The sequence below is a fragment of the Anas platyrhynchos genome, chromosome 16, assembly GCF_047663525.1.
Source record: "Anas platyrhynchos isolate ZD024472 breed Pekin duck chromosome 16, IASCAAS_PekinDuck_T2T, whole genome shotgun sequence".
Taxonomy (NCBI): domain Eukaryota; kingdom Metazoa; phylum Chordata; class Aves; order Anseriformes; family Anatidae; genus Anas; species Anas platyrhynchos.
Window position 1 is genome coordinate 14,623,736 of NC_092602.1, and position 1,153,433 is coordinate 15,777,168.

General features: G+C 46.6%; 6 protein-coding genes, 7 long non-coding RNA genes and 5 other non-coding genes across 22 annotated transcripts; 11 read left to right on the forward strand and 7 right to left on the reverse strand.

The window, feature by feature from the left end:
• Positions 1 to 4,525: 4,525 nt before the first annotated feature.
• On the forward strand, positions 4,526 to 35,245 carry LOC110352431 (uncharacterized). The gene is made up of 2 exons (XR_002401369.4): positions 4,526 to 4,868; positions 34,383 to 35,245. It is a non-coding gene; the product is annotated as an uncharacterized lncRNA (long non-coding RNA).
• A 7,350-nt stretch (positions 35,246 to 42,595) lies between these two features.
• Positions 42,596 to 45,376, reverse strand: LOC139998782 (uncharacterized). Its single transcript, XR_011803705.1, has 2 exons — positions 45,088 to 45,376; positions 42,596 to 42,860 (listed from the first exon to the last, which is right to left on the reverse strand). It is a non-coding gene; the product is annotated as an uncharacterized lncRNA (long non-coding RNA).
• Positions 45,377 to 210,447: 165,071 nt separating this feature from the next.
• On the forward strand, positions 210,448 to 328,349 carry LOC139998800 (uncharacterized). Its single transcript, XR_011803748.1, has 3 exons — positions 210,448 to 210,799; positions 259,529 to 259,626; positions 328,204 to 328,349. It is a non-coding gene; the product is annotated as an uncharacterized lncRNA (long non-coding RNA).
• Positions 271,832 to 539,005, reverse strand: LOC101803831 (transmembrane protein 132B). 4 transcript variants are annotated; one of them, XM_038187471.2, is made up of 9 exons: positions 538,421 to 539,005; positions 460,967 to 461,846; positions 421,937 to 422,077; positions 354,544 to 354,730; positions 321,662 to 321,805; positions 286,224 to 286,429; positions 276,606 to 276,879; positions 275,116 to 275,307; positions 271,832 to 273,832 (listed from the first exon to the last, which is right to left on the reverse strand). In XM_038187471.2, the coding sequence occupies exons 1-9, from the start codon at positions 538,674 to 538,676 to the stop codon at positions 272,681 to 272,683; spliced, it is 3,432 nt and encodes a 1,143-aa protein (XP_038043399.1). In that variant the 5' UTR covers positions 538,677 to 539,005; the 3' UTR covers positions 271,832 to 272,680. The 4 variants fall into 4 exon arrangements, with proteins under 4 accessions (XP_038043399.1, XP_071880423.1, XP_012953535.1 ...); XM_072024322.1 differs by lacking the exon at positions 538,421 to 539,005 and adding an exon at positions 512,405 to 512,496; XM_013098081.5 differs by lacking the exons at positions 460,967 to 461,846; positions 538,421 to 539,005 and adding an exon at positions 434,683 to 434,828.
• Positions 539,006 to 554,269: 15,264 nt separating this feature from the next.
• AACS (acetoacetyl-CoA synthetase) lies at positions 554,270 to 600,120 on the reverse strand. 2 transcript variants are annotated; one of them, XM_027469896.3, is made up of 18 exons: positions 599,838 to 600,119; positions 596,371 to 596,474; positions 591,883 to 592,003; positions 589,165 to 589,278; positions 581,757 to 581,854; positions 578,111 to 578,225; positions 577,454 to 577,535; positions 576,202 to 576,349; positions 568,247 to 568,327; positions 567,038 to 567,162; positions 564,536 to 564,600; positions 563,913 to 564,035; positions 562,516 to 562,629; positions 562,242 to 562,367; positions 560,627 to 560,696; positions 559,601 to 559,659; positions 558,132 to 558,334; positions 554,270 to 555,604 (listed from the first exon to the last, which is right to left on the reverse strand). In XM_027469896.3, the coding sequence occupies exons 1-18, from the start codon at positions 599,953 to 599,955 to the stop codon at positions 555,467 to 555,469; spliced, it is 2,004 nt and encodes a 667-aa protein (XP_027325697.1). In that variant the 5' UTR covers positions 599,956 to 600,119; the 3' UTR covers positions 554,270 to 555,466. The 2 variants fall into 2 exon arrangements, with proteins under 2 accessions (XP_027325697.1, XP_027325698.1); XM_027469897.3 differs by lacking the exons at positions 559,601 to 559,659; positions 560,627 to 560,696 and having other exon boundaries at positions 599,838 to 600,120.
• LOC106016531 (uncharacterized) lies at positions 594,588 to 596,364 on the reverse strand. The gene is made up of 2 exons (XR_001189332.3): positions 595,579 to 596,364; positions 594,588 to 595,157 (listed from the first exon to the last, which is right to left on the reverse strand). It is a non-coding gene; the product is annotated as an uncharacterized lncRNA (long non-coding RNA).
• Positions 600,121 to 608,391: 8,271 nt separating the features above from the next.
• BRI3BP (BRI3 binding protein) lies at positions 608,392 to 614,348 on the forward strand. Its single transcript, XM_027469895.3, has 3 exons — positions 608,392 to 608,648; positions 609,484 to 609,586; positions 610,236 to 614,348. The coding sequence occupies exons 1-3, from the start codon at positions 608,451 to 608,453 to the stop codon at positions 610,652 to 610,654; spliced, it is 720 nt and encodes a 239-aa protein (XP_027325696.1). The 5' UTR covers positions 608,392 to 608,450; the 3' UTR covers positions 610,655 to 614,348.
• Positions 614,349 to 614,460: 112 nt separating this feature from the next.
• Positions 614,461 to 631,141, forward strand: DHX37 (DEAH-box helicase 37). Its single transcript, XM_027469894.3, has 27 exons — positions 614,461 to 614,652; positions 615,345 to 615,514; positions 615,676 to 615,788; positions 616,479 to 616,794; positions 617,512 to 617,660; positions 618,401 to 618,493; positions 618,978 to 619,074; positions 619,548 to 619,661; positions 620,358 to 620,459; positions 620,957 to 621,071; positions 621,407 to 621,502; positions 622,103 to 622,179; positions 622,887 to 623,025; positions 623,283 to 623,359; positions 623,958 to 624,190; positions 624,609 to 624,720; positions 625,297 to 625,403; positions 626,058 to 626,246; positions 626,626 to 626,750; positions 626,999 to 627,115; positions 627,239 to 627,411; positions 627,799 to 627,913; positions 628,112 to 628,249; positions 628,594 to 628,688; positions 629,135 to 629,208; positions 630,044 to 630,141; positions 630,729 to 631,141. Exons 1-27 carry the CDS (start codon positions 614,532 to 614,534, stop codon positions 630,806 to 630,808), a joined length of 3,435 nt encoding a protein of 1,144 aa, XP_027325695.1. The 5' UTR covers positions 614,461 to 614,531; the 3' UTR covers positions 630,809 to 631,141.
• Positions 631,142 to 634,563: 3,422 nt separating this feature from the next.
• TRNAA-CGC (transfer RNA alanine (anticodon CGC)) lies at positions 634,564 to 634,635 on the reverse strand. Its single transcript has one exon. It is a non-coding gene; the product is annotated as a tRNA-Ala (tRNA).
• A 187-nt stretch (positions 634,636 to 634,822) lies between these two features.
• TRNAD-GUC (transfer RNA aspartic acid (anticodon GUC)) lies at positions 634,823 to 634,894 on the forward strand. Its single transcript has one exon. It is a non-coding gene; the product is annotated as a tRNA-Asp (tRNA).
• On the forward strand, positions 634,846 to 637,747 carry LOC106016490 (uncharacterized). The gene is made up of 3 exons (XR_001189252.4): positions 634,846 to 635,000; positions 635,538 to 635,727; positions 637,301 to 637,747. It is a non-coding gene; the product is annotated as an uncharacterized lncRNA (long non-coding RNA).
• TRNAF-GAA (transfer RNA phenylalanine (anticodon GAA)) lies at positions 635,385 to 635,457 on the forward strand. The gene has a single exon. It is a non-coding gene; the product is annotated as a tRNA-Phe (tRNA).
• Positions 635,711 to 635,782, forward strand: TRNAD-GUC (transfer RNA aspartic acid (anticodon GUC)). The gene has a single exon. It is a non-coding gene; the product is annotated as a tRNA-Asp (tRNA).
• TRNAA-UGC (transfer RNA alanine (anticodon UGC)) lies at positions 636,209 to 636,280 on the forward strand. The gene has a single exon. It is a non-coding gene; the product is annotated as a tRNA-Ala (tRNA).
• Positions 637,748 to 643,858: 6,111 nt separating the features above from the next.
• Positions 643,859 to 650,391, forward strand: LOC139998804 (uncharacterized). The gene is made up of 4 exons (XR_011803756.1): positions 643,859 to 648,242; positions 648,329 to 648,385; positions 648,466 to 648,602; positions 648,736 to 650,391. It is a non-coding gene; the product is annotated as an uncharacterized lncRNA (long non-coding RNA).
• Positions 650,392 to 660,215: 9,824 nt separating this feature from the next.
• LOC119718620 (uncharacterized) lies at positions 660,216 to 663,903 on the reverse strand. The gene is made up of 3 exons (XR_005269731.2): positions 663,780 to 663,903; positions 663,029 to 663,283; positions 660,216 to 662,486 (listed from the first exon to the last, which is right to left on the reverse strand). It is a non-coding gene; the product is annotated as an uncharacterized lncRNA (long non-coding RNA).
• A 7,405-nt stretch (positions 663,904 to 671,308) lies between these two features.
• LOC119718618 (GTPase-activating Rap/Ran-GAP domain-like protein 3) lies at positions 671,309 to 685,892 on the reverse strand. Its single transcript, XM_072024350.1, has 8 exons — positions 684,606 to 685,892; positions 682,059 to 682,175; positions 681,170 to 681,342; positions 678,694 to 678,760; positions 676,957 to 677,064; positions 675,803 to 675,861; positions 675,186 to 675,318; positions 671,309 to 674,323 (listed from the first exon to the last, which is right to left on the reverse strand). The coding sequence occupies exons 2-7, from the start codon at positions 682,108 to 682,110 to the stop codon at positions 675,190 to 675,192; spliced, it is 588 nt and encodes a 195-aa protein (XP_071880451.1). The 5' UTR covers positions 682,111 to 682,175; positions 684,606 to 685,892; the 3' UTR covers positions 671,309 to 674,323; positions 675,186 to 675,189.
• Positions 685,893 to 705,413: 19,521 nt separating this feature from the next.
• Positions 705,414 to 708,506, forward strand: LOC113842554 (uncharacterized). Its single transcript, XM_072024589.1, is given in 3 exon segments — positions 705,414 to 705,538; positions 705,848 to 707,283; positions 707,286 to 708,506. Coding segments are annotated over 3 exon segments (2,532 nt in total). The 3' UTR covers positions 708,257 to 708,506.
• Positions 708,507 to 1,153,433: the final 444,927 nt, after the last annotated feature.

The window sequence follows — 1,153,433 nt, forward strand, 5'->3', positions numbered from 1 at the left end:
TAATTGTGATTTTCTTGTTTAAGTATTTATTAATACAGAAAACTTACTTCCTCTTTGTGCAGCACCTACCACAGTAAGAGTTGCTTTAAATTTTAGTGGATGAAAATCAGAGCCTATATGCTCTGCTGTAGTAATACAAACTATGTTGTATTTTGCCAGCTTTCACTTAACCCTCATTCACTTTAAATTGGAGAATCTACTGAAGCCTTTCTGTGTATATATAAATATATATACATTATATGTATTATATATATGTGTATATATATATATATATTTCATGGTGTCTTTCATACATGCCAACAAAATGCCATCCTTTCATACATGGTGCAACCAACCATTTCCAGAAAGAATTTTAAAAGGTGTTTACTGACCTTTCTGTGGGGAATTACATTTCTAGAAACAGAACATGTCTAGCCAAGGATTATCTATGTGATAATGGTTAAATCCAAATTTCCATTCTGCAGGTTTTGAAGTCTCTTGCAAAGGTGTATGTACATCAGAACTTGTAAGGACAGAGTTCAAATAAAGGGTTCAGATTTAGAATACAGATGAGAAGAAATATATTTAGCTTTTTTATTTAAAACAAAGCAGTGTCTTCAGAACTTTTCTTAGAAAATCAGTCTCATCCTGCAAGACTTCCATTGGTAGAATAGATATTAAGGAGGGGGACTATTTGTTTTTGTTTCAAAAACAAATTGAACATAAACACATTATTCTTACTCAAGAAAAAACAAAAACAAAAACCTTCTACATAGTAGTTTTATCCATGTAGCATAAATTAGTGAGCAGGTTCCTTAACTACCAAAGTGCTTTATTTTTGTCACTTCTATTGTATCTACAAAGAGAATCATAATTAACCTACAAGTTCTTTAAAGCCATAAGCACCAATTCTTTTAATTGGCTAAATGTTAAAAACTTACATTATGTAAATGCAGGGAGGGTTTACTGAAAATTGTTCTGGTGATAATCCATCTGTCTTGGATAAAGGCCAATGTACAAGTAATTGTGCCACTTGAAGGAAAAAAAAAAAAAAAAAGGTAGAAGAAAAATTTCCTTTCCTTCTTCCACATGACTCAGAATGACCTCTGTATACTTTTATATTCCTAGCAACAGTCACAATAGCTTTTCTGAATAGGATGCCAGATAGTCTTTAGCATGAACAGTTTACATTCACATCTCTATAGCATACTTGCTAGTGTGTTTATCACTGCTTGGAAATTGCACTATAAAAATGAGTATGTTTTATTCTTTTAAAACATGCATAGTATCAACTCTTTGTAGCAACTAACAATTTTCAAGCAGAGGAAGCTCTACCCAGTTACTTTGAAACTGCAGCATGGCAGAAATATGATTTTTCCACCACCATTTAAATGTTAAAATCACCACAATAGAAAAATGAATTCCTACTGGTGCCCTGCAGCAATAGAATAAGTCATTACATTTTTTTTTAGCTGCTCTGCTTGCTGCTTACACCTACTGTGTTTTAAAATGGCATGATGATATCTTAAATTGGATGGGTACATGCATACTTTCATTTCATTGGAAAGATACTTGCTATACACTCTCTTGGTCCTTTATAAACATTTCTATAACTAACTTTAAAGTATTAGGAAGATACAATGATCATTTCATTTATTCTGCTTCTGAAGACAAATAAATGTTGCTGTGTGTGGAGCCTGGCTTTTGCATGGCATTTGTATTGAATTTTATGTGAGCTGTATCCTCAGAGATGCTGTAAAATGCTTGACAGTTGTACCAAACCTTCCTGGCCAGGCAGCACAGGGATTCCCAATGCTCTTTCAGAGTTTGCTCAAGCCTCCAAATTTGCAAACCTGATTTGTGTAAAAATATCTTGAGTTTTGTGAACAACCTCTCTAGGAAGCAAGCAGCACATGAAGTAAGTTTAATTGTGTAATGGCTGAAGAATCAAGTGTTTCCATGTACGAAAGAAGAACCCAAAGCACAGTAAGCTTTGGGAGCTGGAGTGCAGTGGTTTGCAGTCACATCATATATGTGTTTCCATTCCAGGTGGCAGTGAGTGATTGAGAAGGACTAAAATCACACATTGGAGTGTCCCAGTTTGCTATTAGAAACACTGAAAGTGCAGAAGATTGTTTTCTAAATTGTTTCTGAGATGTTATTACCTTTCTCCTTTTCGAGTGAATCTTGCAGCAGCCAAATGCTCTGTGCTGTTAAAATGCTTCAGATGCTGCCTGAAGTTTATTGTTCCCTAGAAGCAATTTATTTCATTATAATGTACTCATGAAAGAACATTAGCATTTAATTATCAGGAGAACTCTTCTTAGCAAGGCTCAGACTGAAGAATGAAGTCCTTCACTGTTAGTTGCTGCTTATCTACGAACTGATGGTTAATAGAACATGTCATACAGGTTGGTTCAATGATCTCATGCAAATAACATTGGTTGTGAATTTTATCATTCCATTAAAAAATCTTTTTGAGAATAAATGATGCCAATGCAACATGCTCTGATTGAGTGAAACCTTATGTGGAAGCAGCTTCACAACACTGCAAGGGAAAGTGTAATATGATAATATCTCTGTGCAGTGAGGTAATAGCAACAGTATGTGAAGGGAGGGACAGAAGTAATCATAGATCTGTATTTGCCTGCTGCAATGGGAGGGGAATTTCTTCCTCTTCATCCTAGTTCACAGCATCAGCTGCTAGTGTTGATTTCTGAGATATAAGCAACAGATTCAGAGTAACAGATGTAATGATAGACCTAATTTAGTAGAAAAGAACCTTGCTGGGAACCCTGGTATTTCTGTTGCAATGCAGTAGTTTATTATCACTTCAGTTAAGGAATTATTTACCCTTAGTCATTCAAAGACAGAATCACCATTTTCACAGAGTCAGTACATTGTGGCTCACTCCCAGTTTTGACCTGAATACCAAGGATTCTTCTACAACTCAGGGCTATAAATTGCACAAAGAGTAACACACTGATATTTGGTTATATAGCACTTTGGATGCAAAAGGCTGGCAAAAGATAACAATGACTCAGCGCTCAGGGAAAGAAAATATCAGTCTTGCTCAAAGAGGTGAGACAGTAAATCTTGTGGGGAGAAGCAATAGGCAAGGAAAATTTTAGAATGTGAATGACCATGAGGGAGAGTTAGAAAATAGAGAGAAAGAAGCAGAGAAATCATTGCACTTACAATACTAGCAGAAAGCTGAGTTGCAAGCAGACTGAGCAAAAACGATGGCAACTAATGCAGCAGGAACTATAAAATGAGAGAAAGGCAGTGGGTTTTCATGATCATTAAAAGGAATGAGAATTGTAACAATATGCGCATGAGTAACAGTATAGGTGCTGGATGTTTAATTACATAGAGAATGCTGGTGGAGATACCACGGTAGACTGGGAGATGGTCTGAGAGTGCTGCAAGTGACCTTGTGCATAACTTATGGCAATCTGGTCCCCAGTAAACTCTTCACAGTCAAGGATGTCTTTTCCTATGTGTTTGCATATGCATCTGCTACCTGTGCAGGGGACTCCTGAGCCACATTCGGATCTCCTGTTGTAATACAGTAACAAATGCTGTGCAGCTGGAGCCAGCTCAAGGAGGGGATCGTGGCAGGTCCCTGGGGTGCACAATGTGGTGGCTTGGGCTTGCTGCACACAGCAGCCATGTGGGTGACTGCACGCCCACAGCAGCTGGACTGCCTCCAAAACCCCACAAAGTCCTCTGGAGTCTTTCTGGACTCGTGTCCATAAATCAATATAAACATTTTCTGCAATAACTAGAGAGCCTTGAAAATTAAAAAGTGATAAATGTCATTAGAAGCAAGTACTGAGTAACATGAGATGATTTTTATTTATTGTTCCCATGTATAGTACCAGAATATGCATGTAAACCTTGGGATAAACTGGAATCAATACTACAGTGCATAATCTCCTTAAATTTGAAACAGCAAAACACTCTGTTTTCCTGTCTCTATGATTTCTGCATTTTGGTTTTAATCTTGTCCTACGTTATCCCTCTTCGCTCCTCTGCTAATAAAATACCATGCCCCATATGCAGCAGTTTGATGGAAGAGACAAATCATTGCATTGAAGATGCGCCTGGATTTCATAATCTCTGAAATAAAAAACAAACACCTCATTTCTTTTTCCTCCCCCACAAAATTTAATTCAGCGAAGAAACCTGATGTTTACAGCATCAAAGCTGAAGTTTATTCTTTGGAACCTTAGAACTTGGCCTTTAATCAGAGATTTGGCTAAATATGAGGCACAGCTCTAAACAAAATGAACCTCGAGTGTCAGTTTGTCATTTGCAATCCCAGCTGATTAATCATTTATTTGTTTTAAATGAATGTTAATTGTCACATGCATATCTACTTGCCCAGTGTATTAAAACGTTATGTGGGAATTTTTCATCTATACCGGCTGAATGCCCCCCGAGGGCAGGACCATGTTGCTTAGCAACTCTGAGCTCTCACAGTGCTGTGAGGGGGCACAGCCAGCAGTGTACCAGCAGTGTGCCCTGCATGCCAGCCAGCCCACATGCAAACACTGCACTGTGTACAAGTGGTGCACCCCACACGCAAGTGTAGCCTACGTGTGTGTGGGCCTCATGCACAAGTACGCCCCATGTTAGTGTCCCCCATGCACAGGTGTGCCCACATGCGAGCAGTGCACCTGAAAGCACTTGCACAGGGCTGGTTCAGCTGGGGCATGGCAGGCAGTTCAGCCTTGCCTATGTGGAGCTAGTGAAGGGCTTGTTATTGGCACCACAAGTCCTGGAGAGGGAGGCTGGAAGGTGCTAGAACATTTCCTCATCAGTCGCAGCAGCAGGAGGGTTCTTGGTCTTGCTTGTTCTGGGTCCTTGCTGTTGTGCCCTGAAAGGTAAGGGAAGGCTCAAACAACAAAAATTTGGGGAGATCCCTCAAAACTTGCATTGTTGATAGAAATTGTTCCTTTCCTCTCATTTCCCTTTGTTCTTGCATTGGTTTCCTCGATGGGGATCTTTGTGCCATGCTGAGTTAATAGGAATGCCCTGCCTTGCACAGCTCACCCTGGCACACTCTATGGTGTTTTTGGATGATCTCATAAGGCTTGTTCCTCCTCAAATATATATAAAGACTTCCACAGATACAGTGCTGGTTGTTCTTGGTGGAAGAAGTAACAGTATTTTCCCACGGCATCTCAACTGAACAGTAGATTTTGTGAAGAAAGCCGTTGTGTTTCAGGCTGGTTTTGTTTCTTTGAGAGTGAGTGGGGAAAGGAGGCTTAGCACATAAGTGTCTTTGCAACCATAGCTGTAGTGTTCGTTATACCATAAATACTATAATATGTATTGATTTTGTTTGCTTTCCACTGTGAAGTGTTTAATGCTGCTGCTTGAAAGATGATTTTTTAAAAGTATGGTGTGCTGAGTTGGCATTGACATCAAAAAATCAAGAGAAAATGAGCAAGAGAGAGAGCAAAAATATCAAAATGATTAATTGCTGCATTAACATTCAGGCACTGAATGCATTTTACTTTACGGATTGCTTGTTTCTAAGGGTATGATTATGATTTCTGAATTGTATTAAAAAATTGTGTATCTTAGGCATTGATGTTTAATTTCAGAGGGGTTATGTTCCTGTGGAAAGGAGGGAAGGAGGAGGAGGAAGAATGAGGGAAAAAGTTCTACAATTAAATGCCAGAGTATATAGCCAAATATAAATTTGATCATCCAGCATTGGTGAAACCAAACTAGTATTCCCCCCAAAACATGTAGCTCGAGGTCTGTTTGTTAAAAGCCAGGTTGGTTTTTATATGTTCTCTTCTTGTAGAACTGACCATGCATGATTGTAATTAGTGATGGCCTAATTAAATCAGAAGCAGACAGAAGAAACAACATTTATCTGTAAGCATATGTGATGCTAACAGCCATTTAAAAAAAAAAAAAAAGTTGAAATTATCCTAGGTGGACAGGAATAATTTTCTCTAATTAAGTTTTGAGAAGATATATTTGGATGTATGCTTTGGATCATCTATGTTTTGTGTCACTTATGTACTGCTAGAAACAAAAGTACTAGAGATATTCCCAGTTATCCTGACCACATACTTTTTGATTCCAAATTCATTTAAGCACAGCCTGCCTGGGGATAGACTTTGTAAATATAATGTGTTATCAAAACAGCTCATGTGCTCTTGAACATGTCGGTGGTATCAGTTCCTTTTTATTTTTTATTTTTGTTCCTGTGACAAAAAAAAAAAGCTGTAACTTCTTATCATATTATACAGTTTAACATATTTTAGAAACATCGAAGTAATGCTAAAAAGTGTGTAATATACTGTAGCAAGTTGATTTAGATTAAAAACAGTTTTACTGTTACTTACTTGCAGCCCCCAAAGACTCCCTCTGGCAATTCTCAGAAGGAGCAGTGAGAAAGACAATTTCATTCCCTTCATTTGTCCCATCCCCCACCTCCCGAAAAATCTATAGGTTGTTTGTCATTCTTATTTTGATTAATGAATGCAACAATTATGTGGGAATCCTACCACCCCCACCCAGAAGTCCTTGTGGGCAGAGCAGCCATTTGCTGTACCTTGTGGCCCTATCTTGGGGTCACTGTGGACCATACAGTAGCTTTAGGGCCTGTTCTTGGGAAGTAGAGCAGTCTGGGGAACTACACAGTCAGTTTGGTTTGCTCACTCATGCTCATTTTCATCCTCAGCCCCCATGACCACTCACTCCTGTGAGTCAGTAACATTTTGCACTTTGCATCTTTACTCCTGTTTACTTAAATCAGTGACTGAAATCCACCCTGTTTCAAATGCCAGCACAAAACGTTTAATCTGCGTGGGTCTGATCTTCTGCAGGTGTAAATGAAGTTCTGACAAGAGTTAGAAGATGTACAAGTACCCTTTGAAGGCAAATTAAGTAACTGAGGCACAGGTGCATGCAAGATATTTTGAAAGAGATTTCCCCAGTCACATCTCCCTCTTAGTGTCTAGATTCTCTAGCTTGCTGCTGGGTATAGTTTCGGCTTTGGGTTAAAAATTTGTGTTTATATTAGTCTTTGTCACTTTTGAAAACTAAAAACAAAATAAAATGGTGGCTAATGAGGATATTTGATGATTTGTGGTGACTTTGATATAGTAATTGGCTTCTAATACATGGTTTCAAAGCAGTCTGATGAGATTCACCCTCATAACTTCTGCATCTATTCTCTTGAATCCAATTGAATTATCTTGAATCTCTGCTAAAAAGAAATCTCTGAGTTTCTTTGAACTAAAATTCCTTTTATCAATTGAAGATTTTTTAAAAGGGTATAGGACAAGGAAATTACCAGGAACACATCTGATTAATTCAAAAATTAATTGAGGCTAATTTTTATGACACTAGATCATTATGACTTTCATCAGTAAATAAAACTATTATCAAAAGAAACAAGCATTTTATCCTAACTTTGAGTACACCTGTTCAGTTTCCATTAGTTAAGTAATCAAGCAGTTCCTCGCTTCCTGATGATCACCCAGGGTTTAATTCATTGTGGGCAGGTCTATTCTACCACAACTCAAATATCCAAAATAGTAGATGTCTGATGGATAAAGCCACGTGCTAGATCTCTGTGTGAGGGTGAATGTTTAAATTGTTCACATCGCAGCTGCGGCTTTTGCCCCAGATGTATATTCTGGAAAATATGCAGTCAAATGTTATTCCTGATGGCTTAGAAGCGTAGTTATGTTGTACAGCTATTAGAGAAACTAAGGCAGACTCCCCTATGGGGAATTACTGATGAACTGGCTTAGGATGATGTGTAATTCTTATTTCCTGCAAAATCAATAGTGTTAACCATCTGTTACTATTTCTATTTGCATGATGGTAGTTCCTAGAAGTTCCTTTTGTATTTGGGTATGTATAAAATGTGGAGGGGGGGGGGGGAGGCCTTGTTGTGAGTGGGTTGTGGTCTTAAACGCAAAACCATGGAAAGATGAGACTATTTATCTAGAATTGTGTGAATCTTTGGCTGAACAGTTACCTGAACCTACCTGGGTTTTGACAATGAACATGTTAGGAATATGTGCCTATGAGAGGAGAGGTTTTTCTGACTTCTATAAACGTAGGCTAGGACTCAAGCAGGTGAAGGGTACGGCAGGAATTTTTGCTGGAAAATACTAAGCAATGATGCTATGTCTAGAAGCTCTCATTATTTTAACTGTCTTGGAGATTGCTGTATCTTGGCTTCCAGTTCTTCAAGCACTGTGGTGTAGTAACATTAATTACTAAAGAAGTTGCAACACCGCCAGGTAGCTGTTTAATTTATGCCTTCTCTCCCATAGAAGGAAGAGTTCAACACATCGCCGTGTATGCAGAAAAGCTTCATCTATATGGCCTCCTTTGCCAATCAACCTGTGAACTCTGATATCAGAGTAGAGGGGTTTTCTGACTGGGTCTGTTCCCTGTAACACATGGAAACACTAGTAGGAGGAAGTTTCTGCAGCCCTCCACACAGCCTGTGTCTGATAGCAGTCTCTGTTATCATTATGGCAGATGATAATGGTTCAGAGAGCAACCAGCTGGAGGAGAGGTTATTTTTAGGTATTCTAAATAGTTCAGAATCTTATATAATTGTATTTGAGTAATAGTTGATGCCAGACAAACTCATGATTGGTTACAGAGCTCCATCAGTTCTCTTTTTATATTCACAGTACAGTTTGTGCCCCAGAGAGGGGGTTAGGCAACAAGTATCACATCAAGAATTACAAAAACTGCAGGAAAAAAGCATTCGGTTGAAGACTCCTGAACAGTGAGCACACAGATAAGAAAATCAAAATCTTTTGGTAATCTGCAAGTGGGAGAAACTCAGCTGGTAATATACTCAAGCTGAAGTCCTAATATTCAGTATTAGGGTATGTTAATGCATTTTTTTAACAAGCATCTGCTGAATAAGTTGATACCTTCATATGTGAGGAAATAGTTCTGTTAGAGCTCCTGGCCTGGGTTATGAAACAGGAGGACTGCTTTTCTACTGGAGAAATGATTATGAGGAAATCCACTCACGGACTTGGTGCCTTGGTGTGTTTGGCATGACTTTCATTTGTCCAGTGGCATAATTATGGCACTTTGCTTTGCTCAGGGTCTTTATAAATATTTTTATGTTTCAATAAATAAATTGCATTCTATCCACGTGGGATATGTTGACCCTGCATAAGGACTGCTTGTAAATTCTTGCATTGCTTCTCTATTCTCAGTGTTTATACAGGTCCACTGCTATTTGTTCCTCTCCTTCTAGATCTATGGTGCATCATCTACTCAAACATTTTGTGCTCTCCAGAGGAATTGTAGAAATGGCCAGGAGAGATAAAAGTAGAAGGTCAAACAACAAACAGCACTGTTCAATTAACCTGGCTGCTGTTACTAAATCACAAATCGAGGCTGTTTTCCAAAAATAGAGATCAATATTGTGGTAAATGTGAAGGAAAAGCAAATGCTGTCTTGAGCTTCTTTTCATGCTGAATTACTTATCACTCCTTAGCAGCTTGATGTAGTATAGAAGTCAAACAAGCCCTCAGAGGTCCCCCTTTGAGAGATCAGGGCAGGAGCGTTCGGTTCCAGGTTCAGAGGATGTTGACTTTTAAACCTCAAGCAGCATATAAGGTGTTAGGCTGGGGGAACTATATTACTTTAACTCAAATGTCGAGGAAGAGAATGACTGAGCCTAATCTCACATCTGGGTGTAAATGAGTACCCAACCCCTACATGCTGTGTTCACAGTCTGGTAAGCCTGATGTGCAGATGAGAGACTTCAGCTTCCTTACCAATATTTTTGCCTCCTGCAGGAAACCGGAGGCTCCATAGTTATACCAGCTTTGCAGTGTCTTTGAAGAGAGAAAACATCCATATCTGTAATATGAAAAAGTGTTGCAAATTTTCCTAAATGAAATGGCATGAAGGTATTGATGAAACATGTAGCTGCTTTATGTATGACTTGAGCACAGTCTTGTTCTAATCATTTGCTAACCTGTGAGGCTGCCTTTCTGGATAGATTTGTCTGTGGCAATCCACTGCTCGTAGGCTTTGTGTGATACACTGATGGAAATGGTTACCCTTGTGAAACTGTAAGACCTCAGAGTAGGTAGGGGACTACTTGAAATTCTCCTGCTGGAAGTATATTTAGCACATTAACGAAATACATTGATGGAAAAGAAACAGAAAAAGAAAAATGCATTTCAAATCTTACTTTAAAATAAGAATGATCTGCTGGCATGAAAGAAATGCTAGCTTTAAAAAAAACAAAAAACAAAAAACAAAAAACAAACAAACAAAAAGCAAACAAAACAAAAACAACAACAAAAAAGCAAACAAAAAAAAACAAAAAACAAAAAACAACAACTGTTTATCAGGAAGGGGTTTTTCTTTTTGCAGCATCTGTCTTTAAACAGTTGAACTAAAATTCATTATTTCATGTTGGATAACCCTTTCTGCATGGAGACCTGTCTGGAGTCATTGATTTCCTTGCTCTCAGCACATTTACCAGCCGCAATATGAGTGCTTCATCTTTTAATCTCCAGTATGAAAGGAACAACAGAGGTCACTGTGGACTTGTGTTGTTGAAAGTGATTACTGGCAGACCTGAGACAGTATGCAACAAGGCCAGCTTGCTCTTTATTTAAGCTTATATATATTTATTTCTCTCTGCTTCGCCCATCCCACCCAGGACTCGTGTGTTCATGAGTCCAGGGAGAGCTAATTAAAATGACTTGTTCCTTTTAAATAAGTCTGCTACCAGCTTGGTACAAAGCCAGAGCAGGTATCATGGTATCATTTTAATATATCTTCTTTAAAAATGATGGTATTGTCCTTTCCTTTCTCTAGAGGAAAATTTCTACTATTTCTGTTCCTTCCTACATTTAATTACTGTTTATTGGAGACATTGGACTCACTGCCTTGGAGACCTGAAAAACAAAGAAGTGAAGGATCTGGTGGGGAGCCTGTTACACCAAGTGAAATGGATTTTCTACCTCTGGTATTTTACAGTATTCTCCATGTCAATAAATTATTCACATCTGAAAGAGCTTTCAATAACAGGCAGAAGATGCAGGTATAAAGAAGAAAAAAAACTTTTGCAAAATTGCAAAACAGGTCAGCAGTAGAGAATAGGATGCATCTTTTGCCTGCTAGCCCAGGGGTTTGTTTATTTATTTTGGTTTTATTAACTTTCTTAGCTTCTGTTAAATCCAATCAATGACACAGCTTGGACTTGATTCATAATCTGCACTTCTCATTCTGTGCCATTCATCCTGCTGCTGCCAACCAGCTTATATTACAACTTCTGTCTCTTATCTTCTGGACGCGCATTTGACTCCCAGACTGTGCTTGGGTTACCCCACGCACCTTTTCATTAGCACCCTCCAACCACCCTTCTCCTCCAGATTCCCCTTTAAAAAAGATAAGAAAACACAGTGAAATGTCCCATGCTTCAAAAGCTGAAGCCATCTGATAAGAAATGGTGGCTTTTAGCTGGAAGTCACGCTGCATGCCAGTAGCCCTATCTCTGTAATTGCAGTCCTCTTCTTTTTATTACAGGGGATAACAGAAATTCAAGTAATGAGAAGTAGAGCAGACAGCCAACTGCTTGTAAACTATTTCCAGGCCGTTAAACCATTCAAATTTTCTGTTTTGAAAGCAAATTCCTTTAATCTTTGGACTTCCACATTTAGTTGGACTTTCAAAGATACCAGACCAAATGGAGTAAATGAAAGAAATGTGACAAGTATTCTCTTCCCGTGATGGGAAATGTATATTGAGATGCAGGAGTTTCTAATTCTGCTTGTAACCATGAAGTTACACTCATGTGTTCCAGAGCCAGCAGTGGAATAACATACAGTAAACTGAATCTTTCTCATGAAGATGGACACATAGCTGTTATCATTAGAAGAATGACAGCCACAGGAAGCCAAACTTTGTGTTAGTATATTTTATGGAATATTTACTTTCCAGAGTCTCTTTTTCAGTAGCCTTACTGCAACCAAGACAAGCAAAATTACTTGCTGTATGAATACACTTTTAACTTTCAAGCCATCCTATCCCCTAATAAGGAACGGAACATTACGCATTTTCTAATTTTATCCACTGGCTGTGTGGAATGGTCTCCAGTCCACATATGACTTTTTTGAAGAGTGTAATATATATCTAGAAATTTTGTATGATTGTTAGAATAGCAAACTGGAGCGGGAAATTCTTGTCCTGGAGATGCTGCCTTTTCTGATGCATAGTTAAGTCTTATCTCATCAAAAAGATTTCTTTTGGGGAAAGATGAAAGGTGTCTTTTTCTTGCTGTAAGTGCAGGATAATATTCAAATGTTCGGTTTTAGTTTTTTGAGATGTGACATGTCTGATAATTTAGAAGTCTGTATTTATCATCCCTGTAAAAGCTCCATAGTAATTCTTAAGTATCTATATTGCCTTTGAAAATAGGATTTACACGTGCTTTTCAGAATGCAACCTCAATAAATAGAAACAAATCCTTGCTTTACAGAGAGTGACAGAAGTTACGCACTTAGGGTCAGCTCTACAAAGGCAGTTAGGTACCTCTGTAGACTTCCAACAGTAGCAGTTCAAACTTGGAAGAGCTGAAGATTTAGCCACCAGTAGTTTGCTAGCTATGTGATTAGCATAATATTTTTTTCTTCCTTTATACTTGTTTCTGATTTTATGCAGTCACAGTGGGACTACTTGTTCTGGTGGCCGGAAACATAACTAAACATTGTGCTTCACTTGCATGTTTCATGCAAAATCTCTTTAACAAATGTTTAAATTGTCATTTGTAAAACCTGGCTGGCTGCTGGTAGTAATGAGAGACAAATATCATTCATTATCAGATTTTATTACACATTCCAAAAATACCAAAGTCATTCCTTTTTGTTGACCCAGTGCGGTAAAGAATTGGAATGAATCTGAGCCTGAGAAGCTTATGCCGGTTCCTTATGTAATACAGTATATTGCTGTAATTTACCCACAGTTACAGTGCTTACCTGTGTAATGGAAATATAAAATCCTGTAGAATCATAAACAGCATTTTAACTATCCCTTGTGGTGGCATATACTGCAACAATACCCACCTCTCCCACCCCCACCCCAATTCAATTACATGTGAAACTGTAGCTAGACCAAGTATTAAAAGAGTCTCCAAACTTAACACGTTGCAGCTTCACTAATGTGGTTGTGTATACATCATGTAGCAATACCCTATTGTCTTTTAGCTATTTCATCAGTCTTTGTTTTCACTATGCTTTCTGACATTATTATATTATTACTTTTAAACTATTTATTTTGTAGTGGCTACAATAAATACCTCATTTGCTTTCTGCTGGATATGAAGAACCAACAGTACTTGGTTTAAAATTGGATAGTTTATGTGTAAGGTGTTGTTCCTAAGGGTGATTGTGTGGATTTCACTAAAACTACTTGGAACTGATTGTTAAGAAAAAAACCTTGATTCTATTCAGAAGAGGTGTAGAAGACCTTATTTCTTACCATTCAGAATAGGGCTTAAATATTGCAATTGTTTTGGAATTAAAAAACAACCTATCTATTATTTTTCTTCTCAGTAATTTGGTTTTGAGGGAGTTATTGGGGTGGGTTTTCTTTTGATTACTCATTATTTATTATTCATTATAGGAACGACTTGGCCCTTCCTTGCCAGGCTGGTATTACCTCATCTTTACATCTTTGATGTCTTTGCTAGTCCTTTTACATAAGCAATGACAATAGTAAGTCATTTCTCTTCCACTGTCTGCTCAAGCAAGATGAAGATTGCTCCGCACTGAAAGAGATTACTAATGCAAACTCAGCCATCAATTCTGAGCTTAGTTATTCAAGTTCGTTGTTTTATGCATTTTCTTCTGCACAATAACATGGGCAGATTTATTTTTCTTGCTGTGTTTGGTGCCGTTAATTCATTTACACTTGTTTGTTGAGATTCCCTTTGCCGGCATGACAAGACCAACAATGGGCCACTCATCAAAATCCTGATGTCTCCTGACACTCGTTAGTGTTCTAGGAGGACTTGCCTCCTCTCTTTTGTCCTATGAATTAAACTGTCAATTTATCGAGCCAACAGTTTACAACCAGCCTGAAAATACTGAAGAAAATAAATTCTGCATGGTTTATAGACAGAATTATGGGTCATCTTGGATGACAGAACACTAAGCATTAGATTACTGGAATTTATTTTATTGCCACCTCTTCCCCCTGACTATTAAGAAGGGGTCTGCTTTTGCTTGACTTCCTTATCCTCCCAGGCTGTCTTCTGTTGCTCTCCCTACATACTGCTGAGCTGTCATTTGTAAGAGACAGCCGACATCTGTGCAGGTGGGATGAGTGGTCTGCTATACAGACCCTCGTCAGCACTTATGTGCCAGCCTGTGAGAGGACTCGCAGCAGTTATAGACAGTCCTTTTAACTCTAGAATAATGTCTTCTGGGGCTGTGTGAGCATTAGGCTGGTAATGTCGTTTTCAGTAATAAACAGAAAGCGAAGTTCTATTCACTTGCTCCTGAGAGCCCTGCCATCTGTCATTGTGTATAGATTTTCAGATTTGCTGGTGTGCTAATTAATCATATTGGGGTGCAAGAGTAACTTGCATTAGGCATCTCTGCAGGGAAATAAGGTAGGAGATAAAACTCACTCCAACATGCCTACCTGGTTAGCTTTGTTGCAAGGGACAGCTCACTGGAGATGCTTGCTGTGTCCCCTAGTGAGCAGGTGGCAAGTGGGAAGGCAAGGATGGGTTATGCATGGAGTTTCTCCTCAGCCTGCCCTGAAATCATGAATTGGCAGTTTTGAAAGGGAAAAAGCTTTATCTGTGCCAGACAAATTGCTGGTTGAAGCAACATCTACCATAAAACTTGGAGTTGATCTTAAAAAGGCTTTGCTGCAGCTCCACAGATGCACCGTGTCTGGACTTAGAGATGCCTACAGAGCTGAATACCACAGGGACATTGTAAAGGACATTGCAGCAAATACAGAGGGAAAAGCTTTCTATTCCCAGTATGTGTTGTATATGGTATGATGAGCACACAATGAAGAATGAAAAGCACATGCTGGAGAATATAAAATGTCTCCAGCTGCACATAAACTATATCTGAAGTGATCTGTGAAACTGGCCTATTTTAATGAATCTCAAGTATATCGACAGACAATATATTGGCACAATGTGATTGCAACAGTTCTAAAAATCATTTTAATGATGTAAAGCAGTAATATTTTTCACTAGTAATAAAACTATATTGGCTTCCTATAATTCATTTAATGGCAATTATACTAAAATACTTCCACTTGAAGAAACTATGTGTAAGAGCTTCACAGAAGTGGGAACAGTTGCCAGATATTTGCTTACACAAGCTATACCATCACAATGTAATCAAAGAAGTTGTTTTGCTATTTGCTATTAGTTCTGCTCGAATTTATGGTCTCCAAGCCACTGGCAAGATGTGGATGAATAATGCTAGCGTGAAGGCTGGGAAGGAACCTAAAATTCCTTATATTTCAAATTATTCTCCAAAGCATTCAAAATTGGATTCAATTGAATGAATTCCTGGAAAGAGAAAGTAATAGCTTGTCTCCATTTGTAACTGAGCCAGGCATAAAATACAAGCTTTACTGTTGCTTCCTACGCTGCTCAGGAATTCAAAAATATACCTGAATGATGAGCAGCTGAAGAAGTTTTGCCAGTACTGAAACTGAGTTATCTCTGCCTTGAATAATTTTTAATGTTTGACTCTGCAGAGATGCAGACATGGAATGAAAGGACTGGATTCCTCAGTCTCCTAAATTGGACCGGCTGTTGAATTGTCTCTTTTCCTGTAAATGGAATCCTGTAAATCTTCGGCCAGAAATGTCTCTGTAAGCTTCACATTTCTGTTGGTTGTAGTGTTTGCCATTATCGGTTGGTGGTGGTTGCTATTTTTTTTGCTCCCCCCTCTCCTAAGTTCCACCAAATCTGGACTTCCCAGAGCTGAGCAGTAAGGATGCACAAGGAAGATGGTGGGAGTTGAGGGAACCATAGAAAAAGTTCAGGTTGAGATGCTCAATTGCACATAATTATCTGTTGGTATCTAGCTATGTCACTCAAATCTGTTTGCCCAGAGCTTCAGTACAGGCCAGAAAATTCAGAAATGAGACAGGAACAGACCTCAGCTCTGAAACTTGAACTTTATCTGTCTTTTGTCTCAAGTAGTGGAAAACTGAGTTAAAAACTTTTAAACTTTTGCAAGACTCTTCTCTCTCCTCATTTAGAGAAGTAAAATCGGTTTTCACTTAGCATGAGGAGTTACTCCACTGTAATATCAAAGTCTGGGCATTATTTGGAATTGGAGAAAAATCATTTATGAAACCCTGCAGAAACATCTCAAATCAGATGATTTAAAAAAAAAAAGTAAAAATCGTTATAATTAGAAGAAGAAAAAAAAAAAAACACTTTCTATTTTAGTACTTTCCCATCCTGTTTAACTGAATAATAGAAATACAGCTGTAAGAAAAAATATATTTAAAAGAATGTTAACACTATTTAAAGGGCAATTTCATATCAGCTTGGATTAACAAGGCTGCCTTGTTTATACCTACCACATGATATGTATATATATATTACACCTACCTCTCTCTATTTAATTGCACTAAATCATAGCAAAGTGTTTTTAACTTTCTAGGAAGCCATGGCTAAAGTATCAAATGCCAAACTTTCTCACTTCAGTCATTCCACTTAGCGTTAGCTCCCAATTTATAGCAGTAAAGAAATGTTCTTAGCAGTTTAAAAAAAAAAAAAAAAAAGCGGGGGGAGGAGGAGGATCTTCCTAATATAAGCCAAGTTAAAATGAATAAGGTGGTAATCTTGTGATTCTTTTTCTCAGGGGGTTTCTAACTCAATGTCAGGCTACTTTTATGCAGTGCAGTGCAGCCCTCTGTAAAGCCGTCAAAGCTGAAAGTAGCCAACCTGAAACAATCAGCCATGCCATATTATTTCAGACTGAGTGCTTTGCTCTGCAGTTTCTGCAGCTCAAGTTAGTACATCTGTATGGCACCATGGAGTGTTGTGTATGGCTTGTTCAGAGCTAGTCCTAAGGATGTTCATAGAGTACTGTCTGCACCGTTTAGACTTGCAAGCTCTTTGCCAAGTGCCTACAGGCAAATGCAATTGCTAACCCAGGAGCTGGATCAGATCCATAGGTAATGTGTGCATGTGGTTCTGAAGGTGTTTTCAGAAGAAAATTCCAGGCAAATTCCAAGTTAACTTCTGACTGTATCTTGATTTGAAGCCTTGTGGAGAACAGAGCAGTGAAAAATGAATTGTGCTGGAGGATGGTGCTCCATCCTCTCTTTCCTTGCTTATGACATTTTTGTCATTATAAGTTTGCTTTCAGTAGAGCAATTCAGCTTCTAATTGCTAAATTAGTTGTCCTAGAACTTAACGCGCCTCATCCCTTGAGGTCATAATGTAACTTAGTATCATAAAAATGAAATATTGTATGCACAGACTAAAGAGCAAATGCACCAAGTGATTTATCTGAGAGAAGATGACACACAAATGTCTTGAAGATACAGAGCATGGTAAATACATGTAGTGTGCCAGTCTCTATTCATTGGCAGAATATGATAATGCTGGGCAGAGAAAGCTATAAGATGAAAGAGAGGAAAGAGAAAACAAGCATAGGAAATTACTGACTGTTAAAGGAAAGGTAATGGATACCATGCAACTCTGCAACTTCCCCTTTGCACATGTCAATGTAACATGGAGCAGTCTGTTCTTTTACTTCATCCCAGTAAGAGCAGTTTGTTTCATTTCTGTCTCTTAACATGTAGCATGCAACAATTTCCTGTCTGCAGGAAGGATACTAAAAATATGGAGAAATTCTTTATTGATTGCAAAAGTGGAATAAGTCTACGAATAGTTAGGCATCAGAATTCTCAAACTTTTCCATTGCAGGAAAATTCATGCTTAGAGAAAATGGCAAGAACAATTGTAGTCGCTAGTTGCCCTGTTTCAGGCAGCAACTCTCCTATTTCCACACTTCCAATAGAAAATGTGTGTTTTATTTATTTATTTATTTATTTTTTTGTAGTTATACCCTTTTAAATCAATCTGAGTGATCCTGCTGTGTTGGACATGTGCTGACCTTTTGTGTAAAAGAGTATCATGTCTGAAGCTTTATAATACATTTTTAAAAAAGAGTAATCTGTAAATGAGTCACTCTGCTTTTTATTTGTAGTCTATACTGTATCCTACGGATTGTTGCTGAACATTTCAAGCCATGCCTGCAAACCTGGTGCCTCCCCTCAGAACTGACAGCGGTTGAAAAGTCCAGGTGCCATTATTTTGTGGTTCAGTGCTCCACTTGAATTTAATTTTCATAAACAGATACAACAATTGCTTTGTGCTGAAGTATAGCAAAGGGATTACTTCATGGAATATTGGTCACAAGTAAATAAAAAGAGACCTATTTATAGATATTTGGGATAAAAGAAAAATATGTTCCACTTTGCTGTGTTCAAGCTTCAACAGAATGATTGACATTGATCTGAGGATCCCAAATTATATGTTTGGTCATAGTTTAGTTGTGCATTTTACAATAAAGACTATCGTAGGCCCTTCAATTGTACAGACTGTAAGACTTCAGGAGAAATCTGTGTTTACCAAAATAAAGTAAGTGTTAAGGGCAGGAGCTGGCATCATGTAAAGCCTGATCTGCATGGATTAAAAAATCTGTTATAAAAAACCTGGGAATATGTTACCATGAGGGAAACTCTTGGCAGCACAGATACAACCTGTGCTATTCTGCGATCTGAGAGCACAGGGGACTTGCTAGAGGTGTACATTTGTACTGTCTCTGCTGGCTGTCAAAACAGCCTTAGGGACTTGTTCCTGCCTTCCACTGAGGTACATCATCACACATGAAAGGTGGAAAGATGATTAAAGTTTGCTGCTATGGCAGTTATAAGGGACAAAATGTTTAGTTCTGAATTTCTGGCTGTGCTTGATAGTATGGAATGTAAAATCTGACTTGGAGACTGACTTGAAAATAGTTTTTGTTCTAAATGCAGTGGGTTAAGTAAGTTTGGCTACATGGCATGTATTTTGTGATGAGAGTCTGGATTTAAATTACTGAAACTAAGTTGCTAGCATAACTTTGTATGGTGTTCGTTGGCAAGAACTATTTTTTGTCAATGGCCTAGGTGTACCTGGACAGAACTACGTGTTCCAAAGAAGATGAGCTTTGTCAGAGGGGCTGTTCTGGCTATGAGGATCACTGTACCTCTCAAATACATCCAGTGTCATGTACTTCTATGAATTCTTCACCTGGAGCAAGGACCATGGGAGGCTGTGTGGGAATTTACACTTATCCAGCTGTCTAGTGATGTCAGTGCACTCATTTTTCTCTGTAAGGTTTTATGGGGCTTGGCAGATCTCTACTCAAAGTGGAAACTACATGGCATAGGAGCCACAAAATAGAGGAGTATACAACAGGAGACAAAGAGATGAGAAAACTGCTTTTAATCTTTTCATGCTAAGGTAAATTACCAGCTGAACCAAACACTCATTTGATCTACTTTAGTTCTTGTAATGCTGTATGAAATGGGTGAGCTGGGTGAATGCAAACTCCTCGCTAAAGATAGCACAGAGGCACAATTGCCACTGCTGGCAGAAAGGCAGAGGATTCGAACTTTAACAGAGGAACACGCTTGAATTTGGATTTTAAAATGGGCTAGGATCTGTCAGAAGAACTTGTCTCCCTTCTCTTTAGAAATCCTCAGAAGTATTACTTGTCTTCCATCTCTTCATAAATCCTCAGAATTAGGTCTCTTGAATGTATAAACTTCGGAATTTTGTCATTGGGGTGTCCTGGTTTCAGTTAGAACAGAATTAATTTTCTTCCTAGTAGCTGATGGAATGCTGTGTTTTGGCTTAGGATGAGAAGAGTGCTGATAACACCCCGATGTTTTAATTGTTGCAGAGCAGTGCTTATACCAAGCCAAGGACATCTCAGCCTTTTGCTCTGTCCTGCCAACGGGCAGGCTGGGGGTGCAGTAAGAGCTTGGAGGGGACAGACCCAGGACAGGTGACCCAAACTAGCCAAAGGGGTATTCCATACCATCTGACATCATGCTAAACAATATATAGGGGTGGCTAGCCGGGGGGAGGGGGCCGGACTGCTCGGAGTTAGGCTGGGCATCGGTCAGCGGGTGGTGAGCAATTGCATTGTGCATCACTTGTTTGTACATATTAGTAGTAGTAGTACTATTATCATTGTATTATTATTATTATTATTGTTATTGTTATTATTATTTTTTTATTATTTTTCTGTCTTATTAAACTGTCTTTATCTCAACTCACGGGCTTCACTTTCCCATTTCTCTCCCCCGTCCCAGAGAGGGAGGGGGAGGGTGGACGAACAGCTGCGTGGTGTTTAGCTGCTGGCCGGGTTAAACCACGACATAGGGGAAAAAAAAATGCATGCGACTGCTCATTTTATAAGCTATAACATGCAAAAATCAGCAAATACTGCACATATACAGGAAAGAGGAGAGAACTGTGAGACTTCAGGTACAGTTACACATGGGGAACTTGGCTTGCTCTTGACAACAGCAAGCTGTTTTGTTCTTACGTGGCTCTACCCTTATGGCTGACCAAAGTTCACGCTTCTTGTTTCAAAGCAGTTTCTGATCATGTTACAGATTTCCCACCTTGTCTGTTGTAGCTTCTGTAGCTGGCCTGGATGTCATTTTTGAAGTATTTCAAGACTGCCCTACTTTCAGGAAATGGTGTAGGAAATCATTTCCAAGGGGAAGTTACATGATAACTTGTCTGGGTGCAGGTTGCTTTTTTTCCTCTACCTTGAGGTTTGTAGACCATTCAGTGGCAGATGTACAATGACCATACATAGAATATTCAGGAATGTCTGTGACTAAGCATGCTGTGTCTTAGAGCCAGAGTACTCATACGATCATAAAATGGTTTGAGTTGGAATGGACTTGAAGATCATCTAGTTGCAACCCCCTGCTATAGGCAGGGACACCTTCCACTAGATCAGGTTGCTCAAAATCCCGGTTAGAAAATAGTCAATATAAAGTGATGAAAGCAATGATACTTGAGACTGGCTCAGAGTTCATTAATGATGTGAGCAAACATCTTTTTTTTTTTTTTTTTCTTTCCCCTTTCCTGCCCTAAGGACAAGAACAAAATAATCTTCAGATGCAAGATGTCAATTTTTTGGTTCCTTTCCACTGTGTGCTTGCCCACCTCCCATCTGCTCTCTGTCTTTACCCTGTACCAAATGCTGTCTTTGTATCCATACCAGGTTTGAGCAAACCTGGCAGCCTTACCAGGGACCTTTTTCATGGCAGGAACCAGCAGGAGGTAGATATTTGCTGCTTACAAATAACTTGCAAAAATTGTTCAATCCCACAGGGATTCAGTGGTAACATATTAGTTCACTGCACCTACTTCTTTCCCTAGCAAGAGGAAATAGGGTGGCAGAATCTGTATGTACAATGAAGGGACAATGTGTTAACGGGGGTGTTGGACTGCTAGAAGTAGCCAGGCACCACAGGGCCTGCCTTCAGACCACACCTTGTTGTAATTAAAGTGCCTGATCTTATGCATCACCATCAGAACAGCATTGAAAAGGCAAATGGGAAATCAGCACAGTTCCCAAATACCTCTAAATTATGCTGATTTATACCACTGATCTTTCTCTATAAGGATGAGCTTCCTTGTTCAGAGGGGAGCAGGTGATTTGATCCACTTTAGAAGTAGATTGCTTAAAATGTAGATAAATGTTTTGCTTTATGGTTTTGTTTTCTTATACTCCAGTGGGTTACTAGATGAGGTTTCAGATGGTTTCCATGGAACAACACTGCACAAAACAACAAAATTTCAATATTAACACTGCCCGCAATAAAAGTGTTTGGTTTCTCCCTTTCTCCTTTTCTGAATGTTTTGTTGATGCTGATGGGATTATGTAATCTGCACACTTCAGTGCTGTCATAATTTGTTCTGTTAATCTGTCATGAATCGCAACTGATGAGTGTATGTGCAGATTCTTGAACCAGCCCTACAGCATCTGTGAAAGTCAATAAGAGATTTGTCTTTTAAATTTTATTCTTGTAATTCTCAACTTTTTAGCAGTCCCATCCAGATCATACAAATCAAACGTTGCAAGGTTGGAAGAGAGTTCATGGAACAGAGATCAGTTGCACTATCAAGCAATCCCATTTGCTTTGCTATATCCCAAACAATGGCAGTTTTCTTAGTGTTCTTTTTTGTTTTAAAGATGTTATCTGCAGCATCAACATCTCAGGTGACTTTTTATTTTAAATAACATCTTTTTTTTTTTTCCTTCATTCTATACAAAGAACTTCATCTTTTTTTAAAACTTTTTATTATTTTTATTTCATTTTTTCAACAGTGCTTTTTTTCCATGAAGCCAGTTTGTATCAAGAAAGAAAGAAACAGTTCTGTGTGAGTCCAAAGTTGACTTGTCTTAATATGTTTCAGGTTTATATGTGATATTTAAAAAATGAAATACTGTTGGAAATAGTAAGTGGGCTGTTGGTAACAACCATTTTTAAATAGACGAAAATCTCTTAATTTCTCTAGCAACAAAAAGCTTCATTCTGAGCATGTGCAAACTTTACATCAGTATAATCTTGGTGGATTTCTGTTTTGTACATCAGGAATAAGTCTAATGTTGGATAAAGTCCCCAGCATTACATCCTGGGAAGCAATTTCCCCCTCTGTAAAATGTGAAAAAATCAGACTAACACTTTAGTGTTTCTCCATGTTCCCTTTCTTGAAATCACTATACCAGACATAGAAATGTCCTAGAACAAAATCAAGCCTGATATAACTGTGCTTGTGTATATATAATGCAAGTTCGGCAATAATCAAGTTTAAAGCTAATTCCTTTTTTTTTTTTTTTTTTTTTTTTTTTTTTTGCGTGTGTGTGTGTGTCTATTTGGCTATTATACAGATTCTTTTTTTGTGGTTAGTAGTGAACATGTTTGGCTGGAAGGGGAAGTGTTACAGAGTGCCCAACCAGACTGTGGCAATCCACACAAGCAAACTACTTGCCTACAGACAGGAGGATGTAATTTTCTGTTGTGAGTTTCCATTAAGGATAGAAAAAATGCTACCCAAAGTAGGTGCCTGACCACTAAAGTTATGCAGACTAAAGCAGTATGGATGAGAGTATATATGCCAAAGAAATTTGGCTGCCTTCTTTCTGAAAAGGAAATTAATGGTGTTAAAGATGCACAGTACTTGTGCTCTAACCTGATATGAGAGGAACTGGTTGAGAAATACTGTTGATGTTGCAGGTTGGATTTTTTTTTGTTTGTTTTTGTTTTTAGGTGTGCTTGATGCATGGCTAGGGAGCAGGACAGTGGTGTCCTCCAGGCTAGTTCATGCCACCTGGAACTTCTAATAGCTGCTCTGTCTAAATGATGTCTGACTACTGTAGCAGCCAAATGGGATGTAGAGATGTCTCAGCTATGAATCCTTGCTGTTAGGCCTATCCACCTCTTTTATAGGACAGAAGGAATACTTGTGTGTTACTCCAGGGCATTCTTCAGTGGGCTGGTTAAATCAGCTTTTCAGCTGCTATTTAAGGCACATTGCTGATGTGGAGAATGAGGGACTTTTATCTGATGGTATGCTTTCTTGCAAAACTGCAACAGCTCAACATGTGGCACTCTGAAATCAAGTCATAAGCTAAGCAGATAGGCAGATGTTTCTGTCTGCTTCCTAGATACAAAGGAGGGTTTTACACAGATGGGCATCAAACCTTTTTCCTACTGCAACTGTCCAGAATGCCAACCATTTTCCACATCATAAACTATTATTGTCCTGGATGCTGGATGCACTGTCACAAATCCCAAAGCTGTAATTCTTTGATACGGTCTGCTCTCCAGCATCTCTCGTGCCTTTTTCTCAGGCAAGTCATCTACTCTTCATCAGGCAGGTCAAGAGTTATTCTGAAGTTGTCACATGCCATATTCAACCTATTCAACCAAGAGGCTGTTTTTTGTTTTTTTTTGCTTTCCAGGATAGACTGGGAGAGAGGGAGGGGTCATGGCATACTTTCTTGTTCAGATAAACTTACAATTATTTCACGTGCCTACCTAAAATAAATAAATCAGTTACTCTCATTCTTCTCTCATCTCTGAAAGATTAATGTACCTTTGAGCAAGTGATAATCTTAAAGAGCCTCTTGTGAAGAGAGTGAGGATAAGTAAATCCTGTGCCAACATCACCTTTAGTGACCTCATTTTTTTGCCTCTGAATAACAAATTCATTTTTATTGCTAGTATAGCTTCAGGGCCACTTTTCCAGAGCCCCTTACACATCTCATTTCAGTTCAGTGCATGCCTTTCTTAATTACCATTCTGTGTATCAGTAACACTAGGAATAAAAATAGCTTGTGTAAGCCTTGGCATAATACTGCCATGAAAATAAGGGAGGCTGATGGCAGATCTTTCATTGGGTTAATGGTGCACACTGTAAGCCATGTCTATACTGGTCAGTTTGGTTTTACAGTTAGTGGTTAAGTAAATGACAGTAAAACTTTAATGATCACCTTTTACAAGCGACATCAGGAAAGCTCTTTTAGGGGATATTTGTGAATTCTACTACATGTGTAGAAGTAGTCTTCCTGTCCATCTCCTTTGGATCTTAGGTGGCCTGTATAGCCTCTGAGTGTTATACTTCTCCATGGTATGATCCAAAGGCTACATCAGGAGAATAGGCATCTCATGTGGTTTGCCTCCCTTTTTGTCTGCCTGATATTAAAAATCTAAGGGCAAATGAGGTAGTCAGAGGCTGCACAGAGTGCTGGTGCTTACCTACCTCAACAGCAGGCACTTCAAAAATGCAGCACTCTGAGTGTGCTCTTGCTGGCCGGAATGTCAGCAAGCACCTGGTTTGTCCTTGGGAATGTTTTCCCCACACTGCTTTCTGTAGCATTGCAGACATGGGTGCTCCTTGGTGTGGAGCAGTCTTGAACTGTGGGACTGTGCCACCCTCTGCACCTCTCCCTACAGGTCTTTCTCATTCATATATATATTTAAGAGAAAAGGGGTGTGTGTGTGTATATATGTATACATACAACCTTACACTAAGGTAGTCATATCAATACTGACAACTAGGTTGAATACATGTATCTTAGAGTAATAGTGAATGCTTGTGGATGCTTTAACTACTCAGGTATAATCAGGCCATTTTCTGAAGGTTTTCTGAAAAATAAGTGAAAGTATGATTAGGCCCTGAATTCCCAACATGAATGTTAATTCTATACAATAGTATCTAGTTTTGAGAGGGAGACAGATATTTCATGTGGGGAAATGGTAAATATTATTTATGCTGAGGAATTAGTTTAATAGGAAATAATCTCAGTCCTGCTTTGTCCTCCTTGAGGTAGCCAACAGCCCCTCTTGCTGCCTACAGCTAAAACAACACTCCGTGCTTGTCAGCTCAGAATGCTTGTACTTTATCTCACAGACAAGTGACTGGAATATTTTAACTCTGCTTCAAATACTGGCATGCTGTTTATACCTGTTTTGTAACTAAAACCAAAATTTTTAACCAAAAAAATAAGAAGAGGTATAGGAATCTGAGTGTTTGGTTTCAAACTGGGGAATGTTGTTCAAAGCTTGCCTTGCTGCAATGCAGTTACCAGCACATATGAGTGATGTATGATTCAAGACACAATGCCTACCAATAGCTATTAGAGCATTTTAATGATGCTCTAATGACATAATGATTCAAAAAAAAAAAAAAAAAAAAAAAAAGATTCTACTACGGCTATTCTGGGTGCTCAATAGACTGAGCTTTCCCTACCACATTCAGCTAATCTATCTAAATACAAGAGAGATGATGTAAGCTTCGCAATCCCTAGCACTGACTCTGGTAAGTGCCAGCTATCTGCATTCCTGGTCTCTCAAGGGGACTAGAGCAATGAGGAAGAAGGGCCATAGTCTCATACTGATGACTTGCTATTTGTTATCCAGGCACAAGATGTCTCTGTGGGCTCTCCAGAAATTCTAGATTAAATAAATAAATAAATAAATCAAGCTGTGCAGGAAGCCTGTCAGCTTGTGTTTGTGATTTTGTTTGTTTTCTTTAAAAAACACTTCCTGTGTTAAACAGGCTGATACATTATATTTTATAACTTCCTTGCTGCCATAGTCCATGGCAAAGGAGAGACATCCTTGAAGGGAGAGTAATGAAGGACTTGCGTGTGGTATAGATTCTGACTTCATGCAGTTTAAGAAGGAGATCACCAGGGTTTAGGTGCATGGCTAGATAATCAAGCAGTTCATCCTCTAACTTCCATATTGAGACAGACATTCAAGTTGCATAACGCTTACTGATGTCTTAAACACTTAACTCAGATACATATTCACTGTGTTAATACAACTAAAGAAACCTCAAGGCTTGAAATTTCCTGGAGTCTGAAAGCTTGATCTGACACCATAAATGTTTAATTAAGAACTAATTCTGGTATTCAACATTCTTTAGAAATGTATTTATTTTAAATAGCAAGTCAGCAGGACTTCTTTTCAATCTTATAACGTTTGTAGCATTTAGTCATTTCCAAGAGAAGACTTTTAAAGAGTAACTTGTGAAGTGCTGTTTCACCCCTTTGATCTAAGATAAATATCTTTGCTTTCAAGCTTTGATGATGACCACCTTGGTATTTGTCATTATTAAAAACCCGTCGTGTTAACAAAAGCTGTGTTCAGTCCTGCTCAGTGGAGCAAGTCACATTTCCACACCAGGCATGAAGAGGCAGGCTTGAGAAGTTAATGAGTCTTTTATGTCAGCTGACTTCCACTACGAAGTGTCTGGCCTGCCAAAAATGCAACAGTCTTATGGTTATTAATATTAACACCCACATCTTCTTAGAACAAATGGAGGAATCCCTTTTTCAAGTATCAAGGAAACTAAATCTGTAATGAGACATGATCAAATCTGAGCTTTTGGAATATCATAGTCAGTATGCTATCACTTCCTATCAACCATTTGGATGATTTTATTATAATAGTATGTAGAAGCCCAAGTGATGGAGAAATGTGCTAGTTCAGGATGAAGAATGAGATGTGTATTTGGTACCACCACAATGTATGCATCTTCTGTAGAAATCTACATACGAATCTCTCATGTAAATCTTTTAAAGTAATACTACTACATCACGCACAAATTTCACCTCCAAAAGTCAGTATTTCTAGGAGACTCTCCCTTAACTCTTTGACATTTTTTGCATTTGAATGAAAAGTACATATTACTAGTTGCTAAAAATCCACCAAAGTGGGAGAAAGTGCATCTTTGTGTGAACTTTATTGAGACTGATTGCAGCCTCTCTTGCAAGTGAGAGTTTTAGGAGCATAGCATTAAATTTTTATACAGTAGGCATATTATAACAATGATTATGTAGACTAATTGTTGGACTGTACTGGAAAAAATAATCTCCTTAAGAACAATACATGTGGTTTCTGAAAGATGAACAATTCTAAACAATTTCTCTTTGGCCATCCTAATCATGCTTACTTATCCTCACTTTACAGCCACTATATTTCAACTTTTGTAATAACAGTGTTAGTAAATATGCAAATGGTTGTTGGATTCTTACTTACACAGGTTTATTTCAGTAGTAGGTTTGACAGATTATTCTCTTTGAAATCACTTTTTTGGGTAGCATCTATGGATGTACAATAACATACCAATACAAATTGCTCCCTCTGGGGCTGAAGAAAGTAAGACATAGGAAAGATGACATCATGACATTAAACATTTTTTCTTTGCTTGGGACTGATCCTAAGTCTGTTGACATTAATAGAGATTTTCTCTTACTGACTTCCTTGGATTTTGTGTCTCTAGTCTAGCTTTGCAATATGCTGGTATCAATCCTATTCTTAACAAGGAGGTACTAAAACTTCCAGGTGTGGCATTATGTGATGAGGTGGTGCCAATAAGCAAGAGAACACGCGATGAAGTAACCCTTAAAGTCTAACCACTTATATAAATTCCAAATACATCATTAAGACTTTACAAGGAGCACATATTTTGCTTTCCCACCCCCAAAAAATTGTCAATTAGGCTTTTGACGTGTTTGAGTAGGTAAGCAAAAACAATAGATACATTTGATAAAGAACTGACCTTGAATGTTCAAGGCATTAGCAGCAAAGGTAACATACAAAGGAATGGGAACATCTCCCTGTCCTTCTTAGACAAGCTGAAAATTTGGAAGAAAAAAAAAAAAAATCTGAAAAAATATCTGAACAAGCTGCTTTGAGAAATAAGTTGATAAACTCCCAAATTTGTTGGAACAGCTAGTGTGGTAGAAATCTCAACCAGTGTTTAACCAGGGATTTCTGTCAGTCTCGTGTTGTGTTATAGGTTAAGAATTGAATTACTTGCTTGTAAATTAAGAGTGTTACTATTAATACAATTTTGAGAAATAAACCTTTCAAACATTCATGTTCTATTTCCTGATTTAATGAGATAGGAAGTTTATTTAAACTCTCTAGAGAAAGAGAAGGGTTTGTACAACATTTACCATGTGTTCTGCTACAGACCTATTCTTGAATTTGTATAAATTTCTATGATTTTATATCAGATGTATATTTCTTTTGTGATGGTTTAGAGAGAGTTAGGAATAGAGAACAAATGCAGATATAACAAACTGTAGAAGCTAATCTTCAAGACAATAGGTTTGTCACAGGCTTACAGATGACTGTATCCCCATTTTGGGATGTTGTAGCCCAACATGTGCTTAAGTCATTTGGGAAAATTGTGTGAAATGTCTGTGTTCTAAGAACAGACCAATCCCCACCTCGCTACAGCCTCCTGTAAGGTACCTGTAGAGAGCAATAAGGTCGCCCCTGAGCCTCCTTTTCTCCAGGCTGACCAATCCCAGCTCCCTCAGCCGCTCCTCGTAAGACTTGTTCTCCAGGCCCCTCACCAGCTTCGTCACCCTTCTCTGGACTCGCTCAAGCACCTCCATATCCTTCTTGTAGCAAGGGGCCCAAAACTGAACACAGTACTCGAGGTGCGGCCTCACCAGAGCCGAGTACAGGGGGACAATCACTTCCCTAGCCCTGCTAGTCAGCCCTCTGGAAGTCCAATACAGCGGTTTTACTGGTCCCCTTCCTAGCTTCTCCAAGAATGGAGAACTCTACCATTTTATGGTCACTCTGCCCAAGACAGTTTCCAACCACCACATCTCCCACCAGTCCTTCTCTGTTTGTGAAGAGAAGAACTAGCAGGCTACCTCCCCTGGTAGGTTCACTAACCAGCTGTGTCAGGAAGCTATCTTCCACGCTCTCCAGAAACCTCCTAGAGTGCTTTCTCTGGGCTGTGTTGTGCTTCCAGGATATATCTGCGAAGTTGAAGTCCCCCTCAAGAACAAGCGCTGACATTTCACAAGTTTTGTCAGCAATCAATTTATTAAAAATACATGGTCCAAAAGTTAGTGCTATCATTAATAACAACAAAGGTCCTGTTATTGTTGATAATAAAGTAGTAAGCCAAGGTGAATAATTAAACCAAGATTCGTACCAGCTCTGTCAGGCTTCATTCTTCCGTTTCCTTTTTTTTTTTTTTCAACACTTCCCTGGGTCTTGCCATTGTATCTCTTACCACTCCAGCGTGATCAGCATACACACAGCATTCCTCTTTCAGGGCTGCACACAGCCTGCCCTGTCGTAAAAAAAAAAAAAAAAAATCTAATCCCATACGATTTTTAACACTACCTCTGAAAGCGACCTGATAGATTTTCCAGGGCCAAGATGGATTGTTCAATTTGGGTCAGGTCCTCATCCACAGCAATGCGTAAGGAAGTAAATTTTTGATTTTGTTTAACCAATGAGGCTACCCTGGTCCCCACTCTAGCTCCTCCCAGGATTATTAGGGTGGCCAAAGTTAGAGCCGTGAATGGTTCCTGTCTTTCCAGATGATGACTTTCCACTGTGTCTGGGTGTACATATAATCCTCAGGGTGGTATAGAATCCTTGGTATAATTATCACCTGTATACAAAAATCACGAGACGCATTAAAGAGTTTTAGTGATAGACAAGGAGTTATGCCCACTCACGAACAAACCCACCTAGTGTTGTTGGCTGGGATTAGCCACTCGGCTGATTGTTTTCCATTCTCCATGATATTACATAGGTGACACTTCCCACTAGGAACCGTGCACACACACCTACCACCTTCAGTGACTTGTGTTAGTGTTACCCTTATGTCTTTTCCCCAACTGCATTGTAGAGGGTTGTTCTCGTTTGTGCGGGTGGGCTCCCCAGGATCCCCGATAGCATCATAATATGAAGGCCTTATACTAAAGCATAATCAACAATGTTTTGTTACATTTGGGTTTGTTTTGTTTAATAATTGGTAGCTGGCATTCATGACCCCCCCCATATGTTATTCTCAGTTACCATTCTCAGCTTTACCTGAGCTCGTAGGGCTGCCGAGGGTTGGAAGTGTAGTATTTTCCGCAGGCTGGATTCCCTGGACACTTTCTGACAATACCTCATTTGGTCCTACTGCCTGGGGCCTATCAGCATCCTCCTTTTTATTAGTATGAGTCCTCCCCTATCTGTTCTGTGTTTGTAAAATCTGACATTTTTCCTAGTACCCAGCTAGTATCGTCCAAGTTTGTTATATTTATATATAGAACCTTGCAAATTTCTTTATTTCTGTGGAAGGTTCCTGTATACCCTATACCATGCCCTTGCCACCTGTAACGGGGATCCACTTGTCAGTTACAACCTTGCAACCCATATCCCACTTGTAAGAATTTATTCCGACCAGCCCCGAGTGTCCAGTCCGTAGCAATGGTTTCACACCCCTGGTATGCACAATAATACATGTTCGGGTAATTACAGTACCCCTTTCCCGGGTTAGAACTTGGGCAGAAATAAAAACCCAATCGGTTAAAGCATGGCTGCACTGACACCAGTTCACATAATGTGATGCGGAAACTGGGAGCACCCGCTGTCGTTTGCTGGATGACGAATTGATCCTTCCATCTGATTAAGCTCCATTTAAAAGGCTGGTGGGGATGCACAGACCCATAGCTGACCAAAACGATGATACTGACTCCCATGTATTGTAGGAGGTGGTCGGAGCCCATCTCTCCAGGGTGTTTTTAAATTGTCGGCCCCTCAGTCCCCCACCGTTTTCATTTCTCTGCCTCGCTTGTCAGTTCGGTTGCAGCGAACTACAAGGTATCGGTTCTTCTTGGCAGCAGCAGTGTTCTTCAGGGGAACCTACTAGGGAGCCTTTGAAACAGGGCCTCCTCCCCTTCCCACGATACACAGATAATATAAAATACTTATCGAGTCCGTCTTAGTGTCAGCTTCAAGTCGTCAGGGCCTGGAGCTGCCTCCCATTTACCTTCCCGGATTGGTCCTTTCACATGGCTGGCATGCGTCCATCCTTTCTCCGCAGTTCGAATAGCCGTTTCTGTGGTAAGCAAAACAACATAGGGACCTTCCCCCTCGTGGTGTTAAAGAAGTCTCTTTCCAAGTCTTAATTAGAATTGAGGGTGATCAAGTGGCAATTCCAAGTCATAGGGCATACCATATAGCATTTCAAAAGGAGAAATTCCTACATCAGTTCTGGGCTGTGTCCATATGTTTAACAGTTGCAAGAGGTAAACATTTTACCCAAGAAGCCTTAGTTTCCAGCATAAGTTTTGTTAGTTGTTTCTTAATTTCACCATTCTTTCACTCTACCTTTCCAGCACTTTGGGGATGCCACGGAGTGTGGTATTCCCAACTTGTTCCTAGAGCTTTCGTAGTGTCTTGAGACACTTTGGAGACAAAATGGGGCCCTCGGTCAGAGTCAAGTGTATCTATAATTCCGTATCTCGGAATAATATTCTCAATTCCCAATTCAACCAGATTTTAGTATTTACTTAACCGATCATAATTTTCGGGGTGATTAGGGTCTCAGTTGGGTCGGTCAGGGGAATGCAATTGTCTGCAGTTCCCTGAGCGGTCCCACCAGCAATCTGAGCTCACACATGAACTCAGGTTGTTTTAAGAGTTAGCTGCTTTTCTGTTTCTATAACAACTCTCTCTCGGACCATCATGATCCCTTTGCCCCCGAGGGCTAACATCCCTAATTTTAGGATCTCAGCCTCGGGCTGAGGCAGAATCAACAAACCTTTTAACACTTCCTTTATCTTTCTCTAGCCTTTTCTTTTCTAATGCCCATATCAAAGGCTCAGTCAGGGGCCAACTTAATTCCGTACCTTTTCCCTCCAAGATGCTGAAACAACATCAATATACAACATTTCATCCTGTTTTCCTTCTCTCCACAAAAACAACATTGACTGTAATATGGTGTTATAATTAATAGTTCCATTTAGGGGCCACTCCTCTCCATCCTCTAGTTTATGAAGTGGCCACCACTGATTACAATATTTGATAAGGGTTCTTTTACTTTCTGTACCCTTTCACCCCACTATATCCCTCCAATGTGTTAGTATACATTCTAGGAGGCTTTTCCTCGGGATTTCTTTGCTTTGAACTTTTCCTATTGTAATCTACAGTGGTTAATATTCCACCGTTTTCCTGGGCAAATTTTGTTCCCTTAGACATACACCTCAATGGCAGTTCTTATATTTTCATATTTACATATTAACATATGTATAAAAGAACACTTTAACAAAAATGTCCGGGCTTTTATATATACAATATACAATGTACAGTTATTATTCCAGTTAGAATTATTCCTCAGCAGCTGCAAACATTATGCCAGTTGCCATTAAAGCTAGCTTACCCTCCTCCTGTCTCTTTCTTAAAATCTCGGACGTCCCCGGAGTTAATGGGGACGGCCACATATTCCTAGTCACTGGTCCCTGAGCGCTAGAGTCAGAGTCGCTATCAGAGTCTCCCTGGGGTTGCGGATTACAAAGCCCAGGAGTCGGAGGGGCTGCAGGTGGGGGTGGTGGAATATAGGGAGGCAGTGGGGCTGGGATCTCTAATTCTCGGTTTTTCTTGCACCTCCCATCCCCTCCTTTTTCTTTTAGAGGGTATAAATTGGCTCGAGTTTCCGAGCTGATCCACAAATGTGCATATTCACTTTTTTCCAAACTAAAAGGTTCCTTTGAGTTTACATAAATATTTAGGGCCTGGCAAACCCAATCTTCAAAGGACCCAAACACGGGCCAGTAAAGGTGGTCTCCTCAAATCTGTTTACCACCCCAAACTTCAACACAATAATGTATCATTTTTACTTTATTCCTTCCCCGCCTAAAAGGGGAATCCTCCCAATTTTTAATCATTAATCCTGGGGTAACCTAACATCAGACGTTACCCCACCCATGGGACCAGAAGGCTTACTCTTCTGTCCCATCTTCCAGAGCGCCTTCACGCACACACACACGCACGAATTGCTTCCCCCTTTTCGTGGCCCAGTCCCTCGCGGGATGTGGGAACTGCACTACCGAGTGGTCCACACTCGCTTCGTCCTGCTGGACGTCTCACAGCGACATGCTCCAGGATACCCAACCCCAACCAAACAGATCACCGGCCTATACTTACTCACTCCTGAGTCTTCGTTCGGTCTTCGTGCACAAAGATTACTAGGGGTTGCTGGCTTTATTTGCTTGCTGCCGAATTTAGGATTCGTCGGTGAAGGATTTGAATGAAAGTAGTCCTAGCAAAGGCCGCTGAAATCAGCGGGGCGCCCCCTCCAAAGGTCTTTCAATCAGATTGCCTTCATCCGAGACACAGCACAAAATTTTTTATAAATTGCCCCCTTAATTAATTTTCAGAGAGCATTGCATTAATAATAGAAAGGAATTTATTGAGTAAGCAACAGCAAGCAAAACAGCGCTGGGCAGCCGGGGAGTCTCAGCTCTGCCAATGGTGCGCACCTCACCCCTGCCAGGGTCCCTTTTTATATTTTGGTAACTCCGGGATTACGCAGCACATCCTGGTATATTCTGCGACTGCGCGCACTGTTGCTAGGGGGTCGTCTCTGTCCCTCTGGTGGTCGTGAAGATGAAGGCCATAGTCTTCCTCTGCGTTGTGGTTCAACTTCTTTTTTTATTTGGTCATGTTGGCCCAGCATGAGACACGAAGGCAGGATGTTGATACACTAGTTTAGCAACTTATCAGGAGATGGTTACATGAGCTTTGCAGCACTGTCTTTGAACAAAAGAGGCAACTGAGATGCAGAAGGAGAGAAGGGGAGGGGGTTGTCTTTTTTGTTACATTAAGAATTTTCATAGTTTCTAGCCAAGTATTATACAGCTCCTTACTTCAGCAGGAAGCTTTTGCAACTCCCGCTCCTCAAACAGAACTCCTTGTTTTTATAATACAAAAGACAATGAACAAACATTTATTGTGTATTACAGTGTACACCATTGCAGCTGAGCTAGCAGCAGACCGCCGTGAGAGGAGGTGTTCGTATGGGCGGGGGGATTACTCGCCCTTCCTGCTCGCCCTGCCTGCGCGAACCTCCGCGCTAACTGCCGCGCCCCTCCCTTCTGACGTGCCACACCCTGTTTGCTCGTGCTGGTCGCCGCGCTCCCTAGGGGCAGCTTGTGAACGGCCGGGGAGGGGACGCTGCTGGCTCCGCATACGCCTCGTTCTCGCCTCATTCGCCTCCCTCGCGAGGGCTGCCGGGTCTTGGCGGCTTCCTCGAGTGGGCTCGGTGGTGGAAAAATTAGCCCTGCCTGTCCGATCCGCCGTTCCGCTGCAGAACGCATCTGCCCCGGAGCAGATAGCCTCGGCAAGGAGATCTGCTTGTATTTTTATCTGCTTGTATTTAAAGTTTGAGTTATTAAAGGATAATTAAAGGGTTGTATTTGGATTTTTTTAAATTAAGTATTGATTAAAGCTCTTGTTTTTGGGTTGCTGATGTGACTATTCATGAATGAATCCTGACTATGTCTGTAACATGTTCATAATATCCGTATATGCTGGAATGCAAACTCACTAAATCTAGTTCCCCGATTTCTCTGGAAACTTTTTATTAATATTAATAATTATACACTGCTCACTAGCCCCTTATAAATGGCAGCTTAACTGAAACTGCTGCAATTCTGTGTGGCTTCAGAGCCTCTTGAAAATCCCACTAGGCTTCTGTAACACACTCTGCCTTTCTGCAGTCTATTTTGCTTTAGTCAAGTAATACTAACAATTAATTTTGTGTGGCACTAACAGACAGGACAAGTGTTTCATCACTCAAAATAAATTAGCATGGAGGTAAATACCATCTGTAAAGTGTCCTGGCATTCTTGTAAATTACACACAACTACAGTGATGTCTCCTCCTACGGCTAACCCCTCTCCATACTTTACATTTTTGACAGGATGGAATCAGAAGAAGGGAATTAGCTGGACTCCCAAGGTTTTGTTCAATGATGCAAGATCTGTTCCAGCCCTTAACTACAACAATTATTATAATGCTTATTAGAAATTCAAAATCTTTTGCTAAAGACTTGTCAAGACTGTGCCACTGAAGAAAGTATCTATGAAACAGCCAAAGTGAAAAATTAGTTTGAAAAGTAAATTTAATTGATGAAGGAACACACATTCTTCACTAAATGTCAACACCTGAAAACTCCTAACAATGTACATGTGTACACAGTTATGTATAATTAGTCAATGAAGCTATGATTGAGGTTCTTTGACAAGGAAGATAATGCACTGTGACGCATGAATGGAAATGAAGGTACATGTATGTTTTCAATTATGCTGTTAGCTGGTTTTAATATACACAGTCCATAGGTTGATCTCCATATGGAATAATTTATTCCTTTAATTATTAAAGCTTTATAAATTAGAAACAGGAAAATTATTTCAGTCATACATGATTAATGTTGCATGTGTTTTTGGGGAAAGCATACCATGACATTTTGCTATGCTAAAATCCTGAGGCTTTTCTTGTCCTTTTCTCTTGGCATTCTTCAGGATCAGCTATGTACTATTTGGAAATTAAGTGTTTTACCTTCTGGATCAACATTGTCCAATCTGCAAATAATAATGACTTTTCAAGTCATTAATGAAAATGACTCTGAACTGCAAAGTGGAAAAGCTAAAAAATAAAAAATTATATATATATATATATATATAAAGTACTACTACCTCACCCGCCCTTCACATCTTTTATTTTAGTCTTTGTTGCCTAAGGCCATTCATGTAGAAGTGCAGTGTCCCCAGCTCTTCAAGGACAAATCTAAATACTGAACTTGAGGTATTCATTTTCTTGGAAAGCCTTTGTTACACTTAACTCAAGGCTGACATTTTTTTTTTTTTTTTAACAACAAATTCAGTTTATTCAATAGACAATTAAAATATATTTATTCTATGAATAATAAAATACCATCTTTTTCTCCCTTTCCCCCATCTCTCAAAACAACACCTGATAAAAACAACAAACCCACAGTGTTTGTATAATGTGCTGATTCTGGAACAGCTGTATGATGCTTTCTTGTGAATTTCAGGTAGCTTCTTGTCAGGTTTAAACAGCTAACTTCCATCCTAACCAATATCAAAAAGGTTTCCTCTATTTTAACAGATGATTTCATATTTCACACATACAGTCCAATATAAGACATCCATTCTCCTTATTAGAGCACACTATTTTTTTTTCTTTTCCAGAGACTCTCATGTTCCCAGGTTTATTTAGTCTTGAATTCTTAAAAAAAAAAAAAAAATAAAATAAAATAAAATTGATAAGTACACATGCGCACACACATATATAAAATGATGAAATACTTGTATTGAACTGTTTCAGTTCAAGTATTTAATTTGAATGTTAGAGAATATTTGATTCTTTATTTTTAAAGTTCTAAAACAAATATATGACTGTAAAATATTTAAATTTCTTTGGGCATATTTTTATTCTTCATGCTGGATAGAAAATATATTGGACAATTTTTATTTCCCCACCAGTGTGGCACTGAGCCTTTCAGAACAGTCACATCTCACAGTAGAAGAAAAAGTGGAGCCTGAAGCAGCTAAGTTATCTGATACAAGATGGGTTTCTGAATCCGCTATAATACGTGAACCATCCTTAACAGAGCTGAGATTGTTAGCAATGAAACAATTTTAAGCCCATATATCTTCACATCTTTTAAATGTTTAAGGAAGTTCAAGTAGAAGTAAGATACTCCAGCTGAAACCTTAGTGCAAATACCTCCTGCTTCCTTGTGATTTAGTTCAGTAAATACTGCTACTCATTCTGCAAATGATTTGGCATTGTCATTATTTTGCTGTGTATTTCTGCTCTTCCTAAATGTTCTGCTTTCAAATCTATCAATGGCAAGTATTCAGTTCACTGAACTGATGCTCAGGAAGGACAGGTGTTATCTAAACCTTAGATGTTTTTCTGTGGCTGGCTACAGGTATTAATTCATGGTGAGTTCCTCCACATGGTCGTGATTTTATAATACTGCAAGATGAATTTCAAAAGAATTTTCAAAAGGTTTGGGTTTTGTCCCTTTGTGGAAGTGTTCTAGTTTCCCTTAAGTGTTGATTGAAAACACATTGTAAGTTACAAATTTTTATTCAAAACTTGTGCTTTAGTTCCCAAGGCAACACAAATCAGGAATGATAATTTAGAGATTTTTTTTCTAAGTATCCTTTTACATGAAAAGGGTGAGCAACTGTAGATTTCTGATCTGTGGTTTGGTGACCTGTTAATGAAAGCTGTTGACTGTAGAGCCCTTAATGTAACACAGACCCAATCCTTAAGCTTTTCCATTAATACACACTGTACCATCATTTTAAGGCTCTTTGTTACTAGTCATCATAGGTCTTGCCACACATCACTAATCTCTGCTGCCTGAAAGATGCTGGGAATAGCAAGTGTCTATACATCAGAGTAATTTTAAGTTTTGCTCTCATACTGAATGGAAATTGAATCAATCTCTTCTGGGACTTTCTCCAAGATTAGGCATTAAAGTGGGATTTTTACACACACACCACACTTCTCCATTAAGCGTAACTTCAGTTAATATTCCTAACAGCTACATTTTCTTCTCAAAAACTCACTCATTAGCTTGTAAAATATAAAGGATTCAGGTGCTTGATAGCAAATAAAGACTTAAAAAAATATGTTTAACTGCTAGGGATTTTAGAAGCCTGACAGGAAACAGCTACACGTATTTCATATACACGATTTTTGAACCACTCTGGAGCAAGTTCAGAATTCTAATTCTGGATTTAAAGAATTTCAAGGTTGTTCCTAGGATGAGACAGGAGGAGAACGTGCTGCTTGGAGGACCAAAGTCCTCTACTGCAAGTCAAAAATGCCATGAGCCGTGACTGTCTCTAGACTGTGGCATAATTATATCCTCATCAAGACAGAGCTTTCAAGGTGTTTCTGCAGAAGTGAAGAAAAAGGGAAAGCAAAAGGACGAGGAGAAGGATTACAAAATATTTAACCCTCTGTTACTTTAGCAGCTTTAAAAGATACCCCCCATGCAGTCTAATTTGCTGAGTGTTGAGGAAAGGTAAAAACTTCAAAGGACTAAAAAGGAAAGCTTGCACAACTCCTTGGGATGAGGGTGGAATATAAATGTCAGAACAAAATATGAGTAGCGGGAATAATGCATCTGCTAAAGATTTAAGAGTTAAAGGAAATCCTTTGTAAATCACTTTATAAAAACAGGTTATAATTACTATTTTATGCTTCTATTATTTTTGTTATTCTGAAAAACACCATTAAGTTTTTTAGTCCTTATTCATATCTTGGGTACTATACTGTCTTGTCATGTAGTTGGAGCATGGAGACATTACTAATTCAGTGATGCAGTCTTTCCATATATACCATGGGTAAACTTCATGGTTGCCTTCAGATCCCTTCAGTTCAGAGGGCTAAGGTATTATTCTAAATGTGAAAAAGAAATGTGTCTGTAAAATCTGGACTTCAGGCGAAGTGTATGTCCTGGGATATTCTGCTTCTGGACTTCAAACTGCATTTTTATGTAATACCTGCTTAGTAAACTTAACCCCAAACTAGTTCCCAGTTTGTTCAGTAAGGCAGTGGGGTCAAGGGGGGGGGGGGTGTGTGTGTGGAAAGGAGGCATCACAGAATGTATAGGGACTTAAAATACCAAAGTTAATAATAGGAGCAACCTGGCATGCTCCAAAACATGGAAATCCTCTGATGCTCATTATTAACTGCCTCACAGATGAGCATAAAAGCTTTTGCCGCGCAGCTTTGTCCTGGTTCCAGTTCCTACAGCCGCTGCAGTTCCAGCTCCTGCAGTCGCTCTGGTTCCTGCAGCCGAGGCCTGTGTCTCAGCTGAGGAGAAACTTTCTGAAGAGTTCCACCAACTTAAAGAGAATCTATCTTCCTCCCCACTTGAACAAACCAGTGTCTCAGCTATCAGGGGTAAGCATTCATCCATATAAGGAAGATGATATGGTGGGTACACACCCTGTGCCACCCTGTGGTTTTACCTAAGGGACCATGGAGAGGACATGAGAAAATGGGATGGAAAATCTACCGTGATCCTAGAGGCATGGGTACGTGAGTTGCAAAAGAAAACAATCAGGAAAAAGGGATTCTCTGAAAAATTTGCTGCTCCAACTTCCAGCAGGCAGTCCTCCAAACACAGAAACGAAGAAGATTCTGACCAGGATTAGAGGGGCCCTGCCTCCAGCCAGGGGGAGGAAAGGGCAATTGAGTTTATTAGACTGTGTGGATTTGATGGCCTGGCACGTCAGACACACAGAAGTATAAGGCTTTAGTAGAAACCGGTGCACAATGTACTCTAATACCATCTGACGTCATGCTAAACAACAGATAGGGGTGGCTAGCCAGGGCAAGGAGGGTCGGACTGCTCAGGGTTAGGCTCGGCATCGGTCAGTGGGTGGTGAGAAATTGCATTGCGCATCACTTGTTTTGTACATATTATTATTAGTAGTACTATTATCATCATTATTGTTATTATTATTATTGTTATTATTATTTTCCTGTCTTAATAAACTGTCTATCTCAACTCACAGGCTTCACTTTCCCATTTCTCTCCCCCATCCCAGAGAGGGAGGGGGGAGGGTGAGCGAACAGCTGTGTGGTGTTTAGCTGCCAGCCGGGTCAAACCACAACAAGCTCTCAGGTACAGCCTGGCTTCTTTTCCCACAAATATTTCCACTTACTAGATGCCTGTATTTTCATATTGGCCAAAAGGTAAACGATCCTTTTCCTCGGACTGATACTAGCTGAGCAAATAATTCAGTTTTCTATTAAGACTTGGGATGGTGAGGGTTCTCTTCAAATCACACAATTAAAGTTTAATCAATCCCATGCATAGATTTGCCAATGCAAAAAGACCACCCCACTCAAATTCCAGAACCAGGTGCTGGAGTTGTAATCCAGCTCCTCTCCTCCCCACAGCAACCCTAAGGTAGTCCCCATTTCCTACTAAGATAAATACCTTTCAGGATTTGGATTTGGATAGTACCTAAGTGAACCTTGCAAAACTAATAAATTAAGAAAAAAAATGTTTATGAATACTGCGCTAGTTGGCAATGAGGCATGTTCTGTATTTCATGTCTCCCCGCTTGTACTGTCATTGCTGGAAGATTTAATCCCAGCAGATCCAGAAACCTAATGTGCATTTCTTTGCACCTCATTGCTTGCAAGGCTAGAGCTCCCTTCATCAAGACTTTTACAGCAGATATCATGGATTAATAAAAAGGTGAAAGAGCTCAGGTCCATTATTTATCCCTGACTGATATTTATTAGCAAAAAACAATTTATGCTGGGATTCCTTTATGGGTATGTGATTGCAGTAGCTGGGGCAAGTGGTAATTAAAAAGCTGCAATGTGTCCTCTCACTTCAAAATTGGGCTTTAAAATGATGACAAGATAATGAATGGTGAAGTCTAATATCCGTATTAATTTCTCTGGGTGTTCACATATGTGGCTGTGTGTTGTGTAGGTGGTTGGAAAGTTCAGGATATTTGACAGTTAAGACACATTGCTGCTGGCAGAGCCAATCTGTCTGATTAGTTTCGGTTACATGATGCGAGTATTCTTTGCACACCAGCCCAAAGCATTGGGCTTGACTGTTCACATAAATCTCAACCAGATTTCCTAATGAGCTGTTGCAACATGTATACCTAGAGCTAATTTTGATCAAGGAAAATGTTAAAGCAGTACATTAATTTAAGTGTTACTAGAGCTGTAGGAGTTAGATATTCTCCAATTTTTACATAAAGGTAAACCGAGGCACAAATTCAAATTGTTTAAGGTGAATTATTAAGGCAGACATCCTTTGAAATAAGGGCAGTTAGTTCAAGTTTACTAGCAAACTTCTATTTCTCATTGAAAGCAGGAGCTGAAAACCTGTTTTTAAAAGATTCTGAAGAGCCAGAATACACTGTATTGCCTGGCCTAGGTCTGCTCACTTTGTGCTGTTCCCCTGAGATCTGTGTGTCTTGGACTCCTGGCAGCCCTTGGCTTAGGATCTCTGGCAGGGCAGTCTAGACTCAGCCACAGCATCTAAGCAGCAAAGAGGAAGCTGACTTAGCCTCTGGGAAGGAGATAGGTATTACATTCGCATGTGTTTTTCTGAATTTAGTACAAAATTACGTTGCAAATAGGTAGAAGGCATGCTCTGAAGCAAGCTTTCTCCAGGTTCTGTAGGTTTGTGATGTGTCTCTTAACGAGGACAGCAGCATCATCAAGAGGCTCTTCCCAAAGGAAAGGGTGGTTTACCTCCCTGCCTCCTTCCTATCTCACTTTGGCCTTTTGGAATCAGAATTAACGAAGGCAAAAGAAAGCCAAGCAGGTTAACTCCCTGAGGAGCTCAGACTCAGGCAAGATGAGAACATTTCTTACCTGGAGACTAACTTGTAACACATGGAAAATGGTCTTCTTTTTGTGACCACACCCTAAGGGAGGTAGTACAGGCTATGAATAAAACTGAGTGGGGAAACTTTTTTTTGTCATGTGGAAAATTCTCAGATTTCATTATTTTTCTTCTCTCTACTAGGAGGAAAAATCACAAATACCAATCCTAATTCCTTTTTTTCAGAGAAAAGCTATATATGTGAAAATTTGGGAGAGCCTATGAGGGTTTTGTCATATGAGTTAGAGTTTTAAACCTCTAAATAATTTTCAGTTGCTTTTCTGCAATCCCTAATCCTGTGACCTAGAGTTGTGAAATACTTAACTCTTCTTCCTATCCTTTCAATTTAGTAACCTATTAAAAAATATATATAATCAAGAAATGTCAATTCTAATGAAAAATGTACTTGCGCAATGACAAGGACTGCTGGTTTATGTTAATTCATCTGATCAGGCCATCTCTACCCTTCGATTTAATATAGTTACTTTACTGTGAGACAACATAATTTCTATGCTCAGAACACATTAGAATTTAATTAGTACTGGCACAGAACAGTAGCACCTTGACTGAAAGAAATACTAAATTGCTTGATTTCTGACATAGAAAATCAATGCATTCTCTATTCAAACTTGATTTTTGTTTCATTATGCTTCTAAATAGATTTGCAGGAGTCTATTTAGGATTATAATATAGCTAGCACATGAAAAATTAAAATACAGCCAGGACTGTGTCATTTGTTCAGGCATCAAAGAAAACGTATCATCAAGATTTTGAAGTCTATTCATCCATTAAGTTAGTATATTCTCACTCTTTTGTAGAATTGGTGCTTGTAGACTGATACAAAATAGTCGGTCACTATCTCCAGCTGCAAAAATTTTCCTCTTTTCTGGGTGAAGTAAGAATGAATCGAATTCTCAGCTGCTCAGGTTTCCATTAGGCTTGGTAGAAAGGAGCAGTGCTTACTTCCCTGCTCATTTCCACATGTCCTCATCATAGGAAGCTTATAATTCATGCTCCTCAACCCCTGAGAAAAAGGAAAAAATGACAATGCAGTGCCTTCTGGTCTTGTCCTAACTTTCTAATGCCCAAAGCTGGTCAATGTGTATTGAAGATTTTTAGTACAAGATCACTGTTTGCCCATAAGAAAATCCAGGATTTAATGAGATGACTTTGAGGTTTGAATAGTCTGGTTTCAGAGATGAAACGTAATGAACCCAATTAATCCTCAGTCCTAACTGGCCTGTGGATTTAGCAGGTTGGTTACACCTGCTCAAGTGAGCAGTTCACTCCCAGTATTCTCTCCCTGAAGAATCAAATCCCTTCAGCAGAATGGAGCCCTCTCCATGCTACATGAATCTCAATTATGTCAAAATCTAGCCTGAATCTAATATATCAGCAAAGACAACTCTATTTAACAGTTGGCATTGCTTTAAAACTCACCCACTTTTCACCATTTTTCCCCCTTCTTTTTCCAGGAGCAACTCTTGCAGGATGGGAAATCCCTCACTGTGTTCATAGTTGTTTGACTGTCTCACACAGTAAGTGCCTCATCTAGAGGCTGGTTATTATTTTGTATTTTCTGAATAGTTTTGTCAGTGTGTTCTGACTTCTGATCTGTTCTCACCTGCAGTTGAAGGGCATTCCATTGCTATATATTTTAACTTTCTTGCTGGAGTGTAGTTGTTTTCCACTGTTTGGGTATCAAATTGATAGTGACAACTATGCTTACAGCATTGGAGAAAAATGCATACAAATCCTAGAAATTTGAATATTGAAGCATACCCTTCCAATCTCAAATGAGATTATTTTGCTATTTTCAAAAACATATATCACTTTTTCCTTCAGTTTACTTTTTGAGAAAACATCTTATCAAGAGAGCAAAGGGAAATATATATCCGAGAAACAATCTTTCAATGAATCTGTCCTTTGCGATACTAATGGTTTAGTAAAAATAATAATAATTAAAAAAAAATAAAAATCAATGTTTTCTGAAAGCTCCAAGAGCTTGCTGCAAAATTTTTAGTACTTACAATGTCTTCATATACTGCTTTTTGCTGTCATTCAGCAGACAAGCAGATCCCAAGGAATCCCAAGGAAAAAGGTCACATTTTGTGGTCCATGTCAAGCAGATTACACTACACACATCATGTCAGCTAATGTTTATTATGCCAATTGCTTCATTAAGAAGCAAGAAGCTACAGTTAAAACTGTCAGACAGCTTTGTGGCAACATTTACTTCTTAACTCCATATTAGAAATATATCAATTAAGAGGGAGCTCTTTTGAAACTGTGGTTTCAAACAGTAGTGAGAACATTTGTAAGTGCTTGGATAGAAAGTGGGTGGAATTTTGGTATTTTGACATAGTTAGAGATCAGTGCAGAAACTTTCTGAGGAAGAATATTTGTCAGCAAATTCTCTGTTGTTGCAGATGTTCAGTTTGAAACATCTCAGACCTGATGTACTTCTTGCCATTCAGAGGTAGGTTATTCTAGGAAACTGTTTATGAGAGGCAGCAGAAACCTCCCACAGGGACCAAACCACAGTGTTTGTTACTGTGTTGTGAGGGGGATGAGGGGTGTCTATTTTGAGATTTTTGTCATGCTTACAAAGAACATCTTTTAGAGGATAGCCTAAGTGGCTGTGAAGATTGGGATTCTGGCATGCAAATACATCCTTAAGTTGTAATGGTGCATCCTAGCTGAAGAGTGATTCCTTTGGAAAAGGAATTGTATCATCAAAAATGGACGTGAGAGTTCAGGCTATATTAAGGCTCTTCCAATAATCTAAATATTTGTATTCCTTTGAGAATAAACCTGAAAGTGTAACACTTGGTAGAACTGTAATTTGTAAGGAATATGCTTCTTCAAGTTAAGGGAACAGCTGTGCTGTTAGGTCATGCTTGTGTAAATGATTAATTTACAGTAGCAGACTGTTAACTGATACTTGTGGAAAGTATTTCTTACTTATAATCTAATTGAAAATATGCTATTAAGTGTTTTTTGTTCATCATTACAAACTTTCATTTAGGGCCTATGGACCTTTGTAGGACAAGAACAGGATTTGGTTTTAAGTAACAAACTGAAATATGATGAAAGCAAGAAACAGAGGCTGAGACCTTAATTAAAACAGAGTTGCATTTCAGAGAGTTATTGAAGAAGGAGGAGGTGCTAGAGGTTAGAGTGTAGTTATAAATGTTTTTCAAAGCCTATTTGTTCAGTGAAAGAGCCAGTACAACAGTCCTATTACTCACCTCTGCCATGTTGGTATTTGTGAAAAACAAACTTCAAACAGGCTCAGAGCTAGGAGCTCCCTGGCCGACGGTGATCAAGGAGTAGGGATGAAGGAACAGATACTAGCAGCTGGAAGCACAGAAACTCCTCTGAAATTTACTAACACTTTTTGACCTTGCTAGAATTAATTTCACATCATGATCCTCTTGATTTCAGTGTAAGATCTGGCAGCTTCTCTGCTCAGCCATGGCTATGAGGAGGTCTTCCTTTAGTGTAACTCCCTGTTACACTTCACACGCACTTGGTGCCTGTGCCAGACTCCATTGTGACATCCTGGGACATGATGACAAAGCAGTCTGGTTCCTTAGAGATGAAGTGAAAGTTAAACCAAACCAGTCAGAACAGAAGAAAAGCTCAGACTGATCATGTTTACAAAAAAAAAAAAAAAAAGTCTGAAAAATGTACCTCCCATTCTGAATTTATATTCTCAAGAAAGGTATTTCCATCCTCCTATAAGGATCAGAGTTAGTTAATAGTAATCTAATTTACAATAATTGATATTATTAAAATCTGTAAGTCATTTCAATTTTTTTTTTTCCATTGGAACATAAATCTGCTGGCAGACAGTGTATAGGAATTATACCAGTACCGTTACATTCCATGTGGACATCTCCCTACCATGCTCTCATCTTCCAAAGGCATCTGCGTAATCATCTTCTAGGAGACAAGATCTAAAATCATCTCAGACAGGATCCTACCATGTGTTGCTACATCAGCTAGCTGCAGGCTCCTGGTAGAAGCAGACTAGAAAAAAATTGCAATATCCTTGATATCCAAAAATAGGCACCGTAAGATCTTTGGGCCTCTTACGTTTATTCATCTGAATGCTGGCTTTGCCCAAAGCTCAGAGGTAAATCACAGAATCACAGAATCACAGAATTTCTAGGTTGGAAGAGACCTCAAGATCATCGAGTCCAACCTCTGACCTAACACTAACAGTCCTCCACTAAACCATATCGCTAAGTTCAACATCTAAATGTCCTTTAAAGACCTCCAGGGATGGTGACTCCACCACTTCCCTGGGCAGCCCATTCCAATGTCTAACAACCCTTTCAGTAAAGAAGTTCTTTCTAACATCCAGCCCAAAACTCCCCTGGTGCAACTTTAGCCCATTCCCCCTCGCCCTGTCACCAGGCACATGGGAGAACAGACAGTAGGCAAATTATAACAATGATTATGTAGACTAATTGTTGGACTGTACTGGAAAAAATAATCTCCTTAAGAACAATACATGTGGTTTCTGAAAGATGAACAATTCTAAACAATTTCTCTTTGGCCATCCTAATCATGCTTACTTATCCTCACTTTACAGCCACTATATTTCAACTTTTGTAATAACAGTGTTAGTAAATATGCAAATGGTTGTTGGATTCTTACTTACACAGGTTTATTTCAGTAGTAGGTTTGACAGATTATTCTCTTTGAAATCACTTTTTTGGGTAGCATCTATGGATGTACAATAACATACCAATACAAATTGCTCCCTCTGGGGCTGAAGAAAGTAAGACATAGGAAAGATGACATCATGACATTAAACATTTTTTCTTTGCTTGGGACTGATCCTAAGTCTGTTGACATTAATAGAGATTTTCTCTTACTGACTTCCTTGGATTTTGTGTCTCTAGTCTAGCTTTGCAATATGCTGGTATCAATCCTATTCTTAACAAGGAGGTACTAAAACTTCCAGGTGTGGCATTATGTGATGAGGTGGTGCCAATAAGCAAGAGAACACGCGATGAAGTAACCCTTAAAGTCTAACCACTTATATAAATTCCAAATACATCATTAAGACTTTACAAGGAGCACATATTTTGCTTTCCCACCCCCAAAAAATTGTCAATTAGGCTTTTGACGTGTTTGAGTAGGTAAGCAAAAACAATAGATACATTTGATAAAGAACTGACCTTGAATGTTCAAGGCATTAGCAGCAAAGGTAACATACAAAGGAATGGGAACATCTCCCTGTCCTTCTTAGACAAGCTGAAAATTTGGAAGAAAAAAAAAAAAAATCTGAAAAAATATCTGAACAAGCTGCTTTGAGAAATAAGTTGATAAACTCCCAAATTTGTTGGAACAGCTAGTGTGGTAGAAATCTCAACCAGTGTTTAACCAGGGATTTCTGTCAGTCTCGTGTTGTGTTATAGGTTAAGAATTGAATTACTTGCTTGTAAATTAAGAGTGTTACTATTAATACAATTTTGAGAAATAAACCTTTCAAACATTCATGTTCTATTTCCTGATTTAATGAGATAGGAAGTTTATTTAAACTCTCTAGAGAAAGAGAAGGGTTTGTACAACATTTACCATGTGTTCTGCTACAGACCTATTCTTGAATTTGTATAAATTTCTATGATTTTATATCAGATGTATATTTCTTTTGTGATGGTTTAGAGAGAGTTAGGAATAGAGAACAAATGCAGATATAACAAACTGTAGAAGCTAATCTTCAAGACAATAGGTTTGTCACAGGCTTACAGATGACTGTATCCCCATTTTGGGATGTTGTAGCCCAACATGTGCTTAAGTCATTTGGGAAAATTGTGTGAAATGTCTGTGTTCTAAGAACAGACCAATCCCCACCTCGCTACAGCCTCCTGTAAGGTACCTGTAGAGAGCAATAAGGTCGCCCCTGAGCCTCCTTTTCTCCAGGCTGACCAATCCCAGCTCCCTCAGCCGCTCCTCGTAAGACTTGTTCTCCAGGCCCCTCACCAGCTTCGTCACCCTTCTCTGGACTCGCTCAAGCACCTCCATATCCTTCTTGTAGCAAGGGGCCCAAAACTGAACACAGTACTCGAGGTGCGGCCTCACCAGAGCCGAGTACAGGGGGACGATCACCTCCCTACCCCTGCTGGTCACACTGGTTCTGATACAAGCCAGGATGCCGTTGGCCTTCTTGGCCACCTGAGCACACTGCTGGCTCATATTCAGCCGACTGTCCACCATCACTCCCAGGTCCTTCTCTGCCAGGCAGCTTTCCAACCATCTCTCTCCCAGCCTGTAGCTCTGCTTGGGGTTGTTGTGTCCCAGGTGCAGGACCCGGCACTTGGCCCTAAAACATTAAGCATGAAGTGATATGCCATGTGATTAAGAATGAGGTGTTGGTTTCCTACTTTGGAGATTTAGTTGATGAGCTAGCACCAGTTTTCCCTACAGTTCTCTTGAAAGTATATGAATTAAATATGATAAGAATTGATGAACTGTGCTGGAAAACCCTTCAAGGCTATCAGATACTCATTTACAGGAGCAAAAGGAATCATTGTCCATACTTTAGTTCTGTTTTATCACATAAATGATGTTTTAGAGACAATTCTGTACTTCCTATCTCATTTCAAAGCTTATTTTTTCCCCTCATTAGATCACATCATTTTTGGAAGCTACTAAATATTTATTTTTGTCACAGTCCCTTGGAGTCTTTTTTTCTAATCTGCTACTAGTCCTTTATAAGGGATTAATTTACATGTAGGACATGTATGATGTGTGTTTATGTTTACATATATATCCCTACACACACACACACATCTATGTATATAAAATATTAAATTTCCCGTATAAGTAACTGATACTTACCTTTAAATTTTCAAATAGCTTGTTGTCAAGGACTTTTTTCTTAGTTTCATTTGTTGACTTTGAAAGCTTTGGAATATATTTTCACACTGTCTGATTCAGAATATCAGGAATCTGGTTGTTGATCAAGGTAAATATCTTTAAGTGAATAGTTGTCCACCCATGGAACATATACATACCTCTTTTTTCACATGGGTGCTCCTGATTGTGACAGAATGTGAATTCATATAAAGATTTTTTTTCCATTTCTTCTCTGCTTACATCTTTTCTTTCTGCTTCAATTTCCAGTAGCATGTAATTGTTATTTCTTTCTTATGTTAAATCTATTTTGAATTATTAAAGTGGATGTTGCTTGTGCATGCTTCTGTTGCTGTATAAAACTGTATTAAGACAGCTGCTCAGACTTTGCAAATGCTTGGCTGTGCATCTCCTTACATTTAGGCTGGTCAATTTTGACTTCTGGTATTCTGCAAGCTCTTCTCTAGGATTTGCAGTGTTTAATGAAAGACTCCACAGGCCACTTAAGATTAAGATTTCAGTTACTTTGCAATAAATGCAGGACACTGGAAATCTGTGTTGTCTGGAGACAAAATTAATTTTACAAAAGTACTTAGACTGTGTGGGCATGTGTTACCTGGAGGATCAATACAAAAAGTTGGTACTGTGTAATAGCTTCCTGGTGCATTTCACCTACTCAGAACCAAACATAACCTCTGGTATGTTGCTTTCTCCTCCCCTTAGTAGCAATCTTCAGATTGAGATGTTCAGCTCCCCCAGATTTCTGTGTGATTTCTCAGGCCACCTCTTCCATTATCATCTTGCTATTAAGTTGCTTAAAAATTGTCCTTTCTTCATCTTCATAAACCTTGGAAATGCATTTCATTTTCTCAGGGGAGTTAAGTAAAAAATAAAAAATAAAAAAAAATCTTTCAATTTCTTACTTTTTAAAGAAAGTTGTTTTGTTTATAAGGGATTAATATATAGAACAACATATATTTTAACATGTATTATTTTGTTAATAGAGAAGATAGTAATTTTAACACTTTTCCCTGTGAATATTACTGCTGCAGCATAAGAGCTCAAATGTAGGACTGGCTTGCCTATGTTCGAGCATAGACAGAGCAGGCTAACACACCAAATCTGTAGCAAAAACTCTTTTACCCAAATGACTTTAGATTCAGACAGTGAGAAAGTCGTCTTCTCCCTCCCAAATCCTTATGACAGGGATAGAAGGAAGAACTTCCAGAGAATAACAAGGAACCACATTTCAGTGTTGTCAACTTCTCTTAACATCTGAAAGTGTTCACATTGTGGTTCCTAGATTTGGTAAGTCTCTCCTAATAGCATTTGATGTTAGCATAAACATTGTAAGTGTTGTACAGAATTGCCTTTGTGTTACTGATACAAACACCTCTACTGACAGCTTATTATTGTGACATAAATGTCCACTCTTGAGGAAAGGTAGATCTTCCTCCTCCTTTCACAGACTTAGCAGCTAGTGTAGAAAAATAAAGTTAAGAAATGAGACATCTCTCAGCTGAATAGACATCTTCATAACACAGCAAGGCAGTCCCTCATGGGAGTTATCTAGGGGTATGTGTTTCATTTAGCTGTCCGTTTGCTTAAGGAGTGAAAGGGAAAAATACAATGTGATCATTGGAGTTGTTGCAACTATAACTCCATTAACTTCAGTGGAGTTGTAACTGTTTGAACAAGAAACTGGCTTTGCTTGTGAGGACATTCATGGTAACTGGCTGCGGTTAGCTCCTTGGGGTTTACCATATTTGAGATTCCTCCTGACTTACAAGAGCAAGAATTGGGTAGGATTAAGACCTGGTTCCCTAACACATCAACCTTTTTTTTTACTTAGGTGCATGTAGCCTGTTTTGAAGAATAATGTGTTTGAATCAGCTTCCAAAATGTGTTGCAAACCCACAGGTTTCTTCTACATCCTCCCTCTCTCTCCCCACAAATATTTTATCAAAAAAAAAAAAAAGTCTTTTTACCTTTGTAATAAAAGAGTGCCTCTGTCTACCTCCCTCAGAAGCAGGATGATGTCTGAGACCTGGTGAAGGCAATGGAGTTGAGATTTCACCCCAATTTTTAGAGGTGCTGACCGCTCTCAGATCTCATTTTTTTTTTTTTTTGAAAGTGGGTTGTGAGGAAAATAAAATTAAAATTCACATTTTAATAACATTAACATTCACAAAATAACATTTTAATAACATTAACATTCACAAAATTAATATTCACATTTTAGAGAAAATCTGCAACACTGAAGAGCTTTCAGGTTAGGGCGTAGCTGCGTTTAGCATGTAGCTGCGTTTAGCATGTAGCTGCATTTAGCATGTAGCTGCATGCAGCTGCATTTAGTGCATGTAGCATGCAGCTGAGTGTTCCCTAGGCTTTCAACCTTAGATGCTATCTTGCTGGGGAACCTGGTGTGCTAGCTCTAAGGAACAGTACGGAGTGTAGAGTGGAGACACCATGCTAGGCTCTGTGACCAGGTGGGGACTTGATTGTTCTTGTGCACACCGAGACTGATAAGCTGCACTTTTTGCTGCCCTGAGCCAACGACCTGTCATGTTTTGACAAATGCTGTGCCCTAGTGTACTTTTGCTCAATATCATTATAATACCAAAACACACCTCCATCCCAAAAGCTACCCGCCTCCAAGGTGCGACCACCCCTCACTGAGCATGCGCTCTGAATTTCTTGGAGCCTATTACTTTAAATGGAGACGGGAGAACTTTTCACCAATCATAACTAAGATATGCTTGACTAGAATCACTCAAGCTCCACCTAAAAGATAGAAAATAATATAAATTGGCCTAAGAGAGAGGGGATGTCAGGGGAAGATACCATCACTGGGGAAGATACCATTGTTAAGGAAGATACCACTGCCAGGGGAGATACTATCCTAAGGGAATACACCATCCTGAGGACCTCCCAACTCCTAGGATCAGTCGATGTGCTGAGCCTCTCCTCCTTCCCCCCCTCCCCCCCCACCATTTGGGATGCCTTTGGGTGAGAGTTGAACACTTGGTTATACCCTGTGTCTCTGCGGAAACTTAGAAATCTCTGTAGAGGCTTTGTGTCTTTTTACTGTGTTCATTTCCACACTGCACAGCTGTGTCACCTGTGTATTTCATGCATGCTAGCTTGCTTTTGCAAGCAGTAACTATCACCAGCAATCCAAAGAACCTGTGTACCTGTTGCTGTAATAAATTGCACTTGATTGCATTGTTCCTAGTCATGACGGTTCTCACTAAACACGACTAGAATAAGGGTGGTTATACATTATTGGTGAATCTGTAACCATGGTAGTTCAGTGCTCTGAATCCAACCAGACCCCTAACGGTTAACACGTTATTGGTGAATCTGTGATTATGATAGTTCAGTACCCTGAATCTGACTGGACCCATAACAGTTAATTGGCTACACCCCTTAAAGCCACAGTTTTATAACTGTGAGCTCTTGCACCTCTTTTCCTGCAGAAATTTGCAGAGGCCATGGTATGAAGGTACTTTGATCCAAATAAGTGTCTAAGCATGCACATCTTTCTCTTCATTTCAGCTGCAATATGGGTCCTCTGGCCAGTGAGAGTGGGATAACTTCTTTCTCCTGGACATCAACTTCCCTCCAGTGGAAGTCTCTCTGCATCCAGGAGCCTTACTGTCACCTGGACAAAGAGCTGATGCTAGACTGTGATGTACGTAGACTAGTAAACAAAATTCAGAGCTCACAATGACGTGAGAAGTGATAACATGGGAATATTGTTTGGCAAAACTCAGGCTGCATATTTTATATGTTCCCTCTGCGGTTTCCTAGCTGGCTGAATCTGCTTCCTCCCTGTTCAGTTCTGTGGTTGTGGAATTACTCACTTTACTGTTTATTGTTACAGACAATGCCCTGAGGGTATTAAGGTCTTGTTTGATCATAGAGGTAAAATATAAAGCTTCAAATTCTCTTCTCCATTGTACCTAATTAAGGAATCTCATTAACCCTCTCTGTGAATAGACTGAGAGTATGTCTCCTTTCTTCAGGCTGCTAATAGGTTTTCTTGTAGAACAGCACATTCATCTGACCCCTGGTACTAGGTACTGTGTTAAATGGACTCTGCCAGCTCATGGCAGTGACATTTCCTTTTCTGGTCCATTCTTTCTGAGAAACTTCTCTTAACTTAAATCTAGTTCTTTATGGTTGGCTTTTTTTTTTTCTTTTTTTTTTTTTTTTCTCTCCTTCTGGAGCTCTCCCACTTCAGAAGTGGGGAAAACTGTTGCCTAATTTCACAAAAGTTTCTGGGATCCAAAGGACAAGGTATCTGTTGGGTGGGGAGGGAGGGGGAGATAAAAATCTGGGTCAGTTCCATCAGCTGACTGTACAGAGACAACTGCACAAACAAATTTAGTGTGATGCTGGTTATAATTTCTCCTGCACGTCATCTCTGTGCCATAGAAACTCTTCAAGGGCATACACAACAGAATAACAGAATGGTCTGACTTAACCAATGACTTCTGTGTTTATAAAGTTGTTTTTTCATCTTCCAGGAAAGAAAAGATCTAATTGGTTCTTCTATTCAGCTGTGCTATCTATGGGCTGCTGAAGAAAATCCGGGCAACAATAAGTTGATAAAGGATATGCTGCTGAGCCTGGTGCAGGAATGTTGCCCAGCTTCTGCAGGGAGCCAGCTCCCAGCCAGCAGGGTGAATCTGTTCCTGCTGAGCACCAGCCTGCTAGCTGAGTCTGACTTCAGCAGTACCTGGGGGTGTTGTACCCCTGGGGTTCCCAGTGCTGAGGCAAGAGGATGGGAACAGCATTCGGCAGCATGTCTGTGCCTAAAATCCCTTCAAGAGCACCACGTGATGGGTGCAGATGCAGGGACCATGGCTGCATGAGGATTTTCTTTTGGCCTGTCATGGTGGAAGCCAAAAGGGAAGGAAGCTGGGCTTGTGCTCATTGCATGACATAGGAACAGTTGCTGCACAGCTTTGCTGCAGCACCCAGAGCTGCTCAGCAGGTCTGGGGAGATGCTTCGTCAGGTGCTGTGTCGCTGAGACAGAGCATGGAAACTTCAGACAATACCTATGAATGTCTGTTTGTTAAATGGATGTGTCTGTGTCTGAATGCTTACCGTAAGCTGTAAGTCAAGCATGTCATCAGGATTTGAGTAATAAGGAGGAATAAGGAGGACATTTGTCTGGACTGTTCCTTAGCAGATGGAGGACTGATTCCAGTGAAGTGGGCTTTAAATAATGAAACTGAAAGCAAAAAGGGGAGGAGAAAAAAACATTTAGCATAAGAGCAAGAAAGTGAACAAACTTATATAGTGAAAGAACATGAAAAGAAATTATTTAATTTCCTGTTCTTCACCAGAGAAGAGGAGTTGAAATATTTACAAATGGGCTGTTTGAACAAGTTAGTATTATTGAAACCTGCTGAGAAGACTCACATATTTGGAATGTAATAAAAATGGTTATATTTCACTAGGCAGAACAGACTGAACAAAACAGCAGGCAAGAGTCACTGCCAGTTGGTAGCAAATGTGGAGCACTTGCTGATTCATATTTACTTAACAAAGCATAAGACAGGGTTGTCTGCTGCACACCACCATAATACCTGCTGTAGTGTTTGAAGAAGTCTCCTGCTGCCACTATTTCTAGTTCAAATCCCTGCCCATACTGGTCCTCCTATGTTTACTCTTCCCTGTGCCCTCATGCTTAGTAGCCCTTTCATCATTCCCACTAATGGCCACAGTAACGGTTGAGATGATTCATGTGAATTACAACTCAAGGAGAACACACTATAAAGTGGAAGGACCATTTTCCAATCAATGGTGATAAGTAAGAATCAATCCATATTGGTACCACAGCCTGCATATATCACAGAAAGGGACATATTGAGCAATACATGTGGCTTGAACAATGTGCTGGTTTACTAATTTTCATGATTTTTTCCAAAGACACGTTAATTTGGACTACATGAGGTCACTGTGATGCTTCAACTGGACAAATTATTTCACACAAATTTAAAAAGAAATCTTTTAGCCCATGTTCATTCATTTGTATTGTTATTCTCCACAAAATCCTGGGTGGCCAAGTCTACTCCTTCCAGTAGTTCTGCATATGTTCATAGCAGCTTGCAGAGATAGTTCCTCAAACCAAGGTTTAAACTCGTTTGCCCAACTGTAAGTGCCAGCAATGATATTGGAGAAACAATAGCAAGTGACTTAGACAATGTCCTGGTTTCAGTTAGAACAGAGTTAATTTTCTTCCTAGTAGCTGGTAGAATGCTGTGTTTTGGCTTAGGATGAGAAGAGTGCTGATAACACCCCGATGTTTTAATTGTTGCAGAGCAGTGCTTATACTAAGCCAAGGATGTTTCAGCTTCTTGCTCTGTCCTGCCAACGGGCAGGCTGGGGGTGCAGTAAGAGCTGGGAGGGGACAGACCCAGGACAGGTGACCCAAACTAGCCAAAGGGGTATTCCATACCATCTGACGTCATGCTGAACAATATATAGGGGTGGCTAGCTGGGGGAGGGGGCCGGACTGCTCAGGGTTAGGCTGGGCATCGGTCAGCGGGTGGTGAGCAATTGCATTGTGCATCACTTGTTTGTACATATTATTAGTAGTGGTACTATTATCATTGTATTATTATTATTGTTATTGTTATTATTATTATTGTTATTATTTTTCTGTCTTATTAAACTGTCTTTATCTCAACTCACGGGCTTTACTTTCCCATTTCTCTCCCCCGTCCCAGAGAGGGAGGGGGGAGGGTGGACGAACGGCTGCGTGGTGTTTAGCTGCCGGCCGGGTTAAACCACGACAGACAATTAAGCAAGCATCTGGCAATATAAAAGTACCAGAGGGACCCTTTCATTTAGTTGAATGAGTGTCGTGTTTTAACCTGGCCGGCAGCTAAACACCACACAGCCATTCACTCACCCTCCCCCCTCCCTCTCTGGGATGGGGGAGAGAAATGGGAAAGTGAAGCCTGTGCACTGAGATAAAGACAGTTTATTAAGACAGGAAAATAATAATAACAATAACAATAACGATTAAAATAGTACTGCTACTAATAATTTGTATGAAACAAGTGATGCACAATGCATTTGCTCACCACCTACTGACCGATGCCCAGCCTAACCCTGAGCAGTCCGGCCCTCCTCCCCCTGGCTAGCTACCCCTATATATTGTTTAGCATGACGTCAGATGGTATGGAATACCCCCTTTGGCCAGTTTGGGTCAGCTGTTCTGGATCTGTCCCCTCCCAGCTCTTGCTGCACCCCCAGCCTGCCCACTGGCAGGACAGAGCAAGAAGCTGAGATGTCCTTGGTTTGGTGTAAGCACTGCTCTGCAACAATTAAAACATCAGCTTGTTATCAGCAGTCTTCTCATCCTAAACCAAAACATAGCACCCTACCAGCTGGTAGGAGGAAAAGTAACTCTGTCCTAACTGAAACCAGGACAATGAGGAAAAAAAAAGTCACCTTAGCTAACAGAGTCAAGCACTAAGTGATTATATTTAAGTGAAATATCAAGACTGGCATTAGGATAAAATTGTTCCCCTGTGGCCCTTAAATCTACAGCCTTTAAATCATTTTCTTTCATCCTTTGAGCTACTCTGAGATGCACAACCTGTGCAAAGTCCCATTAAACTATCAGAAAATATCAGTGTAATCTCTTCCTAGTCATCCTGCCTATTTGCCATGCAAAAATGAAGCATGGCAGAGCAGAGAGTATACCAGGGTAGCTGAATGGCTTTGGGACCAGAGCAGGCTTGCAGGAGAACGGTCTCATATTGAGGGAAGTTTGATTCTGTTTGTCCCTGCCTATTTTTCCCTGGTACAATAATATTAAGTTAGAAATGGGCTTGTTAAATAAATGCTTTGTGGTTAGATTTTCCTTCACTTGCATAGAAATTACTTTTATTTTAGGAAATGTATGTTGGAAAAAAAAAAAAAAAAAAAAAAGACAGTAAAGAAGATACACCTTCAACAAGAAAATCTTTGCCAAGTTACACCTTTCCCTGTCTCTCCAAGCTGATAGACACAGAAGACAGACACCAGATCTGCTTTTATTCTAACCAGGTGAAACACTCTGGCATAACAGTTTTTGTCTTTAAACCATCCATATGCATTTGTAAACTACGTTAATGGGTTATGCACGTTATTTTGCTGGCTAAATTGATACATGCCTCATATTTCCACTATAGTATTATTGAACTTTCAAAAATTCTTAGAGTAGAGCAGTTTTGCAGAAATTTTGGAAAACCCAGGTTTACTTCACTACTGCTTTAAAGCTAAAGCATCCTAATCACCTAATTTACAAATATTTCAAACTTGGCATACTGATGCGCCAAAAGGTTAATTGCTGCTCTTACTCCATTAGTAGGAACCCCATGCTCTTTATTATATAAAAGAAAGCTATTATCACTTACTACATTTTTAAAACAAAGGTTTAATAATAACAAAACTTTTATCTCAACCCTGCAAAACCTTACTTCATTCTATCTGAAAATCTCTTTCTTCACAAAATTTTCAATCTCAGAATCTCATGCATGTGTATTTGCAGCTAGAAAACTGTATTCTTAAATAGACTTTATGCAAATTCTGTAGATGTCCTTTTAGGTTCTTTTTGATAAACTCTTACATATTTCTCCAAATTCCTCCTCTGTAGAGCTGCCAGTTCAGCTGGATGTTTACAGGACATTTTTACCCAGTAGGTCAAAAACTTCTGAAAGATGCTTCTCTAGCATCTGTCAGGCTCTACCTTTTTCCAGAATTCAGGTTTTTCATAGAACACCTATTTTATAATTTATTTTGTTGTGATTACTCAAATGTATTTTGACCAGATCAAAGACAGTATTTTAGAGACATTGGAATATGTATTGTAAATTTTTGTTTTGAAATGACCTTTCAGTGGAAAAGTATTCTATAGTTTAAAAGTCAAATTTGATATAAAGCTTTTTTACTTAACTGAAGCAATTCTTGGGAAACCTCTCTTCAGAAATTTTCAAAATTATTCTTTTGTTTATTTTTTGAAGAAAACTACAGAATGAGCTTGGAAATTAAAACATTCCCGAAATAAAAATCCCGTTTCCTTCACAGATTCAGTCAAACTCAGTACAGTGGTAGGTTTTAACCAGTGATCTGCAGGTTGCAGTGAGATGTACGGATTACCTCTAAGGAGTCTGTGATTAAAATAAAATAAAAACAGGGCTGTTGATGGCAGACTGAAATTCATTATACCAGTGTCTGTTCTGCAGCTGGAAAACTCGGGTTGGCAAATTGAAAACACAGTAGTTTTCAATGTCTTAAGTCTATTAATTCCTGATTTCCTATACACATTAGTAGCTGCTTGAACAAATAATTTGTAAGTAAATGCTGGTTGTTGCTGAGTGTCTTTGAGCTGCACACTTACTGCCATCAGTGTCTGCTTTTTGACATTGTTTGTTTAGTGTTCAGAGGATTCATGTCAGTTCGAATCATCCTGTGGTAGCTGATAATGTTTTTGTTTAAGTAGGTTAGCTTGTCTAAATAATGAAATACTTGTGGATTCTTTGACCCAAACTCAGCTGAACACGGATGGGCTGTCTGTGATGAAAGAAGGAATCAATAGGATATTCCACCCTGAATAAGTCAGTGAGTCAGTTTTCATCTTCCTTATGTTATGTCTCTCTGGTCTTTATCACTTTTGAAATAACGTTATTCTAATTTCATATCCTAAAGAAAAAAAAACCAAACACATATTTTCCTAGTCTACCTCCTTAGCAAGGGTCATCCTGTTGTGCTGTCTTAATGACCTCCAGGTGTTAATGGGTTGGAGACATCACCAAAATAGCAGGCACTTTATGTAGTAGTTCACTGCACATTATGTATTCATTATTATTTGAGTTTGCTGTTTGGGGAAAGAAAGGAAAGAATAGAATTGTCAAATCCAAATTCATTATAATTCTGAAAGATTAAAAAATAAAAAAGGAAAGAAGTCATCTTCATGCAGGAGAACAGCTGTGAGGGGATGGGATCTGGACAGGAGAGCTCACCTGGCAGTGGGCTCAGAGTGAAATTGTGCGTGTGTGTGTTTTGATTTGTCTCACAACAAATATTCAGGGCAACTGTTCCTCTGCTGGGAACAGCCCTGTGAAGTTCCTGCACAAGTAGCGAGTCCCTGCATTGTGGCACTCTGCTGCATGGGTTTCTCAGCTATTCTGCCAGGCAGACCAGGTGCGAACTGTGTTGTGCAAAAGAACAGGCAGATCTCTGATCTTTTGCCAAGCTAGCAGAATAGATTGCAGACACTGAAAAGCAAGTTCTCTGTCACTATATTTTTCCACACCCACCGAGAATCTGTAAATTCTTTTCACTTTCCCATATTTAAATAGTAGCCCTCATCCTCTTCAGACAGCTTTAGTGAAAAGTGCTTAGTTCTGTAACTTCAGACCAACTCTTAATTTGTGTACTGGGCACTCTCCTCGATTTCTTTTTTTTTTCTGTGAAAAAGAGCACTTCTAATGCTGCCTGAAGTGAATGTTCTTATGCCTTCTAATCCTCATTATTTTATTTGAGCACCTTAACCCTGCAGCCAGCCTGCACTCTGCTTGAAACAAAAGAGAAAAGCTCCAAAAAGGCTTTATTCCCTGTCACTCCTACAATTGGAAATATTTTTGGGGAGTTTCCCTGCTGCTGTAGGTTCAAAGACAAATGATGTAAATTGAAACGGATAGGAAGCAACTAGAATCTCAGCCAGGACTAGGGACTAGCCTTGAGATTCAAGAAAATAAACCTTCCTATAGCCTGAGAAGGTCCTGAACTGGAGGGAAGGAAACCCTGCATCTTCACCTTTGCCTTTTCCATGTATCTGGTTATGTCACACCAACATAAATATATATACATGTATATACAGTCATCAGAAGAACAAGTATCCTTCCAGAGTGTTTTATTTCATCTGAGATTCTCAGAGCATTTCTCAGGCAAGAGCCTTCTCCCTGCTTCTCTAAGGCTCCCACACTGCACAATGGCATGATTTCTGTGCCTATTTTGTGAGTGTTCTGACTAGACAAATGCTGTGTTTGGCAGATGTAGCTTTATGACTTGATGAATTGTTTGCCTTCTTAATCCATAGTAATCAACAACTGCAATCCAGCAGCGCTGCTTCTGACAGTTTCTACCAGCTGTCTCTGTGAAGCAAGGGACAACATCCACCTTGTCATGATGGTAGACTTTCGGGAGGAAGGCTGCTCTCAGAGGCACACCAATATGCTGGTGCTCTGTACTTTTTGGTAACTCTTCTCTACCCCTTGGCAAAGAGAAGAGGTATTTACATATTTACATTTGGTATTTACATTGCTGCACCTAACTTAGCTGTCCCAATATTCATCTGAGTAGTTTCAAAAGTAGTAGAGTTTCTACAATACATGAGCAAATTCTCTTTCATGTCTATTGTATGGAGGCTTGCTATTATCCTATAACGTTTTATTTATACATTTCATGTGCTTTCTCTAAAGGTCTGTCAAATGACTGTCAATTATTTATTCATATCAGGTGGAGCAGCTGTAGAGAAACTGCCATATCCAAAGTTAACGAGTACTACCTAAAACTTTGTAGGCAAGAAATAATTCAAATTTTAATAACCTTATTTTTTCACCTATGTGTTTTTTCCTTTTCTAAGCTTTTTTTTTTTTCTTCAGTTGATTACCATACATATTGCAGTAGGTGATTTTGTTTGAAGGTAGCTGAGTGAAAAATAAAGATTAATCTTGACTGAATTATTAATCATGCTTGCAAATGAATTGTAGCAACCAAATACGAGCTGGTGTGGAAATGCATTTATTAAGAACATATGGAATCCAAACTGAGCCACTTGGTAATTTTACCAGCTTAGCAAGCTCCTTATGACTTTTTCCACAAAATCATTCATTTGGTAAATGATGGGATGGACTTTAAATAAATTAAACCAGCACTGGGAAAACTTTATATATAACACTGTGTGATGTTGCATGGGGGAAAAGAACAGGAGAGGGGAGAGTGGGCAACAGTACTGAGAGACTGTAGAGGCTGTGTTGAAGTCAGTGCTCTTCTGTAGGCCTTCAGTGGTAGCAAACTCCTTATTTTTATGTTGCAGCTCATTTTTCTGTAAAATGGAGAGGTGGGCACTGATAGACATCATGATGTTTAGGTAATGTCCTGATGGAGGACCTGAAGCTGATGTAAAAATGTATTTTGAAAGAACTGAATGAAGCAGCACATAGACAATTGGGTTGATGCATGTGGCATGAAGATCTGCTTTGTGGCAGACCTTCAAATCCCTCATTGATAATTGGCATGCCCGGTGTTCCTGAAAATTCAGGGGACAGATTTGTCTCTTGCATGTCATCCCTCCTAGGAGCAGCCACCTTATTCCCTCTCACTGCATTTCTTCTAATGCTATGCTTTGGGTACATGTAATGCTGATTAACCTCAAGCATTGCTGCTTGCTCCATTTTACTTGTTAATCTTTTTTCAGTATGAAGGCCCCAAGCCCTTCTATGGATTGTGGTGGAATCCCTGTGAACGTTTGAGGCATATCAACTTCCAGTGATGTTACTAAGTCCTTCTTTATAGAAGAGCTATGGGTTTTTGGAATTCTTAAGGATAATTTTGGTCAGATATTGCTCTCATTGAAATCAATATGATGGTGATTAGCGATTAAAAGGAAGCTCAATATTTTTAACTACTACTAATTTTTGATTCTTTGTAGTCTGTTCAAACTAGTATCCTAGTTTGATGGTATATCTACCATCAACCTGCAGCTTCAATCTCTCTTTTCTCAAATATTAATATTTTGGGTAAATTTCTGAGTCCATTCTTTCTCTCATTTCCTACAAGCTGAATCCAGATGACTGAAGCCAGCAAATCTGAATGTAATTTTCATTACTCAATGCTTACTTAGAAAGTCAGAAACCGCCTGAGTTAGAAAAAATAAAAATAAAAAATCTTTTCCTATAGCAGTTTCTCTTCTTGAAACATGTGGGTCTGGCCACTTTCATATTAGAGTGATGTATTCCTTAGGATAGTCTGTGATGGCAAGTTCCATACTCTGCATTTCAGCATTTCCATGGCACGCATAATTTGGGATTGAGCTTTTTGGTTTTGGTGATTTTTTGTTTGGTTTGGCTTTGTTTTTTCCCCCTTTCACTCATTTCCCAGCCTAATGAAAACATTTGAAGGATCTTTTCTGTGTTCATTTTTTAAACCACAATGTAGCCTTGCAGTCTTCATCACTTTCCCTGTGTTATTGTTGTAGGCAGAGTTAAGATCCTAGCTGATTGAGTTTATTGATTTCTGAGTGATCTCTTGAGTGTTATTTCACATTCATGTTCTGTCAGAATTGCTTAGAAAGCCTGTGTTAGATAATTTTATATTTATTATACATGAAACTACTGTTCTGAAGACTTGAAATTTCAAGGCACTGGATAGATGTAGGAACACAAGGGATGATATGCACAATATCTCTACAAATCATGTTTTATCTGAAGATTTTAGAAATAAAATATACAAGTAAGAAACTTTGTGAGAGTATATTCAAGGTAGATTTATTTCATATTTTCAACAGTAACTAAGTCATATCTGAGAGCACAGCCACATATGGGTTTGGAGGATTCTCCTTACCATCTATTCCAGCTTCATGATGGAGATAACAACTCTGTAGAGAAGACAAAGGTCAAGATATGACTGCGTATGCTCAGGGTAAAGTCAGCAACTTCTATGTTCTCTGTCAAACGATTTCTTGATGATACTTTCCTATTTCTGAATGATATTACTCGAATTAACTAAACTGAATTTTTATGTAGTACTTTGGAACACCTATTTGGAAGAAACTTGCAGCTAAATCATCACCTTCCCATTCCATCCCCAGGAGCATAATCCTGAATTCAAGAGGCAAGTAAATAATGGAGAAGTAAGTTATGTGCAGAAAACGTTTTCCATCGTGGTAAAATACAAAAAAAAAAAAAGGAGATGCACAAAAAGGGGGGGGGGGGGGGGGGGGGGGTTAGTCACTAAATCAGATGTAAAGCTGAGCAAAAAGTCACAGAACTTGCTGTCCTGAATTCTTTGTGTGGACCACTTTTTTTCCAGGAAAGAAAATGTGTTCTTTCATGATTTGTTACATGTAACAAATTGTTTTTATTTCTCCTAGAACAAAATTTTCTAATTAATGCTGGCATCTGAACATGTTTCTGAGCTATATACTAACTCCAAAAACTTATAGAGAACCTTGGCCTGCTTTGTTCATCTCTGAAGCTCAACAATAACACTTTATGAAGACGTGTTTGGAAGTGTTGTTGTGATTTTCATGACTAGCCATCTTCTTTATGCCATAGAGCAATTGTACAGCTTACTGGGATCCTTTCCCCAGATGTTGTTTTAGGCAACAGCCACTTAATACTTTTCTAGAGCACAACTCCCTAAAAGGGCTTGCCTTGAGTTGTAATGGTGTACTCAGAGGATGCTCTTACAATGCAGTGACCAAAATATCTTATAACAACAACTCAAATATGTTACGCATAATGTTACTACTACTTTTCCATAAACCTTGACATTACCAAGTCAATGAATTCCAGACAACTTTGTCTACCAGCATGATGTGCACTAAACTTTCCCCTTTGGATCATTTCTTAAAGACAAGTTTACAAAATGCCAGGAATTCACTACTAATCCATTTGAAATTAGTGGAATTACACATGCATCTTTTTTAAAATAATAATAAAAAATATATATATTTTTTTAAAGCCTTAATTCTTAACTTTATGCATAGTTTACATGTTCGTCAGTAGTATTGTTGGGCATGTGAGATGAGTTTCTATCATACAGCAATTACCCATCCTGGACTCCTTAGTTTGTGCCATTCATTTTCCTGTTGCTCAGCTGATGATAATAGTCACCAGAAGCAAAGTTTTACAGGAAGAAAAAGGGGGAGTGTCTTAGACCTCTAACAAAATGCTCAAATGAAAGACTCAATTACAGCATTTGAAGGGCAAGCAGGCGATCAGGCCCAGCCAGCATGGGTTTATGGAAGGCAGGTCCTGCTTGACGAACCTGATCTCCTTCTACGACAAAGTGACGCGCTGGGTGGATGAGGGAAAGGCTGTGGATGTGGTCTACCTTGACTTCAGCAAGGCTTTTGACACCGTCTCCCACAGCATTCTCCTCAAGAAACTGGCTGCTCTTGGCTTGGACTGGCGCACGCTTCGTTGGGTTAGAAACTGGCTGGATAGCCGGGCCCAAAGAGCCGTGGTGAATGGAGCCAAGTCCAGTTGGAGGCCAGTCACTAGTGGCATCCCCCAGGGCTCGGTGCTGGGGCCGGTCCTCTTTAACATCTTCATCAATGATCTGGATGACGGCATTGAGTGCACCCTCAGTAAGTTTGCAGATGACACCAAGCTAGGTGCATGTGTCGATCTGCTCGAGGGTAGGAAGGCTCTGCAGGAGGATCTGGATAGGCTGCACCGATGGGCTGAGGTCAACTGCATGAAGTTTAACAAGGCCAAGTGCCGGGTCCTGCACCTGGGGCGCAATAACCCCAAGCAGAACTACAGGCTGGGAGAGGAATGGTTGGAGAGCTGCCAGGCAGAGAAGGACCTGGGAGTGATGGTGGACAGTCGGCTGAATATGAGCCAGCAGTGTGCTCAGGTGGCCAAGAAGGCCAACGGCATCCTGGCTTGTATCAGAACCAGTGTGACCAGCAGGGCTAGGGAAGTTATTGTCCCCCTGTACTCGGCTCTGGTGAGGCCGCACCTCGAGTACTGTGTTCAGTTTTGGGCCCCTCGCTACAAGAAGGACATGGAGGTGCTTGAGTGGGTCCAAAGAAGGGCGACGAAGCTGGTGAGGGGCCTGGAGAGCAAGTCCTATGAGGAGCGGCTGAAGGAGCTGGGCTTGTTCAGCCTAGAGAAGAGGAGGCTCAGGGGCGACCTTATTGCTCTGTATAAGTACATTAAAGGAGGCTGTAGAGAGGTGGGGGTTGGCCTGTTCTCCCATGTGCCTGGTGACAGGACGAGTGGGAATGGGCTAAAGTTATGCCAGGGGAGTTTTAGGTTAGATGTTAGGAAGAATTTCTTTACTGAAAGGGTTGTGAGGCACTGGAACGGGCTGCCCAGGGAGGTGGTGGAGTCACCATCCCTGGAAGTCTTCAAAAGACGTTTAGATGTAGAGCTTAGGGATATGGTTTAGTGGGGACTGTTAGTGTTAGGTTAGAGGTTGGACTCGATGATCTTGAGGTCTCTTCCAACCTAGAAATTCTGTGATTCTGTGAATGAGAAGAGAGTAATCACAGAAAGGTATTAAAGTTCTTCACATACCAAGTATTTTTCCTTTCTTGCTTCTTCTTGAGTATTTTTTTCCTGTTTATTGTAGACTGTGAACTTAGTCTCTCACATCACATAAACAACAGTTAACCAACCAAGAACAACATCTATGTTATCTGTCATTAATTTTCAACTTTACCATCTGCCATCAAACTGGGCTGTGGATCCTGGAAATCAGTCTAATATGTCAGCAGCTTCCTTTTGTCTCTTTTAGTCACTCAGTCCAATCTCAACTTTTTTTTTTTTGTTGTTTGTTTGTTTGTTGTTTGTTTGTTGTTGTTGTTATTACACAACATTTTTCTCATACTCAACTATCAAATAACATCTTTCTGTACTGATTTCTTTTTTTTCTCATTGTGCCTGTGTTGCAATTATCGTTGTGGCAAATTTTAAAAAAGTTGTCACAGGTTCCCCAGAATTCAGAGGTTTCTCTAATTAGGTGCAAACCAAAGCTGGTCCTCTACGTCTTGCCAAATTATCTTGGAAGATTTCAGATGTCTGAAATCTGACCTTCTAATGTCTTTTGTTGATATTGCACCAAGATTTTATCCCCTGCAAAGTTAACAGTCCCAAGTAGAAGGCTGACCATTGTGAATTATGATAATGAGAGGTTGGGCCAACTTTCTCATGTTGAAATATTCACAGATTTTCCCACTGATGTAAAAGGAACTATTAACATGAGAAAAACTCCTACTTGTCTTCTAGGATACTTTGCAGAGGCTACAAGAGTAGGCCTCATATAGTCCGCAGCCAGACAATGCAAATATTTCCTTATAACCTATTCATCTGAATCAACAGATTTTTAAATGAAGGTTAATTATGTTTAACAGCACTGATCTCTTTTTATTGATGCTCACCAACTACAGAAAGGTATCTAATTACTCTTTTGTGAAGCTCATTGGCAAACATGCTTTGTCTACCTATCCTGAATTATTAATCCTTTTCCATATATACTTTAACACGTTTGTTGATTAGCATTGGCCACAGAAGAGAGTGACTTCAATATCTCACTTTCTTCTTTCAGTTTATCAAACTCAAAGCAAAACCACATCCACTACTAGTGCATTTTCCCTCCCAGTCATCTGAGAAGCATTTTCTCCCACTGTATCACTTCAGCTTTTCTTTTATTTATAGACCCTTTTTGTTGGCTTTGTTAATCCTCAACTTTCTCAGTGAACACTTTTAACATTGTTTGTCCCCTGACACATGTGATAGACGAATACAACCATATCAATAAAATAAACCATAATTTTTTTACATGCCATTTTAAAAAATATTATTCCTTCATGCTATTTATGCTGATTGTTTTAACTCAACTTAATTTTTATTGGCAGTTGTTGAATCTTAGTGTATCTTATTAGCTCTTAATAATATTTGGTAACTTTTTTTTGAAAATAATTTAATGATTGGAAATTTTTTATTTTAATATGTTTGTGTGATACTAAATTATGAGACTGGACCAGCTCACTTTGATTTGAGGCAGCCTAGCCATTTCTGCTATTTTAACTGATTTCTTTTTCTTGTTCCTGAATGGAAGTTAAATTAACATTTCAAGATGATAGAGGTGAATCACCTACAAAAACAAAATGGGAGGTGATTGTAAGTATGCAGTGTGATAAAAGACCCACAGTACTGATATTTTATGACAAGCTGTTTTAATAGACATAAGGTCAAAGGCAGAAAAAAAACAATGATTAAGATGTATTACCACAGAACCAGGAAATCTTTTGGGAAATATGCAATCTTGAACTAAATGCCAATAAATGTAATGAAAAGTAGACAAGATAAGTATAAGAGAGATGAACAAGGGGGATTCATGAGCTCAGGATGTACATGAAGAGTGTTCAGGAGAAGAAGATTCTTGTGACAGTATGGCAGACCTTTATCCAGAAGGCAATAATATTGGTCAAAACAGACACTGCAACTAGAAAAAGCTATTTTCTCCTCTATCGGAACAGAAAATACTAGTCTCAATTCTAAGTGTCACAATCAAAAGTTAATACTTACTAGTATCCATACCTTCCCTTCTGTCATGAAGAGCACTTGTGCCATTTCCTCATGCCACTTTTGGTTTGTTTTACTATGGGATAAATGATGCTTGAAGGAATTGAGGTAGTACAAGGCAAGAAGAGTCAAGAGACTAGTGACACCTATGGCTGAGTTGCTGATGATAATCTTTTTCTTTCACAATATGTTGAATGTTATGACATGGCCCTAAGCAAAGGCAGAACATTTCGCAGATTCCTAGTGATCTGAAAAATAGGTCATTCAATGTTATATTTAGAGTAACAATTGAAATAAAAAATAAGCAAAGTATCGTGTGAATGTTAATGTCCCAACTTCACCAAAATGTTACTTTAAACTACCTGTTCTTTGCTCTGCTTCTATCTGATATTCAGGAAAATGTGGGAAATTCAGGGTGACTTCCATAAATTATGCCATGAGGAATTTTTTTTAATCAAATTAAAAACCTCACTGCCAGTAGGTCTACAGATACAATAGGGATGTGTTTTCATTAAGTTGGTGGTGAGAAACCTTCTGCACCTACTGTAGCTCCTTATTCTACAGTTTCAGAATTCCTTCTGGAAGAGGTGGAGACAGGTCCTGGTGTAGAGCCTTTTTGTCCTTGAACAACCTCTCACATTTATTCCAAGCTTAGCAGAGTCTCAGCTTCATGCATTAAATAATCCAAGTTCTACAGGCTCTGCATTCATCTTTGTATACTTTTTGTTGACATTAATCTTGTTGGAAGCATTTGTTTCTAACAGTTAGCTAGCATGTAAGATTGAGCATACATTTGATATCTAGGGTGTGGAAAGAGTGAAGACACAGGCTCTGTAAAGCAAGTTATATTTTTTGTACTTTAGGTCCTTCTTACCCAAATAGTTCTCTTCGCTGGAGAACTACAGTAAGGACAGTAATAGCAGAATAAGTTCCTTGCTATTGTCTCTTCCCTGGTTTGCTGTCTTTAATATTATACCAGGACTGTAGAGTGTCAGAGGTAGAGCTTTGTCTTAAAAGTAGAATCACTATGACGGAACAAATATAGCCTTTAGAAGCTGCTCATTTAAATGGAAATAAAAGAAAAAAAAAGTAAAATTAAGGTTTTGGGCCATTCATGGCATCTCTAACTTGTGGCATTTTCAGTGTATCTGATCTGCAGCTGTAAAAGAATATAATGCTGATCTGTCTGATATCAGAATTTAAGGAGGTAATTATAGCTGCAATTAACAGTCTCTAATTTCTTAAAATGGATCTGTAGGACTGCCCTGTCAGTATCAGGACTGTCCCATCCCTGTGCTCCTGTAGTGCAGGAGCTCAGCCATGCCAACAGTGTTTAACTCTGGGGTAGTTATTAGGATATTACCAGTTCCTATCCAAGGGTTTTTTGACGTTTGCTTGGTTGAGGGGAATGTAGGCATGGCAAATAAATTCCTGCACTCTGTTTATACGAACATTTTATTTCAGACTTAGTAGTCTTTCCTTAAAAGTAATACCAATTGTACATTTTAATTCAATAGCACTGCTATATTTTTATGTGAACCTAGTGAACAGATAAATATCTTTGTATGAACATATTTAACGAGGTTTTCTACCCAGTTTTTTTGAACAGTTGTGTAATATTGCTGATTTTTTTCTATTTTTTTCTGTGCTTTTATATAAACAGGACATAGCATTTCAAATGTATTATTTTTTCATTCTGGCAGTTGTTTTCTTCACACTTTTTATTACTTTTAAGCCATTGAACTCTCAGTCCTACGAATACTAAAATTGCACAAAGGCCAAGCAAAATGAAAGCACTGCTTTGCCATCGGCAGTGATGAGGGTGAGTATTTTTGTTGGTACTAGATTCATGGCACAAAGTCAATAGCAAAGCAGTATTTATAGAACTTGGAGATGATTGTAAACATACTTCAAAAAAATCTCTTCAGCAGCACTGAAAATGCCATAATCAGTGATCACAAGTACTTGAGTTATTTTTTCTATTCTCATAGCCAGGCTTTCATATAGTACTGTTCTCGCTGTTTTCATTCTTATATTAATACAATTTTGCTGCAAACAATAAACACAGCAAGAAGCAGAATAATCAGGCTTGTTGGTAAGATGCAGACTCCAACAGTTAGTGTAAAATACAAGGTTCAGGTTAGCTCCAAACCTTTGAAATACCACCTGTGATGCATGTTTAGTAGTTTGGCATTTTACATGTTTATTTTAAATGAAATTATTCCAGTAAAAGATGATCTATCTGGTCTTTGGTGACACAGAAATCACTGCTTTGTTTGTTCAGTGCCTATTCACACCCATTACCATAACTTTAAGGTGGTGTGGTATCAGAATTAATACGTAGTTTAACTCTTAAGCTCTCTGTTAGAGCTGGGCTAGTTTGGCAGCAAGACATGATGAGTTTTGTTACTAAGGCACCATAACTTAACACTGAAAGTTGAAGACAGACTGATTAGCTGCACACCAGAACATTCAGCTATGTATTGTGGAGGGGAGAGTCAGGTACTGGCAGGTCAAATTAAATGAGAAATCATCTGAACTGCACATATATACTGTGATATAAGTACAGATTTTCCTCCTATCTTCTCAAACAAGATCAGCTCATAATGCATTTCAGTGAAAAACATGAGGCTTTTGGAGATGCTTCCAATCCATGTAACAGCTGATGACTTCAAAATACACATCCAGAAGTGGCAGCAATAAATCAAACAGAAAACAGTAAGTTCATTTCAGATAAGATCCATTTTATGGCAAAATGTCCAATGTAGGGAGGAAATGGTCTTATCAAGAGGAGTAAGCCAGTTCTCAGGGGAGTTAGAACCAATATGAAACTCTGTGACATTTTCTAATATGGTCATGGTGCTTTAAGGTATGATTTTCTTGCTGGTTAAACTAAAGTAACTAATTGCATCATGTTTTGTATTCAGACTTGAAGATATCAAAAGATTAAATGTTCTTTAATCTAGATCATGAGGAATGGTAAATTCTTTTATGCTCAGGTTCATTTTATTTCTATTTCATTATATAATTTATGAACTATAGTAGTTGGGACAGATCTTCCATGCCATAGACTCAAAAAGTGATTGATGAGCTACTCAGCACCTGTAAAACTCACCTTATCAGTTGTTGTCAGCACCATTCTCATTTGCTATTAGTCTTATTTCCTTAGCCCTGACCTTGAAGGCTGTTCACTATTGTTGATTTGCATAGGAGGTAAACTAATACTCCTTGTGGAAATTTAACCACAGCCACCAAGAGAGCAAAAACATACTATTATGTTTTGGTTGGTTTTGATTCTTCCGGGTATACTAAGTCTTTCTGTAGAACTGGCACTGTGCAGTTGTCTGTGTACAGATTCCTTTTTAAGTAGCATCAGTATGCATAGGATTAATGTAGTAATAAATATAATTCATCTAGAAGAGAGCAATAGCTTAATTTAGTCCAATATTTTGACTCTTTCAGTGGCTGACAGTAGGTGCTGAGAGGTGAGATATGTATGAGATCATTGCATTAGCTAGCAATTCCTATTTAGTTTGGATATTACTTTATTCTCCTCTTTAGAGTTTGTGAAACAACGTATTATTTTTAATATGTTTATCACTGATTCTGAACACACACACACACACATACGCACACACACACACACACACCTATGTGTGTTTAAGCAGAGAGGTAACCAGTCGGTGAGACTAGTCAAAGCCTGAAGGTAAACAAGGAGTAGGTCAGGATCATAGCTTTGGTCAAGCATATACAAATGATGGCAGAGAACTGGATTCAGCTTTTGAGGAAGTTTTTCGTGGCCTCTAGAAATGTCAGTTGGCTGGTTGGAAGGCCACCAACACAGAGGATTTTGCTCTGTATGCAAAAGCACATTATATCTGACATGCTATTAAGTGCTGATTTCACATCGTGAATGTGGACTTGGTCTGACTCTTGCAAGGTACCTGGGATTGAGGTACTGTATGAGCAAGACGGTTTAACTGAACCAACCTTTCAAACATAAGTCTTGAAAACAAGCACGTCTGTATGATCTTCGTCAATTTGAGGCTATTTGATTCTATTTCAGTGTCTGAGGAACTAGCACATTCTTCCTTCAGTGGATCGGTTATCTTTACACAGGATTATTGTCCCTTTAAAATGATTTTCCAGACTGTTTCTTAGTACCATGCTACTGCTTGTTTTTCCTCTCATTTTAAACTTGTGTAACTCAAAGTAGAATTTGGTCCTACACATAAATCTTGTACTTGACGAAATAACAAAGAAGCATTGACAAAAGGCGGTAGTAATTGCAGCATATCCATTGTAATTGCTAGGTACAGTTACAGTATACTGTATGCAGCAAAACTATGTTAGAGATGCAGAATTTCTTCTTGACATTACCTGTCTATTACGTGCAAATAAAACTCCACTACAAGAATCCTAATACTGGAAAATCAGACATGGAAGAGCTTGAAAATACTTATATGACAGGCAGATCTTCCTCCTTTTCTCAGTCTTTTCATATCCATCCCTGTCTTAGTGAGTCCTTGTTTCCTCTCTTTGTCACTCCCATTATCTTCCAGCTCTGTTCTTGGTTGTTGGGTTCCTTGCCATTGGAGTTGCACATAGGGTGTACGTGGGGCAGTCAAGAGAGCTGCTGCCCTCCTGCTGGCAAGAGATTTGCTTTGCAGCCCACCTCCAAAGAAAAAGTGTGAGTAGATAAAGACTGAGAAATGGAGGTGGTTTAATCAAAAACCCAAAACCGAATGCTAGTACAGGAGGTACATTGTTGACAGTGTCTGCAGTGTTTTTGCTTATTGAATGAGGAGGTACTCAAGTATGGAAAAAATAAGAAAATATGTATCTTAATGTAATTTCACTTGCGATAGTGGAAGGATATGGCTAACTGTAGTATCTTCTCCCCTTAACTGGTTGTGTGATCGGGCTAAATTTGTTCAGTCCTTGCGGAGAAAATCTACAGAAACTCAAAAGGGATGAGTAACAGAGAAAAATGATAAAGATCCTTAAGTCACCCCAAGGACCTGCAGCCAACGCAAACAAATCAGGTCACATTCAGTATATAAGCCTGCTGATTTTACTGAGGTGCATTGAAATCACAGCTGTCCATGTGACCAAGTTTCCTAGCTGGATCTTAGGTTGCATCAGTTTTGCTGGTTCTGAAACTTCAATAAAACCTGGGCTTAAAAGATGTGAGAACCAAGATGACAGTCAGTAGTGGCTCAGTTAGAGTTTCACAGAGTTTCACAGAATTTCTAGGTTGGAAGAGACCTCAAGATCATCGAGTCCAACCTCTGACCTAACGCTAACAGTCCCCACTAAACCATATCCCTAAGCTCTACATCTAAACGTCTTTTGAAGACTTCCAGGGATGGTGACTCCACCACTTCCCTGGGCAGCCTGTTCCAGTATCTAACAACCCTTTCAGTAAAGAAGTTCTTCCTAACATCTAACCTAAAACTCCCCTGGCGCAACTTTAGCCCATTCCCCCTCGTCCTGTCACCACGCACGTGGGAGAATAGACCAACCCCCACCTCACTACAGCCTCCTTTGAGGTACCTGTAGAGAACAATAAGGTCGCCCCTGAGCCTCCTTTTCTCCAGGCTGAACAAGCCCAGCTCCCTCAGCCGCTCCTTGTAGGACTTGTTCTCCAGGCCCCTCACCAGCTTGGTCGCCCTTCTCTGGATTCTCTCAAGCACCTTGATGTCCTTCTTGTAGCGAGGGGCCCAAAACTGAACACAGTATTCAAGGTGCGGCCTCACCAGAGCCGAGTACAGGGGGACGATCACCTCCCTAGCCCAAGGTAGCAAAGCTTTGGTTAGTTTTTCTTTACTTGCAGGGCAAAATCCTTTACTAGCACAAATCACTGTAATGCAAATGATATACAATAAGAAATTATTTTGTACAGAATAGGTCCCATATATTTTAGAGTACGTCTGGCACCTATGTTAATACAGTGGCATCATCTTTCCTTTGTGAGTTTAGAGGAAACCCCTGAATAACAAACACAAATTTTCAAAGGCAATGGAGGAAAAAGTAAAGCATTAATATGTTAATAAATAAATAAATAAATAAATAAATAAAGCAATAACTATTATGAATGCTTGCTTATTGAAAGAGACTCTATATTATGTTTCATGGCATTTCTCTCTGTCCCTCGATGTGTTTATAAAATGCACAGCCTAGCCAGAGAGGCAAAATGCAGAGTGCCATTACAGTTCAATATTTCAGAAAGGTCTGAGTGTTTAAGACACTCTCACATACATACCTTGTAGTCCATGCCTTAATCTAGGAATTGCTAGCCAAAATAATAAAGGCTTTACTGATTTGAAACATGCTGTATCAGTTATAGATTTGAATGTATTTATTTATTTGTTTTCCCCTCAGTGTTCTTTCCCTGACAAACTCTCAGTGACTATATTGACATCTTCTCTCAGCAAGAATTGTTGAAGTGTTTGGCAGAGACTTCAGGACTTTCAGTCCTCAAGAGTTACCACACTTTGTTACAATATTATATTAGAAAAATGTTAGCCAAACTACATAACATCCTCTACAAGTCTTTTCCCAGCTTTGACAAACCATGCTGAAGAAAGCCTATATCAGCTTTTAGGAACTTTGTCCAAGTGAAATGACCCATTGCCTGGGTTTTCAGGCTCAGAGCAAAATTTGCCTAAACCTTTGGCTACTTCAGGTTTTGCTCCCCTTTGCACACTCTTTCTAGTCAATATGTTGAGGTGAGAAATTTTAACTTCACTAATGCTGACATTTTCATTATGTCTCCCTGTATTTTATCTTAATCACTTGGCGTATTATAATAATGATGGATCTAATTTATATTAAAGTGTTTGTTTTTTTTTTTTTTTCAAACACTGCACAAAGAAACAAAAACTAATTACTTATCCACTGCTATAGTTTTAAGATAATAGTAATCCACTTATTGTGTAGGTGGGCCTCCCTATTTTACTTGTGTTTACAACGCATTTCTAGGTTTTGCAGATCATAATCAAATTCACAATCAAACTGGGTTCTCTGCATGATTCATCTAAATGTGTTGCTTTGTTGGGCTGAAGTGAGATATAGCACAGAAGAATTGCGTGCACTGGGGCCATGTGTAGCAGGTTAGTGCAAGATGGATAAAATTCTGACTTTGTTTACAGGCTAAATCAGAATTATCTAGGGACAGTGCTGGAAATAGATATTCCCACAAATGATTCTAGGGACTGTGCTGGAAATAGGTATTCCGACAAATGACTCCATTCATTCAAGTAGTCTTATACGGAACTACTTGTAGCTGGGAGAACATAAATTTACAGAAACAGAGTACCCTGCGTGGGATCAGACCACAAAACTCCAGATTTACACTGAGTCTGAGCATTGACAGTTCGAAGTTATTTTATTTGAGACCTGGATTTGTACCTGCATGTCTTGAAATTCTACAAAATAGTTCAAAACAAGCAAATCTGAAATCAGCTTTCACTCCCCATAAAATAAGCCAAACTAATGACCTAGGCCTTTTAGCATCACAATAAATAAATAAATAAATAAATAAAAATCCAGAATTGAGGTTTCCTTAGATAGCAGTCATTTAGAACAATTAGTAAGCAAAAGCAATCACCAGAAGGCAAAAAGAAAAAGGATTAAAAAGAATTAAATGAGGCAAAAGAAATTCAATAATTTCCATTTGTAAGGAAAGGATGTAATAAGGCATTGATGCACAGCAGATTTATCTCTGAAGTAAAACCAGTCTTTATGAACATACAATGCCTTCCTTTACCATCCTGTGGATTCCTTCACTCTACAGATCTCAATCACACAATTCAGGGATAAACTTGTGACATTAGGCTGCAGAAAGAGTGGCATTCACATTGATACTAAGCAGAGGTAATTTATCTTCATAATACTGGTTTGTGGCCCTTAGGAATTTTCCATTAGCAACAAATCCTGTGTATAAAAAAGATGAAATTGTGCATACAGTATGACCAGCTGGTTATTTCTTTCCTAAGAGAAGAACAGCTGCTGACTGTAATATCATGGGAAGGTATTAGCAGTTCTTAAAGGCAGCTGGTTTAAAAAATAAACCCAAATTCACAAAACAATAGATAAATAAAACCAGTATTAATCTAATTCAAGAACTGTACACTTTTGTTGTATCAGTCAGGCAAAAAGGTTTCGGCCCTGGATATTTAAACGGACCTCTGGGTATTTGAGTATTCCATCCTCTCATGCTGCATTCACAGGCAGCAATGCCAACAGAAAGTAATATTTTCTTGCAGTCCTGTATGATACAATTCCCTACCTCTGCTTCTTGAGATCATGCTATGAAGAATTGTAGACTGATGGATATAGAAACATTAAAAGAGCAGGAATGCTTCATCAGAGTGCTTTCTTGAGATCTTTTATCAAGGTATAGCATAGTTCTGCATCTAGAGAGAGTGGCTGAAGGATAAAGTAAACCTACAGGAAGAAAAAATCAATGAGGAAGAAAATGATTAGAAATAAACATTTTGCAGTGAACCACATCCTACTTCCAGACAGACCAGTTGCTGCTTGCTGCCACATTCTCAAACATCAGTAATCATGCATAGCTCTCCAATATCAAGTGCTTCTGTTCCAAACTTTTTAAGCCATGACTTTTTGTTTTGTTTTGATTTATTTCTTAGGGGATGAAAGAAATTAGTGAAAATGCCTGGAAATCTGATTCAAGCAGCAGCACTGGCATTTGATGCAAATACATTGAGGGAACTAGATGTTTGGTTTTTGGGGGGATTTTTTTTTACATTTCCACAGGACATGTTGCTAACTAGCCTGGGCATGGGAACAAAGCAGCTGCAAAATAAATGAGGCAGAGATAAAGCTAAAACCTGGCCTTGTTGGGAAAGAAGTGCAAAGAGATCTTGCCAAGACCAGACACAAAGAAAGGAGGACTGGCAACCTGGAAAAAGAGACTTGGAAAGATTAATTTGTTAGGGATACAATGAAGAGGCAAGGATTATTGTGGAGAAACATGTAGATCTGGGCAAAGGAGATAGAAACAAACGTATCGTAACAGAACCCAATTTGGCATGTTGATCCAAATGTGGAAGATGCTGAAAATAAAAGAGAATAGAGAGACTTTTCAAATCCTGGTTTTTAACGCCTTCCAGACTGGAAGCTGAATTGCTAAAAATCATATAAACCATAAATATCTATTGTTAGTTTCATGCTTATAATACACTGCATAAACATGTAATCTGCAAAAGAAAAAGAAAACAACAATAATTAAACATCTGTGCAGATTGTATGGATTAATCACAGGAAAAGAAGCTTGCTCCAGAGGTCCCAGCAGCATTTTTTCCACTGACAGCACAGAACTGTATGTACTTTGCATTAACTACTAGCTCCCTCTAGTATGCAGCACTGGAGAAAACTCTGATAATGTAAACTTAATTACTTCTTTCTTTAAGCTGCAGTTTTCAAAGAGATTTTTGAAAACTACATGTTGGACTAAACAAAAAGAAATTTGAAATCCTTTTTTAAGGATTCAAACTGGAAAAGATCCCCTGAAAGAAAAGATTTTAAGAGTAAAGAATAATTACAGATGTTTTAGTATGGCAGGTTTGATGCCATATACAGTGTGAAAACAAATTCAGACACTGTACACATAAAATCATCAGGGCATATCAAAACGTTGTAGTAACCAGCAGCCAGGGAACCACAGAAATCTGAAACTATGGCAACTCAGTGTAAGAAGAAGCATTCATTGGAGAGAGAGAGTGAGAGATTAAAGACAATAGCCCCTAAATCTCTGTATCAGTTTGGGTCCTCATTTTCACAGCAACTTAAACCTTTTCATCTTCCCAAGTAGAATTCTCTTCCTGCATTCTCCAGAATAGTTGTCCATGTGGTTATTTGAGAAAAACTTAGTGGTTTCCAACAGTACAGTTGCCTGGGAGGGCAACTTTTCCAATGTGCTGTTGTAGGTGCTAATTTGTGAAATGAAGAGACAAAGAATAATTTGTCTGCAGGCATAAAAAGTACAGAGAAAGAAATGGGAAAATACCGAGTCCTCACCTTTCTGGTTACATTTCCAGCCCTTGCTGTTTCAGGTTTTAACAGCCCTTGCTGTTATGATTTGCAATCTGTGGGGCCAGTTTGCACCACTGAGATTGGCTTTGTCACATTGCAGAGGGGTGCAGCCACCGTAGAGCAGCAAATAGGGGTCAGCAGAGGAACGGGATTCAGTCTAAAAATTTAATACCAGTCAGAAATTTTACATGGCTGATTATTATTACTTCTCTGAATCCACTTCAGCTGTGCTCTTCTTTTACCCAGCTCTTGAACAGGACTGTAACTAGGTGGGTTTCTTTTATTTTACAAGAGGATGAAAAAACATAGATATTGGTTCTGTGTCTCTTTAATGGGTAGGTGAATGTGTTAAAAAAAAAAAAAAAAAAAAGGCACAGATGAGAGGATTTTCTGTAGATTTGGATATATCAAGTATGTACCTAAATGAGAGACTGCCGTACTTACATTTAGTTCATCTAGTGGTCCAACATCATTTTCAGGGTTAATAAGAACACTATATTTTATTGTTATTTTAATCATATTTTTGCATACTTAACAGTCCTCTTTCATGATACATTCTCTTTAGTTTGTTAATCTTCATCTGCAGCCATTTTCTGTTGTAAGTGGATACAAACCGTATCTTATTCAGAGGACAGATAGTTTCACATATTTGCAGAATTCAAAGTCCCATGTGTATTTTTTTCTCAAATGCCCTACACCAACTCTACTTTCATTTGTATAGACACCTTCATAGTAGGAAGCTAAACAATATACCCATGGCCTGAACATAATTCCTTGAATCATGCAAGTTTGCAAATAAAGATGTAGGTGGATGCCTGATTATATTTTCTGAAATTGTGTCCTGATTTGACCTAAATTATAGGACTATTTTGATGTTCCTCTTGGAACATCTTGGATACATTTCAGCAGTGAATGATATTTCTATACCTATCTAGAAAACTAATTCCTAACCCTATTGAAGCCACTGGTCCATGATGCCCCACAAACTGTATTTAAACATCACAGTGCAACAGCAACGCTGTTCTCATACTTAGAAAGAAGCCACTAGAAGCCCTGCATAAAGATTATTTGCACAATGTGGTCCTTCATTTGAAACACTTCTTAAAATTCTGTAGATGAAGAAGCTCTCTCTACATATGATCCTAAGTAAGGAGAATTGCCAAAAAAAAAAAAAAAAAAGATCTGATAGTGTAGCTTATTTATCTTCTTCTTTGAGACACCAGTGGAATTTAAGTATGGTTTAGAAAGGTGCATTCATGATCTATAGCACTTAGCTGTCCTATTTTCAGATGTGTTCAAATATTCCATCTACTTTCATGGTAAGTTAGGGGAACGTTAATGGAGCTTTGCTAATTTCTAAGTATGACAGTTACATGAACTGTTTTATCTATAAATTTTAAATGTGTAGGTTTGGAGTGATTTATGCTCTTCTAAAGAGCTTGTATTTAGAAATTTCACTGTGCTTGTGTGATAACACAAGGTACAGCGTCCTGGGCAGCATTTTGATGTAGATTAGTGCCATTCCTGATCAATCACTTCCAGCCATGGTTATTTCCATGTTGCTTTCCAGTGGGGAAGTGACAGGGAGGGCACAACCTGACAGCTCCTCTCACAGAGGTCAGGCTCGCAAGTGAAAGCCTACAGGGAGGCAAAGCACATGCTGCAGTAAAATGGTGCTGTGTTTCAGTGGGTGCTCTCAAAACCTGCTGCAATTACTGGGGATGTTGGGCAGTGTGTAACAGAAATTACTGTGCTGGGGGCTCACCGGAGGAAGGCAATCAAGTCTCATGCAGTATCACCCAGGCAGGGCAATGAACTGTAGAAGAGTGAAGATGGCTAAACTCAAAAGACATGTTACAAGCTTACAGTGAAATGTGAGCTACCAGCTGAAAAGACATAAATCCAAGTGATGAATGTATTTGTATGTTGGAGGAAAGCAAGCAGAAGACTGGCAGAGATAGTCATGCCCGTATTGGATCAGAACAAGTATCCACTCTGTATGATCCATATTAATTAACAGTCTGCACACATAAACAGTTAGGCACACTGAGTCATAGACTTCTGATGTGCTGGAGTATTTTAATGGACAGAACTCATGTAAGATATGCTACAAGAGCCCACCTATTCTTTTGCTAAGAAGCAAGCTGCTCTGATAATTAAAAACAAATCAAAAACAAATGTGTTGAATCTAGTGGCATTCTCTGAAAATGCTGTGTTAATTCCCACCTATATGTGAGCATATGAAAAGCCAAAGACTCGTTAAACTTTAATAAATTAGAAAAAGTTGGAAAGAATAAGACATTGTTGTGGTTTTACTTTTATTTTTAGACTAACTCCTTGAAAATAAAAAAGATTACATTGAATTAACGACAGCCTTCTGTATAGGAGTGTTAGGATTTGAATATGAAAATCATTGCTTTACTCTGAAGGAGAGCAGCTGCCAAGGAGGTACCTTATTTTCTTGAATACTTACACTTCAGGCAGTGGTGTGAGACCATCTTATTATTTCTTCCAGCTTAAAAACAAACTTTTGCTGTTAACAACTTTCAGTCTTTTTCCCCCTCAATTGCTGCTGTACTGCCCTGAAGCAGGGAAGCTCTGTAGTCTGTTAATAAGACTCCCTTACCAAGCAAAGTAATGCTTTTATTTTTAGACTGACAAAAATTGGCTGCTTTGTGCAGGTTGTCTAATGAAGGTGGAGCACAATCCCTGATCACCTCTATTCAGAGGTGTTTATGCAGAGTTTAACCAGCAATAATTCAAAGAGTTGCTGATATAATTAGAAAAGTGCTGGCTGAGTGTAGGTGTGCATTGCAGTTTTCAAAGATATCTAGAGCCCTCATAATTGCAGCCTGCTTAGATAAGGAAACTGTAAAGCTTTTGATGGAATGCATATTCACAAAATGTACAGCATAGGAGGTCTCAATAAACTTTTTTTTTTTTTTTTTTTTTTTTAAATCTAAATCTTCTAAAAATCTTGTCTCTTTTGGAGCATGTAGATTAAAAGAAGTCTTATTGCTAAGTACCAGCCACATAGTTCTCAGCAATGCAGCAGACTGGTTTCTTGGGAGTCAAAATACATTCCTCAGAAATTCAAGATTGAGATACAGCAACAATCACTGAGATTACTTTTTCCTCCCTATCAAAACAAGTCATAGTATTGACTAAGGTAAAAACAAAGCTTACTAAGAAACCACAAGCTATGAAAATCCTTTCTTTAAGCCTTTTAAAACTCCACTGCATTTCTTGCATTGATTTTCCCACATATATTCATATTCTGTTTTCATTTCTATTTGCTTTCACCAAAGTCAGCAAATCCCTTAATCACCTTGCTGCTTACAGCTGTCCACAACTGTCTGTCTTGATTTGAACAAGGCTGCAGGTCTACTACAAGGGGAGAATTCTGAGAACCACAATGGAGTAGCAAAGGACAGGTTCGGCTCTCCAGTGTCACCTTTGTAATTGAACACATACATTTCTGTGGTCAAAAAAGAGAAGTTTAGAAGTAGCGAGTGTTGCATGCTGCCTTTACTTGCACCCTTGTGGTGTGAAGGGAATTGCCAGAAAAAAAAAACACTCTGTTCCTAGGCAGTTGCATTTAGGGTTGTGCATTAAATAGATTTCCCATGCCATCTTCCAGATGTCACCATGACCCATTAATTGAACCACAACTTCCCTAGTGAAAATCAGAGAAGGGGAGCACCCACGAGTTAGTCTTGGTTTTAATTTCAGGGCACTCTGGTTCAGATTTGAACTAAAAGAAAAGGAAATAGTTAAAGAAGAAATATTTCATTATCAGTTCTGTGAACCAGCACCTCTGTCATGGGAGGGTAATTCTTATCATTCTTATCATTCAGTCAAGGAAATTTAAAGACAGAGATTTCATTACATTTAATAGGAATTTATCTTTTATATAAACAATGTAACTTTGCAGGTTTTAGCTCTCAGACATTGGGCTGGTCATGTCAGGTTGCAGTGGGTGGAATCAGCAATTACAGTGGCCAGCTCTTTACTCATTGCTAAGACGCTCCTTCCTCCCAGCTGGCATGCTTTGGATGTTTCAAGTAATTCTACTTCCAGAAATGACCGAGGTAACTACAGAAATGGAAGCAAACACAGTATAGCCAAAACTGCAGAGTTATTTAGATTCTCAAGGATGCAAATGAGATAACTAAACATCTCTGCTTTTTGCCGTATTATATATGTGTGCACATGTACATGTATATATATATCTGTATGTATTTAGTTAGATGCAGCTAAGGAACACTTCTGAGTTAGGCCCAAGAGAGGACAAAGACCAGGCAGAGGTAACTGGAGCAGTGAAATACCATACAGTTCCCATGGGCACATGAAACCTCTGCTGCTGTTTGCCCTGTAATTTTTGCTGTTACTGACTGCACAGGCTCTGGCATGCCCGCTTGCAATGTACACGAACCTGTCATTAGTGTTACAAGTCTGACTGGTGAGTGAAAGCCACCTTTCAGCAGCAGATGTCCACTAAAATTAATGGCAAAGTATAGTTTATTAGCCTGGCACAAATAATATATACACATCACAATCTATGTCAGTACATCCTCTCAATGCAGCCTTACACATACCAGCTTTTTTTGCAACGAGTTAATATAAAAATTGTATCATATGTCCCTGAACAGCAGGTGGGTCATTAAGGGGAAAAGGTTGGAGAAATAGCCAGCTGCTTCCTCTTCCTGCCTGTGTTTTCACTCGGGGCTAAATTATTATTTCACTAATTAATAATCTGCATGCAGATTAAAATGATTACTTTACAATATATATTGCATGACAATAAAAAAGCAACAGCAAATTATCCTTCAGCATGCATAACAGCTTAACTCTTCTAAAGAGATGTTTTCTAACACTCAATTCTTGTCCTTCTGCTGGTGATTAAACCATCACTGATTTTGTTTTTGTTAGTCCTCAATCATTATTGTTCTTTTATCAATATGGGGTCTTCAGAATTAGCCACAATGGCTCAGAAGCATGGTTGCTGCTGCATTCCCATGTTAAATCAAGTTACCTCTCTAGTTGTCAGGGACTGAAATCAAACCCCTTCATTATAATGTTCCACAACCCTTTAAATATTGATTATTACAACTATGTAAAGCTGCTAAAAAATTATTTTTGTCTACATTAATTCAGAGTAGGAAAAACTTCCATGTAAACAGTGACAATGCAGCTGCTGCTTTCTCCTTGGAAAGAGCAGCCTGGCTTATTCTCTGGGCAGCTCTGGTGTCCCAGAAGCTCCTACCTGTCCTCTGGAGCCAATGTTAGGTAAAACTGCTGCCTGTGAACTGCTGGAGATTAACAAGCTGAAACTCTAATTTTTAATGATTTATAGTTTTGCTTGGTTTGCACTGGATTGACGAAGGCCAGTTCTAGAGCAGACTGGAAAAGAGCAATTTGGGGAGGTTTTTAAGTGTTCCCCCATGACTGCTGGTAGAGGAACTGCCATCAATGCTGTTTCTTTTCCATGCTGCACCTGAACAATGTCCAATCCTGTGCTGTGGAGAGGCAAACTGGACAAGCAGCTATTTGCCAAAGATACAGCAGGTCAGTGGCACAGATGACAAACGGAGCACAGTGAATGCTCCCGTTGCCTGTGATGAGGTTGCCTAATTGTCTAAGTAGTCATTGTCTGTTCTGGATGTGACAAGAAATAGATTTTCTGACATTTCTTCCCTACCTCTGGTCTTAATTATCTAAATAAAACCTGGCTTGCCTGTTCTCACCATTAACTAGGAAGAAAACAGGTCAAATGACATAACTAAATCTGTTGAATCCATCCTTCTGCAGAGTATGTGTTCATTTATACGCAGGTGTCCATGAGTAAAAAAAAAAAAAAAAAAAAAAAACAAACAAACAAACAAAAAAAAACTAAAATTAAAAGCTAAAATCATTTTTGGTCAGTTAAGTAACTCTCCTAATTTGGCATGCCCTTGCTACTTTATCTTACTGCTCAGGCACACTGTATGTCTATGTTCTGAAATATTTCTAAAGTTGTTTAGCATTTTCAAATGGAACAAGTTGGTAAATAGGAAATATTTCTATTAACATTCGTTTTCTGCCTTTCTGATGGGAGCCTTAATAGGGGTATTGCTATGTCAAAGTTTCACCTGCATTTGGGAAGAAACACAGAAAGCCCAAGGAATGTAAAGTTGTCTGTAAAGGAGGTCCAGTGTCTGAAGCCAGGGAAACAGAACAACTGCTGACTTCTGCTCCTCAGGGTTCTAGCCAGGACTGCTCTTCTATTACAGGATTTGTCATATACCCAATTAAAAGTCTCTCCGCAGACTGCTCAGCCATGAATCCAGGAGCATATTTTCCTTTCAAAATTCTCTTTCTGCTTCAACAACACTTATAATCCAATTTTCACCAGCAGAGATGAATCATGTCCCTCACCAACACATTACAGTGGATGGAGAAGAGCAATCACACATATTGATTTCCTTTCCATCCTCTCAGATCATGTTTCTTTTTTTTTTTTCTTTTTCTTTTTCTTTTTTCTTTTTTTTTTTTTTTTCCTGAGATTGCAATAAGTAACTCTACTTCTGTTTCTCTTTCATGCTGCTCATTCTAGCACTAGGTAAATAATGAATATCTCCAAGAGAGCTTGCAGGAGGAAGGTGGCTCAAGCAGCCATTGTGTGTTACGTATTAGTAGCTCCTCATTTTCTCCCTTTGTTGCAAGTCAGGGATAAGACAATGGCAGAAGACAGAGAAAAGATTCTGCTCCTTTATTTTCCCTCAGTTCCTCTCCTAAAGTAGTATGGCTATGAAATAACTTAACTTGCCATAGCAAGAAGTTGTGGGTCCAGGAAGAAAGAAGTTCTCTGAGTCCCAGCTTCTTCCCTGGTTGGCCTTGGAGATTGTGGCTTTATTTGCTGCCCTTAACTCACAAATAACCAACATGAATAAATTTAAGAGGCTGGCTTGGAAGGACAGGCTGTAAGATGGCTGTCTGAGCTCAAAGGTGGAAATCCCATTATTCCAACTGCTTAACATAGTAGACAAATTTGACTTGCTGACTCATACACTGTAATGTTTCTGCAAAATTGATTTTCAGATAACACAGCCCTTGATGATAAGACGCAATAGCCCCGTCACTGTCACACCTCAAAATAACATCTGTCTCCCAAAGAAAAATAGAGTTTGTACAGAACCTCATTAGTGTTTTTGAATATGAATTTATTCTGTTTTGTGCATCAACAATAAATAAAAATAATAATAATAAAAAAAACCACCTTTTTTAAAGTTGTCAGCAAAGTCTTTGTTTAAAAGTAAACATGAATAGGTATCATCTCATGCAATGCACACGTTTGATGTGTCCTACTTTCTCTGTTTGTTCATCTTTGTCGTGCTAGGAGGATCCCCAGCAGTTCTGGTTCTCTTGCACTTCTCTCTGTTTCTCTGGAAGCCAAGGGGACTGTTCTGTAGCAGGGAGGAAAAATGCCAAGGAGGACACCATCCCTTGGGAATGGGAGGGCAGGGAGCCCTCAGCACGTGGCTGTGCAGGTGGGGGCAGGCATCCTGCAGGACCAGGCAGGCAGGGGAGCAGTGTGGTCAGGCAGCACAAATGGCCTTGCCTGGGTCAGTCTGCACCCCAGAACTGCACAGCTGGTTTGTCCTGTGCTTGTTGCAAGATGAGAAACCTTTCCAGAAGGGCTTTGTTGCCAGTACACCTACTTGTTACCATGTTTTGTGGACTTACCCATCCAAGGCAATGCTAAATTGGACCTCCATGCACTTTGTCTTATTTTGCAGCATTGACGTACCCCAAGTTTACAAGTGTCACGACTCTTCTACAAAACACAGAAGATTTACCTCCCTTTCTGTGTCAGTATTCAAGGTATATCTCCCTAGGCTCCAATATATAAAACACTGAGAGATGGGGATTTCAAGAGTGCAATTCAGTGCACTTAAATTAGCTCCTGCTCTGAATTGCCATCTGAAGATGCCTGTCTCTTTCTATTGATTACAGAAAGTGCTTACAGAGACCAATCTTCTGTGCCTAAAATTAGCCAGTGTGAAGACCCCTCTGTGTGTTTCTTATTGCAACCCATATTGGAATGGTAGCATATAATAATTTATTTGATTATTATATTCTCTACTGTGTTTCTCTTGATGATATTGAAGCCCTCTATGAACATGAATGATTTGAGTCTTTCAGCAGCCATTTGGTGCAAATAAGGATTATTAAGTCTGTATTAGGACATGGCAGAACTTTGTTGCTGGCTTTAATATACACAGTAAATCAGAGTGGCATTAGAAATCCAACCAATGCAACAAAACAGGCTACTGACAAGTCACAGTAAAGCAAAAGAAGTCACCTTGTAGGAAGGTAGAAACCAACTTCCTAATTAAAAGAAAATCTTAAAGTGAATCATCCCTCTGTGTCCTCTCTTCTCTCACTGCTGCAGTTCTTTTTTAGGTAAACAGTTTCCCAGGCATGAATTTCAGATTTTCCTAGGCATTTTTGAACATTGCAAGCTAGAAACACTTGCATCTAAATGCATCTGTTTATTATGATTTTGTCAAACAACAGTAGCAAATGTGACCTACAACCCACATTAAATAAATAAATAAATGCTTTATATATTAGGCTGTCATTCATTGTTATCTGCAAGGCATTAGACCCTTATCATGATGCATTCATTATGCAATACAGAGAGAAAGACATTATTAAGCACTAGCTGGGTGTTTGGAGTCCTCTGTCCCCTGCTGTATGGGAGAGCGTGTCACCTACCCATTGTCAGGTGGCAGGTACGCAAACAGATCAGCCAGCTGACAGAAAGGCTCCAGGGGGGTTCATGTTAAGTATTTTTAGGGAAAAAAAAATGCTAGAAAATAAAAGGAAACATTATTCTGACTTCACATTTCACAGGCATTTGAAGTTGTTTTGATATACGTATACCCTTGTGCCAGAAGCTTATTTTCAACATGGATGATGGGGACTGCGAATGGACAGTGAGAAATGACAGAGGAAGAAATAGATGATAGTTTGCCACTATTTTTTGTTGTTTTACTGACAGTCCCAACAGCAGTTTTGAAAGATGTATAAATGATTACAGCCAGAGAAAAGAAGCCTGTAAATAGTAATTTGCTTTTTAAGGGCACAGACGTTATCATTTGGATCACAAGTGGCAGAAATTACTTAGGAATCAGAATAATTTTTACATTGCCTCCTTTTTTTTCTCTTTTTTTCTCTTCACTTTTTTTTTTTTTTCTCTGTGAATTATTCCTCACTTGTTTTTCCCCTCCCGACATTACATGTTTTGATTTACCTCTCACTACTTCCTTTAAACAGCCTAATGGTAAAAAGCTTGCGGAACGTTTCCACCAAAACCCTTAGATTTCATTAATGGAAAAGCTATACTTTAAATGAAGTATTTCAGTAGCTGGAAATTTAAAAAGAAAAGTAGGGTGAGAGAGAGAGAGACAGAGAGACAGATCTGCAGGACTTGCAGGACTTGCCAGTTGAACATTGATAAGCAGGAATAATAGGGGCAATTGCATAGATCTAAACTTGCCTTGGACTTGGACAAATTCACAGTTTCAAGTGAAAGAAGGAAGGAAGGGTGCTTGTGATCAGCGTTGGTTGTCCTCAGAATCAAATAACACATCCACTCAGTTTTTCAGTGGAACATTGCAAAACTTAAGTCTACTTTTCAGTTTTCTTTATTTTTTTTCTTTATTTCTTCATGTTCCCTGTTTAAGTAAAAAATGTAAATGATAGTGTTTAAATTTCAGTGCCACATGACTGATTGAAATTCTCCAGCTCTGATTTTTAGAATGGAAAAATGATATTGTGTGTGAATGTGTGTGTGTGTGCATGTAAGTGTCTGTTTTTCTGGGGAATACTGGGTCCATCAGAGACACCGTGTCCAATGCCATTATTAAAATTATCTAATTTGTAGGTGAAACAATGGGACAGATCTGTCCTTCATTGTGAAAAAAAAACTCTATAAGAGAAAAGTGTAAGTAATTAAGGATTGTTAACTCTTTCAATGGCTATTTAATGATAGCTACCTACACACCGTATTCAGGTAGGTATGGTTCTTTAAATAATCATTAAAGTATTAATTGGGGCAAAGAGCTATTATTGAACTATCTTTAGTATAGTTCAATGCTAGATTGTATGTACCATGGAATAATAAAGAGCAAAGGTTGAATGCCTGAGAAATTACAGTCATGTCTCCAAGAAAGACAGGTTCACCCAAAACAACATTTACTGAACATTTTTAGGAAATCTGTCATTTTTGTTTAATTTACAGCATTCTAGATTTTCATGGGTGCTTTAAAGTTGCTTCAATCATTTCTATGACTTTTATAATGAAGCTTACATTGATTGTTTCTCCTAATTCGTCATACTTCACTTCTGTGGAATTCTTTTTACTTGTCTGTCTGATACTCTCTTTATGCGTCTGCATAAGCATGTGCAGTGCCAGAACAGAATATGCTGTTGTCCTGGTTTCAGTTAGGACAGAGTTAATTTTCCTCCTAGCAGCTGGTAGCATGCCATGTTCTGGATTAGGATGAGAAGAGTGTTGATAACATGCTGATGTTTTAATTGTTGCACAGCAGTGCTTACACCAAGCCAAGGACGTATCAGCTTCTCGCTCTGTCCTGCCAACGGGCAGGCTGGGGGTGCAGCAAGAGCTGGGAGGGGACAGACCCAGAACAGCTGACCCAAACTGGCCAAAGGGCGATTCCATATCATCTGACATCATGCTGAACAATATATAGGGGTGGCTAGCGGGGGTGGGGGCGCCGGCTGCTTGGGAATAGGCTGGTCATTGGTCAGCGGGTGGTGAGCAATTGTATTGTGCATCACTTGTTTTGTAACATTATTATTAGTAGTACCATTATCATCATTATTGTTATTATTATTATTGTTATTATTATTTTCTTGTCTTAATAAACTGTCTTTATCTCAGCTCACAGGCTTCACTTTCCCGTTTCTCTCCCCCATCCCAGAGAGGGAGGGTGAGGGAACGGCTGTGTGGTGTTTAGCTGCCAGACAGGTTAAACCACAACAGTCCTTTTTTGGCACCTAACGTGGGGCATGATGGGTTGAGATAGTGACAGATCTGACCAGAGTGTGCTAAACTAAAATTGGTATTAGAACTGCTTAATAGTTGCTAGTCACAATGTTGATTGCTTTAATTTCAAGTCTGCTGTGCCTGTTTTCCAAATTGAGTTTTATAGCACGTTACTTTCTGTATGTACTCCCTGTCATGCTGTTTATCCTTTCCAAACCCTGTTTTAAGATCGTTATGGTACTGTGCAGTGTAACAATGGCTTATGATATGAAATTTCTGGTCATGACTCTAACCTGGTATTTGTACTCAGCACTGTTGTCAACTCTATACTTTGGAATCCATATCTTGGAAACTATTAACAATTATACCTATTCTCTTTTTTCGTCAGGGAGCCAACCTGTGCAGGGGACAGGGGAAGATATTTTTTCCTACTTGTTCACTCTCCCTTTCTCCTTCACCACCCTCTTATCCTCCGAGTTATTTATGATAGTTCTCCAAGATGTTGAATATCCTTACGATACTCAGACCAGCATGTTCTTGTTGTTATGTCTCCTGAATGCTCTTCAGGTTTTGTTTAAGGTTAAACAACTACTTAGGGATCTCATCCAGAGATCTGTCCTGAGGTGGGATAGTTGTGAGTGGCAGGGAGCGTGGGAGGATAAAGGCAGGTTTCTAGAGCAGTGGGCACCTCCAGTGTTTTGGAAATTCACCCCTGAACAACTGTAAAATCCTAAAATACTGGTAGAACGCTTGAAAAAAGGGAGAAATGACTCTGGCAATTCCAAAGTGACACAAATCACTGTAGCGTGCTGGGGTCTGGCCTATGCCTGTTGAGCTGCAATTGATGCTATCAACCTAGTGACAGACCCTGCGGCCACTCCAAGTCCTATGACAGGCCCAACAAGCCCAACTAAAACCCCTACGATGGACGCTGAAACCACTCCAGCTCCTGCAGCTGCTCCAGCTCCTGTGGCTGGGTCAGAGAAATGAGCTGTAGCAGTGCAAGTTGCCCCTGTAGACAAGGTGAAAAAATGGTATAGAGATTCAGGTCATTTAGAATGCAGAGAGTCTTCTGCTAGGTCTAGGTATAGAGAAGACTAAGCTGGGCCATCAGAGATGCAGGAGGATGAAGATGAGAATGTCAAAAAATCAACAGTAATTACCCAAAACCTATACCAGCGTGAGCTATGAGATGTGTGAAAAGGTTTTGGTTGCTGCATAGGTGAGCAACTAGTCACCTGGCTGCTCCGGTGCTGGAGTTTCTGGAGCCAAAAACTGTGTGGAATTAGAGGGCAGGGAAGCCAGGCAGCTGGGATCCCTTGCTAGAGATGCAGGCATTGACAAAGCGATTGGAGATGGAGCATGATCTTACAGCCTCTGGAGGCATCTCCTGTCAGCTGTGAAGGAAAGGTATCCCTTCAATGAAGAACTTCTATGTCTACCAGGCAAGTGGACCACTATGGAGAAGGGAATCCAGTACCTGAGGGAATTAGCCATACAGGAGGTGATTTATGAGGACCTAGACAATGGACAAGTATCCACAGATCCAGATGAAGTCAAGTGTACACTACCCATGTGGCAGAAGTTTGTACAGAGTGCACCATCATCATATCCCAGCTCATTGGCAATAATGGCCTGGAAAGAGGATGAGGAACCCACAGTGGATGAAGTGGCTAAGCAACTCCGGCAGTACAAAGAAAGTCTCTCCTCTTATTACAGGCCTGCATCTCGGCTGTGGAGAAACTTTCTGAAGAGTTCCACCAACTTAAAGAGTTGTCTCTTAAGCTGTCTTTATCTCAACTCACAGGCTTCACTTTCCCATTTCTCTCCCCCATCCCAGAGAGGGAAGCAAACAGCTGTGTGGTGTTTAGCTGCTGGACGGGTTAAACCACAACCACTCTGCTTAATTTTAGAAAAGCAAGCAAATAATCACACTGAGGAACAGTGTGGCTCTGACTTGATTACAACTGTAATCAATGTTAGGTATTACTTTGATTTTAAGTGTCTGCTATTTATTTCTTCTTATTTTCTTGAACAGAGAAAAGAGAACACCTTTTAACACGTCCTTTTCTCGTCTGAGCTACCACACAGTTCGAACTCCAACATATACATAGGAGAGACATATGGCTAAAATAAAAAATAAAAATCTTTTTTCTTCTAAGAATCCCAGAAAGAAAAATTGCTTTTTTGAAAAAGAGAAATTATACTTTTGCCATATGTCTCCTTGTGTGTGTGCTGAGAGTAAGACTGAAAGACACCTGACACCAGATGTGTTATACTCACTTTTCTTCAAAAAAAATGTCCAAATCAAGGCATACTTTAAAAGACAATTTCAACCTCCATATCTTCTGGATATGTGTGTGCCAGCATTGTTGTTATGATTATGAATCTTTTAAGTGCTAACCATGCATTGCAGTAGGAGGATAGATGTAGGCAAGGGTTCATTTAAAGGTTTTGTTGATGTAGGCGAGGAAACAGAAATGTGTTCTGTTGACCTTCTGTGCATTTTTTGCTAGTTTTGAGAAGACTATTACAGAAAGAGAACCATGTAACCTTTGCCAATGAAGAACAAAGTAAAAGGCCTTAGTGTAACTGAAAATTGGGGTGGGGAGGCTGGAATTTACTTTTGACCGCCAAAGTTTCAGGGAGGTGGCAGGTATTCAGCATGGCAATTCACAAATACTGTGCAATTCCAAACAATGATACTGATGACTGTGGTGTTATTGATAGGAGATGTAACTTGATCTTGGAAAATGAATTACTGCCAACCCAGCATTGCACTCTATTTCCTGCATGATTAGAACCCTGTCAGAAATAGAATCATAGAATCATAGAATATCCTGAGTTGGAAGGGACCCTTAAGGATCATCAAGTCCAACTCTTGACACCGCACAGGTCTACCCAAAAGTTCAGACCATGTGACTAAGCGCACAGTCCAATCTCTTCTTAAATTCAGACAGGCTCGGTGCAGTGACCACTTCCCTGGGGAGCCTGTTCCAGCGTGCAACCACCCTCTCTGTGAAGAACCCCTTCCTGATGTCAAGCCTAAATTTCCCCTGCCTCAGCTTAACCCCGTTCCCGTGGGTCCTGTCACTGGTGTTAATGGAGAAAAGGTCTCCTGCCTCTCGACACCCCCTTACGAGGAAGTTGTAGACTGCGATGAGGTCTCCTCTCAGCCTCCTCTTCTCCAGGCTGAACAGGCCCAGTGACCTCAGCCATTCCTCGTACGTCTTCCCCTCCAGGCCTTTCACCCTCTTCGTAGCCCTCCTCTGGACACTCTCCAACAGTTTCATGTCCTTTTTATACTGTGGTGCCCAGAACTGCACACAGTACTCGAGGTGAGGCCGCACCAGCGCAGAGTAGAGCGCTGATATAATACTGATCAAAAGCTAAAAAATACCATGACATGGCTTTAGAGCATCCCAGTCTAGCTACATGCAAGAAGGAAAAATTAATAGAAAGTTATTATAACCAGTAATCTATTCATAAATGGCCTGTCAGATTTTGATTAATTTCTCCAGATGATCAAGACAAATTTTCTGCATTTGCAGTTGCTTGTATTTGGTTTAGGCTTTTATTATTGAATATGTTTTGTTTCTTTCTGGAAAGGAGGAGACACTGGGGAGCATATCACCAGATGTCTGAACACTGACAAATGCAACCATTTCATACACAGTGGGATCCCTGGCAAGGCTCTGATCCCAATATATCAAGAATCAAGAGACAGTGGACCAAATCCATCTCTGGTACCAACTTCATTGAATTCCCACTGAGTTACACTATGGATGAATTTGATGCACAGTTCTTGACACATCGGAGTTACCTGTTTATGTTTTGAAGGGATGATACATAGTAATTCCATGTGCAAATCACACACAGTAACATTAAGAGCTTGACAGTCACTGCAAAATAGTTACTGTGCTGCAGTAACTCAGATGAACATGTTAAAACACTGTTGTTGCAAGACATGGCAAAATGTAATGGTAAATCCTGTCTGACAAAGAGGACAGTGGTTTTATTAAGGCTCAACACTGGATGTGAAGAGTTCTCATTTCCCTTTCTGGCGCTAGCACGTGTATGACCTAGCTGTTCTATAGATAGGTGGGTAGATATTTAACATACCAGTAGATGGTGCTCAAAAATAAGCAGCATTACAAAGAGTTTCTAAAACCAGGGCACTGCTGTGCACTGCAAATGGGTTCCCTTGTTTCCCTCTTACCACAGACTCCATAGGGGAGCTGGAGGGCAGTAGATCTTCAGTCGGCACCAGTCTTACATTTTAGCAGCTGGGGTTCAGTTCTTCTCTGCAGCCTTCCTGTATAGCCCTGGGCAAGTTTTTTATTCATCTTGTGTGAGATCCCTGAACACAGAGTACCTCACTCAAAAAAAAAAAAAAAAAAAAAAAAAAAAAAAAAAAAAAAAAGGAAAGGAAAGAGAAAAGCATTTCTACTGCAGGCCTAGCACTTGGTTACAAGGCTCTCAACCAATCTGAGGAGGAGCCTGTTCTACTCCATTGAACATATAGAATGTTTAGGCTCCCCAACTGATGCCCATCTTCAAGATGCAATTAACTACACCTCTATCTTTTGTTTGCACAGCAGTTCTGCATCGGTAAATGAGGCTATGACATCTTTACTGCATAGGGCTGTTGTGAAGATGAGTTGATGAAAGACTATAAAGTGCACTGATAATAATACATTCTGCATGTTAGCTTGGGCAAGATTTTCATGGATTCTGTATCTGAGTTGCCTCACAAGCAAAATGACCTTGCTAACACAGTATCTACGCAGCCTTGAACTGCGCTGAGATCCTGGAGTGGGAGATTATGATAGAAGGAAAATATATATTTCATTAGCACTAAAATTTCTTCCTGGTACAGAATTTTTTTAATGGTAAAGTAGTCCCTTTGTCACAGAAATCTCTTGTTAATAGAAGCTCCTTTCAATGGAGGGATCTTTGTTAAACTGGAACTGCTTATAAATTGATTTACAGTTAATCGTACAGCTTGTACAATTGATGGACATGGTCACATAATTTCAATTATATCAGTAACATCATGGCAATAGAGTTGTAAGAGCTTGAAAACTTGTGACATGCTTCAGACAGACCAGACCATTAGCATGCAAGGGAGCTATGTACATTAATTACAGCTGAAAATACATCCTATTATACCTTCTGTGCCAGTTCTTTCCATGTTCCCCTGCCCCAGTCAAGCACAGAACTCATTGCTTACTGACAACTCTTAGACATGCTAACATCAGGTTTTTGACTAAATCTAAGACATAAAAGATGTCAGTCAATAAGAGCTGGTTTGCAAAGCTTACATTCCCAGTTATGATTGGGTATTAACGAGTAGCAGAGTAAGATTTGTAACCAACAAAATTGTTGCTTACACAGTTAATGTACTGGCTAGCAGTCTACACCTGTATTTTTCTAGTCATTCTAGAACATGACGTGTCAGATAATGGACTATTAGTATATCTGACAAGAAGAAAATCTTTCACAGCAAGTATGTGTTCTTCATCTTAGATAGCAGGTGTTTGATCAAGGATATTCTCTCAAGCATTGATAGCTGCATATTTCCAGAAAGCAGAATTGCTCCTATTTTTTGTAAGTTGCAGGTAATGCTGACAAAGAGAATTCTATGTTAAGAATACAGAAAAAGAGTAATGTGCGTTATATATATATATATATATATATATATATATATATATATAAAAGGCTTCTAACAGGAATTGTAATCCAATTTTAGTTTAAATTTAGAACCAAATCTGTCATCATCAGCACAGTGTGGTGCTAATTTATAATAATGAAACAGTCTGAAAATGTATTCTAGAGTAATATGTACATGTTTAGTGTCCCAACTAAACTCTCATACATCTTCAATGATAATTTGTAATAAGCACCCATCAACATAGTTTGAATATGGATATTTTCTCAGATTAGATATAGTGTTTAAAAACAAAAAGTGTGTTTGGTAGCTTGGAGAGATTGGAGGAGGTTTCTTTGTTGTGGAGACACCTGAATGCTGCAATTCCTGCAAGAAGGCACATCAGTGGCATGATAGAATCAAGGTGTGACAGGTGTTTGGGGAACTGGTTGTGATCTCCTTTCCAGTTTCAGCATGTTGCTGGATACAGTAGGCTTTGAGGTGTTTGTATTTTTTAACCCACAGCTGTTAGCATCAGATGACAAAATTTTCTGATTTAATATCTTAATTCATTTTGCTGTGAGCAGGAGGCTCTGCTCACTAGCTCCAGAGATTTTCAGCAACTTTACAGTACCATACATTTCTGATAATGTTTCAGATGAAGGAAAAATGAGCACATAGATGACAGAGCATAATGTATGGCAGGAAAAAGTTTTATTGCTGTGATCATATCTAACCACTGAGACAGAGAGTTACCTAAATAACTTCAGAGAACATTTTGCAAAGACTCAGCAGGCTATAGAAGTTACACAATTCTGTTGATAATCAACGCACTACTAGCACCAATTAATGGCATCTCAGCTTTTTTTTTTTTTGCTTTTTTTTTTCCTTCTTAAATATAGTATTAAGTGTTCTTACTGGGCCCCACTTTCTGAGATGTTCTTGCTCGTACCTACAACTCTACAACATGTGTGAGCTCACATAGTCATGGGGATGCACAGCTGTTTGATGATATGAAGGAAAACAGGATAAGGAACCAAGGATGGGGATTTAGGGATGGAGGTCAGAACCCTGTGCTGTGCTCCTCTGTTCACCAGGGTTTGCAGAAGCCATATCTGGAGGTATTTTCTAACTGGCACCAATTTCCATAATTACTGATCCCTGCTGCTCATTCCAAAACACACTGCACCGACTCTCCCTTTCTTCTGGCAGGCTCTTTTTCAGCTGCTGCTGCTCCTAAGCCAGCCCAGTGAGCAAAAGCCCTGCTGTCAGTGCAGCAGAGAGGCAGTGCCAGCATGGGGTGGCCTGGATGGGAGGAATCAGCAAAATGATGGGGCTTAGGGCTCCCTGTGCCACCTCCTCAAATCTCCCCAGCTGATGACAGTGCTGCCTGCAGATTCTGTGTTCTCCATCACCCCCCTCCTCCTCCTGCCATGTCCACATTCTTTGAAACACACACTTTTTTTCAGTTGCTTTGATAGGGAAAAGCCTCCCACGTGTGAACACCTTCATATTGTTTCAGACCTTTTACAGATACAACAGAAAATAGAGACCAAAAAATCCCCTAGAATCTACTCCATGTGGTCCGGTTGTTCCATCTTTCCAACTGCTTTTGTGAAGGGAGGGAAGGGAGCTCTGAAACTCAACTAATAAATTTGCTCTGAGATTCATGCTTTATTGAAAGTGTACTTTATAATTATTCCTTCGATTTATAATGACACTTGGTCATATTATTACATGGCCTCTGATCATTTAGTACTAAAAATGAAACCCAGTGAAGGTGTTACTTTTTTAGAGTTAGAAAAATTAAATAACTTTTTTCATCTGTCTTTATCAAAACCAATTACATCTATTTTTTTCAATTTTGTAGATAAATTGAGAGCAGAAATGCAGCACAATTATTAAAAAGAGAAATTTAGTTGATAATGAGAAAAGTAAGTCAGTTAACCTTTTCTTTTCCTTCCCCCCCCCTCCCAAGTATTGTATATTTGTTACCTTCTGCATGCTGAGGTGGGCACAACTTCTTCGTTTTGACTCTTGGTGGAGCTGGCATTGGTTTGATTGCAGCTACAGAGTTCAATCAGGAGTCACAATTAATATCCTTCAGTATGATTACAGTGCCTCTTTTGCTTGGACATTTGACTGATCTCTAATTCCATTCAATTTTTTATGGATTGAAAGGGAGAATGAAGAGCTCTTACAGTTTTCACTTCACAAAATGCAGTGGCTTTTGTTGTAAAACTCTAGTTTGGGTTTCTACAGAATTTTATCTTCTGAATTCTAAATTCAGATAAACTGCATAGTATTCATCAAAACTAAAGAAAGCTACAGACAGTGTATAGCACTTCATATGAATCCAGATTCTCTTGAAAGCTTCATGAACTTGAGGAGCTCAGCAAAGAATGTAGTGTATATTTTTTACTCAATGCCTGAATCACAGTCTGGGTGAAATTATTAGCTAGGCAGCAGAGAAGGTACTCATCTATACAAACAGGAATTCAAATCAACTTATTGATGATATGTTTGCTTTTGTCTGGCTTCATACTTTTAAATTCCATCTGAGAGCACAAGATCATAGGATGAAAAGTGTAAAGCACCTCAGCAGATCTGCTGTCTGCCTGCCCACACTGAGGTAGTATTACATGTATCGTCAGCTTTCCTAAAAGATGCCTGTTTCACCTGTTTTAAAAACTTCCAGAGAAGTTTCTTCTTCCTGCATCTTGCATAAAATTCCATTTAATACACCCCAGAATTAGAGTTGCCTTTTTTTTTTTTTTTGCAACAGTGAAATATTGTCGATTCATATGCAGTCTGTGGTAGACTCCTCTTCTGTAGTTCTTTTGCCTTGCTTGTAGTTCCCTATTTTGTATTCGTGTGTTTGATTTCTCCTTCTAAAGACAGTTCTTGGCACTTGTCTATTGAATTTCATCCTATCTACGGATCTACGGATCTCTAGCTATCAAGTCATTTTGAAGACTGATCTCCTCCAGTGAAGTGGTGCAACCCCACCAGTTTCATACCATCCCCACATCTCATCTCAAACAGGTATCCTGTTTTATCATCAAAACAATTAACCAAGTTGTTCTGTGAAAAGTCAAACAAATGAAGCCTGCATTCCTATGGACTGCTGTTCCACATACAACTCATCGCAATACCCTCAGATAAATACAGGCAAAGATGACTTAACCACTGGAACAAAACTCAGTGTAACTAATTGGCACATATCAAATGTCTTCTGCCCAACTGTGTTCTTGGAAGAGAGTTAAGACTCTGGAAGATAAATATCTGTAAGAGACATTCAGTTTAGATTTCATATGCTGTTCATTATTTAAATTTCTCAAGTTTGTACTTCTTTATAGTGCAGAACTTTAAAGGTCATTTTAATTGCACTCTTATTTATAAACTTCTTACTTGACCATGCAGTGCCATTCACAACAGATTAAATGTGAGATTCTCTCCATGTCTGCCTTTGTTTTATGGAAAAGAATGATAAGTGATTTACTCTCTGTAGAATGCTTTACAAATGAGCTGTTATATAAGTGATCAGGAGAAAGATTTTTTTCATCTAGAAATATTTTCCATAAAGAACAAATGAGTTGTTTTCCTAACTACTAACATAAGCATGTACAGGCCAGATTCTCAGCTGGAGTAAATTAACAGAGTCAATATTGATTTACACCAGATGCAAATATTTTCCCTGTAATATTTTGCCTTGTACTGTAATTTTCTTTATTGCAAATCCTAATTTGTTCTCCCTGAACTCAGATTCTGAGCCCCTATAATTCCCACATCTGTTTATTGCCTATCTGGTTTGTATTCTTTTAGCTGGGTTAATTAACATACAATACTTTTCTCCCCCATTCAACAGTATGTGCACTGCATGTTTAATATCTCATTTATAGTCCATGTTTACTTTCCAGGATACTGTTTTCTTGAAAATCAATAAAAAGGCAACTTAGGAAAAAAAATAATAAAAAATGTGGTTTTCTCTTAAGTCTAGTTAAAGAAACTGCCAATAATTAACAAGGGAGACCAATCTGGCTGCCTGTAAACATGCAGCTTTCTTACTGACTTAGGATTTAGTGGGGTACACAGACTCCCAAGTATTTATCTGTTGTTATAGCTGGGAACTGGGCCTCTCTAAGAAAATTACACTTAGCTCTGTGCAAATCTGTTCAGCTTCAGTAAAAAGAAAAAGGCCCCCAGTCTTCTCTCCAGATATTAAATATAGGAATAGGATTTTGTAATACCTACTCCTAACAGAAAGAATTCTTAAATATCCCTTTTAAAGGCCTCAGATGTCTTGGTACTGCCTGTCAAAGTTCCACTTGTAGTACTTACTGAAGACTGGACAGCTTCAAGGTAGTTACCCAAAGTCACAACAAACTTTGGCTTGGGGGCATGCCAATGTCAGCTATATATTACAACACATTTTCAACAACAACAACACAGTTGATTTGAAACCTTAAATCTGTAGATTGGCAGACAGGAAAATTATACGTAGGGAAAAACTTTCTTAAAATTTGACTTAAGATGTGCACAGCTGCATGCAGCTTTGAGGGGCTTCTTTCTTTCTTTCTTTCTTTCTTTCTTTCTTTCTTTCTTTCTTTCTTTCTTTCTTTCTTTCTCTCTCTCTCTCTTTCTCTCTCTCTTTCTCTCCTTCTCTCTTTTTAGAAACTGAAAGTCACGGATGAAAAAATTGTCTTGTTTGTTTCAGAAGGAAATGCTATTGTGTGCTCAACAAAACCATCTTGCAGTTCTGTCTATCCCATGCACTAACCAGAGCTCAGATAAATGCATTTTAATAATTTATTATCAAGTAATTTTGGTGGAGCTTTGTTATGCTTTTCATTGTTGTTGTAAATATATAAAATGCATTTAATCAACCTTTATTAGTGAATATTTGATTAATAGCTAGCAGATGCACTTGCCCCTGTGTATACTATGTTAAATGCAATGTGCCAACACATAATTCATTATTTTAACACAGAGGGCTAATAAATCAAAGGAACTCTTGAGAATGAAACAGCCAGAATTACCAAGAAGAAAGCTGTGCATTGTTTTAAAAATAACAAATCTGTGTATTGTTCCAAGTATGGTATGGACTTGATAATCAGGTACCTATGACTCCTAATACCACATTATTTTGGAAATGACCAAAAACTTGTAAACAACAGGGTTTTTTCCCCCTTGACTTTCCTTCTCCTAGAGAACAAGAATCAGTCCCAGACCCAAAGACCTTACAAATCCAAAGAGACAAGATGGGTAAAGGGTGAGGAAAAGGAACAGCAGGTACCGATGAGCATGCAATAAGATGTCTGCAAATATCCTTTTCACTCTGTGATGTATGTCGTTGTGTAATTTCAGTCTTGCCAGTGGATTCAGGTTACAAAGGTGACAGCTACCTTAAGAAACAAGAGGAGAGCAAGGAAGTTGCAGTAAAAAGCCAAACAGCAGAGAGGAGAGAATATTAAGTCAAAATTGGTGTAGGGAGCAGCCAGATGACGCTATTGGTGTCCATCAGTGCCTATCTAACTTCAGCATGCTGCATTGAAATGTGTGACTGATGTTTGGTTTGAGCAACCTGATATTTTCTTTAATAGGCAATCACTTTCTATCTAAACTTTTATGTTCAAAATCTTTACTTGATGTTAATCATTGATAATCTGTAGTGACAGTTGCATTACTGAAAGAGCCCTTTTGGTGACATATGTCATTCAGTTCCTGAAATTCGATTAAAAGTACTCTCCAAGTGGAATAGTTCTATGGAGAAAGTAAATACTTTGATCCAGCATTAGTCTGCTCCAAATATGGAACCAAAGTAGAGAAAAATGAGGTAATTTGCAGAAATTCTGAGACTGAGCCAAGATCTGTGCCTTGATTCTCTGAGTCCCGTAAGAACATCCCTTCCCTCTTCCAAATTGTTACTTTCTAACAGAAAACATCTTTTTTATAACAATGTGGTGTTTTTCATAGAATCACAGAATCACAGAATTTCTAGGTTGGAAGAGACCTCAAGATCATCGAGTCCAACCTCTAGCCTAACACTAACAGTCCCCACTAAACCATATCCCTAAGCTCTACATCTAAACGACTTTTAAAGACTTCCAGGGATGGTGACTCCACCACCTCCCTGGGCAGCCTGTTCCAGTGTCTAACAACCCTCTCAGTAAAGAAGTTCTTCCTAACATCTAACCTAAAACTCCCCTGGCGCAACTTAAGCCTCGTCCTGTCACCAGGCATGTGGGAGAACAGGCCAACCCCCACCTCTCTACAGCCTCCTTTAAGGTATCTGTAGAGAGCGATAAGGTCGCCCCTGAGCCTCCTCTTCTCCAGGCTGAACAAGCCCAGCTCCCTCAGCCGCTCCTCGTAGGACTTGTTCTCCAGGCCCCTCACCAGCATCGTCGCCCTTCTCTGGACCCGCTCAAGCACCTCCATGTCCTTCTTGTAGCGAGGGGCCCAAAACTGAACACAGTACTCGAGGTGCGGCCTCACCAGAGCCGAGTACAGGGGGACGATCACCTCCCTAGCCTTGCTGGTCACACTGGTTCTGATACAAGCCAGGATGCCGTTGGCCTTCTTGGCCACCTGAGCACACTGCTGGCTCATATTCAGCCGGCTGTCCACCATCACTCCCAGGTCCTTCTCTGCTTGGCAGCTGTCCAACAACTCATCTCCCAGCCTGTAGCTCTGCTTGGGGTTATTGCGCCCCAGGTGCAGGACCCGGCACTTGGCCTTGTTGAACTTCATGCAGTTGACCTCAGCCCATCGGTGCAGTCTATCCAAATCCTCCTGCAGAGCTTTCCTACCCTCGAGCAGATCGACACACACACCTAACTTGGTGTCATCTGCAAACTTACTGAGGGTGCACTCAATGCCCTCGTCCAGATCATCGATAAAGATATTAAAGAGGACCGGCCCCAGCACCGAGCCCTGGGGGATGCCACTAGTGACTGGCCTCCAACTGGACTTCACTCCATTCACCACGACTCTTTGGGCCCAGCTATCCAGCCAGTTTCTAACCCAATGAAGCGTGCGCCAGTCCAAGCCAAGAGCAGCCAGTTTCTTGAGGAGAATGCTGTGGGAGACGGTGTCAAAAGCCTTACTGAAGTCAAGGTAGATCACATCCACAGCCATTCCCTCATCCACCCAGCACGTCACTTTGTCATAGAAGGAGTTCAGGTTCGTCAAGCAGGACCTGCCTTCCATAAACCCATGCTGACTGGGCCTGATTGCCTGCTTGCCCTGCAAGTGCTGTGTGATGACTCTCAAGAGGATCTGCTCCATGAGCTTCCCTGGCACTGAGGTCAAACTGACAGGCCTGTAGTTTCCCGGGTCTGCCCTCCGGCCCTTCTTGTAGATGGGTGCCACATTTGCTAGCCGCCAGTCAGCTGGGACCTCCCCCGATAGCCAGGACTGCTGATAAATGATGGATAGGGGTTTGGCCAGCTCCTCTGCCAGTTCTCTCAGTACCCTTGGGTGGATCCCATCCGGCCCCATCGACTTGTGCACATCCAAGTGCCGTAGCAGGTCACCAACCAGTTCTTCGTGGATGGTGAGGGCCACATCCTGCTCCCCATCCCCTTCCACCAGCTCAGGGTACTGGGTATCCAGAGAACAACCGGTATTGCCGTTAAAGACTGAGGCAAAGAATGCATTGAGCACCTCCGCCTTTTCCTCATCTCTTGTAACTAAGTTTGCCTCCGCATCCAGTAAAGGATGGAGATTCTCCTTAGTCCTCCTTTTTGTGTTGATGTATTTGTAAAAACGTTTTTTGTTATCTTTAACGGCAGTAGCCAGATTGAGCTCCAGATGAGCTTTGGCCTTCCTAATTTTGTCCCTGCACAGCCTCGCTACATCCTTATAGTCCTCCCTAGTGGCCTGCCCACTTTTCCAAAGATTATAAACCCTCTTTTTTCTCCTAAGCTCAAGCCACAACTCTCTGTTCAGCCAGGCTGGTCTTCTTCCCCGCTGGCTCATCTTTGGGCACATGGGGACAGACCGCTCCTGCGCCATTAGGATTTCCCTCTTGAAGAGCGCCCAGCCTTCCTGGACCCCTCTGCCCTTCAGAACCGCCTCCCAAGGGACTCCACCAACTAGTGTCCTGAGCAGCCTAAAGTCAGCCCTCCGGAAGTCCAATACAGTGGTTTTACTGGTCCCCTTCTTGGCCTCGCCAAGAATAGTGAACTCCACCATTTCGTGGTCACTCTGCCCAAGACAGCTCCCGACAATCACATCCTCCACCAGTCCTTCTCTGTTTGTGAAGAGAAGGTCTAGCGGGGCACCACCCCTGGTAGGTTCACTAATCAGCTGCGTCAGGAAGTTATCTTCCACTCTCACCACACCCTTCTGATGCGCTCCTGGTCGCTCGCGCTCCCTAGGGGCTGCTTTTGAACGGCGGGGGAGGAGGCGCTGCTGGCTCCGCCTTCGCCTCGTCAGCCTCCCTCGCGAGGGCTGCCGGGTCCTGGCGGCTCCCTGAAGTAGGCTTGATGCCGGAAAATTAGCCCTGCCTGGCCCGATCCCCCGCTCCGCTGCAGAACGCGTCTGCCCCGGAGCCGATCGCCTCGGCAAATGGCGATATGTTTAACAGCAACTGCTATGAAGTATATGTACTATAATGCATGCATCCACCAACACGGTTGTACATGTGATTTACTGTTTTCTGATATATTTAACAGACTGCTTATTTTTGGTGACCTTGGCAATGTGCTTGATTCAATGAGGGATTGTCATATTTGGTAGGCCCTGTATTTAACTCTGTGACTTGGTTGAAAGCTTTGCAGTGATTTCTATGTGCAATTAATACATTTTGTCAGTGGCAAATGCAGGTGGAAATAATATACTCTTTGCAAACTCTTGTTGCAAACTCTTGTTGTTGTTGTTTTGTTTTGTTTTGTTTTTAGATTTCAGGGGATTGATATTTGTTTTTGAAGCACTTCAATCCTGTCAAATCCATTTTCATATATAATTTTTTTTACATTTATAAATGCTCCATCCAGTCAGCTCTAATGTGAAGTTGCAAACATTTTCATCTGCCCAATACAGAAATGGACCATGACAGATAAGAGTGTTTCAGTGCTACTTCTGTCAAACCTCACAGAATTGAGACTGTTAGAATGTAAACCCTAATCCTCTCCCTTTGTTATTCAAAAACACCCAAACTGCTCCATCCAAATAAAAAGTTGCTTTGTAGTATTGCCTTTGATATTCTACAGAACTCCTTTTAGAACTGCAGTTCACAGGTTCACAGTGGACTTTTAATTTCTGCTAGATATAAAAAATAAAAATAACACTGATACCTAAACAACAAATCAAAATAAACAAACAAAGGAAAAAACAATCAAACAAACAAAAAACAACTCTGGCTTTTTTTATCTGTTCATATTCTTACAGAGCTGTTATTACAGTCACCTCTAAAACTGTAATGGATGATATCTTCAGAGCACAACAGTGTGACTGGAAATGTTATTCCTAGTTTGCTGACAGATACTCAGAAGGAAAAAAAAAAAAAGTAGAAAAATGGTGAGGCTTATCTCACATAACTTTAGATATATGAGATATGAAAAATAGATTTCTGGTCTAAATAAGCTAGACTCCCTCTGTACGCAGTAGAGAGGAGACTTTTAGGGGATGATTTATCATCTTGCGAAAGTAGTCTGGACAGCTCACACAAACGCCCAGTTTTCAGAGAGTGATGTGGGAATCCAAGTGATTTGCATAATTAAAACAAAGTCTCCAGAACTGCAGCCCAACAATGAAGCTATATTTCCCATCCAGTCCTCCATGCATTCCAGCATATACCTACCGCAAGTAGTCCTAGTCACCACTTCCCAGAGAATATCATATTCTGTAACACTAGCAGCTGAGAAACTAACTCGGTGTGGGTGTTAACCAGACCAAGCTTTCTGTGTCCACACTGAAAAAAGAGCTGCACACCTCTGCCAAATATTTTTACTGGCTGCATTTTCCCATGCTTTTTGAATCTTTCTTCATTAGAAGCCTCTAGCATCTGACAGGTAATTTGCTTGCCTACAGCTTCCTCTATTAACACGATCTTTGGACTGAGCACATAGGAGCAATTGGAAATTGGATGTTGTGCCATTTAATGGAGTACCTGTCCCTCATCTGTTTTCAGTCTGTCAGGTATCATTCCCACCCCTTTCCTATGGCCATACTGGGGGAAGGAGAGTTTCTTACACCTGTGTGGATGTTTCTATTGCACATTGAACAGCTGTTTGTCCTAAACCAGTACATGCTGCTTGTTATTCAAAAGGATTACTTCTGCAGATGTTCCCATCACTATGCCCTCCTGTCTTTTCCCCTGTCCCTCTCTCATACATGAACAGATTGCAGTGATTTTATTTATTTATTTTTTATTTTTTTTCCCCTCCAGAGAACTAAATCCCAAGCCAGTCCTCTGGATTTTCTTTACTTATTCCTAAGCAGCAGTTCATTCAGGCATATGGCTTTCTCTCATTCCTCACCATTTGGACTGATGTTTTCTCTTGACTTTGTACATTCTTAATCCACAAGAGAAATGAGAAAACTTCATGATTTGTTAAGTAAAAAGAAAAAGGTCATTTTTTTCTGATGCAAACTGCTTTTCAGTTGCATGTTCCTTTAAAGCCATGATTTTCATATCAAGACCAGTTGATATAACAGGAACAGAAATTTCATTCTCATTACATCTGAATCCCCTTGTGATAAGTGCTGTGCAAACATGCAACAAGAATGATTCTCCCCTGCCTGAAAAAGCTTCCACACATGAAAGGATGGCAGGCAAGTGAAACAGTCAGATGAGAGGATTCAAATCAGTGATGAGACTTCTATGCTCCACATATTAAGCAGTGGTCAGAGCACCGCCATTGCATAATTATAATGATTGGTTTACAGATAAATGATAGGTAAGAAGTTATTAGCAATAATTGCCTGATCAATGGCAGGCAAAAAAATGCTGAAGTCATATTTAAACAATCATACCGAAACTTTCAGAATTATTTCTGAGCCATCTGAAGGTCAGCATTAGCTTCTAAATGAATCAGATTCCAGTGTATGCCTCTGTTCTTGTGGAAAGAGGAGTGTTAATATATGCCCTGCCTGTGTGAAAATACACAATCCTGAAATTATGCTATTTTTATTTCCTCTTAATTTCTTCTCGGAATACACTCTCAAACTGGACATAGCATGAAAAGATGGATATGTATGCATGCCTATGTTCCCCCCCCCTCCCCTCCCCCCCAAGTAAAATGAAGCCCATGAAGCCCTAACATGAGAATATTTCACTAGCAAGTAGCAAGATGAGAGCTGAGTGTCCATGCATATGTGAAGGGCTTTTTATGTGGTGTTGGCTATCTCTGATAAACTTAAAAATGAATGAAAGAATCTGTCTCTAAACCCTTCATTCTTCACTACCTTCTATATAGCTCTTCCTAAATTAATGATTAGAACCAAGATTTTAATATGATAGCCTTGTCTTTTTCACCGTAAGCATCCCACACACATTCACACCTCCCACTGAAACAGCTGAAGGAGCAAAAATGAGCACAGCCCCAGTGTAAGCAAAATCAAAGAGATTTATTCAAGGGTTATATGGTTTTTGATGCAAAAAAAACTTTTCTTGTGACAATGGGCTGTTGGCTAACATTCAAGGTGATCTTCCCTGAGCCTCATTAAGCTGTCTTCAGTAGTTAGGTTTAAAATGAGAGGCTGGTGGCTTCCTAAACGTCTGAAAGAAAAAGGATGAGATTCATCTCTGCTTGCAGTTCTTTTATGGCTGAGTAAAGTGCCCTGACTGATATTCAGAGTGACTGAATACAAAGTGAAGAATGCTGGCTCCAGTGAAGTCTACACAAGAGATATAAACTCTGCTGAATTAGCTCTTCAAATATTTTGAAACCCTGCTGTATTAATAGGCTTATTTTTCAACATGACCCTGAACAGACCCAAAAGACTATTGGTGTGTTTGAGGCGCACAGTAAAAGAGATGAAAAGTTGAACTTTTTCTGAGTACTAAAATCAATGGGGTTGCTGCTGTGACCTTCAGATCTGGCTAGGAATAAGAGCTTTACCCTATAATGAGATCTTATTTTATGGGTGGGAAGGAGGAAAAGCTTGTACAGGGTGAATTTAGGTGGTCTGTGGGATTCACAGCACTTGGGCTGTGTGAAGGATGAACCCTCAGAACTGATTTTTTCTGTCTTTGTTTCTGAAAAGCATCTAGAAGAGATGGGGTCACAAAGGGGTGACATTTAGACAATATTGCCAAGACCCAACCATTGCCAGATTCTTATCTCTTGAAATGACTGAGACAGTGGAGCTGAAGGAAATACATGTCACAGGATGTTAGAGGTCTCCTGCTTTTCAGATGCTGCAGACACAGTGTCTTTTTCAGAAACAGGATTCTAAGAACATGTGAAAATCTTGAATATACAGGGAGAGTGGGGAGGCAGCCTGCTTGCCATGGGCCTAAAGAAGAGCAACAGCACCTGGAACTTCACAGAATTAGCCCCACAGCTGGACAGAAATTAGTATCCCTTATTAGTATCCCTCATATTTGGTGTTGCCTTTCTGCTTGGGTGAGAGATTTTTCTTCAGATATTCCTAATATCATTTCACTCTCAAAATTTGCCATCTCCCAAATGCCTGCCCGCATAGTCTGAGTGCAAAAGGTGTGGGGTTGAAGCTTTGGGCCAGGAAAAATTCTTCAGCTTTTTTTTTTTTTTTTGAGTATTTGAAGTCAGTGTGGTTGTTTAAGCTTTCTGTGTTATCTGTAGTTCAGCTCCTCTGTTTTCACTGTTTGTGGTATGTATTGAAAGTAGCAAGAACTTCAAATTACTCTCATCCTCCAAATGTTTTTTATTTGGATTGGAATGGGTCTTTTAAGCTTTAGTGATATTCATCAAAACCCTGCTTTGTGATACAAAGAGCAATACAAATTGCTCTTTTATTAAGCCATAATGCTAGTAGATTGTTTTAAGCCTTATGTTGTGAATCTCTTGAAAATGAAATGCTGCAACAGGAATATCTGCACAATAAGGAAATTGGAGGATGCTTTTCTGCACAACTTTATCATTCCGATGGTCTGGCAGATCTGAATGATTGAAAACCACCATGTAAATAAAGACATATCTATTACATACCCAAATGTTGGTGAAGTACTGAGTAGTGGGAAGGAATGTTTAAATGATCCTGTGAAGCTAAACGGTGCTGCATGGACTTGAGTGACTGAAATGGTATTTTAATCAAATCTGACAGCTCTATTGCATTATAATTATAAACTGCCAGAGGCACTTTTTAGACTATCAATACATTTGGGATAGTTTTTATCTAAATTGAAATTGAACTTCAAAGCAGTTTGATGGGGATGTGTTTCCAAGGAATTTCAAAAATGTGAAAGACACTAACTGATTAGCATTATGCACTGTATTAGCTGGTTGCTACTGTAAAACAAACAAATAAATAAATAAATAAAAAGTAACAGCCATGCTGATAATCAGAAACCACTATCTTGAAGAGGGTGGATCGTTCCAGTCATGCACTTCTTTTCAAATGTTTATTTAGTTTTTCTGCAAAGAGGCAAAAACTGGGAGGAAGAGAGAGAAATCTGGAAGATCTCCAAGGGTTAGCTAACTAGCAATCTGTTTAGATGTCCTATTCTCAACCGAGCCCTGCTCTGATAAATATTTATGGCAATGTTTAACAAATAAATCTCACCCACCTCTCCATTTACAGTAAAACAGAAGAGTGAAATGCTTTAAGGGAGGATTACCCCCTTTTTATCATGCGAGGGAATGAAATTCCATGAATATATTTTAATTTCTGGAAAATCTAAAGTCTAGAATAAAGTCTAGAACTGCAAACATTTGTCCATCCACATTACAGATGTTCTGCCTGAAGCTGCTATTCTGATCCCATCTCTAGACAACAACTATAAAAAGGAGTTCACAGCTCTGCTGTATTTTCTCTTTCTTGTCATATGGTATAACCACTAATTGGAAGCTACTCAGTCCTGTCTTCAGATACATGTATGCATCGCTTGGTGCATTGTAAAAGTCAGCCAGTGTCTCAGCCACAAGATGAATTGCAATGCATTGCAAGGCAGGCTGTGTGCTGTGAGGAGGTAACAGGACCCTGATCTACTTAAGCATTTAGGTATCTATATCAAGTTGATGGAACTCTACTGATTTCAGACAGAGATTACATTTTCTGAATATCTCTATGCATGTATGCCAGTTTCCCATCAGCTCCTGCCCTTTGACATTAACCATTCTATAATGAAGAAACGAATTTTTGCCTTAATTGTTTTCGTTTTGATTCCACCCATTTTCAGATTCACTCAGCTTCAAATATTTTAAGGGGTGCCATGGTAAGAAAGAGCACAGTGTGTCATACCAAGTCTCTGTACAGCAATGGCTAAGGCTGGACTCTTCAGAAGAGTGCTATGAAATTGCTATGATGTAGATGGAATATTTTTTCCATACTGGCCCCAAATGCCTGGTGACTAAACAGACCACTTAAAGGAGAACTTATAGATCTTTAAATTTCATTGAGTTTAATGACTGTAGGTGAAAGAAATGTCAGTTATATAATTCAGGAATGTGCAGTTAGACTTCTATATTTCCAATACTGCCAGTTGGTATCTGTGAGCCCTTTCAAGATTTGTCTTAGGATACTGGATCTATGTGGATGCCTCCACAGTTTTCTGCCCACCTACAGTGCCAATCTGTATAAATTTGTATAAATTCTACAAAGATGTAGAATCTATGTAAACAACTTGTGCCAAGGAATTTGAAGCTTACTTACCATTAGTCCATTATTTATTTATTTATTTTTTAAATAGAAACCTTCTAGCAAAAGTATCTAACTTTTCTGTTCTGATGCATTGGTTTTCACCCTACAAAATACTGTGTGAGGAATAACTCTGGTAAATATGCAGTGTTTCTTTCATAGTTTCATTATTATTACTTTATTGCTGTGGATAACTTTGGATGTTTGTTCATATTCATGGTAATTTATTTATGACTTCATTTACTGATAGTGCATGTAGTTAATAGCATATGGAAACTAGTTCCATAAATTCAAACCTGTTAAATGAAAGCATACTTCAGGACTGCATCATCCCTATATTTTAAGCCAGAGCATTCATTTTCACAGAATTAGTTTGGGGAGTTTCTCAGGGAAAGAGAGAGAGTCAGAAAACAATACATCATTTATGAATCATTTTCTCAGAAACTATTTACTGTTTTGCAAGAAAATGTTGACAGTTCATTCAGGGTCTCCCTCGGTCACGATGTACTTCCTTTTCCTCAGTCCAAATGGACGTGCGAAAGTATGCAAGTAAGATAGGACAAGTTTGGCCATCACCGTAACTGCACACATGGACCAGGTATTGAAAGCAAATGTTAGTTTGGATAACTGTAAGCAAAATCTGGGTTCCTTCAAGTTGCAAACCTGTAATGACTGGATAGTGAGAGCTTGATACCACAAACTCAATTTTCAGCAACAACTTTGTCAGCTTTAATTGCAAGTTAGAATGCTGAGCACTTAAACCTGGAAGGTTAAACATACATGCATAACTTTCCTAACACTGACTGGTTCCCCTGCCTTGGCCCTTGCTGGCTGTACACACTTGTCCTGCTAGATGGCAGGTGATGAGAACACCTGGTAGTGTCACCGTCCAGTGCCCGTTCACAAACCAGCCTTTGTGCATTGCTCATTAGATCTCACGGTAGAGCCCAGCTGGTCCTCAGTTGAGAGCTGCAACATTGCAGACAGCCTCCCAGACAGACAGAAGCTGTTTCTTGCCTGGTTCTGCTAGATTTTTTTTCACTAAACTGACACAGATACTGTAACCTGGTAGCACAGCAGGATTTTATTTTTCATAATTCCGATGGTGTTTTTCACTGTTAAAATTACCATCACAAATCATCACTGCAGGAGCTCTTTTCAACAAGAAATGACAAGTTACTAAAGAAAACTGTTTGAAGACATTTAAACTGAAAGCTGGTATTCCCATTTACCCCTTGACAACACATCAGCCACTCTCAGAGACAGGGCGAGGCAATTCACAGAGCCTTTCTGCTTTACTGCATTTGCTCTCCCTCCTCCACCCACTTTTCTCTCTCTTGCCAACCACATGGAAATTCAGAACATTTTCCCGAAAATAGTGTTCAAGTCTAAAGCCTGGATATGTGTGTGCCGGTAGCTTGCAATACTTGACATACTTCTGTTGGCTTCAAAGCTTATCTGCCAGCTGCTGGCCTGGAAGCAGTGAAACTGACTCAGCTGCTGGAGCTGAAAAAGCACCCGGCCGTGGAGTCTCCTGCCTAATGAAAACCTTCAGGTCAAGGCACACAGGAGCTCTGAAATGGGGATTTAACATAAGTCCAGCTGGGACCACATCTACCTTCTTCTCACTCCAGTGGTTCACTTTGTACTGATTTACCCACACTTCTTCCTACCAGAGCTCAGCTTTGGCAATCAGCCTTTATTGGCTGAAAGCCAGAAGGCAGGTTGCACAAAAATTTCCATGTGCCAAGATTACTTCTACTGTGACATATCCCTTTTTCATAACCCCTTTGCATATCAGCTTTTTCCTCCTTCCTTACTTCTCAACAACTACAAGAGCCAACCAGCATATAAAGCCATGATTAAAAGGATGTTTCCTCATGTTTTTCTCCAGCATACTCCTGACTGCAGTGGAGATAAATGAAATATGCACAGATTCTTTCTCGTTTAGCAGCCTCCATTTCACTGACTTAAAACATACCTTATGTAAATATTTTGGCTAATAACTTTTACGAGAACACCTAGTTGGGATCAGTTCCTTCAACTGATTAACACTGTATATACCCAAATATTGGGCTTCTGATTTTTGTAGCAATGTTATATAACATTTATACATCACTTTCTTCAAGAACAGCTCTGTATATACAGCAAAATGTTAGTATAAACATATCTTACTCTTAAATGGAAGCTCAGAAAAGTCTTTGCTATATGTCTCTTGTGAAAGTGATGCAAAGTGAAGGATGAGTTAAATTCCCTGTTGTTAAGTTACTACTTGTAACTGTATTGTTTGCCTTTTAGGGGGACATTTCTTCTAACTGAACCTTGGTAACTGACTCTTAGACAGCTAACATAGGATAAGATATATCACCGTAGTGTAACTGTATTTCTGCTGGCATCATCTTAGATTGAGTCCTTGGGAACATATTGAGTGCACTGAGTGAGAATAGATTCAGTGATGCTCTTCATGTCTGCTGGCTGGGAAGTAATTGTAGCAGAAAAAGAAATCACCAACTTGTACTGGCATGTTCTTCTGCCTGCTTAGATTTACAAATGTAGGTATCCATGGCCAGCCAAGACTTGGCAATAAATGGATGCAGACTTCAGGCAGGTATTCCTGAATGAGACGTGGTGGTGACAACATACTTGTGTCATTTGGCTACAAGTAGCTGCTACGAATCTATTCCAAAACAATGGAATTGCTGTATTTGCCAGAAGTTTTCTGTCCTGCTATGGAATATAATAAAACAATCAAAGATAGTTTGACAATTATTGTAACCAACTCAGACCTAAATGGTCTCAGCTGAGTTCCTTGTTCGCCACAGATTTTCCATCTAACCTCGGGTGAATTATTTAATCTCACTGTTCCATACAGTGTTGTGAGGATGCATTGGTAAATCTGTAGGAGGCACCCAGATACTGTGGCTGTGGATGTTGTATAAAATAACACAACAGTTACAATTTGGAACTGGCATATACTTCATCAAGTGGAGTATCTAAATGAGAGGAGAACATATTACCCACAGCACTGGAAGAACTGCTACTCAAAGGTGAAAGCTGTGGAAGGGTGTGCTTGCAAAGTCATTACAGTAAATTAAGAAAACAATTCCCATGTACAATTACAGATTCATTCAACAAACAAAACACATGCATCAGCATTTTGAGCGTTGTGGAGGGTTGACCTTTGCTGACTGCCAGTTGCCAACCCAGCTGCTCTCAGTCCTCCTGCTCAACAGGATGTGGGAGAAAATAAGATGAAAACTCTCAACATAAAGACAGGGAAGTCACCAATTAGATTAACATCATTGGCAAAATGATGGTAATCTTGGTGAAAAGTTGGGGAAAATTTGGGGAAAATTAATTTATTGCCAGTTTAAATAAGAGTTGGATACTAAGAAACAAATAAAAAACTACAAAAACAAACAAACAAACAAAAAAAATGCTTGCTCGCCACCTCCTCTTTTTTCCCTGACTAAACTTCACTCCTTCATTCCTAACTCCTTTTCAGTCAGTCCACAACAGGTCCTCTGCTGCTCCTTTCTCTTCACACCTTTCCCCTGCATCATCATAGGCCCTTCCCTGGGCAGCAGCTCCTTCAGGGCACATGCCCTGCTCTGCCATGGTCTTCCCATGGGCTGCAGGTGAACCTCTGCCCCGGCACCTGCAGCACTTCATCCCCATCCTCTTCCTCCTCTCGGCATGGTGCTGGCAGGGCCGTTCCTCACACCTTTTACCTCAGCACTGGCTGTCCTGCAGCACATAGCCCTTCCCTCACACTGCCCCAGAACCTTCTGGAAGTGGCCCCGGCCTCACCTCATGGGGCACTGTGGCCTGTACCTGAGCACAGGCACCCGTACAGGTATGCATTCAGTAGAAGCTGGCAGTAATATCTGCTCTACATGCTTTGCCAGGTGATATACACGCAATTGATCAATATCTCTTCATCTTGCTTGATAGCTGTTTGGTCTGCATATGTTTCTTTGGGAGTTTTTTTCTCTTTTCACCTAGGCCTTTAGAACCACTAGGATATGAAGGAGTTCTGTCTATAAGGACTAAGACTGCCTGAGTGATTGATATTAATGTGTTTTTTCCCGCTTGATTCTGATGATACTAACAGTAAAAGTACTAAAGGCTAATATGTAGTAATGCAATGTCTCAGGGATTAAGGTACTATTCACTTCAGACCTCACAAGAAAATGCAAGAAATTCCAGATGCTTTGGAAAATAGCATGAGCCTAGGGAAAATTTAGTTGAGATAATATTCAGTTGGTGAATGGCCTCATATTTAGATGTTGGAAGAAGACACAACTCAGACATTCTGTCTCCGTTCCCCGAAGATTTATTTATTATGGAAGTATAATTAAGGGATAAACTATGTTGTTTATAGGTGCAGTTTACTGGTGATAAAATCAGGTATAGGCCTCAAGTCTGCCAGCCTTCTCAGTTCTCTGAACCTGATCCAAATACAGTGACATGCTCTGTTTAGCAAGGCTGCACTTACAAATTTTTGATTATAAGACTGTGTAGAGTGACTTATCTCAAATACAGGTAAACACCAAAGCTTGCAAGTCAGTTACCCTGCAACAGTTGGACATTCCCACTTGAGGATGCCAATGTTACGGTGTCCTTAGCAGTGGTTTGGAGAGCGATGTGTTTGTGAGTACAAGTTCAGAATAACGACAGAGACAGTAGGAGTTCAGAATGCCCAATGCATATGTTCAAAATAATTGATGGATTCCTGTGGGACCATTGGGCATTTCAGGTTCATTAGACAGTTTTCCAGTTGAACACCCTTTGGGCCTGAAATGCAGAGGGAAAAAAAAAAAAAAAAAGAGCAATAGGAAGAGCGAGCAGAGCCTTTCTTCTACATATGGAAATTATTCTTCAAATGTCTTTGTTGACAGCTGGCATGGCACAAAATAAACATAGGTCTATTTGCAAGTAAGCAAGAATTAGCATAAACAGCAGCTGCTGTATTACCAAAAAAACATGTAACAGTAAAGATTTTTTTTTCTGCCTTCAGAAACAAAGGTAGGTAAAAAGCCTGCATGAAATAATGAGTTAGTTAACCACCTGTTAAAGTTCTGAGCAGTGGAAAAATGAAAGAGGTATTTGTTGATGGCATAAGCATTTTTCTGAATCAGATTTTCTAATCAAAACTGAATCTATACTTATGATAAAAAACGCAAAGCAATACCAAAAATGTTCTCTTGCTCACCTCTCCTCTCTCCAAAATCCAGGATGTTCCTACACTTGTCTTTTGAGTTGCTTTTTTGCTGCATCCAGATGTCTCAATTTTCTCTCAGCTTTCTTGGATATGATTTCTGCTCCCTTTCTCCACCTACATAGCATATAAAGTCAAGTCAGATCATCATAACATATACTCTCATTTATGGCCAGATAACATCCAGGAAGATAACTTTATGGGTTTTTGTCTCTTAAACCTCTCTGTTAAAAACTGGTTAGTAGTTTACTGTGCAGCATTGTCACATTTTAATAAAAACTAATGATTCAACACAGTGAAATGCAGTAACAAGCAAAGAAACAATTTTAAGTGCATTATTTTAGATTGATGATAGATTGATGATGCTTGAATTTATTACTTAATCAGTTTCCCATGGAAGGTAGCCACCTTCCATGTAGCTTCTACCAGCTTCTAACTGTTCAATTAACTTTTCAGAGTAAGTTGTACATCCAGTTACATCCAAATTCTATAGATTAGCTTATCTAGATTTTCTTTATATTTTAGCATTGTGGCTCATATCTAGTTTTCATTTGTTTGGAACTGCAGCTATTTGTCTCTAAATTTTTCTGACAATAGGGTATTTTAAAAAATGAAAACACCGTAAATAATAGCCCTGTTTAGAAGTTATATAGAGCTTTATATCTTAAAAAACAAACAAACAAACAAACAAACAAAAAAACAGTTTAATGTATTCATTGTATGTCATTGGTCCCAGCCAGCATGGGTTTGTGAAGGGTAGGTCCTGCCTAACTAACCTGATTTCCTTTTATGATAAGATCACCCGTATGGTGGACCAAGGGAAACCAGCTGATGTGATTTTTTTGGACTTCAGCAAGGCTTTTGACACGGTTTCCCATAGGATCCTACTGGACAAAATGTCCACCATACAGCTAAATAAAAACATCATACGATGGGTGAGCAATTGGCTAACGGGCAGGGCCCAAAGGGTTATGGTAAATGGGGCTGCGTCAGGCTGGCGGGCGGTCACCAGTGGGGTCCCTCAAGGCTCCATTTTAGGGCCGGTACTTTTCAATACTTTTATAAACGATCTGGATGTAGGAATAGAAGGTATTTTGAGCAAGTTTGCTGATGACACCAAACTTGGAGGAGTTGTGGACTCGAATGAGGGGGGAAAGGCCTTGCAGAGGGATCTGGATAGGTTGGAGAGCTGGGCGATCACCAACCACATGAAGTTCAATAAGAGCAAGTGCCAGGTCCTGCACCTGGGACAGGGAAACCCTGGCTGCACGTACAGACTGGGCGATGAGACGCTGGAGAGCAGCCTGGAAGAGAGGGATCTGGGGGTCATGGTAGACAGCAAGTTGAATATGAGCCGGCAGTGTGCCCTGGCAGCCAGGAGGGCCAACCGTGTCCTGGGGTGCATCAAGCACGGCATCGCTAGTAGGTCAAGGGAGGTGATTGTCCTGCTCTACTCTGCGCTGGTGAGGCCTCACCTCGAGTACTGTGTGCAGTTCTGGGCACCACAGTATAAAAAGGACATGAAACTGTTGGAGAGTGTCCAGAGGAGGGCTGCGAAGAGGGTGAAAGGCCTGGAGGGGAAGACGTACGAGGAACGGCTGAGGGCACTGGGCCTGTTCAGCCTGGAGAAGAGGAGGCTGAGAGGAGACCTCATCGCAGTCTACAACTTCCTCGTAAGGGGGTGTCGAGAGGCAGGAGACCTTTTCTCCATTAACACCAGTGACAGGACCCACGGGAACGGGGTTAAGCTGAGGCAGGGGAAATTTAGGCTTGACATCAGGAAGGGGTTCTTCACAGAGAGGGTGGTTGCACACTGGAACAGGCTCCCCAGGGAAGTGGTCACTGCACCGAGCCTGTCTGAATTTAAGAAGAGATTGGACTGTGCACTTAGTCACATGGTCTGAACTTTTGGGTAGACCTGTGCGGTGTCAAGAGTTGGACTTGATGATCCTTAAGGGTCCCTTCCAACTCAGGATATTCTATGATTCTATGATTCTATGTATGTCTCAATACAGTCTCTCAAAATCGGCATGAGTCTTTCCACAAGTTTTAAATCCAAATAGCTCAGAGTCAGATCCTGATACTGTTGCTTGCCAGAATATTCACTTCATTTCATGAGTCAATAAAATTAGTTGAGTTAAATATTACCCATACTCAGGCATCAGAGTCTTATGTTAAACAGATGTCCTATCCCTGGAATGTATGTATCAAGGAGCAGGCTGTATGGGCATGCTTGTAGGTCTGTTGATGTGCTTACAGCCATGTAAAAAGTCAGTGTTAGTGCCAGGCTGAGACTTCAGGAATTTCTCATTTAGGATCCCATGCTTTTAGCATTCATATGTACTTTATTTTCTCACCGCTTATAATTTTAAATATGTATTTTCCTTTGTTTCATTTTTCTATATCAGCGGGCACTTGATTTTACTAGTAACTTTTTTTTTTTTTTGGACAAACTATAAATATTTTTTATGGAGTTATGTGGTGTGTGTGGAAAATCTTTGAAACAACACATTTTTAATTTAATAAATTTAATAAAGAGTGTTAAGAATGAGATCTCATAGTCTGTATACAGATTTGGCCAAATTTTCTTCAATACCAGTTGCTAAAAATACATCTGTGTTTGGCCATGAGGTTTAGTAGAGTTTTTTGAAGAAAATAAAATAAAAAATAAAAATAAATAAATAAATAAATAAAAGCTTTTCATGTTATGGATGGGGACATCCACATCACAACCACAGAGGTCATGGTCATTTTTATTGCAATACTATTCTGAAAGTTTTATTTTTCATGAACTATTCTTTCTCTTTTTTTTTTCTTTCTTTCTGAAAACATTTAATGCACGATATCTGACTTGTGTCTGTCCTTATATCTGCAGATGTTTCTGTGCATATGAGCCTATATATAAAGAGAGACACAGGGTCCTCTTTTTCTAGCTACATAATAAGCTGAAATGTGTTAAGTCTGTACATTCCCAAAGCAGACCTCATTGTGGTAAAAAAAAATTATCTACTTCATTTTAGGTGAGAACATGATTATCTCTCTCTACTCACACTGATTTGCACTGTGTTTTGTTCATCTCAAATAGCACTGCTGTCCATGAAGAGAAGTGTGTCATCTCCATGGAGCTACTCTTGGAATAAGGTAATTTACATAGCACCAAGGGCATCATTATTTGGTCTCCTCTTCTTAACACCAGCAACAGCAGTTCAACAAGAGCTGATCCAAATCATAACTCAAAATGGGGAATGTTTGCCATTGTATCTCATATCAGTCTGATATCAGACTGAAGTAGTTCAGACTGGAAATAGAAGAGTTGAGATCTTGCCAGATCAGGCCTATCTATATGGAACGGACAGCTCTTAACTGACTACGCAGTTTGGAATGGAGGGCTTTTTAGAATACAGAGTATAGGCCTCTGGTATAGAAGAAGCTCACCATTTGTATCTGATTTTTTTAAGCTCTGTATTTAACTGTATTGTTTTACCCAGGAGTACTGGATTTGTATTTTTTGATCTGTTCATGACTTTGGATATGACTTTGTGTGTGACTTTGGCTAAGTTTCTTAACAGCTTTCTGCCTCAGTTTATGTCTAAATAACAATGTTATTTGCTGCCAATCTTGGACATTTGCTGAACTGCTATTGTGAAATGTCCATACAGAGCCCATTGCTGATTTCAGAAGATCTTAAGTCCTTACAAAACTAAGTGTAGAGTGGAAATGTATTCCTTACTGCCACCATAAAGAAGGGAAGTCTCCCCTCTTACTGCTTTTCAAGGACCTTAAGTTTCTTAATGCAAGAGGAAAAATTGACAACAAAACACAGAACTGAACATCTTCATCAATGATCTGGACGAGGGCATTGAGTGCACCCTCAGTAGGTTTGCAGATGACACCAAGTTAGGTGCGTGTGTCGATCTGCTCGAGGGTAGGAAGGCTCTGCAGGAGGATCTGGATAGGCTGCACCGATGGGCTGAGGTCAACTGCATGAAGTTTAACAAGGCCAAGTGCCGGGTCCTGCACCTGGGGCGCAATAACCCCAAGCAGAGCTACAGGCTGGGAGATGAGTGGTTGGAGAGCTGCCAGGCAGAGAAGGACCTGGGAGTGATGGTGGACAGCCGGCTGAATATGAGCCAGCAGTGTGCTCAGGTGGCCAAGAAGGCCAACGGCATCCTGGCTTGTATAAGAAGCAGTGTGACCAGCAGGGCTAGGGAAGTTATTGTCCCCCTGTACTCAGCTCTGGTGAGGCCGCACCTCGAGTACTGTGTTCAGTTTTGGGCCCCTCGCTACAAGAAGGACATCGAGGTGCTTGAGCGGGTCCAAAGAAGGGCGACGAAGCTGGTGAGTGGCCTGGAGAACAAGTCCTACGAGGAGCGGCTGAGGGAGCTGGGCTTGTTCAGCCTGGAGAAGAGGAGGCTCAGGGGCGACCTTATCGCTCTCTACAGATACCTTAAAGGAGGCTGTAGAGAGGTGGGGGTTGGCCTGTTCTCCCACATGCCTGGTGACAGGACGAGGGGGAACGGGCTAAAGTTGCGCCAGGGGAGTTTTAGGTTAGATGTTAGGAAGAGCTTCTTTACTGAAAGGGTTGTGAGGCATTGGAACAGGCTGCCCAGGGAAGTGGTGGAGTCACCATCCCTGGAAGTCTTCAAAAGACGTTTAGATGTAGAGCTTAGGGATATGGTTTAGTGGGGACTGTTCGTGTTAGGTTAGAGGTTGGACTCGATGATCTTGAGGTCTCTTCCAACCTAGAAATTCTGTGATTCTGTGATTCTGTGAACCCCAGTTTCTTGAGCACTAGTCCATTGACCACCAGATCATAGCCTTTCCCTCTGACACTTTGGTTATTTTTGCAGCTGTCAAATGAAATGTATATGATTTTTAGTATTTCATTACATTGTTCATTTGAGTACATCTTCATGCTGTGATTTTCCCCATGCCATCACTTCCTTACCTCTTAAGAACCCAACAAAGACAGGAACTGGCAAAGACACAGCGATGCAGACACAAGTCAGTTACTTTGCTCATGTTCTAGTTTTTCTTGCTCTTTTGTGCTTTCCCTTGTTCTCTGCCAATCATTCCATCACCGATTTTATTCTACTGTCTAGTCTTCCTTCAGTGAATAACTTCACTGCATGCTGGGGTACTAATAATTTGCTGCATTTTAATGAAAAAGCCCTATTCTCTTGATATCGGGCCTCCCAGAGCTGGGAGCATGCCAGCCCCTTCTGATGTGCTCATTCTGTGAAATCTATATTCCACAGGGATTCTGCAATCTATTCTTCTTTCCCCTCTGCCTCTGGTGCTGCAGCTGGTCTTGAAAGGAGGCCACTTGTAAAGAGAGAGCAGCAGCAATATGGCTTATGAATTCCTGGCACATTGCTTTACCCTCAAGGATATATTAAACAATAAGCATTTTTTAAACAAAGACCTCTAGTAACCTCACCAGAGGCACTGACTCTGCTGATATATTATTAATTTTAGGAACTAGTTTCAAATGGTCTGACTGAATGAGCTTGTCTGCTCATAATACTTGGTCACCAGAAAGATATTACCTCTTTCAGAAATACTACCTTCCTTTCTTATCTGACTGCTTAAAGAATATAAACTTGGATTTCTCAAAGTAATAGTAGCCCAATAGTTAGTATAGCAAATTGGAATTAAGTAAACCATTACAAACCCTCTCATTAAAGCCCACAATTAATAGTCATTAGAAGAATAAATACTATCTAAAATTAAAATGGTTAAATATGAAGAGTCACCGTATTGGTAAACAACAAATGGATTTCCATTTCCACACTAATTATGTAGATATGCTGCTTTTCCAAAAGGTCTTACAGGTCACAACACTGTTATCACTTCAGGACATAAAATGATCATTATCACTATAATACAAATTATGAGTATACTTCTAGCATGATGAATGGGACTTAGGAAAACAGGCTGTATTTCAGAGCAATTGCAGTAGTCCTGGATTTTGGGAAGACAGACAGGGGGCCTCTCGTATGCAGTCAGCAGTGTTAATTACCAAAAAACATCATACTGTTGTGTGGCTGGAGCCACATCACATTATAATCCTGTATGTGATTTTATTGTGTCTTTCTTTTGCCTGTTAGGTGGTAGGTAAATATTCCCTTCCTTTGATGTGATGAGTACACCATTAAACATCCAACAGGATTCTGAATTTCCTCTGTTAGAGGTTATCAAAGGCTTCCCTCATGCTGTACAGCTGGATTCCCTGTTCTTCTGCAGCCTTGAATTGCAATTTATCCTATTGTAAGCAGAGGAATGTCACCATTCCTCCATGCTTGCAGGGGAATAAGCATAGTCTGATCTCTTAAAGGGTTTATGCTGCTGTTGCCAAAAGGATGTGTATGCCTATTTGCATGAAGAATTGAAGAGGAATTCTGCAACATTTCTAAGTCCTGCATTCATAATGCTTGGAGGAGATGCAGACTATAGAACCAAACTTTCCCGGAGTTCAGCTGTGTCCCAAACCTATCTCAGTCTTAGATGTTGCAGCTTGATAACAGTCATTAAACTACTTTCTTTGCGTGCTGAATAGGCTCTTAAGTTTCATATTTACAGTGTGGTAATTATCTTAATCATATTAAAGTACAGAATAAATTCAGTGAGTAAAATAAAGTCATACTGCTCTTTTTCGACAAACTTTATTTCCTTTAATGTTCTGTGTTTATATCTTGATTGCCTGGACCTCTCCCACTAATAAGCTTTTAATGACTGTTCCCACTGATATCATAGCAGCAGATTCTTTGCATGCTGTCTTTGTTTCCTGGAATAAAATCAATTAAGCTCCTTGTCTCTCTGACCCCATCTTGTATTAAGGCTTAGCACAACAATTAGGAGCACATTATGGTGTTCATTCTTTTATAATTTTGGTTCTATACACACTGCTGCAAGTCAGGTGTCAGTGCAAAGATTAACTTTGATGTAATACAATGTAGTATGTGTATAAAAGTCTTCAGTAGTATAATTACTATACTTATATGATTCACTTTTGGAAGAGTGATTTAATGAGTCTATGACACTTTTCAATAGCCTTCTTGAATATTTTATTTTACTTTATTTTATTTTTGAGTACTCCAAGGGACAAAATTAGAAACTTGTGACAAGCGAGTTTGAAGACTTTCACAGACTTTAAAAAATGAACTGTTGGAAGGATGCCTCTAAGTCTCAGTGTCATACCTTGGAATGTGGTAAACTCTGTATCTGGTGAATTATCTTCTTACTTAGAAATAGGCATGTTATTTCCTTTTCAGACTGCTGATAAAGATATTCATTCATAATTTAAAATGTTGTACTTCAGCAAATAGTTATGTGCCATGGGATCTACACAGTATACTATTGGGGTATGGGCAGTGAGTCCTTGCTTGTTCCAAAGTAGCTGTCTTAGTCTGCTGTCCATATTCCTAAATCCTGTTCACCCCTCCAAACTTGACATGATAATTCAGTAGGTAAAAACAAGCTCTACTTTCCACAGAGTAGGATTTTAAGTCCTTTTGAGATTATCTGAAGGTACATAATCCCTCCTCTGACAAATCCTTGTCTGTACATGTGATTTCTTAGCATGGCTCCAGCTGTGGTGTGAGATTTAAATCCTTCCCCATCTCTACCTACTGCTGTCATCTTTTGCACGAGAAAAGATTGTAGATAAACTCTATAGTCCATACAGTTTGGCATCACAGACACCTTACTCACTAATAATGTTACAGATTGCCTATTGTCTACCTAGGGTCATTCTGCAAGGCACAATGGTCAAACTATGCATGAAACACTCAGAATCTTTGTGTCTCAGCTCACTGATGCATTATCAGTGAACATTAGCAAGTTGCAAATAAGTGGTGGCAATGTATGTAGAAATGAATAAGGGGATTTGGTAGTGGGTCAGTAATGTGTACTTCACAATCAAGCCATATTTAACTTGTGGCAATATTTTCATTTATAAAATTTTTTTCATTTCAAAATATTTAATTTCCAAACTATTCTGTTTCCAAAGTACTTTAAATAAATAGTTCAGCATTTCAAATGAAGTTTTTCTAATGAGTTTTCACAAAAATAGTGTTGTTTTTTTTTCTGTCAAAACTGCTTCAGCATACTTTTGACCAGCTTAAGAGAAAATATTCATCAGTTGCTATAGTTAATGGCATGATCACTTTATTGCCAAGCTGCTGTAGAAAAAAATCAGCACTCCCTTTTGCATTCTTTTTTAAAATTCCTTTTAACTTTAAGCAGGTTATCGGACCTAATTGATCAGTTCCCGCAATCTTTTGCTGCTAAATGGCTAGATGTCAGATGATAAAGAGAATAATATCTGCTCCCATAGTTTCACGAGAGACACTTTGTACTAGATACTTGCTTTTCTCATCAAATGCAGCACGTGGTTCTTCCAAAATAAGTCTTTGACATGGTGAGACTTTACTAGATTCAGAGTACTTTTGTAGGACTATTTGTCCTTCATAGAGGTTATTTGCCAGGTGAAGATAATTTATGCTGCTTTTTTTCTCTGTTTGTTTGTTTTCTTTTTTGTTTTGTTTTGTTTTTAATTTATTTTTTTTAAATCAACAGTAATACATTTGTTACACAACAGGTCTGAGAACAACCTCTGCACTCAAATCAACAGAGATGTGCTTGTCATCGCCAATGAAGTTTATTGATTGGCTCCTTGTTCTGTATCTCTTTGTTTCAGCCTCATTTCTGGGGAATCTTTCCTTTCTTCAGATCAAATACAGCCTTCCTCCTCAGTTGGACTATGTGGAGTAGAATGGTTACATCTGTTTATTTTTTTTCTCTGTTATGGGACAAGGTTTTGGATACAAGAAGGAGGGTGAATACTGGTGTTGAAGTCAGCATAGGTTACCAGCTCTGCAATGGCTTATTAGAAGTTATGGTTGGTTTCCATCCCTGGCTGTAAAAAGCTACTTGAATTTGCAGAAATGGTTTTTGGCCTAGGGTAGTGCTTTAAGGATGCTTTGGAGCTCTGATTAAGCAACAGAACAGCAGAACCTCATCTGCTCTCTCCATCTTTCTACTTTCCCTATACTGCAACCATGTGACCATGACAAAACTCAGCATCAGTTCTGGTGCCTGTCCTTTTTTTGTTTCGATAAGCTATTTATTGCTCAGTATTACTTTGTTGTGCCTAGAACTGGCTTAGTTACCATCAGTGTGAAGGCACTTCTCTGTTCTGAAAGAAAACCTTCAGCTGAAGGAAAAGCAGTGTTCTCTGATCCCGTGGTCTTCAGCATGTACTGCTTGTTTTTCTCTCCATTAACTTCAGCTGCACTTCATCTTTCATGATTACCCTGTTTGAACTCAACTTTGTAAGTTAACACCCAAGCCTAGGTCTGCCTACTGTGACTATAGTTAAGCATTTATATAATTACAGCTTTGAAGGAAAAGGACCCCTAGAGAGTACTTTGGAGTGACCACAGCAATAACCCACATCCCCAGCTACTAAAACCTCATATTGTTTTCTTGAAAATAGTAGTTCCTCAAAACCTCAGATACAGCCTTTTCAATTCTTACTCTTAACCTCGTGAGCAATATATCCATGAGACCAGCATTGCCTGACTGTCTCTTCTATCCACAATATGCCTTTAATATCTACAACATTCCTCTGTCTTGAAGTTTTTATTTGGTTTATGCCATTAACCAAATACTTCTTCTGCAAGCATTTCTGTATTGTTTATTGTAGTCACTGAGTATCACCGAGAATGAGTATTCAGTTGTAACTTCATGCTATGTACTCCATCTTCATGGACATCCTTTTAAGTGTTTAAGTTTGGGACACAGATTTGTGCCCAAATCTTGTGTTTTATGTAGGATTAAACTGGTCAAGACAGCAGGTGATATTTTGTTATATTTGTAGACCTTTTCCCCCTATACTTTGAAATCCCCTGTGAATTACTGACAGATCTTTTAAATGTAAATGAAATCAGATATACTTTAATATAACAAATCTGTAAAGTATACACAACATGCAAAACTATTGCAGATTTTGTGTTCAATCAGTGTGAAACTGCTGTCTTTAAGAATTTCAGTTGCTGTCATTGTCCCTGATAGGCTGAGGGGAGGTAGAAGAGCTGCCTGGGAGAGGCAGACTGACAGTGGCAATTTGTTTGATTACTTTTATTTGAGTGAAGGATGACCAAGTGATGCTTTTGCTCAGGACTCTGTCTTGCTACCTTTTGCATCCATGCAGCTACAGAGAGCAAGGGTGTAGTTCCTGAGCACTAACCCGGTGTTCCCAGAGATCAAGCTCAGCAACCAAGTTTTGAAGGAACTGGAGTCAATTACAGGCACACATAAGGTGGTTTAAAACACTTTCAGGCTTAGGTCTAAACATAATTTGTAGAACTAGACAAGCCTTCAGACAGTAAAAAGAGACGAGTTTAAAGTAAACATTGCAGCTAGCTGAGGGTGAAGGGAAGAGGAGAGGGAACCTCTTTTCTTTCTTCAGCCAGGAGAATAAAAAGGGTAAAGGAGCATCTGAATTTAGTATGTTCGTTTGTGATACAGAAAGTAGACCTGTCCTACAACTATCAGATTTAATTAAAAAATAAATAAAAATGAAAAGAACAGAAACAAATTGAATTGCAAACTTGGCCATGTTATCATCAGTTTTTCCTTGGCAGTTTCAAGAATATTGAATAAATTGCTGTACTTGCTGTGATAGCCTCTGTTGAAAACTTCGGTGACATTTCACTTTGAAAAAAGAATTCATTGTTCACCCTAAATGTGATGTTCTGAAAGTCAAATTTCCCTTTCATGTCTGTAAGCAAAATTTTCAAAGAATTTATTTTAATAATTGGACAGAGCTATTCATAGGACTTCATTTTCATCAGAAAGTTCTGGCTTTGTTTATGTCTGGAATATGGCTTGTAAAAAATGAACAATAAAATCTCTGGATTACAGGCATGACTTGCCTCACTTACTAAGATACATTGAAGGCTAGATTTAAGCTTTTGCTTTTTGCTGTGGTGAAGGTCAGCACTTTCCTCAAGCCATTTAGGGACCATGTTAAGAAAAGAATCATGAATCAGAGACAACTTTTTTGACATTTGCTTATACCATCACTGCTGTCCCTACCTGCACCAGCCTGACACAGCTCATTGATCCTGCCGTACCTCCCAGCACAGGTAGGCCATTACCTACAGTGCCTGCCTATTGGGCAGCAGCCACATACTTTATTGCAGTATCACTGACTGTCAATTTTTTCCCTAAATGTCATATTGATTGGTCTAGTCACCGGCTATCTGAGACGTGGTTTTATAAAAGTATGGAACAGTTTTATGTGGGTAGGCAACATTTCTTCAAGAAGAGAAAGATTTATTTTTTTTTAAGTGATTTTTGGTAGGAGGGAAGAATCTTATGACTGGCTTCCTCTCTCATATGCTTTCATAGCTCACTGAAATCAGAGAAGATGCAGCCTGGTCCCAGGTTGGGACTTAAGTAGACAGATGTCTTCCTTCTCAAACAGCTTGCATGGAGTCAACTCCTCATTATTTCTAGACAGGTATCTAAAGAGCCCCTCTTGCTAAGGCTTGGCACACTCTAATTATGAGATAGAACAAAGAAACGGCTCAGTGTTTTAAAGAGGAATTGAATTGTAATTATTTGATTGATGCTAAAACTTGCTTTGATACAATAGAATCCCACATTACAGCTACCAAAATTCTTACAGGGTCTTGGAGTGAGATTTACAGTTTTCTAGCTAAGCAACTGTACTCTGTACTTAGAGGAAGACATTATCTTCTGTAGAGAGTCTTAGAAAGGGCCTTTGTCTTTGCTGGCATCTACAGTTGTTAAAAAGAGAGAAAAGTACTTAAACAGTATTTAATATGGAGGATCTAGTGATGGTAAACATCTGAAATTTGAAAGCATGGAAAGAGAAAGTAATTTTGTGTGGTTGCAACAAAAGTGTTATTTTAACACTTATCAGAGCATACAGATGGAAAAAATAGCATTTGACTTGCAACATCAAGGATATCTCAACAGAACTGTGGAACAAGGTTTATAAGATCCTGCCATGCCACAATTGAAAAGTTGATGGCATGACCTGTAATTCTTGGTGTGTCCTCCCATGATGTTCAAATAGATCATCCATAGATGATGTCACCATTGACATGAGTGGAACTTTCTTGACTAGCTCCACCTAGTATAAAACCTTTGCTTCTGTCTTATTTATTCTACGCATTTCTATCCTCCCACCCTCACTCACATCATAGGGCCATCAAAGAGATATGTTCACTTGTTATCCTGTGGCAATTCACAAGTTTTACACAAGCCTTGTCTATACAGCATAAATCTTTGTGTTTTTCTCAATTAACCTTAAATATTTTAAGTCTAGTTATTTTTGAAGTCCCTTAAAATGAAGTGACAAATGTAGCTGTGCTATTCTGCATTTTGATCATTATATTTCTCTAAAAATAAAAGCTCAACATGAGATTCATTTACAATTGTGCACCTGGGGAACCTCTGATTACTACCTAAGGTATTCAAGAAAATTAAAATATTCACAGTGAATAGGCCTCTTTCTAGCTCCTTGCACTGAGGGAGAATTTCAATTCCTTGAGGACTGGAAGGCAGTAAATACTCTCACTGTGGTGCAACAGAACAGGCCTGGGTTACTTAGCAGAACTGTGTGTCTTAAGTGGTGGGAGAGATCCAAACTCAAGATGTTTGTTTACAAAACTTTTCCATTTCAGATTGTGAACTCTTCCTTATCCTGATAAGGAAGAAATTTGTTTACTAGAACAACTCTAGCAATGGGGAGAGAGCTATTTTATGTTTGTTTGTTTGTTTAAGAAATACTTTTACTGATCCAGAAGCTTTTGTCTATTCCCTAATTCATAAGCTTGGCCTCACTGTACTAAACCCAATATCATGGCATTAAAAGAAATTTGATTTCCTGCAGGATTTTTACCAGTCTCTTTGGAGCTATCTGCTACAAGGGTTTCTGCAAATCTACTGAATTTGTTGTCCATTCCATTAAAATGCCATGTATATTTGTTCCTTGAAGTGCTTGTCTTCTAAGTTGTCTTCTCTCCTATTCAACAGTGATATGAAGCCAGCAGTATCAGCAGTACTTCTATACATACTAGCAAAAAGAATCTAGGGCAAAACATAAGTGTTTGTTGTCTTGTTTTCAGTATGACCAAAACCATGCCTATAGAATAAGATATTGGTTAATGTATGATTGTGGCTGAAAGGCTAGAATACATGAACAAATGAGATGCAAAGAATCAGTCCAGAGAAGAAAAAAAAAAAAAATCCATAGGAAAACTATGCATTCAGGGGGGAACTGTTCATTGTAACACTTTGTGAATTGGTCAGGCATTGAAATGAAACCATGTTACCTCTGGTTTGTGAAAATTCACAGTATATGAGATTCTTATCTGTCAGAAGTTTTTTTGTTTGTTTGTTTTTACATATATCAATTTATATATTAATAAACACACTATATTTAATATAGCCCTGTATAACTTGAGATCTCTTAATTTAGCTTAAAAACCTATGGAGGTTGAAGGTGTTTCTGTTTTTATGTAATGTACCATAACAGCACAGGAAAAATAATTATTTATTAAAGACCCCTTTCCCTCCCTTATTTAGGTACTAGAGAGAGTTAGAAAAATGTTAAAAGGCAATAAATTTCAAGCAGAAAAATAAACTAAAGAGCTGTAACATAATTATCTCTTCCTGCAAATGATGCACAAGCAGCATGTAAAGCTACCAAATAAATGATACAAGTCATTTAATAGTGTATTAGGACACCAAGGAAATTTAAACACAGGACAAAATTACACCCTGATTAAATGCCATTGGCATTAATGAAGTTGAACTCAAAAAGAATTTGTCATGTGTAGTAGTCCTAATATTCTGTAGGTTTTAAACTGTAATTTGTAACCTGTACTAACTAAACATTTACAGCTTGTACACTTTGTTTTTTCAAGGCGAACAAGTCTGATTTTTGAAAAGCAGTTAAATAAAATTACTTTTCACACACACATACATGCCCATGAGCAAACAAAAACATAGTCCTGGTCTAATTGCAGCTGATGTTGGCTAACCTTGCTGTTGCTGTTAGTAGCAGAATAATTGTGTTAGAGGTTTCCATCATTTCTCTGGAAATATATTTTTCTTTCCAGTGGCTGCTCACTTTTTCAGCCTAAATATTTATTGGTTTCAGTATTGTGGTGATTTATTTCTATTTGTTTTTAATTTCCTTACACAGTGTTTCAAAATGGTACCACAAGCTATGAATGGCTTGGTGTTAAATTATGTAGAGGTGCCACATTGCTCTTGAATGCATGTTTTTGATGAGGTTATTAAAACTGACAATACAAATTACCATAGCAACAAAAAAAGCGTAAATTCACAGCCTATGCCAACCTCTGGAGTATGAGAATATTTTAAAGTCCTCAAACATTTTGCAGCATAGCACAGTTCATGTGGCTTGGCTTGCAGTTCCTCATGTCCTAAAATATATCAGAATTCATTGGTCCTTGATCTCTTAAGCAGGCAAGAAGTCGTGACTTTATTTATTTATTTATTTATTTATTTATTTATTTATTTATTTATTTATTTATTTTTAATGTAAAGTATTTGATCCAGCTCAGTTCCTTTCTGATTACTTCTTCTGTGGCCTTTACATGATGATTTGTGCATAGTCCTTATACAAATAAAATGAGAAAAAAAAAATCACCAGGATTATCTCTGATGTTGATAGTGGAACAGTGCTGTGGTTTTGATTACTTTCTAAGGACTAATCCAATAACATCTACTTTTTGGTTTAATGTTTAAAAAGTCCGTTTATGAATAGGCTATGTTGTGCAAGGTGCTGAACAAATGCTGTAAATCATTATTTTTAAAAAAGGTGTTAGTCAACAGTTTCAACACAGTGCAGAAATCCAGAAATTCTTGCCCTCAAGTGAAAAAATGTTGAAAGTAGAACTAGAATTTGAATAATACTTCCATTTTTCCCAACATATTTCATAGCAGTTATTTTGCTGCCAATCAGTATTTGATGATTGTGTCTAATTCCACTGGCACCTTTACTGTACATTCTGGAATGCAAAGAATGAAGTTAAAAAGCCACCTTTTCTGTCCTTGTTCAGATTAAACTTGATATATGTTCAGAATTATTGTGCAATTCAGAATGGTTTGGTTGGGCAAGATGATGTACGCATTTGAAGGAGGCAGACTGAGAAAATAACCTTTCCAGTTATTGATGCACCTAATTCCATTGAAGTCAATCATATAGTCTTAGATGTACAACATGATTTTGACTTAATTCTTAAAAGATCAGGACAACAGTGAGCATTATTTCTTGCCTTTGTGTTTCATAGGCCAATTTTGTATTCCAAGGTTTATAGGGACATTAGAAGGTGACCATATGGTCTATTAAGGTAACCCTACTGTTTCTATCTAATGTTTCTGTCATGAAATCACATACTGCATCTGGTAAATTTAATCTGGAAATATGTCCCTATTTTCCCAAGACCTCTTTTTCTGTACTGTTCTTTAATACTATAACTTATATATTGTTTTTGGCAATGTGACTCTTATTTTCATTATAACATTGTATACTTATAATATTGCATGTATTTGAATACTCAGATATACTATTTACACTTCCTGCTTTTTATAAATGAACACTCTGTCCCTCTCCCAGGAAGGGATATTAAACCTATCAACAGGTAATGAATTTTGCATGGGATTTGTTCAGTGGCTAAAATGGGCAATATAAATATACTTTACAGTTTGATTTAGTGAAATATATACTTCAAACAGTAATATATTATGATTCTCTTGGCTTAATCATAAATGAACAAGGAAATAAGAATCAGGATTCAACAGCAAAGGTGCATTATTTAGAACCTGCATAATCAGTTTTTATCTCTGAATCTAAATATAGACCATGTATAAGATTTATTTTATGGAAAGAAAACATTAATTTTAAACAATTTAAATTGCTTAAAAATTTAAGTAGTTTTAAACTATGTATTGCATTATTAATAGGTGATTCAATTTTGTAACAAATAGCATTCCCAATCTGCAGAAACTACAACATGGAATGTTCTGTGTTACAGCTCATTTGCATTATTCTGCTGTCTAAATATCAGTAACTGGCAGAGCAAGTCACTGTTTATTGAAAATTGAAGGAAAAACCTCCTATGTCAAAAGATCTAGAACTAGCGGTGTTTTACAGTAGTTAAAAAACTTATAAATTCTTGTTTCTCAACACTTCTAACTTCCAGTGCAAAACAGGAATAATTTTACTAAACAAATTATGTCATTCTTATCATAGGTGGAGTTCAACCACCAGATACCCAGTTTAGTAATTAGTAAAGGATCAAACTCACTCAATTTTTTACTTTCTTTGCAAATGAGAAAGTGGTAGCATGTTCTGTTTCCTCTGCTGGAGTTAGCATGCAGGAACCTGCTAGAATCTAACACCTTCTGCAATACCATGGGAGAAAGAGAGAGTTTTAAGCAAAAAATCACAGAATCACAGAATCATCTAGGTTGGAAGAGACCTCCAAGATCACCTAGAACAATCTCTGACCTAACACTAACCAGTCCTCCACTAAACATTATCACTAAGCTCTACATCTAAATGTCTTTTAAAGACCTCCAGGGATGGTGACTCCACCACTTCCCTGGGCAGCCCATTCCAATGCCTAACAACCCTTTCGGTAAAGAAGTTCTTCCTAACATCCAACCTAAAACACCCTTGGCCCAACTTTAGCCCATTCCCCCTCGTCCTGTCACCAGGCACATGGGAGAATAGACCAATCCCCACCTCACTACAGCCTCCTTTAAGGTACCTGTAGAGAGCAATAAGGTTGCCCCTGAGCCTCCTTTTATCCAGGCTGAACAAACCCAGCTCCCTCAGCCGCTCCTCATAAGGCTTATTCTCCAGGCCCCTCACCAGCTTTGTCGCCCTTCTCTGGACTTGCTCAAGCACCTCGATGTCCTTCTTGTAGTGAAGGGCACAAAACTGAACACAGTACTCAAGGTACGGCCTCACCAGAGCCGAGTACAGGGGGACAATAACTTCCCTAGCCCTGCTGGTCACAGTGTTTCTGATACAAGCCAGGATGCCGTTGGCCTTCTTGGCCACCTGAGCACACTGCTGGCTCATATTCAGCCGACTGTCCACCATCACTCCCAGGTCCTTCTCTGCTTGGCAGCTTTCCAACCACTCATCTCCCAGCCTGTAGCTCTGCTTGGGGTTATTGCGCCCCAGGTGCAGGACCCGACACTTGGCCTTGTTGAACTTCTTAAAGTTGACCTCAGCCCATCAGTCCAGCCTTTCCAGATCCTCCTGCAGAGCCTTCCTACCCTCGAGCAGATCGACACACGCACCTAACTTGGTGTCATCTGCAAACTTACTGAGGGTGCACTCAATCCTCTCATCGGAATCATTGATAAAGATATTAAAGAGGACTGGCCCCAGTACCAGGCCCCGGGGAATGCCACTAGTGACCAGCCTCCAACTGGATTTGAGTCATTTGACTCCATTCACCACGGCTCTTTGGGCCCGGCTATCCAGCCAGTTTCTAACCCAACGAAGCATGCGCCAGTCCAAGCCAAGAGCAGCCAGTTTCTTGAGGAGAATGCTGTGGGAGACGGTGTCAAAAGCCTTGCTGAAGTCAAAGTAGACCACATCCACAGCCTTTCCCTCATCCATTTGTCTTATCTGTTATTTCTTCTCCAGTATCAAAGTGCAAAGTGCTGAAGCATTGTCCTATAAAACAATTGAAACTCTGCACAAGAGATTTCCCAAGGATTTGAAATGAAGTTGTCAGCAGTGGCTGCAAAGAATGGAAGATGGGAGATGTAAAGTCAAAACAATTTTAATTTTTTTTTCTTTTAAAAAGGGTCTGAGAGAGATGTAAGAAATTACAGACAAGAAAGGGTTACTTTTGCCCTGGACAAAATGGTAGAAAACTGTAATAAACAAGGAAACTGATAGACACCTAGAGTAATGTATTGGAGAAGAGACAACATTAATTTTGTAGAAGGAAGTCATATGTCACAAATCCATCAGCGTTCTTATGGATGAATCATTAAATATGAGGCTACGGGTGATCTGGATTGTGCTGTACTAGATGGATTTCCAAAAAACCTTCAAATAATATTCATCATTAAAACTTAGGCGAGGAACTGAGGCATCCTGGGTTGAGAGGAAGACTTTTTCTGTGGAACAGCTTTCTTAAGAAACAACAGGAAACAAAGAGGGGAAAAAAATGTCCAGTTTTCACAATGGGGAGAGAGTATCAGTGAGACCCCAATATGTTATGTGTTGCAGCTTGGGCTAAAAGTGCTTGAACAGTCAAAAAATTTTTAATGACCTAAACAGTTTCCCAACATGGACAATATTCTGAAGTAAGAACCATAATAGTGGAATCATTTAGTTTATTAACACTGTAACTATACAGAGTTTCAACTACTCAAGGACATTATTCTGGAAAGCCACAGAGAAATGGGATCTGTCAAAGGATCTGTCTCCTTTTTCAGTAAGATCTTAAGAAATTACTGAAAACATGAACAAAGAGCAGCAGAGAGTGACTTTTTACCTTAAAAATGCCTAAATGGGATACAGAGTAGCTGTTTAAATATTGCGTATAGGCAGCTTTTCCCAGGCAGGCAACAGGAGACACTGTTGAGTTTGCCATTAATTGCTGTTCTAAAACTAGGTGAAATTGGTCTGGAAGATGCCAGATAGCTGGTACTGACTGATTTCTGGACTACTCGATGATCAGGGAATTTATTGTACAAGTTACAAGAGAAAAAGCAAGAGAGTAGTAGCCCAAATACTATCTATGTCTTGAAGCACTTGCTAGGTTTCAAGTTCATTCTCACTGCTGTTTCTCCCAACTTTTTAGGCCACTCTGAATTTCTTAAGATAATATTTATTTAGAACAGATGGAATTCTGCAACATGGTAACTCAGATTACAGCTGTGTTTTGGTTTGGTTTGGTTTGGTTTATTTGTTGTTTGTTTGTTTGTTTGTTTGTTTGTTTAATATCTATTTCTGCTTTAATGACATTATCCTTCCTTTGAGCAGGGTTAGAGCAAGTAACCTCCTTGGAATCCTTCCATCCTAAATTATTCCATGATTCCATGGTTCACAGAGCTGCATGGAGGGAAGCAGGACTGGGGAGTATTGCCGGCCTTATAACATCACTCTTTCATCAGTTCTTAATTAACTTATTTGTTCTGCTTCAACATTTAAAATCTATCCATCAGTTTTTCCTCAAGTGAGTGGTCCTGTTGAATCCTGTTAACATCTAGGAAAACTAAGTGGAGTACAGACTGGAAAAGCCTTTGGAAGAAAGAAATTGGTCTTCAGTCTCTGAATTTATTGCTGTATTGAGTGTGGACACTGGGAAATTTCTTGTCCCTCCAATCTCATTTTCATGCTGCTGTAAGGAAAGAAATGATCATATATTCTGAACCAAGTTAATAGAACAGTCTCTGAATGTATCCCCTATCCAGACAGTAAAGGGAAATTGCTAAGAGAATTGACTCGTTATTTTAATTTGGATAGGAGTAATCAGAAAAAGTTTATCCAAGGATTTATGTTGTGGGAAAAGGTAGCAGCCAACTAAAGGAATCATAAGAGTGAGACCTCATGGTGGAAAAAAGAGGTTAAAAGGAATATGAAAGGACTAGATCTGCAAGGAGAATTATTACAGAGAATTACTTGACATCACAAAGCACTCTATTTTCTTTTTCCCACAGTAAACTTGAATGATCTTAATGACAGAAGATGAGATCCAGCAGGTGTAAACTACAGCATTTAAATATTTATGAGTGAAAGTAGAAGCAGGAACTGCATTTAAGTACAGGGGTCAGTAAGGGGGAAGATTCTTCAAGGCGCTGAAGCAAAATAGCTGTCACTGCAATGAAGACAGTGATGAAAAGACAGCTTGAAAGAAAATGGTAATGGTCAAAGTCAGCTTATAGGTAAAGCTATGAGGAAGAGACAGATTGAAAAATGCACTTGAAATGTAGCTGAACTATTTCCAGAGACATGAAATTTTGTGCCAGAGACTTCAACAGAAGCACTGGAGCAGAATTCAGATGAGATATGAAGACATGGAATGGCTGACTTCTGACCTTCTTCACATTTCCCATGATACTTGATCACTATTGATAAATCTACAACCTTTCTTGCATGTAAATATCCCAAAACAGATAAATTCATAAAAAATTCTGAGAGATGGTTTAGGGAATTTCTTCTCCATTATTTTTATCTAGAGAATGGTTCTATGAGAGGAAAGTAATGCAGTGCTAAACCAGTGAGACTGAGCATTCAAAATAAGAAAAATAAGCTGAATAACTCAATCTGAGAACTGATTTGTGGCATGATTTGAAGAAACATTTGTTTTTCTGATAGCAGAACAGAAGTGATTCCACTGAACACTTGAGAAATCTTCATGTGTTAGGACAATTTGATGATGCCCTCTAACAAATAGCTGTTCCAAATATTGTCTGCAAAACACAGTATGTCAGATGCTGCCAAAGACTGAATACTTTCAAAACAGCAAAAGCTCCTGTAATGTGGTCTAGTAATGCTTTGTGAAACTGCTGCTCAGTACAGGGTAAATCCAGAAGGGGATTTTTGCTCCAAACATACTATGGCAGCATGCATTTCTGTACCATTACGTATCTGAAGAGCGTGCATTGAAAAAAACTAATTATAAAAATATCAATCATATTGACTAAGGATCTAAACTGGATATGCATCAAGAAAATAGACACATTTCCTTTCAATTTTAAGATGCATCACCATCCAGTAATATCTAGATTTAAATAAAGCATGGCATAGAGGCCCTTTACAGCCCAGCTTTTTTATTTGTATGGATTGTGAATCCAGCCCTTCAAATACTGTAGCAGCTGTCAAATGTGTTCATCTCATTCCCTTATTGTCTTCCAGCACCACACCCTGTCTCACTCTCCCCCAGGTTATTACATAAGAAATAAGCAATATTCCAGCCCCTTCATGTTTAACTTGGAAAGGACTGCAGATAAATTTTAAACAATTCATTAGTTTTTATCTGGATATAACTCTGTGATTCATATCTTCCTTTTTGGGTATGTCTGACACAAGCAGCATAGCTGAAGTTTTGAAAGGTTGAAGATAGATTGTCCAAGCCAGGCAAGCTATCAGGAGTAGGGACTTCTCACTGATCTTTGAACTGATCATGATGGAGGTCCCAATGCTCTTTAGAAGGTTTTAGGGATCAAGACTTTTATTTTATTTTATCTACAAGTGCACAGACTCCTAACCTTCCCCTTCCAGAAACTTTCAGACAACAGCCCTCTGTATACTACAGTGCTGGGAATCTTGGCTGCACAAGCAGAAACCTCAGTCTAGATTTTTTAAAATACGTTTGTGTAGCGCCATGAAAAAATTACATACATTTTAGAAAATCCCTTCCATCAACAGCTCTTTCAAAAATTTAGGCCTTTGGATAACTTTCCTCTGGGTTTGTTTGTTTGGTTGGTTGGTTGGTTGGTTTCGTTGTTGTTTTTGTTGTTCTTGTTTTCTTAGTATGCTTTAATGTAACAAGGTATTAAAAAACAGGGAGAATTCCCAACATCCTTCTTCAACTCATTTAAATGTCTTGGTTTTGATCATTCTGACCACCAGTTTGACTTAGTTGTTATTTATGCTGAACAAATTAAAAACAGGGAAAATAGTATCAGATCTATTCACTAGACACCTGCTTTATGTTCTGTCAGTTTTTGTATTATCAAGATAAATCTGAATATTGAATACTGGTTATAAATACATGCTTTAAAGTCTCTTTGTCTTCCAAGTAAAGTTACTTTTGTTAAAACTTTGAAATCTTCTAGATTGTTTCATTATGTTCTTGGCGATTTATTTGTTTGTTTGTTAGTGTAATAGTTCTGTAGTTGTTATTTTTACATTGCAGCAATGGCATCTTAATCCAGTTTCTTAATCCAGTTGAAAGTATTTCTTAATGTCCCCAGTTGGTTTTCTGCAGGAGGATTTGAGAGGCCTGCAGAGAATTGTATTTTTGTTCAAAGCAGTTCTTCAAAAACAGCAGTAAACACTGCATCACACCACTGCTGCTTTATTGAGACATTGTCTGCATATAGGGAGGAAGGAGCAAAGACAAAGAACAGCTTTTTTTTTTTTTTTCCCTCATTCTTTTTAACAACTTAATTGACCTGGAATTTCTAGTGGTTAATTTGAAACCATTTGTTTGTGTGATGACTAGCTTGCTGAGCTGCTTCTAGAAATGCAGGTCTGTTGGCAGGATTCATAATTTGAATATGTTTTAAAACAGCCTCCTGTGTCCTGGAATCAGGGAAAGTAGTCCTGGCTTAATGTGTTCTTGCAGAACCTACGAGACCCCCCCCTTAGTAGTACTCTCTTTTTTATTTTTTTTTCATGCAGGGAAATCACTTTCAATTATTCAGTGAATCCCATTCTCTGGCTTTGTTTTTACCATTTAAGGTTCAAATGTAGTGATGATGGTAGTGGAACAGAAGCATGTCAACAGAAGTAGCACGTTTAATTACCTATCTTGTTTGGGGATGAACACTATACCTAGGTTGAAATGAAAAACAGATTTCATGTGGTTTTAAAAATATAACGTGGCATAAAAGGTGTTTGGATAGAAGTATGAATGGCACAATATGGTGGCAAGCTAAATGATTACAAAAAATCTAGGTCACTCCCTTAAGGCACTGCTTTCTGAACACCGTATACCTGAAAGCAGGGCTAATAGCTGCTACTATTCCAGCCCTGAGGAGACTGGATGATGGAAAAGCCAATCAATGAAAAAAAGTGACTTTAAAAAATATGCAGCAGTTTCCAGTTAACTAGTGAATGAGCTACAGATCCTTAGAAGATATAATACTGAAAGGTATGCCGTAGTGGTATTTTTTTGAGTGATTTTTACTTTTTACTCACTTTCCCCCAGAATAGTGTTTTCCAGAGTAAGATTCTGGTTTCAGTGCAAGAACAATACCTTCTCAACAAACAGGCCTTGAATTGCAACTTAGTGGCGGTGTGGGAGTGGAGGTCCCTCCATTCTTGCAGTTGCAATTTGAAACCACTACCTGCTATTTTTACAATCGTGAATACTGGAGTTAAGAAGATTCCAGGCCTATATGTACAACAGAGCCATTATAAGAAACCAGAATTCCTCATCAAATGCACAAGGATCTCTATTTGCTAGGATTGGAATGTCTCTGGGGTCTCTGAAGGTGTTGCTGGGTTTAGTTTAAAGCAGTCTTTTAGTAGCCCTGTGTAGTGTGCGTCCGTGGAGGAAAGGAGGGAAACACATTCACTAAACGTTAATACATTAAAGAAATGAGAAAAATTGACCCTACTCTTGAAAGATCATTACAAAAAGTTAAATCACACTTTGTCTGACATCTGGACATGCTAGAGATGCAGCTGTCATCAAGTGACTTAAACCAAGAAAGCACTAGGAGTCTTTCTGGCTCTACTAAGATTTCAAATATAATTTGAAAATATTGGCTTTCTGTTAATGACTTCATTCTAGAGTGGGCAGTGTTCATATATCCCAATCTAATAACCTAGTGTCCAAAGTCCTAAATATGTGAGGATATTCCCTCTGTTTCTGAATTCATTTTACAATAGAAATAATTGTTTGGCAACCAGCTCAGGCTTTTGATTTAATGAGCTCTGTGTAACCTACCAATAAGCAAATGTAGTTAGATCAGTTCTTTTGCTTCCCCACTCAAATATTATGGAGCGTTGGGGATAGAAATGGAGCATTTACAACAGAATTTTCAATCTGTTTACATTTTTGGATGAATGTTAGTTAGACACAGAAGCCTGGAAACAGTGTTTTTTATCTTGCATTTATAAGGTATATACTGTTCCAAAGGGTTCCCAAGCATGTTATAAAACTAAATGTAATTTTAAAGGGGAAGTTTTAGATAAGAATAAGATCTGCCAGGGAGAGAAGAAATCAGATGAAGAAAATCTTTTGCTCCATTCTTCAAAATATTGGCAGAAGGTAGTTGAACTAGTTTCCCCTATACTGGTAAAGGTATTTGTCACTTTTATTTTACAGTTTCCATCAAAAGACCTTTAAACACTTCTAGGAGGTCACTGTTCTATTTTTGTAGACAAGAAGACCTAGGAAGAAGGAGTGACTTTTACCAAGGTTACACTGGAAGTCACTGCAGAGGCCTGTTTTTTTCAGGCCCAGTTTGGAGTTTCATCTACAGTGGGTCTGGCCTTCAGGTAACAGAGGCCAGATTTAGATCAGTATAAATCTCTGTATTGGCCCAGGAATTAATCAAGATGGAGCACTTTAGGTCACCTAAGCATCTGACTGCAGGTTGTGATATTTGTTTCAGTGGGGAGTTAATCAAGTTTTTTTAGCCTTTAGAGCAAAATGCAGTAGTTGACTGAGAAGAGTGAAGCTATGGCTCCTCCAGACGTCAGTGTCTGTTGTCTTTCCTGAAGGGATTTTATTAGACAATACATACAATGACTTCTAAAATTTGCTGTGGTAACCATGAAAAGCCCAACACAGATTTGGAGACTTAGGAGCTAACTAATCATGAGTGTCAATATTTGTGCATTTTGTAGAAGATCACATGGTTCCTGTGTGTCTGGTCTTTACTGCTGTCCCTTCAGAACAGATTCCGACATTCAATTGGACACTGAATAACAAGTAGTTATTCAGAGCTTCTTTTTATCCTGAATTAACTATTTTATTAAAATTCAGACCAATCACAAGTGAGCCCAGAACCAATATAGCTTATCTTTTTTGCTATTATATCTGTGATACGTCTACCAGGTCCTGGCCAAAGCAATGTGGAGAAACAGTCAAATACATTTCTATGCATATTGCTATATGCTATAATTTATATGCATATATTTTTTTTCTTTCTTTCTTTCTTTCTTTTTTATTTATTTTTTTTTCTCTTTTTTTAAGAGGGATTTCCTCTATAGATATGAAAACCTGGAAAACCTGTGAAGAGAATGAGATGCAGATATGCTAGTTAGAGTAAAATATTTTGTATTCTCTATTACTGTATTAATCATAGTTGGGTGGATGTTTTCTATAGAATCAGCAGCTTTTATTTACAGTAGAATTTTATTAAATGCATAATCATATACTACTGCACAGTGATATCCTAACTTAAAACTGCATTTGTCTGCTCTCAGTATGGATTCCATACAGTGCTAAAAATTACTCTTTACCAGGGAGTATAGACTGAAAAGACACAAGTTCCTCCTGTTGCTCATCTACTAAATGCTCTATCTATTAATTAATGCCGATAGAGGATACAATCTAAATTAATTTGTCCTAAGATCTGTATTTGAATCTTGCAGGTACTTCCCACATTTTGGGTGCTGTGCAGGGCAAAGGTGTCAGACAGTGGCTGCTTTTTGGGCCTCTCCAGTCCCCAGTACAGGGCAAAAGTGACTGAGAAGATTGGCACCATACTGGTAGATCACAGGGGAAGAGATAATTATTGAGAAATGAGCCGTAGATCATTCTGTCATTAGATAGCATAGAAGTATGATCTAAGCTGTATATAGCTTTACACAACTCTTGTAATGTGTGATTTCCATTTTCTCTGTGAAAATTGGAAAGGAGGAAAAATGAAATGATCTGCCCAAGTTTACCCAGAGTATCTGAGTTTAAGTAAGGAGTTTCACCTAGGCTTTTTCATTCTTAATCCATACCATATCCAATTTCCCACCTTATAGTACTTTAAATTTAATTTGATAGGACCACAGTTACTCTGTGTAATTACTATTTACTGCTAATCAAGAGATAATGCAAGGTATTATATAGTGTAGTACACCGTCTAAGTGGATATTACTGCTTGTGCACAGCACAGCCTGAAAGCTGCATGTTATTCATACACCTTCCCTCCCTGTGTTGCTCCACCAATCAAAAATACTAGAGATTAGGGGCCTTGACCTCCCTGTAATCCTGTAATCCTGTATGTATTCTTCTACTTCTATGACTAAGCATAAAAAAAATGAGATGCTTCTTTACACAAACTTCCAAATATTTCTGGGAATTTATTGAGAGCACATGATTGAAAGCAAAGCAAGAATATAAATGGTTGGGCAGATGTTCTTGAAAATTAAATTATTTTTTCAACAGTTCAACATAATTTTAAGTAATTCTCTTTCAAGAGAAAAATTTTCACCTGAACCTGTGGCCAGTGGGATCTCAGAAGGCATTTGCATGTATAGTGACAGGAAAATAAGTTATAAATGTGGCAAAATAATAAATATATGGCAAAGTACAAGATCTTAGAAAAATATAAGCATGAAATATATTATGCAGTGTTTAAATAGATTGGTATGACTGGGGAGTTACTACTCAGGGGAAAGATTTGACCCGCTTTTTTCCTGAAGGAGAGTCTTCTGTTACTGGCATGATGCTCCCCTTGAGAATGCTAACACCTTTTGAATGACTGAATATGCTTAGAGATAAAATAATAACTGATTACACATGGTGCATTTTTATTAACACTGCAGTAATGCAGGTCACCTTCAAAAACAGATTCATTTTAGAAAACAAAAATAACAGTCAAGCTATGATTGTAAGCAAATAATTATCTTAAATGCTTACAATCTTTTGTTTTTATAGAATAATGTTAGAATAACATTATTCTATAACAGTGTCTTTTAATGACACTGAAGAGATTTTGGAGGTTTTCAGATAAAAGAAAACTGTTGGCATGCATTTTTCAACCAGGATTTGAGAATGATTCCGAGTTCTATGTAATCCTTGATCTCCTTTTTAAAGTACTAGGGCTAATAGTTATAGTATTGCACAGTTAATGAGGAAGTAGCATGGGAACTTAATAACTTGCCCAGGAAGTTCAGTCAATATTAATTGATAACAAGCAATATCAAAATAGAACTGAATTCAGTCTCCACAAAGTCAAGCAGACAGCTTTCCAAATCCTTGTTTAATTCTGATGAGAAACCGTATCTTTTTGAACTATTGCTGCAAAATAGATTTATGTCCATTTCTGTATTCATGTACTTGTGGTGTGTACAAATTCATGGATTTGTCTGTCTTTTTGCTGCTTTTATTGTTGTTTGGTAGTATTTTGTAATATTGTTCGCATCTTAAGAACAGCTGCATCCAAGTGGGTAATACACAAATATTTGGGGAATTATAAGGACAGCAGTACAGAATTGTATGCTTTTACTATTCCCTATAACACTGTTATCCTGTTGCACAGGTTCTTGGCTTGGCTGTTTCAGAAATGGCTGTGGAACCAATTTATACTAAGTTATTGATATTGGCAGCCACCATGCAATTTTTCCCAGCTGTTGCACTCAGACATGCCACAATTCTAGAACTTTATTCTAATTTACTTAAATGGCAAAATTTATCATGAGGACAAACAAGGTGTTTTTTTTCTCCCCCGCCCCTTTGGTAGCAAGAGAAAAATGGGAAAAATGCAATTCTAGTCTCTCTTGTTTAAGAGACAGGCTGATGTTCTGCTGCCTGCTCTAATATTTTAGTAAGTTGCTTCCTGTCTCAGTAGAACTTTGGTCACCTCTTTACATGTTGCTACCATTGGAGATTACTGACATGAAGAAGTGGAACCATCAGAAAAAAAATAAAAATAAAAATAAAAAAATGTGCATTACATCTTACTCGGAGAGCGTAAAAACATTTAAATTATGTGTTACCTGACACAGCAACTGGGATCCTTTTTAGCCTTTTAGTAGATTTTGCATCTACTCACATTCTTTTTTGCGGACTTCAGCACAGCTCTCTTATTGGCATAATTTTCCAGAGACTATACAGGGTTCTTGCTTTCATCTACTGCTGTGAGTAAAAGGCAGCAAGAAGCTCAGTTGATAGTCCATGTGATTATACAATTAATTAGATTAGCAACTTAGCTGTGTTATTAAATAAGACCTGCAAAACCTCATCACCAGTTTGGAAGGAAATTTCTGGGGGCAGGTCTGAAATTCACAGAACAGAAAATGAGCTTGAACTGTATTTAACTAGTCTTCGGCTGTAGGTCAGTGCTAGACACAAATAAAAACTTTCCTAGTTCTCAGAAAGAAAACCTGACAAACTTGGAGAGAAGCTAACTGACAGTTAAGAGACCAAAGATGAGATCAAGAGAAATCTGAAAGCAGTAAGAAGAAAATTCAAACCTTCCTAACTGCAGGGTGTGGCTTTTCCTTAGCTTACTGAATGTTGTTATTCCATCTGCAAGGTGTGAGCAAGCTTCTGTTTAAAATTCCATTGTAACTGTCTATGAAGATACTTGCAAAATCAATCTAAGTATCTGAAATTTTTGCAGCCAGACCTGAGGTCTAGTTTTCCTGAGAGGTAATCAAGTCTCATAGTGCAAACAGGGATTGCTAGATAACAGCTATTCTGAATGGCTCCTGCTCTGCCTGGAAAAGCCCCTTATCTTTTTACTAAGGTTTTGTGTTTAGTCTCTGTGTTGATTCCTCATTACAAAAGCTGTCAATATTGTGTTAGTGCTTTAGGCTTCTCTCTAAAAGCCCAGTCTTAACAAAACACCCTAGTGGATACCTTGCTGCAGATTTAATAACGATTTTTCATTGCTGGATGATTTCTTCTAATTGTCTTTTTTTTGAAGTATTAAAGTCAGGGATGATGTTTCTTGTGAAGTTTCTTGTGAAGTTTCAAAAGCATGAGATACTGCAAGAGCATTCCCCTTACCTTGCTGTCTTCTGCTTCTTACACTAGTGTTTAATTCTTTCTTCAGCTGTCTGTGTGCAATTACTCTGTTTATATATCAGTTGTGTTTCTAGTAATTCCTTAGCTAATAAGAATTAAAGATTTAGGCTGTGGGAAGCATTTTGGAAAGGAATAGGGGTAAGCATTGTTCGGTTTTGCAGTCATGGAGAATTCACTGAATCCTGCAGTAAATAACAGCCCATCTGAAGAGTGCACTCATTCCATAGAATAAACAGGTTTGTGAGCAGATCTGAACTTTCCTGATTATTTCAAATCTACTGTCCTCTGAGGCAACAGTATTGTTGTCTTCGCCTCTTGTCATGTATTGTGGGATTGACAGTACTGCTGTCTTTAAGCTATAAAACCTATAGATAATGAGTAGGGTTGGAAACATGAATTTCTCTTTCTGCAAGTGTCTTAATATGCTTTTAAAACTAGAATTGGTTTGTAGAAACCTTTTATCACTGCTAAGGTCTACTGGAAGCTCTAGTCTTCGTCTCTCCTTTATTAAGCAAAAATAACTCCTGTTGCTAATTAAGTTTGTTTACTGTCTCAAAGCCTTAAAGTTGTTACTTTGGAGCAAGATACTTTTTATTCTGATTAGGCATGAGAATACTGTGATATCACCAAATATAAACAGCAGATAAAGGAGAGAGATATTGCCATAAAAGCTCCGGGGTTTTGCAAAATTGTGGAATCATACTGATATAGCTCTTAATTTTTGCTTTTTACAAAAACAAAATACCACCAACAACAAAACAAATACAGAAAAAAAAAAAAGGAAGGGAAGGGAAGGGAAGGGAAGGGAAGGGAAGGGAAGGGAAGGGAAGGGAAGGGAAGGGAAGGGAAGGGAAGGGAAGGGAAGGGAAGGGAAGGGAAGGGAAGGGAAGGGAAGGGAAGGGAAGGGAAGGGAAGGGAAGGGAAGGGAAGGGAAGGGAAGGGAAGGGAAGGGAAGGGAAGGGAAGGGAAGGGAAGGGAAGGGAAGGACTACCAGCTTTCTGTTTTCTAGTCTTAAAGGATATTTACAAAAATGGTCTAGGATTTACAATAATGGTCTAATCTGCACAGCAGGAAAATATGACTCCATCTTCAACTATTGTTATCACTGTTCCGAAGAAAAATAAACCTGTATAGAAAATGCACCGGATTGATCCTCACAAAAGTTTTCTGGGTCTGAAGGCTGTTGTCCACCCCTAGACTGTATGGTGAGTCTGAGCTGTGTATGTATCTTGTATATGTCCATGTACACAGGATGTACTATGCAGGGTGCACAGCAGCGAAATCCTGTGCAGGTCAGACCTCTCTTTGCCTAACAACATGAAGTCCTCCTTCAAGCTGCAGTCAAATGTGTGAAGAAATGCCAGAACATAAGAAAATTAAAAACATTCTGGGCTCTGCAGAACGACTGATGTGCTAACCCTCAGACGTATGAGCTGCCATGTTCATTTTAACAAGCTGTTAGCATTATGCTGTGCACAGAGAGGAGAGGGAGAGAAGGGGTAGCTGTGCAAACCTCCAGGCAGAATCTCCCTTTGTTGTAGATAAGCCACCAGGAAGGACTGTCAGTGCAGGATGAGCTTGACTATAAGGACAGGCTGCCTAGCTGCCTCTCCCTGGGAGGAAGGGGGAGGAAGAAGGGATCCTATGACCTTCAATTTTCAGGAGAAGACTTGAGCTCTTTTGGTATCACAATGTCAGTTCGGAGGTGACCTCTAAGGATGGCCCACCTGTGGAGACTTCAGCATGCATTAAGCTAACTTGCCTCATGGAGTCTTGGCTGAGTGCTAACACACAGTTAATGGCTCACTCAACAGCATAGCCACTGATTTTATAGTGGCTTCTGAAGTTACCCAAATCTAACAGAATAATGAAAACCAGATGAAAGGGCTGCAGGAGCCAGCCAGTTTTCCAGGATGCAAGTGATCTACTGACGTAGTCCCATTTTGATATTCTGTGCTGGTAATTGCAAGAAACACGAGTTATAATTTTGCCAGCTTTCTAGTTCCAAAAGTTTTTCCTTGGTGGTTGATTCTGGCCTTTCTCCTTCACAACAGAACTGTTTGTTTCCACTTGTATGTACAAACACTTTTGATCCTCCATCTCCAAAATCTGAGTACCAGCTTTGCTGCTGAACTCCCTTGGTTGTTTTTTCTTTTTCCTCTTCCTCTTCACCTTGTTCTCTGGGAAGTGGCTGAGACATTTTTTCAAGGATTAGGTCTAACAGATGAAAGCACATTTCCTTCAGCAGGAATCGTGCTCAGGGCTTGCTCTCCATCAGATAAATACCTTCAGTAATCCATTTTCTTACTTAAGATGTGCCTTCTTGCTATTTGCCCGTTGCTTCTGTTACCATGGCAATGGTTTCCTTTTACCCCACTGTATTTTCCTTTTGCTTTTAAGTAGACTTAGTACGGCTGAAAGTGTCTTATTAAATCCAGGACACTACATTGCACCCTCAATAGGGGCCTGTCCTTCTTAGCCTCTTAGGAGATGCCTACAGACCTGAACTATTTGGCTAAGATCTCTAAGCTTGTTGCCATCAGGATTTGTCTCTCTTTTCACCTGACCTTTGTGGCTCTGACTGTTCCTTTGAGATCATGCCTCTTCTCCCATGCTCACAATAAAGTACTTATAGTCTCAGTGTGGTATTACTTAAGCCTCCAATCCCAAACTGATTTCTTTCTTAACTTTGATGTTTTAACTTTGTGGTGAGGTCTTTCCCCTTAAGCAAGCTTTATTTGGAAGGCATCAATTTCTGTTTTCCTGAACAAAACTGATACTGACTCTTTCTCCATTCCTTCTCATCCAAATCGCTGCAGTCCCATAAGAAGAGGAAGCCCTCAGACAATTATGCAGCCAGATGTTGTTTTCTGAGATGCTTATAAAACAACATTCCATCAAAGCTACAGTCAAGTCTGTGCTCATCTCCTAGTGCTAACTTGGTAAAGCAGACGCAAGATTCAGAAAAGCAGGACTATGAATTCTGCTTTCAGTATCCCTTCTTTTTCCTTAGCTTTGTTTATGTTGACTCATACAGAAGGTACTTGCTTGAAAACTTTTGTCCAGTATCACTTTATTTTGTGCGTTAAAGGTGGTTTGTCTATTTCTGTTTGCCGGATGTCCATGTAGGCATGGGCAAAGCCATGTGAGGGTCAAACATTTCTGTATGTTACTCTGTAAAACTGAGTGACTCTTACAGCTGTAGGCCAAATGCCATAATTTACAGTAGTTAAGAGGTGTGACACTCTGGGGTTAGTTAATCACCAGTGGAAGGAATATAACAAAAGAAAAATATAAATATTAAAAAAATCAACTCAAAGCTGGATACATGCATATATGATGGAAGGGAAACAGATGCATAGAGGGAAAATGAGTTGTGCTGGGTCTTACACAGGCCAGTGGCAGAGCTGAGAGCAGACCTAAAGCGTGTTCATCCTGTCCACATCTGGGGCCTCTTAGTTGTCTAAGCTGAGAGACTCCCCTCTTAGTTAAGAGAGGCTACCCTATATAGTCTCATCCAAAATGCATGTACTAGTCCTCTTCCATGAATTTGCCTCTGAAAAGGCTTAGATGTAGTGGCATCATGTTAAACAGTATGAACATCTTCTCTTTCCTGCTCAAGCTTTGTGAATTAGGGTAGCACCAGGGAAAATTCAGTAGCTTTAGCTTAGGCACATTCTAGCAGAACATAAATGCTCAACCCCCATCTAAACACTGCCAGACTGTTCAGAAAACTAAAATAAAGTTGTGCATTACCAAGCGTGCTCCTACCCACAGAAAATTAAAAAAAAAATAAAATAAAATAAAAATCTCAATTTTGCTCAAGATGAAACTTGTTATTATAAGATAACATGCAGTATTAATGCCTGTTGAACTGTAACCTTTACAAACCATAAGTCTGTTGTCAATTGGCAGCAGTGGTGGATTTTGATTAAGTAGGCATGCATTTTGGAAAGACGAAAGATTCTGTTGAGCCTCTGTATTTATCTCTTCTCCAGACAGAAGAGTGGGCGAGCAGATGCCTTCACAGATGAGTGTAACATAGCTCCTTGGCCAACATGCAATTCAAAGAGATTAAAAAATTCTGGGGTGTATATCTTTTCTTCAGGGAAAAATACAAAAAGGGGGAGGATGGGAGAGGAAAACTTAACAACCTAATCACAACCATCCCACTACTGACATAATTTTTTATTTTTTCAGAGGAAAAATGTCCAGTTTTAATGTGTGTTTAGCTGTATATGCGAGTTTGTAAAAATTTAAAGAACTCTGTGAAAACTCAGCTTTGTTACCCATTGGGAGTGAGCTGTCTTTTAAATTTCAAGCTGTGTTTTGCTTTTCTTACCATGAAGAACACCTGTATTTGATATAAAATTGGCAGGGAATTTTCTGCCAAAGCTGTTCTTGTTCAAGTCTTTTTGCTTTGAAATGGAAAATGAAGAAATTATGGGAAGTTTAAGACATTCCATTAAAATCATTGGGTATCTATGAATATATCACATGAAAACAAGATTTTATGAGCAAATTTGCTCTGTTTGCAGTAGATTGCTTATAGTATTTTTATACTCAAGACCTACAGCTTCAGAACACTTTAACTCGTCTTTCATCCCTTTAATGGTGGAAACCATGGGCTGCCCCTCAAGGGCTTGACCTCAAATTCCCATTCAGTTGGAGGGAAAATTGCAAATTGTTCCATTATTTTTTAAAGTTGTTTCTATTTTTTTTTCCCTGAAGATAAAACCAGAAAGAGAAAACAACAAAATTTGCACTTGGTAAGGTTTTCAAAGATTTTTAAGAAAACATAAATAAATCCAACTGCCTTGTGTAATGTGAAAACCTTGTTTATTCTTACATGGCAATTATAAAATCTACTTGAAAATATTCAGATTTGGGAGCTTTTATTCTTAAATTAGATCCTGAACCTGTAACATAGAGAGGTTGTAAGTCTTCTGAGTTGTTATGTAAGAGCAACTTAGAGTTTAAATTTTACTGTTGAGATGTGTGCATTACTAGATGGAGATGATTTCAAAGCTAAAGATAGTCTCCATATTGTGAGCTGATGAACAGAGCATGAGCTGTGTGGGAAGCTTGCAGAGATTTTAGTCAGTGAAGCAAAATTTCTGGAGAAGATTCAATCTACTCTTCACTTTTGGGACCTTGAAGTTTCCAAAGTCTATCTTAGTAGTAATTGACAAAGCCAAATGCAGCAGCAGTATTTAAGGATGATAAGTCCTACGAGGAGCCGCTGAAGGAGCTGGGCTTGTTCAGCCTGGAGAAGAGGAGGCTCAGGGGCGACCTTATCGTTCTCTACAGATACCTTAAAGGAGGCTGTAGTGAGGTGGGGGTTGGCCTGTTCTCCCATGTGCCTGGTGACAGGACGAGGGGGAATGGGTTAAAGTTGCACCAGGGGAGTTTTAGGTTAGATGTTAGGAAGAACTTCTTTACGGAAAGGGTTGTTAGACATTGGAACAGGCTGCCCAGGGAGGTGGTGGAGTCACCATCCCTGGAAGTCTTTAAAAGTCATTTAGATGTAGAGCTTAGGGATATGGTTTAGTGGGGACTGTTAGCGTTAGGTTAGAGGTTGGACTCGATGATCTTGAGGTCTCTTCCAACCTAGAAATTCTGTGATTCTGTGATCTTACAAACCCTGAGAAAATAACCTTTGTGATTTAGCTTTTAATACTGTTTGTTAATGCAGTCTGCTTGCTCACTCTATGTTCCATCTGGTTTGGCTGGTATTTATCCAAGTTTTCTGATTTTGTGACCTGTGTGTGCAGATGTGGACTGTGTATTTAATTCCTATTTATTTTATTAAGCAAAAGCAGTGAAGGTCAGCAATGCTGGTTTGACAGAAAAAAAGGAGGCCAGTGTTTTAAGAACTGTTAAAACAAATTGCAATTCTATTCTCACTATCATTCTAGTCTTGAAAGAGCTGGCCCAACAACCAATGGCCCAACAGAGTTGTAAAGGTAGTGCTGCTGTTCTGGTTCAAAGCCATGGACTCAGAAATGGGAGCCATTGTATTGAACTGAGAGAGCAAATATCTCCCTTACAAATGAATATAAGCAAGTCTAAAATAGTAGAAACTATTATTTAGGCACCTCGTGTTTCATATACAAGACATATGTGATTTCCAAGTATTTCACAAAACAGACTAGCATAATTTTCCAATTTTTTACATGGGAAACCAAAACACCAGAAGGCAGAAACTAGCCCAGAGTAATCCTGCAGCAGCAGAGATGATAATCAAACTTGTGAACTGCAGTCACTTCTTTACACTGTAAGTTACATAAATTATGATAAATGTCATTAATACTCTCCTATGTCCTAAAATTCTCCACTACAGCAAATTGTCTGTATGCAGTACCATGGAAAATGTGATTTCTGGATACTCACATTGGGAAGGTGGACATGGTATGTTGAAGGAACATGGAAGCAGAAATCTGTTAATCCACATACCTATCAGCTCAATTTCTGGATACAGCATAGCTACTCTAGGTTTAGAGTATGAAAACTGGACGATGCACAGGATGCCCTGTAAAAGAAGGCATGAGAATTGTTCTGAAAACTGATTTTAAATAAAATAAATAAAATAAATTGATGAAACTGAAATTGTTGTTGGGGCCAAGAAGTTAAATTTAACATAAAGAAAGACAAGGGAGAACAGCCATGAGAAGAAAAATCGACCCCAGATTCTGTTGCTTTCTGACCTGAAATATGATAAAGGCATGAGTTAGTCAGGTGAGAAATCTGCACAATCTTGACAATAAAAGTCAGCTGTCATCTCATAACAAAAGTGACTAGGGCCTCTGGGAATGAAGAACAAGCTATAGCTAACCAAATTGCAAGGGCTGTTTATCAACACACAGTGTTGTGCATGATTTTCATTTACATGCTATTTTTATTCCACCCTTTCTAATTGCACCCATAAGTCATGGGGGAAAAAATTTCAATATTCAGCTCCATTAGATAAAGTTATTCTTTGAAATTCAGGGCAAGGAGCATATGGAAATTCATACAGCAAGGAACAGACACTACACCCAGAATAAATATAAGCACTGTGCAATATTGAAATGAATGCCGTTATGGGTTATTTTGAATCTGACCATGATATGATTGAAATTCAATTACCTCTTCTGCATTGAAGGGCCAAGTGGCTTGGAGAACACAAAGTTAGACTGTAAAGATTAAGAGAACAAGGAATCTATGCTGGTTGTTATTCTCAATTTTCTTCTGGCTTGATGTTTTTAACCTATTCTGGGAATCATTAGGTTGTGTATGGTAAAGGTTTTTGCCTTGATTGTGCAGTTAGTCTGTTCTGGATTTCTTAGTCAATGACACGGTATTGACAGTTGATCTCTGCAGTACCCAGTGCTTCTTTGGTAGGATTAGCCTTGTTTACAACTTGACTTGAATCTAAGATTTAAAGTGAAAATTTATTGAGTAAACCTCTTCAGATTTAATTTGATTTTTTTTTTAATTTTTTTAGCCTGATTTTCTACTTGTCTATGTTAAAAGGCTTTTCCTTCTTTTGTTACAGTATGCACCTTGTCATTAAAATCTGATGTGAAATTCTGGGGTAAGCACAAAGCCAGATGGTGTGGACCCAAATAGCACCACAATTACAATAAAATGGGTAAAAAAAAAAATGAGTGCTCAAAACTTCATCACTGTGGCTTTTTATAGTGGTTGGTGACAACAAGAAAAACACTCAAGCCTCTTGGTCAGCAGGAATCCCTTACAATAGCAGTTTATAACACAGATGATTTTATTATAATTTTTCTATGACTTTTTATTCAAACTAAAATATGCTCATTTTAAGTATCTCAAGAATGTTTTGAAGAAGGCTGAGTGCATCCTTTATGCTAATAAGACTAGGATTTGTGTGTAGTTAAGTTTGCAGAGTTTGTTTATACAGGAGGTTTGGGGTGGGAGTATTCTTTTCCTAAAATAAATTGTGTTTATTACCATAAAAACTTAGTGATGTTCACCATCATGCATCATATCTAGTTTCAAATCTGAAGAAAGTCTGTCCCAGTGATTTGTTTATATGCATATGCTTTTTCTTCATGTGCTCCTGCTTATGGATATGGGATTATGAAGGGTGTATGTAGGTACAAAAGCTGATTGACTAGAACAAAAACAGACACACACAAAAATTATACCATATTTCCATTTCAATGAAAGCACTTTTTTTTTCACTTTTGCTGCTCTTTGAACAGCTGCTATATGTAACAAGCATAGATCCATTTTTTTTAAGCTGAATTCATTTTTCTAAAGAAAACAAGAGAGACATCTTGCAGTGAATGAAACCTGCATGGATATCTAAAATTTGGATAATCCTGTTAACTAATCAACCAGCTTGAAACAAAAGTTCACCTTCTAGAGCAAGGCTGTAACCTTTAGAAAATGTCCTTTGAAGTGAACAGAGCACAGCCATGCAGTTCCAGCAGCACATGAAATTGCAAAGTGGGATTGTTGTTTTTTCCCCATTGCTACCAGGAAGATGGGTGACTTTCTTGCTGTTGAAAGAGTTTACTCTAAATTACTCGGCCTTGAGTCCATGGCTCAGTGGTGGTCTTGAGAGACTCCAGTAGCCTATGAAGAAGAGAAAAGGAGAAAAGTGTAGGTTCCTAAGCTTTTGCTCCTCATTTTGTCTCCCTTCCAAAATTGTTTTGATCTTTGAATTGCTATAATCTAGGCATCTACAAAATGATACATAAATCAGCCAATTTCATTTATAATCTTCAATGTAAACTGCTGCTTTTAAAGCTTAGAAAATTATGGAGATGTGAGCAGGGACTACTTCTTACATGCTGCCTTAAAATTAACCATCTAATTTGGCCAATTGTAAAAATCAGGGGTGCATCAATCTCCAGTTAATTTTGTGATGTTACCTGGGCACTCTCATGTTCTTTCTGTTGAAGCCTCTAGAGAAAACATGACATTCTTGACTGAAGCTCATCTTCAAACAGCCTTATGTGGACTTGTGAGATGTCACATTAGCTCTGATTTCAGACAGGTAATCTCCTTGGCCTATTATTTGGGCATCCAAGAATTGTTTATCATCTTTTCACACTGCAGACCTGTTCTGAATGTTCAATGAGACTTTGAGGTGAATTCTCAGACAGTCAAAGACTTATTTGGAGATTTCGTTTTGATGTTCTTTAACATCTTAGTATGAATACACCCACTGTGCTGGATGACAGACTTAATGTTTAACTGAAGGATAGCAACTAATTCATGAACACCCCTTCTCATTTTCACACAGCATATTCTACTTGTATAAGTGATTTATAAAAATGAGGTGTGAGTATTCTATATTCATTTAATATAGAGAAACACTTGCATCTATTGACTTTGTCTTTTGAAAACTATGCAGTTGAAACTTGGTTGCAATGCCTAGAAACCAGTATCTGCTCATGTTCCATTCATTTTGCACAACTATCTCCACAATTTCTGTAAGTGTATACTGAAGGACTTTGTTTAATGGTTAAAATGAGCAATGCAGATGGTACTCTATTCTCCTGGAAAACGTAAGAATCCTGAGTCAAGGTATTGATTTAGAAAAGATGTAAAAGAAAACAGATTTAGAAAAGATGTAAACATTCTCCCAGTTTTTATTACAGAGATGCACAGCTCTTTTCCTCCATAGGAAGTATCTATACCACATGAGTAGGAAATAACACCAGTAGAAGATATTCTACAGTAGCTTGGTGGTTCTCTGAATGCTTCTGAGCCATCCTTGGCTGCTCAAATTTCAGAGTAGCAGTAATATTTTCCCATAATTCATTACATCCCATAGCTCAACAGACTGTTAGATGATGTGGATCCTCCTGGAATGATGATGATGATGATGATGATGATGATGATGGTCTGCATCTCTCAGCTGGATTGTTTTTCCCATCCTTGCAGGCAGGCAAACTTTGCAAGCTTCCACCAGGATGGAGAAGCTGGAGTTCCAATTTTAATGTGGAAGCAGAGGAGATCTTGCTTTTGTAGCCAACAAACTTAAGAGAAAGCTGAGGCTGAGATTTCTGTTGCTAGGCAAATAATGTATTTGTAGACAGATGCATTATTTGCTTGCTCCTTTGTAAATATTTCCTAATTCCCTTTTTTATATGAACTCTATTCCTTTCTTACACACCCTCACAATGTGTAAATGTGATTATCAATTTTTTTTTAATAATAATTTTTAATGATCATAGCATTGTCACAGAAAAAAAGCTGGATCTGAATTCCATTTTATGACTCATTCAAAATAAAATTAGGCCTTAGGCATATACGCAGTCTTTGCATATGCCCCCAGACTAACAGAGATATAATGCAACATTTTGTTAATGGCTCTAAAAGCAACTATAGTAAAATGAAACCCTTTAGGACAGAGAGATGCATAAAATTAGAGTTAGTAGATCTCACTAAATCTCAGATTATGTCATTTATCTTTGACTACTTATGAAATGCATTGTCCTATGCCCCTGCATACAGTCTGTACTCTTGCAATTACACAAAGGCAATTGCTATAAATGCCTTTGCCTTCTCTGGAAATTAGAATTCAAATTTTGTCATTTCAAACACTCAGCAAAGAATCTCTCTTAAACTAACATTCAATAGGTAACATGGAATTATTCCCACATCCATTCCTTCATCTCAAAATAAAAGCCATCCCTAGCATGGTCACTTCAATTATCATTTCCTCTTGAATATCTATAGCCTACAAACTGGCTTTCTGCTCTCACTGTATTACCGGTGCTTTTGTTTTAAAATACAGTTGTATATCCTGAAATCTAACTCACTGGAAGATTGATATGTTGAAATATACTGTGCTGTGTCTGAAAAATAACACAATATTAAACATCTGTTCACTAGGAACTCAATAATAATGCTTTACAGATGGAGTGGGATGAAGTAACATGTTTCATTTGGGCTACTGAATTTAATAGTGATTAAATAAGACCTTAATAAGACCTTAGTTCAATTTATATCATAGTCTGGCTCCTTCTATCAAATGCAAGTACCTGGACATAGAGCCAGAAAAAGAAAGTAAGCCACTGACCTATTTTTCAGAGACTCTGGTAGTGTGTGAAAATATCTAAAGTATTTAACCTGGTCTTTGACCTTGCATTGCCTACAGTGCTCAGATCTTTAGTGCCAATATTGATGAGTTGTTTTGTAGGACTCAAACTGCTATGAAATACTACTTTTTCATATTAACCTTCTTTGAGTTCTATATGCGACAGGACTCAAGCTGTGTAGAAAAAATGTTGTCTTCTGTCTTATAACCTCTTTTGCATTTACTTGTTCTTTGGAGAAAAACAGGAGATAAAGATCATTTGTAAATACAGGTCAGCCCTCTCAAACAGGCGCCAGAGAAAGTACATGAAGGAAGAACACTGAAGTTGTCTTACTTGTTAATTTTCTAATTGGAGTAAGGCTGGGGAAGCTAGCCTTTTTCTGCCTGTTTTTTTTGTTTCTTTGCCTCCTAGGTTTTCCACTTCACTGTTGGTGTATGCATGAGAACTAGACAGGTACTGTCCGCTTCCAAAAATCTCAGTGCATTATAAAGTGGACTGACTATCTTTACAAAAGCACTTACTTCCCTTGTAGAAATCCCAAGTTATGTTGCCAGGCTGGGAAGTAATCAAGCAAAGTATTTAACTGTAGCTGACTACAATTGATTGTGTTTCAAGGATTACAAGCAATTTAAAGCATGGAAGGAATGCATTCCTTTTTTCTGTCTTTAGCTGTTTTCCAATTACAAAGTACTCCTGTCCTGGCATGAACATGTGCATTTGTTTGGCAAAAGATACATTTCTGATAGCACAATACATTTTCTGATGGTATTCTTTTTTTTTTTCATTCTCAAACTTGTATAGACAAGAGCAATAGATGGTGCACAAGAGAAAGTTTTCATCTTTGATATTGCAATAACAACTTTTTTTCAACTCTTGATTTTTCTTGTTCAGAACAACATTGAACATCCCACCAATGGCTCATATATTCAAAAAGCAGTATATGCACTGAGAGCAGGACTGTAAACACCCTTCCAACCGTTTTCTCCTCCATACAAAAACTTTTCTTTCTTTTTTTTTTCTTTTAAGGACAACACATATGAAATGCTAGACATCTTCAATTTTTCAGTGTAATACCTGGTAGTTGAAAGAACCATTTACTTGACTGGTTTTAACCTTTTTTCAGGTCAGTCTCCTTAATTAATACCATTAGTATCTCATCTGAAGTTCCTGTGAAACCATGTCATATTCCAGTGAGATGTGATTACAGAACTGGCATGTATGTACATCAACTGGGAGAGTTACCTTCATGGAACAATAGAAATTTACTGTTCTAATTTTAGTCTGCCTTTTCATTCTCTTTTTGTGAATTATTATTTCCCCAGAATCTAAAAATGTATTCAGAAGAAGAGAGAAAAGTGAAAGTCATAATTTTGTTTACTTAAAAAAAAAAAAAATCTTTTTTAAATTACGAAATATCAAGCAAGTCCTAAAGCAGAACACTGCAGGGTACACATTAATGACCCATTAATGCACTTCTCAGGTGGTAAATGGCCCATTAATGCTCCCTTGTCATGCTGTCTTACATAATTTATTCAAAGTCATAGCCAGGGCATGGGAGGAAGCAACACCATAGAAATAAACAGTGTTTGAGATATTATCATCACCTATTTTGCTCTTGGGAGGACTTCTTTATGGATGGAGCAGGCTCTGGGCATTGCACTCTTCTGCACCAATAATGGTAAACCCAATGGCAAAGACTATGAGCACCGCCACCTCACCCTTACCCAACCCAGGGATTGCTGCAGCTGTTGGCCAGGCCATGGGCATGGTGAGGTGATCTCCCAAGCCCGGCAGGACCCTGGGGTGGTCTGGGTGTGTCTGCGTGGTGTTGTCTTGCTTCCCAGCTTCACTTTGAGCTAATGTCTGTGGCATGTATAATCCACAGGCTCCTGTAGTTCATCTTCCTGCCATGGTAAATTATACCTATATCACTTGTGTCAGGTGTTTGCCTAACAGAGGCTTTAAAATTTCCAGAGACAGATATTTCCCATCTTCCCACACAATCCATTTCCAGGCTTAGCTATCCTTAGTGTTCAAGAAAGTTTGCACTGTCTAACCTAATTCACCCCTTTTGCAGATTCAGCCAATTGCTATTACTTCTTTTATTCCTTTAAATAAGCATGCAAAAACTGCTTATTCCTTTTCTCCTTTACAGCAGCCTTTTATGTACTTTGAAGACTGTTATCCCTTCTTTTAGCCTTTTCTTCTCCAGACTGCACAGCCCCAAATCTTTCAACCTTATCTCATAGTTATACATGTATGTCTACAGCTTTGATCTTTCCCACTGGTGGAATTAGTCAACTTCTTTCCTGAAGTGTAGTTTCCAAAACTCAGTACAGTTATAGGCAAGTGGGAAATGACATGTTGTGTCACATGGCTCGCAGCTAAACTATTGTTTGTGTTTCCTGTATGTTTTATCAAGCTCTTGGTTCATATTCTGCTTTCAACCCTCTAAAATGTCTGACCTTTTACTGTGGAAAAGGGACCAGCCTCTGTTTTTCACTCTGCATGTGTAAAAAGGGTTCATCCTGAATGTGGAAATGGGTATATCAAGAACTGTAAGCATAACATGATGTGTTATAGAAATATTCATCAATTAATTAAACCCCATAGGGTATTTAGAAATTACTGTGTAAATACGATTCATAATTTTTTTCTGAGTTTGATGTTCATTTGAATAGTGGAATTATGCAAGTGTTGATGAAAAAGGGCATACAACACAGTTCATTCTTCTTCAACTTTTTAACTGACTCTTAAAATCTGTATTATAATGCCTTATCTCAGCTAATTTTTTAATGTTCCAAGTTCTGTCAAAATTTTACACAGTAGCTGTATGTTGCTGTAAGTCTTGAGTGGCTTAGAAGTCAAAAGGCAGTGTTTTCAAGAGCATTTAATTAATTTTTTATTTTTTTTTTCCCAGAGGAGGTGGAATATCTTCAGATTTAGTGAATATATTAGAAGTTGTAATTTTAACCTTCAGCTTGTGAGCCATTTAGGTCACACTGACTCTTCTTGGTCTACAAAATGAATTGTCAGAGCTTTATTAAATGTGTAGTTATGCTTTTCTTTTTTTTTCCCCAAAAAGTTAATTCTGTTCTGATACTAAATGGTTAAATTTGACTCATGTGAAGGTGGCTCATACTTTAGTAGCACTAGGTGCTTGCTGTGAGCCTCAAGCCATCCTTCTGACATGGCTGTTTACGCATTCATGTGCATTGAAGTCAGAAGCTGATCAAGCTGAAAATTGGTCCAGATCAGGGTGCTGGTGGTAGGAAAGGGTGAACAGAAGGAAGAGTTAATGGTGGCAGCTGGCAGTGCTGCTGCTGATGTGTTCATTATGAAAATACATTGTTAGTTGTTCGCACTGCTCTGGAAGCATCCTTTTCCCTCAGATACTGAAGGCTCAGTTTTCAGCATAGATTTACCAAGAAAAGTGTGTGCTATGTGGTCCTTACAGTAGTATTAACTTGTGCTTTCAGCAACTGCATCACTAGTGTTATTACTTTTCTTACATCTTCTGATCTCTGTTATGGATAAAAACCTTTGAAATAGGTTGTGACAGTATCACAATATGTGATCAGTCACTAAAGAAAGAGGTTCTATAGTGACATATATGTTCCTAGTGTTAACATTTCCTGATTTTAAGCACATTTCTTAGTAATGCTGTGCAGGGGTGTTTGAAAGAGCAGTTTGTATGTGACCATACCTGTACCCTTCAAAGTTCATAACTACTGAACAGCTAAATCTCTTCTAATGGCTCTGAAAGTGTGATCTATAGCTCACTGCTGTGTTATGAAATTACAGTAAATGGTCCAAGGCTGATCTATAGATACATAATTATATTTGGACTTAGGGTTTTTAGGAATGCCTAGTGACTAAGAAATATGGAGGGATAACAGACAATTTGCACTCTCAGAAAATGAGGTGTGCCAGCAGCAAATTTGCCACTTCTGAGTTTAGATCGGTTTAGATAAAGATTTTCTAGACAAGTCCTGCCCTATGGATCTCTTACTCTAGCACACATTTGGGCTGGTTACATACTAATCTTTATCAGGTAGTCAAATACGTGTTATCATTGTAGATGACTGTTCTATCCAAGCCAGTATACATAGATGTACATATAAATCTGTGAGAGAGCACTTCAGAGGAGTAGTTATTTGAGCTTCAGGATTACCTGAGCTTTCGAGACAATATCCATGCATTGCAATCAGTATCTTTCTGTTCTCTTCCTGTGTTCAGCTGTGTGTGGTGGTGGAGGGACAGCCAGCAGGGTACTGTGAAACCTGTTGGCTTTGCTAATTATGCAGAACTGCCAGAATGGGCACATAGAGGCTTGGTGGAAAGCAACGTCCACATGCTCTTAATGAGGACAAGAGGAGGAGGTTGCCTGAGCTAGCACAGAGGCAGCACCAGACATCCTCTGTCAGTGAGCAGCCTGAAGAGAAAACAGTACTCTCTGTGTGGGATTTAAAGCTGTGTCTAAGCCCTCCTCACCCACAATGTACCATTCCATCTGCTGTTTAAGCAGAAAGTATTAGCAGAGGTGGGAAAAGAAGTTATGTACCTAGGAGATGTTGTTGTCCTGAGCTGGCTGGGAAAAGCTCATTTGACAACATGGATGGCACATCTGTGTATCACACAACAGAGCTTTGCTCAGGAAGGAAACAGTAGAAAGTGCAATGGAAGGGAAGAAATGCCAAGAGCCTTCTGGATGTATCCCAGGTTGTGCAACAGGATTTCCCTGACCTTATTGGAGCTGCACCAGCTCATGCCAGAGGACATCTGGACATCAGGACAAGGTTCTTCACCAAGAGGGTGGTTGTACACTGGAACAGGCTCCCCGGTGAAGTAGTCACTGCACCAAGCCTGTCTGAATTTGCAATTGGATTGTGCACTTAGTCACATGGTCTAAACTTTTGGGCAGACCTGTGCAGTGCCAGGAGTTGGACTTGATGATCTATCAGTCCCTTCCAACTCGGGATATTCTATGATTCTGTGATTCAGGTGGAGATCCTAACCGTAACCTAGTCCATGCCCACTCCAGCTGTAGTCATTTCAACAGAAACTGAGAGGCAAGCTTCCTATTCTGACAGCACTGCTAACCACTGACAAGGTGTCTTTTTTAGGGGTTGAGGAGGGCATATAGCCAAAGGCATCCTACATTCCTTATGCTGAGTGTGAAGTTTGCCAAAATTAGTGCACATACACGGAGTGCACAATAAGCCATTTCCCGCTAGATATGCCAAGAAGGCTGTGGAATCTGTGAATTATGCTGTTAGAAGGAAGAACATACCCAGCATCTTGTCCATCAAAGCAGAAAACACCTCCAAACGGCAGCAGGAAGAACTATCATTGCATGAACCAGTGTTTAAAACCAGCAACAGAAGAACAACCTTGCAAATAAAATTCTGAGCTCCTGTAGACAGCTCTTAAGTTCCTGCCAAAAATGAAAAAGCAGTGTACACAAGAGTGTAATCGAGCTCTTCAAATCTACTGTGCAAGTGCCTCTGCAGTGGCTCTTTCTCCAAGAAAGCTGAAGTTCTGAGTGGTATCTTGAGGGAGACATTTCACACTGTGAAATGGTACCGCAGCAAAATTGCTTCAGCCATAGAAGCATTGCGTGGCTCTTCATTCCATTTTGCAGAGGTAATAACCATTAGCTGAATAATATAGGCTGAAACATTTTGCCCCGTAATTTTTTTTTTCAGTTGACAGTTATTTCTGTCATCCACAATAACCATTTTAAAGGACAGCAGAATGAAATGGAGTTTTCCACTTCATATTTTCAAACTTTTTTTTTTAGAAGGCCCCATTTGTTTAGAATATGTGCAATGTTTTAGTGTGGTGGTATTGGGAGATAGGATTTGAGGAAAAATATGATCCACTGGCAAGAGAAAAGAGAGGAGACAGGTGTGGTATTTTCCAAGCAACCTCCCCTTATTTTAACAATGAGGGAAAGAGAGGGACTTGCTTGCTCACAAGAAATCTCTTACATTGTTATGTATTCATTCTATGAAGCTGACTGGGAAGCTAATGCATGTTGAAGTGGATCAGGTCTTGCTCTTCTTCTCACTCAGATGCAGGTTGGCTCCACTCAGGCTTCTTGGGTGTAAATAAGAGCAGCATGTATTCCGTGGGTTCAATTCTAAATATCACACTCCATGGTTAAATTTTTTGCATAAATGATATAATGCTGGAGATACGAATGAAAAATTACAAAATAAAATGAAAATACATGTTTGCAATGCTCTCCTTAATGGCAGAGGTCTAATTGCATCTTTATTTTCAGGAGTATGAACCTAGCGAGATTTTTCTTTCTGCATAATACCTACTGATAGTGAGTTTGCATCTTATGAAAGTGAATTCTGTGCAACTATCTTGCAATTGAAAGATTGTTAAGCCTTTGTCTAAATATAGTGGTAATATTAAAACCCACAGCAAGTGATTTCTTCCTTTGTTATATTTAAGCTGGATTTTAAAAAGTGAAGCTGTAAATTCTGAACAATGAACATGAACTCTTCTTGTTGCAGCTACATGGAGGTGGAGAAAACTGGAATGAGGGGAGGAATTAATGGCTCATGTGGCTGCAGGTGTGGTAATGAAACTGCTATTGAAGAACAGGTCATAAGCTAGGCTTTTCCTTGCCATGCAGCCCTTACCATAAGAACATTGAAGAAGTCTGAGTGCAGACCACCAGACCATTATTCACACTAGTTGAAATGCCCAGAATCACATTAATGAATGATTCTGATCTACGCTGTTGTGTGAATACCCAGATGTTGTTCTCAGCATGCTTGGAGATTCAGATCTAAACCTTAACAGCAGATTTATCTGACTTTTGAGTAAAAATTTAAGTCAGCATGGAGTGCTCAAAATGAGAAAGGTTTGGGAAACACTTCTTGTGAATATGGAGACTGACTGTCATATTTGTAACTAAGCTTAGCAAACTAGATGTACTTCCCCATTATGTTTGGTGCTCTTTGAAGGTGTTTAGATAAAATAATGTAGGGGAGCACCAGTATACTAGAGGCTGACAGGATAAAAACTACCCCATTTTTTTACATCCAGGGAATATATCACCTAATCCACAATAGAAGGAAATTAGTGCAAACATCAGCTAGTCTAGGATCGGCATCAGTCCATATCGGTGCACTCAGGGAGGTGAAATTCCTCAGCCTGCCAGCGGCAGGGCCCCATGTTCTTGGTGAGAAAAGGCTACTGGACAAAGCATCAAGTTAGGGTGCATTTAGTAAACAATGTATTTTTGTTCTAACAAAGTCTGAAAACATGAAGATCCTGTCCATGATCTTCAGTTTCTCATGCTACTGGGGAAGTTTGTGATCTCTAGGAGATACGTTACATGAACCCACTGGAATTCAGTCAGGAAGAAGGAGGAATTCTGTGACTTTCAGACTGCAGCAAGGACTTTCATCCATCCTGGAGGCACCTGAAGCTCTTTTTCCTCTTTATATACTTTTTTTTTTTTTTTAAGCATTTTAAACATGAACCAACCTATCAAATGTGTGCACACAAAAATGTTAACTGAAATCTCAGTGTGATATCCATTAGAAGTTCGATGGCAAAAAAAGCAAAACTGAGATTTGAAGCCCCTTGCTGTACATGTGCATGCAATCCCTTACACATAGCCATGGTACCGCAGGATAGCTTTCAATGTGGCTATAGCAGCCTTTTGCACCCACTTCTAATGATCTGATATTCCAAGATCAAGGCACCAGCTTCACTTCATGCAGCCCATGGAGTTGAGGGGGTAAAAAAAAATCAAAACAGGGATTGTTCAGAGTATAGAAGTTGGATGCAACCCTGTGACATTGTGTTGTAGAGCAGGCTGCTTTAATGAGTGCATGAGCCAGTGTTCATCTTAAATCAAATCTTTCTCCCTTGTGTATTCTGCTACCTCTCCAAGGTTGGAAATCTGTTTCAAAGGTTATTAGTTTGGAAACACTGTAGGGGGTACATCCCTGTACTAAACCTGTAACTGCCTGCATTATTTTGGTGGCAATAGACAAAAAGAGAAAAGCTCTCTTTGATTTTTTTTCCCTTTATCTACTGCATTGCAAGTATTTTTTCATCCAATTAATCCCACTAGGTTTCTAATTGAAGTGGTGGTTTGCATAAATATTAATCAGTCACTAAGAAACAAAAAGGGTGAGGGGCCTACCAAATGAAGGAGTGTATTTGGTAGATACCCTGATTTATCTTTGCTGAGCTATCAGATGGCAAAAGATGCTCGGACTGTAGATCCCTAGTATGTTTTTGTTAAGTTTTATTAGCAGTATATGTAAATAAATTATGTAAACATGTTGCTTGTTCTAATTCTGCCTTAATGCCATTTCAATAGAAAGCAAGTGGCTAAATATATTTAGTGTTGGTCTAATCTCTTGGTCCCTCTGTCTTAATGAAGGGAAAATATTACTTCACTCTCCATAGTATAATATGTTGTGAGGATAAGTAATTTCGGAGGCTTTTATATGAATAGGGGCCATATAACTTGCTATAGAGAATTGCAAAGCAGTGTTCTTGGTATTCACCTTGGCCATATAACTTGTTTGCTGCTGGCACATATTCCAGCTCCAAACTGTGACCATTTTAGATGTTTTGTTTTACAGGATTGTTTTCATGACAGTGTTCATGGACTTGATCTGAATGCTTGGTTTAACCCCTTTTACTTTGGTATTTCAGTTCTTCACAAACTTATGAAAATTAAGGAACTAGTTAGGAGGGTGGTTTGGAAAGTATTAGCTATTTAAATGGCTCTTTATTGGCATTTAATTGTGGAAAACTCTTTTCTTGTACAGAACTAGCAATGCACTGGAATTACATCTTCTCTTCAGTCCCCAGGAATCCAGGTTGCAACAAGAAATGAGCAGGTGGGTTTGGTGAGTAAATGTATCTAGAGCTGCATAATGATTATTTGGGTTCTGCAAGGTTTGAGACAGTTGAATATTCAAAGCAAGACCCAGCAGAATGAATATATCAGGAAGGTCAGATTGTTTCATCATAAAACAAGAAAATGGTTTGTCTTTCTGAGAGCTACAGAAAAAGGAGCTTTTTTAAAAAAATAAAATAAAATAAAATAAAACTTTCTCAGTATTGTACTTTATTCTGCTCTTGGAATTAGTTCTTCTTGACTCCACATTGTTGTCAAAATGTGATCATGACAAAAAAAAAGTGATATGTTACATATCACTTTTCCATCCATTTTGTATTCCAATACTGCAGAATATAAATAGTCATTGATAGATCCAAGACACAGCCTACCATTACATTCATCAAGCTTTTCTGCTGCCCTTATTAAGCATGGTAAAGTTGAAGACACTGTTTATAGCCACACTGTTGTTGAAATTAACTTGCCAGAGGAAAACAGTTTTGATGCATCTAATTTTACAACTTACCCTGTAGTGACATCAGACAGCCTCACGGGTATCCAGACAGTACAGATACAATTGGAAGGGGGGTGAAAAAAGAGAATGCAATTTTTCTCCTGCTGAAATATAAGGAATTCTGGGGAAACATAGACATAGTTCAGAGAGACTTGCATTCCTTCAGGCATGCCATCAGCCATTGTTTAAGCTTCAAAATAAAACTCACCAGAATGACAGCTCTTCATTTGCTGCTGCAATGTGGAATTAGGCTGCTCCTGGGGGAATATTTCTTAATATCCTTGCAAAGCAAGGCTAGAAAGAAGCCTCAAACCATTGAGTGATGACAGCCATTCCAAATCCTCAAACATGGAAACTCTTTTTTCTGTCACTGTGCAATCGTCACCTTTCAGGACATTACAATGGAAATTGTATAACAGCCAGAGAAATACAGCCATGATATGATGGAGGTTGTCAGCTACTAATCTGATATCTAAACATATACATGTTCTGCGTCATCTTGTATTAAATCATTCTGTGCAAATATTTAGACATTGAATAAAACAGTATATGACCATAATCAGTATATCAGTAACTCAGTATCAGTTTTTGCTTCCCTGCAACCTTTGTCACAGCTTCATGTTACCATCATGTCATGTCAGAGCTCAGTAACTGCTATTATTAGATCTGTGTAATCTATTACATAATCTTCATTTGTTTTGAATTTCTGTGTGAAACTCTACTACATCTTGTACCATATTGAATGAAGCTGAGGTCAGAGCTGTCAGTGAACTATTTTACCAGCTCTAAGTCTTAACAAAAAGAGAGTCCCTGTAGGTGTACTTAGGAATGTTTACAAACCTATAGCTATTTGCTTAATAAGGTCTGAATAGAATGCTAACCTCCAAAGGAAGCAGAGACTTTTCTGGTTAGGAATAATAAAAACAACAACAAGGGAAAGAAGAAAGAACAACAACAAAGAACAAAACCAAAAAAACAGCACTTGTAAAGTGTAAGACCGTACAGTCCACTGGGGAGAGCATAGGGCCAGGGACAGCAGGGGAATGCTCTGGAAGTATAGGTTGATGCCTCTGGTGAGAGATGTTTTGAAAATCGTTTTCCTATACCACAAAACCCTGTGAAGTTTTGAAAAACCTCACTGTTTTGTCTTCAAGAAAAAATCTTGGGGGAGAAGGAACTGCAGTAGCCTGGCCATTAGGTCACTCTTCTGGAGATTAAAGATCCAAGTCTTTTTATCCTTGAAAACCAGATTTGAACCTTGGTCTACACTATCTGGCAGGTCTCTCTTTCACATGCCAAGGGAAGAATATAGCTCATAAAAACATTTTACAGCTTTGACAAATGCTCACTTACAGATGAAATATATTTTTTGCCAAAAAAAAAAAATCATAAACCATTTTTTTCCCTTGGCTCTGCCAGCTCCTTTATTTTTCTCTGCTTTCATCCCCAAACCTCCTACCCTTTTTCTGTCTTCTCTATTTTGATTCATTCCATGCCCTGAATGACTTCTGTCTTGCTATGTGCTTGTACAGTGTCTATCACAACGGGTTTCAATCTGTTAGCACCTAGAGGCATTAACATAATGCAGGTAATAAAGTCTAAATTTAACTTGCTCACAACTACTTTTACCCACTCTAATATGCATCATGCTCTTCAACTGACAGACTCGAATTGCATATAATAGCTGCCTGGCTACAGTACACAGGTGAAGAAGCTGGTAGAAAGCATTTACTTCAATAAAAAGAATATCTTTCCCTTCCAAAAATCCCAGCTTCATTTTTTCCCACTGCTTTCAGAAGCTTCAAGATAGATTTTCCTCCCAGTGTGATGGCATTAAATCTCATGGCTGGCATAAAATATGCTTTATGAGTTATTAAAGAATGTTTTAGTAGTAGAATTGGGCAATCATTAAATAAATATTACTAAATAGTTTATCAAAAGAAAATTTAAGTGCTTGCCATTTTTATGTATTCTGCCTAGGAAGGATGATTTTATAGTTTCTCTTCATTTATCTATTTATGTGATCTAGAATGAACTTTAAAAACTTTATGGTTCATCCAAATACCTGTAAGAGGTTTAATTTATTAAGAGCAAGAAATAACTAACCAGCATGTTTCAAAATTTCTGTGTTCAGTTTCATGAATCTCCTGAACAAAAAACTAGAAAATTGAGTTCAAGCCCTTTGATCTGTAATTCTTTGCTTTTACAAGCCTTAATCGTGGATGTTACCAGTAATAATCAAATTATGTATGGAAAAATTGAAAGAAGCAATTCAAAAAGTACAAAAGGACTGAAACATAGGGAGCAATTTTAAGAGTTAATTTGGGCACTATACAGTGTGTTAGCTTTCCAGCCACTGTGCACTGTTGGCAGTGACCCCCCAGGGTGGTCCTTCCATGAAGAGGAGCATAAATTTAGGAAGGACACTGGTGCCAAATTTCCAGACAGTTCGTGATGTTAATGACCTTAACTTGAGCTTCCGTGACATAAAATTACTCTAAGCATATCACCCAGCTTTCTTTAGGAGACACTGGTAGATTTCTAAAACACAAGGATAATCAATCTTTTGGATTGATTATCTTCCCCTCTTCTTCTTGACTATGATGTTGGCTGATACTGGTTTATGTGGGACAACCTAAACAACCTGCTCAGGAGGAGCTTCCATAACATTTTCATGGAAATCTGCAATGGAAAGGTCTGTTTTGCAGTGGCTTATGCTGTGTAGGGCTGCGCTGAAAGGAGTGATGCTAGCTTCAATATCCTTCTTCCTGAACACATTTTACACTTCTTAATTTGCAGTTACTTGTTCTATGTAGTGCAAGTCTCACTTCTCTTGGGAATAATGTGTTAAAGCTTAGAAGTTGCCTGCTGAACTGGATTGAGACCAAAAGAACTTACACTTTTGTTGTATCTTCTCAAAGATTAGAGCAAAGTACAAGAGCACATACAAGCAGTTTGGTCTCAAAATGCTGGGACTAGCTCAGCCATGACTAGTGTTAAACTGAGCATTTATTCAGCAATATGGATGTAGCTATGTACTTTTGAAGGAGCAACAAATTCACATCAAAATGAAATTCTCAGACAAGGCTAGCAGTTTCTGTGTGTAGCAACTTCATTTTGTCTATAAAAATTGGATTAATCCACTGCTGCTGACATCTGAAGCCATAGGTACTCACAGCAAAATCCACAGATCTGGTAATGACCATTTTGTTGTGTTAGTGTTTCCCAGACAGATCACAGTTGCTTTCTCACCACCATGGTACTGAAGATGCAAAAGAAGCAAGTCTGTGTTGTGATTTCTCCTTGTGACTTTAATTTTAACATTTTCCCTTTCATCATCTTCCAAGAAACCCATGCCTACTCCCTTATCCACTCTCCTTTCTGAAGGTCTCAGGGCTGTGTGAGCTACTTGCAGCTGTCATTATTTCTGATAGCCCCATTTCTTCTTTGGTTAAACCAAACTACAGGACTGCAAGGTCTTGACCTTTTCAAAATTCAGACATATCATGATTTCCCCAGATATGCAGCTTCATTTGTCCATCTCTAGCATAATTGAATCTATCTTGGCGCTTTTCCATTCAATTGTGTCCTATTTCAATAAATTCAAAAATAGCTCCGGCATATTTAATTGTGCTTCACTTCACTCTGTTCCTTCTAGTCCATTCAGTCTCCAGTACTGCGTTTTGTCTGCTGACAGTCTTTCCATTTAGGTTGGCTGATGTTCAACTCATATACTTCCAGCCTGTATTGACTGAAAAAGGTTGTTATCTTATGACACCAGGATCCTATGCAGCAAAGAATCAAAAACTGGGTCAACAATGTCATATGAATGTCTTACAGCTCATGATAAAAGTGATCATTAAGAGCCATGAAAGCAAGGCATAACAGTGGACAGAGAAGTAAAGAAGTAATCAGGCGAATATTTTCTTCTTTTAATAATCTTTCATTTATCCCTGTTCTGTTCTATTTTGACCCATTTGGGACATACAGCCTGAGCAAGGAAATTAGAGAGAATAAAATAGTGCTTTGCATGTGTTTAAATATTTTCAGTAGAAAGGAAACAACATAGAATCTCTCACTAAATCCATGATGAAATGGAAGAAATACAAGCCTATAGATTTCAAAGTAATTAAGCTCAGTTCCAGAGAGATGTTGGTACTTATGTCTGCGAGGATCCTTTCAGGAAAAGATCTTTCTGGAGGGTCCTGATCCAGAGGCCTATTGCAGTCAATGGTGGCTTTCCCACCAACTGAAACAGTCTTTGAGTAAAACCCTAAAAAGCAGATGGAATTTATTATCTGCCAAGGTTATCACCATGATAATTTGGGGTAATACCATTGTCTGCCATCAACATTACATTCATGTTCCAACTAAAATAAATGATGCACAAACACTGAACAAAGAGGAGAGTTGTTGTGCTCAAAAACTGACTTCCCTGAATATTTTACCTTTGTTCTTGTGGTGGTTTTACCGTGCTAGGCAGCTAAACACCACAACGTTCTCACACTCCTCCTCCTTAAATGAGGAGGGGAAGAAGTAAAGTAAAGAACAACTCTAGGGTTGAGATAAGGATAATTTAATTAAAGGGAAAAATAATAATAATAATTATTATTATTATTATTAAGGAAAGATTATTATTGACTAAACAATTTAACTAAAAAAAAAAAAAAAAAAAGGAAAGGGGAAAAGGGAGGGAGAAAGGGAAAAAGGGGGGAAAAAAATAAAGGCTATGTGGAAGTGCAGAGGAAAGAAATTACTCTCTGCTTCCCACAAATGAGCAGTGCTTGACCACGTTCTTGAAGCAGGGCCTCAACACACGTAGCCGGTGTTCGGGAGGAGGACCGACGTTTTCACAACAAGAGCCCACTCCTCCCCTTTTCTTCCTGTTTCCACCTTTTATTGCTGAGTGTGACATCACATGGTATGGAATATCCCTTTGATTGGTTTAGGTCAGCTGCCCTGGTGCTGTTTGTTGTCTCACTTTTTTGCCCACCCCCATGGAGGGTTAGAGAGAGTCCTGATGCTGTGCCAGCACTGCTCAACAGCAGACACAACACTGGTGTGATAACACTGCTGTTCTAGCTACAAGTGCAGAGCACAGTACTGTATGGGCTGCTGCAGGGAAAGTTAACATCCCAGCCAGACCCAGTACAGTTCTATGAATGATCATATGATTATGAATGCAATAATATTATGAATTTAATCTGGCAAATTGGAATGCATGTCAAGGGAATTCTGACAAATACCTGAAGGTGCTGGAGGTAAAGTGAACCCTAATTCAGCTGCTTGGATTATTTTCTGCAAGGCAAGTACATTCATTTTTCATTGATTCATGAGGCTCACGAGTAACATACACTATAATGGACCGTGAAAACAACACTTCCTCTGAGCCTCGGATATTTGGCCTACTTTACATTAGCTCCTCATTTCAAATGAATGTAGTTCATCTTTTTGTGCAACATAAATATGAATGCATTTTAAACTGCTGAAGGTGTTTGCTTCCTCTGAGATGCACTTTTCATTTGTTGCATTAGTAGGACAGTTGAGCAATAGCGTTTCTGTTTAATGCTACGGGGTAAAGTCAAAAAGCAGTGAGAGGGGAAAGAGGGAAATAAAATACAGTCAGAGATACCAGTTTGATTCTCCCCTTGAGTGAACGAGTTAGGGAAGGGGAATGATGTGGCAGTCTCTGGGCACTGAAGTACATGAGAGCTGGTAAAGTAAAAAGATATGGCAGTAGCAAACAAACAAACAAACTGCTGTATTGGACTTTCGGAGGGCTGACTTTGGGCTGCTGAGGACACTGGTTGGTGGAGTCCCTTGGGAGGCGGTTCTGAAGGGCAGAGGGGTCCAGGAAGGCTGGGCGCTCTTCAAGAGGGAAATCTTAATGGCGCAGGAGTGGTCTGTCCCCACGCGCCCAAAGACGAGCTGGCGGGAAAGAAGACCAGCCTGGCTCAACAGAGAATTGTGGCTTGAGCTTAGGAGAAAAAAGAGGGTTTATAATCTTTGGAAAAGTGGGCAGGCCACTAGGGAGGACTATAAGGATGTAGCGAGGCTGTGCAGGGACAAAATTAGGAAGGCCAAAACTCATCTGGAGCTCAATCTGGCTACTGCCGTTAAAGATAACAAAAAACGTTTTTACAAATACATCAACACAAAAAGGAGGACTAAGGAGAATCTCCATCCTTTACTGGATGCGGGGGCAAACTTAGTTACAAGAGATGAGGAAAAGGCGGAGATGCCAATGCCTTCTTTGCCTCAGTCTTTAACGGCAATACCGGTTGTTCTCTGGATACCCAGTACCCTGAGCTGGTGGAAGGGGATGGGGAGCAGGATGTGGCCCTCACCATCCACGAAGAACTGGTTGGTGACCTGCTACGGCACTTGGATGTGCACAAGTCGATGGGGCCAGATGGGATCCACCCAAAGGTACTGAGAGAACTGGCAGAGGAGCTGGCCAAGCCCCTATCCATCATTTATCAGCAGTCCTGGCTATCGGGGGAGGTCCCAGCTGACTGGCGGCTAGCAAATGTGACGCCCATCTACAAGAAGGGCCGGAGGGCAGACCCGGGAAACTACAGGCCTGTCAGTTTGACCTCAGTGCCAGGGAAGCTCATGGAGCAGATCCTCTTGAGAGTCATCACACAGCACTTGCAGGGCAAGCAGGCGATCAGGCCCAGTCAGCATGGGTTTATGAAAGGCAGATCCTGCTTGACGAACCTGATCTCCTTCTATGACAAAGTGACGCGCTGGGTGGATGAGGGAAAGGCTGTGGATGTGGTCTACCTTGACTTCAGCAAGGCTTTTGACACCGTCTCCCACAGCATTCTCCTCAAGAAACTGGCTGCTCTTGGCTTGGACTGGCACATGCTTCGTTGGGTTAGAAACTGGCTGGATAGCCGGGCCCAAAGAGCCGTGGTAAATGGAGTCAAGTCCAGTTGGAGGCCGGTCACTAGTGGCGTTCCCCAGGGCTCGGTGCTGGGGCCGGTCCTCTTTAATATCTTCATCAATGATCTGGACGAGGGCATTGAGTGCACCCTCAGTAAGTTTGCAGATGACACCAAGTTAGGTGTGTGTGTCGATCTGCTGGAGGGTAGGAAAGCTCTGCAGGAGTATCTGGATAGGCTGCACCGATGGGCTGAGGTCAACTGCATGAAGTTCAACAAGGCCAAGTGCCAGGTCCTGCACCTGGGGTGCAATAACCCCAAGCAGAGCTACAGGCTGGGAGATGAGTGGTTGGAAAGCTGCCTGGTGGAGAAGGACCTGGGAGTGATCGTGGATAGTCGGCTGAATATGAGCCAGCAGTGTGCTCAGGTGGCCAAGAAGGCCAACGGCATCCTGGCTTGTATCAGAACCAGTGTGACCAGCAAGGCTAGGGAGGTGATCGTCCCCCTGTACTTGGCTCTGGTGAGGCCGCACCTCGAGTACTGTGTTCAGTTTTGGGCCCCTCGCTACAAGAAGGACATCGAGGTGCTTGAGCAAGTCCAGAGAAGGGCGACGAAGCTGGTGAGGGGCCTGGAGAACAAGTCTTACGAGGAGCGGCTGAAGGAGCTGGGTTTGTTCAGCCTGGAGAAGAGGAGGCTCAGGCGCAACCTTATTGCTCTTTACAGATACCTTAAAGGAGGCTGTAGAGAGGTGGGGGTTGGCCTGTTCTCCCACGTGCCTGGTGACAGGACGAGGGAGAATGGGCTAAAGTTGCGGCAGGGGAGTTTTAGGTTAGATGTTAGGAAGAACTTCTTTACCAAACGGGTTGTTAGACATTGGAACAGGCTGCCCAGGGAAGTGGTGGAGTCACCATCCCTGGAGGTCTTTAAAAGATGTTTAGATGTAGAGCTTAGGGATATGGTTTAGTGGGGACTGTTAGTGTTAGGTCAGAGGTTGGACTCAATGATCTTGAGGTCTCTTCCAACCTAGAAAATTCTGTGAATTCTGTGAAACAAAAAAGATTTCTCTCATGTGCTAATCTATTGGTAAGGGCTTGGGGTACTAAACATCTTTCAGAGAATGCTTTACGGGCTTGACCCGGTCTGATGAATCCAATCAAAATATGCCTATTGTCTTCAAAGGGTTCCAAAGCAAGTTTTAAGTGTTTTTCTTCTGTTAACTTCAGCTTTTAATCTTGTCTTCAATCTGTATGAACACCCCTTGCTGGTGGTATTGGTAATTATATGATGAGACAGAACATCTTATGCTGGTCAGGCCCCAGGCCTGACAGAATTGTCAATTAGACTTGTGATATGACAACAAAAGAGGAGTGCTAAAGAGACATAACGTTTTTAGAAAAATGTGCAAAAATTAATGACAGAGGATAGTTCTTTTTTAGCAAAGAGGATGGAATTTGAAGTGTAAAACTGAAAGAAATCACGGAAATCATATCAACCTTCTCAAGCTGCCCCAAGGGAGAAAAAAAGAAAAGAAAAAAAAATTCATTGGCTTTTTTTTTTTTTTTTTGTCCTCTAGAAGAGTCTATGGAAGATCTCTATCCAAAAACATAATCTTAATTAATTATTAATCTTTAATTAACTAATTGAATAATAATCTTAAGAAGGATTATACAGAGCACCAGTGTGGCTAAGGAAATGTTAAAGGAGGCCGATGACATATATTTCACCCATCTTTGACATTACAGAGGCTCTATTTTGACATTACAGAGGCTCTATTCTAAGCAATTCACAGGAATTTCAAATAAATGCCAAAGAGAAAAAAGAGTCACTTTCAGAGAGCTGTTCATTCTGCCTGCCTTAGACCATTTTCTCTGGTGTTGTGTTGTTGCTCTACTGTGTCCCTGGACTTCCTCTCAAGCTTGGGCTTCTGTGTACCCTGGAAGGCAATCTCTAAATGTGCAGGCTTGCAGCCCACCTGGGGCACTGTCCGGGCAGTTCTCAAACACACTGCACTGACAGGGCTCCAGCAGTTCCCCGGTGCCACTAGTAATAGCTCAGCCGCCCTCAGGCCTATCAGTTCCGTGGTGGAAAACTCTGCAATAATAGTTTTGCCATATCTTGTAAAATGTGGATATACCTATCCTTTTCACAGCTGTATCCTTACTTTACCCTCAGAGTCATACTGTTGTTCTATACTGAGTTCACATGCATAGAGCATCATATGTCTCAAAAGTGCTTTCTGAGCCAAGGCCTAAATCATGGCCAACAAAAGCTGTGGCAATCATTACCCTTTTCACCTGCATTTCCCTTGGCACAGAGGGAAGAGCGATAATTCTCCTGTTGCAGGGCAGTGCTGATGAACACTGATGAAATGCAAGGGACAAGAGAAGGTGTGAGAGTGGGGGTGGAGGAAGAGTGATCTGGCTGGGAAGGGGGGGGAACAGGATAGTACAGGAGAGAAGGATTAGGAGGCATATCCTATCAACCAAAGTGATTAATGCAATGAGGATTTTCAGTTGAATTTTTAACTTTATTGGGCATCGTCTCATTTTTATTTGTTGTTTAATAACTCCTCCAAAACTTGCAGATAATACCTCCATTCTTTTCTGACAAATATTCCACTCTATTTAAGAAGATTTTCCTTGTTCTCTCTGGCTTTTGATGTAATTTAGATGTGTTTTGAAGAGGGGGAATGTGCAGTAGTATCTTTAGTAACCCTTTAATGAAGTTGTGTACTCTTTTACGCTGCAGATATAAAGATCATGTTGGTAGTAGAATGCAGTAGATAGGGAACCACAGGATAGCATATCATACTCCTGCTTCACAGCCAGACTGTCCTGCTCTAGACTTTGGACTCAGGGAGGTGGAATCTTTCTGGATTCAAACAACAGTCGCTGCAATGGCTCCAAACCATAATCTAATGTCAAAAATAGCTAAGAATCTAATTGTGAGCAGTAAAAATGTTATTTGGAAACTGCTGCTTTTAAATAATTGCCATCATTTGATGTATTGGATATATTTTATCAACCAAGAACCCACTTTTACACTTAAAACAAAACTGAGAACAAAGAGTGCCTGTGTGAAACCTAACTGTTTTAAACAGAGCTGCAGGCAGATGCCTGTACAATGAACACTTCTGAAAGGAAAGCACTAAAGTTGGAGAGGAAAAACGGCCATTGAACTACTAGATACAATTAAAATTCACGGCTAAACACATATTCTCACTCCATTTCATAGTACAGCATACATGCCCCTGGGGAGAAAGTCAAGGTTGGTTATGAAAATATTGTAATGAACTGCCTGAGAAGTGCTATATGCATCCCACAGCCCTCACTGGAGGAAATTTGGAGCAATAAGGTGGGGATCTGACAGAAGTGGGCAGAAACTGATTTTTCTATGATTGAAAAATGTTTGCATTTTCAAAAAATATACATTCCCTTTTCAATAGGGAGAGTTTAAGACCTTCATTTTCTCCTTAGAGTTTAAAGATTCCTCACACACTTCAAAACAAAACAAAACAGAATAGGAAACTTCCAGCCTGGTGGAAAGCAAGATGTGAATACTTATGCACAATAATTCTTACGTGACTACCTTTCCCAACTCTTTCTTTGGCAAAAGTTGATTCAGCTGATAAACATATCCCTGTGGGAAAAAAAAAAAAAAAAAAAAAAAGTCATAAGAAAAATCTCAGCTAACCTACAACATACAACATACTGTATGCAAGAAATGCATGGGGATTTTACCAGTGGCCAAAATGTTCTGTGATTTTGGAACTGCATGTAAGTGGATTATATTCTTACTGCTGCTCTGTGCCAAGGGGATATAATGCCAGTTACTGCAAATGATCTGAGATAACATAAGATATGCTCACATTTGGGCTTCAATTCCCTGACCATATCATTAGTGCCAATAGTAGAAATAGGTCTGAATGGAAGGGAGGAAAGAGCAGAATCATGATTTAAACTTTGTTGTGCTGTACCTCAAACATTTGGCCATACTATACATTGTTACTGGAACACTCGGATAACAATGAAGGAAAAGAAAGAACAATGTAATAGAATTTTTTCACTGAGGTGCCAAGTGCTCTTGAGAGCAAAACAGGTCTCCATGGATGCAGGTAACAAAGCTACCTCTGAAATCCAAAAGGAAAAATATTCTCATTGGAACCAAAATTGGCATTTGGTCTTCTGGTGGATTCTCAGGGCTGAGGTAAGGTTGAAATTTAGTGCAGGTCCCATCACTGAGTTAAAGACAATTATTTCTAATAATTTGGTGAAAACCATTGCTATAGTTTAGATGTGTTGACATTAAATAGCTTTTGATTTCTGTTTTGTTCCATAGTGCTAAAATGGTGCTGGAGGCAATTAGCTGCATTTTGAAGTAAGGAAATGATTGATCATTCTGCTTCCTCTCAGCTGCTTTGTGAGTTTAACTTTTATCTACAGTTTAAAATCAAAGGGTTCTTCTCTCTCTCTCTCTCTCTCTTTTTTTTTTTTTTTAACTAGTTTACAATCTGTTAACAAAAAGGCCTTCCATCTGAATAGATTGTGTGCTCTTGTTTAGTTGGATATTATTTTTCCCGAATGCTTTTTTTTGGGCGGGCGGGGAAGCTTTGTGGTGTAGTTTCTGTTTTTGCTTCATGACTTAAGAGCCTTTTTTCATTTAGAAATTTCTCAATGACAGCTCTGATATCTGATAAACAGTAATATATCAATACTTGATTTGGTTTTTAAATTTGTATAGTTTCTAAACTGGCAACTAGAAGTCAATGAGGCTCTGTGCTGAATTAGGTTAGTTAGAACAAATAAGGATAGACTCCTTTTGGATATAGTTCATCATATTTCCCAGAACAGTCTTACAAAAATCAAGTCAGTGAAGCTGTATTATAGCAAAACCACATCAATCCCCTGATTTTAAAAGCAGTATTCCCTGCTCTTAATCAGGATGTGAGAGGTGCTAAGGGACCTTCATTCCAGGCACTGCATTGTGACTGTCACCACTCTAGCTAAATCACACTGGAAACATTTCCACCCTTGTCAGCTCTTTTCTGGATTTCGCAGTTAACCCAGGAAAGAAGGGACAGGCTGCCAGAATTGTTTCTATGTAGTTGGTAGCACAATCAGTTTTCTCCTGAGATGAACACATACCAGAAGGCTGGTTCTCAACCTCTTTGGAATTAAGAATTTTTTTCAACTCCAGCTGCTGTTCTACAAGAAACGATCGCTGGATGAAAAATGTCCTGAGGGTCCAGAAGCTGATCTACACAAGCCCTGCCTACAGTCAAAAACCAACAGGGATAAAAAGGAGAGCTTAAAAAGACAACTAAATTTACAAGCCTGTATACAAGAAATGCTGTTGTAAACATTATTGTCTTAGACCTCGGGGAGAGTGCAAGAGTACTCCATGCCCTGTCATGTCTTGTTCAGTGGTTACAGCTCCTGAGTAGAGAACAGAGACAGCTGAACTGATGCAGATGGGCAAGAAGGAAAGATGGATTAATTCAGATCCTTGCTTCCCAGTCCTTGCTGCAGTCTGCTCAAATAGCTGAATGTAGAAGGAAAGGTCAACTTCACTACAGAAAAAGGGAGATGAAATCAGAGGAACAAGAAGTGGATCTCTGCTTAATCTCTAATCTGCTCCTCCAGGCAAATCGGAATTGCTTCTTTCTTAGGGTGGATGGTAAAATTTCCATCTGCCCTACTTGACTACACCTAGATTGAAAAAGAAATGTTTAAATGGCAGCTGAATTCTGCAGTTCAGTGAAACTGCACTGAAACCAGGACACAAACAGATGTCCAAAAATGTTCTTATGTTCCATCCTCAAGCTTGGCTTATGAAGAGGTTACACCTATAAATTATCCAAACAAGGGGGTGAGACATGCACAGATAGGCAAGACAAAGAGGGGGGAGGTTCAGAGATTTTAAGGCCAGGACCAAATTTTCTGTCTCATTTTGTAGCCAGTGTGCATATTTATGATGTGCAGATAGGAATGGCCCACAGAGAAAATACAGGTCACAAATCATGTCTTTCAGCATGCTACAGAGTTTGTTAAAGTTCACTTGTGTCTCCTATGCTTGTACTCCATTAATCATTTTTGCTTCTGAAAACAAATGTACACTTGTATCATGAATCTGCATTAAGATCATGTCCGTTTCATCTCATGCTTGTATCTCTTTCAAGGCAGTCTGCCTCAACCTTCTTTCTCATAAAAGTGAATTGGAAGACCACTGCTTTCTTAATGGCAGATGTCAGCATGACAGATCTGCATCTTCTATAAATGGTGGCTTAAAAACCTCAGTCTCTTAATGTAGAGTTTTTCATTAGACACCTGCCCACCCTTTGCCTCCAACACAATCCCATGATGAACTGAAAAACAGAGGTTTCTCTTCTTCCATCTTGAAATCCTTAGGTAAGAAACACTTAACCTGGGATTGGTGATTGGAACATTTTCCCCATCTGCACTTTGACATACTGTGCAAAGTGAAGTCAAAGTTGAACTTAGGTTTTTTATCATATTTTCATGACTTCCTTTTTCCAAAGAGATATCTACCTTCAAATAAGAAGTTTATGACTGGCCAGTATGATTTTTTTCCCTTCTGAATCTTTGTGCTTTAATGAAACAAATAGCAGATATGATGCTGGATCTCAGATGTCCTAATTTTACACTGATGTACTTCTGCTACCTTTTATGATGTTACTCCTGACTGTAAAACTGCCAGTGAGATCAGACTCATACTAATGAAGTTGACTTAAAGCTGCAAAATTTGAAAAAAGAAACAGAATAAAGTAGATATTCACTAGCATATGCTATTGCAGCTGAGTGTTGCCGAAATCTTTATGCACCCTGTTCTTATGTAGCATATGTGCTATAACTGAAAGGCATAATAGTGTGAATTAAAAATTAGTCATTTGTTTTTCTCCAACACCTTCTATCCACAAAAACTGAGATTTCCAAATACAATCTAATTAAGACTAATTCTATCTTTGAGTTCAACAGAGTATGTGTGTGGCTGTAGAAATGCTACACCTCTGCTCAAAATTATAGAGGAGCCACCTCTAGAGCAGAGCTCTGGTGTCATTTCTAAGCCCATGAAGTGGTTTACCTGCATCAGCATGTTTTCTGACTTGCTTTATCAGTCCTCTTCCAGGCCATATTCACAACCAGTCCAAATCTTTCCAGTGTAACAGCTTTTGGGGCTGTATTCCCTGCTGTCAGCTTACAAAAAGATTAGGTTCTGCTTAGTTGGCAGTGGAATTACTCTCTTCAGTAATAAATATTTTGATTGTAATATTTGGGCACTCTAGATTCAAAAGTCATTGAAAACCAAATGGAGGCTCAACCACTATGACCATGACTAAAGCAAATCCTGAGAGAAATTGAACACTAGCTGGGATTTGCCCTTTTTAACAGCTGTATAATTCTCATGATGTTTTTCTGTGTGTTACCGTCTGTCCTTTTTCTTGCTATCATCTGCATTGCATTGGTATTTATAGATCTGTGAGATTATGGTCTTTTCAAATCAAACAGCCAGTTATGAAAGCCCTGTAAGAATAGGAATAGAACATGAGAATATGATGTCATGTGATGGAGCTATAGCAGCTTTTTCAGTCTTTCCACATACTATCTCTCAAATATAAGACAAATATCTGACAATCCAGTCCAAGGTTTTGTTCTTTAAACACACACAAATCCAATATGTACTAGATCCCAGCATGAACTGGGAAACACCCTTACTTTTAACATTCATTCTTCATTCTGCTGTATAGATTTGATAGCAAGTTGCATACCATTACCTGCAATTATTTGTCATTTTGCTCTTAAAAAAAATCTGAAGACATGGCATGGGCTGCAAATGAAATGTTCACTGGAGTGGAACTGCAGTATCCAAGTTACACGGGGTTGTGCTGAGGGGAGCTTGACTTGTATATTTGCAGTGCAACCCTCAACATTTCTTTTTTTATAGGAGCTGGGAATGCGCAAGATTTGGTATAAAAGTGTAGTTACACTGCATAGGGCTAATTGAGAAATGAGAAAAAAATCAGTAAAATTCTTGATAAATTCAATTCCAACACTATAATGAATTGAAAAAAAAAAAAAAAAAGTAAAAGAGATTTTCAAAAAAGTGTTTGGAGGAAGAGCAAGAGGGACATGGCAGTTCATAATTCTAAGTGGTGTTCATTTTCTCCCCCCAAAAATAAATGTTTTTAGCTTTAACCTGAAGGTCTTGTCTTTATCAAAGTTACGTCTAGGTATCATCATAAATTCTACTGCTAAATGAGCCACTAGCTAGTTGTCGTGGTTTAACCCGGCCGGCAGCTAAACACCACGCAGCCGTTCGCTCACCCTCCCCCCTCCCTCTCTGGGACGGGGGAGAGAAATGGAAAGTGAAGCCCGTGAGTTGAGATAAAGACAGTTTAATAAGACAGGAAAATAATAATAACAAAATAATAATAACAAAATAACAATAATAACAATAATAATAATATGGTGATAATAGGGAAATAATAATAATATGTACAAACAAGTGATGCACAATGCAATTGCTCACCACTCGCTGACCGATGCCCAGCCTAACCCCGAGCAGTCCGGCCCCCTCCCCCCGGCTAGCCACCCCTATATATTGTTTAGCATGACGTCAGATGGTATGGAATACCCCTTTGGCTAGTTTGGGTCACCTGTCCTGGGTCTGTCCCCTCCCAGCTCTTACTGCACCCCCAGCCTGCCCGTTGGCAGGACAGAGCAAAAGGCTGAGATGTCCTTGGCTTAGCATAAGCACTGCTCTGCAACAACTAAAGCATCGGGGTGTTATCAGCACTCTTCTCATCCTAAGCCAAAACACAGCATTCCACCAGCTACTAGGAAGAAAATTAATTCTGTGCTAACTGAAACCAGGACACTAGTCCACTGCTAACTGCAGTGGATGCAGTTAGATTAGAATCAAAATTGCTTCTCCAAGTCCTTACCATAGACTCCTTAGACTCCTGAGTCGTTTCTTAGGCAGAACCAGGAGGATTCTTTTACGGCATTACTGTTTGACAAAGCAGTGCAAAATCTGAGTGTGCACAAATAAATAATGTCCATTAACATCAGTTCATAAATCAGATTAACCACCCACAAACAACAAATATGGAATAGAAACGAGAATATTGAAGAATATACAAGTCAAATGTAAAACACCACTTACAGATGCTAAAATGCATTTTACAATGCTTTTATGAGACCACCTGGGATGATACGTGGACAGAATCAAATTAAACTCCATAGGACTGAAGTAGTGAACCCCATCTACAGCATGACTGGGAGGTATGTGGCCTCAGGTACAGTCTTTGTTCTCATTCACTGGTAAATCATGACCAGAAGTATTTGACTTGATTTGTTTTGATACCTCTTTTTTTACTTCTTTTTAATTGTGATTCTTTTGGCAAGTAGCTTTTAAATTTTTAGAAATCAAATTTAATTAAAATACAAAAGAAAATTTAGAGTCACTACCTTCAAGAGACATTTTCCAGAAACTTTTAAAAGTGGAATTGATCAATTATCATTGACCTAATGGCAGAATTTCAAGTCAGTGTGAAATGGATTGACCTAAAAGCAGGTAGCAATGCCTGTCTCCCACACATTCCACCACTCTCAAAAGTTTTCTGTAACAAAGGGAAAAAATACCTTGAGTTAAGCCATCATAATTTTTATATTTTCTGCACACCAGCAAAATCAATAGTTCTGATTCTTGCCAAAAGCTCATAGCACTATTTTCTAAGATCACCTGTATTTCAATAGGATGCCAGAAATTAATTACAAGTATGAAGATTTGGAGTTTCCTACAATGCTTGCAGTTAAACATGCAACTCCATCTCCTTATTTTAAGCCCCCAATAAATCCCAGCTTTGAATGAAGCTCAGAGTTTGAGTAATGGATAGCTTTCTGTACAGAAATGTTCTTTGCAACCTTCTTTTTTCTTTTTTTTTTTTTTCCCTCTCCAAATGGAGAAAAATATGGCAATGAAATTTTGGAAACCGTGAGGTAAGCTGAAGATACAAAACCAATTCTATAACCAGCAGCCAGGCAGAAATTAGTTACATGGTGGTTCTGAATGAGGGAGGACAACAGCAGTAATGGTTACATATCCTTTTTTTTTCTTTTCTTTTCTTTTCTTTTTTTTTCCTCTTTGTTTGTATCTTTCTCTTCACCTGCAAAGCATGAATGTAAATGAACTCTCTGTGTGGAACTGGAGAGGAGTACTGGGGTGAACTCTACCGATCCACACTCCTAGGGCAGTCATGGAGCAGTTTTGCATGGCTTAGTTGAACTTTGATGATAACAGTTGGAGCCTCCGCACATGCTAATGTGAAGAGGTATATACCTAGTAGTATTGAGGCAGGTATCTCCAGTTAAGAGATGTTTATCCCGCACTTCATATGGTGAAGATAGAAAATGTCATTCTAAGGGCTTTTTCTCAGGGGCAATGTCTCTTGGAACTGTAGACAATCGTAGAAAATACATCTGGAAGGGAGCTCAATACATCATCTAGGCCTGTCCCACCCTGAGGAAGGTTCAGCTTTACCCAAATGACTCCTGACAGCTCTTAAATATCTCTGATAACTAAAAACCCAGATCACTCCTGTCTCAGAGTTTATCTATCCTGATGTGAGTTGTAATGGTATGCAGTGGGCAGAGCCATGCTAAAGGAGAGAAAATCTGATAATTACTTTCAGCTTTTTGCTACTGCATCTCTTGACACAACCAGGGGGCTATTATTGTTTAAAGGATGTAGAGATTTCCGTACATCTAGGCTTGAAGGTTATTTCTCAGCCCATCGGTGCAGCCTATCCAGATCCTCCTGCAGAGCTTTCCTACCCTCAAGCAGATCGACACACACACCTAACTTGGTGTCATCTGCAAACTTACTGAGGGTGCACTCAATGCCCTCGTCCAGATCATCGATGAAGATATTAAAGAGGACCGGCCCCAGCACCGAGCCCTGGGGAACGCCACTAGTGACCGGCCTCCAACTGGACTTGACTCCATTTACCACGGCTCTTTGGGCCCGGCTATCCAGCCAGTTTCTAACCCAACGAAGCATGTGCCAGTCCAAGCCAAGAGCAGCCAGTTTCTTGAGGAGAATGCTGTGGGAGACGGTGTCAAAAGCCTTGCTGAAGTCAAGGTAGACCACATCCACAGCCTTTCCCTCATCCACCCAGCGCGTCACTTTGTCATAGAAGGAGATCAGGTTCGTCAAGCAGGATCTGCCTTTCATAAACCCATGCTGACTGGGCCTGATCGCCTGCTTGCCCTGCAAGTGCTGTGTGATGACTCTCAAGAGGATCTGCTCCATGAGCTTACCTGGCACTGAGGTCAAACTGACAGTCCTGTAGTTCCCCGGTCTGCCCTCCGGCCCTTCTTGTAGATGGGCGTCACATTTGCTAGCTGCCAGTCAGCTGGGACCTCCCCCGATAGCCAGGACTGCTGATAAATGATGGATAGGGGCTTGGCCAGCTCCTCTGCCAGTTCTCTCAGTACCTTTGGGTGGATCCCATCTGGCCCCATCGACTTGTGCACATCCAAGTGCCGTAGCAGGTCACCAACCAGTTCTTCGTGGATGGTGAGGGCCACATCCTGCTCCCCATCCCCTTCCACCAGCTCAGGGTACTGGGTATCCAGAGAACAACCGGTATTGCCGTTAAAGACTGAGGCAAAGAAGGCATTGAGCACCTCCGCCTTTTCCTCATCTCTTGTAACTAAGTTTGCCCCCGCATCCAGTAAAGGATGGAGATTCTCCTTAGTCCTCGTTTTTGTGTTGATGTATTTGTAAAAACGTTTTTTGTTATCTTTAACGGCAGTAGCCAGATTGAGCTCCAGATGAGCTTTGGCCTTCCTAATTTTGTCCCTAAATAAATAATCATGTTCATTGTGGCAATTCTGCCACAAGTATGTTTTAAATTGTAAAAACTCTTGGCAATGATTCAATTCTTTAGTATTTTTAAGGAATAAAGAATCTAAACAGTGAAGCAATGTGAGTCATGAGTAGTAGCCATGGAGACTTTCAAATGACATGAAATAACAGTGACTAGTAAATACAATCCTTTTCCTCCATCACTCCTCTCTTACAGACAATTGGTAGTAACAGAAGGATGTCCAAATTTCTCAGTGCCCATTCATTAGCCTTCAGTTCCTAAATATCCTTCAAGTGGTCCCTCCAAGATAGAATATTTAAAATACTTTAGAAAAAATATTTCGGAAGTAATTATAAGTACTTTTAAAAAGTCAGCGGTTTTTATTTTCTTTACCCATATGAGGAATTACACACGGAATGGATTTGGCCCAGTAAGTAAGAACCACAAGTTCTAGTGACCTGAAAGAAATTCAAGGCCAAAAATAAACTTGCTTGCTTGAGGCAATAGGTGACCTATTAGAGGATAAAAGTATTTGTCTTGTTCTTTGGGTGCTGCTTTAGATCTTATGAGTCCCTTGTGACTAGGTTTTGAAAATTAGCTTCCATTGGAGAAGTATATTGCCATATAGCACAGCACAGTTCTCATTTAAGTGCTAATAACATTAAACTATTCTTTATATTCATTCTACTAAGCTCTGTATCCATTAAGTGCTACTCACCGTTTTTCTGCTAGAAATAATCAACGAGAAACCCATCTAGTGGAAATGTTTTAATGCCAAATGGGATATGATATAAAGTTGCATGAACAAACAGCTCTTCAGACTGTATGTCAGAATTTCATTCCATAGCCATTAGTGCCCTTGTACAGTGCTCTATATTAACGATCAATATTTCATTAGGGCAGCAGGATTCCCTACCTTTTAAATGTTTTTTTTTGTGTTTTTTTTTTTTTTTGTGTGTGTGGTTTGTTTGTTTTTTTTTCATGTATGTATGCATCTGGTTGTCTAGAGACAGATAATGATGGATTGTTTGAACGTAACCACTCACTAAATTTCTAATAAAGGATACAGTTTAAGAGGAAAGGTTTGCAAACCTAGATGGAAGATTAAATGAGTAAGACTCCCAGAGGTTCTTTTAGCTAGAGAAATTGATTTATACCATGCAGGAAAGCTTTCTTTTGAAAATTGAGTGAACAGATCGCTGCAATTTATATAAATTAAACCTTGGGCTTTTCCTCGGACTTGAGGGGTTTTCCTTCTGTTTTTAACAAAGTTGCTGGTGCATAAACAGTGGTCGGTTCTGTTTCTAAATGTTGATTCTTCACAGTTGTTTTGAATCATTGAACCTTTTGGAATCAATTGTAGAATTAATCTAATTGCAGCTTCCTCTTTGCTCGTCATTCTGTGGAGCACAGTGCAAGAGGAAAGCTGTGGCCAGGGAGAAAAATCACAGTCCTACATTTTTGTCTCATGTCACTTTCCTCAAACAGTCTCTGATCTATCATTACAATCAAAATTCTTTATCCTGAAAATTGCGACATGAAATTTTAAAGCTTAAAATAGCGTTTCTGTAAGGCAGAGATTAGATTATGCAAAGTGTTAATGCAGCATTAACTGAAGAGTCCCAATTAAATAATTATAAATAGTTACGAGTCTAGCCTTTTCATTTCCAGAGCATCATAGCTGAAAAGTTTCACACTTTCTTTCTTTCTCTGACATGTTCATATCAGTTAAGGAGGACTGAGACCTCTGCAATGTTTGGTTTTTTCTTCTTTTATTGGAAAGGAGACATAAAATTTCAGTAACAAGGAAACAGGCATTGCGAAAAAATGGTAGACCGCCTTGAGACAGAATTAGTGGCTCAGACTTATTTTAGAGGTTCTTATAGATGCATGCAATGCTGGGATGGTATTAGCATTAATATCAGAATATAAAATTCTTAAAATCATCTTCCTGTTATCATGAGTTGTGATTTGTGACTGTTTTCTTGTAGTCCTCCCTTGTGTGTTCTTGCTGGGGTAGCCCTGGTTACATCAGGCATTTTGATGCCCTAAGAGGGGTAGCAGTTGGATGCTTTTAAAAACACAGAGACCTCATGTGATTCCCCAGATACTAGCAATGCTTCCTATTGTTGCTTCCCATTTTATCTTGCAAAGATCGTGTCTATACTGTCAGGACCATCTTCTGTATACATACCAGACCTTGTTCAGAGAAGCAACAATACTTCTGAAATAGAGTTTTCCTGCTCCAGACCCATTGCAACCTTCACAGCCCTGCTCTGTGCTGTCTGTGTAGACACAGTCAGTCAATGGCAACATGCCATTTGTAAAGGTACAGTGCCTGCTGCCACTGTTGCCAGAATGATGCTCCAGAGAGCTCTCAGCTTCAAGTGCCGGTCACTTCTTACAATACTCTCCAGTTACTTTTACTTCTCCTACAAGTGTCTGGATTCACCCATAGTGTGCAATAGGAAAAACTATTATATCCTTGCCTAATCTATGGTGAAGTTAATGTTTCTCAGTGGTATGTTCTCCCTACTCTGAAAGAAAAATAATTTCCATCCTACAACAGCCAGTTATGTCCTGAATAGATAGAATTAATTATTTTGCTAATCTCACTAAGTATTAGGTCACTGCACAAGATCACTTCCCAATTATTTAGTTAGTAACATCAGCAGCAGAACACCAACTTGCCTGGGGAATGTGAGGCAATCAACCATTGTGTAGCCATTTAAACCTAGACACTGCGTATGTGCTCAGCTCCCCAAAGACAGAAATGTAATGACACAGATTACGAAAATGATAGGTCTCACACAAGCAGGCCTTTTATTTTTTCCAGTAGTGGAAGACACTAGCTTAATTGATAAACCTGTTACAACCCATTGCATTTCATCAGAAATTCTAGTCAGCTCTAATAGCATATTTTATTTTCTGCAGAGCCAGGAGAATAAAAAATAAACAACAGGATGAGCTGTAATCTCTTTCTCCCCCTCAGACATCTAAAATAATGCTTGTTTTTTTTTTTTTTTTCTGTAGCATGGCAAGTTCACTCTGAATCATGCCTTGCCATGACTTAAGGTAAAATGCTAATTATTCATCTAAGCTCTTCTATGTGTCACAATAATGTACTTAGCAATGTATTATACTTCTTCTTTTCCAAAATACCATCTTCCTGAGGTAACTACTTTAAGTGATATTTAAAGATGTGGCTAATCGTAAGAGGCATTATCACAACCTTAGTACAGCAGGAACAAAAGGGAAGTGACCTGATAGCAAAGTGAAGCTGGGACAAACTTGAAAATGAAATCTGCAATAGCATTAAGAAACAGGGATATAATTCCAGATTGTTAATAAAAGCAATGGGATAAAGAGCATTTGAACTCTATTAACACAACCTCAAACAAACTGCTGAAACATTAGCTTGCTGGTTAGACCTCTTGCTTAATTTCTGAAAAAACTATGTATAGAATGGCCCTATTCCTAGAGGCACAGGTACAGAAGAACAGCTGATATGCATGAGAAAACCTCCCATATTTTTTGCATTTTATATAAGTTTCACCTTAGAGATCCTGATGTATATCTTTGTGGAGACTTTGTCTCCAATAATCTAATCCAAGCCCACAAAACTAAATTTTAGGACTGATCTCCTGATATTCTTGGTCCTATAGCATGGCATCTGGGAAGCCAGGGATACCCATGAGTGTCTTCTCTATTCACTTCACTGCAGACTGATCTTTAAGTGAACATGCATGTGTGCATCTGGGCATGTTTCTAAATAAAAATTCCAGTTGCTATAGCTGTAAAACATCATAGGAGGACACTCAACACAGATACATGCACTTATCCTATCCTACTTGCTTTTGAATTTCAATCCAAACCAGGAAAGAAAACCAAATGATACTGTTAAACTGATACCAGATGGCTTCTGAGTCTGAAGTGGATGCACAGGGCAGTGTGACGAATAATAAGCAAGGGAACTTCCCAAAGCCTGGATCTTTTTAAACATGGTACATGTCAGAAGGATGTGGACAAGTGAAATAACCATGGAGATATGTTTATGCAGATCGTGCATAGCAGTAAAACGAGGCCTGAAATATTAAATGAATACAGGATTCTTCCTGGAGAGGAAGACAGGAAGAAATTAGCATAGTGATTATTAGCATAGTGATTAGAAGATTATTAGCATAGTGATTTTGAGCCCCATGGGTTGTTCTTTGTTATGTGGAATCATCCGATGCTTGGAAATTCCTTCAGTGTATTCACACTGGTTTGCCAGGGATTGACAAACTGAAAGGATGATGGTTGAGCAGTGCAGTGTGCCTGTTGCCTTCCACTTTACTGCTTCTGGAGCTACCTTTGCGGAAAGATACAAAATACATTTTGACTTTCTTGACTTTCTGGGCACTCACATATAAATGGCAAAATGGCCTCCTATAGTGGCACATTTTACAGTGGCAAAATTGGGTAACCAAAAAAAAAAAAAGGGGGGGGGGGGGGAATGATAAAAAGGAGGGACTCACATTTTCACCCTTTGAAAAGCAATGCCATACTTCCTAGTGAGCTAGAATTTTATTGTTATTAAATTCAGACAGGTTTGTTTATTTATTTATTTATTTATTTTTCCAAGATCCCCTTAGTAGGAATTTTCTCTTTCTTTTCCAAGTCCACATTCCTGGGGGGACTGGTTACCCCTTTCCCTCCTTCTGAAAAAAATGGATCTCTGAAGACAAAACATCTCCTCCTTTAACGCATCTTTTCCCTGGACAAGGAGCCGTTATGACAAGATGAGAAATCTTAGGCCTGTCACTTGTCCCTGCACAAACCAATGTATGTTCATCAACCAGTTAGCCTACAACTGGTACTTATTTCTAATGACAGTGTTATCTAAGAGATAAGGCTTGAGTGTGTGACGTAGGAGACCTGAGTTCTATTTCTGTCTCTCATACTAAACCCCTGTGTGACATGGGCCTTGTCACTTCACTTCTCTGCCTGGTTTTGCCTTAACCCTTTTTGACCATTGAGAAATAAGCTGTAGTGGAGTCAGTGGAGAAAAGGGTTGTATGGAATTTTTACTGTCACTATAATACTAACTAATAACGTGTAAAAATAAATCATAGATGATGCATATACTAAAAATAATAATAATAATAATAAAGATACATGATGACCTTTAGAATGATGGAACAAATGCAGCAAAAGTCAATGAAGTGACTGTGGGGTCTAAATTAACCCAGTTTTACTTTGCAATTTTACTTTAATTATTTTCCACAAGGAGTGAAATTAATGGTATTTATTTCACTAAAACATAGGTGATGCATCATCCTTCCTTTCCCCTCTTGCAGGGACAAGACAAATTCTCATAATGTGCTTTCTATAGAGGAATTTTATGATATAGCAAAATATGTTTGAGGACTGGAAACTGATTGACTTCTGTAATACCATTTTTCTGTCTGACCCTTTTTCTTTTAAATAGAAAAAAAATAAATAAATCAATTCAGTTGTGCCTAAACATCTCAAGTTTGAAAATCTGCATTAGGTTGTCATAATCTTTATTTAGTACAGTGTTGTGTTGAGTTATTTGTTTAAAGCTGACACTTCCTGACAGTATTAGGTTACATCTTAGGGAGATACTGTGAGTTGTGTTTGAAGCTGCATCTTGGATTTATTGCAGCTGCTGTAAATATCAGCTAAGCAACCTTCATAAGTTATGCTAAAGGTATTTCTGAGTTATATAAAAATTATTCTGGTATGTAAATGAATCTCTGTTACAAGACACCTTTAGACTATTATAAAGCTAGTGGTTGTTTAGCATTTAAAATTTTATATTTAAGGTTTAAGTGTTGTTCCAGGTTACAGTTGTATGAACACAGATACATTGTACTCTGTATAGCATGCATGCAAAATCGACCTTGCCATTGGTATAGTTATTGTAGTTTCTCTACAATCTGTAAATTTATAAGAAAGGGGGAAAGTTTATAGCTCAGTTTTTGTACAATTGGAGACAGGAGTTGCTCAAATATTCAAAGCTAAGTTACAGAGATGCTTTACTCTGAGCACTGTGCACACAATCCTCACAAGGCAGCAACAAACTGAGTCTTGCAACAAGCAAACACCGATGCTTTTGAACTTAAGAGAACTTCTGTCCTCACTGGATAAACCATAACACAGCAACCCTCACTTTACAGAAATAACTCAGACAACCTTCTCTTGGTTTTGGGGTAGTCTAGCCTGAGTTATGCAAGTAGATTTTACAGGATGAGACTGAATGGAGTTAGGCAACTTACCTAGATTAAGCAGGAATTAGATAGAGTCCAGGCTTGAGCCCAGTGGTCAGTCATTTCCCATGGATGATACTTAACTCCGTCACTGTGGGGCTTGAGTGATAAGCTCCGTTTTTGTCTGCCATCTCTTTAAATTTCATAGCACTCAGCCGCCATCCTTTACAGCTAGAAGCATGTGTACACACACACACAAGCTGTGCACTTTATTGCTCTCTTGCACTGATTTTACTTTTGATCTTTCCCTCTCATTTCTTATGAAGGGAAATGACAGGAAAGAAAGAGCCTAGGGTCAGTTTTGCATCTATAGACACAACTAGCAACATGAATACATTTTGCACCACCTGGTCATGTGCAAAGAAACCATTTACAAAACCAAAGAGTGGCAGACATTGTATGAACTCTTTGATACGTAAGTCTTGGTGTAAAGAGCCCTGGCCCTCCATTATTGGAAAGAGCAGAGTGAAAATCAGTACAAAATTGAATCAATAATTGACTATCCAGTGACACATTAATGATGGCAGCTTAAAGAGGCTGGCCAGATGGCTAGGAAAAGTAAATATACTGTAAATCGTTTGGCTACAGGGTTTCAGCTCTAAGCATGCTTCTCAGCCTAGGCACTCATATCACTATTTAACTCCTAGAAGAGCTCTAGTGGAGCTAACTGTAGTAAATGCATAGGGAATGCATAACTTCCTCTTTTAAATATTGTGCATCTTTGGGTCGTGCCCTATCCTCAGTCTTTGTCACATCCTTTTCCACTGTCAGTCCCAGGAATTCTGAATATAGGGCAGCGTCTTCTCTTCTGCTTCTCCTCTACCTTGAATAGTAAGGCCAAATCTCAGCACTTCCTTCCTCCCTTGATACAGAGGTGTGACAGACCTACACGGGTCTTTTAGTTACCAGCTCTTCAGGCCATTAAACCATACTGTTTTGTTGTAAGTAGAGCTCTATGGAGATTCTGAAGTGCCTGTGCCTGGGTCTGCCAAAGCATCTCCCTGTTAAGAGACAAATGAGATGTATGGATTAGCTCTGTGATGCACTTCATAGCTACCCATGCACTGAGGGAGTCCTGTGAATGCCAACCCAAAACAGGGATGAGAATTCAGTAATTAACCACAGAGACACAAAATGAAAACTTTAGAGTCATTCTAAAGAAATAACTGCCCATTTAGTATCTAGTCTACAGTAACATCTAGCTCTTCCAGCCAAGGCTGAACACATGGTGTTCAAGCATGTCTGTGCATAAAGGATCTTGCTGCATAAGATGTCAAGTGGCATGGAAAAAAATGGGAGGAGAGTAAGGTAGTCAATTATATTTATAAAGGGCCTGATCCCAAGCCCATTACAGAATCTTTCTATTAACTTGAACACTAGCTTTGGACTAAGGCCAGGTATATTTGCAGTGGCAGTGAATTTATTCTTATATCTTCCCATCTGTGAAAACAAACTGCAGAATAGGGAGAATTCTTACAGTGCATAATCTACTGAGCTATCACCTGTTTTTGGCAAAAACAAACAAACAAACAAACAAAAACCTGTAATGTAGTTTTCCTACAATAAAAACAATAATAATTCTTCGTTCATAGCTTTATGATTAAACAACACTGAGGCAAGGATTTTTTTCTTCTTGTCTTAATTTGCATAATTCCCAGGCTGCAATGCAGAAAAACCTTTTGAGATATTAACTAGATTATAAAAATGTCATGTTAGATTTGAAAACTGCCACTAACATGAGAGTTTTAATTATGAATAAAAAGGAAAGGAAAGGAAAGGAAAGGAAAGGAAAGGAAAGGAAAGGAAAGGAAAGGAAAGGAAAGGAAAGGAAAGGAAAGGAAAGGAAAGGAAAGGAAAGGAAAGGAAAGGAAAGGAAAGGAAAGGAAAGGAAAGGAAAGGAAAGGAAAGGAAAGGAAAGGAAAGGAAAGGAAAGGAAAGGAAAGGAAAGGAAAGGAAAGGAAAGGAAAGGAAAGGAAAGGAAAGGAAAGGAAAGGAAAGGAAAGGAAAGGGAGAAACCTCTTTTCCTGTGGCAATGAGATTTTGCATTATGCACAAACACTAAAGCTTAGAAATTTTCAAAGGCTGAAAAGTAAAAGTGTGATAAGAGAATGGATTATCCTGGAAAATAGGCAAAAATAAAACTGATAAAACATTGCTATTCAAATGATATCTTTACAGGAGTCATTAGAACAGAATTAATGTTGTTGGAACAGAGAAAGAAGCAAGGTTATAAACCATTTGAGCTAGTGTGCCAGAGATTTATTTCAAGAAATGAATTCTAGTGCTTGTAGCATCACATTAGAGTTGATCCGGACAATGGTGTGCAGGATATGCATGGGAGCTTATACCGTACACCACACATGCCCAATTCAGCAGCGAGGAAAAACTTTAGACTTGGCAGGAGTAGGTTACTTGAGTACTATGAAGGATACTCTGATTTCACTGAGGTTACTTATATGCTTCTACTGAGTGGGATCGTGGGCTGCCTCCAGCCTCCTTTCCCTAGTGAATGTATGCAGAGCTAAGGCCTACACAATGCAGACAAGAAAAGTTACATCTATTCCTAACTGTATTGCACCTTGATTTACCCAAGGGTAAACTGCAGTACAATATTTAGCAGCCAAGAGGAGACATTGTTGAGATGCAAACTGTGCCATAAAAATATATTACATGGAGGGGGAGCCCACAAACTCTTTAGCAGAGGTAACCACACACCAGCTCAGATCTGGAAGAAGTTTAGCTGCATTTGCTTTAAATTGGCAGCCCACTGCCAGCACTGCACAGGCACCATGTGGTGCCAGTGGCTGCCAGCCCCTGTGATGCTCTTCAGCTCGTGGTCTTGCTGACTTGGAGTATCACCAGACGAGAGAGGATTGCGTCGTGCCCCATTGCACAGTGCAGAAATACTGCAGGAACTACCTACAAGTGCTTACTGGCCAGCAAATATGTTTCAGCTGCCCATGGCAAAGTTTTTGCTGATGCATCCTCACTGCCACTGCTTTGTCTTGTTGCCAAATTAAGGATTTTCTGTGCTGCAGCAACCATTTCCACTGCAGTGTGGATAAAGCCCTGGTGAACTTGCAGGAAATCTTGGGAAAGCTGTTTAAGAACAGCACTATTAATATCAGCAGCACTGATAACCATGGTGGCTCCCTCCTGCACCTAACAGATAAAATCTGTGCTCTTTTTAGACCCAAAAAAGATGTGCAATTGTTGAGATATCCTAAAGATAATAAATGTAAAGCCCCAAGTTAAATAAAATCATTACTGCCATCCATTCTACTGAAAAAGATTTTTCAACACAGGAGACTAAAACATTAGCAACTCCACATTTACGTAGGAGCTGGCATATCTGCTAAAGTGGTATTTCATGTTTAAACAAACTTGAATTTACTAGATCTAATGGATAACGATATTTCAAAAAGAGACTTAATCTATTTCATTACATTTTATATTACTTTGTTTAATAAATCATCTTCCACTAGAAGCCCAGTCTAAGATGAATTTAACAGACTTTAGAAATAATGAGTCAATATCAACTTTGTCATAAATTCATTTTTACTTTGGATACAGGCCCAGTGGGTACTTTTGTATTGCTTTCTTGCAAATGATCTATAATTCATAATTAACTTTGACTTTAAAATGTGACAATGCATTTTCTTTTGTCAAGTGTGGGATTTTTGCCTTTTATTTTTCAGTGAAGAAAAATTAATTCTTCTTTAATTACAGGCTTAGATAATGCTGATTTCAATTTACTTTTCTGTGTTACATGGCATTGTCTGAAATTCTTCTAGCAGCAATAAGAACAGGATTAAAAATACATACTAGAAGAAACAATACATGGAAGCATAAGTCTAATGGCTGTCAACAGTTCAGGGAGATGCAGGGGGGATTCATGTTCCTTTATGTAGCCAAAAAATAATTGTTTCAGTTCTCTTCTTACCCACATATTGGCTTTTGTAGATATTTACAGCAAACTTAAATATTCCTGTGTTAGCAAGGAGAGGAGCTTGAGGCAAGAGGAGATTTGTTGTACATATAAGACTGGAAAAATTCCATACATGTGTGGGACCTGAGGGTTCCACTTTCCTAGAAAGGTAAAAAAATAGACATCCCCTAAAAATATTCTGATACCTTTGCAAGAAATGATCTGTTAGTAACAATCATGAAATTTCAATGTGAAGGTGGAGAATGTCTCAAGGTTACAGTTTGGGTAGGAACAGTTGCAAACTTGACCGTAAATTCATGGTCCGTTCAATGTGGAAAGCAAGTCAGCTAAACAAGTCGAATTGTGTCCTCAGCTATACATTGTATGGGAATGTGGAATGGAAGAGGAAACGAAAGAATGTAAAAGCAACATATGGGGGCTTATTTTGGCTTCAGAACGTGACTTGGCATCTGCTAACTTTTGTCAGAAACTGATTTACCACATCTGAGCACCTGTACAACAGATAGCAGAATTTGATCTAGGGTTGGAAAGAAAATGACAGCAATCTCCTTGTTCGTTGTGCCTTATTGATTATTTAAAGTGCAGCTGCAGAGTCATCATGAAGTCATACATCAGAGCTGCATTGTTTCAGAATGAATCCCATAACATGACCAAGGTCAAAGGCTTAAATTGTGGAGTTAGAAGAGGTGGATTCAGTTCTTGTCTTTACCCCAGCCTCTGTAAGTGGCTGTAAGCAAACAAATAATTTAACTTCTGCTCCCTTGCTTTTTTCTTATACATACTTACTGTCTTGCTTCTTTAGATTGCAGACTTCTGATGGAGGAGTCTCTCTTGCTGTAAGTTTGTCTAGTGCATAGACAAATAATTGTTTAATTATTAATTGTTAATTGCTATATAACAATAAGGTTGTGTCAGGAGCTGGAGGTCTCTGTGGTACTGTAGCATAAGGAATGTGTAAGAGAATCTCATGGGATATACATGCATATGTATAATATATATATGTCCATACGGTACACACAAAGTCTTGTTTTCCTGCACCCAGAATTCAGAACGAAGGGTACTTCTTGTAAAATAGCAGTTCAGGGCATCTGTGCTTCTGTTTCCCCTTAGCTTCAGTGATCAGAATGCCACCTTCTAGTGTGTTCTGGTCAACCGTACCCCTACAAAGGTAGTTTTGAATGAACCCACCTGTGACTTTATTTCTCATTGTCCTGGGCATGGAAAAGCCTTTGACAATGAAAGGTTTTCATAAGCTGATCATCTCACCAGCTGGCAGCCAGTAGCACCTATCAGCACACAGGTAGGAGAATCGCTATTGAATTCTCTCATTTCTTTCTGTTCTGTTGTGTTTTAAAAGCAAAAATGTACCTGTTTCCTCTCTGCATGTACTCCACCTGAACTGAGAGTATGGTGAGTTCACCTTACCTTGTTATCCTATTTGGCTATGCTTATCAGACCACAAGCTGGAACAGGTTCACAGTGGAAGTCTACTGGGAGGGGTGATGGATGAGTTCCAGTTGAATGAAGCAGGTAGCTTTAGGGGGGATGGAACTGTTGTGTTCTCTCTTGTGTTGGGCACTGGTGTTTTTCAAATCTTTTTCACAGTTTTCCCCTGCCTGATCACTAATGTTATTTGGAAAGAGTTTTCTTTTCTTTCCCATTAATCATCTCTGGCACATCACTGTTTTTTGGTTTTGTGGTGTTTTTTTTTTTTTTTTTTCTGTTCAAGGTCAGCCTTATCCCATGACACAAATGCATGCCCTGTGTCTTCCAATCATAGATCTGAAAATGTATGAAAAATGTACAGCTTTGATTTCTTAATCTGTTTTATGCAAGAAATGTTCTGCTATTACAGCTTAACATGCTGCCTGATAAATGTATTGCAGGCACATCAGCAGTCACTTTCTAGCTGTTTTCCCCAAATCCTTTTCTTCTCCAGTAACTAAATGAGGAGTGGTTTGCCTGAGGTCAAATTAAGATTGTCAGTTACATTGTCAACATTGCCTTCCTCTCAGGCCCTCTGTAAGAGCATGGAGAAGTTGCTGGGACCTTGTGTGTATAGAAACACACAGCACTTACAGTTATTGCTCCTTTGCTCAATGCTTGTATTTTCTAGTGGCTAGAGCTGCTTTTAATCCCTGGAGAGAACTTGAAAATTAGCCTAAAAATCCTGGACTTTAATACCTTACTCTATATGCAGATGCAAGTTAGCAGTATTTCTTAACTTGGCCAAGTATCATTCTGGTCTTTGACACTGTATTTCTGTTGTAATCAAACACCACGAAAAACAATAACTTTCTAAGAAAACAAATAGAGAACCAGCTCTAAGAATAGGCAAAATGGGTGTCAACTTAGTAGGAAATCAAGGATGGAAAAAAATAAGTAAATGTATACAAAAAGTGGAATGTTACTTGCTCAGGAGCCTTTATTTTTTTTCTTGTTAGAGCTAGTGTCAGTGATGACATTTAATTTTCTTAGTAATTTTCTAGACTGTCTGGATGTAAGCAGGGACAAGGGACAAGAGTCAGCTTTCATTCCCTAAAGCCTAGGCAAACATTACAACTGGATAAATAAGCACAAAAACTGTGTTATGTTGTTTTGTTTAAGTTCTATGATTGGGATAAAATTCATTCCTAGGTTAAGAATGATAGCCAGGTCTATGTCCATTAGGAGTTGCAGTTAAGTACCAGGTTAACTGGCCGAATTTTGTTCTAGGCTTCTGCTGCCCACACATAGCTGGCCCCTTACAGCAAGATTTCTCAAAAAGCATTTTCTATACAGATGGGTAAGCCATTTCAATTTTTGATCATCACAACCCTCCAAGCTAGCAGAGGTTGTTTTCACAAATAGACATTTTCAAATTCCCCAGGGAGATTCAGAGAATGTGCCTCTCATTCCAGAGGCCTTTGGAAGGAACTACAAAACTGAATTACTAAACCCCTTCCAATTTCAGAAAAATGTTTAGTTCAGATTCTTGAACAAAACCTCTGAGGTCTTGTTTTGTATACCTGTCACATTTCAAACTCACTTTGACTGTCATATTTAAACAGGAGATTCATGTAGATTTGGGCCTGCTTCCATTCTCCATGCAGAATTCAGAATGATTTGAGAAGGAAGCCCAGTAGAACGCTACCAAAGTCCCTATAGTTTTCAGAACTGATAGAAAAGTTTTTTTAATTTTTGGAAAAGTCAGACAACATTCTAGATATAAAAAGTAAAAATGTTCTGCATAACACAAACAATCTATTTTGTCAACTTTTCAGCAGCTGTAATGGCGAGAAACATTTTATTGGCAAGCGCTATTAGCTTCTTATGAGAACTTTGACATTTAATAACCTCTAAGACAGAAAAGTAGAGAGAAGGTAGGGAAGAGTTGTGATAGGCCAACAAGAGTTCTGATCCTATGCTAAGATAATTCCAATGCAGTGAAGGTTTACATCCTTTCTCTTTCATTAAAATAAATCAAAATCTACTGAATAAATTTAATTGTACTTCTGGATTTAATTATTCTTTCATTGAATAAGCAGAGAACAAGTGATTAAATTCATCACGATGTTTGTATACACAGGTTTCCTTGTGCATTCTTCTTCACTAATCATACTTACTTAGCTCATGGTATCAAGGAAATCAAAAGGAATTTAGAAAGAACTAAAAAGATACAAATAGTGGCTGGATAGTTGCTGGAGGGAGCTAGCAATTGTAGCTATGCTATTCCTCACTTGTTTTTTTGTGTCCCTGTTCTGCAACCGTCTGTTGTTTTTACTGTTTCAAGCTAACTCCTGGATTCTATCTTTAATGGAAACGATAAAAAGCCTTGAGATATTTGTACCATAAGAGCCTTTGTTCATAAGAGTCTCTGATACCTTGAGAGAACAAACTTGAAAGAGAAAATCTGCTGTGCTTCTAAAGCACAGGATTCTTTAAAGAAGTTGCTGCCCTCAACTGCCATTCGTAAAATTGGCTTATTTATAGTAACTCCTTTTTTTCCTGTCCTTGTATGTTTAGACAGAAAACTTGTCAGATTGCAATTGTCCATTTTCCTCCTGTCCAGTGAAAGTCTGATCTTCATTAGGGCCTCAGCATGCTACAACTATATAGAAAAATGTCTATCTCATCATGGTTAAGTCAGTGGTTACTATTAGCCTTGGCAGGGCATGTTCAGAAATGCACTGCTTTCAACCTGCATCTGTTCAAACTGAACTGATGAATTTTACTAGTGACTTTAATGGGATAGTGGTGACTTTAATGTGAGGCTAAATAGGCCAGCTTGAAGCATGTTTAGAAATTCCACCAGTAAAGGTGCACCACATAAGCCTTCTTCTAAGGCACCAAATAGGACTTCACTAATTTGTGTTTTATGTGTGCAAACACTGTGCCCAGAGGTGAGTTTCACTGTGTTCTAGTATCGAAATTCCTTAAGTGTACCACATGGTCATAGGCAGTAGCATGTAAAGAATACAGCCTGCAGTATTAACTACATGGGTTTTGATGGAGCTGATGGGCATCAGATTTAACACCTGTAGGATTTGGCTCCAGTATTTTTATTGTTATTAATTTGCTGTCATGCACAGTAAACAATTTTTCATCTTCAGAGTTTTATGACATCTTACCATGACAGAAGAGACAAGGTAAGCTTTGGCCTGTACTTTACACTGTGAAAGCAAGTGACTTTTGGTTACTGGGAGCATGGACCAAGTCACATTTCACAGAACAGAACTGTAGGGGTTGGAAGGGACCTCAAAAGATCATCGGGTCCAAACCCCCTCTAAAAGCAGGTTCCTCAGAGCAGGCTGCCCATGTAGGTGTCCAGACAGACCTTGAATATCTCCAGAGAAGGAGACTCCACAACCTCCCTAGGCACCCTGTTCCAATGCTCCGTCACCCTCACTGTGAAGAAGTTCTTTCGCATGTCAGTGCAGAACTTCCTGTGCTCTAACTTGCAGCCATTGCCCCTTGTCCTATCTCCACAAACCACTGAAAAGAGGTTGGCTACATCCTTCTGTCCCCCACCCCTCAGATATTTATATACACTGAGGAGATCCCCTCTCAGTCTTCTCTTCTCCAGGCTGAACAGACCCGGGTCTCTCAGCTTTTCCTCATAGGGAAGATGCTCCAGGCCCCATATCATCTTTGTGGCCCTCTGCTGGATTATTTCCAGGAGATCTCTGTCTTTTTTTTGTACCGGGGAGCCCAGAACTGGACACAGTACTCCAGGTGAGGCATGACCAGGGCAGAGTAGAGGGGGAGGATCACCTCCCTTGACCTGCTGGCCACGCTCCTTTTAATGCACGCCAGGATCCCATTGGCCCTCTTGGCCACAAGGGCACACTGCTAGCTCATGGTCAACCTGTTGTCCACCAGGACCTCCAGGTCCTTCTCCTCAGAGCTCCTCTCCAGCAGGTCATCCCCCAGCCTGTACTGATACATGCGATTATTCCTTCCCAGGTGCAGGACTCTACACTTGCTCTTATTAAATCTCATTTGGTTTCTTCCTGCCCATCTCTCCAGCTGGTCCAGGTTTCGCTGAATGGCAGCACAGCCTTCTGGCGTGTCAGCCACTCTTCCCAGCTTTGTGTCATTGGCATACTTGCTGAGGGCAGATGCTATTCCCTCATCAAGGTCATCAATGAAGATGTTGAACAAGACCAGACCCAGCACTGACCCCTGGGGAACACCGCTAGTCACAGGCCTCCAGCCAGACTCTGCTCTGCCGATCACCACCCTCTGAGCTCAGCCAGTCAGCCAGTTCTCAACCCACCTTACTGCCCACTCCTCTATCCCACACTTTATCAGCTTTGCTACCAGGATGTCATGGGAGACAGTATCGAAAGCCTTGCTAAAGTCAAGGTAGATGACATCCACCGCTCTCCCCCCATATACCCAGCTGGTGATGCCATCATAGAAGGCAATGAGGTCGGTCGAGCATGACTTCCTCTTGGTCAATCCATGCTGACTACTCCTCATAACCTTCTTCTCTTACAGTTGCTTGGAGACGGCATCCAGAAAAAGCTGTTCCAACACCTTTCCAGGGACAGAGGTGAGCCTGACTGGCCTGTAGTTTCCTGGATCCTCCTTCTTGCCCTTCTTGAAGACCGGAGTGACACTGGCTATCCTCCAGTCTTCACGCACCTCTCCTGTTTTCCAGAACCTTTCAAAGATGATAGAGAGCAGTTCAGCAATCAACAACTGAAGGAAAGAAAGCATTCAGTATGTCCGCCTTCTCGGCGTCTCCCGTTACCAGGGCACCCCCCTCGTTCAGCAAGGGACCCACATTATCCCTAGTCTTCCTTTTACTGTTTACATACTTGTCGTGGTTCCGCTCAAGTGGGCAGCCGAGCTCCACCACAGCCTCTCTCTCACTCCGGCATAAGGAGATAGTAAGATTTATTGCCTATTACTAACAAGCAAAAGAAGTGAGAAACAAAGGAAAAAAAAACAAAAGCACCTTCCCCCCCATCCACCCTCTTCCACCTCCTCTCCCCGAGCGGCGCAGGGGAATGGAGGAATGGGGGTTATGGTCAGTCTACAGCACTTCTTCTCTGCCGCTCCTTCTCGGTCACTCTCGTCCTCTGTGCTGTGGGTTCCCACCCACGGGATGCAGTCCTTGATGAACTGATCCGGCGTGGGCTTCCCACAGGCAGCAGCTCTTCCAAAGCTGATCCAGATATGGGTCTGTACCACAGGGTCCATCCCTCAGGAGAAAACTGCTCCAACCTGGCTCCCCCACGGGCAGCAGCTCCTGCCAGGTCACCTGCTCCTGCGTGGCCTCCTCTCCACGGGCTACAGGTCCGGCCCGGAATCTGCTCCGGCAGGGGTCTTCCACAGGTGACAGCCTCCATCGGTGCAGGGCCACCTGCTCCACCGTGGTCTCCTCCACGGGCTGCAGCGTGGAACCCTGCTCCACCGTGGTACTCCCTGGGCTGCAGGGGGACATCCTGCTTCACCATGGTCCTCACCACAGTCTGCAGGGGACTTCTGCTCTGGCGCATGGAGCACCTCTCCCCCTCCTTCTACACTGACCTTGATGCCTGCAAGGCAGTTCCTCACTCCCTTCACTCTCCCAGCTGCTGTGTGGTGCAGCATTTTTTTCCCTGTCTTAAATATGCTCTCACAGAGGCGCAAAACAACATCGCTTATTGGCTCAGCTCTGGAAAACAATGGGGCCCTTCCCAAACATGGGGCAGCTTCTAGATCTTTCTCACAAAAACCACCCCTATGGCCCCCTGCTATCAAAACTTTGCCACGTAAACCCACTACAATACATAAAAAAAAATAAAAGCCCTTCTTATTATCTTTTATCTGTTTTGCAAGTCTCATCTCTAGGTGGGCTTTAACCCTCCTTGTCACGTCCCTGCATGCCCTGACAACAATTTTATACTCCTCCCAAGAGGACAGGCCCTTTTTCCACATTTCATAAACCTTCCTCTTCCTTTTGATCTTATCGATGAGCTCCTTGCTCACCCACGCAGGTTTCCTGCCCCCCTTCCCCGATTTCCTACTCTTAGGGACGCACGGATCCTGAAGTGCTGTTTAAATGTAGCCTAGCTCTCACATGCACCCTTGCTTTCTAGCAACCTAGCCCATGAGATACTTCCAAGCAGGTCCCGGAAGAGGTCAAAGTTGGCTCTCTGAAAGTCCAGGGTAGCAATCCTACTTTTAACCTTACTTCTTCCACCAAGTTCCATCTTGAACTCCACCATCTCATGGTTGCTGCATCCCATGCTGCTCCCAACCTTCACATCTCTAACAAGCCCACCCCTGTTGGTAAGAATAAGGTCCAGAAGCACCCCCCACCTCATCAGCTCCTCCACCACCTGCATCAGAAAATTGTTCTCAATGCATTGTAGGAACCGTTTGGACTGTGCGTGCATGGACGAGTTGCTTACCCAACAGATGTCTGGAAAACTGAAGTCCCCCATGAGAACCACTATCCATGATCGTGAAGCTCATACCAGCTTCTTGTAGAAAGCCTCATCAGCCTCCTCCTCCTGATCTGGTGACCAGCAGTACACCCCCACAACAGTGTCCCCCATACCAGCCCACCCCTTAATTCTTACCCACAAACTCTTCACTTGTCCATCACCCTCCACCAGGTGGAGCTAGGTACACTCTAATTGCTCCCTCACATAAAGGGCAACCCCACCCCACCCACCCTGTTTCCCCAGCCTGTCTTTCCTGAAGAGGACATAGCCCTCCATGACTGCATTCCAGTCATGCGAGCTGTCCCACCATGTCTCAGTGATTGCAATGAGATCATGGCCCTGCGACCGAACACAGATCTCGAGCTCATCCTGTTTATTTCTCATGCTCCGTGCATTGGTGTACAGGCCCTTTAAGGAAGCAGCAGGTGCAGTTACCCCTGGGGGGATGCAAGAAGAAGATACTGGATGGGGGATTGGGAAGGCTACCTTCTCTGAGGATCCCTCCGACAATCCTATGGGAGAGCTCAGAAGTTTTTCCCTGTCTTCACAGTGACAGCAGTGATGACTTCCCACAGCCCTTCTCTGTCACCTTTAGCTCCCCTCCCTTCCCCCATCAAACCTAGTTTAAAGCCCTGGTAATCAGCCCAGAGAGCTTGCTCCCCAACACGCTTGCGCCCCACTTGCTCAGTAGGTGTCTGTCCATAGCCCACATACCCGGCCTCTCAAAGGATGGCCCAAGATCAAAATACCCAAATCCCTGGTCCAGACACCACCCCCTCAGCCAGTTATTTACCTGTCCTGTTCTGCTTCTTCTATCTGCATCCCAGTCACCCAGCGAGAGGACAGAGGAAAACACTACTTTCACCCCTGATCCCCTCAACATCCTCCCCAGGGATGCAAAGTCCTTTTTAATATTCTTCATTTTTCTAATAGCGGTTTCCTGGGATCCAACCTGAATGACTACAAGAGGATAGTAGTCCTCCAGTTTAATGAGCCGTGGCAGAGCCTTCCTAACGTCTCTGACACGTGCCCCAGGAAGACAGCACACCTCTCTGGATAGGTTATCTGGGCGACAAATGGGAGCCTCAGTGCCCCTCAGCAAGGAGTCCCCAGTCACCAAGACTCTCCACTCTTTTTTTGTGGCACCAGTTACAATGCAGTGCTCCATCCGGCTCTGATCCTTATGTTCTGCACTTCCCTCAATCTTGACTCTCTTCTTGGGGTTGCTTCCTGGGTTTGGACGACTGTCCAGACCCTCAGCCTCTTCTGCAACCTCCCTGAGAGCCTCAAATCTATTTCCCAGGGACACCGTGGGGGTAGGTGGCACTGTGGGTGTCAGGGGCAGACGTCTCTTTCTGCTCCAAACCAAGACAAGGGTCCAGCCCCTTGTCTCTTGCGGACAGTCTGGCCCTCTGTTCCACATGTGTTCAACAGGGGCAGCTTCTACCCCTTGTTGGGACATAGGAGAGGGCTGCCAAGCAACAGCAGGGTCGGGGAGATCCCTTCTATCTGTCACCCTCAGAGACTCCTGCAGGCTGCCGATTAGATGGTAGATGAAGAACACTGGTAGATGAAGAACACTTCATCTACCTTATGATCTCCCTTCCTTTTGCAACAAAATAATTAGTTAGAATCAAGGAATCACAGAATATCCTGAGTTGGAAGAGACGCATAAGGATCATCAAGTCCAACTCCTGGCACCACACAGGTCTACCCAAAAGTTTAGACCATGTGACTAAGTGCACAGTCCAATCACTTTTTAAATTCAGACAGGCTTGGTGCAGTGACTACGTCCCTGGGGAGCCTGTTCCAGTGTGCAACCACCCTCACGGTGAAGAACCTCTTCCTGATGTCCAGCCTAAACTTCTCCTGCCTCAGCTTAACACCATTCCCACGGGTCCTATCACTGGTGTTTACAGAGAATAAGTCACCTGCCTCTCCACTCCCCCTCGCGAGGAAGTTGTAGACTGCGATGAGGTCCCCCCTCAGCCTCCTCTTCTCCAGGCTGAGCAGGCCCAGTGACCTCAGACACTCCTCATATGTCTTCCCCTCTAGGCCCTTCACCATCTTCGTCGCCCTCCTCTGAACACTCTCCAACAGTTTAATGTCCTTCTTGTACTGTGGTGCCAAGAACTGGACACAGTACTCGAGGTGATGCCGCACCAGTGCAAAGTAGCACAGGACAATCACCTCCCTCGACCGACTAGCAATTGTGTGCTTGATGCATCTCAGGATATGGTTGGCCCTCCTGGCTGCCAGGGCACACTGCTGGCTCATATTCAACTAGTTCCCTGAGCAGCCTGAAGTCTGCTTTCCCCATATCCAGGGCTGAAGTTTTGGTGGCAGTTTTCCTTCCATCGCCATAAATTCTAAACTCAACCACTTCATGGTCACTATGACCAAGATGGCTGCCAATTGCCACATCTCCCACAAGACTCTCTCTGTTCTCCAGCAACAGATCAAGGAGGGCACCTTTCCTAGTTGGCTCCCTTAGCACCTGCACCAAGAAGTTATCATCTAGGTGCTTTACGAACCCCCTGGACTTGCTCATGTCAGCCGTGTGGTGATCCCAGTTGATGTCTGGCAAGTTGAAATCCCCCATAAGGACAAGGTGAGTTGATCTCGAGGCATCTTGTAGTTCTGCAAAGAATAATTCATCGGCATTGTTGTCCTGGCCTGGTGGTCTGTAATAGACTCCCACAATGACATCCCCTTTATCTGTTCATCCCTTAATCCTTACCCAGAGGCTCTCAACTTTGTCATTGCCAACTTGAAGTTCTACGCAGTCCAGCCCATGCTTCACATACATTGCCACCTCGCCACCTCGCCTACCCTGTCTGTCTCTACTGTAACCATCTATTGCAGCACACCAGCCACAGGACTCATGCCACCAGGTTTCACTTATGCTGATGATGTCGTAGCTGTGGGACTGGGCCAAGACTTCTAGCTCATCCATTTTATTCCTCATACTGTGTGTGTTTGCGTAGAAGCACTTCAAATGCACCTCCCTACATGCAGCACCTTGTGGAGCCGACCGAAGGACCTCTGTGGCACACAGTCCTCTAATTCTAGTGCACCATCCCTTAGCTCATCACTGGTATGCCTGGTTTTATCCCACTCCCCCTTCGACTCTAGTTTAAAGCCCTATCTATCAGCCCTGCCAACTCCTGAGCAAAAATCCTTACCCCTCTCTGAGAGAAGCGCATCCCATCTGGTGCCAGCAGGCCTGGTGTCACATAGACCTTCCCATGATCAAAGAACCCAAAGTTAATTGCTGTATTATACCTTCACTGTGAAGTTTGCAATAATTACATAGCTTTATTTTTTTTGCTCAAAGAGCTTAATGGTGGAGTATTAAGGGTCTGGGAGAAGAAAGGTTTCCACAGGAAAATAATTATGTATCATGGTATGGGTGGTTCAAACCAATGTCATAGTGTTAATTTACACAACAGCATTAAGTTCACCAGAGTGATTTGTTGTTGGTGGTTTTGTTTTGTGGTATTAAGAATGAAAGGCCTTTTTTGACTAATAGTTTGAAACAGATTCATCTGCTACCATTGTACTGGGTATCAAATTGAAAAATAATACATTGCTCCATCTCTGAAATATTAATGGGCCCCTTGATTTTCTGAGTTTCTGTCTTCAGTGAGTACCTTAATCCTTTTGGGCTTCTGTGATCTATTCAAAGATCAGCTTCAAATATAAAATGACAATGAAGTTTTCCAACTACGGAAAAAATATCCAGGTACTTTAAGCATGCTAGTTTGTATTTAGACTGTAGGTATACAAATATAAGAAAACCAAAACTGCCCATCTGAAGGCAGATCATATGAGAGAATCTATGTCCCAAGTGTCAGGGCATGTGATAAGAAGCTCTGCAGGCCTCCTGAAGTTAATCTGTCATAATAGGATAAGGCTGTATTCCAGGACTGTCTTGGCTGCCAAAGGTTATTTGGTCCTAACATGGATAATTCTTATCAGGGTACGATGTGGATGGTGCAATACCTACACAGAGTTAACACAGAGGCAAGTGTTTGCAGAAGAGGCTAAAGAAGGCCCAGTACCATAAACTTCTCTGAAAACTTTAGCTTAGAGAAAAGAATGCATTCATGCCCTGTGTTAACAGATGACTTTCTGTGGTATGAAAAGAACAGACTGATGTTTCAGAGAGGATTTCTTAACAGTGTTAAGTGTCCTGACATTTGGGGAAACAGGCTCCATTTGATAAGCAGGTCATCTATTTAAGAAATGGCTTCTTTAGTAGTGGTGAAATGTCTGCCTAAGCACATATGTCTCTTAGCCAGAGACTCAGGGAGGGTTTACAATTCCAGTTGTGAGTATAATGATAGCTCTAAATACCATCTGGACTATGAAACCAAATTTAAAACATTGAATTGCAAGCATTTAGGAGGAAGGCAGCTTGACTAATGCTCAATAATCACCAATTTCAGATGAAATTCTTAACAAAAAACAAGATGAGAGAAAGAGAGATGATGGAGCAATTCTAAACTTCAAAATAATTTTCAAGAGTATGGAATCTGGCAAGCAAATTCTGTCAGTGACTGAAGTCAAAGCAGAATTAAAATTCGCTTACAAAATGTTCCTGTATCTAGCTTCATCCTCTTCACACATCAATGTAACTTTCTGTCCTCAAGAGACCGTCTTCCAAGGGGAACACAGAGCAATCAAAAAAAAAAAAAAAAATTAAGAAAAAGCTTATCTCTTTTCCCAAGTTCACAAACCCTGGTTTTCAAAAATGATGAGAAAAGTGGTAGTTTAAGGACAAAGGTGGGTGAGATCAAATGAAGCCAGTTTGATATGTAATAAAATTTTTCAAAAACTATAAGATTTCATAATGATAACATTCAACTTACTCTCCAGAGCTCTCCAGAGGAAGAGTTAGTGGACTTAATTAGTAAATTTTTTTTATTTTTTTATTTTTTTGGTGTATGTGGATAGAAGTATTACAGAAAAACAGCAGCACTCATATATCACAGTTATGGAGTGAACAGCAAAGGAAAGGCAGGAAAATACATGTATTTCACCTTAAATATTTTTTTTTTTAAGGACAAAACATTCTGGCATTAAAATAAAGGTGCCCTACTACTTACCGAAAGCTTAATTACCTTCTTGCACAAAGACGGGCTGTTGTGTGTTTTGTTGTGTTTTTTTTTTAAATCTAACTGAAGATGTAAGATAACCTGAAAGAAATTGTTAATGCTAAGATGCTTATGTTTAAGCATGAGTAGTTTCACTAACATCATTGGCACTAATCATCTGCTTTGGATTTAACATGTGTTTCAGTTTTATGTTTAGGGACTACTGTCCCCTATAAATCCTTTACTATATTATTGTTGTTCAACATGAAGTTCAATACAATATCTGTTACTAGACATATTCAGCTAGACAAACCTCTAGCATTATTCAATGCAGAACTTTCTACACTCTTAAAATATTAAATGAGTTACATGAAACCCCTTTTTTTTTAAACTATGTGAGAGGCAGTGAATTCTCAAAAACTTTACATGAGGTTAAAAAAATTAAAACTCATTGCTCTGAAGGGCCACGAATAAGGCTGCCTCTGAACAGCTCTTCCTAAATTGTGGGTTATAACCTCTTTCAGCTACAAGTCCCCGTCTTGAATGTGAAGAGAATTAAATGTTTATTAACATACCAATGTGCCACTCGGGTATTTTCTCTGAACATTTAGGAAACCTGTAGAAGACTTTCTAAAACTCATTATATTAAAGAAAGTGGAGATTTTAGTTGCAAGATGTGAATTATATGGATGAGTGAGCATTGGTAAACAAGCTTATTTTAAATTGATACCTTGGAAAACCTATTTCTAAAAACAATTAGTGATGAATTACTTTTAGCAGTTGGGAAGGTCATTAAACTGTGTTCCCTACATGAGCAAGTGCAAAGAAAATTTACAGCTCAGAGATGGGGAAAAGAAATCAATGATTTTTTTCCAACCTAGGAAATGAGCAGGCCAATCTGAATTGTCAGCCTAGGTTCAGAAAACAAACAGCATCCCTGCATTCTGTGCATATAGGAAAGAAGTTCAAAGAGGCCAAAAGCTACATATAACAGCAAAGCTTTCCAAATTCTCCATCAGCTGTCAAACATCACATTCAACTTACAAATATTCCAGCATTCCAAACTGACTGAAAATTGAGGTCAATATTGTTTGTGCCATTCTAGCAGTTCAAAGACTTATCCATCTGCATTACATGTAAATGCTGCTCCATCACACTTTTGCATCACCAGCTTGCCTCTGTTAAGACAGAAAGGAGAAAATGGGGAGCCCAAGAAATAAGTATAATAGATCTACTGTCAAAATTGTATTTGAGGCAATCAATCTGTAAAATGACCTAGGAGGGTTTCCTAGGTAGCCTAAGCATCTTGAATCTGCTGGGCTTAGATAGTAAGATACAGTTTACAGAATTCAAAATTGAAGCAAAGAGCTAGCAGGATTGTTGTTGTTTTGTTTTATCTTTAAATCAGAATGAATGCTATGATTGTCTGAAGGAAGTTATTCTCTCTGGACATAAGATCTGCCAGAAGCAGAAACAAAAGCTTCCCTAAGGCAGGCTGTGTAGTTAACAATTCAGATTAAAAGAATGTGGATTAAAATATTGAGAGACTATCCCAATTAAAGAGGATAGTTATGGTTACAACAGGGGACTGGACCACTACATTCAGTTCTGGACTCAAGCTTCAGTTTTGTCATCCCTGAGACTCCGTCTGGGATTCATCAATGTGAAGAGGTGCAGGAACTTCCCTTCATATCCTCACAGATCATATGAACACAATGATGCCTTTTAACACCCTCTGTTTAGGCTGACACTATATATCATGTCCCCTATGAAACTAGCTCATCGTTTAATTTTCCGTAAAATGCCAAAATACAGATATTGCAGGCTGCCCTGGGAGAGCTATCTCACCTTGGTGATGTAGAGCAAGGTGGAAGAATTTTACCTGAAGAACCTAATACTCTGGCATCTTTGTACTGCAGACGGCAACAGAAGATTTCATAACCTTTCTAAAATACAGAAGAAAAAAAAAATAGTCTAGAGGCTTTGCCCATGAGAATCTCCTGTATGTCAATTTCCAATGTAGAGAAGAAAAATGAAGCTATTTATCTTTAAAAATAAAAAATAATACTTCTCCTGATAATCTTGATGTTAAAGTAAAAATTGCATATTAATGAATCTGTGATTACTGTAATCTATCCTCTTTTTTTTTTCTGCTTTGTGACAGGTAAATAGTACTCCATATAAAATCTAGAACTTCACATTTCATATAGATAGGAATTTTTTCCAGTAACCACTAAGTCAGTTTAAAATAAATCAGTTATTTGATAGAAATTCAGTCAAAGGGAAGAGGCAAAAAATAGAAAATAAGGTAGTTACAAGGCTAGATATCTGTCTAAAGTCATCTTTCCTTCTGGTCAGATAATGATGTCAAACGATTTCCTCACCTGACCATACATCAGAGTCACATCTGCAAAAGAAGATCTCATTGCTTTAAATGTTTGACTTAAATTGGCAAAGAGACAGAATTTTTTTTTCAGAGCCCTTCAGCAAATGTAAACAACTTGGTGGCTAATGCTGTTTATACCTCTGACACTCTCTCTTACATGAGCCAAATTGGATAGTTTTTCCTTAGGTGAAACACCCATATAAATCAGTGCATGAGAGGCACAGGGACAGGAGAAGGAATGAAATTGAGATCCTTTGGGCTACAGAATGTATGAATTCCTTTTAATGAGATTTTGATTACAAGCAGAGTACCTTGGAGCAACAACTACAGCAATAATCTCTAATGTATTATTTTAGAGGAGAAATTTAAACATTATAATGCTCATCCAATGAATGTCCATTTAGGCTAGCTAATGATGAAACACTGTATATTACACAGTTCTAACCAACTAATATGAGGAAGGATGTCGTTTATGGGATTATGTAAAAAGAGATCAGGTTCATCAAGAATGCAGTTATTCACTTGGAAACCTTCCCATTTACTGTGTCTTGGGAATCACGGGGAATCAAAACCAGATATAATGAGATCATTTCCCTCAAGTAAAAATGGAATGTATGCTTAGCCATTATTGATTATTAGACACAATGAAAAGGAGTTCAATCCCACATCCATATCCTCTTACCTAGTAAAGTCTGGCTATGGAAAGAGGCCTATGAGGATTTTTTTTTTTTTTTTTGATTGGAAGATCTATGTTCTTTCATCAAGGGGACATATTTTCATTGGAAAATGGTTCTCTTTTACCTTGTGGATAGCAAAACTTTCAAAACAAAACACTAGATTGATTAATTTACTCTACAGTGCCTGATTATCAGTCCCACATTCACAAGAAGCTTATGAAAACATTTGCTCAAGTTGGAGTACAAAAAAAAAAAAAAAAAAAAGCCTAAGTTGCATTTCATAGACTATTACATTGCCTTTTCCACTTGGCTCCAGATAAAAGCTGATGATTTGGAAAGTTCTGGTCTGAATGTGTTTACATGAACACAATCAAAATCAAGACCACAGTCCTTGTCTGAGAAGTAGTGATGAAAAATCTTGCAGAGGCCATAGAAGCGCTCACCTGGATGTACAAAAATCTTTGTGGTTTTTGCCTGATCTCAAACTCCAAACTCAAGTCTTCTAAGACATCCTGATATAAACCTTAAAGCTATAGTCAAAACATTCAATGCTAGCATCCTCAAACATGGAAAGCCTCAGCACTCCTGAAATCTAATTCCTTTATTTTGTTCATTTGTCTGTTTCTTCATCCTGTTCCCACTCAGCAATAGCAGCAGCAGTACTGTTTGTTCCTACACATCACAACAGAGTATGAGTTATGATACTATTTTTCTCATACCTCTGTTGATCAGAAAAGAGGATAAAGGATACAAGAAACTGCACTGGGTCTTGCAAGAAGGCAGCCTGTGGTAAGGTAAGAAGGTTAGCTTTTTTTTTTTTTTTTTTACTAACTCTCTCAAGCTGAAGTGAATAGTTAAGTTAAGAGGAGAAAACTGCACATCTGCCACAACTGAGTAGAACGAATTGCCATCTGTTGTGCCTGCACAGTTAAGAAATCTCAGCAAAAACAGCAGTCCCCAGACAAAAGCTGAGATAAGCCAAGGTGTGTCTGGGATCCTTTGTGGGTGTGCAATAGCCTGATCTCTCTTTCATGTGCACTGTTTCTGCAACACAGGAAAAGGAATGGCATCCCTGTGGTGGCTAGAGCAATTGCTCCACAGGCTAGTGACATCAGAAAAGTATCTAATGCTTTTCTGATTTATTTTAATGGGGCTTAAATGACGGAGACAAGTGAAGCTAACATACTCCTGTCAGAATACCTGGTGGAATACCAGTGAGCTCATGTTCCTTAGTGGAAACCCAACAGCGTGGAAACTGTTGATGCTGCAGACCTGCTGTTTGAAACTTGCTGCTCTGCTTGTTTAGTGGATCACAGAAGGCACTACTGAGGCTATGATACAGAGCCTGAGTTTCATACAAAACTCCATCTGCATTCAATGGCCCAAGATCTAGAGCAAACATATTCTGACACGGTTGAATGAAAATGAATACCTCTTCTGTATTAAGGTGCACTCTGAGATGAGCTAAAAATACTTCTGTAGCTCTGGAATATTAAATAAATAAATAAATAAATAATAATAATAATAATAATAATAATAATAATAATGTAAAAAGCTTTTATCAAATAGATGGTGAATTCAGTGGGAACAAGACTGTATTGTGCACAAGACAAACACTGCTGCTGAGCAGGAAAAGCTGCAGGCCAGCACAGGAGGCCAGACAGCAGCTGGTGCAGTGCAACTAGGTTGAGGGAATCTTCATGCAGCTCTCCCAAGGGCATGGTGCCTCCACACAAGAAAATCCAGCAATCTTCAGCAATGCAGAAAGGCAGAGGTATTAAACCTGAGGTGCTAGTTAGGATCCTGCAAATGTCTGCTGATTTTGTATACAAAGAAAATCCACAGAATTTTTAAAATTAGGCTGACTGATAGGTGGCACGACATACACAATCTTTTTATGTGAAATATCAGTCTTCCATTTTACAGACCTTCCTGATCACTGGGCTATAGCAAGAGAAGAGTTACTTTCCTTTCAGTAGCTTCAAAAATTACTGGAAAAAGATCTACAAAGAGAGAGGCAATCCATAAAGTTGAGGGCATCATTTCACAACCAGACATCCACTCACACCTGCCTCCTCAGCAGAGGCAGGGAAAGATGGGAGGGCTTTGAATGCACCAACAGGAAAAAAAAATCAGCCCCAGGCTGAGCAGGATTGGTGTAGCATGGCTGAGGCAGGTGAGGGTGGCACTCCCCCAACCAGTAGCACAGAATGTTCCAGCAAGAGCTGTGCCTGGAAGCCACAAAATGGCATCCGGGAAGGGGTGGGGCTTGCCACCTACATCAGGAGCTGCAGTTTCCCAAATGGCTTTTGGCTTGGCTGGCCATGCATTAAGGACTGGGGGGAGGATGACTACATACATGCATTTTTCTTTCTTTTGATTAGGACATGCAATGGTTTGATGCCCCTTGGCTGCCAGCCCCATAATTTTTGAGGGCTTTGGGCTCATGCTGGGGTTGTGGCTGGTAGGGTGTGTTCGGACTTGGGTGTTGCACCAGTCACAGCTGTCAGCAGTAGCAGAACCCGATATCTTCTAGGTTTTCTGGATGTCAGTGTCTTGTGTAGCATTTGGGGCAGAGACTGATGGGAAGCCCTACAATGAAACAGTATAAAGAAATGTTGGGGAGAGCACCCATAAATTTTCCTGTCAGGGTCCCAGCTTTTCCCTCAGAGGTAAGTTTTGCTGTGCAGGTAGGTTTGCGTTAGTTCAGGAACTGGATAAGTATAATGGATATCATGGGTTTATTCCATGACTTCTGGATGTTAACGTTGTTTCCTAGCCATAGAAAGCATTTTACATGACTTTCCTGTGAGCAGTCTTAACCAGTTTGCTTCCAACCTTTTAGCACATGCAGTTGGCTTTAGCTGCTGAATCTTTAAATGCTATGGGCCACACAAGCCAAAAATCAAAGACAAAACCAATAACCAGGCAGATGTAGGAACTGGGAGAACTGCAGAACTTAGAGGTGTAATTGAAGCCAGCTGCTCAGGTGGTTACCAGGTGTTTTCCTGTTAAAGCTGTAGGGTCTGAGGAGCCTACAGGCTCGACACTACCTCCCACCTCCTGTGTGGCCATTTATAAGCTTGTGGTTCAGGACTGTGGGCTGTAGGGGAGGAGATGGGCTCTCCTCTTGAAATTGGCTACCTGCTTTTTTTCTCTGTTTATGGTCTAGGCTTCCATCACCTCCAAAGCTATTCCTATTAAGAAACTGTACATGGAATGATGTGTTTACTGGCAATGTCAGCTGATGTTTTTAATGATATGATTAACTAACAATTACTTTCCTTACTTCCTCCTCAGTCTTCCTGCAGAGAGTTGTGAGAAGAGCTCTATTCTTGATGAAACTGTGCAACTGTGCTTCTTTTAATTACTATCTTAGCAGACACTATATCTGCATAAATCCAATGTATGAAACCTGGCAGTGCATATTTAGGGCACTGAAAACCTGGTATCAGTTTTCTTGGGTTAATGCATTAGTAATGACTGAAATAGTGATTTCTTGGATTTCGTTTTCTTTTATACGTGGTATTCTTTTACAAAATCAATTTCTAATGACCGTTCACTGGCTGTTAACATATATTAGACTACTGCATTTTAGATTTTGTTCTTGATATAGAATTGATTTATTTGGGCTAACTTTCTGCCCAGTCATGCTTGACTTCAAAGCACCCAGGTATTTTGAGTCAATAGATTACAAAGCTAAGGTAATTTGTGATGATCAGGGTGACTTGCTTTTCTTCTGCTTTTCTCACACAAATGTTTCCACAGATCTGTATTGTACATGTCCTTACACGTAAAATTTGACTTTTACTATTATTCATTCTTGTAAATTACTTATCTTGGCACTGAGGCAGATATGGAGTCTTCTACGCTGGTTATGGCTCTATCTCAAAACATAAAACATAATTGTATAACGTATGAAGGGAAGTTGAACTTGTTTAATAATAAGTCATTGAATGCAAATCCAAATGCCTTCCTTTTGCAAGACATAAATTCAATCTGTTAATTTTACCTGCTATTAACTCCCCTGGAGGCAAGAGAGTTCACACCAGCTGTTAGTGAGTGGTGGTGAAGCTTACTTTTTTCATGCAGAATTCCCTTATCTTTCATTTATGTTATGTGGTTCTTTAACTGAATAACCCTTGTGCTTTCATAGTTGCCCTCAAGGAAAAGTGTATCTTGCAATGTAAAGATTGGTCAAGCTGTGATTCAGCAATGTTTGTCTCTTTACCCCGTAACATTGTTTTAAAGTGTAAGGCACCCATCCTTAAAAGTTTATCTGAAATAGCCTTAAAATAAAATGCTTTCAAATAACTCACCCTTAGTAAAATATAAAAGTATAATAAATATATATAATATATTTATAATATTATAATATGTTATAATATATATAATTAGTTATAATAAATATATAATTATACATATACTATTTTACAATATTATATATAAACTATATATAATAAAATATTATATATATTATTTATTATAAAATATAAAATAGGATTTCTTCCCTCTTCTCCAAGCTTACACTGAAGACTGTGGTGCTCTATTTAGTTCCTGATGTCTTCTCTGTATTTCAGATGAAATGCAGAATAGTGTACCTTAAGGTCTGAATGAAGACACATTTTAGGAAAGGGTCATTTCCTATGCTGATAACTAACTGAGATAAAGCCACACTTGTTTTGTGGTTGTTCAGCTCATTCCTTAGTATTAAGGGGAAAAAAATGAATCATAGGAATTTCAGGAAAAAAGTGCATTTCAGGTTCAGTGTCTGAAGGAAAAATAACCGTCCTGTGATTCTATCCTAGGCGATTTTAGTGAGTACTAAAATAAATCGCTCCTTTTTGCTTGCTTATATTCCTGTTTTATGTCTTTCTGTGTATTCAAATATTTCATTCTATTTGTTTTTGAGCTTAACATAGTTTTTAAGAAAACCTTACAAAGCATTGACTACAACTATATGTCATTAAGTATATCTGATTTTTCAGCCCCCCTGAAATTACTACTGTTGTGCATCAGCAGAGTCAAAGCGCTTTAGTACATCAGCTAATTTATTGACAGCATGGTTTGCTGGGAGTGTCAGTAGAATGATAAGCCAACTAGTTCCTATACCTCTCTTCATACTTTTAATCAGGGTTAGCAGAAATACATTTAATATGAGATTCTACAATCAGACAAAAATAGCAGTGATCCAGCCTTAAGATTTGCTGTTTATCCATCTCATCCCTAATAGCAGTCAAACAATGTAGGTAGCATGGATATGGCTTATTACAGCTGAGACAGATACATGTTTGCTCTGTTATAATTTACCAAGATGGCAAAATAACTATGGGTAATATATGCATGCTGTACATGGCGTGGTTCTAAGAGGTGCTAAATGGAGCAGAATTAAAATGAGAACTTCTTGACCTCATGGCAACTGAAATTCAGAGGAAATGACTTTAAAAGTTTTTCTTAAAGTTTCATGCAGGAACTTGCAACTTCTACTGCAACTCTTTTGGAAGAAATACTGGAGTTTTGAAGAATAACAGAACAGGTTGTTTTCCTTGAAATTTCGTATTACTCAGTATGTTAATTTTCTGGAAAAGTCTTATTAAAAATTTTGACTGGCCACATGATTCTGTAAGAGCATGAAGAGATACGGGTTGTTGCAAAAATCATAGCAGGCATGGAACTAGGCAAAATGCCCTTTAGCAATTGAGACAGATATAATATAGCTTGTTCATTGACTTCTGGCTGTGGCTGTGCTCTCTGCCTCCCTAACTATTCCACTACTTCTGCTTTCTGTTACTGTGTGCTTTCCCCTTCAATTTTAGCTTGGAATAACATGTGCTAAAACAAAGTAACTAAACAGCATTGTTCATTACAAAAGGCAGTTCTGAAGTGGTCAGTGCATTGTATACTAAGGCAGATGGATGTGTTTGAGAACTACTGGCACAGATCTAACCTTACAGTCAAAACTGTACAATCTCCTGTCTTATCTGGCTAGTCAGTCCCATTCCCCTCAGAAACTTCCACACCCCTCTAATCCATCTAGACTGGGCATTTAAAATAATTCCATTTCAGTGCTTTCTCCTTACACACAAGTGTAGTTTGGTACAAGAAAGTTGTACAGGAGATGGAACTTTTAAAACATGTTCATAGAAATAGTTTAAATTACAAGAATAGGTCAGTACAGAATGTTCCTGGCTGCAGGAAAGAAGACCCAACTCAAACACTGTCAGATTTCTGGAATCAGAAAGGTATTGAATGTTGGAGGTAGTTCAGAGGGAAGAGTGAGCTGTAGGGACTCATACAAAAAGCAGCATTACAGGAGTGAAATACGTGGAGTTTGGCTGTGTAGTGGGTACAGAGAGACATAATGTCACACAAATGTTTGAGGGATCTGCGTACCAAAAAGAGAGTGGAATTTTGAATGGGGAAAAAATAAAAAAAAATTTCTAGGGGCAATGGGTGAGGTTTTGTGCAGCATATCAGGAAAATATGAGAGAGTTCTGAGCTCTGGAATACTGGTGAAGTAGCTGCCCTGAGACTAGAGCGGGCACCAAAGGAACTTTTCAGTACTGGGTAGGATCTTGCTTTCCCACAAGTTGAATTTTCTGGATGTAATTGGTTGCTTAGTTTTAGACAAAATGTCTGCCACTTCCAACAACTTTTTTTAAATCATGAAATCTGTACCACCATTAATTCCAAAAGCTATTTTCAGCGGTAAAGCACTGAAGGATTCATACCTTATCCTTTATGCTGTTATAATGCAGAGGACCACTAAACCCCACATTAAAGGAGTCACATGAGATATGCAAAAGAGCACCTGCATAAAAGGCTTTAGCTTGATGTAGATGAAAGCAATCATGGTCCCTTTTTGGAAAAAAAGAAAGCAGTACTTTTCAAGCTGCAGACATCCCCATATCTTGGGGACTTGGACTTAAACTGAAACAAGCATAATTCATGCTTTGTGTAATTTCTACTAAGTGGAGACTCAAGATGCTTCTCTTTATTGAGCCATCCTTTAGTCAGGTGCAAAATCAGACAAAGCCCTGAAAAGTCCTTCCATGTATGTTTTTGCTACCAGAACTGTTCCATGTGACTTGTCTCTATGAATTTTTTTGTGTGTATATGATGCCACTCTACTTAACTTTACAGAATAGCTCTTTTTAGCAGGTCATTTTCACATGCTGATGAGATTAAAAACTTACTAATTCAATTGCTGAAGTAATATAACAACTTGGCAAATGAAGAGGAGCAGGACTTTATTGTGAAAATGCTTCTGTAACCATTAGCAAATCTGATTTAATGTCAGGCTAAACTGTTAATCCGAACCAAAATCACTTGTTCCTGGAGATGAACCGCATGAAGTTCAATAAGAGCAAGTGCCGGGTCCTGCACCTGGGACGGGGAAACCCTGGCTGCACGTACAGACTGGGTGATGAGACGCTGGAGAGCAGCCTAGAAGAGAGGGATCTGGGGGTCATGGTAGACAGCAAGTTGAATATGAGCCGGCAGTGTGCCCTGGCAGCCAGGCGGGCCAACCGTATCCTGGGGTGCATCAAGCACGGCATCGCTAGTAGGTCGAGGGAGGTGATTGTCCCGCTCTACTCTGCGCTGGTGCGACCTCACCTCGAGTACTGTGTGCAGTTCTGGGCACCACAGTATAAAAAGGACATGAAACTGTTGGAGAGTGTCCAGAGGAGGGCTACGAAGATGGTGAAAGGCCTGGAGGGGAAGACGTACGAGGAACGGCTGAGGTCACTGGGCCTGTTCAGCCTGGAGAAGAGGAGGCTGAGGGGAGACCTCATCGCAGTCTACAACTTCCTCGTAAGGGGGTGTCGAGAGGCAGGAGACCTTTTCTCCATTAACACCAGTGACAGGACCCGCGGGAACGGAGTTAAGCTGAGGCAGGGGAAATTTAGGCTTGACATCAGGAGGAAGTTCTTCACAGAGAGGGTGGTTGCACACTGGAACAGGCTCCCCAGGGAAGTGGTCACTGCACCGAGCCTGACTGAATTTAAGAAGAGATTGGACTGTGCACTTAGTCACATGGTCTGAACTTTTGGGTAGACCTGTGCGGTGTCAAGAGTTGGACTTGATGATCCTTAAGGGTCCCTTCCAACTCAGGATATTCTATGATTCTATGGAGATGCTGAATAATAGCAGGTACCTCCGATAGCAAACCCCCAAGTCTGGCTGTCTTGCTGTTGTGGGATTTGTTTTTTTGTTTTTTGATGTAGAGGAACACTTTGACACAGAAAACCATCACCACACAAAATTTGTAGCAGGAAAGAATCTCTGACCGAAGAAAACACTGAGAAGTTTTTATCTTATGATCTGTTTTCCAAGATACCAGCAGGACAATATAAGAATTGGAGAGGAAGGTCTAACTAAATATGCTAAATACCTGAAGTCTTGCTGAGTCTCCTGAGAGATTAGTGGAAATGGACGGAATTTTTTTTTTTTTTTTTTTTAATCTTTTTTAAATACCTAGTGGTGCAGCATGTGACTTATTTCTTAAGTGGATTCTGAAATCTTGCACATTAAAGAGCTGATTTCAAAGGATGTCAAATATCTGTCAATAAATTTGGTAGGCTGCAAAACTTGTTCTATTTACAAAACTGGATAATGCGTCTACAAGATAAAACATCATATATAATAGCTAGTGAAGGTAGAGCTTAAAGTTGGAGTTTCACTTGCATGGAGGGCAGCCCTGAGTGGGAACTCCCTAGAAGAAATTTGGGCTGCAGTTCAAGAAGATTTGGCATTACAGAATTCTTGTGTTACCTCTTGTTTCGAGTTAGGGAAAAAAAAAGAAAGGAGAAAAAAAAAAAAAAGAAAAAGGCAATCAGCTTTTCAAATCAGAATAAAAAATAAATAAAATTTGTGTGTTTTTTTTTTTTTTAATACCTCCAACTTCTTCATTGAAATGGTGAGAACATAATTTATTTTATAAAAAGCTAGCTTTTTCATTGAAAGTTGAATGTTCTACAGCATCTTGTTTTGTGCTTTCATCCAAAAATGGAAAAACTTTTCAATGGAAGCTTTAGAGGGAAAAAAAAAAAAGTATTTACAAGCTCTTGTGGAAACTGGTATATGTTACTTGGCCAGAGGTCTTCTAATATAATTGAGATAATCGGCAGGGGGTGGAGGGGGTGGGGACGACAAAGAATTACAAATGCTGAGAATGCTGAGATCTTCAGTATTTTGTTGAACGCTTACGCTATTTTCCCTCAAAGTTAACAATTAAGCATAAACCTGAGATTGAAACTTTACTTTTTTGTAGTGATGCTTTCTGAAAACAGGGAAAGATATCTAAAAACATTTTCTTTAAAATAGTATTTATGATAGACATGCTAGTGTCTAGAAGTATATTTATTGCCTCACAAATGCATCTTGAAGCAAATATTGTACTGAAGTATTGTACTGATGTACTAATTGTTCTATTTTTGCTTCAGTGGCCACTGAAGCAAAAATAGAACAATTAGTAACCCAAGTGAGCAACATGGGGAGCTGAAAGGAGCAGGCTATTGAGGGATGACACAGATAGATGCCAGCAGTAGAGTGGGAAAATAAAGTAGAACATCTTTTCAATTTACCTAATTGTGTAATAAAAGTAAAAGAAATCTTACTTCTTGAAGTAGTGCACTGAAAGTTTGTGCACAAAATATTCAAAGCATGGCACAGTTTGAGGAAAGGAAAGGTGATAATACCCTGCATTGCTGGAAACTAGACTGTAGGTTTTCTTTTGGTGAAGGTCATGCTGATGATATGGATTACTAAGCTGAACGCTGAAGCAAAGAGAGACCTGGTTGCTCATTTCAGGTCTGCTTCTAACCAGCTATTTCCCCCAGTTTGTGTTACTCTATTTTTTACATTATATCTGTCCTGAGTAAATCGCAAGATCTTCAGGGATGTGGTGGACTCAGGTGACTTTGACCTCAATCTTGTCTGGAGCTAGCAGGTGTTACAGTAATACAAACTGTATCTCATAATTTAGAACTCCAAGATAATGATACAATATAACTTACTATGCGTGCTTAATGTGACAAATTTGTGTCCAAATATAAGGGAAGTATTGTTTAAGTAAGAATATAATTTTTTCAAAGCATGCAATAGGTATGCGGAAGGGGAAAGAAGGGGTCTTGCTAAAGTAGTAAGGCTTTTTTATTCCATGCTTGGAAAAAGTTCAAACATCTGTGCCATGAAATGTTAAAAATAATAATAATAAAAAAAAAAGTAATAGGTGTGCCAACCAAAACCTGTGAAGTGGTATTCAAAAGATTACAAAATTCCCAACACTTTTTTTTCCCTAGATGTCTCTTACCTGGAAACACTGAAGGGGAGAAGTATACTGATCCATCACAGAATGGATAGTACTACATATTCTGAGGCCAGTATGTGATGCATTCTTTACCATGCCAGTGAAATATTAGTGAAATATGAGGAAACAAAAGTTTGAGAAGCTTTTTGAATTTCTTTTGTGCAAGAAATTAGCCTTTGATTTCCTAATAACGATGAAATTAATTTTATATCCAAGACATTAGACAATGCACCCTTGGTAAGCAATGAAGAGTGTGAAAATCTCAGACAATGAATGTTGAAAGCTGTCTAATAGTCTTATCACTTCCTGTAGCAGCCTTGGTTGAGAGAGCTGTAATTAATTATAAGAAAATGACAAATGGTCAAGGCTATGCTGAAGGCAATGGCCCTGATACTCGACATTGTAATGCAGCTGGGGAAAAGCTTGTCAAATCAAGGTTGTGTTAATTTATTAGGCAGCTATCCTTGTTAGTCTGAATAAAAGGAAGAAAAAATGGTGGAATGCTACAGCAAGTATTTAATATTTGGGGGATTTTCATCATATGTATACTTTAAAATAACTACATTCATCTGACTTCTGGTCCAGATGTGTGTTTACTTGTCATTCATGCTTCACGCCATTCTGCTATTGTGCAAGTCTGTTTTTCTGTAAGTGGAACTGAAATCTTAGGTTGGCCAAGCGTGGGATCAGCTGCTTGTCAATAAGCGACATGTCTTTCACACCCTATCTGATTTAATGCTAGTCAAAATAAATGTTTCAAAATATTTGCTACAGGTCCTCTGATTCTTCGTACATATAGTCTGCAAAAAGTCAGCAAAGCCCCATGGTTAAATTACTGGGTTAGAACTCAGAGATGTTGGATTCCAGCCTTGGATGTGCTGTTGATTCCCTGTGAATACTTAGTTGGGTTTTGTTATGCTTTTTTTTTTTTTCATTTCATGTTTTCTGTCATGCCCATTCCAATCATGCTTCCTAACAGGAACTCTTTTAGTTATATAGGTTCCAACAAAATTTTAAATAGGAATAAACTTATCCAAAAGATAACTTTTGAAGATAAAACTAAGCAATTTCTTGGCTTTCAGCATGCTGTAGTTAGCCTCTTAGGAGGGTTTTGTTCCTTTTTTGTTTGTTAGTTTATTATATGCTAACTAACAAGGCAAAGGCTTTTGACTGAAGCAAAGAAAATAAGATATGATAAGCAACGTCCAAGAATCCTGGATCCTTGTGTCCTTCCAACAGTAATACACAGTCCTTACATTGCGTCATTGTGTTCCCAGGCTTTGGAGAGCATTATTACATTGTCTGCTAGTTCACCCCAAGAAACAGCATGTGTGTATCCAGCACAGATGCTGCTCTAGCTGTCATATATTGGGAGTTTCATAGTCCTGTAATCTGTAACTCCAATTTTACAACAGAGCATAGGTAGCAGTTATATAAAACATAAGGATTCTGAAGAGTCCCCTAATCTTCCTTAATCTATTTTTCTTTTTTGAAATTTTAAAATATTCAGTAAGGATAGAAAAGATTTTTCATATACATTATGACACTTCAAATTGCCATTATTTTTCTCTAAATATTGACTGTTTGGCTTTTTACTAGTGGTCAAATGCGATTTTAACTATTACGTGTTAGACCAGGATGTGATAATGTGTGGTACGGCTGCTTTTGCAGGGTCTCCAGGTGGCTATCACCAGCTCATCACTCCTATTTTTCACTATTCAGTAAATTATCCTGGGAAGAGTGGACTAATCTAACTGTAACATAACCCCTCCTACAAAAGTAAGTAATTTTTTGCGTGATCAGTTGATTACAAAGACTTACACCATTTTGCAGGATATGCCTACTTAGAGATACCTTTGGCTGAATGTTAAGCATGTGTCTACTGTAATGCAATTCCAAGCACTGCTATAAATCTGTCTCTATGTATGTCTAAGACATGGTTGGAGAGAAAAATTATTTGATGAATTGCCAATTAATTTCTTGGTCTGCTCTGTAGGCTGGAGGTGGGGCTCCAGTGGTCTACTGATATGCAGTGTTTCCCCTACCAGACCTGGTATTCCTCATGTTCAGAGAATTCTTGCTGCTCTATGTCGCGTTAAAGGGGTGTAGCTGATTAACCGTTACGGGCCCGGTTGGATTCAGAGTACTGAATCAGTCGGACATTCACCAAAAACACATTAACCGCCTGGGGGTCCGCTCAGACGTTCACCAAAAGCGTATTAACCACCTGGGGGTCCGTTCGGACATTCACCGAAAACGTATTAACCACCTGGGGGTCCGTTCGGACATTCACCAAAAATGCATTAACCGTCTGGGGGTCTGGTTAGATTCAGAACACTGAACTGTCACGGATAACCACCCTCACCCTAGTTGCATTAATGAGAGCTATCACAATGCAATCAAGTATGGTTTATTAGAGCAACAGATAATCAGGTTCTTTTGGATTGCCGGCGATAGTGACTGTCTGCAAAAGCAAGCTAGTATGCATGAAATACACAGGTGTTATAGGTGTTACAGATGTGACAGGTGTTATAGGTGTTACAGACGTTATAGATGGTATAGATGTTACAGGAGTTGTAGGTGTTATAGGTGTTATAGGTGTTATAGGTGTGCAGCCTAGAAATAAACGCGTTAAAAGGATCAAAGACTCTATAGAGATTTATAAGCAAATATTCAGATCTCACCCAAAGGCGTCCCAATGGGGGAGGAAGAGAGGCTCAGCCCGTCGACTGATCCCAGGAGTCAGGAGGTCCTAAGGATGCTGTATGTCCTCGGGATGGTATCTCCCCTGACGGTGGTATCTTCCCTAAAATCCCCTCTCTCTTGGGCCAATTTATATTATTTTCTATCTTTTAGGTGGAGCTTGAGTGGCTCTAGTCAAGCATATCTTAGTTATGATTGGTGTAAAGTTTTCCCGTCTCCGTTTAAAGTAATAGGCTCCGAGAAATTCAGAGCGCATGCTCAGTGAGGGGTGGTCGCACCTTGGAGGCGGGTAGCTTTTGGGATGGAGGTGTGTTTTGGTATTATAATGATATTATAATGAGCAAAAAGTACACTAGGGTACAGCATTTGTCAAAACATGACAGGTCTTTGGCTTAGGGTGGCAAAAAGTGCAGCTTTGTGCACAAGAACAATCGAGGCCCCACCTGATTACAGAGCCTAGCCGTGGTGTCTCCACTCCACTCCACGCTCCGTGGTGTTCCTTAGAGCTAGCACAACAAGTTTCCCCAGCGCGATAGCATCTAAGGTTGGAAGCCTAGGGAACGATCAGATAATGCAGTTATGCCCTACCCTGAAAGCCTCTTCAATGCTGTACCTTTTCCTTAAAAGTGTGAATGTTAGTTTTTATTTTCCTAGTTACTTCAGGCATTTACACCACACTCTATTGGCCTGATACGGTTATAGTCCTCTGGTTTGTGTTGTGGGTTTTATATACATGCTATGGTGCTTAAATATAGAAGCTATATATAGACTGCTTTGGACATACCTTCTATATAAGATTATATTAGTGATGAAGTCCCAAGGACTGGTGCCACAAAGAACAACCTACTTCTGGTGCAGAAGCAAGAGCAACCTACTGCCCCTGCTTGCCAAGAGTTGAGAAATGGACTGGCTGTTATGGTTCTGTTGAGATTGGCCACCCGTCAAATACAGAGCAACATACAGTGACCAATTTTTGACTGGAAGAGGGAATTGAGACATGGTAACAATTAAATTGAGATAATTCTTGAAGTGGAGTTCTTGATAAGTATCCTGGTGCAGGGCAAAGGTATTTTCACATCAGTGGTGCAGTCAAAGATGGCCCCAAAGCAATTGGCAAGCTGGGATGGGGTTTGTTTTCTTAGTTCAAGTTAGCCGACTAAAGATGATGAGTCTGTATCTTTTTTTTGTTTGTTTCTAAGGCTCAAGACATGAAAATGTGTCTAAAGTATTTCATTTCCACCTATTGAAAATGCTTTAAAAAGAAATAAACAGATGGCTCTCATTAGCAAAAGAGTGCTTTATTTTTTTTGCACATTTTAAATTTTATTTTCCTTTCAATGTTTGTAAGTAAATTGGTATAAAATTAAGACATCATCAGAGCAATTGAATTTCACACATTTCAGTCCATGAAAGGAGAGATGGACTTCACACAAATTGCAACAACTGATGTAATCTCGGCATCACAATTATTTATTATGATCAACAAATGCATTCTGAGGGAATGAAATGCTATGAGGCTGGCCCTTACGCATGTTACTTAAGCAAAGCTCATTTTGAAAGTCCTGTGTACAACTGGGAGTTTTGTCTCCACAATTCAACCAAATAATTTTTATTTTAAGCTGGAAAAATACAGAACTCATCGTTTTAAGGAACATGTGCAAGAAACTAGATAAAATTTACTATTGGTATAAATTGCCAAAGTTGCAGGGGACATCAGTGGAGTTATATAATTCTCACCACAGAATAATCTCCCAATAGCATGCTGTGGTGGTCACTTGGCAAACGTTAAAATACTTGGATTCTTCTTATAGCTCAGTAACTGACTGGTGTTTAACCAGAGGGCAAAGAGGACCCTAATGCCCCCTCCTGAAGAAACAGGGGTTGTTAGAACCAATGGCTTCAGTTTGTGTCTACTGTTCATGCTTCTTAAATTGTTTCAAGCCACAACTTTAGGTCCAAGATCAAAATGTGTTCAGTCAAAATACAATTTCGGTTTAGATTCATAGGGGAGAGACAATGCTACTTAGGTATTAGCAAGTCCTGGCTTTCCTAGATGTGTTATGTGTTGTACTTCTTCAGAGTGATCCATAGGATCTGTCCGGAGGAGATTCCTTGTAGCACTGCAATGAACAGCTTGGAGTTATGCTATGGGCAGTGGTTATGTCATGTGGTTTGTGTATTAATGTGTCAAGAACATTGTTCTCAAACGTGAGCAAAAGGTTTAATGTCTATCCTGTAAACAGTATTACATTTTCTCAAGGTTTGTTTTATGTAGTAGAAAATGAGTCTGATCTCTCCCTATTTATTTGAGAAAAATGTTGAAAACTGGAGAACTTCTAGATTTGCAACAACACAAAATTAAGTTGGTCCTTAGGAGAGAAGATTTTTATTCTGTCCCTTTAAAAACAGATTTGGGTATAAGGTAGATTTTCTAGTTCCAAGAGATCTTTTTTTTCCTGAAAAAAGTGTTTATTTTTGGTACTACTGTACAACATTCTGAGTTGAAAAAAAAAGAAAAAAGCTTAGCAGTTCATTTACATTGAGGCATTTTATTTTGAGCTTAACCTTTTAGAACACTAGATGTTTTGATACAAGCACTTTCATTTTACTATAAAAATTTGCAGCTTTTGATATTTAAATGCATTATTTTAGATGAGGAAAAGTTTCAAAAAATAGCTTGTCAAAATCTGAGTAAAATACTTGGCACGATTCTCCCATGCAAAGTTTGTTTTCCTTGATATTTAAAACAAAAAAATGTTCTGTGTCTGATTGAGGTGCTTTGGACACAGTTCTCTGGACACTCAGCTGTTTCATCTAGGCTGCTGGGGAGACCAGAGAGCTTTATCTTGGTTTTGCTTTTATGTGATTTTTGGGCTTCTTGGGGGTTCAGTTCAGAATCCATATGATTCAAATTAAAGGAAACTTGCTTTACCTCCTTTCTGTTAGTTTTAGTTTTTGAAAATTGGGTGTAAATGACACTGGTGCCATTTGTTTTCTTGGAAGCAGTTCAGATGTCATCTCGACAAGATTCTAGACCTCAAAGCTTTAGAGATGTCAAAAGATCTTTTCAGAGGATCCTCCTGCCTTATGGCCAAATTAAGTCCCCTGCATCAGTTAGAGAAATGCTCTGTCTTGTTCCAAAGTTTCTAGAGATGTAGAGTTCACGTACTCTGTCTAATGTATGCCAGTGCTGAAATAACCTTTCTGTTTGAAAGCTCTTCTTGCTATCTACCCTGCAACCTCTTTACTTTTTTTTTTTTTCCTTACTGCTTTTGTTCCCTCTTTCACAATGAACATAGTATTGTTAAGAACAGTGTTTTTAGAGACCGCAGGCGGCTCCACCCTCAGTTCTTCTCACCATGCATATACATCTGCAGTTGTACACCCATGTGTGCACAGGGTGTGTCTTGTTAGAACCAGGGCACTCTCTGCTGAGGATAACCATTTGTTTGAACAAAAGTAGGAAAATGAGGTCCTCATAAGCATTTTACAAAGCTGTCTTTTATCGTCTGAGATGATTCCTGCATGAACCAGATAAAGTTATCATAGTGACAAGTCAATTATATGCCAACATTTTTGCATGAAAAATAATAATTTCCAGCAGAAAGTCATACACAGTGCTGGATAATCTGAATACCTTTAAATTCATGGGAAAACAGCTGATTTTTAAAGTAGTGCTGCCTTATGTTCCTTATGTTACATTTGGATTCAAATGTAGATGCCCATATTCTTGGATGCCACTTCCATAAAATGCCTATTTTGTACTGTCATATTGATACCTCTTTCTTCAAGTGATACATTTTGTTAATAATTACCACACTGCAACTACCTCGGGTGAGTTAATAAAGAATTAACTAAAAGTTACCCACTAGACTGATTCCAAGTTTTAGTGTATCAGCTGAGGAAAAAGTTCAGAGGTGGAGGGACAGAAATAGCAGTCCTTTCTCAATGTTTGTGTGAATTTACATGAAGTCTAGGAGATGTTTTGGAACCTGCCAAAACCAGGATGCTCTACCATTTACTGATCTGTTTTGAATACTGACTTCCTTTTGCTCAATCAGAAGCGTGGTTCATGTTTTCTCTCCTTGAAGTCTAGAACCTCTGATCATATAAGGCAGCATTTGCTCCACTAAAGCTGTCTATGCAGGCAGAGCATCCTTCTGTTTTGTAGCTATACACTGAAACAGAACAGAGTTGTCTTTTGACTATGCCTGTTTACTTAGGTTCAGAGACTATTTGTTTCACCTTCTAAGGAATGAAAAAGTACAAGGCCTGATCTTGGACTCACTTAGCTCTATTTCATACCTCATGTAACTTCATGGGCCCTAATGGAGTTACTCATCATTTACAGAGATATCCGTTAGATCAGAATCGAGCCTCCAGCTTCTGTGTGCTGCTGGTTGAGCTGAAGAGTACATAACCAAATTTCAGCAGCAGTTATCTGATCTCAGCATAACAGATAAAAAGGCACTCCCAAGAGTAGAAATCCCCTTGAGCTGGTAGAGAACAGAAAAAGGCAATTATGTGAACTGCATGCTGCTCTATCAAGAGCAAACATTAGAAGGACTCAGCTGAAATAAACTTGCCATGGCAATACAATTTAAACATTGTCGATTTACTGCGCAGATTCAGAAGAGCAAATAGAAAAACAAAAAACAAACAAAAAAAAAGAATTCCAATTAAAATTATTGACTTTTCATTTTATTTGAAAAATGAAGATTTTTCTAATGATCCTCCCTCTTCCTCTTCTGCTCCTGGTCGCAAACAGTAAGGAAAGCCTTTTCTTTCCTGTGAGGGATGTACAAACTCATGAGTTCATTAAAAGTTTTCTGAGACTATGGTATCTACTCTAAACCCTGAAGATTAGAAAATCCAACAGTGCTGTAGATATTTACAGCATGGTTTCACTGGTGGTTTGTTTGTTTTTTAGGAACATAATAAGCCATAGACCCCTCTGAGATTCAGGCATGCATACCTGAGGGCAACAAGTGCCCACAAACTTGCAGACATTGCCACAATATTTTCTATATGTTGTCCAGTTAAATCTTTAATGTGAAAGGGATTTAGAGTCCTGAACTTTTGGAATGCTGTATCTGTAGAGGATGCTTTCAATAAAGGATCCTCTGAAGTACAAGGCCAATAATGTTGTTCCATCAGATGAGCTGTAGGAAAACCATATATTTATGTACCCCCATGCAACCTTTTTTAACCAAATGTAGGAAGGCCTTTTTAACCAGATTTTCTTCTGCTGTTTTGTTTGAAGGCAGCATTCTGAATGTATATCTATATAAAAACAAACTATAGCTATTCTTTCTTCTAGCTGCTAATGACCTGTATAGGTGTAGTCACATATTTTTCTGCCTAGCAAGTTCTCCTCTGATGTTTATTGTCCCCCTGGAACGTGGTTTTGTTCCATCAAGCTTCCGTTGCCTTTGGTATTATTCTCCTGTCATCTTCAACCCATCCCCTACATCTTCTGTCTTTTCTAATAGGACTTTCTTCTCTACTGCTGTCTGAAGGCCTCTTTCACTTTGCTCTTAGTAAAGTGGTGCTCTTCTTTTCTTTGCCAGATTCTGTCCCTCTTAGAGAGATGGTCTGATGGATGTCTTTGCCGTTAAATCCTCTTTCAGCTTTATTTTTGGCTTCTGCAGGCCATCATTCCTGGCACACTGTCTGCTTATGAAGTCCTTGTCTGCCACAACCGTTGGCTTGGGGCACCACTGGCTTCCCATTCCTGTTCCAGTACATATTTTCTCCCTCAGTCTTAAGCCCCAAACTGAAAATTTAAGCTCTCAATTTCATAACATGGTGATTCTGTCAATACCTCTTTCTGAGCCCTTGCCCTTGTCAATACCTCTGTCTGAGTTTATACTTTTGCTAATTTCTGGCCAATCTCAGATTCTTTGCTTCTGCAGGAGAATATCCTCTGTAAGAGAATAAGAGGTGATAACAGTACTAAGCTTGTTTTCCTGAGAAGCCTTTAAAAAGTGATTTTGTTCTGAGTCTTTTTATTTTCCAGCTGTCCTAACAACAACAACAAAAAGTCAGTACGTTTAATGGCATTAGGAGTCGTAAATTGAAATTAGGGCAATTTAGAACTTCAGTACTGTTGATTTGTTGGTATCCTTATTAGGGCTACTGCTGACAAGCTACTGAAGCAGTGTGGGGGATAAATTCACTGCTTCGCTAAGCTCCCACTTTAATACTCCACATCTGTGCTCAAGTGCACTGTTCTTCACCCTTTGTTAAGAAATTTTCAAGCTTAATAATAGAGAGTGTGGTCCTGTACCCCTCCAGGAAGACTGAGGCATTGTAGTTACTTGGTTTAAAAAAAAAATAAAAATGTATTAATGAATGCAAACACCTAGTGTTGATGCCAAACCAATTGCTTTGCCAGCCCTTGAAGCACTGGTTTTATCTTTAGCATTGATCTAAACCTTAAGGAAAATCTGTCAGGAGATGAGCCACTTACTGATTTGGTCTTCAAGGCTTTCTAGTATGTCAGCTTCTGTGAGAAAACTGTGTAACAGAGAAAATTGGCAAAGAACAACTTTGTTTTGAATTGGCAACCCTTCCATTTGGGCATGTGTTGCATGTGAGTGTTCAGTGTGTCTGTTGAGCTTGTATTGTAACTATTGGTCCATTTCTAATCAAAGTAACCAAGAAAAGGCTTCGGTGTGTGTTTTGACACTTTTCTTAGAATCTGTGCCCAGAAATAGGGAATTCCTTTATTGCTAGTAATGCATCATATTTTATGTGGCAGTGATAAGATGATCTGGTATTTTGGTCCGGGTTATGAATGTTGATTTCCCTCTGCAGGTGTTACTCTACTGATGGCTTCTATTGCTACTGTAGATGACACTGCAGCTAAGGTAGAGGTGCCTGTGCTCAGCACCACATAGAGCAGTCTAAGTAGCTGGTAAATAGAAATGGACAAGAAGGCAACTTATCTTTAGTAGGTCAGTGACGGGACAGAACACAGCTGAAGTCTCTTGGATTTTGAGGATATTCCAGCTTCTGTCTGTAGAGGGTCTTCTTAAATAAGAATTGTAAATTACTAATGTGGTAAGAGGAAAGATATAAGAGTAGTTCAAAGTACTTACAAAATGATTATACTTTGCCCTGTCCAGCAGCTTTAGCATACTCCTTGCTTCATTGCAATATCCCAGGAATAGCACAATTCAGAAAAGATTTTGGTAAAGCAATATTCCTTTTTACTTTACCTATTTCCTCTTTTAAGAAGGGATATCCTGAGTATTGGGTTAGGAGCTTACAGGCAGGTTTAGATATAATACTGTTGTTATTTTGTAGACTTAAAATAAAAAATAATAATAATAAAAAAAATAAGCCTTGTAAGTCAGACATCTAATGAGTGAGAGGTCCAGGAAAAATGGGAAGCTTCCAGAGAAATGAAAGGTGTTTTGTTTTGTTTTTTCTCCCATAAGCTCTGACACAATGAGAATGAAAATACAGAAATAAGTTTAAAAGAAAATATTGTGAGAACAAATAATAAGAATCTCACTTAAAGCATTACCTCTGTGCTTCATCCATTCAATATATTTACTAGTATTTCTGGAATTCTGTCTAGAATATTAAGTATTTCAAATGAAAATATCTCTGAATATGATCACCAGTACATGAAATTCTGCATTTTATGGGAAAAATTTACTGTTAATTCTTAACACTTTCTGCTGTGTTAACTGCATTATAACAGAATAAGAACGCAGTGTTTGCTTCTCTAGAAACATGAGTTTATTTTGCATCTACATTGTAATATTAAGTCACTATTTTCATAGTTATATTTATGCCCTTTGAATTTAATGGACACACAAAGAAGATTATAAATGTTTACCTAATTCAACATCTTTATTTTTTTCATCAAGATGCTAGCACTTCTTAACGTGCGAAACAACATCATTCCTAAGATTTGGTGTATTTCTTGTTATTTGAAATTAAGGAGCATATAAAAGGTACTGTTACTTGCAAATGTATTTTAAGTGCTAATGACATAATAGTTATGCAACACATTTATGAAAGCTTAGTTTTGATAGTTACGTATTTCCATGTTTTCTCTAAAATTGCCAAAATGATGGGGGAGTTTCCAGAACCTCATCCCCAGTACAAGTTAGCAACTACAATGTTCTGAAAGTAACAGAGAATTTCTGTTTAGAGGCTACATGGTAATGCAGAAATGAAATGGATGGGAAAAGAAAATGTTGATTTGATTGTTCTGTGCACAGGAAACTGAGGCAGGGTTTCAATGAATTAACCAAGGCAATGAAGGGAGTAAATCACAGAATGGGTATATTTTAAGTGTTTGTATTCTTGTCTCCTGCATTTGAATTGAGTCTTTTTCCTATGTGATAGGTGAACCCAATGTGGTGGTTTTACTCAGATGGGTAGCCGAGCTCCACCACAAGCGCTCTCTCACTCCCCCTCTCCTCAAAGAGGAAGGGGGAGAAAATACAACACAGAGAGCTCAAGGTTTGAGGTGAGAATGGATTAATTAAAGGGAAAGGGAATGGGGAGAAAAAGAAGCAAAAGAAACAACAAGGCCGTGTGGAAGCACAGAGAGAAAGAAAAAATAATTATTCTCTACTTTCCATCAATGAGTGATGTTCGGCCACATCCTGGGAAGCAGGGCCTCAAAACACGTAGAGGTTGTTCAGGAGGAACAGCCACCTCCCCCACGAGAGCCCCCCTTTTTATTGCTGAGTGTGACATCAGGTGTTATGGAATATCCCTTTGACTGGTTTAGGTCAGCTGCCCCTCCCCATCATTTGCCTACCCCCAGCCTGCTGGCTCTTGGGGGCTTGGAAGGAGTCCTGATGCTGTGCCAGCACTATGCAGCAATAGACACAACACTGGAGTGATATCAGTGCTGTTCCAGCTACGAGTGCAGAGCACAGCACTGTGTGGGCTGCTGCAGGGAAAGGTGACTCCAGCCCAGACAGACCCAACACACCCAGTTCCTTTTGAACAGGCCAAAGTTGATCTTAAATTCTAATCACTGTTACTACGTACCAACTTAGAGCTTCACTATAACAAGCTTCACTTAACAAGGGAGACCAAGTGTATTGGCTGGGAAGTAAGTCCCACTGTCTTGAAATCAATAACTGTTTCCTTTTACCTTACTGGGAGAAAAACCTGGATCTGACTAGGAAAAACAAGTTGAATTCTCAAAATATAAGGTTTATATAAGGGTTTGAATATAAGGGTATTCAAACAGATATAAATGTTGTTTTGGGAGTCCCTCTTAGAAAGGATCTAGAAGTAGTGATCTCATTGCCCTTCCTTCATCCATTGCCAAGAAATTCTATGTCAGTGGTATAAGTTAGGACTGCACTTATACATAGCTGAATTTTGACATGTACAAATTACCAGCAGCATCCTAGCATCTATCAGAAGAAAGAATGGAGGGTTGGAGAAACCAAACTTATACTTGACCGAGCACATCTGTGGAGATGAATTTACTGCTTATTTATTAAGATATTGAAAAGATCTGTTCATCAGAGTCACGTCAGAAGCAAGCATCCTTCGCAATGTAGGCATGTTGATTAGGATCCTTTAATTAGGATTTGAACTTTCAGCCTTAACAGTAGGGCTGATGCTTTTTAGGGAAAGTATCTGTTCATCTTCAGCCAGTCCGTCTGAAGAAATAAAACACTGAGAGGAGTACAGACTGGAAGGGATGACTTCACAGTATCACTTCACAGAAAGAATGCAGACTTGCTCAAGATGCTTCCTTTTGCACCACAGAAGAATGAAATATAGGATTGATGAGGTGTAGAAGGAATCCATTTGATCAGAACGCATTGTTTCTGCAGGTGATACTGTAAAGTAGAAGACCTTGGCCCTAAAATGCCCTTGGCCAGTTGGGCAGAGCATCAACCAATGTGTTCTTTTCAAGGGGAAATGCTACACTGGGGCTCTGGAGTGGCAGTAGGCTTGATATATATCACCTTAGTTGACTGCAGGAGGTAACATCCTAGCTCAGTAGAGAGTTGTAGCTACAGGCAGTGTGCCAGGTGCTACATCATATAGCTCCAGCTCTTCAGATTTAAAAATAATAATAATAATAATAATAATAATAAAAGCAGAGAGAGAGAAAAGAGGTATATTCAAGCTCAGCCTCAACTGGCATTTAGCTGTTATGTCCATTAAAGAAGTGGTATTTCAGGCAGCATTTGTTGCAGCACAGGGTCCCTGGGAATTGGGATGTGAATCTAATGTAGGAAATAAGTAGTGTATGCCAGTGCATCTATAATAAAATACTAATCCTACACATTTTGAGTTCAGACTTCTAGAAATACGTTGTTCAAATCATGTGCAGAGTTTGGTCTTCTTTTTTTTTTTTAAAGAAAAAAAAAGAAAGCAACAACTAACCAGTATAGTAAAGTAATGCAATTTGATGGGTCCACCTTCCTGCTGTCTTTTTCCCATCTGAAGCATTACAACTGTTATCATTTGTGCTGGAGGGTGTGATTATTCTCTATAGATAGAAATGTTCTATTGACTGAGTCAAAGGCATTTAGTTCGTCCAGAGAAGTTATTGTTTGGAGGCCAGAATGTCTCCAGTTCATATCCTAGTTCTTGTTTCCAGTATTATGTGTGTGTGATATTAATTTCTGTCTTTGAGGGGAAAAAGAAATCCATCTACTGCTATGAGAAGAGAGGAGAAATGAAAGTGAGTATCTGTGGACATCTCCCCTGGCATAACTTTTCGTCTTGGCAACAGCAAATCATAAGAGTTTCAATTCAAATTCACAACTATTGAAAAAAAAAAAAAAGTTGGAAAATGTCCTGATTATTGCCTGGGGTAGCTTAGTTTCCATTTCTTCAGTAGGACAGGGCTTAAATCTTTTTAAATTGTAAGAAATTTAAAAATTTTGAAGAACTACAAAATCCAGTATAATTAACATAATGTATTGTGAGAGAAGTAACTCACTCTAGCAGAGCCTCCAATATCAGTCTGTTTAGCACAGCAATACAGATCTTTGCATGGGTTAGCAAACTGAGACTGTGAAACAATCAAGCCAAACACTAAAACAGCTGCTGTGATTTATACTTAAGAGAAATGCATTATAGCTGTCATTGCTTTTTATCCCAGCCATAGCGTGGCAAATTACATTCTACTGTCGCTATTTATAAAACACTCTTTTGCATGTTTGTCACCAATACACAATCACTACAATGGCAGCAAACAAGTAAGATTCTTTTTAAGAGTTATTCATGTTATTCAAGTGGTTTGTACTAAAGGTAGCCAAAAATTGGGAGAGAGAAAAAATAAAATGCAATTAAATCATGTAAGTCACCTTCCTCTAATAAAGGTTCCATTACTTAAGAATCACAAAACTTCCTGAAAATGGAAGTAAGTGTGAACATTGTGAGAGGAAAAGTGTGAGACAGTCCGGTGCTGTGCTCAGGGTTGTCAGACTCATCAGTTGCGTATCCTCAGAGGTCTAGTTCTCAGCCTGCAACTCTTTCCTCAAATGGTGTTTTCCTACCTTCTGTCAGTGTTACTGCAAAAAAAAGATCTTCCTTTTTTTTTTCCAGTTATGAGCTTACAAATTTAGCCTTAAAAGTTCCACATCTGAAATACAAATGGCATCCTTCTTTGGCATCCTTCATCCATACTCGCATCCATTTAGTTGTGTTATTGTATAGCTGTCAGCAAGCCAGAGTGACTCAAGTCTCATAGAGCAGCCATCCAAAACCAAACACATGCTAAAAAAAATTGAGGGCAGAGAGCACTTGGGTGGCTACCCTCCCCTACCTCTGTGGAAGGCAGCCAGTTAATTTATTTAAAATAAAAGTTTTTCAGCCAGCTGCGTGGTGGCACTTGGCTGCCCTTGCAGGGCCTTCTTGGCATTTACTCTGGTCGTGGTGTAACTTAAGTATTCAGAAGGTGTAGAGGTAGCCGTCAATACCTAAGCCTGTACACAGAAGGAAGAAATACAATACCCCTGCAACAAGCCTGACCCTTCTAGTTCAGTCACTATGCTTGTGCTGCTGCTGAAGTGAAAGGCACAGATGTCTGACCTCTCCCTGGCTCTCAGCCTGGTGTTGTGATTGGCAGCTGTCTTCTCTGGGTGCATCTGTCGGGACTGTTAAAGCATATAGTACTAGGAACTGCATACCTGTTTGGAAACGCAGACAATAGCAGGAAAAATGAGGAGGAGCTACGAGTAAAGGCTTAATTCCAACAGGCTGTTTCTACTAATGCCTCAATAAAGAGTATAACTGAGTGGAAATTACTGGCATCTCTTGCATGCTGAATATAAAAGCTGTTTTTCCCTAAACAGACACACTTAGGACAACAAGGACTTACTTGTCCGTATCTTCCTGAGATATGGTGATCTTGACTTTGAGCCATCTTTTCAACTTTCGGAGGCATTTTTGGTAAGCCAGACTGGTGTGTTCTGCCATGTGTTTTGGTGAAGTGGGGCTCCCTCTTCACTGCTTAACCTTCATTGTTGGACTCTGGGGAGCAGTGCTCAATGGTGGGGAGCTGTAATGCTCTGAGGGGTACTCTTCACATTCAAAAAAAAAAAAAGAAAAGTTAACTGGCATTCAGTGCAAGAGCTTCTAATTTTAAAAGTGCAGTGCAGCATTGGCATTCTTTAAGCGAGTATTACTACAATTTCTTCTGTTTCCTATAAGAGATTAAAGTATTCAAGGTCATGACTCATGCTGCATTGATTTCTTGCCAGGGGATTTAGACCTTAAGTGATGAAATAGGTTGTAAACTGATATTTTTTCAAAAATTAGTAAAGCTTTATACTATACTATAATTGTTAATATTTACTGAGTGAACATATTACTGTTCTTTGTTCTATTACTACAGCCTTTGGAAAGAACATTTAAAAGACAAAAGCCCCTTTAGGTGGCCTGCCACTGTTTTGTAGTTTTACTAAATGCTTTCAAAAATGATAAACATGATGAGCCAGGTCCTTAGTTGGTATAAATCATCCTGACCCCACTGGATTACACCAGCTGTCACTCTCTGAAGAGTTGTCCAAAAGACCCTTTCAGTGGATACCTGAAAGGGTTCAGCTGTGTCAGTCTCTGAGCTCCCAGTGGCTCTGTATGTGAATTGCCCCTGATATGAACTCAGTACTGCATCATCCACCCTGTCTTGGGCAGTGGGAGACTTCATGCAAGCCAAACAGCCTCACTGCTGCAGGACCCAACTGCAAATGATGCCATCCATCAGTTTCTTATCTACTCAACTAAAATTGGGTTTATGAATCTGAACCACAACTAAGCAAAACTTGGCTAGCACTTATTTGAATATTAAAACCAGTTTTCTTCAGCTGCATTTTTCTCTGTTTTTAATTTGCCACTTTTGTTCTTAGTCTTTTCAGTGTTTAAAAACAGTTATTGAATTTTCTTATTATTTTTTAATAGAAAAAGGTAGATGAAATAAAACAGTGTTGCATTCACAACCACAAACATTCATGCCAGGAGCTTTTCTCTCTGTAGATTTGTCCTTAGTGCCAACCGATTGAAAATTTGGATATAAAGGGGGGGAAATGTACCTGAAGTATGGCAAGTTCAGGAATCATTCACCAGAATTACTGTGATGTGATAGGCTTTGGAGATCTTTTTTTTTAATGTCTTGATCTGTCCAAAATAGAAATAGGATTTTAGGTAGATTGTGAGTATCCATTTTATTATTGGCTGTATGTGTTCTGTGTCCAACTGTGCTCTACCCTTCTTCATTTACTTCTTGTTTATATTGGTCATCTCTGTTGATACATTTGGAATAGCATCTGTATATCAGGCAGTTCAGGGAAGGGTTTTTGACTAAAAATGTTGGTGTTCTGTGAAGTTAAATGCTAAGGGCTTTTCACTATATACACTGCTAATGGATAACTGGATTTTGGCTGTCCATTATCACAAGAGTGAAGGGACATTTCTGTGTGGTTATGTCTTTAGGATTCTGCCTTGTGTTTTCTTATACCATTTACGATCTTTCTTCAAGTGAGCATAATGAAAGTGGGTACAGAGTACACTACTACGGACGTCTTTGAGTTGTTTCACACATTCAGCACACTAGAAATCTAATCCCATGGAGAGCTTTCAGAACATAAGTCAGCAAGAATATTTCATAATAACATGAACCCAAATAGGTTTTGGCTCTTAGAATTACTGAGTAAAATGCTGTTGAGAAATAGCTGCTTGTCGCAGGTCTAAGAATGACATAAATCAATGGCTGTATCGAGACGGGTAGTAGTAGTTCATCTTGATTCATGTTAAACCTGTGTTGTATTTGTCATCTACAGTATTTATTTGTACGTCCACCGGAATTTTATGTTGTCAGTGACTGCGTAGGCCAGAAGTCCTTGTTCACAAGTACAGTGCCTTAGGCTACATGGAAAAGGTAATGTGACCAAAAGCAGAGGTTCCCAGTTGACTTAAAGGATTCAAGCATGTGTGCCATTGCTTTCTGTTTAGATTTTTGGAAATTTAGGAAATACTTAGTGTAATTTCCCAATTTGTCAAATGCTGTTTGTGTTTTCAGTGATCACAAATACTCATTTCTCTCTTCTCTGACCACCAAGTGGTAGATATAGTTGTGACAGCAAAAACCATACTTGTGAATTCATAGCTAGATCACTATGAAGGAACAGGGAGATGGAGGTTTTACCTGCTACTGCAGTCGATGGATGGTAATATGCATGTTGTCACCATCCATCACTATATCATGCTAAAACCTCAAAAAGAGCTCATCCCATGCCAGCATTGTAATGTTAAAATATATCAACAATGGAAGAAGATATCTTACTGTTTCTTCAGCATTCTTACACAGAATAAAAAAAGAATGTGGCTCTGGAAAAACAAAATCCTGTTATCCTCCTCACCTACACACTATTTAGCATTCACCACCATGGGTTGTAATGCTAAGACTCCAATAAGACTTCATCAGTCATGGTTTTTCAGTCCTGCTGAAAAAAAGTTCAGATTTGATTAAACAATGCTGCACGATGAATGGATAGGGTAAAATTTAGTGAGATTAACTGGGCTGCATTTTAGGTGCCAATCATATTTAAAGCAATGAGCAATGTCAAAATAGATGAAACATGATGTAGTGGACAAGTGTCACCACTGGGAATGAGATAGTGACTCCCACATAGAGACAGGGATGTATATACATGTATTTGCTTTAATAATGTCTGAATGAGAATCTCCATTTTAATTTTTCATAATACCATTTGGCGGATTTTGAAGGCTGATGATATTTTTCAGAAAAGGCTTGTATCTCTTATTCCAGAGGCGAGCAGAAAAGAAACCCTTCACCAACCTGTTCCCGTTAATTGTTTTGTTATTCGCATATTCTTGTAATTATTTCAGGATCTGTTCCAAATATTTTTTTAGCTGGATCCTGACGATAATGAACTCCTAAGGTCTGTTTTCCTACAGCTTGCAGTGTCATGCTAAAAGGACTGCAACAAGAAATGTTGCTGTGCCTGAGCTGTACTAGAGCCAGATCATAATTTGTAAATGTGTTTTTTGGGAGCTGCTGAAATTTTTCACCACCTCCTTGCAGAGAGCAGAACAGTGCAGAACACTTCCCACTGCTAAAATCTAAGTGAGATTTTTTTCAGGTTGATCTTCTTGACAGTGACCAGTAAAGCATAAACCAAGACTTCCAAAAAAAAAGACTAAGGAATCTGGGGTACTGCAATTCCCTTTTGTTCTCTGACAGACATTTGCAAAGGAACCTGGCATTTCAGAAGGAGAGACTATCTGCCTTCTAACAGGTAAGCCCCACCTTAGGTATCTTGAGTTACCCAGGAAACTTGTCTCCCTACCCACTAGACATCTGATCATTTTATTATTGGATTACTTAGTATCTTCCCAGCCAGAGTGGAGTGTGTGTGCATATATATGTCTTTTTCACACTGGTCTGTCTGTTAGAGAAAATTAAGGAAAGCAGATATGGTAAAAAGTATAAGTAGAAAGCTCAGAGATCAGAGCATTGGTATGAGGTGATTAGTACTAAAAAAGATGTATTAAGCAACATGGAGTTTGGGAGTCTCATTCTGAAATAAAGCTAACTGTTCGAAGTCAGTGAAAACTTGATTCAGATCACAGGTGCTTGGTAATCCTCCAGCCTTGGCCTCAGTTCCCGTATGATAGAGAGAGAAGATGGACAGGCTGTTGATTGACTATTTGTTTAATTGGCAGTCATTATAGAAGCTTGGGTTCCTGCAACAATAAGTAGAATCCTGGAAGCCATTTGGACAGGAGCATCTCAAATTGTTTTGGAGGCATTATAATTATCTGCCCTGTCATTATTTTTTGTCCTAATGAAGTGGTTAAAATCTTGCGCATTTTCCACTAGTCTTTCCCCCTTTCTCCCTCCCCCCCCACCCAAAAAAAAAAAAAAAGAAAAGAAATTGAACCAGTTTTAAACAAAAGATATTTTTTTTTTTGTCCAGTGATATTAGGAAATATTAGTAATAAAAACAGCAGCATTCTTAGGTGAAGTAATACCATTAACATATTCATCCTATGTAAGGGCAACTTGTATTTCTCCTATAATGACTTGTGTGGCTTGATGGCAAAGTTATAGGAGGGAGGTTTATTCTTGTGCTTCAAGGGCAACAATATACTGTAGTGGAAACATACTGTAATTTTTTTCTCCCCTTTATCAGAAATTTTCTTGTTCAAGAAAAAGTGTTCAAGAAGAAATGTAAACTCTCATCAGAAGTGTCTTTTTTTTTCAATAGTGAAAATGTTTTCTTCAGCACCATGATGCCAACTCCTAATGTCAAATATTAAGACACTTCTTCAAAAATAAATTCCAGTTACATTACAGCAGTTATATGTAATTTGATGATGTATGGGCCAAAAATGTTCTTCAGTACCTGAGTTCATTGTTGTCCTTGTTAGCATCTCACAAGGTTTGTTCCTGCAGATGCTTACCTCCTGTCACAGGGAGGTGTTCCTTCTGCTGGTTGCAATGTAGCAGTGCTTTGGGAGCCACTGTTCTGGGTTTCAAACTTCAACCACCAGTGCAGGAAAAGCGAGTTGACAGATCTTGTTTTCAGTACCACTCTATTGTTAGAGAGGAGCTACATTAATAAGATGAGTTGTTTGATTCTGTAAACTGAGTACCTACATGTGAAACACCTGAAATCCATAGAACAGAAAGTGATAAGACTATTTGCTTCAAGTAGCATTGCAGTAATAATTTGACAAGATTTAATTTACTACTGTTACAGTACATTGTCAATATAAGCTCAAGAGAAATAAGCTATTGTAATACATCCACTCTTTTATGCTTAATTTAAGACTTCTGTAGTTATGCATCTGCATACATCTGGTTGTACCACACCTTGTAATAACAGCTGATTTGCTCAGTTGATGGCTGAAATCACTAAGTGTCACTGAAGTCTCATTGCAGTAAACAAAATAATTCCCTTTTTCAAGTGTTATTCTTCAGACCAAGATTTTGAGGAAGTAGTATACCCTATAATCAAAGATAATTCTTTTGATATCAGAACTAATGCCTTACATCTGACTTATTCTTACCATTATGAGAAAATGATTGTTAAAGGGCTTGAAAACGTCTTTGTTAAAATTTGTCAATATTCCTAATGTCTAAGAGTGAAATAACTCACTTCTTCATATTCATTTAATCTTATATTTTGTATACATTCTTTAGTATAAACATCCTCACATAATACCTTGAAGGTATGAAAAAGCATTTAAATTGTACTTCTCTGTGATTCTGTATTTGAAAGAGTTTGCCAGCAAATGATAGATCCTCAAATGATAGGTCATGAATTCTTGTCACCTTGTCTATTAATAGGATCTGCTAAGGTTTCATCATAAATTTCGTTGCTTACAGCAGGTCACATGAGTAACAGAACCACAAAGAGTTGAGCAGCTGTGACCCACATACTGAAGAATAAAAAGGAAGAACAGCTGAATAAGGACACAACATTTGAGTCAGAGCTTGATTGGGTTAGCAAACGTGTTTATACAGTGCTCTGAAAATCAACTGCAAAGTGCTGCAGCATTGTGAAGCACTGTAACTACTGTGGGATTATCTTGGGTACCACATGCCACCCTCACACAAAACAGCACATTTGTGTTTTGGGGAGGTTTGGGGAATGCCACTCTCAAACATTATCCTCTCCCTCTGGAACAGACAAAAATCTTGGTAAGCTTCCAGCAAGTAGCTGCCTGTGTGTATGGTCACAAAGTCTAGTACCACCAGCAGTAGGCAGTGGTGCTCGCATTTGTTGGTCTTAGTGTTTCATGTCATTTACGATAAATGAGGAAAGTTCATTTCTTTGTTATGTTTTTCCTGTATTTTGAATGGTCAGAGGTTAGAAATGCTAAAGAACAGTAGCACAGCAGACATACCCCTTCAGGACCTGCAGTGCCAGATCTTAATAGGATTGCCTGACTGTCAGCATGTATTCCTAGGCAGCCAGAATATTTTGGACCCACTGAAAGACGGAATTCAAAAAGACTTCACAGCAGAAACAGAAGACAAATTCTGTGACCACAGTGCATGTCCGTAACATTGAAATTTGGTGTTGTGGTCAAGTCAGTTTGCAAATTTAATAGAACCAGAGTAGTTTGTAACAGCTGAAGGTTTATTGTGTTGGAATGTGAGTTGTTCTCTCAGCGATAATGGAATTGCTGCTGGGGAAGCAGACAGATTCTCTGCAATCATCCATTGAATTGTATACCAAAAAAATCTGGAAGCAATTGGGACTTTCATCGTCTCATGCCTTACTGTCACAAATATTTTTTCAGCATTGTTGCCCATAGCAATGCTTCAGTGTCAGAGTATTGCCCTAGTGCAATAAGCTTCCATGTGCTCTTGTGTCTATAGCTAATTCCTGCAAGACTGACTCAGATTTGAATCTGTCCTTCCTGCCCCTCCTCATCTGCAGAAATAACCCCTCTTTCAGGTACATTGAGAGGTATCTGACAGGTAAGACCAAAAGCATCGTTCCGTGGAATAAGGGAAACTTAGTTTGTCTACTGATGGCAGTATATAACAGTTAGCATTTAATTAAGCAGCAAAGAAACAAATGAATAATTGGCATATAGATAATGTGAATTAGCCCTTATGTTATACATGAAACTCTGTTCCACTCATTGGACTCATAGTGCACTGTTGCAAAAGTATTAAGCTGAAATCCATGCCCTAATTATTTGCCATGATGTGCATGTCTCAGCTTTTGTACTAAATGAATGTAGGTAAAGATAAAAACGTATTACAAAAAGCTAGGATTCTAATGTAAGATAGGCCAGTGCTAATTAGCAGCTAATCATTGTGTTAGAGTAATTATATTATGTGCTTTCACAGCCTTGGTTAGTGCCAAATTGAACACCAGCATATAATTTGCCAGAGAGGAGTTATTTTTTCTTGTTATCACAACAAGATAATATTTTCATTTTATTCCTCAATATTTTTCATGAATGTAGGATGTTACCACTGTTTGGAACAATGCTCCTGTTTTGTTGGTTGTAAGGAATTGTTTTGGAAATGTTGGTGTTAGATTTAGGGTAGGTTTCATTCTCTGTTGTGCTAAAGAGAGCGAGCACTAACAAGTCTTGTGGCCGATCAGTAAAGTAAGTGGTTGCGATGATTATGTATGGCTGCATTTTCAGACTGAGTTTTTGTTAGTATTGGCCTCCTTACAGGAGCCAGGCAGAACTTTCTTCCAACAGCTGCAATGGCAAGGAGTCATTTTTTTGCTTAGCCAGCTGTGAATGTTCCAGGCCTGATCCTGCCTACCTGACGACCAGTAGACAATGGTCTTCTCTTTCTGGACCCAGAGAAGTGCAGATCCAGTGGCTGTTTTACACTTAGCATCCCAAGCACTTGAAATAAACACACTCATGCAAGCTGATAGTAGTGAAATCCAACACAGTGTTTTTAAAGAAGTGTTTACCATGAGAGCAATTATGGGAAGATGGATGGTTTGAATCTGTATAGCAAGAGAATGGTTAGAAATGGCTATATTCTTTGTTTAACTTCTGTTCCCATTATTCCACAGACATGTGGAATATATCATTAATTTTAAAGAGGGAAATAAAACCAAATTGAAGGACCTAAATTCAAAGGCAGTACCTAAGCATTGCTATTTATTCTCTCTGTAATGGCTTGAAAATCTGTGTTGAGCCTCATGACAGAACTGGCAAAAGAACGCTTCCTATTAAATACATATTCTTTGCCGATCAAAATCGGAATCTTTTACTAACTGAGGGTGGCTGTGTCAAACTCAATAGGGACAAATGGTTCCTAAGAGTTGTGCTGTATCTGCTGTTTTTTTATGTACATATGCAGGCCATTCTTTCTGTCTGGCTCACCAAACTGAATAAACTTTATTTTGTTGTTTTGCTCAAAAATCATTATTTAATTTATTTCCTGTAAAATCTTTTTATCCTTGACATACTGAATCCACTTCTTTATATAGACAGCTGTGATCCCAGGAAATGGCTAGTTTGGGTACATTTTTTACAGCTAGAACTATATCTGAAAAGCTGTTCCTTTACTGAAATTTCTGAGGCAGATTTTCACATGTACATCATGATCTCTAATTGGAAATCATCTTCAAAAGATCTCAATGTTTAGCATACTTTTAGGAGAAGCTGGTAACTTATTTCAGTACCTAAATAGATGTAGAGCTCTTTTGAAAAATCTGACCCCAGCTGTAAGTGCTGAGAACATTTCAGTTGTTTTCCAGCCAGCAGACACTGAGGTAACTATCTGTCTCTAGTTTTAATAGTGTGGGAGAACCATGTTCCCAGTGTCTTGCCTGGGACCCCATGGCTGCATTTATACTGATAAGTGAAATGGCCTTGGCACAGGTGCCCACAGTAATCCTTGACAATCTGTAACATTCATGCTCTTAAGAGACATTCAGCTGGCTCTTTTCTGGACAGATCCTGGCCATGATTTTGGACAGTAAAGGACCACTTCCACTGTGGATAAAGCTACTTTGTACTGTGGGGGCAAAAGAGTTTGTTGTAGGGATGAGAGCCTGTGCATTTATCAGGGTAAGGGGGGAGAAAGTGGGGAAAAGGCAGGATGAGCCAGCCATTTGGATGAGCTAGTATCTAAAGCAGACTGATGGGTCTGGCCAAGGAATTGACAGGTGATGATGCTTTTGATGCTGGACTCTGAAGCATTGTTTAGTTTCATCTAGTGATAATAATAGATTCTTGTGTATCTACCTGTTTATGAACAATCTTTTCTTATCTTTTGGAGAGGAATATGCTCTTCCAACACTGCTCTGAATGGAAACCTTTTCTGATTTATGGAGAGTACACATCTAAACTGATGTCCTAAAGGTTGCCTTTATAGACTCTTCCTCAAAGTGTGGTGCTAACAAGCAATTTCCTTCAGTGTTACAGGATGACAAAAGCTAGTAGTAATGAGTCCCCTAAAGATGTCACTGGAGCTGGATCTCATGATAGACAGAGTGTTAGAGCTATCTGTTTATATCTAATATTAATGCCTTCAGTTTTGAAGAGATGAGCTAGAATCTAGGCTGTCAGGAAAAAAAAGTCCTATTTCTTCATCTGATGATCCTAAAGAACTGTCTGAATCTGACAGCATAATCTCATTAATGGGAGGGGGGAAATACAGACATAAAGAATTCACATCACACAAATATGTGGTATGAAATCTTACCTCTAATTTATGTTCATATTCTGAGAAAATGTCACCTAAGAGATACCTCAAAGCTTCTGTAGAGGCATCAGAACCACCCTCCATGTTATGGAAGTGTGCAGTAAAGTTCAATAACTGAAGGTCTGAATTTTAAGATCCAAACGCTTCCTATTAAGCTTGTAGCACCATTAACTTTTGCATATAGCATTCAGTGTTGTCTCATTCCAGCTTGATTGCTGCTGCTTTCAGAAACTGGAAAACTATGAAGCAGCTTTGCATGGAAACAAAAATGGTCCCTGAGTCACAGTCAGAATGAAAGCAGTGACTGCTGCAGGGCTAAAGGCAGGATCATAACGCCGACCTGCTGTAGCTTCTTGGACAATCCTTTCCCTCTTTGAGTTTTTGTTTGCTGTCTTCCTCTATTTACCTGTGTAGATTGCCAGGCTCTGTGGGGCAAGGATTGGTTTACAGGCTGGGAGAGGAATGGCTGGAGAGCTGCCAGGCAGAGAAGGACCTGGGAGTGATGGTGGACAGTCGGCTGAATATGAGCCAGCAGTGTGCTCAGGTGGCCAAGAAGGCCAACGGCATCCTGGCTTGTATCAGAAACACTGTGACCAGCAGGGCTAGGGAGGTGATCGTCCCCCTGTACTCGGCTCTGGTGAGGCCGCACCTCGAGTACTGTGTTCAGTTCTGGGCCCCTCGCTACAAGAAGGACATCGAGGTGCTTGAGCGGGTCCAGAGAAGGGCGACGAAGCTGGTGAGGGGCCTGGAGAGCAAGTCCTATGAGGAGCGGCTGAAGGAGCTGGGCTTGTTCAGCCTAGAGAAAAGGAGGCTCAGGGGTGACCTTATCACTCTGTATAAGTATATTAAAGGAGGCTCTAGCGAGATGGGGGTTGGCCTGTTCTCCCATGTGCCTGGTGACAGGACGAGGGGGAATGGGCTAAAGTTGCGCCAGGGGAGTTTTAGGTTAGATGTTAGGAAGAATTTCTTTACTGAAAGGGTTGTTAGACATTGGAACAGGCTGCCCAGGGAGGTGGTGGAGTCACCATCCCTGGAAGTCTTCAAAAGACGTTTAGATGTAGAACTTAGGGATATGGTTTAGTGGGGACTGTTAGTGTTAGGTCAGAGGTTGGACTCGATGATCTTGAGGTCTCTTCCAACCTAGAGATTCTGTGATTCTGTGGTTCTCGTAATGTTTGCTGTGCTCTTCATAATGGTCTGAATCTCAGGTGGGCTGCTATAATCATGAATTATGCATTAACGATAATCTTGTGGAGCGAACTCACAACTTAACTGATAACTGATGTGGATGAGATTTACAGGCTATATTTTACAGTGATGTAGACTGTGCTGAAAGTGGCAGAGCTGAGGGATTCAAGGGCAGAGTTGCCATGGGAATACTAACTGAGGGGACACAGGAGAAGGGGCTTCAAATTCTGTGAAGCCTGTTTCTGTCCATGTCATTTCTCAGTTTGATTTGTGACCTTAAGTGAGATGGAAAATCAGTTAACTCACTAGCCAAGGCCATTTTAATAAGTGATTGAGGGATAAGGAAACTCCTGAGCAGCCCCTTGAAACTTGGAGGAGGTACCCCCCAGTGTCAGCCATTTAGGGTCTGGCTGTGGAGTTGTTGGCACAAGCAGTGGAAGACAGACTTGCTGCACAGAAATGGTTATGGCGAGTACAGAAAGATATAGGAGGGAGACAAAAGTTCCAGAAGTTCTTAGGAAGAACTTCTATACCGAAAGGGTTGTTAGACATTGGAACAGGCTGCCCAGGGAGCCTGGGATGGTGGAGTCACCATCCCTGGAAGTCTTTAAAAGTCGTTTAGATGTAGAGCTTAGGGATATGGTTTAGTGGGGACTGTTAGCGTTAGGTCAGAGGTTGGACTCGATGATCTTGAGGTCTCTTCCAACCTAGAAATTCTGTGATTCTGTGATTCTGTGAAAATGAAGATTGGTGTCTGCAGTTTGATGCAAAAAGAAAAAAGGACACCCAATACAATGAGAAAGAAAAGGAAAAACCTGCATGTTGTTGTAAATCTCCCAACAGCCATAGACAGCTGCTTCAGAATTCTGGTTTAAATCTGTGCTGACGTTTCCCTTGCTACGAAATTAACAGAAATTAACAGAAATACCTTAGACAAGGGAAAATGTAAACTGCTAAAAAGGAGAACAGCTGCCCCAGCATAAAAGCAGAAGCAAAGAAATATGCAAATAAAATACAAAGGCCTATATTACAAATAATAATAACTTATAAATTAAAATAAATAAATAAATAAATAAATAAGCATTTTCCTAGAGTCAGTGGCCCAGATCTCATCCTGACTTGTCAATTGCAGTGAATTTACATCTGCAGTGAATCCTGTCCAGTGAACTGACTGAGCCTCTGGCATGCGATACTTGTCTACTGTGTTCTAACTAGAAGGAAGCTAGATTGTAATGTGCTAGATGCAGGCATCCTGTGGATTACTGAAATTAAGCAGAATGTAACAAAGCAAAATATATTACCCCAAATATTTGGGAAACCACTGTCAGGCCTGAAATGCTACATATTCTTATTGGTCACTTAAAATTTTGACAACATATGCACCAACACACTGAGTCCATTCAGTAATGGCAATCCCTGTACTGTGCCTCATGCAGTGGATTGCTTTAGAGAATAAATCATCACCATAAGACTACAAATTATGTATTTGAGAATTTACAACCAGGCTACTAAAGACTGAGTCAGAGAAATGATACAATTAAAAATGTTTGCAGAATTGGGCACTGAGTATGACCTGCTGCTTATTCATTGCTTGTGGTTATATTCATCTCTTGCATATATTAACATGATACTGGGCTCATCCAGGAACACTAGGCAGCCTGCAGCATATGGCCATCTTTCCAATCAAGGATTTAGCATCCTGAACCTAACGCAGGTTCTGGCTGGTTGCTTAACACCACTGGCACAAAGCATAGAAGACGGCAAAATACAAAACATACAATGGGGAGGAATAGGGCAGAGATGATCAGAGGCAGGGCATGGCTTACAGAGGAGGTGAAATTAAACAAGGCAGGTACTCATCTGCTTGAAATGGAGTGGTTGTATGGAGTATAGAATCGTGAAGGAGACAGAGAAGGCACATACAGAATAGTTTATTCATTACATTATTGTCTTTTGTAAAACAAGACATGGGCTCCAAGTGACATTGTCAAACTGCTGGTTCAGAACAAATAAGCGGAATTAAATTTTTTGTGCAAAATGTGATTAAACTGTAGATCATGGTACCATAGTAGGCTGTAGAAGCCAAAAGTATAAATGGTCTCAAACAAATTCATGAGAGATTGGACAGATATATGTGATTGTTAAATAAAATGGCCTGGCTGCAGTTTCCAGCAGCTAGGGATGTCACTGAACCTCTGACTGCCGAAGAAGCTCAGAGGTCTTAAGAGGGACAGGATCACTTACTTGATTTCTCACACATTTTGTCTGGGCACTATGTGTTACCTACTGTCAGCAGAGTGTACTGAGCTAGATGCACCTTTAATCTGATGCCATATTGTTGCTATTATGCTGTTCCAGAAAATGGCATAGCCCATGCTTGCCAATGTCTTCATTCAGGTAAAGCTCAGATGATTGTAGTGCCCTTAGTACAGTTTGTGAAAGCTTTGCTTTCTTTGCTGCTGTTGGACAGTATTTCAGTATCTTAATAACAAGTTTTAAAGTTGCCTTAGCAGCTTCTTTGAGTAACTCCAGGGGCTTTATGTGATGTGCTGCCAGGACTTGAGCAGAACTTCAAATTCCTGTGCAAAAAATCCAAAACTTGGAACCTCTTCCTCATCCTGAAACGTAAGTAAGAGCTAAACTCTTTCAGTAAAATCTAGTAAATGAGAATTAAATATATGTGACTGGTATTTAAAAAGCTCTGTTTTTCTGAGGTGGAGCCACTCCTCTGTTTTGATTAGTTTATGATGTCTGATGAAGGAAAAATTAAATGTTTAGGTTTGTCCAAATTCTATATCAACATGTTTTAATGATACTTTTTGCTTGAAAATGCCCCCAATTAAAAGAAATAAACCTTTATCTATAAAATTAATCTATTTGCTACTGACAACTAAAAATGTGTTAGTTTTTTTTGTGTACACTAACAACACATATGTGTTACTGCTGTCAGTTTGTAGTGTTTGCTGTGTTTAACTCCTGCAAAATATTCCCAAGTCATCAGTTCTGTAAATGCCTCTGAAGCTTATTTTGTAGGGAATGGATAAGGGATACTTTGTGTGAAGGTGCCATTAAAGAAAACAGCATGCCTTCCTGTTGTTCCTTTGTTTCATACTCCCTGAAACATCCAGGTAGATGCTAATGCAGTGGTGTTAATTTGCGTCTCCAAATTACTGGTAGTAACTTCATTGTGTTTGGGGGCTCTAACTGATCAGCAGAGATTAAGACAAAGTATCCTAATGATTTTTGGCATAGAACACTCCAGCTATCTTTCATGTTCTATTATGGAGACAGAGACAAGGTAGCGGTCCTCTACTGTGGCAACAATGGTGAAAATTAGCAAGACGCCATCACCTGCAACACTGTCGTTGCTGTAACAAGCTGGTTAACACACTCTTGTTGTTCAGTAGGCTCTGCAGTCAGCAGTCATTTGCAGTGTTCTGGTCAGTGGTGATTGCAGGACAATACCATCACACGACTTTTCGTGGAGAAACAAGTAGTGCAGGCATTCTTGTGTGCAGGACTTGAGCATAGACAGCACTGCAACAGCCAGTGGGTGGCACTGTTGTTGCAAGGAACCCAAAAAAAAAACAAACCAGTCAACACTTCAGAAATGTTTGGATGGGAGTTTTCCACTGAAAACAGCAGTTTTGTCGAAATTGAAACATTTCATGGAACATGTCGTTTCTCGATGAATTTTTAATGGGGAAAAATGTAAATGACTCAGTTTGACTTTATAATTTCAGTTTAGCTCCCCCTACACCCTCCTTATTTTATTGATTCAATTTATTAGTTTCTGTGGATACACAATTTTAATATAATTCTTTATGTTTATTTTTTTCTATTCTTTATGGTTAATGACTTGAACTCTCAAAATGAAGTGGTCTTAAATTGTGGAAAGGGACAACACCAGTATTTATAAAACTAAAATATTTTAAACCTCTCAAATGTTATCCCAGTGAAAAAAAAAAAATCTTTGATTCTCAATTTAGGACAAAAATATGTTCTTAATGTTAAAATTTTGTATGGTCTGGATGTTCTGTATTTTGACCCACTCTGAATGGCGCTTCTTTACAAGAGGTCATGCTTTGAAATGTTATTTCATAGTGCTTTGAGAGTGGCAGTGCCACCCAGCAAAATGTGCACTAAAGAGTACACTACAGTGCTCAGGACATCTCAGTTCTGCTTGCAAGTGTTCATTATTTTGTGTCAGATAGGTGGCACCATACCTTGGTATCTTTGTAAGCTGTCAAGGGCAGGAAATGGGGCCAACACAGGGCTGAAATCTCAGGTAGCTGTTCCTTTTTAAAAATAACCTGTTGATGGGGTCTGAGTAGGGACAGCTCACTGAGTTAATGTGGTGGTGGAGTAATGGGTGTTACAGAATGACTAAAAGCACTGCAGAGGGAAAGGGGGCTCAGTTAGCTGGAGAGGGAACACCTTTTCCTTTTTCTTGTCTTCCAACATAAAAAACAAACAAACAAACAAAACAAACAAACAAACAAAAAAACACCTATTTATTTCAATGTGGCAAACTTGTTATGGCAAATATGCAAAACATGGCTTTATTCTACATAGGGTAAATTATTTATAGTGACTTAGTGACTTCTAATACAGTCTTGTTGGAGGAAGCCCAAATGCTTCATTCTGCCATATGCAAAACTTACTGCAATTATTGCAGACTTCTCAGATTCTGCCCACTTCATGTCAAGTTAGCATTGCTACAGCTTCGCTATGCAGAGCAGGAGGATTTAGAGTGACATACACAGGCACCCCATGAAAATAAACTGACAGGGACGTTGGCTAGAGGATGCAGAAATGATATCCATAAATGTACTTGTTTTCTAGTTGGAAGTGAATAATGACCATATAAACTATTATCTGCAGCCTTTGTCTCTCTAGATTGCATGGCATAGCTTCTGCAATGCCATATGAAAATGTTTAAGCACTTGCAGGTATCTTAGTAAAATCAAGATACCTAATAAGGTCAGGACAAATCGCATAGAGATACGCAAAGTAAGTATGTACATAAATGTTTTTTTCAGATCAGGGCATACAAGACAGCCTTTAGATATCCCGGAGGAAGATGGCAATTCCTACCTTCCCTCCGGGGATACATAGCTGTGTTTTTGTTCTTGTAAGTGTTGCAGTGGAATCTTTGAGGGAGCTTAGCAATAAAGAGAAGCACTTTTTTATTTTTGTTTGACACAGTTACTTTGGTGTCTGTGTCAGCAGTGGAAAAAGAACCAAATTGTATTGCTACTTCTGTCAATTCTTAAACAGCACAGCTGAGTCCCCTCTCCTCCCCAGATAAGAAAGAGAAATTCACATTGTAATATTAATAACTGTGGGGCCTGTTAGCCTTTAATAATTAACATACTGCTAACTGTAGCTGAATGTTCCTTTTTCTAACTCCAATTACAGACCCATTTGGAATAGGCCTAGCTGAAGAAAGTAGCAGAGCAGTAATGTTATAACAAAGACCTACATTAGACTTAAATTGTTCTCCTTTGGCCTACACAGTAGATTAAAGAAAATTTTGGTCTCTCTGACAGTCATGAAGCCAAATCATCAGGTGTTACAGAAGAATACAGTACTTCTGTATCCTAGTCACTCCAACTCAGGGGACTACTTGAACATCAGAGCCAATTCCTGCAACCTAGTGACAAATACACTCACCTGCCTAATGAAAAATGAAGTGTTCCTTTCAGTAGGTGACAACTGTTCATATACTTGCTGCTTTCCCTCGAGATAGTGCTAACTAGGAGGGTCTTGCTACTGTTTTGTTTTCTGCGGGGTGGCAGTATGCCTTCACTGGTAGGGTCTGAGTAGGATAGGAGACCTGGTCTGAAACAATGGCTCCCAAATTGGCTGGGCCTAGTATTTTGTGTTTTAAATAGGGTTGTTAGTGCAGCTGTAACAAGAAGTATAGCATTTTGCAAGCCTACAGTGATCTTTGCAACCTGATTTACAAGTCTTGGATAAGTGGTGGTAGTGTTTACTGCAACACCATGATGTTTAGGCAGTATTGCTACTACTATATACGCTTCTGCTAGCGGGTAGGCCAGTTTAATGGTAACGGTTTAAATGTTTCTCAACTATACCCTTACTTGAAAAGGTCTACTACTATGCAACCAGAATTGGAAGGAAAGGAAACTAGCAAATTGTAAGTTTTGGTGACCTAGCAGCTAAAACTGAGTGATGAAGGCTGCCATATATTATGTCTTCCCGTCCTGGTTGTGCAATCCCATACCTTCACTTGTGCATGCAGCTGTAAAGTAAGAAGGGCAGGGAGCTGATCCAGATGGAAACTAACCTAACAAAACAGTTTGTTTTTTGTTAGCATGGCTTCTCATCCATGTTTAGATTAGCTTAAACTATTATGACATTATACCCAGAATTAATCAAAAGAAGTGGTGAAAGAGGCTTGAATTTGTATTGGATTATGTCACATAGTGGGATGTTTTTAATAGTTATAATTCTATCAGAGTTATACTGTCAGGCTTTTGTAATACTTGGTAAAATGTTAATTCTCACTGTCTGTGGCATAGCCATGGGTGAGATAATTTTCAGCTACCTGCTAACAATTAATACAACTCTCAAGAGACTTTCTGCTTTTCAAATTACTTTCTCACTGCTTAAATTTGAGAAGTTGTGAAGTGGAAGCAGAACAGGGCTAAGAGTGAGAAGTTCTTTAGCTCAGTTGTAAATGTGGGTGGCTGCAGCTGGGGATTAGAGAAAATTCCACATACACCTACAACAATCTAAGAGAAGGGGGGTTGCAACATTAGAGGAGGTGACTCAAGGGCATTTAAACAGCACATGGGCTGGGTTAGAAGTCATCTACACATACTGACCCTTGAGACAACAGCAAGTTTCAAAATGTGGCGTCCTCAAAATGAGATTTAAGGTTTCACTACTTTGAAAACAGGAAGCAGAATAAGAATTCAAGGTATGGACATGCAATGGAAAAGCATCCAAAACACTACAAAATCCCATTGCAGAATTTTAGTCCTAAATTTACCCGTGACTTGAAGAGGTACTATAAACTGAATCTTTAACTGTAAGTGGAATTTATTTTCTTTTTCAAGTGTGGAATTTTCAGCAAAAAAGTTGAAGTCATGTATTTGATCTATATTATTTAGATTTGGGGTTTATTATATATATAACTTCATGTGTTTTACTGCAGTGTTAGTTCCTCACAGGCATTGTCATCCTGTCTTAATTTCCCGCTCTCTGTAGTATTTGTTCCAGGGTCAGGCTTCACATCCCACGTGCACCTCCACTTGTGACCTGAGTGCCAGTAATGAATCATGCCTGCCAGTGGTCTGTGCCACAGCCTGCAAGATGCAGGCTGGGACAGCTCCGGTCAGAGAGGAGAACAGGAAAAGGCACAGGAGCCAGTTCTCACAGGGCATAATTGCAGTATTTCAGAACTAAAATATACTGCATTTTGAAAGTTCATCTCTTCAGTAGGGAAAAAAAAAATCATTTTCAGCAAAAATTGGATATTGTTTGAAATGGAATTTTCCATTGGAAAACTAGTTCCAACAGAAAAATTTATAGTGGTTCTATGCTTAACCTTTCTTTACATTTCTTCAATGAGAACAGCTGTTCTTACCTGCTGCAGCAACAGAGTTTCTCAATGTCTGGACCTAAAAATATAAATGAGAAGTACAAGTGAAATTTTAAATAATTTTGTGTTATGGAAACATGAAAAACATGAGAGTGGATAAAAATGAAGAAGCTGAGAAGGGTTAAATTTTGAATATAATCTGATATTTCAAAGATGACATTTCAAAATTTTAAGCAAATGTACACAGTCAAAAATTTTTTTTCAGATGTTTTTAATTAAAAGAATTCTAATGAGTTCTAGCTGGGAAGAGTAAGTACTCACGTTGTTGTTGAACATCAAAATAAAGACAGGATTGCTTCACACATTTTGGACATTTTGGTAGAGGACAAATTTTGGTATCTCCAAGCCTGTTCACCCATCTGTGATCCTTTCAATTGCCATTTATCTAAAATGTAACACCAAGAGAGAGAGGAAAAAAATAATAACAAAAAAAAAATCTATTAAAGAAAAAATTATATTGTTTGACAAATCAATAAAAGCAGGAGAAATCTGTGTACAAAAGAGAATGCAGTGGGGAAAAAAAAAAAACAAACAAACAACAACAACAACAAAAAAAACACTAGAGATGAGGTTAAGTATCACTGATTTCATTCTTTGCCATGTTAGCAGTTCATCATAAGACCTTACACTAGAAATCAAGTCAGCTGGAAGGGAGTCAAATGATGATTGTATGAGAAAGACTTTGGGACAGGACAGGGTCATGAAGGTCTCGGTTCACTTCTCTGTGTGTGAGACTCTGTGTGTGACCACATCAGTTGTCCTGCTCTCCACTTCTGACACAATAATGACAATATTTAGGGCAGAGACTGATTTTTTTATCGTCTTAGTAGCACCAAGCAGAGTCCTACTACTACATCCCACCACTTACTAGGTCTCGTAAGTTTGCCGTGGTTAGGAAGTTGTTCTACTGTGCTAGAAATATTTTTGAAATTTCAAACATAGAAATTGCCATTCTGTTTCAGAAGGAACAAATACAGTTAAAGATCACACATGTAAAACTTCCTCTATAATTCCTGGTATTTTAGAAGTTTGTGACTCGTTCTGAGTGTGGGAGAGCAAAGTTCAAGTCTTCACTGAAAGTCTGTATCCCCCCTAAGGGTGGCTCAGGGGAGACCTTATTGGTCTTTATAAGTACATTGAAGGAGGATGTAGCGAGGTGGAGGTTGGTCTATTCTCCCACATGCCTGGTGACAGGGCGAGGGAAAACAAGGCTAAAGTTGTGCCAGGGGTGTTTTAGGTTGGATATTAGGAAGAACTTCTTTACTGAGAAGGTTGTGAGGCGTTGGAATGGGCTGCCCAGGGAAGTGGTTGAGTCACCATCCCTGGAGGTTTATAAAAGACGGTTAGATGTTGAACTTAGCAGTATGGTTTAGTGGAGGACTTGTTAGTGTTAGGTCAGAGGTTGGACTCGATGATCTTGAGGTCTCTTCCAACCAAGACAATTCTGTGATTCTGTGATTCTGTGATTCTGTAATCAGATACAGTGTTTATACTCTATGAACACTGTTTTGACCAGGAATTCCAGAATTGGTCAGTCTTCCCACAAAGTTCATCAAAACCAAGCTTCTATCATTACATTTTTAGATTACAATTGCTTTACTTTCTAAAAACACATTTTGTTGGAATAAACTCAACCAGCTGTCTTCTGGATACTGGTGTGGTGTTAACTGTAAACAATGATTATGAGGATTTAAAAAATCTCTGCAGGTTCAGATTAGGATAAAGACCTAGGATAAACTTTTTCCTTGAACACTGGAAAACACTAGCTAAATTCTTCTAGTTTGGTGCTTTATGCCTGGATTGCACTGTTCTATGGCCGTGAAGACCCTAGAAAGGCAGGAGGTTAACAGAAAATGCAAAGCAGAGGGAAAAAGTTGCTCTTTAATAGAAATTTGGAATAAGTGAGCTGAATTTACTTTAGTACAAGTGAGAGCAGAGCTTACGTTATTAACTTTGGTGTTTGTATTAGAAAATGCTCTGTCTGCTTTTTCATAGCCTTCCACCAGTCCACAAAATGATGTCATCGCTATAGAAAGTTAGGATACTCTGAAGGAAAAACAACCACACAAAGGGGCATTTTGAAGGTAATCCATGAATAAAAATCCATGAATGACTTCAATGAAGATGCTTATGGGGAGGAGATTGCATTTTAAATGTTGATCTTTTCTCCCTTCAGAATATTGCTCCCACCTTATCAATATCTTATAAAAAAAAAAAAAGAGAGAGAGAGAGAGAAAGAGAAAACTTCTGCAGCTGCAGAGGCAATTTGGAGGGATTAAAAATTTATCCTGTTTTGAGCAGAACTTTCCGCAGGTGCTAGAATCCACTTAATCACAGGTGGGTAAGCTGCGCAGCTTCCCTTTCCCAGGGCTAAAAAGTCCAGGCAATTCTTTCATGCAGGGATCTTCTGTCAGGACCTATGTTCAATTCGAATCATACTGAACCACAGACATTGCTTAGAATAGCAGCAAAAGCAAGTCTGGAAAGTAAAAGTGACATTTTTTTCTTCTGGTTTGTTTCATTTGGTGAGGACGCAGTCAAGTCCACTCCTGGAGCAGCTCAGTTACTGTGGCAGGATTACACTGAGGTTTGAATTTGCATCAGCAGTTAAAGGAACAGATTTAATTAAAAGGAAATATATCCATTAACAATAATCATTGGAATTAAAGTTTTTCTTTATATATATATATATATATACATATATATTTATATTTAGCTAGTATATGTTTCATGTTTTCCTTAATGCTAACAATTGAGTTGTGGTCACAACAGCTGTCAGCTGAATGGGAGTTGAAGTCTTTTCTTCCAGTTCCACTGTAATTAATAGACAGATGCTCTGGGAATAGATAGATCTAAAAAGTACCTTCTGCACTGTTTGTTTGCAGCCTCAATAAGACACTTACAGTTTGCCTGTATGGCTGAGTCCTGTTCCTCACAGATCAGGGTCTGACAAGTGATTAGCATATCTTTCTTGAAACATCTGTAAGACCTAAAGAAATAAATTTTAAAGAGTAAGTTGTTCAGTTATTGGAGGTAGAGATTTCTAGTTAACATTAGCTGAAATTCAGGGTTTTCTGCAGTAAATTCAGATAATTCCATGTCAATTTTCACTCTTAAGTGGAAAGTCATGTGGTTTAGAAATTTCTCTTTAGAAACATGCCTCTCTCCTGTGATTTTATTGGAATAAAGAAAAAGGAAAAAAATAAAATCTCCAATTGAATTTCAGAAATCAAAACAAGACCTTAATTTCTAAAACAGTTTTAAACATATGTTTTCTTCCTGTCTCTAAAGGAAACCTAATTAAAACATTTCCTTTCAAGTATTTTCAGTGAAATTTTATAATGGTTTTAATGCTAAATGGAACACTTTCCAAAAACAAACCAACATTTTTCAGGTGTGGAAACATCACTTGGTAGGTGGGGACACTTCTTCCTTTTTTTACTGGGGCTATTTGACACTATCACAGTTGGGTTACTAATGCATACAAATGAGAGAATACACACCAGTGTTAAGGACTGAGCATTTGTCAAATGGGTGTCTTGGCATTTCTGATTCTGTCCCATTATAAAACATGTTGGAAAGCTGGAAAACACATTTCTGATTCAGTCTGGGGTTCAGCAAGCCTATGGGAAAAGCAGTCACCCCCACTTCCCATGCCTATCTGCCCTTTACAGATCTGCTGCCTAGTAGAACAAATGTTTTGGACACGGGGTAGTATGGGTGCCAGGACTGCATTGTTCTGCCTATCCAACCACAAATGTATCCAGCCTTGTGAGAAATAGTCCAGTGAGGGGAGGAAAAGGCAAATTCTTCAGGCAGTGGGTTCAAACTTCATACTTAAGTGCCAGACAGGTTTCTGCATCATTCGTGATAGGCAATAATGGGAATCTATTTCTGACTAAACTCTAAATGATTACTGCCAGAATATCGTCGTGGTGCTGATGAGTATTTATCCAACAGAAGAAAAACAGCATGTTGATTCTTGAACCACAGAAAGCCATAATTGTCATTTAAAATCTGGCATGTTGTTTAAAATACTAAATTCATTATCTTTCAAAATCTTTATACATCTAACTATCACTCTGAATACATTTGTGAGTGTAAAGAAATGGGTATTCTTTTTTTTGACAAGGGTTTAGACTATTGGGCTGTTACATTTTTGATATCCTTCTTATGCTAAATATTAAAGCCCGAGCAAAAAATTAAATAAAGATGTTATGTGCACACAATGAATGTAAAGCCCATTCTGTTCGAGCTATTTGCTCCCATTACCTACCCCAAAGAACTAATAATTATAAAATTGCAATGCTTATTTGAAATGTCTGTTGCTCACACAGTAACAAATGCTCCTGTCCCTCCTCTTGCGGTGTAATGACTGTATCAAATAATTAAAAAATAAAAGGTGTTGGGGAAAAAAAAAAAACTAAAATTTCTCAGCTCCAGAGATGCCAAACTGTTATCAAGGACAATGACATGGTATAAATTTTCAGAAATATTGAAAGGAGAGGGAAAAAAAATCAAGCTTTGACGTTAAAAAGATGATAACAGCCATTGGCTCTTGTTCAGTAACTTCCACCCAAGAATTTCAGCAGTGAGATAATCAGGCTTTCACTGACTTGGATGGGAATGGAACTGACTTAGATCAGACTCTGCTCACTGGCCTGGCTGTTGTTATGTGGAGTTGTTTGCTGGAAGAATTTTGACAAAAATAATAGCCCCCAGAGTGAGGTTTCAAGAGCAGAGGAGTGTGCTAGACAGGTAAATCACAGACAGGCCCAGATCCTGGAACTAGCCCTGCACTTGATGTTGTCTGTATGTAAGTAGAGCTCTTGAAAATCCAGAGCTTTGAAAGCTTTGGAGACTGAAGGGTCTATCCAGTGTAATGAAATGCTGATCTCAATGCGAAATAGTCAGCCAGTGGGGAAAAAAAAAAAGAAATCAGATATTGCTCCCACTCTAAAAAGAGTGTTGTGGCTTCCTGTTTGCCATGCTTTAAAGTAGCACTAAAAGCATGCAATGTGTTTTCAAAAACTTGATAGTTGGCAAGATAATTTTCACATCATTTCTTCCAGTTATAATTAGAAAACAAGAAACACTGGTCAGAAGACCTGCAGATCTTATTTCTAATTCTCTTCTTGATGTGATTTCTGACTGTATATAGGCAAGACAAGAGTTAATATTTGCATCTTAAATCACGTTTGTATTTTTGAAAAGCCTCCTTTTAAAGAATCACTTTAGTGATGCTATGTTGATAAAATGTAATCTCTTGATTCAGTGACTCTTGAGCAAGGAAATTCAAGGAAGAGAACTGGTAATGTCCCCTGAACTTTCCTATTGTTGCACGCCCCGTGTGTTCTGTCGAAACAGACAGCCTTTCTATAGCAAGCAGCTGGATGTATGCTATTACTGCCTGCTCTCCCCAACGCAGGCAGCGGCAGAGCAGCACTGTCTTTTCATAGCCTTGGCTGGGTGCATCTGCTCAGGCCTTCCTTGTTCCCATGCTGCTTGCCTGCCTTCAGCTTTATTGCAAAGACAAGTTATGACTTAAATAAACGTCCTGTTTCCAGGAGTAATAGTGTTTTGGTTTTTAGTTGGCTATCACCCTAAAGATCAACAAGGCTCAGTTTTTTGTAATTGAAAGCTTTGTATGGGCAGCTGAGGTACCTTTTATATCTCAGATGTCTGGAGTACGTCCAAGGATATTATTTATCAATAACATTTATTTATGGGCTTGGTGTCAAAATTACACAAGGAGCTCTAGTTATGTGAAACATGACAAGAATGTGACCAGGTACTGTTAGCACGTATCTGCTGACATCCATATGTGTTAGGAATGCATGGTGTTGGCATGCATTTCAGTCTCCTATGTATTAATGAATGCTGCAGCATTTTAGGCGCCAACCGATGAAGCAGCCCCTGCAGGTAGATCCCTTGGCAAAGCCCTCTGAATTCTGGAAATGTTTGCTTGCCAGCACAAGAGGGAAACATTTAGCTCCTGGAAAAACTACCTTTATGTGCGTTTGAAGGAAACATCAGCCTCGGTGCTGCTGATTATGGATTTTGCAATACATGCGTTTGGAGCTCAAGTTAAATCATCACACACTTAAACTTGAGGCTGTAGCCTCATGCTGGGGAGCATCATATGTGCTATTTGTGTGATCCTTGTACAACCTGTGCAATTTTGGTAAACAGGTAGAAGAGAAAACACCATTAAACTTTGCTTAAAAAGAAACGCTTTCAAACTTCTGGTGCATGTGATCTTTTTCATAGAAAGGGAATTGAACTGAAATTGTACTCCAGTGAAATGCTTCATCGCTAAGGAGAGGAGATGTAATGATTTTGGACAGCAGCTATCAGGGTTAAGAAACTTATTTGTTCCATTGGTTTATGGCACAGACTAGTAGTATTTTATTGTCAAACAGAATTAGTTTTATATCAAGAAGAGTGATTACTTGGGTTCACTGTGGTTGAGATTAAACTTGATGATTTCATGTCCATTATTGATTTAGGCTTTACATTCAGAGAAGTAGCGGTTTATATTTTACTTAAGGGGATTTGATCACAGTAGATGTAATTTTCAATGTTTTTTTTCAAATAAAATAGTAAAGTTGCTATGCCTCTTACAGTAACTGAAGAAGAAAAGAGAAGGGGTCTAGAAAAGCTCGTTATCTCAACAAGCCTAGTGCAAAAAGATCTAGAGAAGATGCCAAAAGCGCTTACCTTTTCCAGTGTGCAAGGGACATGCTAACACCTGTGTATGACATAACACAAAAGCAGGAACCACACAGGAGATACCCTGTCAATGGTACATCACAGCTCCATACTCAGATAATTTGACAAAGGGATGCCAAAACCTTACAGTACCTCATCTCTTATTTATCCTGAAATTGCAGCAAAAGAGAGGGAAAACGAAGGTGCTTTCCAGCATTAGAACAGGGTCAATAAGGCACCAAATGTGGGCTTGCCAATGTAGGAATCAAGTGTGTAAAGTGCACAATATGTCACTAAAAATAGCCCCTTTCGAAGTATCTCAGGCCATTAGAACATGCCATGGGGAACCAACCAAGCAGTACAGCTTGATATGGGAAATTTCCCAACTGCCAGCCGGAGCTCTGCTCCTTTGGACAGTAGTGGATGTCTACAGAGGGAAGAGAGGAAGCCACAGTCAGAAATAAACTGTATCAACCCATTTGGCCAGCAATTGAGTCATGTTACCTTTGTCTACCTCTTTTCATCCTACCATATGTTCATCTTTGTGTCCTAGGCAGTTTTCAAATGCAGTGGAACCATATTTAAAGGACTTACCTAGAACCTGTGTGTATATCTGCACAGGATTTTCTCCTGCATGCTTATGTAGCCATACCTAGCCATAACCCCTCTGCTGCTAACATAAAAAACACTCTGCATGCAGACAAGAAGTCTGCATGAGTATGGGATGTACAGAGTATGGGATGTACTAGGCTCTGGCTCTGCGTTGCTTCTAGTCCTGATCTCCCTTGAAGTTTCCTGTCGCAATACCTGTGGATATATTGCCTACTACTACTAGAATCTGGGAAACAAGTCTTGCACTTATTTGCACAGTTAAACAGTAATAGCTACCAAGATGCACAGCAGCTGACATTGGCCAAGGCTCACATAATGATGCTTTACCTTCAGTAGTTTGTGTTGCTCCTAGACCTTCATTCCCTGCAGTGTTTTTGGCTCACTGGGGAATAGTTCTGCCCCTTCTGTCATATCCCCTGTTGTCAGGTGTTTATGAACTCAGTTTTTCTTGCAAGGCCCCTTGCTGCATAGCAAACTATGTTTCTCTGTGACTGAAAAGTTCAACATCAGTGTAGTTTTTTTTATCTAAGGTAATGCACTCATTTTTTGTTTTGTTTTGATCGCAGCTACAACATAACTGAGCAGTTTTTATACATGTATGCCACCCATCCCTGGTCCATCCCTTCACCAGCTCCATGCCAGGAGGAGATAAATTAATCTGGAGGTAAGCCTTGTGCCTTTGGCTGAAATGTATGTGTGCAGGTTTGTTGCTGCTCTCTACTGGCCAATCCATAGTTAAACCCATAATCATAGCCCGTAAATCAGAGCCTTTAACCTGAGTAATGCCTATCTGTTTTTCTGAAGGTTGTTGCTCTGTGTCTGTTTGTAACAGAACCGTTGAAATTGGAAGGGACATCTGGAGATCACATAGCCTAAAGCAGTGGTAGTTTAGACCAGTTTGCTCATGGCTATGGAGAGTTGTTTTCTGAGTAGCTGCAAGGATGGAGACTCTAGAACCATTCCAGGAAACCTGTCCCAGTGTTTGACCACTGTCACAATTGAAAAATTGAAAAAGAGTTTTTGTTTACATGGAATTTTCTGTATTTCAATTAGTTTTTTCCCTTTGCCTTTTTTTTCTTTCACTGAATGTGACATAGAAGAGTCTGATTCCATCGTCTTTATTCCTTTCCATCACATCCTTACAGACATCGTTAAGATTACTGCTGAGAGACTGAGACACCTCCAGCCTAAACAGTGACAGTTCTCTCAGGCTCACCTCACATCAGATGCTGTAATCCCTTTAGTGATCTGCTCCAGGATGTCCATATCTTTCTTATAATGGGGAGTCCAGAAGTGAAAACTGTATTCCAGTGTGGTCTCACCGGTGCTAAGTAGCTTTCCCAGGCTTTGGAAAAATGTCTCTAGTCCAAAGGCAAGGCAAAAGATTAGGAGAAAGTAGATGCATGGAATTGAAATTAAATGGTTGCATTCTTTGTGACAGAAGTTAAAAAGATGTTGCCTGAGGCTTTATTTATTTATTTATTTATTTATTTTAATAATTTACGTGTGGTTTTTTTTTCATTTTACTTTCTCTGTTCAGTGAACTGGTTCATATTTAATGGCTTACTAAGTTATGTCTATGATAGAAATGGCAGCATGTCATTTTCTTATACAGGTATAAGGAAAAGTGTCCTCTTTTGCAGGAATTAGAAAGAAGTTAATATTGTTCAACAGCATAATAGTTGGGCCAGGTTCTTCTCAATATAGGTGACAAAGTAAACGTCCTTGTAGCTGTCCTTGTAGCTTTGATAAGCTTTTCTTTCGTGCAGTGTTTAAGCAAAAACACCTGCAAATGTGACCAAGTCATGCTTCCAGTCTGGGAGGTTAAGGTCATAAATAATTAGTGATGTTTTGGAAACACAAGCCCTATTAGCTTTCAGCTAAAATATTTAACCCACCTAAAAGATTTGTTGAGGTAACTGGACACTGTAAGGGATGTCAAAACAGATGTAGATACCAAAGAGTACTTCAGAATCTCAGTAGCTTTTTACTGAAGGCTTGTGCTCATCCTGGACCAGAGACTCTAGTCAACACTGTTCGGCAAGGTAAGAAGGCTCTATTATCTACTCTGCTTCCTCCTTGACTGTGCACCCTTCTTTCTTCTTGAGCAGTGGAAAGGTCCATTACTGCCTTCTTTCTCTGGTCTAATCCAGCATTGGAAGACAGCTGCAACTTCTTTAGTTCATGAGATTTTTTGTTTACAAAAGCAAACAAGTGTCACAATAAAGACATGCCAGGCTTAGGATGTAAAAACAGTGTTAAAAAGATTAAACTGGACAGAAATAGATTGCAGTAACAAGCATGTAGTTTTAAGTAATTAAGAGATTTGTTGCACTTCTAATCTGTTTTTCCCATCCGTGAAAAAAAAAAAAAAAAAGAAAAAAAAAAGAAAAGAAAAAAGAAAAAAGCTATGAATATGCTTTTCTACTTTATCTATTTACACCATGTAGGCAAGTGCATGATGTATCACTTAGTGATGCTGTTACTAAGAAAATGCAACCATTCCCAACTTCTTTACTGATGTGGTTGCCTCAGTGTTTCTAGCCTCTGTTTTTTCTTTCCGGGAAGGCCAAAATGCTGGTCTAACACTATACACTCTTACCTTTCATGAAAGGGATTTCAAAGAAAGATGGTAGAAATCTTTTTCTTTTTCCCCCTGAGAAAATTGTTAGTCCTCTAACTGCAGAATTCCTGGTATCTATGCAACCTGCAGATACAATGCATTTGAATATCATACTAGTTGTCTTCTCAAACTGGTCCTTCCTGTGGCTTGAATTTGTAATATGGGGAGTCTGGTTTTCTACAGGCTAACTCAGGTCCTGGGAAGAGGGAGGCTTTGTGGTCATAGAGGAGTCCTGGAACCCTGCTTAAAAAAGAACCTCGTAACATAAGCAGCAGGTGATTAATGAGTCCAAATTAATGGCGAGGTTGAAAGGCACCAAAAGCTTGTGTGAAGTATTTTCAAATTTTCCATGCTAAAAAATGGCAGAAAATGAAGTCAGTTGTATGTCTCTAAGCAGGGGCATTCTTACCAGCCTCTGGCAAGTCAAGGGAACTAGCTGACATGCAAACCATCATGTTGACAAACACATACTTCCATTATTCAGACTGCTGGTACATACAGTGCTGGCTCTAATCACTAGCATTTCATTTTACATGTATAATACTATGCATCTTCATAAGTTACAGTGACCAAGAGCCTAACAAAGTAAGCCATTGTAAAGAAACATAGCAAAGTCAAGTAACAACTGAACATACAGCAAAATCCTTGCTTTGATCCTTACTTGCCTTTGGAAATACTATGTCAAGTGTCCTTACTTAAAAGAAGCTTAGTTTAAAGTGGAAGCTGTTGTTTCAGGAATGCCAGTGGCTCTTGGGTGTATAATAAACTTGTTGAAAGGAGCTGACTGATTCACGCTTTGATACTGAAATGCAGAGCTCTCAGCAGCACATTGGGCTTCTGCATTTAATATAAACTTCTTTCTCCTCTTGTGCTGCCACTGTCTGATTTCTGTTGCACTGGGCATCCTGGCTTGTATCAGAAGCAGTGTGACCAGCAGGGCTAGGGAGGTGATCGTCCCCCTGTACTCGGCTCTGGTGAGGCTGCACCTCGAGTACTGTGTTCAGTTTTGGGCCCCTCGCTACAAGAAGGACATCGAGGTGCTTGAGCGGGTCCAGAGAAGGGCGATGAAGCTGGTGAGGGGCCTGGAGAACAAGTCCTATGAGGAGCGGCTGAGGGAGCTGGGCTTGTTCAGCCTGGAGAAGAGGAGGCTCAGGGGCGACCTTGTTGCTCTCTACAGATACCTTAAAGGAGGCTGTAGAGAGGTGGGGGTTGGTCTATTCTCCCACGTGCCTGGTGACAGGACAAGGGGGAATGGGCTAAAGTTGCACCAGGGGAGTTTTAGGTTAGATGTTAGGAAGAACTTCTTTACCGAAAGGGTTGTTAGACACTGGAACAGGCTGCCCAGGGAAGTGGTGGAGTCACCATCCCTGGAAGTCTTTAAAAGACTTTTAGATGTAGAGCTTAGGGATATGGTTTAGTGGGGACTGTTAGCGTTAGGTTAGAGGTTGGACTCGATGATCTTGAGGTCTCTTCCAACCTAGAAATTCTGTGATTCTGTGATTCTGTGTGTCTCCATGTCTGTGTAGGCAAGCCACCCTAAGGAAGCACATCTCTGATCCACTTTGGACAGGGACCAGAAGGTGGTGCAGTCGCATGGCTCTCAGCATGATAGTCATCAGCACCTTCCTATTTGAGAAGTAATCAGGAATCCTGAAATGGCTCATTACATCCATAGTGTGATCAGGTATCCTGCCAACTTTTCTTTTTCAATATACTTTTTTCTTGACTTGTAAACAGAATGAAAGGCAGCAAGAGTAAGTTGAACTCCTTCCAAAGTAGGGCATGTCCTTAGAAACTTTGGCTTTTAATGAACCTTATCTAAAGGAGTACATATAGCTTCTGTGGGGCAGCAAATTAAATCCCTTTAGTTATATGTTTGGGTTCTTCTGGCACAAACCCTAAAAGCCTAAAATACTTTTCTAATCTATATTTTGGTGGTGCATGCTTTGGTGCTTCTCAGCTATTTGCTAAATTAGAATGAGGCATTACAGAGGGCTCAGAGCCAAGAAAATACTTGACCTACCCTCTTCTGCAGTGCTCCGGAACTAACCTAGAGTCAACTGAGGCAACAGACACAGTATTTACAAATACACCAGACAAAGGACCTAGTTTTATGCATTTATTTCCAGTAACCTTGTAGCTAAACAAGTGTATATACCTCAACAGTCTTACGTTACGGAGCAGTTTTAGACAAATTAACTGCATTTGCTGTGTTCAACCACAGCCTCTGTTTATCTGGTATTGGCTGAAAAGTTTTTTCACATGTTTGGTTTGACAGATGTTATTGTGGAAGTCCGTGCTATAGGTTTTCTCAACATTTGCTGAATCATCTTATTGTTGTTATGGACTTTAGTAGCATGTCAGCATAGAATGGCCATTATTGGTACACATATACAGATATGTGCAATGTGGGGTCAGAAGCAGGACCAATGTCTTTTTACTCTTCAGTGAAAAACAACTTCTGAAAATGGCCTTTTGTGCTTATTGTAGAGTGTGATCTAGCTGACTGGTTTTATTTACTTGCTGACATCAACAGAAAGCTCCCAATTAACATCTTCTGACTTTAGTTAAAGTCCTTAATTGTGTTTTTTATATTCTTCTATGTAGCAGCCTCTTCAGTCCTTGCTAAACTCCTCCAGAAGAAAAAATCTTGTAACCTGGTTTTGCAAATCAGGCTTTTGGAAGTGACCAAGCAAATTAAGATTTAGCAAAAGATTCCACAGCATTTTCATTTAGGTGGGTCAAATTTCTGCTATCAGCTGGATAGGAATAATGATGACATATGTACACAAGTATGGTACATGCATATGTAGCATAGAGTTAGTAAAGTTTTTAGTGTACCTGGGATTAAAATGGATACCTATACCCAGCTCACACAAATGAAGGGGAAATGTAAACGAAGTCTTAACTATGTCTAGATCAAGATTCTTCTTCTGTGGTTTTATTTTCCTTGCAGTAGCCAGGTAGCTTTATACAGTTTCTTGGACTTTATGGGTTTTGGCCAGTAAAAATATTCAGTTGAATTAAATTGCAAAACACACTTTTAATCTATCTATTGAAAATAAAATTAAGTACCTTGTCAAAACTGATTTTCTGTGGAAGGTGGAATATTTTACTGTAATACTTTAGCACAAGTGAAAAGTTGATTTATAGCCTATAGTATAGTAAATAGCAACTGTTCATATGTGTTGAACATTTTGTAGTATTTAAAGAAGATGCTAATTCATAATGGACAGTAAAGCCATCTCGTGCTTTAGTAGAGACAGTAAGTTTTCATTATGGGATTTCTGAGTATCAGTTTGTTTATTCTTTTTTAAAAAAGATGCAACTCATGTTTCACTTTTTAAGCACCTCTTATGATGGTTGAAGTTTTCTGTGTGGAGAAAGAGAATCACAACAAAGATTACAGACCATGAACTTCAACAAATTTCTGTTCTTAGATGGGCTCGGACATTAATCTGCACTAGACTTTTGCCCAGTGTGTGTATTTCATTTTATGTCTTGATCAGTATTGCATAATGTATGGGTCACTTCTCAAGAAGAACTGATACATTGTAAAGGACTTTATTCCATTTTAAGCTAGAAATGTCCTTAAAAAGGCAAAGCCTGAACTCATACAAAAACTCACTTTACAAACTACTAGTTTTACTTTATGAGGCTTGCACATATACCTGAAAATGCAGACTATAAATTCCACTGGAATGTGTACTCAGGAAAAAAAAAAAAAAAAGTAGTCTGGAACAATAAAAGAATATTTTAATGCTGTTAAGTAGCAGTACAGTAGCAGTACATATATGTACACTAGACAGGGTCACACCTTGGCCAGAACAACTTTTGTGGGCTTTGGTTCTGCTAGCAGCACAATGCAGAATACTAGGAATTCCTAACTGTATTTAAAGTCATTGTGATTCCAGTGGTGCGAAGTTTATATCCTATTTACAGCATACCATAATTCCTGCCAGTGTTGTATTTGAACTAACTAATGGAAATAACTAATGGATAAGATTTTGGTATAACTATATTGTGAAATAGCATCGTTATTTGTATGTATAAATTAGATAGTGTAGCTAGACTTATCTGAAAATGGTTGCTTTTGAATAGTCATATTTCAGCAAGATCAGAATTTTGTTCATCTGGACTTTGTTTTTTAGTTAATGTTTTTAAAGTCTACTAATTAAAAAGTCTTCCTACAGATAATACTATGGCATAGGAGAGTGTATTCTACTCTGCCTACCACAGCTTTAAATTATAGGAATAAAAATAATCATTGTTCATTTCCACTAATTCTTGAGCTCATTGTTTGGGTTTTATATCTTCAGATCCCGTTGATTTTTAAAGAGACTAAACCAAGATTATCAGAAGGAACAATGTAAGACTTTATCCATATTGCTTTATAAATCCTTAATCTGATAGGTATGGTTTTGGAAGCAAGTAACTATTACACACTTTAAGAGTCTCAGACCATCCTTCACCTCATTTTAATTTCTTAAATGAGCTGCCTCTTTCAGTAAGACGACTCAGTTTTATTCGCTTCGTAACCAAACCTTTGCAGACACTGGCCACATGCATCACTGGAACAGAAACGAACAGAAATGTGCTGTTACGTTAAAAGGAATGTAATGGGAGGGTGACAACAAATAGGTAATTTTGCAACTTGCTTCATTTTCACAGAACAGTATCTCTAAGCTTTATGAATATTACATAATGCAATGTGTCACCAGTTACGTAAATTCTAAACACAGTCACTTTCTCTGTTTGCTACATGCTAGAGGTGCTACAGATTGGAAAGAGCAGGGTTCAGTGTTAGGTAGTATGAGGGCATAGCCAGCCTTTCAGGCCTCAGACCTGATGGGTAATTGTCTGTTTCTGTTTGATCCTGTCTCAATCCATCTCCTAACAATACCAGTGGGAGTTTCACTTGAGACAGCCTTCAAGATTTGGCCTATTTAGTTTGTGACAAATAATAGTATACAGCCTCTTGCCTGCCAAATCCTGAGGACTCATTTTTTTGGAAGGAAAAAAAAAAAAAAAAAAAAAAAAAAAAGTGGTATTTATTTGTTGGCCTCTTACTTTTTCCCAAATATAATTATTTTCAGTTACACTGGTGAACATTGGTAATTAAAATTTGATTCCACGATAGTTGTTTTAAACAGGTGATTGTTTGCCTCCAAGTCTAAAATATAACTACAAAGACCCTCCTCTGTAAAAGTTCAAGGTCTGATACTTTTATTTGCACTGCAATGCAGTGTGAGTAGATCCACTGTAACCACTTTAGTAAGATGCTACTAAGGGGAAAGGTGTCATGTAGTAAGGGTCAAATAGAGACCAAGTAAGACTGGCAGTTAAGGTTTCATTTATGAAAAAAAGTTTCTTCTTTGACTGTTGAGAATACTAAATGGTATTACTGACTGGAATTTGTGCCCAAGGCACCTTAAAATTTAGTTTCTCCAAGTTTCTAAATCACAGTTTTCAAGTCATTCATGCAATTGACTTTATCTAAAAACAAGTTTCAATGTTAGAAATGACAATAGTGATCATTAAATCATTCAAGTGATGTTAAATTGTTCCCATTAGCACAAAAGCATACCTTTATAGTGAGTTTGTACAACTCAATCTCAAACGTGGTCCAGTTGAAAATAGCAAAAGCACAGAAGCACATCCTGAGCACTTAAGTCCAGTGCTGTATCTATCCACTGTGGGAGGCCTGATTACACCTGGAGATCTTGGGAGAGTTGTGTTTCTGGTTTTCCACCATCTCCAAGACCTTAAGCAAAAGCTAAAACCAAGCCTCAATTTTCTGTTTTGGCTTTAGGCAAGCTACCGGCTAAGAGCTACTTCCTAGCTCTTTTGATGTGGTCTTTGTGAGGATCTTTGATTCTAGTGGGAACATAAGAGCTCCTGGAAGGACATTCCTAACACTGAAGCAAAATCTAACCTGTTCATACTGGACCACGAAAAGGACGGGTTAAATTCATTACCTTTTTCCTGTAACTCCAAACAAACCTCTCTGTTGTACCTTGCAAAACAAAGGTAATTTAATATGTTCATCTGTTCAGGATCATCAGCAGATTTGGTGCTGGAAAAGCATCACTTACTGCAGAAAGAGAAGGCTGGACCACTGTTTGCTGGGAAGGCAGGGTGGCACCCTTGGACTCTAATCTGCTAATTTGTGGTGTTTTGAGCAAGGAGACACCTAAGCAGTCCGTACACTGATGATTCAGCACAGTGCAATTTACTGTTCATGCTCCAGGCCACATCACCCACAACCCAACCAGCAGATTAGCACGACCAGTATGATTTAAATGGTTTAGAGTCAGTTTTAAAAATCACATCAACAGAATGTTTATTTGTCTAGCAGATTATGTGTCTTTTTCACAGTCTTTCAGTTGCTTCTTTTTTGACGAGTAAAGTCTTTATTTCAGGCATCTGCCTATAGAAAATCAGTGTGCTTTTTTTTTTTTAAGGGCACATTTAAAGATGAAAAATGAGGTTTGAATAACAGCATACAAATTACACAGATATAAAAGTTCTCTTTCATTGTCTTAACTTACAGTTTATTTTGTACAGAATTCATTATGTTATACATCTAAGACTTATACTGTATAAATATCTTGGGTGTGGTGTATATACATATTCAGTGTTATAGATTCAGCAATTAATGTATGCATTTAACAATACACTATAGTGTATTTCAATGTAGTGCACATGATTTATATTTCAGAAAAGAGCATATCCTCTATGAAAAATTTATATTTCATTCATAGGGTACTCTACCTTGAAATATAGTTGTTTTCCATTATATCATGGACTGTTTGTTGTGTATTGTATGGCTGTAAGATTTTCTTATACATTCCCCAATCTGAATTAAGAAACAGCAGCTCAAAACATTAATCTATGTGGTTGTACATCAAGAGGAGAGCAGGGCACTGGATTCCTAAATTCTTACCTAAATGAGAAAGAATGCACAGACAAACCACATGGAGCTAGGCTGTGTGATGTCCAAATGAAGTAAAATGGTCTGAGCAGATGATAACTGCTAGTTCTTGCTTCTGTATTCTGTGTGTGCCAGCTCTTGAGCTGGCATCAGTCGCTCAGCTCTGACTTACAAAAGCTGAGGGTCCAGCATCATCTTTGTTTTTATAGTTCACAAACTCCTTATATTTCATTGATCCACGCCTTGCTTTCAGTATTTTTCCTGGCTATTTCCTTATATGTGTATTGATACTACATAACTGCATGTTATCTTTCCTAGATAGCAGGCGAAGAAACTTACCTACAGTGCCTTTTCTGTACATGCCATAAATAAGATGCTTTGTTTATTCAGCATCAAATTACAGGTGTTGCCTCCCTGGGCACCTACTGAAGCATAATTCTAATTAATCTGTCAGTATAGCTTCTGTTTTTTTGTTGACAATTCTAGTTGCTTGCAAACATACATATTGTGCCTGTTAATCACTTGGCTTCCTTTGCTCAGTAGTTTCAAAACTAGAGATACTTTTATCAATGTACAAATGCTGTTCATTTCTTAGAAAAGCAAAATATTATATATTCCATGAATAAAAAGCTTTCTTTTCAAGAAAAAAAAGGGGGGGGGGGGGAGGGGAAGGGGCTGATTCACTGAAAAAAAATTTGCATCTGAAAATTGTTTCATTTCTGGTTTGAATTATTTTTAATTTAATTTACATTCAAAGTAAGTTGTTTTGAAACTAAAATTTGATAAAAACAACTGTACGTTAACTCAGAACTATATTTTGCATCTATTACATTCACCTGAATTATTTTCTTTCTGATTTTGTGAGAAGTAGCATAAACTCTTAGAGGAGCATAAATCCAGAACAATTCCACTTATTTTAATGGTGTTGTCCCCATGCTACTGAGACTAGAATTCTCTATTCCCATTTCTGTTCTTTGTTGTATGTATTGCTGTTTCTCATTTAAGAAGTTTCATATAAAAACAGGTGATGTAAAAAAAAAAAAAAAAAAAGGAAAAAGAAGGAAAAAGAAAAAAGAAAATAGAAAAAAGAAAAGTTATATGACTGCAGTTTTATAAATTCTTTTTCACCATTGCCAAATGTGGAGAGGGGGGTCATTTTTGTGGTGGGCTACATCCAATGCCTCTCTTTAACTGAACACCAGTAGTGGCTATCACATTTCTAATCAGCTGTATCTATAATTTAACTTTGGGATTGATAACGTGTGTAATGCCTGTGAGTGTGAAAGTCCTGACTGTACATAAGCCAGCCACTGTATGTTCAGCCACTGAGCCACTTAACCAGAGAACTTCAAGACCATGCTGACAGATGCTTACCTAGACCTTTACCATCTGGTGGTAAATAGAACAGAGCTTGTTTACACTTTTGTTTCTACTCCAAAGTGTATTTTATTTATTCTCTCAGTTCAAACACCAGAACGGAAGCATTTCCTCCCCAACACTTAAGAGTTCTGGATCCCTGTATCTGTCTTCTGTAGCAACATCTGAAATGTTTGCAAGCCATGTGGTAAATGATAAAAAAGCCTCAGGTCTCCTTTAATGGCTTCTAGCCATGTCCACATTGCATGTAGGACGGTCCCTTGCCACGCAATAGCATGCAGAGTGAGGGTACAACCACTCACAGGTGCTATGGACAACCAGGGACCAGGCCCCAGATACAAGCTCAAGGAGATGGCAGTGTGACAGTAGCAAAGCACGCTAACTCAGTGATACATCTACTCTGGAGCTATGGCCCTTGAAGAGCCACTTCCTGACCAGGCCAGTAAAGCCTGTAAAAGTCTATTGTTACCTAGTGTTACCTAGTAATGATCAGAACAGCAGAGGAGCACAACTCTAAGTCGCTTCATTCTGTGTGGCAGACTGACTGGGGGTGGAGTTCAGCACCTGCTGGTGTAATTAGCAGAACTGGGGCCACAGTGAAGAGGTGGGTTACAGAGCCCAGCACACTGCTGTGAGGTTGTAGTGGCACTGGTAAGCTGGTGGGAGTGCATTCATGAGAACAGCAATCCTGCTCACCCTCTGCAGCTACTGTCACCGAGTTGTTGTGTCTGATTCCTAGATGAGGTTTTCCTGTGATTGCTTTATACTCATTTACATTTGTGCAAATGATACTCTTGGTTTATGGCTGGGTCTAATACAAAATAACATTTTGAGAAGAGATACTAAATTTAAACAGGGACTTCTTTTTTTGTCTGATGTTAATCATGAGGATCATAGTAAGAATAGTTCCTTATTAGATCTGGATCATTAAAAGAGGAAAGAACATTTGTTGAAGATCCAAAGATTTTAACTGATGCACAAGTACCACATCCCTTATCAAATTGAAACATTTCTGTGGTCTGTTATTTTATCTGCTTAAAATTGGATTATAACAGATGCCATCACCACACTATGCAGTTCAATGCCAGCAAGTCTTTAATATCTTATATAAACCTGGTGTCCTCATTCTCCTTTGTAGTCTCACTATCAGAATTCTAGTATTTTATAGTAGTTACACTAAACATGTTCTGAGCTATGGCTTAGGAACCAAACGCAGAATTTCCTTGAATGAAAGTTGTCTGCTCTGTTCCAATATCAGAGCTGAATTAGAAAATTCAAATCCAATCTCAGTCTACCGGAAAGATGGGAATTATGACACATAAGGCAATTGTAGTTTGGACCTTGTGTATATTGCACAAGATCCATCATAAGAACATGTGCTTTACTCTTGTGGGTTTTTTAATCATTATGTAGTTTCATTTTTTTCCTATTGTTTTCAGCATATTTCAGTTATTCTTCAATATAAAAATGCACGTAATGCATGTGCGAGAGCAACTTTGAATCTGCAACATGTATTCCTTGATAAAACTGCAAATAGCCACTTTATAATGTGCCCAGTATGCCTTTTCTTTCCTGCTCCCTTTTTAAATGAAACACAGTATAAATGTTTTCTCTTTAGCAGCCATAAGATCAGTGATGTTTTAGACAAGGTCTGGGGCATTATTTGTTGTACATGGACTTCTACGTCCTGCTAAATCATCAATGTATTAATGTATTAGTAAAGAGTAAACTGACTCCAAGCCTTTCTTTATTTGCTAGGAAATTTCCTTCATATTCTATGCATCTCAATACCATATGTGGCTTTCTCATTCTGATAATGTGTTTTGTCAACCAAGCTGCTGTTTCAGAAAAGTGTTTTCCATTGGATTGTGTGTTGTTTGGTTGGAGGTTACCTTTTCATGTTAGCAATAACAAAAGTAAACCCAGGGCTACTCCTTGATTTTTATATTCCAGGGTTTATTATTGTATTTACAGTTCCCTGTAAGAAGATACAACCCTTTCCCGGTAAGAGTTCTAATACCTTTCTATGTTTCAAATACTAACGACCCATATACCCATATGGAAAGGAGAAAGATAATCAGTGTTGAAGGAGTTATCTCTAGGGGCTGATGCAGATGAATAGAAAACTTAAATCATTATAAATATTACTGTACTACACTTTGGTACAACCAAACAAAAAAATCCTCCCAAGAAAATAATGTTCCCTAAGTCAAATAAAATTCATAAACAATAAGAAAACAAATTAACCACATGTTTGTTTGTTTTTTTTATATGTGTAAAAAATAGTAAGACTACTTGGCTGCATTGCACATAGGCAATAAAATTAGGTTCATTCAAATCCCTTTTAATGTACGCCTTGTTTCAGGTTGTAAGCAAGATATGTCCACTGTGCTTTACAAAGGACGACGATTAGAAAAATCAATGCAAACAAAGATCCCTTTCTTTTCTGATTAACCATTTATCATGAGAGATGACAAACAAATGAAGTCTCCTCTGAGTCTGAGCGTAGTTGTATTAGCATTTTGCTAGTACCAGGCAGTATTCAAAAACAGCCATCGTGTGTGACACCTCCAACACCTACAGGTAGCTGTTTTAGGGGCACATCCTGGTTTGTGGTGAAACAGCTTTAACTCAGCCAGCCTCTTGTACCTGCTCAGTGATATCAGCTTATCATCTCAGTAACTCCAAGGTTGGGCTGTCTTGCTCCTATTGCTGACTGGACTGACTGCTCCACCATCCATAAACAGAAGGCATAAAGGTGATTACAAACATAAGAAAGTAGTTTTACATATTGTCTTGCAGTCTTTCCATATAGTCCCTAAGTTCCTTGGAATCACCAAGGTTCATATCTTGGCATACCCATTTAATATTATCATCACTGTCAAATAGAATTGAATTGGTGTAGGGGCCTCCATCCTCTGGCAGTATTGTTGTATAGGAAGTGAACTTCACTCGCTTCTGCTTTGGCCCAGAAGGGTTTATAGGTTCACTTTTAACTTCTTTTTCACAAATGTACTCAGAAGATCTGAGAATATGATTATGAAGAGTCTTCTGAGAACTCCCATTAAGGAGAAAGTTGCTTTCTTCAAACTGCATTCCTCTATCAATCATGGTAGTGCACTCCTCCGATTGGAGTGAAATGTCAACTGGGTTCTCCAGGAGTTCAACCTCGTTTCCAAGCCAGACCCAATCATGGGAATGGGGGATGTTGCCTTGCTCACTCACAGCAAACCTTTTATGCCTGTATTTCCAAGCAAATGCCACACAGTTAATCAAAAAGACCAAGATAGCTAAGCAGAAAACACACAGCAGGGCGTACATGCCAATTTCCAAATCTGTTAATCCCCTTGAAGTCAATGTGAGATCACTGGGATTGTTTTCTCCTGGTATTTCTACTTGTGCAGGGAAACCTGTAAAGGCAGTTGGGTTATTTTGGAGCTGGTCATCATCAAGGGACTCCTGATCAATGGGAGATATGAAAGTTGTGCTTTTGTTTGCATTGTCCTCGTGATTACCAAGGGCTCCATTTTTGGACCATTCCTGTGCTATCCTATCTTCTTCTGCAGGTTTTTCTATAGAATTGCTTGCATGGCTTTTAAAATCTCTATCTGTCTCATCAATGTCATTACTGCTTCCTTTTTGGTCAGCATCTTTTTGACCAAACTTCACTTTGATGCTACCTTTCCCAACAGCCAGAATGCTCTTTCGCTTAGTCTTCTGACATGGTTCACTGATGACCATTTCAATTTTAATCAGAGGTCCTTGCCCATCCCCTTCTGCCACTACCCCAGGCCATTTTGACTGAAGGTTTTGGTGCGTAGACACTACCATCTCATCCAGTGAAGTGATGGTGATCGAGAAATCCTTGGAGTCATAAATATCTAATGGTGTCACTGACCCATCACTGAACAAAATCCAAGCACTGACTATGGCTTCCTGTAAGGGAAAGAGAATAAAAAAAAAAAAAAAAAAAGTGTGAAACAAGCACATAGGCGATACTCTGTTGTTTGTTTGACATCAGCAAAATAAACACACAGTTTAGCTTTGGTGTATTTTCTTTTCCAAAGAAAAAATGAAAATGTCTACTCTGCTTCTCATTTTCGTTTTGCAATTTTGTGTTCTCTAGACCATTAGGCATTTATCTCATCTTCAGTAACTGTCAAAGATACAGTCATCTAAATTTAATAAAAATTGCTGACAAACATTTTTTTTCCAATTCTTTTTTTAAGTCTTAAATGAGACTCCTTTTTTGAATGTCAGGGCCCTGTGATGAAAATAATTGTATTTTTAAAGGCCTGGTTAATTAATTTTATAAAGGTCCTATAACGAGGAATCTCTGTAATGCTGCAGTTTCAATGATTTACTTAATACCATGTGCAGAGCTGTTACAGGTTGATCCCATGATGATCCCATTCAGCCCATTGAAACAAACTGGGTTAAGGAAAACACCTCAATGCATTATTTTAAATTTTCTGTTATGCTTTCAAATATACAAGATTTTGTGAAATGTACAAAAGTGATTGTAAAATCACTTTTTGATTGAAAAAGGTCTTTGTGGAAACTACAGAAGCACTCAAAACTCCACCATTTTTAAGAAGGTTTTGACCAAAAAAATTTGTCCTCTTACTACAAATTACTACCACTAAAAAGATAGTTGCCCTTTCTCTACTGATATAGAGTATCAATTCTATGATAAATATAATGAAAAAGATATATGTACTTTATTCTGTGGTCTTACTCAGATTATACCATTCAAATGAGCCCAAATCCATAAAATTTCAGCAAGGGACACCATGAAAACTTCTGTACATAGAGCCAGAAGGTTGTTTTGGCTGAACTGACTTAGAGACCTTTCAGGCATGGGATTTCTACCTCTGCATATGGAGCTAACCCATATTTAGCTATAGAAAAAGATGTGTCTCAAGTGCACCTAAATGCCTTCTACATCATTATGCGTGCACAAATACAGCCATCACTTTCCCAGTGCTATGCAGGTCTAAATTAGTTCTGGAGAGTTTAATGTTCATCCTGTGTGGGTGTTTGTACTTGTAGGAGTTGATTACTAAGATGAAGAGCATTTACGATGTGAAGTTACTGCCTTTCACAAAGTTATACAATTGTATGTGCAGTCTAAATTTAAAGCAAGTAGCTTTTCCCTGGTTTCTGACAAAAATGAAGTAAACAAAACAATTATTTTTGTACCCTATTTTGGATCATACCTGTTTTGGAGTATGAAGAATATCATACGCAGAAGTGGTAGAAACAATAGCTCTTTTATTTCCTTTGCTGATTTGTAAGGAAAGAGACAAGCCTGAAACTAGTTGTACTCCTAGATCTGTAATAGTTACACGGTCATCTAGAACTACCACTGTCTTCTCCGCCAAGATGGAATCAGAAAGAGGTGACAGAACCTTGAAAGAGAAAAGAAATGCCATGCATGAAACAGGAGCTAACTGTGTTAGAAAGCAAGATTAGATTCTAATTGGCATAACACTTTGGTTAATCTCAAATTTGTCACATTTTATGTATATAGTTCATGTTTCCCCCAAGAGATTAGACTTGTTTGCTGCTAAATTACTGCATTTCCAAAATAATTTATTAAAGCATTTTATCATTTCAATATGGAAGCCTCATTTCAACTATGAAGTATAGTTTAAATTAAAGGGATTATTTTTTAAAGTTATTTTTGTATGGTCTGTAACATTTCCAGTGAATGCTGTATAGTACAAAACATTGTGTAAGACACTGATTAATGCTGAAACTCAGTAAGTGTGACTACACAGAGACTGGGTGATAGGAACTTGGCCTGATGCCTTTATGAGAACAGAGGTCCTGAAGGAAATGAAAGTAAGATTTACAAAAGGATTTTGAGAAATCCCACTGGGTTCCTGTCTTCATCTTTCCATGCCAAATAGTCCTGTCAGTTTGCTTTAAGACTTTGTTTCTAACATGCTCAGGAGATAAATCATCTTTCAACTGATTCCAGAGACAGATGGATCAAGCCCCAAATACTTGATGTGCAAATCATCTAACCTAACATCAGGCACCTACATTGCAGCTATGTGCATCCGTGCTAGCTGCCTTCTGGTCATTTGTAGTCACTGAAGAGAAAGATTATCTAAAGGGCAGAAATCCCTTGACCTCTCTGTGATGTTTGTTTTAGGCTGATAGGAACTGAGCCCTAAACGTACCTCTTTCTTTGTGTTGACTGCATAGGAAACTTAGTGTGACTGGAATGTTATGGATGCTTACAGTTTATCTCTAATGCTCATAATTCCTTTATTTTGATTTACAAATATGAATAAAGTTAGATAGATAAGTGAACATGAACACTCTGAAAGATTTCTACAGAGTGTTTTTATGTTCCATTTTTTGTGTTTCATTTTGTGAACATAAAGGGACTAATTTAGGCATGTAAAGATGCATATAGATCTTGGGTAAAATTTTCTGTTGGGTTCATAAGATGCCACTGAAATAAAAAAAAGCTAGTTGTGGGGATCGTGTAACTTGCTTCACTGTTCACGAAATCCCACTGTGTTCCTAAGTCACATTAACATGGATAAATCCCTTCAGAAGTTTCACCTGAAGTATACAGTATTTCACATAAAGTTTCACCTATTGTACAGAAGCAACAAACAGCAAAAATTAAAACCTGTTCAGACTTGCTTTTATGCTTCTACTGAAGCTGTAGTGACATCTTAGGCTGTACCTGAACTGTGGTGATGCCATGCTCCCGACCAACCAGCACTCGGCCATCCTGAAGCTTAGCAATCTTGGGTTCTTCTACCTTCATGAAATCAGTCACAAGGTCAGTGATGTCAAACTGCCACTCAGAGCCTAGCATGTAGGTCAAGTGGCCTCCAAGATCAGAAGATTCAGCTACAAACTGGGTGAGGACTCGCACCATGGCATGCTGATACTGAAGGGTGCAACCTCTTCCTTTTTTCTCATCATCCTCTTCGTCCTCACTGTCACGAGTAGGCCTGTAAACAGATCCATGTTTACTGAATTGCCATGATCTCTGTACAACATTGCAGAGCTCCATTTGCTCATTATTTTCAATTAGATTAACATTAGCATCATCTGTTACCACATGAGAAGCAGGGAAACAGATTTTGGAAGAGTGATTACTAAATCTGAGTGATAAGCTTGTACAGATTTTGCACTGTACCATCGAAAAGCTGCTGTCACATCAATTAGTCAATTCTTTGTTTGAGTGGCACTGCCCAGCAACTTGCAGATATAGTTGTCATGGCTGAGATGTCAGTGGATCCACTGCCTGTTCACCTTGTCTTCACTTGGCAGTCAAAGCCTGCAGAGGGCTAAGGAAAGCAGCCTGAAAGTTTTATGACAGGGCAGTTCTGGAACAAACCCCTGTAGCAGCTCTGTAGGGGGCCTTGACCATAATATTTGTATCACTTTGTTTTCCTCCTCAAAACTATTTTAACACAATCAGGAATCCCTGCTTATGTAATGCTTCTCCACCTTATCACATATCGCTCATTAAGCCCTCTACATTTGAGGCATATACCATGATTTAGCCTTAAATCTCTTATAGTTCATCCAAGTGTCTGCTATATTTAATCATGTAACAGCTACATGGAGCTTCCAAAAAAAAACAAAAAAAATCAAGCTATGCACTTAAATTACTACTCAGGACATCCCTTTTGCTGATGTACACTGTCCCAGACTGGTGGGACTCACTCTTAGGAATAGGTGCAGCATTAGGTACACTTCCATTAATGTTTTCTCTTTCCCTCTTGAAAAATATAACGCATGACAATATAACAGTTTTTCTTAAGCCTTTTATAAGGCATCACAATGATTTGTACATATCAGGGCTGGTCACATCTCACAGAATTTTCCCTGGTTTAATACTCACTCTCCCATCAATTCTTTTTTATTGTTATTGTTTATTCCTTGGGGCAAACACATGGATTTTTCTTATCACTTGCAAGTTAGGTATTAAGCTCTAGGTGGTTGCATTTTTCCTCATTATACCCTCATGCTGTGGAATTCATTGTTCAGAAATATTTTGCCTTCCTTCTTTGCTCATTTACTGAGCCTGAGGCAACTTTATAGCAAGGGTGCAAAATAAAAGGGTAAGCCTCTTATTTTTCACAGTATTTTGGGAAGTAGTTTTGTGTTTACTGTGTTCCTTTATCATCCCTTTTGAAATACCAGCTATGAGAAACTATTATGAAACAGAATCGCTTTTGTTATAAATTGTTTTATGACAAAGTTGGCAAACCGTAATACTGAAAATGTATCTTAGAAAAGCCCTTGTGCTTGTCAAAATGCTAGAAAGTCCTGGTGTTACAGAATCTAATTCACTGGAAATATATTCTCAATGCATCATTTGTTAGCTGGATATATATATATTCAGAGTCAAGTTAGTGGTATTTGGTACAGCCTTCTGGTGTTGTGTGTGTGAAACAAGTGTCCATCATTAGTCAATGAAGCATCACTGAATAACCACTGAATTAAGACAAAACAGTGTCCTAAAATAGGATTTACAATACACCAAGAAGTTAGACCAGCTGAGTAGTTGAGGCAAATTTTCAATTGTTCTCTCTGTCCCAACCTGAGCTGCAGCCTAGACTAGAAGCTGAAGCAAACCAGTCAGCAAAACAGCCACAGGGACAGCACTAGAAGGGATATTCATAGAGCTTACCTGACCCACACCTATTTATATGTCGTTTGGCTTTATAATGCTGTACAAGAGTTCATGAACTCTATAAGGTTCTAACTGCCAATTTATTCCTGTATTATGGCCCCATTCAGCTTATCTAAACCATAACCCAGCTCTGAATAATCTCAAGCTTTGGAAAAACCAAGTTTAGTCCTGAGATGTGGGCTTTGTCTCTGTTTTATTACCACAGTCAGTACTATTAGTATCTGTGTAGAGTTGGAGAAGAAAGCTCAGGAAATATTCATGTGAGAAGTACTTACCAGATTTTGGGGAAAATCCCCCAGGCCACAGAATTAGTGGGAACCAATTTTCTTATGGAAAAAGAGACACAGAACTGGTGTTCTGTGATGTGAAGAAAAATGTTCATATTCAACATTACAATGACTTAATTGTTTTTACACTACTCTGTTTTCTTCTTTATCTTTGCACTACCAGATATTTAACTCAGATCCAACATGTTACTCCTATTCATATTTGTTGTACTTAATTATTTTTACTTTCACTGTCTAAAACTTTAGTCTGTTTATGAGGAAATAGAGACTAGACAAGTTCAAGAGAGAGAATTGCTTCAGTCCCAGGCCCGTACAGCTCAGAAATGTGAGCTGTGGGCAGCATGACCAAAAGGTGTGAGGAAAGCTACATAAGGGCAGAGAGGAAGCACTACTACCTGTATTATGAGGCTTTGGACTATGTGGGCAGCCAGTGCTAAAAGATGATTCAACCCCAAGTATTTTCTTGTGGTATCTCAAACAGACAAAGGGTTCCATTTCCTTTACAAAAATATTTACAGCTGTTGGTATCTGTCTATTTCTTCTTATAAGTACATGGTTTCTATTGCATGCAAATGTGGAACACCAGAAAAGCATTCTTAAGCTATGGACTGGGCAAGACACTTTCTTATGTCAATGCAAAGAAAAAATAGAGGTGTTTGAATTATCAATATGAGCTTTGCAAGTCTGCTTTACTAGGTACCAACTCAAGGTTTTTTTTTGTTTTTTTAACTAAATTATGTCCATTTCCACTTCAAAAGCCACAAATCCCTGCTTCAGTTAATAAGAGCAATTGAGTGTTCTGTCTCCATGGACCCAACAAAATATTTGAAATCCATTGAATTACATAGTTCCCTTTAGAATCCTAAATTTCTTGTTACAGTATTTTCAGTAGGCTTAAAATCCTTCCTTAAGCAGTGAACTCATTTTATCTTTAAGACATGTCCTCATGAATATAAGCTATTGCTGCATATTTTGCTTCTTCCCCCTTGATCATCTCTGAGGTTAGCTCTGGATCACAGAAACCTTCTTATGCTATTTCTTGTTGCTTTGCAAACTTCTTTGGAAGATTTTTTTTCCTGCTTTTCTGGAGTGAACCAAGGTTGCCAAAATTACATTTAATTTACATTTCACGCTGAAAGCCTTTGCCAGTGAGCTGAGTCAAAACAGCGAGGGTGCCTGCTAGCACTGATCTAATCAGTGATCTGTCAAATTTATATTACAGACTCTGTCTGTAAGCAGTTTAAGTACGTCTCTTTTAATTTGCCCCACTCTCAAACTGGGCATCAAGTTCTTGGGCCAAATACTAATTTTCTATTTAAAAAACCCTGAAGAAATAAGTTTTGCTGGTTTTGAATTTGAAATACCCATTAAAAAGTCACAGATTTTAAAAACATATGAAACAACCCTAATTAAAAAAAAATAAAAAAAATTCAAGCCACTAGAAATTGATTTAGTGAAAGCTACAGAAGTTGCACATAGCTCTATTCACAGCTCAAGAAGAAAAGCTATTTGGTACCTCTGCAGATCCTGAAAATGCAATCTGCCTATTAACAAAAATCTCTGTGGCTTTATCTCCAGAGGACATTAAACTCAATTAACAAAGAGTGAATTTACAGCGTGTTCAAACTTTGTGTGGATGTTATTATTCACAAATGAAATGGTTTGAATCCAGTTTCACTTAATTCACTCTAAAAATGGCTTTATTTCCAAGTGACAGCACTCATGAAGAGGTTTAACTAAAGCATTTTTTTCCCCTTCATTTAACTCCACCTAACTTTCCTGTGTTTGGCTCTGGTATTAGATAAGACCAAAGCAGACCTACCACCAAATTAACCATTAGTTCAAAACACTGCCATCCACAAGCAATACCATGTCTGGCTTAACTCTGTTTAGTATGTTTTAAAGGTTTATGCTACTCAAAGGTTTTGGTCACTCTGACTTAGCAATGGCTTTATTAGCTTTTGTTCAGTAAGGCCAGATGCTGGTAAAAGTCCCCTTAACTACATGCTTGACACTGACGCATATGCTGGAGTCATAATGTACAATGTCTGTTTCCCTGGAAGCTCATGAAAACCTGTTATTCCAGTTGCAAATATTTACTGAAATTAAATTTCCAGCTTGTTCTGTGAAGCTTTAGCCATGCAATTCCTATTTATGCAAGTTGAAGCCATTCATCAGATGTACATGTAAATATATAGGCACAGAGCTAATGCAGGAGCTTCAGAAAGAGGATAATTATTTTGCAGATGCATGAGGAATCAAAGTAAATGTGCCTTGTTAGACTAGCAGAGGCTGCCTGGACCTCTTCTCCACTCCAATATTTGACTTTAATTTAAATATATACCTTCTGTTTGCTACAATTGTAAGCTTTTCTGCAGCCCATTCCAGGAGCAGAGGTTTCTGTTAGTCCATGCTAGTTCAAGGACCCTGTATCATGGCCTGATCCCATGAAGCTTATTTTCATCTGGAAAGGGAGGTTCTTCACATCTGCAGCAGCACACACCACAGATGATGTTCTCCTCTGGATAATGATAACAATAATCAGGTCTGCCATACATGCAGATTGATCTGGTAAGTTCTGTAACTGCTCTTACATAGTGGTGTCTTTTTTTTTCTTCTTCCCAGTTTCTGGCATTAAAAGAGCCTCGTTATTGCTGTTGCTTGAGCATGTCCCTACTCCTACAGCAGTTCAGAGCAGGTAGAAACTGCCACTTAGCTCAAACTGGCCCAAGGCATGCAACAGTTGTACAGTTTGTGTAAAGACCCTGTCTCTTGCATTGCTTAAAGGAAATTATTCAAGAAGTTAGATAAGCAAACATGCCTGTAATCAAAAGTGTTTTACAATTACAAACATGTCAGAGTTTATAGGGAAAAGTAATACATTTTATTAGATCAACAAACATCAGCAAGAACAGATGTGGTTTGGGCATATTCAGGTCTGAAATAGAAGTAGCTATTCAGATGAAGAACAGCCATGCTGAGGCAGTAGCTTCACAAGTGTTTCTTTTGTTGACAGCACCAATAAAAACATTTAAAAGATCATTGTAAATCCAGTTATATTTTGCCATCTGGCTCAGCCCCTCAGACAACTGAACCAGCACAGCCACACTGAGCATATGAGAATGAGGCAGCAGGGAAACCAGAGCAGAACAAATACTCAGAAATTTCACCTTCTGTTGATTGACAAACAAGTCTATAGCAATATTTAGCTCTTGTGGAGAAGACAAGGCATAGGTGGGAAGATACCGACCCAAGCAGACAGGAGGAGAGTAGAAAAGCAATGCCTCATGTGAGGCTCAAGGCCAGGCTGGATGGGGCTGTGGGCAGCCTGGTCTGGTGTTAGGTATCTAGGGAGGGGGGAACAGACGAACTTTACGGCCCCTACTGACCAAAAACCATTCTGTGGTTCTGTGATTCTATGAAAACTGTCTTGTCTGTGGTGAGGTGAGATAAGCAAAAACGCATTACAGTCCTTCCATGAATAAAGCTGAAGACCGTGACATAGTGTCAGTTGACCTGTTGGCAATGTGCCACCTTGCGTACTGTGTGCAGTTTTGGGCACCACAGCACAAGAAAGACATAAAGCTGTTTTAGAGTGTCCAAAGGATGGCAACGAAGATAATAAAAGGTCTAGAGGGGAAGATGTATCAGGAGAAGCTGAGGTCCCTTGGTTCGCTCAGCCTGGAGGGGAGGCCTCATGGCGGCCTGCGGCTCCCTCATGAGGAGAGCAGAGGGGCAGGCACTGAGCTCTGCTCTCTAGGGACAGTGACAGGACCTGGGGGAACTGAGCTTGCTGGAGTTCAAGGAACATTTGGACAATGCTCTCAGACACGAGACACATGGTCTAATTTTTTGGATGGTCCTTTGGGGACTCGAGTTAGATTTGACAATCCTTGTGGGTCAAAAAAGAAAAAAAAGATTAAAGCGCTTTCTTTTTTTCAAACCTGTTCTGAGGTATCATACATTACATGATGGATGATCTTCTCCCTGTATAGCACTAACACCATATTATACATACCAGGAAGGCACTGTGAAAAAGTACAGGTGAACCATTGTTTGGGGTGAGTGAATGTTGCCTTCTGGTTATATCACTGAATGAGGATACAGGAAACCAACCTTCAGCACCTGACTGTAGCCCAAATGGCTTGTGTGCTTCAGTTTGAAAACTTGTTAGAAGCACTCCCTTGTGTTTTAGGTTCTTGGAGAAAATGTAGTTATGAAGGAGATGGAGTTATAAGGCAAATTAAAAATCAGAGAAAAAATCAAGATAACAAATGGAAAATGCATTAAATCTCAGGTAAATTTGAGACAAATCTAAACATAAATGCAAAAACCATAGGTACAAAGTAAATATCAGAGTGAGCAAAACTAATGCTAGTCCTAGATTGCCCATTGGTATAGAATACCCCTCCCCAAAGATTTAAAAGGAATTCAAATGAGCATTCCATAAAACAAAGGGAAAGTTGCTTGTAGTTGAAACCTTTCCAGTTCACGTGTGCATGGAATACTGGCACACAATCTCATAAACTGCCAGCTGCAATTCTGGGGCATGATGCAGTGGTCATGGTTTCTCTTCAACCCTTCACAGGAAATGCTGGCTAAAGACATGCCAGCAGTTCAGCTACAATCTGAGCAGCAGCAAACTTGCACTGCTTTGCCAGATTGCGAACAGAGCAGACTCTCAGACCGTTATCTTTATTTCAGCCGGCCAAATAAATCACAACTTGACACCAGGGGGTAAATTTCCAGTGCTCCATATTTAAAGTCAAATGTCCATGACTGTTAACAACAGTTGACTGTCTCACCAAGCTTGCTGCAGAAAGTTTACTCCTATAATAAACATCAACAGCTTAATCCTGCAGCCATTTAGTAAGTGAAATCCCCACTGGCTTTAGTAGGAGCTGTGCCTAAGTGTTACAGTACCAGGCACATTACATGCAGAAGGTAAGTTAAGTGAAACTTTAAGCAGCTGTCATATATTCAGTTCATTCATCACCTAGAACATTTCTTCCTTCCGCAAATGGCAACTTTGCCTTTATCACTGAAGCAAACAAACAAATTCCTTTTGTGCCAGATCCTCATCACCTATTCTGCTATAGCCTCCAGAAAAAAACACCCACATAGCCAAGAAGTCAGTCAGTCCTCCCTTCTGAGATCATTACCTGAGTATGCTGTACATTTTGTGTGCTGTTACCCTTAGTTTTATGCTCACATAAACTATTAGATAATTCTCCTCCACTGCTGTCTGTTTGGGCTCTTTAAGGCTCTTCAGTAGCTGAGATGTTCTCCTGGGCAAATTGAGTGCTTTAGCAAGAACTGCCATAGCATTTAATGCTACAGTTACTGCTGCCAGAAATGCTTTTCCTCTGTATTATAAATTTCAGTAGGTGTCATGCCTTGTTCTCAAGTACCATTTTTCAACTTAGCCTGAAATTCACCAATATAGTAGTGTTCCTGGAAGCTTTTAATCTAGCAAATTGTCCAAAAGATAGTTTTTTCTAGAATAAACATTTTCAGTAGGGAAGGCTAAGAGAGCAGATCCATTTTTTTGTGTTGTTGTTTTCAATCCATGTTTGTCCTGGTAGAATCTATTAATCAACAATCTATTAATTTTTTTTATCGGTGTGGGTTTTTTTTTGCCTAATTTAGATCTGGTAAGGTGTGCTTCACCCAAGTCTGCTATAAACTGCAGAGACTGCATAATCATCCAAAGTCCTGTTGGTCTTACAACTCTTCGCCACCTGCAAGATTTCACATGTTCTCAAGCCATTCTATCTGCCTCTTCATGATACCACTGATTTTCAGGGAAACTGCCTTCTGATCTTTAAGAGCTATTTTTAAGTGTGCTGTTGCTACCCTGCTATGGTCCCAAATGGTAAGGGACAGTGACAATAAGGGCAGACCTAAAATACAGTTTTTAAAAATGGCTGTTAAGAAGACATTATTCTGTTCTGAATTTGCTAATATTACTGTGTTTTTTGTTTGTTTGTTGTAAAAAAAAAGGTGGCTGGCACATCATCCAGTGTAACAAGACAAAATGACAGAAGCAGTATTGTGCAAAGTGCACATTTACTGCTGCTTTTGAATTTAGAAATATCAAGTAATGCTAAGAAGAAATACAGAGGTTGTAGGTGAGTCTGTTAGGGAAGCTGTATGCTGCATTGCAGTAATGGATATGGGGTTGCCAAGGTCAACTGGAGGAATCCACAGAAATGAGAACCTTATCTATATTCAATCAGGTTAAAAGAAACCGGAGTTCTGTTTCTGAGGAAGAATGTCCCCTTCAGAATCCTGCATAATAGGACATAAGGTTAGAAAAGCCTTGTAGAATACTCTGATGTCAAACGCAAATTAAAAAGGACAACACGCTCTAAAAGCACATATTTTCAGCTAGGCTTCAGTATAGCTGAAGTTTTCTTCTGCAGTGAAATTTTGAACATGTTCAGAATTCTGTCTGAGTGGCAGATGCCAATATTTGGAATGCTCAGTATATGTTTCCCAGGCATAAAAAAATCTCTCAGTTTTTATGAACTTTAAGTACTTTGTATAAAGTTACGCCTCACTTGACACAGGAATAGGCTGAACAGTATTCTCCCAACATCACGGTGAAATGAGCAAGTTACTCAGTTCTACTGATGGAAAAACAAGTATTTAATGACTACAGGAATGCAAAATCAGAAACCCAGAACTGTTCTTAAAACTCAACAGCCTCAAATATCTGGATTTTCTTTTCCAAGGTTCATCCTTCCCTGCCTAAAGCTATGTCTAGACTGAGTTCATGATCAATGGCTGTTTCCATATGCCACAACAATGAGATTTGGGTATCCTCTGGATCTATGTGGTGCCCCTTCGATCTCTGGTGTAAGCTGTTTCCTCAACTGTGCCCAGGCAGATTCTTGCAGAAAAAAGACTGGCTTGGACTTGCATGACATCTAAGTGCTGTGCATGCTCAGTGGCCTGACTCCTCCCTGGCCTTATTTTATTTAGCTGTGTTCACAAACATTAAACACTGTCAGAGCTTAATATCACACACACACATGATTTTATATATGGAATTGAGAGGTTCCGGTTCTTTTTGTCACGTTTGGACATTGGAGTGTATGATGCAATTTTTCTGAGATTGTACAGAATTGATTAATGCTCCAAGTAAAGTCACTAACTTTTAAAATATATATATAAATCAGGATAAAATGCAGCTTTCTTATACAATTGTTGGGCATTTTGTAATGAAGGCTAAGCCAGACTATAAAACTCATTTGAAACAGGAGAGTTCAGATTCTGAGAAATACTCTAAAAATTTGCTGCATTCTAAAATCAAAGGGTCTGGGCACATATCTGGACAGTGCTAATGCTGTGAGCATACCTTTTATTGGAGGTGACAGGTATCCTCCAGCCTTTGATCTGGCTAAGCTCTGTATCAGATATTTCTATCTGCAGCGGGAGGCGTGGAACCCAGACCGTCACTTCTAATTGGGTGGTAAAATGCTGGTAAGTGAAGTTAACAATAGTATCCACTTTGCTTTTCATTTCCTTGCCATTAACGAAAATGGAGTCACATCTGTCAGAAACCTTAAAAAAAAAAAAAAAAAAAAAAGATTAATTAGGAAATGAATAAAAGTTCTTGCAGAAGCACAAAGAATGATATATCAGTCCAAAGACAATGCTGATAATGTGAGTCATCCACATTGTATTTCCAGTTTTCTAATTAGTAGCAAACAGTGATAAATGGATGCCAGGGAAACAGTTTTGCCTTCCTCAATGGATCCTACTCAAACTACAAAAATAATTTAAAGATGTTATATAACCTATGTGAATCTCTTATACTAGGCAAATTAAACTCTTCATGAATCAAACTCCATATGCATCAAAGTTTATGTTACCAACTTGCTTAAAGAACCTGGAAAAATGGGGCCATATGTTAGTAAGAAAAAGACTGACTCAGAACCATAAAACAGAATCCTCTTCTTTTTCCTTGAGCACTGTAATACTGAAAGACAAAAGATCCCCTTATGGCTTATGAGCTGAAGTGCAGCAGAAACGTTAATTTTTAGAACTTCTCTGTAATTGTTTTAGTAAAATGCATTCAAAGTTGTTTTGTGTCATTTTATGAAATTACTGACAGAACTAGCATAGTGGCTCTGTACTTGAGTTCCTCTATCCTTTTCATCACAGGGCACAAAACCCAGGGAGCACGGATCCTGTTTATATAAGGAATCTGTCTGGAAGCATATACAGGAAGGATGCAACGTCTCAATAAGACAGATTTTTTATTTATTTATGAACATGTGTGTGTATACTCTTTTAGATTATATATACATACATTTAGATTAAAGTTTACATATACATGTATGCATATACATGTACACACATATATATTCATGCATATATACATGTATTAATTACAGGCCTGCATTCTTCTTCGAAGCAAGAGAGAGGTGATAACCTCCAACACAGTTCATGTACTGTGGATTAAATCTTTTAAAACCATGGCTCATAAGATGTAGTTCTACTACCAAAATGGACTCTGTTCTCTTGTCAGGACTGTTCTTTGTCATGTTGGATTCAGGTTCAGGTATGAAGGGATTCTGGCTAAGCCAGTGATTCCAGTTTACTGGAGTTCATAGAATCACAGAATCATAGAATACCCCAAGTTGGAAGGGACCCGCGAGGACCATTGAGTCCAACTCCCAAAAGGCCACCCAGAAACCATGTGTCTGAGAGCATTGTCCAAACACTTCTTGAGTGCCAGCAGGGCTGTGACCACTGCCCTGGGGAGCCTGTCCCAGTGCCCAACCACCCTCTGGGTGCAGAACCTTACCCTAACACCCAGCCTGACCCTGCCCTGTCCCAGCTCCAGGCTGTTCCCTCGGGTCCTGTTGCTGTCCCCGGAGAGCAGAACTCAGCACCTGCTCGGCTCCCCTTGTGAGGGAACTGCAGGCTGCCATGAGGCCTCCCCTCAGCCTCTGCTCTGGGCTGAGCAAAACAAGGGCCCTCAGCCACTCTTTATGAGTTACTAACTCATGTAGACTTCAGTGGGGTATATGCTGAAACACAGGTTGGTTTTGCTGTGCAAATGTACCTCTAATATTTTCTGATATTAAAAGGAGTAAGAGGATATTGAGCCAAGAAAAAATATGGTAAATGCATAGCAGCTTTTTGTTTTGTTTTCTCAGAAACTGTCCTTACTTAATACTTTGAAATTAATTTTGTTATGTTTTGAAATTCAGATGGAATTTCTCCTGAGTTCTAACACGGTATCGTGCTGTTTGATAAATGGTACCTGAATTCTACTATCATAAGGTACACATTTAGATAACAAAATTTTGCCAAACTGGCTTATGTAATGCTTTTAAGATTTATAGGTAACTTGGCTAAGAATCAGCTACTTCGGAAGGTGAAGAATACAAGCAACCTTTATACATATAATTTAGCAAACAGTTTAATTTGCAGAATGACCATGATGATGGTAATTCTGACATTATGGCAACTCCCAAGCCAAGCATGGAGGGAGTAGCAATAGGGAAACATTGTGCCAACTTATCTGTTGGTATATACCCACTGAACATTGACCATACCAAGTAACTGTTTCGTGCTTTAACTGATACCTCACAGTCAAACTTTTCTTGTTGTCCCTTTTATAACAGCACTGTACAACTAATGTCATTCTTCTGTACTGCTAATTATTAGATAATAGCTTTGCTAAAATATTGTCAAGTGCTTTTAGAGTCTTGTTAGAAAAGCGCACTAATGTTTTTCTCTCCATAGGCAATACCCGTGTATAAAGTGAAAGAGTTTCACTTCCACATTTACCATTTTCAAGTCAGTTTCTCAGCTCCTAAACAATGTACAATCTTTATTTACTTATTTATTTATTTATTGCTAAGGGTGTAATCCAGTTTATGAGGACTAGGGCAAAGGAAACTAATTCACTTTTTTTCAGAGAATACTACTTTCACATCAATGCTGAACAAGTACAAAAACAAAAAAATAGCTATCTGATGAAAGAGCTTAAAATGCACTTCAGGCTCAGGAGAAACAAATGAGATAGAGCATACTCAGAATCCTTCTTTCCCCTTCAAAACGTGTCACAAGTGTCTCTGGGAAAGTTAAGCACATTAATAAATCCCATTAAGTGAATGAGCAGTTGAGATTCTAAATCATAATGCCCACATATAGGAAGTTTTGTGCAAATTAATACAGGACAGAAATAATTGAGAAAGCCCAAAGAGGGAAGGATAAATATCAAGACCTGATCAAGGGAATAAGCATTATCTGACACGACAGCATCAAATATTTTAGATTTATCGTCTTACAGCTTAAAATGCTCATGCATTTTTGTCACTATGGAGGAAGGCTGGTAAATTAGGGAACACGAAGATGGACTTAAATTGTAGCTGAAAAATGATCATCAGGTTTGGCTTACAAATTTCACAGAATCACAGAATTTCTAGGTTGGAAAAGACCTCAAGATCATCGAGCCCAACCTCTAACCTAACACTAACAGTCCCCACTAAACCATATCCCTAAGCTCTACATCTAAACGTCTTTTAAAGACTTCCAGGGATGGTGACTCCACCACCTCCCTGGGCAGCCTGTTCCAATGTCTAACAACCCTTTCAGTAAAGAAGTTCTTCCTAACATCTAACCTAAAACTCCCCTGGCGCAACTTTAGCCCATTCTCCCTCGTCCTGTCACCAGGCACGTGGGAGAACAGGCCAACCCCCACCTCACTACAGCCTCCTTTAAGGTATCTGTAAAGAGCAATAAGGTCGCCCGTGAGCCTCCTCTTCTCCAGGCTGAACAAGCCCAGCTCCCTCAGCCGCTCCTCGTAGGACTTGTTCTCCAGGCCCCTCACCAGCTTCGTCGCCCTTCTCTGGACCCGCTCAAGCACCTCGATGTCCTTCTTGTAGCGAGGGGCCCAAAACTGAACACAGCACTCGAGGTGCAGCCTCACCAGAGCCGAGTACAGGGGGACGATCACCTCCCTAGCCCTGCTGGTCACACTGGTTCTGATACAAGCCAGGATGCCGTTGGCCTTCTTGGCCACCTGAGCACACTGCTAGCTCATATTCAGCCGACTGTCCACCATCACTCCCAGGTCCTTCTCTGCCAGTCAGCTCTCCAACCACTCATCTCCCAGCCTGTAGCTCTGCTTGGGGTTATTGCACCCAAGGTGCAGGACCCGGCACTTGGCCTTGTTAAACTTCATGCAGTTGACCTCAGCCCATTGGTGCAGCCTATCCACAGATTATATGTCTAGAAAGAGCCATTTAGTTATTTTTATATTGACCAAGAGGTAGGTATAAATCTGTATATATAACTATGCCATATGAGTTCACCCAGTGCCCCTGTGCAGGCTTTAGAGCTTATGTTTCACTTAAGCGTATCTTCTAGAAAATTCTCCACTCTTGATAAGAAAGTTTGAAGACAGACATAATGATTATTTCAGTTCTCTACCTGGAGTTTGGTTTTACTCTGTTAAGGTACAACCAAACAAAGGAATTTGAAAGAAAATTAAGTTTGACTGTGCAAGTAAGGGTGAAAATTTGATTTCCTGAGGTGATCGGCTACGGGGCAGACGCGTTCTGCAGCAGAGCGGGGGATTGGACAGGCAGGGCTATGTTTTCCGGCATTGAGGCCATTTGAGGGACCAACTGGTACCCAGCAGCCCTCGCGAGGGAGGCAGACGAGGCGTAGGCAGAGCCAGCAGCGCCCTCTCCCTGGCCGTTCAAAAGCAGCCCCTAGGGAGTGGGAGTGACCACGGCAGGCAAACAGGGTGTGGTGTGCCAGTAGAGAGTGGCGCGGCAGTTCGCGCAGGCAGGGCGAGTAGGGAGGGCAGAGCATTCTTCCCCTGCCCATACGAAGAGCTCTAACGGCGGTCTACTGCTACCTAAGCTGCAATGGTCTCCACCAGGCACAGTGCTCTCTCTAGGAAGTTTGTACACACCCAGACTGACTGCCCACTCAAAAATGCAGCAGTTCAGGTCTCCAGATGCAGGGAGTGCCTGAGCCTTTTGCTACCATCTGCGGGGGGCAGAGAGACTGTGTGTGTGAAGTGCGAGCAGGTGGATGACCTGGTCTGCCTGGTGGCAGAACTTAAGGAGCAGGTGGAGACGTTGAGGGCTATCAGGGAGTGTGAGCGGGAGATAGACTGGTGGAGCAACTCCCTGCAGGACCTGAAGGAGAGGTACCGGGGTGAGGCACCCCAAATGGGGGTGGATCCTCTGCCCTATTGCAGTCGGGCAGAGGAAGGGGACCTGGAAGTTCAGGAGGAATAGAGACAGGTCCCTGCTTGACATCACAGGCGATGAACCCCCCCACCAGCCCCACCTTCCCAGGTGCCCTTACACAACAGGTTTGAGGCCCTGGAGCTTGAGAGACCGGTAGGTGAGGAAGAGGTAGAAAGTCTGCCCAGGAGGATGCCTAGGGTAGATGCCTAGGGAAGTTGACTCCACGCCTCAGGACTGCCTCCACCAAGACAAAAAGAAGGGTGATTGTTGTAGGCGACTCCCTTCTCAGGGGAACAGATTTTTTTTCTGTTTGTCAGCCTGACCCTACCCATAGGGAAGTTTGCTGCCTCCCTGGGGCCAGGGTCAGGGACATTGACAGAAAGCTTCCCAACCTGGTTCGCCCCTTTGACTAGTATCCTCTTTTAATAGTCCAGGCTGGCAGCAATGACATTGAAGGGAGAAGCCTGAAGACCATCAAATGGGACTTTAGGGGACTGGGACAGTTAGTGGGTGGAGCGGGAGTACAGGTGGTGTTTTCGTCTATCCCTACGGTGACAGGGAGGGGTACAGAGAGGACATGGAAAGCCCACCTGATAAACACGTGGCCTAGAGGCTGGTGCCAACACAGAAATTTTGTTCTTTTGACCATGGTGTGCTTTACTAGACACCCGGCCTGATGGCCTGACACCCAGCCTGACGGGTCCCTATCTCTAAGGGGAAAACGGATCCTGGGCCAGGAGCTGGCAGGGCTCATTGAGAGGGCTTTAAACTAGGTAAGAAGGGGGACGAGGCTGAAACAAGGCTTGTTAGAGCTGAGCCAGGGGTAACAATGGCAAGGCTGGGAGAGAAGGCAATGGCCCAACTGAAGTGCATCTACACTAATGCACGCAGCATGGGAAACAAACAGGAAGCGCCGGAAGCCATCGCACGGCAGGCAGGCTACAACTTGGTTGCCATCATGGAAACGTGGTGGGACCACTCTCATGACTGGAGTGTTGTATTATCTGGCTATAGGCTCTTCAGAAGGGACAGGCAGCACGGAAGGCGTGGTGGTGTGGCTCTCTATATCAGAGAGAGTTTTGATGTCGCAGAATATGAGGCTGGGAATGATAAGGTTGAGTCCCTATGGGTTAGGATCAGCAGGAAGGCCAACAAGGCAAGCATCCTGGTGGGGGTCTGATATAGGCCACTGAACCAGGATGAGGAGACTGATGAGGAGTTCTACAAGCAAATGGCAGAAGTTGCAAAATTGTCAGCACTTGGATGTATGCAAGTTGATGGGGCCAGATGGGATCCACCTGATGATACTGAGAGAACTGGCAGAGGAGCTGGCCAAGCTGCTTTCCATCATTTATCGGCAGTCCTGGTTATCGGGGGAGGTCCCAGTCGACTGGCAGCTTGCAAATATCTGCAAGAAGGGCTGGAGGGTAGACCTGGGGAACTATAGGCCTGTCAGCTTGACCTCAGTGCCAGGGAAGCTCATGGAGCAGATTATCTTGAGTGTCATCACGCAGCACTTACAGGGCAAACAGGTGATCAGGCCCAGTCAGCATTGGTTCTGCTTGACGAACCTGATCTCCTTCTATGACAAAATGACATGCTTGGTAGACGAGGGAAAGGATGTGGATGTGGCCTACCTTTACTTCAGTAATGCTTTTGACACTGTTTCCCACAACATTCTCCTCAAGAAACTTGCTGCTCGTGGCTTAGACTGGTGTACAGTTCATTGGTTTAAAAACTGGCTGGATAGCTGGGCCCAAAGAGTCGTGGTGAATGGAGTCAAATCCAGTTGGAGGCCGGTCACTAGTGGCATTCCCCAGGGCTCAGTACTGGGGCCAGTCCTCTTTAATATCTTTATCAATGATCTGGATGAGGGGATCGAGTGCACCCTCAGTAAGTTTGCAGATGACACCAAGTTAGGTGTGTGTGTCGATCTGCTTGAGGGTAGGAAGGCTCTGCAGGAGGATCTGGATAGGCAGGACAGATGGGCTGAGGCCAGCTGTATCAAGTTCAACAAGGCCAAGTGCCAGGTCCTGCACCTGGGGTGCAACAACCCCAAGCAGAGCTACAGGCTGGGAGATGAGTGGTTGGAAAGCTGCCTGGTGGAGAAGGACCTGGGAGTATTGGTTGATAGTCAGCTGAATATGAGCCAGCAGTGTACTCAGGTGGCCAAGAAGGCCAACAGCATCCTGGCTTGCATAAGAAGCAGTGTGGCCGGCAGGGCTAGGGAAGTGATTGTTCCCCTGTACTCGGCTCTGGTGAGGCCGCACTTTGAGTATTGTGTTCGGTTTTGTGCCCTTCACTACAAGAAGGACATGGAGGTGCTCGAGAGAGTCCAGAGAAGGGCAACAAAGATGGTGAGGGGTCTGGAGAACGAGTCTTACGAGGAGCGGCTGAGGGAGCTGGGTTTGTTCAGCCTGGAGAAAAGGAGGCTCACGGGCGACCTTATTGCTCTTTACAGATACCTTAAAGGAGGCTGTAGTGAGGTGGGGATTGGTCTATTCTCGCACGTGCCTGGTGTCAGGGGGAGGGGGAATGGGCTAAAGTTGCGCCAGGGGTGTTTTAGGTTGGATATTAGGAAGAACTTCTTTACCGAGAGGGTTGTGAGGCATTGGAATGGGCTGCCCAGGGAAGTGGTTGAGTCACCATCCCTGGAGGTCTTTAAAAGATGTTTAGATGTTGAACTTAGTGATATGGTTTAGTGGAGGACTTGCTAGTGTTAGGTCAGAGGTTGGATTCGATGATCTTGAGGTCTCTTCCAACACAGACAATTCTGTGATTCTGCGAAAATCACAGCAGCTAGATGAATCCAGCCCCCGACAAAGTATGTGAAACCATGACTGCTGTTAGCCATTCAGGCTGGACTAAGGCTCGCCTGAGGAAGCCTGTGTTACACTCACATGCATTTAATTACTGTTATGTTTCATTCTCTACACTTCCCAGGAGTTGTTTCTTGGAAGTAGACTTGGTTTATCTGAAGGAAACAAGAACCTTGAGCAAATATAGCAAATGCCCAGTGCTCGTATTTCCACCAGGATCTACTGAGGAGCCAGGACAAACAGAGCATGGTCCTGGGCCTTGGCAAGGCATCTGAGGCACTGCAGCCCTGCCATAAAGCCTCATTCTGAGGGCTTACACCAGGCCAAAGTGTAAGCCCTCACAATGCTGGCCTGGTGTAAGCCTTACACCAGGCCAGCATTTTGCACAAAGAATTCATTTCATCCAGGTCTGAGACAAAAGCTGTGATCTCATGCTAACAGCAGTCTTTCACTCCTCAAAAGTGAAGAGGGAATGAGAAACGCGTTGAGCTTCAGCACCAACTGTATTCTCTACCCTAGTGGAGGCCAGGGGCCTATAAAAAAGGTTTCTCTTCATTTCCTTCAGTGTACGCCTGCTCCAGGAGTAGCACATGATGCTGATGGAGGGGAAATTGTAGCTGCTGCTGGAGTTTGGGGAGCAGATGCCTCTGTTTAGCTCATCAGTCCCACAGGTTCACTGTGGGGCAAGCACTGTTGGAGCAGGGCAGCACAGGGAGGGCTACAGTAGCAGGTGGTCCATGCACAGATTGCTTTTGAGCTGCTGATTCCGAGGGAACAAAGAGGGACCCTGCTGCTCAGTCCTCTCGTGCACACACTAGAGAGTGAGAAAACACAGCCAAAACTTGAAACTGCTGTCCTCTAATCTGAGATGCACAGAGTGAGCCTTTTTAAAACAGTCTGTCACTATCCATTGTCAACTGCCAGACAAAATCAGAAAACGTTATTTGAGACTGTTTGCAACCAGGAGGAAAGGGTGGCTGGCTATCTGCTCAAGTATGCAGGGGTCTAGAGAAAGAGGGTTGCAATTAACCCCTCTGGGCTTTGAAGCAGGTGGTTGGCTCCAATCCCCACAAGTAATTGTAAAAAGCACAGTTTGCCCTGTACTGCCTGTCACAGCCTCCTCGTTTTAGCCTAATCAAATACTAAAGTAGCTAGCAATCCAAAAGAGTAATTGGGAAACCATTCAATGTTCAGGTCAGCAAAGGTTTACACACCCTTTGGGTAAACAGGTAATACGGAGGGAATGTGAACTGACAAGAAAACAAATAAAGCTTGCCGCATGGTTAATTTTTACAGCTCTACACGAAGGTTTTATTCAAAATCTTACACTTTATCCTCAGCTTGCAAGTCATTTGATAAGGAGACTGAATGAGACAGATGTAACAGTCAAAATCGTTGTGTCACTTAACCAGTAAGGATTTTTTTTCAGTTTTTCAGCAAAACCCAACCATATTACAGTCACTGCCTGAGGTAACCCTACTTCTGATGACCAGCATATGGGGAAGAGGCCAGAATGCAGTCTGGCTGCAGGCACCTAAGTCCTCTGCAAACAGGCCCTCCCAGCACTGGTCCCAGGAGGCAGAGCTCTTGTAGAAGAAGAGGTAGGAATGACAGACCAGCAAATTGCAGACTTTTACAAAAGGTCAGAGGAGCAGTGTGCAGCAGTGCTTTCCACTCAATGTGTAAGGGATGCAAAGGCTTACTCATTATTGTGGCTGAGGTTATAAAGAGAACAATTGTAACAAGATTTTAAAATGAATGGTACTCAGAGTAAATGGCTCATTCTCATAATAATTTTAAAACTGTAATTTTGTGATATTCCTTGAATGCCACCTTTTCCACTGCTATATTGTTCCTGGCATTGTCTTGTTAGCCCATTAGGAAGGACTTGCTGAGCTCTTAATGTTGGCTGTTTTTATTCTTTCTCTTTTCTCTTTCATATTTTTATACGGCCACAGCATGGCTATATTTTTTTTTTTCTGGTTTGGATTATTTTGTACTTTGTTTTTATTATTGCTACATTTTCTTTAGATACACAGTCTGAAATTTCTTCCTCAGCCTGAGGAATCTGGCTTTGTGTATGAGAAACAGCTGAAGACAAGCAGAAGGATGGTTCCTATTCCTGCCCTCGTCTTTCTCCCTCTTTCAGTAAGCTACTTACCTTTTTGCCATCCCTGGCCCTGATTGCTTTCTGCACTGTGCACTTTCTGAACCCTTTGCTGGAGCTTCTCCTAAACCAACAAAGGGATGGAAAGATATGCCTCATGCCCGGAATCAAATGAGCAAACAAAGGGTTTCTGCAAACACTTTGCTGCAAAGAAAAGCTGTTCTTATATAATTTCAGAATTTTGCATGATAGTATTGAGTCCAGAAAATGTCAGACCTTGTTTGGCTGTAGTTGTATGTTATGTCAAGACACATTATTTAGTGTACAGTAAAAAGGAAGTTTTTTCATTGTTCTTATCAAAGCATTGTATGCATCTTGTTAGGCTTAGCAAAGCCTTTATTTCTACTTCTTCCACAAGCAGGGATTTTTCTATACAGTTAATTCAGGAAATAGTTCTGCTTCCCCATACCCCAGCTAATTATGTGTATTGGGGTCTACAGATATGTCTCCAATTTAAGGCAAATGGTAGATTAAGAATACACAGAGTAAAGAAAGGCAAATGGTGCTGTAATTGAAACTAATGAAAACAGAAGTTTTATTCGCTTTTAATTTTAGACATGTGCAGAATAGCCTTGGAAGTGTCATTTTTGAAACATTCTTTTCACATTAATTTGTTAGCGAATCAGTTCTCCCAGTACTGGTCTCTGGTTAGTTGCTATAGTTTCAGATACGTGTTGTTGGCTATAGAAATCCATTGAGATATGTTATAAGGTTTGTTTTCAGCTCAGAAACAATAGCAAGAGTTTAAGTCAACTATTCCCCAACTCCTTCTGTTGGATATGCGCTTACTTTTTACCTTGTCAGTGAACAGTAATGTTGCACAGAAACAGTATACAAACTGCATGACTCAATGCCGTCTAATAGCTATACTTGCAATATTATTATAATGAAAGATTTTCCCTACTACCATAGTTCACTCGAGAAAAATTAAAAACTGGAATATGTCAGGATGGACCTGAAACATTTCCAATGTTTTTCATTTCCAGTTCTCTGAAAATGCAACATTTACTGAGAAGAAGACCAGGTAATTCTGCACTGAAATCCCTAATCTTTTGATGTTTGGGGGAATATGGATTACAGAATCACAGAATTTCTAGGTTGGAAGAGACCTCAAGATCATCGAGTCCAACCTCTAACCTAACGCTAACAGTCCCCACTAAACCATATCCCTAAGCTCTACATCTAAACGTCTTTTGAAGACTTCCAGGGATGGTGACTCCACCACCTCCCTGGGCAGCCTGTTCCAATGCCTCACAACCCTTTCAGTAAAGAAGCTCTTCCTAACATCTAACCTAAAACACCCCTGGCGCAACTTTAGCCCATTCCCCCTCGTCCTGTCACCAGGCACGTGGGAGAACAGGCCAACCCCCACCTCACTACAGCCTCCTTTAAGGTATCTGTAGAGAGCGATAAGGTCGCCCCTGAGCCTCCCCTTCTCCAGGCTGAACAAGCCCAGCTCCTTCAGCCGCTCCTCGTAGGACTTGTTCTCCAGGCCCCTCACCAGCTTCGTCGCCCTTCTTTGGACCCGCTCAAGCACCTCGATGTCCTTCTTGTAGTGAGGGGCCCAAAACTGAACACAGTACTTGAGGTGCGGCCTCACCAGAGCCGAGTACAGGGGGACGATCACCTCCCTAGCCCTGCTGATGTGCATGACAGCAGCAGTAGGCCAGGATGTAAAACTTTCACTTCAACAACAAAAATTGAGTATTTCCCATCACAGCCATTAATAATAATAATAATAATAATAATAATAATAATAATAATAATAATAATAATAATAATAATAATAATAATAATAATAATTGGAGCAGGACAATTTGTACAGCCCCCACAGTACTGTGGTATCCTGTAACAACAGCCCCGTCATATGTCAACAAGAATATTGCTGCGTTTGGGACAACTGTTTTCAGATACACTTGCTTCTTTTTTTTTAATTACCTGAAGTCTTAATCTTATAGTTACTAACATAAATACAGTTGATTTAACTGGAGGATGATCGAGGTAGAGACTTCTAAAACTTGTTGGAAGTTCCAACAGGAACTTCCGTTGGGAAGTCCAGGCCATTCTGAAACTCCCCTTTTCTTATGGTAATTCTTTCTGATTTTATTGTTCTAAAGGACTGAAGTGGCAGATCGAAACCTCACATCTGGACTTCAAGTTTCTCTCCTAAGAGAGAGCAGCAATTTGACAACCATTTGCTTTAAAGTAAGGAGTTAGTGGGAACACAAGTGCTTCAGCACCCAGCCCACCACAGAACCAGTTCAAGGCCCCTAAAAGCAATGCCCATGGCTACAAGGGGCCGTGCAGGTAACAGCACCACAGCTACAGTTAATATAGTAACACCCATTACTGTACTGCCAGACTGGGCCTATTCTGAAGGCTGCTTATAGCACTGGTACAAAATACAAATCATAATATATACTCTGGTCTGACACATAATTACAAGGAGTTGGAAGCAAGATTGAAAGGAAGATCCTTTGTCCAGGAAGCCAAAGATTTGGAAACCTGCATAATAAACTGAAGTGCTGTGTGTTTAAGCAACCAGAAAAACACGATGGTCTGAGTGATAGACTTGTGGAGGGGTTTATCAGTTGTACAGAAGCACAGAGCTCTACATGGACAACATGAGACCATTTTAATACCAGTTCAGCAGTGATTAGCACAATAGAATTAGTGATACCCTATTGTTTTATTGAAGAAGCCTCAGTTCATTTTCTCTGTAGGTGTCACTATTTAACACTACTGATAAAGAGAAGCAGGATATTGGGGGAGGAAGCAAATGAGACTAGGTGTAGCTTTTAATGATGTCAGTGGGTATATGAAGTTTTAGTGTTTTTATCTTTTAACCCATTGAAATGCTCTGGACTAGAGGGAAGACAAACATTTTGGTTTAACAATAGTGACAATTGCTGTGCATTAGAAAAAGTGCAATGATCCATGAATGTACAATGAGAATTTTAAAACCTGCTGTGCACTATTCAAAAACTGTTGATCTATGCAAAATTATTAAACAACACATGAGATTTGCCAGGATTTTGGTCCCAGGTGCAGAGCAGCTGCTTGCATTCACTTTCTAGCATGCTGTGCAGGGACGTTCCTGCTGGAGATGGTAAGTTTGGCGGGTGCACAGGTTGAAAGGGGTGGACCAATGAAGGTGGGTGTGCTTTCAGACTCCAGCCTGTTACTTGGCCTGACATAATTCAGGCTCAGTAATAACCGCAGTGCATTCATGGTGGCTGTGCAGCTGTGAGGATGGGCAGACGCTCTGGCATTTTGTTCTTATTGATTATGTAGAGTGAATGCTGGAAGTGGTTGGGGGCGTAGCTAATAGCATTACATGCTTCCTGCCAAAATATTTTATGCTCCATGTACATAGATCCTTTGCTAATCAGCTGAGCTTTTAACTATACTTTTTCTACAAAAATCAAGATGAGGAATTCTGTAAGAATTAAAAGTTCCTCTGTCTGCTCTCTCTGGTGATTTAACATCGCCCTGTGCAGATTAAGAATAAAAGAACATCTTCATTAGGTGAAATCAACAGCCATATTAAGATGTTGGTGTCTTTGGTAAGTCTTTGTTCACAGTACCTGAATAGTGGTTGGTCCATCAGGGATGTCAGCTTCCCTCCACATGAAGAAATGATGCTTGATACCAATGGCTTAAATATAGTGGTGGCTATGTTGCTCCTGGTCCTAGCACAGACATTTCTACATTCAGTTGTGAAACCAGATGGGGCTCTACTTAGATGTGTGAAAGAAAAATGGGATGTGTCTTGTAGGGGATAACACATGACTCTTTTAGCATTGATCCAACACTTGTAAAGTAAATGATGGATTTTCTACTGATTTACTGGCCTCAGACAAGGAGTTTTAAAGGCTTTCACTTTCTATTGTAATGCAATGACAGCCAACTGTGGCACAAGCTTGGAACAGGGAAGACAACAAGTTGAATATGAGCCAGCAGTGTTGCCCTGGCAGCCAGGAGGGCCAACCGTGTCCTGGGGTGCATCAAGCACGGCATCGCTAGTAGGTCAAGGGAGGTGATTGTCCCGCTCTACTCTGTGCTGGTGCAGCCTCACCTCGAGTACTGTGTGCAGTTCTGGGCACCACAGTATAAAAAGGACATGAAACTGTTGGAGAGTGTCCAGAGGAGGGCTACGAAGATGGTGAAAGGCCTGGAGGGGAAGATGTACGAGGAACGGCTGAGGGCACTGGGCCTGTTCAGCCTGGAGAAGAGGAGGCTGAGGGGAGACCTCATCGCAGTCTACAACTTCCTCGTAAGGGGGTGTCGAGAGGCAGGAGACCTTTTCTCCATTAACACCAGTGACAGGACCCGCGGGAACGGGGTTAAGCTGAGGCAGGGGAAATTTAGGCTTGACATCAGGAAGAAGTTCTTCACAGAGAGGGTGGTTGCACACTGGAACAGGCTCCCCAGGGAAGTGGTCACTGCACCGAGCCTGACTGAATTTAAGAAGAGATTGGACTGTGCACTTAGTCACATGGTCTGAACTTTTGGGTAGACCTGTGCGGTGTCAAGAGTTGGACTTGATGATCCTTAAGGGTCCCTTCCAACTCAGGATATTCTATGATTCTATGATTCTATGATAAGATTTCGAGGCAGTGAGACACTCAAGTTTTTTTGTACATCATACTTGAAGTTGTTTGGCCAAAATGCAATTATCTCTTGATAGAGCAATGCTTCCACTGCCAGGATGCAGGAGAGCAGATGCACATCTCATGAGGTTCAAGCTCATTTAAATCTCAGCACAGTTTGTGTTTCAAGAAACTTCAAGAACATTCTTTATTCATTTAACCACTACTTTTGCTGATAACGGTAACACATGGACCAGAGCCCAGAGAAGTATCTCTTGCTTCCTTGTCCATTTGCGATCAAAATTGTGCCAGTCCCATTCATGCTCCTTGAGTTGCCATTTCTTAAGCAGTCTGGCATGCAAGTCAGCTTGGCTTCTGCTTGTCTTGTCACCATGATGACAAGCTATGCAGTAGCACTCCTGGGCTAACATCCTTCCCAGAAAAGCATGTTTATCTCTAGACAGACGTCTTCATTCTTTGTGCTGAGATAAGAGATCTCTCACTAGCACAAATTCTAAGCACATGCTTTTATGAGGTGTGTTTTGCTTAAGTATTTGATCCTTAAACTTCTGTAGATTAGACATTACCACCACTTGATAGTTTAAGTAAACATCCATGCACTTCATATTCATCAGCTGGTGTCCCAGAAGGGATTAGGAGTTGTTTATCTGATTAAATCCCAGCAATATGGTTCCAGCTCTTTCTTGCACCAATTTTAATTTCAAACACTGAACCTGCTCTGTAGAAACTGTTTATTAGGTGAAACTAACACATATGTTGGAACTATAAGCTGTTTTTTTTTTGTTTGTTTGTTTTTCCCCTTGAATTACTCACATGAATAGGGTTATAGCCTGACAGAACAAGTTACACATTGTTGAGAAAAGTAAGAGACAAGAATATTCAGGCAGATGTAACATACTTAAGTTCCACTGAAATTCTTTGTAAAATAATGGGCTTTAAAAGTAATCTTCTGTGTACTAAGTAAACTTGGTGTTCATCATTCATCGGTCTAATCCCTTTGACTGAAATTTAAGATCTAAGGCTCCATGAAATTAAAAGAAAAAGAAACAATTACATGCATATTCACTCAATTTCACGTGTTGCATATCCTTCAATTTTTTCAATTCCAAATTTTAAGAAGGGTAATAGAGGTTTCTAAAGAATGTGTTATTCAAAATAAATAAATAAATAAATAAATCTACAGGTCAGTTATAACTTGAAGCTTGCCAGATCTCCTTTGCCAGTTTCTTTGGGTTCCTGGAGAATGCACGTCACCTCCAAATTTCCCTGTCTCCCACAAACATTCCATAGATGCTGCAAACACTGTGCAAAAAGCTCAAGGCTGCTGAGTACATAGAGCCCTCATGTAGGACACCGTCCACTCAGCCCTCCTAGTTGGGCAAAAACACCGTGGTGTACAAGGACCTTCACAGCAGAGCCAGTGTATATAAAGTCCTCATGCTGCTCCTGAACTACTCCATAGAAAAGAAGAGCCTGTGTGCTGTTCCTGACAGTGAAGGACAGCTGCGCTCTTCACTATGAATGTAATTTGAATATATGGTAACTACAACACTACTGTAAGGCCACAACACCAGAAGACAACTAAGCAGCCAAGTAATAAAGTATGTGGGCTTAATGTGTTTAGAGTAAGTAATGTGTTACTATTAATGAATGTTAGCCACACTGATACAGCCTTTAAACTTGTACCAGTCATGAAAGGATACACCATTCTTATCCCAAAGAATCATTTGAAAACCATAAATAAATAAATAAATAAATAAAATGAAATAAATTTAAAAGAAAAAAAGAAAGCACTTTTAAATGCACAGTAGTACACTTTTATCTTGCAAAAGAAACTATGCCTTGATTTTAGTGCATCTACATTTATAAGGCTTCCCTGCTAGTTTTTAGTCTCTGAGCAATAAATAATTCATTAATTAGGAAAAATAAGGAAAAAGGGACATTCAGCAAACAAAGGCAACAAAAACAGCCCTTAAGCAGCTTTCACTCAGCCAAGTGCTTCAATAAGATTATTTGGAGAGAATGCCAAGGAGCCTTTACCTTAGAAACTATCTTCCTTCTCTACTCATATGGGAGTATATAGTTACCCTCTTTCTAGACTGTTTTATGCCTCCAATAGAAGATAACACAGAAAACCAGCATGAAGAGACAGTTTCCTACACAGTAAGTAGAAAAAGCTTAGAGACAATAGCAAGATGTAATTCAGAGAAGCAAGTTTATACATGTACATATATATATATACACAAAGATGGTGCAAGTTCCTCACACATACAAGATGGTCAAACAACTTCTAGACATCTAGATCACACATATTGTGCTACATACACTGCACTTCTGCTAACTGTAATTTTAGCACGGTATTCAAAACATTTGGTGCTTTATATGAAAATTCCTGGAGACATATGATTTTTTAAAAAACTGAATTTTACAAATGAAAAAAAAAAAAATAGCTCTAGTGGGTATTAAGAGCAGTTCCAAACTGTGAATGCACTCAAGGCCAACATTACAGGCCTTCAGACATGTCCAAAAATTATTTTGAACCCGATTTGTATGCAACGATATATTTTAAAAAAAAAAAGGAGGTAAACTTTTCCAGAGGGAGGATCCTTGTGTACCTGTAAGGCCAGTATTGGAGCTACAATATATTATGTATATAATTATATATTATGTATATTATATACCGTATACTATATTCTTGTATATTATATTGTATATTGTGTAGCAAAAAGGACTTTCTAAATGAAGACAGCATTGTAACAATACATGGGGCTCAGTCTACATTACAGGGAAGATAAGAAAATATTAATTGGCTACAGAGGAACAGAGCTGTAGTGACGTAAAGGTATAAAGATGCCCTCCCATTGTCCCCTCCAGTCCTGCCCTGGGTGTCCCAGTCCATGTGCTAGTATTTAATAATGGTTCTATGTTAAAAATTCATAAAGAATGGTGCTACATTAAAAAATCCTAAAACAAAAGAGACAGGAAAAGCAAAATGAAAATAAATTAGCCAGGTAATCCAAATGTGCAGCAGGTTTAAAACTCTGTCAAATACACCTGCTCAAGCTGTACATTAGTTAGCCTGGGTTTTGGTAAAGGTATACTACATTTTACATATATTACAGACTCCAATCAGTTAGCCCAAGCTGAAGTCTTTCCATGTTTGCTACCAAAACTAGTTAGTTTAAAGTTAGCAGAGATTTTATGTGAATTTTGGTCACACTACCAATCCCAAACAGGCTTACTCAGGGGGATATTATGGCTTGTGATGAACCACCAGAAAGGTGCAATCAGATGCAAGGTATTCTGTGCACAAATAAACTACTTTCCCTTGAAATCCTAGGTTCTTATCTTCCTCTCCTAGCTTACTATAGCTACAAAAAAAAAAAAAAAAAAAAAAAAAAAAAGCTAGAAATTAATGTGATCTACTGATTTCATTTTTAATTAATGCAATTTTTTTCAATGGTGATATTGTTCTCTGAAGACACTTCCTTCCCCAGTATTAAACAGAAAGACAAAATTAAATAGAGACAAAGTAATCCAGTGCTATTACTGTCACATTTCTGCCTGAACAGAACAGAAATCCCATGCAACTAATATTGTGTCCCTGGCACACACTACACGAGATAACAGGTGTTATACTGGGGTTTTATAACCTTTGTGAAAACACCACTGAAGACTTTCTGGATTATTTTGCCTTGAATTTGCTGCCATCGGCGGGAGGCAGAGACACTGCGTGCGTGAGGTGCGAGCAGGTGGATGACCTGATCCGCATGGTGGCGGAGCTCAAGGAGGAGGTGGAGAGGTTGAGGGCCATCAGGGAGTGTGAGCGGGAGATAGACTTGTGGAGTAACTCCCTGCAGGGCCTCAAGGAGAGGTACCAGAGAGACACCCCAAATGGGGGTGGACCCCCTGCCCTGTCGCCGTCGGGCAGAGGGAGGGGATCTGGGAGTTGAGGAGGAATGGAGACAGGTCCCTGCTCGACATGGCAGGCGATGCCCTCCCCTTCCGGCCCCACCTTCCCAGGTGCCCTTACACAACAGGTTTGAGGCCCTGGAGCTTGATAGACCAGCAACTGAGGAAGAGGTAGAAGGTGTTCCCAGGAGGATGCCTAGGGCGAGGAGGTCGACTCCACGCCTCAGGACTGCCTCCATCAAGAAAGAAAGAGGGGTGATTGTTGTGGGAGACTCTATCCTTACGGGAACAGAGGACCCTATTTGTCGGCCTGACCCTACCAGTAGGGAAGTCTGCTGCCTCCCTGGGGCCAGGGTCAGGGACGTTGCCAGGAAGCTTCCCAACCTGGTACGCCCCTCTGATTATTATCCTCTTCTGATAGTCCAGGCGGGCAGTGACGACATTGAAGACAGAAGCCTAAAGGCAATCAAAAGAGACTTTAGGGGGCTGGGACGGTTAGTGGACGGAGCGGGAGTGCAGGTAGTGTTTTCGTCCATCCCTACGATGACAGGGAGGGGTACGGAGAGGACAAGGAAAGCCCACCTGTTAAACACATGGCTCCGGGGCTGGTGCCTACGCAGAAATCTTGGGTTTTTCGACCATGGGGCAGTTTATTCAGCACCTGGTCTGATGGCCGTAGACAGGTCCCTATCCTTCAGGGGAAAAAGGATCCTTGGCCAGGAGCTGGCGGGGCTCATTGATAGGGCTTTAAACTAGGTAAGAAGGGGGATGGTGGTGAAGCAAGGATTGTTGGAGCTGTGCCAGGGGGAACAATGGCAAGGCCGGGGAATAAGGTAATGGCCCAGCTGAAGTGCATCTACACCAATGCACGCAGCATGGGTAACAAACAGGAGGAGCTGGAAGCTATCGTGCAGCAGGCAGGCTACGACTTGGTTGCCATCACGGAAACGTGGTGGGACCAGTCTCATGACTGGGGTGCTGCAATGCCTGGCTATAAGCTCTTCAGAAGGGACAGGCAGCACAGAAGGGGTGGCAGTGTGGCTCTCTATATTAGAGAGTCTTTCGATGTTGTAGAACTCGAGGCTAGGAATGACAAGATCGAGTCCCTTTGGGTTAGGATCGGCAGGGACAACAAGGCTAGTGTCCTGGTCGGGGTCTGCTATAGACCGCCGAACCAGGATGAGGAGACGGATGAGGAGTTCTACAGGCAGCTGACAGAAGTTGCGAAATCTTCAGCGCTTGTACTCGTGGGGGACTTCAACTTCCCTGACATATCCTGGAAGCACAACACAGCCCAGAGAAAGCAGTCTAGGAGGTTTCTGGAGAAAATGGAAGATAGCTTCCTGACGCAGCTGATTAGTGAACCTACCAGGGGTGGTGCCCCGCTAGACCTTCTCTTCACAAACAGAGAAGGACTGGTGGAGGATGTGATTGTCGGGAGCTGTCTTGGGCAGAGTGACCACGAAATGGTGGAGTTCACTATTCTTGGCAAGGCCAGGAAGGGAACCAGTAAAACCACTGTATTGGACTTTCGGAGGGCTGACTTTGGGCTGCTCAGGACACTAGTTGGTGGAATCCCTTGGGAGGCGGTTCTGAAGGGCAGAGGGGTCCAGGAAGGCTGGGCGCTCTTCAAGAGGGAAATCCTAATGGCGCAGGAGCGGTCTGTCCCCATGTGCCCAAAGATGAGCCAGCGGGGAAGAAGACCAGCCTGGCTCAACAGAGAACTGTGGCTTGAGCTTAGGAGAAAAAAGAGGGTTTATAATCTTTGGAAAAGTGGGCAGGCCACTAGGGAGGACTATAAGGATGTAGCGAGGCTGTGCAGGGACAAAATTAGGAAGGCCAAAGCTCATCTGGAGCTCAATCTGGCTACTGCCGTTAAAGATAACAAAAAACGCTTTTATAAATACATCAACACAAAAAGGAGGACTAAGGAGAATCTCCATCCTTTACTGGATGCGGGGGCAAACTTAGTTACAAGAGATGAGGAAAAGGCGGAGGTGCTCAATGCCTTCTTTGCCTCAGTCTTTAACGGCAATACCGGTTGCTCTCTGGATACCCAGTACCCTGAGCTGGTGGAAGGGGATGGGGAGCAGGATGTGGCCCTCACCATCCACGAAGAACTGGTTGGTGACCTGCTACGGCACTTGGATGTGCACAAGTCGATGGGGCCAGATGGGATCCACCCAAGGGTACTGAGAGAACTGGCAGAGGAGCTGGCCAAGCCCCTATCCATCATTTATCAGCAGTCCTGGCTATCGGGGGAGGTCCCAGCTGACTGGCGGCTAGCGAATGTGACGCCCATCTACAAGAAGGGCCGGAGGGCAGACCGGGGAACTACAGGACTGTCAGTTTGACCTCAGTGCCAGGTAAGCTCATGAAGCAGATCCTCTTGGGAGTCATCATGCGGCACTTGCAGGGCAAGCAGGCGATCAGGCCCAGTCAGCATGGGTTTATGGAAGGCAGGTCCTGCTTGACGAACCTGATCTCCTTCTATGACAAAGTGACGCGCTGGGTGGATGAGGGAAAGGCTGTGGATGTGGTCTACCTTGACTTCAGCAAGGCTTTTGACACCGTCTCCCACAGCATTCTCCTCAAGAAACTGGCTGCTCTTGGCTTGGACTGGCGCACGCTTCGTTGGGTTAGAAACTGGCTGGATAGCCGGGCCCAAAGAGTTGTGGTAAATGGAGTCAAGTCCAGTTGGAGGCCAGTCACTAGTGGCGTCCCCCAGGGCTCGGTGCTGGGGCCGGTCCTCTTTAACATCTTCATCAATGATCTGGACGAGGGCATTGAGTGCACCCTCAGTAAGTTTGCAGATGACACCAAGTTAGGTGCGTGTGTCGATCTGCTCGAGGGTAGGAAGGCTCTGCAGGAGGATCTGGATAGGCTGCACCGATGGGCTGAGGCCAACTGCATGAAGTTTAACAAGGCCAAGTGCCGGGTCCTGCACCTGGGGCGCAATAACCCCAAGCAGAGATAGAGGCTGGGAGATGAGTGGCTGGAGAGCTGCCAGGCAGAGTAGGACCTGGGAGTGATGGTGGACAGCTGGCTGAATATGAGCCAGCAGTCTGCTGAGGTGGCCAAGAAGGCCAACGGCATCCTGGCTTGTATCAGTACCAGTGTGACCAGCAGGGCTAGGGAGGTGATCGTCCCCCTGTACTCGGCTCTGGTGAGGCCGCACCTCGAGTACTGTGTTCAGTTTTGGGCCCCTCGCTACAAGAAGGACATCGAGGTGCTTGAGCAGGTCCAAAGAAGGGCGACGAAGCTGGTGAGGGGCCTGGAGAACAAGTCCTACGAGGAGCGGCTGAAGGAGCTGGGCTTGTTCAGCCTGGAGAAGAGGAGGCTCAGGGGCGACCTTATCGCTCTCTACAGATACCTTAAAGGAGGCTGTAGAGAGGTGGGGGTTGGCCTGTTCTCCCACGTGCCTGGTGACAGGACGAGGGGGAATGGGCTAAAGTTGCGCCAGGGGAGTTTTAGGTTAGATGTTAGGAAGAACTTCTTTACTGAAAGGGTTGTTAGGCACTGGAACAGGCTGCCCAGGGAGGTGGTGGAGTCACCATCCCTGGAAGTCTTCAAAAGATGTCTAGATGTAGAGCTTAGGGATATGGTTTAGTGGGGACTGTTAGCGTTAGGTCAGAGGTTGGACTCGATGATCTTGAGGTCTCTTCCAACCTAGAAATTCTGTGATTCTGTGATTCTGTTAATTTGTTTTTTTTAGAAACTCGTGTTCCCTCTCTTACTCCCTGATCTTGGAGTTCTCTTAATAGTGGCGTCTCAGCCAGCATCACATGAATGTTTTTTGCAGCGTTCGTGCTGCAAGCACACTTTGGACACTACTATAGGATAGCTGTCATCGCCTCCTCTGTGGCTTCATTTCCTATTTCATCCTAAAAACTTCAAATAGTTTCTTGCATTGATCTCCCACTTCTGTTGGCAAAAGAGGTCTTAGTGAGGTTGTGGTTGGGATTTTAACTACACCTGCTGCAAATAACTATACACTTTTTCTGTCGATTCACCTTAGTCTCTGATAGCTTTCATATTCTTCCCTTTCAGCTCCTTCAGTGGTTTTTAAGTTCTTTAGTTTTTGTCCCTCTAAGCTCTTACAGCTTATAGCTACATGGCTTCCCCTATCTATTTTATTCACCTGGCCTGAAGACTTTCAAAGGGGTATAAGAGAGTGAGGTCCCCACATCCTCTTAACTTATGTTGCTGATGAGTGCCTGAGATTACCTTTTGCAGACATTTAAGAGCTGCTACCCTCAGTGTCAGTGCCAGAGGGCTTGCTACACCTGCACAGAAGATGAGATCCAGTGGGACACAGCCACAAGAAAGGTTCCTCCCCCTGTTGTCTGAGGAACTTTCAACACTTAAGGAAGAATTATCACAAAGCCATCTTTAAATATACGCTCTTGAGCTTTTAGTGCACTGGAAAACTCTTCCCAATCTCCCATCTTGCTATAGGATGTCTTCTGCTCCTGAGCAGCAGGAGGGCAGAGTCACGATATTCCTCTGACCTTTGCCCGGCGCTGCTTCCAACATCCGGGCTTGATGCCTGCAGACATGTCACAGAGAACATGGCCCTGGACATGCACTGGTCTTCAACAAAGCCACAAGAGTCTGTCCACTGAAATTACTTTGGCCAGAGCGGCAGGTACTGGGGAATATCATACATACACTTTATTTACTGTTTGCTAAAGGATGACATGAAAAAGGACACAAATGTTCTCACCACTGACATGGTGCTTCTATGTAAATGCTTTAAAGTTTCACAGAGGGGAGAGTGCACGTGTTTACAGGAAATTATTTCTGCTTGCCAGTAATTTCACCTTTATAGCACGACATCCTCCTGCAGCAGGCATCTCCTAAGTCATCTTGTGGCTACCAAAGATATTAGATTCTGTTTACTGTAATAAGTCTATTAAAGTCTCATGTTTTTTGCAGGTCATAGATGTTGTCCTATTGATTTAACTTGAAAGAGTGCTTTTTCAGTGTTAGTAAGCTGTTTGCTTTTCTATACTTTGCTACCTTCCTCGTTACCTAACGTGGACTGGCTGCAGTAGGTCACCGGTTTTTAGTGAATGCATGCCCAGTGCCAGGTTATCTGCACTTACTGATTCAGCATTAAGGGCCATTCTTGTGCAGATATAATCTGCCTTCCCAATCTATAGTCTACTTCATTTCCACGTGTTCCCTATTCAAGGGGATTATTCAGCAAAGATTTTATTCAAACTAGAATAACTAAAACACACTTCTGGTCCCCTGTGCTGCTTAGAAGGCATGCTATGTAGAAAACGCGCCTGCACTTTGAGGCTTACATCTTACACACTTTATAGTATCTGCAAGGTGCTGTCATGAGGTAAAAAAGTCTGTGTGGTTTAAGCTGGCAAGCAGCTCAGCACAATGCAGCTGTTCACTCGCTCCCCCCAGTGGGATGGGGAAGGGAATTGAAAAAAGGTAAAAGTGCAAGAACTTGTGGGTTGAGATAAGTACAGCTTGATAAGAAAGAGGGAAAAAAAAAAAAAAAAAAGACTAAAAAAACACAAGTGATGCACAGCACAACTGCTTAGAACACACTGACTAATGCCCAGACGATCCCCAAGCAGCAGCCCCCTCCCATCGTAAATCCCCAGTTTTACTGTTCAGCATGATGCCATCAAGCATGGGACATCCCTTCAGCCACTCTGGGCCACCTGTCCTGGTTCTGTCCCCTCCCAGCTCCTTGTGTACCCCTGTCCTCCTCGCTGGCAGGGCAGCAGGAGAAGCTGAAGTCCTGGGCTCTGTGTGAGCACTGCTCAGCAACAACTATGGCCCTGGTGTGTTATCAACGTTATTCTCATCCCAGATCTGAAACACAGCATCATACCAGCCATTAGGAAAAGAATTCACTCTATCTTAGATGAAACCAGGACAAAAAGTCAACTCCGTGATGACACCTAGACAATACTGGGATCTGCTGTGCCTTCCTAGAGAGCCTGTGCACGGTGGCTGGGGCTGCCCAAAGGGGTCAGGCAGTGCATGTCCTGCACTGTGCTGGAGATCCTAGAAGGGATGACCTGCTCTGGTTACATTTTTGCTTTTCAAGATACCTTATATTTCTTTTCCTTAGTTCTCATCTTTCAGTCTCATCCTAGCCTTCTTTGTTTAGTATCACATTCATTTTCAGGTACCTCAGGCTTTTCTACGAGCTTGCTCTTTCTGAACTCCCAATGATAGGTGAAAAAACAATTATTTGAAAGACTCGATGGCAGCCTCCTTCAGAATCTCAGTCTCACCAAATAGGATCCCTTCCCAGCCTGGCCCCACAGACACACAATGTCAGCAACCTTCTCAAAGAAGTCATGATCCTGTACAAAACCGTCTGTGCATTATTCAAATGGGCTGAAGCTGGAGGCATTTTCTTACTAAGGAGATCCAAGTTGGCGATAATATATTTTTCCTCAGCAAAATTAGTTACAGAAGATGAAAATATCAATAATAACATAAGGCAGTTAAACAAGCCACATTGTCAAGTTTGCTAAGAACAGAAGGTCCTAGCAAATGGCTGTCTACTAGACTTTAGACAACCATACTCACCACCAACACTGTAAAAAACAAACACGCTGTAACCTAAATAGTTAGAGCTGCATGGCATCTTCAGAGAGTGCTGGGAAACGTGCACAGGTTGTGGACATTCGCCTTATGCAATGCACAGCACAAAGAGAAGCCTCCCAGCAGCTCCTCAGCTCTCAACTGGAACAGCATGGGCTCTTACAGCCCTCTCACCATGGTTCACACAGTTATTTAGGATCCAGCTGTACCAGTGTTGTTTCCTCCCAGGGTTATGGTGCATAAAAGGACAAATGCATCCCAGGGCCTCCACAGGAGGAGGCTCACCAGGAGCTGCCACGGGACAGGCTAGAAGGAGGAGACCCAGCTCTGGGCAGTCTGCTCCCAGCATGGCACAGCGCCCTGCCTGCAGCCACCGGTTCCCCTCTGTTCTTTTTTTGCATGTGTTACTTTGACCTTGCTTGGGGTACTCTGGTCTTGATCATTACTCGGTGATTTTGCAAATGTTGCTTTGGCATTTATAATGCACAAAATGTGTGTAAAAACACAACAGTAAGTAATTTAGTCCAAGGAAGGATTTTCTCATTTTACCCTGATAATCCTTCACACTAAACTCACTATAGGTTGGAGAAAGACTAAAAGGCTACAGGTTCTGCATGGCAGGTACTATTTAAGCCTGCAGTTTTCCAGTAGTGGTGTATGGAAATCTTTGATTTGTGGGGTGGCAATAAAAGAAATGGAAAGAAAATCTCCCCTGGCAACGTATACTCTTGAAAGGCCCTTTCAAAGCAAACATTCCAACCATGAGAAATACTTCGGCACGCTGCCGGTCTGTCCTCCTCCTGTCTTCCCTCCCTGCCTCCCCAGCATATGTGCTTAGTATTGGAATAATACATTTCTTTGTGCCCCATATTACACCATTTCTGGAAAGAAATTGTTTTACATCACCTTGGTGCACTTGACTAGGGGAGACCTCACAATCAAAGATTCTTTCAGGCAGCTCTATCAGTATTTTATGTTCTCTTGAGGCCAAGTGGTATCAGCTGGCCATATAGCATTCAGATTTTGGAAAGAAAAAATCATTGTATTCTGAAATGATGATTGCATCAAATGGCAACTAGATTGGAAGGCAGCAGTCATGCTGGGCTCAGGCAATTAAAAACTAACTTCGATAATTGGTGCTTGCTGAGCCTCTATAGAAAGAAATGAATTAGGAAGGAAAACAATAAGGAAGGGCATACATTAATTTTGCTCTGCAGTGGATAATGTTGAGTGTAAGAGATCTAAGGAAGAATTGTGTGTCTCAAGGATTTTCTCTTAGTTTTTCGGGAGGAAACCTAAGAGTCAATGGGGAGGGGTTGCAAATTTAACCCAGACAGTAATCTCAGAAGCAGGAATCAGAAAAGTGCAAATAAATACAGCATATAAATAGTAGATAGCATTTCCTGCTATGAACTCATCATTTCTGACAATGCGGTCCAACAGAGAACTCGCCCTTGCTGGCAGTCCTGCTGGGCAATCTCCATTCTCTGTTCCCTGGGTAATGGCATTCCCCTCCTCACTGCTAAGCTGCTCTGGATATTTGTACAAGTAACTCAATAAAGGATTACCTCCCAGAACGTCTATATTGTGGCAAGCCCTGTGTAACTTTTATTCAGCTGTGAGATCTGTAGGCACTGTGTCCACACTACCTTTATATAGTGTTGAGTACATTGTCAGTACTCCACAAATAATAAATGCATTCAACTCAAATAAATGCCCACTTCTTCTTCAATAAGGTATACATGTATTTAACAGCCTTTTCTTGACACTCACAAGAGTTCATGTATCTCTGCTCACCGTTCCTCCATTTATTACAGTACATCCTTTTTTCTGGCTCATGACAGATTTCTGATCTACACTAGTGTTTACGGGAGGTTTATTCAGCAGCGCAGAGTGGAGGACAGCCACAGGACACCACAGGGTTCTCCAGCAGAAGCAGACTGGAACTCCCTTTGACAGAGCTGCAGAGTTTGTTAGCTGCTGGCTACGTGCTGCTAAAATGCATTTTTACAATGTGTGAAGGACACGTCCTGCAACACTTCTTACACGAGTAGTCCCTACTCTCAGTGAATGGGACTATTTGCACAATTATTATGGGAGCAAAAACAGAACAGGAGTGTCTGGAACAAAGTACTAAGGTGACTGAGGTTCCTGTTTGTCTTCCAGGGCACAGTGCCAACACTGGTGGCTGTTTGACCATTGACTATTTTAAGTGGAAAATATGGTCAATATGCTTGCTTGCTCTACAGTCTCTACCACTTCCATGCTTTTCCTCAAGGTAAAGTCATCAAAGGAGTAAAATTTTGATTATCATCAAACCAGTGATCCATTTTCACACGGAATTCAGTGGAAAGCTGCTTAAATCCACAGCCAAGCACTATAGAATTCCAAATATGCCCCACTGAGGTGCTATAAAATGGAGAGGCAATGAATTTACTTTCTAGTTCCAATTGAACAAATTTGAAGTTTTAAACCACCAAATGTGATAGGCATGCTCAAGTACAGCATATTACTAAACTAGAAGAGGACAAAAGCTACACCCCAGCGAGCATCTTCCATTCCCTGTACCTTATGGAAAAAGAAATACCAATTATAACTTCATTTTGTTCTTTCATCCTTATTTAATGACTTGTCCAACTCATTAACCCAGTATTTAGCTGCTGTTCTTTATGGCTGGATTTTCCTCATTCCCCTCAAAATCACAGCTATGTCCCAATCCTTATGCACAAAGGTACACAGCTGTCTAGCTACATGTATTTCTTGTCCTGTTGCTGTTTCCATAAAGGAAACCAAAATAGTTATTCTGGTTTCCAATTCTGTACAATCAAAATGCAAAAATATTAATAATTAAGAATATACCAAGAACAAAACTGCCTTCTTCCAAAGATGAGGAAGGGATTTGTTTACTGTCACAGGTAGATGCTTCTAAGTCAAATAAATTAAGTGCACTTCAGAATGATGGTGGTGTGTCAGTCTCATCATCTCCATCCTCAACTCCTATTATGCATCTCAAAGGAGTGCTTCCCAAAGTTCATTATTTTCTCCTAACAACAGTTACTTATTGCTACATTTGCTTTTGCTGAGCCTGGACTGAGCTGTTTACTATGTGCATACTAAGAGTATAAAATATTTAGAGTTTATCCTAAGCAATATCGCAGTTCAGGCTAATGATCGTTGCCCAGGACTGGGATCCATGCCCTTTGCATTTCTGCTCTCTGAGCAGCCAAACGCTAAGCCATAGAATTGTTTTCTTCCTCTGAAGCAGCAGCTGGTCCCTTGGAAGACACCATAAGCATCTCTGCCGAAATCTGTGTAATTGCACATGTCGGTATGGTCTGTTCTTAATGGATTCTCTCCCAGACAAAACACTGTTTTCTCAAGCTGGCTTTGAAGACTGTGTGTGTTTAAAAATAACTTCAGGAAAACACACACATATATTTTGCTATAAGCTGTGTACAATGTGTAATGTGTACAGAATATTAATTCTTCAATATGTGATTTTGTGAGATTGCCTCACTGGCATCCTTATTGCTATACATGGAACTGTTTTGTGTGCAAATATGATTCTAAACGCGAAGTTTTAGCTTGGCACATTCACAAAACACTATAGATTTCAACCTGTTGCTGTGTAACAAGGGTGGTTTTTTTTGAGACAAATCCTTAATATGCAGTAAGTGGCTATGCTACTCTTTTCTGATCATGCTTTGTCTGGCTATGAAACTAATTAGCAGAATCTGGTGACCTGAATGTCAGAAACTCTAATATTTCAACAAAAAGCAAAATCCTTAACTCAACAGTCAACATATTGCAGAGAGATCTGCCATACTCTCCTGCCTCTCTTTTATGACTAATAAAGATGAACTTTGTATGGGGGAAAAGGGGGTGTTTTCTGGCCAAAAAGCTAAAAAACAGATCTAATTACAAGTTTAATGCATTTCAAGCAACTCAGTGATCTCTAATTATTGCTCTAACTTAGGTATACCTGTCTGCAGGTATCAAAGACAAGATCCACAGTCTCTAACAGGTTTCTTGCCAGTGAATCCTACTGAGACAGATGTATTCTCATTATCCCTCTGGCACAACTGAGACAGGCCAGCAACTTCACAGAGGAGGTCTGGAGCACAGCAGAGAGGTAAACCAGGACTCCTGGGTCTCAGGCAGGATCCTCCTCAATAATCCTTCTGTTCAGCTGAGGAACACTTTGCTGCCATAAGCATCTTCCCTGTGCCAAGCATCAGGGGGAGTCATTATTTCAGAGGATTTGTAATAGACTGCAGAGTCCATCACCTCCCAGCTCTCAAAGATGGATGGAAATGAAGCTGACAGTGACTTGAGGTTGTTACCAGCTGATTTCATGGAGCTGATGATACTGATTCACTGGCACTAATCAGGTGAGATTAAAAGGACTGGTTGGACAAGGAAATGGACTCACCAAATTAAAGATTTGCACTTCAAAAGCTTTCTATCTGAACAGCTGCCTGTTGCAGCCCCGACCTGTCCCCTATGCTGGGGTAAGACAGAGTGGTTAAGCCTCCAGGGCTGTCAATCTTGAACCACTCAGAAGCACTGAGGAAAAAAATCACTTAAAAAGTAAGATCTAGCTCAAAATGAATTGTGTAATAAACCAACTGGCATCAAAGTAAATCCATCATATAAACGAGTAGAGAGTGTTTTCACTGCTGCCAGAAAGAGTTTGAACTCCTGGAGTAAGCTTATTTCTGAGCAAGTGTCCACAAAATCAAGCTCTAAGGTAATGAAGTGATAAGCACCCAAAAATATGATGGATGGAGAAATAAGATTAGCTCTTCTTCATGTACATTTCATTCTCAATCACGTACTTTAATGGTGAAGCAGCTGCAGAACTTGCAAATGACAAGCACTGCTTTTGTTTTCAGATCTCCTGCATAAACCATTGCATAAACAGCCACAAGCATGTGCTTCTTGCTCTGAATTGTCCTAAGAACATGCTGTGGGTTTGCAGCAGGGAAGTGTTCCCAGAATTCAGTATCATCTAAATTACAGAACTGCAGTATCCCTCCCTATCTTTGTTTGTTTGCTTGTTTATTTTGGAGTCCCTTGTAGCAGCTACTGTGCTGGCATTAGAGATCAATGTGCCCACAGCTGTTGAATAAGGTCCTCAGTCACTCGTCTGCCTTTGTAAGAGGGAAGAACCTTCTGCAGATTTAATCTGGTTCAGCTATTATTACCTTTCCTGCCTTTCCTACACCATTTTTACAGCATCTTAGATAACACCTAGCTGGCTGCTGCTATGAAAATTAGGTCTTCTATTGTTTTAACATCAATTTTGGAGAGTTCAAGATAAGGTTTGTATTAGAAAAGTAGGGGGTAGGAATGGTTTGAATTAGACTTTCATTATAATTAGACAGGAAATTATGAAAAGGTGAAATATAATTCACTGAAGTGCTTTCCTCTAGCAAGCTGACAAGAAAAGTGCATTCTTGCACAGAAGAGTTCACGGTATATTACTGAAGCACCATTGTTTTTAATGTATACCTCTGCCTGGGCACATTCAGCCTGTTTCCATTGCACTTTACATGTGGGCAGAAATGAGGAAGATGAGGCCCTCTGGCTCCCTTCTGTTCAATTGAGGGCCTTTTCTGTTACAAAAAATTAGACTAAATTAGCCCGTGGTGTAACTCCATGGAAGCCATTTGAATTACTGCGGACATTAATTTATACCACCAATCAATTTCTGCGTAACTTGCAAAGAACATGAAAATATGACTAATCTAAGAATGAATTAATTGGGCAGCTGCCTCTCTTTCATTTGTACACTACTGAGATAAACATTTGGAATAAGAAGCTGTCCTCATTATAATTTTCTCTCTTGATGCTGCTTTGTGGGTGATATTTGTGACTACCACGTAACTAAAATGTTTTCAGAAATTTTCTTCATGTGAAATTACTACAGTTCAGGCTTTTAAAGACACTTCCATAGCAAGGACAAAGTAATGCATGAACCTTACTTGGAGCATCTAAGAACCTGTAAAGATTGACAGTGCCAGAGCCCCTCAGGTTAGACTTTCCTCTGCAATACAATCATCGTGACTCCACCACTACCATTGGTCTAATTTGACTTCCCTCTAACTATGGCCTAAAGGATGACGGAGAACAAGCAAAACCCACTTTAACAGGCCAGCAAAACTTCAGCCATGCTTATAAGACGGATGGGCAAAGAACGCCTCTGCCATGATACAACTGCTTTAATCCTTTTCTTCCCCACTTGTGAAGGCTGAGGCCCCATGGTTCAGCACACATATAGAAAAGGCACATCCTACCATGCTAGAGCTCCTTTATCTCAGTGTTTTACCCATCACCAGAGTAGCCGAGTAACTTGTGCATAAATTTATCAAGTTACTATCACTTCTTTTTTTTTTTCAGCTTCACCACCCTATTTAGCTCTGGTTTGCTGGAGAAGCAGGACTCCTTAGGAGAAGTCCTTCAAGTGGGAAGACCACTGAAGTTAATGGGACTTGTGGAGATAAGGATTTTGTCAACAGTAGCTTGAAAAATTACATAAGGCAAGCTGAGGCTGGCAAAAGATGTTTTCTCAGCCTTGTTTGCAGATAAGGAAGCGAGATTCCAAAAGGAATGACTGACTTCCCACAGTCATACAGGAAATCAGCAAAAGATATGGAAATTAATGCTGAGAAGCATTTCCATGCCTTAATCATAAAGGCAATCTTTGCTTTCAAATGCCAAAAACATTAAATATCCCTTTTCAATGACGGAATAAACATCAGAGTTTCACCGACTCAGAGCAATATTTCCATCTAATTTTTTTAAATGTTTTTTTACAATTTTAAAGCCATTTCAAAGTAAAATGGTTGGTACTATTATGACCTGTGTCAAACTGTAGGGAGCAGCAACTGTAGGGACCAGGGACCAGGGATGGCAGTCCAATGAACAAGTTGATCTGGGCAACTCCGCTGAGGATCTAGTCACACTAAGGTTGGAAAATGCAAGGTCAAGACGTAATGGGTGTATTTCACTATATTTACCACTAATTATGTAGGCTTTGAAAAATAAGGACTGAAATAGTCTCTTTCTGGGAAGCTATTAAAGTGTTATGTGGAGGAGATATATGTCTTTGGACAGCAGGGATTCACATCTTTTGTCTACTAATAAATCACTTATCATCTATCTGTTTGACCATCTCTGAGTAGTATTTTTATCAATTTGATATCTAGGTAGCTGCGCAGATAAGCAAATTTTGTATAAATACATAATAGCCTGGGCCAAAGTCTGTTTCTATTTAAGCTAGATTCAGTTCGTTGTGTCTTAATTGAAAATAATGGTGTTAGAGCAGTGATCAAAGAACTGTTTCCTTAATTGTCTATTAAATCATTAGCTATTAAACAGAAATAAAAGTTTAGGAATACAACAGTCTATTCTGCCCAAAAGAATATGAATATCTCTCCGATTACAAAAGATACAATAAAGGCAGAATTAACAGTGAAAAGAAGCTCAAGATAAGGCAATTACATCCACAATGTCTGACAACCCTTATTAGAGGGTTTAGCAGTATATATATAGAAAAGGCAACGCAAATCTGGAAGCAAAGTCAATATTGAGTTTACCCAAGGGGCTTGTAAAGGAAATATGTATTTTTATGAAAAAATACGGGCACACAAACCTTGTACTAAATTTTAACTTGGCTAATTAATTGTTATGGATTCAATCTTGCAACCAATACATGCATTTCCAGTTAAAAATTATGCCTGAATAGCATTCAGTCTGAGAGTACCTCTCAGTAATTTGTGACTAAAATCCATTATAACAGCATTGTAATTTTCACAAAAATAACATTACTCCCATTTTGAGACCCTTTTATCACTCAGACCTCTTGTTTTCATACGTTAAACCAATAGCCTTGGATACCAGGTGAGAGGGGTGGGGGAAAATACAGTGCAAATCTTGTAAAACCTGTGCAGAATTTTGCCCAGTGTTTTGGTCTGCTCTCCCCAAATCATTGAAAGTGGGAGGACCCTCATCAACTTGAAGGTGCTTTGGAACAGGTCTACTTCCACCTGGAAATACAACCCATTTTGAAAAAATCAAGAAATAAAGATGGTCAGAGGGCAAGAGGTTTGCTTTCTTGAAGTGCATAAATCCACAAATGCAACCGGTAATCTTGTCTCTGCTCAGAGAGGTCATGTCAAGTTTTATTTAGCTGCAAGCTTCAGTGGACCTCTTAAATTCAGGAACCATAACAACTTCATGCCCAGCTTTGACAGGACATCCATATGGACAACTGCTGATCGAACTAAATGGACTTTAAACAAGCAGTGTTTTGAAATGCAACATCTCCCTAACATGTGCAGATACTAATTTTATTAGTGGAAGTGGAAGGGGAGTCCTTTTCCTGACCTTTTTGTATCTGGTTCAGTCTAGCATTCTCCAACTACAGCAAGTCCTAGAAATACTAGAAATCCAATTAATAGAAACAAAAGTCCACATACACTATCTTTTAGATCAGTACCTGGTTTTCTTCGTACTTCAAAAAAGTTTGAAGTACGAAGAAAAGACAGTCTGAGCAATAATATATTGATGATATATAACTTGGTGCTTGAGTTTATAATATGAGCACTTCATTGTAAACTGATAAAGAATAGCCACTAATCAGATACAAAGAGCTGTATGGTAAATAGCAAAAAAAAAAAAAAAAAAAAAAAAAAAAAAAGGCAAGATTTATCAAAAGGAACTGCTTTTATGACAATTACATTAGTCATAAACAAAGATATTCATTCATGTCCTTTTTCATGTCCTTTCTGGTAAGGGCTTTCAAGGAAATTTGCTTACCAGAAAAACAAAATGTGATTTTTCTTTCCCCATCTAATATATAACATAAGTAGAGAAGCTGGAGCTCAGGCTAGAGATTCAAGAAACCTCTTCCATCACTGGCCAAGGGCAAACATTGGAACAGTCACTTTCAGGAAAAGGGATTATAACACTGATTTACTTTGCAAAATGTTTTGAGGTCTGAGAAGTGCTAGGCATAACTCTGTCCCTGAGGATTCAATTGCACACACGCCTTTTCTCAGTAACTTGAATCTTATTTATGAATAATTTGCCTTCATGATAAACAGAGATAAAAACATTCATGAAAAAACTTGGAAACAAGCAGAAGTTGTCTGACCAAGACTTTTTCCCAAACCTATCATGTCTTTCCTATAGCTACTTAGGATCAAGTGGATGTCATCTCTCATCTGAGAGTCTCAGAAACAGGGTATCTCTATGAAATGTACAGTTGTTCTGTAAGCACTTTAACTGCAAAGGAATTTCTTTGTTGTTGGAAATAAAACGCAATGAGATGTTTGTTTTAGAGTATATAAATATCCATAATAAGCTCATTCAGAGTTGTCAAAAGTAAGAAGGTGAATTTTTCATTCCAGCATATGGTCTCCAAAATAAACGACAGCTTTGCTCTGTGCATTTCTTTAGCCAGACACAGAACACAAAAAATTATCTGATAAAGTACAAGCTATCTGTTAGGACCTCTGCAGTCTTATCTAGAAAGAGGTTACATTGATAGGTTGAAAATACACAGGTATAGGATGTGGGTTTGAAATGCAATCTGAATAGACCTTTTAAAAGTAGTTATAAAAGGGACTGGGTCAGGCCTGGGATACATCCAGACATGACAGAATTATCAGACATATGACAAACTTCTTTTTTCAGAGCTCCAGAGAGAGTTTATAATAAGATCTACAGGTTATGGGATTACTATATGCAAAAAAAAGGATGAGTATACAATCCTATTTTTACAGCATTTTTATATAATATACTGTATTTTCCTAGAATTGAGACAAATCATCTTTCTGAAAGAAATTAATAGAGAATACAAGAAAACAACCCTATATAGAAGCCATTATACTCAATTCCATTGTTCATTTAAAACAACAAAAAACAGCCTCAAGCCACATAATAAATCAAATAAATCTACTAAACATGTTCAAAAGTACCTCTTTTATGCCTAAAAATAATGAGCTAAAAGCTGAAAGCCACACAATGTGTCAGAAGTCATACAGTCAATGTCTTGATAAAGTTAAATTAAAGCTGTTTTCATCTCAATGCTGTGGAATGAGAACCAGCTGAACACATTATATTTAAAAAGAAAAATAACAGTTCACAGCTTTTGTTTTAAAGATTTTTCCAATATCTTTGTTATTTTCTATTCTCTGTCATGCTCCTCTGGATTTTAGTAAAGTTCAGTACTTGTAAGAGACTCCTGAGCGTAAAGTAGGTGATGCAGTAAGAAGCATATACAGCCTTGCTACTATACCTAGCACTAGATAAATACCTAGCACTGCAGAAATAGCTATGATTGTATAAAACAACCACTCCACATTAAATCCAGAATGTAGGCTAGGACCCAGTATGGTGGTGCTGGTGGTGAAGACAAGGGAGAAAACTCACATTTTCCTCATGCCCACCTCTTGTAGGTGCCTTACCTTTATGACATCTTCATCAGCTGATTTGCACTCAGTGGACTCCGAAACATCAACCACCGACCCATCCTCCTGCACAGCAACGACCTTGACTGGAACGGACACTGTTTTGCCCGTCAGGATGGCTGTGTTAAGGACTTCCGTGTCCTGTATGCACACACAATTAAAGGATGAGTGTTACAAAAGCAAAAACCATACGGAAGCTGCAGGGGTCAGACCAAAAAACCAAAAGCCTTCCTCAGAGAGGGACAGATATGGGGAGCAACAGTTCCTTGGACATACCCTGTGAGCTCCCTGCAATCAGTGGTGTAACAATTTCTTAAGCCAGAAGTTGTGTCTGGACCACCAAGTTCTGGTTTTGACAGACATACAGATTTACTCTATTGGAGCCAATTTATGGGTCTGGCTGCTGTGGAAATGAAATCTGTCACGCAATTACGTGTGAAGACATGCCTGCAGAGTGGCAGAACCACAGCGCTTTTCAAGCACTATCTCCACAGAGTGGCAGCACCTCATCGCACCCTTATGTCCCAAACCATGGCAGTGGTTTGGGAGGTGATTCCCAGGCATTACAATAACAGCATTTTTTCCTTTTTGTTTCAGCTGAAAGAGTTCTCAGCTGAGCCAGTTGTCCCTTTTCTGGACATAAATGCACAATGAGAAACACTGTGCATGAGATAGGGTATTACAAACTAAGCAATGCCATATACAACTTTTTTTAATCTTTCCCCATCAAAATCCCACCTAGTGATGTTTTACCACATTTATCTCTAATCCTGATGAATTCACAGTGCTGGCACTCTAATGACTCCATTAACACAGACTTCCTCTGCATCTCAGTATGGCTGCTGCTTGATTAATTAATCCAAGTGAGCTGCTACAGCGGTCCTTGCCTTGCATAAGCAAACCAGATCTGCAAACTGGAGGGGAACAGCCTCCAAAGGCCTACGGAGGAATTTGGCTCCGCTTAAGCAGTCCTTACTGCAGGTCCAACATTTCATACACACGCAGAACAAGGAATGATCTGTGCTTCAGAAAAGATTCAGCTCAGCCTTCTAGAAAAACTTGTGAGAGGAAATACTGCTTTAAATCCCTCTGCTTTTAATTTTTCAATTTCTGTGAAACTAATTGCTTGCCAGCTAGGGTAAAAAAAAAAAAAAAAGAAAAAAAAAAGTTGCTTCCAACTAATCTAACTTTAAATTCCATTATTAGAATTGCAGGAATAAAAAATTGATTTTAGTGAAAAATTTGATGGCAGCTTGCATAGGGAGATATATTCACTATCATTTGCTTCTGTCTGCTAGCTAGATTGATAGAAAATAATGGGCATTGACCACAAGCTGAGGACAGCTGGAGAAGACCAATAAACACTTGCAACTAAGATGTATTATTAATCAATATTCGGAAACTTCTACAAAAGCACCTTGAATTAAATGAGTTGAAGTACTAATAACACTAGTGCCAGCTAACTGATAGTCTACTAGAGCTTTATGGGCAGTCATGTTCCAGAAAAGCACTTAAACGTGGACTTGAGTCCATTTCTGTTCAGAACAGCACTAAAGGTATGTGGCTCAACTTGACACAGATTTCAGCGTGATTTAAGTAGATTTTAGTGTTGTCCTGAACAGAGATGCTTTTCTGAATAACGCCGCATGAAATTAATACATCTTGGTCCTGTCCTTTGCAAGGCACAAACCAGATGTTTTACCCCAGTGACTGGTTTTTGTCTTTGCTGAATGGGATAATTTATAACCAGCTGCCATCCCTGACAGAAGGACGCTGGGAAACAGAGAAGTAAGTGAAAAATGAACAACTGTAAAACCTTTACAAAGGCTAACGTTTGAACAAAACTAAGAAACTCCACTACCATGTAAAAACGATCAGCAACACCTCAGGTGGAAAGAGGTTGTGTAAGACAAACTGAAGGTGTTTCATCCACAAGTATGTCAAGAAGAGGTAGTTAGATTTTGCCAAACCAATGACAAATATTCCAAATACCCCTAGGCCATCAATTTGATATAAACATGCCACATATGTGATGCAGACATGGTGCTTCTGTGTCAGAATGCACCCAGTTTGTCAGCAGGCCATTCTTCAACAACAGACACTTTTCAAGGGGATAGTATTTTTGCCAAGGTCACAAACAATGAACACGTGACTAATTCTACTTCTGAACCACCTTCTCTTAGCACAGCTACATAACTCCTACGTGTCAGGGGCAGGTGGCACTTGGATGCAATTACAGTCTGATCCAAAACCGTACTGAGTCATATATGAAAGACTTCTTTTGACTTCAGTGGACTTGGAATCAGGTTCTCAGCAGGCCTGAAATAATTTCTCCTTTGCTTTTTGTGTCGTTTGTTGTACCACCATCATGTTAACCCTCCTGTGTGACAATGGATAAACAAAACCTCGAGCCTCCTTTAACTCTAAGTGCTGCTTAGCTACCAAGCTGAGAACATACTTTGATGCTCTGAAGGATAATGCAAAGTTTATAAAGAGATTTGCATTCTTCTGTAAACTCTCTGTGAAGCTTAGTGTGAGAGAAAGGGTCTTAGAAGTGACACCCTGCCACCCTCTACCTGTGGGTGCTCTGCAATGTGCTCACCTGGCTCCAGACACAAGTATTGTCCTGACTCTTCCCCCATCCCCGTACGTACAGATGCCCACAGTGCCTATTAGCCACTGCTGCATCACTGAAACTACACTTCACTGATAAGCAATTCTACTACATAAATCAATATTTCAGAGGCCTGATGCTTGGATCAGGTGTTACGCAAGTATAATAGGCAGTGTAAAGACCTTTTTAAGAGCTGGTTATTTATAGACTGAAAAAATATATTTCCTCTGAGGAAGAAATATGAAGGCAGAACTGAACTAATTGACTGTCCATTAGATTTATAAGCAGGCTTCTTTTTATTATTATTTATTTTTTGGACCTTCAAGAGATTCTGTTAGGTTTGTTTTGTATTTCCATGATTAAGGTTTACTACAGGAAAAATGTTACTGCATTTGAGATACCTGTGCTGTTTACCACTAGCACAGTTTGAAATCTTGAGAGGGGTAATAATGCTGATTTATATGCACAGGCTTTTATATTTACATGCTTGGCTCAGCATCACTGAAACATCTGGAAAAACACTTGGGGACCACCAGCACAAACCTCTAACTGCTGACACAGAAAGGGCCCAGTTGAAAAACTGGAAATCCTTTCTGATTTCTTCCAACAATGGTGTATAATGCTAGATCTTGACCAAAGCCTGGAATTCAAGCAGCCCGGGTGGAAGCTAAACAATCATATTGCAAGCACTATCCCTGAATAATAATTGTGTGCGTGTTTATCTCCAGTTCCTTCTCTGTACCTGAATGCATTAGCACTTCAGCAGAGCTCTTCTTAATTACAACTGTAACCTGCTAATAGCATTTCTTTGTTGTCTGAAGGAATCTACTTATTATCCAGCCTAGGCTAAATTAAAATTTAATACATCATCAGGTTGCAACAGAACTAGGAAGCAAATGACAGCTGTTTAATTAAAACCTAAAGCTGATTAGACGGCACTACTGAGAGAAATACTCAAGAGGAAGCGCAGAAAACTACTGAAACTCAAGGCCAGGATAATGGCTTTATTTAAATATGAATAAACCCTGCACACTGCCATAGTAAATGTTTGACAACTCATTGCTTTGGACAAATGGGGGAAATGTGAATGGGAGACCTGTCAAGAGTCACAACAAAGCTGTGATTACCAGCATGGCTGATCCACGTGTATGTGACCAGCAGCTGGGATTACTGAGGAATGACGGCAATAGGTAGGCACGAACCCATGTGAGGAACTCCAGACCCAGCGCTCCCAACAATTACTCATTAAACATGATGCCACGATGAACTAAATCCTCATTGGGCCTGTGACTCCAGCAGCTCACCCAACATGACACAGGTCCCCCCCTTTCTCAGCTGAAAAACAGAGGCACAGAAATAAACAGCAAAGCTCATAGGGAGCCATCCTGGAGCCAGGAGCTGACAGGGGTTATCCACCCCACGGCCTGCAGCTGCCCCCCACAACCTGTCCTGCCCCTCAGAGCAGGCCCTGGCCTTCTCCTTTCCTCTCCTGGCACAGCACAAAAACCCCAGAGCAACCCAATTTACTGTGACAGATATCATCCTTGTGATTAATACACAGGCTGGACGTGGGCTTTTTAGAGGTTAACAAAACACACTACAGTACAGGAGACCCAATAAACACTCAATTGTAAATCAGGAGGGAAACCTGAAGCCAATCCTATTCCACTGACAAATGTTACAGTTAAATGCCTTTTGGCATTTAGTTGAAATGACTGTCTTCAGTGAGGAAGGCATAGATCTGAAATATTTGTCTGCAGAATTGCATTCCTTCATTAGTATTTTTTCCCCAGAGTGTACCTCATGAAAATACATTTGTAATATTAGAAGGATTCTTTAGGAACCAGTTCTCCTGCCTCGAAATGGCATCTCTTAAAAAATGTAAATTATAGGGCAGAATGTGATGTGTGGGCTGGGCTATGGGATTGTTTCCTTTTTTATTTGATAAATTATTCAGCACCTTTTTCTTCAGATCAAAGAGCAATGCACTGTAAGTCCATTAAGCAAGCTTAATATATAAATTAGAAGCTTTGCTGAAATTATTATAATCCATAGTAATTCTGTACATTTTCCCCCTTATAGCTGACTACCGTTTTAGGTTTCCAATACATATTAATGAAGCCTTATTGCTAGAAAGCTATTTATATTTTCCACCATTATATCAGGTAAGATTTGCCATTTTGTCAACCAGTGGAGAGAACAAACAACTGAGATTGTGTTTATTAAAGACATAAAACATGGTAGAAAATACAAACAATCTTGCAAAGAGTTCACATCATTCTTTACCCTTTTTCCTCCCTGAGTTCATACAGTTGCTCCATGGCATGCCACGGAGGCAGAGCCCAGCACAATGCTGGTGGCAGCACAGCGAGCTGCCCAGTGGATACGGGCTGACCCTGCAATCCTGACAGCCTGCCACTTGCCTCCACTCAGGACAGGCTGAAAAAAAAGTGAAAAAGCAGTCACAGGGCCTAATAAAGGGCTGAACAACGGTTAATTCCTTGTCCTGCAAACATCTTTTCAGTGCAGCGACTTGCGGGATCAACTCTTTGCCATGTTTTCAGATGTCAGAGTGAGGCCCAAAGTGTAGCCATGCACAGGACCTCCTGCTTGTCAGCACACGGGTTGCTAGATCATTCCCACTCCCCTCCAACCTTCCTCTGTCTCCCGCTGTTTCCTTATTTCGGCTTCTTATCCAGCATACTGCTATTAGGAGTGATCAGCTATGACAGATGGTAAATCACAAATACTGCTGTCAAAGTTAAAGGTCATCCTTTACATCCTTTGTTTACCTGCAAAATAGCTTTACTTCATATTAGGATTTCCGAGGAAGAATAGGCAGGTGTATATATTCTGCAGAGGAAATTAATTAATGGAGATTCAACCATACAGAGAGGTTCTTAATCACCGGTTGTTACAGAACAATGTAAGCAACAACTGTTGGCCTAACCAAATATTATTCTAGATGCATATTACAGTGTGTGCTGCAAAAACAATTTGCTACAGCACAAAAAAAGCATGATACAGAGACTGCAAAGGGGAATCTTATTTCATAACTTGTCCTTTTGCCACAGATATGTTGAAGGAAGCTCTTATCTTAGCTGGGTGTACCTGGCAAAAATGATCAGACAGAGTGGTAATTCTGTCTTGGAGTTCATGGAAACTAAAGCTGAGATTTATGCCATTCCCATGTTTTTTAATGAAGGAAATTCAGCTCATTTTGAGGTTTATGTAGGATGAATAAGCAAAACCTGCTGCTGAAGGTGAAACCTGATTAGAAGCACAGACGCTATCATATTTATGACCTGAGGCAGTTTTATTTTTTTATTTTTTATAACTCAGAACAGATCTGCCCCCATTAAGCAAAGGTTCAGAATGCAGCCTGGTGCATTTGGGAGAAGTAATTGCAACCTGTCAGGCAGTCTCTACTGTCTCAGCTAAGTACAGTGCCTTCTGCATGAGCAAAAGACCTTTCATGAGGCTGAGCTCATGCTGTTTCACTTCAGCCCATTATGCCCCAGCAGAGTTCATTCTCCAAACCTGCTGTGTTAAACATCATGACACCATCACTCTGAAGTACATGCTTGAAGTAGAAGGAGCGGGAAATTCTTACAGCTGAGGAGCAGCTATCACGCATCTGATTTTAGTTGTTTGCACAAAGAATACAGACACCAAGAGCTCCGGGGGTTGCATTTCCAGACTTTTTATCATACCATGAAATAAAGAACCTGAAGTCAGCCTAAACGTCTTATGGTAAACTCTATCAGTCACCCACACTGGAATCTACACTGTGCTTAACAATCTGTATGATACTTGAACACTCATCTAATAGACTTGCACCAGTTCTTCTCAATAGTAAATAAGCATATTTAGAATGTCACAGTTCACTTAATGCTGTTGTGGTTTTTTTCTTTTTTTATTCCAGAAAAGTGTGACCATGTTCTGTGGGTTAATAAAATCACGGACCGTCTCCATTTGAAATCAAATAACATCCGCCAGAATTCAGGAGGATTCCAAATCGGTAGAGCCGTCTGCTTAAGTGCAATGACACAATCCCCTGTAAGATCCAAAAACAAATAATCATTTTCAGATGGCCATGATATTCATCCAAACATTCTTCAAATGCATTGCTTTTTCTACAGAAAAATCTGGGGAGGCCAAGTTTTGTCTAGTTTATGAAAGGTAACTACTGGATTCACTTGAGTATTGACAGTAGTCTAAGATAATTTTTTCTGGTCACTGTGAAACTTTGGCCCTATAGGTTTAAGAATATTTAACAACATTGTAAATAGCCATTTTGAAGAATTTCTTTCAGACAGTTCTCCAATTCCTTCCCCACTTGTTCAAATTTCTTTTGGAGAGACTGGAAGGAGGGTTTTTTCTGAGGAAATTTCGTGCCACTGGTGCAATGGGAGAGTTGTCAACTCACTGGCTCGAAAAGGCTCCAGTTTCACAAGTGCAAAACCACAGATCTTGAAACATAAGGTCGCGTATCACATGAGTTTATTGCTGCAATCTGTGGGCTCATCATCTACCATGAGTGCTACCTGGGCAGAAATCCATGTGCTTCCATAATAACAGCTGTTTAATGCTATAGAAGAATGCACAAATTAATTACAGCATGTCTACATGACTTCCCAACATCCTGCAGGAACATCGCCTCATGGAAGGAGCGTGGGTTCTCTTTCTGCTTTGGACATGGTGACTTGCTTCATTAGGCTACTCACACAATTGGTATAGCTTAATAATACCTATTTATGAGCAGAACAAGATATATCGAAAAGTGACTGTGACATCTTGCAGAGTCCTCTAAAATCCCCTGATAGAAGAATGTCTAACATTCACTAACAGGGTTCAGGAAGATCGGATTTTATATCTTCTTCCTCAGCACAGTTCAAATACTGGAGTAAGTCCTGGGCTTATAATGTACAAAATACATTCAACGATGAACTGTATTTTCTAGACAGAGGTAGATGCATATACTTATTAACTGTGTTTGAGAAGTACATTATGGAGTTTAAAATGGAGTGGAGATCTGCTGGGTGCTCATATGCACTGTTCCACAAAAGGAGAATATTATTTAACAAAGAACATGGACCTGAGAGGAAAGACCCATGCATTATCCAAAGAAGAGGTTTTTTCTTGAAGATGGTCTTATCTGTCAGGACCAGATTGCTCCACTTATTTTACCTGTTGAAGCAATTTCACGGGCTTCCATTCAACTACTGCCAGGATGTGAAACATATATGCACACAGTGCTGCAGACAGCAGGCACTTTGGAAGCAGACTGTTTCCCACTGCCTGCTCTCCCTCCGAAATGCTATTCTTCCTCCAAGGTGCCTGCAGTGAGTGATGCATTCTCTGGCAGTTCCTGCCTTAGCCACATATTTTAGGAGAGCATAAGTGACACTTCATAAGTTTTCTCTCTTTCCACTACCTATTAATGGGCTCATGTCTAGTTTAGACTTGATGTCTAGAACAGGAGGAGACAAGCTCTATCCCCTTCTGTTTTCAAAATTATAAACAATTAGGATCTCTACATTTCTGTAAGGTCCTTTACTCCTAAGACAGCCTTAGCAATTTTTACACCACTGCATGTTTCCTAACTGTGACACAGGCTTCCCAAATTATAGAACCATACTTTTTATCTACTTCATTTCATAAAGTTGCATACTGCTACATTTGATGGAATGAAAATAAAAAGCAAGAGATCATATCTGTACCCAGTCCAGGCACCACAGTTTACTATCGTTGCAAACTCAGAGCTTTTCAGTGTTTTACTTACTCATTTTGGGATGCTCCAAGTATGCTCCTCATCCTTGCAAAGCCACTCCAACTGAATGAGTTTGTGTCTTACAATTCTTCAACATTTACTTTTTGTTTAAACAAATGAAAATGACAGCAGATGCCTCCTGCTTGTGTTTAGAACTGCCTGAAAACTTTTTCAACAAGAAAAACATAATTTCTTGACAAAAATCAACATGTGTAAAGAAGACATCTATTAAAACATTTCCTTTTGAGAAAAAACTGAAATCAAAAATTTTGATTTTTTTCAAATGAGAATATTCCGAGTATCTGAGAGTCTTTTGACTGTTCTAAGGATTTCTGGAGGTATTTCTTCCTTCCTCTGCTCTTTCATGGCTTGAGTTTTGCTCTCAGTTTTAATTTTTCAATCTGTTGTACCTATTCAGAAGCCTTGTACCTATTCAGAAGTGCTGTCTTGTTCTGTCCTGCCCCTATGTCTGATAACTTCTTTTTCTGATCAACTTTTATAAAGAATGACCTCTTCTTTATTTAAGTTCAGAATGAAATCCCATTTTTTTCCTTTCATGATTGATTTTCTCAGTGAACTCTTGTGCAGCGTATGTATTTGCTGCAGACTACGAAAATACCACCTATGTTTCAAAATCTGAGCCACTGCTTTCAGAACATCACTGTTTTTCCAGAGTCCGTCAGCTTTTGAGAGACAAAGACCCTTGCACTGAATAACACTGTAAGAACTTGTGAGCAAAAAAAATAGACTTCCTGGGTTCTGCTCTCAGCTAGACTGGTGCAAGAAACAATAATGATAGGAAAGATCATGAAATTACACAAATGTAAACGTACTGTGAAATCAGGATTAAATAATTTAATATTTAATCTTTTCCCGTCACTCTTTCATCTATTCTAAAACTTCCATTGAATGTTTAATTTAATTTACTCTTTAGAGTGTCTTATTCTTCAACACTTTAAAAACAGTTCTCAGCTTTCAAAGACAATAAGACAATTACCTTGATTTCACAGACAAAATACTTAGGCAGAAGAAATCCCACCAGGCCAGTGACACAAGAAACTGAATCCCTATTTCCAGTGTCCTACATCCATGCCTTTCCTGCAAGGTTCCTCAAACTTGCTGTCTTCAGGCTGTTGGTTCTGTACAGTTTAAATACCAGTTCCCTCATCTTTCCTACCAAATGGCCTTTTTGCATAACAAGTAAATGCTGAGCATGCAACATCTCAGTTAATTTATTGGTTAGTTAACTGAAATTCAGTTATGCAGCAAAACAAATGTCAGTGATTGTTAAGAAATATAGAGGGCTACAAATAAAGTGACGAATAACAGATGCATGGAAAGAAAGACTATTACTTGTCACCTTTCTTAAGTAGAAAATGATAATGGCATACTAGCATATACTCTAATGCCATAGACAACTGCATGCACTCGAGAGAAAATCAAAGAATACCTCTTAATATGAAACTGTTACAAAATGTTCCACTTAAAGAGGGCTCCTGATGCTGTCTCACAGGTGGTTTGTGATGGGCCAAGGCAACAAGTAGACAAGGGGGATGACATTAATGAATCTCGGGAACAGAAATAGAAAGTGACAGTACTATTAGTTTTTGATAGAAGCATTCTGTAAACAGACAAAGGTCTTCCACTTGTGAAGCAAGTACATATCAAAATCACAGCATGTCTCTTCAATAAAGAACTTTAACAATGGTTTCTTGTCCTTACCCCTCAACCCCAAATTCAGCCCAAGCAGAGACTCCGAAGTAACTTCAAACCATTTAGTTTTAAAATGTTTGTAAACAATAAAAAGTAGTGGCTGACTTGGTTTCCTGTCTCAGCAAAAAGCACTAAAGGACAGAAGGAAAATGAAAAAAAGACCTTATATTTTGCTTCTAAAGCATTATCTTAATAACTAGCCTTTAAAAGTCATTAATAAATTATTCAATTCAAACTTTACAATTATTTCTTTAGAATCTGTTACATTATAAGTAATGGGAAAAATACTGATCTTCCAGAAAGACAAACTAGGTACAGGAAGTGAGTAAAAAGAGAATTACCCATTCCATGTTAAAGAGCTCATCTACAAGAACTACCTTGGAGGAGGAAAATGTCTCCCATTTGCTGCCATTTTACTTAACATGCGATGCAAATGACTACAGAGCCCAGCTCACTGGCAAAGAGAAATCACTACTACTGGATTGTTCAAATGGAATGAATAGTTATGAATAGTTGCTATTTGCTTCCATTAAGGAAATGCATCTTCCTTAAAACTGGCTGTGTTAACCATTCATTCTTTTCCCTCCCTCTAAAAATAGGCAGCTTTCCCAATAGTACATTTATTTCTTCTTTCACAGTATGAATTTCAAATTGTTTACAGTTTTAAGGTGGGAAGAAGGCCGGGTCTAATGCCATATTCTTTCTTGTACTGAAGCTGATGGGGTCCTTTTGCTGTATAGTCATTTCTCCTGCTAAATGGACAAATACAAAAGAATATGCTTTTTACAGAAAACAGAGCTTAAGAAAAGATATGGTTCTCTGGCATTTTGACACAGCATTTTAGTGAAGGAGTGACAAAAGAGGAGAAAGTGTTGCATCTAAAGACCTTCAAAAATGTAACACAGAATTCCAGCTCAAAAGTGCTTTCACTTGAAAGCACCCCTATATAATTACCACATCAAAAAGAGCGAGATCTCCTCACCTTCCTTTTTTTTTTTTTTGGCTTTCTCTTCCCTTTCTTACACCTTGATGTATTCAGCATTGTTCTCCCTCCCTGATGGCCTCTAACCTCCTCAGTGGTTGAAATGGGCTTCCATGGCACAGATGTGGGCCAGTACTTCCCACCGGTGACATACAGGATGAAAGAACATTCCATGGGCTTTTTCCACTTTGCAGTAGTCCTTAAGCTCCATTTGAGTCCTGCCTGTGCAACAATTCTCTGGCTACCTGCACTACACTTTTCTATGCTTTCAACGTGTTCCTCTTAGAAGGTAGAGTCTCAGATAAATTGAATAATAAATCATCACTCAAAGAGCACTAACTTCTTACATCTACTTGCAAAACCTTGGTGAGAGTATTCACCTACAAAAGCTGAACCTATGTCTACTGGCAAAAAGAAAGTCTGGACAGATAAAAAGTACTGAGAACATGGTGAGTGAAGTATCTGATTTATACTAGTGAAATTTCAAATTTTCTAGTCAAGGGGAATGATCTGAAAATGGATGAATTGGATCCTGAAACAAAAAATGTTTCAATACATCTTTGTTCCTTTGCTATGATGCAACTTCATCACTTTCCAAATGCCCAGAAACTATTGACAGAAGACATCTCACCATAAAATGCAGAAAAAGATGATTGCAAGTTTCATTCTAAATTCCCCTGTTTCTCTGCAGGCTAGTTTTGAATGACAACTGTTTGTACTTCTCATAGCCAACATAACACAAAATTGTCAACCAAAACCATCTTCTAAGATCACACACAGGAATACAGCAACTACATCAAACATTTTCTTTTCTTCTTTTTTTTTGTTAAATGACACTAAATTTAATGAAGTGTCTAAAGGCTATACTTTCTTAAATGAAGCAATGCCTATCATTTTAATACTATTTTTCTTATTATTTGTTATTAAAGACAATTGTGCAAGTTGTTGATTTAGTTTTGGACTTTTCTCTCAATAATGCTGTAAATGAACTCTGGTACATAAACTCAATGCAAGCTGCCAAAATCCATCACAGAGAGCAAGCTGGAATAAAATTGCAACCTTACTTCTTCCTAATGACAAGTCGAGACGGGGGAAGAGAAGATGAGGTGTGAGCTAGCTGGCCAGGTCAGTGATGGGGCTGAGGAAAAGCAACAGCCTGATGTGGTCAGCCCTGGCCACATTAAGCAGAAGCACTTCACAAAGCAGCCCCTGACAGCCCTGTGTGCAGGCAGGCACGGTTTGCAGCAGCTTCCCTCTGCAGCATTTGTGTAACTTCTTTTCTCTTTTGTTGGCCAAGAATCTCATAAATAGCATTTGAATCTGTAAATCCGTATTCCAGCATGCATTGCTATTCATTCCAGTGGGGAATAAAGCTAAAATCAGGGGAAAATTAGTGCAGAGGAAAAGGCTTTAGAACCCATTAAGCATAACTCTGCATGGCTATTGTAGCTTATATTTCACCGACTTTTATAATGCCTCTTACACTGCATGGTCTCTTGCGAAAACAAAGCCAGAAACCCTGAATTGATTAAAAAAACATTGACATCTTTTTTTCCCAGGTGGACTGGGATATGATATATAAAAATTTTGCTATTTGTACATGTGCAGTGATATTTATAAAGGTTGGAAGTGATGTTTAGGTTTTATCTATTTCTGGTCAAATGGATTGCAAGCAGATTTTTCTGAGAGTGACTGTCTGAAACTTGATGGTAATGAATATGTAGAAAATGTGCTAGGTTCTAGGACTTCATTCATGAACTGTTGGTAAATGAAGTCAGATGAGGTGGCAGCAGCAGCTTTTTTGTGTGTTGTGTGTGTGATTTTCAGAGAGCAACAAGTGAGAACACACCTCTCTCCAGAGCAGAGGCTCACTGAAGACTATTTTTGACAACTGCAACCACCACACCCATGTTCATTGTATGATGTTGAGGGACTTTTGAAACAGTGAAGATCCCATGGCTTGCTGCAGCTGAGCAAACCAAGCTACCAGGACGACTGTGAGAAGTTCCCACATCGCCCAATTGAGAAATTTAGAAAAATATTGTTGCCAGCAGTTGGCTTCAAGGACGGGATCTACATGACTGCTAATCACAAGGGGGTTGTTTTCTTGCAGGTGGGGTTGTTTCGTGAAGATGTTTGTCTGAGTGCTTTTGACCAATAATCTTGTGTGAGACACTATCCACCCCTCTTAAGTTTACTATAAAAGTTAGGCTATTCACGTAATAAAGGGCAGCATGATCTGGCTATATTAGTGTCTGTTGTGCTTTCGGCCGTTCTTCCTGAATCAGTATGACATCTCTTATTTTGCCTCTGCAGCACTGCAGAAGGGGCAGATGCATGCTTTCAGACACTCCAAGGAGGACTTGCACGGACAATGAGGACAGCATTGTGCTGCTCTGCAGCACCACATATCTGAGTGCAGAAGAACAAGACAACTCAGGCTGCCATGCAGTCGCCACCCCAACAGCCTTCAGCTATTTACCAGAGACCCAAATCATGGAGCTGTTGTGCTCTTCCAGGCTGCAGCCCAACGAGATTTGGTCAGACCACTGGCAACTGTGGCTTGTGGGTTCCTTGACGTGAAAGCTTCCTGTTGACTTGGGAACACCGGCTAACAGAGAATGCCCTTTTTCATTTCTTTCACAGAACTTAATGCAAAAGTCCAGACTTCTCCTGTCTCACAGACCAATCTTGCTAGCGATTCTGGTTAATCATGTTCTCCCCTGAAATTTATGTTTCAGAAACCACCATAATTTGACTGCTGAGCCCAGCTCATGAGGTGACAAGGTGTGTTTCTCCAAGACTCAGTGTCAGTCTGAAGACAGCTTTTCTCCTCACACAGGTTTTCTGACACGCATTTTAACAATGACTAAAACTTTCTATTTACTATTTTGTCCACATGCCCACAAGGAATGTAGAAACATTACTATAAATCAGAAAAAAAAAAAAAAAAAAAAAGGACACGGTGATTAACTGCGTAGATTAACCTGCAAAACACTTGGACAGCTGTTTCAACATACTGAGTCTTTGAGGCCAATATGCTGAAGCAGCTGTTCTTATATGTAAGGTAAACTTGTCCACTTTGTTTTGCAGCATGAATACTTCAGACCTATTTCATATCTTAGTAATTTTAATGTACACATGGGGCATTGCCAAACCTTCTGAAAAAGTTCATACCTTTTTTTTTTCATATTATTAGCAACTTTACCACTGTCAACTCCTTTATTCAACAAGAAGCTCAGTAACAAAGTCAAGTGGCTTCCTGTCATCTCTGCACGGAATCTGCATGCTCACGCTGCACACTGCTGTCTGTAGCAAGATGCTTGTGGAACGGATGAATGAATTTGATTATTTTTGTATGTAGTTTTATAATAGCACAAATGTTCTTTAAATGGAAAGCATGCTCTGGTTCGTGATGCTTTCTCCCCTTGTTCCCAAGACAACGCAATACACAGACACACGCAAACACACACATGCATGCTAATACTCTTTTCTGATGCAAGAGATTTCATTTATCAATGAAACATTAGCCAGCTTCAGTAGCAGTGAAAGCCTAAGCCAAACTTTGCAGAGACTAACTCATATCAGGAAAACAATCAAGAAACAAATTTGCCCCATCACTGTACACTTGGACCACTTTTTGCATCAAGATCTCCTGTCTCTTCTGTCCCTAGAAGCCACAAATCCTGAGCTCACCTCACAGTATTCCTGTGTTTTCCTTCTACAACACAGTGCTTTTGGGTAAGCTCTTCCGAACAGAAGTAAGCTGGGAGCTTGGTTTGCACACGGACGTCTCAGTGTATTTCCCCATAAAGGAAAAAAGCTGCCAAAACTGGTGGCAAGCAGGCGCTATGGGAGGGTTTCCAACCCTGCAAGCACCGATCAGCAGAGGCTTTGCGGCTGCACCTGACATGTGCCCTGAGACACGGCTGGGGCTGTTTGTGGTTCTAAATCAAACTCATTTCCAAAAAAGCAAGGCCCTGGCACAAAAATGATTTGTCATGCTCAGCACTCCGTGAGAAATTACATTTATACCCTCTGATTCTCAATTGTAATCCTCTTTGGAATTTGCTTAATTGCTGGGCTTTTAAGAGCTGGGGGTCAGATACAGACACTGAGTAACAAGTAAAAATGTCAGCAGCAAAGTAAGACTCTAACAGATTCTGGTGTTTGTCTGAGAAGTGAGATGTGACACAGAGGGGAGGCAGCTGGAAATTGCAAGGGATGTTTTGAAAGAAAGCACTTTGAATCATAGTTGTTTTATTGCTGTTTCCATCTATCTGATTTTTTCCTTTGCGTAACAAAAAGGCCTGCTGATTGCCTTTATTGCCGGGCGTTTTTGTACTCGTCATTCCTACTCTGAATGTCAGTGTTTTGCAGGTTTCCAGAGTACATCAGACTTAGGACCGGAATTGGCTCTGGCCTATCTAAATATCCCGTTAATCACAACAGAATGGTGGCACACACAAATGTGGGCTATCCTTAGGGGTCAAGTGCCATTTCCAAATTAAAACTAATTTTAAAGCATACATGTATGTCAGTGGTATTTGCAATAATACCAAGTTAAATGGCAAGGCAAACTCAGGCAAAGGTTCTTATTCAAATTTCACTTACACCTGGTAAGGAGGGACATAAATTTGTTTTACCTCCAAGCTTAACAGTGTAAAATTATTCAGAAGCAGGGTGTTACTCCTGCTGACTTCAGTGCAGTTTCAGGCTGATATAGAAACAGCTGTCAGTGATTTAATACCTAGAGAAGAGGTAATAATTCCATTAACATCAACAGAATATGTGTGTTTCATAGCGGCAACACCAGGGAACATAGACTTCTTTTCCATACACCTAACCATGATGCTCCTCCGCTCTATAAATATTCAGTGCTGTAGTTTTGCCAGCCCTAGTCATTTCTAAAAATCACAGGGAAAGAAATCGGCTTACCAGGTAGACCTGAAGTTGGGTTATGTGACCTCTTATTTATAAAGAGGTTTTTAAAAAGCACTAAACTTTCAGTAGATGCTATGGGACATCCCTAAATTCAGCGGGAGCTCCATTATCTCAAACTAAGAAAATAGTTTATAAATACAATTCCTTTAATTGATGCACTGGCTAACTTACCAGTTGGTTTATAAGGGACTAATCGATATTTAATAGGCATTTTAGGTGTGCAGAAGACATAAGTAGCATGTGTTAGAGAAGGTTACAGGCACATCAATAGAAGGGTTACAAACGTCTATTACCCTAAGTTAACCATAAGGTATAGCTTGTAAATAGGCTAGTGGGCCATTTTGATGTTGCTGCAATTTTAATAGCAGTTTATCTAATTAATAAAAAAGTATTAATAACCAAGTCTTTGTAAACTATTTTAAAATGGAATTCTATTACAATGAGGTACTCGGGGGGAGTACATTACTCGGGAGAGTGGAGAGGTAGGTGACCTATTCTCTGTAAAACCAGTGATAGGACCCGTGGGAATGGTGTTAAGCTGAGGCAGGGGATGTTTAGGCTGGACATCAGGAAGGGGTTCTTCACCAAGAGGGTGGTTGCACACTGGAACAGGCACCAAGCCTGTCTGAATTTAAAAAGCGACTGGACTGTGCCCTTAGTCACATGGTCTAAACTTTCGGGTAGACCTGTGTGGTGCCAGGAGTTGAACTTGATGATCCTTATGGGTCCCTTCCAACTTGGGATATTCTATGATTCTATGACTCTATAGGCAATTCTGTGACATATCCTCCTTACAAGCATTAGGGGGAAATACACATGTCTATTTTTAAATGCCATGCTCCTCCTGTAAGCGTGAACTAATACTGTAACATTTCCGATGCAAACACCATTACGGTGTCATTCTGGGATTTGGGCATTTTATCATATTTCCTTAGGACTAAATTCTACTCTAAGACACATATATTTGTCTCACAGGAGCTACTAGAGCTGCTGGCTGTGCAGATCTGTGTGTAGGAGGGCAGAACTTAGTCTTTTTATTTACAATACTATTAATTAAATTACTGCAATTAAGTATAAAATCAAATCACACTAAGTTAAGAACACAGAAGTCAGAATCATAGCTTGTGTTAAGGCTAATGGGAGCTACATGTGGTTAGTATTTAATGTGCCTCTCTATAAAACATACCCCAAGGGGCATAGCTTAAAGTGACACACAATGAAAATAAAATTTTATGCAAATAATTTTTTATGATGTCCTGGGTTTTGTATCATATCCAGTCATTTGTGTGGGTCTCCTGCTATTGTTTTCTTATAGGTGAATTACCCTAAGTGAAACAGAAACGCTTTATAAATGACAGTTTCTGATCAGCTCAGAGCAGCCAATAACATGCCACAAGCCTGCCACCTTGCACTTAGTGCAGGGCACATTCTTCAATGACAAATCCATTCAAGTTTATAATTCTCTAATTATGATTAGAAAATTTATGATTTGCTAATTTTCTTATTTTCTATGGGTTTCTAATGAACTATAATAATAATCGACATTTCTGCAAACAAGTCAAAGGTTTAATAAAAACTCAAACTACCCTCTTTTCTTCACCACCAGGCCCACGGGAGTGCCAAGGAGCAGCAGGGCTGGAGCCCCAGGATTGCTGGTGCAGTGGCCAGCAGCTGTGGCAGGAACCTTCCTGGGATGAAACTGTCCCCATGTCCTTCTTTGAGCAGTAGCAAGTGCATCCCCCAGCCTGCTGGCCACAAAGCAGGAGGCAAGATCCATCACTGCAGAGGTTTTGCACTACCTAGGGCATGAAGGGAATCCCCGAAAACCTGGAGGGTTTGCCATGGCGGTGAAGGGGAAGGACTGAGGTTTCTGTTGCTTGCACTGTTTTTGGTGAACAGAAACAGTTAAGCAGGAGCCCTCCCTTACGGAGTCAAACAGCTGCTTAGTGACAAATCAGCACTGAAACAGAAAATGAATTGAATCAGTCCTGGTAGGCTCTTGTATTCTGAGTTTAATGCTTTTTGAGAATTTTACAGCAAGGAAAAAAAGAAAAAAGAAAAAAAAAGTTTATCCATTGATCAAGTTAGCACAAAATCCCATGTGCCTATATTTGCAACAGGCAAAAAACATTAAGAAGATTCAATATTTATGTAGTATGCTATGGAAGTTCAATAGCAAAATCCAATATAATTTCCCAATTAAAATCACCTGTAGTTGACTTTCATCCATTAATATTACCTCAAGTCACTGTATACTGAAGCTATCCACACAATATTGTTATGTGAACATACCTAGGTTAAAAATTAGTAATTACTGTCTAGACAATTCACTGTTAGCTATAGCTGAGTGAATGTAATGAATAATTTATTCAATGAATTTTGCATTCCTTTTCCTCTTTGTGAATTGCTTAGTTAGGAAAACTTGAAAATGCACTCATTTATCAGAATTATTTTCTGTGACTAATTGTTAACATGAATACCTTTCCACCACACAAAATTATTTGAAATTGAAGTTTGAAATTCACATTATTCTCCATATAGGCTGTGGAGGCCACTAGGATTGTTGTTACTTTTTTTCTTGACCAAGTAATTGTGTAACTAGGAACAATGCCGAAGTGCTCTTAAAAAAAAAAAAAAAAAAGTTTACAGCCCATTTTGTTAAGTAAGTTATGCAATTAAGAAAACTATGCAACTTATAAGCAGTAAGTAATATTAAATTTCAAGATTTCAAGTAGCAAATTCACATTGAAAATAACTGATAAATATGAACTTCTTTTGATGCATCAGTCCTTCATCGGTCCTTCGGAGAGCCAGGACCTAGATTTTGCGTGGGAGTTTCCAGTGCACCTAACACTTTATTAAAGGACCAACCTGAGGCACAAATGCCTCAGTAAAAATCTTTGAACAGCCTCCTTTTTAGCTGACCTAACCAAGGTCCCTAGATACATCCATGCATCACAAACTTCTAGAAAAGTGACTGGAAGAGGGTTTGGACCCTAAGTCTCCCCCTTGTCCAACCATAAGAACTAAAGCAGCCATAAGAGCCACTACTTGGGCACAGGTGTTTAGGAGCTAAACAGCAAACCATTCAAAAAAACAAACAAAAAAAAAAAAAAAAACATGCAGTGACTATCTCTTGGTGTCTTCGCTTTCAGAAACCCATTCATGAAATGCTCTTAAAAATCTCAAATTCTCTAATCTTGACTCATACCACTCCACTGTCTGAGGGCTATCGCATTTTACAGGGCTGAAGTTTTGCTTTTAACATAGACTGCTGGTCCCTAGAAACCAGATAATATTACGGGGTAAACATTTCTGGTTTCTGTTGGCAGAGTTAGATTTTAACTGGCAGTCTAGAAGCAAAAGGCTAAACAACCATCACAACTCCCTATTCTGACGAAGAATTCAATGGCATATTTTCCCCTTTGAAACTCAATTTTAATTAGGTGAGCCTCAAAATGGAGGCTGAAACAATGATTGCTTTTAACTCCACACCAGATCAAATGCATTTTGACATCCATACTCTAAGGAAAAAATAACACACTAATGAGAGACAGAGATCAAATGCTCGTTTGTGACAAATCTTTAGCAACATGAAGTACATGTATGTCAAGCCTATTAACCCATGCTTGGCATACCAAAATGCTGCAGTGACCAGGTGGCTCTGCATTTTCTTCCTATCAAACTTCAGTTCTTGTGGCTTCCCCTCTTTCTTAGAGCCAAGGCAACACTACAGGAATAACCTTGCTCCTGCCCATCCTTACGGGCAGGACAACACAAGGAAACAGGACATGTACAGGAACAGGGATGAATGAAGTGCTCTAGCCAACCTGCAATTGTTCAATGACATTCTCTGCCTTTTTCCTCCTACACTTTGCAATACAACCCTACAAGTAGACTGCACAAGAAGGAATAGCAAATGCTGGCTGTGATCAGTGTGCAAGTCCAGGCAAGGTTCTGCCTCTGCAGGACCTGAGAAGAGCAGGTTCGGGCTCTCTTCCAAGCTCCAGTACAAGAGACACCCCAGTACCAGTCTCAAGGCGCTGAGGTTTTGGGCAGTAGCATTCCCAGAAGCTGGGAAGGCAGAGACTCCTGCCCCTGCCATCTCAGTGCATTTACCAACCCAGAATCAGAAGATGCCAAAGGTCATGCAAAAGTAAATTCGCTTCTCACTGCCTTTGACCATGGATTTCAGTGGGATGCCAGCATTCATCCCCTGAAACTCACTGCCCCCATTTCTTCCCCTGTTCACGTGGCCACAGCAGGAAGTGCATTTGTCACCTCTCAAATAACCTGCAAGTTGCAGCCTGCTCCTCTCTGCTCTCTTAAGCACTGACGGCCTCTCCCACAGAGGAACTGTGGGAGCAGTCCTCTGTGCTGGACTGCTCTCCAACAGGCTCACAGAAAAGCCCCAACCAGTACCAAATGCAGTTTTGGCCTCCAGCTCCACAAGAGGCAGAGCTGTGAAACTGCTAATTCAACAACTCCAGAACTGGGCAACACAGAAAATTACAAGGCTGTCCCAAAGCACTGTGTTGGAGTGCCTCAATTATCTTAATAAAGCTGTAGCTTAACATTTTCAGTAAAGTTAAGGCACCTTTGGAAGATATTTATTTATACACAGTAGCTGCTTATAGGCTACATTACAACTTCTACAGCTCTCTGATTACTGCTCTGCTCCATCCTTATGATGCTATTTTAATTGAATTTTAAAAAATGGAAATACATGTAAAATAATTACTAAACCTAACCAATACTGTTGCCATGTAAATCAGAAGTAACTACATAGAGGTCAGTGCCAGCTTTGAACAAGAGTTGGGTTAAATACAAATGAGTGTTTAAAAAGAAAAGCTTTCAGTGCAGCAATATGTACATAAGAAGCATGGTACTGCATCTGCTTGGCAAGAACCTGGTTCATTTGCATAAGCTAAGAACTGTATGCATCACTCACACATGTACACACAATACAAAATTAATACATGCGGAAGGGACTAAGCTTGCTGTACATCTTACAAATACAGACTGACAATTAAATAGTCCTAATAAGACTTACTCTCCAGCTAGCAGAACAGTTCAAAAACAAACATAATTTTGTTCACGTGTGCCCATTATATTCATGTGCTGATTTAATTAACAGTAATTTCAGCATCTCTGAGATTTCTTCTCTGTTTTACAAATGATGCCCTTTTGATGAGGGCTTTAGTTCAAATTACTGGCCAATCAGCTGTAGACCAAGACTAGAATGCTAAGTTAATTGGCAATAAAACTACAATGAGCACTCTGGAAAAAATTACAGATGAGCCAAATTATTGGGTAATTGTTAAGGAACAAGAAGGGTCTAATTTTAGGTAACCAAAGTAAAGGGAGCTCTGTGGCTCCCTTCAGCACACTGTGATTCCTGTTCTGGGTCCTGTTAATGGTCTGTGCTGCTCAAAAAAATCAATTCCGGTTGGCTCGAGTCTTCCCTCTTGCCATCACTTGTCAGGAGGCTCCCCGTGCCTTTATCCCTGGCCTGCAGGAGATCCGACTGCTCCTGATCACATGTCAAGGGACCCCTTGTCAGCTCGCACTGAGCTCCCATCAGCAAATTTTTCATCAAGATAGAAGAAGGAAACCGAAAGGAACAGAGGCAAACAAATAGTCCTCTGGAGGCAGCACAGTCGTATCAGCTCAGCATAAGAGCACCTCTTAGCATTTTCCTCTGCACAGTTATTATTGGAACCACTTACTCCTCATAATAATTTACTGCCTCTGCATCCCTGGAGAGGGTTTTCTAAGAGTAGTAACTTTGCAGATGGAACAAAGAGACCCAAGATCACTCTGTCTGTAAGAATACCTGGATGTCCTCCTACCCTTCATGTAAGGAGAACATGTTAACTTTTCCAAATACAGCTTTATTTAGAAACACCTAATGGAAGCCACTCCAGGTATCTGTCAATCAAGTCTGAATTACAGTTCTTTTCCCAAGATGCAGGTGCACAATAATTCAGGCATTATTATTCCCATCTTCAGAAAGAAACATCTCCAGACCACTGTGCTCTTACTGGGCAAAGAGAAGTGGCAATGCCTCCGTGCAGAGCGATGAATCAGGCCACGCCACTTGACAGCCACAGCCACACGGCACTGGGAGGAGATGGGTGGTGGTGGAGGGCAGAGTAGCACTTCCCTGCCTCGGTGACTGTTAACTAGTTCCAAAACTGCATTTTAGAGTGAGGAGAAGGTAGAAAAGCAAAGCCAGACTTAGGACATTCCTCTGAAGACAGGTGCTGGTGTGGGATCAAAGCGGGCACTCCCATGGCATGGGACTCCAATGCTGCCCCATTCCTGGTGGCTTACAGACAGAGAAGTTTTTAATAAGAGAATATAAAAAGCCAATTTGCTGGGTTGGATGAGCCTTTGTTTCACAGGGTAATTGTAAGTGTTCTTCCAAACTGCAAACATCTAGCAATATGTGATCAAATCACTGCAATTTGGTAAGCTTCAGAGTGATTTCCAAGGGGGGAATTAGTGGAAAATACTACCTCTAGGACTTGATTCTGAGTAGCTTGCAACAGGATCTGTGAAGCACTTGGCACCAGTACGCCCTGCATATTCATTAATGTTTTGGACTGTGGTTGTAACAAGTATCAAAAAGTGTATCTAATGTTATAAAAGAAAATTATTGGTTCACAGTGGAGTAACATGGTGCTTTTACCCAAGCAGGCATAAAACATGAGTATGAAATCCCTCGTATAATCTCTAGCTATTGTCGTTCAATGTTTATCATCCAACACAGTTGAATACAATTCTTATCTTTGATGGATGTGGCACACAATAGCTGTTTTCTTGAGTGCATCATAAATATTAATAGTATTCACAGAGCTTCTTAAAATTTGTCATGCCACATTGCGTTCGCAGAAAACATTAAAAATGCCATTATTTTTATCCCACCAATAGCAAATTCTTTTTTCGGTTTCTTTCTTTCATTCTTACTCTCAGAATTAAATGGTGGAGTACATTTAACTGAGCAGAGGGAAAGAAAAAGGAATAATGGATGGCACTGAGCAATTCCAAGACCTAGTTGAGATGCCCAGAATGAGAATGAAAGGGAAAAAATGTCAGATTCTTTGGAATATACGGTTCACCCAGAACTGAAATGCTTCATGAAACTGATATTTGGCTGGAATTTCATTTTTGGAAGAAAAACGAGAAAGAAGTTTGACATTATCATAGTTATCCTATTCTGCCATATTTAGAATGGGACATTTTCACCTAGGGAAAAAAAACTTTTCTTCAAAATTAAATATTTGCACATTATTTAATCAAGTTTAAGCAAATAACTGAGTACTACAAGGAAAGATATTCTTCCTCTGTTAAACAATTTTGAATAATCGAAAATAGCTTCCCTGAATGTCCGTTCACAAATGATGTTGAAATTTCTCAGCTGTTTTCAGTCAGAGCACAGCTCATTTGAGCATTCCTCGTGGCATGCACTCCCCACATTTCTTTCAGCACATTTCAGAGTCAAAGTCTTCCCCTGGATCAAACTTAATAATATCTTCTATGGTTTGTATTTTGGATGACATATTTCAAGAAATCTTTTTGAATTTCATCTTTCTCCATAAAATTCACTCTGCACTTGTCAGAACAGCCTTACAAAACAGAGCCATTTAATTCCCTATGACAATTAATTTAAAGATGGTAATAATTGCAGAAGATACTATCTCTGCCTACAGAGACCTAGAACACTCACTATGGGCACAGGAAATATAATAATACAAATTTCTCTTTTTTTTTTTTTTTTCTTTCTCCACAGTATTTAATTTGCTTTGAGTTTAAAATCCTTCCATTGTGAGGTTTTAGGGAAGCTCAAGGGTTCACTCCTGCTCCCATTAATCAATGTTAAAAACACACTTAGAAATCTGCAATCCAAGAATTTCAGATTTTGGTTTTATTAGGAGAAAAAATAACCTTGATAGTCCCTGGTATTGCTGGGGTGAAGCTCTACTCTCTCTTGAATTTACTTTTAAATATTTTTCCCTTGTAATAACGGATTTTGTAAATTACAAAATCACATTCTTGTGGTTCATTTTGCATGTAAAGTAAAACAGAGACCCGCTGCATAATTTTAAAGGCAACTGGAAGGCCAAAGGTCAAAACGATTTCAAGTAAGAAATATGCATTAAGTACAATGGATGAACACACATGAGACTTTCTGCACATAAAATACATTTTCACCAACCTTCAAAAAATATGTAAATCATCTGGGTTTGCTAGAAATGACTGATCCTATCCTGATATTTTTGACACTCTAGGTTCAAGCATTCTGAAGTTTTATAACTGACCCCAGAGAGAGGGAAGAAAAGAGGCTGCTAAGTTTGACATTTTCTTAGCTTTGTTTAAGGTGAAGGTAAGCTGCTTTCTAAGGCTAGGTCTTATTCCATCTTGGCTTGGCAGTGCTCCTTTGATTGGCATGTGAATGTAAGCTATATTGACATTAGCAAAAGTGATTTCTGTAGGAAAAACAAAAATCTGTAAAGGACTTTTTATTTTTAGACACTCTCTTTGTGATAGCAGGATTCAATAGTGTTCTGTGCCAAAACATGGACACTCAAATTCACATTACTTCAGGCATCTTTTAACTTGTACTGAATTAAAATGAATGTGCAGGAGAAATCTTTTCCCCAAAGAAGGACACAGGAGTTGTCATGATTGAAAATCATGGTAGAATCTGAATACAGGAACAGGGCATGATTTCAGCAGAGCCACAGAGAGAAGCTACAAAACACACGATTTCTGAACTTCAAACTTTGCTTGTTTGAGTAGAAGGTCAGGCAGGCACAGCTCAACCTGGACAACCACTGCAGAACATTGCAGCATCTCCCTGGGTGTGGATCTGCCTCAAGTTTGTGCCACGGCCTCAGCTTGTTCGAGGGTTTTCACAGCAAGCGTTTTCACCCTCCTTGGGCGTGGGACAACATTCACAGTCAAGACATCCAAGTCTCATCTCCGTAATGTAGGGCAGACTAAAACATGTGTTTACAGAGGGTTATTTTATCAATCATTTTTGGAAAACCTTCCCGCAAAAATATTTTACATTTTCAGTTGAACCGTGAAGTTGGAAACGCATACAGCCCTTTCTGGGGAAAGAGGTATCAGAACACAACAGCAATGGGCTCTCCATAACTAAAAGCACAAGGCCATGCCATCTCCTCTGCAAATGGGGATTTGATGGCATCCTCCCCGGCTGCAGTTACCCTTCTATGGCTCACTGGCCACATGGCAGCCAAAGCTAGAAGCACGTTAAAAAAATACCATCACCCTGCACTCCTGCATTTCCTAAAACAAACAAGCAAAGTGTTGCACTCAGCAATTCCCTTTCAGCCTGAGTTATAGAAATAGGCATCTTTGAGGACCATTTTTCCTGGGTGTTCTTGTCAGCACGTTTGCTAGCAGCAACTGGAGAAGCTATTATTCAGCCTCCCATTTAAAAGAAACCTTACTAGAATATATACAGCCATCTGTGGTTCTAAGTGATTCACAACATTAGTCAACCATTAGTCAACCAAGAACTTACGTTTTTGGGGAGGAAACAAGATTTCTGAAGACATAGATTAAATGCTTGTAGTATATACAGAGATGTTTCAGGCTAAAGGGCTGAGAGAACAGTGAAACACTGATTGCTGCATTTGAGAAACACTTTAGAATAACGACAGATTGGGAATTACAATCCTATTACTATACAAGAAAGGATCTGTAGCATGTATATCTAAAACACCAGTGATGCCAGTCACAGACCAAACCATCATTTTCCTAGATAAGGCAAGCACACTAGAGATTCATCTGTTATTAAAGTTATTGTTCCACGAGCCTTCAGCCTCAGCTGGAACCTTCTTTTTAAAAAAATTAAATTAAATTAAATTAATCTTCTCAATGTCTCGTTCTTTACTTCAACTAAGTTCCTGGTTGCCTAGAAACTCTCTAAAAGACTTGGAGTCTTCTTTTTTTATTTGCCCATAACCATTAGATAACAGATTAATGGAACCACATTTATTTGTGACAGAAACCTGGATGACAGGCTCAAAACTGGTAAAGCGTCTGTTTCTTCTACTCCAGGAGTCAGGCTCTGCTGGCTACCTTGTTACTCGCAACTTTCTGTAACTATGGAAATTATAGATCATGTCTGTTTAGGTCAGAGGAGGTAACTGAGACTTGTATTCCCACTGTATAGACAGGATTTATCTGTGCTATCAATTTCTATAATTAGCAGGGCATACACTTCACAAGGTTATTGTATTAAAATGAATCAAGGCATCTAGTTTAGATCCCACTTTAAAATGCTCTGACGTATCTGGCAGATGCCTAAAACACATCTTCTGATGCAGTACACATCAACCATTTCACAACTCACATCTGACTTAAATGCCATAAAATTTGTTTTAAAAAAATCACCCGCAGAGCTTATATTTAATAAGTGTAATATCAAAAGTCTGATTCTGATATCCACTAACATAACAAAACAGTGGGACCAAAAAGACCTTCCAATGTGGTTTTGTTCCATGTTCTCCCTTTGATCTGCTGTTCTGCTCAAAAGGATGAAAATGGATAACTTTCTACTTCGGGGGACTTTAGTTCCACATGTTAATCTGTACACCAGGTGTTGGAAGAATCAATTATCAGAGACATTTATTGTCAAAAAAAAAAAAAATAAGCCTCACAGGAGCAAAGCAGCTGACATTTTCATCTGACAGTGCATTACTGAGCATTAAACTGAGCAGCCGGGCACAGATCCTCAAAGGTTTTTAGGGACGTTTTTGTATCGTGCAGCAGGGCAGGGCAAGGCAACAGTGCTCACGCCAGATGCCTGCATGCCGCCTCCAAAGCAGCTACCTCAGGACAGTGTTCATCCTCTTTCATTTCCTTCAGGTAACATTTCTTAGCAGCTTTTTCCTCTTACAAACTTATGGTAAAAAAAAATTAAGACAAAACTGTATCTTCCTTCTGCTCTCCTCCAGAGAAAACTCCAAGAGTCAAATATTCCGGCTTCTTAGTAAGCCTCAAATTAAGGGAGTAATCCTCCCATACATGCATTTTTACCTGAATTAAATCGGCTTAAATAGTTATGCACAGCTTTAGGTGATAAAACAGCATTTACAGTCTTCAAAAGCCACTCATCTCTGCTGTCATTAGTTCTTGACGGTATAAATCCTACCTCTTTTCTAACTGAAACAGTTTTTAGAGATATTAAGCAGTATTATTGGGAGATTTTTTCCTAAGTGTTTTAAAAAGTACCTTTGGGGTACAAAAAGTGAGTCACAAATCATTCAGAAACAGGTAAAACTGAGTAAGTGTGACTTAATTTCCACGTAATTTTCAATTCTTATCAAGCTCGGTGTATTCAGGTCTGATCAATTAATGCCTGTAACATGTTCAGAAAATATAAAGTGCTACATAAATACTGAATAATAATAGTGTACTTAAGGAAAAAAATAATTTGATAATTTGCATGGAGTTTTAGGAATTAACATTTATTTCTTTTCACTATGTATAAAGGCCTATCCAATCCCTTTTACTAGCACAAAATGCTCTAGCAGTTACAGGACAATGGGGCACCATGTACTTTATGTGAGACAGTTCACAGAAAACGAATTTAGAATGATCTGTGAAGTTGCATTTATAGAGGAATGCAGACAGACTGTTTTAATTCATTTTCAAATCCACATTTCCTCCTAGCAAGAACCTAACCACACAGCTTCTGGGACTAACACTCAGCATGATTTCAGAGGTTGTTACAGTTTGGTGCTAAGAGTTTTCTTGGTCTCTTGTCCAAAATCTTAGAATTTCACTGACCACTGCTAAAGCAGTCTGAAAAAAGTAGGAGAAACGATCATGTACTTCCTTACATATTTATATCTGGGTATTTTATGACATCTTTTCTCAATACACATATTTTATACTTCTACAGCAATGCAAGAGCAGAATTATGCATATGTGCAATTAAGAAATCCTATCAAATTTATTTTCTTGCTCAGAAGGGGGGAATTTTCCAATATAGCTTTCTTTACAGAAACAAAACCGTCCAGGAAAAAAAAGACAGGCTATTAGTATAAACACTTCAAGGACACAAGTGATCAGTTACTTTATAAAACAAGCACTAGATAGGATAGGTATGTAAGGCCCAGAATCCTCTCTGATCATCCCAGCGTAAGTCAATGAACACTGAATTCTAGACAAAATAAACAATCTGTTTCTAAAATGGTGTAAAATGCACACAGCAATACCATCTGGGATCAGATTGTAAGTAAGGCTGGAAACAGTGCCAGTGATACCATAAGCGCTTTGCACTCTGAATTGATTTTGAATCAGTGCTCCAGTCACGTGCTAGGAGGTAATAAGTCCATGTTTGAATGCAGAAAAACTCTTCTGTTTGTTTTGGAGTGGCCATTTACCCTTGTATGTCTTTTCACATCTCCAAACAATCCTCATAAAACCAAATGTTTCTTCCTCATAAGGCTTTGGCTGAATGTAGGCAGATTAGGTTGCTTCCTCCTTTCCCACACCCACCTCAGCAGCTGGGAGCAATGGAAATCATGGTACAGCTTAACTAGAGCGTTCCCACTATGTTCCTCTACATGTATAATAAGGGCTACAGGATTGAAGACTCTCAGCAGGCATCTGATTTACAGGCAGAGACATAAGAATGACTCCACAAAGAAAGTCCTTACTGCAGCAGTCAGGTTACCACGGCTGTCATCCAAACCAGCTCCTGAGACAGGTGGAGGTTGCATGCACTTGTGATCACCCATCTTGGTATTTTCTCTTTTCTCTGCTGTGTTAGCCACATTCCCACTCTGTCCTCTCTGCGCACCCTCCTACTGCATGCAATGTCTACATTGCCCACCCAGAAGGGGAGAGATGACTTTCAGAAAGCAAATCCTGAACCACTGGGCTATGCTGCTTCCATCTGGATGTAGTTCCCTTGGAAATCCCAACTGCCTGGCCCTGTGCAATTATTTAAAATGGATGTTTCAATTAGAAGAAGCTCAAGGATTTGGGAAGAACTGCCCAATTATGCAGAAAGAGGACTCTTTCAGCATGAAATTTCATTTCATTCTCTTGCAAATGTTTTATTTATTTATGTATTTTTAATGCATTGAATTTGGCAATAAGTAACATTCAGATTTATTCCAAATGAAAATGAATAGTTTGGGGCAATTCCCAACAGTCCAAGATTACATTTTAGTCCTCCTCTTCCAAAAAAAGAAATGAAAAAAAATTCCCCTAGCATTTTTACAGCTACCATAGAGAACGAAGTTACTTCCTAATGTCCTTAGGAGGCCTTAAAAAGCTCCTTTCTGTACCCAGCATACAGGAGTTACCATTTGCCAGACTGCTCTCCCTGAGTTAAGTCAGACACCTCCTCACAGAGCAGACATGGAGCACAGCTGAGGGGTGCAAACTTGGCCAGCATTTCACCTGTAGACTCTCCCTGGCCCTGCTTCCTTCTTTGCATCTCAAAACAGTGCTTATTAATGTACTTCTGATTTGATACCAGAGGATTAGCCAGAAATAAACTGCAATATCAATTCATTATAGCAAGACTGTCTGCTAATAAGGAGCTATTTTTTGCTATACGATGTGCAAAAATCAGCTGTATCTTCACTAAAACCCCAAAGCAAAAAAAAAAAAAAAAAAAGGCAACAAAAAATATCTCTCAAGTTTGCTACCAAATGTAAATGTTAAGAACATCAGATTTGATGTTAAGAGCTTCATAAACCCAGTAAAGCAAGAAATCAGCTCTTTTCATCATGCTATTATTCAAATGTTACCATGAAGTCTACCACATCTTTATCTACAAAAAAAAAAAGCAAGCTGCTAACGAGGAAAATATCCCCACTGCTGTCTCAAGTCACCACAGTGCAATGACAGAAAAAGTCATCTGGGGGCTCTTTCTGTTTTATATTGCTTGTTTAAGAAAGTAGCATGGAAAACAAAGATGAACTCATGATCAACTGCAGCAACAAAACACAGAATCTCTAGACTATATGGAAGGGATCTCTTCATATTAAAAGACCCAAAGCAGCCTACAGAGATGCATACATTAACATTTGTCTTATGATCACAGAATCATAGAATATCTCAAGTTGGAAGGGACCCAAAAGGATCATTGAGTCCAACTCCTGGGTCCACACAGGACCACACAAAAATCAGACCCTATGTCTGAGAGCACTGTCCAAATACTTCTTGAACTCCTGCAGCTCAGAGCTGTGACCACAGCCCTGGGGAGCCTATCGCAGTGCCTGAGCACCCTCTGGGTGCAGAACCTTTCCTTAACACCTAGCCTGACCCTCTCCTGATAGCTCCATTCCTTTCCCTCGGGTCCTATCTTAAATCTCTTAAGAAAGTTCACTGATGTTCTGCAGGATTTCACAGTTCATTCCTTCTCCAGTAAGCATGTAAACTATGATTATATCCACCTCAGTCCACTTAGTGGAAGGATATCTCTTCCTATCCAGCTTTATGACACTGAACTGCATTTCTTCATGCAACATGGACGTTGTTCCCCTTAATAAGTACGAGGTTTTGGTAATCTCAGTAGAACATTCACTCCTGCAAATCAAGAACCAAATGTTGTGCTCAAACCTTAAATTCTCCAAGGAGATACACATTTTCACCCATGTGAACAAGTAATTTATGCTCCGTGCAAGTAATTTATGCTTAGTACAACAGCAAAGGCATGGAAACTCACAGGATTCTGGACCCTTCGGTGGTACTCTTCTGGAAGACCAAGACCCAGGAGATGACAAAACTCTCCACTAGATACCACTTGCACTCAGAGGGAGGCTGCCTTGCTAATGAGTCAGGCAAATCTTGAAGAGGAATGAATGTTAAAATGTCTTTAGCTTGGTCAGAAATGTTGGGCTTCAGGAACACGCATCTCTGAACAGCACAGCACGATGCACAGAGCAATTATTTTTTGCTCCTGACTGGGCAACACAGTGCCAGAACCTGCACCAGTTAGTGACAATTAAATGAAGCAGCACTGCAAACTGGCAAGTGTACAGGGAAGAAATGCAAATACAAGCTGTTGTTCCTGCCACTGTTGTCATCAGTTCTTCTGTCAACCTAGGATCAAGCAAGTTAATGATGTTCACACGCAGCGACAAAATAATAGCCTACATGAGACCCCCATTTAAGGAGGAAGGTCATAAAATCACACAGGAAGCTTCTTGCTTTACTCCACAGTTAGTTTATAATGACAAAGTGTCTGAGATTAGATTAGCTCCAGTTCAGGTCCAGCCTCAGATTTCATCTAAGGACATTTAGAGACAGCTTAAGCAGCCAAGAGCTGCCATAACTGCAAAGAGATGAAGTGAAACCCTGGCAAAACCCTGCCAGACAGAAGCTAAGCTCTGATCCAACATTCACAATGAGCTTTTGGGTTGGACTTGCTTTTTTTTTTTTTTTTTTTTTACACCCACAGTGCTCTGCATGGCACAAAATCCATGCTATCCATTTGGATACAGCACTGCTCTATGGAAGTCAGTTCACACACCACATTGTTTTTATTATATCCGATTCATCATCACTACTTGATAATATACCATCCATACAATCAGAGTTTTGTTTCATCTTCTCTAGCCATGCTGACTGCTTACATGCTTCAAAAAAGCACTGGAAGAAAATTCTCTATTGACTTTTCCGCATATAATTTCTCCTCTATCATTGGGCTGCCAATAAGTGCAGCTTTTGGCAGTAGGAACTGGAAATAAGACTTATTTAGGACCTTGTTTACTTTTAGAAGTATCTTTCCTTGCTTTTGCCCTACTGTGGAAAGCTAGTGGCCATGCAGAGGAAAATGCCAGTATTTCTGGGTTAATTAGCGTAATAGAACAAACACTGACAGACTGAGAAGGAAGGACAAATGTTCATGAGAAAGTAAACAAATTGATCGGGTGTTTCTCAGGGAACTGGTGTAAGAGCCAGGTTCTCAGTTTTTCATTTTTTTTCACTTTGCTTAAATGAATAAAAAAAAGGAGAAAGAGGCTGGAGAAAAACAATTATCCCTTTAAAGGTTCCTAGATCCATTTTTCCATTTTACATAAATATCACTATTACTCTTTTACACCAGAATATTCCCACTGAAATCACTGGAATTGTGTCAGCTCAAAGTTCCAGTACTTACCAAAAGGTCCATCAGGCCCAAATGTGTATAGGCCAAGAAAAGCTGCATTGCTGCATTTGAGATTAGAAGTAGATACTTGCCTTTTTTTTTTTTTTTTTTAAATAAGCCATCAGCTGTGATTCTTCTGCATTTGTTCACCTGAAACCCTGCCTGGAAAATAAGTCAAGCACCTAAGTCTTCAGAAAATATTTTGTCATTTCTCTATGTCTCTGAGTGGACCTTTTATTAAATTGACAGTTTGCAGCTCACTGGTTTGTGTGGCTCTGTGGGGAACAGCAAAGCAGAAAACAGTCTAGTTGTTTGGTTTAGCAATGAAGTTTCCCCACACAGGCATGACAATTTATTTCATTGAAAATGTCCCAGCTAATTGCACCATTTACCCTTAGAGCACATGCATGGCAGTCACATTTATACACCAGAAGACAATAGTGCCAAAGGAGCTATTACCGTGTACCAGGCCAATAATCCACAAACGGTAAAGGATTTACACAAAAGACTCAAATGGTTTCCTAGGAGTCATTATGGCATATCAGGTAAATAAAATATTATTGAAATGTATTTTTTGCATTTCAATCATTTGCGGCAGGTGCATAGGAAGTAGCACACAATGAAATGGTTCACATTCCCTTGAATACTACTGAGAATCAACAGAAACATTTAGCAAGAAGAAGCAGCAGCAGGTTCCTACCATCGCAAGGGGAACAATTCCAGCAAACATTGTTCGGCTGACAAAGATCTCAGAGACCACCAGTTCACTCAGGGAGTCATCTCGAGGGTACTCCACCTGCCAGGTAATTTGCTGGGCTCCTGCCAGGCTGCTAGCATTGTCAATCTCAAAGTCCATCTGCAGGATCTCATAGGAGGAGATGTTTGCTCTGGAATAAAAAAAAAAAAAAAAAAAAAAAAAAAGAATGCCCATAAAAGAAACATCAGTAGGATGTTAATAACAAAATATATTTTGACTTCTCTTTCCTATTCAACAGAAGGTTTATCATTGAATTCAACATGCAGACTCCAAGACACTGACAGAAACCTAAATCAAACTACACACTGGGCAATATACTTAAAAGATAAGGTGACAGTACATCTTGTACATCCTTAAGTTTGCTGACATGGATTCATCTCACTCATTAAACTCAAGCGTTCATTCTCTGTAATCATGATGAACCTACAGAATAAAACCCAAACCCTGGGAACTGCATTGTACAGATTTTGCTAAATTATTCAATATAACATTATTATAATGTTGTTGCTGCAAATACTGATGCTCCAAAACAACAGAATACTTGACCATTCCTCATGCAGTATCAGAAATGAGCTTTTCTGGGGAAAAACAAGTCTTTCAAATGCAAACTTGTTTTTATCTCAGTGAAAAAATGGATTTGCGGAAATTATACATGATGATGAATGTGGGGTAGAATTTCCTTATTTTCGATTCATGAAAGTATTCTTTGCATCAGTGATGCAGACTTGTAATTGTATGGTGATCATTACATATTTCTCATTTGGGAATAGAAGCTTAAAGGTAAAGAAATTGATGTAAATGCATAGCATTCAAAGCTCTATTTAAAAATCAATTCTCCTTTTGTTAACAACAACACTTAGCTCTCTCCTCTGGTCCAACAATATGTAAATATTAATAATTAATCCTCAGGTTAGAAAGACAGATATTTTTATCTTCGAGTTACAGGTAAGAAAACAGACACCAAGGCTTAACCATCAGCAATCAACAGCAGGGAGCTATTTATAAAATAGACATCCGTTCATCCAGTGCTTTACTTCCACAAAAATTAAGGTATTTTACAAAGCAACATACAAATTCCTGCCCCGATCCCACAGCCAGAGACCTGCACTGCAGAGATCTGATGCAGCTTGCAAAGCACAGAGGCAGACTGGAAAGGCAGCTAACCTGACTGCTGACCCAACCATATTACATCGAATTACATATTACCCAATCATATTACATCGAAAAAACAACTGATTTGATCAGTATTTCTGAAGTTTCAGAGTCCAAGCTCATAAAATAGGATAAAATTTGAACTTGCAGCATGCTAGCCACTCTAATATCTTGAATGTGCTCTTACGAGGAACGAGAGCCGAGGGATGTGTCCTGTGCCTGCAGGCACTGAGCACCACCCACTCTCTGTACTTTCACCCTTGGTCCTCTTCCATGGGACATTTATTCACATGCCCTCAAAGACACTAAGAGTTGTGCTCAAAGAAAGTTTTAGTCTGCTGCTACAAAGAACAGACACTTAAACACTCTTTTCCTCTTCCCAATTGCACAGAGGCAGAAACTATTTTTGCCATATGTTTTTGAAGGCACATTGTAAAAGAAAAAAAATCTAAACAGGAATTATTGATTTTCATGTTTTCTTTCTGACAACAAACAACACAAACATATGCTTCAATGCCTGGAGGATAAATATTTTCCATGCTAACAGAAGATAATACCCACCTCCAGGCAAAAACAGAAGCTGTAAAGGCATCTTTTGGATGGCCAACCAGACAAACAGCAAAAGCCCTTTAAGAGGAATATCACTACAGAGTACTAGGGATGTAATTAAGCTTTTTCTGTTAAAAAGCGTAACCACTGTGGGCATCACAATTGAGCACTCAACTTCACAAGTCTTCCACATCACTTCTGGCAGTTTGTTTTATCTAAATTACATAAAATGAATTTGCTCACAATGCAGAAATGATATTTTGAGATGAGCTTTATGCTAACTATGGATGTGGATATTAGGCCTGTCAAGGTATGTTTGGATCTGCAGTTTAGGTTCAATCTGTTCAATCCAATAGTTGCCACTCACAAACATGCACGAGTAGTTTCAAATTCTGAACAAAACCATTGATGGAGGGTTTTGCTTTGGATTCATCACTTAAACAGTGTGTCAGATAAGTCTGCACTGATAAATTAATTCTGTACGTCTCAGTGACTGGCTCTTCTTTCAGCTCAGTCCATCGTGTTTCAAATATGCCTTTACTGTTTTTCCTTTTATACATCTCAAAAGTAACAGTAATAGTAGTTTTATACTTTTAAGAAAGTCCAGGACTCAGATCTCCCTAAGAAAAGCGTGTGTCTTGCCTATATAAGCAAACAGAAGTAATTGCTTGGGAGAAGCATGACTCTTGTGCCTACAAACATGCAAAGACCTTCATTGCATCCTTAGCACAGCAAGGAACCTTCAATGTATTGCTATACAAGAGAAAAGTTTCATTTAAAGACAGACGTGCTTATGCACTCCTGGACTGGAAGTGAGCCACTAAGCATCTAGAAAAGAGCAGCAACTCAGATACAGAAACCTTCCTGAGATCTAACTAATGGTAACATACAAACGAAAGCAAAGGTGACCTCCTGGAGCAGGTGGTGCTCCCAGTTCCAAGAATTCTCATCTCTGGAAGAACAACAGGGCTTGCCAAATGCTTTCTGCTTTGTCTCAGAAGCAAACCACGTAGCATGTGATACTAACAAATATTAAATAAGGATCCACCTTTCATATGGAGTTGTGCTGAAAGCACAGCATTTACTGTATCTAAGTAGCATTCGCTTACAGAGTTTCTCCACTGAGTGAACAGTTTTTAGCAAACAAGTACTCGACTTTCTGGACTCCTTTATTCACCAGCAGGTTTCCAGTTACCTTCAGAACAGCAGGTCAATGGATTTTCTCAAAACTATAGTCTCCCTTTTTTCCTCTTCAGGACAAAGCTTGGGCTTTCAAGCAATGCTAAATGTTACAGTATCTGGGTCACAGAGAACCCCATGGAATAATCCACCCTCTTTGCTCAGAGTCTCTTCACTGAATACAGCTATAATGGCCCCATGACGAAACATGAAAAATGAGTGTCTTTCTGGCTCAGACTAGAGCCTTTCAACCGGGTAGTGCATCTCCTGCAGAGGTTTCTTTCCTATCAGGCAGATTGGTATCAGATTTGTAATTCTTGCAATTTATTAACCATTCTCTGTAATATCTTGTGAGACACCACTGCCTTTTCCACTGAAATTGATGGAAGTTGCCAAAGTAAAAACAGATGAATTAAATCATAATGAAGACCTTACGGGTTAGCATTTACTGCTGTGAGCTCCATTAGCTGATAACTCCACATCACAATACCTGTATCTAAATTCCTCTCCTTGATATGCAGCGTTGCACTACAGACCTTTTTAAAAGGAGTTACTCCACCCTGCCATGGCAAATCTTCAGCTTTTCCTCGCTCTGATCTGTAGCTTCTGACCAATGTTGGGCTTTGTGGTCACTGTCATCTGTAACCACCAGCTGAAGACAAAATGCTACAAGTGGGAAAATCTACTCGCTGAGAAGATGATGACTGTAACTCATGCTGTAATCAGCCATTAAATCCCACTAAACCAAACTTTATCCTATAAAGATTTTTCAGCTTTTTCTTGAGACTTACTCCATTTTTCTCTGAAATAAGTTTGCACTATTGGGAAGAGCCTGATGGAATCTAAGGACTATAAATCACTTCTCCTTTTCACATCTTTCTTCTCTTTTTAGTTAAATATTTCTATTGTCCAGTGGAGTTTTTGCCCAGTTTAGAAGGATTTTGCCAAGCCCCAGCTAGAGTTTAGAGGAGCAATAAAAAATAAAAAGTCAAAATTCCTTTTATAAAAAAAGATTATTTCCTGCAAGCACAATGAAAAGACCGTATAATTTTAGGCAGCTGGCATCCTTGCTAATAAGTCCATTTCTATGGAAATGAGTTCATAACTATTAATTTTGCCTGCTCCTGATCTATTCTTGATGAGTCTTTCAAATTTAGAAAAGCGCTTCATGATTCTCTCAATTTGGTAATTACTAACTCCCTTTGATGAATCCAGCCCAGTGTTTCAGACATGAGACATTCATTAGACATTTTTCTTTCTGGTGAGAGGAGAAAAAGAAACCATGGGCTTGGATTTATTTCCTCTCACAAGCTCTGGCAAGTAGACCTTCTTCCTCCTATTGCAATTTATAATCTGTCTGTACTTTCACAACACTGCCTCTGCTGGTGCTTCAAGAACCTGACATTTTTGCAGAATTTCTTGTTGTCAAGACTCAGATATGTTTGATGCGTACAAACCAGGTCCCCAGTAACCTTTACAAGCTTTATAACATATACAATCATCATTCTGTACACAGCAGACTTAGTGGGCACAGTTGTCAACCTGACCTGGAACACAGCATTTTAGCACAGAATACACAGAACAGCAAAGCCATGCCAAAGTAAAACCCAACTGCAGCTCCAACCAGAATGCAAACAAGAGTTAATCGGGTCAGGGAAATGTTGCTAATCCCCAGAACTGGACCCTATGCTACAAGAAACATGGAGGCAGGTGGCTGTACGCAAGCAGAGCCCAACACCTTGCCCAGCTCACCACATTGAACCTAAAGCATTTCTTCTGGACGTGCCTTAAAGCCATAGAGGAACACGCACTCCACCCAGAGGCAGAGCCTCTTTCAGTTATAAACACCAGGATTCATACCATTGTTGGAGGGCTAACTACTGTGTTACCTTACTAAATTTATTCCGATTGACTTCCTGGATCTGCCAGTGCATGCAAACATAAGAAATATATATATATAGAGAGAGAGAGAGAGAATCTGAATCTTAAAAAGAACCTTGACAGAATTTGTTTCTCTTCATTTATTACCTTATTAAGAATCAATACTGCATAGGTTCATCTTATAAAATTACAGATCACTGTGAGTGTCCACAGTAGTGCTAATGTTAGAGGTTTTACTAAGTACTAAAAAGTCACCCAGCATTGAAATATTAACAAATTAAATTTATTCCTATTTTTGTCTAAGCGAAACATGGAATTATTGAATTAAATACTGGAATGATATACACTGATTGATGTTATGATGGCAGTGACAGTCTAAATGGTTAGTAGTTACCTTAAATAAACAAATGCCTATTATTAGCTATTAAGAAAGATTTACACTGCTAACCAAGCCAAAGCGCCTGCCCTACATCATTTTAGAGAGAACAAAATATGCAGAAAGCCATGAATGAAGGAGGACGGCAGAGGACACTCACAGTGCAATCAGCTCGGTATGCCCCAGCAATTGGAGGGTTTGCGGGCTCCTGCTGCCACCTCATTGACAATTTAGTTGAAAATAAGTCAGAACCTTCTGCTAGTGCAGTTGGCTATTACAGGAAATCATGAGTTTCATTCATTCATAAAATAACATTTTCAGTAAATGGCAAACTGTTTATGAGGCACACAGCAGTGTAAACAAAACTCCTAAAAAACAAAGCAGACACTAGGTAATTGGAGATAACAAAATGTCTGGTATCACGTTGCTTGGAATCTTCTCAATATTAATAATGGTCAATTCTTACTCTCTCTGACAAATTGCCACCAAATTTAATGAGAACAGGATTATATAAGCAAGGTACATTAGTTTATAAAATATTTCAGTAACACAGTTCTCACTCCTTTGATCTCAAGAGGCTTAATTTCATAAGCATGGTTTACTGAAGAGCAAACAGTTCCAACAGGGGGCTTTACAACAACTGATTGTAAATACTCATGACCCTAATTTCCTGCTGAAATCAAACAAAGCAGCAGACATCCACATCCAAGACCTCTTGGGCAAAAGATCCATATTATAGGTCCTGACCTTCTTCCCCCAAAGGAAATTAAGATCCCAGCAGTCTGAGATGAAGGAAATTAAACTTAATACCTGCTAAAAGAGCCACATCCACTCTCCAAATTGCAAAGATTTGCATACTGGCAACCTATGTACTTTGCTGAGTGCTGTTTTCCTGAATATGGGCATTGGCTAACAGGAACTGGCAGCAGATAATGCCTTTAAATCCAGAATATTTTCTACCAGCTACAACATCCTTAAGTATATATCTTACTTGAGAACAACTTACCGAAGTGAAACACTACATCTTGTGTTCCGTATGATGTTTGACTTGCTGATGATAATGGATGTTAAAACCTACCAACCTAAGCCCTTCTTTCCCAGGGCATTCCATTTTCATTATGCTGTAAGGACACAGAGCTGGATACAAGCAGCCTACTCATGCCTCTCCCCCCTCCCCATGGCCCCCATGGCCAGTTTGCTGACGAAGAGCCTCTCCTGACCAGTCCTGGAGGTGAGCCTGACTGGAGCCCAGTGCACACAGGTAGAGGCATACCTGTCAGGTGTTGCAGCATAGATGAACGTCCCTGGAAACCAGGGAAAACTCCATGTGTGTCCTGAGAATTTCTGCAAGCTTCTGCATCAGCAGGGAAATGTTCAGATGACAGTGGTGCTACCACTCACTGCATGGCCCCCAGAGGCATTTGTTCTGCTGAAGGAACCTGCACAGTTGGGGCTGTGAGGTAGGGACAAATGCTAGAAAAAAGCCCTGGTCACTCTTCCTTCTTCCTGTTGTCTAGTTTACTGCTCCCCAACCACAGGCTTTTTCAAAACATGTCTTGGTGCCTCATCTTAGTTTTCTTTCACTGCCATAGGAACTCACACTCTTCACAGGTGCATGGGCTATATCCGTGGCTAAATAGGATAAATCCAAGCTGTTAAATCTGTTAAGAATGCATGTTTTGACACAGCAATTTTTAATAATCTAGGAAAAGACATAATAATAAGAAGAAATTTTTCTTTGAAACACACAAGACCAGGTATTATTCATGTTATTTTTGCTTAGCCAACATCTTCCCACAACTGAAAACAATAAATCTAGATAATGAGCAAACCTTTTAAGCTCTTCAGCTTCTTCTACTGCCAATTCACAACTGTGCTGCTCACTAACAACTTGCAATAACTTCCACTTTATTTTTATCAACATCATCATCATAACCCTGGAGACAACTGAGACAATTACCTCAATTATTTTTATTTGCTTCTAACTTTGTGACAGCGTACAGAAATTTTTCTGGTAAAAGAGTCCTTAGATACTATTTTAGCTAGCCTTTAACAAAATAGGACTTTTAGAACCAAATTCAGTATGGATGTAATTGGTGCTGTCCATTGGTAACTATGCTGGGCATTGGGACTCCATTTGTTCCTTTGTCATGATTCTCCCCTTTTGAAACAGCATGTAAGCTTTTGGGGTTTAAAAAAGCATTTTGATTGCACTGAATATTTTTTTCTGACTACTATTTAGAACCTCTTTATTGCTATGCTGTGTATTTCTTAAAATAAAGCTTCTCTGCCAGGAGAAAGCATCTTGCTGGGAAATATAACAAACACATTCAATAAGAAAAACAGGGGCCAGGGTATATAGCTGATGTTGGATGCAAATATAGAGGGAGCTATTTTTGTATAAAAGAACAAATGATTTTTTGATTAAAGATTTATGCTGAATCCTACCCAGTTAATAAATACCACAGCCCAAATGGTACTTAGGATTTTTCTTGAAACTATTCAGAGATCCTTACGTATTTACATACCATGTGATACTGTAATCACATGGTGTATTTTCACACTGCTGTGCAGGCAGCCGAAATACACCATAAAGCAATGATGGATTTTTAAACAACCAGTGACTAAAAAATTCAGTGATATAAGAACTTCTTTGCAATGCAGAGCTTCCATACAAAGAACATCTCCCTTCAGAGGCTCTCAAAAGACCTTTAAATGAATGAGAATACAACTTCAGAGACACTTATTTTTACCATTGCCTGCGCTGCAGCTGAATAACCCAAGACATGTATCTTCTGCCAAGCTGCACATTAACGTCTGTGCAGCAAACATTTCAGTTCACCCCAAATTGAAGAGAATTAACGTACTGGGTCACCCAGAGAATTGATGGTGGAGCCAGTGATTGACCCCAAAAGTTACTTGTTAGAAACCCACTGCAATGCAATGGGACTGACTCAGCCTGCCTATAATGCCGCCACGTAACAGCCAAAGAAGTGTGTTTCCTGCAGGTAATTAAGCAGAAGAAAAAGGCCAATCTCTCACATAGGTACCCCACTATCCCTGCCCTAGGTTTTTGGTTTCCAGCTCTGCATAGCTGAAGATGCTTCTTTCAGTCTTGTTCTTCTCCAGCCAACTACAACATGGAAGACATGAAACAGTTTAATTTCTCTGTACACTCTTCCAAATTTATTGTGGGTACCAGGAAGAGTGAGTCTATGTGACAGCTGTTGAGCTCATGCAGTTATGCAAGGCTCTTAGATATTACATTTACAAACACATACACAGGTTCCCCATTTTCCTAAGAGAGAAGTGCTTGGATAAGTGACCTGGGTGAACCCTAACAACTAAAACCACACTTCCAACAAGAAGTTTCCTTGGCATTTTAAAAAGCTTACCATTTTTTATTTGCCTGGCATTAGCAGTAATTGATCAGACTCATTTGTATACAGCAAATGCACCAGTAAAGAAAAATGCAATTAGACCTAGGAAAAAGTTACTAGCAACCCAGTTGCTGTTTTGATTTCAGAATTACAGCTGAGGCTGACACCTGGATCACCTTGGGGAGAAAAAATCAACCAGAGGGGATCTAAAGATGCAAATTCACCATGCACTGCATTTATGAATGAAAGGGAAGGAGAGACAGGCTGCACTGTGGCACTAACAGACCTTATTCACTGGAGGATGCATGAAAACAGTGACAAATGGTGCTCTACTCCTGAGGATCTTAAAAGCCTAATGCGACACTTTGAACTTAATCCTCTGCTTAATGGGCAGAGGGTGTGAACAAGTAACAGAATGCCAAGCAGTTAGCAAGGACAATGGAAAATTAAAAAACAGAGGTTTGTTCTGAAGTATTCCAAGAGTGCACAGAACTCATGAATCTACTGTAGAAGCTACTACAATACCACCTGCACAAAATAAAGAACGAATCAAAATAGGAACATGAGCAAGAATTATTTTATTCCTCCTACATTTTGTTCAGATTTAAACAAGACTAAGCAGATAATGAATTAGACCTAGCTATCTTTGAACCTAATGTGCTTTGAGATGAAGAGATAATGTGCAGGGTATCCCGTGGCTTGTTCACGTTTCTGATAAGAAATAAACAGCCATGAAAACATCCTCAGAGAAGCTAAGGCAGGGATCGTTGTGGTCCATTAGCATTAACACAACAGGATCTCCTCTCCCCCCACTTCCCTCAGAGACCCGGTGTGCATAAGATTGTTTTATTTTATAGTCTGTTAATTATGTGAAAAGAGAGCAAAGCCTTTCCTCTCAGTATTGATACCCACTTAACAGAAAATAAAAATGTGGAACTGGCATATGAATATCAGTTCCACATGTTTTAATTAATAAACAACATGAATTCATCCAGCTGAGCAAACAGAGGGTGGAGCAGAGCCTGCATTCAGTGTAAGAACAGAAAAGAGCCATCTACAATAGCACTGTGTGCCTCCTCCCTTTGTTCGCTGAGATCAGCTTACGGTCCTGATGTTCACAACAAAACTACAAGTAAGAGAGAGAAACAAGTAGTTATAATGTACACCACTCCATTAAAGCCTATTTTTATCCTAGAAATGAATCCAAATTTCTCTAGAAGTGCCAAGATCACTCCAAACAACAAAAAGCAGAGGGGCGGATTTAACATTTCTCTCCCTTTTAGAATCATTCCACAATTACTTTCTAATGGCATGCAAGTAAGGTCAACACAATGGTCACCACATAACATCTCTAGGTCACCTTCTCCAAGAGTAATCATTACTTTGTCACACTTGCAAGACAATGATTTCCCAACATGCAATGAATTCAAACACAGTGACAGCTAATGGCATGCACTGGGGGGCTGCTGGGATATTGCTCAGAGGTAAGGTCATACCATGAATAAATGAGTCTGGCTGTGAGTAATAAGTGAGGTTAATTCATTTAGGCTCCAAAAAGGAATAATTAGAAATGGAAAGGGGAAAAGCGGTGTTACTTCCCGCCTTCCCCACTCCCCTGTTTATACCATAAAATGCCCCCCGAGACTTCGTTTCAAGGAATTTCTGCAGCAGCGAAGGCTGTAACAACCTGCAGATGGAGCAGGGCTGAGCTGCTCAGCGGTGTGAGGCAGAGCAGACTGTGATGCCGTGGGGAGAGCTCCGCCACGGGTACCACACGGAGGACGGCACACATTTTTCAATCCAGGGAGTCTGAGCCAGGCATGACCCAAACAGAACAGTGACAAAAACACTGCCGGGATGGACATGATGTTACACTGATTCCCCTATTACCCACTGAAATAATTACCCAGTTTGAGGATGGTTTTGCTTTTTCATTTTCCTTTGTACAATTAAAAACATTACCCAAGCAAAAATACCAGCAGTAATAAAGAACAAAGACTCAGATAAAAGGATTTCTGGAAAAAAGCAGGTTCCTGCATGCACTGCAAATCATGCTACACTATTGAAAATATCGCAAGTCCTAGCACGCAGGGTTAACGCAAAGCAGAATTTACAAAATCATCGTTCTTCTATTCCTCTCTTTCCTGAATCTTTTCGGGATTTCATAATCTCACCCTCCTCCTGCCCCCCCTCCCAACTGCCTTCCTCCCCGTACAAGAATATGCAAAGCCCTAGAAAACTGTTTAGCTGAAATCCTTAGATTTTGTTGAGTCCTGGCATTCTTTGAGACAGCTGTATTTATACCCATTGCTGGTCGGTAGTCATGCTGGAAGCAATTAGCTTTGATGCTTTTTCAATATCCCCTTTCAAGAACTTTGAGATCCCTCACTGCTGTTGATTTAGATGTAGAGAAGCGCTGCAAAATAAAGAAATAAATAGAGTTCACCCATATGCTCAGTTCCTGTAGCCTAATTCAAATGCACCAACTTCAGCTCCCCATGATATAATCCATCCCTCCACAAACAAATTCCCACCCCATCAGTGAAAATGCTCAAAGGCCTTGAACACCATCACCACAACCCTCAAAGACAGCAGCTTCCAGCACGGATGGGCCCACAAAGGGTTCAACCAGCCAGCAGCCATCTCCTTTGTACCAACAGGTTGCATTTGAGCATCTCCATGGATTTAACAACACTTTCAAGTGTGTCCTTTATGTTTACTAAGAGAAAGTCTGTCATTACTGGTCTACTTAAAAGAAAAAAAAAAAAAAGGAAAAAAAAAGGAAAGAAAAACATGGTATGATAAGACAGTAGTTAAACGTATACTGATTACAGTAATTGCATCCATTCCTCTGTCGGAAAGTCTTGTATTGTATTTCTAATACGTGCTGATAAGTGCATTCACAACATGATTAACAGCCTCCAGACAAGAATGGCTATTATGTTTAACAGACTGATTAGCAAGTGACAGAGCTGAAAACTGTACTCTAGCAAATTGGCTGCTTTTAAATTACAGCAGCTTCTTTATGGTTCCATTTTTAAAATGCAATGGTTTGTTACACATGTGCAATGTAATTCCTGTCTGACAATAAGTAATAGAGGATACTGAGATTTTAATTTTTAATCTTCAGATCTCAATTAAAGCATTGCTCATTTTCTTTTTAATTACAGTGAAATCTGCACTATACATGGCACTCATTATGCAACCTCTTGTTTTAAATGTTTCTCACATACTAGCCCCAAAAACAGGGACAGCAATTCTAGTTCACATCTTTTAGAAGTCCTACATTATTTTAGCTACTGTTTTTGCTGGTCCTGTAAGCAGTCAAGACAGGATTTAATGGTATTCTTCCCAGCGTTTGATTAATTCTCTCTTCTTGCCGGTATAGGCATTTTCTCCCTGGACTTTTACAGGAGCCCCAGTGACTCTTGGAGCATGGCAAAGGGAGTAAGTGCAGGGCCTGTGCCACTGAATGCCCTGCTCACCTCCTGGAACAGAAATCAAAGCAGAGATCTCAAACTGCCTTCAGTTCCGACTTGCCACTGCAGAAAGCTTGCCCCTGCTATAACCAGGACTGCTTATACCTCAAGTGAAGTGAGCTCCTAATTAATTCCCTGTATTTTATAAAAATAGGATTTAGGCACATAGTTCCTTGCAGTGCTTCTGAAAATCCTACCATCAAATGTGTGATTCTGTTTTTGATGATTGCTCTTATTTTTTATCACTGTAACATATGAGAGCACCAGTCTTGGAGTTGGGCACTCTGTGTATTTCTTACAAACACAACTATAAAGACAATCCTGACCCTACAGAGTTTGCAGTCCACAAGACAAAGACAGAAAAGAGATACAACAATCTGTGCTGATTTAAATTCATACAGAAAGCCCAAACCCTTTAAGCATGAATTAATCTAGAGACTTTCAAGCTCAATGACATCATGTATTTCAAACCAGTTTATTTATAACATAAAGCTTAGTATAACTTGTAAGGTGGTAGAATAAATCAATTTGTTCTATCACAGAACTTCATCAGATACAATACAGATGGTTCTGCTACCATGGTTAAAAATAACCTACACATTTTGAAATCAGTTCAAGGCATTTATCAAATTAGGGAACTGGTGGAGGAGGATGTTGTCTAGCTTGTATACAGTAATGGGAATAGCCACCCAGCAATTTGGTGTTTTTATTAATTTTATCTGTGTTCATCATTTTATTCTAGATGGTCAACTGAACTGGGAGAATTCTGTTTCCCAAACCATTTATCTCTGCTAAATAGCAGGACAGAACAAGTTGAGGTTGTTCACTGAATGTAGAAAAGAGGAGGGAAGAATCATCCAAAGGGCAACCTGATTGTAGAACAGACCATAAAACACTTCAGGAACAAAAACATTGTAAAGCAAGCCTGGCGTCCTGGCTGAGCGGTCCAACACTTCATGCTGGATGAAAAAGGAAGATGGGAATTGATAGATCCCAAGTGGTAAGCCCTGCAGTAAATTAACTGTCAGGGAAATTGCACCATGGAAGTGGCCTTGTGGATGTATCCTCCTGCATGTTCCTCAACCAGTCTGTTTGTGCTTCCCACCTAATCTGGACCAGACAGGGAGACAGAGTGCAAATCACCCCACAGCCCTGCAAATAACACTGTTTGAAGAATGAAATTCATTTATTTCTCTGCTTTCATTGCTCTTGTTGTCACATTCCACCCACAGAAGGAAATTAGCTGTTGGTGTTTGCTGAGAATTTATTCACCAAAGGATTTACAGCAAGGTTTTTGAAGGATCTCTGTCCATCTCTTCTGCTAGAAAGAAAATCCTGATGTCCAGGAGTCTATGGAGAGAGAGGACATAAAGCCAGTATGAACAGCATATACCTGAAGAGGAAGGGCAGTTTGCTATGCAAACTCCTGGGTCAGACAGAAGACCAAAAGCCTTTGTAATTCAGATAAAGCCAAATATCATCACAATAAAACCTTAAACAAACCTTATTAATAAACCTTATTAAACAGGAAAAACTCAAAACAACTAGATCAAAGAGAAGAGAACTAAGAAGGCTCATACCCAGCTCTTCCCTCAGCTCAGGTGTCAGTGCAGACTCTGCACCTGGTCCCAGCTAACCCACACTTTCTGAGCTGCAGCAAGCCCTGGCCCGCACCAGGCGATCTCCAGGCCAATACCTCCATAGAATCAGATTCACAGAATGGTTTGTGTTAGAAGGGACCTTAAAGACCACTCAGTTCCAACCCCCTGCCATGAGCAGGGACATCTTCCACAAGATCATGCTGCTCCAAACCCCATCCAGCCTGGCCTTGAACACTTCCATCTCGAGCTGGCTGCTTCCCAGTGCATCCCCACGTCAGCCACCACTGACCTGCTCCCTGGCACAGCCCCTCTGTGTGGCCGCATCCCTGCTCATTGTTTTTAGCCCCATCTACTGGATTATAATGACAGCCTCCCAGTTGAGTGTCCAGGTCCCTGCACAATCTCTTGTGGCCAGCACACTTGCCAAAGTACAATGTACTAGTTTTTGACCAAGAATTATCCAGATTACTCCCTAGAAACGTTTAATGCACAGGGCACAACCACCTATAAATCGGACTCAAGCCAGTGTAAGCTTTACAGCTGCTTTCAGTGGGCAGAAGATGAAGAACTATTTTCATCTAAATCTAATCCTTTTTCCTGAAGAGAACCATAAATTTTAAAAGATCAACATATAATAACTTCTGTTTGGATTATCAAGTTCAAAGTTTACTAATGCCCATATCAGATAAATTTAGAAGGAAAAAAAAAACGAAAAAGATACCATTAGAATTAATTAGACACACACTTTAGATTTATCACTTATTAAGATATATATTAGCTGCTTCTACTACTTCAATTTATCAGCTGCACCATGCCCGTATTTTGTTTTCAAAAGGATTACAACAGCACATCTAATTATATGAATGCTTCTGCAGGTTATAATTGAAAATGAGATCAGTTGATAAACTGCTTTGATAAGGACATGACAAACATGTACTAGGAGCAGAACGTGACATCTATCCCTTCTGGTCTTGCTCCTTTGCAATGGCCTTAGAAATGAACAGAAATTGCTTCTGTTCTGCTCTTGCTCATTTGAAGTTCACCTCTGTCTCCCCAGATACCCACTGCTCCTCACAGCATCCCTCTCCATGCTGCCTCCCTGGCCTCCTTTCCCTTGTTGTTGCCATTTGGCAGTCCTCTGATGCCAAGCCCATGTTCCCTGTCCCTGCTCTGCCACCTCTGCTGCTCTGGGAGCACCAGGGTCCCTTGGGCTTTGACCCCTTTACCTCCCCCTTCAACCTCATTTATCATCACATTACCAAACTGCAGCTTTCACTGACCATCATCCAGAGGATCCCAACTGCAGAGAAAGCAACACCAAGAAGCACAAACAGTTGCATAAATTAACAAGGCTGAATGATCAAGTGTTCCTCAGTACTGTATCAGAATTCAGGGTAGTCTCTATCAGCTCACTTTCTAACAATGATTTCAGACACAGCACCAAACACTGCCTTGGCTGCCATACCTTGATCACAAATACAACACGAATTATTATTACCACTGATGCAATCAACATGGACAATAAAACATATCAATTTTTATATGTTTCTTTTCCTGCTTTACAATGCTGCTCACAGCACCCAAAACTTATACCATCGATCAAATTTAGCTTTTGACATAGACTGGGTCTGAAGAGCAGTAGTTTATTATTATTATTTACTTAGTTATTTACTTAAATAAGTCCATTTTCAAAAAATACTTCTGAAAGACAAGAAAAACCTTGAGGGCATTTTCCTCTGTTCATAAGCAGAATATGGAAACTGTGTTATGAGAGAAAAGTAACCTCTACCACGTTTCCCACAAAGTGGTATTAAACGGCATTCTTAGGTTTCCAAACTGTATTTGCTTTTAAATTACTTTCAACACCAGAACATCAGGTTAATAAGTTTTATTCAGTTTGACTGGAGGCATCAAAACAGACATTATATAACTCTGCTTGTTTTAAAGAATAAAATAATTCCATATATATATATTGTGGGGGGTGAAGCAATGACATTCTCTGCATCGGACCGCAAAACAATCAAGTCTGGCAGTCCTGATATACTGAAACATCAGAGGAGAGGGGCATAATTTATAAAAATAATGATTTAAGAAAGCAGGGATTTTTTTTTTTTTTAAGTAAAGAATCAGAGGAAAAAGAGAGTCTGGGACTTAAACAAACAAACAAAAAAACTAGTACGTTCCAGCACCCCTTTTTACCAAACCTTTCTCCTTCAGAACCCAACCCTTCAAACTGATTTTCAGCAGGGCACATACAAACAGAGCAGGGTGTGGAAGGAAGGTGTCGATTATCACTGTTAAACTTCTGTGTTTCATTTTCAGCTGAGAAAATGCAAAAGAAAAAGAAAATCCTTTAAAATCAGGAAACAGAACTGAAGGCACTCTACACAGCATTTTAACCAACACTTGTGTTTTCATCAAACTTTCCTAATACTAGGTTGATCTTAATATTTGAGAGTGATTGCAGGAGTTATTACTTTAATTTAATTTCAAATAAAGCAAAATTTTATTAGAAAGATAAAATGTGAGTGTTCCAAGGAGACCTATGAAGTAGAGTAAACAAGATAAAGGCACTTTTCCCTTTATAGACTACTCGATGTCACATTGGGTTTAAACTTCCTATTGCACTGGTCTGTACAAACTGCTTGAATTTGGCTTGTACAACTGAGAACAAAAAAATCTTTGTGGAACCAGCCTAAGCTTGAAGCTTCCTTTTCTCCAAGTACCCTACCCTCATTTCGTCTCTTTGTGTCCTAGAGTTTTTACTTCTCTATCACTTTCATTGAAACAAAGTATTTCCTGTGAGTCAAAAGCAGCATATTGTGAGTTGCCATGCTGGATTTGGCAGCATCTCTCCAAAGCACCCCTTCATTTCACTGAGAACAAGCCCCCTCCATCCTCTCTTTCAGGGAAAAATTAAATAAAATAAAGGGTCTGATGTGCCACACAAGCGACAAAATCTGTGCAGGACACAAGTGCTTCATCTCCAGGGCAGCACTGGCATGAAGCAGCGACGCATAGTCCCATGGCCCTGGCCACTGCCCAGCACCTGCCACAAAAGCAGAGGTGGTGCAGAAAAGACAAATAATGCACTAAGGCAAGAGCATTTTTTACTCCCCCCATTTCAAGTCGTATTTACGAAGCATCCAAAGCCCAATTGGAAACCTGCTTCCAGAAATGAAAGAATCTCAACAGGAAAAAAACAGTAAGAAGATCAATCACACAAATGTCTAGTGAAAAACCCAGCAGGCCACAATGTCTCTTTGGAGATCTGCAAACAATCAAGAGATGACAATACTCTAATTAAAACAGCACACTGCAAAATATATCCAAAAGGCTTTTCTTCCAATCCAGCTCCTGCTCAAATCCTAGGCAGTGAAGAAAACATCAAGTTGCACTAAGAGTTTTTTCCATAAAGAAAATACAGATAATGAGGCATCCCTAAAACTCTCCTCTGTTAATTTAAATTTGAGAGGACCATGCGAACAAAAGGGATGGTGTCTGAGGCAAGAGGACAGATGGTTCTGCTCCTGGAGTGATGCACAAAAACGAGGCTTATTACAAGCCTTTTATTTTACTTAGGGATTTATTTTTTTTTTTATTATTTACTCTTATTTTGCTCTTTACTCATCTATTCATCTACCCACTGGAGTACTGAAAATTCAAGTTCTTGTTTTCTTGTTCTTCTGATTCATATTCAAATTCAAACACATAAGCACACAGTACAGCTTTTGCTGTAAAAAGTTTGAAGAGCTTTGCTGTGGATTTGGGGCCTTTTTAAGTGTGTAACAAGCCTATTACAGAGGCTAATTCAGTACCTTCTAGATGAATACACAGGAAATGAGAGGAACATGGCAAGTGACATATTTCCCAGCCTGAACTCCCAGGAACATGTGGCATATCTTATTATTTTATGTATAATGAGTAACTTGTAATGTGTTTATCTCATCAAGAAAACCACTTTTCTCCTCATTTTTGCATTCCCAGGGTGCTGAATGAAGTAGTTTTGCTTTTGATTAAGGTAAACACATAAATAATCTCTTCAGAACGATTTGTGTGCTCTGGTCATGGTCTCAGTAGATGTTCCCACATCCTCAGCTGCTGAGAAAAAACAAGGCCACCTGCTTCAAAGGCCCACAGGTACAGGAGACTTCCCACAAAGCACAGTAATCAGATAAGGCCCAATGGTGTTCTCTTTCCGAGATGTATGCACACTCCTGCCTTTGTATCAAGTCCCCACTCAGTTACACCCTCTGAGATCCCAGCTGCCCAACAAAGCAGGTCTCCCCCCTTGCAGCAGCCTCTGGACACACAGACATGAGTCCCACCTCAGGGGGAGATCCTAGGTCACAGCCCGCTGCGGTCCTGGAGAGCTCAAAGTGGCTCTTTGCTCAGAACCAGTATTTATAGGACTGCAAGAAGGTTGCCTTTAGCCAGTATTTTTCCATGCTGGCCACAGCTCGGGTAAGATAGCCCTGGCATTGCCCACCAGCCGTACAGCCCCAGTGGCCACTGTTATCTTAATTCTCTGCTTGCATTGGGGACATCAGAGGACTTGCTGGCACAGAAGGTACCAGCCCCATAACAGCCACACTATGATACTCCACATAAATTTAGAATGGAAGTGAATTATATCCAGCAGAGCACACAAGAAAAGTTTAGGGAGACCGAGCACACTCAATCAAACAGGACACAGGAACTAACAGCAATGTCTCCACAAAGAATAGCAGAGACCTATAGATATCAAAAGCAGTCAAGAGGGGCATCGTTTTCTTCTTTATAAGAAAGTTGTCCTTGATCCACCTCGATTATTGCTCCCATTCTGGAACAGCTGAGCAATTGCTACCAACTGAGCCATCAGTACTACAATCAGTAGCATAATGATAGTTTTTCTCCCCTATATATAACATATTTCTTTCCCACAACTTTCCTTCTGGTCTTTAGCCTTGGAAAAAATTATATGATTTGTAATAATAAAAATGGATTTCAAGTGAGTAGTCCTTACAATCACCATAATAAATTTACGGAAAATACATTTAATTGTTTTTGATTGTTTTGTTTTTGTTTATTTTGTTTGTTTTGTTTTTGTTTGCACAGCAATATGGAAACTGTTTTGTTATAATTAAGAGGATAATTACCTTTCTCTACTTTAACAAACTCGTGAATTAATAATTTAGGGTGGCTTTGCCAGAGTAAATTTATTTGCCTATATTACAAATAACACATTCTCGTGGTATTTTCTCTTTACCTCATCATATCTTCTACATGTATCTTTACACCAAGTTGTAATTTTCATTCAGGGGACAAGAATGTTTATATGCTCTCATTTTACGCAGCTAGATGCATTCCTATCACATGGCCAGCCCATGGGTCACCCACTACCCATACTGAAGTGAGTATCTGTAGATCCAAACCCATAAGCTTGTCTTGCTTGAGCAAAAAGACTGCTTCAACAAGCACAGGAGCAGCACTGCAGAAATCTCTGGCTAAGGTTTAGTCCTTACTACATGCGTAACACCACCACACAAATGTGTTCAGAGCAAGACAAAACGTATGCAGGGCAAGTCATGCCTGGGGCTGAAAAGCACAATTGACACAGCACATTTTGCAGGTGCCTGGATCTTACTCTGTTACAGTGAAGAAAAACAAAATCAAGGAAAAAGCCCTTTTTTATGTTGTTTTAGAAGACTGCCTATGCTTTCAAAATCAAACATTTCTATATTTCAAATTGAACTATATTTTGATTTAACTTCAATTTATTGGAAGTTGAAACATTTGAAACTATGGCCTATTTGGGCCTCGGCTCTCAAAATTGATTCATCATCACTTCCTGTCCACTTGCTGCCATTTTTAATACTGGTTTTGGAATTGCTGCCAGCAGACCAAAGCAACAGTTTCCCCACAGTCCCAGGAGATATCGCTGCCATTCATCCACAAGCAGATGGGAAGAGATGAGCAAGACAGAACAACTTGTGCACATCAAGTAAGACCCCACACCACATTTGCACGACCTTTCTTACCCACAGCACAGCTTCTCACCATACGTATGGCCCATGCAACACATGCAAAAGAGATTCACATATTCTGGGTGTGATAAGCTTTTTAAGAGGGTTTTATTCAAAGCCACAAGCAACAGTGATGAACATACGTACTCATTAGTACTGTACGCAGGAAGAAACTCACAGTACTTCACATGCACACAAATCTATAGCCTACAGTCATTTAGGAAAGCTAACTGGGAAATTTCAAATGTCAAGTAATGCACTCAAACCACAAACAGCTTGTGGACAACTCAAAACAAGCAGAAGCAATACAAAGCATCTACTACAAATTGTATATCCAGCTCAAGTAATTACATTGGATAACTCACTTTTATGTTTTGGTCTGCCACCTGCTATGATACAGCACAGAGCAAATATCCTTGCTGAAGAATAAATGCACCCTCCTTAGAGTTCCATTCAGCAATGATCTTACAAGATTTGCAGGTACAGGTCACTGATGAAATACAGACCATGAGCCCCGTTGCTTGAAATATAGATCTCTATAAAGAGTCGTATAAAACAGGTACTGTCTGGAAAACTGACATAATTTTTTTAATAGAAAAAGCAGACACATGCCTGTTACTCAGCTGAAATAACGATGACTCTGAACACTGTAAAGGAGGACAAATTAAAATTATAAGAAAATCTTAACTGTAAATATATTTACTATGTAATTATTCAGAATATTCTTAATAAGATCCCTAATAAGTTGTATAAACAAGCTCAGTTTATAAACTGAGTCTTAAAGAACAGTTTCATTTTCTGGGATATAAAAAAAGAGAGATGGTTAAGTGTAGGCACTGAACAACCATCTACACAGACAAAATTAAAAATAAAGCAGTACATCTCAAATTTGTGTAAAATATGCTACAATAAAGTGAGATCTAGTAAGGCTCGGTGCTGGGGCCGGTCCTCTTTAACATCTTCATCGATGATCTGGACGAGGGCATTGAGTGCACCCTCAGTAAGTTTGCAGATGACACCAAGCTAGGTGCGTGTGTCGATCTGCTTGAGGGTAGGAAGGCTCTGCAGGAGGATCTGGATAGGCTGCACCGATGGGCTGAGGCCAGCTGTATGGAGTTCAACAAGGCCAAGTGCCGGGTCCTGCACCTGGGGCGCAATAACCCCAAGCAGAGCTACAGGCTGGGAGATGAGTGGTTGGAGAGCTGACTGGCAGAGAAGGACCTGGGAGTGATGGTGGACAGTCGGCTGAATATGAGCCAGCAGTGTGCTCAGGTGGCCAAGAAGGCCAACGGCATCCTGGCTTGTATCAGAAACACTGTGACCAGCAGGGCTAGGGAGGTGATCGTCCCCCTGTACTCGGCTCTGGTGAGGCCGCACCTCGAGTACTGTGTTCAGTTTTGGTCCCCTCACTACAAGAAGGACATCGAGGTGCTTGAGCGGGTCCAGAGAAGGGCGACGAAGCTGGTGAGGGGCCTGGAGAACAAGTCCTACGAGGAGCGGCTGAGGGAGGTGGGTTTGTTCAGCCTGGAGAAGGGGAGGCTCAGGGGTGACCTTATTGCTCTTTACAGATACCTTAAAGGAGGCTGTAGTGAGGTGGGGGTTGGTCTGTTCTCCCACGTGCCTGGTGACAGGACGAGGGGGAATGGGCTAAAGTTGCGCCAGGGGAGTTTTAGGTTAGATGTTAGGAAGAACTTCTTTACCGAAAGGGTTGTTAGACACTGGAACAGGCTGCCCAGGGAAGTGGTGGAGTCACCATCCCTGGAAGTCTTTAAAAGACTTTTAGATGTAGAGCTTAGGGATATGGTTTAGTGGGGACTGTTAGTGTTAGGTCAGAGGTTGGGCTCGATGATCTTGAGGTCTCTTCCAACCTAGAAATTCTGTGATTCTGTGAAGACCCAGCTCAGATATTTCCTGACACTGGGCTGCATAATAGTGCTCTCCTCGGTGGGTTCACTGGTGTCTAACAAGCAGTGAGATGATGCTGTGGCTTTTTTTTTTTGTCAGAAGGAGCCTTAATGCAGACTCTTGTTTATATAGCAGGTTTTATCTCATGAAATTTACAGCAGTTCTGTATCTTCGCAAACTCTACCTTTCTAAAATTAGGTTGAAAGCAGGACACACACCCCTCCACCCCATCTCTTTAGCAAAGTATACTAAAAACAAGCCAACAGATGTAGATAATACCAAGAATGAAACATGATTTTCCAGTAGATTATGTCTGCAAAGAAGCTGGTGCAAAGGTTGTACCAGAAAATGGAAATGGAAATGGAAATGGTTCACAGTGCAGGACTGTAATAACCCCTCTCTAGGTAACACACAATCAAGAACTCAAGGAGCATGTGTTTTTTTTTCTACTGGGGATCTCAATGGTACAAGACAGGCAACCTAGGAAAAAGAAGTTGGCTATTAAATGAATTTGCATGGGAGCAAATTAAAGAATGAAGAGAATTAAAGAATAAAGAATTAAAACTAAAGAATAAAGACCTGAACAGAGAGCTGGGAATTTATCAGTACTTGATGTGTATTTACAGAAAGAGAAATAACTTGGCGCTAGACTGCAGAATTTGCTCATGCTTGCCAAAATAACTGCCTCAATCCAGAAAGCAGAGGCAAAGGGGCATAGCCTTGCCAGCATTAGCTGATGTTCACATGGATGGCCAGCTAGCCAATGCCAACACAGTTCCTGGGAGGTGCAAGGAATACAGGATTGGGCTTCTTACGACTCACTTTATATCACACAAGAACTGTAGCAAAGCGAAAGCAGAATTTACATATACCTTCAAATTGTTTTAATCTTTCAGCAACAGGACCATAAAAACTCCAGAATGCTATCTTCTGATGTACACACCTTATGCCATGAACAGAACAGTGCAGTCTGGCCTGCTCTCTTGCATGCTGTTGCTGTAGGTTATAGCCTGAAGCCCATGTCACTACATCTGCAGTCTGACACCACCATGCCTTGTGGCTGCCAACTTGAGATTTTCATGGATGATAGTGTTCAGTAGTACCAGTGACCATCTGTTTCTTCCTCCTCCTCTTTCTTCTCCTTTGCTTCTACTTAACTCACTCTTAAATGACCAACATATCCTGGCAGCAAAGGCAGATTAAAATTTGCAGTGGATGATACAACATCTGTTGATTTAATTTCCAGGGAAAAGATGGGCTGAAAACTGCAGTGAGGATTTAAAAGAGGGTGTAATGTAGAGGGTTAATGGGGAAAATGGAGCAGCTAGAATTTAAGCCACAGCAAGTTGTGCAATTTGACAGACTGCTTCCCTGGGTGGCACGTGGAAGAGCAAGGCCCCATAGAGGGTGTGTCGGAAACAGGAATGATGTGATTGCAGCATGCTGTAACCAAAAATAAAGGCAAGCCAACCCCTGCCTATCTCTGCAGGGGAGTGAGCAGGAATGGAGATTAATATGTCAATTCAAGTGCATTGTCTCTACTTTACACATCAAGTGCTTTAAAGCAAGCAATCATTTTGATGCTTTACGTTTTGATGCTTGCAGCCTACGTCCTCCCATGACAATCTACCAAAAAAGTTTAAACTTTCATTTTAGAGCTTTAGATTAACCAAGTCATGTTCATACTACCTCTCATTCTTCCCTGGAATGAGACAGAAGCTTTGCCTCAGGAAAATTCAAACCTTATGTCAGCAGTTTGTTAGATGGCTTCTGGCTAAGGGACATATATTAAAGGACAAGACCTGGTTTTGCAGCCAAGTGGCCACATGGAGGCCGGTGAACTGCACACTAAAAATAACCATTACTCAGCTAGACTTGGGTGTGGGAGAAAAATAGGAAACATCCCACGCAGACGGGACTCCCGCATTTGCTGAACTGCTCATTCCTTCTCGTGGCACAGAACACAAGAAACACTGTGGGTTCAACACGTCTCATCCCTGCCCCTGACCAGTTCATCTCAACATTAAGAACTAATTAAGAAACAGTGTTGTGCAGAGGAAGGAACAGGGAGTATTCATGAGGGGTAGGTCCTGCCTAACAAATCTGATTTCCTTTTATGATAAGATCACCCATCTGGTTGATCAAGGCAAGCCAGCTGATGTGATCTTTTTGAACTTCAGCAAAGCTTTTGACACGGTTTCCCATAGGATCCTACTGGGCAAAATGTCCAGCATACAACTTAACATAAATATCATCCAATGGGTGAGCAATTGGCTGACAGGCAGGGCTCAAAGGGCTGTGGTAAATGGGGCCACATCTGGCTGGCGGACAGTCACAAGTGGGGTCCCTTAAGGCTCCGTTTTAGGGCCAGTCCTCTTCAATGTTTTTATAAATGATTTGGATGTAGGACTAGAAGATGTTCTGAGCAAATTTGCCAATGACACCAAACTTGGAGGAGTTGTGGACTCAGACAAGAGTGGAAAGGCCTTGCAGAGAGACCTGGACAGATTGGAGGGCTGGGCGATCACCAACTGCATGAAGTTCAATAAGAGCAAGTGCCGGGTCCTGCACCTGGGATGGGGAAACCCTGGCTATACGTACAGACTGGGCAATGAGACATTGGAGAGCAGCCCCGGAGAAGGATCTGGGGGTTGTGGTTGACAGCAAATTGAATATGAGCCAGCAGTGTGCCGTGGCAGCCAGGAGGGCCAACCGTATCCTGGGGTACATCAAGCACGGCATTGCTATTCGGTCAAGAGAGGTGATTGTCCTGCTCTACTTTGCGCTGGTGCGGCTTCATCTCGAATACTGTGTGCAGTTCTGGGCACCACTGTACAAGAAGGACATTAAACTGTCAGAGAGCGTCCAGAGGATGGCAACGAAGATGGTGAAGGGCTGGGGGGAAGACATGAGGAGCGGCTGAGGGCACTGGGCCTGTTCAGCCTGGAGAAGAGGAGGCTGAGGGGGGACCTCATCACAGTCTACAACTTCCTCACGAGGGGGAGTGGAGAGGCAGGTGACCTATTCTCTGTAAACATCAGTGATAGGACCCACAAGAACAGTGTTAAGCTGAGGCAGGGAAGTTTAGGCTGAACATCAGGAAGAGGTTCTTCACTGAGAGTGTGGTTGCACACTGGAACAGGCTCCCCAGGGAAGTGGTCACTGCACCGAGCCTGTCTGAATTTAAGAAGCGATTGGACTGTGCACTTAGTCACATGGTCTGAACTTTTGGGCAGACCCGTGTGGTGCCAGGAGTTGGACTTGATGATCCTTATGGGTCCCTTCCAACTTGGGATATTCTATGATTCTATGATTCTATTCCTTCTACCTCGGGCCTGTCTGCCCCATAGGGTTTGTGCTGGTGTGGCTTTTCTGGTTAGGAGCTGAGGCAGACGTCAAGTATGGCTCTCTCCTGAGTGTGGTCCCAAAGATCCCTGAGGGAGGATATCTAAGGGAGAGCATCAAGACAGAGCAGGCATTCAAAAAATGCCACAAGCCCTCCAAGAGCCAGCAGAAGCCTACTACACAGAAACTGCCCCAAAAAACTGAATTCAGTACCACTGAATGGAGTTTATTTATTTATTTAATATCCCTTTGCTTTACAAACCCATGTAAACTTTTGTCATCTACAGCATCCTCTGGCAAGGGCTTCCAGGGGTTATACAGTCAGTGACACTGTACCTCTTTTTACTTTGAACCTGCCAGCTGCCAGCTTCAGTTGATGACACCAATACTTTTTTTTTTAAAAGACAGTGATTTCCCTATTCACCTGACACAGTGTTAATTTCTTCAGGCCTGACCTATTCTCATTGAGGTAGGCATCTTCATGCCAGTGGATACATTCACTTTCCTGTAGAAATATTCCTGTAGAACACAGACGTTGCCTTCCTAGCTGCTAATTTTTATCTGTTAGCTTAACTGAAACTTCCTTCTGCATCCTTAGTTTCATAATTAAGTATCTACTATGTATAAGGTAATGGAGTTTATAGAAATTCAATTGAAAAACGTTAAGTACATTTCTTTACATAATAAATATTAGAAAGATATCTATTAAAGGAAATGGAAATGATGGTACTTTAAAATTAAATGGCTACAAGTCTTAATTTCTTTCAAATTTAGAAAGTACTCCAAAGTGAGCTCTTTCTGTGGCTGCAAAAGACATGGTATTGTGTTATTTTTTTTATCTGGGCGTTTTTCAGGCAGGAAGCCTGACAATTTCAGCAAATTCAGCTAATGCCATTGGATGTCATGTAAGGATGGAGAACTAAACAGTTCTTGCATTTAAGGTAATGGAGTAGCTTTGATTTTGCTCACCAAGATCCGGATCTATTGGCACGTATGCATTTGAGTCCATCAGCCACTGCTTCAAACAGCCATGCTCGCACCAGTCTCAGTGAGGACCTGTATCACTACTGCCACCATTATGTCCTGTAGAAAAAGATTTTCTACCTTTGTGAAAACTTGAGTCTTTAGTTTTTCGCAGTTGTGAAGATGAGATACTAGGATACAAAGCAAGGCTAACACAATGCTTACTTGACAAATAAGCAACATGTCTTGCAAAGAACTGGAGGAAAGATGTCTATTTGTAAAATAAACTAATATACTTAAAAAGCAGCAGGTACCTCTAGCCCTCTACTGCAGCAGCAAAAACCTGGAGAAAAAAATGACTGCCAAATATTAGGAAACCTGTAACCATGGTATGACTGAATAAGCCTTCAATCAAGCATTACAAGAAAGGAATTTCAATGCTTAGCACAACATAATTTTAGAAGAAAGTGGATGTTCTGTTGTGATATAACATAAATGAATATAAATGAATTGAGCCTCTTTAACAGCTTCTCAACAATAAAACATATTAAATTCTTGGAGAAATTCTTCCAGGCAGCAGTGATTAAATAAATGTAAAACGCTTTCATATTAAAAGGGCATGATCCTGCATTGGGAAATAAGCTTCAAAGAACCTACGTTGAGCACCATAACATACACATGACAGGTCAGATGCAGCACCCAGCCCTAAAGAGGAGCAACACAAAGCTCATTAACAGCAAGATCAAAGCAGAAAGAGCTGCCTTCAAGCAGGGAAGAAGAAGAGGTATTATCAACCCAGTGCAGGTCTCAACATGGGTAGGACCTGCTGGGAAGTCAGCACGGGGATAGGAGCTCTTAGAAAAGAGACGTGTTCATGAATTCCTTGCATTGGTCAGATGCTATTATAGCTGTGTCTTTGGTGAATGGAGCTCATGTCCTCCCTTCATGCCAGAGAGAATGGCTGCCCGAGCCCAGCTGCGGCAGTCAGGTGCAGGGGAGGCGAGGATGAGTCATGCACTCCAGTGTGCTAGCTACAGAGGTCTCTGTGTTAATGACTGGTTTAATAATTATTTATGCACAAACAATCTCCCAAATATTCTCAGTTGAAAAAATACAGCACACTAGCCTTGAGTTTTCAATTGATACATTCCTCCTACATTCCACATTCATACAAATGTGACAAGGTTGCACACCAAGTCATAGACAGCTGATCCATGCCTTTGAGCTTATTTAAAACATAAAGCAGCTGCCTCGTTTTCTGCTGAGATGCAAAAAAATCTTCCTTTGAGAAGCATCTCATGAGCCTCACCTTGTCTGAAGTTCCCTTACCCAGTCAGCAGCCAAGAACACTGCTGTCAAGAGGTTCACAGGAGCCTGGCACCTATTCTAAGAAAGGCCTGTTTAGAGGGGTTATGTAATTTAAACCTCACTACTAGTTTTACTTAAAGGTGAAACACAAAGCAAACACTACAGATGTCAATCTGTACAAAGCCAGAAAAATGTTTGCACATGTTAAAAATATATCCACAAAACCAATGAGTTTTAAATATATCTTCTCAGGAGCTGCGAACAGTAATTCAAAGTGGGATGTTCAAGGACTGAAATGGCTTTAACAAAGCAGTGATAACCATACCTCCAAACTCAAGCATCTATTGGGACAGGAAGTGCCATGATTATGAGAGAGAAAGGGTCAACATCTTCTCCAACACAGGAATTACTGTGAGAGAGCACCGTCAATCTCAACGGCACGTCAGACTGCTTGCCTCCTGGTACAACAGCCAGCACTCCCAAGGCAGACAAATTAAAACCAGCCACTTGTTCCACAATTTCTAACTGGTAATAGAGCAGCAGAAGTGGGGATTCTCCAACCAGTCCTCAGGGTAACAGCAGGATGTTTAACTTGGCATACTTTGGTGTTTTTGCCTATGGATCATAGCATATAAACAATGCCTCTTTGAGACAGAACCAAAATCAGATTTGGAGAATCAGCCTTGCCTGTCTGTCTGGTCTACCAAAGCTTTGGCTGGCCTATCCCAACATAACTTCCTTTGAGCATCAGCACTTCCTGATTTTAGCATGAACAAAGCCCCAGTTTTTCTGCGAAGCTTCCAAAAAGTTCAAGTTGTGATGACTGCAACTCAGTCCCTGCTAGTATTTGTCAGTGGCAAGCTGCAATTTCTATTTTCCTAGTGACACCATACATTTCTATTCCCAGCTGCCTGCTTTGTTTCCTTCTTGCAGTCTGCTTCATACCAAGTTCATGAAAGCCTAGCAGTAGGGACTATTTTTGTTTGTTTCTAGTACCTGTCATCTATAATGCCTCACGTCTCTAAGGTTTTGAAAGCACTATCTGCTGTAAATCATACTAATAAAATGATATTTTTTTTACCATCATAGCTGTCCTTTGTGATTTTTTTTGTTTCCAACTTTCTAAATTTCATCTATTTCTTAGCTACAATATGTTTTTAAGAAAAATGATGTATATTCAGTAATGTATTAACCTAGTCTTCTCCACTACAAACAGTAATCATTTCATGTACCATGCACACAAAAACACCTTTCGCACCTGACAGCATTTGAATTTTTAGGAAATGTTTGCGACTAATAAAACAGAATCAATTAGCTGCGGTCAATTTTATATTCTCAAAAATAATCCCACTCCACACCTAGAACAAGAAATTTGGCTGCCATATGTTTAAATTAAATGCCCAGTAAAGTTTGCTAGTTGAAAACTTGTGGAAATTTTACTAAAAGCAGATAAAGGACAGGTTGCCTGAATGGGGAGTTTTAATTGAGACTTACTAGAACTGGAGATTCATGAAATGGAGGCCTGCAGATAAGATTAGAAACAACTGTAGCTGCAGAACTCCAGGTTCTGACTGGCATGTCACACGTCAAGGACCAGTATCGCTGCAGTCACTGTCAAACCGTCCTTCCTGAGAACATTAGGCCACAAGAGCTTCACCATCACTACTCTCCAAGCAATAATGATAAATTTCAGCACCAAAAAAAGGGATTCCCCCTAACACCACTTTGCTAGTGAAAACTTTTTTTTTTTCCAACTTTTAGGACAGTCAAGAAAATTAACTTTCCTGTTCCTCTCAGGACAGAGAGAAGTAAACTGGTTAAGTCAATACAAGGCAAAGTATGTGGCTTGCTTTCCCCCAGCCCTGCCATCAGTGTGTGCTTAGCCCTGGAACAGGTGGAAAAGAAAGCAACACGCTCTGAGAACTGCACCAGCTCCCAGCCCAGCCTCAAATGCCAGTCAGATGCCTGCTCTAAAGCAACCTGATGAAGAGGATAAGACCATCATGCTACAGGCCTGAAGAAACAGGATATCTAGAGTACTTCACCTCCTTCTGCCCTTACTCAAGTGCCTTCTCCCACTGCCTCTCTGAAGATTTTAGTCCGCATAAATATAAATAGGCTCAGATATACATAACATTTCTGTGTCTTGAGCAAGTCCTTCTGCTATGTGGTTACTCCTGTGCTGAGAAAAATGTTCTCATACCTCCTTGTGACACAAGAGCAAATGGAAAGCATGGAGCGCCCCATGCTCTGGCCCTGTGTCTGCAGGAGGGCCCTCTTCCAGCAACTGCTGCAAGCAGCAGTTCCCTGCTTTTTTTCAGGAAAACCAGAAGGCTGTACCTTTAGGAAAGGATAAATTTAGAAGTGAAGCTGAGGTAAAAACAGTATAACCACCCCATGACAGCACTCGCATTCCTGATTCCTCCTCCATCTCTGTTACAGAACCAAACTCTTCTCTTGCATCTGTGGCCACTTGCCTCTGGTTTCAAACAAAATCCACAGCTGAAGCCCCCTCCCACCAAAGCACAGTAACAGATTCAACTCTACCACCCCCAACCGCCAGAGAGATAAAAATATAGTGTTTCAGAGGTGTGGGACATAAATTCTGGCTTGGTTTAGAAACCCGTGGGCAGTAAAGTGCTCTACCCATTAAAACATAAATTACCATCTGAGTATAGCTGATGAGATACTGGGGCTAAAAGGAAGTGGTACTAAATCAGAATTATAGGAATGCTCTTTCCAATCTGACTGTAGGAATTTACTCTCCTCCCTAGTGTGTCTCAAGATGACAGATGAAAATTAAGGCTGGTTTGTATGGGAGCTCAGAAGTAAATTGTTATCCTCCCCACATACGTCATTATTAATAAAACATCTTAATCCTATCCGCTATGAGTGTACAACATCTGTCACACCCAAACCTCCCAGTTTATGAAAATAAGAAATTTAATCTTATAATTATCCTCCAAACTGGGCAGCAGCAGCATGCTCAGATAGCATGACGGCAGACAGATGGACAATCCTGGACACCACAAAATGGTATGGCCAAAAGCAGCAAACCTGGGAACAAAATGGCAGCCTCCTGAGCCTTCCTCTCACTAAGGGCCATGGCCTAGGCCCAGTAATGAAGAGCAGCTTTAGAAAAGAGGCCTACCCTCCTAGCATCTCACTCAGGCACAGTACAGAGGTTATTTCACCTCTTGGCTGAGGTCTCACATCTTCACATCCACCCTCAGTTTCAGTAGGGTGGCTCTTCCACTTCAGCCTGTAAGCATTAGGCACAATACCAGAGGCTGGCACTCATTACCAGGCCTGGGCTTTCAAAAAATCACTTAACATAGCAGCTTTGAATTTCGTTTGAAAAATCTGAACCTCTAACACAAAACAGTGCTGAGTCTCCTTGGAAAACCTTGTCCCAGGGAGCATTCAGAAACTCCCCCTCTCTCTCAAAGATTAAGTCTGCGAGTCTCCACACAGACAACTGTGTCTCTACACCCGGGAGGGAGCAGATCGTTTTCCCTGCCACTGTTAGGTCTCATCCAGAAGGAGGTTAGGGTGAGACACCCTGAGCTGCTCTGCACCACCATGTTTCATTACTGCGAAGCACAGTGGTTGTGTACAGCTGGAAGGCTCTCTGGGAGGCATCAAGAGCTAATCCCCACCTCACTGCCTCCTCTCAAGGTTTACTGCCTCCCAGGTGGTGGCCTCCCACGAGAAACTTTAATGTAAGACAAAATTTTACAGCTGTTTTTATAACAAGAGCTATACTATAATTGCTACAGAGACTACACTAACACATATCACTGAGTGTTTGGATGGGACTTTATCACAAACATTTATTTGCTTCTGTCCCTGTTTTTACCTCACTAAGAGTGGATATTATTAAGTCAGTTTGTGAGATTTTTCTCAACATTTATGTCAATTAGTGCCTGACTAGCAAACATGGCTTCAGTTCCTACCCTGCCTTTATGTAAGGGAAGGCCTGCTACCCTGCTTGTAAAGCTGGAGCGTCAAGGCAAACTGCAGTAATTTGGGGATGTACCAACAAAACATTAAAGTCCACAACACATCCAGGACTTTAATCCAGACCATTTAAGCTTTTCCCTATAGTTTAAACCCAGACCAATTCTTAACTCCTCTTCTGGGAATTTGAAAAAAGTAACCAGGACAAATTTAGTGCTTGAAGGGATCAAAACTGCCAGCTTTTTTATGATCTACAGATAAATCAATACATTCAGATAAACTTTCTATTTACCAGTAATAAGCTCCTTGACTCTTGAATTCACTCATTTCTCCAGATGCTTGTTTCCTAAGCAACACTATCTCATACCTCTTATTTATGGTCCATCTTTGCTCTCCATTCCACAATAGGGCTAAGAGACACTACTGAGATACAGCTCCCAGAGTACGGCTGTTCACGAGCTCATGTTAGAAAGCACTGTCGGTGTCACAAAGAAAGATTGCAGTCTCCTTCCAGTTCTGCAACCTGGAGTGCACACCTCTGCGCCTGCCTCGTATGTCTCTGGACATTACTGGGAAAACAGGATTCACAACCCAGAGATATGTTTTGAAAATAATGATTGAAAGCCAAAATAAATCCAATGTCAATGTTTGGAAATAGGCAATAGCTATGGGTTCACAGCGCCTGTGAAGAGCTGCAGAGGAATCTTTTAAACTCAGTTTGGCTGCTTGCACTGCTGGCGCTACATAGCTGATGTTACTTAAACTCTTCTGGAAACATTTGTAGAGCAGAATAGCCACAAGTTAAAGCATGCTGCTTTGTTTGTTTGTTTGTTTTCATCCCAACACAGTGATGTCCTATTCTTCATTATAAGTAAAGTGGAAAATTGGTCCTGCGTTGAAACAGCAGGCCTTTGCGATACAGAACACAATTGAAATGTGTCCCCATGCCATCAAAGCTGAACATCAGTGGATTGTTACACAGGTCCCAGGGTGCCCACTGATGTGAGATGTGGATTTTATTTATTGGAGAAGACACTTGCATACACTGGGAAAAAAGTTATTTGCTGGCCTTAAATCATCCACACAGGTACAACTGAAGTAAGCTTGCAAGTATATCAAGAAGGGATTCAGGACTGAATATGGAAAGACAGGACTGAAGATGCCAAAAGAACAAAAGAGAGGTTTAAGAGACAGGGTTGCAGAAAGCAATATATTTTAGAGTGGAAAAGCAATCTTGCCTGCAGCGCTCCTAAAGGCACAAAGATAATTTTCACTTTCAGAGCAGTCCATGCACTAGCCAGAAGGATCACAGTCTTGCAGGCTGTGGGGCTACTGAATGCTCGGGGCAGAATTTCGAGAGACCCTACCAGAGATCCTGCATAAGTAGAGCTTGGCACACAAGATTTACATTTCTTTGGCCCTGCAGTTAAAGGGCTATCCTGCAAACAGCTCAGCGGAGGAAGAGGACAAAGCAGCAGCAGAGCTCCCCCAGGGCGCAGACCCTGCCCCTTCTCCACAGTGACGACCATGAGAGCCACGTAAGGCTCAGGTTGCACTGCCATGACCATACCAAACCCACTGCCTCGGTTGTCTCATAACGCCACAAACCAAAAACGTTTTGAAACAGAAAGGAATAACATCATTTCTTCATTACAACGTTATCCTGAGAGTTTCACAAGCTCCTTTGCTGACTGACATTCCGCAGGTGCTTTAACAGAGCCAGTGGCCTTATTTACCTACTATGCAAATCATGCAAGCTATACCAAAATAACAGGAATGGTAAATGTTATTAAATTCCCTTGAGTACAAAGTATGCCTAGGCCGTATATCACTTCATAAACTTTAACAAGTGCATTCAGAATTTAAAGAAATTCTGAAATCCAGCAATATGCAACAATCATGCTCAGTGTGTATCCTGGATTGGAGAGAAATTGTTGTGCTTGTTTGCTCTTGTTGTTATGCAATGGTAACCCATATGTTCCTCACATTAGGAAGGTATTTAATGTATGCCCTCGGCAAATAACAGACGATGGAGGATCTGAAACAAACAGAACCGTCACCCGAAGATGATGCATATTTCTATTGAGGGAGAGGGAGGCTATTTACAGTAAATTAAAAAGATATATATCAAATCTTACTTATGGTAATATAAAACTATTTCTGAACTTTAATTATTATGATGAACTGGTCTCCTGTGGCTTGTTCATTTCATGCAGTTTAAAAAAAACACGTTAACAGTCTTCTAATTATATCAGCTTTTTGTGTAAAAAAAAATGGCTCACATTTATTACTCCGTCTAGAGAAGCTATGGATCATCTCACTATTCACTTAATGTTTTTAATTTACATATCAGAAATACTAATAAGTACAGTGTTATTAGATCATATTCCCATTCACTTCCAATCAAAAAAAATGGTCCATTTTGTTTAGCTGCCACAATTAAATTAATTTATGTTTCTATGGCTCAGTTTTTGATAAGGGCTTTTATCAGAAGTTTGACTGTATTAAGCTTAATAGGACACCTCTCATTAAAATAAAATTAAAAAAAATATATGTTTCATTAAAATCAAACAATGGCTTTGCCCCCCACCCAACTCCATTTTGGCTTCATTAGCATTTTTAATAAAGGAGGTAATTGTGCAATTCACTTGAATAAGAGCCATGATCTGAAGGTCTGGATTTGTTTAAAATTCAATGGATTATTTCAGTATCATTTAATGAGTGGCACTGCTCTGCCTAGAGACAGCCAAAGCAGAAATGGCAAGGAAGCTAGATTTGGCACATTCTGGATTTGTTTGACATTCATTTTCTGAGGTGCTGGCCACAGCACAGTACCCAATAATTTGGTCTTCACTCCCTAGTGTATTTACAATATATTGCAATGGTATCAATCTAAAAATTTCCTGTAGTCCACTTCTGACAGACATAGAATCGTCTATAAGAAAGGAACTGAGCCCCCAGCTACAAAATCAACCTCTAGAAACATTTTATTGGGAGAGCTAGTTCTTGTTTCCAGCAGAAGCAATTTCTACTGATCATTGGGATCATTCCTGGTTAGTCTGCCAAAAGGAACAGGAACATACGAATAACTTTACAAAAGACAAAAAAATAATAAAATAATAAAATAAAATAAAATAAAATAAAATAAAATAAAATAAAATAAAATAAAATAAAATAAAATAAAATAAAATAAAATAAAATAAGATAAATAAAATAAAATAAATAAAATAAAATAAAATAAAATAAAATAAAATAAAATAAAATAAAATAAAATAAAATAAAATAAAATAAAATAATAAAATTAGAGGGACAACTACCTGAAAAAATTAGCTTTCACAATAATATGTTTGAAAGAGATACTGAGGTTTTGACCTCTTGCTGTTTCATCTGGTTTCAACTCCTAATCCGTTTCATCAGGGTAAGATGCAGCATCCCCTAATGAGGTTGTCTGATGGCTTTGTGCTTTTGAAGCTCCATTAGTATTTCCAATAATTAGGCATAGGAGACTAACCCCAGGGTTAGTCTCCTATGCAGATACTTATACTTGACAGAAAAGAAGAACACATTCTGATTTTGGTCTGAGGCTGAATAGGGAAAGCAAAGGGAGCTCAACAAAGACCTAAGGGTTGATTCAGAGCCATTCAAAGATCCTTTCACACTGCCAAAATAGGAGAAAAGTTTCAGTGCAGGTGAAATTTGGGCATCTCACAGAGAAGTAGAAGCTGATAAGAATGAGGTAGTACACTCTCCTGGTAGGTAAGAGACAGAGTAAGGAAATAAAATGTGCAGTGATCAATGTTGTGTACACATCTCATCCATCATTGCCTGAATGGATCCAGAGAGTGATTTTATCCTAATAACGCTATTTCAGTTAGGATCATTCTTTTGTTCTTCCCCTGGCATCTACTTCATTCTTCTTCTCTGCCTTCTCGACAAGTTTCTAAAGTTGAAAATTTTGCCTAACCAGCTGCATTGCTATCTCATACTCTCTTTAAACAGATTTCTGCTCACAACTGAACAGACATTAGCTGCTGTAACAAAGCAGCAGCCCATATGCAAAGTTTGCTTGTTTGCACCACCATGTCCTGTGCTTCAACTCAAAACCAAAATGCGCATATGGGCCCTGGAAAAATGAAGGGGGAAAAACGTAGAGTAAAATGTTGAGTTGCTTCTGCTGGAAGGAAAGAGGGACTGTCAACACAGAAATTGGATTAACACCTTAGCAGTGCAAATGTGAAGTTTGTTGTTCTGCGCTACACACTGTGGCGACTGGGAATTGAACAGCAACAGCACAGCAATTTCTCCTAAACATTACCTTCCTGTTTTTAACCCCTGTGAGCCCAATCTCCCACAATGAGGGACCTCCAAGGCATGCTGGGATCGCAGTGCACATATTGCTGATATGAGCAGCCCACATACATCCAATAAAGGCACACTGAGTTCATAACACCATTTATATAAGGCAATTTATTTTCATCATGCTGTTATCAAAGAGAACATTTCATAAGCTGCTCATATCCCACACACCTGTATGTAGAGTTACTGCATGAGGAAGGCTGTCTTCAGTGCCAACATCAGTTTTACGAGATAACTCAGGTTTAAAGCCAAAGTAGAGCTCAGTTTGAATTTTTAGTCTAACAATGGATAAGCTATATTCTTACAATTCTAGCCCAAAATAAAGAAAAAAAAAATCCAAAATACAAGTCCCCAGATCTCTAGGGATTTCCGCTTTTTACGGCAGACCCAGAAATAGTACCTTTTTAAACTGCAGTCCTCTGACAGTCCCAGCATCAGGAATACATAAAGTAGAACTGAAAAGTATTGTGTCAGTTTCAGACCTGCATTTGGGCAGGAGAATACCAGCAGCAGCACCACAAATGATTGCACTGAGGAAGTAATCTGCCAGCCCTTGTGGAGAGTACCTAGAGCATATGTTCAGTGCGGCACACAACCATCTTTGATGGCAGATCAACAATGCTCTGGCTACACGTTTTTAACAGTAGGAAGCAGGAGATTGTGGCATGAGGTTTCTCTAACTCTGCTGCTGCTGTCTGAGTTTATTATATTTATACATTTTATGGATCATCTCTTCTGCAACTCTGAAGGTACAGTGTGCAGGTCACAAGTATGGAAAACGCATGGGGCATACAGTGGGGTCCTGGTGAGAAGCAGGCTGGCTTATCTGCTTCTGCTTGCAGTTTTCTTCGGACTCTTGTCTGCATGCCATTTGCATTTTCATTCCTGCTATTACTTCTGTTTGCTCCTGAGCTAGGCTGAGTTTGGATGTCCTTCCCAACTGCACAAGGTTTCCTTGTACACAACCCTTAGCATTTCTTTAGCCAAATCTAACCAAAATACCAGTGCTACTTTTATTGTTGTGCCCTCCTTGGATTACCTAGATGGCTTCTAGGCTTACTTTTCTGCAAATGGATTTATGGAGCTGTACATGTTCCTAATACTTACACCTTTGCAAATAATTCATTTTTTATAAATATGACTAAGTTAAAAAAAAAAAAAAAAAAAAAAAAAAGTTGCAGTTTTTTCAGTTCAGATTAACCAGAATCAAAAATGTTATAAGGTCATGTACTGGGTCTGGCTGGAATGTTAACTTTCCCAGCAGCAGCCCATACAGTGCTGTGCTCTGCACTTGTAGCTGGAACAGCAGTGTTATCACACCAGTGTTGTGTCTACTGCTGAGCAGCAGTGGCTCAGCATTGGGCCTCTCTCTAATCCTCCTAGGGGATGGGCAAAAAGTTAGAAGAGAAACATCACCAGGGCAGCTGACCTAAACCAATCAAAGGGATATTCCATACCATGTGATGTCACACTCAGCAATAAAAGGTGGAAACAGGAAGAAGAGGGGAGGGGTGGGCTCTTGTTGTAAAAACATCGGTCTTCCTCCCTAACACCGGCTACGTGCATTGAGGCCCTGCTTCAATGACATGGTCAATCATCGCTCATTTGTGGGAAGTAGAGAGTAATTTATTTCCTCTGCACTTCCACATAGCCTTTGTTTTTGTTTTTTTTTATTTTTTATTTTCATCCTTTTCCTTCCTTTCCCCCTTTTCCCCTTTCCCTTTTTTTTTCGCTTTAGTTAAATTGTTTAGTTCATAATAATCTTTCTTTAATTATTATTATTATTATTTCCCTTTAATTAAATTATCCTTATCTCAGCCCGTGAGTTGTTCTTTGCTTTACTTCTCCCCCTCCTCATCTAAGGAGGGGGAGTAAGAGAGCGGTTGTGGTGTTTAGCTGCCCAGCACGGTAAAACCACCACAGGTCAGGGTCAGCACCTTTTGAAAACCATGGTAAGAAAAATTTAAAAACAGAACAATTCAAAATAAGGGTATGAAAAACAAACAAATAAAACAAAACTCTATTTTTCCAAGGTCTAGGGAAAATATGGATCACCTGCTTGTCCTGATTTTTAGTTTAAATGATATAAATACCTAACTGGTTTTGGTTGAAACAAATATGCTTTGTTATCGGTTAAAAAATAATTTTTTCACCAGTACTGCAAGTAACTACAGACATCTGAAAACAGATGAGATAAGGTTTGAAAAACAAGCAAGTGGAAACATATCTTTCTTCTCTAGTTCACACATTTCCCAAATGCCTGCCATGCTCTTTCTAATGCCAAATTTCACAACCCTGAGAGCAAATTCATGAAGAAGCTATTTTGCCTCACACACTTGCATTTTGAAATGAAAATTAACTTCATAGCTTTGAGCAATCAATACCTTAATATAACTGAAACAACAATGAAAATTTTGATCTATAAAATAAAATTACCCAAACCACAATTAGGCCAGGACACAGGGACTCAGAGACACATTCCTGAGAAGAGAACACTGACTTCCCTTGTATCTCTAAGTATTACAGTCTCATTTTTAAATCTGACAGCAAAAATTAGCACTAAAGCAGTCTTTTATTTCCTGTTTTTCCTAAGAAGCACTTTTCTTGGTGTACATTTTGTGTCCATCCGTCTGTGTCCCTCCCCACCCCCCCCTTTTTTTTTTTTTTTTACCATTTTCTCCATTTATTTTTTGGATCTTGGCAAGATGCTAACCTATCTCTATAACCACAGGCTACAGTACTCCAACTGCCAGACATTAGTGTATCTGTTTCAGTCAGTCAACCAGCCCAAAAACTAACAGTTTGAAGAATTACCAGCTCCTAGTACATGAAACCTAACTAGGCCTGGACAGCTGTACAAGTGAACAACATAGACTTCCATGTTCTTTTGACCTTGCATGACACAAACCACTTCAGGTATTATAGCGGCTTGTCTGTGAAAAGCATTCAATCTCTTAAGAGATATAAAGTACAAAAGAAACAGCACATTTTGCCTAACTATGAATTTACCATGCACAGCTGAGATGCACAGCTTAGATCAGCATACATAGTTAAAATGAAATGAAAATGAACAGCCTGTCATGTGTGAGCTGCTAGCACTAACTGTAATCCTCTTCTCTCTTCCAAATGCTCCTCCAGTCCAGCTCACTCTTAACACCTATGAGAAATGTGAATAAACCGTTCCTCCGAGTGGAACTGAAAAGCCTACAAAAGAATCCACAAAATATAAGGAACAGTTTCACTCTTCACTCTGCCAGAGCTTAAATCTCCCAGTTAGCCAGCAAAATTGAGAAACACACCTGTCCAGCACTTCCAGGTCATACCCAAGAGGTAACCAACCATTCTGACACGCAGTCTCCTGCTCCATCCACACAGTCTGCATGGATCATTTTGTCATAGCTTAAAACTTTGATGAGGACATGAAAAAGAGAGAATGGGTCACAATAAGATAAAATGAGAAACAGCACCCAACGCATGAATTAGATTCCTTTCTCTCTTAACAAACAAAACCATGGGACATTCAACTGAACTTAAAAGCAACTGTATTTTATAAGTATTTTTATTTGTGCACAGTTCAATCTTAATTCATTGCAGGGTTTATTTGAGGAACTGGCACCACTTAGGTCAAGAACTTAGAGGAATGTAATTAAAAGGTACTAACTAATTTCTGCAGTTGGAAAGTTTTTGTTCTCATTTCTACAGTGTGCTTTGCTGAGCCTTCCACAGCAAATTCAAGCCATGACTTTGTCATGGCCACTACAGAGAGGGCTCCAGCTCAAACCAGCTGAGTAAGAACCATCTCTTGTGCAATACTGGCCATTAAAAATGCAGAACAGCTTCTCAGGCAAGAATGGTGTTTAACTGTTGATCAAGGCTGCAACAACGCAGGGGGCTTCTAGGCTTGTAAGAAGAGTTTGATAACAATGAAAATAAAAGCTAGGGGAAAGAGGGAAAATAGGGAAAAACAAAACAACAACAACAGAAAATTTTCCTTCCTCATAAATAGTACAGGATGGCCAACTGATGTTGGGTTAATCTTGAAGAGACCCTTCAGAGAGGCCCAAAGACAAAAATAAAGAGCTGAAAATTACTACAGAAATTGCGGAAAGACAACAAATACCTTCAACAATGAAATGGTGAGAGCAATACAAATGGTTATATGGCATCCTCCCCCATAGACTACAAAACTGTGATCATCTGAAATGGGACTTTCTTGGACTGACAGTGGGATACCAGCACCTAAAGAAGTGCCAGCAGGCTTGCAGTTGCGGAAGATGACCTTATAGCAGGGGGATAGAAAAGCTCAAGAAAAGGCTGGAAAAGGAGGGATTAGTAACAGCAGAGGAAGGATCTATTTTGTGGGATACTACACAGCAATAGCTAACGCAATTCCTGTTCAGCTGGGCCACTGACTTGAATAAAAGTAAACTTGGGCCCTAAAGTTGTAGTGACCTATTTATTAATTAGTAGTACCTAAATGTTCAGAGAAATCTATTGCTTAATGTGCACTCTTCTCTCAAATCTTCTTTAAATAAAAAGAGTTGATTGGATTGATAGCAGGATTGAGAAATGGAGACTCTTGGCATCTGAAGATGCCCAGTTACATGCTTTTTCACTTAAATTTCATCAAAAGCACAAAAGGGACATCAACGACACAAGAGCAAAGCCAAATGCATCTGGCTTTACTGAGTATAATTGTAATATCAAATGCCTTGTTGGGTTGAGACTTCTGGAAACAAAAACAATCTATTGTGGTACTTTGGAAAGGTTCCTTCTCATCTGCATGGAACTCATTTAGGAAGGATGATTTAAAACAAAAGAAACATTATCCAATATTAGAAGTAACCGTTAGCAAGGCTCATTAATGCAATGCACTGAAGCTACATTCTCTGCAATTCTATTGCATAGCTAAACTACTGTAATTAAACCATAGTTCCTCTGTGTTATTTAGCAAAGTAAATAATTACACCATGCCCCTGAGGCTTATTGTTAATTTGCAGCATCAGGCAGAAACCCTCGCTATCATTTCTATGCCTCCATTTTATGGGACCGTATCCTTATAGTGCTGCCCAAACGTCAGAGTAACTGCAGTGACATTTTATCCTCCTGTACTCCGTATCATGAATAGCAGTCATCACACTGCCTTATGCACATGTACATCTGTATCCAAGGCAGCCATCAAAGCTTCATACCTAACAGACAGGTCTTAAATAATCAGTGTGGGTTTATTTTCCAGGGTGGGAAAGCTGTTGGTTTTGCTATGCGACAAAAAAGGTCTGGATTCATCCATTTATTGCAGTTTGACTTTTTTTGCTCCAGAAATATAAATGCCAGCACAGCAGGGCTACAGTCCCTTCCAGCACCATTCTTGCTTCAATAAGCAGGGCTCCTCCTGCACTCATCATGAGCACAGCTTCTGTCCTCAGGTTCCCAGAAGACTGCAGGATTGTATCTAAGAACAGGAATTTGGCCCTTTGGAGAACATGTATTTTTCTACTGCTTGCTTATAGCACAACTACTGCCCAACTACTTTAACTATCGACAGGGATGCAGATCAACAAGTAATGATGAAAAATAAATAAATAAATACATAAAAGATTTTTTTTTTAATTAATTTAACATCTTCTATACTCCTCCTCAAGTTTTTAGGGCATGCTGAGGGGGCATAAGTCTGTCCTGGAGGCCACAGCACAGGATCATGGCTGGCAGAATTACAGCTACGTCCCAACCCAGGAGCAGTAGCAGGGCTGGCATGGCACAAAGTGGCACCCAGACCATTATTCATGCCATACTTAGACAAACACCCAGCATCTCTGTGCAATTTGTAAGGGTGGAAAGGAAAAACAAAAGCACAATGACCCAACAATTTCAGTATTCAAGTCAAAAAAGTTTTATTTACCTCCGCCTCAAAAGAAAAGACCACATATTCTTACATATCAGCAGAGAAAATTACTACAGATGTCAGCTTTAGTTTTCTAGTCTGGGAGCTGCAGCTTTCTGCCCCAAGATGTGATTTCTCTTGTTTTCATGCTCCTCCCAGTGACAGAAAAAAAAGGCCTGTCTGCTGGCTACAAAGCAGAGAGACTTTTTTTTTCCTTCTCATTGGCTAGTCCCACAGTCCCTTGTAGGTAGCTAAGAGCTGAAAAACATTCATCACGATGTTCTGAGAACCCTGGATGAATCAGAAAAAAGCTCTCTTGCATGAGGATGAATTTATTATTCCATTTTCTTGGAAAGCCTATAACTTACATGTCAAATATAGCAGTAGTAAAGATGATGACATAAAGACATCCAAGATGGGTAAAAGAGACTCAAGAAAGAAAGAGGGAAAAAAACTTGCCACAGGACAGTGGTTTGCACCAAGACACTCCTCAGATTTGCTAGCATTTACATTGGCAGTTTATACTTACTTGCCCAGGACAAGAGGTAGCATTTTACTTCCTCACAACAGAGACTTAGAAGAAAAGCTCTTTAAAGGCGGGTGTTTATGCATACATACTTACAACAAGACAGTATATTTAAAACTCTGTGCTCAGTCCAGTATGGTTTCAAAATTATAATGTTGATCCTGAGTCTCTGTTTTCTCTGTTAGCAGTAAAGTATTATCTTGATTAGCTCACTACAACAACCAAAATGAACAAACATCAGCATTGTTCCCCCAGATTCAACTGCACTATGCTGATTCATATCTGCTGCACTTCCGGTCTGTTGTGCTTTGCTTTATTCTGCTTCCTAAAGCGCTGGGGTGACAGCTGGATTATTGCAAGGTTCCCTATCTGTTATTAAAAAGTGGCTGCATCTCAAGACAGCTAAGAGTATACATTTGTAATGAATAAAAGGACCACATTATTGCCTCCCTTATGTTGCTCTGGTGAAACCGAGATGCTTTATACATATCACGTGCTAAAATATTTATAGATGGTATGCAGAGGAAGTCAGACACCCAACCTACACACAATTCAGCCCTTATAATCTTTATGGCAAATTGATATCAGTATCATTTGTAAGTACTGTAGATAAAACAGCAAACATTGTGAAACACCCTTTGTAGATCAGAGAAGGAAATGTGAATCACAGGTTCACAAGGATTTGCAGATCCTTCAAAATGAAAGACACTGAACTGTACAATTTTTTTTAACATAGGCATTATGGCATGCCATCATTTCTCTTAGGAAATAGATTGTGAAGCTGACATTCCAACATGAGTAAAGAGCTTAAGGATTTCTTTTTTCTAGACACACTATTTCCACCTAAAAATTCAAGCCTAAAGATAAACAGAAATAGAATTCCTGCACAAGTAACACTGAAAACAGAAAGGCATCATGTAAAAGCCATCGCTTGCTACATCTGCTATAAATTTCAGTAGGTCTCTGCAGCTCTGCAAAACTAATTAGCAGCATATCGGGGATTCAGCATCACCAGTTAAACTTTGAGCTCAGAGCAATTCCTGAACACCAAGCTTCTATCTCTAACAGTAGTACACTGTCTTTTAATACCTTTACTTAAGCTGACAAATGCTGACACTGTCCAAGCAGTCAAAGTTTGCCCCTTGTGGGCTTCCCCTTCCCTGCTGTCAGATCTCTGCATTCCCTGACAGGAGAAATAATAAAATACAGGTTTGCAAAAGACCACGTATACGCTTTTATTTGTTTTATAATAGTTTGTTGTATTTTCTTTCAGATTTTCTATTTAATGTAATTAATCACCTTTCTCCATGGTTAGTTTATATGTACTGTGCCATGTTTCTTATGGTGCCTCAGTCTTAACTCTTTTTGCTTTTCCTGCTGGCACTTAACTTATGAAACAAAAGAATCACTGCTGTATCTAACATTAGGTTGTGATGTTTAAATGTACACCACCATATGATTTTTAAGCAGCAGTTTATTTAGCCCTAGTGCATCGTTACGTGTCAAATCAAACTTCATTGAGTGTTGTCATTTGGAAGATAAAACACCATCACTGCTAATATAGTGCAGTACAATCCATATTCACTCAGAAAGTTGCTAATACACAACAAAAAACAAAGTAGAATTGGAGGTGGCCTACTGAATGATCTAGGCCATTCACTAGGTACCACATACAACCACAACATATCAACGTATAATCCCACTTGTAAATTCTGTTTTAGCAATGGGTGTTTGGCAGTTCCTTAAGAGCCGTGTTTCAGAGCATCACTCCCAACATGCACAATGGCTACTCAAGTGGCTACACCTCTGTCACCAAATATAACATAAAACTCCCTAAAATGCTTTTTGTTTGTTCACCTTTTTTTTTTTTCTTTGTTTTTGTTTCACAGAGTTGGCAAAATTGGTATTCCAGACAGTTCTACTCCCAGCCTTCACTTGAACTGACTTTTGCACACATGCTATCACTCACTGCTGTTCCTCTGGGCCCCCAACTCTGCTCACCCATTGCATTCCCACAAAGCATGCACTTCTTCAGACAAGTCTTCAGCTCTACTATTCAAATGTTTAACATGCCCTTTGCATTGCTGGTCCTTATAAATCAGATTGACTCATTAGGGCAGACATTTCACTTTTACTGTCCATTTCTGATTTCATTTAAGTTAGTGAAAGGAAGACGTGGAGTAATATAAGAAAAGATTTATCTTTTAAAGCTTTATAGGCAGCAATCCCTCATCCTGATAATTTTTAAAAGGTAGGAAAAAAAAAAAAAAAAAAGGAAAGCAACTATCAGTTCCTCCCTTTACCAAAGCACAGTTAAGCAGTCCGACTGCAAAGTTTTGACAACAGAAACCCCACTTCTCTTGGCTTTTTAGTTGATTCTATCAAACTTGTCTTTAAACAGTGCTTTAAAATGTAGTGGCCACTATGAAAAAGAAGAGCAAAGATGAGACAAGAAGAAAAAGGAGAAAAGGGAAAAAGAAAAAGGAGGAAAAAATGGAGGGGGTGGGAGGAAAAGGAAGAAAAAAAGGGAAAAAATGAAGAAAAAAAAAGAGAATAAAAGAAAAAAAAAATGGAAAAGAAAACAAGGAAAAAGGAAAAAATTTTGATAGGTTATAGACATGTTCGTTAGAGGCTTCCTCCTTACTTCAGTCTCTTAGGTATTCTGCCCAGTAACTCCTTAACTGCCAAGTTTTTTTCACAGAATCACAGAATTTCTAGGTTGGAAGAGACCTCAAGATCATCAAGTCCAACCTCTGACCTAACGCTAACAGTCCCCACTAAACCATATCCCTAAGCTCTACATCTAAAAGTCTTTTAAAGACTTCCAGGGATGGTGACTCCACCACTTCCCTGGGCAGCCTGTTCCAGTGTCTAACAACCCTTTCGGTAAAGAAGTTCTTCCTAACATCTAACCTAAAACTCCCCTGGCGCAATTTTAGCCCATTCCCCCTCGTCCTGTCACCAGGCACGTGGGAGAACAGGCCAACCCCCACCTCTCTACAGCCTCCTTTAAGGTATCTGTAAAGAGCAATAAGGTCACCCCTGAGCCTCCCCTTCTCCAGGCTGAACAAACCCACCTCCCTCAGCCGCTCCTCGTAGGACTTGTTCTCCAGGCCCCTCACCAGCTTCGTCGCCCTTCTCTGGACCCGCTCAAGCACCTCGATGTCCTTCTTGTAGTGAGGGGACCAAAACTGAACACAGTACTCAAGGTGCGGCCTCACCAGAGCCGAGTACAGGGGGACGATCACCTCCCTAGCCCTGCTGATGTGCATGACAGCAGCAGTAGGCCAGGATGTAAAACTTTCACTTCAACAACAAAAATTGAGTATTTCCCATCACAGCCATTATTAAAAATAATAATAATAATAATAATAATAATAATAATAATTTTAAAAAGTCCTTTAAATAAAACTTGTTCCTAGAGGTCTGCAGAATACTTCCTTGCCTTTTACACCCTTCCTGTATATGCCAAGTGCCCAAATCCATCACCTTGACAACACTGTGCATCAATATAATAGCACGAGTCACACACGTGGTTTTTGTGACCGTAACAAAAGCAGACTCTCATCGATTGGCATGGTGCTCCCTGTTCAAAACTATAATTTCAGAAGGATACTTGCTTTAAATCTTGTTGCTCTCTGCTTAGGGTCTTGCCAAACTTGCACATATACCAGAGTCCGTGGCTTGTTTTACGGTCTCATTTTAATGGGTTTGTCTGTATTCCAAGGGCCAGCAAAAAACAGAACAAAAACCTTCTATAAAGGGTTTCACTTGGGTTGTCTTCTTCATCCTTTACAGACCCAATCCTAAGAGGCTGTATTCAGCGTTTGAACCATCTCCTGCAGTTTCCAGATTAAGGTTGCAATGTTCTGTTCTGGACTAAATTCCCAGCATGTGGGTGTTTCACTTAAAGAAACCCTTTGGCATACACGGAGCTGGACCAAAGGATTAGACCAGTGAAGGAATGAAGGAAGGAATAAACAAACAAAGCTGTGTGACACATTTTCTATCAGAGAAAACTCCTGCTCCTAGCAGGTCGATACAAAGAAAGGGAAGACTGCTGGCTAGCACACATTTGGCTGAGAAGCCAAGAAAGTGAACAGGTTACAGTAGTGACAAAAAATGACAGTCAGCATGAACACACAGCAATATGTCATCTTTACAGCATCCAGGAGGAAAAAGGCTCAGATTTCTTGTGGTTCAGTCTCCTTCCTTTGTTAACATCCCCTTTTTATCAGGTGTGCTGTACCTTAGTGTAGTTACGAGCACATGGCAGGGACACATCTTGCTATGAATTTCTGGCAGAATAATGTGCTATCAGGGAAGCATGCAGAAAAGCAAATGAAATCCAGTGGTAATTGGATTTCTCATCAATAACATCAGCAATGTATTGCCAGATAGGGTTATCCAACAGGGCATGGTTTGCTGCTTTTTGCCTGATACCCATTCACAGGCTTGCAAATATCAACATCTAGCACAAGGCAGCGAAGTACAAGGCTCCCAATGTATCAGTCCTATAAGCCACTGGCTAGGAAATGCTAAAGCAATGTGAGATGTGATTGATGTCTCTACCTGGTCTTAATAGGTATTAAGATACTAGAAGATGAGAAGATGTGAGCATCACTGAGTATCAGTGACTACTGTGTTACATGAGAAAAATCTTAAAATACTCATTGAAGCTGTGATGTGGGACTGCAGAGAGACAGTGCACATTTTTGAAAGGAAGGAAAATGGTCAGAAACAATAAATTTGCCCTGGTAACAAGATAGGTGATTAAATACAAAATGAGATGTGTTCCTGATAAGCCAAAGCCCACTATAAAATCAAAAATCCTTGCAGGAAAGGGGGGCAGCTCAATCTGCCATTTCCACAGGGCTAATGAAGTGCAGGGAGAAAGACAGAGGTGGCAGAAAGGAGGGGAGCACCATAAGGCCAACATGAGCCTGTGGCACACCGCAGGCAGCAGAAAGGATACCCATGCTGCCCTTGAATGGACCTGCATAAACAGCCTCAAAGGGGATGACTAGTACTGATGGCTGTATTATGAGGGGGTGGAGGACCATGGAGGACCGCTCCCCAGGTTTTTCAGGAGATCCCAAGTATTTCACAGCCCTGAGCCTCCCATCTGTTCCTGAGAAAGGGATGAAGGATCTAATTAAGGTGAGATTCACAGCGTACGCTTGAGGCATCAGAGGCTGCTGGAGGAAATTCAGTAACCTGCTGGAGCTCTTTGAACAAGTTAATACAATAGTAGAGAATTGTGAAAGGGAACATAATTTTCCATGAGTTTTCAATAACTTTCCATGTAATAGAGCAAAGGCCCTATCCTAGCCTTAGGGGATACAATGCAATGGTTCTGAGGAAAAAAAGAACTAAGGGGAAAAAAAAAAAAAAAAGAAAAAAAAAAAGGAAAGAAACAGGTAAAGCAAGACACAAATTGGCTTTCAGCCCAGTATTCCGGGCTACTTGGTGATACACAAGTCTTGATGCACCATCACGCCCCATCCAAAGAAAGGACCCATCCTTGGCAGGACTTCAGTATCCAACATGCAAAACACAAATTCCACCTCTAGAGCACCAGGATAACAGTGACCAGGCTTTGCTGGACAAGCTAGCAGCTGCCAGAGAGGACTGGGAGGCTCCTTGGTCAAGCACCACTTCAGTGAGAGTTAGGTACACAGTATTTTGAAAAGCCCAAGGCAGATTGTCTACATGCTCAGGCAGAAGAAGAAAGTATCAATTTTACAGTTTTCTCTTTTGATTATTCCCCTTTCTACAGCTATCAAAGACAACTGACTTCAAGTCCAGCTGAAGCTCTGCTGGGGAACAGAACTGAGCACTTGTAACTGGTGCATTATCTTTCAACTACGGACATACTCCAAGCCAGACTCAAATTCATGGGTGTTGCTGCCTGCCTGTCTGAGGAACACAAACCATTCCTCCCAACACTCTGTGAGCATTTAACATTGACTACTGTGCAGCTAAGTCCCTTGTGAGACAGGTAGATGTTAATACTCCCATTGTATGAATAGAAACTGAGGCACAGAGAGTCTAAGTGACTTGGCCAGAGCCTCAGAGGGAGCATCTGGCTTAGCAGAGAGCTGAAGCCCAGCTCCCAAGCACCAGGCTAGCAGCCAAACTCCTGGAACAGCTTCTGTCAGAAACAATTCCCATGTGGAAACAAGCCATGAACACAAGGACAGCCTAATTACAATTAAAAAGGAACCTTTCCAGACCCAAGTATGGTACCAGCAAACAACATATAGTTAACCCTTTGCAGCACAAGCCTACAGCAAGCAGGCAGGTTCTTACCATTGAGAAGGCTTATGCAAAGCGTCCGCTCCCCCAACTGCCACTACGACGTGGACTGAGAGCTCAGCAATAACCCAGGCCCTTGATTTGCTGCTCAAGATGGTCACCCACAACTGCCAGGCAGCCCTTCTCTCCACATCCCTCCTCCCAAAGTGCCCGGTGCTTGGTGCCTTCTAGAGCCACCACACCAACCCCAGCCTCAGCACTCTGCTCCGGTGCAGCCAAGCTAGTCCTAGAGCCTCCTCTCCCCCAGCCCTGCTCGCACACACGCTGCACATACACTTGCTCACTCTAGTTAAATCCCCTCTGTGCTTTCCTTCAGAAGGGAGGATTTCAAAATTTGATTTGTTTTAGTCACTAAGTACTCTCTGGTATTCCCAGCAGCTCCTTTAGCTGACAAGGTTTATCCTTGTCGCCACTTTGTTGTGTTTTATGAATAGGGACCCAGCAAAACCCAAGACAACATTTAACATAGCGCACATTAGTCTTTTACCCTGCATTGCTCAGCGCCTGGTATCACTCTCTCTACCAGAGTGTTACACACAAAATGGTCCCTCTAGGCAATGCACTCAGTCAGGAAGGATATTAACTCCCCCCAGCAGAGCGTGTGACTGAAATTCCTACAATCCCTGTAGTTTAAAACATGACTGGTAAAACATTTGTGCATATCAGAGACACTGATATGGTTCACACCATGGTGGCCTCGAGTGAGATGCCCGGGATGACACCGGGAGCAGTGGCAGCACCCACCTCAGCACGTAGCACGATGACGTGCCAGCCCAGCTTTTTTCAGCTTCTCCTTGGTACTTTTCAGTGCTTCCTCCCAAATTCACCGTGGCCCAGGGTGAGAGCTGGGCACAGTGTGCTGTGCCCAGGACACAGCTCCTGCCTCTGAGAGCCCACACAAGCTGGATGCCTGTTTCTGGAAGGTTCTGGAAGGTTCCCTCTCCTCCTCCCCCCCCCCCCCCCCCCCCCCCCCCCCCACCTCACCTCACCCTGCCACTTGTCAAAGTGTAAAATCAGGCACGTAACAAGCAGCTAAAGGCTTACTAAACTGATTCCAATCAACCCTTCGGACATCTGATTCATAAAAACATAAAAATAAAAAAACAAGAGTCACCCTTCCCTGCCTCTCTTGCCCACCTCAGAGCAGCACTGCATCAGGCTCTCTCTGCTCCTCTCCTCTTGCATGCAAAATACAAAGCACAGTGTTATCAGCTCTGCAGGCTGACAAAATGCTGAAAAACAAATATACATACATACATTTTTTAATATATATATTTCCCAGTCAAAGTGCATGTTGTAGAGCTTAGGCATATGGTTTAGTGGGGACTGTTAGTGTTAGGTTAGAGGTTGGACTCGATGATCTTGAGGTCTCTTCCAACCTAGAAATTCTGTGATTCTGTGAAATTCCTTCCATTTTGTGCTGGTCACACCCTTTCTTAGGGCAGGGATCAACTGTTTCCTGCTCCACCAAGGGCATGAGCTGGGCAACTTAAGAGTTGCTAGTGGGAGGCAAAAGGCATTTCACCAATAAAGAGACCAAGTCCTACCCAGCATGAATCCTCCTTAACTGCAGAGCAAAGCCTGTAGATAACAAGATCAGCATTGACTGTGCTGAAAAAGATGAAAACCTAAAAGGAAGGTGCTGCCCAGCGTAACATAAAATCTGATACTGGAGCAACCAGAGATGGTGAGCAACAAAGAAATACAAAGAGAGGAGATCAGAACAAGGAAAATGCAGAGCTGTTGATGCATGGAGATCAGGAGCCTGTGTTTGCCCAGCATGGTGCACATGCACCAATCTCCCACAGCAAATAAGGAATAAAAAACGGTCTGTCATGGAATTACAGGAGAGCTGTTACACCTCCCTTTGTCCTTACACTTCTGCTCAAGAATATTTGCACCGGTGTGAGCACTGTGCTTCAAGGCTGGCAGAAGAATCAAAAACAGCCCCCTTTTTCCAAAGTCCTCAAGTTTGCTGTCTTTGAAATCATGTATTTTGTTAATTCTGTTACACTGAGCGCTCTGCTGAGTTTTATTTCAAACAGAAAGGCAAGGTGTCTGACAAATTCAAGCGGTTTTAACCTTGTGATTCTCCAAGAGCCTTATGTTATACCCAAGAACCCACACAAAGCCCCCCTGCTGCTGTCTTCCACTGAGAAAATGCAACTGGACTACAGCATAACAGCTTGGTTGAGTTCCCACTGAAATTAGTGTGAGCTTTTTCACTCACAGCCTTAGAAACAAAACCCCTCCAAATAATTCCAGCCTCCCACTAGTTTGCTGCTCAAAAACATTTAGGACAGAATTAATTAAAGAAATCCATAAAATTCAAGTGACTTTCAGTTATGTTTAGAGTTGAGTGTACAGCGCCTTAAAACACCTAGAATCTTACTTTATTTTCAATATAATTAAATTTCAAAGCATTTAATAAGGTGAAAGTAAGATCTTTCCAAGTACCTCTGCTTTGAAAAATTATGATGTATCATATTCATTAGCATCTGTCACATTATGCTGTGGGACAGAGACTACTCTGAGTGACTCCAAGTCTACTCCGGTAAATCAGTACATGCAGGTGTGTGACAAACAAAATCAGTGTAATCATGAGTCTCAGAAAATTGCTTTTAATGTTATGTTTATATATGTAATTCTGTTAAATTACCTGGGCAGGATATAGATGGATTTTACTTTATACGACTCCTTAGAAAACCTAAAATTGCATGTATAATTACATTCTTATAATATATATATATATATAGTAAAGTTATGTCGAGTAGCAAACATTGAAATACAGGTAATGAAAAGCCATCCAATTGTTTCAAACCAATGGTGGGAAACAGTTTTTTATATAATTTATTAAAGAGTTGAGCAGGTGAATGTATTCTCTTTCAGATATGGATATGTAAGTGTACCCACATCAAAAATTTTACTCACCTAGACCCTTAAACTTTAATGGAAAGATTTTCAAGGTAGTCCTTGAGGAATTACCTGGTTGACCTCTCTGAGAGCTATAGAAATCATCCCAAGCCTCTTGCTAATAGTATGTAGTGCCCGTTCAGAGATTCAGGAAGTTGGTAACGGTGTTTCATTGCTGGTCACTAGTTCAAATCTCGCATAAACCAGGACGGTCAGGAGTCGTCATTACCACAAACACAGTTTGGCTGCTGATGTGATAGGAGCTATGAATTTTCCCCTCCTCAGCAGTGACTGCTACTCATGATAAATGACACCTCCCCCTCCTCCCCAGTTCATGCTACGTGGCCCCCTTACCAGCAGTGTTAGGGACATTACAGGTAATCTTTCCTGGTCATAGGATCGGGGGCTACTTTGCACTGTTTCTGTCCTGCCTTCAGGCCAGGCAATAGAGTCTTCTAACCCTTCATGTAGGCAGAGTAGGACCTTTAGCGAACACTTTTTTAAAAAATCGCTTTTGTGACTAAAAATAAAATGCCATTTCATCTGGTGGCTGTGTAATAGTGATTTTATACAGTGCCATTAAAAGTAAAATTCTGATAGGAGGAACTGCTGACTGCTGCTAAACTGTAGAATTTTTAAGTTCTTTGAGACAGGAACATGTCAATCTTTTATACGTCTGCAAAATTCCATGAACATCTATGGCACTCTATAAATCACAAAGAATGATACAAGCAAACAGGAGTTATGGGATCCTATCTCTTCAGCAGATTTTGCCCTATGGATAAGATAGCTTACAAAGCAATAATGAAATATTATCAGCAAAATAAAGTTTTAGTGCCTTTTTATTCTTAACTGCATTTTGCTAGCACCATGTCAATAGAAGCAGAGCTTCATCTGAGACCAAAAAGTTCTGATTTGCATATGTTATCATGCAAAATGAGATTTTATTCTACCCTTGCCTTCAGAAACACTGAGCCATGCATAAGATGAGATCGCAAAAATTAAAACAATTTATTGTACTGGAAGTCTCTTCTATTAGTTTTGGCCAACTTCCCAGTTCAAGCAATTAGTGAAACCACAGAAATACTAATTAGCAGTGCAGGGATCCTCAGAACTTCCAGTGTTTGTGTTCATGGTGTATTAACAAGTAGACTGACCGTGTTCATCTTAAAATTTCTGTCTGCTCTATCACTAACTGTCAAGACAGGAAATCAAATGACCACTTGCAGATAATTTATCCCTGAAAATGTGGAAACCCACCTTACCACAGCACACTGTACAACTGTGGTAATGCAAGGGCTCTCAGAGCAGCCCTCCTCTGAGGAGGAGGTGTTAAGGTCATTTGTCAGATCCCACACATTCATGAACTCATCCTAGGGATTCCTACAGCTTTTAAGTGTTCTTTCTTTGCTTTCTCTTCTTTTGAATCTAATGGTATTTTCACGATTTTCTATCAGTCATGACAGGCAGAATCTCACTTTCACCTTTAAATTCAAGTTAAACCCTTTTTTAAAATCACTTGACTCCTGGATTCAGTGACGTAGAATACAAATATTTGAGGATATATGATAAAAACTGCAAGACTTGTCAATATGTCTCTCCATTACTACTTAATAAGACTCCTCTGTTCCTAATACCAGCATTAACCTAGTACTTTATGGCAAGTAAGTAAAACTACAGCTGAAATTAACTTTGTTCATTTAACCCACAAAGATCCCATGTATCACACAAGGGATACCTCCATAGCATTTTGAAAACTTACCAAAGAGTCCAACCACTGGCCCAATGCTCAGGTGCAGCTGAGGAAACAATTCAGTCCTGAGTGAGTCCCCAGCATTTCGGTTTCTGAACAGCCCGCAAGATACCATTTTTCACCTGACCAGAAGTGAACATAAGTGTTCATCCACAGACCCAATTAAAGCTCAATTTAAAACAAAATCAAGAGTCAGGTACAGTGTGTGCAAATGAGTAAACCTAATCTACCCCAGCGTTCTGGGGCACAATCCGTTTCCAGTGTTACTTGCTATCCCGCACCAAGCACACTATTTGCAAATATTAACGACCAAATAAAACTTTCAAGGGCAAGAAATCAAAAGTGGTTAGCGATGAAGGGAAATGGGTCTCTCCTCACATCATCAGATGACGAGTTCTCTCCTGGCTTTTGTCAAGCATCAGCTACTGGTGTAAATTTTGGGATTTCCTAGAGTTAAATGGTGCTACATGCATTAGGAAAGCCCTGTAGCATGAGACTTTCAGAAAGTACATTTTCTGCTTGCAAAATTGCTCAGGAAATGACAGTCGAATCGCTAGTTCCACAGAAAATATCCAAAAAGCTAATTAAAAGGCTCCTCCCAGACTGGGCCCTAACCCTGCCATACCCCAACTGCAGCATACACTTCATATTCCAGAAGGCATCTCCCACATAATAGTTTAGCAACCTACACTGTTGCCAGGAATAGAAAAGTACATCAGACTTGTGCAATTAAGTTTTTCTGTGCTACATAAGCTGGAGGAGAACCACACAACGAAAATAGCAGCACAGAAAATGAACAGGATGGATTACAGGCAACATTAGCAGATAAAAGAATAGTTTCTTTCTTTATTCGATAATATATTTGGAGGAATAAAGCTTGTGCTGACAAAGAAAAATATAACAAGCAGGACTACAAATAAACTTGCAGTTAGCATTCATTTTATCACAGAGAGTTCCAAATTCAATGTAGGATTCACATTTTGCAGGAAATTTCGACGTAGGTCACAGACATATCTTACAATATAGTGTCAACATGAACCTTTAAATCGCATTTTATTTGAAATAGGGGGACAGATATAGTTAAAGAAGGTCAGGCATGCTAAAAACATTCTATTTTTGTATTTAAGCATGAGGTACTAGCGGGGGAAAACAAGAACAAAGAATAAACTTGGGCTTTTGTGTATTACTCAGCTTTGTTAAAAAATTCCTTATGTGTAGAATAAAAAGGTACTAGAATCTAATCAACCACTCACAGCAGGAATCCAGAAGTACCACTTACAGTGTGCAGCAGATTGATATATAATCATGGCTGAAAGAATTACAGCTCACAACACATCACTTCTGCTGATCTCCACTGGAGCTTAAGGGTGGAGAAAGAGGCAGAGGGAGGAAGTCCAGCAGACATCCCCCTCAACACAAAAGTAAAACATAAGGACTGACAGCCAAACCAGAAGCTCCATGAATTCATTGAATTGCAAGAGGCAAAAGCACAAATTATCCCACTGCAGGTGATCAATTCCTTGATCCATTCAACTGTTTGAAAGGAGTCCTGCTCCCACCCATCCAGTTCTCCAGCTCTTTATGATATTTATCGTTATTATATTAAAAAAAAAAAAAAAAAAAAAAAAAAAGATCAGAGAATTTATTCTGTAAAACACAAAGAATGGAGTTCTACAGTGTTTTTAAACACTCGTAGAAAGAATAAATGTGCAAGTGCCTGGGCATCTCCAAATCAAGACAAATCTGCTGGTATTTGAAACTTCTAAATATTCTTGATGTGTTTTTTTTTTCTTCCTCCACCATAGTCTTTTTGGAACATGCATATGTTCTTCTGGCTTGGAGCACCAATATACGTAAAACATGAATAATTAGAAAATAAAAGTTGTGCTAACAGTGCACTGGCAAACAGGAGGAGAGCTGCAGCCCTGCACTTGGCCCATTCTTTTCTGCTATTGAACACCTATAAAATGAAAAGGGCCACTCCTGCATCTGTCCAGGAATGACGACCTCTGCTCCATCACATGCCATGATATAAGCCACACTTATCAGATGGAGTGAATATTCCATGAAACTTGGGAAGACAGAGCGAGGTAAGTGTTGTTGGCTGCAACCACCAAGAAAAGTTTAATTTATGACACCTATGACAGCCCTCTTCACAGAGGCCAAGGACTGATACTACCCTGATGATAGCATTATTTCATAAAGCTTTGGACACAGTCAATAGAAATATTTTGGAGGGATGAAGAATATACTGTGATGAGAGCTTGAACTTCTCCTTTCCTGTCTCCTTATAATGAATGAAAAAAATAGATGTTCCAGTGTGCATAGAGAACAGACCACTTGTACCTGGCTAAATCAGATGGTGGACTGGACTGGGACAGGCAGATCCTATTTCATGCAAGTAAATAAGTGACAAGTTTTCCATGTTACTGAACACCAAGAAGCTCTTAGTTTCACATACCTAGATTACTGGCCAGATTTCAAAGGAACTCAGGAACCCATTAAAAAAAAAAAAAAAGTGAAATAAAGGCATACAAACCAGAGTGGACAGATGGGACAGATGCTCTTTGGCTTTGTGAACTTCAGCTGAGGCTCTGCGATGAGCTCTCCAAGATCCTGGCCCTGAACCAAGTACAAGTCCACTGAGACCTTCTGAAGAGAGTCCAGCATGTGTACTCCAACTAATGCAGTTGATGCCAGAGACAGAAAAGACTTTGGGGAATACTGTAGTACTGATTAAAACACAATTATTAAACAACAGAGAAAGGATGACAACTGGTAATCAAATGAGAATGTTCAGTATATGTCAGAATTGAAAACAGATAATAAGGCTGGAAACAATTTCCCTTAAAAACTGTTCTTAAGATACATATTCTTTCTACTTCAGATAAAAACCTCATCCTTCTGAAAACTGCAGGATTACAAGATCCATTTCCCCAACAACCCAGGGTGAAGGTACTCACTGATAATGTGGGAAAACTAGCCTCATGCCTATGAACTACCTGAACCATTATTTTTCAACTGCTACATCCGCACTAAGTTTATACAGAAGCAACAGGAAAACCCACTTAACACATTTTCAGCAACTCAGATAAGTTAGTAAGGGCAGCAATCAGCAAAGTAGGCTCAGTATTTCCAAGGACTATCACTCTACAAGCTATGTCATGAACCAAGGCAAAAGCTGTTGTATCCCAGAGAACAGTTCCAGCAGAGGAATCCTACCAATGATGAACTCTTCAATGGTATTAAAAGAGAAGCCAAAAATTTTGAAAAAACAAAGCCTTAGATTAACCTCTATTTAATATTTCTCTGATTTACACACCTCTGTCTAAGTCAGCCCAGTAGCCTCCCTGTGTGTTCCACGCTTCCATACATATTTTTATCACACAGCTACTGGAGCCTGGTTTAGTTATCTCCTTTGGCACACCTGGCATGCACAATGTGACAAATACAGTTGCCTGTCAGTATTTTGCTACGGTTTATCTTCCACAATAAAACTGGTAAAATACAGAGAACACACAGGACCACAAACCTGTAAAATACTCCACCTCTTATGCTACACCATTTTTGAAAGGCTCTTGAAAGAAATTATTTTCTCCTGCCATGTGTTTGGCTGGCAGGAGTCTCAACGTGTTGTTCAATGAGTAAAAAACAGTTTTCATTATTAAGGCATTCACAGCCAATATGTTCCATACTCATCCTTAACATTTTTATTTTTCTTTAAAATTATTATCCACTTTTTCTTTATGGCAAGTCTCAGGAGTGACAGATGATCCATCAGATTATCTGCTGATTTTTAATGACAGCATTTTGCATTCATTATTCCCTACTTAAATCACTCTTTTTAAAAGAGGAATAACTTATTTCCTCCTCTTGTCACTAGAGAAATTAAAGGGTACACCATTAAGAAGAGTGCTTATCTAACAAAAAGACACACCAGTCAGATTTAGAAAAATGGCACAGATTAAAATTGCCTAAAAGGGAGAGCAAAAATAGGAATCTGTATCTCCAAATATCTCCACTCACTGCTAAGATCAATAACTTCTAGAGTTAAATCTCCACACTGAAAACTCCTAAGAGAAAAAATAAAATAAAATAAAATAAAATAAAATAAAATAAAATAAAATAAAATAAAATAAAATAAAATAATAACAATTCTTTTTGATTGTGCAATGATGAGCTACCCTTGCATAAAAAGCTAAAATGTGTTTAACATGTGGGTGATGCAAGATAGCCGCCTTCTTACCTGACAATAACAGGGACATTTGTTCTAGGAAGACCAGCAGTCTTGGTCTCATCCCATCAGTTGCAGGAACACAATGAAATATGGTACCAGAAGAGTGCAACACTGGCAGGGCTATTATTGCAGACCAGCTTAACGCAACCTTAGCAAACATCAGCGAGGATGCATGTTGGCCATCCCCAGCTGAGGGCTGGGAACTTGCAAAAGTGCCCGAGTCTCAATTCTCAATTTACAGATTCATCATACTAACAGATGTGCAAGGGCTCTTAGTTTAAACCTGACTTAACATTCTTCTCAAGGGAACAATGAGGTTTAAAAGAAAAAAAAATTAAAAAATCATATACTGACACTGACAGAAGCATCTGCCAATTTCCACTCGGCTTACTTTTTCATTTTGCAAGAGTTACATTATAGGCTTCAAAAATAAACGCTTTAAGTTATAAACACAGGTGAGGAATATCAATGGCAAAATGACTGAAAAAATCTAACTAAAGCAAAAAATAATTCATGCAAAGTTAATGCTGGGATTGATTAAGGAGGTATCGAGGAGGCATTGGGGAGGCAAGGACAATCCCCAGACAAGGACTGTATATCTCGAAACAAGACACTGGAACTCATGATAAGGAAGCGGCAGACGGACAGAGAAACAAATGTAAGGACTATAAATCTCGAAACTGGACATTGGAATTCATTATAAAGATACAACAAATGGAAGAATTAGCAACAACCAGCTCTTGCAATTAAGAAACATGCCAACTCAGCAGATTCCTGACCAAAGGTGAAACGTACACTGTGAGGAAGACTCGGAGTCTTCCTCCCAAAGACCCCTGCCCATGTCCCAAAAACCCCTGCCCACAATTCTTGGGAGGCTCTACGCAGGCGCAAGGTACCAAAAGGCTAATTAGCATGAGAAGCGAGGGAAGGCGGGGATAGGTAATGAATATGTATAGGTGCTTGTAGAATATTGATAGATTGATTGTATAAATTCAAGACTGCTTTCCGCTTTGGGTATGCACGATAGGTGGAGAGATCCCCCGTGCATCCAGCGCTGCAATAAAGAATATACCACTTACGGAAATTTTGGCTTTGATCTTTAAATCAGGATATTTTATAATGTATTTGGCATGGAGGATTCAAACAAATCAAAGTAACAAACTTAATATTTGCTTGTCCAGCAACAACACCTCCTAACAACAAAATGAGTTTAAATTTTGGCTAAATACCTAATAAAGGAGTTGTTAGCTTTGGTACTTTAATGCACTGGCTGTTAAGAAAGCAAGTCAACACATCTAAAATGGAATTCCAATGTGTGCAGGAGGCTCTGCTACAAGTCAAACTCATAACTTGGTAAAGGTGGGAATTAAACATGCCTCAAATACCAGCTCTCTGATTTCATATTCATTCAATAATCTTTTCTAGTCCTATTCTATCAAAGAACAATCCTTAAATCTCTGTGTAAAGTTGCCAAAAATAGACTCCTTAGCAACATTTCTAATACACTTAGGGGCATTTCTGTGCTATAGAAGAATTCAATTTCTGATTTCCACAATATTTTCAAGTGTGACACCGTAATGCCTCTTATTATATATATGTGGCTTACCATCAAGACCTACATTTTCCACACAATGTATCTCCAATTGCTGACTCCGACTACCTCTTTTATCATTACTGGCATCAACAGAACCAAGGTAGATACGTGAAAGCAAGTAGGTACTTAAGTGGCACCCTACATAAAGATGGTCTTCTGAATCTAGATTTACGTTTGCCAGAAGAACAGGCTTTTTTATAACTGGGAGAATGGGAGTAAGTAGGGCATTTACAGAAGAATCAGCTAACACTTGTGGCACCGTGTTTTGATCATGTCTTCTCCCTCCCTCTGTAATCTCCATTAGGCTCATTGAAACTCTGCCATCAGTGAGGCAATCTCAGACATCTAGAGGTGCTACTCAGAAACCTAAACATGTACAGACCCCACGTTTAGTAATGACTAAGAACAGTGTTTCCTGGGTATTCAGATCAGCATACACCCAAGAAAAGTCTTCTTCAAGTCTAAGTTATCAAGGGAAAAAAATAAAACATAAAATAACATAAAATAACATAAAATAACATAAAATAACATAATAAAATAAAATAACATAAAATAACATAAAATAAAATAAAATAAAATAAAATAAAATAAAATAAAATAAAATAAAATAAAATAAAATAAAATAAAATAAAATAAAATAAAATAAAATAAAATAAAATAAAATAAAATAAAATAAAATAAAATAAAATCAACTGTGACCAAATTAGGAAAACAAACCCAAAAATCCAGCACATTTTCACTGCTGTTCCTTGAGTCAGAACATCTGTTATAAGAGTGGTGAGTTCAGCAGCCATGCTTACATGGGCTTCATCACTCACTCTTAAATTATCAACTAAGCACAGCTGGATTATGCATACATATCTCTGTAAAGCTTTACAAATTTTCCAGAATTGTACTTTTGTCATGGACCTCTGGTGGTAGCTCACATGCCATCATTCACATGGCCATTAAAACAGACCAGTAGAGACCAAGAAAAGCCCATTGACTTTTGAATATGCCATAACTCCCTTTGGCATCCTGTGTGGAAAAAGCATGCAAGCACCAATGGATGAATAACTATTTGAGCAGTCATTCACTCATCAGCATGCATTTCATATTTGCTCCCAGCCTCACTGCTATACTCCTGCAGTCCTAATTATGCAGACTACCCTACCCTGAAATTAAACTTTCCCAACTGTTACATTAATATTAAGATTCACATCTAGGAATGATATACCCAAAATGAAGCTAATTAGGTCAAATTAAAAAACAAGACTCGTTTCAGAATGATTGGGCTCATCTTTCAGAAGACATGTCACTCAATAGGCTTTCAATCAAGTTTTGTGGAGCACATTTGTGAAGAGATTATTTAAGCAAACCACCATCGAGTTCCACTGATATTTTTTTTGGGCTTTAACACAAATTATATACAAAAGCAAAAGCAGGTATTAAGAAATGACTTCCATTTTCCTCAAACCTTCTAAAGAGCCCACACAGAAAAAGGAGATCAAAATTGAAAGGGCTGAAATAAAAAGCTCAAAGCTTGCCTGTCCAACCACTGCTAGAAGCAGGAATGAGACTTCTGAAAAAAAGTCTTAAGCCACAAGCACAGCTGACCACCAACTGCCTGACCTACCGAGTTGAACAAGGAACTAGAATTGACTCTTCTAAGCCAAGGATCATAACTGCTCCTTCTCTCAGTCTAAGATCTTCTATTTGTCCTATTTTTTTCCCATTGCTACAAAAAGCTGAAGAACAGAGTGCAACAAGGGACTTGCTACTTCTCAGCAGATCCTTTCTACACCCCAGGAGTAGAAACTACACCCCTGCCTTTTCTTCCATTTGAGTCTTTTAAATCCCTCTGTCCCATGCTCACCAAGATCCCTACGCATATTGCAAGTCTGACTCTCGTCCTGTAACATCACACCCAGCCTGCACAAAGACAGGGCTCTAGTGACGTAGTTTTTGAGGCATAACCAAATCCGCTAAGCAATATGCAACTTTTTTAAGCTAAAAAGTGATTTTTCCCATTTACTGTATGCCAGTTAGGCAAACACAGACAGAAGGAATTTTCTGACTATTTCTCTGTATTTACACAAAACTTTCAACTAGCATGGTAAATCAAAACTTTATCAACTGTTAGTCATTTTCATGCCTCTGTACAGTATCATCTTACTCCACTGAATACAGGTGAATACTACTGAGTTCTTCCAACAACAAGTTTCTCATTTTCCAAAATTTCAAGACAATGGTGTATGTACCTTGTCAAGGTTTCTTGCTGTACAGGTTTTTACAACTACCAAAGGTATATTTGTTCAAAAATATTTCCTTGGGTTATAACAAAGGTACTATATCAGCACAGTAAGGATGCAATAAGAAGCGCCACTATATCGCTACCTTCTTGGATGTGTGAAACAGGGTAAGGAAGCAATTACCTGCACTACCAGTCAGTAATCCCTCTGACCCATCTCTGCTGGAGACTTCACCAGAGCAGCAGTGAGCCTAACTAAGAAAGAGACAAAAACAGCCATCTGAAAGAGCTGGCTGGCCAGGAGAGAATTCATGTGGTTACCAGGCTATTAGGCTCCCAACAGGAGATGGACAGGCAATTTCATCATTCTCAGCCTTGCATGAAAAGAAACAAACAAACAAACAAACCACCCTCCAGAAATGATACATTGCCATTTGATTCTAGAACTGCAGCTTTCTACAGTAAGCGGTCCTTCCTACTGCTGTTAATTTGTCTATTATTTTTTTATGTCCTCTTTAAGCTACTGAGAGGTGTCAGTGCTTTTATCTCACAGAAACATTTCCAAGCAGGCTTAGATCCTTTTATACAAAAAGGAATACCTGTAAAGAATAAAGGTTAGTTAAAATTCTTCTAATTCGGGTTTCCTTTGCGACTCTTCTGAGTCATTTATGTTTGAAAATCTGTGCGGATGCTTCTCACTGGAACACTCTTTGCACAAAGCAGAGCAGAACTCCATCACTTATAATAGAGGTCACAACCTTAAAACTGGTGCATTAAGGATAAAATTCCCTTCATCAATGGCTCAGGAGACAGGGCTGTCTTGGGGTCTGGCCAAAGGGGTCAGAGAATGAACTCCTGCAGGATCTATAGACCATGTGTACTCTACATTCAAAGCACATTTATTTGCCCATGACACTTCTGACCTAAGGAAAGCAGCAAGTGCATAAGAATAAGAGAGAAACACCCAAGGCAGTACACTGCACCACGTTGTCTATGACTTCTATGACTTCTGCCCACACCTTAAGCTCCTCTTTTTTTTTTTTTTTTTTGGAAAGGAGGCAAAACCTTCCTTTCCAAAGATTCAGGTATGACTTTTGTGGTGGATGGAGGCACTAAAGCACAGGAGCCTGCTTCACTTCCCTCCGACCAGCATGGCAGGGGGTGACAGCCATCAGCTTTCCCTTCCCCATTTCCCAGCTTTTTTCCCTCAGCTCTTCACTACTGTGTTTCTTTGCTCCCTCTGCTCCTCTTACACATTCACTTCATTACTGTGTGAACTTGATGGCATCCAGCCCACTGCCTTTGCACGGGCCTAAAATAAGACAGCAAGAGGTTCTGGCTGTAGCAGTTGCTGCTCTTTTGTGTAGAGCAACACATGCAATTGATTTTCTGTCAGGCAACTGTTGTTTCTGATGGCACTTTACACACTCGGTGTCCCAGGGCCAAGCAAGTTCCTTTGGCAATAAACACATCTCAGCGTTTCACTCCATGTTCTAGTGCCTTCCCCTGTGTCATTAACAGCATGCTGCCATGTACTACAGCAGTCTGCAGCCCTTTCTGGTCTTAATCATCGTAGCAAAGCAACCCAACTCCTCGTTCTAGCTTCAGCACACCCCGTGCCGTACCACCCGAGGGCACAGACCCAACCAAGCTGTGTCCTCAGGTGCCCAAGTCATGGCAGTAAGGAGTGCAGCAAACCGCCAGTACCAGAGCAGGCTCTGGTTGGGGACAGTGCACTGCGCTGCCCTTCCTTGATGGCCCATGAGTTGTGACCCACATTTGTATGTCGTTCTGGAGCACAGACCAGCAGGCAATTCAGTGCACAAACACCTCCACGGGGGTGTGAGATGCAGCTGCAGCCTGGCAGAGCCGTGAGGACCCAGACACCCCAGCAGATGCTTGCTTATGGGCAAGGCAGGGACTGGAGCAGTGGTGGGAGAGTAGGGAATGCAGGGAGTAGCATTTGTTCTGAGGGACAAGGGCCTCTCAAGGCTGTCTGTCAAGGGGAGGAGGGAGAGGAGAAAGCCTCAGCTCTTTTTTTTTTTTTTTTTATCATCCACAGCTTTAAAAACAAAACTAACTGATACAACATTTTTGCACATTCATCAGCTCCAATAGTATGTATTTACTTTAAATAAATATATGCCCATATCTTTACTGGTAGCCAACTTTTCATCTTCCTTTTGAGTGATATTTCTGGTTCAAAGGGTATTCCCAAGCACAGGAAAAGACGTGAATTATTTCAAAATAGGAGGTTATATTTGCATACCTTTAAATACATGAAATAACTGTTTTTCCTGATGTAAGTATATATATATATGTGCACACATTGCAATTATATTTTTATAAAGTCCTTTAATTATTTGAATTCTTTAAAGACCTTTGAAAATGGTAAAGAAATGGAATGATCATTACAGGATTTTAATTTTTTATTCAAGTTTAAAGATAGATGATGTCAAATGCCAAATGGTCAACCCGGTCTGCATCAATTTAAAGAAAATAAATAAATAAATAAACCCAAATTTCCAGGCAACCGTATAAATAGTTCTGATAGAAACTTAAAGAAATCCCTCTGAAGGTTTCACCCTCCCTACTGCTTCTTTCAGTCTTTCTCATGCATGTTTAATTTATGCAGTGATGGATATCCTGACAGATAGAAGCTGCATTGTAGACATGGAGATAAAATAATCCCTAAGTGAGAAGAACCAGTTTGGTCATAGTAACACTATACTCAGCACTGTGTATATACTCACACTGAATTTGTGGCTGGTAGACTCCCAATTGTTGACCTTCTATCTATCTGAAAAGCATTTTTTGCAATAACTCAACATTTAGCCCTACACCATAGTGTAAGATCCCAGATCCTCTCAACAGCTATTCTTTGTGGAACGCTGAAAGCACTTGGTTTTTACTGAAGCCCATCAGCCCTGATTTCCTCAGCTCCTTGCAAGATGCACTCTGTACTCAGTGCAGGAATCCATAAAGATCCTTTCTTATGGCACAGAATACTGGGTCCCAGCTGCAGGCACCATGTAGAAGTATCTGTGCTTGAAGTAGAAACTGTGTTTTCTGGAAACAAAGCACACTTCTGATTCAACTAGCCATACCAAAATGAGATTCATGAAGTTCTGCCCCAAGCAAAGAATACAAGGGAGAATAAATGCACATGACAACAATCATTCTCCTCACTCAATGAGCTGCCAAAAAGCTCATTTGAGATGACAGCAGTAAGGGCAAATTAAGGCTCCACACAGATCGAATAGGTGTCTGCAATATACTTGTGTGTATTTAAAATAAATCTCTTCTTTTTATGCTCTTTGTTCAACTACATTATCAAAAAGAGGTTTAACATACAAGCTTATGGGACTACTAAAGAAGTGGATTTCTGAATGTATTCCTAACAAAACACACTCTAGAAAGCATTAATCTATGAATTGTGACAACCTTGGACAAAATGGATTTTTAATAGAATATAATGTAAATTGTTTCTAACATTGTGATAAGGATTTTTTTTTAAGTAATGCACAGAAAAGGCATGATGCACTCTGCATGAAAGGAGGAAAGGTCTTAATTTAAAACATTTTAATGAGCACACAATCTGAGTAGGAAAATGCGAGAAAGAGATGAAAAACTCACGATAACACTGTAGAGGGGAAAAGGAGAAAGATTAGGTAAGTAAGCAAATTTGAAAAGGCTCCCACCGATAAGAGTGGCTAAAGGACGCTGATGGACGACAAACACATGCGAGCCCAGCGCAGCTGATCTCCCAGCAGGTGGTGTCTGTTGGTGGCTCTTATCAGTCACATGCTGGGGAAGAAAGAGCAATCAAAGTGCAAAGCAGTAGAGAACAGACCTCTGTGCTAAAGGCAACGAGGATAGTCAGAGATTTTGGTGAACACAGCTGTGGCTTGTCAGAGTTTATAATTTTTGCCGAACCTGCTGGAGCTGCATGAGGTGGCTGGGGCTTTTGGCTCTGCTGCAAGGCTCAAGGGAGGTTGCAGAACTGTGGAATATTTGGCAATCTTGTAGAGAAAACTATGTGGGCTCAGAGGCCTTAGTTCTGGCTTTGGCACTTCTCTGCCAGTGTAATGTTGGGCGAGTCAGCAGACCTGAAATGACTTCCAGGAGAGAAAAATCTGGCTCCCCTGAGGTAGGAACAATTCTGTTTACTAATAATAACTTCTGCTCTGCAATGAAAGAGATTGATCCTGCACTCGCACTCATACATAAACTGCCTTTAATGAAGCTCCTTGAATTACTCAGAGGAGCAGATGAATCAGGTCTAGTGACAGTTTTGCCACATTGACCTTAACAGAAGTTCAAGTCTGCTCATTCAAATAGAGCAGCAGAAACCCCACATAAATACTTAACGTCCTTTGAAAGAAACAAGAAGCCACCCCTATGACCAAAAAGGCAAATTAAAGTGAAGATCAAAGCTAAATATTTACTCTAAGCACTACAGTATTTGCAAATCTGGAAATGATCTTTCAGCAGTTTTCATTTGCATACTTCAATTAATCCAAAAATATTAAAACTAATCTCACAACAGAAAGGGTCAAAGTATTAATTAACTTGAGATTCATTGCTTTTGTGCAGTTTAACAGTTCAACACAAAGCAAAAATCAGTTTTAAGAAAAAGTAAGTTAGTGTGACAGGTATAGTTTCATGAGTTAGTGAAACTACCTACAAGGCAATAGTTTCAGTACTCTCCCTGTTTTTTGTCTTACTTTACTAAATAGTTACTGAGTTTTGATAAGCAAACAATCTTAAGTCTTCCTTTATCCTCAGAGTTTCACTTTCAAATTGATGCCTTTCCCCCATATTCTAAACAGAACAGAGGTTACAACTGCTTTAGCAAGATGCCTGAATGCCATGTTAAGCAGAGAGCAAGTACTGCACCACCACCTCAATATCAGCTATCTAAGGTTGAGATTTCACTGCTGGAGCCATCATGTGTCAATTCATAGCTCCAGGACAAGTGTGGTAGCTTCCTTGGAGCCACTAGTCTCTGCTAGCTGAGCTCTTCTCCCACACAAAGGTTCTTTACTGGCTTTCAGAATTGGGAAATCTTGCTAAAAGACAAAGAATTTGGAGACAAAGCATACAGAGCCTAAACCAGCTGCCAGAGCTTTGCTCTACCATTACAGGAGCCCATGAAAACCCAGCAAAAAAAAAATAAAATGATAAGAGGTGGACATAATTTTCTACATTACAAATTCAGACTTGCAACTTTGACAAAAGTGTTTAGGAAACAAGAGGGAACTTTTCTTACTTTTTTTTTTTTTCCTTTTAAATGGGGAGGAAGTGTGTGTGAAACAGGCAATGAACTGAAATGTTTGTCTGACATTTCATGCCAGAAAGCTCTGTAAAACTTGACTTAACCAGAGACCGAGAACGTAGGAACCACCTCCCCTCACTTCATGTGTTTACAGTGCAAGTGCTGTGTCCAGCTCAGTCACCTCCACTCTCTACATCTTTACTGGAGAGAAACAGGCACTTTCTGCTTGCTATTATTGGTCCTGTTTTACACATCCAACAGGACTCTCACCTTAACAGTACTCTTTCTGTTGCTAGAAAGCATGGTAAATAGTCTTCACCTCAACACGTGTACTGCAGATACCCAGAGCTTGCTGGGATTCATTTGTTCTTCAAATACAGCTTCAGGAATCAAATAGAGTAAATGCCCTTTGCACTCCAAGCCTTTGGCAACAATCTTCCTAGATCTAAACAATGGCTAACAAACATTTTTCTCCCTTAAAGGAGCTTTCACAAAAGGATGGATGCAGAAGACTCCTCAAATCAAAGTTTTGACATAAAGTTTTATGCTTTTCTAATTATGATACAATTACATGTTAAATGCGTACAGAGTGTACTTAAATGTACAGTAACTGCATGATAATGGAGAGAAATTGTTTGTGCTGTCAAATACATAATTCTGACTAACAACATAAATTTCTCGTTACCTTTGATACAGTTGGTGGGAGCATTACCACAATAAACATACATGGCATTCATGAGATAGTTCATAGACACTCATAGGTGTTTTGCAGCAGTAATGAATAACACTTAATAGCTATTACTTTTATAGCTTTCAAATAAAGGAGACAGCATTGTCCTATAATTATTCTCCATATTTCTCTATTTTAATCCATCTCTCTCTGTTGGCTTTTTGTCAACAGGAATTCTCCTGTTGCCCTGAAGGCACAAGAAAAGCAAACTTGAGCCAGGACTAGTTGTCTGCCTCCAGTATAATTAGATCAAGTGAAACAAAAGGAAAAAAAGCTCTAATCACATCACCTATAGCTTTTCCAACAAAGATGAGGAGGAGCAAATGCTGCTGTTAAAAGAGAAATACCACCCCTTAAAGAATTTACTGTGTCTCTCACAATTATTGTGTCTCAGCATTTCAGCAAGAGTTAATGTGCAAAAGAGCTTGCTGGCTTACCTGCTTTCTGGGTCTGGGTCGTTGTGCACACAGGTGATTGTGGCAGTGGTCCTTGCACTATCCGTCTCTTCTTGAACCCCCCACTGGTCTGCATCACTGACTCTGATGTCCATGATCTTCACGCCTGGGGCTGTCCTAATTCTGTGGGGGAACAATAGGGACTGCTTTAGTTACAGACCCCATACAAATAAATCCAGAGAGGTAAACACAGAAGATGAAAGAGGAAATATTCCTTCTTGCATTAGTAATACACTGATACATTGCAACTCTAAGTCATTCTGCTTTAAAAATATAAAATAGGTCCAATTACTTTAAAGAAATGAAGTATGAGTTTCATTATATGCAAAGCTAGTTAATTTTCAGTTCGAACAATGTGGAAAGAATAAGGATGCTTTCTGCTTCAGTGGCACCAGTTTGATATAAATGAAACAGATGTGACTAAGCATAAGTTGATTAATTTGTTGTGTCTGTCCTGCAGTTTAAGATGGAGGATAAGAGCACTGTGATATAAAGTAGATTCTCCTGCTCAGAAACCTTTGGGAGTAAGGTGCCTCTTAATATTAGGGTGATCTGCAAGGAAAAAATATGTTCCACTGTTCAAAGACCATAATGAAGGAAGAAGAGGGAAAGAATGTTATCATACACCCTGGACAGAGGGATGAAAATAATTATGTCATTCCACTGGGATCTATCAAACAGTGCCTACAAAACTTGCTGCTGAAAACACTATGATGCTGACGTGAAAAACCTTGATTTCCTAAGCACAGGTAGAGATAAAAGCAGTACCTTTTTTTGCCATTTGCTTAAAAAAAAAAGAAAAAAAAAAAAAAGAAAGAAAGAAAAAAAAAAAAAAGAAACCTTCATGCTCCAGTGGGGCTCTGCATTAGGAACAGATTGCCAGGGAATAGAAAACAAACTGCTTTTAATAGCAGAAACTTAATTTGTGCAGCTTGACTCCTGAAACAAGCCTGGGATTTCGACAGGAGTGCTGCAAATATGCCTGGAGAACAATTAGGCTGAAAGCAACTGCTGTAGCGCCACATTCACCACTACTGTGACTTAATTAATTAAAAGCAAATCCAAGAGAGGCCTCTTAGTGGTATGGTGGAATGAAACAGCACTGCTGTGACGTGGAGTGTTACTTAACAGTGAGTTGTGATGGATTTGCCCCAATGCCTCATGGCCAGTCAGTGCTCACATTACAATGTTAACAATATCCTATGAGCTCTAGCTGAGTTCATGGTCTGGGATCAAAAACTTCATGACTTGACTTGATGGGTTGTACTGGGTCTGGCTGGAATGTTAACTTTCCCAGCAGCAGCCCATACAGTGCTGTGCTCTGCACTTGTAGCTGGAACAGCAGTGTTATCACACCAGTGTTGTGTCTACTGCTGAGCAGCAGTGGCTCAGCATTGGGCCTCTCTCTAATCCTCCTAGGGGATGGGCAAAAAGTTAGAAGAGAAACATCACCAGGGCAGCTGACCTAAACCAATCAAAGGGATATTCCATACCATGTGATGTCACACTCAGCAATAAAAGGTGGAAACAGGAAGAAGAGGGGAGGGGTGGGCTCTTGTTGTAAAAACATCGGTCTTCCTCCCTAACACCGGCTACGTGCATTGAGGCCCTGCTTCAATGACATGGTCAATCATCGCTCATTTGTGGGAAGTAGAGAGTAATTTATTTCCTCTGCACTTCCATATAGCTTTCATTTATTTTGTTTGTTTGTTTTCCTCTCTTCTTTTTATTTTCCCTTTTCCCCTCCCTTTTCCCCTTTCCCTTTTTATTTCCCCTTAGTTAAATTGTTTAGTTCATGGTAGTCTTTATTTAATTATTATAATTATTTCCCTTTAATTAAATTATCCTTATCTCAACCCGTGAGTTGTTCATTGCTTTGCTTCTCCCCCTCCTCATCTAAAGGAGGGGGAGTGAGAGAGCAGTTGTGGGGTTTAGCTGCCCAGCACAGTAAAACCACCACATGGGTGTACTTTTCCTCTGAGAAGGAATTAATTCATCCTTCTTTTATGATGTCCTTACTTTTCCCTGTAAGGCTTTACTGACTTGACTGACCAAATTCATGCCTAGCATAACCAATCTGATGAAAAACATTTCCTGTAAGGAGAGAATTTTGATATTTTTCTATTTGTTTCCTTTCTAATTGTTTCCTTTGGATGTCCACAGACATCTGTATTTCCAAACAACATGTCTCAAAGTTTACATGCCTGATTTGTATCATCTCCTCTTTTTTTCACAAGAACGTTCATTTATTTTGTAGTAATTACACTGGACCAAATCATTCCTGCAAAACACCTCCATAGCTTCATTTCAAACTGACTTGTAGCTTACATGAGAGACAGAATTAGGCCTTCAGCAATGGATTTAATCTTTTTTTTTTTCCTTTAGACTTAGTCAACCAGTTTTGAAAAAAAAAAAATAAATTAAAAAATCCTATTTTAATCTTCTCTCTCCCAGACAAAACTATGTATTTTTAACAAATTTGCCTCACCACCACCTCCTCAATTTCCCAATTTTTTCTTGACAACATTCCTGGAAGCCTCTAACCTGACTTTTCACCCAAGACAAGGCCCTCATTAATTAACAGTTCACTGAAGGGCAGGAGATGCATAGGGGAGTGGGAGGAGGAGGGCAGGACAGCTGGATTTCACCCATGATTTCAGGATTCATCAGCGTTTTCCCATCTGTCAGAAGCCTGTTGTGTCCTCCTACGCAGCTCTTGCACTACAGATATCCTTGCTCTGCAGCATTTACTTTCCTGCAGCCCGACCTGAGCGTGGCAGTCAGCTCACTCTGGTGAGGTTGCAGCGCAGCGAGGTGCAAGCCTGAGGCACGCTGGAGCACACGGAATCCCTGCCCTCTGTCACAAGCTAAAGCTACTCCTCCTCTTCACCCCCATCAGCAGTCCCACACAGAGCAGGTTGAGGATGCAGAAGCTTCAAATATCCACATGCCTGGCTGTTCCCAACCTCTCCAGACATGCTGCACCCCAAAACGCTGGCCAACCCTCTTGGGCCAACCCTTCAGCCATGCCTGCTCCCTCAGCCAGGGAGCTTTGCTCTTCCTTCACGTGTCTAAATACAGTTCCAAGATGCTTTTTGCCTATCTGGGCAGCAGCTGGATCCCTCCCAATGCCTGACCTGCTGGCTCACTGCTCGGCTTCTCCTTTGGGGCCCTGTCCCTTCTGAGGTGGCCTTCTGGCTTGAAGCAATGCCGTCTTGTTGACTGTGCCTACAGCTTTCTCTTGCCACCTATCTATATTCTGTCTTGCTGGGTTAGCATCAAGTGAACATCACATACACTGCTTCCCAGCTATATTTTCCAAAAACGTCTCAGAATGCTGCATTTTAGGAAAATTTCCAGTCTAATCCCCTGCAATGCATCTGCTCTAGTGGGCTGAGACAAGATGTCATTTTGCATTTTTGGATATCAGTACAGCCAGAAAGGCTGAAAGAAGGAAGAAAGTCAATTCAGCTTCTCACTTAGGAAAAGTCAAGAAATTCAAATCAAACAGCCTACATATGGAAGGTTTGAGCCTACTATTCCTTGGATAAGTGATTCATATCTTTAAATCTGCCCCCAAACTCCACAGGCACAAAAAATGTTTTAAGCATTGGTTACTCAGGGTATGAAAAAATAATAGGAAATTCCTACCAGATCTGACATGAATTGGAGAAAAGAGGGTGAATGTGTAGTGTGAGAGCACAAGCGCAGGGTTTATTGCCCTTGCCCTGTGCCAGGCTTCAATTATAAGCTTGGGTGGATCATTTAGTTTTCTTACACCTCCCTTCCCCATATATGAAATATGGGGAAGTGCTGCTCTTCCAGCTCCTAGGGAGTGTGAGGATAAATAGAATGGTTTGGAAAAAAAAATATCTGATGCCCTTTCAATTTGCTGCCTGACAAAAATTCTGCCATCTCTGGGTTTGAAAACATGGAGAAAATTTCCTTAAGTATTTCGCAGAAGCATGATCAAAGAAGCAACAGCTACCACTATGATGACTTAATTCATTTTTTATAAAATTAAAGATAATTGTGGAATGAAAAAAAAAAAATTTGAAAAAAAAAGAGACAAAACATCAGCCAACTGGAAATTTCACAAAACAGACATTCCATTTTGACACAATAATTTCTTTCTGAAAAACAGAGTTTTCAGGCAGAAAACAGTCCTGTTAAAAAGTGGTTGCCCACCTTTAAAACATTAAAGGTGGCACGTTGTGGCACTTTGCTAAGGCGATTAGCAGAGATGCAAATGAGACAGGAATACTGAATGAGGTCATGTAAAGTCAGCCTGCAACAGCCCCTCCAAAGCTACAGCCTATATTCACAGCCTGAATCACAAATGGGGTGACCACTTTATTCATGGTATTGTCATCTCATGGGTAGAGGAAGCCCAAGAGAAACCTGACATCCTCAAGCACTGCCTTCTGTGACATGTATACCCATAAGATCTTAAGAAAAGGTAGCTGGTGGGTAGAGGGGAAAAGTGTCAAAGCTGTTTGGAACAGGGACCTAATGAAGCAACTGCTTCATGAGGAATTCTGCCCTCTTCTCCAGCTATAAACAGAGCAAGCTCCTTTCAATTCAGACTGCAGAATACAGTTGGTATCCCTGGCAGAGTTTTTTCCCCGAACAGTGTGTCCTCCATTTACTGTGGAATATAACAAAGCTGGAAACATGATAGACAGAATGAAGCAGGCAAGCAGAAGCATCCTCAGCCTGACAACTTGGACCAACCAGAAACTATTTTAAAATGCAATCCCAGCCTTAAATGTATGCGACCTCACGAATTCAACAGCTCTAAATCTCTTCTCTCACCTATTACAACAACAGGAAAGGAGAAGGTATGAGTAATCACCAGGGCTGGGCAGCAGCATAAGGACTGCAAGAGGGATTTAAACAGATGAGCACTTAGTGGAAGCGGTGCAGGGACTTCCACTGCCTCCCAGTCATTTAGGCACAGAATCTGAAAGGGTAAATGCTTGCTTGCAACGCACCCCCAGCAACAATCCCAGCAGCAGCAACTGGGAAGTAAAATCTTGGAAAAAGAACTTTAAAATAGAAATAGAAGGAAAAGATAGTCAGGAAATAAAACCGGAATGTGTTCGCAGCAGATGGAACATGCTCAAAATGATGGGAAAGAAGACTTTCAGAGCTATTTTAGAAATCCTCTCATCTCCCCCCCAACCCATCATGGGGAAAAACATGATCTGAGCTAAATTCACTTTCAATGACATACTAATAACGGTTATGATAATAAATTTCATTTGTCATTTCTAAGCATTTCTGTATTCAACCCTTCAACACATATTTTTAGCCCAATTAAAAATAAAATCATTATCCCTCCCTTACAGGAAATCCAAGCTGTAGACCAGTTTAGTTAACTTGCCTAAAATTAAACAGCCTCTGCAAAGCCAGAATGAGCACCAATACATCCTGATTCCCAGGCTGACACTTTGGCTAGACACCCCTACCCATCTTTAGGATCAAACTAGAGCTGAGTAATTCCAGACCCTCACAGAGCATTTTACATATTTGAAGAATTGCACAAACAGCAAGCAATTAGTTCTGAATGAGGTCCCTGGGGAGTTTCGAGTTAAAATATGTGTGTTTTAAGATACATTAAGCCAAGTGCTATAAATTAAAATAATCACCGAACTCAGGCATAACAACTGAGAACTTTTGGAGTTGGGGGTGAGACAGACAACTGTTTCCATACAGGAATGGAACTGAGGCAGCCCTCCCTGTACAGGGGTAGGAACCAATTGGAGTTTGTGGGGGCATAGAAGAAAGTGATGCAGAGCTGCAGCATCAGCTCTGCATCAGGGTGCAACGATCAGAGCTCATTGTTGTGAGTGAACAGAAAGCAGAGTGGTTTGGGAAGCACTTTTGGGGCAGAAGGAAGGCCGAGGTAGGGCCAGAGCTTCCCCAAAGGAAGCACCCCCATCTCCTCCATGTCCTTCCCAGGCGGAATTCTTCACGGGTTGATCCAGATATTTGAGGAAAATGAGGCAACATAGCCAAAAGTGACCTAGAAAACATGTGCCAGAACCAGGATTTACACCTTCATTTCAACTCCTTCAGCACAAAACCATCCAGCTCCCTCCTGGCCCTGCCTGAGACCCGCTACACACCGCAGCACCCGGCCATGCAGGCCCAGGCAGCTGGAGCGCGAGTGCAGTGCTTTTGAGGTCAGCCAGGACCAGCAGTCAGGCCCTCAATCTTCACAAGCTAAGCAATTGTTTATTTTCTGAAGTATTTTTCCAAGAACTTTATCTCCTCTTTTGTATTTTAAGAGACTTATCACAGATTTACGTTCAAACTGCTCCCCCATCAAACAAGCCTTAAAATAGCAGCACTCGGCCAGCTGTGTTTGTTCCAACAATTGTGTATTAATGTCGCTACAAGTAAAGCTATATAAGTATATACAATAAAATACACATCAAAATACACAAAGATCCTGTGATAAACCAAGCCCTTCCCAAAAGGTCAGGAGTGTAGAAGCACAAACAATATGCTTTTCTGTCACGAGTGAAGCAGTCCGCCTGCGAAGCTTGTCGGAGAGGCACAGGTAGATGGCAGGCAGATGGTGATGGGGAAGAGAGGGCAGTGCAACAACCAAAAGGAAACACTCCAAAAAGGTTTCAAAAATGACATCAGGGTGACTTCTGAAAAAACGGACTCCACAATCAGTAAGATTATAAAGTAGGTATGTTTATTCAGTGCTGGACAGCACAAGGGGTAGTCCTGCCAAAGTTGTGTGCACCTGACATGGCAACTTGCCATGGTTATATGCAGCAAAGAGTTACATATGCATGAAGTTTCACAATACACCTATACATATTCATAACCTGTCCCCACTTCATATTAAAATTAGTTCCAAGGAGTCATTTCCATAAACTCCTCCTATCTGCACTTGCGCAGCGTATTCTGATGGTGGTTGTCAGGGGTCATGAGGATGAAGATTGATGACTCTCCCTCGTCACCACTAGTTGACCTCTTGTCTTTGTGCAGACTCAGTTTCAGTTGCTCCTTGGCTCTTGTCCATCCACAGGACCAGTTTCTACCAGTTTCTTAAGATAGGCTCACACTCTTATTAGGAGACTGACCTTGGTAAGGGGCCCAAGGCTTCTTGCTTTAGTTAATTTGAACAATGCACCATAGTTAGCAAAGACACTAAGTAGCATTCTAGTTTAATGCCATCAGCACTCTATCTCTACTTGATAAGATTCTCCTAACTCCCCCTCTCAGTCCCCCCTTTTCTAAAAAGTTAGTAAATTCTTTTATTGTATTCTCCTAATTCCCTCTCTCAAGGGAGGTTAAAAGCTTTACGTGACCCTGGTACAAATCCACTGGCAATAGGTATGACCAGTGAAACAAAGTGGGAACTGATGGTGGGACAAAAAAAGCACATTTGCCCTCAGGGATAAAGAAAGCTCAGAACAGATGGAAGCAGCAGCTTCCCCAGTCAGCTAGAGTTTTCCTTATGAAATGACCTCCGCATTTCATTCCAGCTAAAACCTACTCCAGTGGCTGCCCCTTCATTGCAAGTCCAATGCATATATTGACCCAAATTCATTTTAAAAACAGGGCGTGGACTTGCTGTGCTCTGCCTGACTTGGCCCTGTTGCCCCGAAAGCCCTCCCCACTGCAGGGCCAACGCTTTCTCAGCCACCACCCACCCCATGGAAATGCCTCTGGCAGCCTCAGAACTCTCTCACCTTGACACCACATCAGGAAATTTGCCTTTTCCTTGCCAGTATACCTCAGTTTCTCTCAGTATCTGCTATTTTTATATAACCTTTTGTAACTGTCTTATTTATCCCCATCAAATGTTTGGGGATGCAGTTTCTCTGAAAGTAGCTGTTACTGCTGTGTATCAGAATATCTCCATCCAACGGGTGCTCAAGGAATCAAAGTACAGGCCAAAGCACCAGGAAGAACAAAGCAAGAGAAAATAGCAACAGTGACCAGTGAAAGGCAAGGCAGAAGCAGAGCTGCTCAGCAGACATAGTGGCTAACAGACGAAAAAAGCCCAAAGACTCGGGGAAGAGAACGCCTTTCACAGTCATAGAGGGGATCAACGCTAAAGATTTAGAGTGATACAACTACCACTGAAGCTATCAAGCTCTTTTTGCAGCCTACGAAATGTATCAAAATATGCTAAGCATCAAGCTCACTAGCATATTGGAGTTTGAATAATTAAAAGAGTAAACAGGATTTTAATTTGGATTCTGACAGTAAAGTGCTTTCCATGTGATAAATTAACTATTAGGGAAGACAAATTAACACAATCTACCCTTGAGTATGATGGCTTATGATTTTGAGGAAGCTTTTACAGAAGCATGATCAAAATAAGACAGGATGACAAATAGGAGGTGATGTTGGGGGGAATATTTTATCAAAAATCCTCCCTCTGATCTTTGATCAAACTGTACATAAAATTTCCCTAAAAAGTACAGCAAATTTTCTCAAGAGCCACCCATTTTTCCTAAAAGCTTATAAATATTTTAGGAGAGATCCACAGCCACTCTAAATCACCAGAGATTGATGAATTTTATAGTGAATTTTTAATATTGAAAAGTTAAATTTCACATCTGTGAAGCAAAGCCAGGAAAAGGAGGAGTTGCCCCCTATTAATTTCTTCTGAAGGGAAAGATATCTTAGAAACTCTTTCCAGATGTAATACAAAACTCATAATTTCAGCAAAGAACATGGGAGCATTTCTAAAACAGTCAAACATTACCTTGTATTTCCATACCCAGTGTAGAATTTTGAATTTTTGCTAATTCTTTTTAAAGGTATTGCAGCAGAAAGTCAATTTTTCAGTTTGCTTTCTCTCTTATGTAGGTAAGTAAATAGAACTTAAAATAACAGTGGAAAGACATTCTGATTGTCTGGAAATTAAAGCTATTATTTTTAATTCTGATTTATTCCTGTCACAAACCAAACCTGTTTCTATGGGTTTGCAACACTGCTATGGAGACCTGAGAGGTTCTGAAGTCTTTACACAGTATGAGATCAAAACACCACCTCCCTCAGTGAACACTGTTTTCATCAAAATACATCGGCAGCAGAATTTTTTCCTTCAGGGAAAAAAAAGGCCACCAGGTACTGGGGCAGGAGACCTTGGATTCGATTCCATTAACTGAAGGCAGTCTGTTAATCATTTAACTGTTTGGGCAAATTCAAAATGGAAATAAGGGTATTTACTCACCTTGGTATAGAAATTCACCCCAGGAGGCAAAATATACTGCAACTGTAGCAGTTGGCCTTTTCATAATACATATAAAACTAGAAGCCACTTTTTTTTTCAGTCCACCTGAAAATGTTGTTGGCCCATTAACACACAAATTATTTTAATTATAGTATAAGCAAATGTGAGATTGAGATTGTGCTAAAACCAGGAGAACCCTGATATCCCGCTAACACAACTCCAGATATTCCTGCTGCACCTACACAGGGAAGCCTTTCAGGTCCTCTGTTCTTTGCCCGCATGGAGAGCAGCAAACGCTGAAAATCTACAAAGAGTCCACAATTCCTAATGCTTGCCTGACACTTTACACTTTCACAGTATTCAATAAACATGAAACGACTATTATTACTATTGATCAAAAGGAGAGTCTTCTTCCAACTCTAAATGATTCTTGTGCTACCCAACATCACTTTCCCATCAGTATGCACAACCCGCTCACAACCCTGCCTCCCCTGAACGAGGAGTGATATTCTCCTTTCTTCCACTGCCTCCATTCAGTTAGCTGAGTTATGATGGGCTGATCATTATTCAAAGAGCTCCAGAGTGCCTGCTCTCATGCCCTCTTAGACATCTTCAAGATTTGAAGTATGTGCCCTCTTTTCTCCAACACAACAATTTGTGTGTACCTTCTCTGTTGAGAAAAGACAGAAAGCGCTGGAGTAGTTTTCTGTAACACGCGTCTACAGAACAAAAATCAAAGCCCACTCAGTCTCTTCAACCTTTCTTTGAAAGATCTAAACCACTCAGACTATGTCCTTTACCTTGAAACCAATGTAATGCTATTAGATGAAACTGTACCTTAAAGCCTAGAAGTACAGGAGAAAATGCATTATCAAGTCTGAAGGTGTCCAAAGTATTTGAACTTGGAATTCTTGCAATCATGCAGAAACACAGCTTTGAAAACTATAATGAAAATATCAAAGTAAGTCAGAGGTTTCCTCCTGCAAAGACAAAGATACTTATAGGTTTCCTTTTATTACAAGTCTCCCTGTCAGAAATCAGCACGGCAAAAATGTTTGTAGGCTGAACAGAGTTCAGTCCTCCTAGGAGACAAACAATCTTTGTAAAGGGATCATTTTTCTACCTCTACAAGTTAAAAAAAAAAAAAAAAAAAAAAAAAAGCCCCGGAGGTCAGTGTTGCGAAGCACGGACGAAAGCATGACAGACACCAGCAGAGTCAGATCATGCTTCACCATTTTATTGCCCGAATAGCCCAACTTTTATAGTGAATTTTACAGGGGTGGACAGTGTTTCACACAAGATTATTGGTCAAAAGCACCCAGACAAACCGTTAAGAAAATAACACTACCTGCAAGAAAAGAACACCCCCTTTTGATTAGAAGTTAGGAAAACAACCCCCTTTGTGCTTAACGGTCACATAGGCCTAGTCCTTGAGGCCAGCTGCTGATAACAATATTTTCTGAGTTCCTTAATTGGGTGATGTGGGAGTCATTGCCATGGGAGCTTCTCACAGTTACTCTGGCAGCTTGGTTTGCTCAGCTACAGCAGGCCCTGAGATTTCTAAGGCCTACCCCTGGTTGCTTATGTCCACGTCCTGTATGCCAATTCCCAACAGGTCACAGTTTCTGGAAGCACCAAACAACAATAAAGTACAAACTTTCCATCCCTCTCCCTGCAAAACTAGATAATGAGCTCCATAGCATTGTCTCAGCCAGCACTGGATGGGATTTTACAGCATTTAAAATAATCCATCACTGCAGCTAAATTTCCTATAAGGAAGAAGTATATTAAATATAATTCAAACCACTATAATTAATTACCAGGGATCAGAGGATAAGACTTAAAAAGTAAGAACACTACAGAGAGAAGATTTTTGAAACATACACTTCTAACTTCTACTGAAACCAGTCCCAACACTTGGCACATCAGACAATCGCTGGACAGCAAGAAGGCTGTCCAGCCCTCAGGGCATCTCCCATACATTTTTCTACACTTGCTCCATATTCTGCATTAAAAAACAACAAAGGAAGGGTTGTTATTAGGAACTCCACTGGGACTGTGGCAAGGAACCAAAGACCTAAGCACAAGGGACAGAGTTAAAGGGAAAAGGGGAGAAAAAAAAACAAAGCACTGTGAAAATCCTCCCAGAATTGGAAAGGCCACAAGAACTTTGCCTGAACTAGCAGTTGTTGTTTATATTGAATTATTTTATGGGATTTTATGTTGTTTAATCGAAGAAAGAAAATGGATTCTATAAAATATGCAGAGCTAACTGGGGCTGCAGAGTACATTGCTGAATATTGCTAGTAATGCCATTTCCCCTTTACTGTCAAAAAATAAAAATATCGTTCTTTATACCCCTGTCACATGGAACAGTGGTCGTCTTACACTTGCTAATCCATCATCTCAGTGCGCACCTTTACCTTGAGTGCTATGTGCTAGGATGGTGAATAAGCAAAGCTCAGGAAATAATCTCCCTTTCCACAAGATAGAATTCAATTTCCAGTATAGCTCAGACTAGTACTTGAAAAGGTGGTACCATAAATTACAGTAAAAAAGCATTTTTCTGCTGCAAGTGAAAATTTTAGTGAACATTATGATTATGTGGTTTGTACTCCAGGCACCAATGACCACCAAGTAGGCTAATAATGTGTGAATTCTGATGAGAACCAGCCCTCCAGCTGCGATAAGCCATTAAATACTTTTCTTTCTTTTTTTTTTTTTTCTTTCTTTACCAGAAGTTTTTTTCCAGCTGCAGACAACAACTTTACAAGATTCTTCTGGAGATTAAGCACTTCCCAGTGAAATGAGCCCTCTCTTGGGGTCAGGCAAGCCCAAGGTAGCCCTTTGGGCACTGTCCTCACAGGCTTTTTTATCTTTGAAAGCCCCAGTTTGTTTTCTTCAGGTGGGGCTTCTCAGAAGCTTTTGGAAGGCCCTCTTCAGATAGACTGAGCTTTTGCCATCAACCCTGTGGAATCCTTTGGACCTCAGCAGATCTGGCAAGGGTTCTGCAAGCCCCAAGTTACATCTCCTCCCCAAGCACAGCTGAGAAAGGCTGCGTAGCAGAGGTTGGCTGCATCCATACCCTGCTGCAAGGGAAGCCAGAGAACGACCTGCAACTAGATGGTGCTGAAGTGTGAGCTTGCTGGATTTGCCTGCAATACTTCTAACCATAAGGGTGAGGAGATGGCTGTCCCTTTCTAGGCACCCTGAAGCTCTAAGCCCCAGCTTTTGCTCTGCAGACCTGGCCAAAACACCTTTCTGGGAGCTGGTGTCTGGCAGACAAACTGGCAGCCCCAGTGTTCGGGATGGGCAAGAAGGTCTGGAGCTTCCACCTCTCAAAAACCTGCTGCTCACAGTGCTGCTGTGGCTCAGAAAGCCTACACAGCCTTGCAGAACTGTCAGGAAAATTTACCAGCCACAGCACAAAAATTGCTTGCCATTTACCAAAGTGATTGATGGTAATGCAAGAAACTAATGGCATTTTACTTGATTGTCAAAAGAAATTACTCACCCTGGCCCAGCAGGATTGGGGAAGGATTCTTTAATCCTTGCAGCGATTTTTAAATTAAACTCTAGTGCTCAAAGGGCTGAAGACCAGTCAGACAGCAGCTTGCTTGAGGATGGATTCAAACGTGATATAGCACAAGGGCAGATTGGTCCGGCAAAGCAATAAAACAGAGCAGAAGGCAGCTGCATGCTGTGCTTCTGACTTTTTTTTTTTAAAGGGACAGATTTCATGGCACCAAATCCATTCTCAGATCTTTGATCTCTAACAAAGACCTAGGTCCTGGCTGTGCATGTTAAACAAAGATAGGGAAATAACAGGGCAAACGGGCTGTAAGAATCTGAAGACAACTGATATAAGAGGTGCGGGAAGGGGATCCCGGTCGCTTGGTCCCTGCATGCAGGGAGTATTAAGCAGTCATTCACTTCCTAAACCAATACAGTTGATAGGATTGTTCCCTTTGTGGACTTCCCTTTCCTTCCTAATGGTACTAAACCACTTAACCCCTTCCTTCATCCTCCAGCATTTCTCCTTTAGCTGTTTGTCACCATGACCGTGCTGCTTGGGTTTTGCCTGCAGTACTGCCATTCCCCATGCATGGAGGACATCCTCCAACATGGTTCAGCCACAACATCCTTCTTAACATGAGCTACTTCACTAGTTTGGGAGCAGGTGACATTCACTCACCAGTGGACAGGTGACAGGGTTTTTTCAGCCCTTCAGCAGGGTGTGATTCTTACAAGTGGTAGGACAGCAGGCTCCAACACCTAGCACTGCCCCCAGGAATTTTGGTAAGACAAACAGCAAGAGACATTGCACAGCACTTCTGAGGACAGGAACAAGCCACTCTCATACAGGTTTGTTTTTGGTTAACCTGTTTTCTTGACCAGAATTTAAGCTTCAAGCTCCTATACATCCTCAGAAACCAGATGAGAAACCAGCTCTGCAAAAGGTGAACAAAACGAATGAGAAGAAACAACTCAAGTTTCATGAAGGCAACACATGCCTAGGTGCTAGCTAATAAGTCTCTTAAACTTTCAGCATTTCAAAGAATGTGCTTTGTTTGCAGTAACACTCTAAAAACATGCTTTGACACTGGGGAAGCTGAGGGGCACTGAATCAACTACCAGTAAAAAGGGCTATGATGCTTTTTAAGGTATTTTCTGGTTTTCAGTGAAAAATGCTCGGTGAGATGCTTTGTCCCTATCCTCCTTTTTCAATCCTGACTAATCCCTAACCCTGTTAGCCATGAATTTGTGATTAATGAGACTTGTTTAGAGGATGTGAATACTGAAATTGTTCTGATATATGGTCTCCAACCACAGAAACATGAGCTAATTCAGCAAGGGTATCTTCTGTGCTTCGGGGGGATTCCAAACCTTCAATAAAGGAAATCAGCTGTTAAGTCATTTTAACAAGGGGCAGCATGCTGTGCTCCCCGCTCCAAGGTGCCAAGCAATGGTATCGCAGCTTGGCATCTGGGGACAAAATCATCTTCGTGCATTAAGGATGCTTACCATCTGCTCAGAAATCTGAGGCCAGTCAAATAATGGCTGTGACTGAAAGGAGGATGGTGCAAGTGTGGTTTTCCACCGGGGTTCTTAACTGTGAGAACTGTGCACACACCCGCCTCTGACTTAGCACAGCAAAAGACCAACAACCTAGGGCTAAACTAATTATGACTAGTTATGCTTGAGCAGGAAAACAGCGGCCGTTCCTCTCCTGCTTCAAAGGGAGAAGTAAAACAAGTTCCATCACGGCTCTTCTTCCCTACGCTTGGAAGGTAAGAACTGTCCCTCAGGAGCACTCCTCTCCCAGGGTCACCAGATGAGCAGGCTTCCTTCTCCGATGAGGACATTGCCAGGACATTTCTCCACTCCAGGCTCAATGGCAGAAATAGAAAAAGCTGTGATGCCCAGCCTTCCTGATGACAGTTAGAAAATGCACTTCCCAGACCATGAAAAATCTGATAAAACACTGAAAACCAAAAAGGCAGTATTTTTCATAAAATTATCCATTATGTGCCCACCAGTATTTGGAAATAATGTGAGTTTGTGGGGTTTTGTTTATTTATTTATTTATTTATTTGTTTATTGAGGGGGAGTGCCTAATAGTGTTCAGTATGGTTTATAAAATACACCAAGATGCAATAAATGTTCCTTGTTCTTTTATGGCATTCACTCGCAGGCATATTTCAGGAGGCTAATCCTGGGGACCAGGACATTAATTTCAGGAGACAATCCCTTTTTCCCCTTCACAGCTCTTCAGAGAAAATGACCTGGTCTGATCTTAATGTATCTTGAAGAAGGCAGAAAGATTAATTACGCTCCTCCCTATCTTATCTTTGTGGCACATCTGAGCAGCTTGTACAGTCATAAAACCTTTATTTCCAGGGACCTTTTGATTGTACTGCTGAGATATTCAAACACTCATTAAACCTAGGGGAAAGCCCTGTTCGCTGAGACTTGATATGGAAAGGTGTTGAAGGAGGGAGGGCTAAAGTTACCTTATACTAAAGTTGAAGAGCCAGCCAGAGATATATTCCTAAGTGACAATCTCCCCCCCCAGAATCACCTATCCATGAAGCACCCCCGGCACAGGAGATGCTGTTGGGACCTGCAGGGCTGAGCAGTGCAGCCTGCTCCAACAGCTGGCTCACTCTGCTTGTTCATAGGATGGAAAAGGGAAAGCAAAGAAACCTGCCTTCTATTTTTGTAGGCACAATTTTGCATCTACAAACCACAACTGTTTTCCAGTCACAACACTGATGTCAAGTTAGAGCTCAGCTTTCAAACCAGTCTCCTGCAAAGGTGGTGTTTGTCAATGCCTGCATGATTGTGGCTGTAATTATTTCCTCCAGTTCTTACTGCCACTATATCTGACCTTATCGGAGAGTCAAGTGCCGAGGCATTAAAGTAACAATATCTTCTGAGCCAGTAATTGCTGATCCAAAACCATATTCTCAATTACTTACATCAATAGCTTGTGGATACTGAAAGAGAAGCCAGTATTTTACTTTGGCTGTGCTTCCTTTCTAATCTGATAGTTAGGATATAAATTATCTGTTTTGTTGATGAAAAGCTCAAATTACAAAGCCACCATTCACAAAATCACTGAATGTATGGATGAGTTCCTTTGATTTTAAATGGTGTTGAGAAAGGCATTCTCTTCTTTCCCGGTATTGCTGTCTTCCTGACTCAAATCTTCGCTGTCACACTATCATCCTCAATTAACTTCAGGCACAACTATTTTCAGGTATAACACCCTGCCTGCCAGCATAGCAGTAGGCTTCAGAAAGAGGGCCTTCAAACCACAGCCAAAAGCTCATCTATCAGAAATACCAGTATTACCCTTCTGTCTCACTTTTTGGGGATGTGCAAGCTCAGCAGTACCAGTACAATTGAGGCTGTACTTACTCCTGGGAAGGCTTGGGCTGATTGTCACATGGGGAAACCCTTTTCTTTACAGAACATTCCTGCAGTCAACATCCCTTTACACTTCTGTGTGAAATTATGTAATGGCATGCATGTGGTACTACAAAGAGTAAATATCATGATATTAAGGGAAGTCAGGGTTCAATTTCCTTGCATGCAGCAGGTGAGATATATGCATCGAGAAAGGCGAGATCTGGAGAATGTAATAAGCAATCGCAGGTGAATATAAAATATAAATGCAAAATGCATTGCTTCATATTTATTACATCTTTTACATCTAAATCAGGTGGATTTCATTCCAAAGACTGAGACTAATCTGAAGTAATTTAGTGGGAGGCTGGTAGTTGAAACACATAATCACATTTCTAGAACAATGTAATTACATTGAGTTTAATGTGATTTCCTGCCACTGGTTTAAAAGTGCAGCCACCTCCACTTTCTCAATTTACGCTGAACATGATGTAAGATTGCTTTTATACGGTTAAAATACTGCATAAGGAAAAAGTATGCCAAGACTCCTTGAATTCTCCAAGACCATCATGCAAAGGTCTCAGTCATGGAGTACCAGTACTTTAAAAACAAACATTCCTATCTAAACACTTTACTAATCTTAAATTTCTAAGATGCTGCTGTCTCAGCAGATGACCAGTGATTTTAGAATGCATTTTCTTTAAATATCTCAAGGAACAATTTTGCTGATCTTAAGAACTTGTGCCCAAGTCAGCTCTGCACTACGGTGTGAAGAAATCTGAAGTGAGATTTCCCCTTAGCACAAGAGTTTTCAAGTTTTCATATGTTGCACATGCTTCAGAGTGCTATATTAAAACATTCTTATAAAGAAAAGTATAATAAATGGACAGGACATTCTTATTAAGAATTATTAGAAATAATAATGGAAAAAAGTCATTGCAATCTGAATGCACACCATAAGTTTGAATCTTAAAATGAACAGAAGGACAAAGGCTTGGAATTTTGAAAAGTTACAAATAAAATAACATGGAAATTGATATTCACTTAACTCCTAAAAATCATTTAAAACCTCATCCTGAGAGAGAAAGCGTTCAATTCAATGCATCAGGAGACCCTGCACTGTCAGCCAAACCATACTTCATGAACAGAAAAACTACTATTAGAAAAAACACCATTAAGTTCATAGCTGATCAAATGAAAGCCTGCAAGCATACCCAGTACAAAATAATTCAAATAATCTCTTTGCAGAATAATTTCAAATAGCAACCAATGTTGTAAAAATCTAAGCGTATTTATAATCAATTTGCAAACAAAAAGAAAAATGATTAAATTAATCAAAAATGCTATTTACTGCTGGCAGTTCATTTAGCTTCCTGCAGAATGTTTCAACATTTATATTCCTTCATTGGAATAAATAAGTATTGAAATACAATGGATAATGAAGCAGATGCTAAAGGACAACAAAAGTGCATAGGATTTTTTTTTCCACAGACCTATATAAGCTTGAATTAAATAAAAGTTTAAAAGCAAGCTTTAAAGCTGAGGACTTTTATGAAAAGTAAACGAACAATAGATTTAAAGCAGTGCAATTATTGGTAAATCACAATGCTCTGGAAATGGCCCTGGAGCACCCCAAACTCATCATACAGTGGAGAAGAGGTGAAGGAGGATGAGAAGAACCCCTTCCATGCAGCCAGCTCCACAGCCCTCACTCCAGTAAACCACCTGAATTTTAGCCACAAAGCCAGCTGCAGTTAGGCTTTAAGCCAAATCCTGAGATTCTTCCTTTCATGGAAGTTCTCATTGGCATGAACATAGCCTCTGGATACAGAGACCTGCACCAAAGAAAAGAGAGGGCAGTGCCTTCAAGCTGCATTTCCTGAGCAAAGAGATGCGCCACGAAGGGCTAGGCTGAAGCAGCTGCAACAAATATGAATGTTTCAGTTCCACATGCCCAACATCACTACACCTCCGGCCTTCTTCCTGAGCTGGAAAAGCTTCCCAAAGGCCTCGGCGGCCTGTTCAGGTTTCAAGTCCTTAGCAGGGTGTCTTTGAAGACTGAATACATTTGCAGAAATTAATTTTGGACTGCTGCTTCTTAAAAAGAATCAATTTCTACAGGCAGATTAGCAGCAGCACCTGCTGAAAGTTATAGTCTTAACCAAACCCAAAAGGTAGTACGCAGATTTTCCCTTTTGTTTACTGAATAGCCTACTTTCTTCAAGGTGACTTGAGACACAAGGTAGCTTAAACAACAAGAGATTTTCTGGATGCCAGAAGGCCCTGTTCTCATCCCTGACTGTCTTCTCAGCTCAAGAAGAGAATTCTGCAAAGGGTAACTGGAAATACAACCAGGGAGTCAGGACCTGTTGCAGGAAGAATGGCCGAAAACATGACAGACACTAGTATGGTCAGATCATGCTCTTCCATTTATTACCCGAATAGCCTGACTCTTACAGCAAACTTAACAGGGGTGGATAGTGCCTCACACAAGGTCAAAAGCACTCAGACAAACAACTTCACGAAAACAACCCCACCTGCAAGAAAACAACCCCCTTGTGATTAGCAGTGACGTAGATCCCATCTTTGAAGCCAGCTGCTGGCAACAATGTTTTTCTAAATTCCTCAGTTGGGTGATGTGGGAACACTTTCATGGGAACTTCTCACAGTTGTCCTGGTAGCTTGGTTTGCTCAGCTGCAGCAAGCCAAAAATCCCTCAGCAAGGACCCTTATTAGGTTAAAACACTCATTTGTAAACCATAGTCAAGCAGACACAAACACTGTGATTTAAGCTTGGACAAAACAATGGTTAGAAATGAGAAAACAATTGGCAGTGGCAGGTTTATCTTATCACTGAATTAGCTGGGAGGGCCACATGACTCTTCAGGGCTTTCATTACACAGCAAAGTAACTGTGAAAATCTCTGCTCACCCCTCACCACTACAACAGTTACATATTCAGATTTCTTTCTGAAATAAGTGCAAATTTGCTTTGATTGACTGACATTGCATCACTTAATACATTCAGAGCATGTCAAGGGAATACCTGACTGAATTCACAGTGTGGTACTGACTGAGTTTCCAAAAGGAACAGTTGTCAGGACTTAAAAGGATAACTTTCAAGCCCACATTTAACTGGTGGCAGAGGTATTTCAGTAACAAAGAGCCTCTCCAACTACAAGCAGGCCTTTCTGGGACAGAGAGGTGGACTCAAAGTCTTTCTTTTCCTGCTACCATCAGCTTGTGTCTTGGCAGCACAATACTTTTTCCTCTGAAGTCCTACCTTTGAGACAGGAAGCTGGGGAGGTGGCAAATGCTTTACTAGAGATTCAAACAATCTGTGGAAGACTCAAACAAGCTTGGAGAACAAGCTGTGGAAGAGGAGCTGGAGATCAAATGAGGGGCAAAACACCTCCCTTTGTCCCTTTTCCCCACCAAGAATCCCCCAAACACAAACTGCCCCACCATAGATCTCAAGGGTGAGCAGAGGTCACAGGAGGGCATGACCAGAAGCCAGCGTCTACCCTAGCCAAAAATGGGTAAAGACGCCAAGGAAAATCAGCACAAGAAGAAACTCAGCTCAAGTTTGAGCCCTTGGCCAGTGTTGCAGCCTCAGGACTGTGCTGTCTGCCATACAGTGGGTAGCTCCCTGCTCATCTTAATCACTGCCTACAAATTAAAAAAAATATCTATGTCATTCTCCTCTGCTCATGTTCCCATCTCTGAAATTTTCTTAATCCCTTAGGAAGGTCTTCAAGATGTAGTTTTCAAATAAACCTGCACATTTCCAAGTATCTTTCCTTCTCTGCAGAAATCTGTAAGACCATGAAATGATTTATCTTCAGCATTCATGATGGATCTCCAGCTGCCCCCACCATGTGTTAATTAGACAAAGAAAGGAAAAAAGCAGGGTTCTTTATTACTTAAAACCTACCACTTCCAATTAAATATTTAAAATTGTCCCGATTGTTAGAGAAACAGCTTCTGCAAAGAGACTGCAAATGTTGCAATTGTTTTGCAATACGGTCACCAGCAGCTGGAGGCTCTGAGCTGCCCATTTCAATCAGAAATTTTCAATTTCAAATGCATTTGTCAGTTTGTTTGTGGTGAGAAGTGCTTCTCAACACATGAACTTTCAGAATACTGCAATGAGTGAAATACAGGTGGGCTTTTTTTAAAGCCTGGGTCAAAACACAATTTCCCAGGTTTCTGTAAACACTCATTCTAAAAAATAAATAAGTAGGCAAATAAAAAAAAGTGCTGTGCCATACCTTCTGCACTGCTATTAGGAAGTGGAGAGGCTCCTGCTAACCAGACAAAGCCTTCAGTCAGTCCCACAAAATATTCACAAGACAAGTCAAAAGAACAGTGGGAGGAATTGGCTTTCAGGTGCAATCACTGTATTTTTCTTTTCTTTAAATGTAATAGTATGCAACAGCTCCTTGCTGAACAGACAATACTATTAACTCTTTTTTCACTCCAGCACTTCAACCTGTTACAGTTTCTCTACATGTTAAAATCCATCATGTAATATGGACCAAATCTTGAGGTCCTCGATCAAACCTTCCCTTAAATAAGTTCTTAATAGGATTTTTGCATGATGCTTTCATGTTTTCCACAATGCCAATCAAAAGCCAAAAATACGGCATAGAAGCCCTGCAGGGAATTAATGCAAAGTATCTGCATTTGTACAAGGAATCAATTGCTGAAAGAAAGAGAAAGGACATTTTAAATAAACCTGGAGGATACATTAGCAGGAGCACTTCTGAGCAACTTGCCATTTAGAGCACACATCAGACAAATTCATCTTGAGAGTCACTTCAATTGGAATGGTCTGTAATCAAAATTAATCACAATTAATTTGGCCGGAGGTTTTTGCCACAGAGAGGCAGGCTCCCACAGCCAGAGCCACAGGCAGCGGATGGCAGGAATCACACCCACAGCGTCCACCTCTGCTGATAGTGCCAATTCTTCTGCTATGCTGGTGCCACTGTAAAACACTGCAACAGGATCCAGGCCAAATTTGCTTATCAGCTCTGAACCATGAGGCCAGCCAGCAATATGTGCTGAATGGTGCTCTTTTTGAGGATGCCATCTTTCTATTTATATTACCTAATTCTTCTTCTCCAACTCCCTGTAGCAAACTAACAGTTGAAATCATACAGTATAAGCTAATAGGGTTATATAAGTGTCCATTTGCTGCACATATGCTCTCCCCCCTGAGGCAAGCAATCACCACGACTGTCTGTAGCAAGAGAGGTACACCATCCCTTTCTGATGTCTAAGCACACCCAAGTGTTGGAGGTGCTCTGGAGAGCATCTTTACCCTTGATGGAGGAGGATATGTGGGCTGAGCAAGGAGCCAGGCAGCAGAAAGCCACCACGGAAGAAGCAAACCCAGACAAGATGTCCCCAGGTCGGGCATCTCCTGCCTGTTGCCTGCCTGGTAAAACAGCGCTACACTAAAACAAGCCTGAGGATGCCAGCTCAGCACCTCTCAAGCTATTGCAGAACAGACGCAACCCTCAAGCTTTTCACCCAGGCTGAACTCCTCATGCCAACTGCATAAGAACTTCTCTGCCTCTTGATGCTTCTCAGTCTCTACAAGCAAGATTTGCTCTCCCAGCTAATTCTCCTTCTCTCTCCTGTTCTGGTTTTCCCAGCATCATTTACAACTCCATTTTTGCAACACAAAGGCAAAATAATTTACATAAACAACTAAGCTGTTTCAGAGTAAATTGTGTATAGACACAGATACTTCCTTTGCTACAAATACATTTGCCTGGGACTATTTAGAGTCAAAAGAATGAATACTAATCCTTGCAATCTATTAATTCCTGTACCCTTCGCCCCGAGGTATGTGAAAATGGCATAGGCCATGCAACATGATGGACTTTTGGCACCAAATCCCTTGCTTTCTAGAGGCATCAAGGGTTTAAAACCCCAGAAAACATATCTAGGAAATCTAAACCCATGCCACATGAAGTTTAAAGTATGCATTTTACTTATACATACTCTTTTGTTGTTGTTGGCTTTTGTTGTTGTTGTTGCTTGCTACATTCTACCATTCCCATTCTGCTCTCGAATTCAGAAGGACCCATTTCTAGATACAGTTTGAACGTTTCTCCAGCATGGTAAAAAAGTATAATCCCTCAGAGGTGGGGGCTTTGCTCTCTTACACATCCACCTGCTGTATATACATATCTCTTCTTTCACACCTTGTAAGATTGCTGCTGCTCCCTCCTTGGCAGTTTGAAGGGCACAGATGCTCTGAGCTCTCGAAGGGACTCACATGGACAGCAATGCCACTTCCCAAACTGGCTGCTCCCTTCAGCTTTCTGGCCAAATCCATTAACCAGGCCTGATCCGGGGAGTCCGCATGTGCATGTACTGTGAAATCCCCTTACAGAGCACTGTTTTCCACCAAAACAAACCGTCCTTTGCCAAGCTCCCCCATGGCAAGCCAGCTACAAAAAACAGACAGTGCGAGCTAACGGGGCCCAGCACAAGTCCATTTGCTGCACATATGCTATGTGCACCCTTGGGAGCAGAGCCCCACTTGACCATTTGACTGAAGGGAAGGGGCAGCTTCCCGTGATTCCCATGCTGCACACATGAGAAAAATTCCTTTCAAATGCCTTTGCGCTGCAGTGTTGCACTTCTCTCCATCCTACTCGCTGGCAAGCTCAGCAGCCTTCACCAAGAATTTCTTTTCCATTTGCTTCCTCCCAGCAGTCACATCAAACGGGCGCATATTACCCAGCCTGGAAACAGCTGCTTTTATCCTCCAGGTGAAGAACTGAAGTTGTTAGTCTGCATACATTTCTGAATGGTCCTCAGTAAGAAAATTCACTGTTCCTATTCCAGGGAATAAGGTGATCACTTGCTTTTTTAAATTCCTGTTTTTTTTTGTTTTTCTAAGCCAATAAAAGGTGTTGTTACAAGTGATAGGCAGTTTCCAGACCTAAACTGACATCCCAGTTCCAAGCTGCACATTGGCTACTCCTGCACTCTTTGTAGTGGCTTCAAACACCATCTGTGGCCCCATTTCACTAGATGATTTACCGTGGATGACAACGGCTCTGGCACAGTCCACAGCCAGCTCCAGCAGCGAACAGAAACTCCATTGGATTCGGGGTATACCACTGTACTTCTCTTCATTTTCCCACTGCAAACAAAGCCAGTTTACCTGACTCTAATTATTCTTGTGCAGCAGAATGCCAGCTCCAACACTGTTACATCATACTAATGCTGATATATGCGAGACCTTTTAAAAGGTCTGCGGAAGACAGATTTCATTTTGTTGCGATAAATTTAGACACCGCGTAAGATGAGGAAATCCAATAAACTATCATTCATTTCTTCTTCATTTGAATACAATTTGCCAATCTATAGCACTAGTTTTACTGGCATGCCAAAATCTGCAAATTCACTTCCTCTAGGTGTTCAGTCATATGAGGCCAAAATTGATTCACGCTGTCCCTCTTCTTCTACACTGAATACATGTTCTGGGAGGGGATTCTTCTCACGCTATAGTATTACCAAAATTCACTCCAAAACACTTAAAATTTTTGGATCTAAGTTTGCGTAATTCCCAGGATACATGAAATTCAGTAACAGCAACTGGAAATGTTGGATTCTTTCTGCACTTACTGCCTCTTGCCAGCAGACAGTCTTCAATGAACTCAGTGGAAATGATGCGAGCCTGTGTCAGGTTCCAGCATCGCAGGAAAAGAATGAGCCATCATAGGAAATGAGTAATGTGTCACTTTTTCCATCTTTTCTTGGATGATAAAACAGAAGCACAAGGAAAGCAAGCAAATCACTCAAGGCCACACCAAGAATAGCACCAAAATCCCCAGCCTTAGGACATGCTACATACTTATAGTAACAAAAATATATCTGTCATTGCGTGTCACACAAGCTCATTCAGAATAAAAATTTATCACTTGCTTCGGACTCCAGCCAGGTGACAGCAAATATATCACAGAGCTGTCAACAATCTGCTAATCTTGGCTATGAAATGTAGGACTATAAGAAGCTTAAAAATACACTGGTCCTTCAGAAACCATAAATTTCACTGGCTCTTTCTCATATACCACTGAGCCATAGGTCTACTCCAGCTATTTCACTCCCATCTCCTGCAGTTAAGCAGCTTCATTTACATACCTATTTAGGGAATGACAAGCAGATATAGGCGATAGCAGAAATCACCCATACATATACAGAGACCCTCTCTGGCTTCTCAGCTGAGGAAGTGGCAAATTTAACTGCAAAGTCTGTACAGAAAGCCAAGGACACACACCACTGGATTTTCAGAGTATCGTGGTTTAATCCGATCAGCAGCTAAACACCACACAGCCGTTCACTCACCCTCCCCCCTCCCTCTCTGGGATGGGGGAGAGAAACAGGAAAGTGAAGCTTGTGAGTTGAGATAAAAAGAGTTTATTAAGACAGGAAAATAATAATAACATTAATAATGGTAATAGTACTACTACTACTAATGTGTACGAAACAAGTGATGCACAATGCAGTCGCTCACCACCTGCTGCCTGATGCCCAGCCTAACCCCGAGCAGTCCGGCCTCCCCAACCCGGCTAGCCACCTCTTTATATTGTTCAGCATGACGTCAGATGCTATGGAGTACCCCCTTTGGCCAGTTTGGGTCAGCTGTTCTGAGTTGTCCCCTCCCAGCTCCTGCTGCACCCTCAGCCTGCCCACTGGCAGGACAGAGTGAGAAGCTGAAAAGTCCTTGGCTTGGTGTAAGCACTGCTCTGCAACAATTAAAACATCAGCATGTTATCAACACTCTTCTCATCCTAATCTGGAACATAGCACCCTACCAGCTGCTAGGAGGAAAATTAACTCTGTCCTAACTGAAACCAGGACATAGAGCTGCCACAAACACAGCTGGAATGACAGCTGGAGAAACATCTATGCCTGTCAGGAAACCTGGCCTCTTGTGCTCTCTTGAGAAGAGAAGAAAGCAAAGAGAAGTGAAATATGACATTTCTTCCTCCATCTAAAACCAAACCATGCATCTAGGCTTGCACTTTTTCAGATCAAGTGCAAAGGGATGGCAGATCCATGAGTGCAAATTCAAGCAATGACTTAGGTTTCTCATGGCATGAATGAAAAAATAAACTAGGGTGGGAACAGGATCTTTGATTATAAGCACAGTAGGAGTTTCAAAGGATATTTCCTTACAAGTAAGTGTTCGTTCATAACATCTCACTTTGGGTACGTTTTGAGAAGACTTTCAAGTTGTAACACTTCATGGTCAGCAAGCTCACTGAGAACGATATGAGCTTGCTTAGCTTAAAAACTACTCCTGCAGCTACATGACATGGCCCTGCTACAGAAGTCAGCTTTAACTCATCATTTCTTATACAAATTCAGTCCTTTAAATTAATTTCTCTTATCCCAAATGGCTTGGTGTACCTGCCATTCTTCATTTCCTACTCCAGCCACAAACTTCAATTTTCTCTCCACAGCACTTAAACAGTGCGTAATTACAACTAATTATTGATCACCAAGGGATTACTAGTTGACAAATCCAATTTTCACACTGTTACCAAGCATGACTGCAGACTGGAGAGGATAAAGGGTACCTGCACTGCCTCAGAAACCTGCAGGTCTATAAGTGGGGTGGGACCAGCATTGGTACCATGACCATTTAGCAAATCAGATGGCAGTAGCACCTGAAGGCCAATGTGTTTAGGGGCCTACTACGTAAGGCACTATAAATCTATAGGAAGTGACAGTCCTCACCCCAAAGAGTTTTACAAGCCTAAAAAAATCCAAGCCTGTTACATCTGTAAATGTATTCAATTTGGCTGTGTTCGTAGCACTTCCGCATTCCATTTCTGCAAATATTCTCCCAAGCAAGCTAGCTGGCAGAGATGTTCAGAGAAACAGCCCGCTTCAGGGAAAAACACCACTCATTTTTCCTCAAAGCCAATTTTAAATTTGCATGCTTTAGTGCACATGCTGATCTCCCCAACTGGGATCGATCCAGGACAGCAGGGCACTGTGCAATGCCCGTGCCCCTGAGGGCAGTTCGAGCCTAGCCTGTGCATAGCCAGCTGCAGTGGCCGGCACCCCTGAATGAAGCAAAACGTAACATTTTTGGTAGCAAGTCATGTGATTTTTTTTTCCCAGTTGTATTTCAATAGAGTTATTCACATAATTGAAGTAGACACAAATCCCAGTGTGAACATATCAATGCTCTTGTAGCCCAGTGGTAGCCCTTCCAGCATGACTTACAACAAAAGACAGAAAAAGTCCATTCCCATGGTATGCACAAATCGGTTTATGATTAGCGCTCATCCAGCACCATTATTTTCTGACAGAAAATGTGTTTTTAACAGAATTTACATTTATGTGAAGAACGTTTTTCTTGCAAATGCTTAACTTTTCTTTTGGGAAAAAACACATTTTTGTTTCATGTCTGTTTAACATTAAGATACATTTCTCTCTCCATTCAGTTCCAAAAGAAGCAGTGCACAATTTAGAAACTGCAGCACTAAATCTCCCTGGCTCCTAAAGTATAAAACTGAGAATAAACCTTACATACAGACAGATTGCAAGTGCCTTACAAAGGACTTATTAAAAAAGACTCAACTCCATTCTGCTTCTTGCCTAAAAGTGAAGTATGATTTTATTAAATGAAACCCTTAATATGTTTGCTAAGACACTGCCAGACTGAACACCAACTACATTTCCATTGTTTTTCAAAACCAAAAAACCAAAAAGAAAGCTGCCCTGCAGAGAGACAAGCTCGCTTACAGCTCCTTAGCCTACAGACCAGCAGAGCAGGTCACGTTATTGAGTGCATTCACAATGTCCAGCACAGTGCATACATGAAAACACAGAGCTTTCAGAATTCAGTTAAGGAAGTGGAGGGGGGGAGGGGGGGAACACATGTTACGTATATTTCTGTTTTGGGTACGGAGGGTCCCTCTGACAGGGCTGCATACTTAAGCAGACAGCCAGGACACGCAGACACCTCAGGCAGGTAAATATGATCGGGGGCTGCAGGGGGCTTCCGGGCTGCCAGGTCTCCAGCCTCTTGCGGAGGTCTTGCTCCACAGTGCAAATGAGCTGCCCAGCTTTCCTCCAGAGTGGCATTTTTGAGACAACATGTTGGCTGTGTTCAGAGGATCCCTGACAGCGAAGTGCCCTCAAAACGGGCACCCGCCAGCCCCAGGCCTCGTCCTGGCCCACCCGGGACCTCCCCAACCTCCCGGGTTTCTGCTCCGGGAACAAGGCCCGGCACAAGACGGCGCTGCCCTCTCCTGGCCTGTGTGCGGATCCAGGGCTGCGCAGTCCTCCCAGATGCTCTGCAGGGCAGGGGCCGGGGGAAATGGAGGGACCCAGGGGGGCTGGGAAAAGCCAGGGTCGCTGTGGGACAGACAGGGTGGAGACAGAGCCCCCGGGAAGATTAAACAGGCATCAAAATCCTGGGAGCAGCGTAGGATTGAGTGCACAGAAGGGCATCTTCCTGCCTACGTGTTGGGTATTTTGGCCATTACAAACTCTTCCGCCCAAGTGAGAGGGCGAAAGGAAAGGGCAGGAACACCCCTCAGCCCCATGACCTTCATTCAAAATAGCAGTTTGGGGGTAGAAGCATTCCTGCTTCTGGGAAGCATCTCATATTTGAGGTGGATCACTGGAACACGAGCAATAAAAATAGTAATTTGTAAAATGAAATCAATGAAAGACATTTCTTGTAAAAACACTGCGAGATGTTACATAAATAGGCTGAGCATTCAAACTACCATCATCAACAACAGCACGGGGGACACAGCAGTTTAGCAAAGGAAGTGAAAAATAGCTGAAGTGATTTAAGAGGCAGGCAGAACCTACACTGGCAAGCTGTAATTACTGTAGTTGAAACCCAGCCAGGTTCCATGTTGACTGCCTCTGGGCTTTTGAAATGAAACCCAGAATTTTTAAATGACCAAATAATTGGGACCTGGGTTTCATGTCACCACTGAGATGCTGCCATCTCCACAGCCACAACAGGACAGTAGTCCAGCACTGGCATGGAGAAGAACCGGCCACAAACAACAGCATCTTCAGTACTTTCAATTTCAAGAGTCTCTGACCAAATATTGACCTGAACCAGTTCTGCTTTGCATGACCACTTTTCTTCCCAAGTGGTACAGCTGCAGGTTTCTTTCAACCATTCTTCAATTTCAGCAACCTGTAAGCATCTAATGTCTAGTCAAAGGACATCATTCATCCATTTTACGGTTCCCAGAATGCAAAGATATCTACCCAATTTCCTAAGACACATTAATATTACAGTATGGCATTCTCAGCCCAAATCATGCAGGCTGAACAAAGTTCTCCTGACGTTTTATGACAAGGTGATTAATAATACCAAGAAGAAGAATGAAATGATACCAGATTATAAACTACTGTAAATCTTTCACTCATCCCAGGAATAATGAATGTAGATTTCTTAGGAGAGCAGTACAGATTTAAACAGAATCATTTTAGTTTTCTTGTCAATCAAGATGCTATTTATATAATAGTAGAAACAGACAATGAACTCAATCTTAAAATGAAGGTGTAGCATATTGTATGCAAGGGTTACTGGCACTTCTTTAACATTTTTTCATTAAAAATGGGAATAGAAAAAATATCCTAGGCTAGAAATTTCAAAGTCACTGAAGAAAATGTTCCACCCTAACCATCATTTCTGATCGCTGACCTTACCCTCTCCAAACAAGAACCACAGCAACAAGCAGTTTAGCATTCAAGTCAACCAAACTTAAACAGTCTGTCAGTCTTGGCCTGAGCTGACATGACCTAGTTTTTTGTTGTTGTTGTTGTTTGTTTGTTTGTTTGTTTTTTGTTTGTTTTGTTTTGTTTTTCCAAATACTTGGGTAGAAAAGTTTAAGAGTATGGTCAAAACCATAATGGTCCACACATCCACTGGACTGAAATGCCCCCAGACTTCCTTGGGACGGGTTATGGAGTCACGCAAAAAGCAAATGCAAACTCAACTTGTTCTGGAGATGCAGTGAGTAACTCCGCCCTGGGACGTGTTCTGCTTCTGGATGCACAGGGGACCCTATGCTCTCTGACCCCTTGGCAGGCTGTCCTAGACGTTACCTCAATGCAACATTAAATAAATAATAATACTGAATTTGAGCTCATGCAACTCATACAGGCCAAATGTTCCAATGAAAAATGAATAATGCATCCAGAAGAGATTCATTTAGGGGAAAAAAAAATAATGTCAGTTTGAAATAAAGCCCTGGTTGCCTTGGTGAAGAGAGTTTAATTGCTGTAATCACTCCATCTCACATAAGGTCGCTGTTTAAGGGAGTCCACAGTACCACCATTCAGTCTGTGTCTGCTCCATAGCAAATAAAGGACTACTGGTCCCAAGAGCATCAGTCAAATACTTCTGAAAAGATTTAAACTATTTTTAAAGGGTTATTAGCTTTGGCAAATGAGTCAAAAGTCATCTTAGCTGAAGAGCATAGGTACTTATGCCACATTATGGACATAACAGCAAGAAATGCCATAATTAAGACAGTACTACTAGTATAACTGTGTGTCACTAAAATCAGTGCACAAAACATGAACAATCCCTATCCACCCATGTCCTGTCCACCCACCCTATGACTACTACTGCCCCTAGCAAATTTTCCAGCAACTACCAGAAATATGAAGCCAGAACACTGGGTGCGCACGTGCCTTGCACACAACCAAATTCAAACAGTTTCACTGGCACAAATCCTAAGAAACTCTACGGAAGTCAATTAAATCAACACCCTTTTCTGTGTAAAAGCAAGAAGATTCTGGCCAGACAAATTAAATTAGAGATGGGACAGAGCCAAACTCTCAGATGCAAAGCAACCCAAAACTCACAATGCGCTTAGATCCTGGTCCAGATTCTCACAGTCTGCTACTACTTCTCCCTCACCCTCTGCCACCTCCCAGGATAGGACAAACTTTTCAGAATGTCCCCAAGCGTCACTCAGTGCATTTTATCACCATCTTCCATCAGGGATCTGTATGAAAGTGCTCATATGTGTGCTTTCTGTGGCTGCTTGGCACATTGCTTGCCCAGACCCTCATTAACTTGAGCAGATGCTTAGAAAGCCCATAAACAAGGCACCATCTATCCCTCACTTTTGCTTCTCTTCCTTTCCCATTTGCTGCCTTCTAGGACCACTGCAATTAGAGATGGGGATTCAGTGAAAATGTATTTGACAACTCCTTCATTGATCCCACAAAAGCTTTGGCCACACAGTGAGAAAAAAAGCAACCAAGAAAGTTCACTTGCCAGGAAAATTAAGGAAAAAAAAAAAAAAAAGTGGGGGGTGGGGGAGCAGTTGGGAGAGAAAGATGTATTTCGGTCCCAATGAGCAGCTTAAACCAAAGCATGGCGGGAGCAGGAGGAGACCTGCTGGAGCCTAGCCTGATGGCTCAGAGTGCTGGGGATGACAAATCTGCCCCACAAATGTACTTGCTTGAACGCAGCCTCCTGACAGTACTTTCCTCGTTCAGATACCCCTTGAAATACCACTGCTCTTGACAAATTCCTCCTCTGCAGGGAATATCCACAGCAAGTGCACAGGTGTCCTAAGGAGAATACGTTTTAGAGACACTTTCCTCTTGTGTGTTTGTATATAACTCTCAAAACAGGATAAAGCACTGCTCAGTGCAGGGCACTGATGCCCAGCACTGCTCAGAGAGGGAGCTTTTAAGTGGTGGATTTAAAGCCAGGAGAGATGGGAGATAAACCCAGTGGGCAGGAGCATCCCTGGGTGTGGGGAAGCTCCAGAAGCTCCAGGAAAGCCCCTACTACTGTCCCCACAGAAAGCAACCCTCTTTCTGGGGCTTCTCCAACTCTGTTGGTGCAAGGCATCACCTTCCTTGCTCTGCCCCACTCCCCAGCCTCCACTGCCCATGCGGAGTTGGAAGGCTTGGGGCTGAATGCTGTTTTAAGTGTCAACAGAGCGGGCTGCGCCTTGGGGTGGCAGACTCATTTGTCACTGTTTTCTCCTCCTGCAGCTCTTTCGACTCACCTGGGATCCAATAACTTTGTTAATATGATTTCCTTCAGACACTGGTCTAGTGCAGCATCAAAGGCACACGTGGCAGCTCTCAGAAGCACAGCTCCCTGCTCTGCCTTTTCCAAAACCTGATTTTCTTATGAGCTCTTTAACACCATAAACTGCAAGGGGAATAGGGGGTGGGAAGCACTCAAAACAAGAAGAAACAATAATTTTCTTACACCATTACATCTCCTGCTCTTCCTGAAAGTCTTCTCTCCACAAGGCCGCCAGCTAACTATCGCACTGGCCTTCCTTGTGGGAAGACACAAGGGTGAAAGCAACTCCATTGCATCAGCAGGAACATGAGGAAACTGAGACCAATGTGCTCACTCAAAGAAATACTTCATCAGCTTCGTGTGACAGTACTGCTGTTTTGCTTTTTTTGCCAGGATAAACTGACAGCAATGCACAGCCCAAAACATTTATCTCAGGAAGAAGGCAAATTTCAAAGTACACACATTTTTATACTTTTTTTTTCTTTTCATTTTAATACTATTCATTACACATAAGTAACTGCAGCAACGACTGAACCACTGTTGTGTCTGACTTGTTTAAACAAGACCGTGATTTACTGCACTGCCAGCTAGTGAAGAGCCGTACAAGACGCTGATCAATGCCGTCATTGTCAGGCAACACAAAGCAGAGCGTATTGTCCAAAACAAAGACCTTCCCCCCCCCCCCCCCTCCCCCCCGTGCTCCCTGCCAGGGGCTTGCTAAGTAGGACACACAGCTTGCAAAAAGCCATGGTGTGTCCCTGAGCTTGAAATGATCACTCAAAGACAGGAACCGGTCCCAAACTGTGTTCCCAACCCGAGTACTAGGTGAAAAAAACAAAACATATATATATATATATCTTGCAGCCATTACAGCCCTGAGCAAAAGGAAGATTTGGAGGAGGGCAGCAGCAATACCCTGTGCAGATGTGAGGGGCCAAACCATCAGTAGCCCCTTCAACATATCTCCTTGCCCATGTGGAATCACCACCCAGAGGACCTTGATGGAGCTGAGCAGATGCCACAAACCAAAGGCATCCTTGAGCATCTCAGTCTCCCCTGGGATCCACATGCCTCCCCCGGGCACACTCTGTCTCACAGGCATTTTAATTGTGCTCGCACCCCACTCTCAACACGACCGTGCCGCATCTGCTGCCAGTGCTCTGCATGTTCGCACTCAGCTCAAAACAAAGCACTGAGTCGAGCAGGAGCTGCCTGGAGTTAATTAGCAGGAGCTGTCATGTCAAAGCTTTTACAGACTGGGATCGGCCTAGGGAAAAGCATGTAAAACCAAAAACATTTAAAAATTTTAAGTCTCTTTCCATTACCATCAACAAGGCTGAGTTCATGTCAAGTCACATGCTGTATTGGCACCTTCCAAATCCACACGAAATACTTTTCACATCATCCCTGTTTGCCACGTACTGCAGCGCCTGCTAATGCCCTGGCAGATAAAGGCTTGTCAGGGCTCTTCTTACAAACCTTATGCACTGCCACCAGTTACACCAGCCTGCTTACCTACTTGTAGTTCAATACTTCACAGACAAGATGCCTCACACACCAAATGACTTCAAAATCAGTGCAAATAACTCTTTTTTTTTTTTTTTTCTTTTTTCTCCACTGTACGGCTCTGAGTATGAGATACAGCAAATTCATTTACATAGCACTGCTCCATCCCTTAGTGCTCCTAAATGCAGATGGGCTGATGAATAAGATACCTGTGCTGCTGGCAGGACTCCAGTAGAGAAAGTGGGGTCTCGAGGAAAATCAAACACCTTTTCCTATGCAAAGCAGGGCATTGCTTCACTCCAGCTCTACTCAGTGTCCGTCCACCCCCTGCCATAAATGTGAAACATTCCAAACCATCAAAATTGAAAATAACTAACCAAGTCAAACTATTCATCTTTTTCAGTGAAATAACACCCTGGTGAAATACAGAGGGTAAATATTTCAGAACTTGATCTAATTCTGCATTTTGGTCAACCCCTCCTTCCAAATCCTAGCAACACTTCCCCTCTCCCGTGGAAGAAGGGAGCACCCGTAAGCCAGGGCTGCTTGGAGCAGACAGCAGGGACACTTACCACCATCACCAAGCTCTGCCCCAGTCTCCCAGTAATGAACAGATATGTTTATGGACAAAGCAGCATGTTCAGAACCCCCTTACAGGGTGACAGAAGTCATGGGCAGAAAGCATTTGGGTACAAGAGCTCTCATCACCGTGCTGCTACCAGCCCTCCACATGTGGCATGGGGCTGCAGCTCACATGTTTTATTCCTCACAATTGTGGGCAGGTGATTATTGTAGTAGGTAGTTGACCTTTATCTAAAATTCCATTAAAAAAGTTTTATTGACTGTAGTCTTGTGGGGTCTTTGAGGATTCACTCGTTAATTCACTGTTGGATATCCATGGGTTTTGAAAGCTTTTAGGACTGTTCGAACTCTAGAGAGACGCTTTTTTTTTTTATTTTTAGCTGTTTTTAAGACTGTAAAAGGGGTCTTTGCCCTCTCCAGTATGCCCAGGGCAAAGAAGGTTTTCTTAAAGCATGCAAAATGGACAGAAAGTGGCAGCATGGCACCACTGCTGCCAGCGCAGGTTGGCTGGTGCACAGGTGCAGCCACCCAGGGAGGATGCCTTTTCCAGCTTGGTCAACACAGGATCCAGGCTTTTATTGTACTTTATACGATATCCGTGTGAAATTCATAGCTCCACACCATCTTGTCACATAAACACCATCTATTAATACGTTTAGAGCATTGCCAGGCTTTCATCTGCCGAAGTTCCTTTTTCTGGGCCAAATGCCTATCTCAGAAATAAGAAAATTAAAGGAATGGTTCAACCCTTTCTGAAAGAGAATTTATAGAAACAGTCTATCCGAGCTAAAAATTTGCTGAGAGTTCCCCCGGCCTTTGTAGGAGGGTCCTGGAAGGACGCTACTCCCTTCCTCATTCAGTGATGAAAAGAAAACAAAACAGTGGGAGCTAGACAGTCTATGTATCTAATGAGGCAAGCTATCTGGAAAAAAAATAGCATGAATTTGTCCTTGAGGAATATGTTGAAATGCATATATACACGGTGATTGCCTAGATCTCTCTGGCATTTCCACCCTTGCAGTGCTTGGTGTTTTGTATTAATAGTAATCATTGTGTTTCATATTTTGCATTTAGTTCAGTGCACACTTAGAGAGAAGAGAGAAATAATCAATTTCAACATTCATTCTGGGTTTATTAACACCTTTAAATAAAAAACAAATATTCCCAAGTCACCAGCAATACCCTAATTCTGTAATTATTTCTAAATCTGTATTAGCACTTCTGATTAATTTCAGAAGTACATTCTTCCCCTTTTCAACACATTCACTTCTGCTAAATTTTCATCCTAAAGTGATGCTTCAGTTAATCATTTATTTCTCTCATCAGTAATAACCCTGCCCTGCTTCCCCATTGATAACAGTTTGGTTGCAAGCAATGAAGGCCGTGCAGAGCCTGCTTCTCTCCCGCAGCCAGGCTGTGTTACCCACAGTCTGCACTCTCTCATTTTCTATGCATTTCCACATCTAAAGCCTTCTGTTTTCTTTCTCTTGTTTGCTCTTGGCAGCTATTGGCAGGAGACATCCTCTTAATGATCTTTTTCTGGCCTTCTAGACGATTGCTCAAACTTCTACAGATCTTTCATTATTAACACAGAAGCCTTGTAAGTCAGTTTTAATGGCCTGTGCAGTTTTTATTCCTTAGCAGGAGACATCACCTCCTCCATATGGATATATGTTTATTAAAATAAATCCTTAATATCATTTTTCCCAGCAAGAATAATCAGTAAAAGCCAACCGCCGTGTATTACACCTTCTTCTGGTTCATCCAAAAATAAAAACATGATCTTTGTCCCGCGATGCGGATAATCCTTCTCCCAAGGTTGCCTAGGCACCAGGCAGCAGTGAGGTCCCTTTGCACAGCCCTGCCATTCCCCCCAGGCAGAGGCTGCATCCTGACTGCAGCCGCTTCCATTTCTCCAGCGTGGAATTCATTACCTGCTCTCAGTTCCTTCCTATTATTCCTGGAATATCTCCAGTGTCTGTGTCTGCTCTGACAGCGGATAAAAGAAGGATGGGTCATTCATATTAGGGACGTGTAATGAATGCCGACAAACCCACTTTTTGTCTGTGCCTCGACAAATTGCTATTACTGCTCAGCCTTCATTACTCATACATCCGTGCTGATGGTTCGAACAGGGAGACTTGGAAAAGGGGACAAAACTCCGACATTTATTTATAAAGAGTGTCCTGGTTTCTTTCGTACAACCAAGGCGCATTTGTCCATTTCTTCCATTAAATGCTTTCATGCTGTATAAAATGATCCCCATTTCTCTTCTAAATACACCTTTTGAGTCTCAACTGTGAGTTGAATAATGCCATACCCCACAAAAGAAACACAAGTTAGTCCCATTGAGTGCTGGATAACATTTCCATCCTTCCAGTTAAGCAAGAATTGTTTTTTCCTCTCCTTGTTACAACTTTCCCATGTATATCAGGAGACTTCTTTAGTTCAGTAAGTAGCACAAAGGCTGGTGCTACTTCTTTTTTCATCATGATTTCCATCTTTCCCTGTGTACTATGTTTCAGCCATATTTGTCAGTAAAGAAGGTAACAGATATGCCTGTGCATCAAAAGACAAAGCGCCCAAGGATCTGTGACAGTAATGTATCTATTAGTCCTGCAGGATTCTCAAAACTGCGCTTCACCTTTGCTTTTTTAAAACCAGGTAGCCCATAAAAAAGTATAGTCATGGTAATACAGGCTCCTTCACCTATCTTTATGGTTAAACTATGTTTAGCGGCAGCCCCCTTAACATAATAGCCAAAATTTATGTTCACAGATGGCAAATTTTACAGTACAGATCAGAGCAGCAAGGCCACAAATTAATCTCCAGTGTCATAAGAATTTCATTGCACCCCTGTATAGATCATCTTTCAACAAAGCAAGCAGTATGACTGTCAGACCCAGCAAAAGCATTAAATCCCCATTTAGCCTCCAAATTCTGCCCCTTGACATATCTGGGTCCTTCAATTACACCAAGCCACACTGTCTGGATTACAAAATGAAAAGAAACAAATTCCCTGGACCACAGCACAAACAGAGTTCCAACTTGATCTTAAATTCCATTTATTGAATGAAAACAAACAAAAACAAAATTGCATACTGTCAGAGCTCAAGATCAGCATCAACCGCTGTGCTGAGAATGACTTGATTTTGATCTATCATCTCATATGAGCCAGACTGCAATTCACTCTGCTTCACTTATAACAGACATGATTAAAAACAATCAATTATATTAGGCAAAAATATATTTCTGAAGGCAAACATTCACTTCAATGTATTTTTCTCTGGCTATAACACACAAAAATTCTATGTATATAAAAAGCTCTGGGCTTTTACAGACATTAGCATTGAGCCGAAAAATAGGGAAAGCCTGTGAGGGAAACCACATAAATGAGATGCAGGCGCTATAGTGATTGTATTTTCCTCGGCATAATTCCCTGCCTACTATGTAAACTTCAGCTGAATAATCTCTCCACGGGCCCCAAGAATGTCATTGGAAGTACTCATAGCAACAGTTGCTGCTACTCTCTCCATCCTGGAGGATGGGTGAGCTACCAGCAGAATTGCATTTTGCCTCTTTCAGTATTCAACTGAAGGTTAAATAAAATTGCTTGCAGTCTCTCTGATGAAAAGCACAACACAGACAAAGCCAAGGAAACGATGAGACAGGCTAGACTACCTAGAGCTGACTGTGAATTTTCCAAAGTAATGTTTCTGGGCACATAAAATACACTTATTCATTATAACAGTAATATCTCCTGGAGATGAACCGATTCTGCACACTTCTCAAAGAAGGAAATCCCCATGGAAACCTGCCTGCCTGCCCAGCAGCTCAGGAGTGCTGAGATGCACACTCAGCCCCACGAGAAGCTGAGGGTCTTGGCAGTGGCCAGGCTCTTGTGACCCATCTGGGGCTCCTCAATCTGGAGGTTCTCAGCTCCCTCGGTTTCTGCTTCCTTAACACCCCATGTTAGTTACTGTGCTCATTGCTTCCAGATGTAATTTTGCTTTTGGAAGACAGTAAAAAATCTGTCTCCGCAGGAAGATTTCGATGCTTTCCTGGCCAGTGGAAATTTCAAAAACGCCATCTTCATGATGTTTGTTACAAGGCAAAAGTTATTTTTCAAATTCCAATGAAATGAAAACATCCTCACCTTAAGTTTTCTCTAACACGTTGGGAATTCTATCCATGGTGTGGCAAAGAGAACAAAAAACTGAGAATTAAGAGCTGATGTGAAATCCTTTGCAGAGCCTTAGGCAAGTTGCATCATCTCTCTGCTACAGAACTGGGGATCAATAGGCAACAGCTGAAGTCCGACTGCTCCACAAGGTTGGTCCGTCTACTGCACTACTCAACGGTGGCTGCTGGCCAGAACAATGCTTAACAAAGAAAAGCCAGTAAACCCAGACACAGAAGCAATCACAGAATAACTTGCTTTAAGAAGAAGAAACTTGGGAAGTTTTTGTGACCCAAACCGCTGGGTCAAATGGGACAAAAGTCCCATTAAACCCTATAACATGATATTCATCACAAGTATTTGACCCCAGGATGATGAAAAACGCTTGGGTGGGTGGGCCACTTCTTATCCTCTTCCTGTGCATTGTGCTATGAAGCACTTGTCCTGACTCATGCTGCAATCTCTAAGTTTATTAGCATTCACGTGCTATTTCACAAAAGTTGAATAACTTGAAAGTACTGTGTAAGGTTTGCTGTCTGTTTCCTCAGTATCTGTCCCTACAGTGCATTGCTGTCATATTCTGCTCCCATCGTTCTTGGATCAAAAAGTTAGAGGTGAGGCACGAATCCATTCTGAGGTTGCCAGCACAGACTGTAACTCCTTTCCTCCCAAGCGTCTCACATTCTTAACAGCAACTGACACTTTCCAATTACCTTTTGGCCCTTTTATTCCCCAAGTCTGGCTCTCATTTTGCTCTGAATTCAGTCTCTATGCAGCTCTGAACCCAGAGTCTGACAGCTAAGGACATAACAAATATGCAGCACTAACCCTTGGGGTGGTTAGAAATGCCTGAATTCTCCTAATAAAGGCAGATTCACAAATAAAGGTCACCAATATATCTCAAAATTTAAAATTAAAATGGCTCATGCAACAAGCAGTCAAAAGCTTGAGGAGGCAGGATGGGCTGTCTTACAGCAGAGCCAAAGAAGGACTTGCAAAGTTTGGATCCGAACCTTGGCTCTGCCAGAGACTTCCTATGCAAGCTGAGGAAGTCCCTTCTCCCTTCTCCTAGCTCCCCTCTGTACACCACAACAAAATAGTTCCTCACCACATAGGACTTGTACAAGATGTATGCCATTTGCTTTGGAAATATTGTAAGAGAGCTTATAAAAAAGATAGGGTGTTTTGCCAAAGCAATGGAAAACACTTCTGCAAACCATCTAGCAAAATGGATCGCAGCCGTTTGCATGGTTGAGAGGTGTAATTTAAGAGGCAGAAGTACTACTAGAAGCAAACAGAATTAAAACAAAAGATAATGATGCAAACAGTAATAGCTCATACTTTAAAATCAATTCCCATATTCCAAAAAGTGTCATCTACACAGATAATTCAAGCCTATTTATAGTTTTCCCCAGTTGGAGAGCAAATGCTTAAAGTTCTCTGAGGAAAAAACTGAATGTAACCAAAGCAATTACACCTGAGATCAATTTGTCCTTATTTGTTGACTGCTCAGCATAGAACACTTTAGTTATTCTCTTACCTTAATACAAACTGGTCTGCTAGAGAGTCATCGGCCAAGGAAACATGAAAGGTCACAACATCACCTTCTCTGACAGGGCTGAGTGGCAAACAGATGACGACATTCTCATCTAGCCTCAGTGAAGACTGTTTTAATTTGTCGTGATTTGGGTAAACAATGATGCTACCAATCCTCTCCATAGCTGGCAAAGCCTTCTGTTCATTATCTTGACCTGCATGGATATTGTTTTCCCATTTTGCATCCTCTGGAGAACATTCCCCATCTGCTGTATAAATCTTATAGAAGAGCTCCACAGTAATCCCTTCCAGGGAGGCAGTTTCCTCTGAAACCAGGGGTGCAGGGGAGCTGAACCAGCTAGGAGATAATTCCAGCTCTGCAACACATAATCCAAGATGACCTGTCAATCTACAGCTGGCCACAGCTTCTCTAGATTCCAGGAAGGCAAACATCTTCACGCAAGGCAAACTCTCCGCAGAACTATTGTCATCCCAGTCCTTCCCCGCAATATAAAACAAGGTTTGTATTTTAGGTTTGTTGGAATAGATCGAGTTGTCAATTATGTGCGATTTTAATTTCCAATTAAAAGTGAATTTATTTGTGAAACCAAAAGATGCAGAAGACAGCATGAAGTCCAAGGGAACAGCCTGTTCTGCAGAAAAAGGTCCATACGTGGCGTTTAGAATGGGTGGTAGTTTGGATTTGTATATAAAGAATGAATCCACCCTAGACTGCAAACTGGAGTTCCTCATGATATCCTGGTTGACTTCTTTAAGGAAGAAGAAAACATCGGCATTGCAGATGTGATAGCTCGTGGGGAGATACGTTGGCAGGTTTGAGAATCTCTGTATGCTGTCCATGATCCCTCCTCGGCTCTCCACCACTGCAGCCCAAAGATAAAAGGAAACAGAAAGACAATTCTAGTGGTTGCTTAGCAGGCCCCTCCGTTCTTCTACAAACCAATGTATTACCAGGGATCAATATAGTTAGCCACAAATACAAAACAATACAACATGGTTACTGTGCAATAAACACTTTTGGCTCAAAGCTCATACCCTGAATGACATCCCACTCAATCAGCCATACAGCTCCCTTTCCCCCTTCCCCAGGCTGGTACTTACCCAAAGTCCTTTTATCAAGTTCTGGATAAAACAAGAAGACAAACTGACAAGGCCAGACTGCAAACTTTTTACTGGTTGGTTTTTGTAGCCAAACCAAGTTTGTGGTTTGCTCTCATCCACATTGCAATATATATAAGCAACTGGCATATTGAGTATCAGTAGGCAGGAAAACTGAACATTTTCTTTCAACTAACATTACTAATGTACAATGCAGGCTAGGCTGGGGTTTGCAAATCTGCATCATTCCCATCCCACTTTTGCCAGGTCAGTAGTTTGGAAGTTACCTGCACACTGATAAAAGACTTGTGTTCTTGGGGAAAAGAAGTTTTTGCACACAAGAAAATACAGGGTTTGGCAGAGGTCTCGGTGGGATGGATTTACAGGCTAGGGTGAACTTGAGAGGAGAAGAGAAATCCTTTACATGCAGAAGGTTCAGACACTTGGAAGGATTTTTTAGTTTAATTCCAGAGGAGAATGAAACATTTGGAAATCACAGAAGTTTCTCTACAACACAATAGTCAATCCTCAAGCCAATGCTAAGCAACTTTTCCCGTGCAAGAAAAGTTTCCAGAGGGAGGGAAGGATCAAATAGATGTCTTTGGTTTTGGCTGATCTCTAATTAATAGTGAGATATATTCAATCTGGGCTGCGATTCCACCAGAAAGAGGTGGTGGGTCTTTTAAACTAACAATTCATAGGCTCCAACAAAAAGCTAGTGAATGTAAGCTCCTGGGACCACCACAGAAGAAATAAACAGAAACCAAATGAATTAAAATGCAGCAGTTCCATAAAGCACAGAGATAACAAAGAAACAATGACAGATCCTAAGGTCAAAACTCTTGTTGTCTCTTGCAGAAGCTTAGCAGCGATTTTAGTGTTTGTCAGGCTGGGGAGAGCAGATACACAATGTGACAAGCGCAGAAACAATTACACCTGTTACAAGCCGGATGAATCAGATACTTACAGCCACAATTTAGCACAGATAAAAGCTCAAATATTTAAGATTTTTTTTTCAGGTTGTGTATTTTTAAAGCCTACACTTCTCAAAGACACATTCTAGGGCAAACCTCATGCATTTGACTTTGCTCCACTCTTGTTGTCAGTTGAAATTGTGCTCATTTATTTTCAATGGTTTGATATTATCTATGCTCGTTTAAATATTTCTCATCTCATCACAATACTTCTGTCTTTACTTTTGCTACGTATTTGATCTTATCAAGGTTTTTCTGCAGTCATTGAAATATTATTTGTGGGAATGTGTAAATATAAAATGTATATAAAAGCATTTTAAAAAGCTCAGCAGGAAACAGTAGCAGTAATCTCCTCCCTCACTTCTTCACATGGGGATGAGTTCCGGGATTCCTCACAGCTCCACAAGCAACAGCAACTGCAGAGCAACTGCCATGCCGTCTCCCCACTTGGGTGTCCTCTCATTTCTGAGGGCCACACATAAGTGTTGCAGTCCATCTCTCACAGCACACCAGTGCAGCCCATACGCACGCGGCCACAGAGCTGGGCACCCGGCCAAAATGCAGAAACCCAGGTGACGAGGAGCTCCTTCATCCCTTTCCGATGTGGGAGCCGCACTGAGCCCGCCAGCTTTGGAATCACAGCTCTTACACGGGGGAGAGGAAGTACCCCAGAGGAGAAAACCGACCCAGACCCTTCCCTCCCACACCTTTGCATGCTGATGTGAACCCAGTGCAGCTGACACACTCCCTGCACCAGGCAGAACCCAGAGCCCCCAGTTTTGTGTGTAGAGCCATAGGACATGAGTGGTAACAAGCAGCTCTGGAAGGAGATGGAGGCAAGGGGCCAACTGAGCTACCCGCAGCAGCGGAAGGCACAGGCAAGGCAGACACAACAGCAGAAGAGGCAGTGCAGAAGGGACAGACACCGCTGCCCTGCAGCACCCAGCACAGGAGGGTGCCCTGAACCCACAGCAGCCCACGAGAGGGATGCAGGCATGCAGTAAGGCTGGTGACCTCTGCTCAGCAATGCTCCAGGACACTGCTTCTCCACCACTGCCTCAGGGCAGCTGAGGTGCTTTTAGCCCCCTGCCAAACAATAGCGTGCTCGGCCAGTCACACAGGACAAACCTCATCCGGCTCGTAGCAGGAGCAGAGGGAGGAGATCAATGCCTATTCTGGCACCCGAGTCACCAAGGGATGCTTTAGCAGCTCCATTACTGCTCTGCTATTTATAGAGCACCTTGACACAGCGTGGCTTGCCATGCCATTTCTGCTGCTGAAAGTAAACTTCGTTCTTGTGAAAAGCAAGGCAGCGAGGGCAGGGAGAGTGTTGCGCCAAACCCAAACGCAGACAAGTGCCTTCCCAAATTAATTGTAGATAAATCAGGCTACATTTGAAAGCAATACTTTAGAAAATCCTCATTTATCATAAAAATGGTGTTGCCATACAGAAAAGCAAAGGACATACAAAAGCAGCAGCACCTTCTGGTTTCTTGGAGAAAACCTAGAATTTGCCTTCTCCCGGGACACCCTAGATTACAGAGGACACTGACATAGCTCCTGAGCCTAAAGAAAAACTGTATAAAACTGTATACCAGGCAAGACTTATATGCATCTGTGTTTACATTATAGCACTTCCCTGCCCCCCTCCCCCCCCCCATATCCTTTATGCAGACACTTTATCTCTCTCAAGCACTGATTTACAGTAAGTTTAAAAGGTATGTTTTTCCCTTTCCTCCATTTCATTATAGTGGCAACATTCAGTACCTCTTCTGAGAACTAGTATGAGGGCTAGGATATTTGCTGGCTGTAACTCAAATAAATGAGACACAAATTTTGTTTGAAAGCTTATATGAGAAGCCATAAACACTAGTAGACAGGGCTGGGCTTTGTCCTAGAACCAGCCTGCAACAAAATATGATATCTGAATTTAGCAGCATTTTATGATGATCTAGGAATGTCTAAAAAAAATACTTCATACGGTGGCAGGCCAATACCCTGCCTTTTTAATTTGGCATGTCAGCACCACAACATCAATCTCCTTACAGTAACAATCAGAAAAAGGACACATCTCCAGCTTTCTGATGTACAACAAAGCAGCTAATAAATCACCTACTCCTTTAATAACCACTCCATCAAGATCAAAAGAGGGCAGAACATTAGATCAGAACATGGTTTAGTCCTAATTGCAAAATAAAGAAGAGCAAGAGTTGAAGAAAAGTAGATGGAGGCCAAATGAGCATCCCCAGAGCCCAGGGCTACCTCAAAGGCTGAACTCATTTTTTCAGACTATTTTGGGACTGGGGACACTGAGGAAGTAACACACAGACACGATGAGATATTCAGATTGCATTTCTACCATATTTTTTACCTTGTAACACTTTTTCAGATGGTGCTTTGCCTCTTTTAAAGCACTGTTATTCAAACCAGACAAATACCAAGACCTTTGGAGCAACAGGTCAACTGGTAACATCTCACCCCTCTCAATTAACGCCAAAACACTTCTCTCCAGAGCAGGACAACAGCCTCACAGCCCAGTTCTTCCTGCAAACTCTGACAGTGCATACTGAAAGGAAAGTCACTCATGGTATTTCCAAAGAGCAGAGGGAGAAGCTACCACCATGCACAAAACCAAGCACACAATGCCATGGATCAGGGAGATGCTCCTTCCTAGTCCTTAGACTGATCAGCTCACACCTCAAACAAAACTTCCTTTCTGTTATATATATATATTTTTTTTAATTTAGCCACAAAATTATCCACCTCTTCTTTCAATCCATATATCTGACTTGACTCTAACTGATGCCACAAAATGCAGCACAAGACTAAAGCACAAGCAAACCCAAGGGCTGCCATTCATGTAGCCCAAGATTTCATCCAAGCTGTATTTCTTACATTTCATAAATTCTAACTAAGAAGAAAAACAAGTATCCCATAGAAGGCAGTGGTGGCAGTGGCAGGTCAGCATTATAAACTAATGCTTCTATGGTAAGCTGTAATAAGGGTAAAGTCTTGAATTTTTAGTTATGAAATGATGAACTTTAAAATAACTCCTGCTGGAGCATAAATATCTTCTCTCTAGCTTAGCTAATTACTTAACAGGAACCAAGGCTTACATAAGCCCACAGTAATTCTGAAATTGGTGGTGCGACAAACTAGAAGCAATAAAAATATGCAACTTTTTCAATATTCCTTCCTTCTGAAAACAAACAAGAAATCCAATCTTGCACCTGTGAAAAACTGAAAATGTTAAAATCCATTTTTCCTGCAGCATCATCAAAACTGTAGTGTGAGATCATACAGACACTCCTCTTTGTAAGAGAGGAATAATTTCAAGTAATGTGGTGCCAGTAAGTACTATGATGTTATCCATGACTCATACAGAGGCAATCAATGGCTTGTCTGTATATGAGAAAAAATCACCAGCCCTTCCCACCAGCCCTCACTAAAGACCATAAAGACCAAACTACACATGTACATTATTCTGCTATAAAAATGGCTCCATTCATAATAATTAATTTGCTCTGGAAATGCAGGCGTTATCCTTGAATAAAAACACACTGTATCCCAGGATAATGCATCCACACAAGGAAAGCTATTCTAGAACTGCTAAATCATAGAAGAACAATTAATTCTGAATTAATTCTGGACAAGCTGCGTAGGTTATGTTCTCTCATGCACACAAGGGGTAAGACCTGATGCCTGTTGGGGACCCCAGCCATGAGGGGCTGTGCAAGGTGATTTGGCCCGGCTCCAGCTGGGGGAACTCCAGCGTGAACTACTCTGCCTCTTAATCCTGGCAGCAGGAAAATGAGAAGGATGATACCTTGTGAAAATCTACCATGAGTTCAGGTTTCATTTGGGCACTCTGGGTAGGGTAAGTTGCGGTTGTGTGAGAATTTAAGGAGACTAGATGAACACCCACTTAATGCTTACACTGACTCATTCAAAATTTAATAAAGTAACCATGGAAGGAGGATATCACTGTTTACTTCCCACATTCAGAGTTCATCCTGTGACTCATCTCGTCAGTTTTACATTAGAGGAGAGAAGAAAAAAAAACTCCATAGTCCCACTGAGGAACAACTTCCATCATCCACCATTCAAAACAAGCCTTACTCATTTCGTACTTGATGTAGTTATACAGTGAACTGCACTGGCACAGAAAAAAAGCTGTAATAATAAACAGTGTTTTCAACTGTAACAGAAAAATTTGAAGATATGATACTGCAAGGAAGACCTAAGAAGAGTACCCAATACTTCTTCAATATTAAAGTCAGCCCAGAAGCTGTCAACATATAAAAAAAAAAAAGTAGCGTAAAAAAAAGACAGGATCCCTTTAAGCTTTTCTCATTCTTTTGCTTATCCTAGTTTGATGTAAAGATAGGACTTGATATAGGACTCACAACCAGTTTACAGTCCTTGTATTCAATTTTGATTAGACATCTGTGGAAGACAGAGATTCACTTTGCAAAATGTTGCTAGTTGGGCAGTTTGTTTTGAAAGACCAAGACAAGAAGAAGGATGCAATTTAAAAAAAAAAAAAAAAAAAAAAGTCTATTTAATCCAAACATCTAAAGCTGAAGAGAGGTTAATTAACTTTTGTAGGCCTGGGACAATGTCTCACATGCTTATCTTCAAATGTCTCAGTCAAACTTTTGTTCACCGAGCTTCACTGCAGCTGTACATCATAGTCACTCTCTGCGGGAGGCAGCCCATCTCATTTTAGATAGGTATCTAAGGCTAACACACACTCCAGCCTCCCCTTCCAGTAAATCACAGACAAGGGTGTCTCCATAATTCATTTGTCTTCTCACAGATGTTCATATCTCAGGGGTGTCAAGTCACCCTTGGGAGGAACCTATTCCTCTCCACTGATGCCCAAGGTGGCCGGCGCATGCCATGCCCACGTCTGCCCATCACCCTGCTTCCCATAGCCTGAAAGCCACATCTCAGACCTCAGAAACCTGCCTACCAAAGCACGGTTTTCACTGAAAAATCAACTTGTGCACATGAATGAAACCCCCCTGATCAGATCACAAGTTTGGTAATGAACTGTACTATTGTGCTCCTAAACAAGCCCATAGCTTCACCTGCTCTCCATTGCCAAAAAACTTAAGTTGGGTGTGATAGTTTCTGAGCTGGTACTTACGATAGTTGTTTTCTTTTCTGGCATTTTGCACAATCACCCATACTGAAAGACATACATACAGCAAGGCCACCTACAGATAGTAATAAAACCGTACTGTCTGAAAGGCTGCCTATAAATCTTATTAAAGTAATCCCTTCCCTGAACCCAGATTATTACATTCACCTTTATGGTAGAATAAAAATTAATTTTCTCAGCTATAATAAGTGTATGATAAGACTAAGACTTGGGACTAAATAAAGATTATAATTAACTCCAACTGAATAAATCTAAATTTAGCTTGGACTAGCAATTTGTTTTCATACATTTTCCTCTACAACTGAGTGAATAAGTATGGCAGGATTAGCATCCCATGCCAGCCCCAGCACTGCTGGCATGCAAAGGAATGAGGAAGAGTGTAATCCAACACCCAACAGGCCTGAAGATTAATTCAGGGTTCTCTATCAGCAAAAGTTTACAAAAAACAGAAAAAAATGAAAGGTTCGCAACTGCCTTTAGTCTGGCAAGGAAAGCATGTGAAGTGTTGGACTCCAGAGAGAATACTGCTGGCTGCACTCCCTAAATTGGTATTACACGAAGACACGACCTCTGACACCAGCTGCTGAAAGCATGTTTAGGGGAAACATCCCTCCATGCTTGCCTGACCTCACTCTTTCCAACTGAGTATTTGCTTTTGGGTGCTATCAGAAACAGGCTGCTGGGCCAGGTGGGTCTGTGCTCCGACCCAGTGCAGCCACTCTTCTTCAATCTGCTCTCCCTTCTCCGGGACACCTCAGAGGTGATCTATAAAGCAACTGCGAAACAAGACACAGCGCTATACAACCACATGTAAGCACACAAACAGAATGGGGGAAGCAAATGCACCCAACAGGTGAACAAAATTTACCTTTTTTTTTAAGTAAAAAAAAAAAATAAAAAATACAGCAGCACTGTACACAGCAGATGAGAGGTTTATTTTTCAAGGAAATGAACCTCTACTTATAAAAGGTTGAGGAACTGCCTTGTTAAGCCACTGCCTCATTATTTGACATTCTCTGGGAAGATGGTTGTTAACTACTTTATTACTGGGAAGGAGGTGTTCAGGCTTGTTTATCAAAATAGATCACGTATTTATCCTGGCCAGGGAACAGCATGTAAACCCAAGCAATAAAGCTATTGTGTTTGCTCTTCTTATTGCCATGCTAGCCATGCAGACATCAGATTTGCCTGTTTACAATGATTTTATTAAGCACAGATGAAGCTGAATCATTATCATTACAGCAGTATGGTTCTTTAAGTGTGTATGTTTATTTCCGAAGACTGGAGTTCTTTCACCTTAAAGCTGATACAGTCTGAAACCAGAAAATAATATTTTTAGGATGAAATAAGAGTACATATGTAATGCATTACTCCACTGTAACAACTCAAATTCACATCTCATGACAATTTAACTTTCCTAGACAGGGACACCCTTGTGCTGAATGCTGCAAACCCTAGACCCATCATTTCCTTTTGAAATTTACCAGATAAGCAGAATTCCTGCCCAAATATGAGATTTCCTAAAATTATGCTATCCAAAGCTGGGGAGTTCAAATTCCTCCTGAATTATTAACACTGGTTGTTACAGCTAAAGTCGTCAGAGCTTCTAAGCCAAGGATCCAGCATCTCTGAAGGTTATAAAGTGAAAATTTATTCCACTATGGGGAAGAAAGATCCCCTTTCCTCCAAATGCTACCATCATGTCAAGGCTTAGAAGGACTTGAGAAAAAGGACATTAAACCTGTAACATCTGTAACTGTAGGAAGGTTATTTTAGGTAAGTTTTAGAGGTTTTTATTGCTCCCTCTGAACCCTGTACACTGGGAAACATGGTAACTAAGGCACCAGTTTTATGAGCAGCAGCGATAGAAAAAATAGTCACAAATAGTCATAAATATTAAAACTCTCTAAACATCCCTAAAATAGCTTTTCTTGAAACATATTGGGGATGATTTCAACATCTGTGAGTAATGTGCCCATCCCCACACCCCATAAAATCTTTATGTCATCACTTATTCTATTTATTAATCTCTGTCGCTCTCACATGCATGCTTCTGGTCAAAGTCTTCATTGTTATAAATATTTATTCAAATGTGTCTGATAGAAAAAAAGCTAAAAGTTTGATCAGCAAATATAAATTATGTTCCTGTAATACTGTATATAGTTGTGCAGATGGGACTTTGTGGTCCCATCCACAGCCCATGAAAGCACCAGATGATGGTGTTCCCAAGCCAGGTCCTCACGGCCTTCTGAGGCCAGTGAGTTCTTACCCGTATCTCTTGGGTCTAAAATGTGCTGTCTATGGAAAATGGAATCATTCCAACAGGTGAAGGACATAGAACAAATACCAGAGGTGAGCCTATAGAGAAAGAGCAACCATTAAGAGAGCATGGAGAAGCTGAACACAACCTCTACAAAACTCAACCAGAAGTGAGATGAGACATTCACAAGGTCTCTTCTTCAAGTCTTCATCGGCTGCCTCCAGCTCCTGCCTCCTCTGACAAAGGCAATACAGGTATTTGCAGAACAAAGGTTTTCCAACCCAGACTACATGTACTTCCCTGAGTGCTCAAAGGGAGTTTTCCTCCCTGTCACAATCAGCACAGCCAAGGCCATCTCGGTGCAATGCAGATAACTGACAAATCTCAATGCAGGGAGGGGGCAGAAGGGAGGAAATTCCCCAAGAGTTTCCTCATTTAATGTGGCTATTGCAATTGCTCCGGTTACTCTGTTGGGTTGATCGCTGGCCTAACTTGCCATTTTAGCTTTGATCAGAGGCACTGATATGGCGGTTAAAAGCCACAGGCTGCTCTTGGCGAGTTTCTCTGCATCTCTCCTACAACAGCAACAGGAAATTGTCCTGCCAGTTACAATTAGAGGCATTAGCACAGTGGCAAAAGGTCACAAATTCATCAGCTGAATGAACTGAAAGACAGAGCCACTACTGCAAGCTAAACTGAAGCTTAAACACACCTTGGTAACCTGACTGGTTAATCACCCATCGGGGTTTCTATTCTGGTTACCTGAAGGGGAGAAACAACTGAGGCTGCACATGCATTTACACACACAGGTTTTGCACCACCTGCCCCTACACTGGCAGAAACCACACAAATACAATTGCACAAACACCAAACCCTGCTCAGAGGTGCCTCCCCCAGGCACAAACAAGCCTCTTTCTCTCTTTCCAGACACCCCTTGGCTCTTGTGCAGAGCTGCAGATGTTAAGACCAAGAGGTCTCCACCTGTACAGGAAGAGTGACCTGCCCCCTGGGGCTGCACACCTTTGCTTTGCCTTTGCTGCAGGATGAGGCGCAGCCACCCTGGGTGGTGCTGGACCAGGGCAGCAGGTACAGGGACTCCACTTCATGCCCAGCTCCCTGCGGCATCGATGCTTCCAGACGCTGGCATGGCAAACCTCTGCACATCCCTCCCAAGACCTGATAAATAAGGTTTGTCACAGCTACTGGAGGGACTCGTTGCTAAAGAGGAGGTTAGGAAAGGGCTCCCTACTACCATTATCTGAGGCAAAACTCATTTTCCCACGGTGATATTTCATAAACAACAGAAAATGAGTACGTGTATGGGAGTGTGCATATATTCTCCGAACAACAGAAAGGCCTTACAAGGGGAACACATTCAGTAAAGGCACTAGGTGACTGCAAAAGTAAATCTCTTAAATATATGCTCTAAACTATTAGCCGACTGTGAAATATTTGTATTCAGTGTCAAAATATCTATGTCACACAAAGCCAAGAGACTGACAAGAGAAAGGCGAGGATTTATGTTAGCTGGGGTCTATCTGTCATGGAGATAGGAAAGCCAAGAGAGAGTCCTTTTATTAAAATCACTCTCCTGCTGCAGATATTGATCTAAGCAGCTAAGGTTGAATAGCAAAGCTCATCCCTATCTCTCACAAAATTCTCACTGGTGGCAAAGGACTGGGGGAAACACACTCACACCCCCAGCAAATGGAACCCCAAAAGGAGGGGCAGGGAAAAAGGAACACTGATAGAAACAGCATCCTGTGATGCCATAGCACAGCTGCCTTCCAGGAACCAAGAAGCGCGACTCCACTTCACTTTCTGAGTTTTCAGTATGCCCATTTGGCTTCCCAAATCACTAGTGTAGGTTGCCATTACTCCCAGACTAAGCTCACCATTAAAATAAGGGGAAACAGTGCTGACTGCATTAATTGCATTCCCATTCTGAGCAGAGAGGGACAAAAAAAAAGTCATTTCATAAGGATTCTTTCTTAAATCAACTTCAACATTTTCTATTTTTCCTCTAAGTAGCTTGGATCTGGATTTTTGCCCCAGTTTGGGCTGGCCCTTCCCTGGCAGATCTTTCTCGGTTCATGGAGCACCCGGATCTTTGCTGCAGTTCTCTTTGCAAAGGCCTCATATACTGCATCTAAAGATGAAATGAAGCAAAGTACCTGCAGTTCTATATACTACAGACTATCTACATTCCTGTATGCACAGGTTACACAGAAACACCATTTTATAGTGCTTCTCTCCACAAAAGCTTCTTTGGTGGTATTGAAAAATTCCCTGCATAAGCCAGAAATTACAAATTATTAAAACGCTGGCAGCAGATTCTCCAAAGGCACTGTCAGAAAGATGTGAATTTGGCCCAGAGGCTTTCTCCAGAGCAATTGGCTTGCACCAGATATTCCATTCTGTTGTTTCAAAGCTCTTGGAGGAAATGAACTCCAAACTGATGGGCCCAAACAGCCACAGGAAACTACAAAAGCAGCTTACAATAAAACCCCCGTAAAGTTATTAAGAACACATATATATCTTGAATGCACAGAAAATCCTATGTCTCATCCATAACACTCATCCATATCCCACTGTGACTGTAATCCCAGAAAGAGAATATGCCATGTGCAGCCCCTCTAGGGAACTCTGATAAGACCAAACAGGATGTGAAGGCATGCAAAAAAAAATCCTGAGTCCTGCCCCAGCCCCAGCACTGGGAGCAGTTCTCATTTTGCTCTCCATTAATGTTGAATTTCTCATCTGGACAGGTACCTTAACTACACATGCTAATTTTGGGGACCGCTGGCAATATAGATAGTTAAGTTCCTTGTTGAATCTTTGCAGTGTTAAGATCCATGGGAAGAAGTCAGGTTTCACTTACGTCTCCCCACTGAGCTCCTCCAGCAAGTCATGTCCCCATCCTGCAAATGTGCTTGCACAAACATAATTTCAAGTATGTATGCAGTCTCACTAAGTCAGGAAGTTTTCCCACTGCAAAATTCAAGCACAAACTGCTGTTTCAGGACAGAGACCTGCAAGGCCACCCAGCCTTTTAGCTGCTTCAGAAAAAGCCTAATGAGAGCTCCATGGCTTTACAGATTCTCCCACTATTAGTTCAGGGATATCTGTGCCTTATTTCTCTGAACCCAATCTTTAACCTGCACTTTGCATTGCTCTCACAGGCAACCAATTTTACACTAACCAGACTCCCAAAGCAATATGTGCTTTCTGGCTCTCATAGGAGCAACCACGCAGGCCTACTTCTGTGGTTCAGACATCATTAAGTTATCAATTTATATCTACCTCTCAAGGGACAGCACATGAAAATAATGAATTCTTTCCCTTCTAATGACAGCAGTTTTTTCCCCTGCCAAGATACCCAGAACAAAAGTTCCTGTGCTCTCTCCATTTTTTTGTTCTTAATTCAACATTTTATTTTTGAAATGACAACAGCCTCGAGCAACTCCATTAATTTGTTACAGAGTAAAAGACCTTTGCATTCCTAGTATGATTGCTGACCTCCCCTGCTCCCTTGCTTATCAAAACAGTCCTCCTCAAGCACACCCTGGTATCAGAACAAGACATAATTTTTCACACTTTAATGCATTATTTTACGTTTTGAATATGCATCTGACATATTTTACAAATTCATGGCATATGCTGTCAGAAAGGACAAAATAACCACCCCTTGGTACCATTTTTCTCCTACTACAATGATCAAAGGCTGCAGCTTGTCATTCACACAAGGAGAACAGCTCCTCTTGGGGAGAGAAGGAGCCTGCAGCCTCACCCAGGACTTCTTGGGTTTTGTTTCTCTGCCTGTTGCTGATTAGCAATTTAGAGTTTGATTTCCTAAGCACAAGGAAAATTCCCAATTGCCTGGAGGAGGCAGCTCTAGGAGATCTTGTCAAAATACTGGTGTGTAAAGAAAGTGAAACCTTATTATGGCTCCATCCTACAATGCATCAAATACACTTATCTTGCTCACAGACAATTATTAACTTATAAGCAAAGAATAAAAACTCTCAAGGAAAAAACAAGGTTGGATGAGGTCATACGTGCTGCGTGGTTCCTATATGTTAATATATTAAGGTAATAAAAGATAATGAGCAGTAGCTGACAGCATTTTCAAACTCTTCAAATCAAGAGAAGTAAATTAGATCAGATTTGAGATTGCCCAAGAAGGTAAAAAGCGGAATCTAATTCTTTTCTCAATGACGGGACAATCATATAACTGAGAAAAGGTTAGAGGGATGTTGCTATCATAGCCCAACCCAGCATACCAGCTAGGAAACTCCAGATCATCAATGTGACATTATTTTAGGATGATGAATGTATGCCAGTGGCTCCACCAGAGCAGAAAAATGCTCACCTATCCAGACAAACTATTCCAAGAGTGTGAATTTACACAGTAATTTATAGCAGGGTTTCCCAATTTGTCCTATTAGCTCTAAATTGAAACAATTCACTGATAGTGATCTGGAGTAACTCAGGAAATAAACTGAGGATGGCCAGATATGGAAAGTCTGGAAACAACTTTTCCACTAGAGTGTTGTTTATCCATAGGATTAGCCTGCCCCAGCATATGGCTGCCCCTTCTGGCTGCTAGGGCAGAGCCTGTCCCACTCCAGTGCCAGGCCTCAGGACTGTGCCCACCCCAGACCACACAAATTTACACCCATGACTGCCTCAGTTTCCCAGAGAGCCAGAGCAGGGTTCTGTAGGGGTACGACAGACTGCAAACACATACGTGAGTGGCACAGCATTTGTGCATTCTGAGGATGCTGCTTCACTGCAGCTCAATGTCAGCATTTGCCCATTCAAAGCTGCCGCAATGGGCAGTGAGAGGAAGCAGCAGAAAACCTTTGTTCTCCTTCTGCTTGCTGGCATCTCCTATAAACCTCTGTGTGGAAATATCGCAAGTGCAGTTCAAGTTTGAGTCAATTCAAGTTCAAGTCATATCTTATATCCAATATTGCTCACCTACCCATAGCCTGGAGAATAAAATTCTGCAGAAACTCAGCACACAGGTCACTTCAGCACTCTGCTTTGTCTGGCGTTTATAAGTAGAGCCTAGCACATAATTCATACTGCATAATTTATCCACGGGATTTAGCCCTTGGAACACAGAAAGCAGATAATAACTGCTTCATGCTTTTATATATATATATATATATATATAAAATTCGGTCAACTTCTTCTCTGCTTATTCTTAACTCTGAAAAAAAAAATAATTAAAAAAAAAAATGAACCTCTGGCTACATGTATATTCTTTCAGGGCTTGAGCTCATGGCTAGCTGTGATCAGTTAGATTAATTCACCTATTTTTCAGTCTTATACCTTTATCTATTCTTGTTTCCTGAATGGAGGAAAATGCATGCAAGCACTAAATCTCAAGCATGCTATTCTAACATTTGGATTCCATTATCCTAGAGATAACATATAATCCTATAATAATATGTAATAAATTAGCATTTAATCTCATATCGGAGAGTTCAAAGGGATCACAGCCAGCTGGTGCTAAAATAAGCATTTGCTAGAGGCTGCACGAGTGGGAGCCGAAGATGAGAAGCGAGCAAGATCTAACCTGCTCTGACACTTTGGCTTGGCAAGAATGGTTGGCAAGGAAAGGATCAAACAAATCCCTGATACGAAGGGAAACATCTCCAAAATCAAACGGCCTGTGCCCTTTTGCTCTGAATGCTGTTCCTGCAGTCCAGCCAAGACAGACAAAGGCAAGATTTCCCGCCACAGAGCTAACAAGCAGGGAAGGTCATTGCCATACAGTGCTGTACAGGGGACTTAATTCAGTGCTTGATACATCTCCTGTTTGTCAAGGTTCAGAGATGTGGTGAGGCTGGAAACAAGTCTCCAACCTAGGGCTGAGTTCTCTCCAGCTGCAGAGACCCATAGGGCCAGGAGAAAAATGGGGGTGGCTACTTTACATACATGAAGAACTGTAGGAAGGATGTACAGTTTCAACACAGAAGCCAAAAACTGTTTGTAATTTTGTTCCCTTTTCACACATTTTCATACATAGCACTAACATACCAACCACTGCTCATTCTTCATTAACAACCCCAGCTATTCATAGTTTTCTCTACAGAGGCTTCCTCAATAAACGTGCATATTGACTGGTGAGGATGATTTTTTTTCTCCTAAAGACAAGCACAACCAAAGCCCCCAAAGATGCAGCCTCCCAAACTGGACTGGGCGACCCCAAACAGTGAGTGCTGCTGACCAAAAAGCAGATAAAAACCTGATTTATGGAAGTTCCTCTGATTTCCACATAGCCAAGATCTCCCAGTTGGTATTAAGATGGTAAAAACCATCTGTACCATCCTGGATACTCCATGTCCCACCTTCATCACTCTAGCTGCATCCCATGGCATGGTATATTTATCTGGAAATCTGCAGGCTCCAGCAGTTAATTTTTGTTCATTGGCAGCAGCAGCAAAACACCTACTGCCATCAGTCAGATTCAGGTCCTTTCTCTGAATCCATAGACACACTTCACTGCTCCATCTCATACTGGAATATACTTTGAAAAAAAAAAAAAAAGTCAGGAAGCCAAGAATCTATCACAGACAGAGACAGTATTTTGAAAAAATACTGCAAAATCTTTCTGCTAGTTTTCAAAGGAGACACATCAACCGTGCTGCCAAATTAGCTAGAAAGTAAAGGCATTTAAAAAGTCAAGAAAAGGGAAAGAGAGAATCCCAGACAGGATAGACAATAAAATTACATGGCAAGCTGAGTTTTACAACTCTGGACACTGACCACAGTTCTGTTTCTTAAGAAAACTTAATAAATAAAAATAACAACAAAAAATCTTAAGTGTTATGGAGTTGTCTTTGCTCCTGCATATAGCACACATTTCTATTACCCTTTCTTTATTAGCCAAATGAAGATCAATGTATCTATAAAACTCAATGACATGTTAATGCAAACCTTAAAAAAGATAAAATGCCTTTTATCTCAGTCTTAGGAAAACCTAATAAAGAATTAACAGTCCATGAAGCCATGGAATTTCACTCAAGGTTTTACTTTACACTAGGACTTCCTACTCCCATTATCTTTTAACAGACAGGTTTCCCTAGGCTTTGGGACACGTTGGTGCGAACGTACACTGTCATTAAAATCGGTCCTATACTTTCCTTCAGAGATGGGATAGGAACCCTGCTAAGTATGTGAACTTAAAATTTAGACAACAGCTGCAATGAATCAGAATTGTAAATCTGAAGCAACTGTTAAAATAAATAAATATGCCAAAAAAGGAGAGACAAATACTGATTTTGATTGTGATCTTTTTGACAGTAAATGAATTTATAACCCAAAATTTCCACTATTTTTTACACCTGCAGGATGAGCACTTTGGAGCAGAGCTCATTTAACATAACATTAGCATTTCAATTTTTCAAATTTATATCAGAAGCAACTGCCAGGAATCTATTAACCCAATACTCGATGTTGAATCTTTAAAGGGATGTAGTCAAATATTAGTCTAGGATTTGGTTCAAGTTTGGTTGACAGAATTAATGAGCCTTCAGTGACTGCCATGGGCCTTGCAGGAAGGCTGGGATCCATAAACCCAGGCACCCCTAAACTCACTGAGAAACCAGTCTCCTCCAAGTTCTCAGTTATATTTATTTCTACAGACAAACACATGGCAGGAAGACCAGAAATTTCAAATGCCTATACTTAAAACCAATTTAAATTCAATACGTCTGCACACAGTTAAGTTGCTTGCTCTCAAAGGGCCCGAATACCTGAAGCTCCCACTGATGTTCAAGGAAATGAGGCTTCCCACCAAAACAAAATCACTGCCACCTGGCATCTTCAAGCACCAGGTCCAGAAGATGGAGAAAGCAAGAGCAGAGAGGCAGCTCCACAGCTGGCACATCTCCAAGAAGACAGGGAAGGAAAGAAGTATCACCCATCTACATCCAGAGCTATGCATTCACCTCATTCTCATTCTTCCAGGGAACAAAGTTATTTGCAGTCATGTCCAAAGACTGGGCCTGGGTCCTTGTTTGTATTTTAAGCTCCAGGTAAGGAGCTGAGTGACTCAGTTGTCCTCATGTTAGAATGCGGAAACAAGGCTTATGTATAGAGCCACGGGTACTTCTTCCTCTACCTACAAATGCTGGATATGGAATAACAGCCTCGGATGTATCAGCATTGTAAATCAAGTTGTTGGCAAAAGAAAAAATATTTTTTCATCTTTAGTCACAGACATCTTGCACACATCAAGTACATTTGGATCACCAAGGTGGGATGCTAAATTAATCAACAGGAAGCACTGCCACCCAAAGCAGACTATTCTAGACCTGTTCCTGGCTAATCTTCAGGCAATTTTCTGCTGCTCTTACTCATACAGAAAATGTTTTAAGAATTGTAAACAAGAAAATACTGTTTTGTGTGCTGGGCATTCACACCAACATTGATTGTCACCTGACATGGAAACTTCCGTCATCAGATCCCAAAATCTCACAAGAGTCCCTTCTGAGAGTCACTAACTCTAAAACTTTCTATAAGGGTTTGCAGCACAACTCTAAAAAGCAAAAAAAAAAAAAAAAAAAAAAGAGTATGAAAATAAACACTCTTTGAAAGCAAAAATCCTAGCACTTTTAAACATCTTCTTTGAACCTCATCATCTCTGCTCAATTTTAAACTAAACCTAGAGCCAAATATTTGTAGCCACCAGACTGTAAGCGAACCTCCCTTTTGCTATTGGGCTACGTCTTTGCTGTCTCCGACAGTGAAGCCCACACCAGCTTCCAATGTTGTTGTTTTATCAATGAGAACCAGAAATGTGTGAAGCTCCTAGCCTTCAGTTCACAGCTGTGCAAGACTGAAACATGAATGCAAAGGGTGAACTAGCTCAAAAGGGGGGGAACTCATCAATCAAAGCTGCTAACTCAAGACTACAATAAAATTCCAGTTCAACCTCAGTAGTGACTGCCCGTCATAATGCAGCAGTTTGACTGCTTGTCATCAACCTGCTTTGAAGAACAAGGATGATGCAAAAGTCCTTTTGAAACTCAGCAAGGAAAAGTGCACCTGTCTGCTTGGCATCCATCAAGGCTTCCCAGTCTGCAACCAAATGAATTCTCAACAAGTTACAAGTAAGTCATGGAGAAGAAAAAATCACAGTATAAAGGATTAATATAGGATAGGTACAGGCTCTACAATACTCCCCTGTGTGCCCCAGACGTCATTTCTTAAAAAAAAAAAAAGAAAAAAAAAAGCCAGTATTCCATAACCACATCTGACTAGGACATAAGTTTGCACATGGAGAGATCCTGTGCTTTCCTTCACCCCAGCCTCCAAGGACAGTGGGCTGTCCAACATGTCCAACATGCATGGAGAGAGGCTCTGCAGAACTGCTGGGAAAACAGCAAATTTAAAACACCCCCCATCCCGAAACACAAGGTCCCCATGACAGGGAGCTGCCCAGAAGAGGGGATGTTCCTCCTCTTCTTCTTGATTCACATCCAGATTTAATGGGTTCTCTCTCCTCACGCCATGAGGGTGCCCATGTTACACTGGGCCGCTAGCATACACTGCAAGTTGGTTCTGTCTTAACTGACTTACTCATATCTGTACAGCCTTGAGTTCACCCCATTTTCTCCAAAAAGTCTTATATTTTAGAGGCTTGTCTAAATATAAGTACATGCGGGATTTACAAGAGATTATCATACTTTAAACAGAACGTGGTTGCAGTTTTCTTCAGGAGTATTAGTTTTCAGAAATGCAGCACATTTATTCATGTAGTTAATTGGCTAGATTGTAATAAAAACAAAAATATCCATTACTTCTTCTAAGTGTAGGCGTAAAAAGGAAAAACACAATTTTAACTAATCAACAGCCTAATCTTACTCGTTCCTGAACATTTAATCACATTTCCAGCATACACAACTTGCAAAAAAGATCCAAACGAGTTAATTTTCCAAAAGCCAGCAGTGTTACCTAACCTGTAAAGCAAACAAGCCAATCTTCACCTTTTGAATAAGATGATATCCCCAATGGCAGGAAATCACCTCACAGGGAGCAGGGGCTGCTAGCAATCCTGCTGTTGGGGCAAGCATCAGGTGCTCCGGGGCTCAGAGCACTGAAGGTGCCTGGCTGCAGACTTCCCGCGTAATCCCCAGCTTCAGGGCTACACCTTTGCTATCTCCGACAGTGAAGCCCACACCAGCTTCCAATGTTGTTGTTTTATCAATGAGAACCAGAAATGTGTGAACCCCAGTTTTCAATGCACTTTATGTTTTTAGCATAAACTAAAAATCAATCGCATCTCATTAGCAAAATTCCACCACAACTAAACAATTAGCAATACTCATTAATTTTTTATGGATGTTACTGATGTGCATGAAGCCAGCTGACCTCTCAGTGACCAGTATAGCATACATTACACACTTCACATCTTTCACATTCTGTTCTTTGATTTACAGTAGTTACTATGCATTTTCAAAGAAGCAAAGCCTGGCTTTTCAGTGCAGCTCAGAGCTTAATTCTCCTTTCTACCATGTAATTCCCAATCACACCTGCCTTATCCAGCAGGGCTGAAGGACTGAGGAAGCACCAAGACACCTCCAAACTATTTACAACTGCAAAAGATACAAGCAAAGCCTAGCCACCTGTGAGTGTCTGTGGAAATACAGGGATTCAGTGGCCACCAAGACTTTTCTCTACAGGGACCAAGGAAGAGCAGCCCCTGTCCTGCTCACCCCTGAGCCAATGACACTTCCACCCCACTGGCACACTCTAAGCAGGGCACACTCGCTGGTGGCTTCATAACAAATAGACAAATGCCAGTCAGCCTGCCTCACAGCTGGTCTCCACATGACACAAAGCACAGAGTGTGCTGCTAATGGATGTACGCGGCCGTTCAGTCAGTAAAGCAGAAATAAAAGAATTTAGAAATAAAATGAAACTTCTGCCTAGGTAAGGACCTCTGGATCAGGCATTAAATCTGACTGGTATCTCTCTCCATTGTCATTGCACACCTATTTTCTCCTTGTAAAGCACAGCATTGATTTTTAAATGTTTTCATTCACACTTAGAAGCTTACCAGGATTGGACTTTATTCTTCAATATTATCCGCTGAGCAGTGAAACACTAGATCAGATTGCCTAGCAGCACTGCAGGGTCTTCTCTGGGAGTCCATAAACATGGCCTGTGCAGGTATCTACAAGGAATAGCTGAGCTTTCCTTGGAACAGAGGGATGGGCGAGGTGATCCCTCACATTCCCTCCCAGTCCTGTTTCCCTATGAGCAGCCAAACACTGAAACAACCCGAGGTGTTAATTTGCCCTTGGAGGCCTCAGCAGTGTCCCAGTAGTTGGGAAGACGTGAGGTTACCTCACCTCATCCCTCAAAAATCTGCTTATCTCAGAGCTCACCTATAAGCCATTCTCTGAATTTTCAGATCTTATCTATCACCAATTCTATTTTTGAATAATATATTGTTCAAAAAAAAAAGGGCAGCAACTGTCCAGAACCATACACACATCTAGAACAGTATTTCCTGGGCCTAGTAAGGCCTTGTCCCAATATTAGCCTGTTCAACTCAAGACTGCAAATACAGGTATTCAATTATTTAGCCACACAATTTTGAGGCTTGATTACAACAAAATGACTGACCACCCACCCTCCTTCTGCCCCCACAGAAGCACAGAGCTCTGCTCTCCTCCCGTCAAGTCACAGGTTGATTCATCACCACATAAGACAGATATGAGCCTGCACCCTTCTGCCCTGCTGCTGCTGGACACTTTCCCTTTCCACAAACAAGCTGCCTCCCCAAACCTTTTTTTTTTTTTTAAAGGCTGTTTTATTTGTTTTATATTCTAAATCTTGCCCCTATATAGCAGCAACCTGGGGAGTTTTGCACTGAAATTTCTCCTCTCGTTCTTTTTCCAGTCCATGATATTGAAACATGGGATTAGAAATTAGAGAGCGACTGATTAAGAATGTGCAAGTGCTACATTTGCGATTGTGGGAATAAAAATGTTGTTTTTGCAGTTACATTGTTTAAAGGTAAGCAATGTGGTATTGAGATATGCTTGCAGTTATAAGAAAATTTAGCAGGCGAACTTGTAAAATGCAGACAACCAGACTCTTTAGAACAATTACGTGAAAATCACAGTGTTAAGCCAAGTCAGATAAGTGAAGAAACATTACCACTTCAAACAGTAAAAAAAGTCAAAAGAAATTTGAAATTTACCAGGCTGGCAACTGAAGGCCATGGTCTATGAAGCATCACATAGATTGTGAACCTGGATTACCCACTCAGTGGGGAAACAGGGGAGGATCCTGTCATCAAAAAGTATATAAACTGTGTTTTGGAACTGGTAGGTGTGCACGACTTTGGTGGGACTACCCCCTGTGCTGCCCAGCACTGAATAAACATACCTACTTTACAATCTTACTGACTGTGGAGTTCATTTCTATGAATCATTTTGGCGAGCCAGGCAGGAGACACTCTGCTCAGCTGCAGGATCGACTGCGGAGCAGATGCCCCTAGGTGCACCCTGAGTATTTTGTTCGGAGGGGACTCCACTCCCAGCCACTCACCATGGGAGCAGACAAAGATCTCCTGAAGCTGCAGACAAACGGTACGTTTTACAGTACAGGAAGGGCCTGTAAGTTGTATGCATGGCCAGGGCAGCTGCTAAATCGCGCAGAGACATCTGGCATGCAGCATAGTCCCCATAAGGGAGGAGGGTACCCTACAGGCTGACCAATAGAGCGGTCAAAGGGTATTTGCTGACCAATAGAGAGGCCACTAGCGATCTTGCAAGTAGATCGAGCAAATCTGAGGTTACTGCTGCATCCCAGTTTTGGGAGCCAGGACTGACCTGCTAATGACTGTATAAAAAGCAGGAGAAGGGTAAGTGCGTGCAAGTGTATGTGTTTGAAACAAAGTGGAATGAGTCACTCCACAAAGAACACTGTCAGAGACAATACTTGTTTGGTTGGTTATCGTTCTAAATTATATATTCTTGTGGTATGAATGAGACGTGCTAGGGGCCTCTCTGTGTGATTACATGATTGTGCTATGAGTGAGACGCAGCATCGCTGAGAAGTGAGTGTGGAGTTCTGATCCGCAGCTCCGTATTCTCCACAAGGGGAACTGCCGGAGACAAAAAAAGTGCATGACAGATGGAAAAGAAGTGAAGTGCTGTTTTATCCAAGTTTTGATTGGTGGTGACCAATATATGCGCTCAGTGGTGTATCTTGTGATCCTATTTTTGTTCTTAAATGCTTTGAGTGTGACAAGAAGGCAGGAGCATTATCTAAGTAACTAACAGTTTAGAAGCTCTGGTATATTCACTGTGGTGTTTGGTCAGTTTTCCAAGTATTTGGGGGGAGGGGGCTGACTGATTATCAAAGTGGCAGAAAGGAGAGAGTCACTTCTTTGTTGGTTCGGGCTTGAGCCCTGGGAATTTGTTAAGAAGGGGAAAAGCGAATTTATTTAGGCCTCAATACCTTTCTAAACCCCCATATTGATGGATACACAGGAGTGATTCCTTGTTTTATATGGGCTTACGAACAAAGTGTGTGAGAAAAATTGGCATTTGGCTTGAAATTCAGTCCTGTTGAAGTGTAAATTTTGTGGAAAAGGTGGTATTGTTTGTCTAGAAGATGGAAGGCTGAGTGCTTCAGGTGTTTTCCTGAAGTCCTGTGGATTTATGATTGGAACGGGGCTCATTAAGAATCTGAAATAGTAAAATTTGTATGTGGAAATGAGAGTTTAATCCCAGAAAATTGGGATATATGGGAAGAAGATTAGGAAAAGATAGAATCATAGAATCATAGAATATCCTGAGTTGGAAGGGACCCTTAAGGATCATCAAGTCCAACTCTTGACACCGCACAGGTCTACCCAAGAGTTCAGACCATGTGACTAAGTGCACAGTCCAATCTCTTCTTAAATTCAGACAGGCTCGGTGCAGTGACCACTTCCCTGGGGAGCCTGTTCCAGTGTGCAACCACCCTCTCTGTGAAGAACCCCCTCCTGATGTCAAGCCTAAACTTCCCCTGCCTCAGCTTAACCCCGTTCCCGCGGGTCCTGTCACTGGTGTTAATGGAGAAAAGGTCTCCTGCCTCTCGACACCCCCTTACGAGGAAGTTGTAGACTGCGATGAGGTCTCCCCTCAGCCTCCTCTTCTCCAGGCTGAACAGGCCCAGTGCCCTCAGCCGTTCCTCGTACGTCTTCCCCTCCAGGCCTTTCACCATCTTCGTAGCCCTCCTCTGGACACTCTCCAACAGTTTCATGTCCTTTTTATACTGTGGTGCCCAGAACTGCACACAGTACTCAAGGTGAGGCCTCACCAGCGCAGAGTAGAGCGGGACAATCACCTCCCTTGACCTACTAGCGATGCCGTGCTTGATGCACCCCAGGACACGGTTGGCCCTCCTGGCTGCCAGGGCACACTGCCGGCTCATATTCAACTTGCTGTCTACCACGACCCCCAGATCCCTCTCTTCTAGGCTGCTCTCCAGCGTCTCATCGCCCAGTCTGTACGTGCAGCCAGGGTTTCCCCGTCCCTGGTGCAGGACCCGGCACTTGCTCTTATTGAACTTCATGCGGTTGGCGATCGCCCAGCTCTCCAACCTATCCAGATCCCTCTGCAAGGCCTTTCCACCCTCATTCGAGTCCACAACTCCTCCAAGTTTGGTGTCATCAGCAAACTTGCTCAAAATACCTTCTATTCCTATATCCAGATCGTTTATAAAAATATTGAAAAGTACCGGCCCTAAAACGGAGCCTTGAGGGACCCCACTAGTGACCGCCCGCCAGCCTGACGCAGCCCCATTCACCATAACCCTTTGGGCCCTGCCCGTTAGCCAATTGCTCACCCATCGTATGATGTTTTTATTTAGCTGTATGGTGGACATTTTGTCCAGTAGGATCCTATGGGAAACCGTGTCAAAAGCCTTGCTGAAGTCCAAAAAAATGACATCAGCTGGTTTCCCTTGGTCCACCATACGGGTGATCTTATCATAAAAGGAAATCAGGTTAGTTAGGCAGGACCTACCCTTCACAAACCCATGCTGGCTGGGACCAATGACTGCTTTGTCCCCCAGGTGCGCCTCAATAAGTTCGAGAACCATCTTCTCCATGATTTTACCAGGCACTGACGTGAGACTGACAGGCCTGTAATTGCTAGGGTCTTCTTTCTGACCCTTCTTGAAAATCGGCACAACATTTGCCAGCTTCCAGTCTACCGGGACCTCTCCAGACTCCCAGGATTGTTGAAAAATAACTGAGAGAGGTTCCGCGATGACGTCCGCCAGCTCTTTCAGCACCCGGGGATGAATCCCATCCGGACCCATGGACTTGTAGGGATCCAGGTGGAGTAGCAAATCCCGCACACGTTCAGGGTCGGTTGGGAGTTTGTCATCCCCACCGTCCCGGTCCTCCAGCTCAGGGCACCCTGGGTCCCGAAGCCCATCATCGGCATTGAAGACAGAGGCAAAGAAGGCATTAAGCGTCTCTGCTTTGCCTATGTCATTGTCTGTGAGGAGACCTTCCCTATCAAGGAGCGGCCCTATGTATTCTTTAGTTCTCCTTTTTCCATTCACATATCTAAAAAACCCTTTTTATTTTCTCTCACAGACACAGCCAGCTTCAACTCTAGGTGTGCTTTAGCCACACAAATTTTCTTCCTACAAACACGAACAGCATCCCTGTATTCTTTCCATGACACCTGGCCCTCCTTCCAGTAGCGAAACACTCTCTGTTTCCGCCTAATCTCCATAAGAATGTTCCTGGTCAGCCACGCCGGCCTCCTGCCGCGCCTGCCTGACTTGCGATATTTAGGAACTGCCTGTTCTTGTGCTTCTAGGAGGCATCGCTTAAAGAATGACCAGCACTGGTGGACATCAAGGCCTTCAAGAGCAGCTTCCCAGGGGACCTTGCTGACTAGTTCCCCGAGCAGCCTGAAGTCCGCCTTCCCCATATCTAGGGATGAGGTTTTGGTGGCACTTTTCCTTCTGTCACCGTAAATTTTGAACTCAACCACTTCATGGTCGCTATGACCGAGGCGGCCACCAATCACCACATCTCCCACCAGACCCTCTCTGTTTTCTAGCAACAGGTCTAGGAGGGCACCTTTCCTAGTTGGCTCCGTTAGCACCTGCACCAAGAAGTTATCATCTAGGTGCTTCATGAACCTCCTGGACTTGCTCGTGTCAGCCGTGTGGCACTCCCAGTTAACGTCTGGCAAGTTGAAGTCCCCCATAAGGACAAGGGGAGTTAATCTCGAGGCCTCTCTTAGTTCTGTAAAGAATAATTTATCGGCGCTATCGTCCTGGCCAGGCGGTCTGTAATAGACTCCCACAACGACATCCCCTTTATTCGTTCGTCCCTTGATCCTTACCCAGAGGCTCTCAACTTTGCCATCGCTGACCTGAAGCTCCACACAGTCCAGCCCCTGCTTCACATACATCGCCACCCCACCACCTCGCCTACCCTGCCTGTCCCTCCTGAAGAGCCTGTAACCATCTATCGCAACACCCCAGTCACAGGACTCATCCCACCAGGTTTCGCTTATGCCGATGATGTCGTAGTTGCGGGACTGGGCCAGTACTTCTAGCTCATCCATTTTATTCCTCATACTGCGTGCGTTTGTGTAGAAGCATTTCAGGTGCGTCTCCTTACACTCAGCACCTTGTGGATCTAACCGAAGGACCTCACTGGCACACAGCCCCTCTGATTCTAGCGTACCATCCCTTAGGTCTTCACCGGCGTGCCTGGTTTTAGCCCCTTCCCCCTTCGACTCTAGTTTAAAGCCCTATCTATCAGCCCTGCCAACTCCTGACCAAAGATCCTTACCCCTCTCCGAGAGAGGCCCATCCCATTCGGTGCCATCAGGCCCGGTGTAGCATAGACCTTCCCGTGATCAAAGAACCCAAAGTTCTACCGGTCACACCAGTCTCGAAGCCATGAGTTTATGCGAACAGCACACCTTTCAGCTTCGATCCCCCCTATCAGAAGGACAGAGGCAAACACAACCTGCGCGCCTGAACCTCTAAGTTGTCGCCCCAAATCCCTAAAGTCTCTTTTGATCGCCTCCGGACTTCTCTTTGCTACTTCATCGCTACCAGCCTGAAAGACCAGTAGCGGGTAGTAGTCAGTGGGCCGTACCAGGCGCTTGACTTTCTTGGCAACGTCCCTGACCCTGGCCCCAGGGAGGCAGCAGACTTCCCTACGGGTAGGGTCAGGCCGACAAATAGGGCCCTCTGTTCCCCTAAGGACAGAGTCTCCCACAACAATCACCCTCCTGTCTTTCTTGGTGGAGGCAGTCCTGATGCGTGGAGTCGACCTCCTCGCCCTAGGCATCCTCCTGGGAACACTTTCTACCTCTTCCTCAGTTGCTGGTCTCTCAATCTCCAGGGCCTCAAACCTGTTTTGTAAGGGCACCTGGGAAGGTGGGGCCGGAAGGGGAGGGCATCGCCTGCCATGTCGAGCAGGGACCTGTCTCCATTCCTCCTCAACTCCCAGATCCCCTCCCTCTGCCCGACGGCGACAGGGCAGGGGGTCCACCCCCATTTGGGGTGTCTCTCTGGTACCTCTCCTTGAGGCCCTGCAGGGAGTTACTCCACAAGTCTATCTCCCGCTCACACTCCCTGATATCCCTCAACCTCTCTACCTCCTCCTTGAGCTCCGCCACCATGCGGATCAGGTCATCCACCTGCTCACACCTCACGCACGCAGCGTCTCTGCCTCCCGCCGATGGCAGCAGCAGGCTCTGACACTCCCTGCATCCGGTGACCTGAACCGCTGCATTCTTTAACGGGTAGTCGGTCTGGGTGTGTACCGACCTCCTGGAGAGCACACCGTGCCTGGTGGAGACCATTATCACCTAGCTAACGGCTGTCGTTAACAGGTGTTCGTATGGGAGGGGGTTGCTCTCCGCCCTTCCTGCTCGAACTGCCGCGCCACGCCCTGTTTGCCCGTCCTGGTCGCCGCGCTCCTGGTCGCTCGCGCTCCCTAGGGGCTGCTTTTGAACGGCCGGGGAGGGGGCGCTGCTGGCTCCGCCTTCGCCTCGTCAGCCTCCCTCACGAGGGCTGCCGGCTCCTGGCGGCTCCCTGAAGTCGGCTCGATGCCGGAAAGTTAGCCCTGCCTGGCCCGATCCCCCGCTCCGCTGCAGAACGCGTCTGCCCCGGAGCCGATCGCCTCGGCAAATGGCCAAGTAAAAGATAGTAAAAAGATAAAAAGATAGTGAAAACCTGCAATAAAATGGTTTGTGTGAAAATTGAAACAAGGGACAGTAACTAATAAGGAATAGTAATAAATAAATAAATAAATAAATAAATAAATAAATAAAAGGAAATGGGAAATCAAGGAAATCAGTAATATCCAAAACAAAGATGTTTTAAAGAAAGCCTCCTTGGGTGCATATTGGCACATTGGAAGGATATTGTTAGATCTGGGGGCACAGAAAGATAGAGGACTTTCATTAAGTATTGCAATCAATAGCGGCCACTATATAACTAAATGGCCACTTTATGGATCAATCGACTATAACAGTATCTTGCAATTAATGTTGTTTTTGAGGAGGAAAGGGAAATGGGATGAAATGTTGTATACTGATATGTTGTTTCAGCATCTTGGAGGGAAAAGGTATGGAATTAAGTTGGCCCCTGACTGAGCCTTTGGTGCTGGTATAAAGGAAGTGTTAGAAGTGTTGTTGAAGGTGTTAAAGGTGTGGCATGTAATATTTGACAAAGCTGTTTGAAGTTGAATGAGCAGGGAAAGAAGATGTAGGAATGTTAGTAGTTCTGCCTCAACCTGAGGCTGAGATCTCAAAATCACAGGCGTGAGCCCTCTGGGACAGAGGGACTATGATGGGTCCAAGAGAGAGTTGTCATGGAAACAGAAAAGCAGCTAACTCTTAAAACAACCTGAGTGCATGTGTGAGCTCAGATTGCCAATTGGACCGCTTAGGGACCTTTCAGCAATTGCTTTCCCCTGACCAACCTCCCCAGTGAGACCCTAATCACCCCAGAAACTATGAACGGTTATACCAAAATCTGGTTAAATTGGGAATTGAGAATTTGTTCCAACAAGGTCCAAAAGAAACCCCTATAGAATTTTTGGACTAACTTTGAAATGCAATGAAGAGAAAAAAAAATTGGACCTGACTTCAGAAAACAAACAGAGGCAATTGGCTAGACTCTTTCTAGGGCAATCAGCCCCTGATATCAGAAAGAAATTGTCTTAGGTTGCAGGATAAAGTTACAACAGTCAGGAATGACAGGGACCTGGGGCATCGAGCCTAGCAGGTCCACTGATTGAAATAAAGCTAGAGAACGAAGAAGACAGGCTTGATTTTTTTTGTTGGTTACGGTGACTCACGGAAACCTGACTCCACAATCAGTAAGACTGTAAAGTAGATATGTTTATTCAGCGCTGGGCGGCATGGGGGTAATCCCACCTAACGGGGGTAATCTTGCACACCTAATGCGGCAACTTGCTTTGGTTATATCCAGTAAAGAGTTACATATGCATGAAGTTTCCCAATACACCTATACATTTGCATAACCTTTCCCTGCTTCGTATTAAAATTAGCTACAAGAAGTCATTTCCATTAATTCCTCTTGTCTGTGCTTGCACAGTGCTTTGTGGTGGTGGGCTCTGAGGGTTGTGGGGATGAAGTAAGATGTCTTCATCAGGGTTGAACTTTTCACCTCATTTCTTTGCGCATGCTCTCTGAGGCCTTGGTCACAATCTGGGCTATAACATTTTGATCTGGTTCTTGGGGTCCAAGGGGCTCCTGTTATCTCGAGGCCTTGCATGTTTGACATTCTTTATCTTGTCCCTTTGTGAACAGTCCTCCTTATCTCAGACCCCTTAGTTAAAGTCCAAACCATGAGGTTGTTTTGATTTGGTACTCGGAGTCCGAGTAGCTCCTGTTATCTGGAGGTCTAAGCGCAGCACAGGCACAGTACATCACAAATGTAGCACATATTCATTCTTAATCAATCTCTCTCTAATTTCTAAGTCCATGTTTCAATGGGAGCTTCTTTCTCTGTGTTAATTAGTCTGTAAATGTAACAGGAGCAACTAGCCAATGGGAAAATACTTTTTTTTTTTTTTTTTTGCAATGCTTGAAATTAAAATTGGCAAAAATGATTGGAATTACAAAATGAGAAAAGCAGTCAAGTTTGGTTCATGGTACTAGATTTACAGGATGCCTTTTTCTGCCTGCCTGTGGGAACTGAAAACCAGAAACTCTTTGCCTTTGGATGGGAAAATAATAATAGAGGATGGAAAACTCAGCTTACGTGGACAGTGTTACCACAGGGGTTCAAGAATAGCCCCACCATATTCGGGAACTGTGATCGTGAAGTTTGAAAGACCCCTTCGGGAAAAGGGGACACTGCTCCAACACGCAAATGATAGCTACTGAAGAAGAAAAGGTATGTGTATAATGGACTATTAGTTTATTTTTATTTTTTTTTCGGCACTAATACTGTGAACCCAGCCTCTTTCCTCAGTAACAGAGTTTCCAGATCACCCATTCATGATTACTTCAAGACCACGGACACGGTATACTCCAGCTGACCAGACTTAAAGGATACACCCCTAGAAGATGTGGAGGATTGGTATATAGATGGCAGCAGCTTCGTCCGCCAGGGATTTCGCCTCACAGGATATGCAGTAACAAACATCAGCCCAAAAGGTGGAAATCATTGCCTTGATAAGAGCTCTTGAGCTGGCAAACATTTGGACAGATTTGAAATATGCCTTTGGTGTGGTGGATGAACACGGGGCAATTTGGAAGGTGAGAGAAGTTTTATCTTCCTCAACTAAACATGCAGAAGAGGCTGACAGCAGTTATTAGGGAAGAAGGAAAAAGGAGGCCCAGACAGGAACAGCCACAGCTATGCAAGGAGCAATGTGCCCTATGTAAGAAATTTGGACACCGGAAAAACAAATGCCCAGAGCAGAAAAGAAATGGGAACTGGGGAAGGGAGGTGGTGGTTGCACATGCAAAAGACAAATGAAGAGGACTGGGGAAGTCTACCCGAGCAGATCCACTGGTTATAAAAATGAAGCTGGGGAAGGAGGGAAAAGAGGTGGAACTTATGGTAGATGCGGGGACAACATATTCAGTTTTAAATAAAGCATTAGTATCAGTGGGGAATGATTACATTGTAGTAAAGGGGGCAACTGGCCAATCTGAAATAGCGAATTTCTGCAAACCATTGAAATATAAATATGGGAAACAGTTAGGCATTCACAAGTTCCTATACATGCCCAGCTCCCCGGAATCACTCTTAGGGAGTGATTTATTGAAAAGATTACAAGCAACCATTTCATTTAAAAATGGGGAGATTATTCTGGAGGTAAATGATCAAAGATATGTGGAAGTGTTGAGTTTGATATTGACAACTATTGAGACCAAAGAGGAAATTAGTGAGGAAATCCTAAGTCAAGTGTTTTCTGGAGTACGATCTCCTAATGTACCAGAGAAGGCAAAAAATGTACGTAAACAGTACCCCTTGAAAAAGGAAGACAGAGAAGGAATTAACCCAATAATTGATTAACATGCTTAACACCAGAGCTAACTTGGTTTACCGTTTTAGACCTGAAGGATGCTTTCTTTTGCCTCCCTCTCCATGAAGCCAGTCAGAAAATCTTTGCATTTGATTGGAAAAGCCCTAAGAGTGGGTGAAAAACGCAGCTCACGTGGACAAGGTTGCCTCAGGGCTTTAAGAACTTACCCACTTTGTTTGGAGAACAACATGAAAAGGACTTTGAGACCTGGGAAGCCCCATCAGGAGAAGGAAGGCTGTTGCAGTACATAGATGACCTCCTAACAGCCAGCCAGACAGAAGAAGAATGTGTAGCCTGGACAGTAAGCCTCCTAAACTTTCTGGGACTATAGGAGCACAGGGTATAAAAGAAGAAGGCTCAGGTGGTAAATCAGAAGGTGACCTACCTGGATTATGAGGTTAGTGCCGGACAACAGACTTTGGGGCAAGATTGTAAAGAAGAGAGATGTCAAACCCTGAAACCTGAGACAATAAAAGAACTGCAAACCTTTTTGGGAATGACGGGGTGGTGCAGATTGTGGATCTATAACTACAGATTGCTTGTAAAACTCCTGTATGCACTCATTGCAAATGGGAAGAGGGACCTCCAATGGACAAAGGAGGCCACGCGAGCCTTTGACCAACTAAAGAAGGCTCTCATGTCAGCTCCAGCTCTGGGACTTCCAGATGTAAATAAACCATTCTTCCTTTTCTCCCATGAGAAACAGGGGATTGCCCTGCGAATACTAGCACAGGACCTGGGCCCATATCGAAGGGCAGTTGCTTATTTTCCTAAGCAGCTGGATGCTGCCGCCAAGGGATGGCATGCACCTTGGGACAGAAAATAACTGTGCTAGTGTCTCACACGGTGTCCACAGTGCTGGAAGCGAAAGGCAGTCACTGGTTTTCCCCACAAAGGTTCCTGAAATCAGCAGAAACCAGGGGGAGCCAGTAGACTATGACTGCCTGGAGACCACTGAAGCTACCTACTCCAGCCGTCCAGATCTGAAGGACACTCCTTTTGATGATGTGGAAATATAGGAGCACCTACGTTGTCAGTGGAAAACAACATGCTGCATATGCAGTTACCACTTGCAAAAACATAATAGAATCTGAAAAATAAACATCTACACGGATTAAATAATGAGATTATTGGAAGCAGTTCAGCTGCCTGAAAAGGTAGCAATCATGCACATTAAGGCACAGTAGAAGGTTAGCTCAGAATTGGAGGAAGGAAATGATCTGGCGGACAGAGGCAAAAGAAGCAGCAGAAGGTGAGGTAGCAACTGAGGGAGCCCTGATTCCAGACAGACAAATTCCCCTTGAAGGTAAGCTTGTATATAACAAAAAGGATAGAAAATTAATTGAAAGTCAGAAGGGAAGATATAACCAAGAGGGTTGGGCTATTATCAAAGAAGGGAAGGGGAAGCTAGTCATCCATTTCCAATTCATTGTGGTCACTGGTAAAGAAAGAATACCTGGAAACACAGTGGGGAATAGATGCTTTGTATAACTACCTAATTGGAAAAAATTATTGCCAGGAACTTATATGCTACCATCACTCAAATAACTTAACAATGTGATTTCTGTCTCCAGACTAACCCCAAAAATGCCCCCTAACCAAAACTGGGTCAAATTGGAAAAGGCCATGGGCCCAGGCAACAGCGGCAAATTGACTTTTCTGAACTTCCAAGAAAAGGAGGGTGTCAATCTTTACTGTTGTTAACAGATACCTTTTCAGGATGGACAGAGGCTTTCCCTACTAGGACTGCCAAAGCCCAAGAAGTAACTAAGTCTCTTGTAGAAAAAACTTTGAAACCACAGTGGGAAGGACTATACCAGGTGCTTCTTACTACCTTCACCGCAATTAAGATCGAGGAACAGAGTGCCTGGATTCACCATTCTCAAGTGAAGAAAGCTCCAGAAGCCCCCTGGAAAGTAACGCTGGGTAACAGTGAATTGAAACTAAAGCTCAGTCAAGCAAAATGAGGACATTAAGGTCAGGAGTATTTAGTAATATAATTTGTAGAAAATTTAGTTAGCAGAATTGTTTTATTTTTGTGGCTTATAGTCATAATTATGATTCAAGAATTGGATGGTGCCTCTGTGATAATAGAGAATGGTGAGTGGCCTTGGTCCGAAGCCGTAACAACAGAGGATAAGAGCATTAATGGAAAGTTAGCTATCGTGGTTATGTGGTGAATAAATGGTGACCATTTATATACATTAAAAGAATGGCAAAAATTAGGAGAAGAATGAACACACCAAAGACCCATAGGGGATGAAATTAAAATAAGGTGGCAAATGATTAACAGCCCCTACAATCATCCTTATTGGCACTGGGAACTAGCCAATAGCAAGTCTCAAAGGTGTTACCAAGACGGGAAAAGACTGAAGACCAAGACCACAAACCAATAATAGATGCGCTTAGTATGGTTCAAGATAATGTATCTTTAGCTCTTTGTTGTATACAAGCACGGTTATGGATGCAGGCAACAGCTGCCTTGATTGTTATGGAAGGAAGTGAAGGCATTTTCCTGGCTGAAATCCAAAAAACTGGGACAACACCAATGATTTTGAGAAGTTCCAATCTTGGTGGACTGTTAAATTTTACCTATGATCCCATTGTTAATATGGCTACTGCTTTTGTGCTTACTATACGTAATGCCACAGTTTATGCTATCCACCCCATCACTGCATCAGGATTAAACCATGAGGAAACAGCGCTCTATCCTTCAGAGCATAGAACATGGGCACGGATAGTGAATGGGAAATGGTGGTCTGTACATCTAGAATCATGTGTTATCCAGGAACAAGTATTTATTTCTGAGAGCAACACAATTTATGCTCATGATGTATGTCTTGACACTGAGCAAGGTGTTTACCACTTTGAAATTCATCCAAATACTAGTCAAAAGACTGTGCTTGTATATATTGGTCAAAGCTGTGTGTTTAAGAACTGCTTGTGCTTTTGTAGAAGTAGATAAGGAGAACATAACTCTAACAAAAATCATTCTAACTTTTGTATTTGTAACTTTGTTAGAATCATCAGGTGTGATTTTCTCTATTCAGCACCAGTGGTATCCCACCAGTTGATCAAGTCTAACAACACAATGTATCACAAGTTATTACTGTTATAAATGAAGATATAACTCAATCTGAATTTAGTAATATTTATAAAAGGCAAGTAAACAGCGCTGGGTGCGTGGGGAGTCTATGTTCTACCAACACGCACACACTAACATCAAACTTTCCAAATATATAGAACACTGCTTTTATGTATTCATAAGAAATCAGAGTAAGCCTATACATATGTACAATCAGAAAAAGTATCAATTGAAACATAAACATGGCAAAGTTTTAAAAGGCAAGTGTTTAACAAACAATCCTTTAAGTCTATTACTATTAACGTCCATGACTGAGGGAGCATAGTTGGAGATGGTAATTCTGGTTGAAGTGCTCCCATATCTTCCATGACTTCATTAATTTTTCTCAGATCATATAACAGTCTCCCTTTTCCATTCCTTTTCTTGATTACAAACACTGGAGAATTCCAGGGCTAGTCATGGGAACAATATGTCTCGCTTTAAGCTGTTAAGCAACTCGGCCTTCAGGCCTTATGTATCCTATTCTTCCCAGATCGAAGGGAAACATAGAATTAAAATCACAGAATCAAAGGGGTTGGAAGGGACCTCGAAAGATCATCGGGTCCAAGCCCCCTGCCAAAGCAGGTTCCTTAGAGCAGGCTGCCCATGTAGGCGTCCAGATGGGCCTTAAACATTTCCAGAGAAGGAGATTCCACAACCTCCCTGGGCTGCCTGTTCCAGTGCTCCGTCACCCTCACCATGAAGAAGTTCTTTCGCATGTTGGTGCGGAACTGCCTATGCTCTATCTTGTGGCCATTACTCCTTGTCCTGTCCCTGCAAACCACTGAAAAGAGGTTGGCCAAATCCCTCTGTCTCCCACACCTCAGGTATTTATACACATTGATGAGATCCCCTCTCAGTCTTCTTTTCTCCAGGCTGAACAGACCCAGGTCTCTCAGCCTTTCCTCATAGGGAAGATGCTTCAGGCCCCGTATCATCTTTGTGGCCCTCCACTGGACTCTTTACAGGAGATCCCTGTCTTTCTTGTACTGGGGAGCCCAGAACTGGACACAGTACTCCAGGTGAGGCCTGACCAGGGCAGAAGCTGAGAGTTTTGGCCCAGTTCTCTCCGACTGCAGCTCCCAGGACCTGGTACTAAAGCAGCTGCACGGCAGCCTTCATCCTTGTCACTAGGATTTTAGCGGTGCTCAGCTCACACCTTGGAGAAGGAAATGAGCCTGGGCAGGCTTTTACATGGGGGGCACATACAAGGGCTTAATGCCCTCTTAAAAACAGCCCAGAGTCAGCACAAAGGGGGGGACAACTTCAACAGCTGTTTGCCACCCATCAGTAGGTGCCAAGCCCTTGAGAAAACCAACCCATATTCACTATGGGTATCAGTCATGTTTGGAAGGTTAATTTGTTAACAAATTTCTTTTGTTAACATACCAAAGTGGCGAGTACTAAGAAGCGTTATCCAAGTGACAAGTGCTTATGCATATTTTATGAAGCATCTTCAACCATGGCTCAATGTATCCAAGAATACAGAGATTTGGAGAGGAAATGACATATAGAATAGGAGGACAGATGTTGCTAATTTATGATGCAAAGGCCTTTACCGAAAAGTGCACATTTCACTTAAGATTCTCTACAAATGCTATTTTAATGCTGATTTCCTCCTCTTTAGAATTTCACAAACTCTTTTCTGTAAGAACTTCAGCTTGGCTCAGAAGTTTAGCTTGGATCAAAAGCAGCATCTGTAACCAGCAATTAAACTGAGGCTTCAGTATTGTGCATATATGCATCTTTGAAGCATATCCACTTTTTAACGATGCCACTTGAAAAATCATGGCTAAGATGTGATTTGGGAATGTGAGAACTCATTTTGCCCTGCTGCCCTGCACTTGTGACAGGGTTATTGGGACTTTCCAACCCAGGACTAAACTCAGGAAAGTGACAGAGCAGGGGGCTGTGGGACAAATGGTTCCTTATACACAATGAGGTCAGAAAACAGAAATGAGAGTCTCAAAAAATAAATATAACATGATATATCATTATACATAATATATTATTACAGAAGCCCAAATGCTTCTTCAGTCACTTATGGCCCACATGCACGTGCCTATACTCATTTTTTCTAGTATACCAGCCCCTCCACATGGGCACATGGCTTCACTGCTTCTCTGTACCTCTCTAAACATGACAGAAACATGCTGCAGAGCAGATTATTTTCTGCAAGGTTGCTACACCACTTGGACGGGGGGACTGTGAAATCCTCCTTGTATGTAAATACCAGTTAAAAATAAAAATAAAATAAGAAAGAGAAGGAACATGTGCTAACTTCTCCTTCTGGCACTCATTTCAGATGCTGCTGGATCATGCCAAAGTGCAAATGAATGGCAGACACAGTCATGTGCAGATGCTGAACTGGAAAACCTGGCATGAATCCAGGACTTGAATGTGATCACAGGACAGTTTCTGCTCCTAAATTAAAGCTGCATCAGTATTTCACACCAGGTATCATAAAAATAAACAAACAAAACAACCATCTCAAGGTTACATAAAACAACAGTCAAAAATTTAGGAGTTAAGGTTCTCTGTATAACCGTATCGAGGATGGGGCTGGTAGCATCAGGGATTGTCACAGCTGCTTGGCTCCACAGATTATGATATAGTCTTTAGATATATACAATTTTTCCACCAGCCTCACTCAGTTGCTCGGTTAGGGAGCAGCAAGTCTCTAATTCACTCGCTCTTCATCCCCAAGTGCTTTGTTTCAGGCACAATGTTCAGGCTGCCCTGAGCACTAAATGGCTCATTTCTTCCTTGGTTTTCCTGTCACCATAAGTGCATCCCAGAGCTCAGCTAACCGTAATGATTCTTCTCTACCCAGCTCTGTGTGAGGCTTTTGCCCTACTCCACACAGTTAGAACAAGGCAAAGGATTGAAACATCACTCAACACACTAGGCATGTGATTTGGGGCACCTTAAACCCAGAGCTTTACTTCCAATGTACAATCGAGACTGCCAAGGTGGGACCCCAGAAAACAAGGAGAAGGAACCAGAAATCCCCTGTGGCAACATGGACTGCACTGATTTCCTTAACATCACATGAAATATGTGCCAAAGACAGGGAGAGTCTCATAATTCAGTGGCAATCTCCCTGGCCATAGATCATTTCCAGCCCAAACAATTAATGAGTGACAGAGTTAAAAGATGCTGAAAGCTGGATTCCGAAAAAGTGGGTTGGGGTAAGCAGTGCTAATTATAAGCAGTGACGATGTCTGTGCTTACCGGAAGCAAAGGGGACTTTTGCTTCTCCATTTGCACTTTCAGGGACCATGCACCATCCATTGCCACGTCACACAGCCATGTAACCACAACCACCCCACAGTAAATGAGGCTCTGCATGCGTCCTGCAGTCCCACCTGCAGCAACTCAAACCAGTTGCTGTTGCCCTCATCCCCATGCTGGCACAGGGACCCACAATGACGGACAGCCCCAGGATGGTCCCACTACCATTAGACGCAGGGCTGGGCTGCAGGCGCCCAGACAGATCCAGCACAGCCACTCAGCAGCTCGGGCTAAGCTTCACAATACTTCACACTCACATATTCCCATGGCACTTTTGGAGGAGAGCGATTACCCTGCAGAATGTTATCTCACCTGTCCCAAAGATAATTTATATATATTTTTTTGATCTGATAAGTTAAAATTTCAGTACACTTGTCTACAAGAACACTGCATTGCAAAGACATGTAACAAATATCAATTGTTTATAGACTACGTTATTTATTCCCAGTGTATCCTCCTGCCTTTTATTGGCCGCGTCTTTTATCAGCAATAACCAAGTAGCTTTCAAGTCTCTTTGGTTTCAAGTCCTGTTTGGTTTACGGCAGGAAAATGCATCCAAGTACCTTTCAAGTCTGCTCTTGCTGCACAGAATTCAAATAGCTCAATGAACATCGTTTGTGCAAAGTTTAGCTTTGATAATGCCCACAGTCTTGCATGTTGTTGTGTGTTTTGTTTTTTTTTAATCAGTATCATCTTAGGATGGGCTTCTTCAGGCCAATAAAACTTTTCAAAATCAACAGCAACCACTATGCAAGAACTAAGTCTCTCAGTCCAAATATTGCCAAAAAAAGTGTTTAAAAAGAATAATCATAATCAAGGCCTAGATAGCTTCAAGTTTATAGGCCATATTTGATCAGCATTAGAAGTAGATGGGCTTCAGAAATACAGAAAGAAACTCTATGATAGTAAATCATTTAACAATGAGGGACAAAAGAAAAGAAACCGGAGGCTGACTCAAGGAGCAGCTTGCGTGGACACCCGGACTGCTGGAACTTGCATGGGACACACTTGCAAGAGGAAAAAGCCTGAAAAGAAGGACCATATACATGCAGTTAACAGAGAAAGTGCCTGAATGCTCAGAGCTGGACCCCGGATCTGCTGCATCAGTTGAACTGTGGAGATGTTGCCATTTGCATGTACAGAGGAATGGCAGCAGTGGAGCAAAGCCAAGCGGCTCCGTGGGGCGCACAGCCACCTTCCATCCCTGCTCCCCTCCTGCACTTCCTCCTCCCTTCCTGCCATCCTTCCATCCCCTCACTGCAGTGCTAAACATTGCTCTTCCCACCATTTCTTTCCCTTTTGAAAGGGCTGATTCATGAGCAATAATCAGGCTTTTGTGTTTTAAGGTTCTGATTGTACTCAGGCCCTCGCTCTTCCCCCAAGCCCCCTCCAGATTCATTGCAGTGACACCTTCCCTTCACATTTCTTCTCTGAGAGCTTTCATTTCTCTCCCTAATTGAATTGTTGTCATGGAAATCATTTCTCATCTCTGCCTAACTGGAAGATTTAAAACACCAGCCCCCTGCTCCATCGCTTCTGCCACTGCCAGCCATCCACCAGGCCACAGCTCCTCCCTGAGTGTGACCCTGAGCCCAGACTGAGCCCTCTGAACTCCTCAACATGCACTGACCCTGCTGGAGAGCCCGGGTACCACAACACATCACAATCGTGCAGCATTGTGGCGATAACCGGGTTCAATACACCACTTTCCCATGTTTTTCTTCTCAGACATGCGGCATCCTCACAGCTCAGGAACCATTAACTATCGAACACAGAGCATATCCACAGCCATCCCCACCTATGTAAATCTGACCCATTTGGGTATAAAAAAAAAGTCTGTGTGTACATAATAGACAGTAATTTCACAGTCAAAAAATTTTGTTTGTTTTAGGCTGGAAAGATAATTGTTGAAAATTGCCCTTAATGAACTTTCACGTCAAAGTCTGCTGGTTCAAGAGAGAAAGAAATAAGGCTGCTCAAAACACAACCGGTTAACACACTACACAAGTGCCCATGCCCAGGTGCAGGCCACAGGGCTGCATGAGGCAAGGCTGGGGGCTGCTTCCAGAGGGCTCTGGGGCAGCGTGAGGGAAAGGCCACATGCTGCAGGGCAGCCAGAGCTGAGGTAAAATGTGCCAAAAATGGCCCTGCCAGCACCACACTGAGAGGAGGAGGAGGACGGGGATGAGGTGCTGCAGGTGCCAGGGCAGAGGTATACATGCAGCCCTCAGAGACTGAGGTGGAGCAGAGGACATGCCCTGAAGGAGCTACGGTGTGTGGAGGTTTTCCTTACTGTCAGCAAGAAATTCAAAGCAAAGTCTGTGCCCAGCCTTGGAGGGTGTTAAGGCTCGAACCACCAACAGAGATCCTTTGCAGAGAACAACTGAAGTCATCAACCACAAGATCAGACATGGTAACTGCAAACCTGAACCAGGGCTAGATGCTAAGGATGACATAATCTCATCAACACGTCACACAATGCACTCAAAGACACATGAATGCTAAGCTCTCCCCACTCCCCTGCAGCTACAACACAACTCCAAATGAAAGCAACAGCAGACTCCACAATTACAACAGCAAGTCATATTAACCACTTTTGTAGTGCTTACAGCACCAAGCCCAGACCACCTTTTTCAAGTTTATTTGACAGATACAACTGAGGGTCACTGTGAGGCCAAGGACAGCTTCCAGCACTTCATAATAGGCAGGGCCAGCACAGCAACCCAGTATTAAAGTATCCTAAATCCCCAATAAGAGGACACAAGCAGGCATTCAGCCATACCCCAAATATTCTCAAGACGGAAAACAAGAAATCTGCTCCATGATCATTCACTGACAGAATCCCATAAAGCTACTAATTAGAATGGTGTTTACAGTCTATATTTCATTTCATTTCACTTCATGTTTTTAGCCTGACTAGTTATTCTATCACCCGCAGAAAGCTAGTTAGCTGAATGCAAAGGTGTCATTAGACTTAATCAAGTAAAGTAGCATTTCATAGATGGAATTCAACAAGCTCTGTCCTGCTCAGCACTGTTACCCTGTTAATAACTTTTTAAAAAATTAAAGTTGAAAGCTAAGCAAAGTCAACCTAGGTCAGTGCTCAGCAGAGACACCTCTGAGGAAATTGGTGAGCTGCAGAAAAATTGTGTATTACCGATCGTTTCTTCTATATAAACGCCACAGCTGGACACCACAGCTTCTGGAGCAAATATAAAGCACGGTTCTGTGCTCCTGCAGGCCCAGATTGCACGGTGCATCTCCTAGGAGAAGCAACACTCCTCTCAGCATCTTCTCACACCGAGCAATCGAGCCTACTTGAATTGCTTTGAGATTTCAAATACGACTTGAAGGCTTTCCCTCCCCTCCAGCCCAGAGAACAGCAGTCAATCTCTCACACTGCACCCCGCCAAACCCCCCCAGGGTTGCCAGAGCATCAGCATCACTTCCACGTGTCTTCCCTGCACACAGCCCTGCAGAGTGCCTGCTTTTATCATTATACGAAATGCTGATTTTTGTCCTGCTGATAGCCTACTGTAACCTCAGCTCCTTCTGAAGTGTTGCCTAGTCTGCTATCTGCCATCTGCAGCAGTTCTTGCCCTAAGCTACCACTTGGCCCTTTTATCCTTTTTTCCAGATCACCATTTCAATCTGCCAAGATTATTTTAAGAGAGTGCTCTGGTACTTTTTTCCTCAAGAATCTACAGTCTGTCCTGACTTTACATCACCTGTCAGTTTAACAAACGTATTCTCCATTCCATTATCCAGATTGATAATGAAAATACTGAATAGAGATGGACAGGAGCCAGCCCGGCAGAGACTAACAGGTTTTCTGGGAATCCAAGATAAATGAACTGGTCCATAAAGCCCTGACTCCTCTTTCTCCTCTGTTTTAAACAGCAGTATTACTTATACTATTAGCACTCTTACAGGTGACCTCCACACCACACACGCACACACAGCACTTGCCCACAGCATTGTGATGCTGAGGCCTTGAAGCATCTGAAGCTCTGCAGACCCTGTGAAAATACCCCAAAATTGCAGTCGATGTGAAGGTCTCTCCCCTGTTACAGGTATATGTGGGGTCTCTTAGTCCCAGAGCCCTGGCTAAGAAAGCCTGGCACACAAGCACCTCCAGCCTTTTTCTGCTTAGCATCCACCACCAGCAGACAAGCTGGTGGAGGACACAAATTGACACCTCCTTTAGAACAGAAGTTGTTGGGTTTTTTCCACATTTAGCTTCCTAATCACAGCTAGCCAAGCTTGAAAATGCCGCCCTGCATTATGCAATAATCCACTGAGAGCAAGAAGATTTTACATAAACCGCATGCTGTAATGAAAAGCATTTCCCCCCTCTGCTAGAGGGCACACAAAAAAAAAAAAAAAAAAAAAAAAAAAGGCAAACAAAACCTCTGTCCTCTAAGAGATGCTCACTTTTAGCAGCCATTTATTCCATTTTATTCATTCATCTACTGACAATATTTATAACAAAAGCAGAGCAAAAACAGCTCAGTTTGCAAAGAGCTGGGCTGGGCTCACCTCTGCAAAAGCTATATGCAGTCTTGCCCCAAATTCCACTTTAAAAAATAATAAATACATACATACAAACAAAAACAAGGGAAAAGCTGGTCCTCTAGCTGAGGATCCGGGGTTTCTTTTTTGAAGGGAAAAAGCTATCATTTAGATATTAAAGTGGAGAAATATCACTCTCTACAAGAAACAGAGCACTGAAATGTTCTAAAATTAATAAACTGGTCTACTCGGTGCATTTGAAAGTTACAATCAATTTTTCAGAGAACCTGTATATAAAGTTGCAGCCTGATGCAAATTAAAACAGCAATAAACACTTCAAAAACACGTTTATAATAGAAATGCTAACAAATCCTTAACTATAATGATAATGGCTTGCCAGGCAGCTTTATAACATTAAATTAATCCTTAACATGTCTTAATTTTTTTTCCACTGGGTCATTTAATAATGTGATAACTCATTTCTTTCCTCTGCCTTCATTTCTCACATTGCCATGGAGACAATTGTGAATCAGATATAAATAAAAATACTCTAACGCTGTGGCACCACATGTTCTTTTGATCCATTGCCAACACGATTTTAAAATTACAGGAATTCACAGGAGCTCAATAATTAAAAATTCATTTGCTATGAAATCACTTCTTTTTAGCCAGTTTCCTGGTGATTTGCTAACTCAGGACTGCTCACAAACATGAGCAAAAAATCAGAAGTTCTGTATGTCCTTTCAAATACCTGCCTTGCACTTCAATCAGCAACTAAGAGGAAAACAATTAGTGCAGGCCAGAGCTCAAAAGCTGGTACTGCATTTTATTTTGTAGGTTCATCAGTCTTGGTGTGATTTCTAATGGGAATAAGTTTTAAGACAATTTTTAATTGTTTGACCTTGAAATTTACTTTTAAAGAAAAATAAAAGCATGCAAGCATGCAGTGAACAAGTTTATTGCCTCTACTAGAAGTGTCAAAACCAGTGCAAGGATCCCAGCTTCTGTACTCGTTTGTTAAGTGCATATAGCAGTAGAAAGATTAGGATTCATTATGCATTAATTATCTTGATATCCCTTAACTGCTACCCTCTGACAGAGGCCATAACACCTGATATTATCCATGTTCTCAGAAATCCCGATGCAAAATTCCCCTCCACAACAATATTTTGCACATGATTTTGCACAGGCACAGGTCTGGGTCAGAGGCTTTTTGGACCAGAGGGTGCTAAATTCGATCCTTGCCAAGGATCTGTCTCACACAACTCCAGCACCCACACACCTTGTTATTGTCATCGTACATAACCTCTAACAACTTGTAGCTCTTCACACACAGCATGAGGACAGTCCTAGTGCTGTACAGGTTACAATTAAGGGCTTTAGCTTATTAAAGAACTTCACCACCTGCTTAAGCCTTTGAAGTCAGGAAAGAGCTCACTATATCAGGTTTTACAAAGGCTCTTATGCAACTCCAAAATTTTATTTGCAGTTACATAAAACCCTCAGTTAAACAGTATCATTACACCATTTACACAGTATTGTTCAGCTTCACCAGACATTTCCAGTGCAGCATCCCAAGAGGAGACGTGTTTCTCTGCACAGCATTTTCTGTCTTCTGCTGCCTTGGAAGCGGAAAGGCCACCATGAGCTGACCAAGTTATTAATCATTGCCACATCTCTTCCATTAAAACACATAGCCTACTACTCTACAAACATCTCTGTATGTCACAGAGAAATCTCACAAATACACGGTCTTGTAAAAATGTCCCCAGCTCTAATAACTATTTTGCCCATAAAGATTCAAAGTGAATTAAGAGTTTGACTCTCAAGAACAACATAAGTACCTAAGGAGTTTAAGTAATAGTGAGTACTCAATGGCTGAGAGCTTCCCTTCCCAATATAACTCCTGCTGTAACAGCTAATTTTAATTACTGATACAGCAGGTACAGCTTGATACCAGCCCCATCGTTTTGGTGGCTTACAATGATCTGCTTCTAGAGCTGACTAGAGGAATGTTAGGGGGAAAAGGGAAAAAGTTATACTTCCCCACACAGGAACTACTCAGGGCTGGTCCATTGGGACATAGCACAAGTCAACCAGCCCCACCAGCTGTCTGAAGACAGACAGCTTCCACAGCAGCTGCTCCAGTTCAGCTCTGCCTTCTCCTCTGCAGGAACTCACAGGTGGACAAATACCCCAGCCAATGCTTTTTGAAAGACTGCATCAATGCACTTTAGGTATTCGCCCTTTCTCTGTCAGCACGTACAAGGTAACAGCATGCAAACCCAGCTTCAAATCCAAACACTAAACAAATACAACAGATACTAATTGGATAAAACTTAGCAGGGTCCCTAAGGATGGTGACCAGCAAGGAAAGATAAATACAGAGCACCAATTTTGTTTAAGGTGAATTCAGTCTTTAGTGCTCCCTGCCACTAGGTGAGAGACCTGATATCTTACCAAGCAAAGCAAGCTGCTATAGTAGTGGGAGACACAAATAACCTGTAAAAAAAGCAGGAAAAAAAAAACACAGTGTTCAGTTCTGCCTGGCAGAGAATACCAGCCCCAACCCCATGAGGCAGGATTTGGGGAAGGTAAGTTATTACAGGGGCTTTAGCCTCCTACACAGCCCCACCACAGGAAAGCTGCATGACTCCCATATCCCTCAATGGGCAGCCTTCTGCTCACTGCCTATGTCCAATTTCTCCCATTGATGTGGCTCAGTAGTCTAAAAATAAAACGTAAACATCAACATCCATATTGCAAATAGCGTCAAGGCAGGAGAGCTTTTTTGCTTGAGCGAGAGGGCTTAATCTACAAAGTAAGTTTGACATTTTGTTGGTCTCACTGAAATACTCTCCAATACCTACAGCTTGGCTAAGACATTTGAAGACAAAGATGAGCTTCTAATCGATACACAGCCTACCCTTGGAAGGAAAGCAAGGCATACCGGTGCTATGCGTGTATCTGCTATCGCAGTCAGACAAATCAATGATTAATGGTATTTCTGAACACCAGGCTATACCCTTCCTCCTCCTCACTGGTACATGGGGCTCTGAACCAGCCTGAAAATATTTCTCTGATGGAATCAATCGGTTTGGAGGCCTGACCTCAGCTGCAGTGTTTGCTACAGAATTTCAGAGGTTAACCCCAGCTTCAAAAGTTGGGTCTTCAAAAAAATGGACCATCCCTTGAGGAAGCCCTCACACTAACAGGTAATGCTGACATCACTTGTTCTGAAGCCCCAGCTCCAGTCTCACCAGCTCTAACTGTCAAGCTTGTAATCAGCATGGAGAGGAGGAGGTATAGCTTAAAATGCAGTGAGAGCTTTGGGGAGCCCCAAGGAGGAAGAACTCTCAATCCTCAGAAATAGGGGTGCTGGAATAAATGTTGACCTAGTCAATAGGCAAGATAGATGTGTACATGGGTTGTCTTCCACAACCCAAAAACCCTCTTCTCCCATTATTCCTTCTTCCTACAGCTTACTTTGAGAACAGTTGCATAGAATCAGGTGCTAACTGGGGACTACCATGCATGAATGTAACTACAGGAAAGGAAGGGATGGAATTCAGGATATTCCCTCCCAGAAGCCACCATCCCACCACAGGGAAACCCATGGGACACCAGGGAGGCTTCAGGGATGGAGCTAGCTCAGATATTCAGGCAAACACAGCACAGGGTTTGCCTGGCAGCAAAGTTTCAATAGCGGTGCTGGCTTCACACACTCCACAAAGAACTCTGCAGGTGGGTTGGTGGCATCCCCCAGCCACGCTGCCCACCCCAGTTGCTGCCAGCGCTGCCCATGTGGTGTCCATCCAGCATGGGGAGGCGAGTGGTCCTGCAAGCACCCAGCTGGCAGCACAGCCCTCGGCTGGGCAGCAGGAGAAGAGAGAACAGCCGGAGCTGTCAGCTGGAAGAGTCGCTCCTCCGTCTGGCTCAGAGGCAGCCAGGCAGGAGTTATGATGGCAGCCTAATTCTGCGAATATTATCTCTGCTTTACGACCAGAGAATTGAGACACGCACAGACGAAGCATCCTCTGAAACTGAAAGCCTGGCCACCATGCAAAGCTGAATGCAGATCTCCTGGTCCCAGTCTAATAACTTAAAACACAAGCCTATCTACTACTCTCCTCTGTCCAAATACCTCAGTAATCATTAAAGATTCAAAAGGGAGCAGGAAAGCCTACACACCAATTAAACCATGTAAAGTATCATTTCTGTGATGAATGCTCCGCTACATCCTGCACACTCCTTTGTTGGGGTTTTGCCTTTTATGAGCTGCTGTAGCGTGGAGTTAATGACACATGAGCTTCCACCCTTGTTAGAATTTTGTTGCCTGCGTTTGCCCACAACAGCTCCCCATATTTATTAGCTGTTTGATAACAAAGTGAAGCACTTGTGAAACTGGCCCCAAGCTCCACTCAGTGAACTGTGAATTAACTGTAAATATAATTAGAGCTGTACCACACTCGGGACTGGGAGTAACAGGAGGTCTGCCCCAGAGCTGTTACTACAGCAGTATGCAAGTCTAGGGCTGATAAAAATAGCAGCCTGAGCTAAAAGAGCAGAATTAATTACATCAACTGTTAAAACAAGCTACGCAGAGTTAACAGTGGTTGTTCGTCTACTTCAGAGTCAAAAGGAAATTCCTCCATCCTTCCTGCCCTGCTGGAGGAACCAGTGATGGTTCAAGTAGCCACTGTTCCATCCAGCTGCATTTCTGTCTTCTAGGAGGTCTGACCCCACGAAGCACTGCTCAGTCACAGGGAAGAATCAAGCCAAAATCTTCTAAAACACATACCCAATTTGATTTTGAAAAGTACCCATCTGCACCTTTTTCACAAGACCCAACCTTCTAGTAGGACAATGAACATGGCCGTCATGAGCACCCAAAGCCAATGCCCATTGGACAGCTGCTCAACTCCACTGGGGGGACCGCTGCTCTCACAAGACAAGCAATAAAAGATGAGCAGGGCTGCAACAGAAGGGCAAGGAAGTGTGTGAGCTGTGAGAGCTGAAAAATTATGGTATTTTCAGAAAATAGTGCACTGTTCACCCTGCTGGACTAGGCTGGGGGGCCACAGCAGGTAGAGGGAGGGTGATAATGGCTCAGCATGAACTGGAGGGAGCAAAAACAGCTTGAATTGCATGCGGTAGAGAAGGGGATACCTCAGTAATACAGGGGCAATGGGCATTAGTCACAGTTTGGAAGACTTAGGTTGGGTGTCAGGAGTCAGGGAACAGGCCCCTAGATGGGGAGGAATCTCATGTGGGCCACTGTCCTGCTGCAAGCCAGAGACCTCCTGAAAACCTTTCCAACCAACATTTCTGTGCTGCCATGAGATACCACCCATGTAAGATTAAATGAGCTGCACTCTGTGGGGTGAAGACACAGGAGAGCACAGGCCACAAAGAAGAGGGAAAGGAGGAGGCTGAAGTTCTGAGGACAACATGCCTTTCAGGCACAAAGAGCACCAGCACAGATGGCCTCCCATAACCAAGCCACATCCTCCATCCAGCCTCCCCACCCTGCAGGGGAGGGGCTTCCCACCCCTGGGGCTCAGGGGGCATTGCAGCAGCAGTGGCGCATACCTTAGGATAATGTGAACAAACCCAGGTCCCTGTACCCATCTGTACGTTTCTGACATAAATCCATGACCGCAGAGGCTGGCAGCACACCGTAAATCGACAGAAAGCCTCATAACATAATGTCTCCTTTTGTTGCCTTCTCCCATACACAAGCAAGATTTATGCGTTCCTGGGGCTATTAACAAGAGCCATTTGTCTTTATTTCTGCATGTAACTAATGAAGACACCAGCAACATTGATGAGCCTCATGGGATTAATTACTAAAGCCATTTTCAAGGGGGTATCTATGGACTTGCTTTACTTCATACTAAAGGAAACATCAAGCATTTTTCAAAGCATAGGATGAAATTTCATTTAAGAGACCAATGGCCCATGTGAGCACAATCACTACCAGGCTCAGACGTGGCCTAGCAAAAAATTACAAATGTCCAAAAGGTTGACAACTTTCTCAAGTTTTCCTTATTTATTTCATTTTACAGCTATTAAAGCAGCACAGTGAATCAAATCAAAGAAGACCAAAAAAAAAAAAAAAGTCAGCAGGTCCGTATGGGTCCACTCCACCCTGCTGATAGCCAGAGCCATGCTGGTTCCCTTGGACACCAATTTCAAAGCAGCCTGGAGACACCTGCAAAACTCCATCTTCACAAACTCAGTCACTTTTTTTTTTTTTCCAGAAAGACTTTTTCAGCCAGCTGTCAGCACTCTTACAATTCCAGTATTGAACCCTCTCCAAGGTAGAATTCACCTCCTGGACAACCCAACACGCTCAGACCTCAGCCAGGCTCCTTTGCATGCCATAGTCCTGCATCAAGTTAAATCCCTGCTGCAGAGCAGCATAGAGGAACCTACTGACACCAGCTCACCTGCAATAGATTGCACTCCCTGTAAGACCCACTCCAAACACTTCCTCATGGATCACAGGCCGAGACAAGACCGTGTATATCCATGTTTCGCACCCTACAGCCATGATGTTGCTCAGTCTCCAGCTTTCGGGACCATCCCTTCTCTAGGATGAATCAAACAAAACAGAAAATAAAAATGTAGAAAACTCTATGGACCCACAATAAATCAAAGGCTCAGCAGTGCTTAGGACCCTACTGCCTCATATCTTCCAGAGGTCTATCTTGCTACTGAGTGCCCACACAAAGGCACAGAATAACCAGACAAGGGGCAGAAGGACTAGGACAGACTGGAAATACTGGCGACAAAGTTTAAACTTTGTAAATACCAGCTTTCACCAAGGCAACACAAACAGAAATGAGTCATTAACTTAATTTATTTTATGAAAAACTTGAATAAAGTTTAATAGAAAATTAGTCATCTTTCCTTATTTTTTTTTCTACTCAGCCTACATAATTTAATTAAATCCGTGCTATGGAGTTCCAGAGGATGATTAAAAATAACCTCTCATTTTCTATTAAACTCCTTTGGTTTGTACAGGAATTCCTATAGAACCTTATTAAACTTCTGTTTACCTCTGCTACATTTCATTCTTATTCTATACATCTTTCTCTTAAGTCCAAAGGGATTTTGTGATGGGGATGACTTATTAAATAAATATTCTTTCCCATTGCAGGCAATCAAAACTTTACATCAACATTAGATCAGTGCAGGAGAACATCCATAGGGGGAAAACTGTTTAAAAAGCAACATTACTGCCTTTTTTCTTTGTGAATTGGAGACAGAAAGATGGTTAAAAAGACCTTTTCTTGTTATCGCTGCTGTGTCTTAGCCAAAGAAGACAGAAAGAAGAAGGTTGGTATTGCTGTTGGGGTTGTTTTTATTCAGCCTTCTTGGTATTTTAATTTTGTAGCGGCGCTTGCAAGAACACAACCCATAGCAACTCAGTAGCTCTACAGGCTTGCAGAAAGCCAAGATTTTTTTTTCCCAGTTTTCTAACATTGCTGTGGAGCTACAGTACAGAGCTATGTAGCATTTATTAAAACAAGGCTAGGTTGCTTTACAACAGGTAGGATATATTCAACAAAACCAAAAAAGGATGCAGAGCCTGCAGGCACATAAAACCTGTACAACATGGTAGAGGACAGTTCTAATGTCCTTACTCAAGCTGAGTCATTCTTGCTGTCAACCTCCTTGAAAATTTGATTTAATTCATTCATCAGTTTCAGTGTTCAGCCCATGTACGCTGGATTCCTGACCAAATCAAGAGATATCAGAAGCCCAGGAAGGTTCATACAATACACCTGGGTTTGTCGTCTGACACAAAGGAATTGCACAGACCTTTTTATTTTTTATTTTTTTTAAATGGAGCAAGCGACCAGCAAACCTCACACACAGGGTCCACCCTCTTACACCTTGTCCAAGCTGAGTCACGTTTTGGAACTTGTGCTTCCTGGGGGAGAGGAGAGACGGAGCTGCCAGCAAGCACCCAGCCACATGGAGGGCAGGCAGACCCAGCACAGGGCACATGTCCTCACCAGCAAGCCTTAAAGAAAAAAGAGGGGAAAAAAAAAAAAAAAAAAAGCCTACAAGGGCAAAAAGAGCAGCAGTGCCAAGGTCTTTCCTGGCCCATGGCCGCCTGCCTCTGCAGAGCAAGATTGATACACAGGCAGAATATGTCGTTTAGAAACTAATTGCACAACAAGAAAAGATTCTTTAATATCATGCAGCCAATCCTAGGGGGAACAATTACTACGAGATAAAAAGAACAAAAGAACAGGAGGAAGAAAAAAAAAACAACTTGTGCATGCAGAAGATAGATTTGCACAGTTTATACATTTCATTAGGAAAGCCTTCTGCAGGTTTGACAGTCACCTTGAGCAGCATTACGGAGGGAAGGGAGGAGTCAGTAAACATTCAGGAGCCGTAACATTGCAGCTCTGCCCCCAGGTAACTGCACTGCCATTAAAGGCCAAATCTAATAAGAACTCATCTTGGCTCACAAGCCAGAAAAGCCTTCAAAGATCAATTAAACTGTGAGATAAAGCTGCAGATGCTTCCATGTCCATGGACTACTCAAGTCCAGGTCCCACATCGGTTTTCTGAGCTCGGACTGTGCCAACCCATCACTGTCGGACACACATCCATTGTCCCCAAAGGTAGCACCCCAACATCAGCACCCCGAGGACCCAGCAGGAGCCATCTCCTATTTTAATTTGCAGCAAAGCCAAGACAAAGTTTGACTAAGCAAGGTTGCTCCCTGTGAACAAGCCACAAGCATCAAAGCTAAACTTTTTTTTTTTATTATTTAGAAGGAACATCACATAACTTTAAAAGGGCTTGTATTCCTTAAGACCCAAGCTGAAATCCCCAGCTATTATCTGCATGCAAAGGCCTTACAGCAGTGCCTAGCTGCCATGGAATCTGTTCTCTGACAATTTTGTTGCCATTGAACCTTGTCTATCTTGCCATCTTACCATAAGGTTTTCTCTTCTGAATAGAACAGAATAATTCCTAATTTGAATTCCACTGCACAACAGAAACAGCCTGTAAAACCTCAAAAAGGAGCCAGTTCCCTCCAGCAGAATAGAAGGCTTCGGGACTGTATAGAACAGAACATAAAATTAAAATAACAGACATCATAGAGTTTGATAGCATCTTTCAATCTCCATGATCCCCAAATACATTACTAACTGCAACAGCCATTTCTGTTAGACAACTGCACATCTCTGAAGTGAATCATACATTTAAGAGAGGAGTGAAGAAGTGTTTATGTAAATGGGAAGCCGTTTATTGACCGAGGGAACGCTACCAGCCCTAGGAGGGAGCACAGCAGCACTACACAAAGGTCGTAACAGTCACCATAGGTGTGCCTGTTACTCTGGCTCAGTTTAGACAGCAAGAGAAAATTAGCATTTACTCTCACCAACAGAGAAGGATCATCCAATAAATGTATTTTCATCAGCATTATAATTCAGGATCTTCATTTTCTTTGCTGTCCCTGGTACTTAATGCCTAAAAAACACATTCTGTGGTTAAAAACTTGTATTGCTATAAACCAATGTAATAACAATATCCTTTTTCAAACCAGCTCCCACAAGTTACTCATTAGATGATCTAATCAAAAAATGATAGTTAATAGTTGCCTCAGTGTTTTCATCAGTGGCTTTTTTTTTCCCACTTTTAGTTTTCAGAGACATAAAAAGAAAACAAGTATAAACTGTTCCAAAAAGTTTCTGAAGTTCCCAGGTCAGTGTTGTTGATTCAAAGCAGGCCTATAGACTCTTAAAAAAAAAAGAAAAAAGTATTTATTTTTTTTATTATGTGCTTTTTAAGAATAAGCTTGGTTTATCCTTTATTCTCTTTCTGCAAACACAGGAGAGTCAGATCTATACCCAATATCCAACTTCCAAAGAAAAACTCATTCTAACAGATTTTTTTTTTCTAACGCAAAACCTAGAATTCAATTTTTAGGTCTCTCAAATACCTCCTGATGCTGATAAACAGGAGTATAATCCAAGCAAAATAAGTGTCTTGAATCCTCACAGCTAAATTCCAATTTCTGTGCAAATTTCCAACGTTGCCCTTCAGTCCCAAGAGCTACACATTGCACAAGCAAACACTAAAGGTAGTGATCCAATTTGTTCTGCCGAGTATATAATGTGTCATAAAGTACTGCAGAGGAAAGTGCAAAACTAGCCATTCCAGCACTTTCGTAATCAATGGCAAAAACAACAGGACTCTCCCTAGCCATCAAGCAGGTCTTCAAGTCCTGACATTTCCTTTAGCAGCACTTGTTTTCTAGATAATTAATTTGTCAGCACTCGTACAGTATTTCATAGCTCCAGAACAGCAACAAAGTAAGGCAACTCAGAAGCAAAAGCCCAAAGTCTTCCCATGCAGCGCAGCCCACAGAAAACTTCTGGCTTTTTCCTAAATATCTACCACAGCTCCACAGTGCGCTCAAGCCCATATGTTAACTAACGCAAACCAAAAGCAGAGCACATGGACACCTCTCCCCCTGCTCAGCACCACGTGCCCTCTTCTCCCACACTGGGAGCAAACTTCAACAAGAAGACATCAGGCTGAAAAAATCAGGCTGAGTCAGGGACACCGAGCATTTGAGCACTGGAAAGTCACTGCAAGGTTCTTCCCATATTAAATAAAATGAAATCAGCATCCCACAGGACAGTTTGACTCCCAAAGAGTTAGGCAAGCTTTTGAAGATCCTTGTGCAGCCACCCCGAGAGATAGCAGCTCAACCACATTTGGCTGCAGGGGAAGAAGATAACCCTGAGCAAAGACCGTCAGATTTACTCTTTTATCTGCTTTTCATCAAACTCTGCATCACAAGAATGAAAAAAAAAAAAAAAAAAAAAAACAAAAACAATTCTTTATACAAACAAAACAAAAACATTAAATGAAGCTAACTCCAGAAGCTCCTAAACCAGCCCCCAAAATGTAAATGATCCCAGAAACCTACCTATCCCATTAGCACCAGAGAAAGACACAATTCTGCACTTTGACTCTCATTGGCTGCCACAGGATTAGGTTGGGCAATGCAGTGACCAGAGATACAGGCTGCAGACTGGAGACACTTGCAAGCCAGGACACCCAAGGCAGGCTGGGCACAGGATGGGGAAAACCCTTTCAGTAAGAAACCCACGACCTTTAACTGTTACCTCTGTTCTTGCGAGTGGCATCACAAAAGAGCCCAGCTGTATCTAGGAGCCCCAGGACCAGGAGGACACACAGGATGCTTTGCTACCACCATGCAGCAGCATGCCTACCTGAGCACAAATAAATATGTAACTGGGATTTCATACCTACATGAAATGAATTTTACCTTTGGGTTTGGCCTTTACCATTCGCGTGCTGTAACTACATTCCTTTCAGTTTAGCCTGGTGCTATAAATATGACTGGAACCTTCAAAACTGTTCTCACAATGCCAAACTGACCCCACATGGAGCAGGCCTGATACCCGATGCTCAGATAGCTCTAAATTGCCTCGCTGAAGCGGTAATTCCCTCTGCTGGGAGAGGGGCACTATCTCCTTGGGAAGAAAAATTGGTTTAGGTGACGATTTGAAATGCTTGGGCTTCATTTAGACTAATCCCCCTAACCACTGAGAGAAATCCCATCCAGTAAGTCCCCGCCCCGTCCCTCAGAGGAGCCTTGCACCGCACAGTGCTCCAAGGAGGAAACACACGTGACCTTTACACCAAAGTACGGCATTAAAACCTCTGAGCTGGCAGTCAAGAGTCTCTTTCAAGAGACTGACCAGAAGCAGGACAAAGCTTGCGATTTCCAAGCTTTCCTTTACTTGCACATCCTGCGAGCCACGCATCTGAGCATCAGAGCTGGGGTTTCCCTTGACGTAGATGGTACTTACAGAGTTCAGGTAGGGAATAAAGTCCAGCTGCCACCTGCCATGAAGAACAGCAGATCATCAGCTGAAATAAAAGCGAAAATGCAGCTTCTGCTGTCACAGACAGGATGGTGACCATCAGCACCCCAAGAAAGGACACAGCTGCCCCCAGGAACAGTACAGGAGCACCACCCACATGCCCAGGAAGATGGGGGAAGTCAGCAACTCTCTTGTGAAGACTTTGTTGCCTCAGGATGCAGAAAGGCAGAGGGAAATGCACCTCATTTCACTCCCATGCGCTGTATGTGTTCCTGTATCCCATACATTCTTCATAATATTGTGTGCATGTTATTATCCAGGGACACATCGGAACTGCTACCAAGGTAACACAGACAGTGACATACAGCAACCAGGGGAAAAACACCACTGGTAACACAATGCATTTTCTTGGGTTATATTTTCATTTTCTTTCTTATAACCTACTTGGTTATTGACATACAAAATATTGTATTTGTATAGTTTGACATCTTTTACATTTTTTTAGAATTTAGATCCAAGTTTTTAATAGCTCTGCTAAAAAAAAAAATAAATCTTATTAATGACTGAAGACTAAGGGCTGAGAGATTCCTTATACGACGACTCTCCAAAGGAGACATATTTGTGTGAGTCAACAGCATATGTCACTCTCTGAAAATAATGCATCTGAATGAGATTTTTCTCTGCTAGTTTTATTTAATGAACAAACAACAAATCCTTAGCACATACTTTCGAAAGGATGCCTGGCAAGACAGAGGTTAAGCTAATTTTCAAACTTCACCATGACAGGCAGAGAATTTTCCAATATTCCCATAGATCCATGGAGAATGGCCACACAGAGCATACAAAAGGGTTTCTTTCCCTTTTTATGATAAGAGGACAATTCAGGAGCCTAGGATATGCTGAAAAATAAGTCTCTAGTGGATGGATTCGAACAGAAATGAGCCTGGGCACCTCTGCTGCTGTTCTGATGATCACATTTATACCCCTAGCTGTGGATCAGCAAAGGGAAAATTGAGCTCTTTCAGGTAGGCAGATGGACTCTCAGTATCAGGTACAGACAGTTTGCAAACTGTTTAACAAACGAATACGGTGCTTGAAGATGAATTTCCATTTTTATACAGCATTGGAGAAGGGCCATTCTCCTACAATATCTGTCACACAAAAGCCACACTGCTTCACCCTGCCCTGCCGACCTGAGACCGGACATGATTCACCAGTCCAGGAGCTCAGCTGGAACTTTAAATTCCCAGGAGAGACTGGTGGGCTGAGGGAGGAAAAAAAAAAAAAAATCTCAAAAAAGGTACATTTGACCTGAACGCCTTGGAGAGATGGATACTGAACTCCACGGCACTATATTTAGACTCCCTTTTCAAAGCATAAATGCACTTCAAATTCTCTTCATTAGGTCCCATTCTTCAGACGTGGCATTTTCTGCTAAAATTAAAACTGCTGCACCTTGGAGAGGAGCGTGGTGGCCTCAGAGATGAGCCTGACAGCCCCTTCCCCACCACGGCCACATGCCTGTGTGGCCTGCACAGACCAAGTGCCAGGCAGCTACCTCAAGATGGATCCTCACTTGCAGAGCCAGCCCACACTGTCCCCGGCCTGTGACAAGCCCCAAGGAAGCATCGGGGGGCCAGGGCAGTGGAGATGCAGTGGCAGGACACCCCAGCCTTCACCCAGCTGCAGTCCCTAAATCTGAGAGGCCACTAGCCCTCCTCCCAGCACCACAGTCATGCCTCATGGAGGGTGATCCCTGCTCTCCATGTCAGCTCAGTCCTGAGGAGCCACACACTTCACATGTCTCAGAAGAACACTAAATTGAAAACTCAGTCACACCACACTGTGACTACTGTGAAGTGCTACTGAAGAGAAGCTAACATTTGTTTTTAATTACCCAATGTATATTTGAAAGACTTGAAATTGTCCCACAAATACTAAATGAATGTTGTGTGTTTACTAGGCACTTGTGCATGGAAAATGAAAGTTATCTGACAACCGTCTCCAAATGCCAATATTGTACCAATATCACTACATCCACACGTAACTAGTCTCTGTGGGCTTTAAACCATGTAAAGAAAGTAAAATTAGGAAGCAGAGGTATGCTACACACTGCCCTTCGAGAGGTACAGTAAATGCAAATGATAAAGTTAGTATTTTATTCCCCTATTACCATTTTATTCCTAACAGATCACATTGCCATTTCACTCAGACTCAAGACAAAATGACACAGAAAACAGGAAAGTTTGTGCCAAACGCAGAATGACATCCATAAATTTATGAACTAACTAGACTGACGTTCGATGCGATGCGAAGCACTTGCCAATCAATAGCCACGAGCATCAATTCCCTGCAATTGGCATTCCTGTACCACCAGCCTCCCACCAGCACCAGGCCATGCCATTTTCTGCTTAACTTTACGATCATTGCAATCTCCCCTAATCGATGGCATCAATGGGCCTGTGAGATCAAAGTGCTGAGGCAAAATGAATATGAGGCAACAGCAGCGCCCGCGGTACCTGGCACTCCGGCAGCGTTGCTTAGCGATAGGGTCTGTGCTTGCTGTCCTCACGTTGCTGCCTACGCCCAGGGAGGAGAGGGATTTCAACAGTAATCAAACTACTGACAAAGAGAAGCAGGAGGAATAACTGCATGCAAAATAAATACAAAGTGCTCTGCCTTTTTCTAAGGGGTTTATAGGAATTTAACTCCCAGCTCTCCGTAGCTGCACAGGAATCAGTCAGTGCTGGTGGAGCAGGGCAATGCTTCGCTTTCCCCATTGGCATCCCGGTGGCTTCACCGTAAATCCTCGCTATCCCCAAAAAGAGACCTGAAAAACAGCCTGCACCCACAAGCAGAGTTTGAGTACACTCATAGCCATTTGCGATCAGTAACATCCTTGTCTCTGTTTCTGTTGCAAACCATCTGTTGACGGCTTGAGCAGAAAGTAAACTTCTCCCCACTACCAGAAAACATCACTGGGATCTCCACTTGGGATGGATTAACAGCACCAGAGATGGATTCAAGCCACTGACAGCTGTGACAAATGAAACCCACCATATTTAAGGGCTGCAATGCCCTGTGCCCACATGCGATCGATGCCTCGTAGCCACTAACTGAAAGTCCCTCTGTGTCAAGCAATGTCAGAGCAGTGAGATCATAAGCTAGTGCCCGTCAATCTCCATTTGTGTGCAAAGCTGCAAAGAGAGCTTCTGTAATTCTCTTAGAGATACAAAACGGGCACTCTGATTTTGCTTTCATTTAAAGCATGAGATAATGCCAGCTGCCGGTAAACCTCAAAGACAGCATTTATACAGCATCAGAAACATTTGCAAAGACAAGAAACACCTTTGGGCTGCAAGACCTTAAAATCTACAATCCATAGCCTGAAAACTTTTGTGCCTCCACTTAAGCACACCACAGGATCTGCACCTGTCAGCATCATGATCACCTGAACAAGGCCACACTTGTACAGCAAGAAAATTTGAAGGTGTATTATTCTTCCCCCCCCCCCTCTTTTTTTTTCCCCAAGTTTGGAGGAGAATATAGTAGACACAGAACCAAAAGTTTCAGCTTGTACCCCAGAGACAGAGCACAAGCTGCACAACAAAACTCCTTGAAGTCCTTTCCTAAGCAGAAAGCAAGGACCATGTTCTTCAGAAGCTGTCCTGGAACAAGCACAGCAACAGCACAGATTTGCTGGGTGGCTGCACGGGGCTTGCATATGCAGCCTTAAGACCAGCAGCTCCAGCAGGCTCCTGGTGCTTTGTGTACCACCATGACCCCAGCAGAACTTGGCAGTTCAACCCTGCAAAGCTGAGCAACGAATTCTGAAATCCCACTGGGACACAGGCAGATGAACAACAGAGAAATGAAGAGGAAGGAGACCGCTGAAGGGGAAGACCAATGCCCAGAGGGGTGGAGATATTCAGCCCCTCAATTATCGAACTGGTCACGCTGAGGGCAATTCATGGTGCCTAGTGCAGGCACATGAGGTGAGCAGGACGGAGCTGCAGACCTGCAGCTCTGGAAGGGACCACAGCCACTGGGCTTCTCTGCCTGAAGAACAGGGATAGAGGTGCCTAGCATCTTCTTCCCGCAGATTGCAAAGCACTTTTTAAACAGAACCAGGTGTGAAAAGATGCTGAAAGTATCAAAAAACAAAACAAAAACAAACAAACAAAAAAAAACCTCTAGGTGAAAACCTAAAGTACAGCAAACCGATTAGCCAGCAGGACACAGCCTTCCAGGTACACCAGTCCTGAAGCTTCTCTTCTCCCCTGAAGTTAAATTGAGGCAATTTTAATGAATATGTTACATTGTCATGAAAAACTAAGAATGAAAAACAATTTGTTTCTGCTTTGGAAATTCATCTCTCTTGGCCTCCTCAGATTTCTTGACAGTATTCAGCACCATCTTCACCACTGAGATATGCCCAGTGTTACCAGAAACCCACACTGAAAAGAAAAAATCATTAATAATTCAGACCTTGTTTCAGGGTCACTTAGAGGGGATTTCATCTGCCCATCACAATGTAACCGAGGACTCCAGATTGCTTATCTATTGATCTGACAGGTGCTGATTTGGGGAAATAAAAGAAGTGCCCATCTAATGGGCAAGCTTCTAAGGAGACAGAGAGACCACAGCCAGGACGGTAAAGAGGGTACAAAGTAAAATAAGATCATCCTCAGTGGGGGGAAACAAGGGCAATTTGGAACCACCTCTGCTTAATGCAAGGCAAAATTAAACTGTGTAGAAAAAAATGACTGCCTGCCTCCCCCTGATAAAACACATTGCAAGAGAGGAGTCAATGACAGCTTCAAAGAACCTCCCCATCAAGGGAGAAAAAGTTATCTCACATGATGTATCAAAGCCTCTCCATAATGAGAGGAGAAAGCTGCCCCAACGCAAAGGCAGAACCTGGAAATAGAGGTATTTTTCACAGATGTGGACAGATGCTCACAACCGCTGCAGAGCACGGAAGCACAGAGCAGCCCAGCATCAGGTCTTCTCCAGTACCAGGGGACCCATGCCGTGCACACAGCGTCCAAAGCTCTCACATCACTGCTGCAGGAGAGGAGTACTGTAGCCCCAAGCTGGAGATGTACATCTTTATAGTCTGTATGTATGTAAAATATACATATACATATATATACACACGTATATTTACATGTACACTTCTCTGCTTCCAAAGCAGCAGATGAAACCATGTTCTTATATATTACATCTCAATAAAAAGTCTTGTATCAGTTTTGCTCCCTGTCCTATTTGAGGAACTGAACTACAGTCATGAGCAAGACATAAAAAAAACTTAGACAGCAAAGCAATGTTCTGAAGACCACAACATGCATAAGAACTCCTATTAAATGGAGCCCCTGTTAAATGTTCCTACCCTCAGCCCATACATCTGGGGTGCAACTTTCAGGAGATAGAAAGATTTAACACCGCCTGGGTTAAAATAACCCCCTGGATTCTTGCTGCAGAGACTGTCATGACAGTGTGTTCCTCTGTTTTATTATATTAATATGCAGAGTCATTCAGCATTCAACATGACGTGGCTCTTTGACTTGCACATGACCGTGTCCCCGAGCTGCAGCAATGCAGAGGCCTCCCCCTGCCCTCCTTACAGAAAGGCACTTATTTTGAGGCAAAACATCCACAACTCCTCACAAAGAGGACTGGACACACAGCAGGCTGTACATGTGCACAGAGCCAGGGGCTGAATTCTTCCCTGTCCATCCCCGCCACCCCTCACCAGGCTCCTGGGTGCACCCCCAGCCCCACTCCTGCCTCCGTCACATCCCCAAGTGCCCAGGAAGCACACTGAACCCCTTCTCCATGGGTTACAGCCAAGCAAGAATAGAAAATAACAGGCTATTAAAATAGCAAACAAAACAGAAAACCCTAGCCCTCAAACTAGGGAGAGCTTTGTTTGTAAAAAAAAAAAAAAAAAAAAAAAAACATCCTTCTCTTGCCTGCAATTGCATGAATGTCTCCCGTTACCTCTAATGGCTGCTCCCTGCCACAACTTCCCCAGCTGCGAGAGGCACACTGCACTCCCCGGGGGCACTATGTGCACAATTACCCTCTTCTGCTGGGGCATCTGGTTCAAGCACAAGCAGAAAGGAGACTGCTTCCAATGCTGACGTCGTGATGCACATGTGCTAAACACAAAAGGAGGACCCCAGCTGATGTTCTGCTCCCCTTTCCGTACAGGCTTTTCTTGTTCTTTTTGTGTAGGATGCAGCTTGAGGAATACGTTTTGTTGTGGAGGTTTTATACCATGTAAATAATGGATATTGCTTATGTATCAATTATGTCAAACCCAGCTGTTTACCTTTGCTACAACTGCAATTATTTTAACAGGAACAGTAAAAATAAATTGGGGAGAAAAATAACAGGAACTTTCCAGTTTGGTTTTCAAAACAAGAGTGCTACCAAAAGCAATCTGACCTCAGACAAGTCACGTGCAGCCACCAATCTTAAAAATCAACTGAGCTTCTCCATGCATAGAGAACAGACCGCTCTGTGGGGTTCTGTGCAGGAACGGGTTCCAAAGGGTTCAGAACATGGCCCAGCCACATCTTCCTGGATTACCACAGCCCGCTCCAGCTGGGACAGCACCTGGACACCTCCAGCAGCTGAGCCACAACCTAATGCTGACACCCAGCAGGCAGACAGGGTACAGAGAGGCCAAGAGCCAGATGCATAGACCGTCATCTCTCTGCTCTCCAGCAGGTTCACTTGCCTCTTGTCCAAATGCAAAAACACCAGGCTGGGCTCAATATTTCTTAAGGTACCTATCCTAAGAGCATGGAGGCAGCACCGCGAGGTCTCACAACATGGTAAGAGCAGAACAAACTTGGCGGAGGGCCAGCTCTTAATGAGGCACTTAAAACCAAACCACTTCACGTGTTCTCATCAGGGTATGCTCCATGAAAGCAGCGCCTTTGCCAGCTCCACACCTCACTGACAGAGATGAGCTGCCCACACTTCCACCAGAGCAACTCCCGAACTCCCAAAATGCTCTCTCGGAGGAGAAGTGACAGCCTGACTATTCATCATTGCTTCCTACCACTGCTGGCTCAATGCCCACAACAGAATTAATTGCCCTGGCTTGCAGGAGCGGACGTCCAACTGGATGGCGAGTTTCTGTCTCTGGAGAAACCACAACTTATCCAAACCCCCCAGGACCACCAGGAATGACTCAGGCATCTCCAGATGTGGGAACATATGGCTGTAGTCAACAGCCACGATGGGAAAACACACCAGGCAACCCTTGTCCTCGCTTCCAGCACAGGCACAGCTTAAAGTTCCTCTGCACCTGTGCAGATGCAAAGCCCCTGCCATGAAGAATGCCTGAGAGACCAACATGGCATAAGCATGCACGCTGCGTTAGCACTCAATTAACAGCCCCGTTGATTTAACAGAGCCATTGGCTTGCATAATTGATGCTTGTGATGGGCAGGTTGGAGGAGGAGGGCAGGAGGGAAGTCAGATGGTCTATCAGTCCCCATCACCAGCATCCAAAGGCCCCATCTGGAGTACGGAGGGGAAAGCACCACTGAACAAACAGACCAAAAACAGTGCTTCCTCAAGATAGCGGGGCAGAGCTGGGCTTTCTCACAGCACTGGTACTGCCGCCACTTACCCCTTGTACTGCAAAAATGCCCAGAGCCCTGCCACCCAGTTCATGGAAGGCACTTGTCCAGGGCAGCTGTGGACCCGGGGCACATTTATCCTTTCTGAAGGAACAACCTCATAAAGAAAAAAACTGCAACAGATCTCTGAGCATTTAAATGCATTTCCATAACTATTCCCAGAGAGCAGCGTTTATGAAGCAGGAACAGAGGCTGAGAGCACCCATTAGTAGCAAAAGCATTCAATAAAATATATTAAAAAAAAAAGACTGGAAGTTATTCCCAGCCAAGGATTGCAGGCACAGGTTATTCCTTTCTGCCTGCTTCTCTGGGAACAGCAGCAGGTTGGGGATCATGTGCTGCTTGGGACAGGGAGCCAGCTCGGGACCCCATGACAACCCCATGCAGGTGGCGTAAAGCAGTGCTTGCTGCAAGGGGAGCAGGTGCAGCAGGTCCTCACATCCACAGTCTTAAAGGTGACGAAAGGAATGACAGAAACCCTGGCAAAGCACCAGCACACCTCCATCCATCCATCCATCCATCCATCCATCCATCAACCCCACGGCAGCTAGAGGAGGTTTCTGCAGCTGCTTTCACCAGTTTTAGAAGATGCTTGAACTGTTTTCATCACATGGCAAATCAAATGACTTTTTGTTTGTTTCCATTCACTCAATTTTGGCAAATTCCTTAGCTCTGTGCTGTGCAGAACAGTTCTGCTGGAGGACCATGGCGATGTGACCCTTCTGTGTCCCTGCCATCGAGCTCCCATGTGGGAGCTGCTTGCTAAAAAAGGAAAATCCTTTATCCCACTCCCCTTCCCACAGACACAACCTGCTCAGCCTCCATTACAAACTTCGTCAGGTTCAGCCTTAAAGTGGCAGCAAAGACGCTCTCCAGTGCAAAATACAAACCAACAGAAAAGATCAGATCAATTATTTACAGGAAAAGTGTTATGGATTTTTTTTTCCCCTAAGAACCACGAGCAATTATTTTTGAGCACACAGATCTTAGCCATTTATTTATCCCAAGAATAAAAGTGGGAGAAAGGGGAAATGATTGCTTTTTCATTATTTGTCACACTGCTAGTACTGAAACAAAGTGAGAGGACTGCCAGGAGATCTCCTTTGATCCAAGTAAGAATCATTTTCAAACATTTCAAACCCACAGGGAAAAAAAAAAAACAAAAACAAGTCAAATCTTTCCACCATGATTCTGAAGATAAATATATGAGCAACAAAAGAAATCTTCCTCCACATACAAGATGCTGCCTCTCCAGCTGAGTATAGAGGCTTTTAAAAAAGGTTCTGTCAGAGGTGAACCAAAACTGGACCAGGAACAGCCAAGCTTGAAGATTCATGTCATCAGCCCGACATCATTGCTCACAGTGAGTTTTATATATATATATATATATAATATTTTACATCAGGAACCAATTTACTTTTGCTGCTCCACAGAGCAATCATGCCCCAGGACCTGCAGCTAAATGGCTGGAACAGCAAAGGGAGCAGCGCAGAACTTTAATGGCTTATGAAATTCAATTGAAATTGATGGTTGGAGAAGGGAAACATTACCACCCTGCCAATTTAACGTCAGTGCACACGGGCACGTACACAGATTTATACATGGACCAAGAAAGGTGGGAGCTCATTTACTGCTCGCTTTTGTGTCCGTGACCCCCACAGCACTCTAGGGAATGAGACGGCACCTCGTACAGTAACTTAAGCAATATAAAAATATTTCAACGTCTCCAGACCTTTTTGTACCAGAACCTTTAATGTAAGAGCCACCTTTTGTGAAAGCAGCAATACGTTATTCCAGCCAGGCCCGGCCACTCCGCTGAAAGACCAGGAGCCCCGCTCCATGGTCTCCTCCAGATGGAGCATCGCCTCCCAGCCCTGCCCTGCCCCTGGAGAAGACTTGGAATAAACCTGTTTGCAGCTGATGTACTTTTCAAACACAGATCTCTTCTGTTATGAAGCCTGTCTCTGATGAACAATAGAAAAATATTGTTGACAGGGGTGTACTTCTCCACCAACTCAAAAATATCATTTTGCAGAGCATTTTCACAGCTCAGCAGAAGGTGGAAAGAAAGACAATATTATGACTACACAGCAAAGAAAAATATAATTCATTATCATTAGCTTACAGTAGTTTTCTTGTTGGTTTTGGCTTTCTTAAGTGAGGTTCTTCACTAGTTAGAGCCCCAATCTGACTCAAAGTCTTTTTCAGGCAAAACTCACGTTAATGGAAGATTAACTCGGGTAAAAAATTCAGGATTTGGCCAGAACACTTCAGAGCCATGCTCACATTCCCAAGGCACCAACAAGGACCGCCTGAACACTCATCCTTTTGGCACTTCCATGCACACGGTCAGCTGGGTGCTTTAGGGCCCATCGCAAGGAAGGAAGAGCCAGACCAGCACCACATTCAGCAGCTGGTGGCACATGTGTGCTGCTGCCCTGCAGACACCAGGAACGGACGCATCAGTGCCTCCGTTGGCATGGGGCTGGTGTGGGCACTTCACCTAGCCACAGCCCCGCTTCACTGCACCAGCTGATCCACGGAAGGCTTCAATGTGCAGCTTAATCATTATAACCTTTAACTGAGCTAATGTAAGCATCATATGTTGCTAATTACACAATGCAGGGCAGGAGGAAAATATTGTAAATGAATTTGACTGCTTAATCTAATCAGGATGACAAGTTGCATTTTAACTACAAATCGTCGTGCAGCAGCAAAGCATCTACTGCAATTCAGTGACCCCAGTCCCAGAGCAAAGCCCAATCACATCTCATCACCGTCCCAAACACCAGGCAACGCCAAGCCACAGTGTCACCCCCAGCTGGGGACAGCAGTGCATCCACCCACAGACAGCAGTGACATGCCACTGGTGCAGAAATGTCCACCCTGAACAACCCTCCCTGATGACTCCTTGAAGTGAGGGCTCCTGCAGGACACCTTCATGCTGGCCACATTCCCTCTGTAAACTGCTGTAATGCAACACCGTCTCACCACGTGGAGGCAGAAATCCTTGTGAATATCTCTGACTCGCTGCCTGTCAATTCACATAAGCAAGAAGCAGGCAGCGCCTTTGCAGCCTGTTTCCTCTACGTCCTCACAGTTAAGGGGAAAGAAAAAATGAGAAATGCTGTAAAAAAAATAAAATGAGATTACAAAGAAAAAAACACCACTCCTGAACTTTCTCATCTGAGGTAGTGCCTGGAGCAAGTTTTTACAACCAAATTAAAATCCTTGAATATAGTGGGTTTTAATAGAAACACTGATATAGCCAAGCAACTACAGCACGGGAACGCACCTGCATAATGCATCACCTTGAGAATGCATTACTGTGAGAGACGTGAAGATGACAATGTTCACCATCCAACGGTACGTGCAGCAATCAAAAACATCCACTTGCTGATAACTCTGCTGGTAATTAGAGAGTTTCAGGAAGGAGAGAAAATCCCCGAAATTTTATGGCAGATACAGGCTACCCAAAAAGCAAAAGACAATCTATTTGTCTTATATTATTTTTCAATTTGATACAGTTTCTATTTGTCAAAATGAACTTTGGAAAAAAAAAAAAAAGCACTCCGAGCACATTAACGAGCTTCAGATTTTGCCAGTTATCTACATTAAAGAAAGAAAAAAAAAAAAAAAAAACACCAGGGGGCTGATTACTGTGAAACGATCTTAGGTTTCTCCCACTAAGTGGACAGATGGATTGCTACTTTCACAACTTCTTTTTGGCAGGGCTGAATTCAGCTGCTGGCAGGGGGTTCCCTCCCAGCATCGTTTCTCTCCTTGCGCTTGCTGGGGCAGTGCAGAGACCCCTGAGAAGGCACAGGGCACAGCAGCCTCAAAAGCACCGCAAGAGCCCCAAGACAGGGGGAGGAAAGTGTCCAGGGACGCCACAGCCACAGCACAGTTGTCGTGCCATGGGTGGTGGTGGTGAAACCAGGGGGGAATGCCACCAGTGCCAGCCAGGCCCAGAATGAGCTTGTCAATATGGCTGTAGAAAAGCTGGAATTTAACGGGTTCTTGCCAGGCAATAAGGAAATAAAATTCATTGGTAAATGCACGCTGTTTGCCTAAATATTTTTAAAAGATAAATTTTACAAGGGGAAAAGCAAAACGCTTGGTGCCAAGCTTCAGCCCTACAGCCCTAACCCTAATTTCCAGTGGCGAGCAACTCAGGAACAGCCACAAGTGCTGTGGGGCTCCAGCCAGCAGCCACCGCATTCACAGCCCCTCACTCTCAAAGGCAAGACAGGTGGGGAGGTGAAGGGCTGGGAAGAAGCCCCTCATTGCCAAGGGAAGGGCACTGCTTACCAAGAGGTGCTGCTTTAGGAACGCTCCTGAGCAGATGCTGCCCCATGTGCCTACTGCTGGGCACTCTCCCACTGCAGCTGAGGGACTGCGCCACCTCTAGGACAAGGGATAGAAGAGGAACTGCTTGTTTTGATCCTAGGACACAAAACCCCAATGAAAACAAGCTCCCAGCCCCAATAATGACTAAGCATGGAGTCAGGCAGCAGTGACACACTCCAGAATCTGCACCAACGCTGATGCCATGCCATACAAAGAAGCCATTTCTGAAAAAATCAAGGACCTGATTGTGCATCAAGCCACTCAAACCACCTGTCAGTGCTGCCACAAGTGTCCCATCCGTCCGCATCTCCAGACAGCGACACATGGGTAAATAATCATTCATGTACGGGTACGTGCCAACCCACCTCTGTTCCGCTCTCAGACACACCTTTCACAATAGCCCCTTACTTTAACCCTAAATTATTTGCTCATCTTCAGGGGGAAGCAGACAGCAGAGGAAGAAGCAGGCAATTCCCTGTGATCTGAAAGCTCACTTTCTAAATCAAATCAATTTTTCTAATGTAATTTGCCTAATCTAAATCACTGACCCATGCATTTTCTCACAATCCTCTGACAAGGGCTGCACCAACTGAAGCAAAGCTAAAACACTTCAACCAGACCAATTCATTGAAGTCTTCAGAGGAATTTTTTCACTGCTGTAATTAATTCTTTAAGTACCACAGTGGGATGCTCTGAATTCAAATCCAGTCCAAGGAGTAATGATTATACTAATGGGAGAAGCTGTGCAGTAAATAAATGCAAGTGGCCTGCTGAAAGAGATTGCTTTCAATAGGAGGCTGCCACTCAGGGAGATAACCATGTTCTGGGGATAACTCAGATGATGAAGCCCCACAGACTGGGGCCTGATGAGCAGCCCCAGAACCACACACCTAACTGGGCATTTCGGCAGACACCAACTAGAACCAGGGCAACTCTGGCTCCCAGCCACACAGCTCCACACAGCGTTGGTCCTGCCCCACATCAGGAGCACCCCAAGAACCACAACACAGCAGCGGGTGCTCAAGAGCCTTAGGCCAAGGCCACAGGAGGGCTGGCAGCGACCACAGCAAAACAGAAGGCTCAAGGCTGCAATTTGGGCTGAAGGAGCCAATACTTGCCAAAAGGGACGTGCCAAGGGCTGGCAGCAGACATCAGTGACCTTATTACAACACCAATGGTGTTGCAGATGTGGATGGCTCTGCCATGGAATAAGGTTTGAGAGAGGGACACATGGGTTTTAAAAGGGTGCATCTGAAGAACAGCTCTGCAGCGTAGGCCCTGGAAAGACGTCCCCCATCCCCTCAGGCTGCCCGGCTCCATCAGGCCAGGGACGGAGCCTTTGCTTCCAGCAGCAAACATCAATTCCATCTCTCCATTTCTGCCTAACACTTCCCACAACTATTGTAATGTGGCTGATCCAGATCAAACTTGGCAAAAGAAACAAGCGTTAATTCAGTCCTGTCCATCCCCGCCCTAACTGTTAACACAACTGGCTGTCTTCAACATAGCCCCAGAGCCCATGGCCACCCCACCACCCTGCTCCCCGGGCCTGCAGGGCTTTGAGCACAGTGCTGGCTCCTCACACACAGGACAGGAGAGCACAGGCTGCAGCTTCCACAGCGCCAGCTCTCTTTCCCACATCCCTTTGAGATCTACAGATGGAAAACTAAAGAATGGTTAATCATAAAATTCACGCTGTCTTCTGTTTTACTTGCATTTTCTTTTTTTTTAAATTATAGAGATGAACTTTTTTTTTTTGCACCAATAAACTCATGCTAATAACTTTCAGTGGGCTACTCCTAAGCAAAAGACAGGAAATGAGTAACAGCTGCATTAAAAAAAAAAAGGAGGAAACCTTTGTATATTAATTCTCATATCTGTCAGAGATGAGGATTTAATAATGTTAGTAACTAAGCTACTCCATTATTTCCAAACACCTTGGAGGAGAATGTCTTTGTGCAAAATGAATTAGACAGTGTGACTGTAGCTGCCTTCTTTGCATCTTCAGAGCTCATCTTCAAGTGCATTTCAAGTCCATGCCCTTTATTCTCCAAATAACCTCCAACTGTAAACGAATTTACATCCCAGCTTCTCCTCGGTTACCCACCTGTTTAACCATTTGTCCCCATTCCGCAGATTTGCCTGACTGGGGGGTTCAGATGGGCGATGAGGATAGAAAGTTGTGGATTCAGGTCACCCAACAAGCGATGGAAGAGGCAGAGAAGAAGTGTAGGCGGAAGACAGGAGAGGTCTAATGGGCTGCAAAGCATTCTGCCAAGGAAGCGGCAGAAGCCCTGCTGCCTGAAGCACTGAGCACCAGCCGCGCAGGAACTGCCTGTACCCGACCAAAGATAGGAGGAGCGGGATATTCGCCAGTGCTTGCAGCTCTCACTCCCATGATGTGGGGACAGCTGAGGCACTCTAGCCTTTGAGCCTGCCCTGACAGAGCTCTGCTTCTGCTGAAGAGCTTTTACCATCCTCTGTTTCATAGAATCATAGAATATCCTGAGTTGGAAGGGACCCTTAAGGATCATCAAGTCCAACTCTTGACACCGCACAGGTCTACCCAAGTTCAGACCATGTGACTAAGCGCACAGTCCAATCTCTTCTTAAATTCAGACAGGCTCGGTGCAGTGACCACTTCCCTGGGGAGCCTGTTCCAGTGTGCAACCACTCTCTCTGTGAAGAACCCCCTCCTGATGTCAAGCCTAAACTTCCCCTGCCTCAGCTTAACCCCGTTCCCGCGGGTCCTGTCACTGGTGTTAATGGAGAAAAGGTCTCCTGCCTCTCGACACCCCCTTACGAGGAAGTTGTAGACTGCGATGAGGTCTCCCCTCAGCCTCCTCTTCTCCAGGCTGAACAGGCCCAGTGCCCTCAGCCGTTCCTCGTACGTCTTCCCCTCCAGGCCTTTCACCATCTTCGTAGCCCTCCTCTGGACACTCTCCAACAGTTTCATGTCCTTTTTATACTGTGGTGCCCAGAACTGCACACAGTACTCAAGGTGAGGCCTCACCAGCGCAGAGTAGAGCGGGACAATCACCTCCCTTGACCTACTAGCGATGCCGTGCTTGATGCACCCCAGGACACGGTTGGCCCTCCTGGCTGCCAGGGCACACTGCCGGCTCATATTCAACTTGCTGTCTACCACGACCCCCAGATCCCTCTCTTCTAGGCTGCTCTCCAGCGTCTCATCGCCCAGTCTGTACGTGCAGCCAGGGTTTCCCCGTCCCTGGTGCAGGACCCGGCACTTGCTCTTATTGAACTTCATGCGGTTGGCGATCGCCCAGCTCTCCAACCTATCCAGATCCCTCTGCAAGGCCTTTCCACCCTCATTCGAGTCCACAACTCCGCCAAGTTTGGTGTCATCAGCAAACTTGCTCAAAATACCTTCTATTCCTACATCCAGATCGTTTATAAAAATATTGAAAAGTATCGGCCCTAAAATGGAGCCTTGAGGGACCCCACTAGTGACCGCCCGCCAGCCTGACGCAGCCCCATTCACCATAACCCTTTGGGCCCTGCCCGTTAGCCAATTGCTCACCCATCGTATGATGTTTTTATTTAGCTGTATGGTGGACATTTTGTCCAGTAGGATCCTATGGGAAACCGTGTCAAAAGCCTTGCTGAAGTCCAAAAAAATCACATCAGCTGGTTTCCCTTGGTCCACCATACGGGTGATCTTATCATAAAAGGAAATCAGGTTAGATAGGCAGGACCTACCCTTCACAAACCCATGCTGGCTGGGACCAATGACTGCTTTGTCCCCCAGGTGCGCCTCAATACGTTCGAGAACCATCTTCTCCATGATTTTACCAGACACTGACGTGAGACTGACAGGCCTGTAATTGCTAGGGTCTTCTTTCTGACCCTTCTTGAAAATCAGCACAACATTTGCCAGCTTCCAGTCTACCGGGACCTCTCCAGACTCCCAGGATCGTTGAAAAATAATTGAGAGAGGTTCCGCGATGATGTCCGCCAGCTCCTTCAGCACCCGGGGATGAATCCCATCCGGACCCATGGACTTGTAGGGATCCAGGTGGAGTAGCAAATCCCGCACACGTTCAGGGTCGGTTGGGAGTTTGTCATCCCCACCGTCCCGGTCCTCCAGCTCAGGGCACCCTGGGTCCCGAAGCCCATCATCGGCATTGAAGACAGAGGCAAAGAAGGCGTTAAGCGTCTCTGCTTTGCCTATGTCATTGTCTGTGAGGAGACCTTCCCTATCAAGGAGCAGCCCTATGTATTCTTTAGTTCTCCTTTTTCCATTCACATATCTAAAAAACCCCTTTTTATTTTCTCTCACAGACACAGCCAGCTTCAACTCTAGGTGTGCTTTAGCCACACAAATTTTCTTCCTACAAACACGAACAGCATCCCTGTATTCTTTCCATGACACCTGGCCCTCCTTCCAGTAGCGAAACTCTCTGTTTCCGCCTAATCTCCATAAGAATGTTCCTGGTCAGCCACGCCGGCCTCCTGCCGCGCCTGCCTGACTTGCGATATTTAGGAACTGCCTGTTCTTGTGCTTCTAGGAGGCATCGCTTAAAGAATGACCAGCACTGGTGGACATCAAGGCCTTCAAGAGCAGCTTCCCAGGGGACCTTGCTGACTAGTTCCCCGAGCAGCCTGAAGTCCGCCTTCCCCATATCTAGGGATGAGGTTTTGGTGGCACTTTTCCTTCTGTCACCGTAAATTTTGAACTCAACCACTTCATGGTCGCTATGACCGAGGCGGCCACCAATCACCACATCTCCCACCAGACCCTCTCTGTTTTCTAGCAACAGGTCTAGGAGGGCACCTTTCCTAGTTGGCTCCGTTAGCACCTGCACCAAGAAGTTATCATCTAGGTGCTTCATGAACCTCCTGGACTTGCTCGTGTCAGCCGTGTGGCACTCCCAGTTAACGTCTGGCAAGTTGAAGTCCCCCATAAGGACAAGGGGAGTTAATCTCGAGGCCTCTCTTAGTTCTGTAAAGAATAATTTATCGGCGCTATCGTCCTGGCCAGGCGGTCTGTAATAGACTCCCACAACGACATCCCCTTTATTCGTTCGTCCCTTGATCCTTACCCAGAGGCTCTCAACTTTGCCATCGCCGACCTGGAGTTCCACACAGTCCAGCCCCTGCTTCACAAACATCGCCACCCCACCACCTCGCCTACCCTGCCTGTCCCTCCTGAAGAGCCTGTAACCATCTATCGCAACACCCCAGTCACAGGTCTCATCCCACCAGGTTTCGCTTATGCCGATGATGTCGTAGTTGCGGGACTGGGCAAGGACTTCTAGCTCATCCATTTTATTCCTCATCCTGCATGCGTTCGTGTAGAAGCATTTCAGGTGCGTCTCCTTACACTCAGCACCTTGTGGATCTAACCGAAGGACCTCACTGGCACACAGCCCCTCTGATTCTAGCGTACCATCCCTTAGGTCTTCACCGGCGTGCCTGGTTTTAGCCCCTTCCCCCTTCGACTCTAGTTTAAAGCCCTATCTATCAGCCCTGCCAACTCCTGACCAAAGATCCTTACCCCTCTCCGAGAGAGGCCCATCCCATCCGGTGCCATCAGGCCCGGTGTAGCATAGACCTTCCCGTGATCAAAGAACCCAAAGTTCTGCCGGTCACACCAGTCTCGAAGCCACGAGTTTATGCGAACAGCACGCCTTTCAGCTTCAATCCCCCCTATCGGAAGGACAGAGGCAAACACAACCTGCGCGCCTGAACCTCTAAGTTGTCGCCCCAAATCCCTAAAGTCTCTTTTGATCGCCTCCGGACTTCTCTTTGCTACTTCATCGCTACCAGCCTGAAAGACCAGTAGCGGGTAGTAGTCAGTGGGCCGTACCAGGCGCTTGACTTTCTTGGCAACGTCCCTGACCCTGGCCCCAGGGAGGCAGCAGACTTCCCTACGGGTAGGGTCAGGCCGACAAATAGGGCCCTCTGTTCCCCTAAGGACAGAGTCTCCCACAACAATCACCCTCCTGTCTTTCTTGGTGGAGGCAGTCCTGATGCGTGGAGTCGACCTCCTCGCCCTAGGAATCCTCCTGGGAACACTTTCTACCTCTTCCTCAGTTGCTGTTGATCTCTCATTCTCCAGGGCCTCAAACCTGTTTTGTAAGGGCACCTGGGAAGGTGGGGCCAGAAGAGGAGGGCATCACCTGCCATGTCGAGCAGGGACCTGTCTCCATCATCTTTCATCTTTCATCATCTTTCGATGATGAAAAGCCCATTTCATTGCGTGGGTATGCATTTTGTCTTTTTTCCACCCCATGGAAGACAACCATGCTTCTTGTTTTTAATGGCCATCTGCCCCCAGTTCTCAAAGTGCCCTTGAACCTGGGCATTTCAGGCTGCTGTGGTCCTGCGGCACTGTGGGACAGAGGCACCAGGGGCTGACAGCTGCTGCTGCATATCAGCCTCAACATGCCCTGTGCACATGACCAGACCAGATACTTCCAAAACTTGTGTCAGACTTGCTCCTTTCTGAACCAAGAATAATAATAATCAGCCAAAGCCAGTCAGCAGCTACTGACTCTCTACTGAGTTTCTAATTGCTGCTTGTTGCATTGAAACCAGCTCAAGGGTTCCCTTTTAGGGTACATGGACGTTGTCATTTTGGGGTGCGAGTTTTATCCATTCCATGCTGCAGCAGCAATGTTTGCTCCAAGAGCTGCAGCATCCATTAGCAGCACCCTTTCCCCACCACAGCAAAGGTCTCACTGCCAAGCAAAAGCTGTGGCTAATTGACAACAGCTCCTAAACTGAGAGATAAAATAGTTGTGTCTGTCACTCACGTGAACAGCTGGCTTCAGCAGCCTGACTACTAAATAATGTAAAATGGTTCATTCTTCTGACTCAGGGAAGATCCTTTGAGAGGAATCAAAGTCTCTGGTGCTACAGAGCCATGCCCTGATCATTCCTGCATCTAAAAAATCTAACATTGCTCATAAAGTTCATAAATAACATAAACCTTGTTCCTCGCACTGCTCTCCCAATCAGAGCAACTGGATTTAAATCACCTGCTGGCAGGTTTATTGGAGTGCCCACAAGCAGATAAGGTCCTGTGCACCAGCCCTCTGCACTTAACAGAATATAAATCTCTGCTTTGCCATCTGTTTTTGAGATGCTCCCATACAAGCAAAATACAAAACAAAACAAAAAAAAAAGCTATCTGCACTTCCAGTATCCAGAAGGATTTTATTTCTTGGGTAATGAGGATGACATTTCTCCCATCTCTTGCAAAAATGCTTTTGCTCCCCAGACCATTTCCCCCAGAGCTCCCAGGGCAGGTGGGCAGCCACCCTCTCCCCGTGCTGGGGTCCCAGGGCGCATCATGCCGGGAAGATAAAAACATGCCCAGGGCACAGCAGCTCTCCAGTGCTGCTTGATGCTGGTACGGCAAGACAAGGAGCACTGGTTCCTGCCCAGTTCTAACCACTTCTTGAGATACCCCCTTGCTTAGCCCTAACGCGCACACACACAAAAAAAAAAGTCATGAAAAAAAAAAAAAAAAAAAAAAAAAACAGTTCAAACGCTACCCTTCATTTTTCTCTCCTCGCCTGAAGTTGCAGGAGACCAGATAGGATGTAATCGCCACTTTTAAAATCATCTCCTATGGCAGTCACATTGATTAAGTGAGGAGGCTGGGCTGCATTGAAAGTTGAACAAACTTTTCTATGAAAGATGATGTTTACATTGCCTCTCAATAGCCCGCTGAAATATGCATCTCTAACGCCATTTCATCACCAAAATTTGGGAAGAAAGTGTTTAAAAAAAATAAAGGAAAAAATAAAATATGCTCGAATCTGGAGCACACCATAAATTCATGAAGCTTTCTGAATGCTGTCAGAAACAAAGCACGTTTATGTAAACAGAGAAAAGCTGAAAATGCACAGCAAGATAATTTCTCAACAGTGTGGAAGAAACATTAATATTGACACAGCACCCGAGTCTGCAGCCCAGGCAGCATCCCTCCGGGCAAGGTGCTGGGCACACAGGTAAGTGCCCCAGACCTCTATGGTAGGGAACAGGAGTACCCAGGACAAACCAGGCACGAGGCAATCCCTGCCCACCCCTGTAAGTTATCCAAGGCCTCTTTGCTCACAATTTCTGCCTGCCCATCCTCACATGGGAACAGCTTCCTCTGGAATGCCAGCTGGGAAGCTCCTGACAGCGTGCCATTTAAACACCTTTTACAACACCCAGAACGCTGTGTGGCTGCTCATGCTCCCAAGCCTCCATGGCACTCAATGCCAGCCATGTGGCGGCCGCAGCCAGGAACACGTCTCATTGCAGCCACGCAGTAAGTGCTAATGCTGAGCCAGCGAATCAAGTCACTGCCTGGCATTAACGGACATCAGTTACACCAACGGGGGAGGAGGGCGAGGGGGTCAAGTTTGGTGAATTCAACTCACAGAGCAGACTATTTATTTCCACAGGTTGACTCCTCATCCAGTGAGATGCTTCCCAGGGTTTTGGTTTGTTAGATTGCTGCCTACCACCTGCCCCAGCCACCCCTACCCCAGGTCCTCAGGGTGGCCACCAGCATAGGTCAGCGGGGCTTGCCTCGATGCTGCAGGTAGGCAGCAGCACCCTCCACCCAATATGCAGCAGGTGTCAGGAAAGCCATAACTAACGTGGAGAAGGGAGAGCAGTGCCACCTGCTCATGGTGTCCCACAGCACCAGAAGCAGCACGTGAAGTGACGGGCAAGCTGATAAAAGCCCCAAGAGCAGGTACGCAACACACTGTCTGCTGCGGACACCCAACATCTGCCTGGGCTCAGAGGGTAACTAAACATGCGATGGCAAACCCATCACAGCAATCAAGTGAACAGATGCCATCCCTGGCTCAGGAATGCATCCCTGATTTGGGAGTCCTTCCTGAGATGCAAACCATGCCAAGGTCTCGGTGCCCCCCACAGCCTACCTTGGGCTTGCACCTTCCTCCCCACGCTGAGCTGCTCCCAGCACGGGGATAATAGCGCTCGGAGCTCCCATCACTGCCAGTAATAAAATACAGCAAATTAATTGCACTCAAAACAATTGATTTGTTTTTTAATGTAACTATTTTGGCATCCAAACCCCAGGAGACTCTATTGATCAGCCAAAGAGCCAGGTATCAGCGAGTGGAGCTTTGCAACCAAGCCTGACAGACTGAAGAAAACAATCAAAAACCAACACGGTGAATGATGGGGACTTTCCTCTTTCAAACATACATAGGAGGCTGCAGCACCAACAACAGGGGATTATGAAGCATAAAAAGCTGTGCAGGGCAGGTCACGGCTGCCACCTGCTTTCCCAGGGAGTCCAATGCCGATCACAGCAGTGATGCACGAGACCACAGCAGCCTCACTGCCTTCAGAGGAGCTGCTCCAGATTTACACTGACGGAAAGTAAAATCAGAATATGTGAAATGTATTGCTGAAATAGACGCTGGAGCACTACAGAAATTGCAGACTCCTCCCCTGACCCCACTACCCCACCACATCACATCGGGTGGAACAGTCACTGGATGAAACACTGAAATCCGCACTGATGAGGAGAAAATAACCTACATTTTCAAGTTTGTACGATCACATTCTGCCAACCTACGGCACAGCCAATAGCACAGGTCTCTCATTTTCTGTTCCCGAAGCACCCCTGCACAAGGGGTGTTACGTAGAGCCTTGGGGGGGCACACGATGAAACAAGCGTATCACCTGTCCTCCTGCAGCCCCCCAGGGGTCAGAACACGACCCCCTACTTCCTTCTTATGCACACATCATGGTGGCTGCCACCGCCCAGCCTCACACACAGGCAAGCCACCCAGCTCGCCCCCCAGATGCCAACCCACGCAGCCCCAGAGGCAGCCCCACCGCCAGCTGGGAAGGCGGCCAGGAGCCCTGCCCAGCTGCCAGCAGCAAGCAGGGGCCTGCTGCCACCAAGGCGCATCCACAAAGCCAGCCCCAGGCTACCAAGTGCATGGCGCTCTCCCTCTCCTCGCAGGGGATTCCGGGACAGCGAGTGATCTCTTAATTGCGCCTTCAAAGAGCTGTTCTGGGGGTCTGATGGACGGGAGGTGGGAGCCACCTCCACGGAGCAGGGAAGGGAGAGAAGGCAAATAAATGGTGAAAATCGCAAGTGTCCAATGTGGCTGTCTGTGCGAGCGGGGAGCTTGGAGCTGGCAGCCCCACTCCGTGACGCAGGCAGGGGTCTCTGCAGCCACCTGGGTCATGACGCACTCCACTAACCCCAGTGTCTGGCAGGGACACTGCCTGGAGCATGCCATGGGTGGGAGCATAGCCCCAGGCCTCCCAAACCCCTTCTCCTGCTGCAACCCATGCTTGGGGAGGGACAGGACAGAGGCAGCAGCAGGACACGGGATGCCAGAGTCTGGCGAGGCAAAGCCCAGCGACAGTTTGGCAATGTGTAGCATGAGCTGCAAGCCTGTGGCATGCACGCTGATCACAGAGGCACTCAGAGAGCAGGGGAGAGGGATGGGCACGGCAGCAGGTTTGCAGCCACAAACTGTTCCAAAGTGGGTTTCCATATGTGTAAGCACTCGGAGCGCTGGAAGAATTACACCCACAGCCTGATCTCACCATGGTAGCTACCCACACAGGAGGAGAGGGGAATATCAGAGAAAAGATTATAATTAATGTGTCAAAGCAATAAAAAAAATAAAAAATGTATTTCTTTGCTTCTCTTAACTCCCTCCTCAACTAAAAGCAGAGGCTTCACCGAGCACAGGGTATCGCACTGCCCACACCAAGCCCCTGCCCTCATGCCTTGTGCCCCGCTTCCAGTTTCTACATGTGCCCTTGGTAGTGCTCCCCCATCGAGGGACAAGCAAGATGAGGACCCCTTTGTCCCCCATGCCTCGCAGGGGGATGCTTCTGCCCTCATACAGTGTCCCTGCAGAAACCCTTCCCCAAATTCTTCCTCCTTCCCCCTGCACCCTCACGAGGACCCCCAGCCGCCGCCAGCACCCCTCCCACGCCTCGCTTTTTTTTTTTTTGCTCCCCCCCCCCCAAAAAAAAAAAACCTTCGTTTTTCAGCGGATCCGTAAACCCACCACCAAGTTTCCCCAGCAGCCCAGGGCCAAATGCAAGCGGCGTCCCAAGCAGCAGCAGAGGCGAACGACTCGCTGAGCAACTCCAGCCCCGGTGCATCTTAATTAATTGGGCTTTAACAGCCGCTATTTATTACCGCCAACAGCCGCGGGCACAACGGTCCCTGCGGCGGCTTCCCCGGGTACCGTAGCCCCGGGACCCCCACCGCAGCCGAGCCGAACCGAACCTCGTCCCGTGTTCCCCCCCATCCCCAGGGCCTGATCCTGCCCCCGCCAGCCACGGAGCAGGTTTAAGGCTCCCGTTCCGCGAGCATAAATGTTATCCCCGGGGAAGGGGGGGGGGGGGGGGGGGGATAAAATTAAAAACAAAACAAAACAAAACAACACAGAGTTTTCGGGAAAAGAAATGGAGGGGGGTGGGGGGGGAAGAGGAAAAGAGGGGAAATAAAATAAAAAAGTGGAGGTTTCGGGAGCCGCGCGGGGTTACCTTGGCACAGGAGCAGCAGCGGCGCCAGGAGCAGCGCGGGGCCCCGGGAGAGCATCCTCTTTGTTCCATGCCCAGCAGTGGGCATGGTGCTACTGCTCTTCGGAGTGGGGCGGCTGGCGCCGGAGGGGGGGGGGCCGGGGGTGTCGCGGCGGAGCCCGGAACCACTCCCCCCTCTGCTGCCCTCGGCCGGGAGCCCCGTGGAGGTGCCGGGGCTGGAGAGATGGGGGTCCGGGGATGATGGGGGTGGGGGGGCCATGCGGGGACACCCCTCGCTCACGGTCGCCCCCGCAGCATCGCAGCCCCCCGCCCCGATCCCGCTGCCCGGGGGGCGGGCGCGGGGCTGTGCGGCTCAGCCTGGAGGGGGTTGGCTTTTGGGGGAGGGGGAGTAGGTTTTTGGGGAAGGAAGGGGAGTAGGAGGGGGGGGCTCCGGTGAGGCCGTCCCGAGCCCCCCCCCAGAAGTTTCTCCCCGCTCCCCCCGGGGGGTGCCCTGACCCGGGGCGCTGCAGCAGACTCGGGGGGTCTCGGCCGCCCCACTCCCGGCTCGGAGCGGCGGCGGCGAGGTGCGGAGCGGAGCGCAGGGAAGAGCGCGGCTCCCCCCTCGCGGCCGCGGCCGTCACTGCGCGGAACCGCCGGGCTGGCGGCGGGGGGTGCGCGGGTGGGAGCGGAGGGGGCAGGGTGCTCGGAGGGGGAGTGGGGGGGGGGGGGCAGCTGTGTGCGAGGGACGTGCAAAGGGCCGTACAGAGCACGTTGCAAAGGGGCTGGCAAAAGGTTTTGCAAAGAGCTGTGCAAAGCATGTTGCAAAGAGGCGTGCAAAGTACCATGCAAAGCATGTTGCGAGGGGCGTGCAAAGCCCCGTGCAAAGAGGGTTGCAAAGAGCCGTGCAAAGGGGTGTGCATGCAAGATTGCAAAGAAGTCTTGCAAAGGGAGTTGAATAGTATGTTGTAAAGGGCTTTGCAAAGGGGGTTGCACAGGAGGGTGCAAGTTCCAGCTGAATATGAGAGGGCACTTTTTTACTGTGAGGGTGGCAAAGCACTGGAACAGGTTGCCCAGAGAGGTTGTGGAGTCTCCTCTGGAGATACTCAAAACCTGCCTGGGTGCCATCCTGCACACCGTGCTCTGGGTGATCCTGCTTGGCAGGGAGTTAGACTGGGTAATGTCCAGGGGTCCCTTCCAACCTCGGCCATGCTGTGAGTTGGCAAAGGACATCCTAAAGGGCATGCAGCAGAAGCAAAGGGGTGTGCACAGGGCTGTGCGGGGCTGCAGCAGCAGGAGCTTTGCTCAGACACTGCCCTGCAGCAGCACAGACACTGGTGTACTGTGTTTCCACACCTCAGCCCCGATTGCCCTGAGTGGCACTTGAAGTACAAAGCCAAACACTGCTCGTCTTCCCTAGACCTCTCCCATTGAATACAAAAATAAACCACTGCCAGAATCAGTGTTTCAGTGAAAAGTAAACCCAGCTCTTTAAGAGATGGGAGTTGTTACTGTGATCACAATAGAAACAGCTAGGTAAAAAGGAGGGAATAACTAAAAAAAACCATCCCCTTGGGTTCTTCCAGTTCTGCAAACATGTCTCTGAGTTTGATTTTTCCCCTCCCTGCATAAACAAGCTTTTATGTAGTACTTGCTCTAATCTTGTTTGCTTCCATAACCACTCCTATGAATGTCATAAAAAATTTAAGTTGAATATTTTAGCACTCCACACAAATGGCGATGTGAACAAATGCTCACCTCCCATGCAGGGAAGTGAAAAACTGCACCCTGCACCCCTGGGCAGCCCCAGCTCTGTCTGGAGGAACTAGGCCCCTGTGGGTTTGGGGGGATGGGGCTAGAGCAAACCCAAAGATTTGATTTCCTCAGTGTAAAACCAGTCTAATGACAAAAAAAAAAAAAAAAAATAATAATAATAATAATCAAGATTGTCTTGCTGTCTCCTCTTGGCACTGCTGGGCACCATGGGGGTATCTTTGCAGGAAGTGTGCAAGGGGTGTAAAAAGGGTGTGCAACGGATGTCCCAGAGCCAGCCACAAGGTTTCCCCCCTGCTCCCTTGCATGTCTGGGATCAGGGGTGCCAGGCCCAGGAGAGCCACCAGCACCCAGGCCTAGCTGCATTGCTGAGCACGTCTTAAATATGATTTTATAGCCTGCATTTGAAAGAAAATCTAAAGTGAGAAATTTTGCAAACTGGGAAAGTGCTGACAAGGAGTGGATCCTGCTTACAGTGTCCAACAGCAGCCCGGAGCCTGCCAGGGCCACAATCTGGGGCTTGCACAGGCAGATCTCCAAATAACAATTTTCCTAAGGGAGGTTTTCTGTGAAGTTATGCTAGTAGGATGTTGATGCCCTTTCTTTGGGATGGATTTTGCCCACAGAGGCAACCTGTGGTACAATAGACTTGAGAGACTTTGCAGAATTACAGGAAGCTGTTGTTTGTAACATCATTCAGATGTCAGAAAAGGGAAGATTTCAGGAGCGCCCCTAGGTAAGCAGTGAGGATGAGAATTTTAAAGATGTCTCGATGTATGAGGAGGCAAAATCCCATCTGGGAGATAAGGAGAGGTAAGGATCTGATTCTTGCAGGTCTGAACTGTGCCGCAGCAAGGGGAGCAAAATCACACCAGGGCTGGATCAGCAGCATGGGGTGCTCGTCCCAGCTCTTCCTCCACTGTCACCCTATAATGATCCCTAAATGATATTTCGGAGCCCTGGGGGTGCAATGCTGCCTTTTAAAACTCCCCAGAGCTCCACATTGCCATGCTCCCCTGCAGCCAAGCTCATCAGATCAGCATTTACAGCACAAGCCTGCCAGACCTGAAAACACTTCGGTAAGTCAAAACAACAAGAATGACACATTAAATTTGTCCTAAAGCTGCTGTTTGGGGGGTGACTAAAGCAACTCTTGAATCCAGGTCAAACTCCACAAACAGGTTTGGCTGGGGGAAAAAATGGTAACATCTGAATATTTTTGGTGCTTTCGAAGGGAAATGTTTTGGCTTTGGATGTTGAGTGGTGTTTGTAAATCAACTTTAGCTGTTTGAGTACAAGGGAGGAGGTAAAGAGAGTAAAATATTGTCATCCCAGCTGGAGAAGCCAGGACCCACAGCACACCTTGAAATTGCAGGGGCTGCATTCCCCAAGGTGTCAGTGCCTCTGTAACATGAAAATCTGCTAGTGTACCTGGAAAAGGCACCTAACATGGGTCCCATCAGCTGCATGGTGTGGGCACCACAACCTGCTGTGAAACCGTCACTTCCTGGACCTACTTTGCAGATTTTTATGCTCTATCTAGACCAGGCAAGCCTAGAAGACATTGCAATCCCATTATTTAGGGCTTCTTTTAAGAAAACCCAGGCTCTGAACCACCTGCACCACAGTCTTGCGATGCTGCATAGCCAGCATGAGGCAGTAGGGAGCATGGCTCCCTGTGGCGGAGCACGTGCAGGGGTTATGACATGATGAATTGCCCTAATTTCTGTTCCCTCTGTTATATATGGAGTGGCAGTTTATGATCCTGAAACATGGGACCAAACTGATGTCAAGGTGTGGAATTCTGCAACTAAAAACGACAAGGTTGCAGTGGGATTCCTCAGCACCTGGCGAGCAGTCTCTGAGGCCTTAAAGAGCCGTGTGGGACCACAGTCACAAACGTGTGGTTTGCCAGACAGTGAGGGAGCCGCGGGCTCATCCACTGATCCTTCTGCTACACCATTGGCCCCTGCACTGCTACGGCCATCGAAAGCCTTTGTTGTTATGCCCCCTGCTGACCTGGACGTGCCTTTTGACCCAGGCCTATTGGTCTTGAAAACGAGATGGATATGCTTTTCTTCCATCCAGGAAGAACGCGATACATAAGGCCCAAAGACCGAGTTGCTTGACAACTTAAAGCGAGACACGTTGTTCAAAAGGAATGGAAAATGGAGACTGTTAAGTCATGGAATTTAAAGGATTGTTTGTTACCTTTCCTGATTGTACATATGTATAGGCATACTTGCATTTAGATGTAAAGCAATGTTCTATATACATGTATTTAGAATGTTTGATGTTCATGTGTGCGTGTTGGTGGAGGGTAGACTCCCCGCACACCCAGCGCTGTTTACTTGCCTTTTATACCTTTTATAAGTATAAATATTACTACATTCAATTGAGTTAAGGCTTCATTTATAACACCCCTTCTACCTGTTATTAATTAAATTGGCTTGAGACAGGGCTGAATAGGAGATTGACTGATTTCTCTCTGTGTAATTGAAAACAAACTGTGTGGTGGGGTGTGGTGCTGGGAAGAAATAAGGTGGCTGGCATTGCAGGCAGGTGGGGGCCCTGACTGCAGGGAGAGACAGCAAGGGGCAAGATGAGAGTAAGCCCCTAAAAGCCAGGGTTTTGCTCGCCTGCTGCTGCTAGACAGGGACCCAGCTCAGCACAAAGCAGAAAAAAGCAGCCTGCAACCTTCCCTTCCCATGCTTGCCCACCAAAAGGACCAAATTCCTGTTCAGGTGCTGCAAGCAGAAGAGCTGGAGCTTCCGAGAGCTGGTGCCACTGCCAGGGTGGGAAGGAGGAGAAAAGAAACAAAAGGAGTTAACCTTGGGTGACACCCACTGCTTCTCCCATCAGGAAGGCATTTTGCAGGGCACCAACACAGCTCCTCAGAAGAGCAGCCCTGGCTCCTGGATTTGGGGCAGAAAGGGCAGTTTTGGGAAAGGCCCAATCCAGTTCCCATTTCTTGAAGCACACACCTCAAATGGGGCTCACTGCTGTCGGGGCACATGGGTGGCTGTGCAGTTCGTGCTGACATCGGCTTGCAGCGCGCTTCTTCAGGCAGCGTACATTTTCCTGAGCATATGATCTCTTCCGTGAAAGCTGGCTTAATATCTTCAGGAAAACAACAGGAGCCCTAGGCCTCTTAGAAATTCATATTATAAAGCATCCTTTGATTATTCTTTCTTTATTTTTCCTAATTGCTGGTCATAAAACCCATTTTTAAGGAAATAATTGTGTACAGAAAAAAATCAGTTGTGTGCCACAGAGATGCTATTTGCATAATTACGAGGAGCCTGATTTTTATCTCTTAGCTTTGCCAAAATACAGAGAAATGATCTTCTCCCATGTCACAGATGAATCATTTTGTGATGTCCCTGAACCAATCAAAACACCCAGCCCCTTAATTCTGGTGAAACCAGGGTCTGAGGCACATTCACCTGGTAGCTTTTATTTACCGCTTGGGTACATGGCCAGGTTTCAAATACAGTTTGGGCACACAGCTGGGCACTGAGTTTTCCCTGCTTCTGTCTGTCTGTTCTTCACCACTGAAATTACTGGGGAATCCCAAGTCTTTTTTCTTGCTGCAAAGCATCACAGGCACTTGCCTCCTCTCAGAGCAGAGCTGCTCACTTCAGCTGGCTTCACAGCAGCCAGAGCAGCTGGGGGGGGTTAATGAGCATCTCGATCCCATCCAGCTGTTCTTTTTACACAGCTTCATCATTACTACGAATTAACTTTGCAACATGAATATGCCATGCCATCACCCGCAATCCTCAGTGCCATCTGGACCAGCTTCTCCCTCACCTGCTGGAGGCCGTAGGGAGATGCTCAGAGGTGTAAGAAGAGGAGGCAGCTGCAGCTGGACAGGCTTCAACGGGGGCCAGATTTGCAGAGTGGCCTTTGCACCGCTCCTGCAGTTGTCATGCATGAAGCAAAGCAGCGATGCGTAAAAGCGTGGGGATGGGGCAGGACACAGCCACAGCCACAGCTGGAGGAGCCACCCCAGGGCAGCTCCAAGCAGCTGGGACTGGGGGTTACATGGGAAACAAAGCTAGTCCCCTACACTGAGCATTTGCTAGAGGTCACCGCCAGGAAAGTTCTCGGTAACCATCACAGCAAAATTGTTAAAAATCAGTCTTCACACATCAGAAATTTATATACACACAGGATCCACCCAGATTTATTCTCTTCCATTCACCCATCCCCAGTGATGCTAAAGAACTGCTCAAGGTCATCAGGGGGCTGTTTCAAAGGCTGCCTGGGGCATGGCAGCATTGCCAGCTGCCTGCCTGCAGCCAGCATTTGCTTGTGTTCATATCCACACTGAGGAGTCTGCACCAAGAATATTTTTACTGTAAGCAGCCAGCCCACCCCTCATCTTGCAGCGTGGCTCAGGGGGGCTGCAAGCAGGAGCCATGCAGAGCCCTAAGTAAAAGGCAGGGAGATGGCCCCACCCCGCTGCTGGCACTGTGTCCCTACCCCAGGCCATTGTCTGTATAAAAAAAAAAAAGGATGTTTTTCTCAGCACAAGTGCCGGGCAGGTGCATCTAGCACCTGGATCTTTAGAAATTCAGGTCTGCCTCTCTAATGAAAAGGAGAGTCTTTTGCCCCCAGGAGCACTACAAAAATTAATGGATATTACAGCTGTAACTACTTGAATCAAAGGCAAACCCATGTGTTACATGGCCCTTTTGCAATTTTAGCAGCTTATTACAGGTCTGTTTACATCTGCCCCTTCCTGATTTAAGCCCAGCAGGAATTAAGTTAATATAAAGTGAGCAAAGTAAAGTAGGAGCAGGGATGCTCTGAATATGATTTGCCCCAGCACACAGGGCATCCCAATGCCCGATGGAGGGACAAAGCCCAGCAAGGACCAGGGGACCCAAGGGGACAAACCCAGATATATCCCAGCCCCAGCACCCGTCCCCTCAAGCTTGGTAGCACTAGCGCTGCATGGGCAGGGGATGTCACACTGCACAGCAGAGGTGCCCCTATGCATTTTGGAGCACGGAGGAGGATTGAAAAGCACCCTCAGGCTTAATAAAAGCACATTTCTGCAGGAGCCCCAGATGTAGGCGTTAACATGCAGCTTAATGAACGTGCCATGCGTTGCTTTTGGTAGTAGCTGAAGGGCTGCCACAGCTGCCTGCGGCGTGAAAGGCAGAGTTGTGAAGTTGCTCCTGCTCTGCGCTATCAGCCAGCTCCCCCCACTCAGTGAGCGGAGCAGATTGCTGACGCCATCCGCACCCTGCCTGGCAAACACCACTAATTAGAGATGGCACCGAGCTACGTTGCCACGTCGGAGGTACACTGTGGAGCCAAAAACCAGCCGGCTGCAGCAGGCGAGTCGTCCTCCAAGCAAAGTGAAGCACTCACCTCTCTCTTCCTACATGCAGCAAGGCCCTGGGCACAAATGTTATGAGTTTGCATTTACAGACCACCTGTAATCCATCTGGGGGGCAATGATGGGTCTTACAAGGAAGGGTTGATGGTTTTGAGCACATCCCCAGCTCCCCACCAGCTCTGGAGTGAACAGCTCCACACTTGCAGCACGGCTGGATTTTGTGAGTTATTTACAGGTAGTTGTGGTCTTCAGGTGTAATATTTTATTGTGTTTTCATCAGTCAAACGCAGGACGGAATCCCAGAGAAATCAAGGTCCGAGGCTGAGTCCTGTTAATGCCACGGCTTCAGTTTGCTCAGGAGCAGCGGCTGAGTTTCTCATCACTGTGGTTTAGTTATGATGCGCATGGTGTGCGGGTGGAATTGTTCACACCAAATAATTCTTCCTGCTTCTGTGAGCGATCACAGCAAGTCCACCAGCCCTTACAAGACAAGAGCTTCCACTAAGCAGCTACCTAACAGGAGCTGGTATGAGAGCTGTGTGGCAAAAGGCAAGGAAGGCAAACAAGCTTTGGGTTACCCTAAAACCTCAGAGAAAAAAAACAAACAAACAAAAAAAAAAAACACACCATGAAGGGCTGGATGCCTCCAGACTCCTATCCCCTAGCTGAGCAGCTCAAACACCTGATGTTGAGACAGCTGCAGCAGGGTCAAATAGGCACTACAACAGGTGATGGGAGTTCAACCCAGGCCCAGCTGCCCACCACAGCCCAGCAGCACATCCCCAGCCCCATGTATTTTTTCAGGGTGTCTTAAAAAAAAAAAAAAAAAAAAAAAAGCTTTAATTCAGAAGAGATAGAGATATGAGGCCAGAGGTAGCCTCCCTCCTGTCCCTCCTGGCCACTCTAGCAGCATATTTAATTTTGCAGGACAAGGGCTTGGACAGGGTCTGCTGGCCCGGCCCAGCTGCAGGTGCTGCCATGCTCAGCCAGGGCAGCCCTGGTGCTCAGGCTGTGCCGATCCAGGCTCCCAAGCACAAAGCAATTGATTTTTGTTTCTACTTTAACAAATGAGCAGGGAAATGTCCACTACTTAGATCAGGAGATGCTCTGAATATTTATAATATTGTTCACCAATTGAAAAAAGAAAAAGTGCCATAAACGCACATATTTGGTGACCCCATTTGAGTGGCTCATCACAATTAGATCAAGCTAATTGCCAGTCTTGTATTTCATTTGGCAACTTGTTAAGCTAATTGAAAAAAATAAAACTAATGAACAGTTATAATGAAGTTTATAATTAGACCATTGGAAAAACTGTGTGAGAATATTTAAGGCATAATGAATGTTCAGAAGGTATGGGGGAACAGGAGTTTTCAGTGACTGACGCCTCTCCTGCTGAAATGTTTCTTCCTAGGATTAGAAATACTAGGTATGTCATCTGCTCCCAGATTATGCCAATGCAGCTTATTAATTACATTAATGCCCTTAATGTGTGTGCATGGCATTTATAGTGATCCTAAATTCAGACTTTAGCCTATTAGCAAAGCAGCTCAGACTTGGACATAGCTCTTCTCAACTCAGCCTTTGTGATACAAACCAGATCTCTGTTGAGACAGGTTTATAATGCTAGAAGTGGAAAACAGGCTTGTGGTATGGATGGAGGAGTTCATGAAATCCTGACAAGCTAATGTTTCATTTCAATACAGAACTGCATTTCCAGGTCAGGAGCCAGGGAGACAGAAATCAGGAATAACAGAAAGAGCAACGCTCTCTGTGATTAAAGCTACTTTTTTAAAATAAAGTTATTTTTCTCACACTCATTTTATATATAGATTTGAATAAACCCGTTCCAGCTTCCTCTCACCCCCTACCACTGAAGCAAAGAAAATTAAATACCATGTTAAGACACAGACAGTGACCTTTACGAGTTTCAATTTACAGGGTCAAGCAGGCACCCACTGAAACCTAATCGAATTGTCACATCAGACTCCACATAGTTTAAAAAGTTATTTTCTTCCAGTTTGTACATGAACATAATTATTTCATATGTAACTCAGCAGGAACCAAGCCTAGAAGATATCAGAGAATAAAGGCAGAAACTCTAAAACTTAGAAGGAAATACATTCTACCTTTTCTCTTAGATGTTTGGGCATTTCCAGGACTGTTCACACTCTGAGGGCTGGAGCTGGTTTTCAGTACAAGCCTGTGGTGCTAAGTGCTATACACACAGGGCAGGAGACAAACCACATCATGGAGGCAGACCAAGGGGCAGGAGATGAGAGACTTGTCAGCAGAGAGATGAAATGCTGCTGCATTGGTCACGCTCAGTGCCTGTAGAACTGTAACCCCAGCAAACACTGTCTTCCTCCCATTTACAGAGCTGCTTTGCTTTTCCAAAGGTCAGGGCAACAAACTAATTCAGGAAAAGTTTTCTTTTTCTGAGCTATGGAATCTTCAGTTCCCCACTGCCCAACTTTAATTCCAGCTGCATTAGGAGAAAATCTCCATTCTTGCAGCAGTGTCTCAATATCTTTATGCCATCAGATACAGCCATCATCTTCTTGGTCTCGTTACCATTTTCACCAGGGAACAGTAGCATCCTGGACCTGTGGGACTTTGTGACTGTGCTTGCTGCCCTCTGCATTTCATCACCTGGCCACCAGGCTTTGCGCCGGGTCTTTGCCCCTGCAGCACAGACAGGGGGATTGCTGCCTGTGACCACCGCTGTTGCTTTCCTTATGCCAGCACCTGGAAGCCCCGCATTGCTCTGAGGGACTGGCTGCCTCAGAGCAATGTGTCTGTGAGCACATCATGCAATGTGAACCAGTGGAGGGATGATGCCTGTGTTGCCAGCCCCCTTTAAAGCCAGGGCAGGGGTTGCTCTGTGGCACCCAGAGGACAGCGATGCTTTGCCTAAGTCCCAGCAGCCAGGACCCACCAGTCCAGCCCAGCCCAGGCTTCGCAGCATGGGGTGCAGCACACAGCACCAGGGTCAAGCGTGGAATTAGAACAAATCCCTCTGTGTGCCTTCCTTGTTAGACAAAGTGCCCAGACAAAAGCAACAGGGCCTTTTTCTCCCCCTGCCCCAACGGAGCTGGTAATCCAATTCACACCAGTGGAGTTCAGTGACATGTTTCACTAACACATTTACTGGGGACAGAGGACAGCAGCCTGACATGGCCATCCCTCCCAGCCCGCTGACAGTCACAAGGGCCCCGATGTGCTAAAAGCTCCTGCACAGCCGCATGCCTGGGTTTGTGTGAGCCTGTGTGGGTCTGGGCTTGTCCCTCCCTAAATTCCACCTCCTCCCTCTTCTACCACCACAGTTCAGGGAACAGGCATAAACCCTAAAACAAAGCATGAAATAGGCCCCACCATTCCAGATAACCAGGTCCATTTAAAGCCTTGCTCGGCATTTGCATTTTAAGAACAAATCCTGTACAAGAATCTCCCTCCATGCTTTATATGCTTGCATTAATTCATGAAGTGTCATGTATCCAGCATATTTTATTATACATGAGAATGAGGCAAATTAAAATTCTCAGTTGCATATCACAGTTGCACACTCAGGGCCACCTCCTTAGGCCCCATCAAGGCACAGAAGTCACACCTGTTTCAAACTCAGCTCACCTTTAAACCAAGTTAGTTAAACTAGCACAAACTCTCACTTATTTTTCCTTAGGCAATTTATTTCAATTTAGCTTTAATCTTTGTCTCTAACAGCAGCTGAAGAGAAATGCATCTGGTTTAAAGGAAAAGTGCTCTGCCACAGACATTAATTACGGATGAGCTCTCCAGGCCTAGCTGCGCTGCTGAAGCACCTGTGTGAGGCCTGGCCCCACTTCTCCACCCTTTCTCCACAACCAACTGCACCAGAAAAGTCTGACCAGTTTAAAAGTGACACCAAAGGAAGTAAATATAACTCTGCATGTCACTGAGCCCCTAAAAATCACATTTTCCTGGTGAAAAAGATGGGTTGCAGGCCCAGGCAGGGTTCATGAGAGGTATAACAGCTTTGTGAACACAACATGACTTCTCTGGCTCCTCTACATGAGCCCAAGATAAAACTCTGCTTTTTAGTGAGAGGAATACAAAATGAAGGGTCTTGACAGAAATTACGCTATTTCATAGGACCCTACAGCTCTCTTCCCCACTGAAATTCATGTAAATTTATGTATTAAATGAGACTAGGTTTTGTGTACAGCTTCCAAAATGTATTTATTTGAAGTACCAAAGCCAAACCAAACAAGAATCTCCTCAGAATGGGCATTCAACTATAGGCTCTTGAACATCACTGCATGCAATGACTTCAGGGTAAAGAACAACAGTGTGACGTTCTACTTCAGCCTCACTTGCTCCTGCCCCAGACACACACATCCTCATCTGTCTACTCAAACCTTCACAGCAGTGCCAAGTTCAGCTCTCCTTTTGTGTTGTTCTTCCTGTTCAGCTTATAGCTCGTTCTTATGAAACAGAGCCATCCTTGAAAGGATGGTGTTCAAGCCATTCTTTCCCATAATACCACATCCAGGGCCTAGGATAACAATGTAATACAGTCAAACCCTGCTTCTAATGGCATCCAACCATACAAGAGTCTTCCTGAGAAAACTCAGGCTGTAGATCAATAGCCTAAACACAGTAGGCTGTCTTTATAAAACTAAAATCAGAATACACTGAGGAATATACCCACCAGTGGGATTGTTACCCTACAATTAATTCTTCCTTTAAATCACTATAACACAAAAAAGGGAACAGCATTGAAAAAGAGAATTTCTTTGAACAGAATCCTTGTTAGTGATATGAACTTCTACATGTATTCTTCAATATGCTATTGTAAACTAATTAACAATCCTGGAGATGTTTTTTTTTTTCTAAGGGGCCTTGTCATTTTGGCTGGGATCTCAGGCTGAATGCTGATAAGCCTCTTGAACTTTGCAAAACCACTTGTCAAAAGTAGTAGGATGAGAATTCTTCAGGGTCTTCTAATTAAGAAGTACAAGGTCCAATTAAGCCCTTGATAATGTGCTACTTAACCTGGTTAAACAATGGCATGCCTGGCATGACTTCCCCACCCCCACCAACACACCAATCCCCTGAACTCAATCAGTTGTTTGGAAGAATTTCTCTGGCCATCAGAAGCAATGAGGAGAAATTGTGTGGACAGCTGCAGCCTGCTACATTAATACTTTGGGATGTCTTATTGTTCTGCAACTAAAATTGTTCTGAGGCACTCTTTTGACTCACTAATAGCATTTCAGAGACTGTTTCCCCCTCCTCTTCTTACCAGATTCACTCCTACTTTGCACACAAATCACATAGAGTAAGATGCTCAAACCAATGTTGATTATCTCATTATTTGAATCTAAAAAGGCCCCTAATTCCCAGCAAGGCAAATATGTGCTCTCATCAGCTCCAAGCTGCCATACTGGACTATGGCCGTGCTTCACAGCAACTCATCCCCTAGTTTTATTTCTGATAGAATACAATGTATGATATTTAGTTTCCTCTTTCCGCAAAAGATGCAGAAGAAAACTAAGTTACATCTTGCTGCTGTCTGAGACCTGCTTATTTAAGAATTAAAAATATCCTCCTCTTGAAGGAAGAAAGATAAACCAAGAATTTGGATTTATGATCTCAGCTCTGTAGGACACGAGATCCAGACAGACACACACCTCAGGAAGTCAGTAACGAGATAAAAGGTTTAAATGGGGAAATTGCTCAATGCAGAGCTGCTGACAAAGATAACCTATGGAAAGACCAATGCCTTTGGATGACCTGAAGTGTCTCTCATCAGCCTCAAAGGTGCACAGAGGTTAAATGCTCAACACTTGAAGAAAGTGCAGAAACAGAAATGAATTCTAAATGCTTCCTCTAAATTAACATCCAGTCCATGCTCTGCCCCAAGCACACACACATAGGGCACTTTCAGACACCAGCTGACAAGCACCTTTCCCTCTCTTGGACTGTGCTCCACCACCAGCCTGTGATGTGGGGATAAGCACTCCCAAAACAGCTTCTACAAAGACTCACTGGGACACAGTTACCTGGACACTTTCTCCCTGCAGGAGTATTCCCTACAGAAACAAATTTTACCAATAAAACTCTACAGTTTTATCTCAAAATCAAGCTATTACTCTTTACTAATGTATTTTAAATATTACTTTAACACCCTTTTACTTGTGTGACTGGCTGCTCTGCCTTGTAAATGATATCCTTTTAAATATGCATGCATTAAACTGAAAGACAATAATGGCCCCAGGGAAGTTGTGTTCTATTAGGCAATTACCTGTATTTTTAAAATCATTGAATAAGTAATTCACACAACCAATTTCCTTGCACATAACAATAAACAATTTTATCAGATATATCCTGTTTGGGCTGTTGCATACCAACCTATTTCAGTTATTTGAGAACCACTACTAACCAGGGAAATTAACTGAAACCATAAGGTAGTGGAAGGGGAAAGTACCTGCTCTAAGAGGAGCTGACAAAAGCACATTTCTAAAAGGGAGATGATAGAACTGTCTCTCCCTGTGACTCAAGGGCAAATGGGCTGATTCCATCACATAATTCTAGCGAGTTACTCTCAAATTTGCAGGGGACTGAGTGAGAGAAGTACCTAGCCTGTAGTACCGCTGCTCTGAACTTGCTTGCTGTTGAGTATTTTTGTCAGAGGCTTACAGCACTCTGCAGAACAAGCTCTATTTGCGTGCCACACATGCCACTAAGATCTGCGTATGTAGCTTTTCAACCAAAAACACTGCAAACGCTGAGTTATAAATAGGAAACAAAAATGAAATCGGCCACACGTTACAGAGTAAAACTAGTTACACACTGACAGCCCAAAGGCATCAAATCTTTCTGGATGGGAAGACCTGTGCAAGATCAACAGTCCATCAGCTCAGCAGCCTTCTGCAAGGGGTACCCAGCTCATGCCTTCAGAGCATCATCGGGCTATGGCACTCAGATTTCCTTATTAACCCTACAACACCACATGCTGCACTTGCATGCCACGCCTTTGCAGCCAAGTGTCTGGATGCCACCAGCTTGCAAGGATTGTCTTGAAATTGCATTTGACCCCTATTACCCTTATGCCCGAGCCCTGGAAGGAACACAGTTTATAACTGGGGGTGGGAAGCAGAATGAAAGCTACGTTCCCTGCTCTTTGTTTGCAACCTGGTTTACTTAGCCCCCCCACTTTTGTGATATTTTGAACAATTCCCAGCTGGATAGAGTACAACTGTGATCACAGTTCTGTATCAGTATCCAAAGAAATAGGTCACTTGCATTTATCTTTGCTTACCATTAGTGTAAGGTGGTTGTTTAGAGCACAGACTTTGGGATGGGAGGAGCTGGGCTGAGGCAGCCTGGACACCGGTGCCAGCTCCGCCACAGCCTCCCAAAAGCACATCACTTCCCAGCTTAATGTAAGCACTCACTCCTCCCTCCTTCTCCTTGGATTTCAACGAGCTATAGGTGTCCAGCACTTCTGAAATTCAGATCCTTGAAACCAGCTGAGTCAGAGCTCATTTGTCTGCTCAACACAGTCTGCAGCACTTGTCAAGGGTTAATGGCTAGGAAGTCACCATCAGTACACAGACCAACTTATAGATACACCTACTTTGTTCATATAGTACAAAGCTTTGACTGGACTGTCTTATACTTGGTGGAGATCTTATGTTAAGCAAACTTTCTAGTGTTTCTAAGTAGGATTAATATAGGATTAAAAAAACAGCCCCTAGGCATTGTATATATTCTTAACGTATCTGTGCTTCTAAACTATCTTTAATTAATGAAATATCCCCAAATTACTTATTAATATGGATCTGTGGATTTTGTAAACTCCAGACATTTTGCATGAATTAAAGAACAATCTAATGAAGTTTTAATGAATACAAAGTCACAGTTAATGTAAAATTTATATATAGCATGCCAGAGGAGAAAGGAATTTAAAAGTACTTTTAATCATAGATTATTGACAGCTGGATAGCTCATTTTTTATACTTTTCTAATGGCTGCTTAGTATTTATATTATCACATTTATCATGCTAGCATGTTATATTGTCCAACTTGGTACAGTTCAAAAAGTCAAATGGAAGCCAGCTCATTTAAAGTCTTATTTGCTAATGAGGCATTTCTGTACCCTGCAGTGAATGCAGAGCTGGTGTCCATGATGACTGCATTCTTTTGACTGCCACAGACTGTCTGAGAGGGGCAGCTGCACTCTTACTGAATTAGCAGCAATACTTGACATATTCTGCCACACAGCCGTCAGCTTACTGGAGCTAGGTAGCTGAGATCTATCACTAGGGGGAGGAAACATACAATTAACTTTTACTAGTTGCAGCTAAACATGACCACCGCAAACTCCTTGATTTTGCCCTAAGCAGTGGCTGAGTGTGCACCTTTCCACAGACCTATACCCGTTAGCAGCTAACACATCGCAACCTACAACTTCTTACCGTACTGATCCAGGGCAGTGTTTCAGCACACTTTCTTCCACCCCTGTTTACTTGTGACCTTTTAAATGAGCCAACCATGCAAACAACTGGCACCAATGTTTTACTTCTCCTGGGCTCTGCATTAGAAAAAACAGTAAAAAAATAGGGTAAAACTTTCAGAGAACAATTTTAGAGCGGGGTGGAGTTTGCATAAAACCATTAAAATCAAATTAAGCTAAAAATGGTTCCATGACAACTGGTCTAAAGGAAAATAAAATTGAGACAACTGAGTGGAAGTGGAAATAAATATATATTAAAAAGAATCAATTTATTTTGATTAACTCTGTAACTGTTGAATGCATTCAACACAATTGTAAGGACATCCATTATTTTAATGCATTAAATACTTAACCCACAAAGTTCAAATAGTGCAGGAGAAAACTGAATGCCAGAGGTTTGATACAACTACTGCAATCACATTTTCTTTATGAGAAAACAATGCTTTAGTGCTTCCATTGTACTGTTCATTACAGTATTTTTCCCTTTATGAACTGGAAGGATACAGAGCTAGAAAACGCTTTAGTCTTTCACTTTCAATATGACATTTAGTAAAAAAGTTACAAAACCATTAGCTTTTATAAGTGAACACACTGGAATTCTTCAGCTAACATAACACTGGATTGTTACTTTTTACTTTATAGCCAATAAAGAACCTCAAAACAAAAAAGCAGGATGACATCTTCGGCTACAATAACATTAAACCCAGAGTAATTACTGTAAATTCCACAGAAATAACCTCGAGTTACACCAGAAATACAGAGGTGATTGCTCCCCCACCTTCCAAATCCCCAGAAGTCAATGAACTAAGTAAGAGCTTAAAACAAGAAGGTTACATCGCAAAATGAAGCAGCAATTACCTTCATGAGTACCATGAGATATTTCAAGACTGAAATTATTCTGAGTCAAGTCGAACAGGTTTAGTGCATTATGATTTGGTTTTATAAAAACATTTAAATGCGCACTACATATAGAATATTTCTATGTTTCATAGTCAAGTAGTTAAAATCGCTGTATATTCCTTGCAGGTACCTCTGAAACACATGGACTGAAAAATAAAGATGCTGAAAATCCAGTTTAAAAAAAAAAGTGAACATCTTATGAAAGACATTTTATTATCACAACTGTAACTTCTGCTACCGGTGCTCCCATTTGATGGGCTACTGATGTAAAACTAACCAGAAAAGACGTATTTATCATATATATAAAAATCAAAACAGGCAGGTTCCTCCTTCCAGGCTGGAAAAAAACTCCAAGACATATGGCATATTTAACCAATATAAGGGAGCTAAACTTTACCCAAGCCTTTCATAATGCACTTAACGAAATATTTTATTATTTTAAAACAACCATTGGTATTAAATAGAGCTTTTTTTTTTTTTACATATAGTATTGTTATATACAAAACAAATACAGAACAAAGACAGATGAAAAAAAGAACACACGACTTCAAAAATTCTGAAGCTCAGGAATATTTTGGTAGAGGTCCAAAGTCTCTGGGTTTGAGAAAGCTCCCCGCTGCTCAACTTCTTTCCCCGCAATTATTTGCTTCACAGCTACTTCCACTTTCTTTCCATTTATCGTGTACTGAAAAACAAAACCAGAATTGCAAAATTACACTTTTCAGGTAGTAACTTTATGAAAAAATAAAAAGCCTCACCACCTACCCAAGAACCCAGTGATGATTTAGCACAATGTCTTCCCTTTCCTGTTGTATTTGATGCATCAGAATCTTTTCTGCATCACTTGAAAAGTGGAATTTGAAGAACAGTTGATAAGAGTAATAAATTAAAATCACCTATTTGGTAATTCTGTGAGAACCTGATGATGCTCCAGTTTAAGCCAATGGAACCAGACCAGAATTGTGGTATCAACACTAAAAATTTGTTGTTTTATGTTTTGACACATCTAGTTTTCAAATAATTTTTAATTTTCTAAGGGTGAGCTCAAAGCCCAAACCCAGTGACTGGTCTTTGGGAGACTAAAACCCATGACTTACCTTAAATGTACAGCCTTTCTCATAATAGGGTCAAATGAAACACTGAGCTTAAAATATAATTTTAGATGACCTTCTCTGCTTTTATTTGCAAGGTCTTAATACTACCTTCCTTTTGGTTAGTATCACTGTAAAGTTTTAGGAAACCCTGAAAAGCTGACTTTCAAACACATCCTTAGCTGTGTCTGTCTCCTCTGGGAATTAAAACCAAACTTGCTCTACTACTGCATCTGGTCCTGCTGATCAAGGAACCCAGGTTGTTCCAGGCGTCCAAAGCTGTTGAAACTCCTTTCCAGGAATCACCACTTTTCATCATTGATCTTTCAAAGCAGGCTAAACAATCGTTAATTCAATACATTCTTTCAGTGTTGCTCTTGATGCTAAAACAAACTTTTTCCTCATTAAAACTACCGAAGTCATGTGTAATCCTACCCTCTTGAATCACCTTAAGCAATCAATCTTCCTCCTCGACAATAAGCAACTTAAGTGTTCTGGTTTCTGAATGCTTGTGAAATTTAAGTGGACTGGAAGGGAACTGTCCACTTTAAAAAAAAGATTACAGACTGTTCAGCAAAGCTAAATTGTTTAATCAAACAGGTAAGCATCTTGTAGGTCACGATAAGAGTGCTTATCTCGTCAGGACAGGACTAGGAAGATTTGCACAAAGAATTTGCAATGTTCTTCAGCACCCAGAGATGCCACTAAAAACCATGCTTTGCATTACTGAAGTGATCAGCAAATCAGAGCTATGTTATTTACTTCTATCAGTATGCAGTGTCAGTATTCCATTAGGATTAGGCTGTATTTCAGGTGGAGATTCAAATAAATTTCTATAAGTAGAAGAAAGAGGTTTCCATTCCAAGCAAAAACTTCAAAGAAAGATGGGAGACAGCTTTGATCACTTTACTACTGGCATATTTACCTGAAATGTAATTAACATTCACTCAATTTTAAACTCAAAGTGTGAACTAATTAATGATCCAAACAGGCTTTCCTGAGGGACAGACCATCATAAACACCTCACTGCCATCAACTTTATACTGTACATTCCAGTGATTTATGTAGTTTACAATTTCAACACTTAATGCAGAAGCTAAATTTCAGCCTAGAAAATCTAGCCTTCATGATTTAACAGGTGCAGGAGATTTTACATTTGTGCTAAGACAACATTTTCTACCTAATACTGTTGGACAGCAGTGGCCTGAAACAGAAGTAACTCAAGAGATCACATCCAAATGACTGTGCATTATATGGAGGCTGGCAGTCCTAAACTCTTGACCATTTCCACATAGAAACCTATACTGGCAGTAAATGCGTGTCAGAATACCAGATGGTTGGGCTGGAGCCTCGAGCCTTTCCTCTGGACTCACTCAAGTGTGTGTGCAAATGGCCTTGAGACGAGTACTTTCCGTACCCCCATCCTGCAATGAGCTGTCCATGGAGCTGCTGGGGAGGCTGTAGCATCAGAGAGGACTAGGAAAAAAGCCAAGCATCCCAAATAAGAGTTCACACTGCAAGGAAGAGTAGTGTAAAGTACTGCAGTTTGCAACTCCAGAAGACTGAGCATGCAGTACATTTAGCTATAAGACTTTCTTCTCCCTTTTGTAAGCAGAAGAATTTTATTTTAGTTATTGCTATTGGTAAGACAGTGATAGAGATACATTTAAATGGCTAAACAGATGTAAAAGTGAAATGGTTTACAAAATGATTTTATAAATTTGCTCAGTGCTCTCAGCTTTCATAAGAATGTTATTTCAAACAAGAAAACAAAAAAAAATAAGCTTATGGGTAGCCTGAAAAGCTGAAGTTAAATTACCTTCTTAATATTTTCCTTTAAAAGACTTTAAGTATATATTACTGAGAAAATGCAGCACATATATTTATAAACTGAGAATGGGCATTTTTAGGTATTGTTAAAAAAAACAAAAACATGCTTAGCTGAAAAGGAGATGAAATGATGTTGCTAGGCAACACAGACAAACTATTTATAAAGCTCAAATACACTTTTGAGATGCTAAAATTTCCATGCATGTGGGTTTGAAGAGCAATGACAACTGCTCCTTAATTACTATTCAAGGTGACAAAGAAAAAAAGTAGGCAGCATTTTTCATGACATACCGGAATGCCTTTGGTTTCTAGAATGAGGCTTGGAACATGCCTGGCAGAAAGCGCTACACGTATTGCATCTCGAATTCTTTTCACCAGATCCTCGCTGAACACGTGGTTTAGTGCCATCTTCAAGAAGAGTATCACCCTTTCCTCCCCATCTTTGTTGTATTGAGGGATGCAGAGGCTATCTGAAACCTCCTCAAAGGCCTCAACTGAAAAAAAAAAGAGTTCTTTTTAGCACAGGCTTTTGTTATATTCTGGGTGCACATTTTCTCTAATTGCACCAAAAGAAATGAATCACCTGCCCTAGAGCTAAATGAGAAAAACAGACTTCCTGGATTGGTTCATCTACTAGCCCTCCCTTCAGGTACTTTGTAATCCTAACTCCTACTCAGGTGCAGGCGCTTAAGGACCAAAGATACTTACACCAGGGCAACAGTAGTGTGCTAGAACTTCTGGGATTGACAATGACTTTTATGCTAAACTGTTTTCTTTGGCTTTTCTCGCAATACCCATTGCTGCTTAGATAGAAAACTGACTGGTAACACAAGAACAAGGAGTGGCAACAGGTGCCCAAGTCCCAGACTAGCACCCGTGCACAACCAGTAACACCACCTTTCACAAGATAGACATTTGAAATAGGAAACTGTGTGCAGCTTGACATTCTCATGGGAACTGGATTTAAATACTAAGAGTTCAAACCAGTCCCTGCTAAAGCTGCTATTTATACTACAGAACCATCAAACCTGGGGAGGCAGACCCAGGTTTGTACCAGGATAAACCTTGAGCCTTTGTGCCAGTTCCAACCAGAGACTGTTCCCCAGTTTAAGTACAGAAGTGCTGAAATGGAGCATGACCCAGGGCAGCTGCCATTAACACCCACACAGCTCTTCCACAGATGAGGGAAGCTGATCCTCCAAATCTCACACAACACTAGGAAGATGTTGCTTCCAGCAAAGCACTATTTACATTCAGAAGGCTATGGCAGTGCAATTTAGCCTCCCCACCTTCCTCTTACACTTTTGGCATCAACTGCAATCCTTCTGTCCTAGTTCCTGGAATCATTCCTCAGTCAGTTATGGTAGCATAAGCTCAACCACTTATCATTAGGAATGATAAAATAAATCAATGTCAAGAGCTTGTCTTAGGCAGAAAAAAAAAAGGATAGCCTCAGAGTTTAGGTACTCTTATTAACTTGCATGTAACAGTATCTGTAAGACCTTGTTATATGAAAGCAACATCTTACGAAGAACATCTCAATAAGTCATTTTCAGTCCTACAGACATTTTAGGAAGGCAACCAATTTCAGGCCTACAAGACAGACTTTTACGGTTAATGCTAATATGCTCTGTACCATTTTCCATTTGAAGAACAGTAGGCCTTATTACTTAATCTTTTCAAACACTTGTATAATGCATATATTTCAGATTTAAATCAACAAGGTCATAGATGAAAGATGTGGAAAGCTAATTTCATACCTATGTTATAGATTTCAGAACTTCCAAATCTTACTCCATTCGGATTTAATGTACCATCACTGAAAGTAACACACAAAACAAAGAAGCATTAAAATGTAATTAGAGTTTGATCAAAAGAAAAAATGATGCAATTAACCAAGTTTCTCTGAATTTCATGCAGGGAATATGCAGGCAGCCACCTCAGAAACAGAATTTTAAAAGAATTAAGTTCTGTAAAAAAGGCCTTTTGCTCATTAGAATGAAATTTCAGAGAACCTTCAGAGAACCTCAGCATTATTCATTTACCTTTCCTCCTCCCTCTTCTTTCCAGCAGCCCAAATGAGGTCCAGTTATTTCTCATTTTAGCTTAGAAATATACGTATTTACCACCAACAAGAAAACAGATCAAAAGTCTTTCTAGTCTGCATTTTATTGCAATTGTGTGCCATTAGTTACCAGTATCTTATAGCTGGAACTTGCATTTCATATATAGCAGCCTCATACCTTATATCTGTTGTGTAGGTCTGTTTGTGGCAATGCCAAAAAACTTCAAGTCATTCAACTTAGTTTTGAACAGCAGCTTGTAAATGCAAACAGAAAATTTAGCCACATTTGTGACCTTGAATTTTTCTACGATCTCTAAGACAAGCACAACTTTATACCTGATTTTTTGTAATAAAGCTGCACTATAAAGCAAGTCAATAGCAAAGCCAAGAACAGAAAAACAGTTTTCCTGATTCTCCACTCGAATGTGCTGTGCTCCCAAACCAACCAAATGCTGATCCATTACTATAAATCATGGAAAACTAAACCAAGTCAAACATCATCTTCATTTGCTTATACACAATGTGGCAGCACTTAGAAATGCTCTCCCTTCCCTCTAATATAGCTGCTTTGATTAATTCAAGGACTCAGATCTGTAACACGGAATTTAACAATCCAAACTCTAAACAGGCATGATAGACAATTGTGTACATTATGCTCCAAGGTAAAGTTCCCAATTCTTAAAGCTTGTTTATTCAGAACATTTTATCCAAAAAACTGTACCTGCGACCAAGCATCACAATTCCTCCTGTTTTGGGATTAATTTTGCAGTAATCCCCATGGGCCCAAACACCTATTTGAGAATGACAATGGTTAAGCAGCTGGTTTCTCATCCTTCTACTCACAAAAGACATTGGTGTAACAGGCATACCATCCGTTTTTCTATCTGTTTTACAGCAAGAATCCTAGCACATCGTACGTATTTTGAGAGCTACCCACAGCAAATGTAGCAGTACTGAACTGTGCAAACAATCCACATTACATTTATTACTACAAGCTCGCTCACACAAGGGTAGCTCACACATTACGATCAGACCCTAGGTTACTTTATGATTGCTTATTTGCAGGCTATTTAGCATCCTTGAGAAAACTGATGAAATTCTGCCCTGAACGCCACATTTTGAGGAAACAAAATCTTTCACAAAGCTAATGATACTCCTACCAGTCTTTCTTGACCCACTTCTTTCACAATGCATGATTCTGCACAAGCAGCTCTCTGGGTTTGCACAATACGTCTCAGCAGTTCGCTAAGGAGCTTCTCTGTGCTTAATGCTCTTGATTATGTAATATCAGATTTGGCTCTTCAGAGTTGGAATAACTTCTGTAATATTTTTAAGATTGAGACCACGACCATTGCCACACACGCAAATGCAAAACATTATTTTTTTTTTTTTTTACAGAAAAACAAAACCTTGATAACACATGCACGTACACATAACACTATTTTCTCTTGTACCTGTTACAACCTTAATCCCATTAACAAGGAAAACTAGAAAAGGATTTTCAGACAGAATTTCTGAAACAGTTACTTCAGTCCAATGACTGATTTTTTCCAATTAAAATAATGCTCACAAGTGAGCTTCAACATTCCTTCAGTTTTCCTGTATGATTATCTCCTGCTGCACATCCCAACTTTTCTTGCAATTCTACTCTGTATTACTGCTATTTATAGAAAAGCTATCTCCAGAAAGAAGCAGCTTGAGGTCTTGCTCCTATAAGCCCCTGTTCAGCATCCCTATACCACATAAACAAAAACTCAGTGAGCATAGCTCAAGATGATTAGGAAGATGCTGAGGGCCAGAAGCTTTCCTTTCCTCTTACCAGAGGTGGGAGACTATGAATGCAGAATATGTATGTTGGAGACAGCACATACTTAAGCTTCATGCTAATGAGGTAGCAGCCCAGCACTTATGCCTTAGGATTCACTCCTGCTAGGTAGAAGCAACCTGGCAGAGGTGCTATAACACTCATTAATGGCAGATTGCTCCCTGACCTATTCAGCACTTTCACTTCACACTCATGCGAAGAAGTTTATGTCTGCATTGCAGATTATCAAGCTGTTATAGCCATATATCTGCATAACGACACCAGGAGCAAAATGGGATTGGCGCTTTCCAGAGATTCTTCTTAAGTGATTTGGATCCATATTCATAACAAAGCACTAAAAAACAGAGTGAGAATTATCAGATATGCCTTGGATTTCTCACCCTGGAAATCTAGATTTAGAGCTGCATCTGCCCATCACTGGGCAGGAATAAACCTGTACCTTCCTAATAGCAGCAATACAAGCTATACTCTTGGTCAGCTTAAGCAGTGTCCAACACCCTTGGTTACATACCTGGGAATTTTGAAAAATAAGCCTTCCTGTATTTGCTTCCATTCTCATCATTCCAGAAGTGTGTAGGTTGACAGGGAATAGGTTTGGTACAAACCAGCTCTCCACTTTCACCCCAAACTGGCTTCCCTGTTTACAAAAGAAAGAGGCGTTGTCTGCTTTTCCCTTCTGTAAAGAAGGGAGCACCAAAACAGTGGACTGTTAGACATCTGATGACTGAAAATTAAGGTTATACCTGCTGTATTTTGTAAGATAATATTATCCAGATACTAGTTACCTTCATCATTCCATGCTTCTACAGCCATTCCAAGATTTCTGGCCTGAATTTCTCCTTTGTAAACTGGAATTGTAACATTCTGACCCATGAAACATGAAATTATATCTGTCCCACCTATAATAAAAGAAGTCCATTTAGATTACACATTACACTTTGTAAAAAGCTAAACTACATAAGAACTCTAGAAAAGCAGACTACTATGTTTGCCAAATGCTTCTGATCCACATTAAGCAGCACAGAATAAGAGCCAGCATTATTTAGGATGTAACATGACTTGTCGTAAAGGAGGTTTCTTCTCTTACTTTAGATGTGCATCTCTTCACACACATATTACCTTCACACAGAAACATTCCCTAAGGCATAACTTTTCTCCGTCCAGTAGATTCTTTAACCATTTAAGGAAATTTCCACTTATAGAAGACTGAGAAAACAAACAGGCTCTAGTTTACAGAATTAAGATATTCAAGATCACTTGAAAATGTTTTCTTGTTTTCATTAAACTGTTCCATTCAATACTTTTTTGTTCTCATTAGCACAGTAGTTTGGAGGGAGGAGGCAAACACAAGATGAACAGTTATCTCAACTAAAAATAAGTATTATCATAGTGCTTGCTTAATTGAAATACTTATATTCCAGGACCTTAAAGACGTAGAATTCTAGGACAAGAATAATACTGATAGCTTTACTGAAAAAATAGTCTTCCACATTTGAGACCATTAATGTCTACAGTAACAATACTAGTATAGTACTCTTACTAACACCAGAGTCAGAAGTGACCGCAGTAGCAGAATACTCAGATTCTAAAATCAGACTAAACTAAGTTAAAAAGCCTTGTGAAAATTCAGCCTTTATTACAAAGCAGAATGAGGGACCTTATACATGTATGAATACAAGTTGCCTCAGCCAGCACTCCTTACAACAAACCACACAGTATGTGGGCTTGATTCTCTAATTATATAATTTACAAAAATCTGTCTGCAGTGCCAATTATGTGGCATAAAAGAATTGAAATGGGACTAATGAAAAACCTCTAAGAGAATTTCCTGCTAAACTCAGCTATTTTCAGAACACTGCATTCTGTAGGTTAGACTCTTTTCTTGATCTCACCCTGTTACCCCAAAGGACAGCCAGTCAAAATAAATGAACCTGCTTAAAAAAGCTAAAAACCCCAAACATCCACCGTGTCAGAAACATTCTACCTAAAAGCTCTTGCATACGAGCTTCATTATGGCATACTGAATTACACAGAGAATCTCTGCATAAAAGAGACAACTTAGTCTAACTATACCCAAGCATGAATGATCCAAGGCCTAAGCTTGCCAATGTAGCAAGCAAGCAAGAAGGAAATGCACAGGCAACAAACAATTAGCAAGACGCATATAGCATAAAAGTATCACCTGAAATGGATCCAAGGAGAACGCTATTTTTTATATGTTTGTAGACATACTCATAGCTTTGAGATTTGAGTGGTGATCCTGTAGACAATATAGTGTGGAGTGTTTGGAGATTGTGTGTTTCACCTTAAAAAGGAGGAAATCAAACTAGGTTAAGGTAGAATTTTTACAAGAGTTTGTAACCATTTGTCACTACAATCCAGAAAAATTACATAAATGATTTGTTTGTGACATGATTCAGAACCAGAACCTGAGAGAAAAGGCTCTTTACAGGTACCTTAAAGGAGGCTGTAGTGAGGTGGGGGTTGGTCTGTTCTCCCACGTGCCTGGTGACTGGACGAGGGGGAATGGGCTTAAGTTGCGCCAGGGGAGTTTTAGGCTGGATGTTAGGAAGAACTTCTTTACCGAAAGGGTTGTTAGACACTGGAACAGGCTGCCCAGGGAGGTGGTGGAGTCACCATCCCTGGAAGTCTTTAAAAGTCGTTTAGATGTAAAGCTTAGGGATATGGTTTAGTGGGGACTGTTAGCGTTAGGTCAGAGGTTGGACTCGATGATCTTGAGGTCTCTTCCAACCTAGAAATTCTGTGATTCTGTAAAAGGAGATGCAATAGCCTTTGGAAACTTACATGGTTTAAAGTTTTTCTCTTCTAGCACAGCCAGCCACTTTGCACCCGTTCCAAGGATGGTAATCCTAGAGGGAGAAAAATTAAACGTTCTACATATTTAAAGACTTTAAGATTCTGTAATTCCCACTGTAGTAAGCAGAGGCTGAAGGCACTCTGTACATTGATGGCTCAAAAGGACGTGCCTTGCACTTTGAAAGCTTTAGGAAAGTACATTGCTTGACTAATCAAAGTTAGTGAGGTCACATGTCATTAATGTTGAGACATCATGTTTAGTATCTTTAAGACTGAGCAGACCGTTCTGTCTCCCAGTTGCATATCACCAGTCTTTATGACAATGCAGTAAGAGACAGAGCAATTACATTATGCAAGACTTTCACAACAACACTGAAGGCACAGCGTTAAATATTTCAATTAACGTAATAAATAAAATACAGCTTTGGGAATCTTGTCCATTTTTCACCTTTGACAAATAGGGAACATGACACTTCTCATTTTTGTGTGAAATTATTGGAGAACTTCTCCAATACAACACAATTACAACTCAAAAGAAAGGCTGTATCCCTTCTACATTTCTAGTTTGCTGTACCCAACTCTATCAGAGGAAGCGCCAATTTGCTATTTTTACTGACCTTCGGGAAACCTTATTCCTGCTTTCTGCTAATTTGTTTTAAAGTACAGCAATAAACTTACTCAAGAACATGTGTAGAGACAAAGAATAAGGGATACAGGTTGAATGCACAGAACTTGGGCAATACATACATCAGTATAACTAATTTAAAAACAAAATCCTATCTTCACTTGAAGGCAAAATGAAAAGTAGAACAGCTCTTGAGATGATACCACCATTTCAGAAGTGGAATGAGGGCTATCCCACTATCACCACGGATGTCTTTCTCTGCCATTTACATGGCTGACAGTTGAGAGGCTGCTGCCTTTGGGCAGGGACAGGTTACTTGCACAACTATGTCTGCATAAAACAATTTATCGAGCACCATGAGAGCACACACAACTAAACTTCTCCCTCACTTCACTTACCATGTATCACAAACACATGAACAATTTACTCTTCTGTAATACCCTACTTTCCTTCCATGCTTCAGATTATTGCTTATTTTATAGTTAGAATATGTAATGCTTCTCTGTATTTTTAAACTTTGACACTTCCTCTACAGCACATGTAGAGACTAATCTGCTATTATTTCCTTCCAAATACTAGATAACTGATGGGTGGTGACTAAACACAGTTCACTTGAATAGATCTTTCATTGAAGTCCACTTAAGTAATTCTTGCCATGAAGTACGAGATTGAATATTTTTATAGTATCATCAAAATATCTGAAGGGAAGTATGGTACATCTTCAGAGAAGCAAGGTAGTCTTAACACCTTTTTTTTTTTTTTTAAACATGTAGCATATGACAGTTGGGAACAGACTGCGTTATGAAGTACCACACAGATGGCCACCACATTTAGCACCAGATTACAAAAGTGAGACATGTAGACACATTTGAGTTATCTTCACTTACTTTTGGCATGTAGAAACAATGCTTAAAATAAGCTGTCTTATTCCTTGATTCTAAATTTTTGCCTGTTCTGCTGTTTGGGGGGGGGGGGGGAAATGCTAGGGGAAAGAGGTGTTAAGCTATTGTTTTTTTAATGGAAACATTCCAACTAGGCGTTAATCTTCAGTTATAATAGCCAGAGACAACATGTCCATCTTTAAATTCATGGCACAAAAGACAGTGAAATTTAAATTAATAATTACCAAAAGTCAGGAAAAAGTCTTTTGGCATCCATTTTCTAAAATTAATTCATTGGTGGTAATTACTAATTAAAAATGACACTTATTTTACCACAGAGTAACATCATTCAGATCTACGCTCCTTACATCCAGTTAGAAAGATAGGAAAAATACAAAAAGCAAAGTTTAACCACTATAGTAAAACACCACCACAGGATTTGTTTATGATACCTGTTGTTTCCCTTGGATTCGAGAGAGGGCACTGTGAGCATTGCTAGATACAAAGGACCGTGTAAAACAATTAACAAATTGCCTGACAGGGTGAATCTAATATTACAGATTAAAGAGCAAAATATGAAAATATAAGCAGCCCTGCTGAGCCTTTCCAGTCAATTTCTGTCTTTAAGTCAAAGTGCTGTATAAAAAGTCATATCTTGTGCTGACTGAAACAAAAGATTCTTTTAAGTTCTGTGCGCTGAGAAATTGCTCTTTAGATTGCTCCCAATTATTGCCTTTTGAAAAAGGCTGCTCTTGAAAACTGACTATTGAATCAAAATTCTTTGTTTGCTTGGAATCCAAATACAAATACCTGAATTAATTTTGAAACAATCAGCTCTTTTTCTCTTCTGCTCTCTCAAAGATTGTTTTTAGTGCTAAATTTTAAGTAGTTCTACTCAACATTAAGGCAAAACTGTCAGGCTACATGCTAGTTTTTGACACCTTTAATGAGGTTGTTTTTGTGGTAAACCTCACAGGATCATACCCCAGTCTGTCAATCAAGTCCCAGAGCACGTTTGGTGATGGAATTAGAGGAGATCCATCATAGAGGACCACTGAAGCTCCTGTAGCAAGTGCAGTCACTAACCAGTTCCACATCATCCAGCCAGTCTAGGAAAGAAAATACCTCCATTAGTTTCTATCTTTGTCAGCTAATCATCCACTTTCCTGGCAGCAGTATCACAGAGCCGGGAATATTGTTGTCATACAGCTGCAGAGCTACAGACTAGAAAATGAACAGGCAAGGCTTTTCACATAATCATTTGGCCCAAAGCATGCTCTCTGTCCTTGTTCAAGATATGCTATCTTCCCCTCCACTTTCCTCCTTGCCTGGAAGTTTTAAATTGTTAAACCAGCACAAGTTTATATTTATCTTTGCTGATTACCTCTAATCATATTATTTAAGAATCAGAAAATAAGACTGGAGTGCTGTTTATCCTCTCACCTGCCCCAAGGCTGGAGTAGAACATTCCAAATGAACGTTCAACTAACTTGCCTTATAAATATCTAATGGCATAGGGATTCCAGACCTCCCTACACATGTAGCTTTAAAGCACGAGTCAAGAGATAGGATAAGGTAATCATAATTCCTCTGTGGAGGTACTACAAACCAACTAGTAGTGTCAAAGTTCAGAAAGGAACTCATGAGGAAAGACATGAGCCTTCTCAAACTGTTAGAGTAATAGAGGACTGCAGAATCATTTTCTTTACCAGAACATTAGAAAAAAACATAACTGAACCCATACAAAGATCATCCAGTTTTATTCCTTTTCCTTCACTAAAACTCAGATGTTCAGATTCTTTCCTCTCTATCAAAACAGAAAAAAAATCCTCATCTTCAGTATGGTTAATTACATGTTGCAGGAAGGTAGAGCCTATTTTGCAGATTACATTGATGAGGCAGTTAGGTCAATGACCCTAAAGGACTATAAAAATCAATTAATTTTCCTCACTAATTAGATTAGAAACATTTAACATAGGTTTGACCTTTCATCAGAAAGGTCCCTGCTCCATTTTTATTATCCCACATGATTATTTACTTATTTAAGAATCTGTTAAGTAGGATGACTCTTTACAAAGCAAGAATTAAAAATACATAAAAATGAAATTGCAGATTTGCAGGGAAAGCTCCCTCAGCTTTATAAGAAAAATGTACTAAAGAGTTTTTAGAAATGCCTTAATAAGCCACACTTGCCGTTGTATAGTACATAATTATGTCAGTGCTGGTCATGTTGCCATGAAGAATGTGTTCCTTCAGATGCTGTATTAGCGTACCCTGAAAAAATAATAGTAAAAAAATATAAGTGCACGTAAATGGAAAAGAAAACTGACAGCACATTAAGTCTTCAAAAAAAAAACAAAAACACCTGATGTTGTCTGTAGTTCACAGGATGCACTCCAGGATTACAGACAAGTATTTTCTTCTATCCACAACTGAAGTAACTCCCAGGCTTATCTAAATCAGCAGAAGTGATTGCATTCTCCATTTTCTCACAGAACTTCTCAGCCTCTCTCATTAGACCTCAGCAATTCCCACTGCACACCACTTGTAATTCATGGAATAAACAACTTTCTTCATTTCTAACTCTGCCCAGCTATCAGAGCTGCATAATACTCCATGAAGACTATCATTTTAACAGTATGGTTTTACCAATCAGATTTGTCAGGTAAATAGCAGGAAGATTCCATGTTCGGTATATCTGGTCAGCTTTGAGGAATGAGGGACCTACAGCTACTATGAGCTGCAGCAGCTATCATACATTATTTATGCAAATCTCCTTACCTATTAACGCTCAGGAAACAAGAGACTTAACTACACATATCTCCTGTAAATAGTGAAGTGACTAGAAACATAGAAAATCTCATTGCTCACAGCATCAATATTCACAGAACTGTAGTAAAATATCTCCTTTTCACTTTTGTTGGAAACGCAGCTGAAGTGTTTTTCTAATCATCATTAAAGTGTAATTTGTTAGGATAAATAAGTTTACAAACTACTTCTAAGTCACTTCACTGCAGTGACACAATGTGGTTGATTTTAAAATAGTGCTTTTTGTGTTTATGTAATGAGTTATAGTGGAACTGTTAAGAGCCTCATAAACATGCAATAAGATTTATGCAGAAAGAAAATACATTACAGGTAAATATTTGAAATGAAAAAGTCATAAAAACAGCACACATTTTGGGAGAAAAGGGAGAAAACATTAAATAAAAGAGTAAATCTGATTTTCTTATAGGAACCATGTCTTAATTCACCTGCCAGTGTTTGAATACAGTGAGCTGTCACAATGCTGCCATCTAGCTATACATTACTATTACCTACATTTAAAAATTTTACATTCAGGATTTACAAATGCTATGACTAACTCGTTAGCTTTGCCAGAAGAATTGCAGGTGTTAATTATTCCATGTATAAAAGCAAGCACATTGCCTCTGAAATAACCACACAAAGTAGTAAAAGTAAAATTCAATTAAAATTTTAAAGAAAAGCTTTCCTTTAAATAACCATTTAGTTATTACTTTTCCACAGCTTCCAAAACAGTTTTCTTTAACAATAACTTTACGCAAAGACCATTAAATATTTCCCCCTAAAGCCCTGGTAACCCTCAGTCTGTAAAAATAGATAAATCACAGAATCGAAGGGGTTAGAAGGGACCTCGAAAGATCATCGGGTCCAAGCCCCCTGCCAAAGCAGGTTCCTTAGAGCAGGCTGCCCACGTAGGCGTCCAGACAGGCCTTAAATATTTCCAGAGAAGGAGACTCCACAACCTCCCTGGGCTGCCTGTTCCAGTGCTCCGTCACCCTCACCATGAAGAAGTTGTTTCGCATGTTGGTGTGGAACTTCCTGTGCTCTATCTTGTGGCCATTACTCCTTGTCCTGTCCCTGCAAACCACTGAAAAGAGGTTGGCCAAATCCCTGTCTCCCACACCTCAGGTATTTATACACATTGATGAGATCCCCTCTCAGTCTTCTTTTCTCCAGGCTGAACAGCCCCAGGTCTCTCAGCCTTTCCTCGTAGGGAAGATGCTCCAGGCCCCGTATCATCTTTGTGGCCCTCCACTGGACTCTTTCCAGGAGATCCCTGTCTTTCTTGTACCAGGTAGCCCAGAACAGGACACAGTACTCCAGGTGAGGCCTGACCAGGGCAGAGTAGAGGGGGAGGATCACCTCCCTTGACCTGCTGGCCACGCTCCTTTTAATGCACGCCAGGATCCCATTGGCCCTCTTGGCCACAAGGGCACACTGCTAGCTCATGGTCAACCTGTTGTCCACCAGGACCTCCAGGTCCTTCTCCTCAGAGCTCCTCTCCAGCAGGTCATCCCCCAGCCTGTACTGATACATGCGGTCATTCCTTCCCAGGTGCAGGACTCTACACTTGCTCTTATTAAACCTCATTTGGTTTCTTCCTACCCGTCTCTCCAGCCTGTCCAGGTCTCACTGAATGGCAGCACAGCCTTCTGGCGCGTAAGCCACTCTTCCCAGCTTTATGGCATCAGCATACTTGCTGAGGGCAGACACTATTCCCTCGTCAAGGTCATCAATGAAGATGTTGAACAAGACCAGACCCAGCACCAACCCCTGGGGAACACCACTAGTCACAGGTCTCCAGCCAGACTCTGCATCACCAATCACCACCCTCTGAGCTCAGCCAGTCAGCCAGTTCTCAACCTACCTTACTGCCCACTCCTCTATCCCACACTTTATCAGCTTTGCTATCAGGATGTCATGGGAGACAGTATCGAAAGCCTTGCTATAGTCAAGGTAGATGACATCCACTGCTCTCCCCCCCATCTACCCAGCTGGTGATGCCATCATAGAAGGCAATGACGTCGGTCGAGCACGACTTCCCCTTGGTCAATCCATACTGACTACTCCTCATAACCTTCTTCTCTTACAGTTGCTTGGAGATGGCATCCAGAAAAAGCTGTTCCAACACCTTTCCAGGGACAGAGGTGAGACTGACTGGCCTGTAGTTTCCTGGATCCTCCTTCTTGCCCTTCTTGAAGACCGGAGTGACACTGGCTATCCTCCAATCTTCACGCACCTCTCCTGTTCTCCAGGATCTTTCAAAGATGATAGAGAGCAGTTCAGCTATCACCTCTGCCAACTCCCTTAGCACACATGAATGCATCCCATGGGGACCCATGGATTTGTATGCGTTGAGCCCACTCAGACGCTCCTGAATCATTCCCTTGTCAACAAGGGGGGGAAATCTCCACTTCCCAGACTTTTTCTCCTCCCTCCAGGGTCGAGGAGTCCTCGGGGGGAGGAGTCCTTGAAGCAACAACTGAAGTAAAGAAAGCATTCAGTATGTCCGCCTTCTCAGCGTCTCCTGTTACCAGGACACCCCCCTCGTTCAGCAAGGGACCCACATTATCCCTAGTCTTCCTTTTACTGTTTACATACTTAAAAAAAAAATAAAAGCCCTTCTTATTATCTTTTATCTGTTTTGCAAGTCTCATCTCTAGGTGGGCTTTAACCCTCCTTGTCACGTCCCTGCATGCCCTGACAACAATTTTATACTCCTCCCAAGAGGACAGGCCCTTTTTCCACATTTCATAAACCTTCCTCTTCCTTTTGATCTTATCGATGAGCTCCTTGCTCACCCACGCAGGTTTCCTGCCCCCCTTCCCCGATTTCCTACTCTTAGGGACGCACGGATCCTGAAGTGCTGTTTAAATGTAGCCCAGCTCTCACATGCACCCTTGCTTTCTAGCAACCTAGCCCATGAGATACTCCCAAGCAGGTCCCGGAAGAGGTCAAAGTTGGCTCTCTGAAAGTCCAGGGTAGCAATCCTACTTTTAACCTTACTTCTTCCACCAAGTTCCATCTTGAACTCCACCATCTCATGGTTGCTGCATCCCATGCTGCTCCCAACCTTCACATCTCTAACAAGCCCACCCCTGTTGGTAAGAATAAGGTCCAGAAGCACCCCCCACCTCATCAGCTCCTCCACCACCTGCATCAGAAAATTGTCCTCAACGCATTGTAGGAACCGTTTGGACTGTGCGTGCATGGACGAGTTGCTTACCCAACAGATGTCTGGAAAACTGAAGTCCCCCATGAGAACCACTATCCGTGATCGTGAAGCTCATACCAGCTTCTTGCAGAAAGCCTCATCGGCCTCCTCCTCCTGATCTGGTAACCTGTAGTACATCCCCACAACAGTGTCCCCCATACCAGTCCACCCCTTAATTCTTACCCACAAACTCTACACTTGTCCATCACCCTCCACCAGGTGGAGATGGGTACACTCTAATTGCTCCCTCACATAAAGGGCAACCCCACCCCACCCACCCTGTTTCCCCAGCCTGTCTTTCCTGAAGAGGACATAGCCCTCCATGACTGCGTTCCAGTCATGGGAGTTGTCCCACCACGTCTGTGACTGCAACAAGATCGTGGCCCTGCAACCAAACACAAATCTCAAGCTCATCCTGTTTATTTCCCATGCTCCACGCATTGGTGTACAGGCACTTTAAGGAAGCAGCAGGCACAGTTACCACTGGAGGGATGCAAGAAGAAAAAAATTCCAGATGGGGTATTGGGATCATTACCTTCTCTGAGGAGCCCTTGGACAATCCTATGGGACAACTCAGAGGTCTTTCCCTACTTTCCCTACTATCTTCAGTGACAGCAGTGACAATTTCACCCGGCCCTTCTTTGTCACTTTTAGCTCCCCTCCCTTCCCCCATCAAACCTAGTTTAAAAATAAATGTATTTTGGTAAAGTATATAGCTGTTTGAAAGCCTACAACCTAAGATGCTCTCTCAAGCTTATTTATAGGACTTGTTTACTTATAGGACTTGTAGGATGCTCAGAATAAATCTTCAGTGTTTAGCACTACATGGCATAATCTGGCAGCTGACAAAAACCTACTGGTCTGCTTGTCATCACTGGGTTTAGCATGCAGCAAATACAGTGATGAGCATCTGGAGCATCAAAAATCAGTAGGTGCTGCTGCCCTTGAGCCACGCTATCAGCGCATAAAGGATGAGCACCAAGAGGTTAGGTAGTTCAGAGAGCAGCAGTTCCTGGCTGCTGGTCCTGGTCCCAGTCCCAAATCACCACTGTTCTTTCTGCAGCATCCAGAAATATTCAGGCCTGAAGAATCCTCAGCAATTTGCCTACAGTTACACAAGAGCTCTGTAGCAGTGCAGCTACAAAGGGGATGTCGTTGTGGGAGTCTATTACAGACCGCCTGGCCAGGACGATAGCGCCGATAAATTATTCTTTACAGAACTAAGAGAGGCCTCGAGATTAACTCCCCTTGTCCTTATGGGGGACTTCAACTTGCCAGACGTTAACTGGGAGTGCCACACAGCTGACACGAGCAAGTCCAGGAGGTTCATGAAGCACCTAGATGATAACTTCTTGGTGCAGGTGCTAACGGAGCCAACTAGGAAAGGTGCCCTCCTAGACCTGTTGCTAGAAAACAGAGAGGGTCTGGTGGGAGATGTGGTGATTGGTGGCCGCCTCGGTCATAGCGACCATGAAGTGGTTGAGTTCAAAATTTACGGTGACAGAAGGAAAAGTGCCACCAAAACCTCATCCCTAGATATGGGGAAGGCGGACTTCAGGCTGCTCGGGGAACTAGTCAGCAAGGTCCCCTGGGAAGCTGCTCTTGAAGGCCTTGATGTCCACCAGTGCTGGTCATTCTTTAAGCGATGCCTCCTAGAAGCACAAGAACAGGCAGTTCCTAAATATCGCAAGTCAGGCAGGCGCGGCAGGAGGCCGGCGTGGCTGACCAGGAACATTCTTATGGAGATTAGGCGGAAACAGAGAGTGTTTCGCTACTGGAAGGAGGGCCGGGTGTCATGGAAAGAATACAGGGATGCTGTTCGTGTTTGTAGGAAGAAAATTTGTGTGGCTAAAGCACACCTAGAGTTGAAGCTGGCTGTGTCTGTGAGAGAAAATAAAAAGGGTTTTTTAGATATGTGAATGGAAAAAGGAGAACTAAAGAATACATAGGGCTGCTCCTTGATAGGGAAGGTCTCCTCACAGACAATGACATAGGCAAAGCAGAGACGCTTAACGCCTTCTTTGCCTCTGTCTTCAATGCCGATGATGGGCTTCGGGACCCAGGGTGCCCTGAGCTGGAGGACCGGGACGGTGGGGATGACAAACTCCCAACCGACCCTGAACGTGTGCGGGATTTGCTACTCCACCTGGATCCCTACAAGTCCATGGGTCCGGATGGGATTCATCCCCGGGTGCTGAAAGAGCTGGCGGACGTCATCGTGGAACCTCTCTCAGTTATTTTTCAACAATCCTGGGATTCTGGAGAGGTCCCGGTAGACTGGAAGCTGGCAAATGTTGTGCCGATTTTCAAGAAGGGTCAGAAAGAAGACCCTAGCAATTACAGGCCTGTCAGTCTCACGTCAGTGCCTGGTAAAATCATGGAGAAGATGGTTCTTGAACTTATTGAGGCGCACCTGGGGGACAAAGCAGTCATTGGTCCCAGCCAGCATGGGTTTGTGAAGGGTAGGTCCTGCCTAACTAACCTGATTTCCTTTTATGATAAGATCACCCGTATGGTGGACCAAGGGAAACCAGCTGATGTCATTTTTTTGGACTTCAGCAAGGCTTTTGACACGGTTTCCCATAGGATCCTACTGGACAAAATGTCCACCATACAGCTAAATAAAAACATCATACGATGGGTGAGCAATTGGCTAACGGGCAGGGCCCAAAGGGTTATGGTGAATGGGGCTGCGTCAGGCTGGCGGGCGGTCACCAGTGGGGTCCCTCAAGGCTCCATTTTAGGGCTGGTACTTTTCAATATTTTTATAAACGATCTGGATGTAGGAATAGAAGGTATTTTGAGCAAGTTTGCTGATGACACCAAACTTGGCGGAGTTGTGGACTCGAATGAGGGTGGAAAGGCCTTGCAGAGGGATCTGGATAGGTTGGAGAGCTGGGCGATCGCCAACCGCATGAAGTTCAATAAGAGCAAGTGCCGGGTCCTGCACCAGGGACGGGGAAACCCTGGCTGCACGTACAGACTGGGCGATGAGACGCTGGAGAGCAGCCTAGAAGAGAGGGATCTGGGGGTCGTGGTAGACAGCAAGTTGAATATGAGCCGGCAGTGTGCCCTGGCAGCCAGGAGGGCCAACCGTGTCCTGGGGTGCATCAAGCACGGCATCGCTAGTAGGTCAAGGGAGGTGATTGTCCCGCTCTACTCTGCGCTGGTGAGGCCTCACCTTGAGTACTGTGTGCAGTTCTGGGCACCACAGTATAAAAAGGACATGAAACTGTTGGAGTGTCCAGAGGAGGGCTACGAAGACGGTGAAAGGCCTGGAGGGGAAGACGTACGAGGAACGGCTGAGGGCACCGGGCCTGTTCAGCCTGGAGAAGAGGAGGCTGAGGGGAGACCTCATCGCAACAACTTCCTCGTAAGGGGGTGTCGAGAGGCAGGAGACCTTTTCTCCATTAACACCAGTGACAGGACCCACGGGAACGGGGTTAAGCTGAGGCAGGGGAAGTTTAGGCTTGACATCAGGAGGAAGTTCTTCACAGAGAGGGTGGTTGCACACTGGAACAGGCTCCCCAGGGAAGTGGTCACTGCACCGAGCCTGTCTGAATTTAAGAAGAGATTGGACTGTGCACTTAGTCACATGGTCTGAACTTTTGGGTAGACCTGTGCGGTGTCAAGAGTTGGACTTGATGATCCTTAAGGGTCCCTTCCAACTCAGGATATTCTATGATTCTATGATTCTACTTGAGCCCAGGTCCCAGGCGTCCTTAAAATGGATAGAAATGAACTGATTAAGATTGTTACACAAAGGAAAAAAATAAAGAGTATGGAATAACTGAAGAGAAGCCTGTGTAAGGAGTGGTACAACTTAGGAACAAATAGCTGGACCAGTTCTACCAGCTAGGTGACATACACTTGCTCCCAATAGCTGAAATCTCTGAAAGGTCTCCGTACTGATGTCTAAATCAAAATAATTTTATGTTCTCATTAATCTGTGTTTGCTTACTACCAGTAACTTACATGTATATATTGGAAGTTTCATTGTGAGTTACTGAACAACTGTCAGTAATCAATTCTTCCTTAAAGTACATTACAATTTAAGATGCTGCTAAAGGAAAAAAGAACATAATGCACAGTGTTATATATACATAGCACAGGTCTGGGGAAGACATACCCCTGCTGAATGAACCATGCATTTTGGTGCCCCTGTTGTGCCTGATGAATACATGATAAAGAGAGGGTGACTAAAAGGCAGCTGTTCAAACTCCAGCTGTGGCGCCTGGTCTCCTTTCCCAGTAGCAAGGAAATCTTCTAAAAAGACACTGCATAAGAGGAGAAAAGGAAACATTTCAGTGTTGTTTTTTTCTTTAAAAAAAACAAAACAAAACATTACCCTAGCCCATATTTAAGATAACCTCTGTATCTAGTAGCTCTTTTACAATAAGCTATATACTCAAACTATGTATATTATTTTCATTCCTAGTCATTCTACTCTGTGAATTGCTTTTTGTTTCCTTTTCCTCTTAAAAAGAAGCATTAGTATCATATTGAGATGTAACACAAAATTAAGCCTAAAAATCTCCACCTATCATCAGCTGCCTGCCTTAACAGATGAAAGCAGATTCCCAGTTTGTCAGTGGAGGTTTGGCTTTAGGATAGGAGCTACACAAATGTCCGTTCATGTAATCAATGACAAGAAAACAGAATTCTCCACATTGCTTCTCACACTGTAAATGCAGCCCTGCTGTACTGAGTACTTATTAAAGCTTTAGTTTAATTTTAAATCCAGTATTATGTCTTGAAGCAGAATGGTCTTCCACTTAACTTTGAACTAGCAACTGCACCACTCTAGCCAACAAAAAAGGCTAAAAATGTCTTTCCTAGAAAAGGGTAACACAGCTCTGCCTCCCATCTTGATAAAGCCAGTAAAAAGTATCCCATGTTATAGCAGCTTGAGATGGAATAGGAAGAGGCAGAAACTGCTGCCTAGCCAATCTCCACTGCATGCAGAGGACACTTCAGTTTAAGCCTTAGTCACCTTTAATATGGCGACTGGGGTCCTAAATTAAATGCCACTCTTGCCATGGTTCCTAAAGAGAAAATAACAATCAGAATAACTAAGGGAAAGAAAGAATGGAAAAAATCCAAACTGATTTTTCCTGTGCTGTCTCATCCCATGACACATTCTGTGCTTCCTTTATTTGGAAGGGAAAGATCGTTTGAGGAACTTTTGCCTTCATTTGAGAACCGTCACACCAACAGCTGGGTTTGTGGAAGCTACACATCTACAGCAAAATACCACCTGTGCTTTCCTAATGGACCCATCTCAAGAAATCTGGCTAAATCCTAGCTTTTACAAGCTAAAGAGGTCATAAATTTTCAAGACATATCAGCATCCATCCCTAGTTCGGATAGTCTCCCGTTACCTGCTGGGAATCTTAGAGATATCTATCGTTTCTCTTGAGGAGACATATGGAATCACCACCACTTTTTTTATATCTGGAAGCCCTGGAAGGAAGAAAAAATTACTACAATTCAGTTATACAACTCAAAAGTTTTTTTTGTCCAATTGGATCATAGTGTAATGCCCTAAGGAACAGAGGTAAATCTGATGCATTGAGTATTGGATATAGTTTTAGCATTTAAGAAAACCTCAAAGTTCTGTTACTTAAGATATGATTTCCTCATTATTGTCAGCCTTTTAAAAATAAAAGCATAAATCATCAAGCTTTAGTGCTGTAACACCTCTTCAGTTGTTTTCAGCAGCACTTCACATGGGCATAGAAAGACAGCATCACCAATTCTCCTGTTCCCCCACTTACACTGCCAGCTAATTTATGCTGATAGCAGTCTCAATGTATTTAAACTAAGCAAGAAAAAGACTTAAAATTATGCAAAAAAAATGCTTTTCACTCATATCAATTCTGCAATTTTAATTGGGCATAGGAATAGTAGAAAGGAACAGGGACAGCAACAAGCAAAGGTGTCGTTTTCAGCAAAGGTGTCATTTTCAGTGACAGTGCAAGCTTTGAGCGTGCACTGAATTACAGTATAAAATTAACGGTATGTAGTGAATGGTATACCTTTTACCACACTCAGGAGCTTTTCCAAGTGGTTATGTTCTTTGCCATTGTACACAACAGCTTCAACAGAGAAGATGAGCTTAGGCTGAATTTGGGAAAATCTGTCCAGCACACCCTAAGGACAGAGAAAAACAGGTTAAAAATGAATTGCTAAAACAGGAAAATCCACTGGAGGCTTAACATAGGTCTTGTTTTAAGCAAGGAATAAGGATAAGAATTGACAAAATAATTGTTAAAAGACTGCTTGCATGTGTCCTTCACTCACCCAAGATCTTCAGGGTACAACAGGTTTGTAACCATGGATTTTGTGACCCCCACCATCCATCAACCAGTAACAAAATCACCACAGATCACAGAACATTCACTGAGGGATCAAGTTTACAAAGCTATCTAACTCAAAATTAATCTTGAGATTTAAATTTATAAACCCATCTAAAGAGAATAAGCACCTAAGTGAGATGTGGGTAGGAATAAGGCACTTACCTTACTTGAAGTCCCCCAAAATTTTATTTTCATCTTCCCACAGGTGCTCTCTATATGCCCTTGTAATCTGTCCCCAGTGCTATTTTGACAGTGTACAGAAAAACAGGGAAACAGGGAAAAAAAAGTCTTCTGGAAGATGCATTTACCATACAGCAAGGTGGCGCTTCACATGAAGTCACACCTTTGCTCTGCAATCATTAGCAAAGGAAGTCGTACCACTGATTTTTACCAGAATGACAAGATATCAAACACATACATGCCACCAACAAAAAACTAACAGTTTTTCTAGAACCCCTGGGGCAGGAAACATTCAAATGCTACATTTTTAGGTGTCCACCAGCTAAGACTGTTTCCAGTATTTTACCACAGCTATTATCACATTAGAAGAAAACCCTTGTGGCGTTTTCTTTTATTATTTTTTTTCCAGGTACACTGCAAGCAGCAGCTTACCAGAAATGGATCTTTTTGTATTCAACAGCAAGAAGCAAATCCTTTTAGTAAAAGCTCCCAGCATAGGGTGATGTTCATCCCTTTCTACACGCATTACTTGAAATATTAAGAACTACAAGATGAGTCAATACTATAAAGTTGTCAGCTAACTGCTTAAGCAGTCTCCTTCTTCCATGCTGCAAAAAATAGACTTTATATGTCTAAAAAATAGACTTTATAGACGTCATGTACTTATTCTTCCTATCAGCCTTATTATCTGTCCTGTGCATCATGCTCTACTTTGCAACCAGAATAGAGCCAAATTGGTACCAAACCAAAAAGATCAAGACAAAAAGAAAAAAATCACAATCAACACATCTCTGTTAAACTTCTTTCCAAGCTAAGCTGGTCAGGCTTGCAAGAAAGCCTACTGCAGAAGCACAGGTCCTGCCACAACTACTTCTCCATGTTGCCTCTCCAGGAAAGTTCCCTGACCACCACTGGTAAGGAACAGGGGTGCAACTAAATATAATTAGCAACTGTCTCTGCTGAACATCACTTGGACACACTTTCTCTCCTACTGCCTGAAGAAAAATGTTTTCCAGAATACAGAAAAGCATTGACACTTTTCCTCTTCCTTGTTCACATCCTTAAAAACAAAAAAAAACACCATAACAATGCATTGACACCTAACTATATCAATTACTTTTTAAAAAAATAGGCCCTGAATCAGTTTCAGCAACAGAACAGGTTTTCAAGAAACCACTAGTGTATTAACCAACAAACTCAGAAATGTATATTAACTAAAAACATTAGTCTCTAAGGGAATATGAAAGCAAATTTCCATCTGTCTCTGGTATGTCATCACCCCACTTCTTTGTAATATTTTAAAGAACTGACTAATAAGCCAGTTTACACCAAGTGTCTGTGTGTATACGCTCATGCTAAACACAGAGCATATACACCCCAGATCCATGCTGTCTGTTTAAAAAATGAAGACCAATGAGAGGACTAAGGGTACTCTAACAGAATAATGAAATCTGAAGAGAAGTGTGAATCAGACACAGAGATGACTACAATTCTCAGGGTTTTACTAATCCTGCTAACATACCCTGTTGGATTCATTTGCACTGGCAGGATCAAATCCCACAGGGCAGCTTGATTTGATATAAAGGGAATACAAGCAGATGGAACATGTAATTACTAAACTGAACTTTAATCCTACCAGATGGTTCAGCAATGAATTGCTTTCATTACAAGCTCAGGTATATCAGATATGGCTCATTCTATTTGATAGGCCTCAAATCCTGTATGAAAAATTTTGCAGGACCCCATGAATGAAGCTGCATTGACTTTGTGAGGGCTTACCAAAGGCTCCTTACACAGTTCTAAGAGAAGATCTTCTTTTTAAACTAACATATCCAGCAATCTCTTGTGCACAGGCCAAAAAGAACCAGTTTCTTGTTAGTGTACCTAAATGGATTACAGGGACTGGAGAAACAAAGCAAACGCTGCCAAGGGCAGTATTCTGTGTGGAAGAAAACTCACTGGTTCCCTGACAGCAGACATCCTGAATGCTTGCAGAGCCTTTGGACATATGGCATTCAGAGCCTGCAGTGTGTAGGCAGTTCTGAAAAGTGACATTTCTAGGATTCACAAAGTATATATATACAATTACATCTGAAATGTTGAAAATGTTCCAGTGTTTCCCAAAACACAAACAAAATCTTCATTTATATTAGCAGGACAAATGTAAGTGCACAGAAGGAAGAAGACCTACATGTATTCCTTTGGGTGGGAGCCAATATCCCTAAGGACCTCTACAGACCTGTCAAGATTTCAGGGTTTGAATTCACGTCAACACGTTGCCAAACCAAAGGAGAATAAATGATATTGATGACACTACTGCTCTAAAGCCAAGTTGCATTAAGAAAACTATCACAAAAAAAGCTGGGGACTGAAAATAACAGCGTATCAACATGGACACAACATACCAGTGCTCTGTAATGTAAGCAAAATGAACAATCTTCCCCCAGATGAGAGATCAAATCACATTTCAAAGAAGATACTCCCTACTGTCATTTTCTGAGCAAGCAAAAAATATTTGTAGAACAGATTGATCATTACATGCTGCAATGATTTTTTAAAAAACATTTTTCTTTCCCAGTGATACAATTTCAACTGTAAACCAACAGAATGCTGCTGCCCTCTAGCGCTAATCCTGAGACAGATCCACACCTTTAACCAGCTCCTGGGATTAAAACACGAGATTATGGGTATATACCACCTGAAAATGTGGGTATTTTCTGTGTTCTGCAATACACAAACAATATATTCTTCAATGCTTTCATGCTAACTTTTAGATAGTAGAAACATCCAACACTCCATTTTAAAAGTAATTTGCATGTTACTGCTTATGATGTGCTGAAAGCTATGTGAACAAAGAAGATCCCAAAAATCACCAGGACTACAGGTTGTCTGGAAATCTCCCAACAGAGTTAGCTTAAAATAATGAAACTACTTTGCTGAAAAATCATCACTGAGAATTGAAAGCACGGGTTTTCATTCAGTTTGCGGTAGCTACAAAAAGAAAACATGATGTGCTTGGCTGTGCCACATGGTGGCAGTAACACTAAAGTGACCAGAATCCATCTGCCTCTAACTTGTCACTGTCCACCACATTTGTCAAAATAACAACAATAGCTTTTTTGGAATGTCCGACAAGGCTACTCACGTTAATGCCAAAGTCTGGGGATGTTGAACTCCAGATAGCACCAATACTTGCAGCAGCCAGCATTGCTTCTACTGCATGAATGCTGTTTGGTAAATAACCTGTGGCAGAATTTGAATGGTTAAAGATGGAAGAAAACTAGAAAATATCAAAGCTAACAGAAAATATATTCTATACAATAGCCAGTTTACACAGATAAAAAAAGAGAACTGAATGCTGAAGCATCCTGTAACTCCACAAGTTTGTCACAGCCATACTGCCCTCCTTCAAAGTCTAACCAGTGACACAATCAATTATACAGAATTCCATTTATAAAAAGTTGTATCAGATTTTATAACTACAGACTTACTCTCAATTTACAAAAGTTTCTGCTTAATTAATGAGACTTTCAGGATAAGAGGGTGGCACACTGAAGAGAGGAACTGTCAGACTGAATAGGCTACGTGGAGACTAAGAGCACATGCAGGGCAGCGCATCAAAACGTAGCCATTAGGAAAAGCATCTGGAATAAAACAGTATAAATATTCAGCCATGCTTAGAAAGGCAGGGATCTCAAAATAAACCAAATTTGGCTAACTGTTGATCTTGTAAGGTTCTCTTATGCAACCAGGTCACATCAGAGATGCCTCTCGCATTCCTTCAATACTTTCTGTACTCAGCTATTTACATCACCTGTAGAAAGATAAACGTTTCATTGCTTCCTTAGCAGAAATGACAAAGAACACTCTAAACAGATCAGGTGACTTTTACACCTGGCTTCATTCTAATTTTAATCAACATATGACTCAATACACACAGTGCATCTGAAAGCAACAGTCTTTGTGTGAACAGACGTATGAAGGAGGGCAGACAGTTCAAGTTTTTGCTTTACATTTGAAGTCTGTATGTTCAAAAGCAGAGATTCAGCTTTCCATGGCTAAACTTTGTCTGGTATACACTGCCAGAATCTTAAACAAACGAGCAAAACCAGCATCTCAGCTGATAAGGAGGGAACATGGTAGGACAAGCCCTTGAACATTCCTATACAAACGTGGCTCTTCAGATTTATCATCAGCTTGCAGCAAGTTTTCAACATTGAAATTCACTTTATCAAGGTGCACAGACAAAATGAAATTCAAGTTAGTCAGTCTTTCAGCGGGTTCAATTTGAACAACTCTCCAGAAAGCCAGCTACATGACTGAGATTGACTCTCATCTTAGCAGAATCCAACCCACAAATTAATAAATTGCAACTGAAATTTACACTTAAACTACCTTAAAACTGGTCAAAGATGTGAAATTTCAGATAATTATTTTTAAGCAACTGAAAGATGTCAGAGTACTTTGAACAGGCCTAATTATTTAGACAACTATTTAGAATTTAGTGTTTGAAAGCAAGTTTAAGTGGCCTTAAAATGCTTCTTAAGCCATTTTACAAAACTGTTGCACGCTGGCAGATCCTGGACTTCAGTGCAAGTTGCAGGTGCTGCAGCAGTATCTACCAGGCAGCAAAAACTCACTGGGACAAAAACTCACTATGAAAGATATTTACAAAAGTACTTTTAGTGACAGGAACTAAGATCATAGATCTTAATAGAAGTTTGTTATGTTTTAACTTTATCAAGAAGGTACTTTGCCAGTTAGTCTACACAGCTTGAATATCTATCCTTTTTCAACTTTGAAAAAAGATTATAGAACTATACATTTTTTCTTTATCATGATTCAAAATCCGTGAAATTGGTTTTTTAAACCAGCTTGATAATTTCAGCTGTGCTTTTGGGAGTAGCAACTTTGAAAAATAGTACTACAATGCATACGCAACAGTTTCTTTAAAAATCACAACTGAATAAAAAGCCCATACCATGTTAAGATGTAAATTACTCCTGATCTGCATAGTTTGTGGTGTTTTGTTCAGTAAAGTTCTTAAGCACATAAAGTGCAGCAAAGCCTCTAGCCCATAAAGGCGCATTTATTTTGCTATTTCTTCCCTAGTGTCAATGTTTACAACAAAAAGTAGTACAGTACCACAAAATTTGTTTTGTTTTGGTGTTTTGTTTTTAAAGAGAAGCCTCCATCCCAGAGCAATAATTTGAAGTATATGAAGCAGCCTAAACCATGGTCGTGTGTGATGGTAACTGTTTTTTTTTTTTTTTAACTGATGCCAATTAATTCCAATGAGCATTTCTTGGAGAGGGTTATCAGCAGGCCAGACAACAATGAAAACTAGATGTCTCTCCAAACTTCAGAACTGGTTGATTACCTTGCTAGAGTTTACAACATCTCTTATATGCAAGTTCTCTTCACTCTTCCTTCAAAAGCCCTCAGGGAAAGTACATAAGTCTGCTTATTATTGCAAACCAGAAAATTAAATCATTATTTCCACTTGTCAGTTGGCTTAGAAGTGGCATTTGAGCATATCATCCGAAACTGCCAAAAGGTATGAAGCATGTAAGGCAACTTAGTCTGCATTTCTACACCTTTATCTGATCACTGCAGGCATACAGCCTGTTCTTCAGGATTTTCACTTACTTGTCATAATGCCCAACACCAAGTAGCACAAATAAAAGTGTGGTTGTTCTACAATGAGATCCATAAAAACAAATGAAAAAACTTTCATGAGAAAACCTGTGACAAATCTCTAAGCACTGCAAGTGATATCTTACCAACACTGTATACATTTATATATATATATATTTTTTTTTTTAAGAAGCACTTAGACCCTGATCTGTTCTGGACAGCATCTGCAGTCAGTTACAACTTATTTGATCTAGCATATGCTGAAATTAAATTTACATGTTCATTTACACTACAGTACTCAAAATAGGTGAAAACTATAGTCTAAAAATTCCTGGTGTAGTCATGTTGTCAAGAGTCTTAATTTCCTCAAAGTGCTGAGAATATGCTCCATGAAAGCATCTAATGCCTCGAAGCACAACATGCACTCAAAAGCAGAGGCATCCAACCATTTCTAGTTATCTGAATGAAGAAAACTTTGACCCTGCATTGAAGATTTAGCTCAACCCTTGACAGAATGCATCCAGACAAATGGAAGTAGGGACCTGTAACTGAAGTACCTTCTCCATGGTTCATACTATTCATCTAGCTCTCAAGCTTAAGAGACCAGACTTCCAAGTTTCCCTTTCTGATGTTAATGCAAGATTTCATACTGGGAAGATTTTAAAATGGCCATCCTACACAGCATTGCTGTGGCCTGACACTATTAGTAACATGCTAATCTTCTTACAAAACTAGCTTTAAAACCCACATAAGCAAGCAGGGCTAAGACAGTTACTATAGATAAAATACCAGCTTTAAACAATGTAATTCATTGACATTTTGTTTGGGAGTTTGTGTGTGAACACATGGAGAAGATTAGTTTGTTTCACAGCTGACTTGTAATTGAATGGCTGTAAAAGCTGGTTATAGGATGACAGAAGCAACATACCTGGAGACTAAAACCACAGGTACTCCCAGCTTTACTTTATTCTTGCTGTAGTCATTGTTATTGGCCAAATAGATGGCTATGGGGAGACCACAAGCCCTCCACATTTGGACTTCTGTAGCTTGGATTACGTATTGTATCTGTCTCTTCAACTGTTCAAGCATCACTGACAGCATTAGATGTCTTTAGAAGAGATGTTTCACTACACATCTGCTTCAGTTATGTTTACTATTAAGTGCTATCTCCTTAGTAATGGAAATGGAAAATTAGGAAGAAACCAAGCTGAAAAAAAGTGCTGACGCTGCTGCTTGTCCACCCACATTCACCCACCTCCAACTTTAACATACTATTACTGGTATGATATAACTACAAACTGTATTGAACAAACTAGGGGATATGTTAAGTACAGTTAAACTTAGAGGCGTTAAAGAACAGAAATTCACAAGAAAACACAGTGCCAATGCTCTTGTTTATAACTCTAACAACTCCAGATTTTAAGTGATTTTAAGCAAAAGTGGCAACAAAGGGCATCAGAACCTGGCAGGCTGACTAGGTATTACACAACTAAAACAAAAAGAGTAAAAATATCTCCCTTCTATTTAAAAGAAGACTTTTCAGAAGTAAAAGCATGCCCCACATTACACTGCTATAAGCTATGTGAAGAATCACCCTTCCTTCTGCCATCTGCTAAGAGCTTTGGAACAAATTAGGTCCCAATAGATTTTGGCAAGCTTTGGAGAGCCTCATCTTTAGTACCACAAGCGGGTGTATGATTCAAGCTTTCCCACCCAACACTTAACATCTCTCCCCCATGTCAATCTGGGATTTGGAGAACAGTCAGTAGTTTCAGCCTCCCACTGTGATGTCACACTTCAGCTCTTCCAAGGACTGCCAATATCCTCTGGCATAGGAGAGAGATCTATGAAAGAAGTTCAGACCCAACTTAAATGTCTGTGTGTACATAGCTAGATTGCTATACAAAATACAAGATCTCCTGATTTCTTCCAGATGGAAAGCTGCTCTCCCTAGGTATGGGCAGCTGCCCAAGGCAATGCAATCTGTCAAGGTCAGAAGTCTTGGGCACCAGGGGAGGGGAAGGGGAACTGTGCAACAGCTCAAGTGTTGGGAGCTGGTACAGGTTCATCTGACTGGGGATTACAAGGAGAGTCTCTCACCAGTCAGAGTTAACAGGGCAGAGCAAGCTAAAAAAAGATACAAGAATTGCCCATGGTTCATATAATTTTTTTTTTTATTTTTATTTTTTCCCCTCAATCTGTTTGCTGCTTGTTGTTTGTTTTAACAACAGAAATGTCACTGGATAGCCAGAGACTGTGCCTGCTCATAAAAATCATTGAACGTCAGGGTTCCCACTGGAGTCACACACACATTTTCTCCTGTGAGAACAGGATGCTGAAGTGCAGTTAAATCCTGACCTTTATGTGTAAGGAAGCACTGACATCAATGATGATTTGTCAACAGAAATTTGGATTGCTACCTCCTGCAGGTAGTCTGTTAATTTAGTTTTAATTTAGAGGTGAGCCAGCTGCCAAAACAAACAAGATTCAAGAATCAGCTAGCCTCCGGTTGTGCTAAGCAAAAATGCTCGTTAACTAAAAGGAGCTATTAAAGTTATGAAGACATTATTAGTATGGTTATCACTGACTACATTTCAATAGCATGTTCTCTTCTCCAGCTACAGAGCACATTTCTCCTCTATATTATACTCTAAGAGCTACTCACCAAATGAGCACAAAATAACACCATTATTTTTGCCTTCTTTTCTAAATGTAGCATTTCTAACTGGTTTTGATAAGAGTTCTAGCAGTTAATCAGGTTGTGAACAGAACTTTAATTTGCAAACACAATCTAATGAAGATAAAACTCTTTAACCTTAACCCAGAATGACCCATTTAATGGGCACGCATCAGATCATACTTAAACATTAATATCAGCTCCACTATCCAGTAGCCCCACTGTACTATCTTCCAGAGATAAAAATCTCCGACAAAACCAGTAGTTACTTTTCTGCATTGCTCCACTACATTCTGAGTATATCGCCATGTTATAGTAATTGAAACTGGTACATAGCCTGCTTCTTGTCACTTACGCATGAGACTTAATCTGTTGTGTTAGCATAACCAGCAATATGCACAGAACTGTTTTGAGATCTCTCATAACTTTTTTTTAAAACTTATTTACATTTACAAAACAATACAGAGTAGTGTATTAAAGCTCCATAAGCAGTCTGCAACATATTCTTTTTTACACATCCTGAGTAACTTCTTTGCAAAAAATCACAAAAAAAGGAACACATTAACACATTCAGTGCTCCATGAAGACAGACCGTGTTTACAGAAAACATTAAAAGTGGTCAACAAAAACATGACTGACTGGTTTCATGATGTCCAGGTTTCTAGTTCTACGAATGATTAGATACTGTTTTGCCAACATCATTGGGGCAAATTTAAAAAAATGCAACCCACTTATCATTTGATGTATACAGCAGAGGACATAGTAAGCAACACCATACATTTAAGTTCTAAAAACCCAAACTTTGTGGAGCATAAGTCGTCCTATTCATTATTCTGGTTTTAGACAGAGGCTGTTGCTCCTCAAGAAGTTATCAGTATGAATGTGATAGCGTTACGATTGAAAATGAAACAAAATTAAAGCATCAATTTACTCTTCATTCAGGCAAGCCTTCCTGACTTGGCTAGATGGTTCATACTACATTAACAATTTGATTCTAATTCTGTGTAGAAAAGGCAAGCCCCTAGTTATGATAATTAAACTCTGCAGTTACCAGTTCAGCAGAACACTCATACCACATACATGTAGTATGAGACCTCTTGAGTATATTTTACATCCCCATTTGCGGGTCATATTTACATGTGCAGTAAAAGATAATAATGCATACCCTTCTGATTTTGAAGGCATTGGCTCAAGTTCTGGTTTGTAACTTGCAGAAAAACAAACCAAGCCGTTTCATCACTTCAGGTTTGCACCATATAAAAATTTACACAGACCTAGGATAACTGCCAAATATTGCTCAAGGAACATGTGGTTCCAGTAGTAAGATGGATGAGCACATCAGCACAACTACCAGGTAGGCGTCAGGGAACTTCAAGGATACTGCAGTTTGGACTTGCACCACACTGACAAAATTACAGAGAATATGTTACAGAGTATGAGAAGCACAGCTATGGAACAGATCAACTGCAAGATCATAAGCAGCAATTCAGGATGAATGGACTGAAGCCAACTTGAGTAACTCCTGTCTGTGCCCGGACTGCATACTGTATAAATTGTTTGTAAGACAAAAAACTGTTTATTTGGAAAAGTCTGCACAACAGTCTTATGACAGGACAAAGACCCTTCAATTACTCCAAAAAATACCAAGTTACTACTGAAAGGATAATACAGCTCTAACTGCTAAGCCTAGCACTGGAACAACATAAAAAGTTATCACACTTCAGCTGTTCACTGCCACCGTTCTGCTGGAAGCCACTACTCCCAAAAGCACTGGTGGCAGAAGGCAGTGTCTAGTCCTCAAGAAATGCAGTTCACAGTGCTGCACATTACCTGGAGCTGTAGGGACAGTAATCGCCAGCTGGCACCAGAACAAACAGCCTGGGACCATAATTTCCAAGATTGCCAGTGTGAACCTACCCAACCTTGTGAGTCAAGGATCAACTAGATGTAAAGTCTCCATCACTTCTGCTTCGATGGAGCACTTAGAGCTTCACAAATTAAGTTGTTTTTTTTTTTTTTTTTTATGTCCCTCTGCAGTGCTTGAGAACAGGCAGGCTACTCCAGGTTCCTTCCCCCTAGAAGCATACTTCACACAAACCAAAAAGGGATAAGAGCCTTTTCTTTAGAATGTTTCAGTGAAGCAGTATTTCATAAATACATTTTTATAACTCTACTCATTTGTATATTTTAAGAAAATTTTACCTCCTCTCCTTTAAAAACAAACAAAAAAAAAACTTACCCACAACTCTGTCTCCCACTTTTACTCCCATCTTCCTCATGGCTGCAGCATACAAAGCTACAGATTGTCTCAGTTCTTCAAAAGTAACTTTCAAGATTTCTTCTTTCCCTTCCCCTGAGAAAACAAGATTTATTAAAACAACCAAATTCTACACTGCAACCCAGAGTCAGTACAAGTAGCTAATTCTGGAAGGAAAACTTATGACTTTCAGTATGTTTTTTTTTTTTTTTTTAAACATCTGTGTTTGCCAGCATACCACAAACCAAATAAACTGAACTGGACTCCATGCACCTCTGAGAGATCTGCAGGGTATTTTCATTTTTGTGCTGAATGTCAGATGTTACATAAGATGTTAATAAATCATTCATGAAACAAAATGAACAAAACAAATGTTATGAAAGACAAAGTTTGTCATCTTAGAGGCTCTGTACTTCTTCAACTTGACTGCAAAACCACGCAAATCATTGGGCCCATCCTATTTCCAGTATCCAGCATTTCTCATGAAAACATGTCAAGAACGTAGCCACAAAAATGCACTGCATGCCCTGGTACAGCAGGTCTTTGAAGAACAGCTCCAGTCATTATTTTCATTAATCAGGGAACAGTATTTTTACCATTATATTTCCACCCATGTAAATTTAGATCTACAAGACAGCAGGTGCTGATGGGAAGCAGTACAGAAGTCAATAAAACACATACTTCATAAGCTGAGCAGGGCAGGTCTAAAAATTCTCTTTTCTGTTGCTCTAGGGGAACGCAGGATTCTGATCTCACTTTGTGATTAAAGACCCTGGGAGAAAGGAGTTGCAAATAAGAGACTGACAGTGGGAGACTGTACTAAATGAAATTGTTTAGCAAAGTTATGCTTCCATTCCCATGCCCTATTACACCCACAGAGCTCCCACAGAATCACCCCTAGTGATTTCAGGAACCTGACACAGGTTCTCTAAACACCACTCTGATCTAGCAGTGATTGGTTAATGAAAAATACTCTGACTTAAGAGAGCCTAAGAAGATTAATTACAGCAGAAGGTCATGAAAAGAGACACAGGTACAGGCCTGTTCCCTGAAGAGAAAGAAGTGTGTTTGCTACTCAGGCACTGACATAGTATACACCTGTATCAGCTGAATTTCTCTGTTTGGTATTATCTATTTTTGGTATCATCCACTACAACCCATAACTTCCTAACAGGAAACAAGATCTCCAAGAGACAATGTCATCACTTATCAAACCAAAAAACTAACTAAGTTGCTAATATTTCCTTCAATATTTTGAACTGCAAGTATTTAACTCCACTTTTCCTCAAATTACACACTTAACATTAACAGAAGTCAATCCCATTACAGCTACATACCCTTAGAACTGAGTTACTGATCAGTGTTTGGTTTTCAGCTATTGCACAAGATGTATTTAAACAACTACATTGAGGTTTTTCCAATTAAGTAATACTTAAGAAGCTTTTCTAATGACATCAAAATTTGAAAGCTCATCACTTCGAAGCCAGCTTCGTGTTAGAAGCCTCATTTCTATCCAGCTTCAGCAGAAAGTTCTTATTACATCAAAATCAGGTCATAGATTTTCCTATTCTCTCTAATTTGGAGTTGTTTTGTATATATATAATCAGAGAAGTTTCTTTCAATATCTCTAAATAGTAAAACAACTGATAAGTTTTTCTTTCAGTGCTAAAATACAAAATACAGCTCTGCTGTCTTATGTAGCTGTTAAAAACAGTCAGAACAACAGGAATACGCATGTAATTCAACAACTGATCTCCATACCTCAGAAGTCAGAAGCTAGGACTTAATACCCGCTCAATCCATCCATGTTTTTGTATAGCTTGTTCTGCTAATAAGCTACGAGGCTGTTTTGTTTATTGTTAAGCTATTACAAAGAATCACCTCTTGGTCACTATTACAAGGATAAGGCCCGGCAAAAGGGAAGCTCAAAATACAAGTCTGTAGGGCAATGCTCTGATAAACCCGCACAGAGGCTAATCCCATCTAACGTATTAGAATATACATATATATATGTTTTAAGTTACCAAAGTTAGCAGATTTATGGAAGGGTCTTAAGAATTACAATCTTCATTATAAGGACACCTGGATTTTAGTGACTTACACCTTCTCCAGAATAACAACAAAAATAAGTAAGACTGAGCTTCAGAGCTCCAGAAAAGTGGAATTCCAGCTCTCCCATGCAAGTAACTGTCCTTTCCTTCCTCCCTGCACTGTCACAACTACAGGGAATTCCTACCTATGTCACATGTACTCCTTAGTATTTCTGAGATAAAAGGCATAGGAAGAGGGTGGGAAGGACTGTATCAAGCAGTGCCAAAATCCTCCCAAAGGCATGTTAGGCAAGTGTTTATGACAAACACAAAATAATAGCTCAAATACTGAGTGATGTTAAACACAGCATCATCTTTACTACCTTAAGACAGTTAAGCACATTCTCAGAAGAAAACTTCATTTGCTTTGCCAAGGACTTTTCAGAACTATCTACGTTCCCGGACCTTATTTTCCTGTTTTCTTTTTTTTTTTTTTGAGGATCTGTATCACTCATTCTGCAGAGATGATACCTTTATTTTCTTCTTTTCTCCTCACCCAGGCCAGTTTATTTCAAGGTTTATAAAAATACATGTTGTTTTAACGGCCAGCACATATGAACTATAAAAAAAAAAAAAAAACAAAACAAGAAAGCCGTGAATTCTTACTCACTTGCTGCATACAGTGCAATCTTGTCATTGTCTTTGTGCTTCAGAAGATTTTCTGCATAGTTCAGACGGCTACCTTTAAACCATTCTGGGACATCTGCAATGCTTTTGGACGTATCAACCACCTGAAGAAAAAACGTAATACATTGATGCAAAAAACTAGTATCATTTCTACAGATATATGCTAATTAATTCCAAGCAAGGACAATTCCTCCCAGTTTGCAGATAGCAAGCAGACACCAGATCTATTAATACAGGCCTAGAAATACGACTGATTTGTCGAGCAAAGACATTGTTAGAACAAGGCTGAAAAAGTTCCTCACTGACAGCTCTACCTTCACACCAGCCTTAAATACACAAGCAAGCCAAAATACTACATCTATAGCAAGATGTGCACACCACAGGGCACGCTGGGGTCCTGTGCGGGGACATACAGAGCAGTGACTGAGCTACAGCACGTTGCAGCCTCCCTCTTATAAAAGCCAAAGCATAAGAATACTGAGTGCCCTGTCTCCCCCAGCATGAGTTACTTAGTACAGAGCCCAACATTAGGAACATTGACAGTGGTAACTGATCCAAGTCTGGATATGTGGACTGTATAGTCAAATATAGCTGAAGATAGAGCTTTTTATTCTATTTCTCTCTATATATATTTACATGTAAGATAAATTTGCAATAAGCATTTCAGTACCACACAGCTTCATTCAGAGCACAAAAGCTCTACTGGTCTCTACAACCAACAAGAGTTGTACTACAAATAGAGTACACATTTCTACCATACCTCATTTGCCATTTTCTAATAAGATGGTCCCGCAACCTAGTAACCCCATGTTAAAAGTAATTTCCCATTTAGGAAAAAGGCACACAAAACATGTGATAAACAGAAGGCCCCAAAACATATTCAGGTGAAACAACTCCCCCATCTTGAAATAACTAAGTCTCAAATTTCAAGTTATCCATTAAGTCACAGTTAAGAACATACCTGTAGTAACAGTGATTGGTTAAGCATTATCCACAAAGGTCTTCAAACCCCTTCCCAAGTGTCCCACTATTTAGAAATTATACTGCCCAGCAGCGTATGCATGCATTTTATGATCTTTACATTGCAAAATTATTTCATAAATTGTATGTTTGAAAGCTTCTATTCATGCCCTCAGGTTTTCTCATACAAACTGCACAGGCATTATAGAAACAGCATTCTTCCAGGTCAAGTACAAGGTTATTCTGAAAGCCAGATAAAACTCAGTACTTCCCACTCCACCATCAACACCGCCTCCCCCTCCCCCCCCCCCCAAAAAAAAAAAAAGTGCATTGAAGTATGTGGTATATGTATTATTGGAGGCCATCTTAAAGTCAGTTTTTCAAAGTTAAAGCTCAATACACTACATCATCATTTCAATTGAATTTTCTAAGAAGGGAAGCCTAAGGGGATTTCTTTGCTTTTAGCAATTAGCTAGAGCTGAGTTCTGTTATCTAAAATTTACCAACTCGCACTACAGAAATATTTTTTACATACCAACATGTATTAGTGTAATAGTTACAAGGCACTCTTAAAACTGCTTGAAGTAAGGCAGTCAGTACTGAGTCAGAGTTTCCAAGAAGAGGTCTAACACAACGTTAGTTTTCCTGAAGCTCAACAGCCCTCCTAAGAGCTCCACCAGCACAGGGTGCTAGACTTGCTCTGTTATTTTCCACTGAAATAATGCCTACAAATCCTAGTTAAACCCTGTCTCTGTTGTAGTGATACTGTTACATGAACAACCTGATGGTTCCCTTAGGGGTTATCAGCAAGTAACAAACTGTCTCCTCTGCAGATCATTCCTAGTTCTAGCAAGGGTATAAAACCCCTCAAGCTCTGCAACAAGCCTTTCATTCAGACTTCATACAGCCCCAGCATAAATGCTCTATGAGTCTGTGGAAAGGGAAGGATTGCATTCTGCAGTATTGTCAACTACTGTTTGCATTTAATGAGTAAGGTTTTACTCCTACTCACAGCAGCACCAAGGTATATGGGGCCAATTTATGTGGTTAGGCAAACATGGCACAGGAATACAGCTGATACCTGACACCAGGTGCTGCTCCACAACTGCTCTTTGCAGCAGCTATTCAGGGACTACTTCTCTGACCTCTAGGGTCAAGAGCAAATACTGCATTAGCAATATCCTCTGCCAACACCTCTACTGCATTCTCCATCCCAGAAGTGGTTTGCTTGTTGGGCTATTACTGTACTTTATCATACCATAGATTATGTTTACCCTAAACATAGGCTACACCTCTGAGAATAAAGTTGAACATTACCACAAAAAACAATCCTTGCCTTCTACTGTGGTACATGCCATGCTCTGTATGACCTGAAGAGCAAAACAGCATATCTCATGAAAGCCTCAGAGCAGATATGATTAGAATGCTCACCGCAGCCCCTCCACAGGAATGATAGCTGGCAAGTGCTTCTCACAGGGATAAAAACATGCAAGTTTAGACTATTTATCACTTAAAATCAACAGCTACTTGCAACTTGACATAATGCCAGTGCTGTCATGCCAGGATAGCTTTGTTTGGTACAAGTACCTTTGTTTTCAAAGGTGACATGGAAATTAACACCTTTACCAAGTTTAAATAAGACACTGGCTGCCTGTATTACATATACAAAGTTTTACTATTATTCCAAGAATGACTTGCGAAAGTAGAGAATGTTTCACCTGCTAAGAATCAATTTTGACTCATAAAAAAACCTTTATTCTCCTCAAAGAAAAATGATAACTTCCACTGAGCAGCAGGGATCAAACAGTACAACTAATTACACTTCTCAGCTTTTTGCTACCACAGGACAGCTCAGTTACTGTGACCAGCATTTCCTTCTGATATCCACCAGAAATGGATCAATAGCCAGGATTAACAGCAAGTCACTTCAAGGTCTGACTCTAGCTTTGAGCCTTGAAGCAGAGTCTTCTATGCTCATACTGAAGGAAATGCACAGACATTCACTAAGTTCCATGTACATTGAGCCAAGTGCATTTGTCTGTAGTGCCGGTCTATGACGACTTTGCCTCTCCCTGTTTAAGATTCCACACCACAGCAAGGCCCTTCTTATGATCTTCCAGGCCACTGTGTGTTCAATTCCACAAAGAATCTAGTTAAAGCATTACTGGGCATCAGTCTTCTTGCTTCTCATCCTTAGGAAACATTCACTTTTCAGCTACTACCATCTGTTCCACTTTCCCTTCCAGTTTGTCAGCCATTGGTGGTGTCTGGAGGGCCAGACTTCCAGAAATGCCAATCCTGTAAGACAAGCGAATAAGCATTACTGTTTAGTTTGCTCAGTACAAAGGCAGAAAAATAGTTCCTCCAAGCTACTTACTGCTTGCTCTGGATAATTTACAGTCATGTCCAAATCTGTAAAAAAAAGCCTTGCTAACAACACAGAATATGGATTGAAGGAAGATGGGGCAAGAAAGCATCTCAAATGCAGCCTGGCTAGATTTTGAACTACTGTTTACAGAAAAGTCACTAAAAGGACTAGGAGAATGCTTACCATCTTTAGGCTACACTTCAAACACTACTAATTTTTAGATTCTTGCCAAATTCACTCTAAGGACCAGATCACATAAAGACACCTGAGCATGCAGTTCTGAGAACTACCTAGTCTATCACATCATGCAGGACAAAAGCTTGCATGACAGGAAGAGGCAAAGAATCTTACCAGTTTCCTCTGTAGAACTGCTAGCACTCCACATGTTTTCAGAACAGATAGCCTCCAGGGCTTAAGAACCAAGTCCAGTCCCTTCTCTACCAAGTCCAGGGAGGTTCTTCTGCATCAAGCTTTTGAAGAGATGAGTAAATCCTTTCACCTTCCTCAGATGAATTGCAGGCTGTTGATATCCTATGTAAGGACTGTACCAGGATTCCAGATTCATCTTCTATTTGCAGGAGGAAGTCACTTTTGTCTCACAGCAAGACTGAGGCAAGGTCTGGTATTCCATCTGTGACTGTGTTCAACCACTACCATTCCCTCAGAGATATTTCAAGCCAACATCTGACTGCAGAACCAGTTTCGCAAAACTGGTGGGGTACAGGTGTGTTACCAGGTAGGCTGACTCAGGGAATACATGTGTGAGCTTGGGTGCATATCAGCATTATGCTGATATGCTATCAGCATAATCCTAAAGCTGAAGGCAGTATAGTGGTAGACTCCTCAATCAGCTGGGACTTCTATGGTATTTGAAGGCACATGAACAAGGAAACTACAGTAAAGTTGTGTGGGAATTGTTGTGAAGTTTTATTAAAATTCAGGATTTCACTGTAGTAAAATTTATCAGCAACAAGACATTCTACTGCACAAGGAAGTTCAGGGCTACACACTCAATGGATTTTTCGTATTACCAGCAGAAGCGTTCATTCAGTAAGTTCAAGCAACAGTTCAGAAGATGAACTGTAAGATGAGCTAACCACCCTTTTGTGTTATACTTGACGGGTTACAGTAACAGCAACTCACCTCATCGTACAGGCGAGAACACACGATGTTACTGTACTTCCAGAATTCCGCCCAGAAGTCTGAGAAGGATTCCACCGACCATTGGTATAAATCATTGTAGTTGGCTAAAAGTAATAGATATCTGTTAGCGTTATGCAGAGAATTACAGGAACATAGACAAACTACAGTTAGAGATGCCCTGGACCAAGAAAAATTGTGGCTAAAAATTAGTAAGGTAAGATGGGGTTAGTCACTTCTGTTTGTGGTAGCTTCACTCTGATAGGCAGCTAACCTCCACTACAACCACCTTTCTCACTCCCCCTCCTCAAAAGAGCAAGATGAAAAAATACAATGGAAAAGGGCTCAAGTGTCAAGATAGGAACAGGGAGATCACCACTAGTTACCACCACAGGCAAAACAGATTCAACATAGGGAAATTAATGTGATATATTGCTGATAACAGATGAGAGCAACGAGAAGCTAAAAGCAAACGAAAACCACCTTCCCCCCTGCATCCATCCTCCTCTACCTCCTCCCACTGAGGAGCTCATGGGAGCAGGGAACTGGGGCTGCTCCCCTCCCCATGCTCTCCCCTGCATCACTCACAGCTTGGCTCTGCACAGCACTGGGTTCCTTTGGAGCCCCACCTGGCCTGGGGCAGCTGCTGGGCTCTGCTCAGAGGCACCCCCACAGGCCCCTTGCTACCAGATCCTTGCTACAAAGACCAATGCAGTGCTCAAGGCAAGTGACTACAGCATCAACAGGAAGCCTGGTTGGACACTTGAACAGATGGCATCATTTCACCCAACTGCTTCACAAGCCACTTGCCACCAAAGAGGCAGGAACCTTTCCTAAGAGCTCAGTGCTGTATCTACTGCCTTCAGTGAGGGCAGCAGGACAGAGTCCTGCTCACTGACACCTCTGTTCCGTGTCCTGTGGCTCCATACAGCAGGAGAAACTGGTCTCCCCAGCAAGCAACACTTGCTGCATAGTTCTCATCCAGAAAAAAGACCACAGATGGCGTGGTGTCAGATTAGATACACTAACAGCACTATTACAAAGCAAGAAAACAGTATTCCTCAACAAATAAGGGGTCTGACAGATCTAATCTTTCATCCTAAAGTAACATATCTCATGTGAGACAAAACAAGATGTTTACTAGCTACATGTTATAACCATGAGGCGGCATTAAAAGCAGTGCAACAAGTAGTTTAAGTTTTACATGACAGACAGATGAAGTAACCTGAAGAATGCATACCCCCCCCCAAAAAAAAAAACAAAACACAATTCAAGCTGAGATTCAGAATCAGTATCCAAAACACTGAAATTCTGTCTGTGAAGCACTGCAGGTGCTGAAAGGTATAAATAACTAAGGCACATTCCTCATTACCATCTTAAATGGCTTGCAAATGTCATGTCCATGCTGCCTGAAGTTGTGCCAACTGCCAAATTAACTACAAGTATCTGCTACCGGTGACAGTAGTAGCAGTAGTAACAGTTCCCTGCTCTGCCAATGGTTTTATTTGATGCTTTCAGCTAAACCAGCTGAAGTCATTTTCTCCAACTATCGTGGGCTTGTCATCCTGTTATACACCCAACTGCTTGACAAAAAGTCATCTTTGTCTCCTTCCCACAAGCACACTTCCAGCTTTTTTTTTTTTCCTAAACATTCAGACCATCCCTGTGCCATTATTGACACTCAGTCACTACTGCTGTTCCCCTACCCAGTCTGTCCCTTCTACACCTTATTCCACTCATTCTTTTCCATCAATGTCAGATTTCTCCCCAGAAATTGACATTGCAGTTCAGACTTGACATGGAAGCAAAAACTTCTCCAGAACTCAGTTTTTACATACTTATTGCCTCCATCTCAGCCTCCTTACATCCTGTTTGTTTTTGTTTTTTTTTTTTTTAAACACTCCACCCAAGTTACTCTTCATTATTCTATGCATTGCACATGAGCTGGGGACAAACTTTGCCAAAAGAAACTAATCTCTCATCTCTTCCTTCAAAAGGAAATTATAAAGCATGCTCCAAACCTTAAGTGCTACAAGCTACAGCCACCTCTGATGTGGTTTCTTATATGAACAGCTTGTTCTATGTCATCTATACATTCTGTCCCTAAGTGAGCTTCAGCATCCAAGTCCTTCAGGGCACAGACCTGTTATTCAGTAATCAAGCACTGCATCTCCTTGCTACATTTTCAGGCTTGGATGAAGCTATGCTGTTGAAAGGGTTATATTGCCCTTAGCTCTCCAAAGTCCACATCTTGCTGTTACATAAAGAACCCATTCTTAGCTGCTGAATAGCACACAGACCAGCAAACATCGGCTCAGATCTAATGGAAGTTGACAGAAGTTCCTATATGCACACAAATCCATTTTGAATTGATAGCCACATCAAAGTGGAGTGAATGAAAGAATCCTAGTTGTTTCAGCTTTAAGTGCATGCAGCCTATCTGAACCTGCATTGGATCATCATCTGACTACCTGTTGTGACAGTGCAACTCAAGAAATGGCTTTTCAGACATGAAATGCTGCAGCACCAGACACATTGCCACTACTCCAGAACATCTCAGCTTACGTCACAGACATTAATACCAGACACACAAAAAGTGAGGACACTTGACACAACTGCTTCCTCCATGCTCATCCCTCAGCAGATGGATGATTACCTAAAGGCTCCCCAATCAACTTGGTGAGCAAGTGCTCAGGTAGAACAGCCAGCATAAAGCAAGCTGGTGAGAACTGGAGAGCTTGACCCCAACACGGTCATGCTTCTGTGTGAGCCCACATAACCAGCACCTCCTGATATGCAGCTCCTGCCTGTGATCACTGAAACTGAAGAGCACCAAGCAATTCAGGCTGGGAGACCTCTCTGTGGGCCTAACCCCCCACTCAAAGCAGGGCTAAATTCAAAGTCGTCAGATTACTAACTTAAGCCAGAGGACTAAACACCTATCCACAGTGGATAGAGCATGCTGGAAGAGCATGAAGCAGAGCTTTAAGTCAAAGAGCTCAAACAGACACGCAGAAGGAAACCACTCCCATCACCTCACCATGCTCCGCTCCCCAGGGTGTTCACGGGAGTCAAATCAAGACACCCCCTCCACAACCAGCGGTGAGCTCTCACACTTCAGCTCTCAAAGCTCCACGTGAAGACTCCCGGTGACCGCAGCCCCCAAACCCTCGCTCACCCCACACGGCCGCTCTTGTGGGAGCCCCACGAGGCCCTCTCCGAGCACAGGTGCTCACACCGCAGGTGCTGACAGCTCCTGTCGGGCCACTGGCCAGTAGCAGATAAGGTTGTTTGCCTTCTTTATCAGCTCCCACCTCCGGGATGCGGCGCCCGAGGCCTCGTCGCGGGGCACTGCAGAGCATCGCGCCCGCAGCCTGGACCGCTCGGGGCGCACCCTCCGACCCGGGGGGGTTCCGGGGAAGCGGATCCCGGCCAGGGGCTGCCCACCCAGCCGCCCGCCCGCCGCTCACCCAGGCGGAGCCCGCAGCTGCTGGCCACGGCGGCGCGGAACCGGTCCATGTGCGTGTTCCGCTTGGTGTCGGGCTCCCACATCACCTGCGACTCCATGATCTCGGTCTCCCACGACATGGCGGCGGCTGAGAGTGAGCGCAGGACAGCCGAGCAACCGAGGCCACCTTCCACACGGCCGCGCTCACCCACCCACACCCAACGCCGGCCCCAGCCACACCGTGTAGCCCCGGCCCCCGCCGCGGCCTTTAGGGGAGCGTAGCACCGCCCTTCCTCGTAACCTTCCGCGGAGAGAAAGGAGTGCGGGCAGCGCCCCGCCCGCTGAGGGGAGGGGCGTGCGGCCCCCGGGGGTCATGGACACCTCGCCCGCTGTTTTTTAATTCTCATTATGATTTTTCCACAGAGCGTTGGAGAAATCCTTCCTGAAAAGGGTCTTTGACCCAATAGTGAAGCAAGAAGCTTGTTTCTCCACAGCCTTCGTTTCCCTGGGGTTTCACAATGCTCCCTCCCGCAGCACTGGGCACTGGAGCCAGGTTTCTGTCAAACCTCGGGCCCTGCTCTTGGCGGTCGTGTGTTGAAACAGCCCACTACGGCCAAGTAGTGGGGCAGTGCAATACCTACCGTGGAAATCACGGAGCATATACATGCTCTTTATGTAATCATCTTTCAAGGTCACAATTTCCTTCGTGATTCTTAAAAGCCTTGAGAAATATGAAATTGATGGTAAATTGTATGGACATATGCTGTCAATACAAAGGTATGATACACATAGTAGATGGAACTGCACTTGCTGTAAACATCACTTAGGTTTTTGTGCTACTACTTTATTAAATTTGAAATTAATTAAATTTGAAAGCCATAGCAACATGATTTGACCACTCTTCCCAATCTTTATTTTCCTCGAGAAGAACCTCCCATGAAGCACATTTCTTAACAACTCCCTGCTGGGCCTGGAGAGGCTGCAGGTGGGATCAGGACATGGTGCCTACTGCTGTGCCCCTCAGCCCCGGCAGCACTCAGCAAGGCCACCAGCAGCGCAAGAACCGTAGCAAGTGAGGCCCTTAGGCTGCTCATCCCAGTGCCCAGGCCTTGGATACATCCCTGTTTCAACTGGATCTGGAGAGCCAAGACCTGAGGTGCTGAAAACAGCCTGCTCCATCCATGAGCGTGCCCGTGGGAAAAAAAAAAAAAAAAAAAATTAAATTTTTTTGCTTGTATAGTTGCAGAGGCACCCGTGGGGCCACAGAAGTGCCAACTGACACACGTGGGGCCTGGGACAGCCCTGTGGCTGGGGGGGCACTTCCTTCTGCAGCCCCCGCCGGAAGTCCAGGGCCACCAGAAGCGCCCTCAGCACTCCTCAGCACCCCTCAGCGCCCCCCAGAGACCCTTCAAGACCCCTCAACGCCCTTCTGGGTTTTTGCCCCCCTGCCCTCCAGAGCTCTCCGGGAGTCACGCCTACCCCGAACACCTGGCCAGCCCCTCACGGCCGAGGCAGAGGCGCTGACGGGCAGCTCAGAGGGCAGCCCGCCAACCGTCCACCCCCCATCGCCCCCTCCCGCCTGCCACCGCCCCCCAGGCGGCTCCGCGCTGCGGACGGATCCCGCGCGGTGCGACGCTGTCGGCGGTGATTGGCTGTCGCGCGCCTGGCCCCACATCAGCCCAGAGCCCGCTCTCCTCACGGCTAAGCTGGGCGCCAAAGAGCTGACACCAGGGGGAGCCAATCGGCGCAGGCGTTTGACAAGCCCTCTTCTCGGATGGCCAATGAGGTGCCGGATCAGAAGGAGGTGCGCCAAATCGGAGGGGAGCTCTCAGCCTTTGCTCGGCGGGCGGGTGTGTGGGGGGGTGTACCTGCCTGGTTTCCCTCAGCGCTGAGAAGAGCCAGGCACGCACCTGGGGGTACCGATTTTATTCGTTTTAAGCTCAACAAGTGACAGCAAAACAGCGGCTTTCCCCACCCAAAGTAACCTATGCATCTAAAAAGAAAATGTGGAGCTAAATCACTTGAGAAGGGACCCCAAAATTCCCCTCCCTGAGATGGAAAAGATGTATTTTAAAACTGACACAATTTCTGGTCAAGGAGACATAGGCACACTGGCAATTTTGTGATAAAATTTACGTTTTAGGAAAGCTCAGCAGCCCTCTTGCTTCATGAACAGCAGTTTTACTGCTCTGTCTTTATGTAGAGTCATTTGTGCCCCTGTGTTCCTTGCCACCAGTCCACTTTTTCCTTATCCAACTTGTTTTTTCTTCTTTCAAGAGTGACTAGAAAAATGGGAAGAAAAGGGAAGGAAAATGAAACAAGCCTTTCACAAGAAGATGGGGAAAGCAGTGGAAAGCAGTGGATTAGGAGGAAAGCAGTGACTACTAAAAATAGTTTGGAGACTAGATTAGAGTAGCTAGGGGAAAGTAGCCTGAATAAGATTAACTGGAATTCACCATTTTCAAATCTTTAAAATCTTCACTTTATATCTAATAATAGTAATAATAGGTTATAAATTAAATCACATTTTCTGCTCTACGCTAGATTAAGGACCCTTCAAAAGACATTTCAGAAATGATTAGCAGTGATGATGATGACAGTACTACCTCATTTGTGGTCTCTAAGGTAACTAAATTGCAGTCAATCTATGAAATTAAAGCAAGTGATAAAATCACTGTGTGTTAACAGTTTTGTAATAATACCTCATGGCAAACTATCCTGTGTTCTCAGGATGAGCCCACACCTGCATTAGGAAATCTGAAGATGTCAGAAAGTTTTACAAACCCCCTTATTCAGAACAGCTACCAGCTGGTTAATACGTCTGTAGAAGAATGAGAAACTTTTGGTTCACTTGGCATCCTTGATCTCTGCAGCCTCCGAATGGTGTCAGAAGTACAAGTAACCAGAATCAAAATCAAAAGTATTTGCAGAGAGGACAGAATAATAATAATTAAAAAAGAAAAAAAAATCAAGAAAAGACTCACAGAGATAACATCAAAGCATTAATAAAAAAGGCCCAAGAAGACAAGAGGTCATAAAGTGATCAGTTATGGCAAATTGAGGCTTTGAGATGAAGTAAAGATGGAAAAGTAAGGGTCATTGAGGTTAAGGATTTGTCCACCACAACACCACTTGTATTTCTTAAAGGCTATAACAATTTATTTCTTAAAAAGAGAAAACTCTATGATGTGACAAAACTTTGACATCTCAATTTATTCCCAAACCATTTCAGAATGTTGTCAAATCTCTATATCTGAAGAAGACAATTTACACAGTCTCCAGATCAGGAAAACACGGAAGTATTTTCTGTTGAGGGATTTTTGAAAGAGCAAAAATCCCATGGCTTGCTGTAGCTGAGCAAACCAAGCTACCAGGGCAACTATGAGAAGTTCCCATGACAGTGTTCCCACATCGCCCAATTGAGGAATTTAGAAAAATATTGTTACCAGCAGCTGGCTTCAAGGACAAGGTCTATGTGACTGCTAATCACAAGGGGGTTGTTTTCTTGCAGATGGGGTTGTTTTCTTGTAGTTGTTTGTCTCAGTGCTTTTGACCAATAATCTTGTGTGAAATACTGTCCACCCCTGTTAAGTTCACTATAAAAGTTAGGCTATTCGGGCAATAAAATGGAGCATGATCTGACTCTACTGGTGTCTGTCGTGCTTTTGGCTGTGCTTCCTGCAACAATTTTCATAATTCTTTTGTGTAGTGAGACCCTCAGGAGAGGATCTTTCTAGAAGCCTCACAGTTGTCCTAATAAAAAGTTCATTGTGGTTAAAGAAAAATGAGATCAATATTTCATTTCATGATGCAATGTATTCTTTGAGCAGACATGATCTCATTTATTTAAACAAGAGAAAGGTGAAATACTGCATAATTTCATAAGAGCTGTGGATATGGTGAGGTGAATTTATCTGAAATAGGCTCATTGAGACAGGTCAGGAAATCAATTACATACCAGGGAAGACTCCAAAATTATCCTGACCTTCTACGAAGGACAACCATGAGCACAGATTTCCAAAGGTAACCACTAAAATAGACCTCCAAGCCTCTGTGAAGAGTGGATGGAAAGAAACAACAAAAGCTTTTCAGAAGTGGTTACGAGGGGGAACCCACAATGAAAACTCATGCAGACAAATAGGAACTGTCCCAGATTCTCAGAAACAAAACTTGTTGGACCAAAAACAGCGCAAGAGGATCCAGAGAAGGCCATGCCAACTGGAAGCAAATAGAAGAATTATAACTGGCACCAAAAACAACATCACGTTACAGGTGTGGTTGTGTACCACAAGGTTCTTTACATGCAAGAAACACCCCCGAAGTGGACATCTTGTGCTAGGAGTCAAGGCAGAGCATGACACTGAGGGCAGATAACCAGAGATCTCGTAAGAACCTCAAAAATACCTGTCATCGGTTACGAACTCATTTTGGAAGAGTAGGAGATAGATGTCAGAATATACACGAGTGTTAACAGATCTGCAATTTGGGGACTATCTTAAAAGAGAATGGAAATACCCTCTATAAATATATAAAGAATCTATATCCTACCAAAATCAATTAAGAGCCTAAGTACCTTCCTGGATCTGAGCCAACCCTTTCAGGGGCAATTATAAATAAATGTTAAAAGGTCCAGGCCATTCTACTAAATGTGAAAATAAGTGTTTTGGCCAGACTAAAAGCAGGATAAAGGCAATAATCAAGAAATCTATATTCTAGATGTCTTCACAACTGCTTGGTAATCACGCTTAGGCTCAGCTATGAGGTTGAAGCACCAAGGACACTGGGTGCAGTATCAAATAGAGATACATGTACATGGAGTTAACCCAGCAACTGGAAGAGCCACAGGGTTGTAGTGGGTTTACGTGGCAAGGTTTTGGTAGCAGGGGGCCATAGGGGTGGTTTCTGTGAGAAAGATCTAGAAGCTGCCCCATGTTTGGGAAGGGCCCCATTGTTTTCCAGAGCTGAGCCAATAAGAGATGTTGTTTTGCGCCTCTGTGAGAGCATATTTAAGACAGGGAAAAAAACGCTGCACCACACAGCAGCTGGGAGAGTGAAGGGAGTGAGGAACGCCACCAAGGTCAGTGTAGAAGGAGGGGGAGAGGTGCTCCATGCGCCGGAGCAGAAGTCCCCTGCGGCCTGTGGTGAGGACCATGGTGAAGCAGGATGTCCCCCTGCAGCCCAGGGAGTACCACGGTGGAGCAGGGTTCCACGCTGCAGCCCGTGGAGGAGACCACGGTGGAGCAGGTGGCCCTGCACCGATGGAGGCTGCCGCCTGTGGAAGACCCCTGCCGGAGCAGATTCCAGGCCGGACCTGTAGCCCGTGGAGAGGAGCCCACGCAGGAGCAGGTGACCTGGCAGGAGCTGCTGCCCGTGGGGGACCCAGGTTGGAGCAGTTTTCTCCTGAGGGATGGACCCCGTGGTACAGACCCATATCTGGAGCATTTCTGGAAGAGCTGCTGCCTGTGGGAAGCCCACGCCAGATCAATTCATCAAGGACTGTATCCCGTGGGTGGGACCCCACAGCACAGGGGACGAGAGTGACCGAGAAGGAGCGGCAGAGGAGTGGTGTAGACTGACCATAACCCCCATTCCCCCATTCCCCTGCACTGCTCGGGGGGAGGAGGTGGAAGAGGGTGGATGGGGGGGAAGGTGCTTTTGGTTTCTTTCCTTTGTTTCTCACTTCTCTCGCTTGTTAGTAATAGGCAATAAATCTTACTATCTATCTTCTTATGCCGAGTCTGTTTTGCCCGTTACAATAATTATTGCGTGATTTTCTCATCCTTATCTCAACCCTTGAGCCCTTTTCACATATTTTCTCCCCATTCCTCTTTGAGGAGGGGGAGTGAGAGAGCGGCTGTGGTGGAGCTCGGCTGCCCACTCGAGCGGAACCACGGCAAGGGTGTACCCTAACTCTGTGGCAACTCCCCAGGAAGGGGCAGGGGGCAGCAGAGGTCTGCCCGGTGGAGCATCACAGTGTCAGGATTCCCCCATGCCTTCAATTTACTGTTGGTCAATTTAGCAAACATTTTCTGCCCCAGCTTGTTGCAGAATCTACATTTCAACCCTAAATGTTATAAATGAGGTCTCAAGTCAGTCTGAATTTTTTAATATTTATAAAACAAATGTTTCTAAAAGGTATAAAAGCTATAAAAGCTATAAAAGGTATAAAAGGCAAGTAAACAGCGCTGGGTGTGCGGGGAGTCTACGCTCCACCAACACACACACACGAACATCAAACATTCTAAATACATGTATACAGAACATTGCTTTCCATAATAACCCGAGTATGCCTATACATACGTACAATCAGGATAGGTAACAAACAATCCTTTAAGTTCCATAACTTAACAGTCTCCATTTTCCATTCTTCGGGCCTTATGTATCCCGTTCTTCCCAGATTGAAGAAAAACATGTCCATCTCCTTGTGAAGGCCAAGAGGCCTGGGTCAAAAGGCACGTCCAGGTCAGCAGGGGGCGTAACAGCAAAAGCCTTCGATGGCTGTAGCAGCAGAGGGGCTGATGGCATAGCAGTCGGATCAGTAAAGGAGCCCGCAGCTCCCTCACTGTCTGGCAAACCACATGTTTCTGACTGTGGTCCCACACGGCTCTTTAAGGCCTCAGAGACTGCTCGCCAGGTGCCGAGCAATCCCACTGCAACCTTGTCGTTTTTAGTTGCAGAGTGCCACACCTTGACCTCAGTTTGGTCCCATATTTCAGGCTCATAAACTGTCCGATTGTTAATAAGGAGAATAAGCTGTAAGGTTACCAGGACAGTCTCTGTTCCTAAGGACATACGATTCCCCATAATGCACAACTGCTTACCAGCGAGAGGCAGTTGTGTGCACAGGTCCGCTTCTCTCAGCTCGAGCTTCTCTCCAGCTCCGGTGCACCTATTTCCAGCGACTTTCTGTACGAGCTTCTCTGAGCGGTTTGCTGAGTTTGGCCAAACCTGTCTTCGTGAGGCAATCAATGTGCCTGCTCCCGTCCTGGTCTCCATTCTGCCAGCCTGTTCCTCTTCACTTCTTTTTCCTGCTTCTTTATTGATGTAACTTCATCGTGCTGCCTTCTTTTTTATCTTGAGGGCATGTTCCCCTCTTATACCCTTCTCTCCACAGCAGTTCTTTTCAAAACAACTTTTCACTGGTCAATCAACTTTGAATGTAACAACAACAGCAAACACACAGAAACATCCATGCCTTAACAGCTGGAGAACAAGAGAACCAGATGGAGAACAAGAAACCCCAGGCTGCATGGAGTCTCCTGAACCACCCTTCTTTGTTCCCTCTAAACTCTTTTATATTCCTGATGGCCGCCTAATCGCCTAATCGTTAAGAGTCTAATGTTATCTCAATCACGGGGTTTTCCAACCCCCATGGCCACATTCCTAAATCTCCCCCTTCTGTATTAATATCAACCATTTTCTCGACACAAATTACCACTCCATATATAACACTAAAGATCCTTTTTATTTTTATTATTTATTTTTTATTGCCATCAATGTGTTCCTATCTTGTCTAAGTCTGGCTCCTGTCAATTAACAATGAATCAAAATGTGCCACAAAGCCCACAAAATACTTTTGTAACTCAAGGGGATACTTCACTCTGCTAACATCCTGGTTTCACTACCCAGAAGGAGCGGATAACTTTGTCTAATCTATACTTGCCAGCTGGTCTTTTGTTGGTCTGGTTACTCAGGGAGGATCATCATAAAACCTGACAGAAGAGGGAGTCACGCATTTAAGTGCTTTCAGCATTACATCTGAGTAAAAGTGTCTCGAGAGTGAAGGACACAAGAGTCATCCAGAACCCCCGATCTGAAGTTAAAAGTATTGAAAAGACAAGATGTCATTTTTTTGGCATTAGGCCTATAATATTCCCTTTGTTTTTTGGGGACTGCACATGGGAGTGTCCTTGGAGAGTGATATTCAAATTGGAAAGGCAGCTCACTGTACTCTGGAGATTGTGACAAGTCCCAAGAGCCCAGACAGATAGGATCTTTGGGAGGAGAGGACTGGGTGGGCCAAGACGTTGATCATGAGTCAGCAATGTGCCCTTGCAGTGAGGCCAACAGCATTCTGGGCTGCTTTAGCAAGAGCACAACCAGAAGGTCATGGGAAGGGATCCTGCCCCTTGGTTTGGCACTTGTCAGACCACAGCTGGAGCAGCACGGCTGCATAGTACAGGGAGGATATCGAGGCACTGCACCCAGTGCAAGGGACGGCACCGAGCTGGTCAGGGCGCTGCAGCACAGGGCTCCTGGAGGAGGCAAGGCATGACTTTATCTGCCTCCAGAAGCAGAGCCAGACCCTTCTCAAAGCCAACAGATGCGAATGGGGCATTGTGATTATGTCCTGGGGTAAGCAGGATGGCGGGGCAGGATGGCCTCCCTTGCTTGGAGGCTGCAAGAGGAGATGGATAAAAAGATTACGATAGGGATTTCTGGGGGTTAATTGCTTAAGGGATTTTTTTGGGGGGGGGGGGAAGGGGATACAGGGAAGGCGGGATGCAGTGCCCTTTCGTGCACCGCCTCCCCCTTCTCCGCATCTCCCCACCCGAAAAAAGAAAAAAAAAAAAAAGGCGGGGTTCTGGGGGAGGCCGGTGGAGGGCGCCACGATCGCGGCGAGGCTCGGGCGGCCATGGCGGCGGGGAGGCTGCTGCTCCTCGCCCTGCTGCTGCTGCTGCTGCTTCTGCTGGGGGGCACGGCGGGACCCGGAGCCCGGGCAGCCCGCAGCCGGGGCTCCGAGAAGCAGAACAGCCTCCGCCGCGCCGCCAGCGGCCTCTACCAGGGAGTCAGCGGCCTCTTCGGGGAGGACAACGTGCGGGCCCTGCAGAAGGTGAGGCGGCGGGCGCTTCCCCTCCACCCCCACGCAGCCTCCTCGCATCTCCCCCTCCTCTCCTCCGCTGCCTCACTTCTCGTCGCCCTTCCCTTCGTGGCCTCCGCTGGCCCGGAGGTTGCAGGGGCAGAGCATCGGTGGAGGCCGCCTCCCGCCGGAGCCAGGAGCTGGGCCTCGGCCTCGGCCCCTGCGCGAGCCCCCGCTGCGGCCGGAGCCTCACTGCGAGAAGGAGAAAGGGCAGGGGGAGGCTCGGCGTGGAGCAAACGGTGGAATAGAGGGGATGAAGAGGCCTCTAATTTAGGGATGGGGAGGCCGGGTCAGCCCGCTGCCTCCCTCCGGCTGAATGCGGCCGGCGTGCAGCAGCACAGCTCCTGTAGGGGCTTGCAAGGGGTGAGGTGGGCACGCAGGCACAGGAATTCGTCCGCTGGCCGGGAAGAAGAGATGCTGCTGGATGCACCCAGGAAGCCACTCGAGGCACCTTGGTGTGATGACCGGGGCCTCTTCCAGCTGCCCGATGAAACTGATTCCCTTCACCCCTGTCCATTCCTTGTACTAAGTGTTTTCTTTCAACTTCAGCACAACAGTAAAGCTAACAAAAGCTATTCAAAAATCCTATTAACATATAGGTTTACATGCCAAAATACCTAAATTAACCTCGTAAATTTATGATCTGCAGACTTAAAAAAAAAAAATACAGTTATATCTTTTGCCTTGCGGACTTGAAAATATTCTGCAATTTCTGTTTAATGAATTATAATTCTACTCATGACTAGTAAGTTGCAAGTGTGTTTAAGGAATTGAGGATTTTTTTTTAATTTTCAATTTTATTTCTCAGTTTTTCTCAAGGTTGACAGAGAGGTTTGTGAATGGGGTGGATATATTAATGGACACATTCTGGAGAATATGGACTGATTTGTTAGATGTTCTTGGAATTGATGGTAAGTGTAATGCTTGTTAACCTGTGAAAGATATGGGCATGTATCACTGCTTACATGAGTGGGAAAATAATTACGTTTTATTGAACATCCACCAGTATTATATCTATCTATTTTATGTGGCTTTGACTTTGCTGTTAGTAACCTCAAACAAGAGGTGTAAAACCAACCACTCTGTTTTGGCATATGTATCTACTGGATGTCTGTAAAACACGTTACAGGTCATGGCTGATTTCTTGTTACCAGCATTAAAAGGATTCCATTGGCTAGGAACCATACACAAAAAAAAAAATAATAAAAAAATGAAGAAGGACTAGAAGAAGGAAAGATGCAATTGAGAGCCTTTAGAATATAAATTTTACAAAGCGGGTTCTTTATGTTTAATGCGAACTTAGACCTTATGCCTGACGGCGGTTTGTCCGTAAACAATCTTCAGTGCCTCTACTTCAAAGGAATTCAATCACATCATTAGAGCTGGGCCAGTGCTTTGAGGATGATCCATCCGGAAATGGATGAACTAGCTCTACCCCTTATTTTGGAAAATCACAGTCAGGGTCCCACGATGTGACTTTGGAAGCTGTACTTGCTTTTTTGCCATTCTCACTTTTGAGTGCCCTCGTTAATATTCTGTAAATTTTCCTTTGTTTTTCAGCCTCCAACTTGACTCATTATTTCAGCCCAGCAGCAATTGCCAACAACCCAACCCGTGCTCTTCTGCTGATTGGTGCCATTTTACTTGCCTACTGGTTTTTATCTCTCTTCCTTGGATTCTTCTTCTATCTCCTGCACATGCTGTTTGGTCGCTTTTTCTGGATTGCGAGGGTTGCCCTTTTCACCCTCTCATGCGTGTACATCCTGCAGAAGTATGAAGGTGACCCAGAACACGCAGTCCTGCCTCTCTGCTTTGTTGTAGCAGTCTACTTCATGACGGGGCCTGTGGGATTTTACTGGAGAAGAAACAGCAACAGCAGCCTTGAGGAGAAGATGGACCACCTGGACAGTCAGATCAGACTTCTGAATATACGTCTCTCTAGGGTGATTGAAAACCTGGACAGAGGCAGTGACCAATGAACCAACCCTACAGACCACTGTACACCAGCTCTAGAAAATTCCTAAGCACTGTCTCATTTGAAGTTACAAAGCAACAAAGCATCACATGGTAAAAAGTGTGCAAAGTTATAACTTTTCATCATGTGTAAGACTAATTTATCTAGATTATACACTCAGCCATTATACTTGTAGGAAGAAAAATTAAGCTATATATTCAGAGTTTTATCCAGTACTACAATTTTATCAGTAGATAAACGCTTACTTTTACAAGCATTTAAAAACATCTTTTATAAATTTTTTATAAAGCAAATTGAGTAGACTTTCAAATACTGAAATTGAGCTCAACATATGCAAATTTGACATTAAGAAGTTAAAAAGAAAAAAAAAATCTCAAGCTACCAAACACTTGTATTGAGAAGTAACTGCTGTGGGTCCACTTTTTTTTTTTTTTTTTTTTTTTTTTTTTTTTTTAAAGAATCACAAATGTTCTCCTTTTGTAGTTAGCTTATTTCATTGACTCAAAGTTGCCTTTCATAGAGTAGCTGATGAATAAATTTTCTGGTATCCAGGCCAAAAAATTCACACTATAGATTCTTAATAGGAGGTGTGGAATGAGGGAGGATGATCTCATAAATTTGAAGTCCTGAAATGCCAGTCCCATATGAGGAATTGAAAAGTGCACATATGGCTTTATTTCATTGCTTTTCCTATCAGGAACTGATATTTTGATGTTTGGAAGGAATCCTGTTTAATAAGTTGACACAAAGGAAGAGATGTAGTGTGAGACATCATAACTTATATTTGACCTTCGTAATGAAGCACATTCCAAGCATGGAATAAAATGTGATTTTTAACACCAGGACCCACGTACTTTCTCAAAAAAGGCAGCAGTTAAAACATCTGCAAATGTATTGTTGCTTAAAGCTTTCTCAGGACCAATAAGCAGCAATAAATTATCTTCAGGAAGATCTGGATTTTGTTTCTAAAATTGTGATAGTTTTATAGGAGCTTTTTGCTTGAAGTCTGTGTCCTCACTCTTGGGTTTCAGGCAGTGAGCCCCCTTACAGGAAGGGTGTATTAAACAGTCATATTTCAGTGCAATGTAGGAGCATTGAAGCAATTTTATTTTTGAAGGATTTAGGTATTTGTAACCTTATAATTAACTAGCTTGGTAGACGACCACTGGCTTTGTAAGGTTTGCTGTAATGTACTGAAACAAAGGTAACCTCAGGGAGGAAGGCCTTGTAAGTGGTTTAATGTAGTAACTGATAGCATTCGAGACTATAACGGGATGGGAGGGGAGGGAGAACATCTAATTCCTTAGTGATGAGCACAGTACCAATAGCAGGAGAGGTAAAATGGACCACAGCTGAAGAAAAACATATTTCCTAGTATCTGAACGATTAGGTAAAGAAAAGCTGCAACAAAAATTGGTCCATGATAGGGACTGGCCAAAAAGCAAGGGGAACAGATATGAGTAGATAACGTATGTGCCGTGGATTTGCCAGTGAGTGCCCACTGCGTCGGGACTGACTGTACATGGCTGAGCACGGCGTGGTGCTGGGTCTTCAGCGTCTTGTCTCATTGGGCACAAGTTCACTGGATGTGGCGCTTAACTGAATGTAACTGTGGGGTGAATTTATTTTTCTCTTTGTGCTGAAGTTTAGCACTCTTCTTAAAATTTGTGTTACTTGCCTAAGCTCTTTTGATCTGTATGTGATGTTTACATGAATGATGACTTTAAAATCAATTTTTATGGCCTTCACGCCGACCTGTGGTCACTTCAGTTCAGTGTGGTTTAAGTTCACGTGCAGTTGACATTGTTGTAATCAGTTTTGTTTTTTTTTATCGCATCTGCAAATTAATCTGACCCAAGGAATGCAAAGAGTTGCAAAGCAACTGCTTTTTATAACTTAGTCTTTCCCATAAACAGATAAGTACTATGGCAACAAACAGCCTGCTTTGTAAATCTGAAAGTTGAACTTACTTATGCATTTTTAAAGCTCGTTTTCCGTTAGTATTACAGTCTTCCCTGTGAATTCTGTTTTCCCTGCTGTTGTGCACCAAGGACTGAGCTAAAACAGCAAACTGGAAATTAGGAATTGATTAGCAAAGATGGTCAAGTCTTTGTGTTTTGCTGAATCTGAGGCTTGAGGACCAAAGTCTGCAAACCTTGCTCATGTAAATGGCTCTATTGACTTCAAAAGAACTATGTGCATGAGCCAGTTTTGCATAGATTGTATTTTTTGTAATCCATATTCAATGTTGAAATTAAAAGTACTGAATCGTTTATATATTAAGAGCTGTCTATTAAAAAGATTACTTTAAAAATACTATATAAAAATTAGTTTGGGTTATAGTTTCTCCCTGTGTCTGTAATTGTTTCTTTGTTTTGTAAAAATCAGCCCTCCTATATTAATACTCTTAATTTTGATCACCCTGCTGCTTGAAAAAATATTTTTGTATTCACTTGCACCCCATGTATAGCAAAATGTTATGTGAAAAGCAGTATATATAAAATTGGATATTTTTAATCAGTATTTTTCCCAGTGCTGTTTTCACGTTAGACAAATTCGAAAGTAATGAATTTTTTTAAAGCACAATCTAGTCTTCAATATATATACGTTAAAATGCTCTGTATTTTTAAACATGCACTATAGTGAAAACGCTTTTGGGACATGAATGTGGTATTATATTTAATCTCTTTCAACTTACTTTTGTAAATACCTTTACAGATACTTCCCATATGAGTCATCTAGTTTATCCATCCGTTTTTTGCTGTTTTTTAGAACTCGTTCCAGTGACAGTGGTTGCACTGCTCTTCCATTGCCATGGATGTGAGCAGCTTGTATTAATGCAGAGAAGTGCAGGTATTGCCTGTGGGTAAGCCCAGGCACAGTTTCTGCCAGATGTGCCCGTGGCAGTGGTGAGGATGGGAGTAAAGCATCAGCGTCTGTGTTCCTGCAGTGCTGTCACCTTGGTGAGCAGCTCTTAGAGCAGCACAGGCTGGGCTATCTGAGGGCAGGGAGAGGTGCGTAACTGTGATGCCTGCCCTCAGATCTGAAGGCTCAGCACCTCAAATGCTTCCTATTTACCTTCCTGTTTTCAGCAGCTGCTCGGAGGAGTGTCACCTTACTCACTGGCTGACACAACAGTGAAAGATGGGCTTCAAACTGTCTGGTATCAGAAATTCCAGGAAGGTCTTTAAGTGTTGTAAGCTCCATGCTTTGAGACCTGATGTTTGAAACTACTGTAGTATTTTCAATACATGAACATCTTTGCTAAACTAACAATTTAGCAATTTCTTTGAGAGTAGACACCTTACCTATAGATAACTGATCTGTTGTACGCAGAGTGTAACGCTTTTACAAGTGGTATTGGATGTCAGAGTACCATGTATACAACCTGGTGTAGTTCAATGCTGTACTTAATAGCGTGTCCTTCAAATTGTGACTTGCTTTTCAAGACTCGTTGCGTAGTGAATGTGGAAATTAGACCCGTGTAAACCTTAGCTCTTTGATGGTGTACAAGTTTTTTAGGTGTGATTTGCCTCACATACTGATCTGTATTTGGCAGCTAATGACGTAAACGACCGTAAGTTCTCTTTGTCCGGGTTGGAAAATAAAAGGTTTTATCGTATCTGCATGTATTTTAAACTTTTGGATAATTCCATCCACCTGTGATGACAGCACATTAAAAAATCTTGCCTTTTTAATCAGTGGTTGTCTTTACTGCGAGCGTGTTTGGCGGTGGTGGATTCGGGGCGGGGGCCGGTCTTGAACCCGCCTCGGAAGAAGAGGCGCGGTCTCGGCTTCGCCCCGCCCCTCCTCGCGAGAGCGCGCGCGGCCCGGAAGGGACATTTGCCGCACGTGGGGCAGGGGCTGGTCCCGCCGCAGCCATGGGCCGCGCGCGCCGCCGGCACAACTGGAAGGCGCGGGCGGGGGCGCGCGGCGCCGCGCAGGCACGGCCCCAGGAGCAGCCCCGGGAACACCCCGTGCCCGCGGAGCTGCAGCTGGGAGGTGCGGGGACGGGACGGACCGGGCCGGGGACCGAGGACCTGGGGGCTGGGGGCTGGGGACGGGCCGAATGGCTGCTGCGAGTCGCTGCCCGCCTGCCCGAGTCCTGCGGCCAGGCCGGGGCAGCGCTTTTGCTCGTTATTGAGCTTAAAGAGCTCGTTAATGTGCTAGTGGTTGTTAATAGCAATAGTGGAGTGTATAGCACAATAAGCTATTGCTTATTAGTAAGCTATTGCTTATTAATATGCCTTTGGTTATTAAGGCAATTCATTTATTGAAGCACTTCTGTGCTGGGCACTTGCACCATCAGAACAAATGTCTCTTGTCAAAAATCACTTTTCGTACACTATTATTATAAAAACATAATTAGTGCAGATTTTTATTATTAAAAAAATCCCTTATTTTGTGGAGAGTCATGCTCGTGCCTGTCCTGAGCTGCCCCCATGCCCTTTGATGCTGGGGGGTTAAAAAAATAGATAAAAAGGGCAATTTCACATTCTTGTTACCAGCCAAATATTGATGTGCTGATTTCATGGGGTTTTGTCCTTGCTGATAACTGGGAATTTTTTATTTTTTGGTTGGAGGTGAGGGTTGTGTTTGTTCAGCTAAATCTGGTAAGGTTTGCAGTGAGGCTGTTGAGCAGTGTGCTGAAAATAACCAGCCTGACACAAATGAATAACCAAACATGCTTGCAGATGGGGCAAAGCTGAAGGGAGTTGATGAAAGTAATGCCCTGGTCCTGCCAGCCAAAAAAGCAAAGCCAAAAAAAGCTCCGAGTGCTGTGCATCACCAGAAGAAACCCCTGAGCAAGAAACAGAAGAAGAACTTGCAGAAAATTTTAGAGCAGAAGGAGAAGAAGAGGCAGGTATGTGGGTGCTTGGTAGTACCTCTGGTTTCGTGATTCCTGTTGTGACTTCACGGCAAGATCTGTTGGAGCACACCCTTTAAAACTCAAGGGCTGATCTTTAAATGAAACTACTTGCTGATGAAAATAAGCACTGACTTTGGTTGTTTCTTCCCTTGTAGCGAGCTGAACTGCTCAGCAAGCTGAATGAGGTCCAGGCTTCTGAGGCAGAAATGAAGCTTCTGTATACTACGTCCAAACTGGGTGTTGGGGAACGTATGTATCAGTCCAAAAGGTAAGGCGTTATGGGGAAGGACCATTCTGATCCATTGCAGTACCTGATAACTGGGCGACCTTCTTTGCTTTTTTTTTTTTTGCTTTATTTATTTATTTTCTTCTTAGCGCATACAGGTTCTTCAAAATGGATTGGCTTAAATAATTTCTATTTTTATGTGATAATATGGTAGCTATTTCTTGTTTTCTGAAGGAAAATGAAAATAACCTGGTTTTCCCTTTCATGAGAGGGCAAGGGATGTGACAGTTATGTATGAGCACTCCAATAAATTATGCTAAACTGCATAGCTGGTGGAATAAATCTTTACAAAACATTGACTGATGCAGTCCTTACTTACTAGATTCATCAAGAGCTTAATTTTACCTTCTGCAAAGATGGCTTTTAAAGAAAGGGATAAATATCAGTACAGAGCATGCTTAGGTAAGAATGCATAATCAGGTTAGCCGTGTCTTTGCATAGCAGAGTTGTGAAAACCTCCTGGAATGGAGATATTCAGAGGAACAAGTTAACTTCCCTGAGTAACCTGTTGTAGTGCTGCACTACACACAGGGTGTAGAAGTTTTTCCTCTGGTTAAAACCTGGGTTCAGGCCCAGGCAGTGACTTACGGCGATGAATTTTTCTGTGGAAGATGTGTCTGGCCTGAGGTCCCGGAGAACATTGACCAAAATGTAGTTGACGTGTTGTTCTAGGGTGGTACAGGAGCCAGGGAGTGCTGTACCTGAAAAGATCAGGAGCATCAGTGGTGCAAACAAGAGAAGGCACAGCTCAGAATCTGAGTCTGAGGAAGAATCCAGTAGCGAGGAGGAGAAGGAAGAACATAAACAAGGAACTGAGACGTCTTCAGCCAGCGATTTGAATGCTGCGGAAAAGCTAGAGGAAGGCACAAAGAAGCCATTGGCTAACCAGCAGGCTGTTCCTACTGCTCCGGTTTGCCAGACAGCGTCCAACAGACTGTCTTGCAAGCCTGTGATTTTCATTCCAGTGGACAGGTCTCCTGAGATTCAGGTGAGACTGAAAGCAGTAAAGCACTTATCAAGGGCCTTGGAAATTACAGCATCTTGCATCAGATTAATTCACTGCAGACACCGTAGCATTATCTTGCGTCTGGCAATATATTGTGTGGAGCAGGGTGCACTTAGGGTCATGCGAGTTGTAAACATACATGTCTGAGCTTTAAGCCTGTCTAATGTAGCAGAAGGAAAACTGGTTTTGTTTTAGGATATAGGCATTATTTTTAGTTTTAAATGTATAATCCACTAGCAGTCTTTTATCATTCTTCTCTGAGAAATCTAGCGAAGTCACTTTCACCTCTGCATTGTGCTGTATCTGATGCAGTTTTATTCCATGTGACATGGGTAGAGTATTCTGCAGAACTGGGAAGAGTTTGCATGTCTTTGAACAGACGAGGCAAGGTTGTGAAAAGAGTAGTTATTATAAGTGCTATATTAATAAACTGAAGGGACTCTGAAGTTTCACAAATTAAAGTGGTTTAATTAACTGGACAGATAGACAGCTTTCTGACAAGATGTTTTGATGAGTCTAGTTCTTGGACATGGTGGTTTGATATCAGTTGGTTTAGAGCTTTTTGATCCACAAAGCTTGCAGAATTCCTTTCTGTGGGTTTTGTAATCTGAGCTACGTAACAGCTTTTGGTCCTGGGAAAAACAAAAAGGGAGCAAGATACAAAATTATGTGAGTAAACAACGTATTATTTTATTTCAGGAAGCAAGACTAAAGCTGCCAATCCTAGCTGAAGAGCAAGTAATCATGGAAGCCATTAATGAGAATCCCATTGTTGTCATATGTGGAGAGACAGGAAGTGGCAAAACCACACAAGTACCCCAGTTTCTCTATGAGGCTGGTTATACCAGGTAGGAGTCGTCTTTTATATGCGGCAAATGTGATTAGAAAAATTGAAGCTGAGCTCAGTCACTTCAGATTTAGTTTCTTTTATTCTGAAATGGCTGAACTGACCATGTTTTTGCTGTGTGGTAGTAGTGGCCATGTTGAATGGGCTTTTAAAAATGTGAAGGAGTGACTTGGTAAACTCTCTTTATGTAAGCAATCTATTGAAACCTCTCAGGTAACAGTTTTCTTCAAAGTCACTGTCCTGTCTTTCACTTTCACATAGGAGCTTTAAGGTCTACCTATTCCACATACTTTAACTTTTGCTTACAGATGTTTGTTTTTACTGTTGCAAGAAAATGCAAGCTTATTTTATAAGCTTGGGCACCTCATAAGAGTGCCCACCTCAAAAGATCTTCTTTTGAGTTGCATCAAGGTGCATCCAGCTTCTGTGCTGCTTCCCCAGCCTGAATTTCTTCTGAAAACAACCTCATTGCCAGAGGGGTGTGCAGGGAGACTGGAATTACAGAGACAAGATTTGGGGAAAAAATAACTTACATGTATCTTCAGATCAGCATACGTAAAACACAAGGGTAGTTCCAAAACTTCCTCTTTTTCTGCTAAATAGAACTGAGAGTGTGATACTCTCGTGTAAATTTTGTAAATGACTTCAGAGAAGTTGTGCAGAAATCCTATTGTAGTCTTTCTAAGCTTTTTGTTTTAAAACAAACAGCCAAACAATTCTCCTCTTTCCTTGCCCTTTTAGTTCAAATGGTACCATTGGGATCACCGAGCCTCGGCGTGTGGCTGCAGTGTCCATGTCTCAGCGAGTCGCTAAGGAAATGAACTTGTCCCACAGGTCAGAAGGAAATAAGATGAGACCTTGCTAGGAAGATTGCATGGAGGTGCACTACATATGTGATAGGCTGAAACAGAAATTTATGTATGGCTGTTCTGTCTGTTGAGAAGTTGTGGCAGTTTACTTATAAACTCTTCCATGGGGTTGTTTGTAAAAAGCGCATGGAGATGTGCTGCTAATGGTGGTTGTACATTACTTTTTAGGCAGGGTTTTGTGGAGGTGATGTGTGGGAAATGGCCTTAGTTTCTCTCCATATGAGAAAGTGTCCCACAGCCGTTAAATAATTCAAAACAAAATTGCTGTATACCCCAGTTTCTAGCGTTACATGTGTGCTAGGCTATGGTGAGCTGATGGGGTACTTTTTTTCTTATGTTGGTTTTAAGTCTTAATTTACTTAGGTTGAAGGCTGCTTCCTGGTCTGAACATGAATTTCCCATTTCTTTCCATGATTTTTTTTTGTGGCTGCCCTGGTATTTCCTCACAGAGTGGTTTCATATCAAATACGTTATGAAGGAAATGTTACAGATGAAACACAAATCAAGTTCATGACAGATGGCGTGCTGCTGAAAGAAATTCAGAAGGTAGGTTGCTCTTCTCAGTGCTAGGAAAAGGAAGGTGTCTCATGTTGCTAGAAAGAGGTGCCAGTTGCTTTGTGTGCATTTGTTGCATGCCTTTCAAAGCAAAATCCCTTTCCACACTGAAAACATATTTAATCTCAACCGTTTATGTTCTTGCCCAAGCCCCTAAATGTTAGGTTATCTTGCTGTGTTATATGAGAGCAAGGAAGGGAGTCTTGGAAACTAGGCTGTTTCGTGTAGCCTTGGGGATTCAGGTCTCTGCTACACTACTTGCACAGGACTGTGTGCCTGTCTTTCCACTAGAGGTGGTGCCATAGTTTGCTGTCAGATGGCATGGGGATCAGTGCATGAAACTGTGCTCAAACGTGAGAGAGACTGGGTGAGGGGGGGTCAGTGCTAGTGCAGGCATGGATTATCTTGACTTAAAGATGTCTTCAGATGAGGCTTCACGTGGTGAAAATATTCTCTCTTCTCAGGATTTCCTGCTTTTAAAGTACAAGGTAGTTATTATTGATGAAGCCCATGAAAGAAGTATGTACACGGATATCTTGATAGGCCTCTTGTCTCGCATCGTGCCTCTTCGTGAAAAGGTAAGTTTTACAAGTGGGTGTCATGGGGAAGGGGTGTTAGGAAGGAGCTCTGTGTGAGAAGGGAGAGGGACTCTGTGATGTGAAAGTCAATGGAAATCTGATAAACGTTGAAATAACACTCAGAAAATGTTTCTCTTCATGTGATAAGAGAAGCACAGAGCTTACCAAGAGGGAAAAATGGTACATGTTGGTACCAATAGATAACTGCTCAGGCAGTGCCACGAGAAACATGTAAATAATTAGAATTAGCTGCCTGTTAGAAAGCAAGGTGCTTACTGTTGCACTGCAGTAAGCCAGCCAATAACAGCGTTTGGGAGGAGACTTTTCCTGCAGACACTGAAGTGTTTGGTCCTGGCAGATGCTGGAGGCTGGGGCTGGTCCCTGCAGGGCAGCTCTTGGTGTCTGATTTTGCTTTTCATATGTATGTAAAAGAAGTGGGGAGAGAATGCAGTGGTTTAGAGATAAGCCGCTGACAATATCAGGAGTGCCACTACAGGTTTCTGTGTGTTTTAAGACATACTGCACTTGAAGGTATGTGTGTCCTGTCACTTGACGTGGTGCTTTCATTGCTTTACCTTGCGAGTACTTTGGTGCTGGCACTTGTGTCGGGTCCCACTAATAGTTCTGGGTTTGTGTGCTGTATAGCATAAGTGTCAAATGCCTTCAGGCAAAGAATAACATGTTGTATCCCTGCAGAAAGGGCTGCCACTGAAGCTGATCATCATGTCAGCTACCCTTCGTGTTGAAGATTTCACAGAGAACAACAGGCTGTTTTCTGTTACGCCTCCTGTAATTCAGGTATCCTTCTTGTCACTGGAATCTATGCCAGATGTAACAATTAAAGTATAATGAGAGCTTCCTTTATAAAATAAAAAATAAGATACTGTAATCTGTCCATTTGGTGCTGAAATCTTTCAGATGTCAATTTTAAAAAATAGTTATTTTGTTTAGACTATTTTTCTTTGGGGACTCAGTGTTTTTTCTCTCCACTTCTATCAAAATTTCCTCTGGTAGAATTGGTTTATTTTGAAAGACTGGAAGTTACAGTTTAGTGGAACTAGAAAGCCTCAATCCAAGCTGATGATCTGAAGGAGAGAATAGTCTTTTTATCTTGTTTTCATGGTGTTCAGCACAGACAACACTGATAACTCCTGGGGGTCCAGTGTTTTGTAGGTTACCCAAACCCAGAACTGAGCAGAATTTAGGGTAAGCTTACTTAGTTCTCCCATGTAGGCTGTAACAATTGTGCTGGAGTTACAAAACAGGGCTTGTTTGCTGTTGTATTTCCACTCTAGGTAGATGCAAGGCAATTCCCTGTAACTGTCCATTTTAACAAGAAAACCCCCCTAGATGACTACAGTGGGGAATGTTTCAGAAAAGTGTGTAAGATCCATCGAATGCTACCCTCAGGTAAGGTCTCTGTGGAACCTTTCAAATTCTTCATATTTCACGTATCTAGAGTTTTCTGATTTTTTTTTTTTTTTTTTTTAGTGACTTCAGCAGGAAACTAATGATGTATTGTGCATTTTTACCTGGCAGGTTTTTCTTGTGAAAATTATCCTTCACTTAAGTCATGGTTATGTTAGCGTGTTTCTTGAGGGAGTAGTGGAAGACAGATGCAGTCAGACATACTTTTCCTCCTTGTTACTTAACAGTGCATTTGACCTGTCTTCTGTCACGACCAAGATCTGAAACCTGAGCTGAAATACCTATGCTGACGTTTAGAGTGACTTCTTCTCTTGCAGGTGGGATTTTGGTGTTTTTAACAGGCCAGGCAGAAGTCCATTCTCTCTGTAGGAGGCTAAGGAAAGCCTTTCCCTTCCAAAAAAACAACAATGCAGGTAATGCTATAGAATAAAGGACTGTTAAACTTGGAATTTCTCTTTCTGAGAAACGAGCTTGCTTTGCACCTAAAGTAAGAGCTTTTATTTAAATGCCTCTAAAAAGGGTTGGGAGAGGGTTTAATGTGGATGACTGTGATAACTGTTAAGCTTGTGCAGTTTTGAGTTTGGGGAAAAGTTTTGTGTGTATGATGCCTTCCTGCTCCGCAGAATACACTGCATTTCTTCACTGTCTGTTGGGTGTGAATTACAAGTGGAAGTGCTGCTTCTTGTTGGAGACTGTTTTGGGGATAGTGGGATTTCCCAGGCTGATTTTAGAAAGTTAAGTTCTAACATAGCTCAGGTAATTGTCTCCTAATTCTCAAGGTACACGGTTGCTCTATGTGCTGCTGTTGATCCTCAGTATAGTTCCTAAAGGAAATACTAAATTTGTGTGTTGTCCCTGTCCCCTCTGCCTTCAATGTGACTATTTGTTTTTTTCATACCTTGATGCTTTTTGAATCCAAAAAATGGTGGGAGTGGGAGTAGACTGTACATTCTCTTTTCTAAGAGGAAGGCATGCTCAGCTAATGGGAATTCCAATGGCTTTTTTTTTTGTAGGAGTTGATGATGACAGAGAAGAATCAGTGAAAGAAATCAGAAAATTTAAGAAATCAAGGAAGCAGAAGAAAGCTACGGTAATGTGTGATGGCTAGAATTCCTCCAAGAGACAGGAAGGAGCAGGTACCTCCCTGTGAAAGAGTACTCCTGCATAGCTCTGTTTCGTATCAGGCTGTTTTAGACTTGCAAGAAGACTTGTGGCATATATGTGTCCCCTTCAGGAAATGTAGCAATATTGTTTACACTCATAGCTACTACATTATGAGAAATGGAGTGCTAAAATGTGCCCTTGGCTATTGCGGGCAGGAGACCAATTTCCCTTAAGTACTGATGATTAAAACTTTAATAGGAGTTCCAGACTTGCTGGCTCCAGGACTGTACCTCATCTTGCTATTTGTTATCCAAAATTGAGACTGATGCCTCTATGATGGAGGGTAGCATTTGGCTTCCACCCAAGTCCAACATGAACTTTGTTAGGAGATTGTCAAGTTACAAACCTGCTGTCCACTGACGTTAGATCCCGGAAGAAGTAAAGAAGTTTTACCCTTTGCCACTGTTCTCCCAGTGAAGAAACTTGTCTCAGCACAGAATGCTGTTTAAAATAGTTATTTGGGTTATTCACCCCTGACTCTCAGTTTTGAAGTACAAATGAAATCTCTCAATCCCTCTCTCAGCTTCTGGCCAACAAACATTTGGAATAAACACTCAAATTTGCAATAAGCATTAAGAAGTGCTGTCTATATCCTACTTAAAACTTTGTGTTCTCCTTCCCTGTTCTTAACAGACACTTCCCCAAATTGATCTGGACAATTACTCTGTTGTACCAGTGGATGAAGGAGATGAAGATAGAGATGCTGAAACTGATGATGATATTGCAGGATCTGATATGGACCTTGATTTAGGAGATGGAGACTCAGAAGAAGGTTTGGCACTTACAAAATGAAAATCTCTTATCTGCAGTCATCTGTGAGATGTGTAACATAAAATAGCCATCCTTAGCTAATCTGGTGTGACAGCACATCAGACCTATATAATGGAAAAGCTAGTAAGGTTTTCCAGATTCAGCTTTATGCCAAATCATTTCTTACTGCTTTTTAATGAAATTATATTCATGGAGACACTGGGGATAAGCCTGGAAGTTGACTCACTGTGTATTTAAGATTGTTTTTTTTCTTCACAGATGAGAAACCAGATTCGTCCCTTCCACTCTATGTTCTCCCTCTCTATTCTTTACTAGCACCAGAGAAACAAGCAAAGGTAAAAGATTTATATACACAAAAGCAAATGGCCCTTACTGATATGTGGCATTGTTGTCTTAAGTCACATGTGTTTTGTGAGTTAAAATGCCCATCTTGGACTGCCCATCAATGGGCAGACTTGAATGGATCCATGGGAAAGTTGGGATGGGATTGGAGCAAGCCTCATGTGGGCTGTGATCACCCTGATGTGCTAGTTCAGCTGGAAGAGATGAAAAGCAACGGTCTGGTAGCATGTTAAAGTTAGTCACAACCATGGGGTGCATCTGGATCCTGGATTTCTTGGGAATTTTTGGGCTTTGAAGCCCTTCTGGGCTTCAGAGGTGACAACAGTGTGTCTAAATACAACTGGCCACTGGTGTCTGCTCCACTTGGAGCCCATGTGCCCATGAGCCCGTTCGTAAATGCCTCTCTGAGGGATTAGCTGAGCTGGGTGGAGAGCTCCAGAGCTGGAGGCAAAGAGCAGGTCTGTAGTCTTGCTCTTGGGTTTTACCTGCAATGCCATATGCATCGTAATCTCTTGCAACCCACATGAGCTGACTGCCTGTCTCTTTTCCCTTGTTGGCAACACATTTCACACAACCATCCTTTTGTTGCAGGTATTCAGGCCTCCTCCTCCTGGCACGAGACTCTGTGTTGTAGCTACCAACGTAGCAGAAACATCGCTCACTATCCCGGGCATCAAATATGTGGTTGACTGTGGAAAAGTCAAGAAACGTTTCTACGACAAAATTACTGGGGTTTCATCTTTCAGAGTCACCTGGATATCTCAAGCTTCAGCTAACCAGCGGGCAGGTCGGGCTGGCCGGACTGAACCGGGGCACTGTTACAGGTTAGCTGGCTACAGGAAGAGGTTTAGGCAAAACAAAGAGCTCAATTAGTGTCACTGTGAATTGGACAGCTTCCCTTGTCCCTCTTCACAAGGACCCAGTGGTGCTTGAAACACTTGGGTTTGTCTGCTCTTCATTCAAATTGGAGAGGTAAAGATGAACATAAATTGTCACTGATAATGTGGGTTTGGCAGTTTGGCTTCTCAGAGGCTTTTCCATTGCTGAAAACTCTTTTTTAGGTGGCCAGCATGGATTAGTTTTATGTCCCAGCCATGTAAATAATTCAATGATTACATAAATAGTATCCACAACTGCCTTTTTGTGTTTTTATTTTTTTTTAAATCCCTTGCTATTTTTTTATGTACATCTCCTGAGTTAAGATTTCTTGCAAGTTTCTAAGCTGCATTTCTGGTCCACTAGGTTATATTCTTCAGCAGTCTTCATGGACTTTGAGAAATTTTCTGCTCCAGAGATAACAAAGCGACCAGTGGAAGACTTGATTCTGCAAATGAAGGCACTGAATATAGAAAAGGTGAGGTGTCAAACTGGCTTTATGCTACAGAGCTCATAAAAATAGTTGCCCCTAGGAGCCAGAAACAAGCACAAATGCCTTCCATTCTCATTGCTTGAAACTGTGCCTTGTGTTAGAGGCAGATCCCTGGGACTCACTTTTCGTTCTGCAAATAGCAGAAGCTGTCGTGAATTCCACTGGACGTTACCAGACAAATTCATTCTGGTAATAAGAGCTTTCGCATCATATTCTCACTAATGAAAAATCCCCCTGTCAAAATATGGATTGTGTTTTGATAGTTGAGCGCAGTGCTTAGAGTTAGACCTTAAAACAGCCTGCCGTAGGCAGGACTGAAGTCAGTGGCAGCTAATGGTGATGCTAGTATTCAGTTTCCTAATAGTTTTGTTCTAAGCATTTCCTCCTATTATATGGCCTTTCCTCTCATTCTTGGCAAGCATTCTAAATGTTTTTCTTCTGCATGTGTAAACGAAGGGAAGGTTTTCACTCCCTTCCAGGACTTCTTACTGATCCAGACTGCTTTTTGGTCAGAGCCATGTCAGTGATGTACTGAAAGGCATTTTCTCTTGGTGTCTGTAGGTTATCAACTTCCCGTTCCCAACACCACCTCCAGTGGAAGCACTTGCAGCAGCTGAGGAGTTACTGATAGCCCTGGGTGCCTTGAAGGAGCCCCCTCTGACAGGAAGGTAATGTCTGTGGTTACCCACAGATTTCCTCATGGTGATGAAGTTATCAAGGCAGTGGGCACTGCTGTCTTCCCTCCTGCTTTTCCATCTCAGCCCTTGCATCAGTGTGCCTTCTTACCCAGACAGATGGACATTATAACAGCCCCTTGTTTGCTTGGGTTTGTTTTGCTGGCCCTGTGTGTCTTTCAGTACTAGAACATGACTGTTAGAGCATTGGGAACAGGCCACTCTGCAATAATTGTCTTTGTGCTCAGAGTTGCAGCAGAAAGGGCCTGAAGCGCCCCTGTGGTGTTCTGTTGTGTGCAGGTCTGAGCAGCTGAAGATGCTACTTGGCTGCTGGGCTGCTCTGCCAGGAACCAGAATGCTGCTAGTTCTGCAGCCCTGAAGCATAGGGTTTCATAGGCTGAGGATTGGGCAGGGAAGGGCAGTGCTAGGAGTGCTGGGTACAGGGCAGGTGGGAGCTGCATGAGGAAGATGAATCTTTGCCCTAGCGTTGTGGACCAGCACATAACAACAGAGCTGTGACATCAAATGAATTGGGCTGGCAAAGGCAGGAACACAGACTTGTATTAATTCAGAACTTCATTGTTTTTTTTTTTTTTTTTTTTTTTTTTGTGTGTTTTTTTGTTTGTTTGTTTTTTACTCTTCCCACAGGCTTAAGGAACAGCAGGCAGCAAAGCTGAGTTGCCCTATTAGTCCCCTGGGTAGAATAATGGCAACTTTTCCTGTAGCCCCCCGCTATGGAAAGATGCTGGCATTAAGCAAGCAGCATGACTGTCTGCCTTACACCATTACCATAGTGTCTGCAATGACCGTTCGGGAGCTTTTTGAAGAGTTTGACAGGTGAGTAAGTGACCCTAATATCCTTATTCATATAAAATCATAGAATGGTTTGGGTTGTAGGGGACCCTAAAGACCGTCTAATCCCAACCTCCTGCTGTGTACACCACCCACTAGATCAGGTTGCTCAAAGCCCCATCCAACCTGGTCTTGAAAAAGTATAGGATGCATCACTTTGTCACAGCTCAGTGATGTTGCAGTGCCAGCTTCTGAATCCCTGGTGGCGCCAAGCTCTTCTGTAGTTTGGTTTTACACCTGCCCTCAAGCTCTGTCTTAGTCCTGTGCTAGAACTGTGTAGTAGAAATGTTGATGCCTCTGTTACCTTGAGGGCTATCTGCATGTAAGTGCAATCCTGGTTTATGCTGTTTTCTGTTTCTTTCAGGCCAGCAGTGAGCGAGGAAGAGACAGTAAAGCTGAAGGGGAAGAAAGCAAGACTTTTACATATTCAAAAGATCTGGGCTGGGCAAGGGGCATTGCAAAAGCTTGGAGACCTCATGGTGATGTTAGGTACTGCAGACAGCCATTTCCCTGTGCTGTTAACTTCTGTTCTATTGTCCTCCCAATCACTCTGACCTCAGCTTCATACAGAGCAATCCTCCTGCTGTAGAACTGACTCTAGAATTGTATTTTCTAGGCTGTTCTCCAGGCAGCCTCCAAGTGTCCCAGCTTAACAGACAGCTCCAAATGAGTGGGGGCTGTGGTATGCACATGCCAACTGTGACAGCCATTTTCTCCACCTGACTGTTCACTTCCAGGAGCAGTGGGGGCCTGTGAATATGCTGGGTGTACTCCTAAGTTCTGTGAAGAAAACGGGCTCCGATACAAAGCCATGCTGGAAGTCAGGCGCTTGAGAGGGCAGCTAACAACAGCAGGTAAATGAGTTTTGAGACAAAATGCCATGTTTATCTTCTTTGGGGGTCAAAAATTCAACTGGTCTCTTTGTTACAACTTTTTCTTCCTATTGAGTTGTAACTCACCTTTCTTTTTCCCTGTAGTGAACTCAGTCTGTGCTGATACTGGCCTCTATGTTGATCCAAAGATGAAACCCCCAACAGAGGCTCAAGCAACTTACTTGAGACAGGTTGTGTTAGCAGGGCTGGGGGACCACCTTGCTCGAAGGGTTCAGGCAGAAGAACTCCTGGATGAAAAGTGGAAGAATGCCTACAAGGTAAACAGCTTGATTTGCCTGAATTCCTCTTCCCTCATGTCTGTGGGGCAGAGAGGCACTCCTCTGCAAAGCCTGGGGTTCGGCTGGTTACAGCATTGGGCTGTGAATGCTGGCTTTTCTCCATACAATTTAAGTTCCCAGTGTTGCAATTTCCCAGTCCTCATGTAGGAATTGTTATAAAAGAGTTAAGAATTGCTATTAGTTCATCTTGCAGAATGCTTGATGTCTCTAGAGAAAGTGAAGCGGAAAAGTATGGTGTTATTAAAAACCTTCATCACTTAAGGAAACTATAGATGTCCATCTGAGAGAGCTTGAAATGTGATACTATAAAGAAATTGGATTGCCGGTAACTCTTACTCTGCTTCAATCCTCTGTATTTTCTTAAAGACTGCTCTTCTGGATGACCCAGTGTTCATCCATCCAAGCTCTGTCCTCTTCAAGCAACTCCCAGAATTTGTGGTGTACCAAGAAATTGTTGAGACTACAAAACTGTATATGAGAGGTGAGGCTACTGTGGTCCACACCTGTTCTGCAGATGTGGTTAGGAATGCAGAGGTGCCTTAGCAAAAAGTTGACTTGAAAAATGACATGTAACAACCATGAAGATGAGATCCTGACCGTGTCCTTTCCTCATAGGACTGCTAATGAGTGGCAGCTCCTGGCAGGAAGCCTTCATTCAAGTATGTTTTCCTGTTCTAAGGTGTGTCTGCAGTCGAACCCGAGTGGATTCCTGCCCTGTTGCCACCATACTGCCACTTTGGGAAGCCTCTGGAAAATCCTCCTCCATCTTACTGCCCTGAAACGGGCAGAATTCGATGTCATAGGCCAAGTGTCTTCCGTAAGTTTCTTGAAATGTCTCGCTAATTTTTCCTAAGAGCTGTTCTATGGGTATTGTAACGTCTCTTAATGAGACTGTCCATAATAATAATAATAATAATGGACTGTTCAAGGGGCTTGACAGTGGTTTGAGTAGCTCCATGGGATTAAAAGTATTTAAATATCAGCATCTTCCCATTGGCGTGGCTGTTTTATGCCCAGCAATTACCCCTGTTAAGGAGCAAGGCTGCCTGGGTGGTGGCTGTACCTCTCCAGTTCTGTTACCACCTGTATTGACACACTGCATGTGGAAATTTACCCTTCTCTTTGAGCGTTCAGGAGATTTAAAGTGATCTTTCTTTCCAGATCGAGTTAGCTGGCAGCTCCCTGCTGTGGAAGTTGATTATCCAGAAGGTATCGATCGCTATAAATACTTCGCCAGGTTCCTGCTTGAGGGAAAGGTAAGTGCCCAGCTGCATCACTTCCTTGACACTAGCGGTGTTTTTAGCCTAGTTTCCAGAGGAAATTAGGCTTGTTTTCTTTCTTTTTGTGTCCCTGTTCCTTATAGCTTGCCAATGGCTGCTGGAATTTGCCATGTTAGGTGGAGAAGATACCTTTAAAAAAGTATGAGATAGCATGAGAATCAGTTGTTGGGTGAAAGACACCCTGATTTAAGTCCTGTTTTGTCAAAGGAAAAAAGCTATAGCTCGTATATCTCCATTCTGAGAGACAAGAGTTGTCTAGCAAGCCAGTCAGGACAAAATTGGTATGGAGACATGAATGGGAGAGAGACAGTAATAGAAGATATGAGACAGAAGTCTACAGTAGTACAAGCTTATTGATGGTTGTCTCCACAAAAAAACAATTTACCTTGTTTATTATATGCTTACTATGATATTTCTCCCAGGTCATTGAAAAGTTGGATTCTTATAAGCGTTGTCTGCTCTCCAGTCCTCTCATAATGCTGAAGACATGGTCCAAGTAAGTTGTAAAAAGCAAAGTTTATTTTCAGAACTGAACACTTTTAACTTACTTTAAAAAAAAAAAAAATGCTGGGAAGGGTGTACTAGATAGTGATCTAAGATGTAGTTGTAGGGAGGGGAAAATCAGTTTTCTTACCAAGAAAAATTGTCTCAAGAGAGCTGAGCTATTGTGAGGGCTGAGTGGAAGAACACACGCAACCCCAGTGGTTGCACTGACCTCTGCAGGCTGCTTTGTGTAAGTAAACTGCTCACGTGTGTGTCTGTCAGATCCATGCCGTTACTTTTCTCATTTTCTTTGGGATTTGGCCAATTACATTGTCCTAAGTTCTTTTCAAAAACGTGTTACCAGTGACCTTCAACCACATTTTTTCTTGTGGTTCTGATTCTGTTTATAGAACTGTGACCCTCAAAAGGACGGTAAGTTATTGCTTCCCTTGATCTCCCCCCTGTTGTCCTCTATTGTTTACCAAAACAAGCTTTTTCTTAGTTGTCTGAGTTCTCACGGAGTTGATAGATTCAAGGCTTTTGAAAGAGTTCCCTAAATATGATTGATGTTACAAATTGTAATTTGTAGGACCCTTGGGTAACAAAGTATTTTCCTTATTTAGTCAGTGCAACTTGCAGCATGGGACCTATGAATTTCTTTCTCTTTGCTGTGTGAACTTTTTTAAACTAACAACATGTCTCTGTATCCAGAGGCTGCGTGGTTTTACATTTGTATTTAGCCTTTTAATAGCATTAGAGTATGAATTCAGAAAGATGAGTTGAATGCTCTAGCACTTCACTAAACTGAGCTAATGAACATTGCTTTATTTTATTTTGGACGCATTTAGACTTCAGCCCAGGACAGAAGCTCTCCTGCAGGCTCTAGTTGCTGAAAAATGTGATAATCGTGATGCATTACTGGCTGCATGGAAGAAAAATCCTAAGTGTAAGTGTCATGCTTGCTTAATCATTAGTCATATCAGTGGGGACTTTGTAGTTGTCATTTCGAAGTATAATTAAAAAGGTAGGCTGTTTCATGTGATACGCTCTGTGTAGGAAAAATAATGTCTGTTTTGGCTCTTGTGAAAGACTGGAAGAAACATTCGAAAGAAACATTTCTTTGTAACTTAAGAAAACTTCTTTTTCTCTAGTTCTAATCACAGTTAATTTGTTTGGTTTGGGCTTTTGAAAGACTAGACTGTCAATGGATACATGGAAAAATTCTTTGCCTGGTAAAATGGATTTTGACCCATATTGGGGTACCAGATTCTGAGAGTTGTTGATAGAAGCAGCAGTGAAGTGTAAAAGTTCCCCTGGATTGCAGTGCTGGCTTCCACAGTAATTCTTTCTTACTTGGTACTTTTATATCTGCATTCAGGTGTCCAAGCTCCAGCACTATCCCAGCATTGGAAAGATGGCTCTTGCTCTCACCAAGGGTCTTGCCTTCATTCCTCAGCCTCTCTGTGAACAGGCTGATGTCATTGGGTCTGCTCTTCCCAGCAGCCATCTAATCACTCCTCTCTTTTGTTCTAGATTTGCTCGCAGCCTATCGTCAGTGGCTCCCTGAAGCTATGCATGGTGATCTAGCCAAGAACTGGCCACCAGTACTGTAGCACAGTGAAGTGCCCGAGTCTGTTCCTGGGGGACTCCTTTTCTCCGAGGTCTTTTGACAGCTTGAGTTTTCTTGGAAATCTGATGATGCAAATACACTTGCTAACTGCTAGCATAAGTGAACCTGTTGTTAACTGTGGTTTTTGGGAAGCCCACTGTGTTCTCAGAAGCCCTACCAGCTCTTTTACTGGTCTTTTGTAATATTAATGTTTGGATAATTTTATCCATTGTATTTTACCAATTGTTTGCTAAAGTTTCTCTTTGGACTACGTTAGTCATATGGACAATAAATATGTATCATTCATACAATAAATATGTATCATTCTTGGTTTGGATGGGAGAACTATTTTCTATGTAGGATGTTCCAAAAGTACAATTTTAGACCTTTGCGGGGACCTTCTTGATGTATTACTACAGATCCCAGTGCAGACTGAACCTTTAGTTCTTGTGAGGTGTTGACCCTGGCCAGCAGCTACGGACCACAGAACTGCTTCCTCACTGTCTGTCACCCAGCAGAATGAGTGCGAAAGTGAGAAAACTCAGTGGTTCAGAGAAAGGTAGTTTATTAAAGTGATAAAAAGAGGTAAGAAACAAAACAAATGATGGAAAGGCAACCACTTTCCACTTCCCACAAGCAGGCTGATGTCTAGCCAGGCTCCCAGCAGGATGCACAGAACTACCCCTTTGGCCAGGTCAGCTCTCCTGGTCACGTCCCCCCCAACTTACTCCTACCCATCTTGTTTCCTGGTGGGGCAGGGTGGGAGAAGGAAAGCCTTGATGCTGCGTGAGTACTGCTCAGTGACAGCCAAAATACCAGTGTATTATCAAAATCAAATCAGGTAACAGGTGTTGGCTATGAAAGAAGCTTTAAGCAATAGTAATCTTGTGCAGACAGATGTTTTAAATATGAGCAAGCTGTTGCAGACCCACACGGTTTGTACATTTAGCAATCTAGAGAGCTATTGGATACAAAACAGACCTTTTTAGTCCTTAGCACAGACAGCAGTCCTGCAGTCCAAGCAGTTGTTTAAACTATTCTGTATAACAGTGTAAAACATGATTACAGGGTGGATTGTTTTTTTTTAAATAAGCTTTGATATTATTTTCTGTGGTTTTGTGGTGGTAAGGAAAAGGATGAGATGCACCTGTTCCATGGACTGGCTGGGCAAGTGCCGTGAATAGACACTCAGGTGACATCCTTCATCACAGGAATGTGCACAGCAGTGGTGTTGGGAGGAGTGGATTAAACGTGAAGATTGGCAAGGAGGATTGTAAATATTTCCAGCTGCAATGTCACTTAAGTGTGAATAAAGTCTGCACGTAAGTAATGTAGGAAAGCACATGATTGTACCCACTGCTGTTTGTGCTCTGTGTGTTTGGCAAGTAGCACATCTGTGCACAGATAACAGAGGTGTTTGATGGACTCGGAGGCGTGCTATCAGACACGCTTGAGCTCCCAGCCTTGGTACAGAGGAGATCAAAGAAGCACAGCAAGGATCACAGCACAGTGGTAAAAACCGTGCCTGTGCAAACCCTTGATAAACAGGGGAACAGGCTGGTTCTCTCCTAGCATGGACCCATCTTAGAGTTCCTACATCCCCACTTGTGTGCCTGTACTTGGGTGTTGCTTTGGGGATCCCCTGTCTGGTGAAGTAACGAGAATAAATCTACTCTGCATTTTAGCCATGCGTTTGTGGTTGTTCCTGCTGACTGCCTGTGCTGACTCCCCCTGTGGGGTAAATTCTACCCAGTTCACTTTGTGAAATATGTTCGTCTGATTCGTGTCAGTATAGAACAATGCTAGGGCCGCATGGTATGATGAATGTGACCTTCTGTTTTACATACCCTTGTATAACCACAAGTCTAAGAAAAACAGAGTGGTTAATGTATATAATTCTTGTATCTTGCAAAGGAATGTTTTAGCAATTCATGTCAATAGAGAGCTTGAAGGGAAATGCTTTTCCCTTCAAGGGCTTTTCCTTGAAGTCTCTGATATCTGGGGGGTTTCAGAATAACTGCTAATTATTATGACTACTGCATGGGACACTATGCAAGTCTCTGATATCTGGCCAGGAGATTAAGGAGACGGGGAGAGCTGAAGAACAACTAAAAGACAAAGCTTGCAGGGGACGCTGCACAAGTCTCTGACATACAGCCAAGTTAGACAAAGGAGAAGGACAAGAGGGAGGAAGACAACGAGCCTTCAGCACGAGAGACCCCCAGAGGGACCACTGGAGACTGATAATGCATGCACCAGTGAGAGGGTTTGGATTCCAGGAACTAATTATAATAACCCTGCCTTTCCTAGTAGTAGTAATGAATATGTATTAGTCTAGGAGCATAAAAATCAGCTGCTTGATGTAACTGGTGTGCGTCTTGGTGGAGCAGAGACTCCTGGCGCACCCAGCGCTGTTTGCTTACCTCTACTCCTTTAATAAATTGTAAATTTTGATTATAGTCCTATTTTAAAGACTGAGCCATTTATTACAACTTTTGTGTCCAAGGGCATGGGAACCATTGTTTAGGCTTGGTATGATGCAGTAGTTTGAAGCTGAGAGGAATGGAGAGCTAAACTCTGAACGTGTCTGGACAGCCGTGTCCTTAAATTTCAGTACAAGCAGACTGTTCAAGCTTCGTGTGAAAATGTGCAGCTCAAGTTCCCCTTTCCTTTCACCTACTCTTCAACTTTTCTAGCCTGCCTGCTTGCACTGTATTAATTTGCTGCTGTTTGTAACACTGCAATGTGAAAGGTGCGGGCAGCAACTCACCAGCCCCCCAGGAACTGCCATCAGTGCCAGACACTGCAGGCCAAGATACAAGCGGTAGGGATATGTAATGCTACAGAAATATCAGCTTTTTGTTTTTGAGCAAGTGTACTGGGTCTGGCTGGAATGTTAACTTTCCCGGCAGCAGCCCATACAGTGCCGTACTCGTAGCTGGAACAGCAGTGTTATCACACCAGTGTTGTGTCTACTGCTGAGCAGCAGTGGCTCAGCATTGGGCCTTTCTCTAACCCTCCTAGGGGGTGGGCAAAAAGTGAGGAGAGAAACATCACTAGGGCAGCTGACCTAAACCAATCAAAGGGATATTCCATACCATGTGATGTCACACTCAGCAATAAAAGGTGGAAACAGGAAGAAGAGGGGAGGGGTGGGCTCTCGTTGGGAAAATGTCGGTCCTCCTCTTGAACACCGGCTGTGTGAGTTGAGGCCTTGCTTCAAGGATGTGGTCAATCATCGCTCATTTGTGGGTAGTAGAGAGCAATTCCTTTCCTCTGCACTTCCATATAGCCTTCATTTATTTTGTTGGTTTGTTTTCCTCCCTTCTTTTTATTTTCCCTTTTCCCCTCCCTTTTCCCCTTTCCCTTTTTATTTCCCCTTAGTTAAATTGTTTAGTTCATGGTAGTCTTTATTTAATTATTATAATTATTTCCCTTTAATTAAATTATCCTTATCTCAACCCGTGAGTTGTTCTTTGCTTTGCTTCTCTCCCTCCTCATCTAAAGGAGGGGGAGTGAGAGAGCAGTTGTGGGGTTTAGTTGCCCAGCACGGTAAAACCACCACAGCAAGAAGGCAAATACTGTGTTGTAGCTGTGTGTGTGTGTGTCAGATGCTGCAACACCATGGTCTGTAGCGACAGCCACAGGCATCGAACCTATTTACACACGACAAAGCTAAGATTATAGATACTTGGAAACTCGACAAGCAACTAGCTTCAGAACAAGCTTTACACGACATACTGGGAGAAAAATGAAAAGTGGAGATGCCGGGGATTGAACCCGGGGCCTCATACATGCAAAGCATGCGCTCTACCACTGAGCTACATCCCCTTCATACTTAGCGCTCTCCCAGCAGTGTAGACATAGCTCATCCAGCGTCCACAGCGCCGTGCAGCCCTGCCGCCTCTGCTCCTCGCCGCCCCCTGCACCCAGCAGCACGGCCGGGCCAGGGAGCGGAGGCCTGCAGCGCTCCGGCCTTATAGTGGCACCCGGGGAGAACTTTCCCATGTAGCTACTGTCCTCGTTAGTATAGTGGTGAGTATCCCCGCCTGTCACGCGGGAGACCGGGGTTCGATTCCCCGACGGGGAGGTTGTGCTGTTTTGTGCTCGGCGGTGGTGGTGCAATGTGACCGAGGCCGTTACTTAGTGGGACGGGGAAGAACATGCTTTCTCCAGGGATCCTCACTCGATCGCTAGTAAGTAAGGCTGGGGTTGTAGGCCAGCGTTTGTCTGTTTTGCACCTCAAGATTGGAAAAACCGAGCATACTTTTTGCAAGTTTTTGTCTGTTTGTTTGTTTGTTTGTTTTGCCAGGGGAAGCGGGCTGCAGCCGCCCTGCGGGCACCCCTCTGGCTTTTACTGTGGGGTGCTAGGGGACCCACCCCTGCTCTTCTGGGTTTAGCAGAGCACTGCAGACAGGCGGGGAAAGCCCAGAGCTGCACGGCAAACTCCGTCCCGCAGGCAGCAGCCGCTGCTGCGAGTGAGCGCCCTCCGCATGTTCGCGGCAGAACAGGGCTGCAGCCAGGACACCCACGGGTGCTGGGTGGCATCATATTTGTGGCCAAGAAAAGCGTTTAAGAGAGCCGAAATAGCTCAGTTGGGAGAGCGTTAGACTGAAGATCTAAAGGTCCCTGGTTCGATCCCGGGTTTCGGCAGGCTTTTTTTTTTTTTTTTTTTCTTTTCTTTTTTCTTTTTCTTTTTTCTTTTTTCTTTTTCTTCCCCTTTTCTTACCCAGGTGAATCTCTCTGCCGCCGACCGGGGCTGTAGCCCGTTCCCGGTCGAGGGAAGGTCTACTTCGGGTCGGGTTTGCAGGCCATTCCCGGCAGGGACAGCAGCAGGACGCGGTGGGTGCCTGGGCAGCGGCTGGCTTGATGGTGAGGTGTCCCGCGGGGGCAATGGTATGTGTTGTCCTCGTTAGTATAGTGGTGAGTATCCCCGCCTGTCACGCGGGAGACCGGGGTTCGATTCCCCGACGGGGAGATTATACATTTTCTGAAGCTATTGATTTTTTTTCCTCCTGAACTTTTCCAGTTTCCAAAGACGGAGAAATAAATAAATACATAAACGTGTGCTGCGCTGCTGCGTGCCACTCGCAGCCTGACCCAGGGCCCAGCAGCCCCAGGGATCTCGGGGGGACAAGCCCATGGATCTCACTGCCAATCCTATTCCCCCCACGCACTTCCCGTCGCCCCTTTCTCCACCCGTTGAATTAACGAAGCGCACACCCGCTCCACGGGGAAGTCCCGTCCGATGCAGCCAGATGTGCCCCGGCCCTGCCGGTGACTCCCTAGGGAGCAGGGGAGAGCAGCGGCCGCTCCCTGGGGTGGGACCAGGCACTGGGTGCCCGCCAGGGTAGCTCGGCATTCACGGACCAGGCTTCCAGGCAGGATGGTGAAAGCGAGGCAGGGGGATGTAGCTCAGCGGTAGAGCGCATGCTTTGCATGTATGAGGTCCCGGGTTCAATCCCCGGCATCTCCAAGAGTGCGGTTTCCTTTTCATCTTTTTTCCCCCCTTATCTTACCTGCGGTTACGGTTGCCATGTCACACTCACCGAAGGAAATCTCTGCAACCTGAACGTGCAGCCTGGAAAGGCCCACGGTGGCACAAGATGGCTCTTTTGTCTTCTCAGGACTATGCAAACACAAGATTTTCACACCTCTCTCATGTTTTTCGTTGCCAAACCGTGGCCCTGCGGGATACAGAGCAGCCCAAAAGGCACCAAACCCTGAAATGTGGGGGGATGCTGCACTGCTCGCCCTGCCTGACACCGCCACAGCCCCGTTGCTTGTCTCCACGCAACCCTGTAAGCAGAAAGGAGCTGCTTCAGGGCTCTCTGCACCACACTCCCAGAAACAGACAAAGGAGAAGGCAAAAATAGCCAGGACATGTCAGGTTCCTGTACTCACCAGCTAAGATGGTTGCGAGAGTTTTTTGGGGAGTTTGGCCACCAGATCTGGTCCCCAGAATTTTTTTGCCAGGAACATGATTTGACAAAGCAGTCAACTGTTTCTTTAGCTTTGAGGATGCTGAAATTGTCCCCAGCTCAAAAAGAACCAGTTCCCAGCCTGTCTCTAAAAATAGTTGCTTAGGGCTAAAATCTGAGTTTCCTTTCTGTTACGTGAACATCCAGAGAGATTCATCCTCCCTTCTCAATTGACTTCGGTGCTGCCTAGTCTTAAGATTTTCAGTACTCAGTCATGTACCCCCAGACTCTCATATTTTGAGAGGGATTGCACTACCCTTACATGATAAGGGAACCCTATTTTTCTGTCTCAAGGGTATATTATAAATCATTGCAGATTGTGGTTGATGTCAATTGCCATGTAAATTAAGCCCATGCAAGGACCTTCTACTGTTTCATCTTCCCTTTCATTTGTTGTCTGGTTACTACTTAATATTACATATTCAGTGAAATGTCCTAATAAATAAATAAATAAATAAATAAATAAATAAATAAATAAATTACTTTTTAACAACTTTTGTTTTTTCTTTCTCTAGGTCTGCCAGTGGCTGACATGGTAGAAAGATGTGCTTTTCTATTCCATTTTTGTGAAGTTAGAGGCAGTGCCAATTTAAATTTTGACTGAGGCTCTGCAATGGTGTGTTGAGGAATTTTTGAAACAGCAAGGAGGCCATGACTTGCTGCAGCTGAGCAAACCAAGATACCAGGACGACTACGAGGAATTCCCATGACGATGTTTTCTTATCGCCCGACTGAGGAATTAAAAATATTGTTGCAAGCAGCTGGCACTTCCTTCAAGGACTACACTACGTGACTGCTAATCACAAAGGGGTTGTTTTCTTCCAGGTGGGGTTGTTTTCTTGCAGTTGTTTCTCTGAGTGCTTTCAACCAATAATCTTGTGTGAAACTCTATCCGCCCCTGCTAAATTTGCTATAAGAGTCAGACTATTTAGGTAATAAAGAGAGAGCATGATATGACCGTATTGTAGTGTGTCATGACTTCGGCCGTTCTTCCTGCAACAATGGTGCAAGTCTATCTTACTACTTCAAATTCAGTGATGCAACCTGAACTTATATTAATTAACTTTCAAGGATTCAACCAATTTAAAGCTTTTGGACAATGACAGTTATTTGAAAACATTCCTACAGGTTTATTTTCTTCATTTACATTTGTTGTCTATCTCCATCTCATTCAAAGCAGTCAGGACTGGTTTGCTTCTCTCTTGTCTAGAAATTTGCACTAGAAACCAGTGTTAGAATCAGAATCCTGATCTAAGAGTATGATGAAAAATGTTGCACACCAAGTTGGAAATTGGAGAGGAAAATGTTCCTGTATACAAAAGAATTGTGCTCAGCTGATTACACTTTTTCTTACACCTTAACAGATGCTTACATCTTTTAACTTTAAACCCGAAAAGCAACATGTAGTTTCTACGTTTTCCTTGGGGATAGTATACTCTTCTGTATTTTGCTTCTATACAAACAGTTCCAAATTTTAAAGTCATGTTGTCAGTCATACAACCAAACAACCTTGCATGACATTACATGTCACCCCCCAAATAGATCAAGCCCTGAACGCAAGACCAGACAAGTAATAATGCCAACATGTAAAACTAACTTGTAGATACATTACTTTTTGGCAGTTTTTTTGGCGCCTCCAAGGATGGTGACTCGACCACTTTCCTGGGCAGCCCATTCCAATGCCTAACAACCCTTTTGGTAAAGAAGTTCTTCCTAATATCCAACCTAAAACTCCCCTAGCACAACTTTAGCCCATTCCCCCTCCTCCTATCACTGGGCACGTGGGCGAACAGACTAGATGAAAATCTGTGAATTTTGCCTTTAAGGTCATTTTCTTTTTTCTTTTATTCATTTATTTATTTATCAGGCTCTGTACTAATTTTCCTCACAGAATGACTAACAGAAATATGACCCTTGTGCACCTTTTGCAATTAATTCATTAGGTCAACTCTAACCACTAAGCCCCTTGTCAAGTTATTTCTATTAGTGATAAGGAGCAATAGCCCTTAAAACACTGAAGCCAGGTATACAAGCCTATTCCACAATGTCTCTTGGCTCCACCCTTGTTAAGTGAAATCTGACAGATGTGGATCATTTTGACTTTTGCTACATAGGCAGCATGAGGAGGAGGTGGTGGTGGTAGTGGTCTATCAAAGGGGAGTCTGAGGCTTGTGTTATGTAGAGTGTTTTTTCTTGTGGTGAAATGGACTCAGTGTTCCCCAGTACGCTGCTTTTTCTTCATGTTTTCTACCATCTCTGTGAAATACTTCTGGAGACCCTATGAGCTAGCTACGTTGGTGGTGCCTTCTCAGTACAATAAAAATCTGGTGGTACGACTTCACTGTGAAGCAGTTTGGAAGTGACTCAAATTCAGAAGCCAGCAGTTAAGTAGTGTTCCTGGGTTCCATAGCTGTTTAATGTTGAGGAGTTTGAGTACTTCCTTCAACTTGTCTGTTTACAGTGAAATTACATACATGGATTCGAAGCTTCCTTCCCAGACCTAAAACAAAACAAAACAAAACAAAAAACCTCAGAAGCTCAAATGCATACAGGTAAGACTAACTTTGAAGAATGTTCCATCTTAAATACTTAAAAACAATAGGCTGTATGAAAAAGGTGCCATAATGTGAATTCAAATTTTGCCTTGTGGTAAGTAGAAACAGATCTGGATAGATAGTAGTGGCATGATTGTTACTTTCACTAAGTGGAAATTGTGAGAATGTGCTGTTCATAAGAGAAATGGCATTCTCACAATAGGTAAGTCAAAAGCAGTACGAAGAAAGCCTGTCCTCTTCCCTATAGGCCTGCAACTCCACTGTGGCGAAACTTTCAGATGTCCACCAACTTAAAAAGAACTGATCTTCCTCCCCACCTGTACAAACAAGTGTCTCAGCTATCAGGGGTAAGCATCCTTCTGTGCAAGGAAGACAATATAGTGGGTACACACACTGTGTCACCCTGGGTTTTACCTACGTGACCATGGAGAGGACTTCAGAAAAAGGGATGGAAAATCTACCAGGACACTAGAGGCATGGGTATGTGAGTTGCAACGAGGAAAAAAAAAAAAAAAAAAAAGGAAAAAAGGGGTCCTCTGAAAAACTTGTTGCTCCAAATTCCAGTGGGCAGTACCCAGACTGCTGGGTGCCCGGTACACTGGCCCTGACTCCCCGGGGCCATGGGGAGGAGCCAGGGCGCCAGCCCCAGGGCTTCACAGCAGTGCCTGGCACCTATGCCGCAGAACTCCTGGGGCCCCACGGCAGCGCCTGGGCGCTGCCAACATCATCACAACACCCCTTGTCCCTTCACCACACTAGCATGAAACATATTCCTTCAGAATTACTGCTTTTTTAAATTTTGTCATAACTTTTACATTCATAACAATCATCCAGTCCATGTTTTGCCCATTACTTTTCTGAACTATCATCCTTATCTCACATTCCTCGAGCCCCACGTTGGGCGCCACAAAGGACTGTGGTGGTTTTACTCAGGTGGGTGGCCAAGCTCCACCACAACTGCTCCCTCACTCCCTCTTCTCAAAGAGGAACAGGGATAAAATACAATGGAAAGGGCTACAGGGTTGAGGTAAGTATGAGGAGATCACACAGTAACTATCATGATGGGCAAAACAGACTCAGCATAGGGAGATAATATTTATTGCTTATTACTAACAAGCTAGAGAAATGAGAAACAGAACAAAGAAACCAGAAGCACCTTTCTCCCCTCCCACCCCCCCCATCCACCCTCTTCCACCTCCCACCTCCTCCCCCCTGACTGGCACAGGGGAATGGGGGTTATGGTCAGTCTATAGCACTTCTACTCTGCCACTCCTCAGTCATCCTTGTCCCCTGTTCTGTGGGGTCCCTCCCACAGGATGCAGTCCTTGGTGAACTGATCTGGTGTGGGCTTCCCACAGGCAGCTCTTCAAGAACTGCTCCAGATACGGGTCCATAGCACGGGGTCCATCCCTCAGGAGTAAACTGCTCCAACCTGGGTCCCCCATGGGCAGAAGCTCCTGCCATGTTACCTGTTTCTGCGTGGTCTCATTTCCATGGTCCTCACCAAAAGTCCCAGGGGACTTTTGCTCCAGCACCTGGAGCACCTCTCCCCGTCCTTCACTGACCTTGGTGCCTGCAAGGCTGTTCTTCTCTCACTCTGCCAGCTGCTGTGTGGTGCAGCGTTCCCCCCCCCCCCCCCCCCGCCTCCGTCTTAAATATGCTCTTACTAAGGTGCAACCAATGTCACTTATTGGCTCAGCTCTGGTCAGCAGTGGGGCTCTTACCTGACGTGGGGCAGCTTCTATATTCTTCTCACAGAGTATCTCTCTGCTACAAAAACCTTGCCACGTAAACCCACTAATGTCCTGCGACTCCCGACGGGCCCCCGTGACGAGTGGCAGACCTGGGGCGGTGATACCTGCTGGACCCCTGGGCCCCGTGTCCAACTCCAGGTGGTGATTCCCACCAGGCCCTGCATTGGACCCAGGAATCTGACTCCTGCCGGGCCCCCGAACCCCGTGGCGGCCCTCGGGAAATGAAACCCGCCAGGGCCCAGGGTCCACGGTGGACCCTAGGTGGCGACTCCCACCAGGACCCCGGACCTGGAGGCTGACCCCAGGCAGCGACTCCCACTGGGCCCCCGCGCCTCAGAGGGTAAGGACCTCTTCCTCAGAGTCGTGAAGAAGGGGCTTTTCCTCAGGGTTGGGGCCGGAGGAGAAGGGGCTTTTCCTTGGGGTTGGGAGTTCTCCTCATGGCTGGGGCCAGAGGGGAACAGTCTTTCCCTTCTGCTTGGGGCTGGAGGGGAAGAGGCTTTTCCTCAGGGTGGGGACAGGGGAAATGGGCTTTCCCTTTCTACCTGCACAAGCCAGGACAGGCATCACAATCTCACACCTGCACTTGGTTTAGAATTTGGCGTAAGGCATTCATGCCTCTTACAAGCACCCAGGATTGAGAGTATATTTCAGCTGTGGTGAGCAGTACTGCTGCTGTGTGAGCAAACTTAAACTGCTTACTGCCTGGAGAAAATGATTTCAAGATCTTACTGCTTTTGAGACCCTACCTGGAGCACTGTGGTCAGCTCTGGGGCCCCCAGCACAAGAAAGACATGGGCCTACTAGAATGAGTCCAGAGAAGGGCCAAAAAGATGACCAAGGGGCTGGAGCCTCACTCCTACACTGACAGGATTAGGGAGTTAAGGTTGTTCAGCCTGGGGAAGAGAAAGCTGTGGGGATACCTTATAGCAGCCCCTCAGTACCTAACAGGGGCCTACAGGAAAGGTGGGGAGGAACTCCCCAGGGGGAATAGTGATAGGACAAGGGGGAATAGCTTTAAACCAAAAGAGAGCCAGCTTAGATTACACATCAGGAAGAAGTTCTTTACTTAGAGGCACTGGAACAGGTTTCCCAGAAGCTGTGAATGCTCCAACCCTCAAAATGTTTAAGGCCAGGCTGGATGAGGCTTTGAGGATCCTGGTCGGGTGGGAGGTGTTCCTGCCCCTGGCAGGGGAGCTCATCTTTGAGGTCCCTTCCAACCCAAACCATTCTGTGACTCTGCAACAGTGGTAGCTAGGGTAAGGGTTAGGGTAAGGGTTAGGGTAAGGGTTAGGGTAAGGGTTAGGGTAAGGGTTAGGGTAAGGGTTAGGGTAAGGGTTTGGCTAAGGGTAAGGCAAAGGGTTAGTGTAAGGGTAAGTGTAAGGTTTAGATTTAGGGTAAGGGTAAGTGTAGCAGAAAGGGTAAAGGTTAGGGTAAGTGTAAGGGTACGTGTAAGTGTTAGGGTACGGGTTATGATAAGGGTAAGGGTTAGGGTAAGTGTAAGGGTTAGCTTTATGTTAAGGGCTAGGGTTAGGTTTAGGGTAAGGCTAAAGTTAAGGGTAAGGTTTAGGGTAAGGGTAAAGGTTGTGGTAAGGTTTAGGGTTAGGGTTATGTTAAGGGTAAGGGTAAGGTTAAGGGTAAGTGTAAGGATAAGCCTTAGGGTAAGGGTTAATTTTAGGGTTAGGGTGAGGGTTGAGATAAGGTTTAGGGTTAGGGTAAGGGCAAGGGTTTGGGTAAGTGTTAGGGTAAGGGCAAGGATAAGGGCAAAGTTTAGGGCAAAGGTAAGGGTAAGAGTTAGGGGAAGGGTACAAGTAAGTGTTAGTGTACGAGTTATGTTAAGAGTAATGGTAAGGGTTAGGTTTAGTGTAAGGGTAAGGTTTAGGGTAAGTCCTGAACAGAATCACAGAAGTGTATGGATACGGGTAAGGGTAAGGTAAGAGTAAGGGTATGGGTAAGTGTAAGGTTTAGATTTAGGGTAAGGGTAAGTGTAGCGGTAAGGGTAAGAGGATGGGTAAGGTTAAGGGTAAGGGTTTGGGTTATGTGGGTAGTTAGGGTCTGGCGGCCGGAAGATGTCGTGCTGTACGGAAAGGTGGACCCCTCCCTTGATGGACAGTAGCGTGTGGCCTGTGATGTAAGCAAGCGGAAGTGACGCTATGGGCCTCGGGTATATAAGCCCATGTGACTCGACAATAAACGCCATTTGCCATCCACCACATTGGTGTCTGTGAGCTGATGGACCAAGCGGCCTGGGGTTGGTCGCCGTGCCGTTCCTGAACCAGGTCGCCACTGCCCCCTGAAGGCAACAGGGTTACTGTAAGGATAAGCGTTAGGGTAAGGGTTAGAATAAGTGTAAGGGTAAGTGTAAGGGTATGTGTAAGTGTTAGGGTACAGGTTATGATAAGGGTAAGTGTAAGGGTTAGCTTTATGATAAGGGCTAGGGTTAGGGTTGAGGTAAGGTTTAGGGTTAGGGTAAGTGTTAGGGTAAGGGCAAGAGTTAGGGGAAGGGTACGAGTAAGTGTTAGGGTACGAGTTATGTTAAGAGTAATGGTAAGTGTAAGGGTTATGGTTAAAGTGTAAGGGAAAGGGTTAGGTTTAGTGTATGAGTAAGGGTAAGGGTAATGTTTAGGGTAAGTGTATAGATAAGGGTAAGGGTTAGGGTAAGGATAAGGTAAGAGTAAGGGTATGGATAAGTGTAAGGTTTAGATTTAGGGTAAGGGTAAGTGTAGTGGAAAGGGTAAGGGTAATGGTAAAGGTAAGAGGATGGGTAAGGTTAAGGGTAAGGGTAAGGGTTAGGGTAAGTGTAAGGATAAGCGTTAGGGTAAGGGTTAGGGTGAGGGAAACGGTAAGGGTAAGAGGTAGGTTAAGGGTAATGGTAAGGTTTAGGATAAGGGTTAGGGTTAATGTAATGGTTAGGGTAAGTGTTAGGGTAAGGTTTAGGGTTTGGGTAAGTGTTAGGGCAAGGGCAAGGGATAGTGTAAGGGTAAGAGTTAGGGGAAGGGTACGAGTAAGTGTTAGGGTACGGGTTATGTTAAGGGTAACGGTAAAGGTAAGGGTTAGGGTAAGTGTAAGGGTTGTGGTTAGTGTAAGCATAAGAGTAAGGGTTAGGTTTAGTGTAAGGGTAAGTGTAGCGGTAAGGGTTAGGGTAAGGGTAAGGTTAAGTGTTAGGAGAAGGGTAATCGTGAGGGTAAGGGTAAATGCAAGTGTAAGGGTTAGGGTAATTGTAAGGGAAAGTGTACGGGTAAGTGTAAGGGTAAGGATAAGGTTAAGGGTAAGGGTACGAGTAATTGCTAGGGTACGTGTAAAGGTAAGTGTACGAGTAAGTGTAAGGGTACGTCTTATGGTAAGGCTAAGGGTAAGGCTTAGGGTAATGGATAGGGTAAGGTTTAGTGTAAGGGTAACGGATAGGGTAAGGGTAAGGGTTGGGGTAAGGTTTAAGTTTAGGGTAAGGGTAAGGGTTAGGGTAAGGTTAACGGTTAGGGTTAGGGAAAGTGCAAGGATAAGGGTAAGGGTTAGGGTAACAGATAGGGTAAGGTTTAGTGTAAGGGTAAGTGTAAGGATAATGGATAGGGTAAGGGTTGGGGTAAGGTTTAGGTTTAGGGTAAGTGTTAGGGTTAGGGAAAGGGCAAGGGTTAGGGTGTTAGCATAAGGGTAAGAGTAAGGGCTAGGGTAAGGGTAATGGATAGGGTACGAGTAACTGTTAGGTTAGGGGATATGTTAAGTGTAACGGTAAGGGTTAGGTTTAGTGTAAGGGTAAGGTTAAGGTTTAGGGTAAGGGTTAGGGTAAGGGTAAGTTTAAGGCTAAGGCTAAGGAAAGAGTAAGGGTATGGGTAAGGTTAAGGTTGAGGGTTAGGGTAAGGGTAATTGTAAGATTTAGATTTAGCGTAAGGGTAGCGGAAAGGGTAAGGATGAGGGCAAGGGCAAGTGTAAGGGTTAGGGTAAGGTTAAGTGTAAGGGTAAGAGTAAGGGTATGGGTAAAGGAAACGTTAAGGGTAAGAGTAAGGGTATGGGTAAAGGAAATGTTAAGGGTAAGGGTCAGGGTTAGGGTAAGCGTAAGGGTAAGGGTAACATTAATGGTAAGGGTAAGGGTATGTGTAAGTGTTAGGGTACGGGTTATGATAAGTGTAAGGGTAAGGATTAGGGTAAGGGTTAGGGTTATTGTAAGGGTAAGCGTAAGGGTAAGGGTGAAACTAAGGATTAAGGTAAGGGTAATTGTAAGGGTAAGAGTAAGTGTTAGGGTAAGGGTAAGAGTTAGGGTATATGTTAGAGGAAGGGGAAGTATAAGGGTAAGGCGAAGGGGAAGGGTTAGGGGAAGGGGAAGTGTTAGTGTAGGTGTTACGGTAAGGATTAGGTTTAGTGTAAGAGTAAGGGTAAGGGTTAGGGTAAGGTTAAGGGTAAGTGTGAAAGTAAGAATAAGGGTAAGATTAAGCATATGGGTAAGAGTAAGTGTTAGGGTAAGGTTAAGGCTAAGTGTTAGGGTACATGTTAGAGTAAGAGGAAGTGAAAGGGTAAGGGTTAGGTTAAGCAGAAGTAGAAGGGGAGGGGAAAGGGTAAGAGGATGGGTAAGGGTAAGGTTAAGGGTAGATTTAGCTGAAGTGTAAGGGTAATCTTTATGGTAAGGGTTAGGTTAAGGTTAAGGGTAAGGGTAAGTGTTAGGGTAAGGACAAGGGTAAGGGTAAGTGTAAGAGTGTGGTGGTTTTACCGTGCTGGGCAGCTAAACCCCACAACTGCTCTCTCACTCCCCCTCTTCTAGATGAGGAGGGGGAGAAGCAAAGCAAAGAACAACTCATGGGCTGAGATAAGGATAATTTAATTAAAGGGAAATAATTATAATAATTAAATAAAGACTACCATGAACTAAACAATTTAACTAAGGGGAAATAAAAAGGGAAAGGGGAAAAGGAAAAAATAAAAAGAAGGGAGGAAAACAAACAAACAAAATAAATGAAGGCTATATGGAAGTGCAGAGGAAAGGAATTACTCTCTACTACCCACAAATGAGCGATGATTGACCACGTCCTTGAAGCAAGGCCTCAACTCACACAGCCGGTGTTCAAGAGGAGGACCGACATTTTCCCAACGAGAGCCCACCCCTCCCCTCTTCTTCCTGTTTCCACCTTTTATTGCTGAGTGTGACATCACATGGTATGGAATATCCCTTTGATTGGTTTAGGTCAGCTGCCCTAGTGATGTTTCTCTCCTCACTTTTTGCCCACCCCCTAGGAGGGTTAGAGAAAGGCCCAATGCTGAGCCACTGCTGCTCAGCAGTAGACACAACACTGGTGTGATAACACTGCTGTTCCAGCTACAAGTACAGAGTATGGCACTGTATGGGCTGCTGCCGGAAAGTTAACATTCCAGCCAGACTCAGTACAAAGAGGATGGGTAAGGTTAAGGGTAAGGTTTAGGGTAAGTGTAAGGATAAGCATTAGGGTAAGGGTTAGGGTTAATTTTAGGGTTAGGGTAAGGGAAACGGTAAGTGTAAGGGTTAGGTTAAGGGTAAGGTTAAGGGTAAGGGTAAGGTTTAGGGTAAGGGTTAGGGTTAATGTAAGCATTAGGGTAAGGGTGGGTCAAGGTTTAGGCTTAGGGTAAGTCTTAGTGTAAGGGCAAGAGTTTGGGTAAGGGATAGGGTAAGGGTTAGGGTAATTGTAAGGGTTATTTTTAGTGTAAGGGTAAGAGTAAGGGTAAGGTTTAGGGTTAGGGTAAGAGTAAGGGTAATGTTTAGGGTAAGTGTAAGGGTAAGAGTGAGGGTTAGAGTAAGAGTGTAAGGTTTAGATTTAGGTTCAGGGTAAGTGTAGCAGAAAGGGTAAGGGTTAGTTAGGGGAAGGGAAAGAGTAAGGGTAAGTGTTAGGATAAGGGTAAGCAAGTGTAAGGGTTAGGGTAATTGTAAGGGTAAGTGTATGGGTAAGGGTTTGGTTAATGGTAAGGGTAAGCATAAGGGTATATGTAATTGCTAGAGTAAGTGTAAGGGTAAGTGAACGAGTAAGTGTTAGGGTACGGCTTATGGTAAGGGTAAGGATAAGTGTTAGGGTAAGGGTTAGGGTAAGGGCAAGGATAAGGGTAAGGCTTAGAGTTAAGGTTAGGGTAAGGTTTATGGTAAGGGTAATGGATAGGGTAAGGGTAAGGGTTAGGGTAAGGGTACGAGTATGTGTTAGGATACGGGTTAGGGTAAGTGTAAGGGTTAGGGGAAGGGGAAGGGTAAGTGTAAGGGTTAGGGGAAGGGGAAGGGTAAGTGTAAGGGTTAGGGGAACGGGAAGGGTGAAAGTAAGGATTAGGGCAAGGGTAATAGTAAGGGTTAGGGTAAGGGTAAGTTTTAGGGTATATGTTAAGGTAAGGGGAAGTGTAAGGGTAATGGTTAGGTTAAGAATAAGGGTAAGGTGAAGGGGAAGGGGAAAAGTAAGGGTAAGGGTAAGGTTCAGGTTTAGGGTTAGATTAAGGGTAAGGGTTTGGGTAATGGTAAGGTTTAGGATAAGGGTTAGGGTAAGTGTAAGGATTAGGATAAGGGTTAGGGTTAGTGTAAGGGTAAGGGAGAGTGTTAGGGTATGTGTTAGAGTTAGGGGAAGTGTAAGGGTAAGGGTTAGGTTAAGTGTAAGGGTAAGGGTATGAGGAAGGGGAAGGGTTGGGGTAAGGTTTAGGGTTAGGTTTAGGTTAAGTGTAAGGGTAAGGGTAACAGTAAGGGTAAAGGTAACGGTAAGTGTAAATGTAATGTAATGTTTAGGGTAAGGGTTAGGGTTAGAGAAAGGGTTACGGTAAGGGTTAGGGTAAGGGCAAATGTAAGGATAAGGGTTAGGGTAAGTGTAAGGATAAGGGCTAGGGTAAGAGTAAGTGTAAGGGTTAGGGTAATGGTAAGTGTAACATTAAGGGTAAGGGTAAGGTTAAGGTTAAAGGAAAGGGTAAGAGTAAGGATTTGAGTAATGGTAAGGGTAAGAAGGGTTAGGGTAAGGGCTACGGTAAGGGTTAGGTAACGCAGTGTACAATCTGGGACGTCACACCCAGAGCTGCCTCTGACAAGGTGAGTGAGGAACAGATGTAGCAGTTGTGTTGTAGGTCTCACTGTTACTCTGAGTATCCCCTCTTTGTCTTTTAGAGCTGTTGTAGCTGTTTGAAGAGGGTAGATTGAAGCATCTGCCTCGGGGGCTGGTAAGCGGGCAGAGGTAAGGGAGCAGATGAGAGTAACTTACCTAGCTGTGCTGTGTCTTTGGATGCTGCCTCGGCCTATGCTTTTCTTTTTCTTTCACAGGTGTCTCGCGCAGGCTCAAAGGAGCAAACCGCACTCTGAAGAGCTATGTATGAAGAGGTGCTGGTCATGAGCTGGGTTGGAGCAGAACGACCAAGTAGCACAAGGTGACTATGAAAGTTGTCTGTCTTGATTTGCAGGTGCCGTGGCAGGCTCTCCACAGAAGTGACTGAGGATATGAGATAAGGCCAGAGAGTGACAAGGAGCAGCATGTGCAAGGATGGTTTCCAAGTGCTGCAGTGGCTTTCTCTTCCGTTCATCAGGTGCCACAGGCAAGGTGGGTTGTAACATCAGTCTTTATAATCTCAGGAAAGCAGGCCACTTGAATGCTGCAGGGCATCTGAGAAGGGTGTTCTGGCAGAAAAAGCTTGTCTGGCACGGCGGTGCCTGATGGCAGTGTGTTTCCTCAGGTGAAGAGGTGCCTGGAGCCCCATCTCATGTAGCCTGCGCGTGCCTTGAGGAGGAATCCTGCTTTCCAGCCATCCCTAAAGCTAAGTTTTGCTTGAAATGCCCTGTCTGTGTGTTGGGTGGGGTTGTACCTTGGCATGTGCGTGGTATGTGCATGGGGATGGCTTTTAAATCAGTGCAGCAGGGGAACGGGATCCAGTAACAACTGGGTAAAGAGGCCATGGATTCATCATCCTTTTCAGCCTAGCATGTGCCAGTCAGGGCAGTTCCAGTATGTGTTCTATGGTGTATGGTTGTTTCTGTGTACTATAGTATCCATTACCAGGTCTTGTTCCCATAGTTGTTGGCTTCTGCAGTGCTTGCTGAGCACCATATCATGGGTCGTAAATGTATTGTTGGCAAGGGGATAGTAATGAAGCAGTTTTTGTCTTTCATTGGGACTTGGAAAGGCTGATCTCTCTCAAGACCTTGATGTTGTCTGCTTTTCTTGATGGTAGCCATCACGGCCCTCAGTCTCTGGCTTGTGTGTGTTCGTGCTCATGTACGGTTTGGGAGCCTGGCTCCACGTGGTTTTGGGTCCCGGTTCTGTAGTTTTTCACTACTGTTTCTGGTTTGGGGGGAGGGATGGCTCCCTGCGTTGCTCTGGCTGGCCCGCCCTGCGCCGCCCCCCTCCCCCTGCCGCCGCTGCGTGGTGCCAGTCCGCCCTGGCCCGGCAGCATTGAAGGTGTAGTGAGATCCTCGATTCAGCCTATGTTATTGGCTACAGATTGATTCAGGGTTTTAAGGTTTCAGGGATAGGGCACTAGGGTTGGGTTTCAGGGTAAGGGGTTTCAGGGTTTATGTTTAGGGTTTTAAGGTTTTTAGGGTTGAAGTTTTAACGGTTAGGAATTTAAGGATTTGGGGGTTAGGGTTTTAAGGGTTTCAGGGTTAGCGTGTTAGGGTTTTAGAGCTTTTTGGGTTGTAGTGTTGATACGTTTTTTAGGGTTAGGGTCTTAGGGTTTTATTTTTGGTCAGTTATTTACAGTTAAGGTTTTAAGATCTTAATTATTTTTTTTTCAGGTTAGGTTCTCCAGGGCTAGGGTTTTGAGTATCCTAATTTTTGGGGTTTGGGTTTTGAGCATCTTAATTTTTGGGGTTTGGGTTTTGAGCGTCCTGAGTTTTTGGGAAAGGGTTTTGAGCATCTTAATATTTTCAGGATAGGGCTTTGAGTGTCCTAAGTTTTTGGGTTAGGGCTTTGAGCGTCCTAATGTTTTTGGGATGGGGTTTGGAGCATCCTAAGTTTTCGGGATAGGGTTTGGAGCATCTTAATGTTTTGGGTTTGTACACTGCTTGTACACTGTAGGGGCCTGCATCTTGAGGGAGGGTTGGGGCTGTTTGTACACCTTTGGGGCCTGCATCTGGGGGGTGTTGGGAGCTGCTTGTATACTGTAAGGGCCTGTGTCTGGTGGGGGGCTTGGGGCCTGTGTCTCGGGGGGGGTTGTGAGCTGGTTGTACACCTTCGGGGCTTGCGTCCATGGAGAGTTGGAGCCTGCCTCTGGGTGGGGGGTTTGGAGTTGCTGGTGCAATATAAGGGCCTGTGTTGGGGGGGATTTTGAGGAGGCAGTACAACTTTGGGGCCTGTGTCTGTGGGGGGTTAGGGCCTGTGTCTAGGGGGTTGGGAACTGTTTGTACAATGTCGGAATCTGTTTCTGTGGGGGTTGGGAGCTGTTTGTACACCTTTGGGGCCAGCATCTGGGGGTGTCTGGGAGCTGCTTGTACACTGTAGGGGCTTGTGTTTCGGGGGGGGCTTATGGGCCTCCCTGGGGGGGGGGGGTTGGGAGCTGCTTATATAGGGTAGGGGGCCTGCCTTGCAGGGGTTGGGAGTTGCTTGTAGAATTTGGGGCCCTGTGTCTGGGGGGTTGGGGTCTGTGTCTCAGGGGGGTTAGGAACTGGTTGTACACCTTTGGGGCCTGTCTCTGGGGGGGGAGCTACTTTTGAGAGGGGTTGGGGCCTGCATCTGTGGGTGGTTGGGAGCTGCTTGTACACTATAGGGGCCTGGGTCTCAGAGGGGGGTCTGGACTGTTTGTACACCTTTGTGGCTTGTGTTTGGGGGGGGTGGGTGCCTGTGCCTGGGGGAGTTGGGAGCTGCTTGTACACTCTAGGGGCCTCCATTTGGGGGTCTTTGGGGCCTCCCTTTGAGGGGAAGGGAGTTGGGAGTTGGTTGTACACCTCTGCGTCCCATGTTTTGGGGGGGGGGGGGCAGGGGGTTGGGACCTGTCTCTGAAGGGGCGGGTTGTGAGCTGCTTGTACACCTTTGGGACCTGTGTCTGGGGGGGTGGGGCCTGGGTCTGGGGCCTGTGTCTGGGTGGAGTCCAGTTCTTGGGAGGGGGTGGGGGGGTGGGAGCTGTTTGTGGGCAGTTGGGGTCTGCATCTGGGTGTGGTTGATGCCTGCTTCTGTTGGCAGTTTGGGGCCTGCTTGTAGACTTCTGCAGCCTGGGTTTGGGGGCTTTTCTGTAACGTTTGGGGTCTGCATTTTTGCTTTGGGATGCATCTTGAGCTTTTGAGGCCTAGCTGTAGCGTTTGGGGCCTGTGTCTGGGGCTTTTCTGTAGCATTTTGGTCGTGTGTTTGTGATTTGGGGCCTGTATCCAGGGTTTTGCCTTTTTTGTAGTTTCCATCTTTGTGTCTGTGTGTTTCGTTGTTGGTTGTCTGGGGTTAGGGGCAGTTTGGGGTTTGGATTAAGGTCAGTGTCATTAGCGTTAGGGGGTTGATAATAAGGGTTAGGGTTGTGGTTAAAGTTGTTAGGTTTAAGGGGAATAAGGATTTCAGGGTAAGGGGATCAAGGTTGTGGGAATAAAAATGTTTTTGCACAGTTACATCTTTTAGAGGGAAGGAAGGTGGTATTGAGATATGCTTGCAGTGATAAGAGAGCTTAACAGTGTGAAATGTGTTCATCTGATTCGTGTCAATATGGAACAATGCTCGGGCCACATGATATGATGAAATGTGACCTTCTGTCTTACATACCCATGTATAACCGCAAGTCTAAGAAAACCAGAGTGGTTAATGTATATAGTTCTTGTATTTTGCAAAGGAATGGTCCAGCAATTCAGGTCAATAGGGGATAAGAGAACAAAGGGGTTTCAGAATAACTGCTAACTATTACAACTGCTGCATGGGACACTATGCAAGTCTCTGACATCCAGCCAAGATGGACAAAGGAAAAGGACAAGGGAAAAGCCTGGGAGGAAGACTACGAGCTTTCAGCATGAGAGACCCCCAGAGGGACCACCAGAGACTGATAACGCATGCACCAGTGGGAGGGTTCAGATTCCAGGAACTAATTATAATAACCCTGCCTTTCCTAGAAGTAGTAATGAATATGTATTAGCCTAGCAGCATAAAAACTAGCCTCCTGATGTAACTGGTGTGCGTCTTGGTGGAGCAGAGACTCCCGGCGCACCCAGTGCTGTTTGCTTACCTCTATTCATTTAATAAATTGTAAACTTCAATTGCAATCCTATTTGGGACCCAGTCATTTATTACAACTGGGGGCTCGTCCGGGAGGGCTTTGGTTCCTGATTTCTGGTTTGATCTAGGAGAGGCACCCCCACCATTTGGTGGCTGCTGTTTGAGTCAGGTCGGCCTAATGGCATCTTGAACCTGAATAAAGGTAAGCAAAGATTTGATTATTTTTTTCAGCTCCCTTGCCAGCTGCAGCACTATATTTTGCCCGTAATTCTGTGTGTGAAGATCCAAACGAAGACGACAGAGTCGTAAGCATTTAAAGCGTATACCATTCGGTTGGGTGGGGTTCGGTTGCCTGTGTGTGTAAGAGTGTGACTGAGATGGAACTTAGTTCCGAAGCGATTGTGGAGGTCTTCTAACCGTGGTTCCAATCTCCTGCGAGGGACTTGGCCGGTGAAGGACCGAAGCGATTCCTATAGGATTTGTGGGTGTGTGATAGGTCCTCAACCCCCTGCAAGACACTCTTACTAAGGTAACCAAGGGCTGTGGGAATTGCCATAGTAAAATTCCTAGATGGGTCAGACAAAATCGAAGACCAGAGACCAGAAGAAAGGGAGAAAATTACCAGTCATACCACCAGAAAGTCCATTAGGAATAACGATTAGAAATTGGAATGATAGGGACCCCAGAAAAGGAAAAAGTAAATTAAAAATGGTCCAGTATTGTGTGACAGAATGGCCAAAGGAGCCTTTAAGACTACATGTCTTTCGGCCTGTTTTTGGATCCTTTGAAGACTGGATTTGCCAGGCCTTAAATATCCACGTTAATTCAAAGGAACCTTTTAGCCAGGAAGAAAGTGATTATGCAGGATTATGGATCAGGAGGACTCCACGTCCTTTTCCAGCCTCAATATTTACACTAAAAGCAGGTAAGAAATTTGAAGAAGAAGAAGAACATGAAAAAGAAAAAGAAGATAAACGTGAGCCGTTGGATAACCTACCACCTCCATATCCTAACAATCCACCCCTGGCGGCTCCCCCTCCAGTGGCTGTGGTATCTCCACCAGCACCACCGTTGCCCCAGCTTCCACCACCAACAGGACCAGAATTAGACCGACCTCCGGCTGCATGCACTAGAAGTAAGACTGCCGTATCTGAGAGAGCTTCTCTATATCCCTTAAGGGAGGTAACTGGTGTATAACTGGTGTGCGTCTTGGTGGAGCAGAGACTCCCGGTGCACCAAGCACTGTTTGCTTACCTCTATTCCTTTAATAAATTGTAAACATGAATTGTAACCCTATTTGGGACTCAGTCATTTATTACAACTGGGACCTCCTGATGGGTGGAAGCTGTTGGGATAGCCTGGGATGCTGAGGCATGGTGCTGCAACAAGGTTGGTGGTCAGTGGCGCCCTGGGGCAGGCCGAATTGGGAGGGAGCGAGGCGGTGGGTGGTCGGTGGCTTCTGTGGAAATGGCCCTTGTGTGGGGGCGGGGGCGGCACATTCAGAGGAACCTTGACAGGCTGGGGCAGGCAGGCAGGAACCTTTTGAAGTTCAGGAGAGGGAAATGCCAAGCCCTACCCCTAGGGAGGAACAACTCTATTCACCAGCACTGGATATCTCGATACTAAATAAGCGTTTCTTCATGGAAGGGGTGGTTACACATTAGAACAGGCTGCCCGGGGAAGTGGTAAGAGTCCCCATCCTTAAAAGTATTTAAGAGACGTGTGGACATAGCACTTAGGGATACGATTTAGTGGTAGCATTAGGTTGATGTTTGGACTTGATGTTCTTAAGGGCCTTTTCCAACATAAGAATTCTTGTTAAGGATGGGGATTCAAATAACAAATGCATTTTCGGGAAGTGGCTCTATCCTTCATTGTAGGTGACAGCAGCTCACCTTGCAAATGGAATCCACCCAAACATCTCGGGTCATGTCATCACAGATACTGTAGAAGGGAAGAAAGTTGGAACTTTTTTTTCAGAGGGAAAACCTGCAGGTGAGTACAGAAGTAACATGTACACTGGGAGCTGTAGAGATTCCCTGAAAGTTTAGGGTTGAAATTTGGCTAGGCCTGCCTGTTCAACAAATGGGAAACTATGCTCTGCTTGACAAATGGCTTTTGAAAGGTAATTTTCAATGTTGGAATGGAACATCTTGAATCCTCTTCTCAGGTTCCTTCCAGCTGCATGACTTGCTGCATCGGCCTTGCATTCAAAGAACTAAGTAGAATTTGTATTGTTTTCAGTCTTAGAGGTTATCATCTCTTATTGATGATCTCAGGGTGAAAGCATGCATATAGAATGTACTGCTGAACTAAGATAGTGTGCAGTTTCATTTTTTATCCTGTTCTTTTTATGACTCAGTCTTTTGTTACTGTATGCAGCAATGTTTTCCTGCCTCTGTGTTGCTGTGACAATGTAACAAGGGCCGCAGAAAGTCAGACCAAAGATCTGTGATCTTAGCAGAATAGAACAAGTATAGACTGATACTTGTGACTTGCACTGTAAGACAAGCAAATGCCTTGGAGTATAGAAATGTTTAATGGATTTCTTGTAAAAATTGGCCATATCCCTTGAACCCATGTAAACGCTTAGCATCCGTGGGTCACAGCAGTCACGTGCCTTAACTAGGCATTGTGTGTAAACTCTGGAGCTAGCTTCACTATGTGAAGAACCGCTGCCTTTATTTTGTGTGTGCTTGTGGGCAGGAGGAGTGAAATTTGCTTCCTGCTAGCTTGTGATGCCCCCATCTTCTGTATGTACAGAGAACATGGGTGATCGATATCTGTTCAACTTCTATGATACTAGACATCATCTTTTCCCTCATCTCTTTTTCACATGAAAAAGGTTTTTTCTTAGTCCTTTTCTACAGAAACTGTTCCAAACATTTGGCAATCCCTGTTTCTCTTGGCTGAAACTGTTTTTATTCTACTGTGACCTTTTTAAGGTGGGCAAAAACAAAATTTTGTGTAGCATCCAAGATGCAAATGAACCTTCCGTTTATAAGATAGCAAGGCTACCTTTGAGTTTTGATTAGATTGGTGATGTTTTTTGTTGCCTTTCCTAGGCCTTTTCTAAAAGGTTAAACAGGGAAGTTGCTGTTCAACGCTGATGAGCATTGAAGTGATGTTTTCATAGGATTGTGTGCAGTACCAAGGCCTGATTTCCCCTTCTGCCTCTTCATTACTTCATGTTTATCTGCTGTGAATTGTACTTGCTACTTGGTTGCATAGTGGCTGCAAAGGAATCACAGGCTGGTTGAGTTTGAAAGGACCTCCACAGGTCACCTGGTCCAACACCCCTTTTGTGTTCAAAGAACACAAAAATATACTCCACGTTATAAAGTATGACCTCGCTTTAAAAAGCTGTTTTAACAGTCCTTCATTAAGTCTTATTAATCAAGTGTCCCCTAGTTCTTTTCTTACGCTTCCCACTATACCTCCTGTTATTTTCCTTAACGTGGGAATTCCTGCTCTGGCAATTTCTGTAGGACACTTCTTAAACAGAAGTCTAGGCATATTAGTCACGTTTCAAGTCATCTGTTTCAATTCAGACAACTTCAAGAGTTAAAAGTGAAAACATAGCTTATCCATGAGCTCCTTGAGAACTCCTTAGTGAAATGCTGCCTGAGCCTTTTGACTTCTGTTTCTGTGTCAAAAGTTGTTCTGTATCGTTTCAGTTGGAGATGGATTCTTTGACATCCGTGCCAAGAAAAACCTTTCTTCCATAGGAGCCCTTCAATGTACACAGAGCGGAGAAAGAGCAGCTATTCTGCAAGTTGGTACTCAGGCTGGTTTTGGCTTCCCATACTGTTTGTACATTCCCATGTTGTTTTGCAATCTTTTCTCTTTTCAGTAGTTATATAATAAAACTTTTTCAAAGGATGCCTCCCTGTTTTCAGTAACCTCCTTACGCCCTGAGATTTAGCCGTCCTTGTATTCTTTTGCTCTTCGTTTTTTTGATACAAGTCGTAGAGTTGTTGGATCCCCGAACTCTGGGATGGCCACCGTGCTGAGCTCTGGGTTGCCTACCTCCGGAGGGGCGGGAGGTGGCCATCCTGATCCTCTGGGGTCTGGCCTTGGGCGGCGTGGGGGCCACCATCACAGGGCCAGGGAGTCCAGCAATGGGTGGCACAGGGGCTGGCTGTCCTGTGGTCCGTCCTCGGGTGGATGGGGGCGCAGCATTCCCAGGGCCCGGGGGTCCAACCTCCGGTGGCCAGCAGTTCCAAGCCCTGAGGGTGTAAGTCTCAGGCGGCAAGGGGGCAGGCTGTCCCTTGACCCGGGGCGGATGTTCTCAGGCTCATGGGGCCCGGCTATCCCGGGAGCCGGCCTCTGGAGACACAGGGACTGGCTGTCCCGTGTACCGGGGGTCCGAACTCGGGTGGTGTGGGGGCTGGCTGTGTTGCAAAGCAGGAGGCTGTCATCCGCCGGCTTGGGGATTGGCTGTCCCGAGCCCCTGGACTTTGGTCTTGGGCGACGCGTGTGCTAGCCACACCGGGTTCCGCGGCCGACCTCGAGCGGCTCGCAGAAGGTGGTCCCATGTGTGGGAGTTCGGCCTTGGGCGGCGTGGGGTCTGGCTGTCCCTAGCACCTAGGCTCCGGTCTTGATCGATGCGTGTGCTAGCCGCATTGGGGTCCAGGTCTAACTTCGGGCGGTTTGGGGACGGCGATCCCAGGGCCCGGGTGTCCGGCTATGGACTGCACGGGGGCTGGCTGTCCCATGTCCTGGGGGTCTGTCCTCAGGCACCGTGGGTGCCGGCCGTAACATGAAGTGGGAGGCTGTTGTCCGCCAGTTCAAGGACTGGCTGTCCCAGAGACTGGGGTTCGGTCCTATGCGGAGCGGCGGCCTGCCATTCCCAGCTCCTGGTTGCCGCCATCCAGAGGTGCGAGATCCGACCATCCCAATCCCCTGGGCTCCGAGGGTCTTGGATGACGCGTGTGCTAGCCGCACTGGGATCCGGGGCTGAACTTGAGCATCACTGGACGGCAGTCCTGAAACTGGGAGTTCAGCCTTGGGTGGCGCCAGGTCCAGCTGTCCCTAGCCCCTGGGCTCCGGTCTTGGGGGATGCGTGTGCTAGTCGCACCGGGGTCCGGGTCCAACCTCGGGCAGCTTGGGGACGGTGATCCTGGCGCCCGGGTGTCCGGCCACGACAGCGTGGGTGCCAGCCGTACTCTGAAGCAGGAGGCTGTCGTCTGCCGACTTGGGGACTGGCTGTCCCAGAGACCAGCATTTTGGTCCCGTGCGGAGTGGTGGCTGGCCGTTCTGAGCTCCCAGTAGCCTCCATCCAGAGGTGTGGGATCTGACCGTCCTGAGCCCCTGTGCTTCAGTCTAGGGCGACGCGTGTGCTAGCCACACCGGGGTCCAGGGCCGAAACAGAGAGGCACAAGGACGGTGGTCCTGTGTCCGGGAGTTCAGCCGAGAGCAGCACAGGATCCAACAGTCTCGAGCCCCTGGACTCCGGTGCTGGGTGACGCGTGTGCTAGCTGCACCAGGGTCTGAGGCCAACTTCGGGTGGTTCGGGTACGGCGATCCTGGGGCCAGTGTGTTCGGAAAAGACCCCCATGTCCCAGGGGTCCAAGTTTGGGTGCCAAGTTTGCAGGCTATGCCGTGAAGTGGGAGGCTGTCTTCCGCCGGCTCGGGGACTGGCTGTTCCGGAGACTGGCGATTCGGTTCTGTGCAGAGCAGCGGCCAGCTGTCCCTAGCCTCTGGTATCCGGTCTTGGGCAAAGCATGTGCAAGCTGCACCAGGGTCCGCGGCTGACTTCTGGCGGTTCGGGGATGGCTATCCCGGGACATGGGTGTCCAGAAACGGGCTGTGCGGGGGCCGACTGTCCCGTATCCCGGGGGTCCATCCTCGGGCACCGTGGGTGCCGGCCGTGTCATGAAGTGGGAGGCTGGCCTCTGCCGGCTCAGGGACTGGCCATCCCGGAGACTGGCGGTTCTGTCCCGTGTGGAGTGGCGGCCGACCATCCCGAGCCCCTGGGCTCCGGTCCTGGGTGATGCATGTGCTAGCCACACCGGAGTCTGGGTCCAACCTCGGGTGGCTCTGGGATGGCGAACCCAGGACCAGGGTGTCCAGCCACGGGTGGCGTGGGGCCGGTTGTGGCGGGAATGGGGAGTCTGTGTTCCGCTTCCTCGGGAACTGGCCGTCAGGGAGACCTGTGGTTCTGTCCCATGCGGAGTGGCGGCCGGCCATCATGCGCCCCTGTGCTCCGGTCCTGGGTGACATGTGTACTAGCAGCACGGGCCTCCGGGTCTGACCTCGAGCAGCTCTGGGACGGCGATCCCAGGACACGAGTGTCCGGCCACGGGTGGCATGGGTGCCGGCCATGCTGTGAAGTGGGAGGCTGTTGAGCGTCCTAATGTTTTGTGTTAGGGCTTTGAGCATCGTAATGTTTTGGGTTGGGTTTGGGTTTTGAGCGTCTTAATTTCTGGGTTTGGGTTTTGAGCGTCCTAAGATTTTGGGTTAGGGGTTTTAGACATAGGTCTTCAGAGGTTTAGTGTAGTAAATAGTTTGGGTTAGGTCTGTAGTGGTTTCGAGGTTCTTTAGGGTTAGGGCTTGAGGCTTTTTTGTGTAAGGGCGGTAAGGGCTAGGGTTACAGTGAGTGCTGTTAAATATAGTTGTCGAAAACTCGGCCTCTCATTGGCCGTGCTGGCTGTCCGGAGAATGCTGGTAGGTTTAGTTTTCCGGCACAAGGCTTCCGGGAGGCCATGTTGGGTGCCCAGAGCATGCCGGGAAACGTAGTTCTCAGGAACTGGGGTTAGAGTTAGAGGCTGGGGCTAGGGTTAGGGTTTAGGGTGAGGGTTGGGGTTAGGGTTAGGGCTTAGGGTTAGGTTCTTAGGGTTTTATTTTTGGTCAGTTATTTACAGGTTAGGGTTAGGTTTAGGTTTAGGTTTATGGGCACTAAATAATGCGCCTGGGCACATTTAGAGCGCGGCACCACCTGGGCACATTTCTCAAGTGGAGCTAGGTGAGGTAAAGGAGTTGGGTACAGAGAGGTATTGCACAACGTTATGTTGCATCAGTAGCAGTGAGTGTTGTGGAGGAGGTGGGTATTAGGGCTGGCACACTAGCGAATGCTGGTTCTCTGTGTTTGAGGATGATGGTGAGCCTGTTTAAATTAATTCCAGTTGAAGAAGCTTCAGATACTTGCTTGCTGATATTGTCAGTTCAATATTCAAAGCTACAGCAAAAGCACAGGGATTTTTGCTTCTAGAAACACTCCAGGTCTCTTGTCTGCTCTCTGCATGCTTTTGAGCTAAAGCAGATTTAAAAAAAGAAACAAAAAAGAAAGAAGAAATAAAACACAGCTGCTGCTGTGCCTGCCCTCTTCCTACTTTCTTGTGCTTTGTCCCTCCCCTTTCCCAGGTGATTGGGTTTGGGTGCTGGGCAGGGCCAAAAGGTATATGAGCCCCAGGCATGCCATCAGAGAGCTCCTTCTGCCTGGGCTGCTCTTTGGGGTAAGTGCTTTGATTTTCCTTCAGTCAGTTGCAGGGTTCTCCAGGCATGCTGGAGTCTATGGTTTTCTGGATTTCTAAGTGCTTGCGATTCACTTAATAGAAGGATATTTAGTAGAGGCTGCTGGCTCGCTGTTTTTTGGGATGGTGGGACACTCTTCTGTTTTTGAGCTATACTAGAATCTAAAGATGTATAAAACCACTTGTGTAGTTCTCCAGAGGACTAAAACCAGCTTGATTGCATGCTACATGTGGCTTAACAGCATAGATGCAGGATTACCAAGAAACTGAGCAGGGTTGTATCAGTCACCTCTTTCATCTGCCAAGGGTGAGTCTGTGATTACCCCTGCTGGGGCTGCTGTGTGTGCATGTCTTTTTGGCATTCATGGAGCTCAGTTGCTTTTTTTGTGTGTGTATGTTCTAACTTTTTGTTTTTTTTTTTTTGAGGGGCGAATAGTGTGTGTGCTGAGCGTGGCAAATAGTGTGTGTGCTGAGCGGGTGGGAGGAGGTGGGGAGCTGCTCAGGACTGGTAGGTTCTGTTTCTGGGAGTGTGTGGCGTCCTTCCTGTGCGATGCGACTGATCGTTGGGCAGGAATGTTTCAGCTCCTGTGTCTTGAGCAATGTAGCTTGTGTAGTGTGTGTTGTTTGGCCTGGGCAGAGTTTGCTGTGGCGCTGTGAGCGAAGAATCTCAGTTAGAGCTGGTGATCAGCTGAAGTAATGGAGCTGGGAAGAGAGAGGTATTGCAGCAGGTACGCTGTGGCTGTGAGGTGCCTGAGAGTGTGCTTTTCTCTTGTCTTTGCAGGTACTTTGTGCAGTCGTAGACAGGGAAGGGAAATGCTCATGTCACAAAGCACTGAGGGAAGGTTAGTGTTGTCAGCGTGGTCATCCCTTATCCGAAGCGAAGGGAAGACACTCAGGTGTTTCCCTCTGGGGAACGAGGTGAGGCTGTTTGGGATAGAGGAGCAGTGTGGCAGGTGGGTGCTTGCAAGCACAGTGGTCATTTTGTCCTTTTGTGTTCCCAGGTGGCATGGGTGATGCTGGCTGCTCCTTTCAAGCTTGGACCTAATTTGCAGGTACAGAGGCAAGTGGCCTGCTGTTTTGAAAGGTTAAAACTAAAGATGGGGTCGCTTATGTTGTTGAGGGGTGGGTGCTACTGCTGGCAGCTGAATGTTTATTTTCTGCCTGTGTGTTCTTTGTTCAGGCTGAAATGCACTGCGCAGTGCAGGATATCTCGACCCAAGCTGCCTCTGGAGTGACTCTGGTGTGTGATAAGCAGAGATAGCTGTTAATTTTTGAGGTGTGGTTGTCACTGCAGTTATTTTCCTACATCCAATAGAGTAAAATTCCAGTTTACCTTTTAGAGGTGCTATAAGTGGGTGAAGAGAAAAGATGGAAGCATCTGCCACATGGGGCAGGCAAGCGGCTGAGGTACAGGAGGGGATGAGAGTATGTGATTTTTCCTAAAATGGAATTGATTTTGTTGGTGTATAATCTGTTCTGCTCCTAGGTTTTTCTTGCAATGTAAAGAAAAGTTTGAGCTAATTCCAGTTAAGAAAGTTCCATTTCTTTGCTTGGTTGTATTGTCCTTTTAATATTCAAAGCCGCAGCAAAAGCATGGGGATTGTTGCTTCTAGAAACACCCCAGTTCTCTTGTTTGCACTCTGTATGCTGTTGAGCAAAAGCAGATTATTAATAATAAAAAAATGGAACACACTAAAAACAACAAACAAACATCATTGGGTGATGTGTTGTGAATGCAATAATCATTTAATCCCTTTGTTTTCCCAGGTGGTGTGGATGATGCTGGCTGTACTGTTGGAGCTTGGACTCAGAGAGGAACAGGTGAGCACAATCATATGTTGCATCAATAGTAATCAGCATTGTGGAGAAGGTGGGCATTGGGGCTGGCATGCTACTGAATGCTGATACTCTGTTTTTGCAGCTGATGATGAGCCTGGCAATTGACTAAGATGACAATCAGTGCCTGTGCATTTCTTGAGGTGGAGGGAATTCACCATCCAGCAATCTGAGAGCTAAACTGGGGAGCACCTGATATTTGCATATCTGGGGTGGCTAATGGGAGCTGGGAGCCAGAGCAACATGGAGCCAGCTGGCTGAAGATACTTGGTGCCACTGTGAGGGTGGTCCAGGCTGGGTCATGTTCAGGCTGCTTGTGGCTGGGTCAGCAGGCTAACAGAAGAAGTGGGATTATTTTGTAGCGTGAGTGTGCGCGCCAGGCAGGACAGTTTCCTTCTGTTTGTCTGTCCTGTAGTGTTGCTTCTGCAATGTTTGTTCTGTGCTTCTTAGGTCTTGATATCCTCCTAGCTTTTTACACTGGACTGACTAGACAAGCGACTTGGAAGCTGTCCTGAAGGGCCTCAATGCTTGTTTTGTCATCATGGCTCTGATCTGAGCATTTCTTGTCTTGCAGTTGCTGCTTGAAGTGCAGATCTCTTTCAGGTCTTGTGCATCACATTCGGTTTGAGATCGCATGTTTCCATCCTCACTCTTGCAGAAGTCATCTGGGCTGAGCACCAAGAGCAACAGCACAGGCAACACAGAACACAGATGACAAGCTGGGACTGCCCTGCCTGGCATGGCTTCATGCTGTACGTGACACAACTGCCTACACATCATCTCTCTGCCTGACCTGATGAATCCTGAAAGGCCCCATCTGCTGCAGTGACTTAAAAGCACAGACCCGCACCCTATGGGTGCATTCACAACCCCAACTCAAACATAGCACTTGCCCCCCAACTTAGCTTGGTAATGCTGGGAAGCATGTTCCATCCTCACCAAGGAACACAAAGGCTAGCCAGGACATTGCTTCAGGCACAAGGCTCCTCTTCACCTGCAGAAATAAAATCCCATCAAGCGCCAGCACACCAGCCAAATTTCTTTCAGTGAAACACCCTCCTCAGAAACAAAACAGTAGTCAACCGACCTGCTCCGCTATTGAAATCAGATAGACACCCTCCAGACAACTCCCCGCCTCCCCCTGCCAACCACTCCCCAACACACAGGATTTCCACCTCAACTTAATTCTCAGGGCTCAGAATCCACCATCAATGTGGACCACAGAGGCCAGCTAGGATGTTACCAGTACCTTCTTCGTCCCTGCAAAAGAGGAGTCACCCAGAGGTGCACCAAGAGACTACTACACCAAAAACAATACCTGTTTTCCAACTTTTCACCACTCACCTTCCCAACCCAGGCTGAGCACTTCCATTCAGTGTGCCAAGCCAAGGTCACGGGGCTTACACCAGGGAGAAAGAACAGACAAACGTGACAATCCACAAAACAGTCTATACCCACTCTTCTTTCCTCCCCTACTGCAACAGCCAAGAAGCTCCAGAGCCACATGCCCCAAGCCAGTACCACCACTTCGCTCACCTAACATCCCAAGGAGATACATCATGCTCCCAGCTCCTCTTGCGCTCTGAGCATCTCCAGCATTTCAGGAACTGGAACCGCTGACATCTGGCATTCCTCAGAAATGTGGCAGGAGACATACTCCGCTGTTGCAAGGCGCTTGCAAAGCCAGCCCAACATGAAACTGACTAACACAGTCCACCGAACAACTCAGGGTCCCCTCTGCTGTCCACTCACCCTCAAGCTTCATTTAAGTTTCCATGTCTATGCCCTGGGCTACAAGAAACAAAGAGACAAGGTCACATCCACAATGGACACGCAAACAGTAAAGCTCCTTGCAGAGGACTCAAACACAGAGACCAGAGCCAGATAAATAAAAAAAACACCCTGAATTCCACAAATGCCAAAAGGTCATGAATGCACAGCAGCCCCAACAGAGGTAGTCACAGACTTATCTTTCACAGACAAAAAAGGCAACCCTGCTCAGTCTATTTGGTCATACTGCACCTACAAGGTCAAGCCTCTTGTAGCATGTAAGCAAGCTGGTTTTAGTCCTCTAGAGAGTTACACAAGTGGGTTGATTCATCTAGAGATTCAAGTATAGCTCAAAAACAGAAGAGTGTCCCACCATCCCAAAAAACAGTGAGCCAGCAGCCTCTACTAAATATCCTTCTATTAAGTGAATCGCAAGCACTTAGAAATCTAGAAAACCATAGATTCCAGCATGCCTAGAGAACCCTGCAACTGACTGAAGGAAAATCAAAGCACTTACCCCAAAGAGCAGCCCAGGCAGAAAGAGCTATCTGATGGCATGCCTGGGGTTCATATACCTTTTGGTCCCACCCAGCACCCAAACCCAATCACCTGGGAAAGGGGAGGGACAAAGCACAAGAAAGTAGAAAGAGAAAGAGAGTAGCAGCAGCTGTGGTTTATTTACTTTTTTATAAGGCTTAGCTCAACAGCATGCAGAGTGCAGAGAAGAGACCTGGAGTGTTTCTAGAAGCAACAATCCCCATGCTTTTGGTGCAGCTTTGAATATTAAAGGGACAATACAACCAAGCAAGTAACTCTAAAAGACAAAGAGGGGATGCTCAGAGTAACAGTGAGACCTGCAACACAACAACTGCTACATCTGTTCCTCACTCACCTTGCCAGAGGCAGCTTTGGGTGTGACGTCCCAGGTTGTACACTGCATTTCAGCTTTATTAAATGAAAACAGTCACAAGATAATCATACAGGTACCAGCATTAGCATCATCCCTCAACAACACAAGGGACCCCATTTACAACATTATCGTTTCGAAACAGCGGACAACTTGCCTCAGCACCTCAGAAGTAGACCAAGCCAGTCACTGAGCTGCCGAATGAGAGCTTGACAATTCTGGAAGGCGTTCTTTCCTTTGGCTGCTTCCTCCTGAGGTTTATCTAAGGCTTGCAAAAAAAAAAAAAAAAAAAAAAAGAAAAACAGTCCACATCTGCAAGCTTTGACGATTCAACAACAGACCTCTCCTCCAGCACTATTCAAGCACTATGCGAGCACCTGCTCACAAGCAGCTCAACTCTCCCTCCCCCACCATCTGCCAAACACCACAGAGAAGGGCACTGTGCCAGTTGCCCTTCAGTACGTGCCCGGAGGCAGACCAGATGTCTTTGCCAAAACAGTCCAGACAATGTATTAGCACACCCATGGACTACCACGTTAGCTCTCATCACTAGCTGCCAGGCAGGACAGCTCCAGACCAAACACACACGCAGGCATGCTACAAACAAAACACAGAACACAAGGCACAAGAAAAAGTGACCCCCAGGGGAAAGCCCTATGGCAACAGCAAGTCATAACAGGTGCTCTGCAGCAGACCCAAGGAGAGACTCAAATGTCACGACATGCAACTGGAAGCAATTGCCAGAACTGGGATGATGGAGGCATAAAAAGCCTGCCTTCAAGACAAGAGACCAGAAGGATGGGGAGGGAAAACCCCATAAGAAGACACTTAGGAAATCAATTCCCAAGCAAGAGCTCCTGATGCAGCCCAGATGTCTTCTGCAAGAGTGAGGATGGAAACAGATGCGATCTCAAACCGAATGTGATGCACAAGACCTGAAAGAGATCTGCACTTCAAGCAGCGACTGCAAGACAAGAAATGCTCAGATCAGAGCCATGATGACAAAACAAGCATTGAGGCCCTTCAGGACAGCTTCCAAGTCGCTTGTCTAGTCAGTCCAGTGTAAAAAGCTAGGAGGATATCAAGACCCGAGAAGCACAGAACAAACATTGCAGAAGCAACACTTTTATTGATATGGGGCAATGTATTCAGTTCTAAATCAAGCATTAATGCCTTTATGGAATGATTATGTTAGGGTAAAAGGTGCAACCGAAAAGGCTTATTTTTGTGAACCTTTGAAGTACAAGTGAGGGAACAATGGGGCATACAGAGATTTTTATATATGCCTAACTCCCCATGGGCACTCTTAGGTAGAGATTTATTAGAACAATTAGGAGCAGAAATTGTTTTTGAAAAAGGGAAAATGGAATTAAGAATAGGAGAAGAGCAACTAATAAATGTATTAAGCTTGGCACTAATGCAAACTGAGCCTAAAAGTGAAATACCTTTAGAGATCACAGATCAAGTATATCCAGAAGTTTGGGCCTCCGAAGTCCCTGGAAGAGCTAAAAATGTGACCTTAAAAATTATTAAATTAAAGCCATTAACCCGTTGAAGTTAAGTAAAAAACCCGTTAAGGTTAAGTAATATCCTTTGAGGATAGAAGATAGGAAAAGGATTAAAGAGATAATTGATGCATTTTTGCAGTATGGGTTATTGATTGAATGCAAATCAGAATACAATACGCCCATATTACCAATTAAAAAGGCAGATGGAAAAAGCAATAGGCTAGTTCCGGATTTGATGGCCATAAATAAAATCACCGAGGATATACATCCAGCACTGGCAAACCCTTATACTTTGCAGACTAAACTATAGTCAAGTCTGGTTTACCGTGCTGGATTTAAAAGACGCCTTCTGGCCTTAGCCACAGAAAGACAAAACCTATTTGCCTTTGAATGGGAAAACCCCGACTCAGGCAAAAAGACGCAGCTTAAGTGGACACTACTACCTCAAGGATTCAAGAATAGCCCCACTATTTTTGGAAACCAATTAGCAAGGGAACTTGAAACTTGGATGCCTCCAGACACTGAAGGTGCTTTGTTACAATATGTAGATGATCTCTTAATAGCTACCGAGACTAAAGGGAGTTGTATTCAATGGACTATTGAATTTTCTTTTTGAATTTTTGAATATTGAATTTTATTGACTCTTAATTTTCTGGGTTTAAATGGATATCGAGTCTCTCGACAGAAAGTCCAGCTGGATCAATAAAGTGTGACCTATTTGGGATTTGAAATTTCGGGAGGACAACGAGAACTAGGAACTGAACGTAAGGAAGTCATTTGCCAGACTCCAGAACCTCAAACGGTAAAGGAGCTATGAGCCTTTTTAGGAATGACAGGTTGGTGTCGCCTTTGGATTTATAATTATGGACTAATGGTAAAGCCTCTATACGAATTGATAAAGATTAATCAGTCAAAGTTAGTCTGGATTGGAGAAGCACGAAAAGCCTTTAAACAACTTAAACAAGAATTGATGCAAGCTCCGGCTTTGCGATTACCGGATCTCTCAAAACCCTTTTGGTTGTTCTCTCATGAGAGACAAGGGATAGCTTTGGGAGTACTAGCACAAAGATTGTGTCCCTATAAACGAGCAGTAGGTTACTTCTCTAAACAATTAGATGAAGTAAGTAAAGGATGGCCCGGATGCCTTCGGGCTGTTGCAGCTGTTGTTATAAATATACAAGAAGCTCAGAAGTTTACAATGGGACAGAAAACAACAGTTAGTCTCCCATATGGTCTCAGCAGTTTTGAAACAAAAAGGAAACCATTGGCTTTCACCTCAGAGATTTTAAAATACCAAGCAATATTAGTAGAACAAGATGATGTGGAAATTGTGCTCACTAACATCGTAAATCCAGATTCTTTCCTTAGCGGAACTCTGGATGAACCCATAACCCATGATTGTATAGAAACAATGGAGACTGTGTATTCTAATCGACCCGATCTTAAGGAAGACTCTTACGAATCTTGGCATACTGATGGAAGCAGCTTTGTGAAACAAGAACAACGTAAGGCAGGGTATGCTGTTACAACCACTCAACAGGTAACCGAGTCCAAACCATTACCCCCAAAACGTCCACACAGAAAGCTGAGACAATTGCTCTTACGCGAGCACTGGAAGGAAAATAAACATTTGGACAGATTCTAAGTATGCGTTTGGCGTGGTACATGCTCATGGAGTGATTTGGAAAGAAAGTGGATTGCTGACCACTCAGGGAAAACAGATCAAACTTGCTGAAGAAATTTTAAAATTGTTAGAGGCTGTAAAACAGCCAGAACAGGTAGCTATCATGCATTGTTGGGGACACCAAAAGGGGAACGCCAATTTTGAAACTGGAAATCGATTGGCTGATCAGGAGGCTAAGCAGGCAGCTGAAATAACAGAGGTGAAGGCATTGTCTTTGATACCAGACACTAAAATCCAAATTATATCCAAATTATACAAAAGAAGACTTAAAGTTAATTGAAGATTTGAAAGGTAAAATGAAACCAGATGGATGGGTATATTTAAAAGATAACCGCATAATAATACCCTCTAATTTGACATGGCCCATAGTTCTTACAGAACACAATAAAACACACTGGGAGCTGACATATTGCATAAGAGCCTGAGTCTGACATTAGTGGGACAAAATTTATATACAGCGATAAAACAAGTAACTCAACAATGTAGCATTTGCTTACACAATAACCCCAATACCAAGAATAGAATAAAATTTGGAATAATCGGTAAAGGAAATTATCCGGGGAAACAGTGACAAATTGATTTTTCTGAACTCCCTAGAAAAGGGGGGTATTGTTATTTTCTGGTTCTGACTGACACGTTTTCAGGATGGCCTGAAGCCTTTCCTTGTCGAACAAACAAAGCAAGAGAGGTGGTTAAAGTCTTGTTAAATGAAATAATACCACGCTTTGGGATTCCAGTAGCAATGTCTTCTGATAGAGGTTCACATTTTTGTGCGCAAGTGGTACAACAGATAAGTAAGATTCTAAAGTTAGATTGGGAACTGCACACTCCTTATAGACCACAGGCAAGTGAACAGGTAGAAAAAATGAAACATTTAATTAAACAACAAATAGCTAAAATCGGACAAGAAGCTAATTTGTCATGGCCTCAATCCCTCCCTTTAGCATTACTTAGAATGAGAGTTAAACCTAGAATAAAAGGGAAATTTGTGTCCCTTCAAAATGTTATATGGAAGGCCCTATCAATTTCTATTTAGAGGAGAGTACCTAACGCATTTAGGATCAGAGTATTTATATGCTTATATAACTGAACTTCAGAAACAATTAAATAAAGTACATAAATTTGTTTTAGGGACCAGGGCTAGAGGGTTGGATCAACCAATCCACCCCTTTAAGCTCAGGGATTATATATATATACTTTTTCAGGACAACTCCTAGAGGAAAAATGGAAGGAAAGTGGACGGGACCATACCAGGTATTACTGACAACACACACGACCATTAAGATTAAGGAGCAAGCAGCTTGGATCCACTATTCAAGGGTGAAGAAGGCCCCGGCAAGCATATGGACCACCACCCCAATTGGACCAACAAAATTACTTTTTTTCAGATCCTAATGATTGCGGGGGTGGTGTTTTCGGATTCTGGGTTGGCAGCTTGGGATGAGAACTTACACCTGACCCTGATAAAAACAGTATCTCAAGTAATTAATAAGACGAGATGTTGGGTATGCACCCATCTGCCAGAGCACGGGAATAAGGGTGTATCGTTAAGCGGTATTCCCTTGCCTGCAAATGTATCTTGGACTAATTTGTGGGAAAACACATCTTGAGGTCGAAAATATGAAGAAGTTTTGGAACTAGAAGTGAGTAGCCCCGTGCCATTGGAATCATACTATGTACATGTACAAAGGTGTAACCTGCCTACGGGTATGGGAAAACAGGATTGTATAAATACGGATACTACTTATGTGGGAAATCAGACATCTTGTAATCGAACAATTGATATTAGTACGACTAGCGGTTGGGCAAATTCAACCAGCTGGCTGGTACCAGAAGGAAAAGGGTGGTATTGGCTATGCAATGATACAGCCCTTAAGGTCTTCCCCGAGAATTGGAAGGGAACTTGTACTCTGGAGCAGTAGTCCCCAATATGACAGTACATGATGTAGTGCCTCAAGGTTACTTGAGAAATCATATCCGGAGAATCAGACGAAAAATGAACAATCCGTTAAGAGAGAGACCCACCATTTTTCATAGTTTTGTTTGATGGCTTATCCCATGGTTAGGAGTGAGTGAATTGGAAAAGGCAATAGTTAATATTTCTGCAATAACGGAGAAATTAGAGAACAAAACTCTGGATGCTATAAAGGCTCAACAAGAAGAGATATCTGGTTTATCACTAGTATTATAAAATTGGAGGGCCCTAGACTTGCTACTGGCTGCTCAAAGGGGAGTCTATACAGTAATAAACACAAGTTGTTGTATGTATGTAGATCAGAGTGGAAGGATCTCTACCGACCTGGAAGAAATATGGGAGCAGACAAGGATCCTACATGAGATCAGTAAAGATAAACTTTCATGGAGTTTTAGTGAAATATGGAATAAGTTAACCTTATTGGTTGCCCAATTTCCAATGGTTGAAACAAGTTTTCATTGCTTTAATTGCATTAGTAATGTTAGGAATATTTGTGTGTATGTTGCTTTGATGCCTGCTTTGTTGTATTATGGCAAATAATAAAAGTATCTGATGCAACAGAATTTGCATGGGAAAAGAAAAGGCAGGATTGATTAACGAGGCATTGGGGAGGCAAGGACAATCTCCAGACAAGGACTGTATTTCTCAAAAAAAGACACTGGAACTCATGATAAGGAAGCGGCAGACGGACAGAGAAATAAATGTAAGGACTATAAATCTTGAAGCTGGACATTGGAATTCATGATAAAGATACAACCAAAGGAAGAATTAGCAAGAACCAGCTCTTGAAATTAAAAAAAAAAAATATGCGAACTCAGCAGAATCCTGACCAAAGGTGAAAAGTGAGGAAGACTCGGGGTCTTCCTCCCACAGCTCACTGCCAACGTCCTGAAGACCTCTGCCCACAAGGGTCCCCGGTCCCAGGTTCGAGTCCCCACATAGGACCCTGCAACCCGAGTCGAGTCGGGTCCACGGACTCGGTCCCAGATTCGATTCCCCACTCCGGCCTCTGGTCCCCTGGTCGGGTTGGTCCCTGGGTTGGGTCCCCGGGTCACAAGTTTATTCCCCACACTGGACCCTGGTCCCCAGGTAGGGTTGGGACCCCGACCCCAGGCAACAGGTTGTATTCGTACATCGGCCCTGGTCCCCGTGTCGAGTTGGGACCTCTGGTTAGGTCATAGGTTCATTTCCCCACACCCACCCACCTCCACGGGTCAGGTCCGGATCCCGGCCCCATGCCACAGGTTCTATTCACACACCGTCCCTGGTTCCCGTGTCAAGTTAGGACCCCTGGTTAGGTCGTAGGTTCTTTTCCCTTTACCGGCCCCAGGTCCCCTCGTCGCGTCGTATCCCCAACCCCCTGTCCCAGGTTCAATTCCACACACGGCTTTTGGGTCGGGTTGGGACATCTGGTCAGGTCATATGTTCATTTCCCCACTCCCACCCCACCTCCACGGGTCGGGTCCAGATCCCGGCCCCGGGTCCCAGGTTCGATTCCCCACACCAGCCTGAGTACCCTGGTCGAGTCGGGACCCCGGTCCCGGGTCCATGGTTCAATACTCCACACCGTCTCTGGTCCCTGGGTCGGGTTGTGTCCCCGGGTTGGCTGCGTAAAGGCTCCCCTGGGGAGTTCAGTTGTACCCAAAGTCTTCCTTTGGGGGCAATTTTTGATGGGCGAAAGGGGCTTTGTACGCCTTTGCTGGGGTCCTGCTTTAAATTCCTCTCAGATTCCGCCCAGGGATATATTTGGGATTAGAAAGGGATATATATATATACTGATATATTTAGGTTTAGAAAGAGGATACAGAAATATTTCCACATAAAGAGCCTGAAATACCCTAATTAAGCCCAAATCTTCATATATAGAAAGCCTGGAAGCATCACTTTCTAATGAAAAACAGCAAACCCCTTCAAAACATTGTATAAAATTGATTTTTGGCATGGAGGAAAGGGTTAAAAAAAATCAAGCTTTAATGATGAAATACTGTCCTTTAACAAAACAAAAGATCTAATATAACTATTTCACCACAGAAAACTAGCTTCTTGGCAGTAAAACTGCAGCCCAGTCCATTTAGAAAAATATGTTTACTTGGAGCAATGAATTCTATTGTTGGTGTAAAATCAGACAACAATTAATTCTGATGCCCGCACAGGAATCTATGTGTAGTCAGAAAGAAAATCAGGGCACGGGCCTGTAATGAAGAAATCTGCAGGTGCTCTACAGAAACAGAATTCCCTTTGTGGAGAAATACAATGTGTTTTTGACTTCCAATTTTATGGAAGATTTGAAAGCTTGTATTTTCTTATAAAAAGCCATTCTACTCAAAGATTCTTAATACCAAAACAATTTTCAAGTTTCTCTTAAAAAAAAAAAAGTGCAAGGACAGGTCTGAGAAAAGAAAACAGTACGTTCGTGTTACCTGATCTTTATAGAGTAACCATCATTCCTCAGTGAATAAAACACAGCTCCATCATTTCAAGGACAGACTGCACTTGCGTTGTCTGGAAAGACCTTGTGTAAAAGCTTTTTTTTTTTTTTTAAGAATGAAAAAACAAAATGAGTCATTTACATCATCAAATTCTTCTTTCTACATGGTGCACACCTGTAAAACAGCTCAAGATATTAGTAACAGCAATTAACTGAATGCCACTTTCATTCAGGTACTTCAATTATAAGAAGCTCAGAATAAATAATACTTTTTACTTCATTTTCAGCCTGAAGCTCTCATTGGTTACCTACCTTTAGAATGCCACAAAAAGTACTGTTTCATGAACTGAGAAAAGAAAACATACATATGTCAAAGATGTAAGCATCACCAATCAGGCTAAGCAAGCCAGAACAACACGGGATCTGTAAAGATTAATCACCAATACTTTCCAGCCACATTTTACCACTAGAAGCAGTGTTTGTGACATTCCTACAGAGCTCACAGATCTGTAAGAAAAGGTGAGGTAAGGAACAGTCTGTCTGTCTTCACTTCAAGTCAATGATGTCCTCATCATATAAAGAAGTCAGATGGAACGGATAGCTAGATGGTGAGCTCTCCTTTCTGTTTGCTACAGTATCAGGATCTGAACTAGTGGAAAGATGATGACTCTCAGAAAAGCTTTCAAAAGAGGCTGAGATTATTCTGCAAAGATGAAGACAAAAGTTACTGAGAAACAATACACAGGTAAGGGCAAGCAGGGTCAGTGGCTATTTCTGCATACAATCAAGTTATCCTAAAGGCAGAGACAAACCATTAAAACTGAATTTCTCTCTGTTTTACTCTGCTTCCACACCAGGCTAGCACTGAACCAGAGCCTTGATAACAACTCATATTAAAACAGAGATTACATACATCAGATTATTGCCCGAAGGTAATGTTATTGAATGCTCCCCTCCATATAATTTTCCAATAGTGGAATAAATATAATAAAGTTTTACATTGCAGTGGATTGAAAAAAAATAATTTCAGTCTACTGTATCTTGGCTGAATTCTGCTGCTACTTATCACAAATGCAGCTTATAAAAACAATGAAAAAAACACAATGGCAGGGGGTCTGGTAAGCAGATACAAACAGACATATGCAATAGTGTTTCTTTACAAAATTTATTTTGGAGATAATGAGACCCAAGGATATGAAGAAAACAGCAAGTGAGTCTGCACAGTGCAGATGCTGTAGGCCTGATGACTACAAGGTCCCCACAAAGTCCCATTTAGTCTTGCTTTTCTCATATCTTTAGCAAGAGGTATAACCATTTCAGTACTGATAGTATTCAGATACTATAATACACATTAGGATGAAATTCTCAGTAGTATACAAGGGCCTCAGTCAGTCTATACTGAACTAATATTAGAGTAAAAAGGTTGAGAAACAATCAATTCCCAAAATACTTACAGTCTAACTAAGGTTATTTTCTAAAGCCCATATATTTACCTGTCGCTACTAGTTGATCTTACCACTCCCTGCTTGGGATCTGACTGTCTTCAAGGAGCCTTTTTTTGCTTCTGTGCACCTTCTGTCTTGGGAATAGATTAATCCAGAAGGCCTCAGTAAAGGAATAAAAGTCTTAATACTCTCAAAAGGAAATAAAACATTCACAAAAAACATTGTGATCTCTCTTGATGGTTTTCATTACTAACTAAAAAGTTCCTAGCTGGCTTAGAATATGGTTACAATAGAATCATCATAGAATGGCTTGTGTTAGAAGGGATCTTAAAGATCATCTAACTCCAACCCCCCTGCCATAGATAGGGACGCCACCCACTAGATCAGGTTGGCCAAAGCCCCATCCAGCCTTGCCTTGAACACCTCCCGGTATGGGGCATCGACTTCTCTTGGTAACATGTTCCAGTGCCTCACTACCCTTACAGTGAAGCATTTCCTCCTAATCTAATCTAAACCTATCTTCTTTTAGTTTAAGACCACTTCCCACATTCTATCATTATCTACCCGAGTAAAGAGTCCTTCTCCATTTTTTACAAGACTCCTTTAATTATTGAAAGGTCACAGTGAGGTCCTCCCTGTAACCGTCTCTCCTCCAGGCTGAACAGTCTCAGCTCTCTCAGCTTTTCTTCATAGGAGAGGTGCTCCAGTCCTCTGATCATCTTTGTAGCCCCTCCTCTGTACTCGCACTAACAGGTCCAAATCTTTCTTGTGCTGGGGGTCCAGACCTGGATGCAGTACTCCAAGTGAGGCCTCAGAAGGGCGGAGTAGAGGGGGGACAATAATCCCCTCCCTTAACTGGCTGGCCACTCCTCTGTTGATGCAGCCCAGGATGCAGTTGGCCTTTTGGCCTGCAAGTGCACGCTGCTGGTTCATGTTGAGTCTTTTGTCCACCAGAACTCCCAAGTCCTCCTCTGCAGGTCTGCTCTCAATTAGTGCTTCTCCTAGTCTGTCCTCATATCTGGGATTTCCCTGACCCAGGTGCAGAACCTTGCACTTGGACTTGTTGAACCTCATTAGGTTCACGTGGGCCCACTTCTCCAGCCTGGAATTTCACCTGAAATGCAGAAGGAAAAAAGAACGTTACACTTTCATACCAGTATCAGTTCTAAATACTTCTAATGAAAAGTTATACAGAAAAGTTATAAACATTATGTGGGGTGCTTTTTAACCCAAGTAACAAAGATCTTCCCTGTACTGTATCTTTCACTATAAATAGGCTAGGAGGAGGAAGAAATACGTCCACATTTGGCAGACTGACAACTTGGCTTACTGAGAAAAAGCATATTGCCTGTCTTAAAAACTGAAATTCAGATTCCTTTCTCTTTTCCTCTTCTGTCAACAGTGCAGCAGCAGATTTAAATACATCTAAATGAACAAGATCTACATACATCTTGCATTACCTAGTTGGTGTTCCTTTGTTTCTCTATTATTTATCCCTGTAGATCGATTGTTCACAGATCATGTTACACCAAATTTACTGTGCATTTATTAACTTTAAATTTATTAACTCTTTTGAGACTGGAAATACTTCTTGCCTTTAGTTTTCATTAGTTTAATTAGCTATCATAAATTAATTAGCTGTTCATAAATGAAAGGAATGGCATATGTGAAGTCTGAAAGTTTTCCCACAATTTTATACCTCTTTTTGCTTTATAGTCTTGGCCATATTGCCAAAGGCTCATTAAGGTAGTGAAGCTTAATTCTTCCCCTCCTACAGACATGATTTCTTCCAAACAGTGCTGCTGTGCATTCAGAAGAGATACTATGGGGCAAAAGCTCAGCCAGGTGTTTCAGATCTCTGGATAAGGTTTCCATCTTCCAGACTCTCAGCCATGAAAACAAAATCTTTTAACTGATTGATATCATTTTACTAAAGATAATAATCAAAGCTTCAAGCAGCCTGGAAACCATGTTACCTTCTCAAGAAGAAAGAGGACATTCTGGTATTTCATAAGCCGGCGGTGCTTGAGGAGAACTTGAACTCATTTCCTTAGAACTGCTATGAGACGATCCCCTTACTGCAGCAGTAGCTTTCAAATAAATATCTGACTGAAATCACAAAGAACTCATCATTAGTACAGCAAAACTTTCTTAAACACTTGCTGAAGAAGAGCTTAAATGTTTGTCCACTATGTTCTATTGCCATTGTTGCTGTATTGCTGCTAAGTTAACTACAGCTGGCCACAGAAAGGCTATCTCACTGTAAATGGGGAGAACTTCTGTGATGTTCAGAAGAGCATTTGCCCTGTAAATAATCAAATACTTCAGCTCTGCATTACTGCAAGCAATAAAGGACAGTTAGATCAATTCTGATTCTCACTGTACTCACTACAAGCTAAGATCACACAAATTAACAGTTCATGCAAATCAGAAAATGTGTCAGTTTTGCTTTGGTTTGGGCTTCAGCAACTCTTTATGCGAATTAGGTCCCAACACCTCACAAATAGTCAAACATGCTTTTCTCGTGTCTTATCCATGATGCTACAAGCTGAAGCTCAGGCACAACTGCTGTGTGGACTAAGTTTCCACTCACCACTAATCGGATCTCAATGGAATCAGTAGTGAAGGCAAGGATAGAAGGGAAAGCACAGACTGCAATGAAACAAAAATTATTTTTCAAGGAAGAATGATTAATGTAAATGTTTCTCAGATGCTCCCTGAAAACAATTCTTGAGTATCTAACCTACTCTGGTATCTCCCTTTCCTATGACAAAATTTGTCTACTGTACTGATGGACATTCAGATACAAGCCTGAAGAAAACTTCACTCTCCATGCCTGGCAGAATATAAACTGAATGGAAAATAAAAAACAGAAAAAAAAGAGAAAGGAAAAAAAAAGTTTATCAGAGGAAAAACTTGGCCCCAAGACTCCACTTATTAAAGATACCATATGCAGAATCTTAGCTGAAGTGGCATCATGAATACAATACACTTAGAGAATCACAGAATCATCTAGGTTGGAAAAAACCTTCAAGTCCAACAATCAACCTGACCTACCAAGTTCCATCATTATGTCCCTTGGTGTTGCAGGAAGCACGGCTGAAAGCACGACAGACACCAGTAGAGTCAGATCATGCTCCATTTTATTGCCCGAATAGCCTTTTATAGTGAACTTAACAGGGGTGGATAGTGTTTCACACAAAATTATTGGTCAAAAGCACTCAGACAAACAACTACAAGAAAACAACCCCACCTGCAAGAAAACAACCCCTCTTGTGATTAGCAGTCACACAGACCTTGTCCTTGAAGCCAGAGGCTGGTACCAATATTTTTCTAAATTCCTCAATTGGCCAATGTGGGAACACTGTCATGGGAACTTCTCATAGTTGCCCTCGTAGCTTGGTTTGCTCAGCTGCAGCAAGCCATGGGATTTTTGCTGTTTCAAAAAATCCTTCAACACCTTGGTGTTATGTCAACACCTCTCCAGGGATAGGGATTCCACCACTTCCCTGGGCAGTCCATTCTAATGGTTAACCACCCTCTCCATGAAGAAATTCTTATTTATAGGAATTTATTAACCCATATTTATTAAATTTTATTATATTAAAAATAGATTTATGTATGTTAAATTATTTTTAATTTTATATTTATTCTTATATATTCCTAGCACACATTCTGAAATTCTACCAACAGCCAAGTGCAAGCCTAAATAGTAATGAAAAAAGGGTAAAAGAGGTATGTTCTTACCAACAGCATAAGGAACTTGATTCCAGCTAAAGTGAAAGTCGTAAGCCGATGACTGGACGAGTGGAGAACCTCCATTAAAAGGATACACCTTTCTGTATTGGCAAACATCTGTAACAAAAAAAAGGAAAAAAAGAAACCTCCAATATCTTACAGCACAAATGACAAACACCAACATTATAGGTAGATTTTACAGAAGTGTGGATAATACACAGATAAATATCAAACACTTATGTAGAAGTCCCTCTATATCTAAACAGACCATAAGGGAAATGTGCTTCCTTTGTGAATACATTTACAAGATACAAATAGTAGAGCTACATTTTAATAACTTGTCAGATTTCACAAAGTAAGTATTGGTCTGTTTCAGCAATCATCAACTTTGTCTATGGATAGAGGAATAGTTAAGAACATTTCTGAAAGTGATGTAAGCAGAGCTGTACCCCTCTGACTGTAAGAACTACCCTTCAAGCAGCCACATACTAGCACAGTTTGTGTTCTTTGAGGATTGCAATACACATGGGATACTACGGATACCAAGATTTCATTAATCATATAACTTGTGAATCTACTACTTCTCTATTTTTAGGTAAAATCCTTTTTTTTTTTTTTTTTTTTTTTTTTTTTTCTGTAATTGGTGTCCTTAAACTTAAACTAACTTTATATCCACAAGTGTAAAAAAAAGGTCTTGTTTGAAACCCAAACTTAGAACACTGTCAAATCATGTGTTTTCATACTTGTTCCATGATGATACTTTCATAATTGTAAAACTGTCACAAGACCAAAAAAGGTTTCCCTGTGACAGGGCCCTACAAATAGGGATTCAAGTTGCTGCAACCCTGTGCAACAGGCTTTAGGACCTTAGGATCAACCAAGTTTGTTAGCTTTGGCTCTGTGACGAGCCTACTAGAGTAGGACTGATTCTGCACAGAAGTACAGGTTTGGGAATTCACACTACTCTGTCTCAGACCTTTTAGTTCTTAAGCAGTACTGAGTGAGCCAGAACTAGGTAGGATTTGTTAAACTACCGAAACCAATGAGGCCTCACAGAGCATACAAAGATACGCTTTAGAGACTTTTTCCCTGTAGTACCAATCTAACGGCCAATGCTAGAATACGTAGATGTATTTATCCTGTTTCCATCAATGCTCTCTTTGGAAAGGCAAATAGGACATGCCATCTGAAACAGAAAGCTGTGCTTTGTCCTTCAGCATCACCTCATAAAGGACGTTTCATACTCATAACTTTGATTTTCCTGAGGACTGAAAGCAAAACTACATGTGTACAGCACAGAAGAGCATATGCATATTAAATCCAAGGCCGTTTTATAAAAAGAGATTAAGAGAGTTACAATTTTAAAATGTGCCAGCACAAATAAGTGTGCAGAAGGAAAGAAAGCACAATGACAGAATGGGAAAGCACAAAGAAGAAAACGGATGGAATACTAATTTGTACATGTCCTAGAAACACCCAGTGTGAGACTAGGCAAAGAATAAGATAGATCTGAAGAAATAGGACTTTTGTGAGTAAGATGGTAACGGCTGTCCAATTACACACACCACAATAAAGCAGTACTTCCATTTCTAGTCCTTCTAATATGCACTTAAATTGAAAAAAAAAAAAAGTATTTTGGAATACTTTCCATGAAACACTGAAACTTTAAAATACACATCTAAACTCCAATGAAGAAAGAATTACATGTTGAGATATTATCATTTCCAGTCTTTCCTAACTACTTACAGTTATAACATAACAGTAGGCCAGCTTCACCATCTTCATATACATCAACAGCTGCAACAAAATTTACCTGCAATGATAACAGGAAAGGGTAATGATCAGGCAGATAAGATACAGATGTTACTATGACCAGGTTTTGACTAAGAAGCAATCAAATCAGTTGGTGCATAATTACAGATAAAAGAAAAAAAAAATATTTATTTTTTGTGATTCATTTTCAGGATGCTGATAGGATGGAAATCAATTTCTTTTGTATTCAATGCTGTATTTCAGTAATGCATATTCAATTTTGTAACTTCAGTATAAATACATACCTACAGTATAAAATGATACAAACATACCTAACTTACTTGACAATATAAATTTTGGGAAACTGAGTTATTTCAGGGTAGCTTTGAATTAACATGCTATGCTAAAAATAGCAATTCTTTCCAAAAAGTGAAATCTAAAAAGCTCGACTGAAAATCTTGACTAGCAGAAAGATCAAAAGTGCCAATTACTGGATCAAAACCACTAACAGGTACATTGATTGATGTGGATGTACTTCAAGAATTACTGAATAAGCTGAATTTAGAAACTGAGAACCACTGCTGGATAAACTAAAATGGTTTTTGCATAGCATAGGCTACTTATATTCTCATACTTTAATCCTGTATTTGTCTTTTACAGTTAAATTAAAAGAAAAACAAGACACCCATAAGTATATACATTCAGAAAAGGAGACCTCCCTGATGAAATACTTAAGACTGGATTAGACAAATGTCTCCTAGACCACATTATTTGCTACTTGGGCAGGGCTGGAGATTGACTTCATGAACTTCATGGCTTTCCTTTGTGCAATAAAGTACGTGTTCTCTTGATTTAAGACAAATATAAGGCAAGAACTGTTAATCAAATCTGGAAGCTTATATATATCTATAAAAAACACATTTTGACCTATCCTTTGTAGCAACTGAAAGACATTTCTGCTTTGTGACCTGTGGAAATAATTTGGTAACCAATTTCAACAACACAAAAATCACTGGCACAGGTCTAATCAACTTCCTGCTTTGTCTGTGTTCTCAAAGGAAATAAGGGTTACTGGGGAAGAGAACAGAGGGGGGCGATTCTTGACTGTCCACATTCTTTAATTGTATTTCCTTCTTAATCCAGATTAAAATATATTCCCATTGCTGTGGAGAATCTTAACACTGTATTGCCAATGCTAGGAGTACCAACCCTCTTCATCATCAAATCTGAATAAAAACACAGATGATTTAAAAAAAAAATCAACAAGAAGCATCAAATCAAAAGAGATGTCCCTTATACCATTATGAACAGAGAAGTCAACAGAACACAAGAGTAACCCTGTAAAAGGTTCTTCTTTTTTTTTTTTTTTAATTACGCTTAAAGCTATACATTCACATCCATATTAAGAAATTATTGAAATTATTTGATTTTCAAAATGCTGAAGATCATTATCTTCCCAGCAACAGGAAACATTTGAACCCTTTTCCAAAAATCAGGATGTTTACTTAAATCCCAACCCTATGTCCCAGTTAGTAAGATACAGTTAATGTATTACTTGGCTGGGCAGCAGTTTAGAACTAAAAGATATACGCAAATATTTCAGTTTTAGTACATGCAAATAGGCAAATCTGAATGAGATAATGGTGGCCAAAACCTGAAATTATTTTGCTGCAACCTCCTAAAGAATAAAACACTGAGACCATGAAGAAAAGACAAAAATCAAAATATTGACTAAGGAAGGAGAAAAAATGGCTTTGCATTTATACTGACAACAATATTCCAGAGCTTGAAACACAGGCTCTTTCCTAATATGTCATACCTTATAACTACCTCTCTTAGGAGTGATTATTATCACACATTCCAAAAAGAAAAAATGCCTCCGAGTACTCTAAAGTAGAAGTTAAAAAAGTGAAAAGTAAAGGAGAAGAGAGGTTCTCCGTAAATGCTGCTCCCAGGAGGTCAGCACAGCATGGACCTATTCTGCAAGAATATAGTTTAAATGCTAGAAATTTACTTTGTTTGCTTCAACATGATGCAGTCTATAGGACTCCCCAATACTTTCATTAACTAAATCAAACTGATGCCGATACGCCACACAGATCATATCGTCACTGTCTCCAGTAGGTCCATCCACCAGTGTCATAACCACTGGAGGGTCAGAAAGGCGTATTTCCTATGAGATAAATAATAGTATTATTCTCTTTTTCAGGCTCTTAGTGTGAATATTGAATTACTCCATGAATTTACAAGGATGTAATCTAAGCAGAGAAGCATGATACAGAACAAGATGACAGTTTAAGAAGTCTGAAATATTTCTTTGGCATATCAGTGATGGATCTCCATCGTATTGCTTCTCACTTACATCTGTCTGGAGGTTCCAGACGATAAAATGCATGCTCTTTGCCTTTTTCCTCCACTAGCTGAGTGTTGCCCAGTCTGTAAAAGTGATTAGTGATTAGATTACACATACCCAGATGTACTGGAACTCGTCTACTGGAGATTCAGGTAATGACAGCAGAGAGCTGCTGGCTAAACTGTTGCATGGATTGTATTTCTTTGTGATAAGAAGTAGTTTGCTCCCAATAGCCACAACAATCCTCAGTTCACTGCCATGGTGAGTATTAATGGCATACAAATGGCAGCCTAAGAAAAAAAAAAAATTAGGTTGTAAGTATTTGGGGTAAAGACTGTTTTTTTTTATTTTTTAATTTTTGTTCTGTATTTGTATGATGGTTAGTACAATGGGTATCTGATACCTGAGCACCACACAATTACAAACATCCCAACAGGATAATATTAAATTCTAGAAAAAGACAAAAGGCAGTAAGTCTTTTGAAAACTATTTTCCCCCTTACTCCTTTTGCAAGTATAAGAGTAAATATATGTTTTTTTCTTTACTATTCTGCAGTTTCCAGCTTTCCAAGGAAGCTTGATGCTGAATATCGGAAAATGTTTACATCTACTAAAATAATCTGCAATACCCAAACTATTCTAAGCATTACTAATTAAAAAAGATTTGCCATTGTTCTTCTACCTCACAGTGACCTTTATTTCAGTCTTACATCCATGCGTAATTTTTCTTATACCCCTCAATCCTGAAAGCAACATATCTGTTTTTCACCAGAGCTTTTCATCAGCAGTGATTGCCAAGTAACATGGTATTTTTTTACCAAGTTCTCAAATGATAGGCTGGACTGTACCCTATGTTATTTTCACACATAAGCTTAAAGTTTGAATTAACTGTCCAGGGATAAAACTAAAGGTGAATACCTACAACAGCCTCAAGGGAGCTAATAAACCCTGGCAACTACTGGCACAATACCACAGTGGACACTTTTAATACAAGATAATAAAGCTACCTTTTGTTCTCTCCAATTTATTTTCTCTGCAGTCATATTTGCTTCTTATCATCTGCTTTGTTTCTGTATCTTTTTGGACAGCACTCAATCTGAAGACAAGGAGACGAGAGTCTTTTCCTGAAGATGGAGAAAGTCAGAAAACAGCAAATTAGAAAAAGACAGTGGTGGTTTGAAATTAATACTTCCAAAGAGATGAATCACCTAACAGACAGCATTGCCATAAAAGCAAAGTTAAACAATTTTGCTTCTCTGAGTGTAAGCAGCAATGTGACAGGAAGACTGCTTGTGAACTCTATCTAGACTCTACAGTTCCAGTAAGCAACCCTTTCAGTTCACTAGCAGAGTTTCCCATCAGATGGTGCTGTGGCAATAAATAATAGGAGCCTCAAAACAGTGAAACCTACACTGCTAGGAGACGGTGAAAATACGACAGATACAAACTAAAGGCAAGAGAAGAAGGGTTAACTTTAAATTCTGGAACCATCCAGCCTAGCAGCTGATACCTGGATCCTTAATAGAGTCTGAAAACCTTTTGGATGCGGACTGGTTTTGCTTATCAGTTCTTCAAAGTTAGGCAAGTTAGGTTCAAGGCATATTCCAACTGCAAAAATAGCACAGCATCCACCACCACAGCTAAATGTTTTTTTCCACAAAGATAGACATGAGTGGAATACACAACTCTGAAATTTAAAATAAATAAATAAATAAATGATACACTACTATTTGCAGTTGGAAATAAGCTATTGTTAAGAGTAGTTTCTTAACTAAAAGCCAAGTTCCTTAAAATGGAAGTAAAACAAGATTTTCTGACAAAAGTATACTCTCTTACTAGTCTAGCTGGTATAGCTGGAAACATAAGCACGCTTTCTTAATATACATGTATAGTCAGTGTGGATCCAACCATAAATACAAAAGCAAGATCACATGTGCTGCCTTCAATTCTGATAATAGATAAACATGAATCCAGCTTCTGGAACCTTTATGACCTTCTTTTCCCATAGAAAGTGTAAGAGAAAAGAAGATGCAATGTTTCCTTAAGTCCACCACAACTTGAAACACTGATCAACCAGCAAATTCTTACTGTCAACACCGATAAAAGGAAAATGAAATATATGCAATCTCTCTCTTTTCAAGAACGTACATACAAGAATGCGTGCTTCCATGAATGAGTTCATGGAGGAAGAATGGCAAGCAAAATTCACCCTTTTGAAAGGAAGGCTAGAAAACATAAGCTAAATCAAATGTTCAAGAACAGCGTTACTACTCATTAATTCAGCTCTGTCTCTTTGTCAGGTGTGTCCTATAGGATGCATCCTAGAGATTGCACTCCTCAATGCGTTCCTCTTTCAGGATACTAGTTGTTTTGCAAATGTCCCAAATAACCCCACTGCGGTGTTACATCTGTGGCTGCTCATGAAACGGACTATCATCCAAGCTTTTCTTTGGTGTCGTTTTTTTTAAGAGAGTTTTTCTTCACCTCCTACAGACTTGATTATTCCAAGTGAAGGAGCTCTTCCTCCTTCCCCCTCACCATGTCTAAGTGTTTCACAAAATAAGTTGTAGCAAAAAAATAAACAAACATGTTTGGAGGACAAAGTGGATCCACTTCTATAACTCATCTCTCATTACTAAGTCAAATTTAATTAACATTAGAAAAGAGAGCACTGCTACCAAAGCAATTTCTGCATCTGTCATTAATACCAGATGTATTGTTGGTGCCTGAAATACCCCCTTCTTTTGGTATGCTGACCTGAAAAATCTCAGTGATAGCATTACTTCAGTTCTAGTTTCACTGTTAACATTTCCTCTCTCCCAGAAATGCAGAGGGTACTAGAAAGCAGTAGAAACAGGATTTTCTTCTGAAATGAGCTACCTTAAAGTGATCTCAAACCTGGTTGTTAGAACGGAGTGCTGGATAATACCACATTCTATAGGAACATTTTCATAACACAAACATCAGTCTTTCTGCTTGAGTCTTAAAATACCAGTTCTACATCGATGCACTTGAAGTACATCAGAAGGACGCATTTAAAGTACATACAAAATTAACCTTTTAATATATTATTGTATCCTAAAAACCCATATAGTCTTTAATACCAATTTGTACACCCAATATAAGATTGCTTTTACCCATCTAACATTTAACTAGACTAAGGCATAGTCTGAAAATAAAGGGCAATGATAACTTCCACTCCAGATCTCAGTTTCACTATGGTATACAAATACAAAACAAGAGGCAAGGATACTAGCAAGAACAAAAGACCTTTCTCTCCTCTAAATGATTCAGAAAGCACCCACAACAGCAGTCAAAAATCTCTTCAACTTTTTACACAAAAACTCTTTATCAAAATATGCTTGAAGCATCATGAATTGATGCCAGTAATGCCTAATCCTGTTACCTCAAAATGGCTTGTAACATCTCTCTCTTCAGGTTTAACCAATCATCACAGCGTTTTGACTATTAAATGCAATTATCTATTCTAGAAGTTTCATAAACTAAGCTTCAGATACAACAACCCTTTTCAGATCTTCAAAAATGTCACCCACCCGCCAGGTGTCTTCAGAGATGACTGCAAATGCCTCTCAGGTAATCTCAGCTGGTTCTGCAAGGGTTCCAGGATGAATTTCATCAGGTCCAGCCAAAATCGGCAACTCCCAATGGTATGAAAGGAACCACATTTTACCCTTAGCTTGGGTAAATGTCACTTCAGCTAATATTGAGCAAACAGACATAATGTGGTAAAAAACAATAAAACAACCAGATTTCTAATTATTTTATCTGTGTTACACATACAGATCCTGTTCTTGCACTGTGCGTATTCACTTCACAGACTTTTGGGTAAAAAGTACATAACTGAAAAAGTGCATATTTTAGGGACATTTAATCCTTTTGAAAAGAGGGTAAAAAAAAAAAAAGTTGTTTGGACAGACAGGTTTTAAGTTTTTTTTTTTTTTTTTTTATACCAGAATATTTAAGAGAATATAATCTATAGCACTAGAATGTAGTTACACATCACAGAACAAAAACCAGTAACACATTTGGTAGAACAGTGACAGCATAAGTAATTTCCTCCACGTTTTTGTACAACTGAACAAACACATTATTCAGCTAGGGAGATTTCCAGAGTGTTGAGTTCTAAGAGTAGCTGGAGACCAACTATATACTGGTGGATGACAAATCTGGCGTGAGCCAGTAATGTCTACCTTCAGCCCAGAAAGTTAATCATATCCTGTGCTGCACAAAAAGAAGTGTGGCCTAGAAGGTCGAGGGAAGTGATACTCCCCCACTTCACACTGCCCCTGTAAGATACAACCTGGAGTACTGTGTTCAGCTCAGGTGTGCCCAGCACAAGAAGGACATGGACCTGTTAAAGTGGATCCAGAGAAGGGTCACAAAAATGATAAGAGGGCTGGAACACCTACAAGAAAGGCTGAGGAAGCTGTGTTCTTTTAACCTGGATAAAAGAAGGCTCTGAGGAGACGTTATTGTGGCCTTTCAATACTTAAAGGAGGCTTATAAGAAAGAGAGAGAGAGACATTTTACAAGGGCACGTAGTGACAGCACAAGGCGTAATAGTTTCAAACAGAAAGACGGTAGATTTAGCAAAAAATTTATTCCTTTTATCTAATCTATGAGAGTGGTGAGGCACTGGAACAGGTTGCCCAGAGAAGATGTGGATGTCCCATCTCCTGAAGTGTTCAAGGTCAGGCTGGATGAGGCTTTGGGCAACCTCATCTACTGAAAGATGTACCTGACCATGGCAGGGAGGTCGGACTAAAAGGTCTTGAAAAGTTGTTTCCAACCAAAACCATTTGATGATTCAATATGGCCAGTTTCAGGTTTGCTCTGAAGCATGATTCTGAGCATCTAGAGATTTTTTTCCACACCTTTTAGAAAAACAAGCAAACAAACAACAAACAGTACTTGTTGTATGCACTCCCTTATTCTAAATGAGGCATCTAATGCACTTGCCACTGATAAAAACATGATTACCTCAAGACACTTACAAACCCTAAAGCCATAGGGCATGTACGTAAGCAGCCCAGGGGAAATCAGCAAAGGGAAAGTAGTGGAAAGATCTGAAAAGGAGAACAATAAACTCAGAGCTCAAAAACCTAATTACAATAATTAAGAATAGCTATGTGATGTGACAAAAGGACAAAAGGTGATTATATAAATCTAGTGCTGTGGGAATTAAAATTCTACAGCATGCTTCCAAGTTAAAAAACAAAAACAACTCTTAAAGAAAAGCACCTAAGGCATTCCCTTCTACTGATATGTCTGCCAAATAAACAGTTAAACAGACATTCAAATAAGAACCAAATAACAAGGACCTTTCCTACTTTCGTCTGTTCGGGCAATCAAAACATCCAGAGCTTCCAACACATGCATCTGCTTTATTTGGAGAGTTTTATCAAATACTTGAACTGATGGCTGACCATCTAAAAAAGAAAACACACGTATTTCTTTAAAATTCTGCTAAAATTTGGTAGTCAATGGTTCTGAACTATTTCTTTCTAATAAAATAAGTCTTGTTTTTTCTCATGAAAATAAAACATTCTGCACAAAGCTCGTATGTATGCTGCAGCATCATAACCAGTACTTCCTTATAGGAGTGTTTTATCATTGCCATGGATGAAATTATGCAACTGAAGCCTGAAAGGGACCTTTCTTTCGAAAGTCTGAAAATTTTCACTGATAACTAACTTCATTCCCTTAGTCTCAATGGCCTTATGTGGCACACAGAAGATAAGAGGTCAAACTAGTAAAAGCACTGCTATGGAAGAAACAGGCTTTCATCACCACATAAGCCTTGTGCTTCATGTTCATTAGTATCATCAAGGGCTAAAAAATCTGGACGCTCCTTGAGTTTGGGTTTGACTTCATAAATCTTTTCAGATGGCCATGATAACAGCATCTGAAATAACAAAACATTCAGAAATCTGCACAAAAATTGGTTCCAAATAAGAATTCTGATGCAGAGAAAAAATCTGCAGCTAGATTACATAAATGTAATAGATTCACTTGGATTGGTACTCTCCTTGCAGGTGAGGACTTACCAATTACCTAAACAGAGCTTATTAACATTTATTTTGAAGAAAATGGTCAGCTACATAAATAATTGACACAAGAACACAGCATCATTTACTAACCATCAATTAACAAGATGCCAGTGTCTGTAGAAACCAGCAAGGACTGGCCCCAGGAATCTGCACAGACAACTTCATGAGGAAAATTACTGCAGAAAGATTGGGACTCCCAAGGCTATGATGTAACATAAGGGATACATATTAATTATACTAAGAAATACTGATCATATAGACACGAATGAGATGTGACATGTAAGAACACGTAAATACTTTTGGCAGGGTACATTTCTTAAAAGTATATTTTTTGAATTTGAAATAAGAAAATCTAATTAATTTTCTTGAAGAGAAATACTCTCCCTACCAATTGGATTTGGAGACTAATAAGTATGATACACTCTTGGAACACTGGAATTAAAACCCAAGCAGCTGATATTCAGTGCAACCCTGGAAATTTCTTATTAAACAATTAAAATACAGACTTAAAATATATGCACCACCATGCATATACAGTTTGATTTCATTTCATGGTTCATTTGTGATATTTAGACATGGTACTGCTAAAACTACCTTTCCCCAAAAACGTTCTTTTGTCATGTGTTCTCTGTACTTACCTCCCAAGTTCTGTCCCCTCTCCCCTCTCTTCTCTAATATTAAGTATTAAGCTGCAGTCTGAAATTCTACAAGCACTTCTGAAGTTTCTATATATAACATGCACCTAGAAAAGTGTAATTTACATTTTTCACTCCTATGCCTTGTAAAAAAAAATGTAGTTACAGGAAATAAAAACACAACTAAATTTTGCTTTAAACTTGATAAAGATGTTAAAATAATCAAAAGATGATTGGTTATGGAAAATATTATGGTTTTTTGTTTTGTTTTTTTCTTTCATGAAATATGATCAGATATAAAAATATCCAGACTTGCATTAGCATGAGAAGTACTATTACCTTCAGGCTCATCCTTTATTCATTTGCTATGGGCTGAAGAATCACTTTAACACACTATAAGTTACAACTTTGCTGCTATAGTATCTAATCAGAAAAGTAAATAAACAATATATACAACTGATATACAGTGCTATGCTCAATTGAATTTAGTGGTTGTTTTTTTTTTTGAACTCTCCTTACACAAATGGGTTCACTCACCTCCTTTTTACAGAAGCTGGTGGTTGCCAGGGTAGGTGGTGTATCCCCTTTCACAGTGGTTTTCAATTTCAGCGCCTAATACAAACAGGTATTTTAATTAAATTAAGCTTTTGTCACTAATATATAACCTAAAGCCTAAGAAGAAAGGACAACTTAGGATGACAAAGTAGTTTACAGCTTGGAATTGCTATTACAGTTATTAAGAAAGAAGGGGAATTATCTATACCCTGAAGAAAGACTGCACTGATCACTATGGAGCTGCAGCCAAAGCCTACATAGCTTATAAAAAAAAAAGGAAGCTCAAAATATGAAGTGTCCAACATAGTAATCAACAGAACGACAGCATGAAATCATAGAATGGCTTGGGTTGGAAGGGACCTCAAAGATCATCCAGTTCCAACCACCCTGCCATAGGCAGGGACACCACTCACTAGATCAGGTTGCTCAGGGCCTTGTCCAATCTGGTCTTGAACCAAGGATGAGGCATTCACAACCTCTCTGGGCAACCTGTTCCAGTGCCTCGCCACCCTCCAAGTGAAGTATTTCCTCCTAACCTCTAATCTAAATCTCACCTCTTTTAGTTTAAAGCCATTCCCCCTTATCCTGTCTTTATCTGATTAAGAACAGTTGTTCCCCATCTTTTTTTTTACGTCCCCTTTAAGTACTGCAAGGTTGCAATGGGGTCACCCCGGAGCCTTCTCTTCTGTAGGTTGAAAAGCCCCAGCTCTCTTAGCCTTTCTTCATAGAAGTGTTCCATCCCCTTGAGCACTTTTGTAGCCCCCCTCTGGACCCGCTCTTAAAAGATAAACATCCTTCTTGTTCTGGGGGGCCCAGACCTGGACACACTACTTCAAGTGGGGCCTTAGAAGGGCAGAATAGAGGGAGACAATCCCCTCCCTTAACCTGCTGGCCATTCCTCTGTTGATGCAGCCCAGGATTCAGTTGGCATTCTGGCCTGCAAGCATGCACTCCTGGCTCATTTCGCTTTTCATTCACCAGAACCCCCAAGCCCTTCTTTGCAGGACTGCTCTCAAAGAGTGCTTCTCCTAGTCTGTCTTCATGTCCAGGATTGACCCAAACCGTGGAGGCCATGTTGGGTGCGCAGAGCATGCCGGGAGATGCAGTTCTCGGGCACTGGACTTCCTGGAGGCCATGTTGGGTGCCCAGAGCATGTCGGGAGATGCAGTTCTCCAGCATGGGCTTTCGGGCGGCCATGTTGGGTGCCTTTTTTGTTCAAAAACACTGCTGCAAAGCTCATGTAACCATCTCCTGATAAGTTGATAAACTAGTGTATCAACATCCTGCCTTCCTGTCTCATGCTGGGCCAACATGACCAAATAAAGAAAGAAGTTGAACCACAACGCCGAGGAAGACTACGGCCTTCATCTTCACGACCACCAGAGGGACAGAGACAACCCCCTAGCAACAGTGCGCGCAGTCGCAGAATATACCAGGATGTGCTGCGTAATCCTGAAATTACCAAGATATAAAAAGGGACCCTGGGGGGGGTGAGGTGCACGCCGTTGGCGGAGCCGAGACTCCCTGGCTGCCCAGCGCTGTTTTGCTTGCTGTTGCTTACTCAATAAATTCCTTTCTATTATTAATGCAATGCTCTCTGAAAATTATTTACGGGGGCAACTTATAACAAATTTGGTGCTGTGACTCGGATGAAGGCAAGTTGATTGAAAGACCTTCAGAGGGGTCGCCCCGCTGATTTCAGCGGCCTTCGCTTGGACTACTTTCACTCAAACCCTTCACCGACGAACCCAAGATTCGGCAGCAAGCAAATAAAGCCAGCAACCCCTAGTAATCTTTGTGCACGAAGACCGAACGAAGACTCAGGAGTGAGTAAGTATAGGCCGGTGATCCGTTCGGTTGGGGTTGGGTATCCTGGAGCGTAGCGTTGTGAGACGTCCAATTGCGGACGAAGCGAGTGCGGACCCCTCGGTAGTGCGGTTCCCACATCCCGCGGGGAACTGTGCCATGAAAAGGGGGAAGCGATTTGTGTGTGTGTGTGTGAAGGCGCTCCAGAAGATGGGACAGAAGAAGAGTAAGCCTTCTGGTCCTGTGGGCAGGGTAACGACAGATGTTAGGTTACCCCCTATTCCTCCAGATAGTCCTTTGGGATTAATGATCAAAAATTGGGATGATTCCTGTAATACACAATAAATGTTTGTTCATTGTCTTTTGTAAAAACAAGGAGTTCTGTTTGAGGAATGGGAGTTGTGAAAACTCCCTGCTGAAGTAAGGAGCTGTATAATGCTTAGCTAGACACTATGAAAATTCCTTTGCTTAATGTAACAAAAAAGAGAACCCTCTCCCCTTCTCTCCTTCTGCATCTCAGTAGCCTCTTTTGTTCAAAAGACACTGCTGCAAAGTTCATGTAACCATCTCCTGATAAGTTGTTAAACTAGTGTATCAACATCCTGCCTTCCTGTCTCACGCTGGGCCAACATGACCAAATAAAGAAAGAAGTTGAACCACAACGCCGAGGAAGACTACGGCCTTCATCTTCACGACCACCAGAGGGACAGAGACGACCCCCTAGCAACAGTGCGCGCAGTCGCAGAACACACCCGGACGTGCTGCGTAATCCTGAAATCACCAAGATATAAAAAGGGACCCTGGGGGGGGTGAGGTGCGCGCCGTTGGCGGAGCCGAGACTCCCCGGCCGCCCAGCGCTGTTTTGCTTGCTGTTGCTTACTCAATAAATTCCTTTCTATTATTAATGCAATGCTCTCTGAAAATTAATTAAGGGGGCAACTTATAACAAATTTGGTGCCGTGACTCGGATGAAGGCAATCTGATTGAAAGACCTTCGGAGGGGGCGCCCTGCTGATTTCAGCGGCCTTCGCTAGGACTACTTTCATTCAAATCCTTCACCGACGAACCCTAAATTCGGCAGCAAGCAAATAAAGCCGGCAACCCCTAGTAATCTTTGTGCACGAAGACCGAACGAAGACTCAGGAGTGAGTAAGTATAGGCCGGTGATCCGTTCGGTTGGGGTTGGGTATCCTGGAGCGTAGCGTTGTGAGACGTCCAATTGCGGACGAAGCGAGTGCGGACCCCTCGGTAGTGCGGTTCCCACATCCCGCGAGGGACTGGGCCACGAAAAGGGGGAAGCGATTTGTGTGTGTGTGTGTGAAGGCGCTCCAGAAGATGGGACAGAAGAAGAGTAAGCCTTCTGGTCCCATGGGCAGGGTAATGTCTGATGTTAGGTTACCCTGGGATTAATGATTAAAAATTGGCAGGATTCCCCTTTTAGGCGGGGAAGCAATAAAGTAAAAATGATACATTATTGTGTTGAAGTTTGGGGTGGTAAACAGATTCGAGGAGACCACCTTTACTGGCCTGTATTTGGGTCCTTTGAAGATTGGGTTTGCCAGGCCCTAAATATTTATGTAAACTCAAAGGAACCTTTTAGTTTGGAAGAAAGTGAATATGGACATTTGTGGATCAGCTTGGAAACTCGAGCCGATTTATATCCTCTAAAAGAAAAAGGAGGGGATGGGAGGCAGAAGAAAAACCGAGAATTAGAGATCCCAGCCCCACTGTCTCCCTATATTTCACCACCACCACCTGCAGCCCCTCCGACTCCCGGGCTTCCTAATCCGCAACCCCAGGGAGACTCTGATAGCGACTCTGACTCTAGCGTTCAGGGACCAGTGACTAGGAATATGTGGCTGTCCCCATTAACTCTGGGGACGTCCGAGATTTTAAGAAAGAGACAGGAGGAGGGTAAGCGAGCTTTAATGGCAACTGGCACAATGTTTCCAGCTGCTGAGGAATAATTCTAACTGGAATAATAATTGTACATTGTATATTGTATATATAAAAGCCGGGGCATTTTTGTTAAAGTGTTCTTTTATGCCTATGTTAATATGTAAATATGTAAATATAAGAACTGCCATTGAGGTGTATGTCTAAGGGAACAAAATTTGCCCAGGCATATTATTGGCTCATCAGGTTTAAATGTTCCCAGTGTAATTGTCTACAGGCAGTTAATTTACAGTGGTCTGATTTTACTTGTGTATCTATATATTGTGGATTTTGGAGGGATTGGGATTGACTAGTAAAGAGCTTCTAGGAAAACGGTGGAATATTAACCACTGCAGATTACAATAGGAAAAGTTCAAAGCAAAGAAATCCCGAGGAAAAGCCCCCTAGGATGTATACTAACACATTGGAGGGATATAGTGGGGTGAAAGGGTACAGAAAGTAAAAGAACTCTTATCAAATATTGTAATCAGTGGTGGCCACTTTATAAACTAGAGGATGGAGCGGAGTGGCCCCTAAATGGAAGTATTAATTATAACACCATATTACAGTCAATGTTGTTTTTGTGGAAAGAAGGAAAACAGGATGAAATGTTGTATATTGATGTTGTTTCAGCATCTTGGAGGGAAAAGGTACGGAATTAAGTTGGCCCCTGACTGAGCCTTTGATGTCGGCATTAGAAAAGTAAAGGCTAGAGAAAGATAAAGGAAGTGTTAAAAGGTTTGTTGAAAGTGTTAAAGGTATTCGAAGTTGAATGAGCAGGGAAAGGTGATGTAGGCATTATCTAAGTAACAGTCTAGAAGTTTTGGTATATTTTCATATTTGCTGTGGTGTTTGTTCAGTTTCCCAAGCATCAGGGAGGGGGGAACAGCCTGCTCCACCAGGGGCCTCTCCAGCGGCCGCAGGGGGGCTTCGGCTCCAGCGCCTGGAGCGCCTCCTCCCCCTCCTTCTGCACTGACTTTGGTGTCTGCGGGGGGGGTTTCTCGCTCTCCCAACTGCTGTTACTTGCAAAGTATCAGGGATTAAATTAACTAATGAAACCCTAAATGTGATGGGGGTAGAAGGGACTGGGATAACAGTGCCACTTTTGGGGGATACCAAGCTGAGACTAGGGGATAAAATGATCATTGGGCAATTACTGTATGTATCCAAGGCAGGGACTAACTTGTTGGGAAGGGATTTGATGATTAAATTGGGCATTCAACTAGTAAATTGTTAGACTGGAATAACAGTGTTATTAATGCAGTGCTCTCTGGCCCTGAGAGCAAACATACATGTATATTCACCTCTGACTGGAAAGACCCTGAAATGGGGGCGAAAGCAACAATATAGATGGACAATTTTACCTCAGGGGTTTACAGGGCCACCTATCTATTTGGGTAAATTCTAAAAAAGATTTTGGAACAATTACAACCTCCCAAGGAGGTATTAATGTCACAAATATGTGGATCATTTTAAGGAAAATTGATACTCCCTGATGGGAGAGAAATGCTGAATAAAGTGATAATGAGGCAAATATTAACTGTTTTACATCAGAAGAGTCATTGGGAGGTGCAAGCAATGTGTGATGTTGTTCTAAGAAAGCATGTCTATGTAGGAATATATATTTTAGAGAAGCACACATGCAGAGGATGTACTATATGTCAAAAGGTAAATAAAAAGGCCTTCTGTAACTTATCTAGAGGGGGACGGGAGCCAGGGCTTTGACCTTTCCAAAGTATACAGGTAGACTTTACTGAGTTACTTGTTTGTCCTAATTGACCACGTGACTGAATGGGTGTAAAGCTTTACTGCAAGGATCAAAGCAGGCCTTAGAGATTGAGTGGGATTTTCACAGCCCCTGGCACCCCTCCCCTTCTGGAAAGGAAGAGTGAATGAATGGTGAAATTAAGAAACAACTAACAAAACTTGTGCTGGAAACTAAGGCTTCTTGGGTAAAATGCTTACCCCTTGCACTGTTAAACATATGGACACAGCCCAGAACTGATGTAGGAATTTCTCCTTTTGAAATGCTATATGGTATACCCTATGACTTGGAATTGCCACTTGATCACCCTCAATTCTAATTAAGACTTGGAAAGAGACTGTTTTAACACCACGATGGGGAAGGCCCCTATGTTATTTTGCTTACCACAGAAACGGCTATTCGAACTGCGCAGAAAGGATGGACGCATGCCAGCTGTGTGAAAGGACCAATCCGGGAAGGTAAATGGGAGGCAGCTCCAGGCCCTGACGACTTGAAGCTGACACTAAGACAGACTCGATAAGTATTGTATATTATCTGTGTATCGTGGGAAGGGGAGGAGGCCCTGTTTCAAAGGCTCCCTAGTAGGTTCCCCTGAAGAACACTGCTGCTGCCAAGAAGAACCGATACCTTGTAGTTCGCTGCAACCGAACTGACAAGCGAGGCAGAGAAGTGAAAACGGTGGGGGACTGAGGGGCCGACAATTTAGATGGGCTCCAACCACCTCCTACGATACATGGGAGTCAGTATCATCGTTTTGGTCAGCTATGGGTCTGCGCATCCCCATCAGCCTTTTAAATGGAGCTTGATCAGATGGAAGGATCAATTCGTCATCCAGCAAACAACGACAGCGGGTGCTCCCAGTTTCCGCATCACATTATGTGACCTGGTGTCAGTGCAGCCATGCTTTAACCAATGAGGATTTTATTTCTGCCCAAGTTCTAACCCAGGAAAGGGGTACTGTAATTACCCGAACATGTATTATTGTGCATACTGGGGGTGTGAAACCATTGCTATGGACTGGACACTCAGGGCTGGTCGGAATAAATTCTTACAAGTGGGATATGGGCCGCAAGGTTGTAACCAACAAGCAGGTCCCCGTTACAGGTGGTGAGGGCATGGTATAGGGTATACAGGAACCTTCCATGGAAATAAAGAAATTTGCAAGGTTATATATATAAATATAACAAACTTGGATGATACTAGCTGGGTACTAGGAAAAATGTGAGGTGTCAGATTTTACAAACACAGAACAGATAGGGGAGGACTCATACTAATAAAAAGGAGGATGCCGATAGGCCCCAGGCAGTAGGACCAAATGAGGTATTGTCAGAAAATGTCCAGGGAAACCAGCCTGCGGAAAATACTACACTTCCAACCCTCGGCAGCCCTACGAGCTCAGGTAAAGCCGAGAATGATAACATAGCTGAGAATAACATATGGGGGGGTCATGAATGCCAGCTACCAATTATTAAACAAAACAAACCCAAATGTAACAAAACACTGTTGATTATGCTTTAGTATAAGGCCTTCATATTATGATGCTATCGGGAATCCTGGGGAGCCCTCCCGCACAAACGAGAACAGCCCTCTACATTGCAGTTGGGGAAAAGACATAAGGGTAACACTAACACAAGTCACTGGAGGTGGTAGGTGTGTGTGCACGGTTCCTAGTGGGAAGTGTCACCTACGTAATATCATGGAGAATGGAAAACAATCAGCCGAGTGGTTAATCCCAGCCAACAATGCTAGGTGGGTTTGTTTGTGAGTGGGCATAACTCCTTGTCTATCACTAAAACTCTTTAATGTGTCTCGTGATTTCTGTATACAGGTGATAATTATACCAAGGATTCTATACCACCCTGAGGATTGTATGTATACCCAGCACACAGTGGCAAGGCATCATCTGGAAAGATGGGAACCATTCACGGCTCTAACTTTGGCCACCCTTATAATCCTGGGAGGAGCTGGAGTGGGGACCAGGGTAGCCTCATTGGTTAAACAAAATCAAGAATTTACTTCCTTATGCATTGCTGTGGACGAGGACCTGACCCAAATTGAACAATCCATCTCAGCCCTGGAAAATCTATCAGGTTGCTTTCAGAGGTAGTGTTACAAAATCATAGGGGATTAGATTTGGTATTTTTTTTACAACAGGACGGGCTGTGTGCAGCCCTGAAAGAGGAATGCTGTGTGTATGCTGATCACACTGGAGAGGTAAGAGATACAATGGCAAGACCCAGGGAAGGGTTGGAAAAAAAAAAGGAAACGGGAGAATGAAGCCCGACAGAGCTGGTACGAATCTTGGTTTAATTATTCACCTTGGCCTACTACTTTATTATCAACAATAACAGGACCTTTGTTGTTCTTAATAATAGCACTAACTTTTGGACCATGTATTTTTAATAAATTGATTGCGATTGTAAAGGGACATTTAGAAGCGGCACATTTAATGCTCATACATGCCAGATACGAGCCAATAAGTACCAATAAAGGAATCGAGGAAACGTTAGTTCTTAGTAGCCAGGCATTGCAGAGCTTCAATGAACAAAATGAGTAACTAAAAGAAAAAGGAGGGATTGTTATACACAATAAATGTTTGTTCATTGTCTTTTGTAAAAACAAGGAGTTCTGTTTGAGGAATGGGAGTTGTGAAAACTCCCTGCTGAAGTAAGGAGCTGTATAATGCTTAGCTAGACACTATGAAAATTCCTTTGCTTAATGTAACAAAAAAGAGAACCCTCTCCCCTTCTCTCCTTCTGCATCTCAGTAGCCTCTTTTGTTCAAAAGACACTGCTGCAAAGTTCATGTAACCATCTCCTGATAAGTTGTTAAACTAGTGTATCAACATCCTGCCTTCCTGTCTCACGCTGGGCCAACATGACCAAATAAAGAAAGAAGTTGAACCACAACGCCGAGGAAGACTACGGCCTTCATCTTCACGACCACCAGAGGGACAGAGACGACTCCCTAGCAACAGTGCGCGCAGTCGCAGAACACACCCGGACGTGCTGCGTAATCCTGAAATCACCAAGATATAAAAAGGGACCCTGGGGGGGGTGAGGTGCGCGCCGTTGGCGGAGCCGAGACTCCCCGGCCGCCCAGCGCTGTTTTGCTTGCTGTTGCTTACTCAATAAATTCCTTTCTATTATTAATGCAATGCTCTCTGAAAATTAATTAAGGGGGCAACTTATAACAATTCCCCTTTTAGGCGGGGAAGAAATAAAGTAAAAATGATACATTATTGCATTGAAGTTTGGGGTGGTAAACAGATTTGAGGAGACCACCTTTACTGGCCTGTATTTGTGTCCTTTGATGATTGGGTTTGCCAGGCCCTAAATATTTATGTGAACTCAAAGAAACCCTTTAGTTTAGAAGAAAGTGAGTATGAGCATTTGTGGATCAGTTTGGAAACTCAGACCAAATTATACCCTCTAAAAGAAAAAGGAGGGGACGGGAGGCATAAGAAAAACCGAGAATTAGAGATCCCAGCCCCACCGCCTCCCTATGTTTCACCAATCCCACCTGCAGCCCCTCCGACTCCCGGGCCTCTTAATCCGCAGCCCTAGGGAGATGCCGACAGCGACTCTGACTCTAGTGCTCAGGGACCAATAACTAGGAGTCAGGCCGGAAGACAGCAGCTTAAAAATGAAGAGGGGTTGTATCCACTAAGGGAAATAGCAATGGGAGGACCACAACCCGGTATGGGATATGTGGCCATCCCCATGAACTCCGGAGATGTCCGAGACTTTAAGAAAGAAATGGAAAACCTATTGGAGGACCCCTTAAGGGTGGCAGAACGGGTAGATCAGTTCTTAGGGCCCAATATCTACACCTGGGAAGAGATGCAATCTATTTTAGGGATATTATTTACATCGGAAGAGAGAGGAATGATTAGAAAAGCTGGAATGCGAATTTGGGATCAGCAACACCAGCAAGGTCCTTCAGCAGATGTTAAATGGCCATTACAGAGGCCCAATTGGGATAATCAGGACCCTATACATCGTGGCCATATGCAGGACCTTAGGACCATTATCATTCAGGGAATTAGGGAATCAGTCCCGAGAGGGCAAAACATTAATAAGGCCTTTAATGAGCAACAAAAGAAAGATGAAACACCGACAGAATGGTTGGAGAGATTACGCAAAAGTTTGCAACTATACTCGGGATTAGATCCAGGAACCCCTGTTGGAGAGGCTTTGCTAAAAACTCAGTTTGTAGCAAAGTCTTGGATAGACATTAGGAAAAAATTAGAGAAAATAGAGAATTGGCAAGACCGGGGTCTAGACGAATTGTTAAGGGAGGCACAGAAAGTGTATGTAAGGAGGGAGGATGAAAAGGAGAAGAAGCAAGCACGAATAATGATGGCTGTGATGCGGGAGGGGCAGAGAAGAGGCGAATACAGAAAAGGTTCAAAGGTGGTTCGCCAAAAACTAGAGGGAGAAGGGAGAGTGACGGGAGGATTGAGGGATGTGACTTGTTTTTACTGCAATAAGAAAGGTCATAAGAAGAAGCAGTGTCGACTGAGAATGGAGGATGAGAAGATGTTTAAGGAAGACTAGGGGTGTCAGGAGCTCTATCTGCTGGGGACCTGAAAGAAAACTGAGCCCTTGATAAAGTTAAAAATAGGTCCCCAGCGTGAGGAAATTGAGTTCCTCATAGATACAGGGGCTGAAAGATCTACAGTCCAAAATCTGCCTTTAAGATGTAAAATCTCGACAGAAAAGGTTCAAGTAATTGGAGCAAAAGGGGAACCCTTTGGGGTCCCAGTTATCAAAGAGGTGTTAATTGAATTGGATTCTAAATTAGGGGTGGGATCCTTACTCTTAGCGCCTGAGGCAGAATATAACTTGTTAGGGAGAGACTTAATAGTAGAATTAGGCATAAGTTTAGAGGTAGTAGATAAAGAGCTAAAAATTATGTTGTGTCCTCTGAGAGCGGAGGACGAGCAAAGTATAAATCCTGAAGTCTGGTACACTCCAGAAAGTGTAGGAAGATTAGATATTAAACCTTTTAAGGTAACTATAACCAACCCGGGTGTACCAACGAGAATTAAACAATACCCCCTGTCTGAGGAAGGCAGACAAGGGTTAAAACCTGAAATTCAAAGATTATTACAACAAGGGTTGCTAGAACCTTGTATGTCCCTGTTTAATACTCCAATATTACCAGTGAAAAAGAAAGATGGCAAATATAGATTGGTACATGATCTAAGAGAAATTAATAAGAGAACCGTGACCAGATTTCCTGTTGTGGCAAATCCCCATACCCTATTAGGTCAATTGCACCCAGATGGTCAGTGGTATAGCGTAGTGGATTTAAAGGATGCATTTTGGGCATATCCTCTGGAGGAAGGTAGTAGGGATTATTTTGCCTTTGAATGGGAAGACCCAGATACCCACCGAAAGCAGCAATTACGGTGGACTGTCCTTCCTCAAGGATTCACTGAATCACCTAATTTATTTGGACAAGCCCTGGAGCAAATTTTACAAAACTACAATAAGCCACCAGGAGTAACATTAGTACAGTATGTAGATGATTTGTTATTAGCAGGGAGAGACGAAGATACTGTTAGGCAGGCCAGCATACAGCTGTTGAATTTTCTTAGCTTGCAGGGACTGCAAGTCTCGAAATCGAAGCTGCAGTTTGTTGAACAAGAGGTAAAATACTTGGGCCACCGACTAAGTGAGGGAACTAAGAAATTAGACCCAGACAGAATCAGTGGGATATTGGCTTTAACGACCACACGAACTAAGAGGCAGGTACGACAATTATTAGGGTTGACTGGCTATTGTAGACAATGGATTGAAGATTACAGCGGCAAAGTTAAATTTCTTTATAAAAAATTGACTAAGGATGGGTTGCTAAAATGGACCAAAGATGAAAAACAATTAGAAAAATTAAAAGAATTAGCATGCCCTCCAGTGTTGAGTCTTCCGGATTTGAGGAGACCATTTTTCTTATTTGTTAACAGCAATGAGGGCACTGCATATGGAGTACTAGCCCAAGAATGGGCAGGGAGTTAAAAACCTGTGGCTTACCTATCCAAATTGCTGGACCCAGTTAGTCGGGGCTGGCCAAGTTGTTTACAGGTAGTAGTAGCAGCTGCTTTATTAGTAGAAGAAGCACAGAAAATTACCTTTGGAGGAGAAATCAAGGTGATATCCCCACACAATATCCGGGGAGTACTACAGCAAAAAGCAGAAAAATGGATCACAGATGCTAGGTTACTAAAATATGAAGGAATTTTAATTTCCTCCCTAAAACTAACATTAACAACAACTTCCCTGCAAAATCCTGCTCAGTTTCTTTATGGGGAACCGAACTAGCCCTTAGAACATGATTGCCTCCAAAATATAGAAGAGCAAACAAAATTGAGACCTGATTTGGAGGAAGAAGAGTTACTTATAGGGGAACAGATATATGTAGATGGTTCTTCACGAATAGTGGAAGGGAAACGGAAATCGGGGTACGCATTAGTGAATGGGAAAACTTTTGAAATAATTGAATCCGGACCTTTAAGTCCAAGTTGGTCTGCCCAGGCTTGTGAATTATATGCTGTACTACAGGCCTTAAGACTGTTAAAGGGCAAAAGTGGCACAATATATAAAGATTCAAAATATGCACACAGGGTATTACATACATTTGGTAAAATATGGGAAGAGCGAGGGCTCGTTAATTCACAGGGAAAGGGAGTAGTACACCAAGAACTGATTAGCCAAGTCTTACAGGCTATCAGAGGACCTAAAGAAATTGCTGTAGTACACGTTAAAGGACACCAGCGAATTATAAAAACAAGGGAAGACTGCTCAGACTGCAGGAATGATTCAATGAAATTTCCATGCTATGATTATGAATGGGGGGACAGGAAGAAATACACACATTGTTACCATCATAGGCCAATTTATACTCTGCTTAGCTTCACATTACAAGAAAAAAGCAAAATGATTCAAATGGGGATAAAAGAAACAGATAAAGGCAAATGGGTGCTGCCTGATGGACGGGGAATGCTTTCAAAATCCGCAGCTCTGAGGGTATTACAAAGGTTTCACGAAAACACCCACTGGGGAACTCAAGCATTGGTGGATCAATTTGCAATGAAGTATATGTGTATTGAAATTTATAATATAGCAAAACGAATTGTAAATGATTGTTTAACTTGCAGAAAGGTAAACGCCCAACACTTGAGAAAAAAAGTATTGGGAGGTCGGGAATTGGCTCACCGACCTTTTGCTAAAATTCAATTGGGCTTTACAGACCTCCCAAAAACAGGGAGGTACAAATATCTATTAGTGATTGTAGATCATCTTACACATTTTGTGGAGGCTTTTCCGACAGCAAGGGCCACGGCTAAAACCGTGGTAAAAATACTACTTGAGAATATTATTCCTAGATATGGAATTGTAGAAACAATTGACTCTGACCGAGGCCCTCATTTTGTCTCCAAAGTGTCTCAAGAGACCATGAAAGCTCTAGGAACAAGCTGGGAATACCACACTCTGTGGCATCCCCAAAGTTCTGGAAAGGTAGAGCGAATGGATGGTGAAATTAAAAAACAACTAACTAAACTAATGCTGGAAACAAAAGCCTCTTGGGTAAAATGTTTACCTCTTGCACTGTTAAACATACGGACACAGCCCAGGACTGATGTAGGAATTTCTCCTTTTGAAATGTTATATGGTATGCCCTATGACTTGGAATTGCCACTTGATCACCCTCAGTTACAGGATGCCCAGTTGAGACCTTATTTAATACAACTCACGAACCGACAGAGGGAGCTCCGAGCGAAAGGTTTGGTAGCACAACGCCCTCCATTAGATATAGCAATTAACAAGATACAACCCGGGGACAAGGTTTTAATTAAGACTTGGAAAGAGTCCAAGCTCAGGGAAGGATTGGAGAAGAGAAAATGGGAATATGAAGACTGACAGAATTGGTAGGAATCTTGGTTTAATTATTCACCTTGGCTTACTACCTTACTATCAACTATAGAAGGACCTTTATTGTTATTAATAGCAGTGCTAACTTACGGGCCATGTATTTTAAATAAACTGCTTGCGATTGTAAAAGGTCGTTTAGAAGCGGCACATATAATGCTCATACGTGCCAAATATGAACCAGTAATTACTAACGAAGAAATCGAGGAAACATTAGTTCTTAGTAGCCAAGCATTGCAGAGATTCAATGAACAAAAGGAGTAACTAAAAGAAAGATGAGGGATTGTAATACACAATAAATGTTTGTTCATTGCCTTTGTATCCTTTGGGGGCACATTTGGATGGGCGAAAGGGGTTCGCAACGCGCTTTCTGGGGCCCACTTTTTCAGTCTTCTCCGATGCCGGCTAGGGCTATGTTTAGGGTTGCTCGGAAACAGCGAACAAGGACGGTCCAGTTGCATGTGGGGCTGCGTAAAGGCTCCCCTGGGGAGTTGAGCTTCACCCAAGATGGGCTTTGGGTACAACTGAACTCCCCAGGGGAGCCTTTACGCAGCCCCACATGCAACTGAACCCTCCATATTCGCTCTTTCACAGCAAGCCTAAATATTCACAGCTAGCCGGCATCGGAGACGACTGAAAACTCAGGCCCCAGAAAAGGCGTTGCGAGACCCTTTCGCCCATTAAAAAGTGCCCCCAAAGGAAGGCTTTGGGTACAACTAAACTCCCCAGGGGAGTCTTTTTGCAGTCCCACATGCAACTGGTCCCTACGTGTTCGCCCTTTTCCAACATCCCTAAATATAGCCCTGGCCGGCATTGGCGACAATGGAAAACTCGGGCCTCAGAAAACGCTATACAAGCCCCTTTCGCCCATCCAAAAGTGGCCCCAGAGGAAGGCTTTGGGTACAACTGAAGTCCCCAGGGAAGCCTTTATGCAGCCCCACATGCAAACGGAACCTCGAGGTTCGTTGTTTCAGAGCAACCCTAAATATAGTCCTAGCCGGCATCGGAGACGACTGAAAACTCGGGCGCCAGAAAACGCTTTACAAGCCCTTTTCGCCCATCCAAAAGTGCCCCCAAAGGAAGGCTTTGGGTACAAGTGAACTCCCTAGGGGAGCCTTTACGCAGCCCCACATGCAACTGGACCGTCCAGGTTTGCTGTTTCCAAACAAGCCTAAACATATCCCTATCCGGCATCGGAAATGACTGAAAAAGCGGGCCCCAGAAAACGCATTCTGAGCCCTTTCGCCCATCCAAAAGTGCCCCCAAAGGAAGGCTTTGGGTACAAGTGAACTCCCCAGGGGAGCCTCTAATGCAGCCCCACATGCAACTGGACCCTTCGGGTTCGCTCTTCCTGAGCAAGCCTAAAGATTGCCCTAGCCGGCATCGGAGACGACTGAAAAATCGGGCCCCAGAAAAGGCGTTCCGAGCCCTTTTCTCCCATCCAAAAGTGCCCCCAAAGGAAGGCTTTGGGTACAAGTGAACTCCCCAGGGGAGCCTTTACGCAGCCCCACATGCAACTGGACCCTTCGAGTTCGCTCTTCCTGAGCAAGCCTAAACATATCCGTAGCCACCATCGGAGACGACTGAAAACTCTGGCCTCAGAAAAGGCGTTGCGAGACCCTTTCGCTCATCCAAAAGTGCCCCCAAAGGAAGGCTTTGGGTACAACTAAACTCCCCAGGGGAGCCTTTTTGCAGTCCCACATGGAACTGGTCCCTACGTGTTTGCCATTTTCCAACATCCCTAAATATAGCCCTGGCCGACATCGGCGACAACGGAAAACTCAGGCCTCAGAAAACGCGTTCCGAGCCTCTTTTGCCCAGCCAAAAGTGCCCCCAGAGGAAGGCTTTGGGTACAACTGAACTCCCCAAGGGAGCCTTTAGAGAGCCCCACATACTACTTGACCCTCCTTGTTCGCTCTTTCCAAACAACATTAAACGTAACCCTAGCCGGCATCGGAGACGACTGAAAAATCGGGCCCCAGAAAACGCATTGCGAGCCCCTTTCACCCATCCAAAAGTGCCCCCAGAGGAAGGCTTTGGGTAGAAGTGAACTCCCCAGGGGAGCCTTTACGCAGCCCCACATGCAACTGGACACTCCGAGTTCGCTCTTTCCGAACAAGCCTAAACATAGCCCTGGCCCACCAGGGAGACGACTGAAAACTCGGTCCCCAGAAAACGCGTTACAAGCCCCTTTCGCCCATCCAAAAGTGCCCCCAAAGGAAGGCTTTGGGTACAAGTGAACTCCCCAGGGGAACCTTTATGCAGCCCCACATGCAACTGGACCCTCCGGGTTCGCTGTTTCCGAGCAACCCTAAACATCGCCCTAGCCAGCATCAGAGACGACTGAAAAAGCGGGCCCCAGAAAACGCGTTGCGAACCCCTTTCGCCCATCCAAAAGTGCCCCCAAAGGAAGGCTTTGGGTACATCTGAACTCCCCAGGGGAGCCTTTACGCAGCCCCACATGCAACTGGACCCTCCGGATTCGCTGCTTCCAAGCAACCCTAAACATCGCCCTAGCCAGCATCAGAGACGACTGAAAAAGCAGGCCCCAGAAAACGCGTTGCGAACCCCTTTCGCCCATCTAAAAGTGCCCCCAAAGGAAGGCTTTGGGTACATCTGAACTCCCCAGGAGAGCCTTTACGCAGCCCCACATGCAACTAGACTCTCCGGGTTCGCTCTTTCCGGGCAAGCCTAAACATAACCCTGGCCCACATGGGAGAGGACTGAAAACTCAAGCCCCATAAAACACGTTCTGAGCCCCTTTCGCCCATCCAAAAGTGCCCCCAAAGGAAGGCTTTGGGTACAAGTGAACTCCCCAGGGGAGCCTTTTTGCAGTCCCACATGCAACTCGTCCCTCCGTGTTCGCCCTTTCCCAACAACCCTAAATATAGCCCTGGCCGGCATCGGAGACGACTGAAAACTCGGGCCCCAGAAAACGAGTTCCGAGCCCCTTTTGCCCATCCAAAAGAGCCCCCAAAGGTTGCTTTGGGTACAGCTGAACTGCCCAGGGGAGCCTCTATGCAGCCCCACATGCAGCTGGTCCCTCCGTGTTCACTCATTCCGAGCAACCCGAAACATAGCCCTAGCCGGCATCGGAGACGACTGAAAAATCGGGTCCCAGAAAACGCATTGCGAGCCCCTTTCACCCATCCAAAAGTGCCCCCAAAGGAAAGCTTTGGGTACAACTAAACTCCCCAGAGGAGCCTTTATGCAACCGCACATGCAACTGGACCCTGCGGGTTCTCTGTTTCCGAGCAGCACTAAATATAGCCCTAGTTGGAATCGGAGACGACCTTAAAAGGGGGTCCCAGAAAACGCGTTGCGAACCCCTTTCGCCCATCCAAAAGTGCCCCCAAAGGAAGGCTTTGGGTACAACTGAACTCCCCAGGGGAGCCTTTTTGCAGTCCCACATGCAACTCGTCCCTCCGTGTTCGCCCTTTCCCAACAACCCTAAATATAGCCCTGGCCGGCATCGGAGATGACTGAAAATTCGGGCCCCAGAAAATGCGTTCCGAGCCCATTTCGCCCATACAAAAGTGCCCCAAGGGAAGTCTTTGGGTACAACTGGACTGCCCAGGGGAGCCTTTACGCAGCCCCACATGGAAATGGACCCTCCGTATTCGCTCTTTCACAACAAGCCTAAATATATCCCGGAATCGCAATGAGACGCGGAAAAGGGAATCGCGGTAAGACGTGGAAAAAGGAATCGTGGTGGGACGTGGAAAAAGGAATCGCGGTGGGACACGGAAAAGGGAATCGCGGTGGGACGCGGAAACGGGAATCGCGGTGGGACGCGGAATCGCGGTGGGACGCGGAAAAAGGAATCGCGGTGGGACGCGGAAAAGGGAATCGCGGTGGGACGCGGAATCGCGGTGGGACGTGGAAGAAGGAATCGCGGAGAGACGCGGGAAATTTGAAGTAATTGCATGAAGTTGAAGTAATCGCGGTGCGATGCGGGACATCTGAGATCGAGTTGCTACGGGAGACCAGAGGCGTCAGCGGACAACGGCAGCCGACCCTCACCGTGTGGCGAGTCGGCACAGAGCAGAGGGGCGGACATCAGGACCCTGCAGCCTGTCTGACGTAACCATGGAGGCAGCAGCAGCGGCTGTGCTGCTTCTCTCTGGCATTCTTTTTTAAGAGGTTTATCTTGCAATGCAAAAAGACTATTCGTCCCCAGATCGGTGTTATAACTTGGTTTCTGGATAACATTCTGTGGGGTTGCCTCATTCTACGGACTATTAATGACGACTTAGCTCTATTGCAGAGCAGGAGTGCAGAGACGCAGATTACACTGCCAAATGACCACCGGCAGGCTCGTTCACAAACAGCTTCTAGGATTGCAGCTGGCACTGCCTGCAGCCGTATAGCAGATGTTACACTCTCTTTCCTAACTAGTAATCATGTGTCTTATCCATTTGTGGTGAATGGTCAGTGGCAAAAAGAAAAGGGGGAGAGTAAGGGGCGGCAAAGACAGAAACGGTACCAGGAGGATGCCACTGACACTGACAGCACGGGTAATAGGAGTAGTATAAGTGACACTGGTGCAGAGCTGTGCCGGGCGCTGCTGCGCTGTGGGGCATTCTGCCTGCTGCTCGCCCTCGCCTGCCTGTGCACTGCTGCCGACAGTGCTAGAGCAAAATGTGAAGACTGCTCAGATGGCAGTGATGAGAGTGCTTGTGTGAAGAAGACGTGTGCTGAATCTGACTTTGTGTGCAACAGTGGTCAGTGTGTGCCAAATAGATGGCCGTGTGATGGGGATCCGGACTGTGAAAATGGGTCTGATGAGAGTGCTGATCTGTGTCATATGAGAACATGTCGGGTAAATGAAATTAGCTGTGGTCCTCAGTCAGTCCAGTGTATCCCAGTGTCCTGGAAATGTGATGGTGAAAAGGACTGTGACAGTGCAGAAGATGAAGAGAATTGTGGCATTGTGACTTGTAGTGCAGCAGAATTCACATGCAGTAGTGGGCAATGTATTTCCAAAAGCTTTGTCTGCAATGGTCAAGATGACTGCAGTGATGGTAGCAATGAGCTGGAGTGTGCACCTCCTACCTGTGGTGTTCATGAGTTTCAGTGCAAGAATTCTACCTGCATCCCTATCAGCTGGGTGTGTGATGATGATGCTGACTGCTCCGACCACTCGGATGAATCTTTGGAGCAGTGTGGCCGCCAGCCTGCACCTCCAGTGAAGTGTTCTGCGAGTGAGGTGCAGTGCATCTCAGGTGAATGTATCCACAAGAAGTGGCGATGTGACAGAGATCCTGATTGCAAGGATGGAAGTGATGAAATTAACTGCCCTTCTCGGACCTGCAGGCCAGACCAGTTCAGATGTGTAGATGGGAACTGTGTCCACGGAAGAAGGCAGTGCAGTGGTGTGAGAGACGGTCTGGATGGCACTGATGAAGCAAACTGTAACAATGTTATTCAGTGCTCTGGACCTGGCAAATTCAAGTGCAGAAGTGGAGAATGCATAGATACCAATAAAGTGTGTAACCAGCAGAGAGACTGCAAGGACTGGGGTGATGAGCCCTGAAGGAATGCAACATAAATGAATGTGACTGTCCAGCTGGGTTTGACTTTGTAGAAAAGAGAAACTGTGGAATTGATGAATGTCAAAACCCTGGTATCTGTAGTCAAATCTGTATCAACCTGAAAGGTGGCTACAAATGTGAACGTAGCCGTGGCTATCAGATGAATCCTGCTACAGGAACTGGGAAAGGGCCATACCGGTACAAAAACACAAATAGCACCTGTGATTACAATGACACTGCTAAGCAGGGTTTAGGAGTTTATAGCATGGAGACAAGGGGTAACAACTACAGTGTTTGGAACAATTGTACAGCTTTGGCCTTGCCTCCTGATGTGCTTCTGATTTGTGGGGATGGGGCCTGGCATGGTATCCCTGCAAATGCTGTCAGATGTCCATGTTACTTAGATAAACTCATTGTATTTGCTCCTAGCTTGCTACAGTTGCGTGAGATCACCAGACATAAATGGGCATTGCTTGCATCGGATTGCAATGATAATGTTGAATTGTGTGGGGTTGCAGCTAGAGCGGCATTAGCAATTTCAGTGCCTGGAGTGGCATCTGCGGCCACATGTAACAACTTAGAAAAATTGGAATGCTGGGCCGAGAGGCAAGCCTATGCCATGACAGAGATACTTGAGGAGATGTTACCAGATCAAAATAGTCTGCGACATCTGCTTTTACAGGATCAAGCTGCTATTGACATCTTGCTTTTGGCTCAAAGGAATGGGTGTGAGGATTTTAAGGGAATGTACTCTTTAAACCTTTCTGATCAGAATGAGTCAATTCACAAATCCATTACTTTCCTGAAAGAGCATATGAGAAAGATTCAATATGGTATCAATCCTTTCAATCAATGGTTCACTGACTTGTTTGAAACAATGTGTAGATGGTTGCTGGGTTTAGTCACAAGGGGATTAAGGATTTGGTTTATGGTGGTGGTAATCATCGTTGTGTGTTGTAAGTATAGCTAAAGAGTTGCTTGTAAAACTGCTGTGTTGGGCTTGGTTTGCTCAAAAGAAGGGGGAATTGTTGAGGGATTTCTTGAAACAGCAAAAATCCCATGGCTTGCTGTAGCTGAGCAAACCAAGCTACCAGGGCAACTATGAGAAGTTCCCATGACAGTGTTCCCACATCGCCCAATTGAGGAATTCAGAAAAATATTGTTACCAGTAGCTGGCTTCAAGGACAAGGTCTATGTGACTGCTAATCACAAGGGGTTGTTTTCTTGCAGGTGGGGTTGTTTTCTTATAGTTGTTTGTCTGAGTGCTTTTGACCAATAACCTTGTGTCCACCTGACACACACTGTCACCCCTGTTAAGTTCTCTATAAAAGTTAGGCTATTCAGGCAATAAAATGAAGCATGATCTGTCCGGAGGCGAGGAAGCAGACCATCCCGAGCCCCTTGGTTCCGTTCTTGGGAGACAATAGTGCTAGCCGCACCGGGGTCCAGAGCCGACCTCGGATGTCTCGGAGACGGCTATCCAATGGCACAGGTATCTGGCCACATACGGTGCGGTGCTTGCCGTGCGTTGAACGAGGTTGTTGCTGTTGAGACGTTCGGGGACCGGCTGTTCCGAAATCTGTGGACTGTGTCAGGCGGCATGCCGGCAGACTGTCCCGTGTCCCGGGTGTCCAGCCTCGATCGGCATGTTGGCCGGCCGTGCCGTGAAGCGGGAGGCTGGTTTCCGCTACTACTGGGACTCGCCGTTCCCGTTCCATCCCGTGCGGATCGGCGAACGACCATCCCACGCTCCCAGTTATATCCGTCCAGAGGCGCGGGAGCCGACCGTCCAGAGCCCCTTGACTCAGGTCGTGGGCAACGTGTGTGCTAGTCGCACCGTGGTCCGGGCCCCATCTAGGGCGGATCGGAAAAGGCGATATCACGACACGGTAGTGCGGCCACGAGCTGCAGGCATAGCAGCCGTGTCGTGAAACAGGAGGCTGTCATCCGCTGGCTCGGGGAGTGGCTGTCCCCGAGACCATGGGTTCTGTCTTGTCCGGAGATGCAGACGTCCTTCCCGAACGCCTAGGCTCCGGTCCTGGGCGACGTGTGTGCTAGCCGCAGCGGGGTAACAATCCCGTCTGTGCGGATTGGGGACAGCGATCGCATGACACTGTTGTCCGGCCACAAGTGGTGTGGGTGCCAGCCATGTCGAGAAGCTGGAGGCTGTCATCCGCCGGCTCGGAGGCTGGCAATCACGCGGCCCCGGGGTTCTTTCCTGTCCGGAGCGGAAGCCGTCCGTATCGACACCCTGGGCTCCGATCCTGGGCGACGTGTGTGCTAGCCGGACCGCGGTCCGGGTCCCACGTCGATCGGCTCCAGGAAAGTGATTGCAGGACACGGGTGTCCGTCTACGGGCAGTGTGGGACTGGCTGTGCAGAGCTCCTTGGCTCCGATCCTGGGCGACGTGTGTGCTAGCCGCAGCGGACTCCCTGTCCCGTTTCTGGAGGCTCGGGGACCGAGGTCCACGACAGGGTTGTCCGCCCTCGACCAGCACGGTTGTCAGCCGTGTCATGAAGCCAGGACTCTTGTCTGCTGGCTTGGGGGCTGGCCGTCGCCGAGACCGGGGGTTCTGTCCTGTCCGGAGCGGCGGCCGTCCGTTCCGAACACCGACGCTCCAGTCCTGGGCGACGAGTGTGCTAGCCGCACCGGGGTCCGGGTCCCGCCTTGGGCGGCTCGACGAAAGTGATCCCACGACTTGGGTGACCGGCCACAAGCGGTGTGGGTGCAAGCCTTGCCGCGAAGCAGGAGGCTGTGGTCCGCTCGCTCGGGAACTGTCCGTCCCCCAGACAGGGGTTCTGTCCAGTCCAGAGCGGCGGCCGTCCTTCCCGAACGCCTAGGCTCCGGTCCGGGGCGACGTGTGTGCTAGCCGCACTGCGGTCCGGATCCCGTTTCGGGCGGACTGGGGACAATGATCCCATGACACGGTAGTCCGGCCAGGAGCGGCATGGGATCCAGACTTGCAGAGAAGCGTGAGGCTGTCATCCTCCGCCTCGTGGGCTGGCAGTCGCGGGTACATGGGGTTCTGTCCTCTCCGGAGCGGCAGCCATCCGTCCAAAACACCCACGCTCAAGTCCTGGGCGACGTGTGTGCTAACCGAACTGGGGTCCGGGTCGGACCTCTGTTGGCTCCGCTATGGCGATCGCAGGACACGAGTGTCCCTCCAAAGGCTCCGGACTGGACAGAACCCCTGTCTCGGGGATGGACAGTTCCCGAGCGAGCGGACCACAGCCTCCTGCTTCGCGGCAAGGCTGGCACCCACTCGGCTTGTGGCCGGTCACCCGTGTCATGGGATCACTTTTGTCGAGCCGCCCAAGGCGGGACCCGGACCCCGGTGCGGCTAGCACACACGTCGCGCAGGACCGGAGCCTAGGGGCTCGGGAAGCTGGACCCATGTAACCCGTAGAGGGACACACGTTTCCTGCGATCGAAATAGAGGAGCCGACAGAGGTTCGACCGGGTCCTAGTGCGGCTAGCACACACATCGCCCAGGACCGGTGCCGACCGAGGTCCCACCCGGACCCCAGTGCGGCTAGCACACACGACACCCAGGATAGGAGCGTGGGTGTTCGGGACGGACGGCTGCCTCTCCGGAGAGGACAGAACCCCATGTCCCTGCGACTGCCAGCCCACGAGCCGGCGGAGGACAGCTGCACGCTTCGCGGCAAGTCTGGCTCCCATGCCGCTCGTGGCCGTACAAACGTGTCATGGGATCGTTGTCCCGAATCCGCCCGTAAACGGGATTCGTACCCTTGCGCGGCTAGCATACACGTCTCCCGGGACCGGAGTCTTGGCGTTCGGGATGGACGGCGGCCGTTCCGGGACGGACAGTTGCCGAGCGAACGGAACACAGCCTCTTGCTTCGCGGCAAGGCTGGCACCCACACCGCTTCTGGCCGGTCACCCGTATCTTGCGATCACTTTCGTCTAGCCGCCCAAGGCGGGACCCGGACCCCGGTGCGACTAGCACACATGTCGCGCAGGACCGGAGCCTAGGGGCTCGGGAAGCCGGACCCACGCAGCCCGTAGAGGGACACACGTTTCCTGCGATCGAAATAGAGGAGCCAACAGAGGTTCGACCGGGTCCTAGTGCGGCTAGCACACTCATCGCCCAGTACTGGAGTCTTGGCGTTCGGGAAGGACGGCTGCCGCTCCGGACAGGACAGAAGCTTTCGTCTCGGGGACAGCCAGCCCCCGAGCCAGCGGATGACAGCATCCTGTTTCACGACACGGCTGCTACGCATGCAGCTCGTGGCCGGAGCACTGTGTCGTGGGATCTCGTTCCCCGAGCCGCCCAAGACAGAACCCGGACCCCCGTGCAGCTAGCACACACGTCGCCCAGGACCGGAGCCCAGGGTCCACATCCGGACGCCTGCCGCTCTGGACTGTCTGAATCCCCGGTCCCCGGCACTGCGTAACTCCGAGCCGCTGAACGACAGCCTCCACTTGTCGACACGGCTGGCAGCCACAGTGCTTATGGCCGGACAACCGTGTCGTAGGATCTCCTTCACTGAGGCGCCCGAAATGGGATCCGGACACCGTTGCGGCGAGCAAACACGACACCCAGGATGGAGCCAAAGGGCTCGGGAAGCCGGACCCACGCTGCCCGTGGAGGGACACTGGTGTCCTGCGATCAAAATAGCGGAGCCGACCGAGGTCCCTCCCGGACCCCAGTGCGGCTAGCACACACGTCGCCTAGGATAGGAGCGTGGGTGTTCGGGACGGACGGCTGCTCCTCCGGACAGGAGAGAACCCCATGTCCCCGCGACTGCCAGCCCACGAGCCGGTGGAGGACAGCCTCGTGCTTCGCGGCAGGGCTGGCACCCACACCGCTTGTGGCCGGTCACCCGTGTCTTGCGATCACTTTCGCCGAGCCGCCCAAGGTGGGACCCGGACTCCGGCGCGGCTAGCACACACGTCACCCAGGACCGGAGCCCAGGGACCACATCCGGACGACTGCCACTCTGGACTGTCTGAATCCCCGGTCCCCGGGACGGCGTAACTCCGAGCCGGTGAACGACAGCCTGACGCTTCTGGACGCAACTGGACCCTCCGGGTTCACTATTTCACAGCAAGCCTAAATATAGCCCTAGCCGGCATCGGAGACGACTGAAAACTCGGGCCCCAGAAAACGTGTTATTACACCCTTTCGCCCATACAAAAGTGCCCCCAGAAGAAGGCCTTGGGTACATGTGAACTGCCCAGGGGAGCCTTTATGCAGCCCCACATGCAACTGGACCCTCCGTATTCGGTCTTCACAGCAAGCCTAAATATAGCCCTAGCCGGCATCGGAGATGACTGAAAACTCGGGCCAACGAAAACGCATTACAAGCCCCTTTCGCCCATCCAAAAGTGCCCCCAAAGGAAGGCTTTGGGAACAACTGAACTGCCCACGGGAGCCTTTACGCAGCCCCACATGCAACTGGACCCTCAGTGTTCGCTGTTTACGAGCAACCCTAAATATAACCCTAGCCAGCATGGAAGAAGACTGAAAACTCGGGCCCCAGAAAACGCATTCCGAGCCCCTTTCGCCCATCCAGAAGTGTCCCCAAAGGAAGGCTTTGAGTACAAGTGAACTCCCCAGGGGAGCCTTTTCGCAGCCCCACATGCAACTGAACCGTCCGGGTTCGCTGTTTCCAAGCAACACTACATATAGCCCTAGCCGTCATTGGAGACGACTGAAAACTCGTACCCCAGAAAACGCATTCCGAGCCCCTCTCGCCCATCCAAAAGTGCCCCCAAAGGAAGGCTTTGAGTACAAGTGAACTCCCCAGGGGAGCCTTTATGCAGCCCCACATGCAACTCGACCCTCCGGGTTAGCTGTTTCCGAGCAACACTAAACATCCCCCTAGCCGGCATGGGAGACGACTGAAAACTCGGGCCCCAGAAAACGCATTCCGAGCCCCTTTCGCCCATCCAGAAGTGTCCCCAAAGGAAGGCTTTGAGTACAAGTGAACTCCCCAGGGGAGCCTTTATGCAGCCCCACATACAACTGGACCGTCCGGGTTCGCTGTTTCCAAGCAACACTAAATATATCCCTAGCCGTCATTGGAGACGACTGAAAACTCGTACCCCAGAAAACGCATTCCGAGCCCCTCTCGCCCATCCAAAAGTGCCCCCAAAGGAAGGCTTTGAGTACAAGTGAACTCCCCAGGGGAGCCTTTATGCAGCCCCACATGCAACTCGACCCTCCGGGTTAGCTGTTTCCAAGCAACACTAAACATCCCCCTAGCCGGCATGGGAGACGACTGAAAACTCGGACCCCAGAAAACGCATTCCGAGCCCCTTTCGCCCATACAGAAGTGCCCCCAAAGGAAGGCTTTGGGAACAAGTGAACTCCCCAGGGGAGCCTTTACGCAGCCCCACATGCAACTGTACCCTCCGTGTTCGCTGTTTACGAACAACCCTAAATATAACCCTAGCCAGCATGGCAGAAGACTGAAAACTCGGGCCACAGAAAAAGCGTTTCAAGCCCCATTCGCCCATCCAGAAGTGCCCCCAAAGGAACGCTTTGGGTACAAATGAACTCCCCAGGGGAGCCTTTATGCAGCCCCACATGCAACTGGACGCTCCGGGTTCGCTGTTTCACAGCAACCCTAAGTATAACCCTAGCCAGCATGGCAGAAGTCTGAAATCTAGGGCCACAGAAAAAGCGTTTCATGCCCCATTCGCCCATCCAGATGTGCCCCCAAAGGAAGGCTTTGTGTACAGGTGAACTCCCCAGGGGAGCCTTTACGCAGCCCCACATGCAACTGGACCCTTCTTATTCTCTCTTTCACAGCAACACTAAATATACCCCTGGCCCGCATGGCAGACGACTGAAAACTCGGTCCCCAGAAAAAGCGTTCTGAGCCCCTTTCGCCCATCTAAAAGTGCCCCCAAAGGAAGGCTTTGGGTACAGCTGAACTCCCCAGGGGAGCCTTTACGCAGCCCCACATGCAACTGGACCCTCCGCGTTCACTGTTTCTACGCAAGCCTAAATATAGCCCTAGTCGCAAAGGGTGAAGACTGAAAAAGCGGGCCTCAGAAAACGCATTGCGAGTCTCTTTCGACCATCCAAAAGTGCCCCCAAAGGAAGGCTTTGGGTACATCTGAACTCCCCAGGGGAGCCTTTATGCAGCCCCACATGCAACTCGACCCTCCTGGTTCGCTGTTTCTGAGCAACACTACATATAACCCTAGCCGGCTTTGGAGACGACTGAAAACTCGGGCCCAAGAAAACGCGTTCCTAGCCCCTTTTGCCCATCCAAAAGTGCCCCCAGAGGAAGGCTTTGGGTACAAGTGAACTCCCCAGGGGAGCCTTTACGCAGCCCCACATGCAACTGGACCCTCCGTGTTCGCTGTTTACGAGCAACCCTAAATATAACCCTAGCCAGCATGGAAGAAGACTGAAAACTCGGGCCCCAGAAAACGCATTCCGAGCCCCTTTCGCCCATCCAGAAGTGTCCCCAAAGGAAGGCTTTGAGTACAAGTGAACTCCCCAGGGGAGCCTTTATGCAGCCCCACATGCAACTCGACCCTCCGTGTTCGCTGTTTACGAACAACCCTAAATATAACCCTAGCCAGCATGGCAGAAGACTGAAAACTCGGGCCACAGAAAACGCGTTCCTAGCCCCTTTTGCCCATCCAGAAGTGCCCCCAAAGGAACGCTTTGGGTACAAATGAACTCCCCAGGGGAGCCTTTACGCAGCCCCACATGCAACTGGACCCTCCGGGTTCACTGTTTCCGAGGAACACTAAATATAACCCTAGCCGGCATTGGAGACGACTGAAAACTCGGGCCCCAGAAATCACGTTAAAAGCCCCGTTTGCCCTTCCAAAAGTGCCCCCAGAGGAAGGCTTTGAGTACAAGTGAACTCCCCAGGGGAGCCTTTATGCAGCCCCACATGCAACTGGACCCTCCTTATTCGCTCTTTCACCGCAAGCCTAAATACAGCCCTCGGCGCAATGGGAGAAGACTGAAAACTCTGGCCTCAGAAAACGCATTGCGATTCCCTTTGGACCATCCAAAAGTGCCCCCAAAGGAAGGTTTAGTTATAAGTGAACTCCCCAGGGGAGCCTTTATGCAGCCCCACATGCAACTGGACCCTCTGGGTTCGCTCTTTCACAGCAACCGTAAGTATAACCCTAGCCAGCATGGCAGAAGTCTGAAATCTAGGGCCACAGAAAAAGCGTTTCATGCCCCATTCGCCCATCCAGATGTGCCCCCAAAGGAAGACTTTGTGTACAACTGAACTCCCCAGGGGAGCCTTTATGCAGCCCCACATGCAACTGGACCCTCCTTATTCGCTCTTTCACAGCAAGCCTAAATATTACCCTAGCCGGCATCGGAGATGACTGAAAAATCGGGCCCCAGAAAAAGAGTTACAAGCCCCTTTCGCCCATCCAAAAGTGCCCCCAAAGGAAGGCTTTGGGTACAGCTGAACTCCCCAGGGGAGCCTTTATGCAGCTCCACATGCAACTGGACTCTCCGTATTCGCTCTTTCACGGCAACCCTAAATATAACTCTAGCCAGCATAGCAGAAGACTGAAAACTCGGGCCCCAGAAAAAGAGTTCCAAGCCCCTTTCGCCCATCTAAACGTGCCCCCAAAGGAAGGCTTTGGGTACAGCTGAACTCCCCAGGGGAGCCTTTACGCAGCCCCACATGCAACTGGACCCTCCGCGTTCACTGTTTCTACGCAAGCCTAAATATAGCCCTAGTCGCAAAGGGTGAAGACTGAAAAAGCGGGCCTCAGAAAACGCATTGCGAGTCTCTTTCGACCATCCAAAAGTGCCCCCAAAGGAAGGCTTTGGGTACATCTGAACTCCCCAGGGGAGCCTTTATGCAGCCCCACATGCAACTCGAACCTCCTTATTCGCTCTTTCACTGCAAGCCTAAATATAGCCCTCGGCGCAATGGGAGAAGATTGAAAACTCGGGCCTCCAAAAACGCATTCCGATTCCCCTTGGACCATCGAAAGTGCCCCCAAAGGAAGGTTTAGTTACAAGTGAACTCCCCAGGTGAGCCTTTATGCAGCCCCACATGCAACTCGACCCTCCTGGTTCTCTGTTTCTGAGCAACACTACATATAACCCTATCCGGCTTAGGAGACGACTGAAAACTCGGGCCCAAGAAAACGCGTTCCTAGCCCCTTTTGCCCATCCAAAAGTGCCCCCAGAGGAAGGCTTTGGGTACAAGTGAACTCCCCAGGGGAGCCTTTACGCAGCCCCACATGCAACTGGACCCTCCTTATTCGCTCTTTCACCGCAAGCCTAAATACTGCCCTCGGCGCAATTGGAGAAGACTGAAAACTCGGGCCCCAGAAAACTCATTCCGAGCCCCTTTCGCCCATCCAGAAGTGCCCCCAGAGGAAGGCTTTGGGTACAACTGAACTCCCCAGGAGAGCCTTTATGCAGCCCCACATGCAACTGGACCCTCCTTATTCGCTCTTTCACAGCAAGTCTAAATATAACCCTAGCCGGCATCGGAGATGACTGAAAAATCGGGCCCCAGAAAAAGAGTTACAAGCCCCTTTTGCCCATCCAAAAGTGCCCCCAAAGGAAGGCTTTGGGTACAGCTGAACTCCGCAGGGGACCCTTTATGCAGCCCCACATGCAACTGGACTCTCCGTATTTGCTCTTTCACGGCAACCCTAAATATAACTCTAGCCAGCATAGCAGAAGACTGAAAACTCGGGCCCCAGAAAAAGAGATACAAGCCCCTTTCGCCCATCCAGAAATGACCCCAAAGGAAGGCTTTGAGTACAGCTGAACTCCCCAGGGGAGCCTTTATGCAGCCCCACATGCAACTGGACCCTTCTTATTCGCTCTTTCACAGCAAGTCTAAATATAACCCTAGCCGGCATCGGAGATGACTGAAAAATCGGGCCCCAGAAAAAGAGTTACAAGCCCCTTTCGCCCATCTAAAAGTGCCCCTAAAGGAAGGCTTTGGGTACAGCTGAACTCCCCAGGGGAGCCTTTACGCAGCCCCACATGCAACTGGACCCTCCGTGTTCGCTGTTTACAAACCACCCTAAATATAACCCTAGCCAGCATGGCAGAAGACTGAAAACTCGGGCCACAGAAAAAGCGTTTCAAGCCCCATTCGCCCATCCAGAAGTGCCCCCAAAGGAAGGCTTTGGGTACAGCTGAACTCCCCAGGGGAGCCTTTACGCAGCCCCACATGCAACTGGACCCTCCGGGTTCACTGTTTCCGAGGAACACTAAATATAACCCTAGCCGGCATTGGAGACGACTGAAAACTCGGGCCCCAGAAATCACGTTAAAAGCCCCGTTTGCCCTTCCAAAAGTGCCCCCAGAGGAAGGCTTTGAGTACAAGTGAACTCCCCAGGGGAGCCTTTACGCAGCCCCACATGCAACTGGACCCTCCTTATTCTCTCTTTCACAGCAACACTAAATATACCCCTGGCCCGCATGGCAGACGACTGAAAACTCGGTCCCCAGAAAAAGCGTTCTGAGCCCCTTTCGCCCATCTAAAAGTGCCCCCAAAGGAAGGCTTTGGGTACAGCTGAACTCCCCAGGGGAGCCTTTACGCAGCCCCACATGCAACTGGACCCTCCGCGTTCACTGTTTCTACGCAAGCCTAAATATATCCCTAGTCGCAAAGCGTGAAGACTGAAAAAGCGGGCCTCAGAAAACGCATTGCGAGTCTCTTTCGACCATCCAAAAGTGCCCCCAAAGGAAGGCTTTGGGTACATCTGAACTCCCCAGGGGAGCCTTTATGCAGCCCCACATGCAACTGGACCCTCCTTATTCGCTCTTTCACTGCAAGCCTAAATATAGCCCTCGGTGCAATGGGAGAAGATTGAAAACTCGGGCCTCCAAAAACGCATTCCGATTCCCCTTGGACCATCGAAAGTGCCCCCAAAGGAAGGTTTAGTTACAAGTGAACTCCCCAGGTGAGCCTTTATGCAGCCCCACATGCAACTCGACCCTCCTGGTTCGCTGTTTCTGAGCAACACTACATATAACCTTATCCGGCTTTGGAGACGACTGAAAACTCGGGCCCAAGAAAACGCGTTCCTAGCCCCTTTTGCCCATCCAAAAGTGCCCCCAGAGGAAGGCTTTGGGTACAAGTGAACTCCCCAGGGGAGCCTTTACGCAGCCCCACATGCAACTGGACCCTCAGTGTTTGCTGTTTACGAGCAACCCTAAATATAATCCTAGCCAGCATGGAAGAAGACTGAAAATTCGGGCCCCAGAAAAAGAGATACAAGCCCCTTTCGCCCATCCAGAAATGACCCCAAAGGAAGGCTTTGAGTACAGCTGAACTCCCCAGGGGAGCCTTTATGCAGCCCCACATGCAACTGGACCCTTCTTATTCGCTCTTTCACAGCAAGTCTAAATATAACCCTAGCCGGCATCGGAGATGACTGAAAAATCGGGCCCCAGAAAAAGAGTTACAAGCCCCTTTCGCCCATCTAAAAGTGCCCCTAAAGGAAGGCTTTTGGTACAGCTGAACTCCCCAGGGGAGCCTTTACGCAGCCCCACATGCAACTGGACCCTACGCGTTCACTGTTTCTACGCAAGCCTAAATATATCCCTAGTCGCAAAGGGTGAAGACTGAAAAAGTGGGCCTCAGAAAACGCATTGCGAGTCTCTTTTGACCACCCAAAAGTGCCCCCAAAGGAAGGCTTTGGGTACATCTGAACTCCCCAACGGAGCCTTTATGCAGGCCCACATGCAACTGGACCCTCCTTATTCGCTCTTTCACCGCAAGCCTAAATATAGCCCTCGGCGCAATGGGAGAAGATTGAAAACTCGGGACTCCAAAAACACATTCCGATTCCCCTTGGACCATCGAAAGTGCCCCCAAAGGAAGGTTTAGTTACAAGTGAACTCCCCAGGGGAGCCTTTATGCAGCCCCACATGCAACTCGACCCTCCTGGTTCGCTGTTTCTGAGCAACACTACATATAACACTAGCCGGCTTTGGAGACGACTGAAAACTCGGGCCCAAGAAAACGCGTTCCTAGCCCCTTTTGCCCATCCAAAAGTGCCCCCAGAGGAAGGCTTTGGGTACAAGCGAACTCCCCAGGGGAGCATTTACGCAGCCCCACATACAACTGGACCCTCCGTGTTCGCTGTTTATAAACCACCCTAAATATAACCCTAGCCAGCATGGCAGAAGACTGGAAACTCGGGCCACAGAAAAAGCGTTTCAAGCCCCATTCGCCCATCCAGAAGTGCCCCCAAAGGAAGGCTTTGAGTACAAATGAACTCCCCAGGGGAGCCTTTACGCAGCCCCACATGCAACTGGACCCTCCGGGTTCACTGTTTCCGAGGAACACTAAATATAACCCTAGCCGGCATTGGAGACGACTGAAAACTCGGGCCCCAGAAATCACGTTAAAAGCCCCGTTTGCCCTTCCAAAAGTGCCCCCAGAAGAAGGCTTTGAGTACAAGTGAACTCCCCAGGGGAGCCTTTATGCAGCCCCACATGCAACTGGACCCTCCTTATTCGCTCTTTCACCGCAAGCCTAAATACAGCCCTCGGCGCAATGGGAGAAGACTGAAAAATCGGGCCTCAGAAAACGCATTGCGATTCCCTTTGGACCATCCAAAAGTGCCCCCAAAGGAAGGTTTAGTTATAAGTGAACTCCCCAGGTGAGCCTTTATGCAGCCCCACATGCAACTGGACCCTCCGGGTTCGCTCTTTCACAGCAACCGTAAGTATAACCCTAGCCAGCATGGCAGAAGTCTGAAATCTAGGGCCACAGAAAAAGCGTTTCATGCCCCATTCGCCCATCCAGATGTGCCCCCAAAGGAAGACTTTGTGTACAACTGAACTCCCCAGGGGAGCCTTTACGCAGCCCCACATGCAACTGGACCCTCCGGGTTCCCTGTTTCCGAGCAACACTAAATATAGCCCTAGCCGGCATCTGAGATAACTGAAAACTCGGGCCCCAGAAAACTCATTCCGAGCCCCTTTCTCCCATCAAAAAGTGCTCCAAAAGGAAGGCTTTGGGTGCAACTGAACTCCCCAGGGGAGCATTTATGCAGCCCCACATGCAACTGGACCCTCCGGGTTCACTCTTTCACTGCAAGCCTAAATATAGCCCTCGGTGCAATGGGAGAAGACTGAAATAGCGGGCCTCAGAAACCGCATTCCGAGCCCCTTTCACCCATCCAAAATGCCCCCAAAGGAAGGCTTTGAGTACAAGAGAACTCCCTAGGGGAGCCTTTATGCAGCCCCACGTGCAACTGGACCCTCCGTATTCGCTGTTCACGAGCAACGCTAAATATAACCCTAGCCAGCATGGCAGACGACTGAAAACTCGAGCCCCAGAAAACGCGTTAAAAGCCCCTTTCGCCCATCCAGAAGTGCCCCCAAGGGAAGGCTTTGGGTACAAGTGAACTCCCCAGGGGAGCCTTTACGCAGCCCCACATGCAACTGGACCCTCCGCGTTCACTGTTTCTACGCAAGCCTAAATATAGCCCTAGTCGCAAAGGGTGAAGACTGAAAAAGCGGGCCTCAGAAAACGCATTGCGAGTCTCTTTCGACCATCCAAAAGTGCCCCCAGAGGAAGGCTTTGGGTACATCTGAACTCCCCAGGGGAGCCTTTATGCAGCCCCACATGCAACTCGACCCTCCTTATTCGCTCTTTCACTGCAAGCCTAAATATAGCCCTCGGCGCAATGGGAGAAGATTGAAAACTCGGGCCTCCAAAAACGCATTCCGATTGCCCTTGGACCATCGAAAGTGCCCCCAAAGGAAGGTTTAGTTACAAGTGAACTCCCCAGGGGAGCCTTTTCGCAGCCCCACATGCAACTCGACCCTCCTGGTTCGCTGTTTCCCATCAACACTACATATATCCCTAGCCGTCATTGGAGACGACTGAAAACTCGTACCCCAGAAAACGCATTCCGAGCCCCTCTCGCCCATCCAAAAGTGCCCCCAGAGGAAGGCTTTGAGTACAAGTGAACTCCCGAGGGGAGCCTTTATGCAGCCCCACATGCAACTCGACCCTCCTGGTTCGCTGTTTCTGAGCAACACTACATATAACCCTAGCCGGCTTTGGAGACGACTGAAATCTCGGGCCCCAGAAATCACGTTAAAAGCCCCGTTTGCCCTTCCAAAAGTGACCCCAGAGGAAGGCTTTGAGTACAAGTGAACTCCCCCTGGGAGCCTTTATGCAGCCCCACATGCAACTGGACCTTCCTTATTCGCTCTTTCACAGCAACCCTAAATATAACTCTAGCCAGCATAGCAGAAGACTTAAAACTCGGGCCCCAAAAAACGCCTTACAAGCCCCATTCGCCCATCCAAAAGCGCTCCAAATGGAAGGCTTTGGGTACAACTGAACTCCCCAGGGGAGCCTTTTTGCAGCCCCACATGAAACTGGACCCTCCGCGTTTACTCTTTCTACGCAAGCCTAAATATATCCCTAGTCGCAAAGGGTGAAGACTGAAAAAGCGTGCCTCAGAAAACGCATTGCGAGTCTCTTTCGACCATCCAAAAGTGCCCCCAGAGGAAGGCTTTGGGTACATCTGAACTCCCCAGGGGAGCCTTTATGCAGCCCCACATGCAACTCGACCCTCCGGGTTCGGTGTTTCCGAGCAACACTAAACATAGCCCTAGCCGGCATGGGAGACGACTGAAAACTCGTGCCCCAGAAAACGCAATCCGAGCCCCTTTCGCCCATCCAAAAGTGCCCCCAGAGGAAGGCTTTGAGTACAAGTGAACTCCCCAGGGGAGCCTTTAAGCAGCCCCACATGCAACTGGACCCTCCGGGTTCACTGTTTCCGAGCAACACTATATATATCCCAAGCGGGCATTGGAGAGGACTGAAAACTCGGGCCCCAGTAATCGCGTTAAAAGCCCCGTTTACCCTTCCAAAAGTGCCCCCAGAGGAAGGCTTTGAGTACAAGTGAACTCCCCAGGGGAGCCTTTATGCAGCCCCACATGCAACTGAACCCTCCTTATTCGCTCTTTCACCGCAAGCCTAAATACAACACTCGGCGCTATGGGAGAAGACTGAAAAATCGGGCCTCGGAAAACGCATAGCGATTCCCTTTGGACCATCCAAAAGTGCCCCCAAAGGAAGGTGTAGTTGCAAGTGAACTCCCCAGGGGAGCCTTTATGCAGCCCCACATGCAACTGGACCCTCCTTATTCGCTCTTTTACCGCAAGCCTAAATACAGCCCTCGGCGCAATTGGAGAAGACTGAAAAATCGGGCCCCAGAAAACGCATTCCGAGCCCCTTTCGCCCATCAAAAAGTGCCCCCAGAGGAAGGCTTTGGGTACAAGTGAACTCCCCAGGGGAGCCTTTATGCAGCCCTGCATGCAACTGGACCCTCCTTATTCGCTCTTTCACAGCAACCCTAAGTATAACCCTGGCCCGCATGGCAGACGACTGACAACTCGGGCCACAGAAAACGCGTTACAAGCCCCATTCGCCCATACAGAAGTGCCTACAAAGGAAGGCTTTGTGTACAGCTGAACTCCCCAGGGGAGCCTTTATGCAGCCCCACATGCAACTCGACCCTCCGGGTTCGCTGTTTCCGAGCAACACTACATATATCCATATCCGGCATAGCAGACGACTGAAAACTCGAGCCCCAGAAAACTCATTCCGAGCCCCTTTCGCCATCCAAAAGTGCCCCCAGAGGAAGGCTTTGAGTACAAGTGAACTCCCCAGGGGACCCTTTATGCAGCCCCACATGCAACTGGACCCTCCGGGTTCACTGTTTCCAAGCAACTCTTAATATATCCCTAGCCGGCATTGGAGATGACTGAAAACTCTGGCCCCAGAAACCGCCTTACAAGCCCCATTCGCCAATCCAAAAGTTCCCCCAGAGGAAGGCTTTGAGTACAAGTGAACTCGCCCGGGGAGCCTTTATGCAGCCCCACATGCAACTGGACCCTCCTTATTCGCTCTTTCACAGCAACCCAAAAAAAACTCTAGCCAGCATAGCAGAAGACTGAAAACTCGGGCCCCAGAAAAGGCCTTACAAGCCTCATTCGCCCATCCAAAAGTGCTCCCAATGGAAGGCTTTGGGTACAACTGAACTCCCCAGGGGAGCCTTTTTGCAGCCCCACATGCAACTGGACCCTGCGGGTTCGCTCTTTCTACGCAAGCCTAAATATAGCCCTAGTCGCAAAGGGTGAAGACTGAAAAAGCGGGCCTCAGAAAACGCATTCAGAGCCCCTTTCGCCCATCCAAAAGTGCCCCCAAAGGAAGGCTTTGGGTACAAGTGAACTCCCCAGGGGAGCCTTTATGCAGCCCCACATGCAACTGGACCCTGCGGGTTCGCTCTTTCACAGCAAGCCTAAATATAGCCCTCGGCGCAATGGGAGAAGACTGAAAAAGCGGGGCTCAAAAAACGCATTGCGATTCCCCTTGGACCATCCAAAAGTGCCCCCAAAGGAAGGCTTTGAGTACAAGTGAACACCTCAGGGTAGCCTTTTTGCAGCCCCACATGCAACTGGACCTTCCGCGTTCACTCTTTCTACACAATCCTAAATACATTCCTAGTCGTAAAGGGTGAAGACTGAAAAAGCGGGCCTCAGAAAACGCATTGCGATTCCCCATGGACCATCCAAAAGTGCCCCCAGAGGAAGGCTTTGGGTACATCTGAACTCCCCAGGGGAGCCTTTATGCAGCCCCACATGCAACTGGACCCTCCGGGTGCGCTGTTTCCGAGCAAAACTTCATATAGCCCTAGCCGTCATTGGAGACGACTGAAAACTCGGACCCCAGAAAACGCGTTCCGAGCCCCTTTCGCCCATCCAAAAGTGCCCCTAAAGAATGGCTTTGAGTACAAGAGAACTCCCCAGGGGAGCCTTTAAGCAGCCCCACATGCAACTGGACCCTCCGTATTCGCTCTTTCACAGCAAGCCTAAGTATAACCCTGGCCCGCATGGCAGACGACTGAAAACTCGGGCCCCAGAAAACGCATTCCGAGCCCCTTTCGCCCATCCAAAAGTGCCCCCAAAGGAAGGCTTTGGGTACAAGAGAACTCCCCAGGGGAGCCTTTAAGCAGCCCCACATGCAACTGGACCCTCCGTGTTCGCTGTTTACGAGCAACCCTAAATATAACCCTAGCTAGCATGGCAGAAGACTGAAAACTTGGGCCCCAGAAAAAGCGTTTCAAGCCCCATTCGCCCATCCAGAAGTGCCCCCAGAGGAAGGCTTTGGGTACAACTGAACTCCCCAGGGGAGCCTTTATGCAGCCCCACATGAAACTGGACCCTCCTTATTCGCTCTTTCACAGCAACCCCAAGTATAACCCTGGCCCGCATGGCAGACAAATGAAAAATCGGGCCCCAGAAAACGCGTTAGAAGCCCCATTCGCCCATCCAGAAAAGCCCCCAAAGGAAGGCTTTGGGTACAAGTGAACTCCCCAGGGGAGCCTTTATGCAGCCCCACATGCAACTGGACCCTCCGTATTCACTCCTTCACAACAACCCTAAATATAACTCTAGCCAGTATAGCAGAAGACTGAAAACTCGGGCCCCAGAAAACGCATTCCGACCCCATTTCGCCCATCCAAAAGTGACCCCAAAGGAAGGCATTGAGTACAACTGAACTCCCCAGGGGAGCCTTTACGCAGCCCCACATGCAACTGGACCCTCCGTATTCGCTGTTTCCGAGCAGCACTACATATAACCCTAGCCGGCATTGGAGACGACTTTAAACTCGGACCCCAGAAAACGTGTTATTAGACACTTTCGCCCATCTAAAAGTGCCCCCAGAGGAAGGCTTTGAGTAGAAGTGATCTCCCCAGGGGAGCCTTTACGCAGCCCCACATGCAACTGGACCCTCCTTATTCGCTCTTTCACCGCAAGCCTAAATATAGCCCTGAGCGCAATGGGAGGAGACTGAAAAATTGGGCCTCAGAAAACCCATTGCGATTCCCCTTGGACCATCCAAAAGGGCCCCCAAAGGAAGGCTTTGAGTACAAGTGAACTCCCCAGGGGAGCCTTTATGCAGCCCCACATGCAACTGGACCCTTGGTATTCGCTCTTTCACAGCAACCCTAAATATAACCCTAGCCAGCATGGCAGACGACTGAAAACTCGAGCCCCAGAAAACGCGTTAAAAGCCCCTTTCACCCATCCAGATGTGCCCCCAAAGGAAGGCTTTGAGTACAAGTGAACTCCCCAGGGGAGCCTTTATGCAGCCCCACATGCAACTGGACCCTCCGTGTTCGCTGTTTACGAGCAATCCTAAATATATCACTGGCCAGCATGGAAGAAGACTGAAAACTCGGGCCACAGAAAACGCATTGCGATTTCCCTTGGACCATCCAAAAGTGCCCCCAAAGGAAGGCTTTGAGTACAAGTGAACTCCCAGGGGAGCCTTTATGCAGCCCCACATGCAACTGGACCCTCCTGATTCGCTCTTTAACAGCAACCCTATGTATATACCTGGCCTGCATGGCAGAAAAATGAAAAATCGGGCCCCAGGAAACACCTTAGAAGCCCCATTCGCCCATCCAGAAAAGCCCCCAAAGGAAGGCTTTGGGTACAAGAGAACTCCCCAGGGGAGCCTTTATGCAGCCCCACATGCAAGTGGACCCTCTGGGTTCACTCTTTCACCGCAAGCCTAAATATAGCCCTCGGCGCAATGTGAGATGACTGAAAAATCGGGCCTCAGAAAACGCAATGCGATTCCCCTTTGAACATCCAAAAGTGTCCCCAAAGGAAGGCTTTGAGTACAAGTGAACTCCCCAGGGGAGCCTTTATGCAGCCCCACATGCAACTGGACGCTCCGGGTTCGCTGTTTCACAGCAACCCTAAGTATAACCCTAGCCAGCATGGCAGAAGTCTGAAATCTAGGGCCACAGAAAAAGCGTTTCATGCCCCATTCGCCCATCCAGATGTGCCCCCAAAGGAAGGCTTTGTGTACAGGTGAACTCTCCAGGGGAGACTTTACGCAGCCCCACATGCAACTGGACCCTCCGGGTTCACTGTTTCCGAGGAACACTAAATATAACCCTAGCCGGCATTGGAGACGACTGAAATCTCGGGCCCCAGAAAACGCATTCCGAGCCCCTTTCGCCCATCCAAAAGTGCCCCCAGAGGAAGGCTTTGAGTACAAGTGAACTCCCCAGGGGAGCCTTTATGCAGCCCCACATGCAACTGGACCCTCCTTATTCACTCTTTCACAGCAACCCAAAAAAAACTCTAGCCAGCATAGCAGAAGATTGAAAACTCGGGCCCCAGAAAAGGCCTTACAAACCCCATTCACCCATCCAAAAGTGCTCCCAATGGAAGGCTTTGACCCCTGAAAAAGTGTTATTACTCAGACCCCTGAAAAAGTGTTATTAGACCCTTTCGCACATCCAAAAGTGCCCTCAGAGGAAGGCTTTGAGTAGAAGTGAACTCCCCAGGGGAGCCTTTATGCAGCCCCACATGCAACTGGACCCTCCTTATTCGCTCTTTCACCGCAAGCCTAAATATAGCCCTCAGCGCAATGGGAGAAGACTGAAAAATCGGGCCTCAGAAAACGCATTGCGATTCCCCTTGGACCATCCAAAAGTGCCCCCAAAGGAAGGTCTAGTTACAAGTGAACTCCCCAGGGGAGCCTTTATGCAGCCCCACATGCAACTGGACCCTCCGGGTTCGCTCTTTCTACGCAAGCCTAAATATAGCCCTAGTCGCAAAGGGTGAAGACTGAAAAAGCGGGCCTGAGAAAACGCATTTAGAGCCCCTTTCGCCCATCCAAAAGTGCCCCCAAAGGAAGGCTTTGGGTACAAGTGAACTCCCCAGGGGAGCCTTTATGCAGCCCCACATGCAACTGGACCCTCCGGGTTCGCTCTTTCACAGCAAGCCTAAATATAGCCCTCGGCGCAATGGGAGAAGACTGAAAAAGCGGGGCTCAAAAAACGCATTGCGATTCCCCTTGGACCATCCAAAAGTGCCCCCAAAGGAAGGCTTTGAGTACAAGTGAACACCTCAGGGTAGCCTTTTTGCAGCCCCACATGCAACTGGACCTTCCGCGTTCACTCTTTCTACACAATCGTAAATACAACCCTAGTCGTAAAGGGTGAAGACTGAAAAAGCGGGCCTCAGAAAACGCATTGCGATTCCCCTTGGACCATCCAAAAGTGCCCCCAAAGGAAGGCTTTGGGTAGAACTGAACTCCCCAGGGGAGCCTTTATGCAGCCCCACATGCAACTGGACCCTCCGGGTTCGCTGTTTCCGAGCAAAACTACATATAGCCCTAGCCGACATTGGAGACGACTGAAAACTCGGACCCCAGAAAACGCGTTCCGAGCCCCTTTCGCCCATCCAAAAGTGCCCCTAAAGAAAGGCTTTGAGTACAAGTGAACTCCCCAGGGGAGCCTTTATGCAGCCCCACATGCAACTGGACCCTCCGTATTCGCTCTTTCACAGCAACCCTAAGTATAACCCTGGCCCGCATGGCAGACGACTGAAAACTCGGGCCCCAGAAAACGCCTTACAAGCCCCTTTCGCCCATCCAAAAGTGCCCCCAAAGGAAGGATTTGGGTAAAAGTGAACTCCCCAGGGGATCCTTTATGCAGCCCCACATGCAACTGGACCCTCCTTATTCACTCTTTCACAGCAACCCTATGTATAACCCAGGCCCGCATGGCAGACAATCGAAAAATCGGGTCACAGGAAACGCGTTTCAAGCCCCATTCGCCCATCCAGAAATGCCCCCAAAGGAAGGCTTTGTGTACAGCTGAACTCCCCAGGGGAGCCTTTATGCAGCCCCACATGCAACTGGACTTTCCTTATTCGCTCTTTCACAGCAAGCCTAAATGTAGCCCTAGCGGGCATCGGAGATGACTGAAAAATCGGGCCCCAGAAAACGCCTTACAAGACCCTTTCGCCCATCCAAAAGTGCCCCCAAAGGAAGGCTTTGGGTACAATTGAACTCCCCAGGGGAGCCTTTTTGCAGCCCCACATGCAACTGGACCTTCGGCGTTCACTCTTTCTACACAATCCTAAATAAAACCCTAGTCGCAAAGGGTGAAGACTGAAAAAGCGGGCCTCAGAAAACGCATTGGGATTCCCCTTGGACCATCCAAAAGTGCCCCCAGAGGAAGGCTTTGAGTAGAAGTGAACTCCCCAGGGGAGCCTTTACGCAGCCCCACATGCAACTGGACCCTCCTTATTCACTCTTTCACCGCAAGCCTAAATATAGCCCTCGGCGCAATGGGAGAAGATTGAAAAACGGGCCTCAGAAAACGCATTGCGATTCCCCTTGGATCATCCAAAGTGCCCCCAAAGGAAGGTTTAGTTACAAGTGAACTCCCCAGGGGAGCCTTTATGCAGCCCCACATGCAACTGGACCCTCCGGGTTCGCTGTTTCCGAGCAACACTACATATATCCCTAGCCGGCATGGGAGACGACTGAAAACTCGGGCCCCAGAAAACGCATTCTGAGCCCCTTTCGCCCATCCAGAAGTGCCCCCAAAGGAAGGCTTTGGGTACAAGTGAACTCCCCAGGGGAGCCTTTACACAGCCCCACATGCAACTGGACCTTCGGCGTTCACTCTTTCTACACAATCCTAAATATAACCCTAGTCGCAAAGGGTGAAGACTGAAAAAGCGGGCCTCAGAAAACGCATTGCGATTCCCATTCGCACATCCAAAAGTGCCCCTAGAGGAAGGCTTTGGGTACAAGTGAACTCCCCAGGGGAGCCTTTATGCAGCCCCACATGCAACTGCATTTTCCTTATTCGCTCTTTCACAGTAACCCTAAGTATAACACTGGCCCGCATGGCAGACGACTGAAAACTAGGGCCACAGAAACTGCGTTACAAGCCCCATCCGCCCATCCAGAAATACCCCCAAAGGAAGGCTTTCGGTACAAGTGACCTCCCCAGGGGAGCCTTTATGCAGCCCCACATGCAACTCGACCCTCCGGGTTCGCTGTTTCCGAGCAACACAACATATACCCATATCCGGCATAGAAGACGACTGAAAACTCGGGCCCCAGAAAATTCATTCCGAGCCCCTTTCGCCATCCAAAAGTGCCCCCAGAGGAAGGCTTTGAGTACAAGTGAACTCCCCAGGGGAGCCTTTATGCAGCCCCACATGCAACTGGACCCTCCGGGTTCACTGTTTCCAAGCAACACTTAATATATCCGTAGCCGGCATCGGAGATGACTGAAAACTCTGACCCCAGAAACCGCCTTACAAGCCCCATTCGCCAATCCAAAAGTTCCCCCAGAGGAAGGCTTTTTGTACAAGTGAACTCCCCAGGGGAGCCTATATGCAGCCCCACATGCAACTGGACCCTCCGGGTTCGCTCTTTCTACGCAAGCCTAAATATAGCCCTAGTCGCAAAGGGTGAAGACTGAAAATGCGGGCCTGAGAAAACGCATTCAGAGCCCCTTTCGCCCATCCAAAAGTGCCCCCAAAGGAAGGCTTTGGGTACAAGTGAACTCCTCAGGGGAGCCTTTATGCAGCCCCACATGCAACTGGACTTTCCTTATTCGCTCTTTCACAGCAAGCCTAAATGTAGCCCTAGCGGGCATCGGAGATGACTGAAAAATCGGGCCCCAGAAAACGCCTTACAAGACCCTTTCGCCCATCCAAAAGTTCCCCCAGAGGAAGGCTTTGTGTACAAGTGAACTCCCCAGGGGAGCCTTTATGCAGCCCCACATGCAACTGGACCCTCCTTATTCGCTCTTTCACAGCAACCCAAAAAAAACTCTAGCCAGCATAGCAGAAGATTGAAAACTCGGGCCCCAGAAAAGGCCTTACAAACCCCATTCACCCATCCAAAAGTGCTCCCAATGGAAGGCTTTGGGTACAAGTGAACTCCCCAGGGGAGCCTTTTTGCAGCCCCACATGCAACTGGACCTTCGGCGTTCACTCTTTCTACACAATCCTAAATAAAACCCTAGTCGCAAAGGGTGAAGACTGAAAAAGCGGGCCTCAGAAAACGCATTGGGATTCCCCTTGGACCATCCAAAAGTGCCCCCAAAGGAAGGCTTTGAGTAGAAGTGAACTCCCCAGGGGAGCCTTTATGCAGCCCCACATGCCACTGGACTCTCCTTATTTGATCTTTCACCGCAAGCCTAAATATAGCCCTCGGCGCAATGGGAGAAGATTGAAAAACGGGCCTCAGAAAACGCATTGCGATTCCCCTTGGACCATCCAAAGTGCCCCCAAAGGAAGGTTTAGTTACAAGTGAACTCCCCAGGGGAGCCTTTATGCAGCCCCACATGCAACTGGACCCTCCGGGTTCGCTGTTTCCGAGCAACACTACATATATCCCTAGCCGGCATGGGAGACGACTGAAAACTCGGGCCCCAGAAAACGCATTCTGAGCCCCTTTCGCCCATCCAGAAGTGCCCCCAAAGGAAGGCTTTGGGTACAAGTGAACTCCCCAGGGGAGCCTTTACACAGCCCCACATGCAACTGGACCCTCCGGGTTCGCTGTTTACGAGCAACCCTAAATATAACACTGGCCAGCATGGAAGAAGACTGAAAACTCGGGCCACAGAAAACGCATTGCGATTCCCCTTGGACCATCCAAAAGTGCCCCCAAAGGAAGGCATTGAGTACAACTGAACTCCCCAGGGGAGCCTTTATGCAGCCCCACATGCAACTGGTCCCTCCTTATTCGCTCTTTCACAGCAACCCTATGTATATACCTGGCCTGCATGGCAGACAAATGAAAAATCGGGCCCCAGAAAACGCCTTAGAAGCCCCATTCGCCCATCCAGAAAAGCTCCCAAAGGAAGGTTTTGTTACAAGTGAACTCCCCAGGGGAGCCTTTATGCAGCCCCACATGCAACTGGACGCTCCGGGTTCGCTGTTTCCGAGCAACACTAAGTATAACCCTAGCCAGCATGGCAGAAGACTGAAAACTCGGGCCACAGAAAAAGCATTTCACGCCCCATTGGTCCATCCAGAAGTGCCCCCAGAGGAAGGCTTTGGGTACAAGTGAACTCCCCAGGGGAGCCTTTATGCAGCCCCACATGCAACTGGACCCTCCTGGTTCGCTCTTTCACAGCAAGCCTAAATATAGCCCTCGGCGCAATGGGAGAAGACTGAAAAAGCGGGGCTCAAAAAACGCATTCCGAGCGCCTTTCGCCCATCAAAATGTGCCCCCAGTGGAAGGCTTTGTGTACAAGTCAACTCCCCAGGGGAGCCTTTATGCAGCCCCACATGCAACTGGACCCTCCGTATTCGCTCTTTCACAGCAAGCCTAAGTATAACCCTGGCCCGCATGGCAGACAACTGAAAAATCGGGCCCCAGAAAACGCATTCCGAGCCCCTTTCACCCATCCAATAGTGTCCCCAATGGTAGGCTTTGTGTACAACTGAACTCCCAGGGGAGCCTTTACGCAGCCCCACATGCAACTGGACCCTCAGTGTTCGCTGTTTACGAGCAACCCTAAATATAACCCTAGCCAGCATGGCAGAAGACTGAAAACTCGGGCCACAGAAAAAGCATTTCAAGCCCCATTGGTCCATCCAGAAGTGCCCCCAGAGAAAGTCTTTGGGTACAAGTGAACTCCCCAGGGGAGCCTTTATGCAGCCCCACATGCAACTGGACCCTCCGGGTTCGCTCTTTCACAGCAAGCCTAAATAAAACCCTAGCCGGCATTGGAGACGTCTGAAAACTCGGACCCCAGAAAATGTGTTATTAGACCCTTTCGCGCATCCAAAAGTGCCCCCAGAGGAAGGCTTTGGGTACAAGTGTACTCCCCAGGGGAGCCTTTACACAGCCCCACATGCAATTGGACCCTCCGGGTTCACTGTTTCCGAGCAACAATAAATATATCCCTAGCCGGCATCGGAGATGACTGAAAACTCGGGCCCCAGAAAACGCGTTACAAGCCCCATTCGCCAATCCAAAAGTGCCCCCAAAGGAAGGCTTTGGGTACAACTGAACTCCCCAGGGGAGCCTTTATGCAGCCCCACATGCAACTGGTCCCTCCTTATTCGCTCTTTCACAGCAACCCTATGTATATACCTGGCCTGCATGGCAGACAAATGAAAAATCGGGCCCCAGAAAACGCCTTAGAAGCCCCATTCGCCCATCCAGAAAAGCTCCCAAAGGAAGGTTTTGTTACAAGTGAACTCCCCAGGGGAGCCTTTATGCAGCCCCACATGCAACTGGACCCTCCGGGTTCACTCTTTCACCGCAAGACTAAATATAACCCTCGGCGCAATGAGAGATGACTGAAAAATCGGACCTCAGAAAATGCAATGCGATTCCCCTTTGAACATCCAAAAGTGCCCCCAAAGGAAGGCTTTGAGTACAAGTGAACTCCCCAGGGGAGCCTTTATGCAGCCCCACATGCAACTGGATGCTCCGGGTTCGCTGTTTCACAGCAACCCTAAGTATAACCCTAGCCAGCATGGCAGAAGTCTGAAATCTAGGGCCACAGAAAAAGCGTTTCATGCCCCATTCGCCCATCCAGATGTGCCCCCAAAGGAAGGCTTTGGGTACAACTGAACTCCCCAGGGGAGCCTTTACGCAGCCCCACATGCAACTGGACCCTCCGGGATCGCTGTTTCCGAGCTACACTAAATATAGCCCTAGCCGGCATTGGAGAAGACTAAAAACTCGGGCCCCAGAAAACTCATTCCGAGCCCCTTTCGCCCATCAAAATGTGCCCCCAAAGGAAGGCTTTGGGTACAACTGAACTCCCCAGGGGAGCCTTTATGCAGCCCCACATGCAACTGGACCCTCCTCCTTCGCTCCTTCACAGCAACCCTAAATATAACTCTAGCCAGCATAGCAGAAGACTGAAAACTCGAGCCCCAGAAAACACCTTACAAGCCCCATTCGCCAATCCAATAGTGCCCCCAAAGGAAGGCTTTGGGTACAAGTGAACTCCCAGGGGAGCCTTTATGCAGCCCCACATGCAACTGGACCCTCCTCCTTCGCTCCTTCACAGCAACCCTAAATATAACTCTAGCCAGCATAGCAGAAGACTGAAAACTCGGGCCCCAGAAAACGCATTCCGAGCCCCTTTCGCCCATCCAAAAGTGCCCCCAAAGGAAGGCATTGAGTACAACTGAACTCCCCAGGGGAGCCTTTACGCAGCCCCACATGCAACTGGACCCTCCGTATTCGCTGTTTCCGAGCAGCACTACATATAACCCTAGCCGGCATTGGAGACGACTTTAAACTCGGACCCCAGAAAACGTGTTATTAGACACTTTCGCCCATCTAAAAGTGCCCCCAGAGGAAGGCTTTGAGTACAACTGAACTCCCCAGGGGAGCCTTTATGCAGCCCCACATGCAACTGGACCCTCCTTATTCGATCTTTCACCGCAAGGCTAAATATAGCCCTCGGAGCAATGGGAGAAGATTGAAAAACGGGCCTCAGAAAACGCATTGCGATTCCCCTTGTACCATCCAAAGTGCCCCCAAAGGAAGGCTTTGAGTACAAGTGAACTCCCCAGGGGAGCCTTTATGCAGCCCCACATGCAACTGGACCCTCCTCATTCGCTCTTTCACAGCAACCCCAAGAATAACCCTGGCCCGGATGGCAGACGACTGAAAACTAGGGCCACAGAAACTGCGTTACAAGCCCCATTGGCCCATCCAGAAGTGCCCCCAGAGGAAGGCTTTGGGTACAGCTGAACTCCCCAGGGGAGCCTTTACGCAGCCCCACATGCAACTGGACCTTCGGCGTTCACTCTTTCTACACAATCCTAAATATATCCCTAGTCGCAAAGGGTGAAGACTGAAAAAGCGGGCCTGAGAAAATGCGTTGGGATTCCACTTGGACCATCCAAAAGTGCCCCCAAAGGAAGGCTTTGAGTAGAAGTGAACTCCCCAGGGTAGCCTTTATGCAGGCCCACATGCAACTGGACCCTCCTTATTCGATCTTTCACCGCAAGCCTAAATATAGCCCTCGGCGCAATGGGAGAAGATTGAAAAACGGGCCTCAGAAAACGCATTGCGATTCCCCTTGGACCATCCAAAGTGCCCCCAAAGGAAGGTTTAGTTACAAGTGAACTCCCCAGGGGAGCCTTTATGCAGCCCCACATGCAACTCGACCCTCCGAGTTCGCTGTTTCCGAGCAACACTAAATATAGCCCTAGCTGGCATTGGAGATGACTGAAAACTCGGGCCCCAGAAAACGAGTTCCGAGCCCCTTTTGCCATACAAAAGTGCCCCCAGAGGAAGGCTTTGAGTACAAGTGATCGCCCCAGGGGAGCCTTTACGCAGCCCCACATGCAACTGGAACCTCCGGTTTCACTGTTTCCGAGCAACATTTAATATAGCCCTAGACGGCATTGGAAATGGCTGAAAACTCAGGCCCCAGAAATCGCATTCCGAGCCCCATTCGCACATCCAAAAGTGCCCCTAGAGGAAGGCTTTGAGTACAAGTGAACTCTCCAGGGGAGCCTTTATGCAGCCCCACATGCAACTGGACCCTCCGTATTCGCTGTTTCCGAGCCACCCAAAATATATCCCTAGCTAGCACGGCAGAAGACTGAAAACTCGGGCCTGAGAAAACGCATTCCGAGCCCCTTTCGCCCATCCAAAAGTTCCCCGAAAGGAAGGCTTTGGGTACAAGTGAACTCCCCAGGGGAGCCTTTATGCAGCCCCACATGCAACTCGACCCTCCGAGTTCGCTGTTTCCGAGCAACACTAAATATAGCCCTAGCTGGCATTGGAGATTACTGAAATCTAGGGCCACAGAAAAAGCGTTCCGAGCCCCTTTCGCCCATCCAGATGTGCCCCCAAAGGAAGGCTTTGTGTACAACTGAACTCCCCAGGGGAGCCTTTATCCAGCCCCACATGCAACTGGACCCTCCTTATTCGCTTTTTCACAGCAACCGTAAGTATAACCCTGGCCCGCATGGCAGACGACTGAAAACTAGGGCCACAGAAACTGCGTTACAAGCCCCATTGGCCCATCCAGAAGTGCCCCCAGAGGAAGGCTTTGGGTACATCTGAACTCCCCAGGGGAGCCTTTATGCAGCCCCACATGCAACTGGACCCTCCGGGTTCGCTGTTTCCGAGCAACACTACATATATCCCTAGCCGGCATGGGAGACGACTGAAAACTCGGGCCCCAGAAAACGCATTCTGAGCCCCTTTCGCCCATCCAGAAGTGCCCCCAAAGGAAGGCTTTGGGTACAAGTGAACTCCCCAGGGGAGCCTTTACACAGCCCCACATGCAACTGGACCCTCCGGGTTCGCTGTTTACGAGCAACCCTAAATATAACACTGGCCAGCATGGAAGAAGACTGAAAACTCGGGCCACAGAAAACGCATTGCGATTCCCCTTGGACCATCCAAAAGTGCCCCCAAAGGAAGGCTTTGTGTACAAGTCAACTCCCCAGGGGAGCCTTTATGCAGCCCCACATGCAACTGGACCCTCCGTATTCGCTCTTTCACAGCAAGCCTAAGTATAACCCTGGCCCGCATGGCAGACAACTGAAAAATCGGGCCCCAGAAAACGCATTCCGAGCCCCTTTCACCCATCCAATAGTGTCCCCAATGGTAGGCTTTGTGTACAACTGAACTCCCAGGGGAGCCTTTACGCAGCCCCACATGCAACTGGACCCTCAGTGTTCGCTGTTTACGAGCAACCCTAAATATAACCCTAGCCAGCATGGCAGAAGACTGAAAACTCGGGCCACAGAAAAAGCATTTCAAGCCCCATTGGTCCATCCAGAAGTGCCCCCAGAGAAAGTCTTTGGGTACAAGTGAACTCCCCAGGGGAGCCTTTATGCAGCCCCACATGCAACTGGACCCTCCGGGTTCGCTCTTTCACAGCAAGCCTAAATAAAACCCTAGCCGGCATTGGAGACGTCTGAAAACTCGGACCCCAGAAAATGTGTTATTAGACCCTTTCGCGCATCCAAAAGTGCCCCCAAAGGAAGGCTTTGAGTAGAAGTGAACTCCCCAGGGGAGCCTTTATGCAGCCCCACATGCAACTGGTCCCTCCTTATTCGCTCTTTCACAGCAACCCTATGTATATACCTGGCCTGCATGGCAGACAAATGAAAAATCGGGCCCCAGAAAACGCCTTAGAAGCCCCATTCGCCCATCCAGAAAAGCTCCCAAAGGAAGGGTTTGTTACAAGTGAACTCCCCAGGGGAGCCTTTATGCAGCCCCACATGCAACTGGACCCTCCGGGTTCACTCTTTCACCGCAAGACTAAATATAACCCTCGGCGCAATGAGAGATGACTGAAAAATCGGACCTCAGAAAATGCAATGCGATTCCCCTTTGAACATCCAAAAGTGCCCCCAAAGGAAGGCTTTGAGTACAAGTGAACTCCCCAGGGGAGCCTTTATGCAGCCCCACATGCAACTGGACGCTCCGGGTTCGCTGTTTCACAGCAACCCTAAGTATAACCCTAGCCAGCATGGCAGAAGTCTGAAATCTAGGGCCACAGAAAAAGCGTTTCATGCCCCATTCGCCCATCCAGATGTGCCCCCAAAGGAAGGCTTTGGGTACAACTGAACTCCCCAGGGGAGCCTTTACGCAGCCCCACATGCAACTGGACCCTCCGGGATCGCTGTTTCCGAGCTACATTAAATATAGCCCTAGCCGGCATTGGAGAAGACTAAAAACTCGGGCCCCAGAAAACTCATTCCGAGCCCCTTTCGCCCATCAAAATGTGCCCCCAAAGGAAGGCTTTGGGTACAACTGAACTCCCCAGGGGAGCCTTTATGCAGCCCCACATGCAACTGGACCCTCCTCCTTCGCTCCTTCACAGCAACCCTAAATATAACTCTAGCCAGCATAGCAGAAGACTGAAAACTCGAGCCCCAGAAAACACCTTACAAGCCCCATTCGCCAATCCAATAGTGCCCCCAAAGGAAGGCTTTGTGTACAACTGAACTCCCCAGGGGAGCCTTTATGCAGCCCCACATGCAACTGGACCCTCCTTATTCGCTTTTTCACAGCAACCGTAAGTATAACCCTGGCCCGCATGGCAGACGACTGAAAACTAGGGCCACAGAAACTGCGTTACAAGCCCCATTGGCCCATCCAGAAGTGCCCCCAGAGGAAGGCTTTGGGTACATCTGAACTCCCCAGGGGAGCCTTTATGCAGCCCCACATGCAACTGGACCCTCCGGGTTCGCTGTTTCCGAGCAACACTACATATATCCCTAGCCGGCATGGGAGACGACTGAAAACTCGGGCCCCAGAAAACGCATTCTGAGCCCCTTTCGCCCATCCAGAAGTGCCCCCAAAGGAAGGCTTTGGGTACAAGTGAACTCCCCAGGGGAGCCTTTACACAGCCCCACATGCAACTGGACCCTCCGGGTTCGCTGTTTACGAGCAACCCTAAATATAACACTGGCCAGCATGGAAGAAGACTGAAAACTCGGGCCACAGAAAACGCATTGCGATTCCCCTTGGACCATCCAAAAGTGCCCCCAAAGGAAGGCTTTGAGTAGAAGTGAACTCCCCAGGGGAGCCTTTATGCAGCCCCACATGCAACTGGTCCCTCCTTATTCGATCTTTCACAGCAACCCTATGTATATACCTGGCCTGCATGGCAGACAAATGAAAAATCGGGCCCCAGAAAACGCCTTAGAAGCCCCATTCGCCCATCCAGAAAAGCTCCCAAAGGAAGGTTTTGTTACAAGTGAACTCCCCAGGGGAGCCTTTATGCAGCCCCACATGCAACTGGACCCTCCGGGTTCACTCTTTCACCGCAAGACTAAATATATCCCTCGGCGCAATGAGAGATGACTGAAAAATCGGGCCTCAGAAAACGCAATGCGATTCCCCTTTGAACATCCAAAAGTGCCCCCAAAGGAAGGCTTTGAGTACAAGTGAACTCCCCAGGGGAGCCTTTATGCAGCCCCACATGCAACTGGACGCTCCGGGTTCGCTGTTTCACAGCAACCCTAAGTATAACCCTAGCCAGCATGGCAGAAGTCTGAAATCTAGGGCCACAGAAAAAGCGTTTCATGCCCCATTCGCCCATCCAGATGTGCCCCCAAAGGAAGGCTTTGGGTACAACTGAACTCCCCAGGGGAGCCTTTACGCAGCCCCACATGCAACTGCACCCTCCGGGTTCGCTGTTTCCGAGGTACACTAAATATAGCCCTAGCCGGCATTGGAAAAGACTGAAAACTCGGGCCCCAGAAAACTCATTCCGAGCCCCTTTCGCCCATCAAAATGTGCCCCCAAAGGAAGGCTTTGGGTACAACTGAACTCCCCAGGGGAGCCTTTATGCAGCCCCACATGCAACTGGACCCTCCTGGTTCGCTCTTTCACAGCAACCGTATATATAGCCCTGGCCCGCATGGGAGAAGACTGAAAACTCGGGCCCCAGAAAACGCATTCCGAGCGCCTTTCGCCCATCAAAATGTGCCCCCAGTGGAAGGCTTTGTGTACAAGTGAACTCCCCAGGGGAGCCTTTATGCAGCCCCACATGCAACTGGACCCTCCGTATTCGCTCTTTCACAGCAACCGTAAGTATATCCCTGGCCCGCATGGCAGACGACTGAAAACTAGGGCCACAGAAACTGCGTTACAAGCCCCATTGGCCCATCCAGAAGTGCCCCCAGAGGAAGGCTTTGGGTACAAGTGTACTCCCCAGGGGAGCCTTTACGCAGCCCCACATGCAACTGGACCCTCCGCGTTCACTGTTTCTACGCAAGCCTAAATATATCCCTAGTCGCAAAGGGTGAAGACTGAAAAATCGGGCCTCAGAAAACGCATTTATGCATCCCCACATGCAACTGGACCCTCCGTATTCGCTGTTTCCGAGCAACCCTAAATATAACCCTAGCCAGCATGGCAGAAGACTGAAAGCTCGAGCCCCAGAAAAGGCGTTAAAAGCCCCTTTCGCCCATCCAGAAGTGCCCCCAAAGGAAGGCTTTGAGTACATGTGAACTCCCCAGGGGAGCCTTTATGCAGCCCCACATGCAACTGGACCCTCCGTATTCGCTCTTTCACAGCAAGCCTAATTATAACCCTGGCCCGCATGGCAGACAACTGAAAAATCGGGCCCCAGAAAACGCATTCCGAGCCCCTTTCACCCATCCAATAGTGTCCCCAATGGTAGGCTTTGTGTACAACTGAACTCCCAGGGGAGCCTTTAAGCAGCCCCACATGCAACTGGACCCTCAGTGTTCGCTGTTTATGAGCAACCCTAAATATAACCCTAGCCAGCATGGCAGAAGACTGAAAACTCGGGCCACAGAAAAAGCATTTCAAGCCCCATTGGTCCATCCAGAAGTGCCCCCAGACGGAAGGCTTTGGGTACAAGTGAACTCCCCAGGGGAGCCTTTATGCAGCCCCACATGCAACTGGACCCTCCGGGTTCGCTCTTTCACAGCAAGCCTAAATATAACCCTAGCCGGCATTGGAGACGTCTGAAAACTCGGACCCCAGAAAATGTGTTATTAGACCCTTTCGCCCATCCAAAAGTGCCCCCAAAGGAAGGCTTTGAGTACAAGTGTACTCCCCAGGGGAGCCTTTACGCAGCCCCACATGCAATTGGACCCTCCGGGTTCACTGTTTCCGAGCAACAATAAATATATCCCTAGCCGGCATCGGAGATGACTGAAAACTCGGGCCCCAGAAAACGCATTACAAGCCCCATTGGCCAATGCAATAATGCCCCCAAAGGAAGGCTTTGGGTACAAGTGAACTCCCAGGGGAGCCTTTATGCAGCCCCACATGCAAGTGGACCCTCCTCCTTCGCTCCTTCACAGCAACCCTAAATATAACTCTAGCCAGCATAGCAGAAGACTGAAAACTCGGGCCACAGAAAACGCATTCCGAGCCCCTTTCGCCCATCCAAAAGTGCCCCCAAAGGAAGGCATTGAGTACAACTGACCTCCCCAGGGGAGCCTTTATGCAGCCCCACATGCAACTGGACCCTCCGTATTCGCTGTTTCCGAGCAGCACTACATATAACCCTAGCCGGCATTGGAGACGACTTTAAACTCGGACCCCAGAAAACGTGTTATTAGACACTTTCGCCCATCTAAAAGTGCCCCCAGAGGAAGGCTTTGAGTACAACTGAACTCCCCAGGGGAGCCTTTATGCAGCCCCACATGCAACTGGACCCTCCTTATTCGATCTTTCACCGCAAGCCTAAATAGAGCCCTCGGCGCAATGGGAGAAGATTGAAAAACGGGCCTCAGAAAACGCATTGCGATTCCCCTTGGACCATCCAAAGTGCCCCCAAAGGAAGGCTTTGAGTACAAGTGAACTCCCCAGGGGAGCCTTTATGCAGCCCCACATGCAACTGGACCCTCCTTATTCGCTCTTTCACAGCAACCCCAAGAATAACCCTGGCCCGCATGGCAGACGACTGAAAAGTAGGGCCACAGAAACTGCGTTACAAGCCCCATTGGCCCATCCAGAAGTGCCCCCAGAGGAAGGCTTTGGGTACAAGTGTACTCCCCAGGGGAGCCTTTACGCAGCCCCACATGCAACTGGACCTTCGGCGTTCACTCTTTCTACACAATCCTAAATATATCCCTAGTCGCAAAGGGTGAAGACTGAAAAAGCGGGCCTCAGAAAACGCATTGGGATTCCCCTTGGACCATCCAAAAGTGCCCCCAAAGGAAGGCTTTGAGTAGAAGTGAACTCCCCAGGGTAGCCTTTATGCAGGCCCACATGCAACTGGACCCTCCTTATTCGATCTTTCACCGCAAGCCTAAATATATCCCTAGCCGGCATGGGAGACGACTGAAAACTCGGGCCCCAGAAAACGCATTCTGAGCCCCTTTCGCCCATCCAGAAGTGCCCCCAAAGGAAGGCTTTGGGTACAAGTGAACTCCCCAGGGGAGCCTTTATGCAGCCCCACATGCAACTCGACCCTCCGAGTTCGCTGTTTCCGAGCAACGCTAAATATAGCCCTAGCCGGCATCGGAAATGGCTGAAAACTCAGGCCCCAGAAATCGCATTCCGAGACCCATTCGCACATCCAAAAGTGCCCCTAGAGGAAGGCTTTGAGTACAAGTGAACTCCCCAGGGGAGCCTTTATGCAGCCCCACATGCAACTGGACCCTCCGTATTCGCTGTTTCCGAGCAACCCAAAATATATCCCTAGCCAGCATGGCAGAAGACTGAAAACTCGGGCCTGAGAAAACGCATTCCGAGCCCCTTTCGCCCATCCAAAAGTTCCCCGAAAGAAAGGCTTTGGGTACAAGTGAACTCCCCAGGGGAGCCTTTATGCAGCCCCACATGCAACTCGACCCTCCGAGTTCGCTGTTTCCGAGCAACACTAAATATAGCCCTAGCTGGCATTGGAGATTACTGAAATCTAGGGCCACAGAAAAAGCGTTCCGAGCCCCTTTCGCCCATCCAGATGTGCCCCCAAAGGAAGGCTTTGGGTACAACTGAACTCCCCAGGGGAGCCTTTATGCAGCCCCACATGCAACTGGACCCTCCTTATTCGCTCTTTCACAGCAACCGTAAGTATAACCCTGGCCCGCATGGCAGACGACTGAAAACTAGGGCCACAGAAACTGCGTTACAAGCCCCATTCGCCCATCCAGAAGTGCCCCCAGAGGAAGGCTTTGGGTACAAGTGTACTCCCCAGGGGAGCCTTTACGCAGCCCCACATGCAACTGGACACTCCGCGTTCACTGTTTCTACGCAAGCCTAAATATATCCCTAGTCGCAAGGGTGAAGTCTGAAAAAGCTGGCCTCAGAAAACCCATTGCGAGTCTCTTTCGCCCAACCAGAAGTGCCCCCAAAGGAAGGCTTTGGGTACAAGTGAACTCCCCAGGGGAGCCTTTATGCAGCCCCACATGCAACTGGTCCCTCCTTATTCGCTCTTTCACAGCAACCCTATGTATATACCTGGCCTGCATGGCAGACAAATGAAAAATCGGGCCCCAGAAAACGCCTTAGAAGCCCCATTCGCCCATCCAGAAAAGCTCCCAAAGGAAGGTTTTGTTACAAGTGAACTCCCCAGGGGAGCCTTTATGCAGCCCCACATGCAACTGGACCCTCCGGGTTCACTCTTTCACCGCAAGACTAAATATATCCCTCGGCGCAATGAGAGATGACTGAAAAATCGGGCCTCAGAAAACGCAATGCGATTCCCCTTTGAACATCCAAAAGTGCCCCCAAAGGAAGGCTTTGAGTACAAGTGAACTCCCCAGGGGAGCCTTTATGCAGCCCCACATGCAACTGGACGCTCCGGGTTCGCTGTTTCACAGCAACCCTAAGTATAACCCTAGCCAGCATGGCAGAAGTCTGAAATCTAGGGCCACAGAAAAAGCGTTTCATGCCCCATTCGCCCATCCAGATGTGCCCCCAAAGGAAGGCTTTGGGTACAAGTGAACTCCCCAGGGGTGCCTTTATGCAGCCCCACATGCAACTGGACCCTCCGGGTTCACTGTTTCCGAGGAACACTAAATATAGCCCTAGCCGGCATTGGAGAAGACTAAAAACTCGGGCCCCAGAAAACTCATTCCGAGCCCCTTTCGCCCATCAAAATGTGCCCCCAAAGGAAGGCTTTGGGTACAACTGAACTCCCCAGGGGAGCCTTTATGCAGCCCCACATGCAACTGGACCCTCCGGGTTCGCTCTTTCACAGCAACCGTATATATAGCCCTGGCCCGCATGGCAGACGACTGACAACTAGGGCCACAGAAACTGCGTTACAAGCCCCATTGGCCCATCCAGAAGTGCCCCCAGGGTAAGGTTTTGGGTACAAGTTTCCCCAGGGGAGCCTTTACGCAGCCCCACATGCAACTGGACCCTCCGCGTTCACTGTTTCTACGCAAGCCTAAATATATCCCTAGTCGCAAAGGGTGAAGACTGAAAAATCGGGCCTCAGAAAACGCATTTATGCATCCCCACATGCAACTGGACCCTCCGTGTTCGCTGTTTCCGAGCAACCGTAAATATAACCCTAGCCAGCATGGCAGAACACTGAAAACTCGAGCACCAGAAAAGGCGTTAAAAGCCCCTTTCGCCCATCCAGAAGTGCCCCCAAAGGAAGGCTTTGAGTACAAGTGAACTCCCCAGGGGAGCCTTTATGCAGCCCCACATGCAACTGGACCCTCCGTATTCGCTCTTTCACAGCAAGCCTAATTATAACCCTGGCCCGCATGGCAGACAACTGAAAAATCGGGCCCCAGAAAACGCATTCCGAGCCCCTTTCACCCACCCAATAGTGTCCCCAATGGTAGGCTTTGTGTACAACTGAACTCCCAGGGGAGCCTTTAAGCAGCCCCACATGCAACTGGACCCTCAGTGTTCGCTGTTTACGAGCAACCCTAAATATAACCCTAGCCAGCATGGCAGAAGACTGAAAACTCGGGCCACAGAAAAAGCATTTCAAGCCCCATTGGTCCATCCAGAAGTGCCCCCAGAGGAAGGCTTTGGGTACAAGTGAACTCCCCAGGGGAGCCTTTATGCAGCCCCACATGCAACTGGACCCTCCTGGTTCGCTCTTTCACAGCAAGCCTAAATATAACCCTAGCCGGCATTGGAGACGTCTGAAAACTCGGACCCCAGAAAATGTGTTATTAGACCCTTTCGCCCATCCAAAAGTGCCCCCAAAGGAAGGCTTTGAGTACAAGTGTACTCCCCAGGGGAGCCTTTACGCAGCCCCACATGCAATTGGACCCTCCGGGTTCACTGTTTCCGAGCAACAATAAATATATCCCTAGCCGGCATCGGAGATGACTGAAAACTCGGGCCCCAGAAAACGCGTTACAAGCCCCATTCGCCAATCCAAAAGTGCCCCCAAAGGAAGGCTTTGGGTACAAGTGAACTCCCCAGGGGAGCCTTTATGCAGCCCCACATGCAACTGGACCCTCCTCCTTCGCTCTTCACAGCAACCCTAAATATAACTCTAGCCAGCATAGCAGAAGAATGAAAACTCGGGCCCCAGAAAACGCCTTACAAGCCCCATTGGCCAATGCAAAAGTGCCCCCAAAGGAAGGCTTTGGGTACAAGTGAACTCCCCAGGGGAGCCTTTATGCAGCCCCACATGCAACTGGACCCTCCTCCTTCGCTCCTTCACAGCAACCCTAAATATAACTCTAGCCAGCATAGCAGAAGAATGAAAACTCGGGCCCCAGATAACGCATTACAAGCCCCATTCGTCAATCCAATAGTGCCCCCAAAGGAAGGCTTTGGGTACAAGTGAACTCCCAGGGGAGCCTTTATGCAGCCCCACATGCAACTGGACCCTCCTCCTTTGCTCCTTCACAGCAACCCTAAATATAACTCTAGCCAGCATAGCAGAAGACTGAAAACTCGGGCCCCAGAAAACGCATTCCGAGCCCCTTTCGCCCATCCAAAAGTGCCCCCAAAGGAAGGCACTGAGTACAACTGAACTCCCCAGGGGAGCCTTTATGCAGCCCCACATGCAACTGGACCCTCCGTATTCACTGTTTCCGAGCAGCACTACATATAACCCTAGCCGGCATTGGAGACGACTTTAAACTCGGACCCCAGAAAACGTGTTATTAGACACTTTCGCCCATCTAAAAGTGCCCCCAGAGGAAGGCTTTGAGTACAACTGAACTCCCCAGGGGAGCCTTTATGCAGCCCCACATGCAACTGGACCCTCCTTATTCGATCTTTCACCGCAAGCCTAAATATAGCCCTCGGCACAATGGGAGAAGATTGAAAAACGGGCCTCAGAAAACGCATTGCGATTCCCCTTGGACCATCCAAAGTGCCCCCAAAGGAAGGCTTTGAGTACAAGTGAACTCCCCAGGGGAGCCTTTATGCAGCCCCACATGCAACTGGACCCTCCTTATTCGCTCTTTCACAGCAACCCTCTGTATATACCTGGCCCGCATGGCAGACAAATGAAAAATCGGGCCCCAGAAAACGCCTTAGAAGCCCCATTCGCCCATCCAGAAAAGCCCCCAAAGGAAGGCTTTGAGTACAAGAGAACTCCCCAGGGGAGCCTTTATGCAGCCCCACATGCAACTGGACGCTCCGGGTTCGCTGTTTCACAGCAACCCTAAGTATAACCCTAGCCAGCATGGCAGAAGTCTGAAATCTAGGGCAACAGAAAAAGCGTTTCATGCCCCATTCGCCCATCCAGATGTGCCCCCAAAGGAAGGCTTTGGGTACAAGTGAACTCCCCAGGGGAGCCTTTATGCAGCCCCACATGCAACTGGACCCTCCTCCTTCGCTCCTTCACAGTAACCCTATATATAACTCTAGCCAGCATAGCAGAAGACTGAAAACTCGGGCCCCAGAAAACGCCTTACAAGCCCCATTCGCCAATCCAATAGTGCCCCCAAAGGAAGGCTTTGGGTACAAGTGAACTCCCAGGGGAGCCTTTACGCAGCCCCACATGCAACTGGACCCTCCTCATTCGCTCCTTCACAGCAACCCTAAATATAACTCTAGCCAGCATAGCAGAAGACTGAAAACTCGGGCCCCAGAAAACGCATTCCGAGCGCCTTTCGCCCATCAAAATGTGCCCCCAGCGGAAGGCTTTGTGTACAAGTGAACTCCCCAGGGGAGCCTTTATGCAGCCCCACATGCAACTGGACCCTCCTTATTCGCTCTTTCACAGCAACCCTAAGTATAACCCTGGCCCGCATGGCAGACGACTGAAAACTAGGGCCACAGAAACTGCGTTACAAGCCCCATTCGCCCATCCAGAAATGCCCCAAAAGGAAGGCTTTAGGTACAAGTGAACACCTCAGGGTAGCCTTTTTGCAGCCCCACATGCAACTGGACCTTCCGCGTTCACTCTTTCTACACAATTCTAAATACAACCCTAGTCGTAAAGGGTGAAGACTGAAAAAGCGGGCCTCAGAAAACGCATTGCGATTCCCCATGGACCATCCAAAAGTGCCCCCAAAGGAAGGCTTAGGGTAGAACTGAACTCCCCAGGTGAGCCTTTATGCAGCCCCACATGCAACTGGACCCTCCTTATTCGCTCTTTCACAGCAAGCCTAAACATAGCCCTAGCGGGCATCGGAGATGACTGAAAAATCAGACCCCAGAAAATGCCTTACAAGACCCTTTCGCCCATCCAAAAGTGCCCCCAAAGGAAGGCTTTGGGTACAATTGAACTCCCCAGGGGAGCCTTTATGCAGCCCCACATGCAACTGGACCTTCCGCGTTCACTCTTTCTACACAATCCTAAATATATCCGTAGTCGCAAACGGTGAAGACTGAAAAAGCGGGCGTCAGAAAACGCATTGCGATTCCCCTTGGACCATCCAAAGTGCCCCCAAAGGAAGGTTTCGTTACAAGTGAACTCCCCAGGGGAGCCTTTATGCAGCCCCACATGCAACTGGACCCTCCGGGTTCGCTGTTTCACAGCAACACTACATATATCCCTAGCCGGCATTGGAGATTACTGAAAACTCGGGACCCAGAAAACGTGTTCCGAGCCCATTTCGCCATCCAAAAGTGCCCCCAGAGGAAGGCTTTGAGTACAAGTGTACTCTCCAGGGGAGCCTTTACGCAGCCCCACATGCAATTGGACCCTCCGGATTCACTGTTTCCGAGCAACACTAAATGTATCCCTAGCCGGCATCGGAGATGACTGAAAACTTGGGCCCCAGAAAACGCGTTAAAAACCCCATTCGCCAATCCAAAAGTTCCTCCAGAGGAAGGCTTAGTGTGCAAGTGAACTCCCCAGGGGAGCCTTTATGCAGCCCCACATGCAACTGGACCCTCCTTATTCGCTCTTTCACAGCAACCCTAAGTATAACCCTGGCCCGCACTGCAGACAAATGAAAAATCGGGTCCCAGGAAACGCGTTACAATCCCTATTCGCCCATCCAGAAATGCCCCCAAAGGAAGGCTTTGTGTACAGCTGAACTCCCCAGGGGAGCCTTTATGCAGCCCCACATGCAACTGGACCCTCCGTATTCGCTGTTTCCGAGCAACCCTAAATATATCCCTAGCCAGCATGGCAGAATACTGAAAACTCGAGCCCCAGAAAACGCGTTTCAAGCCCCTTTCACCCATCCAGAAGTGTCCCCAACTGAAGGCTTTGGGTACAAGTGAACTCCCCAGGGGAGCCTTTACGCAGCCCCACATGCAACTGGACCCTCCTTATTCGCTCTTTCACAACAACCCTAAGTATATCCCTGACCCGCACTGCAGACGACTGAAAACTCGGGCCCCGGAAAACGCATTACAAGCCCCATTCGCAGATACAAAATTGCCCCCAAGGGAAGGCTTTGGGTACATCTGAACTCCCAGGGGAGCCTTTATGCAGCCCCACATGCAAATGGACCCTCCGGGTTCACTCTTTCACCGCAAGTCTAAATACAGCCCTCGGCGCAATGGGAGAAGACTGTAACAGAGGGGCCTCAGAAAATGCATTGCGATTCCACTTGGACCATCCAAAGGTGCCCCCAAAGGAAGCTTTAGTTAAAAGTGAACTCCCCAGGGGAGCCTTTATGCAGCCCCACATGCAACTGTACCCTCCGGTTTTGCTGTTTCCGAGCAACAGTAAATATAACCCTAGCCAGCACTGCAGAAGACTGAAAACTAGGGCCACAGAAAAAGGGTTTCAAGCCCCATTCGCCCATCAAAATGTGCCCCAAAGGAAGCCTTTGGGTACAAGTGAACTCCCCAGGGGAGACTTTACGCAGCCCCATGTGCAACTGGACCCTCCGGGTTCGCTGTTTACGAGCAACCCTAAATATAACCCAGGTCCGCATGGCAGAAGACTGAAAACTTGGGCCACAGAAAAAGCGTTTCAAGCCCCATTCGCCCATCAAAATGTGCCCCAAAGGAAGGCTTTGGGTACAAGTGAACTCCTCAGGGGAGACTTTACGCAGACCCACATGCAACTCGACCCTCCGGGTTCGCTGTTTACGAGCAACCCTAAATATAACACTAGCCCGCATGGCAGAAGACTGAAAACTAGGGCCACAGAAAAAGCGTTTCAAGCCCCATTCGCCCATCCAGATGTGCCCCCAAAGGAAGGCTTTGGGTACAACTGAACTCCCCAGGGGAGCCTTTATGCAGCCCCACATGCAACTCGACCCTCCGGTTTCGCTGTTTCCGAGCAACAGTAAATATAACCCTAGCCAGCTTTGCAGAAGACTGAAAACTAGGGCCACAGAAAAAGGGTTTCAAGCCCCATTCGCCCATCAAAATGTTCCTAAAAGGAAGGCTTTGGGTAGAAGTGAACTCCCCAGGGGAGACTTTACACAGCCCCACATGCAACTGGACCCTCCGGGTTCGCTGTTTACGAGCAACCCTAAATATAACCCTAGCCCGCATGGCAGAAGACTGAAAACTTGGGCCACAGAAAAAGCGTTTCAAGCCCCATTCGCCCATCCAGATGTGCCCCCAAAGGAAGGCTTTGGGTACAACTGAACTCCCCAGGGGAGCCTTTATGCAGCCCCACATGCAACTGGACCCTCCGGTTTCGCTGTTTCCGAGCAACAGTAAATATAACCCTAGCCAGCATTGCAGAAGACTGAAAACTAGGGCCACAGAAAAAGGGTTTCAAGCCCCATTCGCCCATCAAAATGTTCCTCAAAGGAAGCCTTTGGGTACAAGTGAACTCCCCAGGGGAGACTTTATGCAGCCCCACATGCAACTGGACCCTCCGGGTTCGCTGTTTACGAGCAACCCTAAATATAACCCAGGTCCGCATGGCAGAAGACTGAAAACTTGGGCCACAGAAAAAGCGTTTCAAGCCCCATTCGCCCATCAAAATGTGCCCCAAAGGAAGGCTTTGGGTACAAGTGAACTCCCCAGGGGAGACTTTACACAGCCCCACATGCAACTGGACCCTCCGGGTTCGCTGTTTACGAGCAACCCTAAATATAACCCTAGCCCGCATGGCAGAAGACTGAAAACTAGGGCTACAGAAAAAGCGTTTCAAGCCCCATTCGCCCATCCAGATGTGCCCCCAAAGGAAGGCTTTGAGTAGAAGTGAACTCCCCAGGGGAGCCTTTATGCAGCCCCACATGCAACTGGACCCTCCTTATTCGCTCTTTCACAGCAACACTACATATACCCCTAGATGGCATTGGAGACGACTGAAAACTCAGGCCCCAGAAAACGCGTTCCGAGCTCCTTTCACCCATCGAAAAGTGCCCCCAGAGGAAGGCTTTGGGTAGAAGTGAACTCCCCAGGGGAGCCTTTACGCAGCCCCACATGCAACTGGACTCTCCTTATTCGCTCTTTCACAGCAACCCTAAATATAACTCTAGCCAGCATAGCAGAAGACTGAAAACTTGGGCCCCAGAAAAAGCGTTACAAGCCCCATTCGCCCATCCAGATGTGCCGCCAGAGGAAGCCTTTGTGTACAACTGAACTCCCCAGGGGAGCCTTTATGCAGCCCCACATGCAACTGGACCCTCCGCGTTCACTCTTTCTACGCAAACCTAAATATAGCCCTAGTCGCTAAGGGTGAAGTCTGAAAAAGCGGGCCTCAGAAAATGCATTGCGAGTCTCTTTCGACCATCCAAAAGTGCCCCCAAGGGAAGGCTTTGAATACATCTGAACTCCCCAGGGGAGCCTTTGTGCAGCCCCACATGCAACTGGACCCTCTGGGTTCGCTCTTTCACAGCAACCCTAAATTTATCTATAGCCAGCATAGCAGAAGACTGAAAACTCGGGCCCCAGAATATGCTTTACAAGCCCCATTCGCCCATCCAAAAGTGCCCCCAAAGGAAGGCTTTGGGTACAAGTGAACTCCCCAGGGGAGCCTTTATGCAGCCCCACATGCAACTCGACCCTCCAGATTCGCGGTTTCTGAGCAACACTAAACATAGCCCTAGCCGGCATTGGAGACGACTGAAAACTCGGGCCCTAGAAAACTAATTCCGAGCCCCTTTCGCCCATCCAGATGTGGCCCCAATGGAAGGCTTTGGGTACAACTGATCTCCCAAGAGGAGCCTTTACGCAGCCCCACATGCAACTGGACCCTCCGTGTTCGCTGTTTACGAGCAACTCTAAATATAACCCTAGCCCGCATGGCAGAAGACTGAAAACTAGGGCCACAGAAAAAGCGTTTCAAGCCCCATTCGCCCATCCAGATGTGCCCCCAAAGGAAGGCTTTGGGTACAAGTGAACTCCCCAGGGGAGCCTTTACGCAGCCCCACATGCCACTGGAACCTCCGGGTTCGCTGTTTCCGAGGAATACTACATATAGCCCTAGCCGGCATTGGAGACGTCTGAAAACTGAGGCCCCAGAAAACGCGTTCTGAGCCCCTTTCACCCATCCAAAAGTGCCCCCAGAGGAAGACTTTGAGTACAAGTGAACTCCCCAGGGGAGCCTTTATGCAGCCCCACATGCAACTGGACCCTCCTTATTCGCTCTTTCACAGGAATCCTAAATATATCTCCAGCAAGCATAGCAGAAGTCTGAAAACTCGGGCCCCAGAAAAAGCGTTACAAGCCCCATTCGCCCATCCAGAAGTGCCCCCAACTGAAGGCTTTGGGTACAAGTGAACTCCCCAGGGGAGCCTTTATGCAGCCCCACATGCAACTGGACCCTCCGCGTTCACTCTTTCTACACAAGCCTAAATATATCCCTAGTTGCAAAAGGTGAAGACTGAAAAAGCGGGCCTCAGAAATCGCATTACGAGTCTCTTTCGACAATCCAAAAGTGCCCCCAAAGGAAGGCTTTGGGTACATCAGAACTCCCCAGGGGAGCCCTTATGCAGTCCCACATGCAACTGGATCCTCCGTATTCGCTGTTTCCGAACAAACCTAAACATATCCCTAGCCGTAATTGGAGGCGACTGAAAACCCGGACCCCAGAAAAAGTGTTCCGAACCCCTTTCGCCCATCAAAAAGTTCCCCCAAAGGAAGGCTTTGGGTACAAGTGAACTCCCCAGGGGAGCCTTTACGCAGCCCCACATGCAACTGGACCCTCCGAGTTCACTCTTTCACCGCAAGTCTAAATATAACCCTCGGCGCAATGGGAGAAGACTGAAAAAGCGGGCCTCAGAAAACGCATTGCGATTCCCCATGGACCATCCAAAAGTTCCCCCAAAAAAAGGCTTAGTTACAAGTGAAATCCCGAGGGGAGCCTTTTTGCGGCCCCACATGCAACTGGACCCTCCTTATTCGATGTTTCCGAGCAACCCTAAATATAACTCTAGCCAGCATGGTAGAAGACTGAAAACTCGGGCCCCAGAAAACGCGTTAAAAGCCACTTTCGCCCATCCAGAAGTGCCCCCAAAGGAAGGCTTTGGGTACAACTGAACTCCCCAGGGGAGCCTTTATGCAGCCTCACATGCAAGTGGACCCTCCGTATTCGCTCTTTCATAGTAACCATAAGTACTACCTTGGCCCGCATGGTAGAAGACTGAAAATTCGGGCCCCAGAAAAACCATTTCAAGGCCCATTCCCCCTTCCAGAAGAGCCCCCAGAGGAAGGCTTTGGGTACAAGTGAACTCCCCAGGGGAGCCTTTACGCAGCCCCACATGCAACTGGACCCTCCTTATTCGCTCTTTCACAGCAACCCTAAGTAAATCCCTTGCCCGCATGTCAGACGACTGAAAACTCGGGCCCCAGAAAACGCATTCCGAGCCCCTTTCGCCCATTCAAAAGTGCCCCCAAAGGAAGACTTTGGGTACAACTGAACTCCCCAGGGGAGCCTTTATGCAGCCCCACATGCAACTGCACCCTCAGTGTTCGCTGTTTACGAGCAACACTAAATATAACACTAGCTGGCATGGCAGAAGACTGAAAACTCGGGCCCTAGAAAAACAGTTTCAAGCCCCATTCGCCCATCCGGAAGTGCCCCCAAAGGAAGGCTTTGAGTACAAGTGAACTCCCCAGGGGAGCCTTTATGCAGCCCCACATGCAACTGGACCCTCCGTGTTCACTCTTTCTACGCAAGCCTAAATAGAGCCCGAGTCGCAAAGGGTGAAGACTGAAAAAGCGGGCCTCAGAAAACGCATTGCGAGTCCCTTTCGACCATCCAAAAGTGCCCCCAAAGGAAGGCTTTGGGTACAACTGAACTCCCCAGGGGAGCCTTTATGCAGCCCCACATGCAACTCGACCCTCCGGTTTCGCTGTTTACGAGCAACCCTAAATATAACTCTAGCCAGCATTGCAGAAGACTGAAAACTAGGGCCACAGAAAAAGGGTTTCAAGCCCCATTCGCCCATCAAAATGTGCCCCAAAAGAAGGGTTTGGGTACAAGTGAACTCCCCAGGGGAGACTTTACACAGCCCCACATGCAACTGGACCCTCCGGGTTTGCTGTTTACGAGCAACCCTAAATATAACCCTAGCCCGCATGGCAGAAGACTGAAAACTAGGGCCACAGAAAAAGCGTTTCAAGCCCCATTCGCCCATCCAGATGTGCCCCCAAAGGAAGGCTTTGGGTACAAGTGAACTCCCCAGGGGAGCCTTTATGCAGCCCCACATGCAACTGGACCCTCCTTATTCGCTCTTTCACAGCAACACTACATATAACCCTAGCTGGCATTGGAGACGACTGAAAACTCAGGCCCCAGAAAACGCGTTCCGAGCCCCTTTCACCCATCGAAAAGTGCCCCCAAAGGAAGGCTTTGTGTACAAGTGAACTCCCCAGGGGAGCCTTTATGCAGCCCCACATGCAACTGGACCCTCCTTATTCGCTCTTTCACAGCAACCCTAAATATAACTCTAGCCAGCATAGCACAAGACTGAAAACTACGGCCCCAGAAAAAACGTTACAGACCCCATTCGCCCATCCAGATGTGCCGCCAGAAAAAGTCTTTGGGTACAACTGAACTCCCCAGGGGAGCGTTTTTGCAGCCCCACATGCAACTGGACCCTTTGCGTTCACTCTTTCTACGCAAGCCTAAATATAGCCCTAGTCGCAGAGGCTGAAGTTCACCGCATTGTGACTGGCCCGGATGCTCCATGTATCCTTGGCATAGACTATCTTAGAAGAGGATATTGCAAGGACCCAAAAGGGTTCCGGTGGGCTTTTGGTATAGCTGCCTTAGAGACAGAGGGTATTAAACAATTATCTACCTTGCCTGGTCTCTCAGAGGACCCCTCTGTTGTGGGGTTGCTGAGGGTCGAAAAACAGCAAGTGCCAATCGCTACCACAACTGTGCACCGGCGGCAATATCGCACTAACCGAGACTCCCTGATCCCCATCCATAAGCTAATTCGTCAATTGGAGAGCCAAGGAGTGATCAGCAAGACTCATTCACCTTTCAATAGTCCCATATGGCCAGTGCGAAAGTCTAATGGCGAGTGGAGACTAACAGTGGACTATCGCGGCCTGAACGAAGTCACGCCACCACTGAGTGCTGCAGTGCCGGACATGCTGGAACTTCAGTATGAACTTGAATCGAAGGCAGCCAAGTGGTACGCCACAATTGATATCGCTAATGCATTTTTCTCCATCCCTCTAGCAGCAGAGTGCAGGCCACAATTTGCCTTCACTTGGAGGGGAGTCCAATATACTTGGAATAGGCTGCCCCAGGGGTGGAAACACAGCCCTACCATTTGTCATGGGCTGATCCAGTCTGCGCTAGAGCAGGGGGAAGCTCCTGAACACCTGCAGTACACCGATGACATTATTGTGTGGGGTGACACAGCAGAGGAAGTTTTCGAGAAAGGGAAGAAAATAGTCCAAATCCTTCTGAAAGCCGGTTTTGCCATAAAACAAAATAAAGTCAAAGGACCTGCACGAGAGATCCAGTTTTTAGGAATAAAATGGCAAGACGGACGTCGTCAAATCCCAATGGATGTGATCAACAAAATAACAGCTATGTCTCCACCAACTAACAAAAAAGAAACACAGACTTTCCTAGGTGTTGTGGGGTTTTGGAGAATGCACATCCCAAATTACAGTCTGATTGTAAACCCACTCTACCAAGTAACCCGTAAGAAGAATGAGTTTGAATGGGGCCCTGAACAACGACAAGCCTTTGAACAAATCAAGCAGGAAATAGTCCATGCAGTAGCCCTTGGGCCAGTTCGAACAGGACCAGATGTAAAGAATGTGCTCTACACTGCAGCCGGGGAGAATGGCCCCACCTGGAGCCTCTGGCAGAAAGAACCTGGGGAAACTCGAGGTCGGCCTCTGGGGTTTTGGAGTCGGGGATACAGAGGATCTGAGGCCCACTATACTCCAACTGAAAAGGAGATATTGGCAGCATATGAAGGAGTTCGATCTGCTTCGGAGGTGGTCGGTACTGAAGCGCAGCTCCTCCTAGCACCCCGATTGCCGGTACTAGGCTGGATGTTCAAGGGAAGGGTCCCCTCTACGCATCATGCAACTGATGCTACATGGAGCAAGTGGGTTGCACTGATTACTCAGCGGGCTCGAATAGGAAACCCCAGTTGCCCAGGAATATTGGAAGTGATCATGGACTGGCCAGAAGGCAAATACTTTGGGATATCATCAGAGGAGGAGGTGGGTCGTGCTGAAGAAGCCCCACTGTACAACCAATTGCCAGAGAATGAAAAGAAATATGCCCTGTTCACTGATGGGTCCTGTCGTATTGTGGGGAAGCATCGGAGATGGAAGGCTGCTGTATGGAGTCCTACGCGACGAGTTGCAGAAGCTGCTGAGGGAGAAGGTGAATCGAGTCAGTTTGCAGAAGTGAAAGCCATTCAGCTGGCTTTAGACATTGCTGAACGAGAAAAATGGCCAGTTCTCTATCTCTACACCAATTCATGGATGGTAGCAAATGCCCTGTGGGGATGGTTACAGCAATGGAAGCAAAACAACTGGCAGCGTAGGGGCAAACCCATCTGGGCTGCTGCATTGTGGCAAGATATTGCTGCTCGGGTAGAGAACCTGGCTGTGAAAGTACGCCACGTAGATGCTCATGTGCCCAAGAATCGGGCTACTGAAGAACATCAAAACAACCAGCAGGTGGATCAGGCTGCTAAGATTGAAGTAGCTCAGGTGGACCTGGATTGGCAGCATAAAGGTGAATTATTTGTAGCCCGATGGGCCCATGACACCTCAGGCCATCAAGGTAGAGACGCAACATACAGATGGGCTCGTGATCGAGGGGTGGACTTGACCATGGACGCTATAGCACAGGTTATTCATGACTGTGAAACATGTGCTGCAATCAAGCGAGCCAAACGGTCAAAGCCTCTTTGGTATGGAGGACGATGGCTGAAATATAAATATGGAGAGGCCTGGCAGATTGATTACATCACACTCCCTCAAACTCGCAATGGCAAGCACCACGTACTTACAATGGTGGAAGCAACCACCGGATGGCTGGAAACATATCCTGTGCCTCATGCCACCGCCCGGAACACCATCCTGGGCCTTGAAAAGCAAGTCCTATGGCGACATGGCACCCCAGAAAGAATAGAATCAGACAATGGGACTCACTTCCGAAACAACCTTATAGACACTTGGGCCAAAGAACATGGTATTGAATGGGTGTATCACATCCCCTATCATGCACCAGCCTCCGGGAAAGTTGAACGATACAATGGCCTGTTAAAGACTACCTTGAAAGCAATGGGCGCTGGGACGTTCAAAAACTGGGATATACATTTGGCAAAGGCCACCTGGTTAGTCAATACTAGGGGATCTACCAACCGAGCTGGACCTGCCCAATCAAACCTGTTACGTACTGTAGATGGGGATAAAGTTCCTGTAGTGCATGTAAAAAATATGCTGGGTAAAACAGTCTGGGCTACTCCTGCCTCAGGAAAAGGCAAACCTATTCGTGGAATTGTTTTCGCTCAGGGACCTGGATACACTTGGTGGGTGATGCAAAAGAACGGAGAGGTCCGGTGTGTACCTCAAGGAGATTTAATACTGGGTGAGAATAGCCCATGAACTGAATTGTACCATGTTAAATAGTATATTATACTATATGTTATCACTACCATGATTACTATAGGTGACTAATTAGAATGTATGGAAAAGAGTGTAACCTGAGCATGACATAAATGGTATGGAATAAGGGGTGGATAGATGTCCTGGTTTCAGTTAGAACAGAATTAATTTTCTTCCTAGTAGCTGGTGGAATGCTGTGTTTTGGCTTAGGATGAGAAGAGTGCTGATAACACCCCGATGCTTTAATTGTTGCAGAGCAGTGCTTATACTAAGCCAAGGACATCTCATCCTTTTGCTCTGTCCTGCCAACGGGCAGGCTGGGGGTGCTGTAAGAGCTGGGAGGGGACAGACCCAGGACAGGTGACCCAAACTAGCCAAAGGGGTATTCCATACCATCTGACGTCATGCTAAACAATATATAGGGGTGGCTAGCTGGGGGGAGGGGGCCGGACTGCTCGGGGTAAGGCTGGGCATCGGTCAGCGGGTGGTGAGCAATTGCATTGTGCATCACTTGTTTGTACATACTATTACTTTCGTATTATCACCATTGTATCATTATTATTATTATTGTTATTATTATTTTTGTTATTATTATTTTCCTGTCTTATTAAACTGTCTTTATCTCAACTCACGGGCTTCACTCTCCATATCTCTCCCCCGTCCCAGAGAGGGAGGGGGGAGGGTGAGCGAACGGCTGCGTGGTGTTTAGCTGCCGGCCGGGTTAAACCACGACATGGGGGTACTTCTGGATGGGCGAAAGGGGCTCGGAATGCATTTTCTAGGGCCCGAGTTTTGAGTCGTCTCCCATGCCGGCTAGGGATATAGTTAGTGTTGCTCGGAAACAGCGAACCCGGAGGGTCGAGTTGCATGTGGGGCTGCATTAATGCTCCCCTGGAGTTCAATTGTACCCAAAGCCTTCCTTTGGGGGCACATCTGGATGGGCGAATGGGGCTTGTAAAGCATATTCTGGGGCCCGAGTTTTCAGTCTTCTGCTATGCTGGCTATAGATAAATTTAGGGTTGCTGTGAAAGAGCGAATAAGGAGGGTCCAGTTTCATGTGGGGCTGCATAAAGGCTCCCCTGGGGAGTTCAGATGTATTCAAAGCCTTCCCTTGGGGGCACTTTTGGATGGTCGAAAGAGACTCGCAATGCGTTTTCTGAGGCCCGCTTTTTCAGACTTCAGCCTCTGCGACTAGGGCTATATTTAGGCTTGCGTAGAAAGAGTGAACGCAAAGGGTCCAGTTGCATGTGGGGCTGCAAAAACGCTCCCCTGGGGAGTTCAGTTGTACCCAAAGACTTTTTCTGGCGGCACATCTGGATGGGCGAATGGGGTCTGTAACGTTTTTTCTGGGGCCGTAGTTTTCAGTCTTGTGCTATGCTGGCTAGAGTTATATTTAGGGTTGCTGTGAAAGAGCGAATAAGGAGGGTCCAGTTGCATGTGGGGCTGCATAAAGGCTCCCCTGGGGAGTTCACTTGTACACAAAGCCTTCCTTTGGGGGCACTTTTCGATGGGTGAAAGGGGCTCGGAACGCGTTTTCTGGGGCCTGAGTTTTCAGTCGTCTCCAATGCCAGCTAGGGTTATATGTAGTGTTGCTGAGAAAGAGCGAATAAGGAGGGTCCAGTTGCATGTGGGGCTGCATAAAGGCTCCCCTGGGGAGTTCACTTGTACCCAAAGCCTTCCTTTGGGGGCACATCTGGATGGGCGAATGGGGCTTGAAACGCTTTTTCTGTGGCCCTAGTTTTCAGTCTTCTGCCATGCGGGCTAGGGTTATATTTAGGGTTGCTCGTAAACAGCGAACCCGGAGGGTCCAGTTGCATGTGGGGCTGTGTAAAGTCTCCCCTGGGGAGTTCACTTGTACCCAAACCCTTCTTTTGGGGCACATTTTGATGGGCGAATGGGGCTTGAAACCCTTTTTCTGTGGCCCTAGTTTTCAGTCTTCTGCAATGCTGGCTAGAGGTATATTTAGGGTTGCTCGTAAACAGCGAACAAGGAGGGTCCAGTTGCATGTGGGGCTGCATAAAGGCTCACCTGGGGAGTTCAGTTGTACCCAAAGCCTTCCTTTGGGGGCACTTTTGGATGGTCGAAAGGGACTCGCAATGCGTTTTCTGAGGCCCGCTTTTTCAGTCTTCACCCTTTGCGACTCGGGCTCTATTTAGGCTTGCGTAGAAAGAGTGAACACGGAGGGTCCAGTTGCATGTGGGGCTGCATAAAGGCTCCCCTGGGGAGTTCACTTGTACTCAAAGCCTTCCTTTGGGGGCACTTCCGGATGGGCGAATGGGGCTTGAAACTGTTTTTCTGGGGCCCGAGTTTTCAGTCTTCTGCCATGCCAGCTAGTGTTATATTTAGTGTTGCTCGTAAACAGCGAACACTGAGGGTGCAGTTGCATGTGGGGCTGCATAAAGGCTCCCCTGGGGAGTTCAGTTGTACCCAAAGCCTTCCTTTGGGGGCACTTTTGAATGGGCGAAAGGGGCTCGGAATGCGTTTTCTGGGGCCCGAGTTTTCAGTCGTCTGACATGCGGGCAAGGGATTTACTTAGGGTTGCTGTGAAAGAGCGAATAAGGAGGGTCCAGTTGCATGTGGGGCTGCGTAAAGGCTCCCCTGGGGAGTTCACTTGTACCCAAAGCCTTCCTCTGGGGGCTCTTCTGGAAGGGGGAATGGGCCTTGAAATGGTTTTTCTGGGGCCCGAATTTTCAGTCTTCTACCATGCGGGCCAAGGTAATACTTATGGTTACTGTGAAAGAGCGAATACGGAGGGTCCACTTGCATGTGAGGCTGCATAAAGGCTCCCCTGGGGAGTTCAGTTGTACCCAAAGCCTTCCTTTGGGGGCACTTCTGGATGGGCGAAAGTGGCTTTTAACGCGTTTTCTGGGGCCCGAGTTTTCAGTCTTCTACCATGCTGGCTAGAGTTATATTTAGGGTTGCTCGGAAACATCGAATAAGGAGGGTCCAGTTGCATGTGGGGCTGCAAAAAGGCTCCCCTCGGGATTTCACTTGTAACTAAGCCTTTTTTTGGGGGAACTTTTGGATGGTCCATGGGGAATCGCAATGCGTTTTCTGAGGCCCGCTTTTTCAGTCTTCTCCCATTGCGCCGAGGGTTATATTTAGACTTGCGGTGAAAGAGTGAACTCGGAGGGTCCAGTTGCATGTGGGGCTGCGTAAAGGCTCCCCTGGGGAGTTCACTTGTACCCAAAGCCTTCCTTTGGGGGAACTTTTTGATGGGCGAAAGGGGTTCGGAACACTTTTTCTGGGGTCCGGGTTTTCAGTCGCCTCCAATTACGGCTAGGGATATGTTTAGGTTTGTTCGGAAACAGCGAATACGGAGGATCCAGTTGCATGTGGGACTGCATAAGGGCTCCCCTGGGGAGTTCTGATGTACCCAAAGCCTTCCTTTGGGGGCACTTTTGGATTGTCGAAAGAGACTCGTAATGCGATTTCTGAGGCCCGCTTTTTCAGTCTTCACCTTTTGCAACTAGGGATATATTTAGGCTTGTGTAGAAAGAGTGAACGCGGAGGGTCCAGTTGCATGTGGGGCTGCATAAAGGCTCCCCTGGGGAGTTCACTTGTACCCAAAGCCTTCAGTTGGGGGCACTTCTGGATGGGCGAATGGGGCTTGTAACGCTTTTTCTGGGGCCCGAGTTTTCAGACTTCTGCTATGCTTGCTGGAGATATATTTAGGATTCCTGTGAAAGAGCGAATAAGGAGGGTCCAGTTGCATGTGGGGCTGCATAAAGGCTCCCCTGGGGAGTTCACTTGTACTCAAAGTCTTCCTCTGGGGGCACTTTTGGATGGGTGAAAGGGGCTCAGAACGCGTTTTCTGGGGCCTCAGTTTTCAGACGTCTCCAATGCCGGCTAGGGCTATATGTAGTATTCCTCGGAAACAGCGAACCCGGAGGTTCCAGTGGCATGTGGGGCTGCGTAAAGGCTCCCCTGGGGAGTTCACTTGTACCCAAAGCCTTCCTTTGGGGGCACATCTGGATGGGCGAATGGGGCTTGAAACGCTTTTTCTGTGGCCCTAGTTTTCAGTCTTCTGCCATGCGGGCTAGGGTTATATTTAGAGTTGCTCGTAAACAGCGAACACGGAGGGTCCAGTTGCATGTGGGGCTGCGTAAAGGCTCCTCTTGGGAGATCAGTTGTACCCAAAGCCTTCCATTGGGGCCACATCTGGATGGGCGAAAGGGGCTCGGGATTAGTTTTCTAGGGCCCGAGTTTTCAGTCGTCTCCAATGCCGGCTAGGGCTATGTTTAGTGTTGCTCAGAAACCGCGAATCTGGAGGGTCGAGTTGCATGTGGGGCTGCATAAAGGCTCCCCTGGGGAGTTCAGTTGTACCCAAAGCCTTCCTTTGGGGGCACTTTTGGATGGGCGAAAGGGGCTCGGAACGCGTTTTCTGGGACGCGAGTTTTCAGTCATCTCCAATGCCGGCTAGGGCTATGTTTAGTGTTGCTCGGAAACAGCGAACCTGGCGGGTCGAGTTGCATGTGGGGCTGCATAAAGGCTCCCCTGGGGAGTTCAGTTGTACTCAAAGCCTTCCTTTGGGGGCAGTTCTGGACGGGCGAAAGAGGCTCGGAATGCGTTTTCTGGGGCCAGATTTTTCAGTCGTCTGCCATGTCGGCTAGGGCTATATTTAGTGTTGCTCGGAAACAGGGAACCCGGAAGGTCCAGTTGCATGTGGGGCTGCGTAAAGGCTCCCCTGGGGAGTTCACTTGTACCCAAAGCCTTCCTTTGGGGGCACTTCTGGATGGGCGAAAGGGGTTCGGAATGCGTTTTCTAGGGCCCGAGTTTTGAGTCGTCTCCCATGCCGGCTAGGGATATATTTACTGTTGCTCGGAAACAGCGAACCCGGAGGGTCGAGTTGCATGTGGGGCTGCATAAATGCTCCCCCGGGGAGTTCAACTGTACCCAAAGCCTTCCTTTGGGGGCACTTTTGGATGGGCGAATGGGGCTTGTAAAGCATATTCTGGGGCCCGAGTTTTCAGTCTTCTGCTATGCTGGCTATAGATAAATTTAGGGTTGCTGTGAAAGAGCGAACCCAGAGGGTCCAGTTGCATGTGGGGCTGCACAAAGGCTCCCCTGGGGAGTTCAGATGTATTCAAAGCCTTCCCTTGGGGGCACTTTTGGATGGTCGAAAGAGACTCGCAATGCATTTTCTGAGGCCCGCTTTTTCAGACTTCACCCTTAGCGACTAGGGCTATATTTAGGTTTGCGTAGAAAGAGTGAACGCGGAGGGTCCAGTTGCATGTGGGGCTGCATAAAGGCTCCCCTGGGGAGTTCAGTTGTACACAAAGGCTTCCTCTGGCGGCACATCTGGGTGGGCGAATGGGGCTTGTAACGCTTTTTCTGGGGCCCAAGTTTTCAGTCTTCTGCTATGCTGGCTAGAGTTATATTTAGGGTTGCTGTGAAAGAGCGAATAAGGAGAGTCCAGTTGCATGTGGGGCTGCGTAAAGGCTCCCCTGGGGAGTTCACTTCTACCCAAAGCCTTCCTCTGGGGGCACTTTTCGATGGGTGAAAGGAGCTCGGAACGCGTTTTCTGGGGCCTGAGTTTTCAGTCGTCTCCAATGCCATCTAGGGGTATATGTAGTGTTGCTGTGAAAGAGCGAATAAGGAGGGTCCAGTTGCATGTGGGGCTGCATAAAGGCTCCCCTGGGGAGTTCACTTCTACTCAAAGCCTTCCTTTGGGGGCACATCTGGATGGGCGAATGGGGCCTGAAACGCTTTTTCTGTAGCCCTAGTTTTCAGTCTTCTGCCATGCGGGCTAGGGTTATATTTAGGGTTGCTCGTAAACAGCGAACCCGGAGGGTCCAGTTGCATGTGGGGCTGTGTAAAGTCTCCCCTGGGGAGTTCACTTGTACCCAAAGCCTTCCTTTGGGGCACATTTTGATGGGCGAATGGGGCTTGAAACGCTTTTTCTGTGGCCCTAGTTTTCAGTCTTCTGCCATGCGGACCTGGGTTATATTTAGGGTTGCTCGTAAACAGCGAACAGGGAGGGTCCAGTTGCATGTGGGGCTGCATAAAGGCTCCCCTGGGGAGTTCACTTGTACCCAAAGGCTTCCTTTGAGGAACATTTTGATGGGCGAATGGGGCTTGAAACCCTTTTTCTGTGGCCCTAGTTTTCAGTCTTCTGCAATGCTGGCTAGGGTTATATTTACTGTTGCTCGGAAACAGCGAAACCGGAGGGTCCAGTTGCATGTGGGGCTGCATAAAGGCTCCCCTGGGGAGTTCAGTTGTACCCAAAGCCTTCCTTTGGGGGCACATCTGGATGGGCGAATGGGGCTTGAAACGCTTTTTCTGTGGCCCAAGTTTTCAGTCTTCTGCCATGCGGGCTAGGGTTATATTTAGGGTTGCTCGTAAACAGCGAACCCGGAGGGTCCAGTTGCATGTGGGGCTGTGTAAAGTCTCCCCTGGGGAGTTCACTTCTACCCAAAGCCTTCCTTTTAGGAACATTTTGATGGGCGAATGGGGCTTGAAACCCTTTTTCTGTGGCCCTAGTTTTCAGTCTTCTGCAAAGCTGGCTAGGGTTATATTTACTGTTGCTCGGAAACAGCGAAACCGGAGGGTCGAGTTGCATGTGGGGCTGCATAAAGGCTCCCCTGGGGAGTTCAGTTGTACCCAAAGCCTTCCTTTGGGGGCACATCTGGATGGGCGAATGGGGCTTGAAACGCTTTTACTGTGGCCCTAGTTTTCAGTCTTCTGCCATGCGGGCTAGTGTTATATTTAGGGTTGCTCGTAAACAGCGAACCCGGAGGGTCGAGTTGCATGTGGGTCTGCGTAAAGTCTCCCCTGAGGAGTTCACTTGTACCCAAAGCCTTCCTTTGGGGCACATTTTGATGGGCGAATGGGGCTTGAAACGCTTTTTCTGTGGCCCAAGTTTTCAGTCTTCTGCCATGCGGACCTGGGTTATATTTAGGGTTGCTCGTAAACAGCGAACCCGGAGGGTCCAGTTGCACATGGGGCTGCGTAAAGTCTCCCCTGGGGAGTTCACTTGTACCCAAAGGCTTCCTTTGGGGCACATTTTGATGGGCGAATGGGGCTTGAAACCCTTTTTCTGTGGCCCTAGTTTTCAGTCTTCTGCAGTGCCGGCTAGGGTTATATTTACTGTTGCTCGGAAACAGCGAAACCGGAGGGTACAGTTGCATGTGGGGCTGCATAAAGGCTCCCCTGGGGAGTTCACTTTTAACTAAAGCTTCCTTTGGGGGCACCTTTGGATGGTCCAAGTGGAATCGCAATGCATTTTCTGAGGCCCCTCTGTTACAGTCTTCTCCCATTGCGCCGAGGGCTGTATTTAGACTTGCGGTGAAAGAGTGAACCCGGAGGGTCCATTTGCATGTGGGGCTGCATAAAGGCTCCCCTGGGAGTTCAGATGTACCCAAAGCCTTCCCTTGGGGGCAATTTTGTATCTGCGAATGGGGCTTGTAATGCGTTTTCCGGGGCCCGAGTTTTCAGTCGTCTGCAGTGCGGGTCAGGGATATACTTAGGGTTGTTGTGAAAGAGCGAATAAGGAGGGTCCAGTTGCATGTGGGGCTGCGTAAAGGCTCCCCTGGGGAGTTCACTTGTACCCAAAGCCTTCAGTTGGGGACACTTCTGGATGGGTGAAAGGGGCTTGAAACGCGTTTTCTGGGGCTCGAGTTTTCAGTATTCTGCCATGCTGGCTAGGGATATATTTAGGGTTGCTCGGAAACAGCGAATACGGAGGGTCCAGTTGCATGTGGGGCTGCATAAAGGCTCCCCTGGGGAGTTCAGCTGTACACAAAGCCTTCCTTTGGGGGCATTTCTGGATGGGCGAATAGGGATTGTAACGCGTTTCCTGGGACCCGATTTTTCGTTTGTCTGCAGTGCGGGCCAGGGTTATACTTAGGGTTGCTGTGAAAGAGCGAATAAGGAGGGTCCAGTTGCATGTGGGGCTGCATAAAGGCTCCCCTGGGGAGTTCACTTGCACACTAAGCCTTCCTCTGGAGGAACTTTTGGATTGGCGAATGGGGTTTTTAACGCGTTTTCTGGGGCCCAAGTTTTCAGTCATCTCCGATGCCGGCTAGGGATACATTTAGTGTTGCTCGGAAACAGTGAATCCGGAGGGTCCAATTGCATGTGGGGCTGCGTAAAGGCTCCCCTGGAGAGTACACTTGTACTCAAAGCCTTCCTCTGGGGGCACTTTTGGATGGCGAAATGGGCTCGGAACACGTTTTCTGGGTCCCGAGTTTTCAGTAATCTCCAATGCCGGCTAGGGATATATGTAGTGTTGCTGTGAAACAGCGAACCCGGAGGGTCCAGTTGCATGTGGGGCTGCATAAAGGCTCCCCTGGGGAGTTCACTTGTAACGAAACCTTCCTTTGGGGGCACTTTGGATGGTCCAAGGGGAATCGCAATGCGTTTTCTGACGCCCGCTTTTTCAGTCTTCACCGTTTGCGACTACGGATATATTTAGGATTGTGTAGAAAGAGTGAACGCGGAAGGTCCAGTTGCATGTGGGGCTGCATAAAGGCTCCCCTGGGGAGTTCAATTGTACCCAAAGCCTTCCTTTGGGGGCACTTTTGGATGGGCGAAAGGGTCTTGTAAGGCATTTTCTGGGGCCTGATTTTTCAGTCATCTCCGATGCCCGCTAGGGCTATGTTTAGGCTTGCTGTGAAAGAGCGAATAAGGAGGGTCCAGTTGCATGTGGGGCTGCATAAAGGCTCACCTGGGGAGTTCAGTTCTACCCTAAGCCTTCCTTTGGGGGCACTTTTGGATGGTCCATGGGGAATCGCAATGCGTTTTCTGAGGCCCGCTTTTTCAGTCTTCACCCTTTACGACTAGGGTTGTATTTAGAATTGTGTAGAAAGAGTGAACGCGGAAGGTCCAGTTGCATGTGGGGCTGCAAAAAGGCTACCCTGAGGTGTTCACTTGTACCTAAAGCCTTCCTTTTGGGGCATTTCTGGATGGGCGAATGGGGCTTGTAACGCAGTTTCTGTGGCCCTAGTTTTCAGTCGTCTGCCATGCGGGCCAGGGTTATACTTAAGGTTGCTGTGAAAGAGCGAATAAGGAGGGTCCAGTTGCATGTGGGGCTGCATAAAGGCTCCCCTGGGGAGTTCACTTGTACACAAAGCCTTCCGCTGGGGGCACATTTTGATGGGCGAAAGGCGCTCGGAATGCGTTTTCTGGGGCCCGAGTTTTCAGTCTTCTGCTATGCTGGCTAGAGTTATATTTAGGGTTCGCTGTTTCCGAGCAACACTAAATATAGCCCTAGCTGGCATTGGAGATTACTGAAATCTAGGGCCACAGAAAAAGCGTTCCGAGCCCCTTTCGCCCATCCAGATGTGCCCCCAAAGGAAGGCTTTGGGTACAACTGAACTCCCCAGGGGAGCCTTTATGCAGCCCCACATGCAACTGGACCCTCCTTATTCGCTCTTTCACAGCAACCGTAAGTATAACCCTGGCCCGCATGGCAGACGACTGAAAACTAGGGCCACAGAAACTGCGTTACAAGCCCCATTGGCCCATCCAGAAGTGCCCCCAGAGGAAGGCTTTGGGTACAAGTGTACTCCCCAGGGGAGCCTTTACGCAGCCCCACATGCAACTGGACACTCCGCGTTCACTGTTTCTACGCAAGCCTAAATATATCCCTAGTCGTAAGGGTGAAGTCTGAAAAAGCTGGCCTCAGAAAACCCATTGCGAGTCTCTTTCGCCCAACCAGAAGTGCCCCCAAAGGAAGGCTTTGGGTACAAGTGAACTCCCCAGGGGAGCCTTTACACAGCCCCACATGCAACTGGACCCTCCGGGTTCGCTGTTTACGAGCAACCCTAAATATAACACTGGCCAGCATGGAAGAAGACCTAAAACTCGGGCCACAGAAAACGCATTGCGATTCCCCTTGGACCATCCAAAAGTGCCCCCAAAGGAAGGCTTTGAGTAGAAGTGAACTCCCCAGGGGAGCCTTTATGCAGCCCCACATGCAACTGGTCCCTCCTTATTCGCTCTTTCACAGCAACCCTATGTATATACCTGGCCTGCATGGCAGACAAATGAAAAATCGGGCCCCAGAAAACGCCTTAGAAGCCCCATTCGCCCATCCAGAAAAGCTCCCAAAGGAAGGTTTTGTTACAAGTGAACTCCCCAGGGGAGCCTTTATGCAGCCCCACATGCAAATGGACCCTCCGGGTTCACTCTTTCACCGCAAGACTAAATATATCCCTCGGCGCAATGAGAGATGACTGAAAAATCGGGCCTCAGAAAACGCAATGCGATTCCCCTTTGAACATCCAAAAGTGCCCCCAAAGGAAGGCTTTGAGTACAAGTGAACTCCCCAGGGGAGCCTTTATGCAGCCCCACATGCAACTGGACGCTCCGGGTTCGCTGTTTCACAGCAACCCTAAGTATAACCCTAGCCAGCATGGCAGAAGTCTGAAATCTAGGGCCACAGAAAAAGCGTTTCATGCCCCATTCGCCCATCCAGATGTGCCCCCAAAGGAAGGCTTTGGGTACAAGTGAACTCCCCAGGGGTGCCTTTATGCAGCCCCACATGCAACTGGACCCTCCGGGTTCGCTGTTTCCGAGGAACACTAAATATAGCCCTAGCCGGCATTGGAGAAGACTAAAAACTCGGGCCCCAGAAAACTCATTCCGAGCCCCTTTCGCCCATCAAAATGTGCCCCCAAAGGAAGGCTTTGGGTACAACTGAACTCCCCAGGGGAGCCTTTATGCAGCCCCACATGCAACTGGACCCTCCGGGTTCGCTCTTTCACAGCAACCGTATATATAGCCCTGGCCCGCATGGCAGACGACTGACAACTAGGGCCACAGAAACTGCGTTACAAGCCCCATTGGCCCATCCAGAAGTGCCCCCAGGGTAAGGTTTTGGGTACAAGTTTCCCCAGGGGAGCCTTTACGCAGCCCCACATGCAACTGGACCCTCCGCGTTCACTGTTTCTACGCAAGCCTAAATATATCCCTAGTCGCAAAGGGTGAAGACTGAAAAATCGGGCCTCAGAAAACGCATTTATGCATCCCCACATGCAACTGGACCCTCCGTGTTCGCTGTTTCCGAGCAACCGTAAATATAACCCTAGCCAGCATGGCAGAACACTGAAAACTCGAGCACCAGAAAAGGCGTTAAAAGCCCCTTTCGCCCATCCAGAAGTGCCCCCAAAGGAAGGCTTTGAGTACAAGTGAACTCCCCAGGGGAGCCTTTATGCAGCCCCACATGCAACTGGACCCTCCGTATTCGCTCTTTCACAGCAAGCCTAATTATAACCCTGGCCCGCATGGCAGACAACTGAAAAATCGGGCCCCAGAAAACGCATTCCGAGCCCCTTTCACCCACCCAATAGTGTCCCCAATGGTAGGCTTTGTGTACAACTGAACTCCCAGGGGAGCCTTTAAGCAGCCCCACATGCAACTGGACCCTCAGTGTTCGCTGTTTACGAGCAACCCTAAATATAACCCTAGCCAGCATGGCAGAAGACTGAAAACTCGGGCCACAGAAAAAGCATTTCAAGCCCCATTGGTCCATCCAGAAGTGCCCCCAGAGGAAGGCTTTGGGTACAAGTGAACTCCCCAGGGGAGCCTTTATGCAGCCCCACATGCAACTGGACCCTCCTGGTTCGCTCTTTCACAGCAAGCCTAAATATAACCCTAGCCGGCATTGGAGACGTCTGAAAACTCGGACCCCAGAAAATGTGTTATTAGACCCTTTCGCCCATCCAAAAGTGCCCCCAAAGGAAGGCTTTGAGTACAAGTGTACTCCCCAGGGGAGCCTTTACGCAGCCCCACATGCAATTGGACCCTCCGGGTTCACTGTTTCCGAGCAACAATAAATATATCCCTAGCCGGCATCGGAGATGACTGAAAACTCGGGCCCCAGAAAACGCGTTACAAGCCCCATTCGCCAATCCAAAAGTGCCCCCAAAGGAAGGCTTTGGGTACAAGTGAACTCCCCAGGGGAGCCTTTATGCAGCCCCACATGCAACTGGACCCTCCTCCTTCGCTCTTCACAGCAACCCTAAATATAACTCTAGCCAGCATAGCAGAAGAATGAAAACTCGGGCCCCAGAAAACGCCTTACAAGCCCCATTGGCCAATGCAAAAGTGCCCCCAAAGGAAGGCTTTGGGTACAAGTGAACTCCCCAGGGGAGCCTTTATGCAGCCCCACATGCAACTGGACCCTCCTCCTTCGCTCCTTCACAGCAACCCTAAATATAACTCTAGCCAGCATAGCAGAAGAATGAAAACTCGGGCCCCAGATAACGCATTACAAGCCCCATTCGTCAATCCAATAGTGCCCCCAAAGGAAGGCTTTGGGTACAAGTGAACTCCCAGGGGAGCCTTTATGCAGCCCCACATGCAAGTGGACCCTCCTCCTTCGCTCCTTCACAGCAACCCTAAATATAACTCTAGCCAGCATAGCAGAAGACTGAAAACTCGGGCCCCAGAAAACGCATTCCGAGCCCCTTTCGCCCATCCAAAAGTGCCCCCAAAGGAAGGCATTGAGTACAACTGAACTCCCCAGGGGAGCCTTTATGCAGCCCCACATGCAACTGGACCCTCCGTATTCGCTGTTTCTGAGCAGCACTACATATAACCCTAGCCGGCATTGGAGACGACTTTAAACTCGGACCCCAGAAAACGTGTTATTAGACACTTTCGCCCATCTAAAAGTGCCCCCAGAGGAAGGCTTTGAGTAGAAGTGAACTCCCCAGGGGAGCCTTTATGCAGCCCCACATGCAACTGGACCCTCCTTATTCGCTCTTTCACAGCAACCCTCTGTATATACCTGGCCCGCATGGCAGACAAATGAAAAATCGGGCCCCAGAAAACGCCTTAGAAGCCCCATTCGCCCATCCAGAAAAGCCCCCAAAGGAAGGCTTTGAGTACAAGAGAACTCCCCAGGGGAGCCTTTATGCAGCCCCACATGCAACTGGACGTTCCGGGTTCGCTGTTTCACAGCAACCCTAAGTATAACCCTAGCCAGCATGGCAGAAGTCTGAAATCTAGGGCCACAGAAAAAGCGTTTCATGCCCCATTCGCCCATCCAGATGTGCCCCCAAAGGAAGGCTTTGGGTACAAGTGAACTCCCCAGGGGTGCCTTTATGCAGCCCCACATGCAACTGGACCCTCCGGGTTCGCTGTTTCCGAGGAACACTAAATATAGCCCTAGCCGGCATTGGAGAAGACTAAAAACTCGGGCCCCAGAAAACTCATTCCGAGCCCCTTTCGCCCATCAAAATGTGCCCCCAAAGGAAGGCTTTGGGTACAACTGAACTCCCCAGGGGAGCCTTTATGCAGCCCCACATGCAACTGGACCCTCCGGGTTCGCTCTTTCACAGCAACCGTATATATAGCCCTGGCCCGCATGGCAGACGACTGACAACTAGGGCCACAGAAACTGCGTTACAAGCCCCATTGGCCCATCCAGAAGTGCCCCCAGGGTAAGGTTTTGGGTACAAGTTTCCCCAGGGGAGCCTTTACGCAGCCCCACATGCAACTGGACCCTCCGCGTTCACTGTTTCTACGCAAGCCTAAATATATCCCTAGTCGCAAAGGGTGAAGACTGAAAAATCGGGCCTCAGAAAACGCATTTATGCATCCCCACATGCAACTGGACCCTCCGTGTTCGCTGTTTCCGAGCAACCGTAAATATAACCCTAGCCAGCATGGCAGAACACTGAAAACTCGAGCACCAGAAAAGGCGTTAAAAGCCCCTTTCGCCCATCCAGAAGTGCCCCCAAAGGAAGGCTTTGAGTACAAGTGAACTCCCCAGGGGAGCCTTTATGCAGCCCCACATGCAACTGGACCCTCCGTATTCGCTCTTTCACAGCAAGCCTAATTATAACCCTGGCCCGCATGGCAGACAACTGAAAAATCGGGCCCCAGAAAACGCATTCCGAGCCCCTTTCACCCACCCAATAGTGTCCCCAATGGTAGGCTTTGTGTACAACTGAACTCCCAGGGGAGCCTTTAAGCAGCCCCACATGCAACTGGACCCTCAGTGTTCGCTGTTTACGAGCAACCCTAAATATAACCCTAGCCAGCATGGCAGAAGACTGAAAACTCGGGCCACAGAAAAAGCATTTCAAGCCCCATTGGTCCATCCAGAAGTGCCCCCAGAGGAAGGCTTTGGGTACAAGTGAACTCCCCAGGGGAGCCTTTATGCAGCCCCACATGCAACTGGACCCTCCTGGTTCGCTCTTTCACAGCAAGCCTAAATATAACCCTAGCCGGCATTGGAGACGTCTGAAAACTCGGACCCCAGAAAATGTGTTATTAGACCCTTTCGCCCATCCAAAAGTGCCCCCAAAGGAAGGCTTTGAGTACAAGTGTACTCCCCAGGGGAGCCTTTACGCAGCCCCACATGCAATTGGACCCTCCGGGTTCACTGTTTCCGAGCAACAATAAATATATCCCTAGCCGGCATCGGAGATGACTGAAAACTCGGGCCCCAGAAAACGCGTTACAAGCCCCATTCGCCAATCCAAAAGTGCCCCCAAAGGAAGGCTTTGGGTACAAGTGAACTCCCCAGGGGAGCCTTTATGCAGCCCCACATGCAACTGGACCCTCCTCCTTCGCTCTTCACAGCAACCCTAAATATAACTCTAGCCAGCATAGCAGAAGAATGAAAACTCGGGCCCCAGAAAACGCCTTACAAGCCCCATTGGCCAATGCAAAAGTGCCCCCAAAGGAAGGCTTTGGGTACAAGTGAACTCCCCAGGGGAGCCTTTATGCAGCCCCACATGCAACTGGACCCTCCTCCTTCGCTCCTTCACAGCAACCCTAAATATAACTCTAGCCAGCATAGCAGAAGAATGAAAACTCGGGCCCCAGATAACGCATTACAAGCCCCATTCGTCAATCCAATAGTGCCCCCAAAGGAAGGCTTTGGGTACAAGTGAACTCCCAGGGGAGCCTTTATGCAGCCCCACATGCAAGTGGACCCTCCTCCTTCGCTCCTTCACAGCAACCCTAAATATAACTCTAGCCAGCATAGCAGAAGACTGAAAACTCGGGCCCCAGAAAACGCATTCCGAGCCCCTTTCGCCCATCCAAAAGTGCCCCCAAAGGAAGGCATTGAGTACAACTGAACTCCCCAGGGGAGCCTTTATGCAGCCCCACATGCAACTGGACCCTCCGTATTCGCTGTTTCCGAGCAGCACTACATATAACCCTAGCCGGCATTGGAGACGACTTTAAACTCGGACCCCAGAAAACGTGTTATTAGACACTTTCGCCCATCTAAAAGTGCCCCCAGAGGAAGGCTTTGAGTAGAAGTGAACTCCCCAGGGGAGCCTTTATGCAGCCCCACATGCAAATGGACCCTCCGGGTTCACTCTTTCACCGCAAGTCTAAATATATCCCTCGGCGCAATGAGAGATGACTGAAAAATCGGGCCTCAGAAAACGCAATGCGATTCCCCTTTGAACATCCAAAAGTGCCCCCAAAGGAAGGCTTTGAGTACAAGTGAACTCCCCAGGGGAGCCTTTATGCAGCCCCACATGCAACTGGACGCTCCGGGTTCGCTGTTTCACAGCAACCCTAAGTATAACCCTAGCCAGCATGGCAGAAGTCTGAAATCTAGGGCCACAGAAAAAGCGTTTCATGCCCCATTCGCCCATCCAGATGTGCCCCCAAAGGAAGGCTTTGGGTACAAGTGAACTCCCCAGGGGTGCCTTTATGCAGCCCCACATGCAACTGGACCCTCCGGGTTCGCTGTTTCCGAGGAACACTAAATATAGCCCTAGCCGGCATTGGAGAAGACTAAAAACTCGGGCCCCAGAAAACTCATTCCGAGCCCCTTTCGCCCATCAAAATGTGCCCCCAAAGGAAGGCTTTGGGTACAACTGAACTCCCCAGGGGAGCCTTTATGCAGCCCCACATGCAACTGGACCCTCCGGGTTCGCTCTTTCACAGCAACCGTATATATAGCCCTGGCCCGCATGGCAGACGACTGACAACTAGGGCCACAGAAACTGCGTTACAAGCCCCATTGGCCCATCCAGAAGTGCCCCCAGGGTAAGGTTTTGGGTACAAGTTTCCCCAGGGGAGCCTTTACGCAGCCCCACATGCAACTGGACCCTCCGCGTTCACTGTTACTACGCAAGCCTAAATATATCCCTAGTCGCAAAGGGTGAAGACTGAAAAATCGGGTCTCAGAAAACGCATTTATGCATCCCCACATGCAACTGTGTTGAGGGATTTCTTGAAACAGCAAAAATCCCATGGCTTGCTGTAGCTGAGCAAACCAAGCTACCAGAGCAACTATGAGAAGTTCCCATGACAGTGTTCCCACATCGCCCAATTGAGGAACTCAGAAAAATATTGTTACCAGTAGCTGGCTTCAAGGACAAGGTCTATGTGACTGCTAATCACAAGGGGGTTGTTTTCTCGCAGGTGGGGTTGTTTTCTTGCAGTTGTTTGTCTGAGTGCTTTTGACCAATAATCTTGTGTGAAACACTGTCCACCCCTGTTAAGTTCTCTATAAAAGTTAGGCTATTCGGGCAATAAAATGGAGTATGATCTGACCCTACTGTGTGTCTGTCGTGCTTTCGGCCGTGCTTCCTGCAACATATGGCGCCCGAACAGGCTGAGACCTGAACAGGGCCTGAACAGGACCTGAACAGACATCGCACCGGAGCAGGACATCGCAGCACCGGAGCAGACATCGCAGCCGAGCACGGACATCGCAGCGGCGCCGGGGCAAACATCGCAGCGCAGCGGGACACCAGCGCAGCGGGACACCAGCGGCGCCGGCACATCCGAACGCAGGTAGACCAGGAGACCAGCGGCGCCGGGACCGGCGGCGCCGGGACCAGCGGCGCCGCGATCTCGCCGCGCCGTCGGGACTTCGGAGCGCCCATCCGACCGGCGCTTGAGCAGACCGGACACCGGCCCGGACACACGGTACACACGCCTCACGGTGAGACGCGGTACTCCCGCTGAGAGACGCGTGAAAACGGTGGGAAACGGGGTTTTTGCGGCGGGACGTGGAATTGCGGAGGGCCGCGGGAAAAAGAGTTGCGGTGAGACGTGGAATTGCGGAGGGCCGCGGGAAACGGAGTTGCGGCGAGACGTGGAATTGCGGAGGGCCGCGGGAAAAAGAGTTGCGGCGAGACGTGGAATTGCGGAGGGCCGCGGGGAATAGAGTTGCGGCGAGACGTGGAATTGCGGAGGGCCGCGGGAAACGGAGTTGCGGTGAGACGTGGAATTGCGGAGGGCCGCGGGAAAAAGAGTTGCGGCGGGACGTGGAATTGCGGAGGGCCGCGGGTAAACGGAGTTGCGGCGAGACGTGGAATTGCGGAGGGCCGCGGGAAAAAGAGTTGCGGCGGGACGTGGAATTGCGGAGGGCCGCGGGAAAAAGAGTTGCGGCGGGACGTGGAATTGCGGAGGGCCGCGGGAAAAAGAGTTGCGGCGGGACGTGGAATTGCGGAGGGCCGCGGGAAACGGAGTTGCGGCGGGACGTGGAATTGCGGAGGGCCGCGGGAAATTGACGTGATCACGGTGCGATGCGGGACATCCGAGATCGAGTTGCTACGGGAGACCAGAGGCATCAGCGGACAACGGCAGCCGACCCTCACCGTGTGGCGAGTCGGCACAGAGCAGAGGGGCGGACATCAGGACCCTGCAGCCTGTCTGACGTAACCATGGAGGCAGCGGCGGCTGTGCTGCTTCTCTTTGGCATTCTTTTTATAAGAGGTTTATCTTGCAATGCAAAAAAGACTATTCGTCCCCAGATCGGTGTTATAACTATGTTTCTGGATAACATTCCGTGGGGTTGCCTCATTCTACGGACTATTAATGACGATTTAGCTCTATTGCAGGGCAGGAGTGCAGAGACGCAGATTACACTGCCAAATGACCACCGGCAGGCTCGTTCACAAACAGCTTCTAGGATTGCAGCTGGCACTGCCTGCAGCCGTATAGCAGACGTTACACTCTCTTTCCTAACTAGTAATCATGTGTCTTATCCATTTGTGGTGAATGGTCAGTGGCAAAAAGAAAAGGGGGAGAGTAAGGGGCGGCAAAGACAGAAACGGTACCAGGAGGATGCCACTGACACTACTAGCATGGGTAATAGGAGTAGTATAAGTGACATAGGTGCAGGGCGGCGGCAGGCACTGCCGCGCTGTGGGGCATTCTGCCTGCTGCTCGCCCTCACCTGCCTGTGCACTGCTGCTGACAGTGCTAGAGCAAAATGTGAAGACTGCTCAGACAGCAGTGATGAGAGTGCTTGTGTGAAGAAGACGTGTGCTGAATCTGACTTTGTGTGCAACAGTGGTCAGTGTGTGCCAAACAGATGGCAGTGTGATGGGGATCCGGACTGTGAAAATGGGTCTGATGAGAGTGCTGATCTGTGTTATATGAGAACATGCCAGGTAAATGAAATCAGCTGTGGTCCTCAGTCAACCCAGTGTATCCTGGTGTCCTGGAAATGTGATGGTGAAAAAGACTGTAACAGAGATCCTGATTGCAAGGATGGAAGTGATGAAATTAACTGCCCTTCTCAGACCTGCAGGCCAGACCAGTTCAGATGTGTAGATGGGAACTGTGTCCACGGAAGAAGGCAGTGCAGTGGTGTGAGAGACTGTCTGGATGGCACTGATGAAGCAAACTGTAACGATGTTATTCAGTGCTCAGGACCTGGCAAATTCAAGTGCAGAAGTGGAGAATGCATAGATACCAATAAAGTGTGTAACCAGCAGAGAGACTGCAAGGACTGGGGTGATGAGCCCCTGAAGGAATGCAACATAAATGAATGTGACTGTCCAGCTGGGTTTGACTTTGTAGAAAAGAGAAACTGTGGAATTGATGTATGTCAAAACCCTGGTATCTGTAGTCAAATCTGTATCAACCTGAAAGGTGGCTACAAATGTGAACGTAGCCGTGGCTATCAGATGAATCCTGCTACAGGAACTGGGAAAGGGCCATACCGGTACAAAAACACAAATAACACCTGTGATTACAATGACGCTGCTAAGCAGGGTTTAGGGGTTTGTAGCATGGAGACAAGGGGTAACAACTACAGTGTTTGGAACAATTGTGCAGCTTTGGCCTTACCTCCTGATGTGCTTCTGATTTGTGGGGATGGGGCCTGGCAAGGTATCCCTGTAAATGCTATCAGATGTCCATGTTACTTAGATAAACTCATTGTATTTGCTCCTAGCTTGTTACAGTTGCGTGAGATCACCAGACATAAATGGGCATTGCTTGCATCGGATTGCAATGATAATGTTGAATTGTGTGGGGTTGCAGCTAGAGCGGCATTAGCAATTTCAGTGCCCGGAGTGGCATCTGCGGCCGCACGTAACAACTTAGAAAAATTGGTATGCTGGGCCGAGAGGCAAGCCTATGCCACGACAGAGATACTTGAGGAGATGTTACCAGATCAAAATAGTCTGCGACATCTGCTTTTACAGGATCAAGCTGCTATTGACATCTTGCTTTTGGCTCAAAGGAATGGGGGTGAGGACTTTAAGGGAATGTACTGTTTAAACCTTTCTGATCATAATGAGTCAATTCACAAATCCATTACTTTCCTGAAAGAGCATATGAGAAAGATTCAGTATGGTATCAATCCTTTCAATCAATGGTTCACTGACTTGTTTGAAACAAGGTGTAGATGGTTGCTGGGTTTAGTCACAAGGGGATTAAGGATTTGGTTTATGGTGGTGGTAATCATTGTTGTGTGTTGTAAGTATAGCTAAAGAGTCACTTGTAAAACTGCTGTGTCGGGCTTGGTTTGCTCAAAAGAAGAAGGGGGAATTGTTGAGGGATTTCTTGAAACAGCAAAAATCCCATGGCTTGCTGTAGCTGAGCAAACCAAGCTACCAGAGCAACTATGAGAAGTTCCCATGACAGTGTTCCCACATCGCCCAATTGAGGAACTCAGAAAAATATTGTTACCAGTAGCTGGCTTCAAGGACAAGGTCTATGTGACTGCTAATCACAAGGGGGTTGTTTTCTCGCAGGTGGGGTTGTTTTCTTGCAGTTGTTTGTCTGAGTGCTTTTGACCAATAATCTTGTGTGAAACACTGTCCACCCCTGTTAAGTTCTCTATAAAAGTTAGGCTATTCGGGCAATAAAATGGAGTATGATCTGACCCTACTGTGTGTCTGTCGTGCTTTCGGCCGTGCTTCCTGCAACACAACTGGACCCTCCGTGTTCGCTGTTTCCGAGCAACCGTAAATATAACCCTAGCCAGCATGGCAGAACACTGAAAACTCGAGCACCAGAAAAGGCGTTAAAAGCCCCTTTCGCCCATCCAGAAGTGCCCCCAAAGGAAGGCTTTGAGTACAAGTGAACTCCCCAGGGGAGCCTTTATGCAGCCCCACATGCAACTGGACCCTCCGTATTCGCTCTTTCACAGCAAGCCTAATTATAACCCTGGCCCGCATGGCAGACAACTGAAAAATCGGGCCCCAGAAAACGCATTCCGAGCCCCTTTCACCCACCCAATAGTGTCCCCAATGGTAGGCTTTGTGTACAACTGAACTCCCAGGGGAGCCTTTAAGCAGCCCCACATGCAACTGGACCCTCAGTGTTCGCTGTTTACGAGCAACCCTAAATATAACCCTAGCCAGCATGGCAGAAGACTGAAAACTCGGGCCACAGAAAAAGCATTTCAAGCCCCATTGGTCCATCCAGAAGTGCCCCCAGAGGAAGGCTTTGGGTACAAGTGAACTCCCCAGGGGAGCCTTTATGCAGCCCCACATGCAACTGGACCCTCCTGGTTCGCTCTTTCACAGCAAGCCTAAATATAACCCTAGCCGGCATTGGAGACGTCTGAAAACTCGGACCCCAGAAAATGTGTTATTAGACCCTTTCGCCCATCCAAAAGTGCCCCCAAAGGAAGGCTTTGAGTACAAGTGTACTCCCCAGGGGAGCCTTTACGCAGCCCCACATGCAATTGGACCCTCCGGGTTCACTGTTTCCGAGCAACAATAAATATATCCCTAGCCGGCATCGGAGATGACTGAAAACTCGGGCCCCAGAAAACGCGTTACAAGCCCCATTCGCCAATCCAAAAGTGCCCCCAAAGGAAGGCTTTGGGTACAAGTGAACTCCCCAGGGGAGCCTTTATGCAGCCCCACATGCAACTGGACCCTCCTCCTTCGCTCCTTCACAGCAACCCTAAATATAACTCTAGCCAGCATAGCAGAAGAATGAAAACTCGGGCCCCAGATAACGCATTACAAGCCCCATTCGTCAATCCAATAGTGCCCCCAAAGGAAGGCTTTGGGTACAAGTGAACTCCAAGGGGAGCCTTTATGCAGCCCCACATGCAAGTGGACCCTCCTCCTTCGCTCCTTCACAGCAACCCTAAATATAACTCTAGCCAGCATAGCAGAAGACTGAAAACTCGGGCCCCAGAAAACGCATTCCGAGCCCCTTTCGCCCATCCAAAAGTGCCCCCAAAGGAAGGCATTGAGTACAACTGAACTCCCCAGGGGAGCCTTTATGCAGCCCCACATGCAACTGGACCCTCCGTATTCGCTGTTTCTGAGCAGCACTACATATAACCCTAGCCGGCATTGGAGACGACTTTAAACTCGGACCCCAGAAAACGTGTTATTAGACACTTTCGCCCATCTAAAAGTGCCCCCAGAGGAAGGCTTTGAGTAGAAGTGAACTCCCCAGGGGAGCCTTTATGCAGCCCCACATGCAACTGGACTCTCCTTATTCGATCTTTCACCGCAAGCCTAAATATAGCCCTCGGCGCAATGGGAGAAGATTGAAAAACGGGCCTCAGAAAACGCATTGCGATTCCCCTTGGACCATCCAAAGTGCCCCCAAAGGAAGGCTTTGAGTACAAGTGAACTCCCCAGGGGAGCCTTTATGCAGCCCCACATGCAACTGGACCCTCCTTATTCGCTCTTTCACAGCAACCCTCTGTATATACCTGGCCCGCATGGCAGACAAATGAAAAATCGGGCGCCAGAAAACGCCTTAGAAGCCCCATTCGCCCATCCAGAAAAGCCCCCAAAGGAAGGCTTTGAGTACAAGAGAACTCCCCAGGGGAGCCTTTATGCAGCCCCACATGCAACTGGACGTTCCGGGTTCGCTGTTTCACAGCAACCCTAAGTATAACCCTAGCCAGCATGGCAGAAGTCTGAAATCTAGGGCCACAGAAAAAGCGTTTCATGCCCCATTCGCCCATCCAGATGTGCCCCCAAAGGAAGGCTTTGGGTACAAGTGAACTCCCCAGGGGTGCCTTTATGCAGCCCCACATGCAACTGGACCCTCCGGGTTCGCTGTTTCCGAGGAACACTAAATATAGCCCTAGCCGGCATTGGAGAAGACTAAAAACTCGGGCCCCAGAAAACTCATTCCGAGCCCCTTTCGCCCATCAAAATGTGCCCCCAAAGGAAGGCTTTGGGTACAACTGAACTCCCCAGGGGAGCCTTTATGCAGCCCCACATGCAACTGGACCCTCCGGGTTCGCTCTTTCACAGCAACCGTATATATAGCCCTGGCCCGCATGGCAGACGACTGACAACTAGGGCCACAGAAACTGCGTTACAAGCCCCATTGGCCCATCCAGAAGTGCCCCCAGGGTAAGGTTTTGGGTACAAGTTTCCCCAGGGGAGCCTTTACGCAGCCCCACATGCAACTGGACCCTCCGCGTTCACTGTTTCTACGCAAGCCTAAATATATCCCTAGTCGCAAAGGGTGAAGACTGAAAAATCGGGCCTCAGAAAACGCATTTATGCATCCCCACATGCAACTGGACCCTCCGTGTTCGCTGTTTCCGAGCAACCGTAAATATAACCCTAGCCAGCATGGCAGAACACTGAAAACTCGAGCACCAGAAAAGGCGTTAAAAGCCCCTTTCGCCCATCCAGAAGTGCCCCCAAAGGAAGGCTTTGAGTACAAGTGAACTCCCCAGGGGAGCCTTTATGCAGCCCCACATGCAACTGGACCCTCCGTATTCGCTCTTTCACAGCAAGCCTAATTATAACCCTGGCCCGCATGGCAGACAACTGAAAAATCGGGCCCCAGAAAACGCATTCCGAGCCCCTTTCACCCACCCAATAGTGTCCCCAATGGTAGGCTTTGTGTACAACTGAACTCCCAGGGGAGCCTTTAAGCAGCCCCACATGCAACTGGACCCTCAGTGTTCGCTGTTTACGAGCAACCCTAAATATAACCCTAGCCAGCATGGCAGAAGACTGAAAACTCGGGCCACAGAAAAAGCATTTCAAGCCCCATTGGTCCATCCAGAAGTGCCCCCAGAGGAAGGCTTTGGGTACAAGTGAACTCCCCAGGGGAGCCTTTATGCAGCCCCACATGCAACTGGACCCTCCTGGTTCGCTCTTTCACAGCAAGCCTAAATATAACCCTAGCCGGCATTGGAGACGTCTGAAAACTCGGACCCCAGAAAATGTGTTATTAGACCCTTTCGCCCATCCAAAAGTGCCCCCAAAGGAAGGCTTTGAGTACAAGTGTACTCCCCAGGGGAGCCTTTACGCAGCCCCACATGCAATTGGACCCTCCGGGTTCACTGTTTCCGAGCAACAATAAATATATCCCTAGCCGGCATCGGAGATGACTGAAAACTCGGGCCCCAGAAAACGCGTTACAAGCCCCATTCGCCAATCCAAAAGTGCCCCCAAAGGAAGGCATTGAGTACAACTGAACTCCCCAGGGGAGCCTTTATGCAGCCCCACATGCAACTGGACCCTCCGTATTCGCTGTTTCCGAGCAGCACTACATATAACCCTAGCCGGCATTGGAGACGACTTTAAACTCGGACCCCAGAAAACGTGTTATTAGACACTTTCGCCCATCTAAAAGTGCCCCCAGAGGAAGGCTTTGAGTAGAAGTGAACTCCCCAGGGGAGCCTTTATGCAGCCCCACATGCAACTGGACCCTCCTTATTCGATCTTTCACCGCAAGCCTAAATATAGCCCTCGGCGCAATGGGAGAAGATTGAAAAACGGGCCTCAGAAAACGCATTGCGATTCCCCTTGGACCATCCAAAGTGCCCCCAAAGGAAGGCTTTGAGTACAAGTGAACTCCCCAGGGGAGCCTTTATGCAGCCCCACATGCAACTGGACCCTCCTTATTCGCTCTTTCACAGCAACCCTCTGTATATACCTGGCCCGCATGGCAGACAAATGAAAAATCGGGCCCCAGAAAACGCCTTAGAAGCCCCATTCGCCCATCCAGAAAAGCCCCCAAAGGAAGGCTTTGAGTACAAGAGAACTCCCCAGGGGAGCCTTTATGCAGCCCCACATGCAACTGGACGTTCCGGGTTCGCTGTTTCACAGCAACCCTAAGTATAACCCTAGCCAGCATGGCAGAAGTCTGAAATCTAGGGCCACAGAAAAAGCGTTTCATGCCCCATTCGCCCATCCAGATGTGCCCCCAAAGGAAGGCTTTGGGTACAAGTGAACTCCCCAGGGGTGCCTTTATGCAGCCCCACATGCAACTGGACCCTCCGGGTTTGCTGTTTCCGAGGAACACTAAATATAGCCCTAGCCGGCATTGGAGAAGACTAAAAACTCGGGCCCCAGAAAACTCATTCCGAGCCCCTTTCGCCCATCAAAATGTGCCCCCAAAGGAAGGCTTTGGGTACAACTGAACTCCCCAGGGGAGCCTTTATGCAGCCCCACATGCAACTGGACCCTCCGGGTTCGCTCTTTCACAGCAACCGTATATATAGCCCTGGCCCGCATGGCAGACGACTGACAACTAGGGCCACAGAAACTGCGTTACAAGCCCCATTGGCCCATCCAGAAGTGCCCCCAGGGTAAGGTTTTGGGTACAAGTTTCCCCAGGGGAGCCTTTACGCAGCCCCACATGCAACTGGACCCTCCGCGTTCACTGTTTCTATGCAAGCCTAAATATATCCCTAGTCGCAAAGGGTGAAGACTGAAAAATCGGGCCTCAGAAAACGCATTTATGCATCCCCACATGCAACTGGACCCTCCGTGTTCGCTGTTTCCGAGCAACCGTAAATATAACCCTAGCCAGCATGGCAGAACACTGAAAACTCGAGCACCAGAAAAGGCGTTAAAAGCCCCTTTCGCCCATCCAGAAGTGCCCCCAAAGGAAGGCTTTGAGTACAAGTGAACTCCCCAGGGGAGCCTTTATGCAGCCCCACATGCAACTGGACCCTCCGTATTCGCTCTTTCACAGCAAGCCTAATTATAACCCTGGCCCGCATGGCAGACAACTGAAAAATCGGGCCCCAGAAAACGCATTCCGAGCCCCTTTCACCCACCCAATAGTGTCCCCAATGGTAGGCTTTGTGTACAACTGAACTCCCAGGGGAGCCTTTAAGCAGCCCCACATGCAACTGGACCCTCAGTGTTCGCTGTTTACGAGCAACCCTAAATATAACCCTAGCCAGCATGGCAGAAGACTGAAAACTCGGGCCACAGAAAAAGCATTTCAAGCCCCATTGGTCCATCCAGAAGTGCCCCCAGAGGAAGGCTTTGGGTACAAGTGAACTCCCTAGGGGAGCCTTTATGCAGCCCCACATGCAACTGGACCCTCCTGGTTCGCTCTTTCACAGCAAGCCTAAATATAACCCTAGCCGGCATTGGAGACGTCTGAAAACTCGGACCCCAGAAAATGTGTTATTAGACCCTTTCGCCCATCCAAAAGTGCCCCCAAAGGAAGGCTTTGAGTACAAGTGTACTCCCCAGGGGAGCCTTTACGCAGCCCCACATGCAATTGGACCCTCCGGGTTCACTGTTTCCGAGCAACAATAAATATATCCCTAGCCGGCATCGGAGATGACTGAAAACTCGGGCCCCAGAAAACGCGTTACAAGCCCCATTCGCCAATCCAAAAGTGCCCCCAAAGGAAGGCTTTGGGTACAAGTGAACTCCCCAGGGGAGCCTTTATGCAGCCCCACATGCAACTGGACCCTCCTCCTTCGCTCTTCACAGCAACCCTAAATATAACTCTAGCCAGCATAGCAGAAGAATGAAAACTCGGGCCCCAGAAAACGCCTTACAAGCCCCATTGGCCAATGCAAAAGTGCCCCCAAAGGAAGGCTTTGGGTACAAGTGAACTCCCCAGGGGAGCCTTTATGCAGCCCCACATGCAACTGGACCCTCCTCCTTCGCTCCTTCACAGCAACCCTAAATATAACTCTAGCCAGCATAGCAGAAGAATGAAAACTCGGGCCCCAGATAACGCATTACAAGCCCCATTCGTCAATCCAATAGTGCCCCCAAAGGAAGGCTTTGGGTACAAGTGAACTCCCAGGGGAGCCTTTATGCAGCCCCACATGCAAGTGGACCCTCCTCCTTCGCTCCTTCACAGCAACCCTAAATATAACTCTAGCCAGCATAGCAGAAGACTGAAAACTCGGGCCCCAGAAAACGCATTCCGAGCCCCTTTCGCCCATCCAAAAGTGCCCCCAAAGGAAGGCATTGAGTACAACTGAACTCCCCAGGGGAGCCTTTATGCAGCCCCACATGCAACTGGACCCTCCGTATTCGCTGTTTCCGAGCAGCACTACATATAACCCTAGCCGGCATTGGAGACGACTTTAAACTCGGACCCCAGAAAACGTGTTATTAGTCACTTTCGCCCATCTAAAAGTGCCCCCAGAGGAAGGCTTTGAGTAGAAGTGAACTCCCCAGGGGAGCCTTTATGCAGCCCCACATGCAACTGGACCCTCCTTATTCGATCTTTCACCGCAAGCCTAAATATAGCCCTCGGCGCAATGGGAGAAGATTGAAAAACGGGCCTCAGAAAACGCATTGCGATTCCCCTTGGACCATCCAAAGTGCCCCCAAAGGAAGGCTTTGAGTACAAGTGAACTCCCCAGGGGAGCCTTTATGCAGCCCCACATGCAACTGGACCCTCCTTATTCGCTCTTTCACAGCAACCCTCTGTATATACCTGGCCCGCATGGCAGACAAATGAAAAATCGGGCCCCAGAAAACGCCTTAGAAGCCCCATTCGCCCATCCAGAAAAGCCCCCAAAGGAAGGCTTTGAGTACAAGAGAACTCCCCAGGGGAGCCTTTATGCAGCCCCACATGCAACTGGACGCTCCGGGTTCGCTGTTTCACAGCAACCCTAAGTATAACCCTAGCCAGCATGGCAGAAGTCTGAAATCTAGGGCAACAGAAAAAGCGTTTCATGCCCCATTCGCCCATCCAGATGTGCCCCCAAAGGAAGGCTTTGGGTACAAGTGAACTCCCCAGGGGAGCCTTTATGCAGCCCCACATGCAACTGGACCCTCCTCCTTCGCTCCTTCACAGTAACCCTATATATAACTCTAGCCAGCATAGCAGAAGACTGAAAACTCGGGCCCCAGAAAACGCCTTACAAGCCCCATTCGCCAATCCAATAGTGCCCCCAAAGGAAGGCTTTGGGTACAAGTGAACTCCCAGGGGAGCCTTTACGCAGCCCCACATGCAACTGGACCCTCCTCATTCGCTCCTTCACAGCAACCCTAAATATAACTCTAGCCAGCATAGCAGAAGACTGAAAACTCGGGCCCCAGAAAACGCATTCCGAGCGCCTTTCGCCCATCAAAATGTGCCCCCAGCGGAAGGCTTTGTGTACAAGTGAACTCCCCAGGGGAGCCTTTATGCAGCCCCACATGCAACTGGACCTTCCGCGTTCACTCTTTCTACACAATTCTAAATACAACCCTAGTCGTAAAGGGTGAAGACTGAAAAAGCGGGCCTCAGAAAACGCATTGCGATTCCCCATGGACCATCCAAAAGTGCCCCCAAAGGAAGGCTTAGGGTAGAACTGAACTCCCCAGGTGAGCCTTTTTGCAGCCCCACATGCAACTGGACCCTCCTTATTCGCTCTTTCACAGCAAGCCTAAACATAGCCCTAGCGGGCATCGGAGATGACTGAAAAATCAGGCCCCAGAAAATGCCTTACAAGACCCTTTCGCCCATCCAAAAGTGCCCCCAAAGGAAGGCTTTGGGTACAATTGAACTCCCCAGGGGAGCCTTTATGCAGCCCCACATGCAACTGGACCTTCCGCGTTCACTCTTTCTACACAATCCTAAATATATCCGTAGTCGCAAACGGTGAAGACTGAAAAAGCGGGCGTCAGAAAATGCATTGCGATTCCCCTTGGACCATCCAAAGTGCCCCCAAAGGAAGGTTTCGTTACAAGTGAACTCCCCAGGGGAGCCTTTATGCAGCCCCACATGCAACTGGACCCTCCGGGTTCGCTGTTTCACAGCAACACTACATATATCCCTAGCCGGCATTGGAGATTACTGAAAACTCGCGTCCCAGAAAACGTGTTCCGAGCCCATTTCGCCATCCAAAAGTGCCCCCAGAGGAAGGCTTTGAGTACAAGTGTACTCTCCAGGGGAGCCTTTACGCAGCCCCACATGCAATTGGACCCTCCGGGTTCACTGTTTCCGAGCAACACTAAATGTATCCCTAGCCGGCATCGGAGATGACTGAAAACTTGGGCCCCAGAAAACGCGTTAAAAACCCCATTCGCCAATCCAAAAGTTCCTCCAGAGGAAGGCTTAGTGTGCAAGTGAACTCCCCAGGGGAGCCTTTATGCAGCCCCACATGCAACTGGACCCTCCTTATTCGCTCTTTCACAGCAACCCTAAGTATAACCCTGGCCCGCATGGCAGACAAACGAAAAATCGGGTCCCAGGAAACGCGTTACAATCCCTATTCGCCCATCCAGAAATGCCCCCAAAGGAAGGCTTTGTGTACAGCTGAACTCCCCAGGGGAGCCTTTATGCAGCCCCACATGCAACTGGACCCTCCGTATTCGCTGTTTCCGAGCAACCCTAAATATATCCCTAGCCAGCATGGCAGAATACTGAAAACTCGAGCCCCAGAAAACGCGTTTCAAGCCCCTTTCACCCATCCAGAAGTGTCCCCAACTGAAGGCTTTGGGTACAAGTGAACTCCCCAGGGGAGCCTTTACGCAGCCCCACATGCAACTGGACCCTCCTTATTCGCTCTTTCACAACAACCCTAAGTATATCCCTGACCCGCACTGCAGACGACTGAAAACTCGGGCCCCGGAAAACGCATTACAAGCCCCATTCGCAGATACAAAATTGCCCCCAAGGGAAGGCTTTGGGTACATCTGAACTCCCAGGGGAGCCTTTATGCAGCCCCACATGCAAATGGACCCTCCGGGTTCACTCTTTCACCGCAAGTCTAAATACAGCCCTCGGCGCAATGGGAGAAGACTGTAACAGAGGGGCCTCAGAAAATGCATTGCGATTCCACTTGGACCATCCAAAGGTGCCCCCAAAGGAAGCTTTAGTTAAAAGTGAACTCCCCAGGGGAGCCTTTATGCAGCCCCACATGCAACTCTACCCTCCGGTTTCGCTGTTTCCGAGCAACAGTAAATATAACCCTAGCCAGCACTGCAGAAGACTGAAAACTAGGGCCACAGAAAAAGGGTTTCAAGCCCCATTCGCCCATCAAAATGTGCCCCAAAGGAAGCCTTTGGGTACAAGTGAACTCCCCAGGGGAGACTTTACGCAGCCCCATGTGCAACTGGACCCTCCGGGTTCGCTGTTTACGAGCAACCGTAAATATAACCCAGGTCCGCATGGCAGAAGACTGAAAACTTGGGCCACAGAAAAAGCGTTTCAAGCCCCATTCGCCCATCAAAATGTGCCCCAAAGGAAGGCTTTGGGTACAAGTGAACTCCTCAGGGGAGACTTTACGCAGACCCACATGCAACTCGACCCTCCGGGTTCGCTGTTTACGAGCAACCCTAAATATAACACTAGCCCGCATGGCAGAAGACTGAAAACTAGGGCCACAGAAAAAGCGTTTCAAGCCCCATTCGCCCATCCAGATGTGCCCCCAAAGGAAGGCTTTGGGTACAACTGAACTCCCCAGGGGAGCCTTTATGCAGCCCCACATGCAACTCGACCCTCCAGATTCGCTGTTTCCGAGCAACAGTAAATATAACCCTAGCCAGCTTTGCAGAAGACTGAAAACTAGGGCCACAGAAAAAGGGTTTCAAGCCCCATTCGCCCATCAAAATGTTCCTAAAAGGAAGGCTTTGGGTAGAAGTGAACTCCCCAGGGGAGACTTTACACAGCCCCACATGCAACTGGACCCTCCCGGTTCGCTGTTTACGAGCAACCCTAAATATAACCCTAGCCCGCATGGCAGAAGACTGAAAACTTGGGCCACAGAAAAAGCGTTTCAAGCCCCATTCGCCCATCCAGATGTGCCCCCAAAGGAAGGCTTTGGGTACAACTGAACTCCCCAGGGGAGCCTTTATGCAGCCCCACATGCAACTGGACCCTCCGGGTTCGCTGTTTCCGAGCAACAGTAAATATATACCTAGCCAGCATTGCAGAAGACTGAAAACTAGGGCCACAGAAAAAGGGTTTCAAGCCCCATTCGCCCATCAAAATGTTCCTCAAAGGAAGCCTTTGGGTACAAGTGAACTCCCCAGGGGAGACTTTATGCAGCCCCACATGCAACTGGACCCTCCCTGTTCGCTGTTTACGAGCAACCCTAAATATAACCCAGGTCCGCATGGCAGAAGACTGAAAACTTGGGCCACAGAAAAAGCGTTTCAAGCCCCATTCGCCCATCAAAATGTGCCCCAAAGGAAGGCTTTGGGTACAAGTGAACTCCCCAGGGGAGACTTTACACAGCCCCACATGCAACTGGACCCTCCGGGTTCGCTGTTTACGAGCAACCCTAAATATAACCCTAGCCCGCATGGCAGAAGACTGAAAACTAGGGCTACAGAAAAAGCGTTTCAAGCCCCATTCGCCCATCCAGATGTGCCCCCAAAGGAAGGCTTTGAGTAGAAGTGAACTCCCCAGGGGAGCCTTTATGCAGCCCCACATGCAACTGGACCCTCCTTATTCGCTCTTTCACAGCAACACTACATATACCCCTAGATGGCATTGGAGACGACTGAAAACTCAGGCCCCAGAAAACGCGTTCCGAGCTCCTTTCACCCATCGAAAAGTGCCCCCAGAGGAAGGCTTTGGGTAGAAGTGAACTCCCCAGGGGAGCCTTTACGCAGCCCCACATGCAACTGGACTCTCCTTATTCGCTCTTTCACAGCAACCCTAAATATAACTCTAGCCAGCATAGCAGAAGACTGAAAACTTGGGCCCCAGAAAAAGCGTTACAAGCCCCATTCGCCCATCCAGATGTGCCGCCAGAGGAAGCCTTTGTGTACAACTGAACTCCCCAGGGGAGCCTTTATGCAGCCCCACATGCAACTGGACCCTCCGGGTTCGCTGTTTACGAGCAACCCTAAATATAACCCTAGCCCGCATGGCAGAAGACTGAAAACTAGGGCTACAGAAAAAGCGTTTCAAGCCCCATTCGCCCATCCAGATGTGCCCCCAAAGGAAGGCTTTGAGTAGAAGTGAACTCCCCAGGGGAGCCTTTATGCAGCCCCACATGCAACTGGACCCTCCTTATTCGCTCTTTCACAGCAACACTACATATACCCCTAGATGGCATTGGAGACGACTGAAAACTCAGGCCCCAGAAAACGCGTTCCGAGCTCCTTTCACCCATCGAAAAGTGCCCCCAGAGGAAGGCTTTGGGTAGAAGTGAACTCCCCAGGGGAGCCTTTACGCAGCCCCACATGCAACTGGACTCTCCTTATTCGCTCTTTCACAGCAACCCTAAATATAACTCTAGCCAGCATAGCAGAAGACTGAAAACTTGGGCCCCAGAAAAAGCGTTACAAGCCCCATTCGCCCATCCAGATGTGCCGCCAGAGGAAGCCTTTGTGTACAACTGAACTCCCCAGGGGAGCCTTTATGCAGCCCCACATGCAACTGGACCCTCCGCGTTCACTCTTTCTACGCAAACCTAAATATAGCCCTAGTCGCTAAGGGTGAAGTCTGAAAAAGCGGGCCTCAGAAAATGCATTGCGAGTCTCTTTCGACCATCCAAAAGTGCCCCCAAGGGAAGGCTTTGAATACATCTGAACTCCCCAGGGGAGCCTTTGTGCAGCCCCACATGCAACTGGACCCTCTGGGTTCGCTCTTTCACAGCAACCCTAAATTTATCTATAGCCAGCATAGCAGAAGACTGAAAACTCGGGCCCCAGAATATGCTTTACAAGCCCCATTCGCCCATCCAAAAGTGCCCCCAAAGGAAGGCTTTGGGTACAGTTGAACTCCCCGGGGGAGCATTTATGCAGCCCCACATGCAACTCGACCCTCCGGGTTCGCTGTTTCCGAGCAACAGTAAATATATCCCTAGCCGGCATGGGAGACGACTCAAAACTCGGGCCCTAGAAAACGCATTCCGAGCCCCTTTCGCCCATCCAGAAGTGCCCCCAAAGGAAGGCTTTGGGTACAAGTGAACTCCCCAGGGGAGCCTTTACGCAGCCCCACATGCAACTGGACCTTCCGGGTTCCCTGTTTCCGAGCAACACTAAATATAGCCCTAGCCGACATGGCAGATGACTGAAAAATCTGGCCCCAGAAAACGCATTCCGAGCCTCTTTCGCCCGTCCAGAACTGCCCCCAAAGGAAGGCTTTGAGTACAACTGAACTCCCCAGGGGAGCCTTTATGCAGCCCCACATGGAACTCGACCCGCCAGGTTCGCTGTTTCCGAGCAACACTAAACATAGCCCTAGCCGGCATTGGAGATGACTGAAAACTCGCGTCCCAGAAAACGCGTTCCGAGCCCCTTTCGCCCATCCAAAAGTGCCCCCAGAGGAAGGCTTTGGGTACAAGTGAACTCCCCAGGGGAGCCTTTATGCAGCCCCACATGCAACTCGACCCTCCAGATTCGCGGTTTCTGAGCAACACTAAACATAGCCCTAGCCGGCATTGGAGACGACTGAAAACTCGGGCCCTAGAAAACTAATTCCGAGCCCCTTTCGCCCATCCAGATGTGGCCCCAATGGAAGGCTTTGGGTACAACTGATCTCCCAAGAGGAGCCTTTACGCAGCCCCACATGCAACTCGACCCTCCGTGTTCGCTGTTTACGAGCAACTCTAAATATAACCCTAGCCCGCATGGCAGAAGACTGAAAACTAGGGCCACAGAAAAAGCGTTTCAAGCCCCATTCGCCCATCCAGATGTGCCCCCAAAGGAAGGCTTTGGGTACAAGTGAACTCCCCAGGGGAGCCTTTACGCAGCCCCACATGCCACTGGAACCTCCGGGTTCGCTGTTTCCGAGGAATACTACATATAGCCCTAGCCGGCATTGGAGACGTCTGAAAACTGAGGCCCCAGAAAACGCGTTCTGAGCCCCTTTCACCCATCCAAAAGTGCCCCCAGAGGAAGACTTTGAGTACAAGTGAACTCCCCAGGGGAGCCTTTATGCAGCCCCACATGCAACTGGACCCTCCTTATTCGCTCTTTCACAGGAATCCTAAATATATCTCCAGCAAGCATAGCAGAAGTCTGAAAACTCGGGCCCCAGAAAAAGCGTTACAAGCCCCATTCGCCCATCCAGAAGTGCCCCCAGAGGAAGGCTTTGGGTAGAAGTGAACTCCCCAGGGGAGCCTTTATGCAGCCCCACATGCAACTGGACCCTCTGCGTTCACTCTTTCTACACAAGCCTAAATATATCCCTAGTTGCAAAAGGTGAAGACTGAAAAAGCGGGCCTCAGAAATCGCATTACGAGTCTCTTTCGACAATCCAAAAGTGCCCCCAAAGGAAGGCTTTGGGTACATCAGAACTCCCCAGGGGAGCCCTTATGCAGTCCCACATGCAACTGGATCCTCCGTATTCGCTGTTTCCGAACAAACCTAAACATATCCCTAGCCGTAATTGGAGGCGACTGAAAACCCGGACCCCAGAAAAAGTGTTCCGAACCCCTTTCGCCCATCAAAAAGTTCCCCCAAAGGAAGGCTTTGGGTACAAGTGAACTCCCCAGGGGAGCCTTTACGCAGCCCCACATGCAACTGGACCCTCCGAGTTCACTCTTTCACCGCAAGTCTAAATATAACCCTCGGCGGAATGGGAGAAGACTGAAAAAGCGGGCCTCAGAAAACGCATTGCGATTCCCCATGGACCATCCAAAAGTTCCCCCAAAAAAAGGCTTAGTTACAAGTGAAATCCCGAGGGGAGCCTTTTTGCAGCCCCACATGCAACTGGACCCTCCTTATTCGATGTTTCCGAGCAACCCTAAATATAACTCTAGCCAGCATGGTAGAAGACTGAAAACTCGGGCCCCAGAAAACGCGTTAAAAGCCACTTTCGCCCATCCAGAAGTGCCCCCAAAGGAAGGCTTTGGGTACAACTGAACTCCCCAGGGGAGCCTTTATGCAGCCTCACATGCAAGTGGACCCTCCGTATTCGCTCTTTCACAGTAACCATAAGTATTACCTTGGCCCGCATGGTAGAAGACTGAAAATTCGGGCCCCAGAAAAACCATTTCAAGGCCCATTCCCCCTTCCAGAAGAGCCCCCAGAGGAAGGCTTTGGGTACAAGTGAACTCCCCAGGGGAGCCTTTATGCAGCCCCACATGCAACTGGACCCTCCTTATTCGCTCTTTCACAGCAACACTAAGTAAATCCCTTGCCCGCATGTCAGACGACTGAAAACTCGGGCCCCAGAAAACGCATTCCGAGCCCCTTTCGCCCATTCAAAAGTGCCCCCAAAGGAAGGCTTTGGGTACAACTGAACTCCCCAGGGGAGCCTTTATGCAGCCCCACATGCAACTGCACCCTCAGTGTTCGCTGTTTACGAGCAACACTAAATATAACACTAGCTGGCATGGCAGAAGACTGAAAACTCGGGCCCTAGAAAAACAGTTTCAAGCCCCATTCGCCCATCCGGAAGTGCCCCCAAAGGAAGGCTTTGAGTACAAGTGAACTCCCCAGGGGAGCCTTTATGCAGCCCCACATGCAACTGGACCCTCCGTGTTCACTCTTTCTACGCAAGCCTAAATAGAGCCCGAGTCGCAAAGGGTGAAGACTGAAAAAGCGGGCCTCAGAAAACGCATTGCGAGTCCCTTTCGACCATCCAAAAGTGCCCCCAAAGGAAGGCTTTGGGTACAACTGAACTCCCCAGGGGAGCCTTTATGCAGCCCCACATGCAACTGGACCCTCCTTGTTCTCTGTTTACAAGCAACCCTAAATATACCTCTAGCCAGCATTGCAGAAGACTGAAAACTAGGGCCACAGAAAAAGGGTTTCAAGCCCCATTCGCCCATCAAAATGTGCCCCAAAAGAAGGGTTTGGGTACAAGTGAACTCCCCAGGGGAGACTTTACACAGCCCCACATGCAACTGGACCCTCCGGGTTCGCTGTTTACGAGCAACCCTAAATATAACCCTAGCCCGCATGGCAGAAGACTGAAAACTAGGGCCACAGAAAAAGCGTTTCAAGCCCCATTCGCCCATCCAGATGTGCCCCCAAAGGAAGGCTTTGGGTACAAGTGAACTCCCCAGGGGAGCCTTTATGCAGCCCCACATGCAACTGGACCCTCCTTATTCGCTCTTTCACAGCAACACTACATATAACCCTAGCTGGCATTGGAGACGACTGAAAACTCAGGCCCCAGAAAACACGTTCCGAGCCCCTTTCACCCATCGAAAAGTGCCCCCAAAGGAAGGCTTTGTGTACAAGTGAACTCCCCAGGGGAGCCTTTATGCAGCCCCACATGCAACTGGACCCTCCTTATTCGCTCTTTCACAGCAACCCTAAATATAACTCTAGCCAGCATAGCAGAAGACTTAAAACTACGGCCCCAGAAAAAACGTTACAGACCCCATTCGCCCATCCAGATGTGCCGCCAGAAAAAGTCTTTGGGTACAACTGAACTCCCCAGGGGAGCGTTTTTGCAGCCCCACATGCAACTGGACCCTTTGCGTTCACTCTTTCTACGCAAGCCTAAATATAGCCCTAGTCGCAGAGGCTGAAGTCTGAAAAAGCGGGCCTCAGAAAACGCATTGCGAGTCTCTTTCGACCATCCAAAAGTGCCCCCAAGGGAAGGCTTTGAATACATCTGAACTCCCCAGGGGAGCCTTTATGCAGCCCCACATGCAACTGGACCCTCTGGGTTCGCTCTTTCACAGCAACCCTAAATTTATCTATAGCCAGCATAGCAGAAGACTTAAAACTCGGGCCCCAGAATATGCTTTACAAGCCCCATTCGCCCATCCAGATGTGCCCCCAAAGGAAGGCTTTGGGTACAATTGAACTCCAGGGGAGCATTAATGCAGCCCCACATGCAACTCGACCCTCCGGGTTCGCTGTTTCCGAGCAACACTAACTATATCCCTAGCCGGCATGGGAGACGACTCAAAACTCGGGCCCTAGAAAATGCATTCCGAGCCCCTTTCGCCCATCCAGAAGTACCCCCATGTCGTGGTTTAACCCGGCCGGCAGCTAAACACCACGCAGCCGTTCGCTCACCCTCCCCCCTCCCTCTCTGGGACGGGGGAGAGATATGGAGAGTGAAGCCCGTGAGTTGAGATAAAGACAGTTTAATAAGACAGGAAAATAATAATAACAAAAATAATAATAACAATAATAATAATAATGATACAATGGTGATAATACGAAAGTAATAGTATGTACAAACAAGTGATGCACAATGCAATTGCTCACCACCCGCTGACCGATGCCCAGCCTTACCCCGAGCAGTCCGGCCCCCTCCCCCCAGCTAGCCACCCCTATATATTGTTTAGCATGACGTCAGATGGTATGGAATACCCCTTTGGCTAGTTTGGGTCACCTGTCCTGGGTCTGTCCCCTCCCAGCTCTTACAGCACCCCCAGCCTGCCCGTTGGCAGGACAGAGCAAAAGGATGAGATGTCCTTGGCTTAGTATAAGCACTGCTCTGCAACAATTAAAGCATCGGGGTGTTATCAGCACTCTTCTCATCCTAAGCCAAAACACAGCATTCCACCAGCTACTAGGAAGAAAATTAATTCTGTTCTAACTGAAACCAGGACATCTATCCACCCCTTATTCCATACCATTTATGTCATGCTCAGGTTACACTCTTTTCCATACATTCTAATTAGTCACCTATAGTAATCATGGTAGTGATAACATATAGTATAATATACTATTTAACATGGTACAATTCAGTTCATGGGCTATTCTCACCCAGTATTAAATCTCCTTGAGGTACACACCGCACCTCTCCGTTCTTTTGCATCACCCACCAAGTGTATCCAGGTCCCTGAGCGAAAACAATTCCACGAATAGGTTTGCCTTTTCCTGAGGCAGGAGTAGCCCAGACTGTTTTACCCAGCATATTTTTTACATGCACTACAGGAACTTTATCCCCATCTACAGTACGTAACAGGTTTGATTGGGCAGGTCCAGCTCGGTTGGTAGATCCCCTAGTATTGACTAACCAGGTGGCCTTTGCCAAATGCATATCCCAGTTTTTGAACGTCCCAGCGCCCATTGCTTTCAAGGTAGTCTTTAACAGGCCATTGTATCGTTCAACTTTCCCGGAGGCTGGTGCATGATAGGGGATGTGATACACCCATTCAATACCATGTTCTTTGGCCCAAGTGTCTATAAGGTTGTTTCGGAAGTGAGTCCCATTGTCTGATTCTATTCTTTCTGGGGTGCCATGTCGCCATAGGACTTGCTTTTCAAGGCCCAGGATGGTGTTCCGGGCGGTGGCATGAGGCACAGGATATGTTTCCAGCCATCCGGTGGTTGCTTCCACCATTGTAAGTACGTGGTGCTTGCCATTGCGAGTTTGAGGGAGTGTGATGTAATCAATCTGCCAGGCCTCTCCATATTTATATTTCAGCCATCGTCCTCCATACCAAAGAGGCTTTGACCGTTTGGCTCGCTTGATTGCAGCACATGTTTCACAGTCATGAATAACCTGTGCTATAGCGTCCATGGTCAAGTCCACCCCTCGATCACGAGCCCATCTGTATGTTGCGTCTCTACCTTGATGGCCTGAGGTGTCATGGGCCCATCGGGCTACAAATAATTCACCTTTATGCTGCCAATCCAGGTCCACCTGAGCTACTTCAATCTTAGCAGCCTGATCCACCTGCTGGTTGTTTTGATGTTCTTCAGTAGCCCGATTCTTGGGCACATGAGCATCTACGTGGCGTACTTTCACAGCCAGGTTCTCTACCCGAGCAGCAATATCTTGCCACAATGCAGCAGCCCAGATGGGTTTGCCCCTACGCTGCCAGTTGTTTTGCTTCCATTGCTGTAACCATCCCCACAGGGCATTTGCTACCATCCATGAATTGGTGTAGAGATAGAGAACTGGCCATTTTTCTCGTTCAGCAATGTCTAAAGCCAGCTGAATGGCTTTCACTTCTGCAAACTGACTCGATTCACCTTCTCCCTCAGCAGCTTCTGCAACTCGTCGCGTAGGACTCCATACAGCAGCCTTCCATCTCCGATGCTTCCCCACAATACGACAGGACCCATCAGTGAACAGGGCATATTTCTTTTCATTCTCTGGCAATTGGTTGTACAGTGGGGCTTCTTCAGCACGACCCACCTCCTCCTCTGATGATATCCCAAAGTATTTGCCTTCTGGCCAGTCCATGATCACTTCCAATATTCCTGGGCAACTGGGGTTTCCTATTCGAGCCCGCTGAGTAATCAGTGCAACCCACTTGCTCCATGTAGCATCAGTTGCATGATGCGTAGAGGGGACCCTTCCCTTGAACATCCAGCCTAGTACCGGCAATCGGGGTGCTAGGAGGAGCTGCGCTTCAGTACCGACCACCTCCGAAGCAGATCGAACTCCTTCATATGCTGCCAATATCTCCTTTTCAGTTGGAGTATAGTGGGCCTCAGATCCTCTGTATCCCCGACTCCAAAACCCCAGAGGCCGACCTCGAGTTTCCCCAGGTTCTTTCTGCCAGAGGCTCCAGGTGGGGCCATTCTCCCCGGCTGCAGTGTAGAGCACATTCTTTACATCTGGTCCTGTTCGAACTGGCCCAAGGGCTACTGCATGGACTATTTCCTGCTTGATTTGTTCAAAGGCTTGTCGTTGTTCAGGGCCCCATTCAAACTCATTCTTCTTACGGGTTACTTGGTAGAGTGGGTTTACAATCAGACTGTAATTTGGGATGTGCATTCTCCAAAACCCCACAACACCTAGGAAAGTCTGTGTTTCTTTTTTGTTAGTTGGTGGAGACATAGCTGTTATTTTGTTGATCACATCCATTGGGATTTGACGACGTCCGTCTTGCCATTTTATTCCTAAAAACTGGATCTCTCGTGCAGGTCCTTTGACTTTATTTTGTTTTATGGCAAAACCGGCTTTCAGAAGGATTTGGACTATTTTCTTCCCTTTCTCGAAAACTTCCTCTGCTGTGTCACCCCACACAATAATGTCATCGATGTACTGCAGGTGTTCAGGAGCTTCCCCCTGCTCTAGCGCAGACTGGATCAGCCCATGACAAATGGTAGGGCTGTGTTTCCACCCCTGGGGCAGCCTATTCCAAGTATATTGGACTCCCCTCCAAGTGAAGGCAAATTGTGGCCTGCACTCTGCTGCTAGAGGGATGGAGAAAAATGCATTAGCGATATCAATTGTGGCGTACCACTTGGCTGCCTTCGATTCAAGTTCATACTGAAGTTCCAGCATGTCCGGCACTGCAGCACTCAGTGGTGGCGTGACTTCGTTCAGGCCGCGATAGTCCACTGTTAGTCTCCACTCGCCATTAGACTTTCGCACTGGCCATATGGGACTATTGAAAGGTGAATGAGTCTTGCTGATCACTCCTTGGCTCTCCAATTGACGAATTAGCTTATGGATGGGGATCAGGGAGTCTCGGTTAGTGCGATATTGCCGCCGGTGCACAGTTGTGGTAGCGATTGGCACTTGCTGTTTTTCGACCCTCAGCAACCCCACAACAGAGGGGTCCTCTGAGAGACCAGGCAAGGTAGATAATTGTTTAATACCCTCTGTCTCTAAGGCAGCTATACCAAAAGCCCACCGGAACCCTTTTGGGTCCTTGCAATATCCTCTTCTAAGATAGTCTATGCCAAGGATACATGGAGCATCCGGGCCAGTCACAATGCGGTGCTTTTCCCACTCATTCCCAGTCAGACTCACTTCAGCCTCCAATACAGTCAACTGCTGAGATCCCCCTGTCACTCCACAAATATAGATGGGCTCTGGTCCTTTATAGCTCGATGGCATTATAGTACATTGTGCACCGGTGTCTACTAAAGCCTTATACCTCTGTGCGTGTGATGTGCCAGGCCATCGAATCCACACAGTCCAATAAACTCGATTATCCCTTTCCTCCCCCTGGCTGGAGGCAGGGCCCCCCTAATCCTGGTCAGAATCTTCCTCGGTTCTGTGTTTGAAGGACTGTCTGCTGGAAGTTGGAGCAGCAAACTTTTCAGAGAATCCTTTTTTCCTGATTGTTTTCTTTTGCAACTCACGTACCCGTGCCTCTAGGGTTGCGGTAGATTTTCCATCCCATTTTCTCATGTCCTCTCCATGGTCTCGTAAGTAAAACCACAGGGTGGCACGGGGTGAGTACCCACCATATCGTCTTCCTTGTGTGGGTGAACGCCTACCCCTGACAGCTGAGACACTGCTTTGTACAGGTACGGAGGAGAATAATCTCTCTTCAAGTTGGTGAACCTTTTCAGAAAGTTTCTCCCAAGTGTTCTCTTTTGGTCGTTGGACACTGGTTGGTTCAGGTTGGGGGGAAGATAGATTCTCTTTAAGTTGATGGACCTCTTCAGAAAGTTTCTCCACAGCTGAGACGCAGGCCTGTAAGGAAGAGGAGAGACTTTCTTCGTACTGCCGGAGTTTTTTAGCCGCTTCATCCACTGTGGGTTCCTCATCCTCTTTCCAGGCCATTATTGCCAATGAGCTGGCATATGATGATGGTGCACTCCGTACAAACTTCCGCCACATGGGTCGTGTACACTTGACTTCATCTGGGTCTTTGGATGTTTGTCTGAGGTCTGGATCCTCATAAACCACTTCCCGTACGGCTAATTCCCTCAGGTACTGGATTCCCTTCTCCATAGTGGTCCACTTGCCTGGTAGACATAAAAGTTCTTCCTTGAAGGGATACCTTTCCCTCACAGCTGAGAGGAGACGCCTCCAGAGGCTGGTGGATTGTGCTCCATCTGCAATTGCTTTGTCAATGCCAGCGTCTCGAGCAAGGGATCCCAACCGTCTGGCTTCCCTGCCGTCTAATTCCACACAATTGGCTCCAGAGTCCCAGCACCGGAGCAGCCAGGTGACAAGCTGCTCACCTATACAGCGACCAAAATCTTTTCGCACATCTCGTAGCTCGCGCTCGTTTAGGCTTCGGGTAGTTACTGTTGCTTTTTCGGCATCCTCATCTTCCTCCTCCTGAATCCTTGATGGCCCAGCGTCGTCGTCATCTTCATCATCTTTATACCTAGTTTTGGCAGAAGCCTTACCTGGATTGGCAGAAGACTCTCTGCGTTCTAAACGACCTGAATTTCTATACCATATTTTCACCTTCTCTACAGGGGCAGCTTGCACTGCTACTGCTCGTTTCTCTGACCCCGTTACAGGGGTTGGAATACCCTCTGCAGGGGCAGCTTGCACTGCTACTGCTCGTTTCTCTGACTTTGTTACAGGGTCTGCCACAGGGGTTGGAATGCCCTCTGCAGGGGCAGCTTGCACTGCTACTGCTCGTTTCTCTGACCCCGTTACAGGGGTTGGAATACCCTCTGCAGGGTCAACTTGCACTGCTACAGCTCGTTTCTCTGACCCCGTTACAGGGATTGGAATACCCTCTGCAGGGTCAACTTGCACTGCTACAGATTGTTTCTCTGACACGGCCACAGGAGCTGGAGCGGCTGCAGGAGCTGGAGCTGGAGCTGGAGCAGTTGCAGGAGCTGGGACTGGAGTAGCGGCAGGAGCTGGAGCTGGAGCGGTTGCAGGAGCTGGAGCTGGAGCGGCTGCAGGAGCTGGGATTGGAGTAGCGGCAGGAGCTGGAGCTGGAGCAGTTGCAGGAGCTGGAGCTGGAGCGGCTGCAGGAGCTGGGATTGGAGTAGCGGCAGGAGCTGGAGCTGGAGCGGCTTCAGGAGCTGTAATTGGGGCGGCTGCAGGAACTGGAGCTGGAGTGACTGCAGGAGCTGGAACTGGAGTGGCTGCAGGAACCGGAGCTGGAGCGGCTGCAGGAACCGGATCTGGAGTGGCTGCAGGAGCTGGGACTGGAGCGGCTGCAGGAACCGGATCTGGAGCGGCTGCAGGAACCGGATCTGGAGCGGCTGCCGAGTCCACCGTAGGGGTCACAGTGGCCGTTGGATCTGTCACAGGGCTTGGAGTGGCCGCAGGGTCTGTCACTAAGTTGATAGCAGTATCAATGGCAGCTCGATAGGCATGAGCCAGGCCCCAGCACGTTACAATGATTTGTGTTACTTTGGAACTGCCAGCATCATGACACCTTTTTTTCAAGCATTCTGCCAGTTTTAGAGGATTTTGCCATTGCTCAGGGATGAATTTCCAACACACTGGGGGTGCCAACTGCTCTAGATGCCTGCCCATATCCACCCATACTCCCTGCCACCCACAACTATCCTGCCTCCGGGCAGATCTCCGGATGAGCTCCCCAAGTAGTTGTTTAACTTTAAGCAGAATCTGAAGTGCATTCATGAGGCAGAACAACAAGACTATGGTATTCCGAGTATCCCAATAATATTCAATATCTTGGAGAGCTATTTTGACAAGCTCAGGGGATAAGAGGGTGGTGAAGGAGGAAGGCAGATATTTTGAGGGAGAAGGCAGAGTGATCCAGGAGGATACAGGGGTGGTGAAGGAGAAAGGGAGAGTAATCAAGTAAGAAAAATTATCTTCCCCTTTTCCCTCCACAGACTGACTCTCTAATGGAGAAAAACAATAGGTATAATTGCTAATAGTTCCCAAGATACTGTTTCCAAAGTACAGAGTCCACGATGTTACTGAGTATGAATACCAAGTTAGAGTCATGACCAGATATCTTATCGTCTCATAAGCCATTGCTATAATACTCAGTACCATAATGATCTGAAACCAGGGCCCAGAGAGGATAAACAACACTACCAAGAGAAAATACGGAAAATAATGTACTATAATACTCAATTTGGAAAACAGGCGCAGCAGAGTTGAGATTAAAGCAATCAGCATCATGACAAGTGACTATTAAGCAGGTCTAATCCTTACACCAATTTTAGTTTAACACACTCTGATCAGATCTGCCGTTATCTCAACCTTTCGGGCCCCACGTTGGGCGCCAAAAAGGCTGTCGTGGTTTAACCCGGCCGGCAGCTAAACACCACGCAGCCGTTCGCTCACCCTCCCCCCTCCCTCTCTGGGACGGGGGAGAGAAATGGAGAGTGAAGCCCGTGAGTTGAGATAAAGACAGTTTAATAAGACAGGAAAATAATAATAACAAAAATAATAATAACAATAATAATAATAATGATACAATGGTGATAATACGAAAGTAATAGTATGTACAAACAAGTGATGCACAATGCAATTGCTCACCACCCGCTGACCGATGCCCAGCCTAACCCCGAGCAGTCCGGCCCCCTCCCCCCAGCTAGCCACCCCTATATATTGTTTAGCATGACGTCAGATGGTATGGAATACCCCTTTGGCTAGTTTGGGTCACCTGTCCTGGGTCTGTCCCCTCCCAGCTCTTACAGCACCCCCAGCCTGCCCGTTGGCAGGACAGAGCAAAAGGATGAGATGTCCTTGGCTTAGTATAAGCACTGCTCTGCAACAATTAAAGCATCGGGGTGTTATCAGCACTCTTCTCATCCTAAGCCAAAACACAGCATTCCACCAGCTACTAGGAAGAAAATTAATTCTGTGCTAACTGAAACCAGGACACCCCAAAGGAAGGCTTTGGGTACAAGTGAACTCCCCAGGGGAGCCTTTACGCAGCCCCACATGCAACTGGACCCTCCGGGTTCACTGTTTCCGAGCAACACTAAATATAGCCCTAGCCGGCATCGGAGATGACTGAAAAAGCGGGCCCCAGAAAACGCATTCCGAGCCTCTTTCGCCCATCCAGAACTGCCCCCAAAGGAAGGCTTTGGGTACAAGTGAACTCCCCAGGGGAGCCTTTTCGCAGCCCCACATGCAACTGGACCCTCCGTGTTCGCTCTTTCACATCAACCTTAAATATATCTCTTGCCAGCATAGCAGAAGTCTGAAAACTCGGGCCCCAGAAAAAGCGTTACAAGCCCCATTCGCCCATCCAAAAGTGCCCCCAAAGGAAGGCTTTGGGTACAACTGAACTCCCCTGGGGAGCCTTTATGCAGCCCCACATGCAACTCGACCCGCCAGGTTCGCTGTTTCCGAGCAACACTAAACATAGCCCTAGCCGGCATTGGAGACGACTGAAAATTCGGGCCCCAGAAAACACCTTACAAGACCCTTTCGCCCATCCAGATGTGCCCCCAAGGGAAGGCTTTGGGTACAATTGAACTACGCAGGGGAGCGTTTCTGCAGCCCCACATGCAACTGGACCCTCCGCGTTCACTCTTTCTACGCAAGCCTAAATATAGCCCTAGTCACAGAGGCTGAAGTCTGAAAAAGCGGGCCTCAGAAAACACATTGCGAGTCTCTTTCGCCCATCCAAAAGTGTCCCCAAAGGAAGGCTTTGGGTACATCTGAACTTCCCAGGGGAGCCTTTATGCAGCCCCACATGCAACTCGACCCTCCAGATTCGCGGTTTCTGAGCAACACTAAACATAGCCCTAGCCGGCATTGGAGACGACTGAAAACTCGGGCCCTAGAAAACTAATTCCGAGCCCCTTTCGCCCATCCAGATGTGGCCCCAATGGAAGGCTTTGGGTACAACTGATCTCCCAAGAGGAGCCTTTACGCAGCCCCACATGCAACTCGACCCTCCAGGTTCGCTGTTTCGCAGCAACCCTAAGTAAAACTATAGCCAGCATGTCAGAAGACTGAAACCTAGGGCCACAGAAAAAGCGTTTCAAGCCCCATTCATCCATCCAGATGTGCCCCCAAAGGAAGGCTTTGGGTACAAGTGAACTCCCCAGGGGAGACTTGTTGCAGGAAGCACGGCCGAAAGCACGACAGACACACAGTAGAGTCAGATCATGCTCCATTTTATTGCCCGAATAGCCTAACTTTTATAGAGAAGTTAACAGGGGTGGACAGTGTTTCACACAAGATTATTGGTCAAAAGCACTCAGACAAACAACTGCAAGAAAACAACCCCACCTGCAAGAAAACAACCCCCTTGTGATTAGCAGTCACATAGACCTTGTCCTTGAAGCCAGCTACTGGTAACAATATTTTTCTGAATCCCTCAATTGGGCGATGTGGGAACACTGTCATGGGAACTTCTCATAGTTGCCCTGGTAGCTTGGTTTGCTCAGCTACAGCAAGCCATGGGATTTTTGCTGTTTCAAGAAATCCCTCAACAATTCCCCCTTCTTCTTTTGAGCAAACCAAGCCCGACACAGCAGTTTTACAAGTGACTCTATAGCTGTACTTACAACACACAACGATGATTACCACCACCATAAACCAAATCCTTAATCCCCTTGTGACTAAACCCAGCAACCATCTACACCTTGTTTCAAACAAGTCAGTGAACCATTGATTGAAAGGATTGATACCATACTGAATCTTTCTCATATGCTCTTTCAGGAAAGTAATGGATTTGTGAATTGGCTCATTATGATCAGAAAGGTTTAAACAGTACATTCCCTTAAAGTCCTCACACCCATTCCTTTGAGCCAAAAGCAAGATGTCAATAGCAGCTTGATCCTGTAAAAGCAGATGTCGCAGACTATTTTGATCTGGTAACATCTCCTCAAGTATCTCTGTCGTGGCATAGGCTTGCCTCTCGGCCCAGCATTCCAATTTTTCTAAGTTGTTATGTGCGGCCGCAGATGCCACTCCAGGCACTGAAATTGCTAATGCCGCTCTAGCTGCAACCCCACACAATTCAACATTATCTGAACTGGTCTGGCCTGCAGGTCTGAGAAGGGCAGTTAATTTCATCACTTCCATCCTTGCAATCAGGATCTCTGTTACAGTCTTTTTCACCATCACATTTCCAGGACACCAGGATACACTGGGTTGACTGAGGACCACAGCTGATTTCATTTACCTGGCATGTTCTCATATAACACAGATCAGCAATCTCATCAGACCCATTTTCACAGTCCGGATCCCCATCACACTGCCATCTGTTTGGCACACACTGACCACTGTTGCACACAAAGTCAGATTCAGCACACGTCTTCTTCACACAAGCACTCTCATCACTGCTGTCTGAGCAGTCTTCACATTTTGCTCTAGCACTGTCGGCAGCAGTGCACAGGCAGGTGAGGGCGAGCAGCAGGCAGAATGCCCCACAGAGCGGCAGTGCCTGCCGCCGCCCTGCACCTATGTCACTTATACTACTCCTATTACCCGTGCTAGTAGTGTCAGTGGCATCCTCCTGGTACCGTTTCTGTCTTTGCCGCCCCTTACTCTCCCCCTTTTCTTTTTGCCACTGACCATTCACCACAAATGGATAAGACACATGATTACTAGTTAGGAAAGAGAGTGTAACGTCTGCTATACGGCCGCAGGCAGTGCCAGCTGCAATCCTAGAAGCTGTTTGTGAACGAGCCTGCCGGTGGTCATTTGGCAGTGTAATCTGCGTCTCTGCACTCCTGCCCTGCAATAGAGCTAAATCGTCATTAATAGTCCGTAGACTGAGGCAACCCCACGGAATGTTATCCAGAAACATAGTTATAACACCGATCTGGGGACGAATAGTCTTTTTTGCATTGCAAGATAAACCTCTTATAAAAAAAATGCCAAAGAGAAGCAGCACAGCCGCCGCTGCCTCCATGGTTACGTCAGACAGGCTGCAGGGTCCTGATGTCCGCCCCTCTGCTCTGTGCCGACTCGCCACACGGTGAGGGTCGGCTGCCGTTGTCCGCTGATGCCTCTGGTCTCCCATAGCAACTCGATCTCGGATGTCCCACATCACACCGTGATCACGTCAATTTCCCGCGGCCCTCCGCAATTCCACGTCCCGCCGCAACTCTTTTTCCCGCGGCCCTCCGCAATTCCACGTCCCGCCGCAACTCTTTTTCCCGCGGCCCTCCGCAATTCCACGTCCCGCCGCAACTCTTTTTCCCGCGGCCCTCCGCAATTCCACGTCTCGCCGCAACTCTTTTTCCCGCGGCCCTCCGCAATTCCACGTCCCGCCGCAACTCTTTTTCCCGCGGCCCTCCGCAATTCCACGTCTCGCCGCAACTCTTTTTCCCGCGGCCCTCCGCAATTCCACGTCCCGCCGCAACTCTATTTCCCGCGGCCCTCCGCAATTCCACGTCCCGCCGCAACTCTATTTCCCGCGGCCCTCCGCAATTCCACGTCCCGCCGCAACTCTTTTTCCCGCGGCCTTCCGCAATTCCACGTCTCGCCGCAACTTTATTTCCCGCGGCCCTCCGCAATTCCACGTCCCGCCGCAACTCTTTTTCCCGCGGCCCTCCGCAATTCCACGTCCCGCCGCAACTCTTTTTCCCGCGGCCCTCCGCAATTCCACGTCTCGCCGCAACTTTATTTCCCGCGGCCCTCCGCAATTCCACGTCCCGCCGCAACTCTTTTTCCCGCGGCCCTCCGCAATTCCACGTCCCGCCGCAAAACCCCGTTTCCCACCGTTTTCCGCGTCTCTCAGCGGGAGTACCGCGTCTCACCGTGAGGCCTGTGTACCGTGTTTCCGGGCCGGTGTCCGCTCTGCTCAAGCGCCGGTCGGATGGGCGCTCCGAAGTCCCGACGGCGCTCCGATGTCCCGCGCCGCTCCGATGTCTCAGTCTCGGCGCTGTGACCCCGGCGCTGGTCCCCGGCGGCACAGGTCCCGGCGCCGCGCCGATGTCCCGGCGCCGCTGGTCCCGACGCCGCTGGTCTCCTGGTCTACCTGCGTTCGGAGCTGCCGGCGCCGCTGGTGTCCCGCTGCGCTGCGATGTTTGCCCCGGCGCCGCTGCGATGTCCGTGCTCCGGTGCGATGTCTGTTCAGGTCCTGTTCAGGTCTCCCGCTGCGATGTCCTGTTCAGGCCCTGTTCAGGTCTCAGCCTGTTCGGGCGCCATATGTTGCAGGAAGCACGGCCGAAAGCACGACAGACACACAGTAGAGTCAGATCATGCTCCATTTTATTGCCCGAATAGCCTAACTTTTATAGAGAAGTTAACAGGGGTGGACAGTGTTTCACACAAGATTATTGGTCAAAAGCACTCAGACAAACAACTGCAAGAAAACAACCCCACCTGCAAGAAAACAACCCCCTTGTGATTAGCAGTCACATAGACCTTGTCCTTGAAGCCAGCTACTGGTAACAATATTTTTCTGAATCCCTCAATTGGGCGATGTGGGAACACTGTCATGGGAACTTCTCATAGTTGCCCTGGTAGCTTGGTTTGCTCAGCTACAGCAAGCCATGGGATTTTTGCTGTTTCAAGAAATCCCTCAACAGAGACTTTACACAGCCCCACATGCCACTGGAACCTCCGGGTTCGCTGTTTCCGAGGAACACTACATATAGCCCTAGCCGGCATTGGAGACGTCTGAAAACTCAGGCCCCAGAAAAAGCGTTCTGAGGCCCTTTAACCATCCAAAAGTGCCCCAGAGGAAGGCTTTGAGTACAAGTGAACTCCCCAGGGGAGCCTTTATGCAGCCCCACATGCAAGTGGACCCTCCGGGTTCGCTCTTTCACAGCAATCCTAAATATATCTCTAGCAAGAATAGCAGAAGACTGAAAACTTGGGCCCCAGAAAAAGCGTTACAAGCCCCATTCGCCCATCCAGAAGTGCCCACAAATGAAGGCTTTGGGTAGAAGTGAACTCCCCAGGGGAGCCTTTATGCAGCCCCACATGCAACTGGACCCTCCTTATTCGCTCTTTCACAGCAATCCTAAATATATCTCTAGCCAGCATGGCAGGAGACTGAAAACTCTGGCCACAGAATAAGCGTTTGAAGCCCCATTCGCCCATACAGAAGTGCCCCCAAAGGAAGGCTTTGGGTACAAGTGAACTCCCAGGGGAGCCCTTTATGCAGCCCCACATGCAACTGGACCCTCCGTATTCACTCTTTCACCGCAAGCCTAAATATAGCCCTCGGCGCAATGGGAGAATACTGAAAAGGCGGGCCTCAGAAAATGCATTGCGAGTCTCTTTCGACCATCCAAAAGTGCCCCCAAAGGAAGGCTTTGGGTACAACTGAACTCCCCAGGGGAGCCTTTATGCAGCCCCACATGCAACTCGACCCTCTGGGTTCGCTGTTTCCGACCAACACTAAACATAGCCCTAGCCGGCATGGGGGACGACTGAAAACTCGGGCCACAGAAAAAGCGTTTCACGCCCCATTCGCCCATCTAGATGTGCCCCCAAAGGAAGGCTTTGAGTACAACTGAACTCCCCAGGGGAGCCTTTATGCAGCCCCACATGCAACTGGACCCTCCGGGTTCACTGTTTCCGAGCAACACTAAATATAGCCCTAGCCGGCATCGGATATGACTGAAAATTCGGGCCCCAAAAAACGGGTTACAAGCCCCATTCGCCCAAACAAAAGTGCCCCCAAAGGAAGGCTTTGAGTACAAGTGAACTCCCCAGGGGAGCCTTTATGCAGCCCCACATGCAACTGGACCCTCAGTGTTCGCTGTTTACTAGCAACCCTAAATATATCTCTAGCCAGCATGGCAAAAGACTGAAAAGTAGGGCCATAGAAAAAGCGTTTCAAGCCCCATTCGCCCATCCAGAAGTGCCCCCAAATGAAGGCTTTGGGTACAAGTGAACTCCCAAGTGGAGCCTTTACGCAGCCCCACATGCAACTGGACCCTCCTTATTCGCTCTTTCATAGCAACCCTAAATATAACTCTTGCCAGCATAACAGAAGACTGAAAACTCGGGCCCCAGAAAAAGCGTTACAAGCCCCTTTCGCCCATCCAAAACTGCCCCCAAAGGAAGGCTTTGGGTACAACTGAACTCCCCAGGAGAGCGTTTATGCAGCCCCACATGCAACTGGACCCTCCGTGTTCGCTCTTTACAAGCAACACTTAATATAGCCCTAGCCGGCATTGGAGACGACTGAAAACTCGGGCCCCAGAAAACGCGTTCCGAGCCAGTTTCGCCCATCCAGAAGTGCCCCTAAATGAAGGTTTTGGGTACAAGTGTACTCCCCAGGGGAGCCTTTATGCAGCCCCACATGCAACTGGACCCTCCGTGTTCGCTGTTTACTAGCAACCCTAAATATAGGCCTAGCCAGCATGGCAGAAGACTGAAAACTCGGGCCCCAGAAACCGTGTTAAAAGCCCCTTTCGCCCATCAAAAAGTGCCCCCAAAGGAAGGCTTTGGGTACAAGTGAACTCCCCAGAGGAGCCTTTATGCAGCCACACATGCAACTGGACCCTCCGGATTCACTGTTTCCGAGCAACACTATATATAGCCCTAGCCGGCATGGCAGAAGACTGAAAACTCGGGCCCCAGAAAAACCGTTTCACGCCACATTCTCCCATCCAGAAGTGCCCCCAGAGGAAGGCTTTGGGTACAAGTGAACTCCCAAGTGGAGTCTTTATGCAGCCCCACATGCAACTGGACCCTCATTATTCGCTCTTTCATAGCAACCCTAAATATAACTCTAGCCAACATAACAGAAGACTGAAAACTCAGGCCCCAGAAAAAGCGTTACAAGCCCCATTATCCCATCCAAAAGTGCTCCCAATGGAAGGCTTTGGGTACAGTTGAACTCCCCAGGGGAGCCTTTTTGCAGCCCCACATGCAACTGGACCCTCCGGGTTCAATCTTTCACCGCAAGACTAAATATAGCCCTCGGCGCAATGGGAGAAGACTGAAAAAGCGGGCCTCAGAAAACGCATTGCGAGTCTTTTAGACAATCCAAAAGTGCCCCCAAAGGAAGGCTTTGAGTACAACTGAACTCCCCAGGGGAGCCTTTACGCAGCCCCACATGCAACTGGACCCTCCGTGTTCGCTGTTTACTAGCAACCCTAAATATAAGCCTAGCCAGCATGGCAGAAGAGTGAAAACTCGGGCCCCAGAAACCGTGTTAAAAGCCCCTTTCGCCCATCAAAAAGTGCCCCCAGAGGAAGGCTTTGGGTACAACTGAACTCCCCAGGGGAGCCTTTTTGCAGCCCTACATGCAACTGGAACCTCCTTATTCGCTCTTTCACAGCAACACTATGTATAACCCTGGCCCGCATGGCAGACGACTGAAAAATCGGGCCCCAGAAAACACCTTACAAGACCATTTCGCCCATCCAAAAGTGCCCCCAAAGGAAGGCTTTGGGTACAACTGAACTCCCAAGTGGAGCCTTTACGCAGACCAAATGCAACTGGACCCTCCGCGTTCACTCTTTCAACGCAAGTGTAAATATTACCCTAGTCGCAAAGGGTGAAGACTGAAAAAGCGGGCCTCAGAAAACGCATTCCGAGTCTCTTTCGACCATCCAAAAGTGCCCCCAAAGGAAGGCTTTGGGTACATCTGAACTCCCCAGGGGAGCCTTTATGCAGCCCCACATGCAACTGGACCCTCCGCGTTCACTCTTTCACCGCAAGACTAAATATATCCCTCGGCGCAATGGGAGAAGACTGAAAAAACGGGCCTCAGAAAACGCATTGCGATTCCCCTTGGACCATCCAAAAGTGCCCCCAAAGAAAGGTTTATTTACAAGTGATCTCCCCAGGGGAGCCTTTATGCAGCCCCACATGCAACTGGACCCTCCTTATTCGCTCTTTCACAACAACCCTAAATATAACTCTAACCAGCATAACAGAAGACTGAAAACTCGGGCCCTAGAAAACGCGTTAAAAGCCACTTTCGCCCATCCAGAAGTGCCCCCAAAGGAAGGCTTTGGGTACAAGTCAACTCCCAAGGGGAGCCTTTACGCAGCCCCACATGCAACTGGACCCTCCGGGTTCGCTGTTTACAAGCAACACTAAATATAGCCCTAGCCGGCATTGGAGAAGACTGAAAACTCGGGCCGCAGAAAAAGCGTTACAAGCCCCATTCGCCCATTCAAAAGTGCCCCCAAAGGAAGGCTTTGGGTACAAGTGTACTCCCCAGGGGAGCCTTTATGCAGCCCCACATGCAACTGGACCCTCCGGGTTCACTGTTTACGAGTAACCCTAAATATAACCCTAGCCAGCATTGCAGAAGACTGAAAACTCGGGCCACAGAAAAAGCGTTTCAAGCCCCATTCGCCCATCTAGATGTGCCCCCAAAGGAAGGCTTTGAGTACAACTGAACTCCTCAGGGAGCCTTTTTGCAGCCCACATGCAAGTGGACCCTCCTTATTCGCTCATTCACAACAAGCCTAAGTATAGCCCTGGCCCACATGGCATACGACAGAAATATCGGGCCCCAGAAAACACATTACAAGACCCTTTTGCCCATCCAAAAGTGCCCCCAAAGGAAGGTTTAGTTACAAGTGAACTCCCCAGGGGAGCCTTTACGCAGCCCCACATGCAACTGGACCCTCAGTGTTCGCTGTTTACTAGCAACCCTAAATATATCTCTAGCCAGCATGGCAGAAGATTGAAAACTCGGGCCCCAGAAAAACCGTTTCACGCCGCATTCTCCCATCCAGAACTGCCCCCAGAGGAAGGCTTTGGGTACAAGTGAACTCCCCAGGGGAGCCTTTATGCAGCCCCACATGCAACTGGACCCTCCATATTCGCTCATTCACAACAAGCCTAAGTATAGCCCTGGCCCGCATGGCAGACGACTGAAAAATCGGGCCCCAGAAAACACCTTACAAGACCCTTTCACCCATCCAAAAGTGCCCCCAAAGGAAGGCTTCGGGTACAAGTGAACTCCCAAGTGGAGCCTTTCCGCAGCCCCACATGCAACTGGACCCTCATTATTCGCTCTTTCATAGCAACCCTAAATAAAACTCTAGCCAGCATAACAGAAGACTGAAAATTCAGGCCCCAGAAAAAGCGTTATAATCCCCATTCGCCCATCCAAAAGTGCTCCCAATGGAAGGCTTTGGGTACAATTGAACTCCCCAGGGGAGCCTTTTTGCAGCCCCACATGCAACTGGACCCTGCGCGTTCACTCTTTCTATGCAAGCCTAAATATAACCCTAGCCAGCATGGCAGAAGACTGAAAACTCGGGCCCCAGAAAACGTGTTAAAAGCCCCTTTCGCCCATCAAAAACTGCCCCCAAAGGAAGGCTTTGGGTACATCTGAACTCCCCAGGGGAGCCTTTATGCAGCCCCACATGCAACTCGACCCTCCGGGTTCGCTGTTTCCGAGCAACACTAAACATAGCCCTAGCTGGCATGGGAGACCAATGAAAACTCGGGCCCCACAAAACGCCTTCCGAGCCCCTTTCGCCCATCCAGAAGTGCCCCCAAAGGAAGGCTTTGAGTACAACTGAACTCCCCAGGGGAGCCTTTACACAGCCCCACATGCAACTGGACCCTCAGTGTTCGCTGTTTACTAGCAACCCTAAATATATCTCTAGCCAGCATGGCAAAAGACTGAAAAGTAGGGCCATAGAAAAAGCGTTTCAAGCCCCATTCGCCCATCCAGATGTGCCCCCAAATGAAGGCTTTGGGTACAAGTGAACTCCCAAGTGGAGCCTTTACGCAGCCCCACATGCAACTGGACCCTCCTTATTCGCTCTTTCATAGCAACCCTAAATATAACTCTTGCCAGCATAACAGAAGACTGAAAACTCGGGCCCCAGAAAAAGCGTTACAAGCCCCTTTCGCCCATCCAAAACTGCCCCCAAAGGAAGGCTTTGGGTACAACTGAACTCCCCAGGAGAGCGTTTATGCAGCCCCACATGCAACTGGACCCTCCGCGTTCGCTCTTTACAAGCAACACTTAATATAGCCCTAGCCGGCATTGGAGACGACTGAAAACTCGGGCCCCAGAAAACGCGTTCCGAGCCAGTTTCGCCCATCCAGAAGTGCCCCTAAATGAAGGTTTTGGGTACAAGTGTACTCCCCAGGGGAGCCTTTATGCAGCCCCACATGCAACTGGACCCTCCGTGTTCGCTGTTTACTAGCAACCCTAAATATAAGCCTAGCCAGCATGGCAGAAGACTGAAAACTCGGGCCCCAGAAACCGTGTTAAAAGCCCCTTTCGCCCATCAAAAAGTGCCCCCAAAGGAAGGCTTTGGGTACAAGTGAACTCCCCAGAGGAGCCTTTATGCAGCCACACATGCAACTGGACCCTCCGGATTCACTGTTTCCGAGCAACACTATATATAGCCCTAGCCGGCATGGCAGAAGACTGAAAACTCGGGCCCCAGAAAAACCGTTTCACGCCACATTCTCCCATCCAGAAGTGCCCCCAGAGGAAGGCTTTGGGTACAAGTGAACTCCCAAGTGGAGTCTTTATGCAGCCCCACATGCAACTGGACCCTCATTATTCGCTCTTTCATAGCAACCCTAAATATAACTCTAGCCAACATAACAGAAGACTGAAAACTCAGGCCCCAGAAAAAGCGTTACAAGCCCCATTATCCCATCCAAAAGTGCTCCCAATGGAAGGCTTTGGGTACAGTTGAACTCCCCAGGGGAGCCTTTTTGCAGCCCCACATGCAACTGGACCCTCCGGGTTCAATCTTTCACCGCAAGACTAAATATAGCCCTCGGCGCAATGGGAGAAGACTGAAAAAGCGGGCCTCAGAAAACGCATTGCGAGTCTTTTAGACAATCCAAAAGTGCCCCCAAAGGAAGGCTTTGAGTACAACTGAACTCCCCAGGGGAGCCTTTACGCAGCCCCACATGCAACTGGACCCTCCGTGTTCGCTGTTTACTAGCAACCCTAAATATAAGCCTAGCCAGCATGGCAGAAGAGTGAAAACTCGGGCCCCAGAAACCGTGTTAAAAGCCCCTTTCGCCCATCAAAAAGTGCCCCCAGAGGAAGGCTTTGGGTACAACTGAACTCCCCAGGGGAGCCTTTTTGCAGCCCTACATGCAACTGGAACCTCCTTATTCTTTCTTTCACAGCAACACTATGTATAACCCTGGCCCGCATGGCAGACGACTGAAAAATCGGGCCCCAGAAAACACCTTACAAGACCATTTCGCCCATCCAAAAGTGCCCCCAAAGGAAGGCTTTGGGTACAACTGAACTCCCAAGTGGAGCCTTTACGCAGACCAAATGCAACTGGACCCTCCGCGTTCACTCTTTCAACGCAAGTGTAAATATTACCCTAGTCGCAAAGGGTGAAGACTGAAAAAGCGGGCCTCAGAAAACGCATTCCGAGTCTCTTTCGACCATCCAAAAGTGCCCCCAAAGGAAGGCTTTGGGTACATCTGAACTCCCCAGGGGAGCCTTTATGCAGCCCCACATGCAACTGGACCCTCCGCGTTCACTCTTTCACCGCAAGACTAAATATATCCCTCGGCGCAATGGGAGAAGACTGAAAAAACGGGCCTCAGAAAACGCATTGCGATTCCCCTTGGACCATCCAAAAGTGCCCCCAAAGAAAGGTTTATTTACAAGTGATCTCCCCAGGGGAGCCTTTATGCAGCCCCACATGCAACTGGACCCTCCTTATTCGCTCTTTCACAACAACCCTAAATATAACTCTAACCAGCATAACAGAAGACTGAAAACTCGGGCCCTAGAAAACGCGTTAAAAGCCACTTTCGCCCATCCAGAAGTGCTCCCAAAGGAAGGCTTTGGGTACAAGTCAACTCCCAAGGGGAGCCTTTACGCAGCCCCACATGCAACTGGACCCTCCGGGTTCGCTGTTTACAAGCAACACTAAATATAGCCCTAGCCGGCATTGGAGAAGACTGAAAACTCGGGCCGCAGAAAAAGCGTTACAAGCCCCATTCGCCCATTCAAAAGTGCCCCCAAAGGAAGGCTTTGGGTACAAGTGTACTCCCCAGGGGAGCCTTTATGCAGCCCCACATGCAACTGGACCCTCCGGGTTCACTGTTTACGAGTAACCCTAAATATAACCCTAGCCAGCATTGCAGAAGACTGAAAACTCGGGCCACAGAAAAAGCGTTTCAAGCCCCATTCGCCCATCTAGATGTGCCCCCAAAGGAAGGCTTTGAGTACAACTGAACTCCTCAGGGAGCCTTTTTGCAGCCCACATGCAAGTGGACCCTCCTTATTCGCTCATTCACAACAAGCCTAAGTATAGCCCTGGCCCACATGGCATACGACAGAAATATCGGGCCCCAGAAAACACATTACAAGACCCTTTTGCCCATCCAAAAGTGCCCCCAAAGGAAGGTTTAGTTACAAGTGAACTCCCCAGGGGAGCCTTTACGCAGCCCCACATGCAACTGGACCCTCAGTGTTCGCTGTTTACTAGCAACCCTAAATATATCTCTAGCCAGCATGGCAGAAGATTGAAAACTCGGGCCCCAGAAAAACCGTTTCACGCCGCATTCTCCCATCCAGAACTGCCCCCAGAGGAAGGCTTTGAGTACAAGTGAACTCCCCAGGGGAGCCTTTATGCAGCCCCACATGCAACTGGACCCTCCATATTCGCTCATTCACAACAAGCCTAAGTATAGCCCTGGCCCGCATGGCAGACGACTGAAAAATCGGGCCCCAGAAAACACCTTACAAGACCCTTTCACCCATCCAAAAGTGCCCCCAAAGGAAGGCTTCGGGTACAAGTGAACTCCCAAGTGGAGCCTTTCCGCAGCCCCACATGCAACTGGACCCTCATTATTCGCTCTTTCATAGCAACCCTAAATAAAACTCTAGCCAGCATAACAGAAGACTGAAAATTCAGGCCCCAGAAAAAGCGTTATAATCCCCATTCGCCCATCCAAAAGTGCTCCCAATGGAAGGCTTTGGGTACAATTGAACTCCCCAGGGGAGCCTTTTTGCAGCTCCACATGCAACTGGACCCTGCGCGTTCACTCTTTCTATGCAAGCCTAAATATAACCCTAGCCAGCATGGCAGAAGACTGAAAACTCGGGCCCCAGAAAACGTGTTAAAAGCCCCTTTCGCCCATCAAAAACTGCCCCCAAAGGAAGGCTTTGGGTACATCTGAACTCCCCAGGGGAGCCTTTATGCAGCCCCACATGCAACTCGACCCTCCGGGTTCGCTGTTTCCGAGCAACACTAAACATAGCCCTAGCTGGCATGGGAGACCAATGAAAACTCGGGCCCCACAAAACGCCTTCCGAGCCCCTTTCGCCCATCCAGAAGTGCCCCCAAAGGAAGGCTTTGAGTACAACTGAACTCCCCAGGGGAGCCTTTACACAGCCCCACATGCAACTGGACCGTCCGTGTTAGCTGTTTACGAGCAACCCTAAATATAACCCTAGCCAGCATGGCAGAAGACTGAAAACTAGGGCCACAGAAAAAGCGTTTCAAGCGCTATTTGCACATCCAGAAGTGCCCCCAAAGGTAGGCTTTGGGTACAAGTGAACTCCCCAGGGGAGCCTTTTTGCAGCCCCACATGCAACTGGACCCTCCAGGTTCACTCATTCACCTCAAGGCTAAATATAGCCCTCGGCGCAATGGGAGAAGACTGAAAAAGCGGGCCTCAGAAAACGCATTGCGATTCCCCTTGGACCATCCAAAAGTGCCCCCAAAGGAAGGCTTTGGGTACAAGTGAACTCCCCAGGGGAGCCTTTACGCAGCCCCACATGCAACTGGACCCTCTGCGTTCACTCTTTCTATGCAAGCCTAAATATAACCCTAGCCAGCATGGCAGAAGACTGAAAACTCGGGCCCCAGAAAACGTGTTAAAAGCCCCTTTCGCCCATCAAAAACTGCACCCAAAGGAAGGCTTTGGGTACAACTGAACTCCCCAGGGGAGCCTTTATGCAGCCCCATATGCAACTGGACACTCAGTCTTCGCTGTTTCCTAGCAACCCTAAATATATCTCTAGCCAGCATGGCAGAAGACTGAAAACTCGGGCCACAGAATAAGCGTTTCAAGCCCCATTCGCCAATCCAGAAGTGCCCCCAAAGGAAGGCTTTGAGTACAAGTGAACTCCCCAGGGGAGCCTTTATGCAGCCCCACATGCAACTGGACCCTCCGGGTTCACTGTTTCCGAGCAACACTAAATATAGCCCTAGCCGACATGGGAGATGACTGAAAATTCGGACCACAGAAAACGCGTTACAAGCCCCATTCGCCCATCCAAAAGTGCCCCCAAAGGAAGGCTTTGGGTACAATTGAACTCCCCAGGGGAGCCGTTTTGCAGCCCCACATGCAACTGGACCCTCCGCGTTCACTCTTTCTACGCAAGCCTAAATATAGCCCTAGTCACAAAGGGTGAAGACTGAAAAAGCGGGCCTCAGAAAACGCATTGCGAGTCTCTTTCGACCATCCAAAAGTGCCCCCAAAGGAAGGCTTTGGGTACATCTGAACTCCCCATGGGACCCTTTATGCAGCCCCACATGCAACTCGACCCTCCGGGTTCGCTGTTTCCGAGCAACAATAAATATAAGCCTAGCCAGCATGGCAGAAGACTGAAAACTCGGGCCACAGAATAAGCGTTTCAAGCCCCATTCGCCCATCCAGAAGTGCCCCCAAAGGAAGGCTTTGGGTACAACTGAACTCCCCAGGGGAGCCTTTACGCAGCCCCACATGCAACTGGACACTCAAGGTTCGCTGTTTACAAGCAACACTAAATATAGCCCTAGCCGGCATTGGAGACGACTGAAAACTCGGGCCCCAGAAAACGCATTCCGAGCCCCTTTCGCCCATCCAAAAGTGCCCCCAGACGAACGCTTTGAGTACAAGTGAACTCCCCCGGGGAGCCTTTATGCAGCCCCACATGCAACTGGACCCTCCGGGTTCGCTGATTACGAGCAACCCTAAATACAACCCTAGCCAGCATGGCAGAAGACTGAAAACTTGGGCCATAGAAAAAGCGTTTCAAGCCCCATTCGCCCATCCAGATGTGCCCCCAAAGGAAGGCTTTGAGTAAAAGTGAACTCCCCAGGGGAGCCTTTATGCAGCCCCACATGCAACTGGACCCTCCGTGTTCGCTGTTTACGAGCAACCCTAAATACAACTCAGCCAGCATGGCAGAAGACTGAAAACTTGGGCCATAGAAAAAGCGTTTCAAGCCCCATTCGCCCATCCAGAAGTGCCCCCAAAGGAAGTCTTTGAGTACAAGTGAACTCCCCCGGGGAGCCTTTATGCAGCCCCACATGCAACTGGACCCTCCGTGTTCGCTGTTTACGAGCAACCCTAAATACAACCCTAGCCAGCATGGCAGAAGACTGAAAACTTGGGCCATAGAAAAAGCATTTCAAGCCCCATTCGCCCATCCAGATGTGCCCCCAAAGGAAGGCTTTGAGTACAAGTGAACTCCCCAGGGGAGCCTTTATGCAGCCCCACATGCAACTGGACCCTCCGGGTTCACTGTTTCCGAGGAACAGTAAATATAGCCCTAGACGACATGGGAGATTACTGAAAATTCGGACCCCAGAAAACGCGTTACAAGCCCCATTCACCCATCCAAAAGTGCCCCCAAAGGAAGGCTTTGGGTACAAGTGAACTCCGCAGGGGAGCCTTTATGCAGCCCCACATGCAACTGGACCCTCCTTGTTCGCTCTTTCACAACAACCCTAAATATAACTCAAGACAGTATAGCAGAAGACTGAAAATCCAGGCCCCAGAAAAAGCCTTATAAGCCCCATTCGCCCATCCAAAAGTGCTCCCAATGGAAGGCTTTGGGTACAATTGAACTCCCCAGGGGAGCCTTTTTGGAGCCCCACATGCAACTGGACCCTCCGCGTTCACTCTTTCTACGCAAGCCTAAATATATCCCTAGTCGCAAAGGGTGAAGACTGAAAAAGCGGGCCTCAGAAAACACATTGCGAGTCTCTTTCGACCATCCAAAAGTGCCCCCAAAGGAAGGCTTTGGGTACATCTGAACTCCCCAGGGGAACCTTTATGGAGCCCCACATGCAACTCGACCCTCCGGGTTCCCTGTATCCGAGCAACACTAAATATAAGCCCTAGCAGGCATTGGAGAAGACTGAAAAGTCGGGCCCTAGAAAACGTGTTCCGAGCCCCTTTCACCCATCCAAAAGTGCCCCCAAAGGAAGGCTTTGGGTACAAGTGAACTCCCCAGGGGAGCCTTTATGCATCCCCACATGCAACTGGACCCTCCGTATTCGCTCTTTCACAGCAAGCGTAAATATAACTCCAGCCAGCATAGCAGAAGACTGAAAACTGCGGCTCAAGAAAAAGTGTTACAAGCCCCATTCGCCCATCCAAAAGTGCCCCCAAAGGAAGGCTTTGGGTACAACTGAACTCCCCAGGGGAGCCTTTTTGCAGCCCCACATGCAACTGGACCCTCCGCGTTCACTCTTTCTATGCAAACCTAAATATAGCCCTTGTCACAAAGGGTGAAGACTGAAAAAGCGGGCCTCAGAAAACGCATTGCGATTCCCCTTGGACCATCCAAAAGAGCCCCCAAAGGAAGGTTTAGTTACAAGTGTACTCCCCAGGGGAGCCTTTATGCAGCCCCACATGCAACTGGACCCTCCGGTTTCGCTGTTTCCGAGCAACCCTAAATATAACCCTAACCAGCATGGCAGAAGACTGAAAACTCGGGCCGCAGAAAAACCGTTTCAAGCCCCATTCGCCCATCCAGAAGTTCCCCCAGAGGAAGGCTTTGGGTAGAAGTGAACTCCCCAGGGGAGCCTTTATGCAGCCCCACATGCAACTGGACCCTCATTATTCGCTGTTTCACAGCAACCCTAAATATAACTCTAGCCAGGATAACAGAAGACTGAAAACTCGGGCCCCAGAAAAAGCGTTACAATCCCCATTCGCCCATCCAAAAGTGCTCCCAATGGAAGGCTTTGGGTACAATTGAACTCCCCAGGGGAGCCTTTATGCAGCCCCACATGCAACTGGACCCTCTGAGTTCACTCTTTCTACGCAAGCCGAAATATAGCCCTAGTCGCAAAGGGTGAAGACTGAAAAAGAGGGCCTCAGAAAACGCATTGCGAGTCTCTTTAGACCATCCAAAAGTGCCCCCAAAGGAAGGCTTTGGGTACATCAGAACTCCCCAGGGGAACCTTTATGCAGCCCCACATGAAACTCGACCCTCCGGGTTCGCTGTTTTCGAGCAACACTAAACATAGCCCTAGCCGGCATGGGAGACGACTGAAAACTCGGGCCCCAGAAAACGCATTCTGAGCCCCTTTCGCCCATCCAGAAGTGACCCAAAAGGAATGCTTTGGGTACAACTGAACTCGCAGGGGAGCCTTTATGCATCCCCACATGCAACTGGACCCTCCGGGTTAACTCTTTCACCGCAAGACTGATTATAGCCCTCGGCGCAATGGGAGAAGACTGAAAAACGGGCCTCAGAAAACGCATTGCGATTCCCCTTGGACCATCCAAAAGTGCCCCCAAAGAAAGGTTTAGTTACAAGTGAACTCCCCAGGGGAGCCTTTATGCAGCCCCACATGCAAGTGGACCCTCCGGTTTCACTGTTTCCGAGCAACCCTAAATATAACCCTAACCAGCATGGCAGAAGACTGAAAACTCGGGCCACAGAAAACGTGTTAAAAGCCCATTTTGCCCATCAAAAAGTGCCCCCAGAGGAAGGCTTTGGGTACAACTGAACTCCCCAGAGGAGCCTTTATGCAGCCCCACATGCAGCTGGACCCTCAGTGTTCGCTGTTTACTAGCAACCCTAAATATATCTCTAGCCAGCATGGCAGAAGACTGAAAACTCGGGCCCCAGAAAAACCGTTTCACGCCGCATTGTCCCATCCAGAACTGCCCCCAGAGGAAGGCTTTGGGTACAAGTGAACTCCCCAGGGGAGCCTTTATGCAGCCCCACATGCAACTGGACCCTCCTTATTCGCTCTTTCACAACAAGCCTAAGTATAGCCCTGGCCCGCATGGCAGACGACTGAAAAATCGGGCCCCAGAAAACACCTTACAAGACCCTTTCGACAATCCAAAAGTGCCCCCAAAGGAAGGCTTCAGGTACAAGTGAACTCCCAAGTGGAACCTTTACGCAGCCCGACATGCAACTGGACCCTCATTATTCGCTCTTTCATAACAACCCTAAATATAACTCTAGCCAGCATAACAGAAGACTGAAAATTCAGGCCCCAGAAAAAGCGTTACAAGCCCCATTCGCCCATCCAAAAGTGCTCCCAATGGAAGGCTTTGGGTACAATTGAACTCCCCAGGGGAGCCTTTTTGCAGTCCAACATGCAACTGGACCCTCCGCGATCACTCTTTCTACGCAAGCCTAAATATAGCCCTAGTCGCAAAGGGTGAAGACTGAAAAAGCGGGCCTCAGAAAACGCATTGCGAGTCTCTTTAGACAATCCAAAAGTGCCCCCAAAGGAAGGCTTTGGGTACATCAGAACTCCCCAGGGGAGCCTTTAGGCAGCCCCACATGCAACTCGACCCTCCGGGTTCGCTGTTTCCGAGCAACACTAAACATAGCCCTAGCTGGCATGGGAGACCACTGAAAACTCGGGCCCCACAAAACGCCTTCCGAGCCCCTTTCGCCCATCCAGAAGTGCCCCCAAAGGAAGGCTTTGGGTACAAGTGAACTCCCCAAGGGAGCCTTTACGCAGCCCCACATGCAACTGGACCCTCCTTATTCGCTCTTTCACCGCAAGCCTAAATACAGCCCTCGGCTCATTGGGAGAAGACTGAAAAATCGGGCCACAGAAAAAGCGTTTCAAGCCCCATACGCCCATCCAGATGTGCCCCCAGGGGAAGGCTTTGGGTACAAGTGAACTCCCCAGGGGAGCCTTTATGCAGCCCCACATGTAACTCGACCCTCCGGGTTCGCTGTTTCACAGCAACCCTAAGTAAAACCCCAGCCAGCATGGCAGAAGACTGAACACTAGGGACACAGAAGAAGCGTTTCAAGCCCCATTCGCTCATCCAGATGTGCCCCCAAAGGAAGGCTTTGGGTACATCTGAACTCCCCAGGGGAGCCTTTATGCAGCCCCACATGCAACTCGACCCTCTGGGTTCGCTGTTTCCGACCAACACTAAACATAGCCCTAGCCGGCACGGGGGACGACTGAAAACTCGGGCCCCACAAAACGCCTTCCGAGCCCCTTTCGCCCATCCAGAAGTGCCCCCAAAGGAAGGCTTTGAGTACAACTGAACTCCCCAGGGGAGCCTTTACGCAGCCCCACATGCAACTCGACCGTCCGTGTTAGCTGTTTATGAGCAACCCTAAATATAACCCTAGCCAGCATGGCAGAAGACTGAAAACTCGGGCCCCAGAAAACGTGTTAAAAGCCCCTTTCGCCCATCAAAAACTGCCCCCAAAGGAAGGCTTTGGGTACAACTGAACTCCCCAGGGGAGCCTTTATGCAGCCCCATATGCAACTGGACACTCAGTCTTCGCTGTTTACTAGCAACCCTAAATATATCTCTAGCCAGCATGGCAGAAGACTGAAAACTCGGGCCACAGAATAAGCGTTTCAAGCCCCATTCGCCAATCCAGAAGTGCCCCCAAAGGAAGGCTTTGGATATAAGTGATCTCCCCAGGGGAGCCTTTATGCAGCCCCACATGCAACTGGACCCTCCGGGTTCACTGTTTCCGAGCAACACTAAATATAGCCCTAGCCGACATGGGAGATGACTGAAAATTCGGACCACAGAAAACGCGTTACAAGCCCCATTCGCCCATCCAAAAGTGCCCCCAAAGGAAGGCTTTGGGTACAATTGAACTCCCCAGGGGAGCCGTTTTGCAGCCCCACATGCAACTGGACCCTCCGCGTTCACTCTTTCTACGCAAGCCTAAATATAGCCCAAGTCGCAAAGGGTGAAGACTGAAAAAGCGGGCCTCAGAAAACGCATTGCGAGTCTCTTTCGACCATCCAAAAGTGCCCCCAAAGGAAGGCTTTGGGTACATCTGAACTCCCCATGGGAGCCTTTATGCAGCCCCACATGCAACTCGACCCTCCGGGTTCGCTGTTTCCGAGCAACAATAAATATAAGCCTAGCCAGCATGGCAGAAGACTGAAAACTCGGGCCACAGAATAAGCGTTTCAAGCCCCATTCGCCCATCCAGAAGTGCCCCCAAAGGAAGGCTTTGGGTACAAGTGAACTCCCCAGGGGAGCCTTTACGCAGCCCCACATGCAACTGGACACTCAAGGTTCGCTGTTTACGAGCAACCCTAAATATAAGCCTAGCCAGCATGGCAGAAGACTGAAAACTCCGGCCACAGAATAAGCGTTTCAAGCACAATTCGCCCATCCAGAAGGGCCCCCAAAGGAAGGTTTTGGGTACAAGTGAACTCTCCAGGGGAGCCTTTACGCAGCCACACATGCAACTGGACCCTCCGGGTTCGCTGTTTACAAGCAACACTAAATATAGCCCTAGCCAGCATTGGAGACGACTGAAAACTCGGGCCCCAAAAAACACATTCCGAGCCCCTTTCGCCCATCCAAAAGTGCCCCCAGACGAACGCTTTGAGTACAAGTGAACTCCCCCGGGGAGCCTTTACGCAGCCCCACATACAACTGGACCCTCCGTGTTCGCTGTTTACGAGCAACCCTAAATACAACCCTAGCCAGCATGGTAGAAGACTGAAAACTTGGGCCATAGAAAAAGCGTTTCAAGCCCCATTCGCCCATCCAGATGTGCCCCCAAAGGAAGGCTTTGAGTACAAGTGAACTCCCCAGGGGAGCCTTTATGCAGCCCCACATGCAACTGGACCCTCCGGGTTCACTGTTTCCGAGGAACACTAAATATAGCCCTAGACGACATGGGAGATGACTGAAAATTCGGACCCCAGAAAACGCGTTACAAGCCCCATTCACCCATCCAAAAGTGCCCCCAAAAGAAGGCTTTGGGTACAAGTGAACTCCGCAGGGGAGCCTTTATGCAGCCCCACATGCAACTCGACCCTCCTTGTTCGCTCTTTCACAACAACCCTAAATATATCTCAAGACAGTATAGCAGAAGACTGAAAATTCAGGCCCCAGAAAAAGCCTTACAAGCCCCATTCGCCCATCCAAAAGTGCTCCCAATGGAAGGCTTTGGGTACAATTGAACTCCCCAGGGGAGCCTTTTTGGAGCCCCACATGCAACTGGACCCTCCGCGTTCACTCTTTCTAAGCAAGCCTATGTATAGTCCTAGTCGCAAAGGGTGAAGACTGAAAAAGCGGGTCTCAGAAAACACATTCCGAGCCCCTTTCGCCCATCCAAAAGTGCCCCCAGACGAACGCTTTGAGTACAAGTGAACTCCCCCGGGGAGCCTTTATGCAGCCCCACATACAACTGGACCCTCCGTGTTCGCTGTTTACGAGCAACCCTAAATACAACCCTAGCCAGCATGGTAGAAGACTGAAAACTTGGGCCATAGAAAAAGCGTTTCAAGCCCCATTCGCCCATCCAGATGTGCCCCCAAAGGAAGGCTTTGAGTACAAGTGAACTCCCCAGGGGAGCCTTTATGCAGCCCCACATGCAACTGGACCCTCCGTGTTCGCTGTCTCACAGCAACCCTAAATACAACCCTAGCCAGCATGGCAGAAGACTGAAAACTTGGGCCATAGAAAAAGCGTTTCAAGCCCCATTCGCCCATCTAGATGTGCCCCCAAAGGAAGGCTTTGGGTACAACTGAACTCCCCAGGGGAGCCTTTATGCAGCCCCACATGCAACTCGACCCTCCTTGTTCGCTCTTTTACGACAACCCTATATATATCTCAAGACAGTATAGAAGAAGACTGAAAATTCAGGCCCCAGAAAAAGCCTTACAAGCCCCATTCGCTCATCCAAAAGTGCTCCCAATGGAAGGCTTTGGGTACAATTGAACTCCCCAGGGGAGCCTTTTTGGAGCCCCACATGCAACTGGACCCTCCGCGTTCACTCTTTCTACGCAAGCCTATATATAGTCCTAGTCGCAAAGGGTGAAGACTGAAAAAGCGGGCCTCAGAAAACACATTGCGATTCCCCTTGGACCATCCAAAAGAGCCCCCAAAGGAAGGTTTAGTTACAAGTGAACTCCCCAGGGGAGCCTTTATGCAGCCCCACATGCAACTGGACCCTCCGGTTTCGCTGTTTCCGAGCAACCCTAAATATTACCCTAGCCAGCATGGCAGAAGACAGAAAACTCGGGCCCCAGAAAAACCGTTTCAAGCCCCATTCGCCCATCCAGAAGTGCCCCCAGAGGAAGGCTTTGGGTAGAAGTGAACTCCCCAGGGGAGCCTTTATGCAGCCCCACATGTACCTGGACCCTCATTATTCGCTGTTTCACAGCAAACCTAAATATAACTCTAGCCAGCATAACACAAGACTGAAAACTCGGGCCCCAGAAAAAGCGTTACAAGCCCCATTCGCCAATCCAAATGTGCTACCAATGGAAGGCTTTGGGTACAATTGAACTCCCCAGGGGAGCCTTTATGCAGCCCCACATGCAACTGGACCCTCCGTGTTCGCTGTTTACGAGCAACCGTAAATATAAGCCTAGCCACCATGGCAGAAGACTGAAAACTAGGACCACAGAAAAAGAATTTCAAGCCCTATTCGCCCATCCAGAAGTGCCCCCAAAGGAAGGCATTGGGTACAAGTGAACTCCCCAGGGGAGCCTTTTTGCAGCCCATATGCAACTGGACTCTCCGCGTTCACTGTTTCCGAGCAACACTACATATAACCTTAGCCGGCATTGGAGACGACTGAAAACTCGTGCCCCAGAAAACGCCTTCCGAGCCCTTTTCACTATCAAAAAGGGCCCCCAGAGGAAGGCTTTGAGTACAAGTGAACTCCCCAGGGGAGCCTTTATGCAGCCCCACATGCAACAGGACCATCCGTATTCGCTCTTTCACAGCAACCCTATATATAAAACCGTAGCCAGCATAGCAGAAGACTGAAAACTAGGGCCACAGAAAAACCGTTTCAAGCCCCATTCGCCCATCCAGATGTTCCCCCAAAGGAAGGCTTTGGGTAAAACTGAACTCCTCAGAGGAGCCTTTACGCAGCCCCACATGCAACTGGACCCTCCGTGTTCGCTCTTGCCGAGCAACACTAAATATAGCCCTAGCCGGCATCGGACATGACTGAAAACTCGGGCCCCAGAAAACGCCATACAAGCCCCATTTACCCATCCAAAAGTGCCCCCAAAGGAAGCCTTTGGGTAAAACTGAACTCCTCAGAGGAGCCTTTATGCAGCCCCACATGCAACTGGACATTCAGTGTTCGCTGTTTCCGAGCAACCCTAAATATAAACCTAGCCAGCATGGCAGAAGACTGAAAACACGGGACCTAGAAAAACTGTTTCAAGCCCCATTCGCCCATCCAGAAATGTCCCCAGAGGAAGGCTTTGGGTACAAGTGAACTCCCCAGGGGAGACTTTATGCAGCCCCACATGCAACTGGATCCTCCATTTTCGCTCTTTCACAGCAACCCTAAATATAACTCTAGCCAGAACAGCAGAAGACTGAAAACTCGGGCAACAGAAAAACCGTTTCAAGCCCCATTCGCCCATCCAGAAGTGCCCCCAGAGGAAGGCTTTGGGTACAATTGAACTCCCCAGAGGAGCCTTTATGCAGCCCCACATGCAACTGGACATTCAGTGTTCGCTGTTTCCGAGCAACCCTAAATATAAACCTAGCCAGCATGGCAGAAGACTGAAAACACGGGACCTAGAAAAACTGTTTCAAGCCCCATTCGCCCATCCAGAAATGTCCCCAGAGGAAGGCTTTGGGTACAAGTGAACTCCCCAGGGGAGACTTTATGCAGCCCCACATGCAACTGGACCCTCCATTTTCGCTCTTTCACAGCAACCCTAAATATAACTCTAGCCAGCACAGCAGAAGACTGAAAACTCGGGCAACAGAAAAACCGTTTCAAGCCCCATTCGCCCATCCAGAAGTGCCCCCAGAGGAAGGCTTTGGGTACAATTGAACTCCCCAGGAGAGCCTTTATGCAGCCCCACATGCAAATGGACCCTCCGCGTTTACTCTTTCACCGCAAGCCTAAATACAGCCCTCGGCGCAATGGGAGAAGACTGAAAAACGGGCCGCAGAAAACGCATTCCGAGCCCCTTTCGCCCATCCAGAAGTGCCCCCAAAGGTAGGCTTTGGGAACAACTGAACTCCCCAGGCGAACCATTATGCAGCCCCACATGCAACTGGACCCTCCGGGTTCACTGTTTCCGAGGAACACTAAATATAGCCCTAGACGACATGGGAGATTACTGAAAATTCGGACCCCAGAAAACGCGTTACAAGCCCCATTCACCCATCCAAAAGTGCCCCCAAAGGAAGGCTTTGGGTACAAGTGAACTCCGCAGGGGAGCCTTTATGCAGCCCCACATGCAACTGGACCCTCCTTGTTCGCTCTTTCACAACAACCCTAAATATAACTCAAGACAGTATAGCAGAAGACTGAAAATCCAGGCCCCAGAAAAAGCCTTATAAGCCCCATTCGCCCATCCAAAAGTGCTCCCAATGGAAGGCTTTGGGTACAATTGAACTCCCCAGGGGAGCCTTTTTGGAGCCCCACATGCAACTGGACCCTCCGCGTTCACTCTTTCTACGCAAGCCTAAATATATCCCTAGTCGCAAAGGGTGAAGACTGAAAAAGCGGGCCTCAGAAAACACATTGCGAGTCTCTTTCGACCATCCAAAAGTGCCCCCAAAGGAAGGCTTTGGGTACATCTGAACTCCCCAGGGGAACCTTTATGGAGCCCCACATGCAACTCGACCCTCCGGGTTCCCTGTATCCGAGCAACACTAAATATAAGCCCTAGCAGGCATTGGAGAAGACTGAAAAGTCGGGCCCTAGAAAACGTGTTCCGAGCCCCTTTCACCCATCCAAAAGTGCCCCCAAAGGAAGGCTTTGGGTACAAGTGAACTCCCCAGGGGAGCCTTTATGCATCCCCACATGCAACTGGACCCTCCGTAATCGCTCTTTCACAGCAAGCGTAAATATAACTCCAGCCAGCATAGCAGAAGACTGAAAACTGCGGCTCAAGAAAAAGTGTTACAAGCCCCATTCGCCCATCCAAAAGTGCCCCCAAAGGAAGGCTTTGGGTACAACTGAACTCCCCAGGGGAGCCTTTTTGCAGCCCCACATGCAACTGGACCCTCCGCGTTCACTCTTTCTATGCAAACCTAAATATAGCCCTTGTCACAAAGGGTGAAGACTGAAAAAGCGGGCCTCAGAAAACGCATTGCGATTCCCCTTGGACCATCCAAAAGAGCCCCCAAAGGAAGGTTTAGTTACAAGTGAACTCCCCAGGGGAGCCTTTATGCAGCCCCACATGCAACTGGACCCTCCGGTTTCGCTGTTTCCGAGCAACCCTAAATATAACCCTAACCAGCATGGCAGAAGACTGAAAACTCGGGCCGCAGAAAAACCGTTTCAAGCCCCATTCGCCCATCCAGAAGTTCCCCCAGAGGAAGGCTTTGGGTAGAAGTGAACTCCCCAGGGGAGCCTTTATGCAGCCCCACATGCAACTGGACCCTCATTATTCGCTGTTTCACAGCAACCCTAAATATAACTCTAGCCAGGATAACAGAAGACTGAAAACTCGGGCCCCAGAAAAAGCGTTACAATCCCCATTCGCCCATCCAAAAGTGCTCCCAATGGAAGGCTTTGGGTACAATTGAACTCCCCAGGGGAGCCTTTATGCAGCCCCACATGCAACTGGACCCTCTGAGTTCACTCTTTCTACGCAAGCCGAAATATAGCCCTAGTCGCAAAGGGTGAAGACTGAAAAAGAGGGCCTCAGAAAACGCATTGCGAGTCTCTTTAGACCATCCAAAAGTGCCCCCAAAGGAAGGCTTTGGGTACATCAGAACTCCCCAGGGGAACCTTTATGCAGCCCCACATGAAACTCGACCCTCCGGGTTCGCTGTTTTCGAGCAACACTAAACATAGCCCTAGCCGGCATGGGAGACGACTGAAAACTCGGGCCCCAGAAAACGCATTCTGAGCCCCTTTCGCCCATCCAGAAGTGACCCAAAAGGAATGCTTTGGGTACAACTGAACTCGCAGGGGAGCCTTTATGCATCCCCACATGCAACTGGACCCTCCGGGTTAACTCTTTCACCGCAAGACTGATTATAGCCCTCGGCGCAATGGGAGAAGACTGAAAAACGGGCCTCAGAAAACGCATTGCGATTCCCCTTGGACCATCCAAAAGTGCCCCCAAAGAAAGGTTTAGTTACAAGTGAACTCCCCAGGGGAGCCTTTATGCAGCCCCACATGCAAGTGGACCCTCCGGTTTCACTGTTTCCGAGCAACCCTAAATATAACCCTAACCAGCATGGCAGAAGACTGAAAACTCGGGCCACAGAAAACGTGTTAAAAGCCCATTTTGCCCATCAAAAAGTGCCCCCAGAGGAAGGCTTTGGGTACAACTGAACTCCCCAGAGGAGCCTTTATGCAGCCCCACATGCAGCTGGACCCTCAGTGTTCGCTGTTTACTAGCAACCCTAAATATATCTCTAGCCAGCATGGCAGAAGACTGAAAACTCGGGCCCCAGAAAAACCGTTTCACGCCGCATTGTCCCATCCAGAACTGCCCCCAGAGGAAGGCTTTGGGTACAAGTGAACTCCCCAGGGGAGCCTTTATGCAGCCCCACATGCAACTGGACCCTCCTTATTCGCTCTTTCACAACAAGCCTAAGTATAGCCCTGGCCCGCATGGCAGACGACTGAAAAATCGGGCCCCAGAAAACACCTTACAAGACCCTTTCGACAATCCAAAAGTGCCCCCAAAGGAAGGCTTCAGGTACAAGTGAACTCCCAAGTGGAACCTTTACGCAGCCCGACATGCAACTGGACCCTCATTATTCGCTCTTTCATAACAACCCTAAATATAACTCTAGCCAGCATAACAGAAGACTGAAAATTCAGGCCCCAGAAAAAGCGTTACAAGCCCCATTCGCCCATCCAAAAGTGCTCCCAATGGAAGGCTTTGGGTACAATTGAACTCCCCAGGGGAGCCTTTTTGCAGTCCAACATGCAACTGGACCCTCCGCGATCACTCTTTCTACGCAAGCCTAAATATAGCCCTAGTCGCAAAGGGTGAAGACTGAAAAAGCGGGCCTCAGAAAACGCATTGCGAGTCTCTTTAGACAATCCAAAAGTGCCCCCAAAGGAAGGCTTTGGGTACATCAGAACTCCCCAGGGGAGCCTTTATGCAGCCCCACATGCAACTCGACCCTTCGGGTTCGCTGTTTCCGAGCAACACTAAACATAGCCCTAGCTGGCATGGGAGACCACTGAAAACTCGGGCCCCACAAAACGCCTTCCGAGCCCCTTTCGCCCATCCAGAAGTGCCCCCAAAGGAAGGCTTTGGGTACAACTGAACTCCCCAAGGGAGCCTTTACGCAGCCCCACATGCAACTGGACCCTCCTTATTCGCTCTTTCACCGCAAGCCTAAATACAGCCCTCGGCTCATTGGGAGAAGACTGAAAAATCGGGCCACAGAAAAAGCGTTTCAAGCCCCATACGCCCATCCAGATGTGCCCCCAGGGGAAGGCTTTGGGTACAAGTGAACTCCCCAGGGGAGCCTTTATGCAGCCCCACATGTAACTCGACCCTCCGGGTTCGCTGTTTCACAGCAACCCTAAGTAAAACCCCAGCCAGCATGGCAGAAGACTGAACACTAGGGAAACAGAAGAAGCGTTTCAAGCCCCATTCGCTCATCCAGATGTGCCCCCAAAGGAAGGCTTTGGGTACATCTGAACTCCCCAGGGGAGCCTTTATGCAGCCCCACATGCAACTCGACCCTCTGGGTTCGCTGTTTCCGACCAACACTAAACATAGCCCTAGCCGGCACGGGGGACGACTGAAAACTCGGGCCCCACAAAACGCCTTCCGAGCCCCTTTCGCCCATCCAGAAGTGCCCCCAAAGGAAGGCTTTGAGTACAACTGAACTCCCCAGGGGAGCCTTTACGCAGCCCCACATGCAACTCGACCGTCCGTGTTAGCTGTTTATGAGCAACCCTAAATATAACCCTAGCCAGCATGGCAGAAGACTGAAAACTCGGGCCCCAGAAAACGTGTTAAAAGCCCCTTTCGCCCATCAAAAACTGCCCCCAAAGGAAGGCTTTGGGTACAACTGAACTCCCCAGGGGAGCCTTTATGCAGCCCCATATGCAACTGGACACTCAGTCTTCGCTGTTTACTAGCAACCCTAAATATATCTCTAGCCAGCATGGCAGAAGACTGAAAACTCGGGCCACAGAATAAGCGTTTCAAGCCCCATTCGCCAATCCAGAAGTGCCCCCAAAGGAAGGCTTTGGATATAAGTGATCTCCCCAGGGGAGCCTTTATGCAGCCCCACATGCAACTGGACCCTCCGGGTTCACTGTTTCCGAGCAACACTAAATATAGCCCTAGCCGACATGGGAGATGACTGAAAATTCGGACCACAGAAAACGCGTTACAAGCCCCATTCGCCCATCCAAAAGTGCCCCCAAAGGAAGGCTTTGGGTACAATTGAACTCCCCAGGGGAGCCGTTTTGCAGCCCCACATGCAACTGGACCCTCCGCGTTCACTCTTTCTACGCAAGCCTAAATATAGCCCTAGTCGCAAAGGGTGAAGACTGAAAAAGCGGGCCTCAGAAAACGCATTGCGAGTCTCTTTCGACCATCCAAAAGTGCCCCCAAAGGAAGGCTTTGGGTACATCTGAACTCCCCATGGGAGCCTTTATGCAGCCCCACATGCAACTCGACCCTCCGGGTTCGCTGTTTCCGAGCAACAATAAATATAAGCCTAGCCAGCATGGCAGAAGACTGAAAACTCGGGCCACAGAATAAGCGTTTCAAGCCCCATTCGCCCATCCAGAAGTGCCCCCAAAGGAAGGCTTTGGGTACAAGTGAACTCTCCAGGGGAGCCTTTACGCAGCCACACATGCAACTGGACCCTCCGGGTTCGCTGTTTACAAGCAACACTAAATATAGCCCTAGCCGGCATTGGAGACGACTGAAAACTCGGGCCCCAAAAAACACATTCCGAGCCCCTTTCGCCCATCCAAAAGTGCCCCCAGACGAACGCTTTGAGTACAAGTGAACTCCCCCGGGGAGCCTTTACGCAGCCCCACATACAACTGGACCCTCCGTGTTCGCTGTTTACGAGCAACCCTAAATACAACCCTAGCCAGCATGGTAGAAGACTGAAAACTTGGGCCATAGAAAAAGCGTTTCAAGCCCCATTCGCCCATCCAGATGTGCCCCCAAAGGAAGGCTTTGAGTACAAGTGAACTCCCCAGGGGAGCCTTTATGCAGCCCCACATGCAACTGGACCCTCCGGGTTCACTGTTTCCGAGGAACACTAAATATAGCCCTAGACGACATGGGAGATGACTGAAAATTCGGACCCCAGAAAACGCGTTACAAGCCCCATTCACCCATCCAAAAGTGCCCCCAAAAGAAGGCTTTGGGTACAAGTGAACTCCGCAGGGGAGCCTTTATGCAGCCCCACATGCAACTCGACCCTCCTTGTTCGCTCTTTCACAACAACCCTAAATATATCTCAAGACAGTATAGCAGAAGACTGAAAATTCAGGCCCCAGAAAAAGCCTTACAAGCCCCATTCGCCCATCCAAAAGTGCTCCCAATGGAAGGCTTTGGGTACAATTGAACTACCCAGGGGAGCCTTTTTGGAGCCCCACATGCAACTGGACCCTCCGCGTTCACTCTTTCTACGCAAGCCTATGTATAGTCCTAGTCGCAAAGGGTGAAGACTGAAAAAGCGGGTCTCAGAAAACACATTCCGAGCCCCTTTCGCCCATCCAAAAGTGCCCCCAGACGAACGCTTTGAGTACAAGTGAACTCCCCCGGGGAGCCTTTATGCAGCCCCACATACAACTGGACCCTCCGTGTTCGCTGTTTACGAGCAACCCTAAATACAACCCTAGCCAGCATGGTAGAAGACTGAAAACTTGGGCCATAGAAAAAGCGTTTCAAGCCCCATTCGCCCATCCAGATGTGCCCCCAAAGGAAGGCTTTGAGTACAAGTGAACTCCCCAGGGGAGCCTTTATGCAGCCCCACATGCAACTGGACCCTCCGTGTTCGCTGTCTCACAGCAACCCTAAATACAACCCTAGCCAGCATGGCAGAAGACTGAAAACTTGGGCCATAGAAAAAGCGTTTCAAGCCCCATTCGCCCATCTAGATGTGCCCCCAAAGGAAGGCTTTGAGTACAAGTGAACTCCCCAGGGGAGCCTTTATGCAGCCCCACATGCAACTCGACCCTCCTTGTTCGCTCTTTTACGACAACCTTATATATATCTCAAGACAGTATAGCAGAAGACTGAAAATTCAGGCCCCAGAAAAAGCCTTACAAGCCCCATTCGCTCATCCAAAAGTGCTCCCAATGGAAGGCTTTGGGTACAATTGAACTCCCCAGGGGAGCCTTTTTGGAGCCCCACATGCAACTGGACCCTCCGCGTTCACTCTTTCTACGCAAGCCTATATATAGTCCTAGTCGCAAAGGGTGAAGACTGAAAAAGCGGGCCTCAGAAAACACATTGCGATTCCCTTTGGACCATCCAAAAGAGCCCCCAAAGGAAGGTTTAGTTACAAGTGAACTCCCCAGGGGAGCCTTTATGCAGCCCCACATGCAACTGGACCCTCCGGTTTCGCTGTTTCCGAGCAACCCTAAATATTACCCTAGCCAGCATGGCAGAAGACAGAAAACTCGGGCCCCAGAAAAACCGTTTCAAGCCCCATTCGCCCATCCAGAAGTGCCCCCAGAGGAAGGCTTTGGGTAGAAGTGAACTCCCCAGGGGAGCCTTTATGCAGCCCCACATGTACCTGGACCCTCATTATTCGCTGTTTCACAGCAAACCTAAATATAACTCTAGCCAGCATAACACAAGACTGAAAACTCGGGCCCCAGAAAAAGCGTTACAAGCCCCATTCGCCAATCCAAATGTGCTCCCAATGGAAGGCTTTGGGTACAATTGAACTCCCCAGGGGAGCCTTTATGCAGCCCCACATGCAACTGGACCCTCCGTGTTCGCTGTTTACGAGCAACCGTAAATATAAGCCTAGCCACCATGGCAGAAGACTGAAAACTAGGACCACAGAAAAAGAATTTCAAGCCCTATTCGCCCATCCAGAAGTGCCCCCAAAGGAAGGCATTGGGTACAAGTGAACTCCCCAGGGGAGCCTTTTTGCAGCCCATATGCAACTGGACTCTCCGCGTTCACTGTTTCCGAGCAACACTACATATAACCTTAGCCGGCATTGGAGACGACTGAAAACTCGTGCCCCAGAAAACGCCTTCCGAGCCCTTTTCACTATCAAAAAGGGCCCCCAGAGGAAGGCTTTGAGTACAAGTGAACTCCCCAGGGGAGCCTTTATGCAGCCCCACATGCAACAGGACCATCCGTATTCGCTCTTTCACAGCAACCCTATATATAAAACCGTAGCCAGCATAGCAGAAGACTGAAAACTAGGGCCACAGAAAAACCGTTTCAAGCCCCATTCGCCCATCCAGATGTTCCCCCAAAGGAAGGCTTTGGGTAAAACTGAACTCCTCAGAGGAGCCTTTACGCAGCCCCACATGCAACTGGACCCTCCGTGTTCGCTCTTGCCGAGCAACACTAAATATAGCCCTAGCCGGCATCGGACATGACTGAAAACTCGGGCCCCAGAAAACGCCATACAAGCCCCATTTACCCATCCAAAAGTGCCCCCAAAGGAAGCCTTTGGGTAAAACTGAACTCCTCAGAGGAGCCTTTATGCAGCCCCACATGCAACTGGACATTCAGTGTTCGCTGTTTACGAGCAACCCTAAATATAAACCTAGCCAGCATGGCAGAAGACTGAAAACACGGGACCTAGAAAAACTGTTTCAAGCCCCATTCGCCCATCCAGAAATGTACCCAGAGGAAGGCTTTGGGTACAAGTGAACTCCCCAGGGGAGACTTTATGCAGCCCCACATGCAACTGGATCCTCCATTTTCGCTCTTTCACAGCAACCCTAAATATAACTCTAGCCAGCACAGCAGAAGACTGAAAACTCGGGCAACAGAAAAACCGTTTCAAGCCCCATTCGCCCATCCAGAAGTGCCCCCAGAGGAAGGCTTTGGGTACAATTGAACTCCCCAGAGGAGCCTTTATGCAGCCCCACATGCAACTGGACATTCAGTGTTCGCTGTTTCCGAGCAACCCTAAATATAAACCTAGCCAGCATGGCAGAAGACTGAAAACACGGGACCTAGAAAAACTGTTTCAAGCCCCATTCGCCCATCCAGAAATGTCCCCAGAGGAAGGCTTTGGGTACAAGTGAACTCCCCAGGGGAGACTTTATGCAGCCCCACATGCAACTGGACCCTCCATTTTCGCTCTTTCACAGCAACCCTAAATATAACTCTAGCCAGCACAGCAGAAGACTGAAAACTCGGGCAACAGAAAAACCGTTTCAAGCCCCATTCGCCCATCCAGAAGTGCCCCCAGAGGAAGGCTTTGGGTACAATTGAACTCCCCAGGAGAGCCTTTATGCAGCCCCACATGCAAATGGACCCTCCGCGTTTACTCTTTCACCGCAAGCCTAAATACAGCCCTCGGCGCAATGGGAGAAGACTGAAAATTCGGACCCCAGAAAACGCGTTACAAGCCCCATTCACCCATCCAAAAGTGCCCCCAAAAGAAGGCTTTGGGTACAAGTGTACTCCGCAGGGGAGCCTTTATGCAGCCCCACATGCAACTCGACCCTCCTTGTTCGCTCTTTCACAACAACCCTAAATATATCTCAAGACAGTATAGCAGAAGACTGAAAATTCAGGCCCCAGAAAAAGCCTTACAAGCCCCATTCGCCCATCCAAAAGTGCTCCCAATGGAAGGCTTTGGGTACAATTGAACTACCCAGGGGAGCCTTTTTGGAGCCCCACATGCAACTGGACCCTCCGCGTTCACTCTTTCTACGCAAGCCTATGTATAGTCCTAGTCGCAAAGGGTGAAGACTGAAAAAGCGGGTCTCAGAAAACACATTCCGAGCCCCTTTCGCCCATCCAAAAGTGCCCCCAGACGAACGCTTTGAGTACAAGTGAACTCCCCCGGGGAGCCTTTATGCAGCCCCACATACAACTGGACCCTCCGTGTTCGCTGTTTACGAGCAACCCTAAATACAACCCTAGCCAGCATGGTAGAAGACTGAAAACTTGGGCCATAGAAAAAGCGTTTCAAGCCCCATTCGCCCATCCAGATGTGCCCCCAAAGGAAGGCTTTGAGTACAAGTGAACTCCCCAGGGGAGCCTTTATGCAGCCCCACATGCAACTGGACCCTCCGTGTTCGCTGTCTCACAGCAACCCTAAATACAACCCTAGCCAGCATGGCAGAAGACTGAAAACTTGGGCCATAGAAAAAGCGTTTCAAGCCCCATTCGCCCATCTAGATGTGCCCCCAAAGGAAGGCTTTGAGTACAAGTGAACTCCCCAGGGGAGCCTTTATGCAGCCCCACATGCAACTCGACCCTCCTTGTTCGCTCTTTTACGACAACCTTATATATATCTCAAGACAGTATAGCAGAAGACTGAAAATTCAGGCCCCAGAAAAAGCCTTACAAGCCCCATTCGCTCATCCAAAAGTGCTCCCAATGGAAGGCTTTGGGTACAATTGAACTCCCCAGGGGAGCCTTTTTGGAGCCCCACATGCAACTGGACCCTCCGCGTTCACTCTTTCTACGCAAGCCTATATATAGTCCTAGTCGCAAAGGGTGAAGACTGAAAAAGCGGGCCTCAGAAAACACATTGCGATTCCCTTTGGACCATCCAAAAGAGCCCCCAAAGGAAGGTTTAGTTACAAGTGAACTCCCCAGGGGAGCCTTTATGCAGCCCCACATGCAACTGGACCCTCCGGTTTCGCTGTTTCCGAGCAACCCTAAATATTACCCTAGCCAGCATGGCAGAAGACAGAAAACTCGGGCCCCAGAAAAACCGTTTCAAGCCCCATTCGCCCATCCAGAAGTGCCCCCAGAGGAAGGCTTTGGGTAGAAGTGAACTCCCCAGGGGAGCCTTTATGCAGCCCCACATGTACCTGGACCCTCATTATTCGCTGTTTCACAGCAAACCTAAATATAACTCTAGCCAGCATAACACAAGACTGAAAACTCGGGCCCCAGAAAAAGCGTTACAAGCCCCATTCGCCAATCCAAATGTGCTCCCAATGGAAGGCTTTGGGTACAATTGAACTCCCCAGGGGAGCCTTTATGCAGCCCCACATGCAACTGGACCCTCCGTGTTCGCTGTTTACGAGCAACCGTAAATATAAGCCTAGCCACCATGGCAGAAGACTGAAAACTAGGACCACAGAAAAAGAATTTCAAGCCCTATTCGCCCATCCAGAAGTGCCCCCAAAGGAAGGCATTGGGTACAAGTGAACTCCCCAGGGGAGCCTTTTTGCAGCCCATATGCAACTGGACTCTCCGCGTTCACTGTTTCCGAGCAACACTACATATAACCTTAGCCGGCATTGGAGACGACTGAAAACTCGTGCCCCAGAAAACGCCTTCCGAGCCCTTTTCACTATCAAAAAGGGCCCCCAGAGGAAGGCTTTGAGTACAAGTGAACTCCCCAGGGGAGCCTTTATGCAGCCCCACATGCAACAGGACCATCCGTATTCGCTCTTTCACAGCAACCCTATATATAAAACCGTAGCCAGCATAGCAGAAGACTGAAAACTAGGGCCACAGAAAAACCGTTTCAAGCCCCATTCGCCCATCCAGATGTTCCCCCAAAGGAAGGCTTTGGGTAAAACTGAACTCCTCAGAGGAGCCTTTACGCAGCCCCACATGCAACTGGACCCTCCGTGTTCGCTCTTGCCGAGCAACACTAAATATAGCCCTAGCCGGCATCGGACATGACTGAAAACTCGGGCCCCAGAAAACGCCATACAAGCCCCATTTACCCATCCAAAAGTGCCCCCAAAGGAAGCCTTTGGGTAAAACTGAACTCCTCAGAGGAGCCTTTATGCAGCCCCACATGCAACTGGACATTCAGTGTTCGCTGTTTACGAGCAACCCTAAATATAAACCTAGCCAGCATGGCAGAAGACTGAAAACACGGGACCTAGAAAAACTGTTTCAAGCCCCATTCGCCCATCCAGAAATGTACCCAGAGGAAGGCTTTGGGTACAAGTGAACTCCCCAGGGGAGACTTTATGCAGCCCCACATGCAACTGGACCCTCCATTTTCGCTCTTTCACAGCAACCCTAAATATAACTCTAGCCAGCACAGCAGAAGACTGAAAACTCGGGCAACAGAAAAACCGTTTCAAGCCCCATTCGCCCATCCAGAAGTGCCCCCAGAGGAAGGCTTTGGGTACAATTGAACTCCCCAGAGGAGCCTTTATGCAGCCCCACATGCAACTGGACATTCAGTGTTCGCTGTTTCCGAGCAACCCTAAATATAAACCTAGCCAGCATGGCAGAAGACTGAAAACACGGGACCTAGAAAAACTGTTTCAAGCCCCATTCGCCCATCCAGAAATGTCCCCAGAGGAAGGCTTTGGGTACAAGTGAACTCCCCAGGGGAGACTTTATGCAGCCCCACATGCAACTGGACCCTCCATTTTCGCTCTTTCACAGCAACCCTAAATATAACTCTAGCCAGCACAGCAGAAGACTGAAAACTCGGGCAACAGAAAAACCGTTTCAAGCCCCATTCGCCCATCCAGAAGTGCCCCCAGAGGAAGGCTTTGGGTACAATTGAACTCCCCAGGAGAGCCTTTATGCAGCCCCACATGCAAATGGACCCTCCGCGTTTACTCTTTCACCGCAAGCCTAAATACAGCCCTCGGCGCAATGGGAGAAGACTGAAAAACGGGCCGCAGAAAACGCATTCCGAGCCCCTTTCGCCCATCCAGAAGTGCCCCCAAAGGTAGGCTTTGGGAACAACTGAACTCCCCAGGCGAACCATTATGCAGCCCCACATGCAACTGGACCCTCCGGGTTCGCTCTTTCACAGCAACCCTAAATATAACCCTAGCCAGCATGGCAGAAGACTGAAAACTCGGGCCACAGAAAAACCGTTTCAGACCCCATTCGCCCATCCAGAAGTGCCCCCAGAGGAAGGCTTTGGGTACAAGTGAACTCCCCAGGGGAGCCTTTATGCAGCCCTATATGCAACTGGACCCTCTGGTTTCGCTCTTTCATAGTAACCCTAAGTATAACCCTGGCCCGCATGGCAGACAACTGAAAAATCGGGCCAAAGAAAACGAGTTACAAGACCCTTTCGACAATCCAAAAGTGCCCCCAAAGGAAGGCTTTGGGTACATCTGAACTCCCCCGGGGAGCCTTTACGCATCCCCACATGCAACTCGACCCGCCGGGTTCGCTGTTTCCGAGCAACACTAAATATAACCCAAGCCGGCATGGGAGACGACTGTAAACTCGGGCCCCAGAAAACGCATTCCGAGCCCTTTTCTCCCATCAAGAAGTGTCCCCAAAGGATGGCTTTGGGTACAAGTGAACTCCCCAGGGGAGCCTTTTTGCAGCCCCACATGCACCTAGACCCTCCTTATTCGCTCTTTCACCGCAAGCCTAAATACAGCCCTCGGCGCAATGGGAGAAGACTGAAAAACGGGCCGCAGAAAACGCATTCCGAGCCCCTTTCGCCCATCCAGAAGTGCCCCCAAAGGAAGGCTTTGGGTACAAGTGAACTCCCCAGAAGAGCCTTTATGCAGCCCCACATGCAACTGGACCCTCCGTGTTCGCTGTTTCGGAGCAACCCTAATTATAACCCTAACCAGCATGGCAGAAGACTGAAAACTCGGGCCACAGAAAACGCGTTAAAAGCCCCTTTCGCCCATCAAAAAGTGCCCCCAAAGGAAGGCCTTGGGTAGAAGTGAACTCATCAGGGGAGCCTTTTTGCAGCCCCACATGCAACTGGTCCCTCCTTATTCGCTCTTTCACAGCAACCCTAAGTATATCCCTGGCCCGCATGGCAGACAACTGAAAAATCTGACCCCAGAAAACGCGTTACAAGCCCCATTCTCCCATCCTGAAATGCCCCCAAAGGAAGGCTTTGGGTACAGCTGAACTCCCCAGGAGAGCCTTTATGCAGCCCCACATGCAACTGGACCCTCCGGGTTCGCTGTTTCAGAGCAACACTACATATAGCCCTAGCCGGCATTGGAGACGACTGAAAACCCAGGCCCCAGAAATCGTGTTCCGAGCCCTTTTCGCCATCCAAAAGTGCCCCCAGAGGAAGGCTTTGATTACAAGTGAACTCCCCAGGGGAGCCTTTATGCATCCCCACATGCAACTCGACCCTCCGGGTTCGCTGTTTCCGAGCAACACTAAACATAGCCCTAGCCGGCATTGGACACGACTGAAAATTCGGGCACCAGAAAACGCATTCCCAGCCCCTTTCGCCCATCCAGAAGTGCCCCCAAAGGAAGGCTTTGGGTACAGCTGAACTCCCCAGGGGAGCCTTCACGCAGTCCCACATGCAACTGGACCCTCCGGGATCGCTGTTTCACAGCAAACCTAAGTATAACATCAGCCAGCATGGCAGAAGACTGAAAACTAGGGCCACAGAAAAAGCGTTACAAGCCCAATTCGCCCATCCAAAAGTGCCCCCAAAGGAAGGCTTTGGGTACCATTGAACTCCCCACGGCAGCCTTTTTGCAGCCCCACATGCAACTGGACCCTCCGCGTTCACGCTTTCTACGCAAGCCTAAATATAACCGTAGTCGCAAAGGGTGAAGACTGAAAAAGCGGGCCTAAGAAAAAGCATTGCGAGTCTCTTTAGACCATCCAAAAGTGCCCCAAAGGAAGGCTTTGGGTACATCTGAACTCCCCAGGGGAGCCTTTATGCAGCCCCACATGCAACTGGACCGTCCGTATTCGCTGTTTCCGAGGAACCCTAAATATAAACCTAGCCAGCATGGCAGAAGACTGAAAACTCAGGCCCCAGAAAAACCGTTTCAATCCCCATTCGCCCATCCAGAAATGCCCCCAGAGGAAGGCTTTGGGTAAAAGTGAAATCCCCAGGGGAGCCCTTTTGCAGCCCCACATGCAACTGGACCCTCCTTATTCGCTCTTTCACAGCAACCCTAAGTATATCCCTGGCTCGCATGGCAGACGACTGAAAAATCGGGCCCCAGAAACCGTGTCACAAGCCCCATTCGCCCATCCAGAAGTGCCCCCAAAAGAAGGCTTTGGGTACAACTGAACTCCCCAGGGGAGCCTTTATGCAGCCCCACATGCAACTCGACCGTCCGGGTTCGCTGTATCCAAGCAACACTAGATATATCCCTAGCCGGTATTAGAGACGACTGAAAACTCGGGCCACAGAAAACGCGTTACAAGCCCCATTCGCCAATCCAAAGTGACCCCAAAGGAAGGCTTTGGGTACAAGTGAACTCCCCAGGGGAGCCTTTATGCAGCCCCACATGCAACTGGACCCTCCTTATTCGCTCTTTCACAGCAACCCTAAGTGTAACCCTGGCCCGCATGGCAGACGAATGAAAAATCAGGCCAAAGAAAACGAGTTACAAGACCCTTTCGACAATCCAAAAGTGCCCCCAAAGGAAGGCTTTGGATACAGCTGAACTCCCCAGGGGAGCCTTTACGCAGCCCCACATGCAACTGGACCCTCCGTATTCGCTCTTTCACAGCAACCCTAAATATAACTCCAGCCAGCATAACAGAAGACTGAAAACTCTGCCCAGGAAAACGCGATACAAGCCCAATTCGCCCATGCAAAAGTGCCCCCAAAGGAAGGCTTTGGGTACCATTGAACTCCCCACGGCAGCCTTTTTGCAGCCCCACATGCAACTGGACCCTCCGCGTTCACGCTTTCTACGCAAGCCTAAATATAACCGTAGTCGCAAAGGGTGAAGACTGAAAAAGCGGGCCTAAGAAAAAGCATTGCGAGTCTCTTTAGACCATCCAAAAGTGCCCCAAAGGAAGGCTTTGGGTACATCTGAACTCCCCAGGGGAGCCTTTATGCAGCCCCACATGCAACTGGACCCTCCGTATTCGCTGTTTCCGAGCAACCCTAAATATAACCCTAACCAACATGGCAGAAGACTGAAAACTTGGGCCACAGAAAACGCGTTAAAAGCCCCTTTCGCCCATCAAAATGTGCCCCCAAAGGAAGGCTTTGATTACAAGTGAACTCCCCAGGGGAGCCTTTACGCATCCCCACATGCAACTCGACCCTTCAGATTCACTGTTTCCGAGCAACCCTAAGTATAACAGCAGCCAGCATGGAAGAAGACTGAAAACTCGGGCCCCAGAAAAAGCGTTTCATGCCCATTCGCCCATCCAGATGTGCCCCCAAAGGAAGGCTTTGGGAACAACTGAACTCCCCAGGGGAGTCTTTATGCCGCCCCACATGCAACTGGACCCTCAGTGTTCGCTGTTTACGAGCAACCCTAAATATAAACCTAGCCAGCATGGCAGAAGACTGAAAACTCGAGCCCCAGAAAAACCGTTTCAATCCCCATTCGCCCATCCAGAAATGCCCCCAGAGGAAGGCTTTGAGTACAAGTGAACTCCCCAGGGGAGCCCTTTTGCAGCCCCACATGCAACTGGACCCTCCGGGTTCACTCTTTCACCGCAAGCCTAAATATAGCCCTCGGCGCAATGGGAGAAGACTGAAAAAGCGGGCCTCAGAAAACGCATTGCGATTCCCTTTGGACCATCCAGAAGAGCCCCCAAAGGAAGGTTTAGTTACAAGTGAACTCCCCAGGGGAGCCTTTTTGCAGCCCCACATGCAACTGGACCCTCCGGGTTCACTCTTTCACCGCAAGCATAAATACAGCCCTCGGCGCAATGTGAGATGACCGAAAAAGAGGGCCTCAGAAAACGCATTGCGATTCCCCTTGGACCATCCAAAAGTGACCCCAAAGGAAGGCTTTGAGTACAAGTGAACTCCCCAGGGGAGCCTTTATGCAGCCCCACATGTAACTCGACCCTCCGGGTTCGCTGTTTCACAGCAACCCTAAGTAAAACCCCAGCCAGCATGGCAGAAGACTGAAAACTAGGGACACAGAAGAAGCGTTTCAAGCCCCATTCGCTCATCCAGATGTGCCCCCAAAGGAAGGCTTTGGGAACAACTGAACTCCCCAGGGGAGTCTTTATGCCGCCCCACATGCAACTGGACCCTCAGTGTTCGCTGTTTACGAGCAACCCTAAATATAAACCTAGCCAGCATGGCAGAAGACTGAAAACTCGAGCCCCAGAAAAATCGTTTCAATCCCCATTCGCCCATCCAGAAATGCCCCCAGAGGAAGGCTTTGAGTACAAGTGAACTCCCCAGGGGAGCCCTTTTGCAGCCCCACATGCAACTGGACCCTCCTTATTCGCTCTTTCACAGCAACCCTAAGTATATCCCTGGCTCGCATGGCAGACGACTGAAAAATCGGGCCCCAGAAACCGCGTCACAAGCCCCATTCGCCCATCCAGAAGTGCCCCCAAAAGAAGGCTTTGGGTACAACTGAACTCCCCAGGGGAGCCTTTATGCAGCCCCACATGCAACTCGACCGTCCGGGTTCGCTGTATCCAAGCAACACTAGATATATCCCTAGCCGGTATTGGAGACGACTGAAAAATCGGGCCCCAGAAAACGCGTTACAAGCCCCATTAGCCAATCCAAAGTGACCCCAAAGGAAGGCTTTGGGTACAAGTGAACTCCCCAGGGGAGCATTTATGCAGCCCCACATGCAACTGGACCCTCCTTATTCACTCTTTCACAGCAACCCTATATATAACTCTAACCAGCACAGCAGAAGACTGAAAACTCGGGCCACAGAAAAACCGTTTCAAGCCCCATTCGCCCATCCAGAAGTGCCCCTAGAGGAAGGCTTTGGGTTCAAGTGAACTCCCCAGGGGAGCCTTTTTGCAGCCCCACATGCAACTGGACCCTCCTTATTCGCTCTTTCACAGCAACCCTAAGTGTAACCCTGGCCCGCATGGCAGACGAATGAAAAATCGGGCCAAAGAAAACGAGTTACAAGACCCTTTCGACAATCCAAAAGTGCCCCCAAAGGAAGGCTTTGGATACAGCTGAACTCCCCAGGGGAGCCTTTATGCAGCCCCACATGCAACTGGACCCTCCGTATTCGCTCTTTCACAGCAACCCTAAATATAACTCTAGCCAGCATAACAGAAGACTGAAAACTCTGCCCAGGAAAACGCAATACAAGCCCAATTCGCCCATCCAAAAGTGCCCCCAAAGGAAGGCTTTGGGTACCATTGAACTCCCCACGGCAGCCTTTTTGCAGCCCCACATGCAACTGGACCCTCCGCGTTCACGCTTTCTACGCAAGCCTAAATATAACCGTAGTCGCAAAGGGTGAAGACTGAAAAAGCGGGCCTAAGAAAAAGCATTGCGAGTCTCTTTAGACCATCCAAAAGAGCCCCCAAAGGAAGGCTTTGGGTACATCTGAACTCCCCAGGGGAGCCTATATGCAGCCCCACATGCAACTGGACCCTCCGTATTAGCTGTTTCCGAGCAACCCTAAATATAACCCTAACCAACATGGCAGAAGACTGAAAACTTGGGCCACAGAAAACGCGTTAAAAGCCCCTTTCGCCCATCAAAATGTGCCCCCAAAGGAAGGCTTTGTGTAGAAGTGAACTCCCCAGGGGAGCCTTTTTGCAGCCCCACATGCAACTGGACCCTCCGTATTCGCTCTTTCAGAGCAACCCTAAATAAACCCTGGCCCGCATGGCAGACGACTGAAAAATCAGGCCCAAGAAAACGCGTTCCGAGCCCCTTTCGCCATCCAAAATGCCCCCAGAGGAAGGCTTTGAGTACAACTGAACTCCCCAGGGGAGCCTTTATGCAGCCCCACATGCAACTGTACCCTCCGGGTTCGCTCTTTCCGAGCAACACTACATATAGCCCTAGACGGCATTGGAGACGACTGAAAACTCGGGCCCCAGAAAACGCCTTCCGAGCCCCTTTCGCCATCCAAAAGTGCCCCCAGAGGAAGGCTTTGATTAGAAGTGAACTCCCCAGGGGAGCCTTTACGCATCCCCACATGCAACTCGACCCTTCAGATTCACTGTTTCCGAGCAACCCTAAGTATAACAGCAGCCAGCATGGAAGAAGACTGAAAACTCGGGCCCCAGAAAAAGCGTTTCAAGCCCCATTCGCCCATCCAGAAATGCCCCCAGAGGAAGGCTTTGGGTACAAGTGAACTCCCCAGGGGAGCCTTTTTGCAGCCCCACATGCAACTGGACCCTCCGGGTTCACTCTTTCACCGCAAGCCTAAATATAGCCCTCGGCGCAATGGGAGAAGACTGAAAAAGCGGGCCTCAGAAAACGCATTGCGATTCCCTTTGGACCATCCAGAAGAGCCCCCAAAGGAAGGCTTTGAGTACAAGTGAACTCCCCAGGGGAGCCTTTATGCAGCCCCACATGTAACTCGACCCTCCGGGTTCGCTGTTTCACAGCAACCCTAAGTAAAACCCCAGCCAGCATGGCAGAAGACTGAAAACTAGGGACACAGAAGAAGCGTTTCAAGCCCCATTCGCTCATCCAGATGTGCCCCCAAAGGAAGGCTTTGGGAACAACTGCACTCCCCAGGGGAGTCTTTATGCCGCCCCACATGCAACTGGACCCTCAGTGTTCGCTGTTTACGAGCAACCCTAAATATAAACCTAGCCAGCATGGCAGAAGACTGAAAACTCGGGCCCCAGAAAAACCGTTTCAATCCCCATTCGCCCATCCAGAAATGCCCCCAGAGGAAGGCTTTGGGTACAAGTGAAATCCCCAGGGGAGCCCTTTTGCAGCCCCACATGCAACTGGACCCTCCTTATTCGCTCTTTCACAGCAACCCTAAGTATATCCCTGGCTCGCATGGCAGACGACTGAAAAATCGGGCCCCAGAAACCGCGTCACAAGCCCCATTCGCCCATCCAGAAGTGACCCCAAAGGAAGGCTTTGGGTACAACTGAACTCCCCAGGGGAGCCTTTATGCAGCCCCACATGCAACTCGACCGTCCGGGTTCGCTGTATCCAAGCAACACTAGATATATCCCTAGCTGGTATTGGAGACGACTGAAAACTCGGGCCCCAGAAAACGCGTTACAAGCCCCATTCGCCAATCCAAAGTGACCCCAAAGGAAGGCTTTGGGTACAAGTGAACTCCCCAGGGGAGCCTTTATGCAGCCCCACATGCAACTGGACCCTCCTTATTCACTCTTTCACAGCAACCCTATATATAACTCTAGCCATCACAGCAGAAGACTGAAAACTCGGGCCACAGAAAAACCGTTTCAAGCCCCATTCGCCCATCCAGAAGTGCCCCCAGAGGAAGGCTTTGGGTACAAGTGAACTCCCCAGGGGAGCCTTTATGCAGCCCCACATGCAACTGGTCCCTCCTTATTCGCTCTTTCACAGCAACCCTAAGTATAACCCTGGCCCGCATGGCAGACGAATGAAAAATCGGGCCAAAGAAAACGAGTTATAAGACCCTTTCGACAATCCAAAAGTGCCCCCAAAGGAAGGCTTTGGATACAGCTGAACTCCCCAGGGGAGCCTTTACGCAGCCCCACATGCAACTGGACTCAACGCGTTCACGCTTTCTACGCAAGCCTAAATATAACCGTAGTCACAAAGGGTGAAGACTGAAAAAGCGGGCCTAAGAAAAAGCATTGCGAGTCTCTTTAGACCATCCAAAAGAGCCCCCAAAGGAAGGCTTTGGGTACATCTGAACTCCCCAGGGGAGCCTATATGCAGCCCCACATGCAACTGGACCCTCCGTATTCGCTGTTTCCGAGCAACCCTAAATATAACCCTAACCAACATGGCAGAAGACTGAAAACTTGGGCCACAGAAAACGCGTTAAAAGCCCCTTTCGCCCATCAAAATGTGCCCCCAAAGGAAGGCTTTGTGTAGAAGTGAACTCCCCAGGGGAGCCTTTATGCAGCCCCACATGTAACTCGACCCTCCGGGTTCGCTGTTTCACAGCAACCCTAAGTAAAACCCCAGCCAGCATGGCAGAAGACTGAAAACTAGGGACACAGAAGAAGCGTTTCAAGCCCCATTCGCTCATCCAGATGTGCCCCCAAAGGAAGGCTTTGGGAACAACTGCACTCCGCAGGGGAGTCTTTATGCCGCCCCACATGCAACTGGACCCTCAGTGTTCGCTGTTTACGAGCAACCCTAAATATAAACCTAGCCAGCATGGCAGAAGACTGAAAACTCGGGCCCCAGAAAAACCGTTTCAATCCCCATTCGCCCATCCAGAAATGCCCCCAGAGGAAGGCTTTGGGTACAAGTGAAATCCCCAGGGGAGCCCTTTTGCAGCCCCACATGCAACTGGACCCTCCTTATTCGCTCTTTCACAGCAACCCTAAGTATATCCCTGGCTCGCATGGCAGACGACTGAAAAATCGGGCCCCAGAAACCGCGTCACAAGCCCCATTCGCCCATCCAGAAGTGACCCCAAAGGAAGGCTTTGGGTACAACTGAACTCCCCAGGGGAGCCTTTATGCAGCCCCACATGCAACTCGACCGTCCGGGTTCGCTGTATCCAAGCAACACTAGATATATCCCTAGCTGGTATTGGAGACGACTGAAAACTCGGGCCCCAGAAAACGCGTTACAAGCCCCATTCGCCAATCCAAAGTGACCCCAAAGGAAGGCTTTGGGTACAAGTGAACTCCCCAGGGGAGCCTTTATGCAGCCCCACATGCAACTGGACCCTCCTTATTCACTCTTTCACAGCAACCCTATATATAACTCTAGCCATCACAGCAGAAGACTGAAAACTCGGGCCACAGAAAAACCGTTTCAAGCCCCATTCGCCCATCCAGAAGTGCCCCCAGAGGAAGGCTTTGGGTACAAGTGAACTCCCCAGGGGAGCCTTTATGCAGCCCCACATGCAACTGGTCCCTCCTTATTCGCTCTTTCACAGCAACCCTAAGTATAACCCTGGCCCGCATGGCAGACGAATGAAAAATCGGGCCAAAGAAAACGAGTTATAAGACCCTTTCGACAATCCAAAAGTGCCCCCAAAGGAAGGCTTTGGATACAGCTGAACTCCCCAGGGGAGCCTTTACGCAGCCCCACATGCAACTGGACTCAACGCGTTCACGCTTTCTACGCAAGCCTAAATATAACCGTAGTCACAAAGGGTGAAGACTGAAAAAGCGGGCCTAAGAAAAAGCATTGCGAGTCTCTTTAGACCATCCAAAAGAGCCCCCAAAGGAAGGCTTTGGGTACATCTGAACTCCCCAGGGGAGCCTATATGCAGCCCCACATGCAACTGGACCCTCCGTATTCGCTGTTTCCGAGCAACCCTAAATATAACCCTAACCAACATGGCAGAAGACTGAAAACTTGGGCCACAGAAAACGCGTTAAAAGCCCCTTTCGCCCATCAAAATGTGCCCCCAAAGGAAGGCTTTGTGTAGAAGTGAACTCCCCAGGGGAGCCTTTACGCAGCCCCACATGCAACTGGACCCTCCGTATTCGCTCTTTCACAGCAACCCTAAATAAACCCTGGCCCGCATGGCAGACGACTGAAAAATCAGGCCCAAGAAAACGTGTTCCGAGCCCCTTTCGCCATCCAAAATGCCCCCAGAGGAAGGCTTTGAGTACAACTGAACTCCCCAGGAGAGCCTTTGTGCAGCCCCACATGCAACTGTACCCTCCGGGTTCGCTCTTTCCGAGCAACACTACATATAGCCCTAGCCGGCATTGGAGACGACTGAAAACTCGGGCCCCAGAAAACGCGTTCCGAGCCCCTTTCGCCCATCCAAAAGTGCCCCCAGAGGAAGGCTTTGATTACAAGTGAACTCCCCAGGGGAGCCTTTACGCATCCCCACATGCAACTCGACCCTTCAGATTCACTGTTTCCGAGCAACCCTATGTATAACAGCAGCCAGCATGGAAGAAGACTGAAAACTAGGGCCACAGAAAATGTGTTTCAAGCCCTATTCGCTCATCCAGATGTGCCCCCAAAGGAAGGCTTTGGGAACAACTGAACTCCCCAGGGGAGCCTTTATGCAGCCCCACATGCAACTCGACCCTCAGTGTTCGCAGTTTACGAGCAACCCTAAATATATACCTAGCCAGCATGACAGAAGACTGAAAACTCGGGCCCCAGAAAAACCGTTTCAAGCCCCTTTCGCCCATGCAGAAGTGCCCCCAAAGGAAGGCTTTGGGTACAAGTGAACTCCCCAGGGGAGCCTTTTTGCAGCCCCACATGCAACTGGACCCTCCGGGTTCACTCTTTCACCGCAAGCCTAAATATATAACCCTCGGTGCATTGTGAGATGACTGAAAAAGCGGGCCTCAGAAAACGCATTGCAATTCCCCTTGGACCATCGAAATGTGCCCCCAGAGGAAGGCTTTGGGTACAAGTGAACTCCCCAGGGAAGCCTTTTTGCAGCCCCACATGCAACTGGACCCTCCGCGTTCACGCTTTCTACGCAAGCCTATATATAGCCCTAGTCGCAAAGGGTGAAGACTGAAAAAGCGGGCCTCATAATACGCGTTAAAAGCCCCTTTCGGCCATCCAAAAGTGCCCCCAAAGGAAGGCTTTGGGTACATCTGAACTCCCCATGGGAGCCTTTATGCAGCCCCACATGCAACTGGACCCTCCTTATTCGCTCTTTCACAGACACCCTAAATATATCTCTAGCGAGTACAGCAGAAGACTGAAAACTCGGGCCGTAGAAACCGTGTTACAAGCCCCATTCGCCAATCCAAAAGTGCTCCCAAAGGAAGGCTTTGGGTACAATTGAACTCCCCAGGGGAGCGTTTTTGTAGCCCAACATTCAACTGGACCCTCCGCGTACACGCTTTCTAAGCAAGCCTAAATATAACCCTAGTCGCAAAGGGTGAAAACTGAAAAAGCGGGCCTCAGAAAATGCATTGCGAGTGTCTTTCGACCATCCAAAAGTCCCCCAGAAGAAGGCTTTGGGTACATCAGAACTCCCCAGGGGAGCCTTTATGCAGCCCCACATGCAACTCGACCCTCCGGGTTCGCTGTTTCAGAGCAACACTAAACATATCCCTAGCCGGCATTGGAGACGACTGAAAACTCGGGCCCCAGAAAACGCATTCCGAGCCCCATTCGCCCATCCAGAAGTGCCCCCAAAGGAAGGCTTTGGGTACAACTGAACTCCCCAGGGGAGCCTTTACGCAGCCCCACATGCAACTGGACCCTCCGGGTTCGCTGTTTCCGAGCAACCCTATGTATAACAGCAGCCAGCATGGAAGAATACTGAAAACTAGGGCCACAGAAAAAGCGTTTCAAGCCCCATTCGCTCATCCAGATGTGCCCCCAAAGGAAGGCTTTGGGTCCATCTGAACTCCCCAGGGGAGACTTTATGCAGCCCCACATGCAACTGGACCCTCAGTGTTCGTTGTTTACGAGCAACTCTAAATATAAACCTAGCCAGCATGGCAGAAGACTGAAATCTCGTGCCCCAGAAAACGCATTAACAGCCACATTCGCCAATCCAAAAGTGCCCCCAAAGGAAGGCTTTGGGTACAAGTGAACTCCCCAGGGGAGCCTTTATGCAGCCCCACATGCAACTGGACCCTCCTTATTCGCTATTTCACAGCAAACCTAAATATAGCTCTAGCCAGCATAGCAGAAGACTGAAAACTCGGGCCACAGAAAACGTGTTACAAGCCCCATTCGCACATCCAGAAATGCCCCCAAAGCAACGCTTTGATTACAACTGAACTCCCCAGGGGAGCCTTTATGCAGCCCCACATGCAACTCGACCATCCGGGTTCACTCTTTCACCGCAAGCCTAAATATAGCCCTGGGAGCATTGTGAGATGACTGAAAAAGCGGGCCTCAGAAAACGCATTGCGATTCCCCTTGGACCATCCAAAAGTGCCCCCAAAGGAAGGCTTTGAGTACAAGTGAACTCCCCAGGGGAGCCTTTATGCAGCCCCACATGCAACTGGACCCTCGGGTTCACTGTTTCCGAGCAACACTATATATAGCCCTAGCCGGCATCTGAGATGACTGAAAATTCGGGCCCCAGAAAACGCGTTACAAGCCCCATTCGCCCATCCAGAAGTGCCCCCAAAGGAAGGCTTTGGGTAGAAGTGAACTCCCCAGGGGAGCCTTTACGCAGCCCCACATGCAACTCATCCCTCTGGGTTCGCTGTTTCACAGCAACACTACATATATACCTAGCCGGCATTGGAGACGACTGAGAACTCGGGCCCCAGAAAACGCGTTCCGAGCCCCTTTCGCCATCCAAAAGGGCCCCCAGAGGAAGGCTTTGGGTACAAGTGAACTCCCCAGGGGAGCCTTTATGCAGCCCCGCATGCAACTGGACCCTCCTTATTCACTCTTTCACTGCAAGCCTAAATACTGCCCTCGGCGCAATGGGAGAACACTGAAAAATCGGTCCTCAGAAAACTAATTGCGATTCCCTTTGGCCATCCAAAAGTGCCCCCAAAGGAAGGTTTAGTTACAAGTGAACTCCCCAGGGGAGCCTTTATGCAGCCCCACATGCAACTGGACCCTCCGTATTCGCTGTTTCCGAGAAACCCTAAATATAACCCTAGTCAGCATGTCAGAAGACTGAAAACTCGGGCCCCAGAAAAACCGTTTCAAGCCCCATTCGCCCATCCAGAAATGCCCCTAAAGGAAGGCTTTGGGTACAAGAGAACTCCCCAGGGGAGCCTTTATGCAGCCCCACATGCAACTCGACCCTCCGGGTTCGCTGTTTCACAGCAACACTACATATAGCCCTATCCGGAATGGCAGAAGACTGAAAACTCGGGCCCCAGAAAACGCATTCCAAGCCCCTTTCGCCCATCCAGAAGTGCCCAAAAGGAAGACTTTGGCTACAACTTAACTACCCAGGGGAAACCTTTACGCAGCCCCACATGCAACTGGACCCTCCGTGTTTGCTTTTTACGAGCAACCCTAAATATAACAAGGCAGCATGGAAGAAGACTGAAAACTCGGGCCACAGAAAAAGTGTTTCAAGCCCCATTCGCCCATCCAGAAGTGCCCCCAAAGGAAGGCTTTGGGTAGAAGTGAACTCCCCAGGGGAGCCTTTAAGCAGCACCACATGCAACTGGACCCTCCGTGTTCGCTGTTTACGAGCAACCCTAAATATATCCCTAGCCAGCATGGCAGAAGACTGAAAACTCGGGCCCCAGAAAAACTGTTTCAAGCCCCATTCGCCCATCCAGAAATGCCCCTAAAGGAAGGCTTTGGGTACAATTGAACTCCCCAGGGGAGCCTTTAAGCAGCCCCACATGCTACTGGACCCTCCTTATTCGCTCTTTCACAGCAACCCTAAGTATAACCCTGGCCCGCATGGCAGACAACTGAAAAATCGGGCCCCAGAAAACGCGATACAAGCCCTATTCGCCAATCCAGAAATGCGCCCAGATGAAGGCTTTGGGAACAGCTGAACTCCCCAGGGGAGCCTTTATGCAGCCCCACATGCAACTGGACCCTCCGCGTTCAGTCTTTCAAACAACATTAAACATAGCCCTAGCCGGCATGGGAGACGATTGAAAACTCGGGCCCCAGAAATCGCTTTCCGAGCCCCTTTCGCCAATCCAAAAGTGCCCCCATAGGAAGGCTTTGGGTACAAATGAACTCCCCAGGGGAGCCTTTATGCAGCCCCACATGCAACTGGACCCTCGTAATTCCCTCTTTCACAGCAACCCTAAATATAACTCTAGCCAGCATGGCTGAAGACTGCAAACTCGGGCCCCAGAAAACGCGATAGAAGCCCCATTCGCCCAACCAAAAGTCCCCCAAAGGAAGGCTTTGAGTACAAGTGAACTCCACAGGGGAGCCTTTACGCAGACCTACATGCAACTCGACCCTCCGGGTTCGCTGTTTCAGAGCAACACTACATATAGCCCTAGCCGGCATTGGAGACAACTGAAAACTTGGGCCCCGGAAAACGCGTTCCGAGCCCCTTTCGCCAATCCAAAAGTGCCCCCAAAGGAAGGCTTTGGGTACAAGTGAACTCCCCAGGGGAGCCTTTATGCAGCCCCACATGCAACTGGACCCTCCGTATTCGCTCTTTCACAGCAACTCTAAATATATCTCTAGCCAGCATTGCTGAAAACTGCAAACTCGGGCCCCAGAAAATGCGATACAAGCCCCATTCGCCCATCCAAACGTGCTCCCAAAGGAAGTCTTTGGGTACAATTAAATTCCCAAGGGGAATCTTTATGCAGCCCCACATGCAACTGGACCCTCCGGGTTCACTCTTTGTACGCAAGCCTAAATATAGCCCTAGTCGCAAAGGGTGAAGACTGAAAAAGCGGGCCTCAGAAATCGCATTGCGAGTCTCTTTCGCCCACCCAAAAGTGCCCCCAGAGGAAGGCTTTGAGTACAAGTGAACTCCCCAGGGGAGCCTTTATGCAGCCCCACATGCAACTGGACCTTGCGTGTTCGCTGTTTACGAGCAACCCTAAATATAACCCTAGGCAGCATGGAAGAAGACTGAAAACTCGGGCCACAGAAAAAGCGTTTCAAGCCCCATTCGCCCATCCAGAAGTGCCCCCAAAGAACTCTTTGGGTACAACTGAACTCCCCAGGGGAGCCTTTATGCAGCCCCACATGCAACTGGTCCCTCCTTATTCGCTCTTTCACAGCAACCCTAAGTATATCCCTGGCCCGCATGGCAGACAACTGAAAAATTGGGCCCCAGAAAACGCGATACAAGCCCCATTCGCCCACCCAGAAATGCCCCCAAAAAAAGGCTTTGGATACAGCTGAACTCCCCAGGGGAGCCTTTATGCAGCCGCACATGCAACTGGACCCTCCGGGTTCGCTGTTTCACAGCAACACTACATATATCCCTAGCCGGCATTGGAGACGACTGAAAACTCGGGCCCCAGAAAACGCGTTCCGAGCCCCTTTCGCCATCCAAAACGGGCCCCAAAGGAAGGCTTTGAGTACAAGTGAACTCCCCAGGGGAGCCTTTTTGCAGCCCCACATGCATCTCGACCCTCCGGGTTCACTGTTTCCGAGCAACACTATATATAGCCCTAGCCGGCATCGGAGATGACTGAAAACTCGGGCCCCTGAAAACGCGTTACAAGCCCCATTCGCCCATCCAGAAGTGCCCCCAAAGGAAGGCTTTGGGTACAAGTGAACTCCCCAGGGGAGCCTTTTTGCAGCCCCACCTGCAACTGGACCCTCCGGGTTCGCTCTTTCTGAACAACCAGAAACAGTACCCTACCTTGAATATGAGACGAATCAAAGATCGAGCCCCAGGAAACCCATTCAGAATACTTTTGCCAGTCCAAAAGTGACCCCTTTGAAAGGCTTTGAGTACAAATAAACTCCCCAGGGGAGCCTTCACGCAGCCCCACATTCCACGGGACCATCTGTCTTCACTCTTAGTGAGGAACCAGAAACATAGCCATACCCAGCATGCGAGATGAATTCAAAATAGGGCCCGAGAAAGTGCGTTCAAAGCCGATTTTGCCCATCCAAAAGTGGCTCCTTAGAAAAGCTTTGGGTACAACTGAACTCCCCAGGGGAGACTTCACGCAGCCCCACATGCCACTGGAGCCTCCTTATTCGCTGGCACCCACACCGCTTGTGGCCTGTCACCCGTGTGTTGCGATCACTTTCGTCGAGCTGCCCAAGGCGGGACCCGGACCCCGGCGCGGCTAGCACACACGTCACCCAGGCCCGGAGCCCAGGGACCACATCCGGATGACTGCCGCTCTGGACTGACTGAATCGACGTTCCCCGGCACAGCGTAACTCCGAGCCGGTGAACGACAGCCTGACGCTTCGTGGCAAGTCTGGCTCCCATGCCGCTCGTGGCCGGACAACCGTGTCTTGGGATCATTGTGCCCAGTCCGCCCGAGACGGGACCCGGACCCCGGTGCGGCTAGCACACACGTCGCGCAGGACTGGAGCCTAGGGGCTCAGGAAGCCGGGCCCACGCAGCCCGTAGAGGGACACACGTTTCCTGCGATCGAAATAGCGGAGCCGACAGAGGTCCGACCGGGACCTGGTGCGGCTAGCACACACATTGCCCAGGACCGGAGCGTGGGTGTTCGGGTAGGACGGCCACCACTCCGGACAGGACTGAAGCTTTCGTCTCGGGGACAGCCAGCCCCCCAGCCAGCGGATGACAGCCTCCTGTTTCACGACACGGCTGCTACGCATGCAGCTCATGGCCGGACCACTGTGTCGTGGGATCTCCTTCCCCGAGCCACCCAAGACAGAACCCGGACCCCCGTGCAGCTAGCACACACGTCGCCCAGGACCGGAGCCCAGGGTCCACATCCGGACGCCTGCCGCTCTGGACTGTCTGAATCCGCGGTCCCCGGCACTGCGTAACTCCGAGCCGGTGAACGACAGCCTCCACTTCTCGACACGGCTGACAGCCACAGCGCTTGTGGCCGGACAACCGTGTCGTAGGATCTTCTTCCCTGAGGCACCCAAAATGGGATCCGGACCCCTGTGCGGCGAGCAAACACGACACCCAGGATGGAGCCTAGGGGCTCGGGAAGCCGGACCCACGCTGCCCGTGGAGGGACACTCGTATCCTGCCATCGCCATAGCAGAGCCGACCGAGGTCCCACCCGGACCCCAGTGCGGCTAGCACACACGTCGCCCAGGATAGGAGCGTGGTTGTCTGGGACGGACGGCTGCCGCTCCGGAGAGGACAGAACCCAATGTCCCCGCGACTGCCAGCCCACGTGCCGGCGGAGGACAGCCTCCTGCTTCGCGGTAAGTCTGGCTCCCATGCCGCTCGTGGCCGGTCAACCATGTCATGGGATCGTTGTCCCCAATCCTCCCGAAACAGGATTCTTACCCTTGCGCGGCTAGCATACACGTCTCCCAGGACGGGAGTCTTGGCGTTCGGGAAGGACGACCGCCGCTCCGGGACAGACAGTTCCCGAGCGAACGGAACACAGCCTCCTGTTTCGCGGCAAGGCTGGCACCCACACCGCTTGTGGCCGGTCACCTGTGTCTTGCGATCACTTTCGTCGAGCCGCCCGAGACGGGACCCAGACCCCGGCACGGCTAGCACACACGTCACCCGGGACCAGAGCCCAGGGACCACATCCGGACGACTGCCGCTCTGGGTTGTCTGAATCGACGTTCCCCGGGACGGCGTAACTCTGAGCCGGTGAACGACAGCCTGACGCTTCGCTGCAAGTCTGGCTCCCATGCCGCTGGTGGCCGGACAACCGTGTCTTGGGATCGTTGTCCCCAGTCCGCCCGAGACGAGACCCGGACCCCGGTGCGGCTAGCACACACATCGCCCAGGACCGGAGCGTGGGTGTTCGGGAAGGACGGCCACCACTCCGGACAGGACAGAAACTTTCGTTTCAGGGACAGCCAGCGGATGACAGCCTCCTGTTTCATGACACGGCTGCTACGCATGCAGCTCGTGGCCGGAGCACTGTGTCGTGGGATCTTCTTCCCCGAGCCGCCCAAGACAGAACCCGGACCCCCGTGCAGCTAGCACACACGTCACCCAGGACCGGAGCCCAGAGTCCACATCCGGACGCCTGCCGCTCTGGACTGTCTGAATCGACATTCTCCGGGACGGCGTAACTCCGAGCCGGTGAACGACAGCCTCCACTTCTCGACACGGCTGACAGCCACAGTGCTTGTGGCCGGAAAACCGTGTCGTAGGATCTCCTTCCCCGAGGCACCCGAAATGGGATCCGGACCGCAGTGCGGCGAGCAAACACGACACCCAGGATGGAGCCTAGGGGCTCGGGAAGCCGGACCCACTCTGCCCGTGGAGGGAAACTCGTGTCCTGCGATCGAAATAGCGGAGCCGACCAAGGTCCCACTCGGACCCCAGTGCGGCTAGCACACATGGCGCCTAGGATAGGAGCGTGGTTGTCCGGGACGGACGGCTGGTGCTCCGGAGAGGACAGAACCCAATGTCCCCGCGACTGCCAGCCCACGTGCCGGCGGAGGACAGCCTCCTGCTTCGCGGTAAGTCTGGCTCCCATGCCGCTCGTGGCCGGTCAACCGTGTCATGGGATCGTTGTCCCCAATCCGCCCAAAACGGGATTCTTACCCTTGCACGGCTAGCACACACGTCACCTGGGACCGGAGCCCAGGGACCACATCCGGACGACTGCCGCTCTGGGTTGTCTGAATCGACGTTCCCCGGGACAGCGTAACTCTGAGCCGGTGAACGACAGCCTGACGCTTCGCTGCAAGTCTGGCTTCCATGCCGCTCGTGGCCGGACAACCGTGTCTTGGGATCGTTGTCCCCAGTCCGCCCGAGACGGGACCCGGACCCCGGTGCGGCTAGCACACACGTCGCACAGGACCGGAGCCTAGGGGCTCGGGAAGCCGGACCCACGCAGCCCGTAGAGGGACACACGTTTCCTGCGATCGAAATAGCGGACCCGACCGAGGTCCGACCCGGACCCCGGCGCGGCTAGCACACACATCGCCCAGGACTGGAGCGTGGGTGTTCGGGACGGACGGCTGCCGCTCCGGAGAGGACAGAACCCCATGTCCCCGTGACTGCCAGCCCACGAGCCAGCGGAGGACAGCCTGACGCTTCGCGGCAAGGCTGGCAGCCACACCGCTTGTGGCCGGTCACCCGTGTCTTGCGATCACTTTCGTCGAGCCGCCCGAGACGGGACCCGGACCCCGGTGCGGCTAGCACACACGTCGCGCAGGACCGGATCCTAGGGGCTCGGGAAGCCGGACCCATGCAGCCTGTAGAGGGACACACGTTTTTTGTGATCGAAATAGCGGAGCCGACCGAGGTCCGACCGGGTCCTAGTGCGGCATGCACAGACATCGCCCAGGACCGGAGCGTGGGTGTTCGGGAAGGACGGCCACCACTCCGGACAGGACAGAAGCTTTTGTCTCAGGGACAGCCAGCGGATGACAGCCTCCTGTTTCACGACACGGCTGCTACGCATGCAGCTCGTGACCGGACCACTGTGTCGTGGGATCTCCTTCCCCGAGCCGCCCAAGACAGAACCCGGACCCCCATGCAGCTAGCACACACGTCGCCCAGGACCGGAGCCCAGGGTCCACATCCGGACGCCTGCCGCTCTGGACTGTCTGAATCGACATTCTCCGGGACGGCGTAACTCCGAGCCGGTGAACGACAGCCTCCACTTCTCGACACGGCTGACAGCCACAGTGCTTGTGGCCGGAAAACCGTGTTGTAGGATCTCCTTCCCCGAGGCGCCCAAAATGGGATCCGGACCCCTGTGCGGCGAGCAAACACGACACCCAGGATGGAGCCAAAGGGCTCGGGAAGCCGGACCCACTCTGCCCGTGGAGGGAAACTCGTGTCCTGCGATCGAAATAGTGGAGCCGACCGAGGTCCCACTCGGACCCCAGTGCGGCTAGCACACACGGCGCCCAGGATAGGAGCGTGGTTGTCTGGGACGGACGGCTGGTGCTCCGGAGAGGACAGAACCCAATGTCCCCGCGACTGCCAGCCCACGTGCCAGCGGAGGACAGCCTCCTGCTTCGCGGTAAGTCTGGCTCCCATGCCGCTCGTGGCCGGACAACCGTGTCATGGGATCGTTGTCCCCAATCCGCCCGAAACGGGATTGTCGTGGTTTAACCCGGCCGGCAGCTAAACACCACGCAGCCGTTCGCTCACCCTCCCCCCTCCCTCTCTGGGACGGGGGAGAGAAATGGAAAGTGAAGCCCGTGAGTTGAGATAAAGACAGTTTAATAAGACAGGAAAATAATAATAACAAAATAATAATAACAATAATAACAATAATAATAATATGGTGATAATAGGGAAATAATAATAATATGTACAAACAAGTGATGCACAATGCAATTGCTCACCACTCGCTGACCGATGCCCAGCCTAACCCCGAGCAGTCCGGCCCCCTTCCCCCGGTTAGCCACCCCTATATATTGTTTAGCATGACGTCAGATGGTATGGAATACCCCTTTGGCTAGTTTGGGTCACCTGTCCTGGGTCTGTCCCCTCCCAGCTCTTACTGCACCCCCAGCCTGACCGTTGGCAGGACAGAGCAAAAAGCTGAGATGTCCTTGGCTTAGTATAAGCACTGCTCTGCAACAATTAAAGCATCGGGGTGTTATCAGCACTCTTCTCATCCTAAGCCAAAACACAGCATTCCACCAGCTACTAGGAAGAAAATTAATTCTGTTCTAACTGAAACCAGGACATCTATCCACCCCTTATTCCATACCATTTATGTCATGCTCAGGTTACACTCTTTTCCATACATTCTAATTAGTCACCTATAGTAATCATGGTAGTGATAACATACAGTGTAATATACTAATTAACATGGTACAATTCAGTTCATGGGCTATTCTCACCCAGTATTAAATCTCCTTGAGGTACACACCGCACCTCTCCGTTCTTTTGCATCACCCACCAAGTGTATCCAGGTCCCTGAGCGAAAACAATTCCACGAATAGGTTTGCCTTTTCCTGAGGCAGGAGTAGCCCAGACTGTTTTACCCAGCATATTTTTTACATGCACTACAGGAACTTTATCCCCATCTACAGTACGTAACAGGTTTGATTGGGCAGGTCCAGCTCGGTTGGTAGATCCCCTAGTATTGACTAACCAGGTGGCCTTTGCCAAATGCGTATCCCAGTTTTTGAACGTCCCAGCGCCCATTGCTTTCAAGGTAGTCTTTAACAGGCCATTGTATCGTTCAACTTTCCCAGAGGCTGGTGCATGATAGGGGATGTGATACACCCATTCAATACCATGTTCTTTGGCCCAAGTGTCTATAAGGTTGTTTCGGAAGTGAGTCCCATTGTCTGATTCTATTGTTTCTGGGGTGCCATGTCGCCATAGGACTTGCTTTTCAAGGCCCAGGATGGTGTTCCGGGCGGTGGCATGAGGCACAGGATATGTTTCCAGCCATCCGGTGGTTGCTTCCACCATTGTAAGTACGTGGCGCTTGCCATTGCGAGTTTGAGGGAGTGTGATGTAATCAATCTGCCAGGCCTCTCCATATTTATATTTCAGCCATCGTCCTCCATACCAAAGAGGCTTTGACCGTTTGGCTCGCTTGATTGCAGCACATGTTTCACAGTCATGAATAACCTGTGCTATAGCGTCCATGGTCAAGTCCACCCCTCGATCACGAGCCCATCTGTATGTTGCGTCTCTACCTTGATGGCCTGAGGTGTCATGGGCCCATCGGGCTACAAATAATTCACCTTTATGCTGCCAATCCAGGTCCACCTGAGCTACTTCAATCTTAGCAGCCTGATCCACCTGCTGGTTGTTTTGATGTTCTTCAGTAGCCCGATTCTTGGGCACATGAGCATCTACGTGGAGTACTTTCACAGCCAGGTTCTCTACCTGAGCAGCAATATCTTGCCACAATGCAGCAGCCCAGATGGGTTTGCCCCTACGCTGCCAGTTGTTTTGCTTCCATTGCTGTAACCATCCCCACAGGGCATTTGCTACCATCCATGAATCGGTGTAGAGATAGAGAACTGGCCATTTTTCTCGTTCAGCAATGTCTAAAGCCAGCTGAATGGCCTTCACTTCTGCAAACTGACTCGATTCACCTTCTCCCTCAGCAGCTTCTGCAACTCGTCGCGTAGGACTCCATACAGCAGCCTTCCATTTCCGATGCTTCCCCACAATACGACAGGACCCATCAGTGAACAGGGCATATTTCTTTTCATTCTCTGGCAACTGGTTGTACAGTGGAGCTTCTTCAGCACGACCCACCTCCTCCTCTGATGATATCCCAAAGTATTTGCCTTCTGGCCAGTCCATGATCACTTCCAATATTCCTGGGCAACTGGGGCTTCCTATTCGAGCCCGCTGAGTAATCAGTGCAACCCACTTGCTCCATGTAGCATCAGTTGCATGATGCGTAGAGGGGACCCTTCCCTTGAACATCCAGCCTAGTACCGGCAATCGGGGTGCTAGGAGGAGCTGCGCTTCAGTACCGACCCACTCTGAAGCAGATTGAACTCCTTCATATGCTGCCAATATCTCCTTTTCAGTTTTCAGTAGACTTTTTTCGTCTAGGGCTATGTTTAGTGTTGCTCAGAAAGAGCGAACCCGGAGGGTCCAGTTGCATGTGGGGCTGCATAAAGGCTCCCCTGGGGAGTTCACTTGTACCCAAAGGCTTCCTCTGGGGGCACTTTTGGATGGGCAAATGGGGCTTTTAACACGTTTTCTGAGGCCCGCTTTTTCAGTCTTCTCCCTTTGCGGCTAGGGCTATATTTAGTCTTGCGGTAAAAGAGTGAACGCGGAGGGTCCAGTTGTATGTGGGGCTGCATAAAGGCTCCTCTGGGGAGTTCACTTGTACCCAAAAAGGGAGTTGGAGTATAGCGGGCCTCAGATCCTCTGTATCCCCGACTCCAAAACCCCAGAGGCCGACCTCGAGTTTCCCCAGGTTCTTTCTGCCAGAGGCTCCAGGTGGGGCCGTTCTCCCCGGCTGCAGTGTAGAGCACATTCTTTACATCTGGTCCTGTTCGAACTGGCTCAAGGGCTACTGCATGGACTATTTCCTGCTTGATTTGTTCAAAGGCTTGTCGTTGTTCAGGGCCCCATTCAAACTCATTCTTCTTAAGGGTTACTCGGTAGAGTGGGTTTACAATCACACTGTAATTTGGGATGTGCATTATCCAAAACCCCACAACATCCAAAAGTGCCTCCAAAGGAAGGCTTTGGGTACAAGTGAACTCCCCAGGGGAGCCTTTATGCAGACCCACATGCAACTGGACCCTCTGGGTTCGCTGTTTCCGAGCAACACTAATTATAACCCTAGCCAGCACGGCAGACGACTGAAAAATCGGGCCCCAGAAAACGCTTTCCAAGCACCTTTCGCCCATCCAAAAGTGCCCCCAGAGGAAGGCTTTGGGTACATCTGAACTCCCCAGGGGAGCCTTTATGCAGCCCCACATGCAATTGGACCCTCCGTGTTTGCTGTTTACGAGCAACCCTAAATATAACCTTGGCCCACATGGCAGACGATTGAACACTCGGGCCCAAGAAAACGAGTTACAAGCCCCTTTCGCCCATCCAAAAGTGCCCCCAAAGGAAGGCTTCGAGTACAAATGAACTCCCCAGGGGAGCCTTTATGCAGCCCCACATTAAACTGGACCCTCCGGGTTCACTCTTTCACCGCAAGACTAAATATTACACTCGGTGCAAAGGGAGAAGACTGAAAAAGCGGGCCTCAGAAAACGCATTGCGATTCCCCTTGGACCATCGAAAAGTGCCCCCAAAGGAAGGCTTTGGGTACAAGTGAACTGCCCAGGGGAGCCTTTATGCAGCCCCACATGCAACTGGACCCTCCGGTTTCGCTCTTTCCGAGCAACACTAAACATAGCCCTAGCCGGCATGGGAGAAGACTGAAAAATCGGGCCAAATAAAATGCCTTACAAGACCCTTTCGCCCATCCAAAAGTGCCCCCAAAAGAAGGCTTTGATTACAACTGAACTCCCCAGGGGAGCCTTCATGCGGCCCCACTTGGAACATGACCCTCCACGTTCACTCATTCTACGTAAGCATAAATATAGCCCTAGCAGCAAAGGGAGAAGACTGAAAAAGAGGGCCTCGGAAAACGCATTTTGAGTCTCTTTGGACTACAGAAAAGTGCCCCCAAAGGAAGGCTTTGGGTACAACTGAACTCCCCAGGGGAGCCTTTATGCAGCCCCACATGAAACTGGACCCTCCGGGTTCACTATTTCACCGCAAGCCTAAATATACCCCTCGGCGCAATGGGAGAAGACTGAAAAAGCAGGCCTCAGAAATCGCATTGCGATTCCCCTTGGACCATCGAAAAGTGCCCCCAAAGGAAGGCTTTGGGTACAAGTGAACTCCGCAGGGGAGCCTTTATGCAGACCCACATGCAACTGGACCCTCCGGGTTCGCTCTTTCCGAGCAACCCTAATTATATCCCTAACCAGCATGGCAGAAGACTGAAAACTCGGGCCACAGAATAAGCGTTTCAAGCCCCTTTCGCCCATCCAAAAGAGCCCCCAGAGGAAGGCTTTGGGTACAAGTGAACTCCCCATGGGAGCCTTTATGCAGCCCCACATGCAACTGGACCCTCTGTGTTCGCTGTTTACGAGCAATGCCAAATATAACACTAGCTAGCATGGCAGAAGACTGAAAACTAGGGCCACAGAAAAACCGTTTCAAGCACTATTCGCCCATCCAAAAGTGCCCCCAGAGAAAGGCTTTGGGTACAAGTGAACTCCCCAGGGGAGCCTTTTTGCAGACCCACATGCAACTGGACCCTCCGGGTTCGCTCTTTCACCGCAAGCCTAAATATATCCCTCGGCGCAATGGGAGAAGAGTGAAAAAGAGGGCCTCAGAAAACGCATTTTGAGTATCTGTGGACCATAGAAAAGTGCCCCCAAAGGAAGGCTTTGGGTACAAGTGAACTCCCCAGGGGAGCCTTTATGCAGCCCCACATTAAACTGGACCCTCCGGGTTCACTCTTTCACCGCAAGACTAAATATAGCCCTCGGCGCAATGGGAGAAGACTGAAAAAGCGGGCCTCAGAAAACGCATTGCGATTCCCCTTGGACCATAGAAAAGTGCCCCCAAAGGAAGGCTTTGGGTACAAGTGAACTCCCCAGGGGAGCCTTTATGCAGCCCCACATGCAACTGGATCCTCCGCGTTCACTCTTTCACCGCAAGACTAAATATAGCACTAGCCGCAAAGGGAGAAAACTGAAAAAGCGGGTCTCAGAAAACGCGTAAAAAGCCCCATTTGCCCATCGAAAAGTGCCCACAAAGGAAGGCTTTGGGTACAAGTGAACTGCCCAGGGGAGCCTTTATGCAGCCCCACATGCAACTGGACCCTCCGGGTTCGCTCTTTCCGAGCAACCCTAATTATATCCCTGACCAGCATGGCAGAAGACTGAAAACTCGGGCCACAGAATAAGCGTTTCAAGCCCTATTCGCCCATCCAGAAGTGCCTCCAAAGGAAGGCTTTGGGTACAAGTGAACTCCCCAGGGGAGCCTTTATGCAGCCCCACATGCAACTGGACCCTCCGGGTTCGCTCTTTCTGAGCAACACTAAACATAGCCCTAGACGGCATGGGAGACGACTGAAAACTCGGGCCCCAGAAAACTCATTCCAAGCCCCTTTCGCCCATCCAAAAGTGACCCCAAAGGAAGGCTTTGAGTACAAGTGAACTCCCCAGGGGAGCCTTTATGCAGCCCCACATGCAACTGGACCCTCCGTATTCGCTATTTCCGAGCAACCCTAAATATATCCATAGCCAGCATGGCAAAAGACTGAAAACTCAGACCCCAGAAAATGCCTTACAAGACCCTTTCGCCCATCCAAAAGTGCCCCCAGAGGAAGGCTTTGAGTAGAAGTGAACTCCCCAGGGGAGCCTTTATGCAGCCCCACATGCAACTGGACCCTCCTTATTCACTCTTTCACAGCAACCCTAAATATATCCCTCGGCGCAATGAGAGAAGACTGAAAAAGCGGGCCTCAGAATAGGCATTGCGATTCCCCTTGGACCATCCAAAAGTGCCCCCAAATGAAGGCTTTGGGTAGAAGTGAATTCCCCAGGGGAGCCTTTATGCAGCCCCACATGCAACTAGACCCTCCGTATTCACTCTTTCACAGCAACCCTAAATATAAACCTGCCAGCATGGCAGACGACTTAAAACTCGGGCCACAGAAAACGCGTTACAAGCCCCATTCGCCCATCCAGAAATGCCCCCAGAGGAAGGCTTTGAGTAGAACTGAACTCCCCAGGGGAGCCTTTATGCAGCCCCACATGCAACTGGACCCTCTTTATTCGCTCGTTCTCCGCAAGCCTAAATATATCCCTCGGCGCAATGAGAGAAGACTGAAAAAGCGGGCCTCAGAAAATGCATTTTGAGTCTCTTTGGACCATCGAAAAGTGCCCCCAAAGGAAGGCTTTGGGTACATCTGAACTCCCCAGGGGAGCCTTTATGCAGCCCCACATTAAACTGGACCCTCCGGGTTCACTCTTTCACCGCAAGACTAAATATAGCCCTCGGCGCAATGGGACAAGACTGAAAAAGCGGGTCTCAGAAAACGCGTAAAAAGCCCCATTTGCCCATCGAAAAGTGCCCACAAAGGAAGGCTTTGGGTACAAGTGAACTCCCCAGGGGAGCCTTTATGCAGCCCCACATGCAACTGGACCCTCCGCGTTCAGTCTTTCACCGCAAGACTAAATATAGCACTAGCCGCAAAGGGAGAAAACTGAAAAAGCGGGTCTCAGAAAACGCGTAAAAAGCCCCATTTGCCCATCGAAAAGTGCCCCCAAAGGAAGGCTTTGGGTACATCTGAACTCCCCAGGGGAGCCTTTATGCAGCCCCACATTAAACTGGACCCTCCGGGTTCACTCTTTCACCGCAAGACTAAATATAGCCCTCGGCGCAATGGGAGAAGAGTGAAAAAGAGGGCCTCAGAAAACGCATTGCGATTCCCCTTGGACCATAGAAAAGTGCCCCCAAAGGAAGGCTTTGGGTACATCTGAACTCCCCAGGGGAGCCTTTATGCAGCCCCACATGCAACTGGACCCTCCGCGTTCACTCTTTCACCGCAAGACTAAATATAGCACTAGCCGCAAAGGGAGAAAACTGAAAAAGCAGGTCTCAGAAAACGCGTAAAAAGCCCCATTTGCCCATCGAAAAGTGCCCACAAAGGAAGGCTTTGGGTACAAGTGAACTCCCCAGGGGAGCCTTTATGCAGCCCCACATGCAACTGGACCCTCCGCGTTCACTCTTTCACCGCAAGACTAAATATAGCACTAGCCGCAAAGGGAGAAAACTGAAAAAGCGGGTCTCAGAAAACGCGTAAAAAGCCCCATTTGCCCATCGAAAAGTGCCCACAAAGGAAGGCTTTGGGTACAAGTGAACTCCCCAGGGGAGCCTTTATGCAGCCCCACATGCAACTGGACCCTACGGGTGCGCTGTTTCCGAGCAACATTAAACATAGCCCTAGCCGGCATGGGAGACGACTGAAAAATCGGGCCAAATAAAACGCCTTACAAGACCCTTTCGCCCATCCAAAAGTGCCCCTAAAGGAAGGCTTTGGGTACAAATGAACTCCCCAGGGGAGCCTTTTTGCAGACCCACATGCAACTGGACCCTCCGCGTTCAGTCTTTCTACGCAAGCCTAGATATATCCCTATTCGCAAAGGGTGAAGATTGAAAAACGGGCCTCAGAAAACATATTGCGAGTCTCTTTGGACCATAGAAAATTGCCCCCAAAGGAAGGCTTTGGGTACAAGTGAACTCCCCAGGGGAGCCTTTACGCAGCCCCACATGCAACTGGACCCTCCGTGTTCGCTGTTTAAGGTCAACACTAAATATAACACTCGACAGCATGGCAGAAGACTGAAAACATGGGCCACAGAAAAAGTGTTTCAAGCCCCATTTACCCATCCAGAAGTGCCCCCTCAGGAAGGCTTTGGGTACAAGTGAACTCCCCAGGGGAGCCTTTATGCAGCCCCACATGCAACTGGACCCTCCTTATTCGCTCTTTCACCGCAAGTCTAAATATAGCCCTCGGCGCAATGGGAGAAGACTGAAATATTGGGCCTCAGAAAACGCATTACGATTCCCCTTGGACCATCGAAAAGTGCCCCTAAAGGAAGGCTTTGGGTACAAGTGAACTCCCCAGGGGAGCCTTTATGCAGCCCCACATGCAACTGGACCCTCCGGGTTCGCTCTTTCCGAGCAACACTAAACGTAGCCCTAGCCGGCATGGGAGAAGACTAAAAAATCGGGCCAAATAAAACGCCTTACAAGACCCTTTCGCCCATCCAAAAGTGCCCCCAAAAGAAGGCTTTGATTACAACTGAACTCCCCAGGGGAGCCTTCATGCGGCCCCACTTGGAACATGACCCTCCGCGTTCACTCATTCCACGCAAGCCTAAATATAGCCCTAGCCACATAGGGAGAAGACTGAAAACGCGGGCCTCAGAAAACACATTGCGAGTCTCATTGGACCATCCAAAAGTGGCCCGAAAGGAAGGCTTTGGGTACAAGTGAACTCCCCAGGGGAGCCTTTATGCAGCCCCACATGCAACTAGACCCTCCGTATTCGCTCTTTACGAGCAACACTAAACATAACCCTAGCCGGCATGGGAAACCACTGAAAACTCGGGCCCCAGAAAACGCATTCCGAGCCCCTTTCACCCATCCAAAAGTGCACACATAGGAAGGCTTTGAGTAGAAGTGAACTCCCCAGGGGAGCATTTACGCAGCCCCACATGCAACTGGACCCTCCGCGTTCACTCTATCACCGCAAGCCTAAATATAGAACTCGGCGCAATGGGAGAAGACTGAAAAAGCAGGCCTGAGAAAACGCATTGCGAGTCTCTTTCGCCCATCCAGAAGTGCCCCCAAAGGAAGACTTTGGGTACATCTGAACTACCCAGGGGAGCCTTTATGCAGCCCCACATGCAACTGGACCCTCAGTGTTCTCTGTTTAAGAGCAACCCTAAATATAACACTAGCCAGCATGGCAGAAGACTGAAAACTCGGGCCCCAGAAAAAGCGTTTCAAGCCCCATTCACCCATCAGGAAGTGCCCCCAAAGAAAGGCTTTGGGAACAAGTGAACTCCCCAGGGGAGCCTTTATGCAGCCCCACATGCAACTGGACCCTCCGGGTTCACTCTTTCATCGCAAGACTAAATATAGCGACGGCGCAATGGGTGAAGACTGAAAAAGCAAGCGTCAGAAAACGCATTGCGATTCCCCTAAGACCATCCAAAAGTGCCCCGAAAGGATGTTTTAGTTACAAGTGAACTCCCCAGGGGAGCCTTTATGCAGCCCCACATGCAACTAGACCCTCCGGGTTCGCTCTTTCCGAGCAACACTAAACATAGCCCTAGCCGGCATGGGAGACGACTGAAAACTCAGGCCCCAGAAAACGCTTTCCGAGCCCCTTTCACCCATCCAAAAGTGCCCCCAGAGGAAGGCTTTGGGTACAACTGAACTCCCCAGGGGAGCCTTTACGCAGGCCCACATGCAACTGGACCCTCCTTATTCGCTCTTTTACCGCAAGCCTAAATATAGCCCTCGGTGCAATGGGAGAAGGCTGAAAAAGCGGGTCTCAGAAAACGCATTGCGATACCCCTTGGACTATCCAAAAGTGCCCCCAAAGGATGTTTTAGTTACAAGTGAACTCCCTAGGGGAGCCTTTATGCAGCCCCACATGCAACTGGACCCTCCGTGTTCGCTGTTTACAAGCAACCCTAAATATATCCTTGGCCCGCATGGAAGACGACTGAAAAATCTGGCCCCAGAAAACGCGTTACAAGCCCCTTTCATCCATCCAAAAGTTCCCCCAAAGGAAGACTTTGGGTACAAGGGAACTCCCCAGGGGAGCCTTTATGCAGCCCCACATGCAACTGGACCCTCCGGTTTTGCTCTTTCCGAGCAAAACTAAACATAGTCCTAGCCGGCATGGGAGACAACTGAAAACTCGGGCCCCAGAAAACGCGTTCCGAGCCCTTTCGCCCATCCAAAAGTACCCCCAGAGGAAAACTTTGGGTACAAGTGAACTCCCCAGGGGAGTCGTTTTGCAGCCGCACATGCAACTGGACCCTCCGCGTTCACTCTTTCTACGCAAGCCTAAATATAGCACTGGACGCAAAGGGAGAAGACTGAAAATGCAGGCCTCAGAAAACGCATTGCGAGTCTCTTTCGCCCATCCAAAAGTGCCCCCAAAGGAAGGCTTTGGGTACATCTGAACTCCCCAGGGGAGCCTTTACGCAGCCCCACATGCAACTGAACCCACTATATTCGCTCTTTCACAGCAACCCTAAATATAACCCTGTCCCGCATGGCAGACAACTGAAAAATCGGGCCCCAGAAAACGCGTTACAAGCCCCATTCGACCATCCAGAAGCGCCCCCAAAGGAAGGCTTTGGGTACAAGTGAACTCCCCAGGGGAGCCTTTATGCAGCCCCACATGTAACTGGACCCTCCAGGTTCACTCTTTCACCGCAAGACTAAATATAGCCCTCGGCGCAATGGGAGAAGACTGAAAAAGCAAGCCTCAGAAAACTCATTGCGATTCCCCTTGGACTATCCAAAAGTGCCCCCAAAGGAAGGCTTTGGGTACAAGTGAACTCCCCAGGGGAGCCTTTATGCAGCCCCACATGCAACTGGACCCTCTGTATTCGCTGTTTCCGAGCAACCGTAAATATATCCCTGGCCAGCATGGCAGAAGACTGAAAACTCAGGTCGCAGAAAATGCCTTAAAAGACCCTTTCGCCCATCCAAAAGTGCCCCCAGAGGAAGGGTTTGAGTACAAGTGAACTCCCCAGGGGAGCCTTTATGCAGCCCCACATGCAACTGGACCCTCCGGGTTCGCTCTTTCTGAGCAACACTAAACATAGCCCTAGACAGCATGGGAGACGACTGAAAAAACCCGGGCCCCAGAAAACGCTTTCCGAACCCCTCTCGCCCATCCAAAAGTGCCCCCAGAGGAAGGCTTTGGGTACAAGTGAACTCCCCAGGGTAGTCTTTAGGCAGCCCCACATGCAACTGGACCCTCCGCGTTCACTCTTTCACCGCAAGCCTAAATATATCCCTCGGCGCAATGGGAGAAGACTAAAAAGCGGGCCTCAGAATACGCATTTCAATTCCCCTTGGACCATACAACAGTGCCCCGAAAGTATGTTTTAGTTACAAGTGAACTCCCCAGGAGAGCCTTTATGCAGCCCCACATGCAACTGGACCCTCCGAGTTCGATGTTTCCGAGCAACACTAAACATAACCCTAGACGGCATGGGAGACAACTGAATAATCGGGCCAAATAAAACGCATTACAAGACCCTTTCGCCCATCCAAAAGTGCCCCCAGAGGAAGGCTTTGGGTACATCTGAACTCCCCAGGGGAGCCTTTACGCAGCCCCACATGCAACTGGACCCTCCGTGTTCGCTGTTTAAGAGCAACCCTAAATATAACACTATCCAGAATGGCAAAAACTGAAAACTCGGGCCACAGAAAAAGCGTTTCAAGCCCCATTCACCCATCCAGAAGTGCCCCCATAAAAAGGCTTTGGGTACAACTGAACTCCCCAGGGGAGCCTTTATGCAGCCCCACATGCAACTGGACCCTCCTTATTCGCTCTTTCACAGCAACCCTAAATATAACCCTGGCCCGCATGGCAGACGACTGAAAAATCGGGCCCCAGAAAACGCGTTACAAGCCCCATTCGCCCATCCAGAAGTGCCCCCAAAGGAAGGCTTTGGGTACAAGTGAACTCCCCAGGGGAGCCTTTATGCAGCCCCACATGCAACTGGACCCTCCGCGTTCATTCTTTCTACGCAAGCCTAAATATAGCCCTGGCCGCAAAGGGAGAAGACTGAAAATGCAGGCCTCAGAAAACGCATTGCGAGTCTCTTTCAACCATCCAGAAGTGCCCCCAAAGGAAGTCTTTGGGTACATCTGAACTCCCCAGGGGAGCCTTTAGGCAGCCCCACATGCAACTGGACCCTCCGTGTTCGCTGTTTAAGAGCAACCCTAAATATAACACTAGCCAGCATGGCAGAGGACTGAAAACTCAGGCCCCAGAAAACGCGTTACAAGCCCCTTTCACCCATCCAAAAGTGCCCCCAGAGGAAGGCTTTGGGTAGAAGTGAACTCCACAGGGGAGCCTTTACGCAGCCCCACATGCAACTGGACCCTCCTTATTCGCTCTTTCACCGCAAGCCTAAATATAACCCTCGGCGCAATGGGAGAAGACTGAAAAAGCGGGTCTCAGAAAACGCATTGCGATTCCCCTAAGACCATCCAAAAGTGCCCCCAAAGGATGTTTTAGTTACAAGTGAAGTCCCCAGGAGAGCCTTTACGCAGCCCCACATGCAACTGGACACTCCAGGTTCGCTCATTCCGAGCAACACTAAACATAGCCCTAGCCGGCATGGGAGACGACTGAAAACTCGGGCCCCAGAAAAAGCATTCCGAGCCCCTTTCGCCCATCCAAAAGTGCCCCCAGAGGAAGGCTTTGGGTACAACTGAACTCCCCAGGGGAGCCTTTATGCAGCCCCACATGCAACTGGACCCTCCGCGTTCACTCTTTCACCGCAAGCCTAAATATAGACCTCGGCGCAATGGGAGAAGACTGAAATTGCGGGCCTCAGAAAACGCACTGCGATTCCCCTTGGACCATCGAAAACTACCCCCAACGGAAGGCTTTGGGTACAATTGAACTCCCCAGGGGAGCCTTTATGCAGCCCCACATGCAACTGGACCCTCCGTATTCGCTCTTTCACAGCAACCCTAAATATAACCCTGGCCCGCATGGCAGACGACTGAAAAATTGGGCCCCAGAAAACGCGTTGCAAGCCCCATTTACCCATCCAAAAGTGCCCCCAAAGGAAGGCTTTGGGTACAAGTGAACTCCCCAGGGGAGCCTTTATGCAGCCCCACATGCAACTGGACCCTCCGCGTTCACTCTTTCACCGCAAGCATAAAGATAGCCATTGGCGCAATGGGAGAAGACTGAAAAAGCAAGCCTCAGAAAACGCATTGCGATTCCCCTTGGACCACCCAAAAGTGCCCCCAAAGGAAGGCTTTGAGAACAACTGAACTCCCCAGGGGAGCCTTTATGCAGCCCCACATGCAACTGGACACTCCGGGTTCGCTCTTTCCAAGAAACACTAAACATAGCCCTAGACGGCATGGGAGACGACTGAAAAATCGGGCCAAATAAAAGGCCTTACAAGACCGTTTCTCCCATCCAAAAGTGCACCTAAAGGAAGGCTTTGGGTACAACTGAACTCCCCAGGGGAGCCTTTATGCAGCCCCACATGCAACTGGACACTCCGGGTTCGCTCTTTCCGAGAAACACTAAACATAGCCCTAGACGGCATGGGAGACGACTGAAAAATCGGGCCAAATAAAAGGCCTTACAAGACCGTTTCTCCCATCCAAAAGTGCACCTAAAGGAAGGCTTTGGGTACAACTGAACTCCCCAGGGGAGCCTTTATGCAGCCCCACATGCAACTGGACCCTCCGTATTCGCTCTTTCAGAGAAACCCTAAATATAGCACTGGCCCGCTTGGCAGACGACTGAAAACTCGTGCCCCAGAAAACGTGTTATAAGCCCCATTCGCCCATCCAAAAGTGCCCCCAAAGGAAGGCTTTGAGTACAAGTGAACTCACCAGGGGAGCCTTTACGCAGCCCCACATGCAACTGGTCCCTCCGTATTCGCTGCTTCCGAGCAAAACTAAACATAGCCCTAGCCGGCATGGGAGACGACTGAAAACTCGGGCCACAGAAATAGCGTTTCAAGCCCTATTTGCCCATCCAAAGGTGCCCCCAAAGGAAGGCTTTGGGTACAACTGAACTCCCCAGGGGAGCCTTTATGCAGCCCCACATGCAACTGCACCCTCCGGGTTCGCTATTTCCGAGCAACACTAAACATAGCCCTAGCCGGCATGGGAGACGACTGAAAACTCGGGCCCCAGAAAAAGCATTCCGAGCTCCTTTCGCCCATCCAAAAGTGCCCCCAGAGGAAGGCTTTGGGTACAACTGAACTCCCCAGGAGAGACTTTACGCAGCCCCACATGCAACTGGACCCTCTGTGTTCGCTGTTTACAAGCAACCCTAAATATAACCCTAGCCATCAAGGGAGACGACTTAAAACTCGGGCCACAGAAAAAGCGTTTCAAGCCCCATTCACCCATCCAGAAGCGCCACCAAAGGAAGGCTTTGGGTACAACTGAACTCCCCAGGGGAGCCTTTATGCAGCCCCACATGCAACTGGACCCTCCGGGTTCACTCTTTCACCACAAGCCTAAATATAGCCCTCAGCGCAATGGGAGAAGACTACAAAAGCGGACCTCAGAAACCGCATTGCAATTCCCCTTGGACTATAAAAAAGTGCCCCCAAAGGAAGGCTTTGAGTACAAGTGAACTCCCCAGGGGAGCCTTTATGCAGCCCCACATGCAACTGGACCCTCCGGGTTCACTCTTTCACCGCAAGCCTAAATATAATCCTCGGCGCAAAGGGAGAAGACTGAAAAAGCAGGCCTCAGAAAACACATTGCGAGTCTCTTTCGCCCATCGAGAAGTGCACCCAAAAGAAGGCTTTGGGTACATCTGAACTCCCCAGGGGAGCCTTTACGCAGCCCCACATGCAACTGGACCCTCCTTATTCGCTCTTTCACAGCAACCCTAAATATAACCCTGGCCCGCATGGCAGACAACTGAAAAATCGGGCCCCAGAAAACGCGTTACAAGCCCCATTCGCCCATCCAGAAGCGCCCCCAAAGGAAGGCTTTGGGTACAAGTGAACTCCCCACGGCAGCCTTTACGCAGCCCCACATGCAACTGGACCCTCCGTGTTCGCTGTTTAAGAGCAACCCTAAATATAACACTAGCCAGCATGGCAGAAGACTGAAAACTCGGGCCACAGAAAAAGGGATTCAAGCCCAATTCACCCATTCAGAAGTGCCCCCAAAGGAAGGCTTTGGGTACAAGTGAACTCCCCAGGGGAGCCTTTATGCAGCCCCACATGCAACTGGACCCTCCGGGTTCTCTCTTTCCGAGCAACACTAAACATAACCTTAGAGGCATGGGAGACGACTGAAAATTCGGGCCCCAGAAAACGCTTTCCGAGCCCCTTTCACCCATCAAAAAGTGCCCCCAGAGGAAGGCTTTGAGTACAAGTGAACGCCCCAGGAGAGCCTTTATGCAGCCCCACATGCAACTGGACCCTCCGCGTTCCCTCTTTCACCGCAAGCCTAAATATAGCCCTCGGCGCAATGGGAGACGACTGAAAAAGCGGGTCTCAGAAAACACATTGCGATTCCCCTTGGACCATCCAAAAGTTCCCCCAAAGGATGTTTTAGTTACAAGTAAACTCCCCAGGGGAGCCTTTATGCAGCCCCACATGCAACTGGACCCTCCGGGTTCGCTGTTTCCGAGCAACACTAAACATAGCCCTAGACGGCATGGCAGACGACTGAAAAATCGGGCCAAATAAAAGGCCTTACAAGACCCTTTTGCCCATCCAAAAGTGCCCCGAAAGAAAGGCTTTGGGTACAAGTGAACTCCCCAGGGGAGCCTTTACGCAGCCCCACATGCAACTGGACCCTCCGTGTTCGCTGTTTAAGAGCAACCCTAAAGATATCACTAGGCAGCATGGCAGAAGACTGAAAACTCGGGCCACAGAAAAAGCGTTTCGAGCCCCATTCACCCATCCAGAAGTGCCCGCAAAGGAAGGCTTTGTATACAACTGAACTCCCCACGGGAGCCATTATGCAGCCCCACATGCAACTGGACCCTCTATATTCGCTCTTTCACAGCATACCTAAATATAACCCTGGACCGCATGCAGACAACTGAAAAATCGGGCGACAGAAAACGCGTTTCAAGCACGATTCGCCCATCCAGAAGCGCCCCCAAAGGAAGGCTTTGGGTACAAGTGAACTCCCCAGGGGAGCCGTTTTGCAGCGTCACATGCAACTGGTCCCTCCGGGTTCACTCTTTCACCGCAAGCCTAAATATAGCCGTAGGCGCAATGGGAGAAGACTGCAAAAACGGGCCTCAGAAAACACATTGCGATTCCCTTTGGACTATCCAAAAGTGCCCCCAAAGGAAGGCTTTGAGTACAAGTGAACTCCCCAGGGGAGCCTTTATGCAGCCCCACATGCAACTGGACCCTCCTTATTTGCTCTTTCACAGCAACCCTAAATATAACCCTGGCACGCATGGCAGACAACTGAAAAATCGGGCCCCAGAAAACGCGTTACAAGCCCCATTCGCCCATCCAGAAGCGCCCCCAAAGGAAGTCTTTGGTTACAAGTGAACTCCTCAGGGGAGCCTTTATGAAGCCCCACATGCAACTGGACCCTCCGGGTTCACTCTTTCACCGCAAGACTAAATATAGCCCTCGGCGCAATGGGAGAAGACTGCAAAAGCGGGCCTCAAAAAACACATTGCGATTCCACTTGGACTATCCAAAAGTGCCCCCAAAGGAAGGCTTTGAGTACAAGTGAACTCCCCAGGAGAGCCTTTATGCAGCCCCACATGCAACTAAACCCTCCGGGTTCGCTCTTTCCGAGCAACACTAAACATAGCCCTAGCCGGCATGGGAGACGACTGAAAAATCGGGCCAAGAAAAACGCCTTACAAAACCCTTTCGCCCATCCAAAAGAGAACCCAAAGGAAGGCTTTGGGTAGAAGTGAACTCCCCAGGGGAGCCTTTACGCAGCCCCACATGCAATTGGACCCTTTTTATTCGCTGTTTCCGAGCAACACTAAACATAGCCTTAGGCAGCATGGGAGACGACTGAAAACTCGGGACCCAGAAAACGCTTTCCAAGCCACATTCGCCCATCCAAAAGTGCCCCCAAAGGAAGGCTTTGGGTACAAGTGAACTCCCCAGGAGAGACTTTACGCAGCCCCACATGCAACTGGACCCTCCGCGTTCACTCTTTCTACGCAAGCCTAAATATAGCCCTGGCCGCAAAGGGAGAAGACTGAAAAAGCAGGACTCAGAAAACGCATTGCGAATCTCATTCGACCATCCAAAAGTGCCCCCAAAGGAAGGCTTTGTGTACATCTGAACACCCCAGGGGAGCCTTTACGCAGCCCCACATGCAACTGGACCCTCCGTGTTCGCTGTTTACGAGCAACACTAAATATAACCTTGGCCCGCATGGCAGACGACTGAAAACTCAGGCCCCAGAAAAAGCGTTACAAGCCCCATTCACCCATCCAAATGTGACCCCAAAGGAAGGCTTTGAGTACAAATGAACTCCCCAGGGGAGCCTTTATGCAGCCCTACATAAAACTGGACCCTCGTGGTTCACTGTTTCACCGCTAGCCTAAATATAACCCTCGGCGCAATGGGAGAAGACTGCAAACGTGGGCCTCAGAAAACGCAATGCGATTCCCCTTGGACCATCCAAAAGTGCCCCCAAAGGTAGGCTTTGGGTAGAAGTGAACTCCCCAGGGGAGCCTTTATGCAGCCCCACATGCAACTGGACCCTCCGGGTGCGCTCTTTCCAAGCAACACTAAACATAGCCCTAGACGGCATGGGAGACGACTGAAAAATCGGGCCAAATAAAAGGCCTTACAAGACCCTTTCGCTCATCCAAAAGTGCCCCCAGAGGAAGGCTTTGGGTACATCTGAACTCCCCAGGGGAGCCTTTATGCAGCCCCACATGCAACTGGACCCTCCTTGTTCACTGTTTACGAGCAACCCTAAATATATCCCTAGCCACCATGGCAGAAGACTGAAAACTCGGGCCCCAGAAAATGTGTTTCAAGCCCCATTCACCCATCCAGAAGTGCCCCCAAAGGAAGGCTTTGGGTACAAGTGAACTCCCCAGGGGAGCCTTTATGCAGCCCCACATGCAACTGGACCCTCCGGGTTCACTCTTTCACCGCAAGCCTAAATATAGCCCTGTCCGCAAAGGGAGAAGACTGAAAAAGCAGGCCTCAGAAAACGGATTGCAAGTCTCTTTCGACCATCCAAAAGTGCCCCCAAAGGAAGGCTTTGTGTACATCTGAACACCCCAGGGGAGCCTTTACGCAGCCCCACATGCAACTGGACCCTCCGTGTTCGCTGTTTAAGAGCAACCCTAAATATAACACTAGCCAGCATGGCAGAAGACTGAAAATTCGGGCCACATAAAAAGCGTTTCAAGCCCCATTCACCCATCCGGAAGTGCCCCCAAAGGAAGGCTTTGGGTAAAACTGAACTCCCCAGGAGAGCCTTTATGCAGCCCCACATGCAACTGGAACCTCCGGGTTCGCTGTTTCCGAGCAAAACTAATCATAGCCTTAGCCGGCATGGGAGACGACTGAAAACTCGGGCCCCAGAAAACGCATTCCAAGCACCATTCGCCCATCCAAAAGTGCCCCCAGAGGACGGCTTTGGGTACAAGTGAACTCCCCAGGGGAGCCTTTACGCAGCCCCACATGCAACTGGACCCTCCGGGTTCGCTGTTTACGAGCAACCCTAAATATAACCTTGGCCCGCATGGCAGACGACTGAAAAATTGGGCCCCAGAAAACGCGTTACAAGCCCTATTCGCCTATCCAAATGTGACCCCAAAGGAAGGCTTTGAGTACAAATGAACTCCCCAGGGGAGCCTTTACGCAGCCTTACATAAAACTGGACCCTCCGGGTTCACTGTTTCACCGCTAGCCTAAATATAGCCCTCGGCGCAATGGGAGAAGTCTGAAAACTCGGGCCTCAGAAAACGCATTGCGAGTCTCTTTAGACCATCGAAAAGTGCCCCCAATGGAAGACTTTGAGTACAAATGAACTCCCCAGGGGAGCCTTTATGCAGCCCCACATGCAACTGGACCCTCCGGGTTCGCTCTTTCCGAGCAACACTAAACATAACCCTAGCGGACATGGGAGACAACTGAAAACTCGGGCCCCAGAAAACGCATTCCGAGCCCATTTTGCCCATCCAAAAGTGCCCCCAGAGGAAGGCTTTGAGTACAACTGAACTAATCAGAGGAGCCTTTATGCAGCTCCACATGCAACTGGACCCTCCTTGTTCACTCTTTCACCGCAAGCCTCAATATAGCCCTCGGCGCAATGGGAGAAATCTGAAAAAGCGGGCCTCAGAAAACGCATTGCGATTCCCTTTGGACCATCCAAAAGATGTACCCAAACCCTTCCACTGGGGGCACTTTTGCCTGGGCTAATGGGGCTTGAAAAGCTTTTTCTGTACCCGAGTTTTCAGTCTTCTGCCATGCTGGCTAGTGTTATATTTAGGGTTGGTCGTAAACACCGAACACGGAGGGTCCAGTTGCATGTGTGGCTGCATAAAGGCTCCCCTGTGGAGTTCAGATGTACCCAAAGCCTTCCTTTGGGGGCACTTTTGGATGCTCCAAGGGGAATCGCAATGCGTTTTCTGAGGCCTGCTTTTTCAGTCTTCTCACATTGCGCAGAGTGTTATATTTAGGCTTGCGGTGAAAGAGCGAATAAGGAGGGTCCAGTTGCATGTGGGGCTGCGTAAATGCTCCCCTGGTGAGTTCACTTGTACTCAAAGCCTTCCTCTGGGGGCACTTATTGATGGTCCAAGGGGAATCACAATGCGTTTTCTGAGGCCCGCATTTTCAGTCTTCTCCCATTGCGCCGAGGGCTATATTTAGACTAGCAGTGAAAGAGTGAACGCGGAGGGTCCAGTTGCATGTGGGGCTGCGTAAAGGCTTCCCTGGGGAGTTCACTTGTACTCAAATCCTTCCTTAGGGGGCACTTTTGGATGGTCCAAAGAGACTCGCAATGCGTTTTCGGAGACCCTCTGTTTCAGTCTTCTCCCATTGCGCCGAGGGATATATTTAGGCTTTCGTAGGAAGAGTGAACGCGTAGGGTCCAGTTGTATGTAGGGCTGCGTAAAGGCTCCCCTGTGGAGTTCAGTTGTACTCAAAGCCTTCCTTTGGGGTCACTTTTGGATGGGCGAAAGGGTCTTGGATTGAGTTTTCTGGGGCCCGAGTTTTAAGTCGTCTCCCATGCTGGCTAGGGCTATGTCTAGTGTTACTCGGAAACAGCGAACCCGGAGGGTCCAGTTGCATGTGGGGCTGCGTAAAGGCTCCCCTGGGGAGTTCAGTTGTACCCAAAGCCTTCCTTTGGGGGCACTTTTGGATTGTCCAAGGGGAATCGCAATGCATTTTCGGAGGCCCGCTTTTTCAGTCTTCTCCCATTGCGCCGAGGGTTATATTTAGGCTTGCGGTTAAAGAGTGAACCCGGAGGGTCCAGTTGCATGTGGGGCTGCATAAAGGCTCCCCTGGGGAGTTCACTTGTACCCAAAGCCTTCCTTTGGGGGCACTTTTGGATTGGCGAAAGGGTCTTGTAAAGCGTATTCTTTGGCCCGATTTTTCCGTCATCTCCGATGCCGGCTAGGATTATATTTAGTCTTGCTGTGAAAGAGTGAATAAGGAGGGTCCAGTTGCATGTGGGGCTCCGTAAAGGCTCCCCTGGGGAGTTCACTTGTACTCAAAGCGTTCCTTGCGGGGCACTTCTGGATGGGCGAATGGGGCTTGAAACGTGATTTCAGGGGCCCAATTTTTCAATCGTCTGCCATGCGGCACAGGGTAAAACATACGGATGTTGTGAAAGACCGAATACGGAGGGTCCAGTTGCATGTGGGGCTGCATAAAGGCTCCTCTGGGGAGTTCACTTGTACCCAAAGCCTTCCTTTGGGGGCACTTTTGGATTGGCGAAAGGGTCTTGTAAGGCGTTTTCTTTGGCCCGATTTTTCCGTCATCTCCGATGCCGGCTAGGATTATATTTAGTCTTCCTGTGAAAGAGCGAATAAGGAGGGTCCAGTTGCATGTGGGGCTGCGTAAAGGCTACCCTGGGGAGTTCACTTGTACTCAAAGCGTTCCTTTCGGGGCACTTCTGGATGGATGAATGGGGCTTGCAAGGCGTTTTCGGAGGCCCGATTTTTCAGTCTGCCATGCGGGACAGGGTAATACTTAGGGTTGCTCTGAAAGAGCGAAGACGGAGGGTCCAGTTGCATGTGGGGCTGCGTAAAGGCTCCCCTGGGGAGTTCAGTTGTACCAAAAGCCTTCCTTTAGGGGCACTTTTGGATAGGCGAAAGGGGCTCGGAAAACAATTTCTGGGGCCCGAGTTTTCAATCGTCTCCCATGCCGACTAGGGTTATGTTTAGTGTTGCTCGGAAACAGCGAACCCGGAGGGTCCAGTTGCATGTTGGGCTGCGTAAAGGCTCCCCTGGGGAGTTCACTTGTACCCAAAGCCTTCCTTTGGGAGCACTTTTGGATGGTCCAAAGAGACTCGCAATGCGTTTTCGGAGGCCCGCTTTTTCAGTCATCTCCCATTGCGCCGAGGGTTATATTTAGGCCTGCGTAGTAAGAGTGAACGCGTAGGGTCCAGTTGTATGTAGGGCTGCGTAAAGGCTCCCCTCGGGAGTTCACTTGTACTCAAAGACTTCCTTTGGGGGCACTTCTGGATGGGCGAAAGTGTCTTGTAAGGCATTTTCTGGGGACCGAGTTTTCAGTCTCCTGCCATGCTGGCAAGGGCTATATATATGGTTGCTCGGAAACAGCGAACACGGAGGGTCCAGTTGTATGTGGGGCTGCATAAAGGCTCCCTTGGGGAGTTCATTTGTACTCAAAGCCTTCCTTTGGGGTCAATTTTGGATGGGCGAAAGGGGCTTGGAATGAGTTTTCTGGGGCCCGAGTTTTCAGTCGTCTCCCATGCCGGCTGGGGCTATGTTTAGTGTTGCTCGGAAACAGCGAACCCGGAGGGTCCAGTTGCATGTCGGGCTGCATAAAGGCTCCCCTGGGGAGTTCAGTTGTACCCAAAGCCTTCCTTTGGGGGCACTTTTGGATGGTCCAGGGGGAATCGCAATGCGTTTTCTAAGGCCCGCTTTTTCAGTCTTCTCCCATTGCGCCGAGGGCTATATTTAGGCTTGCGGTGAAAGAGTGAACCCGGAGGGTCCAGTTAAATGTGGGGCTGCCTAAAGGCTCTCCTGGGGAGTTCAGTTGTACCCAAAGCCTTCCTCTGGGGGCACTTTTGGATGGGCGAAAGGGCCTCGGAGAGCGTTTTCTGGGGCCCGATTTTTTCAGTCTTCTCCCTTTGCGGCTTAGGCTATATTTAGGCTTGCGGTGAAAGAGTGAAACGGAAGGTCCAGTTGCATGTGGGGCTGCCTAAAGGCTCCCCTGGGGAGTTCAGTTGTACCCAAAGCCTTCCTTTGGGGGCACTTTTGGATGGGCGAATGGGGCTTAAAACGCTTTTTCTGGGGCCCGAGTTTTCAGTCTTCTCCCATTGCGCCGAGGGTTATATTTAGGCTTGCTATGAAAGAGTGAACCCGGACGGTCCAGTTGCATGTGGGGCTGCATAAAGGCTCCCCTGGGGAGTTCACTTGTACCCAAAGCCTTCCTCTGGGGGCACTTTAGGATGAGCGAAAGGGGCTCGGAGAGCGTTTTCTGGGACCCGAGTTTTCAGTCGTCTCCCATGCCGGCTAGGGCTATACTTAGGCTTGCAGTGAAAGAGTGAACCCGGAGGGTCCAGTTGCATGTGGGGCTGCCTAAAGGCTCCCATGGGGAGTTCAGTTGTACCCACAGCCTTCCTTTAGGGGCACTTTTGGATGGGCGAATGGGGCTTGGAATGAGTTTTCTGGGGCCCGAGTTTTCAGTCTTCTCCCACTGCGCCGAGGGCTATATTTAGGCTTGCAGTGAAAGAGTGAACCTGGAGGGTCCAGTTGCATGTGGGGCTGCATAAAGGCTCCCCTGGGGAGTTCACTTGTAGTCAAAGCCTTCCTCTGGGGGCACTTTTGGATGGGCGAAAGGGGCTCGGAAAGTGTTTTCTGGGGCCCGATTTTTCAGTCTTCTCCCTTTGCGGCTAGGGCTATATTTAGTGTTGCGGTGAAAGAGTGAACCCGGACGGTCCAGTTGCATGTGGGGCTGCATAAAGACTCCCCTGGGGAGATCAGTTGTACCCAAAGCCTTCCTTTGGGGGCACTTTTGGATGTGCGAAAGGGTCTTGTAAGGCGTTTTCTGGGGCCCGATTTTTCAGTGGTCTCCCATGCCGGCTAGGGCTATGTTTAGTGTTGCTCGGAAAGAGCGAACCCGGAAGGTCCAGTTACATGGGGGCTGCCTAAAGGCTCCCCTGGGGAGTTCACTTGTACCCAAACCCTTCCTCTGGGGGCACTTTTGGATGGTCCAAGGGGAATCGCAATACGTTTTCTGAGGCCCGCTTTTTGATTCTTATATCATTGCACCGAAGGATATATTTAGGCTTGCAGTGAAAGAGTGAACCCGGACAGTCCAGTTTCATGTGGGGCTGCATAAAGGCTACCCTGGGGATTTCAGTTGTACTCAAAGCCTTCCTTTGGGGACACTTCTGAATGGGCGAATAGGGCTTGAAACGCTTTTTCTGTGGCCCGAGTTTTCAGTCTTTTGCCATGCTGGCTAGTGTTATATTTAGGCTTGCTCGTAAAGAGCGGACACGGAGGGTCGAATTCCATGTGGGGCTGCGTAAAGGCTCTACTGGGGAGTTCAGTTGTACCCAAAGCCTTCCTTTGCGGGCACTTCTGAATGGGCGAATGGGGCTTGTAACATGTTTTCTGTGGCCCGAATTTTCAGTCTTCTGCCATGCTGGCTAGGGATATATTTAGTGTTGCTCGGAAACAGCGAACACGGAGGGTCCAGTTGCATGTGGGACTGCGTAATGGCTCCCCTGGGGAGTTCACTTGTACCCAAAGCCTTCCTTTGGGGGCACTTTTGGATGGTCCAAGAGGAATCGCAATGCGTTTTCTGAGGCCCGCTTTTTTGGTCTTCTCCCTTTGAGGCTAGGGTTATATTTAGTCTTGCGGTGAAAGAGTGAACCCGGACGGTCCAATTGCATGTGGGGCTGCATAAAGGCTCCCCTGGGGAGTTCAGTTGTACCCAAAGCCTTCCTTAGGGGGCACTTTTGAATGGGCGAATGGGGCTTGTAACGCTGTTTCTGAGGCCCGAGTTTTCAGTTCTCTCCAATGCCAGCTAGGGCTATATTTAGTGTTGCTTGGAAACAGCGAACCCGGAGGGTCCAGTTGCATGTGGGGCTGCCTAAAGGCTCTCCTGGGGAGTTCAGTTGTACCCAAAGCCTTCCTTTAGGGGCACTTTTGGATGGTCCATGGGGAATCGCAATGCGTTTTCTGAGACCCGCTTTTTCATTCTTAAACCATTGCGCCGAGGGATATATTTAGTCTTCCTGTGAAACAGTGAACCCAGAGGGTCCAGTTGCATGTGGGGCGTCATAAAGGCTCCCCTGGAGAGTTCACTTGTACCCAAAGCCTTCCTTTGGGGGCACTTTTGTATGGGCGAAAGAGACTCGAATTGCGTTTTCTGAGGCCTACTTTTTCATTCTCCCATTACGCCGAGGGCTATATTTAGGCTTGCGGTGAAAGAGTGAACCCGGAGGGTCCAGTTGCATGTGGGGCTGCATAAAGTCTCCCCTGGGGAGTTCACTTGTTCTCAAAGCCTTCCTCTGGGGGCACTTTTGGATGGTCCAAGGGGAATCGCAATGCGTTTTCTGAGGCCCGCTTTTTCAGTCTTCTCCCATTGCGCCGAGGGATATATTTAGGCTTGCGGTGAAAGAGTGAACCCGGAGGGTCCAGTTGCATGTGGGGCTGCAAAAAGGCTCCCCTGGGGAGTTCACTTCTACCCAAAGTTTTCCTCTGGGGGTACTTTTGGATGGGCGAAAGGGCTCGGAACGCGTTTTCTGGGGCCCGAGTTTTCAGTTGTCTCCCATGCCGGCTAGGACTATGTTTAGTTTTGCTCGGAAAGAGCAAAACCGGAGGGTCCAGTTGCATGTTGGGCTGCATAAAGGCTCCCCTGGGGAGTTCATGTGTACCGAAAGCCTTCCTTTGGGGGAACTTTTGGATGGTCCAAGGGGAATCGCAATGCGTTTTCTGGTCCCGAATTTTCAGTCGTCTCCCATTGCGCCGAGGGCTATATTTAGGCTTGCGGTGAAAGAGTGAACCCGGAGGGTTCAGTTGCATGTGGGGCTGCATAAAGGCTCCCCTGGGGAGTTCAGATGTAAACAAAGCCTTCCTCTGGGGTCACTTTAAGAAGGGCGAAAGGAGCTTTTAACGTGTTTTCTTTGGACATATTTTTCAGTCTTCTGCCATGCGGGCCAGGAATATATTTAGGGTTCCTGTGAAAGAGCGAATACGGAGGGTCCAGTTGCATGTGGGGCTCCGTAAAGGCTCCCCTGGGGAGTTCACTTGTACACAAAGCCTTCCTTTGGGGGCACTTTTGGATGGGCGAAAGAGACTCGCATTGCGTTTTCTGAGGCCCACTTTTTCATTCTCCAATTGTGCCGAGGGATATATTTAGTCTTGCGGTGAAAGAGTGAACCCGGAGGGTCCAGTTGCATGTGGGGCTACCTAAAGGCTCCCCTGGGGAGTTCACTTGTACCCAAAGCCTTCCTTTGGGTGCACTTTTGGATGGGCGAATAGGGCTCGGAATGCGATTTCAGGGGCCCGAATTTTCAGTTCTCTCCAATGCCAGCAAGGGCTATATTTATTGTTGCTTGGAAAGAGCGAACCCGGAGGGTCCAGTTCCATGTGGGGCTGCCGAAAGGCTCTCCTGGGGAGTTCAGTTGTACCCAAAGCCTTCTTTTGGGGGCACTTCTGGATGGGCGAAAGGGGCTCGAAAAGCGTTTTCTGAGGCCCGAGTTTTCAGTCGTCTCCCATGCCGGCTGGGGCTATATTTAGGTTTGCGGTGAAAGAGTGAACGCGGAGGGTCCAGTTGCATGTGGGGCTGCATAAAGGCTCCCCTGGGGAGTTCAATTGTACCCAAAGCCTTCCTTTGGTGGCATTTTGGATGTTCCAAGGGGAATTGCAATTCGTTTTCTGAGGCCAGCGTTTTCAGTCTTCTCCCATTGTGCCGAGGGCTATGTTTAGTCCTGCGGTGAAAGAGTGAACGCGGAGGGTCCAGTTGCATGTGGGGCTGCATAAAGGCTTCCCTGGGGAGTTCAGTTGTACCCAAAGCCTTCCTTTGGGGGCACTTTTGGATGGTCCAGGGGGAATCGCAATGCGTTTTCTAAGGCCCGCTTTTTCAGACTTCTCCCATTGCGCCGAGGGCTATATTTAGGCTTGCGGTGAAAGAGTGAACCCGGAGGGTCCAGTTAAATGTGGGGCTGCCTAAAGGCTCTCCTGGGGAGTTCATTTGTACCCAAAGCCTTCCTTTGGGGGAACTTCTGGATGGGCGAAAGGGGCTCGGAAAGCGTTTTCTGGGACACGAGTTTACAGTCGCCTCCCATGCCGGCTAGGGCTATGTTTAGTGTTGCTTGGAAAGAGCGAACCCGGAGGGTCCAGTTGCATGTGGGGCTGCATAAAGACTCCCCTGGGGAGTTCAGTTGTACCCAAAGCCTTCTTTTGGGGGCACTTTTGGATAGTCCAGGGGGAATCGCAATGCGTTTTCTAAGGCCCGCTTTTTCAGTCTTCTCCCATTGCGCTGAGGGCTATATTTAGTCTTGCGGTGAAAGAGTGATCCCGGAGGGTCCAGTTGCATGTGGGGCTGCGTAAAGGCTCCCCTGGGGAGTTCAGTTGTACCCAAAGCCTTCCTTTGGGGGCACTTCTGGATGGGCGAATGGGGCTCGCAATGAGTTTTCTGAGGCCCGCTTTTTCAGTCTTCTCCCACTGAGCAAAGGGATATATTTAGGCTTGGTGTGAAAGAGTGAACCCGGAGGGTCCAGTTGCATGTGGGGTTGCATAAAGGCTCCCCTGGGGAGTTCACTTGTACCCAAAGCCTTCCTTTGGGGGCACTTTTTGATGGGCGAATTGGGCTCGGAATCAGATTTCTGAGTCCCGAGTTTTCAGTTCTCTCCAATGCCAGCTAGGGCTATATTTAGTGTTTCTCGGAAAGAGCGAACCCGGAGGGTCCAGTTGCATGTGGGGCTGCCTAAAGGCTCCCCTGGGGAGTTCACTTGTACCCAAAGCCTTCCTTTGAGGGCACTTTTGGATGGGCGAATGGGGCTTAAAACGCTTTTTCTGGGGCCCGAGTTTTCAGTCTTCTCCCATTGCGCCGAGGGCTATATTTAGGCTTGCTGTGAAAGAGTGAACCCGGACGGTCAAGTTGCATGTGGGGCTGCATAAAGGCTCCCCTGGGGAGTTCACTTGTACCCAAAGCCTTCCTCTGGGGGCACTTTAGGATGAGCGAAAGTGGCTCGGAGAGCGTTTTCTTGGACCCGAGTTTTCAGTTGTCTCCCATGCCGGCTAGGGCTATACTTAGGCTTGCAGTGAAAGAGTGAACCCGGAGGGTCCAGTTGCATGTGGGGCTGCCTAAAGGCTCCCCTGGGGAGTTCAGTTGTACCCAAAGCCTTCCTTTAGGGGCACTTTTGGATGGGCGAATGGGGCTTGGAATGAGTTTTCTGGGGCCCGAGTTTTGAGTCTTCTCCCACTGCGCCGAGGGCTATATTTAGGCTTGCAGTGAAAGAGTGAACCTGGAGGGTCCAGTTGCATGTGGGGCTGCATAAAGGCTCCCCTGGGGAGTTCACTTGTACTCAAAGCCTTCCTCTGGGGGCACTTTTGGATGGGCGAAAGGGACTCGGAAAGCGTTTTCTGGGGCCCGATTTTTCATTCTCCCATTACGCCGAGGGCTATATTTAGGCTTGCGGTGAAAGAGTGAACCCGGAGGGTCCAGTTGCATGTGGGGCTGCCTAAAGGCTCTCCTGGGGAGTTCAGTTGTACCCAAATCCTTCCTTTCGGGGCACTTCTGGATGGGCGAAAGGGGCTCGGAAAGCGTTTTCTAGGACCCGAGTTTTCAGTAGTCTCCCATGCCGGCTAGGGCTATGTTTAGTGTTGCTCGGAAACAGCGAACCCGGAGGGTCCAGTTGCATGTGGGGCTGCCTAAAGGCTCCCCTGGGGAGTTCACTTGTACCCAAACCCTTCCTCTGGGGGCACTTTTGGATGGTCCAAGGGGAATCGCAATGCGTTTTCTGAGGCCCGATTTTTCATTCTTATATCATTGCACCGAAGGATATATTTAGGCTTGCAGTGAAAGAGTGAACCCGGACAGTCCAGTTTCATGTGGGGCTGCATAAAGGCTCCCCTTAGGATTTCAGTTGTACTCAAAGCCTTCCTTTGGGGACACTTCTGAATGGGCGAATAGGGCTTGAAACGCTTTTTCTGTGGCCCGAGTTTTCAGTCTTCTGCCATGCTGGCTAGGGTTATATATATTGGCTTGCTCGTAAAGAGCGAACACGGAGGGTCGAATTGCATGTGGGGCTGCGTAAAGGCTCTACTGGGGAGTTCAGTTGTACCCAAAGCCTTCCTTTGGGGGCACTTCTGAATGGGCGAATGGGGCTTGTAACATGTTTTCTGTGGCCCGAATTTTCAGTCTTCTGCCATGCTGGCTAGGGATATATTTAGTGTTGCTCGGAAACAGCGAACACGGAGGGTCCAGTTGCATGTGGGACTGCGTAATGGCTCCACTGGGGAGTGCACTTGTACCCAAAGCTTTCCTCTGGGGGCACTTTTGGTTGGCGAAAGGGGCTCGGAAAGCGTTTTCGGGGGCCCGAGTTTTCAGTCGTCTCCCATGCCGGCTAGGGATATATTAAGTGTTGCTGTGAAACAGCGAACCCGGAGGGTCCAGTTGCATGTGGGGCTGCGTAAAGGCTCCCCTGGGGAGTTCACTTGTACCCAAAGCCTTCCTATGGGGGCACTTTTCGATGGGCCAAAGGGGAATCGCAATGCGTATTCTGAGGCCCGCTTTTTCGGTCTTCTCCCTTTGAGGCTAGGGCTATATTTAGGCTTGCGGTGAAAGAGTGAACCCGGAGGGTCCAGTTGCATGTGGGGCTGCATAAAGGCTCCCCTGGGGAGTTCACTTGTACCCAAAGCCTTCCTTTGGGGGCACTTTTGGATGGGCGAAAGGGGCTTGGAATGAGTTTTCTGAGGACCGAATTTTCAGTCGTCTCCCATGCCAGCTAGAGCTATGTTTAGTGTTGCTGGGAAAGAGCGAACCTGGATTATCCAGTTGCATGTGGGGCTGCATAAAGGCTCCCCTGGGGAGTTCACTTGTACCCAAACCCTTTCTTTGGCGGCACTTTTGGATGGTCCAAGGGGAATCGCAATGTGTTTTCTGAGGCCCGCTTTTTCAGTCTTCTCCCATTGCGACAAGGGCTATATTTAGGTTTGCGGTGAAAGAGTGAACCCGGACGGTCAAGTTGCATGTGGGGTTTCATAAAGCTCCCCTGGGGAGTTCAGTTGTACTCAAAGCCTTCCTTTGGGTACACTTTTGGGTGGGCGAAAGGGGCTCGGAATGCGTTTTCTGGGGCCGGAATTTTCAGTTCTCTCCAATTCTGGCTAGTGATATATATAGTGTTGCTCGGAAACAGCGAACGCGGAGGGTCCAGTTGCATGTGGGGCTGCCTAAAGGCTCCCCTGGGGAGTTCAGTTTTACCCAAAGCCTTCCTTTGGGGACCCTTCTGGATAAGCGAATTGGGCTCGGAATGCGATTTCTGAGGCCCGAGTTTTCAGTTCTCTCCAATGCCAGCTAGGGCTATATTTAGGCTTGCTGTGAAAGAGTGAACCCGGAGGGTCCAGTTGCATGTGGGGCTGCCTAAAGGCTCCCCTGGGGAGTTCAGTTATACCCAAAGCCTTCCTTTGGGGGCACTTTTGAATGGGCGAATAGGGCTCGGAATGGGATTTCTGGAGCCTTAGTTTTCAGATCTCTCCAATGCCAGCTAGGGCTATATTTATGTTGCTCAGAAACAGCGAACCCGGAGGGTCCAGTTGCATGTGGGGCTGCCTAAAGGCTCTCCTGGGGAGTTCAGTTGTACCCAAATCCTTCCTTTGGGGGCACTTCTGGATGGGCGAAAGGGGCTCGGAATGCGTTTTCTGGGACCCGAGTTTTCAGTCGTCTCCCTTTGCGGCTAGGGCTATATTAAGGCTTGCTGTGAAAGAGTGAACCCGGAGGGTCCAGTTGCATGTGGGGCTGCATAAGGGCTCCCCTGGGGAGTTCACTTGTACTCAAAGCGTTCCTCTGGGGGCACTTTTGGATGGGCGAAAGGGGCTCGGAGTGCGTTTTCTGGGGCCCAATTATTCAGTCTTCTCCATTTGCGGCTACGGGTTTATTTAGTCTTGGGGTGAAAGAGTGAACCCGGACGGTCCAGTTGCATGTGGGGCTGCCTAAAGGATCCTCTAGGGACTTCAGTTGTACCCAAAGCCTTCCTTTGGGGGCACTTCTGGATGGGCGAATGGGGCTTGTAACGCGTTTTCGGGGGCCCGATTTTTCAGTCGTCTGCCATGCCGGCTAGGGTTATATTTAGTGTTGCTCGGAAAGAGCGATCTCGGAAGGTCCAGTTACATGTGGGGCTGCGTAAAGGCTCCTCTGGGGAGTGCACTTATACCCAAAGCCTTCCTTTGGGGGCACTTTTGGATGGTCGAAAGAGACTTGCAATGTATTTTCTGAAGCCCGCTTTTTCAGAATTCTCCCATTGCGCGGAGGGCTATATTTAGGCTTGCTGTGAAAGAGTGAACGCGGAGGGTCCAGTTGCATGTGGGGCTGCCTAAAGGCTCCCCTGGGGAGTTCACTTGTACCCAAAGCCTTCCTCTGGGGGCACTTTTGGATGGGCGAATGGGGCTTGTAAGGCGTTTTCTGAGTCCCTATTTTTCAGTCTTCTCCCTTTGTGGCTAGGGCTGTATTTAGTCTTGCGGTGAAAGAGCGAACCCGGAGGGTCCAGTTGCATGTGGGGCTGCCTAAAGGCTCCCCTGGGGAGTTCACTTATAGCCAAAGCCTTCCTTTGGGGGCACTTTTGGATGGGCAAATGGGGCTTGTAACGCATTTTCTGGGGCCCGAGTTTTCAGTCTTCTCCCAATGCGCCGAGGGCTATATTTAGGCTTGCTGTGAAAGAGTGAACCCGGACGGTCCAGTTGCATGTGGGGCTGCATAAAGGCTCCCCTGGGGAGTTCACTTGTACTCAAAGCCTTCCTCTGGGGGCACTTTTGGATGGGCGAAAGGGGCTCGAAAAGCGTTTTCTGGAGCCCGATTTATCAGTGCTCTCCCATGCCGGCTAGGGTTATATTTAGTGTTGCTCGGAAAGAGCGAACCCAGAAGGTCCAGTTACATGTGGGGCTGCCTAAAGGCTCCTCTGGGGACTTCAGTTCTACCCAAAGCCTTCCTTTGGGGGCACTTTTGGATGGTCCAGGGGGAATCGCAATGTGTTTTCTGAGGCCCGCTTTTTCAGTCTTCTCCCATTGCACCGAGGGCTATATTTAGTCTTGCTGTGAAAGAGTGAACCCGGACGGTCCAGTTGCATGTGGGGCTGCATAAAGGCTCCCCTGGGGAGATCAGATGTACCCAAAGCCTTCCTCTGGGGGCACTTTTGGATGGTCCAAGGGGAATTCCAATACGTTTTATGAGACCCGCTTTTTCATACTTATCCCATTGCGCCGAGGGATATATTTAGGCTTCCTGTGAAAGAGTGAACCCAGAGGGTCCAGTTGCATGTGGGGCTGCATAAAGGCTCCCCTGGGGAGTTCAGTTGTACCCAAAGCCTTCCTTTGGGGGCACTTTTGGATGGGCGAATAGGGCTCGGAATGCGATTTCCGAGGCCCAAGTCTTCAGTTCTCTCCAATGCCAGCTAGGGCTATATATAGTGTTCCTCGGAAACAGCGAACCCGGAGGGTCCAGTTGCATGTGGGGATGCCTAAAGGCTCCCCTGGGGAGTTCACTTGTACCCAAAGCCTTCCTTTGGGGGCACTTCTGGATGGGCGAATAGGGCTCGGAATGCGATTTCTGAGGACCGAATTTTCAGTTCTCTCCAATGCCAGCTAGGGCTATATTTATGTTTCTCGGAAACAGCGAACCCGGAGGGTCCAGTTGCATGTGGGGCTGCGTAAAGGCTCCCCTGGGGAGTTCTGTTGTACCCAAAGCCTTCCTTTGGGGGAACTTCTGGATGGGCAAAAGGGGCTCGGAATGCATTTTCAGGGGCCCGAGTTTTCAGTCGTTTCACATGCCGGCTAGGGCTATGTTTAGTCTTGTTCGGAAACAGCGAACCCAGAGGGTCCAGTTGCATGTGGGGCTGCATAAAGGCTCCCCTGGGGAGTTCACTTGTACCCAACGTCTTCCTTTGGCGGCACTTCTGGATGGGCGAATAGGGCTTCTAACGAATTTTCTGTGGCCCGAGTTTTCACTCTTCTGCCATGCTGGCTAGGGATATATTTAGGCTTGTTCGTAAACAGAGAACACGGAGGGTCCAGTTGCATGTGGGGCTGCATAAATGCTCCCCTGGGGAGTTCACTTGTACCCAAAGCCTTCCTTTGGGGGCACTTTTAAATGGGCGAATGGGGCTTGTAGCGCGTTTTCTGAGGCACGATTTTTCAGTCGTCTTCCATGCGAGCCAGGGTTATATTTAGGGTTGCTGTGAAAGAGCGAATACGGAGGGTCCAGTTGCATGTGGGGCTGCCTAAAGGCTCCCCTGGGGAGTTCAGTTGTACTCAAAGCCTTCCTTTGGGTACACATTTGAATGGGCGAATTGGGCTCGGAATGCGATTTCTGAGGCCCGAGTTTTCAGTTCTCTCTAATGCCAGCTAGGGCTATATTTAGGCTTGCTGTGAAAGAGTGAACCCGGAGGGTCCAGTTGCATGTGGGGCTGCATAAAGGCTCCCCTGGGGATTTCAGTTATACCCAAAGCCTTCCTTTGGGGGCACTTTTGAATGGGCGAATAGGGCTCGGAATGCGATTTCTGGAGCCTTAGTTTTCAGTTCTCTCCAATGCCAGCTAGGGCTATATTTATGTTGCTCGGAAACAGCGAACCCGGAGGGTCCAGTTGCATGTGGGGCTGCCTAAAGGCTCTCCTGGGGAGTTCACTTGTACCCAAATCCTTCCTTTGGGGGCACTTCTGGATGGGCGAAAGGGGCTCGGAAAGCGTTTTGGGAGGCCCGAGTTTTCAGTCGTCTCCCATGCCGTCTAGGGATATACGTAGTGTTGCTCGGAAAGAGCAAACCCGGAGCGTCCAGTTGCATGTGGGGCTGCGTAAAGGCTCCCCTGGGAAGTTCACTTGTACCCAAAGCCTTCCTTGGAGGGCACTTTTGAATGGGCGAATGGGGCTTGTAACGCATTTTCTGGGGCCCGAGTTTTCAGTCTTCTCCCATTGCACAGAGGGCTATATTTAGGCTTACTGTGAAAGAGTGAACCCGGAGGGTCCAGTTGCATGTGGGGCTGCGTAAAGGCTCCCCTGGGGAGTTCAGTTGTACCAAAGCCTTCCTTTGGGGGCACTTCTGGATGGGCGAATAGGGCTCGGAATGCGATTTCTGAGGACCGAATTTTCAGTTCTCTCCAATGCCAGCTAGGACTATATTTATGTTGCTCGGAAACAGCGAACCCGGAGGGTCCAGTTGCATGTGGGGCTGCATAAAGGCTCCCCTGGGGAGTTCAGTTGTACCCAAAGCCTTCCTTTGGGGGCACTTTTGGATGGGCGAATGGGGCTTGGAATGTATTTTCTTTAGCCCGCTTTTTCTGACTTCTCCCATTGCGCCGAGGGCTATATTTGGGCTTTCTGTGAAAGAGTGAACGCGGAGGGTCCAGTTGCATGTGGGGCTGCATAAAGGCTCTCCTGGGGAGTTCACTTGTACCCAAAGCCTTCCTCTGGGGGCACTTTTGGATGGGCGAATATTGCTTGTAACGCGTTTTCTGAGTCCCGATTTTTCAGTCTTCTCCCTTTGTGGCTAGGGCTGTATTTAGACTTGCGGTGAAAGAGCGAACCCGGAGGGTCCAGTTGCATGTGGGGCTGCATTAAGGCTCCCCTGGGGAGTTCAGTTGTACCCAAAGCCTTCCTTTGGGGGCAGTTTTGAATGGGCGAATAGGGCTCGGAATGCGATTTCTGAGGCCCGAGTTTTCAGTTCTCTCTAATGCCAGCTAGGGCTATATATAGTGTTGCTCGGAAACAGCGAACCCGGAGGGTCCAGTTGCATGTGGGGCTGCATAAAGGCTCTCCTGGGGAGTTCAGTTGTACCCAAAGCCTTCCTTTCGGGGCACTTCTGGATGGGCGAAAGGGGCTCCGAAAGCGTTTTCTGGGACAAAAGTTTTCAGTCGTCTCCAATTGCGGCTAGGGCTATACTTAGTGTTTCTCGGAAAGAGCGAACCCGGAGGGTCCAGTTGCATGTGGGGCTGCGTAAAGGCTCCCCTGGGGAGTTCACTTATACCCAAAGCCTTCCTTTGGGGGCACTTTTGGATGGGCGAATGGGGCTTCTAACTCATTTTCTGGGGCCAGAGTTTTCAGTCTTCTCCCAATGCGCCGAGGGCTATATTTAGGATTGCTGTGAAAGAGTGAACCCGGAGGGTCCAGTTGCATGTGGGGCTGCATAAAGGCTCCCCTGGGGAGTTCACTTGTACTCAAAGCCTTCCTCTGGGGGCACTTTTGGATGGGCGAAAGGGGCTCAGTGCGCGTTTTCTGGGGCCCGATTTTTCAGTGGTCTCCCATGCCGTCTAGGGTTATATTTAGTGTTGCTCGGAAAGAGCGAACCCGGAAGGTCCAGTTACATGTGGGCCTGCGTAAAGGCTCCCCTGGGGAGTTCAGTTGTACCCAAAGCCTTCCTTTGGGGGCACTTCTGGATGGGCGAATAGGGCTCGGAATGCGATTTCTGAGGACCGAATTTTCAGTTCTCTCCAATGCCAGCTAGGACTATATTTATGTTGCTCGGAAACAGCGAACCCGGAGGGTCCAGTTGCATGTGGGGATGCCTAAAGGTTCCCTGGGGAGTTCATTTATACCCAAAGCCTTCCTATGGGGGCACTTTTGGATGGGCGAATGGGGCTCCTAACACATTTTCTGTGGCCCGAGCTTTCAGTCGACTGCCAGGCGTGCCAGGGCTATATTTAGGCTTGAGGTGAAAGAGTGAACGCGGAGGGTCCAATTGCATGTGGGGCTGCCTAAAGGCTCCCCTGGGGAGTTCAGTTGTACCCAAAGCCTTCCTTTGGGGGCACTTTTGGATGGTCGAAAGAGACTTGCAATGTATTTTCTGAAGCCCGCTTTTTCTGACTTCTCCCATTGCGCCGAGGGCTATATTTGGGCTTGCTGTGAAAGAGTGAAAGCGGAGGGTCCAGTTGCATGTGGGGCTGCATAAAGGCTCCCCTGGGGAGTTCACTTGTACCCAAAGCCTTCCTCTGGGGGCACTTTTGGATGGGCGAATATTGCTTGTAACGCGTTTTCTGAGGCCCGCTTTTTCAGTCTTCTCCCATTGCACCGAGGGCTATATTTAGTCTTGCGGTGAAAGAGTGAACCCGGAAGGTCCAGTTGCATGTGGGGCTGCATAAAGGCTCCCCTGGGGAGATCAGATGTACCCAAAGCCTTCCTCTGGGGGCACTTTTGGATGGTCCAAGGGGAATTCCAATGCGTTTTATGAGACCCGCATTTTCATTCTTATCCCATTGCGCCGAGGGATATATTTAGGCTTCCTGTGAAAGAGTGAACCCAGAGGGTCCAGTTGCATGTGGGGCTGCGTAAAGGCTCCCCTGGGGAGTTCACTTGTACCCAAAGCCTTCCTTTGGGGGCACTTCTGGATGGGCGAATAGGGCTCGGAATGCGATTTCTGAGGACCGAATTTACAGTTCTCTCCAATGCCAGCTAGGGCTATATTTATGTTGCTCGGAAACAGCGAACCCGGAGGGTCCAGTTGCATGTGGGGCTACGTAAAGGCTCCCCTGGGGAGTTCACTTGTACCCAAAGCCTTCCTTTGGGGGAATTTCTGGATGGGCAAAAGGGGCTTGGAATGCGTTTTCTGGGGCCCGAGTTTTCAGTCGTTTCACATGCCGGCTAGGGCTATGTTTAGTGTTGCTCGGAAACAGCGAACCCGGAGGGTCCAGTTGCATGTGGGGCTGCATAAAGGCTCCCCTGGGGAGTTCACTTCTACCCAAACCCTTCCTTTGGCGGCACTTCTGGATGGGCGAATGGGGCTTCTAACGATATTTCTGTGGCCCGAGTTTTCACTCTTCTGCCATGCTAGCTAGGGTTATATTTAGGCTTGTTCATAAACAGAGAACACGGAGGGTCCAGTTGCATGTGGGGCTGCATAAATGCTCCCCTGGGGAGTTCAGTTGTACCCAAAGCCTTCCTTTGGGGGCACTTTTAAATGGGCGAATGGGGCTTGTAACGCGTTTTCTGAGGCACGATTTTTCAGTCGTCTTCCATGCGAGCCAGGGATATATTTAGGGTTGCTGTGAAAGAGCGAATACGGAGGGTCCAGTTGCATGTGGGGCTGCCTAAAGGCCACCCTGGGGAGTTCAGTTGTACCCAAAGACTTCCTTTGGGTACACTTTTCGGTGGGAGAAAGGGGCTCGGAATGCGTTTTCTGGGGCCGGAGTTTTCAGTTCTCTCCAAATCCGGCTAGTGATATATATAGTGTTGCTCGGAAACAGCGAACCCAGAGGGTCCAGTTGCATGTGGGGCTGCCTAAAGGCTCTCCTGGGGAGTTCAGTTTTACCCAAAGCCTTCCTTTGGGGAAACTTCTGGATGGGCGAAAGGTTCTCGGAAAGCGTTTTCTGGGACCCGAGTTTAGAGTCGTCTCCATGCCACCTAGGTATATGTTTAGTGTTGCTCGGAAAGAGCTAACCCGGAGGGTCCAGTTGCATGTGGGGCTGCCTAAAGGCTCTCCTGGGGAGTTCAGTTGTACCCAAAGCCTTCCTTTAGGGGCACTTTTGGATGGTCCAAGGGGAATCGCAATGCATTTTCGGAGGCCCGCTTTTTCAGTCTTCTCCCATTGCACCGAGGGCTATATTTAGTCTTGCGGTGAAAGAGTGAACCCGGACGGTCCAGTTGCATGTGGCGCTGCATAAAGGCTCCCCTGGGGAGATCAGATGTACCCAAAGCCTTCCTCTGGGGGCACTTTTGGATGGTCCAAGGGGAATTCCAATGCGTTTTCTGAGACCCGCTTTTTCATCCTTATCCCATTGCGCCGAGGGATATATTTAGGCTTCCTGTGAAACAGTGAACCCAGAGGGTCCAGTTGCATGTGGGGCTGCATAAAGGCTCCCCTGGGGAGTTCCGTTGTACCCAAAGCCTTCCTTTGAGGGCACTTTTGGATGGGCGAATAGGGCTCGGAATGCGATTTCTGAGGCCCAAGTTTTCAGTTCTCTCCAATGCCAGCTAGGGATATATATAGTGTTCCTCGGAAACAGCGAACGCGGAGGGTCCAGTTGCATGTGGGGCTGCGTAAAGGCTCCCCTGGGGAGTTCACTTGTACCCAAAGCCTTCCATTGGGGGCACTTCTGGATGGGCGAATAGGGCTCGGAACGAGATTTCTGAGGACCGAATTTTCAGTTCTCTCCAATGCCAGCTAGGGCTATATTTATGTTGCTCGGAAACAGCGAACACAGAGGGTCCAGTTGCATGTGGGGCTGCATAAAGGCTCCCCTGGGGAGTTCACTTGTACCCAAAGCCTTCCTCTGGGGGCACTTTTGGATGGGCGAAAGGGCTCGGAACGCGTTTTCTGGGGCCTGAGTTTTCAGTCGTTTCACATGCCGGCTAGGGATATGTTTAGTGTTGCTAGGAAACAGCGAACCCGGAGGGTCCAGTTGCATGTGGGGCTGCATAAAGGCTCCCCTCGGGAGTTCACTTGTACCCAAAGCCTTCCTCTGGGGGCACTTTTCGATGGGCCAAAGGGGAATCGCAATGCGTATTCTGAGGCCCGCTTTTTCGGTCTTCTCCCTTTGAGGCTAGGGCTATATTTAGGCTTGCGGTGAAAGAGTGAACCCGGAGGGTCCAGTTGCATGTGGGGCTGCATAAAGGCTCCCCTGGGGAGTTCAGTTGTACCCAAAGCCTTCCTTTGGGGGCACTTTTGGATGGGCGAAAGGGGCTTGGAATGAGTTTTCTGAGGACCGAATTTTCAGTCGTCTCCCATGCCAGCTAGAGCTATGTTTAGTGTTGCTGGGAAAGAGCGAACCTGGAGGGTCCAGTTGCATGTGGGGCTGCATAAAGGCTCCCCTGGGGAGTTCACTTGTACCCAAACCCTTTCTTTGGCGGCACTTTTGGATGGTCCAAGGGGAATCGCAATATGTTTTCTGAGGCCCGCTTTTTCAGTCTTCTCCCATTGCGACAAGGGCTATATTTAGGTTTGCGGTGAAAGAGTGAACCCGGACGGTCAAGTTGCATGTGGGGTTGCATAAAGCTCCCCTGGGGAGTTCAGTTGTACTCAAAGCCTTCCTTTGGGTACACTTTTGTGTGGGCGAAAGGGACTCGGAATGCGTTTTCTGGGGCCGGAATTTTCAGTTCTCTCCAATTCCGGCTAGTGATATATATAGTGTTGCTCGGAAACAGCGAACCCGGAGGGTCCAGTTGCATGTGGGGCTGCCTAAAGGCTCTCCTGGGTAGATCAGTTTTACCCAAAGCCTTCCTTTGGGGACCCTTTTGGATAAGCGATTTGGGCTCGGAATGCGATTTCTGAGGACCGAATTTTCTGTTCTCTCCAATGCCAGCTAGGGCTATATTTATGTTGCTCGGAAACAGCGAACCCGGAGGGTCCAGTTGCATGTGGGGCTACGTAAAGGCTCCCCTGGGGAGTTCAGTTGTACCCAAATCCTTCCTTTGGGGGAACTTCTGGATGGGCAAAAGGGGCTCGGAATGTGTTTTCTGGGGCCCGAGTTTTCAGTCGTTTCACATGCCGGCTAGGGCTATGTTTAGTGTTGCTCGGAAACAGCGAACCCGGAGGGTCCAGTTGCATGTGGGGCTGCATAAGGGCTCCCCTGGGGAGTTCACTTGTACCCAAACCCTTCCTTTGGCGGCACTTCTGGATGGGCGAATGGGGCTTCTAACGATATTTCTGTGGCCCGAGTTTTCACTCTTCTGCAATGCTGGCTAGGGTTATATTTAGGCTTGTTCGTAAACAGAGAACACGGAGGGTCCAGTTGCATGTGGGGCTGCATAAATGCTCCCCTGGGGAGTTCAGTTGTACCCAAAGCCTTCCTTTGGGGGCACTTTTAAATGGGCGAATGGGGCTTGTAGCGCGTTTTCTGAGGCACGATTTTTCAGTCGTCTTCCATGCGAGCCAGGGTTATATTTAGGGTTGCTGTGAAAGAGCGAATACGGAGGGTCCAGTTCCATGTGGGGCTGCATAAAGGCTCCCCTGGGGAGTTCAGTTGTACTCAAAGCCTTCCTTTGGGTCCACTTTTCGGTGGGAGAAAGGGGCTCGGAATGCGTTTTCTGGGGCCGGATTTTTCAGTTCTCTCCAAATCCGGCTAGTGATATGTTTAGTCTTGTTCGGAAACAGCGAACCCGGAGGGTCCAGTTGCATGTGGGGCTGCATAAAGGCTCCCCTGGGGAGTTCACTTGTACCCAAACCCTTCCTTTGGCGGCACTTCTGGATGGGCGAATAGGGCTTCTAACGATATTTCTGTGGCCCGAGTTTTCACTCTTCTGCCATGCTGGCTAGGGATATATTTAGGCTTGTTCGTAAACAGAGAACACGGAGGGTCCAGTTGCATGTGGGGCTGCATAAATGCTCCCCTGGGGAGTTCACTTGTACCCAAAGCCTTCCTTTGGGGGCACTTTTAAATGGGCGAATGGGGCTTGTAGCGCGTTTTCTGAGGCACGATTTTTCAGTCGTCTTCCATGCGAGCCAGGGTTATATTTAGGGTTGCTGTGAAAGAGCGAATACGGAGGGTCCAGTTGCATGTGGGGCTGCCTAAAGGCTCCCCTGGGGAGTTCAGTTGTACTCAAAGCCTTCCTTTGGGTACACATTTGAATGGGCGAATTGGGCTCGGAATGCGATTTCTGAGGCCCGAGTTTTCAGTTCTCTCTAATGCCAGCTAGGGCTATATTTAGGCTTGCTGTGAAAGAGTGAACCCGGAGGGTCCAGTTGCATGTGGGGCTGCATAAAGGCTCCCCTGGGGATTTCAGTTATACCCAAAGCCTTCCTTTGGGGGCACTTTTGAATGGGCGAATAGGGCTCGGAATGCGATTTCTGGAGCCTTAGTTTTCAGTTCTCTCCAATGCCAGCTAGGGCTATATTTATGTTGCTCGGAAACAGCGAACCCGGAGGGTCCAGTTGCATGTGGGGCTGCCTAAAGGCTCTCCTGGGGAGTTCACTTGTACCCAAATCCTTCCTTTGGGGGCACTTCTGGATGGGCGAAAGGGGCTCGGAAAGCGTTTTCGGAGGCCCGAGTTTTCAGTCGTCTCCCATGCCGTCTAGGGATATACGTAGTGTTGCTCGGAAAGAGCAAACCCGGAGGGTCCAGTTGCATGTGGGGCTGCGTAAAGGCTCCCCTGGGGAGTTCACTTGTACCCAAAGCCTTCCTTGGAGGGCACTTTTGAATGGGCGAATGGGGCTTGTAACGCATTTTCTGGGGCCCGAGTTTTCAGTCTTCTCCCATTGCACCGAGGGCTATATTTAGGCTTACTGTGAAAGAGTGAACCCGGAGGGTCCAGTTGCATGTGGGGCTGCGTAAAGGCTCCCCTGGGGAGTTCAGTTGTACCCAAAGCCTTCCTTTGGGGGCACTTCTGGATGGGCGAATAGGGCTCGGAATGCGATTTCTGAGGACCGAATTTTCAGTTCTCTCCAATGCCAGCTAGGACTATATTTATGTTGCTCGGAAACAGCGAACCCGGAGGGTCCAGTTGCATGTGGGGCTACGTAAAGGCTCCCCTGGGGAGTTCAGTTGTACCCAAAGCCTTCCTTTGGGGGCACTTTTGGATGGGCGAATGGGGCTTGGAATGTATTTTCTTTAGCCCGCTTTTTTGACTTCTCCCATTGCGCCGAGGGCTATATTTGGGCTTGCTGTGAAAGAGTGAACGCGGAGGGTCCAGTTGCATGTGGGGCTGCATAAAGGCTCTCCTGGGGAGTTCACTTGTACCCAAAGCCTTCCTCTGGGGGCACTTTTGGATGGGCGAATATTGCTTGTAACGCGTTTTCTGAGTCCCGATTTTTCAGTCTTCTCCCTTTGTTGCTAGGGCTGTATTTAGACTTGCGGTGAAAGAGCGAACCCGGAGGGTCCAGTTGCATGTGGGGCTGCATTAAGGCTCCCCTGGGGAGTTCAGTTGTACCTAAAGCCTTCCTTTGGGGGCAGTTTTGAATGGGCGAATAGGGCTCGGAATGCGATTTCTGAGGCCCGAGTTTTCAGTTCTCTCTAATGCCAGCTAGGGCTATATATAGTGTTGCTCGGAAACAGCGAACCCGGAGGGTCCAGTTGCATGTGGGGCTGCATAAAGGCTCTCCTGGGGAGTTCAGTTGTACCCAAAGCCTTCCTTTCGGGGCACTTCTGGATGGGCGAAAGGGGCTCCGAAAGCGTTTTCTGGGACACAAGTTTTCAGTCGTCTCCAATTGCGGCTAGGGCTATACTTAGTGTTTCTCGGAAAGAGCGAACCCGGAGGGTCCAGTTGCATGTGGGGCTGCGTAAAGGCTCCCCTGGGGAGTTCACTTATACCCAAAGCCTTCCTTTGGGGGCACTTTTGGATGGGCGAATGGGGCTTCTAACTCATTTTCTGGGGCCAGAGTTTTCAGTCTTCTCCCAATGCGCCGAGGGCTATATTTAGGATTGCTGTGAAAGAGTGAACCCGGAGGGTCCAGTTGCATGTGGGGCTGCATAAAGGCTCCCCTGGGGAGTTCACTTGTACTCAAAGCCTTCCTCTGGGGGCACTTTTGGATGGGCGAAAGGGGCTCAGTGCGCGTTTTCTGGGGCCCGATTTTTCAGTGGTCTCCCATGCCGTCTAGGGTTATATTTAGTGTTGCTCGGAAAGAGCGAACCCGGAAGGTCCAGTTACATGTGGGCCTGCGTAAAGGCTCCCCTGGGGAGTTCAGTTGTACCCAAAGCCTTCCTTTGGGGGCACTTCTGGATGGGCGAATAGGGCTCGGAATGCGATTTCTGAGGACCGAATTTTCAGTTCTCTCCAATGCCAGCTAGGACTATATTTATGTTGCTCGGAAACAGCGAACCCGGAGGGTCCAGTTGCATGTGGGGCTACGTAAAGGCTCCCCTGGGGAGTTCAGTTGTACCCAAAGCCTTCCTTTGGGGGCACTTTTGGATGGTCGAAAGAGACTTGCAATGTATTTTCTGAAGCCCGCTTTTTCTGACTTCTCCCATTGCGCCGAGGGCTATATTTGGGCTTGCTGTGAAAGAGTGAACGCGGAGGGTCCAGTTGCATGTGGGGCTGCATAAAGGCTCCCCTGGGGAGTTCACTTGTACCCAAAGCCTTCCTCTGGGGGCACTTTTGGATGGGCGAATATTGCTTGTAACGCGTTTTCTGAGTCCCGATTTTTCAGTCTTCTCCCTTTGTGGCCAGGGCTGTATTTAGACTTGCGGTGAAAGAGCGAACCCGGAGGGTCCAGTTGCATGTGGGGCTACGTAAAGGCTCCCCTGGGGAGTTCACTTGTACCCAAAGCCTTCCTTTGGCGGCACTTCTGGATGGGCGAATAGGGCTTCTAACGAATTTTCTGTGGCCCGAGTTTTCACTCTTCTGCAATGCTGGCTAGGGTTATATTTAGGCTTGCTCGTAAACAGAGAACACGGAGGGTCCAGTTGCATGTGGGGCTGCATAAATGCTCCCCTGGGGAGTTCAGTTGTACCCAAAGCCTTCCTTTGGGGGCACTTTTAAATGGGCGAATGGGGCTTGTAACGCGTTTTCTGAGGCACGATTTTTCAGTCGTCTTCCATGCGAGCCAGGGATATATTTAGGGTTGCTGTGAAAGAGCGTATACGGAGGGTCCAGTTGCATGTGGGGCTGCATAAAGGCTCCCCTGGGGAGTTCAGATGTACCCAAAGACTTCCTTTGGGTCCACTTTTCGGTGGGAGAAAGGGGCTCGGAATGCGTTTTCTGGGGCCGGAATTTTCAGTTCTCTCCAATTCCGGCTAGTGATATATATAGTGTTGCTCGGAAACAGCGAACCCGGAGGGTCCAGTTGCATGTGGGGCTGCATAAAGGCTCCCCTGGGGAGTTCAGTTTTACCCAAATCCTTCCTTTGGGGGCACTTCTGGATGGGCGAATTGGGCTCGGAATGCGATTTCTGAGGCCCGATTTTTCAGTTCTCTCCAATGCCAGCTAGGGCTATATTTAGGCTTGCTGTGAAAGAGTGAACCCGGAGGGTCCAGTTGCATGTGGGGCTGCGTAAAGGCTCCCCTGGGGAGTTCACTTGTACCCAAAGCCTTCCTTTCGGGGCACTTTTGAATGGGCGAATAGGGCTCGGAATGCGATTTCTGGAGAGTTAGTTTTCAGTTCTCTCCAATGCCAGCTAGGGCTATATTTATGTTGCTCGGAAACAGCGAACCCGGAGGGTCCAGTTGCATGTGGGGCTGCCTAAAGGCCACCCTGGGGAGTTCAGTTGTACCCAAATCCTTCCTTTGGGGGCACTTCTGGATGGGCGAAAGGGGCTCGGAAAGCGTTTTCTGGGGCCCGAGTTTTCAGTCGTCTCCCATGCCGGCTAGGGATATACTTAGTGTTGCTCGGAAAGAGCGAACCCGGAGGGTCCAGTTGCATGTGGGGCTGCGTAAAGGCTCCCCTGGGGAGTTCACTTGTACACAAAGCCTTCCTTTGTGGGCACTTTTGGATGGGCGAATGGGGCTTGTAACGCATTTTCTGGGGCCCGAGTTTTCAGTCTTCTCCCATTGCGCCGAGGGCTATATTTAGGCTTGCTGTGAAAGAGTGAACCCGGAGGGTCCAGTTGCATGTGGGGCTGCGTAAAGGCTCCCCTGGGGAGTTCAGTTATACCCAAAGCCTTCCTTTGGGGGCACTTCTGCATGGGCGAAAGTGACTTGCAATGTATTTTCTGAAGCCTGCTTTTTCAGACTTCTCCCATTCCGCCGAGGGATATATTTAGGCTTGCTGTGAAAGAGTGAACGCGGAGGGTCCAGTTCCATGTGGGGCTGCATAAAGGCTCCCCTGGGGAGTTCACTTGTACCCAAAGCCTTCCTCTGGGGGCACTTTTGGATGGGCGAAAGGGGCTCGGAAAACGTTTTCTGGGGCCCGATTTTTCAGTGGTCTCCCATGCCTGCTAGGGCTATGTTTAGTGTTGCTCGGAAAGAGCGAACCCGGAAAGTCCTGTTACATGTGGGGCTGTGTAAAGGCTCCCCTGGGGAGTTCAGTTATACCCAAAGCCTTCCTTTGGGGGCACTTTTGGATGGGCGAATAGGGCTCGGAATGCGATTTCTGAGGCCCGAGTTTTCAGTTCTCTCCAATGCCAGCTAGTGCTATATTTAGTGTTCCTCGGAAACAGCGAACCCGGAGGGTCCAGATGCATGTGGGGCTGCGTAAAGGCTCCCCTGGGGAGTTCACTTGTACCCAAAGCCTTCCTTTGGGGGCACTTCTGGATGGGCGAATAGGGCTCGGAATGCGATTTCTGAAGACCGAATATTCAGTTGTCTCCAATGCCAGCTAGGGCTATATATATGATGCTCGGAAACAGCGAACCCGGAGGGTCCAGTTGCATGTGGGGCTACGTAAAGGCTCCCCTGGGGAGTTCACTTGTACCCAAAGCCTTCCTTTGGGGGCACTTTTGGATGGGCGAAAGGGGCTCGGAAAGCGTTTTCTGTGGCCCGAATTTTCAGTTGTTTCACATGCCGGTTAGGGTTATGTTTAGGGTTGCTCGGAAACAGCGAACCCGGAGGGTCCAGTTGCATGTGGGGCTGCATAAAGGCTCCCCTGGGGAGTTCAGTTGTACGCAAAGCCTTCCTCTGGGGGCACTTTTGGATGACTGAAAGGGGCTCGGAGACCGTTTTCTAGGGCCCGAATTTTCAGTCGTTTCACATGCCGGCTAGGGCTATGTTTAGTGTTGCTCGGAAACAGCGAACCCGGAGGGTCCAGTTGCATGTGGGGCTGCATAAAGGCTCCCCTGGGGAGTTCACTTGTACCCAAAGCCTTCCTTTGGGGGCACTTTTGGATGGTCCAAGGGGAATCGCAATGCGTATTCTGACGCCCGCATTTTCCGTCTTCTCCCTTTGAGGCTAGGGCTATATTTAGGCTTGCGGTGAAAGAGTGAACCCGGAGGGTCCAGTTGCATGTGGGGCTGCATAAAGGCTCCCCTGGGGAGTTCACTTGTACCCAAAGCCTTTCTTTGGGGGCACTTTTGGATGGTCCAAGGGGAATCGCAATGCGTATTCTAACGCCCGCATTTTCCGTCTTCTCCCTTTGAGGCTAGGGCTATATTTAGGCTTGCGGTGAAAGAGTGAACCCGGAGGGTCCAGTTGCATGTGGGGCTGCCTAAAGGCTCCCCTGGGGAGTTCACTTGTACCAAAAGCTTTCCTATGGGGGCACTTTTTGATGGGCGAAAGGGGCTCGGAATGCGTTTTCTGGGGCCCGAGTTTTCAGTCGTCTCCCAAGCTGGCTAGGGCTATACTTAGTGTTGCTCAGAACGTGCGAACCCGGAGGGTCCAGTTGCATGTGGGGCTGCATATAGGCTCCCCTGGGGAGTTCACTTGTACCCAAAGTTTTCCTCTTGGGGCACTTTTGGATGGGGGAATGGGGCTCGGAATGAGATTTCTGAGGCCAAAGTTTTCAGTCGTCTCCAATGCCTGCTAGTGCTATATTTAGCGTTGCTCGTAAACAGCGATCCCGGAGGGTCCAGTTGCATGTGGGGCTGCCTAAAGGCTCCCCTGGGGAGATCACTTGTACCCAAAGCCTTCCTTTGGGGGCACTTTTAAATGGGGGAATGGGGCTTGTAACGCGTTTTCTGAGGCACGCTTTTTCAGTCGTATTCTATGCGAGCCAGGGTTATATTTAGCGTTGCTCTGAAAGAGCGAATACGGAGGATCCAGTTGCATGTGGGGCTGCATAAAGGCTCCCCTGGGGAGTTCACTTGTACCCAAAGCCTTCCTTTGGGGGCACTTTTGGATGGGCGAATGGGGCTTCTAACGCGTTTTCTGAGGCCCGATTTTTTAGTCTCCTCCCTTTGCGGCTAGGGCTGTATTTAGTCTTGCGGTAAAAGAGCGAACCCGGACGGTCCAGTTGCATGTGGGGCTGCATAAAGGCTCCCCAGGGGAGTTCACTTGTACCCAAAGCTTTCCTCTGGGGGCACGTTTTGATGGGCGAAAGGGGCTCGGAATGCGTTTTCTGGGGCCCGAGTTTTCAGTCGTCTCCCAAGCTGGCTAGGGCTATACTTAGTGTTGCTCAGAAAGTGCGAACCCGGAGGGTCCAGTTGCATGTGGGGCTGCATAAAGGCTCCCCTGGAGAGTTCAATTGTACCCAAAGCCTTCCTTTGGGGGCACTTCTGGATGGGCGAATGGGGCTCGGAATGCGTTTTCTGAGGCACGAGTTTTCAGTCGTCTCCAATGCGTGCTAGTGCTATATATAGGCTTGCTCGTAAACAGAGAACACGGAGGGTCCAGTTGCATGTGGGGCTGCATAAAGGCTCCCCTGGGGAGTTCACTTGTACCCAAAGCCTTCCTTTGGGAGCACTTTTGGATGGACCAAGGGGAATCGCAATGCGTTTTCTGAGGCCCGCTTTTTCAGTCTTCTCCCATTGCGCTGAGGGATATATTTAGACTTGCGGTGAAAGAGTGAACCCGGACGATCCAGTTGCATGTGGGGCTGCATAAAGGCTCCCCTGGGGAGTTCAGTTGTTCCCAAAGCCTTCCTTTGGGGGCACTTTTGAATGGGCGTATAGGTCTCAGAATGCGATTTCTGAGTCCCGAGTTTTCAGTTCTCTCCAATGCCAGCTAGGGATATATTTAGTGTTGCTCGGAAACAGCGAACCCGGAGGGTCCAGTTGCATGTGGGGCTGCCTAAAGACTACCCTGGGGAGTTCACTTGTACCCAAAGCCTTCCTTTGGGGACACTTCTGGTTGGGCGAAAGGGGCTCGGAAAGCGTTTTCTGGGACCCGAGTTTACAGTCGTCTCCCATGCCGGCTAGGGCTATGTTTAGTGTTGCTCTGAAAGAGCGAACCCGGAGGGTCCAGTTGCATGTGGGGCTGCATAAAGGCTCCCCTGGGGAGTTCACTTGTACCCAAAGCCTTCCTTTGTGGGCACTTTTGGATGGGCGAATGGGGCTTGTAACGCATTTTCTGGGGCCCGAGTTTTCAGTCTTCTCCCATTGCGCCGAGGGATATATTTAGGCTTGCTGTGAAAGAGTGAACCCGGACGGTCCAGTTGCATGTGGGGCTGCATAAAGGCTCCCCTGGGGAGTTCAGTTGTACCCAAAGCCTTCCTCTGGGGCCCTTCTGGATGTGCGAAAGGGTCTTGTAAGGAGTTTTCTGTGGCCCGATTTTTCAGTGGTCTCCCATGCCGGCTAGGATTATATTTATTGTTGCTCGGAAAGAGCGAACCCGGAAGGTCCAGTTACATGTGGGGCTGCGTAAAGGCTCCTCTGGGGAGTTCACTTGTACCCAAAGCCTTCTTTTGGGGGCTCTTTTCGATGCTCGAAAGAGACTCGCAATGCGTTTTCTGAGGCCCGCTTTTTCAGTCTTCTCCCATTGCGCCGAGTGCTATATTTAGTATTGCGGTGAAAGAGTGAACCCGGAGCGTCCAGTTGCATGTGCGGCTGCGTAAGGGCTCCCCTGGGGAGTTCACTTGTACCCAAAGCCTTCCTTTGTGGGCACTTTTGGATGGTCCAAGGGGAATCACAATGCGTATTCTAAGGCCCGCTTTTTCGGTCTTCTCCCTTTGTGGCTAGGGCTATATTTAGGCTTGCTGTGAAAGAGTGAACCCGGAGGGTCCAGTTGCATGTGGGGCTGCATAAAGGCTCCCCTGGGGAGTTCACTTGTACCCAAAGCCTTCCTTTGGGGGCACTTTTGGATGGGCGAATGGGGCTCGGAAAGCAGTTTCTGAGGCCCGATTTTTCAGTCTTCTCCCATTGCGGCTAGGGCTATATTTAGGCTTGCTCTGAAAGAGCAAATAAGGAGAGTCCAGTTGCATGTGGAGCTGCCTAAAGGCTACCCTTGGGAGTTCAGTTATACCCAAGGCTTCTTTTGGGGGCACTTTTTCCTATGCGAAAGGGTCTTGTAAGGCGTTTTCTGAGGCCCGATTTTTCAGTCTTCTCCCATGCTGGCTAGGGTTATATTTAGTGTTGCTCGGAAAGAGCGAACCCGGAAGGTCCAGTTACATGTGGGGCTGCCTAAAGGCTCCCCTGGGGAGGACAGTTGTACCCAAAGCCTTCCTCTGGGGGCTCTTTTGGATGGTCCAATGGGAATCGCAATGCATTTTCGGAGGCCCGCTTTTTCATTCTTATCCCATTGCGCCGAGGGTAATATTTAGGCTTGCGGTGAAAGAGTGAACCCGGACGGTCCAGTTGCATGTGGGGCTGCATAAAGGCTCCCCTGGGGAGTTCAGTTGTACTCAAAGCCTTCCTTTGGGGGCACTTCTGGATGGGCGACTATGGCTTGAAACGCTTTTTCTGTGGCCCGAGTTTTCAGTCTTCTGCCATGCTGGCTAGTGTTATATTTAGGCTTACTCGTAAACAGCAAACACGAGGGTCCAGTTGCATGTGGGGTTGCCTAAAGGCTCTACTGGAGAGTTCACTTGTACCCAAAGCCTTCCTCTGGGGGCATTTTTGGATGGGCGAAAGGGGCTCGGAAAGCGTTTTCTCGGGCCCTACTTTTCAGTCGTCTCCCATGCCGGCTAGGGATATGTTTAGTGTTGTTCGGAAACAGCGAACCCGGAGGGTCCAGTTGCATGTGGGTCTGCATAAAGGCTCCCCTGGGGAGTTCACTTGTACCCAAAGCCTTCTTTTGGGGGCACTTTTGGGTGGTCAAAGGGGAATCGCAATGCGTTTTCTGAGACCCGCTTTTTCATTCTTATCCCATTGCGCCGAGGGCTATATTTAGGCTTGCGGTGAAAGAGTGAACCCGGACGGTCCAGTTTCATGTGGGGCTTCATAAAGGCTCTACTGGGGAGTTCAGTTGTACCCAAAACCTTCCTTTGGGGGCACTTCTGGATCGGCGAATGGGGCTTGTAACATGTTTTCTTGGGCCCGAGTTTTCAGTCTTCTGCCATGTTGGCTAGGGTTATACTTAGGCTTGCTCGTAAACAGCGAACCCGGAGGGTCCAGTTGCATGTGGGGCTGCATAAAGGCTCCGCTGGGGAGTTCAGTTGTTCCCAAAGCCTTCCTTTTGGGGAAGGTCTAGATGGGCGAATAGGGCTCGGAAAGCGCTTTCTGGGGCCCGAGTTTTCAGTCGTCTCCCATGCCGGCTAGGGATATGTTTAGTGTTGCACGGAAAGAGCGAACCCGGAGGGTCCAGTTGCATGTGGGGCTGCATAAAGGCTCGGCTGGGGAGTTTAGTTGTACCCAAAGACTTCCTTTGTGGGCACTTTTGATTGGGCGAATGGGGCTTGTAATGCGTTTTCGGCGGACCGAGTTTTCAGCAGACAGCCAGGCGGGCCAGAACTATGTTTAGGGTTGCTGTGAAAGAGCGAATACGGAGGGTCCAGTTGCATGTGGGGCTGCGTAAAGGCTCCCCTGGGGGGTTCAGTTGTACCCAAAGCCTTCCTTTGGGGGCACTTTTTGATGGGCGAAAGGGTCTTGTAAGGCGTTTTCTTTGGCCCGATTTTTCAGTCATCTCCGATGTCGGCTAGGGCTATATTTAGGCTTGCTGTGAAAGAGTGAACCCGGAGCGTCCAGTTGCATGTGCGGCTGCGTAAAGGCTCCCCTGGGGAGTTCAGTTGTACCCAAAGCCTTCCTTTGGGGGCACTTTTGGATGGTCCAAGGGGAATCGCAATGCGTATTCTAAGGCCCGCTTTTTCGGTCTTCTCCCTTTGTGGCTAGGGCTATATTTAGGCTTGCTGTGAAAGAGTGAACCCGGAGGGTCAAGTTGCATGTGGGGCTGCATAAAGGCTCCCCTGGGGAGTTCACTTGTACCCAAAGCCTTCCTTTGGGGGCACTTTTGGATGGGCGAATGGGGCTCGGAAAGCAGTTTCTGAGGCCCGATTTTTCAGTCTTATCCCTTTGCGGCTAGGGCTATATTTAGGCTTGCTCTGAAAGAGCAAATAAGGAGAGTCCAGTTGCATGTGGAGCTGCCTAAAGGCTACCCTTGGGAGTTCAGTTATACCCAAGGCTTCTTTTGGGGGCACTTTTTCCTATGCGAAAGGGTCTTGTAAGGCGTTTTCTGAGGCCCGATTTTTCAGTCGTCTCCCATGCCGGCTAGGGTTATATTTAGTGTTGCTCGGAAAGAGCGAACCCGGAAGGTCCAGTTACATGTGGGGCTGCCTAAAGGCTCCCCTGGGGAGGACAGTTGTACCCAAAGCCTTCCTCTGGGGGCTCTTTTGGATGGTCCAATGGGAATCGCAATGCGTTTTCTGAGGCCCGCTTTTTCATTCTTATCCCATTGCGCCGAGGGTAATATTTAGGCTTGCGGTGAAAGAGTGAACCCGGACGGTCCAGTTGCATGTGGGGCTGCATAAAGGCTCCCCTGGGGAGTTCAGTTGTACTCAAAGCCTTCCTTTGGGGGCACTTCTGGATGGGCGACTATGGCTTGAAACGCTTTTTCTGTGGCCCGAGTTTTCAGTCTTCTGCCATGCTGGCTAGTGTTATATTTAGGCTTGCTCGTAAACAGCAAACACGAGGGTCCAGTTGCATGTGGGGTTGCCTAAAGGCTCTACTGGAGAGTTCACTTGTACCCAAAGCCTTCCTCTGGGGGCACTTTTGGATGGGCGAAAGGGGCTCGGAAAGCGTTTTCTCGGGCCCTACTTTTCAGTCGTCTCCCATGCCGGCTAGGGATATGTTTAGTGTTGTTCGGAAACAGCGAACCCGGAGGGTCCAGTTGCATGTGGGGCTGCATAAAGGCTCCCCTGGGGAGTTCACTTGTACCCAAAGCCTTCTTTTGGGGGCACTTTTGGGTGGTCAAAGGGGAATCGCAATGCGTTTTCTGAGACCCGCTTTTTCATTCTTATCCCATTGCGCCGAGGGCTATATTTAGGCTTGCGGTGAAAGAGTGAACCCGGACGGTCCAGTTTCATGTGGGGCTTCATAAAGGCTCTACTGGGGAGTTCAGTTGTACCCAAAACCTTCCTTTGGGGGCACTTCTGGATCGGCGAATGGGGCTTGTAACATGTTTTCTTGGGCCCGAGTTTTCAGTCTTCTGCCATGTTGGCTAGGGTTATACTTAGGCTTGCTCGTAAACAGCGAACCCGGAGGGTCCAGTTGAATGTGGGGCTGCATATAGGCTCCCCTGGGGAGTTCAGTTGTACCCAAAGCCTTCCTTTGGGGGCACTTCTGCATGGGCGAATGGGGCTTGTAACGAGTTTTCGGGCTCCCGATTTTTCAGTGGTCTGCCATGCCGGCCAGGGTTATATTTAGGGTTGCTGTGAATGATAGAATACAGAGGGTCCAGTTGCATGTGGGGCTGCATAAAGGCTCCGCTGGGGAGTTCAGTTGTACCCAAAGCCTTCCTTTTGGGGAAGGTCTAGATGGGCGAATAGGGCTCGGAAAGCGCTTTCTGGGGCCCGAGTTTTCAGTCGTCTCCCATGCCGGCTAGGGCTATATTTAGGCTTGCTGTGAAAGAGCGAACCCGGAGGGTCCAGTTGCATGTGGGGCTGCATAAAGGCTCCCCTGGGGTGTTCAGTTGTACTCAAAGCCTTCCTCTGGGGGCACTTTTGGATGGGCGAAAGGGGCTCGGAATGCGTTTTCTGGGGCCCGAGTTTTCAGTTCTCTCCAATGCCGGCTAGTGTTATACTTAGTGTTGCTCAAAAACAGCGAACCCGGAGAGTCCAGTTGCATGTGCGGCTGCATAAAGGCTCCCCTGGGGAGTTCACTTGAAACTAAACCTTCCTTTGGGGGCACTTTTGGATGGTCCAAGGGGAATCGCAATGCGTATTATGAGGCCCACTTTTTCAGTCTTCTCCCATTGCGACAAGGGATATATTTAGGCTTGTGGTGAAAGAGCGAATAAGGAGGGTCCAGTTGCATGTGGGGCTGCATAAAGGCTCTCCTGGGGAGTTCATTTGTACTCAAAGCCTTCCTTTGGGGGCACTTTTGGATGGGCAAATGGGTCTTGTAAGGCATTTTCTGGGGTTCGAGTTTTCAGTCTTCTACCATGCTCGTTAGGGATATACATATGGTTGCTCGGAAACAGCGAACATGGAGGTTCCAGTTGCATGTGGGGCTGCATAAAGGCTCCCCTTGGGAGTTCATTTGTACTCAAAGACTTCCTTTGGGGTCACTCTTGGATGGGCGAAAGGGGCTCGGAAAGCGTTTTCTGGGACACGAGTTTTCAGTCGTCTCTCATGCCGGCTAGGGATATAATTAGTGTTGCTCGGAAAGAGCGAACACGGAGGGTCCAGTTGCATGTGGGGCTGCATAAAGGCTCCCCTGGGGAGTTCACTTATATCCAAAGCCTTCCTTTGGGGGCACTTTTGGATCTGCGAATGGGGCTTGTAACGCATTTTCTGGGGCCCGAGTTTTCAGTCTTCTCCCATGCCGGCTAGGGTTATATTTAGGCTTGCTGTGAAAAAGTGAACCCGGAGGTTCCAGTTGCATGTGGGGCTGCATAAAGGCTCCCCTGGGGAGTTCACTTGTAAACAAAGCCTTCCTTTGCGGGCACTTTTGGTTGGCGAATGGGGCTCGAAATGCGTTTTCTGAGGCCCGAGTTTTCAGTCGTCTCCAATGCCTGCTAGTGGTATATTTGGTGTTGCTCGTAAACAGAGAAACCGGAGGGTCCAGTTGCATGTGGGGCTGCATAAAGGCTCCCCTGGGGAGTTCACTTGTACCCAAAGCCTTCCTTTGGGGGCACTTCTGGATGGGCGAATGGGGCTTGTAACGCGTTTTCTGAGGCACGATTTTTCAGTCGTCTTCCATGCGAGCCAGGGTTATATTTAGGGTTGCTCTGAAAGAGCGAATACGGAGGGTCCAGTTGCATGTGGGGCTGCATAAAGGCTCCCCTGGGGAGTTCACTTGTACCCAAAGCCTTCCTTTGGGGGCACTTTTGGATGGGCGAATAGGGCTCAGAATGCGATTTCTGAGGCCCGAGTTTTCAGTTCTCTATAATGCCAGCTAGGGCTATATTTAATGTTGCTCGGAAACAGCGAACCCGGAGGGTCCAGTTGCATGTGGGGCTGCATAAAGGCTCCCCTGGGGAGTTCAGTTGTACCCAAAGCCTTCCTTTGGGGGCACTTTTGGATGGGCGAATAGGGCTCGGAATGCGATTTCTGAGGCCCGAGATTTCAGTCGTTTCACATGCCGGCTAGAGTTATGTTAAGTGTTGCTCGGAAACAGCGAACCCGGAGGGTCCAGTTGCATGTGGGGCTGCCTAAAGGCTCCCCTGGGGAGTTCACTTGTACCCAAAGCCTTCCTTTGGGGGCACTTTTGGATGGTCCAAGGGGAATCGCAATGCGAATACTGAGGCCCGCTTTTTCGGTCTTCTCCCTTTGAGGCAAGGGCTGTATTTAGTCTTGCGGTAAAAGAGCGAACCCGGAGGGTCCAGTTGCATGTGGGGCTGCCTAAAGGCTCCCCTGGGGAGTTCACTTGTACCCAAAGCCTTCCTTTGGGGGCACTTTTGGATGGGCGAAAGGGGCTCGGAGAGCGTTTTCTGAGGCCCGATTTTTCAGTCTTCTCCCTTTGCGACTACGGGTATATTTAGTCTTGCGGTGAAAGAGTGAACCCGGACGTTCCAGTTGCATGTGGGGCTGCGTAAAGGCTCCCCTGGGGAGTTCAGTTGTACCCAAAGACTTCCTTTGCGGGCACTTCTGGATGGGCGAATGGGGCTTATAAATCATTTTCTGGGGTCCGAGTTTTCAGTCTTCTGCCATGCTGGTTAGGGATATATTTATGGTTGCTCGGAAACAGCGAACACGGAGGGTCCAGTTGCATGTGGGGATGCCTAAAGGCTCCCCTGGGGAGTTCAGTTGTACCCAAGGCTTCCTTTGGGGGCACTTTTGGATGTGCGAAAGGGTCTTGTAAGTCGTTTTCTGGGGCCCTATTTTTCATTGGTCTCCCATGCCGGCTAGGGATATATTCAGTGTTGCTCGGAAAGAGCGAACCCGGAGGGTCCAGTTACATGTGGGGCTGTATAAAGGCTCCCCTGGGGAGTTCACTTGTTCCCAAAGCCTTCCTTTGGGGGCACTTCTGGATGGGCGAATACGGTTCGGAATGCGATTTCTGAGGCCCGAGTTTTCAGTTCTCTCCAATGCCAGCTAGGGCTATATTTATGTTGCTCGGAAACAGCGAACCCGGAGAGTCCAGTTGCATGTGCGGCTGCATAAAGGCTCCCCTGGGGAGTTCACTTGAAACTAAACCTTCCTTTGGGGGCACTTTTGGATGGTCCAAGGGGAATCGCAATGCGTATTCTGAGGCCCGCTTTTTCAGTCTTCTCCCATTGCGACAAGTGATATATTTAGGCTTGTGGTGAAAGAGCGAATAAGGAGGGTCCAGTTGCATGTGGGGCTGCATAAAGGCTCCCCTGGGGAGTTCACTTGTACTCAAAGCCTTCGTTTGGGGGTACTTTTGGATGGGCAAATGGGTCTTGTAAGGCATTTTCTGGGGTCCGAGTTTTCAGTCTTCTACCATGCTCGTTAGGGATATACATATGGTTGCTCGGAAACAGCGAACATGGAGGTTCCAGTTGCATGTGGGGCTGCATAAAGGCTCCCCTGGGGAGTTCATTTGTACTCAAAGACTTCCTTTGGGGTCACTTTTGGATGGGCGAAAGGGGCTTGGAATGAGTTTTCTGGGGCCCGAGTTTTCAGTTGTCTCCCATGCCGGCTAGGGCTATGTTTAGTGTTGCTCGTAAAGAGCGAACCCGGAGGGTCCAGTTGCATGTGGGGCTGCATAAAGACTCCCCTGGGGAGTTCACTTGTACCCAAAGCCTTCCTTTGGGGGCACTTTTGGATGGTCCAAGGGGAATCGAAATGCGTTTTCTGAGGCCCGCTTTTTCAGTCTTCTCCCATTGCGCCGATGGATATATTTAGGATTGCGGTGAAAGAGCGAATACGGAGGGTCCAGTTGCATGTGGGGCTGCGTAAAGGCTCCCCTGGGGAGTTCACTTGTACCCAAAGCCTTCCTTTGGGGGCACTTTTGGATGGTCCAAGGGGAATCGCAATGCGTTTTCTGAGGCCCGCTTTTTCAGTCTTCTCCCTTTGCGCCGAGGGATATATTTAGTCTTGCTGTGAAAGAGTGAATGCGGAGGGTCCAGTTGCATGTGGGGCTGCATAAAGGCTCTCCTGGGGAGTTCAGTTGGACCCAAAGCCTTCTTTTGGGGGCACTTCTGGATGGGCGAAAGGGGCTCGGAAAGCGTTTTCGGGGCCCGAGTTTTCAGTCGTCTCGCATTGCGGCTAGGGCTATATTTAGGCTTGCTGTGAAAGAGTGAACCCGGAGAGTCCAGTTGCATGTGGGGCTGCATAAAGGCTCCCCTGGGGAGTTCAGTTTTACCCAAAGCCTTCCTCTGGGGGCACTTTTTGATGGGCGAATAGGGCTCGGAATGCGATTTCTGAGGCCCGAGTTTTCAGTTCTCTCCAATGCCAGCTAGGGCTATATTTATGTTGCTCGGAAACAGCGAACACGGAGGGTCCAGTTGCATGTGGGGCTGCGTAAAGGCTCCCCTGGGGAGTTCACTTGTACCCAAAGACTTCCTTTGGGGGCACTTCTGGATGGGCAAAAGGGGCTCGGAAAACGTTTTCTGTGGCCCGAGTTTTCAGTCGTTTCACATGCCGGCTAGAGCTATGTTTAGTGTTGCTCGGAAACAGCGAACCCGGAGGGTCCAGTTGCATGTGGGGCTGCATAAAGGCTCCCCTGGGGAGTTCACTTGTACCCAAAGCCTTCCCCTGGGGGCACTTTTGGATGGGCGAAAGGGGCTCGGATAGCGTTTTCTGGGGCCCGATTTTTCAGTCTTCTCCCTTTGCGACTACGGGTATATTTAGTCTTGCGCTGACAGAGTGAACCCGGACAGTCCAGTTGCATGTGGGGCTGCCTAAAGGCTCCCCTGGGGAGTTCACTTGTACCCAAAGACTTCCTTTGCGGGCACTTCTGGATGGGCGAATGGGGCTTGTAAAGCAATTTCTGGGGTCCGAGTTTTCAGTCTTCTGCCATGCTGGTTAGGGATATATTTATGGTTGCTCGGAAACAGCGAACACGGAGGGTCCAGTTGCATGTGGGGCTGCCTAAAGGCTCCCCTGGGGAGTTCAGTTGTACCCAAGGCTTCCTTTGGGGGCACTTTTGGATGTGCGAAAGGGTCTTGTAAGTCGTTTTCTGGGGCCCGAGTCTTCAGTCGTTTCACATGCTGGCTAGCGCTATGTTTATTGTTGCTCGGAAACAGCGAACCCGGAGCGTCCAGTTGCATGTGGGGTTGCGTAAAGGCTCTCCTGGGGAGTTCACTTGTACCCAAAGCCTTCCGTTGGGGGCACTTTTGGATGGGCGAATGGGGCTCGGAATGCGTTTTCTGAGGCCGGAGTTTTCAGTCGTCTCCAATGCCTGCTAGTGGTATATTTAGTGTTGCTCGTAAACAGCAAACACGGAGGGTCCAGTTACATGTGGGGCTGCATAAAGGCTCCCCTGGGGAGTTCACTTGTACCCAAAGCCTTCCTTTGGGGGCACTTTTGGATGGTCCAAGGGGAATCGCAATGCGTATTCTGAGGCCCGCTTTTTCGGTCTTCTCCCTTTGAGGCAAGGGCTATATTTAGGCTTGCAGTGAAAGAGTGAACCCGGAGGGTCCAGTTGCATGTGGGGCTGCATATAGGCTCCCCTGGGGAGTTCACTTGTACCCAAAGCCTTCCTTTGGGGGCACTTTTGGATGGGCGAATGGGGCTTCTAACGCGTTTTCTGAGGCACAATTTTTCAGTCTTCTCCCTTTGCGGCTAGGGCTGTATTTAGTCTTGCGGTAAAAGAGCGAACCCGGAGGGTCCAGTTGCATGTGGGGCTGCATAAAGGCTCCCCCGGGGAGTTCACTTGTACCCAAAGCCTTCCTTTGGGAGCACTTTTGAATGGGCGAATGGGGCTTGTAACGCGTTTTCTGAGGCAAGATTTTTCACTCGTCTTCCATGCGAGCCAGGGTTATATTTAGGGTTGCTGTGAAAGAGCGAATACGGAGGGTCCAGTTGCATGTGGGGCTGCATAAAGGCTCCCCTGGGGAGTTCACTTGTAACCAAAGCCTTCCTTTGGGGGCATTTTTTGATGGGCAAATGGGGCTCGGAAAGCGTTTTCTGGGCCCGAGTTTTCAGTCGTCTCGCATTGCGGCTAGGGCTATATTTAGGCTTGCTGTGAAAGAGTGAACCCGGAGGGTCCAGTTGCATGTGGGGCTGCCTAAAGGCTCCCCTGGGGAGTTCACTTGTACCCAAAGCCTTCCTTTGGGGGCACTTCTGGATGTGCGAAAGGGGCTCGGAAAGCGTTTTCTGTGGCACGAATTTTCAGTCCTTTCACATGCCGGCTAGAGCTATGTTTAGTGTTGCTCGGAAACAGCGAACCCAGAGGGTCGAGTTGCATGTGGGGCTGCATAAAGGCTCCCCTGGGGAGTTCACTTGTACCCAAAGCCTTCCTCTGAGGGCACTTTTGGATGAGCGAAAGGGGCTCGGAATGCGTTTTCTGGGGCCCGAGTTTTCAGTCGTCTCCCATGCCGGCTAGGGCTATATTTAGGCTTGCTGTGAAAGAGCGAACCCGGAGGGTCCAGTTGCATGTGGGGCTGCATAAAGGCTCCCCTGGGGTGTTCAGTTGTACTCAAAGCCTTCCTCTGGGGGCACTTTTGGATGGGCGAAAGGGGCTCGGAATGCGTTTTCTGGGGCCCGAGTTTTCAGTTCTCTCCAATGCCGGCTAGTGTTATACTTAGTGTTGCTCAAAAACAGCGAACCCGGAGAGTCCAGTTGCATGTGCGGCTGCATAAAGGCTCCCCTGGGGAGTTCACTTGAAACTAAACCTTCCTTTGGGGGCACTTTTGGATGGTCCAAGGGGAATCGCAATGCGTATTATGAGGCCCACTTTTTCAGTCTTCTCCCATTGCGACAAGGGATATATTTAGGCTTGTGGTGAAAGAGCGAATAAGGAGGGTCCAGTTGCATGTGGGGCTGCATAAAGGCTCTCCTGGGGAGTTCATTTGTACTCAAAGCCTTCCTTTGGGGGCACTTTTGGATGGGCAAATGGGTCTTGTAAGGCATTTTCTGGGGTTCGAGTTTTCAGTCTTCTACCATGCTCGTTAGGGATATACATATGGTTGCTCGGAAACAGCGAACATGGAGGTTCCAGTTGCATGTGGGGCTGCATAAAGGCTCCCCTTGGGAGTTCATTTGTACTCAAAGACTTCCTTTGGGGTCACTCTTGGATGGGCGAAAGGGGCTCGGAAAGCGTTTTCTGGGACACGAGTTTTCAGTCGTCTCTCATGCCGGCTAGGGATATAATTAGTGTTGCTCGGAAAGAGCGAACACGGAGGGTCCAGTTGCATGTGGGGCTGCATAAAGGCTCCCCTGGGGAGTTCACTTATATCCAAAGCCTTCCTTTGGGGGCACTTTTGGATCTGCGAATGGGGCTTGTAACGCATTTTCTGGGGCCCGAGTTTTCAGTCTTCTCCCATGCCGGCTAGGGTTATATTTAGGCTTGCTGTGAAAAAGTGAACCCGGAGGTTCCAGTTGCATGTGGGGCTGCATAAAGGCTCCCCTGGGGAGTTCACTTGTAAACAAAGCCTTCCTTTGCGGGCACTTTTGGTTGGCGAATGGGGCTCGAAATGCGTTTTCTGAGGCCCGAGTTTTCAGTCGTCTCCAATGCCTGCTAGTGGTATATTTGGTGTTGCTCGTAAACAGAGAAACCGGAGGGTCCAGTTGCATGTGGGGCTGCATAAAGGCTCCCCTGGGGAGTTCACTTGTACCCAAAGCCTTCCTTTGGGGGCACTTCTGGATGGGCGAATGGGGCTTGTAACGCGTTTTCTGAGGCACGATTTTTCAGTCGTCTTCCATGCGAGCCAGGGTTATATTTAGGGTTGCTCTGAAAGAGCGAATACGGAGGGTCCAGTTGCATGTGGGGCTGCATAAAGGCTCCCCTGGGGAGTTCACTTGTACCCAAAGCCTTCCTTTGGGGGCACTTTTGGATGGGCGAATAGGGCTCAGAATGCGATTTCTGAGGCCCGAGTTTTCAGTTCTCTATAATGCCAGCTAGGGCTATATTTAATGTTGCTCGGAAACAGCGAACCCGGAGGGTCCAGTTGCATGTGGGGCTGCATAAAGGCTCCCCTGGGGAGTTCAGTTGTACCCAAAGCCTTCCTTTGGGGGCACTTTTGGATGGGCGAATAGGGCTCGGAATGCGATTTCTGAGGCCCGAGATTTCAGTCGTTTCACATGCCGGCTAGAGTTATGTTAAGTGTTGCTCGGAAACAGCGAACCCGGAGGGTCCAGTTGCATGTGGGGCTGCCTAAAGGCTCCCCTGGGGAGTTCACTTGTACCCAAAGCCTTCCTTTGGGGGCACTTTTGGATGGTCCAAGGGGAATCGCAATGCGAATACTGAGGCCCGCTTTTTCGGTCTTCTCCCTTTGAGGCAAGGGCTGTATTTAGTCTTGCGGTAAAAGAGCGAACCCGGAGGGTCCAGTTGCATGTGGGGCTGCCTAAAGGCTCCCCTGGGGAGTTCACTTGTACCCAAAGCCTTCCTTTGGGGGCACTTTTGGATGGGCGAAAGGGGCTCGGAGAGCGTTTTCTGAGGCCCGATTTTTCAGTCTTCTCCCTTTGCGACTACGGGTATATTTAGTCTTGCGGTGAAAGAGTGAACCCGGACGTTCCAGTTGCATGTGGGGCTGCGTAAAGGCTCCCCTGGGGAGTTCAGTTGTACCCAAAGACTTCCTTTGCGGGCACTTCTGGATGGGCGAATGGGGCTTATAAATCATTTTCTGGGGTCCGAGTTTTCAGTCTTCTGCCATGCTGGTTAGGGATATATTTATGGTTGCTCGGAAACAGCGAACACGGAGGGTCCAGTTGCATGTGGGGATGCCTAAAGGCTCCCCTGGGGAGTTCAGTTGTACCCAAGGCTTCCTTTGGGGGCACTTTTGGATGTGCGAAAGGGTCTTGTAAGTCGTTTTCTGGGGCCCTATTTTTCATTGGTCTCCCATGCCGGCTAGGGATATATTCAGTGTTGCTCGGAAAGAGCGAACCCGGAGGGTCCAGTTACATGTGGGGCTGTATAAAGGCTCCCCTGGGGAGTTCACTTGTTCCCAAAGCCTTCCTTTGGGGGCACTTCTGGATGGGCGAATACGGTTCGGAATGCGATTTCTGAGGCCCGAGTTTTCAGTTCTCTCCAATGCCAGCTAGGGCTATATTTATGTTGCTCGGAAACAGCGAACCCGGAGAGTCCAGTTGCATGTGCGGCTGCATAAAGGCTCCCCTGGGGAGTTCACTTGAAACTAAACCTTCCTTTGGGGGCACTTTTGGATGGTCCAAGGGGAATCGCAATGCGTATTCTGAGGCCCGCTTTTTCAGTCTTCTCCCATTGCGACAAGTGATATATTTAGGCTTGTGGTGAAAGAGCGAATAAGGAGGGTCCAGTTGCATGTGGGGCTGCATAAAGGCTCCCCTGGGGAGTTCACTTGTACTCAAAGCCTTCGTTTGGGGGTACTTTTGGATGGGCAAATGGGTCTTGTAAGGCATTTTCTGGGGTCCGAGTTTTCAGTCTTCTACCATGCTCGTTAGGGATATACATATGGTTGCTCGGAAACAGCGAACATGGAGGTTCCAGTTGCATGTGGGGCTGCATAAAGGCTCCCCTGGGGAGTTCATTTGTACTCAAAGACTTCCTTTGGGGTCACTTTTGGATGGGCGAAAGGGGCTTGGAATGAGTTTTCTGGGGCCCGAGTTTTCAGTTGTCTCCCATGCCGGCTAGGGCTATGTTTAGTGTTGCTCGTAAAGAGCGAACCCGGAGGGTCCAGTTGCATGTGGGGCTGCATAAAGACTCCCCTGGGGAGTTCACTTGTACCCAAAGCCTTCCTTTGGGGGCACTTTTGGATGGTCCAAGGGGAATCGAAATGCGTTTTCTGAGGCCCGCTTTTTCAGTCTTCTCCCATTGCGCCGATGGATATATTTAGGATTGCGGTGAAAGAGCGAATACGGAGGGTCCAGTTGCATGTGGGGCTGCGTAAAGGCTCCCCTGGGGAGTTCACTTGTACCCAAAGCCTTCCTTTGGGGGCACTTTTGGATGGTCCAAGGGGAATCGCAATGCGTTTTCTGAGGCCCGCTTTTTCAGTCTTCTCCCTTTGCGCCGAGGGATATATTTAGTCTTGCTGTGAAAGAGTGAATGCGGAGGGTCCAGTTGCATGTGGGGCTGCATAAAGGCTCTCCTGGGGAGTTCAGTTGGACCCAAAGCCTTCTTTTGGGGGCACTTCTGGATGGGCGAAAGGGGCTCGGAAAGCGTTTTCGGGGCCCGAGTTTTCAGTCGTCTCGCATTGCGGCTAGGGCTATATTTAGGCTTGCTGTGAAAGAGTGAACCCGGAGAGTCCAGTTGCATGTGGGGCTGCATAAAGGCTCCCCTGGGGAGTTCAGTTTTACCCAAAGCCTTCCTCTGGGGGCACTTTTTGATGGGCGAATAGGGCTCGGAATGCGATTTCTGAGGCCCGAGTTTTCAGTTCTCTCCAATGCCAGCTAGGGCTATATTTATGTTGCTCGGAAACAGCGAACACGGAGGGTCCAGTTGCATGTGGGGCTGCGTAAAGGCTCCCCTGGGGAGTTCACTTGTACCCAAAGACTTCCTTTGGGGGCACTTCTGGATGGGCAAAAGGGGCTCGGAAAACGTTTTCTGTGGCCCGAGTTTTCAGTCGTTTCACATGCCGGCTAGAGCTATGTTTAGTGTTGCTCGGAAACAGCGAACCCGGAGGGTCCAGTTGCATGTGGGGCTGCATAAAGGCTCCCCTGGGGAGTTCACTTGTACCCAAAGCCTTCCCCTGGGGGCACTTTTGGATGGGCGAAAGGGGCTCGGATAGCGTTTTCTGGGGCCCGATTTTTCAGTCTTCTCCCTTTGCGACTACGGGTATATTTAGTCTTGCGCTGACAGAGTGAACCCGGACAGTCCAGTTGCATGTGGGGCTGCCTAAAGGCTCCCCTGGGGAGTTCACTTGTACCCAAAGACTTCCTTTGCGGGCACTTCTGGATGGGCGAATGGGGCTTGTAAAGCAATTTCTGGGGTCCGAGTTTTCAGTCTTCTGCCATGCTGGTTAGGGATATATTTATGGTTGCTCGGAAACAGCGAACACGGAGGGTCCAGTTGCATGTGGGGCTGCCTAAAGGCTCCCCTGGGGAGTTCAGTTGTACCCAAGGCTTCCTTTGGGGGCACTTTTGGATGTGCGAAAGGGTCTTGTAAGTCGTTTTCTGGGGCCCGAGTCTTCAGTCGTTTCACATGCTGGCTAGCGCTATGTTTATTGTTGCTCGGAAACAGCGAACCCGGAGCGTCCAGTTGCATGTGGGGTTGCGTAAAGGCTCTCCTGGGGAGTTCACTTGTACCCAAAGCCTTCCGTTGGGGGCACTTTTGGATGGGCGAATGGGGCTCGGAATGCGTTTTCTGAGGCCGGAGTTTTCAGTCGTCTCCAATGCCTGCTAGTGGTATATTTAGTGTTGCTCGTAAACAGCAAACACGGAGGGTCCAGTTACATGTGGGGCTGCATAAAGGCTCCCCTGGGGAGTTCACTTGTACCCAAAGCCTTCCTTTGGGGGCACTTTTGGATGGTCCAAGGGGAATCGCAATGCGTATTCTGAGGCCCGCTTTTTCGGTCTTCTCCCTTTGAGGCAAGGGCTATATTTAGGCTTGCAGTGAAAGAGTGAACCCGGAGGGTCCAGTTGCATGTGGGGCTGCATATAGGCTCCCCTGGGGAGTTCACTTGTACCCAAAGCCTTCCTTTGGGGGCACTTTTGGATGGGCGAATGGGGCTTCTAACGCGTTTTCTGAGGCACAATTTTTCAGTCTTCTCCCTTTGCGGCTAGGGCTGTATTTAGTCTTGCGGTAAAAGAGCGAACCCGGAGGGTCCAGTTGCATGTGGGGCTGCATAAAGGCTCCCCCGGGGAGTTCACTTGTACCCAAAGCCTTCCTTTGGGAGCACTTTTGAATGGGCGAATGGGGCTTGTAACGCGTTTTCTGAGGCAAGATTTTTCACTCGTCTTCCATGCGAGCCAGGGTTATATTTAGGGTTGCTGTGAAAGAGCGAATACGGAGGGTCCAGTTGCATGTGGGGCTGCATAAAGGCTCCCCTGGGGAGTTCACTTGTAACCAAAGCCTTCCTTTGGGGGCATTTTTTGATGGGCAAATGGGGCTCGGAAAGCGTTTTCTGGGCCCGAGTTTTCAGTCGTCTCGCATTGCGGCTAGGGCTATATTTAGGCTTGCTGTGAAAGAGTGAACCCGGAGGGTCCAGTTGCATGTGGGGCTGCCTAAAGGCTCCCCTGGGGAGTTCACTTGTACCCAAAGCCTTCCTTTGGGGGCACTTCTGGATGTGCGAAAGGGGCTCGGAAAGCGTTTTCTGTGGCACGAATTTTCAGTCCTTTCACATGCCGGCTAGAGCTATGTTTAGTGTTGCTCGGAAACAGCGAACCCAGAGGGTCGAGTTGCATGTGGGGCTGCATAAAGGCTCCCCTGGGGAGTTCACTTGTACCCAAAGCCTTCCTCTGAGGGCACTTTTGGATGAGCGAAAGGGGCTCGGAATGCGTTTTCTGGGGCCCGAGTTTTCAGTCGTTTCACGTGCCGGCTAGGGCTATGTTTAGTGTTGCTCGGAAACAGCGAACCCGGAGGGTCCAGTTGCATGTGGGGCTGCCTAAAGGCTCCCCTGGGGAGTTCACTTGTACCCAAAGCCTTCCTCTGGGGGCACTTTTTCATGGGTGAAATTGGCTCGGAATGCGTTTTCTGGGCCCGAGTTTTCAGTCGTCACCCAAAACCGGCTAGGGCTATACATAGTGTTGCTCGGAAAGTGCGAACCTGGAGGGTCCAGATGCATGTGGGGCTGCCTAAAGGCTCCCCTGGAAAGTTCAGTTGTACCCAAAGCCTTCCTCTGGGGGCACTTTTGGATGGGCGAATGGGGCTCGGAATGCGTTTTCTGAGGCCCGAGTTTTCAGTCGTCTCCAATGCCTGCTAGTGGTATATTTAGTGTTGCTCGTAAACAGCAAACACGGAGGGTCCAGTTGCATGTGGGGCTGCATAAAGGCTCCCCTGGGGAGTTCACTTGTACCCAAAGCCTTCCTTTGGGGGCACTTTTGGATGGGCGAATGGGGCTTGTAACGCGTTTTCTGAGGCACAATTTTTCAGTTGTCTTCCAGGCGAGCCAGGGTTATATTTAGGGTTGCTGTGAAAGAGCGAACCCGGAGGGTCCAGTTGCATGTGGGGCTGCATAAATGCTCCCCTGGGGAGTTCAGTTGTACCTAAAGCCTTCCTTTGCGGGCACTTCTGGATGGGCGAATTGGGCTTTAAACGCTTTTTCTGTGGCCCGAGTTTTCAGTCTTCTGCCATGCTGGCTAGTATTATATTTAATGTTGCTCGTAAAGAGCGAACCCGGAGGGTCCAGTTGCATGTGGGGCTGCCTAAAGCCTCCCCTGGGGAGTTCAGTTGTACCCAAAGCCTTCCTTTGGGGGCACTTTTGGATGGGCGAATAGGGCTCGGAATGCGATTTCTGAGGCCCGAGTTTTCAGTTCTCTCCAATGCCAGCTAGGGCTATATTTAATGTTGCTCGGAAACAGCGAACCCGGAGGGTCCAGTTGCATGTGGGGCTGCCTAAAGGCTCCCCTGGGGAGTTCACTTGTACCCAAAGCCTTCCTTTGGGGGCACTTCTGGATGGGCGAAAGGGGCTCGGAATGCGTTTTCTGGGGCCCGAGTTTTCAGTCGTTTCACATGCCGGCTACGGATATGTTTAGTGTTGCTCGGAAACAGCGAACCCGGAGGGTCCAGTTGCATGTGGGGCTGCCTAAAGGCTACCCTGGGGAGTTCACTTGTACCCAAAGCCTTCCTTTGCGGGCACTTTTGGATGGTCCAAGGGGAATCGCAATGCGTATTCTGAGGCCCGCTTTTTCGGTCTTCTCCCTTTGAGGCAAGGGCTATATTTAGGCTTGCGGTGACAGAGTGAACCCGGAGGGTCCAGTTGCATGTGGGGCTGCATAAAGGCTCCCCTGGGGAGTTCACTTGTACCCAAAGCCTTCCTTTGGGGGCACTTTTGAATGGGCGAATGGGGCTTCCAACGCGTTTTCTGAGGCACCATTTTTCAGTCTTCTCCCTTTGCGGCTAGGGCTGTATTTAGTCTTGCGGTAAAAGAGCGAACCCGGAGGGTCCAGTTGCATGTGGGGCTGCCTAAAGGCTCCCCTGGGGAGTTCACTTGTACCCAAAGCCTTCCTCTGGGGGAACTTTTTAATGGGCGAATGGGGCTCGGAAAGCGTTTTCTGGGCCCGAGTTTTCAGTCGTCTCGCATTGCGGCTAGGGCTATATTTAGGCTTGCTGTGAAAGAGTGAACCCGGAGGGTCCAGTTGAATGTCGGGCTGCCAAAAGGATCCCCTGGGGAGTTCACTTGTACCCAAAGCCTTCCTTTGGGGGCACTTCTGGATGGGCGAAAGGGGCTCGGAGAGCGTTTTCTGGGGCCCGATTTTTCAGTATTCTCCCTTTGCGACTACGGGTATATTTAGGCTTGCGGTGACAGAGTGAACCCGGAGGGTCCAGTTGCATGTGGGGCTGCCTAAAGGCTCCCCTGGGGAGTTCAGTTGTACCGAAAGACTTCCTTTGCGGGCACTTCTGGATGGGCGAATGGGGCTTGTAAAGCAATTTCTGGGGTCCGAGTTTTCAGTCTTCTGCCATGCTGGTTAGGGATATATATATGGTTGCTCGGAAACAGCGAACACGGAGGGTCCAGTTGCATGTGGGGCTGCCTAAAGGCTCCCCTGGGGAGTTCAGTTGTTCCCAAAGCCTTCCTTTGGGGGCACTTTTGGATGGGCGAATAGGGCTCGGAATGCGATTTCTGAGGCCCGAGTTTTCAGTTCTCTCCAATGCCAGCTAGGGCTATATTTATGTTGCTCGGAAACAGCGAACCCGGAGGGTCCAGTTGCATGTGGGGCTGCGTAAAGGCTCCCCTGGGGAGTTCATTTGTACCCAAAGCCTTCCTTTGGGGACACTTCTGGATGGGCGAATGGGGCTTGTAAAGCAATTTCTGGGGTCCGAGTTTTCAGTCTTCTGCCATGCTGGTTAGGGATATATTTATGGTTGCTCGGAAACAGCGAACACGGAGGGTCCAGTTGCATGTGGGGCTGCCTAAAGGCTCCCCTGGGGAGTTCACTTGTACCCAAAGCCTTCTTTTGGGGGCACTTTTGGATGGTGCAAGGGGAATCGCAATGCGTATTCTGAGACCCGCTTTTCCGGTCTTCTCCATTTGAGGCAAGGGCTATATTTAGGCTTGCGGTGACAGAGTGAACCCGGAGGGTCCAGTTGCATGTGGGGCTGCCTAAAGCCTCCCCTGGGGAGTTCAGTTGTACCCAAAGCCTTCCTTTGGGGGCACTTTTGGATGGGCGAATAGGGCTCGGAATGCGATTTCTGAGGCCCGAGTTTTCAGTTCTCTCCAATGCCAGCTAGGGCTATATTTAATGTTGCTCGGAAACAGCGAACCCGGAGGGTCCAGTTGCATGTGGGGCTGCCTAAAGGCTCCCCTGGGGAGTTCACTTGTACCCAAAGCCTTCCTTTGGGGGCACTTCTGGATGGGCGAAAGGGGCTCGGAATGCGTTTTCTGGGGCCCGAGTTTTCAGTCGTTTCACATGCCGGCTACGGATATGTTTAGTGTTGCTCGGAAACAGCGAACCCGGAGGGTCCAGTTGCATGTGGGGCTGCCTAAAGGCTACCCTGGGGAGTTCACTTGTACCCAAAGCCTTCCTTTGGGGGCACTTTTGGATGGTCCAAGGGGAATCGCAATGCGTATTCTGAGGCCCGCTTTTTCGGTCTTCTCCCTTTGAGGCAAGGGCTATATTTAGGCTTGCGGTGACAGAGTGAACCCGGAGGGTCCAGTTGCATGTGGGGCTGCATATAGGCTCCCCTGGGGAGTTCACTTGTACCCAAAGCCTTCCTTTGGGGGCACTTTTGAATGGGCGAATGGGGCTTCCAACGCGTTTTCTGAGGCACCATTTTTCAGTCTTCTCCCTTTGCGGCTAGGGCTGTATTTAGTCTTGCGGTAAAAGAGCGAACCCGGAGGGTCCAGTTGCATGTGGGGCTGCCTAAAGGCTCCCCTGGGGAGTTCACTTGTACCCAAAGCCTTCCTCTGGGGGAACTTTTTAATGGGCGAATGGGGCTCGGAAAGCGTTTTCTGGGCCCGAGTTTTCAGTCGTCTCGCATTGCGGCTAGGGCTATATTTAGGCTTGCTGTGAAAGAGTGAACCCGGAGGGTCCAGTTGAATGTCGGGCTGCCAAAAGGATCCCCTGGGGAGTTCACTTGTACCCAAAGCCTTCCTTTGGGGGCACTTCTGGATGGGCGAAAGGGGCTCGGAGAGCGTTTTCTGGGGCCCGATTTTTCAGTCTTCTCCCTTTGCGACTACGGGTATATTTAGGCTTGCGGTGACAGAGTGAACCCGGAGGGTCCAGTTGCATGTGGGGCTGCATAAAGGCTCCCCTGGGGAGTTCAGTTGTACCGAAAGACTTCCTTTGCGGGCACTTCTGGATGGGCGAATGGGGCTTGTAAAGCAATTTCTGGGGTCCGAATTTTCAGTCTTCTGCCATGCTGGTTAGGGATATATATATGGTTGCTCGGAAACAGCGAACACGGAGGGTCCAGTTGCATGTGGGGCTGCCTAAAGGCTCCCCTGGGGAGTTCAGTTGTTCCCAAAGCCTTCCTTTGGGGGCACTTTTGGATGGGCGAATAGGGCTCGGAATGCGATTTCTGAGGCCCGAGTTTTCAGTTCTCTCCAATGCCAGCTAGGGCTATATTTATGTTGCTCGGAAACAGCGAACCCGGAGGGTCCAGTTGCATGTGGGGCTGCGTAAAGGCTCCCCTGGGGAGTTCATTTGTACCCAAAGCCTTCCTTTGGGGACACTTCTGGATGGGCGAAAGGGGCTCGGAAAGCGTTTTCTGTGGCCCTACTTTTCAGTCGTTTCACATGCCGGCTAGAGCTATGTTTAGTGTTGCTCGGAAACAGCAAACCCGGAGGGTCCAGTTGCATGTGGGGCTGCATAAAGGCTCCCCTGGGGAGTTCACTTGTACCCAAAGCCTTCCTCTGGGGGCACTTTTGGTTGAGCGAAAGGGGCTCGGAAAGCGTTTTCTGGGGCCCGACTTTTCAGTCGTTTCACATGCCGGCTAGGGCTATGTTTAGTGTTGCTCGGAAACAGCGAACCCGGAGGGTCCAGTTGCATGTGGGGCTGCATAAAGGCTCCCCTGGGGAGTTCACTTGTACCCAAAGCCTTCCTCTGGGGGCACTTTTGGATGGGCGAAAGGGGCTCGGAGAGCGTTTTCTGGGGCCCGATTTTTCAGTCTTCTCCCTTTGCGACTACGGGTATATTTAGTCTTGCGGTGACAGAGTGAACCCGGAGGGTCCAGTTGCATGTGAGGCTGCCTAAAGGCTCCCCTGGGGAGTTCAGTTGTACCGAAAGACTTCCTTTGCGGGCACTTCTGGATGGGCGAATGGGGCTTGTAAAGCAATTTCTGGGGTCCGAGTATTCAGTCTTCTGCCATGCTGGTTAGGGATATATTTATGGTTGCTCGGAAACAGCGAACACGGAGGGTCCAGTTGCATGTGGGGCTGCCTAAAGGCTCCCCTGGGGAGTTCAGTTGTACCCAAGGCTTCCTTTGGGGGCACTTTTGGATGTGCGAAAGGGTCTTGTAAGTCGTTTTCTGGGGCCCGAGTCTTCAGTCGTTTCACATGCCGGCTAGGGCTATGTTTAGTGTTCCTCGGAAACAGCGAACCCGGAGCGTCCAGTTGCATGTGGGGCTGCGTAAAGGCTCTCCTGGGGAGTTCAGTTTTACCCAAAGCCTTCCTTTGGGGGCACTTTTGGATGGGCGAATAGGGCTCGGAATACGATTTCTGAGGCCCGAGTTTTCAGTTCTCTCCAATGCCAGGTAGGGCTATACTTAGTGTTGCTCGGAAACAGTGAACCCGGAGGGTCCAGTTGCATGTGGGGCTGCATAAAGGCTCCCCTGGGGAGTTCACTTGTACCCAAAGCCTTCCTTTGTGCGCACTTCTGGATGGGCGAATGGGGCTTTAAACGCTTTTTCTGTGGCCCGAGTTTTGAGTCTTCTGCCATGCTGGCTAGTATTCTATTTAGGGTTGCTCGTAAAGAGCGAACACGGAGGGTCCAGTTGCATGTGGGGCTGCATAAAGGCTCCCCTGGGGAGTTCACTTGTACCCAAAGCCTTCCTTTGGGGGCACTTTTGGATGGGCGAAAGGGGCTCAGAATGCGTTTTCTGGGGCCCGAGTTTTCAGTCGTTTCACATGCCGGCTAGGGCTATGTTTAGTGTTGCTCGGAAACAGCGAACCCGGAGGGTCCAGTTGCATGTGGGGCTGCCTAAAGGCTCCCCTGGGGAGTTCACTTGTACCCAAAGCCTTCTTTTGGGGGCACTTTTGGATGGTGCAAGGGGAATCGCAATGCGTATTCTGAGACCCGCTTTTCCGGTCTTCTCCATTTGAGGCAAGAGCTATATTTAGGCTTGCGGTGACAGAGTGAACCCGGAGGGTCCAGTTGCATGTGGGGCTGCATATAGGCTCCCCTGGGGAGTTCACTTGTACCCAAAGCCTTCCTTTGGGGGCACTTCTGGATGGGCGAATGGGGCTTCTAACGCGTTTTCTGAGGCCCGATTTTTCAGTCTTCTCCCTTTGCGGCTAGGGCTTTATTTAGTCTTGCGGTAAAAGAGCGAACCCGGAGGGTCCAGTTGCATGTGGGGCTGCAAAAAGGCTCCCCTGGGGAGTTCACTTGTACCCAAAGCCTTCCTCTGGGGGCACATTTTGATGGGCGAATGGGGCTCGGAAAGCGTTTTCTGGGCCCGAGTTTTCAGTCGTCTCGCATTGCGGCTAGGGCTATATTTAGGCTTGCTGTGAAAGAGTGAACCCGGAGGGTCCAGTTGCATGTGGGGCTGCATAAAGGCTCTCCTGGGGAGTTCACTTGTACCCAAAGCCTTCCTTTGGGGGCACTTTTGGATGAGCGAAAGGGGCTCGGAAAGCGTTTTCTGGGGCCCGAGTTTTCAGTCGTTTCACATGCCGGCTAGGGCTATGTTTAGTGTTGCTCGGAAACAGCGAACCTGGAGGGTCCAGTTGCATGTGGGGCTGCATAAAGGCTCCCCTGGGGAGTTCACTTGTACCCAAAGCCTTCCTTTGGGGGCACTTTTGGATGGGCGAAAGGGGCTCGGAAAGCGTTTTCTGGGGCCCGATTTTTCAGTCTTCTCCCTTTGCGACTACGGGTATATTTAGTCTTGCGGTGACAGAGTGAACCCGGACGGTCCAGTTGCATGTGGGGCTGCATAAAGGCTCCCCTGGGGAGTTCAGTTGTACCCAAGGCTTCCTTTGGGGGCACTTTTGGATGTGCGAATGGGGCTTGTAAGGCCTTTTCTGGGGCCCAATTTTTCAGTGGTCTCCCATGCCGGCTAGGGTTATATTTAGTGTTGCTCGGAAAGAGCGAACCCGGAGGGTCCAGCTGCATGTGGGGCTGCCTAAAGGCTCTCCTGGGGAGTTCAGTTGTACCCAAACCTTCCTTTGGGGGCACTTTTGGATGGGCGAAATGGGCTCGGAATACGTTTTCTGGGGCCCGAGTTTTCAGTCGTTTCACATGCCGGCTAGGGCTATGTATAGTGTTGCTCGGAAACAGCAAACCCGGAGGGTCCAGTTGCATGTGGGGCTGCATAAAGGCTCCCCTGGGGAGTTCACTTGTACCCAAAGCCTTCCTTTGGGGGCACTTTTGGATGGTCCAAGGGGAATCGCAATGCGTATTCTGTGGCCCGCTTTTTCGGTCTTCTCCCTTTGAGGCAAGGGCTATATTTAAGCTTGCGGTGAAAGAGTGAACCCGGAGGGTCCAGTTGCATGTGGGGCTGCATATAGGTTCCCCTGGGGAGTTCACTTGTACCCAAAGCCTTCCTTTGGGGGCACTTTTGGATGGGCGAATGGGGTTTCTAACACGTTTTCTGAGGCCCGATTTTTCAGTCTTCTCCCTTTGCGGCAAGGGCTGTATTTAGTCTTGCGGTAAAAGAGCGAACCCGGAGGTTCCAGTTGCATGTGGGGCTGCCTAAAGGCTCCCCTGGGGAGTTCAGTTGTACCCAAAGCCTTCCTCTGGCGGCACTTTTTGATGGGCGAATGAGGCTCGGAAAGCGTTTTCTGGGCCCGAGTTTTCAGTCGTCTCGCATTGCGGCTAGGGCTATATTTAGGCTTGCTGTGAAAGAGTGAACCCGGACGGTCCAGTTGCATGTGGGGCTACATAAAGGCTCCCCTGGGGAGTTCAGTTGTACCCAAAGCCTTCCTTTGGGGGCACTTCTGGATGGGCGAATGGGGCTTATAAAGCATTTTCTTGGGTCCGAGTTTTCAGTCTTCTGCCATGCTGGTTAGGGATATATTTATGGTTCCTAGGAAACAGCGAACACAGAGGGTCCAGTTGCATGTGGGGCTGCCTTAAGACTCCCCTGGGGAGTTCAGTTGTATCCAAGGCTTCCTTTGGGGGCACTTTTGGATGTGCGAAAGGGTCTTGTAAGGCGTTTTCTGGGGCCCAATTTTTCAGTGGTCTCCCATGCCGGCTAGGGTTATATTTAGTGTTGCTCGGAAAGAGCGAACCCGGAAGGTCCAGTTACATGCGGGGCTGCCTAAAGGCTCCCCTGGGGAGTTCAGTTGTACCCAAAGCCTTCCTTTGGGGGTACTTTTGGATGGGCGAATAGGGCTCGGAATGCGGTTTCTGAGGCCCGAGTTTTCAGTTCTCTCCAATGCCAGCTAGCGCTATATTTATGTTGCTCGGAAAGAGCGAACCCGGAGGGTCCAGTTGCATGTGGGGCTGCTTAAGGCTCCCCTGGGGAGTTCACTTGTACCCAAAGCCTTCCTCTGGGGGCACTTTTGGTTGAGCGAAAGGGACTCGGAAAGCGTTTTCTGGGGCCCGAGTTTTCAGCCGTTTCACATGCCGGCTAGGGCTATGTTTAGTGTTGCTCGGAAACAGCGAACCCGGAGGGTCCAGTTGCATGTGGGGCTGCATAAAGGCTCCCCTGGGGAGTTCAGTTGTACCCAAAGACTTCCTTTGCGGGCACTTCTGGATGGGCGAATGGGGCTTGTAAAGCAATTTCTGGGGTCCGAGTTTTCAGTCTTCTGCCATGCTGGTTAGGGATATATTTATGGTTGATCGGAAACAGCGAACACGGAGGGTCCAGTTGCATGTGGGGCTGCCTAAAGGCTCCCCTGGGGAGTTCAGTTGTACCCAAGGCTTCCTTTGGGGGCACTTTTGGATGTGCGAAAGGGTCTTGTAAGGCGTTTTCTGGGGCCCGAGTCTTCAGTCGTTTCACATGCCGGCTAGGGCTATGTTTAGTGTTCCTCGGAAACAGCGAACCCGGAGCGTCCAGTTGCATGTGGGGCTGCGTAAAGGCTCTCCTGGGGAGTTCAGTTTTACCCAAAGCCTTCCTTTGGGGGCACTTTTGGATGGGCGAAAGGGGCTCGGAAAGCGTTTTCTGTGCCCCGAATTTTCAGTCGTTTCACATGCCGGATAGGGTTATGTTTAGGGTTGCTCGGAAACAGCGAACCTGGAGGGTCCAGTTGCATGTGGGGCTGCATAAAGGCTCCCCTGGGGAGTTCACTTGTACCCAAAGCCTTCCTTTGGGGGTACTTTTGGATGTGCGAATAGGGCTCGGAATGCGATTTCTGAGGCCCGAGTTTTCAGTTCTCTCCAATGCCAGCTAGGGCTATATTTATGTTGCTCAGAAACAGCGAACCCGGAGGGTCCAGTTTCATGTGGGGCTGCCTAAAGACTCTCCTGGGGAGTTCATTTGTACCCAAAGCCTCCCTTTGGGGGCACTTCTGGATGGGCGAAAGGGGCTCGGAAAGCGTTTTCTGGGGCCCGAGTTTTCAGTCGTATCCCAAGCCGGCTAGGATAATACCTGGTGTTGCTCGGAAAGAGCGAACCCGAAGGGTCCATTTGCATGTGGGGCTGCCTAAAGGCTCCCCTGGGGAGTTCACTTGTACCCAAAGCCTTCCTTTGGGGGCACTTTTGGATGGGCGAATAGGGCTCGGAATGCGATTTCTGAGGTCCGAGTTTTCAGTTCTCTCCAATGCCTGCTAGGGCTATATTTAGTGTTGCTCGGAAACAGCGAACCCGGAGGGTCCAGTTGCATGTGGGGCTGCTTAAGGCTCCCCTGGGGAGTTCACTTGTACCCAAAGCCTTCCTTTGGGGGCACTTCTGGATGGGCGAATGGGGCTTGAATGGCGTTTTCTGGGGCCCGATTTTTCAGTCGTCTGCCATGCGGGCCAGGGTTATATTTAGGGTTGCTGTGAAAGAGCGAACCCGGAGGGTCCAGTTGCATGTAGGGCTGCCTAAAGGCTCCCCTGGGGAGTTCACTTGTACCCAAAGCCTTCCTTTGGGGGCACTTCTGGATGGGCGAATAGGGCTCGGAATGCGATTTCTGAGGCCCGAGTTTTCAGTTCTCTCCAAGGCCAGCTAGGGCTATATTTATGTTACTCGGAAAGAGCGAACCCGGAGGGTCCAGTTGCATGTGGGGCTGCGTAAAGGCTCTCCTGGGGAGTCCAGTTGTACCCAAAGCCTTCCTCTGGGGGCACTTTTGTATGAGCGAAAGGGGCTCGGAAAGCGTTTCAGGGGACCGAGTTTTCAGTCGTCTCCCTTTGCGGCTAGGCGTATACATAGTGTTGCTCGGAAAGAGCGAACCCGGAGGGTCCAGTTGCATGTGGGGCTGCCTAAAGCCTCCCCTGGGGAGTTCAGTTGTACCCAAAGCCTTCCTTTGGGGTCACTTTTGGATGGGCGAATTTGGCTCCGAATGCGATTTCTGAGGCCCGAGTTTTCAGTTCTCTACAATGCCAGCTAGTGCTATATTTGTGTAGCTCGGAAAGAGCGAACCCGAAGGGTCCAGTTGCATGTGGGGCTGCATAAACGCTCTCCTGGGGAGTTCAGTTGTACCCAAAGCCTTCCTTTGGGGGCACTTTTGGATGGGCGAATAGGGCTCGGAATGCGATTTCTGAGGCCCGATATTTCAGTCTTCTCCCTTTGCGGCTAGGGAAATATTTAGGCTTGCGGTGAAAGAGTGAACCCGGAGGGTGCAGTTGCATGTGGGGCTGCATAAAGGCTCCCCTGGGGAGTTCACTTGTACCCAAAGCCTTCCTTTGGGGGCACTTCTGGATGGGCGAATGGGGCTTGTAACGCATTTTCGGAGGCCCGATTTTTCAGTCGTCTCCATTCGGGCCAGGGTTATATTTAGGGTTGCTGTGAAAGAGCGAATAATGAGGGTCCAGTTGCATGTGGGGCTGCCTAAAGGCTCTACTGGGGAGTTCAGTTGTACCCAAGGCTTCCTTTGGGGGCACTTTTGGATGTGCGAATGTGACTTGTAAACCGTTTTCTGAGGCCCGATTTTTCAGTGGTCTCCCATGCCGGCTAGGGTTATATTTAGTGTTGCTCGGAAAGAGCGAACCCGGAAGGTCCAGTTACATGTGGGGCTGCGTAAAGGCTCCCCTGGGGAGTTCAGTTGTACCCAAACCTTCCTTTGGGGGCAGTTTTGGATGGGCGAAAGAGACTCGCAATGCGTTTTCTGAGGCCCGCTTTTTCAGTCTTCTCCCATTGCGCCGAGGGATATATTTAGGCTTGCGGTGAAAGAGTGAACGCGGAGGGTCCAGTTGCATGTGGGGCTGCCTAAAGGCTCCCCTGGGGAGTTCAGATGTACACAAAGCCTTTCTTTGGGGGCACCTTTGAATGGGCGAAAGAGACTCGCAATGCGTTTTCTGAGGCCCGCTTTTTCAGTCTTCTCACTTTGCGGCTAGGGATATATTTAGTCTTGCATAGGAAGAGTGAATACAGAGGGTCCAGTTGCATGTGGGGCTGCCTAAACGCTCCCCTGGGGAGTTCACGTGTAACTAAACCTTCCTTTGGGGGCACATTTACATGGTACAAGGGGAATCGCAATGCGTATTCTGAGGCCTGCTTTTTCAGTCTTCTCCCATTGCGCCGAGGGCTATATTTAGGGTTGCTGTGAAAGAGCGAATACCGAGGGTCCAGTTGCATGTGGGGCTGCATAAAGGCTCCCCTGGGGAATTCATTTGTACTGAAAGCCTTCCTTTGGGGGCACTTTTGGATGGTCCAAGGGGAATCGCAATGCGTGTTCTGAGGCCCGCTTTTTCAACTTCCTCCCATTGCGCCTAGGGATGTATTTAGTCTTGCGGTAAAAGAGTGAACCCGGAGGGTCCAGTTGCATGAGGGGATGCATAAAGGCTCTCGTGGGAAGTTCACTTGTACCCAAAGCCTTCCTTTGGGGGCACTTCTGGATGGTCCAAAGAGACTCGCAATGCGTTTTCTGAGGCCCATTTTTCAGTCTTCCCTCTTTGCGCCGAGGGGTATATATAGACTTGAGGTGAAAAAGCGAATAAGGAGGGTCCAGTTGCATGTGGGGCTGCATAAATGCTCCCCTGGGGAATTCACTTGTACTCAAAGCCTTCCTTTGGGGGCACTTTTGGATGGGCGAAAGGGTCTTCTAAGGCATTTTCTGGGGCCCGAGTTTTCAGTTGAGTGCCAGGCGGGCCAGGGCTATATATCGGGTTGCTGTGAAAGAGCGAATACGGAGGGTCCAGTTGCATGTGGGGCTGCATAAAGGCTCTCCTGGGGAGTTCAGATGTACCTAAAGCCTTCCTCTGGGGGCACTTTTGGATGGTCCAAAGGGAATCGAAATGCGTATTCTGAGGCCCGCTATTTCAGTCTTCTCCTATTGCGCTGAGGGATATATTTAGTCTTGCGGTGAAAGAACGAATAAGGACGGTCCAGTTGCATGTGGGGCTGCATAAATGCTCCCCTGGCGAATTCACTTGTACTCAAAGCCTTCCTTTGGGGGCACTTTTGGATGGGCGAAAGGGTCTTCTAAGGCATTTTCTGGGGTCCGAGTTTTCAGTTTCTGCAATGCTGGCTACGGATATGTTTAGTGTTGCTCGGAAACAGCGAACCCGGAGGGTCCAGTTGCATGTGGGGCTGCCTAAAGGCTACCCTGGGGAGTTCACTTGTACCCAAAGCCTTCCTTTGGGGGCTCTTTTGCATGGTCGAAACAGACTCACAATGCGTTTTCTGCGGCCAGTTTTTCAATCTTCCCCCTTTGCGCCGAGGGCTATATTTAATCTTGTGGTGAAAGAGTGAACCCGGAGGGTCCAGCTTAATGTGGGGCTGCATAAAGGCTCCCCTGGGGAGTTCAGTTGTACCCAAAGCCTTCCTTTCGGGGCACTTCTGGATGGGCGAATAGGCCTTGTAACGCGTTTTAGGAGGCCCACTTTTTCAGTCTTCTCCCTTTGTGTCTAGGGCTATATTTAGGTTTGCTGTGAAAGAGCGAATACGGAGGGTCCAGTTGTATGTGGGGCTGCGCAATGGCTCCCCTGGGGAGTTCACTTGTACCCAAAGCCTTCCTCTGGGGGCACTTTTGGATGGTCCAAGGGGAATCTCAATGCGTTTTCTGAGGCCCGGTTTTTCAGTTTTCTCCCATTGCGCCTAGGGCTATATTTAGGCTTGAGGTGAAAAAGCGAATAAGGACGGTCCAGTTGTATGTGGGGCTGCATAACGGCTCCCCTGGGGATTTCACTTGTACTCAAAGCATTCCTCTGGGGGCACAATTGGATGGGCGAAAGGGGCTCGGAATGCTTTTTCTGGGGCCCGAGTTTTCAGTTGTCTCCAATGCTGGCTAGGAATATATTTAGTGTTGCTCGGAAAGAGCGAACCTGGAAGGTTCATTTCCATGTGGGGCTGCCTAAAGGCTCCCCTGGGGAGTTCAGTTGTACCCAAAGCCTTCCTTGGGGGCACTTTTGGATTGGCGAATTGGGCTCGGAATGCGATTTCTGAGGACTGAGTTTTCAGTACTCTCCAATGCCAGTAGGGCTATATTTAGTGTTGCTCGGAAGTAGCGAACCCGGAGGGTCCACTTGCATGTGGGGCTGCCTAAAGGTTCCCTGGGGAGTTCAGTTATACCCAAAGCCGTCCTTTGGGGGCACTTTTGGATGGGCGAATAGGGCTCGGAATGCGATTTCTGAGGCCCGAGTTTTCAGTTCTCTCCAATGCCAGATAGGGCTATGTTTAGTGTTGCTCGGAAACAGCGAATACGGAGGGTCCAGTTGCATGTGAGGCTGCATTAAGGCTCCCCTGGGGAGTTCACTTGTACCCAAAGCCTTCCTCTGGGGGCACTTTTGGATGGTCGAAAGAGACTCGCAATGCGTTTTCTGAGGCCTGCTTTTTCAGTCTTCCCCTTTTGCGCCGAGGGCTATATTTAGGATTGCGGTGAAAGAGTGAACCCGGAGGGTCCAGTTGCATGTGGGGCTGCATAAAGGCTCCCCTGGGGAGTTCAGTTGTACCCAAAGCCTTCCTTTGGGGGCACTTTTGGATGGGCGAATGGGGCTTGTAACGCGTTTTCTGAGGCCCGGTTTTTCAGTCTTCTCCCTTTGCGGCTAGCGCTGTATTTAGTCTTGCGGTGAAAGAGCAAACCCGGAGGGTCCAGTTGCATGTGGGGCTGCGTAAAGGCTCCCCTGGGGAGTTCAGTTGTACCCAAAGCCTTCCTCTGGCGGCACTTTTGGATGGTCCAAGGGGAATCGCAATGCGTTTTCTGAGGCCCGCTTTTTCAGTTTTCTCCTATGCAGGCTAGGGCTATATTTATGTTGCTCGGAAACAGCGAACCAGGAGGGTCCAGTTGCATGTGGGGCTGCCTAAAGGCTCTCCTGGGGAGTTCAGTTGTACCCAAAGCCTTCCTTTGGGGGCACTTCTGGATGGGCGAAAGGGGCTCGGAATGCGTTTTCTGGGGCCCGAGTTTTCAGTTGTCTCCCATGCCGGCTAGGGATATATTTAGTGTTGCTTGGAAACAGCAAACCCGGAGGGTCCAGTTGCATGTGGGGCTGCATAAAGGCTCCCCTGGGGAGTTCACTTGTACCCAAAGCCTTCCTTTCGGGGCACTTTTGGATGGTGCAAGGGGAATCGCAATGCGTATTCTGAGACCCGCTTTTTCGGTCTTCTCCCTTTGAGGCTAGGGCTATATTTAGGCTTCCGGTGAAAGAGTGAACCCGAGGGTCCAGTTGCATGTAGGGCTGTATAAAGGCTCCCCTGGGGAGTTCACTTGTACCCAAAGCCTTCCTTTGGGGGCACTTTTGGATGGGCGAATGGGGCTTGTAACGCGTTTTCTGAGGCCCGGTTTTTCAGTCTTCTCCCTTGCGGCTAGGGCTGTATTTAATCTTGCGGTGAAAGAGCGAACCCGGAGGGTCCAGTTGCATGTAGGGCTGCATAAAGGCTCCCCTGGGGAGTTCACTTGTACCCAAAGCCTTCCTTTGGGGGCACTTCTGGATGGGCGAATAGGGCTCGGAATGCGATTTCTGAGGCCCGAGTTTTCAGTTCTCTCCAAAGCCAGCTAGGGCTATATTTATGTTGCTCAGAAACAGCGAACCCGGAGGGTCCAGTTGCATGTGGGGCTGCATAAAGGCTCTCCTGGGGAGTTCAGTTGTACCCAAAGCCTTCCTTTGGGGGCACTTCTGGATGGGCGAATGGGGCTTGTAACGCATTTTCGGGGGCCCGATTTTTCAGTCGTCTGCCATGCGGGCCAGGGTTATATTTAGGGTTGCTGTGAAAGAGCGAATAATGAGGGTCCAGTTGCATGTGGGGCTGCCTAAAGGCTCCCCTGGGGAGTTCAGTTGTACCCAAAGCCTTCCTTTGGGGGCACTTTTGGATGGGCGAAATGGTCTTGTAAGGCGTTTTCTGAGTCCCGATTTTTCAGTCATCTCCGATGCCGGCTAGGGCTATATTTAGGCTGGCGGTGCAAGAGTGAAACTGGAGTGTCCAGTTGCATGTGGGGCTGCATAAAGGCTCCCCTGGGGAGTTCAGTTGTACCCAAAGCCTTCCTTTGGGCGCACTTTTGGTTGGGCGAATTGGGCTCGGAATGCGATTTCTGAGGCCCGAGTTTTCAGTTCTCTCCAATGCCAGCTAGGGCTATATTTATGTTGCTTGGAAAGAGCGAACCCGGAGGGTCCAGTGTCATGTGGGGCTGCATAAAGGCTCTCCTGGGGAGTTCAGTTGTACCCAAAGCCTTCCTTTGGGGGCACTTCTGGATGGGGGAAAGGTGCTCGGAAAGCGTTTTCTGGGGCCCGAGTTTTCAGTTGTCTCCCATGCCGGCTAGGGCTATGTTTAGTGTTGCTCGGAAACAGCGAACCCGGAGGGTCCAGTTGCATGTGGGGCTGCATAAAGGCTCCCCTGGGGAGTTCACTTGTACCCAAAGCCTTCCTTTGGGGGCACGTTTGGATGGTGCAAGGGGAATCGCAATGCGTATTCTAAGGCACGCTTTTTCGGTCTTCTCCCTTTGAGGCTAGGGCTATATTTAGGCTTGCGGTGAAAGAGTGAACCCGGAGGGTCCAGTTTCATGTAGGGCTGCATAAAGGCTCCCCTGGGGAGTTCACTTGTACCCAAAGCCTTCTTTTCGGGGCACTTCTGGATGGGCGAATAGGGCTAGTAACGCGTTTTAGGAGGCCCACTTTTTCAGTCTTCTCCCTTTGTCTCTAGGGCTATATTTAGGGTTGCTGTGAAAGAGTGAACCTGGAGGGTCCAGTTGCATGTGGGGCTGCGTAAAGGATCCCCTGGGGGTTCAGATGTACCCAAAGCCTTCCTTTGGGGGCACTTCTGGATGGGCGAATGGGGCTTGTAACGCGATTTCTGGGGTCCGATTTTTCAGTCGTCTGCCATGCTGGCTTGGGTTATATTTAGGGTTGCTCGTAAAAAGCGAACACGGAGGGTAGAGTTGCATGTGGGGCTGCATAAAGGCTCCCCTGGGTAGTTCACTTGTACCCAAAGCCTTCCTCTGGGGGCACTTTTGGATGGTCCAAGGGGAATCGCAATGCGTTTTCTGAGGCCCGTTTTTCAGTTTTCTCCCATTGCGCCTAGGGCTATATTTAGGCTTGAGGTGAAAAAGCGAATAAGGACGGTCCAGTTGCATGTTGGGCTGCATAACGGCTCCCCTGGGGAGTTCACTTGTACTCAAAGCCTTCCTTTGGGGGCACTTTTGGATGGGCGAAAGGGGCTCGGAATGCTTTTTCTGGGGCCCGAGTTTTCAGTTGTCTCCAATGCTGGCTAGGAATATATTTAGTGTTGCTCGGAAAGAGCAAACCTGGAAGGTCCATTTGCATGTGGGGCTGCATAAAGGCTCCCCTGGGGAGTTCAGTTGTACCCAAAGCCTTCCTTGGGGGCACTTTTGGATTGGCGAATTGGGCTCGGAATGCGATTTCTGAGGTCCGAGTTTTCAGTACTCTCCAATGCCAGCTAGGGCTATATTTAGTGTTGCTCGGAAATAGCGAACCCGGAGGGTCCAGTTGCTTGTGGGGCTGCCTAAAGGTTCCCTGGGGAGTTCAGTTATACCCAAAGCCTTCCTTTGGGGGCACTTTTGGATGGGCGAATAGGGCTCGGAATGCGATTTCTGAGGCCCGAGTTTTAGTTCTCTCCAATGCCAGCTAGGGCTATATTTAAGTTGCTCGGAAACAGCGAATACGGAGGGTCCAGTGTCATGTGGGGCTGCATAAAGGCTCTCCTGGGGAGTTCAGTTATACCCAAAGCCTTCCTTTGGGGGCACTTCTTGATGGGCAAATAGGGCTCGGAATGCGATTTCTGAGGCCCGAGTTTTCAGTTGTCTCCCATGCCGGCTATGGCTATGTTTAGTTTTGCTCGGAAACAGCGAACCCGGAGGGTCCAGTTGCATGTGGGGCTGCATAAAGGCTCCCCTGGGGAGTTCATTTGTACCCAAAGCCTTCCTTTGGGCGCACTTTTGGATGGTGCAAGGGGAATTGCAATGCGTTTTCTGAGGCCCGCTTTTTCAGCCTTCTCCCATTGCGCCGAGGGCTGTATTTAGTCTTGCGGTGAAAGAGTGAACCCGGAGGGTCCAGTTGCATGAGGGGATGCATAAAGGCTCTCGTGGGAAGTTCACTTGTATCCAAAGCCTTCCTTTGGGGGAACTTCTGGATGGGCGAATGGGGCTTGTAACGCGTTTTCTGGGGCCCGGTTTATCAGTCTTCTCCCTTGGCGGCTAGCGATGTATTTAGTCTTGCGGTGAAAGAACAAACCCGGAGGGTCCAGTTGCATGTGGGGCTGCCTAAAGGCTCCCCTGGGGAGTTCAGTTGTACCCAAAGCCTTCCTTTGGGGGCACTTTTGGATGGGCGAATGGGGCTTGTAACGCGTTTTCTGGGGCCCGACTTTTCAGTCGACTTCCATGCGGGCCAGGGCTAAATTTATGGTTGCTGTGAAAGAGCGAATACGGAGGGTCCAGTTGCATGTGGGGCTGCGTAAAGGCTCCCCTGGGGAGTTCAGTTGTACCCAAAGCCTTCCTTTGGGGGCACTTTTGGATGGGCGAAATGGTCTTGTAAGGCGTTTTCTGAGTCCCGATTTTTCAGTCATCTCCAATGCCGGCTAGGGCTATATTTAGGCTGGCGGTGCAAGAGTGAAACTGGAGTGTCCAGTTGCATGTGGGGCTGCATAAAGGCTCCCCTGGGGAGTTCAGTTGTACCCAAAGCCTTCCTTTGGGCGCACTTTTGGTTGGGCGAATTGGGCTCGGAATGCGATTTCTGAGGCCCGAGTTTTCAGTTCTCTCCAATGCCAGCTAGGGCTATATTTATGTTGCTTGGAAAGAGCGAACCCGGAGGGTCCAGTGTCATGTGGGGCTGCATAAAGGCTCTCCTGGGGAGTTCAGTTGTACCCAAAGCCTTCCTTTGGGGGCACTTCTGGATGGGGGAAAGGGGCTCGGAAAGCGTTTTCTGGGGCCCGAGTTTTCAGTTGTCTCCCATGCCGGCTAGGGCTATGTTTAGTGTTGCTCGGAAACAGCGAACCCGGAGGGTCCAGTTGCATGTGGGGCTGCATAAAGGCTCCCCTGGGGAGTTCACTTGTACCCAAAGCCTTCCTTTGGGGGCACGTTTGGATGGTGCAAGGGGAATCGCAATGCGTATTCTAAGGCACGCTTTTTCGGTCTTCTCCCTTTGAGGCTAGGGCTATATTTAGGCTTGCGGTGAAAGAGTGAACCCGGAGGGTCCAGTTTCATGTAGGGCTGCATAAAGGCTCCCCTGGGGAGTTCACTTGTACCCAAAGCCTTCTTTTCGGGGCACTTCTGGATGGGCGAATAGGGCTAGTAACGCGTTTTAGGAGGCCCACTTTTTCAGTCTTCTCCCTTTGTCTCTAGGGATATATTTAGGGTTGCTGTGAAAGAGTGACTACGGAGGGTCCAGTTGCATGTGGGGCTGCGTAAAGGATCCCCTGGGGGTTCAGATGTACCCAAAGCCTTCCTTTGGGGGCACTTCTGGATGGGCGAATGGGGCTTGTAACGCGATTTCTGGGGTCCGATTTTTCAGTCGTCTGCCATGCTGGCTTGGGTTATATTTAGGGTTGCTCGTAAAAAGCGAACACGGAGGGTAGAGTTGCATGTGGGGCTGCATAAAGGCTCCCCTGGGTAGTTCACTTGTACCCAAAGCCTTCCTCTGGGGGCACTTTTGGATGGTCCAAGGGGAATCGCAATGCGTTTTCTGAGGCCCGTTTTTCAGTTTTCTCCCATTGCGCCTAGGGCTATATTTAGGCTTGAGGTGAAAAAGCGAATAAGGACGGTCCAGTTGCATGTGGGGCTGCATAACGGCTCCCCTGGGGAGTTCACTTGTACTCAAAGCCTTCCTTTGGGGACACTTTTGGATGGGCGAAAGGGGCTCGGAATGCTTTTTCTGGGGCCCGAGTTTTCAGTTGTCTCCAAAGCTGGCTAGGAATATATTTAGTGTTGCTCGGAAAGAGCAAACCTGGAAGGTCCATTTGCATGTGGGGCTGCATAAAGGCTCCCCTGGGGAGTTCAGTTGTACCCAAAGCCTTCCTTGGGGACACTTTTGGATTGGCGAATTGGGCTCGGAATGCGATTTCTGAGGTCCGAGTTTTCAGTACTCTCCAATGCCAGCTAGGGCTATATTTAGTGTTGCTCGGAAATAGCGAACCCGGAGGGTCCAGTTGCTTGTGGGGCTGCCTAAAGGTTCCCTGGGGAGTTCAGTTATACCCAAAGCCTTCCTTTGGGGGCACTTCTGGATGGGCGAATAGGGCTCGGAATGCGATTTCTGAGGCCCGAGTTTTCAGTTGTCTCCCATGCCGGCTATGGCTATGTTTAGTGTTGCTCGGAAACAGCGAACCCGGAGGGTCCAGTTGCATGTGGGGCTGCATAAAGGCTCCCCTGGGGAGTTCATTTGTACCCAAAGCCTTCCTTTGGGCGCACTTTTGGATGGTGCAAGGGGAATTGCAATGCGTTTTCTGAGGCCCGCTTTTCAGCCTTCTCCCATTGCGCCGAGGGCTGTATTTAGTCTTGTGGTAAAAGAGTGAACCCGGAGGGTCCAGTTGCATGAGGGGATGCATAAAGGCTCTCGTGGGAAGTTCACTTGTATCCAAAGCCTTCCTTTGGGGGAACTTCTGGATGGGCGAATGGGGCTTGTAACGCGTTTTCTGGGGCCCGGTTTTTCAGTCTTCTCCCTTTGCGGCTAGCGATGTATTTAGTCTTGCGGTGAAAGAACAAACCCGGAGGGTCCAGTTGCATGTGGGGCTGCCTAAAGGCTCCCCTGGGGAGTTCAGTTGTACCCAAAGCCTTCCTTTGGGGGCACTTTTGGATGGGCGAATGGGGCTTGTAACGCGTTTTCTGGGGCCCGACTTTTCAGTCGACTTCCATGCGGGCCAGGGCTAAATTTATGGTTGCTGTGAAAGAGCGAATACGGAGGGTCCAGTTGCATGTGGGGCTGCGTAAAGGCTCCCCTGGGGAGTTCACTTGTACCCAAAGCCTTCCTTTGGGGGCACTTTTGGATGGGCGAAATGGTCTTGTAAGGCGTTTTATGAGTCCCGATTTTTCAGTCATCTCCGATGCCGGCTAGGGCTATATTTAGGCTGGCGGTGCAAGAGTGAAACTGGAGTGTCCAGTTGCATGTGGGGCTGCATAAAGGCTCCCCTGGGGAGTTCAGTTGTACCCAAAGCCTTCCTTTGGGGGCACTTTTGGATGGGCGAATGGGGCTTGAAACGCTTTTTCTGGGGCTCGAATTTTCAGTCTTCTGCCATGCTGGCTAGGGTTATATTTAGGGTTGCTGTAAAAGAGCGAATACGGAGGGTCCAGTTGCATGTGGGGCTGCGCAATGGCTCCCCTGGGGAGTTCACTTGTACCCAAAGCCTTCCTCTGGCGGCACTTTTGGATGGTCCAAGGGGAATTGCAATGCGTTTTCTGAGGCCCGCTTTTTCAGTTTTCTCCCATTGCGCCTAGGGCTATATTTAGGCTTGAGGTGAAAAAGCGAATAAGGACGGTCCAGTTGCATGTGGGGCTGCATAAAGGCTCCCCTGGGGAGTTCACTAGTACTCAAAGCCTTCCTCTGGGGTCACAATTGGATGGGCGAAAGGGGCTCGGAAAGCTTTTTCTGGGGCCTGAGTTTTCAGTTGTATCCAACGCTGGCTAGGAATATATTTAGTGTTGCTTGGAAAGAGCGAACCTGGAAGGTCCATTTGCATGTGGGGCTGCATAAAGGCTCCCCTGGGGAGTTCAGTTGTACCCAAAGCCTTCCTTGGGGGCACTTTTGGATTGGCGAATTGGGCTCGGAATCCGATTTCTGAGGTCCGAGTTTTCAGTACTCTCCAATGCCAGCTAGGGCTATATTTAGTGTTGCTCGGAAATAGCGAACCCGGAGGGTCCAGCTGCTTGTGGGGCTGCCTAAAGGTTCCCTGGGGAGTTCAGTTATACCCAAAGCCTTCCTTTGGGGGCACTTTTGGATGGGCGAATAGGGCTCGGAATGCGATTTCTGAGGCCCGAGTTTTAGTTCTCTCCAATGCCAGCTAGGGCTATATTTAAGTTGCTCGGAAACAGCGAATACGGAGGGTCCAGTGTCATGTGGGGCTGCATAAAGGCTCTCCTGGGGAGTTTAGTTGTACCCAAAGCCTTCCTTTGGGGGCACTTCTGGATGGGTGAATAGGGCTCGGAATGCGATTTCTGAGGCCCGAGTTTTCAGTTGTCTCCCATGCCGGCTATGGCTATGTTTAGTGTTGCTCGGAAACAGCGAACCCGGAGGGTCCAGTTGCATGTGGGGCTGCATAAAGGCTCCCCTGGGGAGTTCATTTGTACCCAAAGCCTTCCTTTGGGCGCACTTTTGGATGGTGCAAAGGGAATTGCAATGCGTTTTCTGAGGCCCGCTTTTCAGCCTTCTCCCATTGCGCCGAGGGCTGTATTTAGTCTCGCGGTAAAAGAGTGAACCCGGAGGGTCCAGTTGCATGAGGGGATGCATAAAGGCTCTCGTGGGAAGTTCACTTGTATCCAAAGCCTTCCTTTGGGGGAACTTCTGGATGGGCGAATGGGGCTTGTAACGCGTTTTCTGGGGCCCGGTTTATCAGTCTTCTCCCTTTGCGGCTAGCGATGTATTTAGTCTTGAGGTGAAAGAACAAACCCGGAGGGTCCAGTTGCATGTGGGGCTGCCTAAAGGCTCCCCTGGGGAGTTCAGTTGTACCCAAAGCCTTCCTTTGGGGGCACTTTTGGATGGGCGAATGGGGCTTGTAACGCGTTTTCTGGGGCCCGACTTTTCAGTCGACTTCCATGCGGGCCAGGGCTAAATTTATGGTTGCTGTGAAAGAGCGAATACGGAGGGTCCAGTTGCATGTGGGGCTGCGTAAAGGCTCCCCTGGGGAGTTCAGTTGTACCCAAAGCCTTCCTTTGGGGGCACTTTTGGATGGGCGAAATGGTCTTGTAAGGCGTTTTCTGAGTCCCGATTTTTCAGTCATCTCCAATGCCGGCTAGGGCTATATTTAGGCTGGCGGTGCAAGAGTGAAACTGGAGTGTCCAGTTGCATGTGGGGCTGCATAAAGGCTCCCCTGGGGAGTTCAGTTGTACCCAAAGCCTTCCTTTGGGCGCACTTTTGGTTGGGCGAATTGGGCTCGGAATGCGATTTCTGAGGCCCGAGTTTTCAGTTCTCTCCAATGCCAGCTAGGGCTATATTTATGTTGCTTGGAAAGAGCGAACCCGGAGGGTCCAGTGTCATGTGGGGCTGCATAAAGGCTCTCCTGGGGAGTTCAGTTGTACCCAAAGCCTTCCTTTGGGGGCACTTCTGGATGGGGGAAAGGTGCTCGGAAAGCGTTTTCTGGGGCCCGAGTTTTCAGTTGTCTCCCATGCCGGCTAGGGCTATGTTTAGTGTTGCTCGGAAACAGCGAACCCGGAGGGTCCAGTGTCATGTGGGGCTGCATAAAGGCTCCCCTGGGGAGTTCACTTGTTCCCAAAGCCTTCCTTTGGGGGCACGTTTGGATGGTGCAAGGGGAATCGCAATGCGTATTCTAAGGCACGCTTTTTCGGTCTTCTCCCTTTGAGGCTAGGGCTATATTTAGGCTTGCGGTGAAAGAGTGAACCCGGAGGGTCCAGTTTCATGTAGGGCTGCATAAAGGCTCCCCTGGGGAGTTCACTTGTACCCAAAGCCTTCCTTTCGGGGCACTTCTGGATGGGCGAATAGGGCTAGTAACGCGTTTTAGGAGGCCCACTTTTTCAGTCTTCTCCCTTTGTCTCTAGGGCTATATTTAGGGTTGCTGTGAAAGAGTGAACCTGGAGGGTCCAGTTGCATGTGGGGCTGCGTAAAGGATCCCCTGGGGGTTCAGATGTACCCAAAGCCTTCCTTTGGGGGCACTTCTGGATGGGCGAATGGGGCTTGTAACGCGATTTCTGGGGTCCGATTTTTCAGTCGTCTGCCATGCGGGCCAGGGTTATATTTAGGTTTGCTGTGAAAGAGTGACTACGGAGGGTCCAGTGTCATGTGGGGCTGCCTAAAGGCTCTCCTGGGGATTTCACTTGTACCCAAAGCCTTCCTTTGGGGGCACTTTTGGATGGGCGAATGGGGCTTGTAACGCGATTTCTGTGGCCCGAGTTTTCAGTCTTCTGCCATGCTGGCTTGGGTTATATTTAGGGTTGCTCGTAAAAAGCGAACACGGAGGGTAGAGTTGCATGTGGGGCTGCATAAAGGCTCCCCTGGGGAGTTCACTTGTACTCAAAGCCTTCCTTTGGGGGCACTTCTGGATGGGCGAAAGGGGCTCGGAATGCTTTTTCTGGGGCCCGAGTTTTCAGTTGTCTCCAAAGCTGGCTAGGAATATATTTAGTGTTGCTCGGAAAGAGCGAACCTGGAAGGTCCATTTGCATGTGGGGCTGCATAAAGGCTCCCCTGGGGAGTTCAGTTGTACCCAAGCCTTCCTTGGGGGCACTTTTGGATTGGCGAATTGGGCTCGGAATGCGATTTCTGAGGTCCGAGTTTTCAGTACTCTCCAATGCCAGATGGGGCTATATTTAGTGTTGCTCGGAAATAGCGAACCCGGAGGGTCCAGTTGCTTGTGGGGCTGCCTAAAGGTTCCCTGGGGAGTTCAGTTATACCTAAAGCCTTCCTTTGGGGGCACTTTTGGATGGGCGAATAGGGCTCGGAATGCGATTTCTGAGGCCCGAGTTTTAGTTCTCTCCAATGCCAGCTAGGGCTATATTTAAGTTGCTCGGAAACAGCGAATACGGAGGGTCCAGTGTCATGTGGGGCTGCATAAAGGCTCTCCTGGGGAGTTCAGTTGTACCCAAAGCCTTCCTTTGGGGGCACTTCTGGATGGGCGAATAGGGCTCGGAATGCGATTTCTGAGGCCCGAGTTTTCAGTTGTCTCCCATGCCGGCTATGGCTATGTTTAGTGTTGCTCGGAAACAGCGAACCCGGAGGGTCCAGTTGCATGTGGGGCTGCATAAAGGCTCCCCTGGGGAGTTCATTTGTACCCAAAGCCTTCCTTTGGGCGCACTTTTGGATGGTGGAAGGGGAATTGCAATGCGTTTTCTGAGGCCCGCTTTTTCAGCCTTCTCCCATTGCGCCGAGGGCTGTATTTAGTCTTGCGGTAAAAGAGTGAACCCGGAGGGTCCAGTTGCATGAGGGGATGCATAAAGGCTCTCGTGGGAAGTTCACTTGTATCCAAAGCCTTCCTTTGGGGGAACTTCTGGATGGGCGAATGGGGCTTGTAACGCGTTTTCTGGGGCCCGGTTTATCAGTCTTCTCCCTTTGCGGCTAGCGATGTATTTAGTCTTGCGGTGAAAGAACAAACCCGGAGGGTCCAGTTGCATGTGGGGCTGCCTAAAGGCTCCCCTGGGGAGTTCAGTTGTACCCAAAGCCTTCCTTTGGGGGCACTTTTGGATGGGCGAATGGGGCTTGTAACGCGTTTTCTGGGGCCCGACTTTTCAGTCGACTTCCATGCGGGCCAGGGCTAAATTTATGGTTGCTGTGAAAGAGCGAATACGGAGGGTCCAGTTGCATGTGGGGCTGCGTAAAGGCTCCCCTGGGGAGTTCACTTGTACCCAAAGCCTTCCTTTGGGGGCACTTTTGGATGGGCGAAATGGTCTTGTAAGGCGTTTTCTGAGTCCCGATTTTTCAGTCATCTCCGATGCCGGCTAGGGCTATATTTAGGCTGGCGGTGCAAGAGTGAAACTGGAGTGTCCAGTTGCATGTGGGGCTGCATAAAGGCTCCCCTGGGGAGTTCAGTTGTACCCAAAGCCTTCCTTTGGGCGCACTTTTGGATGGGCGAATGGGGCTTGAAACGCTTTTTCTGGGGCTCGAATTTTCAGTCTTCTGCCATGCTGGCTAGGGTTATATTTAGGGTTGCTGTAAAAGAGCGAATACGGAGGGTCCAGTTGCATGTGGGGCTGCGCAATGGCTCCCCTGGGGAGTTCACTTGTACCCAAAGCCTTCCTCTGGCGGCACTTTTGGATGGTCCAAGGGGAATTGCAATGCGTTTTCTGAGGCCCGCTTTTTCAGTTTTCTCCCATTGCGCCTAGGGTTATATTTAGGCTTGAGGTGAAAAAGCGAATAAGGACGGTCCAGTTGCATGTGGGGCTGCATAAAGGCTCCCCTGGGGAGTTCACTAGTACTCAAATCCTTCCTCTGGGGTCACAATTGGATGGGCGAAAGGGGCTCGGAAAGCTTTTTCTGGGGCCTGAGTTTTCAGTTGTCTCCAATGCTGGCTAGGAATATATTTAGTGTTGCTTGGAAAGAGCGAACCTGGAAGGTCCATTTGCATGTGGGGCTGCATAAAGGCTCCCCTGGGGAGTTCAGTTGTACCCAAAGCCTTCCTCTGGGGTCACTTTTGGATGGGGGAAAGGGGCTCGGAAAGGGTTTTCTGGGGCCCGAGTTTTCAGTTGTCTCCCATGCCGGCTAGGGCTATATTTAGGCTTGCGGTGAAAGAGGGAACCCGGAGGGTCCAGTTGCATGTGGGGCTGCATAAAGGCTCCCCTGGGGAGTTCAGTTGTACCCAAAGCCTTCCTTTGGGGGCACTTCTGGATGGGCGAAAGGGGCTCGGAAACCGTTTTCTGGGGCCCGAGTTTTCAGTCGTATCCCAAGCCGGCTAGGATTATACCTGGTGTTGCTGGGAAAGAGCGAACCCGGAGGGTCCAGTTTCATGTGGGGATGCCTAAAGGCTCCCCTGGGGAGTTCACTTGTACCCAAAGCCTTCCTTTGGGGGCACTTCTGGATGGGCGAATAGGGCTCGGAATGCGATTTCTGAGGCCCGAGTTTTCAGTTCTCTCCAATGCCAGCTAGGGCTATATTTAGTGTTGCTCGGAAACAGCGAACCAGGAGGGTCCAGTTGCATGTAGGGCTGCTTAAGGCTCCCCTGGGGAGATCACTTGTACTCAAAGCCTTCCTTTGGGGGCACTTTTGGATGGGCGAATTGGGCTTGTAACGCATTTTCGGGGGCTCGGTTTTTCAGTCGTCTGAAATGCGGGCCAGGGTTATATATAGGGTTGCAGTGAAAGAGCGAATAATGAGGGTCCAGTTGCATGTGGGGCTGCCTAAAGGCTCCCCTGGGGAGTTCACTTGTACCCAAGGCTTCCTTTGGGGGCACTTTTGGATGGGCGAAAGGGGCTCGGAGAGGGTTTTCTGGGGCCCGAGTTTTCAGTCTTCTCCCATTGCGGCCAGGGCTATATTTAGCCTTGCTTTGAAAGAGTGAACCCGGAGGGTCCAGTTGCATGTGGGGCTGCCTAAAGGCTCCCCTGGGGAGTTCACTTGTACCCAAAGCCTTCCTTTGGGGGCACTTTTGGATGGGCGAATGGGGCTTGTAACGCGTTTTCTGAGGCCCGATTTTTCAGTCTTCTCCCTTTGCATCTAGGGCTTTATTTAGGCTTGCGGTGAAAGAGTGAACCCGGAGGGTCCAGTTGCATGTGGGGCTGCCTAAAGGCTCCCCTGGGGAGTTCAGTTGTACCCAAAGCCTTCCATTATGGGCACTTCTGGATGGGCAAATGGGGCTTGTAACGCATTTTCGGGGGCCCGATTTTTCAGTCGTCTGCCACGCGGGCCAGGGTTATATTTAGGGTTGCTGTGAAAGACCGAATAATGAGGGTCCAGATGCATGTGGGGCTGCGTAAAGGATCCTCTGGGGAGTTCACTTGTACCCAAGGCTTCCTTTGGGGGCACTTTTGGATGTGCGAAAGTGTCTTGTAAGGCGTTTTCTTGGGCCCGATTTTTCAGTCGTCTGCCATACCGGCTAGGGTTATATTTAGGGTTGCTGTGAAAGAGCGAATAATGAGGGTCCAGTTGCATGTGGGGCTGCCTAAAGGCTCCCCTGGGGAGTTCAGTTGTACCCAAGGCTTCCTTTGGGGGCACTTTTGGATGTGCGAATGTGACTCGCAATGCGTTTTCTGAGGCCCGATTTTTCAGTGGTCTCCCATGCCCGCTAGGGTTATATTTAGTGTTGCTCGGAAAGAGCGAACCCAGAAGGTCCAGTTACATGTGGGGATGCCTAAAGGCTCCCCTGGGGAGTTCAGTTGTACCCAAAGCCTTCCTTTGGGGGCACTTCTGGATGGGCAAATAGGGCTCGGAATGCGATTTCTGAGGTCCGAGTTTTCAGTTCTCTCCAATGCCAGCTAGGGCTATATTTATGTTGCTCAGAAACAGCGAACCCGGAGGGTCCAGTTGCATGTAGGGCTGCTTAAGGCTCCCCTGGGGAGTTCACTTGTATCCAAAGCCTTCCTTTGGGGGCACTTCTGGATGGGCGAATGGGGCTTGAAAGGCGTTTTCTGGAGCCCGATTTGTCAGTCGTCTGCAATGCGGGCCAGGGTTATATTTAGGGTTGCTGTGAAAGAGCGAATAATGAGGTTCCAGTTGCATGTGGGGCTGCCTAAAGGCTCTACTGGGGAGTTCAGTTGTACCCAAGGCTTCCTTTGGGGGCACTTTTGGATGTGCGAATGTGACTTGTAAGGCGTTTTCTGAGGCCCGATTTTTCAGTGGTCTCCCATGCCGGCTAGGAATATATTTAGTGTTGCTCGGAAAGAGCGAACCCGGAAGGTCCAGTTACATGTGGGGCTGCGTAAAGGCTCCCCTGGGGAGTTCACTTGTACCCAAAGCCTTCCTTTGGGGGCACTTTTGGATGGTCGAAAGAGACTCGCAATGCGTTTTCTGAGGCCCGCTTTTTCAGTCTTCTCCCATTGCGCCGAGGGATATATTTAGGCTTGCGGTGAAAGAGTGAACGCGGAGGGTCCAGTTGCATGTGGGGCTGCTTAAGGCTCCCCTGGGGAGTTCAGTTGTACCCAAAGCCTTCCTTTGGGGGCACTTCTGGATGGGCGAAAGGGGTTCGGATAGCGTTTTCTGGGGCCCTAGTTTTCAGTCGTATCCCATGCCGGCTAGGGATATACTTAGTGTTGCTCGGAAAGAGCGAACCCGGAGGGTCCAGTTGCATGTGGGGCTGCCTAAAGGCTCCCCTGGGGAGTTCACTTGTACCCAAAGCCTTCCTTTGGGGGCACTTTTGGATGGGCGAATAGGGCTCGGAATGCGATTTCTGAGGCCCGAGTTTTCAGTTCTCTCCAATGCCAGCTAGGGCTATATTTCTGTTACTCGGAAAGAGCGAACCCGGAGGGTCCAGTTGCATGTGGGGCTGCATAAAGGCTCCCCTGGGGAGTTCAGTTGTACCCAAAGCCTTCCTTTGGGGGCACTTCTGGATGGGCGAAAGGGTTTCGGAAAGCGTTTTCTGGGGCCCGAGTTTTCAGTCGTCTCCCAAGCCGGCTACGGCTATACTTAGTGTTGCTGGGAAAGAGCGAACCCGGAGGGTCCAGTGTCATGTGGGGCTGCCTAAAGGCTCCCCTGGGGAGTTCACTTGTACCCAAAGCCTTCCTTTGGGGGCACTTTTGGATGGGCGAATGGGGCTTGTAACGCATTTTCTGGGCCCGAGTTTTCAGTCTTCTCCCTTTGCGGCTAGGGCTATATTTAGGCTTGCGGTGAAAGAGTGAACCCGAACGGTCCAGTTGCATGTGGGGCTGCCTAAAGGCTCTCCTGGGGAGTTCAGTTGTACCCAAAGCCTTCCTTTGGGGGCACTTCTGGATGGGCGAAAGGGGCTCGGACAGCGTTTTCTGGGGCCCGAGTTTTCAGTCGTCTCCCTTTGCGGCTAGGCGTATACTTAGCTTTGCTCGGAAACAGCGAACCCGGAGGGTCCAGTTGCATGTGGGGATGCCTAAAGGCTCCCCTGGGGAGTTCACTTGTACCCAAAGCCTTCCTTTGGGGGCGCTTTTGGATGGGCGAATTGGGCTCGGAATGCGATTTCTGAGGCCCGAGTTTTCAGTTTTCTCCTATGCCAGCTAGTGCTATATTTATGTTGCTCGGAAACAGCGAACCCAGAGGGTCCAGTTGCATGTGGGGCTGCGTAAACGCTCTCCTGGGGAGTCCAGTTGTACCCAAAGCCTTCCTTTGGGGGCACTTCTGGATGGGCGAAAGGGGTTCGGAAAGCGTTTTCTGGGGCCCGAGTTTTCAGTCGTCTCCCAAGCCGGCTACAGCTATACTTAGTGTTGCTTGGAAAGAGCGAACCCGGAGGGTCCAGTTGCATGTGGGGCTGCATAAAGGCTCCCCTGGGGAGTTCAGTTCTACGCAAAGCCTTCCTTTGGGGGCACATTTGGATGGGCGAATAGGGCTCGGAATGCGATTTTTAGGCCCGATTTTTCAGTCTTCTCCCTTTGCGGCTAGGGCTATATTTAGGCTTGCAGTGAAAGAGTGAACGCGGAGGGTCCAGTTGCATGTGGGGCTGCATAAAGGCTCCCCTGGGGAGTTCACTTGTACCCAAAGCCTTCCTCTGGGGGCACTTTTGGATGGGCAAAAGGGGCTCGGAGTGCGTTTTCTGGGGCCCGAGTTTTCAGTCGTCTCCCATGGCGGCTAGGCATATACTTAGTGTTGCTCGGAAAGAGCGAACCCGGAGGGTCCAGTTGCATGTGGGGATGCCTAAAGGCTCCCCTGGGGAGTTCACTTGTACCCAAAGCCTTCCTTTGGGGGCACTTTTGGATGGGCGAATAGGGCTCGGAAGGCGATTTCTGAGGCCCGAGTTTTCAGTTCTCTCCAATGCCAGCTAGGGCAATATTTATGTTGCTCGGAAACAGCGAACCCGGAGGGTCCAGTTGCATGTGGGGCTGCATAAAGGCTCCCCTGGGGAGTTCACTTGTACTCAAAGCCTTCCTTTGGGGGCACTTTTGGATGGGCGAATGGGGCTTGTAACGCATTTTCGGGGGCCCGATTTTTCAGTCGTCTGAAATGCGGGCCAGGGTTATATATAGGGTTGCTGTGAAAGAGCGAATAATGAGGGTCCAGTTGCATGTGGGGCTGCCTAAAGGCTCCCCTGGGGAGTTCACTTGTACCCAAGGCTTCCTTTGGGGGCACTTTTGGATGTGCGAAAGTGTCTTGTAAGGCGTTTTCTGGGGCCCGATTTTTCAGTGGTCTCCCATGCCGGCTAGGGTTATATTTAGTGTTGCTCGGAAAGAGCGAACCCGGAGGGTCCAGTTGCACGTGGGGCTGCATAAAGGCTCCCCTGGGGAGTCCAGTTGTACCCAAAGCCTTCCTCTGGGGGCACTTTTGGATGGGCGAAAGGGGCTCGGAAAGAGTTTTCTGGGGACCGAGTTTTCATTCGTCTCCCTTTGCGGCTAGGAGTATAATTAGTGTTGCTCGGAAACAGCGAACCCGGAGGGTCCAGTTGCATGTGGGGCTGCCTAAAGGCTCCCCTGGGGAGTTCACTTGTACCCAAAGCCTTCCTTTGGGGGCACTTTTGGATGGGCGAATGGGGCTTGTAACGCATCTTCTGGGGCCCGAGTTTTCAGTCTTCTCCCATTGCGGCTAGGGCTATATTTAGGCTTGCTTTGAAAGAGTGAACCCGGAGGGTGCAGTTGCATGTGGGGCTGCATAAAGGCTCCCCTGGGGAGTTCACTTGTACCCAAAGCCTTCCTTTGGGGGCACTTCTGGATGGGCGAATGGGGCTCGGAATGCGATTTCTGAGGCCCGAGTTTTCAGTTCTCTCCAATGCCTGCTAGGGCTATATTTAAGTTGCTCGGAAACAGCGAACCCGGAGGGTCCAGTTGCATGTGGGGCTGCGTAAACGCTCTCCTGGGGAGTTCAATTGTACCCAAAGCCTTCCTTTGGGGGCACTTCTGGATGGGCAAATAGGGCTTGGAATGCGATTTCTGAGGCCCGATTTTTCAGTCTTCTCCCTTTGCGGCTAGGGCTATATTTAGGCTTGAGGTGAAAAAGCGAATAAGGACGGTCCAGTTGCATGTGGGGCTGCATAAAGGCTCCCCTGGGGAGTTCACTAGTACTCAAAGCCTTCCTCTAGGGTCACAATTGGATGGGCGAAAGGGGCTCGGAAAGCTTTTTCTGGGGCCTGAGTTTTCAGTTGTCTCCAATGCCAGCTAGGGCTATATTTATGTTGCTTGGAAAGAGCGAACCCGGAGGGTCCAGTGTCATGTGGGGCTGCATAAAGGCTCTCCTGGGGAGTTCAGTTGTACCCAAAGCCTTCCTTTGGGGGCACTTCTGGATGGGGGAAAGGGGCTCGGAAAGCGTTTTCTGGGGCCCGAGTTTTCAGTTGTCTCCCATGCCGGCTAGGGCTATGTTTAGTGTTGCTCGGAAACAGCGAACCCGGAGGGTCCAGTTGCATGTGGGGCTGCATAAAGGCTCCCCTGGGGAGTTCACTTGTACCCAAAGCCTTCCTTTGGGGGCACGTTTGGATGGTGCAAGGGGAATCGCAATGCGTATTCTAAGGCACGCTTTTTCGGTCTTCTCTCTTTGAGGCTAGGGCTATATTTAGGCTTGCGGTGAAAGAGTGAACCCGGAGGGTCCAGTTTCATGTAGGGCTGCATAAAGGCTCCCCTGGGGAGTTCACTTGTACCCAAAGCCTTCCTTTCGGGGCACTTCTGGATGGGCGAATAGGGCTAGTAACGCGTTTTAAGAGGCCCACTTTTTCAGTCTTCTCCCTTTGTCTCTAGGGCTATATTTAGGGTTGCTGTGAAAGAGTGAACCTGGAGGGTCCAGTTGCATGTGGGGCTGCGTAAAGGATCCCCTGGGGGTTCAGATGTACCCAAAGCCTTCCTTTGGGGGCACTTCTGGATGGGCGAATGGGGCTTGTAACGCGATTTCTGGGGTCCGATTTTTCAGTCGTCTGCCATGCGGGCCAGGGTTATATTTAGGTTTGCTGTGAAAGAGTGACTACGGAGGGTCCAGTTGCATGTGGGGCTGCGTAAAGGCTCTCCTGGGGATTTCAGTTGTACCCAAAGCCTTCCTTTAGGGGCACTTCTGGATGGGCGAATGGGGCTTGTAACGCGATTTCTGTGGCCCGAGTTTTCAGTCGTCTGCCATGCTGGCTTGGGTTATATTTAGGGTTGCTCGTAAAAAGCGAACACGGAGGGTAGAGTTGCGTGTGGGGCTGCATAAAGGCTCCCCTGGGTAGTTCACTTGTACCCAAAGCCTTCCTCTGGGGGCACTTTTGGATGGTCCAAGGGGAATCGCAATGCGTTTTCTGAGGCCCGTTTTTCAGTTTTCTCCCATTGCACCTAGGGCTATATTTAGGCTTGAGGTGAAAAAGCGAATAAGGACGGTCCAGTTGCATGTGGGGCTGCATAACGGCTCCCCTGGGGAGTTCACTTGTACTCAAAGCCTTCCTTTGGGGGCACTTTTGGATGGGCGAAAGGGGCTCGGAATGCTTTTTCTGGGGCCCGAGTTTTCAGTTTTCTCCAAAGCTGGCTAGGAATATATTTAGTGTTGCTCGGAAAGAGCGAACCTGGAAGGTCCATTTGCATGTGGGGCTGCATAAAGGCTCCCCTGGGGAGTTCAGTTGTACCCAAAGCCTTCCTTGGGGGCACTTTTGGATTGGCGAATTGGGCTCGGAATGCGATTTCTGAGGTCCGAGTTTTCAGTACTCTCCAATGCCAGCTAGGGCTATATTTAGTGTTGCTCGGAAATAGCGAACCTGGAGGGTCCAGTTGCTTGTGGGGCTGCCTAAAGGTTCCCTGGGGAGTTCAGTTATACCCAAAGCCTTCCTTTGGGGGCACTTTGGGATGGGCGAATGGGGCTCGGAATGCGATTTCTGAGGCCCGAGTTTTAGTTCTCTCCAATGCCAGCTAGGGCTATATTTAAGTTGCTCGGAAACAGCGAATACGGAGGGTCCAGTGTCATGTGGGGCTGCATAAAGGCTCTCCTGGGGAGTTCAGTTGTACCCAAAGCCTTCCTTTGGGGGCACTTCTGGATGGGCGAATAGGGCTCGGAATGCGATTTCTGAGGCCCGAGTTTTCAGTTGTCTCCCATGCCGGCTATGGCTATGTTTAGTGTTGCTCGGAAACAGCGAACCCGGAAGGTCCAGTTGCATGTGGGGCTGCATAAAGGCTCCCCTGGGGAGTTCACTTGTACCCAAAGCCTTCCTTTGGGCGCACTTTTGGATGGTGCAAGGGGAATTGCAATGCGTTTTCTGAGGCCCGCTTTTTCAGCCTTCTCCCATTGCGCCGAGGGCTGTATTTAGTCTTGCGGTAAAAGAGTGAACCCGGAGGGTCCAGTTGCATGAGGGGATGCATAAAGGCTCTCGTGGGAAGATCACTTGTATCCAAAGCCTTCGTTTGGGGGAACTTCTGGATGGGCGAATGGGGCTTGTAACGCGTTTTCTGGGGCCCGACTTTTCAGTCGACTTCCATGCGGGCCAGGGCTAAATTTATGGTTGCTGTGAAAGAGCGAATACGGAGGGTCCAGTTGCATGTGGGGCTGCGTAAAGGCTCCCCTGGGGAGTTCACTTGTACCCAAAGCCTTCCTTTGGGGGCACTTTTGGATGGGCGAAATGGTCTTGTAAGGCGTTTTCTGAGTCCCGATTTTTCAGTCATCTCCGATGCCGTCTAGGGCTATATTTAGGCTTGCTGAGAAAGAGCCAATCAGGAGCGTTCAGTTGCATGTGGGGCTGCATAAAGGCTCCCCTGGGGAGTTCAGTTGTACCCAAAGCCTTCCTTTGGGCGCACTTTTGGATGGGCGAATGGGGCTTGAAACGCTTTTTCTGGGGCTCGAATTTTCAGTCTTCTGCCATGCTGGCTAGGGTTATATTTAGGGTTGCTGTAAAAGAGCGAATACGGAGGGTCCAGTTGCATGTGGGGCTGCGCAATGGCTCCCCTGGGGAGTTCACTTGTACCCAAAGCCTTCCTCTGGCGGCACTTTTGGATGGTCCAAGGGGAATTGCAATGCGTTTTCTGAGGCCCGCTTTTTCAGTTTTCTCCCACTGCGCCTAGGGTTATATTTAGGCTTGAGGTGAAAAAGCGAATAAGGACGGTCCAGTTGCATGTGGGGCTGAATAAAGGCTCCCCTGGGGAGTTCACTAGTACTCAAAGCCTTCCTCTGGGGTCACAATTGGATGGGCGAAAGGGGCTCGGAAAGCTTTTTCTTGGGCCTGAGTTTTCAGTTTTCTCCAATGCTGGCTAGGAATATATTTAGTGTTGCTTGGAAAGAGCGAACCTGGAAGGTCCATTTGCATGTGGGGCTGCATAAAGGCTCCCCTGGGGAGTTCAGTTGTACCCAAAGCCTTCCTCTGGGGGCACTTTTGGATGGGCGAATTGGGCTCGGAATGCGATCTCTGAGGCCCGAGTTTTCAGTTCTCTCCAATGCTGGCTAGGAATATATTTAGTGTTGCTTGGAAAGAGCGAACCTGGAAGGTCCATTTGCATGTGGGGCTGCATAAAGGCTCCCCTGGGGAGTTCAGTTGTACCCAAAGCCTTCCTCTGGGGGCACTTTTGGATGGGCGAATTGGGCTCGGAATGCGATTTCTGAGGCCCGAGTTTTCAGTTCTCTCCAATGCCAGCTAGGGCAATATTTATGTTGCTTGGAAAGAGCGAACCCGGAGGGTCCAGTGTCATGTGGGGCTGCATAAAGGCTCTCCTGGGGAGTTCAGTTGTACCCAAAGCCTTCCTTTGGGGGCTCTTCTGGATGGGGGAAAGGGGCTCGGAAAGCGTTTTCTGGGGCCCGAGTTTTCAGTTGTCTCCCATGCCGGCTAGGGCTATATTTAGGCTTGCGGTGAAAGAGTGAACCCGGAGGGTCCAGTTGCATGTGGGGCTGCATAAAGGCTCCCCTGGGGAGTTCACTTGTACCCAAAGCCTTCCTTTGGGGGCACTTTTGGATGGGCGAATGTGGCTTGTAACGCGTTTTCTGAGGCCCGGTTTTTCAGTCTTCTCCCTTGCAGCTAGGGCTGTATTTAGTCTTGCGGTGAAAAAGCGAACCCGGAGGGTCCAGTTGCATGTGGGGCTGCATAAAGGCTCCATTGGGGAGTTCACTTGTACTCAAAGCCTTCCTTTGGGGGCACTTTTGGATGGGCGAATGGGGCTTGTAACGCATTTTCGGGGGCCCGATTTTTCAGTCGTCTGAAATGCGGGCCAGGGTTATATATAGGGTTGCTGTGAAAGAGCGAATAATGAGGGTCCAGTTGCATGTGGGGCTGCCTATAGGCTCCCCTGGGGAGTTCACTTGTACCCAAGGCTTCCTTTGGGGGCAATTTTGGATGTGCGAAAGTGTCTTGTAAGGCGTTTTCTGGGGCCCGATTTTTCAGTGGTGTCCCATGCCGGCTAGGGTTATATTTAGTGTTGCTCGGAAAGAGCGAACCCGGAAGGTCCAGTTACATGTGGGGCTACGTAAAGGCTCCCCTGGGGAGTTCAGTTGTACCCAAAGCCTTCCTTTGGGGGCACTTTTGGATGGTCGAAAGAGACTCGCAATGCGTTTTCTGAGGCCCGCTTTTTCAGTCTTCTCCCATTGCGGCAAGGGATATATTTAGGCTTGCTGTGAAAGAGTGAACGCGGAGGGTCCAATTGCATGTGGGGCTGCCTAAAGGCTCTCCTGGGGAGTTCAGTTGTACCCAAAGCCTTCCTTTGGGGGCACTTCTGGATGGGCGAATAGGGCTCGGAATGCGATTTCTGAGGCCCGAGTTTTCAGTTCTCTCCAAAGACAGCTAGGGCTATATTTATGTTGCTCAGAAACACCTAACCAGGAGGGTCCAGTTGCATGTGGGGCTGCCTAAAGGCTCTCCTGGGGAGTTCAGTTGTACCCAAAGCCTTCCTTTGGGGGCACTTCTGGATGGGCGAAAGGGGCTCGGAAACCGTTTTCTGGGGCCCGAGTTTTCAGTCGTATCCCAAGCCGGCTAGGATTATACCTGGTGTTGCTGGGAAAGAGCGAACCCGGAGGGTCCAGTTTCGTGTGGGGATGCCTAAAGGCTCCCCTGGGGAGTTCACTTGTACCCAAAGCCTTCCTTTGGGGGCACTTTTGGATGGGCGAATAGGGCTCGGAATGCGATTTCTGAGGTCCGAGTTTTCAGTTCTCTCCAATGCCAGCTAGGGCTATATTTAGTGTTGCTCGGAAACAGCGAACCAGGAGGGTCCAGTTGCATGTAGGGCTGCTTAAGGCTCCCCTGGGGAGTTCACTTGTACTCAAAGCCTTCCTTTGGGGGCACTTTTGGATGGGCGAATGGGGCTTGTAACGCATTTTCGGGGGCCCGATTTTTCAGTCGTCTGCCACGCGGGCCAGGGTTATATTTAGGGTTGCTGTGAAAGACCGAATAATGAGGGTCCAATTGCATGTGGGGCTGCCTAAAGGCTCCCCTGGGGAGTTCACTTGTACCCAAGGCTTCCTTTGGGGGCACTTTTGGATGGGCGAAAGGGGCTCGGAGAGGGTTTTCTGGGGCCCGAGTTTTCAGTCTTCTCCCATTGCGGCCAGGGCTATATTTAGCCTTGCTTTGAAAGAGTGAACCCGGAGGGTCCAGTTGCATGTGGGGCTGCCTAAAGGCTCCCCTGGGGAGTTCAGTTGTACCCAAAGCCTTCCTTTGGGGGCACTTTTGGATGGGCGAATGGGGCTTGTAACGCGTTTTCTGAGGCCCGATTTTTCAGTCTTCTCCCTTTGCATCTAGGGCTTTATTTAGGCTTGCGGTGAAAGAGTGAACCCGGAGGGTCCAGTTGCATGTGGGGCTGCATAAAGGCTCCCCTGGGGAGTTCACTTGTACCCAAAGCCTTCCATTATGGGCACTTCTGGATGGGCGAATGGGGCTTGTAACGCATTTTCGGGGGCCCGATTTTTCAGTCGTCTGCCACGCGGGCCAGGGTTATATTTAGGGTTGCTGTGAAAGACCGAATAATGAGGGTCCAGTTGCATGTGGGGCTGCGTAAAGGATCCTCTGGGGAGTTCACTTGTACCCAAGGCTTCCTTTGGGGGCACTTTTGGATGTGCGAAAGTGTCTTGTAAGGCGTTTTCTGGGGCCCGATTTTTCAGTCGTCTGCCATGCCGGCTAGGGTTATATTTAGGGTTGCTGTGAAAGAGCGAATAATGAGGGTCCAGTTGCATGTGGGGCTGCATAAAGGCTCCCCTGGGGAGTTCAGTTGTACCCAAAGCCTTCCTTTGGGGGCACTTTTGGATGGGCGAATGTGGCTTGTAACGCATTTTCGGAGGCCCGATTTTTCAGTCGTCTGCAATGCTGGCCAGGGTTATATTTAGGGTTGCTGTGAAAGAGCGAATAATGAGGGTCCAGTTGCATGTGGGGCTGCCTAAAGGCTCTACTGGGGAGTTCAGTTGTACCCAAGGCTTCCTTTGGGGGCACTTTTGGATGTGCGAATGTGACTTGTAAGGCGTTTTCTGAGGCCCGATTTTTCAGTGGTCTAACATGCCGTCTAGGATTATATTTAGTGTTGCTCGGAAAGAGCGAACCCGGAAGGTCCAGTTACATGTGGGGCTGCGTAAAGGCTCCCCTGGGGAGTTCAGTTGTACCCAAAGCCTTCCTTTGGGGGTACTTTTGGATGGTCGAAAGAGACTCGCAATGCGTTTTCTGAGGCCCGCTTTTTCAGTCTTCTCCCATTGCGCCGAGGGATATATTTAGGCTTGCGGTGAAAGAGTGAACACGGAGGGTCCAGTTGCATGTGGGGCTGCTTAAGGCTCCCCTGGGGAGTTCAGTTGTACCCAAAGCCTTCCTTTGGGGGCACTTTTGGATGGGCGAAAGGGGTTCGGATAACGTTTTCTGGGGCCCGAGTTTTCAGTCGTCTCCCAAGCCGGCTACAGCCATACTTAGTGTTGCTGGGAAAGAGTGAACCCGGAGGGTCCAGTTGCATGTGGGGATGCCTAAAGGCTCCCCTGGGGAGTTCAGTTGTACCCAAAGCCTTCCTTTGGGGGCACTTTTGGATGGGCGAATAGGGCTCGGAATGCGATTTCTGAGGCCCGAGTTTTCAGTTCTCTCCAATGCCAGCTAGGGCTATATTTATGTTACTCGGAAAGAGCGAACCCGGAGGGTCCAGTTGCATGTGGGGCTGCCTAAAGGCTCCCCTGGGGAGTTCAGTTGTACCCAAAGCCTTCCTTTGGGGGCACTTCTGGATGGGCGAAAGGGTTTCGGAAAGCGTTTTCTGGGGCCCGAGTTTTCAGTCGTCTCCCAAGCCGGCTACAGCTATACTTAGTGTTGCTGGGAAAGAGCGAACCCGGAGGGTCCAGTGTCATGTGGGGCTGCCTAAAGGCTCCCCTGGGGAGTTCACTTGTACCCAAAGCCTTCCTTTGGGGGCACTTTTGGATGGGCGAATGGGGCTTGTAACGCATTTTCTGGGTCCCGAGTTTTCAGTCTTCTCCCTTTGCGGCTAGGGCTATATTTAGGCTTGCGGTGAAAGAGTGAACCCGAACGGTCCAGTTGCATGTGGGGCTGCCTAAAGGCTCTCCTGGGGAGTTCAGTTGTACCCAAAGCCTTCCTTTGGGGGCACTTCTGGATGGGCGAAAGGGGCTCGAACAGCGTTTTCTGGGGCCCGAGTTTTCAGTCGTCTCCCTTTGCGGCTAGGCGTATACTTAGCTTTGCTCGGAAACAGCGAACCCGGAGGGTCCAGTTGCATGTGGGGATGCCTAAAGGCTCCCCTGGGGAGTTCACTTGTACCCAAAGCCTTCCTTTGGGGGCACTTTTGGATGGGCGAATTGGGCTCGGAATGCGATTTCTGAGGCCCGAGTTTTCAGTTCTCTCCAATGCCAGCTAGGGCTATATTTATGTTGCTCGGAAACAGCGAACCCAGAGGGTCCAGTTGCATGTGGGGCTGCGTAAACGCTCTCCTGGGGAGTTCAGTTGTACCCAAAGCCTTCCTTTGGGGGCACTTCTGGATGGGCGAATGGGGCTCGGAAAGCGTTTTCTGGGGCCCGAGTTTTCAGTCTTCTCCCATTGCAGCTAGGGCTAGATTTAGGCTTGCTGTGAAAGAGTGAACCCGGAGGGTCCAGTTGCATGTGGGGCTGCCTAAAGGCTCCCCTGGGGAGTTCAGTTGTACCCAAAGCCTTCCTTTGGGGGCACTTCTGGATGGGCGAAAGGGGTTCGGATAGCGTTTTCTGGGGCCCTAGTTTTCAGTCGTATCACATGCCGGCTAGGGCTATACTTAGTGTTGCTCGGAAAGAGCGAACCCGGAGGGTCCAGTTGCATGTGGGGATGCCTAAAGGCTCCCCTGGGGAGTTCACTTGTACCCAAAGCCTTCCTTTGGGGGCACTTTTGTATGGGCGAATTGGGCTCGGAATGCGATTTCTGAGGCCCGAGTTTTCAGTTCTCTCCAATGCCAGCTAGGGCTATATTTATGATACTCGGAAAGAGCGAACCCGGAGGGTCCAGTTGCATGTGGGGCTGCATAAAGGCTCCCCTGGGGAGTTCACTTGTACCCAAAGCCTTCCTCTGGGGGCACTTTTGGATGGGCAAAAGGGGCTCGGAGTGCGTTTTCTGGGGCCCGAGTTTTCAGTCGTCTCCCATGGCGGCTAGGCATATACTTAGTGTTGCTCGGAAAGAGCGAACCCGGAGGGTCCAGTTGCATGTGGGGCTGCCTAAAGGCTCCCCTGGGGAGTTCACTTGTACCCAAAGCCTTCCTTTGGGGGCACTTTTGGATGGGCGAATAGGGCTCGGAAGGCGATTTCTGAGGCCCGAATTTTCAGTTCTCTCCAATGCCAGCTAGGGCAATATTTATGTTGCTCGGAATCAGCGAACCTGGAGGGTCCAGTTGCATGTGGGGCTGCATAAAGGCTCCCCTGGGGAGTTCACTTGTACTCAAAGCCTTCCTTTGGGGGCACTTTTGGATGGGCGAATGGGACTTGTAACGCATTTTCGGGAGCCCGATTTTTCAGTCGTCTGAAATGCGGGCCAGGGTTATATATAGGGTTGCTGTGAAAGAGCGAATAATGAGGGTCCAGTTGCATGTGGGGCTGCCTAAAGGCTCCCCTGGGGAGTTCACTTGTACCCAAGGCTTGCTTTGGGGGCACTTTTGGATGTGCGAAAGTGTCTTGTAAGGCGTTTTCTGGGGCCCGATTTTTCAGTGGTCTCCCATGCCGGCTAGGGTTATATTTAGTGTTGCTCGGAAAGAGCGAACCCGGAAGGTCCAGTTACATGTGGGGCTACGTAAAGGCTCCCCTGGGGAGTTCAGTTGTACCCAAAGCCTTCCTTCGGGGGCACTTCTGGATGGTCGAAAGAGACTCGCAATGCGTTTTCTGAGGCCTGCTTTTTCAGTCTTCTCCCATTGCGCCGAGTAATATATTTAGGCTTGCTGTGAAAGAGTGAACGCGGAGGGTCCAATTGCATGTGGGGCTGCCTAAAGGCTCCCCTGGGGAGTTCAGTTGTACCCAAAGCCTTCCTTTGGGGGCACTTCTGGATGGGCGAATAGGGCTCGGAATGCGATTTCTGAGGCCCGAGTTTTCAGTTCTCTCCAAAGCCAGCTAGGGCTATATTTATGTTGCTCAGAAACACCTAACCAGGAGGGTCCAGTTGCATGTGGGGCTGCCTAAAGGCTCTCCTGGGGAGTTCAGTTGTACCCAAAGCCTTCCTTTGGGGGCACTTCTGGATGGGCGAAAGGGGCTCGTAAACCGTTTTCTGGGGCCCGAGTTTTCAGTCGTATCCCAAGCCGGCTAGGACTATACCTGGTGTTGCTGGGAAAGAGCATACCCAGAGGGTCCAGTGTCATGTGGGGATGCCTAAAGGCTCCCCTGGGGAGTTCACTTGTACCCAAAGCCTTCCTTTGGGGGCCCTTCTGGATAGGCGAATAGGGCTCGGAATGCGATTTTTGAGGTCCGAGTTTTCAGTTCTCTCCAATGCCAGCTAGGGCTATATTTAGTGTTGCTCGGAAACAGCGAACCCGGAGGGTCCAGTTGCATGTAGGGCTGCTTAAGGCTCCCCTGGGGAGTTCACTTGTACTCAAAGCCTTCCTTTGGGGGCACTTTTGGATGGGCGAATGGGGCTTGTAACGCATTTTCTGGGGCCCGATTTTTCAGTCGTCTGAAATGCGGGCCAGGGTTATATATAGGGTTGCTGTGAAAGAGCGAATAATGAGGGTCCAGTTGCATGTGGGGCTGCCTAAAGGCTCCCCTGGGGAGTTCACTTGTACCCAAGGCTTCCTTTGGGGGCACTTTTGGATGTGCGAAAGTGTCTTGTAAGGCGTTTTCTGGGGCCCGATTTTTCAGTGGTCTCCCATGCCGTCTAGGGTTATATTTAGTGTTGCTCGGAAAGAGCGAACCCGGAAGGTCCAGTTCCATGTGGGGCTGCATAAAGGCTCTCCTGGGGAGTCCAGTTGTACCCAAAGCCTTCCTCTGGGGGCACTTTTGGATGGGCGAAAGGGGCTCGGAAAGCGTTTTCTGGGGACCGAGTTTTCAGTCGTCTCCCTTTGCGGCTAGGCGTATACTTAGTGTTGCTCGGAAACAGCGAACCCGGAGGGTCCAGTTGCATGTGGGGCTGCGTAAACGCTCTCCTGGGGAGTTCAGTTGTACCCAAAGCCTTCCTTTGGGGGCACTTCTGGATGGGCAAATAGGGCTTGGAATGCGATTTCTGAGGCCCGATTTTTCAGTCTTCTCCCTTTGCGGCTAGGGAAATATTTAGGCTTGCGGTGAAAGAGTGAACCCGGAGGGTCCAGTTGAATGTGGGGCTGCATAAATGCTCCCCTGGGGAGTTCACTTGTACCCAAAGCCTTCCTTTGGGGGCACTTCTGGATGGGCAAATGGGGCTCGGAATGCAATTTCTGGGGCCCTAGTTTTCAGTTCTCTCCCATGCCGGCTAGGGTTATATTTAGTGTTGCTCGGAAAGAGCGAACCCGGAAGGTCCAGTTACATGTGGGGCTGCGTAAACGCTCTCCTGGGGAGTTCAGTTGTACCCAAAGCCTTCCTTTGGGGGCACTTTTGCATGGTCGAAAGAGACTCGCAATGCGTTTTCTGAGGCCCGCTTTTTCAGTCATTTCCAATGCCGGCTAGGGCTATATTTAGGCTTGCTGAGAAAGAGCCAACCCGGAGCGTCCAGTTGCATGTGGGGCTGCATAAAGGCTCCCCTGGGGAGTTCACTTGTACTCAAAGCCTTCCTCTGAGGGCACTTTTGGATGGGCGAATTGGGGCTTGAAACGTTTTTTCTGTGGCCCGATTTTTCAGTCTTCTGCCATGCTGGCTCCGGATATATATAGGGCTGCATGTAAACAGCGAACATGGAGGGTCCAGTTGCATGTGGGTTGCGTAAAGGCTCCCCTGGGGAGTTCACTTGTACCCAAAGCCTTCCTCTGGGAGCACTTTTGGATGGGCGAATGGGGCTCGGAAAGCGTTTTCTGGGGCCCGAGTTTTCAGTCGTCTCCCATGCCGGCTAAGGCTATGTTTAGTGTTGCTCGGAAAGAGCGAACCTGGAGGGTCCAGTTGCATGTGGGGCTGCATAAAGGCTCTCCTGGGAAGTTCACTTGTACCCAAAGCCTTCCTCTGGGGGCTCTATTGGATGGTCCAAGGGGAATCGCAATGCATTTTCTGAGGCCTGCTTTTTCAGTCTTCTCCCATTGCGCCGATGCATATATTAGTCTTGCGGTGAAAGCGTGAACGCGGAGTGTCCAGTTGCATGTGGGGCTGCATAAAGGCTCCCCTGGGAAGTTCACTTGTACCCAAAGCCTTCCTCTGGGGGCTATATTGGATGGTCCAACGGGAATCGCAATGCATTTTCTGAGGCCTGCTTTCTCAGTCTTCTCCCATTGCGCCGATGCTTATATTTAGTCTTGCGGTGAAAGAGCGAACGCGGAGTGTCCAGTTGCATGTGGGGCTGCATAAAGGCTCCCCTGGGGAGTTCACTTCTACCCAAAGCCTTACTTTGGGGGCACTTGTGGATCGTCCAAGGGGAATCGCAGTGCGTTTTCTGAGGCCCGCATTTCAGTCTTCTGCCATCGCGCCGAGGGTTATATTTAGGCTTGCGGTTAAAGAGTGAACCCGGAGGGTCCAGTTGCATGTGGGGCTGCATAAAGGCTCCCCTAGGGAGTTCAGTTGTACCCAAAGCCTTCCTCTGGGGGCACTTTTGGATGGGCAAAAGGGGCTCGGAATGCGTTTTCTGGGGCCCGAGTTTTCAGTCGTCTCCGATGCCGACTAGGGTTATATTTAGTGTTGCTCGGAAAGAGCGGACCCGGAATGTCCAGTTGCATGTGGGTCTGCATAAAGACTCCCCTGGGGAGTTCACTTGTACCCAAAGCCTTCCTTTGGGGGCACTTTCGAATGGTCCAAGGGGAATGGAAATGCGTTTTCTGGGGCCCGATTTTTCAGTCGTCTGCCATGCGGGCCAGGGATATATTTGGGGTTGCTGTGAAAGAGCAAATACGGATGGTCCAGTTGCATGTGGGGCTGCATAAAGGCTCCCCTGGGGAGTTCACTTGTACCCAACGTCTTCCTTTGGGGGCACTTCTGGATGGGCGAATGAAGCTTGAAACGCTTTTTCTGGGGTCCGAGTTCTCAGTCTTTTGCCATGCTGGCTAGGGTTATATTTAGGGTTGCTTGTAAACAGCGAACACGGAGGGTCCAGTTGCATGTGGGGCTGCGTAAAGGCTCCCCTGGGGAATTCAATTCTACCCAAAGCCTTCCTCTTGGGGCACTTTTGGATGGGCGAAAGGGGCTCTCAATGCGTTTTCTGAGGCCCGAGTTTTCAGTCGTCTCCTATGGGGGTTAGAGCTATGTTTAGGCTTGCGTAGAAAGAGTGAACGCGGAGGGTCCAGTTGCATGTGGGGCTGCATAAAGGCTCCCCTGGGGAGTTCACTTGTACCCAAAGCCTTCCTTTGGGGGAACTTCTGGATGAGCGAATGGGGCTTGTAACACATTTTCTGGGGCCCGAGTTTTCAGTCGAGTGCCAGGCGGGCCAGGGTTATATATCGGGTTGCTGTGAAACAGCGAATATGGAGGGTCCAGTTGCATGTGGGGCTCCATAAAGGCTCTCCTGGGGAGTTCAGATGTACCTAAAGCCTTCCTTTGGGGGCACTTTTGGATTGTCCAAGGGGAATCGCAATGCGTATTCTGAGGCCCGCTTTTTCAGTCTTCTCCTATTGCGCCGAGGGATATATTTAGTCTTGCGGTGAAAGAACGAATAAGGAGGGTCCAGTTGCATGTGGGGCTGCATAAATGCTTCCCTGGAGAATTCACTTGTACTCAAAGCCTTCCTTTGGGGGCACTTTTGGATGGGCGAATGGGGCTTGAAACGCTTCTTATGGGGCTCGAATTTTCAGTCTAATGCCATGCTGGCTAAGGTTATATTTAGGGTTGCTGTGAAAGAGCGAATACGGAGGGTCCAGTTGTATGTGGGGCTGCGTAAACGCTCTCCTGGGGAGTTCACTTGTACCCAAAGCCTTCCTCTGCGGGCACTTTTGGATGGTCCAAGGGGAATTGCAATGCGTTTTCTGAGGCCCGCTTTTTCAACTTCCTCCCATTGCGCCAAGGGATGTACTTAGTCTTGCGGTAAAAGAGTGAACCCGGAGGGTCCAGTTGCATGTGGGGATGCATAAAGGCTCCCCTGGGGAGTTCACTTGTACTCAAAGCCTTCCTCTGGGGGCACTTTTGGATGGGCGAAAGGGGCTCGGAGAGCGTTTTCCTTGGCCAGATTTTTCAGTCATCTCCATTTGCGGCTAGGGCTATATTTAGGCTTGCGGTGAAAGAGTGAACCCGGAGGGTCCAGTTGTATGTGGGGCTGCATAAAGGCTCCACTGCGGAGTTCACTTGTACCCAAAGCCTTCCTTTGGGGGCACTTCTGGATGGGCGACTGGGCCTTGTAACGCATTTTCTGGAGCCCGAGTTCTCAGTCGACTGCCATGCGGGCCATGGTTATATTTAGGGTTGCTTTGAAAGAGCGAATAATGAGGGTCCAGTTGCATGTGGGGCTGCCTAAAGGCTCGCCTGGGGAGTTCAGTTGTACCGAAAGCCTTCCTCTGGGGGCATTTTTGGATGGGCGAAAGGGGCTCGGAAAGCGTTTTCTGGGGCCCGAGTTTTCAGTCGTCTCCCATGCCGGCCAGGTCTATGTTTAGTGTTGCTCGGAAAGAGCGATCCCGGAGGGTCCAGTTGCATGTGGGGCTGCATAAAGGCTCCCCTGGGGAGTTCAGTTGTACCCAAAGCCTTCCTCTGGGGGCACTTTTGGATGGTCCAAGGGGAATCGCAATGATCTTTCTGAGGCCCGCTTTTTCAGTCTTCTCCCTTTGTTTCCAGGGCTATATTTAGTCTTGCTGTGAATGATAGAATACGGACGGTCCAGTTGCATGTGGGGCTGCCTAAAGGCTCCCCTGGGGAGTTCACTTGTACCCAAAGCCTTCCTCTGGGGGCACCTTTGGATGGGCGAATGGGGCTCGGAAAGCGTTTTCTGGGGCCCGAGTTTTCAGTTGTCTCCCATGCCGGCTAGGGATATGTTTAGTGTTGCTCGGAAAGAGCGAACCCGGAGGGTCCAGTTGCATGTGGGGCTGCGTAAAGGCTCTCCTGGAGAGTTCAGTTGTACCCAAAGCCTTCCTTTGGGGACACTTCTGGATGGGCGAAAGGGGCTCGGAGAGGGTTTTCTGGGGCGCGAGTTTTCAGTCTTCTCCCATTGCGGCCAGGGCTATACTTAGCCTTGCTTTGAAAGAGTGAACCCGGAGGGTCCAGTTGCATGTGGGGCTGCCTAACGGCTCCCCTGGGGAGTTCAGTTGTACCCAAAGCCTTCCATTATGGGCACTTCTGGATGGGCGAATGGGGCTTGTAACGCATTTTCGGGGGCCCGATTTTTCAGTCGTCTGCCATGCGGGCCAGGGTTATATATAGGGTTGCTGTGAAAGACCGAATAATGAGGGTCCAGTTGCATGTGGGGCTGCCTAAAGGCTCCCCTGGGGAGTTCACTTGTACCCAAGGCTTCCTTTGGGGGCACTTTTGGATGTGCGAATGTGACTCGCAATGCGTTTTCTGAGGCCCGATTTTTCAGTGGTCTCCCATGCCGGCTAGGGTTATATTTAGTGTTGCTCGGAAAGAGCGAACCCAGAAGGTCCAGTTACATGTGGGGATGCCTAAAGGCTACCCTGGGGAGTTCAGTTGTACCCAAAGCCTTCCTTTGGGGCCACTTCTGGATGGGCAAATAGGGCTCGGAATGCGATTTCTGAGGCCCGAGTTTTCAGTTCTCTCCCATGCCAGCTAGGGCTATATTTATGTTCCTCAGAAACAGCGAACCCGGAGAGTCCAGTTGCATGTAGGGCTGCTTAAGGCTCCCCTGGGGAGTTCACTTGTATCCAAAGCCTTCCTTTGGGGGCACTTCTGGATGGGCGAATGGGGCTTGAAAGGCGTTTTCTGGGGCCCGATTTTTCAGTCGTCTGCCATGCGGGCCAGGGTTATATTTAGGGTTGCTGTGAAAGAGCGAATAATGAGGTTCCAGTTGCATGTGGGGCTGCCTAAAGGCTCCCCTGGGGAGTTCAGTTGTACCCAAAGCCTTCCTTTGGGGGCACTTCTGGATGGGCGAATAGGGCTCGGAATGCGATTTCTGAGGCCCGAGTTTTCAGTTCTCTCCAATGCCAGCTAGGGCTATATTTATGTTACTCGGAAAGAGCGAACCCGGAGGGTCCAGTTGCATGTGGGGCTGCATAAAGGCTCCCCTGGGGAGTTCACTTGTACCCAAAGCCTTCCTTTGGGGGCACTTCTGGATGTGCGAATAGGACTCGGAATGCGATTTCTGAGGCCCGAGTTTTCAGTTCTCTCCAATGCCTGCTAGGGCTATATTTAAGTTGCTCGGAAACAGCGAACCCGGAGGGTCCAGTTGCATGTGGGGCTGCGTAAAGGCTCTCCTGGGGAGTTCAGTTCTACCCAAAGCCTTCCTTTGGGGCACTTTTGGATGGGCGAATTGGGCTCGGACTGCGATTTCTGAGGCCCGAGTTTTCAGTCTTCTCCCTTTGCGGCTAGGGAAATATTTAGGCTTACGGTGAAAGAGTGAACCCGGAGGGTCCAGTTGCATGTGGGGCTGCATAAAGGCTCCCCTGGGGAGTTCAGTTGTACCCAAAGCCTTCCTTTGGGGGCACTTTTGGATGGGCGAAAGGGGCTCGGAAAGCGTTTTCTCGGGCCCGAGTTTTCAGTCGTCTCCCAAGCCGGCTACGGCTATACTTAGTGTTGCTGGGAAAGAGCGAACCCGGAGGGTCCAGTTGCATGTGGGGGTGCCTAAAGGCTCCCCTGGGGAGTTCACTTGTACCCAAAGTCTTCCTTTGGGGGCACTTTTGGATGGGCGAATGGGGCTTGTAACGCATTTTCGGGGGCCCGATTTTTCAGTCGTCTGCCATGCGGGCCAGGGTTATATTTAGCGTTGCTGTGAAAGAGCGAATAATGAGGGTCCAGTTGCATGTGGGGCTGCCTAAAGGCTCCCCTGGGGAGTTCACTTGTACCCAAGGCTTCCTTTGGGGGCACTTTTGGATGTGCGAAAGTGTCTTGTAAGGCGTTTTCTGGGACCCGATTTTTCAGTGGTCTCCCATGCCGGCTAGGGTTATATTTAGTGTTGCTCGGAAAGAGCGAACCCGGAAGGTCCAGTTACATGTGGGGCTGCGTAAAGGCTCTCCTGGGGAGTTCAGTTGTACCCAAAGCCTTCCTTTGGGGGCACTTTTGGATGGGCGATAGGGTTTCGGAAAGCGTTTTCTGGGGCCCGAGTTTTCAGTCGTCTCCCAAGCCGGCTACGGCTATACTTAGTGTTGCTGGGAAAGAGTGAACCCGGAGGGTCCAGTGTCATGAGGGGCTGCCTAAAGGCTCCCCTGGGGAGTTCACTTGTACCCAAAGTCTTCCTTTGGGGGCACTTTTGGATGGGCGAATGGGGCTTGTAACGCATTTTCTGGGTCCCGAGTTTTCAGTCTTCTCCCTTTGCGGCTAGGGCTATATTTAGGCTTGCGGTGAAAGAGTGAACCTGAACGGTCCAGTTGCATGTGGGGCTGCCTAAAGGCTCTCCTGGGGAGTTCAGTTGTACCCAAAGCCTTCCTTTGGGGGCACTTTTGGATGGGCGAATTGGGCTCGGAATGCGATTTCTGAGGCCCGATTTTTCAGTTTTCTCCAATGCCAGCTAGTGCTATATTTATGTTGCTCGGAAACAGGGAACCCAGAGGGTCCAGTTGAATGTGGGGCTGCGTAAACGCTCTCCTGGGGAGTTCACTTGTACCCAAAGCCTTCCTTTGAGGGCACTTCTGGATGGGCGAATGGGGCTCGGAAAGCGTTTTCTGGGGCCCGAGTTTTCAGTCTTCTCCCATTGCAGCTAGGGCTAGATTTAGGCTTGCTGTGAAAGAGTGAACCCGGAGGGTCCAGTTGCATGTGGGGCTGCTTAAGGCTCCCCTATGGAGTTCAGTTCTACCCAAAGCCTTCCTTTGGGGGCACATTTGCATGGGCGAATAGGGCTCGGAATACGATTTCTTAGGCCCGATTTTTCAGTCTTCTCCCTTTGCGGATAGGGCTTTATTTAGGCTTGCGGTAAAAGAGTGAACCCGGAGGGTCCAGTTGCATGTGGGGCTGCATAAAGGCTCCCCTGGGGAGTTCACTTGTACCCAAAGCCTTCCTTTGGGGGCACTTCTGGATGGGCAAAAGGGGCTCGGACAGCGTTTTCTGGGGCCCGAGTTTTCAGTCGTCTCCCAAGCCGGCTAGGTGTATACTTAGCTTTGCTCGGAAACAGCGAACCCGGAGGGTCCAGTTGCATGTGGGGCTGCCTAAAGGCTCCCCTGGGGAGTTCACTTGTACCCAAAGCCTTCCTTTGGGGGCACTTTTGGATGGGCGAATTGGGCTCGGAATGCGATTTCTGAGGCCCGAGTTTTCAGTTCTCTCCAATGCCAGCTAGTGCTATATTTATGTTGCTCGGAAACAGGGAACCCAGAGGGTCCAGTTGCATGTGGGGCTGCGTAAACGCTCTCCTGGGGAGTTCAGTTGTACCCAAAGCCTTCCTTTGGGGGCACTTCTGGATGGGCGAATGGGGTTCGGAATGCGTTTTCTGGGGCCCGAGTTTTCAGTCTTCTCCCATTGCAGCTAGGGCTAGATTTAGGCTTGCTGTGAAAGAGTGAACCCGGAGGGTCCAGTTGCATGTGGGGCTGCCTAAAGGCTCCCCTGGGGAGTTCAGTTGTACCCAAAGCCTTCCTTTGGGGGCACTTTTGGATGGGCGAATAGGGCTCGGAATGCAATTTCTGAGGCCCGAGTTTTCAGTTCTCTCCAATGCCTGCTAGGGCTATATTTAAGTTGCTCGGAAACAGCAAACCCGGAGGGTCCAGTTGCATGTGGGGCTGCTTAAGGCTCCCCTATGGACTTCAGTTCTACCCAAAGCCTTCCTTTGGGGGCACTTCTGGATGGGCGAATAGGGCTCGGAATACGATTTCTTAGGCCCGATTTCTCAGTCTTCTCCCTTTGCGGCTAGGGCTTTATTTAGGCTTGCGGTAAAAGAGTGAACCCGGAGGGTCCAGTTGCATGTGGGGCTGCATAAAGGCTCCCCTGGGGAGTTCACTTGTACCCAAAGCCTTCCTTTGGGGGCACTTCTGGATGGGCGAATTGGGCTCGGAATGCGATTTCTGAGGCCCGAATTTTCAGTTCTCTCCAGTGCCAGCTAGGGCTATATTTATGTTACTCGGAAAGAGCGAACCCGGAGGGTCCAGTTGCACGTGGGGCTGCATAAAGGCTCTCCTGCGGAGTCCAGTTGTACCCAAAGCCTTCCTTTGGGGGCACTTTTGGATGGGCGAAAGGGTTTCGGAAAGCGTTTTCTGGGGCCCGAGTTTTCAGTCGTCTCCCAAGCCGGCTACGGCTATACTTAGTGTTGCTGGGAAAGAGCGAACCCGGAGGGTCCAGTTGCATGTGGGGGTGCCTAAAGGCTCCCCTGGGGAGTTCACTTGTACCCAAAGTCTTCCTTTGGGGGCACTTTTGGATGGGCGAATGGGGCTTGTAACGCATTTTCTGGGTCCCGAGTTTTCAGTCTTCTCCCTTTGCGGCTAGGGCTATATTTAGGCTTGCGGTGAAAGAGTGAACCCGAACGGTCCAGTTGCATGTGGGGCTGCATAAAGGCTCTCCTGGGGAGTTCAGTTGTACCCTAAGCCTTCCTTTGGGGGCACTTCTGGATGGGCAAAAGGGGCTCGGACAGCGTTTTCTGGGGCCCGAGTTTTCAGTCGTCTCCCAAGCCGGCTAGGTGTATACTTAGCTTTGCTCGGAAACAGCGAACCCGGAGGGTCCAGTTGCATGTGGGGCTGCCTAAAGGCTCCCCTGGGGAGTTCACTTGTACCCAAAGCCTTCCTTTGGGGGCACTTTTGGATGGGCGAATTGGGCTCGGAATGCGATTTCTGAGGCCCGAGTTTTCAGTTCTCTCCAATGCCAGCTAGTGCTATATTTATGTTGCTCGGAAACAGGGAACCCAGAGGGTCCAGTTGAATGTGGGGCTGCGTAAACGCTCTCCTGGGGAGTTCAGTTGTACCCAAAGCCTTCCTTTGGGGGCACTTCTGGATGGGCGAATGGGGCTCGGAAAGCGTTTTCTGGGGCCCGAGTTTTCAGTCTTCTCCCATTGCAGCTAGGGCTAGATTTAAGCTTGCTGTGAAAGAGTGAACCCGGAGGGTCCAGTTGCATGTGGGGCTGCCTAAAGGCTCCCCTGGGGAGTTCACTTGTACCCAAAGCCTTCCTTTGGGGGCACTTTTGGATGGGCGAATAGGGCTCGGAATGCAATTTCTGAGGCCCGAGTTTTCAGTTCTCTCCAATGCCTGCTATGGCTATATTTAAGTTGCTCGGAAACAGCAAACCCGGAGGGTCCAGTTGCATGTGGGGCTGCTTAAGGCTCCCCTATGGAGTTCAGTTCTACCCAAAGCCTTCCTTTGGGGGCACTTCTGGATGGGCGAATAGGGCTCGGAATACGATTTCTTAGGCCCGATTTTTCAGTCTTCTCCCTTTGCGGTTAGGGCTTTATTTAGGCTTGCGGTAAAAGAGTGAACCCGGAGGGTCCAGTTGCATGTGGGGCTGCATAAAGGCTCCCCTGGGGAGTTCACTTGTACCCAAAGCCTTCCTTTGGGGGCACTTCTGGATGGGCGAATTGGGCTCGGAATGCGATTTCTGAGGCCCGAATTTTCAGTTCTCTCCAATGCCAGCTAGGGCTATATTTATGTTACTCGGAAAGAGCGAACCCGGAGGGTCCAGTTGCACGTGGGGCTGCATAAAGGCTCTCCTGCAGAGTCCAGTTGTACCCAAAGCCTTCCTTTGGGGGCACTTTTGGATGGGCGAAAGGGTTTCGGAAAGCGTTTTCTGGGGCCCGAGTTTTCAGTCGTCTCCCAAGCCGGCTACGGCTATACTTAGAGTTGCTGGGAAAGAGTGAACCCGGAGGGTCCAGTGTCATGTGGGGCTGCCTAAAGGCTCCCCTGGGGAGTTCACTTGTACCCAGAGTCTTCCTTTGGGGGCACTTTTGGATGGGCGAAAGGGGCTTGTAACGCATTTTCTGGGTCCCGAGTTTTCAGTCTTCTCCCTTTGCGGCTAGGGCTATATTTAGGCTTGCGGTGAAAGAGTGAACCCGAACGGTCCAGTTGCATGTGGGGCTGCCTAAAGGCTCTCCTGGGGAGTTCAGTTGTACCCAAAGCCTTCCTTTGGGGGCACTTCTGGATGGGCAAAAGGGGCTCGGACAGCGTTTTCTGGGGCCCGAGTTTTCAGTCGTCTCCCAAGCCGGCTAGGCGTATACTTAGCTTTGCTCGGAAACAGCGAACCCGGAGGGTCCAGTTGCATGTGGGGCTGCCTAAAGGCTCCCCTGGGGAGTTCACTTGTACCCAAAGCCTTCCTTTGGGGGCACTTTTGGATGGGCGAATTGGGCTCGGAATGCGATTTCTGAGGCCCGAGTTTTCAGTTCTCTCCAATGCCAGCTAGTGCTATATTTATGTTGCTCGGAAACAGGGAACCCAGAGGGTCCAGTTGAATGTGGGGCTGCGTAAACGCTCTCCTGGGGAGTTCAGTTCTACCCAAAGCCTTCCTTTGGGGGCACTTCTGGATGGGCGAATGGGGCTCGGAAAGCTTTTTCTGGGGCCCGAGTTTTCAGTCTTCTCCCATTGCAGCTAGGGCTACATTTAGGCTTGCTGTAAAAGAGCGAACCCGGAGGGTCCAGTTGCACGTGGGGCTGCATAAAGGCTCCCCTGGGGAGTTCACTTGTACCCAAAGCCTTCCTTTGGGGGCACTTCTGGATGGGCGAATTGGGCTCGGAATGCGATTTCTGAGGCCCGAATTTTCAGTTCTCTCCAATGCCAGCTAGGGCTATATTTATGTTACTTGGAAAGAGCGAACCCGGAGGGTCCAGTTGCACGTGGGGCTGCATAAAGGCTCTCCTGGGGAGTCCAGTTGTACCCAAAGCCTTCCTTTGGGGGCACTTTTGGATGGGCGAAAGGGTTTCGGAAAGCGTTTTCTGGGGCCCGAGTTTTCAGTCTTCTCCCATTGCAGCTAGGGCTAGATTTAGGCTTGCTGTGAAAGAGTTAACCCGGAGGGTCCAGTGTCATGTGGGGCTGCCTAAAGGCTCCCCTGGGGAGTTCACTTATACCCAAAGCCTTCCTTTGGGGGCACTTCTGGATGGGCGAAAGGGGTTCGGATAGCGTTTTCTGGGGCCCTAGTTTTCAGTCGTCTCCCATGCCGGCTAGGGCTATACTTAGTGTTGCTCGGAAAGAGCGAACCCGGAGGGTCCAGTTGCATGTGGGGATGCCTAAAGGCTCCCCTGGGGAGTTCACTTGTACCCAAAGCCTTCCTTTGGGGGCACTTTTGGATGGGCGAATTGGGCTCGGAATGCGATTTCTGAGGCCCGACTTTTCAGTTCTCTCCAATGCCAGCTAGGGCTATATTTATGTTACTCGGAAAGAGCGAACCCGGAGGGTCCAGTTGCATGTGGGGCTGCATAAAGGCTCCCCTGGGGAGTCCAGTTGTACCCAAAGCCTTCCTTTGGGGGCACTTTTGGATGGGCGAATGGGGCTCGGAAAGCGTTTTCTGGGGCCCGAGTTTTCAGTCTTCTCCCATTGCAGCTAGGGCTAGATTTAGGCTTGCTTTGAAAGAGTGAACCCGGAGGGTCCAGTTGCATGTGGGGCTGCTTAAGGCTCCCCTGGGGAGTTCACTTGTACCCAAAGCCTTCCTTTGGGGGCACGTCTGGATGGGCGAATAGGGCTCGGAATACGATTTCTTAGGCCCGATTTTTCAGTCTTCTCCCTTTGCGGCTAGGGCTTTATTTAGGTTTGCGGTAAAAGAGTGAACCCGGAGGGTCCAGTTGAATGTGGGGCTGCATAAAGGCTCCCCTGGGGAGTTCACTTGTACCCAAAGCCTTCCTTTGGGGGCACTTCTGGATGGGCGAATGGGGCTTGTAACGCATTTTCGGGGGCCCGATTTTTCAGTCGTCTGCCATGCGGGCCAGGGTTATATTTGGGTTGCTATGAAAGAGCGAATAATGAGGGTCCAGTTGCATGTGGGGCTGCCTAAAGGCTCCCCTGGGGAGTTCAGTTGTACCCAAGGCTTCCTTTGGGGGCACTTTTGGATGTGCGAAAGTGTATTGTAAGGCGTTTTCTGGGACCCGATTTTTCAGTGGTCTCCCATGCCGGCTAGGGTTATATTTAGTGTTGCTCGGAAAGAGCGAACCCGGAAGGTCCAGTTACATGTGGGGCTGCGTAAACGCTCTCCTGGGGAGTTCAGTTGTACCCAAAGCCTTCCTTTGGGGGCACTTTTGGATGGTCGAAAGAGACTCGCAATGCGTTTTCTGAGGCCCGCTTTTTCAGTCTTCTCCCATTGCGCCGAGGGATATATTTAGGCTTGCTGTGAAAGAGTGAACCCGGAGGGTCCAGTTGCATGTGGGGCTGCATAAAGGCTCCCCTGGGGAGTTCAGTTGTACCCAAAGCCTTCCTTTGGGGGCACTTCTGGATGGGCGAAAGGGGTTCGGATAGCGTTTTCTGGGGCCCTAGTTTTCAGTCGTCTCCCATGCCGGCTAGGGCTATACTTAGTGTTGCTCGGAAAGAGCGAACCCGGAGGGTCCAGTTGCATGTGGGGATGCCTAAAGACTCCCCTGGGGAGTTCACTTGTACCCAAAGCCTTCCTTTGGGGGCACTTCTGGATGGGCGAATTGGGCTCGGAATGCGATTTCTGAGGCCCGAGTTTTCAGTTCTCTCCAATGCCAGCTAGGGCTATATTTATGTTACTCGGAAAGAGCGAACCCGGAGGGTCCAGTTGCATGTGGGGCTGCATAAAGGCTCTCCTGGGGAGTCCAGTTGTACCCAAAGCCTTCCTTTGGGGGCACTTCTGGATGGGCGAAAGGGTTTCGGAAAGCGTTTTCTGGGGCCCGAGTTTTCAGTCGTCTCCCAAGCCGGCTACGGCTATACTTAGTGTTGCTGGGAAAGAGCGAACCCGGAGGGTCCAGTGTCATGTGGGGCTGCATAAAGGCTCCCCTGGGGAGTTCACTTGTACCCAAAGTCTTCCTTTGGGGGCACTTTTGGATGTGCGAATGGGGCTTGTAACGCATTTTCTGGGTCCCGAGTTTTCAGTCTTCTCCCTTTGCGGCTAGGGCTATATTTAGGCTTGCGGTGAAAGAGTGAACCCGAACGGTCCAGTTGCATGTGGGGCTGCGTAAACGCTCTCCTGGGGAGTTCAGTTGTACCCAAAGCCTTCCTTTGGGGGCACTTCTGGATGGGCGAATGGGGCTCGGAAAGCGTTTTCTGGGGCCCGAGTTTTCAGTCTTCTCCCATTGCAGCTAGGGCTAGATTTAGGCTTGCTGTGAAAGAGTGAACCCGGAGGGTCCAGTTGCATGTGGGGCTGCCTAAAGGCTCCCCTGGGGAGTTCACTTGTACCCAAAGCCTTCCTTTGGGGGCACTTCTGGATGGGCGAAAGGGGTTCGGATAGCGTTTTCTGGGGCCCTAGTTTTCAGTCGTCTCCCATGCCGGCTAGGGATATACTTAGTGTTGCTCGGAAAGAGCGAACCCGGAGGGTCCAGTTGCATGTGGGGCTGCCTAAAGGCTCCCCTGGGGAGTTCAGTTGTACCCAAAGCCTTCCTTTGGGGGCACTTTTGGATGGGCGAATTGGGCTCGGAATGCGATTTCTGAGGCCCGAGTTTTCAGTTCTCTCCAATGCCAGCTAGGGCTATATTTATGTTACTCGGAAAGAGCGAACCCGGAGGGTCCAGTTGCACGTGGGGCTGCATAAAGGCTCTCCTGGGGAGTCCAGTTGTACCCAAAGCCTTCCTTTGGGGGCACTTTTGGATGGGCGAAAGGGTTTCGGAAAGCGTTTTCTGGGGCCCGAGTTTTCAGTCGTCTCCCAAGCCGGCTACAGCCATACTTAGTGTTGCTGGGAAAGAGTGAACCCGGAGGGTCCAGTGTCATGTGGGGCTGCCTAAAGGCTCCCCTGGGGAGTTCACTTGTACCCAAAGTCTTCCTTTGGGGGCACTTTTGGATGGGCGAATGGGGCTTGTAACGCATTTTCTGTGTCCCGAGTTTTCAGTCTTCTCCCTTTCCGGCTAGGGCTATATTTAGGCTTGCGGTGAAAGAGTGAACCCGAAGGGTCCAGTTGCATGTGGGGCTGCCTAAAGGCTCTCCTGGGGAGTTCAGTTGTACCCAAAGCCTTCCTTTTGGGGCACTTTTGGATGGGCAAAAGGGGCTCGGACAGCGTTTTCTGGGGCCCGAGTTTTCAGTCGTTTCCCTTTGCGGCTAGGCGTATACTTAGCCTTGCTCGGAAACAGCGAACCCGGAGGGTCCAGTTGCATGTGGGGCTGCCTAAAGGCTCCCTTGGGGAGTTCACTTGTACCCAAAGCCTTCCTTTGGGGGCACTTTTGGATGGGCGAATTGGGCTCGGAATGCGATTTCTGAGGCCCGAGTTTTCAGTTTACTCCAATGCCAGCTAGTGCTATATTTATGTTGCTCGGAAACAGGGAACCCAGAGGGTCCAGTTGAATGTGAGGCTGCGTAAACGCTCTCCTGGGGAGTTCAGTTGTACCCAAAGCCTTCCTTTGGGGGCACTTCTGGATGGGCGAATGGGGCTCGGAAAGCGTTTTCTGGGGCCCGAGTTTTCAGTCTTCTCCCATTGCAGCTAGGGCTAGATTTAGGCTTGCTGTGAAAGAGTGAACCCGGAGGGTCCAGTTGCATGTGGGGCTGCCTAAAGGCTCCCCTGGGGAGTTCACTTGTACCCAAAGCCTTCCTTTGGGGGCACTTTTGGATGGGCGAATAGGGCTCGGAATGCAATTTCTGAGGCCCGAGTTTTCAGTTCTCTCCAATGCCTGCTAGGGCTATATTTAAGTTGCTCGGAAACAGCAAACCCGGAGGGTCCAGTTGCATGTGGGGCTGCTTAAGGCTCCCCAGGGGAGTTCAGTTCTACCCAAAGCCTTCCTTTGTGGGCACTTCTGGATGGGCGAATAGGGCTCGGAATACGATTTCTTAGGCCCGATTTTTCAGTCTTCTCCCTTTGCGGCTAGGGCTTTATTTAGGCATGCGGTGAAAGAGTGAACCCGGAGGGTCCAGTTGCATGTGGGGCTGCATAAAGGCTCCCCTGGGGAGTTCACTTGTACCCAAAGCCTTCCTTTGGGGGCACTTCTGGATGGGCGAATGGGGCTTGTAACGCATTTTCGTGGGCCCGATTTTTCAGTCGTCTGCCATGCGGGCCAGGGTTATATTTAGGGTTGCTGTGAAAGAGCGAATAATGAGGGTCCAGTTGCATGTGGGGCTGCCTAAAGGCTCCCCTGGGGAGTTCAGTTGTACCCAAGGCTTCCTTTGGGGGCACTTTTGGATGTGCGAAAGTGTCTTGTAAGGCATTTTCTGGGACCCGATTTTTCAGTGGTCTCCCATGCCGGCTAGGGTTATATTTAGTGTTGCTCGGAAAGAGCGAACCCGGAAGGTCCAGTTACATGTGGGGCTGCGTAAACGCTCTCCTGGGGAGTTCAGTTGTACCCAAAGCCTTCCTTTGGGGGCACTTTTGGATGGTCGAAAGAGACTCGCAATGCGTTTTCTGAGGCCCGCTTTTTCAGTCTTCTCCCATTGCGCCGAGGGACATATTTAGGCTTGCTGTGAAAGAGTGAACGCGGAGGGTCCAGTTGCATGTGGGGCTGCCTAAAGGCTCCCCTGGGGAGTTCACTTGTACCTAAAGCCTTCCTTTGGGGGCACTTTTGGATGGGCGAATAGGGCTCGGAATTCGATTTCTGAGGCCCGAGTTTTCAGTTCTCTCCAATGCCAGCTAGGGCTATATTTATGTTACTCGGAAAGAGCGAACCCGGAGGGTCCAGTTGCATGTGGGGCTGCCTAAAGGCTCTCCTGCGGAGTCCAGTTGTACCCAAAGCCTTCCTTTGGGGGCACTTCTGGATGGGCGAAAGGGGCTCGGAAAGCGTTTTCTGGGGCCCGAGTTTTCAGTCGTCTCCCAAGCCGGCAACGGCTATACTTAGTGTTGCTGGGAAAGAGCGAACCCGGAGGGTCCAGTGTCATGTGGGGCTGCCTAAAGGCTCCCCTGGGGAGTTCACTTGTACACAAAGTCTTCCTTTGGGGGCACTTTTGGATGTGCGAATGGGGCTTGTAACGCATTTTCTGCGTCCCGACTTTTCAGTCTTCTCCCTTTGCGGCTAGGGCTATACTGAGGCTTGCGGTGAAAGAGTGAACCCGAACGGTCCAGTTGCATGTGGGGCTGCGTAAACGCTCTCCTGGGGAGTTCAGTTGTACCCAAAGCCTTCCTTTGGGGGCACTTCTGGATGGGCGAATGGGGCTCGGAAAGCGTTTTCTGGGGCCCGAGTTTTCAGTCTTCTCCCATTGCAGCTAGGGCTAGATTTAGGCTTGCTGTGAAAGAGTGAACCCGGAGGGTCCAGTTGCATGTGGGGCTGCCTAAAGGCTCCCCTGGGGAGTTCAGTTGTACCCAAAGCCTTCCTTTGGGGGCACTTCTGGATGGGCGAAAGGGGTTCGGATAGCGTTTTCTGGGCCCTAGTTTTCAGTCGTCTCCCATGCCGCTTAGGGCTATACTTAGTATTGCTCGGAAAGAGCGAACCCGGAGGGTCCAGTTGCATGTGGGGCTGCCTAAAGGCTCCCCTGGGGAATTCAGTTGTACCCAAAGCCTTCCTTTGGGGGCACTTTTGGATGGGCGAATTGGGCTCGGAATGCGATTTCTGAGGCCCGAGTTTTCAGTTCTCTCCAATGCCAGCTAGGGCTATATTTATGATACTCGGAAACAGGGAACCCAGAGGGTCCAGTTGAATGTGAGGCTGCGTAAACGCTCTCCTGGGGAGTTCAGTTGTACCCAAAGCCTTCCTTTGGGGGCACTTCTGGATGGGCGAATGGGGCTCGGAAAGCGTTTTCTGGGGCCCGAGTTTTCAGTCTTCTCCCATTGCAGCTAGGGCTAGATTTAGGCTTGCTGTGAAAGAGTGAACCCGGAGGGTCCAGTTGCATGTGGGGCTGCCTAAAGGCTCCCCTGGGGAGTTCACTTGTACCCAAAGCCTTCCTTTGGGGGCACTTTTGGATGGGCGAATAGGGCTCGGAATGCAATTTCTGAGGCCCGAGTTTTCAGTTCTCTCCAATGCCTGCTAGGGCTATATTTAAGTTGCTCGGAAACAGCAAACCCGGAGGGTCCAGTTGCATGTGGGGCTGCTTAAGGCTCCCCAGGGGAGTTCAGTTCTACCCAAAGCCTTCCTTTGTGGGCACTTCTGGATGGGCGAATAGGGCTCGGAATACGATTTCTTAGGCCCGATTTTTCAGTCTTCTCCCTTTGCGGCTAGGGCTTTATTTAGGCATGCGGTGAAAGAGTGAACCCGGAGGGTCCAGTTGCATGTGGGGCTGCATAAAGGCTCCCCTGGGGAGTTCACTTGTACCCAAAGCCTTCCTTTGGGGGCACTTCTGGATGGGCGAATGGGGCTTGTAACGCATTTTCGTGGGCCCGATTTTTCAGTCGTCTGCCATGCGGGCCAGGGTTATATTTAGGGTTGCTGTGAAAGAGCGAATAATGAGGGTCCAGTTGCATGTGGGGCTGCCTAAAGGCTCCCCTGGGGAGTTCAGTTGTACCCAAGGCTTCCTTTGGGGGCACTTTTGGATGTGCGAAAGTGTCTTGTAAGGCATTTTCTGGGACCCGATTTTTCAGTGGTCTCCCATGCCGGCTAGGGTTATATTTAGTGTTGCTCGGAAAGAGCGAACCCGGAAGGTCCAGTTACATGTGGGGCTGCGTAAACGCTCTCCTGGGGAGTTCAGTTGTACCCAAAGCCTTCCTTTGGGGGCACTTTTGGATGGTCGAAAGAGACTCGCAATGCGTTTTCTGAGGCCCGCTTTTTCAGTCTTCTCCCATTGCGCCGAGGGACATATTTAGGCTTGCTGTGAAAGAGTGAACGCGGAGGGTCCAGTTGCATGTGGGGCTGCCTAAAGGCTCCCCTGGGGAGTTCACTTGTACCTAAAGCCTTCCTTTGGGGGCACTTTTGGATGGGCGAATAGGGCTCGGAATTCGATTTCTGAGGCCCGAGTTTTCAGTTCTCTCCAATGCCAGCTAGGGCTATATTTATGTTACTCGGAAAGAGCGAACCCGGAGGGTCCAGTTGCATGTGGGGCTGCCTAAAGGCTCTCCTGCGGAGTCCAGTTGTACCCAAAGCCTTCCTTTGGGGGCACTTCTGGATGGGCGAAAGGGGCTCGGAAAGCGTTTTCTGGGGCCCGAGTTTTCAGTCGTCTCCCAAGCCGGCAACGGCTATACTTAGTGTTGCTGGGAAAGAGCGAACCCGGAGGGTCCAGTGTCATGTGGGGCTGCCTAAAGGCTCCCCTGGGGAGTTCACTTGTACACAAAGTCTTCCTTTGGGGGCACTTTTGGATGTGCGAATGGGGCTTGTAACGCATTTTCTGCGTCCCGACTTTTCAGTCTTCTCCCTTTGCGGCTAGGGCTATACTGAGGCTTGCGGTGAAAGAGTGAACCCGAACGGTCCAGTTGCATGTGGGGCTGCGTAAACGCTCTCCTGGGGAGTTCAGTTGTACCCAAAGCCTTCCTTTGGGGGCACTTCTGGATGGGCGAATGGGGCTCGGAAAGCGTTTTCTGGGGCCCGAGTTTTCAGTCTTCTCCCATTGCAGCTAGGGCTAGATTTAGGCTTGCTGTGAAAGAGTGAACCCGGAGGGTCCAGTTGCATGTGGGGCTGCCTAAAGGCTCCCCTGGGGAGTTCAGTTGTACCCAAAGCCTTCCTTTGGGGGCACTTCTGGATGGGCGAAAGGGGTTCGGATAGCGTTTTCTGGGCCCTAGTTTTCAGTCGTCTCCCATGCCGCTTAGGGCTATACTTAGTATTGCTCGGAAAGAGCGAACCCGGAGGGTCCAGTTGCATGTGGGGCTGCCTAAAGGCTCCCCTGGGGAATTCAGTTGTACCCAAAGCCTTCCTTTGGGGGCACTTTTGGATGGGCGAATTGGGCTCGGAATGCGATTTCTGAGGCCCGAGTTTTCAGTTCTCTCCAATGCCAGCTAGGGCTATATTTATGATACTCGGAAAGAGCGAACCCGGAGGGTCCAGTTGCACGTGGGGCTGCATAAAGGCTCTCCTGGGGAGTCCAGTTGTACCCAAAGCCTTCCTTTGGGGGCACTTCTGGATGGGCGAAAGGGGTTCGGAAAGCGTTTTCTGGGGCCCGAGTTTTCAGTCGTCTCCCAAGCCGGCTACGGCTATGCTTAGTGTTGCTGGGACAGAGCGAACCCGGAGGGTCCAGTTGCATGTGGGGCTGCCTAAAGGCTCCCCTGGGGAGTTCACTTGTACTGAAAGCCTTCCTCTGGGGGCACTTTTGGATGGGCGAAAGGGGCTCGGATTGCGTTTTCTGGGGCCCGATTTTTCAGTCTTCTCCCTTTACGGCTAGGGATATATTTAGGCTTGCGGTGAAAGAGTGAACCCGAACGGTCCAGTTGCATGTGGGGCTGCCTAAAGGCGCCCCTGGGGAGTTCAGTTGTACCCGAAGCCTTCCTTTGGGGGCACTTTTGGATGGGCGAATGTGGCTCGGAATGCGATTTCTGAGGCCCGAGTTTTCAGTTCTCTCCAATGCCAGCTAGGGCTATATTTATGTTGCTCGGAAACAGTGAACCCGGAGGGTCCAGTTGCATGTCGGGCTGCGTAAATGCTCCCGTGGGGAGTTCAGTTGTACCCAAAGCCTTCCTTTGGGGGCACCTTTGGATGGGCGAAAGGGGCTCGGAAAGCGTTTTCTGGGGCCCGAGTTTTCAGTCGTCTCCCAAGCCGGCTAGGGCTATACATAGTGTTGCTCGGAAAGAGCGAACCCGGAGGGTCCAGTTGCATGTGGGGCTGCCTAAAGGCTCCCCTGGGGAGTTCACTTGTACCCAAAGCCTTCCTTTGGGGGCACATTTTGATAGGCGAATGGGGCTTGTAACGCATTTTCTGTGGCCCGAATTTTCAGTCTTCTCCCATTGCGGCTAGGGATATATTTAGGCTTGCTGTGAAAGAGTGAACCCGGAGGGTCCAGTTGCATGTGAGGCTGCGTAAAGGCTACCCTGGGGAGTTCAGTTGTACCCAAGGCTTCCTTTGGGGGCACTTTTGGATGTGCGAAAGTGTCTTGTAAGGCGTTTTCTGGGACCCGATTTTTCAGTGGTCTCCCATGCCAGCTAGGGTTATATTTAGTGTTGCTCGGAAAGAGCGAACCCGGAAGGTCCAGTTGCATGTGGGGCTGCCTAAAGGCTCTCCTGGGGAGTCCAGTTGTACCCAAAGCCTTCCTTTGGGGGCACTTTTGGATGGTGGAAAGGGGCTCGGAAAGCGTTTTCTGGGGCCAGAGTTTTCAGTTCTCTCCAATGCCAGCTAGGGCTATATTTATGTTACTCGGAAAGAGCGAACCCAGAGGGTCCAGTTGCATGTGGGGCTGCATAAAGGCTCTCCTGGGGAGTCCAGTTGTACCCAAAGCCTTCCTTTGGGGGCACTTTTGGATGGTGGAAAGGGGCTCGGAAAGCGTTTTCTGGGGCCAGAGTTTTCATTCGTCTCCCAGGCCGGCTAGAGCTATGCTTAGTGTTGCTGGGAAAGAGCGAACCCGGAGGGTCCAGTGTCATGTGGGGCTGCCTAAAGGCTCCCCTGGGGAGTTCACTTGTACCCAAAATCTTCCTTTGGGGGCACTTTTGGATGGGCGAATAGGCTTGTAACGCATTTTCTGGGGCCCGAGTTTTCAGTATTCTCCCATTTCGGCTAGGGTTATATTTAGGCTTGCTGTGAAAGAGTGAACCCGGAGGGTCCAGTTGCATGTGGGGCTGCATAAAGGCTCCCCTGGGGAGTTCACTTGTACTCAAAGCCTTCCTCTGGGGGCACTTTTGGATGGGCGAAAGGGCCTCGGAGAGCGTTTTCTGGGGCCCGATTTTTCAGTCTTCTCCCTTTACGGCTTAGGCTATATTTAGGCTTGCGGTGAAAGAGTGAAACGGAAGGTCCAGTTGCATGTGGGGCTGCCTAAAGGCTCCCCTGGGGAGTTCAGTTGTACCCAAAGCCTTCCTTTGGGGGCACATTTGGATGGGCGAAAGGGGCTCGGAATGCGTTTTCTGAGGCCCGAGTTTTCAGTCGTCTCCCATGCCGGCTAGGGCTATACTTAGTGTTGCTCGGAAAGAGCGAACCCGGAGGGTCCAGTTGCATGTGGGGATGCCTAAACGCTCCCCTGGGGAGTTCACTTGTACCCAAAGCCTTCCTTTGGGGGCACTTTTGGATGGGCGAATTGGGCTTGGAATGCGATTTCTGAGGCCCGAGTTTTCAGTTCTCTCCAATGCCAGCTAGGGCTATATTTATGTTGCTCGGAAACAGCGAACCCGGAGGGTCCAGTTGCATGTGGGGCTGCGTAAACGCTCTCCTGGGGAGTTCAGTTGTACCCAAAGCCTTCCTTTGGGGGCACTTCTGGATGGGCGAATGGGGCTCGGAAAGCGTTTTCTGGGGCCTGAGTTTTCAGTCTTCTACCATTGCAGCTAGGGCTATATTTATGCTTGCTGTGAAAGAGTGAACCCGGAGGGTCCAGTTGCATGTGGGGCTGCCTAAAGACTCCCCTGGGGAGTTCAGTTGTACCCAAAGCCTTCCTTTGGGGGCACTTTTGGATGGGCGAATAGGGCTTGGAATGCAATTTCTGAGGCCCGAGTTTTCAGTTCTCTCCAATGCCTGCTAGGGCTATATTTAAGTTGCTCGTTAACAGCGAACCCGGAGGGTCCAGTTGCATGTGGGGCTGCGTAAACGCTCCCCTGGGGAGTTCAGTTGTACCCAAAGCCTTCCTTTGGGGGCACTTTTTGATGGTCGAAAGAGACTCGCAATGCGTTTTCTGAGGCCCGCTTTTTCAGTCTTCTCCCATTGCGCCGAGGGATATATTTAGGCTTGCTGTGAAAGAGTGAACGCGGAGGGTCCAATTGCATGTGGGGCTGCCTAAAGGCTCCCCTGGGGAGTTCAGTTGTACCCAAAGCCTTCCTTTGGGGGCACTTCTGGATGGGCGAATAGGGCTCGGAATGCGATTTCTGAGGCCCGAGTTTTCAGTTCTCTCCAATGCCAGCTAGGGCTATATATATGTTGCTCAGAAACAGCGAACCCGGAGGGTCCAGTTGCATGTGGGGCTGCCTAAAGGCTCCCCTGGGGAGTTCAGTTGTACCCAAAGCCTTCCTTTGGGGGCACTTCTGGATGGGCGAATGGGGCTCGGAAAGCGTTTTCTGGGGCCCGAGTTTTCAGTCTTCTCCCATTGCAGCTAGGGTTAGATTTAGGCTTGCTGTGAAAGAGTGAACCCGGAGGGTCCACTTGCATGTTGGGCTGCATAAAGGCTCCCCTGGGGAGTTCACTTGTACTCAAAGCCTTCCTCTGGGGGCACTTTTGGATGGGCAAAAGGGGCTCGGACTGCGTTTTCTGGGGCCCGAGTTTTCAGTCGTCTCCCAAGCCGGCTAGGTGTATACTTAGTGTTGCTCGGAAACAGCGAACCCGGAGGGTCCAGTCGCATGTGGGGCTGCATAAAGGCTCCCCTGGGGAGTTCACTTGTACCCAAAGACTTCCTTTGGGGGCACTTCTGGATGGGCGAATGGGGATTGTAACGCATTTTCAGGGGCCCGATTTTTCAGTCGTCTGCCATGCGGGCCAGGGTTATATTTAGGGTTGCTGTGAAAGAGCGAATAATGAGGGTCCAGTTGCATGTGGGGGTGCCTAAAGGCTCCCCTGGGGAGTTCACTTGTACCGAAAGCCTTCCTTTGGGGGCACTTTTGGATGGTCGAAAGAGACTCGCAATGCGTTTTCTGAGGCCCGCTTTTTCAGTCTTCTCCCATTGCGCCGAGGGATATATTTAGGCTTGCTGTGAAAGAGTGAACGCGGAGGGTCCAATTGCATGTGGGGCTGCCTAAAGGCTCCCCTGGGGAGTTCACTTGTACCCAAAGCCTTCCTTTGGGGGCACTTTTGGATGGGCGAATTGGGCTCGGAAAGCGTTTTCTGGGGCCCGAGTTTTCAGTCGTATCCCAAGCCGGCTAGGCATATACTTAGTGTTGCTCGGAAACAGCGAACCCGGAGGGTCCAGTTGCATGTGGGGCTGCCTAAAGGCTCCCCTGGGGAGTTCACTTGTACCCAAAGCCTTCCTTTGGGGGCACTTTTGGATGGGCGAATAGGGCTCGGAATGCAATTTCTGAGGCCCGAGTTTTCAGTCGTCTCCCAAGCCGGCTACGGCTATATTTAGTGTTTCTCGGAAACAGCGAACCCGGAGGGTCCAGTTGCATGTGGGGCTGCTTAAAGGCTCTCCTGGGGAGTTCAGTTGTACCCAAAGCCTTCCTTTGGGGGCACTTTTTGATGGTCGAAAGAGACTCGCAATGCGTTTTCTGGGGCCCGAGTTTTCAGTCTTCTCCCATTGCAGCTAGGGCTAGATTTAGGCTTGCTGTGAAAGAGTGAACCCGGAGGGTCCAGTTGCATGTGGGGCTGCCTAAAGGCTCCCCTGGGGAGTTCACTTGTACCCAAAGCCTTCCTTTGGGGGCACTTTTGGATGGGCGAATAGGGCTCGGAATGCAATTTCTGAGGCCCGAGTTTTCAGTTCTCTCCAAGGCCTGCTAGGGCTATATTTAGTGTTGCTCGGAAACAGCGAACCCGGAGGGTCCAGTTGCATGTGGGGCTGCGTAAAGGCTCTCCTGGGGAGTTCATTTGTACCCAAAGCCTTCCTTTGGGGGCACTTTTGGATGGGCGAATGGGGCTTGTAACGCATTTTCTGGGTCCCGAGTTTTCAGTCTTCTCCCTTTGCGGCTAGGGCTATATTTAGGCTTGCGGTCAAAGAGTGAACCCGAACGGTCCAGTTGCATGTGGGGCTGCCTAAAGGCTCTCCTGGGGAGTTCAGTTGTACCCAAAGCCTTCCTTTGGGGGCACTTTTGGATGGGCGAATTGGGCTCGGAATGCGATTTCTGAGGCCCGAGTTTTCAGTTTTCTCCAATGCCAGCTAGTGCTATATTTATGTTGCTCGGAAACAGGGAACCCAGAGGGTCCAGTTGAATGTGGGGCTGCGTAAACTCTCTCCTGGGGAGTTCAGTTCTACCCAAAGCCTTCCTTTGGGGGCACTTCTGGATGGGCGAATGGGGCTCGGAATGCGTTTTCTGGGGCCCGAGTTTTCAGTCTTCTCCCATTGCAGCTAGGGCTAGATTTAGGCTTGCTGTGAAAGAGTGAACGCGGAGTGTCCAGTTGCATGTGGGGCTGCCTAAAGGCTCCCCTGGGGAGTTCAGTTGTACCCAAAGCCTTCCTTTGGGGGCACTTTTAGATGGGCGAATAGGGCTCGGAATGCAATTTCTGAGGCCCGAGTTTTCAGTTCTCTCCAATGCCTGCTAGGGCTATATTTAAGTTGCTCGGAAACAGCAAACCCGGAGGGTCCAGTTGCATGTGGGGCTGCTTAAGGCTCCCCAGGGGAGTTCAGTTCTACCCAAAGCCTTCCTTTGGGGGCACCTTTGGATGGGCGAATAGGGCTCGGAATACGATTTCTTAGGCCCGATTTTTCAGTCTTCTCCCTTTGCGGCTAGGGCTTTATTTAGGCTTGCGGTGAAAGAGTGAACCCGGAGGGTCCAGTTGCATGTGGGGCTGCATAAAGGCTCCCCTGGGGACTTCACTTGTACCCAAAGCCTTCCTTTGGGGGCACTTCTGGATGGGCGAATGGGGCTTGTAACGCATTTTCGGGGGCCCGATTTTTCAGTCGTCTGCCATGCGGGCCAGGGTTATATTTAGGGTTGCTGTGAAAGAGCGAATAATGAGGGACCAGTTGCATGTGGGGCTGCGTAAAGGCTCCCCTGGGGAGTTCAGTTGTACCCAAGGCTTCCTTTGGGGGCACTTTTGGATGTGCGAAAGTGTCTTGTAAGGCGTTTTCTGGGACCCGATTTTTCAGTGGTCTCCCATGCCGCTTAGGGCTATACTTAGTGTTGCTCGGAAAGAGCGAACCCGGAGGGTCCAGTTGCATGTGGGGCTGCATAAAGGCTCCCCTGGGGAGTTCACTTGTACTCAAAGCCTTCCTCTGGGGGCACTTTTGGATGGGCGAAAGGGCCTCGGAGAGCGTTTTCTGGGGCCCGATTTTTCAGTCTTCTCCCTTTACGGCTTAGGCTATATTTAGGCTTGCGGTGAAAGAGTGAAACGGAAGGTCCAGTTGCATGTGGGGCTGCCTAAAGGCTCCCCTGGGGAGTTCAGTTGTACCCAAAGCCTTCCTTTGGGGGCACATTTGGATGGGCGAAAGGGGCTCGGAATGCGTTTTCTGAGGCCCGAGTTTTCAGTCGTCTCCCATGCCGGCTAGGGCTATACTTAGTGTTGCTCGGAAAGAGCGAACCCGGAGGGTCCAGTTGCATGTGGGGATGCCTAAACGCTCCCCTGGGGAGTTCACTTGTACCCAAAGCCTTCCTTTGGGGGCACTTTTGGATGGGCGAATTGGGCTTGGAATGCGATTTCTGAGGCCCGAGTTTTCAGTTCTCTCCAATGCCAGCTAGGGCTATATTTATGTTGCTCGGAAACAGCGAACCCGGAGGGTCCAGTTGCATGTGGGGCTGCGTAAACGCTCTCCTGGGGAGTTCAGTTGTACCCAAAGCCTTCCTTTGGGGGCACTTCTGGATGGGCGAATGGGGCTCGGAAAGCGTTTTCTGGGGCCTGAGTTTTCAGTCTTCTACCATTGCAGCTAGGGCTATATTTATGCTTGCTGTGAAAGAGTGAACCCGGAGGGTCCAGTTGCATGTGGGGCTGCCTAAAGACTCCCCTGGGGAGTTCAGTTGTACCCAAAGCCTTCCTTTGGGGGCACTTTTGGATGGGCGAATAGGGCTTGGAATGCAATTTCTGAGGCCCGAGTTTTCAGTTCTCTCCAATGCCTGCTAGGGCTATATTTAAGTTGCTCGTTAACAGCGAACCCGGAGGGTCCAGTTGCATGTGGGGCTGCGTAAACGCTCCCCTGGGGAGTTCAGTTGTACCCAAAGCCTTCCTTTGGGGGCACTTTTTGATGGTCGAAAGAGACTCGCAATGCGTTTTCTGAGGCCCGCTTTTTCAGTCTTCTCCCATTGCGCCGAGGGATATATTTAGGCTTGCTGTGAAAGAGTGAACGCGGAGGGTCCAATTGCATGTGGGGCTGCCTAAAGGCTCCCCTGGGGAGTTCAGTTGTACCCAAAGCCTTCCTTTGGGGGCACTTCTGGATGGGCGAATAGGGCTCGGAATGCGATTTCTGAGGCCCGAGTTTTCAGTTCTCTCCAATGCCAGCTAGGGCTATATATATGTTGCTCAGAAACAGCGAACCCGGAGGGTCCAGTTGCATGTGGGGCTGCCTAAAGGCTCCCCTGGGGAGTTCAGTTGTACCCAAAGCCTTCCTTTGGGGGCACTTCTGGATGGGCGAATGGGGCTCGGAAAGCGTTTTCTGGGGCCCGAGTTTTCAGTCTTCTCCCATTGCAGCTAGGGTTAGATTTAGGCTTGCTGTGAAAGAGTGAACCCGGAGGGTCCACTTGCATGTTGGGCTGCATAAAGGCTCCCCTGGGGAGTTCACTTGTACTCAAAGCCTTCCTCTGGGGGCACTTTTGGATGGGCAAAAGGGGCTCGGACTGCGTTTTCTGGGGCCCGAGTTTTCAGTCGTCTCCCAAGCCGGCTAGGTGTATACTTAGTGTTGCTCGGAAACAGCGAACCCGGAGGGTCCAGTCGCATGTGGGGCTGCATAAAGGCTCCCCTGGGGAGTTCACTTGTACCCAAAGACTTCCTTTGGGGGCACTTCTGGATGGGCGAATGGGGATTGTAACGCATTTTCAGGGGCCCGATTTTTCAGTCGTCTGCCATGCGGGCCAGGGTTATATTTAGGGTTGCTGTGAAAGAGCGAATAATGAGGGTCCAGTTGCATGTGGGGGTGCCTAAAGGCTCCCCTGGGGAGTTCACTTGTACCGAAAGCCTTCCTTTGGGGGCACTTTTGGATGGTCGAAAGAGACTCGCAATGCGTTTTCTGAGGCCCGCTTTTTCAGTCTTCTCCCATTGCGCCGAGGGATATATTTAGGCTTGCTGTGAAAGAGTGAACGCGGAGGGTCCAATTGCATGTGGGGCTGCCTAAAGGCTCCCCTGGGGAGTTCACTTGTACCCAAAGCCTTCCTTTGGGGGCACTTTTGGATGGGCGAATTGGGCTCGGAAAGCGTTTTCTGGGGCCCGAGTTTTCAGTCGTATCCCAAGCCGGCTAGGCATATACTTAGTGTTGCTCGGAAACAGCGAACCCGGAGGGTCCAGTTGCATGTGGGGCTGCCTAAAGGCTCCCCTGGGGAGTTCACTTGTACCCAAAGCCTTCCTTTGGGGGCACTTTTGGATGGGCGAATAGGGCTCGGAATGCAATTTCTGAGGCCCGAGTTTTCAGTCGTCTCCCAAGCCGGCTACGGCTATATTTAGTGTTTCTCGGAAACAGCGAACCCGGAGGGTCCAGTTGCATGTGGGGCTGCTTAAAGGCTCTCCTGGGGAGTTCAGTTGTACCCAAAGCCTTCCTTTGGGGGCACTTTTTGATGGTCGAAAGAGACTCGCAATGCGTTTTCTGGGGCCCGAGTTTTCAGTCTTCTCCCATTGCAGCTAGGGCTAGATTTAGGCTTGCTGTGAAAGAGTGAACCCGGAGGGTCCAGTTGCATGTGGGGCTGCCTAAAGGCTCCCCTGGGGAGTTCACTTGTACCCAAAGCCTTCCTTTGGGGGCACTTTTGGATGGGCGAATAGGGCTCGGAATGCAATTTCTGAGGCCCGAGTTTTCAGTTCTCTCCAAGGCCTGCTAGGGCTATATTTAGTGTTGCTCGGAAACAGCGAACCCGGAGGGTCCAGTTGCATGTGGGGCTGCGTAAAGGCTCTCCTGGGGAGTTCATTTGTACCCAAAGCCTTCCTTTGGGGGCACTTTTGGATGGGCGAATGGGGCTTGTAACGCATTTTCTGGGTCCCGAGTTTTCAGTCTTCTCCCTTTGCGGCTAGGGCTATATTTAGGCTTGCGGTCAAAGAGTGAACCCGAACGGTCCAGTTGCATGTGGGGCTGCCTAAAGGCTCTCCTGGGGAGTTCAGTTGTACCCAAAGCCTTCCTTTGGGGGCACTTTTGGATGGGCGAATTGGGCTCGGAATGCGATTTCTGAGGCCCGAGTTTTCAGTTTTCTCCAATGCCAGCTAGTGCTATATTTATGTTGCTCGGAAACAGGGAACCCAGAGGGTCCAGTTGAATGTGGGGCTGCGTAAACTCTCTCCTGGGGAGTTCAGTTCTACCCAAAGCCTTCCTTTGGGGGCACTTCTGGATGGGCGAATGGGGCTCGGAATGCGTTTTCTGGGGCCCGAGTTTTCAGTCTTCTCCCATTGCAGCTAGGGCTAGATTTAGGCTTGCTGTGAAAGAGTGAACGCGGAGTGTCCAGTTGCATGTGGGGCTGCCTAAAGGCTCCCCTGGGGAGTTCAGTTGTACCCAAAGCCTTCCTTTGGGGGCACTTTTAGATGGGCGAATAGGGCTCGGAATGCAATTTCTGAGGCCCGAGTTTTCAGTTCTCTCCAATGCCTGCTAGGGCTATATTTAAGTTGCTCGGAAACAGCAAACCCGGAGGGTCCAGTTGCATGTGGGGCTGCTTAAGGCTCCCCAGGGGAGTTCAGTTCTACCCAAAGCCTTCCTTTGGGGGCACCTTTGGATGGGCGAATAGGGCTCGGAATACGATTTCTTAGGCCCGATTTTTCAGTCTTCTCCCTTTGCGGCTAGGGCTTTATTTAGGCTTGCGGTGAAAGAGTGAACCCGGAGGGTCCAGTTGCATGTGGGGCTGCATAAAGGCTCCCCTGGGGACTTCACTTGTACCCAAAGCCTTCCTTTGGGGGCACTTCTGGATGGGCGAATGGGGCTTGTAACGCATTTTCGGGGGCCCGATTTTTCAGTCGTCTGCCATGCGGGCCAGGGTTATATTTAGGGTTGCTGTGAAAGAGCGAATAATGAGGGACCAGTTGCATGTGGGGCTGCGTAAAGGCTCCCCTGGGGAGTTCAGTTGTACCCAAGGCTTCCTTTGGGGGCACTTTTGGATGTGCGAAAGTGTCTTGTAAGGCGTTTTCTGGGACCCGATTTTTCAGTGGTCTCCCATGCCGCTTAGGGCTATACTTAGTGTTGCTCGGAAAGAGCGAACCCGGAGGGTCCAGTTGCATGTGGGGCTGCCTAAAGGCTCCCCTGGGGAGTTCACTTGTACCCAAAGCCTTCCTTTGGGGGCACCTTTGGATGGGCGAATTGGGCTCGGAATGCGATTTCTGAGGCCCGCGTTTTCAGTTCTCTCCAATGCCAGCTAGGGCTATATTTATGTTACTCGGAAAGAGCGAACCCGGAGGGTCCAGTTGCACGTGGGGCTGCATAAAGGCTCTCCTGGGGAGTCCAGTTGTACCCAAAGCCTTCCTTTGGGGGCACTTTTGGATGGGCGAAAGGGGTTCGGAAAGCATTTTCTGGGGCCCTAGTTTTCAGTCGTCTCCCAAGCCGGCTACGTCTATGCTTAGTGTTGCTGGGACAGAGCGAACCCGGAGGGTCCAGTGTCATGTGGGGCTGCCTAAAGGCTCCCCTGGGGAGTTCACTTGTACTGAAAGCCTTCCTCTGGGGGCACTTTTGGATGGGCGAAAGGGGCTCGGATTGCGTTTTTGGGGCCCGATTTTTCAGTCTTCTCCCTTTGCGGCTAGGGCTATATTTAGGCTTGCGGTGAAAGAGTGAACCCGAACGGTCCAGTTGCATGTGGGGCTGCATAAAGGCTCCCCTGGGGAGTTCACTTGTACCCAAAGCCTTCCTTTGGGGGCACTTTTGGATGGGCGAATAGGGCTCGGAATGCAATTTCTGAGGCCCGAGTTTTCAGTTCTCTCCAATGCCAGCTAGGGCTATATTTAGTGTTTCTCGGAAACAGCGAACCCGGAGGGTCCAGTTGCATGTGGGGCTGCTTAAAGGCTCTCCTGGGGAGTTCAGTTGTACCCAAAGCCTTCCTTTGGGGGCACTTTTGGATGGGCGAATGGGGCTCGGAATGCGTTTTCTGGGTACCGAGTTTTCAGTCTTCTCCCATTGCAGCTAGGGCTTGTTTTAGGCTTGCTGTGAAAGAGTGAACCCGGAGGGTCCAGTTGCATGTGGGGCTGCCTAAAGGCTCCCCTAGGGAGTTCACTTGTACCCAAAGCCTTCCTTTGGGGGCACTTTTGGACGGGCGAATGGGGCTCGGAATGCAATTTCTGAGGCCCGAGTTTTCAGTTCTCTCCAAGGCCTGCTAGGGCTATATTTAGTGTTGCTCGGAAACAGCGAACCCGGAGGGTCCAGTTGCATGTGGGGCTGCGTAAAGGCTCTCCTGGGGAGTTCAGTTGTACCCAAAGCCTTCCTTTGGGGGCAGTTTTGGATGGGCGAATGGGGCTCGGAAAGCGTTTTCTGGGGCCCGAGTTTTCAGTCGTCTCCCATGCCGTCTAGGGCTATACATAGTGTTGCTCGGAAAGAGCGAACCCGGACGGTCCAGGTGCATGTGGGGCTGCGTAAAGGCTCCCCTGGGGAGTTCAGTTGTACCCAAAGCCTTCCTTTGGGGGCACTTTTGGATGGGCGAATGGGGCTTGTAACGCATTTTCGGGGGCCCGAGTTTTCAGTCTTCTCCCATTGCGGCTAGGTCTATATTTAGGCTTGCTGTGAAAGAGTGAACCCGGAGGGTCCAGTTGCATGTGGGGCTGCATAAAGGCTCCCCTGGGGAGTTCACTTGTACTCAAAGCCTTCCTCTGGGGGCACTTTTGGATGGGCGAAAAGGGCTCGGAGAGCGTTTTCTGGGGCCCGCTTTTTCAGTCTTCTCCCTTTGCGGCTAGTGCTATATTTAGGCTTGCGGTGAAAGAGTGAACCCGAACGGTCCAGTTGCATGTGGGGCTGCCTAAAGACGCCCCTGGGGAGTTCAGTTGTACACAAAGTCTTCCTTTGGGGCACTTTTGGATGTGCGAATGGGGCTTGTAACGCATTTTCTGGGTCCCGAGTTTTCAGTCTTCTCCCTTTGCGGCTAGGGCTATATTTAGGCTTGCGGTGAAAGAGTGAACCCGAACGGTCCAGTTGCATGTGGGGATGCCTAAAGGCGCCCCTGGGGAGTTCAGTTGTACCCAAAGCCTTCCTTTGGGGGCACTTTTGGATGGGCGAATTGGGCTCGGAATGCGATTTCTGAGGCCCGAGTTTTCAGTTCTCTCCAATGCCAGCTAGGGCTATATTTATGTTGCTCGGAAACAGCGAACCCGGAGGGTCCAGTTGCATGTGGGGCTGCGTAAAGGCTCTCCTGGGGAGTTCAGTTGTACCCAAAGCCTTCCTTTGGTGGCACTTCTGGATGGGCGAATGTGGCTTGTAACACATTTTCGGGGGCCTGATTTTTCAGTCGTCTGCCATGCGGGCCAGGGTTATATTTAGGGTTGCTGTGAAAGAGCGAATAATGAGGGTCCAGTTGCATGTGGGGGTGCGTAAAGGCTACCCTGGGGAGTTCAGTTGTACCCAAGGCTTCCTTTGGGGGCACTTTTGGATGTGCGAAAGTGTCTTGTAAGGCGTTTTCTGGGGCCCGATTTTTCAGTGGTCTCCCATGCCGGCTAGGGTTATATTTAGTGTTGCTCGGAAAGAGCGAACCTGGAAGGTCCAGTTACATGTGGGGCTGCCTAAAGGCTCCCCTGGGGAGTTCACTTGTACCCAAAGCCTTCCTTTGGGGGCACTTCTGGATGGGCGAAAGAGACTCGCAATGCGTTTTCTGAGGCCCGCTTTTTCAGTCTTCTCCCATTGCGCCGAGGGATATATTTAGTCTTGCTGTGAAAGAGTGAACGCGGAGGGTCCAATTGCATGTGGGGCTGCCTAAAGGCGCCCCTGGGGAGTTCAGTTGTACCCAAAGCCTTCCTTTGGGGGCACTTTTGGATGAGCTAATTGGGCTCGGAATGCGATTTCTGAGGCCCGAGTTTTCAGTTCTCTCCAATGCCACCTAGGGCTATACTTACGTTGCTCAGAAACAGCGAACCCGGAGGGTCCAGTTGCATGTGGTGCTGCGTAAAGGCTCTGCTGTGGAGTTCGGTTGTACACAAAGCCTTCCTTTGGGGGCACTTCTGGATGGGCGAAAGGGGCTCGGAGAGCGTTTTCTGGGCCCGATTTTTCAGTGGTCTAACATGCCGGCTAGGACACTGCGTCCCCCGGTCCCCGGCACTGCGTAACTCCGAGCCGCTGAACGACAGCCTCCACTTGTCGACACGGCTGGCAGCCACAGAGATTGTGGCCGGACAACCGTGTCGTAGGATCTCCTTCCCCGAGGTGCCCGAAATGGGATCCGGACCCCGGTGCGGCGAGGAAACACGACACCCAGGATGGAGCCAAAGGGCTCGGGAAGCCGGACCCACGCAGCCCGTGGTGGGACACTGGTGTCCTGCGATCAAAATAGCGGAGCTGACCGAGCTCCCACCCGGACCCCAGTGCGGCTAGCACACACGTCGTCCAGGATAGGAGCGTGGGTGTTCGGGACGGAGGCTGCTGCTCCGGAGAAAAGCGATTCCCCATGTCCCCGCGACTGCCAGCCCCCGAGCCGGCGGAGAACAGCCTCCTGCTTCGCCGCAAGGCTGGCAGCCACAGCGCTTGTGGCCGGACAACCGTGTCTTGCGATCTCTTTCGTCCAGCCGCCCAAGGCGGGACGCGGACCCCGGCGCGGCTAGCACACACGTCACCCAGGACCGGAGCCCAGGGACCACATCCGGACGCCTACCGCTCTGGACTGTCTGAATCCCCGGTCCCCGAGACGGCGTAATTCCGAGACGCTGAACTACAGCCTCCTCTTGTCGACACGGCTGGCAGCCACAGCGCTTGTGGCCGGACAACCGCGTCTTGCGTTCACTTTCGTCGAGCTGCCCAAGGCGGGACCCGGACCCCGGTGCGGCTAGCACACACATCGCCCAGGACCGGAGAGTGGCTGTTCGGGAAGGACGGCCGCCGCTCCGGACAGCACAGAAGCTTTCGTCTCGGGGATAGCCAGCCCCCGAGCCAGCGAATGACAGCCTCCTGTTTCAAGACACGGCTGCTAAGCATGCAGCTCGTGGCCGGACCTCTGTGTCGTGGGATCTCGTTCCCCGAGCCGCCCAAGACAGAAGCCGGACCCCCGTGCAGCTAGCACACACGTCGCGCAGGTCAGGAGCCTAGGTGCTCAGGAAGCCGGACCGACGCAGCCCGTAGAGGTACACACGTTTCCTGCGATCGAAATAGCGGAACCGACAGACGTTCGACCGGGTCCTCGTGCGGCTAGCACACACGTCGCCCAGGACCGGAGCGTGGCTGTTCGGGAAGGACGGCCGCCGTTCCGGACAGGACAGAAGCTTTCGTATCGGGGACAGCCAGCCCCCGAGCCAGCGGATGACAGCCTCCTGTTTCAAGACACGGCTGCTAAGCATGCAGCTCGTGGCCGGACCTCTGTGTCGTGGCACCTCGTTCCCCGAGCCGCCCAAGACAGAAGCCGGACCCCCGTGCAGCTAGCACACACGTCGCCCAGGACCGGAGCCCAGGGTCCACATCCGGACGCCTGCCGCTCTGGACTGTCTGAATCCCCGGTCCCCGGCACTGCGTAACTCCGAGCCGCTGAACGACAGCCTCCACTTGTCGACACGGCTGGCAGCCACAGCGCTTGTGGCCGGACAACCGTGTCGTAGGATCTCCTTCCCGGAGGTGCCCGAAATGGGATCCGGACCCCGGTGCGGCGAGGAAACACGACACGCAGGATGGAGCCAAAGGGCTCGGGAAGCCGGACCCACGCAGCCCGTGGTGGGACACTGGTGTCCTGCGATCAAAATAGCGGAGCCGACCGAGGTCCCACCCGGACCCCAGTGCGGCTAGCACACACGTCGCCCAGGACCGGAGCGTGGGTGTTCGGGACGGAGGCTGCTGCTCCGGAGAGGAGCGATTCCCCATATCCCCGCGACTGCCAGCCCCCGAGCCGGCGGAGAACAGCCTCCTGCTTCGCCGCAAGACTGGCAGCCACAGCGCTTGTGGCCGGTCACCCGTGTCTTGCGTTCACTTTCGTCGAGCTGCCCAAGGCGGAAACCGGACCCCGGTGCGGCTAGCAAACACGTCGCGCAGGTCCGGAGCCTAGGGGCTCGGGAAGCCGGACCCACGCAGCCCGTAGAGGGACACACGTTTCCTGCGATCGAAATAGCGGAGCCGACAGAGGTTCGACCGGGTCCTAGTGCGGCTAGCACACACATCGCCCAGGACCGGAGCGTGGGTGTTCGGGACGGAGGCTGCTGCTCCGGAGAGGAGCGATCCCCATGTCCCCGCGACTGCCAGCCCCCGAGCCGGCGGAGGACAGCCTCCTGCTTCGCGGCAAGGCTGGCAGCCACAGCGCTTGTGGCCGGACAACCGTGTCTTGCGTTCACTTTCGTCGAGCTGCCCAAGGCGGGACCCGGACCCCGGTGCGGCTAGCACACACGTCGCGCAGGTCCGGAGCCTAGGGGCTCGGGAAGCCGGACCCACGCAGCCCGTAGAGGGACACACGTTTCCTGCGATCGAAATAGCGGAGCCGACAGAGGTTCGACCGGGTCCTAGTGCGGCTAGCACACACATCGCCCAGGACCGGAGCGTGGGTGTTCGGGACGGACGGCTGCTGCTCAGGAGAGGAGAGAACCCCATATCCCCGTGATTGCCAGCCCCCGAGCCGGCGGAGGACAGCCTCCTGCTTCGCGGCAGGGCTGGCACCCACACCGCTTGTGGCCGGTCACCCGTGTCTTGCGATCTCTTTCGTCCAGCCGCCCAAGGCGGGACCCGGACCCCGGTGCGGCTAGCACACACATCGCCCAGGACCGGAGCGTGGCTGTTCGGGAAGGACGGCCGCCGCTCCGGACAGCACAGAAGCTTTCTTCTCGGGGACAGCCAGCCCCCGAGCCAGCGGATGACAGCCTCTTGTTTCACGACACGGCTGCTACGCATGCAGCTCGTGGCCGGACCTCTGTGTCGTGGGATCTCGTTCCCCGAGCCGCCCAAGACAGAAGCCGGACCCCCGTGCAGCTAGCACACACGTCGCCCAGGACCGGAGCCCAGGGACCCCATCCGGACGCCTGCCGCTCTGGACTGTCTGAATCCCCGGTCCCCGGCACTGCGTAACTCCGAGCCGCTGAACGACAGCCTCCACTTGTCGACACGGCTGGCAGCCACAGCGCTTGTGGCCGGACAACCGTGTCGTAGGATCTCCTTCCCCGAGGCGCCTGAAATGGGATCCGGACCCCGGTGCGGCGAGGAAACACGACACGCAGGATGGAGCCAAAGGGCTCGGGAAGCCGGACCCACGCTGCCCGTGGAGGGACACTGGTGTCCTGCGATCGAAATAGCGGAGCCGACCGAGGTCCCACCCGGACCCCAGTGCAGCTAGCACACACGTCGTCCAGGATAGGAGCGTGGGTGTTCGGGACAGAGGCTGCTGCTCCGGAGAGGAGAGATTCCCCATGTCCCCGCGACTGCCAGCCCCCGAGCCGGCGGAGGACAGCCTCCTGCTTCGCGACAAGGCTGGCAGCCAGAGCGCTTGTGGCCGGACAACCGTGTCTTTCGATCTCTTTCGTCCAGCCGCCCAAGGCGGGACGCGGACCCCGGCGCGGCTAGCACACACATCGCCCAAGACCGGAGCGTGGCTGTTCGGGAAGGACGGCCGCCGCTCCGGACAGCACAGAAGCTTTCTTCTCGGGGACAGCCAGCCCCCGAGCCAGCGGATGACAGCCTCCTGTTTCAAGACACGGCTGCTAAGCATGCAGCTCGTGGCCGGACCTCTGTGTCGTGGGATCTCGTTCCCCGAGCCGCCCAAGACAGAAGCCGAACCCCCGTGCAGCTAGCAAACACGTCGCGCAGGTCCGGAGCCTAGGGGCTCGGGAAGCCGGACCCACGCAGCCCGTAGAGGGACACACGTTTCCTGCGATCGAAATAGCGGAGACGACAGAGGTTCGACCGGGTCCTAGTGCGGCTAGCACACACATCGCCCAGGACCGGAGCGTGGGTGTTCGGGACGGAGGCTGCTGCTCCGGAGAGGAGCGATCCCCATGTCCCCGCGACTGCCAGCCCCCGAGCCGGCGGAGAACAGCCTCCTGCTTCGCCGCAAGGCTGGCAGCCAGAGCGCTTGTGGCCGGACAACCGTGTCTTTCGATCTCTTTCGTCCAGCCGCACAAGGCGGGACGCGGACCCCGGCGCGGCTAGCACACACGTCACCTGGGACCGGAGCCCAGGGACCACATCCGGACGCCTGCCGCTCTGGACTGTCTGAATCCCCGGTCCCCGGGACGGCGTAACTCCGAGCCGCTGAACGACAGCCTGCTCTTGTCGACACGGCTGGCAGCCACAGCGCTTGTGGCCGGACAACCGTGTCTTGCGTTCACTTTCGTCGAGCTGCCCAAGGCGGGACCCGGACCCCGGTGCGGCTAGCACACACGTCGCGCAGGTCCGGAGCCTAGGGGCTCGGGAAGCCGGACCCACGCAGCCCGTAGAGGGACACACGTTTCCTGCGATCGAAATAGCGGAGCCGACAGAGGTTCGACCGGGTCCTAGTGCGGCTAGCACACACATCGCCCAAGACCGGAGCGTGGCTGTTCGGGAAGGACGGCCGCCGCTCCGGACAGCACAGAAGCTTTCTTCTCGGGGACAGCCAGCCCCCGAGCCAGCGGATGACAGCCTCTTGTTTCACGACACGGCTGCTACGCATGCAGCTCGTGGCCGGACCTCTGTGTCGTGGGATCTCGTTCCCCGAGCCGCCCAAGACAGAAGCCGGACCCCCGTGCAGCTAGCACACACGTCGCCCAGGACCGGAGCCCAGGGACCCCATCCGGACGCCTGCCGCTCTGGACTGTCTGAATCCCCGGTCCCCGGCACTGCGTAACTCCGAGCCGCTGAACGACAGCCTCCACTTGTCGACACGGCTGGCAGCCACAGCGCTTGTGGCCGGACAACCGTGTCGTAGGATCTCCTTCCCCGAGGCGCCTGAAATGGGATCCGGACCCCGGTGCGGCGAGGAAACACGACACGCAGGATGGAGCCAAAGGGCTCGGGAAGCCGGACCCACGCTGCCCGTGGAGGGACACTGGTGTCCTGCGATCGAAATAGCGGAGCCGACCGAGGTCCCACCCGGACCCCAGTGCAGCTAGCACACACGTCGTCCAGGATAGGAGCGTGGGTGTTCGGGACAGAGGCTGCTGCTCCGGAGAGGAGAGATTCCCCATGTCCCCGCGACTGCCAGCCCCCGAGCCGGCGGAGGACAGCCTCCTGCTTCGCGACAAGGCTGGCAGCCAGAGCGCTTGTGGCCGGACAACCGTGTCTTTCGATCTCTTTCGTCCAGCCGCCCAAGGCGGGACGCGGACCCCGGCGCGGCTAGCACACACATCGCCCAAGACCGGAGCGTGGCTGTTCGGGAAGGACGGCCGCCGCTCCGGACAGCACAGAAGCTTTCTTCTCGGGGACAGCCAGCCCCCGAGCCAGCGGATGACAGCCTCCTGTTTCAAGACACGGCTGCTAAGCATGCAGCTCGTGGCCGGACCTCTGTGTCGTGGGATCTCGTTCCCCGAGACGCCCAAGACAGAAGCCGGACCCCCGTGCAGCTAGCAAACACGTCGCGCAGGTCCGGAGCCTAGGGGCTCGGGAAGCCGGACCCACGCAGCCCGTAGAGGGACACACGTTTCCTGCGATCGAAATAGCGGAGACGACAGAGGTTCGACCGGGTCCTAGTGCGGCTAGCACACACATCGCCCAGGACCGGAGCGTGGGTGTTCGGGACGGAGGCTGCTGCTCCGGAGAGGAGCGATCCCCATGTCCCCGCGACTGCCAGCCCCCGAGCCGGCGGAGGACAGCCTCCTGCTTCGCGGCAAGGCTGGCAGCCAGAGCGCTTGTGGCCGGACAACCGTGTCTTTCGATCTCTTTCGTCCAGCCGCCCAAGGCGGGACGCGGACCCCGGCGCGGCTAGCACACACGTCACCCAGGACCGGAGCCCAGGGACCACATCCGGACGCCTGCCGCTCTGGACTGTCTGAATCCCCGGTCCCCGGGACGGCGTAACTCCGAGCCGCTGAACGACAGCCTGCTCTTGTCGACACGGCTGGCAGCCACAGCGCTTGTGGCCGGACAACCGTGTCTTGCGTTCACTTTCGTCGAGCTGCCCAAGGCGGGACCCGGACCCCGGTGCGGCTAGCACACACGTCGCGCAGGTCCGGAGCCTAGGGGCTCGGGAAGCCGGACCCACGCAGCCCGTAGAGGGACACACGTTTCCTGCGATCGAAATAGCGGAGCCGACAGAGGTTCGACCGGGTCCTAGTGCGGCTAGCACACACATCGCCCAGGACCGGAGCGTGGGTGTTCGGGACGGACGGCTGCTGCTCAGGAGAGGAGAGAACCCCATATCCCCGTGATTGCCAGCCCCCGAGCCGGCGGAGGACAGCCTCCTGCTTCGCGGCAGGGCTGGCACCCACACCGCTTGTGGCCGGTCACCCGTGTCTTGCGATCTCTTTCGTCCAGCCGCCCAAGGCGGGACCCGGACCCCGGTGCGGCTAGCACACACATCGCCCAGGACCGGAGCGTGGCTGTTCGGGAAGGACGGCCGCCGCTCCGGACAGCACAGAAGCTTTCTTCTCGGGGACAGCCAGCCCCCGAGCCAGCGGATGACAGCCTCTTGTTTCACGACACGGCTGCTACGCATGCAGCTCGTGGCCGGACCTCTGTGTCGTGGGATCTCGTTCCCCGAGCCGCCCAAGACAGAAGCCGGACCCCCGTGCAGCTAGCACACACGTCGCCCAGGACCGGAGCCCAGGGACCCCATCCGGACGCCTGCCGCTCTGGACTGTCTGAATCCCCGGTCCCCGGCACTGCGTAACTCCGAGCCGCTGAACGACAGCCTCCACTTGTCGACACGGCTGGCAGCCACAGCGCTTGTGGCCGGACAACCGTGTCGTAGGATCTCCTTCCCCGAGGCGCCTGAAATGGGATCCGGACCCCGGTGCGGCGAGGAAACACGACACGCAGGATGGAGCCAAAGGGCTCGGGAAGCCGGACCCACGCTGCCCGTGGAGGGACACTGGTGTCCTGCGATCAAAATAGCGGAGCCGACCGAGGTCCCACCCGGACCCCAGTGCAGCTAGCACACACGTCGTCCAGGATAGGAGCGTGGGTGTTCGGGACAGAGGCTGCTGCTCCGGAGAGGAGAGATTCCCCATGTCCCCGCGACTGCCAGCCCCCGAGCCGGCGGAGGACAGCCTCCTGCTTCGCGACAAGGCTGGCAGCCAGAGCGCTTGTGGCCGGACAACCGTGTCTTTCGATCTCTTTCGTCCAGCCGCCCAAGGCGGGACGCGGACCCCGGCGCGGCTAGCACACACATCGCCCAAGACCGGAGCGTGGCTGTTCGGGAAGGACGGCCGCCGCTCCGGACAGCACAGAAGCTTTCTTCTCGGGGACAGCCAGCCCCCGAGCCAGCGGATGACAGCCTCCTGTTTCAAGACACGGCTGCTAAGCATGCAGCTCGTGGCCGGACCTCTGTGTCGTGGGATCTCGTTCCCCGAGCCGCCCAAGACAGAAGCCGAACCCCCGTGCAGCTAGCAAACACGTCGCGCAGGTCCGGAGCCTAGGGGCTCGGGAAGCCGGACCCACGCAGCCCGTAGAGGGACACACGTTTCCTGCGATCGAAATAGCGGAGACGACAGAGGTTCGACCGGGTCCTAGTGCGGCTAGCACACACATCGCCCAGGACCGGAGCGTGGGTGTTCGGGACGGAGGCTGCTGCTCCGGAGAGGAGCGATCCCCATGTCCCCGCGACTGCCAGCCCCCGAGCCGGCGGAGGACAGCCTCCTGCTTCGCGGCAAGGCTGGCAGCCAGAGCGCTTGTGGCCGGACAACCGTGTCTTTCGATCTCTTTCGTCCAGCCGCCCAAGGCGGGACGCGGACCCCGGCGCGGCTAGCACACACGTCACCCAGGACCGGAGCCCAGGGACCACATCCGGACGCCTGCCGCTCTGGACTGTCTGAATCCCCGGTCCCCGGGACGGCGTAACTCCGAGCCGCTGAACGACAGCCTGCTCTTGTCGACACGGCTGGCAGCCACAGCGCTTGTGGCCGGACAACCGCGTCTTGCGTTCACTTTCGTCGAGCTGCCCAAGGCGGGACCCGGACCCCGGTGCGGCTAGCACACACGTCGCGCAGGTCCGGAGCCTAGGGGCTCGGGAAGCCGGACCCACGCAGCCCGTAGAGGGACACACGTTTCCTGCGATCGAAATAGCGGAGCCGACAGAGGTTCGACCGGGTCCTAGTGCGGCTAGCACACACATCGCCCAGGACCGGAGCGTGGCTGTTCGGGAAGGACGGCCGCCGCTCCGGACAGCACAGAAGCTTTCTTCTCGGGGACAGCCAGCCCCCGAGCCAGCGGATGACAGCCTCTTGTTTCACGACACGGCTGCTACGCATGCAGCTCGTGGCCGGACCTCTGTGTCGTGGGATCTCGTTCCCCGAGCCGCCCAAGACAGAAGCCGGACCCCCGTGCAGCTAGCACACACGTCGCCCAGGACCGGAGCCCAGGGACCCCATCCGGACGCCTGCCGCTCTGGACTGTCTGAATCCCCGGTCCCCGGCACTGCGTAACTCCGAGCCGCTGAACGACAGCCTCCACTTGTCGACACGGCTGGCAGCCACAGCGCTTGTGGCCGGACAACCGTGTCGTAGGATCTCCTTCCCCGAGGCGCCTGAAATGGGATCCGGACCCCGGTGCGGCGAGGAAACACGACACGCAGGATGGAGCCAAAGGGCTCGGGAAGCCGGACCCACGCTGCCCGTGGAGGGACACTGGTGTCCTGCGATCAAAATAGCGGAGCCGACCGAGGTCCCACCCGGACCCCAGTGCAGCTAGCACACACGTCGTCCAGGATAGGAGCGTGGGTGTTCGGGACAGAGGCTGCTGCTCCGGAGAGGAGAGATTCCCCATGTCCCCGCGACTGCCAGCCCCCGAGCCGGCGGAGGACAGCCTCCTGCTTCGCGACAAGGCTGGCAGCCAGAGCGCTTGTGGCCGGACAACCGTGTCTTTCGATCTCTTTCGTCCAGCCGCCCAAGGCGGGACGCGGACCCCGGCGCGGCTAGCACACACATCGCCCAAGACCGGAGCGTGGCTGTTCGGGAAGGACGGCCGCCGCTCCGGACAGCACAGAAGCTTTCTTCTCGGGGACAGCCAGCCCCCGAGCCAGCGGATGACAGCCTCCTGTTTCAAGACACGGCTGCTAAGCATGCAGCTCGTGGCCGGACCTCTGTGTCGTGGGATCTCGTTCCCCGAGCCGCCCAAGACAGAAGCCGAACCCCCGTGCAGCTAGCAAACACGTCGCGCAGGTCCGGAGCCTAGGGGCTCGGGAAGCCGGACCCACGCAGCCCGTAGAGGGACACACGTTTCCTGCGATCGAAATAGCGGAGACGACAGAGGTTCGACCGGGTCCTAGTGCGGCTAGCACACACATCGCCCAGGACCGGAGCGTGGGTGTTCGGGACGGAGGCTGCTGCTCCGGAGAGGAGCGATCCCCATGTCCCCGCGACTGCCAGCCCCCGAGCCGGCGGAGGACAGCCTCCTGCTTCGCGGCAAGGCTGGCAGCCAGAGCGCTTGTGGCCGGACAACCGTGTCTTTCGATCTCTTTCGTCCAGCCGCCCAAGGCGGGACGCGGACCCCGGCGCGGCTAGCACACACGTCACCCAGGACCGGAGCCCAGGGACCACATCCGGACGCCTGCCGCTCTGGACTGTCTGAATCCCCGGTCCCCGGGACGGCGTAACTCCGAGCCGCTGAACGACAGCCTGCTCTTGTCGACACGGCTGGCAGCCACAGCGCTTGTGGCCGGACAACCGTGTCTTGCGTTCACTTTCGTCGAGCTGCCCAAGGCGGGACCCGGACCCCGGTGCGGCTAGCACACACGTCGCGCAGGTCCGGAGCCTAGGGGCTCGGGAAGCCGGACCCACGCAGCCCGTAGAGGGACACACGTTTCCTGCGATCGAAATAGCGGAGCCGACAGAGGTTCGACCGGGTCCTAGTGCGGCTAGCACACACATCGCCCAGGACCGGAGCGTGGCTGTTCGGGAAGGACGGCCGCCGCTCCGGACAGCACAGAAGCTTTCTTCTCGGGGACAGCCAGCCCCCGAGCCAGCGGATGACAGCCTCTTGTTTCACGACACGGCTGCTACGCATGCAGCTCGTGGCCGGACCTCTGTGTCGTGGGATCTCGTTCCCCGAGCCGCCCAAGACAGAAGCCGGACCCCCGTGCAGCTAGCACACACGTCGCCCAGGACCGGAGCCCAGGGACCCCATCCGGACGCCTGCCGCTCTGGACTGTCTGAATCCCCGGTCCCCGGCACTGCGTAACTCCGAGCCGCTGAACGACAGCCTCCACTTGTCGACACGGCTGGCAGCCACAGCGCTTGTGGCCGGACAACCGTGTCGTAGGATCTCCTTCCCCGAGGCGCCTGAAATGGGATCCGGACCCCGGTGCGGCGAGGAAACACGACACGCAGGATGGAGCCAAAGGGCTCGGGAAGCCGGACCCACGCTGCCCGTGGAGGGACACTGGTGTCCTGCGATCAAAATAGCGGAGCCGACCGAGGTCCCACCCGGACCCCAGTGCAGCTAGCACACACGTCGTCCAGGATAGGAGCGTGGGTGTTCGGGACAGAGGCTGCTGCTCCGGAGAGGAGAGATTCCCCATGTCCCCGCGACTGCCAGCCCCCGAGCCGGCGGAGGACAGCCTCCTGCTTCGCGACAAGGCTGGCAGCCAGAGCGCTTGTGGCCGGACAACCGTGTCTTTCGATCTCTTTCGTCCAGCCGCCCAAGGCGGGACGCGGACCCCGGCGCGGCTAGCACACACATCGCCCAAGACCGGAGCGTGGCTGTTCGGGAAGGACGGCCGCCGCTCCGGACAGCACAGAAGCTTTCTTCTCGGGGACAGCCAGCCCCCGAGCCAGCGGATGACAGCCTCCTGTTTCAAGACACGGCTGCTAAGCATGCAGCTCGTGGCCGGACCTCTGTGTCGTGGGATCTCGTTCCCCGAGCCGCCCAAGACAGAAGCCGAACCCCCGTGCAGCTAGCAAACACGTCGCGCAGGTCCGGAGCCTAGGGGCTCGGGAAGCCGGACCCACGCAGCCCGTAGAGGGACACACGTTTCCTGCGATCGAAATAGCGGAGCCGACAGAGGTTCGACCGGGTCCTAGTGCGGCTAGCACACACATCGCCCAGGACCGGAGCGTGGCTGTTCGGGAAGGACGGCCGCCGCTCCGGACAGCACAGAAGCTTTCTTCTCGGGGACAGCCAGCCCCCGAGCCAGCGGATGACAGCCTCTTGTTTCACGACACGGCTGCTACGCATGCAGCTCGTGGCCGGACCTCTGTGTCGTGGGATCTCGTTCCCCGAGCCGCCCAAGACAGAAGCCGGACCCCCGTGCAGCTAGCACACACGTCGCCCAGGACCGGAGCCCAGGGACCCCATCCGGACGCCTGCCGCTCTGGACTGTCTGAATCCCCGGTCCCCGGCACTGCGTAACTCCGAGCCGCTGAACGACAGCCTCCACTTGTCGACACGGCTGGCAGCCACAGCGCTTGTGGCCGGACAACCGTGTCGTAGGATCTCCTTCCCCGAGGCGCCTGAAATGGGATCCGGACCCCGGTGCGGCGAGGAAACACGACACGCAGGATGGAGCCAAAGGGCTCGGGAAGCCGGACCCACGCTGCCCGTGGAGGGACACTGGTGTCCTGCGATCAAAATAGCGGAGCCGACCGAGGTCCCACCCGGACCCCAGTGCAGCTAGCACACACGTCGTCCAGGATAGGAGCGTGGGTGTTCGGGACAGAGGCTGCTGCTCCGGAGAGGAGAGATTCCCCATGTCCCCGCGACTGCCAGCCCCCGAGCCGGCGGAGGACAGCCTCCTGCTTCGCGACAAGGCTGGCAGCCAGAGCGCTTGTGGCCGGACAACCGTGTCTTTCGATCTCTTTCGTCCAGCCGCCCAAGGCGGGACGCGGACCCCGGCGCGGCTAGCACACACATCGCCCAAGACCGGAGCGTGGCTGTTCGGGAAGGACGGCCGCCGCTCCGGACAGCACAGAAGCTTTCTTCTCGGGGACAGCCAGCCCCCGAGCCAGCGGATGACAGCCTCCTGTTTCAAGACACGGCTGCTAAGCATGCAGCTCGTGGCCGGACCTCTGTGTCGTGGGATCTCGTTCCCCGAGCCGCCCAAGACAGAAGCCGAACCCCCGTGCAGCTAGCAAACACGTCGCGCAGGTCCGGAGCCTAGGGGCTCGGGAAGCCGGACCCACGCAGCCCGTAGAGGGACACACGTTTCCTGCGATCGAAATAGCGGAGCCGACAGAGGTTCGACCGGGTCCTAGTGCGGCTAGCACACACATCGCCCAGGACCGGAGCGTGGCTGTTCGGGAAGGACGGCCGCCGCTCCGGACAGCACAGAAGCTTTCTTCTCGGGGACAGCCAGCCCCCGAGCCAGCGGATGACAGCCTCTTGTTTCACGACACGGCTGCTACGCATGCAGCTCGTGGCCGGACCTCTGTGTCGTGGGATCTCGTTCCCCGAGCCGCCCAAGACAGAAGCCGGACCCCCGTGCAGCTAGCACACACGTCGCCCAGGACCGGAGCCCAGGGACCCCATCCGGACGCCTGCCGCTCTGGACTGTCTGAATCCCCGGTCCCCGGCACTGCGTAACTCCGAGCCGCTGAACGACAGCCTCCACTTGTCGACACGGCTGGCAGCCACAGCGCTTGTGGCCGGACAACCGTGTCGTAGGATCTCCTTCCCCGAGGCGCCTGAAATGGGATCCGGACCCCGGTGCGGCGAGGAAACACGACACGCAGGATGGAGCCAAAGGGCTCGGGAAGCCGGACCCACGCTGCCCGTGGAGGGACACTGGTGTCCTGCGATCAAAATAGCGGAGCCGACCGAGGTCCCACCCGGACCCCAGTGCAGCTAGCACACACGTCGTCCAGGATAGGAGCGTGGGTGTTCGGGACAGAGGCTGCTGCTCCGGAGAGGAGAGATTCCCCATGTCCCCGCGACTGCCAGCCCCCGAGCCGGCGGAGGACAGCCTCCTGCTTCGCGACAAGGCTGGCAGCCAGAGCGCTTGTGGCCGGACAACCGTGTCTTTCGATCTCTTTCGTCCAGCCGCCCAAGGCGGGACGCGGACCCCGGCGCGGCTAGCACACACATCGCCCAAGACCGGAGCGTGGCTGTTCGGGAAGGACGGCCGCCGCTCCGGACAGCACAGAAGCTTTCTTCTCGGGGACAGCCAGCCCCCGAGCCAGCGGATGACAGCCTCCTGTTTCAAGACACGGCTGCTAAGCATGCAGCTCGTGGCCGGACCTCTGTGTCGTGGGATCTCGTTCCCCGAGCCGCCCAAGACAGAAGCCGAACCCCCGTGCAGCTAGCAAACACGTCGCGCAGGTCCGGAGCCTAGGGGCTCGGGAAGCCGGACCCACGCAGCCCGTAGAGGGACACACGTTTCCTGCGATCGAAATAGCGGAGACGACAGAGGTTCGACCGGGTCCTAGTGCGGCTAGCACACACATCGCCCAGGACCGGAGCGTGGGTGTTCGGGACGGAGGCTGCTGCTCCGGAGAGGAGCGATCCCCATGTCCCCGCGACTGCCAGCCCCCGAGCCGGCGGAGGACAGCCTCCTGCTTCGCGGCAAGGCTGGCAGCCAGAGCGCTTGTGGCCGGACAACCGTGTCTTTCGATCTCTTTCGTCCAGCCGCCCAAGGCGGGACGCGGACCCCGGCGCGGCTAGCACACACGTCACCCAGGACCGGAGCCCAGGGACCACATCCGGACGCCTGCCGCTCTGGACTGTCTGAATCCCCGGTCCCCGGGACGGCGTAACTCCGAGCCGCTGAACGACAGCCTGCTCTTGTCGACACGGCTGGCAGCCACAGCGCTTGTGGCCGGACAACCGTGTCTTGCGTTCACTTTCGTCGAGCTGCCCAAGGCGGGACCCGGACCCCGGTGCGGCTAGCACACACGTCGCGCAGGTCCGGAGCCTAGGGGCTCGGGAAGCCGGACCCACGCAGCCCGTAGAGGGACACACGTTTCCTGCGATCGAAATAGCGGAGCCGACAGAGGTTCGACCGGGTCCTAGTGCGGCTAGCACACACATCGCCCAGGACCGGAGCGTGGCTGTTCGGGAAGGACGGCCGCCGCTCCGGACAGCACAGAAGCTTTCTTCTCGGGGACAGCCAGCCCCCGAGCCAGCGGATGACAGCCTCTTGTTTCACGACACGGCTGCTACGCATGCAGCTCGTGGCCGGACCTCTGTGTCGTGGGATCTCGTTCCCCGAGCCGCCCAAGACAGAAGCCGGACCCCCGTGCAGCTAGCACACACGTCGCCCAGGACCGGAGCCCAGGGACCCCATCCGGACGCCTGCCGCTCTGGACTGTCTGAATCCCCGGTCCCCGGCACTGCGTAACTCCGAGCCGCTGAACGACAGCCTCCACTTGTCGACACGGCTGGCAGCCACAGCGCTTGTGGCCGGACAACCGTGTCGTAGGATCTCCTTCCCCGAGGCGCCTGAAATGGGATCCGGACCCCGGTGCGGCGAGGAAACACGACACGCAGGATGGAGCCAAAGGGCTCGGGAAGCCGGACCCACGCTGCCCGTGGAGGGACACTGGTGTCCTGCGATCAAAATAGCGGAGCCGACCGAGGTCCCACCCGGACCCCAGTGCAGCTAGCACACACGTCGTCCAGGATAGGAGCGTGGGTGTTCGGGACAGAGGCTGCTGCTCCGGAGAGGAGAGATTCCCCATGTCCCCGCGACTGCCAGCCCCCGAGCCGGCGGAGGATAGCCTCCTGCTTCGCGACAAGGCTGGCAGCCAGAGCGCTTGTGGCCGGACAACCGTGTCTTTCGATCTCTTTCGTCCAGCCGCCCAAGGCGGGACGCGGACCCCGGCGCGGCTAGCACACACATCGCCCAAGACCGGAGCGTGGCTGTTCGGGAAGGACGGCCGCCGCTCCGGACAGCACAGAAGCTTTCTTCTCGGGGACAGCCAGCCCCCGAGCCAGCGGATGACAGCCTCCTGTTTCAAGACACGGCTGCTAAGCATGCAGCTCGTGGCCGGACCTCTGTGTCGTGGGATCTCGTTCCCCGAGACGCCCAAGACAGAAGCCGGACCCCCGTGCAGCTAGCAAACACGTCGCGCAGGTCCGGAGCCTAGGGGCTCGGGAAGCCGGACCCACGCAGCCCGTAGAGGGACACACGTTTCCTGCGATCGAAATAGCGGAGACGACAGAGGTTCGACCGGGTCCTAGTGCGGCTAGCACACACATCGCCCAGGACCGGAGCGTGGGTGTTCGGGACGGAGGCTGCTGCTCCGGAGAGGAGCGATCCCCATGTCCCCGCGACTGCCAGCCCCCGAGCCGGCGGAGGACAGCCTCCTGCTTCGCGGCAAGGCTGGCAGCCAGAGCGCTTGTGGCCGGACAACCGTGTCTTTCGATCTCTTTCGTCCAGCCGCCCAAGGCGGGACGCGGACCCCGGCGCGGCTAGCACACACGTCACCCAGGACCGGAGCCCAGGGACCACATCCGGACGCCTGCCGCTCTGGACTGTCTGAATCCCCGGTCCCCGGGCCGGCGTAACTCCGAGCCGCTGAACGACAGCCTGCTCTTGTCGACACGGCTGGCAGCCACAGCGCTTGTGGCCGGACAACCGTGTCTTGCGTTCACTTTCGTCGAGCTGCCCAAGGCGGGACCCGGACCCCGGTGCGGCTAGCACACACGTCGCGCAGGTCCGGAGCCTAGGGGCTCGGGAAGCCGGACCCACGCAGCCCGTAGAGGGACACACGTTTCCTGCGATCGAAATAGCGGAGACGACAGAGGTTCGACCGGGTCCTAGTGCGGCTAGCACACACATCGCCCAGGACCGGAGCGTGGGTGTTCGGGACGGACGGCTGCTGCTCAGGAGAGGAGAGAACCCCATATCCCCGTGATTGCCAGCCCCCGAGCCGGCGGAGGACAGCCTCCTGCTTCGCGGCAGGGCTGGCACCCACACCGCTTGTGGCCGGTCACCCGTGTCTTGCGATCTCTTTCGTCCAGCCGCCCAAGGCGGGACCCGGACCCCGGTGCGGCTAGCACACACATCGCCCAGTACCGGAGCGTGGCTGTTCGGGAAGGACGGCCGCCGCTCCGGACAGCACAGAAGCTTTCTTCTCGGGGACAGCCAGCCCCCGAGCCAGCGGATGACAGCCTCTTGTTTCACGACACGGCTGCTACGCATGCAGCTCGTGGCCGGACCTCTGTGTCGTGGGATCTCGTTCCCCGAGCCGCCCAAGACAGAAGCCGGACCCCCGTGCAGCTAGCACACACGTCGCCCAGGACCGGAGCCCAGGGACCCCATCCGGACGCCTGCCGCTCTGGACTGTCTGAATCCCCGGTCCCCGGCACTGCGTAACTCCGAGCCGCTGAACGACAGCCTCCACTTGTCGACACGGCTGGCAGCCACAGCGCTTGTGGCCGGACAACCGTGTCTTGCGTTCACTTTCGTCGAGCTGCCCAAGGCGGGACCCGGACCCCGGTGCGGCTAGCACACACGTCGCGCAGGTCCGGAGCCTAGGGGCTCGGGAAGCCGGACCCACGCAGCCCGTAGAGGGACACACGTTTCCTGCGATCGAAATAGCGGAGCCGACAGAGGTTCGACCGGGTCCTAGTGCGGCTAGCACACACGTCGCGCAGGTCCGGAGCCTAGGGGCTCGGGAAGCCGGACCCACGCAGCCCGTAGAGGGACACACGTTTCCTGCGATCGAAATAGCGGAGCCGACAGAGGTTCGACCGGGTCCTAGTGCGGCTAGCACACACATCGCCCAGGACCGGAGCGTGGGTGTTCGGGACGGAGGCTGCTGCTCCGGAGAGGAGCGATCCCCATGTCCCCGCGACTGCCAGCCCCCGAGCCGGCGGAGGACAGCCTCCTGCTTCGCGGCAGGGCTGGCACCCACACCGCTTGTGGCCGGTCACCCGTGTCTTGCGATCTCTTTCGTCCAGCCGCCCAAGGCGGGACCCGGACCCCGGTGCGGCTAGCACACACATCGCCCAGGACCGGAGCGTGGCTGTTCGGGAAGGACGGCCGCCGCTCCGGACAGCACAGAAGCTTTCTTCTCGGGGACAGCCAGCCCCCGAGCCAGCGGATGACAGCCTCTTGTTTCACGACACGGCTGCTACGCATGCAGCTCGTGGCCGGACCTCTGTGTCGTGGGATCTCGTTCCCCGAGCCGCCCAAGACAGAAGCCGGACCCCCGTGCAGCTAGCACACACGTCGCCCAGGACCGGAGCCCAGGGACCCCATCCGGACGCCTGCCGCTCTGGACTGTCTGAATCCCCGGTCCCCGGCACTGCGTAACTCCGAGCCGCTGAACGACAGCCTCCACTTGTCGACACGGCTGGCAGCCACAGCGCTTGTGGCCGGACAACCGTGTCGTAGGATCTCCTTCCCCGAGGCGCCCGAAATGGGATCCGGACCCCGGTGCGGCGAGGAAACACGACATGCAGGATGGAGTCAAAGGGCTCGGGAAGCCGGACCCACGCTGCCCGTGGAGGGACACTGGTGTCCTGCGATCAAAATAGCGGAGCCGACCGAGGTCCCACCCGGACCCCAGTGCAGCTAGCACACACGTCGTCCAGGATAGGAGCGTGGGTGTTCGGGACAGAGGCTGCTGCTCCGGAGAGGAGAGATTCCCCATGTCCCCGCGACTGCCAGCCCCCGAGCCGGCGGAGGACAGCCTCCTGCTTCGCGACAAGGCTGGCAGCCAGAGCGCTTGTGGCCGGACAACCGTGTCTTTCGATCTCTTTCGTCCAGCCGCCCAAGGCGGGACGCGGACCCCGGCGCGGCTAGCACACACATCGCCCAAGACCGGAGCGTGGCTGTTCGGGAAGGACGGCCGCCGCTCCGGACAGCACAGAAGCTTTCTTCTCGGGGACAGCCAGCCCCCGAGCCAGCGGATGACAGCCTCCTGTTTCAAGACACGGCTGCTAAGCATGCAGCTCGTGGCCGGACCTCTGTGTCGTGGGATCTCGTTCCCCGAGACGCCCAAGACAGAAGCCGGACCCCCGTGCAGCTAGCAAACACGTCGCGCAGGTCCGGAGCCTAGGGGCTCGGGAAGCCGGACCCACGCAGCCCGTAGAGGGACACACGTTTCCTGCGATCGAAATAGCGGAGACGACAGAGGTTCGACCGGGTCCTAGTGCGGCTAGCACACACATCGCCCAGGACCGGAGCGTGGGTGTTCGGGACGGAGGCTGCTGCTCCGGAGAGGAGCGATCCCCATGTCCCCGCGACTGCCAGCCCCCGAGCCGGCGGAGGACAGCCTCCTGCTTCGCGGCAAGGCTGGCAGCCAGAGCGCTTGTGGCCGGACAACCGTGTCTTTCGATCTCTTTCGTCCAGCCGCCCAAGGCGGGACGCGGACCCCGGCGCGGCTAGCACACACGTCACCCAGGACCGGAGCCCAGGGACCACATCCGGACGCCTGCCGCTCTGGACTGTCTGAATCCCCGGTCCCCGGGACGGCGTAACTCCGAGCCGCTGAACGACAGCCTGCTCTTGTCGACACGGCTGGCAGCCACAGCGCTTGTGGCCGGACAACCGTGTCTTGCGTTCACTTTCGTCGAGCTGCCCAAGGCGGGACCCGGACCCCGGTGCGGCTAGCACACACGTCGCGCAGGTCCGGAGCCTAGGGGCTCGGGAAGCCGGACCCACGCAGCCCGTAGAGGGACACACGTTTCCTGCGATCGAAATAGCGGAGCCGACAGAGGTTCGACCGGGTCCTAGTGCGGCTAGCACACACATCGCCCAGGACCGGAGCGTGGGTGTTCGGGACGGACGGCTGCTGCTCAGGAGAGGAGAGAACCCCATATCCCCGTGATTGCCAGCCCCCGAGCCGGCGGAGGACAGCCTCCTGCTTCGCGGCAGGGCTGGCACCCACACCGCTTGTGGCCGGTCACCCGTGTCTTGCGATCTCTTTCGTCCAGCCGCCCAAGGCGGGACCCGGACCCCGGTGCGGCTAGCACACACATCGCCCAGGACCGGAGCGTGGCTGTTCGGGAAGGACGGCCGCCGCTCCGGACAGCACAGAAGCTTTCTTCTCGGGGACAGCCAGCCCCCGAGCCAGCGGATGACAGCCTCTTGTTTCACGACACGGCTGCTACGCATGCAGCTCGTGGCCGGACCTCTGTGTCGTGGGATCTCGTTCCCCGAGCCGCCCAAGACAGAAGCCGGACCCCCGTGCAGCTAGCACACACGTCGCCCAGGAACGGAGCCCAGGGACCCCATCCGGACGCCTGCCGCTCTGGACTGTCTGAATCCCCGGTCCCCGGCACTGCGTAACTCCGAGCCGCTGAACGACAGCCTCCACTTGTCGACACGGCTGGCAGCCACAGCGCTTGTGGCCGGACAACCGTGTCTTGCGTTCACTTTCGTCGAGCTGCCCAAGGCGGGACCCGGACCCCGGTGCGGCTAGCACACACGTCGCGCAGGTCCGGAGCCTAGGGGCTCGGGAAGCCGGACCCACGCAGCCCGTAGAGGGACACACGTTTCCTGCGATCGAAATAGCGGAGCCGACAGAGGTTCGACCGGGTCCTAGTGCGGCTAGCACACACGTCGCGCAGGTCCGGAGCCTAGGGGCTCGGGAAGCCGGACCCACGCAGCCCGTAGAGGGACACACGTTTCCTGCGATCGAAATAGCGGAGCCGACAGAGGTTCGACCGGGTCCTAGTGCGGCTAGCACACACATCGCCCAGGACCGGAGCGTGGGTGTTCGGGACGGAGGCTGCTGCTCCGGAGAGGAGCGATCCCCATGTCCCCGCGACTGCCAGCCCCCGAGCCGGCGGAGGACAGCCTCCTGCTTCGCGGCAGGGCTGGCACCCACACCGCTTGTGGCCGGTCACCCGTGTCTTGCGATCTCTTTCGTCCAGCCGCCCAAGGCGGGACCCGGACCCCGGTGCGGCTAGCACACACATCGCCCAGGACCGGAGCGTGGCTGTTCGGGAAGGACGGCCGCCGCTCCGGACAGCACAGAAGCTTTCTTCTCGGGGACAGCCAGCCCCCGAGCCAGCGGATGACAGCCTCTTGTTTCACGACACGGCTGCTACGCATGCAGCTCGTGGCCGGACCTCTGTGTCGTGGGATCTCGTTCCCCGAGCCGCCCAAGACAGAAGCCGGACCCCCGTGCAGCTAGCACACACGTCGCCCAGGACCGGAGCCCAGGGACCCCATCCGGACGCCTGCCGCTCTGGACTGTCTGAATCCCCGGTCCCCGGCACTGCGTAACTCCGAGCCGCTGAACGACAGCCTCCACTTGTCGACACGGCTGGCAGCCACAGCGCTTGTGGCCGGACAACCGTGTCGTAGGATCTCCTTCCCCGAGGCGCCCGAAATGGGATCCGGACCCCGGTGCGGCGAGGAAACACGACATGCAGGATGGAGTCAAAGGGCTCGGGAAGCCGGACCCACGCTGCCCGTGGAGGGACACTGGTGTCCTGCGATCAAAATAGCGGAGCCGACCGAGGTCCCACCCGGACCCCAGTGCAGCTAGCACACACGTCGTCCAGGATAGGAGCGTGGGTGTTCGGGACAGAGGCTGCTGCTCCGGAGAGGAGAGATTCCCCATGTCCCCGCGACTGCCAGCCCCCGAGCCGGCGGAGGACAGCCTCCTGCTTCGCGACAAGGCTGGCAGCCAGAGCGCTTGTGGCCGGACAACCGTGTCTTTCGATCTCTTTCGTCCAGCCGCCCAAGGCGGGACGCGGACCCCGGCGCGGCTAGCACACACATCGCCCAAGACCGGAGCGTGGCTGTTCGGGAAGGACGGCCGCCGCTCCGGACAGCACAGAAGCTTTCTTCTCGGGGACAGCCAGCCCCCGAGCCAGCGGATGACAGCCTCCTGTTTCAAGACACGGCTGCTAAGCATGCAGCTCGTGGCCGGACCTCTGTGTCGTGGGATCTCGTTCCCCGAGCCGCCCAAGACAGAAGCCGAACCCCCGTGCAGCTAGCAAACACGTCGCGCAGGTCCGGAGCCTAGGGGCTCGGGAAGCCGGACCCACGCAGCCCGTAGAGGGACACACGTTTCCTGCGATCGAAATAGCGGAGACGACAGAGGTTCGACCGGGTCCTAGTGCGGCTAGCACACACATCGCCCAGGACCGGAGCGTGGGTGTTCGGGACGGAGGCTGCTGCTCCGGAGAGGAGCGATCCCCATGTCCCCGCGACTGCCAGCCCCCGAGCCGGCGGAGGACAGCCTCCTGCTTCGCGGCAAGGCTGGCAGCCAGAGCGCTTGTGGCCGGACAACCGTGTCTTTCGATCTCTTTCGTCCAGCCGCCCAAGGCGGGACGCGGACCCCGGCGCGGCTAGCACACACGTCACCCAGGACCGGAGCCCAGGGACCACATCCGGACGCCTGCCGCTCTGGACTGTCTGAATCCCCGGTCCCCGGGACGGCGTAACTCCGAGCCGCTGAACGACAGCCTGCTCTTGTCGACACGGCTGGCAGCCACAGCGCTTGTGGCCGGACAACCGTGTCTTGCGTTCACTTTCGTCGAGCTGCCCAAGGCGGGACCCGGACCCCGGTGCGGCTAGCACACACGTCGCGCAGGTCCGGAGCCTAGGGGCTCGGGAAGCCGGACCCACGCAGCCCGTAGAGGGACACACGTTTCCTGCGATCGAAATAGCGGAGCCGACAGAGGTTCGACCGGGTCCTAGTGCGGCTAGCACACACATCGCCCAGGACCGGAGCGTGGGTGTTCGGGACGGACGGCTGCTGCTCAGGAGAGGAGAGAACCCCATATCCCCGTGATTGCCAGCCCCCGAGCCGGCGGAGGACAGCCTCCTGCTTCGCGGCAGGGCTGGCACCCACACCGCTTGTGGCCGGTCACCCGTGTCTTGCGATCTCTTTCGTCCAGCCGCCCAAGGCGGGACCCGGACCCCGGTGCGGCTAGCACACACATCGCCCAGGACCGGAGCGTGGCTGTTCGGGAAGGACGGCCGCCGCTCCGGACAGCACAGAAGCTTTCTTCTCGGGGACAGCCAGCCCCCGAGCCAGCGGATGACAGCCTCTTGTTTCACGACACGGCTGCTACGCATGCAGCTCGTGGCCGGACCTCTGTGTCGTGGGATCTCGTTCCCCGAGCCGCCCAAGACAGAAGCCGGACCCCCGTGCAGCTAGCACACACGTCGCCCAGGAACGGAGCCCAGGGACCCCATCCGGACGCCTGCCGCTCTGGACTGTCTGAATCCCCGGTCCCCGGCACTGCGTAACTCCGAGCCGCTGAACGACAGCCTCCACTTGTCGACACGGCTGGCAGCCACAGCGCTTGTGGCCGGACAACCGTGTCTTGCGTTCACTTTCGTCGAGCTGCCCAAGGCGGGACCCGGACCCCGGTGCGGCTAGCACACACGTCGCGCAGGTCCGGAGCCTAGGGGCTCGGGAAGCCGGACCCACGCAGCCCGTAGAGGGACACACGTTTCCTGCGATCGAAATAGCGGAGCCGACAGAGGTTCGACCGGGTCCTAGTGCGGCTAGCACACACGTCGCGCAGGTCCGGAGCCTAGGGGCTCGGGAAGCCGGACCCACGCAGCCCGTAGAGGGACACACGTTTCCTGCGATCGAAATAGCGGAGACGACAGAGGTTCGACCGGGTCCTAGTGCGGCTAGCACACACATCGCCCAGGACCGGAGCGTGGGTGTTCGGGACGGAGGCTGCTGCTCCGGAGAGGAGCGATCCCCATGTCCCCGCGACTGCCAGCCCCCGAGCCGGCGGAGGACAGCCTCCTGCTTCGCGGCAGGGCTGGCACCCACACCGCTTGTGGCCGGTCACCCGTGTCTTGCGATCTCTTTCGTCCAGCCGCCCAAGGCGGGACCCGGACCCCGGTGCGGCTAGCACACACATCGCCCAGGACCGGAGCGTGGCTGTTCGGGAAGGACGGCCGCCGCTCCGGACAGCACAGAAGCTTTCTTCTCGGGGACAGCCAGCCCCCGAGCCAGCGGATGACAGCCTCTTGTTTCACGACACGGCTGCTACGCATGCAGCTCGTGGCCGGACCTCTGTGTCGTGGGATCTCGTTCCCCGAGCCGCCCAAGACAGAAGCCGGACCCCCGTGCAGCTAGCACACACGTCGCCCAGGACCGGAGCCCAGGGACCCCATCCGGACGCCTGCCGCTCTGGACTGTCTGAATCCCCGGTCCCCGGCACTGCGTAACTCCGAGCCGCTGAACGACAGCCTCCACTTGTCGACACGGCTGGCAGCCACAGCGCTTGTGGCCGGACAACCGTGTCGTAGGATCTCCTTCCCCGAGGCGCCCGAAATGGGATCCGGACCCCGGTGCGGCGAGGAAACACGACATGCAGGATGGAGTCAAAGGGCTCGGGAAGCCGGACCCACGCTGCCCGTGGAGGGAAACTGGTGTCCTGCGATCAAAATAGCGGAGCCGACCGAGGTCCCACCCGGACCCCAGTGCAGCTAGCACACACGTCGTCCAGGATAGGAGCGTGGGTGTTCGGGACAGAGGCTGCTGCTCCGGAGAGGAGAGATTCCCCATGTCCCCGCGACTGCCAGCCCCCGAGCCGGCGGAGGACAGCCTCCTGCTTCGCGACAAGGCTGGCAGCCAGAGCGCTTGTGGCCGGACAACCGTGTCTTTCGATCTCTTTCGTCCAGCCGCCCAAGGCGGGACGCGGACCCCGGCGCGGCTAGCACACACATCGCCCAAGACCGGAGCGTGGCTGTTCGGGAAGGACGGCCGCCGCTCCGGACAGCACAGAAGCTTTCTTCTCGGGGACAGCCAGCCCCCGAGCCAGCGGATGACAGCCTCCTGTTTCAAGACACGGCTGCTAAGCATGCAGCTCGTGGCCGGACCTCTGTGTCGTGGGATCTCGTTCCCCGAGCCGCCCAAGACAGAAGCCGAACCCCCGTGCAGCTAGCAAACACGTCGCGCAGGTCCGGAGCCTAGGGGCTCGGGAAGCCGGACCCACGCAGCCCGTAGAGGGACACACGTTTCCTGCGATCGAAATAGCGGAGCCGACAGAGGTTCGACCGGGTCCTAGTGCGGCTAGCACACACATCGCCCAGGACCGGAGCGTGGGTGTTCGGGACGGAGGCTGCTGCTCCGGAGAGGAGCGATCCCCATGTCCCCGCGACTGCCAGCCCCCGAGCCGGCGGAGGACAGCCTCCTGCTTCGCGGCAAGGCTGGCAGCCAGAGCGCTTGTGGCCGGACAACCGTGTCTTTCGATCTCTTTCGTCCAGCCGCCCAAGGCGGGACGCGGACCCCGGCGCGGCTAGCACACACGTCACCCAGGACCGGAGCCCAGGGACCACATCCGGACGCCTGCCGCTCTGGACTGTCTGAATCCCCGGTCCCCGGGACGGCGTAACTCCGAGCCGCTGAACGACAGCCTGCTCTTGTCGACACGGCTGGCAGCCACAGCGCTTGTGGCCGGACAACCGTGTCTTGCGTTCACTTTCGTCGAGCTGCCCAAGGCGGGACCCGGACCCCGGTGCGGCTAGCACACACGTCGCGCAGGTCCGGAGCCTAGGGGCTCGGGAAGCCGGACCCACGCAGCCCGTAGAGGGACACACGTTTCCTGCGATCGAAATAGCGGAGCCGACAGAGGTTCGACCGGGTCCTAGTGCGGCTAGCACACACATCGCCCAGGACCGGAGCGTGGGTGTTCGGGACGGACGGCTGCTGCTCAGGAGAGGAGAGAACCCCATATCCCCGTGATTGCCAGCCCCCGAGCCGGCGGAGGACAGCCTCCTGCTTCACGGCAGGGCTGGCACCCACACCGCTTGTGGCCGGTCACCCGTGTCTTGCGATCTCTTTCGTCCAGCCGCCCAAGGCGGGACCCGGACCCCGGTGCGGCTAGCACACACATCGCCCAGGACCGGAGCGTGGCTGTTCGGGAAGGACGGCCGCCGCTCCGGACAGCACAGAAGCTTTCTTCTCGGGGACAGCCAGCCCCCGAGCCAGCGGATGACAGCCTCTTGTTTCACGACACGGCTGCTACGCATGCAGCTCGTGGCCGGACCTCTGTGTCGTGGGATCTCGTTCCCCGAGCCGCCCAAGACAGAAGCCGGACCCCCGTGCAGCTAGCACACACGTCGCCCAGGACCGGAGCCCAGGGACCCCATCCGGACGCCTGCCGCTCTGGACTGTCTGAATCCCCGGTCCCCGGCACTGCGTAACTCCGAGCCGCTGAACGACAGCCTCCACTTGTCGACACGGCTGGCAGCCACAGCGCTTGTGGCCGGACAACCGTGTCGTAGGATCTCCTTCCCCGAGGCGCCTGAAATGGGATCCGGACCCCGGTGAAGCGAGGAAACACGACACGCAGGATGGAGCCAAAGGGCTCGGGAAGCCGGACCCACGCTGCCCGTGGAGGGACACTGGTGTCCTGCGATCGAAATAGCGGAGCCGACCGAGGTCCCACCCGGACCCCAGTGCAGCTAGCACACACGTCGTCCAGGATAGGAGCGTGGGTGTTCGGGACAGAGGCTGCTGCTCCGGAGAGGAGAGATTCCCCATGTCCCCGCGACTGCCAGCCCCCGAGCCGGCGGAGGAAAGCCTCCTGCTTCGCGGCAAGGCTGGCAGCCAGAGCGCTTGTGGCCGGACAACCGTGTCTTTCGATCTCTTTCGTCCAGCCGCCCAAGGCGGGACGCGGACCCCGGCGCGGCTAGCACACACATCGCCCAAGACCGGAGCGTGGCTGTTCGGGAAGGACGGCCGCCGCTCCGGACAGCACAGAAGCTTTCTTCTCGGGGACAGCCAGCCCCCGAGCCAGCGGATGACAGCCTCCTGTTTCAAGACACGGCTGCTAAGCATGCAGCTCGTGGCCGGACCTCTGTGTCGTGGGATCTCGTTCCCCGAGACGCCCAAGACAGAAGCCGGACCCCCGTGCAGCTAGCAAACACGTCGCGCAGGTCCGGAGCCTAGGGGCTCGGGAAGCCGGACCCACGCAGCCCGTAGAGGGACACACGTTTCCTGCGATCGAAATAGCGGAGACGACAGAGGTTCGACCGGGTCCTAGTGCGGCTAGCACACACATCGCCCAGGACCGGAGCGTGGGTGTTCGGGACGGAGGCTGCTGCTCCGGAGAGGAGCGATCCCCATGTCCCCGCGACTGCCAGCCCCCGAGCCGGCGGAGGACAGCCTCCTGCTTCGCCGCAAGGCTGGCAGCCAGAGCGCTTGTGGCCGGTCATTCGTGTCTTGCGATCTCTTTCGTCCAGCCGCCCAAGGCGGGACGCGGACCCCGGCGCGGCTAGCACACACGTCACCCAGGACCGGAGCCCAGGGACCACATCCGGACGCCTGCCGCTCTGGACTGTCTGAATCCCCGGTCCCCGGGACGGCGTAACTCCGAGCCGCTGAACGACAGCCTGCTCTTGTCGACACGGCTGGCAGCCAGAGCGCTTGTGGCCGGACAACCGTGTCTTGCGTTCACTTTCGTCGAGCTGCCCAAGGCGGGACCCGGACCCCGGTGCGGCTAGCAAACACGTCGCGCAGGTCGGGAGCCTAGGGGCTCGGGAAGCCGGACCCACGCAGCCTGTAGACGGACACACGTTTCCTGCGATCGAATTAGCGGAGCCGACAGAGGTTCGACCGGGTCCTAGTGCGGCTAGCACACACGTCGCCCAGGACCGGAGCGTGGGTGTTCGGGACGGACGGCTGCTGCTCAGGAGAGGAGAGAACCCCATGTCCCTGCTGCTGCCAGCCCCCGAGCCGGCGGAGGACAGCCTCCTGTTTCAAGACACAGCTGCTAAGCATGCAGCTCGTGGCCGGACCTCTGTGTCGTGGGATCTCGTTCCCCGAGACGCCCAAGACAGAAGCCGGACCCCCGTGCAGCTAGCAAACACGTCGCGCAGGTCCGGAGCCTAGGGGCTCGGGAAGCCGGACCCACGCAGCCCGTAGAGGGACACACGTTTCCTGCGATCGAAATAGCGGAGCCGACAGAGGTTCGACCGGGTCCTAGTGCGGCTAGCACACACATCGCCCAGGACCGGAGCGTGGGTGTTCGGGACGGAGGCTGCTGCTCCGGAGAGGAGAGATTCCCCATGTCCCCGCGACTGCCAGCCCCCGAGCCGGCGGAGGACAGCCTCCTGCTTCGCGGCAAGGCTGGCAGCCAGAGCGCTTGTGGCCGGACAACCGTGTCTTTCGATCTCTTTCGTCCAGCCGCCCAAGGCGGGACGCGGACCCCGGCGCGGCTAGCACACACATCGCCCAAGACCGGAGCGTGGCTGTTCGGGAAGGACGGCCGCCGCTCCGGACAGCACAGAAGCTTTCTTCTCGGGGACAGCCAGCCCCCGAGCCAGCGGATGACAGCCTTCTGTTTCACGACACGGCTGCTACGCATGCAGCTCGTGGCCGGACCTCTGTGTCGTGGGATCTCGTTCCCCGAGCCGCCCAAGACAGAAGCCGGACCCCCGTGCAGCTAGCAAACACGTCGCGCAGGTCCGGAGCCTAGGGGCTCGGGAAGCCGGACCCACGCAGCCCGTAGAGGGACACACGTTTCCTGCGATCGAAATAGCGGAGCCGACAGAGGTTCGACCGGGTCCTAGTGCGGCTAGCACACACATCGCCCAGGACCGGAGCGTGGGTGTTCGGGACGGAGGCTGCTGCTCAGGAGAGGAGAGAACCCCATATCCCCGTGATTGCCAGCCCCCGAGCCGGCGGAGGAAAGCCTCCTGCTTCGCGGCAGGGCTGGCACCCACACCGCTTGTGGCCGGTCACCCGTGTCTTGCGATCTCTTTCGTCCAGCCGCCCAAGGCGGGACGCGGACCCCGGCGCGGCTAGCACACACATCGCCCAAGACCGGAGCGTGGCTGTTCGGGAAGGACGGCCGCCGCTCCGGACAGCACAGAAGCTTTCTTCTCGGGGACAGCCAGCCCCCGAGCCAGCGGATGACAGCCTCCTGTTTCAAGACACAGCTGCTAAGCATGCAGCTCGTGGCCGGACCTCTGTGTCGTGGGATCTCGTTCCCCGAGCCGCCCAAGACAGAAGCCGAACCCCCGTGCAGCTAGCAAACACGTCGCGCAGGTCCGGAGCCTAGGGGCTCGGGAAGCTGGACCCACGCAGCCCGTAGAGGGACACACGTTTCCTGCGATCGAAATAGCGGAGCCGACAGAGGTTCGACCGGGTCCTAGTGCGGCTAGCACACACATCGCCCAGGACCGGAGCGTGGGTGTTCGGGACGGAGGCTGCTGCTCCGGAGAGGAGCGATCCCCATGTCCCCGCGACTGCCAGCCCCCGAGCCGGCGGAGGACAGCCTCCTGCTTCGCGGCAGGGCTGGCACCCACACCGCTTGTGGCCGGTCACCCGTGTCTTGCGATCTCTTTCGTCCAGCCGCCCAAGGCGGGACCCGGACCCCGGTGCGGCTAGCACACACATCGCCCAGGACCGGAGCGTGGGTGTTCGGGACGGACGGCTGCTGCTCAGGAGAGGAGAGAACCCCATATCCCCGTGATTTCCAGCCCCCGAGCCGGCGGAGGACAGCCTCCTGCTTCGCGGCAAGGCTGGCAGCCACAGCGCTTGTGGCCGGTCACCCGTGTCTTGCGATCTCTTTCGTCCAGCCGCCCAAGGCGGGACCCGGACCCCGGTGCGGCTAGCACACACATCGCCCAGGACCGGAGCGTGGCTGTTCGGGAAGGACGGCCGCCGCTCCGGACAGCACAGAAGCTTTCTTCTCGGGGACAGCCAGCCCCCGAGCCAGCGGATGACAGCCTCTTGTTTCACGACACGGCTGCTACGCATGCAGCTCGTGGCCGGACCTCTGTGTCGTGGGATCTCGTTCCCCGAGCCGCCCAAGACAGAAGCCGGACCCCCGTGCAGCTAGCACACACGTCGCCCAGGACCGGAGCCCAGGGACCCCATCCGGACGCCTGCCGCTCTGGACTGTCTGAATCCCCGGTCCCCGGCACTGCGTAACTCCGAGCCGCTGAACGACAGCCTCCACTTGTCGACACGGCTGGCAGCCACAGCGCTTGTGGCCGGACAACCGTGTCGTAGGATCTCCTTCCCCGAGGCGCCCGAAATGGGATCCGGACCCCGGTGCGGCGAGGAAACACGACATGCAGGATGGAGCCAAAGGGCTCGGGAAGCCGGACCCACGCTGCCCGTGGAGGGACACTGGTGTCCTGCGATCGAAATAGCGGAGCCGACCGAGGTCCCACCCGGACCCCAGTGCAGCTAGCACACACATCGCCCAAGACCGGAGCGTGGCTGTTCGGGAAGGACGGCCGCCGCTCCGGACAGCACAGAAGCTTTCTTCTCGGGGACAGCCAGCCCCCGAGCCAGCGGATGACAGCCTTCTGTTTCACGACACGGCTGCTACGCATGCAGCTCGTGGCCGGACCTCTGTGTCGTGGGATCTCGTTCCCCGAGCCGCCCAAGACAGAAGCCGGACCCCCGTGCAGCTAGCAAACACGTCGCGCAGGTCCGGAGCCTAGGGGCTCGGGAAGCCGGACCCACGCAGCCCGTAGAGGGACACACGTTTCCTGCGATCGAAATAGCGGAGCCGACAGAGGTTCGACCGGGTCCTAGTGCGGCTAGCACACACATCGCCCAGGACCGGAGCGTGGGTGTTCGGGACGGAGGCTGCTGCTCAGGAGAGGAGAGAACCCCATATCCCCGTGATTGCCAGCCCCCGAGCCGGCGGAGGAAAGCCGCCTGCTTCGCGGCAGGGCTGGCACCCACACCGCTTGTGGCCGGTCACCCGTGTCTTTCGATCTCTTTCGTCCAGCCGCCCAAGGCGGGACGCGGACCCCGGCGCGGCTAGCACACACATCGCCCAAGACCGGAGCGTGGCTGTTCGGGAAGGACGGCCGCCGCTCCGGACAGCACAGAAGCTTTCTTCTCGGGGACAGCCAGCCCCCGAGCCAGCGGATGACAGCCTCCTGTTTCAAGACACAGCTGCTAAGCATGCAGCTCGTGGCCGGACCTCTGTGTCGTGGGATCTCGTTCCCCGAGCCGCCCAAGACAGAAGCCGAACCCCCGTGCAGCTAGCAAACACGTCGCGCAGGTCCGGAGCCTAGGGGCTCGGGAAGCCGGACCCACGCAGCCCGTAGAGGGACACACGTTTCCTGCGATCGAAATAGCGGAGCCGACAGAGGTTCGACCGGGTCCTAGTGCGGCTAGCACACACATCGCCCAGGACCGGAGCGTGGGTGTTCGGGACGGAGGCTGCTGCTCCGGAGAGGAGCGATCCCCATGTCCCCGCGACTGCCAGCCCCCGAGCCGGCGGAGGACAGCCTCCTGCTTCGCGGCAGGGCTGGCACCCACACCGCTTGTGGCCGGTCACCCGTGTCTTGCGATCTCTTTCGTCCAGCCGCCCAAGGCGGGACCCGGACCCCGGTGCGGCTAGCACACACATCGCCCAGGACCGGAGCGTGGCTGTTCGGGAAGGACGGCCGCCGCTCCGGACAGCACAGAAGCTTTCTTCTCGGGGACAGCCAGCCCCCGAGCCAGCGGATGACAGCCTCTTGTTTCACGACACGGCTGCTACGCATGCAGCTCGTGGCCGGACCTCTGTGTCGTGGGATCTCGTTCCCCGAGCCGCCCAAGACAGAAGCCGGACCCCCGTGCAGCTAGCACACACGTCGCCCAGGACCGGAGCCCAGGGACCCCATCCGGACGCCTGCCGCTCTGGACTGTCTGAATCCCCGGTCCCCGGCACTGCGTAACTCCGAGCCGCTGAACGACAGCCTCCACTTGTCGACACGGCTGGCAGCCACAGCGCTTGTGGCCGGACAACCGTGTCGTAGGATCTCCTTCCCCGAGGCGCCCGAAATGGGATCCAGACCCCGGTGCGGCGAGGAAACACGACACGCAGGATGGAGCCAAAGGGCTCGGGAAGCCGGACCCACGCTGCCCGTGGAGGGACACTGGTGTCCTGCGATCAAAATAGCGGAGCCGACCGAGGTCCCACCCGGACCCCAGTGCAGCTAGCACACACATCGCCCAGGACCGGAGCGTGGGTGTTCGGGACGGAGGCTGCTGCTCCGGAGAGGAGCGATCCCCATGTCCCCGCGACTGCCAGCCCCCGAGCCGGCGGAGGACAGCCTCCTGCTTCGCGGCAAGGCTGGCAGCCAGAGCGCTTGTGGCCGGACAACCGTGTCTTTCGATCTCTTTCGTCCAGCCGCCCAAGGCGGGACGCGGACCCCGGCGCGGCTAGCACACACGTCACCCAGGACCGGAGCCCAGGGACCACATCCGGACGCCTGCCGCTCTGGACTGTCTGAATCCCCGGTCCCCGGGACGGCGTAACTCCGAGCCGCTGAACGACAGCCTGCTCTTGTCGACACGGCTGGCAGCCACAGCGCTTGTGGCCGGACAACCGTGTCTTGCGTTCACTTTCGTCGAGCTGCCCAAGGCGGGACCCGGACCCCGGTGCGGCTAGCACACACGTCGCGCAGGTCCGGAGCCTAGGGGCTCGGGAAGCCGGACCCACGCAGCCCGTAGAGGGACACACGTTTCCTGCGATCGAAATAGCGGAGCCGACAGAGGTTCGACCGGGTCCTAGTGCGGCTAGCACACACATCGCCCAGGACCGGAGCGTGGGTGTTCGGGACGGACGGCTGCTGCTCAGGAGAGGAGAGAACCCCATATCCCCGTGATTGCCAGCCCCCGAGCCGGCGGAGGACAGCCTCCTGCTTCGCGGCAGGGCTGGCACCCACACCGCTTGTGGCCGGTCACCCGTGTCTTGCGATCTCTTTCGTCCAGCCGCCCAAGGCGGGACCCGGACCCCGGTGCGGCTAGCACACACATCGCCCAGGACCGGAGCGTGGCTGTTCGGGAAGGACGGCCGCCGCTCCGGACAGCACAGAAGCTTTCTTCTCGGGGACAGCCAGCCCCCGAGCCAGCGGATGACAGCCTCTTGTTTCACGACACGGCTGCTACGCATGCAGCTCGTGGCCGGACCTCTGTGTCGTGGGATCTCGTTCCCCGAGCCGCCCAAGACAGAAGCCGGACCCCCGTGCAGCTAGCACACACGTCGCCCAGGAACGGAGCCCAGGGACCCCATCCGGACGCCTGCCGCTCTGGACTGTCTGAATCCCCGGTCCCCGGCACTGCGTAACTCCGAGCCGCTGAACGACAGCCTCCACTTGTCGACACGGCTGGCAGCCACAGCGCTTGTGGCCGGACAACCGTGTCTTGCGTTCACTTTCGTCGAGCTGCCCAAGGCGGGACCCGGACCCCGGTGCGGCTAGCACACACGTCGCGCAGGTCCGGAGCCTAGGGGCTCGGGAAGCCGGACCCACGCAGCCCGTAGAGGGACACACGTTTCCTGCGATCGAAATAGCGGAGCCGACAGAGGTTCGACCGGGTCCTAGTGCGGCTAGCACACACGTCGCGCAGGTCCGGAGCCTAGGGGCTCGGGAAGCCGGACCCACGCAGCCCGTAGAGGGACACACGTTTCCTGCGATCGAAATAGCGGAGACGACAGAGGTTCGACCGGGTCCTAGTGCGGCTAGCACACACATCGCCCAGGACCGGAGCGTGGGTGTTCGGGACGGAGGCTGCTGCTCCGGAGAGGAGCGATCCCCATGTCCCCGCGACTGCCAGCCCCCGAGCCGGCGGAGGACAGCCTCCTGCTTCGCGGCAGGGCTGGCACCCACACCGCTTGTGGCCGGTCACCCGTGTCTTGCGATCTCTTTCGTCCAGCCGCCCAAGGCGGGACCCGGACCCCGGTGCGGCTAGCACACACATCGCCCAGGACCGGAGCGTGGCTGTTCGGGAAGGACGGCCGCCGCTCCGGACAGCACAGAAGCTTTCTTCTCGGGGACAGCCAGCCCCCGAGCCAGCGGATGACAGCCTCTTGTTTCACGACACGGCTGCTACGCATGCAGCTCGTGGCCGGACCTCTGTGTCGTGGGATCTCGTTCCCCGAGCCGCCCAAGACAGAAGCCGGACCCCCGTGCAGCTAGCACACACGTCGCCCAGGACCGGAGCCCAGGGACCCCATCCGGACGCCTGCCGCTCTGGACTGTCTGAATCCCCGGTCCCCGGCACTGCGTAACTCCGAGCCGCTGAACGACAGCCTCCACTTGTCGACACGGCTGGCAGCCACAGCGCTTGTGGCCGGACAACCGTGTCGTAGGATCTCCTTCCCCGAGGCGCCCGAAATGGGATCCGGACCCCGGTGCGGCGAGGAAACACGACATGCAGGATGGAGTCAAAGGGCTCGGGAAGCCGGACCCACGCTGCCCGTGGAGGGAAACTGGTGTCCTGCGATCAAAATAGCGGAGCCGACCGAGGTCCCACCCGGACCCCAGTGCAGCTAGCACACACGTCGTCCAGGATAGGAGCGTGGGTGTTCGGGACAGAGGCTGCTGCTCCGGAGAGGAGAGATTCCCCATGTCCCCGCGACTGCCAGCCCCCGAGCCGGCGGAGGACAGCCTCCTGCTTCGCGACAAGGCTGGCAGCCAGAGCGCTTGTGGCCGGACAACCGTGTCTTTCGATCTCTTTCGTCCAGCCGCCCAAGGCGGGACGCGGACCCCGGCGCGGCTAGCACACACATCGCCCAAGACCGGAGCGTGGCTGTTCGGGAAGGACGGCCGCCGCTCCGGACAGCACAGAAGCTTTCTTCTCGGGGACAGCCAGCCCCCGAGCCAGCGGATGACAGCCTCCTGTTTCAAGACACGGCTGCTAAGCATGCAGCTCGTGGCCGGACCTCTGTGTCGTGGGATCTCGTTCCCCGAGCCGCCCAAGACAGAAGCCGAACCCCCGTGCAGCTAGCAAACACGTCGCGCAGGTCCGGAGCCTAGGGGCTCGGGAAGCCGGACCCACGCAGCCCGTAGAGGGACACACGTTTCCTGCGATCGAAATAGCGGAGCCGACAGAGGTTCGACCGGGTCCTAGTGCGGCTAGCACACACATCGCCCAGGACCGGAGCGTGGGTGTTCGGGACGGAGGCTGCTGCTCCGGAGAGGAGCGATCCCCATGTCCCCGCGACTGCCAGCCCCCGAGCCGGCGGAGGACAGCCTCCTGCTTCGCGGCAAGGCTGGCAGCCAGAGCGCTTGTGGCCGGACAACCGTGTCTTTCGATCTCTTTCGTCCAGCCGCCCAAGGCGGGACGCGGACCCCGGCGCGGCTAGCACACACGTCACCCAGGACCGGAGCCCAGGGACCACATCCGGACGCCTGCCGCTCTGGACTGTCTGAATCCCCGGTCCCCGGGACGGCGTAACTCCGAGCCGCTGAACGACAGCCTGCTCTTGTCGACACGGCTGGCAGCCACAGCGCTTGTGGCCGGACAACCGTGTCTTGCGTTCACTTTCGTCGAGCTGCCCAAGGCGGGACCCGGACCCCGGTGCGGCTAGCACACACGTCGCGCAGGTCCGGAGCCTAGGGGCTCGGGAAGCCGGACCCACGCAGCCCGTAGAGGGACACACGTTTCCTGCGATCGAAATAGCGGAGCCGACAGAGGTTCGACCGGGTCCTAGTGCGGCTAGCACACACATCGCCCAGGACCGGAGCGTGGGTGTTCGGGACGGACGGCTGCTGCTCAGGAGAGGAGAGAACCCCATATCCCCGTGATTGCCAGCCCCCGAGCCGGCGGAGGACAGCCTCCTGCTTCACGGCAGGGCTGGCACCCACACCGCTTGTGGCCGGTCACCCGTGTCTTGCGATCTCTTTCGTCCAGCCGCCCAAGGCGGGACCCGGACCCCGGTGCGGCTAGCACACACATCGCCCAGGACCGGAGCGTGGCTGTTCGGGAAGGACGGCCGCCGCTCCGGACAGCACAGAAGCTTTCTTCTCGGGGACAGCCAGCCCCCGAGCCAGCGGATGACAGCCTCTTGTTTCACGACACGGCTGCTACGCATGCAGCTCGTGGCCGGACCTCTGTGTCGTGGGATCTCGTTCCCCGAGCCGCCCAAGACAGAAGCCGGACCCCCGTGCAGCTAGCACACACGTCGCCCAGGACCGGAGCCCAGGGACCCCATCCGGACGCCTGCCGCTCTGGACTGTCTGAATCCCCGGTCCCCGGCACTGCGTAACTCCGAGCCGCTGAACGACAGCCTCCACTTGTCGACACGGCTGGCAGCCACAGCGCTTGTGGCCGGACAACCGTGTCGTAGGATCTCCTTCCCCGAGGCGCCTGAAATGGGATCCGGACCCCGGTGAAGCGAGGAAACACGACACGCAGGATGGAGCCAAAGGGCTCGGGAAGCCGGACCCACGCTGCCCGTGGAGGGACACTGGTGTCCTGCGATCGAAATAGCGGAGCCGACCGAGGTCCCACCCGGACCCCAGTGCAGCTAGCACACACGTCGTCCAGGATAGGAGCGTGGGTGTTCGGGACAGAGGCTGCTGCTCCGGAGAGGAGAGATTCCCCATGTCCCCGCGACTGCCAGCCCCCGAGCCGGCGGAGGAAAGCCTCCTGCTTCGCGGCAAGGCTGGCAGCCAGAGCGCTTGTGGCCGGACAACCGTGTCTTTCGATCTCTTTCGTCCAGCCGCCCAAGGCGGGACGCGGACCCCGGCGCGGCTAGCACACACATCGCCCAAGACCGGAGCGTGGCTGTTCGGGAAGGACGGCCGCCGCTCCGGACAGCACAGAAGCTTTCTTCTCGGGGACAGCCAGCCCCCGAGCCAGCGGATGACAGCCTCCTGTTTCAAGACACGGCTGCTAAGCATGCAGCTCGTGGCCGGACCTCTGTGTCGTGGGATCTCGTTCCCCGAGACGCCCAAGACAGAAGCCGGACCCCCGTGCAGCTAGCAAACACGTCGCGCAGGTCCGGAGCCTAGGGGCTCGGGAAGCCGGACCCACGCAGCCCGTAGAGGGACACACGTTTCCTGCGATCGAAATAGCGGAGACGACAGAGGTTCGACCGGGTCCTAGTGCGGCTAGCACACACATCGCCCAGGACCGGAGCGTGGGTGTTCGGGACGGAGGCTGCTGCTCCGGAGAGGAGCGATCCCCATGTCCCCGCGACTGCCAGCCCCCGAGCCGGCGGAGGACAGCCTCCTGCTTCGCCGCAAGGCTGGCAGCCAGAGCGCTTGTGGCCGGTCATTCGTGTCTTGCGATCTCTTTCGTCCAGCCGCCCAAGGCGGGACGCGGACCCCGGCGCGGCTAGCACACACGTCACCCAGGACCGGAGCCCAGGGACCACATCCGGACGCCTGCCGCTCTGGACTGTCTGAATCCCCGGTCCCCGGGACGGCGTAACTCCGAGCCGCTGAACGACAGCCTGCTCTTGTCGACACGGCTGGCAGCCAGAGCGCTTGTGGCCGGACAACCGTGTCTTGCGTTCACTTTCGTCGAGCTGCCCAAGGCGGGACCCGGACCCCGGTGCGGCTAGCAAACACGTCGCGCAGGTCGGGAGCCTAGGGGCTCGGGAAGCCGGACCCACGCAGCCTGTAGACGGACACACGTTTCCTGCGATCGAATTAGCGGAGCCGACAGAGGTTCGACCGGGTCCTAGTGCGGCTAGCACACACGTCGCCCAGGACCGGAGCGTGGGTGTTCGGGACGGACGGCTGCTGCTCAGGAGAGGAGAGAACCCCATGTCCCTGCTGCTGCCAGCCCCCGAGCCGGCGGAGGACAGCCTCCTGTTTCAAGACACAGCTGCTAAGCATGCAGCTCGTGGCCGGACCTCTGTGTCGTGGGATCTCGTTCCCCGAGACGCCCAAGACAGAAGCCGGACCCCCGTGCAGCTAGCAAACACGTCGCGCAGGTCCGGAGCCTAGGGGCTCGGGAAGCCGGACCCACGCAGCCCGTAGAGGGACACACGTTTCCTGCGATCGAAATAGCGGAGCCGACAGAGGTTCGACCGGGTCCTAGTGCGGCTAGCACACACATCGCCCAGGACCGGAGCGTGGGTGTTCGGGACGGAGGCTGCTGCTCCGGAGAGGAGAGATTCCCCATGTCCCCGCGACTGCCAGCCCCCGAGCCGGCGGAGGACAGCCTCCTGCTTCGCGGCAAGGCTGGCAGCCAGAGCGCTTGTGGCCGGACAACCGTGTCTTTCGATCTCTTTCGTCCAGCCGCCCAAGGCGGGACGCGGACCCCGGCGCGGCTAGCACACACATCGCCCAAGACCGGAGCGTGGCTGTTCGGGAAGGACGGCCGCCGCTCCGGACAGCACAGAAGCTTTCTTCTCGGGGACAGCCAGCCCCCGAGCCAGCGGATGACAGCCTTCTGTTTCACGACACGGCTGCTACGCATGCAGCTCGTGGCCGGACCTCTGTGTCGTGGGATCTCGTTCCCCGAGCCGCCCAAGACAGAAGCCGGACCCCCGTGCAGCTAGCAAACACGTCGCGCAGGTCCGGAGCCTAGGGGCTCGGGAAGCCGGACCCACGCAGCCCGTAGAGGGACACACGTTTCCTGCGATCGAAATAGCGGAGCCGACAGAGGTTCGACCGGGTCCTAGTGCGGCTAGCACACACATCGCCCAGGACCGGAGCGTGGGTGTTCGGGACGGAGGCTGCTGCTCAGGAGAGGAGAGAACCCCATATCCCCGTGATTGCCAGCCCCCGAGCCGGCGGAGGAAAGCCTCCTGCTTCGCGGCAGGGCTGGCACCCACACCGCTTGTGGCCGGTCACCCGTGTCTTGCGATCTCTTTCGTCCAGCCGCCCAAGGCGGGACGCGGACCCCGGCGCGGCTAGCACACACATCGCCCAAGACCGGAGCGTGGCTGTTCGGGAAGGACGGCCGCCGCTCCGGACAGCACAGAAGCTTTCTTCTCGGGGACAGCCAGCCCCCGAGCCAGCGGATGACAGCCTCCTGTTTCAAGACACAGCTGCTAAGCATGCAGCTCGTGGCCGGACCTCTGTGTCGTGGGATCTCGTTCCCCGAGCCGCCCAAGACAGAAGCCGAACCCCCGTGCAGCTAGCAAACACGTCGCGCAGGTCCGGAGCCTAGGGGCTCGGGAAGCTGGACCCACGCAGCCCGTAGAGGGACACACGTTTCCTGCGATCGAAATAGCGGAGCCGACAGAGGTTCGACCGGGTCCTAGTGCGGCTAGCACACACATCGCCCAGGACCGGAGCGTGGGTGTTCGGGACGGAGGCTGCTGCTCCGGAGAGGAGCGATCCCCATGTCCCCGCGACTGCCAGCCCCCGAGCCGGCGGAGGACAGCCTCCTGCTTCGCGGCAGGGCTGGCACCCACACCGCTTGTGGCCGGTCACCCGTGTCTTGCGATCTCTTTCGTCCAGCCGCCCAAGGCGGGACCCGGACCCCGGTGCGGCTAGCACACACATCGCCCAGGACCGGAGCGTGGGTGTTCGGGACGGACGGCTGCTGCTCAGGAGAGGAGAGAACCCCATATCCCCGTGATTTCCAGCCCCCGAGCCGGCGGAGGACAGCCTCCTGCTTCGCGGCAAGGCTGGCAGCCACAGCGCTTGTGGCCGGTCACCCGTGTCTTGCGATCTCTTTCGTCCAGCCGCCCAAGGCGGGACCCGGACCCCGGTGCGGCTAGCACACACATCGCCCAGGACCGGAGCGTGGCTGTTCGGGAAGGACGGCCGCCGCTCCGGACAGCACAGAAGCTTTCTTCTCGGGGACAGCCAGCCCCCGAGCCAGCGGATGACAGCCTCTTGTTTCACGACACGGCTGCTACGCATGCAGCTCGTGGCCGGACCTCTGTGTCGTGGGATCTCGTTCCCCGAGCCGCCCAAGACAGAAGCCGGACCCCCGTGCAGCTAGCACACACGTCGCCCAGGACCGGAGCCCAGGGACCCCATCCGGACGCCTGCCGCTCTGGACTGTCTGAATCCCCGGTCCCCGGCACTGCGTAACTCCGAGCCGCTGAACGACAGCCTCCACTTGTCGACACGGCTGGCAGCCACAGCGCTTGTGGCCGGACAACCGTGTCGTAGGATCTCCTTCCCCGAGGCGCCCGAAATGGGATCCGGACCCCGGTGCGGCGAGGAAACACGACATGCAGGATGGAGCCAAAGGGCTCGGGAAGCCGGACCCACGCTGCCCGTGGAGGGACACTGGTGTCCTGCGATCGAAATAGCGGAGCCGACCGAGGTCCCACCCGGACCCCAGTGCAGCTAGCACACACATCGCCCAAGACCGGAGCGTGGCTGTTCGGGAAGGACGGCCGCCGCTCCGGACAGCACAGAAGCTTTCTTCTCGGGGACAGCCAGCCCCCGAGCCAGCGGATGACAGCCTTCTGTTTCACGACACGGCTGCTACGCATGCAGCTCGTGGCCGGACCTCTGTGTCGTGGGATCTCGTTCCCCGAGCCGCCCAAGACAGAAGCCGGACCCCCGTGCAGCTAGCAAACACGTCGCGCAGGTCCGGAGCCTAGGGGCTCGGGAAGCCGGACCCACGCAGCCCGTAGAGGGACACACGTTTCCTGCGATCGAAATAGCGGAGCCGACAGAGGTTCGACCGGGTCCTAGTGCGGCTAGCACACACATCGCCCAGGACCGGAGCGTGGGTGTTCGGGACGGAGGCTGCTGCTCAGGAGAGGAGAGAACCCCATATCCCCGTGATTGCCAGCCCCCGAGCCGGCGGAGGAAAGCCGCCTGCTTCGCGGCAGGGCTGGCACCCACACCGCTTGTGGCCGGTCACCCGTGTCTTTCGATCTCTTTCGTCCAGCCGCCCAAGGCGGGACGCGGACCCCGGCGCGGCTAGCACACACATCGCCCAAGACCGGAGCGTGGCTGTTCGGGAAGGACGGCCGCCGCTCCGGACAGCACAGAAGCTTTCTTCTCGGGGACAGCCAGCCCCCGAGCCAGCGGATGACAGCCTCCTGTTTCAAGACACAGCTGCTAAGCATGCAGCTCGTGGCCGGACCTCTGTGTCGTGGGATCTCGTTCCCCGAGCCGCCCAAGACAGAAGCCGAACCCCCGTGCAGCTAGCAAACACGTCGCGCAGGTCCGGAGCCTAGGGGCTCGGGAAGCCGGACCCACGCAGCCCGTAGAGGGACACACGTTTCCTGCGATCGAAATAGCGGAGCCGACAGAGGTTCGACCGGGTCCTAGTGCGGCTAGCACACACATCGCCCAGGACCGGAGCGTGGGTGTTCGGGACGGAGGCTGCTGCTCCGGAGAGGAGCGATCCCCATGTCCCCGCGACTGCCAGCCCCCGAGCCGGCGGAGGACAGCCTCCTGCTTCGCGGCAGGGCTGGCACCCACACCGCTTGTGGCCGGTCACCCGTGTCTTGCGATCTCTTTCGTCCAGCCGCCCAAGGCGGGACCCGGACCCCGGTGCGGCTAGCACACACATCGCCCAGGACCGGAGCGTGGCTGTTCGGGAAGGACGGCCGCCGCTCCGGACAGCACAGAAGCTTTCTTCTCGGGGACAGCCAGCCCCCGAGCCAGCGGATGACAGCCTCTTGTTTCACGACACGGCTGCTACGCATGCAGCTCGTGGCCGGACCTCTGTGTCGTGGGATCTCGTTCCCCGAGCCGCCCAAGACAGAAGCCGGACCCCCGTGCAGCTAGCACACACGTCGCCCAGGACCGGAGCCCAGGGACCCCATCCGGACGCCTGCCGCTCTGGACTGTCTGAATCCCCGGTCCCCGGCACTGCGTAACTCCGAGCCGCTGAACGACAGCCTCCACTTGTCGACACGGCTGGCAGCCACAGCGCTTGTGGCCGGACAACCGTGTCGTAGGATCTCCTTCCCCGAGGCGCCCGAAATGGGATCCGGACCCCGGTGCGGCGAGGAAACACGACACGCAGGATGGAGCCAAAGGGCTCGGGAAGCCGGACCCACGCTGCCCGTGGAGGGACACTGGTGTCCTGCGATCAAAATAGCGGAGCCGACCGAGGTCCCACCCGGACCCCAGTGCAGCTAGCACACACGTCGTCCAGGATAGGAGCGTGGGTGTTCGGGACAGAGGCTGCTGCTCCGGAGAGGAGAGATTCCCCATGTCCCCGCGACTGCCAGCCCCCGAGCCGGCGGAGGACAGCCTCCTGCTTCGCGGCAAGGCTGGCAGCCAGAGCGCTTGTGGCCGGACAACCGTGTCTTTCGATCTCTTTCGTCCAGCCGCCCAAGGCGGGACGCGGACCCCGGCGCGGCTAGCACACACATCGCCCAAGACCGGAGCGTGGCTGTTCGGGAAGGACGGCCGCCGCTCCGGACAGCACAGAAGCTTTCTTCTCGGGGACAGCCAGCCCCCGAGCCAGCGGATGACAGCCTTCTGTTTCACGACACGGCTGCTACGCATGCAGCTCGTGGCCGGACCTCTGTGTCGTGGGATCTCGTTCCCCGAGCCGCCCAAGACAGAAGCCGGACCCCCGTGCAGCTAGCAAACACGTCGCGCAGGTCCGGAGCCTAGGGGCTCGGGAAGCCGGACCCACGCAGCCCGTAGAGGGACACACGTTTCCTGCGATCGAAATAGCGGAGCCGACAGAGGTTCGACCGGGTCCTAGTGCGGCTAGCACACACATCGCCCAGGACCGGAGCGTGGGTGTTCGGGACGGAGGCTGCTGCTCAGGAGAGGAGAGAACCCCATATCCCCGTGATTGCCAGCCCCCGAGCCGGCGGAGGAAAGCCTCCTGCTTCGCGGCAGGGCTGGCACCCACACCGCTTGTGGCCGGTCACCCGTGTCTTGCGATCTCTTTCGTCCAGCCGCCCAAGGCGGGACCCGGACCCCGGTGCGGCTAGCACACACATCGCCCAGGACCGGAGCGTGGCTGTTCGGGAAGGACGGCCGCCGCTCCGGACAGCACAGAAGCTTTCTTCTCGGGGACAGCCAGCCCCCGAGCCAGCGGATGACAGCCTTCTGTTTCACGACACGGCTGCTACGCATGCAGCTCGTGGCCGGACCTCTGTGTCGTGGGATCTCGTTCCCCGAGCCGCCCAAGACAGAAGCCGGACCCCCGTGCAGCTAGCACACACGTCGCCCAGGACCGGAGCCCAGGGTCCACATCCGGACTCCTGCCGCTCTGGACTGTCTGAATCCCCGGTCCCCGGCACTGCGTAACTCCGAGCCGCTGAACGACAGCCTCCACTTGTCGACACGGCTGGCAGCCACAGCGCTTGTGGCCGGACAACCGTGTCGTAGGATCTCCTTCCCCGAGGCGCCCGAAATGGGATCCGGACCCCGGTGTGGCGAGGAAACACGACACGCAGGATGGAGTCAAAGTGCTCGGGAAGCCGGACCCACGCAGCCCGTGGAGGGACACTCGTGTCCTGCGATCAAAATAGCGGAGCCGACCGAGGTCCGACCCGGACCCCAGTGCAGCTAGCACACACGTCGCACAGGATAGGAGCGTGGGTGTTCGGGACAGAGGCTGCTGCTCCGGAGAGGAGAGATTCCCCATGTCCCCGCGACTGCCAGCCCCCGAGCCGGCGGAGGACAGCCTCCTGCTTCGCGGCAAGGCTGGCAGCCAGAGCGCTTGTGGCCGGACAACCGTGTCTTTCGATCTCTTTCGTCCAGCCGCCCAAGGCGGGACGCGGACCCCGGTGCGGCTAGCACACACATCGGCCAAGACCGGAGCGTGGCTGTTCGGGAAGGACGGCCGCCGCTCCGGACAGCACAGAAGCTTTCTTCTCGGGGACAGCCAGCCCCCGAGCCAGCGGATGACAGCCTCCTGTTTCAAGACACGGCTGCTAAGCATGCAGCTCGTGGCCGGACCTCTGTGTCGTGGGATCTCGTTCCCCGAGCCGCCCAAGACAGAAGCCGGACCCCCGTGCTGCTAGCAAACACGTCGCGCAGGTCCGGAGCCTAGGGGCTCGGGAAGCCGGACCCACGCAGCCCGTAGACGGACACACGTTTCCTGCGATCGAATTAGCGGAGCCGACAGAGGTTCGACCGGGTCCTACTGCGGCTAGCACACACATCGCCCAGGACCGGAGCGTGGGTGTTCGGGACGGAGGCTGCTGCTCAGGAGAGGAGAGAACCCCATATCCCCGTGATTGCCAGCCCCCGAGCCGGCGGAGGAAAGCCTCCTGCTTCGCGGCAGGGCTGGCACCCACACCGCTTGTGGCCGGTCACCCGTGTCTTGCGATCTCTTTCGTCCAGCCGCCCAAGGCGGGACCCGGACCCCGGTGCGGCTAGCACACACATCGCCCAGGACCGGAGCGTGGCTGTTCGGGAAGGACGGCCGCCGCTCCGGACAGCACAGAAGCTTTCTTCTCGGGGACAGCCAGCCCCCGAGCCAGCGGATGACAGCCTTCTGTTTCACGACACGGCTGCTACGCATGCAGCTCGTGGCCGGACCTCTGTGTCGTGGGATCTCGTTCCCCGAGCCGCCCAAGACAGAAGCCGGACCCCCGTGCAGCTAGCACACACGTCGCCCAGGACCGGAGCCCAGGGTCCACATCCGGACTCCTGCCGCTCTGGACTGTCTGAATCCCCGGTCCCCGGCACTGCGTAACTCCGAGCCGCTGAACGACAGCCTCCACTTGTCGACACGGCTGGCAGCCACAGCGCTTGTGGCCGGACAACCGTGTCGTAGGATCTCCTTCCCCGAGGCGCCCGAAATGGGATCCGGACCCCGGTGTGGCGAGGAAACACGACACGCAGGATGGAGTCAAAGTGCTCGGGAAGCCGGACCCACGCAGCCCGTGGAGGGACACTCGTGTCCTGCGATCAAAATAGCGGAGCCGACCGAGGTCCGACCCGGACCCCAGTGCAGCTAGCACACACGTCGCACAGGATAGGAGCGTGGGTGTTCGGGACAGAGGCTGCTGCTCCGGAGAGGAGAGATTCCCCATGTCCCCGCGACTGCCAGCCCCCGAGCCGGCGGAGGACAGCCTCCTGCTTCGCGGCAAGGCTGGCAGCCAGAGCGCTTGTGGCCGGACAACCGTGTCTTTCGATCTCTTTCGTCCAGCCGCCCAAGGCGGGACGCGGACCCCGGTGCGGCTAGCACACACATCGGCCAAGACCGGAGCGTGGCTGTTCGGGAAGGACGGCCGCCGCTCCGGACAGCACAGAAGCTTTCTTCTCGGGGACAGCCAGCCCCCGAGCCAGCGGATGACAGCCTCCTGTTTCAAGACACGGCTGCTAAGCATGCAGCTCGTGGCCGGACCTCTGTGTCGTGGGATCTCGTTCCCCGAGCCGCCCAAGACAGAAGCCGGACCCCCGTGCTGCTAGCAAACACGTCGCGCAGGTCCGGAGCCTAGGGGCTCGGGAAGCCGGACCCACGCAGCCCGTAGACGGACACACGTTTCCTGCGATCGAATTAGCGGAGCCGACAGAGGTTCGACCGGGTCCTACTGCGGCTAGCACACACATCGCCCAGGACCGGAGCGTGGGTGTTCGGGACGGAGGCTGCTGCTCCGGAGAGGAGCGATCCCCATGTCCCCGCGACTGCCAGCCCCCGAGCCGGCGGAGAACAGCCTCCTGCTTCGCCGCAAGGCTGGCAGCCAGAGCGCTTGTGGCCGGTCATTCGTGTCTTGCGATCTCTTTCGTCCAGCCGCCCAAGGCGGGACGCGGACTGCGCGACGTGTGTGCGGCTAGCACACACGTCGCCCAGGACCGGAGCCCAGGGACCACATCCGGACGCCTGCCGCTCTGGACTGTCTGAATCCCCGGTCCCCGGGACGGCGTAACTCCGAGCCGCTGAACGACAGCCTGCTCTTGTCGACACGGCTGGCAGCCAGAGCGCTTGTGGCCGGACAACCGTGTCTTGCGTTCACTTTCGTCGAGCTGCCCAAGGCGGGACCCGGACCCCGGTGCGGCTAGCAAACACGTCGCGCAGGTCGGGAGCCTAGGGGCTCGGGAAGCCGGACCCACGCAGCCTGTAGACGGACACACGTTTCCTGCGATCGAATTAGCGGAGCCGACAGAGGTTCGACCGGGTCCTAGTGCGGCTAGCACACACGTCGCCCAGGACCGGAGCGTGGGTGTTCGGGACGGACGGCTGCTGCTCAGGAGAGGAGAGAACCCCATGTCCCTGCTGCTGCCAGCCCCCGAGCCGGCGGAGGACAGCCTCCTGCTTCGCGGCTGGGCTGGCACCCACACCGCTTGTGGCCGGTCACCCGTGTCTTGCAATCTCTTTCGTCCAGCCGCCCAAGGCGGGACCCAGACCCCGGTGCGGCTAGCACACACGTCGCCCAGGACCGGAGCGTGGGTGTTCGGGACGGACGGCTTGTTTGAGTACAACTGAACTCCCCAGGGGATCCTTTATGCCGCCCCACATGCAACTGGACCCTCCGGGTTCGCTGTTTACAAGCAACCCTAAGTATAACCGTAGCCAACATGGCAGAAGAAAAAACTCGGGCCCCAGAAAAAGCGTTTTAAGCCCCATTCGCCCATCCAAAAGTGCCCCCAAAGGAAGGCTTTGGGTACAACTGAACTCCCCAGGGGAGCCTTTACGCAGCCCAACATGCAACTGGACCCTCCGCGTTCACTCTTTCTACGCAAGACTAAATATATCCCTAGCCGCAAAGGGACAAAACTAAAAAAGCGGGCCTCAGAAAACGCATTGCGATTCCCCTTTGGACCATCCAAAAGTGCCCCCAGAGGAAGGCTTTGGGTACATCTGAACTCCACAGGGGAGCCTTTATGCAGCCCTACATGAAACTGGACCCTCCGGGTTCGCTCTTTCCAAGCAACACTAAACATACCCCTAGCCGGCATTGGAAATGACTGAAAAATCGGGCCAAAGAAAACGCATTACAAGACTCTTTCCACATCCAAAAGTGCCCCCAACGGTAGGCTTTGTGAACAACTGAACTCCCCAGGGAAGCTTTTATGCTGCCCCACATGCAACTGGACCCTCCGCGTTCACTCTTTCTACGCAAGCCTAAACATAGCCCTAACCCGCATAGGAGACAACTGAAAACTCGGGCCTCAGAAAATGCATTCAGAGCCCCTTTCGCCCATCCAAAAGTGCCCCCAAAGGAAGGCTTTGGGTAGAAGTGAATTCCCCAGGGGAGCCTTTACGCAGCCCCACATGCAACTGGACCCTCCGTGTTCGCTGTTTACAAGCAACCCTAAATATAACCCTAGCCAGCATGGCAAAAGACTGAGAACTCGGACCCCAGAAAAAGCGTTTCAAGCCTCATTCGCCCATCCAGAAGTGCCCCGAAAGGAAGACGTTGGGTACAAGTGAACTCCCCAGGGGAGCCTTTATGCAGCCCCACATGCAACTGGACCCTCCGGGTTCACTCTTTCATAGCAAGCCTAAATATAGCCCTCGGCGCAATGGGAGAAGACTGTAATGCGGGCCTCAGAAAACGCACGGCGATTCCTCTTGGACCATCCAAAAGTGCCCCCAAAGGAAGGCTTTGGGTACAAGTGAACTTCCCAGGAGAGCCTCTATGCAGCCCCACATCCAACTGGACCCTCAGGGTTCGCTCTTTCCGAGCAACACTAAGCATAGCCCTAGCCCGCATGGGAGACGACGGAAAACTCCGGCTCCAGAAAACGCTTTCCGAGCCCCTTTCGCCCATCCAAAAGTGCCCCCAGAGGAAGGCTTTGGGTAGAAGTGAACTCCCCAGGGGAGCCTTTATGCAGCCCCACATGCAACTGGACCCTCCGGGTTCACTCTTTCACCGCAAGACTAAATATAGCCCTAGCCGGCATTGGAGATGACTGAAAAGTCAGGCCCCAGAAAATGCATTCCGAGACCCTTTCGCCCATCCAAAAGTGCCCCCAGATGACTGCTTTGAGTACAAGTGAACTCCCCAAGGGGGCTTTTATGCCGCCCCACATGCAACTGGACCCTCCTTATTCGCTCTTTCACAGCAAGCCTAATATAGCCCTAGCCGGCATTGGAAATGACTGAAAAATCGGGCCAAAGAAAACGCATTACAAGACTCTTTCCACATCCAAAAGTGCCCCCAACGGTAGGCTTTGTGAACAACTGAACTCCCCAGGGAAGCCTTTATGCTGCCCCACATGCAACTGGACCCTCCGCGTTCACTCTTTCTACGCAAGCCTAAACATAGCCCTAACCCGCCTAGGAGACGACTGAAAACTCGGGCCTCAGAAAACGCATTCCGAGCCCCTTTTGCCCATCCAAAAGTGCCCCCAGAGGAAGGCTTTGGTTACAACTGAACTCCCCAGGGGAGCCTTTATGCAGCCCCACATGCAACTGGACCCTCCGCGTTCACTCTTTCTACGCAAGCCTAAACATAGCCCTAACCCGCCTAGGAGACGACTGAAAACTCGGGCCTCAGAAAACGCATTCCGAGCCCCTTTTGCCCATCCAAAAGTGCCCCCAGAGGAAGGCTTTGGTTACAACTGAACTCCCCAGGGGAGCCTTTATGCAGCCCCACATGCAACTGGACCCTCCGCGTTCACTCTTTCTACGCAAGCCTAAACATAGCCCTAACCCGCATAGGAGACGACTGAAAACTCGGGCCCCAGAAAATGCATTCCGAGACCCTTTCGCCCATCCAAAAGTGCCCCCACAGGAAGGCTTTGGGTAGAAGTGAATTCCTCAGGGGAGCCTTTACGCAGCCCCACATGCAACTGGACCCTCCGTGTTCGCTGTTTACAAGCAACCCTAAATATAACCCTAGCCAGCATGGCAAAAGACTGAGAACTTGGACCCCAGAAAAAGCGTTTCAAGCCTCATTCTCCCTTCCAGAAGTGCCCCGAATGGAAGACGTTGGGTAAAAGTGAACTCCCCAGGGGAGCCTTTATGCAGCCCCACATGCAACTGGATCCTCCGTATTTGCTCTTTCACAGCAACCCTAAATATATCCCTGGCCCGCATGGCAGATGACTCAAAAATTGGGCTCCAGAAAACGCATTTCCATTCCCCTTGGACCATCCAAAAGTGCCCCCAAAGGAAGGCTTTGGGTACAAGTGAACTCCCCAGGAGAGCCTCTATGCAGCCCCACATCCAACTGGACCCTCCGGGTTCGCTCTTTCCGAGCAACACTAAACATAGCCCTAGCCCGCATGGGAGACGACGGAAAACTCGGGCCCCAGAAAACGCTTTCCGAGCCCCTTTCGCCCATCCAGAAGTGCCCCCAGAGGAAGGCTTTGGGTAGAAGTGAACTCCCCAGGGGAGCCTTTATGCAGATCCACATGCAACTGGACCTTCCGGGTCCGCTCTTTACGAGCAACACTAAATATAACCCTAGTCGGCATCGGAGACGACTGAAAAGTCGGGCCCCAGAAAATGCATTGCGATTCCCCTTGGACCATCCAAAAGTGCCCCTAAAGGAAGGCTTTGGGTACAAGTGAACTCCCCAGGGGAGCCTTTATGCAGCCCCATATGCAACTGGACCCTCCGGGTTCGCTCTTTCCGAGCAACAATACATATAGCCCTAGCCATTATTGGAGACGACTGAAAACTCGGGCCTCAGAAATCGCATTCCGAGCCCTATTCGCCCATCCAAAAGTGCCCCCAGAGGAAGGCTTTGGGAACAACTGAACTCCCCAGGGGAGCCTTTATGCAGCCCCACATGCAACTGGACACTCCGCGTTCACTCTTTCACCGCAAGACTAAATATAAGCATCGGCGCAATGGGAGAAGACTGAAAAAGCAGGCCTCAGAAAATGCATTGCGATTCCCCTTGGACCATCCAATAGAGCCCCCAGAGGAAGGCTTTGGGTACAAGTGAACTTCCCAGGAGAGCCTGTATGCAGCCCCACATCCAACTGGACCCTCCGTATTCGCTCTTTCACAGCAAGCCTAAATATAACCCTAGCCAGCATGGCAGACAACTAAAAAATCGGGCCCCAGAAAACGCGTTACATGCCCCATTCGCCCATCCAGAAGTGCCCCCAAAGGAAGACTTTGGGTACAACTGAACTCCCCAGTGGAGCCTTTATGCAGCCCCACATGCAACTGGACCCTTCGGGTTCGCTCTTTCCAAGCAACAATAAATATATGCCTAGCCGTTACTGGAGACGACTGAAAACTCGGGCCCCAGAAAACCCATTCCGAGCCCCTTTTGCCCATCCAAAAGTGCCCCCACAGGAAGGCTTTGAGTACAACTGAACTCCCCATGGGAGCCTATACACAGCCCCACATGAAACTGGACCCTCCGTGTTCGCTGTTTACAAGCAACCCTAAATATAACCCTAGCCAGCATGGCAAAAGACTGAAAACTCGGGCCCCAGAAAAAGCGTTTCAAGCCCCATTCGCCCATCCAAAAGTGCCCCCAAAGGAAGACTTTGGGTACAAGTGAACTCCCCAGGGGAGCCTTTACGCAGCCCCACATGCAACTGGACCCTCCGTATTCGCTCTTTCACAGCAACCCTAAATAAAGCCCTGGCCCGCATGGCTGACGACTGAAAACTCGGTCCTCAGAAAATGCGTTACAAGCCCCATTCGCCCATCCAAAAGTGCCCCCAAAGGAAGACTTTGGGTACAAGTGAACTCCCCAGGGGAGCCTTTACGCAGCCTAACATGCAACTGGACCCTCCGCGTTCACTCTTTCTATGCAAGCCTAAATATATCCCTAGCCGGCATCGGAGATGACTGAAAAAGCGGGCCTCAGAAAACGCATTGCGATTCCCCTTGGACCATCCAAAAGTGCCCCCAAAGGAAGGCTTTGGGTACATCTGAACTCCCCAGGGGAGCCTTTATGCAGCCCCACATGCAACTGGACCCTCCGTATTCGCTTTCAAAGCAAACCGAAGTATAGCCCTGGCCCGCATGGCAGACGACTGAAAACTCGGGCCACAGAAAATGTATTACAAGCCCCATTCGCCCATCCATAAGTGCCCCCAGAGGAAGGCTTTGGGTACAAGTGAACTCCTCAGGGGAGCCTTTATGCAGCCCCACATGCAACTGGACCCTCCGGGTTCACTCTTTCACCGCAAACCTAAATATAGCACTCGGCGCAATGGGAGAAGTCAGAAAAAGCGGGCCTAAGGAAATGCATTGCGATTCCCCTTGGACCATCCAAAAGTGCCCCCAAAGGAAGGCTTTGGGTACAAGTGAACTCCCCAGGGGAGCCTTTATGCAGCCCCACATGCAACTGGACACTCCGCGTTCACTCTTTCACCGCAAGACTAAATATAAGCATCGGCGCAATGGGAGAAGACTGAAAAAGCAGGCCTCAGAAAATGCATTGCGATTCCCCTTGGACCATCCAATAGAGCCCCCAGAGGAAGGCTTTGGGTACAAGTGAACTTCCCAGGAGAGCCTTTATGCAGCCCCACATCCAACTGGACCCTCCGTATTCGCTCTTTCACAGCAAGCCTAAATATAACCCTAGCCAGCATGGCAGACAACTAAAAAATCGGGCCCCAGAAAACGCGTTACATGCCCCATTCGCCCATCCAGAAGTGCCCCCAAAGGAAGACTTTGGGTACAACTGAACTCCCCAGTGGAGCCTTTATGCAGCCCCACATGCAACTGGACCCTTCGGGTTCGCTCTTTCCGAGCAACAATAAATATATGCCTAGCCGTTACTGGAGACGACTGAAAACTCGGGCCCCAGAAAACCCATTCCGAGCCCCTTTTGCCCATCCAAAAGTGCCCCCACAGGAAGGCTTTGAGTACAACTGAACTCCCCATGGGAGCCTATACACAGCCCCACATGAAACTGGACCCTCCGTGTTCGCTGTTTACAAGCAACCCTAAATATAACCCTAGCCAGCATGGCAAAAGACTGAAAACTCGGGCCCCAGAAAAAGCGTTTCAAGCCCCATTCGCCCATCCAAAAGTGCCCCCAAAGGAAGACTTTGGGTACAAGTGAACTCCCCAGGGGAGCCTTTATGCAGCCCCACATGCAACTGGACCCTCCGTATTCGCTCTTTCACAGCAACCCTAAATAAAGCCCTGGCCCGCATGGGAGACGACTGAAAACTCGGGCCATAGAAAATGCGTTACAAGCCCCATTCGCCCATCCAAAAGTGCCCCCAAAGGAAGGCTTTGGGTACAAATGAACTCCCCAGGGGAGCCTTTATGCTGCCCCACATGCAACTGGACCCTCCGCGTTCACTCTTTCACCGCAAACCTAAATATATCCCTCGGCGCAATGGGAGAAGACTGAAAAAGCGGGCCTCAGGAAATGCATTGCGATTCCCCTTGGACCATCCCAAAGTGCCCCTAAAAGAAGGCTTTGGTTACATCTGAACTCCCCAGGGGAGCCTTTATGCAGCCCCACATGCAACTGGACCCTCCGGGTTCGCTCTTTCCAAGCAACACTAAACATAGCCCTAGCCGGCATGGGAGACGACTGAAAACTCGGGCCCCAGAAAACGCTTTCCGAGCCCCTTTCGCCCATCCAAAAGTGCCCCCAGAGGAAGGCTTTGGGTAGAAGTGAACTCCCCAGGGGAGCCTTTACGCAGCCCCACATGCTACTGGACCCTCCGTATTCGCTCTTTCATAGCAAGCCTAAATATAAGCCTAGCCAGCATGGCAGACGACTAAAAAATCGGGCCCCAGAAAACGCGTTACAAGCCCCATTTGCCCATCCAGAAGTGCCCCCAAAGGAAGACTTTGGGTACAACTGAACTCCCCAGGGGAGCCTTTATGCAGCCCAACATGCAACTGGACCCCCCGTATTCGCTCTTTCACAGCACACCTAAATATAGCCCTGGCTCGCATGGCAGACGACTGAAAACTCGGGCCCCAGAAAACGCATTCCGAGCCCCATTCGCCCATCCAAAAGTGCCCCCAGAGGAAGGCTTTGAGTACAAGTGAACTCCCCAGGGGAGCCTTTACGCAGCCCCACATGCAACTGGACCCTCCGGGTTCGCTCTTTCAAAGCAAACCAAAGTATAGCTCTGGCCTGCATGGCAGACGACTGAAAACTCAGGCCACAGAAAATGCATTACAAGCCCCATTCGCCCATCCAAAAGTGCCCCCAGAGGAATGCTTTGGGTACAAGTGAACTCCTCAGGGGAGCCTTTATGCAGATCCACATGCAACTGGACCTTCCGGGTCCGCTCTTTACGAGCAACACTAAATATAACCCTAGTCGGCATCGGAGACGACTGAAAACTCGGGCCCCAGAAAATGCATTGCGATTCCCCTTGGACCATCCAAAAGTGCCCCTAAAGGAAGGCTTTGGGTACAAGTGAACTCCCCAGGGGAGCCTTTATGCAGCCCCATATGCAACTGGACCCTCCGGGTTCGCTCTTTCCGAGCAACAATACATATAGCCCTAGCCATTATTGGAGACGACTGAAAACTCGGGCCCCAGAAAACGCATTCCGAGCCCCTTTCGCCCATCCAAAAGTGCCCCCAGAGGAAGGCTTTGAGTACAAGTGAACTCCCCAGGGGAGCCTTTATGCAGCCCCACATGCAACTGGACCCTCTGTATTCGCTCTTTCACAGCACACCGAAATATAGCCCTAGACAGCAAGGGAGACGACTGAAAACTCGGGCCCCAGAAAACGCATAACAAGCCCCATTTGCCCATCCAGAAGTGCCCCCAAAGGAAGGCTTTGGGTACAAGTGAACTCCCCAGGGGAGCCTTTATGCAGCCCCACATGCAACTGGACACTCCGCGTTCACTCTTTCACCGCAAGACTAAATATAAGCATCGGCGCAATGGGAGAAGACTGAAAAAGCAGGCCTCAGAAAATGCATTGCGATTCCCCTTGGACCATCCAATAGAGCCCCCAGAGGAAGGCTTTGGGTACAAGTGAACTTCCCAGGAGAGCCTTTATGCAGCCCCACATCCAACTGGACCCTCCGTATTCGCTCTTTCACAGCAAGCCTAAATATAACCCTAGCCAGCATGGCAGACAACTAAAAAATCGGGCCCCAGAAAACGCGTTACATGCCCCATTCGCCCATCCAGAAGTGCCCCCAAAGGAAGACTTTGGGTACAACTGAACTCCCCAGTGGAGCCTTTATGCAGCCCCACATGCAACTGGACCCTTCGGGTTCGCTCTTTCCGAGCAACAATAAATATATGCCTAGCCGTTACTGGAGACGACTGAAAACTCGGGCCCCAGAAAACCCATTCCGAGCCCCTTTTGCCCATCCAAAAGTGCCCCCACAGGAAGGCTTTGAGTACAACTGAACTCCCCATGGGAGCCTATACACAGCCCCACATGAAACTGGACCCTCCGTGTTCGCTGTTTACAAGCAACCCTAAATATAACCCTAGCCAGCATGGCAAAAGACTGAAAACTCGGGCCCCAGAAAAAGCGTTTCAAGCCCCATTCGCCCATCCAAAAGTGCCCCCAAAGGAAGACTTTGGGTACAAGTGAACTCCCCAGGGGAGCCTTTACGCAGCCCCACATGCAACTGGACCCTCCGTATTCGCTCTTTCACAGCAACCCTAAATAAAGCCCTGGCCCGCATGGCTGACGACTGAAAACTCGGTCCTCAGAAAATGCGTTACAAGCCCCATTCGCCCATCCAAAAGTGCCCCCAAAGGAAGACTTTGGGTACAAGTGAACTCCCCAGGGGAGCCTTTACGCAGCCTAACATGCAACTGGACCCTCCGCGTTCACTCTTTCTATGCAAGCCTAAATATATCCCTAGCCGGCATCGGAGATGACTGAAAAAGCGGGCCTCAGAAAACGCATTGCGATTCCCCTTGGACCATCCAAAAGTGCCCCCAAAGGAAGGCTTTGGGTACATCTGAACTCCCCAGGGGAGCCTTTATGCAGCCCCACATGCAACTGGACCCTCCGTATTCGCTTTCAAAGCAAACCGAAGTATAGCCCTGGCCCGCATGGCAGACGACTGAAAACTCGGGCCACAGAAAATGTATTACAAGCCCCATTCGCCCATCCATAAGTGCCCCCAGAGGAAGGCTTTGGGTACAAGTGAACTCCTCAGGGGAGCCTTTATGCAGCCCCACATGCAACTGGACCCTCCGGGTTCACTCTTTCACCGCAAACCTAAATATAGCACTCGGCGCAATGGGAGAAGTCAGAAAAAGCGGGCCTAAGGAAATGCATTGCGATTCCCCTTGGACCATCCAAAAGTGCCCCCAAAGGAAGGCTTTGGGTACAAGTGAACTCCCCAGGGGAGCCTTTATGCAGCCCCACATGCAACTGGACACTCCGCGTTCACTCTTTCACCGCAAGACTAAATATAAGCATCGGCGCAATGGGAGAAGACTGAAAAAGCAGGCCTCAGAAAATGCATTGCGATTCCCCTTGGACCATCCAATAGAGCCCCCAGAGGAAGGCTTTGGGTACAAGTGAACTTCCCAGGAGAGCCTTTATGCAGCCCCACATCCAACTGGACCCTCCGTATTCGCTCTTTCACAGCAAGCCTAAATATAACCCTAGCCAGCATGGCAGACAACTAAAAAATCGGGCCCCAGAAAACGCGTTACATGCCCCATTCGCCCATCCAGAAGTGCCCCCAAAGGAAGACTTTGGGTACAACTGAACTCCCCAGTGGAGCCTTTATGCAGCCCCACATGCAACTGGACCCTTCGGGTTCGCTCTTTCCGAGCAACAATAAATATATGCCTAGCCGTTACTGGAGACGACTGAAAACTCGGGCCCCAGAAAACCCATTCCGAGCCCCTTTTGCCCATCCAAAAGTGCCCCCACAGGAAGGCTTTGAGTACAACTGAACTCCCCATGGGAGCCTATACACAGCCCCACATGAAACTGGACCCTCCGTGTTCGCTGTTTACAAGCAACCCTAAATATAACCCTAGCCAGCATGGCAAAAGACTGAAAACTCGGGCCCCAGAAAAAGCGTTTCAAGCCCCATTCGCCCATCCAAAAGTGCCCCCAAAGGAAGACTTTGGGTACAAGTGAACTCCCCAGGGGAGCCTTTATGCAGCCCCACATGCAACTGGACCCTCCGTATTCGCTCTTTCACAGCAACCCTAAATAAAGCCCTGGCCCGCATGGGAGACGACTGAAAACTCGGGCCATAGAAAATGCGTTACAAGCCCCATTCGCCCATCCAAAAGTGCCCCCAAAGGAAGGCTTTGGGTACAAATGAACTCCCCAGGGGAGCCTTTATGCTGCCCCACATGCAACTGGACCCTCCGCGTTCACTCTTTCACCGCAAACCTAAATATATCCCTCGGCGCAATGGGAGAAGACTGAAAAAGCGGGCCTCAGGAAATGCATTGCGATTCCCCTTGGACCATCCCAAAGTGCCCCTAAAAGAAGGCTTTGGTTACATCTGAACTCCCCAGGGGAGCCTTTATGCAGCCCCACATGCAACTGGACCCTCCGGGTTCGCTCTTTCCAAGCAACACTAAACATAGCCCTAGCCGGCATGGGAGACGACTGAAAACTCGGGCCCCAGAAAACGCTTTCCGAGCCCCTTTCGCCCATCCAAAAGTGCCCCCAGAGGAAGGCTTTGGGTACAAGTGAACTCCCCAGGGGAGCCTTTATGCAGCCCCACATGCAACTGGACACTCCGCGTTCACTCTTTCACCGCAAGACTAAATATAAGCATCGGCGCAATGGGAGAAGACTGAAAAAGCAGGCCTCAGAAAATGCATTGCGATTCCCCTTGGACCATCCAATAGAGCCCCCAGAGGAAGGCTTTGGGTACAAGTGAACTTCCCAGGAGAGCCTTTATGCAGCCCCACATCCAACTGGACCCTCCGTATTCGCTCTTTCACAGCAAGCCTAAATATAACCCTAGCCAGCATGGCAGACAACTAAAAAATCGGGCCCCAGAAAACGCGTTACATGCCCCATTCGCCCATCCAGAAGTGCCCCCAAAGGAAGACTTTGGGTACAACTGAACTCCCCAGTGGAGCCTTTATGCAGCCCCACATGCAACTGGACCCTTCGGGTTCGCTCTTTCCGAGCAACAATAAATATATGCCTAGCCGTTACTGGAGACGACTGAAAACTCGGGCCCCAGAAAACCCATTCCGAGCCCCTTTTGCCCATCCAAAAGTGCCCCCACAGGAAGGCTTTGAGTACAACTGAACTCCCCATGGGAGCCTATACACAGCCCCACATGAAACTGGACCCTCCGTGTTCGCTGTTTACAAGCAACCCTAAATATAACCCTAGCCAGCATGGCAAAAGACTGAAAACTCGGGCCCCAGAAAAAGCGTTTCAAGCCCCATTCGCCCATCCAAAAGTGCCCCCAAAGGAAGACTTTGGGTACAAGTGAACTCCCCAGGGGAGCCTTTATGCAGCCCCACATGCAACTGGACCCTCCGTATTCGCTCTTTCACAGCAACCCTAAATAAAGCCCTGGCCCGCATGGGAGACGACTGAAAACTCGGGCCATAGAAAATGCGTTACAAGCCCCATTCGCCCATCCAAAAGTGCCCCCAAAGGAAGGCTTTGGGTACAAATGAACTCCCCAGGGGAGCCTTTATGCTGCCCCACATGCAACTGGACCCTCCGCGTTCACTCTTTCACCGCAAACCTAAATATATCCCTCGGCGCAATGGGAGAAGACTGAAAAAGCGGGCCTCAGGAAATGCATTGCGATTCCCCTTGGACCATCCCAAAGTGCCCCTAAAAGAAGGCTTTGGTTACATCTGAACTCCCCAGGGGAGCCTTTATGCAGCCCCACATGCAACTGGACCCTCCGGGTTCGCTCTTTCCAAGCAACACTAAACATAGCCCTAGCCGGCATGGGAGACGACTGAAAACTCGGGCCCCAGAAAACGCTTTCCGAGCCCCTTTCGCCCATCCAAAAGTGCCCCCAGAGGAAGGCTTTGGGTACAAATGAACTCCCCAGGGGAGCCTTTACGCAGCCCCACATGCTACTGGACCCTCCGTATTCGCTCTTTCATAGCAAGCCTAAATATAAGCCTAGCCAGCATGGCAGACGACTGAAAACTCGGGCCCCAGAAAACGCATTCCGAGCCCCTTTCGCCCATCCAGAAGTGCCCCCAAAGGAAGACTTTGGGTACAACTGAACTCCCCAGGGGAGCCTTTATGCAGCCCAACATGCAACTGGACCCCCCGTATTCGCTCTTTCACAGCACACCTAAATATAGCCCTGGCTCGCATGGCAGACGACTGAAAACTCGGGCCCCAGAAAACGCATTCCGAGCCCCTTTCGCCCATCCAGAAGTGCCCCCAAAGGAAGGCTTTGGGTACAAGTGAACTCCCCAGGGGAGCCTTTATGCAGCCCCACATGCAACTGGACACTCCGCGTTCACTCTTTCACCGCAAGACTAAATATAAGCATCGGCGCAATGGGAGAAGACTGAAAAAGCAGGCCTCAGAAAATGCATTGCGATTCCCCTTGGACCATCCAATAGAGCCCCCAGAGGAAGGCTTTGGGTACAAGTGAACTTCCCAGGAGAGCCTTTATGCAGCCCCACATCCAACTGGACCCTCCGTATTCGCTCTTTCACAGCAAGCCTAAATATAACCCTAGCCAGCATGGCAGACAACTAAAAAATCGGGCCCCAGAAAACGCGTTACATGCCCCATTCGCCCATCCAGAAGTGCCCCCAAAGGAAGACTTTGGGTACAACTGAACTCCCCAGTGGAGCCTTTATGCAGCCCCACATGCAACTGGACCCTTCGGGTTCGCTCTTTCCGAGCAACAATAAATATATGCCTAGCCGTTACTGGAGACGACTGAAAACTCGGGCCCCAGAAAACCCATTCCGAGCCCCTTTTGCCCATCCAAAAGTGCCCCCACAGGAAGGCTTTGAGTACAACTGAACTCCCCATGGGAGCCTATACACAGCCCCACATGAAACTGGACCCTCCGTGTTCGCTGTTTACAAGCAACCCTAAATATAACCCTAGCCAGCATGGCAAAAGACTGAAAACTCGGGCCCCAGAAAAAGCGTTTCAAGCCCCATTCGCCCATCCAAAAGTGCCCCCAAAGGAAGACTTTGGGTACAAGTGAACTCCCCAGGGGAGCCTTTACGCAGCCCCACATGCAACTGGACCCTCCGTATTCGCTCTTTCACAGCAACCCTAAATAAAGCCCTGGCCCGCATGGCTGACGACTGAAAACTCGGTCCTCAGAAAATGCGTTACAAGCCCCATTCGCCCATCCAAAAGTGCCCCCAAAGGAAGACTTTGGGTACAAGTGAACTCCCCAGGGGAGCCTTTACGCAGCCTAACATGCAACTGGACCCTCCGCGTTCACTCTTTCTATGCAAGCCTAAATATATCCCTAGCCGGCATCGGAGATGACTGAAAAATCGGGCCCCAGAAAACGCATTGCGATTCCCCTTGAACCATCCAAAAGTGCCCCCAAAGGAAGGCTTTGGGTACATCTGAACTCCCCAGGGGAGCATTTATGCCGCCCCACATGCAACTGGACCCTCCGGGTTCGCTCATTCCGAGCAACAATATATATATCCCTGGCCGTTATTGGAGAAGACTGAAAACTCGGGCCCCAGAAAACGCATTCCCAGACCCTTTCGCCCATCCAAAAGTGCCCCCAGAGGAAGGCTTTGAGTACAAGTGAAATCCCCAGGGGAGATATTATGCCGTCCCACATGCAACTGGACCCTCCGTATTCGCTCTTTCAAAGCAAACCTAAGTATAGCCCTGGCCCGCATGGCAGACGACTGAAAACTCGGGCCATAGAAAATGCGTTACAAGCCCCATTCGCCCATCCAAAAGTGCCCCCAAAGGAAGGCTTTGGGTACAAATGAACTCCCCAGGGGAGCCTTTATGCTGCCCCACATGCAACTGGACCCTCCGCGTTCACTCTTTCACGGCAAACCTAAATATATCCCTCGGCGCAATGGGAGAAGACTGAAAAAGCGGGCCTCAGGAAATGCATTGCGATTCCCCTTGGACCATCCCAAAGTGCCCCTAAAAGAAGGCTTTGGTTACATCTGAACTCCCCAGGGGAGCCTTTATGCAGCCCCACATGCTACTGGACCCTCCGTATTCGCTCTTTCATAGCAAGCCTAAATATAAGCCTAGCCAGCATGGCAGACGACTAAAAAATCGGGCCCCAGAAAACGCGTTACAAGCCCCATTTGCCCATCCAGAAGTGCCCCCAAAGGAAGACTTTGGGTACAACTGAACTCCCCAGGGGAGCCTTTATGCAGCCCAACATGCAACTGGACCCCCCGTATTCGCTCTTTCACAGCACACCTAAATATAGCCCTGGCTCGCATGGCAGACGACTGAAAACTCGGGCCCCAGAAAACGCATTCCGAGCCCCTTTCGCCCATCCAAAAGTGCCCCCAGAGGAAGGCTTTGAGTACAAGTGAACTCCCCAGGGGAGCCTTTACGCAGCCCCACATGCAACTGGACCCTCCGGGTTCGCTCTTTCAAAGCAAACCAAAGTATAGCTCTGGCCTGCATGGCAGACGACTGAAAACTCAGGCCACAGAAAATGCATTACAAGCCCCATTCGCCCATCCAAAAGTGCCCCCAGAGGAAGGCTTTGGGTACAAGTGAACTCCTCAGGGGAGCCTTTATGCAGATCCACATGCAACTGGACCTTCCGGGTCCGCTCTTTACGAGCAACACTAAATATAACCCTAGTCGGCATCGGAGACGACTGAAAACTCGGGCCCCAGAAAATGCATTGCGATTCCCCTTGGACCATCCAAAAGTGCCCCTAAAGGAAGGCTTTGGGTACAAGTGAACTCCCCAGGGGAGCCTTTATGCAGCCCCATATGCAACTGGACCCTCCGGGTTCGCTCTTTCCGAGCAACAATACATATAGCCCTAGCAATTATTGGAGACGACTGAAAACTCGGGCCCCAGAAAACGCATTCCGAGCCCCTTTCGCCCATCCAAAAGTGCCCCCAGAGGAAGGCTTTGAGTACAAGTGAACTCCCCAGGGGAGCCTTTATGCAGCCCCACATGCAACTGGACCCTCTGTATTCGCTCTTTCACAGCACACCGAAATATAGCCCTAGACAGCAAGGGAGACGACTGAAAACTCGGGCCCCAGAAAACGCATAACAAGCCCCATTCGCCCATCCAGAAGTGCCCCCAAAGGAAGGCTTTGGGTACAAGTGAACTCCCCAGGGGAGCCTTTATGCAGCCCCACATGCAACTGGACACTCCGCGTTCACTCTTTCACCGCAAGACTAAATATAAGCATCGGCGCAATGGGAGAAGACTGAAAAAGCAGGCCTCAGAAAATGCATTGCGATTCCCCTTGGACCATCCAATAGAGCCCCCAGAGGAAGGCTTTGGGTACAAGTGAACTTCCCAGGAGAGCCTTTATGCAGCCCCACATCCAACTGGACCCTCCGTATTCGCTCTTTCACAGCAAGCTTAAATATAACCCTAGCCAGCATGGCAGACAACTAAAAAATCGGGCCCCAGAAAACGCGTTACATGCCCCATTCGCCCATCCAGAAGTGCCCCCAAAGGAAGACTTTGGGTACAACTGAACTCCCCAGTGGAGCCTTTATGCAGCCCCACATGCAACTGGACCCTTCGGGTTCGCTCTTTCCGAGCAACAATAAATATATGCCTAGCCGTTACTGGAGACGACTGAAAACTCGGGCCCCAGAAAACCCATTCCGAGCCCCTTTTGCCCATCCAAAAGTGCCCCCAGAGGAAGGCTTTGAGTACAACTGAACTCCCCATGGGAGCCTATACACAGCCCCACATGAAACTGGACCCTCCGTGTTCGCTGTTTACAAGCAACCCTAAATATAACCCTAGCCAGCATGGCAAAAGACTGAAAACTCGGGCCCCAGAAAAAGCGTTTCAAGCCCCATTCGCCCATCCAAAAGTGCCCCCAAAGGAAGACTTTGGGTACAAGTGAACTCCCCAGGGGAGCCTTTACGCAGCCCCACATGCAACTGGACCCTCCGTATTCGCTCTTTCACAGCAACCCTAAATAAAGCCCTGGCCCGCATGGCTGACGACTGAAAACTCGGTCCTCAGAAAATGCGTTACAAGCCCCATTCGCCCATCCAAAAGTGCCCCCAAAGGAAGACTTTGGGTACAAGTGAACTCCCCAGGGGAGCCTTTACGCAGCCTAACATGCAACTGGACCCTCCGCGTTCACTCTTTCTATGCAAGCCTAAATATATCCCTAGCCGGCATCGGAGATGACTGAAAAATCGGGCCCCAGAAAACGCATTGCGATTCCCCTTGAACCATCCAAAAGTGCCCCCAAAGGAAGGCTTTGGGTACATCTGAACTCCCCAGGGGAGCATTTATGCCGCCCCACATGCAACTGGACCCTCCGGGTTCGCTCATTCCGAGCAAAAATATATATATCCCTGGCCGTTATTGGAGAAGACTGAAAACTCGGGCCCCAGAAAACGCATTCCCAGACCCTTTCGCCCATCCAAAAGTGCCCCCAGAGGAAGGCTTTGAGTACAAGTGAAATCCCCAGGGGAGATATTATGCCGTCCCACATGCAACTGGACCCTCCGTATTCGCTCTTTCAAAGCAAACCTAAGTATAGCCCTGGCCCGCATGGCAGACGACTGAAAACTCGGGCCATAGAAAATGCGTTACAAGCCCCATTCGCCCATCCAAAAGTGCCCCCAAAGGAAGGCTTTGGGTACAAATGAACTCCCCAGGGGAGCCTTTATGCAGCCCCACATGCAACTGGACCCTCCGGGTTCGCTCTTTCCAAGCAACACTAAACATAGCCCTAGCCGGCATGGGAGACGACTTAAAACTCGGGCCCCAGAAAACGCTTTCCGAGCCCCTTTCGCCCATCCAAAAGTGCCCCCAGAGGAAGGCTTTGGGTAGAAGTGAACTCCCCAGGGGAGCCTTTACGCAGCCCCACATGCTACTGGACCCTCCGTATTCGCTCTTTCATAGCAAGCCTAAATATAAGCCTAGCCAGCATGGCAGACGACTAAAAAATCGGGCCCCAGAAAACGCGTTACAAGCCCCATTTGCCCATCCAGAAGTGCCCCCAAAGGAAGACTTTGTGTACAACTGAACTCCCCAGGGGAGCCTTTATGCAGCCCAACATGCAACTGGACCCCCCGTATTCGCTCTTTCACAGCACACCTAAATATAGCCCTGGCTCGCATGGCAGACGACTGAAAACTCGGGCCCCAGAAAACGCATTCCGAGCCCCATTCGCCCATCCAAAAGTGCCCCCAGAGGAAGGCTTTGAGTACAAGTGAACTCCCCAGGGGAGCCTTTACGCAGCCCCACATGCAACTGGACCCTCCGGGTTCGCTCTTTCAAAGCAAACCAAAGTATAGCTCTGGCCTGCATGGCAGACGACTGAAAACTCAGGCCACAGAAAATGCATTACAAGCCCCATTCGCCCATCCAAAAGTGCCCCCAGAGGAAGGCTTTGGGTACTAGTGAACTCCTCAGGGGAGCCTTTATGCAGATCCACATGCAACTGGACCTTCCGGGTCCGCTCTTTACGAGCAACACTAAATATAACCCTAGTCGGCATCGGAGACGACTGAAAACTCGGGCCCCAGAAAATGCATTGCGATTCCCCTTGGACCATCCAAAAGTGCCCCTAAAGGAAGGCTTTGGGTACAAGTGAACTCCCCAGGGGAGCCTTTATGCAGCCCCATATGCAACTGGACCCTCCGGGTTCGCTCTTTCCGAGCAACAATACATATAGCCCTAGCCATTATTGGAGACGACTGAAAACTCGGGCCCCAGAAAACGCATTCCGAGCCCCTTTCGCCCATCCAAAAGTGCCCCCAGAGGAAGGCTTTGAGTACAAGTGAACTCCCCAGGGGAGCCTTTATGCAGCCCCACATGCAACTGGACCCTCTGTATTCGCTCTTTCACAGCACACCGAAATATAGCCCTAGACAGCAAGGGAGACGACTGAAAACTCGGGCCCCAGAAAACGCATAACAAGCCCCATTCGCCCATCCAGAAGTGCCCCCAAAGGAAGGCTTTGGGTACAAGTGAACTCCCCAGGGGAGCCTTTATGCAGCCCCACATGCAACTGGACACTCCGCGTTCACTCTTTCACCGCAAGACTAAATATAAGCATCGGCGCAATGGGAGAAGACTGAAAAAGCAGGCCTCAGAAAATGCATTGCGATTCCCCTTGGACCATCCAATAGAGCCCCCAGAGGAAGGCTTTGGGTACAAGTGAACTTCCCAGGAGAGCCTTTATGCAGCCCCACATCCAACTGGACCCTCCGTATTCGCTCTTTCACAGCAAGCCTAAATATAACCCTAGCCAGCATGGCAGACAACTAAAAAATCGGGCCCCAGAAAACGCGTTACATGCCCCATTCGCCCATCCAGAAGTGCCCCCAAAGGAAGACTTTGGGTACAACTGAACTCCCCAGTGGAGCCTTTATGCAGCCCCACATGCAACTGGACCCTTCGGGTTCGCTCTTTCCGAGCAACAATAAATATATGCCTAGCCGTTACTGGAGACGACTGAAAACTCGGGCCCCAGAAAACCCATTCCGAGCCCCTTTTGCCCATCCAAAAGTGCCCCCACAGGAAGGCTTTGAGTACAACTGAACTCCCCATGGGAGCCTATACACAGCCCCACATGAAACTGGACCCTCCGTGTTCGCTGTTTACAAGCAACCCTAAATATAACCCTAGCCAGCATGGCAAAAGACTGAAAACTCGGGCCCCAGAAAAAGCGTTTCAAGCCCCATTCGCCCATCCAAAAGTGCCCCCAAAGGAAGACTTTGGGTACAAGTGAACTCCCCAGGGGAGCCTTTACGCAGCCCCACATGCAACTGGACCCTCCGTATTCGCTCTTTCACAGCAACCCTAAATAAAGCCCTGGCCCGCATGGCTGACGACTGAAAACTCGGTCCTCAGAAAATGCGTTACAAGCCCCATTCGCCCATCCAAAAGTGCCCCCAAAGGAAGACTTTGGGTACAAGTGAACTCCCCAGGGGAGCCTTTACGCAGCCTAACATGCAACTGGACCCTCCGCGTTCACTCTTTCTATGCAAGCCTAAATATATCCCTAGCCGGCATCGGAGATGACTGAAAAAGCGGGCCTCAGAAAACGCATTGCGATTCCCCTTGGACCATCCAAAAGTGCCCCCAAAGGAAGGCTTTGGGTACATCTGAACTCCCCAGGGGAGTCTTTATGCAGCCCCACATGCAACTGGACCCTCCGTATTCGCTTTCAAAGCAAACCGAAGTATAGCCCTGGCCCGCATGGCAGACGACTGAAAACTCGGGCCACAGAAAATGTATTACAAGCCCCATTCGCCCATCCATAAGTGCCCCCAAAGGAAGGCTTTGGGTACAAGTGAACTCCTCAGGGGAGCCTTTATGCAGCCCCACATGCAACTGGACGCTCCGGGTTCACTCTTTCACCGCAAACCTAAATATAGCCCTCGGCGCAATGGGAGAAGTCTGAAAAAGCGGGCCTCAGGAAATGCATTGCGATTCCCCTTGGACCATCCAAAAGTGCCCCTAAAGGAAGGCTTTGGGTACAAGTGAACTCCCCAGGGGAGCCTTTATGCAGCCCCACATGCAACTGGACCCTGCGGGTTCGCTCTTTCCGAGCAACAATACATATAGCCCTAGCCATTATTGGAGACGACTGAAAACTCGGGCCCCAGAAAACGCATAACAAGCCCCTTACGCCCATCCAGAAGTGCCCCCAAAAAAGGCTTTGGGTACATCTGAACTCCCCAGGGGAGCCTTTAGGCAGCCCCACATGCAAATGGACCCTCCGCGTTCACTCTTTCTACGCAAGACTAAATATATCCCTAGTTGCAATGGGAGAAGACTGAAAAAGCGGGCCTCAGAAAACGCATTGCGAGCCCCTTTCGCCCATCCAAAAGTTTCCCCAGAGGAAGGTTTTGGGTAGAAGTGAATTCCCCAGGGAAGCCTTTAAGCAGCCCAACATGCAACTGGACCCTCCTTATTCGCTCTTTCAGAGCAACCCTAAATACAACCCTAGCCAGCGTGGCAGACGACTGAAAAATCGGGCCCCAGAAAACGCATTGCGATTCCCTTTGAACCATCCAAAAGTGCCCCCAAAGGAAGGCTTTGGGTACATCTGAACTCCCCAGGGGAGCATTTATGCCGCCCCACATGCAACTGGACCCTCCGGGTTCGCTCATTCCGAGCAACAATATATATATCCCTTGCCGTTATTGGAGACGACTGAAAACTCGGGCCCCAGAAAACGCATTCCCAGACCCTTTCGCCCATCCAAAAGTGCCCCCAGAGGAAGGCTTTGAGTACAAGTGAAATCCCCAGGGGAGACATTATGCCGTCCCACATGCAACTGGACCCTCCGTATTCGCTCTTTCAAAGCAAACCTAAGTATAGCCCTGGCCCGCATGGCAGACGACTGAAAACTCGGGCCAAAGAAAATGCGTTACAAGCCCCATTCGCCCATCCAAAAGTGCCCCCAAAGGAAGGCTTTGGGTACAAATGAACTCCCCAGGGGAGCCTTTATGCTGCCCCACATGCAACTGGACCCTCCGCGTTCACTCTTTCACCGCAAACCTAAATATATCCCTCGGCGCAATGGGAGAAGACTGAAAAAGCGGGCCTCAGGAAATGCATTGCGATTCCCCTTGGACCATCCCAAAGTGCCCCTAAAAGAAGGCTTTGGTTACATCTGAACTCCCCAGGGGAGCCTTTATGCAGCCCCACATGCAACTGGACCCTCCGGGTTCGCTCTTTCCAAGCAACAATACATATAGCCCTAGCCCGCATGGGAGACGACTGAAAACTCGGGCCCCAGAAAACGCTTTCCGAGCCCCTTTCGCCCATCCAAAAGTGCCCCCAAAGGAAGGCTTTGGGTAGAAGTGAACTCCCCAGGGGAGCCTTTATGCAGCCCCACATGCAACTGGACCCTCCGGGTTCGCTATTTACGAGCAACCCTAAATATAACACTAGCCAGCGTGGCAGAAGACAAAACTCGGGACCCAGAAAAAGCGTTTCAAGCCCCATTCGCCCATCCAGAAGTGCTCCCAAAGGAAGACTTTGGGTACAACTGAACTCCCCAGGGGAGCCTTTATGCAGCCCCACATGCAACTGGACCCTCCGTATTCGCTCTTTCACAGCAACCCTAAATATTACCGTGGCCCTCATGGCAGACAACTGAAAAATCGGGCCCCAGAAAACGCATTGCGATTCCCCTTGGACCATCTAAAAGTGCCCCCAAAGGAAGGTTTTGGGTACATCTGAACTCCCCAGGAGAGCGTTTTTGAAGACCCACATGCAACTGGACCCTCCGTATTCGCTCTTTCACAGCAACCCTAAATATATCCGTGGCCCGCATGGCTGACGACTGAAAACTCGGTCCTCAGAAAATGTGTTACAAGCCCCATTCGCCCATCCAAATGTGCCCCCAAAGGAAGACTTTGGGTACAAGTGAACTCCCCAGGGGAGCCTTTACGCAACCTACATGCAACTGGACCCTCCGGGTTCACTCTTTCTATGCAAGCCTAAATATATTCCTAGCCGGCATCGGAGATGACTGAAAAAGCGGGCCTTAGAAAACGCATTGCGATTCCCTTTGGACCATCCAAAAGTGCCCCCCGAGGAAGGCTTTGGGTACATCTGAACTCCCCAGGGGAGCCTTTATGCAGCCCCACATACAACTGGACCCTCCGTATTCGCTCTTTCAAAGCAATCCAAAGTATAGCCCTGGCCCGCATTGCAGAAGACTGAAAATTCGGGCCCCAGAAAACGCATTCCGAGCCCCTTTCGCCCATCCAAAAGTGCCCCCAGAGGAAGGCTTTGGGTACAACTGAACTCCCCAGGGGAGCCTTTACGCAGCCCCACATGCAACTGGACCCTCCGTATTCGCTCTTTCACAGCAACCCTAAATATAGCCCTAGCCCGCATGGGAGATGACTGAAAAATCGGGCCAAAGAATACGCCTTACAAGACCCTTTCGCCCATCCAAAAGTGCCCCCAGAGGAAGGCTTTGGGTACAAGTGAACTCCCCAGGGGAGCCTTTATGCAGCCCCACATGCAACTGGAACCTCCGGGTTCGCTCTTTCCAAGCAACACTAAACATAGCCCTAGCCGGCATGGGAGACGACTGAAAATTCGGGCCCCAGAAAACGCATTCCGAGCCATTTTCGCCTATCCAAAAGTGCCCCCAGAGGAAGGCTTTGAGTACAAGTGAATTCCCCAGGGGAGCCTTTATGCAGCTCCACATGCAACTGGACCCTCCGTGTTCGGTGTTTACAAGCAACCCTAAATATAACACTAGCCAGCATGGCAGAAGACTGAAAACTCGGGCCCAAGAAAACGCGCTACAAGCTCCATTCGCCCATCCAAAAGTGCCCCCAAATGAAGGCTTTGGGTACAACTGAACTCCGCAGGGGAGCCTTTATGCAGCCCCACATGCAACTGGACCCTCCGCGTTCACTCTTTCACCGTAAACCTAAATATATTCCTCGGCGCAATGGGAGAAGACTGAAAAAGTGGGCCTCAGAAAACGCATTGAAAGCCCCTTTCGCCCATCCAAAAGTGCCCCCAGAGGAAGGCTTTGGGTAGAAGTGAATTCCCCAGTGGAGCCTTTATGCAGCCCCACATGCAACTGGACCCTCCGTGTTCGCTGTTTAAAAGCAACCCTAAGTATAACCCTAGCCAGCATGGCATAAGACTTAAAAATCGGGCTCCAGAAAACGCCACACAAGCCCTATTTGTCCATCCAGAAGTGCCCCCAGAGGAAGACTTTGGGTACAACTGAAGTCCCCAGGGGAGCCTTTACGCAGCCCCACATGCAACTGGACCCTCCGTATTCGCTCTTTCACAGCAACCCTATATATAGCCCTAGCTCGCATGGCAGAGGACTGAAAACTCGGGACCCAGAAAACGCATTGCGATTCCCCTTGGACCATCCGAAAGTGCCCCCAGAGGAAGGCTTTGGGTACATCTGAACTCCCCAGGGGAGCCTTTATGCAGACCCACATGCAACTGGACCCTCCAGGTTCGCTAATACCGAGCAACACTTCATATAACGCTAGTCGGCATTGAGAAGGACTGAAAATTCGGGCCCCAGAAAACGCATTCCGAGCCCCTTTCGCCCATCCAAAAGTGCCCCCAGAGGAAGGCTTTGGGTACAACTGAACTCCCCAGGGGAGCCTTTACGCAGCCCCACATGCAACTGGACCCTCCGTATTCGCTCTTTCACAGCAACCCTAAATATATCCCTAGCCCGCATGGGAGATGACTGAAAAATCGGGCCAAAGAATACGCCTTACAAGACCCTTTCGCCCATCCAAAAGTGCCCCCAGAGGAAGGCTTTGGGTACAAGTGAACTCCCCAGGGGAGCCTTTATGCAGCCCCACATGGAACTGGACCCTCCGGGTTCGCTCTTTCATAGCAACCCTAAGTATTACCCTGTCCCTCATGGTAGACGACTGAAAAATCGGGCCCCCGAAAACGCGTTACAAACCCAATTCGCCCATCTAAAAGTGCCACCAAAGGAAGGCTTTGGGTACATCTGAACTCCCCAGGGGAGCCTTTATGCAGACCCATATGCAACTGGACCCTCCGTATTCGCTCTTTCAAAGAAAACCTAAGTATAGCCCTGGCCAGCATGGCAGACGACTTAAAAATCGGGCCCCAGAAAACGCCACACAAGCCCTATTTGTCCATCCAGAAGTGCCCCCAGAGGAAGACTTTGGGTACAACTGAAGTCCCCAGGGGAGCCTTTACGCAGCCCCACATGCAACTGGACCCTCCGTATTCGCTCTTTCACAGCAACCCTATATATAGCCCTGGCTCGCATGGCAGACGACTGAAAACTCGGGACCCCGATAACGCATTGCGATTCCCCTTTGACCATCCGAAAGTGCCCCCAAAGGAAGGCTTTGGGTACATCTGAACTCCCCAGGGGAGCCTTTATGCAGACCCACATGCAACTGGACCCTCCAGGTTCGCTCATTCCGAGCAACACTTCATATAACGCTAGTCGGCATTGAGAACGACTGAAAACTCGGGCCCCAGAGAACGCATTCCGAGCCCCTTTAACCCATCCAAAAGTGCCCCCAGAGGAAGGCTTTGGGTACAAGTGAACTCCCCAGGGGAGCCTTTACGCAGCCCCACATGAAACTGGACCCTCCGGGTTCGCTCTTTCACAGCAACATTATATGTAGCCCTGGCCCGCATGGCAGGCGACTGAAAACTCGGGCCCCAGAAAACGAGTTACAAGCGCCATTCGCCCATCCAAAAGTGCCCCCAAAGGAAGGCTTTGGGTACAACTGAACTCCACAGGGGACCCTTTATGCAGCCCCACATGGAACTGGACCTTCCACGTTCACTCTTTCACCGCAAGCTTAAATATAGCCCTCGGCGCAATGGGAGAAGACTGAAAAAGCCGGCCTCAGAAAACGCAATGCTATTCCCCTTGGACCATTCAAAAGTGCCCACAAAGGAAGGCTTTGGGTACAAGTGAACTCCCCAGGGGAGCCTTTATGCAGCCCCACATGCAACTGGACCCTCCGGGTTCGCTGTTTGCGAGCAACCCTATGTATTACCCTGTCCCGCATGGCAGTCGACTGAAAAATCGGGCCCCGAAAACGCGTTACAAACCCCATTCACCCATCCAAATGTGCCCCCAAAGGAAGGCTTTGAGTACAACTGAACTCCCCAGGGGAGCCTTTATGCAGCCCCACATGCAACTGGACCCTCCGTATTTCCTCTTTCACAGCAACCCTAAATATATCGCTTGGCGCAATGGGAGAAGACTGAAAAAGCGGGCCCCAGAAAACGCAATGCGATTCCCCTTGGACCATCCAAAAGTGCCCCCAGAGGAAGGCTTTGGGTACAACTGAACTCCCCAGGGGAGCCTTTACGCAGCCCCACATGCAACTGGACCCTCCTGGTTCGCTCTTTCACACCAAACCTAAATATATCCCTAGCCGGCATCAGAGATGACTGAAAAATCGGGCCAAAGAAAACGACTTACAAGCCCCATTCGCCCATCCAAAAGTGCCCCCAAAGGAAGGCTTTGGGTACAAGTGAACTCCCCAGGGGAGCCTCTACGCAGCCCCACATGCAACTGGACCCTCCTGGTTCGCTCTTTCAGAGCAACCCTAAATATATCCCTTGGCGCAATGGGAGAAGACTGAAAAAGCAGGCCTCAGAAAACTCATTGCGATTCCCCTTGGACCATCCAAAAGTGCCCCCAAAGGAAGGCTTTGGGTACAACTGAACTCCCCAGGGGAGCCTTTAGGCAGCCCCACATGCAACTGGACCCTTCGTATTCGCTCTTTCTACGCAAGTCTAAATATAACCCTCGGCGCAATGGGAGAAGACTGAAAAAGCGGGCCCCAGAAAACGCATTCTGAGCGCCTTTCGCCCAACCAAAAGTGCCCCCAAAGGAAGGCTTTGAGTACAATTGAACTCCCCAGGGGAGCCTTTTTGCAGCCCCACAGGCAAGTGGACCCTCGGGGTTCACTCTTTCACCGCAAGACTAAATAGAGCCCTCGGTGCAATGGGAGAAGACTGAAAAAGCGGGCCTCAGAAAACGCAATGCGATTCCCCTTTCGCCCATCCAAAAGTGGCCGCAGAGGAAGGCATTGGGTACAATTGAACTCCCCAGGAGAGCCTTTACGCAGCCCCACATGCAACTGGACCCTCAGTATTCGCTCTTTCACAGCAACCCTAAATATAGCCCTGGCCCGCATGGCAGACGACTGAAAACTCAGGCCCCAGAAAACGCGTTACAAGCCCCATTCGCCCATCCAAAAGTGCCCCCAAAGGAAGGCTTTGGGTACAAATGAACTCCCCAGGGGAGCCTTTATGCTGCCCCACATGCAACTGGACCCTCCGCGTTCACTCTTTCACCGCAAACCTAAATATATCCCTCGGCGCAATGGGAGAAGACTGAAAAAGCGGGCCTCAGGAAATGCATTGCGATTCCCCTTGGACCATCCCAAAGTGCCCCTAAAAGAAGGCTTTGGTTACATCTGAACTCCCCAGGGGAGCCTTTATGCAGCCCCACATGCAACTGGACCCTCCGGGTTCGCTCTTTCCAAGCAACAATACATATAGCCCTAGCCCGCATGGGAGACGACTGAAAACTCTGGCCCCAGAAAACGCTTTCCGAGCCCCTTTCGCCCATCCAAAAGTGCCCCCAAAGGAAGGCTTTGGGTAGAAGTGAACTCCCCAGGGGAGCCTTTATGCAGCCCCACATGCAACTGGACCCTCCGGGTTCGCTATTTACGAGCAACCCTAAATATAACACTAGCCAGCGTGGCAGAAGACAAAACTCGGGACCCAGAAAAAGCGTTTCAAGCCCCATTCGCCCATCCAGAAGTGCTCCCAAAGGAAGACTTTGGGTACAACTGAACTCCCCAGGGGAGCCTTTATGCAGACCCACATGCAACTGGACCCTCCGTATTCGCTCTTTCACAGCAACCCTAAATATTACCGTGGCCCTCATGGCAGACAACTGAAAAATCGGGCCCCAGAAAACGCATTGCGATTCCCCTTGGACCATCTAAAAGTGCCCCCAAAGGAAGGTTTTGGGTACATCTGAACTCCCCAGGAGAGCGTTTTTGAAGACCCACATGCAACTGGACCCTCCGTATTCGCTCTTTCACAGCAACCCTAAATATAGCCGTGGCCCGCATGGCTGACGACTGAAAACTCGGTCCTCAGAAAATGTGTTACAAGCCCCATTCGCCCATCCAAATGTGCCCCCAAAGGAAGACTTTGGGTACAAGTGAACTCCCCAGGGGAGCCTTTACGCAACCTACATGCAACTGGACCCTCCGCGTTCACTCTTTCTATGCAAGCCTAAATATATTCCTAGCCGGCATCGGAGATGACTGAAAAAGCGGGCCTTAGAAAACGCATTGCGATTCCCTTTGGACCATCCAAAAGTTCCCCCCGAGGAAGGCTTTGGGTACATCTGAACTCCCCAGGGGAGCCTTTATGCAGCCCCACATGCAACTGGACCCTCCGTATTCGCTCTTTCAAAGCAATCCAAAGTATAGCCCTGGCCCGCATTGCAGAAGACTGAAAAATCGGGCCACAGAAAATGCATTACAAGCCCCATTCGCCCATCCAAAAGTGACTCCAAAGGAAGGCTTTGGGTACAAGTGAACTCCCCAGGGGAGCCTTTATGCAGCCCCACATTCAACTGGACCCTCCGTATTCGCTCTTTCACCGCAAGCCTGAATATATCCCTTGGCGCAATGGGAGAAGACTGAAAAAGCGGGACTCAAGAAAACGCATTGCGAGTCTCTTTCGAACATCCAAAAGTGCCCCTAAAGGAAGGCTTTGGGTACATCTGAACTCCCCAGTGGAGCCTTTATGCAGCCCCACATGCAACTGGAACCTCCGGGTTCGCTCTTTCCAAGCAACACTAAACATAGCCCTAGCCGGCATGGGAGACGACTGAAAATTCGGGCCCCAGAAAACGCATTCCGAGCCATTTTCGCCTATCCAAAAGTGCCCCCAGAGGAAGGCTTTGAGTACAAGTGAATTCCCCAGGGGAGCCTTTATGCAGCTCCACATGCAACTGGACCCTCCGTGTTCGGTGTTTACAAGCAACCCTAAATATAACACTAGCCAGCATGGCAGAAGACTGAAAACTCGGGCCCAAGAAAACGCGCTACAAGCTCCATTCGCCCATCCAAAAGTGCCCCCAAATGAAGGCTTTGGGTACAACTGAACTCCGCAGGGGAGCCTTTATGCAGCCCCACATGCAACTGGACCCTCCGCGTTCACTCTTTCACCGTAAACCTAAATATATTCCTCGGCGCAATGGGAGAAGACTGAAAAAGTGGGCCTCAGAAAACGCATTGAAAGCCCCTTTCGCCCATCCAAAAGTGCCCCCAGAGGAAGGCTTTGGGTAGAAGTGAATTCCCCAGTGGAGCCTTTATGCAGCCCCACATGCAACTGGACCCTCCGTGTTCGCTGTTTAAAAGCAACCCTAAGTATAACCCTAGCCAGCATGGCATAAGACTTAAAAATCGGGCTCCAGAAAACGCCACACAAGCCCTATTTGTCCATCCAGAAGTGCCCCCAGAGGAAGACTTTGGGTACAACTGAAGTCCCCAGGGGAGCCTTTACGCAGCCCCACATGCAACTGGACCCTCCGTATTCGCTCTTTCACAGCAACCCTATATATAGCCCTAGCTCGCATGGCAGAGGACTGAAAACTCGGGACCCAGAAAACGCATTGCGATTCCCCTTGGACCATCCGAAAGTGCCCCCAGAGGAAGGCTTTGGGTACATCTGAACTCCCCAGGGGAGCCTTTATGCAGACCCACATGCAACTGGACCCTCCAGGTTCGCTAATACCGAGCAACACTTCATATAACGCTAGTCGGCATTGAGAAGGACTGAAAATTCGGGCCCCAGAAAACGCATTCCGAGCCCCTTTCGCCCATCCAAAAGTGCCCCCAGAGGAAGGCTTTGGGTACAACTGAACTCCCCAGGGGAGCCTTTACGCAGCCCCACATGCAACTGGACCCTCCGTATTCGCTCTTTCACAGCAACCCTAAATATAGCCCTAGCCCGCATGGGAGATGACTGAAAAATCGGGCCAAAAAATACGCCTTACAAGACCCTTTCGCCCATCCAAAAGTGCCCCCAGAGGAAGGCTTTGGGTACAAGTGAACTCCCCAGGGGAGCCTTTATGCAGCCCCACATGGAACTGGACCCTCCGGGTTCGCTCTTTCATAGCAACCCTAAGTATTACCCTGTCCCTCATGGTAGACGACTGAAAAATCGGGCCCCCGAAAACGCGTTACAAACCCAATTCGCCCATCTAAAAGTGCCACCAAAGGAAGGCTTTGGGTACATCTGAACTCCCCAGGGGAGCCTTTATGCAGACCCATATGCAACTGGACCCTCCGTATTCGCTCTTTCAAAGAAAACCTAAGTATAGCCCTGGCCAGCATGGCAGACGACTTAAAAATCGGGCTGCAGAAAACGCCACACAAGCCCTATTTGTCCATCCAGAAGTGCCCCCAGAGGAAGACTTTGGGTACAACTGAAGTCCCCAGGGGAGCCTTTACGCAGCCCCACATGCAACTGGACCCTCCGTATTCGCTCTTTCACAGCAACCCTATATATAGCCCTGGCTCGCATGGCAGACGACTGAAAACTCGGGACCCCGATAACGCATTGCGATTCCCCTTTGACCATCCGAAAGTGCCCCCAAAGGAAGGCTTTGGGTACATCTGAACTCCCCAGGGGAGCCTTTATGCAGACCCACATGCAACTGGACCCTCCAGGTTCGCTCATTCCGAGCAACACTTCATATAACGCTAGTCGGCATTGAGAACGACTGAAAACTCGGGCCCCAGAGAACGCATTCCGAGCCCCTTTAACCCATCCAAAAGTGCCCCCAGAGGAAGGCTTTGGGTACAAGTGAACTCCCCAGGGGAGCCTTTACGCAGCCCCACATGAAACTGGACCCTCCGGGTTCGCTCTTTCACAGCAACATTATATGTAGCCCTGGCCCGCATGGCAGGCGACTGAAAACTCGGGCCCCAGAAAACGAGTTACAAGCGCCATTCGCCCATCCAAAAGTGCCCCCAAAGGAAGGCTTTGGGTACAACTGAACTCCACAGGGGACCCTTTATGCAGCCCCACATGGAACTGGACCTTCCACGTTCACTCTTTCACCGCAAGCTTAAATATAGCCCTCGGCGCAATGGGAGAAGACTGAAAAAGCCGGCCTCAGAAAACGCAATGCTATTCCCCTTGGACCATTCAAAAGTGCCCACAAAGGAAGGCTTTGGGTACAAGTGAACTCCCCAGGGGAGCCTTTATGCAGCCCCACATGCAACTGGACCCTCCGGGTTCGCTGTTTGCGAGCAACCCTATGTATTACCCTGTCCCGCATGGCAGTCGACTGAAAAATCGGGCCCCGAAAACGCGTTACAAACCCCATTCACCCATCCAAATGTGCCCCCAAAGGAAGGCTTTGAGTACAACTGAACTCCCCAGGGGAGCCTTTATGCAGCCCCACATGCAACTGGACCCTCCGTATTTCCTCTTTCACAGCAACCCTAAATATATCGCTTGGCGCAATGGGAGAAGACTGAAAAAGCGGGCCCCAGAAAACGCAATGCGATTCCCCTTGGACCATCCAAAAGTGCCCCCAGAGGAAGGCTTTGGGTACAACTGAACTCCCCAGGGGAGCCTTTACGCAGCCCCACATGCAACTGGACCCTCCTGGTTCGCTCTTTCACACCAAACCTAAATATATCCCTAGCCGGCATCAGAGATGACTGAAAAATCGGGCCAAAGAAAACGACTTACAAGCCCCATTCGCCCATCCAAAAGTGCCCCCAAAGGAAGGCTTTGGGTACAAGTGAACTCCCCAGGGGAGCCTCTACGCAGCCCCACATGCAACTGGACCCTCCTGGTTCGCTCTTTCAGAGCAACCCTAAATATATCCCTTGGCGCAATGGGAGAAGACTGAAAAAGCAGGCCTCAGAAAACTCATTGCGATTCCCCTTGGACCATCCAAAAGTGCCCCCAAAGGAAGGCTTTGGGTACAACTGAACTCCCCAGGGGAGCCTTTACGCAGCCCCACATGCAACTGGACCCTTCGTATTCGCTCTTTCTACGCAAGTCTAAATATAACCCTCGGCGCAATGGGAGAAGACTGAAAAAGAGGGCCCCAGAAAACGCATTCTGAGCGCCTTTCGCCCAACCAAAAGTGCCCCCAAAGGAAGGCTTTGAGTACAATTGAACTCCCCAGGGGAGCCTTTTTGCAGCCCCACAGGCAAGTGGACCCTCGGGGTTCACTCTTTCACCGCAAGACTAAATAGAGCCCTCGGTGCAATGGGAGAAGACTGAAAAAGCGGGCCTCAGAAAACGCAATGCGATTCCCCTTTCGCCCATCCAAAAGTGGCCGCAGAGGAAGGCATTGGGTACAATTGAACTCCCCAGGAGAGCCTTTACGCAGCCCCACATGCAACTGGACCCTCAGTATTCGCTCTTTCACAGCAACCCTAAATATAGCCCTGGCCCGCATGGCAGACGACTGAAAACTCAGGCCCCAGAAAACGCGTTACAAGCCCCATTCGCCCATCCAAAAGTGCCCCCAAAGGAAGGCTTTGGGTACAAATGAACTCCCCAGGGGAGCCTTTATGCTGCCCCACATGCAACTGGACCCTCCGCGTTCACTCTTTCACCGCAAACCTAAATATATCCCTCGGCGCAATGGGAGAAGACTGAAAAAGCGGGCCTCAGGAAATGCATTGCGATTCCCCTTGGACCATCCCAAAGTGCCCCTAAAAGAAGGCTTTGGTTACATCTGAACTCCCCAGGGGAGCCTTTATGCAGCCCCACATGCAACTGGACCCTCCGGGTTCGCTCTTTCCAAGCAACAATACATATAGCCCTAGCCCGCATGGGAGACGACTGAAAACTCTGGCCCCAGAAAACGCTTTCCGAGCCCCTTTCGCCCATCCAAAAGTGCCCCCAAAGGAAGGCTTTGGGTAGAAGTGAACTCCCCAGGGGAGCCTTTATGCAGCCCCACATGCAACTGGACCCTCCGGGTTCGCTATTTACGAGCAACCCTAAATATAACACTAGCCAGCGTGGCAGAAGACAAAACTCGGGACCCAGAAAAAGCGTTTCAAGCCCCATTCGCCCATCCAGAAGTGCTCCCAAAGGAAGACTTTGGGTACAACTGAACTCCCCAGGGGAGCCTTTATGCAGACCCACATGCAACTGGACCCTCCGTATTCGCTCTTTCACAGCAACCCTAAATATTACCGTGGCCCTCATGGCAGACAACTGAAAAATCGGGCCCCAGAAAACGCATTGCGATTCCCCTTGGACCATCTAAAAGTGCCCCCAAAGGAAGGTTTTGGGTACATCTGAACTCCCCAGGAGAGCGTTTTTGAAGACCCACATGCAACTGGACCCTCCGTATTCGCTCTTTCACAGCAACCCTAAATATAGCCGTGGCCCGCATGGCTGACGACTGAAAACTCGGTCCTCAGAAAATGTGTTACAAGCCCCATTCGCCCATCCAAATGTGCCCCCAAAGGAAGACTTTGGGTACAAGTGAACTCCCCAGGGGAGCCTTTACGCAACCTACATGCAACTGGACCCTCCGCGTTCACTCTTTCTATGCAAGCCTAAATATATTCCTAGCCGGCATCGGAGATGACTGAAAAAGCGGGCCTTAGAAAACGCATTGCGATTCCCTTTGGACCATCCAAAAGTTCCCCCCGAGGAAGGCTTTGGGTACATCTGAACTCCCCAGGGGAGCCTTTATGCAGCCCCACATGCAACTGGACCCTCCGTATTCGCTCTTTCAAAGCAATCCAAAGTATAGCCCTGGCCCGCATTGCAGAAGACTGAAAAATCGGGCCACAGAAAATGCATTACAAGCCCCATTCGCCCATCCAAAAGTGACTCCAAAGGAAGGCTTTGGGTACAAGTGAACTCCCCAGGGGAGCCTTTATGCAGCCCCACATTCAACTGGACCCTCCGTATTCGCTCTTTCACCGCAAGCCTGAATATATCCCTTGGCGCAATGGGAGAAGACTGAAAAAGCGGGACTCAAGAAAACGCATTGCGAGTCTCTTTCGAACATCCAAAAGTGCCCCTAAAGGAAGGCTTTGGGTACATCTGAACTCCCCAGTGGAGCCTTTATGCAGCCCCACATGCAACTGGAACCTCCGGGTTCGCTCTTTCCAAGCAACACTAAACATAGCCCTAGCCGGCATGGGAGACGACTGAAAATTCGGGCCCCAGAAAACGCATTCCGAGCCATTTTCGCCTATCCAAAAGTGCCCCCAGAGGAAGGCTTTGAGTACAAGTGAATTCCTCAGGGGAGCCTTTATGCAGCTCCACATGCAACTGGACCCTCCGTGTTCGGTGTTTACAAGCAACCCTAAATATAACACTAGCCAGCATGGCAGAAGACTGAAAACTCGGGCCCAAGAAAACGCGCTACAAGCTCCATTCGCCCATCCAAAAGTGCCCCCAAATGAAGGCTTTGGGTACAACTGAACTCCGCAGGGGAGCCTTTATGCAGCCCCACATGCAACTGGACCCTCCGCGTTCACTCTTTCACCGTAAACCTAAATATATTCCTCGGCGCAATGGGAGAAGACTGAAAAAGTGGGCCTCAGAAAACGCATTGAAAGCCCCTTTCGCCCATCCAAAAGTGCCCCCAGAGGAAGGCTTTGGGTAGAAGTGAATTCCCCAGTGGAGCCTTTATGCAGCCCCACATGCAACTGGACCCTCCGTGTTCGCTGTTTAAAAGCAACCCTAAGTATAACCCTAGCCAGCATGGCATAAGACTTAAAAATCGGGCTCCAGAAAACGCCACACAAGCCCTATTTGTCCATCCAGAAGTGCCCCCAGAGGAAGACTTTGGGTACAACTGAAGTCCCCAGGGGAGCCTTTACGCAGCCCCACATGCAACTGGACCCTCCGTATTCGCTCTTTCACAGCAACCCTATATATAGCCCTAGCTCGCATGGCAGAGGACTGAAAACTCGGGACCCAGAAAACGCATTGCGATTCCCCTTGGACCATCCGAAAGTGCCCCCAGAGGAAGGCTTTGGGTACATCTGAACTCCCCAGGGGAGCCTTTATGCAGACCCACATGCAACTGGACCCTCCAGGTTCGCTAATACCGAGCAACACTTCATATAACGCTAGTCGGCATTGAGAAGGACTGAAAATTCGGGCCCCAGAAAACGCATTCCGAGCCCCTTTCGCCCATCCAAAAGTGCCCCCAGAGGAAGGCTTTGGGTACAACTGAACTCCCCAGGGGAGCCTTTACGCAGCCCCACATGCAACTGGACCCTCCGTATTCGCTCTTTCACAGCAACCCTAAATATAGCCCTAGCCCGCATGGGAGATGACTGAAAAATCGGGCCAAAAAATACGCCTTACAAGACCCTTTCGCCCATCCAAAAGTGCCCCCAGAGGAAGGCTTTGGGTACAAGTGAACTCCCCAGGGGAGCCTTTATGCAGCCCCACATGGAACTGGACCCTCCGGGTTCGCTCTTTCATAGCAACCCTAAGTATTACCCTGTCCCTCATGGTAGACGACTGAAAAATCGGGCCCCCGAAAACGCGTTACAAACCCAATTCGCCCATCTAAAAGTGCCACCAAAGGAAGGCTTTGGGTACATCTGAACTCCCCAGGGGAGCCTTTATGCAGACCCATATGCAACTGGACCCTCCGTATTCGCTCTTTCAAAGAAAACCTAAGTATAGCCCTGGCCAGCATGGCAGACGACTTAAAAATCGGGCTGCAGAAAACGCCACACAAGCCCTATTTGTCCATCCAGAAGTGCCCCCAGAGGAAGACTTTGGGTACAACTGAAGTCCCCAGGGGAGCCTTTACGCAGCCCCACATGCAACTGGACCCTCCGTATTCGCTCTTTCACAGCAACCCTATATATAGCCCTGGCTCGCATGGCAGACGACTGAAAACTCGGGACCCCGATAACGCATTGCGATTCCCCTTTGACCATCCGAAAGTGCCCCCAAAGGAAGGCTTTGGGTACATCTGAACTCCCCAGGGGAGCCTTTATGCAGACCCACATGCAACTGGACCCTCCAGGTTCGCTCATTCCGAGCAACACTTCATATAACGCTAGTCGGCATTGAGAACGACTGAAAACTCGGGCCCCAGAGAACGCATTCCGAGCCCCTTTAACCCATCCAAAAGTGCCCCCAGAGGAAGGCTTTGGGTACAAGTGAACTCCCCAGGGGAGCCTTTACGCAGCCCCACATGAAACTGGACCCTCCGGGTTCGCTCTTTCACAGCAACATTATATGTAGCCCTGGCCCGCATGGCAGGCGACTGAAAACTCGGGCCCCAGAAAACGAGTTACAAGCGCCATTCGCCCATCCAAAAGTGCCCCCAAAGGAAGGCTTTGGGTACAACTGAACTCCACAGGGGACCCTTTATGCAGCCCCACATGGAACTGGACCTTCCACGTTCACTCTTTCACCGCAAGCTTAAATATAGCCCTCGGCGCAATGGGAGAAGACTGAAAAAGCCGGCCTCAGAAAACGCAATGCTATTCCCCTTGGACCATTCAAAAGTGCCCACAAAGGAAGGCTTTGGGTACAAGTGAACTCCCCAGGGGAGCCTTTATGCAGCCCCACATGCAACTGGACCCTCCGGGTTCGCTGTTTGCGAGCAACCCTATGTATTACCCTGTCCCGCATGGCAGTCGACTGAAAAATCGGGCCCCGAAAACGCGTTACAAACCCCATTCACCCATCCAAATGTGCCCCCAAAGGAAGGCTTTGAGTACAACTGAACTCCCCAGGGGAGCCTTTATGCAGCCCCACATGCAACTGGACCCTCCGTATTTCCTCTTTCACAGCAACCCTAAATATATCGCTTGGCGCAATGGGAGAAGACTGAAAAAGCGGGCCCCAGAAAACGCAATGCGATTCCCCTTGGACCATCCAAAAGTGCCCCCAGAGGAAGGCTTTGGGTACAACTGAACTCCCCAGGGGAGCCTTTACGCAGCCCCACATGCAACTGGACCCTCCTGGTTCGCTCTTTCACACCAAACCTAAATATATCCCTAGCCGGCATCAGAGATGACTGAAAAATCGGGCCAAAGAAAACGACTTACAAGCCCCATTCGCCCATCCAAAAGTGCCCCCAAAGGAAGGCTTTGGGTACAAGTGAACTCCCCAGGGGAGCCTCTACGCAGCCCCACATGCAACTGGACCCTCCTGGTTCGCTCTTTCAGAGCAACCCTAAATATATCCCTTGGCGCAATGGGAGAAGACTGAAAAAGCAGGCCTCAGAAAACTCATTGCGATTCCCCTTGGACCATCCAAAAGTGCCCCCAAAGGAAGGCTTTGGGTACAACTGAACTCCCCAGGGGAGCCTTTACGCAGCCCCACATGCAACTGGACCCTTCGTATTCGCTCTTTCTACGCAAGTCTAAATATAACCCTCGGCGCAATGGGAGAAGACTGAAAAAGCGGGCCCCAGAAAACGCATTCTGAGCGCCTTTCGCCCAACCAAAAGTGCCCCCAAAGGAAGGCTTTGAGTACAATTGAACTCCCCAGGGGAGCCTTTTTGCAGCCCCACAGGCAAGTGGACCCTCGGGGTTCACTCTTTCACCGCAAGACTAAATAGAGCCCTCGGTGCAATGGGAGAAGACTGAAAAAGCGGGCCTCAGAAAACGCAATGCGATTCCCCTTTCGCCCATCCAAAAGTGGCCGCAGAGGAAGGCATTGGGTACAATTGAACTCCCCAGGAGAGCCTTTACGCAGCCCCACATGCAACTGGACCCTCAGTATTCGCTCTTTCACAGCAACCCTAAATATAGCCCTGGCCCGCATGGCAGACGACTGAAAACTCAGGCCCCAGAAAACGCGTTACAAGCCCCATTCGCCCATCCAAAAGTGCCCCCAAAGGAAGGCTTTGGGTACAAGTGAACTCCCCAGGGGAGCCTTTTTGCAGCCCCACAGGCAACTGGACCCTCCGTAATTGCTCTTTCACAGCAACCCTAAATATACCCCTCGGCCCAATGGGAGAAGACTGAAAAAGTGGGCCCCAGAAAACGCATTCTGAGCCCCTTTCTCCCAACCAAATCTGCCCCCAGAGGAAGGCTTTGAGTACAACTGAACTCCCCAGGGGAGCCTTTATGCAGCCCCACATGCAACTGGACCCTCCGGGTTCGCTCTTTCCGAGCAACAATACATATAGCCCTAGCCGGCATGGGAGTCGACTGAAAACTCGGGCCCTAGAAAACGCTTTCCAAGCCCATTTCACCCATCCAAAAGTGCCCCCAAAGGAAGGCTTTGGGTAGAAGTGAACTCCCCAGGGGAGCCTTTACGCAGCCCCACATGCAACTGGACCCTCCGTGTTCGCTGTTTACGAGCAACCCTAAATATAACCCTAGCCAGCATGGCAGAAGACTGAAAACTCGGGCCACAGAAAAAGCGTTTCAAGCCCCATTCACCCATCCAAAAGTGCCCCCAAAGGAAGGCTTTGGGTACAACTGAACTCCCCAGTTATGCCTTTATGCAGCCCCACATGGAACTGGACCCTCCGCGTTCTCTCTTTCACCGCAAACCTAAATATATCCCTCGGCGCAATGGGAGAAGACTGAAAAAGCGGGCCTAAGAAAACGCAATGCGATTCCCCTGGGACCATCCAAAAGTGCCCCCAGAGGAAGGCTTTGTGTACAAGTGAACTCCCCAGGGGAGCCTTTAGGCAGCCCAACATGCAACTGGACCCTCCGGGTTCACTGCTTCCGAGTAACAATAAACATACCCCTAGCCGGCATGGGAGAAGACTGAAAACTCGGACCGCAGAAAACGTTTTCCGAGCCCCTTTCGCCCATCTAAAAGTGCCCCAAAGGAAGGCTTTGGGTACAACGGAACTCCCCAGGGAAGCCTTTACGCAGCCCCACATGCAACTGGACCCTCCGTATTTGCTCTTTCACAGCAACCATAAATATAACCCTGGCCCGCATGGCAGACGACTGAAAACTCGGGCCCCAGAAAACGCGTTACAAGCCCCATTCGCCCATCCAAAAGTGCACCCAGAGGAAGGCTTTGGATACAACTGAACTCCCTAAGGGAGCCTTAATGCAGCCCCACATGCAATTGGACCCTCCGTATTCGGTCTTCCACAGCAACCCTAAATATATTCCTGGCCCGGATGGCAGTCGACTGAAAACTTGGGCCCCAGAAAATGCGTTACAAGCCCCATTCGCCCATCCAAAAGTGCCCCCGGAGGAAGGCTTTGGGTACATCTTTTGGATGGTCCAAGGGGAATCGCAATGCGTATTCTGAGGACAGTTTTTCAGTCTTCTCCCATTGCGTCGAGGGATATATTTTGGCTTGCGGTGAAAGAGTGAATAAGGAGGGTCCAGTTGCATGTGGGGCTGCATAAAGGCTCCCCTGGGGAGTTCACTTGTACTCAAAGCCTTCCTTTAGGGACACTTTTGGATGGGCAAAGTGTCTTGAAAGGCATTTTCTGGGGTTCGAGTTTCCAGTCTTCTGCCATGCTGGCTAGGGTTATATTTATTGTTGCTCGTAAACAGCGAATACGGAGGGTCCAGTTGCATGTGGGGCTGCCTAAAGGGTCCCCAGGGTAATTCACTTGTACCCAAAGCCTTACTCTAGGGGCACTTTTGGATGGACAAGGGGAATGGCAATGCGTATTCTGAGGCCCGCTTTTTCAGTCTTCTCCCATTGCGCCAAGGGATATATTTAGTCTTGCGGTGAAAAAGCGAATAAGGAGGGTCCAGTTGCATGTGGGGCTGCATAAAGGCTCCCCTGGGGAGTTCACTTGTACTCAAAGCCTTCCTCTGGGGGCACTTTTGGATGGTGGAAAGGGTCTTGTAAGGCGTTTTCTGGGGCCCGATTTTTCAGTCGTCTTCCATGCGGGCTGGGGTTATATTTATGTTTGCTGTTCAAGAGTGAATATGGAGGGTGCACTTGCATGTGGGGCTGCATAAAGGCTCCCCTGGGGAGTTCAGTTGTACCCAAAGCCTTCCTTTGGGGGCAGCTTTGAATGGGCGTATTTGGCTTGTAACGCATTTTCTGGGGCCCGAGTTTTCAGTCGAATCCCAGGCGGGCCAGGGCTATATTTAGGGTTGCTGTGAAAGAGTGAACCCGGAGGGTCCAGTTGCATGTTCGGCTGCATAAAGGCTCCCCTGGGGAGTTCACTTGTATCCAAAGGCTTCTTTTGGGGGCACTTTTGGATGGTCCAAAGAGACTCGCAATGCGTTTTCTGAGGCCTGTTTTTCAGTCTTCTCCCATTGCGCCAAGGGCTATATTTAGTCTTGCGGTGAAAGAGTGATCCCGGATGGTCCAGTTGCATGTGGGGCTGCATAAAGGCTCCCTTGGGGTGTTCAGTTGTACCCAAAGCCTTCCTTTTGGGGCACTTTTGGATGGGCGAAAGTGTCTTGTAAGGCGTTTTCTTTGGCTTGATTTTTCAGTCATCTCCAATGCCAGCTAGAGCTTTATTCAGTCTTGCTGTGAAAGAGCGAATAAGGAGGGTCCAGTTGCATGTGGGGCTGCATAACGGCTCCCATGGGGAGTTCACTTGTACTCAAAGCCTTCCTCTGGGGGCTCTTTTGGTTGGGCGGAAGGGGTTCAGAATGCGTTTTCTGGGGCCCGAGTTTTCAGTTGTCTCCCGTGCCGTCTAGGGCTATCTTTAGTGTTTCTCGGAAACAGCGAACCCGGAGGGTCCAGTTGCATGTGGGGCTGCATAAAGGCTCCCCTGGGGATTTCAGTTCTACCCAAAGCCTTCCTTTTGGGGGCACTTCTGGATGGGCGAATGGGGACTGAAACGCTTTTTCTGTGGCCCTAGTTTTCAGTCTTCTACCATGCTGGCTAGGGTTATATTTAGCGTTGCTCGTAAACAGCGAACACGGAGGGTCCAGTTGCATGTGGGGCTGCGTAAAGGCTCCCCTGGGGAGTTCAGTTGTACCCAATGCCTTCCTTTGGGGCACTTTTGGATGTGCCAAAGGGGCTCGGAAAGCGTTTTTTGGGGCCCGAGTTTTCAGTCGTCTCCCATGCCGGCTAGTGCTATATTTAGTCTTGCGGTTAAAGAGTGAACCTGGAGGGTCCAGTTGCATGTGGGGCTGCATAAAGGCTCCCCTGGGGAGTTCAATTGTACCCGAAGCCTTCCTCTGGTGGCACTACTGTATGGGCGAAAGGGGTTCGGAAAAGGTTTTCTGGGGCCCGAGTTTTCAGTCGTCTCCCATGACGGTTAGGGGTATGTTTAGTGTTGCTCAGAAAGAGCAAACCCGGAGTGTCCAGTTGCATGTGGGGCTGCATAAAGGCTCTCCTGGGAAGTTCACTTGTACCCAAAGCCTTCCTTTGGGGGCACTTTTGAATGGTCGAAAGAGACTCGCAATGCGTTTTCTGAGGGCCGCTTTTTCAGTCTTCTCGCTTTGCGGCTAGGGATGTATTTAGGCTTGATTAGAAAGAGTGAACGTGGAGGGTCCAGTTGCATGTGGGGCTGCATAAAGGCTCCCCTGGGGAGTTCACTTGTACCCAAAGCCTTCCTTTTGGGGCACTTTTGGAAGGGCGAAAGTGTCTTGTAAGGCATTTTCTGGGGTCCGAGTTTTCAATTTCTGCCATGCTGGCTAGGGATATATTTAGTGTTGCTCGGAAAGAGCGAACCCGGAGGGTCCAGTTTCATGTGGAGCTGCATAAAGGCTCCCGTGAGGAGTTCACTTGTACCCAAAGCCTTCCTTTGGGGGCACTTTTGGATGGTTGAAAGAGACTCGAAATGCGTTTTATGAGGCCCGCTTTTTTAGTCTTCTCCCTTTACGGCTAGGGCAATATTTAGTCTTGCGTAGAAAGAGTGAACGCGGAGGGTCCAGTTGCATGTGGGGCTCCATAAAGGCTCCCCTGGGGAGTTCACTTGTACCCAAAGTCTTCCTTTGGGGGCACTTCTGGGTGGGCTAATGGGGCTTGAATCGCTTTTTCTGTAGCCCGAGATTTCAGGCTTCTGCCATGCTGGCTAGGGATATATTTAGGGTTTCTTTTAAACAGCGAAAACAGAGGGTCCAGTTGTATGTGGGGCTGCGTAAAGGCTCCCCTTGGGAGTTCAGTTGTACCCAAAGCCTTCCTCTGGGGCTCTTCTGGATGTGCGAAATGGGCTCGGAAAGCGTTTTCTGGGGCCCTAGTTTTCAGTTCTCTCCCATGCCGGCTAGGGCTATATTTAGTGTTGCTGTGAAAGAGCGAACCCGGAGGGTCCAGTTGCATGTGGGGCTGCCTAAAGGCTCCCCTGGGGAGTTCACTTGTACCTAAAGCCTTCCTTTGTGGGCACTTTTGGATGGTCGAAAGAGACTCGCAATGCGTTTTCTGAGGCCCTCTTTTTCAGTCTTCTCCCTTTGCGGCTAGGGCTGTATTTAGGCTTGCGTAGAGAGAGTGAACGTTGAGGGTCCAGTTGCATGTGGGGCTGCATAAAGGCTCCCCTGGGGAGTTCAGTTGTACCCAAAGCCTTCCTTTGGGGCACTTTTGGATGTGCGAAAGGGGCTTGTAACGCATTTTCTGGGGCCCGAGTTTTCAGTTCTCTCCCATGCCGGCTAGGGCTATATTTAGTGTTGCTGTGAAAGAGCGAACCCGGAGGGTCCAGTTGCATGTGGGGCGGCATAAAGGCTCCCCTGGGGAGTTCACTTGTACCCAAATCCTTCCTTTGGGGGCACTTTTGGATGGGCGAATGGGGCTTGTAACGCATTTTCTGGGGCCCGAGTTTTCAGTCGACTGCTATGCGGGCCAGGGCTAAATTTAGGGTTGCTGTGAAAGAGCGAATACGGCGGGTCCAGTTGCATGTGGGGCTGCGTAAAGGCTCCCCTGGGTAGTTCAGTTGTACCCAAAGCCTTCCTTTGAGGGCACTTTTGGATGGGCGAAAGGGTCTTGTAAGGCGTTTTCTTTGGCCTGATTTTTCAGTCATCTCCGATGCCGGCTAGGGCTATATTTAGGCTTGCGGTGCAAGAGTGAACCCGGAGTGTCCAGTTGCATATGGCCTGCATAAAGGCTCCCCTGGGGAGCTCAGTTGTACCCAAAGCCTTCCTTTGGGGGCACATTTGGATGGGCGAATGGGGTTTTAAACGCTTTTTCTGGGGCCCGAGTTTTCAGTCATCTGCCATGCTGTCTAGTGTTATATTTATGGTTGCTCGGAAACAGCAAATACGGAGGGTCCAGTTGCATGTGGGGCTGCGTAATGGCTCCCCTGGGGAGTTCATTTGTACTCAAAGCCTTCCTTTGGGGTCACTTTTGGATGGGCGAAAGGCGCTTGGAATGAGTTTTATGCGGCCCGAGTTTTCAGTTGTCTCCCATGCCGGCTAGGGATATGTTTAGTGTTGCTCGGAAAGAGCGAACCCGGAGGGTCCAGTTGCATGTGGGGCTGCATAAAGGCTCCCCTGGGGAGTTCAGTTGTACTCAAAGCCTTCCTCTGGGGGCACTTTTGGATGGGCCAAAGGGGCTCGGAAAGCGTTTTCTGGGGCCCGAGTTTTCAGTCGTCTCCCATGCAGGCTAGGGATATGTTTAGTGTTTCTCGGAAAGAGCGAACCCGGAGGGTCCAGTTGCATGTGGGGCTGCATAAAGGCACCCCTGGGGAGTTCATATGTACACAAAGGCTTCCTTTGGGGGCAGTTTTGGATGGTAGAAAGAGACTCGCAATGCGTTTTCTGAGTCCCGCTTTTTCAGTCTTCTCCCTTTGCGGCTAGGGATATATTTAGGCTTGCATAGGAAGAGTGAATACGGAGGGTCCCGTTGCATATGGGGCTGAATAAAGGCTCCCCTGGGGACTTCACTTGTACCCAAAGCCTTCCTCTGGGGGCACTTTTGGATGGGCCATAGGGGCTCGGAATGCGTTTTCTTTGGCCCGATTTTTCAGTCATCTCCGATGCCGGCTAGGGTTATATATAGGCTTGCTGTGAAAGAGCGAATAAGGAGGGTCCAGTTGTATGTGGGGCTGCGTAAAGGCTCTCCTGGGGAGTTCACTTGTACTCAAAGCCTTCCTCTGGGGCAGTTTTGGATGGGTGAAAGGGGCTCGGAAAGCGTTTTCTGGGGCCCGAGTTTTCAGTTCTCCCCCATGGCGGCTAGTGCTATATTTACTGTTGCTCGGAAACAGCGAACCCGGAGGTTCCAGTTGCATTTGGGGCTGCATAGAGGCTCCCCTGGGGACTTCACTTGTAACTAAACCTTCCTTTGGGGGCACTTTTGGATGGTCCAAGGGGAATCGCATTGCGTTTTCTGTGGCCCGCTTTTTAAGTCTTTTCCCATTGAGCCGAGGGATATATTTAGGGTTGATATGAAAGAGCGAATACGGAGGGTCCAGTTGCATGTGGGGCTGCATAAAGACTCCCCTGGGGAGTTCACTTGTACTCAAAGCCTTCGTCTGGGGGCACAACTGGATAGGCGAAAGGGGCTCGGAATGCTTTTTCTGGGGCCCGAGTTTTCAGTCGTCTCCCATGCAGGCTCGGGCTATGTTTAGTTTTGCTCGGAAAGAGCGAACCCGGAGGGTCCAGTTGCATGTGGGGCTGCATAAAGGCTCCCCTGGGGAATTCACTTGTATTCAAAGCCTTCCTTTGGGGGCACTTTTGGATGGTCCAAAGGGGAATCGCAATGCGTTTTCTGAGGCCAGCTTTTTCAGCCTTCTCCCCTTGCGCTGAGGCATATATTTAGTCTTGCGGTGAAAGAGTGAACGCGGAGGGTCCAGTTGCATGTGGGGCTGCATAAAGGCTCCCCTGGGGAGTTCACTTGTACCCAAAGTCTTCCTTTGGGGGCACTTCTGGATGGGCGAATGGGGCTTGAAATGCTTTTCCTTTGGCCCGAGTTTTCAGTCTTCTGCCATGCTGGCTAGGGCTATATTTAGGGTTGCTTGTAAACAGCGAATACAGAGGGTTCAGTTGCATGTGGGGCTCCATAAAGGCTCCCCTGGGGAGTTCAGTTGTACCCAAAGCCTTCCTTTGGGGGCACTTTTGCATGGTCGAAAGAGACTCGCAATGCGTTTTCGGAGGCCCTCTTTTTCAGTCTTCTCCCTTTGTGTCTAGGGATATATTTAGGGTTGCTGTGAAAGAGTGAACCCGGAGGGTCCAGTTGCATGTGGGGCTGCATAAAGGCTCCCATTGGGGGGTTCAGATGTACTCAAAGCCTTCCTTTGGGGGCACTTCTGGTTGGGCGAATGGTGCTTGTAACGCGATTTCTGGGGTCCGATTTTTCAGTCGCCTGCCATGCGGGCCAGGGTTATATTTAGGGTTGCTGTGAAAGAGTGACTAAGTAGGGTCCAGTTGCATGTGGCGCTGCATAAAGGCTCCCCTGGGGAGTTCACTTGTACCCAAAGCCTTCCTTTGGGGGCACTTCTGGATGGGCGAATGGGGCTTGTAACGCGATTTCTGTGGCCCGAGTTTTCAGTCTTCTGCCATGCTGGCTAGGGTTATATTTAGGGTTGCTCGTAAACAGCGAACACGGAGGGTAGAGTTGCATGTGGCGCTGCATAAAGGCTCCCCTGGGGAGTTCACTTCTACCCAAAGCCTTCGTTTGGGGGCACTTTTGGATGGGCGAATGGGGCTTGTAACGCATTTTCTGGGGCCCGAATTTTCAGTTGACTGCCATGCGGGCCAGGGCTTAATTTAGGGTTGCTGTGAAAGAGCGAATACGGAGGGTCCAGTTCCATGTGGGGCTGCGTAAAGGCTCCCCTGGGGAGTTCACTTGTATCCAACGCCTTCCTTTGGGGGCAGTTTTGGATGGGCGAATGGGGCTTGTAACGCTTTTTCTGGGGCCCGAGTTTTCAGTCGTCTCCCATGCCGGCTAGGGACATGTTTAGTGTTGCTGGGAAAGAGCGAACCCGGAGGGTCCAGTTGCATGTGGGGCTGCATAAAGGCTCCCCTGGGGAGTTCACTTGTACCCAAAGCCTTCCTTTGGGGGCACTTCTGGATGGTCTAGAGAGACTCGCAATGGGTTTTCTGGGGCCCGCTTTTTCAGTCTTCTCCCTTTGCGGCTAGGCACATATTTAGGCTTGCATAGGAAGAGTGAATACGGAGGGTCCAGTTGCATGTGGGGCTGCGTAAAGGCTCCCATGGGGAGTTCAGTTGTACCCATAGCCTTCCTTTGGGGGCACTTTTGGATGGGCGAAAGGGTCTTGTAATGCGTTTTCTTTGGCCCGATTTTCCAGTCATCTCCGATGCCGGCTAGGGTTATATTTAGGCCTGCTGTGAAAGAGCCAAAAAGGAGGGTCCAGTTGCATGTGGGGCTGCGTAAAGGCTACCCTGGGGAGTTCAGTTGTACGCAAATCCTTCCTCTGGGACACTTTTGGTTGGGTGAAAGGGGCTCGGAAGGCGTTTTCAGGGGCCCGAGTTTTCAGTTCTCTCCCCTGCCGGCTAGTGGTATATTTAGTGTTGCTCGGAAACAGCGAACCCGGAGGGTCCAGTTGCATGTGGGGCTGCATAAAGGCTCCCCTGGGGAGTTCACTTGTACCCAAAGCCTTCCTTTGGGGGCACTTTTGGATGGGCGAATGGGGCTTGTAACGCATTTTCTGGGGCCCGACTTTTCAGTCGACTTCCATGCGGGCCAGGGTTAAATTTATGGTTGCTGTGAAAGAGCGAATACGGAGGGTCCAGTTACATGTGGGGCTGCGTAAAGGCTCCCCTGGGGAGTTCAGTTGTACCCAAAGCCTTCCTCTGGGGGCACTTTTGGATGGGTGAAAGGGGCTCGGAACGCATTTTCTGGGTCCGAGTTTTCAGTCGTCTCCCATGCCGGCTAGAGCTATGTTTAGTGTTGCTCGGAAAGAGCGAACTTGGAGGGTCCAGTGTTATGTGGGGCTGCATAAAGGCTCTCCTGGGGAGTTCAGTTGTACCCAAAGCCTTCCTTTGGGGGCACTTTTGGATGGTCGAAAGAGACTCGCAATGCATTTTCTGAGTCCCGGTTTTTCAGTCTTCCCCCTTTGCGCCGATGGCTATATTTAGGCTTCTGGTGAAAGAGTGAACCCGGAGGGTCCAGTTTCATGTGGGGCTGCATAAAGGCTCCCATGGGGAGTTCAATTGTACCCATAGCCTTCTTTTGGGGGCACTTTTTTATGGGCGAATTGGGCTTGTAACGCGTTTTCAGAGGCCTGCTTTTTCAGTCTTCTCCCATTGTGTCTAGGGATATAATTAGGGTTGCTGTGAAAGAGCGAATACGGAGGGTCCAGTTGCATGTGGGGCTGCATAAAGGCTCCCCTGGGGAGTTCACTTGTACCCAAAGCCTTCCTTTGGGGGCACTTTTGGATGGGCGAATGGGGCTTGTAACGCGTTTTCTGGGGTCCGATTTTTCAGTCGACTTCCATGCGGGCCAGGGCTAAATTTAGGCTTGCTGTGAAAGAGCGAATACGGAGGGTCCAGTTGCATGTGGGGCTGCGTAAAGGCTCCCCTGGGGAATTCACTTGTACCCAACGCCTTCCTTTGGGGGCACTTTTGGATGGGCGAAAGGGTCTTGTAAGGCGTTTTCTGAGGCTCGATTTTTCAGTCTTCTCCATTTGTGTCTAGGGCTATATTTAGGCTTGCGGTGAAAGAGTGAAACTCGGAGGGTCCAGTTGCATGTTGGGATGCCTAAAGGCTCCCCTGGGGAGTTAACTTGTACCAAAGCCTTCCTTTGGGGGCACTTTTGGATGGGCGAATGGGGCTTGAAACGCTTTTTCTGGGGCCCGAGTTTTCAGTCTTCTGCCATGCTGGCTAGTGGTATATTTATGTTGCTGTGAAACAGCGAATACGGAGGGTCCAGTTGCATGCGCTGCTGCGCACTGCTCCGCTGGGGAGTTCACTCGTACCCAAAGCCTTCCTCTGGGGGCACTTTTGGATGGTCCAAGGGGAATCGAAATGCATTTTCTGAGTCCCGCTTTTTCAGTCTTCTCCCATTGTGCCTAGGGCTATATTTAGGCTTGAGGTGAAAAAGCGAACCCGGAGGGTCCAGTTGCATGTGGGGCTGCATAAAGGCTCCCCTGGGGAGTTCACTTGTACTCCAAGTCTTCCTCTGGGGGCACAATTGGATGGGCGAAAGGGTCTCGGAATGCTTTTTCTGGGGCCCGAGTTTTCAGTCGTCTCCCATGCTGGCTAGGAATATATTTAGTGTTGCTCGGAAAGAGCGAACCTGGAAGGTCCAGTTGCATGTGGGGCTGCATAAAGGCTCCCCTGGGGAGTTCACTTGTACCCAAAGCCTTCCTTTGGGGGCACTTTTGGATGGTCCAAGGGAAATCGCAATGCGTTCTCTCAGGCCCGCTTTTTCAGCCTTCTCCCATTGCGCCTAGGGCTATATTTAGGTTTGCGGTGAAAGAGTGAACGCAGAGGGTCCAGTTGCATATGGGGCTGCGTAAAGGCTCCCCTGGGGAGTTCAGTTGTACCCAAAGCCTTCCTTTGGGGGAACTTCTGGATGGGCGAATGGGGCTTGTAACGCATTTTCTGTGGCCCGAGTTTTCAGTCGACTGCCAGGCGGACCAGGGCTATATTTAGGGTTGCTGTGAAACAGCGAATACGGAGGGTCCAGTTGCATGTGGGGCTGCATAAACGCTCTCCGCGGGAGTTCAGATGTACCCAAAGCCTTCCTTTGGGGGCACTTTTGGATGGTTCAAAGGGAATCGCAATGCGTATTCTGAGGCCCGCTTTTTGAGTCTTCTCCTATTGGGCCGAGGGATATATTTAGTCTTGCGGTGAAAGAGCGAATAAGGAGGGTCCAGTTGCATGTGGGGCTGCATAAAGGCTCCCCTGGGGAATTCACTTGTACTCAAAGCCTTCCTTTGGGGGAACTTTTGGATGGGCGAAAGGGTCTTGTAAGGCATTTTCTGGGGTCCGAGTTTTGAAGACCCACATGGAACTGGACCTTCCGGGTTCGCTCTTTCCGAGCAACACTAAATAGAACCGTAGTCTGCATCGGAGACGACTGAAAACTCGGGCCCTAGAAAACGCATTCCGAGCCCCTTTTGCCCATCCAAAAGTGCCCCCAGAGGAAGGCTTTGAGTACAAGTGAAATCCCCAGGGGAGACATTATGCCGTCCCACATGCAACTGGACCCTCCGTATTCGCTCTTTCACAGCAACCCTAAATATAGCCCTGGCCTGCATGGCTGACGACTGAAAACTCGGGCCTCAGAAAATGCGTTACAAGCCCCATTCACCCATCCAAAAGTGCCCCCAAAGGAAGGCTTTGGGTACAGCTGAACTCCCCAGGGGAGCCTTTATGCTGCCCCACATGCAACTGGACCCTCCGCATTCACTCTTTCTATGCAAGCCTAAATATAGCCCTAGTTGCAAAGGGAGAAGACTGAAAAATCTGGCCTCAGAAAAGGCATTGCGATTCCCATTGGACCATCCAGAAGTGCCCCCAAAGGAAGGCTTTGGGTACATCTGAACTCCCCAGGGGAGCCTTTATTCAGCCCCACATGCAACCGGACCTTCCGGGTTCGTTGTTTCCGAGCAACACTACATATAACACTAGTCGGCATCGGAGATGACTGAAAAATCGGGCCAAAGAAAACGCCTTACAAGACCCTTTCGCCCATCCAAAAGTGCCTCCAAAGGAAGGTTTTGGGTACAAGTGAACTCCCAAGGGGAGCCTTTATGCTGCCCCACATGCAACTGGACCCTCCTGGTTCGCTCTTTCCGAGGAACACTAAACATAGCCCTAGCCCGCATGGGACTCGACTGAAAACTCTGGCCCCAGAAAACGTTTTCCGAGTCCCTTTCGCCCATCCAAAAGTGCCCTCAAAGGAAGGCTTTGGGTAGAAGTGAACTTCCCAGGGGAGCCTTTATGTAGCCCCACATGCAAATGGACCCTCCGTATTCGCTCTTTCACAGCAAGCCTAAATATAACCCTAGCCAGCATGGCAGACGAAAAAAAATCGGGCCCCAGAAAACACGTTACAAGCCCCTTTTGCCCATCCAAAAGTGCCCCCAAAGGAAGGCTTTGAGTACAAGTGAAATCCCCAGGGGAGACATTATGCCGCGCCACATGCAACTGGACCCTCCGTATTCGCTCCTTCAAAGCAACCCTAAATATAGCCCTAGCCGGCATCGGAGATGACTGAAAAATCGGGCCAAAGAAAACGCATTAAAAGACCGTTCCGCCCATCCAAAAGTGCCCCCAAAGGAAGGCTTTGGAAACAACTGAACTCCCCAGGGGAGCCTTTACCCAGCCCCACATGCAACTGGACCCTCCGCGTTCACTCTTTCCACGCAATCCTAAATATATACCTAGCTGCAAAGGGATAAGACTGAAAAAGCGGGCCTCAGATAACACATTGCGAGTCTCTTTCGACCATCCAAAAGTGCCCCCAAAGGAAGGCTTTGGGTAGAAGTGAAATCCCCAGGGGAGCCTTTACGCAGCCCCACATGCAACTGGACCCTCCGGGTTCGCTCTTTCCGAGCAACACTAAACATAGCCCTAGCCCACATGGGAGACGACTGAAAACTCGGGCCCCAGAAAACGCTTTCCGTGCCCCTTTCGCCCATCCAAAAGTGCCCCCAAAGGAAGGCTTTGGGTACAACTGAACTCCCCAGGGGAGCCTTTACGCAGCCCCACATGCAACTGGACCCTCCGTGTTCGCTGTTTACGAGCAACCCTATATATAACACCAGCCAGCGTGGCAAAAGACAAAACTCGGTCCCCAGAAAAAGCGTTTCAAGCCCCATTCGCCCATCCAGAAGTGCCCCCAAAGGAAGACTTTGTGTACAACTGAACTCCCCAGGGGAGCCTTTATGCAGACCCACATGGAACTGGACCCTACTTAGTCACTCTTTCACAGCAACCCTAAATATTAGATTTTTCAGTCTTCTGCCATGCTGGTTAGGGATATATTTATGGTTGCTCGGAAACAGCGAATACGGAGGGTCCAGTTGCATGTGGAGCTGCATAAAGGCTCCCCTGGGGAGTTCACTTGTACCCAAAGCCTTCCTTTGAGGGCACTTTTAGCTGGGCGAATGGGCCTTGTAACGCATTTTCTGGGGCCCGAGTTTTCAGTCGACTGCCATGCGGGCCAGGGCTAAATTTAGGGTTCCTGTGAAAGAGCGAATACGGAGGGTCCAGTTGCATGTGGGGCTGCGTAAAGGCTCCCCTGGGGACTTCAGTTGTACCCAAAGCCTTCCTTTGAGGGCACTTTTGGATGGGAGAAAGGGTCTTGTAAGGCGGTTTCTTAGGCCCGATTTTTCAGTCATCTCCCATGCCGGATAGGGCTATATTTAGGATTGCGGTGCAAGAGTGAACCCGGAGGGTCCAGTTGAATGTGGCCTGCATAAAGGCTCCCCTGGGGAGTTCAGTTGTACCCAAAGCCTTCCTTTGGGGGCACTTTTGGATGGGCGAATGGGGCTTGAAACGCTTTTTCTGGGGCCCGAGTTTTCAGTCATCTCTGATGCCGGCTAGGGTTATATTTAGGCTAGCTGTGAAAGAGCGAATAAGGAGGGTCTAGTTGCATGTGAGGCTGCCAAAAGGCTCCCCTGGGGAGTTCACTTGTAACTAAACCTTCCTTTGGGGCACTTTTGGATGGTCCAAGGGGAATCGCAATGCTTATTCTGAGGCCCGCTTTTTCAGTCTTCTCCCATTGAGCCGAGGGATATATTTAGGCTTGCAGTGAAAAAGCGAATAAGGAGGGTCCAGTTGCATGTGGGGCTGCATAAAGGCTCCCCTGGGGAGTTCACTTGTACCCAAAGCCTTCCTTTGGGGTCACTTTTGGATGGGCGAAAGGGGCTTGTAACGCATTTTCTGGAGCCCGAATATTCAGTCGTCTCCCATGCCGGTTAGGGCTATATATAGTGTTGCTCGGAAAGAGCGAACCCGGAGGGTCCAGTTGCATGTGGGGCTGCATAAAGGCTCCCCTGGGGATATCACTTGTACTCAAAGCCTTCCTTTGGGGGCACTTTTGGATGGGCGAATGGGGCTTGAAACGCTTTTTCTGGGGCTCGAATTTTCAGTCTAATGCCATGCTGGCTAGGGTTATATTTAGGCTTGCTGTGAAAGAGCGAATACGGAGGGTCCAGTTGTATGTGGGGCTGCGCAATGGTTCCCCTGGGGAGTTCACTTGTACCCAAAGCCTTCCTCTGGGGGCACTTTTGGATGGTCCAAGGGGAATCGCAATGCGCTTTCTGAGGTCCGCTTTTTCAAATTCCTCCCATTGCGCCTAGGGCTGTATTTAGTCTTGCGGTAAAAGAGCTAACCAGGAGGGTCCAGTTGCATGTGGGGATGCATAAAGGCTCTCGTGGGAAGTTCACTTGTACCCAAAGCCTTCCTCTGGGGGCACTTTTGGATGGTCCAAAGAGACTCGCAATGCGTTTTCTGAGGCCCGTTTTTCAGTCTTCCCCCTTTGCGCCGAGGGATATATATAGACGTGAGGTGAAAAAGCGAATAAGGACGGTCCAGTTGCATGTGGGGCTGCATAAAGGCTCCCCTGGGGAGTTCACTTGTACTCCAAGTCTTCCTCTGGGTGCAAAATTGGATGGGCGAAAGGGGCTCGGAATGCTTTTTCTGGGGCCCGAGTTTTCAGTCGTCTCCAATGCTGGCTAGGACTATATTTAGTGTTGCTCGGAAAGAGCGAACCTGGAAGGTCCAGTTGCATGTGGGGCTGCATAAAGGCTCCCCTGGGGAGTTCAGTTGTACCCAAAGCCTTCCTTTGGGGGAACTTCTGGATGAGCGAATGGGGCTTGTAACACATTTTCTGGGGCCCGAGTTTTCAGTCGAGTGCCAGGCGGGCCAGGGCTATATATCGGGTTGCTGTGAAACAGCGAATACGGAGGGTCCAGTTGCATGTGGGGCTGCATAAAGGCTCTCCTGGGGAGTTCAGATGTACCCAAAGCCTTCCTCTGGGGGCACTTTTGGGTGGTCCAAGGGGAATCGCAATGCGTTTTCTGAGGCCCGCTTTTTCAGCCTTCTCCCATTGCGCCGAGGGCTATATTTAGTCTTGCGGTGAAAGAGTGAACGGGGAGGGTCCAGTTCCATGTGGGGCTGCATAAAGGCTCCCCTGGGGAGTTCAGTTGTACCCAACGTCTTCCTTTCGGGGCACTTCTGGATGGGCGAATGGGGCTTGAAATGCGTTTTCTGTGGCCCGAGTTTTCAGTCTTCTGCCATGCTGGCTAGGGTTATATTTAGGGTTGCTTGTAAACAGCGAATACGGAGGGTCCAGTTGCATGTGGGGCTGCGTAAAGGCTCCCCTGGGGAGTTCAGTTGTACCCAAAGCCTTCCTCTGGGGGCACTTCTGGATGGGAGAATAGGGCTCGAAATGATTTTTCTGTGGCCCGAGTTTTCAGTCTTCTGCCATGCTGGGTAGTGTTATATTTAGGATTGCTTGTAAACAGCGAATACGGAGGGTCCAGTTGCATGTGGGGCTGCGTAAAGGCTCTCCTGGGGAGTTCAGATGTACCCAAAGCCTTCCTTTGGGGGCACTTCTGGATGGTCGAAAGAGACTGGCAATGCGTTTTCTGAGGCCCGCTTTTTCAGCCTTCTCCCATTGCGCCGAGGGATATATTTAGGCTTGCGTAGAAAGAGTGAACCCGGAGGGGCAAGTTGCATGTGGGGCTGCATAAAGGCTCCCCTGGGGAGTTCACTTGTACTCAAAGCCTTCCTCTGGGGGCACTTTTGGATGGGCGAAAGGGGCTCGGAGAGCGTTTTCCTTGGCCCGATTTTTCAGTCATCTCCCTTTGCGGCTAGGGTTGTATTTAGGCTTGCGGTGAAAGAGTGAACCCGGACGGTCCAGTTGCATGTGGGGCTGCATAAAGGCTCCACTGCGGAGTTCACTTGTACCCAAAGCCTTCCTTTGGGGGCACTTCTGGATGGGCGACTGGGCCTTGTAACGCATTTTCTGGAGCCCGAGTTCTCAGTCGACTGCCATGCGGGCCAGGGTTATATTTAGGGTTGCTTTGAAAGAGCAAATAATGTGGGTCCAGTTGCATGTGGGGCTGCCTAAAGGCTCCCCTGGGGAGTTCAGTTGTACCCAAAGCCTTCCTCTGGGGGCATTTTTGGATGGGCGAAAGGGGCTCGGAAAGCTTTTTCTGGGGCCCGAGTTTTCAGTCGTCTCCCATGCCGGCTAGGGCTATGTTTAGTGTTGCTCGGAAAGAGCGATCCCGGAGGGTCCAGTTGCATGTGGGGCTGCCTAAAGGCTTCCCTGGAGAGTTCACTTGTACCCAAAGCCTTCCTCTGGGGGCACTTCTGGATGGTCGAAAGAGAATCGCAATGCGTATTCTGAGGCCCTCTTCTTCAGTCTTCTCCCATTGCGGCTAGGGATATATTTAGGCTTGCGTAGAAAGAGTGAACGCGGAGGGTCCAGTTACATGTGGGGCTGCGTAAAGGCTCCCCTGGGGAGTTCAGTTGTACCCAAAGCCTTCCTTTGGGGGCACTTTTGGATGGTCCAAGGGGAATCGCAATGATCTTTCTGAGGCCCGCTTTTTCAGTCTTCTCCCATTGCGCCGAGGGATATATTAAGTCTTGCTGTGAATGATAGAATACGGACGGTCCAGTTGCATGTGGTGCTGCGTAAAGGCTCCCCTGGGGAGTTCACTTGTACCCAAAGCCTTCCTCTGGGGGCACCTTTGGATGGGCGAAAGGGGTTCGGAAAGCGTTTTCTGGGGCCCGAGTTTTCAGTTGTCTCCCTTGCCGACTAGGGATATGTTTAGTGTTGCTCGGAAAGAGCGAACCCGGAGGGTCCAGTTGCATGTGGGGCTGCATAAAGGCTCTCGTGGGAAGTTCACTTGTACCCAAAGCCTTCCTTTGGGGGCACTTTTGCATGGTCGAAAGAGACTCACAATGCGTTTTCTGAGGCCCGCTTTTTCAATCTTCCCCCTTTGCGCCGAGGGCTATATTTAGGCTTGTGGTGAAAGAGTGAACCCGGAGGGTCCAGTTTCATGTGGGGCTGCATAAAGGCTCCCCTGGGGAGTTCAGTTGTACCCAAAGCCTTCCTTTCGGGGCACTTCTGGATGGGCGAATAGGGCTTGTAACGCGTTTTAGGAGGCCCACTTTTTCAGTCTTCTCCCTTTGTGTCTAGGGCTATATTTAGGGTTGCTGTGAAAGAGTGAACCTGGAGGGTCCAGTTGCATGTGGGGCTGCGTAAAGGCTCCCCTGGGGAGTTCAGTTGTACCCAAAGCCTTCCTTTGGGGGCACTTTTGGATGGGCGAATGCGGCTTGAAACGCTTTTTCTGGGGCTCGAATTTTCAGTCTAATGCCATGCTGGCTAGGGTTATATTTAGGGTTGCTGTGAAAGAGCGAATACTGAGGGTCCAGTTGTATGTGGGGCTGCGCAATAGCTCCCCTGGGGAGTTCACTTGTACCCAAAGCCTTCCTCTGGGGGCACTTATGGATGGTCCAAGGGGAATCGCAATGCGTTTTCTGAGGCCCGGTTTTTCAGTTTTCTCCCATTGCGCATAGGGATATATTTAGCCTTGAGGTGAAAAAGCGAATAAGGACGGTCCAGTTGCATGTGGGGCTGCATAAAGGCTCCCCTGGGGAGTTCAGTTGTACTCAAAGCATTCCTCTGGGGGCACAATTGGATGGGCGAAAGTTGCTCGGAATGCTTTTTCTGGGGCCCGAGTTTTCAGTTGTCTCCAATGCTTGCTAGGAATATATTTAGTGTTGCTCGGAAAGAGCAAACCTGGAAGGTCCATTTGCATGTGGGGCTGCATAAAGGCTCCCCTGGGGAGTTCAGTTGTTCCCAAAGCCTTCCTTTGGGGGCACTTCTGGATGGGCGAAAGTGGCTCGGAAAGCGTTTTCTGGGGCCCGAGTTTTCAGTTGTCTCCCATGCCGGCTAGGGCTATGTTTAGTGTTGCTCGGAAACAGCGAACCCGGACGGTCCAGTTGCATGTGGGGCTGCATAAAGGCTCCCCTGGGGAGTTCACTTGTACCCAAAGCCTTCCTTTGGGGGCACTTTTGGATGGGCGAATGGGGCTTGTAACGCGTTTTCTGAGGCCTGCTTTTTCAGTCTTCTCCCTTTGCGGCTAGGGCTGTATTTAGGCTTGCGTAAAAAGAGTGAACGTGGAGAGTCCAGTTGCATGTGGGGCTGCGTAAAGGCTCCCCTAGGGAGTTCAGTTGTTCCCAAAGCCTTCATTTGGGGGCACATTTGGATGGGCGAATGGGGCTTGTAACGCATTTTCTGGAGCCCGAGTTCTCAGTCGACTGCCATGCGGGCCAGGGTTATATTTAGGGTTGCTTTGAAAGAGCGAATAATGTGGGTCCAGTTGCATGTGGGGCTGCCTAAAGGCTCCCCTGGGGAGTTCAGTTGTACCCAAAGCCTTCCTCTGGGGGCATTTTTGGATGGGCGAAAGGGGCTCGGAAAGCTTTTTCTGGGGCCCGAGTTTTCAGTCGTCTCCCATGCCGGCTAGGGCTATGTTTAGTGTTGCTCGGAAAGAGCGATCCCGGAGGGTCCAGTTGCATGTGGGGCTGCCTAAAGGCTTCCCTGGAGAGTTCAGTTGTACCCAAAGCCTTCCTCTGGGGGCACTTCTGGATGGTCGAAAGAGAATCGCAATGCGTATTCTGAGGCCCTCTTCTTCAGTCTTCTCCCATTGCGGCTAGGGATATATTTAGGCTTGCGTAGAAAGAGTGAACGCGGAGGGTCCAGTTACATGTGGGGCTGCGTAAAGGCTCCCCTGGGGAGTTCAGTTGTACCCAAAGCCTTCCTTTGGGGGCACTTTTGGATGGTCCAAGGGGAATCGCAATGATCTTTCTGAGGCCCGCTTTTTCAGTCTTCTCCCATTGCGCCGAGGGATATATTAAGTCTTGCTGTGAATGATAGAATACGGACGGTCCAGTTGCATGTGGTGCTGCGTAAAGGCTCCCCTGGGGAGTTCACTTGTACCCAAAGCCTTCCTCTGGGGGCACCTTTGGATGGGCGAAAGGGGTTCGGAAAGCGTTTTCTGGGGCCCGAGTTTTCAGTTGTCTCCCATGCCGACTAGGGATATGTTTAGTGTTGCTCGGAAAGAGCGAACCCGGAGGGTCCAGTTGCATGTGGGGCTGCATAAAGGCTCCCCTGGGGAGTTCAGTTGTACCCAAAGCCTTCCTTTCGGGGCACTTCTGGATGGGCGAATAGGGCTTGTAACGCGTTTTAGGAGGCCCACTTTTTCAGTCTTCTCCCTTTGTGTCTAGGGCTATATTTAGGGTTGCTGTGAAAGAGTGAACCTGGAGGGTCCAGTTGCATGTGGGGCTGCGTAAAGGCTCCCCTGGGGAGTTCAGTTGTACCCAAAGCCTTCCTTTGGGGGCACTTTTGGATGGGCGAATGCGGCTTGAAACGCTTTTTCTGGGGCTCGAATTTTCAGTCTAATGCCATGCTGGCTAGGGTTATATTTAGGGTTGCTGTGAAAGAGCGAATACTGAGGGTCCAGTTGTATGTGGGGCTGCGCAATAGCTCCCCTGGGGAGTTCACTTGTACCCAAAGCCTTCCTCTGGGGGCACTTATGGATGGTCCAAGGGGAATCGCAATGCGTTTTCTGAGGCCCGGTTTTTCAGTTTTCTCCCATTGCGCATAGGGATATATTTAGCCTTGAGGTGAGAAAGCGAATAAGGACGGTCCAGTTGCATGTGGGGCTGCATAAAGGCTCCCCTGGGGAGTTCACTTGTACTCAAAGCATTCCTCTGGGGGCACAATTGGATGGGCGAAAGTTGCTCGGAATGCTTTTTCTGGGGCCCGAGTTTTCAGTTGTCTCCAATGCTTGCTAGGAATATATTTAGTGTTGCTCGGAAAGAGCAAACCTGGAAGGTCCATTTGCATGTGGGGCTGCATAAAGGCTCCCCTGGGGAGTTCAGTTGTTCCCAAAGCCTTCCTTTGGGGGCACTTCTGGATGGGCGAAAGTGGCTCGGAAAGCGTTTTCTGGGGCCCGAGTTTTCAGTTGTCTCCCATGCCGGCTAGGGCTATGTTTAGTGTTGCTCGGAAACAGCGAACCCGGACGGTCCAGTTGCATGTGGGGCTGCATAAAGGCTCCCCTGGGGAGTTCACTTGTACCCAAAGCCTTCCTTTGGGGGCACTTTTGGATGGGCGAATGGGGCTTGTAACGCGTTTTCTGAGGCCTGCTTTTTCAGTCTTCTCCCTTTGCGGCTAGGGCTGTATTTAGGCTTGCGTAAAAAGAGTGAACGTGGAGAGTCCAGTTGCATGTGGGGCTGCGTAAAGGCTCCCCTAGGGAGTTCAGTTGTTCCCAAAGCCTTCATTTGGGGGCACATTTGGATGGGCGAATGGGGCTTGTAACGCATTTTCTAGGGCCCGAGTTTACAGTCGACTGCCATGCGGGCCAGGGCTATATTAGGGTTGCTGTGAAAGAGCGAATACGGAAGGCCCAGTTGCATGTGGTGCTGCGTAAAGGCTCCCCTGGGGATTTCAGTTGTACCCAAAGCCTTCCTTTGGGGGCACTTTCAAATGCTCGAAAGAGACTCGCAATGCGTTTTCTGAGGCCCGCTTTTTCAGTCTTCTCCCATAGCGCCGTGGGATATATTTAGGCTTGCGGTGAAAGAGTGAACCCGGACTGTACAGTTGCATGTGGGGCTGCATAAAGGCTCCCCTGGGGAGTTAAGATGTACCGTAAGCCTTCCTGTGGGGGCACTTTTGGATGGGCGAAAGGGTCTTGTAAAGCGTTTTCTTTGGCCCTATTTTTCAGTCATCTCCCATGCCGGCTAGGGCTATATTTAGGCTTGCTATGAAAGAGCGAACCCGGAGGGTCCAGTTGCATGTGGGGCTGCATAAAGTCTCCCCTGGGGAATACACTTGTACCCAAAGTCTTCCTTTGGGGGCACTTCTGGATGGGCGAATGGGGCTAAAACGCTTTTTCTGTGGCCCGAGTTTTCAGTCTTCTCCCATGTTGCCTAGGGATGTATTTAGAGTTTCGTGTAAACAGCGAACACAGAGGGTCCAGTTGTATGTGGGGCTGCGTAAAGGCTCCCCTGGGGAGTTCAGTTGTACGCAAAGCCTTCCTCTGGGGCACTTTTGGATGGGCGAAAGGGGCTCGGAAAGCGTTTTCTGGGGCCCGAGTTTTCAGTTCTCTCCCATGCCGGCTAGGGCTATATTTAGTGTTGCTCGGAAACAGCGAACCCGGATGGTCCAGTTGCATGTGGGGCTGCATTAAGGCTTCCCTGAGGAGTTCACTTGTACCCAAAGCTTTCCTTTGGGGGCACCTTTCGATGGTCCAAGGGGAATCGCAATGCGTATTCTGAGGCCCGCTTTTTCAGCCTTCTCCAATTGCGCCGAGGGCTATATTTAGTCTTGCGGTGAAAGAGCGAACCCAGAGGGTCCAGTTGGATGTGGGGCAGCATAAAGGCTCCCCTGGGGAGTTCAGTTGTACCCAAAGTCTTCCTTTGGTTGCACTTCTGGATGGGCGAATGGGGCTTGAAATGCTTTTTCTGTCGTCCGAGTTTACAGTCTTCTGCCATGCTGGGTAGGGTTATATTTAGGGTTGCTTGTAAACAGCGAATACGGAGGTTCCAGTTGCATGTGGGGCTGCGTAATGGCTCCCCTGGGGAGTTCACTTGTACCCAAAGCCTTCCTCTGGGGGCACTTTTGGATGGGCGACAGGGGCTCGGAAAGCATTTTCTGGGGCCCGAGTTTTCAGTCGTCTCCCATGCCGGCTAGGGCTATGTTTAGTGTTGCTCGGAAACCGCGAACCCGGAGGGTCCAGTTGCATGTGGGGCTGCATAAAAGCTCTCGTGGGAAGTTCACTTGTACCCAAAGCCTTCCTTTGGGGGCACTTTTGGATGGTCGAAAGAGACTCGCAATGCGTTTTCTGAGGCCAGATTTTTCAGTCTTCCCCCTTTGCGCCGCGGTCGATATTTACGCTTGTGGTGAAAGAGTGAACCCGGAGGGTCCAGTTTCATGTGGGGCTGCATAAAGGCTCCCCTGGGGAGTTCAGTTGTACCCAAAGTCTTCCTTTGGGGGCACTTTTGGATGGGCAAAAGGGTCTTGTAAGGCATTTTCTGGGGTTAGATTTTTCAGTCTTCTGCCATGCTGGTTAGGGATATATTTATGGTTGCTCGGAAACAGCGAATACGGAGGGTCCAGTTGCATGTGGGGCTGCGTAAAGGCTCCCCTGGGGAGTTCAGTTGTACCCACAGCCTTCCTTTGAGGGCACTTTTGGATGGGAGAAAGGGTCTTGTAAGGCGGTTTCTTAGGCCCGATTTTTCAGTCATCTCCCATGCCGGATAGGGCTATATTTAGGATTGCGGTGCAAGAGTGAACCCGGAGTGTCCAGTTGAATGTGGCCTGCATAAAGGCTCCCCTGGGGAGTTCAGTTGTACCCAAAGCCTTCCTTTGGGGGCACTTTTGGATGGGCGAATGGGGCTTGAAACGCTTTTTCTGGGGCCCGATTTTTCAGTCATCTCCCATGCCGGATAGGGCTATATTTAGGATTGCGGTGCAAGAGTGAACCCGGAGGGTCCAGTTGAATGTGGCCTGCATAAAGGCTCCCCTGGGGAGTTCAGTTGTACCCAAAGCCTTCCTTTGGGGGCACTTTTGGATGGGCGAATGGGGCTTGAAACGCTTTTTCTGGGGCCCGAGTTTTCAGTCATCTCCGATGCCGGCTAGGGTTATATTTAGGCTAGCTGTGAAAGAGCGAATAAGGAGGGTCTAGTTGCATGTGAGGCTGCCAAAAGGCTCCCCTGGGGAGTTCACTTGTAACTAAACCTTCCTTTGGGGCACTTTTGGATGGTCCAAGAGGAATCGCAATGCTTATTCTGAGGCCCGCTTTTTCAGTCTTCTCCCATTGAGCCGAGGGATATATTTAGGCTTGCAGTGAAAAAGCGAATAAGGAGGGTCCAGTTGCATGTGGGGCTGCATAAAGGCTCCCCTGGGGAGTTCACTTGTACCCAAAGCCTTCCTTTGGGGTCACTTTTGGATGGGCGAAAGGGGCTTGTAACGCATTTTCTGGAGCCCGAATATTCAGTCGTCTCCCATGCCGGTTAGGCCTATATATAGTGTTGCTCGGAAAGAGCGAACCCGGAGGGTCCAGTTGCATGTGGGGCTGCATAAAGGCTCCCCTGGGGATATCACTTGTACTCAAAGCCTTCCTTTGGGGGCACTTTTGGATGGGCGAATGGGGCTTGAAACGCTTTTTCTGGGGCTCGAATTTTCAGTCTAATGCCATGCTGGCTAGGGTTATATTTAGGCTTGCTGTGAAAGAGCGAATACGGAGGGTCCAGTTGTATGTGGGGCTGCGCAATGGTTCCCCTGGGGAGTTCACTTGTACCCAAAGCCTTCCTCTGGGGGCACTTTTGGATGGTCCAAGGGGAATCGCAATGCGCTTTCTGAGGTCCGCTTTTTCAACTTCCTCCCATTGCGCCTAGGGCTGTATTTAGTCTTGCGGTAAAAGAGCGAACCCGGAGGGTCCAGTTGCATGTGGGGATGCATAAAGGCTCTCGTGGGAAGTTCACTTGTACCCAAAGCCTTCCTCTGGGGGCACTTTTGGATGGTCCAAAGAGACTCGCAATGCGTTTTCTGAGGCCCGTTTTTCAGTCTTCCCCCTTTGCGCCGAGGGATATATATAGACGTGAGGTGAAAAAGCGAATAAGGACGGTCCAGTTTCATGTGGGGCTGCATAAAGGCTCCCCTGGGGAGTTCACTTGTACTCCAAGTCTTCCTCTGGGTGCACAATTGGATGGGCGAAAGGGGCTCGGAATGCTTTTTCTGGGGCCCGAGTTTTCAGTCGTCTCCAATGCTGGCTAGGACTATATTTAGTGTTGCTCGGAAAGAGCGAACCTGGAAGGTCCAGTTGCATGTGGGGCTGCATAAAGGCTCCCCTGGGGAGTTCAGTTGTACCCAAAGCCTTCCTTTGGGGGAACTTCTGGATGAGCGAATGGGGCTTGTAACACATTTTCTGGGGCCCGAGTTTTCAGTCGAGTGCCAGGCGGGCCAGGGCTATATATCGGGTTGCTGTGAAACAGCGAATACGGAGGGTCCAGTTGCATGTGGGGCTGCATAAAGGCTCTCCTGGAGAGTTCAGATGTACCCAAAGCCTTCCTCTGGGGGCACTTTTGGATGGTCCAAGGGGAATCGCAATGCGTTTTCTGAGGCCCGCTTTTTCAGCCTTCTCCCATTGCGCCGAGGGCTATATTTAGTCTTGCGGTGAAAGAGTGAACGGGGAGGGTCCAGTTCCATGTGGGGCTGCATAAAGGCTCCCCTGGGGAGTTCAGTTGTACCCAACGTCTTCCTTTCGGGGCACTTCTGGATGGGCGAATGGGGCTTGAAATGCGTTTTCTGTGGCCCGAGTTTTCAGTCTTCTGCCATGCTGGCTAGGGATATATTTAGGGTTGCTTGTAAACAGCGAATACGGAGGGTCCAGTTGCATGTGGGGCTGCGTAAAGGCTCCCCTGGGGAGTTCTCTTGTACCCAAAGCCTTCCTCTGGGGGCACTTCTGGATGGGAGAATAGGGCTCGAAATGATTTTTCTGTGGCCCGAGTTTTCAGTCTTCTGCCATGCTGGGTAGTGTTATATTTAGGATTGCTTGTAAACAGCGAATACGGAGGGTACAGTTGCATGTGGGGCTGCGTAAAGGCTCTCCTGGGGAGTTCAGATGTACCCAAAGCCTTCCTCTGGGGGCACTTTTGGGTGGTCCAAGGGTAATCGCAATGCGTTTTCTGAGGCCCGCTTCTTCAGCCTTCTCCCATTGCGCCGAGGGCTATATTTAGTCTTGCGGTGAAAGAGTGAACGCGGAGGGTCCAGTTCCATGTGGGGCTGCATAAAGGCTCCCCTGGGGAGTTCTCTTGTACCCAAAGCCTTCCTTTGGGGGCACTTTTGGATGGGCGAAAGAGACTCGCAATGCGTTTTCTGAGGCCCGCTTCTTCAGTCTTCTCCCATTGCGGCTAGGGATATATTTAGGCTTGCGTAGAAAGAGTGAACCCGGAGGGGCAAGTTGCATGTGGGGCTGCATAAAGGCTCCCCTGGGGAGTTCACTTGTACTCAAAGCCTTCCTCTGGGGGCACTTTTGGATGGGCGAAAGGGGCTCGGAGAGCGTTTTCCTTGGCCCGATTTTTCAGTCATCTCCCTTTGCGGCTAGGGTTGTATTTAGGCTTGCGGTGAAAGAGTGAACCCGGACGGTCCAGTTGCATGTGGGGCTGCATAAAGGCTCCACTGCGGAGTTCACTTGTACCCAAAGCCTTCCTTTGGGGGCACTTCTGGATGGGCGACTAAGCCTTGTAACGCATTTTCTGGAGCCCGAGTTCTCAGTCGACTGCCATGCGGGCCAGGGTTATATTTAGGGTTGCTTTGAAAGAGCGAATAATGTGGGTCCAGTTGCATGTGGGGCTGCCTAAAGGCTCCCCTGGGGAGTTCAGTTGTACCCAAAGCCTTCCTCTGGGGGCATTTTTGGATGGGCGAAAGGGGCTCGGAAAGCTTTTTCTGGGGCACGAGTTTTCAGTCGTCTCCCATGCCGGCTAGGGCTATGTTTAGTGTTGCTCGGAAAGAGCGATCCCGGAGGGTCCAGTTGCATGTGGGGCTTCCTAAAGGCTCCCCTGGGGAGTTCACTTGTACCCAAAGCCTTCCTCTGGGGGCACTTCTGGATGGTCGAAAGAGAATCGCAATGCGTATTCTGAGGCCCTCTTCTTCAGTCTTCTCCCATTGCGGCTAGGGATATATTTAGGCTTGCGTAGAAAGAGTGAACGCGGAGGGTCCAGTTACATGTGGGGCTGCGTAAAGGCTCCCCTGGGGAGTTCAGTTGTACCCAAAGCCTTCCTTTGGGGGCACTTTTGGATGGTCCAAGGGGAATCGCAATGATCTTTCTGAGGCCCGCTTTTTCAGTCTTCTCCCATTGCGCCGAGGGATATATTAAGTCTTGCTGTGAATGATAGAATACGGACGGTCCAGTTGCATGTGGTGCTGCGTAAAGGCTCCCCTGGGGAGTTCACTTGTACCCAAAGCCTTCCTCTGGGGGCACCTTTGGATGGGCGAAAGGGGTTCGGAAAGCGTTTTCTGGGGCCCGAGTTTTCAGTTGTCTCCCATGCCGACTAGGGATATGTTTAGTGTTGCTCGGAAAGAGCGAATACGGAGGGTCCAGTTGCATGTGGGGCTGCATAAAGGCTCTCGGGGGAAGTTCACTTGTACCCAAAGCCTTCCTTTGGGGGCACTTTTGCATGGTCGAAAGAGACTCACAATGCGTTTTCTGAGGCCCGCTTTTTCAATCTTCCCCCTTTGCGCCGAGGGCTATATTTAGGCTTGTGGTGAAAGAGTGAACCCGGAGGGTCCAGTTTCATGTGGGGCTGCATAAAGGCTCCCCTGGGGAGTTCAGTTGTACCCAAAGCCTTCCTTTCGGGGCACTTCTGGATGGGCGAATAGGGCTTGTAACGCGTTTTAGGAGGCCCACTTTTTCAGTCTTCTCCCTTTGTGTCTAGGGCTATATTTAGGGTTGCTGTGAAAGAGAGAACCTGGGGGGTCCAGTTGCATCTGGGGCTGCGTAAAGGCTCCCCTGGGGGTTCAGATGTACCCAAAGCCTTCTTTTGGGGGCACTTCTGGATGGGCGAATGGGGCTTGTAACGCGATTTCTGGGGTCCGATTTTTCAGTCGTCTGCCATGCGGGCCAGGGTTATATTTAGGGTTGCTGTGAAAGAGTGACTACGGAGGGTCCAGTTGCATCTGGGGCTGCGTAAAGGCTCTCCTGGGGAGTTCAGTTGTACCCAAAGCCTTCCTTTGGGGGCACTTCTGGATGGGCGAATGGGGCTTGTAACGCGATTTCTGTGGCCCGAGTTTTCAGTCTTCTGCCATGCTGGCTTGGGTTATATTTAGGGTTGCTCGTAAAAAGCGAACACGGAAGGTAGAGTTGCATGTGGGGCTGCATAAAGGCTCCCCTGGGGAGTTCACTTGTACCCAAAGCCTTCCTTTGGGGGCACTTTTGGATGGGAGAATGCGGCTTGAAACGCTTTTTCTGGGGCTCGAATTTTCAGTCTAATGCCATGCTGGCTAGGGTTATATTTAGGGTTGCTGTGAAAGAGCGAATACTGAGGGTCCAGTTGTATGTGGGGCTGCGCAATAGCTCCCCTGGGGAGTTCACTTGTACCCAAAGCCTTCCTCTGGGGGCACTTATGGATGGTCCAAGGGGAATCGCAATGCTTTTTCTGGGGCCCGAGTTTTCAGTTGTCTCCAATGCTTGCTAGGAATATATTTAGTGTTGCTCGGAAAGAGCAAACCAGGAAGGTCCATTTGCATGTGGGGCTGCATAAAGGCTCCCCTGGGGAGTTCAGTTGTACCCAAAGCCTTCCTTTGGGGGCACTTTTGGATGGGCGAAAGGGGCTCGGAATGCGATTTCTGAGGCCCGAGTTTTCAGTTCTCTCCAATGCCAGCTAGGGCTATATTTAAGTTGCTCGGAAACAGCGAATACGGAGGGTCCAGTTGCATGTGGGGCTGCATAAAGGCTCCCCTGGGGAGTTCAGTTGTTCCCAAAGCCTTCCTTTGGGGGCACTTCTGGATGGGCGAAAGTGGCTCGGAAAGCGTTTTCTGGGGCCCGAGTTTTCAGTTGTCTCCCATGCCGGCTAGGGCTATGTTTAGTGTTGCTCGGAAACAGCGAACCCGGACGGTCCAGTTGCATGTGGGGCTGTATAAAGGCTCCCCTGGGGAGTTCACTTGTACCCAAAGCCTTCCTCTGGGGGCACATTTGGATGGTCGAAAGAGACTCTCAATGCGTTTTCTGAGGCCCGCTTTTTCAGTCTTCCCCCTTTGCGCCGAGGGCTATATTTAGGCTTGCGGTGAAAGAGTGAACCTGGAGGGTCCAGTTGCATGTTGGGCTGCATAAAGGCTCCCCTGGGGAGTTCACTTGTACCCAAAGCCTTCCTTTGGGCGCACTTTTGGATGGGCGAATGGGGCTTGTAACGCGTTTTCTGAGGCCCGGTTTTTCAGTCTTCTCCCTTTGAGGCTAGCGCTGTATTTAGTCTTGCCGTGAAAGAGCAAACCCGGAGGGTCCAGTTGCATGTGGGGCTGCCTAAAGGCTCCCCTGGGGAGTTCACTTGTACCCAAAGCCTTCCTCAGGGGGCACTTTTGGATGGTCGAAATAGACTCGCAATGTGTTATCTGAGGCCCGCTTTTTCAGTCATCTCCGATGCCGGCTAGGGCTATATTTAGGCTTGCGGTGCAAGAGTGAAACTGGAGTGTCCAGTTGCATGTGGGGCTGCATAAAGGCTCCCCTGGGGAGTTCACTTGTACCCAAAGCCTTCCTTTGGGCGCACTTTTGGATGGGCGAAGGGGGCTTGAAACCCTTTTTCTGGGGCTCGAATTTTCAGTCTTCTGCCATGCTGGCTAGGCTTATATTTAGAGTTGCTGTAAAAGAGCGAATACGGAGGGTCCAGTTGCATGTGGGGCTGCGCAATGGCTCCCCTGGGGAGTTCACTAGTATTCAAAGCCTTCCTTTGGGGGCACTTTTGGTTGGGGGAAAGGGGAATCGCAATGCGTATTCTGAGGCACGCTTTTTCGGTCTTCTCCCTTTGAGGCTAGGGCTATATATAGGCTTGCGGTGAAAGAGTGAACCCGGAGGGTCCCGTTGCATGTGGGGCTGCATAAAGGCTCCCCTGGGAAGTTCACTTGTACCCAAAGCCTTCCTTTGGGGGCACTTTTGGATGGGCGAATGGGGCTTGTAACGCGTTTTCTGAGGCCCGCTTTTTCAGTCTTCTCCCTTTGCGTCTAGCGCTGTTTTTAGTCTTGCGGTGAAAGAGCAAACCCGGAGGGTCCAGTTGCATGTGGGGCTGCCTAAAGGCTCCCCTGAGGAGTTCACTTGTACCCAAAGCCTTCCTTTGGGGGCACTTTTGGATGGGCAAAAGGGGCTCGCAGAGCGTTTTCTGGGGCACGAGTTTTCAGTCGTCTCCCATGCCGGCTAGGCATATACTTAGTGTTGCTCGGAAAGAGCGAACCCGGAGGGTCCAGTTGCATGTGGGGCTGCCTAAAGGCTCTCCTGGGGAGTTCAGTTGTACGCAAAGCCTTCCTTTGGGGGCACTTCTGGATGGGCGAAAGGGGCTCGGAAAGCGTTTTCTGGGGCCCGAGTTTTCAGTTGTCTCCCATGCCGGCTAGGGCTATATTTAGTGTTGCTTGGAAACAGCAAACCCGGAGGGTCCAGTTGCATGTGGGGCTGCCTAAAGGCTCCCCTGGGGAGTTCACTTGTACCCAAAGCCTTCCTTTGGGGGCACTTTTGGATGGTGCAAGGGGAATCGCAATTCGTATTCTGAGACCCGCTTTTTCGGTCTTCTCCCTTTGAGGCTAGGGCTATATTTAGGCTTGCGGTGAAAGAGTGAACCCGGAGGGTCCAGTTGCATGTAGGGCTGCATAAAGGCTCCCCTGGGGAGTTCAGTTGTACCCAAAGCCTTCCTTTGGGGGCACTTTTGGATGGGCGAATGGGGCTTGTATCGCGTTTTCTGAGGCCCGGTTTTTCAGTCTTCTCCCTTGCGGCTAGGGCTGTATTTAGTCTTGCGGTGAAAGAGCGAACCCGGAGGGTCCAGTTGTATGTAGGGCTGCATAAAGGCTCCCCTGGGGAGTTCACTTGTACCCAAAGCCTTCCTCTGGGGGCACTTTTGGGTGGGCGAAAGGGGCTCGGAGTGCGTTTTCTGGGGCACGAGGTTTAAGTCGTCTCCAAAGCCGGCTAGGCCTATACTTAGTGTTGCTGGGAAAGAGAGAACCCGGAGGGTCCAGTTGCATGTGGGGCTGCCTAAAGGCTCCCCTGGGGAGTTCAGTTGTACCCAAAGCTTTGGGGGCACCTTTGGATGGGCGAATAGGGCTCGGAATGCGATTTCTGAGGACCGAGTTTTCAGTTCTCTCCAATGCCAGCTAGGGCAATATTTATGTTGCTCGGAAACAGCGAACCCGTAGGGTCCAGTTGCATGTGGGGCTGCATAAAGGCTCCCCTGGGGAGTTCACTTGTACTCAAAGCCTTCCTCTGGGGGCACTTTTGGATGGGCGAAAGGGGCTCGGAGAGGGTTTTCTGGGGCCCAATTTTTCAGTCTTCTCCCTTTGCGGCTAGGGCTATATTTAGCCTTGCGGTGAAAGAGTGAACCCGAACGGTCCAGTTGCATGTGGGGCTGCATAAAGGCTTCCCTGGGGAGTTCAGTTGTACTCAAAGCCTTCCTCTGGGGGCACTTTTGGATGGGCGAAAGGGGCTTGAAACGCAGTTTCGGGGGCCCGATTTTTCAGTCGTCTGTAATGCGGGCCAGGGTTATATATAGGGTTGCTGTGAAAGAGCGAATAATGAGGGTCCAGTTGCATGTGGGGCTGCCTAAAGGCTCCCCTGGGGAGTTCACTTGTACCCAAGGCTTCCTTTGGGGGCACTTTTGGATGTGCGAAACTGTCTTGTAAGGCGTTTTCTGGGGCCCGATTTTTCAGTGGTCTCCCATGCCGGCTAGGTTTATATTTAGTGTTGCTCGCAAACAGCGAACCCGTAAGGTCCAGTTACATGTGGGGCTACGTAAAGGCTCCCCTGGGGAGTTCAGTTGTACCCAAAGCCTTCCTTTGGGGGCACTTTTGGATGGTCGAAAGAGACTCGCAATGCGTTTTCTGAGGCCCGCTTTTTCAGTCTTCTCCCATTGCGCCGAGGGATATATTTAGGCTTGCTGTGAAAGAGTGAACGCGGAGGGTCCAATTGCATGTGGGGCTGCCTAAAGGCTCCCCTGGGGAGTTCAGTTGTACCCTAAGCCTTCCTCTGGGGGCACTTTTGGATGGGCGAAAGTGGCTCGGAAAGCGTTTTCTGGGGACCGAGTTTTCAGTCGTCTCCCAAGCCGGCTAGGCCTATACTTAGTGTTGCTCGGAAACAGCGAACCCGGAGGGTCCAGTTGCATGTGGGGCTGTCTAAAGGCTCCCCTGGGGAGTTCAGTTGTACTCAAAGCCTTCCTTTGGGGGCACTTTTGGATGGGCGAATTTGGCTCGGAATGCGATTTCTGAGGCCCGAGTTTTCAGTTCTCTCCAATGCCAGCTAGTGCTATATTAATGTAGCTCGGAAACAGCGAACCCGGAGGGTCCAGTTGCATGTGGGGCTGCATCAACGATCTCCTGGGGAGTTCAGTTGTACCCAAAGCCTTCCTTTGGGGGCACTTTTTGATGGGCGAATGGGGATTGTAACGCATTTTCTGGGGCCCGAGTTTTCAGTCGTCTCCCATGCCGGCTAGGGATATACATAGTGTTGCTCGGAAAGAGCGAACCCGAAGGGTCCAGTTGCATGTGGGGCTGCCTAAAGGCTCCCCTGGGGACTTCAGTTGTACCCAAAGCCTTCCTTTGGGGGCAATTCTGGATGGGCGAATAGGGCTCGGAATGCGATTTCTGAGGCCCGAGTTTTCAGTTCTCTCAAATGACAGCTAGGGCTATATTTATGTTGCTCAGAAACAGCGAACCCGGAGGGTCCAGTTGCATGTGGGGCTGCGTAAAGGCTCTCCTGGGGAGTTCAGTTGTACCCAAAGCCTTTCTTTGGGGGCACTTCTGGATGGGCGAAAGGGGCTCGGAAAGCGTTTTCTTGGGCCCGAGTTTTCAGTCGTATCACAAGCCGGCTAGGACTATACCTGGTGTTGCTCGGAAAGAGCGAATACGGAGGGTCCAGTTGCATGTGGGGCTGCCTAAAGGCTCCCCTGGGGAGTTCACTTGTACCCAAAGCCTTCCATTGGGGGCACTTTTGGATGGGCGAAAGGGGCTCGGATTGCTATTTCTGAGGTCCGAGTTTTAAGTTCTCTCCAATGCCAGCTAGGGCTATATTTAGTGTTGCTCGGAAACAGCGAACCCGGAGGGTCCAGTTGCATGTAGGGCTGCTTAAGGCTCCCCTGGGGAGTTCACTTGTACCCAAAGCCTTCCTTTGGGGGCACTTCTGGATGGGCGAATGGGGCTTGAAAGGCGTTTTCTGTGGCCCGATTTTTCAGTCGTCTGCCATGCGGGCCAGGGTTATATTTAGGGTTGCTGTGAAAGAGCGAATAATGAGGTTCCAGTTGCATGTGGGGCTGCCTAAAGGCCCCCCTGGGGAGTTCAGTTGTACCCAAAGCCTTCCTTTGGGGGCACTTTTGGATGGGCGAATAGGGCTCGGAATGCGATTTCTGAGGCCCGAGTTTTCAGTTCTCTCCAATGCCAGCTAGTGCTATATTCATGTAGCTCGGAAACAGCGAACCCGAAGGGTCCAGTTGCATGTGGGGCTACATAAACGCTCTCCTGGGGAGTTCAGTTGTACCCAAAGCCTTCCTTTGGGGGCACTTCTGGATGGGCGAATGGGGCTTGTAAAGCGTTTTCTGGGGCCCGAGTTTTCAGTCGTCTCCCAAGCCGGCTAGGGATATACATAGTGTTGCTCGGAAAGAGCGAACCCGGAGGGTCCAGTTGCATGTGGGGCTGCGTAAAGGCTCCCCTGGGGAGTTCACTTGTACCCAAAGCCTTCCTTTGGGGGCACTTTTGGATGGGCGAATAGGGCTCGGAATGCGACTTCTGAGGCCCTATTTTTCAGTATTTTCCCTTTGCGGCTAGGGAAATATTTAGGCTTGCGGTGAAAGAGTGAACCCGGAGGGTCCAGTTGCATGTGGGGCTGTGTAAAGGCTCCCCTGGGGAGTTCAGTTGTACCCAAAGCCTTCCTTTGGGGGCACTTCTGGATGGGCGAAAGGGGTTCGGATAGCGTTTTCTGGGGCCCTAGTTTTCAGTCTTCTCCCACGCCGACTAGGGCTATAGTTAGTGTTGCTCGGAAAGAGCGAACCCGGAGGTTCCAGTTGCATGTGGGGCTGCATAAAGGCTCCCCTGGGGAGTTCACTTGTACCCAAAGCCTTCCTTTGGGGGCACTTTTGGATGGGCGAATTGGGCTCGGAATGCGATTTCTGAGGCCCGAGTTTTCAGTTCTCTCCAATGCCAGCTAGGGCTATATTTACGTTACTCGGAAAGAGCGAACCCGGAGGGTCCAGTTGCACATGGGTCTGCATAAAGGCTCTCCTGGGGAGTTCAGATGTACACAAAGCCTTTCTTTGGGGGCACTTTTGGATGGGCGAAAGTGACTCGCAATGCGTTTTCTGAAGCCCGCTTTTTCAGTCTTCCCCCTTTGCGCCGAGGGGTATATATAGACTTGAGGTGAAAAAGCGAATAAGGACGGTCCTGTTGCATGTGGGGCTGCATAAAGGCTCCCCTGGGGAGTTCACTTGTACTCCAAGTCTTCCTCTGGGTGCACAATTGGATGGGCGAAAGGGGCTCGGAATGCTTTTTCTGGGGCCCGAGTTTTCAGTCGTCTCCAATGCTGGCTAGGACTATATTTAGTGTTGCTCGGAAAGAGCGAACCTGGAAGGTCCAGTTGCATGTGGGGCTGCATAAAGGCTCCCCTGGGGAGTTCACTTGTACCCAAAGCCTTCCTTTGGGGACACTTTTGGATGGTCCAAGGGGAATCGCATTGCGTTTTCTGAGGCCCGCTTCTCAGTCTTCTCCCATTGCGCCGAGAGCTATATTTAGGCTTGCGTAGAAAGAGTGAACGCGGAGGGTCCAGTTGCATGTTGGGCTGCGTAAAGGCTCCCCTGGGAAGTTCACTTGTACCCAAAGCCTTCCTTTGGGGGAACTTCTGGATGAGCGAATGGGGCTTGTAACACATTTTCTGGGGCCCTAGTTTTCAGTCGAGTGCCAGGCGGGCCAGGGTTATATATCGGGTTGCTGTGAAACCGCGAATACGAGGGGTCCAGTTGCATGTGGGGCTGCATAAAGGCTCTCCTGGGGAGTTCAGATGTACCTAAAGCCTTCCTTTGGGGGCACTTCTGGATGGTCCAAGGGGAATCGCAATGCGTATTCTGAGGCCCGCTTTTTCATTCTTCTCCTATTGCGCCGAGAGATATATTTATTCTTGCGGTGAAAGAACGAATAAGGAGGGTCCAGTTGCATGCGGGGCTGCATAAATGCTCCCCTGGGAAATTCACTTGTACTCAAAGCCTTCCTTTGGGGGCACTTTTGAATGGGCGAAAGAGTCTTCTAAGGCATTTTCTGGGGTCCGAGTTTTCAGTTTCTGAAATGCTGGCTAGGGATATATTTAGGGTTGCTCGGAAACAGAGAATACGGAGGGTCCAGTTGCATGTGGGGCTGCATAAAGGCTCCCCTGAGGAGTTCATTTGTACTCCAAGCCTTCCTTTTTGGTCACTTTTGGATGGGCGAAAGGGGCTTGGAATGAGTTTTCTGGGGACCGAGTTTTCAGTCGTCTCCCATGCCGGCTAGGGCTATATTTAGTGTTGCTCGGAAAGAGCGAACCTGGAAGGTCCAGTTGCATGTGGGGCTGCATAAAGGCTCCACTGGGGAGTTCACTTGTACCCAAAGCCTTCCTTTGGGGGCACTTTTGGATGGTCGAAAGAGACTCGCAATGCGTTTTCTGAGGCCCGCTTCTTCAGTCTTCTCCCATTGCGGCTAGGGATATATTTAGGCTTGCGTAGAAAGAGTGAACCCGGAGGGTCCAGTTGCATGTGGGGCTGCATAAAGGCTCCCCTGGGGAGTTCACTTGTACTCAAAGCCTTCCTCTGGGGCACTTTTGGATGGGCGAAAGGGGCTCGGAGAGCGTTTTCCTTGGCCCGATTTTTCTGTCATCTCCCTTTTCCGGCTAGGGCTATATATCGGGTTGCTGTGAAACAGCGAATACGGAGGGTCCAGTTGCATGTGGGGCTGCATAAAGGCTCCACTGCGGAGTTCACTTGTACTCAAAGCCTTCCTTTGGGGGCACTTCTGGATGGGCGACTGGGCCTTGTAACGCATTTTCTGGAGCCCGAGTTCTCAGTCGACTGCCATGCGGGCCATGGTTATATTTAGGGTTGCTTTGAAAGAGCGAATAATGAGGGTCCAGTTGCATGTGGGGCTGCCTAAAGGCTCCCCTGGGGAGTTCACTTGTACCCAAAGCATTCCTCTGGGGGCATTTTTGGATGGGCGAAAGGGGCTCGGAAAGCTTTTTCTGGGGCCCGAGTTTTCAGTCGTCTCCCATGCCGGCCAGGTCTATGTTTGGTGTTGCTCGGAAAGAGCGATCCCGGAGGGTCCAGTTGCATGTGGGGCTGCATAAAGGCTCCTCTGGGGAGTTCAGTTGTACCCAAAGCCTTCCTCTGGGGGCACTTTTGGATGGTCGAAAGAGAATCGCAATGCGTATTGTGAGGCCCTGTTCTTCAGTCTTCTCCCATTGCGGCTAGGGATATATTTAGGCTTGCGTAGAAAGAGTGAACGTGGATGGTCCAGTTGCATGTGGGGCTGCATAAAGGCTCCCCTGGGGAGTTCAGTTGTACCCAAAGCCTTCCTTTGGGGGCTCTTTTGGATTGGCGAATTGGGCTTTGAATGCGATTTCTGAGGTCCGAGTTTTCAGTACTCTCCAAAGCCAGCTAGGGCTATATTTATGTAGCTCGGAAACAGCGAACCCGAAGAGTCCAGTTGCATGTGGGGCTGCATAAACGCTCTCCTGGGGAGTTCAGTTGTACCCAAAGTCTTCCTTTGGGGGCACTTTTGGATGGGAGAATGGGGCTTGTAACGCATTTTCTGGGGCCCGAGTTTTCAGTCTTCTCCCATTGCGGCTAGGGCTATATTTAGGCTTGCTTTGAAAGAGTGAACCCGAACGGTCCAGTTGCATATGGGGCTGCATAAAGGCTCCCCTGGGGAGTTCACTTGTACCCAAAGCCTTCCTTTGGGGGCACTTTTGGATGGGCGAATAGGGCTCGGAATGCAATTTCTGAGGCCCGAGTTTTCAGTTCTCTCCAATGCCTGCTAGGGCTATATTTAAGTTGCTCGGAAACAGCGAACCCGGAGGGTCCAGTTGCATGTGGGGCTGCGTAAAGGCTCTCCTGGGGAGTTCAGTTGTACCCAAAGCCTTCCTTTGGGGGCACTTTTGGATGGGCGAATGGGGCTTGTAACGCATTTTCTGGGGCCCGAGTTTTCAGTCTTCTCCCATTGCGGCTAGGGTTATATTTAGGCTTGCTTTGAAAGAGTGAACCCGAACGGTCCAGTTGCATATGGGGCTGCATAAAGGCTCCCCTGGGGAGTTCACTTGTACCCAAAGCCTTCCTTTGGGGGCACTTCTGGATGGGCGAATAGGGCTCGGAATGCGATTTCTGAGGCCCGAGTTTTCAGTTCTCTCCAATGCCTGCTAGGGCTATATTTAAGTTACTCGGAAACAGCGAACCCGGAGGGTCCAGTTGCATGTGGGGCTGCGTAAACGCTCTCCTGGGGAGTTCAGATGTACCCAAAGCCTTCCTCTGGGGGCACTTTTGGATGGGAGAATGGGGCTTGTAACGCATTTTCTGGGGCCCGAATTTTCAGTCTTCTCCCATTGCGGCTAGGGCTATATTTAGGCTTGCTTTGAAAGAGTGAACCCGAACGGTCCAGTTGCATGTGGGGCTGCATAAAGGCTCCCCTGGGGAGTTCACTTGTACCCAAAGCCTTCCTTTGGGGGCACTTCTGGATGGGCGAATAGGGCTCGGAATGCGATTTCTGAGGCCCGAGTTTTCAGTTCTCTCCAATGCCAGCTAGGGCTATATTTATGTAGCTCGGAAACAGCGAACCCGAAGGGTCCAGTTGCATGTGCGGCTGCATAAAGGCTCCCCTGGGGAGTTCAGTTGTACCCAAAGCCTTCCTTTGGGGGCACTTCTGGATGGGCGAATAGGGCTCGGAATGCGATTTCTGAGGCCCGATTTTTCAGTCTTCTCCCTTTGCGGCTAGGGAAATATTTAGGCTTGCGGTGAAAGAGTGAACCCGGAGGGTCCAGTTGCATGTGGGGCTGCATAAAGGCTCCCCTGGGGAGTTCAGTTGTACCCAAAGCCTTCCTTTGGGGGCACTTCTGGATGGGCGAATGGGGCATGAAAGGCGTTTTCTGGTGCCTGATTTTTCAGTCGTCTGCCATGCGGGCCAGGGTTATATTTAGGGTTGCTCTGAAAGAGCGAATAATGAGGTTCCAGTTACATGTGGGGCTGCCTAAAGGCTCCCCTGGGGAGTTCAGTTGTACCCAAAGCCTTCCTTTGGGGGCACTTCTGGATGGGCTAATAGGGCTCGGAATGCGATTTCTGAGGCCCGATTCTTCAGTCATCTCCCATGCCGGCTAGGGCTATATTTAGGGTTGCTGTGAAAGAGCGAATACGGAACGTCCAGTTGCATGTGGGGCTGCATAAAGGCTCTCCTGGGGAGTCCAGTTGTACCCAAAGCCTTCCTCTGGGGGCACTTTTGGATGGGCGAATGGGGCTCGGAAAGCGTTTTCTGGGGACCGAGTTTTCAGTCGTATCACAAGCCGGCTAGGCGTATACATAGTGATGCTGGGAAAGAGCGAACCCGGAGGGTCCAGTTGCATGTGGGGCTGCCTAAAGGCTCCCCTGGGGAGTTCACTTGTACCCAAAGCCTTCCTTTGGGGGCACTTTTGGATGGGCGAATTTGGCTCGGAATGCGATTTCTGAGGCCCGAGTTTTCAGTTCTCTCCAAAGCCAGCTAGTGCTATATTTATGTAGCTCGGAAACAGCGAACCCGAAGGGTCCAGTTGCATGTGGGGCTGCATAAACGCTCTCCTGGGGAGTTCAGTTGTACCCAAAGCCTTCCTTTGGGGGCACTTTTGGATGGGAGAATGGGGCTTGTAACGCATTTTCTGGGGCCCGAGTTTTCAGTCTTCTCCCATTGCGGCTAGGGATATATTTAGGCTTGCTTTGAAAGAGTGAACCCGAACGGTCCAGTTGCATATGGGGCTGCATAAAGGCTCCCCTGGGGAGTTCACTTGTACCCAAAGCCTTCCTTTGGGGGCACTTCTGGATGGGCGAATAGGGCTCGGAATGCGATTTCTGAGGCCCGAGTTTTCAGTTCTCTCCAATGCCTGCTAGGGCTATATTTAAGTTGCTCGGAAACAGCGAACCCGGAGGGTCCAGTTGCATGTGGGGCTGTGTAAACGCTCTCCTGGGGAGTTCAGTTCTACCCAAAGCCTTCCTTTGGGGGCACTTCTGGATGGGCGAATAGGGCGCGGAATGCGATTTCTGAGGCCCGATTTTTCAATCTTCTCCCTTTGCGGCTAGGGAAATATTTAGGCTTGCGGTGAAAGAGTGAACCCGGAGGGTCCAGTTGCATGTGGGGCTGCATAAAGGCTCTCCTGGGGAGTTCACTTGTACCCAAAGCCTTCGTTTGGGGGCACTTCTGGATGGGCAAATGGGGCTTGTAACACATTTTCGGGGGCCCGATTTTTCAGTCGTCTGCCATGCGGGCCAGGGTTATATTTAGGGTTGCTGTGAAAGAGCGAATAATGAGGGTCCAGTTGCATGTGGGGCTGCCTATAGGCTCCCCTGGGGAGTTCACTTGTACCCAAAGCCTTCCTTTGGGGGCACTTCTGGATGGGCGAATGGGGCTTGTAACGCATTTTCGGGGGCCCGATTTTTCAGTCGTCTGCCATGCGGGCCAGGGTTATATTTAGGGTTGCTGTGAAAGAGCGAATAATGAGGGTCCAGTTGCATGTGGGGCTGCGTAAAGGCTACCCTGGGGAGTTCAGTTGTACCCAAAGCCTTCCTTTGGGGGCACTTTTGCATGGTCGAAAGAGATTCACAATGCGTTTTCTGAGGCCCGCTGTTTCGGTCTTCCCCCTTTGCGCCGAGGGATATATTTAGGCTTGTGGTGAAAGATTGAACCCGGAGGGTCCAGTTTCATGTGGGGCTGCAAAAAGGCTCCCCTGGGGAGTTCAGATGTACCCAAAGCCTTCCTTTCGGGGCACTTCTGGATGGGCGAATAGGGCTTGTAACGCGTTTTAGGAGGCCCACTTTTTCAGTCTTCTCCCTTTGTGTCTAGGGCTATATTTAGGTTTGCTGTGAAAGAGTGAACCTGGAGGGTCCAGTTGCATGTGGGGCTGCATAAAGGCTCCCCTGGGGGGTTCAGATGTTCCCAAAGCCTTCCTTTAGGGGCACTTCTGGATGGCCGAATGGGGCTTGTAACGCGATTTCTGGGGTCCGATTTTTCAGTCGCCTGCCATGCGGGCCAGGGTTATATTTAGGGTTGCTGTGAAAGAGTGACTACGGAGGGTCCAGTTGCATGTGGGGCTGCGTAAAGGCTCTCCTGGGGAGTTCAGTTGTACCCAAAGCCTTCCTTTGGAGGCACTTCTGGATGGGCGAATGGAGCTTGTAACGCGATTTCTGTGGCCCGAGTTTTCAGTCTTCTGCCATGCTGGCTTGGGTTATATTTAGGGTTGCTCGTAAACAGCGAACCCGGAGAATCCAGTTGCATGTGGGGCTGCCTAAAGGCTCCCCTGGGGAGTTCACTTGTACCCAAAGCCTTCCTTTGGGGGCACTTTTGGATGGGCGAATAGGGCTCGGAATGCGATTTCTGAGGTCCGAGTTTTCAGTGCTCTCCAATGCCAGCTAGGGCTATATTTACTGTTGCTCGGAAACAGCGAACCCGGAGGGTCCAGTTGCATGTAGGGCTGCTTAAGGCTCCCCTGGGGAGTTCAGTTGTACCCAAAGCCTTCCTTTGGGGGCACTTTTGGATGGGCGAATGGGGCTTGAAACGCTTTTTCTGGGGCTCGAATTTTCAGTCTAATGCCATGCTGGCTAGGGTTATATTTAGGCTTGCTGTGAAAGAGCGAATACGGAGGGTCCAGTTGCATGTGGGGATGCATAAAGGCTCTCGTGGGAAGTTCACTTGTACCCAAAGCCTTCCTTTGGGGGCACTTTTGGATGGTCCAAAGAGACTCGTAATGCGTTTTCTGAGGCCCGTTTTTCAGTCTTCCCCCTTTGCGCCGAGGGGTATATATAGACGTGAGGTGAAAAAGCGAATAAGGACGGTCCAGTTGCATGTGGGGCTGCATAAAGGCTCCCCTGGGGAGTTCACTTGTACTCCAAGTCTTCCTCTGGGTGCACAATTGGATGGGAGAAAGGGGCTCGGAATGCTTTTTCTGGCGCCCGAGTTTTCAGTCGTCTCCAATGCTGGCTAGGACTATATTTAGTGTTGCTCGGAAAGAGCGAACCTGGAAGGTCCAGTTGCATGTGGGGCTGCATAAAGGCTCCCCTGGGGAGTTCACTTGTACCCAAAGCCTTCCTTTGGGGGCACTTTTGGATGGTCCAAGGGGAATCGCATTGCGTTTTCTGAGGCCTGCTTTTCAGTCTTCTCCCATTGCGCCGAGAGCTATATTTAGGCTTGCGTAGAAAGAGTGAACGCGGAGGGTCCAGTTGCATGTGGGGCTGCGTAAAGGCTCCCCTGGGGAGTTCAGTTGTACCCAAAGCCTTCCTTTGGGGGAACTTCTGGATGAGCGAATGGGGCTTGGAACACATTTTCTGGGGCCCGAGTTTTCAGTCGAGTGCCAGGCGGGCCAGGGCTATATATCGGGTTGCTGTGAAAGAGCGAATACAGAGGGTCCAGTTGCATGTGGGGCTGCATAAAGGCTCTCCTGGGGAGTTCAGATGTACCCAAAGCCTTCCTTTGGGGGCACTTTTGGATGGTCCAAGGGGAATCGCAATGCGTATTCTGAGGCCCGCTTTTTCAGTCTTCTCCTATTGCGCCGAGGGATATATTTAGTCTTGCGGTGAAAGAGCGAATAAGGAGGGTCCAGTTGCATGTGGGGCTGCATAAATGCTCCCCTGGGGAATTCACTTGTACTCAAAGCCTTCCTTTGGGGGCACTTTTGGATGGGCGAAAGGGTCTTCTATGGCATTTTCTGGGGTCCGAGTTTTCAGTTTCTGAAATGCTGGTTAGCGATATATTTAGGGTTGCTCGGAAACAGACAATACGGAGGGTCCAGTTGCATGTGGGGCTGCATAAAGGCTCCCCTGAGGAGTTCATTTGTACTCAAAGCCTTCCTTTTTGGTCACTTTTGGATGGGCGAAAGGGGCTTGGAATGAGTTTTCTGGGGACCGAGTTTTCAGTCGTCTCCAATGCTGGCTAGGACTATATTTAGTGTTGCTCGGAAAGAGCGAACCTGGAAGGTCCAGTTGCATGTGGGGCTGCATAAAGGCTCCCCTGAGGAGTTCACTTGTACCCAAAGCCTTCCTTTGGGGGCACTTTTGGATGGTCCAAGGGGAATCGCAATGCGTTTTCTGAGGCCCGCTTTTTGAGCCTTCTCCCATTGCGCCGAGGGCTATATTTAGTCTTGCGGTGAAAGAGTGAACGCGGAGGGTCCAGTTGCATGTGGGGCTGCGTAAAGGCTCCCCTGGGGAGTTCAGTTCTACCCAAAGCCTTCCTTTGGGGGCACTTCTGGATGGGCGAATAGGGCTCGGAATGCGATTTCTTAGGCCCGATTTTTCAGTCTTCTCCCTTTTCGGCTAGGGCTTTATTTAGGCTTGCGGTGAAAGAGTGAACCCGGAGGGTCCAGTTGCATGTGGGGCTGCCTAAAGGCTCCCCTGGGGAGTTCACTTGTACCCAAAGCCTTCCTTTGGGGGCACTTCTGGATGGGCGAATGGGGCTTGTAACGCATTTTCGGGGGCCCGATTTTTCAGTCGTCTGCCATGCGGGCCAGGGTTATATTTAGGGTTGCTGTGAAAGAGCGAATAATGAGGGTCCAGTTGCATGTGGGGCTGCGTAAAGGCTACCCTGGGGAGTTCAGTTGTACCCAAGGCTTCCTTTGGGGGCACTTTTGGATGGGCGAAAGTGTCTTGTAAGGCGTTTTCTGGGGCCCGATTTTTCAGTCGTCTCCCAAGCCGGCTATGGCTATGCTTAGTGTTGCTGGGAAAGAGCGAACCCGGACGGTCCAGTTGCATGTGGGGCTGCATAAAGGCTCCCCTGGGGACTTCACTTGTACCCAAAGCCTTCCTTTGGGGGCACTTTTGCATGGTCGAAAGAGATTCACAATGCGTTTTCTGAGGCCCGCTGTTTCGGTCTTCCCCCTTTGCGCCGAGGGATATATTTAGGCTTGTGGTGAAAGATTGAACCCGGAGGGTCCAGTTTCATGTGGGGCTGCATAAAGGCTCCCCTGGGGAGTTCAGATGTACCCAAAGCCTTCCTTTCGGGGCACTTCTGGATGGACGAATAGGGCTTGTAACGCGTTTTAGGAGGCCCGCTTTTTCAGTCTTCTCCCTTTGTGTCTAGGGCTATATTTAGGGTTGCTGTGAAAGAGTGAACCTGGAGGGTCCAGTTGCATGTGGGGCTGCATAAAGGCTCCCCTGGGGGGTTCAGATGTACCCAAAGCCTTCCTTTGGGGGCACTTCTGGATGGGCGAATGGGGCTTGTAACGCGATTTCTGGGGTCCGATTTTTCAGTCGCCTGCCATGCGGGCCAGGGTTATATTTAGGGTTGCTGTGAAAGAGTGACTACGGAGGGTCCAGTTGCATGTGGGGCTGCGTAAACGCTCTCCTGGGGAGTTCAGTTGTACCCAAAGCCTTCCTCTGGGGGCACTTTTGGATGGGAGAATGGGGCTTGTAACGCATTTTCTGGGGCCCGAATTTTCAGTCTTCTCCCATTGCGGCTAGGGATATATTTAGGCTTGCTTTGAAAGAGTGAACCCGAACGGTCCAGTTGCATGTGGGGCTGCATAAAGGCTCCCCTGGGGAGTTCACTTGTACCCAAAGCCTTCCTTTGGGGGCACTTCTGGATGGGCGAATAGGGCTCGGAATGCGATTTCTGAGGCCCGAGTTTTCAGTTCTCTCCAATGCCAGCTAGGGCTATATTTATGTAGCTCGGAAACAGCGAACCCGAAGGGTCCAGTTGCATGTGGGGCTGCATAAAGGCTCCCCTGGGGAGTTCAGTTGTACCCAAAGCCTTCCTTTGGGGGCACTTCTGGATGGGCGAATAGGGCTCGGAATGCGATTTCTGAGGCCCGATTTTTCAGTCTTCTCCCTTTGCGGCTAGGGAAATATTTAGGCTTGCGGTGAAAGAGTGAACCCGGAGGGTACAGTTGCATGTGGGGCTGCGTAAAGGCTCCCCTGGGGAGTTCAGTTGTACCCAAAGCCTTCCTTTGGGTGCACTTCTGGATGGGCGAATGGGGCATGAAAGGCGTTTTCTGGTGCCTGATTTTTCAGTCGTCTGCCATGCGGGCCAGGGTTATATTTAGGGTTGCTCTGAATGAGCGAATAATGAGGTTCCAGTTACATGTGGGGCTGCCTAAAGGCTCCCCTGGGGAGTTCAGTTGTACCCAAAGCCTTCCTTTGGGGGCACTTCTGGATGGGCTAATAGGGCTCGGAATGCGATTTCTGAGGCCCGATTCTTCAGTCATCTCCCATGCCGGCTAGGGCTATATTTAGGGTTGCTGTGAAAGAGCGAATACGGAACGTCCAGTTGCATGTGGGGCTGCATAAAGGCTCTCCTGGGGAGTCCAGTTGTACCCAAAGCCTTCCTCTGGGGGCACTTTTGGATGGGCGAATGGGGCTCGGAAAGCGTTTTCTGGGGACCGAGTTTTCAGTCGTATCACAAGCCGGCTAGGCGTATACATAGTGATGCTGGGAAAGAGCGAACCCGGAGGGTCCAGTTGCATGTGGGGCTGCCTAAAGGCTCCCCTGGGGAGTTCACTTGTACCCAAAGCCTTCCTTTGGGGGCACTTTTGGATGGGCGAATTTGGCTCGGAATGCGATTTCTGAGGCCCGAGTTTTCAGTTCTCTCCAAAGCCAGCTAGTGCTATATTTATGTAGCTCGGAAACAGCGAACCCGAAGGGTCCAGTTGCATGTGGGGCTGCATAAACGCTCTCCTGGGGAGTTCAGTTGTACCCAAAGCCTTCCTTTGGGGGCACTTTTGGATGGGAGAATGGGGATTGTAACGCATTTTCTGGGGCCCGAGTTTTCAGTCTTCTCCCATTGCGGCTAGGGCTATATTTAGGCTTGCTTTGAAAGAGTGAACCCGAACGGTCCAGTTGCATATGGGGCTGCATAAAGGCTCCCCTGGGGAGTTCACTTGTACCCAAAGCCTTCCTTTGGGGGCACTTCTGGATGGCCGAATAGGGCTCGGAATGCGATTTCTGAGGCCCGAGTTTTCAGTTCTCTCCAATGCCTGCTAGGGCTATATTTAAGTTGCTCGGAAACAGCGAACCCGGAGGGTCCAGTTGCATGTGGGGCTGTGTAAACGCTCTCCTGGGGAGTTCAGTTCTACCCAAAGCCTTCCTTTGGGGGCACTTCTGGATGGGCGAATAGGGCTCGGAATGCGATTTCTGAGGCCCGATTTTTCAATCTTCTCCCTTTGCGGCTAGGGAAATATTTAGGCTTGCGGTGAAAGAGTGAACCCGGAGGGTCCAGTTGCATGTGGGGCTGCATAAAGGCTCTCCTGGGGAGTTCACTTGTACCCAAAGCCTTCGTTTGGGGGCACTTCTGGATGGGCAAATGGGGCTTGTAACACATTTTCGGGGGCCCGATTTTTCAGTCGTCTGCCATGCGGGCCAGGGTTATATTTAGGGTTGCTGTGAAAGAGCGAATAATGAGGGTCCAGTTGCATGTGGGGCTGCCTAAAGGCTCCCCTGGGGAGTTCACTTGTACCCAAAGCCTTCCTTTGGGGGCACTTCTGGATGGGCGAATGGGGCTTGTAACGCATTTTCGGGGGCCCGATTTTTCAGTCGTCTGCCATGCGGGCCAGGGTTATATTTAGGGTTGCTGTGAAAGAGCGAATAATGAGGGTCCAGTTGCATGTGGGGCTGCGTAAAGGCTACCCTGGGGAGTTCAGTTGTACCCAAAGCCTTCCTTTGGGGGCACTTTTGCATGGTCGAAAGAGATTCACAATGCGTTTTCTGAGGCCCGCTGTTTCGGTCTTCCCCCTTTGCGCCGAGGGATATATTTAGGCTTGTGGTGAAAGATTGAACCCGGAGGGTCCAGTTTCATGTGGGGCTGCAAAAAGGCTCCCCTGGGGAGTTCAGATGTACCCAAAGCCTTCCTTTGGGGGCACTTCTGGATGGGCGAATAGGGCTTGTAACGCGTTTTAGGAGGCCCACTTTTTCAGTCTTCTCCCTTTGTGTCTAGGGCTATATTTAGGTTTGCTGTGAAAGAGTGAACCTGGAGGGTCCAGTTGCATGTGGGGCTGCATAAAGGCTCCCCTGGGGGGTTCAGATGTTCCCAAAGCCTTCCTTTAGGGGCACTTCTGGATGGCCGAATGGGGCTTGTAACGCGATTTCTGGGGTCCGATTTTTCAGTCGCCTGCCATGCGGGCCAGGGTTATATTTAGGGTTGCTGTGAAAGAGTGACTACGGAGGGTCCAGTTGCATGTGGGGCTGCGTAAAGGCTCTCCTGGGGAGTTCAGTTGTACCCAAAGCCTTCCTTTGGAGGCACTTCTGGATGGGCGAATGGAGCTTGTAACGCGATTTCTGTGGCCCGAGTTTTCAGTCTTCTGCCATGCTGGCTTGGGTTATATTTAGGGTTGCTCGTAAACAGCGAACCCGGAGAATCCAGTTGCATGTGGGGCTGCCTAAAGGCTCCCCTGGGGAGTTCACTTGTACCCAAAGCCTTCCTTTGGGGGCACTTTTGGATGGGCGAATAGGGCTCGGAATGCGATTTCTGAGGTCCGAGTTTTCAGTGCTCTCCAATGCCAGCTAGGGCTATATTTACTGTTGCTTGGAAACAGCGAACCCGGAGGGTCCAGTTGCATGTAGGGCTGCTTAAGGCTCCCCTGGGGAGTTCACTTGTACCCAAAGCCTTCCTTTGGGGGCACTTTTGGATGGGCGAATGGGGCTTGAAACGCTTTTTCTGGGGCTCGAATTTTCAGTCTAATGCCATGCTGGCTAGGGTTATATTTAGGCTTGCTGTGAAAGAGCGAATACGGAGGGTCCAGTTGCATGTGGGGATGCATAAAGGCTCTCGTGGGAAGTTCACTTGTACCCAAAGCCTTCCTTTGGGGGCACTTTTGGATGGTCCAAAGAGACTCGTAATGCGTTTTCTGAGGCCCGTTTTTCAGTCTTCCCCCTTTGCGCCGAGGGGTATATATAGACGTGAGGTGAAAAAGCGAATAAGGACGGTCCAGTTGCATGTGGGGCTGCATAAAGGCTCCCCTGGGGAGTTCACTTGTACTCCAAGTCTTCCTCTGGGTGCACAATTGGATGGGAGAAAGGGGCTCGGAATGCTTTTTCTGGCGCCCGAGTTTTCAGTCGTCTCCAATGCTGGCTAGGACTATATTTAGTGTTGCTCGGAAAGAGCGAACCTGGAAGGTCCAGTTGCATGTGGGGCTGCATAAAGGCTCCCCTGGGGAGTTCACTTGTACCCAAAGCCTTCCTTTGGGGGCACTTTTGGATGGTCCAAGGGGAATCGCATTGCGTTTTCTGAGGCCTGCTTTTCAGTCTTCTCCCATTGCGCCGAGAGCTATATTTAGGCTTGCGTAGAAAGAGTGAACGCGGAGGGTCCAGTTGCATGTGGGGCTGCGTAAAGGCTCCCCTGGGGAGTTCAGTTGTACCCAAAGCCTTCCTTTGGGGGAACTTCTGGATGAGCGAATGGGGCTTGGAACACATTTTCTGGGGCCCGAGTTTTCAGTCGAGTGCCAGGCGGGCCAGGGCTATATATCGGGTTGCTGTGAAACAGCGAATACGGAGGGTCCAGTTGCATGTGGGGCTGCATAAAGGCTCTCCTGGGGAGTTCAGATGTACCCAAAGCCTTCCTTTGGGGGCACTTTTGGATGGTCCAAGGGGAATCGCAATGCGTATTCTGAGGCCCGCTTTTTCAGTCTTCTCCTATTGCGCCGAGGGATATATTTAGTCTTGCGGTGAAAGAGCGAATAAGGAGGGTCCAGTTGCATGTGGGGCTGCATAAATGCTCCCCTGGGGAATTCACTTGTACTCAAAGCCTTCCTTTGGGGGCACTTTTGGATGGGCGAAAGGGTCTTCTATGGCATTTTCTGGGGTCCGAGTTTTCAGTTTCTGAAATGCTGGTTAGCGATATATTTAGGGTTGCTCGGAAACAGAGAATACGGAGGGTCCAGTTGCATGTGGGGCTGCATAAAGGCTCCCCTGAGGAGTTCATTTGTACTCCAAGCCTTCCTTTTTGGTCACTTTTGGATGGGCGAAAGGGGCTTGGAATGAGTTTTCTGGGGACCGAGTTTTCAGTCGTCTCCAATGCTGGCTAGGACTATATTTAGTGTTGCTCGGAAAGAGCGAACCTGGAAGGTCCAGTTGCATGTGGGGCTGCATAAAGGCTCCCCTGAGGAGTTCACTTGTACCCAAAGCCTTCCTTTGGGGGCACTTTTGGATGGTCCAAGGGGAATCGCAATGCGTTTTCTGAGGCCCGCTTTTTGAGCCTTCTCCCATTGCGCCGAGGGCTATATTTAGTCTTGCGGTGAAAGAGTGAACGCGGAGGGTCCAGTTGCATGTGGGGCTGCGTAAAGGCTCCCCTGGGGAGTTCAGTTCTACCCAAAGCCTTCCTTTGGGGGCACTTCTGGATGGGCGAATAGGGCTCGGAATGCGATTTCTTAGGCCCGATTTTTCAGTCTTCTCCCTTTTCGGCTAGGGCTTTATTTAGGCTTGCGGTGAAAGAGTGAACCCGGAGGGTCCAGTTGCATGTGGGGCTGCCTAAAGGCTCCCCTGGGGAGTTCACTTGTACCCAAAGCCTTCCTTTGGGGGCACTTCTGGATGGGCGAATGGGGCTTGTAACGCATTTTCGGGGGCCCGATTTTTCAGTCGTCTGCCATGCGGGCCAGGGTTATATTTAGGGTTGCTGTGAAAGAGCGAATAATGAGGGTCCAGTTGCATGTGGGGCTGCGTAAAGGCTACCCTGGGGAGTTCAGTTGTACCCAAGGCTTCCTTTGGGGGCACTTTTGGATGGGCGAAAGTGTCTTGTAAGGCGTTTTCTGGGGCCCGATTTTTCAGTCGTCTCCCAAGCCGGCTATGGCTATGCTTAGTGTTGCTGGGAAAGAGCGAACCCGGACGGTCCAGTTGCATGTGGGGCTGCATAAAGGCTCCCCTGGGGACTTCACTTGTACCCAAAGCCTTCCTTTGGGGGCACTTTTGCATGGTCGAAAGAGATTCACAATGCGTTTTCTGAGGCCCGCTGTTTCGGTCTTCCCCCTTTGCGCCGAGGGATATATTTAGGCTTGTGGTGAAAGATTGAACCCGGAGGGTCCAGTTTCATGTGGGGCTGCATAAAGGCTCCCCTGGGGAGTTCAGATGTACCCAAAGCCTTCCTTTCGGGGCACTTCTGGATGGACGAATAGGGCTTGTAACGCGTTTTAGGAGGCCCGCTTTTTCAGTCTTCTCCCTTTGTGTCTAGGGCTATATTTAGGGTTGCTGTGAAAGAGTGAACCTGGAGGGTCCAGTTGCATGTGGGGCTGCATAAAGGCTCCCCTGGGGGGTTCAGATGTACCCAAAGCCTTCCTTTGGGGGCACTTCTGGATGGGCGAATGGGGCTTGTAACGCGATTTCTGGGGTCCGATTTTTCAGTCGCCTGCCATGCGGGCCAGGGTTATATTTAGGGTTGCTGTGAAAGAGTGACTACGGAGGGTCCAGTTGCATGTGGGGCTGCGTAAAGGCTCTCCTGGGGAGTTCAGTTGTACCCAAAGCCTTCCTTTGGGGGCACTTCTGGATGGGCGAATGGGGCTTGTAACGCGATTTCTGTGGCCCGAGTTTTCAGTCTTCTGCCATGCTGGCTTGGGTTATATTTAGGGTTGCTCGTAAACAGCGAACCCGGAGGGTCCAGTTGCATGTGGGGCTGCCTAAAGGCTCCCCTGGGGAGTTCACTTGTACCCTAAGCCTTCCTCTGGGTGTACTTTTGGATGGGCGAAAGGGGCTCGGAATGCGATTTCTGAGGTCCGAGTTTTCAGTTCTCTCCAATGCCAGCTAGGGCTATATTTAGTGTTGCTCGGAAACAGCGAACCCGGAGGGTCCAGTTGCATGTAGGGCTGCTTAAGGCTCCCCTGGGGAGTTCACTTGTACCCAAAGCCTTCCTTTGGGGGCACTTCTGGATGGGCGAATAGGGCTCGGAATGCGATTTCTTAGGCCCGATTTTTCAGTCTTCTCCCTTTGCGGCTAGGGCTTTATTTAGGCTTGCGGTGAAAGAGTGAACCCGGAGGGTCCAGTTGCATGTGGGGCTGCATAAAGGCTCCCCTGGGGAGTTCACTTGTACTCAAAGCCTTCCTTTGGGGGCACTTCTGGATGGGTGAATGGGGCTTGTAACGCATTTTCGGGGGCCCGATTTTTCAGTCGTCTGCCATGCGGGCCAGGGTTATATTTAGGGTTGCTGTGAAAGAGCGAATAATGAGGGTCCAGTTGCATGTGGGGCTGCGTAAAGGCTACCCTGGGGAGTTCAGTTGTACCCAAGGCTTCCTTTGGGGGCACTTTTGGATGGGCGAAAGTGTCTTGTAAGGCATTTTCTGGGGCCCGATTTTTCAGTCGTCTCCCAAGCCGGCTAGGGCTATGCTTAGTGTTGCTGGGAAAGAGCGAACCCGGAGGGTCCAGTTGCATGTGGGGCTGCCTAAAGGCTCCCCTGGGGACTTCACTTGTACCCAAAGCCTTCCTTTGGGGGCACTTTTGCATGGTCGAAAGAGATTCACAATGCGTTTTCTGAGGCCCGCTGTTTCGGTCTTCCCCCTTTGCGCCGAGGGATATATTTAGGCTTGTGGTGAAAGATTGAACCCGGAGGGTCCAGTTTCATGTGGGGCTGCATAAAGGCTCCCCTGGGGAGTTCAGATGTACCCAAAGCCTTCCTTTCGGGGCACTTCTGGATGGGCGAATAGGGCTTGTAACGCGTTTTAGGAGGCCCACTTTTTCAGTCTTCTCCCTTTGTGTCTAGGGCTATATTTAGGTTTGCTGTGAAAGAGTGAACCTGGAGGGTCCAGTTGCATGTGGGGCTGCATAAAGGCTCCCCTGGGGGGTTCAGATGTACCCAAAGCCTTCCTTTAGGGGCACTTCTGGATGGCCGAATGGGGCTTGTAACGCGATTTCTGAGGTCCGATTTTTCAGTCGCCTGCCATGCGGGCCAGGGTTATATTTAGGGTTGCGGTGAAAGAGTGACTACGGAGGGTCCAGTTGCATGTGGGGCTGCGTAAAGGCTCTCCTGGGGAGTTCAGTTGTACCCAAAGCCTTCCTTTGGAGGCACTTCTGGATGGGCGAATGGAGCTTGTAACACGATTTCTGTGGCCCGAGTTTTCAGTCTTCTGCCATGCTGGCTTGGGTTATATTTAGGGTTGCTCGTAAACAGCGAACCCGGAGAATCCAGTTGCATGTGGGGCTGCCTAAAGGCTCCCCTGGGGAGTTCACTTGTACCCAAAGCCTTCCTTTGGGGGCACTTTTGGATGGGCGAATAGGGCTCGGAATGCGATTTCTGAGGTCCGAGTTTTCAGTGCTCTCCAATGCCAGCTAGGGCTATATTTACTGTTGCTCGGAAACAGCGAACCCGGAGGGTCCAGTTGCATGTAGGGCTGCTTAAGGCTCCCCTGGGGAGTTCACTTGTACCCAAAGCCTTCCTTTGGGGGCACTTTTGGATGGGCGAATGGGGCTTGAAACGCTTTTTCTGGGGCTCGAATTTTCAGTCTAATGCCATGCTGGCTAGGGTTATATTTAGGCTTGCTGTGAAAGAGCGAAGACGGAGGGTCCAGTTGTATGTGGAGCTGCGCAATGGCTCCCCTGGGGAGTTCACTTGTACCCAAAGCCTTCCTCTGGGGGCACTTTTGGATGGTCCAAGGGGAATTGCAATGCGTTTTCTGAGGCCCGCTTTTTCAACTTCCTCCCATTGCGCCTAGGGCTGTATTTAGTCTTGCGGTAAAAGAGTGAACCCGGAGGGTCCAGTTGCATGTGGGGATGCATAAAGGCTCTCGTGGGAAGTTCACTTGTACCCAAAGCCTTCCTTTGGGGGCACTTTTGGATGGTCCAAAGAGACTCGTAATGCGTTTTCTGAGGCCCGTTTTTCAGTCTTCCCCCTTTGCGCCGAGGGGTATATATAGACGTGAGGTGAAAAAGCGAATAAGGACGGTCCAGTTGCATGTGGGGCTGCATAAAGGCTCCCCTGGGGAGTTCACTTGTACTCCAAGTCTTCCTCTGGGTGCACAATTGGATGGGCGAAAGGGGCTCGGAATGCTTTTTCTGGCGCCCGAGTTTTCAGTCGTCTCCAATGCTGGCTAGGACTATATTTAGTGTTGCTCGGAAAGAGCGAACCTGGAAGGTCCAGTTGCATGTGGGGCTGCATAAAGTCTCCCCTGGGGAGTTCACTTGTACCCAAAGCCTTCCTTTGGGGGCACTTTTGGATGGTCCAAGGGGAATCGCATTGCGTTTTCTGAGGCCCGCTTTTCAGTCTTCTCCCATTGCGCCGAGAGCTATATTTAGGCTTGCGTAGAAAGAGTGAACGCGGAGGGTCCAGTTGCATGTGGGGCTGCGTAAAGGCTCCCCTGGGGAGTTCAGTTGTACCCAAAGCCTTCCTTTGGGGGAACTTCTGGATGAGCGAATGGGGCTTGGAACACATTTTCTGGGGCCCGAGTTTTCAGTCGAGTGCCAGGCGGGCCAGGGCTATATATCGGGTTGCTGTGAAACAGCGAATACGGAGGGTCCAGTTGCATGTGGGGCTGCATAAAGGCTCTCCTGGGGAGTTCAGATGTACCCAAAGCCTTCCTTTGGGGGCACTTTTGGATGGTCCAAGGGGAATCGCAATGCGTATTCTGAGGCCCGCTTTTTCAGTCTTCTCCTATTGCGCCGAGGGATATATTTAGTCTTGCGGTGAAAGAGCGAATAAGGAGGGTCCAGTTGCATGTGGGGCTGCATAAATGTTCCCCTGGGGAATTCACTTGTACTCAAAGCCTTCCTTTGGGGGCACTTTTGGATGGGCGAAAGGGTCTTCTATGGCATTTTCTGGGGTCCGAGTTTTCAGTTTCTGAAATGCTGGTTAGCGATATATTTAGGGTTGCTCGGAAACAGAGAATACGGAGGGTCCAGTTGCATGTGGGGCTGCATAAAGGCTCCCCTGAGGAGTTCATTTGTACTCCAAGCCTTCCTTTTTGGTCACTTTTGGATGGGCGAAAGGGGCTTGGAATGAGTTTTCTGGGGACCGAGTTTTCAGTCGTCTCCTATGCTGGCTAGGACTATATTTAGTGTTGCTCGGAAAGAGCGAACCTGGAAGGTCCAGTTGCATGTGGGGCTGCATAAAGGCTCCCCTGAGGAGTTCACTTGTACCCAAAGCCTTCCTTTGGGGGCACTTTTGGATGGTCCAAGGGGAATCGCAATGCGTTTTCTGAGGCCCGCTTTTTCAGCCTTCTCCCATTGCGCCGAGGGCTATATTTAGTCTTGCGGTGAAAGAGTGAACGCGGAGGGTCCAGTTGCATGTGGGGCTGCATAAAGGCTCTCCTGGGGAGTTCAGTTCTACCCAAAGCCTTCCTTTGGGGGCACTTCTGGATGGGCAAAAGAGGCTCGGACAGCGTTTTCTGGGGCCCGAGTTTTCAGTCGTCTCCCAAGCGGGCTAGGCGTATACTTAGCTTTGCTCGGAAACAGCGAACCCGGAGGGCCCAGTTGCATGTGGGGATGCCTAAAGGCTCCCCTGGGGAGTTCACTTGTACCCGAAGCCTTCCTTTGGGGGCACTTTTGGATGGGCGAATTGGGCTCGGAATGCGATTTCTGAGGCCCGAGTTTTCAGTTTTCTCCTATGCCAGCTAGTGCTATATTTATGTTGCTCGGAAACAGCGAACCCAGAGGGTCCAGTTGCATGTGGGGCTGCGTAAACGCTCTCCTGGGGAGTTCAGTTGTACCCAAAGCCTTTCTCTGGGGGCACTTCTGGATGGGCGAATGGGGCTCGGAATGCGTTTTCTGGGGCCCGAGTTTTCAGTCTTCTCCCATTGCAGCTAGGGCTATATTTAGGCTTGCTGTGAAAGAGTGAACGCGGAGGGTCCAGTTGCATGTGGGGCTGCCTAAAGGCTCCCCTGGGGAGTTCAGTTGTACCCAAAGCCTTCCTTTGGGGGCACTTTTGTATGGGCGAATAGGGCTCGGAATGCAATTTCTGAGGCCCGAGTTTTCAGTTCTCTCCAATGCCTGCTAGGGCTATATTTAAGTTGCTCGGAAACAGCAAACCCGGAGGGTCCAGTTGCATGTGGGGCTGCCTAAAGGCTCCCCTGGGGAGTTCAGTTCTACCCAAAGCCTTCCTTTGGGGGCACTTCTGGATGGGCGAATAGGGCTCGGAATGCAATTTCTGTGGCCCGAGTTTTCAGTTCTCTCCAAAGCCTGCTAGGGCTATATTTAATTTGCTCGGAAACAGCAAACCCGGAGGGTCCAGTTGCATGTAGGGCTGCTTAAGGCTCCCCTGGGGAGTTCACTTTTACCCAAAGCCTTCCTTTGGGGGCACTTCTGGATGGGCGAATAGGGCTCGGAATGCGATTTCTTAGGCCCGATTTTTCAGTCTTCTCCCTTTGCGGCTAGGGAAATATTTAGGCTTGCGGTGAAAGAGTGAACCCGGAGGGTCCAGTTGCATGTGGGGCTGCATAAAGGCTCCCCTGGGGACTTCACTTGTACCCAAAGCCTTCCTTTGGGGGCACTTCTGGATGGGCGAATGGGGCTTGTAACGCATTTTCGGGGGCCCGATTTTTCAGTCGTCTGCCATGCGGGCCAGGGTTATATTCATGGTTGCTGTGAAAGAGCGAATAATGAGGGTCCAGTTGCATGTGGGGCTGCGTAAAGGCTACCCTGGGGAGTTCACTTGTACCCAAGGCTTCCTTTGGGGGCACTTTTGGATGGGCGAAAGTGTCTTGTAAGGCGTTTTCTGGGGCCCGATTTTTCAGTCGTCTCCCAAGCCGGCTAGGGCTATGCTTAGTGTTGCTGGGAAAGAGCGAACCCGGACGGTCCAGTTGCATGTGGGGCTGCCTAAAGGCTCCCCTGGGGACTTCACTTGTACCCAAAGCCTTCCTTTGGGGGCACTTTTGCATGGTCGAAAGAGATTCACAATGCGTTTTCTGAGGCCCGCTGTTTCGGTCTTCCCCCTTTGCGCCGAGGGATATATTTAGGCTTGTGGTGAAAGATTGAACCCGGAGGGTCCAGTTTCATGTGGGGCTGCCTAAAGGCTCCCCTGGGGGGTTCAGATGTACCCAAAGCCTTCCTTTGGGGGCACTTCTGGATGGGCGAATGGGGCTTGTAACGCGATTTCTGGGGTCCGATTTTTCAGTCTTCTGCCATGCTGGCTTGGGTTATATTTAGGGTTGCTCGTAAACAGCGAACCCGGAGGGTCCAGTTGCATGTGGGGCTGCCTAAAGGCTCCCCTGGGGAGTTCACTTGTACCCAAAGCCTTCCTTTGGGGGCACTTTTGGATGGGCGAATAGGGCTCGGAATGCGATTTCTGAGGTCCGAGTTTTCAGTCTAATGCCATGCTGGCTAGGGTTATATTTAGGCTTGCTGTGAAAGAGCGAATACGGAGGGTCCAGTTGTATGTGGGGCTGCGCAATGGCTCCCCTGGGGAGTTCACTTGTACCCAAAGCCTTCCTCTGGGGGCACTTTTGGATGGTCCAAGGGGAATCGCATTCCGTTTTCTGAGGCCCGCTTTTTCAACTTCCTCCCATTGCGCCTAGGGCTGTATTTAGTCTTGCGGTAAAAGAGTGAACCCGGAGGGTCCAGTTGCATGTGGGGATGCATAAAGGCTCTCGTGGGAAGTTCACTTGTACCCAAAGCCTTCCTTTGGGGGCACTTTTGGATGGTCCAAAGAGACTCGTAATGCGTTTTCTGAGGCCCGTTTTTCAGTCTTCCCCCTTTGCGCCGAGGGGTATATATAGACGTGAGGTGAAAAAGCGAATAAGGACGGTCCAGTTGCATGTGGGGCTGCATAAAGGCTCCCCTGGGGAGTTCACTTGTACTCCAAGTCTTCCTCTGGGTGCACAATTGGATGGGCGAAAGGGGCTCGGAATGCTTTTTCTGGCGCCCGAGTTTTCAGTCGTCTCCAATGCTGGCTAGGACTATATTTAGTGTTGCTCGGAAAGAGCGAACCTGGAAGGTCCAGTTGCATGTGGGACTGCATAAAGGCTCCCCTGGGGAGTTCACTTGTACCCAAAGCCTTCCTTTGGGGGCACTTTTGGATGGTCCAAGGGGAATCGCATTGCGTTTTCTGAGGCCCGCTTTTCAGTCTTCTCCCATTGCGCCGAGAGCTATATTTAGGCTTGCGTAGAAAGAGTGAACGCGGAGGGTCCAGTTGCATGTGGGGCTGCGTAAAGGCTCCCCTGGGGAGTTCAGTTGTACCCAAAGCCTTCCTTTGGGGGAACTTCTGGATGAGCGAATGGGGCTTGTAACACATTTTCTGGGGCCCGAGTTTTCAGTCGAGTGCCAGGCGGGCCAGGGCTATATATCGGGTTGCTGTGAAACAGCGAATACGGAGGGTCCAGTTGCATGTGGGGCTGCATAAAGGCTCTCCTGGGGAGTTCAGATGTACCCAAAGCCTTCCTTTGGGGGCACTTTTGGATGGTCCAAGGGGAATCGCAATGCGTATTCTGAGGCCCGCTTTTTCAGTCTTCTCCTATTGCGCCGAGGGATATATTTAGTCTTGCGGTGAAAGAGCGAATAAGGAGGGTCCAGTTGCATGTGGGGCTGCATAAATGCTCCCCTGGGGAATTCACTTGTACTCAAAGCCTTCCTTTGGGGGCACTTTTGGATGGGCGAAAGGGTCTTCTATGGCATTTTCTGGGGTCCGAGTTTTCAGTTTCTGAAATGCTGGTTAGCGATATATTTAGGGTTGCTCGGAAACAGAGAATACGGAGGGTCCAGTTGCATGTGGGGCTGCATAAAGGCTCCCCTGAGGAGTTCATTTGTACTCCAAGCCTTCCTTTTTGGTCACTTTTGGATGGGCGAAAGGGGCTTGGAATGAGTTTTCTGGGGACCGAGTTTTCAGTCGTCTCCAATGCTGGCTAGGACTATATTTAGTGTTGCTCGGAAAGAGCGAACCTGGAAGGTCCAGTTGCATGTGGGGATGCATAAAGGCTCCCCTGAGGAGTTCACTTGTACCCAAAGCCTTCCTTTGGGGGCACTTTTGGATGGTCCAAGGGGAATCGCAATGCGTTTTCTGAGGCCCGCTTTTTCAGCCTTCTCCCATTGCGCCGAGGGCTATATTTAGTCTTGCGGTGAAAGAGTGAACGCGGAGGGTCCAGTTGCATGTGGGGCTGCATAAAGGCTCCCCCGGGGAGTTCAGTTGTACCCAAAGCCTACCTTTGGGGGCACTTTTGGATGGGCGAAAGGGGCTCGGAATGCGTTTTCTGGGGCCCGAGTTTTCAGTCTTCTCCCATTGCAGCTAGGGCTATATTTAGGGTTGCTGTGAAAGAGTGAACCCGGAGGGTCCAGTTGCATGTGGGGCTGCCTAAAGGCTCCCCTGCGGAGTTCAGTTGTACCCAAAGCCTACCTTTGGGGGCACTTTTGGATGGGCGAATAGGGCTCGGAATGCAATTTCTGAGGACCGAGTTTTCAGTTCTCTCTAATGCCTGCTAGGGCTATATTTATGTTGCTCGGAAACAGCGAACCCGGAGGGTCCAGTTGCATGTGGGGCTGCTTAAGGCTCCCCTGGGGAGTTCAGTTCTACCCAAAGCCTTCCTTTGGGGGCACTTCTGGATGGGCGAATAGGGCTCGGAATGCGATTTCTTAGGCCCGATTTTTCAGTCTTCTCCCTTTGCGGCTAGGGAAATATTTAGGCTTGCGGTGAAAGAGTGAACCCGGAGGGTCCAGTTGCATGTGGGGCTGCATAAAGACTCGCCTGGGGAGTTCACTTGTACCCAAAGCCTTCCTTTGGGGGCACTTCTGGATGGGCGAATGGGGCTTGTAACGCATTTTCGGGGGCCCGATTTTTCAGTCGTCTGCCATGCGGGCCAGGGTTATATTTAGGGTTGCTGTGAAAGAGCGAATAATGAGGGTCCAGTTGCATGTGGGGCTGCGTAAAGGCTACCCTGGGGAGTTCACTTGTACCGAAGGCTTCCTTTGGGGGCACTTTTGGATGGGCGAAAGTGTCTTGTAAGGCGTTTTCTGGGGCCAGATTTTTCAGTCGTCTCCCAAGCCGGCTAGGGCTATGCTTAGTGTTGCTGGGAAAGAGCGAACCCGGACGGTCCAGTTGCATGTGGGGCTGCATAAAGGCTCCCCTGGGGACTTCACTTGTACCCAAAGCCTTCCTTTGGGGGCACTTTTGCATGGTCGAAAGAGATTCACAATGCGTTTTCTGAGGCCCGCTGTTTCGGTCTTCCCCCTTTGCGCCCAGGGATATATTTAGGCTTGTGGTGAAAGATTGAACCCGGAGGGTCCAGTTTCATGTGGGGCTGCATAAAGGCTCCCCTGGGGAGTTCAGATGTACCCAAAGCCTTCCTTTCGGGGCACTTCTGGATGGGCGAATAGGGCTTGTAACGCGTTTTAGGAGGCCCACTTTTTCAGTCTCCTCCCTTTGTGTCTAGGGCTATATTTAGGGTTGCTGTGAAAGAGTGAACCTGGAGGGTCCAGTTGCATGTGGGGCTGCATAAAGGCTCCCCTGGGGGGTTCAGATGTACCCAAAGCCTTCCTTTGGGGGCACTTTTGGATGGTCCAAGGGGAATCGCATTGCGTTTTCTGAGGCCCGCTTTTCAGTCTTCTCCAATTGCGTCGAGGGCTATATTTAGGCTTGCGTAGAAAGAGTGAACGCGGAGGGTCCAGTTGCATGTGGGGCTGCGTAAAGGCTCCCCTGGGGAGTTCAGTTGTACCCAAAGCCTTCCTTTGGGGGAACTTCTGGATGAGCGAATGGGGCTTGGAACACATTTTCTGGGGCCTGAGTTTTCAGTCGAGTGCCAGGCGGGCCAGGGCTATATATCGGGTTGCTGTGAAACAGCGAATACGGAGGGTCCAGTTGCATGTGGGGCTGCATAAAGGCTCTCCTGGGGAGTTCAGATGTACCCAAAGCCTTCCTTTGGGGGCACTTCTGGATGGGCGAATGGGGCTCGGAAAGCGTTTTCTGGGGCCCGAGTTTTCATTCTTCTCCCATTGCAGCTAGGGCTATATTTAGGCTTCCCTTGAAAGAGTGAACCCGGGGGGTCCAGTTGCATGTGGGGCTGCGTAAACGCTCTCCTGGGGAGTTCAGTTGTACCCAAAGCCTTCCTTTGGGGGCACTTCTGGATGGGCGAATGGGGCTTGTAACGCATTTTCGGGGGCCCGATTTTTCAGTCGTCTGCCATGCGGTCCAGGGTTATATTTAGGGTTGCTGTGGAAGAGCGAATAATGAGGGTCCAGTTGCATGTGGGGCTGCGTAAAGGCTACCCTGGGGAGTTCAGTTGTACCCAAGGCTTCCTTTGGGGGCACTTTTGGATTTCCGAAAGTGTCTTGTAAGGCGTTTTCTGGGGCCCGATTTTTCAGAGGTCTCCCATGCCGGCTAGGGTTATATTTAGTGTTGCTCGGAAAGAGCGAACCGGGAAGGTCCAGTTACATGTGGGGCTGCATAAAGGCTCCCCTGGGGAGTTCAGTTGTACCCAAAGCCTTCCTTTGGGGGCACTTTTGGATGGTCGAAAGAGACTCGCAATGCGTTTTCTGAGGCCCGCTTTTTCAGTCTTCTCCCATTGCACCGAGGGATATATTTAGGCTTGCTGTGAAAGAGTGAACGCGGAGGGTCCAATTGCATGTGGGGCTGCCTAAAGGCTCCCCTGGGGAGTTCACTTGTACCCAAAGCCTTCCTCTGGGGGCACTTTTGGATGGGCGAAAAGGGCTCGGAGAGCGTTTTCTGGGGCTTGATTTTTCAGTCATCTCCCGTTGCGGCTAGGGCTAAATTTAGACTTGCGGTGAAAGAGTGAACCCGGAGGGTCCAGTTGCATGTGGGGTTGCATAAAAGCTCCCCTGGGGAGTTCACTTTTACTCAAAGCCTTCCTTTGAGGGCACTTCTGGATGGGCAAAAGGGGCTCAGAAAGCGTTTTCTGGGGCCCGAGTTTTCAGTCGTCTCCCAATCCGGCTGTGCGTATACATAGAGTTGCTCGGAAAGAGCGAACCCGGAGGGTCCAGTTGCATGTGGGGCTGCGTAAAGGCTCCCCTGGGGAGTTCACTTGTACCCAAAGCCTTCCTTTGGGGGCATTTCTGGATGGGCGAATGGGTTTGTAACGCGTTTTCTGAGGCCCGATTTTTCAGTCGTCTTCCGTGCGGGCCAGGGTTATATTTAGGGTTGCTGTGAAAGAGCGAATACAGAGGGTCCAGTTGCATGTGGGGCTGCCTAAAGGCTCCCCTGGGGAGTTCACTTGTACCCAAAGCCTTCCTTTGGGGGCACTTTTGGATGGGCGAATTTGGCTCGGAATGCGATTTCTGAGGCCCGAGTTTTCAGTTCTCTCCAATGCCATCTAGGGTTATATTTAGTGTTGCTCGGAAACAGCGATCCCGGAGGGTCCAGTTGCATGTGGGGCTACGTAAAGGCTCTACTGGGGAGTTGAGTTGTAACCAAAGCCTTCCTCTGCGGGCATTTCTGGATGGTCGAAAGGTGCTCGGAAAGCGTTTTCTGGGGCCCGAGTTTTCAGTCGTCTCCCAAGCCGGCTAGGCGTATACTTATTGTTGCTCGGAAAGAGCGAACCCGGAGGGTCCAGTTGCATGTGAGGCTGCCTAAAGGCTCCCCTGGGGAGTTAACTTGTACCCAAAGCCTTCCTTTGGGGGCACTTCTGGATGGGCAAAAGGGGCTCGGAATGCGATTTCTGAGGCCCCAGTTTTCAGTTCTTTCCAATGCCACCTAGCGATATATTTAGTGTTGCTCGGAAAGAGCGAACCCGGAGGGTCCAGTTGCATGTGGGGCTGCCTAAAGGCTCCCCTGGGGAGTTCACTTGTACGCAAAGCCTTCCTTTGGGGGCACTTTTGGATGGGCGAATAGGGCTCGGAATGCACTTTCTGAGGCCCGAGTATTCAGTTCTCTCCAATGCCAGCTAGGGCTATATTTATGTTGCTCGGAAACAGCGAACCCGGAGGGTCCAGTTGCATGTGGGGCTGCCTAAAGGCTCCCCTGGGGAGTTCAGTTGTACCCAAAGCCTTCCTTTGGGGGCACTTCTGGATGGGCGAAAGGGGCTCGGAAAGCGTTTTCTGGGGCCCGAGTTTTCAGTCGTCTCCCTTTGCGGCTAGGGCTATATTTAGGCTTGCGGTGAAAGAGTGAACCCGAACGGTCCAGTTGCATGTGGGGCTGCATAAAGGCTCTACTGGGGAGTTCAGTTGTACCCAAAGCCTTCCTTTGGGGGCACTTCTGGATGGGCAAAAGGGGCTCAGAAAGCTTTTTCTGGGGCCCGAGTTTTCAGTCGTCTCCCAAGCCGGCTCTGCGTATACATAGTGTTCCTCGGAAAGAGCGAACCCGGAGGGTCCAGTTGCATGTGGGGCTGCGTAAAGGCTCCCCTGGGGAGTTCAGTTGTACCCAAAGCCTTCCTTTGGGGGCATTTTTGGATGGGCGAATTGGGCTCGGAATGCGATTTCTGAGGCCCTAGTTTTCAGTTCTCTCCAATGCCAGCTAGGGCTATATTTATGTTGCTCGGAAAGAGCGAACCCAGAGGGTCCAGTTGCATGTGGGGCTGCCTAAAGGCTCCCCTGGGGAATTCAGTTGTACCCAAAGCCTTCCTTTGGGGGCACTTCTGGATGGGCGAATGGGTTTCGGAATGCGTTTTCTGGGGCCGGAGTTTTCGGTCGTCTCCCAAGCCGGCTAGGCTTATACTTAGTGTTGCTCGGAAAGAGCAAACCCGGAGGGTCCAGTTGCATGTTGGGCAGCATAAAGGCTCCCCTGGGGAGTTCACTTGTACTCAAAGCCTTCCTCTGCGGGCACTTTTGGATGGGCGAAAGGGGCTCGGAGAGCGTTTTCTGGGACCCGATTTTTCAGCCTTCTCCCTTTACAGCTAGGGCTATATTTAGGCTTGCGGTGAAAGAGTGAACCCGGACGGTCCAGTTGCATGTGGGGATGCATAAAGGCTCTACTGGGGAGTTCACTTGTACGCAAAGCCTTCCTTTGGGGGCACTTCTGGATGGGCGAATTGGTTTCTAACGCGTTTTCTGAGTCCCGATTTTTCAGTTGTCTTCCGTGCGGGCCAGGGTTATATTTACGGTTGCTGTGAAAGAGCGAATACAGAGGGTCCAGTTGCATGTGGGGCTGCATAAAGGCTCCCCTGGGGAGTTCAGTTGTACCCAAAGCCTTCCTTTGGGGGCACTTCTGGATGGGCGAATTGGGCTCGGAATGCGATTTCTGAGGCCCGAGTTTTCAGTTCTCTCCAATGCCAGCTAGGGCTATATTTATGTTGCTCGGAAACAGCGAAGCCGGAGGGTCCAGTTGCATGTGGGGCTGCCTAAAGGCTCCCCTGGGGAGTTCACTTGTACCCAAAGCCTTCCTTTGGGGGCACTTCTGGATGGGCAAAAGGGGCTCGGAATGCGATTTCTGAGGCCCGAGTATTCAGTTCTTTCCAATGCCACCTAGCGATATATTTAGTGTTGCTCGGAAACAGCGAACCCGGAGGGTCCAGTTGCATGTGGGGCTGCATAAAGGCTCCCCTGGGGAGTTCACTTGTATGCAAAGCCTTCCTATGGGGGCACTTTTGGATGGGCGAATAGGGCTGGGAATGCGATTTCTGAGGCCCTAGTATTCAGTTCTCTCCAATGCCAGCTAGGGCTATATTTATGTTGCTCGGAAACAGGAAACCCGGAGGGTCCAGTTGCATGTGGGGCTGCCTAAAGGTTCCCCTGGGGAGTTCACTTGTACCCAAAGCCTTCCTTTGGGGGCACTTCTGGATGGGCGAAAGGGGCTTGTAAAGCGTTTTCTGGGGCCCGAGTTTTCAGTCGTCTCCCATGCCGGCTAGGGCTATTCATAGTGTTGCTCGGAAAGAGCGAACCCGGAGGGTCCAGTTGCATGTGGGGCTGCCTAAAGGCTCCCCTGGGGAGTTCACTTGTACACAAAGCCTTCCTTTGGGGGCACTTTTGGATGGGCGAATGGGTCTTGTAACGCATTTTCTGGGGCCCGAGTTTTCAGTCTTCTCCCATTGTGGCTATGGATATATTTAGGCTTGCTGCGACAGAGTGAACCCGGAGGGTCCAGTTGCATGTGGGGCTGCCTAAAGGCTCCCCTGGGGAGTTCACTTGTACCCAAAGCCTTCCTTTGGGGGCACTTTTGGATGGGCGAATTGGGCTCGGAATGCGATTTCTGAGGCCCGAGTTTTCACTTCTCTCCAATACCAGCTAGGGCTATATTTATGTTGCTTGGAAACAGCGAGCCCGGAGGGTCCAGTTGCATGTGGGGCTGCCTAAAGGCTCTCCTGGGGAGTTCAGTTGTACCCAAAGCCTTCCTTTGGGGGCACTTCTGGATGGGCGAATGGAGTTCGGAAAGCGTTTTCTGGGGCCCGAATTTTCAGTCGTCTCCCAAGCCGGCTAGGCTTCTAATAAGTGTTGCTCGGAAAGAGCGAACCCGGAGGGTCCAGGTGCATGTGGGGCTGCCTAACGGCTCCCCTGGGGAGTTAACTTGTACCCAAAGCCTTCCTTTGGGGGCACTTTTGGATGTGCTAAATGGGCTCGGAATGCGTTTTCTGAGGCCCCAGTTTTCAGTTCTTTCCAATGCCACCTAGCGATATATTTAGTGTTGCTCGGAAACAGCGAACCCGGAGGGTCCAGTTGCATGTGGGGCTGCCTAAAGGCTCCCCTGGGGAGTTCACTTGTACCCAAAGCCTTCCTTTGGGGGCACTTTTGGATGGGCGAATAGGGCTCGGAATGCGATTTCTGAGGCCCGAGTTTTCAGTTCTCTCCAATGCCAGATAGGGCTATTTTTCTGTTGCTCAGAAACAGCGAACCCGGAGGGTCCAGTTGCATGTGGGGCTGCCTAAAGGCTCCCCTGGGGAGTTCACTTGTACCCAAAGCCTTCCTTTGGGGGCACTTCTGGATGGGCGAAAGGGGCTCGGAAAGCGTTTTCTGGGGCCCGAGTTTTCAGTCGTCTCCCATGCCGGCTAGGGCTATTCATAGTGTTGCTCGGAAAGAGCGAACCCGGAGGGTCCAATTGCATGTGGGGCTGCATAAAGGCTCCCCTGGGGAGTTCAGTTGTACCCAAAGCCTTCCTTTGGGGGCACTTTTGGATGGGCGAAAAGGGCTTGTAACTCATTTTCTGGGGCCCGAGTTTTCAGTATTCTCCCATTGTGGCTATGGCTATATTTAGGCTTGCTGTGAAAGAGTGAACCCGGAGGGTCCAGTTGCATGTGGGGCTGCATAAAGGCTCCCCTGGGGAGTTCACTTGTACTCAAAGCCTTCCTCTGGGGGCACTTTTGGATGGGCGAAAAGGGCTCGGAGGGCGTTTTCTGGGGCTTGATTTTTCAGTCATCTCCCTTTGCGGCTAGGGCTAAATTTAGACTTGCGGTGAAAGAGTGAACCCGGACGGTCCAGTTGCATGTGGGGTTGCATAAAAGCTCCCCTGGGGAGTCACTTTTACTCAAAGCCTTCCTTTGGGGGCACTTTTGGAAGGGCGAAATGGGCTCAGAGAGCGTTTTCTGGGACCCGATTTTTCAGTCTTCTCCCTTTGCGGCTAGGGCTATATTTAGGCTTGCGGTGAAAGAGTGAACCCGAACGGTCCAGTTGCATGTGGGGCTGCATAAAGGCTCTACTGGGGAGTTCAGTTGTCCCCAAAGCCTTCCTTTGGGGGCACTTCTGGATGGGCAAAAGGGGCTCAGAAAGCGTTTTCTGGGGCCCGAGTTTTCAGTCGTCTCCCAAGCCGGCTCTGCGTATACATAGTGTTGCTCGGAAAGAGCGAACCCGGAGGGTCCAGTTGCATGTGGGGCTGCGTAAAGGCTCCCCTGGGGAGTTCAGTTGTACCCAAAGCCTTCCTTTGGGGGCATTTTTGGATGGGCGAAATGGGCTCGGAATGCGATTTCTGAGGCCCGAGTTTTCAGTTCTCTCCAATGCCAGCTAGGGCTATATTTATGTTGCTCGGAAAGAGCGAACCCAGAGGGTCCAGTTGCATGTGGGGCTGCGTAAAGGCTCCCCTGGGGAATTCAGTTGTACCCAAAGCCTTCCTTTGGGGGCACTTCTGGATGGGCGAATGGGTTTCTAACGCGTTTTCTGAGTCCCGATTTTTCAGTCGTCTTCCGTGCGGGCCAGGGTTATATTTAGGGTTGCTGTGAAAGAGCGAATACAGAGGGTCCAGTTGCATGTGGGGCTGCATAAAGGCTCCCCTGGGGAGTTCACTTGTACCCAAAGCTTTCCTTTGGGGGCACTTTTGGATGGGCTATTAGGACTCGGAATGCGATTTCTGAGGCCCGAGTTTTCAGTTCTCTCCAATGCCATCTAGGGATATATTTAGTGTTGCTCGGAAACAGCGATCCCGGAGGGTCCAGTTGCATGTGGGGCTGCCTAAAGGCTCCCCTGGGGAGTTCACTTGTACCCAAAGCCTTCCTTTGGGGGCACTTCTGGATGGGTAAAAGGGGCTCGGAATGCGATTTCTGAGGCCCGAGTATTCAGTTCTTTCCAATGCCACCTAGCGATATATTTAGTGTTGCTCGGAAACAGCGAACCCGGAGGGTCCAGTTGCATGTGGGGCTGCATAAAGGCTCCCCTGGGGAGTTCACTTGTATGCAAAGCCTTCCTATGGGGGCACTTTTGGATGGGCGAATAGGGCTGGGAATGCGATTTCTGAGGCCCTAGTATTCAGTTCTCTCCAATGCCAGCTAGGGCTATATTTATGTTGCTCGGAAACAGGAAACCCGGAGGGTCCAGTTGCATGTGGGGCTGCCTAAAGGTTCCCCTGGGGAGTTCACTTGTACCCAAAGCCTTCCTTTGGGGGCACTTCTGGATGGGCGAAAGGGGCTTGTAAAGCGTTTTCTGGGGCCCGAGTTTTCAGTCGTCTCCCATGCCGGCTAGGGCTATTCATAGTGTTGCTCGGAAAGAGCGAACCCGGAGGGTCCAGTTGCATGTGGGGCTGCCTAAAGGCTCCCCTGGGGAGTTCACTTGTACACAAAGCCTTCCTTTGGGGGCACTTTTGGATGGGCGAATGGGTCTTGTAACGCATTTTCTGGGGCCCGAGTTTTCAGTCTTCTCCCATTGTGGCTATGGATATATTTAGGCTTGCTGCGACAGAGTGAACCCGGAGGGTCCAGTTGCATGTGGGGCTGCCTAAAGGCTCCCCTGGGGAGTTCACTTGTACCCAAAGCCTTCCTTTGGGGGCACTTTTGGATGGGCGAATTGGGCTCGGAATGCGATTTCTGAGGCCCGAGTTTTCACTTCTCTCCAATACCAGCTAGGGCTATATTTATGTTGCTTGGAAACAGCGAGCCCGGAGGGTCCAGTTGCATGTGGGGCTGCCTAAAGGCTCTCCTGGGGAGTTCAGTTGTACCCAAAGCCTTCCTTTGGGGGCACTTCTGGATGGGCGAATGGAGTTCGGAAAGCGTTTTCTGGGGCCCGAATTTTCAGTCGTCTCCCAAGCCGGCTAGGCTTCTAATAAGTGTTGCTCGGAAAGAGCGAACCCGGAGGGTCCAGGTGCATGTGGGGCTGCCTAACGGCTCCCCTGGGGAGTTAACTTGTACCCAAAGCCTTCCTTTGGGGGCACTTTTGGATGTGCTAAATGGGCTCGGAATGCGTTTTCTGAGGCCCCAGTTTTCAGTTCTTTCCAATGCCACCTAGCGATATATTTAGTGTTGCTCGGAAACAGCGAACCCGGAGGGTCCAGTTGCATGTGGGGCTGCCTAAAGGCTCCCCTGGGGAGTTCACTTGTACCCAAAGCCTTCCTTTGGGGGCACTTTTGGATGGGCGAATAGGGCTCGGAATGCGATTTCTGAGGCCCGAGTTTTCAGTTCTCTCCAATGCCAGATAGGGCTATTTTTCTGTTGCTCAGAAACAGCGAACCCGGAGGGTCCAGTTGCATGTGGGGCTGCCTAAAGGCTCCCCTGGGGAGTTCACTTGTACCCAAAGCCTTCCTTTGGGGGCACTTCTGGATGGGCGAAAGGGGCTCGGAAAGCGTTTTCTGGGGCCCGAGTTTTCAGTCGTCTCCCATGCCGGCTAGGGCTATTCATAGTGTTGCTCGGAAAGAGCGAACCCGGAGGGTCCAATTGCATGTGGGGCTGCATAAAGGCTCCCCTGGGGAGTTCAGTTGTACCCAAAGCCTTCCTTTGGGGGCACTTTTGGATGGGCGAAAAGGGCTTGTAACTCATTTTCTCGGGCCCGAGTTTTCAGTATTCTCCCATTGTGGCTATGGCTATATTTAGGCTTGCTGTGAAAGAGTGAACCCGGAGGGTCCAGTTGCATGTGGGGCTGCATAAAGGCTCCCCTGGGGAGTTCACTTGTACTCAAAGCCTTCCTCTGGGGGCACTTTTGGATGGGCGAAAAGGGCTCGGAGGGCGTTTTCTGGGGCTTGATTTTTCAGTCATCTCCCTTTGCGGCTAGGGCTAAATTTAGACTTGCGGTGAAAGAGTGAACCCGGACGGTCCAGTTGCATGTGGGGTTGCATAAAAGCTCCCCTGGGGAGTCACTTTTACTCAAAGCCTTCCTTTGGGGGCACTTTTGGAAGGGCGAAATGGGCTCAGAGAGCGTTTTCTGGGACCCGATTTTTCAGTCTTCTCCCTTTGCGGCTAGGGCTATATTTAGGCTTGCGGTGAAAGAGTGAACCCGAACGGTCCAGTTGCATGTGGGGCTGCATAAAGGCTCTACTGGGGAGTTCAGTTGTCCCCAAAGCCTTCCTTTGGGGGCACTTCTGGATGGGCAAAAGGGGCTCAGAAAGCGTTTTCTGGGGCCCGAGTTTTCAGTCGTCTCCCAAGCCGGCTCTGCGTATACATAGTGTTGCTCGGAAAGAGCGAACCCGGAGGGTCCAGTTGCATGTGGGGCTGCGTAAAGGCTCCCCTGGGGAGTTCAGTTGTACCCAAAGCCTTCCTTTGGGGGCATTTTTGGATGGGCGAAATGGGCTCGGAATGCGATTTCTGAGGCCCGAGTTTTCAGTTCTCTCCAATGCCAGCTAGGGCTATATTTATGTTGCTCGGAAAGAGCGAACCCAGAGGGTCCAGTTGCATGTGGGGCTGCGTAAAGGCTCCCCTGGGGAATTCAGTTGTACCCAAAGCCTTCCTTTGGGGGCACTTCTGGATGGGCGAATGGGTTTCTAACGCGTTTTCTGAGTCCCGATTTTTCAGTCGTCTTCCGTGCGGGCCAGGGTTATATTTAGGGTTGCTGTGAAAGAGCGAATACAGAGGGTCCAGTTGCATGTGGGGCTGCATAAAGGCTCCCCTGGGGAGTTCACTTGTACCCAAAGCTTTCCTTTGGGGGCACTTTTGGATGGGCTATTAGGACTCGGAATGCGATTTCTGAGGCCCGAGTTTTCAGTTCTCTCCAATGCCATCTAGGGATATATTTAGTGTTGCTCGGAAACAGCGATCCCGGAGGGTCCAGTTGCATGTGGGGCTGCCTAAAGGCTCCCCTGGGGAGTTCACTTGTACCCAAAGCCTTCCTTTGGGGGCACTTCTGGATGGGTAAAAGGGGCTCGGAATGCGATTTCTGAGGCCCGAGTATTCAGTTCTTTCCAATGCCACCTAGCGATATATTTAGTGTTGCTCGGAAACAGCGAACCCGGAGGGTCCAGTTGCATGTGGGGCTGCATAAAGGCTCCCCTGGGGAGTTCACTTGTATGCAAAGCCTTCCTATGGGGGCACTTTTGTATGGGCGAATAGGGCTGGGAATGCGATTTCTGAGGCCCTAGTATTCAGTTCTCTCCAATGCCAGATAGGGCTATATTTATGTTGCTCGGAAACAGCGAACCCGGAGGGTCCAGTTGCATGTGGGGCTGCATAAAGGTTCCCCTGGGGAGTTCACTTGTACCCAAAGCCTTCCTTTGGGGGCACTTCTGGATGGGCGAAAGGGGCTTGTAAAGCGTTTTCTGGGGCCCGAGTTTTCAGTCGTCTCCCATGCCGGCTAGGGCTATTCATAGTGTTGCTCGGAAAGAGCGAACCCGGAGGGTCCAGTTGCATGTGGGGCTGCCTAAAGGCTCCCCTGGGGAGTTCACTTGTACACAAAGCCTTCCTTTGGGGGAACTTTTGGATGGGCGAATGGGTCTTGTAACGCATTTTCTGGGGCCCGAGTTTTCAGTCTTCTCCCATTGTGGCTATGGATATATTTAGGCTTGCTGTGACAGAGTGAACCCGGAGGGTCCAGTTGCATGTGGGGCTGCCTAAAGGCTCCCCTGGGTAGTTCACTTGTACCCAAAGCCTTCCTTTGGGGGCACTTTTGGATGGGCGAATTGGGCTCGGAATGCGATTTCTGAGGCCCGAGTTTTCACTTCTCTCCAATACCAGCTAGGGCTATATTTATGTTGCTTGGAAACAGCGAGCCCGGAGGGTCCAGTTGCATGTGGGGCTGCCTAAAGGCTCCCCTGGGGAGTTCACTTTTACCCAAAGCCTTCCTTTGGGGGCACTTTTGGATGGGCGAATGGGGCTTGTAACGCATTTTCTGTGGCCCGAGTTTTCAGTCTTCTCCCATTGCCGGCTAGGGCTATATTTAGGCTTGCTGTGAAAGAGTGAACCCGGAGGGTCCAGTTGCATGTGGGGCTGCATAAAGGCTCCCCTGGGGAGTTCACTTGTACTCAAAGCCTTCCTCTGGGGGCACTTTTGGATGGGCGAAAAGGGCTCGGAGAGCGTTTTCTGGGGCTTGATTTTTCAGTCATCTCCCTTTGCGGCTAGGGCTAAATTTAGACTTGCGGTGAAAGAGTGAACCCGGACGGTCCAGTTGCATGTGGGGTTGCATAAAAGCTCCCCTGGGGAGTTCACTTTTACTCAAAGCCTTCCTTTGGGGGCACTTTTGGAAGGGCGAAAGGGGCTCAGAGAGCGTTTTCTGGAGCCCGATTTTTCAGTTTTCTCCCTTTGCGGCTAGGGCTATATTTAGGCTTGCGGTGAAAGAGTGAACCCGAACGGTCCAGTTGCATGTGGGGCTGCATAAAGGCTCCCCTGGGGAGTTCACTTGTACCCAAAGCCTTCCTTTGGGGGCACTTCTGGATGGGCAAAAGTGGCTCAGAAAGCGTTTTCTGGGGCCCGAGTTTTCAGTCGTCTCCCAAGCCGGCTCTGCGTATACATAGTGTTGCTCGGAAAGAGCGAACCCGGAGGGTCCAGTTGCATGTGGGGCTGCCTAAAGGCTCCCCTGGGGAGTTCAGTTGTACCCAAAGCCTTCCTTTGGGGGCACTTTTGGATGGGCGAATTGGGCTCGGAATGCGATTTCTGAGGCCCGAGTTTTCAGTTCTCTCCAATGCCAGCTAGGGCTATATTTATGTTGCTCGGAAAGAGCGAACCCAGAGGGTCCAGTTGCATGTGGGGCTGCCTAAAGGCTCTTCTGGGGAATTCAGTTGTACCCAAAGCCTTCCTTTGGGGGCACTTCTGGATGGACGAATGGGTTTCGGAAAGCGTTTTCTGGGGCCGGAGTTTTCGGTCGTCTCCCAAGCCGGCTAGGCGTATACTTAGTGTTGCTCGGAAAGAGCAAACCCGGAGGGTCCAGTTGCATGTTGGGCAGCATAAAGGCTCCCCTGGGGAGTTCACTTGTACTCAAAGCCTTCCTCTGCGGGCACTTTTGGATGGGCGAAAGGGGCTCGGAGAGCGTTTTCTGGGACCCGATTTTTCAGCATTCTCCCTTTATAGCTAGGGCTATATTTAGGCTTGCGGTGAAAGAGTGAACCCGGACGGTCCAGTTGCATGTGGGGCTGCATAAAGGCTCCCCTGGGGAGTTCAGTTTTACCCAAAGCCTTCCTTTGGGGGCACTTTTGGATGGGCGAATTGGGCTCGGAATGCGATTTCTGAGGCCCGAGTTTTCAGTTCTCTCCAATGCCAGCTAGGGCTATATTTATGTTGCTCGGAAACAGCGAAGCCGGAGGGTCCAGTTGCATGTGGGGCTGCCTAAAGGCTCCCCTGGGGAGTTCACTTGTACCCAAAGCCTTCCTTTGGGGGCACTTCTGGATGGGCAAAAGGGGCTCGGAATGCGATTTCTGAGGCCCGAGTTTTCAGTTCTTTCCAATGCCACCTAGCGATATATATAGTGTTGCTCGGAAACAGCGAACCCGGAGGGTCCAGTTGCATGTGGGGCTGCATAAAGGCTCCCCTGGGGAGTTCACTTGTACGCAAAGCCTTCCTATGGGGGCACTTTTTGATGGGCGAATAGGGCTCGGAATGCGATTTCTGAGGCCAGAGTTTTCAGTTCTCTCCAATGCCAGCTAGGGCTATATTTATGTTGCTCGGAAACAGTGAACCCGGAGGGTCCAGTTGCATGTGGGGCTGCCTAAAGGTTCCCCTGGGGAGTTCACTTGTACCCAAAGCCTTCCTTTGGGGGCACTTCTGGATGGGCGAAAGGGGCTAGGAAAGCGTTTTCTGGGGCCCGAGTTTTCAGTCGTCTCCCATGCCGGCTAGGGCTATTCATAGTGTTGCTCGGAAAGAGCGAACCCGGAGGGTCCAGTTGCATGTGGGGCTGCGTAAAGGCTCCCCTGGGGAGTTCAGTTGTACCCAAAGCCTTCCTTTGGGGGCACATCTGGATGGGCGAAAGGGGCTCGGAATGCGATTTCTGGGGCTCGAGTTTTCAGTTCTCTCTAATGCCAGCTAGGGCTATATTTATGTTGCTCGGAAACAGCGAAGCCGGAGGGTCCAGTTGCATGTGGGGCTGCGTAAACGCACTCCTGGGGAGTTCAGTTGTACCCAAAGCCTTCCTTTGGGGGCACTTTTGGATGGGCGAATGGGGCTTGTAACGCATTTTCTGGTGCCAGAGTTTTCAGTCTTCTCCCATTGCGGCTAGGGCTATATTTAGGCTTGCTGAGAAAGAGTGAACCCGGAGGGTCCAGTTGCATGTGGGGCTGCATAAAGGCTCCCCTGGGGAGTTCACTTGTACTCAAAGACTTCCTCTGGGGGCACTTTTGGATGGGCGAAAGGGACTCGCAATGCGTTTTCTGGGGCCCGATTTTTCAGGCTTCTCCCTTTGCGGCTGGGGCTATATTAGGCTTGCTGTGAAAGAGCGAATAAGGAGGGTCCAGTTGCATGTGGGGCGGCATAAAGGCTCCCCTGTCGAGTTCACTTGTACTCAAAGCCTTCCTCTGGGGGCACTTTTGGATGGGCGAAATGGGCTCGGAAAGCGTTTTCTGGGGCCCGAGTTTTCAGTTGTCTCCAATGCCGACTAGGGTTATATTTAGTTTTGCTCGGAAAGAGCGAACCCGGAAGGTCCAGTTGCATGTGGGGCTGCATAAAGGCTCCCCTGGGGAGTTCAGATGTACCCAAAGCCTTCCTTTGGGGGCACTTTTGGATGGGCGAAAGGGGCTCGGAGTACGTTTTTTGGGGCCCGATTTTTCAGTCTTCTCCCTTTGCGGCTAGGGAAATATTTAGGCTTGCAGTGAAAGAGTGAACCCGGAGGGTCCAGTTGCATGTGGGGCTGCATAAAGGCTCCCCTGGGGAGTTCACTTGTACCCAAAGCCTTCCTTTGGGGGCACTTCTGGATGGGCGAATGGGGCTTGTAACGCGTTTTCGGGGGCCCTATTTTTCAGTCGTCTGCCAAGCGGGCCAGGGTTATATTTAGGGTTGCTGTGAAAGAGCGAATAATGAGGGTCCAGTTGCATGTGGGGCTGCGTAAACGCTCTCCTGGGGAGTTCAGTTGTACCCAAAGCCTTCCTCTGGGGGCACTTTTGGATGGGTGAAAGGGGCTCGGATAGCGTTTTCTGGGGCCCGATTTTTCAGTGTCTAACATGCGGGCTAGGACACTGCGCCCCCTGTCCCCGGCACTGCGTAACTCCGAGCCGCTGAACGACAGCCTCCACTTGTCGACACGGCTGGCAGCCACAGCGCTTCTGGCCGGACAACCGTGTCGTAGGATCTCCTTCCCCGAGGCGCCCGAAATGGGATCCGGACCCCGGTGCGGCGAGGAAACACGACACGCAGGATGGAGCCAAAGGGCTCGGGAAGCCGGACCCACGCTGCCCGTGGAGGGACACTGGTCTCCTGCGATCAAACTAGCGGAGCCGACCGAGGTCCCACCCGGACCCCAGTGCGGCTAGCACACAGGTCGCCCAGGATAGGAGCGTGGGTGTTCGGGACGGAGGCTGCTGCTCCGGAGAGGAGAGATTCCCCATGTCCCCGCGACTGCCAGCCCCCGAGCCGGCGGAGGACAGCCTCCTGCTTCGCGGCAAGGCTGGCAGCCACAGCGCTTGTGGCCGGACAACCGTGTTTGCGTTCACTTTCGTCGAGCTGCCCAAGGCGGGACCCGGAGCCCGGTGCGGCTAGCACACACGTCGCGCAGGTCCGGAGCCTAGGGGCTCGGGAAGCCGGACCCACGCAGCCCGTAGAGGGACACACGTTTCCTGCGATCGAAATAGCGGAGCCGACAGAGGTTCGACCGGGTCCTAGTGCGGCTAGCACACACATCGCCCAGGACCGGAGCGTGGGTGTTCGGGACGGACGGCTGCTGCTCAGGAGAGGAGAGAACCCCATATCCCCGTGATTGCAATCCCCCGAGCCGGCGGAGGACAGCCTCCTGCTTCGCGGCAGGGCTGGCCCCCCTACCGCTTGTGGCCGGTCACCCGTGTCTTGCGATCACTTTCGTCCAGCCGCCCAAGGCGGGACCCGGACCCCGGTGCGGCTAGCACACACGTTGCCCAGGACCGGAGTGTGGCTGTTCGGGACGGACGGCTGCTGCTCCGAAGAGGGGAGAACCCCATGTCCCCGCGACTGCCAGCCCCCGAGCCGGCGGAGGACAGCCTCCTGCTTCGCGGCAAGGCTGGCAGCCAGAGCGCTTGTGGCCGGACAACCGTGTCTTGCGTTCACTTTCGTCGAGCTGCCCAAGGCGGGACCCGGACCCCGGTGCGGCTAGCACACACGTCGCGCAGGTCCGGAGCCTAGGGGCTCGGGAAGCCGGACCCACGCAGCCCGTAGAGGGACACACGTTTCCTGCGATCGAAATAGCGGAGCCGACGGAGGTTCGACCGGGTCCTAGTGCGGCTAGCACACACATCGCCCAGGACCGGAGCGTGGCTGTTCGGGAAGGACGGCCGCCGCTCCGGACAGGACAGAAGCTTTCTTCTCGGGGACAGCCAGCCCCCGAGCCAGCGGATGACAGCCTCCTGTTTCACGACACGGCTGCTACGCATGCAGCTCGTGGCCGGACCTCTGTGTCGTGGGATCTCGTTCCCCGAGCCGCCCAAGACAGAAGCCGGACCCCCGTGCAGCTAGCACACACGTCGCCCAGGACCGGAGCCGAGGGACCACATCCGGACGCCTGCCGCTCTGGACTGTCTGAATCCCCGGTCCCCGGCACTGCGTAACTCCGAGCCGCTGAACGACAGCCTCCACTTGTCGACACGGCTGGCAGCCACCGCGCTAGTGGCCGGACAACCGTGTCGTAGGATCTCCTTCCCCGAGGCGCCCGAAATGGGATCCGGACCCCGGTGCGGCGAGGAAACACGACACCCAGGATGGAGCCAAAGGGCTCGGGAAGCCGGACCCACGCAGCCCGTGGAGGGACACTGGTGTCCTGCGATCAAAATAGGCGAGCCGACCGAGGTCCCACCCGGACCCCAGTGCGGCTAGCACACACGTCGCCCAGGATAGGAGCGTGGGTGTTCGGGACGGACGGCTGCTGCTCCGGAGAGGAGAGAACCCCATGTCCCCGCGACTGCCAGCCCCCGAGCCGGCGGAGGACAGCCTCCTGCTTCGCGGCAAGGCTGGCAGCCAGAGCGCTTGTGGCCGGACAACCGTGTCTTGCGTTCACTTTCGTCGAGCTGCCCAAGGCGGGACCCGGACCCCGGTGCGGCTAGCACACACGTCGCGCAGGTCCGGAGCCTAGGGGCTCGGGAAGCCGGACCCACGCAGCCCGTAGAGGGACACACGTTTCCTGCGATCGAAATAGCGGAGCCGACAGAGGTTCAACCGGGTCCTAGTGCGGCTAGCACACACGTCGCCCAGGACCGGAGCGTGGGTGTTCGGGAAGGACGGCTGCTGCTCAGGAGAGGAGAGAACCCCATGTCCCCGTGACTGTCAGCCCCCGAGCCGGCGGAGGACAGCCTCCTGCTTCGCGGCAGGGCTGGCCCCCCCACCGCTTGTGGCCGGTCACCCGTGTCTTGCGATCTCTTTCGTCCAGCCGCCCAAGGCGGGACCCGGACCCCGGTGCGGCTAGCACACACATCGCCCAGGACCGGAGCGTGGCTGTTCGGGAAGGACGGCCGCCGCTCCGGACAGGACAGAAGCTTTCTTCTCAGGGACAGCCAGCCCCCGAGCCAGCGGATGACAGCCTCCTGTTTCACGACACGGCTGCTACGCATGCAGCTCGTGGCCGGACCTCTGTGTCGTGGGATCTCGTTCCCCGAGCCGCCCAAGACAGAAGCCGGACCCCCGTGCAGCTAGCACACACGTCGCCCAGGACCGGAGCCCAGGGACCACATCCGGACGCCTGCCGCTCTGGACTGTCTGAATCCCCGGTCCCCGGCACTGCGTAACTCCGAGCCGCTGAACGACAGCCTCCACTTGTCGACACGGCTGGCAGCCACCGCGCTAGTGGCCGGACAACCGTGTCGTAGGATCTCCTTCCCCGAGGCGCCCGAAATGGGATCCGGACCCCGGTGCGGCGAGGAAACACGACACCCAGGATGGAGCCAAAGGGCTCGGGAAGCCGGACCCACGCAGCCCGTGGAGGGACACTGGTGTCCTGCGATCAAAATAACGGAGCCGACCGAGGTCCCACCCGGACCCCAGTGCGGCTAGCACACAGGTCGCCCAGGATAGGAGCGTGGGTGTTCGGGACGGACGGCTGCTGCTCCGGAGAGGAGAGAACCCCATGTCCCCGCGACTGCCAGCCCCCGAGCCGGCGGAGGACAGCCTCCTGCTTCGCGGCAAGGCTGGCAGCCAGAGCGCTTGTGGCCGGACAACCGTGTCTTGCGTTCACTTTCGTCGAGCTGCCCAAGGCGGGACCCGGAGCCCGGTGCGGCTAGCACACACGTCGCGCAGGTCCGGAGCCTAGGGGCTCGGGAAGCCGGACCCACGCAGCCCGTAGAGGGACACACGTTTCCTGCGATCGAAATAGCGGAGCCGACAGAGGTTCGACCGGGTCCTAGTGCGGCTAGCACACACGTCGCCCAGGACCGGAGCGTGGGTGTTCGGGACGGACGGCTGCTGCTCAGGAGAGGAGAGAACCCCATGTCCCCGCGACTGTCAGCCCCCGAGCCGGCGGAGGACAGCCTCCTGCTTCGCGGCAGGGCTGGCCCCCCCACCGCTTGTGGCCGGTCACCCGTGTCTTGCGATCTCTTTCGTCCAGCCGCCCAAGGCGGGACCCGGACCCCGGTGCGGCTAGCACACACATCGCCCAGGACCGGAGCGTGGCTGTTCGGGAAGGACGGCCGCCGCTCCGGACAGGACAGAAGCTTTCTTCTCGGGGACAGCCAGCCCCCGAGCCAGCGGATGACAGCCTCCTGTTTCACGACACGGCTGCTACGCATGCAGCTCGTGGCCGGACCTCTGTGTCGTGGGATCTCGTTCCCCGAGCCGCCCAAGACAGAAGCCGGACCCCCGTGCAGCTAGCACACACGTCGCCCAGGACCGGAGCCCAGGGACCACATCCGGACACCTGCCGCTCTGGACTGTCTGAATCCCCGGTCCCCGGCACTGCGTAACTCCGAGCCGCTGAACGACAGCCTCCACTTGTCGACACGGCTGGCAGCCACCGCGCTTGTGGCCGGACAACCGTGTCGTAGGATCTCCTTCCCCGAGGCGCCCGAAATGGGATCCGGACCCCGGTGCGGCGAGGAAACACGACACCCAGGATGGAGCCAAAGGGCTCGGGAAGCCGGACCCACGCAGCCCGTGGAGGGACACTGGTGTCCTGCGATCAAAATAGCGGAGCCGACCGAGGTCCCACCCGGACCCCAGTGCGGCTAGCACACACGTCGCCCAGGATAGGAGCGTGGGTGTTCGGGACGGACGGCTGCTGCTCCGGAGAGGAGAGAACCCCATGTCCCCGCGACTGCCAGCCCCCGAGCCGGCGGAGGACAGCCTCCTGCTTCGCGGCAAGGCTGGCAGCCAGAGCGCTTGTGGCCGGACAACCGTGTCTTGCGTTCACTTTCGTCGAGCTGCCCAAGGCGCTACCCGGAGCCCGGTGCGGCTAGCACACACGTCGCGCAGGTCCGGAGCCTAGGGGCTCGGGAAGCCGGACCCACGCAGCCCGTAGAGGGACACACGTTTCCTGCGATCGAAATAGCGGAGCCGACAGAGGTTCGACCGGGTCCTAGTGCGGCTAGCACACACGTCGCCCAGGACCGGAGCGTGGGTGTTCGGGAAGGACGGCTGCTGCTCAGGAGAGGAGAGAACCCCATGTCCCCGCGACTGTCAGCCCCCGAGCCGGCGGAGGACAGCCTCCTGCTTCGCGGCAGGGCTGGCCCCCCCACCGCTTGTGGCCGGTCACCCGTGTCTTGCGATCTCTTTCGTCCAGCCGCCCAAGGCGGGACCCGGACCCCGGTGCGGCTAGCACACACATCGCCCAGGACCGGAGCGTGGCTGTTCGGGAAGGACGGCCGCCGCTCCGGACAGGACAGAAGCTTTCTTCTCGGGGACAGCCAGCCCCCGAGCCAGCGGATGACAGCCTCCTGTTTCACGACACGGCTGCTACGCATGCAGCTCGTGGCCGGACCTCTGTGTCGTGGGATCTCGTTCCCCGAGCCGCCCAAGACAGAAGCCGGACCCCCGTGCAGCTAGCACACACGTCGCCCAGGACCGGAGCCCAGGGACCACATCCGGACGCCTGCCGCTCTGGACTGTCTGAATCCCCGGTCCCCGGCACTGCGTAACTCCGAGCCGCTGAACGACAGCCTCCACTTGTCGACACGGCTGGCAGCCACCGCGCTAGTGGCCGGACAACCGTGTCGTAGGATCTCCTTCCCCGAGGCGCCCGAAATGGGATCCGGACCCCGGTGCGGCGAGGAAACACGACACCCAGGATGGAGCCAAAGGGCTAGGGAAGCCGGACCCACGCAGCCCGTGGAGGGACACTGGTGTCCTGCGATCAAAATAACGGAGCCGACCGAGGTCCCACCCGGACCCCAGTGCGGCTAGCACACAGGTCGCCCAGGATAGGAGCGTGGGTGTTCGGGACGGACGGCTGCTGCTCCGGAGAGGAGAGAACCCCATGTCCCCGCGACTGCCAGCCCCCGAGCCGGCGGAGGACAGCCTCCTGCTTCGCGGCAAGGCTGGCAGCCACAGCGCTTGTGGCCGGACAACCGTGTCTTGCGTTCACTTTCGTCGAGCTGCCCAAGGCGGGACCCGGAGCCCGGTGCGGCTAGCACACACGTCGCGCAGGTCCGGAGCCTAGGGGCTCGGGAAGCCGGACCCACGCAGCCCGTAGAGGGACACACGTTTCCTGCGATCGAAATAGCGGAGCCGACAGAGGTTCGACCGGGTCCAAGTGCGGCTAGCACACACGTCGCCCAGGACCGGAGCGTAGGTGTTCGGGAAGGACGGCTGCTGCTCAGGAGAGGAGAGAACCCCATGTCCCCGCGACTGTCAGCCCCCGAGCCGGCGGAGGACAGCCTCCTGCTTCGCGGCAGGGCTGGCCCCCCCACCGCTTGTGGCCGGTCACCCGTGTCTTGCGATCTCTTTCGTCCAGCCGCCCAAGGCGGGACCCGGACCCCGGTGCGGCTAGCACACACATCGCCCAGGACCGGAGCGTGGCTGTTCGGGAAGGACGGCCGCCGCTCCGGACAGGACAGAAGCTTTCTTCTCGGGGACAGCCAGCCCCCGAGCCAGCGGATGACAGCCTTCTGTTTCACGACACGGCTGCTACGCATGCAGCTCGTGGCCGGACCTCTGTGTCGTGGGATCTCGTTCCCCGAGCCGCCCAAGACAGAAGCCGGACCCCCGTGCAGCTAGCACACACGTCGCCCAGGACCGGAGCCCAGGGACCACATCCGGACGCCTGCCGCTCTGGACTGTCTGAATCCCCGGTCCCCGGCACTGCGTAACTCCGAGCCGCTGAACGACAGCCTCCTCTTGTCGACACGGCTGGCAGCCACCGCGCTAGTGGCCGGACAACCGTGTCGTAGGATCTCCTTCCCCGAGGCGCCCGAAATGGGATCCGGACCCCGGTGCGGCGAGGAAACACGACACCCAGGATGGAGCCAAAGGGCTCAGGAAGCCGGACCCACGCAGCCCGTGGAGGGACACTGGTGTCCTGCGATCAAACTAGCGGAGCCGACCGAGGTCCCACCCGGACCCCAGTGCGGCTAGCACACACGTCGCCCAGGATAGGATCGTGGGTGTTCGGGACGGACGGCTGCTGCTCCGGAGAGGAGAGAACCCCATGTCCCCGCGACTGCCAGCCCCCGAGCCGGCGGAGGACAGCCTCCTGCTTCGCGGCAAGGCTGGCAGCCAGAGCGCTTGTGGCCGGACAACCGTGTCTTGCGTTCACTTTCGTCGAGCTGCCCAAGGCGGGACCCGGAGCCCGGTGCGGCTAGCACACACGTCGCGCAGGTCCGGAGCCTAGGGGCTCAGGAAGCCGGACCCACGCAGCCCGTAGAGGGACACACGTTTCCTGCGATCGAAATAGCGGAGCCGACAGAGGTTCGACCGGGTCCTAGTGCGGCTAGCACACACGTCGCCCAGGACCGGAGCGTGGGTGTTCGGGACGGACGGCTGCTGCTCAGGAGAGGAGAGAACCCCATGTCCCCGCGACTGTCAGCCCCCGAGCCGGCGGAGGACAGCCTCCTGCTTCGCGGCAGGGCTGGCCCCCCCACCGCTTGTGGCCGGTCACCCGTGTCTTGCGATCTCTTTCGTCCAGCCGCCCAAGGCGGGACCCGGACCCCGGTGCGGCTAGCACACACATCGCCCAGGACCGGAGCGTGGCTGTTCGGGAAGGACGGCCGCCGCTCCGGACAGGACAGAAGCTTTCTTCTCGGGGACAGCCAGCCCCCGAGCCAGCGGATGACAGCCTCCTGTTTCACGACACGGCTGCTACGCATGCAGCTCGTGGCCGGACCTCTGTGTCGTGGGATCTCGTTCCCCGAGCCGCCCAAGACAGAAGCCGGACCCCCGTGCAGCTAGCACACACGTCGCCCAGGACCGGAGCCCAGGGACCACATCCGGACGCCTGCCGCTCTGGACTGTCTGAATCCCCGGTCCCCGGCACTGCGTAACTCCGAGCCGCTGAACGACAGCCTCCACTTGTCGACACGGCTGGCAGCCACCGCGCTTGTGGCCGGACAACCGTGTCGTAGGATCTCCTTCCCCGAGGCGCCCGAAATGGGATCCGGACCCCGGTGCGGCGAGGAAACACGACACCCAGGATGGAGCCAAAGGGCTCGGGAAGCCGGACCCACGCAGCCCGTGGAGGGACACTGGTGTCCTGCGATCAAACTAGCGGAGCCGACCGAGGTCCCACCCGGACCCCAGTGTGGCTAGCACACAGGTCGCCCAGGATAGGAGCGTGGGTGTTCGGGACGGACGGCTGCTGCTCCGGAGAGGAGAGAACCCCATGTCCCCGCGACTGCCAGCCCCCGAGCCGGCGGAGGACAGCCTCCTGCTTCGCGGCAAGGCTGGCAGCCAGAGCGCTTGTGGCCGGACAACCGTGTCTTGCGTTCACTTTCGTCGAGCTGCCCAAGGCGGGACCCGGAGCCCGGTGCGGCTAGCACACACGTCGCGCAGGTCCGGAGCCTAGGGGCTCGGGAAGCCGGACCCACGCAGCCCGTAGAGGGACACACGTTTCCTGCGATCGAAATAGCGGAGCCGACAGAGGTTCGACCGGGTCCTAGTGCGGCTAGCACACACGTCGCCCAGGACCGGAGCGTGGGTGTTCGGGACGGACGGCTGCTGCTCAGGAGAGGAGAGAACCCCATGTCCCCGCGACTGTCAGCCCCCGAGCCGGCGGAGGACAGCCTCCTGCTTCGCGGCAGGGCTGGCCCCCCCACCGCTTGTGGCCGGTCACCCGTGTCTTGCGATCTCTTTCGTCCAGCCGCCCAAGGCGGGACCCGGACCCCGGTGCGGCTAGCACACACATCGCCCAGGACCGGAGCGTGGCTGTTCGGGAAGGACGGCCGCCGCTCCGGACAGGACAGAAGCTTTCTTCTCGGGGACAGCCAGCCCCCGAGCCAGCGGATGACAGCCTCCTGTTTCACGACACGGCTGCTACGCATGCAGCTCGTGGCCGGACCTCTGTGTCGTGGGATCTCGTTCCCCGAGCCGCCCAAGACAGAAGCCGGACCCCCGTGCAGCTAGCACACACGTCGCCCAGGACCGGAGCCGAGGGACCACATCCGGACGCCTGCCGCTCTGGACTGTCTGAATCCCCGGTCCCCGGGACGGCGTAACTCCGAGCCGCTGAACGACAGCCTGCTCTTGTCGACACGGCTGGCAGCCACAGCGCTTGTGGCCGGTCACCCGTGTCTTGCGTTCACTTTCGTCGAGCTGCCCAAGGCGGAAACCGGACCCCAGTGCGGCTAGCACACACGTCGCGCAGGTCCGGAGCCTAGGGGCTCGGGAAGCCGGACCCACGCAGCCCGTAGAGGGACACACGTTTCCTGCGATCGAAATAGCGGAGCCGACAGAGGTTCGACCGGGTCCTAGTGCGGCTAGCACACACATCGCCCAGGACCGGAGCGTGGGTGTTCGGGACGGACGGCTGCTGCTCCGGAGAGGAGCGATCCCCATGTCCCCGCGACTGCCAGCCCCCGAGCCGGCGGAGAACAGCCTCCTGCTTCGCCGAAAGGCTTGCAGCCACAGCGCTTGTAGCCGGACAACCATGTCTTGCGTTCACTTTCGTCGAGCTGCCCAAGGCGGGACCCGGATCCCGGTGCGGCTAGCAAACACGTCGCGCAGGTCCGGAGCCTAGGGGCTCGGGAAGCCGGACCTACGCAGCCCGTAGAGGGACACACGTTTCCTGCGATCGAAATAGCGGAGCCGACAGAGGTTCGACCGGGTCCTAGTGCAGCTAGCACACACGTCGCCCAGGACCGGAGCGTGGGTGTTCGGGACGGACGGCTGCTGCTCAGGAGAGGAGAGAACCCCATGTCCCTGCTTCTGCCAGCCCCCGAGCCGGGGGAGGACAGCCTCCTGCTTCGCGGCAGGGCTGGCACCCACACCGCTTGTGGCCGGTCACCCGTGTCTTGCGATCTCTTTCGTCCAGCCGCCCAAGGCGGGACCCGGACCCCGGTGCGGCTAGCACACACATCGCCCAGGACCGGAGCGTGGGTGTTCGGGACGGACGGCTTGTTTGAGTACAACTGAACTCCCCAGGGGAGCCTTTATGCCGCCCCACATGCAACTGGACCCTCCGTGTTCGCTGTTTACAAGCAACCCTAAGTATAACCGTAGCTAACTTGGCAGAAGACAAAACTCGGGCCCCAGAAAAAGCGTTTCAAGCCCCATTCGCCCATCCAAAAGTGCCCCC

What these genes read in the sequence shown, in the direction of transcription:
- DHX37 (XM_027469894.3), top strand. Translation starts at nt 614,532, where the DNA reads ATGGGCCGCGCGCGCCGCCGGCACAACTGGAAGGCGCGGGCGGGGGCG. An exon ending in CACCAGAGAAACAAGCAAAG is followed by an intron (nt 623,360 to 623,957) that starts GTAAAAGATTTA and finishes CTTTTGTTGCAG; the next exon opens with GTATTCAGGCCTCCTCCTCC. An exon ending in AGGGCAGCTAACAACAGCAG is followed by an intron (nt 627,116 to 627,238) that starts GTAAATGAGTTT and finishes TTTTCCCTGTAG; the next exon opens with TGAACTCAGTCTGTGCTGAT.
- LOC119718618 (XM_072024350.1), bottom strand. Translation starts at nt 682,110, where the DNA reads ATGATAAGAAGCAAATATGACTGCAGAGAAAATAAATTGGAGAGAACA. An exon ending in TAAATTGGAGAGAACAAAAG is followed by an intron (nt 681,343 to 682,058) that starts GTAGCTTTATTA and finishes TTTTTTTCTTAG; the next exon opens with GCTGCCATTTGTATGCCATT. An exon ending in ACGAGTTCCAGTACATCTGG is followed by an intron (nt 678,761 to 681,169) that starts GTATGTGTAATC and finishes TTATCATTGCAG; the next exon opens with GTAAATTTTGTTGCAGCTGT.
- AACS (XM_027469896.3), bottom strand. Translation starts at nt 599,955, where the DNA reads ATGTCGTGGGAGACCGAGATCATGGAGTCGCAGGTGATGTGGGAGCCC. An exon ending in ATCTCTAAGATTCCCAGCAG is followed by an intron (nt 576,350 to 577,453) that starts GTAACGGGAGAC and finishes CCTCTTATGCAG; the next exon opens with TGTCTTTTTAGAAGATTTCC. An exon ending in ATTGTGATGCTTGGTCGCAG is followed by an intron (nt 559,660 to 560,626) that starts GTACAGTTTTTT and finishes TGTTACTTTCAG; the next exon opens with TGATGGTACATTAAATCCGA.
- BRI3BP (XM_027469895.3), top strand. Translation starts at nt 608,451, where the DNA reads ATGGCGGCGGGGAGGCTGCTGCTCCTCGCCCTGCTGCTGCTGCTGCTG. An exon ending in ACGTGCGGGCCCTGCAGAAG is followed by an intron (nt 608,649 to 609,483) that starts GTGAGGCGGCGG and finishes TTTATTTCTCAG; the next exon opens with TTTTTCTCAAGGTTGACAGA. An exon ending in AGATGTTCTTGGAATTGATG is followed by an intron (nt 609,587 to 610,235) that starts GTAAGTGTAATG and finishes TTTGTTTTTCAG; the next exon opens with CCTCCAACTTGACTCATTAT.
- LOC101803831 (XM_038187471.2), bottom strand. Translation starts at nt 538,676, where the DNA reads ATGGCCCCCCCACCCCCATCATCCCCGGACCCCCATCTCTCCAGCCCC. An exon ending in GCAGACCAGTTTGTATTAAG is followed by an intron (nt 422,078 to 460,966) that starts GTAAGAGAATAA and finishes GTTCCCCCACAG; the next exon opens with AATTAGGACAGCCCCAGGCG. An exon ending in CCTGTCACCTCCAATAAAAG is followed by an intron (nt 276,880 to 286,223) that starts GTATGCTCACAG and finishes ATCTGTTTACAG; the next exon opens with GCCTACTCGTGACAGTGAGG.